The sequence below is a fragment of the Emys orbicularis genome, chromosome 25, assembly GCF_028017835.1.
Source record: "Emys orbicularis isolate rEmyOrb1 chromosome 25, rEmyOrb1.hap1, whole genome shotgun sequence".
In the NCBI taxonomy this organism is placed as follows: domain Eukaryota; kingdom Metazoa; phylum Chordata; order Testudines; family Emydidae; genus Emys; species Emys orbicularis.
The window spans coordinates 8,627,950-9,751,583 of record NC_088707.1 but is presented as its reverse complement, the minus strand read 5'-3'; the positions used below and the strand labels follow the sequence as shown (position 1 = coordinate 9,751,583).

The 1,123,634-nt window shown below is 45.6% G+C and overlaps 9 protein-coding genes across 13 annotated transcripts; 6 read left to right on the top strand and 3 right to left on the bottom strand.

Moving 5' to 3' along the window:
• The first annotated feature begins 170,334 nt into the window (after positions 1-170,334).
• Positions 170,335-683,951, top strand: TANC2 (tetratricopeptide repeat, ankyrin repeat and coiled-coil containing 2). The gene is made up of 29 exons (XM_065422604.1): positions 170,335-170,385; positions 237,055-237,154; positions 355,257-355,328; positions 356,050-356,052; positions 371,424-371,603; positions 463,234-463,344; positions 507,331-507,479; positions 518,398-518,584; positions 537,298-537,561; positions 565,087-565,212; positions 586,347-586,628; positions 590,756-590,889; positions 602,838-603,069; positions 608,509-608,675; positions 610,339-610,946; positions 640,299-640,407; positions 650,601-650,723; positions 652,256-652,492; positions 655,350-655,535; positions 657,514-657,607; positions 663,237-663,370; positions 664,413-664,536; positions 671,899-672,074; positions 672,351-672,483; positions 673,030-673,059; positions 673,986-674,077; positions 677,230-677,376; positions 679,779-679,879; positions 682,016-683,951. The coding sequence occupies exons 2-29, from the start codon at positions 237,088-237,090 to the stop codon at positions 683,949-683,951; spliced, it is 6,204 nt and encodes a 2,067-aa protein (XP_065278676.1). The 5' UTR covers positions 170,335-170,385; positions 237,055-237,087.
• Positions 683,952-693,850: 9,899 nt separating this feature from the next.
• Positions 693,851-697,279, bottom strand: LOC135894590 (transmembrane ascorbate-dependent reductase CYB561). Its single transcript, XM_065422725.1, has 5 exons — positions 697,063-697,279; positions 695,960-696,058; positions 695,547-695,650; positions 695,042-695,199; positions 693,851-694,046 (listed from the first exon to the last, which is right to left on the bottom strand). Exons 1-5 carry the CDS (start codon positions 697,265-697,267, stop codon positions 693,851-693,853), a joined length of 762 nt encoding a protein of 253 aa, XP_065278797.1. The 5' UTR covers positions 697,268-697,279.
• Positions 697,280-765,519: 68,240 nt separating this feature from the next.
• On the top strand, positions 765,520-825,301 carry ACE (angiotensin I converting enzyme). 2 transcript variants are annotated; one of them, XM_065422491.1, is made up of 25 exons: positions 765,520-765,732; positions 782,089-782,256; positions 789,084-789,177; positions 790,160-790,303; positions 791,201-791,392; positions 793,277-793,374; positions 795,220-795,392; positions 797,067-797,290; positions 801,553-801,697; positions 803,784-803,882; positions 805,206-805,328; positions 807,959-808,170; positions 808,799-808,935; positions 809,303-809,461; positions 813,196-813,283; positions 813,982-814,125; positions 815,346-815,537; positions 816,843-816,940; positions 818,112-818,281; positions 819,373-819,596; positions 819,849-819,993; positions 820,335-820,433; positions 821,861-821,983; positions 823,542-823,729; positions 824,486-825,301. In XM_065422491.1, the coding sequence occupies exons 1-25, from the start codon at positions 765,520-765,522 to the stop codon at positions 824,680-824,682; spliced, it is 3,849 nt and encodes a 1,282-aa protein (XP_065278563.1). In that variant the 3' UTR covers positions 824,683-825,301. The 2 variants fall into 2 exon arrangements, with proteins under 2 accessions (XP_065278563.1, XP_065278562.1); XM_065422490.1 differs by having other exon boundaries at positions 823,542-823,753.
• A 28,286-nt stretch (positions 825,302-853,587) lies between these two features.
• Positions 853,588-952,719, top strand: KCNH6 (potassium voltage-gated channel subfamily H member 6). Its single transcript, XM_065422540.1, has 14 exons — positions 853,588-853,663; positions 861,138-861,368; positions 899,517-899,724; positions 918,210-918,363; positions 934,072-934,497; positions 936,936-937,335; positions 938,240-938,439; positions 943,011-943,263; positions 944,709-944,902; positions 946,569-946,650; positions 947,540-947,836; positions 948,278-948,458; positions 950,458-950,656; positions 951,750-952,719. The coding sequence occupies exons 1-14, from the start codon at positions 853,588-853,590 to the stop codon at positions 952,026-952,028; spliced, it is 3,180 nt and encodes a 1,059-aa protein (XP_065278612.1). The 3' UTR covers positions 952,029-952,719.
• A 6,165-nt stretch (positions 952,720-958,884) lies between these two features.
• DCAF7 (DDB1 and CUL4 associated factor 7) lies at positions 958,885-983,052 on the top strand. Of its 3 annotated transcripts, none has more exons than XR_010562371.1 (8): positions 958,885-959,025; positions 969,182-969,340; positions 969,875-969,986; positions 971,252-971,370; positions 972,846-973,055; positions 973,780-973,897; positions 975,046-975,275; positions 982,979-983,052. XR_010562371.1 is itself a non-coding variant. In XM_065422542.1 (8 exons), the coding sequence occupies exons 1-7, from the start codon at positions 958,888-958,890 to the stop codon at positions 975,216-975,218; spliced, it is 1,029 nt and encodes a 342-aa protein (XP_065278614.1). In that variant the 5' UTR covers positions 958,885-958,887; the 3' UTR covers positions 975,219-975,226; positions 982,979-983,046. The 3 variants fall into 3 exon arrangements, 2 of the variants coding, with proteins under 2 accessions (XP_065278614.1, XP_065278613.1); XM_065422542.1 differs by having other exon boundaries at positions 975,046-975,226; positions 982,979-983,046; XM_065422541.1 differs by lacking the exon at positions 982,979-983,052 and having other exon boundaries at positions 975,046-976,336.
• Positions 983,053-1,002,175: 19,123 nt separating this feature from the next.
• Positions 1,002,176-1,042,791, top strand: MAP3K3 (mitogen-activated protein kinase kinase kinase 3). Its single transcript, XM_065422521.1, has 16 exons — positions 1,002,176-1,002,277; positions 1,002,684-1,002,773; positions 1,008,518-1,008,558; positions 1,015,546-1,015,645; positions 1,017,396-1,017,509; positions 1,022,598-1,022,718; positions 1,026,601-1,026,734; positions 1,027,565-1,027,638; positions 1,028,852-1,028,919; positions 1,029,208-1,029,300; positions 1,030,340-1,030,531; positions 1,032,633-1,032,781; positions 1,034,672-1,034,803; positions 1,035,787-1,035,916; positions 1,038,758-1,038,935; positions 1,041,444-1,042,791. Exons 1-16 carry the CDS (start codon positions 1,002,182-1,002,184, stop codon positions 1,041,670-1,041,672), a joined length of 1,941 nt encoding a protein of 646 aa, XP_065278593.1. The 5' UTR covers positions 1,002,176-1,002,181; the 3' UTR covers positions 1,041,673-1,042,791.
• Positions 1,042,792-1,058,714: 15,923 nt separating this feature from the next.
• Positions 1,058,715-1,067,198, bottom strand: LIMD2 (LIM domain containing 2). The gene is made up of 5 exons (XM_065422769.1): positions 1,067,136-1,067,198; positions 1,065,438-1,065,577; positions 1,060,171-1,060,215; positions 1,059,548-1,059,687; positions 1,058,715-1,058,874 (listed from the first exon to the last, which is right to left on the bottom strand). The coding sequence occupies exons 2-5, from the start codon at positions 1,065,477-1,065,479 to the stop codon at positions 1,058,715-1,058,717; spliced, it is 387 nt and encodes a 128-aa protein (XP_065278841.1). The 5' UTR covers positions 1,065,480-1,065,577; positions 1,067,136-1,067,198.
• A 19,502-nt stretch (positions 1,067,199-1,086,700) lies between these two features.
• RNF113A (ring finger protein 113A) lies at positions 1,086,701-1,096,480 on the top strand. The gene is made up of 10 exons (XM_065422705.1): positions 1,086,701-1,086,800; positions 1,087,439-1,087,515; positions 1,088,940-1,089,044; positions 1,090,654-1,090,761; positions 1,091,720-1,091,829; positions 1,092,073-1,092,179; positions 1,093,096-1,093,185; positions 1,094,319-1,094,412; positions 1,095,350-1,095,456; positions 1,096,370-1,096,480. Exons 1-10 carry the CDS (start codon positions 1,086,701-1,086,703, stop codon positions 1,096,441-1,096,443), a joined length of 972 nt encoding a protein of 323 aa, XP_065278777.1. The 3' UTR covers positions 1,096,444-1,096,480.
• Positions 1,096,481-1,100,401: 3,921 nt separating this feature from the next.
• Positions 1,100,402-1,121,917, bottom strand: STRADA (STE20 related adaptor alpha). 2 transcript variants are annotated; one of them, XM_065422649.1, is made up of 12 exons: positions 1,121,882-1,121,917; positions 1,120,298-1,120,355; positions 1,118,514-1,118,542; positions 1,111,675-1,111,777; positions 1,110,951-1,111,072; positions 1,108,920-1,109,028; positions 1,108,669-1,108,792; positions 1,107,259-1,107,430; positions 1,105,174-1,105,278; positions 1,102,562-1,102,803; positions 1,101,294-1,101,336; positions 1,100,402-1,100,554 (listed from the first exon to the last, which is right to left on the bottom strand). In XM_065422649.1, the coding sequence occupies exons 1-12, from the start codon at positions 1,121,915-1,121,917 to the stop codon at positions 1,100,402-1,100,404; spliced, it is 1,296 nt and encodes a 431-aa protein (XP_065278721.1). The 2 variants fall into 2 exon arrangements, with proteins under 2 accessions (XP_065278721.1, XP_065278722.1); XM_065422650.1 differs by having other exon boundaries at positions 1,121,906-1,121,917.
• Positions 1,121,918-1,123,634: the final 1,717 nt, after the last annotated feature.

The window sequence follows — 1,123,634 nt, the reverse complement described above, 5'->3', positions numbered from 1 at the left end:
AGAGAACAGACCTATCTTTTCATTCCTACAGATCAAGGCTGAAGTATGTTGGGAGGACAGAGTGGAGGAATTTAAACTAATGTTGCCCATGCTGTATATTTTCAGTAATTAAAAAGAGATGTTCAGGGCCTTTTACAAGCATTAATAGTCCCACACAAATCAGTGATGATTTTTAAGAACTATAAAAAGGATACAGGGATTTATTTTCATGAGATAATGGTGAATTTATCAGAAATAAGGACATACTTGCTAACTGTAAATAAATTTCATATTCTCATAGTTATTACAAATTACATTTTAACTTTGGTTTCAGAGTAGCAGCCGTGTTAGTCTGTATCCTCAAAAATAACAGGAGTACTTGTGGCACCTTAGAGACTAACAAATTTATTAGAGCATAAGCTTTCGTGGGCTACAACCCACTTCTTCGGATGCATATAGAGTGAAACATATATTGAGGAGATATATATACACACATACAGAGAGCATGAACAGGTGGGAGTTGTCTTACCAAGTCTGAGAGGCCAATTAAGTAAGAGAGGAGGGGAAAAAAAAAAACTTTTGAAGTGATAATCAAGATAGCCCAGTACAGACAGCTTGATAAGAAGCAAGTGTGAGAATACTTACAAGGGGAGATAGATTCAATGTTTGTAATGGCTCAGCCATTCCCAATCCCTATTTAGCCCTGAGTTGATTGTGTCTAGTTTGCATATCAATTCCAGCTCAGCAGTCTCTCGTTGGAGTCTGTTTTTGAAGTTTTTCTGTTTTAAGATAGCCACCCGCAGGTCTGTCAAAGAATGGCCAGACAGGTTAAAGTGTTCTCCCACTGGTTTTTGAGTATTATGGTTCCTGATGTCAGATTTGTGTCCATTAATTCTTTTGCGTAGAGACTGTCCGGTTTGGCCAATGTACATGGCAGAGGGGCATTGCTGGCACATGATGGCATATATCACATTGGTAGATGTGCAGGTAAACGAGCCCCTGATGGTATAGCTGATGTGATTAGGCCCTATGATGGTGTCACTTGAATAGATATGTGGACAGAGTTGGCATCGGGCTTTGTTACAAGGATAGGTTCCTGTTTTGGTATGATGTCCATCTGCTTGCATTTGGAAAGGAAGATGATGTCTGTCTGTATCTGTACCTATCCTTGTAACAAAGCCCGATGCCAACTCTGTCCACATATCTATTCAAGTGACACCATCATAGGGCCTAATCACATCAGCTATACCATCAGGGGCTCGTTTACCTGCACATCTACCAATGTGATATATGCCATCATGTGCCAGCAATGCCCCTCTGCCATGTACATTGGCCAAACCGGACAGTCTCTACGCAAAAGAATTAATGGACACAAATCTGACATCAGGAACCATAATACTCAAAAACCAGTGGGAGAACACTTTAACCTGTCTGGCCATTCTTTGACAGACCTGCGGGTGGCTATCTTAAAACAGAAAAACTTCAAAAACAGACTCCAACGAGAGACTGCTGAGCTGGAATTGATATGCAAACTAGACACAATCAACTCAGGGCTAAATAGGGATTGGGAATGGCTGAGCCATTACAAACATTGAATCTATCTCCCCTTGTAAGTATTCTCACACTTGCTTCTTATCAAACTGTCTGTACTGGGCTATCTTGATTATCACTTCAAAAGTTTTTTTTTTCCCCTCCTCTCTTACTTAATTGGCCTCTCAGACTTGGTAAGACAACTCCCACCTGTTCATGCTCTCTGTATGTGTGTATATATATCTCCTCAATATATGTTTCACTCTATATGCATCCGAAGAAGTGGGTTGTAGCCCACGAAAGCTTATGCTCTAATAAATTTGTTAGTCTCTAAGGTGCCACAAGTACTCCTGTTATTTTAACTTTGACAGCTCCTCACCTTTGAAATTCTCTCAATTTAAAATGCACTCACTGCTGTATTCACTGCAGCTACTGGTCCCTGATGGTACTATGGTGGGCTGTATTAATTCTCTGAAGGTAAGTCCTGCTCACAATTAATAGGAGAAGGGAAGGAAGAAGGGAAAACGGGAAGGGAAGGAAGAGGAAAGGAAGGGGCATGGGAAGATAGAGAAATGGGAAAGGGAATGCGAAGCCGGAAGCCATGGTTCTCTCCTATAAACATTCTGTTTACCTAGGCATTTTCAATTACTTAATATTCTAAGAATGCTGACACAAACAGTGAGAATATTTTCCCCATCAGAATACCTGAGGTCATTCTGCTGGAGTTATTCTCCAGGGGCCAAATGCAGCTTTTACACCACTATAAAGCCAGTCACACTGCTGAAGTTAATCTGGATTTATAACAGTGGTAATGAGAGCAGAAGTTAGCTCAGCTATTATCGTTGTCTGTATCTTCTGGAGGCCTGTGACTAAGTGAGAATTTCAGCTTTCATTTTAAAAAAATCAAGAACACTTTTTTTGGCTTTACAGTTGTGGATGAAAGAGTTTGAAAAAGTGACAAAAGCACATCCTAAATGCTCAGAAACCATACAGGAAATAAAAAGAACACCACTCTTTTCTTTTAATTTCATAATTTTTAAACCAATCTTATGGTCTTTGGGTCCTAACATGATTTTTTGGAGGTACCAGTACTGGGTATTAATATTTCTGTTAGGAGAAGGGAAACCATACACAGGTTTGACAGCTGCATAGTGACATAAATAGTACATTGCATTGTGTTGGTGGGGGGTTGGTTGTTCGACTATATTTATTCATTTTATTTTATATATGTTCTAAGCCTGCAGCCCCTTACGTTGGAGCAAAGCGAACTGCTCACATCAGTATGAACTATTGCATGAGTAAGGGTTTGTATTGTGCCTATCACACTCTTCGTTCTGCATCTGGGACACTGTACTAAAAGAAATTAAAATACTGTGAAACCTATGCTAACCATCACCTGTCCTAATGCCAAATCTCTGCAGAAGTTCCTCCATATTCATCACTTTGTAACCGATGGCTGCATAGTACAACACCCAGAAATGTGGCAGACCCTTGGGAGGGCCAGTATAAATAGTCTTCACTTTAATAGTAGACTAGGTTAATGATAAAGAAAAAGAAACATAGACTGGAGAGAAGTAGGAGAAGTAGAGAGAAGTAGGAGGCAAATTCATGGGGAAATTACTGAACACTTAGAACCAGTGTCAGACTTGAGTAGACTCAAATGAGACAACAGCTCCAGCCTTCTAAGGTGATAAGTGCTCTTGGCAACATTTATACTAACATACAACTGGAAAACTCCAGGATCATCACTGAGCCCAGTCTCCTGCTAGCTGAGGCAACCCCAACATACAATTCCATTCATAAACTTATCAAGTTTCCTCTTAAAATAAGTTAGGTTGTTTGCTCCCACTGCTGTTGGAAAGCTGTTTCAGAACATCACACTTCTTCCTTTCATATTCTTTTGGGTGACACCCCCACCCAGCAGTATGCATCCCACATTGCATAAAAAGCCCTAGCCTGCACCCCAAATCAAATGTCCCTCTCCCAGCACATATAACATTTTGGATGACCCCTGTTACTGCCTCCTCAGATGAACTCACACTGTCAGTGACCCTCCCATGTCTTAGAGGTTCCCTGTACTTTTTCAGCTGAGTGTATTTTGAACATTTGGATGCAGGATAGGAAGCTAGATGAGGCCTCCCACCGAAGGGCAGTGCTTTGGGAGTGGGGATTTACCTGGCTTTACCAACATACCTTTGAATAGTGCAGAAATCCTCCCCCGGAGACACCTTGGGAGGGGGACATATGGCAGGGGGGTTATTTGCTACACTAAGGGAGCCTGAAAGCTAGTTCCTGGGAACACTCCCTAGGAATGAGTGGTGGGCTTCCCTTCCCTGAGGATGCGGGGAATGCTGTGGAGGCGTTCCCTGTGGGAGGATCAGGGGGGCTCTGCTCTGATGAGAGGATGCTGGGGGGGGTTCATCCCTAGAGATGGGGGGGAGAGATCTCCCTCTAATAGAGATGCTGGGGCATGCTCCACTGAGAAAGGGGTGTTTGGGGAGATCACTCCCCTATGAGGAGGAGGTGTCTTCCCAAATGGGGTTAACTGGGGGGGTGTCTCCTCTCTGAGGCACTGAGGGAAGCGTTGCTCCCTGGGGTGGGGGGGTTGCTGGAGCACTCCCCTGGGAGTGTGCGTTTAACAGGGCTCCAGGAACAGGCCTTTGCTGGATGGGGGAGTACTGGGGTGCTCCCTTGATGGGTGGGGTCTTTTAGGAGGTTCCCCCCAGGAAGAACAGGCACGGTCCTCTCTGACAGGGGAGCTGGGGCCGAAGGGATTGGGGGGGGGTTAGGGAGGCTCCCCCAGGAGCTGAGGATGGGGGTCTCCCCAATGGGAGGGGTGGAAGGTTTCGCCCCCGGGAGGGAAGGACGGGGTCTCCCCGCTGGGGGGGGGGGTGTTTGGGAGGTTGCCCCCCCCCAGGGTGAATTCAGGGGGTGTTTGGGGCGCGCCCACACTTGGGGGCGCTGCTGGAGGAGCGGGCTCCCCGCCGCTCACCGCGCGAGGCCTTCCCCAGCTCGTCCCTCTGCCAGGCCGGCGTCTGGCTGTTCCCAAGGCAACCGCGCCGGCCTGCCGGCTGCAGCGCGCGCCGCTCGGGGGCGGGCCGGGGGAAGCGAGCGCGCGCCTGTGGCCGGGGCCAATCACCGGGGAGCGAGCGGGCCTAGTCGCCTGCAGGAAACTAGAGGGGGAAGTGGGGAGGGGCAGAGAGAAGGGGGAAGGGAATGGGGGAGGGGCAGAGAGACAGGGAATGGGAGAGGGGGAAGGGGAACGCGGAGGGACAGAGAGAAGGGGGAAGGGAATGGGGGAGGGGATGGAGGTGGGGCAGAGAGAAGGGGGAAGGGAATGGGGGAGGGGATGGAGGTGGGGCAGAGAGAAGGGGGAAGGGAATGGGGGAGGAGTAGAGGGGCAAATACAGGCAGAAAATGGGGCTGCAAGGGGGATAGTAGCCAGGGTGAAGGGCCAGAGACTGGGGTGGGGGTGGCTCATGCCCCAGTCACAGGATCCTGGGGTGCCACCGTGAGGCACTGGAGTTAGGCCCTGGTTAGAGCCGGACAACTAACTGATTTTCTGGTTCACTGGCAGTTCTGACAAATCAAAACAAAAATCCCCTTCCTGTTCAACCACAACCGAGATGGTTTTGGAATTGTCAGCAGCTCAAAAAGTCAGCGAAGTTTCATTTTAGGTACGTTCAGTAAAAGGAAATGAAGGGCTAGATTCACAAAGCTGGGGCTGGCGATGGCCCCCTTCTAACTATTAGCCCAGTAGTTAGAGCACTCACCCAGGCTGTGGGAGGCCCAGGTTTGAATTTCCCCTCCAGAGCAGGGACTGGAAGCCAGGTGTCCCTCCTCCAATGCCCTGAGTACCAGGCTAGACTCATTCTCTCACTCTCTGCCCCAATGTCCATTCAAGAACTTTATACAAAGTGAGCAAGCTTCAGCAAGAAAGATGAAGCAAGATCCACCCCCAGAATAATCTGGTGCTTAGGGAATTCACCTGGGTGGGTAAAGACATGGGTTTAAGTCCCTGCTGACAAATGGGTATTCAAACCCCACTCTCCCACATCCTGATGAAGGTCTTAGCCACTGAGCTAAAGATCATAAGAGGGTGGTGGTGGCAGACCACCTCCTCTCGTCATTTTGTGAAGCGCTTGCCCAAAAAAATCTAAATGTTTGTTTCAACCGAAACAATTTGCTGAAATCAACACAAATTCATGAAAAAATTTGTGTCTACCTGACTCTGCTTTTTTCGGGGGGGGGTTCAAGTCAAATTTTGGCCCTTGTATCTGACTACCTGTTAGCACAGGGCTCTCAGAGGCAGATAGAATTTACCTTCTGGGTTGGAGTGTGTCTGAAACTCTGGTCATGGTTCATGAGGTTCCCAAATTCCCTTTCAGGATTGCTTCTGTGAAACACTGTCACATTGTATCAGGTCAGACATAACAATATGGTGCCAAGGTGTCAGGTCATTGCTGGTAACATTTGCAGATGACACAAAGATTGGCTGAGCGGTGACTGACAGCAAGGGGAGGTCACTGGTGCACAACTGAATCATTTGGTAAGGTGAGCTCATTCAAATCGTGTGGTTTTATCTGGCCAAATGCACAGCCACACATATCTTGGAACAAAGAATGTAGGTCCTATTTACAGAATGTGGGGTTATATCCTGGTAATTTGTAACTCTGAAATAACAATGTAGGTCATTTAGGCATCTGAAAGGGCTCATTGTAGGTAACCAACTGAATGTGAACCAGGGCCGCCCAGAGGGGGGGCAAGTGGGGCAATTTGCCCCGGGCCCCGCAGGGGCCCTCACGAGAGTTTTTCAGGGCCCCTGGAGCGGGGTCCTTCACTCACTCCGGGGGCCCCGGAAAAATCTTGTGGGGCCCGGGCCCCCGGAGCGTCTTCCGCTCCGGGTCTTCGGTGGCAATTCGGCAGCAGGAGCCCCCCGCTGCTGAAGACCCCAGGCCCGCTGAATCCTCTGGGCGGCCCTGGTGTGAACTCCCAGTGCTATACTGTGACTGAGAGGGCTACTAGTCCTTGGATGCATAAACAGGGCAATATAGAATAGTAGTAGGGAGATAAGTGTTCAGTAAAGCACTACAAGAATGTTTCAAGGTCTTGAAAATACACCTTACTAATAGATAGGGCTGTCGATTAATCGCGGTTAACTCATGCGATTAACTAAAAAAAATTAATCGTGATTAATTGCACTGTTAAACAATAGAAATATCAATTGAAATTTATTAAATATTTTTGGATGTTTTTCTACATTTTCAAATATATCGATTTCATTTACAACACAGAATTCAAAGTGTACATTGCTCACTTTATATTATTTTTTATTACAAATATTTGCACTGTAAAAATGATAAAACAAAAGAAATGGTATTTTTCAATTCACCTCATACAAATACTGTAGTGCAATCTCTTTATCATGAAAGTGCAACTTACAAATGTAGTTTTTTGTTGTTGTTACATAACTGCACTCAAAAACAAAACAATGTAAAACTTTAGAGCCTACAAGTCCACTCAGTCCTACTTCTTGTTCAGCCAATCACTAAGAAAAGCAAGCTGGTTTACATTTATGGGAGATAATGCTGCCCTCTTCTTAATTACAGTGTCACCTGAAAGTGAGAACAGATGTGAAAGTGTTCTTAAAATGATCAACATGTGGTGGGTCATCATCCGAGACTGCTATAACATGAAATATATAGCAGAATGCAGGTAAAACAGAGCAGGAGACATACAATTCTCCCCCAAGGAGTTCAGTCGCAAATTTAATTAACACATTATTTTTTTAACGAGCACCATCAGCATGGAAGCATGTCCCCTGGAACAATGGCCGAAGCATGAAAAGGCATATGAATCTTTAGTGCATCTGGCATGTAAATATCTTGCTACGCCAGCTACAATAGTGCCATGCAAACATCTGTTCTCACTTTCAGGTGACATTGTAATTAAGAAGTGGGCAGCATTATCTCCCATAAATGTAAACAAACTTGTTTATCTGAGCGAGTGGCTGAACAAGAAGTAGGACTGATTGGACTTATAGACTGTAAAGTTTTACATTGTTTTGTTTTTGAATGCAGGTTTTTTGGACATAATTCTATATTTGTAAGTTCAACTTCCATGATAAAGAGATTGCACTACAGTACTTGTATTAGGTGAATTGAAAAATACTATTTGTTTTGTTTTTTTACAGTGCAAATATTTGTAATAAAAATAAATATAAAATATACACTTTGTATTCTGTGTTGTAACTGAAATCAATATATTTGAAAATGTAGAAAACATCCAAAAATATTTAAATAAATGGTATTCTATTAACAGCGCGATTAATCACAATTAATTTTTTTAATCACTTGTCAGCCCTAATAATAGACTTAAGGAGCCCAGTGCTGTTTAGCATATCAGAGAGAAAGTAAACAAGCAACTTGTTCAGTCTATAAAAATACCTATGAGGGCAGAAGACGTCTGATACTAGAGGGCTCATAAATTTACCAAACAAAGGCATAACAAGATCCAATGATTGAACACTGAAGCTAGAAAAATTCAAACTGGCAATACGGTGTGAATTTTTAAGAGGGTAAAAGTCCCTTCTGGTCTTTAGCTCTCAGAGAGACACAGAGTCATTCAAGTACAAGATACAACTCCTGTGTTCTGTTCCCAGCTCTACCACTGGTTTGCTGTGGGACCTTGGGTTAGTTTACATATTTGCCTATGTTTCTCTGTATGTAAAATGGGTTTAATATTACTTCACTAGCTGAAGAGGGTTATGTGAGACTTAGACATTTATTCAGCAAAGCACTTGCTTAATTTTAATCACATGAGTATGTAACTGGTAATGGGGTAAATTATGTACCATTATTATTACACTCCCCTTTCCTGTACTTCAGTTGAACTCTTCTGAAGCACAGGACAAAGTTTCCTCTTTTCTGGATTTTTCAGAAAGCCTGACACAGCGTCAAATCCCAGTGCTATCATATTCAAAACCTTGAAAGGAGATAATAGATACAGATGATAAAACAAATCCATATCTCTTCACCGCTGCTGGTCTCCTATTTGGGGACAGGGGAGTTAGGGAGGGAATGTGGTAATATAAAGAATGGGGATTACAAAATGGCATGGAACTATTCACATGCTTAAAGTTAAGCACACCTTTAAGTCCTTTGCTGAACTGGGGCCTAATTAGTGTTTTGAGATCTTCAAATTAAAAGAGATATAGGAGTTTAGACTATTATTAATGTCTAGTTGGTAACAAGAAGGCCTTTAAAATCTAACTTGCCAACTCCAGGATTTACTACATACAGGATACATCTGTGAAACACACTCCTGCACTGTGACTGAATATATCTGGGTCATGCTGACATCCTAATAAACAGCTGCTCATTTCAGGCTTGAAAGGATGAAACCAACACAATAAAAGAAAATTCAAAATTAAGAATCCCGCTCTACCCTTAACTCATCCCCTTTAGTACTGCAGAGCTTCCAGAACTCAGTGATATCCTTAATTTGGAATTTCCTTGTTTGTTGGTGTCAGGCCATAAGCTTTATTTGAATGTTGTTGTCCATTCAACTTCCTTTTACTGAAACAAACTAAAAGGTTGAGTTAGAGGCAGAATACTGCAGTACTGGCAGAGTATTAGTTCCTGGTGCAATATTCACCCTATCTCAGGGCTGGCCCTTTAAGCGGAGTCGGATTCCCCAGCCTACCAGTGATAGGCTCTGCGAAGGAAGCAAGCCAACCCAGCTCTACCTGAAGATAGTTAACTGACTACACAGCTGAAAGAGACAAGGAGTTCCATCCCTGTTTTTTTCATTAGTTGACCCACAATATTACTTGGGATCTGGATCTGGTAGCTCCTTCCCTTAGACTGGGGGAGGAGTCTTTAGTTGTGGGCAGGCTTGTGTCCACCTATCCCCGGATTCCCAATAACTGGAAGAGACAAGGTGGGTGAGGTCATATCTTTTATCTGCTGTTGGTGAGAGAGACAAGCTTTGGAGGTCTTCTTCAGATATCTAGAAGGCAGTTAAGTAAGGAGCACCTGGGCCTAATAAAAGCTTAGTAGAGCTCAGCTGGGGAGAGCCCCTGAGGAGAAAGGAAGTTCTGGAGGGAAGGAGTGCCTGGGGAGCCTGAACTAGCTAAAAGCTGTACTCCTAAGGCAGGGCGGCCTGCGAAGGATCCTGAGCAAGCAGGGGAAAGACTGCAGAACTTTCCAGGTAGTGGAGAAGCCTGAGGCCTTACCGGAGAACGAGCTGCTGCTGGGACCTGGATACTTTTGTTTCTTGGACTTTTAAGTTTGGTCTGGGCTCTGAGGTAAGAACCTGTATACCACTGTATATAAGTCTTCATTTCAGAAACTTTGTTAAAGGGAGCCATGTGGGTGTAAAGTAAAGTGTTTGGCTTCTCCTTGATCCTGCTATAAGGCTGTTAGAGTGACTTTTTGTTACCTCATCCAGGGGGAAACTGAGGCAGGACATTGTGGAGCCACATTCGCCCATGAGGGAGTGCTTGGGAGGTCATGGTGTTCCTTTTACATACCTATTGCTGTTTTGTCTTTTATTGCTGGTATTACTTTATTTTTAGTGCCAACTTTATTTGGAGCTGTGCAAGACACACCAATGAAGACAATGCTTACTCCAAAGAGCTTACAGACTAAACTTGGTGGGAGTCCCAAGAAGCTATTCTCAGATCATGGGAGCTAGGCCCCTAACCTGCTGAGATATGTAGTGAGATTTACAAAAATGCCTCTCTGCATCTTTAGGCACCCAAACATTATCAAGGTAAATCCTTGGGGGGGGGGGGGGGTAGAGGCATGCACTCTCCGTGCTGATAGAGTGCCACATGGGTTGATTTTTAACTAGGTCCTTAAGACTATGTGGCTGGATGTTCAGTCTGTCTTTATCATCGGCAATCTTATTCCACCTCCTACATGGTTATCATGTTATTGCTGACTGCCTAAATGTCTGTAAATCTGGCCAATAATCTGAAGTCTGGGGTTCTGGCTTCCCTTTGAACAGGTGCACAAAGGGGGGGGGCAGAGGGAAGGAATCTCTGCACTCGTCTCTGCTCTTATGCCCCCACCTGCTCAAAGGATGTCCATAGAATACATCTTAGTCCATTATGGTGCTGATACAGAATCCCATTTGTTCCCAGTGAAGTCAAAACTAACGACTTCACTAGGAGCAGGTTCTATCCCATTGCTGGTCAGTTTGCTTTTTGCGGGGTGTGTATAGATATAGATATTAATTTGCCACTTACGTATATTTGTTTGACCTTCCTTCTCCCCTTCTTTCAACAGTCACTTTTTATTAAGTGTTGTTGTGCGAACATAGCAGTTCTGTGGGGCAGATGATGAAGGCACAGAACTAAAATGACAACCAACTCATTTTATCCATATGATTTAAAGTTGCTTATTTCTTTATATAAATTACAGACCTGAGGTTGCTATTCCAGTTTACTTTATCCCACCAATGAATCCCTGGATTTACATGTCAGTTTGTGTGTTCTGTACTTATCTATTTTTTTTAATTGTAGTTTAGTACTATAAAGTGAATACCTGTGATTCCTGTTCTGTGCAAGCCACAGATAAGGTGCAGTACAGTGCAGCATTTTGTAATGGTATCGTGAATGTGCCCTGAGAAGAAGCTTTTGCTTGCCTGAGATGTCTGGAATTCTTCTGTAGCAAAATATCCCCAGCATACCCTGAAAGAGCAGTATCAAATTATTTTCAACACCTGGATTTCTTCTTCTTTTGTGCATTTTTATTTTAGAAATACTGAAAAATCCAGCTTTTGGGTGGATTTATTTAAAGTGTCATATAAGGATAATAGTTATTTGATTTAAGACCTTGTTTCTAGGAGGAGCCTATGCCACAGCAAACAATGCCTTGAGTACAGGTTACATCCTTTAATCCCGAACCATTATAAATCCAATACAAAATTTGTGTCCTCACAGCAACAAACATAATCAGACTCCCTGAATAGCCCCATTAAACTAATCTGAAATAATAAGAGATTAATTTTTTATTATTATTACTACTATCCTGTGGAAGTCACAGGAACTTAAACAAAGCTGAAAATAGTGGCATTTGGGTAAACATGAATATCATGGTATTTGCATTGTAAATTTTTCACAGCCTTATTCAACTACACCTCTACCCCGATATAACGCTATCCTCGGGAGCCAAAAAATCTTACCGCGTTATAGGTGAAACCGCATTATATCGAACTTGCTTTGATCCTCCGGAGTGCGCAGCCCCGTCCCTCCGGAGAACTGCTTTACCGTGTTATATCCAAATTCGTGTTATATCGGGTCGTGTTATATCGGGGTAGAGGTGTACCTCAGGGAGCCCTTTATTGGAGCCAAAATAACACAAGATCTGGTCTTGTGATACTTACAACGGTATTTCAGCTCCTGCACGGTGGATTATCTCAATCCATAAATGGATCAAAAATAATAAAAACAAAAAATTTGACTCTACACCTATTCCTCGTTGCAATTAAGTGATCAAGAGAATTTTAAAATATTGAAGTGTTTGGAATCCAAACAGCACATCATGCTACTACATTAGAACTAAGTGACATTGGCTGGAAAAAAAACTGAATCTGGCTATTTTCATTGTACCTAGCTTAACAAAATGCAAAAGTTAAATAAAGCAAAGTTGGTAAAAATTAAGTTGATTTTTAAAACCTTTTTTTAATATTTAAGGTACTGTAATAACAAAGATAAGTGGCAAATGTATCCCTGGTGTATCTCCACTGACTTCCATTACGTTTTATACAAATCGGGCTTACTGATAATGAAAGGAAATCTTTTGATATATATTATGACACTTACATCTTTTAAAGGAATTAAACAAAATTTTGGAAACTACGCGTCAAGCTACTGAATATGACAAAATGGGGTGCAGTTTTTTCCATCCTGACTATCCTACCATGCTATTATGAAGATTTGCATTTGCTACAAGGAAAAAAAATACTGCTGACTTGTATGTTTGTATGTGTACATTTCTGGTGCATTGGTGTTATATTGTCTAAACCAGTGGTTCCCAAACTTTAACAACCCGCGAACCCCTTTCATGAAAATATCAAATCTTGTGAGCCCCTTCCTAAAAATGAATATTTCCAGGGATTTTCTCCCTTACCTGAGCATAAATTATAGAAGCATTTGGGTTTTTTATGGCATGCCTATTACACACTATTTATTATTACATTATTTATCATTACATTATTAATGTTATTACATTATGAAAATGGCAACACTCTTCCAAGATTTCATTTTTGTAGCTCATATCACTTCGATTAAGCCTCCTACAGTTTCATCAAGGAGTACCATACGTGAAACAGCATGAAGGTATTTAAGAAGCCAACTCAAATAAAGAATTCCTCCCACAAGCATTCGGGTCTTGAGCAGTCCAAGTAAACAACGCACGACTACAATGAAGCTTAAACTTGTTCTTCATAATAATTTTAAAAACAACACTAGTAGCCTATTTAATTTTAGAAACAGCAAAAAATATCCACCTCCCTTTCCATTTCTCATAAGGAGTCTTGAAGTTTAAATCTCCTGAGTGTGACGGATGCACTTGCTTTGATCTGCATAGCTCTTGGAAGTCCAGAACCATTGGAGAAAGATAAAGTCTCAGGTCCGGTTCAGAATTGAGTCTGCTTCTGTATTTGGTTTTCAGATGTGTATACGAGGAAAATACTCTCTCACATAAGTATGTTGTTGAAAACGTTAACAAAACTATAGTAGCTTTTTCTGCCAGCAAGGGGTACTCGTTTCTTAAACTCAGCCAAAAGTTGATCAATGACAGACTTCTGAAACTCCTTTTCAGTTCGTAATCACAGGAGATTTCAATTAATTTCTCTTTTTCCTCAGCGCTCAATATCTGCGTTGAGAAAGTAGTATCATCAAAGGGGTTGCGAATCCAGTCATTATCGCCTGACATAGCCAGAAAGTATTGCCTGAACGTTGTGCAAAGTCCTTTCAGGTGTACAAATATATTGGTTTTAGTATACAGATCCAACCGAAGTTTATGTTCTGCCAGGAAGTCATGGTCATGGGGCTCGGGCTGCCAGCCCCCACACCCAGGGTCCCTAGAGAGGGCTCTGTCCACCATTACAGAACTTTTTCTGAGAACCCCCTGATACATTTCATGAACCCCAGTTTGGGAACCACTGGCTTAAACAGATGGCAGGCAAAGAAAAAGATGCAGAACTGTTTGCAGGCACTCTTCCTACAAGAGGCCTTGTCAGCTAAGTCCTTGTGTTCCATCCAGGACCCAAAGAGGCCATCTTTCACTTATTTTCAACCCGTCTTTAGTTCCTAAAAAGCCTAGCCAAGTGCCTAAATTGACACTGGTTTCTGGATCCAGGGCCAAAATGAATAAGATCTATACCTCTGTTAGAACAGAGGATCCATTCAACTCCTCTTCCACTTCCACTAGTTTTGAATGATCTTCATACCCTTAGGAGTGGACCCTTAGATGTATGTCTACACTACGGGATTAATCCGAATTTAAATAATTCGAATTTTGGAAACAGATTGTATAAAGTCGAATGTATGCGGCCACACTAAGCACATTAATTCGGCAGTGTGCGTCCATGTACTGGGGCTAGCGTCGATTTCCGGAGCGTTGCACTGTGGGTAGCTATCCCATAGTTCCCGCAGTCTCCCTCGCCCATTGGAATTCTGGGTTGAGATCCCAGTGCCTGATGGGGCAAAAAACATTGTCGCAGGTGGTTCTGGGTACAGCCTCACCCCTCCCTCCATGAAAGCAACGACAGACAACCATTTCGCGCCTTTTTTCCTGGGTGAACACTGCAGACTCCATACCACGGCAAGCATGGAGCCCGCTCAGCTCAAGACAGCAGTCATGAACATTGTAAACACCTCGCGCGTTCTTGTGCAGTTTATGCTGAGCTAGGACCAGAAAAACGAGGCGAGGAGGAGGCGGCGACGGCAGCGCAGCGACAAGTGTGATGAGGACATGGACATGGACACAGAATTCTCTCAAACCGCGGGCCCCGGTGCTTTGGAGATCATGTTGTTAATGGGGCAGGTTCTATCCGTGGAACGCCGATTCTGGGCCCGGGAAACAAGCACAGACTGGTGGGACCGCATAGTGTTGCAGGTGTGGGACGATTCCCAGTGGCTGCAAAACTTTCGCATGCGTAAGGGCACTTTCATGGAACTTTGTGACTTGCTGTCCCCTGTCCTGAAGCGCCAGAATACCAAGATGAGAGCAGCCCTCACAGTTGAGAAGCAAGTGGCGATAGCCCTGTGGAAGCTTGCAACACCAGACAGCTACCGGTCAGTCGGGAATCAATTTAGAGTGGGCAAATCTACTGTGGCGGCTGCTGTGATGCAAGTAGCCAAAGCAATCACTGAGGTGCTGCTACGAAAGGTAGTGACTCTGGGAAATGTGCAGGTCCTAGTGGATGGCTTTGCTGCAATGGGATTTCCTAACTGTGGTGGGGCGATAGATGGAACCCATATCCCTATCTTGGCACCGAAGCACCAGGGTACACAGTACATAAACCGCAAGGGGTACTTTTCAGTGGTGCTGCAAGCACTTGTGGATCACAAGGGACGTTTCACCAACATCAACGCGGGCTGGCCGGGAAGGGTTCATGATGCTCGCGTCTTCAGGAACACTACTCTGTTTAAAGGGCTGCAGCAAGGGACTTACTTCCCGGACCAGAAAATAACCGTTGGGGATGTTGAAATGCCAATAGTTATTCTTGGGGACCCAGCCTACCCCTTAATGCCATGGCTCATGAAGCCATACACAGGCAGCCTGGACAGGAGTCAGGAGCTGTTCAACTACAGGCTGAGCAAGTGCAGAATGGTGGTAGAATGTGCATTTGGCCGTTTAAAAGGTCGCTGGCGATCGTTACTGACTCGCTCAGACCTCAGCCAAACCAATATCCCCATTGTTATTTCTGCTTGCTGTGTGCTCCACAATCTCTGTGAAAGTAAGGGGGAGACCTTTATGGCGGGGTGGGAGGCTGAGGCAAATCGCCTGGCTGCTGATTACGCGCAGCCAGACACCGGGGCGATTAGAAGAGCACACCAGGAAGCGCTGCGCATCAGAGAAGCTTTGAAAACCAGTTTCATGACTGGCCAGGCTACAGTGTGAAATTTCTGTTTGTTTCTCCTTCATGAAAACCCGCCCCCTTTATTGACTCATTCTCTGTAAGGAACCCACCCTCCCACTTCCCCCAGCTTGCTTTCAAAGGAAATAAAGTCACTATCGTTTAAAAATCATTTTATTCTTTATTAATTGATTATAAAAAGAGGGAGAGAACCCGGGTGGGGTTTGGGAGGAGGATCGGCAGGAAGGAAAAGGCCACTAAAAAAAGGTTAAAAAATGACAGACTTTTGCTTGGGCTGTCCACTGGGGTGGAATGGGAGGGTGTACGGAGCCTCCCCCCCCCCCCCCGCGTTCTTACACGTCTGGGTGAGGAGGCTATGGAACATGGTGAGGGGGGAAGGGGGTTATACAGGGGCTGTAGCGGCACTCTGTTATCCTGCTGCCGTTCCTGAAGCTCCACCAGACGCCGGAGCATGTCTGTTTGCTCACGCAGCAGCCCCAGCGTTGCATCCTGCCTCCTCTGATCTTCCTGCCACCACCTCTCATCTCGAGCGTCCCTCATGTCCTCACGTTGGTCCCTCATGTCCTCACGTTGGTCCCTCCTGTCCTCACGTTCACTGGCTTCTTTCCTATACTTTGAAACCGTGTCCTTCCACTCATTCAGATGAGCTCTTTCACTGCGGGTGGATTCCATGATTTCTGCGAACATCTCGTCTCGCGTCTTCTTTTTCCGACGCCATATCTGAGATAGCCTTCGGGACGGAGGAGGGAGGCTTGAAAAATTTGCAGCTGCTGGAGGGAGGGAAAAAAGGAGAGAATTTTTTAAAAAGATACATTTTGCAGAACAGTGCTTATACTCTTTCACGGTGACCAACACTATTCACATTACATAGCACATGTGATTTCTGTGCAAGATCGCATTTTGCCTCTTAATATTGAGTGCCTGTGGCTTTGCTGCTGGAGATCACAGACGCAGGTCCGGGCAACAGAATTCGGCTTGCATGTGGCCATGGTAAGCCATTGTCTTTCAGCTTCTGCGCCCTCCTTTCCCACATACCAAGCAAAGCCCGTTGATTGCTGCGGTTTTCCTGTTAACCTTCAGCAGCAGAAAACAAACTAACCCCCCCCCATCCAATTCTCTGGATGATCGCTTTACCCCTCCCCCCACCGCGTGGCTGGTATCAGGGAAGATCCCTGCTAGCCAAACGCGAAAAGCTCTGGGCCAATTCCCCCCCCCCCCCCGCCCGCGCTTGGCTAACTGCAGGGAAGGATTTCTTTTCAGCCACAGGCAAACAGCCCAGTAGGAACGGCCACCTCTGTCCCCTTAATTAAATTCCCGTATTTCAACCAGGTTACCATGAGCGATATCACTCTCCTGAGGATTACACAGCGAGATAAAGAACATATGTTGCTTGAATGCCAGCAAACACCGGGACCATACGCTGCCAGGCTTTGTCATGCAATGATACCAGATTACTTGCTGCAAGCATGGCGTGGTCAAGTGTCCTACCATGGAGGACGGAATAAGGCTGCACTGCCCAGAAACCTTGTGGCAAGGCTTTCGGAGTACCTCCAGGAGAGCTTCATGGAGATGTCCCTGGAGGATTTCCGCTCCATCCCCAGACACGTGAACAGACTTTTCCAGTAGCTGTACTGGCTGCGAATGCATCCCAAGTCCTCAGGGCAAAGTAATCATTAAAAAACGCTTGCTTTTAAAACAAGTTTTATATTTTAAAAGGTAAACTCACCTGAGGTCCCTTCCATGGGGTCATGGTCTTGGATACTGGCTTGGGAGGGTACTTCAGTCAGGCTGAGAAAAAGATCCTGGCTGTTGGGGAGAACGGAGTGCTGGGTGCTCTCCGCAAGCTCGTTGTCGTCCTCCTCCTCCTCTTCCCCGTCCGCAGAATCCTCAGGTGTAGCTGATGAGATTATCCCCGCCTCGGAATCCACGGTCAGAGGTGGGGTAGTGGTGGCGGTCCCCCCTAGAACTGCATGCAGCTCGGCGTAGAAGCAGCATGTCCGCGGCTCTGACCCGGAGCGACCGTTTGCCTCCTTTGTTTTTTGATAGGCTTGTCTGAGCTCCTTGACTTTCACGCGGCACTGATCTGAGTCCCTATTGTGGCCTCTCTCCATCATGCCCTTGGAGATTTTTTCAAAAGTTTTGGCATTTCGTCTTTTCGAACGAAGTTCTGCTAGCACTGAATCCTCTCCCCATATAGCGATCAGATCCAGTACCTCCCGTACGGCCCATGCTGGTGCTCTTTTTCGATTATCGGCCTGCATGGTTACCTGTGCTGATGAGCTGAGCTATCTGTGGTCACCTGTGCTCTCCACGCTGGGCAAACAAGAAATGAAATTCAAATGTTCGCGGGGCTTTTCCTGTCTACCTGGCCAGTGCATCCAAGTTCAGATCGCTGTCCAGAGCGGTTACAATGGTGCACTGTGGGACAGCTCCCGGAGGCCAATACCATCGAATTGCGGCCACGCTAACCCTAATTCGAAATGACAATATCGATTTTGGCGCTACTCCACTCGTCGGGGTGGAGTACAGAAATCGATTTTAAGAGCCCTTTATTTCGAAATAAATGGCTTCGTTGTGTGGACGGGTGCAGGGTTAATTCGATTTAACGCTGCTAAATCCGAATTAAAGTCATAGTGTAGACCAGGCCTTCGACTCTTTCTTAAAAGGAGAAGCAGGATGAAGCTCCAGCTGTGATGGATCCATTGTATTACTCAGATAAGCAGGACCAACCAGCTCTTAAGCATCCTTCTGCAGCCCTGAAATGCAAAGGTCAGTTTCTACTGGCACTGTTTTCTCCTCAGGTACATGCAGGTTTAATAAGTTTGTTTATGGTGTAACTTTTGCCTATGCTAGTGGTTGGTTTGGGTTTTTTCCCCAATTGGCCCTGATTTTCATTTACACTAAGACCTGTGTCCTCTGGCAGTGTGAAAGATCCTTAAAATGTTTGTAGATTATATTTATGCTAGCACTCACTTTAAAGGCCTTTCACAGTGCTGGAGCAGCACAAAGGGACCACATTGTAAATGAGAATTGGGCCCAGGTCAGGTTTATATGACCATCTGTGCATGTTATCTCATCTTGCTGTCATTTGTGAAGTGCATTTGCTGACCTGGAATCTGGGCAATGCAGTGTTGCCAATTCTTGTGACTTTATCATGAATCTTGTCATATTTGATATTTTACTTAAAGCCCCAACTCCTGGAGAGGTGAGAATCTCAGCTTTCTTTTATTTATTTTATTTTAAGCATGCTTCTATCCCCCCATGATTACAGAGAAAAGCTTAAAAATGTGACTGGAGTGTACCCTGAAGGCTCAAAAACCAGAATTCAGATAACCAAAGCCCAAAAGTAGTAATTTAAAAAAAAAAAAACACGATGTTTAAGCCAATCATCATTTTGAGGAGTCCCAATCCATAACTCTTGAACATTTGGGGTCTGCTGTAATGGCAGTGATTCTGAAAGTCTCCATTGGTCTCTGAACCCAGAGGTGCATTTCTCGGTAGTGTGAATGTGCCTGACTTACTGGTAAGTAACCTTCATTTGTCTGTTAGATTTCATTTTAAGTGCTAATAACTTAATCAAAATCACTGACTTAATTGCAACTGTAGGATCAAGGCACCAAAAGGGGTGGGGGTCTTTTTTGTTTTGTTTTGGGTTTTTTTTGGTTAAACTAAAGCCAAAAAAGTATGTGTGTTTAGTGTAAATGCATGACAATTAGCAGGTATGCACTGTGCAGCTGGAGGAACACCAGGATTCTGACTCCTAGAGATGGACTAGTAATTATCGCCTGTCTGTAACCATACTTTGCCTAGAAAGATATATAATTTTACAAAGTTTGCTGTAAACTATATTTTACATTGAAAACCACAACAATGCATTACGCTTTCAGAAACGTGGTGTTTTATTGAGGTCTTTTTTATGGGGTTTTCTTTTTTTAGCCTCTGTTCTTTCTGGGTTCTGCTATGCAGGTTGTTTGCTTTGTGAGGGCTAAATCATGGCCTTCCCACAATCCCCAAGCAAGGGGCAGCACTCTGTTGTGCTGACATTGTGACTGTAGCAGAGCAGGAATCAATCTGCTGCTTGGTCTTTCCCCAGCTACAAAGGGGAAATACATGTCCCAGGCCTATATGGGAAGCTATGTGGGATTGAGATGCTGAATCTTGACCCACTTCCTTCTACTAACCTGCACTGACAGGAGAGAAATGTAGTGGCTCTGCAGTGCCTGGCTGGGATGATTTAGTTGGTGTTGGTTCTGATTTAGTTGGTGTTGGTCCTGCTTTGAGCAGGGGATTGGACTAGATGACCTCCTGAGGTCTCTTCCAACCCTGATATTCTATGATTCTATGCCTGCACCACTACCTGTGGCACATGTAACAAGGCAGTCCAGGATTTGATCCTAATGGAAGGTCATATTAATGTCAATGTAGCAAACTCAAGGCTTAGTTGTATTTTTTTTTTTAACTCTAAAGTTTATGTATCATAATGTACCTTTTTAATAGCTGTCCTTGTTGCTTGTATTCTGATTGCTGGTAGATGCAACATAACAAAGGGTGTTGCTTTAAGATTAAAAGTCCCTCAGTCCAAATTCGTTGAGGGCAAGCAAGTATCAACTTTACTGCTTTTCAGAATGATGGCCTGGTCCTCTGAAATCCCTGTGCGGAATCAAAGGTGGTAAATGTTGTGTGGTGTTTTATGCTGGAGACAAACATTTTCTGTGGGAGGGTTACATGAGCAATCTTGACTCTGAACCTTGTATATCAATTGCTTGTTAATGGACAGCATTATTTTTTACCCTCATGTATTATAAATGTGCATCAGTCAGTGAGTGGAAAAAGGTATGTTAAACAAGTAAGCAGGATACTCCATAGTTGTTCCAGGTGTGACATTTTGTCCAAATCAGTTCTACTCCAGTTTAGGTCAGTAGTAAACCTTGCATTATCTTCCGTGTGAGCAGGAATTGGCATTACTGTTTTTTTTTTTTTTTTTTTTTTCCTGTTACAATACTGTTTTTTGTTGGTTTGTTTTTTTGTTTTGTTTTTTCCCCTGATGATCCTCTGGATGGCCCATTTTCCTCTCTTTGAAATTGTCCTCCATGTCACAAGTACCTAGTGAGGAGGACTGCACACTCCTCTGTCTGTAGCCTATACACAAAGTTCCTTCAGTGGCTAGGGAAAGGGATGTCACTAAAGACACGTGCCCATTCCATAATGCACTGAGCAAAATCCTTCTACTACCACCTCACTTTGCAACATCCTGGGAAACTAGAGATCTTGTATGGTACCCACACACAGACTTCCTGCGATGCACTGTAGCAAAACCACTGGAGTGGACTGGCCCCAAAAGTTGTTGGGTTTTATATGAAGACAGTGCATGATTACTACATTAATTTAATTAGTTATACTTTTATGAAATGAATTGCCAACCAGTGACACAGAACTTCGCAACTAAAGTAAAGAAAACAGTGTTGGTTGTTTTAGGGTGAGGATGTATTGAAATCTGGCTGCTGCAATCACTAGACTGATAGTGGAAGGAGTTGCCTCATCTGAAGATTCTGAACCTGACTATGATGAAGTAAAATGGTCACAACTTTGTGACCCACTCTCACATCAGTAAAATAGTATGCTTAGGGGTGCGTATACTTAAGAAAATAAGTGACTCACCTTGCATGCCTAATTTTTTTTTTTTTTTTTTAAAAAGACCAGGCAAACGCATCTTATCCATTTGGTCAGATTTAGTTAGTAATTATTCTGTAAAAGTGTTGCCTCCTGCTCCCCCCCCCCCCCCGAACAATTCAGTAAGAAAGAATTGCTAGAACATAACTAAGATGGGGGCTTATCTTACTCTCACTGCAGACAATAAATTTTACCATGTACTTCAATGGGAGTAGGATTGGATGCTCAGTATTTTGGCTTATATTAGTATCTCAGGAAAGGTTCTAGGTAGGGGCAAACATGAGTACAAACAAAATCTGGGGATATAAAGAAGTTTGAGTTATGAGTTTACTTTCTAGACCACATTAAAGGAGTCTGAAAGTGTGCCCCCCAAAAATGTGCAGGCTCACTCATTTGCATGCACAGAAACCTGCAGATAGACCATTATGTGCATCTGTCCCCAATTAACACATGTATTTACACCCATGTGTGGGGCCAGAGAGGAGCTATGTGTGTGTGTGTCCGTCCCAGACACCACGTTTGTCTTGCCCATTGCTTTCCTTTGGCTGCCCATTCTCTTCCTCCTCTCCCGGCATGAACCCCAGATGCATAGAGGAGACTGTGCAGGGTCTGGCAGAGGGGAGATAGTGTTACAGAGGTGGCTGAACCTCCCTTCTACTTCCCATTCATGGTGGCTCACTACCTAGGTTGGCTGTCAACCGAGCTTCACTGAAGCAATGTACTCCTCCTGGCAGCTCATCAAACAACACTCTGGCTGATCGAAGAGTACAGCTGAGGGACTTCACAGTGAAAACTGGAGGGTGGTGGGGAGACTCTTGATACTCTAGCATGGAAAGGATGCTTCAGCCCTGCAGGTGCAGGGACCTCTATGTTGAGGAATGGGCCTTCTGTGCCTGTAGGCCCTGCTCTTCTCTCTGCTAGCACAGCAGTGGGTTGCCAGTGGATGCTACCTCTTAACCTTTGCTCTGCTCGCCTTCCTTGAGGAGAACAACAACAGAGGTTTGCAACCGGATCCTGCTCCTATCAGCATTAAATTCCACTTCAGTACCAGTGTTAATTCTGCCAAACTGGTAATCCTAGGGCAGGCTGGGGAGCACCTGCTCCGTCATGCTCCCTCTCCAAGCTGCACAACCTCATCACCATAGGCTCCTAGGGGGGGGGAAAAGGAGCATGCCACTGAGGCATCATTTCTTCCCCCCCCCCCCAGCCCCCCCCCCCCCCCGCCCTGCGTCTTGCTGCTGGGTTCTTCTGTCCCATTATTTTTATTTGTCCCTCTCTGGAGTACATGGTGTAAGTCAGCTCTTCTCAAACTGTGGGTCGGGATCCCATTTTAATGGGGTCGCCAGGGCTAGCTTAGACTTGCTGGGGCTCAGGGCCCAAGCCAAAGCCCGAGGGATTCAGCCCTGGGCAGGACTCAGGTTACAGGCCCCCTAGCTGGGGCTGAAGTCCTTGGGCTTTGGTTTTGACCCCTTCCCCACCTGGGTTGGTGGGGTTTTGGCTTTGGCCTCCCAACCTGGGGTGATGGCGCTCAGGTTTTGGTCTCCCCTCCTGGGGTCGTGTAGTAATTTTTCTTGTCAGAGGGGGTCGCAGTGTAATGAAGTTTGAAAACCCCTGGTGTAAGTACTAATTGCCTGGGACACATTGTAATGTGATTTACATACTACAAAATTAATACACAACGAACTTTGTTGTGGAGCAGGTAGGGTTGCTACACGCAAGCCACTGAACAATACATGCTGTCTACTCCTCCACCTGAAAGCACATGTTTTACCATGACCACAGCTACTGTACAATACACATGGCAACCCTACTTCTACCCCCTTTTTGCCCTTCTGCATATGCCCCTTTACCAGATTATATTTCCCCCAACACGAGTCATGGATCCTTGGTGCAGTGGTTAACTGTGTTGAGAGACTGACGTTTACTAAAGGGTTGTGCACAGAAGTGTAGTTCTTCAAGTGATCGCTCCATCTTTTGCGGTCACAACAGAGTTGTAAAACTTCCACTCTCCTCTACCAGTCTACCTGATATTGCTGACACAGCTATGCCCTTTCTTCATCTTCCTGTTTGCTTACAATCTTCCCTAATGGCATGAGTGCTGGAAGCGAGTCACTCTGCAATTGGTAAGCTGTGTCCACAAAAATCTTTTTACCTAGGGTCTCAAGTAATTGTGCTCTTTTTAAACTTCTCCTTCTCATCACCTCTTTAGCTTGATAACTAAAACTATATGCACAATTTAACTTAAATGGTGTCGAAGTCTTTTCTGTGTCCTTTAAATGTCCAGCTCTCACCTTCACACAGGAGAGTTGATCATATGTAGCACTTCAGCACCATAGGGCAGATGTTCAGTTTCAGCTTTTGACAACACCCAAGTCTTTGGAAATTGTTGATCCTTTTTTTTGCAACCTGTATCCTTCTCTTGATTTTCTTCATCACATCTGTCTGATGCTATTAGACTCCCTAAATAGGGGAACCTATTCATTTGTTCCACCACTTGATTGTCAAGGTATAGGTGTTGCCTACTTTGAGTGTCACTGTGTTGACTTTTGCCTTCCTGATGTTGATTGTCATTCCATATTTCTTGCTGGTGTTGTTCACAGCAACAAGCATGGTCTGAAGTTCTTCCCTAGTCAATGTGATGTAAACTAGGTCATTGGCATATGTTATGTTCTTGATATGTATGCCCTGACTGGTGTCTTTAAACTCTCCTTTATTATACCTTCTACGGATATATTAAATAGTTGCAGAGCGAGAATGCAATCTTGATGTACACCTTTCTTGATGCTGCAATACTTATATAATTTGCACTGCTGCTTTTGTCCCTAGTCCAGTCTTTTTATTTATGGTATATCTTGAGTCAATATTATATATTCTTGAAGAATGTATTGTTGTGTTAGATTTTATCATAACCTACAAAGCGCACACAAATTTCTCTTTCCACTTGTCTCACATGCTTACATAAGATCCTCAGGGTAAAGATTTCCTCCCTCATGCCTACTTCTGGGTGGAAACCAAGCTGACTTCTGCTAATTCTTGTCTCAAGATGTTGATGTATCTGAGTGCCAACAATTTGCAACAAAACCTTGTGTGGGGCTTATTAGGCTTATAGTTTTGGTGTCGTTCACATTCTCTAGCGATAATAACCTTTTGTAGAGGAACAAATGTTAATGTTCTGTGTGTGTATATTCAATTAAAAAGTTTTAGCAAGTAAGTGGTGTGTTTTTTAATTGTCATTCAGGAGTTAGAGGCAGGGCTCGTAATTCAAAGGGTATGTCTACGCTACAAAATTAGGTCGATTTAATAGAAGTCTATTTTTTAAAAATTGATATGATACAGTCGATTGTGTGTGTCCCCCCTAAGCGCATTAAGTCGGCGGTGTGCATCCACAGTACTGAGGCTAGCGTTGACTTTCGGAGCGTTGCACTGTGGTAGCTATCCCACAGTTCCCGCAGTCTCTGCCGCCCATTGGAATTCTGGGTTGAGCTCCCAATGCCTGATGGGGCAAAAACATTGTCGCGGGTGGTTCTGGGTACATGCCATCAGGCCTCCCTCCTTGAAAGCAATGGCAAAAAATCGTTTCTCGCCTTTTTTCCTGGGTTACCCGGGCAGACGACATACCACAGCAAGCATGGAGCCCGCTCAGCTCACTGTCACCGTATGTCTCCTGGGTGTTGCTGGCAGACGTGGTACTGCAGTGCTACACAGAAGCATCACCTTGCCTTGCCTTGCCTTGCGGACGGCAGACAGTACAATACGACTACTAGCGGTCGTCGTCCCATGGGTGCTCCTGGCCGACCTCGGTTAGGTTGGTCGGGGGCACCTGGGCAGACGTGGGTGCTCCTGGCCGACCTCGGTGAGGTCGGTCGGGGGCACCTGGACAAAAATGGGAATGACTCCAGGTCATTCTCTTCTTTAAGTTTCGTCTAATGGAGATTCTGTCCTGCCTGGAATATCATGCCAGCTGGAGGCTTCTGCCTCAGGCTGCTCTCCCAGTCGGCAGCACCTACCCCAGCCTACCCCTTGCTCCCATGGCTCATGAAGCCTGAACAGTAGTAAGGAGCAATTCAACTATAGGCTGAGCAAGTGCATAATGGTGGTAGTATGTGCCTTTGGACGTTTAAAAGCTCGCTGGCGCAGTTTACTGACTCGGTTAGACCTCAGCAAAACCAATATTCCCATCGTTATTACTGCTTGCAGTGTGCTCCACAATATCTGTGAGAGTAAGGGGGAGACATTTATGGCGGGATGGGAGGTTGAGGCAAATCGCCTGGCCGCTGATTACGCGCAGCCAGACACCAGGGCGGTTAGAAGAGCACAGCAGGGCGTGCTGTGCATCAGAGAAGCTTTGAAAACCAGTTTCATGACTGGCCAGGCTACGGTGTGAAAGTTCTGCTTGTTTCTCCTTGATGAAAACCCACCCCCTTGGTTCACTCTACTTCCCTGTAAGCCAACCGCCCTCCCCTCCCCCCTTTGATCTCTGCTTGCAGAGGCAATAAAGTCATTGTTGTTTCAAATTCATGCATTCTTTATTAATTCGTCACACAAATGCGGGGATAACTGCCAAGGTAGCCCGGGAGGGGTGGGGAAGGAGGGAAGCACGGGTGGGGTAGTTGTAGGGGCACCCCCTAGAATGGCATGCAGCTCATCATCGAAGCGGCATGTCTGGGGCTCTGACCCGGAGCAGCCATTTGCCTCTCTGGTTCTTTGGTAGGCTTCACACGGCACTGCTGCGGGTCCCTGTTATAACCTCTATCCTTCATGCCCTTGGAGATTTTTTTCAAATATTCCAGCATTTCGTCTTTTGGAACGGAGTTCTGATAGCACGGATTCGTCTCCCCATATAGCGTTCAGATGCACTACCTCCCGTTCGGTCTATGCTGGAGCTTTTTTGTGATTCTGGGACTCCATGGTCACCTGTGCTGATCAGCTTGCTACACTGGCCAAACAGGAAATGAAATTCAAAAGTTCGCAGGGCTTTTCCTGTCTACCTGGCCAGTGCATCTGAGTTGAGCGCTGTCCAGAGCGGTCACAATGGAGCACTCTAGGATAGCTCCCGGAGGCCAATACTGTCGAATTGCATCCACACTACCCCAAATTCGACCCAGCAGGGTCAATTTCAGCGCTAATCCCCTCATCAGGGAGAAGTACAGAAATCGATTTTAAGAGCCCTTTAAGTCGACAAAAATGGCTTTGTCGTGTGGACGGGTGCAGGGTTCAATCGATCTAACACTGCTAAATTTGACCTAAACTCAGAGGTGAAAGTAAGCCAGTACGGCGTACCGGCAAGAGCCAGTACACCGTGCTGGACTGGACCGGCTTCTGCGGCCGTGATTTAAAGGGCCTGGTGCTCCTGCCGCTGCGGGGAGCCCTGGGCCCTTTAAATCCCCGCCGGAGCTCCGGCAGCCAGGCTCCCGCGGTGATTTAAAGGGCCCGGAGCGCCACGGCAGCTGGAGCCCCGGGCCCATTAATTCGCCCCGGGGCTCCCAGCCGCCTCTGCAGCTGGTAGCTCCGGGGTGATTTAAAGACCCTGGGGCTCCCAGCCACAGCTGGAGCCCCAGGGCCTTTAAATCTTGAAAGGCCCCGCCTCTTCCGGTTGAGGCCACGCCTCTTCCGGTCGAGGCCACACCCCCGCTCAGGACTCCGGCGTACCGGTAAGTCCTTTAAGTTACTTTCACCCCTGCCTAAACTCGTAGTGTAGACCAGGGCAAAGTTAGCATCCCTAGGATCCCTAGTTAAGGCTGCTGTTAAGGTCCTCTCTGCTATAGGATATCACAAGAGGAAAAGCAAAGCTCCTGACAAAGAAGACTTTGTGTGGGCACAGCCTGCATCATTCATGCTTGCATAAGCCCAGCCTGCATCAATCATACCATCAATCAGGTTTGTATGCATAGCACATAAACTTCTATTCTAATGTGAATCACTGCTAAAAATGACCCCAAAGCCTGTGTCTCTGTCTGTCAATCTCTCTCTTTATTTATAATAAAAACACCAACCCTACCTGTTGCAACAGGCCTAGTCAGGTTCCTCTTTTTCTATTCAGTGTTGTGTAAAGAAACAATCCTTTCTGTAAGATATTGGTCAACAATGGAAAAGGAGGACTGCCAAAGACAAATTTCAGCCAGAATGCAAGTACGTCCTTTTTAAAACTTTATTAAAAGGGCAGGGAGGGACCTACACAGAAAATTCAAAGGGCGTGATAGCTAACCCTGTGTGAAGTTTCACACTGGCCACCTACTTTGAGAAATAAAATGGGCATAAAATTGCTGGTAAGCATAAGACTACAACCCTAACTATGGAGTCACTGATAGACACCTCCATAATATGGTTTAAAAAGCGAAACAAGTCTACCAGCCATATGTTAACTTTGGCTCAATATGTACTGTGATTAAAATATACGACAGTGCCGTGTATCAAGTTCAAGTTCCTCATTTCAGCCCACAAGGCTCTACACAACTCCACCCTCTACATATCTTCCCCAACTCCCTAAACTCAGCACAGTTCTTTGTACTGACACCTTCCTTTCTCTCCTTGGACCACCACTGTTTTGTGCTTGCTTTTATGCTGTTCCATATGCTTGGAAATAGCCTTCCAAGCAGAGTTCACAAAGGCTTCGCCTCTCCTTTTTAAAAAAATGGATGCATTCCAGCCATAAACACCACACCCTGCTCCATGTGTGCTCTATATTGCACCTCTCTGTTGCCATTAGTCGTTAGATCTTTGGAGTAGACTTTATTTGTTCAGCACATTTTACCCATTGTACACTGCTCTGTACACCTAAACCACTATGTAAACAATGGAAATAAACAGGGCCTGCTGGTACAAGCCGGTGGAGAGATTCATTTTGTGAAGGTCTGCTTTTGAGCTTTGCTTTGTGTGTGTGTGTGTGTGTGTGTGTAATAGTCCATTGTGCAAGTGTTTAATGATACCATTTCTCATCTGAGTTTCAGCCTTGAGACTCCTCTAGCTTACACCAAGAGCAGGACAGAGCTCTGTGTGGTGCCAGAATACAGTAGAACCTCAGTTATGAACATCTTGGGAATGGTGATTGTTCGTAACTCTGAACAAAATATTATGGCCGTTTTTTCAAAAGCTTACAACTGAACATTCCTTAATACGGTGCTGAAACTTTACTATGCAGAAGAAAAATGCTGCTTTTTTTTTTTTAAATTATTTTTAGTAGTTTACATTTAATACAGTACAGTATTGTGTTTGCTTTTTTTTTTTTTTTTCGTCTCTGCTGCCATAGGCGCCGACTCTGTGGGTGCTCCAGGGCTGGAGCACCCACGGGGAAAAATTGGTGGGTGCTGCACCCACCGACAGCTCCCCACCCCAGCTTGCCTCCACTTCCTCCCCTGAGCGCACCGCCGCATCCTGCTTCTCCCCCCTCCCTCCCAGGCTTGCCGCGCGAAACAGTTGTTTCGTGGCGCAAGCGCTGGGAGGGAGGAGGGGGAACGCGGCGTGCTTGGGGGAGGAGGCGGGGCCGGGGAAGGGATCCAATAGGGGCAGAGGCGGGGCGGGGACTTTGGGGCAGGGTGGAGTCAGGGCGGGGGGGGGCATAAGCGCCCACCAGCGCCAAAAAAAGTTGACGCCTGTGTCTGCTGCTGTCTGATTGTGTACTTTTGGTTCCAAATGAGATGTGTGCCTGACTGGTCAGTTTGTAACGCTGAGGTTCTACTGTATGTCAAATGCAAAGGCTGCATAAAGTCAATTTTTCCCTCTGTCCCCATCTCTGCAGAAATGGCATAACTGAAAATCAAGCTCAGAGAATGGGAGTGAGTGGTACTGGGCCAACAACATGCTCGGTGTGATGGGTGTAGCAGGTCTTATACACCCTCACTCCTCCTCCTCCCTCCCCCTCAAGGAAAAGAGCAGTGAATGTGGGTCCTCCAAGGCTGCCTAGAAAGCTGCACATAAGTAGCCAATCAGAGCCCAGCAGGCTCAGATAAAAGGAGCTGCAGGGCCTTAGCAAGTCAGTTCCTTGCTGGGACCAGAGAGGTGAGGGAGGGAGGGAGCTTCATTCTGGCCAAAGGAGCTTGATGGGCTGCACTTACTGGAGCTGGGGGAAGACAGGACCTGAAACCCTAAGTGTGGTCTAGTGAGTGCAGCAGGTTTTGTGATCCATCTGATCCAGGGAGGCTGAAATAGCACTTTGCCATCTTTATAATGCAATCTGCAAAGAATCATCCCACTCCCTACTAATCAGCACAGGACAAGCAGTGAGTGCAGAAGGCAGTGGGTGGAAGCAGTGGGAGAGTGGGCCTCAGATCACAAAATGGAGATGTCTTGGGTCTCTCCATGGTAACCCAGGGAGTTTGCCATGCAATAAATAAGTATTGCTCTGTTTTATTTTGCATTACATTTAATAGTACCCCGAGGCAATGTAGAGCATGCTGATGTAACCACATTTTAGATGAGGGAACCCAGGCAGAGAATATACTTAGCACACTGTATGTAGCAGACACATTTTAAATGTGGTGAGGCAAAACTGTCAAAATTCCATTCATGGTAAGAATACCCCCATCATGATGTCTGTATTTTTCCTGTGTGTGTCACAGAAGGAAGACAATGGAATGTACCATCATAAAGTCCTCAGATGAATCCTGACCCACTGAAATCGGTGAAAGCTTTGCCATTGACTTCACTGGGGCCAAGATTTCACTCTGTCAAATAGGCAATTTTTTTTATCAGTCATTTGCAACATGCAGTGGCTGACTCCAAACACAGACCGTGCTTTATGAAAACTCGGGATTCCCAGTTGTCAGGGCATGTGACAGAGGAGTAAAGAGATGGTTGGAATCCCAAACTATGTTGAGCCAAGTCATTCTGCTGCAGACCCTCAAGGCTGAAGTCTCTGTCAATATGCATGTCTGATGGCTAATCCTGGGGATTGAATAGAGGATTTATAATGCTAAACGCATGAGTTTCTACAGCTGAAGCTAAACCTCCAGGCTGTGTAGCTGGGGCCTGCAACAGACTCTGTCTGTGAATTGGGCACAGAAGGGAACATGTAAAATGGCACGCGTTACATATATTCACGTTGACTGACTGGTAACCGGGGAGGCAACTTATACAAGCTCCAAAATGGCTTAAACAGCACCATGCTAATACATCTGCAAAGTGTGTAGCGAAGAGTGCTACACTCTGCTTTATCACCATTCAGGCATTTCTATTTACAACAGATGCATTCCCCCTATTCCTGGACTGCTCTCCTGAGCTGTTCACAGGGCAATCCACCTCGCCTTCCTCTGCAAGGGCTGGGGTAGCCAGGTTGCAAGTAGATGAGTGTTTCCCTAACTGTACAAGACTGCACTTCTCCTGTTATGTGCAGGACTTGAGGTGTCCTGGCCCCTGCTTCTATCCCCATCTCTGCCATTGGCTTGCTCTATGATCTTCTCTGTTTCTCTGGCAGTATTTCACAGGCTTATGTTATAAAGAGCCTCCAAAAGAAGGTGCTAAAAGCGTGAAGTATTATTCATCTATACTTTTGCCTACACACTTTTTTTGAGGGGAGAAGGGGGGGTTGTGGTTCTTTAAGAATACCCTTGTTTTAATTCAGTGTAGTCCCTCACACACAAGACCCTGATGGTAGCCCCTGCACTTCCAGCTGAGGGCTGAATGAGACTAGCAAACCTGTTAATGCTACTCCTGACTCGGCAGGATCAATGGCTGGAGGCAGTACTGTATCCTTAGGGGCTGATTATGCTGACTACACAGCAATTTCTGCTCCTAGGATTGAATTCCTTTTTTCATTATGCAGTAACATTATATTGTAATACAATTATAGGAGCTACGCCCAATCCTACCTGCATCTGCTATTATTGTCTGGTCTTTATCTACATGTTAACAATCACTTTGGGTGACCAGATGTTAGGGACAGTCCCGATATTTGGGGCTTTGTCTTAGGTAGATACCTATTACCCGCCACCCCCTGTCCCAATTTTTCACACTTGCTGTCTGGTCACCCTACAATCACTTCTCATGTAGCAGGGCAGGAAAAATGGTGGCACTCAAATGTGGAATTTGCTGTTTGGCTCCTGCTAGTTACGGTGCAAATCCCCACAGCTTTAATCCTGACTTGTTCCAGAAGGATCTGGTCTAGCTCACTCCTCGCTCTAGGCAGAAACATATTAACTGCACAAGGTGACTATGATGTTAAACATTGTGCTAAGGCCACCAATTAATGTAGGGAACAGATGGGATTCATCTGTATGTTCAGATATGACATACTAAGCCAGGGGTTCTCAAACTGGGGGTTGGGACCCCTCAGGGGCTCGCAAGGTTATTACATGGGGGGTTGCGAGCTGTCAGCCTCCACCCCAAACCCCGCTTTACATCCAGCATTTATAATGGTGTTAAATATACATTAAAAACACGTTTATATAAGAGGGGTCGCACTCAGAGGCTTGCTGTGTGAAAGGGGTCACCAGTACAAAAGTTTGAGAACTACTGTACTAAGCCCTACAGATTTGTTTTGGCACTTTTATAGCTCCTTTCTGAACTTAGGTATATTCTAAAAAAGAATGAGTATTTTTAATTAAGGAATAAAGTGGACATTATCCTGATAAAAGGCATAGCTAGGGAATGGCAAAGTCCTTTAATATGGAACAATAATGGATACTTTGAAAGAATTACTACTTATTAGAGACTTTTGAAAGACAGACATGAAATTAATAGTTGTGTGTCACTTTCATTACCGCTTTTGACAGTCTGTATTCTTTTTCTTTCAGGGCAGCATAGTTGCTAGGGCTTTTGTAGTGAATAACCCTTTTTGTGTTCAGTTCAAGGCTGAGTATAATTACTTTATAATTTTGGCTCACGAGGCCATTTTAGACAGTTCTTCCGGGGGAAAAGAGCGCTCATCAGCTGCAAACTACCCTCATTCAGCTGCCCTTCAGAGGGATGTCACTGCAAATGCAAAGAGTGCTCTTTGTCTTTCCTCATCACTTGCACATGGTGTATTTTTCAGGATCCAGCTACTGTCCAGCACAGTGAGATGAATGTGGGCTTGACATTGTTAAAAGCTGGCATTCATTGGTTCTGACAAGTGAAGTCCCCAGTCAAGGTACACGTCTGGTTTAACAGCATAATAATCTTGTAATAATAATCATGGAAAGGAAGACCCTGGGCATATTGTGCAAGTTGTTAAAGCTGATTACCCCCAGACCCCCATGAATCATTGGACTGATCAAACAAACTTAATGACTTCACCTTTCTATGGCACCTGTGATCTAAGGAGCTCAAAACGTTTTAAAAACACTAAGCCCCACAGTCTGTGAGATAAGCAAGTACAATTGTACCCAAATAGTTTTATACCTATGCAGTTGTGTAAATTGAGGCACAGAGAGGTTAAGTGACTTGCCTGTGGTCTCTCAATGGGTTAGTAGCAGAGCCAACAATAACATCCAGGAGGCTGACTCTGTCTTGCGCTAATCAGTAGGCTAAATTGCCTCACCAAATGTCCCCTGATTTCCCCCCCCCCCCCGCTCAGGCTATATTTATATGATAGTTAAATCCTACATCTGTCTACCTGGCACATTCCATTCTCCTTACTATTTAACTCCTTCCAGGAATACAATTAAATATGTACTGTGCACCTTACTTTGTTGCTTGACTGCTGGTTTCAATTTGATACTGCAGATATTTGTCCTTGCTAATTATATATGTGTGCAAAGTCTCAGAAAATCTGAACATTTAAAAAAAGTTGGTTTTGTGGAAGCTCTGAGAGTGTACCCCTGAAATGTGATTGCCGACTAACTGGTTACCATCAGTATCTTTTTCTGCTTAAAAGCTGGCTTTTGGAATTCCAGGCTCCCTTTATTTAAGGTCTGGAAAGTGTTAAAACAAGAGAGAAACAATGTTGTTTAAGCTGTGCCTCTAACCTGGGATGCATCACTTATGTATGGTCCCCATGGCAACCATGCACTGGTATGGGAATTCCTTTTATGGCTGACTTCCGAATCCAGGATGGCCGGAACTGGAGACTGCAGACTGTTACCTAGCAACCTGTTTCTATGCCGTGGTAACTAGGAAATGCAGCCAGTGCAAAGTGTTTTTTAATAGTCTGTCATCATGGTCATATGTTCCATTCTGTCAATTTTGTCTTTTTAGTATTAAATAATTAGTATGTGATAACACTGCAGAAAGGCTGCTGTTTTGCTTTTATTGTCTCTGCCTCTTCTCACGATGACTGTTTGGTGCAGTCAGGAAAGGAAGGCAGATACAACAGTCCATATATTTAAAAAAAAAAAAAAAGAGAATGTTCTATTCACCCTGTGATGCCTACCAGTAATTAAAATGATGCCATCTGCACAGTGTGAAAAGAAACTCCTCGTTGGCTTCTCAGGTTTGCAGCTGATCACACTGGGTGTTTCAGGGTCAGCCTTCTGAGATGCAGGTGTCCAAGCCCATTTAACTGACTTGCCTAATTCCTGCTCTGGTCCTGATGCCCTCTGTGGCCTTATTCTCCCTCAGTTTACTCACCTTTACAGTAGAAATTAGTTTAATAACCTTTCCTACAAAGTGGGGGACATGAATTAATCCTAGTAAACAATTTTGAAGGCGTATGCTGAAATAAAAACGTTTTTACTAAATCTTTATACTGCAGTCATGTCATCATAGTAAGTGCTGTACAAATGCATACAAAGATGTAGTCCATCTCCCTGAGAGCTTACAATCAATGACCCTGATTCAGGGAAACCATATCTACTCAGGAATTTGGGTTTAATTTTAGGCAAACGAGTACTCCACTGAAGCTCACAGGCCTACTCACATGCTTAACATTAACTTTGCTGGATCAGACCCTTGTAGGTAGAAGCCAGTGAGTCAAGGCAACAGGATGTAGTTAGGGGCCATTCATGCAGATATCTCTAGTATATCCCCTGAAGTCTGTGGGTTAAGGAGGTAGAAGCCCAGCTACTTTGGTGGAGTGTGGAGAAGTGTCATACATCGCATACTGTCATACATAGAGGCATAAGCAGGACATTTTGAGTAGGAACTTGTCAGACTGACACTGCTTGAACATTTTTAGTGAATTTTCTCATTCTTTTAGGGCATCTGAAATCAACAGAAGGAGAAGAGGCAGCAGCCTGCCAGCCTCTCGTCTTGAGCCAAGCCCAAACATCAGCAAGAGAGCTGACTGCATGCTGTGCTTATCCTCCTTTCTACATGGAATAATATGTTCCTTCTCATTACGTGCACCCCTGACACAACATAGAGAGAAGGACCATTAAATGTTTTGTGACTCAGTACATCATAGGAGTGAGAAAAGAGATACTTAGCAGGAAGTCTTTTTTTTTTTTTTTTTTAAAGAAAACCTATAAAACATAAGGGGAGAGGGCTCAGTTAGGCTCCTTGCAAGGTTGAGCCACACTGGAGAGCTGAAAAGGACGCTCTGTTCCAGTATGTCGCTAGAGGCATTGCGCCTTTCAAAGGCATAATGCCTTGTGGCTCATGAGAGGAGCAAGTTGGCAAGCAGTCATTTCTACATCTGCGTACAAACTGTATCTAGCATTTTCCCAGATGTAGAGGCAGAAAGGGGGACCCAGGCCTCTAACTTCCTCTGGATTTGCCCCTTTCTGGGGCTGTTAGCACTATTAGTAGCCAGCCCCACCCCTATCGTACATTCCAATATCAGGAGCCAGATTATATCTGTCTCCAGCACTGGTGTGCTGGGAAAGAGCCCCTGGCATTCACCCCCAGTACATGTGTGCAGAGGCAGGGACACAGTTTAATTCAAGCCATTTGAGGAGACCCAATATTTATTCAGTTGAGTCATTAAGCGTGGTGTGCTGTCACAAGGTCCCCTCACTGTGGTTGGCGCCTCCTCCTAGCTGCTCTTGGGAATAGTTCTCTTCCAGGTCCGATTCTCCCCTTGCCTCAACCTGTTTCCTCTCTTGCTCTAGGAGCTGCAGCTTTCTTTTCATGTTTCGGCTCTCCAGCCAAGTTTTTATGTGGTTTCATCTTTTGAGCTATGGAGTCTCAATGGACCTGCTGTCCGGGCAATGCCATTCTGTCAATGGCTGGTAGGGGAACCCAGGCCTGGCCATAACTGCAGGTTCCAACCCAGAGACCCCACAAGTCGCAACGTCTACTCAGTCCCCAGCCTTGCTGCTCTCTCCCTGGGCTGCTTTCTACTCTGTCTCCCACAGACTTTCTTCTCCATCCTTCTCTCTTCTGGGTACACCCTTCCCTGAGGGACCAGCTCTCTGGGATCCTTCCTTCCCTCTCTAATGCACAGATGGTGGCTGTAGACGTCCTTACTGCAGCCATTTCTGTTGCCAGCTTCCTGGCTTTATTTTTTTGCACTGGCCCTCAGCAAATTCACTTGCCTATTCACGTTTTAAAACAAGCTATTGCTGTGGCAAATCTGAGCACTTATGAGCTCTGACCTCTGCTTCAGGAGGGGAAGGAGCCTTTCTCCTGTGGCCCTCTGAAGCTCATCAGGCAGTAGAGAGGTAGCCATTCTTTCCCTAGCTCCCTACGCACTGCATGGACTGCTAGAGAGCAGGAAAAATCTTCTGGCTAGTAACGGGCTAGAGGCTTTGTCAAGAGTTGCTCTTTACATCAATAATACCTTTCGCCTAAGTATCTGAGAGCACATTGCCTACAATTAATTAAGCTTTAGCCCTTCCCTATGAGGCAGGTATTATGCCCATTTTCCCAGTGAAGAAAATGAGGCATGGGAAAGTCCAGTGATTTGCCCAGTGGTGCACACAAAGTCAGTGACAGATTCAGAAATAGAACCCAGAATTCCTAACTTCCTGTCTGCCTCCCTCTAATTTATTTTCCTATGTTGATTTCCAAAATACAAGGGAAACATATTGAGCATGGTGATAAAATTTGGGACAGACAAGATATTGTTTGCTATGAGTCAACTCCTCATTTTCAAATAAACATAGGATTTGCTATTGGGGGGCCATCTATCCTGGTATGCTGCAGAAAAAGATAGGGGGACAAAACCATACATCTGCTCTGTTGTATAATGTACATGGATAAAATTCTTCCTGACCCTCACAGTAATCATCTTGTATTTATAAAGCAGAGATTCATTTACACTCACGTTGGGCTGAACAGCTACACGTATTTTTGGTCATGAGGTTTTCTGTTCCCTTTTGAAATCAAGAGAGTTTTCCTGTAAGAGTCCAGTTGGCAGACAGCAATACTGTGAACTGGACAGTTTTGTTAAGGAGCTTGTCCCATATACAGCTTTCCAAAACACACAAGGTGAATTCCTGGCCTCGCTGAAGTCAATGGCAAAACTGCCATTGACTTCAGTGGGATTTTGCTCATAAATCTTACCTTGGTACTGAAGCCTGAGGATTCATTTGGATACATACACACAGACGGTGTAACTTGACAGCTCTCTAGACTTCAGTGGGATACACTGGTTTATACCACCTGAGAATCTGGCCCTTCATGTCTTACACTTTTTTTTTTTAAAGAACATGTCACATCAGCCCACAGTGATATTTAGCAGTACCAATCCTTGTAGAAATAACAAACTTTACATCAACACTAATTTTACTTTGCATAGTTGTATGTGTCATCATTAGCATAAGATGACATTAACAAATGGCCCATATGCTTTTGTTGTTTAATATTTTCTATGATGCTGTGCTATGAATTTGCAATGTCCTTTGGGAATGCTTATTGTCAATGGAAGTAATTTCACAACACATGAGTTTAGTGATTACGTTGTGAAAATAGATCTTGTTGTTCTTCGTTACTATGCAGACTTCATTGCCTTAGAAATAACTGACCATAGTTATCTTCACTAGGTGTCTATATCCCAACCTTAATTGAAGCAAACCTGATTCTACAAATCTCTTCATGGAGGCCTTCATACAATTTCAGTCCAGTAAATATGCTGTCAACTGTAACTTGTTCTTTTAATCTCTTGCAGTGGTTGTTAGATGAGGGGCTAACATTTCTGAAGATAACAATTTTCTATTTATCCACAGTCCAGGTACTGTCTCAGTGGATATTTACTGCTCATGAATGACCATTCCTGTCAGTCTAACTTAAAGTCTATCCTTTTCTGTACTTTCAGGAGGATTCTGCCTATATAACTTTTTACAGATGTTAAAAAAATAGTGTGGCAGTGAGTTAAAGGATAAATTCAAATTCTTAGGTTGCATTTTAAATATGTGATCACAGTAAGGCTAGGGATTCAGCCTTCAAGTACTAACATGACAGATGGCTACATCTTGATTATGCTATCCTGCCATCTATTTTAATCGTATTGGATCAAATGAAAAACAGTGAGACTAACATTTGTCTTTACATTTTTCAAGAAGATTGTCACTACATAAATTGCATTTTCATGCCTAAATATCCAGCATTGATTGGATTCTAGGAACAGGAAACAAGACACCAGATGACAGAAAGTGACTGGGAGACAGACTAACACCACTTTGCTGGTAAAGGTCCATAGTAACTGGGATGAGGCATAAACTGAAGCAATGGACAGTTCAGAATGGTGCCATCTGGTTTAATTGTGTGATGATATGAAGACCATGCCTGAGCAGTAAGTGTTATCCAATTTAAAAGCAGACACCCCCTTTGTGTGTGATCTGAAGCACACTATCCTAGGATGAGATGGAACAAGATGAATTTGATTGACAAACTGTGACTAGCCTTTTGTTACAACCTAGTTGCAATCGTGTGGCCTGCCGCAATATGCGGAGTGCACTCAACTGCCACTCACAGGATCAGACCCCTGATATTTTATCCCCATATCTGCTCTAATTCATGCATGTGTATGAATAGACAAAGCTTACATGTGCAAACAAATTCTGCGTTGAAATGATCCTCTGGATGTTAGATGCAATGTTATTTACGACTCTTGCTATGTTTATTATATGAGTTTAATGCTCGGTGAATGGGGCCTCGCATCAGTATATACACATCAACTAGTGAAAGAATTCTCAGAGACAAAATTCTGCCACTCATGCACATGGAGTAGTAAGAGCCAGATTTTCAGAAGCCCTCAGCACACACAATTGGGGCCAGATTTCCGAGCTCAGCACATCAGGTGCACATTGGGAATTGAGCTCTTCTGAAAAACTGTCCATAAATATCACACTATGAGCTGCTGGGTGCTGAGCGCCTTTGAAAAATCTGACCTGAATTGACTGTGCAAATCATCCCATTCGTTTAAATAGATCTGTGTGCAGAATAAGGTGCTCCTCGGTATGAGCAAGGATGGTATAATCCAGCCCTCAATTTTGGGAGAATTCACTCATTTGACTAAACTAGGTTTACAATCCCTACTCCCTTTGTGTGATTGTCATCCCCTTTTGGGTAATCTGAATGTAATCCAACATATGTAGGAATCTCTACTTGGAAGAATGCTGATTTAATGAATATTGAGTGAGAAACGCAGCAACGCTACATTAAAAGCCAAGACGTACAGGGAGTAAGTGACTGAAAATGAGAGCCCTTCATCTAAGAAAAGGAGGACAAATATTTGTGGTGGTTTGATAGAAGATTCCTTTTCTCTGTGGTTTAGACAGGCTTTCCTCAGACATGAAGAAATCACAGTAAGATAAAAATACTCCTAGCTACTATCCATGTTGGCCCATATTTATACACTGAATGTCAGGCACAGAAAAAAAGATTTATGACCCATTGTTTTTCAAGGATGCTACTTCCTCTACAGATGTTTACAGGTTGTTTTTGAAAAGATTCTCCGTTTGCAAACTGCCCACTGAATTTCCTTTTTCTTTCTTTTTTTTCTTTTCTTTTTTAATTCACAAATATTACACAACTTTTGTTGTCTTCGGATTGTCACTTGTGCTTCTGCATGTACTTAATGCAAAATTAAGCAAGAAAAGAATTACCTCATTTAAATGTTGTTGTTGTTGTGTTTAATTCCACTTCTGAAGAGAGTTCACAGTTTGAATGATAGCAATCTGAATATTTTAATAAGATAATTAAGGCACTCTATCGTGAAGCCCTTTACTCCCCTTGGGACCACTGATGTAAGTATGGCCTGCACAAATAGACCATTATAGGGGTAGTGGTAGCAACCTCTAAATTAAGTTGCTTAAGGCTGTTATAAAAATGTCCGACTGTTTATTTGAAGAGCTCTAGAGACTCCATTCTTTAGAGCAGGAGCCTGAAATTCAGCAGTGAAATAGTCCTGAGCCCAGTGAAAATCCAGTCAGATTAGTTAAAAATGATAATTATTAAATTAAAAATCATTTAAAATTGCCATTTCCCATCTGTTTTGCTCAGCAGTGCTATTGCTGCTAAAATCCCTCATCAGCATTGTACATGCACAGCCGAACCTCTGGACATCCTCATGGCAAATCCCAAAGAGGGATGTGGCCTCTTTGCAAATCGAGTACCACACAGCTCGAGCTCTACCAAGGAGCTTAAAGTGGTCTGACTGTATAGTCAATTGATGTCCATCACTGGCAATCTTTTTGTGCCACCTGGGCTTTTGGTGATCAACGGCTGCGTAGTGGCTTTCCCTGGTACACATGCTTTGGAATTTGTTGGTCTTCCATTCTTATACTATGTCCATACCAGGAAAGTCACTGAAAACAAAACCAGTGCTGATGGAGGTGGTTGCTGGGTTCAGCTCTGAATATCCTTGTTTCTGATCTTGTCCTGACACCTGACATGGAGCAGCTGATAGAGACAACAAGAATCGAAAATATCAATGCAGTGGTCTTCAGTCTTCTCCAGTGTCCACATTTCTTCTATGCAACATAGTTGGTAGAACTGTTGTTCTATAGATCTGCAGCAAGCTTGAAAGCATGATGTCGCCACAGAAGCCACTGAAGGACCCGAAGCATGGCGGCAGCTGCTGCTGTACATGCATCCACATCTTTTGAGCATCCTCCAGCACTGTCTATGACAATGCCCCAAATATTTGACAGCTGCCACTTGCTCAGTGTCCTGTCTGGACAGGTTAATACTGAGCTGATTGTAATCTGGAGCAGGGCCGTAGCAACAAAGAACGTGGCCCCCTCCGAACGGTGGCCCCCTCCGAACATATGTCCGGGCGGGGCCCCTTACAATGCAGAAACTGGAATGCGGTATTTTGCCACTTTTAGGGGCCCCCTTCCTTGCGGGGCCCCCTCCGGTCGGAGGGTACGGAGGGTGCTCGCTACGCCTCTGATCTGGAGCTAGAATATGTATGTTGGTAATGGCCAGGGACTTAGTTTTATCTGGAATAATAGCCAAACCTCTGGACAGGACACAGACAAAATATATCCTCCTCCTATCTTGCTTAGGGGAAGAGTACTGGGCTGAAAAGCAGGAGACCATGAGTTCTAGACTTCTTCTACTGAATGCTATTAATAATTCTGTGCCCATCACAGCTCTTAAAATTAAGCAAGGCCTCACACCCTACTGAAAGTTACACAAGCTTGGAATAGAATACAAACTTTTAATATGGCAGACCCACATCTGTTAGCCACACTGCCTCTTCAAAAGCACCGACAAAAGCTTTGTGTTTGACCCTGCTGTCTGTAAAATGCATATATTATCTACTGGTGCTCATCCTCCTTAATTAGCTGGCACACAGAGTAGGACAACCTGCTCCTGTGACCTGCTGTTTTAGTCCTTTTACTCAAGTGGCAGGGGATTGTGCTGAAGGTCCACGGTTCAGTGTAGAGTTGGTCAGAAAATGGGATTCTTTTTTCCTCTGTGGAAGCTTCCCCTAGAAAAATCCTTTTGATCTTTTCAATTGATCTTTTTTACTATTTTCCATAAATTTTTAAACCAAAATTTTCATTTTGTTTTTTCTTAAAATCTTTTTTTTTTTTTTTCCCCACAGCTATTTTGAGATCGCTATCTTAATGTAAAATCCTAATGAAGACAAGGTGCAGGTACTTTTTAAAATCTCAATATAGCTAGTCATGATCAACCCTCTGTCCCCACACTTAGGCTACGTACTCACTACGGGGGAGGGGGGGTCGATTTAAGATACGCAAATTCAGCTACGCGAATAGCGTAGCTGAATTCGACGTATCCGAGCCAACTTATCCCGCTGTGAGGACAGCGGCAAAGCGACCTCCACGGCTTCCCCCGTCGACGGCGCTTACTCCTACCTGCGCTGGTGGAGTACAAGCGTTGATTCGGGGATCGATTGTCGCGTCCCAACGAGACGCGATAATTTGATCCCTGAGAGATCGATTTCTACCTGCCGATTCAGGTGGGTAGTGAAGACGTAGCCTTAGAGTTATTCTCAGCTAACTATGTGAAAGTAAAAACTACCTGTGCCTTCTCTCTTCTAGGATTTTCCCTTAAGATCGTATCTACCTGTTGCTTTTTTTTTTTTTTTTTTTTTTGCATTGAAGACATAATTGAAAGTATTAGCCTGAAAATAAGAGGCTATTTTTTTTTCTTTTTTCCCCGAAAGTGAAATAGTTCCTTTCTCTCTGAAAGTGTTCCAAAGCTTGCAGTGTTTTACACTTTTAGTGTTTTCCAAATGGCAGAAGTTAGAAAATGGTAAGAAAGTGGGGGAGGGAAGGTAAAAACAACAACAAACCTTTTCAAATAAAAATTTGAAAAAAAAAAAATTGGAAAGTTGAAAAGTTTCCTTGATCTCCACATTTTCCCATGAAAAATGTCAATTTCAACAAATCTTCTTAGTTTCTAGCAAAAAAAGATCAGCAAAGTTTTTCTCACCCAGCTCTAGTTCAGACTCTGAGGCAGCATGAGACGAAGAAGGTGTTACAATTGTACTTTTTTTTTTTTTTTTTTAAATTCCCTAGGAAATTATGTACATTTAAAAAAAGGGAGAAGAATGTTTGTTAAAGCTGCACAATTAAGCACTTGAAATCAGGAAATGACAGAATTAAGGTTGCCCATGTAATTGTATTCACCATATCTGCATAAACCATCTTTTTCTTGGGCCTAATTCTCTCCTGCATGGCATCTTCTGTAGTTATTTACACTGGTGTAAGTGAGTGCAAAATGGTACTGTTCTAAACTGGGAACGTTTTACTCAGTCTGCAATAATGCAAATAACGAAGGTGCAGAGGGAACAGAGAACTGGGACCCATGTGTTCTGATTATTATCTTTTCATTATAGCTATAACACATTTGCCTGCCATTGTATGTTTACAAGGTTCTGTCAGAGACTCTAGCAGTAGAGCTAAGTTGCATTCAATGAAGCCACAGCAGACGTGGCTAAATTACTGGTGTTAAGAATCTTTGGCATTTTTATAATAGTGAATGTATTTGTCATGAACACTTAATAAAAATAGCAGCTCGAAGGCCATTTGGAAGCAAAGAGGAAGAGGGACATTTATTGCATTTGAATAAAATTGTTAGCCACAAGGCAAAAATTATATTAGATTGGCAACTCCTACCCTTGAAACTGTCCCAATAACTCAGCTACACTCATCTATTTGGCTCTTTGTTCCAGAAACTGCTGATTTGAATGCTGGTACTTTGCTGATGGGGTCAATACATGGCTCAGGGTAATGAACAGTGAGCTGTTGGCTGATTTCCCCCAGTAGGTTTAGCCTCTATTTTCTGAATCGAGAGTGAAAGCAAAGGAGAGAATACTCCTAAAACAATTCATTTTATTATAAACAAACACACTTAGCCACAGGAGCTCTTGGTGGCTTTGACAGCTAATTTCAGATTCAAAGGCAAGTTAATTTCCTCCGCCTTCACCTGTAGGTGTCACTGCAGTGAATTAAATTAATTGTAGAAGGAATGTCATGGTAAACAAAACAGCTGTTGAATAAATACTTAATTTAATGGCACCCACAGGAAAATGGTCCTGTCGATACTAATTACTCTCCAGTATTGTAAATAAGTCTTGTCTAACAGTATAATATCAACATCCATCAGATTTTCCTGTAATTTATGGATTTTTTTTAATAGGAAAGGAACATAATGGGGAAAAAACTGCAAGAGTTGTTTTTAAAAACCTTCATGGTTTTATGCCTGTTAACATGCATACGTTTTTTTGCAATTTAGGGAAAGTGTCCCTAAATTCTAAAGCTTGCTTGTGTGGGGAGGGAGGGAACCTATCCTATAAATAGGTTAAATATCACAGAACACCTACACACTGTACAACAGATGTATTAAAAGCTAATTCACTAATTAGAACAAATCTACAGCCAGATATCCAAGGAATCTGGCACAGATGGAAACAGCAACGACAGTCAAACTACTCCATTAAGGGCTTGTCTTCACTACCGGGGTAAGTCGACCTAAGTTACGCTACTCCAGCTATGTGAATAACGTAGCTTAGGTCAACTTACCCCGGTGTCTTCACTGCACTGCGTCAACGGGAGACGCTCTCTGGTCGACTTACCTTCCGCTTCTTGGGGAGCTGGAGTACCGGAGAGCGCTCTACTGTTGATTTAGCAGGTCTTCACTATACCTGCTAAATTGACACCCGCTGCATTAATTGCAGCAGCGTTGATCTCCCCGGTAGTGAAGACAAGCCCTATGTCAAAAAGGACAGTTCCTCAAATGATTCTTGGGGCATGTCTATGCTGCCCTGCAGTTTGGACTATGTTAATGTGAACTAAGAACCTGTTAGTTCACACCCACAGTTTCTACATGGGGGAGGTACAGCAAAGCACTTTGGTGCGCACTGCTGTTCGCACCCTTGTAGGTCAAACTGCAGGGCAGTGTAGATATGCCCTGTGATTCATAACTTGAAATCCTGTTTTTCCATTTATTTCAATGGGGCCTGGATTTCATACAGAAACTTTTTTTTAATAGAGCCAGAATAAATTGAGGATTCTCTCTAGCATGTCATGTGACCTCTTGCAAAACACAGGCTATATATTTCATCCGTGAGACAGACACATAGGGAGAAAAAAATGCAAAAGCAACAAGGAAAAGAGGGTTCAGGTAGACTCCAATTTCGGTGGTTACCCAACTTATTCTTTTAATTTTTTCCTATGCTGGGGACAAAGAGAGGGTTATAGTATGCCAGTCTAATTTGGCCAGAGCTGTACAAGTTCAGAGAAAAGTTAATTAAAAATAAACATAAGGATTTGGACATTATCACTCTGTTCTTTGCTATAATACAAATTATTTTCAAAACTCAGAAGTATATTTTGTTATGACTTTGACAATGCTTAGCAGTTTTTATTGGCCCACAAACAAGGGAAAAGTGTAAAGGGATGGGATTGTATATATGCGCGCACACCCTCCCTCTCTCTCTCTGGCAAATCTTGGGGCTCCGTATTCCTTGTCCAATGCTCAATCTTAAGATTTTTTTTCCAAATACGGCTTGTTGCTGTAGTTTCTCTTCCTAGGTGAGATAATTTTCAAGTATTTCACTATTAGGCTTCTTGAGTGTGTTAATTAGTATTTCTCTATTAGAATGTGGGATGGAATGGTAGAATTTTACATTTATGCCATTGTCTATTTATTATAATGCTTCTTTATTTGTGGACTCTCAAAGGGTGTTTAGAGATATATATTTGTTAATGTTTATTTTCTTTGTCGTGTATTTATGAAGTTAAATATAAAGGTAATACTTAAGATTTTTTTTTTTTTTTTAAGCTTTACAGAAAAACTTTGTCAGGCTTGCAACATTTTGTTGTTGGATGGCCAATGGTTGTCAATCCAAAACACTGGATTATTTTCCTTGAGCTAGGCTTAAACCTTCCTACACAAGAGACTTTGAGGTCAAGTATTTTTTCTTCAGCCTCTTGTAATCTCCAGGAGAGAAAAATACTCTTTGCTTCATTTAGAGAAGAGACAGAATCTTACAACATTTTTTTGCTGTAAGAATCGTAAGTCCACACTCCACTTGACAGCTTGCTTTAGATCAAGCAGGCCTGTCTTCGTGCCTGGACTATTGGCAGTGGTGGTAGCTCCTGGTCTAGGTGCTATTGTAATAAATATAATAACAATAATAGATAATAGCTGAAGGGGCCACTCTCCAGTATGATTCCTAGGTAGTAGTTGACTTGTTTTTATGGCATTTTTAGTTTCCTAGGCACTTACCTCCCTTTCTAACGGAGATTTAATTACTGTCTTTTTGTGTCCCATAACAGAAGGCCCCACTAAGTTCTATCCCTGAACCTCACTCCATCTATATTCTCTCTAGAACTCATGGTTGCCTTCAATTTGATAACCAGTCCCACTAATTCACTTTCTGGTCTTCCTTTTATGGTACCATATCTTCCTGCTACTGAACCCTTTGAAGTTGGCGGTCCCGCTTTGCTAAAATTTCTCACCTTTTGGATGGACTGTCACTCTTCTTCATCCAGACCCTTCATCAAGGGCAGAAATGTTGCAGCTATTATTCCAAACTTACACCCCAAACGTACTTTTCGTCCTCCCCAGATCTCCCTTGCTCTGCAACTTTATCACCACAAGCTCTGGAACATTGTCAGAGTGAGCCAATCATTTGCCAATCAAAAAACTCTCTGCTGAAATCATTTTTCCTGGGGTACGTAGAACTGGACAAAGACTCTGCTAGGAAGATACTTAAAATGTGACCCCAAATCTTACAATGGGGTGGTGCAACAAGATCACCTAGCTGTCTTCACTTTGTTCCACAGAAGAATGCAAAAGATCCCCATCTTGTACAAGAGGGTATACAGCAACATCCCGTTCACAGAAGATGATGCTTGCCATAGGAAAGTAGTCTTCCCTGACACTAGAGGCGTGTTGAACTGCCTTTTTTTTTTTTTTTTTTTTTTTTAAATGCTTGAAAACAGATTGTATCATCAGCTCCCAACCTTCTGCCGAACCATCTATTTTCTTTAACATGCATGAAAGCAGTCATTTTTATTCCCCCAACACTTATGTCACTTATGTTATTGCTCTATATTCTATTGGACAAACACCAGCTCCTCCTACTCTCCACCTCCATTGATTTGGAGCATTGATATTCAGGAGTTGCCTAACAGGGTAGCAGTTACTAACCAGCAGACAAACTTCTCTCAGTTAACTGAACAAGCAGTTACCTGACCTCCCACAATTTTAGACACCTTGTGGTTTATAATTATGCTGTAAATTGTTCCAAAGTTCTTTTTCTGGACTCATGTCATTCCCATAACTATAACACAATCTTTAAGTGAGATCAGAGCAGTAGTAGCAGCACACCAGATTCTTAAAGCAGGCTTCTGAAGCTGATAGTTTCATCTTAATTTTAACATTTGCACTATTTTGAACTGCTTTGATTGCTGTAATTTACTTGGCTCATCAGGACAATTCTCTGTTGGGCATAAAAGTGTCTAGAATAAAGATGTGTGGAGCTGCTTGAAAACAATTTGAATACTGGGTACGGAATATTTGGGCATTTTGGCATCTCCCCAGCACTGCAGATATTTTAGCACTTGCTTATTTTTTATTCTGTTCAGATATATTTTTCCCTAAAAAGCTTTACCGTTAAAATGTGTTATGGAGAAAAACAGTCCCAGAAGGAAAAACTAGGATGGACAAAGGTATTTGCATGAGCCATCAGGCTCAAGTGATTAAAGTCCTGGACTATCCTGGGCAGGGCCGGCTCTAGGATTTTTGCCGCCCCAAGCAAAATCAATTTTGCCCCCCCCCCGTTTTTTTCTTACCCCGCCCCCCGGCCCCACCTCAACTCCGCCCCTTCCACAAATCCCCAGCCCTGCCTCCTCCCCCCAGGCTCTCAAGCCTGGGAGGAAGGGAGGGGGAGCAGCGGCGCGCGAATCAGCTGTTTCGTGCGCCGTGGCCGCTCGGGATCTCCCCCTCCCTTCCAGGTTTTGAAACCTGGGAGGGAGGGGGAGCAGCGGCGCGCGAATCAGCTGTTTCGCGCACCATGGTGCGCAAGCGGCGGCAGCAGCGGAGGTGAGCTAGGGCGGCCAGGGCACATTTTTAGGGGCGGCATTCTGGCGCCGGCCATGCTGCCCCTAAAAATGTGCCGCCCCAAGCACCAGCTTGTTTTGCTGGTGCCTAGAGACGGCCCTGATCCTGGGCTCAATCTACTGTGGAACACTGAGGCAGTGAGTACATAAATTGAGAACAAAACAGTGAAAACTCTGCACAAGATTACCCACTCCCAGAGGAAAGCCCCACAAGGCCAAGACAACTCAGCAAAGCACCACTTGTGGAGTTTGCTTGGAAGCATCCCCGCAGGTAAGAGGTGTGGGAGGGCCATGGAGTTTGCAGGAGGTGAGGTTTCTCAGATGTAGAGGATCATTGGCAGGAGTAGCTGTTGTGCAAGGACAGGGGCCTCTCTCTGATATGGGACAGCATACACACGATGGAAGAGCTACACTGCCATTGGCTGAGGACCACTGTAGTTGCTCTGAAGCAGCTATGGAGGGGACTGTGCAGGAAGTAAGGAAGCTCCCAATGGAACTGATTAATGGATATCCCTGATCTGAGTAGGGGACAGAACTGTGGAGAACCTCTAGTGTCTTGCTCCACCCTCTTCTACCCCAGACCTGACCCCCCAGATCTCTGGAACTCCTTCATGGGGTGGTGCTGCATATGCAACACTCCTCACTTCTGTACCTCAAGAGTTAGGCTCATGTTGGAGGCAGGTAGTAGCAGAAATGTTTTGGCTTAGTGACAGTGCTTTTCGCTGAAATTGTAATAACTTAAAAGGGACCAAAACTGTGACATAAGCTTCTTCCCACCCCATCCATCCATCCCCATAAATGTTTAAATGCAAACAGTATAGAGAGATCTCTGGGTTTCTTACAGACTTAAATGCTCCTTTGTACGTGTGCACACAACTAGCCCAGTAGCACCAGATGCAGTGTTGCTTTTCAAAGCTGTCCTTGTAGGTAGTGAACCTACCATCAAACTTTTTCAGTTACAGGCCCAATAAAGGCTACAGGCACTACATCTGAATTTGGGGGAGGAAACTGCTGTTTCATGTATGTGCCCCTGTTAAATGTGGGTCAAAAGAATAATGCAAGGGAAGGGTACAAGAGCTGAGATAACTGCTAACAGACATTTAGGATCAGTCGGAGTAAGATGACAGTTAAAAGAAAATTACAAATTTAGCATCAATGGCATCACCTTTAACTTTGCAAATGTAACTTAGGTTTGCATAATATAATCCGATATGTCTATAGCACTGTTCACCCTGAAGGTTTTCATTTCCAGACTGCTTTACAAAGTGATAAACTGTATGCCTAGCAAAGGAGTCGATCACTGAAATGCAGTCATCTTTAGGTGAAACGTAGCAACTGTTTAACAGTGCACGGTAGCAATACACAAGAGTGTAAGAGAGGAGTTGTAGAAGAATCACCAGATCCAGTTAAAACTTTGGGGTGGGATAGCGCAGAGGTTTGAGCATTGGCCTGCTAAACCCAGGGTTGTGAGTTCAATCTTTGAGGGGGCCATTTAGGGATCTGGGGCAAAAATCTGTCTGGGGATTGGTCCTGCTTTCAGCAGGGGATTGGACTAGATGACCTCCTGAGGTCCTTTCTAACCCTGATATTCTATGATTCAGGAGAAATGCAAAAGAACAGAATGTATTGGTCAAGTGGGGTTTTTGGTCAAGACATCCCTAATCTTGCAAAAATTGCCATCAAGTTTTTAGTAATCCTAACTAGTCAAGACCAATTTTTGTGGTTTTCAGTTTCCACAAAAATGTTGCACCTTCAACTGCATAAGGACAATATTATCTGAAGCCACATGAAGGGTTATTTTTTTTTCTTCTGACTCAAAAGGAAGACTGCTATCTAGTGAATTATCCATGTTTTCTCCAGCCCCAAAACTTTCCCTGGAAAGCTCCCAATAATTGATCAAGTAAGTACTGGTCTAGCCTGACCCTATTTAGCTTGTGAGAGCTCTTGGGATCATAGCCCAGGCAGAATGGCTGCAGACCTGTAAGTGTACAAGCATGGTAGTTAATATTCAATTACTGTACTGGGTATTAATGTGTGCATTTTGTAGATTCAGTGCCAAACCATCCTGTGGTGTGGTGCTGTCAAATGACAACTGTATTAATGGCAACAGTAAGCGCTGAATAAGAACAGTATTTATGACACTGCCTTTGGATAGAACTGGGAAATAAATACAATTTAAATTCAAACATTTTAATAATAGGAAAAGACCACTCCCTCTTTCATAATAAGAAAATCTTAAGCATATAGCTGTTTTTGCAAGCAATAGTGTTATACAAGAGTACAAGTACACACCTATTTAACAATACCCAGTTGGGTTAATTAGGAAAAAGATACATTTTAGTTCAATGCCTTTTAAAAAATGGAATAAACAACGTTCTTTATTCCCTTGGGGGGGAAAATAAAGTGCAGATCCTGCCAGCTGGTCTGTAATATGAGAGAGTGTTTTACACGGTGTATTTTCACAGCTGTCTTATCAGTTTCCTAAAATGAATCAGGGTGGAGTGCATAGTTTAGGAATGCCATGAAAAGTGGATTGGGAGCTTTGTTGTGGCTTAATGATAATGGAGTCTTCCATGCATAGTATATCCAAGCAAGGAGATCTTTGGGAGAGAGGAACAGTGCCTTTGAAACATTCTCACACAAAACTGGGTAACAGATTTAAAGTCTGGATTGAAGTATGCATCTAGTCACATGGAAAAATTATTGTGGATTCGTCTATGAAATTTTACTCTTAACAGTGGTTTCCAAAAACAATGTACGTCCTTCTATCCTGCTGCAAGGTCCAGTTCTGCCAGGTGCCAAGTGTCTCTCATTCCCTTTGATTTCAATGGGAATTGAGGGATCACAAGACCTTGCAGGTGGTGCGCAGCGATTTGTGAGTTTGGCCACGTAATATGTTTTATTACTGTAAGCCTGGCTTATTTAAATTGTTCTCTAAAGGCCAGACCCATGGCAAAACTCCCATTGACTTCAGTGGGTTCAAGATTAGTCTACAAAATATGGATACAGGGAAAATAGCCTTTCAGTACTGTTATTTCCAGTAAGAATGATTGTGCTGTTTCTGCATCCGACAAGACTCCACAATTTGCCTGGGGAGTGCTGCTGTTCAGTTAATGAAGATAATTATTCAGACTACTGTCCTTGTCTTGTGCTTTGGATTTTGATTCAGGCAAGAAATAAAGAAAATCTGTATTGATTTATTATAGTATTTAAAGGGGAGACATATTCTGTTGGTAAAGAGTTTGACATGTTCTCTTCACACTGTTATAGGATCATGGAATATATAGGGCTGTTTCACCTGTTGCACTAAACACCATTTATTCCAGGGGTAGGCAACCTATGGCACGCGTGCCAAAGGCGGCACATGAGCTGATTTTCAGTGGCACTCACACTGCCCGGGTCCTGGCCACCGGTCCGGGGGGCTCTGCATTTTAATTTAATTTTAAATGAAGCTTCTTAAACATTTTAAAAACCTTATTTACTTTACATACAACAATAGTTTAGTTATATATTATAGACTTCTAGAAAGAGACCTTCTAAAAACGTTAAAATGTATTACTGGCACGTGAAACCTTACATTAGAGTGAATAAATGAAGACTCGGCACACCACTTCTGAAAGGTTGCCGACCCCTGATTTATTCCATCATAGCTAAGAGTTATACTGTATTTGGCAGAACTAAATTGAATGAAGTAGCAGTAGTATAATATTGGTCATAAGCTTATTCTTACCATTAAACAACTGTATGCTAAGGCCAGCAGTGCAGTTCTCATCAATGGCACAATAGAAGAGTGGTTTTGCACCACTGTTGGAGTCTGGCAAGGCTCCCTTCTTTCACCCACACTGTTCAACATCTACTTGGAACACATAATGACTGATGCCCCAGAAGATCACATATGCACAGTCAGCATTGGAGGGCGAACAATCTCAAATCATCGGTTCGCTGATGACATTGATGGTCTGGCAGGCAGCGAAGATGAACTTGCCAACCTTGTGAAATGATTGGATGAAACCGCCACAAAATATGGTATGGAAATCAGTGCAGAGAAAACCAAGCTGATGACAAACAAACGTGATGGGATCAGCTCACATATCACTGTCAGTGGACAAGAGCTGGAGACAGTGAAACAGTTCAAGTATTTGGGGCAATCATCACTGATGAAGGATCCAAGGCAGAAATTTGGGCAAGAACTGCACAAACAGCAGTGGCAAAGCTAAAGCCAATTTGGAGGAATAAGAACATCTCCCTGGAATCCAAACTGAAACTGCTGCATGCATTGGTCATCTCCATTTTTCTGAATGCATGCAAGACATGGACCTTTACGGCAGAACTTGAACGGAAAATACAGGTAGTAGAGATGAGATACTTCCGTAAAATCCTGGGCATCTCCTACTTCGACCACGTCACTAATGAAGAGGTCCGCAACATCATCCCCAATGCGCTGGGTCATATGAAGACCTCCTGACGACCGTGAAGAAGCGCAAGCTGAAGTGGTACAGCCATGTAACAAGATCTGGCCTATCCAAGATCCTCCTCCAAGGGACAGTACAGGGGAAGAGAAGAAGAGGTAGACAGAATAAGAGATGGATTGACAACATAAAAGAGTGGACCGGAATGGACCTTGCAGAGACTCAAGCACTGACACACAATCGTCAGGGGTGGAGACAATTGGTTGATTGCTCATCAATGATGGTGCCCCAAAGACCAATGCGGTTATGGGAGTGGTGGTGGTGATGAAATTGAATGAACTAAAGCATTTTCCTTTTGTGAAAATGGCTTCAACCAGCCACACTTCTAAAATATAGGTTATAAGACAGACTTTGGTCTTATTAAACTTCTGAACAGTGAACTTTAAATGTCTTATCTTCCCTTTATTAGGTATTGAAATGGTCCTCGTTACTGTGGTATCTGATGCCTCACAACATTTTCGTAAGGTAGGAAAATGCTGTTATCCCCATTTTACAGATTTGGAACTGAGGAACAAAGAGATTAAAGTGACTTGCCCAAGGTCACATGGGAAGCCTATGATGGAAAAGGGAGTTAAACGTGGGTATCTAAGTCATGGCTAAAACCCTAAACACTTATTTAATTATTCGCCGTCTTTATTTCATTGATTTGTAAAATGTGTGTAGTCTTGGAATCTATAGTCTTAAGAATTCATGGTACAGGATGATCATAAAACATTTGTTTAGATATTACTAGATCGTAAAAACCTTGCACCTTGTTTGATAATTTGTGCGCAGAGTGGATTCTGATTTGGTAGTCTCTTACACCCATTTTGTACAGGGTTAAGCTATTACATAAGGTACAGAGCACTGGAGAATCAGGCCCATTGTGTCTTTGATATTTCAGAATTTTGTATTCTGTGGTGGTCTCCTATTCAGCTACTAGCCAGGCCCTTCCTGGTTTACCTTCTGAGAGGACATCAGATCACAACCCAAGAGATTTCGTTGCAGCTGGTAGAAAGATTTGTGTTTTATTTGGGGAGGAAAGAGTCTGGCTTTACATAGTGTTCTTCAGATATGATGTAGCTATTTATAGACATGTTCAACAGCGACCTTACCAATTTCTGGTTTAGAAATGATTACTTTGTTTCTGAATAAACATAAAGGTTTACTGAGACTACCCAAAGCTGCATATTTGTATTAATTAAATGGACAAATTTATCTTTTGCAACTTAGATCACCATATTCTAGACTAATCTAGGTGCTGTAGAAAGTGATGTTGGTAACTCAGCAGATGCAGTGATTACCAGTAAAATCTCTATAGTGGCCATTTGCAGTAATTAAACCCGGTATCTATACCAAGTACAAAGAATATTGTGAATAGGTCTGTAACATTAATAAAGCAAAAGGTACAATTATAAAGATGTGTTTGATCCCTTTATGTAATTCTCTTCCATCTCTGATAGTGCTGAAAGAATACCCCAGTGTGATGCTGGAGGTGCCTTATTTCAGATGAGATGTTATCTTGATCACTTGTAATCATTAAACTCCCATGGTACCTTTTTCAAGAGTAAGGGTATTAAGCCTGGTGTTCCTGCTAAATTTTGATCTGCATAAATACATTCTATCGCTCTAGATTCCCTAAATAAATAAAGAAGAATGTATCCAATGCCATTTAATTGGATACATTCTTCTTCCTTTTTTAACTTCTTCAATAATGGGAGCTTTGTTAAAGGACTACGAAATTTCACCCTGGGGCTGATACATATCTCTGTTTTTCTAGCTAATCTATCCATAAAGAGAGAACATCAGAGAGAGTTATGTAGCACTTTAGGGTGGGGAGGAAGGGTTAAATAGCTGTGGGATATAATTATCCTACATAAAAATATAATCTTTGTCTGCTGCTACCAAAACAAACATTAGATTACATTACATGACACCCTTTATCACACCCAGTCATTCATTGCACTATTATTCTTGTTGGCAATCTTTTGAGAACCAAAAGCGGGACCTTTTCTCTGGAGGAAATCTTGCTGTGGAATTCAAACCCTATGGAGGATGCCCAGAACCTCAGATTACTGACCTCCAGAGTGCATGCAAGGATAATCTTTTGACCAAATATTTGCTTTAACTTGGGTTAAAACTGTATTATTGTTTTTTTCCCCTCTCTCTCCATCTACTGGGTGATGGAAATGGAAGTAGCTATTATTTGCTTTATATTGTGGACATGATTGCTTGATGTTGAATGTTTAATATATTGATATGGTAGCGCTGTTGCACATAATCTCCCAAATTCTTTTTCTTAGCGTGCAAGTAAGTTTTTAGTCTTTGGTTGTACAAGGATTTGGGGAGATAGAGCTGTGAAAGCAGGAGTTTGCTCTCTGCACTGGTCTCGGAGTAGAATCAATTCTTGAAGCAGAGTTGCTATCTGGGAACCAGATTACCAGATATTGGTGCTGGGCTGAGATTCCTGAAAGAAGGTATTGCTTTGTATGCTAGTTGATCACCTTGTTCCAGAACTGGTGAATGTGTTAAATCTAGTTACACTGAGAATATACCTAGCTTCCATGTCACTGATTTCTCCTCCAGTGGAAAGATAATGTGCAAGGCCCCAGCATCTGCAACCACTCAGCAGAGGGGCAATCCTGTTGTCAGAAGAAAACACTGTTGGAAGAAGGGACACAATATGCCAATTTATTTGCATAATTAATCTTGAAATTATTTGCATTATTTATTTAGCTATATATACAAAAATAAAGAGGCACCTATCCAAGGCTCCAGGATAATTAAATAGCTTGCAGAATAAAAATCCCGCCCCCTTTAAAAATATAATTCCAGCTGTTGTCCTTTGTGTTATACTTCAGACTGCAAGCTTTGGGACAGCGATGGTCTTCTTATCCTGGGGTTATACAGCACCTGGCACAATGGGGTCCTGGTCTGTGACTGAGACTTCTGGGGGCTATGATAATACAAATAATTAATAATTTCTCTAAAAACCCACTTCCATAGCAGTCTCCACAAATAGATGCACCTTGCAGGTCACCAAACCTGGGCCATTTTGAACTGGTGGAGGTGGGAGGGAAGTTCATATCCTGGTATTTAAGAATACATTGTTAAATAATATTAGAATTGATCTGAAATAATTTTCTTCCTTAAATGTTTACTAGGACTGGATTGTATCTTTCCTAATTAGGTAGATATGGGAGGTAAAATCTATATTTTCTTACATGTTTTAATTACTCACACTTCCTAGAGTCAAATATGGAGGGATGCTCCTATAACATACATTTTAAAAAAAACAAACAAACACATTAGTCTTTGTATCTCGATGCAGGGATTTCAGATATCTAAGAAACTACATCCTTCCTCCCTCTCGGACCAGAATGAGATAGAGAATGATGCTGCAGTCCCCCTGGTCCTGTCACTCTTTATCCAGAATGGAACAGCTTCAACAGCAGAAGCTGACTGAACCCCACATCAGAACATCCCCTAGCTCAGTGCAGAGGAGACGCGGTGGGGGGCATGCGCATCCCTCCCTGATTTGCTGCTGGGCTTGTACTGAGCATGCTCACAGAGACTGAGCCGCCTCAATAACACTGCTGAAGCCAGCTGCCCTCACTCTGCTCCCCCCGCACTATCGGCAGGCCTGGGTCATCTCCGGCTCCGTGGTTAGAGTACTCTTTGGAGAGGTAGGACTTGAACAAGGGTCTCCCCCCTCCCCATTTGCAGCGATAGGGGAATTGAACCTGGGTCTCCAAAGTTACAAGGTGGATGACACCACCTCCTCCAACTACATTTTGAATGGGGGACCTGATCCAATAAGTAGGCCCTGCATATGACTTAGGCGGCTGAACGTCTATTTTCCTCTCATTCATGGATCACTCTGGAGCTCAGGCAGTAGACAGGCATTTGGACGCATAGAGGGAGGCAGCAGTGTGCATGCCCAGAGGCTGAAACACAGGTGCCTAGGGAAATTTTACTTTGAAAAGTTAGGCATTGAGTGAATTTAGGCTCCTACAGAATTCGGTAGGAGTTTTGTGGATTGCAGTGGAGCCAAAATTGGGACTTAGATGCAGAAGTCTTGGGTTATGTACCTAGGTCTGGAATTTAGGTGCCTATAGAGATGTCTACGATACAGTAGACCAACTACAGCAACAGAAGGGGTTTTCCTGTCCTGTAGGTAATCAATGGTAGTTACATTGATGGAAGAATTCTTCTGTTGACCTAGCCTGTGTCTACAGTAGGCACTGGTGTAGTCCTAAACTGCAGCCTCTCCCTGCCAGCCTGACCCTCTAACCTTGTCCCCCATGCTGTGTGTGTGGGGGGGGAGGAGGGTGCAGAGTAGTAAACTAGAACTGGAATGCTTAGGTCGGCCTAACTACGGTGCCCAGGATGCAAATTCTTTCATTGCTCTGAGCAACATAGCTAGGTTGAGCTAATTTTTAAGTGCAAACCTGCTGGTCTCTTTCTGGATCCCACTCAATGCCCTTACTGTCACCCCTGCCCCACGTTCCAGCTCAGCAGTGGGAGTAGGAGCTGGCCTGAAGCGACAGGGGCTCCCTTTCTTACGCAATGTCTGTCTCGAAACATGCTTTACTTTTTTCAGAAAAAATATGGGTAGCTATATAAAGCAATTAACAGCACATCTGAGAATATTTTCTTGTAGGTGGAAGTATTATTACTCCTAAACACTATAACTGCAACAGTATGCGAAGTGTGTATTTGCCATGCAAGTACACCTTATAAGGGAAAAAGGAATAATTCTGGCTACTTATTCGCTTTTAATATATGTGGACTCAAAAGACTATAATGTGACATGAGAGACAATTATATAGAAATAATTACAGAACGCACTTTTGCTGTAGAATTAAACAAAAGGATTTTTGGAAGATTTCCCTAATGTTTTTAAAAGGTGCTGCGGATGTGCTGTTTCAAATTATATTATTATTAGTCAGTGAAAGAAATTACCCAGTCAGAAGGCAAAATCCAGGGACCTGAATGCATGTGCACCCAATCGGATAGCTCCTTAATTCCAGAAATAAGAGGAGGTGGGCTCTAATGCTACCAGCCAGAAGTTCTCATATACGAAATAATAAAACTGATGTAGCTATATTTTGTTTTTAACAGTTTCAAACTAACTGGGATTGCTTCTACTGTAATTAATTATCTTTTGTGCAAATAATTCACTCAGCTCAGAACTGCAGTTCACCCTGTTGCTTAATTTATTTGGTCATTAACTTTGGCACCAGGGACAGATGTGATGTGAAGCTCTTAACCTTTCTGCAATCAGATGGAGGCAAGTCTGCACCTAGAAGCTTTGACAAGACATCCCAAGAGAGTGTAGTACACTTACAATTAATTTAATTAAGGGGAACATGTTGTATGCTGGGACTAGAAAGAAGGTTTTACTGATGAATAAGATTAAACTTTTTTTGATTAATTATTTTTAAAGTCATGGTCAGATGAAAAATCCAATAAAACTGTCCTTTCTACAGTTAATATATTAGTATTATACCCTAGAGAATTTTTAAAAATCTAGTTTACTTTTCACTAGTTATGCTACTTTTTTAGTATTTGCATTTTACTCAGCTTGGCCAATAAAATAATGCAAATTAACTCTTTAGATTTCATGATATAGCTCATTCTTTGCAGCATTTTGGTTACAATATTTTGTTAAGTGTTTTAATGGGACCTTGAAAATAATTTGATAATATTTGTCTTAGGTTTGTTACAGCTTGTTTTACAAAACCTAAACATAAGGACAGATATGAAGAGTGAGCGTCCCTCTTACATTTTAAAGAATGGAAGTTATTTTTATTAAAGACTTTATACACTAACAGGCATCAAATAAAATGTGATGTTTTTACAGTAGGATAGTTGTCTTATATAAACAAGTAGCATCCTATATATGGTAGAAGGAACGTTTTACTTACAGTGAGCTGTATATAATTAATTGAAGTTTTATCTGTAGAAATTACTGTATTTCTACTGCCTAACAGTACCATCACTGAAAATTTCCTCCCTTCATGCCTAGTTCTTTCAAAAAATCAGGGTTTAAAATGAAAAAAGCTTTAACGCCTTCTGTCCTCTTGGAGGAGCTGAAGGACATATAAGCTGTTGGAGCTCTATCCCCAGAAACAGAATTCACCCAAAAACTCTTGTGTGCAGGTCCTGCCTCTATAAAATCCCTCTCATCTGCTGGAGCCGGAATCTTCCCCCTCAGTCACATCCTTCCCTTTTGTTGGTTTAGTAGCAGTTAATTTTTGACAGTATCAGTTGCAGCTCTGAACAATGCATGGTAGGAAAAATGCATCAGATACATCCCCAATACATTCCACACAACAAACGCTACACATCCACCCACCTTGCCGAAAATACGTTTTACGTGCGTAATGCATTGCACACACACACATTTGCACAGATGAGAAATCCTTTGGAGAGAGAAAGGAGTAAAAATGCATTATAGTAACACAGACAAACGTGGGTTTCATGCTAGAGTATTCTAGTACCCCAAATTCTTCATAAAAGAACATTCTAAAAGTGGGAACTGTCTCCAAAGACCTACCCCCTCCTTGCTGGAAAAGTTTTCCTGCCGATTTAACATGAACATCACAAACGTCGCAAGGCTACGACCAGACGGACTTCAGATGAGAGGAGTACACAGAGCGGGCTGCGAGCTCCCCTCTTACATGCCTCCCATGTCCTCTGTGCTTCTTCAACCCAGCCCCTAACTCACTCATAGACAGAGACCTTGGTCCCATACATGCAGTAATTACAGGGATAATTAATATATAAGTAATTAAAAATTCACCCCCCCCCCCCCAGTTATGAATACAGGACAGAGATAGAAACCAGGTGCAAAAGCAACGCACGGGGGGAGGTGAAGGACGACCTGTTTTGCATAACCCCGCCCTTCGTGAAGAATTACTCGTCCCTCCTGCACGCTATGCGGGGTGCCAGGGCCAGGCAGGAGCATCGATTTGCATAGCAACGCCCCGCGTGAATAATTAACCAGACCCCTCCTGGTCCGCGCGACTCATCTCCAGTGTATTACACACACACAGGCTGGGAGAGCGCGTGCGTCCCCGCTCGCGCAAGGGCGAGAGAGGGAGAGAGGCGTAGCTTGAGTTTCCTTCCTCACTCCCACCGAGACCTCCCCCTCCCCAAGCCGAGTGCGCGAGCCCAGAAGGGAGCCGGCGCTCGGTCGCGCGCGACTCGGGAGCGAGTTGGCTGCGCGGACGCGCGCCGGGCGGGCGCGAGGCCAGAGGCGCGAGGCGCAAAGGGGCTGCTGCTCCCTCCCTTGGGACACCGCGCGCGCGCGCCCGCCCGCCCCCTCGCGCTCTGCGGGGAGGGGATCCGGAGCCTTGGGGTGTTTTATATATTTTTTTTTGGGGTGGGTGGGGGCTGAGGTAACCGCCGCGGTGGAGCGCGAGAGCCGCTGAGGGGCAAGAACAGCCACCCTGTCCCCGCCCCGGCAGGGAAGGCTCCCGGGGGCCAGCGGGGATGTGGTGAGAGGGAGGCGCCCGGATTCGGAGGGCAGCCTCGCCTCGGAGCCCGCGCTCCGCCGCCCCAGGTAAGGGCAGCGACTCCTGAGGGGGAGGCGCTGGGGCCAGGCGGGGAGGAGAGGGGGGTGTGGGGATTAGGCGGTGTGTGTCGATGGGAGGGGGGGGGAGCGGTGTGTGGGGATCGGCGCTGGCGTATCGGAGGCGGGAGGGGTGCGGGGACTTGGCGGCGTAGTCATGGGGGGTGGGTGGGGGGGTGTCGCGATATTTCGTGACAGATCGGGGTCTGTGTGGCGATATTGGTATCGCTGTGTGATTGGAAATCGCGTCAATCATCCCCTCCCCCCACGGGGGGTGGGGTGGGAGGTTGGCGGTGCTCCCAGCGTTTTTGAGGGGGACCGGCTCAGCGGCGCAGAGAGCCCGGCAATGGCATGGGCATGGACTGATATTACCGAGCCTGGGTCACTGAGGCTGGGTGGGGGTGCATTGATCACTGGGTTGAAATTCTATCGACCAGCACCGCATTGTTCGCACCTATGGGAGTGACGCTGCCGGCGACCAGATCCATCCGTGAGCCATGTTCATGGGGGTGGGTAAATGGTACACACACAGAGAGAGTTGTAGTCATAGGGACTGGTTCAAAAATACCTTTATAGTGTGATATTGACCGCGAATTGATCACATGGGGGCTGGATCCCTTCTACCAATATCAAGAGGGACTGTCAATTGCATAGATATTGCACCTCTTGTATGGAGACTGGCTCAATATAATATAAGGACCGGTAGTACCAGGACTGTCAAATAGATGGCCACTGGATCAGTGATATCAATTTGTAATCAATAATATGAAGCTCACAATTTATGGTTATTTATATATTTAAGTAGGGTAGTAAATGTTAGGCTAATAAGATGAATTTACTAAAATGGTATCAATAAAAAACACTTTTTTTCAATTAAAAGATCAAGTAAATGTCCTTAAAACAACAGATTGAATGGGCATAAGGTTGGTCTTAAATGATATACGTTTATTTTAAAGGCTAATGGGTTTAACTATAATGATACAATGAGACAAACCTCCCCTTAAGCGATGTGGAAAAATAAAGACAAAGGGGGAAAAAGTGGCTGTCAGAACACGGTGTATTTTATTTCCAGAGACTTTGCTGCTGCAGAGAGAATTCACATGAAAGAAACACACACAAAAAAGCTGTTACTTGTGTGCTATGCAAGGAAAACAAGGGTTAAATATCTTCCCTTCCTACCCTTCCCATAGTGTGAATAAAGATTAAAAATATGCAGCAAATTGAAAAATGCAGCAGAATTTTATTTATTACTGGTGTTCTTGGGTTGATAGTTGGAGGCTAAAATGTAAAAAGAAATGAGATATGAGACAGACAGTTTCTATTACATGTATGTTTTACCAGGGAAAGAGAGGGTCTCTCACCCATTTCTGAGTGGAAGTTCAGGAAGAAATGTAAGATGGTAAGCCAGCTGTGAGGGAACTGTATGTTTGTGTCTTTTTACAAAGGTGAAAATAACTAGTATAAGGAAAATGAAACAAAATATGCTGACCAAATATTTTTGATCTGGTGGAGTTCAGTAATAGGAGCTGAAATGGTTAATTAATACTCTTTGGGAAGTGGAACATAGATTTGTGTCTGTTCAGTGTATTGTAGCAAGGATGAAATTGGGTGAGGGGGAGAACAACAACATGGAAAGATGTCCATGGAATCCTGCTGGCAGCATTTCCCAGGTGGAGCTTGGAACGATGGATCTGAAGCACTAGCGTTCAGATGAAAAATGAAAGGAAAACCATAAACCTTCAAAAAAAAAAAAAATCTCCTAATGTGAAAATGTAAAGACAAGCAAATAAAGTGAGTGCGTTTTGCCAAGAACATCTGTTTTTAAGAGAATTCCTAGTTATATCCACACTTGAATTTCTTACTGGAGTGACAGACACCATACCACTGTGTGTGTGTGTGTTTAAAATGAAATGTAAGATTTATAGGCAAGTCAGTTATAAAGCTATTTTATATTGGCTGTTGTGGTTTGGTGTAATCAGAATCCCAATGGCAAATTTTGGGCTTGTGAATGAGGGTTTCTGGAAAAAGTGGAGTGGTAATGCCTGAGTAACGGGTCCTTGAGCTATCTTATTTGCTGTAGGTAGGGTATCTTGGGGGGTGGTGACTAGCACACTATGCAGTACTCTACTCTTTATTGCTGCTCCTAAAAGAGCCTCAGAAATAAATAATACTGCATTTGCTTCTCTTACTACCAGACACCAAAGGCAACATATACACAAGAAGCTATACACACTCCCCAAACTTGCCATCCACACTCCATGTAGAGCTCAGAGGAGTGCTGTATGTAGCTTGCTCTGATTTAGGGTATGTGCAAGGAAGGTTAGAATTTTGCCCGTAAAAATTTAATTTATTATTACTACTTGCCTGTACAATGCTATATATGATAGTGAAGTTGAATTAATATAGTGTCTAGAAAATAAATTCAATACCTTTTGTGATTGCTTGGCTTTCCCTCTATAGCCGTTCCTATCTGCCTTTTTGCCTTCCATATTTTGCATTTGCTACCACTAGAACTCATGACATTGTCTTTTGAAGTGATTGGTGTACTGTGAACCAGGTTACAGTGGATCTCATATTTCTGTAAATGATTATTAAACACATCCAATTAGAGCCTTTTAAAGTTTCAGATTACTAGGAAATAAGTGTGTATAGCTTTTGAATAATGAGCTATACACATTACTATGGCTAACGGTCCATCAATATGTCCACTATATTCAATGAAGTTTTTCTAAAGTAAGGTCTCTATTCTGCAAAAACTTACAAACATACTTAATGTTGTGCATGCAAGTGTGTCCACTGAAGTCAACGGGACAACTTGTGTGTTTAAAGCAGCAGTTTTCCACCTTTGGTTCGTGGACCCCTGGGGGTCTGCAGACTATGTCTAAGATTTCCAAAGGGGTCTGCACGTGCATTTGAAATTTTTTAGGGGTCTGCAAATGAAAAAAAGTTGAAAACCACTGGTTTAAAGTTAAGCTTGTGCATAAGATTATGCAGGATTGGATCCTAAGTGAACAATAAAAACATGCTCCATGTGGAATATTGTTGTGCTCACCATAAGTCTACTTCAGCAGCTAACTTTTTAGTTTTAAATAACTTTGGGTCTTCTGCAGAATCCTGTGTCTTCAGATCCTTCTTTGTGTGCCTATTATTTAAATAGTTTTGTTTCATTTGTGTAGACTTACTCATTTTTTAAATTTTAGAGTATTTTCTATATTGGTGACAATAATAGCATTTTTATGTCATTTAAAATAGAAACAATGGGGAAAAAATCCCTTTCATATGACCTGCAATAAAAGAATAATGTTTCTGCCTTCTTTTATTTCTTTATACAGTGTAATGAAAGCCTGATTTTTTTTTTTAAATTGTCTATATTCCTGCTTATGCTTTTTATTAGAAAAAGCAGGTCTTGAATTCCCTGTTTTGCTTTCTTCAGGAACAGGAGAACTAGTGGTTAGTTGATGAGTAAGTAAGCTTCCTATCTAGTTCTCTAGTCTAGGTTTTTTTTTTTTTTTTAAATCAGCCACCTGCTTTTAAATCCCTCAAATGTACCTTTTCTGTTTTTTGTTATACATCATAACAAAGCAGAAAAGGGTGTAAATGTGTTTTTTTTCTTTTGTAAAACAGGTTTTGGGTTTAAAATTTTCAGAGTAATACAGGAGGAGTTAACTGTATGACTTCTATTAACAGCAATGAGAGCTGAGTGGTGAAATCCATTTCTAAAGCTTTGAAAATGTATCCTACAGTATCGCCTTAATGGGTGCGGTAACTGCCTTTCCATAACAGTGTGTATTGCTTATGCTCAGTGCAGGGGCGGCTCCAGGCACCAGCGCTCCAAGAGTGTGCGTGGGGCGGCATGCTGCGGGGAGCGGCGTGCCAGTCGTCGTGAGGGCGGCAGTCAGGCTGTCTTCGGCGGCATGCCTGCGGGAGGTCCGTCGGTCCCGCGGTTTCGGTGGCAATTCGGCGGCGGGTACGCCGAAGGCATGGGACCTCCCACAGGCGTGCCGCTGAATCCGCGTTACCAGCAGACCTCCCGCAGGCGCGCCGCCGAAAGCCGTGCTTGGGGCGGCAAAATACATAGAGCCGCCCCTGGCTCAGTGTAGTATCCGGAATACTCAAACTACACAGTGTTACTGATACAATGGTTTATAACCATTATGATAAAATTTATCATTATTCCTGAGATTGTGTCCCACCATCTTTTGATGTTTTTATTTAAAAAAAAAAAAAAAAAGAATGTACAGAAACTTCGTTGTAAGTGCTATTTAAGGGTCTAAGAACAACATAGTCATGCATGGCCAGGTGTTAAATCACTGAAGTCAGTGGGAGTAAGATTGAGCCCACAGAGCTAGGTTCTGTCTTTTGCAAATTATTAGGCCTTCATCTTGCAAACACAGAAATGCTTAACTTCATGTGTGTAGACTCACTGAAGTCAATATGTAAAATTAACTACCTATGTAAATGTTTGCTGGATTGGGGCCTTATAAAATAGATTGTGACGCTGTAGCATATTATGAACTTGTTAGAGCTTGTTTTAAAAAGTTTATAAAATAATCGCATCATATGGAGTTGTCCTAGTCTTTTCCTTTTGTGATCTTCTAATAAAATTTGTTTTATTTTTTTTGTAAAAAAATCAGCTACTTTAAATATTAAATATACATTAGATTCATTTGAAGGAAGTGGGAGAAATGAGAGGACCCAGGTGCCTGCGCAGAACCCAATTGAATTCAGTGGGACTCCATGTGTGTGCATTCTTACACAATGATCTGATTTCAGGACCAGGATCGTATGTCTCAGTTTTGTTGATTACTCTTGGGGGTCTTCTATGCCAAAAAATAAAATATTCTGTGCACAATATTTTAAAATTCTGCATATTTTATTTGTCAAAATAACACAACATACCAATGCAAGATTCAATTGTTTTGGTAATGTATTTCAAAATACCTGTCAGCAAGTATGTCTGTAACAATAGGGACAACAAAAAAATTCAGGAAATGTTTTTTGACAAATAGATGCCTTACTAGTCCTATTACTACAGAACTTTGAGTAATAATTCATTTAAACGACAATACAGAAATGTATTTCCTGCACTCCCCAGAAGCAGTGCAAAGGCTTGGGGGAATCAGGTATAATGGAGGAGCTGAGGAAAAGGGAAGTAATTGCTGTGAAGGAGCCTGGGTGTGAACTTGGAGGGTTATTGGGTGTGAGTGGCAGAAGTATGGAACAGTTTTTTGTGTGGGGGGGATTGTTACGGAGCCTCCCCCATGCAGACCTTGGCTGACCCCTAGCCTCTCCCTCTTTCATTCAGTCAGGCACATCTGTCCCTATCCCCATGTGTTCCTGCACCCCCACTCAACCACCTCCTCCCCCGTCCCCATTGGTCGCTGTACCCCCACTCAGCCACACCTTCTCCTCTGTCCCCATGTGCCCCGCCCCAGTCTGTCCCCCCCCCCACTAGCCCTTTTGAACCCCAGTCTATGACCCCCAGCAGCCTCATGTGCCCTACGTTGTCCCTCCATCTATATCCCATGCCACATCCTCTGGCCTCCTGGGCAGGGTGCTGTGAGGAACGCAGCCTCTTCTCTTCCCTATCCACAGCTGGGGCTACTTCCACCCAGGAATGGCTGCTCTCTGTTCTGGTGCCACAGCAGCCCCTGGTGGGTGAAAGGGGCATAACTGCAGCATTTCTCTAGCTGAATGTATTTTCTGCGGAGAAAAAAATATTTCTGTGCAGGACACGAACTCTACGCATGTGCAGTAGTACAGAATTCCCCCAGGAGTAATTGGTTCATAAGCCAGAGGAGAATCCAACTTGCTCTTCTAGAGCTATATTAGATATATAATTCTAATGGAAGAACAAAGCTGGTTTCAGTGGGTTTTGTGACAAATTTCTGTGTGTTAAAGCGATACTCTGAAGTTATTTTTTTAAATAAAGAAATCTTTAATTTTTTAAAACTCTTGTTTGCAATACCCTTTTAGAAGACTTACAGTTTAAAATACTTCACTAGCTACTTTGGCTTTCTATTTGGCCAGCATTTATTATTGCATGTTTCTAATACAGCTTGAAATAAACATGTTTCTTTTTATGCTGGTAGACAAATAAGCACCTAACCTGAGTACAGTGTGTTTTTAAAATCAAATTTTAATTTATAAATCTTTAAGAAAACAGACTGCATAGTCTTGCACATTCTCATCAATAATGGTATAAAAATAAAATAAATACCTCTAACTTGGAAGCCACTTGGTTTTTGTGCCACATTTGAGAGAGTGCATAATTTCAGTGGAATCAATATTCCACTCATAGGAATATATTTGACTACTATAGATTGAGCAGAATGTATTGGTTTTGTTTATGCTCTACATAAAGCAAGCCTTTGTTTAAAACCCACCACCACAGTAAGACATTTGATATAAAAAAAGAGATTTTGGCTCTTGAAGAGAGAGAGGCTGTATTTTGGCCCTTACACATTTGACAGTGCCTCCCCTCCTTCCTCTCTTTCCCCGCTACTTGTTAGCAAGGCTCTGAAAATTCAGAAGCATCATTTACCAAATAAGCAGCAACCGCAAGCAGTGACCCGTAGGTCCTGGTCTTGCCTAGATGTACGCACCTACGTAACTTTCAAGCACATGAGTAATCCTGTTGAGTTCAATGGGACTACTCATGTGCATATAGTTATGCACATGCATGCATCTTGGGACCTTACTTCTGAATAGGAATGGTATTGTGTGAGCTAATGGCTGGGGAATTATGTAAGTAGTATACTTTCTCAAATTGATAGAAGTAATGAAAAAATATGAGATGAATCATGCTTGTTGACGTTCCGTTATTACTATCCAGTTGTTGTCACTTAGTCACTGTTTATGGGACGAACACATTTTTGGCTGAAAGATTGTGGTTTAGAGTAGACTAGTGGTATTGTGGTGTCAGGGCTGAAGTTAAAATTGAGAGTCAATGTTGAATTGAAAGGGCGTTTTATAGTACAATCCTATATTCATAATTTCTAAGATTCGGAGTAATTTGTTACACACTGCTATTCTGTTCATTTTTAATAAGGAATAATTAGATAAAATGGCATAAATCCAAAATGAGGGTCCAATCCTGCAAGCCCTGGTTTATGTGAATAATCCTTATTTTGCACCACAAGTAGTCCCATTGTTGTAAACTAATTTCACATAAACTATCAAAGAACCATTTGATTAGGATTTTTGATTACACTACGATGGGCCATTGAAGCTAGCTATATTAGCTCTTTCTGTTGATGCCACTTTATAACTGCAGGGGCAAACAAACAATGTGTATCTTCTATTGGAATTGTCCTCCAAGTGAGTGGAAGGATGGAGCCAAACTCCCTTCCTGCTCTATCTTCAATTTCTGTAGGGCTGAAAGGAGGAATAGGAGTAGCATCCTAAGTCTGTGGACTCTCCCCCCAGTGAAAGACAGATTTATGAAAACTCTGTGAAGTGAACTTTATGGAGTATTTCTTCCTCCCAGATTGCCTTCCCCAAATGTTTCTGTGAAAGGGGGCAGTATGGTCCTCAGTCATTAGTGAAAATTAGTGAGTTTCTGTTGCACTTCTGCAACTTCAGCGTTGCTGTGAAGTTTTTATGTTGAGGTATATAGCTTACTCAAAGCATTCTGGTGAATGGTTGGTCAAAAGAATCTGTCATGTTTATCCGTAGAAGAAGAGAGGCCCAGGCTTCTGCTGCAGTGTGGGTGAGCTGCACAGATACTCCAGCCTGTAGAGGTCTAGGGACCTGGAACTAGGAGAAGACAAAAGGAGTTTTCTCCAATAGCTCAGAGCAGGATCACAGAAAAAATCCTTGTAGAATTTCAAGGACAAAAAGTGTTACTTTTTAAAACTGAGCTTCAGTATATTGTGAGAGGGATGCTTCAGACCACAGAAACTCCCTGTACACAGCCGGGTTAATCGCAGTGAAAGAAGTGCAGAGACAATGGTAAGTTAAAAATCACAGCTGTTTTCCCCCCCGTCCCCCTCCCCCCAATTGTGGAACAACTTGGGCTGCCAGTTCAATGTTTTCAGGCAGCCTTTTACATTATTGAGTGGTTTCAGAGTGGTGTAGTTACAGGGATTGCATTATAAGATTATTATTTTTAACAAACAGGAATGCCTGAGCAAAAATGTGTACCTTTCCAGTAAAAATTGACTTTTAAATCCCCTTTTTACTGTTTGCATTTCCCAGTCTCTATTTTCAATTCCACATGGGGGAGGGTGTGGGGACGCCAAGGTGCTGGCATACATCTGCCATTGGTGGATACACGTTGCTACCCAGGGCTTGTAATAACTTTTGCATTGGTTCATAGAACAGAAGTCCTTCCCGCTCCTATATTAATAAACATTAAATTGGAGCCAGAAACTTACCAGACTCTGGGGCAGCTTCTGCCTTTTCCATTTTTGCTGCTATTTCCACAGTGAGCCATTCCTCAGGGGTGGCATCCAAAAGCTCCTCTGAGTACAGCCTCAGGACATGATGCAGTTGCTTCTCTGCAACCAGAGTCATAGAATCATCATCATGCCAAACCAGCTTGATTTCCTTCTTTGACAAGGTAACTGATTTGGTGGATGGGGGAATGTGGTGGATATAATATACCTGAATTTCAGCAATGCTTTTGACACAGTCCCACATGACATTCTGGAGAAATGCAGGCTCGACAGAACTATCATTAAGTGAATACACAATTGGTTAAACAACTGCAAACAAAGAGTAACTATTACTGGAATGATGTCGGATTGAAGGGAAGTCTCAAGAGGGGTTCCGCAGGGATCTGTTCTCAGTGTGGTGGTGGTGAACATAGAATCACAGAACTGGAAGGGACCTCGAGAGGTCATCTAGTCCAGTCCCCTGCACTCATGGCAGGACTAATTATCTAGACCATTCCTTACAGGTGATTGTCTAACCTGCTCTTAAAAGTCTCCAATGATGGAGATTCCACAACTTCCCTAGGCAATTTATTTCAGTGCTTAACCATCCCGACAGGGAAGTTTTTCCTAATGTTCAACCTAAACCTCCCTTGCTGCAATTTAAGCCCATTGCTTCTTGTCCTATAAGAGGTTAAGAAAAACAATTTTTCTTCTTCCTCCTTGTTACAACCTTTTACATACTTGAAAACTGTTATCACGTCCCCTGTCAGTCTTCTCTTTTCCAGACTAAACAAACCCAATTTTTTCAATCTTCCCTCATAGGTCATGTTTTCTACACCTTTAATCATTTTTGTTGCTCTTCTCAGGACTCTCTCCAATTTGTCTAAATCCTTCCTGAAATATGGTGCCCAGAACTGGACACAATATTCCAGTTGAGGCCTAATCAGTGTAGAGTAGAACGGAAGAATTACTTCTCATGTCTTGCTCACAACACTCCTGCCAATACATCCCAGGATGATGTTCGCATTTTTTGCAACAGCATTACACTACTGACTCATATTTAGCTTGTAGTCCACTATGACCCTCTCCCCCCCAGATCTCTTTTCGCAGTACTCCTTCCTAGGCAGTCATTTCCCATTTTGTATGTGTGCAACTGATTGTTCCTTCCTAAGTGGAGTACTTTGCATTTGTCCTTTATTTACTTCAGACCATTTCTCCAGTTTGTCCAGATCATTTTGAATTTTAATCCTATCCTCCAAAGCACTTGCAACCCCTCCCAGCTTAGTATCGTCCGCAAACTTTATACGTGTACTCTGTATGCCATTATCTAAATCATTGATGAAGATATTGAACAGAACCGGACCCAGAACTGATCCCTGCGGGACCCCACTTGTTATGCTCTTCCAGCATGACTGTGAACCACTGATAACTACTCTCTGGGAGTGGTTTTCCAACCAGTTTTGCACCCACTTTATAGTAGTGCTATCTAGGTTGAATTTCCCTAGTTTATTTATGAGACGGTCATGCGAGACAGTATCAGAAGCTTTACTAAAGTCAAGATATACCACGTCTACCACTTTCCCCCTGTCCACATGCTTGTTACCCTGTCAAAGAAAGCTATCGGGTTGGTTTGACATGATTTGTTTTTGACAAATCCATGCTGACTGTTACTTATCACCTTATTATCTTCTAGATGTTTGCAAATTGATTGCTTAATTATTTGCTCCATTATCTTTGTGGGTACACAAGCTTAGCTGAATGGTCTGTAATTCCCTGGGTTGTCCTTATTTCCCTTTTTATAAATGGGCACTATATTTGCCCTTTTCCAGTCTTCTGGAATCTCTCCATTATTCCTTGACTTCTCAAAGATAGTCACTAATGGCTCAGATATCTCCTCAGTCAGCTCCTTGAGTATTCTAGGATGCATTTCATCAGGCCCTGGTGATTTGAAGACATCTAATTTGTCCAAGGAATTTTTAACTTGTTCTTTCTCTATTTTAGCCTCTTCTGAGCCTACCTCATATTCGCTGGCATTCACTATGTTAGATGTCCAACTTTCTTGGTGAAAACCGAAACAAAGAAGTAATTAAGCACCTCTGCCATTTCCACATTTTCTGTTGTTATTCTCTCCCCCTCCCCCATTGAGTAATGGGCCTAACCTGTCCTCGGTCTTCCTCTTGCTTCTAAGAATGTTTTCTTGTTACCCTTTATGTCTCTGTCTAGTTTGATCTCGCTTTGTGCCTTGGCCTTTCTAATTTTGTCGCTACATATTTGTGGTGTTTGTTTTTATTCATCCTTTGTAATTTGACCTAGTTTCCACTCTTTGTGGGACTCTTTTTTTGATTTTTAGATAATTGAAGATCTCCTGGTTAAGCCAGGGTGGTCTCTTGCCATACTTCCTATCTTTCCTACGCAGTGGGATAGTTTCCTCTTGTGCCCTTAATAATATCACCTTGAAAAACTGCCAACTGTCTTCTGTTGTTTTTCCCCTTAGACTTGCTTCCCATGGGATCTTACCTACCAGCTCCCTGAGTTTGCTAAAGTCTGTCTTCTTGAAATCCATTGTCTTTATTTTGCTGTTCTCCCTCCTGCCATTCCTTTGAATCATGAACTCTATAATTTCATGATCACTTTCACCTAAGCTGCCTTCCACTTTAAATTCTCAGCCAGTTCCTCCCTATTTGTCAATATCAAATCTAGAACAGCCTCTCCCCTGGTAGTTGTCTCCACCTTCCGAAATAAAAAATTGTCTCCAATATATTCCAAGAACTTGTTGGATAATCTGTGCCCTGCTGTGTTATTTTCCCAGCAGATGTCTGGAAGTCCCCCATCACCACCAAGTCCTGTGCTTTGGATGATTTTGTTATCTGTTTAAAAAAAGCATCATCCACCTTGTGAAAGTAGAATGAATTATATTGTAAAAATAGAATGGATTAAAGAAATGCTGTATGTTCCTTTAAGCAGGAATAAGGAATGTTGAAATATAGTTGTCAGGAAGAGAAACATTAAGGTATGAAACAATGGGTCCACTTAATGTTCCACCATTAGCTTAACAGGAGATTGGTAATAGTTAGTAAGGAAATAAGATATGTATGTCTAGCCCCAGGTAAACTTATCAGTTCTGCTTCCTTTTGTTATCTTGTTAAGTTCGCGCCCTTTTATCTGTATATATAAGATAGTTTGAGTCTTGCATGGTGCTCACATTATTTGGGTGTATTAGCAGAGCGCTTTGCTAATAAACAGAGTGATCTGACAAATTGTGAGTCCTGAGTCTGACTTTGACAACCTCTTCTTCCTGGTTAGGTGGTCTGTAGTAGACCCCTACCATGACATCACCCTTGTTTTTTACCCCTTTTATCCTTACCCAGAGACTTTCAACAAGTCTGTCTCCTATTTCCATCTCAATCAAAGTTCAAGTGTATACATTTTTAATATATAAGGCAACACCTCCTCCCTTTTTTCCCTGCCGGTCTTTCCTGAGCAAGCTGTACCCTTCTATATCAACATTCCAGTCATGTGTATTATCCAACCAGGTCTCTGTGATGCCAGCTACGTCATAGTTATGTTTATTGACTAGCATTTCAAATTCTTCCTGCTTATTCCCCCTACTTCTTGCATTACTATACAGACATCTAAGATACTGATTTGATTCCCCCGCCCCCCAGTTCTGTCTTGTCTCTCCTTTATCCCTGCTATAACACCCATGCTCCCTCCAAATTCCAAACCTTCTCCCAGGTTTCCATGTTCTTGACCTACCTGTGGGCTTTGGTCACCTGCCCCCTTTGAAACTAGTTTAAAGCTTTCCTCACTAGATTAGTCAGTCTGTATCCAAATATGCTCTTCCCCTTCCTTGATAGGTGGACCCCATCTCTGCTTAGCAGTCCTTCTTCCTGGAACAGCATCCCATGGTCAAGGAAGCTGAAGCCCTCCTGGCGACACCATCGTTGCAGCCAGGCATTCACCTCCAGGAATTGATTAAATGACTTGGATGTAGATATAGAAAATATACCTATCAAGTTTGCAGATGGCCCCAAGCTTGGGGGGTGGGGGAGGGGAGAGGGGGGGTTGCCAATACTTTGGAGGGTAGAGCTAAAATTCAGAGGGATCTTGATAAATTGGAGAACTGGGTTACAGACAACAAAATGAAATTCAGCAAAGACAAATGAAAGGTGCCACACTTAGGGAAATAAAACCAAATGCACAAATGCAGAATGGGGGAAAACTGGCTTGGAAGAAGCACTGCTGAGAAGGATCTGGGAGTTGTGGTAGATCACATCCTCAATATGAGTCATCAATGCGCTGCTGTTGCAAAAAAAGCAAATGCAGTTTTAGGTTGCATTAACAGAGGCATAGAATGCAAGTCACGGGAGGTGACAGAACTGCTCTACTCGGCACTAGTTAGGCCTCAGCTGGAGTAGTGTGTCCAATTTTGGTCACCAAATGTATAGAAAGGATGTAGAAAAACTGGAAAGGATCCAGAGGCGAGCAACAAAGATGATCAAAGGGATGGAATGCAAGCCATATGAGCAAAGGCTGAAGGAAATGGGTATGTTTAGTTTGGAAAAGAGGAGAGTAAGGGGGGATATGATAGCAGTCTTCAGATACTTGAAAGTCTGCCATAAAAAAGATGGAAAAAAGATGTTCTCTTTTGCCACAGAGGGCAGGACAAGAAGCAATGGGTTCAAACTACAGCATAGGAGATTTAGATTAAATCTCAGGAAAAACTTCCTAACTGTAAGTGTTATACCAATAAAATAAAAACCAGCAGGATCTTATTAAGAGGGATAAGGCAAAGATGCCACATTTATTATAAATATAATGATAAAGCAAAAGATAAAAGTAAACAACGTTGTTTGACTACTTATTCCTATCACTACTTATTCCTTATACACACACACATATATATATATATAGATAGATAGATAGATTCATTCACACAATCATTCATTCAAGTTCTGTATAGGCGTTATAGTTACCAGCCTAGGAGTTGCTCATGCCAAGTTACTGGCCAGGTAGCTTGGTCATGAGGATGGAGCCGAGTCTGTGTCAGATGCACCTGATGCTCCTGGAGGAAGCATCTTTCCATTCTGAGGCAATAATATTGGGAATAAAGCATGGAGATGGCATGAGAGGCATAAATAGGACATCAAATCATCTGGCATTGGTGGGGGCATGTCATGATTAGAGTCAAGCATGGGTAAGTGGGGTGGGGCAGACTTACAATGAGAGTTCATGACTGTAGCTGGAAGCTTGAACTTGATTTATTAGAGAAGGGACAACCAGTGGAGGGAGGGTGGGGTAAGATGTGATAATCTTCCTTGTCAGTCATTCTGATGTTAGTGATTGCATTTTGAATGGACTGGATGGGTATTAGGGATGCAAGTGAGCAGAAGGTTACAGTAATCAAGATGGGAAATTTAGTTGTGAGGACAGAGAAATTGTTAGAAATCTTTATGTAACAAGAAGAAGTGGATCTGATATGGATGTATGAGGCAAAGGAGGTATCGTTAACTCCAGCACCAGAAGCCTGGGTTACAGTGAGGATGGTGGCTGTGTTGACAGTAACAGAGAACCTGAGAAACATTTGGGAGAAAATAAAGTATGCAGTTTTGACCACGTTGAGTTCAAATAGTGAAATTTCCAAAAGGATATGTTGGAGATGCAGCCTGAGATATGGAATTGGATGGAGAGAGACAGTTCCAGAACAGGAAGAGTTATGTTGACACATTCATGTTTTTGTTGTGGCAGCATCCTTTATTGAAATCAAGGTGAAGAGTTTATTGCTTGTGTTCTGGATTCACTTAAACCAGAGAAGACGTGGTCGTTGCAACCACATTTATAAAACATTTGCTACTAAAAGCAGGACATGAGGTTATATTTCTTTCTTTCTTTCTTTCTTTCTTTCTTTTTTTTTTTGCTTCTTTGTGTTTAATATATGGGTAGACTTACAGTAGTAATGATTTTGCATCAACAGAAATTCTCATTCTTCAAGTACCACACTTGTATTGGAATTTCCAGCCAGTTCTCTTCAGAGAATTATTTAATTTAGGGTCTTTGGAATTGCATCAAACTTTAAGCTCATTCTGTTAGTTGATGCTATTTATGGTAGCTACTACTCTGAGCATCCTCCTTATTTTTGTTGTCCAGAATGTATTGGGTTGTGGTTTGTGCTTTGTGCAGCAAGTCTCAACATCTAAAAAATAATCATTCTTGAATTCTTTGTTTTGCAAGCTTGGTAAAAGTAGTTGGGATGCTCCTTATTTTTCCAGTTTATAGTCTGATAGGTAATTATATTGTTTGTTCTCTACATATTTATTGTAGGACACCATTCTCCTAAAAGTGATATAATTATCAAAATGTGCATTAATCTTTATTGACTCTCAACTTTTAGTTCCATTGCATTAGGCCATGAGCCTTGTGGTATGCCTTTCCTGTTAAATATATGTACGGAATGGTATTGCACATGCAGTGATGCTATGCATATTTTTACAACTGTGTAATTCTGCTTAAGAATTTGTAGTGCATTTTTCAAAGTGATGTACAGTCTCATGTTCATATTTCTAATTTATCAAATTGGGGTCTAATGCAATTTTTGTTAATATCTTTCATTTAGAATATTCTTATGATCAGAGGGGAATAGTAATATTAGAAAATTGGGAGGCCTTCTCTCCATAGTTCTGATTTAATAGAGTATACATTTTTTTTCCTCCTGTTCAGTGAGGCAGACATGACCCCTCCTAATATAAGTGTTTCATTAAGATGTCCAAGTCTACCATCTTAGTTTTCAAAACATGATCTGGTTTGAGAAACCCAGCTTCAAATAGTTATTAGTCTAAAGGTATGTCTACATTAAAAATGCTACGGCCACAGCGCTGTAGTATAGACATTTAGTAGGTATTCTTCCATTGCTGTAGTAAATCCACCTCTGCAAGAGGGGTTAGGTATTAGAAGAATTCTTCTGTCAACCTAGCAGTGTCCAACCGGGGTTTAGATTGGCTTAATTACGTTGCATAGAGTTTGAAATTTTTCTCAGCCCATAGCAATGTAGTTATGATGACCTAACTTTGTACTGTAGACCAGCTCTGAGATATGTAGTCTCACTATTGGAATACTAGAGAGTGGTTGAAATCTGCATAACAACATTTAGCTAATCTTTGGTCTTTCATTGCGGCATCTCTGGAGCTTTTTTGTCTTCAGGAGTGGGAATTTATTACAACTGGTGCCCTTAGAGTAGGGAAAATTACTTGGCTGTAATTGTTGTTCTTTGAAGGTTTAAGTTGTAATAGAGTCACACTTGCCCAGCCACCTCCTCTGCAGAGATGGGGATAAATGTTTGGTTTTGTTAATGCTATATATCTTGTGGTTGGGAGGAAAAAGATCACACCATGCTGACAGCAGTTAGCGGAGATAGAATATACCATCTGCCCATGTGTGGGTAGTAACTGCCCCCAAAACTCTAATGCTGTAGGAGTTCTTATCAGTTGTATGTTGGGATCATAATGAGGATCTGTTACAGCATACAATTGCAGAGAACAAGAACCCAGGTAAGTAGTTTTCTCAACTCTTGAATATTTTTAGGAACACTAGGACATATGGTATATGTAAATAATAATATGTAAAATAAATGACATTTTAAAGTGAATGTGAGTGAAAGAGACTGGAGGATAAATGAAGCCAGTTTTCACTTATCCAAGGTGCCTGCTGGAACTGTTTCTAAAATATTTTATGAACTTTGGCAATAGTTTTCTAATGCAAATCTCAGCTACTTTATTTCACACAACATCGAAATTGAGGAAGTATTTCAAGGAAAACAAAAGTGGTTATTTCTACTTTTATATACTTAAATATCTTTCCAAATGTAACTGTCCTAAATTAGAGACTATTATATCTTAGATAATGAGAAGTATGTTTATTAAGGGCTCAATTGTGACACTATAATTTAAATCCAAGCAAGGGGCAGCTCACTGTTACAAGTTACAATCTCCTTTATGGTCTCCCATGACTCCAGGGAGGGCATATGCTGTAATATGTTTATACCCCAGTTCAGGGTACGCTTACCAATGCATTGGCATAGCCAAGGATCCTCCTCTCCCCACCTACCTGAGTGTGAGGAGGAACATAGTAGCCCTGTGAAGCCTGGAAACATCTTCCCCAACATCCACTGTGTGCTTTGTACAGTGTGCAGGATGGGCCACAACATGTCCATATATAAGGATTATTAAAATTATACTATCAACTTAAACTCAAGTAAAAATGGAAAATTGGATGTTAAAAAATTCACAAATTGGCAAGAGGAACTTTAGGGCAATTATAGAGATTGACACTACTTGAAATGTAGTCAGTTTTAAAAGTGAGTTAAAAATGTCAGCACTATACCTGCCCTGTAGTCCCCCTTGCCAATTTGATTTTGTTTTTTTTTGTTGCAGTCACATTTTCTGTTTTTATTGAAATAGGTTAAAAATAACAGGTGGGAAGTATGAACTTCTGCCTCTTGCTGCCCGTTACCAATCTTTGCATTATGTAATCACGTTTTACAGTTTAACTAATATTTTCCCTCCACTGTTACTATGCGAAAGAACTATAAAACGGAACAGTCTCCAAAGTGCTGTTAAATGCACAAAGCAAACAAACTGAAAAAATAGAGAACTGGTTTTGTTTCTCCAATCTTTCAGTTACAGGAATGTTAGGTGTTACTTGTAGCAAAAGTAGGTAAACAGAATTTCAGACAAAAGTTTCATTATTTAATTAAATTGACAGTGCCCTTTTAAAAACATTTATCAATTTTTTTTTTGATATTCCAGTGATCTGTGATATTGTATCTTCATAATTGTGCATAGTGCTGGTGTCCTTGAGAGAGAGATTCCATCTTTCTTGATTCTTCCCAGTAAGGATGTCTGATCTGGTATAATTTGAGACTCAAGGTACAAAGTACCAACCGTGATCCTTCTTTGGCAGTGCATATGCAATCAATAGATTACCAGACTGACCATCTCTTTCAGTTACTTCAAACAAAGTAAATGTTGACTTCGTAGGTTGGCATTGGCAATAATCTCGTTTAATTAAAATAGCCTTTACTTTCCCGAATCTCTTGAGAACACTGTTTCGTTTTCTCATTAGTAACATTTAAAAAGAGAATGTAGCTGTAGAATTGAAAGTACATAGATGGTGTATTATAAGAATTTGACGGCAAGCAGGGACTAGAAAGTATTTCTGTATATCTGATGAGTGTTTTGTTTTCAGAGAATGAATGCTTTTGAATAGGTAACTTTAAAATATTGTTCATAATGAACATTTGAAAGAAGGTGGGGGGGGGGGTCTTGTGTTGAAATCTAAGCATCTACTAATTATTTACTATAAAGATTATTGTGAACAGAGGGGAGAAATCATAACAGTTGTATGATTTTGCTGCATACACACTTGGATGCTCCTCCAGGACTCATTGAGAAAAATTATATTTATGACACTCAAGGTGCATTAAGATAGTCAGATTTAATGTCCTGCTCTTTTGCTTACTAGAATTAGAGTGAAAAGCTCTAAGGATTTCAAGCCCATTCTCACTTCGACTGTAAACTAAAGACCTGATCCTGGAAATGCTTATGCACTTGCTCAACAGGTAGCAACTAACAGCAGAGTTTCTATGGGAGTTAGTAGGTGCGAGTTTGAGGGTGAGTTTACTCCTTTCTTTTTCTCTAGGAGTAGAAACTAGGGGGAGAAGATGACGACTATGGAGGGAGTGCTAGAAATGACCTGAACAAGAGAGCAGATTAAGATGGTCTGATTTGGAAGTTGCAAAAATGTTAATAGAATATGTAAAAGTTGTTACTTTCAAGGTATTTTTTTCTAGTCTCACTTTTTTGAAATATCTCTAGCAGAGAAGAAATGATGCAGATTGTTGATATTCCTAGATATATTACTAATGAAACTGAGATTCCAGGAATACCCTTTTAAAGTAAGTCTTTGCCATAAGTTTGATTAAAATTTACTTTTAGCTCAACTGCAATTGTGTACGATTTTCAAGATGATGGATTGATTGATGTCTGATATATTTAATGTTTTAAATTGTTGTAGTATTATACTTCATTTTTCTTTCTGACAACTCGTCTTCCCTCCCTTTCACTGCCCCCAGTCTTGCTGTTCCAAGGAACCAGTCCCAGACTCATTCTTCCTCCCACTGCCTTTAGCCCTCTAAGCACCCAGTTCCTCAGAGCTCCTGCTCCTCAACACATTCCCTTGACCCCACTGCTCAGCCCTTCTGTGACCCCAACTCTCCACAACATATTCTCTCCAGATTCGTTTCTTCAGATTGTTTCCCTTCCCTACCCCATCTCCTCCCTTACAAAAACTTAATGGTGACTTCAGACCCTGTTGTATCAGCAGATTGGCACATCTGACTCTTTGAATGTCTATGCATTTGGGAAGTTATGCTTCCTTAATATTGCTAAGATCACTGCTAAAGTTTTGCTCGAGTGTGTTTGAAGTTGGGGTGCAAATTACTTTTTTGTATCTGTTAAGAGGTGTAGGTGAAATCCTTATGGAGTGTTTGAGTGTATTATCGATTATGTTTATAGGCATTGTGAAAATGGCAAGGAATGCAAGAAATTTTCCTTCTTGTTTGTGTTTTTAAGGTTTAAGGGGGTTTTTTTGGGAGGGGAGAGTGTTTTGATGCAACATTAATTGCCACGACACAAAATCCTTTTTTGTTTTTAACAATCATCTTGTCTGACCTCCTGCATTACACAGGCCATGGAATTTCACTGAGTAATTCCTACCTTAAGTTCATGTTCGCTTAACTTGCCATTTAAAATGGTTCCTAGTTCATCATCGTACACAGATCCTATCTTTCCTGTAAATTTTCATGTGATGGCAAATTATGCATATTTTATATCATTGAAGCTGTAAGATAATGAATGTTAAGGGCTATTATGAAGAGGATGATGATCAGTTGTTTTCCATGTCCACTGAAGGTAAGATGAGAAATAGTTTTCTTAATCTGCAGCAAAGGAGATTTAGGTTAGATATTGGGAAAAGATATAAAGATAGCTAAGTACTGGAACAGGTTACCAAGGGTGGTTATGGAATCCCTGTCATTGGCAGTTTTTAAGAACAGGTTAGAGACACATCTGTCATGATGGTGTTAGGTATACTTAGTCATGCTTCATTTCAGGGGGGATGGATTAGAAGACCTTTTGAGGTCCCTTTCAGATGTACATTTCTATGAATTCTATGATTCTACAGGTTACACAGTCAACTGTGCTTTGAGAAACTACATTAGCTCCTTTCTTAGGAGTTATGGAGAGCTGTGATCAAATGATCTCTTTTCCTTGAAGCACACTAGTTTTATTTTTTTATAGTGAATTCCTAAATTTTAAGCATGTTCACCCACTTGTTGATGAATGCTTTTGTTAATCTGTCTTTTTCACTGCTGGATGAAAACTGTTTTGTTCTCTAACTTAATTATTGTACTTTTTCTTTGATCTAGTTTGTCTTGCCAAGTGGCTTGCTAGGTCTAATAGACTACGTAGCTTGTGTATACCTTTTAATGCATTCTGGAACTTGAAGAATTTGATGAGCAGAGGGTTGCATAAAGCTCATGCAGAACCAGTTGACTGCCCCGGGAGTCCTAATTTGGGGATCACTGTGGTAGTAGTGGTAGGGTTTATAATATGGAGGGGAAGTGACAGTTGACAAAATCTGCATTACTTTACCTGGGGAAGTCTTGTAAGCTTGGAGTGAGGGGGAGGGAATACAATGCCACTGACAGTTATACTCTTTTTCACACTGTGAAGCCGAATACATACTAGGGCAGAGAATAATACTATGGACATGGCACTCCTCCTTTCCATGCCCCTCCTCCTATTTGGAGCTACAGGGCTCTGATATTCTTCAGCCACAATGCCAGATACGAGAATATAGCCCTTAATCAACCTGATATATATTATGCTCTGGCCAAAAATTCATGATTTAATATGGAAGACTTCACTTTAATTGCAGTGGAGAAAATTCAAAAGCATTGTTGTGACAAAATATTTGCATTGTGACTATTGCTTTAAGATACTACATCATAATGAAGACTTTTGCAAATTACAGCTGTTAATCTTTCTAAATGGCTTAAATTTTCTGAATGTTTTCTAAATAATCTGACACCAGACATTTGAGTATGAAACAATATACAACTATAAATTTAAAGATTAATTCACTTTTGATTTGACTTTTCTCTTTGGTCTAATATTTTACAACTTAATGCAGGAACATTTACTTATGAAAAATGCTATATAAGTGTTAAGTTTATAATAATTTAATCACTATTAAATATTAACTTTAGTAATCCAAAGGGACTTCACATTTTTTATTAATTAAAGAAAGAAAGAAAGAAAGAAAGAAACCAAATTGTGGAGCTATACCTGAGTTCTTAAATACACTAGGATGAATAAATGCAAGACCAAATCTACTTGGTATGCGGGATGATAGATATGGATGGAGCAGACCCAGCACTGGCTTACAGACTGAGATGGCCCTCATTATGTGAAAGTAATGCTGTATTTAAAATAGCCTTTCATAAAGTCTTGTTCAGGGCAAAAGAACTTTCCATTTTGTATTTCAGTTAGCCAGTCATCTAAATTTGAGCAAATAAAATTCTTTTAAATTTTCACTATGGTGTACAGCCATAGTTTGATGTCTGTAACATAACCACACAACAGTTATGACCATCTGGACTTGTTTCAAATAATTCAAACAGCTATCCAAGTGTTATGGAGAGGGTTTGGTTTTTTTGACGTTCTGATTTGAAGATCATCTATGACTGTCGATATAATGCAGTTGAAATCCCACATGTTTGATATGTGCTTTGTACAACTGTTTTCTCCAAGTAATAAAGTCTGAGTTTACTCTTCAACGTCATGTGCCTGTTGACGTCTGATATTGGACTTCTTGCATCTGAAACCCTTCCGCTAATAGACAATTATTTAATTTCTGCTAAAACCCAAATGGGAAATGATGATAAATATTTTGTAAAATTATATTTACTACCCTCTTCTCTCAAATAAGAAATGATTTAAAGTAGTAATCTCTAATTTATGTATTTGATCTATTTTCTTGAACTAAAGATTCAGTATTTTCACTTGGTTGCATTTTAAATAGGGCTGTTAAGCGATTAAAAAAATTAATCACGATTAATCATGCTGTTAAACAATAATAGAATACCATTTATTTAAATATTTTTGGATGTTTTCTACATTTTCAGATATATTGATTTTAATTACAATGCACAATACAAAGTATACAGTGCTCTTTCGGGGCCCTCAACCTCTTTGTCTCGAGGGCAGAGGATGTTGCCAGCACTGCCATCAGTACCAGTTAAGGATGAGTCCGACTGCCTTGTCTGCAGTGCCGGGGTACACTCTTCATCAGTGCTTAGATGTTCTTCGACATTGGTTCCAACCGCACCTTCTGCTTTGGCTCTGGTACCGGGGTCTTCGACATTCCAGGTGTTGATGTGGGCTATGCATTTCCTCATGAGGAGCCTACTTTGATACTGGATTTAGAGGTGAGATCTTCTCTTTCTCGAGAGACATTTACAATACCACCACTGGTAACCACGGTACCTCTGTCCTGGTAGGAGATGGACAGACTGGGCTGTCCAGTAACCCCACCTGGCTGGTTGCCTCCTATGCCGACTGATTATTTGCAGGGCCTCTCTGGGTCTCGGTCAGGCTTGTTTAGCTCCTCTCCGTCCCTACTGAGTCACACAAAGTCCAGTAAATCATTCAGGCCACCTTGAGAAGGGGACCTTTGGTACTGGTCACATAGCAAGAAGAAGTCAGGGTGGCCTGATACATTTTGGCCTCCGATGCCCTAATGACCTATGTGGAACCTGTGCGGGGGCTTATAGGAGAAGGTCACCAGAACTGTCCACATCAAAGCCTTGTGTACTGGACAAGCAACTAGAAAGCTTTCCCTACTGAATAACCAGCCTATGATGAGCCATTGTTGGAGGAATGAGCTCTGTCTCAGGAGACTACTTTGTTGCCAGTCGTTTTATCCTCCCTCTCTCCAGAAGACTCAGTGGTCCCAGGAAGATTTTATATCCTATCAGGATTTGCTTAGAAGAATGGTCTCTATGGTCGCTATACAAGCAGAGTTTTTATAGAGGAATACCCACAAGCTGTTGTATGCAGTGTTGTTGTAGTCGTATTGGACTAACTTCTGTTGGTGAGAGAGACAAGCTTGTGTCTCTCACCAACAGAAGTTAGTCCAATAGAAGATATTACATCAGTCACCTTGTCTTACAAGCTTTTGGACATTCTTCAAGGTGCAACCTTGGGAAGGGTAGCTCTCCCAAATGAGGCACTTTTATTGCCAGCGAAAACCTTATGGAATACACTGGCTCTGTTGGCTGTCATTGCCAAATGCACTGAAAAACTCTGCCATGTGCCTTCTCAGGGATTTGAGTGTTTTTACTCTCCTCTGGCACCAAATTCCCTGATAGTGATGGCTACCAATGAGAGGTTAGGGCAAAGGAAGTCAGCCCCCAAAGAAACAATGGAAAAGCCTGGACTCATGGGTGGAAAGATTTATTCTACCTCATTTCTCCAAATACAAATAGCTAATCAGCAGGCACAGTTAGCTAGGTTTGATTTTCTTCACTGTTAGGCTTTGTCAAAATTTACAGATTAACTCCCTAAGGACTCTGGGGAAGAATTCAGAGCCTTTTTGGTGAAGGGCTGTCTGGTTATGAAGATGTCTGTTCACTCTGCCTGGGTGTTGCAGCATGGTTCCTCTAGGACTATGGCCCTTGCAGTCATAATGGGAAGAGAATCATGGCTACATAATTCTGGAATGGGCCCTGACATACAAAAGACTATAGAAGATTTTTCCTTTGATGTGCATTTTCTAATTTTGGATAAAACTGATGAAACAGTGCATTTGTTGAAAGACTCCCGAGCTGCCCTCTGCTCATTAGGAATTTATGCCCCAGTGTCCAAAAGAAGACAAAACTCTGCATACCAGTACTCTGAGAAGTACCACAGACATCCTTTCTACCCACCCAGACAAGTTCATATGTCGAGAGGAGGTATAGACTTCAGAGAAGATGATCCTCTAGCTTGGACTCTAATCAGCAAGCACATTTTCAGAAATCTGCAGGAAAATCTGCGAGGACAGAAACCTGGTATTCATGATCCATGCACTATCTCACTTTCTGGGTACTTGGGAGTCCATAATGATGGACAAGTGGATCCTCAGTATTCCTCCTTCCCTGTAGCTTTTCAGGAACTCATCTCTTGAGCTTCTGCTAGTTCAAGAGATCCAGATGCTGGACTCCCTAGAGGTGTGGAAGAAGGTCCTTTACAGTTTCGAGGAAAGGGGTTTTATTTGAGATATTTTCTAATGCCCAAGTCCAAGGGTGGTCTAAGACTCATTTTGGACCTTCACAATCTGAACAAGTTCCTCAAGTATGTGAGATTCTACATGGTTTCCCTGGTATCTATCCTTCCCTTTCTGTATCACAACAATTGGTTTGCTGCCATTGATCATCGTAATGCTTACTTCCATGTCATGGTGATATCAAGTCACAGGAAGTTTCTCCAATTCGTGGTATCGGTCAGACACTATCAGTAAACCGTTCTTTCCTTTGACCTATTGTCAGCCCCTTGTGTGTTCTTGAGGAGGAACAGGATACTTATCTTCCCTTACCTAGATGATTGGCTTGTCCAGGACACATACCATTGTGAGGTCCTCAATCAGCTCCAGTTCATTCTCTGTCTCTTTGACCAGCCAGGGATCATGCTAAACATAGAGATGTTGGCATTACTGCCCATGCAGCGCCTGGAATTAATTGGAGCTTTGCTTGACTCTACTGTAGCAAAGGCCTTTCTTCCTTGAGAAGTTTTGGACCATTTATGTGTATGTGTGTCCGTCCACCCCTCAGGTTTCACCCATCCATTATAGCCTGAAGTTGCTAGGTTACATGACTGCATGTATGTATGTGACCATACATGCGAGACTACTTCTTTGTCTTCTACAAGTATGGCTAATGTTGGCATACCAACCAAACAGACATCATCTGGATAAGCTAGTCTGAGTTCCTCCTGCAATCTTACATTCTCTGGAGAGATGGATGGACCAGGACAATGTATGTGCAAGGACCCCTTTTCCTTTCCCCTTCCAGTGTAATAGTTGTAACTGATGCACCTACAGTAGGCTGGGGTGCTCACCTGGATGGCTCCCGGGCCCAAGGGATATGGAGACACCAAGAAATGGTAATATGGTTTGGACTGGTCTGAGGGTAGCACTGGAACTGAGATCCGGGGACATACCAGGGTCAGAACTGAGATCAGAGTCCGTAGACATGCCAAAATCAGTACTGTAGCTGAAGTCTAGAAGTCAAAGCCGGGTGATCAGAGTCCATGAAGAAGCCACATCATTTCTGTAGCTGGTGTCCAGATACAGGCTAGAGGTTGAAGCTGAGTGGTCAGGAGGTGGAGGTAATGGATCAGTACCCAGGCTGGAGCAGATCAGAGCTGGGCAAGAACAAGACTGGAACAGGGTTTGGGCAAGGCTGTGGCAGGAACTGGGGAGCAGGAGCAGGCTGAGAGTCTAGAGAATTTGTTACAGTGTGAGGCAGCAGGAGAGTTCCTGGCTGGGTAGTGCTATTGCACAGACTGATCTGCAGCTCTGGCAGGGTTGGGGAAATACAGTACCTGATCCTGGGGATCATCTGACCCAGGCTCTACTCAGAGATAGGCTGCTGCTGTATGCCTGAAGGCTGAGTCATTGCAGGCTCTGTGGGAAGAGTAAGTTGGTGCAGCTGAGTTGTTGCTGCATGCCTGAGTGGTGACTCACTGTAGTACTCTTGGAGGGGCATCTGAATGAGCAGCCCTGGTTTGGCTGCGGGTTTGCCTTACGCTTTTGCATCAAGCAGAACATCACCGTCACGGCAGCTCTCTTACCTGGATCCCAAAACCAGCTGGTGGACTTTCTCAGCAGGAAGTTTTCTTTTAGTTACAAATCAAAAACAGCGTGGTGAAATCTGTTTTCCAGGTATGGGTCATCACATCAGTTGACCTGTTTGATACAAAAGACAACAAGAAATGTTGTCAATTTTGCTATTGTGCAGGCCTCAGTCTCAGCACACTGACCGATGCCTTTCTGTTGAAATAGGGACCATTTGTATGCTTTCCCCCCAATTCTGCTGATCCTGCAAGTCAACCTCAACTTTAAATACTAACTTTTCTAACATTTTGAGGGTTTCAGGTTACAGTCCATGTCAAAAATACTTTTGGATCTTGCCAGAGACAGCCTATGCACTTTTATAAAGTTTTATTTCCCCCCAGTGAAATACTGTGCTTTCCTGCTAATGAAATTTGTCTTTACAGCATTTCCTAATCACACAGGGGTAGATTGACTTGATTAATGCTATTTGCAGGTGTAATTGGCAAGTGTATCTTTTAAAGCAACAGAAGGTTTGTCACATTGCCTTTAAGGTGACATTCAGCATAAAAAAGTTTATTCTAGGATTTGGCCAGGATTCATACAGTGCAGACAACTAAAAATGACTTATATTTTGAATATTTTTGCAAGATGGCATTTCATAGTGTGTCAATGTGCATGAAGAGTGGCAATATTTAATTCCATTATAAAAACTGCATATGAAAAGAATTTCTCCTTGTGTAATAAGCTTTTTGAAAGTAGCAAACGTGTTGAATCTGAGGTGTATGGGGTCTCTTCCAACCCTAATCTTCTGTTATTCTATGAAATTCTCATCATGGAGAGTGTCTTCTATTCTGAGATCTGACAAACTTCCATTTCAGCCTTTAAAGAGTACATCCAATTTTTGTCACTAAGAATGTTACTTTTCTGTTGTTCATAGTGTCTGAGGAAAAATTGATTAAGGGGGAATTCTCATAGTGGACAGAACTGTTTTGTACTACTCTGTTTACACAGATAAAGTGCTAAGAAACCTTCCTCAGAGTTCTTAGCAAAAATCAGTTCTGCCTACCATAGGTATTGGGAGATAATTCTTCCATGTTTTAGTCCTAATCCTCCTCATGGAAAAGAGAAGATATAAAAAAAATTGGATATTACAAGAACCATTAACATTTTATATCTAAAATTGCAAAAAATCAGGAAAATACCACTCTCTTTACTGGTGGTATTTCATCATGTTTTAAAAGAGGGAAATCTTCCAAATAGATAGCATGAGTGGAAGAACAGGATGGTATAAAAGAGCTCTGGATTCAGCCCTACCCCCAATCCATCAGGAATGTGAGGAACTATTAAGAGTTGTTTGTTTGAAGTTTGTACAGTTGAATTTTGTGTGTTTTTGAGAATGTGGTTGGACTGGATTATGTGCAGGGAGGTGAGTTGGAGAGGGGATGGATTGGTAAAAGAAGGAGGATGAAAATCTAAGATTTAGTGCTGAGAGGACAGGGAGGGCAATTTGGGGATCTGGTGGGGAATTGGGAGAAGATTATTTTGTAGATGGGTTTGAGGGATTGGTGATTTGGAGTGATGATGGTTGGTCTGCCCTGAGGTTGTGGAACTGTTAGGTTTTGTAACCAGGGTTGTTCCTATCAATCTTTGGGGTCTGACCCAGGGTTCAGGAAGAGTATCACCCTTGGGATATCTCCCTCTACCATATTTAAGATTAGTGATCTGTGGGGGGCAAGAGTCCCATGAGAGAGTGGGTTGTATGGCTGAGGACAATTGGATATGAATTATATAGGGTGTGTGGTGAGTGGTAATGAAGAACTTTGTTGCCTGTCTAGGGAAGTTTTTGAGCTATTAGGTGGCCAAGAAAGATGAACAGTGCTACTATATGGTGGCAATATGGATGACCTGTCAGGGTAGTGACTGTGAAGGCTTGGGCGCCTCAAATCTTGTGATGGTAGACAGGGAGAGGTCATTCAATAAGATAACATACTGCCTTAACAAAGAAACAAACAAACAAAAAAAGGCAAGAAATAGCCATGTGTAAAATCTGTCTAACTTTGAATTTTTTTCCTTTCTACCCACTTGTGTAGAAATATTAATTGTATATAATCTACTTTCTAAATTGTTGCTGTGGTACCATTGAAAGCACATTGCAATATAATATGCAGGCCTCTGTTTAGGAGCAGGACATCTGCTCCTTAGATCAATAGAGCCTTTAATGAATCATTGAGGCCCAAGGTATTCTTAAAACATCCAATCTGCCTAGTAGGAATAGCTTTGACACAGACTCCAAAGGCTGCTGTTTCCCACCTTTGCTGTGGGATTAAAGCAGCAGGTAAAAAGAGGAAAGTGATTGGAGAATCATAAAATTGCTATCATAATTAAAACATAAAAGGTGAAAATTCAGTGAAATCACTCTTCTTGGTGAAGCAAATTCCTTGGAGAAATTTGTGTTATTTATAACCTTTATCCCTTTCCCCCAGGGATGAAGCAAGGGAGAGAATCTGGATAACTCTGTCTTCTGAAAGCGAAGTGTGATTAAAAAGCATAATCCACTGTGTATATTTGCTGCTTTGTGATGAAAATTGTTAGATCTTAGGAAATGATTATATTAAAACCTGCTTTTCTTTTCTCAAGTGTTATGAAGCTTTGGTTTTAATATAGACTGAGCAGATACATTTTTCCAAAGGATATTTTCATGTGTTTGTGGACCTCTAAAATGTTGGTTTAATTTTTTGATCATCAGTATATTGTGTGGTGAAAAGTATTTGTAAATTTTCCAAGTAATGAATGGCCCAATATTTTTAAGCTCTGTATAATATAATATATGGAGATATACCTATCAAGGGACCTTGAAAGGTCATCAAGTCCAGTCCCCTGCCTTCACTAGCAGGACCAAGTACTGTCCCTGATGGGCGCACACACACACCCCTAAATGGCCCCCTCAAGGACTGAACTCACAACCCTGGGTTTAGCAGGCCAATGCTCAAACCACTAAGCTCTCTCTCCCTCCCCCAAAAGAAGTTTTAAAGATGGAATTCAGAAATAAAATCAGTTACTGTATCAAAAATAGCTCAACACACTCACATTTGTAATTTCTTCCTTTGTTGAAATGTAAGAGCTCTTTGGCCTTCTTTCCCCCGTACCAACTTTATTTAATCAACATAACTTACACATAGATTGGAAGCAGTTGCGGTAAATTGAGTTCCCATACTATTGGCTAGTCCAGTTGGCCTCCCATATAATTCGTGTTGTTTTGTAAATTATATTTTTTAAAGTATTGATAGCTTTGCCAGCAAGATACCATAATTACAGCAAAAAAATAAAGCTGTCACTCAAAAATTAAACAAAATTAAAATCCGTGTGTATTTTTACCATCGCTTTTAAACAGGATGGCTACGACCAACCATATGTTCAGAAATTTCAAGTTTTTAATAAAAGCTTTATCAAATAACCACACATTATAGCCAGATGAATGTTTAGCAAGATGTAGTGAATTAAGTGTTGCAGTATCAAATGCTGGTGTAAGAATTGTTAATCTTCCTTTATTTAAAATAGGTTTGTCATATTTATGGTTTTTAATGGATATGTCCTTTTTTCCCTTTGCTAATAAGGATTTGTGTGGTGGTCTGAAATTTTTGATTTAGCATGTAAATGGCATCTTGTAAAGGAATTGTAAAGTGAAACACTATAGACTGTTAACAGAGATAGTAATTTAATGAGGATTGGTAGTTTTTGGACTATGAGTTAGACTCTAATAGTTCAGAATAATTATGATTTGTCCGTGTGCTTCAGTGACTTCTTAGACTAAGTACTTGTACTAGTTCAATCCTAACAGTTTATCTTGTAGATTGGAATGACACGCTGGTCAAATGTATTGCAGTCAGGTAAGTCAGCCTCTTTTTTGGCATGAGTGAAAGGAATAGGAGAATAGAAGAGTTCTCCATATAAGAAAGCTGTGTATAAATGGCTATCATGAAACCAATATTTCTGCCTATACTCAGGGTATTAGAAGTAATTAAAGTGAACTGTTTTTAAATGGTTACTTCATCCTTAAAGTGACACAGTCAACTTGAAACCTAGTCAGTTGAAAAAAACGTTAAAATAGTTTTAGGTGCTGCACCTCTCTCTCAATCTTGCTGCCAAATGTGGTTTTACAGTTTAAAATATTTTTCTCTCTGCTGCTGCTATTTGAAAACCTCTTTTAGCTGACTGCTAAAACAACATAGGTAATAGACTACACAGGGGAAATAATGGCGTTAATTACAAAATGCTGTCAGAGATAAAGTAAGCAAACTGGAAGAATTGAGAGATTTTTCTTTGAGCTTTAACTTATCGCAATCTTGAATGCCATAATAATGGTATGCAGTGTAGTTGTAGCTGTGTAATCCTATCACCTGTGGAGGGAACACTTTTCACAAAATGATCTCTCATATATCAGTCCTCATCCTTAAAGTAAACCTGTACAACACTTTGGCCTTGTCTACACTACCAACTTTTGTTGCCAAAATTGCCATTTGTCGACCCAAACAGTGAGTGCGAACACACTACGAGGCGACTTTTGTCGGGGAAAATGCCTGGTTTTGGCGACAAAATACATCCACCCTCACGAGAGATTTATGTCTTTTTTCCTCTACATTTTGGTCAACAAAGTGCAAGTGTGGACACCACTCTTCATTTCATCACTTTAATTGGCCTGCAGGAGGTGTCCCACAATGCCCAATGTCCTGACCGCTCTGATCAGCACTTTGAACTCCACTGCCCTGCAGCCAGGTAAGCAACCATCCGCCTCTCCCCCTTAGAAGCCCTGTGAATTTTTGAAATTCCATCTCTTGTTTGCTCGGTGTGGAGAGCTCTCATTGCATCTTCCCAGGTGACCATGGCGGGTTATCGCAGCAAACGCTTTCCTGCTTGGACCACTGCAGAGCTGTTGGATCTGCTCAGTATATGGGGAGAGGAGGCTGTGCAGTCCTAGCTGCCCTTGAGCCGTAGGAATTGGGATACCTACGGGCAGATTTCTTGAGGCTTGTGCGAAAAGGGCTATGATCGGGACACGCTGCAGTGCAGAGCGAAGATAAAGGAGCTGAGGCAGACATACCATAAGTTGAGGGAGGCAAACCGTTGCTCAGGTGCTTCACTTAAGACCTGCCGGTTCTATAAAGAGCTGGATGCTATCCTTAGTGGTGACCCCACCTCCATCGCCAAGAGCCCCGTGGATACTTCGGAGGGCATGGAGGTGGAGGAAAGAGGACCTAACCCAGAGGATGAAGTTATTGATGAAGAGGTGGAGTTAGATGAGGATGTGCAGCTCCCAGCGGGGTTGCCCAGTGGGGCAGGCAGCCAGGAACTGTTCTCCACTCCAGAGGTGTCTAGCCAGTCTCAGCAGTTGCTCTCTGGCGAGCAAGCAGCAGGAGATGAGACTCCTGATAAGTGGCTGTGGTTTGTGTAGTGTGGAGGTGGGTTCAGGGCATAGAAATATGGGAGGCTGGCTGTGTTTCTGTGAGCTGGACATTTCCCTGCATAGCTAATCAGTACGGCGGAACAGGGTGTTGATGCACGCCGAGATCTCACGGGAATCCTCCAGAGAGGTCTCCAGGAAAGTACCTCCAGTTTCCTGGAATTACTCGGTAATCCTCTGCCGAAGGGTCTGGGGCAGAGCAGCTGTGTTCCTTCCCCCATTGTAGGAAACTTTCCCGTGCCATTGGCAATTACTTGTGCAGGGACCAAAGCAGCACATAGGCGAGCAGCATAGGGAACAGGGAGGAAGCCACAAGTATGGAGTAGATGTACCCTCGTTTCTCTGCTTACTCTTAGCAGTGAGATATCTGCTAGAATTACCCCAGCCTGTGGAAAAGTGTGGGAGAATTTTAGAATTTGTTCCCTAGGGTGCTGCACCATGACCCTTGCAAAGAGTGTGCTCTTTTCCCCATGTAGAGCTCCTCCCTCTCCCCCGCGCCAACACTCACTATACTTTGGGTGTTTGCAGAGATGTGTGCCTGACTAGGGTCAGTGAGAAAGTGATGGCAATGTTGCAAAAGGTGTATTTAACAGAAATGTTTCAATGCTGTGCGTGAATTTAACAATCCTGCTTCTGTGCATTGTCCCCTGTGCTTCACCAGATGTGGCCTTCAGGAACACCCCACACACCCCGGCCGAGCTCCTCTGCCAGATAAGAAAGTGCCCAAGACACAGCAAAGAAGACATGTTCCGGGAAGTCATGCAGTGCTCCAATGCAGAAAAAAGGGAGTGAAAGGCGTGCTGGGAAGCCAAACGGCGGGACAGAAAAGAGAATCACGCGTTTGTTAAGGATGCTTCTGAGCAGATGCTTAAAGTAATGGAGGAGCAAACACAGGTGCTGAAGTCCGTAATAATGCTGCAGACCGAGCAGATTAGTGCTCGACCTCCACTGCAGCACATTCAGAACTCTTTTCCATGCCCCCTGCAAACTCTTCCCTCACATTCCTTTCCACCTTCCGGGACTTCTCGGTTTCCCCTTCACTCCACCCACTCAGACAACGTTCACAATGGTAGCTGGACCTACACACAGCTGTGAAAGTCTGCCCTTCCCTGGTTCCTCCTTTCCCGTTAAGCATCTGTGTGTTTGTGTGTGCTGTTTCTTGTGCAATAAAAGCAAACTTTTATAATGGTAAATCATCTTTAATTTTCTTCTACAAGGTGAGATTGCAGGCACCACCAATATATGCACAGGCATTTTAATCACTTTATTGCAGGAATATAAGGCCACAAATGTCATCATTGCCCCATAGGAAAATTACATGTAATATTACATTGAAGCAACTCAACAGAGATATGTTACTGGTGGTCATTATCAAAGTGCTGCCTCAAAGCCTCCCTGATGTGAATAGCTCCCCTCTGGGCTCCTCTGACAGCCCTGGTATCTGGCCGCTCAAAATCAGCGGCCAAGCAGTCTGCCTCGGCACTCCACCCCTGAGCAAACCTTTCACCCTTAGCTTCACAGAGATTATGCAACGTACAGCACGTGGCTATGACCATAGGAATATTATCCTCAGTGAGGTCCAACCTGCCATAAAAGCATCGCCAGCGAGCCTTTAATCTGCCAAAGGCACATTCAACTGTCATTCGGCACCTACTGAGCCTGTTGTTGAACTGCTCCTTACTGCTGTCCAGGTGTCCTGTGTAAGGTTTCATGAGCCGTGGATGTAAGAGGTACGCAGGGTCCCTCAGGTTCACTATTGGCATTTCAACACCCCCCACTGTAATCTTCTGATTAGGAAAGAAAGTCCCTGCTGGTGTTCCTGAAGATGCATGTGTCATGCACCTTCCCAGATCACCCTGCGTTGATGTCAGTGAAACGCCCACGGTGATCCACCAGTGCCTGTAACTCCATGGAGAAGTACTCCTTCCTATTGATTTACTCCATTGCAAGGTGGTCTGGTGCCAAAATTGGAATATGTGTGCCATCTATCACCCCTCCACAGTTAGGGAAACGCATTTCTGCAAAGCCATCCACTATTTCACACACATTTCCCAAAGTCATAGTCCTTCGTAGCAGGATGCGATTTATTGTCCTGCACACTTGCATTAACGTGGTTGGGTCATTACAAAACCTAAACCTAATTTCCCCAATACTAAGTTCCCCCTACTGTTACTTACACCTTCTTGTCAACTGTCTGAGATAGGCCACTCTCATTACCACTTCAAAAGTATTTTTCCTTCCTTGGTATCCTGCTGTTAATTGACTGACCTCACACTTGGTAAGGCAATTCACATCTTTTCATGTATTTATACCTGCGCCTGTATTTTCCACTCCATGCATCTGATGAAGTGGGTTCTAGTCCACGAAAGCTTATGCCCAAATAAATTTGTTAGTCTCTAAGGTGCCACAAGGACTCCTCATTGTTTTTGCAGCCCCAATGGTTGACTTCCCTACTCCAAATTGATTTGCAACCAACCGGTAGCAGTCTGGAGTTGCCAGCTTCCACACAGCAATTGCCACGTGCTTCTCTACTGAGAAGGCAGCTCTCATTCTGGTGTCCTTGCGCTGCAGGTCTGAGGCGAGCTCCGCACACAGTTCCAGGGAGGTGGCTTTCTGCATCCGAAAGTTGTGTAGCCACTGCTTGTCCTTCCACACCTGCATGACGATAAGATCCCACTATTCAGTGCTTGATTCACAAGCCCAAAAGTGACTGTCTACCCCAAGACCTGCTCTGTGAATGCCAAAAGCAATCTTAAGTTGCTCCTATCCATATCACGCAGAATGTCGGGCGCCTGCAAGTTTTCTTCAGTTAGGAACTTCATGATTAACTGCACTCCATCCGTGATGTCTTCATGACAGTTAACAGAGCATAGGAGAGCAGTGTAGGATCCATCCCTTCTTACAAAGATGCCGGGGTGCACAGCAAAGAAGCGCCGTTGAAAAAAGCCGCGAAAAAAAGCCGGAAGCCCATGGAGTTCTGGGACAGAAAGCAGTGCATCACAGGACATTTAACACTGTCCCAAGTTCCTCCGCGATCCACTCTGTCGTCCCACAACACCTAGCAACACCTAGCATTGCTCACACTGTCGATGATGGTGCCCCCACTGTGGACGTGATCTGCCGACAGAGGGAGCAAGTGTGAACACAAAATTGTGATTTTTAACATGTCGACTTTTGGATGTCGACATCACTTTTGTCGACACAAATTGGTAGCGTAGACATGGCCTTTAAAAGAAGTCTGGGAGCTTAAATGCATTACTCTGCTAGACGCTAAAAATCATGGACTGAACAGAGACACGGGATTTATGGCTTATTTCAACAATCAGTAACCTACTAACTCGCTCTTTTTGTTTTAGGACTGCAGAGGTGTTAATGGGCATTCTACCTTGAATTGTCCCTTACCATATGTGCTAACTACTTATGTTAAACAATCAGTTCTACCTTGCATTTTGCTGTGACTCTGGAAGTTCCTTTCCCAGACCTGAAGAAGAGCTCTGCGTGGTTCATAAGCTTGTCTCTTTCACCCACAGAAGTTGGTCCAATAAAAGATATTATCTCACCCATAATAATGATAGGTAAAGACATTTTAGATATAAGTGATTTTTAAATGTCTCTGTAATCCACCCTGTTGTCCCTAAAGTTTGCCTTAAATAAATGGTTGGCTAGCAGCTCCATAGTTAGTATTATATTCTAACATACACTTAAAATGCACATGAATTCATGATTTTTCTCTAAAAATAGGTGACCAATCAGCGTGAAATTTCAGTGTGTTCTTTTTTGTGCCCTTTTAATTTTTCGATGTAGTTATTGTTCTTTTTGTCTTAATTTTTTTAACAGAAAGTCTTTTTGAATTTGGGTTCTAGATAAAAATTTTCCTTGGCAGTCCTCCTTTTATTGACCAATATCTTAAAAAAAAAAAAAAAAAAAAAAAAATCTACATACAACACTGGAACTCCTGGGAGTCACAGCTGAACATAAATGTGTTGGCGCTCAGGGCAGTTTGCTGGGCCCTTGAGGCTTTCATCCTATCATTGCAACATCAAGTAGTACGAGTCCTGTCAGACAACACCACAGCCATGTACTACATAACAAGGAGTAGCACACACTCTACCCTTGGCCCAGAGGCAAGAAAACTTACATTCAGCTCAGCATCTAGGAGGAAAAAACAACGTGCAAGTGAATTCAGTCAGCAGAAAGGCTTAGAACTAGCACCGTTGGTCCTTGAAAGCAACAGTCTCTGTCTTAGTCTTCAGGAAGTGAGGATGTGGACCTGTTTTCATTCAGTACATCAACAACTGCATGGACCAGATAGACACAAAAGGTATCTACCTCTCTGGTAGATTAGTCCCAGAGACCTTCTCATTCCCAGAATGCTGCAAAAGATGAAGGACAGAGCAAATGTCATTCTGGTTGCCCCATCATTGGCAAGACATCATTGGTATGAGGACATGTTAGAGCTGTCCAGAGAACCACCTCTCTTTCGGCCACTGTCTCCAGATGCCTGTTTCAGAGGAACAGACACGTACTCCCTCTTAACACAGTTTCTCCATCTGGCAGCATGGAGAATAATTTGCGGAACTTCACATTGTCATGTTCAGTCCAGGAAATCCTCTCCTACGAGATGTTATGCTCAAAGTTTCTCTTCTTGATCTTTTAGCAAGCAATTGATCCCATTGCAAACTGGAATGTCTGCAATTTTAGATCGTGTTTAGAGGGTTGGGCAAATTATTTGGCCTGAGGGCCACATCTGGGTATGGAAATTGTATGGGGGGCCATGAATGCTCACGAAACTGGGGGTTGGGGTGCAGGAGGGGGTGAGGGCTCTGGCTGGGGGTGCGGGCTCTGGGATGGGGCCAGAAATGAGGAATTCAGGGTGTGGGAAGGGGCTCCGGGCTGGGGCAGGTTGCATGCGTGTGTGTGTGTGTGTGGGCTCTGGCTGGGGGTGTGGGCTCTGGGGTGGGGATGAGGGGTTGGGGGTGCAGGAGGGTGCTCCGGGCTGGGACCAAGGGGTTCAGAGGGCAGGAGGGGGATCAGGGCAGAGCATTGGGACGTGGGAGGGGGTCAGGGGTGCAGGGTCTGGGCGGCGCTTACCTCAAGCAGCTCCCAGAACAGTGGCATGTCCCCCCTCCATCTCCTTAATGGAGGCATGGCCAAGCTACTCTGCGTGCTGCCCCATCTGCTGGCACCATCCCTGCAGCTCCCATTGGCTGTGGTTCCCAGCCAATGAGAACTGCGGGGGCAGCGCTTGGGGCGGGGACAGCATGCGGAGCCCCCTGGCTGCCCCTACGTGTAGGAGCTGGAGGGGGGACATGCTGGTGCTTCCGGGAGCCGCGCGGAGCAGGGCAAGACCCTAACCCCGCTTCCCGGCTGGAGCACCGGAGCGGGGCAAGCCCTGGATCCTGCTCCCTGGCGGGAGCTCAAGAACCAGATTAAAATGTCTGAAGAGCTGGATGTGGCCAATGGGCCGTAGTTTGCCCACCCCTGGTTTAGAGCCTCAAGGACTCTGTCTTTTTGTTGGAAGTGCACTTAGCATCTATATTGGCATGCCACAAGCCTTTTAAGGAGAGTCCAATTTTCTTGCACCCTACAGTTGCCAGACTCTTATAAAGGATTTGTCAATGCCTTCCCTTATACAAAGGGATTTCCCTCTTCCTGGAGCTTTAATCTATTTCTAACAAGACTGATAGGATTTCCCTTCAAACCCATTAGGCAGGGCCGGCTCCAGGCACCAGCTAAGGAAGCAGGTGCTTGGGGTGGCCAATACAAAGGGGCGGCACTCGGTCCGCTATTGGGGTGGCACGTCCGGGTCTTCGGCGGGAGCTGCCGCCGAAGAGGAAGAGAGGGAGTGAAGGAACTGCTGCCGAAGAATGGAGCAGCGCGATTGAGGTGCCGCCGATCGGCTTTTTTTTTTTCTTCTTCCCGCCGCTTGGGGCGGCAGAAAACCTGGAGCCGGCCCTGCCATTAAGGAGGAGTCTTTTCAACATCTTTCCTTAAAGACAATATTTCTTATTGCCATTACCTCAGCAAAGACGGTTAGTGAGCTGGAAGCTCTGATGGTCAGTCCACTAAAGACGGTGGTCCACGAACCTAAACTGGTGATCAGAACCCACTCTAGCTTTATTCCAAAATGTAGCATTTGACTTCCACCTTTCAGAGAGAATTTCTCTCCTTATGCTCTTTCCTTGACCCTGTTCCCATCCTGCACTTTAAGAGAGCGCTGTGCTTTTAATCTAGAAAAGGAAATCTTTTAGAAAAATAAAACAGTCTAGCTTATGGAGAAAGATGCCAGGGAGAACCTCAAGCCAGAGACTTTCTTAGTGGATTAAGAACTGCATAAAACTGTTACAAAGTAGTTAGTGGCAGTGCTTGCAGGGTTAAGATCCTAATCCACTAGAGCCAGTGGTATCTCCATGGCTTGTTTTAGGCACGTCCCAATAGTGGAGATCTGTAGTGTAGCAACTTGAAGTTCAATGCATGCCTTCACCAAGTATTCTTGTTTGGATTTAGTGTCACTCTCCGTTGCCTAATTTGGGGGAGCGGTCGTACAGTCCATGTTTTGCTAAGACCTCTTTGTCCACTGTCCATTTGTGGGGGTGCATTTCTTACTACTGTATTTGCTAACAAGTAGGAATATATACAGGCCCTCTAAGAAGAAAGAGAGGTTCTTTGAGAGTTGCCTCCGTGCACTCCTTCTTCACTCATAGCTTCCTGTCCACTTTGAAGTCCTACATGTCCTCAACAGGTTCAGAAAAATCAGCTGAGGCAATTGGTTAAATGCACACCCTTTATATAGACTAGGCCAGGGGTTCTCGGGACAAATTTTTTGGCCTCAGAATGCGGCCACCAGCAAGAGTTGGTGGCCGGTCTCTCACTTTTTCCTAAAATACTTAATTAGCTATAGGAAACCCAAATAAATATGCATATATACATGTCCAAATCATTGTAATTTATTTATTGATAGCTAGTAAATCTGTTGTGAAAAGTGATATTAACAAACATACAAGTATCACTTTTCACAGCAGACTTACTCAGTTTGACAAGCCTGGGGACAAGTTAAGTCCTGGATGGAAAGTCGGGGGAGGCAGAGGAGGCCAGGGGAGTTGGGGGTTAGGGGAGGCAGCGGGGGGCTGGAGACTGAAGTTCTGCTGCCAGAGCCTGAAGCTTCACAGCTGGAGGATGGGGTCCAGGGATGGAGCCCGAAGCCATGTGGCCGAAGTCTAGGGCCTGCCATCGTACAGCCATAGCCTGGGCCTGGAGCCCGAAGCCCCATGTCCAGAGCCTGCCGCCCCACCACCCCAGGGCGGAAGCCCAAAGCCTGAGCCCCACTGCCCCTGGGAATACGAGGAGCTCATTGGCTGCCTGCTCCTACAGCATTGTGCCCTAGGTGACTCCAAGAGGGGGGCAGGGCCCAATCCCTGCTGGTAGCCCCAACAACCAAAGAAGTGCATCCAGGAGCAACAGGGAGGGGGAGGAGGCACTACTTTGCTCTCCCCCACATCCCAGCCCGTGGTCACAAGAAAAGCCCCTGATGGCTGCATGCGGCCACAGTAGCCGCATTTCAGAAATGCTGGACTAGGCTGTCTGACATAATACACTGTGTGAGGGTACTCATGCACTCCGCCTATGGACATGACTTTGAAAGAGGGTTCCACATGTTCACTGGTAGGAGGTTCTATTCTGCAAGCGTGACTGGACATGGGTGACTCTTGAAGTACAAAAAAAGAACAGGAGTACTTGTGGCACCTTAGAGACTAACAAATTTATTAGAGCATAAGCTTTCGTGGGCTACAGCTCACTTCTTCAGATGTTAGGTAATCGCTCTTCTTAATATATTAACAAAGTTATTTTAGACTTTTTTATATATATAAACAAGGGGCAACATTTTCAAAAATAGGAGCCAAAATTTAGGATCCTGAGTCCATATTTAGGCACTTAAGGGGAGCAGGATTTTCAAAGGTGACTAAGTATTTTAGGAATACAAGTCCCATTGATTTCAAACTATAAACTCTGACAGAAGAGTAGACTGTAGACTAGACCAAACAGTATTCTTAACTTTTTCCCTGATTTGTCCTGGTATGGTCATAGAATACCCATAATTGAATCTACATAAGTGAAGTTTAGATCTGATTTAAAACTTAAGTAGTTTGGTCTGATAGTTTTTGCACACTTGCTCCTTTTTAGTGTTCATACACATGTAGCCTAATTTCAGGGATTCCAGCATCTTTTTGGAAGTCTAATATTGTTGTAGACTTATATGGCTGTCTCATGAATCCTACTGAGATAAATAATGCACAGAAATGCATTACATATCTATCTCCTCAATCCATTTCAACATAGTAAACTAATTTTTAAATTAATTTTGATGAGGTGTAATTTATAGTAAGCTTAATTTTTGAGAAAGGAGGTTGTAAATTCAAATTTGCTTTAAAAAAATCTTAAAAAAAATAATCAGTTTTTATGTATCCATACAAATTGGCTTTCATTTTGTATTTCAAAACCAACTACTCTTTAACTTTTTTAAATAAAGAGATTTGTGGATTTTTTAAAAAAAATTACAGTGTTAGAAACTGGAGACAATTCCCTGTGATGTTTAAAACTGTTTTAAACAAGCCAAAATTTCATCTCAAACTATTGTTTTTGATAATATCCTTTTTACATATATCCTAACAAAATAATATCTTTATGTTGGCTATTGAGTTTCTTTGCTTACACATGCTGGCAAGCAAAACAAATGAGAGGTATCTTCTGATACATAAAACATTGATTTGTTATGTTAATAATAAGCCAAAATCATTGTTTTTTTGTCTAGTGTTAATGCAGTGCAAGAGACAAAGCGAATAGCAGTACAATTTTACTCTTCACTAATATCCCAACATTCCTCAAGTTTTAACAGAGGTCCATTGTATCTGAAGTCCTTTTGACTTCAAGAAAATATATTGCACAAATCTCAAAGGGAGAAGAATCTTATTGAACTGATGATAATATGAATCAAAAGAAGAGAAGACGAATATCAGAATGACCCTCGATGAAACAAAATTTCTGAATTTTTAAGTGGGGCTTACCATGGAGACTGTTATGCCACATTAACATTAGGAGGTGCTGCAGTTACAACTAGTTCACACTTAATTCTTAACATTGTTTGCATTACATTGACTGGAATTGTTCTGTGTTGCAATCAGCTGGTTAGTAGTAGTCTGAAAAGTGGTTCAATCATCTTGATCCACCAATTGGGATCTGAAAGCTATACTACCATGTGGATAGCAAAATTGTTTTTGAATCTGTGTAATCAGATGCTAGATTGACTTGTAATTGCATGACTTTAAGTTTCTCCACTTCATCTGGGAGCAATGGAGGAAGTGCCTGCCTCACCAGTATCAAGAGAATGAGTTCTGTGCCTGATATTTCTTCATTACAAGATAACAGAAGAAGCTAGTACCATTTTGAATTTGAAATGACTTGGCAAGTATGGTGCAAGTTCAAGTTTTGTATGGTGACACTAGTTTGCATAATACTTTCTTTAACGTCAGACAGTTAGTTCAGGACTTGTGAATTAAAGGATGTGTATTTTCTAATATGTATAAGGCCACCTCACAGGAAATAGTAGAGATTTTACAGACAAAGATCATCCCAATGTATATTTCTTTTTGACCTATCCATTGCACCACAAGTTTTTTCCAAATGCTTTGTAGTTGTGGCAGTTCACCTGGTTAATAAGATCTGTCACCAAGCTCTGCAGACTATCTGCTCTGTATTACAATTGGACATAAGGATCAACGAAAAATTTGTTTACCCAAGCGATTACAGGAGAACCTCAGAGTTACGAGCACCTTGGGAATGGAGGTTGTTCTTAACTCTGAAATGTTCATAACGCTGAACAAAACGTTATGGTTATTCTTTCAAAAGTTTACAACTGAACATTGACTTAATACAGCTTTGAAACATTACTATGCAGAAGAAAAATGTTGCTTTTAACCTTCTTAATTTAAATGAAACAAGCACAGAAACAGTTTTCTTACCTTGTCATTTTTTTAAAACTTTCCCTTTATTTTTTTAGTAGTTTATTGTTTAACGCAGTACCGTATTTGATTTTTTTTGTTTTGTTTTGTTTGTTTGTTTGTCTCTAGTGCTGCCTGATTGTGTGCTTCCGGTTTCAAATGAGGTGTGTGGTTGACGGGTCAGTTCATAACTCTGGTGTACAGAACTCTGAGGTTCTACTGTACTTTCATAGGCACCATCATCCGTTCCATAAGGAGTAGAGCATATTTCCCAAAGGATAGATTTTTAAAGATAACTTGTACCATCTCGTTAACCAAGTCATAGGTGCAAAACACAGGTTGTTTTCTCTGACCACAAGAAAGACTCAAAACCAGGTTGAGCAGAACATCTGTCACTTGATTATACGGGGTCTGTAGACACCTTGAACTGAGTTCATCTAGCTTCCCAAGGCCTTTTTTTCTGGACATCAGGGAGAAAGTGGGTCACTCCTGGTACTTCACCACCTTAATTCGTGGAGTACTCTGATCCTTTCTCAGACTCAGAGGTGGGCTTTCAAGTCTCACATTACCAAGAGCCTGAAGCTTCCTCCTCGTCCTGTTTTTGTATTTGTTGATGTGAATCTGAGAAGAGTAGAGTCAGAGATTGGGACACTTGGACCAGACACAGCTGGGGCCTGGTACTGTACCAGTCTCCTTATTGGCCATATTGGATGGTCTGGGGGATGTCCCCAGCATCCAGATCAGCATTGCCACTGCCTCAAGAAAGTGGGTCCCTATAGGCGAAAACTTTTTCACACCTATAGGGTTAAGCAAAAACAGTTGGAGGAGCAATGTGGTGTTAAAGGCAGCCAGCCAGTCCCCAACTCAACCCTCCCGTGCTATCCATAGCACTCTACTGGGGTAACATCCAAAAGCAATGCATCACAAAACTTTATGGCTAAAATTTGAATTGTTTCAGGTTTGTACATACCTAGTATCTATCCTTCTTTGAGAGTTTTCTAAACCAGGAGATGCATGCTGTGCTGGCCATTTATTTACTAATTTAAAGCACAGAACACCTATGTTGTAGTTTTCTGTCTACTTTTATAAACTAAATACCCAATATTTAATAGGAAGTAGAGCACATTAAAAGATAGATATTTCAAGCCCTGAGAACAAAAAAGGAGCATGTAAAGCATAATCAGTTTTAAAATTACATTAATAAAACAGAATTTGAGGTCTGAAATCTATTAAAGCCAGGTAATTTGGTTTAAAGTTCCCATGGCAACTTTAATTCTTCCATCTTGTACATATCATGTACATGTTATGATGAGATTTTTGTGTTTTGTGTTCACAAGATTGGGAAAAGATGCCCTACTATTCAACAAAAATTTATTTTACAGAGCAGTACTGTTAAAATAGCTCCGCAAAAGATGATAAATCTAATTAATCAAAGCGCACATACTGTGTTTAAGAGTAGTGTTGCCTCCAAGAGTAAGAAAGGCAATTTGCTATTTATTTATTGCTTTCCCGATATAGCAGAAAAGCAGGGGCAGAATCAGTTAACTTATCAGTTATCAGGATCTTATTACAAGATCAGAATTACAACCTTTATTTGACTACCCCACATCAGTGGCATAGCCAGGTTCTAACATCAGGGGGAGCAAACACACAAAAAAAGGCGCCACCCGACATATTAAATTACTAATTACATACTTTTAAATTGGTTATATTTATTTTGTACTTAAAATAAAAACACAAGAATGATATTGTTTTACAAGTACGTTAGCCCACTTGACAAGTTTTATTGTCCTTGGGTCTGGCTTCCATCCCCTGTCCAACTGTTGCAGCTGTCTGGAGGTGCTGCCTTCCAAACCTTTACTCATTCACATGGGCAATTGATTAAGGTGTAGGGGAAAACTTAGTCTATTCTTAGCAAAGAGACCTTTTTCTTCTATCTTATTCTATCCTTAGGGGCTATAACATTATACCAAGGGCAATGCAAAGTTTCTACATGAGGCTTTGATACAAAGTTTTCATATACCAAGGCTCATCAGTACAAGGTTTCTGTATGAGGCTTTGATACAAAGTTTCATGAAAACAGGTCACACGTGGGTAGACCCACTACAAGGTTATATGAAGAGGCGCAATGTAAAGTCATATGAAAATTATCAGAGATTTATCTACAGAAGCCCATCATTGGGGGGGAGGGGGGCTGGCTGGCTGGCCCTGCTGCTCTCCTGTTCTACAGGAACAGAGGTGACTTTAGGTACCAGAGCCATCAATCCATCACCTCTCTCCAGTGCGCCATTCAGAAAAAAAACAAAAAAACCACAACTTTAAAAAAAACCTCCCAAGTTCCATTTACTGCAGCAAAATGTCTTCAAAAGATCAGACAAAGGTATTATCAGTGACGTGCGCAGAATATCAACTACAAACCCATTCGGGGAGGCAGTGAGCAATTCCAAGTGGCTGAAGGCTTAGTGCAGAGAGGCAAGAGAGATGCCTGAGGGCTCGAATTAGGTGTCTGGGTTTTATTGCTGGAGCCTACATTGTGCATAAAAGAACCTGTGGCGAGAGGTGCTGGGGAGCACCCCACAAACCGAGATATGCAGGGGGACTGCATGATATGTGAGAGGGATTCAGTGGGGACCAGGCCATCTTCTGTGCCAGCGTGGGGGAGGGGGCTGATCCTGGATGTTTTTTTAGTGGAAGGCGGGGGGGGGGGGGAATCAGATTCACTCATCTATGGGTGTAACCATTGGGTAGGCTGTGGGAGTGCAGTGCCCCCTAGTGGCTGGTTCCACTTATTCACAGCCAATGTAGTTCCCTTGGCTCAAGGGTGTTGGTACTTGTGGGGCTACAGGTCCAGGGTACAATCTCTGCGGTGGGGGTATTGTAAATATAGCATTTAAAGCAGCCAGTCCTGCTGCTGCTAGAGAAAACTCAGCTGCCATCTTGGAAAATGTGGGGTGCAGACATGAGCTCTGGAGCATTTCCCATTCTTTAGGGGGCATCTGCAGCTTAGGGGATGGGCTTCTAGATAAGGCAACAGACTGGGTCTTGGGAGATGTAGGTTCAGTTCCTGCCTCTGCCACAGACTCCCTGGGAGGACCTTGGATGAGTCACTTAATCTCTCTGGGCCTCAGTTCCCTGTCTGTAAAATGGGGATAATACTCCATCCTCTGTTTGGAGTGAGGGGACTGTCTCTTACTAGCACAATTGGCCCTCATCTAGCTGGAGCCTCCAGGAGCTACCTTCCTAATACCAGAAGGGTTTTTTCAGACCATATAGGCCCCCTTCCGTAAAGGTGACCTGAATGAGTGGAACAAGAAGGGATCAGATGGGGTGTAATCCAAAATTCATTTGCCACTTGTGGTTGTTTTGCATGTCAAGTCATATTTCTGCATTGCAGTGTCCAGACTATACGGAGTCTCAGGATATTTTTATTGTTGTACTTTTTAGCCATCTCTGCTAGTTTTAAGAGTTTTTCTCAGCTTGTAATAATATGAGAAACTCAAATTCTCTTGGCTTCCACCTCGAGAAGAAAATTAGGGGGCTGATCCTGTATTTTTTGTGGAACCAAGACTCCTGTTGAAATGTGTGGGAGTTCTGAGTGCATGGAGAATGTTGGATTGGACTTGAAATGAAGGAGTGAACACACATCCCCTTGCTGAACACCTTGAAAATCCAAAGAGGCTAATATAAATCATGAGCTTTTGACTGGGGTATGGGTTATATTTCTTCTAACCAGATTGCAAATAAACTGGACTGCAATCGAGAGGTCAGCTGTGCCTTGATATTTTCTGACATGGTGGCTAACTGTGTTGTCTGACACCAGGATCATTTTTAACTTCTCTGCTGCACTGTCACCAAGCATCGTCCTGCAAATATAACTTGCGGCTGGGAGAACCAGTTTTGCCCCAGTTGTGTAAGGCTTTTTATTCTTGGCAATGTGGTATGCAACTTGATACAATGCTTTTAAAGCACTTGCAGGGGTGGAGACCACATTTTTCATTTTGTTTTTTTGTTTATTAATTTCTTGTAGCTTTCGTTTGGAAAAAGTCTGTTCTTTCCTACCAGATCGCTGTGTTTTGTTTCCACCCGGCTCCGCCCCCTCCCTGCCCTTATTAGATCCCTCCCCAAATCCCCGCCCCCCGTCCCGCCCCAACTCTGCCCCTCCCTGCCCCTATTGGACCCCTTCCCAAATCCCTGCCTGAGTCCGCCCCCTCTCTTCCTTTATTGGACCCCTCCCCAAATCCCCGCCCTGGCCCCGCCTCTTCCCCAGCGCACCGCGTTCCTTCCCTTGCTGCGAATCAGCTGTTTCGCGGCGCAAGCCCTGGGAGCCAGGGGGAGAAGCAGAATGTGGCGGCGCGCTCAGCGGTGGAGGTGAGCTGGGTGGGGACCGGGGAGCTGGGCTGCCAATTTTCCCCGTGGGTGCTCCAGCCCTGGAGCACCCAGGGAGTCGGCACCTAAGGCGCCACTTTTGCAGAATGTGGTCAGTGGGGGAGCGGCAGCTCCCCCTGCTCCCCCCCAGCTATGCTCCTGTCTCACATCCTGAACCAATTTAAGTCAGGATTGTCACAATGAGGACTCTGAGGCCTGGTCTACACTACAAAGTTAGGTCGACATAAGCCGAGATAGGTCAATTTAATAATATATATGTCTATGCGACCAAGTCCCTTCCGCCGACCTAAAGGGTTTGTAAAGTCGACTTCTGTACTGCACCTCTGCGAGAAGTGTAGTGCTTGATTTGACAACCACTGGTTGACATGGGGATAGTGTAGATGCTGCGTTGTGTAATTCAAATGAATTGGCTTCCAGGAGGTATCCCACAGTGCTCTGCTGTGACCGCTCTGGAGAGCACTTTCAACTCCGAGGCATGTCAGTTTGCCTGACACAGGAAACAGCTGCCCCCCCGTTAAAGCCCCGGGAATTTTTGAATTTTTATTTCCTGTTTGATCAGAGTGGAGAGCTCGTCAGCACAGCTGATCATGGATGCTCAAGGCTGCAAACGCGCTCCAGCATGGAATACACAGGAGATGCTAGATCTTATTGCTTTGTGGGGAGAAGAGTCTGTGCAGGCAGAGCTCCAATCCAGCAGAAGAAACGCTAACATCTATGCTAAAACTGTGTGGGGCATGGGGGAGAAGGGCTACACCAGGGACACGCAGCTGTGCCACGTGAAAATAAAGGAGCTTTGGCAAGAGTACCAGAAGACAAGGGAGGTGAACAGTCGTTCTGGTTCTGAGTCACAGACATGCCGCTTCTATGAGGACCTGCATGCGATTCTTAGCGGCGACCCCACCACTATCCCAAAATACTCTGTGGATAGCTCCCAGGAGCCCCAGGCAACCTCGAGCAAGAATGAGGAGGACATTGTTGAAGAGGAGGAGGAGAATGTGAGGCAAGCAAGTGGAAGATCCATTCTCCCCAACAGCCAAGAACTTTTTTTTAACTCTGGAGCCCATCCTCTCACAGGACCAATTGTTGCCGGGGAAGGCACATGTGTTGAGTACACATTTCTAATCAAATTGTAGGGGTTACATGCTGTTATTTTTAATGTTAAATCTGAACAAAAAAAAAGTATAGTGGTTATTGGTGGCCACTCCAGCTACCCAGAGGGTGCTTTCCAAAAAAGACTGTTTATGTGCACGGGGATGGATCTGGAATCCTCCATAGAGATCTCAAGGAAGCCTTCATGGAGGTACTTGGCAATACGTTGCAGAAGGTTTCTGGGAAGGGCTGCCTTATTTCGTCCACCATGGTAGGACACTGTTCCATGCCACTCAGGTATTAACTCTTCTGGCATCATTGCGGCACGCAGCATTGTACCATAAGGACCAGGTCTGCACCCAGATGCTTACAACATCTGCTCCCTTTCCACCTCAGGAGAGTGATATTGCATATGGTCACCTAGGGGAAATGGGGGAACTTTTAAATGCTAGCCCTTAAACCGCAAGCAATTTGACAAGTAATCCGTCCCGTTTGGTGAATTCTGGGTCACACAACCACACTTTCTAAGCGTGCCTTGGTTGTGGTTGGAAGGGATCACTGCGTATTGCAACCAGCATTTAAAAAATTGGGGGGGGGGCAGTGCTTCCTGTTGTTTCCCTTTCCCCCCAACCCAGTGCTGCTTTTGTAACAATCAAACTATTTGCGGGGATTTACACTGATGCCTGTCCTTAAGCATCATCCGGGTTGCTTGGGGGAGGGGGGGTTTTCTGAGGTTGGAACCACTGATCAGAAGGATGTCTTCACAAAAGCTGCAGCAGAAGACCTCTCGCCCATGCTTTGTGGCCTTACTTACCATGGCTGGAGCAGCAAACTGACTCTTGCAGTAGCCAGCGGTTGTGATTACGTTGTCGCTTGCAGGGAAGTGCATTGAGGGGTGGTTCTTTTATAAAAAGAATTAACCTTGCACCAGAAACAATATATGCACTGTCAATGCTACCCTTGTGCTTTGTATTCTTTGCAGCTGAAACCTTGTCTGCTGGCACATCCTCCACACCGGGACAATCCTCCATGCCAGAACAAACACTTTCCCAGATTAAATGGTGGAAAAAGACTTGGGAGGACGTGTTCAATGAGTTAATGCGCGCCTCCGAGAGTGACAGGACAGAGCTCAGCGCATGGAGGATTGCACTGCCCGACAGCCTGAACAAGGACAGCGAGGACAGAAGAGCATGCAGGGAACATGAGCGTGACACGCAGGACGAGATGGTGCAGATTATGAGAGAGCAAACAGACATGTTGAGGTGTCTGGTTGAAGTTCAAGAAAGGCAGCTGGATGCTAGAGTCCCTCTGCAGCCTATGCTGAACCTGCTGCCATTGTCGCCAAGTTCCACATCCTTCTCCTCCCCCAGACGTCTTAGGATGAGGGCAGTGGGGGGGGGGGGGGGGCGTCCGTATCTCTTGCACTAAACTCCAGGGAAGGGTACAAGGACCAGAAGGTGCCCATTCCCACACCTTTGATCATAATTGCAGTGCAATTGTAAGCATGCTGTCCTGGTTTCTTCTCTCCTCCCCCCCAACCAGTTTTAACCTGGGGCAAAAGGGCTGATATCTTACTTTTGTTTGCTGTCTCTGTGTGTTTGTAAGCATAATAAAACTTAATGGATTGAGTAGAAAAGGCTTTTTATTCATTCAGCACACTGTGGGTAGTGGGGGTGGAGTTTACAGGGGAGAAAATGCAATGAAGGGGACTGCTTGGTAAGGAACAACACACCTAAGTGAAACATTACTGTTGGTAATTTCTGAAACTAGTTTTCAAAGCCTCATGGAGACGCAGAGCCCCTCAATGTGCTCTTCTTATTGCCCTGGTGATCTGGCTGCTCAAAATTGGCTGCCAGGCGGTCTGCCTCAACCCCACACCCTGCCGGAAACTTTTCTCCCTTTGTTTCACAGATATTATGGAGCACACAGCAGGCAGCAAGAACAATGCGTTCACTGAGGTCTAACCTAGTAAGCAAACAATGCCAGCGGCCTTTAAACGTCCAAAGGTACATTCCATCACCATTCTGCACTTGCTCAGCCTATGGTTGAACTGCTGTCCAGGCTGCCTGTGTATGGCTTCATGAGCCATGGGAGCAAGGTTTGGCTGGGTCGCCCAGGATCACGACTGGCATTTCAACATCACCAATGGGTTTTTTTTAAGTCTGGAAAGAAAGTCCCTGCTTGCAGCTTTCTGAACAGACCGGAGTTCCTAAAGATGCATGCATCATGCACCTTTCCCCCTCATTCCATGTTGATGTTGGTGAAACAGCCCCTGTGATCCACCAGCACTTGCAACACCATTGAGAAGTACTCCTTTCTGTTTATGTACTCTTTGGCAAGGTGGTCTGGTGCCAAGATAGGGATATGCGTTCCCCCTCTATTGCCCCACTGCAGTTAGGGAACCCCATCACGGCAAAACCATCCACTATGTCCTGCACGTTGCCCAGAGTCACTACCCTTCTTAGCAGAAGTCTAATGATTGCCCTGGCAACTTGGATCGCAATAGATCCCACGGTAGATTTACCCTCTCAGAATTTTTTCTCCACTGTCCGGTAGCGTTGTAAGCTTCCACAGAGCTATCACCACTTGCTTCTCAACTGTCAGAGCAGCTCTCATTTTACTATTGCTGCACTTCAGGGCTGGGGAAAGCTCTTCACACAGTTCCATGAAAGTGGCCTTACATATTTGAAAGTTCTGTAGTCACTGCTCATCATCCCATAGCCGCATAACTATGCGGTCCCACCAGCCACTGTTTGTTTCCCGGGCCCAGAAATGGTGTTCCACCATGTCAAGGTGATGTGTGACTCGCCAGCATCTGTGAATTGCTCTAGTTCATGGCTTCCAGCAGGCCTGCTTGCGTGGCATCACATTGTTCCATGCAGCGGCTCCTGCTTTGGCTGAGTAAATACTGCAGGATAAGGCATGAGGTGTTTGTAATGCCCATAACAATAGTGTACAGCTGAGCAGGTCCATGCTTGCCGTGCTGTGGTGTCTGCACGGGTAACCCAGGCTTAGGAAAAAAGGTGCTTAGGTGCGAAAAAGGCTTGGTTTCTTTGCCATTGATTTCAGGGAGGGAGGGAGGTAAGTGCATCATGGGAGGCTAACATCATGTTCCCATAACCATCTGCGCAAATGTTTTGGTCTCATGAGGCATTGCAAGCCCAACCCAAAATTCCACTTGGCTACAAGCACTGTGGGATAGCTACCTTCAAAAAAATGTTAACTATCATACTTTATGGGTGGTAACCTGTGAAATGTCACATTTGTATAGTAGTATATGGCCTTATATTCTCTAGACTTCAGACACTAGAGGGTGATGTGATTTCATGAGCTTGAGTAGGTCTGACATTCCACAGAGTAGAGGGCAACATAGCTATACAGAGAAGAGGCATACAACTATGTTATTATATTGATGTTAATGTCATTTTATTTATTGTACACAGATATGAAATTTAATACAATCTTATTGATATTAAGATAAGATTACTGATTTCTTATTTTCTCTGGCAGTCTCAAAATAAATAAGTTCTCAAAATGTTTGACATGATAACTAGCAGTGACAGATTGCACATGCTGAGGTATAACACCTATTTAATCCTAAATCTGGTATGATGGAAGTTAACTGGAGATAAAATATTGGATTCCACTTAACATTTCAAGGATGTTTTTGTTTTGTTTGACAGCTAAATATCTAGTATAAAAGGGAAATGTAGAGAGCCAACAACCCCAGAGTAATTAAGAATGTGAGGTAAAATACTGTAGATTTATTTTTTAAAAATTCTGTAATGAGTGAGTACATAAATATTTTGCAGAAACAGTTTTCTAACTAATTTTAGAATTGTTGATATTGTTTAGATGGAAACATTTGTTTTAAAATATACTTAAGATGTTTTAGTTGGCTTCCATACAAGCAGAATTTGGGCTTTCCAATCATAACACTATAAATGTCAGAGAGTTTATTCCTATAGATGATTAAATCATAAAGCTCATTTTATCACTTTCTAATTGGATATGCCGCAGTTAGTCATTTGATTTACAGTGTATTTATGGCAAATTGGGAAGCTTATTGAGTTGCTGTTTAGAACCACTAATTAATAATATAAAATACACATTATTCTAAGTTCTGGCAACAGTATGGGGAATACAGTGAGGCTTTCTGTGCCTTCAAGCAAACTGTTAATCAGTACACCAAGATGCAAAATTAGAAGAAAAAAGGAACTGTCTCTCAAGTTCCTCCCTTCTACCTTGATCTTTTAAATTTTTGGAGAATAATTTAAATGTGAACACTAGACCCAGATGAAGCATGGGTAGGTGCTATATAAGTTCCCCAAACAGTACTGCATATACCCTTCAATCCTCATTTGCAACAGGCCTCACTATCCAGAATTGAGAATTTTCAAACTGTTCTGTTAGTTATTCTGAATTGCTTTGTGTGGCTTTTTTTTAAATGACACAATCACTAGAGGTGCATTTGGTCCAGCAAACCTGTTTTGCTAGTGAGTTAAGCAGGAATTTGATCACAGGTCCCCAGATCTTAGAGGGTAACACATCAACTTGACTACATCATGTAACCAATTAGGAGTCTTAATACTGCTTTTGTAGCTGAATAACAAGAGGTCCCAGAAGCTTGCATTTGAGTCCTAGTTCCTCACTAAGGTATTGCATTGCTTGCTTTTTTCTATTAAAGGGTTTTTCTAGTATCTTCAAGAAGATAACTCCTATCTGGCCTTGATTTTCACTCCCCACTTCCAGAAAGAGTGGTTCTTCAAGTGGTTGCAGTTGCCCATTCTGTGTGCCTCGTGTACAATTGTCAGAGATTTTTTTCCTGCAGCAGTACCAGTCGGGGAGACATGAGTGCCCTCTGCTCCCTCGTGCCAAATGCACGTAGGTATAAAGGGTGGAACTGTCACCGATCCCTCTCAGTTCCTCCTGATCATGATGGTTGTAGGAGCTGCTATCCTTGCATTTATAAGTCCTACCCTTTTTTGTGTAATATTACTTGTTCTGTTAGTTTTAGGCTAGTTTAGAGTTTTTGTACATAGTTTAACTATAAAAGTAAGTTTAGATAAGTGTTTAGAAGTGTGGATTTGCCAGTTTTTGTTTGGGTACCAGTACCAGACTCATGCCTTGTTCTCCTGGCTTCAAGTCCTATCGCTCATGTAACAAATCTATGCCAGTGGGTGACCTGTGCCCCAGTTGCTATAGCTGTCGGGGGAGACTCATGAGAGTGACAAACCTCACATTGTAGAGGGTTCAAACTCCACTCAAAGAAAGACAGTTACTCCTGGGGGAATTCTGTGCCAAAAAATTAAAAATTCTCTGCACAATATTTTACAATTCTGCATATTTTATTTGTCAAAATAACACTATAAAATCATGCCACTTTCAATTATTTTGGTAGTTTATTTCAAAATACCTGTCAGCAAGTATGTCTGTATCAATAAATACAACAAAAAAGATTCAGGAAATGTGTTTTGACAAATAGATTCCTTACAAGGCATATTAATACGGAACTTTGAGTAATAATTAATTTAACTACAATACAGAAACATATTTCCCGCACCCCTCAGAAGCAGTGCAAAGGCTTGGGGGAGTCAGGCATAATGGAAGAGCTAAGGGAAATGGAAGTAATTGCTGTGAAGGAGCCTGGTTGTGAACTTGGAGGGTTGTTGGGGGTGGGTGGGAGAAGTATGGAACGGGGTTTTTTTGGGGTGGGGAGGGATAGTTAGGGAGCCTCCCCCATGCAGACCTTGGCTGACCCCTAGCCTCTCTCATTCAGTCAGGCACAACTGTCTCTGTCCCAATGTGTTCCTGCACCCCGTCCCCATGTGTCCCTGTACCCCCACTCAGCCACACCCCTCTCCCTCTTCCATGTGTCCCTGCACTCCCTCCCGCATCCCCATGTGTCCCTGCACTCCCACTCAGCCACCTCTCCTCCCTCCATCCCCATATGTCCCTGCACCCCCACTCCCATTCAACCCATGCCCCAGTCTGTCTCCTCCTACCGGCCCTTCTGATCCCTAGTCTGTGACTCCCCCAGCAATTCCATGTGCCCTATGCTGTTCATCCCCCTATATCCTGTGCCTCCTAACCTGTCCCCATGGGTAGGGCACAGTGAGGAACGCAGCCTCTTCTCTTCCCTATCCATAGCTGGGGCTGCTCCCACCCAGGAGCAGCTGCTCTGTGTTCTGGTGCCACAGCAACCCCTGATGGGCGCAAGGCATAACTGCAGCACTTCACTGGCAGAGTATATTTTCTGTGGAGAAAAAAAATTCTGTACAGGACATGAATTTTGCATGTGTGCAGTGGCGCAAAATTCCCCACAGGCACAATCCTTAAGTTAAGAGGGATCACTGACTCGAGCTTTGGATGGGCCCGTTGAGACCGATCCTTGAAAAGCTGACACAACTTTTGGGCAAGAGCCTTTTTCAGTGCCGTCTAGGCCTAAAGCTTATGAGGCAGTTCAGGAATTGTTAAACCTGTTGGTACCAGTTTCCCCAGCTATTCAGGACTCCCCCGGTACTGGGGTATAGTGTACACAGTTCTGGCTTCAGCCCTGACACACTGTTTGGTTCCAGTGGCAGCTACAGTTAGCACACCTCTCAAAAGGGTTCCATGTAGAGGGAAGCCAGCAACTGTTTTCAGGCTCTGTGCACAGGTACTATGGCGGAGAATGGTTTGGAAGAGTCATCTGAGGTAATGGATCAGAAGGAGACCCAATCAACCAGAACGCATTGGTTGCATTGTCCTAGGGATGGGGGTTCCACGACCACCACTCCCAAGAGGAGGAGACTTATTGAGGGCGTAGGAACAAACCATCCTGATCAGAAAGAATAGTAAATATGGCAGGCGACTAACCTGGCTTAACAGAGAAATCTTTGGTGAGCTTAAACACAAAAAGGAAGCTTATAAGAAGTGGAAACTTGGACAGATGACTAGGGAGGAATATAAAAATATTGCTCGGGCATGCAGGGGTGTAATCAGGAAGGCCAAAGCACAATTGGAATTGCAGCTAGCAAGGGATGTGAAGGGTAACAAGAAAGGTTTCTACAGGTATGTTAGCAACAAGAAGGTGGTCAGGGAAAGTGTGGGACCTTACTGAATGGGAGAAGCAACCTAGTGACAGATGATGTGGAAAAAGCTGAAGTACTCAATGCTTTTTTTGCCTCGGTTTTCATAGCCAAGGTCAGCTCCCAGACTGCTGCACTGGACAGCACAGTATGGGGAGGAGGTGAGCAGCCCTCAGTGGTGAAGGAACCTGGTTAAGGACTATTTAGAAAAGCTGGACATGCACAAGTCCATGGGACTGGATGCAATGCAACTGAGGGTGCTGAGGGAGTTGGCTGATGTAATTGCAGAGCCATTATCTTTGAAAACTCGTGGCGATCGGGGGAGGTCCCAGACAATTGGAAAAAGGGAAATATAGTGCCCATCTTTTAAAAAGTGAAGAAGGAGAATCTGGGGAACTACAGACTGATCAGTCTCACCTCAGTCCCTGGAAAAATCATGGAGCAGGTCCTCAAGGAATCCATTTTGAAGCACTTGGAGGAGAGGAAAGTGATCAGGAACAGTCAGCATGGATTCACCAAGGGCAAGTCATGCCTTACCAACCAGATTGCCTTCTGTGATGGCTCTGTGGATGAGGGGAAAGCAGTGGATGTGTTGTTCCTTGACTTTAGCAAAGCTTTTGATACGGACTCCCACAGTACTCTTGCCAGCAAGTTAAAGAAGTATGGGCTGGATGAATGGACTGTAAGGTGGATAGAAAGCTGGCTGGATTGTCGGGCTCAACGGGTAGTGATCAATGACTCCATGTCTAGTTGGCAGCCGGTATCAAGCGGAGTGCCCCAAGGATCAGTGTTGGGGCCAGTTTTGTTCAAAACCTTCATTAATGATCTGGATGATGAGATGGATTGCACTCTCAGCAAGTTCATGGATGACACTAAGCTGGGGAGACGTAGGTACGCTGAGGGTAGGAATAGGGTCCAGAGTGACCTAGACAAATTGGAGGATTGGGCCAAAAGAAATCTGATGAGGTTCAACAAGGACAAATGCAGAGTCCTGCACTTAGGATGGAAGAATCCCATGCCCTGCTACAGGCTGGGTCCTGACTGGCTAAGCGGCAGTTCTGCAGAAAAGGACCTGGAGATTACAGTGGATGAGAAGCTGGATATGAGTTGGCAGTGTGCCCTTGTTGCCAAGAAGGCTAATGGCATATTGGGCTGCATTAATAGGAGAATTGCCAGCAGATCGAGGGAAGTGATTATTCCTCTCTATTTGGCACTGGAGTATTGCATCCAGTTTTGGGCCCCCCACTACAGAAAGGATGTGGACAAATTGGAGAGAGTCCAGCGGAGGGCAACAAAAATGATTAGGGGACTGTGGCACATGATTTATGAGGAGAGGTTGAGGGAACTGGGCTTATTTAGAAGAAGAGTGAGGGGGGGATTTGATAGCAGCCTTCAACTCCTGAAGGGGGGTTCCAAAGAGGATGGAGCTAGGTTGTTCTCAGTGGTGGCAGATGACAGAACAAGGAGCAACGGTCTCAAATTGCAAAGGGGGAGGTCTAGGTTGGATATTAGGAAAAACTATTTTACTAGGAGGGTGGTGAAGCACTGGAATGGGTTACCTCAGGAGGTGGTGGAATCTCCGTCCTTAGAGGTTTTTAAGGCCCAGCTTGACAAAGCCCTGGCTGGAATGATTTAGTTGGGGTTGGTCCTGCTTTGAACAGGGGGTTGGACTAGATGACCTCCTGAGGTCTCTTCTAACTCTAATCTTCTATGATTCTATGAATGATCTTGCTAGTACCTCCATCTCTAGGCTCAGAACCAATGTCTGTGGTACCCATAGAGTCAGCTCCCCTTTGGTCAGGTGAAATGGAGTCTTCATCAGACTGTGAGGTCAACTTATGCGTCTGGGAATGGGTAGGTTCAGCAGGCCTCATGGGGTGCTTGCCCACTGTGGTATCAGCCACAGCTTCAGCATTCCAGGAACCAATGGCCTGGACATAACTGGGTTCCTTCTACATATCAGTGACCCTTTGGGAATCCTTGGGGCTTCCCTTTACAGCCTAGAGCATCTCTGCTCCCTTCCCATGATTCTACTACAGTTAGGTGGCAGGAGCATGTACAACAGGGTCAGCATCTGCACACCTTGGTACCAGAACTGGTACTATGCACAGGGATCTTCATTCTCTGGATTCTCTTGTGTAGGAATTGGAGGAATCTCCACCTCAACATCCCTTGTCCTCTTCTTTGTCACCTGATAAGAAGGTGATAAGAGTCTGCTTCTTCCCCTCCTGATGATTATAGAACTCCTCATGACTTGTTGAAGAGGGTGGCTGCATCTCTGGATATCCAACCGAAAGAAATATAGGAAAAGTCACAAAATGTGGACGTTTTAGCCTTGCTAGGAACCTCTAGAGTAGCTCTCCCTATTAATGTGACTATCCTGCAGTCTGTCAGGGTACTATGGGAGACCCTGTCTTCCCTGTCTTCTACTGCATAAAGGGTATAGAGAAGATATTATGTCTCTTTGCAGGGATTCCAACGTTTTTAAGGCAATACTTCTCCAGTCTTCCTAGTAGTCTCTCCTGCTAATGAAAAAGAGAGGCAGGGACAACAGGCCTCGATATTGAAGGGAAAGAAAGCTCTTGTGAAGGAAGCTTTATTCCACAGGGGGTCTACAGCTTAGAATCACAAACAAGAAGGCTCTCCTGTGTCAGTACATTTTAGACTGTGGGAGAAAGTCTTGACATTTAAGGACAGGCTTCTGGACAAGGGAAAGCAGAAGTTCACTGCTATGGTTGAGGAAACCAAGTTCCTTGCCAGAACAGCTTTGCAGGCAAGTTGGGATGTGGCAGACTCTACAACTCGAGCTATGGCTTTTGCTATCAATGTGTGGCATTTCTCTTGGATGCAGTTGTCAGGTCTTCCCCCAAAGGTTCAACAAATTATCCAAGACCTCCCATTTGAAGGCCACTCACTCTTTTCTGAAAAGACTGATGGGAGGCTATGTAGTCTTAAGGATTCAAGGATGACCTTAAGTTTTTGGGGTTTTAAATACCAGCGACAAAAAGAAAGCTGTTCCATCTGCAGCAGTCTCAATGGTTTCTGCCTTTCATGCCTCATATCCAAGACCTGGCCTGAAGCGGGGCAGAAGTCACAAGAGGTGTTGTCCTCCTCCCTCCTCTTCTGCAGTTGCCAGTCCATTTAGGCAAACTGGGTCCTCTGAACAAATATTTTGACCCATTAGTTGAGAGCAGAGTACTATAATTCCCCACCCCACTATTTGCCAACTGCCTGTCCCACATTCTAAGGGCTTGGTCTTGCATCACCATGGATCAGTAGGTCCTAAGCATGGTGGAACTGGGATACACCCTTCAATTAGTTTCTATCTCTCCTTCCCACCCCCTTACCCATCCCTCTTCAGGGACCAGTCTGACAAGAACATGCTCTTTCAGGACGTCCAGTCTCTCCTCCTCATGGGAGCCATAGAGGAAGTTCCCATGTTGCTCGGGAGAAGGGATTTTATGCCTGATATTTCCTAATCCTGAAAGTGAAGGGAGGTCTCAGGCCTATTTTAATTCTAAGACAGCTAAACAAAGAATTCCTAAAGAAAATAAAATTCCGGATGGTCCCTGTAGCTTCTGTTATCTCTTCCTAGATCTCAGGGCCTGTTATGCCGCCCTTGTCTTAAAGGATGCTTATTTTCACATGGCAATTCACAAGAGACACCGAAAATTCCACAGGATCATGGTTCAATGGATCCAACTACCAATTCACAGTGCTGCCCTTTGGCCTATCAGCAGCTCCTTGCATGTTCAAGAAGTGCACGGCTGTGGTAGCGGGATTCCTGCGAAAGTCAAGAGTCCATGTAGTCCCTTACCTAGATGAATAGCTTAGTAAGAGGCCGGTCCAGGTCTCAGGTACTGTCCAGAATGGTCACTATACAGTCCATCTTCGACGTGTTGGGGTGCCTACCAATATGGAGAAATCTACTCTGACTCCAGTACAGAGAATATAATTTATTGGAGCAGTCCTGAACTCTACAGAGGCCAAGATTTTCCTGCTGGGGTTGAAATTCCAAACAATATGGGTCATTGCTCTAGATCTAAAAGCACATCCTGTACAAAACTGCCTCAAGCTTCTAGGGCACATGGCGGCGTGCATTTACGTGGTGCAGCATACCAGGCTGCACTGCAGGCACCTACCTGGCTAACCTTGGTGTATTCACCAGCCTGTCGTCATATGAACATGGTGGTTCAGGTACCTACCCATGTCTTGTCCTCCCTAACTTGGTAGATAAAGCCCTCAAATCTTTGCATGGGAGTCCCCTTTGCTCCTCCACGACAGATACTCACCCTAGTCACAGATGCATCGGGTCTAGAATGGGGAAGTCACTTAAGTCCCTTTCAGACACAAGATTTTGATCTATCCAAGATCTAAAGCTCCATATAAATGTCAGCACTGTTGGCGATCCGTTTGGCTTGCATGGTGTTCCTTCTACATATCAATGGGGCAGAATTTGTTGATGCTCACAGAAAACACAGCAGCCATGTTCTATGTAAACGAAGGTGGGAGCCCAGTCGACAAAGTTATGCTAAGAAGTGATTCTGCTTTGGAATTTCTGCATCACCAGTTCTATCGGCCTGAAAGCTGCTTACCTTTCAGGGGTTAAGAATGTTCTGGCAGAGCACCTAAGAAGGTCATTTACAAGTCACCACAAGTGGCCTCTTTGTCCAGATGTGTCTGAGTCCATTTTCCAGCTGTGGGGAACATCCCAAGTGGACCTGTTTGCAACAAGAGCAGACAAAAACGTCATTTTTTGTTTGTTTGTTTTGTTCCCCAGTGGGCCACAGCCTGGGTTCACAGACATTGACAAATGCATTCCTGTCTGAATGACTTCCCTCCAATTCCGCTTCTGCCCACAGTCTTGTCCAAAGTCAAACAAGATTGTGCTCACCTTATATTTATGGCTCCGCATGGCCCTGTCAATGTTGGTTCTCAACATTACCAGCCCAATTGGTCAGATCTCCACTATCAGTCCCGTGGGATGCAGATATAATCTCCCAGGACCCCGACTGTCTCCTTCCTCTAAACCTCCATCTGACAGTGTGTAGCTTCCTGTCTGACATCCTTTGAAGGAGGTTGTGCTAAGGGAGTGCAGAAAGTTCTTTTAAATAGTAGAAAGCCTTCAAGTAGGACTACTTACCTTGTTAATTTGAAGAGATTCTTCATTTGGTCCAGAGAGGAAGGTATTTCCCCAGCTTGAGCTCCTATTCAGCATATGTTGGACTATCTCTTGTTTCTGAAACAACAGGGGTTAGCTGTCAGTACCATCAGAGTCCATCTAGCCGCAATCTCAGGTTTCCATTGTCCCGTGGATAATTGCTTGCTTTTTCCAATCCTATGTTCGTTAGATTTCTGAAGGGTTTTGACAGATTATATCCGCAGGTATACAGCTTGGTTCCCTTGTGGAACTTAAATTTAGTTCTAGTGAAGTTGATGAGTCCCCCTTTTGAGCCACTGGTAACCTGTTCTCTATTGTATCTTTCGATGAAGGTGGCTTTTTTGATTATTATTACCTCAGCTAGGAGAGTAGGGGAATTGTAAGCCTTAGTATCAGAATCTCCTGATATGATGATCTTTAGAGACATGGTTTACCTTTGACCTCACCTGAAGTTCCTAACTACAGTTGCAACTGTTTGTTGTGGTTTTGAACAGAATGACAGGCCATCCGATGGCTACCCAAAGGATCTCTGCCTGGATTTCCAGATGTATGCTACCGTTGATATCGCACCCCTAGTTAGAGTGTTGACACATTCAACTAGATTTCAGGGCGCTTCCGAGGCCTTTCTGGTACGTGTACCCAACTTGGACATTTGTAAGGCAGCAACCAGGTCATCAATCCATACGTTTGCCTCTCACTACACCGTCTCTCATTAATATAGAGATTATGCCAGTTTTGCACATGTGGTCCTACAATCCCTGTTCAAGTAGACGCCAAGCCAGCCTCCAGTTTGAAATGCTTGTGAGTCACCTTCATTGGACTGGATATGTGCAATCACTTGAAGAATAAGAAATGGTTACTAACTTGTTTCTGTAACTATTGTTCTTTAAGATGTGTTGCACATGTCCATTCTAGGAGCCTGCTTCCTCCCCCTCACTATCGGAGCCTTTCTGGTAGAAGGAACTGAGGAGAGCTGGTGGCAGTTCTGCCCTTTATACCTGCCTGCAGTAGTGTGAGGCAGGGAAGGAAATGGCTATGGAAAAGAATGAAGGTTAACTATTTAAAAATAAAACAAAACAAAAAAACCTGCTTAGTATTTTTGTATTTCTCATAAGCGTCCTCAAGCACATCTCTTACATAGCTTTGGCCTGTGGGGCTAGATTGTGGCTTAAAGGCCTTTCACAATTTAGGGCTTGTCTACACTACGGGGGTAAGTCGACCTAAGTTACGCTACTCCAACTACGTGAATAATGTAGCTGGAGTCGACATAACTTAGATTGACTTACCCCGGTGTCATCACTGTGCTGTGTCTATGGGAGATGCTCTCCAGTTGACTTCTCTTACTCTTCTCTGAGAGCTGGAGTACCGGGGTCGACCGGAGAGCGCTCTGCCATCGATTTAGCAGGTCTTCACTAGACCTGCTAAATCGATTACTGCTGCATCGATTGCAGCAGCATTGATCTTCCAGTAGTGGAGACCAGTCCTTAGCCTTGCCCTACCAGCTTGATCTTGTAATTTACAGTGATGCTGACTGCCATGTTTGTTCCACTAACAATTCCATCCTTTCCCATTCATCAGTCAGTTTACACTTTCTCCAATGTAGCACTTTATACAGTGATTTAATTAGACTTATAATGACATAATGGTGACCATCAAGCAGCATAAACATAGTCTTATATATATAACATGTTCATCATTAATTCAAATGTGCCTGCCAGTTGTACGTCATCTGTAAGGTGAAAATTTTGTCATGTTATTTTTAGTAAAAGTCATGGGCAGGTTGTGGGCAATAAACAAAAATTCATGGAAGACCATGACCTCTCTGTGACTTTTACTAAAAATAATGGTGGGGGGTGGGCTGACAGGGGGATGACTGAAACTCAAGCGGGGGAGAAGAGAGCCCAAGCCCCCTGCCGCAGCCCAAATGGCTTGGAGCTCCAGGGTCCTCCCATTGCCCACGGCGGCTGACAGCTGGGGGGTCCCCCCACTGCTTGCTGTGGCTTGGCGCTCCGGGGCCCCCCCGTAGTGGCTTGGCGCTCTGCCCCCTCGCAGTGGCTGATGGCTCTGGGGGCCCTCTGCTGCCCGCGGCGGCTGATGGCTCTGGGGGCTGCCCACGGCGGCTGACACCTCTGGCCTTGCTACTCTGTGGCTGAAGCGGAAAATGTCACAGCGGTTTCTGAAAGTCATAGAATCAGTGACTTCCGTGACATAATCTTATCCTTAGTCATCTGGATAAACTAAAGAGCTTAACTCTAGATCACCTGATGTTACGCCCTCCAACTTCTCTACCGTTTTGAATGTCCAGTTTAAGAAAAAGATGAAAAGCAATGGTGATTTCATGCCCTCTTGTCCTACACCAAACTTTGGCTTGGACCTCTTACTTAATTTTCCACCAAGTCTTAGAGCACTTCAGGAGTCTTTATGCATAACTTTTATAATAGTATTTATTGTATCTGGAACGCCATATGATTTTACTACTCCCCATAATGCTTCCCTCTAAACCAAATTAAATGCCTTCATGAAGTCGATGAAAACAGCAAAAATCTTTATTCCCCATAATCATACAATAAATGCCAAGAAGACAAAGTGGTTGTATCTTGGAGGAGGGATGATAGATAAAGTGTTGAAATGCAGCTGCAGTGAAGTCATAGAACAAGTAAAATCTTGTGTACATAGGAATCTTGGTCAGTGCTGATGGTCCCATCAAGGATGAGGTTTAAAAGGAGATATGCTTTAGCTACAAGTTCTGCACAGCAGTTGATGAAATTATGGACTGATAACATTACGTTTGCTACCAAAATGAAAATGTATCAAACAAGTATACTACCTGTATTATTACTCTCTGATCTGCCAGCAGCTGCATTAAATAAAACAGGCATCAGAAGGTTGGAGGCAGTAGAGATGAGAGTTTTTTGGAAGATGGTGGGTGTAAAGTGGATTCATTTTAAGACAAATGAAGATGTTAAGAGAGTAGGATGTGAAATCAGGATATGAGATTGGTTGAAATCTAAAAGATTACAATTGTGAGGACACTGTAAAAGACAGATAATAGAATACTAAAGAAAAGCAAACTCAAACTGTTGTTGCTCCGACCTAGATGCTGACCACTGACTAGATGGTGGGACATTGTACGCAGGGACATGAACAGGCTGGGCTTAATGGAAGAAGCAGCTATGGACAGAAATGAATGGTGACATGGTAACTGCTTCCTAGGTCTATAAAGATGCTTTGGGATGAGGAGAAGATGATCTAATATATTAACTCAACCAACTATGGATCACAGTAGTAGGAAAAAAAAACACTTTTGTCCTATTTAGATTATTAGCCCTACAGGGGAAGACTGTGTTTGAATGGCACCCAGCACAATGTGGCCCCAGTCCTGATTGTGACGTTTGGGAGCTTACGGAATATAAATGATTAATAATTTTGGGTAACTGTTTTTGCAACCTCACCTTCTCCCAGCACACATCCTCATCACTTAGTTCCAGTTATCTGGGCAGCTAATAAAGCATTATAGAGCCCTCTGGGGATTTAAAAATAGCTTTTGGCTTCAAGAGGTTTAGCAAAAGTGGCAACTATGAAAATAAATTATTACGTTTTAAGATACCACCTACAATTGGAGTCCTAAAACATCTGTTTTCAAAATAATTTGGTGTAAAGTTGTTACTTATCGGGGTGGGTTTGTCTGTTAGTGAATACAGAGACATATCATTTTGAATGTTTGCTGCACTTCACATATGAGAGAGCTCTAATCGCATACTCTGCAGACACTGGAAAATAATCTTTTACAATAAGTCTCTAAGAGTATTGTCAGCTTTGGTCACATTCTTCCCCAAGTCAGACTGTCAGTGATGGATTTAATTTAAAGTAGCATTAGCTACCAGCATCTGTTACTTGCCGAACATATTATACACTCTGATACATAGGTGTAAGATTTTAGCACCTACAAGAATATTTTTGTCTGGTGTTCACAATATTCCTGTTTCAAAAGGAGTCTAATGCCCACCACCTCACAGAATAAAGACTTAAACACTGCAGTTGTAGGCAACTAACGAAAGAAGGTACAAGATTGGAATTAAATTATACCTGGATTAATGCCTATTTCTACAGCAGCAACTGCCCTGAATTTCTAAATGTAGCTGCAGCTTAATACATTTTTATTGATTTAATTAAAAGTAAACTACAAAATTTACAGGATATGCAGCATGGCTGAGTTAACAGTGGCTTAGAAACCTCAAAACATTGGTCTGCTCTGAAGGGCAGTTTTGAAGATTTGAGATTGTGTTATTCTTTTTTTAACTTGTCTAACTGCTAGATCTGGAAACTCAACCTTGGAACTGGAAGTAAAGTGAGGTCCGTTCCTTCTTGCACATCACCAAGAATAAAGGTTCTGCAGGACAGATTGTCCTTGGCTTATAGCTGTACAACCTCATTGTCTTCCATGGCATTTCAGAGGTGTAACTGTTTTGTCTTGATATTAGAAAGTATTAAACAGTTCTGTTGATTTGAGTCCAGCTTTTACACTCTTACTTACGTTGGCTTTGCAGGAATAACAAGAATAAATAGCTCTGTTCGGTACTGTTGTACCTGTGTTGGTCCCAGGATATTAGAGAGACAAGGTGGGTGAGGTAATATCTTGTATTGGACCAACTTCTGTTACTGAGAGAGGCGGTCTTCAGAAAAGCTCTGTGTAAGCCTGAAAGCTTGTCTCTCTCAGTAACAGAAGTTGGTTCCATAGATGATATTACCTCTTCCACCTTGTCTCGAGAATAAATAGTAGTAAGAACTTACTTTAGTCAGTACAGTCAGCAGCTCATCATATTTATTCTTTGTACTATGGGAGCCAGTACCCAGAGGCCTCTGTCAAGGTGAGCCCCCCTTCTCCCCCAAATGCTGTATGAAGAACTTTACAAACTAGGTTAAGACAAGATCTAAACCGTGGGTGTAGCAGATGGTGAAGAGGCTGAGGCAGGGGAAAAGGAGGTAACAATAAAGGAATATAAGTTTACATTGATAAACTGTGCAAATTTTGCAGATGAGATTTAAGAACAGCACTAACTAATCAGTCAAAACCTTATTCAGGAAATCTTTTTTGTTTGCCTTTGAGTCCTATCTGGTTTATAATACTGACAAAACCAAGTTTTAGGTCTGGCCAACACTGAAAAGCTAATAGAGCTGTGGGACAGCAAGCTGGATTGTGTTATACTTTCCACATTAACAGAATTATTAGATATATTCAGTTTGCAGAGAGAATCCACCTTGGCTTTAAAAACCCAGGTAGTATTTGCAGAACTGGCAATTTGAAAAAACATCATTTGAACTTGTAAACTTTGAAAATGTGTTCTAGGGTGACTGAAGAAGAAGCCTGGAACTATGATGTCATTTTTATGAATAGCCTCGCACTTGAAAATAATTTTTTTTCATGTCCCTGATTCAGCTGCATCAGTTAATTGTTGAACATACCAAGAACTTCAAGCAACTGGGACGTGGGTGTATATGATTCAGTAGAGAAACATAACCATTTGGAAAGTTGCAGAAAGTAGTTATAGTCTAGGAAGGGACTTATTAAAAATAGCAGTTTGTTTTGTTCATGTATTTTCCCCTATATACCACGGTGCAGAACTTTACCTTCCTATTGCATGATCGATAACACTGATATATTAGTTTCTGAATTTGTATTGTTGGTGAGGATGTATGAAGAAGGATACAGCTTGGGTTTTTAGTTATGCGATTGAGCATGCAGCACTGGCAGAAAAATCTTGATTTTGTAGGTTAAATAAGCATAATTATTTTGAAAGTTACTGATGGAAAATAAACTTGGAGTATAAGATGTTCTTTCTGCAGTGATTTTTATTACCCTAAACCAGTGGTTCCCAAAGTGGGGTTCGCAGAACGTTTCAGGGGGTTCGAAAGAAAAATTTCATTAATGGCGGCCAGAGGACTCTGCTGGGACCCAGTTGCAGGGCAGACAGCCCGAGCCCCAGGGAGAGCGGGGCCGGGCAGTTTGAGCAGGCAGCCCGAGCCCTCCCCTGTCAGCGGGGGAGCCGGCAGCCCGAACCCCAGCCCCAGCCCCAGGAATTTGCCAAATCTCATCTAAAGCCAGAATCACAGCCCTTCTTGTTACCACCAGCCACAACCTCACCCGAAACTAGAGGTGGGTGAAAAATACCAAGCATTTTTCACAGAAAGTTTTGAATTTTTTTCACATTTTTCAAAATTCCCCAAGAAAAATTTACAAAAAACTGAAATGGAAAAATGGTCCATTTTCAAAAACTGTTTTCATGAAACATTTTCTGATTTTTGAAAACCAAAAATGAATTTATTTTTATTCGAAACCATTTTTTTTTAAAACAAAAGCCAAAAAAACATTTTACAGAAACATTTTTGGTTTCTGGTTTTTCTATGTTCGTTAAAAAAAGTTTCAATTAAAAATATTTTTCAGAGGTTCATAGATTCCGGGCCCGGCAGTTGGGGCATCCATCACACTGAGGAAATTTAAACTTAAATCCCTGAAAATATTCATTTTTAGGAGGGGGTTCACGAGATTTCACAATTTAGTGAAAGGGGTTCGCGGGCTGTTAAAGTTTGGGAACCACTGCCCTAAACACATATCAAAACCATATTTACTGACAGTTGTAAAATGTGAATTATTTGTCTGCTTAGGGCTATTCTGTTCTTTTGAGGAAACATTACATAGGACTAAATTTATCTGCAGAGCGTTTTCAAGGTTTATTGTGGCTAAATATACAAACATATGTACTTTGTATGTTTGCTGTTTACTCATTTTTAACTCTTCAAGATGTTCTGGTCTGTTATATGAATTCCCTTGTAGTGTACTTGTGTGATAACCTAATTGTTACTGTCTGTTAGTTTTACTTTACACTTTGATTTTGATTTTAAAACATTACATACCAGGTCTATAATGGTTATAGTATAACCCAGGGATAGGCAACCTATGGCACGTGTGCCGAAGGCGGCACGCGAGCTGATTTTCAGTGGCATTCACACTGCCCGGGTCCTGGCCACTGGTCCGGGGGGCTCTGCATTTTAATTTAATTTTAAATGAAGCTTCTTAAACATTTTAAAAACCTTACTTACTTTACATACAACAATAGTTTATGTATATATTATAGACTTATAGAAAGAGACCTTCTTAAAACGTTAAAATGTATGACTGGCATGTGAAACCTTTAATTAGAGTGAATAAATGAAGACTCGGCACACCACTTCTGAAAGGTTGCCGACCCCTGGTATAACCCATCAATATTTAGTTTTTAAAAATCAAGTCTGTTTATAGAAGCATACGAAAGCACACAGTTTTGCATATTTCCCTCCATGTATTTTTATCTTCAAGTCTATTGCTACCAAAGTATGTGGAAAGAAGAATTAGAATACAAGTATTAAAGTGACCAAATAGATTTTTGTTTGATGTGTTAAAACACATATTTTTATTTTTGCAGAGGTCATATCTACCAAGTTTCCGCCTAGAAAAAAATATTACTCCTATCCCTGGCCAAGCTCCCATGGAGATCCCCTGATTTTTCCTTTTACAGCTCCTACCCTCATGTCATGCTTTTCAGAGGACTGGGGTAAACTTATTTGGTGACAGGATTTTCTTTTACTTTATGAAGCACTTTCTTCCTTTGTCCTATAAACAAATAAATGAGAAAGCGATTCACTCACCTGTAAAAGGCATAAAAAGTATGAGTGGGTTTAGTATATGTATGTATGCTCAGCTAAGAGGTGAACAGATTTGTTCATATTAGTAATCAGGAAAATATCATTTGATATCATTTTGCCAATATGGAATGCAATTTTAATATTACTTGGTTTTCATAAACTGTTAGCATTGCAATACCCCAGTTACAACTGTGAAAACAAATGTTAGGATTAGAGATAGGTAACTATATAGACACTTGATTACATATAGTTGTTTAAAGAGACAATGTCGGTGAGGTAATATCTTTTATTTGGACCAACACTGCAACAACATGTAGTTTTTAGACTGTTGACAAAAAGTTGAATAAACCACTGCATGATCATATTTATGTAATTTACCTTGTTTGTTCACTCCCTCACTTCTGTCATGTCTTAAGTTCTAGATTGTAAATTCTTTGGGGAACGGAACTTTGTCTGACTAGTTCTGGGAGTCATCTAAGGGCATGTCTATGCCAGGATGTTAATATGCCGCAAGCAAGTGTGTTAATTTTCTGCTCACTAACGACTCCACACTGACTCCCCATTTGTGAAAGGAGGAGGAAATCAGATTTTAATTTTCCATTGTTGTTCCATGAGGTCTGTACCTCATCATGGAAAGTGGGTTACAAGTCAGAGTATCAGGATACAGCTTAATGGGACAGACCCTCAAATGGTGTAAATCAGCATAGCTCCATTGATGCTAGGCTAATGGACACCAGTTGAGGATTTGGCCCCAAATCCCCTATGTACTAGACTGTCCTTAAGAGCTGAGTTAGGAACTTTTGGTTCCTCTTTTGTTTCTAACTTAAAACAATAGTGCTTAGGGTAACTGCAGTGTGTGTTTTGGGCAGCCCTAGTAAAGCAATCCTTTGTTACTTATTACATTGAGTGTTTATGGTAACCCAGGAAGGACTAGAGCCAGAATAGTCTAGTGCTTGGAGCTCCTGCTACACTTGTTGTGCATCCATCACACTGCTAGACTGTCTAGAAGCTGGTATTCCACAGCAATCAGCGTGACTCCCGTCAGTGGGATTGGTCACCAGTTTAGAGTGGCGCCACTGTCGCTGTGTCGACATTCAGAAGGGGCCCCGACGCCTGGACTGCCCCGCCCCAAGGCCCTGACCCCATTTGGTCTCTTCCTCCTGAAGCCCCTCCCCTTGCTCGCTCCTCTCAGCCCCCTCCCTCCTGTGCGAGCGGTGGGAGGGGCCTCAGGAGGAAGAGTCTGAGTGGGGGTGTGGGGCCTCAGGGGGAAGAGGCTGAGCGGGGGTGGGGCCACTGTCCCACAAAAGATTAATCCAGCCCTGGTGGTCACACTATTTTAAGTTGACCGGTGCTTCTGATTTGGTCTCCACCAATGCACTGAAAAGGGCCTTTGTCACTGAAAATGCAGATGATGTATATTGAATTTTGAATGAAAGCTGTTTCTCCTTGAAAATGTGGCTTCAAAAGGGGAAGGGAAATAAGTCTTTATGTGAAAAAGTGTGACTATCAAACTTGCATTTGTATATTTGTGGTTTTTGTTTTCATACTGACATTCAAAAAATTCCAACTGGAAACTGAATTCTTAATCGATGGCTAAATGTGTTGAATGGCCATCTTCATTTGTTTAAACGGTTTTTAATAGCTAAACAGACAACTAAAATCTTTCTAATCAAGTTCAGCAAATTGCTGTGCTTTTCAGTATTGTGTGTTAGCTTGAGCCAGAACCAGCAGGAGCTTTCCTATTCAGATACTATATGAAATTTTTGTCCTAGCGTTGGATTGATTTCTAATTTCATCTGAGAGTATTAGTAGAGCTTCCATGTTGGTGGAAGGTTTCTTTTAAACATGCCATGTTCACCAGATCTCCTCTCTTTGTTTCTTGAGCTTTTAACATGAGACAGGTGGGAACCCCCTGAGGGTTTTTTGGACCTTTCTGCTACAGGTAGATGTATTAACAAACATCCCAACTGGCTGTTATACAGTTCATCAGAAGAACATACTGCCTTGTTCTGACTCTTGGTACGTTTGACAGTCTGCCAGCTTCAGTGCTGACACCTTATATACTTTATTCCTCTTCTGTTGGCTGTTCCCTACTAAAATATAATTTGTCACTTAAGTTTATTTCCGTTGATGCACCAAGTTATGTTATCTGGGCCTTTAATAATGTGTAATATTGTACCAGTTTTTTCTGTGGCTTGTAGTGTTTTTGAGAAAGTCCTTGCCTTCTCAGTGCAGCCAGTGCTCTGACCTTTAATGGAATCCCTTCTAGCTGCATGTAGGGCACTGTTTCCAAAAAAGTGACACTGTTCTGTGCTTCGTTCAGTGATATTGCATTGATGAATTTTGCCAGTCTTTTGAAACTATTGTTGTGTTGTGTTTCCTAATTACTTGTAAAGCATTATGATGTCTTGCTATATGTGGATCTAACCTTTTATGTGTCCAGCTTTAACTAAAAGGTAGCGAATGCTGCCTAAGCAATTCTTAATAGTTAAATCTCAAAGATTTGTGTGCGGCAGTAACTAGTATGAAACAATTAAATATTAAATATCAAGCTGGAAGGGTATATTAAGTGGGGTCCTGTAGGGGCTCAGTTCTGGGTCCGGTTCTGTTCAATATCTTCATCAATGATTTAGATAATGGCATAGAGAGTACACTTATAAAGTTTGCGGACAATACCAAGCTGGGAGGGGTTGCCAGTGTTTTGGAGGATAGGATTAAAATTCAAAATGATCTGGACAAACTGGGGAAATGGTCTCAAGTAAATAGGATGAAATGCAAAGTACTCCACTTAGGAAGGAACAATCAGTTGCACACATACAAAATGGGAAAGGAGACAGTAGTACCTCAGAGTTACGAACACCTCGGGAATGGAGGTTGTTCATAACTCTGAAATGTTCGTAGTCCCAAACAAAATGTTACGGTTGTTCTTTCAAAAGTTTACAACTGAACATTGACTTAATACAGCTTTGAAACTTTACTATGCAGAAAAAAAATGCTGCTTGTAACTATCTTAATTTAAATGAAACAAGCACAGAAACAGTTTCCTTGCTCTGTCAAATCTTTTAAAAAAACTTTCTCTTCATTTTTTGGTAGTAGTTTACGTTTAATACAGTACTGTGCTGTATAGTATTTGCTTATTTATTTATTTATTTTTTGGTCGTCCCTGCTGCCTGATAGTCTATTTCCGGTTCCAAATGAGGTGTGTGGTTGACCGGTCATTTCACAACTCTGGTGTTTGTAACTCTGAGGTTCTACTGTACTGTAAAAAGGGATCTGGGGGTCATAGTGGATCACAAGCTAAGTATGAGTCAACAGTGTAACACTGTTGCAAAAAAAGCAAACATCTTTCTGGGGTGTATTAGCAGGAATGTTGTAAGCAAGACATGAGAAGTAATTCTTCCGCTCTACTCCGTAACTGGAGTATTATGTGCAATTCTGGGCGTCACATTTTCAGAAAGATGCGGACAAATTGAAGAAAGTCCAGAGAAGAGCAACAAAAATGATTAACGGTCTAGAAAATATGACCTATGAGGAAAGATTGAAAAAATTGGGTATGTTTAGTCTGGAGAAGAGAAGACTGAGAGGGGACATGATAAATGTTTTCAAGTACATAAAAGTTTATTACAAGGAGGAGGGAGAAAAATTGTTCTCGTTAACCTCTGAGGATAGGACAAGAAGCAGTGGGCTTAAATTGCACCAAGAGCGATGTAGGTTGGACATTAGGAAAAACTTTGTGTGACGGTAGTTAAGCACCGGAATAAATTACCTAGGAAGCTTGCGGAATCTCCATCATTAGAGATTTTTAAGAGCAGGTTAGACAAACACCTGTCAGGGATGGTCTAGATAATACTTAGGCTATGTCTGCACTGGCAACTGAACGACAAAACTTTTGTCTTTCAGAGGTGTTAAAAAAAAAATACACTCCTCCCCCGAAAGACAAAACGAGCACTGGTGTGAACAGCACTTTTTCAGCATGAGCCGACAAACAGCGGCTACACTGTGTGCCTTTTAGCTAAAAGCTGCATAGTGTAGACATAGGCTGAGTCCTGCCATGAGTGCAAGGGCTGGACTAGATTACCTCTCAATTTCCCTTCCAGTCCTGTGGTTCTATGATTGCCATCTATTAATTTTTAAAATGAGAAAACATGGGCCCAGTCCTAAACTTGCTACCAATAAATGTAATCATTTGAGTACTTTCATATATAAAATGAATTTTAAATTGAACAATTTTTTTATACCATTCTGGTACCATTCTGGCTGGACACAGAAAATGCCTTAAATGAAGACTTGTAGGAGGGGAGTTAAGGGAGAGTTTAATGTAAAATTGTCCCTCACTCCAATGTACTCAGTACTGTTTTGCCTATGCCTCTTCTCTTTTCAGTGTTCTATGAAGTCAGTTTATGAAGTCATACACTATAGTTTTGATTGTGCACATAGAGTGACTTAGTTCATAACTCCTTGCAGTTTGTTTGGTCGTTGAAGGCCATATGTTTAACGTATTTCTGAGCATCATGTAGACACTTCACTAGGGGTGACCTAATGAATGGGCTTAAATACAGGGAGATGTTCCTGCTTATAGAGTTCTTGTTTGGAATAAACCTTTAACAGAAAGGTCTCTACTTTTTCCACAAGGCAAAAGTCTGTGCTGGAATAGGAATGTTTCTGTTAAAGGTTTATTCCAAACAAGAACTCTATCAGCAGGAACATCTCCCTGTATTTAAGCCCATTCATTAGGTCACTGCCACTATGATAATGTGCATCTGCCTTGCATGTAAAGAAATGCTGTTACAATGTAAACGTGGAGAGGGTGGTCAAGGAGGAGTGGAAAAGTAAGGATGTGTAAGAAAAGTGAATTAATTTGACATGCACTGTTAGTTACACAGTGCAAATAATGATCACTGCAGCAGTGTAAGTGTAGACATGCCCTAAGTGTAGACTGCTGGTGTTTGGGCTGCTGTTCTCCCTGGTCTCTTTGATTTGCCCTTTGCCAGTTCCTCTCAGGCTGGCAACAAACTCTGTCACAGACACAACTCAGTGGTTTCTCTCTCTGGTTGTCTGAAACAAACACAAAATCTTTAAACTTGTCTTAAACTGGGCCCAACTCAGGCCCTCCTTTCCGAGGGGTCTATCTTCTCTCTTCTGATTCAACTACCACTCCTAGGCTTTACTGGCTGGAGAACTCAGCTTTCTGGCTCTGGCTTCCAAACTCCTCTGCTCTGAGTCTGTTCTACAGTAGGCTTTTTCACTCACTGCAGTTTCCTGAGCTTCCTGCTGCCCTTTATAGGGAAGCACATCATTCAACCCAGGAGTGCGTCTTTACTAATCAGGGTTGACTTGTCCCAGGCTTTCCAGCTGCCACCCTGTTACAGGGAGGTTGCTGCAAAATAAATTTCCTCTGCTACTACAGCATATATTTTTCTTGCAATGGTGGTTGGTAGCCAGGCTAGCAGATCAAAAATGAAGGGAAGTGACACAAAATGTCACTTAAATCCCTTTCTTCAGTAATACTATGATTTCAATCCCTAAAAGATGATCTGTGTTGTCATTAGCTGTGCTAATGAAAATCACAGTCTAATGAAGTGGAGAGTTGATAATTCCTTTGAAGTCTGGTGTTCGTTCATTTCTACCTCTTCCTTTTTTCTCCTCCAGTTTACTCAAAGAACCTATTCCTTGGCACATTAAAATCTTAAAATTATTCATATGCTGGGGACAAGAGTTCCTTGAAACCCAGTGTGAATACAGAAGACATCTGAGGGTTTGGGTATCTATAGGGATACACATCTTTAAACCAGCTTGTCCATTGGATGTTGCTGCGGTTCCATGCAAATACAGATAACTGTCCTCTGTAATCAAATAAATTCAAGAGAATTGTTTATGCTACTTCTGCATGGTTGCTTTAAAAAAATTATTCCTCTTCTTTATCACTGTTTTTTCAGCATCTGTGTTGCTGCACTCTTGGGTCTCATGTCACTTGTTTCTATGCTTACCACACATTAGGTTACAGACATTTTGTTAGTGCAGTCATGTTCATAAAATATAGTGAAAGCAGTCGTCATGTTCCTTTTCTCTGTAGCCTTGAGTACTGAATTGCAGAGTTTTAACTAGGTCATCTGGAGACACTAGAAAGGAGTCTGTTAGGTATAATGCAATAGAAATAGGACTTGAAAAAATAACGTGCTACAACCGGCATAAATACTTCTGTTTTAATACGGAGTCCTTCTGTTGCAAGTTTGTCCCTAGCCCTCTTCCCCTCATCCTATTCCTGCATATCACTTGCTTTTGTTTTCTCTCTCTAACTTTGGGCTGGTCCACACTAACCCCCCAGTTCGAACTAAGATACGCAACTTCAGCTACGTGAATAATGTAGCTGAAGTCGAAGTATCTTAGTTCGAACTACAAAGTACTTACCGTGGGTCCACACGTGGCAGGCAGGCTCCCCCGTCGACTCCGCGTACTCCTCTCACGGAGCAGGAGTACCGGTGTCGACGGCGAGCACTTCCGGGATCGATTTATCGCGTCTAGACAAGACGCGATAAATCGGTCCCAGAAGATCGATTGCTTACTGCCGAACCCGGAGGTAAGTATAGACGTACCCAGGGGGGAGGGATAGCTCAGTGGTTTGAGCATTGGCCTGCTAAACCCAGGGTTCTGAGTTCAATCCTTGAGGGGGCCACTTGGGGATCTGGGGCAAAATCAGTACTTGGTCCTGCTAGTGAAGGCAGGGGGCTGGACTCGATGACCTTTCAAGGTCTCTTCCAGTTCTAGGAGATGGGATATCTCCATTAATTTCAATAATTTCAATTTCAATTTCCTTTTTTCTCTTTGTCCCTCACAGTTCCTTCTTCTTTTATCGGGATTCCTCCCTTCTCTTCTTCCCTGTGTTCTTTCTCCCTTCCCTACCAGTTTCTCCCCTTGGTTTGCTCTCTCCTCTTTCCTCCTGGTAACTTCCCACCCTGAATGCATAAACATCTCCCAGCATGGGACATTTGGTAAGAGCCACTGGCATCTCTGTGCAGCCTGTGTGTTCCTGAGGGAGCAGAGAAGAGACACTCCAGAGCGATAGTGAAGAAAGAATGAAAAGAAACTGGGAGGGTGGTTTAGAAGCAGTCTGTCTCTTCCCCCCAGCTCAGTACCTGGTTTGGAAGCATTTCTTCACTAAGGGGTGAATGAGTGTCTCCTCCCACTCTGTGCTCTTCTCCTTTCTTTTTGCCAGCCTTTCATTTGGCTTTGCCCACCTTTGTCCAGATGTTCAATCTGAGATAGTTCTTAGGTTCTCTTAGTTTTTTCCACCACCAGTACGGTAGAACAGGTGGTGCTGAGGTTGGTAATCTCCACTGCACCACAAGTTGAGAATCTCAGATTTCATGGTATTTCATTTGCTTATTCTGTAACATGTTTGCTGTAATCATCATAATTAGTTTCATGACTCAGTATGTGGTCTGAAAGTTTCATATGCATTCCTGTAGAAATCCAAAATAATGTCACTTTGGTTTTCTTTCCCCCAACCTACATTTTTAAAAAGTAGATACAGAGGAGTGGGCATAAAATGATTGTAGAATATTAGATTATATTACTGTTATGATTTTCATATAGTGCTTTCCTTCTGAGCAGGCAGAGTACTTGCCTCACTCAAGCGTGGACCACATACTTTCTGCGGTAGTGTCATCCATCACCCTTATTCCTGTGGTGGTTCTTTTAGTGGCATTTGGAAATAACAATGACCTAAAGCTCAGTTTAAGTTTGCTCTCTCAAACTAGTCAGTTCCTAGGATTTTCTTCTAATCTTTTTCCCAGAGCCTAATTTCATAATGGCAACATAAAGGTTTTACAGACAAAATCGCAAAATCAAAGAAATTCAACTGCATTTAGATGCCAACTGCAATTTAATCTGACTGCATTGCCCGTCCTTATTATTTGAAGGGGTGTGTGTGTGTATGTATATCTAAAATAACAAACAATATTTCAAACTATATGGGTAGCCAATAAAAGAGGAATTGAAGATGCTACATACGTGCAGTGCAGCTGAGTTAACATTTCTGTTGGAAACTTAAGTTTTGTATTTCCTGACCTTGTTATTTAACTTGTTACTTAAGGGGGGGAGGGATAGCTCAGTGGTTTGAGCATTGGCCTGCTAAACCCAGGGTTGTGAGTTCAATCTTTGAGGGGGCCACTTAGGGATCTGGGGCAAAAATCAGTACTTGGTCCTGCTAGTGAAGGCAGGGGGCTGGACTCGATGACCTTTCAAGGTCCCTTCCAGATCTAGGAGATGGGATATCTCCATTAATTATTTTTTTTTTATATTACTTAACTTTGCATTAATTTTTTTTTTAGAATGGGGATGAGTGGATGTAAATTCTGTGTTTAGTAGTCCCAGTTAGCCCTTCCAGTTCACAGCTCATTGAGGGGAATGTGATGGGGTTGCTGTGAATTCACAACTTCACTGCTATTGTTATAACCAGTCCTGCAGCCATTATTCAGACAAGATTCCCATTGGACTTGATGAGAGTTTTGCTAATGACTTCAGGATTTGGCCATTTGTTGACTGGAAGACTTTCTCTGCACCACTAGGTTAAGTAAGTAAAAGAACATCTGTTTACGTTGTGATTTCTATATATTTACATACAAGGAAAAAGAAGAAACTTAATTTTTAAAATGTAAAGCTTAGACTCTGTGATATGTTGAGTTAAGCCCCAGAATCATAGAGAACACCTGAAACTATAGAATCCTAACTTTATTTTCATGCTCTGATTTTCTCCTGTTTTTTATATTAGTCACATTGACAACTTAAAAATATCCAGCTTCTGTCTGAATTTTTTTTTACCCAAGATGGAAAAAAAAATATTTTTCTCTAATATTTTCAGTTTATTTTATGTTTGACAGTAGTTTCTATAATCACTTTTGCTGTTTCTCCTACACATAGTCAAATTCAGTGATTGTCTGTCTTTTACATAGTAACAGGATGGGGAGGGGACAGCATAGTTGTAAAATCCCTGAGGGGCAGTTGTAGTACCTGTGAAACTATTTAAAAAATGTTTTAAATTAAATTTCAATTGATGTTTCATGTTTCTGAGGTAGTTATAGTTTGTTTTTGCTTTGTCACAATAAACATTTACTATTGCCTACATTGTCTGATCAAAGATTAAAGAAGTTGGATCTGGTGTGGTTCAGCATGACACACTATAGACTCCAAAAGGAATATTAAAGTTTTTATCAGTTATAAATTAGAAGCTCTGAGTATATCATCACTGTTCTACAGACAGGTTTTTGTGCTGCTCAGCAAAATATATTTTTGAATAGTTTTTTAAACTCTTTTTTTAACTACATTAACTGCCTTGGTAAGAAGATTCTTTTCTTCTTTGAGTGCTGTGTATTCCTCTGTGGGTACACATGTGCTCCATTGAGACTGGAGAATTTTTGTGTGTGTGTCTGTTTGGTCTGCTCCTGTACTCGTGCTCTGCAGGGAGGGGATAAGGGGCAGGGTGGAGTGACTACCTCTTCAGTTACTACTTACCGGCACATAGCCTGAGTTGGAACCTCCAGGATCTGCAGCTTCTCCTTTCTATTCAGCTTCCTTGTCTTCAAACCTGTAAATATTTCAGAGTTTGTCAGTTTTTATTCTTAGTGCAGGTAGTGTTTATACTTTCATTAGTATAGTTAGATGTTAATTAGACCAGGGAGACCCCTTTGGCTTCCAGTACAGGAATTAGATTATGCCCAGAATACTGGGCTTTAAAAACTGTGTCTCCTGTCCCCACTCCTTCTCTGTCAGAGACAACCACCAGCACTGCCTATATTTCCTTAGGTAAGCACGTATCTCTGCCAGGTGCAGTATCTAGTACTCCTTCCCTAGCCAGACCTGTCAGGTGTGGGAATTCTGACTCAAACCCCACCTAATGGAAAAGGCTATGAGACTCCAGTCAAAACCAGGCTGGGGGACCTCTCTTGTACATCGGTCAGAGTCATCAAGGAGCGCACCTCCTAGCATGAGGCCTGACTCAGGAGTGAGGGAGCTTATGCCTATGTATCATCTGTCAGGGTGTTGTCAGGACAGCAGGGAATGCTCTAAGCACAAGAGCAGATCCCCTTCTAAATCCATTCCAAAGAGGACGGATTCTTCTTTGACTTCATCCAAGTTGGGCAAGTCTTCATGCTCAGCCCCTAAAGATTTATGATGTCCTAAGTGTGAGTGCCATGATAGGACCATAGGACCAACATAGCACATAGGACCAATGCTCCACTGGTACTGCCCTGTGCACTGGTACCAACTCCCCCAGTAAAAACAATGGGGAGTTCTTGTGGCACCTTAGAGACTAACAAATTTATTTGGGCATAAGCTTTTGTGGGCTAGAACCCACTTCATCTGTGAGAGTGAGGAATCGCCCTTCAGGATAGGTTGTAGATTCTTGATGATGACTTCTCGATAGATACCCTTCTGGCTCTGGAAATCCTGGACGCCCCATCATCTCGGGCATTGGCACTTTCACTGAAGGACTGTCTGGATATGTGGACTCCCTACTCAGACCCTACGCCACCAGCACTCCCAGCTATCTCCGTGACACCACAGATTTCCTGAGAAAACTACAATGCATTGGTGACCTCCCAGAAAACACCATCCTAGCCACCATGGATGTAGAGGCTCTCTACACAAACATCCCACACACAGATGGAATACAAGCTGTCAGGAACAGTATCCCTGATGATGACACAGCACAACTTATTGCTGAGCTCTGTGACTTTATCCTCACGCACAATTATTTCAAATTTGGTGACAATATATACCTCCAGACCAGTGGTACCGCTATGGGCACCCACATGGCCCCACAATATGCCAACATTTTTATGGCTGACCTGGAACGCTTCCTCAGCTCTCGTCCACTCACGCCCCTTCTCTACCTACGCTACATTGATGACATCTTCATCATCTGGACCCATGGGAAGGAGACCCTGGAAGAATTCCACCATGATTTCAACAGCTTCCACCCCACCATCAACCTCAGCCTGGACCAATCTACACGGGAGGTCCACTTCCTAGATACCACAGTACAAATAAGCGATGGCCACGTTAACACCACCCTATACCGAAAACCCACCGACCGCTATGCCTACCTTCATGCCTCCAGCTTCCACCCCGGACACACCACACGATCCATCGTCTACAGCCAAGCACTGAGGTACAACCGCATCTGCTCCAACCCCTCAGACAGAGACCAACACCTACAAGATCTTCACCAAGCATTCTCAAAACTACGATACCCACACAAGGAAATAAAGAAACAAATCAACAGAGCCAGACGTGTACCCAGAAGCCTCCTGCTACAAGACAGGCCCAAAAAAGAAACCAACAGAACTCCACTGGCCATCACCTACAGTCCTCAGCTTAAACCTCTCCAACGCATCATCAGTGATCTACAACCCATCCTGGACAATGATCCCTCACTTTCACAGACCTTGGGAGGCAGGCCAGTCCTCGCCCACAGACAACCCACCAACCTTAAGCATATTCTCACCAGCAACCACGCACTGTACCATAATAACTCTAACTCAGGAACCAACCCATGCAACAAACCTCGATGCCAACTCTGCCCACCTATCTACACCAGCAACACTATCACAGGACCTAACCAGATCAGCTACAACATCACCGGCTCATTCACCTGCACGTCCACCAATGTTATATATGCCATCATGTGCCAGCAATGCCCCTCTGCTATGTACATTGGCCAAACTGGACAGTCACTACGCAAGAGGATAAATGGACACAAGTCAGATATCAGGAATGGCAATATACAAAAACCTGTAGGAGAACACTTCAACCTCCCTGGCCACACAATAGCAGATGTAAAGGTAGCCATCTTACAGCAAAAAACTTCAGGACCAGACTCCAAAGAGAAACTGCTGAGCTCCAGTTCATTTGCAAATTTGACACCATCAGATCAGGATTAAACAAAGACTGTGAATGGCTATCCAACTACAGAAGCAGTTTCTCCTCCCTTGGTGTTCACACCTCAACTGCTAGCAGAGCACCTCACCCTCCCTGATTGAACTAACCTCGTTATCTCCATACTGATTTATACCTGCCTCTGGAGATTTCCATTACTTGCATCTGAAGAAGTGAGGTTCTTACCCACGAAAGCTTATGCTCCCAATACTTCTGTTAGGCCAGGTCTACACTACCGCGGTAGTTCGACGGCTGGCAATCGAAGTTCCGGGTTCGATTTATCGCGTCTGGTCTGGACGCGATAAATCGATCCCGGAAGCGCTCGCCGTCGACTGTGGTACTCCAGCTCGGCGAGAGGAGTACCGCGGAGTCGACGGGGAGCCTGCCTGCCGCGTGTGGACCGCGTCTGAACTGCGGTAAGTTCGAACTAAGGTATGTCGACTTCAGCTACGTTATTCACGTAGCTGAAGTTGCGTACCTTAGTTCGAATTTGGGGGTTAGTGTAGACCAGGCCTTAGTCTTAAAGGTGCCACAGCACCCTCTGTTGCCTTCTGGCTCTGTCAGTCTGTTTCTTCACTTCAAATGCTCCGATCCCTCAGACAGAGACAAACACCTACAGAATCTCTATCAAGTGTTCTTAAAACTGCAGTACCCACCTGGTGAAGTGAAGAAAACAGATTGACAGGCCAGAAGGGTACCGAGAAGTCACCTACTAGAAGACAGGCCCAACAAAGAAAGTAACAGAACGCCACTAGCCGTCACCTACAGCCCCCAACTAAAACCTCTCCAGCTCATCATCAGGGATCTACAACCTATCCTGAAGGACGATCCCTCATTCTCACAGACCTTGGGAGACAGGCCAGTCCTTGCCTACAGACAGCCCCCCAACCTGAAGCAAATACTCACCAGCAACTACACACCACACAACAAAAACATCAACCCAGGAACCAAACCCTGCTACAAACCCCGGTGCCAACTCTGTCCACATATCTATTCAAGGGACACCATCATAGGACCTAACCACATCAGCCACACCATCCGGTGCTCGTTCACCTGCACATCTACCAATGTGATATATGCCATCATGTGCCAGCAATGCCCCTCTGCCATGTACATTGGCCAAACCGGATGGTCTCTATGCAAAAGAATAAATGGACACAAATCTGACATCGGGAATCATAACATTCAAAAACCAGTAGGAGAACACTTCAATCTCTCTGGTCACTCAATAACAGACCTAAAAGTGGCAGTTCTTCAACAAAAAGCTTACTTCAAAAACAGGCTCCAAGGTGAAGCTGCAGAACAGGAATTAATTTGCAAACTGGATACCATCAGATTAGGCCTGAATAAAGACTGGGAGTGGTTGGGTCATTACAAAACCTAAACTTAATTTCCCCAATACTAATTTCTCCCTACTGTTACTCATACCTTCTTGTCAACTGTCTGTAATGGGCCACTCTCTTACCACTTCAAAAGTTACTTTTCCTCCCTTGGTATCCTGCTGTTAATTGATTTATCTCATTAGACTGACCTCACAGTGTATCTCCCCCTCCCCCCCATCCTGTATATTAACTGTTAATTTCCTTTGATGGAACTGATGACATTGCCAACTGAGCTGGATTTAACTTTCTCATCATTGAGGGAATCAGATCTACCAGAGGAACTATTATTGCTTCCTCTAAGGGAGATGATTCCAGACAGGAGATCAGGAGCTTTCTGGAACCAGGCATGCCCCCGCCCAGGACTGATGATACCCTATGCCTTGGGGACCTCTACAATCTGCCTTTCACCCTTCCTACTGGGGCCCATGGGACCCATATGCACAATGCCCATGGTCTGTGAGTGATCTAGTAGGGAGTCATACCACCCCATCCCTCCAAAAGAGCAACCAGACCTTCCTTCTGACCCTACAGAAGAGTAAGACTATGAACGGGTTACCTTTGTCAATACTAGCTTTGCTCCAGCTTCACCGTCCTCTCCAGATGACCACAAGCAATTCCAGGAGCTGCTACACAGAGTGGTACAGGAGTTCCAAATCTCTTTAGCGGTGTTTCAGGACATGCAACTCAAACCCCATAGACAGCCTGCAACCCACGGGATTCAGCCATATAGCACTTCCAGTGAATGAAGCCATACTGGAAATGGCAGCAGCCATATGACATGCAATGGCAACATGTGTCCCTACCCTAAGGGGCTGAGAAGCATTGCTTCGTCCTGGCTAAGGGAGAAGAGTTTCTATTTACCCACTCCCCACCAAATGCCTTAGTTGTTCAGGCTGCCACAGCTAGGTCTAGGCAGCAACACCCAAGAGCCAACCCCTCTAATATGGAAGCCTTTTCTACATTATTCAAATTTCCTGAAATTCAGGGACAAATTACCTCAGCAAAGCAGGGCTCAATTTCATGGCCTTATTGATGAAGGCAAGCTGGTGGCCAGAACTTCACTGCAATCTGCAGTTGATGCAGCCATCGCTACATTGAGGTCAATGGCAACTGCCATCGTAATGCACCAGGAATCATGGCTACACTGTTTGGGGTTTCTCAGGGAGGTCCAGATCACTGTGGAGGACTTGTCCTTCGACAAGACCAAACTTTTAAATGAAAAGACAGATGAGTCGCTGCGCTCTGGACTCCTGGGAAACCTGCACCCTGGATCTATCTACACTTGGCTCGAAGAGGAAATCCCATAAGTATCCCTGCTGACCACCTCAGCAGGTACTCAGTATTGATCACAAGTGGGAGTCACATGATTCGGTGAGTGGGGAACCCCCACTTGGGATGGCAGACAGGAATTACAGTATGCACTACTCCAGGGGAGCTCAAAGTAAGCATTCCAGAGGTGATGCTCTTCCACTGTCTTGAACAGATAATTTCAGCTATCCCTTCCCTGTCATCCCACTACTACCTCGAGTTCTATGGAAGATTCAACATTGCCCCCAAATGGTCCAGCCAGTTCTGGTATCCGAATCTCCTACATATATCACCCTGTATATCTATCAGCATTTGGTCCCAGGTCTCTTGACCCAGGAGAATGGTAGAGTCAGACATCCCAGCATGAATGCGCTTCATCTTACAGATTGTTTTTTGAAAGGCACCAAGCCTAGACTGTTCCTGTTCTGAAGTCACACAAATCACTCTTACTAATAGCAGAAAGGACTCCACCAGAAAATGTTACCTAGCCAAATGGAAATGTTTTTTGTTGAGATGGATATGTGAATTCCTGAACTCTTCTGCTTATTAAAGATCTTGTGGCACTTTGTGCAGAAGATGGGAGTGTTAACTCAGTGTCCTGGCTCGATTCCAAGATGGCCAATTATATTCATTTACCTAAATTCCAACTGTAGTTTCATTTGGATACAGTTACAAGATTGTTCATTTCCTGTGTTAAATTAACATGTATTGTTGCTGTGCACTACACGTCTGCTAGGTTCCACCAAAAATACCATCTCTCAGGATTCTTAGCGGTCTGTGAAGTGATTCATATACATGTATTTTCTAAAGCATTTTGGGAACTTTTGGGATGAAAGATACTATATAAACTTTTTATATTATTTTGGACTAAGACCTCCCACATAGAAATGTATAGACCTTCCACTTTTCTTGTATTAGGGGGTTAGCTACCAACAGAGCACCATTCCTGTTTTCTCCTGGACTTTTGGATCTACAGATGGGGAGTCCCCATTGGTTACCTGCAGAAAAGTTAATACATCCAGCAGGTTTCTCAAAGGGGGTGAAGAATAGGGAGGCGATTTGACCCTAAATAAAAAAATGTTGCACATGATGGTGGTGGTTCTCATTTATTATCTTTAATTTAGGGTTGTCAAGCGATTAAAAAAAATAATCGTGATTAATCGCACTGCTAAACAATAATAGAATACTATTTATTTAAATATTTTTGGAAGTTTTCTACATTTTCAAATATATTGATTTCAATTACAACACAGAATACAAAGTGTACAGTGCTCACTTTATATATATTTTTGATTACAAGTACTTGCACTGTAAAAAAACCAAAAGAAATAGTACTTTTCAATTCACTTAACACAAGTACTGTAGTGCAATCTTTTTATCATGAAAGTTGAACTTACAAATATAGAATTATGTACAAAAAAACTGCATTCAAAAATAAAACAATGGAAAACTTTAGAGCCTGCAAGTACACTCAGTCCTACTTATTCAGCCAGTTGCTCAGACAAATAAGTTTGTTTACATTTTCAGGAGATAATGTTGCCTGCTTCTTGTTTACAGTGTCACCTGAAAGTGAGAACAGGCGTTCTCCTGGCACTGTTGTAGCCGGCGTTGCAAGATATTTCTGTGCCAGATGTGCTAAAGATTCATATGTCCCTTCATGCTTCAACCACCGTTCCAGGGGACATGCGTCCATGCTGATGATGGGTTCTGCTCGATAACAATCCAAACCAGTGCGGACTAATGCATGCTCATTTTCAATATTTGAGTCAGATGCCACTAGCAGAAGGTTGATTTTCTTTTTTGGTGGTTCAGGTTCTGTAGTTTCCGCATCGAAGTGTTGCTCTTTTAAGACTTTTGAAAGCATGCTTTTCACTTCGTCCCTCTCAAATTTCGGAAGGCACTTCAGATTCTTAAACCTTGGGTCAAGTGCTGTAGCTATCTTTAGAAATCTCTCATTGGTACCTTCTTTGCGTTTTGTCAAATCTGCAGTGAAAGTGTTCTTAAAATGAGCAACATGTGCTGGGTCATCATCTGAGACTGCTATAACATGAAATATATGGCAGAATGCGGGTAAAACAGAGCAGGGACATACAATTCTCCCCCAAAGACTTCAGTCACAAATTTAATTGATGCATTATTTTTTTAACGAGCATCATTAGCATGGACGCATGTCCTCTGGAATGGTGGCGGAATCATGAAGGGGGATATGAATGTTTAGCATATCTGGCACATAAATATCTTGCAATGCCGGCTACAAAAGTGCCATGCAAATGCCTGTTCTCACTTTCTGGTGACATTGTAAATAAGAAGCAGGCAGCATTATCTCCTGTAAATGTAAACAAACTTGTTTGTCTGAGCGATTGGCTGAACAAGAAGTAGGACTGAGTGGACTTGTAGGCTCTGAAGTTGTACATTGTTTTTTTGGGGGGGGGTTGAGTGAGGCTGCACCCAATCCTGACACAGTGCAAGGACCGCCCCCACCCCAGAAACACTCCAAGGCCCTGCTGCTCCGTTTGGGCAGGCAGCTCAGCAAGGCAGGATCCAAGTGTAGAGGGGCTTGGTGTGGATTGAGAGGGTTCTGTGTGGGGCAGTCTGGGTGCAGGTGGCTCAAGGGGGGATCTGGATGCACAGGGGCTTGTTGGGGGGTTCTAGGTGCAATGGTAATGGGACTCTGCAGGGGGGTCCAGGTGACGGTGATTGGGGTTCAGCGGGTGGGGTCTGGGTGTGGGGGGTATAGAGCTCAGCAGGGAGTCCGGGTATGGGGAGCTCAGTGGGGTCCAGATGCTGGGGGAGTGGGGCTCAGTGGGGTGGGAATCCAGGTGCGGGTGGCTCATAAGGGTGGTCCAGGTGCAGGGGGAGTGGGGCTTATCAGTGGGGGGTTCTGAGTGGGGGGGTGAGGCTCAGCGTGGGGGTCTGGGTATGAGGGGGTCTGGATGCATGAGGGTTGGGCGGATGGGGGAGCAGCTCTGTGTATAGGGATCCCTCCCCCTGCAGCTGAGAAGCAGCGGGTGCAGGAAGTGGGGGCAGGGGGAGTTTGCAGAGCTTTCTGAAGCTGGGGGAGAAATCTGGGGGTGGGTCTGACCCGGCCCCCGATGCCATGCAGGGGAAGAGGAAGTCCTGTCCTCCCCAGCCCAGCTGTGACTAGCAGCTGAGCTTGGTGCAGGGTAGGAGTCACCAGCTTTGATATACACTTTGATTTCAATTACAACCCAGAATACAATATATATGAAAATGTAGAAAAACATCCAAATATTTCATACATTTCAGTTGGTATTCTATTGTTTAACAGTGTGATTAAAATCGCGATTAATTTTTTTTCGTTAATCACGCGAGTTTACTGCAATTAATCGACAGCCCTCCTTTAATTTGTTCTTTGCTATCTTCTTATGAAGTAATAAACTGCAAAGATTATTTTATTTAGCTGTTTATGGATATTTTTGAATAATAAGCTTTGGAGTAGTTTGTTTGCACATTTTAATGGGGTGTAATGAGCCAGTTCTTACTGCTGTAGTTAATAGATATGAGAAGCTTAACAGATGGGTTAAGTGCTGGAGTTGCCCTAAAACAATAATTAAGTTGTTTTTTCTGAGAACACCCAAATGCATAATGTTGCCAAAAGCATGTGTGTGTGTGGTTAGTTTATTCTCCACAGGTGGTGGTAACATGTTAAGGGTAAAGACAAACAAAGCAAGAAGTTATTGAACACCTATTCGTAAATAGAAATGAAAACCTACAAGTGTCTGTAGGGTTTTCAGGAAAAGATATTATTATGCAGTATTTATGTGAAAATAAAGAAATAACCAGACAGACCCAGTGTATTCCCTTTTCCAAGGTCAGACTGTCATAAGAACGGCCATATTGGGTCAGGCCAAAGGTCCATCTAGCCCAGTATCCTGTCTTCTGACAATGGCCAATGCCAGGTGCCCCAGAGGGAATGAACAGAACAGGTTATCCATCAAGTGATCCATCCCCTTTCGCCCATACCCAGCTTCTGGCAAACAGAGGCTAGGGACATCATCCCTGCCCATCCTGGCTAATAGCCATGGATGGACCTATCGTCCATGAACTTATCTAGTTCTTTTTTTAACTCTGTTATAGTCTTGGCCTTCACAACATTCTCTGGCAAGGTGTTCCACAGGTTGACTGTGCGTTGTGTGAAAAAATACTTCCTTTTGTTTGTTTTAAACCTGCTGCCTATTAATTTCATTTGGTGACCTCTTGTTCGTGTGTTATGAGAAGGAGTAAAGAACACGTCCTTATTTACTTTCTCCACACCATCATGATTTTATAGACCTCTATCATATCTCCCTTTAGTAGTCTCTTTTCCAAGCTGAAAAGTCCCAGTCTTATTAATTTCTCCTCATATGGAAGCTGTTCCATACTCCTAATCATTTTTGTTGCCTTTTTCTGAATCGTTTCCAATTCCAATGTAACTTTTTTGACATGGGGTGACCACATCTGCACGCAGTATTCAAGATGTGGGCGTACCATGGATTTATATAGAAGCAATATGATATTTTCAGTCTTATTATCTATCCTTTCTTAATGATTCCCAATATTCTGTTCGCTTTTTTGACCGCCATTGCCCATTGAGTGGATGTTTTCAGAGAACTATCCACAATGACTCCAAGATCTCTTTCTTGAGTGGTAACAGCTAATTTAGAATCCATCATTTTATATGTATAGTTGGGATTATGCTTTCCAATGTGCATTACTTTGCATTTATCAACATTGAATTTCATCTGCCATTTTGTTGCCCAGTCACCCAGTTTTGAGAGATCCTTTTGTAGTTCTTCTCAGTCTACCTGGGACTTAACTATCTTGAGTAGTTTTGTATCATCTGCAGATTTTGCCACCTCACTGTTTACCCCTTTTTCCAGGCCATTTATGAATATGTTGAATAGGACTGGGCCAAGTACAGACCCCCGGGGGACACCACTGTTTACCTCTCTCCATTCTGAAAACTGACCATTTATTCCTACCCTTTGGTTAAAAGATAGGAAACAGTTACCAATCCATAAGAGGAACTTCTCTGTTATCCCATGACAGCTTACTTTGCTTCGTAGCCTTTGGTGAGGGACCTTGTCAAAGGCTTTCTGAAAATCTAAGTACACTATATCCACTGAATCCCCTTGTCCACATGCTTGTTGACCCCCTCAAAGAATTCTAGTAGATTGGTGAAGCATGATTTTCCTTTACAAAAACCACGTTGACCATTCTCCAACAAATTATGTTCATCTATGTGTCTGACAATTTTGTTCTTTACTATAATTTTAACCAGTTTGCCCGGTACTGTAATTGCTGGGATCACCTCTGGGGCCCTTTTAAAAAATTGCTGTCACATTAGCTATCCTCCAGTGATTTGGTACAGAAGCTGATTTAAATGATCTTTGAATATACCTTTTTTTTGCATACAAATGTAAATATTGAAGGATGGTTAGTTTTGTAAAATTCTTAGTGCTGCACTTGGTCACATTGAGATTCCTCCTACTGACTGAATTTAAATGAAAATGCCACCTCAAAGGTATTGAGATCTATTTTAAAACTGCTGACTGTCTATAATCGCAACAGATATGTGATAATACTGAATTCTGTAGTACGCAGGAGTCCACTTGATTGCGGTGTTATACAGTTCTTTCCTTTATTTCACTAGAATAATAAATCTGCAAGATGTCCTTAGGTAAAAACAATTGATTCTGTTTCACCATACTGTTATGCTAAGTTATTTTAAAAAAAAACATTTAAAAATAATATATTTAGCAGTACAGGCTTAGGTTTAATTCTTTTTTCTTGAAAGTTACACTATTTTGTGTGAATCTGTTAACTTTAAACTTATGCATTGAATGGAGTTTTTCATTTGTTCTTTAAACTGCTATTTTCCATTGTTTCTTTAAATAAAATGTTTATGCACTTTTTGAAGTTGAATTTTTTTTAAGAGGCAGTGAAATTGTAGTAATGTAATTTGTTTTTATATATATATATAAAATATAGAAGGTTTTGTTATTAATTGAACTTTATTTGAAAACTTATATAAATATATCATCTGCCAGGATTCTCACTCCTGGGTGTTAGATATTTAGAACAAGACTGGCTGACATCCCTCTGCTCTTAAAGAAATTTGAATCTTGAGGGTTGCTGTAGTGAGCTCTGTCTCCTTGAAGGTATAAATAGTTCCTTCTGAACACTTCAATCAGTTCCCTCTTTACTGTGTTTGCCAAAGGAGCTTTCTCTTTGTTGCATTTCTGCTTAAACTCATGCTCTTCCATAAACTGGCTTATGAGTTAAAAGAGCTCTAGCGCCTATGGTTATCAAGCCTCTTGGTAGATTGTATATTGGCACCTGCTCTATATTATCTGTACAGGAAGGCTGTTTAAAAATATCTATATCTATATCTATATATCACTACTGTGGCCCAGGATCCCTTTCCCTGAAAGGATAGCAATGCATAGACATAGTGTTTCTGAGAAGTTGGCTTGTATCCTTCTGGCATCTTAGCAGGAGCACCTAAAATACCGAGGGAGTCAAATTTGCAGTAAGGTGAAGTCATGTTCCATAAGAAACCTTTCGTTTGTCCTGACTAAATGTGATTGACTGCCTTGTTTACCTGGCTAAATCTAAATCTAATTTAAAGATTAATTGCATAAAAGTTTGTTTGATAGCCATTGTGGTCTGTTATGATATAGTCAAAGACTAGTATCTTTGTAGCCCCTTTTTGCTATGTTTGCGAGGGACTTGACACTTTTTAGACCTTCTTTCGTTCCTTGCTAGGATGTTCATAGATCCACACACTAGGTTTCCAGTCTGTCAACACTTAGGAGACCTGTCTGTCATGTGAAGAGGGATGGGACTGCCCCCTTAGGAGCCTGTCAGATCAGCTCAACCTCTTCTGGTAGAGGAAGGCTAAACCAGATATTGTAAAAACAAAATGTTTCACCTAATCAGAAACTATTTCCCCCCAGTTTTGTTCTGACTCAAAATCCTTTGCAAAATATAATTTCTGTCCTCTGCACAGCTCTAGTCTTCAATATAGTTCACTCTTGATACTCTGGAGTTCACAAATCCACCAAGAAACAGAAAAATGTACTCTTCTGTTTCCTTGTCCAGGAAAGATCTGGAGGAGATAGAGGTGTATTTAATTTCAAACATCTGAGCAAATTTATCAGAAAAAAGTTCACAACGGAAACCTTGAAGTCCATTTTGGCAGCTGTCTCCAAGGCAGAATTTCTTAATAGATCTTAAATAAGGTTATCTGCATATACCAATTTGGCCATCATATTGCTGATTTCTTTATTTCTGTTATAGGTCTCAGGGTTTCTAGTAACTTTTACTACCTTTTGGACTGGTTTCAGCCACAAGGGTCTTTAAAAAGCGCTAGAAGCACTCAGAGGATTTTGTGTGTACCCTATTTTTTTGATGTCTGGCTGATATGAGCTATCTCAAGGGACAACACTACAGCTGATGTGCACCTCACCATTTAGATTCTTCAATCCTTTGGGTTTGTTATCAACAGGGACAGAAGTCAGTAGATGCCAACGCAGTCCATCATATACTTAAATAGTGTCTGGTGTTTTTTTTTACCAACACAAGGTGTTTTTTGTCTCCAGAGGGGCAAATCAGATTGAAAGAGGCACTATGCAGTGTTTTCAGAACCTACAGATAATCAATCCAATCTCTTTCTGAGTTGTTAGGGCTGATGGTATACATTGCATGAGATCACTAGTGTTTCTTGTTGTTTCTTCAACAGAACATCTTACCCCAGCTTTTCACCTGTATAAAATTACCATCCAAAGTTATCAGGTCCTCTTGTTGGTGAATGGAGCTGGGCTGATTCTCAAAAGGTTTCCCAATCTATGAGCCAGTAAAATTAGTGGTGATGATAGATGTCAGCCTGGAAGGGATGAGGAGAAAGACAGCATCAGTTAACTAGAATTGAGCAATTCATTTTGTCCTATGGTCCTATATCTTATCTCAGGGAAAGGAGAATATCCTTATAATGATAGACAATGCATCATTTACTACCTATATCAGCAACCAAGTGACCATCAGATCATCATCCCTTCAGAAAGAAGTTGCCCTTCTAATCTTTTAGAAGTGTCTCATGACTGTGTGCTCTATACATAAAAGGAAAGCACCACATAGCAGCAGACCGGTTAAACAACTTCGTAATCGATAACACTGAATGGCTTCTTTACTCAGGAGTGTTGTAAGCAAAGTAATTCTTCCCATCTACTCTGTGCTGACTAGACCTCAACAGAAGTATTGTGTCCAGTTCTGGGTGCCACATTTCAGGTAAGATGTGGAAAAATTGGAGAAAGTCCAGAGAGGAGCAACCAAAATGATTAAAGGTCTAGAAAACATGACCTGTGAGGGAAGATTGAAAAAATTGGGTTTGTTTAGTCTGGTGAAGACAAGACTGAGAGGGGATGTGATGACAGTTTTCAAGTATATGAAAAGTTGTTACAAGGAGGAGGGAGAAAACTTGTTCTCCTTAACCTGTGAGGATAGGACAAGAAGCAATGGGCTTAAATTGCAGTAAGGGTGGTTTAGATTGGACACTAGGAAAAACTTCCTAACTGTCAGGGTAGTTAAGCACTGGAATAAATTGCCTAGAGAGGTTGTGGAATCTCCATCATTGGAGATTTTTAAGAGCAGGTTAGGCAAACGCCTGCCAGGGATAGTCTAGATAATACTTAGTCCCACCATGAATGCAGGGGATTGGATTAGAAGACCTCTTGAGGTCCCTTCCAGTTACATGATTCTGTAATTCTATAAAAACAACAAGGAGTCCGGTGGCACCTTAAAGACTAACAGATTTATTTGGGCATAAGCTTTCGTGGGTAAAAAACCTCACTTCTTCAGATGCAGCTACCCCCGATACTTGTAATTCTATGCATCAGCAGCCCAGGTACTAGAATCTCTTCAATGAATCATTTTATGGGTTTCTCCATAGTCACTCTCAAAGGTCAAGTAGCTGTGCTTTACAGTATCCTTCAGACCACATCAGGGGAAGTTTGATGTCTCATCCAGATATCAGTAGATTCTGTAGAGCAGATGCTTTATCAAACTCTGTCAAGACCGAGAAACATCAACCTTGGGCGCTCAGTCTGGTCGTAGATACATTCACCTCTCTTCTCCTTTGAGTCATCTTGTGAGAAATCAGTATTTTTCCTCACCATTAGAATAGTATGTCTGTAACTTGGTCTTCTGTTCATGCTTTCACAGTCTTACAAATGGATATTAGCGGACATGGCACAGATCCATCCTACCCTGGGTTATATATTTTTTTTTCTTTAAGTCCCTCATTGTGTTTATACCCTAGAAGAGACAATTTTAGGTTTGTATTGTTCTTTCTACATTCCGTTCCTTTGGGCCTAATAATGATTTGCTAGTATTCCATCTCCCTTGGCTGTGAATAACATCTTGATGGGTCCTTAATAGGATAGCCCCTCCTGTCTGCCTGTGATGAATATGTCTGGTTCTGCCTCCTAGTAACTGACATGGTGAAAACCTACTGCGTGGCTCTGTGGACATCCCTCCAGAAGAAAGGAAATTTTCAGGTGAATATCTAGATGTTTTCCCATATCAAAAGCCCCCTATTTTGTGGATATTAATGTGGTCCTGACAAAGCTGTTGAAAGCTTCTTTTTGATTGCACAGCTCCTGTGAGCTTGAGCTTCTTAAATGGAAGTTCATTTTCCTGGCGGCAGTGACTTTATCTTAAAGAGTGAGTGAACTTCAGGTCCTAAGGATAAGATGGTGTCAGATTCATTTGAAATTCTTCTCCAAGATGGGGCAGAGTTTCATCTCAGTGAACCCTACTGTTCCGTGCATCCCAGTAACTCCCTTCTTTATAGACTGGATGTCAGAAGGTGCTTTGTTTTCTGTTGGAATGGACTAAAATGCTTAGAAAACCCACCCTTTTTTTCCCTTTTGACACCAATTCACTGAGCAGTACATTTTCCAATAGGATGTAGTGCATTTCCTATTGTTGTGAACTAGCTGGCCTGAAACAGAGGATCTTGTCAAGGTACTGCTCCTCCTCCTATTGAAGTCAATGACAAAACTCTCAGTGGCTTCAGTGGGATCAGGGTTGGTCCCAAAGTGACAGATGTGGCTATCATTTGTTTTTATAGTGTCATGATACCTGCTGTTTTTAGTTCTCTTCTAACCATTTGCTGATCCCGTTAAGTGTAGGAGAATTACAGCATGTCTTCCAAGCATAATGTGACTAGAGGGAAAATTATTGTTTTTCTCTGAACATATTTAACATATTCTACCACTAGATTGGTATATTTTGACATACAGCACATATTATGGTGAGTACATCACCCAAAACAACTGGTTTGAACTCAGTTAAAGATAATTAAATGAATGTGGATGCAGTGGGGAGGAACTGTGCCTGTGGGTGCGCACTGTGTGCACACAGCAATGAAGTAGATTGTTTTCATAATGATAAAGTTTCTGAAATTCTCTGTATTTAATTAATTTGGTATATGGAAACTATGCAGTTCTTGTTTACAATGATCACCATTCCATTTAAAAAGTGAATGTTTAAACTCAAAATACAGTGGAGCTGCTAGGTGCTTAGTACTTTTGAAAACTGGCCTAAGTGCCTAAATATGAACTTAAGCGCCTCATGTTAGGCTTCTACTTCTGAAAACTCTTGATTTATAAATGTTATCATTGGAAGCTTTATATATTGGGTGGATAACGTTTTTAGAATGCTATTGTTGAGCATTATATGTATAGTTCAAGTCTAAAGTCTGGTTAGTCAAAATGTAGAGAACTTGGCAAGTTCTCCTGTACTGTATCCAATGGGCAAAATAACATTTGTTCTCAGGAAGCATTCTACTTTTTTCAGATTTATTCCTTTTATATGAGAGTTCTTACTACTTTGGGTTCAGTTATATTTATATTGTGATTTGAGGAGTATCCTAATTCTTTTCCTGTTTTAGATGTTGTTCTTCGAGTGCTTGCTCACGTCCATTCCATGTTAGGTGTGTGCGCGACACATCACACTGTTGCCAGAGATTTCCCCCTCAGTGGTATCTGTCGGGCCAGTTCTTGCCAGTATAAGGTGTGCCGCCAGCCATGTACTCTCTGATTTCCTTCTTACTGCACATGTCGGTTGCTGGAATGACTCCTTGCTTCGGCAAGGGTCCTTCTCAGTAACTTTTTGGACTCTGTTCCATAGTTAAAGTATAGTTTTAGTGTCTAGATATTGTAGTTAGCATTAGTGTAAATAGATAGTCCCTGTCATCAACGGACTGTCTTCCCCCTGGGGGGTGGGCATGCCTTGGTCTGCAGGCTTCAAACCTTGTGTCTCCTGCAGCAAACCTATGCCCATGAGCGACCTGCACGCCAGCTGCTTGAAGTGCTTGGGAGAAACTCAGATGAGGGACAAATGTCAGATTTGTCGGGACTTTACACCCACACTAAAAAGGACAGAGAAATAAGACTGAAGGCTATTCTAATGGAAGCCGCTCTCAGACCAGCCTCAGAGCCAAGCCACACAGATTCTGCAAGAGCATTTCGGCTTTGGCACGAAGCGCTCCTTTGGCACCATGCTCTTCCCAGCACGGTTCACCATCTCTGATGCTGCGGAAGAAACACAAAAAGCAGTGCACCGACAGAGGGCGCCGCCGGTGCAGAAAAAGGACAAGCATGGGGAAAGCAGCATAGTGCAACCCGCACATGGCCACTCCTCCACACCTGGGCCCACAGTAGCACCGTCGACTCCACCCAGAGCATTTGGTGCAGGACCCTCTGCCGACACCCAGAAGCAACTGCAGCACCAGTGGTCGGTCTGTCACTTCAACCCCAGAGGCCTTTGCAGTGGCTAGCGATTCACCATCACTTCCGGTTCCCCCGATTCCAATATGACAGCTGCCAGCTCCAATGACTGGGAGCAGGAAGTAGCAGGGAGCGTCGATCCCTTTCCCGGCACTGAGCTGCCCTGGCATCTTCTAAGGGTAAGCCAGTCCTGATTCCCTCTTCGTGACCATCTCCAGTCCACTGCTGGTCCCCGAATCCCCGGCGCTGTATGGAGGCAAAGTGGGTACTGCTCCACTGTGGTCACCGAGGGAAGACTCTTCATCTGAGTCTGAAAGGGAACCTTCGTGCAGCCTAACGGTCACCACCAGCACCCAGCTTATGCGCCACCGAACCTTGGTGTGGGTCCCCCCCCACCGGCACCTGGCTAACTGGCCAGTGGCCTATGCAGTGCCCATACTGGAATCCTTGGGAGTTTCCCCTGGTACCAAGGTCACTCTCCCTCTGATATTATTCAGTGATTTTGGAGTGGCGGTCTACTGCCTGTTTCTAATCGGCACCAGACCCCGACTCCGGTACTGATGTTCAGGATGTGGCTCCTATGGAAGAGAAAGGAGCCCCTCCTCTGGTGCAAACTGCCTCCTCCTCCTCCCCAGACGAAGCCGTCTTGGGTCCCAGTAGTTCATTTCCGCAGGACGACTTCAGGGCCCATCAGGACCTTCTGAAGCTGATAGCAGCTAACCTGCGGCTGGAAATTGAGGAGCGTAAGGAAACCTACCACAGCTTTATTGACATTCTTGCTGTAGCATCTCCCTCCAAAGTGGCCTTACCTATTAATGAGTCTGTAATAGGTCTAGTCAAAGCCCTGTGGCAACTCCTTCTCTGCTCCCCACCTCAAAGTGAGCAGAAAAGAAATATATGCCAGCAAGTGGGTTTGAATATCTATACTCACACCTCCCCCTTCCCAGGGTTCTTGGTTGTGTCGGCAGCCAACGAGAGGGACAGGCAGGGCCAGATGAGTGCTACCCCAAACAAAAAGACCCCCCCAAACCCCTGGACCTGTTTGGGAAAAAGGTTTATTCAGTGGCTAGCCTTCAACTGTGTATGTGTAACTAGCAAGTTTTGCTGGGGAGATATGATTACAATCTGTGGGACTCAGTGGCCAAGTGTAAAGACACTCTGCCTCACGATTCAAGGCAAGAATTCAGTGCTCTCTTGGAGGAGGGTAAGAATGTAGCCAGGACCTCTCTCCAGGCAGCTCTGGATGACAATGACCTCTGCTGTCACCAAGAGGTGCTGTACTTGGCTCCAGTCCGTGGGACTTCTTCATGAGGTCCAACAATCTCCTCACTATTTTCGGAGCAGACAGACTTCATGGCCTGAAGGGTTCAATGGTCACTCTCAGGTCTTTGGGCCTCTACACTCCATTGGCTTCTAGAAAGCACTTCAGGCCCCAATAACCACCTCGTTTCTTGGTGCCACCTTTGAGACAGGAGCCTTATAAAAGGAAAGGGAGAGGTTACAAGTGTTGTTAGCTGCTCCCGTCCACCTCAGCCCCCCCCAACCTGGGACTCATAGGTACTCCAGTAGGCCCAAGCAGGCTTTTTAAAGGTGCACCTGAGGGCACTATACCAGTTCCCCCTTATGATCTTGCCACCCTTTTATTTTTGGACCGTATGTCCCACTTCATCCCAGTGTGGTTCTGCATAACATCAGACCACTGGGTGCTAAGTACAGGGACTAATCGGCTATACCTTTCAGTTTTTATCCACCCCATCCTCCCACTCCCCATCCTCTTCTGGGACCCTTCTCATGAGCAACTCCTCGCCCAGAAGGTGCAATCCCTCCTACGAATGGAGGCTGTGGAGGAGGTGGTTCTTCGAGTACTTGCTCATGTTGATTCAATTGTAGGTGTGCGTGCGCCCATGTGCACGGCCATCGGAGACTTTTTTGCCTTAGCGGCACCCGTAGGGCCGGCTGTGGCGCCCTCTGAAGTGCTGTGCTCATGGCGTGGTATATCAGATGCTGCCAGCCCTGCGCCCTCTCAGTTCCTTCTTACCACCCGTGGTGGTCAGTTGGAGCGCCTCTGTCTCTTGCTTCGCAAGCAGTCAGCGGTTTCTCGTGTAGCTTAGACTTGTGCTTTACTTGTAAATAGGTTAATCGTTTTTAGTTAGTTATTAAGTACCTGTTAAGTATTGTGAGATAGTGTCCCAATGGGGACTTTGCCCCATGTCCCGGTCTCCAGGTTTCAAGCCCTGCTCTTCGTGTAACAGGCCTATGCCTGTTAGTAACCTGCATGAGTGTTGTCTACAGTGCCTCAGGGAAATCCGTATTAAGGAGTGCTGTCGCATCTGCCAGAACTTTTTTCTGTGGACACAAAGAGAGGGAGACATCCTGATGCAGGCTGCCCGAACCGGCACCCAGTGCTTCAACTTCAGTGCATAGCATACCTTTGGCACTGGGGTCCTCCCGGCACCAATCCCCGTCACTGAAGAAAAAGACTATGGGGCTCTGGGCAAAGGACCCTGCTCGGGCCTTAAGCCCACTCCGACCTGCTAAATGGCTCGGCCATGGGGAGTTCCTCCCCTCCCCCAGAAGGACCCGCCACCAACTCGGAGCCAAGACAGGTGAGCACCACCAGTCTCCAGAGCCAAGACAGAGCCTTAAGGCGCCATGTTCTTGGTCTCCACGTCAACCCAGGTCTCCGGCTCGTCGCTACGAGTCGTTGGCACCATTGGTTGTGTTGGTGGCCAACAAAAGGGACAGACGGAGCCACCAGTTCCACCCCTAAGAACAAAGAGGCATAGAGACTGGATTTGTTCAGTTGGAAGATTTATTTTGTGGCTAGCCTCCAGTTTCGGGTGGCGAAACACCGGGCCCTCTTGGTCCGTTAGAATTTTAACGTGTGGGACTCTCTCCTCAAATTAAAGGACTCCATGTCCCAGGAGGTGGCCCAGGAGTTTGCAACCCTGGTGGAAGAGGGGGCCACAGCGACCTGGTGCTCTCTCCATATGGCCTGGGACATGGCCAATTCAGCTGTCTGAGTGGTCACTTCAGCAGTGGTCATGTGGCGCAGTTCCTGGCTCCAGACCACGGGCCTGTCCCAGAAGATGCAGGCCTCTATCTCGGACCTCCTGTTTGACGGTGTCGGCCTGTTTTCCGACCAAACAGATGCATGTCTGCGTGGCCTGAGGGATACCTTGACGACCCTCCACTCCCTGGGGATGCACACTCCTCAGACGTCCAGGCAGCCGTTCCGGCCTCTTCCGCCACCTAGAAAGTGGCAGCCTCGACAGGGGCCTGCGAGAAAAAGGGACACCGGGTTTAACCGTTGCTGCCATTCGTTGTCCCGATCTCCTCCATAGCCTGGCCTGGCGAAACACCAGTGGGGCCAGAAGCACTCATTTTGAGGGTGCGCTCGGGAGCGACGCAGCAGCCAACTGCCCGGATCCTTCCTGCCCTTTCCTCGACTGCCTTTTCCCCTACCGTTCAGTCTGGTCGCGGGTTACGTCAGACTGTTGGGTCCTGGACGTAGTGGCTCGTGGCTACACCGTTAAATTTTTGGCCGCCCCTCCTTCCCGCCACCCCACTTCCCCATCCCTCTTCAGGGACCCTTCTCACGAGCAACTCCTCGTTCAGGAGATTGAGAACCTCCTAGGCCTGGGGGCCATGAAGGAAGTTCCTTGGGATATGCGCAAAAGAGTATTCTACTCTCGCTACCTCATAATCTCGAAGGCAAAAGGGGGCTCAGACCCATTCTGGACCTGCGGGGCATCAATAAGTCTCTCGAATTTGAAGTTCCACATGGTATCCCTGGCCTCCATCATCCCTTCCCTGGATCCAGGGGACTGGATCACTCTCAACTTAAAAGACACTTACTTTCAAGTCTCCATATTGCAACCTTAGAGCTTGTTCTCAGCCCAGGAAGCTAAAATAATTAAAAAAAAGAAGTAATGTGAGAAAGAGAAAGATTGGGCAACCAACCCATGGGCAATGAAGACCCCTAAAATCTGACATTTAGCAAGATGAAATATGTACTTATTTATCTTAATTTAATGAAATGGTTAGTGATCTGGGTTCCTATTGTATAAATTAAGATAGAGTATTATAAAGAGGTCAGTGATCAGTTGTTCTCCATGACCACTCAAGATAGGACAAAAGTAATAGGCTCAATCTGCAGCAAGGGAGATTTAGGTTAGATAGCAGGGAAAAGTTTCTAATGGCAAGGAACGTTAAGCATTAGAATAGGTGTCTAGGGAAGGTTGTGAAATCTCCATCATTGGAGGCTTTTAAAAACAGGCTAGATAGCCTTAGCGCAGGGGGCTTGACTAGATAACTAGAGTTCCCTTCCAGCCCTACATTTTTATGATTTTATATAGAATAAAATAATCACACAGTACAATATCATATTAAGGGCTGGTCATCCAACCATAAAACATAAATAAAATAGCTCTTAGCAAATACAATAAGAAATCAATAACACACACAATAAATCCCTCCAACCCTGAATCCAGCTCATCTCTAAAAGCCTGGGATTCAAAAAAATGGGATTTGCAATGTTCTGAGACGTTAAATATATTTGAACTTTGGTGGCCTGGAATGGCAGAAAAGTGATAGAGGGGGAATGAGTTCCAAAGTCAAAAACCAATCCCAAAGAATACAGGTGGCTTCCTGTCTTTTACATCAAGGGAGCTCTAGTTCAAGTGCCTCTGCTCATCTGAACTATAGCACAATGGTTTGTGGAGAAAGGTGATATCTCTGGTAGCTGGGACCTAATCGTTAAAGGTTTTTATAGGTTTAAAAACTCCTTGAGTTCTATCTAGAAACCTGCTGACTGCCAGTACAGGTCATGGAGCAATGTTTTATAATTTCAAAGTTTGATGCCTTACACTGTTTCCCTTTTTAAAATAATGAAAGAAGTGTGTTCCCATTAATTCATTTGACAGACCATACTGTTCTGTGATGTGAGTAGTCACTGACATTTTATCTCTGAAACTAAAGGATTTGTTTTCTGGATATTATTCTGTCCAAAAGGTCTCATACACAGTAAAAAAATCTTACAAATCATCAAAATATATACATAGGAACGTAGGAATTGACATATTGGATCTGACCTTGTGGTCCCTTTAGGACAGTATCTTACTCCAAAAGTGGCCAGCATGAGTTGCTTCAGAGGAATGTACAACAAAATATGTAGTAGGAGGTTTAGGGATAATCTGCTCCCCAGTAAAATCTCATTATAATCCATAACAATTAGAGGTTGGTTTAAACCCTAAAGCATGGAGGTTTTAGATCCCTTTCAAAATGTTTTTGTCAGCATTAGCTGTTATAACTCTGGATAGTCTTGTTATCCATATAAATATCCAATCTTTCTTTGAACCTGTTAAATTCTTGCCCTGCAAAATATCCTCTGGCAATGAGTTCTATCATCTAATTATACTGCTGGATATTTTTCAAGGGGCAACACTGGGAAAGTGGCCCTTCCAATTAACGAGGCCCTTTTGGAACTAGTGAAGACCCTGTAGAATACTCCAACTTTGTTGGCTCCCACAGCTGTGTGCGCAGACAAGCACTACTGTGTTTCTGCCCAGGGATTTGAGTGTTTTCATTCTTATGCAGCCATGAATTCTCTGGTGGTTACGACTGCGAATGAGCGAGTGAGGCAAGGGACGTTCAACTCAGCCACCAGATAAAGAGGGACCAAAAGAAATGACATGTTGGATAGAATGATTTATTCCACTTCATCTGTTCAAATGTGTATAGCTAAACAGCAAGCACTATTTGCTAAGTATAATTTTTTTAATTGGCAGTCTGTCAAAATTTACAGATATGCTTCCTCGAGACACAAGGTAATAGTTCAAGGCTATTTTGGCAGAGGGCCGTCCGGTAGCAAAAACATCTCATCAGTTCATGTTGGATGTTGTAGAAGTTTCCTCTAGAATTATTACCTCTGTAATAATAATGAGAATAGTCTTGTGGCTGCAAAATTCTGGTATTGTTCCCAATATACAACAGGCTATAGAGGACCTTCCCTTTGATGGTCCTTTTCTATTATCAAATAAAACTGATGAGACATTACATTTCTTCAGAGACCGTGGATGGCTGTTCCTTAGAGGTCTCTGTATCCTAAGAGATGACAGCATAGACCTCCAAATCCTTAGTACTCCCAACAATTCTGTAGACAGCCTGTCTATCCACCCAGGCAATTTGATTTTTGGAAAAAGAAGCATAGACCTCAGAGAAGGAGGTCCTCTAGCTCTGGCTCCAATCAGGAGGCTTGTACCCAGCTATCTGTGGGGAAACCTCCCTTTTGGCGGTTCCCATGAGGATAACAGTTCAGTCACTTGCAGTTTGGTGGCTATTTCCCCTGTTTGGGAGCAGACTATCCCACTCTTTAGGTGCTTGGGAGGCCATAAAGGACAGGTAAGTCCTATGTACCGTGAGATGGAAATATTCAATTCTTCTCTACTGCCCCGCTTCCCACTCTCCTGCCTTCACCATTTTCAGGGACCTATCTCGTGAGTCTCTGCTTGTTCAAGAAATTTGGACTCTTCTCTCCTTAGGAGCTGTAAAAGGAGTTCCTGTGCAGTTTCAAGGAAGGGGTTTTTACATGAGGTATTTTCTAATTCCCAAATCCAAGGGCAGCCTGGACGCATTTTGGACACCTCAGAATTTCAACAAGTTCATCAAGTATGTGAGATTTTGTATGGTTTCCCTGGCATCAATGCTTCCATCCCAGGATCACAACAACTCGCTTGTTGCCCTTAAACTTCAGGAAACTTCATGTCAGGGTACTCCCAAACCACAGGAAGTTTCTCAGATTTGTGGTAGGGGGGCCATCATTATCAGTACACAGTACTTCCTTTTGGACTATCATCAGCACCTCACATATTCAAATCACAAAAATTCTAATTGACATGAATTGGCTTCTTCATTGATGGCCAAAGTGAGAATGAGCATGGACACTGACACTACTCTCTTCTCCTAGAGATGATCTCTCAAGATCTGGTTGATGCACATGGGTGAGCCATTGATCTGTTTTTTGGATGGTGAACTCTTGTCTCTAGGGCTACACCATTTTTCATGAGCCATAATTTTTCACTTAAGATAAAAACTGTGTGTGTGTGTTGTGACAGACCCAGACCAGTGGGGTACAGGAGTCTGGTAGAGGGCAAATATACTGGTCACTGGATGAGTAGTTTTCTGTTCCCTGAGTGACAAGAGCAGGGGCTGCACTAGAGTAATCAGGAACCTGCTAGAACCAGTTAAGGCAGGCAGGCTAATTAGGACACCTGGAGCCAATTAAGAAGAAGCTGCTAGAATCAATTAAGGCAGGCTAATCAGGGCACCTGGGTTTTAAAAGGAGCTCACCTCAGTTTGTGGTGTGAGTGTGAGGAGCTGGGAGCAAGAGGCACAAGGAGCTGAGAGTGAGTGGGTGTGCTGCTGGAGGACTGAGGAGCACAAGCGTTATCAGACACCAGGAGGAAGGTCCTGTGGTGAGAATAAGGAAGGTGTTTGGAGGAGGCCATGGGGAAGTAGCCCAGGGAGTTGTAGCTGTCATGCAGTTGTTACAGGAGGCACTATAGACAGCTGCAGTCCACAGGGCCCTGGGCTGGAACCCGGAATAGAGGGCAGGCCCGGGTTCCCCCCAAACCTCCCAATTGACCTGGACTGTGGGTTCTTCCAGAGGGGAAGGTCTCTGGGCTGTTCCCCAACCCACATGGTGAATCTCTGAGGCAAGAAAATCCGCCAATAAGCGCAGGACCCACCGAGATAGAGGAGGAACTTTGTCACAGTGTGTTTGTATTTATATAGAGATGAAAGTGCGTTTTTCTGAAATTGCACATTTGAATGAACCATTGAAGTCCATTTCCCCCTCCTTTCATTGGAAATACTCGTTTATAATTTTTTTTTTTTTTTTTTTTTTTTTTTTGGAAGAAAATTCTATGGGCCCTTGGAGGAATCACTCATCTTGACATTTTTTTTGCTAGTGAGGGGGTTCAGTAATTAATTTTAAGTAGACTTGCAAGTAAAAGTAATATAATATTTTGTGAAGAAAAAGAAAGAGCTGCAGGGTATGATGATTTTAAGTTATAATTTTAAAGTTCTTTTCTTTCCTTAATTTGGGGAGGGGTTTTTTTTTTGGTGTTTTTATTTAGTAGTAATACTTTGGGGAAGTGTGTGTCTGATTTCTTTTTTTCCTCTACTCAGCATAGTGCAGTATGTGAAGAAGAATATATTAGATTCTTCAAAGAAAATAATACCAAGATACTTGAATTACATTGCTGCACTGTGGCTATGCTTAGACTATTCTAAATGAGCTCTGGCTCCACTACCAAAGGTGCCTGTGTGTGTATATCCACCTGGTAGCACAGTTGGTTCCAAACTAAGGCCCCACTCCTGAAATTTTCTCCATGTGGTCAAACTCTTTTTTCCATGCAGATCATTGGGGCTCAAGGCCTTGCCTGCACTGGAAATTTTTTTGTTTGTTTGATATAAGCTAAGGCAGTGTTTCTCAAATGCGGCCACCGTGGCCACATGCAGCCTCCAGGGGCTTTTCTTGCGGCCACAGCCTCCTAGATGATGATTGCGGGGGGTGGGAGGGAAGAGCAGGGGGAGGAGGGACAGCAGCAGTCCCTCCCTTGGGGCCTCCAGCAGGGTTTGAGCCTTGTCCCCTCTGGAGACACAAACACTGGAGGAGCAAGCATCCAGTCAGTTCCCCACCTTCCCAGGAGTGGTGGAGTCAGGCTTCAGCCCTGTGGTGGCAGGCGGCAGGCTCCAGCTGCAGGGCTTCAGGCTCCATCTCCAGGCACTGGGGTCTGTCTCAGGGCTTTGGGCTCTGTTCCCCAGCTGCACAGTGGTGGGCTCCAGCCCCTGTCCATGTGGCAGTGGGCTCTGGCCCCGGGCTCACCCTTAGAGCATTGCCCCGGCCCCCGCTGCTTCCCCCAGGCCCCCATTCATTACCCCCTATCACCCTGGCCCTGCTGCCTCTCTATCCACCTCACCATTCAGGGCTTAATTTGTATCCTGGCATGCCAAGGCTGAGTAAGTCTGCTGTGAAAAGTGATATTTGTATGTTTGTTAATATCACTTTTCACAGCAGACTAAGGCTATGCCTACACTAGCACTTTTGTCGAACGGGGTGTGAACAAAACACCCCCGACCGACAAAAGTTTCACAGACAGAAGCGCTGGTGTGGACAGCGGTATGTTGGCGGGAGACGCTCTCCTGCCAACATAGCTACTGCCGCTCATTGGTGTGGTTTAATTGTGCCAGCAGGAGAGCTTCTCCCGCCGGCATAGAGCAGCTACACGGGAGACCTTACAGCGGCGCAGCTGCAGTGGTACAACTCTGCTGCTGTAAGGTCTGTAGTGTAGACATAGCCTTAGTAGCTATCTGGGAGGCTGTGAAAAGTGATATTAACATACAAGTATCACTTTTTTCACAGCAGCAGACTTACTAGCCAGCAAGTCTTTAAAAAAAAAAAAAAAAAAAAAAAAAAAGCAACAACAAAGACAAGAACATGCAAAGCACCTTATATGTGTTTCTAGTCTGTTTAGGTCCAGTAAAAAATAGAAACAACTGTACATTATTTTTATTATTGCAAAAAACCCTACATAAATAAATTACAATGATTTGGAAATGTATATGTGCATATTTATTTGTTTTTCCTAAAGTTAATTAAGTATTTTAGGAAAAATTGTCAGAGCGGCCATCAGCAAGAGTTAGTGGCCACACTCTGAGGCCACCAAAAAATTTGTTGCGAGACCCCGTGGGCTAAGGTGTGAATTTAAACTAGTCTTATACTGGACTAAGAATGTCCCCAGGGAGTTATACAGAAATAATTATATGGATATAACTGGTAAAAATTTTCCATGTAGACAAGGCTTAAGTTTGCTTCCTCTTTTGAAGAAACAATATATTGGTGTAGGGGACTGATAACTGGTTTTACTAACAGATCTCATATGGTTATGCAGTTTTTTTTCAGTGATAGCTGAATGTAAATGTTTTAATGTGTAATACTACATTACTGTATTAAAGTGGTTCTGAGATGCAATCTGAAAGTGGTTTAACCACATTTAATGGATGGTGTTGAGTAAGTATGAGAATACATTTCCCCCTTCTGATGATTAGGCATTTTAAATATAACAAGAACTGTATTACAGATTTAGGTAGAAGTCAAAAACTTGCAGAAAGGGGAACAAATGTCAGATGATAGTGAGTAAAGAGAAGAGCTAAAATTTAAAAGTAGAAGATCCATGGAAATATCCTTGCAGATGAAATTGGAGATGCTCAATAATGGAATGAAGAGGGAGTTGGGCAGGGTTTCAGTGTTCATGTTAGGCTAAAGTGAACAGAGAATTTAAGATGAGATTGAAGAGTGGCATGGTATCTCAAAAGAAAAAGTAGAAACTTGGCACAGATGGGCCTTTATGAGCGACTCCTGAGATAAGAAAGGCCAAGGCTGGAGGAGCAGAGTGAGAAGGTAGATAGAAGAGCAATGAAAGGGGGCAGAGTAAACGTATGTAGAGCTCTGAAAACAAGAGTTGGGTTTTTTGTTTTTTAAATTGGATTTGGAGACTTATGGGGAGCCATTGAAGCAGTCAAAGAATTTGGGCTGCTGTCTTCTACCTACCCGGACTAAGTAGATTTTCTTGGAAACACAACCAGAAATCAGAGTAGCAGCCGTGTTAGTCTGTATCCGCAAAAAGAACAGGAGTACTTGTGGCACCTTAGAGACTAACAAATTTATTAGAGCATAAGCTTTCGTGGGCTACAACCCACTTCTTCGGATGTGGGTTGTAGCCCACGAAAGCTTATGCTCTAATAAATTTGTTAGTCTCTAAGGTGCCACAAGTACTCCTGTTCTTTTTACAACCAGAAATGGGGCCTGGCTTTTGTTTAGTGACCAGAAAATGTTTTGATGTGCTGTGAATTGGAAAAATCCTCAGGCTTTAGAATATTAGCATATATCTGAATCATGCCTTGTAACTTGGTAGCATGGTTCAGATTGTAAAACAATGTGACTGATTTTTTTAAAAATAGAGAAGAAGGGGTAGAGAGGGAGTTGTTCATAATTGTTTGTTTAATATTCTGTCAGCAAACTTGTTGAGATATAACATTTCAGAATTTAGAAGTCTCATACCATTAATTAAAGTGCAGAATCTACAAGTATAATTAGAAAGAGGATTATAGACATTTAAGGAATAAAAGCATTTTAGCAATGTGCAGATTTTATTGACAGCTCACTAAGAGCTGCTGCATTCACATAAAGATTTGTAAGGTAATTATGAGTGGATGGAAGTTCACTGTTTAGAGACTCACTGCAGAGAACATTCATGAACTACATTCTGAATACAGATGAAATATCATCAAGCAAATTATGGGTCGTCAACACTCATTATGTATGAAGTATAAACTATAGATTAACTAGTACTGTAAAATACAAAACAGAAAATGTGTTATTGCATTATGAGATGTTAAGTAGACCAATGACAGTAAGCTGCTGAAATATTTTAGAAGAAATATCTTTAGTTATCCAAAAAATGGTACAAATTGTTAAGCTTTTCAGTCATCAAATTGTGAAGCATCCAGCATCTTAAAGAAGAAATCTGTCTTCCTTCTATCTTATAGCTATTTTTAAGGTACCTCCTATTACCTTACTGTCTAAGTGGTGGCAAACAGTTATGAAGAAGACATAAAGAGGCTTAAAAGGTGCTTTCTTCTTGGGACTGTGTGGATTTTTTATGGAGGTGATTGATAAGGAAAGCCTTTCTTGGTCTGAACCTGGTTAGATTGGGTGCACTCTGGTCTCCTTCAATTACAGGTGTTTGTTTCAAATGCTTTGACCACAGTATTTGAAAGTCTTAACCCGGATTTCTCCAGTTGTATCATTCCTGTGGAGAGCAAATGTCTTGGAGGGTCGTGAATGACCAGACAATTTGGGAGATATTTCAAGAAAAATACTATTGTATATTGCTATTTTAGCTATAGTACATAAATTCTCTTAAATTGTTTTGGAAATATAAGTTGTTACTTTAACATTTAACTACAATAACAAAATACTGTATTTTAAAATGGCCAAACTGACTATTTCATATAATTTATATACAAACATTTCCCCCCAGTATTATTGGTGATCATTTATTTTTAAAAAATCAACTAGGAGTCCGGTGGCACCTTAAAGACTAACACATTTATTTGGGCATAAGCTTTTGTGGGTAAAAACCCCACTTTTTCAGATGCATGGCCAGAAGTGGGTTTTTTACCCACAAAAGCTTATGCCCAAATAAATTTGTTAGTCTTTAAGGTGCCACCGGACTCCTCGTTGATTTTGTGGACACAGACTAACACGGCTACCCCTCTGGTTTATTTTTAAGTTATGGAATCTGTCTCCTAGTAATCATAAAAGTCAGGAACTAGAAGCACTGGCTGGAGACAAGCAGAGTATGGTTTGAAACTATGCAAAGTTCCCCCCATAGCTCTATTTACGAACCTGACTGCATACTGATCTGTAGCACTTACTATTATTATAGCCCTCTGTTTAACACTGCCAAACTGTACAGTGGTTTTGAGATGAAGATAAAACTAAGAAAATAAGATGACACTATCAAAATCAGTTTCTCTGTTATTTGCTGCCAGTCATCAATATATTTTTCATGAAGTGCAGCTTTCTCTATATTGCCTAGAAGTTACTCAAACCTTCCAGACAAATAAAGTTCAGCAAAGAATTAGAGCTTGTTGATTTTCTGTATTCTTCACTTGTATTCATGCAGACTAATAATACTCTATTATGAATATATGTTGCAGGTATTTTTTTTGTTTTGTTTTTGTTTTAAATCAACCCTCTAATAGAATAAAATATGCCACTCCAGGGGCTTGCTGTAAAATAAAGGTAACCAAATGTAGTCAGTTTTTCTTTATGAAAAGCTGGTTTGAGAACCTCTTCTCTTCTTTCCCAGAAAATTAGAGAGAACTGTTGTTAATGTTAAATTGATTCTGCATCTAATGTTTTAGTTCAGACTAAGTGTGCCAAGAGAACCAAAACCCACATACTGTTTCTGTTTCCCTGAGTTAAGAGATCCCTGGATCATTACAACATGAATTATACATTAAAATTACTACAAATATTGCTACTTTTTATGACATTCAGTAATACATAGCACTGTCTAAGAAGACGGTATAGCACAGTGTGTGGTTTTTTTTCAAAGTATTACCAAATATTTTTTTTAAATTATTTTTGGTGAAAGGTTTTAGATTGGAAAGATCTGGCAGCTGCTGCTGTGTGTGTGTGTGTGTATATCTATATCTATATCTATCTATCTATATATATCCACAAAATAGTGTAACCTTAACTCTGAATTTCCTGGATTTTCAGGTGCTAGGTTTTGGGATAACTACAACATTATCGCAATGTTTATTCCCCATGAAGTTACTGAAATGTATTGTCATCCTTAATTCCATTTTAACATAGTCTTTAAAAAAGATTTAAAAATGTATATATGAACACTAAACAAGAAACTAAAAGAGATTGCTGTCATGTGATATTTCTAAAGATTTGAATATATATTATCAACCTTAAATACTTTTTAAAAATGCAAGGGAAGAATCATGGTTACATCAAAGCCAGACTATATCAGCTAATTGCGCTCGCCTTAGAGCTGCTTTGCATCACACAAAAAGATCAAAGCCAATGAGATGTACTGGTCAATCTGGCTGTTAATTTGCAGTCGTTTTAGGCTTGGTTTACTCTAAGTCATTCAGGGATGTGGAAAATCCACACCTCCGAGCGATACGTTTATCCCAACCCAGGGAGGTGGAGTACCTACGCCAACAGAAGGTGGTCTCCCATCAGAATAGGTAGTGGCTTCACTAAGTGCTGCAGCACTGTAAGTGTAGACCACCCCTTAGGGCAGTGGTTCTCAAACTTTTTTTTCCGCAGACCACTTGAAAATTGCTGAGGATCTCGGTGGACCACTTAATGATCTTTCCAAATGTTGTTTGTACCGTTAGCTAACTATTGTAAAGCCCTTTGGATAAAGCACTATATAAAAAAACCTTAATAGTACTAAAAGGTTTTTTTGTTCTACAAATAAAAGCACACAACTCATATTTTAATATCAGTAGTCTTACCTTTATAATGCAATGGATGTGCCCTCTCTCCCCCGCCGCGGCAGCCCCCGAGCTGGAGCTGGGGAGGACTAGGGTCTCTCCCTCTCTCCCCCGCTGCGGCAGCCCCCAAGCTTGGGCTGGGAAGGAGGGGGGGGTCTCCCTCTCTCCCCCACCGCAGCAGCCTCCAAGCTGGGGATGGGAAGGAGGGGGGTCTCTCCCCCGCCACAGCAGCCACAGAGTTGAAGCTGGGACAGAGGGCCATATCTCCTCAGCAGCCAGAGCCCTGGAGCTGTGGAAAGTTGCCTCTTTCTCTGGTCGCCGCAGCCATGCACATCTGAAATTCCGCCCACCCCCTCTTTTCACCCCACTGCCCCCTCCCACTTACCCCTCTATTCCCTCCAAGGCCAGCATCTCACCTTACATGTGCGTCTTCTCCAGGGTCCAGGCACCTAATTAATGGAGCCACGCCTGCATGGCTCCCCTAATTAGTTGGGTGGCCTTTCATTCTATTGTGTGCGGCTGCCCAGGCTAGCATCTTAGAGGGAACTATCTGCGGACCACCTGAATGGAGCTCGCGGACCACTGGTGGTCCATGGACCACAGTTTGAGAACCTCTGCCTTAGGGTTTGTCATCACTGATACAAATGTGGGTTTTTTACAGTGAGATAATTAAAATGCAATAGTTTTCTCACTTGGAAATCCTAAATGGAGAGAAGGCACTTATAGGTTTTACCATGAAGGCAGTGAGGTGAGGTCAGCATTCTATCTTCTGTGCATGACTGACCCCACTTAGTTGTCTTGCTGTAAATATAAAGTGCCTTGTCTCCACTGTTTTTGCAGAGAGACATCTAATGAGCAGTAAATATGCAGCTTTTTTATCAATGAAGATGCAGCCGTACTGGTTTAGAGGAAAGTGTTAATGAGGCTGGTGGTATGTGAAGGGGGCAGGGAGAACTCAGCCTCTGAGTCCCAGTGTGTCTGTGCTTTGAGCTCCCCCAGCACTACTGCCTCAGTTCCCCTGGCAGTGTTGCCTCAATGCACAGTGAACCAGGGAAGCAGTGACTTGGCAAGCCTTTCAAGTGCTGATGCACAAGCTGGCATGTAGCCACAGACTCTTTAACGAGTAACGACAGTGGAGACGACTAATCTATCAATGAGAATACTTGACATGCGCCCAGTCTCCCTCATACTGCTGAGTAATTTCAACCAATAGAATTATTGCATGAAAATTAGCTTTAGAGAAAGGATGGTGTTTGATTGAGTAACTCTGATGTCACAATAGCCCCACTTAATTTACCTTTACTGCGGACCTAAGCCTGACTGTTCCTGATATAAGCATAAATTAGATACAATTTTAATAACTTAGCTTAATTATAACTTCATTTCTTCAAATATAGCATATGCACAAGATTTCAGTTAATTTTATTTTCATTGAAAGTTTGAAGTGTCTGCATTATTCCATTAAGATAATTCAGGACAAATAAAAGATGGACACAGAAGGCTAATTTCTTAAAGGACATAGTTTTATTTAATTTTAATGGATAAATTGATCAAAGGATTTACTTGTAAAGCCTCAGAAAATGTGTTCTGTATTCTGAGATAAGTGCTGTTAATTAGGAGAGGATGTGCTGTATTTTTTATAGTGTTACTTCCCTCTTCCCCTGGGGAAAGGCTAGGGACCCTGAGTGGCGGGGTGGGTGCAGACGAAAGAAAGTTCTGGGTATGATGGGTTGGAACTGGAGTTGGAGAAATCAGGCACAAGGAGATCACTTATAGGATGAAGAACAAATTAGCTTTTAATGATTACAGCTGTCTGGTGCCTCTGAACGAGTCCTGGAACTAACGTCAAAACAAAAGGAAAGGGGCTACTCACTCACAATTACAGCTGTCACCTTACTCCACTAAATGTAATCATCCTCTCCGAGATCTTGTTATCCTGCAGCCTTTCCCTTGTGGTTACCACCACTAATGGTCATAGCTGCCTTTCCCCCCATCTGGCCCCATAGAGCTAGCAATTCAAAAACCCTTTAATTTGGCCAATCGAGGCCAAGGCCCATGGAGGTGGAAACATCTCCGACTCTGACTGTCATTAAGTCTGCCATTCCCTGTGTCTGCTGTGGGCCTTTCTATATACAAGCTAGATGACTTCCTGCAGACTGTCTCCTTTCCCCAGGGGTCAGGCTTGTTATAGTACAGAGTAAACAGGTTGTATCCCTGCTTTAAGTCCAAAACTCTTTGATTTCTGATAGTCACTGTGACATCTTGTAGTAGTCGTAGTTGCATTAGTTGTGAATGAGATACAGGGAGTCCTTGGATTTACGACACAATCTGTTCCTCAGAATTGCATTGTAAGTCGAAATGTTGTAAGTCGAAACTGCTTTTCCCATAGGAATCAATGATATGAAGGGGGGGATTGGTTCCTGAACCAAGGCTTAATACACTATTTTCACCACAGTAACCCAGATTTTTGTACTAAATTAATTATAGATGACTAATGTTGCAATATCAGTGTATTTACTGTACACTGTATTTTGTAAACAGCCTTCAAATAAACACACAAACTCACATATGCTGCTCAGAATGCCGGAAACACAGGCTCAGAAAGCCAAGGAGAATGGCACACATGCTGAGCCTCAGCCAATTGCTGTTCAAGCTTTCTGATTGGCTTCCAGCCCCAGCCAATCAAAAATAAGCAGCAACCCTACCCGGCAAAAAGCTACCCTGCTCCCTCGAAGCCAATCAGAAGCGACCCCTTCCGGCTCTATACCAGTATAATGCAACCAGGAAGTGATTTCAGGTGAACTTTATGCAAATCAAGCGTCGTAAGGGCGAAACAAGCGTTGTGGGGCAAAACAGGTAGTCAATTGAAAAGCGTTGTAAGTGGTGTCTGATGACTCCCTGTATATAGTTGAGAGTCACTGACATATTGTTGGCAGGTGAGCCCATGGTAGTTCTTTGTCTCTCCTAGTGGTCTCAGGTAGATACTGAGGAGAAGAGGGGATAGTATAGAGCACTATGGAATACCACAGGCGAGGGTCTTTATAGAGGAGGAACAGTTACCCGTAAGCACTATGGGCTTTGCTGGAGAGGAATGATAGGAACAACTTCGGTGCTGGGCCATCAGTTTCTGGTCTGTCATGTAGGCAGGTTAGCAGTATCTAGTGGTCTAATGTGTCAAAAGCTGCAGAGAAGTCCAGCAGCATAATCATGGAGATCCTGTCATTGGCTATAAGAACTGGTCATCTTTTAGTGCACCTATAGCTCTCTCTGTTCTGTGCCCTGGTTTGAACTCTGACTGTAAGGTATCCAGGAAGTTGGCTGATGTCACGTGTTGGAGTTTAGTGGTTATGACTTGCTCAGTTATTTTGCCCAGGAATAGGAGGTTGGAGATGGGAAGGTGCTTGGTAACTTCAGAAATGTTAAGGCAGAATAACTTCCCAAATGTATGGAATGTGTGACTGTCAGATGTGCCAAAATGTTGGTGCAAGAGCATCTGAGAGGTCCCTGTTAAGGTTTTGCACTACAGTGTGAGTTTGATGAAGCTGGGGTATGTATTGTTTCTTGATATCTGTTGGAGGTGGAAATGAAAGCCTTATGTAGTGTTGGAATGTGTTATTTGCCAGTGTTGTAGGCATTGTGACAGTGGCAAGGAATGCAGGAGACTTGTCCCTTAGCTTATTTCCATGCTTTTCAGTTTTTGAGTTGGTGAATGTGTCCTGATACAACCCTAACTGTCACTTAATTAATTTTAGTTTTATACCTCTCTTCTTCCTTTCAACTTTTTTGTTCTAAACAGCAACAGGTATATCGATGAAGCCTTCTGTGATAATGTCCCAGTAGATGCCAACAAGCAGGATTCTGCACACATCACAATACTAATATATGTGATAAAACTCTTTCCATAGACTTTATACTATGTTTCAAAATACAGTACAATATTTATGTGACCTTTTCAAAGATACCAGGTGTTGTGGACTGATGAACTAATTAAACCGCTACTGTACATACTTGGTACAAGAACAAAACTAAATCCTGAAATTTTGACTCAGTTTTAACTCCCCTTCAGTGAGAGTTGTGCTTGAAGAAGAGCAGAATAAAAACTAAGTAAAGTCTTCAGGAGTTAATCCAAAAAGCTTAGTAGTGCACAGAAAAAAAATAGTCACGGGTAGTTGCAAAAAATGGTATAAAGTGCTTTCTTTTTAAATATTACACTGTAGTGTATATATTGAAAGAAACACTACATTATACTTTTTCTCAGTTCTTCACATGAAAATCATTGAGGGTGAAAAAAGTGCTCCAGGTGAACAAAATTAATTTTGATCAGTTAAAGATTTACAACTATGGAATTTTAATGGTGAGGAGAACTAAGAGGTGATAGCTGATACATTAATACCCTGTAGAAAGCTGTGAGCTGTTCATGTGATATTATTGTGACTTTATGTACCCTTTCTACAGTGGGGTTTAATTTTGAATTCCAAAAATGTGAGATGTAGTTTGCCAGATAGTTAAATGGAATGTTTTGAGGGTCTTAGTACTAAATTTTGTTGTTTTTGTGTCTTGCAGGATTTTTGGCACATGGAGGAAGGCGATCATCACTTAGAAATTTAACTCAATTTCACATTTCAAGGTAGGAGAGCCCCCGCTTCCCCCATCTTATTTATTAAATCAGTGAGACTGTTCCTTCCAGTAAAATGGAAATCCTGTATTTTTTTCATGTTCATGTCTGTGCTATTCTTTTATTAATCAAGAGGTGTAATACAGTAGGTGATACAGTCTTCCTTTATCAGTTTTAGTACTTCTGACCTGATAGATTTGGAAAAGTGGCATGAAACAATCTTCCTTATTGATGTTTGAGCTTTATTTGTCTTATTTCTTAGAGATAAGTGGCATAAAAATTGAGTTAAATAAAAATATAATCATGCAGAGTTCTAAACTCTTCCTCTGGTTGTAAATATCAACAAGCTTGTTTTTAGTTACTGATTAATATAACTTAAGATTAATTTTATAATAAAAATTATACTAATTTTGTGTAAAACTTTACTATCTATACTAAAAGCTTCCTCCAGTTTGTGCTGCCTCCATAGCAGCAGGCAGCCCAGCCACATCTCCCTGTTGCAGAGCTTTTCTGAGGAAAATTCCAAACTTTATTACAGAATACTAGACTAACAGCTTGGCTTAATAATTTTGTTGGTTTAATTCCCGGCCATGTCTCAGGGCTGCATTTGATGTTTTGGAGAGATTATCCTCTCAGTTCTGCTTTCTTTTCTGAGGTGTTTTCAGTGACTGGTCCTCCTGAAGGCTTCAGAGAGACATAGGATGAGAAAAGTCAGAGGCAAAAGGGAAGATCTGGGTTCAGTGGGGATCTCAGCCGGGTGTGTATGGGGGAAAAGGACTCTTTCACAACCCAATCTGGGTGGGATTACATCAACCCCCCCCTTCCCAGAGTAGAAAAAAAAGCCAGTCAGGATTGGAGAGGCCATCTTGACAGTGCAAGAAGACGCTTTGGCAGTACGGAAGGGGCCTTCAGCTGTAGCTCCTTTCCCCTGTTGCCACCTCTATAAAAGGCCTGCTCCCCCCCCCTCCCCCCCCCAGGATCCGTACTTGTATCCCAGGCTGAGTCCAAAGTATAGCAGGATCAAAAGGAACCCTGACAATGTTGTTGGTCCATTAGTAGGTGGAAATGGTAGAATCGTCAATAATAATTCAGAAGAGGCAGAAGCGTTCAATAAATATTTGTGTTCAGTATTTGTGACAAAGCCAGATGATGTATTCAAATGATGTGATGATGATGAAATACTCCCCACTTTTCAAACAGTGACATATATTAGATAGCAGCTATTAAAGTTAGACATTCTTAAATCAGAAGGTCTGGATAATTTGCATGCAAAAGTTTTAAAAGATCTGGTCAAAGAGCTCTCTGGATTGTTAATGTTGATTTTTAATACCTCTGAGTAAGTTCCAGAGTACTGGAAGAAAGCTAATGTTGTGCCAGTATTTGAAAAGGGTAAATGGGATGATCCAGGTACTTATAGGCCTATTCAACCTGACATTGATCCTGGGCAAAATAATGGAACAGCTGATACAGGACTCAATTAATAAAGAATTAAAGGAGGGTGATATAATTAATACTAATCAACATGGGTTTTGGAAAATAGGTCTTGTCAAAATAACTTAGTATCATTTGGATGAGACTACGGGTTTGGATGAGAAGGTAAGAGTGTTTAGTGTAATATACTTAGAATTCTGTAAGGCAGTTGACTTAGTACCACACGACATTTTGATTTAAATAACTAGAATGATACAAAATCAACTTGGCACATACACGTCTACCCCGACATAACGCTGTCCTCGGGATCCAAAAAATCTTACCGTGTTATAGGTGAAACTGCGTTATATCGAACTTGCTTTGATCCACCAGAGTGCTCAGCCCCGCCCCCCTGGAGCGCTGCTTTACCGCGTTATATCCGAATTTGTGTTATATCGGGTCACGTTACATCGGGGTAGAGGTGTATTAAGTGGTTTAGAAATGGCTAACTAATCTCAAAATGTAATTAATTGGGAATCCTCATTGAGTGGGGGTGTTTCTCATGGTGTCCCACAAGGATCTGTTCCTTATGCTATTTAATATTTTTATCCTTGACCTGGAAGAAAACATAAAATCATTATTGCTGAAGTTTGCAGGTGGCACAAATATTGGGGGAGTGTTAAATAATGAAGAGTACAGGTAATTGATAGAGTGATCTGGATTGCTTAGTGAACTGGGCATAGTCCAACAATGTTTCAGTATGGTCAAATGTAAATGTATAAATCTAGGAACAAAGAATATAGGGTATATTTACAGGATGAGAGACTATCCTGGGAAGCAGTGAGTCTGAAAAAGACTTGGACTTTCTGGTGAATAATCTGCTGAACATGAATTCCCAAAGCAATGCTGTAGCTAAATAGGCTAATGCTATCCTCAGATGTTTAAATGGGGGCATATTCAGTAGGAGGAGAGAGGTTGTATTTGGCACTGGTACGACCACTACTGGAATACTGTGTCCAGTTCTGGTGTCCCTGCTTCACGGAGGATGTTGATAAATTGGAGAGGTTTCAGAGAAAAGCAACAAGACTGATTAAAGGTTTGGGAAATGTGCTTTATAGTAGTAGACTCAAGGAGCTCAATCTTTTAAATTTATCAGAGAAGAAGATTATGAGGTGGCTTGGCCATGGTCTGTAAGTACTACGTGGGGAACAGAAATTACATACTATAATTCAAATAATAAATAATATTATCACCTAGGAGCCCTAGTCATGGACTGGGACCCCATTGTCACAGGCACTGTACAGACACAAAACAAGATGATGGTTCCCTGCCCTAACGAACTTACAGTAACAAGATGGCTGAAAGTTGAAGCTAGACAAATTCAGGCTAGAAAGAAGGCACAGATTTTTAACAGTGAGGGTAATTAATTATTGGAACAACTTACTAAGAGGTATGGGGGATTCTTCTTCATTAGAAAATTTTAAGTCAAGTTTGGATGCTTTTCTAAAAGATGTGCTCTAGTTCAATCTTCGCTATTGGACTTGGAGCAGGAATTAATTCAGAGAAGTCCTATACAGAAGGATAGACTAGATGATCACAATGGTCTCTTCTGTCCTTAAAATGTATAACTCCTGTGCATCTCTGCGGAAACAGACCTATCTGACCCGTGTGGATACGATGCAATAGAGAAGGTTATAGCTTCTGGGCAGCCTGTTGGGACAGTCTGTGCCCTTGTGTTCACCCCTTTTACAAGATTGATAGATTTTGTACAAAGTATGCATTGTGAGGTATCATTTGAAAACTCATAATTTGCTAAGCATTATTGTCCTGGTAAAATATATGTGGCAACATTGTATGTAGAGTTATAAGATGCTATTGTATGATATTACTAAGACATGTTCCAAATCTGGAGAGCGCTCACAAACTACAAAAGGCTAGCTGACGGGTGAAAAATCTACATCTCGACAAAGAAACAGCTTGGGGTTCCCGTCCACACAGACTTTCTGTCTTCTGATCCTCAGCTGGAGATGATTTTCAAAGAAGGGAAAGAACTATAAGAAGGGAGAGCAGATGCCCCAAATTATCTCTCCCTTTCTCTCTACCCCTGGCATCGATGACACTTCAAGAACAAAGGAAGCAGCATTGGACTGGGGGAGGGCCCCACGGTGTCCCGGGCTTGGCGGTACTGCAGGCACGTCCGTGCGCCCAAGTCCTGCGGTGTCCTGGGCTTGGCGGGGCCTGCGCGCCCTAGCCCCGCGGCTTTCACTGGAGGCTGCAGCTGGGGCTGCGCACCCCCCTTGCGGCTTCCCAGGGCTGTGCACCCCTGTCCCGCAGCTGGGCCTGCTCTGGAGCCAGGGCTGTGTCTCCCTTGTGGCTGCGACCCCCACTGCAGCCGCTGGAGTTGGGGCTGTGTCCCCACCCCCCATGTAACGGACAAGTCATGGGCTCCGTGATTTTTTGTTTATTGCCCGTGACCTGTTTATGACTTTTACTACAAATAACTGTGAAAAAATCTTAGCCTTATTCATGTTTACCAATTGCTGGTGCATGAAGTTTTCCCTGTCCGTATCTGGAATTAAACATACCCCACAAGTCCATCCCATCCTTCAATCAGCACCATGCCCCTATTTAAAATAATCTAGCAAATTAATATACAGATTTCGTTGTGAAGCAGAGTCACTACAAACATAACATACCTGTCTTAAACCCAGAAAAGTAAGGGAATTAAATATGCTCTAAGGAGACCAGTCTTCCATCAACCCCTTTACCAAACTTTTCTCAGCACAACATACTATTCTACCAAAAGTCCACAAATAATGTTAGGAGAAGGTAGTTTGGTAAAGGGCTATGTGGAGAAGAGAAGGCTGCAGGGGTAGATTTAAGGTTGAAGTACATGATCTGTGGTGTATAGTAATTGTGTTAATGGTAAGGTATATGTCTGTGGGTAAGGAGAAAAGGTTGCTTAACTTTTCATTTGCTTCCTCTTGTGAGCTTGGGTCAGGTATGTTATGTTTCTAGCAACCCTAATTGCTTCACAAAGAAGTTTGTGTTTCTGAAGTAGGTTGTGTTAGGGGAGAGTATTTTAATGCAGGCTACATTGATTTTAGTAGATTTTTAGAAAAAACATTTAACCATTCCATAGTGTAATGTGTAGTATGTGTCTAAATGTAAATGTACAGTTCATTTCTATGGAATAGTTTTTTCTTCATAGGTAATTGGATAAATTGCAATTTAATAATTTATCAGTTAGGCAGACTATATCCAAGTGGAGGTATCCCTGGCCTGGAGTGCTGGCCTCATTCCAGTACCAACACCTGCTATTTTTCATGCATACGTTGTTGTCAATTGAACACTTTAACAGACCAATTGCTGTCCAAGTTATGATGTCATACTTTTTTGTACAGAAGTTAAGTGGTGAAAGAAACTGCATACCCTTTGCCCATTCATGCCATAGGGAGATTGCTTATTTATTCCACATTTTAAGCTGAGTCAGAGAAGCAGGTAGGGTCCAGTGTAGCAGCCAGCCAGTGATTCACCTAGTTGCTCAGACAACTTTGTGTGCTTCATTCTGGTTTAAATAGTGAGTCTGAGCCAGTCGGAGAGGCTGGACTTCTCCTCCAGTGGGGAGCTTCGTGAGTGGTGCCTATACTGAGCTAAGTTCCACCAGCCAACACTCCCTCCAGGTACCAGCGAGTTGCTGAGTAGTGGTTGCTTGGGGTCCTGCAGTCCTGTGTTCGAGACCCATGATCCCTCACAGCAACTTGGATGACAAATGGAATTAATTTTAAAGAAACTTTAGAAGAACACCTAGAAGCTCCATATAGAGCACAGTATAATAATCCAATCTTGAGTTGATGAAGGCATAACTCACGGTAGCAAGGCCCACATCTGAAAAAAAACTGGAGCAGTTTCCTAGCCAGAGACAAAAAAGTATTCCAGTAAATGGCTGCTGTGTGATCATATAATAATAACTTGGGGATCCAACAGAATCCACAGATTATGAATATGAACACAATGGAGGATATACACCTGCAATTAAATTATCCTCACCATATCGTCTAGATGCAATTCCCCAATCTACCAGCATCACTTTAGTTTTAACTGGATTGAGCTTCAGCTATCCAACTCCATCAATCATTGGCACCTGGACAGACATGCTCTGTCCTATCGAACTGTCTTGACCCAGATCTCCTCTTCAGCCCGCGATTCAGCACGCCACCTCTCCTCTCGCTCATATTGGGCTTTTCTAAAATCAGTAATTGACTGCCTCCACGCATTCTGCTGTGCTCTGTCAGCGTGGGAGGCAGTCTGTATTTCAGTAAACATTTCATCACGCGTCCTTCGCTTCCGCTTTCGAATATTCACTAGCCTCTGTGAAGGAGAAACATTTGCAGCTGGTGGAGGAGAAGGGAGAGGTGGTTAAAAAAGATACATTTTAGAGAACAATGGGTACACTCTTTCACGTTAAATTTTGCTGTTCACATCACACAGCACATGTGCTTTCGTTACAAGGTCGCATTTTTCCTCTTATATTGAGGGCCTGCCGGTTTGGTGTGAGAGATCACTCACGCAGTGCCAGGCCACAGATTTCAGCTTGCAGGCAGCCATGGTAAGCCACAGTCTTTTGGCTTTTTTAATCTTGTTAACATGTGGGGATGGTTTAAAACAGTACTGCTCTCATTAACCATACCAAGCACCCGTTGGGTTGGCCATTTAAAATGGGTTTGCAATGTAAAAGGAGGGGCTGCGGTTTCAGGGTTAACGTGCAGCACAAACCCAACTAATTCCCCTCCCCCACACACCCAATTCTCTGGGATGATCACTTCACCCCTCCCCCCCACCGCGTGGCTAACAGCGGGGAATATTTCTGTTCATCAGAGCAGGAAGGGGCACCTCTGAATGTCCCCTTAATAAAATTGCCCCATTTCAACCAGGTGACCGTGAATGATATCACTCTCCTGAGGATAACAAAGAGCGATAAGGAATGGATGTTGTCTGCATGCCAGCAAACACCGGGACCATACGCTGCCATGCTTTGTTATGCAATGATTCCAGACTACGTGCTACTGGCCTGGCGTGGTAAAGTGTCCTACCATGGCGGACGGGATAAGGCAGCCCTCCCCAGAAACCTTTTGCAAAGGCTTTGGGAGTACATGAAGGAGAGCTTTCTGGAGATGTCCCTGGAGGATTTCCGCTCCATCCCCATACACGTTAACAGACTTTTCCAGTAGCTGTACTGGCCGCGATTGCCAGGGCAAATTAATCATTAATCATTAAACACGCTTGCTTTTAAACCATGTGTAATATTTACAAAGGTACACTCACCAGAGGTCCCCTGTGTGCCCACAGGGTCTTGGTTGAGTTCGGGGGTTACTGGTTCCAGGTCCAGGGTGATAAACATATCCTGGCTGTTGGGGAAACCGGTTTCTCCGCTTCCTTGCTGCTGTGAGCTATTTACATTATCTTCATCCTCATCTTCCTCGTACCCCGAACCCGCTTCCCTGTGTGTTTCTCCAGTGAGGGACTCATAGCACACGGTTGGGGTAGTGGTGGCTGCACCCCCTAGAATGGCATGCAGCTCCGCGTAGAAGCGGCATGTTTGCGGCTCAGCCCCGGACCTTCCGTTTGCTTCTCTGGCTTTGTGGTAGGCTTGCCGTAGCTACTTAATTTTCACGCGGCACTGCTGTGCGTCCCTGTTATGGCCTCTGTCCTTCATGGCCTTGGAGACCTTTTCTAATATTTTGCCATTTCGTTTACTGCTTCGGAGTTCGGCCAGCACTGATTCATCTCCCCATATGGCGAGCAGATCCCGTACCTCCCGTTCTGTCCATGCTGGAGCTCTTTTGCGATCCTGGGACTCCATCACGGTTATCTGTGCTGATGAGCTGCGTGGTCACCTGTGCTCTCCACGCTGAGCAAACAGGAAATGAAATTCAAACGTTCGGGGCTTTTCCTGTCTACCTGGCCAGTGCATCTGAGTTGAGAGCGCTGTCCAGAGCGGTCACAATGAAGCACTGTGGGATAGCTCCCGGAGGCCAATAACGTCGAATTCCGTCCACACGAACCCAATTCCGACCCCCTAAGGCCGATTTTATCGCTAATCCCCTCGTCGGAGGTGGAGTAAAGAAACCGGTTTAAAGGGCCCTTTAAGTCGAAAGAAAGGGCTTCGTCGTGTGAACGTGTCCAGGCTAAATTCGAATTAACGCAGCTAAAGTCGACCTAAACTCGTAGTGTAGACCAGGCCTCAGTCTGTCCTCCTTGATCACTTGCCAGGTGAGAGCACCCGACTCCTTCCAGCAGCCAACTCTGATCCCCCCATCTTACAGCTTCCCAGTCCTTTGTTCTCGAGATGGGGTCTTTGCTCAACTTCCCTGCTGATAGGTGGGGAAATCCATCTCCCTCTGAGTTGTTGGTTGTTAGTATTGTTGGTGATTGTGTTTTCCATTGTCTTCTCAGATTTTCTATTGATATGGGGTCTGCCTTGATCATTCCTTTTTAATGACTCATTCAGGCTCAGACAGCTAGGCATCATTCATACCTGGGTCTCTTAGCCTGCCCTGAGAGCAAACAAGTCTCTCTCCCCCTCCTCCCCCACCCAGTAACAATGCAACACAGAGGGGAAACTGAGACCCATGTAAGGGGTCACAAAAATATTAAAGAAAATTACCACTTTGTTGCAGTGTTGAAGAAGCCCACGACTTGTACAGTACTCAAGAGGAAGCAGATATAAGGATGCTTCTGCATCCTGTATGCACCAGTATGGCTTGATGTCAAAGGAACCATAGTAATTAGGTCACCTGGTACAGATGATATTGTCTTTGCTATTCACTCCTGGCCAAAAATGGAGCACATAACGTGGATTGAAACAGGAAGCATTACCAGCTCAACTGACACACATCGCTTCGTACATGGGAGTGCAATTTGTGCCACATTCACTCCTGACTTCTGCAACATGCTTTCTGCTGTATGTGCATTAACAGGATGTGACTCTGTCATCCCTAACTGGTATTTGGGCGGGGGGGGGAAATCTCTGTTTAATGCCGCAAAACAAAGGGAGTTTACTACTTAAGTGATCATGACAAACTGGGAGAGAGTGATGGAAAAGCTGCAATTTCTGTAGCAAGGAAGTTGGTAGCAGTGCTGTATAATCAGAATGAGAAAGAAAAGGAGACCCACAGAGATCTGAACTGCTTGCACCACAATCTAACCGTCCAAAAGGACAAGTCACTGCCCAAACTGCAACCTTGTGAGGACAGTTTTGAAAAACATATCAAAAGAGCATCTTGGCAAGCAAAGATTTGGATGTCTTCACGCATACCTGTTGGATCACTATTGCAGCATGGATGGAAAAATGTGGATGATGAACTACTTCCTGTATTCTTCAAGGGCCCAATGGCATCTGAGCCTCTACAAGATCTTGTGCTTGTACCAGTAGAGGTCACTGCACAATCAACTATTATATAGTCAAAACCATCTCTCTTGCACAAAGTGTGTACATGCCAAGAAAGTGAAGACTGTGTTAACCCACACACTCTGGACAGAGATCATAATGATTAACAAGATGTTGGTGATGTTGATTAGAAAGATCACCATTATTGTTACATTTCAGTGGTACCTGTATAAATGTATTACTAGATTTTGTTTTACCCTTTAGATTGTTGATGTGATGCTTTTGAGGTCACAAAGAAATCCAATATTAGGCCTTGAAATAATACAGGGAGTCATTAGACTATATGAATGCAGCTATTTCAAGGTGGTCATTGTAATGTGTTGATGTTGTCATTGTTTCTCCCCATTTCTAATGGCACCACTTGACAGCTCCATATCACACCTAATTTTAAAATAGACATAATAAGCTTTCAAATGGGTGTGTGTGTGTGTGTGTGTGTGTGTGTGTGTGTGTGTGTGTGTGTGTGTGTGTGTGTGAGAGTGAGAGGTGCTGTCGGCCACTCGGCTATAAGGCTTGGGGAGTTTCTGCAGAAGGGCAGCCATGGAGGTAACTGTGGGCTATACTGAACTTTAAAAGTAAGTATTTGGGAGAGTGGTCTTTTAAAAAGTAAACAGGAATGTCAGGAAATCTGTATTGCAGAGTAGTGAACATCTGGAAGAAAGCCACTGACACTAAATATAAAAGATTTTAAGAGACAACTTCTCTCTTTTTCCAAAAAAAAAAAAAAAAAAATTGGAGTTTTAAGGCTGCAGAGTTAAAGCAAAGAGAAAAGCTGAAAAAAATTAAGTGATAAGCTTTGGTGGACCATTTGGCCTTTTGTTGTGATCAAGCTGTGTGTCATGTTTTAAAAAATATATATATGGTGGCATTGGGTAGGGTACTTATCACAGGATGTCTCATGAACATTTCAGTTTAGGATGTAGTACTCCAAAATAAGATGAGGCCGTACACACTGAATGAGATTGCTGATAATAAGAGGTATCTTGAAGGGAACATAAATTGTTTGTTCAAATACTGAAATGTGTCACACTACATATTTAGAGTTGGATCTGTAGGTTGAAGAGCCGGTCGGAGGGGAGGGAAGGGGAAGGAAGGACTAAGACCAGTTGGCTATCCTTCGGTTTCAGACAGTCAGCATTTTCCATCTTCTCCTTCAGTTGCTCACCCCAAGAGCTATCTTTTATTCTCAGAGGAGGATTATTTTGTCACTTCATTTTGTTAAAGTTAAAAATATTTTCTTAACACTCATGTGCCTAGAATGGATCATTCTAAGAGCAGTTACGCAGCATTATGCAAAATGTATTGCAACTTTTTTGCTGTCTTTTACCTGGTAGATTTTATTTCTCCAGAAATTAGATTTAAAATAAGAGTTTTAAATACAGAAAGCTACATCTGTTTAAAGATACGGGCCAAATACACTGATTTACACCAGCTGGGGATCTCCATTGAAGACAGTGTAGTTATACCAATTTACACCAGCTGAGGATCTGACCCATTGTTTCATTATGAGTTGGACTACAGTATGTGCTCATGATCTCGCTACCTTCTTTTTCTTGAGTGTTTTAAAAATGAGTGAATGATTTTTAACTAGTTCAGTTGGCATAGGATGTATTGTAATGACTTAAAGTGAGAAAGTAAACATACAATGGTCTGTAGATCCCAAAACATGGAACTTGATTTCAATCTCAGTTAATGTGCACTGTTCTAAATTAGGAGTAACTCCACTGGATTTACACCAGTGAACAGTAACTGAAGTAAGAATCTGGTTTAGGCCTCCTACAGCAATTATAATCAGCCCTTTTGTACATCTGTAGTAGTTTATTTTACTGTCCTGTTCAACGTATGGCTGTGTATATATGTTTGAGATAGTAAGACTGTTTTTGGAATCATAACTAAATTTCCTGTTGTTGACATATTTAAAATGTCAATGCTAACATGGAGGGAGGGATAGCTCAGTGGTTTGAGCATTGGTCTGCTAAACCTAGGGTTGTGAGTTCAATCCTTGAGGGGGCCACTTAGCGATCTGGGGCAAAATCAGTACTTGGTCCTGCTAGTGAAGGCAGGGGGCTGGACTCAATGACCTTTCAGGGTCCCTTCCAGTTCTAGGAGATAGGATATCTCCATATATTATATTAAAGAATTTATGTAAAGTTTTGCATGGAATTTCACTTACTAAAAATAAAGTTCATCCAAAGAACATTCAAAATTTGCAACTCATAGGACCCAGCAGAGAGGTTGCCAGCGTACTCCAGTGAAACAGCTTCATACTTTTCAAATCCAGCTGAGGTGCTTGGCAACTTGAATTGCTCTGAAGGCAATGGAAATAGTTTCTGTGTCACACTGGTTAGCCTATTCATTAAGATTATACATACTTGTTACACCTCTCATCAAAGAATCTGGAAGCCTCAAGTGGAAGAATGATCTTGTGGTTAAGACACTAGACTGGGATTCAGAAAACCTGGGTTAAATTCCTGCTTCTTCCACAGATTTTCTTTCTGACCTTGCGCAAATCATCTAAACTTTCTGCCTCAGCTCACATACGTAAAATTGGGTTAATGCTCCCTTTCCTCCCACCTTGTATCTGTTGTTATATACATTAAGGTCTCAATCTTGCAATGCGTTGTACATGGGCGGATCTCTGTACCTGTTATTTCAGTGGATCTCTGGCTGCACATAAGAGATTGCAGGATCAGGGTCTTGGATTGTCAGGTCTTACTATATGTTTGTACATTTCCTAAAACAATGGATCCATGATTTCATTTGGAGACTATAGGTGCTACTGCAATGTAAGTAATTATTAAAATTTAAAAAAGTACTTGCAAACATTAATGAATTAAGCCTCACAAGATTCCTTTCAAGCAGGTAAGTACTCTTAAGATACCATAATTCCCTTTTTGTTTTGAGCTTCTGGTGTGTTTCATATTAACACCTAACAGTACCATAGTCCAGGTAATTTTGTCTTTGACCACAGAGAGGAGCACACCTCTTTGTAGGAGAATGTGCATTTTTGCTCAGGTCCAGCTCTTGGCTTGTTCTTTTGATGTTTAAGTGTCCAAAGCCATATTCTAATGCATTTTAGGGAGTTTCTAGATTATACCAGGGCTACAAGATATGACTTCTTAGACAATAAGCTTCTTTAAAAAGTATGTACTTTGTGATTCCTACTTTTAGATCTTTAATCCTCCTGTATTTTTTTTTCAAGCTATAATAAAAAGTTCTTGGCTCCCCCCATGTCCTGCATTGCACACAATCAACACAACTTGCTTTTTCCATTCTCAGAGTTCCTGAATATTTCACCTCTAAATTCTATTTTATTTTGTTGCACTGCATGGACTAGTGAGAATTTCGAATATATCCTTTAGACTTTCGAGTTGTTCCAATCTCATGTTGTAAGCAAAAGGGGTTGCAGTATGCAAGACAAAACATTTAATTCCAAGAGGCTGCTGTTACCATAAAGTTTATGAAGCTTCAGAGATGTGCATTCTAACCTAATACTGCCAGCATGGTAAACCAACCTCATCGTGGTTACTCTGCTATTGTTTAAATTTGTTACGTTGATCAAAGTATCAAGTGTAGGAAGAGTGCTCAAAAATGGTGGTAGTGAACATATTTTGTAGAGATAAGCTACTAGGCCTCATGTAATTAGGTAGTCTCCCTTAACATTTGCTTGGTTTTGGACACAGTTTTAAACATAAAAGAGTGTAGGCTAAAATTTTGAATAATTTATATGAGCATGGAAAGTTTCAGTCTGGCAGCTGTTGAAAGCAAGTTCTATATACTTGTATACATTATAGATGGTATTCATAAATGCTTGAATACACTTGGTTTAAACTATTCATGGGCTGTATTTTTCCTTTTCTTTCCCTGTTCAGTTTTGTATGTTATATTTTGGGGTAATGAGAATTCTAAATCCATAATTTATTTAAAAAGGTTTTGTTGCTTGTTTATCATTGCCATTGCTGTGCTCTTTTAAAACAATCTGCTAATTGTGTTTGGCTAGATTGCCTGTTAATTACAAAATTTAGTTAAATATTTATATTTGAATACTACCTCAAAACTAGCAGACAAATACATGCCATACTAGAATACATGTTAAAATTTCTGATGATTGTGGCTGAGGTGGAAAATGTTATTTCCTCCACAATAAGCTAGCATCTGGTCTAGTAATTTATTTATTTTTTTAACTTTCAGGTTGATTTGTTTTGAAATTCAAATGTCTGCTATGTTTCCTTTCCCCTCCTGGAAATGTTATGTCTACTGTTTACTTATCAATAGTGTCTCTTTTACAAAATGAGAACATGTGCACGCAGACAGTGTCACCATGAGTTATTCAGAATAAATATAATAAAGGGGGAAGTTTGATTAAAAATCCAAACTAAAGGTGGCTTTTAAGGGTTATCTATGGTGAAAAAAAATCATGCTAAATCATGTTAAACTAGTAGCCTTCCAAAACTCTACTTTTGGTTGTCTATTAACAGCTTGTGGTAGCTAGCCTACTTACCTAATGAAGCAAGTAATAATTTGACTGTGTCTTCTTACAGCATTCAGTTCCGTGAGTTGTCCTGTGGTTTCACTAGTGTAAACTGTATAACTGAGCCATCTGTAACCTTAACTAAGTACATTCTAGACTTAAAATAAGTCATATGTCATCATACGTTTAATAGAAAATGTTACTGTTTTACTATTTCAAAAATACTGATTATTGATGTTGGGAGAGACAAAATGGACATTTGCAAGCAATTTTATTGCTGAGTATAACCAACAAGCTGCTAGTGATTGTAAGGCTGGGAGGTCTAAAATAAGTGAATCCTTTTTATTTTGAGAACATAATGCACAACTGCTAACTGATGGTGTCTGAGTTAGGCCTGGAACAAAATTAGAATTCTGCATGAATTTGTGGGAGAACCAAGTTTAATTCAGGCACCGTTATTTTGTGAGAGCAATTTACTTTGCATATTGCTGAGTCACTCCAGGGCAGGTCTCAGTGATCAAAATCTGCAATTAAAAATTTAAACTTTTTTCAATGTAAAGGATCAATAACTTTTCTACCAGCTCTTTAAAGAACAAAACAAAAAAAATCTATTAATTGTTTTTAATTAAATGTATAGGCCCAGTAAAAAGCTTGAGCAAACAAATAGGTCTGTCTTACGCTGTGTGATAAAGCATACCAAATTCAGGCGATTCACAAGAGGCAGCAGTCTCCAAAGGTTTGGATATATATATATCTATATCTATATAGATATAGATATAGATATATAAATAAAAACACGCTGCCACAACCTGGGGAGTATAACCCCAGGAACGAGCAGCAAGAATTACAAAAAGGGAATATAATTTATGGTGAGAGTGAGCACAAACTAGATCACAAAATTGATAAGCAAATAGCTTGCGCTATGTTTTCAGCTAACACAACCTTGTATATATTGAACTTCCACAAGTCAAGAAAGGTGAAATGCTTCCATCAGACTGTACTGTTCTATCAAGGATCCCAGTTTGAAATCAGTGACATTAGACATAGATCTCATCTAGAAGATGCTTTTTCAAATATCTATCCATACCTCTAGATGCTTCCTTCAATCTACCATCTTGCTTCGCATCTTATCAGGATTGAGCCTAAGCAACTTTTTACACATTTGCTTCCCTATGTCTCTCAGGTATTGAAGAGCATGGAGAACACAAAACCTGGGTTAGACTAAACAGAGATGTAGACCTGAGCGCCATCTGTCCATGTATGAGTGATGCTGCAGGCCAAAATATTACCCCATACCTCATATTGTTGTCCCAGTTACGGGGAAAGCTGCATCTCTGAACTCTTTCTGGTTTCTGTGAGTATAATCCCTTAAATCTCAGGCCTCATGCCTCTACCTTTTGCTGGGCTGACATCACATTATACTCTCACTATTAGACTGGGTTCTTTGTATCAACCGTACCCAGTGGTGAATACAGTAACCAGACAGCCTTCTTAAACCAAAGTATTGTTTAATATTAATAGCAGGAATAAAGCATAACATAAGAGAAAATATTTTCAAACAACAAAAGGTCTACACAGATGTCTGTCTTATACAGAAGTTTATCATCCCTAGGCAAGCCTCCCTTATTTAGTCACTCAAAGTAGTTACATTGACTCTCTCAACTGTGTCTTTCCCCTGCTTGACAGAGTGCCCTTTTAAATCAGTTGGGTGTTTGTTCCCTGTATTCATAAACTTGGACCCTGCTGTGCAAAACCAGTTGGGTGAGCGCCACATGGGGTCAGAGGTAGAACATCAAAGTGAATGGCTTTTGCACTGTCTCTTAAGTGTTGGCAGATGGGTGGGAATCTCGAGCCATTGGCCTGTTTCCTGCTCTTTTTTCCATGGCTAGCTATTAAGTTAAACCAACATATTTATATTATCTTCAAAGTATACAGAAAATTCTTTACCGTGAGAGAAATGTTACTCTTATTAATGTTACTCATCCTAACCCCCATGGATGTCATCTCCCTACACATCAACATTCCTCACAGTGGCGGCATCTCTGCCTGTCTCAAATATCTGAGACAATGGACAACATTCAGATATCCACCCCAAATACATTGCCAAACTCATCCATTTCATCCTCTCCCATAACAATTATACATTAAACAATAAACACTTTGTCCAAAGCATGGGAACAGCCATGGGTTCTAGGATGGTTCCCCAATCTGCCAGCCTCTTCCTGGGCCACCTTGAGGAAGTACTTTGGGACAAATGCACCACAAAACCAATGATATAAATGAGATTCATCAATGATATTTTCATCCTCTGGACAGACAATCATAGGTTTCCACCACAACTTCAACATCCACCATCCACCCATTAAACCTTTTCTAGAACACTCCCACACCAGCATTAACTTCCTGGACACCACAATCCACTTCAGCAACAGAGCCCTACAGGCAGAACTATATACAAGAAACCCACTGATCATCACACTTACCTTCACAGCTCCAGTGACCAACCCAAATATACCAAGAAATCTGTTATCTACAATCAGGCATTCACATACCACATAATATGCTCTGAGGAGAATTAAATCTGCCTGCACCAAACAAGGACACTCCACCTTTGCATCATGGAATGGGCTTCCCAAATACCCCAAGAGAACCTGCTTCAATGTTGGGGGAAAATCCTCCAACTGTACACCCCTACTACTCCACACTGGAACCCATATGGGATATCATCAAACAATTCCATTTTATACTCAATGGGGACCACATTCTGAAATAAATCTTTCCCAAATACCCTCTCTTGGCCTTCAAACAACCCCTCAACCTCACTAAGGTCATCATCAGAAGCAATGTCCCCACAGACCAGGACATACCAACTCAAAGCAGCACCAGATTCTGCCATAACAGATGCAAAACCTGCAGACATATCTCCATTGCTACCGGGGTCGGCACCACCATGTTGCGTGACAGACACTTGACAAAATTACCGTACTTAGTGACGGACATTGGGGGGGGTTATGTCATTCAGTCATTCAATTTTTTGAAAAATTACTATGGACCTCAAAATTTTTACCAAATTTTTTACCACGGATACATTTCTGACCCCTGATTGCTACAATGATCAATACCTCCCAAAACATACCTTTTAAGATCCATGGGTCCTACGTATGCCTATCACAACATGTGGTGTACCTCATCCGATACACTAAATGCCCCAATAACAACTATGTGGGTGAAACCAGACAATCACTATGCTCTGAAATGCACTCTCACAGAAAAATGATAAAAGACAAAACCCTATATCACCTGTGGGCGAACACTTTATTCACAAAACAATCACTCCATATCTGACCTCTCAATCCTAGTCATCAAAGGAAGCCTGCACACCACTTTCAAAAGACGAGCCTGGGAGCTCTGGATTTATGGCTTATTTATACAACAATATGTATCCCACTAACTCCCCTTTCTGTCCTCTGACTACAGAGGTGTTAACAGGCCACTTCACTTTGAATGTGTTAACTACTTATGCAAAACAATCTGTATAACTTGTATTTAGCTGGTTTCAGAGTAGCAGCCGTGTTAGTCTGTATCCGCAAAAAGAACAGGAGTACTTGTGGCACCTTAGAGACTAACAAATTTAGTCTCAAATCTTATGCTCAAATAAATTTGTTAGTCTCTAAGGTGCCACAAATACTCCTGTTCTTTTTGTATTTAGCTGTGACACTCTTGAATACCTTTCCCAGATCTGAAGAAGAGCTCTATGTAACTTAAAAACATGTTTCTTTCCCGACCCGAAGTTGGGCCAATAAAAGACATTACTTTCACTCTCCTTGTCACTCTTATTAAGGTATGTCAAGTCAATGAATTCCCGCCACTGTAAGAAGTTCTGCTGGACAACACTTTTCTGATTCTACTAAACAGGAAAAGGATACATTCTCTGCCACAGTACAAGAACATAAACATTCTTAATAGTATAATTGATATGACTTAGCATGAGCTTTCTGCCATCAGCATTCTAGTAGCCTTCTTTGTCATTTCATCAGTCACTACCCCTTTGTAAGACATAGTAATATATCATGCTGCTGCTATAAGATTCATGCCAGTCTCAATGTTTTTGTATTATAAATTGTCATAATATTCCTCTAAGTCATTGGCTGAATGGTTCAGTAGCAAAAGCAGCATAATCCTTAAGCCATCTTGAATCAAATCACGTTAATAAGTTTCCAACACTGTGGACAGGTCTTTCACCTGAACTGGAATGAGGATTGGCCCTGAACTTAATCTAGAGAAAATGATTATATAATTATAATGAGGGTGTTACTTCACATGTCCAGATTCCATCCTCTTGCCAAAGATAAACTCTAAATGTTATGACTGTTACAAAGAATGTCTGTCTTTGCTCAGTGGTGGCCTGAACTGAATAGTTCTGAAGAAAACTTCTCTTTTGCCTGGAAGAACAATAGCTGTGACATGGGGTCACAATCATTGAAGGTAGTAAAACAAAGAAAATGACAGAGAACTTCTGACAGCTTTAAGGATATGAAGGACACTGGGGGATAAAGGAATGGGCTAAGAGTAAAATGACAGCTTTTACTGCTTTATACCATGAAAAATGCCGAGTCAAGCAATAGTGTAGGTTAGAAGCAAGATACATACATAGGAACAAAAATGGAACAGGTTAGCCATAGTTTTATGTGGTCTTACATAATGGTTTTATAATGTACATTTTTAATGTTTTGGTAGCCTTCTAACTTTAAATCTTTGTTTGGAAGGGTGAGAAATGAGTAGAAAGAAAACTGAAATAGAACTTAGGTAGATCTTCATATATTATTCATCTCATAGAACTGGAAGGACCAAGTACTGACTTTGCCCCAGATCCCTAAGTGGCCCCCTCAAGGATTGAACTCACAACCCTGGGTTTAGCAGGCCAATGCTCAAACCACTGAGCTATCCGTCCCCCCTGTATTTGAATAAAGTGGAACCAGTCACTTCCTGCATCATAGTTCATATGGGAATTTTGAACATGCCCACTGAAATGAATAATTTTCTTTTCAGAAACTTCTTGTGGCACAGACATAGGGATAAAACTGCTTCATAGAAAAATGCTTCTACTTCAGTATAAATTATCATTTAAATGAGCGACAAAGAGTCCTGTGGCACTTTATAGACTAACAGAAGTATTGGAGCATAAGCTTTCGTGGGTGAATACCCACTTCGTCAGATGCTCTTTGTCTCTTTTTACGGATCCAGACTAACACGGCTACGTCTCTGATACATTTAAATGAGCAATTTCTGAGAATTCAAACTATCTATTAGGTTCTTTAAAATAAAAATGAAATGTTTGAGCCAATTAAAATAATACAAAACAAAAACTCTAATCCTGACTACAGAATTACTCTCTCTGAAAGTGAGATTAATTGGCAAATGACTATTGTAGCTGAACTGATTGGTACAATTAGTTGATTAATTAGTATAACACAGATTTTAGTGGACGCATACAAAAATAATGTAAAGCACTAACTAGCTACCTTGAAGGTATCAGAAATGATAATTACTCCTTATTTAAGGGGAGGAAAGGACATAACAGTCGTTGAACAAAGCTCTGTCGCCAGGCTAATTTAGCTTTCCAATGACTTAATTGCAGAACGAGTTTAATTTATATATTATGAAAATGTAAGAAAGCTTTCATTTCAGATACATGTAAAAATGTAATTGTTGGAGCAATGGTCTTTAATCTTTGCAGGCTATAAGCCACACTTTTTATTTTCTGTCAATGTGTCTGTCAGAAAGATGCATAATTTATACAGTATTGCTATAACGTGTGTAATACATTCTGACGATTCATTAACTTAATATTTGTTTTTAAGTTATAGGAAAGAATAAGCAAAGCACCAGATGTATTTTTTATGTAATAAGGTATTTTTCATTTATGTGAATGTCTCCTCGCTCTCCCCACTCCACTTCAGCATCAGATACAACATAGGCACAGCAGAAGTTATTCTAGTGTTGCTATTTGATGGTGGGTTTTGAGCTACAGGAATTTGTTCGAGAGAACCACAAGTTGTAGCTTTCTAAATTGGTATTTAATGATGGAATTACCCTTGACCCATACTCTGTTGTTTTTCTGAAGATCTAAAATTTAAACAAACAGTGGGGGGAAATGACTTTAGCATGAACAGCAAAAGGGAAAAAAAACATTTAAAAAGGTATCTGCACAGCTGTGATTGGGCTAATATTGGTAACAATTTTAGTTGTATGAGGTGCGGTAACTTAGCTGTCAAGTTAAGTCTGATTTTCTAACTACAGCCTTTGGTAACCTAATGTTATATACTACTCATCCCAGTTTCCTAGTAGCCAGAAATCTTTCACTAGATTTGATAGCTAGTATAAATTGTAAAAGTAATGTTTTCATTTAAAAGGCCAGTTTCCTTCAGCAGTCTAATATTTATTTAAAAAAATATTTGGTTTCTTAAGATTTAAAAATTAATTTACTCATTGCTAATACAATTAGTTGTTGGGGGATTACAGTAACAGTAATTTGAGAGAAAGCATAGATCTGTGACCTCTACTACACTAGCCCAATTTATGGTGCAGACTGGATAATTGTTGTGATGTTAGCTCAGATCTCAACAGAAGATAGCCCTCATTCAATAGATGAACACATTGTATACAACTCAATATAGTTGACAGACTTAATCAAGGAGCAGTTGAGACTATTGTATCAGGAATATTAGATTATTTCCTATTTATAAAATGGGTGGTCTATGTAGGCAAGGAATATGTGGGAATTTAATCTTTATTAGTTCAGAAATGTTCCTGTTCTATTGATAAATGAGAACTTAATTTTCCTATACTCCTTTCAAGAGAGTAATAAGTGGTTTTCCCTTTTCAAGAAAGAGTAGGTTAGGGGAGTAAGATCAGTTTTAATTTCTTTAAATGTGTTGATGCTTTTTAATGTCTGCCAAAATGCTAAATGTTAATGTGTTCCTTCCAACATTTCACTCTGTCTGGTTCTCTCCCTCCCCAAGTGTGCACACAAGTTCTTATCCCTGCATCTCATACCTGCAACCTCTCCCCAAGTTTTCACCTGCCTCCTGAACTCTGTCATGTTCTCTGACACACAGATACCCTAGTTTCTTCTTCAAGTGGCTTTGCATATTCCCACTTATAGATAATATGCCAACTAGTGCTGTCTAATGGTAGAACCTTCTCCAAGTAGTGTCTGTTGGAGAGCATGGGCACCCCTTCCCCTCAGTATTCACAGACATTCCGAGGGCCAGGCTATATAAAGGGGCACTGCACTCTTTACTGTCTCAGTTCCTTCCAACCGCAAATAGCAAACAGAAGTGAACCACTCCAGTCCTTCAGATCTGGAGTTTTCTCCTACCTTAGTTTAGGATAGTATGTTGTTCTTAGCTTTTAGTGTTAGTATTGTTAGTGTGTTGAGTAGTTTATAACAAGTTAACATAGATTTTGGATTAGGTTCTATGAGATGATGGATCCAAAGAAGAAGAAAGTGGGCTTCAGGAGACGTGCTTCCTGCCCAGTGATCTTCTGCATCATATGACCATGTGAGGTGTCTTAAGTGCCTTGAAGAGGATCACTCCTTCTGGGTGTTCCATCTGTTGGACCTTCAAATCCAAAGCATATAAAGGGAGACAGAACAGGCTGCTGGTGCATCTGCTTAAGGAAGCTCTTGTTGCTAGACTTTTTGCTTCCAGGAGGTCTTTGGATCTGAACACTAAGAGGCCTGTTTCTGCTTCGATTGTACCATCAAGTAAGGCTAAGGTGCCTAAGACAGCCCAGCGGCTCACAGCCCAGGACCCGCACTGGTGCTGGACGGCGGGAGAGGGTAGGCGGGCAGCGGTGCGTGGCCCAGGACCCTCGCTGGTGCTGGGGGGAGGGCAGCGGCGCACGGCCTGGGACCCCTACTGGTTCTGGGTGGGGAAAGGGTTGGCGGGGATGGCAGGCTCCCTACCCGGCTCCGGGTGTCCCTGCAGCTCCTAGGTGGCGGAGGGGCCAGGGGGCTCCACGCGCTGCTCCTGCCACTAGCATCGGCTGTGCGGCTTCCATTGGCTGGGGCCTGTGGGCATGGGCAGTGCATGGAGCCCGCTGGCCCTTCTGGCTAGGAGCTGCAGGGTCATGCCATTGGAAGCTGGGGAGCCCCCCACCCCAAGGTAAGCGCCCCCCCCCCCTGCAACCCTCGAATCCCCGCCCTGAGCCCCCTCCCACACACCCAAACTGCTGCTGCTGGCTACTGCAGAAGTCACGGAGGTCACGGAATCAGTGACTTTCGTCACCTCCTTGACAGACTTGCAGCCTTACCAATCAATGTCCTGCTATCAGTTTCATCTTTGGGAAAAGATGGGTACATTACCCTTTATGTCTCTAGCTAGTTTGATCTCATTTTGTGCCGTGGCCTTTCTGATTTTGTCCCTACATACTTGTGTTATTTGTTTATATTCATCCTTTGTAATTTGACCTAGTTTCCACTTTTTGTACGACTCTTTTATGATTTTTAGATCATTGAAGATCTCCTGTTTAAGCCAGCATGGTCTCTTGCTATGCTTCCTATCTTTCCTACGCAGTGCGATAGTTTGCTCTTATGCCCTTAATAATGTCCCTTTGAAAAACTGCCAATCATCTTCAATTGTTTTTCACCTTAGACTTGTTTCCCATGGGATCTTACCTACCAACTCCCTGAGTTTGCTAAAGTCTGCCTTGAAATCCATTGTCTTTATTTTGCTGTTCTCCCTCCTACCATTCCTTAGAATCATGAACTCTATCATTTCATGATCACTTTCACCCAAGCTGCCTTCCACTTTCAAATTCTCAACCGGTTCTTCCCTATTTGCCAAAATTAAATCTAGAACAGCCTCTCCCCTAGTAGCTTTCTCCACTTTCTGAAATAAAAAACTGTCTCCAATACATTCCAAGAACTTGTTGGATAATCTGTGGCCTGCTGTGTTGTTTTCCCAACAGATGTCTGTTAATAGAAATAATAGAAAAGGGTTATGCAACACAGTTTGAAACACTACCTATTTTCAATTCCCTTACCCTTTCCTTTTCAGGGAACCATATCATAAAGTTGTTCTGCCAGAAGTTCAGAAGTTGCTTCTGAAGTTTCCAAAGATCTGTGGGTTCAAGGCTTTTATTCAAGTTATTTCCTGGTGCAGATTAAAAAAGTTGAACACATTCATCTGAAAGTTCCGTTTTTGAATGTTATCCCTAGCCTCCCTCATTCCCTGTATGGGTTTGAAACTCTCAAGTTAAAAGATGCATATTTATATTCAACCAAATCATTGGAGATGCCTCCATTTTATGGTGGGACAAAAATGTTTTCAGTACAAGGTCCTGCTATTTTGCCTTTGTACAATACCATGATTCGTTACAAAGTGCCTTCTATTTCTAAAACAATTCCAAGTTTGTTGTCATTCTAAACACATAGACCCAACCTCATCTTCTCTCTCTTTGATTTTACACTTCATTTTGGACCTCAAGGGGACACTCAGCTCCCTTAAGGTACATCTTGTCACAAAAACAGCTTTCCACTGCCAGGTAGACAGATACTCGGTGTTTGCTCACCCGCTGATGCATAGATTCCTTTAGGGCATTGGAATCTCTTCCTGCATGTGAGACCACCAGCTCCAGCCTGGGATCTTAACCTAGCTCTCTGGGCATTGACTAGACCTCCCTTTGAGTCCATGGCAACTTTGCTGTCTCTTACATCTGTCCATAAAGACAGCATTTCTAATTGCCATCACCTCAGCTAGGCTCATAGGAGAAATAGTGGCCCTGATGGCACACCCACCATTCACGGTCTTTTTTAAAGACAAAGTAACTCTAAGGCCATATCCTAAGTTTCTCCCTATTTTCTCTGCACTTTCTATATGAATCAGCAGATCCATCTCCCTGTTTTCCCCCCAAAACCACATTGTGACAACAGGGAGACGATTCTGCATATGATAGATGGTAGAAGAACACTAGCATTCTGCTGGGACAGGACTAAGAAATTTAGGAAATCCCCTAAGCTCTTCCTTTTGTTCACAGAAAGATCCAAGGGCTCTGTGATCTCGGCTCAAAGACTATCCAAATGATTCTCCGGTTGCATTAATCACTGTTATCAAGGGTGCAACCTGCTGCCTCCATCCAGAGACCATACGCACTCCACGAGGTCAATTTCTACCTCAGTCACACTCCTCCTCGCTATCTCAGAAATCTGTAGAGCAGCGACTTGGGCCTCTGCCCACACTTTTACGGAACATTATGCAATCACTGGAGATTTGGCCTCTGACGCCATCTTTGACTCTGGAGTGGAGTCTGTTACTACAGAGAGTACTATGAAGTCCCAGCCTCCCGTGGTGGGTACTGCTCAGGAGTCACCTACAGTGGAGCAGCCCATAGGGACACTACTCAAAGAAGAGGAAGTTACTCACCTTGTGCAATAACGATGATTCTTTGAGATGTGTGTCCCTATGGGTGCTCCACAACCAGCCCTCCTCCCCTCTACTTTGGAGTTCTCCATAGGGCTCTGTGGCAGAGAAGGCACTGAGGGCGGGGTGCGGAGGTTCGCCAGTGCAGTGCTAGATAGCCTCGAGGCAGACCACGAGGGAGGGAGAGCACGTGTCTGGTCTCAACGGACACTGCTACCAAAAATCTCTGATTAGAGGCGCAGGGGCGCACATACACCTACAGTGGAGCACCGATAAGGAAACACATCTTGAAGAACCATCGTTACTGCACAATGTGAGTAACTTCCTCTTCTCATTCAGCTCTGTTGTGTGCCAAAGCAATTGGTCCATGGGATTGGTGCATACTACGTAACATCTATCTGGTCTCTCTTCATTTAGCAGGGGAGTAGTGTGTGGCAGAACAGCTCAGCAAAAACCGTTCTCAGATACTATGTGATACAAGAGATCCTCTCCTGTTGGGGTCAGCCTGTTGTGTACCTGTTTGCAACCAGTTCAGCAAAAAATATTGTCAGTCAGACCATCTTGGATGCTTTCCTAATACATTCGGGAGAAGGCCGCCTATATGCCTTTTGCTTTTTCTATTAATTCAGAAGGTGGTGAAGAAGATAAGACAGGACAAAGCACAGTTGATTCTGAATATATGGACCTTCGTATGGACCCGTTTCAGCTGTTGGAAGGAGTCTATAAACTACTCCCCTTGTCTCTGGCCCTGTGTGCCTTGTGAGCTGTGCGGTATGGTGGCCGCCCAGGAGTGATTGAAATGCCGCACAGTTGATTAGCAGAGCCATTCACATCTAGCTGGACAGGTTAATACAATTTGAAGAGTTTTATCTTACATGTATATAATACATAGAATGAAAACATGTTGCTTAAGAATTTTTTCATATCTGTACTTCTGTTTTCTTATGTTTACACACTGAAGACTACAGTGACTCAAAAGTGCTGTTCTACTCTGAAAAAGTACCATGTAAAAACAATACCTTCTTACTCAACATCCACTGCCTGTGTTTAGTGAGGGTCAAATCTACTTACTGTAGTGACCAAAATATATGTTTACTACTACTTACTGCTATAAACTGTGCACAGCCAACACAGTTTTGGGAAAGGGAGCTGGATTCTAATTGGGCTTGCACATCTGCAAATGAATTCTTAGGTAGCTTTGAAATGAAGAGCCAGATTCTTTCCTCATTTACACCAATGAAATCCTATTGAAATCTTTAGGGTTGTACTTCTGTAAATGAGGACAGAATTTGGCTTGCAGTATCTTATTGGTTGTGGTATCTGAGGCAAAAAGAACTCAAGTTGACTTTTTAGATCCCTGTCTGAATTTGCAGGGCAAGCAGTTAGAAAAAAACTCTTTTCCTTTCTTTGGTATTAGAGGCCATTCTGGATGCCTCAGAATAGTTTCCCCTGACAGCAGATGGAGATAATCTATTGAGCTTTCTTGATGATGTCATCCCTTGCATATAAGTGACTCCTTGACCTTAGTTTCTGCCTTTAGCAGATGCAACATCTGTAACTGCCTGAGGAGAGAGACCTGAACAAGGAGAAAATTATAGTAGGCCCTCAGTGGTCTATAGTGATTTCTAGCCCCACATAATGTGCACTAGCCTTTGCAACACGACAGATTGCAATGACAGTCTGCAAACTCTCTTTCAGTGCAGAAGGAACAATGAAATAGGCCTGAGAGATACAAGAGGATTGATAAACACTCAGCATTGTGCAGCAGAGTTACCTAACCTCCAGCATTTGGTGTGGTTTTTGGTCTAATCTGCTGCCTTGGTTTCTCTAACCTTATCTGGACAGCTGCCATTGGGCTGATGCCTGAAACTTCCTGCCAACCAATCAGCACCTTCCCTCTCCTCAGCTGCTCTTCATTCAGGGGGTGAGGGGAAAGAACTGAATAACTGGCAGTGGAAGAAAGGGAGATTGCAGCATTTGCTTCAGCAGCAGTAGCATGCTTGGAGCCAGACTAAGTAGGGAGAAGAGGTTTCAAGGTCTGGGTGTGGGGAAGGAAGAAAAGCTGAATTGGGAAGGCAGCTGAATAGTTCATGTATGCAGGGTGAGTTGTGACAATTTGGGGAATGTCTGTACAGTTTATGAATTCTGTGTGACTTTATGAACTCTCTGTATGTATTTGTACCAAGCTGCAAACTCCATTTTGAACATGCAGCCTTTTGTCTGTTGTTTTTTCACCACCATGTTGGATCAAAATTCAAACACTGGCAAAGACCTAACAGAGAGTTGTTAAATCTTGATGGTCCTCCATTCAGAAAGGAAGCACCCTAGATAAAAGGCTGTTTTCTACCTTGGAGAACTGGTTTGTTAGGAGAAAAGTCACCTGCCAGTGAAGTCACTTGGTAGTGGAAGGTTATAAGGGATAGGAATGGCTTTACTTGGGTGTCTCTGGCCATTGTTTACCAGTTTAAAATGAGGGGAGCAGTTGCAGGAACCAGATGAGGTGTGGATGGATGGAGACTGCTTACCTGAATATAGATGGTTCCCCAGGGACTCCCAAAGGATAGGCATGGTAGAGTGAAGTGTGTGAAGAGGGGAGGATTCAGCATGTTTGTTGTTTTCTAAATTAACTCTGTGTATATGTGTATCATGTGTTAGACTTCTGGTCAAAGTATCTCTGTTATATGCTACATCTACCACATTGCATAAACCAGAAGGCTCATACCTTTGGGTGGAGTTAGAGGAGAAGATATGTTTAAAATATTGTGGAATCTGAAGAGTCAGCATTGGTTCCAGGTGCGAAGCAGCTGGGCCACTTGGTCGCAGCTCTCAGGACTGGGTGCTGGACAGGGAATACACACTCTGAGTGTGTGCGTAGGAACCCCACGACTGGAACAGTGTTTGGATTCTAGTCAAACTCCTGAGCCTTAAAACACGGGGATCCAGAGGCTGAATTCCCCTCATGGTAATATGGTGAGTGGCCAATTGGGGGTGTTCGACCCGATCTGTGACAATATATTCCTGGACTGGGGAGGGAAATATGTTGGGTAGGGACACTGACAGATGTTTGAATATGTCATATATGTTTTTTTCCCCCTCAGGAGGAGAAGGGGGCCTGGAGAAGTGCACTGGAAGAGAAGGGATTTGGGGTAGGGGTAGGGGCAGGGCCGGCTCCAGGGTTTTGGCTGCCCCAAGCAGCCAAAAAAAAAGCCGCGGTCGCGATCTGCGGCGGCAATTCGGCGGAAGGTCCTTCGCTGGGAGCGGGAGTGAGGGACCGTCCGCCGAATTGCTGCCGAATAGCTGGACCTGCCGCCCCTCTCCGGAGTGGCCGCCCCAAGCACCTGCTTGCCAAGCTGGTGCCTGGAGCCGGCCCTGGGTAGGGGTATGGTAGCGGTTGCTGCAAGAGGTCAAGAAATGGGAATGGGAACAAGCGTAGTAGCATAGTAGCAGCTGGAGTTAGGAGGTAAGGATACAAATGCAAGAGGAAGAACATATTAGCACACGTAGCAGTCCTAGTGCAAGCCTAGGGAGTGGAGCTGGAGGGGAAGAGGTTACAGTGGGGTAATAGAGGGATGAATCTAGAGGTGTAATAGCTGGAAGGTAAATATGTTCATGGGGTCTCAGAGATGGGAGCAGAAGGGAAGAATTAGGAGAGGGTCAGCCTTCAGCGAAGAGAGTGAGGAACCCCTGAATGTGCCAGAAAGAGAATGGGCCTGTTGCCTGCCTCCAAAGATCTGTAAATGAAAAATATTCATTTATCTTTAGGCTGCATATGCAAATTATGGTCTTTCTTTTAAGTTCTATGCATATTATTACCTTGGCTTTTTGATGTCCTTTTTGAGATCAATCTAGTATACTACTTCAAGTAATTGTCCCTATGGATGCGCCACGCCAGGGATGTGCCTGTGCATTTTTGATCAGAGGTTTTTGTCATTAGTGCCCTTGGATCTATGCCTGTGCCCTACAACCCCTCATGCTCCTGTACAAGAGCATATAGGGAGGGCCTGCCGCTGCTGCAGTTCCTTCTCAACTACCTGTGGCTTGAGACAGAGTGTTGTGGTGTCTGTTAGCTAGCTAAGTAGCTTTTAAATTATTTTACTCTTTATTTTATCGTATTAAGTATTTATTTTTGTTTGGTGTTGGCTTGTGCCTTCAGGGAGTTCCCCCTCCCACTTTTTGCAATCAGGACCACTGTCACCCTGGGCCCCTGTCTGTTTTCAGCCTTTCCTACTCAGGTTATGACAAAAACCCTAGGCTTCAAACCCTGCCAGATGTGCCACAGGTCCTTTCCCATCAGTGGTGGACACTCCTGCTGCCTCGTAGAGTCTCCTTTCCTGTTCACATGTAATGTCTGCTCTGGCTTCAAGAGTGTATCCAGGAAACTAAGGAGAAGATAGGCTGAAATTGTTCCTTATGGATCACTCCTTGAGGCCTGCAAGGTCCAATTCTCCCCCTTGTGCATTGGCCTCAGTTGCTCAGAATGCTCCAGTGACTTATTCAGCTCTGGGGTGACTCATCAGCCCAGGCAAGTGAGGCATAGCCTGACCAAGAATTCCAAAAGCTACAAAATATGTTTTGCATATTCTTTTTTATTTAACTGATAAATATATACACATTTAAAGACAAATTGTGATTTAATGTAAATGTCACAACTTTCTCTCTCCAGTAGCGAAATGCAATGCCAGAAAGTTCTAAGAATGTAGAACTTGGTATAACTTACCACACTCAGGATTCACTATATAAGGGTGTTCCTGTGGTAAACACTGCTTGGTGAGGCCATGGTAGGATTGTAGCAGTTGAGCCTGGGATGCAGGAGGTTTTCATGGGGCAGGGATGGGGCCTGCATGCCCTCTCCCCTGATACCCTCACCCCTGGGGCAGGCCCCATGTGTGTGTGCAAGCTCCAGCTTTCTGGTCTGCCTGCTGCATCTTCCTTATAAATAAGGTAAGCTTTTAATAGCTATTAAATTATACATTGTGTGGGAATGGAAATAACTATTTTGTGATTTGTGCCTTCCTGTCAAAGAAAATCACCATCCACCATTGCTCCAGTAAGTGAAGAGCCTGGGTCACCTTTGGACTCTTCAAAGCCTTCTAAGACAAAAAGACTTCATTCCTCTGAGAAATCCCAGAAGAAGGGGAATGTCACTCTTAACACCAGGGAGTAATGAGATCTCGCATCTTCTTATGGGTACTGCTCAGGCTTCTACCTCTTTCGGTACTGAGTTGCTGGTACCATCAAAAAATACTCCCAGTACACTGTGTACTGAGAAGTGTCTCTGCAACCAGCCGTGTCTGGCACCATCAGTTGATACCCAGATTGTAGCCCTCCAAACACAAGGGCTCCTTGAAGAAATTGTCCTGGCCCCCTTCTACGGTACCATCTTTCTCAGCTCATGGCCACAAAGAGTGTATAGTGTGTCCATCTGTATCATCTCTGGTACGGATCAATGTACTTCATACTGAGGAACAGTGCCCAGGTTCACGAGGATCTCCAAGTCATGGAAGAGCCTGAATTCCTTTTGCTGAGGGGTACCAAGAAGGATTTCCTGCTGGTACTGACATATCCTCTGAAGTTGGCATAGCCTTCGGAACAACTACATCTGCATGCACGGGCTCGACCTGCAGTACTGACACAGCCTCCGGTACTGATATCTAGCACTCCTCCTCTGGATATGGAAGATGACTTTCTTGGATGCGCAAATCTCTGTCTGGGATTCCACCATCTTCCCATTCCAACCTTCTTCGCTTGAGGTATTTCCCAAAGATGAAACTTCAGGAACTAGTTGGCAACTGCCCCGTCAGCCTTGGCAGGAACACCCCTGGTGTCCCACTCCTTTATGCCCCACCACAGTGGGCTTTTTGGAACCCTTGAGCCCCTTATGGTGATGAATTCTACAGGATGCCCTCATGGAAAGAGGACCCACCAAGATCAACATCCACCAGCACCTTGAGACCTTCTTCCCCAGAAGGACCCTCCAGAGAAACAGAAGTTAAGAGTAGTCATGGAAGCTCTACCATCTAACAAATCCTCCTCACCAGACAAGGTAGTTATGCCTCTCCATCATCCCACATGGCTGACTTTAAGGCCTTTCAAGACCTAATGAAAAGAATAGGAGAAGCCTTGCAGATCCCTTTGGCAGCAAACAAGAACATCATGACTCCCTAGTGAATGTTTTACATACCACTCCTCAATACAAGATTTCCTTGCCCATTAATGATGTTTTACTATCACCGGCCTGTATGATATGGCCAATATCAGTGACCATCCCACGCAAATGCAAAAGAACTGGTTAAAAAAAAAAAGTATGCCGGCCAAGGGGTCAACGGACCTTTTCTCCCATCTCCCCTAACTCTTTTGTCGTCAGTGCTGTCAATGAAAGAAATAGGCAGTATCAATCCAGATTGACCTCCCGCCCTCTGCAGTGATTCAGGATGGTAATCTGAATCACTGTGTAAGAATAAAGCAGCAGTAATTTTATCCGTAGATCGTGGGGACTGGTTTGTTGCCCTTGACCTCCAGAATGCATACTTTCATATAGCCATGCACTCATCTTACAGGTGCATTCTATGATTCATCGTGTGCAAGGACCACTGCCAATATGGTTTTCTACTCTTTGGCCTCTTAACTGACCCAGGAGTCTTCACAAAGGTCCTTTCCGTCATCCCATCCCATTTTCCTGCCTGGACTGGTCGCTTCTTCCTCAAGGTCCAGTTGGTAACTAACAAGGCCCTAACCTCTTCCATTCTTTAGGCCTTCATCTCAGTGCAGAAAAGTATACTTTAACACCTGTGGAATACATAGACTTCATTGGAGCCACTCTAGACTCCACAACTGCCAGGGCATACCTGTATGCAGAGAGGTTCACCACAATTTCCAGCCTCATTTCCACACTACAGTAGAGCACACAAGCCACAGCAAAGGCTTGTAGCTATACCTCAAAGTGTCCTTGACTCCCTCAACTGGTGGAAGGAACCTGAAAAGGTTTTGTGTGGGAATTCCATTCTTGTCCCTGCCTTCCCTCCCAATGTCATCATCACAGGCACCTCCCTGGTAGGTTGAGCGACCCATCCCCAGGGCTTCACAATTTAAGGCAAATGGACTCCCGAGGAGTCGTTACTCCATGTCATCATTCTTAAAACTTCATGCAATTCAATATGTTTGCCATCACTTCCTACCCAACATCAGGGGTCTTTCAGTCAGAGTAATCATCAACAGAGCAACGATGTATTCTGTTTATCCCCAAGGAGGATCAAGATCCAAATCCTTAGGCACAGAGTTGGTAATGCTATGGAATTGGTGCATATCCCACCGCATAGACATTGTCTACCATGGCTGCAAAATGTCATAGCAGACTCCCTGAGCAGGCATTTCTATCAGGACTAGGAATGTGAGCTGAATGGTTCAGTCTTTCAGGAGATCTATTTCACCTGTAGTTCACTGGAGATAGATCTGTTTGCGGTGCTGTCCAGCACAAAGTACTGGTGTGACTGTGCCCTCTGCTCAAGTAGAAGTAACTGACTGGGAAACATCCTCCTTACTCCTTGGCCTTGTGTCCTGCAATTCAGTTATCTTCCTACGCTGTTGCTCCTCAAGGATCTGTACAAACTGAAATAAGATAGAGCTTTGACCATTTTAGAGTGCCATCGTGAGCAAGGTAGATATTCTTCCCAGACCTGATTCTCCCCTCTCTACGTCTGCCTCTTAGCCTTCCTCTGACAGCAGGACTTCTTTGGGGATTGGGCATCATAGCCTAACCCTCAACCTCTCATCATTGCACCTCAAGGCCTGGGTCCTCGATGGGTCTTGGGCATAGAGCAGGTTTGTTCAGACAGTGCTGCTGAATAGTAGGAAACTCTCCACAAGTGGAAAAGTGGAAGTGTTTCGAAGCCTGGTGTACCCAATGGTCCATATTGCCTTCTGAGTGTGTTCACACACAGTTGAATACTTGTTAAATTTAAAAACCTGAGTTTGTCTCTGAGCTCTGTTAAGGTTCACCTAGCTGCCATTACAACCTTTTACCCACCACTCAAAGGATTTTCAGTTTCATCCACCCTACAGCTGTGTGATTCATTAAGGGTTTGTCTAATTTTTTCCTCATGGAAGAGAGCCTGCTCTGCCTTGGGACTTTAATTTGGTTCTCCATGCCTTGAGAAAACCCCCATTCTCATCCATGGGGAACTGTTTGTTTCTTCATTTATCCTTCAAAACCTTGTTCACCATAGCCATCACATCACCCAGAAGGGTAGGGGAACTAGAGCACCAATGACTGATCCAGCAGACATGGTGCTCTATCGCAGTAAGGTGACTTTACATCCTAATCCTCAATTCCTGCCTAAGGTGTTATTGGATTTTCATATCAATGAGAACATTCAGTTGACAATGTTTTACCCCAGGCCTCGCTCTTATGAGAGAGGATGTCAGTCTTCATACTCTGGTTGGTAGAAGAGCTCTTGCCTTGGGTTGCCATGAATTCCCTCTTTCCAACCTCAGTAGAACCAAACCCTTCACTGTTTCTTCCAGACTCTTTGTCTCTTCCATGGAGAGAATGAAGGGACACCCAATTTCCACTCAAAGCCTGTTGAAGTGGGTTTCAGGATGCATTTTGCCATGTCTGTAAAGCTTCTGGAGTACATCCGCCACCTAGGGTGAGTGCCCGTTCCACTAGAGCTAAGTCCACTTTTATAGCCGTCCACCTCTATCGCCCTACTTAAAAACATACCCATCACAGACATTTGCAGGGCATCCAGTCATCTGTGCACACATTTTCCCAGCATTATGCTATATTGCATGCTTCGAGAGTAGATACGGCCTTTCGTAAAGCTGTTATCTGATCTGTACAGAACTCATCTCCTCTGTAATTGAGACACTGCTTAGAAATTTCCTGACATGGATCACCCATAGGGAAAATAACTTGAAGAAGGAGAAGTTACTTACCTGTACAGTAACTGGAGTTATTGAGAAGTTTTGTACCTCTGGGTGCTCCACTACCTGTCGTCGTCCTCTTCTGCTCCAGAGTTATTGCCTCTGGGCTTCATGGTTGAGAAGGAACTGGACCAGCGATGGGTCCTGTTCTCCCTATATGCCCTTGAACTGGAGCATGAGGGCATGTAGGGCACAGGTGCAGATCCACGGGCACTGCTGACAAAACTCTCTGATCAAAAGTGCACGGGTGTATGCAGTTCCCCATCTCAGGGACGAAATTTCTTGAAGAACTCCAGTTACTGTACAGGTTAGTAAACTATCCTTCAGCTGCTTCACCAGCCCCATGGAAGCTCAGCTAGCTTTTGAGCTCACATTCAGTGAGTCAAGAGTACAACATAAATTGCTCCTGCGGAAACTCCAGCACCATGTTGCTCGGGTTTCATTTTCATTCAAAATAGGCGCCTACACATGGTTCCTCCATCTGTAGAGATCACAGAGGGAAGAGGTTTACTTAAAAAAAAAAAAAAAAAAAAAAATAGAGAACTTCTGTTACCTATCTCCTGCTGCCACTCTTGTCTTTCCTCTTGGTCCAGTTGAGCAGTCGAGACTCGAAAATTGCAGTAAGATGTTACTTTGGTATAAATGAACTATGTATGAAAGATTGCTGCCTATTTTAAGAATCACCTAGATCAAAACACTTTGAGAATTTTTTAAAGCTGAACCATTAAGCCTTTGTATTAGAAAGGCAGGGGAAAAGACTTTTCTGCTCCCACACATGGTACAAATGAAAAAGGAGATGTAATTAATAGTGCTTCCTGTTATAAAGTCAATGAATTCCCTCTTTCCAACCTTTGGTCATTCAAGAGGGATAAGGCACGTGCAGGCATTGTCACTGCTCTCCCCTAGGGAGGAGCAGATTGTAAAATGTAATGAATACAAGAAAAGAAATATGGTACGGTAACAAAGGGTCAAAACTAGGGAACCTGAAGGGGACACAGGACAGAGAACCCTGGACAATGCCCACTGCTCCTCAATGGTATCCAAGGAGCCAGTGGACGTGGCCCAGAGGAACTCTGCCCGGATGCATGAACAGATAAAGAAACAAAAACAGGCGCCCCGCCACACCCCCCCATAGCTATCATCTCAGTTAACTAAAGGTAGGTAGGATTACTTCGCTGACCCATTCCCTTCCCCTAGTACTATGCTAGATCCAGTGTTCCTACCTTCACTACATTGTTCCCTCTTTCCCCTTCATCTGAGGCAGCAGCCACAACATGCATATACAAAATAAAAAAGGGGGTAATCACTTCGAGCCAAATGAGTATTCCCAGAAAGAAGTAACCAAAGTAATTTTTGCTTTGATTTTTTTATATATTGCTCTAATATCACAGCTTAATTTTGATTCAGTAATTCATTTAAAATTGCTGTGTGATTCTGTATAATCTCTAAATAGCTAAAGTTTTTGAAATCTCCTTTCTGATAATTAATTGTATATCTAGTGCAGAATGCCCACTCTTGGAATCCAAGGGATTTAGCTTTCAAGAACCACCAAAATCTACTTTAAATTCAACTTTATATAACTTAATAAATGCTATGGTCTAATTCATATATAATGATGATTAAAAATTAAACACAAAACTACTGTGTAACTTTTTCTTTCAGTTAAGTTTATGTTAATTTAACCAAACAGTCATTTTATCAAATGATTCTGCCCTGCTTTTCTGAAAATGTGAGAAATGGTATACCTTGTAAATAATGCATAAAGATATCATCTGCAGATTAGAAATGTAAGACAAGATAATATATAAAAAAGAGCATTTAAAAAGCACCCATTTAAAGTCTAGAAAAAGATCTCTTTTTGAAGGTTCAGGTCTGTTATATATTATCCCTATAATTCTGATGATCTGAAGTCCCCCAGTCATTGTATTGTTGCTGGCAATAGTATGGACAAACTAGTAAGTACTCATCTGTCAGTCAATGATGTGGTAGCCAATCTGGATGCAGAATTTTTGTAAACAAACTCTCTTCGCCTGGCGTACAAACAGACTTCCTCCGTTCTCCTGCCTTGCACGAAGAATCTATCTATACATGTTGCCTGTCTGCTGAGGTCCATTTTTCATCCATTTGCTCAGCATAGCTATGAAACTACATGGAAAAAGGGGAAGACAAATGAAACTTCCTCCCAGGAAAAAGCTGAGAGAGAAGGGCTGTAAATGCCATATCTGTGCCTTCAGTAACAGTTCTGTTCTTCCTGTCCTTTCTTCTCCTCCCCTCCACCTCTTTTCAGCTTCTGGCACACCCACTTCCACCAACAACAGCTTTCCATTCTAAGTCTTTGGACCTGCTTCTTGAAGACAGTGTGTCCCTTCATGCCCTGGACAGGTTGGAATGGCTATTTAAAATGATCATTTGACCTGAGAGGTACTACACTGGTTGTCACAAAGTCTCAGTTTCTACTTAGAAGAAAGAAAGGATCACTGTACAGGCTGACTCTCTGCCCCTGCTCTCAAAACTAGGGATCTCCTGAAAGACGAGAACTTTATACTTACTATATGGTGGCTTGGATTGAGCCAGTACAGCGTACCAGTACATTTTTCATGCTGCCTTCTTGTTCTCCAGAATCTAAGCTTTTATTTAAAAAAGGTGGGGTGAGGAGGAAGAGACTTCTCTGGCTGTTACAGTTGCTGAGATGGATTTCGTTCACTTTTTTGAGGTTAACTAATGAACTGAGGTCTGCCTATGTTCACAGAACCTGAAACAGTAATTCTGATAAGTGTGAACTGCTCCATTCATCTCAAAGGATGATAACTCAGATGCCCAGTGATGATAATGTAAACGTTAACATTATTACGTATTTCACTGCTTGCCAAAGCATGCAAGAAAAGAGAGGGAGGATCATATTTTGAAGATCTGAACAATCTGCTTTGAGCAACAGCTCATTTTGACACCATGAATTAGTAGATTTGAGAGTACTACCACTTCCCCTCTTCACTAACTAGTCAAAAAGAAGCCAAACTCTAGGAACTTAATAGAGCCTAGCAGGGCATTTGAGCCCCACTCAAGGGGCTCAGTGGGGCATATGAGCCTAACCAAGCAGAAGTGAAGCGTGAGTAGCCCAGCAGCACTTATGGGGTGTATTGATGCCTGGGAATGGGGGAGCCAGTCCCAGAGATTATAAGCAATCATATTTTGAACATTTGCACTATCAACTGTGAGTGGCATCTCATGTGCATGGAGATAATTTTATAAGGGGGACTTTGAAGAGTATCACTACTTTTTTTTTCCCCTCAGTCTCACCGCCGCTATAAGCTGTGGTTTACATTTTCTTTTTGGTGCATCTGTTACAGGATATTGGCTAGGGAATCCACTATCCCTTCCATTTTGATGGTGTTCAGAGATGGTTTAAGAAAAAGTTACCTGCTAGCCTCTAGCCTCCAAAATTATAAGGAAAGTGAAATTTGGAAGGAATAAAAAAGGTGGTGATGTTGTTCAAAGCCCAGCCACAAAATATGCTCTCCCCATCTGAGTCATCAGTATGGGATGCTGCTCACAGTAGATTGTGCAGATAATCCAAATATGATTGTGCATGCTCTCTGAGCTCCTTTGAGTTTTGCATTTTAAACTGACTAAATAAACCTTATGCATATGGTTTCTGTTGAGCCCCTTCGGTGTGACTCCTTGAATCTGGGAAAATAATAAGTGGTGTTCTCTCTCTCTAGCTGTTTCTGAACTTTGGTAGTAAAACTTCCTTGTAACCAAGTTCCTGAAGGCAGTCTCTTAGCTTGGGCCACTCTTAATTTTTCTCTATTTCCAGAAGTTCTCAACTGGGAAGTCTGCCTGCACCCTGAGAGGCAGAGGAACTACATGTGAAAATCCAGCATCTGGTTTTGACATAATCCTTCCACTCTGCTCAGCACTGATAAGGCTTCAACTGGAGTATTGTATCCAGTTCTGGGCACCATACTTCAGGAAAGATGTGGACAAATTGTCAAAAGTCCAGAGCAGAGCAACAAAAATGAATAAAAGCCTAGAAAACATGACTTGTGAGGAAAGATTGAAAAACTTGGGTTTGTTTAGTCAGGGGACAGGACGAGAAGTAAACAACTTAAATTGCAGCAAGGGAGATTTAGGTTATACATTAGGGAAAGCTCCCTAACTGTAAGGGTAGTTAAGGACTGGGACAAATTACCTAGGGAGGTTGTGGAATCTCTGCCATTGGAGGTTTTTAAGAAAAAGTTAGACAAACACCATTAGGGATGGTTTAGATAAGACTTAGTTTTTCCTCAGTGCAGGGGATTGGACTAGATGACCTATCGCAGTCCTTTTCAGTCAATCCTACATTTCTATGATTCTTTGATCTGTATTGACTACTGGTTCTTTAAATAATAGATGACAAGGGCTCAGTATTTCTCTGTTGTTCCTTATCATAGAAAATCATGGTCTAATAGAAACTTTTTTTTTCTTCGTGGTGAGGTCCACAGATCTATTACATCAGTCTCCTTGCAGCTTAGGAGCAGAGCCAGTCATTGGCAGCGGGTGAAGACCCCACCTCCCAAAGTTCCCTCCAGTTTATTATACCTCACCTAAAAGATTGGGAAAATATCAGGCTCTCCTCCCCAGCTGCCTCTGAGGTCAGCATGCCCTAATTATTGGGCTGTCATTCTCAGCTGCTGCTGATGTCCAGGTTATTGTTGCCAGCTTTGGTTGCAATTTGCCATGCCCTGCCACAACCTCCTTCTCCCAGGAGATGGCTATATAGTGATGAAAGAGACAGCAGCCCAAACATGGAAGAAATGGACTAGCTGCTCCAAGAAGCAATCATTTAAGGTGTCAAGAAACTTTATCTCTGCATCCCTTCCTGAGGTGATATGTACCCAGTCAATATGGGCATAGTTGAAATCCCCTATTATTATTGAGTTTTTTAGTTTAATAGCCTCTCTAATCTCCCTGAGCATTTCACAGTCACTATCACCATCCTGGTGAGGTGGTCTGTAATATATCCCCTAAGTGCCATTGAAACTCAGTGGAACTTACTCTTCGACGTGACTTTTGAAACTGGGATTTAGGTCCTAAATTATTTACACATCTTTTGAAAATTTTACCCCTATTGTTTTTTTGTGGCAAAGTCAACATGGCTTCCTCTTCTTCCGTTTTAAACATAGAGAGATTTGTACAGATTATAAAGAGTTGAAAAACTACCTTCTGCAATGTGTCTACTTTCTATTTATTTCAATTTGTTTTCTAGCATTACAACCGGGTTGTACAACTAGCACAACTCTTGGAACAGTGTATAATGTATGCATATATAAAGTATATACATACGCACATGTGCAAGAAATGAAAATATCAATAAATTTTAAAAGATCTCTCCTGTAGGGAAAACCTTGCAATTAAATTTTTGAGTTTCTCTGTCCAGGAATTCAGCAGATGTTGATTGCCTCTGAAGGCAGAGTATTCCACTTACCCATTTTAGTCCTTGTAACCTGTGTGTCAGATTTCAATCTGATGGTGTCAGGAACAACAAAGTAACACTGCCATTTGTTCCTCAAAAATGATTTGACTGTATTCCCCCAATTTAAATTCATGTGGAATGGCTCATCAGCAAGACAAGATCATCCTTCACAGTAAACTGTGAGTGTGTTTAAAATCAGGTACCTCCTGTTAATTGATTTGCTTTTAGGACCTTCATAATCAGATGTTATTTCTGATATAATTATATTTACAAAATTTCACCTACGTGTGGTTAGACTTTGAGGTCCTGTGGGAGTGAGTCATGAGGCATTTCTTAGTCTGAAAACCAGTCACCAGCTGTGAAAGTTTGGCAAACCAAGGTCTAATAAATCTAATTTATTTTATACCATGCCTAACACCATAGTAGTTGAGCACCTAAATATATACTAATCTTGTTAGTGGTACCAAACTAGACTTTATTTAAAGTCAGTTTAAAATGGAAAAGTCAAAGGTTTGTCATTAACAAATAATTATTTTTCTAAACTGCTAATATAGATAACATTTCAGTAGAGAGGGTTATTTTGGCATCAGACATCCTTTATTTATAGGCATACTTAGCAAGTTGACATATTCAAGCTTTTATATATTTTTGCTATGGATGTGTGACATTTATAATAACACCTAGTGAAGAGTGATTGGAAACCTCATTCAGTAGCTAAAATATAGGGTTTTTACTCATGGGATAGTTGTTGGATTCTAACCAGGATTAATAAGTGAAACCTTTTGAAATTACCATTCTAAAACTGTTATCATAAAAATTTGGTGAACTCTCAGCTTCTGAAAGTGATCTTTGCAGATTAGAGTAGTCCTTTTTGACAATTTAGGGGTTGTCTAAGTGCTGTGTGTCATTAAAAGAAACACCTATGTTTTAGTAGACTGTCATTTGAATTCAGGTACTGATAACAATGTCTCATATGAAAACTTGAAAAAACAATACATTTAAGTTTTTTTTAACAAGCTTCATAAAGAAAAGATTAGCAGTGTAAAGAAAGGATATGTGGAATACCACATGTTCTTATGTTCAGCATCATATACTTATTTTGATTCTAGCACAATGTTTTGCTCTGGAGAGTTGTGTGAAAATTGTAAAATGAATTTACTCAACTGACCTTTTTAAAAGGGTTGTTAATTATAGTGTTTATGGGCCTAATTTTCACTTGGTGTAAATTGGCATCACTCACTGAGTTAACTGGAAATATGGTGATTTACACTAGAGAAATGTCTGGGTTCAGATGTTCAAATGTACCTTTTAAAGACAAAACTTTTATCTTTATTTTCAACTTGAGATTTCCCTTCAGTTGAGATTCTTGGTACAGTGTATAGTTTGTTTTTTTTAAAGGGAAGAGAAAACAGTCTACTCTGTTAAACATATGTGTTCTATGAAAAAATTAGGCTGAAAACCTCCACCCATCAGCACAAGAGATAATTATGAACAAAAGGACAAATCTCAGCATCATACCTCCTTACTCATGTTCAAAACTTTGTTTACTTTGTTTTTCTAATATAACAGTGTGTGCCCAGGATATTTATGTTGTTGAAGGATAGATCAAAAGAGAAAGCTACATGGATTCTTGTTATGTGTAATATTAATATTCAATGAACAAGTAAATAAAAATGCAACCTAGCTTGGTAAGAAACATGCAGTGTCGTCTTGAAATAAATTAGCTTGTGGTTTTCACTTGGAAGGAGGGAGCTTTTAGTCTACTGAGACTATCAGTGTGCTGATGATGTCATTGCATTCATTTGTTATCCAGCTGTTCAGAGCTTGTCTTGTATCTTCATTGTCAGAAAGATTAGCTAACTTACTGGCAGATAAGTCTATCTGAGCTAACAAAAAGACCATCCTCATAGTAATTCTTCCTTTAGCATATCATAATTGCATTTCTTTAAAATTACCACTGTGTATCATAACTAGATTGGAAATTAAGCCATGAGGCAGCATTTACAGTATTTTAGTCATTTAACAGAGTGAATATTTCTGCTGTATCTCATACTGATATGTTTTCTGAAGCTCTTCTCTAGCTTTCAGGCTTACTGATGAGTCCTAATTCATGGATTTTTGAGTCCCTGCTACTTAGATGTCCTCCAGTCTTTTCTACTCTGTGCAGGCAGTGTTTCTTTCCTTCACAGAAGCATTTCAGGCTTTGCTTCTCAACAGCATATGAGCCAACATTATAGTTAAGGTTCAAAAACACTGTGTCTATTTTAGGAGCAATATGAACTTCAATCTTTTCGTAAGAGGATTGTTCATCTATGTTACTACAACACCTCAGATTTGTAAAGAGAGGTGGCAGAAGTTTGTGATTCATTGGGTTCTTTCTCCCTGCATCAGGGTCAGTCATGTGGATTAAAAGATTTTGCTTACAGAAGTGTATTTCTAGCCATTCAACAGGGGATAGCACCAGCAACTAAGCAGGAACAGACTTCAAGGCATCTCTTCAGACTTCAATTCATGTTGCTGAAGATTCAGCAGCAGCCATCCAGATGACTGTACAAACTGAGATAAATACAAAATCGTTATTAGTAAAGTTTGCAGGGGTCTCAGATCCAGTCGGGCACTCCCTGCTGGCCACCCATCAGATTGCTTCAAAGGGAACCTAAGCCTCTGGATTCCTGGGTCTCCACATTGTTTAAGCCTCCCTTGGTTTCAGCAGGCTGCAGCACTGTTTCTTCCCTTGTCCTCTCCCAGACACTTATTCTGTCTGCTACCCCTTCATGGAAATAGAGCTCCTCAGCCCACCAGCACTGTCCCCCAAGGTACCCTAATTGCTTAAACACATAGAATCAGAGGACTGGAAGGGACCTTGAGGTGTCATCTAGTCCAGTTCCTTGCCTCATGGCAGGACTAAGTATTATCTAGTGTTTATCTAATCTGCTCTTTAAAATCTCCAGTGATGGAGATTCCACAACCTCCCTGGGCAATTTATTCCAGTGCTTAATCACCCTGACAGTTAAGAAGTTTTTCCTAATGTCCAACCTAAACCTCCCTTGCTGCAATTTAAGCCCATTGCTTCTTGTCCTATCCTCAGAAGTTAAGAACAATTTTTCTCCGTCCTCCTTGTAACAACCTTTTATGTACTTGAAAACTATTATCATATTCCCTCACCGTCTCCTCTTTTCCAGACTAAACATTTTTTCAATCTTCCCTCATAGGTCATGTTTTCTAGACCTTTAATCATTTTTGTTGCTCTTCTCTGGACTTTCTCCAGTTTGTCCACATCTTTCCTGAAATATGGTGGCCAGAACTGGACACAATACTCCAGATGAGGCCTAATCAGCGCAGAGTAGAGTGGAAATATTACTTGTCGTGTCTTGATTAGAACACTCCTGCTAATACATCCCAGAATGATGTTGGCTTTTTTTTGCAACAGCGTTACACTATTGACTCATATTTAGCTTGTGGTCCTCTATGATCCCCAGATCCCTTTCCGCAGTACTCCTTTCTAGACAGTCATTTCCCATTTTGTATTTGTGCAACTGATTGTTCCTTCCTAAATGGAGTACTTTGCACTTGTCCTATTGAATTTCACCCTGTACATATCCTTTCCCTGAATCCCACTGAAAGATGTGAGTCTTCTGGTTTACAGTTTAACTGTGTCCCGAGGATTGTGGTAATTTTACAGAGAGAAACACTTATTGTCATATAAAGCACAGGAGAGTACAGATCATACAAAATAATAAAACCTACACCTATTTCCCTACCTTCACTCCAGGACATTATTTGGGCAGAAGTCAGGGTCCGATCTGGGGATGTCCAGGTCCTTCTGGGTCCAATGTATGACTTGTGGACCAGAACACAGAGCCATCTTCTCCCAGAGCAGCTTGCTTCCTTTGCCCTTAACCAGACTGACCTCTTTCTTCCTTTTGCCCAAGGCTTTCCTTTCCCTATGTGACTCTTTATTTAAATCATTCCCTGATTCCTTTCTTTGTTTTGTCTTTTGGTAACGTTCCCCTGCTTCACCAAAACGGCTCTCTTCAGATGGAGAAGGAAGTATCTTTTCCTTTGGGAAAAGTAACTCTTTTCCATAACTTTTGTGTGGTCAAAGCACCGTCATTAACTTTAAATGTTCCCCATTGTACACCTTCTGGAGTGTACCTGCTGTAGGTCCTGTCCACAATGGTGGATATACAGATATAGGCTTTCCATGATGTAGCATTTTTATGATAACTTCAGAATAACTTTGCAATAGCAACCAGAATTCATAAGTTGTATAGACAGAGCCCCCAAATTATCACATCCTGTGACACAAAAATTGAAGTGGTAGATAATGACAAGGTCACATGAACTCTACAGAGTGATCTAGATTGGTTGGTAGGCTTGAGTGTCTTTGGACAAAACATCAGTTTTAATACATCCAAATGAAGTACAACTAGGAACAAAGAACAAGAAATATTAGGATGGGGGACTGTGTATGAGAAAGCAGTAACTCTGAAAAGGGTTTAAGGGCCATGGTGGATAACCAGCTGAACATGAATTCCCAGTGCGGTGCTAGGACTAAGAAGGCAAATGATCCTTGCATGTAAAGACAGGGAAATATTGAATAGGGGTAGGGAACTGGTGGTATATCTGCATATAGTATGGTTGTGACCATTACTGGAATGCTATGTCCAGTTTTGGTGGACACAACATTACAGTGTAAATCCATCTTTTTAAAGGGATGGATTGGAAACGGTACAGGAAAAAACCAGCATGAATGAATCAAGGAAAATCTGCATTGCAGTGAAAAAGTAAAGTAGCTCAATCTATCTAGCTTATTAAAGAGAAGGGCAAGAGGTGACTTGATCATGATGTACTATTGCCTTGATATCTAATACCAGGCATAATGCATAACAAGATCCAATGGCTAGAAGCTGAAACAAGGAAAAGTCAAACTGGAAATAAGGCACATATTTTTAATGATAATGGTAATTAGCCATTGGGACAACTTAACAAGTGATGTGCTGAATTTTCCTTTTAAATTAAGACTGAATTTCTTTCTAAAAGTTATGCTTTAGCTCAACCATAATTTATTATCTTGATGCAGGGATTGTTGTATGGCTTGTGTTATGCAGGAGCTTGGGGGTAGACTATAATATCGATGAATCTGTGAGATGAGCAGTTAGACTGAGCCAGTGTTTTGCTTTACTTTGGTTCAGTCTCATCTTTCCTTTGTGAAGACACACACATTGAATCATTAAGTTCAGGGTGGCTTCTTCTATGGCTTCATCAGTCTCCACTACAAGAGAGAGTATGTATGTAGGATAGGACAACGGACTCAAGAAACCTAGATTCAATTCCTAGGTTTACCGTAGGTTTCTTGTATGACCATCGACAAAGCACTTAGTGTATCCCATGCCTCAGTTCCCTTTTTGTAGAATAGGGATAATACTTCCCAACGTGACAGGGTATTGAGAATAAAATCAGTTCATCACTGTAAGGTGTTTAAATACTATGGTGATGAAGGCTATATAAATATGTAGATAATGGATTAGCTACTCAGACACTCCAGAGTTTGGTATGATATAAATGCTGAGACAGATAGAGGTTCCATGTGGCTGAAACAGTGTCCACAGATAAGACCTGCAGAGCCAAGTTGGCAGCTCTCTTCTATCAAGGAAAATTTGTATTTGTGCAACAATTCATAAAATCTCAGCAGTGGCTGGCAAGTAAACACTTAGGGCTTGTCTACATGAACATTTAGTACACAGTAAAGTTGGGTATGACTCTACTGCTCACTGGTTTGCTGCAGACTAACTGCCTTTGTGGAGCCTGCTGATGCACATTAACAGTTCTTTAATGCCCTTTGATCAAAGAGGACTAGATCAAAGCACTTTAATAAACTGTTAATGTGTGTCTATAGGTTCCACATGGACAGTTAGTATACAGCAGGCTATTGCAAGCCCCAGTTTTCCACAAACTAAGGCTATGTCTACACTAGCACTTATGTTGGCAAAACTTTTGTCGTTCGGGTGTGGGGGGAAAAACAGCCCCCGAGCAACATAAATTTTGCTGGTATAAGTGCTCATATGCACAGCACTATGTCAGCGGGAGATGCTTTCCCACCTACATAGCTACTGCCGCTTATTGAGCTGGTTTTATTATGTCGACAGGAGAACTCTCTCCTCTCAGCATAACGCAGCTACACGAGTGATCTTACAGCGGTACAGCTCTATTGGTACAGCTGTGCTGCTGTAAGCTTGTAACTGTAGACATGCCAGCAAGTTAAAGAAGTATGGATTGGATGAATGGACTATAAAGTGGATAGAAAGTTGGCTAGATTGTCGGGCTCAACGGGTAGTGATCAACAGCTCGATGTCTAGCTGGCAGCCGGTATCAAGCGGAGTGCCCCGGGGTCGGTCCTGGGGCCGGTTTTGTTCAACATCTTTATTAATGATCGGGATGATGGAATTAATTGCACCCTCAGCAAGTTCGCAGATGACACTAAACTGGGGGGAGAGGTAGATATGCTGGAGGGTAGGGATAGGGTCCAGAGTGACCTAGACAAATTAGAGGATTGGGCCAAAAGGAATCTGATGAGGTTCAACTAGGACAAGTGTAGAGTCCTGCACTTAGGACAGAAGAATCCCATGCACCGCTTACAGGTTGGGGACTGACTGCCTAAGCAGCAGTTCTGCATAAAAGGACCTGGGGGTTACAGTGGATGAGAAGCTGGATATGAGTCAGCAGTGTGCCCTTGTTGCCAAGAAGGCCAACTGTATATTGGGCTGTATTAGTAGGAGCATTGCCAGCAGATCGAGGGAAGTGATTATTCCCCTCTGTTCGGCACTGGTGAAGCCACACCTGAAGTATTGCGTCCAGTTTTGGTCCCCACCATTACAGAAAGGATATGGAGAAATTGGAGCGAGTCCAGCGGAGGGCAATGAAAATGATTAGGTGGCTGGGGCACATGACTTACGATGAGAAGCTGAGGGAACTGGGCTTATTTAGTCTGCAGAAGAGAAGAGTGAGGGGGGCTTTGATAGCAGTCTTCAACTACCTGAAGGGGGGTTCCAAAGAGGATGGAACTAGGCTGTTCTCAGTGGTGGCAGATGACAGAACAAGAAGCAATGGTCTCAAGTTGCAGTGGGGGAGGTCTAGGTTGGATATTAAGAAACACTATTTCACTAGGAGGGTGGTGAAGCACTGGAATGGGTTCCCTAGGGAGGGGGTGGAATCTCCATCCTTAGAGGTTTTTAAGGCTTGACAAAGCCATGGCTGGTATGATTTAGTTGTGGTTGGTCTTGCTTTGAGTAGGGGATCGGACTAGATGACCTCCTGAGGTCTCTTCCAACCCTAATATTCTATGATTCTATAGCCTAATTGTTTGTGTAGACAAGCCCTCCATGCCTGTTTCCCATTTACACAAAGGCCCAATGTAAAGAGGTCTTGGCGTGGGCATAAATTACATTTGCTCCCACTTTAAGGCTCATTTATGATGCTGCCAGCATGTTGTAGAGGGTCTCCATAGAAACGAGAATCAGACTCCAGTGTTGTTCTTCGCGTGATTGCACATTACATTTCAGGTGTGTGAGTACACTGTTGTTGGGAATTTTCCCCTCATTGGTACCTGTTGGGGTGGTGCATGTTCCCTCTGCTGCCTAGCACTGCTATGTGATAGTATAAAGGCCAGAGCAGCCCCCTCAGTTCCTTTTTACTGCCTAATATGATTGTTGGAGGATCTGTCTTGCTGCTGCAGGTTTTACTTGTTTTACATTTGTATATTGTGGTAATAGTTAATAGTATAGTGTCTGGATAGTTTAGTAGTGGGTTTCCTTTATTGGGGGCCTTTTTTGTGCTCTGCTGTTCCTGCCATTTGGGTTCCAGTACCCAGTGCCGGGGCATGCCTTGGTCCCCAGGCTTCAAGCCCTGGAATGCCTGCAAGAAGCCAATGTCAGTTAGTGACCCACACTCCAAGCACCTGAAGTGTCTAGGAAAGGCTCTTGTCAAAGACAGGAGCCAAATTGCACAGTTCTGGGTACAAGGGGGGCTGGTGGGAAAGAGGGGGAGAGCAAAGCATCCACTGGCTGGAACACTATGATTCATTGAGGTTCAGAGCTCCGTTCCTTTCATGTATAACAGACTTGTTCTGTTTATGGCAGACATATCTGATGAGGTTTTCGTAAATAAATTAGGAAGAAAACAGTCAGCCCTACTTCAGAGAGAATCAGCTTCTCTTTTCTTGGGTAGATCAAAGTTTCCTATATGCACTGCCCATCAAGGGAGAGATGAACACCAAGGTTTACAGGGCAGAAGTTGGATTAAACAAAATAGAACCTACATCCAGAAGTGGCCTCATTCATTGTAAGTCAGTTTGCTGGACTGGTGGTTGATAGCTTTGGATCTGGAAAGAGCAGTAAAGATCCTTGGGGGTCTCTCCAGGTGTCTGGATCTTGAATGCAAGGTGATGAGTATGGTCTCTTGAAAAGCTGGGCTAGATCTTTGTTGTATGAGTTTACACTTCTACACAAGACCATGCAATGATAGGAAAAAAGAGCAGTACATAAGAAGGACTCCTAAGCACTATGGTAATACAAATAACTAATAGTAATAGAAGAGTGTTAGTGATACTGTTTATGCCATTGTGGCTGAGGAGACTATGGTTCTAAGGCCTGATTAACCTAGCACTGGACTCTCCAATATCCCTTCCTCATACAGAAGGACATCAATTGCAAAAAAACATTCCTCCATCCAAGACTAGATAGGTTCAGAATAGATATTTGGATGATGTGCTTATCACTCTCATGGACTCTAGAAAGAAGGCAACAAATAAAATTTATTTTACTGTCTGAATTAAAGTCCATAGTTAAACTACTATGTTAAAAAGGTGAAACATGGTCTTGAGTTTCCCCAGTAGGGACTTAATTGGGTGTATAAGAGTGTTTAAGTAAAAAATTTGTCTGTACTATAATGTTCTCAGCATATTTAAGAAAAGATGATTTTGTACAAATCGTAACATGGAATGCTGTCTCAGGACATCTTATCCTGATTCCAGACTCATAAGATCATAAAGCACAACCTTGGAACCTCATTCTGGTTGTTACACCATTGCCTCAATTGAACCCCTGTGACACGTGTAATTATACTTCAGTCTATTAAAGTAGACTTCCCAATAGCTGCTATCTCCAGAGAGATTTTTGAATTTGGGAGCTTTTGCTCTGTAAGGTGATGAGTCATTCCTGAACTAGAGCCTGATTAAGCCACATGTGCTGATGAGTCATTCCTGTGCTAGTTCCAGCCAATCCACGAGCCAGGAGCTGGTCTGGTGATACTCAGGTCAGGTATATAAGCCTCATAGGAGAAACAGCAGCTCAGCCTGCTCAATGTTACTTCATGGTTTGGAACTCTCCCCTGCCTGATAGTGGTAATAGACTCCACAAGCCTTAGCCTGCTCCAGCCTTGCTCTTTCTCTGGCCTTGTTCCAACCCCACTCTGGACTCCTGATTCCAGCTCTGACCCTGGCTCCGTGCACTAGGCCCAACTGCTATGGCTCCAACCACTTGGCCAGACCATCCCCATCATGGTGTATGACACTCTCAAACTCAGTATTGTATTTTTAATTCAAACAAGAAGTCCTATCAACTGTCGTAGCATTCATCCCTAAAGTAAATTGAAGAAATATTCTTTTTTCTGTCATACATCAAACCCTAGCCTTTAGGAGTTCTGACAATCTCAGGGCAGAGAAGTTAGTTCTCTTGTAATCATAGAAATGTGGGGCTGGAAGGGACCTCAAGAGGTCATCTAGTCCATTTCCCTGCTCTGAGGCAGGACCAACTTTACCAAGAGCATCCCTAACAGGTGTTTGTCTAAAAATTTCCAAAGACGGGGATTCCACAGCCTCCCTTGGTGTAACATACTCCAGTATCTTAACTATTATTATAGTTAAAAAGTTTATCCTCCTATCTAACCTAAATCTCCCTTGCTGCAGATTAAACGGATTATTTTTTGTCCTACTTTCAGTGGTCATGGAGAACAGTTGATTACTGTGCTCTTAACAGCCCTTAACATATTTGAAGAGTGCTATCAGGTGCCCCATAGTCGTCGTCTCTCCAGGGTAAACATGCCCAGTTTCTTTAACCTTTCTTCATAGATGATGTTTTCCCCCCCTTTTATTGTTTTTATTGCTTTTCTCTAGGTTCTCTCCAGTTTGTCCACATCTTTCTTGAAGTGTGACTCCCCAAACTGGTCACACTTCTCCGGCTGAGGCCTCACCAATGGCGGTCAATTACCTCCTGTGTTTTATACATAACGCTCCTGTCAATACACCCCAGAATATTAGCCTTTTTTGCAACTGCATCACATTGCTGACTCATATTCAGCTCGTGATCCACTATAATCCCCAGATCCTTTTCTAAAGTACTACTGCCTAGCTAGTTATTCCTGCAGGCACCGCCTCCCCCCCCCCCCGCATGGTTCCTGGCCAATGGGAACAGCGAAGCCAGCGCTCTGGGCGGAGGCAGCCCACAGAGCTGCCTGGCCACGCCTCCGCCTAGCAGCTGAACAAGGGGGATGTCGCCGCTTCCGGGGAGTGCCCCAGGTAAGCACTGCCCAGAGGCCACCTCACCCTATCCCGTGCCCCTGCCCCCTCCCACACCCAAACTCTGGTGCTGCTTGGGGGGGAGGGGGGAGCACGGGAATGCAGGGGCCCGAGACTGCCCCAGCAGCAGCCAGAGTGCCTGGCACAGGGGCTGCCTGAGTTGCTCTTGAGCCAGGTGCACCAGTAGCTGCAGAAGTCACGGAGGCCATGGAAAGTCATGGAATCCGTGACCTCCGTGACAAACTCGCAGCCTTATCCATAATTAAAAGATGCTTTCCTTCCTGAAGGTACACTGCTATGAAAATCCCATTGTAACAGATCTAGCACACACAAAAAATTTGGAAAATTTATCCAATTGTTCCTGAAAATTTCCATTCTTTGAGTAATAAGACCCACAGATTTTGCCCACCCTGGGGACAAATGGATCATCCAGAATAATGATGAAAATTGATATCCAACGATTTGGAATTATTTCATTAAGGGGAAATTATCTCTTTGCTCTGCAGTAGTAGAAATTGTGTGCTTTTTCTTCAAAGAATAATTAACAGAAACTAATTTAGGAGAGTAGGATGGGATTATCCTTGTGGAAGTTGTCTGAACTTGAGAGAACTTGATGTGGTGGACCATTCACCTGCTGTCCATGGGTGACTGGTTTCGTTCTGCCCCCAAACTGCAAGGCAACTGAGGTAACACTGTAATGGGTCTGTGGACTTTGTTACTCAAAGAAAATAAATGTTCAGGAAAGCACGGATAAATATTACTTTTCCTGTCTTCTGATGAAAATGTGTGTTGAAGAGATTGATTTCTCCCACTTCCAGCAGACAAAAATAAAATTTGACTCATTTGCTGCTTAACTTCCCTGTGACACTTCAACTTTATTAGAACTTGAAGTGCTGCTCCATGCTTATCCTAAATGACTTCAAATATGTGTATTAGATAAGAAAGTTCAGCCATGAATTCCATGTCAATACAATTGTTTTACTCATAGCCACAGTGTAACTCTTAGGAAGTTTTTCTTGGAAAGCTGATCTAAAAAGGTGTGTTCTCTGTCCTTTTTTCCCTGCCACAGACAGAATCTTTATAAAAACTGTCCAGAATGTTGTTTAATTTGACATCAAACCCAGAGGTCTGCTTGTATCCAAAACAAATTATATGTCAAAATTATTTTCTTCTTACATTTTCTATTTTCATTGTAATTTGAGAGTCAAATTAGAGCTCAAGCAATTTGACTTGTAGCAGCAAACAATGGTCAGCCTAAAGTCACTTCTACCTGTTGAGATTAGTGAAACAGCCACTAAAAATCCATTAAATACATGTACAAAACATTTTTCTGACTTCACGTTGTAGTATGAAAAAAGAGTTGTGAAAAGTTTTTCATCTTTTCTGATTGTTGATGTGTTATTGCTATTATCAGTAATATACTTTGTTACTATAAACGTTTTTTGATATAGGATTGCAACATGTACACACTTCTTATCTAAGTTAAGCATTCTTTTTCTTTTATTAAGACATCTCTCCAGCACTCTGATCTCTACTCCACATGAGAGAATATTTATCTTTAGAGGAATTGACGTCTTCTAACTGATGTTAACTGAAGACACACACAGTACAAGTTTAAACAAACAATTTAATACTGTACACAGTGAAGCTTGGTTGAGATGGCGAAGTCAGAGGTTGGGATATTTCTCAGGGAATGCCTTACTGCTAAATGATGAACTAGAAATCGGCTGAGCCCTCAAGAGTTAACCCATTGTTGTTAATTTAGCCTCACAGTCTACAAGGCAGCACGAATGGAGGGAGGGGGGACAGCATGGCAGACAGAGGCAAAGAGATACACCGTGTGTGAGAGAGAGAGATTGCATTGCCCCTTTAAGTACGCTGACCCCACTCTAAGTACATTGCCTCTTTAAATAGATCAGCAAGTTGAGACAGCAGCTCCTGCCAGCAAGCTCCCTCCGTCCCGAGCCTTGTCGTGTCCCCCCCCCCCGCTCTTTGGAAATGGGGTAAGCGGGGTGCAGGGGGAGGGGGACACCCTGACATTAGTCCCCCTCTTTCCCCCTCCTCCCCCCGCACAGCAAGCAGGAGGCTCCGGAGAGCAGCTCTAAGACAGAGGGCAGGAGCAGCATATGGCAGTGGGGGGGAGGGACAGCTCAATGCCAGCAATTGATAGCCTGCTGGGCGGCTGCGGCACAGGGAACTTAGGGGAGCGGGGAGCTGATAGGGGGGCTGCCGGTCCACCCTGGTTCCAAGCTCCCACCAGCTAGCTCCAATGGGCTGCTCTTCCTGCAAGCGGCTGCCAAACGACGTTATAAGGGAATATTGCGCAACTTTAAACGAGCATGTTCTCTAATTGATCAGCAACGAAACAGCGTTAAGCGGGACGACTTTAAGTGAGGAGTTACTGTACTAGGTACTGCACAAATATAGAATGAGAGAGTCCTACCCCAAAGTGCTTACCGTCTAAATAGACAAGGTAGATAAAGGATATGGGGGAAAGGCTTAACATAGAAAAAGCGGGATGGTTTTAAAATACGTTAGTGCTACTATTTCTTTTTTAAATGTTTAAATGTTCTGAATGTGGTTTAGTGAGGAGTGGATTAGCTAGGCGGAAAAAACAAGGAAGGGTGAGAGGACCTAGCAGGAATATGCTGGTGAGAAGGAGGAAAGGAAGGAGTGAGGCTGAGGTGAAGAGACTGAGAGAGAGGGCAGATTGGAAACTATAGGAAACAATCTTGTGACATAGTCAGCATCTGATGGTCCCTGCTTATGTGCAACTGATCTGCTGGCTTCATTCTCTGGCTGTCTTCACCCTTCAGTTTCTTTCCCCTTGGCCAGGTGTCACAAGGATCTTAGTGTCTCCAAAGGGGCTTATGCATCTCCCTTGCACAGTTCTGGGTCCAAAGGGAGCTGGTGGGGAAGGGGTAGCCTTGGCTCCCCCCTCCCCGCAGTGCTGCAGTACTTGGTTTAAACTGCTTCCGCTTCTAATTAGTATATTAATTGAATGCTCTGAAGGATACTTACTCTCTATTCCTACTCCCTGGTTCCATAGTGCTGTTCGAAGACACAGACAAGGCATTCCCTCCTCCAAAATAAAAGCCTTGAAAGTGAGTGAATGCAGAAAGGGAAAGACGAAAATCTTCCACCTTTGTTTTTGGATGTCAGTTTATGTGGATGCGGACATTCTGAACAGTGGACCAATATGTTGTGAAATATGTTGTGAGGTGGTGATATATAATTATATTTTACAAATATTTAACTAGCCAAGGTTAAAACTCTACTGAAGATATATAGTAGTTTAATGAACATTTTAATGATTTTATTGGGGTAACTGTTAGAGAAAAAACCTGCAGATTTCACTGAGTATAGAAATTCTGTAAATATACTGCCCCACTGTGAATTATCGTACACACGTTTGTGTGCTCTCATCACAACAAAAATAATGATGGGGTGGAGAGGAAATTTGTCTAACATGGATTCCCCTTTTTGTGGTATGTGGAAAACTTTGGAACTTGATTTTCAGAGGTGTTCAGCACCTGTAGTTCTCATTCACTTCCTAGTGTTCAGTATCTCTGAAAATGGGGCCCTGAGTTTTTAGGAAGAGATGTCCAATGCTCCAGTACATGTAGAGTCTAAAACTGAAGAGGCAAAGTGGTACAATGGTTACAGCAAGGGTCTCAGAGTAATAACTTGGGTTTTATTCTTGGCTGTGTAGTTAGTCATTCTAAGCCATTTGGTCAATGTCAAACTTGTGCCTCGGTTTACCCATCTGTACAAAGGGAATAACACTTCCCAACTTCTCTGGGATGTTGTTGTGATGCTTAATAAAAATGTGTAAACCATTTTTTATAATGCAGATTTTTTTTCAAAAAAGTATTTCAGTATTGGAGAATCTAAGAATTGCATATTTTTCTCTCTGATTCTGGTATTTTGGGGTATACTAGAACCAAATTATTTATTCCTTTTCAAGTGCTTGCTCATGTCGATTCCATGTTTGGTGTGTACGCACCCATGTGCACAGCTACTGGACATTTCCCCCCCAGAGAGTTCCTTTGAGGGGGTCAACAAGCATGTGAACAAGGGGGATCCAGAGGATACCGTGTACTTAGATTTTCAGAAAGCCTTTGACAAGGTCCCTCATCAAAGGCTCTTAAGCAAAGTAAGCTGCCACAGGATAAGAGGGAAGGTGCTCTCATGGATTGGTAACTGGTTAAAAGATAGGCAACAAAGGGTAGGTATAAATGGTCAGTTTTCAGAATGGAGAGAGGTAAATAGTGGTGTCCCCCAGGGGTCTGTTCTGGGACCAGTCCTATTCAACATATTTATAAATGATCTGGAAAAAGGGGTAAACAGTGAGGTGGCAAAATTTGCAGATGATGTAAAACTACTCAAGATAGTTAAGTCCCAAGCAGACTGTGAAGTGCTACAAAAGGACCTCTCAAAACTAGGTGACTGGGCAACAAAATGGCAGATGAAATTTAATGTTGATAAATGCAAAGTAATGCACATTGGAAAGCATAATCCCAACTATACATATTAAATGATGGGGTCTAAATTAACTGTTACCACTCAAGAAAGAGAGCTTGGAGTCATTGTGGATAGTTCTCTGAAAACATCCACTCAATGTGCAGTGGCAGTCAAAAACACGAACAGAATGCTGGGAATAATTAAGAAAAGGATAGATAATAGGACAGAAACTATCATGTTGCCTTTATATAAATCCATGGTACGCCCACACCTTGAATAACTGTGTGCAGATGTGGTTGTCCCATCTCAAAAAAGATATATTGGAATTGGAAAAGGTTCAGAAAAGGGCAACAAAAATGATTAGGGGTATGGAATGGCTTCCTTATGAGGAGAGATTAATAAGACTGGGACTTTTCAGCTTGGAAAAGAGATGGCTAAAGGGAGATATGATTGAGGTCTATAAAATCAAGATGGGTGTAGAGAAAGTAGATAAGGAAGTGTTGTTTACTACTTCTCATAACAAGAACTAGGGGTCACCAAATTAAATTAATAGGCAGCTGGTTTAAAACAAATAAAAAAGTATTTCTTCACACAACACACAGTCAAACTGTGGAACTCCTAGCCAGAGGATGTGAAGGTGAAGACCATAACATGGTTCAAAAAAGAACTAGACAAATTCATGGAGGATAGGTCCATCAATGGCTATTAGCCAGGATGGGCAGGAATGGTGTCCCTAGCCTCAGTTTGCCAGAAGCTGGGAATGAGAGACGGCATGAATCACTTGATGTCCTGTTCTGGTAGGATAATGGGCTAAACGGACCCTTGGTCTGACTCAGTAGGGCCATTCTTACGTTCTTATGTTCCTCTCATGGAACCAGGGCTGTCTGCTTCCCCCGAACCTAGCGTCCCTTCATCTGACAGCATGGCTTCTGTGTGGCTGAATGCTGAGGAACATCCCTGCTTGGCACAAGTCCAGCACATCCTGCTGGGTAACAGGAAGCCCTCTACTAGATCGGCCTACCTGGCCAAGTGGAAACGCTTTACCTGTTGGGCCTCGGATCAGGGGGTTTTCTCCTCCAGGTCCTTGCTTCAATCCATCTTGGACTACCCACTTCACCTCAAACTCCAAAGCTTGGCCCTTTCATCAGTTAAGGTGCACTTGGCAGTTATCTCGGCCCTTCATCCTCTGATCCAGGGCAGATTGGTTTTCTCTCAGGAAATGATGCTCAGGTTCCTGAAAGGCTTGGAGAAGCTCAACCGTCAGGTCCGTGACCCAATCCCTCCTTAAATCTGTTTTTCTCTTGGCTCGTGGGTCCCCACGTCGAGCCATTGGCATCCTGCTCCCTGCTGCTCCTCTCATGGAAGGTCACCTTCCTGGTAGCGATCACTTCAGCCCAACGGATCTCCGAGATCAGAGCATTGACATCGGAATGCCCTTACCTGGTTTTCTGTAAGGATAAGGTCCTGCTGTGCCCCCATCTGGCCTTCTTACCAAAGGTGGCGTCACAATTCCACTATAATCAGGACATTTTCCTCCTGGTCTTCTTTCCGAAGCCCCACAGGTCTAATGAGGAGCGCAGGCTGCACTCTTTAGATGTTAGATGGACCTTAGCTTTCTACATTGAAAGGATTAAACCCTTCCATAAGTTGACTCAGCTCTTCATTGTGGTAGCAGACAGGATGAAGGGCTTACTGTTTTTCTCTCAGAGGATCTCCTCATGGATATTGGCCTGCATCAAGTTTTGCTATGAGCAAGTAGGAGTGTCAGCTCTTATTATCATGACTGCCCATTCCACCAGAGCGCAGGCTTCTTCAGCAGCCTTCCTCGCATAAGTACTGATTCAAGATATCTGCAGAGCTGCCACCTGGTCTTCGATTCATACCTTTGCGTCCCATTATGCCATCACCCAGCAGGCCCGGGACAATGCCAGCTTCGGCAAAGCAGTGTTGCAAGCAGTACGACCGTGAGCTCTGAGCTCACCCTTATTGCTTGAGAGTCACCTAACATGGAATCAACATGAGCAAGCACTCAAAGAAGAAAAAACAGTTACTTACCTTTCGTAATTGTTGTTCTTTGAGATGTGTTGCTCATGTCCATTCCATGACCTGTCCTCCTTCCCTGCTGCCAGAGTTGATGGCACGTAGGAACTCAGAGGGTGCCGGGCCGGCGTCACACCACATACTGACTCATGAGCACGGGGCTCCAGAGGGCGCCAGAGTCAGCCCTACGGATACCACTAGGGGGAAAAATGTCAGGCAGCCCTGCACGTGGGCGCGCACACACCTAACATGGAATGGACATGAGCAACACATCTTGAAGAACAACAGTTACGAAAGGTAAGTAACCATTTTATCTCAATGCATAATCCAAAGTAGGGTCACATGGATGGTGCTTTTGCTATTCAGCCAAAGGAGGAAAAGGAAAGAGAACTTCCTTCACTCTCCCATCAAGGTTGCATATAAAAGCACAATGACAAACACTATTCTGTGTTTAGTTAGGCAACTTGTTGTCAAAACTGTTTATTGATCTATTTCTATCTTTATAGCTATGTCTATGGATCTGTGTTAAACTGGATATCTTGCTTTTGTTGTACAGCATGATGAAAAGAAATATTGTTTACATCTTGCCTGTGTTTGTAGTCTTCTGTATTAACTTATTAATAAAATTAGATCTGTTTTTCTGAGGGTAGAAGTAATTGGCTAATAGAGCTGTTCAAGCCAATACTATGATGCCATGGCAGCACATAAAACAGTACAAATATTTAAGTCTCTTCTAGTCCACAATTTTATGGATAACCTGCCCCAGCAATTGGAACAAAATCTTGTTGGATCCTGGTGACGCACGGGAGCTGCTCGAGTGGGCCTAGGAACTGCTTGGCTGGATGAGACTCCATTCTTCCTCAGCATACTCCCCTGAAGACTGTCTCTCTACCAGATGGAGATTAAGCTGGTGGGACAGGGAGATGGCAGTAACTACTGAGGGAAAAAGCCCTCAGCAGGCTCGTCTGCTTTACAAAATGTTGTGTTCAAACATAGTTGTGAAGTTATCTTAACTGACATCATGCTAATGATGACTGAGTGCTCAGGATAAAGCAGGGCAAATCAAATGCAGCATCATGTCAGATAATTGTGATTAAACCTTGGTCCCAGCAGGTTTTGCTTACCATTAGCACACAGTGTTCAACGTGACATTTCTTGGTCTGCACTGATCGGAGTGTCCGGGCAGCATAGTGTCAGGCAATTCAACTCTTCATAATCATGTTTAAAAACAATAACATTTTGTAACGTAGACAAGCCCAGAGGGAGCTACTGAGAAAACCTTTGCCTCTGAGCATAAAGGCAAAAGACTAGAGCAATGTTAGTGGAGTTCACAAGGCATCTATCTGTAGAGTCTGCTGACTGAGAGACGGCACTAGTTAAAAAAGAGGAGTCTCTTTCCTGCCTCAGAAGCTTGTGAAAAGCCTTTTCTAAGCCTGATACTGCAGTGGATTCCAATGATAGAAAAACCAGTAATGGTCTAAATATGTATTTCAGGAAGCCTGGCTCTTTTGTTATTAGAAGGTAGTTGGAGCTGCCCATTGCTATGTGCTAAGCTACCTATTTGGTTTTACATATGAAGTGTCTAATAATACTAAAGGATGTCTTTGGTGCATAAAGTTGTTCTTACATTTGTTTTATTTCCTTGACATTTACTTTGAGGTTGCCTTGATGTATTTGCTGAATTGTTTGAGCTTCTGTCTGCTGTAGAACTTGTTTTGGTCTTTGTGCTTCATACTTATTTCAGTTGAGGTATGGCTACCAGGCCATTGCTTTGCAAAAAGAGGATCTAAATGTAATCGTGGGTAACATTTTTATATATTTAAAAATGAAACCAGTGATATGGTTGAGCCAAGGAAGCTGGAACTGGTTACGAAAAAGAAACTCACAAATGCAGCATAGGTAAATATTAAAAATAGAGCATGATTCTAGTATCGCTCCACTGACTGCAGAGAAGATACTCCTGATTTACATTAGTATAAATGAGGGGCGAATCATATGCAAAAGGTTGCAAATGGATATCTCATTGCCTGACTCACTGGAAATTACAAACTTTGAAGATACAGTAGAACCTCAGAGTTACGAACTGACCAATCAACCACAACTGGAACAGGAAGTATGCAATCAGGCAGCAGCAGAGACCAAAAAAAAAAAAAGCAAATACAGTACACAACTGTGTTAAACATAAACTACAGTACTAAAAAAATAAAGGGAAAACAGCATTTTTGTTCTGCATAGTAAAATTTCAAAGCTTCATTAAGTCAATGTTCAGTTGCAAACTTTTGAAAGAACAGCCATAATGTTTTGTTCAGAGTTACGAACATCCTCCATTTCCAAGGTGTTCATAACTCTGAGGTTCTACTGTAACATATATGGGAATACCTTAGAATTCTTGTCCCACCTGACTTATTCATAGCAGACTATCTAGCATCCATTGTGGCACGTTATTAACTCTGATGACTGGCAGATCTGATTCTTTCTCTTCTTCATTCTAGATTAATCTTTCTGTGCTCTGTGACATCAACTTTTATTTATATCGGCTTCTCACTGACTGATTTCTTCCTTGTGATAAAGTGATGCTGAATCATTGTGGGCTTTGACATTCTTCACAAACAGGTGGGGGAGGTGGGGTGGTCTAACAAAAAATTACCGGTAACTGCATTAGTGCTGAGCAAATTGGTTTGATTAAAATGAGAACCAACTTGAAACGTCATTCTACAGCTGAACTGATTAAATGAACTTTTTGTGTGCCAACAATGTGGTCAGCGTTGTACAAGACTCAAAGGAAGAAACAGACTGCCCTACGGATTTAGTAATCTAAATTGATAGAAAACACAAAATGCACTGGCAGATCCAGGGGATGGCTTTATCTTGGGATGTGTGGGAGTTTTCTTGTTTTGTTTAGATTTTTTAAAAAGCTTAGATGAGAACTCCCTCAACATCTAATCCCATTACAGTGTCTTGTTTCTCTTCTTGCTTTCCTATCCAGATTGGCATAGTCTCAACTATTCTCATGGGATGTAAAATATTTAATTGTAGTGAAGTGCTCTGCTGGGCTCGTTTTACTTCTTGAGCTTTTTCCATTTTAGTTAGTAATTGGTGACCAAGCTTTGTGGTTTAGTAGTTAGAGTAAAAGATTGGGAGTCTTGAGGATTCTATACTAGGTTCTTAATGCAGTTTACCTATTTATTTAGTCTGACCTTGATCATCTCACTTCACTTCATTCTGCCTCATTTAAAACCAGCTTGAAAATGAGATAGAAAAGGACTTCGCTGAGAAAAAGGTGATGTATTTGTGCATTCCTTGATAAATTACACACAATAATCATCTCCAGTATAACTGGTATATTGCCCACCGCTGCCTCCTTCTCAAGAGGTAGAGAGGTCCAACTGGGATCTGTCTGCCCTCAAATACTGCTTGTTACTTGCTTTGCAATCACACTGCAGAAAGATGCCACCATGGGTAGGATGACTGTGTGAACCTCTCACTAATCTGCCAGTGGTACCCGTAGAGGGAGGCAAGCAGATGTCTTAGAAATTTCATATTTTTGGAGCCATAAAATAATTGAGTTACTGGTAGTACAATATTCGTGCAAACATATTCCCTCATAAATGTTTTATTTAAGAAAAAACAGTAATATCAAAATCAATGAATAATCCTGTCTCAAAAAATACTCTTATATCTGCTTGATGGAATAATCTGTTAACTCTTCCTATAACACATCCCTTTTTACAACATCTTTTTTCAGCAGGTGAGGATTTATATAGCAGTTTGGCCTCTTTAGCTGCAAATCTGTACAAAAGCACTTGAAGAGTTAATATTAATTTCAGATACAACAAAGTCTCAATTGGTGGTGTAAACATGCAGTCAGTGGACAGAGAAATTTATTGCCTTCTAGTTTTCTGGCTCAAAGCCCAGATAAGTATATTTGGATTAGTGGACCAAGAAACCTTTTTGCTAGTGACCTCTATGAGACACTCTTTCAGCTGCACTGTATGCATAATGATACAGCATTGCATGTTTTATCAGCCTAAATCTTTTGACTAGTACTTCATTTCTGCGTGATTAATCTATTTGGGATTATTACTCCTATAATATGTTCAAGTATCACCTTGATTTCTTCTGCCTTCTGTTTACCTGTAGTTTAGACTTGTAAATTATTTTTTACTCTTCCTGATATTTCACAGATTGTGTACGTGAGTATCTTGTAATGAAATGTACTATTTATTTAAAGGAACAGTCTTATTGATACCATATTGAAATCAGAGGAAGATTGTGCAAAGCCCAGAGCTTTGCTTTTTGTATAGTAAACTAGAGCAGGGGTTCTCAACATTTTTCTTTCTGAGGCCCCCTCCACATGCTATAAAAACTCCACGGTCCACCTGTGCCACAACAGTACAGCCCCAGCCCCAGACCTGCCCCCAGGTGCAACCCAGCCTTAGGCCTCTTACCCCTGTCCGCGCCCCCATCGCCCCCACCGGTTTTTCTTCATATAAAAGCCAGGACCAGCATTAGGGGGTAGCAAGATGGAGACCGCCTGGGGGCCCCATGAAGCTACATTGCTCAGGGCCCCAGCTTCAGCCCCGGGTGGCAGGGCTCTGGGCCCCAGGCTTCAGCCCTGGGTGGCAGGGCTCTGGGCCCCAGGCTTCAGCCCCATGCGGTGGGGATTCGGCTTTCTGCATTGGGCCCCAGCAAGTCTAATGCCGTCTCTGCTTAGCGGACCCCCTGAAACCTGCTCGCAGCTCCCCAGGAGGCCCCAGGACCCTGATTGAGAACCACTGAACTAGAGCATGACAACAGTCTATAGGAAATAACAACAGAACTCTTATTTAGGACTGTTGTGTATGTGGCCAAGCTGATAAGTTCAAGATCTTCAATTTGCTTGCCAAATAGGAAGCTTTGAATAATGACTGATTGTCTGAAAACTTGCTCTGAAATGGTGTATTATTTATTTCCAGGTTAGAGGGGAAGCCTAAACAAAGTTTTTTTCAGTTCTAATATAGTTATATAGGATATCAGAAATAATGTAGTATGACGTTAATGACCCTCAAATACATACCAAGTGCATATGCTGTACTCTGTTTAAAAGCAAAATAAAAAAATATTCCAAGATTCCTATGGTCATATGGGGAAGGTACTTAAAAGTCAGGAAATGTTAAAGTTATGGTCACCCACACAAGTTTAACTCCCTTGTGAGTATGTATTTTTATTGCTGTCTCTAATTAAATGATAATATTTCTCCAGTAATAGAATAGAGCATATTACAATGACTTTTGACAACCTTAGATGCACCTATATAGCATTTTGAATTCTGTATACTGCTCTGCGTGTATTTGAAAAAAAGTTAATTAAAGTCACTTGTGTACAATTTGTCTCATTCATAACACACCCTACAATAAGCATATCACAAGGTTATAAAATATGTATTATATTGTATTAATTGAGCACTAATATGTGATCATGTAACTGAAGACTTCATTAATGTATACACCCAGAATGGATCACAGTTAAGTTGCAAGTATATCCTTACTTTCCTGACCTTTGAGTTGTTTACTATTGTTTTAATCTAGTTTTTAAAATGAATTGCCTACTCTGAAGCACCTTATGAAGTCTGGAAAAGGGAGCTGTGCAGTTTTTCTGTACAAGACACACACAGACCAGTGGTCCCCAAGCATTTCACGGTCACACACACACCCCCTTACCCCTGTCTGTGCCCCCTCCCGGTAGCTGAGGCTGGGAGTGGGGCCACAGATCTGGTGGGAGGGAGGGGGGCACGGACAGGGGTAAGAGGACCATGGCTAGGCCACACCTGGGGGCAGATTTGGGGCCGGGAATGAGGCCGAGGCTTGCTGGGGGCAGAAGAGCTGCAGATGGGAGCTGAGGCTGGAGACATGGCTGGGGCTGGGAGCGGAGCCGCAGCTGGGGGCCAGGGGCGCGGATGGAACTGGGGCTGAGATGGGAGTGGAGCCAAGCTTGGGGGGGTAAGGCTGGTACTGGGGCTAGGAGCAGAGCTGGGGGCAGAGCAGGGCTGGGTGACGCTCCCTCCCTGCCCCCTGTTTGGGCTGGCCCGGGTCCCACCCCTCCCACCCCACCCCCCCTTGAATATTTGGGGCATTCCCCACAGTTTGAGGACTTTTGACATAGACTGAGGAAAAGATACTGATTACTGTATTAACATCAGCCAAATTAACGTTTTCTGAGTTTGGAGTCTTCTGTTTTTTCTTTTGTACATTTAACGACTATGTCAACTTACCGAATATAACAGGAGTACTTGTGGCACCTTAGAGACTAACAAATTTATTAGAGCATAAGCTTTCGTGGGCTACAACCCACTTCTTCGGATGCATAAAGAGTGAACCATATATTGAGGAGATATATATACACACACATACAGAGAGCATGAACAGGTGGGAGTTGTCTTACCAACTCTGAGAGGCCAATTAAGTAAGAGAAAAAAAACTTTTGAAGTGATAATCAAGATGGTTCAGTACAGACAGTTTGATAAGAAGCAAGTGTGAAAATACTTACAAGGGGAGATAGATTCAATGTTTGTAATGGCTCAGCCATTCCCAATCCCTATTTAGCCCTGAGTTGATTGTGTCTAGTTTGCATATCAATTCCAGCTCAGCAGTCTCTCGTTGGAGTCTGTTTTTGAAGTTTTTCTGTTTTAAGATAGCCACCCGCAGGTCTGTCAAAGAATGGCCAGACAGGTTAAAGTGTTCTCCCACTGGTTTTTGAGTATTATGATTCCTGATGTCAGATTTGTGTCCATTAATTCTTTTGCGTAGAGACTGTCCGGTTTGGCCAATGTACATGGCAGAGGGGCATTGCTGGCACATGATGGCATATATCACATTGGTAGATGTGCAGGTGAACGAGCCACTGATGGTATAGCTGATGTGATTAGGCCCTATGATGGTGTCACTTGAATAGATATGTGGACAGAGTTGGCATCGGGCTTTGTTACAAGGATAGGTTCCTGGGTCAGTGTTTTTGTTCAGTGATGTGTGGTTGCTGGTGAGTATTTGCTTTAGGTTGGGGGGTTGTCTGTAAGCGAGGACAGGTCTGTCTCCCAAGATCTGTGAGAGTAAAGGATCATCTTTCAGGATAGGTTGTAGATCTCTGATGATGCGCTGGAGAGGTTTTAGTTGGGGGCTGAAGGTGACAGCTAGTGGTGTTCTGTTATTTTCTTTGTTGGCCCTGTCTTGTAGGAGGTGACTTCTGGGTACTCGTCTGGCTCTGTCAATCTGTTTTTTCACTTCAGCAGGTGGGTATTGTAGTTTTAAGAATGCTTGATAGAGATCTTGTAGGTGCTTGTCTCTATCTGAGGGATTGGAGCAAATGCGGTTATATCTTAGAGCTTGGCTGTAGACAATGGATCGTGTGGTGTGTCCTGGATGGAAGCTGGAGGCATGTAGGTAAGTGTAGCGGTCAGTAGGTTTCCGGTACAGGGTGGTATTTATGTGACCATCGCTTATTAGCACAGTAGTGTCCAGGAAATGGACCGCTTGTGTGGATTGATCTAGGCTGAGGTTGATGGTGGGATGGAAATTATTGAAATCATGGTGGAATTCCTCAAGGGCTTCTTTTCCATGGGTCCAGATGATGAAGATGTCATCAATGTAGCGCAAGTAGAGTAGGGGCGTTAGGGGACGAGAGCTAAGGAAGCGTTGTTCTAAGTCAGCCATAAAAATGTTGGCATACTGCGGGGCCATGCGGGTACCCATAGCAGTGCCGCTGACTTGAAGGTATATATTGTCCCCAAATGTGAAATAGTTGTGGGTGAGGACAAAGTCACAGAGTTCAGCCACTAGGTTAGCTGTGACATTATCGGGGATACTGTTCCTGATAGCTTGTAGTCCATCTGTGTGTGGAATATTGGTGTAGAGGGCTTCTACGTCCATAGTGGCCAGGATGGTGTTTTCTGGAAGATCACCGATGGATTCTAGTTTCCTCAGGAAGTCAGTAGTATCTCGAAGATAGCTAGGAGTGCTGGTAGCATAGGGTCTGAGGAGAGAGTCCACATAACCAGACAAGCCTGATGTTAGGGTGCCAATGCCTGAGATGATGGGGCGTCCAGGATTTCCAGGTTTATGGATCTTGGGTAGCAAATAGAATGTCCCTGGTCGGGGTTCTAGGCATGTGTCTGTACAGATTTGTTCCTGTGCTTTGTCAGGGAGTTTTTTTAGCAGATGGTGTAGTTTCTTTAGGTAATCCTCAGTGGGATCAGAGGATAATGGCCTGTAGAATGTGGTGTTCGAGAGCTGTCTAGCAGCCTCTTGGTCATATTCCAATTTATTCATGATGACGACAGCACCTCCTTTGTCAGCCTTTTTGATAATGATGTCAGGGTTGTTTCTGAGGCTGTAGATGGCGTTGTGTTCAGCATGGCTGAGGTTATGGGGCAAGTGATGTTGCTTATCCACAATTTCAGCCTTTGCACGTTGACGGAAGCAATCTATGTAGAAATCCAGTCTGTTGTTTCGACCGTCCGGAGGAGTCCACGCAGAATCCTTTTGTTTGTAGTGCTGGTAGGGGGGATTCTGTGGGTTAGTATGCTGTTCAGAGGTATGTTGGAAATATTCTTTGAGTCGGAGACGTCGAAAGTAGGATTCTAGGTCACCGCAGAACTGTATCATGTTCGTGGGTCTGGAGGGACAAAAGGAGAGGCCCCGAGATAGGACAGACTCTTCTGCTGGGCTAAGAGTATAGCTGGAAAGGTTAACAATATTGCTGGGTGGGTTAAGGGAACTACTGTTGTGGCTCCTTGTGGCATGTAGCAGTTTAGATAGTTTAGTGTCCTTTTTCCTTTGTAGAGAGGCAAAGTTTGTCTTGTAAATGGCTTGTCTAGTTTTTGTAAAGTCTATCCATGAGGAAGTTTGTGTGGAAGGTTGGTTTCTTATGAGAGTATCCAGTTTTGAGAGCTCATTCTTAATCTTTCCCTGTTTGTTGTATAGGATGCTGATCAGGTGGTTTCGCAGTTTCTTTGAGAGTGTGTGACACAGTCTCTCAGCATAGTCTGTGTGATATGTAGATTGTAATGGATTTTTTACCTTTAGTCCTTTTGGTATGATGTCCATCTGCTTGCATTTGGAAAGGAAGATGATGTCTGTCTGTATCTGTACGAGTTTTTTCATGAAGTTGATGGATTTCCACTCCATACGGCTAAATGCAGTGCCTTGCATAATGACAGGTTTCAGAGTAGCAGCCGTGTTAGTCTGTATCCGCAAAAATAACAGGAGTACTTGTGGCACCTTAGAGACTAACAAATTTATTAGAGCATAAGCTTTCGTGGGCTACAACCCACTTCTTCGGATGCATAAAGAGTGAACTACAAGCTATCAGGAACAGTATCCCCGATAATGTCACAGCTAACCTAGTGGCTGAACTCTGTGACTTTGTCCTCACCCACAACTATTTCACATTTGGGGACAATATATACCTTCAAGTCAGCGGCACTGCTATGGGTACCCGCATGGCCTCGCAGTATGCCAACATTTTTATGGCTGACTTAGAACAACGCTTCCTTAGCTCTCGTCCCCTAACGCCCCTACTCTACTTGCGCTACATTGATGACATCTTCATCATCTGGACCCATGGAAAAGAAGCCCTTGAGGAATTCCACCATGATTTCAATAATTTCCATCCCACCATCAACCTCAGCCTAGATCAATCCACACAAGCGGTCCATTTCCTGGACACTACTGTGCTAATAAGCGATGGTCACATAAATACCACCCTGTACCGGAAACCTACTGACCGCTACACTTACCTACATGCCTCCAGCTTCCATCCAGGACACACCACACGATCCATTGTCTACAGCCAAGCTCTAAGATATAACCGCATTTGCTCCAATCCCTCAGATAGAGACAAGCACCTACAAGATCTCTATCAAGCATTCTTAAAACTACAATACCCACCTGCTGAAGTGAAAAAACAGATTGACAGAGCCAGACGAGTACCCAGAAGTCACCTCCTACAAGACAGGGCCAACAAAGAAAATAACAGAACACCACTAGCTGTCACCTTCAGCCCCCAACTAAAACCTCTCCAGCGCATCATCAGAGATCTACAACCTATCCTGAAAGATGATCCTTTACTCTCACAGATCTTGGGAGACAGACCTGTCCTCGCTTACAGACAACCCCCCAACCTAAAGCAAATACTCACCAGCAACCACACATCACTGAACAAAAACACTGACCCAGGAACCTATCCTTGTAACAAAGCCCGATGCCAACTCTGTCCACATATCTATTCAAGTGACACCATCATAGGGCCTAATCACATCAGCTATACCATCAGTGGCTCGTTCACCTGCACATCTACCAATGTGATATATGCCATCATGTGCCAGCAATGCCCCTCTGCCATGTACATTGGCCAAACCGGACAGTCTCTACGCAAAAGAATTAATGGACACAAATCTGACATCAGGAATCATAATACTCAAAAACCAGTGGGAGAACACTTTAACCTGTCTGGCCATTCTTTGACAGACCTGCGGGTGGCTATCTTAAAACAGAAAAACTTCAAAAACAGACTCCAACGAGAGACTGCTGAGCTGGAATTGATATGCAAACTAGACACAATCAACTCAGGGCTAAATAGGGATTGGGAATGGCTGAGCCATTACAAACATTGAATCTATCTCCCCTTGTAAGTATTTTCACACTTGCTTCTTATCAAACTGTCTGTACTGAACCATCTTGATTATCACTTCAAAAGTTTTTTTTCTCTTACTTAATTGGCCTCTCAGAGTTGGTAAGACAACTCCCACCTGTTCATGCTCTCTGTATGTGTGTGTATATATATCTCCTCAATATATGGTTCACTCTTTATGCATCCGAAGAAGTGGGTTGTAGCCCACGAAAGCTTATGCTCTAATAAATTTGTTAGTCTCTAAGGTGCCACAAGTACTCCTGTTATTTTTGCGGATACAGACTAACACGGCTGCTACTCTGTTACCGAAATATGTGATATTTAACTGTCCCTGAAGCTAAAGACACTACCTTGTAGTCTGTAAGTCAGTGTCAGCAAGACTGACAGATCTTCTGAGCAATGCCATAGTCCCTGGCAGGTTCAGCCTTGGTAGTAGTGTCAGTTGGAGACTGACTTGGCTGACTATCATACTCTTCCCAACCCATAGAAACAGAGCTGGATAATAATTCGGCTTAACTATTCAACATGGGCACTGGCAGTGAACAGTGTTGAAGAAATTCTGTATTCTACTGAAAATAGTCAATCTGAATGAATAAAGGTATTTGAAATGTTAGATTTTATGATTGGCAATTTATATTTTTAGGGAATATAGAAAGTCTTAATGTTTTATGTTCCGTTTTTTGCTGTCAGTGTAGTGTTTTGAAGTTTTTATCTTTAGCTCCTCTTACTGTTTTTCCAAAATGTTTCCATGTTGACAAATCAAAGCTTATATTCATATGCCAAACCATACCTTTGTTTTGTTTTACACAGATTTTGGGGTGCACAGAGCAGAATAGTGCAGCCATGTTTCGAAACAGTCTCAAGATGCTTCTTACAGGTGGGAAATCGAACCGCAAAAACAGGTCCAGTGGTAAGTAAATGAAGACTCCTCCTCATGCAGTAACTCCTTACTTAAAGTCATCCCGGTTAACGTTGTTTCGTTGTTACGTTGCTGATCAATTAGAGAACATGCTTGTTTAAAGTTGTGCAGTGCTCCCTAATAACGTCATTTGGCAGCTGCCTGCTTTGTCCATTGCTTGCAGGAAGAGCAGCCCGTTGGAGCTAGCTGGTGGAGGCTTGGAACCAGGGTGGACCGGCAGCTCCCCTGTCAGCTCCCCGCTCCCCTAACTTCCCTGTGCGGCAGCAGCCCAGCAGGCTATCAATTGCCGGCAGTTCAGCTGTCCCTCCCCCCACTGCCATGTGCTGCTCCTGCCCTCTGCCTTGGAGCTGCTCCTGGGAGCCTCCTGCTTGCTGTGCAGGTGGGGGAGATAGGTGGTTAATGTCATGGTGTCCCCCTCCCACCCGCTCCTGCACCCCACCTACCCCATCTCCATGTTGGGGGGGGGGGAACACGACAGGGCTCAGGACGGAGGGAGCTTCCTGGCAGCAGCAGCTGCTGTGTCAACTTGCTGATCTGATTAAAAAGGCAGTGTACTTAGAGTGGGGTCAGCCTACTTAAAGGAGCAATGCGCATCTCTCTCTCTCTCTCTCTCTCACACACACACACACACACACACACACACACACACACACACACACACACACACACACACACACACACACACACACACACACACGGTGTGTGTCTCTCTCTGCCGTGCTGCCTTGTAGAGTGTGAGGCTACATTAACATCAATCGGTTAACCCTTGAGGGCTCAGCCAAAAGCTAGTTCATCATTTAGCAGTAAGGCATTCCCTGGGAAATATCCCACCCTCTTCCACCCTCTGACTTCACCACCTCAACCAAGCTTCACAATCATCATAGCTGTGTACAGTATTAAATTGTTTGTTTAAAACTTATACTGTGTGTGTGTGTGTATGTGTGTGTGTGTATATATATATAAAATCTTGTCTGATGAAAAAAATTTCCCTGGAACCTAACCCCCCCTATTTACATTAATTCTTATTGGGAAGTTGGATTCGCTTAACATTGTTTCGCTAAAAGTCGCATTTTTCAGGAACATAACTACAACGTTAAGAGAGGAGTTACTGTACATACCTTTTTATCTATATCTTTGATTAAAAGTTACACTGAATTTTAAGTCATATTAAATGTTGCTCTTAATGATTATTTTACTGCCATATGTGTACTGTATGTGTGTTTAATTGAAGTGTGACCCAACATGGTCTTCTAGACTCAGAACATCATTATAGATTATTAGAGTGCTTCTTTTTCTTACTTTATTGTGAGCGAGACTATGATTCATTTTAGGAAAAGGCATAAGCACCATATAGACACAAAAATAGTTATTAAATTGGAAAATAAGACACTGAGAAAAGCAAGCCATTATATGTAAAAAGAATCCAGACTCCTATGCTAATCTAACATTAAGATTCAAGGTTCAGGTTTTAATCATGTAAATTAAGTACATTTAAAGTTAAGTTTTTCCCAAGAAAAATGAATTTGTGACACCGCTTTACAATGAGATCTTTTGTGTATGAACGTGCTTACATAAAACATATGCAATAATATATAATGCCACTCATGCTTATGGAAAAAACTGGAGTGTGATTATGTAATGAAAGGCAATATTGCAGAAGTGCAGCTAGAACTGCAAGATGAGGTTCTGTAAGAAATTGCCTACTCATTCTGATGTACACAAGATATGTGTATTCTACAAAGTCCTCTTTTGGGAGGGACTTCTATTCAAGTGTTAACCAGACTTGACTTTGTCTACCTTTTTAAATCTAATTAGATATCTGCTCATGTCAGTATGTCTGCATGATAATGAGTGGTGGTGATCTGTTTATTGAAGCTTCAGGAAATGAGATGATAGTAGCAGAAGTCAAACCCAGGTCTCATTGTACAACATAGCAGAACCTTACTTCTACATCTGACAAGATATATAAAAAATGGTAATATACATATCACATCTCATCTCAGAAAAGCATAAAATCTTGAACACCAGTGAGCTTCAGATAGTCACCAGTTTAAGTTCTAAACAGTTCCAAACCTGCTTTGTTTTTAAAATTAGAGAAGATCAGGCCTATTAAGATTATGTTACGGTGGAATGATAGTGACACCATATTTGAGGCTGCAACAGAATTTTAATTTGGACAGGAGCTCCCTTTATTTCTCAGAAGTGTTGTAAAAGTGATGAAAATAAAATAAAAAATTAAATTTAGGCAGTGTATTTGAATTTTTCATGTCGGGTTGGTGCAGATTTGATTCACACACAGAACACTCTATTTTCTACAATGCTGTTGATAGCACACTCAGTAAAACTTTCATTTCCATCTCCAACTGATATCGAAGAGCACTACATTGTACAACTTTATCAAACTCATATTCACAAAAACCTTAATAGCTGTCTCATTCTATTTAATCTACTGATCAGCACATCTGTCAGATTCTTTGCATTTGGGAAGTTATTCAGCCGTAACATTGCTGAGGTTGCTGTTAAAGTTTTGCATTAAAATGTAAGTTTGATGCAGTTAGGGTATGTGTTGCTCTTTGATATCGGTTGGAGATGGAAATGAAAGTGTTACAGAATTTTGAAGTATGTTATCGACAGTGTTATAGGCAATAGGAATATGGCAAGGATTTAAGGATATTTTTTTCTTTAACTTTTTATTTCCATGTGTTTAAGTTTTTTGATGGATGAAGTATAGCCTGCTGTCACCTTAACTGTCATTAAACAAAGTTTGTGCTTGTGTTAATAACTACTTACAAGTAATGTTACCTTGAGAAATATTGGTATCTTATGTACTGTACTGCAGCACACTCACTTGTTTATTTGTCCCTGTGTAACTTGATCAATGTGATAAATGGAATTGATATCTGGAGGTATTCAGTAATTAAATGGAGAAAAATATAGATGTTTCCTGTTTGCATTGTGCTCTATATGTGGTTAATATTTATAATCTTCAGAAAGAAAGGCAGGTTCCCCCAGATATTAAATCTTGGTTTATAATATATTTGTTGGGTGAAATTACCATTAATCCTTAGTTTGACACGTGTTCAGCTCCAGTAGTGAACAGTGTAATTGAGAATTTACTCAGAAATCAGTGTGGAAAGGACTAAGGTGTATAGACTGGTTTCTTGACAGAGAAAACAGAGTTTTAAAATTAAAATTTACACCCAGATTCCTTGCAATGAATAAGCCATCAAAGTCCCTCCTTTTTACACTGCACTCCTTCCACCCACCCTCCTATGGATGTGTTTACAGTAAGTATTAACCCACACTTTTTGGCTAGGTTTGATCTATGAGAGATGCTGTGCGTGTCTTTTCTATCTGTGAAGAAGAAGTTTGGAAAATATTACTATACATTTTTATTATAGTCTACTGAACTTTTATAGCCTACCAATTTAAATATAGATTTTCATTGTAGAGAGAGAGAGAGACTATGTGTATTTGCTGGGAGACCATAGCAAGTGGTAGAGGAATGGGATGGGCACTCAGTAAGGTGAGGAAATAAGAGGGAACATGCACTTTTAAGGGACCAAGGAGCCTCTAACTGTCATGTTCCTTTTTTGTCTCTTTGAGACAAGGGTACATTGATGATGCTGTTTGGCGCTGTCCAAGTCAGAGCAGCTGGCTTGGGAAGCTCTTCCACTTCATCCAGGCTCAGGCTTAGCACCTTGATGCAATCTGTACACTAAAATCATTCGGAATTTCCCCTTTGTAGTGGAGGAGGAGGACAGGCAGACTGAAGTGGAGAATTCTTACTCTTTAATTATGTATGTTACAGCTAGATAGACAAGAAAGTTGTTAGAAGTCAAGAGAGTAGCCAGTTTTCTCAATAAACTAATTTCTGCAGCCCTGAAAAGCCTTTGTAAGCCAAAAGGGTAAATTCATCTGCCAATTCTATGGCTCTTAAATTGTAGAATCCATGGTGCCTTACCCATATTTCTGAAATCAGCATCTGAGACAGTACATGATACCAAATCTTGTGGGCTTGAACATGACCCGTATCTTACAAGTCTTTGTTGAAACCTCTTTCATAGCTACTTTCAGCAACTTTCTTGTATATTTCTTTCTGGTATTTTTTGTTGCTGTAACTTTGAATAGATGGATTGTGGAGCTGTTAAACCATTATGAAGGAACTCTTTATGCACTTCTAGACAGACAGAGCAGACTTGAGTTCCAGTGTTACTTAATCAACATTAAACTCTGATTTTGATTGTGGTCAGGACTTCTTTTTAGCATTTACTGTTCATTATCCTCATCTATAGAGAAGAAACACATTAATTGTCAGAAATGCTTTGAATTTCATATAATGACTAACACATTCAGAAGATCTGATAGCCTAGGCTCTATTCTATTTTGAAGTTTAGTCAGCCGGGCATACCTCCCTCAGTCCATAGCCAAACTCAGAATAATTTCACATGGAGGTCTGCACAAAGAATAGAATATGCCTGTATAATATCTAAACTTTTAGTTATTAATTCAGTACCTTGTTGTTCCATTTAATATCACTTGGTGAGGGGGGAAAAGCTCACCTTTAGGAGCATGGCTAGTTCTGCTTTTTGTTTCTCTTCCTTCCCCATTTTCCATTCACTATTTGCAGTGGTTGCCGGTACCCCACTTCCCACGTGCTTAACTCCCAATTTCTTTTCCATTCATCTGCTAAAATCATCCAGAGCTAAATAGCTAGTATGGTCATTGGGCATTAAAGTTGACACTAGGTGCGTCTACTCTGCATGCTTCTTTCAGTGCCATAAAGTGTACATACCTATGTAGCTCTCCAGCACAGGTATAAATAGCAGTGTAGACAGTGAGGCATGGCTTAGGCGAGTAAAGTAAAGATACGTCTGAAAATGTCTCTCTACTCACCCAAGCCATGCCTACCTGTCTACACTGCTATTTTTAGCAGTGCAGTGTCCCACTACCTCCTTGCTGCTGGAGCTTTTCCCCACCACAAGAAGACTCTGGCAGCAGGAAAAGGCTCTGGCAGGGAGGAAGCAGCAGGAAAAGGTTCTGAAAGCTCTTTGCAGCTGGAGTCCTTCTCCTACCGCAGTGAACGGCTCTGGGTGCAGGGAAAGGCTTTGCCAGATCCCTACTGCTGGAGCCCTTCCTCCTCAGCGGGGAGGTGCTGAAGCCTTTTCCTGCTGCCCTCCCTCCCCCAAACACACCAGAGCCTTTCATTGACAAGTATAGCAACCCACCAAAGTGTGACCATCGTCAGAGATATGTAGTGTAGACGTACCCTCAGAGTCATCAGACTGCTGACTCAGGCAGACAGCACAGTTTATGCTCTGTTCACTTGCAACGGTGAGGGCTAGAAATGTACTTTAAAAAAATGAAACACAATCTGAGTATGTAGTATGGGCCGCATGTTTGATACTCCTGAAATAAGAGAGACAAGGTGGGTGAGGTTAATTTTTTTTTTTTAATTATTATTATTGTCTGGCATTGTTGTGAGTTTAAGCTCCCAGGCTCGTCTTTTGAAAATGTTGTGCAGTGTCCTTTGAGAACAAGGGCTGAGAGGTCAGATATGGAATAGTCATACTGTTAAAAGTGTTTGCCCAGAAGTGATATGGTGTTTTTGTCTTTTATCATTTTAATATGTGACTTTATTTCAGAGGATAGTGATTGTCTAGTTTCACCCACATACTTGTTCAAAACAATCACTCCATATCTATCCTCTCAGTCCTCATCCTCAAAGGAAACCTGCACAACATCTTCAAAAAGATGAGCCTGGGAGCTTAAAATTCATAACTCTGGTAGACACCAAAAATCATGGATTCAGTAGAGATGCTGGTTTTATGTCTCAATACAATAATCTGTAACCTACTCTCTTTCCTTTGTCCAATGACTGCAGGGCTGTTAACACCCTACTTCATTTTGAATGGTGCCTTGCAATATATTTTAATTACTTATGCGTAGGCTGACCATATTTCCCAAATGGAAAATGGGACACTGCGTGGGGCTAGTCTCAGCCCTCCCCCTGTGCCTGGCTGGCCCAAGCCCCCCTCCCCACATGGGGCTAGTGTCGCTGTTCCCTGAGCCCTGCCTGCCCCCTGCCCGAGCTCTTCCTTCCCCATCTGCACAGGGCCGGTGTCACTGCACACCCCCTATCCTGCACATTCTTCCACACCCCACTTTTTGACAAAAGTGAGCATTTGTTCCATTTGCTCTTGCCAACTGATCAAATTGGCAAGAGCAAACGGGACAAATGCCCACTTTTGCCAAAATGGGACATATGGTCACCCTACTTCTGCTTAACAATCTTGTATTTAGCTATGATACTCTGATTATCTTTCCCAGACCTGAGGAGAAATTCTGTGGAGCTTGAAAGCTGGTCTCTTTCACCAACAGAATTTGGTCCAATAAAAGATATCACCTCACCCATCTTGTCTCTCTTACATCCTGGAACCAAAGGCTACAACAACACTGCAAACTCTTGAAATAGTCAGTATGTATATAAGGATACGAGACCTAAAGAAACCAAAGAGAAAAGATGCGGAACAATACTGTTCCATTTCCTATTTGTGTGAAGGAAAAGAATGTTTGTTGCAAGTGGTATAAATACTCCAGAATGGAAGAGGAACATTACACTTCCTACAGAAGCTTTGCAACAATATAAGGTATTATTGCACACACTCCTTTCCCCGGGGAGAGGATAAGAGAACAAATGTGACAGATGTTAGTCACATTGCTTAATGCACTACTGGAAGTTGTTCTGATATTACAGTGATGAGCATGGTATATGAATCCATATAGAATAGAATGGATCTCTCTCTTTCTCTATCTCTATTTTTTTTTTTTTTAGTCGAAGTAATATTTGGCTGTTTCTCTCAGATAAAGAGATTAAAAAATAGCTTCTCCTCTCTCTTATTGTCTTTGTTTATGCTGTTTGTTTTTTACTGACAGCTGACCGCATTGTCAGGCAAATTTTCTTCCATGTCAATTTTTAGACATCAGCAATTCATTTAGAACCTTGTTTATGGCCAATGTACCAATTTGCTTAGGTAGTTTCCAAAGTGGTTGCCATGTTGAAATTACTATATTAATTCTTAAATTTCATATGTATACTGCAGTGAAGTATTTATACTGTACTACTGTGGTGAATGGCTCTTGCTTAATGGTATCCACTGTAGCTGGAACCTGAGAGGTTGATTGTCGTTCAGAGTTTTATGACATTAAAGTTCTTTGTCAAGATACTTTGCAGTCTCTTGTTGCAGGAATGGATTATATGGGCACCTGTCCATATTAATAGATGTGTAGACTTTGAGGCAGTTTCATAAAATGAAGTAATGTGGAGTATTAAATATATTTTTAGAGGCCCATGGAACTATATATCCCTTTGCATTCATGTTCCTGATCCTCCTGAAAATTGAATAGTAGACAAGTAAACATGTATTGTGCTTTCTACATCAAGGCCAGGTCTTGATTGATTTGATATTGATCTCTAATGTTAAAATATTCCCTTTCATTCATCTTTTCAGTCTTGTAGTGTGGATGCATAACCTTCCAAATATGGACATTTTTTAATTGTACAAAATGTGAATGAGAGGTTACAATTCTGAAGTAAAATTTTTTTATTTGGCTTGCTTTTTCCAGGCAGATGGGGACTGACAAGAGAAGGAAAATGTTTTGCTGATTAAATATATGACCAGATTTATGAATAGGTGTAATTTGTAATAGTCCACATCAGCTGTACTATATTGATTTAACACTACATGTTTCAAATCTGCCTCTGATTAAATAAGTTGTTTCATTGGAAACTACCGATTGGCTGCTTGGAGAAGGATGCAAACGAGAGACTGTAAGGAGGAACAGTGTCCTAATGTAAAGTGTAACTACACTGGAAAATAATATATTTCAAAAGCTGAATGTTGGCCCATCAATCTGTAACATGATATATGAATTCATTGCTGATTCTGTATCTTAATAAATATATTTAATTCTGATTCTTTGCCATGCAAGCAAGAAAAAAAATCAATAAATCTTTTAAGCTGTTTTTTTTTGTAAAGAATAATTTAGGAGCTTGGTATTGGGTTATCTACTAGCTTTTAACTTCTGGTGAAATTAAATATGATGGGTTAAGTCAATAAAGAAAGTAGTTTGGTTTCAGTCTAATGTAATATTAAAAGGAATTTATCACCCTGTCAGATTACTAGATAGTTAACCATAATCCCTTGGTGATAAAAATTGAAAGTAAAAATCCCAAAAAATAATCAGCCACAAAGTATTTTTCCCAGAAATACAATAAATATTCAAATAATGTTACTTTCATGACATTGTCATATTGCTTGTTTCTGTTTTGGTGGAGGTATACTGTCCAGAAAAACAAAATCTGCTCTCTGAGTTGACCAAGATTAATTCTTGACAGAATTCTGCAGAGATGAGGTTATTTGCCTATACAAACATCTGTTATAAAAAACAACAGATTCTTATTTAAATTACCTCATATTAAAATTATTTTAAATTGATTGTTAAATATGCAGTTATTACAACTAATAAACTATGATGCTTCATTATTTAGACATCACAGCTGTATGCGGATTGTAAGAGTATTTCTTTACTAATTTAGCTCGACATTTTAAAATTTAACAGGAATATGATGTTCATTGACTTCTTGCTTGTACTGTAATATTTGTCTGTCACTTCTAAAACAAATTTCTCAGTTTCATTTCAACATTTATTGTACCACTCTCAATCTGGGCATAAACTCATCTTCCATTAATATTGTTTCTTAATTAAAAAATAAACCAATAATTTGACATTACTGTGGATTTCTGTTCAAGAAACCCAGAGCTCTACAATGGCACACTAGTTGGAAATGAAGAAAAAGAAATTTAACAGAATTGTGTAGGTGTGAAACTTGAATGGGGTTTGCCCTCGCTGGTGTAATCAAGCCCTCATTTGCCTGAATGCTAAAACTAATGAAAGTTTTGGAGGAACAATATTTGGAATATAAAATTAAGTGTTTAAGGGAGTATTATGTCTCCCCAAATATTATTTTGCTGTTAATCTCATTCCAGTTGAATTTTATGATAGTTTAAAGAGGGCAGCTTCAAGAACATTAAAAATTGGAGAAATATAGTAGGAAGAATTGGCCTGTGTTACAGGACTTGAAACTGGTAGTGAGGATCTGATAGTTTAGCAATGAAAGAACAGTTCTTCAATCAACAAGTTTTTCTACCCTATTTAATTTTTGTGTTTTTTGAGAGTTTTTGTTATAATGAGGAGAGCAAAAATAAGAAAAAATAGAACAGCCCCGCCGCCCCCCCATTTGGATTTCGGGCTCTCACTTCTCAGCGGCCTTCACTGTTAAGTAGAAATTTTATGGTCTCCTGTATCCTCAAGCTTTTATATTACACCACCCTGTAAACTTGAGTGAGGCCTAAACAGGAATCCTGCTTGCTGAAAACCTGGTAGGGGCTATGAGTTTTATCATAAAGCACTTAATCTGTGCTTCATCAGTGTTGTTCACATGTTCCATTTAAATTACAGAACATTTTCAAAATAAATACCATTGGGAGTTGCATAAGTATTATGATAGTGTCCCTGCCTCCCAAAGCAAACTTCTTAGGGTACATCTACAAATAAAGGGTATAATAGGCTAGCACGAATAACAGTAGCAATGAAGATGGGATGGCATGGACCCTGGTGTGAGCTAGCAACCCAACTATACATACCTAGGGTTCCTGGCAGGCTTCTATTGGGGTGGCTAGCTTGCACTGAAGCCCATGTTAACACATCTTCACTACTGTTGCTGCTCTCACTACCTCGTTTAAAGCTACAGTTACAGCTTACTTTGCAGTGTAGTGGTACCCTTATGGACATTGTAAATTGGAAACAAAATCTACAATGGAAATATAATCTTTCGTCGAGTGATTGCACATATCCATTCCACTTCAGGTGTGTGTGTGCCCATATGAGAAATTACCATAGGCTGCCTGATGAGGGGAAATTTAAGAGTATATTGGAATCATTCAGTGTTGCTTCCTTCACTCTCCCTTTGCTGTGCAATTTTCTTTACTTTTTCTTTTTTTGGTTATTTAAAGCAAGATAGAGCTAGATACACTTTTAGCTGAGAATTTTGAATACAGCTACAAGTTATGACTTAATGTGATTTATTACCTGGTTTTATGTTCACTGTTGATTTACTTTCTATGTAACGAGGTGTATGTTCATTAAAAAATATATATATATAAATAACGTACAGCTGTAATGGTGGCCTCTCCCCTTTAGGGAGTAGAGGGGCCACGGGCCAGCCAACCCTGTTCCATGACATGGGCCTTTAAGGAAACAAGGGTTCAGGGGAGTGGCAGCCCAGCTGGGGAATCGGGAGCGTGTGTTAACATGGTAGTGAAGAGTTAAAGCCCAGCTCTTGATTGATGTGCAAAGGGAGAAAGAGGGCAGACAGCTTGAGGAGGAAAATGGCATGGGGAAGCCTGCCTGAACCAAATGTAGCACCAAGAAGGAGGGTTTTGGGGCCCTGAACTAAGGGGAAGGCACAAGTCCTAGGATTTAGGGAGGCTTTGTGGAGTGGGGATGAAACCCAGATATTGGTGGCCCGAGGACACCAGCTCTAAGTGTTGCACAGTCCCATGATGGCTGTGGAATCCCTTAAGGAAGAGGGAAAAGTTTGTAATTCTAGGGACCAGGGCAGGAGGAGACCTGTGGGAAAGACTCACCAGTGGCTGCAGTGTGATTGGCAGAGCACCTTGAGTCAGCGGGAAGTGGAAACCTGGACCCTTGGATCACAAGTGAATTGGAAGCCTCAAGAGGGGCAGGTTTGGTCCTGAATGGCTAAAGGAGATTGCTTCATAAATACTCCATTGATTAGCTCCCAAGAAGGGGGAATGTTTCTTTAAGTACTTTAGACTGTGACTTAGTTATTGGGAGAATAAGGAGTGAACTGAGGGCAGGGTACCTGCAGGGCAATACCATGCCACAAGGAGGCATTTTCTGGGATGGTGCCCTGCAACAACAGCCCATAATATTTTTGACAAAGATGCATAATGTATTTTGGATTTCTTGAATACAAATCCTTCTGTATGTAAGTTAAAGAGTAAGCATTTCAAACATGGTTACAAGTATTGTGGCTTTTTTCATGTGGGATCTCAATGAACACATTGGCCTTTGAAATGATAATTCTTTGCAGTCTTGCTTATATGAAGTAACTATAGTCAGCAAACTAGGTCAGTAAAGTCAAGCTAAAGATGTCTGTGTGTTGTGATGTGGTCTTGGTAATTCTAGCTGATTAGAAATACACTAGTAGTTGTAGCATTATAATGCCTTCTCATTATTCCTCTCTTCCAAAAAGGGCTGAGCAATAATTTTAAAGAAATGTGGTTTCAATTTGTTTTGACTCAGCTTTTGTTGTTTTTTTCTGTTATGTTTTATGGTACTGTGGTTCACAAACACATATAATTCAGAGTATTTCTAAAAAAGGAACATCAGTGGCATAAATAGGTATTTATAGTTATATACAATGCCATTGCTTAAAAAGTTAAGTACTGTTGCATCACTGAACACTGGATTTTGCTGGTTCCTGTGGTTATCTTTTGATTGGTGCTTTCAAAACAGTGTTGGTGAGATTTTAGCAGTGGTTTGTATACAATAAAATTCTCTTTCTCTGTGTCTGTTGGTGTTTAATATTTCTTTTCCTGTCTTGTGGGTCACAGAAGTTCTTGTGCAGTAGAAACAATGCTGTCAACATCTTTTATAGCTATACCTGGTAAGCTATTTCATAGCTTCAACAATATTTTAGTTTGGACATGTTTTTTCTGCAGTAGACTGTTCTTCCACTATAACTAACAATCCTCTAATCTTTAAATATGGAATGCGACTCTGTTATTGGCTTTGAGTATTGTTAGAGTTGTAAGCAGATGGTAAAGAACAAAGTATTCTTTTTATTTTAAAAAAACACAAGAAAAAAATGAGTTACAAAGTTATTTCCGAGACACTCTAAGGAATGTTAATGTAAACTCCTCATATTTGGTTCCATTTTATGTCAGATTCATATCTATATTTTACTATGTCCTCTTTGAAACCTGGCAGTACTTTCTGCCCCCTTTTTTTTTTTTAAATGTGTTGGATATACAACTTAGTGAGCAGTTTTAAAACACATTTTTATTCTCCCTTTTCTCTTCTTTGGAGATAAAAATAAAAGCAGATGTGTAATTCAAATAATTATGGATTAAACAGCCACAGTAACTCAAATCTCAAAGAATCTACATGTCTGCTTAAGCAACTGCACAAGTAGCATGGTGATTGATAGTGATATAAGTGTGTCACAATATCTTTTGTGAAGAGTAGAAGTACTATATGCAGCTGAATCTTGGATACAGTCTGTAGTTTGGATGCACAGCCATTCTTTTTACCATATCCAATTCACCAGTCCTGGTATTGCTGGGAATTCCAGTCCACGGCTGTTATGACAGAGGCAGGTCAATAGATACTTGGATCCTGTACAGTCAAATTTCTAGCCTATCGAGGCAGGGGACACCTCAGCTCACTTCCAGTTCACTACTTCTACAGCTTGCCATTTCTCTCTCTTTCTGTCTCAGGCCTTTTGCCAGGCCCCTTTTCTACTACCATTTCCGGCCCTAGGATGATTTGTACTCCTTTAAGTGCCCTCATACTGTTTCCTTACCTGACTGTTCTGCAGAGTGATGATCTTTATTGAGTATAAAAGTGTGTCTTCCTGACACTTAAAGCACTTAGTCTTTGTACATAGAACAAATTTTCTGCGAATTTACAAATCCATTAATTAGCTTATGAGTTAAAATTGATTTTATAATGAGTCCTTCAAGGAATCTTCAAGAAATTTCACATCTGGCATCAGAACTGTTTTGGTCCTTGATGATCTTAATAACAGACTTTTCAACCTTAACTTCTAGTTAGAGTGCACGAAGGTCTTGTGCAAAGGGTAAATTTCTCTCTCTCTGTGTGAGTGTGTGTGTGTGTGTTTATTTATTTTAGAATTAATAGTCATTTTTTGCCTTTAATCTTAACTGAAAGTTTCTTCAGCAAAGGTGGAAGAATAATGCTCTACCACAGAGAATACTGTTATGGGTTAGAAATAACTGCCACCTTACATCAAGGATAAATATAAAGAAAACATTGCAAAGAAGTGTCTGAAACAATAACAGTGCCCAAAACACAAGCATGTGAAAAAGCTTGAGTAAAAGCCATACAGTGTATACCCTTTAGAACAAAGGGTTTCAAATGCAGGCACTAGAGCTTGGATTGGTGGAACTGGGTTTGTCTGTGTGTGTATGAGAAAAGGAGTAGAAAGAGGCAGAAGGGGCAGAAAAATCTAATATGATTTTAACAATCAGTTAAATCCAGACTCGGGCTGGAACACCTAAATTGTAACCCTGTGGTTACTGTATTTTATAACAGACTTAGTAAGAGGATCTAACTGTGTATGTATATGAAATTTGTCTCAAATATCAAAGGTCAATATGGAATTCCAAGTATTTTAACTCCCCAGTATTACTGTAATTGTATCTATAGAGTGCTCATATATTACAGAAACACTCCATAATGATTGTCTCTATTGAACGACAGGTTGTATTTAATATTCTGCATCTTCAGAATAGTCGTTTATTATGCAGAGACTTTGCCTCATTGAAAATGGTTGTCTTGGCTCATAAACCTGTACTTTTAGGTGGGATATTTTTATGAAACTGTTCTGAGTTTTAATGTTTCAGATTGGCTTGGAGATCCCTTGGTATGCACTGTTATCTCTGAACAGTCAAATCACAATACCAATCATTTTCTTTCCCTGGCTGTCGTATAACATTTTTCATATAAAGTGTTACAAGGTACGTCTATGCTGCAATAAAACACTCACGGATGGCCCATGTCCCCTGACTCATGCTCATGGGACTCAGGCTACGGGACTATAAAATCTCAGTGTAACTGTCCACTCTCGAGCTGGAAGTGGGGAAGGTCACTGACATGGGCCAGACATGTCTGTTTTATTGCAGAGTAGACATACCCACAATGGTTGAAAGTCATAGCTGACTAGAGCACGTAGAACTCGTGTCTATAGTTTGATTTCATGTGGTAATGAGCATGAAGAGAAAATGAGGGGTAATTAATGATATGTTTACAGGTCTCTGTGTAAATAACTGTAAGTGTTCTCAGGAATTGTTACTTAATTGAGAAGGATGGAAGGTAGCATATTTGAGAGATAAGCAAGAGTTGGAATGAGCTAGATGATTTGGGGTGAATCAATACAGATTTTCATTCGTGTTACTCTGGAAACAGACACCATATATCTATGAAACTTTTATAGGAACTACACATTGGGTAAAGCAAATTAAATTTTATTGATGAGTCCTTCAATTTCCACGTAGATCTTTGTGAGTGGTTCACTGAGCCTGCCTTTCCTGTGCTTGCAATGACTCCCCTGCTTCTCTTAAGCATCATGGAGGGGGAAGCTGACTGATTTGAATGTAGAGGGGACAAGACTTGGACCTGTGAGTGGGGTGGGGATTAGAGTGGGACAAGTAGAATAGAGGGGAATGGGGATGTGGAAGCTGGGACTTAAAGGCTGGCAGGTAAGGAGAGAAGGAAACTAGGATTGGAAATTATGGTTAGGGTTGGTGGAGACTGAGACAGACAGGGTGGGCAAAGGAATTGGGAGCGGAGATTGGGACTTGGAGCAGGGGAGGGAAATAGGGTATGGGAGGCTGGCCAGTAGGTTGGAGAAAAACTGAGAATGGTTGCAGAGACTGGGACTGGCGGGACAAGGAGCCTGGGACTGAGGAGCAGTGTGGTGAGTGGAAGGAAAGGCGAGGGGGCAGGGAGACAGATCCATTGAGGAGCCAGGTGCAGGGGGAGAACTGGGATTGGCTGGCGAGAGAACTTGAGGGGGGCACTAAAATTGTCCAAGAGATTGGGAATGGGCAGTGGTTCCAGGGGAGGACATAGGTGCCGACTTCCCCTCTTTCCCCTGGGTACTTAACCTCCAGCTCCACCCCCACTCCACCCCTTCCCTGAGGCCCCGCCTCTTCCCACCCCTTCCCCACCCTCATTCCAACCCCTTCCCCAAAGTCCCCGCTCCAACTGCGCCCCCTCCCTGCCAATATTCCAACTTCTTCCCAAAATCCCTGCCCCAGCCCCGCCTCTTCCCTGCCTCCTCCCAGAGCATGCTGATGCTGCTGTTTGGCAGTGGCCGGGCGGGAAGCACTGGGAAGTAGGTGGAGGAGCGGGGACGCGGCGCACTCGGGAGGAGGTGGGGCGGGGGGTGAGGGGAGCTTGGCTGCCGCTGGGTGCAGCCCCGGAGCATCCACGGAGTCGGCGCCTATGGGGGAGGCGAGAAAAGGATGTGGAGGAAGGGAGACAGATCTGATGAAGAGCCAAGAGCGGGGGAGCTGGGACTAACTGTGCAAGGACACTGTTATTGGAAGTGGAGGACAGGAGACTGGGACTGAGATTAGAAGCCTGAGAAGATGGAGATCAGGACAGGCTATGTGAGAAAAATCTGCCAATCTGACCTGGGGGGAAATTCCTTTCCAACCTAAATATGTCTATCGGTTAGACCCTGAGCATGTTGGCAAGACCCATCAGCCAAACACTTGGGAAAGAATTCCCTGTAGTAACTCAGAGCACTCTCCTTCTAGTATTCTATCTCTAACCATTGGAGAAATTTGCTAATAGCAGTCATGGATTGGCCATATTTCATGGTAGGCAATCTTATCATACCATCACCTCTATAAACTTATCACGCTCAGTGATGAAACAGGTTAGGTTTTTTGCCCCCATTTCTCCGCTTGGAAGGCTGTTCCAGAACATCAGTCCTCCGATGGTTAGAAACTAGGGCTGTCAATTAATTGCAGTTAACTCCCGATGGTTAGAAACTAGGGCTGTCAATTAATTGCAGTTAACTCACGTGATTAACTAAAAAAAATGAATCGTGATTAAAAATTAATTATTAATCGCAGCTTTAATCACACTGTTACACAATAGAATACCAATTGACATTTATTAAATAAAATATTTTGGATGTTTTTCTACATTTTCAAATATATTGATTTCAATTACAACATAGAACACAAAGTATCAGAGGGTAGCCGTGTTAGTCTGGATCTGTAAAAAGCAACAGAGGGTCCTGTGGCACCTTTAAGACTAACAGATGTATTGGAGCATAAGCTTTTGTGGGTGAATGCCCACTTCGTCAGACGCATGTAATGGAAATTTCCAGAGGCAGGTATAAATATGCAGGCAAGAATGAGTATGGAGATAACGAGGTTAGTTCAATCAGGGAGGGTGAGGTCCTCTGCTAGCAGTTGAGGTGTGAACACCAAGGGAGGAGAAACTGCTTCTGTAGTTGGGTAGCCATTCACAGTCTTTGTTTAATCCTGTACAATGCTCACTTTATATTAGTATTTTTAGTATAAATATTTGCACTGTAAAATGATATACAAAAGAAATAGTATTTTTCAATTCACCTCATACAAGTACTGTAGTGCATTCTCTTTATCATGAAAGTGCAACTTACAAATGTAGATTTTTTGTTATATAACTGCACTCAAAAACAAAACAATGTAAAACTTTAGAGCCTACAAGTCCACTCAGTCCTACTTCTTGTTCAGCCAGTTGCTAAGACAAACAAGTTTGTTTACATTTATGGGAGATAATGCTGGCTGTTTCTTATTTACAATGTCACTTGAAAGTGAGAACAGGCGGTTGCATGGTACTTTTGTAGATGGCATTGCAAGGTATTTATGTGCCAGATATGCTAAACATTCATATGCACCTTCATGCTTTGGCCACTATTCCAGAGGACATGCTTCCATGCTGATGACACTCGTTAAAAAAATAATGCATTAATTAAGTTTGTGACTGAACTCCTTGGGGGAGAATTGTATGTCTCCTGCTCTATTTTACCCGCCTTCTGCCATATATTTCATATTATAGCAATCTCAGATGATGACCCAGCACGTTATTTGTTTTAAGAACACTTTCACTGCAGATTTGACAAGCGCAAAGTTACTAATGTGAAATTTCTAAAGATAGCTAAAGCACTTGACCCAAGGTTTAAGAATCTGAGGTGTCTTCCAAAATCTGAGAGGGATGTGGTGTGGAGCATGCTTTCAGAAGTCTTAAAAGAGCAACACTCTACAGAAACTACAGAACCAAAACCAGCAAAAAAGAAAATCAACCTTTTGGCTGGTGGCCTCTGACTCAGATCATGAAAATGAACATGCGTCAGTCCATACTGCTTTAGATCGTTATCGAGCAGAACCTGTCATCAGCATGGACACATCCTCTGGAATGGTGGTTGAAGCACGAAGGGACATATGAATATTTAGCGCATCTGTCACGTAAATATCTTGTGACGCCGGCTACAACAATGCCATGTGAATGCCTGTTCTGACTTTCAGGTGACATTGTAAACAAGAAGCAGGTAGCATTATCTCCCGCAAATGTGAACTCATTTGTTTGTTCCAGTGATTGCCTGAACATGAAGTAGGACTGAGGCGCTAAAGTTTTACATTGTTTTGTTTTTTAATGCAGTTATTTTTGTATATGAACTTACAAATGTAGAATTAATTTTCATGATAAAGAGATTCCACTACAGTACTTGTAATGGGGGAATCGAAAAATACTATTTATTTTATCATTTTACAGTGCAAATATTTGTAATAAAAATAAATATAAAGTGAGCACTGTACAGTATGTATTCTGTGTTGTAACTGAAATCAATATATTTGAAAATGAGGAAAACATCCAAAAATATTTAAATAAATGGTATTCTATTTATTGCACGATTAATCTCGATTCATTTTTTTAATTGTGATTGTTTTAACAGCCCTATTAGAAACCTTTGTCTAATTTCAAGCCTAAACTAATCGGCGGCCAGTTTATATTTATTTGTTCTAGTGCCAACTTTGGCCCTTAACTTGAATAACTCCTCTCCTTCCCTGGTGTTGATCCCCCTGATGTATCTGTAGACAGCAATCATATTTCCCCTTAGCCTTTATTTTGTTAGGTTAAACAAGCCAATTCTCCTCTTGTAAAGTAGGTTCTCTATTCCTTTGATCATCCTAGCAGCCCTTCTCTGCAGTGTTGAATTCATCTTTCTTAAACATGGGAGACCAGAATTGCACACAGTAGTCTAGATGAGGTCTCACCATTGTCTTGTATTATGGTACTAACGCTTCCCTATCTCTACTGGCAATACCTTGCCTGATGCATCCTAGGATTGCATTAGCCTTTTTTGATGACATCACTTTAGGGCTTGTAGATCTGGGTGTATTGATTGATCACAGGATGACTTTATACTCCTCTGTTGCTTCCAACTGATAGGTCCCCAGTTTATACCAAAATTCTTGTTGTTTGTCCTTAAGTGCCTGGCCTTGCACTTTGCACTGTAAAATTTCATCCCATTTCTATTACTCCAGATTTCTTGGTAATCCAGATCTTGTATGATATTCCAGTCCTTCTCCATATTAGCAATACTTCCTAATTTTGTGTCATCTACAAAATTTATTAGTCCCACTTTTTGTGCTAAAATCATTTATGAAAATGTTATAATAAGATTGGTCCCAGGACCAATCATTGAGAAACTCTAGTAGTAACCTCCTTATAGCCAGGTTACCTTTCAGCATGACCTGTTATAGTCTCCCCTTTAACCAGTTCCTTACTCCCTTTGAATTGTCATATTGATCCCCATCTTTTCCAATTTAACTGATTTCCCATATAGAACTGTATCAGATACTTCACTGAAATCTTGATCGATTAGATCTATTGCATTTCCTTTGTCTAGAAAAATGGTTATCTTCTCAGGTTGGTCAGGCATGATCCACCTTTTGTAAAACCATGTTATACCATTTGACTCCTTAAGTACTCTTTCTTTCAAAATTTGTTCTAATACATTGCATACAATTGAGGTCAAACTAATGGGCCTCTAGTTTCCCAGACCACTTTCCCCCCACCCCTTTCTTAAATATAGGTACTATATTTGCAATTCTCCAGACATAGGTTATGACACCAAGTTTATGGATTTATTAAAAAATCCTTGCTACTGGGATTGTGATTTCAAGTGAGCACTGTTTGTCCTATTATTGAATGGTACAGGAATCTTGTGGAAAAAAGAATATATGATCAGACTAAAATTAAAATTAAAAACTGTATCCTAATGCATATGCACAAATGAAATAAATAAAGGTTGCATATGCAATCTTAATTCTGGCTTTTCCTAAATTTTGAGTGCTTGACTTTACAACTTGAATAATGGTCTTTTAATATAGTTTTTTATTTTTATATATTCTACAAACCTGTATAAAATGTTTATAGAAATTAATTATATTTTATTTTTTACTATTGAACCAGTAGAGGGAGTACAAGTTTCCTAACAATCATGGACTTGGGGTCATGCTAATATTGATGATGCTGATATGCAAAGGAGAAGGTAAACTGACATTTTTGCCTTGTATGATCGCTTCTTATTCCTAAAATGTGTTAATATTCTGATGTGCCACAAGAAATGCAGAGGAAAATAAATACATGTTTCCTTGAAAACAGGCTATTACAAACAATTGAGGGGATTTAATAAGAGAAACTATGTCTCCCTTTCAGATCAGATCAAGAAGACTTAGTGCTTTTTTTAACCCATCCATAAAACATGTGTTTTTAAAAGTGAAAATTAGTCAGTTGAGAGAGGTTTATGTCTCTGATTTTACAGACGAAACACTGAATACAATCAATAAAAGCACAAATATACACAATGGCTGATGTTTAGCTTTATTTTTTGGTATAATCTTGGTTTTTATTCTTGTGTAATAAACAAACTTTGATTCTTTAATCTGAAACCATGTTTTCAAGAAAATGAAGTCTATCATAATCCATGCGGTAAAAATGGTTAATCATTCTTTTGTAAGAGCTACTGAGTAAACATTGTTTTTTATAGCTGTAGAACTTGTAATTAAGGAGTAAAACTAAATGACAGTGTCTGTCTGAATAAATAAATAGGATTGTTATCCTATTTTTAAATTAAAGTATAACTATTGAGCCTTTTTCAGGTTTTTTAACTGAATTTGCTTAATGTGTAATGCAAGGCATATTTTCTTGTGAGCAGATCTTGATATACCGCAAAAGCAAGGCTTGCTTTAAAATTTCTGTAGATGAATTCAAATACGGCATTAGGCTTTGTACTTATGCGAGTTTTGAATGCTGAAACTGTTGGATGCATCCAACTTCTGCCTACAAGGAACATATATTAATAGATGCCAATCACAGAAAGCCTGGGGTAATTTCCCTTAGTAATTAGTTAACTTGTAAACTTTCATATCACATGGCTTGGCATCATTTCAGTTAGGTTTTCCAAACAATGAATGAAATTGACAGATATGAAGTGTTTGTAGAGCTAACAAATGTACATCTAAATTTTGTACTTACCTTATTTCTGTTATGTGGGAGTACAGCACTGCTGTGAACTTGAGGAGAAGGATCTATGAACTCACCTCTTGGGGGGGGGGGGGCGGTGTTCCTTAAATTTGCTCTTTTTCACAAGTCTCAGTGGTGTTTCCAGCTTTCTTACTGAGTATATGATAGTATAAAGAAATCTATAGTACCAGAAGAGACTCACAAAGAAGGTTTATACTTTACATCCTTATTCTGAAAAAGCCTCTCAATTGCATATATGAAAAAAACGTTGTTGTTGTTGTTAATTTTTTCCTGTAATTCAAGACTTCGGCCCCTCTAGCTTTCACGTGCATTAAATATGTCCTTCCAGAACCAATAATTAGGAGAGATCCCATTAAATGTTATTACACAAACTATATTGCAGTAGCTTATCATAGATACTTTCATACTAACTAAAATATATATGCTTTTAGTACGTTATTATTTTCTTGAAGAAATAGCCAGGGGAGTAATTAGAGACCATAAATCATTTAGTGCATTGTGAAGGACGTAGGGCTAATCTGTAATTTGAGTGCTGTGTGTGACTTGCTTTCTGGGATAGCTACTGTATGGCTTTATTGGATTATTGGAATGTTCACTGTATGTATATGTTGGTTTAGTTTAATAGCAGGGCTGTTAGGAAACTAGAAAGAAGGCACTATAATAGCTTCAGATAAGTAACCTCCTGGTAAACATGGGTGAGTATCATTAAGAGGCAATGCCTGGGCTATTAGCTGGGGAGATGCTTGTTCCAGGTTCCAGCCAAAGTTTCAAGACTTATTCATCCAAGGCTGGGAGCCAAAAGAGCAAAAGAACACTGAGGCTGTGTCTACACTACCGCGGTAAATCGACCTAGTACACGTAGTCGATGTACATTAGGTCGAATTACCGCGGGGTCTACACAGCGGGGGGTCGACAGGAGAAAATCTCCCTTCGACTTACCTTACTCTTCTCATCGGGGGTAGAGTACAGGGGCCGACTGGAGAACGACCTGCAGTAAATTTGGCGGGTCTTTATTAGACCCGCTAAATCGACCGCCGGTGGATCGATCTCAGAGCGTCAATCCCCGCTGTAGTGTAGACCTGCCCTTAGCGTTTAAAAAGTTGCTCTTTAGAGAGTGGGGAGGCTGTTATCAGGGTACTGAGACTGAACAAGCGACAGGCTCTACTAGAGGGTCTGAAGAAGCAAAACTAAGCTGGTCCACTAACACAGGATGGTAGGGCTTAGGGTAAGTAGAAATGCATATAGACCTTTAATTGTTTTAAAACCATTTTTCTCTTATGGTATGCGTTGTTCCTGCTGGTAAGATCAAACAGTAGGAAGGTTTGAGAGAGCTGTCTGGTCACCTATATTATTCACTGGTCACAAGCTTCTGGAGGGACGTTTGCAGGTGCTGAACAGCTAGCTAAGCCTGCTGAGTAGTTACAGTTAGTGGATAGAATACTGCACCCCAGGGCCTGGTTTAAGAGTGGGAAAATCACAGGATTACACCCCAGGATAGGTGAAGACAAGAGGTCCAGTGGTGCATTCACTGAGACCGGAAGAGGGGACAGAGATGCAGCTAGCCCTGTAATTCAGACATCCATCTTGGTAGATCATGTTTTACTTTTTCCTGTAATCTGAATTTAAAATCTAGGCTCTGTAAATAAAAACACAACAACCCTCTCCCCCCAAATCCTTCTAATGAAAAACTATTTTTCCCATTAAAGTCAGTTTTGTCTCTTACCTATGACTTAAGCCTGCCTTAACTGCTCATTGCCGAGCAGTAAGTAAGGGTACGTCTTCACTACCCGCCGTATCGGCGGGTAGCAATCGATTTATCCGGGATCAATATATCGCGTCTCGTTAAGACGTGATATATCGATCCCCGAACGCGCTCACCGTCGATTCCGGATCTCCACCAGAGCGAGCGGCGGTAGCGCAGTCGACGGGGGAGCCGCGGCCATCGATCCCGCGCCGTCTGGACCCCAGGGAATTCGATCCAAGATACTTTGACTTCAGCTATGCTATTCGCATAGCTGAAGTTGCGTATCTTGGATCGATCCCCCCCCCAGTGTAGACCAGCCCTAAGGCTTCTGGTACATCCACAACTACCTTTCCCTATATTCCTGCACTATCCCTTCTCCTTTTTCTTCCCTGTGGACAGAAACTTATCTTGTCTGGTAGAATTAAATGAGCATTTTTTTTCAATGTATTGTTGTTCCATTTGTGAACTAATAAGGGGAATACTCAGTCCATACTTAGCCCAATTATGGGCTTTCTTGACAAGCTGCCGGGAACACAACTGCTGCTTCTATTTACCATAAAATGGAGTTCTCTTTCCTCCTCTACCCAGACGAGCAGCCTATTTTCTCTTGGCCAGTGGGAAATTTTTTGTTTTTTACTCAAGTCTGGGAGGGTTATGTACTCCCAGTAGTTGGGGGTTAGGGCTCAGTCTGCCCTAAACCCCAAAATGGCAATTTTACAGGCAGGCTGTCCCTTTAGCAGGAGACTGGAGGGAGGCAGGAAGAAGGAGTTACCCATGACAGGCCTAGGAGAAGGACAAACCCCAGGCAGACTGCCTAAGGTAGACTGAGAATAAGGATCCAATCCGTAGAGAACCAGATGTGGGTCAGCGGCTCAGGTAGAAGCTCGTCCTCCAGGAAGAGTTAGGAGGGTCAGCACTCTGTGGTAGAGTAGGGTGGAAGGGTGGTCTAGGAGAGGGTGGATGGACCTTCTATTATGTTTCCTTTGGAACTGTTGTTTAAGTTTATCAACACTCTGCCTGGAAGTGCCAAGAAATGTTGAGGCACAAGGAGGTGCTGAAGAAGCCAACCCTGCTACAGGCCAGTAGGCCCGCTAAGAAAAGGAAGTGCACAGCTCTCCTGTCTAAATGGAGACTTATGTGTTTTTCTCAGCATAAAGGGAGGGGCATTAGTTCAAAGTTCAGAGTTTCCATTCTTAGTAGTAGCAGCTTCCCAATCTGTAGCAGCAGCGACAGTAGATGTTTCTGTCGATGACTTTAGAAGCCTCATGAGTACCAAAGAAAGAGGATTCCATAGCTGGCTGCTCAGTGGGGGCGTCCCAAAAGCACCTCTTCAAATAGCTCCAGCACTGTCAGAAACTTCTGGGTCTGCATTCAGTGGTACTGGAATGTTGGTTGCATCAGAAAGTGCTTTGTTGTCTCTAGGAGATGTCATAGCTCCAGGAACTGTGACCACTCTGCTGATATTCGTAACATGGACTGTATGTCCCCAAAATGTCTTTATTTGCAGCAGTATTCAATATCTTACTAACAAAGATAACATGAAGAATGTAAGACAAAAGCAGTCCATGGCTAAACAAGTATTAAAAATCTTGCAGTGAAATGAAAGTAGTTTCATCTAGAACATTTTTTTTTTTTATAATTTTCATTATAAAAGTTATGCAAACTAACATGGAGATTAGATGCTGCCCTTTTAGTTTTCTAACAAGTTGTCACTGCTGACCTACTTGCCTCAAAGTTTATATACCTCAGAGTTATATATTTGTAAATATGTTTTGCAGTTTATGCCTGGTGAGAAGTACTTCTAGTCATGTGAACTTTCAGACTGGTATGCTGTCAAAATGTGTCCTTTTTCATCCCTTCCAACACATGACCTGATCCTGAGAGGTGCTGAGCACCTGCAGTTTGCATTTAACTGAATTACACGGGGATCTCCCCGGCTCATTCCCACAGTTTGCATTTTTATAGACCTTTAATAAACAAAACAAAAGGAACAACACAACTTCCTCTTTGGCCATATCAGATGAGAATATGTTCTTCCCTTTCTATGTACCTCTGAATTTCATGAAATTGGGCAGATGGAAGAATCACTAATTATTGGATAGGATATGATAAAAGTACTGCAAAGTTATTCTTTACTCCCAGGTCTATTGTTAGGCCTTAAAAATGCAACATAAGTCCTCTCATCTGATTATTTCATCTCGTTTTCATATTTAAGCTTCTAAACTTAGTGGTAAAACTCTTAGATGACACCTGCCAGAGCTGCAGCTAGATGGGAGAGAAGTTGAGTAGATTGTGACTTTATTAAATTCACTTTCAATATGTTTGACTTTTTAACTTTCCAGTCACTTCATTTTCCAGTCACTTCATTTTCACTGTCCATCTCTAGACCTTTGTCTATTTCTTCAATAGTCTTTAAGGGGCGACTAGAACTGAACATATTATTCAAGAGGAGGGCATGCCATTGAGTTATATTAGGGCATAATATTTGTTGTAATATTGTTTGCAGATATAAGGTAGAATCTGAAAAACTGACTTCAGACAACACAATCATACCAAATTTAGCTTCCCCGTGCTCTCAGCATGTCCAGCTACATCCTCAGATGTATTATGCTAATCACTGTCTGTCTTTACAACATCTGATTGTGCTTACATGAGAAGATAGTTAAATAAATGGTGAGGGGAGGGTCAGTGGTAGTGACTTTGCTATGCTGTTTTCCCATTTGTTGTAAATGATTTTGGCAGATGTCTGCAGACCTATTTTTATAACTACTATATTCGGGAGTTTTATATAGAATAATATTGAACAAATGTGCATTTCATTTAGTAGTTGCTTCAAGAAGTTCTGAAAGCTGAACTTTTGAATGGCACGTGCTTTCCCTACCCCTAGTGAACTAATGTACACAAGTTATGATGAATCTGAACCAAAGCAAATTCTATTAAAATTTAGATAAATTAACTAAAATAAGACAATTATTAAAGCAGATTCCTGTAGCACGCTCTATAATTAAGCTTTGGAATGGACATAGAGTCTTCATTAAGGATTCATAGTTTTGCTGGGTTTGGGAGGGAAGTTAAACATTTTGAAGCAGTTAAAAATAATTTCTGAGCGTGCTTAGTGGTATTTACGAGATTTTTAGCAGAGTTCCGTTTGCCTAGTGACATTACTGATTATAAATGTCTCTAAAACACATACAGTAAAAATCTAAGAAAAAGTTGCTTTAGCATCAGGAATAGGGAACTACAAATACAGAAATATTGAGGACACTGTAATTTTGGTTCTCTGTTACTTTGGCTGTATCCTGCAATCTCTTAAATGCAAAGATAGAAACAGAATTAACGAATACTTAATAGAAATAAATACTAGGGCTGTCAAGCGATTAAAAAAAATGAATTGCGCTGTTAATGATAGAATACCATTTATTTTAAATATTTTTGGATGTTTACTACATTTTCAAATATATTCATTTCGGTTACAACACAGAATACAAAGTGTACAGTGCTCACTTTATATTTATTACAAATATTTATACTGTAAAAAACAAAAAAAATGTATTTCAGTTCATCTCATACAAGTACTGTAGTGCAATCTCTTGATCATGTAAATTGAACTTACAAATGTAGAATTATGTACAAAAAATAACTGCATTCAAAAATAAAACAATGGAAAACTTTAGAACCTACAAGTCCACTCAGTCCCTACTTCTTGATCAGCCAATCACTCAGACAAACAAGGTTGGTTACAATTTGCAGGAGATAATGCAGCCTGCTTCTTGTTTACAATGTCACCTGAAGTGAGAACAGGCGTTCACATGGCACTCTTGTAGCTGGTGTTGCAAGATATTTACGTGCCAGATGCGCAAAAAATTCATATGTCCCTTCATGCTTCAACCACCATTCCAGAGGATATACTTCCATGCTGATGATGGGTTCTGCTTAAAACGATCCAAAGCAGTGCGGACCGACGCATGTTCATTTTCATCATCTGAGTCAGATGCCACCAGCAGAAGGTTCATTTTCTTTTTGGTGGTTTGGGATCTGTAGTTTCTGCATCAGAGTGTTGCTCTTTTAAGATTCTAAAAGCGTGCTCCACACCTCGTCCCTCTCAGATTTTGAACAGCACTTCAAATTTTTAAACCTTGGGTCAAGTGCTGTAGCTATTTTGAGAAATCTCACATCGGTACTGTGACAAATCTCTGTCCTTGTCTCCGTGGGTCCCGCGTTTCCTAGCGGATTTCGCTAGCCTCAGTGGCTCACTGTGACCCTCCACGTAGCCCTTCCTCTCTCTAGAGGCAAGGGTCACAGTCTACTGAGCCATTTTCATCATAAGCCAGCGAGGGAGGTGAGGAGAAACTATCCTCCCTTGCACAGTCTCTGTTGTTTCCCAGTCTCCGTGATTAATCGGGGGGGGGGGGGGAGGGGAGGAGGGCAAAGGGAGGAGCACAGGCCCACCCTCTACTCCGGGCTCCTGCCCAGGGACCCTAATAGTATCCGCTATGGTAGCTGACCTTTTAGAAACAGGACGCGTACAATTCCCTGGGCTACTTCCCCACAGCAGCCCCCACTTCCTCAAGCTCCACTTCACCCTTACCTCAGGGCCTCCTTCCTTGTGCCTGATATGGTATGTACCGCTCAGTCTCTCCAACAGCGCAACTTCCTCCCACAGCTCCTGACATGTGCGCCCACCTGACTAACTGGGAGGTTTTTAACTAGTTTCAGCCAGCCCCTGGTTGGCTTCAGGTGTCCCAATCAACCTAGCTGTCTCCACTGCTTTCTGGAAGGATCTTAATTGGCCCCAGGTGTCTTGATTAACCTCTAGCAACTGCCATTTGGTTACCATGGTAACAGGGATTTGTTTAGCCTGGGGTTAACATACCTGTTTCTCACTACTTTCCTATAGCCATCTGGCCTTGCCCTGTCACAGTACCTTCTTTGCGTTTTGTCAAATCTGCTGTGAAAGTGTTCTTAAAACGAACATGTGCTGGGTCATCATCCGAGACTGCTGTAACATGAAATATATGCAGAATGCGGGTAAAACCGAGCAGGAGTCATACAATTCTCCTCCCCAAGGAGTACAGTCACAAATTTAATTGACACATTTTTTTAACGAGCATTATCAGCAAGGAAGCATGTCCTCTGGTGGCTGAAGCATGGAAGGAGCATACGAATTTTTAGTATATTTGGCATGTAAATATCTTACAACGCCGGCTACAAAAGTGTCATGCGAATGCCTGTTCTCGCTTTCAGGTGACATTGTAAATAAGAAGCAGGCAGCAGTATCTCCCATAAATGTAAACAAACTTGTTTGTCTTAGCGATTGGCAGAATAAGATGTAGGACTGAGTGGACTTGCAGGCTCTAAAGTTTTATACTGTTTTGTTTTTGAGTGCAGTTATGTAACCAAAAAAAAAATGCATTTGTAAGTTACACTTTCACGATAAAGAGATTGCACTTCAGTACTTGTATGAGATAAATTGAAAAAAACTATTTCTTTTGTTTATCATTTTTACAGTGCAAATATTTGTAATAAAAAATAATATAAAGTGAGCACTGTGCACTTTGTATTCTGTGTTGTAATTGAAATCAATATTGAAAATGTAGAAAAACTTCCAAAAATAGTTAATAAATTTCAGTTGGTATTCTCTTCTTATAAATGCAATTAATCACGATTACATTTTTTTAATCATGATTAATTTTTTTGAGTTAATCACGTGAGTTAACTGCGATTAATTGACAGCCCTAATAAATACATTACAGGGGAAGCATTACTCATCAGTATCTAAGGCTGAGACATATGGTTCTCCTTCAAGTGATTATGCACATATAGCTTCCACTGCTGTCATATGTATGCTCAATACACTCCAATCAGAGACTTTTGCCAGCAATACCACTAGGTGGCGCATACTCCCCATATCTCCTGATACTCTCAGTTGATGGCATAAAAAGGGTGTGTCTATCACCTCCCTTTCAGTACCTTCTCACTGCCTGGGCAAGAGTTGGAGCTCCCGGTAGCATTTGCTCCAGTTAGCCAATGTTTCAGAATTCTTATACTGTACATAGTTATAGATAGTATTTAGTTTAGTATAGTTAATGTAGTTAGTTATAGTATTTAGAATAGGCATCTGGTGTTTTTATTATGAAAAAATCCCCAGGATTCAAGCAGTGTGCAATGTGATTTTCTCTGTTATGGATAGGCATAAAAGCTGCTTGATTTGCCTTGGTGAAGGCAGAGGGAGGGGAGCTATGTAAGGGACAAATGCCCTATTTTTACCTCTTCCCTGCCAGGACCAAACCCCCGCCCCCAGAGATTTCCACTTCAAAGTTCACCTTATGAAAGAACCGACGTGTTCCATGTCGGAACTGAGCCCCAAACATGAGGTAGCAGATTCATAGACCACAAGGATCACCCCTTTGGCTGCCTTTTTAAGTCTGGTGAGAAATGTCACCCTTTACCCTCACAATCAGCCTCTTCAAAGTGAGCTAAGTATTTCAATGCTGACAAGTGCTCAGAGTCTTGGTCTTCTGCTAAAAAGACTTCCAGTAAATCCGCTACCAGTTCATGACACCACAAATCTAGACACCCACTGGCTCTGTCTGAGGCTGCTCTGTCACATCAAGACCAGTGTCTTAACCCTTACCGTGTCCATCCTCATCATTCCAGCCAATTGGATCTATCTCGGCACCGATGGACTGAACACTTACTTATTTTGGTGCCCTCTACTCCGCAGGCCTGCATGTCAGCAAGGGGTCTTTTATCTCTTCCTCTACCAGACACTCCTTTGCTACAACTAGCTCTGCTTAAGGAAACTCTGGTGTTACCGGCTGAAGAAACCTACATTTCTTCTTTGGACTGTGAAAGGGAGGAATCTGTATCAATTTTTAAGTCTTTTAAATTGCCTTATAGACCTCTTACCAGGGTTAGGGACCAGGACTGGTTTTCTTATAAAGACGCTCCAGCATGGTGTACCCCACTGTGGATAACTTCAGACAATGCAATATTCTCTGTGAGTGCTCTTGGGGTGCTCCAAGGCATTCTAGATCTCCATCACAGTCACATTCTAGGAGGAAGCCTTCTTTTCTCCCATTGCAAGAAATGTCTACCAAGGTTCCTGCAACCATCCCTATACCCACTGGACTGGATCCTACAGAGGAAGGTGAAATAATGGCAGGAACCCCTGGATGTTCCCATCCATATTTAATCATCATCTCCAGATGAAGCTGTCACTCTGAAGATGTTGGCTTCCCCCTCCCAGAGGACTTCAAGGTCTTCCAGGACCTCACAAGGAGGGCGTTGCTTCTCTAGGAGTGCAGGCGGAACTTAAGAACATAAGAACATAAGAAAGGCCGTACTGGGTCAGACCAAAGGTCCATCTAGCCCAGTATCTGTCTACCGACAGTGGCCAATGCCAGGTGCCCCAGATGGAGTGAACCTAACAGGCAATGATCAAGTGATCTCTCTCCTGCCATCCATCTCCATCCTCTGACGAACAGAGGCTAGGGACACCATTCTTACCCATCCTGGCTAATAGCCATTTATGGACTTAGCCACCATGAATTTATCCAGTCCCCTTTTAAACATTGTTATAGTCCTAGCCTTCACAACCTCCTCAGGTAAGGAGTTCCACAAGTTGACTGTGCGCTGCGTGAAGAAGAACTTCCTTTTATTTGTTTTAAACCTTTAAACTTATGCAAGAAAAACCAACAGCCTTCTTGATATTTTACAGATTGCTGTCCTGGGTTGCTCTTCCTATCAGTGAAGCCTTACTGGAGTTGGGGAAAACCTTCTGGTGGACCCTGGCTTCTATACCATATACGGCCAAACATGTGGGAAGATAATATCAACTCCCTCAACACGATTTTGATTATTTTTTTACTCACTCAGTTCCCTATTTCTTGGTGGTCATGGCAGCTAATGAGTGTGCCTGTCATTCCATTCTAAAGCCAGTCCCAAAGACAAGGAACTCAAGAGACGGGATTTATATGGCCGAAAGGCTTATTCCACTGCTACTCTTCAAATGAGAATGCCTCACTATCAGGCTCTCTTGTCTGAATCTTACTATTGTAACCCTTGTCTGTCCTTTTCCTCAACCCATTTTTTGTGTTTGTGAGTAGTGTGTGTGTGTGTGTGTGTGTGTGTGTGAAAGTTTGCTGATTTGAGCAACAAAATAAATAGAAAAGTAGAGAAAAATATATTGGCTAATTTTCACTGTCAAATAGAAGAGATAGACAGACAATAACCTGAATCTAGTTCTTATAGCTGTTACTTCACCTAGCTAAAAAAAAAGTTGAAATAAGAAGAGAAATAACACTTGCGTTACTCTCTACTAGAATGTCCAATTAATATTAAACTGAAACTTAGTAATGTTTTATCCAGTAACGGATTGGTTAACTGCCCAAATAAAACTGACAGTGCCTCTAGAGGCCTTTGTATTATTTAGTATGAGAATGAAAGCCGCTTTTTGAAATCGATAACTTCAATGTTATTTGCCCCAAACAAATATTAAAATTCATTTTTCTTGTACAATATATGTATTGTTTTCCACTTGAAAACAGTTATTTAGTGACAGATCGGGGGTGGGGGGAAGCAGAGCACTTAGTTACAAAGAGCAAACAGAAGAGAGCAAACAGAAGAGATGGATGTATTGGGTAACATTTTCTGAAGCATCTCTTCTCCTGTTGCTCCCCACCCTTACCTGTCATGCTCTGCAGTGACTACACAACTTCTGTCCTCTCCCATTATTTCCCACCTGGGTCCCTGAACACTGCCCATTCTTCTTGGCTTGTAACTCCATTTATCGCCTTCTTCTGCGTTTGCCTTCAGTACTTATTTTCACGCTGCTCCCTACACCTGGAATGATATCCCTCCTCTTGTGAGCCGGGTATCCTCACTCACTTCCTTCTGAACTGTACTAACAGCTTTCTTTTTGCCTTGCTTTCCACCACAAATTTTTACTTCTCTACCATTTACTCCTCCCCTTCATGAGCTACCTCTGTTTGTTTAAAAAGTACCAGGGTTTATGATTCGCTTGATGACTTAGATTATTTTTTATATTGTTTATTTTTATTCATTCTTTCCCTACTTTCTTTGCTTCCTCTAATGCACTAGAGTGCATCAGAGTTAGCTTGCAAATTCTTTAAGGCAGGGACTATGTAGTTATTAAAATTTCTAGTACACACAATGAAAAGTTATGGTACTATATAAATATTTAATATTTTTTTCAGCTATATCACTTTTAAATTTCATTTGATAGGAAGCTAGCTTGTGTATTTTATTACACAAGAATTGTTTCAATATTTATAAACGAACGGTATCTCAACATATAGATGTGAATTCGTTAGTGATCAACGGCTTGATGTCTATTTGGCAGCTGGTATCAAGCGGAGTGCCCCTTGTAGGTGCTTGTATCAAATACCACCCTATACCAGAAACATACTGACCGCTATGTTTACCTACATGCCTCCAGCTTCCATCCAGAACACACCACACGATCCATTGTCTACAGCCAAGCTCTAAGATACAACCGCATTTGCTCCAATCCCCCAGACAGAGACAAGCACCTACAAGAGCTCTATCAAGCATTCTTAAAACTACAATACCCACCTGCTGAAGTGAAAAAAAAGATTGACAGAGCCAGAAGAGTACCCAGAAGTTACCTACTACAGGACAGGCCCAACAAAGAAAATACAGAACGCCACTAGCCGTCACCTTCAGTCCCCAACTAAAACCTCTCCAGCGCATCTTCAGAGATCTACAACCTATCCTGAAAGATGATCCCTCACTCTCACAGATCTTGGGAGACAGACCTGTCGTCACTTACAGACAGCCCCCCAACCTGAAGCAAATACTCACCAGCAACCACACACCACAGAACAAAAACACTAACCCAGGATCCTATCCTTGCAACAAAGCCCGATGCCAACTCTGTCTACATATCTATTCAAGTGACGACATCATAGGACCTAATCACATCAGCCACGCCATCAGGGGCTCGTTCACCTGCACATATACCAATGTGATATATGCCATCATGTGCCAGCAATGCCCCCCTGTCATGTACATTGGCCAAACCGGACAGTCTCTACGCAAAAGAATAAATGGACACAAATCTGACATCAGGAATCATAACATTCAAAAACCAGTAGGAGAACACTTCAACCTCTCTGGTCACTCAGTAACAGACTTAAAGGTGGCAGTCTTGCAACAGAAAAGCTTCAAAAACAGACTCCAACAAGAAACTGCTGAACTTGAATTAATATGCAAACTAGATACCATCAATTTAGGCTTGAATAGAGACTGGGAATGGCTGAGCCATTACACACATTGAATGTATTTCCCCATGTTAAGTATCCTCACACCTTCTCGTCATTATCACTAAAAAAGTTTTTTTTCTCTTGCTGATAATTGCTCATCTTAATTAATTAGCCTCTTAGAGTTGGTAGGGCATCTCCCACCTTTTCATGTTCTCTGTATGTATATATATCTCCTTACTATATGTTCCATTCTATGCATCTGATGAGGTGGGCTGTAGCCCATGAAAGCTTATGCTCAAATAAATTTGTTAGTCTCTAAGGTGCCACAAGTACTCCTGTTCTTTTTGATTTTATAGGGACAGTCCCGATTTTTGGGTCTTTTTCTTATATAGCCTCCCCCACCCCCGTCCCGATTTTTCACATTTGCTGTCTGGTGACCCTAACTGCTACAGGCTGGGGACTGACTGGCTAAGCAGCAGTTCTGCAGAAAAGGGCCTGGGGATTACAGTGGATGAGAAGCTGGATATGAGTCAGCAGTGTGCCCTTGTTGCCAAGAAGGCCAATGACATATTGGGCTGTATTAGTAGGAACATTGCCAACAGATCGAGGGAAGTGATTATTTGCCTCTATTCGGCACTGGTGAGGCCACACCTGGAGTATTGCATCCAGTTTTGGTCCCCACACTACAGAAGGGATGTGGACAAATTGGAGAGTCCAGCAGAGGGCAACGGAAATGATTAGGGGTCTGGGGCACATGACTTACGAGGAGAGGCTGAGGGAACTGGGGTGTGAGTGGGGATTTGATAGCAGCCTTCAACTACCTGAAGGGGGGTTCCAAAGAGGATGCAGCTAGGCTGTTCCCAGTGGTGGCAGATGACAGAACAAGAAGCAATGGTCTCAAGTTGCAGTGGGGGAGGTCTAGATTGGATATTAGGAAACACTATTTCACTAGGAGGGTGGTGAAGCACTGGAATGGGTTACCTAGGGAGATGGTGGAATCTCCATCCTTAAAGGTTTTTAAGGCCTGGTTTGACAAAGCCCTGGCTGGGATGATTTAATTGGTGTTGGTCCTGCTTTGAGCAGGGGATTGGACTAGATGACCTCCTGAGGTCTCTTCCAACCATAATATTCTATGATTCTATTATTAGAATGTCACAATTTACCACATTTATGAAGTATCGTAATAACCACAGTTAAAAGGTAAAACTGATTTAAAAAGTAACTTTTCATGTTATTCATTAATCAAGTGGGCACAATCAGTTGTGACAAATAAACATTGAGGACTTAGGGACAGATCTGGAAAGGTGTTTAGGCACTTAAAGATGCAGATAAGTGCCTAGTGAAATTTCCAAAAGCGCCTAAGCACCAAATTACTGGCCATCACCTACAGCCCTCAGCTTAAACCTCTCCAACGCATCATCAGTGATCTACAACCCATCCTGGACAATGACCCCTCACTTTCACAGACCTTGGGAGGCAGGCCAGTCCTCGCCCACAGACAACCCGCCAACCTTAAGCATATTCTCACCAGCAACCACGCACCGCACCATAACAACTCTAACTCAGGAACCAACCCATGCAACAAACCTCGATGCCAACTCTGCCCACATATCTACACCAGCAGCACTATCACAGGACCTAACCAGATCAGCTACAACATCACCGGCTCATTCACCTGCACGTCCACCAATGTTATATATGCCATCATGTGCCAGCAATGCCCCTCTGCTATGTACATTGGCCAAACTGGACAGTCACTACGCAAGAGGATAAATGGACACAAGTCAGATATCAGGAATGGCAATATACAAAAACCTGTAGGAGAACACTTTAACCTCCCTGGCCACACAATAGCAGATGTTAAGGTAGCCATCTTACAGCAAAAAAACTTCAGGACCAGACTCCAAAGAGAAACTGCTGAGCTCCAGTTCATTTGCAAATTTGACACCATCAGATCAGGATTAAACAAAGACTGTGAATGGCTATCCAACTACAGAAGCAGTTTCTCCTCCCTTGGTGTTCACACCTCTACTGCTAGCAGAGCACCTCACCCTCCCTGATTGAACTAACCTCGTTATCTCCACACTGATTTATACCTGCCTCTGGAGATTTCCATTACTTGCATCTGAAGAAGTGAGGTTCTTACCCATGAAAGCTTATGCTCTCAATACTTCTGTTAGTCTTAAAGGTGCCACAGGACCCTCTGTTGCTTTTTACAGATTCAGACTAACACGGCTACCCCTCTGATACTAAGCACCAAATGGGACTCAGACACCTAACCTGCTTAGGCACTTTTGAAAATCCCACTAAGTGCTTATCTGCATCTTTAGATGCCTAAAATCTTTGAAAATCTGGTCCTCATTCCAGCTCACGTTAAAGTCAGTGGCTGTCTTTCTGTTGACTTTGAGAGTTAGATCAGGCCCTGATAATAAGAGAAGGCATATTTATTTATAGAAAATAGAAGGGGCATCTTATTCTCTTCTAGATGAAGAATGACACCTATTGATATGCTCATAGGCTAATACATCCATATCTACTCTACAAAATGTTTCACAGTTGTTTTTTGACAGAAAGCTTTGCAAAGAATAGCAGTTTAGAAAAGGTTAATATGAACTTTGAGTTTTTTTTTAAAAAAAAGAGTGTGTCTGTTAGTATTTTGTAGCTACAGTTGGCAACAGTAATGATTTATCACAGTTTTTATTCCAAATGTCTCTTTATTGGATACTGTGCATGATAGAAATCCAAGCTGCTGGACTTTATCCAACCTTTACAACAGAGAGGATGAATAACGTAATAGCTCAGGGCCAGAGAGCCCTATTAATCTCCTGTGAATGGAAGCTCTTTAGAGCTTTGAAAAGGAGAAGCCAGAAAGGGGAAGGAGACTAGTTTAAGGACTCGGTTTGGCTAGGTACTAGCCATCTTTCTGGCTCATGCTACTGCTGATGCTGTTGCATTTGCATTGGCATTGCTGTGGATTACATTACGTTGACAACAGAAAGGGAGGCCTGAGCAGCAGTGTTAGTCACGGAAACAACAAAATAACATAAGAAGATCAAGAAAGTGCTCCTGTATTTTACTTGTTTGATGATAAAAAAACTTTATGGATGAATAGAAATAGGCTTCCATGTGCAAGAGGTAAAGTACTGGATTCTCTCAGAGATTTCTGTAAAACATGGATGTGTGTTTCATCAAGGACTTGTTTAAGGATTTGATTACCAAACTCAGCTTCTTTGTATTTATACTTTAATTCACATATGTTTGCAGGTAAGTTTAGTAACGACTTTTAGATTTTATGTCATATGAGCTATAACTGAGAAGACATATCCATGGAAATATGTGAATCTGTTCTACCATTAATGTGAATGAGTCACTCCTGCTAGGAGTAAGCATGTAAATTTAATGATTGATTGAATGCACCAAATACCAGGGGAGGTATGGGGTACTCAATACATTATTAACTTAAGATTTACCACTTTTTCTTTTTTAATAATACAATATACACAACTGACATGGATCGCTGGCACCTAATATTTTTGCGATCTTGATGTGGTCACAATCAGGGTTCTTTGTTGTTAATATTGTACAGTTTTCCAAAGTTTGTTTTCAAATAAATTCTCATGGATAATGTGCCTGGGATATGAAACATTTATTAAAGCTTTTAGAAACCATTACAATGTATTTTAAATACAAAGAAAAAATGAAAGTCTCATCTGTGACAGATATGACAATATCCTGTAATATCTTAGTTAAACCTTGGTGAATTAAGTTTAAGTATTTTAGGAGTTCATTGTATTAAAAGTGAAAATGTTTTGTGTTATTGTGGGATTGTATATAACTTCTGTAAGGAGAAGGCATGGCTAATATAAATCCTATGATGTGTTTTGCACTTCAAAAAACTTGTTGAAACAGTGTGCTAGATAAACAAAGTAGGGGGATTCCCAGGAAATACTTGGAAGGAGGAGAACTCAAATGACCCACTTCTGGATCCATCCTTTTGAAGCTATGGCTTGGGCAGAAACCCACTGTATGGTTATTTCCTATTCATGGTGGCTTCAAAAATTCAGATGGGTTAAAAGAGTGACTCTCAGAGCCATGAATCTGCTGAGCTGAAGCTCCGTTGAGCTTGTGACCATAAGAAAACCCCCTGTGCAAGGTTTGAAGGACTTATCACCAACTACAGCCCTTGTTGGAGTCAGGGGGTGATCTCTGGTAAGCTTATTAGCATGTGTGTAAGTTCTTTCACTGTTTTTAATACATTTTCTCTGTAATACTCTTCTTACATTAAGAATAAAAGTGCTGGCTTAGAAAGAATTCTGGTTAATTATAACTGTATGCGATTAAACTACTGTCTCTGAGTAGAGAAGTGAAGCAGACCTGTTTAGGCTGTCTGTCTTTTGCTTGGGATGTCACAGTATAGTCAAGGGACTGTGCAGTCTGGAAATACCGCAGTCAGGAGAGAGAGAGAAAAACATATGTTTCCACCCAAGAGAGGCAATGATTGAGGAATCGGAAGCCTTGCTTGACCATAGAGGGGGAATACAGGTGCAGTTGTCCTGAACTATGACACAATATTATCTGTATATTCCAAATCCATGCAACTACATCAGCATAGCATATGTTAGAGCATAGCATGGAGCAAGAGCTAGTGATGGTTTCGGAACAAGTCACTTATTAATGAGGCGATTTTGGAAATAATAGTACAACATTTTGATTTAAAGTAAGTCTCATTCTAAATTTTTAGATGTCATTTAGCAATACTAGAAGTAAGTCACATTTAATTTAGTCACATTTATTTCCATTCTCGCATGCATGTTCTCTATATGTGTAGAATAAATGTTAAAAATCACAAATGAAGTTCCTTGGGAAGGCACTGTCTCTCAGCCTGTATTTGTAAAGCTCTTTGCATGATGAGGCCCTGATTTTGGTAGGAGCTTCTGGAAGGTAATGCAGTTTAAATGTAAAACAATTATAAACATGTGAAAGCACATGAAACATCCAGCACACTAAAAAAGTATTCCCAACCCAGACAAACTAAACTCCATCAAAGCCTGCTGAAAATAAACTCAACCCTATCATCCCACACAACTTCCAGATAACCCTTCCTCTTCAGAAAAAAGCTTGGGAGAACAGATGAACTTCACATGGTGGCCTCAAGGTCCCCAAATTTCAGCCCTGAAGGACCAAAGAGGGAAGTGAATTCCAAAGCCAAATACCTCTTGTCAAAAATACTCTGCTACCAGCTTCCTCCCATTCAAAGACCCCCTCTGATTTGATATACCATAATAATATGGAAACTGCAGCAATATGAGGAAACAAAAAGTTAAGATTATTTTAAAATGGTAATGAATGTTCCTTGCCTTCATCAGGAAACCCATAATCCAATAGGACATTTTTCTATTGAATTTTGAAAATGTATTGTTAAAAGTTAAAAATGTGTAAAGAGCTACAGAAAGAATCTTCTCAGTGTTTAAAGTCAGAAAATAAAGCTAATTCTTGGTCTCCGATCAAGAATGTGTGTAGCAGAGGAGGGTTTGTGGACACCATTAATGACTGCTTCTTGGAGCAGCTTGTCCTGGAACTATCAAGTGGAGAGCCAATTCTTGACTTAGTCCTGGCCCAAGAGGTGAATATAGCTGAACCCCTCAGTAACAGCAACCATAATGTAATTAAGTTTAACATCCTTATGGGGGGAACATACCAAAGAAGCCCACCACGGTAGCATTAAACTTCAACAAGGGGAACCACACAAAAATGAGGAGGCTAGTTAAATGGAAATTAAAATGCATCCTTTAGAAACTGGCAGTCAAATCCTACTGAGGAAAATAGAAAGGAGCATAAACTCTGACAAGTCGAGTGTAAAAATATAATTAGGCCAAAAAAAGAATCTGAAGAGCAAGTAGCAAAAGATACAAAAATGAATAGCAATTTTTTTTAAAGTTAATCACAGGCAGGAAGCGGGGCCACTGGACAATCAAGGTGCTAAAGAAGCACATAAGGGAGATAAGGCCTTTGCGGAGAAGCTAAATGAATTCTTTGCATCAGTCTTCACTGCAGAGGATGTGAGGGAGATTCCGATGCCTGAGCCCATCTTTTTAGGTGACAAATCTGAGGCACTGTCCCAGATTGAGATGTCAATAGAGGAGCTTTTGGAAAGCATTGATAAATTATACAGTAATAAATCACTAGGACCAGATGGTTTCACCCAAAAGTTCTGAAGGAACTCAAATAAGAAATTGCAGAACTGTAGTATGTAACCTATCGCTTACATCAGGCTCTGTATCAGATGACTTGAGGATAGTTAATGTAATGCTGATTTTTTTTAAAAAGGCTCCAGAGGTGATCCTGTAAGCCTAACTTCAGTACCAGACAAACTGGTTGTAAAAAACAGAATAGTGAAGAACAGAATCATAAGATACATAGATGAACACGATATATTGGGGAAGAGTCAACATGGCTTTTGTAAATGGAAATCATGCCTCACCAATCTATTAGAATTCTTTAGAGGATGTCAGAAAGGATGTGGACAAGAATGATCCATTTGATACAGTGTACTTGGACTTTCAGAAAGCCTTTGAAAAGGTCCTTCATCAAAGGCTCTTAAGGAAACTAAGCAGTCATCGGATAAAAGGGAAGCTCTTCTCATAGATCAGTAATTTCCTGGTTAAAAGATAGGAAACAAAGGATAGGAATAAATAGTTTTCACAGTGGAGAGAGGTAAATAGTGGGGTCCTCCAAGGATCTGTAGTGAGACCAGTTCTGTTCAACGTACTCATAAATAATCTGGAAAAGGGGGTAAACAGTGAGGTGGCAAAGTTGGCAGATGATACAAAATTAGTCAAGATAGTTAAGGACAAAACTGGCTTGGAAGAGTTACAAAGGGATCTCACTAAACTGGGTGACTGGGCAAGAAAATGGCAGATGAGATTCCGTGTTAATAAATGCAGAATAGTACTCATGGGAAAATATAGGCACTTTTATACATACAAAATGATGGTGACTAAATTAACTGTAACCGCTCAAGAAAGAGATATTTGGAGACATCCTGGACAGTTCTATGAAAACATCTGCTTAGTGTGCAGTGGCAGTCAATAAACTTAACAGAATGTTAGAAACCATTAGGAAAGGGATAGAAAACAAGACAGAAAATATAATGCCACTGTATAAATCCACAGTATGCCCACACCTTGAATATTGCATGGAGTTCTGGTTGCCCCATCTCAAAAAAGATATGTTTGAATTGAAAAAAGTGCAGAGAAGGCAATAAAAATGATGAGGAATATGGAACAGCTTCCAAGTGAGGAGAGATTGAAAAGACTGGGACTGTGCAGCTTAGGAAAGAGACGATTAAGAGGGTTTATGATAGAGGTCTATAAAATCATGAATGTGTGGAGAAAGTGAATTGGGAAGTGTTATTTACCTCTCCACATAACACAAGAACTAGGGGTCACCCAGTGAAATTAATAGGCAACAGGTTTAAAACAAACATAAGGAGTACTATTTCACACAATGCTCTATCAACCTGTGGAACTTGTTGCCAGGAGACATTGTGAAGGCCAAAAGTATAACTGGGTTCAAAAAAATAATTGGATACGTTCATGGAGGATAGGCCCATCAATGGCTATTAACCAAGATGGTCAGGGCCTCAACCCCATGCTGTGGGTATCCCTAAATCTCTGACTGCTAGAAGCCCTGTTCTGTTCATTCCCTCTGTAAAATCTGGCACTTGCCACTGTCGGAAGGCAGGATACTGGGCTAGCTGGACCATTGGTCTGACCCAGTACGGCCGTTCTTATCCTCGTATTGGCTGACTTTCTTGGAAGCAACACACTAAAAAGGAATCTTGAGTAGATGGGTAGTGCTTTGTGAATTAGTTCGGAAAGGATGTTCCATGAAAAGGGGACAAGATGGAAGAAATCACATACATTTCCATGGGAGAAACAAAATGTGCTGTGAAGTCTAATATTTATTATTCCAAACTTTTTGTTTAGTGGCCTCCCACCGTGAGTTTTTACACTTTTGCATGTGAATCTGAATAGTGCTGCAAAGGATTTTGTGTGCCAAGTTTCAAGCATATTGCTCCTATTGTTTAGTTCCGTTTGACTTTCTGTTAAAAGGACACTGTCTAGAACGGTTAAACCAAAAATCTTCTCTACAAGAGTATTGTGGATTACTTGTTCCTGCATAGTATGTTAGTTTCCCCCCCCCTTCTGTCTAATTATTCGAATACTGCGAACAGGTAATATTATAAAGCTTAAAGGTTAACTGCTGTTACAGAATGTGTTGGACCTTTAGAGGCAGGCTTACGGCGTGGCACAACCTTAGTCAAGCAAATAGGTGTTCTGGGGCTCACAGGTCCCAGGAATCATGTGATTATAGACGATAACAGGGACCTGCTGGCAAGCAGAAAACAGGATATTTAAAGCACGTCCTCTTCCCTAGTGTGGAGAGGGACCTGGGTGAGGAACTTCTGCTTCTGCATCTTCTTTGGGAGTCTTACCAGTGACCCCATGTGTGAGTAAGAGGATGGTAATGCCATCCCATCAGAGGAGAAGGCAGGGAAGGATCCTGAGAGGGGTTGTGGCAAGAATCATGTGAGAGATCCACAGGGAAAGCTTTAGAGGTAGGAGATTAAGAAACTCTGAGGCGAGAGTAAAATTTTGGATGACTATTTGTAGGTCCTGGCCTAAGTGTGTGTGACTATTCATGTTCTTTAAGTTAAGTATATGCTTAAATGCTTAAGTGCTTTGCTTGATTAGGACCAGAGTGCTTAGTAGGATCAAGCCCATAGAGCCTGATCCAAATCCCTCTGAAATAAATGGAAATGTTTCCATTGACTTCAATAGGCTTTGGATCAGGCCCATAGTTCCGCACGAGTGAAATGAAATATTATGTATAATAAAACTCATCCTCAGGTTTGGTGAGAAACAAAGTCAGGGTCAGTATTTTCTGTGGTCAGTAAAAAGAGAAGCCCTTATTATGAAATTATTTTTAATGGAGGTTTAACATCAAAGATATTGCACACTTTCATTAGCATTAGAACCAGCATTTTTGCAAATGCCCTTCAGAGTTAGAAATCACAGTATACTTGTTAGGTGAAAATGATGAATCAGAACCACGTTGAGGTTTAGCTCTAAATTTCTAATTGTGTGAAAAATAGCACACAGCACATGGGACTTAGGAGAGAAATAATTGAGGATGCTTTAAGAGTATATTGGGATATCTACCTTTTGAAGGGGCATTTGGAATAGGTTATAAGCATGTTTATATCAGCCAAATCTTTGTAATAGAAGGTTTAACCAGGCTCTAATGAAGCATTGGGGGCGGGAGGAGGGGGAAAACGTGTGTGAGAGGAGGTGAGAGGAGAAAGCACTTACTGGTAAAGTGGTTAGTTGGTCAAATAAATGTATTAAGTAGAGCTAATATTATACCAATTATTCAAGGTCTTTGAAAGGATAAAATGACTGAGCTGCCCCACTTTGAGCAATGTCATAACAATACACCGCTACCTCGATATAACGCCATCCGATATAACACAAATTCGGATATAATGCGGTAAAGCAGTGTTCCGGGGGGGGGGAGGGGAGGGCGGGCTGCGCACTCTGGTAGATCAAAGCAAGTTCAATATAACGCGGTTTCACCTCTAACGCGGTACGATTTTTTGGCTCCCGAGGACAGCGTTATATTGAGGTAGAGGTGTACCACTATCGTTGTAGGCTTTATTCCAGGTATCTAAAAGCTCCACGGAGCTAAACGCCAAGACATGCAAATAGAACTTGGGGCTAACATTGTCTACCAAGGGAACCATATAAAAAAGCCCATTTCTTTGTCATAGTCTACCTTCAGTCACCTCATCAACAGTTAATACAAATACATCACATATTTTAAAAGAGGCAAATAAACCTTAGTCCCTACAGAATAGAGGAAGGGTAGAGAGAGAGTCAGAGATGGTGTTGCATTCAGCTTATTAAATTTGTGTGGCACTAAGACACCAAGGTAATGGGAGCAGTATAAGAACATAACAATAGAACTCTTAGCTGAACTCCCGTTTTTACACCTGCAAATTTTATTCCTTGGAAGCTTTTGAATAATTTTAGTTAACGTTATCTAGCCAATTTTGAGTTCCCAAAAATGTGAGCTTTACTTTTATATCATTCTGAATTTTGGAGAGTTCAGAACTGCAACTGTAGTTTGATCTCTGAATGCTCTTCTCCTATCCAGCAAGTCTCTGCTGTGGGAGTGTTAGCGTGGGCTAAAATCCAGGACATTTCTCTTAAATTTTGTTTCTCTTTCCCTAGCTGCTGCTAAAATTCTGTTTCTCCTATCTGCTGTTGTAGCAATAATTGTATTTCCTATTTTATTTGAGAGATGTCCCATTGGCAGGAGTTTGAGAGGTAAAATTTTCAAAAGCACGTAAGTGGATTAGGCTCATAAATCCTGTTGACTTTAAATCGCATTTAGGTTTCTAAGTAACTTGGGCATTTTTGAAAATGTTACCTGTAATATTTAACATCTCATCTTGAATTTCAAAATCTTATATGGAGGGACTCTGTTGCTTTAAGAAAGTTGAAGAATTTTTCATTGCAGTAACCATCCCATGGTTATTGGTATAGACTTGTGTTTTCTATTATTTCTATCTACTTGTCTGATCCTGCACTATATTTAGCAAATACTGATTGAAATCCCTTCTACTCACTGCAAATACTTTGCTACTCCTTTAGGTTGATGCCACACCTTGGTTTCATGACCATTCAGGAAATTTATTTTTGTGTAGATAGTCTCAAGTGTACCTTCCAAATTAGACATTTTTAGCTGAAGTCCTTTTGTTTTCCTGTGTAGTCACTTTGAGAGTTCTGCAGTCTGGTGGAAAAGGGGAAGAACTGGATTACTGAGATTTAGGCATGTTTTTTGGATTCCCTTTGGTTTTGGCTGACTTTTGGTAGGATTTCTTGGCACTGGGACCCAGGCATAATGTACATAGTTGCTGCTGAGCTTCGAAACTTGTTCTTACTTAGGTTACTGAGTCTTGGTTTTGCAACAGGGCCATCCTCATTACTGCTCTGACAGGCAAGATGAAGAGCAATCAGTATCCAGGATTTTCTATCTCCTTTGCTCCTGCCTTTAGATTCCTGCCTCGCTCAACAACATGCAGGAAAATGCCCCTTGTGGCTCTGGCTGGCACCATCTGTCTCTTGACCAGAGAAGGCTAATGAAAAAGAAACAAAAACCACCACCTGAATTGTACCTTGCACAGTAATACTTTTCCATGGGGCCTGTAGGGTTTTCTTCTGTTCTCACTGACAGAAACCTCCACTAACTCAGTGTAGCAAGGCGGTGGCTGAAGCTCTTTCAGAATCCGTGATATATAAAACCTTTAAGTGGGAGAGAAGCCCTCCTGCAAGGGTAGTCTTTTACAAAGCAGCAGCGAAACACTGCATCTCTTAGCGAGGCATTCAAGACTGAGGTGATTATTGCTGGGGGTGCAAAAGACAAAAACAGCATGTTTCGCCAACCCAAAGTAGAGCAAAGCTCACCCATATGCAAAGAGGTTCTCCACAAAATAGCCCGGCTCTCAGAGGAAGAGATGCTTCAAGAATTCCACGAGGTAAAGATTCTTAACTATCAACCCCATACCCTTTTTCCCATGGTGCTTCAGTGGATCAGTAAGTTCTTCCTGCCTGCTAACTCTTACCAGGAGACTTAACCTCTGAGGCTCCTTCCTCTGTTTCCAGACATTTATTTGGAGTGAATACAAATCTTCCTCTTAGTAAAAAGATCTTTCAGTCACTGCTTCTACCCTTGCCCTCTTGAGTTTTTGTGACCTGTCTGATGGTCTACAGCTCAGAAGAGGGAGATGTGTCCCGTGACTCTGAATCTGAGAGGCACCCTATACACACCCGGCAGGCTGTCTCAAGTGAATTAGGAATACTTGCTGGGGTAAGGGTTTTTTTGTGGTATTCCCTCCAAGTGCATCCCCCACCTTCTAACAATCAATGAGACCGTCTCTCCTGAGGTCATTTTTGTGTGTTGTTTTTTGTCTTTGTTTTCCCCTAAATCTGCTCAAGGACAATATATGCTCCCACAAGACTTTAGGAGCAAGTGACTCTTCTCCCCTAGAGTGGATTCCATGGTTACGGCTTCCTCAAAAAAGACAAGTGGATTCTAACATCAGCTTAAAGGATCCCTAAGTGCGAAAAAGGGAGTTGATCATCTTTCTTCAAAGTTAATTATTTGCTGGCTGGATGAGCTGCAAGGGTTACAATTAAAGACCATGGCATGTCTATTTTCCTTTCATCTGAGAGATTTTACTAAGGCTTTCTAATATGCCTTTAGCACAACTATTTTTTAAAAATCAGCTAGGACTGTACGAATATGAAACGTTATATAAAATAACATAATATGCTTCAAAAAGACATATTATAATCAGAAAATGGCTTGCATATACATAGAATGTGATCATGTAATGGGGGGAGGGATAGCTCAGTGGTTTGAGCATTGGCCTGCTAAACCCAGGGTTGTGAGTTCAGTCCTTGAGGGGGCCACTTAGGGATCTGGGGCAAAAATCAGTACTTGGTCCTGCTAGTGAAGGCAGGGGGCTGGACTCGATGACCTTTCAAGGTCCCTTCCAGTTCTAGGAGATAGGATATCTCCATTAATTTTTATTTTAAAGACTCACAAAATGCATACTCACAAGGGGGCTGAATGAGTCCTGGCGATTCCTAACTTTTGATTGACTCACTTTGTAACCTTTTAACATAAGTATTGGGAGCATAAGCTTTCGTGGGTAAGAACCTCACTTCTTCAGATGCAAGACTAACACGGCTTTTATTAACTAACACTCTGATACTTTTAACATAGTAATTATTTTAACATAGGTTTTTTTTAATGGAATTTTCTAGGCTTTTTTTAAGTAAGCAAATTGGAAAAACAGTTCTATTATGTGGAACAGTGTTGACCCTCACATGGTTCATTAACAGATTAGGCTCTTGAGACGCACAGCACAGACCTCTACAACTAGAGCTGTGTAACTGCTAGCTGTAGTAGGCTGCTAAGCCTTGTGTGGACCAGACACTAGAAAGGGATGTGAGACACACTTTGCCAGTGGGCTTCATAGCTATTTGCTAGGCAGCAGAGGCGTGTTAAGACTTGGAAATTCTGGGTTCTATTCCAAGATATGAAGAGGAGTGTGAGCTCGTGGTTACCAGCCTTACTGCCTTGTCACCCAGCTCCTATCCAGTTTTCCGCACACCACTCTTGCCCCCTACTCTGCTGCTGGCCTCTTCTCTTCGGCTTCTGGCCGTCTTTTCACTAGCTCCTAGAATGGTTTTCTGCATTTCAGCTTCACTTTCTCTCTAACTTTTAGTTTTAGGGTCTTTTCATCAAAATTAGAATGTGATGGATTGAACTACATGGATATCGCTTAGATCCCTTTCCATTCCCCTTCCAACTGACCTTAAAAATTACAAATATGTTGAAGGTAATCAGTCTACTTAATGCTTGAGAGACAAGATGGGTGAGGTAATACCTTTAATTGGATTTAATGCTTGGTAATTTTACCACCTTTCAGTTTTCCTAGAGGAGATCAAATCTGTCTGTCTGAAGGGATTTTTAGATACAAAATGTGGATTCATGTTGTTTTAATGATTATAAAACCAGTATGAAAAAGGATGGAAATCAGTTTAATCTCTTACAATGGGCTCCTATAATTCTGTTAGCATAAATCACTGTTTTAAACTTAAAAACAATGAGGAGTCCTTGTGGCACCTTAGAGACTAACACATTTATTTGGGCATAAGCTAATTGAATTGGCCTCATTAGCACTGACCCCCCACTTGGTAAGGCAACTCCCATCTTTTCATGTGCTATATATTTATACCTGCTTACGGTATTTTCCACTCCATGCCTCTGATGAAGTGGGTTATATCCCACAAAAGCTTATGTCCAAATAAATTTGTTAGTCTCTAAGGCCAGGTCTACACTACCGCGGTAGTTCGACGGCTGGCAATCGAAGTTCCGGGTTCGATTTATCGCGTCTGGTCTGGACGCGATAAATCGATCCCGGAAGCGCTCGCCGTCGACTGCGGTACTCCAGCTCGGCGAGAGGAGTACCGCGGAGTCGACGGGGAGCCTGCCTGCCGCGTGTGGACCGCGTCTGAACCGCAGTAAGTTCGAACTAAGGTATGTCGACTTCAGCTACGTTATTCACGTAGCTGAAGTTGCGTACCTTAGTTCGAATTTGGGGGTTAGTGTAGACCAGGCCTAAGGTGCCACAAGGACTCCTCATTGTTTTTACTGATACAGACTAACACAGCTACCCCTCTGAAACCTGTTTTAAACTTGATGGCAATTGCAGTTGTAAAGGCATAATGCCAGTTTTAATTAAACACAGAGGTCAGTAAGTTTCCTGGTGGTCAAGGTTTTTCTGAATTTAAGATTTGAAGAGTTCTAGGTGATTTAAAAAAAACTGAGTTCAAGAGCGTATCAGAAAAATTCACAGATGAATGAGGAAGGTAGCCCAATCAGGACATGCCATAGCCTTCAACTGTAACTCTTTAACTTAAGTAGTCAGAATATCCTCTAGAACTCAGGAGTCAGGTTATACATAACCAGAAAAGAGGTACTTATGTGTATCATATGTCAAGTACATTATATGTGTTTCAAATCTTGTGGTCAGATATGCCTTGTCATGGCCTCTATTCTTTTCTAAAAAAAGACTTATCAAAGGTTAGAAAAGACTGAATCAGATGCAACCTATTTTTCTTGGGATTTGCATGTGTACTGAATGCTTGTACTTTTAGAAGGTTTCATTTATTACCTATTCCACTTGGCTGTCACCACTTCCCTTTTATACATATCATTCTGTAGGTTTTAATGCAGGCCTGCACAACTCGTAAAGTGGCGAGGGCCATATTACTCCAAAGAAAACAGCTGAGGGCCGAAACCCCCTGGCCCCGCCGAACCCCCCCGCAGCGCCACCGAACCGCCCCCAGCACCACCCAGCCACCCCCTGAAACACAACACCCCCTCCCAGCGCCACCCGCCCCACAGAAACAACCCCCCCAGCGCTGCCAAAACACCCCCCCAGCGCCGCCCAGCCCCCCCAAAACAACCCCCCCCCAGCGCTGCCTGCCCCGTGTAAAAAACCCCTCCTTCCCCAGCGTCACCCTGCTGAAACAGCAGTTTTGAACCTTGGTAATATGTTATAGCTGGCCCCTAAGGTAGTATAATCAAGGTAAAAGAAAAATGTCTTTTTGCTAGAAGTAAAATAAGATCTTCCCCCCACTTTGTAATCATAGAATCATAGAATATCAGGGTTGGAAGGGACCTCAGGAGGTCATCTAGTCCAACCCCCTGCTCAAAGCAGGACCAATTCCCAACTAAATCATCCCAGCCAGGGCTTTGTCAAGCCGGGCCTTAAAAACCTCCAAGGAAGGAGACTCCACCACCTCCCTAGGTAACGCATTCCAGTGCTTCACCACCCTCCTAGTGAAATAGTGTTTCCTAATATCCAACCTAGACCTCCCCCACTGCAACTTGAGACCATTGCTCCTTGTTCTGTCATCTGCCACCATTGAGAACAGCCGAGTTCCATCCTCTTTGGAACCCCCCTTCAGGTAGTTGTAGGCTGCTATCAAATCCCCCCTCATTCTTCTCTTCTGGAGACTAAACAATCCCAGTTCCCTCAGCCTCTCCTCATAAGTCATGCACTTCAGACCCCTAATCATTTTTGTTGCCCTCCGCTGGACTCTTTCCAATTTTTCCACATCCTTCTTGTAGTGTAAAAATAACAGGAGTACTTGTGGCACCTTAGAGACTAACAAATTTATTAGAGCATAAGCTTTCGTGGGCTACAACCCACTTCTTCGGTTGTAGCCCACGAAAGCTTATGCTCTAATAAATTTGTTAGTCTCTAAGGTGCCACAAGTACTCCTGTTATTTTTGCGGATACAGACTAACACGGCTGCTACTCTGAAACCTTCTTGTAGTGTGGGGCCCAAAACAGGACACAGTACTCCAGATGAGGCCTCACCAATGTCGAATAAAGGGAAACGATCACGTCCCTCGATCTGCTGGCAATGCCCCTACTTATACAGCCCAAAATGCCGTTAGCCTTCTTGGCAACAAGAGCACACTGTTGACTCATATCCAGCTTCTCGTCCACTGTGACCCCTAGGTCCTTTTCTGTAGAACTGCTACCTAGCCATTCGGTCCCTAGTCTGTAGCTGTGCATGGGATTCTTCCGTCCTAAGTGCAGGACTCTGCACTTGTCCTTGTTGAACCTCATCAGGTTTCTTTTGGCCCAATCAATTGCCCTGTTGAATGAATGAGGTATGAATGAAGAAGGCGTGGAAGGCAGCACCTCCAGACAGCTGCAACCCTTGGAGAGGGGATGGGAGCCAGATCAGTAGAACAGGTCAGCCACCGACTCGCCGCTCGCCTCCTCAGCCCCCCACCGCCCCGGCTCACCCACTCAGCCCCCCTCCCCCACCGCCGGCTCACCTGCCCCCCCGCCACTGCCCGCCCGCTCGTCTCCTCAGCCCCCCACCCCTCCAGCTTGCCTACTCACCCCCCGCGGGCCGCACAGTGAGCCCACCTACTCACCCCCAGCGGGCCGCACAGTGAGCCCACGCGGGCCGCATGTTGTGCAGGCCTGTTTTAATGAATGGATTTTTACTAGGAAAACTATGTAAGGTGACATAATATTGATTAATATAAATTGGTCTAATGGCTGGGTATGGTTCTTTTGTTTGGGTGTTTTTCAACAAATGTTTGCGTGCAAGGTACTAAATGCTTCTAGGGATATATGGTCAATTGTAATTTTTTGACACTATGTACAATTTTTGTTTGGATGGGTATTTGCTGTAGGCAATATTTCTCTAACTAAGAAATGTTTCCAGTTATAGAGATTTAAGCACTGAGCCGACTTAACTGGAGATATGCAGAAAAAGAAAAATGTTATCACTACTAACAGTATTTTTCAGGATACAACTATGTATGTTAGTTTTACAAGTTCTGTTTAAACAATCTGTGAGAGTGCCATCTGGTGCCAACAACAAATTTATAGAAGATAAAGTAAATGTAAATTTTACAATTACTGTGGACTAGAAATTTCCTAACTACGTATTTCAGAAAATTACAATTTAATTTCAAACCACATTAAAATATGAACTTAATAACAAATGTTTTATACATGCAGTCTCAGACGGCTTTATGCTATGGCGAGCATGAGTAACATGTCTGTGTTTGTGCATGCTGGTTTCTCTTTGAATTCTTTTGGTCTGACCCAGGTGGTGTGAGCTTTCCTGGTAAACAAAACTGACTTATTGGCTGGAAATAGAATTTCTTGAGTTGTAAGCACAACCATATGGATGAAAATTTACCTCCTGCAATTTTAGCAAATTTTGGTGATTGCATCTAAACATTCCTCTGTTCCATCTGTACAAGATAGTATTTCAGTGTGTTGTAACTTAGCTTTAAATAGTATTAGGCTACCATTGACCATCATGATTTTGCATGTCCACTCTCTTTTCCTAGAGAAAAGGTACAGTATTTATGTAATGTCTGGATTAGTGGACTGGTTTAGCCTTAAGCTTTTCCTACATTGATGATTTTTGGGTTCAACTGCTGATTTTTGAAAAGCAAAATGAAACACTACCATGATTCAGTAGTGGAGGTGATCCTATGCTATCATTTGCTGTAATACTATACTCCCAAGTGGCAAGGTATGAATGTCAGTCTCTCTGCAATCTGCTTGGATTTTACTAATGGGCATTTTAAGTCTATACTCTTTTTTTTCTTTTTGCCCATTTGATTTTAGATTACAGGACTTGATGTCATGAAACAAAATCGTAGCTCTGTGCAAATTTTACTGGGGACTATTGCCAGACACAATCTCTTCAGGTATTCTGTGTTGGGCAGAGTCCTTTATGCTTAGCAGAAGGTTTCAGAGTTTGTGTTTCTCAGTCTCTGTAGCTCAAAATAATAGGAAAAGTTCTAAGCTGTGCCTCCTGAATGGCACTGCACAGCAGATGCAGGACGGGGTCGGAGGTAAAGATGGCCATCTTTCTTTTGCCTGGATTCTGTTGCAGGGGCCAAGACATCTCCCTGGCATAAATTAAAGCAACCCTGGGAGGAGGGGCTCATAGCTTCCCCCTGGCTGCCCAGGGGCTGCACTGTAACCCAGAATCACTATGGCACTGAACACTATGAGCATGCCCCCTCCCACTTCTGCCCGTGACATGTCGAGTACGTTGCGACCTGCAAAGAGGGGGCAGCATAGGTACACTCAGGCCATGTCTACACTTACCAGAGATCGAAGCTGCTGTGATCGATGCAGCAGGGGTCGATTTAATGGGTCTGGTGAAGATCCGCTAAATCGACGGCAGAGCACTCTCCGATTGACTCTGGTATTCCATTGGAACGAGAAGAGTAAGGTAAATTGAAGGGAGAGTGTTTCTCGTTGATGCAGTGCAGTGTAGACACTGCAGTAAGTCGACCTAAGCTACGTCGACTCCAGTAACATTATTCACATAGCTGGAGTAGCGTATCTTAGGACGACTTACTGTGGTAGTGTAGACAAGGCCTTACATTAGTCCAGTGCTGCTTCTGTGTCAGTGGAATCCCCCCTCCCCCTCCCCAGCCCATTATGGCTTCTTCTTTTAGCTCTTATAAAACTCACTATATAGGGGTGAGATGAAGGGAAAGAATCAGCCCCAGCAAGTGAAATAATCCACTATATGTACATAATTTTAATTATCCAGTATTTTGCTCTGGGTGAGACATGAAGGATCATGAGCTTACAGTTTGACATGAGATGCTGTGAGGAAACTGGGTTTTACAGAACCTTTTCTTCAAGACAGCAGCAAATCTCTGCCTCTACAGTTACATTTCTGTGTTCCCATGAATCCTGAATTAATACTCTGTGTTATTTCAGGCCTTGCTGATCATGTTATCGCAGGTTTCTCGCATTAAAATCAGATCATCCATAACTGGTATTTCCTTGTGGGAATGACCAGTATTCTGTGCCATATAGCAGATGCAGTTTTTTTCCCCAACCATCAATGATAATTTCCATCAATGTGAATTGCAAAGGATCTTAGCTGAATCCATTAGTTCTGTCATTTTCTTGTCTGTCACAGGTAAACAGGACATGAATAAATGAACTTTTACTTCACTTGTCTTCGCTCCCTCTCCAGACACGATGTGTTTCAGCTGTCAGCGGGTATTACACTCTTTCCTGACTTGGGTTTAAACACTGTATTGTAATTCGTGCAAGTGCAGTTTCATTCATAGTAGCTTTGGTGGTGTTGATTTTCCCTATGCTTGCCTCCAAAAGACATACAGCAGTGTGGCTTGGCTACCATATGCATAGTGATGAAGTAATTGAGTACTCTGATTATTTTTATTGCTGTAAGCGATCTTTTAGCAGTACAAATTTAACGAAGTAAACGAACATCTTTAATATTTTTTCTAGCTCATCAGGATTCTCTGGTGGCTGAAAATCAGTAATTGAGGTCACTTTTGTAGAGTTCAGCTTGACACCCTCAATTAAGAGAATGTGACCACAATTCAGTTACTCTGATAATGCATTTGGGGTTTAATTTTTGAGCTCCTTTTACCTAGATTTCTGGAGCATGGAACATAGGTTGGCCTGTTCTTGTGTTGTAGATCTAGATATCAGTTTGTCATCTACAATGGCTGTGCAACGTCTTAAAGCCTGGCAAAAGTTTTGTTTACTTTCTTTTCAAACACGTGTTGTGAACGAGTACATGTGAATCTCTGTGGTATTAAACATGGCTAGCAGTGAACTTTGTGAACTTTCTTTGTCTAATTTGATCTGCCAGTTTTCAGTCTGGCAACCCGTCCATTGAAAAACTGGTCATCAGCCGATTTGCTTGCTAAATTATCAGTCTATTGTTACACTGTAGCAGTCATGAGCAGTCTATTATATTGGATAATTATGAGATTATTATCCTGAGTGTGCTTAAAACACATAATAGATGCCTGTTAATGGAACAATAGTTTTTATAAATTGTAAAAATTAATAAATTAATATGAATAAATATAAGAATCAGCTAATGCTTTCTCAGTTGTCTTGTTCAAATCTTGTAGATCAAAGCATAGTTTACTCCTGGGGGAATTCTGCATCACTGTGCATGCACAGAATTCATGTCCCCTGCAGTTTACTTTGCTTTCCCGCAGAAAAATTACTTCTGACGGGGAAGCAAAGGGAAGCTTCAAGAGTGGTCACACACCCTTCCCTGGCAGCTCAGGCAAGTCGGTTTGGGTATCTGGAACAGCCAGTAGAGATGTAAATCACCTCGGGGGGGGGGGGCTGGGCGGTCGTGCGTGTGAGAGAGAGAGACATTCTGTCCCTCTCGCCTGTTATTGCAGCATGCTCAGCATGGAGGGGCAGGGCTTTGGGGTGTTTCTGAGCAGGTAGGCATGGGGCAAGCTCTGTCCTCTAAGGCAGAGCAGAATGTAGCAGCCCGCCTCCTTAGTCAATTGTTACCATTGTCTTTGTGAATCCCCCAGGAGTATAAAACAGGTGTAAAAGTTTTAAGGCTCCTTTACATTGCCAGAGTGGTGTAAACGAGTCTTAGGGCATGTCTACACTTACCTCCGGAGCAGTCGATCTAGCAGGGGTCGATTTATCGCATTTAGTGAAGATGCGACAAATCGACTGCTGAGCGCTCTCCCGTCGACTCCAGTACTCCACCGAAGCAAGAGGCGCAGGCAGAGTCGATGGGGGAGCAGGTAGCTGAAGTTGCGTAACTTAGATTCCCCCCCCCCCCCCGATGCTCTCCCCCCACCAGTGTAGACCAGGCCTTATTTCAAGTTTTGTATTGGGTTAGTGAATGGTAATTGCATGATATTATTTTTGGTTCTCTGGCTGAGTCTCATCTCCTGGGCTCAGAAATGTTAGAATAAAGTCATGTGACTCAGTTTCTCTAGAAGCATAGATTGCAGTTAGTATGTTTTCTACTCTCCCTGCGTCCCATTAACTACGAATACAAATAAATCAACCTTCATCAATTGAGTCTGTCAAATTCTGGCAGGAAGTGGTTTAGTATGTTTTATGTTCTTATCATTGTCCCAGTTTGTAGAAATTGTACTATTATTGGATATTTCTCCCCATACTATATTTGACTGTTGCTTTATTAGAAAATCAATAGGTCTGTATTTCTGGCAGAAGCTTGCGTTGCGTTAAGCTAGTAGACTACCTTCTGGAATTCTGCAAGTTATATTATTTCCAGGGAATTAATTCCTTTTTTTTTTGTCCCTGTGCCTAAGGGGTAAAGTAATCCCAAAATGTTATACATTAAACTTTCTACTCCACCATACAATAGTGAGCCATATCCACAGACTTCTGCCCCTTCTCCGATCCTTCACCTTCAACCACAATATGAAATTTGTTATTGTAAAGGGTGTGTAAATATTTTTTAATTGTTTCCCCTTACACTTTTCCTGTTGGTTAACAATCTCCAAAAGAACATTTGAAAAGATAGTTGATACCTTATTTCTCCTTGAAGTGAAAATGAAATGTTGAAGCCCTTTCAAATGCATTCCTTCCTCCCTGTTAGCTATTGCTTGCATAATTTCTGTTAAAATAAAAAAAATGATTAAAATATCAATGACTTTTAAAAGATGTGGTCAGTTCCTATGAGAAATTTCATAAAAATATTGTGGACCAAAATGGAAGAATCTGACACTGACTCCTCCTGTGGTTTTGGGCAAGTCACTTAATCTCTCCCTGCCTCAGTTTCCTGTGCTATGAAATTAGGATAATACTTCCCATCATAGAAACACAGAATCAGAGGTTTAGAAGGGACCACAAGAGTCATTTAGTGTCTAACCCCGCCACGATGCAGGATTTGTTGTGTCTAAACCACCCAGGACAGATAGCTATCATCACAGAGATGTTTTGAGGATTAATTAACAAACATTTGTGAAATGCTTTGAAGATTAATATTGCTACATGAGTGCAAAATATTTTTGTCTGAGCTGTCTCCTTCCTTATGGCCACTACCTAATGCCATTTTGTACGTTTCTAGTCCCCCAAAGTTATTTGATAGTGCTTTAAATTGTGGCAATCTTGTATTTTATGTGTGAGGTATCTATATGTGTCATCCCAACCAGTGACCCAGCATAGGCACTAATTTGGTTCTTCTTTTTTTGGTAAGGGAGCTATTGTGAAATAAAGAACTACATTTTCTATTGCAGATTATACTCTTGTATCAAGGTAAATTGCAATTTAATGGATTGAGTACTGGGTTGGGCATGAAGGGACCTAACGTCTGTTCTCATTTCTGTGGCTTTTCCCCTGTCTGATGTTGAAAGTCATTTATTATTTATTGTTATTTGTATTACCATAGTGCTTATGAGCCCTAGTTGTGGACTGGAAGCCCACTGTGCTTGGCACAGTACAAACAGAACAAAAAGTACAGTCTCTGCCCCCAAGGAGCTTACAGTCTAATTGTAGGACAAGAGACAACAGATGGAGAGAGACAAGTTGGGGAGTACAAATAAACAATGAGACAGCATTGGTGAGCTTGACAGGCAGTGGTCTGTGCATACGCCAGCCTAACGATTGTCAAGTTTTTTGTAGGCATCACAGCACAGGAGAGTTTTGAGAATGGATTTAGTGGCGGACCATGAGGTAGCTTTACTAATGTTTATGAGAAGAGCCTTCCAAGAATGTGGGGCAGCGTTGGAGAAAGCACAAAAGTGCTTGTTTGAAAAATTAGCTTCTGCTGCCTTCGTTTCCTCATCTGTGGGAGTGTGTCTGTGTGTATTTTGGGGATAACACTTACATTTGTAAAATGCTTTCAAGATTCATGAATTAAAAAGTGCTATATACATGTTAATAATATAATTTTTCACTCTAGATCCTCCATTCTTCATTTCATTCCATCTTCTCCCTCCACAAAAGAACAAAGCACCCCAATAAGACTTATTTTATAAATAAAGCATGTAATTATGTTTGGGAAAAAAATTGTGTATGCATATACATAAACCACTTAGGCTAGGTCTACACTACCCGCCTGAATCGGCGGGTAGAAATCGATCTCTTGGGGATCGACTTATCGCGTCTCGTCAGGACGCGACAATCGATCCCCGAATCGACGCGCTTACTCCACCAGCGGAGGTGGGAGTAAGCGCCGTCGACTGGGAGCCGCGGCAGTCGATTTTGCCGCCGTCCTCACAACAGGGTAAGTCGGATCTGATACGTCGAATTCAGCTACGCTATTCGCGTAGCTGAATTTGCGTATCTTAAATCGACCCCCCCCGTAGTGTAGATGTAGCCTTACACAAACACATACATGCGTGCAAAACGCTTGTATATGTAACATGTACCAATGGTATTTTTTCATGAAAGATTGGGGCCTAGGCTATGATCTCTTTGAGTAAGGTACTTTTTCTTACTATGTACAGTGCCGACCACAAAGAGGCTCTGATCTCAGTTGGGGCTTCTAGGTGCTGCCATAATAGAAATAATAAATAATCACAAATATACTTAAGTGGAGACAAATGACTTTTTTGGGGGTAATGTTTATTCTCCATTCATTCATTTGCCACCGTTTGCTTTTCTTGTTCATTGTGTCTTGTCGGAAATATAAATTATAAGCTTTTAGGGACCGAGACCTTATTCTTTTTATCTGAACACTAAGCCACCTACCTGCACACTTTTGAGTATTGTAAATGATAATAAACAATACTATGTCGTATCCAGGATTTCCTCTATTCAGCCCAAGTCGTATTAAATTTCGGGGTAAGTCCATAAGATAGGAATACTATTTTTCTTAGCTACAGCAGATTTTACATCTTTTGAGATGTAATGTGGTCCTGTACATACATCTGCATGCAAAATGAATTGTTACCTTTATCCCAGCCACACTAGAACTTTGTATTGAAAAATTCAGAATTCTACTTAATTTCTTTTCCTAACAGGACTTTAATTGTTGAAATATATCCATAAGACAAGTTAATTACAGTAAGTTACTAATGAGTATATTTTAGGGAATAGATGAGAAGAAGAACAAGTCTAGCGGAAGAGAAACAAAATGGGACGACTTAAAAGGTGGCAAGAAGCACTAAGTGTGGCAGTTACTGAGCTGACAATATTTAGATTAATTTGCAAGTTAACTTTCTCCTGCAATTAAAAAAAAAACAGCGAAAGAACCTCATTGATTCTCTGGTTACAGCTTGAGTGACCTTTCTTTGCTAAAGAAGAATTTGTATGATAAACGGGTGGAGTTAGGTTTGTTTATAATTTGCTGCTGTCGTGTATGCCAAATTTCTATTTTTTCCTTCACTAATTAGAATGTCTGCATATTGCAAACAGTGGTGGGTTCTCCCCTAGGCAGATGGCTTGCTCTATAGGGAACTTTAGTATAGAGAACATACAAAAGTACCAAATAACTGTTCAGTCACCTGATTCAGATTATTACTTATACTGCACACATGTGTGTGTATATATATATATATATATATATATATATATGTGTGTGTGTGTGTGTATATATGAAATACTAAAAATATTAAATATGAAAAACTGTTTAAAATTTGATTTTTTAAAATGCTAGTAATTAAGACCAGCAAAATGAGAGAGAATAATTTTAATATGCCATAGAATTATTTGCATGGTAGGATTTATTCTGTTTGAAATTCTCATTTTCCGTTTGAGTCTAGCCTTAATGTACTTGGATTTAAGAAATTGGAGTTTATATTAAGCTGCTTAATATGAAAGCTGTCTCTAAGTCAAGATTCTTGCATGAACATTCTGAGCAGGCCATGGGTTAATGAAAAGTGAAAGTAGAGCACAGACATGCTGCTGAGGAAGCATTAAGTTGCTCTCTGCAGCTGAAGTGTTTTACGTAGGCACCTGTGGGTTTCATTGCGTTCAATATACAGACTGCAGTATGAGGCAGGCACTGACTCTGCTGACTCCAGTACACTCCTTCACTGCTGTTCTGCCTGTTCCTTGCTGTCCAGAAGACAGACAAAATGGTGCAGTGTGTTCTGGGTTTAGAAAAAAATAATCTTCAACATGATCCAGAGGTGGGTTTGTAACATTGAGTGGGAGAGAAGATTATGTTAGTAAGATTAAGGGAGTGGATAGAAATCAGGATGAATTATGTTTTCCTGTCTGTTTCAGCATGCATTTGTGGGCATTTGTATAGTGCTATGTAATTGTATATGGATACATACGGATTGTGTGTGGAGATTTAAAAATATACAGTATATATACAGTATATATATGTGTGTGTGTCCATGTGCCTCCATGTATATGTTAAAATATTTATAACATTTTTAAAGAAACATTTATTTTCATTTTAATACTATGGATGTGTCATCGGAATACTTTGTTTTGTAAGCAAATGCATGTTTTTTCTTTTTTTAACTGTCACAACTTCTGCCAGTTTCTCTCTTTTTGTTATTGTTTTATGATATTATAGAGCATTAGTAGAGGATTCTGAGCTGACTTCGAAAATCAGAGGAATGAACACTAGAGTTGACCCTTCATCTTTTATTGATGACTGTAAAACACTGTTCAGTTCGCATTGCAAATAACTAGACTTTAAATTATTACCTTTTTTTAAAAGTCAAATGTTTGTAAAAATCGGCCATATTGCACACAATGAGGGAGAGGATAAGGAATTGGGACAAGAGTCATTAAGAAACCAAGGACACAAATGCGAACATTTAAAAAAACCTGTCTCTTACTTTATGATCTTCATTTCTTTCTTTCTTATTTTTAAGCCTGTATAAAAGCGTAGACAATTAAGTAAATCAGAATAATGTTAATGTGAAAAACATAATATCAACAAAAATTGTAGTTTCAATACAATCTGATCAGAGTAGATCTCCTAATTATACATTATAATCTCATCATTGTTATATTGCTGGAGATTTATAACTTTTCAGTTTTTAAAAATATATCTAGATTTCTCTTTAGTTTTTGATGCCTGAAATACAGGTGTTAACATACTGCTGATTCACAAGCTTTGGTCATGGGATGCTGCTGATTTTAGAGTGTAGAGAAGGGGCTGGATTCACCAGCCACAGCTGGGTGTGCGCTTGACAGTTTGGGCTGAAATGTGTTAATAGTGTAGTTCCCCCTCCCGCTCCCCTCAAAAAAATCATTCACAGAGCAACATTTTCAGCAGTGGTGCATTATCATGGGGGAGGGAGGATAGAGGGCAAGAGGGCATGTTAGTGTTTAAAATTAGGGAGCCCCTTGTCTTCAGATTAAGGGAGAATACCATGAATGTACACTTCAACAAACAGAAAAAGCTAAGCATGTAAATAAAGTACACAGCCATCTATGCTGTTATTGCTTAGCTCTTTGGGCATGTGTGTGCTTGCATGTTTTTAGAAATTCAATTATGATATGACTTTGTAATGAAAATCCTGTTTTTGTTGGGTGAGAAAATCGTATCTAACCAGGCAATTGAAATACTGTATTTTAAGGGATAAAATTATATTTATTTTATTTTATTTTAAGGGTTAAGCATTGACATTTTAACATTTTACTTCCATTTTTCTGTTTGTTTCATTTGTTTATTAATGCACTCTTCTGTTTTGTGCTATTATTGTACATGCACAATCCCCACCCCCTCTTTATTATACCAGAAAAGCGTAGCTCAAGGCACAAGGAACATCAGTCTTGATGTAATAGTACTGTGTACTTCATACTTAATATGTTTTGTAACATTTTCTGGGAAGAAGGTGCACATCCCCATTTTCCTCTTATGCCTAAATCGCCTCGTATTGCTCTTCACAGATGCCTCTCTCTCATAACTGACATGAAATTCAGAACAATGTATGAGACCTGTAGATGCCAAAAAGAGTAACAGAATGCTTCAGTGTGTACTCTAGTAGTTATAAGGGATCTACTATATTATATTCTTCTACCTCTTCATGTCTCTAGAATGTTACATAACTCTGACGGAGCTTTGCAGATGAAACAAAGGAATCTGATTGGCTTTTTTACAAGGTACATCACTAGTGAGAACCATTCAACCTATGTGCTCCCACATCAGCATGGAGAAATGATAAGAGTAGAAACATTCTGAAGTGAATATTTTTGTCACATTAATGGCGGCTGTTAGATATTTCCTTTGGATTGTTATATCTTCCAGCCAGTCGTTATTCTGTAATCAATAAGTGATCTGTAATTTGCTTGTTAATGTGTAACTGTAACATACCACAACATTCTAACCAGTGCTTACTTTGTGCCAGGGCTGAGCCCCGACATCTCTAGGTTTGGCAGTTCATAGCCCAGGTACCTCTGGGCTTCGTGCGTCAGCTATGAAAGTAAAAAATTTGAGCCCCGGCACCTCTTTCATTACAAATTAAGCATTGATGCTAACATACTTTACGGTGGCTGATTATACTCTTACAGTTATGTTTAAAACAAAGGTAAAGGTTTTAAAATTTCCCTTAAGAGGAAAAGTTTACATTTTGTCTAATGAGAATAAAGAGAGTCACAGCTTCTTCAGATTTTGGAAATATGACATGGTGAAGAGCTTTACATTGAGGACAGAAGATTACTTGAAAAAAGCATTGGCCACCAGCCTCAAAAGTATCTTAATTTAGCCGTAGAAACGTGTCATGTTGGACTTCAGGGACGCTTTCTATGAGAAAACATAATTGGCATTCAAACAGCAGGATGTTGCAGTCAAAACAGGTGGAGAATAGTTTTCTGTCTAATGCTTATTAGGGACACCCTCGAGAAAGGAGACTAATGCATGCTAGCCTTTACATATTTATTATTCATGGGTAGCTGCTCTAGTGAAATATAGTTATAATTACTTAACCAAATGTATGCCTTCTTCCCTTTAATTTAAAATATTTAAAAGGTTAGCTATACTCTGAAACTATGTAGAGAGAGCATTCTTCTGTTTGAAACCACAGTAGTTCAACCTTTGTTTTATTGCAGTTGAGAGGCTACAGTTAATATGTGAAAATGTTGTAGGTATATTAGTGGTGAAGATTTAAAAAGAAAAGATAAGAAATCTTGCTGAGTCAAGGCTGGTAGAGCAGAACCAGAAAAAAATGGAAAAATCAGGTAGCAGCAGCATATGTACAGATATATTCCCCATGATAAAAATCAGCCATTACTGGTACAGTCTGCTTCTGAGCTGATTTTTCTAAATTATCTGATATGCTAATAGAGAGGCAGGGGGGAGACAGCTGGTTGCTAGTGTTACATGCTGAAAACAAAATGGCTGGTGGATATTAGTGCTGCAAATTGAAGATGAGGAGCTGGCTGCAATTAAGATTCTTTTTAATTGAAAGGGAATTAAACTAAAGACAATTATTTGACTAGCTGTTGGGCCAGATGTTGTTGAGATGGCAGAAAGGAAAACAATTTTTATTAAAGAAAATTTACAAACAAATCTTCAGTTGCTCCTTAAAAACAAAGTTTTTTATTAAGAATTAAATGCTAGATAAATTTTCAGCTGTGCAGCTAGGAATTTTGTTAAGAATAGTTGACCCAGACTTTAGTGGTACTGCTCTCTTTGCAAATGTACAGCACGCAGTATGTAATTCTTTAAAGCAAATACTTCAGTGCTTTTTAAAAAAAAAAAAACAAGTTGACACACATGAGAGCTTTCAATCACAAAGTGTTGTATGTGTTGCAAGAAAAGCTGTTTAGATCAGGAAATAGATTTCAGTTTCAAACTTCCCAATGATTTTATTCGTTAAGGAGGAAGGGAGGAGTCTATGAAATAGATAGTGTATTTTTAAAGGTATAGGTCAGATTGTGTCTATGGGTTTGCACACATTGGTTTGTCTTCCTCCTGAACAATGCTCCAATGAAGGGAAAGTTTTTGTGCCATTTGCAATATCTGTTTTCGCTTTGGAGAACTGACCTTTCTGCCATTGTGAACCAGATAATAAAAATGTTTTGCAGTATTGGGAGGACTAGTTGACTCAGTAGATTAGTAACTGGATGTGAATCCTTTCGTGTTTAGGTACCAGTATGAGTCTAACCAAGTTTGACTGTGACCAAAAGTGATTTCCATCTGATAGCTATTTAATGGCTTGCTGTATTGGAATTGAATTGATAATCTTCGTCTAGATTCTAATGGAGAATTTCAGCCTCACAAAAATACCACTGCAGTTGGTACTAACTGGCCCCTTTCTTGGCAGTCTCAGCAGAGAAGCCAATATTAAATGGTCAATAGATTGAACCTCTCTCTTATTGGTAGAAGTGTTCCTTCTATGTCAAGTTAAGATATGTTGTTTGGCAATTTGCAGTGCTGCTACCTATGGTATGCAGTGGCTGTTCTATGAATACGTAAAAGATGTTGGTCTTCATGTCTGTTACTCTTGTGCCTTCACAAATGCTAAATTCACTACAAAAGGATTTAAGCGTTATGGTATTTGCACATATTACACTTTCTTGTCCCCTTCCATTTCAAGAAAAATAAGTATAATGTTCCCTAAGAAAAAACAAGATAGGCAGAGAATCATAAATGAGTTTGCAAAAGATCTGATATCCCACTCTTAAATCTTTACCAGCCATGGAATTGTAACTTTAAGGCTGACATGGTCATCTGTTTCATTGCTTTCAGAACATAAACTGAGGTGAAATATTTTCATTTACATTTATTTTGTCAAGCTATAGCATCTTTGATGTTATAAAGTAGGTGGCGGTCTGTTCAGGTAAACGTTACACCATTTCATAGCATGAGTTCTATTGCACATAATGTGACATGTTTGGGTGATGCTGCAGACATTAGTCCTGTTAGTTCAGCAGAAAACATATTTACATCAAAATTGTCTATGCACATATACAAATTCCTCATTTGTAAATATTAATTTCATTAGGATAAAATAAGGGCCATGTGTGTTAAACAAGAGGCAGAGCTTGGGCCAAGACTTCTGAAAGTGGGCCCATTAGTTTTAATGGAGCAACAAGATGTACCAATTGAGCCAAATCACTGCTCTATCACAGGCTGTACACTGAGCATGCTAAGGCCCTAACGCTGCAAAACAGTATTCATGAGAGTAATCCTTACTGATATTATCAGTTCCTCTGACCTCAGTGCGACTACTTGCATGAGTAAGGATTACTTTCATGAGCAAGGTTTTGAGGAACCTGGTATTTAAAAGGAAGGAGGATAAAGTCAGTTGTCTTGTGTTTTACTTCATGAAGCTGGGGGCCTGATTTCTTCATAGTTATTCCACTGTCAACAATGGGGTATGGTAAAAGGGTATGCTAAATTTGTTGATGCTAAAGGATTCAGTGGACTTAATTTCAATTGGTTTATGAGAGTTGTGGTTTTGTTTGGGGAAATAAAAGTTACAGATCATAGCTTACTATTTAAATTGATATGATGTTTTAGACAGAATACTACTAGAACAATAATTATGACCTTAGAGTCACTTAGACCTGTTGATTTCCTTATTTGCACTGATCAAAAATCATTGTTCCTTGTTGGTATATGCAACATTCCTCAAACTTTATTTAAATATTAACTAGACATTTTTAACTTGAGATACACTATGAAAACTTTTAACATCTAGATTAACAATCTAAAGGATACTGATTTATGGTTTAAAAATTCATTAATATTTATGAAGCTGTTACTTTAGATTAACTTTGTTTCCATATGATGACATATATTCATCCAGGCTCTTGGCAGATGCCTTTTACAGTCAAATAATAAGTTTAATTATAAAAGGTTATTTTATCAGCGAGTTATTGCTAAAATAGGGTGTCTCTTGTTCCAAGTGCTGTTAGGTCAGATAAGTAGATTCTAAGGTTATAATGATCTCACATGCTGTGTAAGAGTAAATCAAGCATAAATCATCTTTAAAATAATTGCAGGGTAAAGCCAAGCAAGAGATCTTGCAAGTTTATTGCTGCTTTGGTTATGCTGCAGGTGGTTATGCAATAATTGATCAGCAAATATCAGGACAAGGGACTTGCACAGTAGACACCCTGCATTTTCAAATTATATTAGATATTATTCTGAAATAATTTATTGATGGGAAGATTTATATCTGTCAATGCTTTCTGCATTAAAGACTAAATATATATAATCTTACTGCAGAGATGCAAAGATTATCTCAGATTAACACAGAAAGCTTGTGGAACCATTTCAAAAATAATGCAAATCAGTTTTGTCTTGAAGCTTGATAACAGTACTCTGTTTAGTGGCTTCTCTAATACTTATTTAGTGTGTGATATGATGGTGACAGCACATAGTACTATCTCTATGAAATGAAAAAATTAGCTGCACAATGTCAATATAATGTGTTGAAATGTCATTAAATAGTTAACTTTTTATGTGAGCAATGTTATCACTTTTTTTCTTTGATGCAGATAAATTGCAGGTTGACCCTCTATCAGTTACACCTTCCTAATGCAGGTTTTACCACTGAGAATTTCCCCCGTAGTTCCCTGCCCCTTTTCAGATGGGTTTGGGATGTACCACTTCCTCAAAAGCATCGACAAAGCAGTGTCCTCTGATACTGTGCACATTTGTTCATGTGAACCCACATTTGGTGCAAGCATATTTTATCTAAAGGACTGTCCCGCTGCCACCCTCACTTCTATTCCTGCTACCATAGGGTGCATTTTGCTGAACCATCACTGTGTATTACTCTTTTCTGTTTTTATAGTTTGTAGATTATATGTGGTTTCAGGGGACAAATAAGTAATTTAGTATCAATAGTTAATTTTTAGAATAGGTAAGTCTGTGCCATTGAATGATTCGATGCTAGTTGTAGTTAGAGTGACCAGATGTCCTGATTTTATAGGGACAGTCCCAATATTTGGGGCTTTTTTTATATGGGCTCCTATTACTCCCCACCCCCGTCCCGATTTTTCACACTTGCTATCTGGTCACCCTAGATGTAGTCTGTGCCACTGCCTGATTCCAAGCTGTTCCTTGTCCATTCCATTCTCTGTTATAAAGCCAATTTTCCTCATTGTAGTCCTGCATTAAAAAAAATCAAGATTAAAATAATGTGCAGTTTGTAGCAATAAAATGTCCCCAGTGGAGGAACACACCTGAAGCTTTAAGTTGGTAGGAGAAGGGTGCCTGTTGTATCACATGGACTAGAGTATTGGAAGAGGGGTGATTGCGTTTTGGATTCTGTTGATCCAATCGTAGATGTTAGTGCAAATTTATGTTTCCTTGGATCCCATACGTTGCCTCGATTCCAGTTTGGGAAACAGTGACCAGTGCTTTACTTTTAGGGTAAATTGATCTTTACCCTGAGTTCTTACTTAGTATCTTCAGGTTCTAGGAGAGTAGGATTACCTCTAAACTGTCCTACCTCCAGTCCACAAGCTCGATTTAAGAGTATCCAGAGTCAGCCTTTGTGCCATTTGGGCTGGGATCAGAGGTTCATCTGGTTGGCTTTTAAATCCATGTTTCTCTTCAAGGCTTCTGGGGCTCGTGGCCTCCTGCATATATGTGATTGCATTTAACATATCTGCAGTCTTGGTAAATAGCAATTACAATACATACATGATTATGCATCATTAAGTTCAAGAATCCCTCTTCTGATGGATTGTATTTTCAAATGTCCTCCAAGGAGTCATATTTTCCAGTCTCTGTCTGCAGTGGTAGGAATGGATGTTGCACACCTGGCCTGGGCAGTATCTCTTGATAATCTTTGAGAGTCATGTTATGTTATGATAGCTCCAGCAGTCATTGCTTTCTAGTTTGTTACCACTGATGGCACTAAGAATTGTGCTCAAAAGAATGTGAAGGTAATGAAGAAAATACAGTTGGAAAAGTAAAGTATAGGTGATTATCTTCCTTTCTGATCATTTCACTTAGTTGTGGGAGAAGCAACTATGCTGGATACAAAGTGTGCATGAGTACAAAGAGTGCTTAGGCATGGCAGGGTAAGGAATATGGACAAACTGCACATCTTCAGAATAGAAATGTTGCACATAGCTATTATAACTTTTTCTTTTATAATGGGGAAAAAAAGGAAAGGGAAGGATGGCTCAAAATATTCCTGTTGTATAAGTGCTTTAGTGGCCCATAAAATACTGCTTTTTCGTTGCCTCAATTGCTGTTTAATGACCTAAATATCTGCATTGCTAAACTCGGTTATTTAAAATGTGTTGATTTGTATAGTTTTCTCAAGAGGATCTGCAAGAGGAGCAGTAACTCAGCATGTGTACACAACAGAGCTGTTACATGATCAAAATATGCTACTGCAGTATGGTGGAAAAATGAATATAGTTTATTTTATGTCATGCGCTGCTGTTGTCCATTTTGCCTTGATACGTTTATTTACCTTTTTTAAAAAGTTGATTGTGACTAGTGTGTTTGGAACTGTACAGACACAAGAAAAGGCATTGTCCATGCCCCCAAAGAACTACTCATCTAAATTAAATTACTGGTTCAGACAGGTAACACACAGTTTTAAGGTTGTTTGAGTTCTGCATGTTTTGCAGTTAAAGTGTGATTGAGGAAGGATTAGGAGGAGGAAAGGGAGGTCGTTTGATGCAAAGGGAAAAAGAGAGGCTGCCAAGCATGGAAGATGGCATGACGATTGCAGTGGGAGAAGAATGTAAAGTGGCTGGTTGGGAAGGAGGTGCATATTGTAGGCAGTGGGAGGGATAGTAGGAGGAAATAAGCACAGAGATGTAGGCAGAGACACAATTTTATGCAGGGCCTTTAAGATTCTTCTTTAGATTAATAAGAAAGCAGTGAAAGAATGAAAAATCTTTTCCCAGGCACTCAATGGGATCTACATACATACCTCCAGCCCAACATTGTCTGCATCAGTTCAAATGTAACTTTTTTCTAAAGCTTGAAAAGTGGTAAAACAGCTCTCTTCCCTCTAAACTTGAAGTGATTCTAAAATTTTAATACATTTAAAAATCATAGAACTCAAGGCAGGACTAAATATTATCTAGACCATCCCTGACAAGTGTTTATCTAACCTGCTCCATAAGACGGCCGCCGCTGGCACCCACCACCCCAGTACCGAGGCGAACAGCTCCAAGATGCCGGCCTCCACCACGGCACCACCGATGCCTCTGACGGAGATGGCACCGGTGACTGCTCCTGCCTCGGCACCGCTTCCAAAGACCTCCGGAACCACAGTGCCAATACCAGTGACATCAGCACCCACGCAGCCCTCTGCACCAACGGCGCAGATAACACCGCTTCCCATGGCACTCACACCATCGGTGCCGCGTCTTTTCCTGCACCAAAGGGATTTGTTTGTCTCATCCACTCCACAGTCTCCTCTCTTCGGTACTGATGTTTCCCCGAGACTATTGGCTCCACATCAGTATCTATCTCCAATTCCATTGTGATTCTCCAGTGATGAGGACAATGAGGCTGAAGGGGTATTCTCCCCTCACCACTCTTCCCCCATCAGAACACCCATGACCGCTGCACCACCCAGGTCTCGATCATCCTATGACCATAACATCCCTCCCTGGTATGGACACCCATGGCTGGGACTTCCCATGCCCTACCCAGGCCAGTGGCCTTATTGGAGACCTTGGGGGTCATATAGAAGACGCCACAGCAGACACCCTAGTCCTCATAGGGAAGCGTCAAAATCCCCACCTCCACCCTCACACAGGATGGAGGAGGACATACAGGAAGACCCTGTGGCAGAGCAGGCAGTAGATACTGCCCCAGACACCTCGCCACCCACAAATTCCTCCTTTTTCTCCTGATGAGTCTATAATGCCTCCACCACTGACAATAGCAGATGATTTTTCCCAGTTTCAGGACCTGTTTAAAAGAGTGGCCGATGAACTTAAGATTGCCCTTGAGGAGGTGTCGGAAACTCAGAATGAGTTAACCAATATCTTACATACTTCTTCCTCCTCTAAGATAGCATTGCCCATCAACGCTGCTATCATGGACCCGGCAAAAACAGTTTTGCAAACACCAGCCACAATTCCACCTACCTGTAAAAGGGCTGATCGAAAATACTACGTCCCACCTAAGCCATCTGAAGTCTTATTTACACATCCAGCTCCTAATTCACTGGTGGTAGAGGCAGCCAACCACAAGGACAAGCAACAACATTTCAGATCCACCCCTTTGGACAAGGAAAGCAAGAGGCTAGACCTCTTTGGACGAAAAGTCTTTGCTTCCTCTACTCTCCAAATCAGAGTGTCCAATTATTTGGCCCTACTGGCTAAGTATGACCACAAAAACTACGTTAAGTTTAACAATTTTATTGATGACATTCCGGCAGCAAAAAGACAACAGTTCAAATTATTAGTCTCCGAAGGCCAAACCATCGCCTACATGATGCTTCAAGCTTGACTAGATGCCGCCGACTCTGCAGCCAGATCCACTGCCACAGCTGTAGTCAATGCTCCCACCCTGTCCATCTTCAGGGACCCCTCTCACGAACTTTGTTGTGCCAAGAAGTAGAACATCTCCTCCAATTGGGGGCAGTGGTGTTGATCCCCGAACAACACGGGGAAAGGGGTTTTACTCCCACTACTTTTTAACACAGAAGAAAAGGGTGGGGGGGTGGCGACCCATCCTCGACCTCAGGCTACTAAATAAGTTCGAAAGGAAGCAAAGATTTCGGATGGTCACTCTAACAACCATCATACCAGCGCTGGAACTGGTTTTCAACCCTCAACTTCCAAGATGCCTATTTTCATGTGATGATACACCCCGCTCACAGGCGGTTTCTCAGATTTACGTTAGGCACAGACCACTGTCAATACAAGGTGCTACCCTTCGGCATGTCAACTGCACCCCCTGTCTTTTCCAAGATCCTTGCAGTGGCAACGGCGCATCTGAGGAAGCAAGGAGAAATTATATTCCCTTACCTGGACGATTGTCTCCTTAAGGCTCATACTCGATTCGAAGCCGTTCACTCCACGCAAATGCCAGTAAACTGCTTCCACAGCCTCGGCCTATAAATAAACACAAGGAAATCAACAATAGAACCTACCCAACAGCTGGTATTCATCAGCGCCTATCTTGACTCCACGACAACGAGGGCATCCCTCCCACGGGACAGATTTGACTTCATACAAACAATCATGGCCACAGTGCGCAACAGCCCATGAACCACGGCCCACGAATGTCTACAACTTTTGGGCCACATGGCAGCATAGGAATCAGTAGGAAGCTATCCATACTTTCTACTTACATACACAAGAGGAAGAGATTCATGATATGGTGCACAACAAAACAAGCATACGCTGCTTCTGCTCCTCTCCCAATGATACAAGACTATCTCCTATAACTCAGAGTAGTTGGGCCTTTCTATCAGCTCACTGAAGGTCCACCTAGTGGCAATCACTGCTTTCCATCAAAAGATTGATGACACCTCAATCTTCGCTCACCCTATCACCAAACGATTCCTAAAAGGCATCCAAGCCCTCTATCCAGAAGTGAGGCCACCTACTATACCTTGGGACTTAAATCTTTTACTCACCGTCCTAACTTGTCAACCGTTCGAACCCTTGGCAACTTGCTCCTTGTTACACCTGTCCATGAAAGTATCCTTCCTTGTTGCCATCAAATCTATGAGACATGTAGGGGAGATAGGGGCGCTTATGGCTGAACCCCCATATACTATCTTTCTTAAGGACAAAGTTACGTTATGCACGCATCCCAAATTCTTTCCCAAGGTGCAGTCATCCTTCCACATTAACCAACCACTGCAGCTCCCAACTTTCTTCCCCAAGCCACATGCGAACTCGTTCGAGGTGACCATGCACACGCTGGACGTTAGAAGGGCTCTGGCGTTTTTTCTGGACAGAACAAAACCATTTCAGGCTACTCCTAAACTCTTTGTATCCATAGCGGAACGATCCAAGGGAGCGCCCATATCTACACAGAGGCTCTCTAAATGGATATCTGGCTGTATTCGACTATGCTATCAGCTAAAGGTCGTTCAGCCTCCAACAACCATCAGGGCGCATTCTACAAGGTCCATCTCCACTTCCACAGCATTTCTAAACAATGTCCTATTGACAGACATTTGCAAGGTTGCTACCTGGGCATCCGAACACACTTTTGCCAAACATTACGCCATCACGCAAGGCCCTAAAACAGATACTCAACTTGGCCGAGCGGTACTTTCCGCTGCTTCATTTCCTACTCCGAAGCCCCAACCATCTTAAAAGGCACTGCTTTACAGTCACCTGGAGTGGAGCACCCACAGGGACATCTCTTGAAGAAGAAGAGAAAGTTACTCACCTTATGCAGTAACTGAGGTTCTTCAAGATAATTACAAGCAATAATTACAAGCAAGTCTCAGTAGACGCAAAACATTTGGTGATGCACAAAAAGCTCTCCATATATACAATTATATCAATGTAACAGTTACCACATTTGTATTTTAGAGATTTTTAAGTAAAACAATGAGAAATATGCAGAACAACAGATTAATTGTTCATTGCAAGATCCAGGTTTACAATCTCCATTCCTATATGTGTGCCACTAATATTAATTTTGGAGCTCAAAGGTTATGTAGTTATTAAGGTGCTGACCTGGTCGTTACTGCATAGTTAAAATTGAATTTTGTTCTGCACTTCAAACAAGGATTCAATCTCTGTTTTCTGTGAAAAATAGAATATATCTTCCCCAAAATTACAGCACTCCCTTTTCAAAGAATGAATTTTATGAGAATTCACAAGTAAATCCTTTAATTAGAGCAAAAAATAAATTAAAAGCTGGATTCTTTAAAAATTTTGCAACTGGGTTGGACATTTCTTTGTACTGAATCATCTTAATAATAGACTAATACAGAAATGTCAAACTTTCCATACTGTAAACATTAATTTAAATCTTGTGCATAGGTTATCTTTGAAGAAATTAGGTTGTATTTAAGCTGTTATTGATTATTGTTTTATCTAATTGCTTTGATTGTATAGGTTTACAGACAGGCTCAGATCAACATCTCATGTAACTGTAAAGTGAGGCCATTGGGACACCACAGATAATTTTACCATTCATCATCCTTCTTCTGCAGCTAATTTGGCGGTAATGACTCAGTGGTATGAGCGAGATTGGGCACATGTGTCAAGAGTTCTTATTTGTAAACTATTTGGCCCACGTGTCACTTTACAGATTCTGTGGCTGCACGCTAGCTTTGGGTATCAGTGTGTGAAAGGCTATCTATGGCGCTGCTGCCTTCGCTCCACTGCACATTGAGGCAACACTGGCAGGGGTTCTGAGGCTGGAGTGGTGGGGAGCATTTAAAGCCCAGAGAAATTAGGACTCAGGGACTGGACTCTCCCTGACTCCCTCCAATCCAGCATATTCATATACCACTCTAAACCAACAACTCAGTTGCAGATTAGATTTGCCAGTATGCTTTGGTTGCTTTGTGCTGTTTTGGCAAAGGAAAACATCTGTAAACCCAGATTAAATGGCTGGTGTCTTTGGCTGCTTTGGTGTATTGGTGAATCTACCCTTAAAAGTTTTTTTGTTTTTTAAAATATGATTTAAGATTGATAGTACATACCTTCAATTAGAAATATCACACGGTAGCATTCTCTGCATTTCTTGTTTGGTGCTCATGTATGAAATTTAGGGCTGTCAAGCAAATAAAAAATTTATCATGTTTAATCATGAGATAAAAAGTAATCACAGTTAAGCCCGAGATTAAAAGAATTAATCGCAATTAATCGCAGTTTTAATCACACTGTTAAACAGAGTGATTAAACTCCTTTTACTGAGCTAGGTGAGCTCCCTTCAACTGCGTGAGCCCTTGTTTGCAAGTGAGGGTGGATTTTACATTAGCACTCCACATGTGCGTTAATTTTGTTTTCAGTTAATCGCAGGCATTAACTGAGATTAATTTATAGCCTTAATAAAATTCTTTAAAACTATGACAGGTTTCAGAGTAGCAGCCGTGTTAGTCTGTACCCAGAAAAAGAACAGGAGTACTTGTGGCACCTTAAAGACTAACAAATTTATTTGAGCATAAGCTTTCGTGGGCTACAGCCCACTTCATCGGATGCACAGAATAGAACATATAGTGAGGAGATATATATACATACAGAGAACATGAAAAGGTGGGAGTTCCCCTACCAACTCTAAGAGGCTAATTAGAGTTAGCCTACCCTACCCCTCTCCACACCCCTGCCCCCTGACAGCCCCCCCAGAACCCCAGACCCATCTAACCCCCCCTGCTCCCTGTCCCTGACTGTCCCAACCCCTCTCCACACCCCTGCCCCCCTGACAGCCCCCCCAGAACCCCCAACCTATCTAACCCCCCCGCTCCCTGTCCCTGACTGTCCCAACCCCTCTCCACACCCCTGCCCCCCTGACAGCCTCCCCAGAACCCCAGACCCATCTAACCCCCCCTGTCCCTGACTGTCCCAACCCCTCTCCACACCCCTGCCCCCCTGACAGCCCCCTCAGAACTCCAGACCCATCTAACCCCCCTGCTCCCTGTCCCTGACTGTCCCAACCCCTCTCCACACCCCTGCCCCCCTGACAGCCCCCCCCCCAAACTCCCGACCCATCCAATCCCCCTCCCTGTCCCCTGACCAGGGCCGGCTTTAAAGAGACCAGGAATCGGGCTGCACTCCGGCCGGGGTTGCGGGGCTTGGGGCCAGGCCGGAGGTGCTCGGCCGGGGCTGGGCCAGTGCGCTCGGCCGGAGCCGGGGCCGGCGCTTCTGGGGCCCGAGCTGGGCCGGGCCGGCGCTGCTGGGGCCCGAGCCGGGCCAGGCCGGGGGTGCTTGGCCGGAACCGGGGTCGCCACTCTGGGGCCGGAACCGGGGCTGGAGCCGCTGGGGCCGCCAGGCGCTGCTTGGCCCGGGCCGGAGGGAGCCGCTCGGCCAGAGCCGTGCCCCCCCCGCCCCAGCTTACCTGCTGCTGCCTCCCGCTTGCCCCTGCTTCTTTTCAGACTTCCCGCGAAGATCTGATTCGCGGGAAGCAGGGGAGGGGGAGGAGCAGGTGGGCGGGCGTTCAGGGGAGTGGAGGAGGGGGAAGACAGCTGCGGGGCCGGACAGCGTGGTAAGGCTGCAGGGGATGGGGGGAGCCGGGAAGGGGCTTTGGGTGCCCAGCGGCGCTTGGCCGCCGCTTTTCTGTCTATAAATAGCCGACCGGGGGGAAATCCCGGACATTTTTAGATTTTTAAAAATCCCCCCCGGACGGCTATTTATAGACCGAAAAGCCGGACATGTCTGGGGAAATCCAGACATATGGTAGCCCTAAGCTTAAACCAGTTCAGAAGCTTAACTCCATGCTGGCAGTTTTTTTCACTATAAATGCCTTGATTCTACAATTAACTTGCATACAGGCACACTACTTCACCCATTCAGAGTCCTGTTTACTTCAGAGACCACTAAGGCATCTCCTTGCAGGGTTAAGGCCTCATTACTAAGGAAACATGATTATTCACTTATCATTCAGATTATTATATTCTTATACTTGAAAAAAAGATTTGTAGATTTTTCTTTATATATTGCTCTTTAAAATGTTGAAAAGGTTTTTGCCTTTTGGAGATGGATGTAAAATTTAACCATTAAATGTGATCAGTTAAAAACAAATTGTACAATCTTCTCTTTTACAGAGGTACAATGTGTTGATCTGATTCAGTGCGGGGCTTGTCACTTCGCTTATCCCTTTTTGAAAGCTGCATTATCACCTTTTTAATTTAGGCCTGACTATTGATGCTTGCTACATGTGCAATTAACGAGTAACTTGCCTGTATTCCTGCTATTAGTCATTAGCAGTGACACATAGTTACACCATGGGAACCAAAACATTTCTTGTGAAGCAAAGGTTTTGTTAGGATATAGATAAATTTGTCTGTATCTATGGAACAAATTTTGGTTGCCTAAGGCTAATGCAAATTATAATCTCACCATATGACAGTTTATTTTCCTGTTTCTGTTTTATATACGTCTGGTTTTGTGAAAACCTGCAGATTTCCATCTGCTTTACAGTTCTACCATTGTAAGACATTTCCTTATTGGCTTGATTCTAAGGGCTGGTCTACACGGGGGGGGGGGGGGGGGATCGATCCAAGATACGCAACTTTAGCTAAGCGAATAGCGTAGCTGAAGTCGAAGTATCTTGGATCAAATTACCTGGGGTCCAGACGGCGCGGGATCGACGGCTGCGGCTCCCCCGTTGACTGCGCTACCGCCGCTCGCTTTGGTGGAGTTCCGGAGTCGACGGTGAGCGCGTTTGGGGATCGATATATCGATCCTGGATAAATCGATTGCTACCCGCCGATATGGCGGGTAGTGAAGACGTACCCTAAAAGAGATAAGAGGTAGTGGTAGATGGCTAAGAAATTGAATACATTTTCGTGGTGTTGCAATTTGTGGTTGCAAACTTAACCTTAATAAGAAGGAGAAATGGGCTCCCAGTAGGGACACTGGAGTATGCTTAACAATAGAAGGATTTCCATTTGACAGCTCAAAGGAAAATAATCTTTTTATACTTTTTATCAAGACAGTTCAGTGTTAACATTATAATGAGTACAAAGCTTTTCCTCTTAAGTTCCTTGGGTGAAGATAACACTATACTATACTGGTAAGTGTATTCTGCCTTTATAGTTTCTTCTTCTAAGCATTTTGTGCAGCTCAAAATTTTAAAAATGGTAGGAGATGATTAGGTTGGTAGACTCCGAATTTGATCTACTGGGTTTTTTGTTATTTTGTTTTGTTTTCGTTTGTGTTTTCCTTTTGGTTTGCAAAGTTAGTGTAATTTCTTTAATTCCTTTGGAGGGTGTTTTTTCTCCCAGAAAATGCTTCAGTGCTCTCTTTCCCTGGAAAGGGGAAATTCCAATAGATCTTCATTCATGAGTAACCTTATAATAGCAAGCCAGTAATAATAATTGTAATAAATCTAAGAAAATGTATTTTAATTTTAAACAGCTGGATTTTTATCAATATTCAAAAATATCTTGGTGGTTGTTGAAAATAACATATCATCTGAACAATCAGGAGATTATTAAAATTACTAGTGTTCCAGTGACTGCTGGGCCAGTAAATGAGCAAAATAAAAACCATAAAAATATCTGAATATACATTAGAATTCTGTAGAAAAGTGGTTGGTAAACTATGTTCTATTTTATATTCCCTTTCCAACACTGTTTTTTATCTCTTGTGGCAGGTTTGAATCAGATCCTAGAACTTGTCAGTAGACTACCAGTCTAGACTCTACAACTTTCGTTTTCCCAAGAGATATAAAGGTGACTTTGCTTCACCTTTAATTTCAAAACACTCTAATGAATGGTGTGGGATTTTGAAATGTCATATTTTGTTCTGCTTGCTCTGAGAAGGAAACATTAGCTTGCATAAAGCCTCAGCAACTTGAATAGGCTGGTAATATATGAACCAAGGTTGTGTTGTTAACATCTGTATTCAGAAAGCTGCTTAGTCACTTGCTCTTGGTGTTTTTGGCTCTCTTTCACTGTGGTGTTAAGTTAGACAAAATTAAAACTATCTTGCTCATAGCTATTCTTTCTCACTGAAATTACTTGTAACAGAGGTTTTTGTTGCATACTGATTCATTCAAGTAACTGACTGCATCATATCTCACCTGAAAATTTATAAAGTAAAAATAGAAAATCTGCATAAAATGCAGAAATCCTTCTGACACAGCTAATGCTGTTAGGTATAAAAATTAACTGGATAAAATCCAGATTTTTTCAAAATTATATGCTACAATAGATTGCCAGTCTTGGGTCTGTGCTCCTAACATAATAGCTGGCAGGGAACTTCCATAGATCGTTTGTATTGCGCGCATTGATATGAGTATGGTGAAATAGTCCCTGAAGCTTTATTTTGATTTGCTTGAAATATCCAGGCCAGTTCTGTTATTATGATGTTGAAATATCAATGATGTATTACCCCAGCAATGTAGAATGCCTCACCTCCTTTCAGTTGTAGAGCAGGGTTTGCTTTGAAAGGATCCGTCTCAATTCCCAGCATGTCTCCTTCTGTGCCCCTCTTTCTTAGAAGCAAGTAGTTGAGGCCTCCAGTGACTTCAGTCTTGATAGTGTAGATGCTGATGGGTCACCTTGCATTTGAGACACTGTTAAATCATGTACATATCGGCTTCTTTCGACTGGCCAAAGCCAAGTGTCTCTGAGCTCTTGTGGGTACATTAGAATTGAAAATTGTGTCCTGATTCATGATGTACAGAGCACTGGTACCTGCACCAATAGACTTGCCTCACTTGGGGTTTACATCTGCTGTGTTATCATTGATCCTCTTGTACTAGGTTGGTGTCAGGCCTGAGATGATCTGCAAAGAGGAAAGAATCTTCATTTTCAACAATCCATCTTCCATTAAATATGATACAGCTTGCATGGAAAAGTTGTCTCTCAGGGAACAGCATCTATACATAAAATGTTCTGATAGCCCCTTTAAGCCACTTGATATTTGTGAGCTCAGGTATTGTAATATAGAAGCCTATTTTTGCTGGTTGGCCTTATAGAGTGAGTGAGCTTCAGTCTCTAGTGACTGGTCCTCCTTAAACTAAGTTCTTCTGTCCTTTTTAAAAAAACCACCAATAAATTACACTCTAGTATCGGTACCAAGCCCAGCATCAAGCAATTCAGTACCCCTTTCATGAATATCCAAGAAAGGAGTGGGAACTGGACTAGCCCCAAGTAGCATTGGTGTCCTCTTTCTCATCTGATGAATTAATTGTGGTGGAACCTATTTCTCCACCTCCTGATCTAAGTTCCCGCTAAGCTGTGCGGCTGTGCCCCAGCCCCGGACCTGCCACGGCCAGGGGAGAGGTGCCTATCCCATGGCCCTAGCCCCGGAGCGGCCGTGGCAGGGAGAGGCACCTCTCTCCCCCAGCCCAGGTGCTGCTGTGGGGAGAGAGAGCTTTAGGGAGTCCTCTCTCTCCCCACTGTAGCCCCGGGGCAGCCTGCACCCCAAACCCCTCACCCCTGGCCCCACCCCAGAGCCTGCACCCCCAGCCGGAGCCCTCACACCCCCCCACCCCAACCCTCTGCCCCAGCTCTGAGCCCCCTCCCACACTCTGAACTCCTCGGCCCCACCTCTGCTACATGAATTTTGTTATGTGCACCAATATGGAGATGATGTGTCACTCATCACCTCCATATTGGTGCACATAGCAAAATTCATTTTGCACATGCATGGGAAAAATTAGAGGGAACGCTGCTCCTGATGATTTTAAGACACATCAGGAGATGTTGAGGAGGATGGCTATGGCCCTGGACATTCACCTGGAAGAGGTCCAAGAAAACTCCCACATGCTGGTGGACACGTTGGCATCTGTGGCCCTGACTAGAATAGCTCTGCCTATTAATGACAGTATTTTAGAGCCTACCAAGGTTCTTTGCTAGACCTTAGCTTCCCTGCCACCAACTGCGAAAAGAGTGGAGAGGAAGTACTATGTCCCCTCTATAGTCATCCCCCTCGGGGCTCCCTGGTTGTGTTGGCAGCCAATGAGAGAGGGCAAATCGGGTCACCAGGCATCAGCCTTGAAGAATAGAGGTCAAGAAGCTGGACTAATTTGGGAGAAGCTTTATTCGACAGGTAGGTTACAGCGTTGTATTGCAACCTTTGCTGGGATGCTACAATTTTACCCTGTGGGATACAATTTCAAAGTTCAAAGACAAGCTTCTGGTTGATGCGAAACAAGAGTTCCAGACATCGATCAAGGAGAGCAAGTTGGTTGCCAAACAGCTCTGCATGAGTGTCTGCATGCAGCAGATTCTGCAGCTCGCAGCATGGCCTCTCCCATCATGATGAGGCATTGGTTGTGGTTACAATCTCCTGGCTTCCCTCCTGATCAACAAACAGACCAGGGCCTCCCATTTGAAGAGCCATCACTCTTCTCGGCAAATCTAACAAGAGTCAGTATAGTCTCAAGGACTCTAGAGTGACCCTGAAGTCCCTGGGCATTTACAGTCCAGCGGTGAAGCGGAAGGCCTTCTGTCCTTATCAGTCCGAGCAATTTCAGGGGTTTGCCCCTGGAGACCAGGACCTGCCAAGGAGGAAGAGCAGAGATTACAAAAGACTTCCACCACCACTCTCTGCTTTTGCAGCTGCCGGTCCATTTTCCAGCTCTGGGGAACTCCCCAAGTGCATCTGTTTGCAACAAAAGACAACAGAAAATGTCACCAGTTTTGCTACTGGGCGGGCCACAGTCTGGATTAATTAATATCTGCTTTTCTTCTGTTGTGATCAGAGGTTCTGCTGTATGCTTTCCTCCAAACTCCCTTCTGCCCAGAGTTCTATGCAAAGTCAAGCAGGACAAGGCCCATCTTATGCTGATTGCTCCGCATGACCCTATCAACATTGTTTATCACAACTCTTGGACCTCTCAATCCGTCCCCCACTGTCACTCCTACTTCATGTAGACTTAATTTCACAGAATTGCGGCTGTCTCCTTCACCCGACGGCCTGGAGGCTTCATGGTTAACATCAGTGGAGGAATCCTGCTCTAAAGAAGCTCAGGATGTGCTGCTGAATAGTAGAAAATTATCAACTAGAACTATTTGCCTGGCTAAATGGAAGAGGTTTTCCATCTGGTGCAGACTGAAAGAGGTTTCCCCTGTTCTTGCTTCTGGTCAGCATATACTGGACTGTCTTCTGTTCCTGAAACTTCAAGGATTGGTGATTAGCTCAGTCAGAGTACACCTAGCCTAGTGGTTATATTGGCATTTCATCCATCTGTCAATAACAAGTCTCTCTTTTCCACCTGATGGCTGTAAAAAATTTTTTAATGGTTTGGACAGACTGTTTCTGCAGTACAGAATGTCATTCCACCATGGAGCCTGAATCTAGTCTTAACAAAGCTAATAGGTCACCCCTTTGAGCCGCTAGTGACATGTCCTCAATTATCTGTTCTCAATGCACCTTTCAGTGAAAGTAGTATTTTTACTAGCTGTTACATTGGCCAGGAGAGTGGTGGAGTTGAGGACTCTAGTATCAGATCCTACATATAGTTTTCTATGTGGACAAAGTCTATCTTCATCTTCACCCAAAGTTACTTACGAAAGTGGTCTCCACTTTTCATATTAACAAAGCAGTTTTCTTCCTGACCTTCTTCCTAAAGCTTCATGGTCATAACGGGAGGAGAGACTGCACAGTCTGGACATTGGAAGGGCTTTAGTGTTTTATTTGGAATGAACTAAACTTTTCAGGTCTTTGTCTCAATTGTTCATTGAATTTGTGGACAGAAGGAAGAGCAGTCCTGTTTCCATGCAAAGAATATTGTCATGGATATCCAGTTGTATTCACCCATGTCACCACTTGGATAATGTGAAGCTGCCAGATAGAGTATTGGGTCATTTAACTAAATTCCAAGCAACCTCTGTGGCTTTTCTGGCTAACATTTCCATATTGGACATTTACAAAGTGGCAACATGGTCATTATGTCATATGTTTGCCTCTCACTACATTATCTTTCAGCAATCTAGAGACGATGCTAAATTTGGATATGTGGTCCTCCAATCCCTATTCAGATAGACTCCAAACCAACCTCCTGTTGGGAGTGCTTGTGAGTCATCTACTGTGGAATGGACACATGCAATCGCTCAAAGAAGTAATGGTTACTAACCTTTCCGTAGCTGTTATTCTTCACGATGTGTTGCACATGTCGATTCCATGACTCACCCTCCTTCCCCTCTTTATCAGAGTCTTCTGGTAGGAAGGAACTGAGGGGAGTTGGGGACAGCTCAGCCCTTTATGCCTGCACATTGTGTGTGAGGCACCAGAGAGCACTCACGCCACCCCAATGGGTACCGTTAGGAGAAAAACTCTCTAACAACTTTGCACTGGCGCACATGCACAGCTACAGTGGAATGGACTTTTGCAACACATCTGGAAGAGCAACAGTTACAGAAAGGTTAGTAACCATTTCTTTTGCGGTCTCCAAGGGACACCTGTTCTGTTTGAATGTTTGTCAGGTTGCTTTGTTACAAGCTGAAAGCCCTGCAGCTTTCAGTTCACACAGTCTAGCAACATTTGATCAATTTCAGTTCAGGTGATAGTACAACCACATGGTGTTCTCTACACATGTTAATGAAACATCATTTCTTGAACTCATCTACAAGATGAAAACAAAGATTTGGTTTACTGGTGTTTCACAACCTGTTTCCAGATTAATGACGTGACTACCAGAAATAATTGTACTGGTTTAGTTAAAATGATATAGCTATACAAATATAAAGCACTATATGGACAATCTTATTTGGTATAAGAGGGCCTGGTTTTGGTTTAGCTTAATCCCTTTCCCAAGCGATATAAACTAAACTGAAAAAAGGCCCTCTTATAGCGGAATAAGAGAGTCTGCACAGGAGATTATAGCAGTATAACTACAGTATATCAATTTAAATTCACCCGTTAGTTTAGACTAGTATCACTTTCCCTTATTGAAAGCCCACCTTCCCTTCCTTTCCCTTCCCTTCTATCTCAGAGACTAACTAAGAAATTTGTTAGTCTCTAAGGTGCCACAAGGACTCCTCGTTCTTTTTGCTGATACAGACTAACACAGCTACCACTCTGAAACTTTTCTATCTCAGAATGCCAGGAACTCTCTCTCTCTTTTTCAAATATTTCTTCAAAACTCATCAACAAATAGTGGCACCCATTATCAAATTTTCTTTTAAATGTTCTAAGACAGAGAGTATGTTGTAAACTGTACCAAAAGAGAAACAGGAAAAAAAAAGGAAGTGTAAAAAATGGTATTGTAGGGTCCTGAATTCTTTCCTTCTTGTACATTATCAATAGTAGTAATGTTTTGCAGGCCAAGTAACGCTCTCAGTGGGAAAAATACAGTCCCATTGCTCTGGTGTTGTACAGGTCTAATTATTGGCCTGGTAATTCTGTTGATGTGAAGAAGGGATTGAATCTAGTTCTGACACTGAAGTAAGCATCTGAGACTGAATAATTCAAGGAGTAGATTTCAGAATCAGAAGATGCTGCTTTTACAAAATCACTGTTCAGAGTAGAAATGCAATTCAGCGAATGATATTATTTTCTATTCACATTTTTTGAGAGTGATCTTAGCCATGGCACAATATACTGTATATGATATTTAAGTTGATGCCAGGGATTCTATAGCTATGGCTAGGTGATTGCTTTCTTTAGAAATCAAAATAAATGTAATTTTGAACTGTGTATTTATTTTTATCAAGGTATGTTCACTTTGTGCTTAGGTGGTTCCCTTTACAGTATCGGGCTTTAGTCTATAAGAATGAGGGTGCACTGGAAAACAAATAATTATTTACTTGTAAATAATTTTATCTTGAGATTTATAACTGTAAGAGATCCCTCTTCCATTCACTTCTTCTCAGAGCTGAGGTTTCTCTAAACTTTTTGTCACATATTTCCAAATCTGTATTTCCAGTCAGAAGGCTGGAAGTACTAGGAGGCAGTCCACTGCAAAGGTATTATGCAATACCCCCTGCAGGAGTTCATTGCTCAGAAATGTAAGTTATTTAAGTTCCTCTCTAGTGTCTGGTAATCAAGAGCAGTCCTAAAACTAGTGATTTCTTGTTGCAACTGTGTGCCCCTTCAGAGAACAATTATTGCAGGTAATTACATATTTTTAAGGAAAGTACAAAAATAAATTTCTACACAAAAATAGAACAGATTTTAAATAGCCAGAGAAAAGTCTAATTCATTTATATTGAATATGAAATCCGGGTCTTAATGTTTACTTGGTTTTATTTTTCTCTCTTTGTGTATTAATTGTTTGCTCAAACTTCTATTGTGCTGTGTGTTGTTTCAAAAAGGAGTCAAGTACTGTATGTGAGGGAGACTTCCCTATATTTCTGTTCATTTATGCATTGTACAGTGGTATAAGCATAATGAGGTCAGTTGTAACTTGGCATGGTTATAATTAAAGGTGTTATGCTATGACTAGTCTGCTACATTTAAATCCTGGAATCTCAAGTTCTGGCAGGAAGTAGTTCATTCACATACTGGCAAGTGGCAATTGAGAGGAGAGTCCAAGGTCACCTCTCTCTCTCTCTCTCTTTGATTCTCATACCTGCCATATCACTTGCTTTCATCAATATAGTTATATTTTAATGTAATGGTTTTTTTTTAAAAACCTAAAGGCTAGAGACCATTTTGCATGTACTCCTCTAGCTGCAGTTTCCTAAAGGACAAACAATAATGAATACAGTCTAGGTATACATTCTACACCCTAAAGTGAATGAGGTAATCACTCTTATGCAAATAGCTTAAGTTGCCTGACAGCAGAACATCTTCTGTTTTGTCCATAAATGTAGATGTAGGGATTAAGTGTGGGAGGTCTTATCTGTACGGAACTGAATTGTCTCTCAGGCAAGCAGTTAGACCACATCACTACAGTAATGCAATTGGATTACTGAACATGTACACTTTATAAGCAGTTTAACTCCATTAAAGAGAGTTGGGTTTTTTCTCTCACTTTTTAGGATAGCAGCAACTTTATCATTATTTGAGCGTATACCACTATTACTCTATTTACCTGAGGTTTTGCCCAAATTCTTGTTATGAATGTCTGCAAAGGTGACAAAATGGGTAAGTTTTACATTTTAAGGGCAAGAAAGGTGATGTATTTAAGTACTATATTTTACTATATGAGATATTTTAGTTTTGATTGCTTAACTTTTACTCTAATTCAGTAGGGCACAGCCAGTGAACTATTAACAGGCAGAATTGGGGGGGTTGTGTGAACTTTTTTTATTTAAAAGAAAAGCAATACAAAGATTTGACAGTGACAAAACAAACGAAACAGTAGAGAGATACCAGGTACTTTGAAGAGTGACTATTCTAAAAGTAAAGCATATGCCATAATATTAGAAATTATACTACCTCAGCAACACAGTAGCCAGCTCTTTTTTGCAGTTGCTGTTAACTAGCCAACTGAATTTTTTTCCATTGGGTCTTTGTTGTCTGTCTTTATTTACTCTGAACACTGTTTGCGCTTGTTTCAATCTCATGAGGGATTACACAGGATGGCCTGCCTGATGGGTGGGTAGATAGCGTTGCATGTTACTGTGCATGAAGCATCGTTCAGCTATGCAGGAATCTCATTCTCTTTTGTTGGTTTGGAGGAGAGGTGGCTTGCAGAAATAGTTCAGGGGCACAAAGTATTCTGTCCTCAACAATTGCTCCTTGTAAATGATAGTTCACAAAGGGCCTTCAGTCCAGAAGGAAATGAAGCATGATGTTACACCCATACTGTCTTGCTCATGTGTACCATGCATATATATGTGTATATTATAAAATATATGCTAATTATAATATGACTTTACTGGTCACTGAAATGAAAAGTTCACAGACTTTCTTTTCCTCCCTCAACCATCCAAGCCCATTTGTTTTGTTTTGTTTTATTGCCATATTACATTTAAGTGCCAAATTGTGGAACTTTATGATCTGGGGAGTTCAGAGCTGTAACGGCTGAGGCGAGGTGCTCCAAGGTATCCTACCAGCACAGGGCTTGCAGAACTCCATGTGATCAGAAAACCATTTTTATGCAATGAGCTCCTAAGGTCCAGTTAGGTCAGGTTTTTCTCTGTGTCCTCATTTAGAATCTGTTCAGGACATCATACTGTTAATATTGGCTGTGACCTTTCAGTAAGGGCTCCAATGGTGAATTAATATTCATAAAATTTGCAACCCATTTGGAGAGCAGTAGTATTGTTGGAAAGTATGAGTGGCTAATTTATTAGTAGTTACTTTGTTTTTCTGTAGAGAATGTTAGCTTTCAAATGTTTGTGGTCTTCTGGTCTCATTCCAATTTGATGTTTGAATCAAAATCAAGGTAACTGCAAGGTCCTGAAGAAAAAATTCAGTTTTTCCAACTCAGTTGTAATGTAACAGCTATAGTAACTGAAATAACAGATTATTTTTTAAACATACATATCTGATATCTGGGGGTGCTTTGGGTTTTGGAAATCTTTTTTGGTCATATTTTTGGGTTGCAAAACCAAAATCAGGGTGGTTCAAATATAGGTTTCACTTCTCAACCCACTGTATTTTGGAGAGGGGAATCAGATTTAGATAAATGTTCCCATTTTTGCCCATCTTTACTTTAAGAAGGTAACAAAGTAGACTAATGCAGTAGAGGGATAAAAATACAGAGAAATGGACATGTTTAGCTTCCTGTTTTCTACCTGTGGCTTTTTGGTGATTTACTGAGAGACAAGCATTTGCATATATTAAGATACATTTTGCCTATATTTCATTTTGTTAAATTTTGGGGCAAATTTGGTGCTTATGAAAGTGAAATATTAATTGGAATTTTTCATAATCAGGCATAATGTGTGCAAATGCTGTGAAAACTTTCCCACGCAGTTCTTCCATTGTACCTCAAACCTTATCTGCAGCACTCTGGGTATTCCAGTCTTGTGAAACATCTCTTGAACAGAAGCAGACAATCATGCAAAAAACATCACAAACTTTGTCAATGTGAGAAATAAGATGAGACTGTCAGATTTGTTTTCACTTGTGACCCACTCTGAATTTGAATTCTAATTTCCAAAGGCTACCTCCCACCTGCTATCTATAACAGTTTTTATGTGCCGTCTCAGATGAATGTTCATATATTAACTAATTGTTTACATTTACCAATAAGCCAATTAACTCAAATTTGTATAGTGTTAAATGTTTTATTAGCTGTAACTTATACCATAGTTTAATTACTACAAAATATTTCCTATTAAAAAAGGGTGCGTATGTCAGGAAGATTTCAGAAATAATCTTGCCCCTGGGGGGAGGGATAGCTCAGTGGTTTGAGGATTGGCCTGCTAAACCCAGGGTTGTGAGTTCAATCCTTGAGGGGGCCACTTAGGGATCTGGGGCAAAAATCAGTATTTGGTCCTGCTAGTGAAGGCAGGGGGCTGGACTTGATGACCTTTCAGGGTCCCTTCCAGTTCTATGAGATAGGTATATCTCCATATATATATATATATATATATATATTTGCCCCTGGGTCTCTGAAAAAGGTAATGCACACTTGATTTAGGACTTATGATAGCCAATAAAAATTAATATTTGCTGAGTTCTGGTGTAACGTCTGCTGGTTGTATAATATGCTTTGCCTCTATGTGTTTCATGATTTTTATGTAATTAGTATCTGTGTCTCTCTGTGCTTTTCAATAGCTGTCTCTACAAGAGAACTAAAGTGAGAACTTAGTCATAATGATTTCAATCAACACAACAGGTGTTTCACTGTAGACTTCCATTACCAAACTACTAAGTGCAAGTCTTTATAAATAGAATTATTTTAAAACTAATAAGTTTCTCTGTAATTTTAATTGTAGCAATAATTATTAAAGGGTAATTACTTTATATAATCTTATGCAAAATTTGGCCTCATTAAGTTAAATGCTGAACAGACTACATATTAAACTGCCAAATAAAATAAAGATAAGCATAAACAAAAATTTCAGCACATAGCTCATACCTAATTAAGTTGGAGGGCAAGCATGAGAGGAAATGTGATGGTCAGTTATAGAGACAGAGGCAGACAAAAGAGATGAAAAGTTCCTGTGATGTCTGGTCCATGCTCAGAATTTTACCAGTTTAATTAAAGGTTCCACTAGTTTAACTCAGGCTACATCTTCACTACGGGGGGGGTCGATTTAAGATACGCAAATTCAGCTACGCAAATAGCGTAGCTGAATTCGACGTATCGCAGCCGACTTACCCCGCTGTAAGGACGGTGGCAAAATCGACCTCCGCGGCTTCCCGTCGACGGCGCTTACTCCCAACTCCGCTGGTGGAGTAAGAGCGTCGATTCGGGGATCGATTGTCGCGTCCCGACGAGACGCGATAATTCGATCCCCGAGAGGTTGATTTCTACCCGCGGATTCAGGCAGGTAGTGTAGACCTAGCCTAAAGGTGTGATTTAAAACCAGTTTAGTTAATCTGCTGAAGCTTTCTGTGTGGACACTCTTAATTTAAGTTGATTTAATAGATTCCAAGGGCAGAAGGGACCACTTTGATCATCTAGTCTAGTCTAACCTCTTATATAACACAGGCTATAAAATTTCTCCGAAATCATTGGTGTTTGAACTAGACCATATCTTTTTTTAAAAAATCCAATCTTGATTTAAAAATTTCCAGTGATGGAGAATCCACCACAAAACTTGTTAAATTGTTCCAGTGATTAATTACCCTAACTGTTAAAAATTTGTGCTTATTTCCCCATCTGAATTTGTCCAGTTTCAACTTCCAACCATTGGATCTTGTTATACTTTTGTCTGCTAGAGTGTAGTACCCCTTAACCTTCTATTCAATTTAATACATCAAGCTTCTTGAATTTCTCAGTATAAATCATGTTTTCTAATCCTTTAATACTTTTTGTGGCTCTTCTCTGCACCCTCTCAAATTTATCAACCTCATTTTGAATTGTGGGCACCAGAACAAGAAACAGTATTTCAGCAGCGGTTGCATCAGTGTCTAATACAGAGGTAATTTAAACGTGGTTTATATTGGTTTCGCTAGTTGCTAAATTTCCAGGTGTAAGATAAACTGATAGTTTTATCTTTGCAGTGTTGTTGTAGCCACGTTGGTCCCAGAATATTAGAGCGACAAGGTGGGTGAGGCAATATCTTTTATTGGACCAACTTCTCTTGGTGAAAGATACAAGATTTTGAGCTTCATGCAGATGACACTAAACTGGGAGGAGTGGTAGATACACTGAAGGGTAGGGATAGCATACAGAGGGACGTAGACAAATTAGAGGATTGGGCCAAAAGAAATCTGATGAGGTTCAGCAAGGACAAGTGCAGAGTCCTGCACTTAGGACGGAAGAATCCCATGCACTGCTACAGACTAGGGACTGAATGGCTAGGCAGCAGTTCTGCAGAAAAGGACCTAGGGGTTACAGTGGACGAGAAGCTGGATATGAGTCGACAGTGTGCCCTTGTTGCCCAGAAGGCTAACAGCATTTTGGGCTGTATAAGTAGGGGCATTGCCAGCAGATTGAGGGACATGATCATTCCCCTCTATTCGACATTGGTGAGGCCTCATCTGGAGTACTGTGTCCAGTTTTGGGCCCCACACTACAAGAAGGATGTGGAAAAATTGGAAAGAATCCAGCGGAGGGCAACAAAAATGATTAGGGGGCTGGAGCACATGACTTATGAGGAGAGGCTGAGGGAATTGGGATTGTTTAGTCTGCAGAAAAGAAGAATGAGGGGGGATTTGATAGCTGCTTTCAACTACCTGAAAGGGGGTTCCAAAGAGGATGGATCTAGACTGTTCTCAGTGGTACCAGATGTCAGAACAAGGAGTAATGGTCTCAAGTTGCAGTGGGGGAGGTTTAGGTTGGATATTAGGAAAAACTTTTTCACTAGGAGGGTGGTGAAGCACTGGAATGGGTTACCTAGGGAGGTGGTGGAATCTCCTTCCTTAGAGGTTTTTAAGGTCAGGCTTGACAAAGCCCTGGCTGGGATGATTTAGTTGGGGATTGGTTCTGCTTTGAGCAGGGGGTTGGACTAGATGACCTCCTGAGGTCCCTTCCAACCCTGATATTCTATGATTCTATGACTAAACTATTCTGGTATAAAGCACCTTTAATCTGGTATAGTTATGTCTGTGCTAGAGTTGTACTGGTATAATTATTTCAGTGAAAAATCACATCCACCCATAACTGAAATAGTTTTACCAGTACAAAATTCATGACCTATAGGCTTCAAACCCGGGTTCACCAGAACAGCCATGCTTCAACCCTCCACTTGGCAGCCTGCTGACAACTACTGACCCAGGAACTGTGAAGCCCAGTCCCAGTTTGAGGCTTTGCCCCTGATGTCCTATTGGTGGAGTCCCAGAGCAGCCAATTGGCCCGCTGGCCCTACTTAGAATAGGAACAGGAAGCTGTCCGAACAACTGGGATCCATCCTGTTCTGGACTGTGGTTCCTGTTCCTGCTCTCCTGGCTTGACTTCCTGGTGTCCTGATCTGGCTTGGCTCCTGACCTCTGACTTGTGGTTCTGATATCCAGTTTCTTTCCTGCCTGTGCCCCCTGGTATCCTGACCCAGCTGACTCTCAATTCCTGAGGGTGGACTCCAGCTCTGACACTAGGTATGGCTGCCAAGGACGACTGGCTAAGCGCTAGGCACCAGAGTTTGTTGAAATGCTAGATTTTCAGCAGTAGCCTCTTCTCCAGGTGTAGAGAAAATATTTTTTTCATTTTCAATTTATTTAACTAGTTCAGTTCAGTAACTAGTTCATTCAAAGTTACGAAACCAAATGGGAGTTGAAAAGGCAGGAAAGCTTGTGTTCATATTCCAATCTATGGAATCTAAACATTAGATGTGAAAGAGTGATATCCACCAGTTCTAAAATCTTGAAGGACATGTAGTATCATCAGTGGGGTCCAACGAGGAGATGAGGAGTAAGATGGTGCCACGGAGACAACTCAGCCCCTCCTTCCACAAGGAAGAGGAGATACTCTGTGTGGCATGTCTATAGGGGATTGTCCTGAGCCAGGTTGTGCTTCCTTAGCTCTCTGGGTATGTCTTCTCTGCCAGTTAACCTCAGTTCTTACCTGGGTTTTAGCCTGTCTCTCTATCATCCACACAGAAAAACCTCTGACCTAGGTTTGGATGCCTGGGCTATCTTATTCAACTGAGGGTAGAATCTGAGCTCTACTTTCACTCTGGCTGGAATCCACGCACTTTGCAGTGAGGACACAGGCAAAATCACTCAAGTTCTGATAGTTCTTCACTGCCCTTCCCACAGTTCTCCCCCCAAAGACAGACAAGTTCTCTCCCAATTGACTGGGCAAGAATCCTAGAGCATCTCAGCACAAAAAAACATGGATCATGCCTCCAGACACATACAGGTGAGTGCAGAAACAGTGAGGGTACAGTAATGAGTGTATGACTTTCTGGCTATGGCACAGTATGGGTACTCTTCTACCTGTAATAGGCTAATCTAGGTGCTAATCACCCAGATTAGCTGTGCAGTGAAGATACAATCTCAGGCCACATCTACACTGGAAAGTTCAGTTGACACAAGTTATGTCAACATATGTCTGCCAACTTTTATATATCACATGCGTATTTGAATGCTTGTGTTGGCGCTGCACTTACTCACCATGAGTGCTTGTGTCAATGTAAAACGTGGTGCACTTACAAATAGGATCACGGAGCAGCTCCACACAGTGGATCGTCACTTTTGGGCCCGAGAAAGAAGGACTGATTGGTGGGATTGCAATGTAATGCATGTTTGGGATGACAAGCAGTGACTGCAAGATTTTCGGATATGAAAGGCCAAGTTCCTTGATCTGCGTGCTGAGCTTGCTCCAGACCTCTAGCGCAGGAACAACAAAATGAGAGGCGCATTGACAGTGGAGAAATGAGTGGTGATCACACACTAGAAGCTTGCAACATCAGATTGCTTTTGGTCAGAGGGCAATCTGTTTGCAGTTGGAAATTTGACAGCATAGACTGTTATCACCCAAGTGTGTAAGGCCTTTAAGTAGTTCCTGCTACACAGGATTGTTAGTCTGGGTAATGTACTGGAAATAGCAGATGGATTTGCAATAGTGGGGTTCCCGAACTGTGGTGGTGTGATTGATGGCGCCCATATTCCCTATTCTGCCACTAGCCCACCTTGCCACTGAGTACATCAACAGAAAGGGATACTTTTCCATAGTTATGTAAGCGCTAATGAATCATGAGGGGCGCTTCCCTGTTGCTAATGTGGGTTGGTCAGGAAAGGTGAATGACAAAAAGCTGCAAGTGCAACTACTGGATTATCATTGGTAATGTAGAAAGGCCAATAATGAATCTGGGGGATACACCTTACCCCTTGCTCCCCTGGCTCATGACACTGTATACCGGCCAGTTGGACAGCACGAAAGAAAAATTCACTTACCAGCTCAGAAGATGCAGAATTGGCTGTTGAATGTGCTTTTGGCAGATTGAAGGGACAGTGGTAGTGTTTACTCACTAAATTGGATGTCAGTGAGGCAAACATCCCATTGGCTATAGCTGCATGTTGTGTACTGCATAATATCTGAGAGGCAAAGGGGGAAAAGCTACCGCCAGAGTGGAGGGGCAAGGTGGACAGGCTGTCTGCTGAACAGCCAGATCCGAAGGCTATTAGAAGAGGCAACCATGGACTTATATGGCTGAGGGAGGCCTTACAAGACCATTTTAACAGTCAGCCATGGTAGTGCTGTCTGATGCTTTTATGAAATAGTGTCTCGTGTGTACAGAGATTAAATATGGGTGGGTTATTGCTTCCCACTCTGAATTCTGTAATGCTTGGTGTAAACTAATAAAGATAATCTGAGTTATCAGAAATAGAACTTTATTGTGTGCAAAGAAAACAGCAACAAAATTAAAGTGTAAACAGACACAAGTTTAAAAACCTTTCAACACTGTAACAGGGTGAATCATACTTTAAAACCCCAAGTAAAAACAGAAGTCAACAGTGAACATTTATGTTCATGTATGTAAAGCTTACGGCAGTGTAGTGGGTTGTGGCTGTACATGTGCCAACTTGTCGCTTTCACAGTTTGGTGTATGTGTAGCTGTAATTCTCTTTGTTGTCTCCCAGCATGGAGTGATACGGGTGAGTATCTACATCATGCTGCCACCTGGTACACTGGAGGTTATAGGGAATGCAAACCACGGGGTTTGCCAATGTTTGGAAGGCTGCTGAGTCCAGGGTCTTTGGACATGTGGGTCAGTAATGGTCTGCAGCATCTGAGTTTGTTACCTGAGCAAACCCATGATGTCTTGGTTCATTTCCCATGCCTCTTCCAGTCCTTTTCCTTCCCCTACAGCAGCCGTTTTCTCCACTTTTGGACCTGTGGCCCCTCCGAGATCTGCATTCGTGGTCCAATGCTGTAGAGGATTGGAGGATCTCGGAGAACATATCCTCCCCGGTCCTCTTCTTTCTCCTCCTGATCAGGGTCAGACATTCAGCAGGTGTGGTGGGAGCACCTCTCAAGGCCACCATGCCAGAGGCAGCTGATTAACAGTGTTAGATGCTGCAGGTACACTATTAGATTTACGGTCACAAGGAAAGGGAAAAAGAAGTCTCAACCCTCCCTCCCCCTTATGTTATTTGCATAAATACCTTTAATAAGAAATACTAATTGTCACTTTAGCTTTGGAGCATGGAGCCTAGCCTCATGGGGTGCCTCTCCCTGGGTATAATATTGGCACTATTTTCACAGGCAGTGGTGATTTTGCCTGATATCTCACTCCTGAGGGTGAAAAGAGTTGCAGAGACCCAGCTGCTACTGGTGTCCAGAAGCCACCTGGGCCCTTATACTGCTTACTTCAGTGGTGCCCACTGAACTTATCACAGAGTAGCATGGGAAATTCTCCTATTGCAGTGGAAGAGCCATGGCTTCCATTCCTAAAAATCTTCCAGAGAGGATGGTAGAGTATTTCCATCAAAGTTTAATCGAGATCTCTCAAGAGTATAAAAGGCACATTCCTATTCAGATAAACAAAGTATTCGTTGTGGCCCCTCCCACCTAGCTCAACAGGGATGCCGAGTCTACCTCTGTTCTGTCTCTACCTGAGCACAGGATATCGATTGATGTGGATTGTGTAATCAAACTGCCATACTGATTTTTTTGAATGTATTCCCTTACATTTAATTTTCTAACGTTTTACTAGTAAATTAAGCAATCAAAGGTCCATGCCTTTGTTCTGTAAAACTGCAAATGAGTTGAGCGCCATTTTTAAATGGGGGAAGAATGGCTGGTGGGAGGGAAGGAGGAAGGGCAGCAAAAAGGAAAAAAGTTAAGGAAAAAATGCATGTATATGCTTACCCGAGCTCTGTTTTCCTTCATTTGTGGGCTCATCTGTGCTTGGCTGGCAGGACTAGCTTGACTCTGGTGGAGTTTCAAACAGTTCCTAGCATGGTTTGAATCCCCAGCTGCATCTCTTCTCCTGCCCCCCAGCTTCTCTCCTTGCTGTTCACAGGAAGGGTCTCTGCCTCTTGCTCCTGTGAAGTGTACAGTTATCTGAGAGTTGCTGGTGGGGTTACAGCCAAGTACAGCATGCAGTTAGTTGTAAAAGCAGTAGGACTGCGGGGCAGTTTCAGATTTCTTGTTGCCCTCTCACCTTCTGGCAGCCCCAGTGACATTCCCTCACTTCCATGCAGCACTGCTGCTTATCCTTGTCCTGGCCCTGTTTCAGCATCCCTGGTGCAATTTGCATGTAGATGTTGATTTTTCTGCGGCTGTTTCATAGCTGTGCTTGCACAGCCTCTTTTCCCCACCAGCCAAGTAGATCCAAGACTCCTTGCCTGCTCGAAGCAGAACCACATATAGTAGCTCTCTATGTGTGTGGAGCTGGCATGGTCAGATGCACACAATAAAAGTGAGCTATTGGATGTGCTCACCAAGGTGGGCAATCAGGAAAAGGCATTTCAAAAACATGCAGGGAATATTAATGGGGGATGGGAGGGCTTCCAATTCAGTGTGGCCTGTGGGCAATGGAGTTCAAAATTCTGACTACAGAGGCCATTATCACTGGGACAGGGCTTGTGGGACAGCTGCTGTTGGACTGTTAGGATTGACACAGGTAATGCAGTGTCTACACTCGCACTGCGTCACCCTAAGTAAGTCGACCATACTATGCATTGCTTGGAGAGGTGATGTTATTGCGTCGTTGTAACAGGGTGCTTTTGTCGATAGGAGACAGATTTAGTGTACACATATGCACAACTAGGTCGATTAATGTCAGCTTATGTTGGCCTAACTTTGTAGTGCAGACTAGGCCTCACTGAGTGAAGTGCTCTAAACTGTACTCTCAGTGCAGTAGTTTTGCCCTTTTATGAGGAAAGTAAAGACAATTCCTCAAGAAGGAGTTATTTTAAAGGTGATTTGCAAAGAAAAATAAAATTAGGTTGCTGTTCTTTTTTGCTTCTTTGTAAGGTACAAAGAAGGCCTGAGTTATAGTGTTTTTTGGGGGGGGGGAGAGTGGGGGTAGATGGTATTTTTCTTGGTCATTTGTCACCTTACAAATTCAGGACTCATCTGCTCTGGCAGACTCTGATTAACAGAATAACTAGTAGGTTTATAGTGTAAAAGAAGACAAGTGAATCCTGGTTAACTGTGAGAGGAGTGACATGTATTCAGACTATTTGATGCTTTTTCTTTACTTCATTTGTTTCTCTCGTCTGGTGTCAGTCAGGAAACAAATGAACAATTCAGAACAAGAGACTTAAGACCAAGTCTTCTCCTATTTAAAGTCTTCTTTGTCCAAGCTCTCCAGTTTCTTACTGTGTCTTGGTAAAGAAGGCAACAAGTGCCTTAAGCTGAGGTCCCATCTTTAGGCCTCTGCCACAGAAGTCATGGAAGACAACACAGGCAAAGTAGGTACTTGTCTTTTATTATAAAAGAAGTGGAAAAGGTGCCCTGACTGAAGAGAATTCCTCTAGTCTTCCTTTGGAGAACCATTGTTCTTGAAATGACCAGCCATGTGGACATTTCTTTGCCTAGCTGCTTGCCAATGGGAAGCAGGCCCAAACTCTGTGACCTAACTTTGATTCTGATCCCACCTGGTAGGTCTAGATCTGAGTAGAATGCCCAGGCTTATGGAGAGGAAGACAAGGTTGAGCACTTCCTTCCAGTACCTACTGTCCACCCCATAATGTTCTCCTTTTTTCAGAGGGAGAAGTAAAAACTTTTAACCCAGGACAATTGCTTGCATCAACAAAATCTAGAAGGCCTCCCTGCTATCATCTTTGAAGGCCCAAGCCACTATTGCACCAAGAATCTGCCTAAGCAAATCATTTGTGGGTCCTACTTCCCTCTCTGCGATTGGCAGGGCTCTTTCTCTAGGTGGTTTCAAAAAGTCATTTCCTTCCTCTCCTTCCTCCTGTAAGCAGACCCCCTTTTAGGTGAGGGAATATGATTCTGAGATAGAGCGTGTTGCACCCTGCCATTCTCTCTTCAAAAGCACCCATATGTGATTTCTCCACCCCACCCAACCCCTTCCCCTCTAGGAGTGGCTGTATGTCTCCTATGACCCAAACTCTGAAGATTTTCCTTGTGGAGTCTCAGGTGGAGGAAGATGAGATGGGAGTACCCATTTTCTTAAGGGTGAGGAGATAGGCTTTTGGACAAGTCTCTCCCTTTTAAAAGTTATGTGGAGATTTGCTGCTCCAGATGCATCCTTCTAATCTCTTAGTGAAAAATTATCCTAAAAATGTTACAAGCTAGACTTCAAAATTCTAGGATCTCTGGACATGTTGATCTAATGCTGCAGTGGCTTCTTAGTCAAAACCCTTGGACCTCCCATTCAACATCCATGTGTCTCTGTGGGATCCCCTGAACTGCAAGGTGGAAGCCATAGCAATCTTTGCCTGCTACATTTTCAAGCCACACATCCAAGTGTTTTTGTGAGCTTCAGGCTGGTAAGGCGGTATGTAAAACATTCCCAAATTGGCCATCCACAAGTCTTTTGTCTATTCTGTTGCCCTAAATATTCATTCTGATACTGCCTAGGACTCCTTTCACTTAGAAGGCTGCACCATCAGCCTCTCTGTTGTGGGACAAAGGATTCATCCATCAGGAATCAGGACATTTGTGTGATTCCTTACCTGGCCTAGCACAAAGCAGGTCTCGGAGACACAGTAGTAAAAATGCCAGTGTCCTGTCTGCGCCAGATGACTATGAGGTTGCATTTGTGGTACTGCAAAAATTGGGTAACTTCTCAAAAATACTTATGTAGAAACGGTCAAAGTGTTCAAGTATCTGAGACATGTCCACTCTCTTCCAGAAGGTAATGATCTTGTCAAAAATGTTGTTGTTAGAATTGGGCCTGAAAAATTATATCACCATAGCTGTGTCAGTCGAGGATGTGAAAATATCACTTCCCTGACTGGCTTAGCTATATGCTAACAAAACCCCCAGGATAGATGCAGCTATGTTGACAGAAGAGGTCTGTGTCTAAGGCTATGGGGCTGTGCTGACATAACCTAGCTATGCCTGTACAGTCTCTATAGTCTAGACCAGGGATTGGCAACCTTTGGCACGCGGCTCGCCAGGGTAAGCACCCTGATGGGCCGGGCCTGGTGGGAGCCGCGATCGGCCGAACCTGCGGATGCGGCAGGTAAACAAACTGGCCCGGCCCGCCAGGGTGCTTACCTTGGCGGGCTACGTGCCAAAGGTTGCCGATCCCTGGTCTAGACATACCCTGAGTTTGGTCATTTTGAAGAGATAAGGTTGTTTGTCTGCAGAGGAAACAAATATGGCAAGTATTTCAAGTGACAGATAGCCCTGCGTTGTCTGGGTGCATCTCTTATTTCTAGCTCTTGCTTCAAACATGGAAGGTCAGCCTATCTTTTAGAAAGTTAATGTATTTTTTCTCTTGTTGCTTATATTTTTCAGGTAATTTTTCTTAACACTTTTTACAGCACACAGAGTTTGTTCATGGTTCATTAACCCTTTTACCTGCCTCTGTAGCATTCAAACCATGTGATCTCTTCTACTGTCGCTTCCTTGTGAAGGTTTCTGACATTGTAAGGTTTCATCTGACCTTGCTACATTATTTCTTGTTTTGAATTTTGCGCCATCTTCCTGCTGTTAGCCTTCAAGCACATGCCTCTGTAACAGTATGTTCAAGGTAAGCATAAGGAATTGAGAGATAAAACGAGGCATTAGATCGGTTTTGCTGGTTTTTAAAGAAAAAAATATTTGCAGGATTTTTAACAGTGCAAACTGTTGTATTTTCCTTCATTAAAAATCATTTTCCATTAGATTTTTATAAAGAAAGTAATATGGGTGTGTACTTTTTGAGCGACCTTGTCTGCATGATAGTGCTGCTGCTTCAATATTGTGCAGTAATCTAACATTCTGATTTTCTGAGCCTGATTTGACTGCATGTTTGATGGAAGATGAGCCAAATATAAAACATATGGTCTTGTGAAATGTTTCAGAAATTATGTACCCTAAGGAAAGGTAGTTTTTACATTGTCTGCAGAATAATGGGGACATATAACTTAACATTGTTGTATATATTAATAGCATTGTCTGGTCACAGGTAAACCTGTGTTTTCTTTAGATGCCAGAGTGGTTATGTTGATCCATGCTCTGTCGCTTATTTGCTTTAGTATAATGCCTTATCACTATTTGAATAAATTTTAATGAAGAAACATCTTATTTAAGATATTCTGGGTCAGGCATATTAGGAGGTTTTCACTGAGTGTCTTTACTATGCAGAGCTTTCTTTTGCATGGTTAGCTTTATGTAGCAGAAATCTATTGGAGTAGTGATTAGTGAAAAGTAACGTTGTGTTCTTTTTTTAAACAAATTTTAGAAAAAAAAATGTTTAGGTTAAAAATAATTAATTCCAGCAGCTTTTTTTCTCTCTCTCTCTCTCTCTCTCTCTTTTTTTTTTTTTTTTTTTTTTTGGTGCATGTTTCTCTTTCCTCACAATCATAATGGAGAGGGGCATCTGCTTTTACCTTCCCTTGCCACTGATTTGATTCATAGTCCCATCTTAAGTGGCAAAAATGTTTTAAGCTATCATGTGTAATACAGTGGTACTAGATTAATGGCATCTCCTTGCTGATACAGTGAGAAACTGTACAGACCAGAGCCTCAGTAATTGTATACATTGAAAAGATTTATGTACGGTCTCTGTCTAGTGGTTTGTGATGTGATATATGAAAACCAAAAGGTAAACTAAATTGGTTGGGTTACACAGTGACAAATCATTGGGTTGTTCTGTTGCCCAGGCGTTGAGTGGCCTCACCTACTGCACTCTTCTGTGGCATTGGTGCACTTTTTATCATAGTGAAGAGAGTAATGACCTATTAATATATTACTATCCCTCTCTAATGTTTCACATTCATACCCCCTTTTTTAATCCTACTTCTAACAGAGGTGGTGGGGAGTAGTATTGTACAAACACATAATAGACATTCTCTTTACCAAAGAGTTTTCAATCTGCTGCAAAGCACAGTGGTGAGTTTGCAACATGGAAGCTGGAACTGGGACCTGCCAAACTCATCTCATATGGGGCTGCCAAAAGTCCAGTAGTTGTTTCCATCTATTTGTGAGTGAGTAGGGAACGTTTGGGTATTAAGATACCTGGTTTCTATTCTTAGCTGTGTGAGCAGAGTATGGTCTAGTGGTTATTCCATTTATCTTTATGGCAGCTGTTCTCACACTTTAGCAATCCAAGGACACCCAATTTGATTTAAAACTTGTTGGGGACCCCCAACCGCCTGCTCGGCCCCAGGCCCTGCCCCCAGGCCATCCCTTCCCCCAAGCCCTCCCCCGACCCACCTCTTCTCGCCTCCCACTCACTCCATCCCCCCTCCCTCCATCACTCACTCTCCCCCACCCTCACTCACTGTCACCAGGCTGGGGAAGGGGGTTGGGTGCAGGAGGGGGTGCGGGCCTTGGGAGGGAGTTTGGGTACGGAAGTGGGTGTGGGGTGTGGGCTCTAGGAGGGAGTTTGGGTGCAGGGTGCGGCCTCTGGGCTGGGGCGTGGGAGGGGGTGTGGGCTCCAGCGGGGCGCTTACCTTGGGCGGCTCCCGAAAGCGACCAGCACATCTCTCTGGCAGCGGCTCTTAGGCGTGGGGAAGGAGGTCTCCGCGTGCTGCCCCTGCCCGCAGGCATCGTCCCTGAAGCTCCCATTGGCCACGGTTCCCGGCCGAGGCAGGAGCAGCGCGTGGAGACCCTCGTGCCCCCCAGGGGCCACAGGGACATGCCGGCTGCTTCCGGGAGTGGCGCAAAGCCAGGGAACCTGCCTTAGCCTCGCTGTGCCGCCAGACTTTTAGCTCCTAAAATCTCCCTGTTTGGCTTCAGTAGCCACCGGGAGATAGAGGGAGGGAGAGGAGTTGATCAGCAGGGGTCGCAGACCATCTGGAGTATCTTTGTAGACCTCCAGGGGTCTGCAGACCCAAGTTTGAGAAACGCTGCTTTATGGCATAGCCAAGTGTAACTGTGCCCCGTTTAGGTAATCCGTTGGGATTGAACATGAGACATCTGGATTTAGAAGGATGAACCTTTACCACTTGAGCTAAAGAACCAGATCTCTCTGCAGGGAGACAGTAGAACACTCATAAACCTCTATATGTGATCTGAATGATAGTCATCTCCCATAAGGTAGCAATTAGGTCTGGCTTGGTTAATAATAAGTAGCAGCAAATGAAAGTGCTGAGAGCCCATTGTTTGGGTGGGCCTTGCTGTCTCACAACTCACATGAAAGCAGGAGCTTATCATGTTTTTGCTAGAGCTCCTGTAGTAATGGCCAAAATTGCATTGCTTATGATAAATTTCTGAAAGTTAGCAACATTGGTAAAGAACAAAGCAGCCAACCAGTATGCAGGAGGAAATGGGAGGCAAATGGGGTCTTGTGCTCAGAGGAGATAAACAATGGGAAGAGCAATGCAGGGATCTTGCAAGGTTTTAGAAGGAGCCTCAGAGACTGATTTATAGGGAACAAAATTAATTTATTTTTCAGGGGAGGAATGGCTTAGACAGAGTCCCCATCCCTTGAGATCTCTCTTCCCTCCACAAATCCACAGCACAGGATTCTTAGTGGAGGTCCCTCTCCTGTGGAATTTGCTGTCCTTCAGTGGTCCAACAAAGCCTTATCATTTAGCCGGGATAAGGATAAGGTTAGCTCAGACTTTTACTTGAGGGAGTAAGTGTGGGATTAAATTTATTTTGAGGTGTGGAAACCTTTTGCTGACATTGGTAAATATAATATTTTTCAGGCTTCTAGAGAGTAATTATGAATTTATATAATGTTTTCATTATAAGCAAATTTAAAAAATCATTATCCATGCATCATCGTAATCATGAAGAGCAATGGAAGTTCAGTTAAGAGATCATTTTTAATTATTTCACCATTATGAAAATTAGATGTCAGCTAGGGTATGTCAACTCTAGGGAGAAGATATTAGTGAGGGAGAAGCTAGAGGCAGGGCGGTCTAGTGGCTAGAGCACTGGACTGGCGCTCAGGAGACCTGGTTTTATTCCTAGCTCTGCCATTGGCCTGCTGGTTGCCCTTGGGCAAGTCACTTCACCTCTCTGTGCTTCAGTTTTCCCATCTGTAAAATGATGATAATGATAATGACCTCTTTTTGGCAAAGTGGTTTGAGATCTGTGGTTGAAAAGCACTATGTAAGAGTTAGGTACACCTCTACCCCAATATAATGCGACCCGATATAACACGAATTCGGAAATAACATGGTAAAGCAGTGCTCCGGGGGGGCGGGGCTGCGCACTCCGGTGGATCAAAGCAAGTTCGATATAACGCGTTTCACTTATAACGCGGTAAGATTTTTTGGCTCCCGAGGACAGCGTTATATCGAGGTAGAGGTGTATTAATTATTATTCATTAGAGGACCCTTGCATGGAAACTCTTCCTCTGTTTACTCTGTGACTGCAACACATTATAATATATACTAAATAGCAGCCATGAGCATTTGTTAGAAGTATCTGCAAAGAGTAATGCGTGAAGACTATACAATTTGTCACATCAGATATTTCAAAATAAATCCTTGAATGTTCTGGAGCCTGGTTTTCTGAGAAACTACCTCTTACTAAGCCTCGTCACAGTAGGTATCAATTGGGATGGTTGTTGGTGTTGAAGTCTCTAGGACTGAACAGGATATTATTTTTTCTCTCCTCTTCATGGTCTGCTGTAGCCTGAGTTTTATGGCTTTTAAGGCTTACAGTAAAGCTCATTTATTATGCATATTGTTTGCTTAATAATGATTTTGGTTTTGTTTTTGGTCCTTGCTTGGATTTTATCTGACAAGTTACCTGTGTAGGGTCACAATTTTAAATTTTTATAATTAAAGACTGATTTGGGGAATGGTCACTAGAGAAATCAACAGAACAATGTAAAATGAAAAACATCTTGGTGATGAATGTAAGCTATTTGCAAAAAATATGATTTATTTGGATCTCTTGATATATGCAATATATGAGTTAAAAGAACACTGTCAATTTGAAAAAAGGCAAAGGTGGCCTGTCTCTCATGCAGTCTTTTGGGATTCAGATTTATGAGCTTGGCCTATCAGAAGCTATTGTCCCTTAGTAGGGCCTACCTTCTGCCCCTCCTCTGGGGGTGTACTGCTTTGTCATCAGTCAGTGCAGCTTCAGGAGCTGACCTGTCTGTTGTCAGTAATGTCTGAGGTAGAGCAGTTTTATTCCTGCTTACCACCCCTTCCTGTGGCAGGTTCCCCTTTTTAAGGTCCTCCTCCTCCAGGCTGAACCAGCACTGTAGGTGCACCTTGTTAGTGATGAACAGGCCCAGAAGAGGTCCTTAGTCTCTGACACACCCAGGTGAAGGCATGTCCCTTCACAGGGTCATAATTATTTTGTTTGAAATATACCTTAAGTATTCTTTTAACCAAATGAGTAGGATACTTATTTTTCATAGTGGTAACAGGAGTTACTTTACTAAAAAAGGAGCTTTTCTCACATGACCACTGACTCAAGGAACCAGCAGGCAGAGAGGGAGTATTTTTGTGCCTGTGTCTCTGAAGCAGTCACGGCACAAGTTTCAGTTACCATTTCATTTAAATTCCTTTTTCTGTCAAGAAAGCTGGCTTAAACCCTTTAAAGATACTGGGGAGTGAAAACCCTATGATTTTATGATATCATCTCTTCAGTACACACATTCATTAAACTAATCTTAAAGAATTCTTGCTTTGCTACCAGGAGGATAATCTCTGTGATAAGATTTGCTATAGGTGAGTTAAAAATCATCACGTTTTTACATTGTAGCTTGTATAAATTTCCCAAGATGTTTGCATTATGTTTTCCTTTGAGAGAGTGATATAAAATTTCAGGTTTCAGAGTAGCAGCCGTGTTAGTCTGTATCCGCAAAAATAACAGGAGTACTTGTGGCACCTTAGAGACTAACAAATTTATTAGAGCATAAGCTTTCGTGGGCTACAACCCACTTCTTCGGATGCATAAAATTTCAGTTAATGATTTAAGTAAAACTAAATTAAAATCTTCCAGATAACATCAAAGAACAGTTCACAGTGGTTTACCTTGGGACCTATCAGTCTTGCCAAGCTCGAGATCAAAAATCCTGATGATTGGCCCAAAAATCAGAGGCTTCCAAGGCCTCTGCATTTTGCAGTCCAGAAGGAGAAGTCTTTGCTGTCTCACAGTGAACTTGCTGGTTATTTCCTTGCAATTGATTATTTGTAATCTCTCTCTTCTTATTAAAAATTAATCAATTTGGGACTTCTGTCCTCCACTAGCATAAGTTACCTCTTTCCATCACAAATATCATTGATATATTTTCACCACTGAATATATTCAAATTGATTCTATTGATGTTGGCTTCCATTTAGCCTATATTTGAGACATTGTGAAGATGATTAGTGGGTGAAATTTGAATGGTATAGAACATTCCGTTTTTTAAGTTAACAGGGGTCCCAAAAATCTGAAAACCGGTCTAAATTTCAAAAAGGAAGTATTTCTAAAGCTGTTCACTGCAGAAATTATGTAAACTTTTAAATAAAAAAGAATCCTAGAAAATTAATTCCCTTTTGAAGGATGTTTCTGCCAAATTTGGAGATGGAATTCACCACTAGGTTGGATATTAGGAAACACTATTTCACTAGGAGGGTGGTTACCTAGGGAGGTGGTGGAATCTCCATCCTTAGAGGTTTTTAAGGCCCGGCTTGACAAAGCCCTGGCTGGGATGATTTAGTTGGTGTTGGTCCTGCTTTGAGTAGGGGATTGGACTAGATGACCTCCTGAGGTCTCTTCCAACCCTAATATTCTATAATTCTATGATTCTATGACTACAGTGTAAAACAGCAGAATTTAATTCTGCTTTAAATGGAAATTGCAACACAATCTTAACTCTGGAGATACTACCATAATATAATACAAACTGAAATATAATGCACACTGGAATTCTTGTACAAGCTTATGTATAGTAAGTAATATATATATATTGGAATCCCCAGACTTAACTTGATTTTCAAGTCTCCATCAGATAAAGTTGCACCAAGGTGAGTTTGCCCAGAAAAGTTTGACTAAAAACTAATGAATCAATATTCTTCATTCTGTCACATACTCCCTCTGTCCCCATGTGCTTATGTTTTTCTCCGTCCTCTCTTTCAAATGCCCCTTCTTTAAGTTCAACTGGTGAGCACTATAATACAGTCTAAAGGAGTGGTTCTCAACCAGGGTACCAGGGCGTATCTTTGGGGGTACGCAGAGGTCTCCCGGGGGGGTACATCAACTCATCTAGATATTTGCCCAGTTTTACAACAGGCTACATAAAACGCACTAGCGAAGTCAGTAAAAACTAAAATTTCATACAATGACTTGCTTATACTGCTCTATATACTATACACTAAAATGTAAGTACAACATTAATATTCCAATTGATTTATTTTATAATTATATGGTAAAAATGAGAAAGTAAGCAATTCTTCAGTAATAGTGTGCTGTGACACTTTTGTATTTTTATGTCTGATTTTGTAAGCAAGTTGTTTTTAAGAGAGGTGAAACTTGGAGGTACGCAAGACAAATCAGACTCCTGAAAGGGGTACAGAAATCTGGAAAGGTTGAGAGCCACTGGTCTAAAGGCAATTATTGCATGGTACTCAGGCATTCTTCAGCTTTATAAAATGGGTAATGGTTAAAAGAGGCACCTGAGTGGTTGACAAAGGTTTTGCCACTTCTGGTTGATTTGTGCTGTTTCAAATAATGCCCCTGTAATAGCAGGAAAATCTTTTACTATTCAATTTTAGTTTTTACCGAGATGGTGTACTGTACTACAGACTTTAGGAGACTGTTAGATCCTAAAGTCATCTAGTACTGTTTAAAAAAGGGGACTTGCAGTGTTGTTCTAAAAAGTTTATAATACTATTAATTTAAATAAGACATATCCTGTGCCCTGAAGAATCTATGAATAAGACAAGACAGACAAATAAAAAACAACACAGGTGAACTGTTCAAGAGATATTTTAATAGCTGATTAAGTTCAAACATCTCTGCTGTTAGCATTTCCCCCCCCTGCTCCTGTTTCCATGGGAACAGTTGTTGAATTGGTAAAAATGGGGCAACACCTTCAAAATAATCACTTTCCAAAAATACAAATCTACAATTATTTTAAAGTTGACCTACAAAGGAAAAAAAAAAAACGTTTATACCCTTTTTGTGTTGCTCTGTGATTTATTAAGAAGACCTGAAAGTCTTCTTTTAAAAAACAAAACCCAGATTGTTTCTGCTTGTTTCTTATCACAGTAACATCAGGAATAAGGAGATTTGTCTTCCCTGTTTTTGTTGGAAGTCTCCTCGAAGGACTAAATATCTGGTGATGAGGCTTTCTTAGCTTTCAATTAAAGGAACAGGAGATGTTGAATCTTGCACAATGCGAGTATTTGTCCCAATCATGTAGTTAATCAGGTGTAAAGGCATGTCTTTGATTATTCTAACATCTAAGAAGATGTATATTTATACCACATTGTTGCACTTTTCTACATCTGTATAAATGCATAACTTTACTGGATTTTTTGTATCGATGTATTCTTGCTGGTAATGTCTTCCTGTGTTAAAGCACAAGGGAGTTGATTTGTTAGCTGCTGAGCACTCACCCCTGCCATAGATGTTAATGGAAGATGAGTGCTCAGCACTTCTGAAAACCAGGCCTAAACTGAGTAGGAAAGTTGGATGGAGACAGTTATCATTTACAAAATGTAATTGTATTTCACTGTCTAAAAGCCAGCATCTTCATTATTTTACTGATATATAATGCCTTGCTAGCTGTAGTTTCATGTATACATATATATTCTACCCACTGTGCTATATTGTAAACTTATTATTGCAGAATGGATATGGTCTATCATTACATTTATTTTACTTTAGTGGCTTTAGGCCCAGAATGACCATATCCAAATGCCTGATGTAAAAAAATTTTTTTTACTGTGTATCAGGGAACAATGATAACTACATATTCTTAGATTGCACAGTATTGTAGCGTGTTATTAACTTGGACTATACAATGCATGTCCTGTGAATTGTCACCTCTATGGATTTTTAATTCTATATATAGTATATCCTGCTAGTCTGGAGTCACACATTATAGCAAGAAGTAAATAACGGCAGGTATATCATTAAAGTTAGCTTGGACATGCATACAGCTGGCACACAAGATAATAAAAATGCACAGTATTTAGATGTATGTATCACTTTTTCTTTGACATATCATTCTGTTGGAGAGAATTTCTTTACATGCTTAATTCTTGTTTTTAAATCCTGGCTTGATTTCTGTTTGTAAGGGTCTTTATTGACCATTAATTTTTGAGTGGTGGAGTAGTACTTTGTAATTGAACCCTCAAAGTTATTTATTAATTTTTCCCAATTACACTGAACCTGTTTTTATTTTTTACTACATAATTGCTTTTAACAATTTGATACATTTTGACAGTCAAAGGCCACTGAAAATCTCATAAAGAATAGCTATATAAATCTGTTGGCAAATTTCCATTATTGTTTAGAACCTCAAGGGTTATAACAGAGATGGCTCTGCGTGATACAATTGTAATCTGATACAAACTATTTATTTTCAGGTTTCTTCCAATTTTGATGGCATAGTAGGTTCTTAATGTGCTAGAGAAAATATTTCCATCTTCCACTGCAGACTTCAAACCAAGAGTATGAAATAAGGATGTTTGTTTCAAGTGCCTTGAGCAACACCTAGCAATTTTGGAATTTATTTGTTACTGAGTACTTGTGAAAAACATTGCTTCCTACCCCAAAACTGATGCAATTTCCAAATAATTAAATTTGTCCAGGATTTGAGTTCTAACACTATAATAATCTAAAATAAATGTTTAATTTTTATATATTTTTTTCACTTTCGGGAAAGTTATTACTGAATCTGGTGGGTTGAGAGAATGGTTCGAAACCACCAGCAGTACTCATCCTTGAACAATGGTAGATAAAAATTCTAGCTCCCACTTTCTTGGCAAATTGGGTCCCCTTATATATACTGAAGATGCTGGCTTTGTTTTTTGTTTTCCTGCTCTGTGGAAGATCTTCAGTTTCTAGAACTTCAGTTGGTTTTATTGGATGATCCTGTATTTCCTCAAAACAGCTTGAAATCTAAACTCATATAAATAATTGTAAGTTGATGCACTTGGATTACAGCAAATTAGTACCTTTCTAATTTAGTGACAGTAAACATTATTTTCAGCTGATTACTTCCCACACTGCCCCATTAACTTTATGTAGTTTCCAAAAAGACCAATATTACATTTATTTAAATGATTGAGATAATGAGCTATTATTTTAGGGTATCTTCTAGCCTTGTCCATAATTCCACATGAAGATTGTTCATGAAAAGATGTTTCAAAAACAAATATTGGTATTATGGAAATTCTGAATATTGCATAAGAGTTTCTTCCAGTGTACTGTGAAATTGTGTGTGATGGCTAAAAAAATTTTCAAAACACCTAACTGATTTAGGAACCTGTATCCCATTGGAAGTCGATGGAACTCAGGCTTCTGAGTCATTTAGGTATGTTGGAATATTTGCTCTATAGCCCTATTCAGATTTTCTGTATCATTGACTTTGTTACCTATTTTCATTCATCATCTTTTTATTTGTAAATGGATGTGTTCTTATTGATAAGCAGAATCAATATTAGTAGAACAGACTTCCTTTTTACACATTCACCCACAACTCGTAGTCTATGCAGCGGTGGAGTGGGCCCACCAGCACTCGCAGAAATCCACTCCCCCAGACAGAGCAGCAAAGAGGATGGACGTGCTAGGCAAGGAAGTTTACTCCTCAGCAGGGCTCCAGTTCCGCATTGCCTTATCAGGCTCTGCTAGCTAAACATGACTTCAACAATTACAGTAAAATAACAGAGTTCAGGGACAAGCTGCCACTGGACCAACAGCAGCAGTTCATGGCACTGTTGGATGAGGGACGGCTGTTGGCCAAAGTGGGACTCCAGGCCGTCTCTCCCTCCTTGGACATATGGCAGCCTGTACCTCGGTGACACTGCATGCGTTGCCTACAGCTGTGGCCTCTCTCTGTCTACAGACCACACAGGCATCATTTGGACACCAGAGTCCTGGTCCCCTGGACAGTTCTGGCCTCCTTCATGTGGTGGACTGACCCTTCCAAGGTCATGGTTGATGCCCCCTTTGCCCCTCCTACCCTGCAAGTCACCATCACAATGGATCCCTCCCTCATGGGTTGGGGAGCACACCTGGAACGTCACACAGCCCAAGGCGTTTGGACGTCACGAGACACTAGGATTCATATAAACGTCCTGGAATTGCAGGCAGTCCATTTTGCGTGCCAGGTATTTCTCCCTCTCATTCAGTCCAGACACATTCATGTGCTCTCCAACAACATCACAGCCGTAATTTACATCAACAAGCAGGGTGGCACCAAGTCTCCCTCCCTCTGCTCTGAGTCCATCCACTTTTGAAACTGGTGCATCAAACACCAAGTGACATTCCAAACCATGTACCCTTCAGGCACCCAAAATTCCCTGGTCGACGCGCTCAGCAGGACTCTAGGTGAACCACAAGTGGGAACTACACAATTCCACACTCCAGTGGTTCTTCCACAAATGGGCCACACTGTGCTGGGATCTCTTCGCCACTCACGAGAACTGCAACCTGCCCCTTTATTGTTCCAGGAGAGCTATAGGGGAGGACTTGCAGGGTGATGCTCTTCTCCTCCCCAGGACGAGTGGTCTCTGCTACACCTTTCCCCCCATTTCCCTCCTCCCACAAGTGCTATGCAAGATTTGCTGGGATTTGCTTGTAACCCCATTCTGGCTATGTTATTTTTGGTTCATGGACCTCCTCAGATTCTCTGCCTGCACACCACGCCACCTCCAAACACTCGTAGATCTCCTCACGCACAATCGGGGCAGACTCCAGCATCTCATTTGCGCTTTCTTTACTTCACAACTTGGTTTTTGGATGGGGCTTGAGGGTAGACAGCGCATATTCCAGTCTAGTGCAACACATCCTTACTCAAAGCAAGAGAGCATTCACCAGGGTCTGCTACCGAGTGAAATGGAAGCACTTCACCTCATGAGCTCACTGCCATCAGCAACCCCTGACTGTGATATCCATACCTGTTGTCCTAGACTATCTTCTTGAGTTCAAAACATCAGGCTTTACCCACAGCTCTGTCCAGGTCCACTTGGCAGTGCTCATTGCCTTTCTTCCCCCAATGGACGGCGCCTCACTGTTCACAAACCTTATCACCATTCATTTCCTAAAGGGCCTGCCCAATGCCTTCCTGCCAGTCCTCAAGCCCACACCCTCATGGGACCTTATTCTCGTTCTCTCCGTTCTCTCGAAAACACCCTTTGAGCTACTGGCAACGTGCTCCCTCACCCATCTCTCCGTGAAAGTGATCTTCTTAGTAGCCATTAACTCGACTAGACAGGTCAGTGAGCTGGCAGCCATGATGATTGACCCCTCTTACGCCATCTTCCACAAAGATAACATTTCCTTGTGGCTACACCTGAAATTCCTCCCTAGGGAGGAAACCATCCATCTTCCTGTCTTCTGTCCCAAATCTCACACCTCCCACGCAGACAGAGTCCTGCACTCCCTCTGCTTCCACTGTGCCCTAGTGTTCTGCTTTCCCCAAATCCGTTCCTTTTGTGCTTCACCAAGACGCTATAGCCAATGCCGACTGGTACAAGGGACAAGCCCTCTCCTTGCAACGCATGTCTAAATGGGTCTCTGGGTGCATCCATGAATGTTTCATGTGCACCAACGTACCATCGCCAGATGGATGAAAGCGCATTCTATGTGAGTGCACACAGCCACATTGACCTGCCTCACAGATGTCTCATTGTAGAACATCTGTCACGCAGCAATGTGGCACTCCATACACACCTTCCCGTCCTACTATGCCATCATGCAGCTGGCGGCTGCAGACGCAGTTGTAAGCCACACTGTACTAGAGACTACACTTCCACGCTAATCCCTGCTCGCTGCTCACCCATGTTTGGAATCCATATAGAGACCATCACTCGAAGAAGAATAGGAGGTTACTTACCTGTAACTGGAGGTTCTTTGAGATGTGTGGTCCCTATTTGGATTCCAGTACCCCCTCCTCCATCCCCTCTGCTGCGGACTCGATCACTCAGCGGTAAGAGAGACACTGGAGAGGTGTCGACCCACACAGCCTATTATACCCTCGGCCGCGAGCATGAGGGGATGCATGATGCACGTGTGTCTCAATGGACACTGCTAAGAAAACCTTCTGGCGCATGGCGTGCATACACACCGACATTTGGAATCCAAATAAGACCACACATCTTGAATAACCTCCAGTTACAGGTATGTAATCTCATCTTTGGCTTGTCAATAAGGGCACATCCATTAACTAAACAAAAGGTTCTGAATACATATGTATAAAACCCAGTCATACCCTTCAACATGAAAATATAACTGGATTTCCATTGTTATTTCCAGTCCTCTTAGCATTCACAGTCAACCGCACAGAGTCTTGAGACGAGCATCTGAATAGGGATTGACTGTCTTCTGGAGGCATCTTCGTTGGTAATGTGGATATTCTTAGTCTCTGTTGTATCTCTGGATTAGCCTTCCATGCAACATGTTTCTGCTTGCAGTAATCAGTGCATACTTTTGACTGCATATTGTATTCTCTCCACCAGCTAACTCCCCAGCAGTAAAACAGTGCAGATAGTCAAGATGAGGTGTAGCTTTTGTTTAGAAACTTTGGAAATAGTACTTTCATCAATATAGGTTTAAAGTTGAAAGTATACAGTAATAATAATACGTAGCTCTTATATAGCACTTTTCAACAATTGATCTTGAAGCGCTTTACAAAGGAGATAAGTATCATTAACTTTACTGAACATGGAATCAGATTCCACTTCTGAAATGGAAATGAATAGTGACTCTACAGGTGTTAGTCATGTGCTCAACGAATGGAGAGCAAATCACTCAACCTCTCTTACTATGCCAAACTTTACATAACTGTAAAGCGAATGCTTACTTTGATGTGCACCAAAATATGAAATACATGTATGTCTCTCTCTATAAAATTAAAATATGCAATATAAATAGAGATACTTAACAGAGTTAGCCACTCTGAGTCTGTAGGTATATATTAATCAGTGTTAATAATACATCATATTGGACTGCATCTTTTCTCATCATAACCACGATTCCAGAAAGGATTTCTTGTTTGTGATGCTGCAGCTTTTATGATATAGAAAGTTATCCCCAGAACATGGGTACAATAAGTACCATACTTCAATGAAATTATCTTCCTCTCTCTCGCTGCTCATACATCCAGTGTTTCTATATTTAAAACTATAATAAGGAGAAAACACTATCCATATTAACTGAGTATGAACTCTCTGCTTTTCTAAACTCATTTCAGATATGAGATCAAGCAGTACCTATATCGATTATATTTTCTTAATTATTAGCGTCTTTGTGTGGAAAATATGCCTTTACTCTCTGACTGTTGGAGACCAATATATTAGCAATTACCAAATGTAATAGCATGTCTATGAAAACATTGCTATGATTTATAGCTCCCCATTACTTTGCATAATAAACTTGCCACAGTTGGAAAGCTATTATTGGATTGCTTTTCATGTTAAGGCAATGATATTATAGTTGGGGTGTTGATATTCTTCCTTTTTTGCATTCTGAGCTTTCGCACTCCATTGACTCATTACTGTAAAGTTTGTTGCAGCTTTGTGTTCTAGTTGTGAGTCTAGTCATCCAGCTGTTATTCTAATATAAAGAACAGAACAAAAGTATAAATTAATGCATCTAAAACGAAATAAAAATACTTTCTAAAATTACATTTATAGATAAGAGTGATGGTGGATGGAAATAAGAAAGCCATTAAGGAAAAATATTTGCTGTTTAAATAGTGGAAGTAATGTTCACAAATGAATCAGGGTACTGGCAGTAATAAAGGTTGAAGTTCTCTGTATATGAGCTGGCCCTTTATAAGGTGGATTCTGTCACACACACACACACACTTTCAGTGCAGTACCCCCTGCATGGAGGGATTGAATTGTTAGATGATATTGCAGGGGTGGGCAAACTTTTTGGCCCGAGGGCCACATCTGGGTATAGAAATTACAGTGGGCCATGAATGCTCACAAAATTGGGGTTGGGGTGTGGGAAAGGGTGAGGGCTCTGGCTGGGGGTGTGGGCTCCGGGGTCGGGCCAGAAATGAGGCGTTCAGGGTACAGGAGGGGGCTCCGGGCTGGGACGGGAGGGTGCGGGGGAGGGAAGGCTCTGGCTGGGGGTGCGGGCTCTGGGGTGGGGCTGGGGATAAGGGGTTTGCGGTGTAGGAGGGTACTCCGGCCTGGGACCGAGGGGTTCGGACGGTGGGAGGGGGATCAGGGCCAATGGGTTCCCGGCCCTGTGATATTGTCTCCTTTTTTATTAAATCCCTTTTTTGAGTGATTTCAATAGCAATGTTCATTTGTTAGAAAATATAGTTATTTTGTAATGAGCATGTTTATTTAAGAGAAGAAGTGTTGTTAAATTGTATGTAAACTTTGTTATTAGGAAGAAGTTTTGGCTACATTATACTGTCTCTTTTTAGTAATGCATTTGTGCTATTCTGGTCCCCTCTTTCCTTATCTCTGTTTTACTGGCCAGCGGAGGTACAATTTTAGGGATAAATCTCCTGTAGACAAATACTAAATAGCTGCATTTAGAGCATGTCATTACTTAGCCTGACCTGAATCCACTGGGATGCTCAACCTCCATGGTGCTTGCAAGCCCCTGATAAGACAGAGACATTCACACAGTCTGGAAAGGGAACTGAGCTGGTCACTCACATGGCAACAGTGCCCTAAGGCCATGGGATTGATCCTGCTACAGTCCCGTGTTGTAATCAGCATGCTTTGATCAAATTTGGTAATTTGACTTTCCATGTGTGTATTTCAGGATCCTGATGGCAGTTGTGAGCCTTTTGAGCCACATTGTATTAGATATAGTGTGCATGAAGTACTCCTTTCTTCTGGCAGGGATGACAGACTGGGCTGGAATCAAATCAGTTTCTAACTACTGGCCTGGTTTATTGTGGGCGTCCTGTGTTTTACAAACAGTCTTTATACAGTGAGGTGCATTGTATAGTTCAGACTTTTACAAATATTGACTCAAGCTGTTACGCTGGAGTGCTCTTTGTTAACACTGGTATATCTAATGCAGTCTGTTCTTGCAGCAGATTTCCCAGCATGCATTGAGAAACCTGACCCACCCTTGTGCTTGCCTGCTGCTAATGATTGCTTTGTCAGACAAAAAGGAGATAAAGAACTTAACAAAAAGAAATAGGCACCCTCTGTGCTGTAAGGACAATTGCAATTAAATAAAGGAGTAGCAGTGTCAGGCTGATGTCACTTTATTGCTGTTTTTATTACCTGGTCTCTTTGCCTTTAACATAAACATGAATACCTGGGGATGAGGTGAGCTGGAGGCAGCATGTTATTGCTGACATGAGATCAAATTGACTGCAGATGCAACTTGCTTGTATTCAAAGGCTGGTCTGGTAATTACTGTGCAGTGGTTTGTTCACTGGATTATTTTTTTAGGGTTGCTGAAACCTCTTGTGGGTTTCCCCTTTCCCAGTCACTTGAAAAAATGCATCTGTCTTGTGCTTGTGGGGGATTTGTTGTGCCATGGTTTTTAAAGGGATAATTGGTAGAAGAAGAAAAACAAGGAACTAGAAACAGAAGGCACAGGTAGCATATACTCATTTATAACCTGTGCTGAATGTTACTGTACATGATTGTTATGGTTTCTTATGCTCTGTGTAACTGGCAAAAGGAATGTAACAGTAATTGTCTGTCTGTTATAGACCACATTCTAAGCTACTCAGCTGGCCCTCTGAGGAGTTTGTCAAGATTGAAATTCATCAGCCATTTTGTCGCTGAGTCACCCAGTTTAGTGAGATCCCTTTGTAACTCTTCACAGACAGCTTTGGACTTAACTCTCTTGAGTAATTTTGTATTGTCTGCAAACTTTGCCACCTCACTGTTTACCCCGTTTTTCCAGATTATTTATGAATATGTTAAACACAACTGGTTCCAATACATATCCTTGGGGGATCCCGTTATTTACCTCTCTCAACTGTGGAAACTTACCATTTATTCCTACCCATTGTCTCCTGACTTTTAACCAGTTATTGATTCACTCTTACTCTATGACTGCTTAGTTTGCTGAAGAGTCTTTGGTGATGGACCTTGTCAAAGGCTTTTTGAAAGTCCAAGCACACTGTCTCAACTGGATCACCTTTGTCCACATGCTTGTTGACATCCTCCAAGAATTCTGATAGATCGGTGAGCCATGATTTCCATTTTAAAAAGCCATGTTGACTCTTCCTTGATATATTGTGTTCATCTGTGTCTGATAATTCTGTTCTTCACTATAGTTTCAACCAGTTTGTCTGGTACTGAAGTTAGGCTTACTGGCCTGTAATTGCCAGGATCACCTCTGGAGTCTTTTTTAAACATCCGTGTTACATTAGCTACCCTCCAGTCATCTGGTACAGAGGATGCTGTGAGGATGCTCTGCAGTTTCATGACCTGGTGGATCACATGGCGTCTATATTGCACTTACCTTCAGTTGCCATGGAGGAAACCTTCCATCCAGTGTTCAACATTGTTGGCGCTATCTCCAGTAGTAGGTTATCATTACTAATTCTCAGTGGTCTGCTGGATCCTAAGACAGTTTGGTCCACGCCTGTCTCTTGCCAGCCTGTTTCCAAGAAGGCAAACAAATTACATCAGATACCCTTGGAGCAGTTTTCATATTTTCACACATGTGTACATAGTCCACTATTGGTGGCTACTGCCAGTAGCAGATTGAGGTCTGAACAAGCACGTTCCAATCCTGCTGATAGAGAAGGGAAAGAATATTGATTCCCTTAGTATTAGGGTAGCAAATTATTAAGCAATTATGGCTCGCTATGAATTCCGCCTTTGGAAAAAAACAATATTGTTTGTGCAGGATTTGTTGGATGATAACAGGAGATTAGCAAATGCGATCCTAATGGAAGGTCAAAATGTGGCAAAGCATGCTCTCAGAGCTTTGTTTGATGCCTCAGGCTCTTCTGCCAGAGGATTGGCTTCTTCAGTTACTCTGAGGAAACATACTTGGCTTTGCTCTTTTTCTCTGGCTTTGGATACTAGAATTAAGGTGAAGGATCTCCCCTTTGAAGGTGGTGGGCTTTTCAGTGAAAAGATGACTGGGAAAGCTCAAGGAGACAAGCTCAATGGCCCCAATTTTTTTAGCTTGTTTTCTTCTACTAGGTGGTGATCTTCTACTCCTTTCCATTATGAGAGAGAGTATTATCCACAGTCTTCCTCATTTTATTTCTCATCAATTCAAAGGCATGAGCTACAACACCAGCACCCTACATCTTTCCAGAGCCAACACAAGAAGAGATCTTTCAGATTGAGGCCTAAATCTAAACAATATGCTCCTTCCATGTCATCTTTGTTGAACAGCAGTCCTCAGATTTGATGTGAGGGTCGCGTATTGAGAGCCGATTAGCAAGGATTCTTCCCTTCCTCTATTTGGAGACATGTTAGCCCATTTTATCAGCAAATAGAAGCTTATTACATTGACCTGGCCACAGCAACAAGAGAATTTACGAAGTGCCTCTCTGTGATAGCAGCTCATTTGAGAAAGCAGGGTATTTTAGTTCATCATTTTTGGATGATTGGCTGTTGAAGGATGCTGTTTGTGAAGATCTATTAAGTCACATCACTTATATAACCACCTTTTTTTCCAGCCCTGGTGCTACTTCTAAATGTCAAAAACTCTACTCTCTGTCCAACTCAGAGAATTTTATATATAGGCTCTGTACTGGACTCAGTATCAGGGAAAGCCTTTCTACCTGAGGGCAGATTTTTAAAAATGGTGCAATATATTTTAAACATTCAAATATGTCATTCATAAAGCTACTTTCTTTCTGGGTCTCATGGCAGTTATTACTTATGTGACTCCATTTGCGAGTCTGAAAAAGAGGCCAACGCAGCATTGGATTTCTCAAATCTGCAGGACAGATCTGGACAGTATTCAAATGTTGACCTACCTCGAGACATTCTGAACTCGTTGACATGGTGCTCAGTCATTGCAAATATCCTCAGAGGCATCCAGTTCAAGCCACCTTCACCATCAGCGATGATAACTTCAGATGCATTGTGAACCCGTGGCTGAGTGTTCTTTGTGTTATTTATCTTGTATGGTGGCATATGTTATTGCCATAACATCAACCAGCAGTGTGAGTGAATTACGTTAAATACCTTGATGGCCGATCCATCATTTATGGTTTTTCATAAAGATAACATTGTTCTTAGACATGATCCCATTTTTTTTGCCAAAAGTGGTTTCTGAATTTCTCATCGATCAGACAATTAATTTAACAGTAGTTTTTCCAAGACCATTTACTAATAAGTGAGCATCTGTTTTACATACTTTGGGTGCGGGAAGAGCTCTTCGATATTATTGAAATAGAACTAAAAGTTTTCATAAATCCATATGTATTATTCATGTTTTATGCTAAAAATCGCCTGGGTCATATTGCATCTTCCCAAACTATTTCTAGATGGATTCAACAATTTATTGTTGAATGTTACGTGTTAGCAGAAATTCCTGTACAACTGCTTTCCCGCAGAGTTGTGGCAGGATCTTTTGCTTGCCTGAAGTAAGTCCCTGTTACTGATATTTGCAGGGCTGGAACCTGGAGTTCTGTACATATCATTTTTGAACTGTTGTGTCACAAAGTGGATATTTTAAAATATTGCAATAAATGCCCTGGGAGAGTTGTTAGGGTTATTGAGTGGGTTCAAGCATTCTTCGTTGTCTGGGCAATTAGACCTTTCTGAGCTTCTTTTGTATTGCAGAGTAATTGCACAAAAGGAGGGTCCTGCCTTTTCCAGACCATAAGGTTGGAGAGGAGCCTTTGAATAGGGGTTTCTCAGGAGTATAACACAGGCGCTTATTATAGAGTGTGTCAAGCATTTGGGTATGTGTGAGTCCTGGAGAGAGACAAACACAGACCCTTTCTAAGTTGGGGCAGCAGCCCTTACTTGAGGTTTCTTCAAGAGGAAAAAGTTGCCTGTGTGCAGTTAGTTGCTACCTCTGTTTGAGGAAATGGTACATAAATAAACAAAACACACAAGGTTGATACCTGACTCTGTGTCACATAAATCTCCTCCAGGCCTCAAAACTTCTTCCCCTGGGCAAAGGGCAACAATATATTTATTTTAAAAGAAAAAGAATATGAAAACCATCTCAGTTCTACAGTTTGGGTGTGATGTTGAAAAGTGGATGAAAATGTGGTAGCCAGAAAAGGATACTGATTAATTAAGGCAAAAGGCTTCAGACTTCCAACCGGCAGGTTATGTTTACTGCCTCACTAAAGGAGATATAATGAACTATATTATTACTGCTTCATTTTGTTTGATGGAAAATGATTGTTGCCTTTGTTAAAATGAAAAATGGAAACAGTTTGTGATTAATATGATCCCAGATGCAGATTGGCTGTTTGGCTTCCTTCCTCCCGCTCTTGAAGTCTATCACACTTCCTGTCCGAAGAGACACATCATTACATATTGTCTTTTGACTGCTAGTGCTACCTCTCATCACAGGGCGACTGCAGCAATTATGGGTCTACAACAATGGCATGTTAGTTTTATTAACCCTTTGAGAGCACTGGAGGATACAGTGTTAAATACAACAAACTGGGACTTAACCGATACTAGTGATTACCACTATACAGTACAAAATTATGTCCAAAGAAAAACAGGAACTTTTTCAAAAAGTACAGTCAGGGGCATATAAGAAGGTGTAGGAAACATGTTAAGGATCTCAAGACAATAAAATAGAACAAATGAGGTAAGTGAGTTCTCAGAAGTGTAGCCCTGCACAACTTTGGTAGGAGTCCATCTTAGATACAGTACATGATGTGTAAAAGTTTTAAACCTTGAGCCTCTTCATCTTTTCCTCTCTGTCATCCCCTGTTGTTTGCTTTTATAAGGTAAAGATGCACATGATGTTTCTTTCTCTCGGTATACATTCAATAAATCCTATGTTAGTGGAGATTTCTGTTGGTTTGTGAAGGCACTGCTTAAAGGGAAATTGGAGAGCCAGATAATTCTGAAACCAGTATTGGTAACTGATTGCTTTATTGATAGTAATTTCATTGGGTACTTATCTGGTAGTTTAAGCATCTCTGTCTCCTAAATTCTAATTACATTGTTTTTATAAAGGGCATTAATATATTGTGGCTGGCCCTGCTCAAATGTGCAAAAAGGAAGGGTTGAGGTGAGCGTGGGATCATGGTACACCAGCTATCTCTCTTCCTTCGCTACTAAACTTCACACCAGAGTGCACACTGCATGTGTGTGCTGCTTCTGCAGGAGAGTCCTCCCTCCGAACAGTGCATGGCCGTTAAGAACAATTTAGCCCTTATATGTGGAATTAGATTAGATTTTAGATTAATTAGATTTTCAGTATCTTTTAAACTACTATGTTTTTCAGGCATACACTAGAGTACTTAGGGAATATGGAGTTCTTTAAGCTTCTAAATTATTGTGAAAGGCATTTTAAAGATAATGTATGATGTTTTTCTATGCTAGCCAGTGAAAATGTATGCTTACCACAGCTCGTTTGAGCTTACTTTGTTGTTTAAAAGTGTTTAATTCAAGTATAATCAAACTGACTAGTATCACTATTACCTAAATAGTTGTGGAGAGGCAGTGTATAAAGAGGTACTATCTGATATTCCAAATAACTTTACTACTTAAAAACCAATTTCATGGAAACAAATATTTCACCTATTCCTTTTAATCTAGTTTTTTAAAAGAATTCTAATAAGATTTTTAAGTTTTATTTGAATGCTCTACATGATAGAGTATAGATCATAAAAGTAAAAAAAGTGTGTACCTTTTGATGTTTTAATAATGCATGCCCTTTCTCACAGATATAGATTTTTCTCTGTTTTTTTCCATCTACTGTGATATTTCTTTAGAGCCCTTTATAAAAAATTCAGTTAACCAAGTCATCATCTTGAATTGTGTTTTCATACTCTGAATGAAAGCACTCATTTGAAACTTCCATGACTTAGAGGTTGTCAATCTGGGCTTGTAGCCAGGGGGCTGTTGGTGATTTTCATTCTGTCTTCATGCACAATAATTTTCAAAAACCAAGGGAAGGAATACGAATTTTATACTATAACTAACAATGTAGGTATATCCACTCCGTCCTCAGTTGTATTAGTACTGCTTTGTGCCACTCCAATGGCACGGGGCAGCTCTAAACTCAGCGTAGTGAACCCCAGGAGGATAACCCCATGTAGTGGGATTCTTGAACATTGTAGAGCTGCTAGAATAGTTCCTATGACATCTTTTCCTTGACACCACTCCCAGAAGGTGTGTGGGTTACACAGCCAGAATAGAAACATGACCAGGGAAAGTGACATGGCTGGAGTTCACCTGCACCCTGGTGCCAGAAGCAGCTGACATGAGTTACAAGGGCTGCCAAGCTGTAACTTGCTTTGGGAAACTGGCCCTTGTGGACAGCTGTCCTAGGATCATTGCTCTTCCTAGCCAAGAAACAAAGCTTTGGGTTTTAGACATTCTCATGCTAATTTTATTGATATGCCCCAATTGAAGTATAGGGTCTCTCTCAAACCAGAACCAGCAGGATCATTCAAAAGAAAGAAGCATTTTTGCATGCAATCACTGAGCAGGTTGTGACAAAGTTCAGTTGATTTATCTATAAAAATATTTTATATATTTTAATATAATACTATACTTTTATTTCAATCATAAGTTTTACCTTTCTGTACACTCAAAGCTATTGGCCCAGTCCTGAAGTTCTTACTGATGTAAACCTCCTATTTAAAGAAGTTTTATCACTTTAAAATACTTCTTAAAGACATTAGAAGTTTTGCCTGTGTAAGGACTAATGGCTTTTGGATTGTACCATGTACTTGCTATATTTGTATATGTTGTTATGGTCTTTAACGTTCTGTACAGCCAGGCTAAAGTAACTCTCAGAGTATGATGCATTTAATTGCTAGTTCCTTGTTTCTGCTTTCAGCTTGTGTTTGCTACATGTACTGAAACATCTCTATTGATCTGCTCATCTATTGTTACTAATCTGGTCAGTTGATCAATGAAGAGTGGCATGTAATTAATTGTAAAATATTTACATGTTCTTTTCAGTATCTGTCTGGCAAGATTTACTTGTTACTATTTACTGCTGCAGCTTTACTAAACAGTTTCAGGAGGAGATAACAAGAAACATTTTTTTTTTCCTGGTTTGTTTATAGAATTATTTTCAAAGGGAAGCAATATTTAACACAATATTCCAATTTACTGCTGACTGTGGACTTGTTTCACATACGTTAAATTTAGTATTTTTACAAAACTGTTCAAGACAAAGGAATTAATTGACTCATGGAAAAAGCACAAGTATGATTCTGATTTTAAGAAGTTTGGGATCGGCAGAAGAAAATTAAAGGCAGTTTTTTTTGTTTTTTTTAGTCTATGCATCTGCAAGGACCTCATGCATTGTGGCTATAGTGGGCTATACAGAAATAAAAAAAATACCGTGCAGGATATAGGCATTTGTTTTTTTCCTCCTTTTTAATTTCGTCACGCACACAACAAGATTGACCTGTTTTTCTGCTGTTTCTAGAAGATAAGTGATGGTATTTGAGGAAAAGTTGCGTCTACCTGACCTATCTGCTATGTTGATATACTTATGCTGTTTTGGTTCTCATGCAGATGGAGGGAGCGAGGAACCACCAGACCGAAGACAGGCAAGTGTAGACTCCCGCCAGGGCCGATCTGGGCAAGGTAATGCTTGTATCATTTTCCTTCGAGGGCTTACTTCTCTTATGTTACCACTTTGTGCAGTTTTTCTATTTTGGTAAGATATCCAGCTCTTCTGGTTTATTGTAGCTTTTTATTGTAATTTAGATATATACCAATTTAATAACGATCAGAAAGGTACAAAATGATCCATTTTAGGGGTTGAAATGAAGCTGAAATAGTGTATGGTGCACAATATTCATGTGGGAGCCTTTCGAACAAATGCTGTAGTATCTATTAATTTATGTATATGGGCTTCACATCCTCAGTTCCTCAGGCTGTGAACTGGGGATCTCCTTGGGGGCTGGGGATGAAGGAGTTCTTCCTACTATTCCACAGAGCAGTGGCAGAGGCACTCCGCAGGCACCTATATTCTGCCCCCACTTCTGGAGAGGGGTGCATGGGTAGTAGCATGGAGAGTGTGCAGCATCTAGTTTGGGCTCTGGAAATCCTGTCCTTCACTACAATGCAGCAGAAGGACACCATTTCCTTTGGGCAAGTTTCTCCATCCTCCAACACTGAGGTGGGAGGTCCATGTTGTATTTGTGGAGAGCAGTAATACAGTAGGAGTAGAAAAGAGAATTTGGATCTATTAAATACTGTTGTAGGTCATTCTCTGGGGCTGTGAAAGTCCTGGTGTTTGGAGCCTTAAATGCAGCTCACCAGCCTACTAAGAAGGCATTCCATAGTAACATGCCTCTCCTAGGTGGTATGTTTGCTCATTCACATTGTGGTTTTCTGCACCAGATTCCAGGAGTAATTCTGTTTCACTTTTCTTTTCCTTCCCCAAATCTGTTGTTGCTGTAGAGTCCGAATAGTTTATTGAAGTGACATTGACTTTAGAGCAATAGTTCTGTTCTTTGGCTGTGTTCCAATGTTGCCAGCAGAATATTGTATTGGCAAAAGTATTCTGAGTGATTGAAGCCTGCAGACAAATTTAGGGGTATGGGTATTTGGAACTAAAACTATTGAACCGTGTGAAATGGCAACTATTGATAGAGGTTTGTTGTCTGTAATACTTTTTTTAATTTGGAATTTTATATCTTAAATAATAAGAATTGAGGCTAGATTAGAAAGAAACAATAAATTCTAATGACTGTACACACTCCCAGAGCCACATTGCATTCAGAACCAGGTTGCTTTCCTGGAGTTTTGTTAGGGAATAAAAGGTTAATAACAGTAAATTATAACCTGTTCTTTTCAATCCTCCCTCTATTTAATATACAAAAGCTATTATTGGTAATATTAATTGTAAAGGGAGTATCTAGCCCATTTTCTCTGAGTGTGCTCTCTGATGTGGTTTAATTTGTTTAGATTTAAAATATGTACATACATACATATACGTAGGTTTAACTAAAGTCCTGATTTCAGAATGTTCTGATTGTGTTTGATGGACATAACAATCAGGTACTTTGATGGTCTGATGTACTATATTCTTCCAAAGCACATTGCTGAATACTTGCTAGACATACCTGTGATTCACTGGAAAAGATCTTTTCATGTTATAGGAAAAATGCTAATCTATGGGCTGCAGGTATGTTGTTTGCTGTATGTACTTGATCAAGAACATTATATATACACACAAAATCATATTAAAAGATCATTATTAAGGTTGCGAAGTCAAGCACTCAAACATTGGGAAATGCCAGGACTAAGGTGTTTGAATTTACATGAGCAAAACAATGTCTTTTTTACTAGCCTCATTCTAGGAAACAAATTAATTGTTTGGGCTGAAATTTTCCACTAAACTTCAGCCTGAGGCAGACCCTTAGCATAGAAGATTTCAGCCCAGATGGTTAAATTTTGGCAAAGTTATAAGCAATTGAAAACAAGATCATATAATTACACAATTTTAATAGTAGGCAATGTTGCCAGCCCTGTCTGTAATAAAATGACATGGAGAAAAAAAAAGTGACGCGTATAAAGGTAAATTACAACATATAAAAAATACGTATTTAGAAATGGTTTAGTAAACAAGATAAAATTTAGGCTTTATCTCTTTCTTTCCCTCCAACACATGGACAGATACATTATTCATAAACTTTCATTTAGGAGTTCTGGAGAAGGCCAGTTTTGTCCAAATAGCATCTTGTTAACCTGGTGATTAAAGTGACTGACCTGCTTCTTATTTGGTACCATTTATACATACTTTAATACATTAATTTTTTAAATTATTGCTAGTCATTTCCTGTCGAACTATATTAATAATTTATCTATGTAAATGTATATGGTCTTTCACAAACCTATATTGAGACATTAGATATCATCTATTTGTTATTTATAAAAACAATTGTATTGATGGTAAACCCTGTTTTGTATGCTCATTGTTTGCTGCACGCAAGTATGGCATGTGTGTTTGAAAGTGTGAGCACATTTTGAAAATGTGGGCCTTTATTCCCTGGACTCTACACAATGATTGTTGTGTAATTCTAACCATCAGAGGAAGCACATAAAGTCCCCTGGATGGATCAGAAATGAGATGAAAATTTAAAAATATCCAGTTATTTAAGGGCTTATTCCCTGTTTCTCCTCCATTCACGTGAAACCACTCAAAGGTTGTGGTAGGAGGAGACAACCCTCTTTTATAAACTGGAATCACTTACTTCCTCACTTCACTTTCATGCTTCCATTGTTCCTCCCCTCACTTTCACCCCCCACCCTATGGGACCCAGCCTCTTTATTCCGCTTCCTCTCATGAACTTCCCATCTATTGTACCTTCTGCTGCCTCTATAAGAGGCTCCCTCATTCCAAATCCAGATAGTATCTCTTCATTCCACCTTTCAATACTTTTCAGCCTGCTGAGGCCCATAGTGCAATTCAGTGTGTGACAAAGTCCCACACAAATTATTTATGTTGTAAACTTAGGATGCCATTAGTGTAAATGGCTCTTACTTATCTAGCCGCAGTTTCATGATTCTGTTTCTGAAGTAAATAATTTTCAAACCACACATATGAAGGGGACACCAAATTTATGTGGAAACTAAGATAGCTTTGAGCCTAAAAGAAGTGATGTCCTTTGAAATGAGGAACAATTGAGAGGTATAGTATTTCCAACCTCAGGAGATCAAAAATCATGAATCAGATCCCCAATAAAAGTGAAATATGGCTCCAAAATAATGAGATTTATTTTTTAAGAAATATTATATTGTGGTTTTGGTTTGTCTTTTGATTTTTGAACTCCTCTGCCCGTTCCCAATGTGTGTGGGTGACAATGAGTGTTGCCCACTCTTGAATGTATTGAAAAGGTGGGCTTAAACCCCAGGCAGGAGCTGAGACACCCAACACCCAAAGCAGTCCTGTCATCCTAGTTTGTCATGACTCGCTGGTCTCGAGCCCAGGTCCACAGAGTTCATGGGAATGGCCATGCTCCAGCCCTCCAGCTGATCTGGGACCCATGAAGTCAAGCCAGTGTGAGGCTCTGCCCCGAGGTCCTGTTGGTGCAGTCCCAGGGTGGTTGATTGACCGGCTGGCCCTACTTAAGCCGGCAGTAGGAACAGAAAGCTGTGTGAACAACTGGGCCCCACCCTGCTATGGAATGTGAGCCTCGTGCTATTGCTCATGCTTCTGCAGCTTGATTTCCTGGCATCTGACTTGTAGTTCTGATCTCCAGTTTGTCTCCTGCCTCTGACCCAGCTTGACTCTAGTTCCTGACGTGGTTCTGATCTCCAGTTTGCCTCTTGCTTCTGACTTCCCGGTATCTGACCCAGCTGACTCTGGACTCCTGTCTCAGCACTGTGGACTCTGGCTTTTATTACTAGGTCTGGCCACCCATGACCTGACCATGGCACAGTTCCCACATCAATGTTGACACCACATCTGCCTATCTCATCAATTCTGCCTCTCCCACAGCCCCCACATCTGTTCTGTCCACACACCAGTGCTGCAATCCACCCCCATATCAGTGCTGCCCTCAGCCTCTCATCTGCCCAGCCATCCTAATCTCTCCATCAGTTCAGCTCACCCAACCTCACCTCTAGTCCTCCTGTTACTTCTGGGGTTCTTCACTCCACCCCATCCTTGGGTCAGGGGGCTGCAGTGGTGCCCTTATCCCTCTTCCCTATTCCCAAACTGGTTGTTGCATAGAGGGGAAGAGCAAGGAGCAGATTCCATTGCTCATTGGAGTGGAGGAAAGAGCAGAGGGCTACTGAGCTGATGGGCACTTTGTTTCCTCCTTCACCCTCCCCTCCTGTGAAAACAGTGAGCAGTGGGGGAGAGAATCTACCTGCATCCTGCAGGGTTGAACTTCATGACAGGGCTGGAGCTTTCATGTCATCGCAAGACAAGCTCCAGCCCTATCTGAAACCCCATCACTAACGAAAAAATTATGAGTTGGCAATACTGGAGGCATGCTACTGCTCCACATCCCTTGTCTTATTCCATGCCACCCATTTATACCCTCCAAGACTCATGCCCCTCCTCTCTTTCCCTAGGTTCCTATCCCCATGTAACCCACTTTCTGACTCAGCCTAGCAGTAGCTGAAAAACACAGCATGGAGCCAGCACCAGTTCAGTTTCTGTTTGTAAACATTCAAAATTTGGGATTTTTTTCTCTGTATACACTTGAAATGAGCTCTGTATGAGTGTGTCCCTTGGAATAGTCACAATTAACAGGAAAGGGAAAGAAAACAAAGGGAAAAAGTAACAAAATATCACTTTACTCTAACTTTTAGCTTGCATGAGCACAACCTATGTGGGCTAGTACAGACAGGAGAAGCATCATCATGTTGGCATTAAGTTCTGAAGATGAAAATAGATTGGTTCAGAGCTGTCCAGGAGAGGAGACAGTATGACTTCTGCATGGGGAAAAATGAAGGGTATTTAAGCTTCATGTGATTATTATTAACTGTAACCTATGTTTATTCCATATGCTAACATACTATACATACTACACCACAGGGGCTTAGAGATTTTGTTATGCATAGCATTTAAATGAGACCATCAGACTCTTGCAACAAAAATCAAAATACAATTTGGAATATCACAAAAAAATGTATCTATTAAGTCTATGACATTTTATCATATTGAAATAATCCAGAAGACAATTTAATACTTAGTATATGCACTGTACAGGAAATGTCTTGGGTAAGTATATGTTGTAGCAATACTGCTAAAGTTGTGGGTCAGTCACTGTAAATCCTTTGTTTCAGTGATTTATAAATCAGTAGAAAGATATTCTGTATGACCGAAACAAATTTCAGAATAATCTGTTCAAATCCTTTTGAATTTTGCAATTGTGAAAAAATGAGCATTTCGATTTCTCCCGTTTTTCCACCCCAAAGATATTCCTTTGCTTTTACTGAATTCAGAATCACTTTTTTGTTAAAATTAAAATCTGGTAGGTAATCCATAAATAAAACATTTTTAATTTAAGTTTTATTAATGACTAAAAAAGAAAAAGAGAGTGGTTCAGTGTTTTGAGCAAGAGACTGAAATTCAGTGATTCTGGATTCTCTTTCCAGCTCTGCCAATTACTTGCTCTGTGTGACTTTAAGCAAATGGATTAATTTTTTGTGCCCCAACTTCTGTATCTGTAAAATGAAGATAACATCCACCTGACAAGGATTTTATGAGGGTTAGTACATTAAAGTTTGCAAAGCATTTTGAGAATTTAGATGGCAGGTGCTATCAATGTGTATAGCTATTTGTTCACATTATTGCTTTATTTATTGTTCATTTTGTATAGAAATACACTGGACTTCGTCTCCCTCAGCTTTAGTCAAGTGCCAGATATTATGGCCACAGATTCTGTTGTAGACCTATACTATAATGGAGCAAATGCAGAGCATGCAAGCCTTATACATCTCTTCCAAAAAACCACATGCAGTAAACTGTGTGGTGCTTACTAAAGCTGTCTCAGAATGCTGGAATTTGAACCTGTGTTTTCAGGGAATTTTAAACCTGTGCATAGCACCCCTCCAGGGGCATTATCCTGCAAACTGCTGAGCACTCTGGCCCCAATCCAGCAAAGCATTTAGGCATGTTCTTAACATTTAACAGTATGAAGTGAAAAGAGCAGACCAAAGCGTCCAGCTCAAAGTATTTTTAACAATCATGGAAAAATCGTTATCCATTATGAATTAATTGGAAATTTGCATATCAAAGAAACTGCAGTAGAATGACTTTGAGATAATTAAAGTCTTAAAAGCAAAAAAAAAAAATCAGTTAAGGATTAAAGTCAGTGGTAGCTACTCATTTATGCTTGCAAGGGATAATGATCTATCCATACCTGGATGATTGTTTCCTCAGAGCCTGATCACTCCAGGAGGCTTGTCTGGGGATTGGTCCTGCTTTGAGCAGGGGGTTGGACTAGATGATCTCCTGAGGTCCCTTCCAACCCAAATATTCTATGATTCTATGATTAAATCTTCAATACATGGGCAAAGAAAAATAACATCTATAGTCAGATGGATATTAAGAGTCCTACATGGAGGCATCCAGTACTGAACTTGAACATGCATGTGCAATAATAGTTAATTTATTTTTTGTTTTTCATTGTAGAAGGATACAGCTATGTTGTGAAGTATTCCTTGACTTTGAGACTGGTTATGGGTCCGTATATTTTAGCTGTAAAATGTATAACTTTTTATCAGTTTTCTGATAAGGAGTTGTCTGAGAACTTCAGAATTATTTAAATCTGTTTTCTGCTATGTGAATGAATAATGTATTCCCTTGACTATTTTACACTGTTGATATAGCCTTTTTTGGACAGCTACAATAAATTCAGGCTGTTGTCTCTTCTGAATTATAATGTATCGAAGGCATTTATCTTTTCTGCCTTATCCACGTGTGACAATTCAGCTCTGTTATCCACCTCTGTGAATTAGTTTTTATAAACCTATATTTATTCACACAAACTACTGAAAGTCACACAAAGCTATCCAATGGAAATCAAATAATTGCTTTCAGAGAGGAAAATTATAACACAGGAACAAAGGTGATCAGAACCCATGGCTAAAATCTATCTGATCTTTTGCAAAATCAAAGAAATGAGATAATCTGTGAGAAATTTAGATGCACCTCTCATAATTCTCTGCTCAGTAAGTATAGTTTATGTATCAGATATCAAGTAATGTATATTTGCAATAAAATATAAAGGATAACCATTGTAAATCTGGAGGCAAGTTATCACAGAACGCCACAGTACTCCAGTGTATTAGCGAGATGCCTCTGGAAACAGAAGGTCCTTATGTAATTCTTTTCAAATATTAGAATTGATTTGTTGCAAGTGATGTGTGAAAATTTGGATCCGTTTTTATTTTTAAGAAATCAGTTAATCCATTCCTGATCACAAAACTGACCTCAAGAAACTAGTTGAAAATGTGAAGATAATGATCCAAATTATGCCCTAAATTACACCCCCACTCTTTTGTAAAAGAACAGCAGCGCAATGAATGGTACTTTTTGTCAAATGTTTAATTTTGCACCCAGACACGTTGAGCTTCCTTTCCAAGCCAGTAATTTAAGAAACTGAACTATATGAAGCCCCAAAGTACCATTCTGGTCCTCTGAGCACATGCTTCCAAACAGTTGGCTTAGGAACAGTTCTCAGATGTCGTTATTACTTGGGAGAAAGAGAATGTGGCATTTAATATGTGGCAGTTTATCGCTATAAAATTAAAGATTGATGCAGATCATTCCTTTTGCAACTTTTGTGTAGCAGATGCTAGCATAGATTTTGACACATTTCTTTTTGTGGCCCCAAATGCTAATAATTAAGAGGAGTAGCACAGAACTCGTAGCCCAAGACAAACAAGGGCTAAGGTGGCTTCAAGTCACCTTCATGCCTTCCCAGTTCTAGGCTGCTCTGGGGGCCAGAGTAACCAGTGGTGGAATTTTAACAGCCCCGCTCGAAATCACAGCAGGCTGGCCTATGGGTGGCTATGCTTCTCAGAATCTCTGCAGTGTTCCGGGCTGGTGCTATGCGCCTCCTGCCCAAAGCATACTCCCTGTGCTAGGGTTTGTGAGGGAGTCCTGCAGTAATCTTCCTCAGTTCCTATACTAGGGGAAATTCCCCCCCAGCTGGATTCAGGGCTTTTCAAGACCCTTTGTGCCTCTCCGGCACTTGTAACAGGCATAAAGGGACAAGAAAGGGGTGAGAATCTCATGCATCATTTCTAATTTTCCCTCTTCTATTTAAGTAAGAGCTTGACCATCAGTTAGCAAAACCAAGGGAGTCTTAATGAATAAATCATAATTTTCCGTTTTACTTACTCAGTGTCCACATTTCTTTTTGCTTCTCTGCATACAGTATGGCAAATATACATATCTATAATATCATTCAAATGTCTCTGTACAATTGTTAGCAGTTTGTCCCAATTTATTGAATATTCAGAATATTTGCTTAAAAATTCTGGTAAAGTTAGTAACTGGAGAAGGAGCATCAAATAACCTGGATCACAAGCAAAGATCTGCTTATTCCATACGTTGCAGGGAGAAATTAATTCTGCTTCCAAATGCTCTCTACATTAAAATAATAATAATAATTCCCATCAGTCTTCGGTTTGCTTATATTGCAATAACTGGGATACTGCCACCCCATGCCATCATATCTGAGTACCTTCCACAGAAAATCAATAACAAAGTTCATAGAGAACTTCAGTGGACTTCTCTCACACTTTTCCCTTTCTAGAGGTAAGCCTCTCTTTGAGGTAGAGTTGTGAGCTTCTTGTAGATCTTTTATTAATTTCCTCTTCTTTGGTTGTTTTGTTTTGTTTGGTAGGGCTTTGGGTAGAAGGGGGCTCAAGAGCAATTGCAGAAATGAGTGGCAGTGAGATACAGAATAAACTTTGAACTTGAAAAAAGAACAAGGACAAATAAAATGAACCATTTGACGGCACTGTTCCTTGAGGAGCTTCAATTAGGCCTGGTCTACACTGGGAGGGGGAGGGGGTATTGATCTAAGTTACACAACTTCAGCTATGTGAAAAACCTTCGACCTACTTCACTGCGTTGAGTCGACTGTTGCCGCTCCCCTGTCGACTCCGCCTGTGCCTCTCGCAGCGGTGGAGTACAGGAGTTGATGTGAGAGCGCTCGGGAATCGATTTATCGCGTCTAGTCTAGATACGATAAATTGACCCCCGCTGGATCGATCACTGCCCGCCGATCCGGCAGGTAATATAGACATACCCTTAGGCCTGGTCTACATTAGGAGCTTATATCGAATTTAGCGCCGTTACATCGAATTAACCCTGCACCCGTCCACACCAGGAAGCTACTTAGTTCGAAATAGAGCTCTTTTAAATTCGACTTCTGTAATCCTCGAAAACGAGAGGAGTAGCGCTAAATTCGAAATGGCAATATCGAATTAGGCTAGGTGTGGATGGAAATCGACGGTAATAGCTCCGGGAGCTATCCCACAGTGCACCACTCTGTTGACGCTCTGGACAGCACTTCGAGCTCGGATGCTCTGACCAGCCACACAGGAAAAGCCCCGGGAAAATTTGAATTCCTTTTCCTGTCTGGCCAGTTTGAATCTCATTTTCTGTTTGGACAGCGTGGAGAGCTCAGCAGCACTGGCAACGATGCAGAGCTCTCCAGCAGAGTTGGCCGTGCAATCTAATAGAAAGAGGGCCCCAGCATGGACTGATCGGGAAGTCTTGGATCTCATCGCTGTGTGGGGCGATGAGTCCGTGCTTTCAGAGCTGCGCTCCAAAAGAAGGAATGCAAAGATCTACGAGAAGATCTCTAAAGCCATGGCAGAGAGAGGATACAGCCGGGATGCAACGCAGTGCCGCGTGAAAATCAAGGAGCTGAGACAAGGCTACCAAAAAACCAAAGAGGCAAACCGACGCTCCGGATCCCAGCCCCACACATCACGTTTCTACGAGGCACTGCATTCCATCCTAGGTGCGGCCGCCACCACTACCCCACCAGTGACCGTGGACTCCGAGGATGGGATATTGTCCACGGCCGGTTCCTCCTCGGAAATGTTAGGTGACGGGGAAGATGAGGAAGGAGATGAGGAGGACGAGGCAGTCGACAGCGCTTGCACCGCTGATTTCAATGACAGCCAGGAGCTCTTCATCACCCTTACCGAGATCCCCTACCAACCGTCCACAGCCCTTACCCCGGACACCGAATCAGGGGAAGGATCAAGCAGTGAGTGCTTTAAACATCTAAACATTTCATTTTAACATAAGTGGAATATTTATATTGTTAAGAATGGGCTTTTCAGTCACTCATTTAAACAGAGAAACTTTTATTTATAACAAAACAGGAATATTAACTATATTAGTAATTTGTTGTTCATGATTTAGTTGGCTTAGTGAACTATTTACTCCTAACTATGTATAGAAAATCAAGTACTGTCCGGATATTCATGATTAGTCCACCACAGGACGCTCCACTCTGTAGTCCGTAATGCTGAACTTAAATGAAAAGGCGGTCAATGTGCCCGGGAATGGACAGACAGTCCTCCTGGGATAGCTCGGCATAGCTCTCCTGCAGGTACCGCTCCAGCATGCGCACGAGGTTCAACGGCAGGGCGATCTTGTTTGGTCCCCCGTGGTAACACACGTTCCCACGCCATGAGTCCATCAGGTAGTCGGGGATCAGTGCGCGGCACAGCATGGCGGCATACGGCCCAGGCCTCTGCATGCTTTCACGCAGCATCCTTCCCCTCTCGGTCTCCGAGATCCTCATGAGTGTTATGTCACACATGACGCCCTGCTTTAAATTAGGGAGGGGAATGTTAGTATTGGGACTGCTTTACAGCCACGCTGTGGAGGTGGCAGAGGGGCAGCATACAGGGATCTTTCCCGGGGACAGCCGCGAGGTGGTGGGACAGGGGCAGAGCTCATGCTTCCCTGATTGCTGCCAGCAGAGAGTGGCCTTGCATTCAGTGCAAAAGGAGCCCAGTGCTACTATTACATGTTTAAGCTGCCACAAGTCTACGGCTTACCATGTTTTCCTGCAGCAGAAGTAGAGGTGTCCTGCAACGCTTCTCTGATCGCAACTGCAGGACCCCAGACACATAAGGCGAGGGCCGAAAATTCGACCTTGTCCTGAGTGCGCATGTGAAAGGTGCAGTGCATGGTGTTGTTCACAGAGAAAGACTATGCTCTTTGTTAGCAACTTCATTTATCTGTCTCAGGAATTTACTCCCTTTTTCCCATTCCCACAGACACATCTGCGACTGTCTCCCAACCCAGCCTGGCATCACACTCCCAGAGGCTAGCGCAGATTAGAAGAAGGAAGAGAAAAACTCGTGAAGACATGTTTTATGAACTTATGGAGTGCTCACGAGAGCAGGCAGCCCAGACGACACAGTGGAGGGAGAACTTGTCACAAATGCACAGAGCAGTCATGGAACGGGAGGAGAGGTGGCGCCAGGAGGACCAGCAGGCTACTCAAACCCTGCTTGGACTAATGAGGGAGCAAACGGAGACGCTCCGGCGCCTAGTGGATGTTCTGCAAGACCGGAGGCAGGAGGACAGAGCACTGCTGCTGTCTATCTCTAACCGCCCTCCCCCGCCACCAAGTCCCACACCCCCCTCACCAAAAGTACAAAGAAGGAGGGGCGGCAAGGGCCGTTAAAACTGTCAGTCGGCCACTGCACACTGCTGCAGCAATGGAAGGCTCTCGTTCCAAAGTTTGAAAAGTCCTTTCCTACCCATCTCACACTAGCCCATGTCCAAGTTTCCTCCCCCCCCCCCCTTTTCATGTGCGGTTCATAATAAAACATCTGTTTCTGTTAAGTACTGTTTCCGAGAGTGTCTTTTGGAGGGGATTCTGTCTGAAGGGGGGGAAGGGGTTTGTTACTTGGACAGGACAGTCACCTGTAGCAGGCTACAGAGGCGGGGGCAGGTCCAGCATCAGGACACATACACAGCACAGTCACCAGTTACCCTGGTCAGTCTGGGAGGCGGTTTTCTTGTTCTGGGGTGCGAGGGGGTTGATCTGTGACTTTGTGTCGGGGGAGGGCAGTTAGAGATCCTATGCCGCGGTCCTTATCCTGGATCACAGAGCCACGCAGCAGGGGATCTGTTACCCTCCGCCCCCTGCCAGAAAGTCACTTGGCCGACACATACATCCAGTCCCGCCCAGGACTGCTGGCAGGCTGCGTTGAAACAACCAATCCAGCACTGCGGAGCCTGTCATTCCCGGACTTTAGAAGCATCATTTGCATCAAAACACTAAGCCCGCCCCCCGCCACAGTCTGCGTCCCCGGTTTAAAACATTCCCGCGAAAACAGTAAAAAAGAGAACCTTGTTCATTAACAGAACAGAACAGATTTTATTTGTTGGGAAGGTGGGGAAGGGGGTATGTAACTTGGAAGGATAGTCAACAGTAACTGGGTAAAGAAACGGGGGCAGGTTCAGCATCTGTGTCCACAAAGTAAAAAGTCACTGGAGACCCTGTTCAGTCAGGAACCTGGCTTTCAAAGCCTCCCTGATGCACAGCGCGTCCCGCTGTGATCTTCTAATCGCCCTGCTGTCTGGCTGGACGTAATCAGAAGCCAGGCTATTTGCCTCAACCTCCCACCCCGACATATAGGTCTCCCCCTTGCTCTCACACAAATTGTGGAGCACACAGCAAGCAGCTATCACAATCGGGATATTGGTCTCGCTGAGATCACAGCGAGTGAGTAGGCTTCTCCATCTCCCCTTGAGACGGCCAAAAGCACACTCCACCACCATTCTGCACTTGCTGAGCCGGTAGTTGAATAGTTCTTTCCCTGAGTCCAGTGCGCCAGTGTAGGGCTTCATGAGCCAGGGCATTAGCGGGTATGCAGGGTCCCCGAGGATGACTGTTGGCATCTCCACATCCCCAACAGTTACTTTGTGGTCCGGGAAGTAAAGACCTTCCTGCAGCCGTCTACACAGACCAGAGTTCCTGAACACCCTAGCGTCATGAACCTTGCCAGGCCATCCAATGTAGATATTGGTAAAACGTCCCCGATGGTCCACCAGTGCTTGCAGCACCATGGAAAAGTAGCCCTTCCGGTTGATGTACTGGCTAGCCTGGTGGTCCGGTGCCAGGATAGGGATGTGAGTCCCATCTATAGCCCCACCGCAGTTTGGGAATCCCATCTCGGCAAAGCCATCTCTGATGAGCTCCACGTTTCCCAGGGTCACTACCTTAGATAGCAGTAGCTTGACGATTGCCCTGGCTACTTGCATAACAGCAACCCCCACGGTAGACTTGCCCACGCCAAACTGGTTAGCGACGGACCGGTAGCTGTCTGGCGTTGCGAGCTTCCAGAGGGCTATGGCCACTCGCTTCTGGACAGTCAGGGCTGCCCGCATCCGGGTGTCCTTTCGCTTCAGGGCAGGGGACAGCAACTCACACAGTTCGAGGAAAGTCCCCTTCCGCATGCGAAAGTTGCGCAGCCACTGGGATTCATCCCAGACCTGCAGCACTGTGCGGTCCCACCATTCCGTGCTGGTTTCACGGGCCCAGAATCGCCGTTCAACAGTATCAACAAGACCCAGTGACAGCGAGATGTCCTGGGCGCTGGGTCTCATGTTCTCAGAGAGGTCGGAGCTAGTGTCCGACTTCATGCCGTCACGGTAGTGCCGTAGCCTCCTCTCATGATTGATCTGCAGCTGCCTCTGGTACAGGTGGAGGAGAAGCTGCGAGGCGTTGAGAACTGCCACAACTGCAGCGATGGTCGCAGCGGGATCCATGCTCGCACTGCTGTGGCGTCCGCGCTGTCAGTAATCAGAAAAGCGCGCGAACTGATTTCCCGCCGGCGCTTTCAGGGAGGGAGGGCTTGAGTGACGGACGGATGACGACAGGCGCCCAAAAGCACCCTCGACACATTTTTTTACCCAGAAGGCATTTGGGGCTCGACCCAGAATTCCAATGGGCAGGGGGGACTGCGGGAACTGTGGGATAGCTGCCCACAGTGCACCGCTTCCAATGTCGACGCTTGCCCCGTTAGTGTGGACTCACAAAGTCGAATTACTGTCCTTAGTGTGGACACACACGTTCGACTTAGTAATATCGATTCCACATAGTCGAATTAACTAAAATCGAAGTACTCTCGTAGTGTAGACAAGGCCTTAGATTCTAAAATTATCACCTGAATTCAAACAAGGCAACAATTCAGTTCGGTAAAGGTATTTTACTTAGCCCAAAGGCTCTTTAGTGCCTAGTGATAAGACTGCAGAAAGTTTAGAGCTCTCTATCTAAATAAAGTGTTTAAGAATCAGAGAAACATGAGCCAAATTCTCAGATGGTGTAAATTAGCATAGCTCCACTCTGCTGATTTACACCAGTTGAGCCTCTGACTCAGTATCTGCTCTGAGTAAATCTAGTCTGTCCATTAGCAGGTAACCTTGTAAGAATGACTTCTCATCTGTAAGCCAGCAACTTAGCTCAGATTTGCTGTTCTACAAGAATGTTAATCAAAGAACTAATAAGGTAACAGACTCCATCTTTCGCAGCTCCTCTGTCATTCTAATAAATGAGAGTGGAGAAGTGAAAAGAGCAATGGATAGCATCACTGGACAAATAGAAATCTAAGGGATCTGTTTCTGTGTGGTCCTATAGAATTGCATGAAATACACATTAAGGTCTGTTAATTCTGTAGTTTTTAGAGCCTAAAGATTTCTGACTAGTCTGAGATTCTGGAAGTTTAGATGTGTGCACCAGACAGGAATCTTTTTGGTGGGGTGTGGTGGGAGGAAATCTATTTGGGATTATAAATCATAAGAAACAATACATTTGAAAACCTTTATGAACAGACTCCTTACACTTTATTTTAAAATAGATCTATTTTATATCATTTAATGTAAGAATTTCTGTATATCTATTGACAAATATCCTTCTATAAACAAAACAAAACTCTGAACTATGTCAAACAAAATTTTTATTTTTATTTTAGGAATATTTGTATTTAGGAATGTAAATATCTTTTATACATTTATACATATATTTCTTTTAAATAAAATAATGTAAGTATTTAATTATTTAAAGCAGCAATGAAATTGAAAAATAGAATACAATATACATTTATAGCTACCATGACACAGTACAAAAACTGATACAAGTGAGTACAAACCTGTGAATCATCATTTATTAGTGTATTTTTGAAAGATTATCAAGAGCACTTGGAGTTTTAGGTGGTGCTCTGTTATTGCAGAGTAGTAAAAATTCAAATTAATAAATAAATCATATTACAAAGTGAAGAAGCAGGTAAAATGAAGACGGTAAATATTGATGCACTGTGTAATCCAGGCAGAGAGAAGATCTGAGTCTATATCTTCTATCTCCCAGTCTAAAGTCATTCTCCCACTCTTTCTTGCTCTTTTGCCCAATTAATAGTATTTATAGAAAGTCGAACAGCTTCAATAAGAAAGATTGACTGCAGAATAACCTATAGTCCTGTGGTAAGGATACTTACCTGGTAGAAACGAGACCTGAATTCAAGTCCCTGCTCCAATGAGTATTTAAATATTTGTGCAACGTGGAACCATTTCAAAAGGAGACACTGAGAGCAACCAACCCCTGAATAGCCTGTAAACCTGGTGATTAGGATGCTCACCTGACAGGAGATAGATCTGAGTTCAAGTCTTTGCTCCAGAGTGGGGACTCAAACCTGGACCGCCCATCTCCAAGGCAAGTGGCCTCCTAACCACTGGGCTAAAGGTTATAAGAGGGACATGCGCATGCACACACAGTTTTTTGAAGCTGAGTGGACTTTTCCAATTTGCTGACAAATTCCAACAATTTTCAGAACCAAAATGATTGGTTTGTTGGCTGAAAAAGATCAATTATTCGCCAGGGTAGTAATTACATTAAAACTGATCACTCTAGAATGCTTAACAAAGTAAAATGATAAAACTTACAATCTAACTAGTTATGTTGTTCATTACTCTATATGAGACATTCACCTCTTTGCTATTGTATAAATGTAATTTCTTCATGGGAAGCATAAACATTTTGTAAGATGAGCATGAGAAGGAGCAGTCCAATACTAAAAAGTTTGTGTGATTTTGTGAGAAATAGTATGGAAATATTAGAAAGTCTCTAGCCAGCCTAAGCCAGCAAATTCCTGAGTCTAGGAATTGATAAAAACAGTAGGCTGCCTTTTATTACAAACTGTTCTGTTTTATTTTTACATTCCTATCAGGCACCTCCACAGAGAACGACTGTGCTTTTGAACCAGACTACGCTATTCCACCACTCCCAGTGACCGAAGGTATGCAGCACATTCGGATTATGGAGGGCATGTCTCGCTCTCTTCCATCCTCCCCCTTACTCACACATCAGTCTATCAGTGTTCGGCTCCAACCTGTGAAGAAATTAACTGGTAAGGACTTTAAATAAGTTCAGTGGGGCTTTTAAAATCGGTCAGTGCAAAATTTTAGATAAAGCTTACCAAACAAGTTTCTTTGCACAGATCTTCATGAGTTAACTACATGGCCTGTTGGAGTCACAAGATTTTGTAATTGGAATATACACCCATGATTATCTAGTCTTTAAATAATCATCTGGTTTGCACACATTCTAGTTTTTCAGGGATGTTGTAAGTAGTACCAGAATATACTTAATTCCAGTCTCCTCATGAATTAGTTTGCTCAAGTCAGGCCAACAGATGGAGATATTTCAGCAGTTTAAGTAACATGTTAAATTTTTGCATGCTGAGAGAAAGAGACTTCAGCAAACTGTCCATTATTTGTTGCAGCACATAGAGTGACATTTCATGTATGTTTTTAAACAAGTTTATTTTAAGTAATTTATTTGGTTTCTGTGGACCAGATCTGTAAAGGTATTTAGGTGCTTAAAGACATGAAGAACAAATATTTAATAATGACAGGTTTCAGAGTAGCAGCCGTGTTAGTCTGTATCCGCAAAAATAACAGGAGTACTTGTGGCACCTTAGAGACTAACAAATTTATTAGAGCATAAGCTTTCGTGGGCTACAACCCACTTCTTCGGATGCATCCGAAGAAGTGGGTTGTAGCCCACGAAAGCTTATGCTCTAATAAATTTGTTAGTCTCTAAGGTGCCACAAGTACTCCTTTTATTTAATAATGGACTCTTCAGTCTAGCAGAGAAAGTTATAACATGGTCCAATGGCTGGAAGTTGAAGCTAGACAAATTCAAACTGAAAGTGAGGTGTAAATGTTTAACAATTAGAATAATTATCCATTGGAACAACTTACCAAGGGTCGTGGAGACACTTTTAAAATCAAGAGTGGGTGTTTTTCTAAAAGATCTGCTCTAGGAATTATTTTAGGGGAATTCAGTGGCCTATGTGCAGCTAGATGATCACAATGATCCTTTCTGGCCTTGGAATCTATGAACTCTTCCAACTTTTATCTTGTCTATTTAGATTGTAAATTCTACAGGGCAAAGATTGACTCTTACTATATGGTTGTATAATGTCTATTACAATGACACTCTAATCCTGGTTGGGGTCTCTAAGCACTATTGTAATAAAAATAAAAATTAATAATAATGCAATGGTAGATGTAGTGTATGTTTCTGTAATATCAGTATTGACTTGATCCCTTGGAAGTGTGGGTTCAGTTTAGTTGTAAGCTCTGATAAGCAGCATTCAGTGCTCCGTTATCTTCACAGCGGATAGCTATCTTTGTGTTGTGACACAGCATGTATGCTTAATTAATTGTGAGTGCAAAACTGGAGACTGCTTCTCTAAGTTAGGCTTTGTGTGCTTTCCCACTGATAGCTCTGCCCCTCGCGGTCAACAGAAAAATGAAGCAAATTAGAACTCATCCCATCCTTCAGTTTGGGTTCCAGCCTCCCATTTCCATTATACTATAGGATTCTTTAAAAATCCTTGCTGTCACAATGATGGACACATGTATGAAAAAAGAAAAATGACTTACCTGTTACTGGAGCACTGAGAGTATCTTGCCTTTGCAGAGTTGCACATGTGTCATCAGGGCTCCATGAATCAAAACATTTAGTGTGAAGTTACGTAAGGGCCCATCTCCCCACTGCCCTTAGTTCTTTTGCAGCAATTGAGAATATCAAATGAGGACTCCAAAGAAGCAGGGAACTAGGATGAGTGAGTCTGGGTCTTCCCAGGCAATATACTTTGAGAACTCCAGCTATGGATGAGTAACTTTCCTTTCTGCAATAATGATTGACAATACAGATCAACTAACACAAACTGTGGAGTAGGGCTGAGAATAAAAACAAAATAGTTTTCCATGTGATTGTATTTCTTTAGTTAACAATTGTTAGAAAACTCCTACAAAATATAAAAAATGTGTTATAAGAATTACATATTTTTTGGACTTCCCCTACAAAATGTTTAACCATATGGAAGGGCTGAAGAGTTGTTTCTAACATTTGATGTTTCTTTCAGTGACTTTACATGTCTAAGAATGGAAGTGCCTCTTTTGTTAACAATAGGTACATCATTGTTTGCACAAGAGTGAAAACAAATAATTGCTTAAAATAATGATTTTTGTTGTTGCTGGTGAATATTTAAATGATTACAATAAAGGAAACACTCTTCCTCGGACTAATGATCCGCATATAGGCCATTAGTCCCAAGAGATCATTAATCTCCATGGAATGCCCTGCAATGAAGATATTATTGCTATTATAAATGAATAGCTCAGAGATAATTTAAATATGGTTTTCATGTGGAATGCATGCACGTGATCCCCCAAATAATGGTATTGGTGTGATGGTCATGTTGCATCTTTGGCTGCACTGGACATTTCTAGAGAATTAAAGACTGGTATATTGGTTACATGCCAGTCCTTTGCTAGATTTCCATGTAGTTTATAATATTAGCTATATATAGCTACATCTTTGATTTTGTTAGAAGTTTGAGAATTCTCCCAATCAGAAGCAGGGAAGGTGAGATTTTTCCTCTGAAATACTAGTTTAAAATTCATTTCTGAGTAGTACATCATATTTCCATGCAAAAGGGCTTTTTTGTTGTTTACTCGTTGCTTTGAAATTGATGACAGAACATTTTTACTAGGCACTTAAGTTTGAAGAAATACGTTTCATTTAACTTAAGTTTTAAAATGAATGCTTCAGAGAAAATGTTTGTAGTATTTGCCAATTCAGAGCTGGAAAAAATATTTTTAGATTTCTTTTTAGAAAACATGTCTTTTTCCTATTTCACATGTCAAATCTTGACAAAGATACTTGGACCAAAGTGAAAGTATCTCCTTTTGGGTGAAATCATGGCTGCATTAATGTCAGTGACAAAACTTCTCTTGACTTAGCTTGGGCCTGAATTTCTCTTCCTTCAATTCACCTTAAAGCTGGAGGATTCAGTAAGAGCCTTCATATTAACCATTTTAAACAGGGTTCAAGGTTTTTAGGTCATTGAGCAATAACATTGAAAAGGACTCAAAATCTCACATCATCAGTATAAAATATGCTTTCTCCTTTACATCCCAAATAATTTTGGCAATCTTGAGCAATAGTTTCCTCTCCATATGACCACATTTTGAAACAAGACAGATGCAGAGTTACAGACCAACTTAGAGGTGCCAAACTTAAGGTGGACTGGAGGGGTTAGATGTCCTGTTACAGCCAATTCATGTTGCTTTTAAGAGGTTCTTCTTCATGGGACTGAAAGCAACATCTCCATAGTATTTTCAACATTACTGACACAAGCAGAGATAAATTGGGGTTAAACTAGGTCTAATTTATGGCAGCACAGAGACAGTAAGTTAGAGTATTGGGTGGGTACCGATGAATATGCTGTTTATTTCAATTTTCAAATCAATCTGTATGCCTGTGTAATAAGCTTTTTTGGGACAGGTAATATGTCTTACCCTGAAAATCTCTGTGTAAATTTGCAGCTCTATATAAATTACCTTTAATAGTAATAATAGTGAAGGTCCAGTAGAAAGTAGAAAAGCATGTAACGAGTAAAATAATAAAATAAGAGAGCAACAAGAATTAGATTTCAATATCTAATTATCAGAAACTTGGGCTATGGAATTCCACACTTTTGCAGTTCATTGTTAACAAATAACTTTCTTTTTTCCCCCTCTGACACCAGTGTGCATAATTTTAACACTCCATCATATACTTTCAATGTCCAATGCATTTTAAAGATACTCTTATTATAAGGAATCAAGTTACCCTGAAAGCACACATCATGGATCACTGCATTCTTTTCTGACTTTTTTTCTCTCACTGAGTGATGTTGCTCTTCTGGTGCTTTATAGTTCTTGAAATTCTAGGTGGGCATATACTCCTATGCTTTGCTGTTTGTTCTTGTGCACTGATACTTGGTCACTGTTGTCTGATCTGTTCTCTGAGCTTCCCTACCTCTCTGCTTTGAAGAATAAACAAAAGGAAAATGGGAGGAGAGATTTATCTGCCATGTTAAGGAACTTTGTCCCTAGCAAAGCTCCCACATCCTCAGGTGGTAATCCTCTTTTTACCACCCAGCAGTATTTTCTGTGGTGGAATGAACTCAAGGAGTGTAAGATGGTGTTCCCAAAATAGAGAGAAAATTAAGGACCAAACTAAGGGTGCTCTCTCTGTCCTAACCCCCTCACATACCCTGCTCACCACCATACCCTTCTCACACAGTCACTTCCCTGCTCCCCACGGTGGTGCTTGCTGGTGTTGGGGGAACTGGGGATGGCTAGTGGGGCAGGTAGATGGACATGGGCTGAGGAGAACTGTGTGGAGGGAAGGGGGATTGTGTTAGGGAGACATGTGGTATGCAAAAAGGGCTCTGGGCGTGGGAATGCGGGAGAGGAGATCAATCCCCAAGAGTTGATGTATCTGGGTTTTTTTTGTGGACTCCTGCTCCTCACCTCAGCTTCATCCATGGCGCTGCCTTGATGTACAGGGGAGCTGAGATAGCAGTGCCACAAGGAGCCTTTCAGGCATTCATGCCTTGGCGTGTAGAGACTGAACTCCCCATCCCAGGCCCATGCCAGTCTACTACTCTGGTTTCACTATCACAGGAACTCCCCACACATGGCCCTCTTCTCTCCCAGATACCATGTACATCTATGGCTTCCCAACATTTTCCTGCCTTCACCATATACCTGCTTACCCACCTGACCCCCTCCTAGAATTCTCTTGCACTCTTCCACTCATTAACACCACTCACCCTCTCCACACCCCCCACCCAACCCTGCTCTCACCCACCTCATGCACATTTTAATGTTTTTTAAAACATGCTAGCTGGTCTCGGTCAACCCCAGGGGAGTCAAAGGTTGACCAGTTGACACCTTTTTATATGTGTTAAATCCGATCTACATTAGTGTTTTTTAAAAAGAGGTTAGTTAATATGCATTAGCTAACATTTTTAAACAACATCTATTTTTCTAATCTAGACATGGCCCAAGGCTGTTGACCTTCAGAGTGTGCTGCAAGGTTGATCAATTCACTCTGGGTGAAACAGGTTCCACCATTCACAAAGCTGGAATAATTCACTGGTGTTTGTGTGCAGCTCCATGGAGACGGGAGGACAGAATTCACCATCACAAATTACATCAGGCCTTTAGGGTGCATGGCCTCTGTTCTTGCCTATGGGCTGAAGTAATTGGAGACTGCCTTTCCAAGCCCTTTAAATAAGGGGTTTGTAGTAGTCCCTCCTACAGTGATTTAATTGAGGCCAGCTAAAAGCCTCCTCCCTCTGTAACAAAACGGTGAAGTTGCCCCTTAGTGGCTGCACTGCCTGCCACCCTCCCCCATGGAAAATGCAAGTGGGATTCGGCACAGGACCTCCATACTTAGGGATGGATTTCACCCAGAAGGTTTTGAATTTGTAAGAATATGGTGCCTTTTTTGTTAGACTCCATATAGTTCTTAGTCTGTCTATTTGCTAATCTGTGTACATTCACTTAGTCTTTTAGTAAAGCACATTGTAATACTTGATAGATAAATATAATTGTTCTCCCAAACATTTATCCTCTGCTTCTCAGGGTGAGTATACTCTGGTTACCAAGACAATTTCTCAGTATATAGATGAACTTCAGTATTATCTACATTTGAGATTTTGGGCAGCCAAGTCCAGGGACATTAGCTGAAATAAGAAGGTTACACTCAGTAACATTTTTCTTTAGATAATCATGAAGCTTGCTTTGTACTAGGTCATCTTCAGAGGTATATAGTAAAAATTAACCCTTTTAAAAACAGACACTGTAGCTTATTCAAAGCCTTTCTTGGCAGTGTTCCCCAAAACACTCTTTTAAGATTTGCATTAAATCCAGATTTTGTCACGGGAAAGGAAAGGACAAATTCCTATAGTGGACTTTGTACTAAATATTAGAACTTACCACCATATTGACAAATATCTTGTGAAAGATAAATACTGTAATGGCTACAGTATTTTCAGTGTCTAAATATTGATACTATGCCACTGTTGGTTTCAAACTTAATATTTTATTTATCGGAAAGTACTGATAAATCGGTAACTACACAGTGCAGGAATTCACTGATCTCTTTCAGTTCTTGCTTTTAGTTAGGAATTACTGAGCCGCCACACATGAATGGCTTTAGAATTTGTAAGAAGTAATATCTGATATATAATAAAGAAAACTTGAGTCAATTTCTGATCCGCATTGATTGCCCTCCACTTCCACTGAAAGGAGTGAAGAGTGCTCGGCACCTAACACGATCAAATGTAAAATTTGTAAGGCTATGTTGCATATAATTCTGTTCCCTCCAAAAATTCAAAATATACAAAATGTTCATTTTTCATATCTAATTATTATTATTGTCAATGTACGGTGTTTTTACTTTATTTAAGGCTACTCTTAGGAGACCTGTATTTTACAAGTTATATATAACATCATCCATGTGATAAATAGGGAGTTTATTATGATCCACATTAGAACTGAGAGTCAGATTACAAGTGGCCTTACGTTAAGAACAATCATATTACAAAGAGGTATATAATTATAATAAGGAAGCCTTGTAATTCTGTACCTGAAAGCTAATCTACCTGCATTGTTTTCATGAGAATGAATATAGAATACTCCCAAATGAGCATTTCTAATTACTCAAGGAGTGATGGTAATGGAATTATTAGTCTTTCTAGTCTGCTTTGGAGAATGAGATTATAAAGACAAGTATGCTTTTTAGGTTGCAAATAGGAGTTAGCATATGATTCCCAAGCTCTTTTTATAGGGCCTTGATAAAAGTTTTAAAGGAGTTTTTCACATATTTCCATTTTCTTTTAAAAGCAAAGTCCTGCATCATGTAGCACAATGTGGCATAATAGTTGCTTTGTAAATCGCATAGGCCAACAGAAGGTTGTGAGTTTAAAGCATTTTTGTGATCTGACATGTCTGCTGAAATACGGAAAAGTTTGGATTAAATGAATTACTACCTTTTTCTTAATTTTATAGGCGATAATACTTTGATCTATATGATTCTTCAGCTGTATGTATGCTGTTTTCTGATTTCGAATAGAATCAGTAATATTGATGAGAATCAGTTGGGGTTGGTCCTGCTTTGAGCAGTGGGTTGGACTAGATGACCTCCTGAGGTCTCTTCCAACTCTAATCTTCTATGATTCTATGCATATTGAACTAGCTAAGTTGTATTAGAATTTCCATTGAAAATCCTGGTTTCCAGTGTTTACCATCTCTACTCTTTGAAAATGAAACAACCTGAAAATTGATATACAAGCTGTAAACCCCAGATGCAAAGATTTGTTTTTAATTACCAAAATATATATTTTAATGGGCATCTCTTCATTTATGACGTATGAAGAAATCTGGCTTGTACCTGGCTTCACATACGTTTTTGGTTTTTTTCTGGCTACGTAGCTGCCAATAGGCATAGAAAGGTTCCAGGGAATTGCTTCTTAGTGTGGAGTAGATTTTGAACTGAGAGTAACAGAGTTAAATGCTTGAACCACAGTTTGAGAACATGATGTAGGTGTAGGTCATATTTAGGTCATCCTATGACGTTACAGGCAAAAGAAAGACCTTCATTAGAAAAGTTGATTTGTATTTGATTTCTTAATTGAAAGTATACCACGGGCAACAGTAAATAAAATTCTGAGTTCAGGCCATCCCAAATCTTTAATTCATACTTATAATATGCTGTGAGGATATTATAACACATATGGGGGCAAATTATCTTGTCAGTTACACTGACATACATTCGGAGTAACTTTATATTTTCCCTAGTGTAACTGAGAGCAGAATTTGGTTCATGGTCTTCTACAAAATACTCTTAGCCAAGTGATAAGCTTTTGCTAATGACTTGTGTACAGGAATATATGGGCCTAGTGAGGTAAGTTAAGGAAGCTGATATCTTGGAAGTAATTTGAGTTCATGGTTTTTTCATTAACCAAAATATATTTGTAAAAGAACACTTTTGGCAAAATTTGACCTGCAGTCCACCCTTCCATTCCTAATTATTAAATCTATCTAATTTTTTGGGGGGGAGGACATGCTGTGGGGAGGAGGGTTTCCTCAGAACAAATACCTCCATGCTTTTTTGTTCCTCTTGCAGAAAATATCAACAGGGCCAGCCAATTATGAGAAACCCTAAAATCATAAAGTTATGTTGGGCACGTCATAAAGAAAATTTAGTTCAGGAACAGATTTCCATTTCAAGTGGTCATCAAACAAGCATGGAGAGGGAAATGGACTAGGATGATAAGATCCCCAGAAATATAGCTTGAGGCTCCTTCTCCCTTTCTTGTCCCCCAAATGTATCCTCTGGTTCACAACTCTTAGCTTTTGTAGCAGAAGTGACTTTTGCAAAGGGATTTGAAAGTGGTGAGGGAGGTGGCTTGGTGAATACATTCAACGTGGACGTTACACTCATAAAGAAGCATGGTTTTGAGATTTAGCCAGGAAGAGGTCATTCAAGACTTTAGCAAGAGCAGTTTCTGTGGAGCAGAGAGCGTTGACACTGATAACAATTGATTCCAGTAGTAAGTTTTGAGGTGAGGAGGTAAACACCAGGGTTGTAGGCATCTCAATCAGTGAGTATTGAGTTGAAGGGGAGAAGGGTGATTGGACTGTAGTTGAAGAGACCAACAAGCAATAGCAAGATTTTAACGCATGGAAAGGAGTGTAGTCTAGCTTTATTATCCTACTGTCTTTAATGTGAATTCTGCATGAATAAAGACTATAGTACTGGACCAAAAGTTCACATTAAATATGTGAAATATTTTGGTCTCTGAAAAGCAACTTTCATCTTAGCAACAAAGAAGCAGGAGACGAAAGCTATAATTCTTTCTGAAAAAGAAAGCATTGGAGCACTGACAAATTCAACGTTTTGGAAGAATTTTCAAGCTGCCTCATGTTAAGAAAAGTTAACTGTCACATGTGTGTTCTTCTGGAAAACAGATTATATGAAGCTCAGGCTTTACCTAAAAGGAATTGTTTCCCATTCCTCCTGGAAATACTGTTTTATTTTTAAAAATATCCGGCACTGTAGTCCAAAAACCTAGAGTCTGCTGGGATGCTTAGAACTATTTTTACTTTATGCTGTGGTCCTCTGGGGTTTCCTTTTCTATAATGAAAAGTCTAAGAATGCAGATATGTTTTTCTTCAGAAGAGTGACATAGTAAAAATAAGGTTATTTTAAAATATTAGTTATTTATTTTAGAGCCAAGAAATGTCCTAGAAAATATAAAAAACAGGCTTAGAATGGTATCCAGTTTCATATTAGCTTAGTCTGTTTTAATGCTTTATTATAATTCGTTTCCAGTTATCAATGCATTCTTTATATGTAAATAAATGATATGCTCATTACTACCCTAAATAATCTGGTAACATTGTGTTTGTAATGAATTAGTAATTATTTATTTAGTGCGAGACACTCTGCTGACAGGTATGAAGGCAAGTTCCCTGCCCCAAAGAGCTTAGAATATGAAAAATCCTAAGAATTAAGTACAATGTTCCTCTGAAAAGTACCACATTAAGGCCAAGATTTTTTTTTGAACGCCCACATGCATTTTTACTTTTATTTAAGAGAAGCTTTTTAAATTGTTTCTGCCTTTTTGATTCTGCCAGGTACTTTCCATTCTTGTCATATGTGTCAGTGATTCCACAATGTGCAGAGGTGGCGGGCTCAGTATGCCCAATCTGTGCAGAGACTGCAGTAGTTACCCAGCTCCACAGGCATGTTCACGCTATCCTCTGGAGAAACTTCTCACCTTCTCATGGACCTTCCAAAGTTCCACTGATCCACATAGTTCTGTGGGACTTCAGGAAGGACAAGTATAGATCAGTCTGGTTGTCCATGACTGGCCTTGCCAATCCTGCCACGCAGATCCAAATAGCATGCTTGGTACCCCTACGACATTTAAGGCTTCACAGTCTTGTTATTATTGCTCAGAACTTAACAAAGTTTAAGGCCTGCACTTACTGAGATTTTCTTATTTGTGGATTAAGTACAATTCCCCATTCCTTTTGTGAATGACATTCAGTGGGTTACCCATGCTCAGCTTGCAGCTCCTCTACATTGACAGGCAAGTATAATGGTTAATCCTTTGATGACTCTACCACAGTTCTTGGACCTCCAATCTCCAGGCTTTTACAGACTTCCAAATCTTTACACTCTTTCTCCAAAGGCCTCCCTTTCTGAAATGGAGTGTTTAGGTGCTGTAGGCCTGACCTGCAAATTCATCAATATTTTTTCAAGAACCATATGAGGGGACTTATTTAAATATCAAGATGAACCTGTATTTTGACAGCTTATTAAAGCTGTTGACCATTTTTCATCCTGCTGTGAAGCTAAGGGTTAAGATTAAGTTAAAGAAGCCTCCCTTTTTGCTACTTTGTTGTTTCTCTGGAGTTTCAACTTTGTTTTATCCTGCTGTTCTTTTTCTGCTGTAGTCAGTTTGAATCCATAACATCTAGTTTTTACATTTCCTGACTTCAACGACGTATGGCCCATGTCTTTCTCTTTTCCCATACTACGACAGAGGATTAAAGGACAGAAGGTCATGTTGTGCCACCAGCAGGGGAAAGAAAGGCCGAGTGCTGAAACACTGCCCCAGATTATATAAACTTAATCTAGTTTTCTCCTTACGGTTTTATTTTCTTCTCATCTTGGAAGCATGGAGGCTATGCCTCCCCCTCTCCCGGTCAGGGACACAAAATAAGAAAGAAGAGATAGGGGAAACAAGACTAAAAACACTGTAAGAAGCCTGGTAATGCTTTTGTTTGAGTGATTTCATATGTGCATTCCACTCTTGACGTCTGCACACTCAACGCACGGCTGTCAGAATTTTTTTCCCTCAGACCTGTTGGGCGGGTCAAGCTCCCTCTGGTGCCACATGCCATTGTCATGAAGAGCTGCCCTAGTCCCTCTCAGTTTCTTCTTACTGCCCTTGATGGTCATTGGAACCCCTGTTCAATACCAGAACAGTTCTCTCTCAGCTTTGTGTATAATATTGTATATAATATAATTGGTCTAGTAGTTAGCATAGTTAGTAAGTTTTAGTTGTGTAAAAAAATACCAACGAAGTTTTTTGGACTTGTTTCTCCTCGTTTCAAGTTTTCTGCTGATAGCACTAAGGTATGCCCCAATTGCTGGGCTTCAAGCCGTGTGCTGCTTGCTCGAGGCCTAGGCCAGTGAGTGACCCGCACAATGGTTGGCTGAAGTGCCTAGGTGAAGCACACATGAAAGACTGGTGCCAGATTTGCAGGGAATTCAAACCTGGAAAAAAGAAGGACAGGGAGGCTAGGCTGAAATTTCTGCTAGTGCAGGCAATACTGAGGCCAGCGTCTGATCCATCCTAGTCTGACTCAGTGCTGAATGCTGGAGCTTCAGTGAAAAGTGCACCTCTAGCATTATCAGAATCCCAGCACTGAGCTCCCTCACCTAGGCCAGGAAAGATATAGACGGGCAAGAAGGAATCAGATAGAGTGCACCTTAAATCTAAGTACTTTTCCTCCTCCAAATCAGTGCCTAAGTTGGTATAGTTGGCTCCGGCACAGCAAAAGGTTCCGTCGAGCCTGGTGCTGTCAACGTAATTGGCAGCTTAACAAGATACCTTCTCACAGGAAGAACCTCTGATTTCTGGTACATCAAAATCATTACCGGTTCACCGTACTACCATTTGGCTTATCAGCTGCTCCCAGTGTCTTTACAAAAGTTATGGCAGTAATAACTATATTCCTACGAAAATCGGGATTTCAAGTTTACCCCTACCTGGATAACTGGCTTGTCAAGGGCCGATCCAGACTGCGAGTACAGAGCAGTGTGGCCCTGATCCGGTCAGCGTTCAGTGACGTGGGACTGATAATCAATGCTGAGAAATCTCTCCTCTTCCCAGTCCAGAGGATAGAGTTTATAGCAGCTGTACTGGACTTGTCTCAAACCAGGGCTTTTCTTCTAGACTTCACATTCCTGGCAATCTAATCAGTTGTTATAGATATGAAGGGTCACCCTATCACAACAGCACAAAACTGTTTGATGTTTCTGGGACATGTGACCTGCACCTAGGTGGTTCAATATGCCAGACTACGCCTCCGACTTCTGCAGGCCTGGCTGGCATCAGTCCATTTGCTGAGCCGCCATCAGCTGGACTCAGTGATGAGAGTGCCCTCTTATGTCCTCATCTCCCTAGATTGGTGGGCCAATCCAGGCAATGTATATGGAAGCATTCCATTTGCCTGCCCACAGGTGGCGCTCATGCTAGTGACAGACCTGTCTGCTCTGGGACGGGGGTCCAATTGGGTTCTCTACCGACTCACGGTCTATGGTCCTCAAAAGACTTAGCTTTACACATGAATGTCAGACTGGCATGCCAAGTATTTCCATAGCAGAACAGGTGAAGCCGCATGTTAATGCCTCACAGTGGCAATGTTCTTCTCCAGTCAGTATATAATGCCTGCATCTGTAACTTTCACTTTATGCATCTGAAGAAGTGAGGTTTTTACCCACGAAAGCTTATGCCCAAATCTGTCAAGAGGGAACTCTGCTCTGGGAGTTCTGTGTTGCCAATTCAATAGATCTGGAAGGCTCTTACCTGCTGGGGATCCAAAATGACCTAGCAGACCACTTGAGCAGATCGTGTGAGTAACCACAAGAGGTCTTTTTGTCCAGATGTAGCCAGATACATCTTCCAGAAGTGAGAGTTTCCCCTAGTATACCTATTTGCAACAAGGACCAATAGAAAGTGTCAGCAGTTCTATTCCCTATGGGGTCAGAGCCCGGCTTCCCTGACAGATGCATTTTTACTGCCATGGTGAGACAGGCTCCTCTATGCTTTTCCACCAATTCTGCTTATTCACAAGGTATTACTAAAGATAAGAGTCATACTCATAGCCACTGCATGGACCTATCAACATTGTTTCTCCACTCTCCTGGCGCTGTCAGTGAAATGTCCAATCTCACTTCCACTAGACTTAGACCTGATCTCCCAAGATCAAGGTTGCCTACTCCACCTGAGCCTTCAGTCCCTCCACTTAACTACATGGATGCTCTATGACTAGATAGACATGTCCATAAGGTTTGTATTCTCAAGTGCAAAGTGCCTGCCTGTCCTCCCTGGGGATCTAAACTTAAGTATGGTCAAGAACTAGCTCTATGGCCAAGCACGTTCTTCAGAGAGGCTATCTCATGTGGGGCTGGCCTTTCAGTTAGACATCATGATCCTACATTGCGGGATTGTGCTGAGAGGTCACATGTCCAAGGCTACTACAGGACAGGCCCAACAAGGACAATAACAGAACACCACTGGCCATCACATACAGCCCCCAGCTAAAACCTCTCCAGCGCATTATCCACGATCTACAACCTATCCTGGAAAATGATCCCTCACTCTCACAGACCTTGGGAGGCAGGCCAGTGCTCGCTTACAGACAACCCCCCAACCTGAAGCAAATACTCACCAGCAACTACACACCACACCACAGAAACACCAACCCAGGAACCAATCCCTGTAGCAAACCTCGTTGCCTACTCTGTCCCCATATCTACTCTGGCGACACCATCAGAGGACCCAACCACATCAGCCACACCATCAAGGGCTCATTCACCTGCACATCTACTAATGTTATATATGCCATCATGTGCCAGCAATGCCCCTCTGCCATGTACATTGGCCAAACCGGACAGTCCCACCGCAAAAGAATAAATGGACACAAATCGGACATCAGGAATGGTAACATACAAAAGCCAGTAAGTGAACACTTCAATCTCCCTGGTCATTCTATTACAGATTTAAAAGTCACTATCATTGAACAAAAAAACTTCAGAAACAGACTTCGAAGAGAAACAGCAGAACTATAATTCATTTGCAAATTTAACACCACTAATCTGGGCTTGAATAGGGACTGGGAGTGGCTGGCTCATTACAGAAGCAGCTTTTCCTCTCCTGGAATTGACACCTCCTCATCTATTATTGGGAGTGGACTACATCCACCCTGATTGAATTGGCCCTGTCAACACCAGTTCTCCACTTGCGAAGTAACTCCCTGCTCTCCATGTCTCAGTATATAATGCCTGCATCTGTAACTTTCACTTTATGCATCTGAAGAAGTGAGGTTTTTACCCACGAAAGCTTATGCCCAAATCTGTTAGTCTTTAAGGTGCCACCAGACTCCTTGTTGTTTTTGTAGATACAGACTAACACGGCTACCCCCTGATGCTTGTTACAATTTCTTGTGAATTTTGCCAGATGTAGGTGACTTCTACATCAGACACTCCCTAGAACAGTAATGTCGATCTTCTTTATTCACCACCATACTGTGAGATTGTGCATAGAATTCACAGAGCAAAAGAAGCCCTCAGCTGAGAAAAGAGGTGGCTGTTGAATGACAAGCCATTTATTATATTAATAAATAAAGGGATTGTCCTGTGGGATGCATTATGCGTGGTCATGTGTGGAGGTCCTCATCCTTCTTGCTCATTATTCTGTGTTCTCTCGTTAAAGAAAAGATAAATGTTATTTATTACTTGTTGGATTAGCCTTAAATTCAGGAGGAAGAGTTCACAGTGTTGCATATTTTCTTTTCTTAACATACTGTACTGTGTATAAAGGCAAATAGATAAATAGATATCTTTTAAATGCATTTGTATAGTAGGGCACGCATAGCAGTATTGATAAATAACACGTTTCAAAATCTCCCAGTGATTGGCAAGCTTGCAGCTTGATGCCAATACATTGACAGTAAATTCAGGGGGACATTTTGCAGTTACCAGAATCCCAATAATTTTTTTCCATCAAGCTTTCCTAGCTGTGATTTTCAGTTTGTCCTTTTGCTTTTGTCTAATTTTTACTTCCAGTTGTTAATACCACACAATAAAAGCTTGATTCTTTTGGAAAAGGGGATGGGGGGTTATTTCTGGGAAACCAAGTATTACAAAGAGAGGCTCTTGTCCAGCTGACAGTTGCCACATGGATTTTTCAATGTGACTTTCAGAGCAGAGAAAATTGTTAAGAAATGATCCAGTTGTAGGGTGTTATTTCATGCTCCTTAGTTCCTTCGTACATTTGTATGAGGCTAGCCCATTCATGCAGTGATTTCCATATCTGTGCAGTGACCGGATAGCAGTAGTGGTACCACTTACTTACATAATTGCCTTGGTGCCTTTGAAAAGGCTTTTTTCCTAAAGATTTAGTTTCTTAAGACTGCTGACAGCAAAATATAAGTGTATCCAACAGAAGATTTATATTTGAAAGGATTCTTTGGTGAGGAAAATTGAAGTATGAAAGGACTTTCAGTCTCTTAATGACATAATTATCTTTACGTTACAAGCAATGCTTTACTTAAATAACTTGGAATGTTCTGGAACTTGTAGAGGTGAATAACAGTGTAATTAGTAATGTAGGATTGGCGATATCTTTGGCTAGTTGGTTTAATGAGGGAGAATCTTGTCTGTTTTACTGTAGATAAAAACTGGATGAAAAGTCCCATTTTCAAGATGATTGTAGTAAACTGCATGAAAATGGGAATTTCTAGGGACTTTAGATTGTCAATGTGTGTGGTTGTGCATGTGTATGTAATATGTATGTGTGCACACTTCACATATACACATCATCTTGGACTGGATTCTTTGGCCTGCTAAGATTACTTTGTACCCCATAAGGTACCTCATTCACTACCATTACTCCAGTCTTATGCCAAAGTGGCACCACTGATTTCAGTGGCTTCAATCCTGGAAAGGGGTCTGCGCGGCTGAACCTGTGTCAATCCTTTTGGGAGTCGAGCACCAGAAGATTATCTTCTGTTTTGAGATAAGATTCCTGCAATAGTGAAGAACTAGGGGATGAAATAAGGCGAGAATAAGTCTACAGTCCATTAGTAGTGCCTTTGGGGATTAAAACTTCAGCTCTGAATAAAATCTCTTAGACGTTTGAAGCATTCTGACAACTCTTTAGCTGTAATTGTTGTTCCTCCTGCCTGGCTGTATTAGTATGTCTAAAACAGTGGTCTCTAGCAATACTTTGCTTGAACTGGAACTTTGCTCCAATGCCAAGTGAGCAGAACCTACACTGCTCTCTTCACAGCACTTGAAACATGGAGTGTGTTGTGGCGAGGCGGGAGAGTGGCTGGAGCATACTGCTCTCCAGTTGTTTCTAGCTGGCCTCTGGTTATTGGTTTGCAGCTTCTCCCCTCTTTCCTCTCTCTTGTCTGTGTGGAGGAAAGGGGATCCATCATTTAAGTACTCTCTAGGCTCACAAAGAGCTTGTTGAGCTCCTGCGCAGTTCTCCCAGGGGCTCCCATACCCAGCAGGGAAGCAGGCAATGAAAAAGTCAACTGTACTTTTTCCTCGCTCTGGTGCAGTAAAGCAGGTGGCCAACACGGCTGCTGCCGAGCAGCTGCAACAGGGAAGACCAGCAGACTCTGAGACAACTCCTGGTTCACATCAGAGCTGCTCCTAGGGCTACAAGGGAGGTAGCTAAAGAGGCAGTGGCCTCTACCTCCTCCCAAAAAAGAGAGGGCTACAATTCATAATCAGTCTCTTTCTATCTCAGAACACCAGCCCAGGAAGAAAAGTTTCCCTTCTTTTTAACCTGGTTAGGGCTTCTCCGCACACATTTTGTACCTATTTAACTATATTTACACTATTTGTACCTATTTAACTATTTTGGTTAAGAAACACATATAGTTGAATCACTACAAGCCCCTAGTGTGGATGCAGTTACAATGATGTAAAGGGGTTTCTATCAGTATAGCTCATTTTCTAATTTAGCAACGTAATTTTAGGAATAAAGCTAAACACTCATTAAAGAAATGCAAAGAAACATGCAGCACAAAGACGCTTCCCCAGTAGAGGAAAGGATTAAATGTATAACGTTCTTGTTTTCAGAAACTGAACTTTTAAAATAATTAACTTGTCTGAATCATCTTTATGGACAAAAGTCAGTTCTCCATCAGTGATGCAGTGAATAATTCCCCACTCATTTGTGGCTTAGGACCATAGGATCACATCAGGCAACATGTTAGTAATTGTCCTCAGTTCCTCTGGGAAGAAAAGACTCTAACATTTAGATTTTTCTAACTGTCTTGTGTAGTCTGAAACTCTGTCAAACTCAGGAAAGCCCATAAATAATCGAAAGAGCCACAGTTTTCATTCTGATGAATAATATGAGGGATTAAGAAAACTAAGCTCATTCTTGCTATGGAAAACTAAAATTCGTTGGTAATAGGCTTCTTCTCCCACGGTTTACTTTTAAACAAATGTAGAGTTTCCATAGTTGCTGGGAATGAGTTTCAGGGTATGTCTACACTACAGGATTAATCCGAATTTATATAATTCGAATTTAGGAAACCGATTTTATAAATTCGAATGTATTCGGCCACACTAGGCACCATTAATTCGGTGGTGTGCGTCCAAGCTACCGCAGTAGCATCGATTTCCAGAGCGTTGCATTATGGGTAGCCAATAACATCTAATTGCCAATAACGTCGAATTGCGGCCACACTAACCTTAATTCGGATTAACAATACCGATTTTGACGCTACTCCTCTCGTCGAGGAGGAGTACAGAAATCGAATTAAAGGGCTCTTTAATTCGAATTAAATGGCTTCGTTGTGTGGACGGGTCAAGCGTTAATTCGAATTAAAACAGCTAAATCCGAATTAAAGTCGTAGTGTAGACCAGGCCTTAGATTAACGCACCTAATCACAATGTGTGGTACAGTTGATGAGGTAGTGTTATATAACAGTGCTTGTGTTAAGAAATGTAATGTAAAAAAGCAGGATAAATATCCATAGAGATACAACAGGGATAGGTTGGAAGATATCTGGACATTTTGGTTGCTGCTTGGAGTAAACATTATAATTAAAAAGTAACAATAGTTGCTGCACATACACAGTAGCTATTTTCCAAGTACATTTGGTTAACATTTTCATTGTATGCCTAAAGTGTCTTATTAGTGACAAAAAAAATTTGTTGGCTCTGATTCAGGAAAGCGTCACTATTCTGGACAGCACTTTAGCGGACGGATTTGTGCATGTACTTCAGTGCTTTCCAGAGTCAAGGGCCATAGATAGTAACAGGGCAAGACTAAACTAGAAATATGAGATACTGTCCAGCCAGTGTCAGCCACTGAAACTTTATTTTCTTGGGGTGAAATTTACCAAGTGTTGAGGTTTACAGGGTTTAATTTATGGACAGGGCCTTACTGGGAAATTTAGAACTTCCTGCTTTTATACAGATTGTAACATCACTTTCAAACATAATTTTAATAGAAGCCCTGTTTATACAAGGAAAGCATTCTGATGAAGTAAAACAAGTAAATTAATCATGTTTTCATTAAATTTTGCATGCATGGGTATTGTGGTATGAACTAAGAAACATGATTAGTTTGAATTATAAAGCCCTTATTTACTTTCTTGGAACAATATAGATTCTTCCGGTGATGTTATAAATTATCAGGACATTTTCATGTATAGTAACTAAATAATTTTTTAACCTAAAGGTTGTTGTACTGGATTGACTATGGAATTGGTAATGAGCTATAGATAGGTTTGGAAGTATTCAATTTTAAACTGTGAAAGTCAGCAATCATATATTTCTCCTTCTACACAAAAGCTAATGAAAAAAAAATCTGTTTGCTAATCACAATTTGGAGCAAAGTTAATAATATATATGTTGCACTTCTAGACAACTACTGCATTTTTTGTCATCAGTTCTATCCACCACTGAGTTAATAATAAATTAATACTGTCAAATATAATTTTATTTCTGAATCTGTTGTGAATATTGACTTCCACAGTCAGAACAATTTATATAGTGAGGAGTACCTGTATGTTTTTTAGATTTCCTGCTTGTGCAAAAATTCAAGTTGCTAAAAAAGAAAAATTATGTGGAAAAACACTGATATTCATTGCAGTTAACAAAAAATAAAAAAATAAAATAAAATCCTTCCAAGCATAGTTACAAAGAGCCTCTCATCTCTAGGCCATCAGTATCGGAGGAGAAGATTTTAATACTCAAGGCAGAGGATAACCAGTGAATGGCCAAGAATTTCAGCCATTAAGACAGAAAAGAAGGGTTTGATTCTAAAATATATATATATTGCTGTAAAATAATCCAAAGCTTCATGGATAAAACCATCACATACAATGGTAACAACGTTTAAGCAGATGGAGAAGGAAATGAGGGAGGGAAATAAATAAATAAGAAGACAATAAAAGAGAAGGTTAAGTTCACCCATATTCCCAAATGCTTTCTCTTATGTGAAATATCCAATTAACATGAAATTTAATATTTTTGGGTGAGAAAATCATTTGCAGAAGAATACCATAAATTCATAAACTTCTCCCTCTATCTATCTCAGGATTTTGTACTGTTGCCAATCACCACAGTATCTAAGTGCCTTCCATGGAAATCAATAACAGTACCAAAGTCCTTAATGGACTTCTTAGAGTCTCTGGCACTTCTTTCTTTTTGAAGTAAAATGTCTACTTGAGGGTGGGCTTTTGTTTTTGCCTTTCAGGCTTTTTTTTTTTTTTTTTTTTTTTTAGATTTTAATAAAAAATACCCTTTTGTGGAGAAGTAGGGGTTTAGAAGTAAAAGGGGGTGTCAGCGTTCTGAATGTCAATTCTTCTAGTATACAGATCTTTTCAAACTTGTATGCTTTCTTAGAGTATAACTGTGTATATAAGAAGAATCATAAGATTCAATGCCTGTTGAACCCATTCCACATCTCTTATAAATATCTGACTGAGCAGCCATCCCCAAAAGTTAAATTCGCCTCCAGTTTCCCCATCACACATTTCAAAGTTCATCTATATTAAGTTACAAGATTCTGGAGTGTTGGGGGCCCAAAACCCGGTTGGTTGCAGTGCTTCCAATATCTGCCAGAAAAAGGAATTGTCATCTTGTTCATTTTGACTGGTGTCCAGCTCCATTGTGTTATGATCTTACATTGAGATCCTAACTAATTTATTAAAACAGCACAAACACACATGAAAGACTTGGAACTTTTGGCTCAAGAACCTGTGGCAGATCTCTTCCCCATTTAACTTTTTCTTCAAGAGGCAAGGAAGTCACAGAATTGCTGTGCGCAGTGTTCCCCATAATATTCTGAGCTTCCAAACTTCAAAACGTGGCTTGCTCAAAAAAGAAAAAGCTCTCTAGGACTGGAAATTTTTACCTCAAGATGAATAAGAACACACCTGGTCTGAAAATACAGAAAGAAAGGAAAATCTAACCTGTTCAATTTGTGTCTAAGCTCTGTAAGGAATTTATTTCCATTGGAAAAACAAACCCCCCTGAAGTATTCCAATGAATTAAAATCCATTCTCTTTTTGAAGCCATCTAACTTAGCAGGGGAAAGTGAGTCTTAGATCACATGAGTGTAAAGGGGGATAAATTACATACAATTTGGCACATGCCATCCCCTGTTCAAGCAAAGTGTGATACAGGTTTATGCATGTTGGTCCATAAAAGTTGTAAGACATTGTCCACACCTAGCAAACCACATTTCTTCCCAATGACCCAATTTCCAGGCAAGTATCACCTTAATGTGGGCAAATATAGTACGCATTTATATCCCGCAAAGAGAGTCCACCATGTGAGAGAGATTTATGCAGTAGTTTTAGTTGTCTCTTTCCCCGCCCAGATAAAATTCGTGATGAGTGTGTTAAGCAAAACAAACCACTGTGCAAGGACAGCAATGGAAAGCATCCAAAATAGATACAATACCAGGGGTAGTCAGTTAATTTCAGCCTCATTGATATGGCTGACCCAGATAATTGGAAGCAGTCCTCAGACATCTGTCTTCCTACGGAGATTGTGTGAGCAAATCTGGGAAATCAGCCTTATATGTGGAACACATGTCTTTGCATACCATAACCTCAGCTGTTTCAGAAAACAAAATACAAAACAAAACTCAAAACTTTGGGAATTGCATTAACAGAATGAAGGGATACTGGAGCTCTTTAGCAGTCTGTTCACATTAAAATGATCACTGTCAGGGTGGTGGGGCGCTGAAATAGCCACAATCAGATGATGGTCATGCTATGTACTAGTAGGACTCAGCTGACCAATGATGTGATTCTGCATCAGTGGCTCTGGACAGAATCTCTGGGCCTATGCTTCCCTGTCTCCTTCTGTCCAGCACAGTAACTCCTCACTTAATGTTGTAGTTATGTTCTTGAAAAATGCGAATTTAAGTGAAACGATGTTAAGCGAATCCAATTTCCCCATAAGAATTAATGTAAATGGGGGGGTTAGGTTCCAGGGAAATTTTTTTTTGCCAGACAAAAGGCATTATATACATTTTAAACAAGCAATTTAATACAGGTATAAGTTTTAAACAATTTTAAAGAACCAATTTAATACTACAAGCATCACTGCTGAAGCTTGGTTGAGGTGGTGGAGTCAGAGGGTGGAAGAGGATGGATTGTCCGGCTGCTCCTCTTGCTGTTCTTGCAAGTACAGGCACTGACTTTGCCGGGGGCAGGGGGCTCAACCCTCGGCCCATCCACTCCACCCCTTCCCCCAAGCCCCCCACCCTTGACCCACCTCTTCTCCCCCTCCCCCTCCTCCCCCTTTACTTCGCACACTGTGTCCTCGCTTCTCCCCCCTCCCTTCTGAACGCTGCAAGCCAGCTGATTGCCGCAGGCAGGGGAGGGAGGGGGGAGGCACGCTGAGTCCTCGCTCCTCCCCCCTCCTGCCCAGGGCAATCAGCTGGCTTGCGGCATTCAGGAGGGAGGAGCGAGGACTTGGAGTGCAGGCTCCCGCTCTCTCCCCCCTCCTCCTGCCCAGGGCAGTCAGCTGGTTTGCATTGTTCAGGAGGCAGGGGAGAGAGGGGGAGCCTGGGAGCCAAGTCCTTGCTCCTCCCCCTTCCCTCCTGCCTCCTACATGCCTTTTGATTGAGAGAGTAGAAAACTCAAGCAGTCATCTGGCAAAAGACCTCTTGGTTGGATTTTTTGTATTTTGTGGCGGAAGAAGCAGAAAGGACTTGGCCAAGGCCTGGATGTGTGGTAGGGAAAAGGTGAAGGAAGAGTCAAAGCTAAGTGAGACTGCAAATCTGAGTGCTGGGAGAGGATGATGATCGAGTCTGCACTGAGTTGCCTTAATGTAGTTTTTTGTATGAAATTTGATAACATTTCAGGAAAGACTTTTAAAATGCAGAAAGGCTCGGCTGGCTACCACAATGGATTGAATGCTCACATTTCGCCTCTTGGAACAAAGCATTGCAGCAGAGGCATCGTTTCAGAAAAGTTCAATGCCGGGGGAGTTGTATCAGCATATAGAACATTATATGGTGGGAGTGGAAGACACAAGTCAGGGGGGCAAACGAAGATCTGGGCTAGGGGAGAACTGCCCCCCGGCACTATAGCAAATGATGCCCCTGCATTGCAGTCATGCAGTGCAGTGTTCGATAACCTCAATATTCTTCAACTCCAAAACACAGTGCACAAGTTGCACAATTTTGCCAATCTTTGTTTATGTGAATTTCAGGAAGAGGCTAATACAGAGATTGAAATATCTCTGATCCCTAGAGAGTGGGCTGCCCACAGGTTAGACTTGAGTTTATTGCTGAGGCAGCGTAGAGAATCTGGCATTGCAGCTTGCGAGACCTTATGTGGTCTATTTTAAAGATTTCTGTTTTCATGGCTCTCCATCTCTTCAGTGTTCATGGAGAAAAAATTTAACTAAAGGAAAATGAAATGAACAGCATTGTTCAAAAAGTATGAAGGCAGTGGCACAAATGTAAAAGCCGTACCTTGGCCTTTATCAATGGATTTGTTACTCCGTATTTTACTGACTAAGCCTTGCTTCTCTGTGCTGGTATGTATTTTTCAGGCTTCATCAAACAACCTAAACATTGGACTGCGATTCTGACTGGAATCACCCTGTTGTGATTCCAGTTTGGGGCCCTTATTAAATAGAGTGGTGTCTGTGACAAAATGTATGTTTAGTGTGATCTAGATTTATGCCTAGTGTGGTTAGGAATGAGACCACCACATTTATTTTCACTTCTAAAGCAGGTTTTATAACCCAGGTTGCTATAATTGAAAAAGCAATGTTTTAGCCCAGTATCCCACCTAGTCCTTAGATTGCTTTACATTTTATATTTACATATTTTGTAATGGGTAGATTAGAAGGTTAGCAGGTTAACACTAGCAGCTCTAATACTCATATTTACACTGGAGATGGACTGAAAACTTTTACTTATTGGTAAAGAAGAGTCCTCAAAGTTCAAAACTGTCCTTAAGAAAAGCACTTCAGGGTGTTTTTGCTGTTTCTGTAAAAGAATGGATTGTGGCCAATTCCTTTGCCAAGTAATTCAGAGTTGCAGAAAATTGGTGAGGGTGGGAGAAGAGGGAGACGTAAATCACAAAAATAGTCTGCTGTGGGTGGAGTATGGATAGGTGAGCAGTATCCATATAAGGAGAATGTTTTATGAAGGCGGTAGTGAGAAAAAGGCTAGAACATGGGATGAATATACAGGAATAACTGTTAATGCAAACGACTGTACCTGGAATTCTTTTGCCTTATCTATAAAGGGAATATATTAAAATACATTTAGCAGACAGAGAGCAACTGCCATAGAAACATACATGCAATGTTGCTGTAGCCGTGTCTGTCCCAGGATATTAGAGAGACAAAGTGGGTGAGGTAATATCTTTCATTGGACCAACTTCTGTTGGTGAGAGACAAGCTTTTGAGCTATACAGAGCTCTTCTTCAGATCTGAGAAAGGTAATAAAGGCATGTCTACACTGGCACTTTACAGCGCTGCAACTTTCTCGCTCAGGGGTGTGAAAAAATACCCCCCCCCCGAGCGCTGCAAGTTTCAGCGCTGTAAAGCGCCAGTGTAGACAGTGCAGCAGCGCCGGGAGCCGCGCCCCTCGTGGAGGTGGCTATGCCGTGACTACATGAGCCACGTTAAAGCGCTGTTGTGGCAGTGCTTTAACATTGTCAATGAAGGCGTGCCCTAAGAGTGTCACAGCTAAATACAAGATCAAAAAGATAGTTTAGCATAAAGGGTTAGCGCGCATATGCTAAGGGTGAATGCAAGGTGAATGGGCAGGCACCAGAAAGTGCCATAGGAATGTGAGGCTAGGAATAACACAACTGCTTTAAGTACAGAGAGGGATATCCGTGTGGGGGGGAAATATTTTATAAGAAGCTTGATAAAGTCTGATACTTAAATTGATTTATTATCCTAACCATTAGCTACATCTAGATGCAAACAAGATTATGTAATTCCGAACAGTTAGGAGACATGAAAAAATCAGTCTTTTTATCTATGTACTGTATTTTTAAGTACTATTAAAAAGAAAGTTGTTTGACATTTTAAATTATAGGAGAAAATTTTATGTTAGGTGTTGGTAAGCACACTAAGTATTGTGTAGTTAAAAAATTGTAGTTGTAGTTGTAGTTTTTAGGCAGTTACTGGGCTATATATATTAACTTCATAGCTGTTGTACTGCAGATTATTTAAGTTGTGTCTCTGGAATCTGAAACACTATTTCCCATAATGGAACCAGAGAGCTTTCCAATTTAACAGTATTTAAGTTACTGTTTTAATAGGAATACATTCAGTTGTAATGTAGAAGCTACATAGGTTGCATGGTAATTAGTGCTGGATGAGACCTCAAGAGTTACCTGTGTTAATTAGCCTGTTCTCATATAATTCTCCATTAGGGCCTGACCCAAACCCCACTGAAGTCAAATTGAAAGACTCCAACTAAGCCTCGGAAAGGGGTAAATTCTTTGAATGTATTATGTTGGCGATTAAAATTAAGTAACAATATTAGTGTCGACAGTTTCCAATCCATCCATCTGAAGCCTCAAGACTATGGTCTCTGTGTCTGTTTGTGGATCAAAAATCCTCTCTCCAGGGATTTCGCAGATGTGGGACAGCTGACAGAATCCATCTGAATTTTTGTATGTATTTCCCTTTAGGTTTACCAAGCAAGGACATAATGTAGAAAACATTCACAGCTTATGTTGGGGAGCTTCCGAGGGATTGGAGGGAGGAGGCGATGTGATGGCTCTCAGGCTCAACACTAATTCCTCCCATCCCAAATTCATCTGTGCAGGGTTTTCCCCTTGTTTCATTCCTTTCATGGCAAAATTCAAAAGGGATTGTTTGTCCTTTAATATCTAATCTAACTAATCTGTCTAAATTCTTATACTGCAGTCATCAATGTGGTTTTTCTGAGCTTTGATTATGCAGACTGATGGTTGCATAAGAATGTACATGAAATGGATTTTGTTTAGGAAAGATCTTGAGACATCTTCAGTAAATACAACTGCTGTTGTTTTTATTGTGTATACTGCATCGCTGTGCTTTGAATACATAAGAGTTAGTGCAGTCGATTTGCAAGTAAATCCTGAAATTGCTAAAAAAAAAAAGTTGTAGTGTGTCTGTGTTGAAACGAAAACAATGACTTTATTACGTTTTGCTTACAACAGTACAGTATTAAGAATGTTTAGTTCATTTCCAAGAAGTCCTTCAGAATTGCATGTCTAAAAGAAATCTGTGTAGAAGGTCTGACCGTTTCGTAAAAATGGGTTTACAAAATGGTAGTTGAATTTTTAAGCATCTATATCTATCATACAATTTTACATCTTTTGGGGACTCTGTATGGAAAAAATAATTAGAAATTATTTGTTTTTAAAAAGAATAATTTGTTATTCCAAAAATGGTGGGTAAGAGATCTTCCATAGAAGTATCTCAAATAGTTTTACCTGAATGATTTAATTAAGCCTTACAGCCACTGTGTGAAGTTGATGTGGTTCCTATTTTAGAGATAGGTAAACTGAGTCAGAATTTGTGCCTTGCCCAAGTTGTTGCAGCAAACCATAGCCAGAAATAGAGATTAGGAGTTCTGACTCCTGATCCTCTGCTCTAACCCCCGGTAAACACATTCTGCCTTGATTATATACCTATTTAGAAGGTCTTACAGTCTGGAGTCTAAAGATGCACTTTTATTTCTAATATATTTTGCCCTATCTATAATTTTAAAAAAAGTTAAATGTATAGGTGAGACTAGATCAGATGGGGGGAAAGTACATCTTTGGACTCTGAAAGATGAGGTCAGATATTCGAGATGGGACCTCTGTTAAGGTAGATCAGTTTTTGTCTTAACTGCCTCAACTCTGTATTTTGAAATGCATGCTTCAAGGAATAAATATGAGACTGGAGACTGTGCTACTACATGTAATATAGGGACAGTACCTACACTGGCAGAGATAATATCTTAAGTGGCTTAGTAAGTCTTTTCCAACTCTGATTTCTAAAGTTCTTTGACTTCTTTGAGAAAATACATGAGACGAATAGCCTGGTAAACGTGGTTGAACATTAGCTGCTAGAATCTGCGTAACGAATATAGGGCAGCTATTAAATTTTTGTTATTTTAATGTTTTAATTCAATTCAGAGACTACAAACTTATAAATCAGTTTGTTGAAAGTATATAGGTAAAATTTTCAGAAATATCCAAGTGACTTAGGAGTTAAGTGAGGTTAGGAGTTCAAAAGTGAGGTAAGCACTTTGACTTTCAGTCAGACTTAGTATTCTATGTGCTTTTGAAATTTTTACTCTGAGTTTTGGGAATATATGCATTGTCTCTAGAGATGCGTTTCACAAGGACTTGTGAAAAAAAACCCATTTATATTTACACTTTCAAGTTTCTGGCATTTTTGTTTGTCATAAGAAGCATTAATGTATAGGCAATTAGTAATGCACCCCTGTTTCTAAAGAATGTTATATTTTCTAATCAGACTAAGGCCTGGTCTACACTGGGGGGGAGGGAATCGATCTAAGATACGCAACTTCAGCTACGAGAATAGCGTAGCTGAAGTCGACGTATCTTAGATCGACTTAGAATCACCTACTTCGCGTCCTCGCGGTGTGGGATTGACAGCCGCCGCGCCCCCGTCGACTCCGCTTTTGCCTCTCGCCGTGGTGGAGTTCCGGAGTCAATGGCAGAGCAATCGGGGATCGATTTACACTACACTACACTACACTAGACGTGATAAATCGATCCCCGATAGACATACCCATAGTGTAGACGTACCCATAGATATAACTAAAATATTAAAATAAATGACAAGAGGCTGTCCTATGAAACTGAGACAGTACTGATGGGAATATCTGTTATGTTCGGAAAAGGGCTTTTTCCATAGGGTAATTATATATTTTCCTGTATGGATGATGCAGAATATGGGAGGATAAAGAAATCATAATTGTAAGAACAAGGCTTGAAACATGGAGTTGGTTTAACCTGTCTAGTGTCACATGTCACTGAAGCCATTTGCAGTCTACTTCTTTCATTTGTACATTGCCCATTCATTCTTTTATTACAGAAGATATTAGTACCTTCTTCTATAGAATTCAGTTTTCCATTCTCTTGTTTTTTGAATGATGGTTTGTGTAGCTATTCTTATCTAGCACTGTGTGACACAAAGCTGTTTACATTTATTTATTTTTATATAGACATTTGCTATGATGTGATTTGCCCTATTCAGCCATACTTTCAACAATGAAAAAGAAAAAGTTTTTAAAAATGGCTAATTGGCCAGATTGTGATCTCAGTTACAATTATGTAAATTCCTTGATTTCAGTGAGGTTTCCCTAGTCTAATATACACCAGCTACAATATATTAGCAATATGTGTTAAGGTTGCTAACACTTTTCATTAAACTCTATTCCCATTTGCTTATAACTTTGCCATAATGTAGCCCTTCAGGCTAGAATTGTTAACATTTGATATTTGCCTTATAGTGAGGCTGGGGTCTTTTGGAAAAAATAGTATGCAATTGTATAAATGAAGACTGATAATGTATGTGCACAAAGAGATAGAACTGAGGTTACACAGGCTAGCTTAATTCTTGTATTTCCTAACTTGAGATTGCATCACTTTACAGCCTTAATCATGTTTTTATAGGCTTTTTTGTAGTTTGCATGTGTTTACATATATGTATACAAATACATACAGAATATCATGACATGTTTTAACTGTCCTAACCGTAAACCTTTGTTGGTGGTAAAAGCTGCAAAAGCTTAGGCTATGTCTACCCTATAGAGGGTATGTCTACACTGGAAACTTCAAAGCGCTGCCACAGGAACGCTCCCACGGCAGTGCTTTGAAGCGCGAGTGTGGTCGCGCATGAGCGCAGGGAGAGAGCTGTCTCAGCGGTCCTGGTAATCCACCTCCATGAGGGGATTAGCTCCAAGGGCTGGGAGCGTGGCTCCTAGCGCTTGGAGCCTGTCTACACTAGCGCTTTATAGCGCTCAGACTTGCTGCGCTCAGGGGGGTGATTTTTCACCCCCGTGAGCCAGCAAGTTAGAGTGCTATAAAATGGAAATGTAGACAAGCCCAGAGTTTTATCGACTAAAGTTATGCTGCTTTAACTAAACCACTTTAATTAAACCGCTGTTACGTGTCCACACTATGCTCCTTGTGTCAGCAGCTCTTGCAGTGACACAGAGAGCAGTGCACTGTGGGCAGCTATCCCACTGTGCAACTGGCTGCAGGGTGCTTTGGGAAAGGTTTGCAGTGCCTCATGGGTAGGACCCTACCAAATTCACAGTTCATTTTGGTAAATTTCGTGGTAATAGGATTTTAAAAATCTGAAATTTTACGATTTCAGATATTTAAATCTGAAATGTCATGGTATTGTAACTGTGGGGGTCCCGACCCAAAAGGGAGCGGTGGGAGGGTTGCAAGGCTATTGTAGGAGGGTTGCAATATTGCCACCCTTATTTCTGCGCTGCTGCTGGCGGCGGCGCTGCCTCCAGAGCTGGGCTCCCAGCCAGCAGCCGCAGAGCTTCCTGCAGCTGGGAGAGGTTCACTGAGGTGGGTCTGACCTGACCCCGGGAGCAGCCTATGCTGGGAAGAGGAAGTCCCATCCCTCCCCAGCCCAGCCAGGAGTAGCAGCTGGAGCCTGGTGCACGGTAAGAGCCCCTGGACATCCAGCTCTGAAGGCAGCACAGAAGTAAGGGTGGCAATATTGCAACCCTCCTACAATAGCCACTTTTCACAGGGGAGACCACATTTCACGGGAGAGACCAGATTTCACAGCCCGTGCCATGTTTTTCACGGCCGTTCATTTGGTAGGGCCTTACTCATGGGGCAGGTACAGCATCACATGATGCAGGTTTCTCAATCCCATCATTCCATGGGCATCCTACTAGATTATCAGCTGCTTTTCAACTGATGTGGGGAGGGAAGGGGGGAGAGTGTGTGACAGGGAGTGTGTGTGTGTAAGGGGGAGAGACAGAGACTAGTGTGTGTTGGGAGTGTATGAGAGAGTGGGGGGGAGTGTGTATGTGAGAGAGACTGTGTGTTGGGGAAGTGTATGTGTTGGGGGGGAGACAGTGTGTTGGCGTGTTGTCTCTTTAAGTTCAGACAGTGGCTGGAAGCATCCAGTCCTGAGGCAGGGGGAGTCCCCCCCTCCCTCCCATCAGCCACTGCCTCCATCCCTGGCTCTGCACAGCACAGCAGTTCCCGCTCCCATCCCCACAGCAGCAGCCTACCTGCCACTGTGTTCCTAGTGCGGGGGAAGAGTAGGATTCTGAGTTAATGATTTGCTGTTTGCTGCTGGAGCAGAGCGACATGCTCAGCTGTCAGAACTTCCTGGAGCTTTGAAAGGGGAGGGTTCATGCCTGCGTAGCTGTATGCAGTGCAGCCCAGTTCAAAACAGTGAGAAGAGCAGTCACAGTGGGCATTGTGGGATACTGGGGGAGGCCAGTTATGGTAACTTAATGAATGGCAACATCTAATTCTACACTGACTCTTTGTTGCTTTAACTTTGCCGCAAAAAGCTTTATGCCTCTCGTCGAGATGGTTTTATTTTGTTAGCAAAACTGGAGAGCTTTCCCGACAAAAGTACCATTGTAGTGTGTACATCTCCACTGTTTTGTTGGCAAAAGCTGCTTTTTGCTGACAAAACTCTTTTGGAAGCTGTTCTAAAGAAAGGTGAGGCTAACAAGCTAAAAACTGCCTTTCACAAAATGAATGAGGGGACCATGTAATAATATAACTGAGTTTGGTTTAAAAATAGTTTGGATAAAAATAGTTAAACTGACATAGATATGATTGAACCATGAAAAAAGTCAAGTACTTAAAATACTTGACTTGGGTACTTAATTAGTTAAGAGTATTTGAAAAAAACTAAGTATATTGGATAATGGTAAAATATTGGTGAATAATGATACTTGACAGAGACAGATTATATAAAATACTTCAGACAAAGAAGGATTGCCATATTTTTATTTTTAAAAAATAATTGGCATGATTCTGTTGTTAGTCCTTGGCCCCTAGTGCATTTTGTGTCCCATTTGTATTGATAGTTAATTTAAAATTATAAGCTACTTGTGGAAGAGGCCATTTCTTGGTCCATGTTTTGTTCAACAGCAACAATATTGATGGCACTCAGCACGTAATAACAGTGATACAAATATTCTTCTTGAGGTAGTGGGAGCAGTTTGAATGGATGTTAAGGGCAAGACAGGTGATCAGATGAATCCTGCTTGTTGCTGTTAATATATATGAACTATAACAGAGCCAGACAGCTGGAGTTTGATCCTTGAAGACACTTTGTTGATTGGGAATAACATGTATACAAAAAATAAGGAGGGGAACATGTTTCTAAAGAGTAGTGCCGGGTCTAAAGAGTAGTATACAATTGCATACTATTTTCTGATGCATTTTTTAGAATACGTGCCCTTTCAGAAATTATTTTGTATTTAATCCTAGGGAGAGGCAAGATAGATACATTAAGTAAGATTGAAACTGCTAAGTGTATACTCTGACAAGATGTTGTTATCACACACTGTATTTGAGGTACCCCATAGGAAGTATTTAAAAGTATAAGCAGCAAAGAGTCTTGTGGCACCTTATAGACTAACAGACGTATTGGAGCATGAGCTTTCGTGGGTGAATACATGCATCCTTAGAAGTGGGTATTCACCCACGAAAGCTCATGCTCCAATACGTCTGTTAGTCTATAAGGTGCCACAGGACTCTTGCTGCTTTTACAGATCCAGACTAACACGCTACCCCGCTGATACTTTAAAAGTATAGTTATTGAGGAAACAATACAAAACTGAGGAAATGAAAAATGCCTTAAGTAATTTGAATATTATTATGTATGGAGGAAATTATTGCAGGAAAACCAAAAATATCTTAGAAATTACTGAATATACTACCATAAAAATTCAGAGAAAATCATGAGAGGAACAAATGTGACTAATGTCAGGATGTAAAGAGTAATATAATAATAATAATAAAAAAGACTTAAATATGTATATAACTAGTCTGGTACAAAGGAATATTTGGAAGATTATAAAACAAACAGGCAAATTGAAAGGATAATTAGATCAGCAAAAAAAGAAATACTGATTTCATAGAATAAAGGGATCTTCAAAGAACACAAGTCAAATTTTCATCCCATGGTACCGGGAGCTCCACAAAGTCTTTTGCCCTTCTTGGGGCACAGCCCTCTCTCCAGTTACTCTCTGTGACGATGAACTTTTATCCTTGGGTTACAGATTCACTCTTCTTGCTTTCCGGGGTGCATCCACAAATAGCTCTTTGCCCCTTGTTTGAAGGAGTTGCAGCACACCACCTCAAGGTGGCACTGCCGAGACATAGTGAAGTCTGTGCTCTCATTTGCCCATTCTGTTCAGCCTGGATTTCAGGCCCTTGAGTGTGAAGCTGCTACCCACTCCGGCCTCACACATTCTCTTCACCATTTCCTCATTGCTGCTTCCCAGACTGGCTTACCCCTAAGGCCTCCACTCCAGCCCTTCTTCAGCACAGCCCCTTTCAGTCTCCTTCTCTAGCTGTTTCTGAGTTGGAAACTTCCCAAAGATCACGCCCAAACTTTGGTCACTGCAGAGGCATAGTGGTAGTAGGTTTTCTCTCCACTTACTGAGAAAAGTAGCTTGCCTTTATACAGCTTTGTTTCCCAGAAGGCCTTGTTCTCACTTCTGTAACACCAATGGTGCCTGAACTACAGGTTCCACAATTCCATTGATCTAATAAAAAACCAGTCACAGGCCAAACCTGGGAGTTGAATCCCCATAAAAGCCAAGCTCATCCTGTGGCAGTCTATTAGAATATTTCCAGGTTTTAATATTTGTTTACTATATGTTTGAAGAACAAACATGAAAAATTTTGTTTTTCAGTAGAGAACACTTCAAAATGACCCAGTGAAACAAAAAAAAGTCCTCTACTAGCAGCTAAGCCTGACGCAGTGTAGGAGCCACTGGTTGGGGCATCCCTAGCAACCCCCACCCACGGTCATTTATCTGTCCTCCAGTGGTTCCGGGCTCCCAAAATGACGTGCCCACACTGCTGGGGAGGGGCGCATGACTGCTCTTGCAGCTTCCCCTTGCTTCCCCATCAGAAAATCATTTTTCTGTGGGGAAGCAAAGAAATCTACAAGGGACATGAATTCTGCATTTGCTTGAGGCTTCCCTGATCCAGGATTAGTGCTCTCTTCCTTTGTTGCTCCCTTGTCCTCCCCTGCATGAGTATTTGTAGATTTTTTTTCTAGAGATGATGATTCTGCTACCTGGAACTCACTGTCTCTTAGAGCTCCAAATTTTCTCCATACTAGTAGGCCAGATATCCCTTCTGTGCTGCCTGAGGATCATGGGTCCCCCTCAGAGCATAGGAAAGCGGGAAGATTGTTCCACCAAAGTGGTGCAGATCTTTTCCAGTCTGGAGTATTTTGTCCTTTCTTCTCCAGGTTCTGGACCTTCAAACAAGGCACAATGGGAATTTTTCCCAGTGTGGTATTTTTGGATTATTTGCGGAGAGGTCCTTTACCAAGCTGCCTGGTGAGATTGGGCTTTAGTCAGGGATTCTTCTCCCTTCATACTTCATTGTAATCAGAGGAGCTGCAGGAATAGCGGGTCTGTGGCTTTTCATGGCGTTCCTGTGATAGATGTCATTTTTCTAGCAGCTGGTCCAAGTTCAGATCTGTTTCACCTAGTTCTGCTTATTCGAGCTATTGAGAGGCAAATGAGCCCTCTGCTAAAATGGAAACCGAATTAAACAGTTTAGCCCAGGAAATCACAAACCATCAATAGGTGCTGACTGTTTACTAAAACAGGTATCACAAAGAATTCAAACTACCTCCATCCACAAAGTATTTTTTCCCTTTCTTCATCTTATCAGATCCAAGAAAAAACAAGGAGTTAATGGCAGCTCTGCAGCACCTGTGATATTTTCCAACAATAAAGCCACTCCCTGATACAGAAAAACATCAAAATATGAGTCTTCTGTCCTGTAAAGATCAGGAGAATGCCCAAATGACTGAAGGCTTTCATAGCCTGCACGGAATTCAAGTGGGAAATCATAAGAAGCCTCATAGCAGTGGGGGAAGCAGATGGCTTTCTCGTGAGTGCTGATGTTAAAGTTGAGATGGCTCTCTCGAAACACCTTTTGAGAAGACATACCTGAACTTTTTACTGGAACCAAATTATGACCATTACTCATCTTTGCCCTGATGTCTTTTGTTGGTGCTTTGAGTCATCTTCAAAATTCTTATAATGGTAGTTGTTGCTGTTTGCTAGTGACATAGTAACCTGGCTAAGTGGATCTATGCCTGTAGTAAAGAGGCATATCTTGCTGCAGGGTTTCTGTGTCCCTTAGGGACCAGAGCTCAGTTAGCCAGAGGCTTGGCAATTTCTTGGCTGAGATAAGATCAGTTTCAGGGTTGTAAATCTTTCAGGTAGCCACAGATTTACAGATAAGGAACTAAATTTAATTTATGGACGAATTCAATACACAAATAATTCCATATATTCACCACTTTGAATGAAATAGCTCTATCTGAATTCTCTCAAATCGTGACCGAGAATTTTCCATGACCTTAAAGTGGCTGTTGAAAGGGGAGAGTTTGCGGAGTTGCCTTGTGGTTGGAGGTTGGGTTTGTGGTGGGCTTGCCTTGTGTGGGGGGTGGATGCCAGTTGTTTTGCATTTCAAAGGTGGTAACCCAGCAGACAAATAATGTTCTTGTATACAGAATTTCATGAAGACCTACCCTATTTCAAAATGGCTGACATCTCCCAATGGGAGTGAGGCCATGGGCTGCCCTTAGCTATTCCTTGCAGTATTCCTCTTCACTTCCTGGCAGTATAGGCATCTTTCCTGAGGACAGTTTGACTTCAGTCTCTCTTAGGGTTGCCAATTTTGGTTGGACGTATTTCTGGAGGTTTCATCACATGACATAATCTTTAATTAAAGATTAATCTTGAATTCCTGGAGACTCCAGGGCAATCCTGGAGGGTTGGCAATCCTAGTCTCTCTGGGAACAATTAGACCATTTTGAAAGAGGGCACCTTAACTAAGAGCTACGTGTAGCCTCAGTCTCTTTGAGAACAATAGGAAATGGTGGCCATTTTGAAAGAGGGCAGGACTCTTTATTTCTCTGATGAAGATTTTATGCACCGGCCACTGCTAACAGGTAAATGTTCAGTTATGAAAAATAACTGAAAAAATGACCATTAATCTAAATTCAGTTTAACTGTTCATTATGTTTTGTATTATGCCACTCTGGAGAAGAACAAAGTAGCCAAAGTGTTCTGGTGAATCTGGTCATCTGAGTTATAATATCAATCTTAAGTAATTTTTAAAATTTTCTCTTAAAATCATTAGAAATATTATACAGTATAATTCTCTGAGTTTCTTGTTTAGTGTTCATATGTGGAATGTTTCTAATTAAAGAAAAAAAGAATTCTCAGGTACAAATTACATTAAGGTGGAGTTAACAATCAGTATGTATCATATTTTGAGTAAGGTGCTTAAGAGATATATTATGATTATTCCAAAACCAAGCATTAACTTTGCTTTGTAGTGACACCATGAAGGAGAAAACTTAAAAAAAATAATGATTTAAAAAATCAGTGTAATCTAAACTTGGGACCATAAACACTCTTTAGTTTGATGTTTGAAAAAACAACTGATAATTCCTCTGGCTATTAGGTGGGGTGGGGGTGGAGGGGTAATGAGAGGGTGTGTTTGTGTGTGGAACAAGGAAGCAGAAATTCCCCTAACATGCTAGAAGAATTTTAAGCTGCTGTTTTTTTTAAATTTGGGATGTAGGCCTAAACTACTTAATAAAGACTATCAATAATGCTGATTCCTGATAGGCTAGTCTCTCATCTCAAGCCATACTGTGAGATAATGTGAGCTCACAAATTAGTGGCCAATAAGGTACAACAGGATTAATAATAGAAACACTTGAAGATTTTTTAATGATAGAGGCACTGTTCCACCCACTCCCCCCACCCACGCACAAGCAGAATAGTGCTTAAAGATGTACAATTTTAATAATTGTTATTTCCTTTGTGGTTATGGTATTTACATATTTGGAGACATGGACAAGTGTGAAAGACATTTTCTTACATTAACAGTGTTTGAGAAATTTCCCCCCTGATTGTGACAGTATGGAACGTAGCTCTTTTTCTGGTGTACAGTTTATTACGTAACTATATATATATGGGTTGGTTTTTGCTGCAGTGTCAGTGTCTTATTGGAACCTGGGTGCTTTACAGGGCTGCCAGCCTTCATTGCACAACAGTGACTGATTTACAGGTTGTCCTGAGGAGCCTTTCTGCCTATGGAAGGAGTGGCTGTATCTCTAACCCTTGCCACTGTTGCTCTGTCAGTCAGCCAGCTGATGGTGCTGCAGTTTGGTTAATGCAATGCCTGCTTTCATAAAGGCTACCTGCATGAAGCTACATAGCATCTGAGGTCTCCTTCTTTTCTGCAGTTCTTGACTGACAGGTTCCCCAGGCTATAGCCAAACATGTTGTCACTCTTTTTGTTTAACCATTCCAAGCGGAATCTTTGAAATAAGAGCAAAAGCACATTCACTTACGTTGTGTTTTGGTGCAGTATTCCTAATACAAATGTTTCCTCCTTTGATGTGATTGTGTATGTGACTATTTGTTATGACTGCTCAAATCTAAACAATGAAAACTGTACACAAGCCTCTGAGAGAGGATGCTGCAGCTTTAAAGCACTGAAGGCTTACAGCGTTTTAGTAGAAATTGTTCCCGGAATCCATGTCACAACTCCTTATATGGTGCTGCTTTTTTCCTCTTAGTTGCCATGACAACAGCAGCACTGCACCATTCATCAGCTCTGGACCTGGGCTGCATTGCTAGCCTTTCGTGTTACTCCTGAATGTTAAGGAGAACATCAGTGAATCATTCACTCTGATATACTGCGCCATTATTTACCTGTTCCTTCAGCAATGTGCTGTAACAAAAAGGCAAATTTAACTGCGCCATACAGAGAGATTTTGTAAAAATCCTTCATTTTTCCCCAAAGGAGGCATATGGTCTACATATGCTGCGGCATTCTGGAAAGAAAAGCTGTTTAATGCTGAGAGACTTAATGAAGAGAGAGCTCAGTGTCTTGTGTAAGCTTTTCTGAAATCATCCTTGAATCTTCTCCTTTGGGGACCCAGAAGATGCAAAAGTGATGTTTGTTAGGGACAGCAAGTGCCTTAGGGAGATTGCTGTTGTGCTTTTGCGACCAAGCTTGACATCAGCTGCAGGAGATGTCACCTGTAACATCACACTGACGCTCTGAGTAGCAGTGTGGAGCTAGCTCTAGGGAAAGTGCGAGGTGTGGACCAGAGGAGGATTTTGACTGAAGTGCTGCTCTCATGACAACATTACCTACGAATTAACAGGCATTTCGACTTAATGGTGCAAAGATTGCATGCTACCGACTGATGGGGAGGAAAAACAAAACCCTGTGAGTATGTGCAGTGGACAATTTTGCGTCTTGCATGGACTCTGATTTAAAATTATATAAGCCTTTTTAGGCCTAATTTAAACTCTATAGAAAAATCAATGCAGAGTAAGGGATTCTGACACTTGTAGTATACAAGGAAGCCTTTAGGAGACTGCTCTCACATAAATCAGATCTTCTTCTTTAATTATTATTCCTTTGGTTACCTGTTACAAAACTTACATAATGTGTTCTCTTTTTCCTTGCAAAAATGTGCAGTATTTCTTACATAATATGTATTGCAATGAAAAAAATCCAGTGTTGTATTATGTATCTTTATTATGTAGAGGAGTTATAAGTAACTGTGTTTAAAAAAAAAAAAAATAGTATGACCATTGAAGGTCATAGCACTTATCGTAGTCAGACCATGATACCAAAATAGTATTTTTGCTCTGTATTGCAAAACTCTTCGAAATCAGATGTTCTTTATGAGTGGATTAGGGAACCTTCAACCATATATATATTGTCTTTTTACTCAAATATATGCTCCTGAAAAGTAAAATGGGAATTTTAAGTTAGTGCCACTGGCAAAAATAGGAGCATTTACATAATATGTTTAAAAGATAAAAATACAAAGAAATGTCATTCTGGGAAATACAGTTTATGAGGGGGGTCTTGGTTAAAATCTGTAATGTCATTTTAGACATTTGTGCCACTCAAATATTGTTTGTAACATTGATGCTATAAATAACGTTTTGAATTGTTTTTCTTTTTTAAATTATTATTTAAATACTTTTAAATATTTTTGCCTGTGACATTGACTTAAAATTTTAATTTTTATGTGGGAGTAGAGGTAGGATTAGAAGCCCACTCTCTCTTGCCTTTCTAAACTACACAGCAATTACAAGGATTGAATTTTCTGAAAAGTATCTCATTAGATTTAATTTTTCTAAAAATACATATTTTCCGTTTAATTTTTCTGTTAGGTTGTAAGCCATATTGCAAACTTGAGACTTGAACTATGATCTCCTTTTAAAAAAAAAATCATTTTGTCTGGGCTTTGGCATCAGCATTTTACCAGTACCCTCTATTCCTGAGTTGAACTGCTGTTGTTTAATTTCATATTGTTTCCAAGAATGTAGGCTGCTGAGATGGAGCGTAATCTTTCATTTACATAATTCTGCTAGAATTTTTTTGTATTATGCAATTTTTTACTCTGATTTCTGATGTTTCATTCATTTTTATGTATCTCCTGATTTGATTTGCCAAATGTGTAAATCGACAGATAGATGCTGAGAGTTTTTAAAAATACAGCAGATGTAAGTGTGTGTGTATACACACACACTTTTGTTTTAGCATGCTTGCATTCTTCTCCATTTTGAAGGGGTTAATAAATTACTTGTCTAAATTTTCGGCATTCTGAAATTGGACACACCATTTTTAAAGGCAACTTAAGTCAACTCAATTTTTCTTTAATTAAAGATGTACCAAATCCATAACATTTCAGATTACTTTAAAAGTAATGCTTTATACAGCAAGCCAGTAAACCACAATGTGAATGAAGCTTTATAAATAAAAAAAGGAAAAATGGAAATGGCAAATTAGTGATTTGAAATATTTAACAATTTTTATTCCAAAGTGCTGTTTACAAACTAAAGACTCTACTCTTCTCTCAATATGTGGGCATCATTTTTGACTCATAGCTACCCAGCATATTGACAGAATAGGGCCCCATAATAGAGATTAGTACAAAATCCCTCATGATTTCTATGGGCGTTTGCATAGTAAGATTAACTGCCTGTCAGGCCCTTTAGAGCCTTCACAGAATCAACTCTTTGCCAGGATTTTGCTTATATTCTGTGTAGCTGTTCAAAATCCCAGCAAATGGAATAACATGTCACTACCTACACAATCCCTGGAAAAGGTTGATACCAGATTTTCTTTTCAGTTCTCTTTTTTTTATACAGTATTAACAGAAGGAAAAATCCCAAAGATACTAAATCTGTAATTCAGGTAACAAGTATGTATTTGACTTCCTTAGTTTTCAGTGGTTTAAGACTGAAAATCTGTCTTTATTTCCTCTGTTGTACCTAGGTATTGATGCATAATATGGAACATTATGTAGATTACCACTTGTGTTTTGAGACTATTATAATTCCTAGACACAATTGAAGTAATTTCTCAAATATAAGAAAGTTGAGGTGGGAGCCTTAACATGGAATGTTGTTGTACCAGGCCATCAGTTCTCTCCTCTGATACATCACTCCTCCTCGTTCTCCTGGAGTGACCCCTGAAAAATACTCCATGCCCTTCATTGCTCTATTCCTTAGCGAGGGGAGGAGGATTTCATAATACAGCTATGTGTTTTTAAATGCTTGTTTCAATTCAAACTACTTCAGTTGTTTTATTCATCTCCTCTTCCTCCATATTAGAGACTGTCCCTGATTTTAGTCCTTTGCTCCTGATTTTTCTTGTCTATCTATATCAGAATACTGGGAGTTATATTTTCCCCATGACTGACAATTACCATTGCAACTATGTTTTCAATTTCCACTGTGATTAATATCCATTTGCCTCAAGTCACTTAGAAAACTGGTCTCACATATTACAACTCATGGTATTGCCACCATTTATAGAATATGCAATGTGCTAAATGTTCTTGTAATAACACTGATGTGGTTTTTCCACACCTTATTGCATATGCTTGTATTTCAGAGTCATACCAATGCATATCCTTCAAGGACACACATTGCTGAGGTTCCTAGAAGTGTCTAACCATATCCTTATGTGCAGCAGGCACCCATAGGACTATAATCGCTTTTTCTACAGATGTCTGATGTACTGTAGGCCCAAGGACACTAAAAGGGATAATATACCTTGGTTTGTGTCTGCTTCATACAAAATGTTAACAGACATTTCCTTCCCCCCCCCCCATCCCCTTTTGGGGCTAAAAACTTACCATTTTCAGGGATGTGTTCACCCTTTTCCTGTTCAATAATATACAAATTATAGTGGCAAACGGTAGCAATTTAGAATCATAGAAATGTAGGGCTGGTAGGGACCTCAAGAAGCCATCAAGTCGAGCCCCCTGCACTGTGGTAGGACCACGTATACCTAGACCATCAAGACAGGTGTTTGTTCAACTTGTTTTTAAACACTTCCAATGATGGGGACTCTATGATCTCCCTTGGAAGCCTATTCCAGAGCTTAACTAACCCTTATAGTTGAAAGTTTTTCCTAAATCTCCCTTGTTGCAGGTTAAGCCCATTACTTCTTGTCCTACCTTCAGTGGACATGGAGAACAGTTGATCACCATCCTCTTTATATCAGCCCTTAACATATTGTACTCCTGAAGGAATTCTGTGCCATTGCGCACATGCAGAATTCATGTATCCCGCAGATTTCTTTGCCTCCCCTCAGAAAAATGACTTTCTGATGGGGAAGCAAAGGGAAGCTGCAAGAACGGCCACATGCACCTCCCCAGAAGCATGGGCGCATTGTTTCGAGCACCCGGAGCAGCTGGCGGAGAGGTAAATCACTGCGAGGGGCCAGGGATGGGGACACCTCAGCTGGTGTCGGGTCAGTCCAATCCTCATGCATCCATACCCAGACTCCCCCCCCATGACCAGACCCCCACATGCACCTGAACCCCCACCCTGCCGAGCCTCACCCCTTGCATTTGGAGCCCCCCCTCACCCAGAACCCTAACCCCAGGCACCCGGCTCTCCCCAACCCCACTCGGGGCTGGGGTTGCCCTGATCAGTGGCTCCTATCCTGTGCTGGGCTCAGCTGCTAGTCCAAGTTGGGCTGGGGAAGGAGCGCATTTCCTCTACATGGAGTGGCTGGGGCCAGATGAGATCCACCTCCCCCCGGCTCCACACCATCCCCCTCCCCCCCAGCTTCCTTCCCCCATTGTTCCTCAGCCACAGGGGAAGGGGTCACTGTACAAGGAGCTGCTCCCCTGGCCACCCAGCCTGTGTACATCCAGATCCCCCCCATACCCAGAATCCCACCCCAAACCCGCCACAGCCAAACCCCCACCCCGCTGAGTCCTGCACCTAACCCTCCCTGCCAAGCCCCACCCCGCCTGCTTCCAGACCTCACCCCGCCAAGCCACATCTCCCCCTGTATCTGAACCCCTGCACCTGACCCCCTCCCCGCCAAGCCCCATCCTCCTACATCTGGATGCCCCTGCTGAGCCCCACCCCCTGCATCCGGACCTCCACCCCTGCATCGAGACCACACGTGCTCCACAACTCAAACCTCCACCTTGACAAACCCCCTCCCCTTCCCCCCCGCACCCAAACCCCACTGAGTCCCAACCAGCTGCACCCAGCCCCCCACCCCACCAAGCCCTACTCCCCCAGCACCCAGACCCTCCTACTAAGTCCCCCACACCCAGCCCCCCTCACTGAGCCCAACCACCTTCACCTGGACCCCCCTGCAGAGTTCCATTATCCCTGCACCCTGAACCCCCCAACGAGCCCCTGTGCATCCAGATCCCCCCTGCACCTGGACCCCCCCACTGATCCGCTCACACCCAGATTGCCCCATACAGGACCCTCTCACCTCACACCTGGATCCCCCCACACTGAGCCCCTCCACACTTGGATCCTGCTGGGCTGAGCCTGCCTGCCCACTCCTGGTGCACCTGGCCTGGAGTGGCAGGGCGCCAGGGTGTTTCTGGGGCAGGCCCGGACCTTGCACTGTGTCAGGGTCAGGTGCAGCCTCACTGCCAAGTCCCTGTCCTGGAAGGGGTTGGGGGCTGCAGTGTGATCTCCCATCTCCGTGCAGCCAGTGGCCTGTGCTCCCAACTGCCATGCTGGAGCCTCCTTGTGTATTTATTGACAAATACAATTTGCAGAATTTTGCAGAATTTTAAAATATTTTGCGCAGAATTTTTATTTTTTTGGCACATAATTCCCTCAGGAGTAAATAATGTTGGAAGACTGTTATCAGGTCCTCCCTCAATCTTCTTTTTTCAAGGCGAAACATGCCCAGTTTTTTCAACCTTTCTTCATAGGTCAGGTTTTCTAAACCTTTCGTCATTTTTGTTGCTATCCTCTGGACCCGTGGTTCTCAATCTGTGGCCCGTGGGCCGCTTGCAGTCCAATCAGCATAGAGCTAGGGCCCATGTGACATCCTCACGGCCAGACAGGTAGTATTAAATGCGGCCCACAATGGTAAATAGATTGAGAACCACTGCGACTCTTTCCAGTTTGTCCACATCTTTCCTGAATTGTGGTGCCCAGAACTGGATACAGTACTCCTTCTGGGGCTCACTAGTGCTGAGTAGAGTGGGACAATTGCCTTCTGTATCTTCATACAAAGCCTCCTGTTAATACACCCCAGAATCATATTAGCCTATTTGCAGCTGCATTGTATTGATGGCTCATATTCAGTTTGTAATCAACTATAACCCCCAGATCCTTTTCAGCAGTACTGCCACCTAGACAATTGTTCCCCATTTTGTAGTTGTGCGTTTGATTTTTGTATTATTTAAAGGTTGCCTAGCACTTTCCATTATAAAAGATTTTTGTGCCTTTTTCTGAGAAGCTGTGATACATCTGTTGTTTGCAATAGGCCTTTGAAATTTGGGAGGAGAAAATCCTAGGGTAGGGGTAGTCCATAGGTGGACCATGGGCCAAATCCAGACTGCCAGATGTTTTTGAACAGACCCTGAAATCTTTTTATTTACTTACTTACATTATTGTTGTTGTTTTTTTAAAAAAAATTGGAGTTTAGACCTTGACTGAGAAATTGGGACCTTGCCAAAAAATAATTGACTATCCCTTTCTTAGGGCTACAGAAGTGCTTTTTCTTTGTCCCATGTAAGTCTGCTCAGGTTTAGCTGAGTGATAAACGGCTAGAACTGGTCATTTTCCTCTTGTGGTTTGTATTCTTCAGGAAAATGTTGGCAGCATGCCAAAATAACTGAATACAAACATTCGAAAGAGTGAGCAGGGTTCACACCACTACTGCCATAGCCACCGCAAACACTGTACTGGAAATGTCTAGGAGCTACCAGGGCCAGCTGTAGAGTCAGGGAGTGAGGAGAGAGCCAGGCTGGGCTTCCCCCAATGACATGGCCCCAGCATTCCACTCCTCTCTCCCGCCCCCCCAGAAAAACTACATGCAGGAAGAACGCCACACTTCCCATGTGGGGGGAATCCAGCCAAGACAGGCTTCCCACAAAACACATCCCCTGGACTCAGCACACTTCCTCTGGGATAGCGTTCTTCTCCTGCTACTAGCTAATGTAGATGGTCCTGTAGCTCAAATGGTAGAAGTCTGTACTACTGTGCTGAATATTCAGAATTTAAAACTCGGATGAAGATGCATGATTTGGAGGTGGGGGGAGTTAGTCTCACACAATAGAATTTGTTTTTCCTTTTAAAAAAATCTCTTGGAAAATTAAATTTAAAACATTTCATTAAAAGAATGTTACTGTTCCAAAGTCAAGCACTCAGAAGTTAGGAAATGGCAGGTTTACTGTTCCTTGTGCAACTTGAGCCCTTTGTGCTAATCTATCATGATACAGTTTTAAATCACATGTTGTTTTCATAGGACTCCTGCCTCATTCAGTGCATAGGATGGACATACAAAGGGGTAGAATAAAGTTTGCTCTTTTGAGTGCTTGGCTTTGCAACCTACATCCCTTTCTTTGAACATCTTTTTGTGTGTGTGTAATACATACAGTGGGTCAGATTGAACCCTGATGTAATCACACTAATGTGAATGGAATTATATCAAAGATATATTTGGCCCAGAATATGACTTGTTTACATGCATGCACACACATGTTGTCATAACATTTAAATTTACCAATAGTCCTCACCCCATAGAATCTGAGATACCACATTTAATTCATATTCTATATATGGCCTAAGAAATAATACTTTCTCTGGTACCAAGATGTGGTAAATGCTGAATTTTTCATGGCAACCCCTGTACATGCGCACGTCTCTTTACCAGATGCTTCCTTATTTCAGCATTAACATTAATGGTTTAATAAACTGGATATATACAGGTGCATCATTGTGGAAATACTGTTATTTCTTATCGTCTTAAAAAATTGATATCCACATATACTGCATTTCGCATTTCTGTGAGTCAGTACCGAGTGGACATCACACAACTGGATGAAATGAGAGAGTAAAGAGCAAAACTTTTCCTGTCTCCAAGTAAAGATATTTTATTGAGTATCTAATCCCAGCTAATTTATATAAATATTTTGATTTTTGTAAGAATTAGCATTCCCCCAACACCAGCATTGTGTCCTGTATCCAGCGTAACAGAGTATTTGCCACTTTACATCTTATTTTGTGAAGTAATTTGTTATTAAAAAAAGCAGCTAATCAGAGTCATGAAACATTTCAGAAAGATGAAATGTGACACAGCATAAGGAATACCCCTTATAACAATATGCTAATATTCTCCCTGTAAGCTCCTTCATTGCTTCTGATGTGATTTGTGGACACTGGTTCCTGTCAATCGCCGTGTGAGATTGGCAGGAGCTTGTGATGTCTGCCTGAGTGCCATTTCACATACTGTATGTAGCATTTTGTGCCTTACAGAAACTGAAACATCCGATTAGATGTGGACAGCAATCTAGCTCAACATTGTCAAATAAGTGTCTTTCTATTGACTTCCTAATTTCACAAGGCATTTTGAAGTGGACTCTCAGTTTCCTAACGGTTTGTACCGCTGTGTAGCAGCTGTTGCAGGTTGCCCAAAGTTCTCTGCAAAGGACCTCTACTGCTTTGTTCTCACTTTTTTATTCCATTTTTGTGCATGAGTTTGATCATCATGTAGCAGATTAGACACTTTGGGTATGTCTACACTGCATAGCGTAGACCCACGGCTGACCCGTGAATTGGGCTTGTAGGGCTCGGGTTGTGGGGCTGTTTCATTGCAGTGTAGACTCTGGGGCTTGGGCTTGGAGCCCAGGCTGTACAACCCTGCAAGGCGGGAGGGTCCGAGAGCTCGAGCTTCAGCCTGAGCCCAGAAGTCTACACTGCAATAAAACAGCCCCACAAGCCTGCGTCAGCTGGCACAAGCCAGCTGTGGGTTCTTAATTGCAGTGTAGAAATACCCTTTGTTGTGGTGGTCTGTTGTCTCACCACCACTAATATACATCTGTTTTTCTTTGTGTTGTACTTGCTAAACTAGAAACACACCGTTAAAGTATTATATAATTTAAAAGATTGATCATTACTATGATAGAATTATTGTTACTATGAAATGCAGCATCTTCCAAATAGGGGATGTACACATGGGGAAAAATTGCCAGTTTTATTAATTTAATTGGGAGCATTGTCCTCTGAGTTTACCATAACTGACCAGACACATCTCAATATAATAAACGATATACAGTACAAAATCACTGCATATTTTACTTCTGCTGTGCTCCCTGTGGAACATCTTGTGGGCATATACATTGTAAAAAAACCAAGTGGAAAACTTACTTTGCTGCTCTCTGGATATGTTGAACCCAGTTCCCTAACCCCTGTTTGTCTGAAGTTGTGAACTCCTGGTGGCAGGGACTGAGCCTTCTTAGCTGTCTGGCAAGTGCCCCACATTGTGAGAGCTACCCTACATAAATAAAGTATAAAGGTTTTATAGGTGTGAGTCTGGGATGGTTCTTGTGGCAAAGCATTTTATTAATGATCTATTGCAGAGCCATGTAATAGACTATATTTACCGAACACCTCTGACCACCTCACTTTCAATCTGACTACTAATCTGTCACTTACAAACAACCATCATTAAAGAGAAAAAAAACTTGAATGTTTCAGGTTTTTCACTTTTCCCCATCAAATGTGGAATTTCCTCACCAAAATTACACTGGTCGGAAGTATAAGATGGACAGTACTCAGTCTTACTTCTGACAGTTTTGGGGTCCAGTAAATTGATGAACAATCCAGGTAAAAAACATATGCTTTATTCCACTGAGCAACGGGGAATCATCTCCTTTCTAATTAAACACAGCATTTATTTTTATCTCCGGCGGGCCACAGTATATTAGCATGGTGACCTTATGATTTATTGAAAAAAATTCACTCATTTTCAGGGTTTTCTAAATTAGTTGTAAATATTGATTAAATTATAATTATTGATGATTGAGTAATTTTAGAGGTTTCTAAAGTGTATTAATTTTAAATTCTCACACACTTTCTACAGCCTGTACAATTGGATTCATGTTACAAAGTGAGTCTAGTTGTATAGGCAGAAAAGTGTGACAATTTGGACCAATAATGTTTTGTGAATAGGCAGCAGGTTTAAAACAAATAAAAGGAAGTTCTTCTTCACGCAGCGCACAGTCAACTTGTGGAACTCCTTACCTGAGGAGGTTGTGAAGGCTAGGACTATAACAATGTTTAAAAGGGGACTGGATAAAATTCATGGTGGCTAAGTCCATAAATGGCTATTAGCCAGGATGGGTAAGAATGGTGTCCCTAGCCTCTGTTCGTCAGAGGATGGAGATGGATGGCAGGAGAGAGATCACTTGATCATTGCCTGTTAGGTTCACTCCCTCTGGGGCACCTGGCATTGGCCACTGTTGGTAGACAGATACTGGGCTAGATGGACCTTTGGTCTGACCCAGTACGGCCTTTCTTATGTTCTTATGTTCTTATGTGAAACTCTAGAACATTTCTAAATTAGTTTTTCTGTAATACATGGTGGAAGAGAGTAATGAGGTCACCCCAATGCCTTCAAAATCTTTCTATTATACCATCATGTATTGTTATAGCTAGAGCTAGTAGTGATACTTATAATTAAGGTTGCCTATCACTTTCCATTATAAGCCCCCTGTTTTCAGTTGTTTTTAACTTTGCCAAATTTTTACCAGTTTTGGTCTGAAAATTTCCATACTTGGCTGCTATCTGAGGCTAAAATGTTTTGAATAGTTCAGCCATTTCTGAAAATGGTATTAGGGGGAAAATAGGTAGTTTTGCTATTGTTACTTTTATTTTTATGAGATCTGATGTTTCTGGTATGGTGTAGGGATTTGACTTTTAACGGAAGTAAAAAAGCATTTGGGTTATAGAGGTTCTTTTGTCTCCCCTTGAAAATCCACACGTTTGACTGTGTTATAATCCTTTGAAAATTGTCATCTGCACGTGCACAGTAGAGTTTGTTAAAGCCTTGCTGAGGAAATCCCTAAACATCCTATCTGCATTGAGCAAACACACAAGCTCCAGAGAGCTTAAACTCCAGATGGAACAGACGTTGCATGTGCAACAACAGCCCCCCACTTCAGCCTTGGGGAAGGCATGGTGGGCTAGGAGCGTAAAGGAGACCATGAGTTGTATTCTCAACACCTTTGCTGACAAGTGTTAATAAATCTGTGCACTTCATACCCCTGATTTTTGAGGGAGACTTCAGGCCCCTATTTTAGGAGGCAAGGAAGTTTCATTCTCCCCACTTAACAGTTGCATAAGGCCATGGGAGTTAAGGGTATTTCATAGTATTAGACTAAATTAACATTGTCATGGAGTTGAGAAGTTGTTGCTGTGAAATTTGAACCTGTTTTGCTATGGGGTACAAGTAGCCCCAATCTTACCTTGTACCACCACTAGGCAGAAGTTTGTTTCATTGCATTCATTATTGCATCAAGATCATCTTTCTGATTATCAAATATGCAACCCTTCTTTGAAGCGAGAATCATGTGAATAGTGTCCTTGTAGTGCATTGGTAAACTGTAGATTAAAAAAAAACAACATTACAGTTTGACTCTTAATATGTACCGATTTAAGTGTTTCTGCACTATAGGTCTTTATTTCATCAGATGATGTTAATGACGCTTTATAACGTTGTTTTACCTGTGAGTTATTTTTTTATTTTGCCATTTATTTTGCTTTACCGTCATATCTCATGAAATTAAGCAGGGGAAATGTATTCTTTTGCTGAGCTGGGTTGGTAAATAGTAATTTAAACTTAAGCTTATTCTTTTCCTGTATGTCAACCTTTCACCTCTCCAGAAAACCGAGACTTGTTTATGTACCTCCCATTTTTGGTCGAAGTGGTGGAAGATCTGGAATGTTTGTTCTTTTACATCTTTTGCCTTTTTTATCTTTCTTTTGTGATTATTGTCAAACAAAATCAGTAGATGTTATTTTGCACAGAATTGTGCCCCTTTTGTAGCTGAAGCAGTTTTAAATGCTAGTATCCCTAAGGGTGTGTGTGTGTGTGTGTGTGTGTGTGTGTGTGTGTGTGTGAGAGAGAGAGAGAGAACTAGTGTGTCTCTCTGTTTCAGAGCGACCAAGTGGGTGAGGTAATATCTTTTATTCAACCAACTTCTGTTGATGAGTGGCTCTGGTTTAGTGAGTCAAGCATTTCTTCAGCTTAAATTATAGCTAATTTTAAACATACACATCAGTTATGACTTTCTCTTGCCCTTTTACGGCAAGGTCCCATTTTTAAATTTCTCTGATTGGTAGTAGTGATGGAGTCTTTCAGGCCTTGTCTGCCCCCTGCTGCAAGTGCCAGCACCCTGACACCCCCCGGATCAGGAAACCCCATTCGGACCAGGCTACCTACCAATAAAACTTAGTCCTCTAGATGCTTAGAAGGGCCAGGAGACGACACTGACCAATTGGGAGCCAGCAGTCTAGTTAAGAAGGCTTGCCTGTTTCTTCTCAGAGCCCGGGGCAACGAGCGGGGAGACTGGGACAGAGGAGGAACTTCTCAGTGCTAGCCGAGAAGCCGAGGCCCAGGGCCTTTCCTTCAATCGCTGGATTTGAGATTTGTTTGTTTGTTTAAAGGCACAGACAGCCAGATTTTGGGTTTTGTTATCTTTGGTTAACTGAAACCAAGCGCACAGCACAAGCCGCTCTGTTCTGAGGAGGAGGCCACAGCTTGTGGACTAAGGGTGGCCAATTTTGGTTGGACGTATTCCTGGAGGTTTCATCACATGAGATAATCTTTAATTAAAGAGAATCCTGGAGGGTTGGCAACCCTGGCTAAGGCAGAGAGCACTTGCAGCACCATGCTTGAACCTGCAGAGGCTGCTATGGAGCAGCCCTATCTGTGACAGTAGGAAAATTGGCTTGCAGAGGATGGAGGAGCATGAACTCTTTGCCACTACAGTCAGTTGCCCTTTAGTTGTCAAAACCATGCCATGCATGGCTCGTAGAGTAACTACCCGCCCCTTCGAAAAACTATTTGGCTTACTGGAACTTGATACTTATTTCAGGCACATAAGTTGCACATATAGCTGTGTGTTTTGTAAAATCAGCCAGCCTGCATGCTTGTTTAAACACAATAACTGATTATGTAACCCAGAAAGAGAGAGGTCCCTGTATATCTGAAATCAAAATTGGGGCCCTAAGCTTCCTGCTTTTGCAGAGTGTGGAAAACTGAAATGCTGCATGAAAGATGTTATGAAATTTAACAGGGTTTACAGCAGAGTTATCTTCTGGAAACTTTAGGTTTGGGAAGAGGTTGTTTTTCCCCACACTTTCTTTTAAATCCTCCCTCCTCTCCTCCCTCTCTCCCCTCTCGCCCCCCATGATTGCTAATTGCTATACAGCAGGAGTACACGTTTCTTTAAGGGTAGATCTGTATGTACAGCACTGCAGCGGCACAGCCAATACAGCTGCGCTGCTGCAGCATATCTGGTGAAGACTCTCTTTGCCGACAGGAGAGAGCTCTCCCGTCACCATAAAAAACAGCTCCTGCTGATCGCGGGGGTTATGTCGGCAAGAGAAGCTCTCCCACCGACATAGCACTGTGCACACAAGCACTTATGTCACTCAAAGGGGTGGAATAGTCACACCCCTGAGTGAGGTAAGTTTTGCTGACCTAGGCTGTAGTATACACATAGCCTAAGGCAGGGGTCGGTAACCTTTCAGAAGTGCTGTGCCGAGTCTTCATTTATTCACTCTAATTTAAGGTTTCACGTGCCAGTAATACATTTTAACATTTTTAGAAGGTCTCTTTCTATAAGTCTATAATATATAACTAAACTAGGGTTACCATATTTAAAAAATAAAAAAAGAGGACACTCCAGGGGGCCCTGGCCCCGCCCCTTTCCCACCCCGGCCTGGCCCCGCCCCAACTCCGCCCCTTCCCCGCCCCTTCCCCCAAAGTCCCCGCCCTAACTCCCCCTCCTCCCTCCCAGCCACGCGAAAAGGGCTGCCCAAGCACTACTGGCTTCATGGTTTGCCGGGCAGCCCCCAGACCCTGCGCCCCTGGCCGGCGCTTCCCCAGCGCAGCTGGAGCCCGGGAGGGGAAGCGCCCAGCCGGGGGCGCAGGGTCTGGAGGCTGCCCGGCAAACCGTGAAGCCGGTAGCGCTCGGGCTTCGGGCAGCCCCCATGCCTCCGGACCCTGCGCCCCCGGCCGGGCACTTCCCCTCCCGGGCTCCAGCTGCTGTGCTCCTCCCCTGACTCTTCGGCTCTGTTTAAGAGCCAAGCTGCCCAAGCACTACCGGCTTCGGGCAGCCCCCATGCCTCCGGACCCTGCGCCGCCGGAGCAGAGCAGCTGGAGCCCGGGAGGGGAAGTGCCCGCTGGCAGCTGGGGTCCGGAGGCAAGGGGGCTGCCCGAAGCCGGTAGCACTCGGGCAGTTCGGCTCTTAAACAGAGCCGAAGAGTCAGGGGAGGAGCAGAGCAGCCGCGGGAGGGGAAGTGCCCGGCCGGTATTTCCCCAGACATGTTCGGCTTTTTGGCAATTCCCCCCGGACGGGGGTTTGATTACCAAAAAGCCGGACATGTCCGGGAAAAACCGGACGTATGGTAACCCTAAACTAAACTATTGTTGTATTTAAAGTAAATAAGGTTTTTAAAATGTTAGCCCAGGAAATCACAAACCATCAATAGGTGCTGACTGTTTACTAAAACAGGTATCACAAAGAATTCAAACTACCTCCATCCACAAAGTATTTTTTCCCTTTCTTCATCTTATCAGATCCAAGAAAAAACAAGGAGTTAATGGCAGCTCTGCAGCACCTGTGATATTTTCCAACAATAAAGCCACTCCCTGATACAGAAAAACATCAAAATATGAGTCTTCTGTCCTGTAAAGATCAGGAGAATGCCCAAATGACTGAAGGCTTTCATAGCCTGCACGGAATTCAAGTGGGAAATCATAAGAAGCCTCATAGCAGTGGGGGAAGCAGATGGCTTTCTCGTGAGTGCTGATGTTAAAGTTGAGATGGCTCTCTCGAAACACCTTTTGAGAAGACATACCTGAACTTTTTACTGGAACCAAATTATGACCATTACTCATCTTTGCCCTGATGTCTTTTGTTGGTGCTTTGAGTCATCTTCAAAATTCTTATAATGGTAGTTGTTGCTGTTTGCTAGTGACATAGTAACCTGGCTAAGTGGATCTATGCCTGTAGTAAAGAGGCATATCTTGCTGCAGGGTTTCTGTGTCCCTTAGGGACCAGAGCTCAGTTAGCCAGAGGCTTGGCAATTTCTTGGCTGAGATAAGATCAGTTTCAGGGTTGTAAATCTTTCAGGTAGCCACAGATTTACAGATAAGGAACTAAATTTAATTTATGGACGAATTCAATACACAAATAATTCCATATATTCACCACTTTGAATGAAATAGCTCTATCTGAATTCTCTCAAATCGTGACCGAGAATTTTCCATGACCTTAAAGTGGCTGTTGAAAGGGGAGAGTTTGCGGAGTTGCCTTGTGGTTGGAGGTTGGGTTTGTGGTGGGCTTGCCTTGTGTGGGGGGTGGATGCCAGTTGTTTTGCATTTCAAAGGTGGTAACCCAGCAGACAAATAATGTTCTTGTATACAGAATTTCATGAAGACCTACCCTATTTCAAAATGGCTGACATCTCCCAATGGGAGTGAGGCCATGGGCTGCCCTTAGCTATTCCTTGCAGTATTCCTCTTCACTTCCTGGCAGTATAGGCATCTTTCCTGAGGACAGTTTGACTTCAGTCTCTCTTAGGGTTGCCAATTTTGGTTGGACGTATTTCTGGAGGTTTCATCACATGACATAATCTTTAATTAAAGATTAATCTTGAATTCCTGGAGACTCCAGGGCAATCCTGGAGGGTTGGCAATCCTAGTCTCTCTGGGAACAATTAGACCATTTTGAAAGAGGGCACCTTAACTAAGAGCTACGTGTAGCCTCAGTCTCTTTGAGAACAATAGGAAATGGTGGCCATTTTGAAAGAGGGCAGGACTCTTTATTTCTCTGATGAAGATTTTATGCACCGGCCACTGCTAACAGGTAAATGTTCAGTTATGAAAAATAACTGAAAAAATGACCATTAATCTAAATTCAGTTTAACTGTTCATTATGTTTTGTATTATGCCACTCTGGAGAAGAACAAAGTAGCCAAAGTGTTCTGGTGAATCTGGTCATCTGAGTTATAATATCAATCTTAAGTAATTTTTAAAATTTTCTCTTAAAATCATTAGAAATATTATACAGTATAATTCTCTGAGTTTCTTGTTTAGTGTTCATATGTGGAATGTTTCTAATTAAAGAAAAAAAGAATTCTCAGGTACAAATTACATTAAGGTGGAGTTAACAATCAGTATGTATCATATTTTGAGTAAGGTGCTTAAGAGATATATTATGATTATTCCAAAACCAAGCATTAACTTTGCTTTGTAGTGACACCATGAAGGAGAAAACTTAAAAAAAATAATGATTTAAAAAATCAGTGTAATCTAAACTTGGGACCATAAACACTCTTTAGTTTGATGTTTGAAAAAACAACTGATAATTCCTCTGGCTATTAGGTGGGGTGGGGGTGGAGGGGTAATGAGAGGGTGTGTTTGTGTGTGGAACAAGGAAGCAGAAATTCCCCTAACATGCTAGAAGAATTTTAAGCTGCTGTTTTTTTTAAATTTGGGATGTAGGCCTAAACTACTTAATAAAGACTATCAATAATGCTGATTCCTGATAGGCTAGTCTCTCATCTCAAGCCATACTGTGAGATAATGTGAGCTCACAAATTAGTGGCCAATAAGGTACAACAGGATTAATAATAGAAACACTTGAAGATTTTTTAATGATAGAGGCACTGTTCCACCCACTCCCCCCACCCACGCACAAGCAGAATAGTGCTTAAAGATGTACAATTTTAATAATTGTTATTTCCTTTGTGGTTATGGTATTTACATATTTGGAGACATGGACAAGTGTGAAAGACATTTTCTTACATTAACAGTGTTTGAGAAATTTCCCCCCTGATTGTGACAGTATGGAACGTAGCTCTTTTTCTGGTGTACAGTTTATTACGTAACTATATATATATGGGTTGGTTTTTGCTGCAGTGTCAGTGTCTTATTGGAACCTGGGTGCTTTACAGGGCTGCCAGCCTTCATTGCACAACAGTGACTGATTTACAGGTTGTCCTGAGGAGCCTTTCTGCCTATGGAAGGAGTGGCTGTATCTCTAACCCTTGCCACTGTTGCTCTGTCAGTCAGCCAGCTGATGGTGCTGCAGTTTGGTTAATGCAATGCCTGCTTTCATAAAGGCTACCTGCATGAAGCTACATAGCATCTGAGGTCTCCTTCTTTTCTGCAGTTCTTGACTGACAGGTTCCCCAGGCTATAGCCAAACATGTTGTCACTCTTTTTGTTTAACCATTCCAAGCGGAATCTTTGAAATAAGAGCAAAAGCACATTCACTTACGTTGTGTTTTGGTGCAGTATTCCTAATACAAATGTTTCCTCCTTTGATGTGATTGTGTATGTGACTATTTGTTATGACTGCTCAAATCTAAACAATGAAAACTGTACACAAGCCTCTGAGAGAGGATGCTGCAGCTTTAAAGCACTGAAGGCTTACAGCGTTTTAGTAGAAATTGTTCCCGGAATCCATGTCACAACTCCTTATATGGTGCTGCTTTTTTCCTCTTAGTTGCCATGACAACAGCAGCACTGCACCATTCATCAGCTCTGGACCTGGGCTGCATTGCTAGCCTTTCGTGTTACTCCTGAATGTTAAGGAGAACATCAGTGAATCATTCACTCTGATATACTGCGCCATTATTTACCTGTTCCTTCAGCAATGTGCTGTAACAAAAAGGCAAATTTAACTGCGCCATACAGAGAGATTTTGTAAAAATCCTTCATTTTTCCCCAAAGGAGGCATATGGTCTACATATGCTGCGGCATTCTGGAAAGAAAAGCTGTTTAATGCTGAGAGACTTAATGAAGAGAGAGCTCAGTGTCTTGTGTAAGCTTTTCTGAAATCATCCTTGAATCTTCTCCTTTGGGGACCCAGAAGATGCAAAAGTGATGTTTGTTAGGGACAGCAAGTGCCTTAGGGAGATTGCTGTTGTGCTTTTGCGACCAAGCTTGACATCAGCTGCAGGAGATGTCACCTGTAACATCACACTGACGCTCTGAGTAGCAGTGTGGAGCTAGCTCTAGGGAAAGTGCGAGGTGTGGACCAGAGGAGGATTTTGACTGAAGTGCTGCTCTCATGACAACATTACCTACGAATTAACAGGCATTTCGACTTAATGGTGCAAAGATTGCATGCTACCGACTGATGGGGAGGAAAAACAAAACCCTGTGAGTATGTGCAGTGGACAATTTTGCGTCTTGCATGGACTCTGATTTAAAATTATATAAGCCTTTTTAGGCCTAATTTAAACTCTATAGAAAAATCAATGCAGAGTAAGGGATTCTGACACTTGTAGTATACAAGGAAGCCTTTAGGAGACTGCTCTCACATAAATCAGATCTTCTTCTTTAATTATTATTCCTTTGGTTACCTGTTACAAAACTTACATAATGTGTTCTCTTTTTCCTTGCAAAAATGTGCAGTATTTCTTACATAATATGTATTGCAATGAAAAAAATCCAGTGTTGTATTATGTATCTTTATTATGTAGAGGAGTTATAAGTAACTGTGTTTAAAAAAAAAAAAAATAGTATGACCATTGAAGGTCATAGCACTTATCGTAGTCAGACCATGATACCAAAATAGTATTTTTGCTCTGTATTGCAAAACTCTTCGAAATCAGATGTTCTTTATGAGTGGATTAGGGAACCTTCAACCATATATATATTGTCTTTTTACTCAAATATATGCTCCTGAAAAGTAAAATGGGAATTTTAAGTTAGTGCCACTGGCAAAAATAGGAGCATTTACATAATATGTTTAAAAGATAAAAATACAAAGAAATGTCATTCTGGGAAATACAGTTTATGAGGGGGGTCTTGGTTAAAATCTGTAATGTCATTTTAGACATTTGTGCCACTCAAATATTGTTTGTAACATTGATGCTATAAATAACGTTTTGAATTGTTTTTCTTTTTTAAATTATTATTTAAATACTTTTAAATATTTTTGCCTGTGACATTGACTTAAAATTTTAATTTTTATGTGGGAGTAGAGGTAGGATTAGAAGCCCACTCTCTCTTGCCTTTCTAAACTACACAGCAATTACAAGGATTGAATTTTCTGAAAAGTATCTCATTAGATTTAATTTTTCTAAAAATACATATTTTCCGTTTAATTTTTCTGTTAGGTTGTAAGCCATATTGCAAACTTGAGACTTGAACTATGATCTCCTTTTAAAAAAAAAATCATTTTGTCTGGGCTTTGGCATCAGCATTTTACCAGTACCCTCTATTCCTGAGTTGAACTGCTGTTGTTTAATTTCATATTGTTTCCAAGAATGTAGGCTGCTGAGATGGAGCGTAATCTTTCATTTACATAATTCTGCTAGAATTTTTTTGTATTATGCAATTTTTTACTCTGATTTCTGATGTTTCATTCATTTTTATGTATCTCCTGATTTGATTTGCCAAATGTGTAAATCGACAGATAGATGCTGAGAGTTTTTAAAAATACAGCAGATGTAAGTGTGTGTGTATACACACACACTTTTGTTTTAGCATGCTTGCATTCTTCTCCATTTTGAAGGGGTTAATAAATTACTTGTCTAAATTTTCGGCATTCTGAAATTGGACACACCATTTTTAAAGGCAACTTAAGTCAACTCAATTTTTCTTTAATTAAAGATGTACCAAATCCATAACATTTCAGATTACTTTAAAAGTAATGCTTTATACAGCAAGCCAGTAAACCACAATGTGAATGAAGCTTTATAAATAAAAAAAGGAAAAATGGAAATGGCAAATTAGTGATTTGAAATATTTAACAATTTTTATTCCAAAGTGCTGTTTACAAACTAAAGACTCTACTCTTCTCTCAATATGTGGGCATCATTTTTGACTCATAGCTACCCAGCATATTGACAGAATAGGGCCCCATAATAGAGATTAGTACAAAATCCCTCATGATTTCTATGGGCGTTTGCATAGTAAGATTAACTGCCTGTCAGGCCCTTTAGAGCCTTCACAGAATCAACTCTTTGCCAGGATTTTGCTTATATTCTGTGTAGCTGTTCAAAATCCCAGCAAATGGAATAACATGTCACTACCTACACAATCCCTGGAAAAGGTTGATACCAGATTTTCTTTTCAGTTCTCTTTTTTTTATACAGTATTAACAGAAGGAAAAATCCCAAAGATACTAAATCTGTAATTCAGGTAACAAGTATGTATTTGACTTCCTTAGTTTTCAGTGGTTTAAGACTGAAAATCTGTCTTTATTTCCTCTGTTGTACCTAGGTATTGATGCATAATATGGAACATTATGTAGATTACCACTTGTGTTTTGAGACTATTATAATTCCTAGACACAATTGAAGTAATTTCTCAAATATAAGAAAGTTGAGGTGGGAGCCTTAACATGGAATGTTGTTGTACCAGGCCATCAGTTCTCTCCTCTGATACATCACTCCTCCTCGTTCTCCTGGAGTGACCCCTGAAAAATACTCCATGCCCTTCATTGCTCTATTCCTTAGCGAGGGGAGGAGGATTTCATAATACAGCTATGTGTTTTTAAATGCTTGTTTCAATTCAAACTACTTCAGTTGTTTTATTCATCTCCTCTTCCTCCATATTAGAGACTGTCCCTGATTTTAGTCCTTTGCTCCTGATTTTTCTTGTCTATCTATATCAGAATACTGGGAGTTATATTTTCCCCATGACTGACAATTACCATTGCAACTATGTTTTCAATTTCCACTGTGATTAATATCCATTTGCCTCAAGTCACTTAGAAAACTGGTCTCACATATTACAACTCATGGTATTGCCACCATTTATAGAATATGCAATGTGCTAAATGTTCTTGTAATAACACTGATGTGGTTTTTCCACACCTTATTGCATATGCTTGTATTTCAGAGTCATACCAATGCATATCCTTCAAGGACACACATTGCTGAGGTTCCTAGAAGTGTCTAACCATATCCTTATGTGCAGCAGGCACCCATAGGACTATAATCGCTTTTTCTACAGATGTCTGATGTACTGTAGGCCCAAGGACACTAAAAGGGATAATATACCTTGGTTTGTGTCTGCTTCATACAAAATGTTAACAGACATTTCCTTCCCCCCCCCCCATCCCCTTTTGGGGCTAAAAACTTACCATTTTCAGGGATGTGTTCACCCTTTTCCTGTTCAATAATATACAAATTATAGTGGCAAACGGTAGCAATTTAGAATCATAGAAATGTAGGGCTGGTAGGGACCTCAAGAAGCCATCAAGTCGAGCCCCCTGCACTGTGGTAGGACCACGTATACCTAGACCATCAAGACAGGTGTTTGTTCAACTTGTTTTTAAACACTTCCAATGATGGGGACTCTATGATCTCCCTTGGAAGCCTATTCCAGAGCTTAACTAACCCTTATAGTTGAAAGTTTTTCCTAAATCTCCCTTGTTGCAGGTTAAGCCCATTACTTCTTGTCCTACCTTCAGTGGACATGGAGAACAGTTGATCACCATCCTCTTTATATCAGCCCTTAACATATTGTACTCCTGAAGGAATTCTGTGCCATTGCGCACATGCAGAATTCATGTATCCCGCAGATTTCTTTGCCTCCCCTCAGAAAAATGACTTTCTGATGGGGAAGCAAAGGGAAGCTGCAAGAACGGCCACATGCACCTCCCCAGAAGCATGGGCGCATTGTTTCGAGCACCCGGAGCAGCTGGCGGAGAGGTAAATCACTGCGAGGGGCCAGGGATGGGGACACCTCAGCTGGTGTCGGGTCAGTCCAATCCTCATGCATCCATACCCAGACTCCCCCCCCATGACCAGACCCCCACATGCACCTGAACCCCCACCCTGCCGAGCCTCACCCCTTGCATTTGGAGCCCCCCCTCACCCAGAACCCTAACCCCAGGCACCCGGCTCTCCCCAACCCCACTCGGGGCTGGGGTTGCCCTGATCAGTGGCTCCTATCCTGTGCTGGGCTCAGCTGCTAGTCCAAGTTGGGCTGGGGAAGGAGCGCATTTCCTCTACATGGAGTGGCTGGGGCCAGATGAGATCCACCTCCCCCCGGCTCCACACCATCCCCCTCCCCCCCAGCTTCCTTCCCCCATTGTTCCTCAGCCACAGGGGAAGGGGTCACTGTACAAGGAGCTGCTCCCCTGGCCACCCAGCCTGTGTACATCCAGATCCCCCCCATACCCAGAATCCCACCCCAAACCCGCCACAGCCAAACCCCCACCCCGCTGAGTCCTGCACCTAACCCTCCCTGCCAAGCCCCACCCCGCCTGCTTCCAGACCTCACCCCGCCAAGCCACATCTCCCCCTGTATCTGAACCCCTGCACCTGACCCCCTCCCCGCCAAGCCCCATCCTCCTACATCTGGATGCCCCTGCTGAGCCCCACCCCCTGCATCCGGACCTCCACCCCTGCATCGAGACCACACGTGCTCCACAACTCAAACCTCCACCTTGACAAACCCCCTCCCCTTCCCCCCCGCACCCAAACCCCACTGAGTCCCAACCAGCTGCACCCAGCCCCCCACCCCACCAAGCCCTACTCCCCCAGCACCCAGACCCTCCTACTAAGTCCCCCACACCCAGCCCCCCTCACTGAGCCCAACCACCTTCACCTGGACCCCCCTGCAGAGTTCCATTATCCCTGCACCCTGAACCCCCCAACGAGCCCCTGTGCATCCAGATCCCCCCTGCACCTGGACCCCCCCACTGATCCGCTCACACCCAGATTGCCCCATACAGGACCCTCTCACCTCACACCTGGATCCCCCCACACTGAGCCCCTCCACACTTGGATCCTGCTGGGCTGAGCCTGCCTGCCCACTCCTGGTGCACCTGGCCTGGAGTGGCAGGGCGCCAGGGTGTTTCTGGGGCAGGCCCGGACCTTGCACTGTGTCAGGGTCAGGTGCAGCCTCACTGCCAAGTCCCTGTCCTGGAAGGGGTTGGGGGCTGCAGTGTGATCTCCCATCTCCGTGCAGCCAGTGGCCTGTGCTCCCAACTGCCATGCTGGAGCCTCCTTGTGTATTTATTGACAAATACAATTTGCAGAATTTTGCAGAATTTTAAAATATTTTGCGCAGAATTTTTATTTTTTTGGCACATAATTCCCTCAGGAGTAAATAATGTTGGAAGACTGTTATCAGGTCCTCCCTCAATCTTCTTTTTTCAAGGCGAAACATGCCCAGTTTTTTCAACCTTTCTTCATAGGTCAGGTTTTCTAAACCTTTCGTCATTTTTGTTGCTATCCTCTGGACCCGTGGTTCTCAATCTGTGGCCCGTGGGCCGCTTGCAGTCCAATCAGCATAGAGCTAGGGCCCATGTGACATCCTCACGGCCAGACAGGTAGTATTAAATGCGGCCCACAATGGTAAATAGATTGAGAACCACTGCGACTCTTTCCAGTTTGTCCACATCTTTCCTGAATTGTGGTGCCCAGAACTGGATACAGTACTCCTTCTGGGGCTCACTAGTGCTGAGTAGAGTGGGACAATTGCCTTCTGTATCTTCATACAAAGCCTCCTGTTAATACACCCCAGAATCATATTAGCCTATTTGCAGCTGCATTGTATTGATGGCTCATATTCAGTTTGTAATCAACTATAACCCCCAGATCCTTTTCAGCAGTACTGCCACCTAGACAATTGTTCCCCATTTTGTAGTTGTGCGTTTGATTTTTGTATTATTTAAAGGTTGCCTAGCACTTTCCATTATAAAAGATTTTTGTGCCTTTTTCTGAGAAGCTGTGATACATCTGTTGTTTGCAATAGGCCTTTGAAATTTGGGAGGAGAAAATCCTAGGGTAGGGGTAGTCCATAGGTGGACCATGGGCCAAATCCAGACTGCCAGATGTTTTTGAACAGACCCTGAAATCTTTTTATTTACTTACTTACATTATTGTTGTTGTTTTTTTAAAAAAAATTGGAGTTTAGACCTTGACTGAGAAATTGGGACCTTGCCAAAAAATAATTGACTATCCCTTTCTTAGGGCTACAGAAGTGCTTTTTCTTTGTCCCATGTAAGTCTGCTCAGGTTTAGCTGAGTGATAAACGGCTAGAACTGGTCATTTTCCTCTTGTGGTTTGTATTCTTCAGGAAAATGTTGGCAGCATGCCAAAATAACTGAATACAAACATTCGAAAGAGTGAGCAGGGTTCACACCACTACTGCCATAGCCACCGCAAACACTGTACTGGAAATGTCTAGGAGCTACCAGGGCCAGCTGTAGAGTCAGGGAGTGAGGAGAGAGCCAGGCTGGGCTTCCCCCAATGACATGGCCCCAGCATTCCACTCCTCTCTCCCGCCCCCCCAGAAAAACTACATGCAGGAAGAACGCCACACTTCCCATGTGGGGGGAATCCAGCCAAGACAGGCTTCCCACAAAACACATCCCCTGGACTCAGCACACTTCCTCTGGGATAGCGTTCTTCTCCTGCTACTAGCTAATGTAGATGGTCCTGTAGCTCAAATGGTAGAAGTCTGTACTACTGTGCTGAATATTCAGAATTTAAAACTCGGATGAAGATGCATGATTTGGAGGTGGGGGGAGTTAGTCTCACACAATAGAATTTGTTTTTCCTTTTAAAAAAATCTCTTGGAAAATTAAATTTAAAACATTTCATTAAAAGAATGTTACTGTTCCAAAGTCAAGCACTCAGAAGTTAGGAAATGGCAGGTTTACTGTTCCTTGTGCAACTTGAGCCCTTTGTGCTAATCTATCATGATACAGTTTTAAATCACATGTTGTTTTCATAGGACTCCTGCCTCATTCAGTGCATAGGATGGACATACAAAGGGGTAGAATAAAGTTTGCTCTTTTGAGTGCTTGGCTTTGCAACCTACATCCCTTTCTTTGAACATCTTTTTGTGTGTGTGTAATACATACAGTGGGTCAGATTGAACCCTGATGTAATCACACTAATGTGAATGGAATTATATCAAAGATATATTTGGCCCAGAATATGACTTGTTTACATGCATGCACACACATGTTGTCATAACATTTAAATTTACCAATAGTCCTCACCCCATAGAATCTGAGATACCACATTTAATTCATATTCTATATATGGCCTAAGAAATAATACTTTCTCTGGTACCAAGATGTGGTAAATGCTGAATTTTTCATGGCAACCCCTGTACATGCGCACGTCTCTTTACCAGATGCTTCCTTATTTCAGCATTAACATTAATGGTTTAATAAACTGGATATATACAGGTGCATCATTGTGGAAATACTGTTATTTCTTATCGTCTTAAAAAATTGATATCCACATATACTGCATTTCGCATTTCTGTGAGTCAGTACCGAGTGGACATCACACAACTGGATGAAATGAGAGAGTAAAGAGCAAAACTTTTCCTGTCTCCAAGTAAAGATATTTTATTGAGTATCTAATCCCAGCTAATTTATATAAATATTTTGATTTTTGTAAGAATTAGCATTCCCCCAACACCAGCATTGTGTCCTGTATCCAGCGTAACAGAGTATTTGCCACTTTACATCTTATTTTGTGAAGTAATTTGTTATTAAAAAAAGCAGCTAATCAGAGTCATGAAACATTTCAGAAAGATGAAATGTGACACAGCATAAGGAATACCCCTTATAACAATATGCTAATATTCTCCCTGTAAGCTCCTTCATTGCTTCTGATGTGATTTGTGGACACTGGTTCCTGTCAATCGCCGTGTGAGATTGGCAGGAGCTTGTGATGTCTGCCTGAGTGCCATTTCACATACTGTATGTAGCATTTTGTGCCTTACAGAAACTGAAACATCCGATTAGATGTGGACAGCAATCTAGCTCAACATTGTCAAATAAGTGTCTTTCTATTGACTTCCTAATTTCACAAGGCATTTTGAAGTGGACTCTCAGTTTCCTAACGGTTTGTACCGCTGTGTAGCAGCTGTTGCAGGTTGCCCAAAGTTCTCTGCAAAGGACCTCTACTGCTTTGTTCTCACTTTTTTATTCCATTTTTGTGCATGAGTTTGATCATCATGTAGCAGATTAGACACTTTGGGTATGTCTACACTGCATAGCGTAGACCCACGGCTGACCCGTGAATTGGGCTTGTAGGGCTCGGGTTGTGGGGCTGTTTCATTGCAGTGTAGACTCTGGGGCTTGGGCTTGGAGCCCAGGCTGTACAACCCTGCAAGGCGGGAGGGTCCGAGAGCTCGAGCTTCAGCCTGAGCCCAGAAGTCTACACTGCAATAAAACAGCCCCACAAGCCTGCGTCAGCTGGCACAAGCCAGCTGTGGGTTCTTAATTGCAGTGTAGAAATACCCTTTGTTGTGGTGGTCTGTTGTCTCACCACCACTAATATACATCTGTTTTTCTTTGTGTTGTACTTGCTAAACTAGAAACACACCGTTAAAGTATTATATAATTTAAAAGATTGATCATTACTATGATAGAATTATTGTTACTATGAAATGCAGCATCTTCCAAATAGGGGATGTACACATGGGGAAAAATTGCCAGTTTTATTAATTTAATTGGGAGCATTGTCCTCTGAGTTTACCATAACTGACCAGACACATCTCAATATAATAAACGATATACAGTACAAAATCACTGCATATTTTACTTCTGCTGTGCTCCCTGTGGAACATCTTGTGGGCATATACATTGTAAAAAAACCAAGTGGAAAACTTACTTTGCTGCTCTCTGGATATGTTGAACCCAGTTCCCTAACCCCTGTTTGTCTGAAGTTGTGAACTCCTGGTGGCAGGGACTGAGCCTTCTTAGCTGTCTGGCAAGTGCCCCACATTGTGAGAGCTACCCTACATAAATAAAGTATAAAGGTTTTATAGGTGTGAGTCTGGGATGGTTCTTGTGGCAAAGCATTTTATTAATGATCTATTGCAGAGCCATGTAATAGACTATATTTACCGAACACCTCTGACCACCTCACTTTCAATCTGACTACTAATCTGTCACTTACAAACAACCATCATTAAAGAGAAAAAAAACTTGAATGTTTCAGGTTTTTCACTTTTCCCCATCAAATGTGGAATTTCCTCACCAAAATTACACTGGTCGGAAGTATAAGATGGACAGTACTCAGTCTTACTTCTGACAGTTTTGGGGTCCAGTAAATTGATGAACAATCCAGGTAAAAAACATATGCTTTATTCCACTGAGCAACGGGGAATCATCTCCTTTCTAATTAAACACAGCATTTATTTTTATCTCCGGCGGGCCACAGTATATTAGCATGGTGACCTTATGATTTATTGAAAAAAATTCACTCATTTTCAGGGTTTTCTAAATTAGTTGTAAATATTGATTAAATTATAATTATTGATGATTGAGTAATTTTAGAGGTTTCTAAAGTGTATTAATTTTAAATTCTCACACACTTTCTACAGCCTGTACAATTGGATTCATGTTACAAAGTGAGTCTAGTTGTATAGGCAGAAAAGTGTGACAATTTGGACCAATAATGTTTTGTGAATAGGCAGCAGGTTTAAAACAAATAAAAGGAAGTTCTTCTTCACGCAGCGCACAGTCAACTTGTGGAACTCCTTACCTGAGGAGGTTGTGAAGGCTAGGACTATAACAATGTTTAAAAGGGGACTGGATAAAATTCATGGTGGCTAAGTCCATAAATGGCTATTAGCCAGGATGGGTAAGAATGGTGTCCCTAGCCTCTGTTCGTCAGAGGATGGAGATGGATGGCAGGAGAGAGATCACTTGATCATTGCCTGTTAGGTTCACTCCCTCTGGGGCACCTGGCATTGGCCACTGTTGGTAGACAGATACTGGGCTAGATGGACCTTTGGTCTGACCCAGTACGGCCTTTCTTATGTTCTTATGTTCTTATGTGAAACTCTAGAACATTTCTAAATTAGTTTTTCTGTAATACATGGTGGAAGAGAGTAATGAGGTCACCCCAATGCCTTCAAAATCTTTCTATTATACCATCATGTATTGTTATAGCTAGAGCTAGTAGTGATACTTATAATTAAGGTTGCCTATCACTTTCCATTATAAGCCCCCTGTTTTCAGTTGTTTTTAACTTTGCCAAATTTTTACCAGTTTTGGTCTGAAAATTTCCATACTTGGCTGCTATCTGAGGCTAAAATGTTTTGAATAGTTCAGCCATTTCTGAAAATGGTATTAGGGGGAAAATAGGTAGTTTTGCTATTGTTACTTTTATTTTTATGAGATCTGATGTTTCTGGTATGGTGTAGGGATTTGACTTTTAACGGAAGTAAAAAAGCATTTGGGTTATAGAGGTTCTTTTGTCTCCCCTTGAAAATCCACACGTTTGACTGTGTTATAATCCTTTGAAAATTGTCATCTGCACGTGCACAGTAGAGTTTGTTAAAGCCTTGCTGAGGAAATCCCTAAACATCCTATCTGCATTGAGCAAACACACAAGCTCCAGAGAGCTTAAACTCCAGATGGAACAGACGTTGCATGTGCAACAACAGCCCCCCACTTCAGCCTTGGGGAAGGCATGGTGGGCTAGGAGCGTAAAGGAGACCATGAGTTGTATTCTCAACACCTTTGCTGACAAGTGTTAATAAATCTGTGCACTTCATACCCCTGATTTTTGAGGGAGACTTCAGGCCCCTATTTTAGGAGGCAAGGAAGTTTCATTCTCCCCACTTAACAGTTGCATAAGGCCATGGGAGTTAAGGGTATTTCATAGTATTAGACTAAATTAACATTGTCATGGAGTTGAGAAGTTGTTGCTGTGAAATTTGAACCTGTTTTGCTATGGGGTACAAGTAGCCCCAATCTTACCTTGTACCACCACTAGGCAGAAGTTTGTTTCATTGCATTCATTATTGCATCAAGATCATCTTTCTGATTATCAAATATGCAACCCTTCTTTGAAGCGAGAATCATGTGAATAGTGTCCTTGTAGTGCATTGGTAAACTGTAGATTAAAAAAAAACAACATTACAGTTTGACTCTTAATATGTACCGATTTAAGTGTTTCTGCACTATAGGTCTTTATTTCATCAGATGATGTTAATGACGCTTTATAACGTTGTTTTACCTGTGAGTTATTTTTTTATTTTGCCATTTATTTTGCTTTACCGTCATATCTCATGAAATTAAGCAGGGGAAATGTATTCTTTTGCTGAGCTGGGTTGGTAAATAGTAATTTAAACTTAAGCTTATTCTTTTCCTGTATGTCAACCTTTCACCTCTCCAGAAAACCGAGACTTGTTTATGTACCTCCCATTTTTGGTCGAAGTGGTGGAAGATCTGGAATGTTTGTTCTTTTACATCTTTTGCCTTTTTTATCTTTCTTTTGTGATTATTGTCAAACAAAATCAGTAGATGTTATTTTGCACAGAATTGTGCCCCTTTTGTAGCTGAAGCAGTTTTAAATGCTAGTATCCCTAAGGGTGTGTGTGTGTGTGTGTGTGTGTGTGTGTGTGTGTGTGTGAGAGAGAGAGAGAGAACTAGTGTGTCTCTCTGTTTCAGAGCGACCAAGTGGGTGAGGTAATATCTTTTATTCAACCAACTTCTGTTGATGAGTGGCTCTGGTTTAGTGAGTCAAGCATTTCTTCAGCTTAAATTATAGCTAATTTTAAACATACACATCAGTTATGACTTTCTCTTGCCCTTTTACGGCAAGGTCCCATTTTTAAATTTCTCTGATTGGTAGTAGTGATGGAGTCTTTCAGGCCTTGTCTGCCCCCTGCTGCAAGTGCCAGCACCCTGACACCCCCCGGATCAGGAAACCCCATTCGGACCAGGCTACCTACCAATAAAACTTAGTCCTCTAGATGCTTAGAAGGGCCAGGAGACGACACTGACCAATTGGGAGCCAGCAGTCTAGTTAAGAAGGCTTGCCTGTTTCTTCTCAGAGCCCGGGGCAACGAGCGGGGAGACTGGGACAGAGGAGGAACTTCTCAGTGCTAGCCGAGAAGCCGAGGCCCAGGGCCTTTCCTTCAATCGCTGGATTTGAGATTTGTTTGTTTGTTTAAAGGCACAGACAGCCAGATTTTGGGTTTTGTTATCTTTGGTTAACTGAAACCAAGCGCACAGCACAAGCCGCTCTGTTCTGAGGAGGAGGCCACAGCTTGTGGACTAAGGGTGGCCAATTTTGGTTGGACGTATTCCTGGAGGTTTCATCACATGAGATAATCTTTAATTAAAGAGAATCCTGGAGGGTTGGCAACCCTGGCTAAGGCAGAGAGCACTTGCAGCACCATGCTTGAACCTGCAGAGGCTGCTATGGAGCAGCCCTATCTGTGACAGTAGGAAAATTGGCTTGCAGAGGATGGAGGAGCATGAACTCTTTGCCACTACAGTCAGTTGCCCTTTAGTTGTCAAAACCATGCCATGCATGGCTCGTAGAGTAACTACCCGCCCCTTCGAAAAACTATTTGGCTTACTGGAACTTGATACTTATTTCAGGCACATAAGTTGCACATATAGCTGTGTGTTTTGTAAAATCAGCCAGCCTGCATGCTTGTTTAAACACAATAACTGATTATGTAACCCAGAAAGAGAGAGGTCCCTGTATATCTGAAATCAAAATTGGGGCCCTAAGCTTCCTGCTTTTGCAGAGTGTGGAAAACTGAAATGCTGCATGAAAGATGTTATGAAATTTAACAGGGTTTACAGCAGAGTTATCTTCTGGAAACTTTAGGTTTGGGAAGAGGTTGTTTTTCCCCACACTTTCTTTTAAATCCTCCCTCCTCTCCTCCCTCTCTCCCCTCTCGCCCCCCATGATTGCTAATTGCTATACAGCAGGAGTACACGTTTCTTTAAGGGTAGATCTGTATGTACAGCACTGCAGCGGCACAGCCAATACAGCTGCGCTGCTGCAGCATATCTGGTGAAGACTCTCTTTGCCGACAGGAGAGAGCTCTCCCGTCACCATAAAAAACAGCTCCTGCTGATCGCGGGGGTTATGTCGGCAAGAGAAGCTCTCCCACCGACATAGCACTGTGCACACAAGCACTTATGTCACTCAAAGGGGTGGAATAGTCACACCCCTGAGTGAGGTAAGTTTTGCTGACCTAGGCTGTAGTATACACATAGCCTAAGGCAGGGGTCGGTAACCTTTCAGAAGTGCTGTGCCGAGTCTTCATTTATTCACTCTAATTTAAGGTTTCACGTGCCAGTAATACATTTTAACATTTTTAGAAGGTCTCTTTCTATAAGTCTATAATATATAACTAAACTAGGGTTACCATATTTAAAAAATAAAAAAAGAGGACACTCCAGGGGGCCCTGGCCCCGCCCCTTTCCCACCCCGGCCTGGCCCCGCCCCAACTCCGCCCCTTCCCCGCCCCTTCCCCCAAAGTCCCCGCCCTAACTCCCCCTCCTCCCTCCCAGCCACGCGAAAAGGGCTGCCCAAGCACTACTGGCTTCATGGTTTGCCGGGCAGCCCCCAGACCCTGCGCCCCTGGCCGGCGCTTCCCCAGCGCAGCTGGAGCCCGGGAGGGGAAGCGCCCAGCCGGGGGCGCAGGGTCTGGAGGCTGCCCGGCAAACCGTGAAGCCGGTAGCGCTCGGGCTTCGGGCAGCCCCCATGCCTCCGGACCCTGCGCCCCCGGCCGGGCACTTCCCCTCCCGGGCTCCAGCTGCTGTGCTCCTCCCCTGACTCTTCGGCTCTGTTTAAGAGCCAAGCTGCCCAAGCACTACCGGCTTCGGGCAGCCCCCATGCCTCCGGACCCTGCGCCGCCGGAGCAGAGCAGCTGGAGCCCGGGAGGGGAAGTGCCCGCTGGCAGCTGGGGTCCGGAGGCAAGGGGGCTGCCCGAAGCCGGTAGCACTCGGGCAGTTCGGCTCTTAAACAGAGCCGAAGAGTCAGGGGAGGAGCAGAGCAGCCGCGGGAGGGGAAGTGCCCGGCCGGTATTTCCCCAGACATGTTCGGCTTTTTGGCAATTCCCCCCGGACGGGGGTTTGATTACCAAAAAGCCGGACATGTCCGGGAAAAACCGGACGTATGGTAACCCTAAACTAAACTATTGTTGTATTTAAAGTAAATAAGGTTTTTAAAATGTTTAAGAAGCTTCATTTAAAATTAAATTAAAATGCAGAGCCCCCCGGACCAGTGGCCAGGACCCAGGCAGCGTGAGTGCCACTGAAAATCAGCTCGCGGGCCGCCTTCGGCACGTGTGCCATAGGTTGCCTACCCCTGGCCTAAGGAAAGAGGCCAGACTGGCCAGTTTCTTTCTATAGAAGAATGTATTTCCCCAGTGTCTGCCATTAATGCCACAATAGATGATGGCTTTGCTCAGCTGAGAAATACCAGTGATTTTGCTACAAGAGTGAATTTTCCAGAGCAGAGAACTCCTGCTTAGTAGAAATTGCTCAAGTGTTTGTCTAATTAGTAACAAAGTGCTAATGTCCTCTTTTACAGGAAAAACAAAAATATTTTGATACTGCTTGGAAATGATGTTGTAAAGTACCATATGCATATTGTGCATATTTAAGTAATATAATATTTAATATATTTTATTGTAAAAATAAAATCATTTTTTTAAAAAGCAGGAGAATAAATGGATGTATATGTGTGGTATTGACCCCTTTTAAAATTATTTCAGTCATATTTACTAACCGACTTCTTACACAAAAATGTATATATATGTATGTTTAATAAAAGTGATAAAACTACAAAGTCCTCTGTTATGGAGGTGTCACCCACGGCTCTTTAAATAAGGTTGACTTGAGTTTTACACATAAACAAGAATTCATCCTCTTTGTTATGTATGAAGAATAGAGTGTATTCTCCCTCAAATTAGAGTGCTTATTCTTGGAGTATTGAATGAAACCTTGATCCTTGAATGAGTCCCTAGATGCTGCCATGATATAAAGAAAGAATTTTCATAATTTTACTGCATTTTAACGTGTGCTCCCAGATTAGATTAGATTACATTGATTTTTAAAGATGCATTAGGGGTTTTTTAAATATTTTTCCATTATGGTGTCACTATAGGGCCGAGTTAAGGTTGTTTGGGAGCTTTAACTGTGCATTTCCATATACAGATATATTATAAAACACATATTGGATAAACAGTTTTAATTAACTATTTATCTATGCCAGTTTTCCCACAGTTCTTTTTGTTCTTAGTGCCTTTGCTAAAGTATAGACTGGAGAACTATTCTGAATATATAAATTGATTAACTAAAATAGAATTTAAAAAGCAGGCAGTAAATTACAGAAAGTAAAATAAAGATGGTTAGATGGTAGCATTTACACTTAAAGATAAAAAAATGACTTCAATATGGGATGTTACAATTTATTAAGAGATATCAAATCGAGTCCTATACAGTCTTGTTATGTAGGCAAACGATCCTAATTCTGTACTATTCAGGGCAGGTGACCTGTACCAACACAGAAGTATGCATCCTTAAATACAGTTCTTTATCAATGAGCCAATTATACTTGCATGCCAAATGAATGATCAGACTGCCTTTCTCAATTCAGCCAAACAACTCTGAGGTTAAAATTTAGAAATTTAAACAAGTTTTGTGATTATCAAAAATGTCAGTTCAATTCAAAATTACCTTGCCCAGGTGAAATTCCTAGACAAGCTTTTCCCCCCCCCTTTACACGTGTGATATCATCACACCATAAACCCCAAACATATTATGCAGATTAATCATTTTAAAGCTATTCTAATTTTTGGGGGGTTTCATGATTCCTGTAGGCTCTTGGAACACTTTAACCAAATATTCAACAGTGACAGAAACCCTTTGCTTACAAATCAGTTCTAACTTCTCTTTCTTTCTCATTTGAGGAGTTGTCAGTTTCTTGTGACTGAACAAGGCGCAACACTTCTTTAATTGATTGCTTTAAAATGCTCACATGCTCCATGTTCTGAGGTGTACCGTTGCTGAAAGTGGCCATGTTTCCTGTTACAAATAATACTAGGCTTAGTGTATTGAGTTCTTCCAATCTCAACGCTCTTAGATTTTCTTGTAAATTGTCAGAAAATTAATTATGCTAGGTACTATGCACACACTTAACAAAATAATCCATGCCCCAAACAGTTTGTCTTTATTGCATAGCATCACTAAATCGTTCCTGGCTTTGTAATGCTTGTTTCTGAGATAATGACATCCCCATATCCTAAATTACTTATATGTATTCTCACTATAACTCCACTTTCACTTAGGTTTTGTCTGGGAATAAATACATATTAGCTTGTGTATTGTACATTCTCGGTGGGATTTTCTAAAGCATTCAACATTGGCCTAACTGCTTCTGCTGAAGTCAGTGGTTAAATTCCCATTCACTTCAGTGGGAGCAGATTTAGACAGCTTGGAAGGAAAATTACCATAATAAGAATTCACACAGGTACAACCTATTGTTTCTTCACGGACGACTGAACAGTCCTGTGACGTTTATTTTGCCACATAATAATGCAGAGTGAGTCCTGTCTTAATCTCTTTGCTTGTACAAATTTTGCTTTCAGTCTGCAGGACAATTTACTTGATCAGGTGCCACCATACTGATGAATATATTTCCCTGGAACTGTGAGACAGCCTAATAGCAACAGAAATGCAATTAGTGCTGCATCAGAGTGCAGGCTGAATTAACAATCGAAACGGAGACTTGTATTTCAGAAATACAGGCTGAATAGAAATGTAGGTGCATGTAATGTTCTGGTTGTAGAGACATTATCCAGTCTGTTTAGGAGATAGACAAAGGTCAAGGTTGGTTGCTAGCCTCATTATTTATTGTTTGCACTTCTCAGTTTGCTGGGTAGCTGCTCTGCACAATCCAAGCTAAATATATTTGGGGTACCTCTTCATTATTGAAAATAATATGCTCCACATTTTTTTCACTTGGCAATGCTCTTCCTGGCCATGTTGTTCCTGATAAGAGAGAGAGCATGATACCACCAAAGGTTTTGCCCACTTCTGTCTGACTGCATTTTTTGCTGTCCTTATCAATAGTTAGTTATTGTTTCTGAATTTTTAATCATTGTTTGACCATAAATAAATACTTTGTGGAGACGTCTACGCCAGGAGTTCTCAACCTTTTTCTTTCTGAGTTCCCCCCAACACGCTATAAAAACTCCATGGCCCACCTGTGCCACAACTGGTTTTCTGCATATAAAAGCCAGGGCCGGCGTTAGGGGGTAGCTTTAGGGGGTAGCAAGCAAGGCAATTACCTATGGCCCCATGCACAAGGGCCCCTGCGAAGCTAAGTTGTTTATGCTTCAGCTTCAGCCCCTGGTGACAGGGCTCAGGGCCCCAGGCATCAGCCCCATGCAGTGGGGCTTTGGCTTTCTGCCGTGGGCCCCAGTGAGTCTAACACTGGTCATGCTTGGTGGACCCCCTGAAACCTGCTCGCGGCCCCCCCAGGGGGCCCTGGACCCCTGGTTGAGAACCACTTGTCTAGGCTACTAAAATGAGTGTGTTTTCATGTTTAAGGTTTCTACTTACTTAATAGCACTTAGGCTAATGTTGATGAACCTGTCACCTCAAAGGCATACCATGCCTTTTTAGAGACAAACAGATTTTAGGTTTTCCTCAGTGCAAAAAAACCAATGAAGCACTATTAAAGCAAGAGCCCTTTTAACTAGTAATGAACACTGTAAACTGGACACTAACTATTGAAGTGTTTGGGGTGTTTTGTTTTATCTTGCTTGTTTTTAATTCTGGAAGATGGTGAGAAGGGATATATGTGCTTGTGCTACTACCTTTTCCAATAATAACTGTTTCACTTGAGAAAGTCCATGTGCTATAGGATTTAGAGGATAATGGTATATGAGTCTCCCTTTTTGGCTAGTATCTGGCTGCACTTCTAATATGAAACATAGGGATCTCTTCTCACTTTGGCATTAAAGCTAATGCATAGCTGAAGACTAGGGATATGAAGGCTAGTCCTGACCTGTGGACAGAGTAATCACTCCTCATCAACTATTTATGCTAATTTCTCCTCTATTTAATCTCAGAGACATAATTTATGTTTAAAATATACATGGCATGTTCTCTTCACCTCTTTGCTAGTTATGTTCCATTGTTCTCTTCCCTCTGTACTTTCAAACCCTTTGTACTTTTTGGCTTGCCACTCAAGTATTTGCATTCTAGTACATTCTTAGATTGAAAAGTCCTCTGGATTCTGTTTTTTTAATGATTTAAAACTAGTGCTCCAGTGGGCTATATATTCAAGAGGATACCACTGGGTATTCTAATGCTATTCACTCTCTGAGAGTTACAACCAATCCTGGAGCTTTGTAAGGTACCCTAAACAGACAATATCATTTATTTCACTGATGATATAAGATGGAAGTAGCTGACAGCTCACCAAGAACTGACGGTACAGACTAACAGTCTGGAGAAACGGGGGGGAGGGTTTCACCAAGAATGTATAAACAATATTTCTACCCATTTAGGTGACACCCGAGGCCCTGAAAACAAATTATACCGGGGAGGGGAGGGGGGTCCCCATGACATGTTCTAGAATATCGGCAAGAGTGACAAGATTGAAAGTTTGTTTGCTCAAAATGTGAAGATTAAGCAGTTAGGTAAACAAATTCAGTAGCCTAAACTATATTTTTCCCCAGCAGTCCTATACAACTAATATCTTCCTCTGTGAAATGACTTGGCCTTTCTTTGAGACAATCAGCCATTTAAAGCTAGGGTGGATAGAATCTATTCTCTCTCTATGTGTGCATGTGTCTATGTGTGTAAATATACTTCATCTGCCTGGTTTAGTTTGGACTTTGGATGTTCACAGTGTATTTTACTGTTTAGTTTGGGCCTTTTAAATTGTTACATTTTTTAGGTATGGAATTTAGGGACTATACTGAAAATAGATTAGGGCTCTGTTTCTATGGAATTTGGCACTCCCACAGTTAGTTCTTTCTCTTCCTGTGGATTCAGCCATGGAGAATCCAAAGTCCAGCTCAGACCATACCTAGGAGTTTTGGTTTGCTGTGGTATGTTTAATTAGTTCACACAGTAACAGCATCTTATACTTGAATTTGGATACTTCTGTTTCTCCTCTCAGGCCAAGTCTACACTATAAACTTACATCGGTATAACTACGTCACTCAGGGTGTGAAAAATCCTCACCTCTGAGCCACGCAGCTATATCAGCCCCCCCCCACACACACACACTGTAGACAGCTCTATGTCAAGGGGAGAGCTTCTCCTGTCGACATAGCTACTGCCTTTTGGGGAGGTGGATTAACTTCACCGATGGGAGAAGCTCTCCCATTGGAGTAGTAGCATCTTCACTGAAGCGCTACAGCAGCACATCTGCACCGGTGCAGCTGTGCCACTGGAGCATTATAAGTGTGGACTGTCCTCAGATTCCTGCAAGACTATGGTTGTACGATTACAGTTGTTTATTATTTATTTGTGTTACTGTAGCACCTGGGAGCTCTTGTCGTGGGCCAAGCCCCCATTGTACTAGGTGCTGTACAAACACATAACAAAAAGATAGTCCTTGTCCAAAATACTTAGTCTAATACCCGAGAGAACAGACGGACACAGACAGATGGGGTAGTACAAGGAAACAATGAGCCAGTATTGGTCAGCATGTTAGGCCGTGATCTCAGCACACATGAAGCCATGATAGCACCCTACATTCCTTGCCTTCTAAATTAGCCTCACCCTGCGTTGCTAGAGATAGGATAAAATAATCCTGGTAGGGGAGCGGAAAAACAGTGGCTCAATCTTTTTCTGGTTTATACAGTTGTATCTGTGATTCAAATATTATTAACAATCAAATCTCAGTGTAAGTCACAAGTGGAGAGATATGCACTGCAGAAATGTAAAAAAAAAAAAAAAAAAGGAAAACTCAGGAACATTAGGCTTATTTTTAGCAGAAGTTTTATTGCACTTATTGATTTCTTTTACGGAAACAGATTTATTTAATATTTCTACTTCCTCTTCATTGAGTTCAGGTAACTTAAGCTGCTTTAAAAATTCTGAAAGATTACTAAATTCTGGCTTGCCCAAGGTATGTCGTTTTTTGTAAGGAGAAATAATGTATTTTTTAAAAGGAGGTAGAGTCTCCAGCTTTACCAGAATTGCTATTCATAGTAGCAGTTGTTGTTGAGGGGTTTTTTAAGCAACCAAGTCAAAGCACAGTAAGTTTTGGTGCTCATCGCCTAAAAATATTGCGACATGGTGCAACTGCCATTCTCTCTCATAAGTTTCTAAGGAAGCTATATGTCCCCAGATTTGGGAAATTTAACTTAGGCAACCCTTCTTGGGGGAACTTTGTGGGATTCAACTTGTGTTTCTTAAAGCGAAAATAAAGTTGCTTTAATTTTTGCCTTATATTGTTATAATGAATCGAAAATTAAATTAACTTGCTCCAGAAACCTGCTTTTATTGGTGCCATGTAAAAAGTATGGGTTACTATCCGGTGTCTCATTATTAATTAAAAAACTCCGCAATGATACTTTAAATCTAATCTTGGCTGACTTTCTTTTGCAAATTATGTCTCTCTGAAAACCTTAGACAAAGCATTATTTAATAAGAATTGTAACTTTATGGTGCCAATCCTGCAGTGAGCTCCGTGTGTGGACATGTGCAAAGAAAGCCCCATTGAAACTGCCTGCATGGAACTTATTGCAGACTCAGGGTCTAAATGAGCATGATTGGATAAAGAAATTGGACCAACGTCTAGTAACTGTAAGGAGTTGTTATAAAGGTTTTATCAGTAAAATTTAAAGAGTTGGAGAATAAGTAGAATGAGGGATGAAAAAGTATCTTTCTTTTTGTTTTGTTTGTTTGTTTGTTTTAAGTGACACCCAAGAGTCAGCCAAATTAAGCTCATTTATATGTTTGTTTATGTTTTAGACCAGGAAGCATATTGGTTTTGGTTTGTATGTCTTGTCTTATGTAGCTTGAGAATACAATTGAAATCACCCACAATAAGCAGATCAAGTCCTGTGAGCAAAAAGAAATATTATTAAAAATGTTATTGAAGAAAGCACAAAAATATTAATATCAAGCATGGGCTTTCACAGTTGTAATGTCCACCCCATCTATTTGTCCTGAGATCAGTAAGAACCTGCCATCTTTAACAATAAAACAAAGGTAGAAATGAAAACATTACAGATAAATATACAACCAACTGGCTGTTAGTAAAGCATAAATCAAATTCTAAAACACTAATAATTTAATTAATAATTACATATAATAAAATATAATACAAAATGGAATATAATTTTTAAGTTATATAGGATATTTTTTAAAAGCTAAACTGGTAAGCATAACATAATGGGGCAAATTCCTAACATAATCCCATTATCAATTCCCAACTATCATAAAATCAAAGACTTTTTTTCTTACTTTATCAAATCAAAAAACTAAGGAGTACGCTCTTATGTTAACATTTAAGAAGGGGCAATGAACCCAATTCTACAGTTGAATATAACAAATACAGAAATGAACTTCGCTTCCAGAATTTTTCAGAATATTTTTGAGTGAGCTTTGGAAAGGGAAGGTTGGAGCTGCGATTGTGGTACGCTTCAAGAAATTCCTCAAGATCCTGTGGGATATTAGAGAAGCAACATTTTCCTTCAGAAAGAAAGATGAACTTTTCTAGGTAACAGATGGCTGAATAAATATTCCTTTTGGCAAGGGGATCTTCAACTCTATCTTCTGAGAGTTTCCACGTAGAGATCAGGGTAGAAGAAAATGTGGTTGCTTTGGTTTTCCATTTATTGATGCGTCTCAAAATAAATGTTTTATTTTGGTGTCTTGGTTTAACAGTTTGATGATTAAGGCTTGCTCAGATTTGTTCTCTTTAGACTCGTGTCTCAGAGTATGATGGGCTGGTTCAATTTCAAACAATGGTGTATTAGTAGGTTTACTTAAATTTAATTGGGGGGAGGGATAGCTCAGTGGTTTGAGCATTGGCCTGCTAAACCCAGGGTTGTAAGTTCAATCCTTGAGGGGGCCACTTAGGGATCTGGGGCAAAAATCAGTACTTGGTCCTGCTAGTGAAGGCAGGGGGCTGGACTCGATGACCTTTCAGGGTCCCTTCCAGTTCTAGGAGATAGGATATCTCCATTAATTTTTTTTTAATTAAGGTGGCCAAGGCACCCTGCTTCTCTTTTTTAGAATAAATGTCATTTAAAGTATGTCCTAATCTTCCATGCAGGTTTCTGGTCATTTTCAGTGTCCATGCAGTATTTGTAACTCCTTGAACTGCTGAAAAAAGGGCTTTTTGGATAGTGGGAAATGGAGCTGGAGCAAGATGCCTCCTGCTCAGCACTCACATCATGTGACATCTCCCTCTCATCCAATTCAAATGAAGTAATGCCAGTGAAATTGTGGGGGGAAAGGAAGTGGAAGTGTTCCCCACCTCAGCACTGGCCTCTGGTGTTAGGAGGGTGCTCTTCCATTTTAAGAGAGTTTTGCATAAAATTTGATGGTACAATATACCCTGTGTGACACAGGTCCTCATTCAGCAGAGCCTATAGTATGTGCCAACTCTGAAGCTTTAAAAGCAATCTGACAAGGGCACAAATGTCTGAAAAATATCAACCAGTGAATTACTTATTTTCAAAATTAAACAGCTGAAAAGATACTTTTTATTTACGTCTTTTCTCTCTTCCCGCCTTCTGTCCTCTCCACACACAATTCCTTGTGGGATGAAACCAAATGTGAGAAATGTCTGCCAAAACAGGTGATTGTTGAAAAGTTTTATAAGAAACTGAAAACATTTTATAATGGAATGGTCTTGGAAATCTCTACTACTGTGACTTCTTATTGTGAAGAATTTTCACCATACATACCTATTGGCAGTCAAGAGTTAAAAGAAACACAGTAATTTTGAAGGGAAGATCAAAGCAGCATATCTTCACCTGCATGCATTTATTTTAATTAGCTTCACCTCCCAAAATCTTTTCCATCAAGCAGGTATACTGGAAGCGTTCTGGCAGCTCACATTAAAAATGAACTTGTGTGCAGAGAAACCAGGAGTTTTTCCTGGAGCCCTTGTTAGAGAACCTTTCTTCTCAAAGTTTTGCCAGAGTAATCTTGACAACAGCTGTTCATGCTGGGATTCCCAATCTGGTATAATCTATATTAAAGGCAGTTATCATGACCACGAGGAGGATCGGTTTTCTGCCTGTTGTTTCCGGTAGTAGTAATTATGCATCAAACTTGTCATTTAATTTGCTATAATTAACTGTAAATAGCGTTATAGTCATAAGCAAAGTTGGAATTGAGCTATTATTCCTATTGGAAGTACAGGAAGATACAGATTCGTTTTTTTAGGAAGAGTACCTTTTCTTCCTGAACACACATTTAATGTAAATAATTTTTGAGAAAGGTTGAAATAATCATTATTAAACACTTTTTACACATGTTCTGTATAGGTTTTGCTGTACTTAGTTAACTTTTTTCATGTTTAGTTAGCTGTTCTTATTCATATAAACCTCTTCAGCTTGGCTGAGTGATTTTCTGCTTTGGAAATTAATTAGTACTGCCTGTTTATACAGGAAGAGATCTTGATCGGTTTGTTTATGTTTTGAAGGAGATTGTAATCATGTCTCTAAGTGGGATGATTATAATTTGATTTAATAAAATGCTTTTCTAGGAGACACATTGTTTTTTCTTTTCTCTGTCATTCAACATCTTTATATAACATGTCACTGTTGTGGCTTATCATTATATTTTGTGCCGCCCTCTTCAGTGTTTTGTAGGGATTTCTTAGAGGTGCAGTGGTTGAAGGGAGTGAGTTACAGCCAGAGACACACAAATAATATTATAGTTCTTTGTGTATTGAACTAGTAAGGTACTAGAATGAGCAACGTTGGAAGTATTAATTTCTTCTGTAGTATTGATATCTGTACCTTAAGGCATATCATTTTGGTTAAGGTCAAAATGATATGCAAAGATTTTGTTTTGTCAGGATTGAGAATGTGATGACATTGTGATACCAGTGTTATGAAAGGAGACAGGTTCACTTAATAAATCTTTAGGTCCCCATTGACATTTTGAATTTACAAACATAACTGAAGAAAGCTTTCACGTTCATTAGTAACAATCCATTGCCGTTGCACAAGATATTCTTTCTTTAAAAAGAAGCATTGACATGGCTCTTTGTTATAATAGGTGCTCTAATAAAAAAAATCCTAGTATTCTAGTATTTATTAATATTTATTTACCTTTACAAATATTTTTGTCCATTTTAATTTTGGTTTTAATCTCATGCAAAAATATCCTTTCTATAAATATTTCACATATTAGTGCCATGGAAGACACAACCATGTGTTCTATATTCTAGTATTTATATAGCTCTGGGTTCAGCAGAGCCAAGACTCGTTTGGGACTGAGAGGACTGAAGGCTATAGCCATAGCTTTAGTGGGTGTGGTCCAACTACTTTGAAACTGATAGTTATTTGTTTCAGGACTTCTGTGGATCAATAACGCTGCAGCACTTAAAACATTTTACCATCAGGGAGACTTCAATAAAGGCTGCTCTCAGCAGCATTATATAGTCATTGGGCAGCTTCCAGCACATGAATGAGCCTCTAGCAGGGCTAGTTCCATTGTTAACTTAAAGATGGGGAATATATGATGTGCAAAAAGCCAACGCAGAATTGCCACTGTTGCTATCTTTAAAAAGTGGATTTACCAGGTTTCCCTTTTAAATTCGTACTCTGGCTTTTCCCATTTCAGTCTAATCATTAGCAGTTTTGCAGTACAGCTCAAGCACATCTGAGAGATTTATGTAAAAAAGTTAGTGGGAAATTCAAAACAGATTGCTATTGAGGGCTATATCCAGCATTTACAGTGGTATTATTTCACTCTGATGGGAAATAACAATACCTTTACATCATTCAGAAAGATACAGATTTTATGTTCCAGTTCTCCCTTTTGTGACTGTGGAAGGGCCAAAACTCAGTGGAAATTCAGCAGTTCTTTTATACAGGATGCAGCCAGAAAGTGGACAGACCACTCAAGGGCACTTTGAGCTAAGCTTCCTTGGGGGCTGTTAATGGGGTTAGTAGGTCAGGGGAATTCAAGTGTGTGGCCAATGGTTATATGAACTGTGTGCATCTGTGTAATGGATTTCTAGAATGGCTCGTGTCTTTTTTTGCCGTTAGGTTGGATATGAGGATTCCAACACTCCTGCTAACTCATATATTCAGGCTTTGTGAGGGGGAATGGAAATGCTCCTATTCTGTTGTTTTTTAATTCCAATGGAAACAAAAAAACATTTTTAAGCAGACTTGATCTCCTGAAACCTAAATATTGTGGCATTCTTCTGGTCAGGGGAGCATCTAAGTGAAATTGACTAGCAACTGACTGCATATGAAGATGAAGCATAATAGTTTATTTTAATTTCCAGTCTGAAATAAATAGATAATTGATGCAAAGAGACAGACTGTCAAATATCCCAAATTATCTATTTTATCAATACGTTCTTTATAGCCTGGAAATAAATTCAGGTTTCAGAGTGGTAGCTGTGTTAGTCTGTATCAGCTAAAAGAACAGGAGTACTTGTGGCACCTTAGAGACTAACAAATTTATTTGGGCATAAGCTTTCGTGGGCTAAAACCCACACGATAGCTTATGCCCAAATAAATGTGTTAGTCTCTAAGGTGCCACAAGTACTCCTCATTCTTTTTAAAATAAATTCAGTATTTCTTCCAGCTTTTTCCCTTGTCTTCAGATGCATTTTTGTCTCTCTCTATGGGTATGTATGTATATACACATACATACCAAATGCATAGAATAAGTTCATATCAATGGGAAGCAATGACACCGAACACCTTGCATAAAACGCCATAAGAAGGTAATTTAGCTTTAATTCTCCTTTTAACCAAAACTAAACATTTAGTTAGAGAGCTAAAACTGAATTTCTGAGATGGAAGTCTTTCACTAATCCGTTAGATTGTCCTTTTATAACTGCCTTTCTTTTAATCTGAAGAAAACTTTCCTAATTAAACACTAGCTCAGTCATAAACTGCATGACAGAGAAATAATGACATAAATAGAAAATGCAGTGGAATTAGTGAGCTGCACAGATATTAAGTACCTCATGTTAAGCCACAGTAAATGCTACTAATAGGACAGAGAGAAAATGTGATAGCTCTAAAAGAATAGATAATTTCTTATGTTTTTGTTCAAATTTTATTTTATATTAGATTGTAATCCTGGAATTAAGCACTAACAAATAAAATTGATCCTAATATTCAGTCCACAAAAATAAAGGATGAACCCTCAGTAGCTCTTCAATTTCTAAATGTTTTCTATGCCTGATTGGAATGTGTTGATAGCACAGCAGTGAAAATGAATGGGTAGCTGTCGCAGACCATACCATACCATTCATTCCATCCTTGTCTTTGTGATTCAGTGAGCAGATCTTCAGAAATAACTAACATGCTTAAAGAACAGTGATCCCCAGTCTATGCCTTAGAAAAATACTATAAATTTGGGCTGACAGGTTCTAATCCTCAGATGGGTTTTCGTTTGCAATACCGTGGATCTTTATGTTCTTAAAGAGTTCTTGCAATTACACTGCCTTATTTTTTGCAAGTTCTAAAATATTTCCCCTACTGTTTGTTTTATAGTATTTTATTAAATGTGTATACATAAATTTTAACCAAAATTTTAAGATTAAGAATACAGACAATTTCTAATTCACACCCAGCTAACACATTAGGTGATAAAGTTACTCGTTCCTCCTTCAACATAGAGATGCATATCTAGTTTGGGGCGGGAATTGTGTGCACCTCCTGCTAATCAACCCTTTGGACACCATTGATAGCAGTCAGTGCATCACTTTTCTCCTTGAAATTCTTGCTAATGGAAAGGTATCTCTGTATGGATCATGCCAATGGGAGAGAGACCAAAGGATTACCGGTAAATTGTTAGGAGACAGTTCTGGAATAAAGACACTAGCATTTGTCCTCTTTGGAATGTATTCTCCACGCTCACAAATATATTTAGACTAAAGTAAACATTAAAGATCCATTCTAAGCTAATCCACAATGACACATTCATAATTGTTATAAACACTGGGCATCACTTGCCCTAGTGACCGATTTAAAGTTCTGTACTGACAGTGTCCTTGAGGATATAAAGGAGAATCAGAGTATTACAACTGAGAATCAGAAAGACCGGCTCTTTGCCCCACTGAAAAGCAAACATCCATTGCAGAAATTATTATTATAAATTAATCGTGCCAATTAAACTTTTTGAATATTTATGTTACTAAGCAGTTTGCATTGTGTTATTAGTTCCTATCATTGGATGAATCTTCTAGTCCTTACTCATGCAAAATTCCCATCAAAGTCACATGGGAGTTCTGTTTGCAGCGGTGCAAGAATTTCCAGTTTTGGTCCGTTGACTTCAACAGGACATCAGTGGGAGTTAAGTCTTAGTAAGGACTGAAGGATTGGGGATGTAGTACTTATAATATGTGTTTCTGGGTAATTTTTTAACCTATCTTAATATAACTTCCTACATTTGGAGTATCATTCTGCTGCAATAGAAGTCAATAGGACGTTTGCAATTGTCTAACTTTCTGGGAATAGGGTTGGACCTTAAAGAGTACACACAAACAGGGCTTACGATAGAAATTCAGAAGGAGTAGCAACTGAAAATGCCTTTCGGCCTTACTAACCCCAATTCTGGCTCTTTTGACTCTAGAATATTTATTGTAATTGATGCATTTCTCTGAATAAGATCTGTATTTGCAATTCCAAAAAGAGACCCGTATTATTTATTGACCTCTTGACTTATAGTCTGCCACATTGCTGTAATTGGTTACTGCAAACATCTGTTTTCTAGGCCAAAATTTACACAATTATAAGGAATGTACTAGTATGGATGAAAAATTACTGCCTGTTCAAAAAATTGTGAGGGCTGTGTAAATAGGAAAAGCTGTTTTAATGTTTATAGTTTTGCACAGTTAATGCTTATGGAGAAACAGCCCATTTCATATGGAAAGGCAAAAAGTCAGATGTAAAGGATACTTATGAACAATTAAGGGAGAATAATGGCAAATGCACAATGCATTTTTATTGCTGTTTTATTTTGTCAACTTTATTCTGTACACTGAATCCTTATCCTATTGCTTTTACCATAAGAAAGTTCACCACACTTGTGACAGGCAGCATGTACAGCACATATTCAGACTCTGAGGTGCAGGAAGTCTTTACTAGGAAGGAATCTATATCACCTTTCACAATTCAGACAAATTATTATAATAAGAGGAAAAGGTGAAACAAATCCCTGAATCTGTGTTCTGTTTGTTGGTATTTTGGTTTTGTTTTATTTTTCAGCAAAGAATGAGTGCCTAAATGAGATCTGGTAAGAATAACCTTGTGCACCGATGACGTAGGAGAGTTTAACATTTTTAAGCAAACCCCCTATTTTAGTATGATCAGATTGGTATGAAATTTTTTATTTTATTTTACATTTTAGGATCCTCAGAAACCAAAGAAGTGATCATTCTGTTCCTCTAACTGCAGTTATTTCTAGAGATTGTGTTAACTTTAAAAGAAATGGTTGGGTTTTGAGTCACATTATTTGAGAACTACTTGTTTAATGATAGTGGGAATCCTTAAGACTCACATCATGTTTTTAGGTGGGGAAAACCACTGTGTGAAATTCAAATATGTTAGCTGAATTTTGGGTCAAGTAAGAATTGATTATGTTGATAATTGATCATCTAGAGGTTCCTCTGATCCTGGAAAGAGGATGCATGAGCCTATTGAACTAATTCTTCACTTAATTGTGCCTGTTTTCATTGGTATGTTGATTGATTGCAGGCAGCAGAAATTAGTCTAGAGAATGTCAGGAGATGTGATTAATCTTGTCAACCAACTGCAATTTGAGAGAATAAGGTCAGATGGATTCATACAAATAAACCCCAAACTGAAACAGTAGCTCAGTTTAGTGTACACTCATTGTGGGTCCACCAAAGTCACTCAGTGTATATGGGAACTGATCTGTTGGATGGTAGTACAAGGCCACAGGTGATATAATTTCTAAAAAAAGCAAAGTGACAACCTCTATTAAATTGTTATTTAGAGACCATAGAAAACTTTGATAGATGAATGTCTGATAAAACAATATTTTAAAACAGCTATTTTTTAAAATCATGTGACATTAGACAATACATACTTTGGCTTGTCTTCAATATAGGGATATCTTTTCTTTCTCTCTCTGTGTTGCTGTTGATACCTGGGTATACAAGTGCTGTTTCCTCTCCAGACTCAGCAGAGACAATTTTGTTCTTTACTATAGTTTCGACCAGTTTGCCTGGTACTGAAGTCAGGCTTACTGGCCTGTAATTGCAGGGGTCACCTCTGGAGCCCTTCTTAAAAATCGGCGTCACATTAGCTATCCTCCAGTCATTTGGTACAGAAACTGATTTAAATGATAGGTTACAGATGACAATTAGTAGTCCTGCAATTTCACTTTTGAGTTCCTTCAGAACTCTTGGGTGAATACCCTCTGGTCCTGGTGACTTATTAGTGTTTAGTTTATCAATTTGTTCCAAAACCTCCTTTAATGACACCTCAATCGGGGACAGTTCCTCAGATTTGTCACCTAAAAAGAATGGCTCAGGTTTGGGAATGTTCCTCACATCCTCAACCGTGAAGACAGATGCAAATAATTCATTTAGTTTCTCCGCAATGGCCTTATTGTCCTTGAGTGCTCCTTTAGCATCTTGATTGTCCAGTGGCCCCACTGGTTGTTTAGTAGGATTCCTGCTTCTAATGTACTTCAAAAAAAATTGCTTTACTTTTGGAGTCTTTGGCTAGCTGTTCTTCAAATTCTTTTTTGGCCTTCCTAATTCTATTTTTACACTTCATTTGCCAGAGTTTAGCAGCTCAGCCACATGGACAGAGCAATCCATGGGGTTTAATAAAATTCCATTCGTTCAACTTAAACTGCATTGAACTTCACTATTTGTGAAGTGGATTGCAGTGTTATCCCTGTGAATTTCTGTTGCCTAAAACGTTAGGCGTGGCAAAGTTGAGCATTGCAGCACCTAAGTCTCCTTGCGAGTCTGGGCCTTTATGCCTGGTTTCGGGTTCATTGTGGTCCCCAGCCTCCCACAAGTCAAGTGAGTCTGGTATGGAATATTCAGCATGAAAAAGGGTCTCACTGCTGATCCAAACCAGCTCCCATTGAAGTCAATAGGAGTTTTGCCATTGACTTCAGTGTGAGCCACCTTGAATTAAGGAGTTCAGGGGGGGAAGTATCAAATTCTACATTGCCAGTAGCTTCCATTGGTATAACAAATAAAAATTAATTACCATCACTTATATATATGTGGCCTAGGTACCATATTGATAGGGAGATCATAAATGACAAACAAATATTTTCATTCTTATGTTCAGATCCTCAGTGTCCTTCTGTTTTCCAATTTTTCTTTGCAAAGTGTCCCTGATTTCACCATCTTAAAGAATTGTTTCCCATTGTATTTTATTTGCAGTTTTGTCTGATACAGGCTGCCGTGTCACTGTTTAGTCCATACGTTTTTTAAACATAAATATTGATTCATTTAATAGGTATGTTGCTGGTCTTAGTAAAGAAGAATTAAAAACAAGAAAGAGAATAAAGGGATGGTTTTACAGATGTTAATAATATGTATTCAGTTCAATAATGCAAACTATATGGCATTTATAAGAATGGCAAAAAAACAGAACCATTAGCCAGGGAACACCCCTGCCTCCTCAGAAATTTAATTTTTCATAAATCTGCCCCCCCAAGTTACTTTTTTTTTTTATGTTAACGAGTGCTGTGCCATGATCAGATCATTCTAAAGATGTAGGGCCACAAAATGAATCTGAACAGATCTGCTTTGATAGCTAAACTTGGACTTACACGTCCTCTGATGTCAATAAAGATGAGCCTTGGCGCAATTGTTTAGTGTATTTAACTAATTTAACAAACAAATCATATGATTTCAAATTAAAACACAAGAGCAGAAATCTTTCTTTGATGTATAATTGCAGTGGAACAACCCATTGTTATGGAAATAATTTCAAAGTGTGAGGCACCATCTATTGAAACATCAGAGAGCTAGAAATGCTAAGACATATTAAACATGTTATTTCACTGAATACCTTTTGTAAGCTGATGGCTGCTCCCATTAAAGTTATTGGCAAAAACTTCCATTCATTTCTGGGGAAGCAAGAGCTGGCCATAAGAGACCCACTCAAAAATTTAGATTACAGCTTATTGAACAGTGGTTAGTAATAAACTAAGTATAGAAGAGGAACATTGTGGGAAAAGATTCTTTGAAGTATCCAAACAAAATCCTTTAAGTTGTTAAAAATGTTTTGTATCATAGGGGTAGCCGTGTTAGTCTGGATCTGTAAAAAGCGACAGAGTCCTGTGGCACCTTATAGACTAACAGAAGTATTGGAGCATAAGCTTTCTTGGGTAAATACTAGTGGGTGAATACCCACTTCGTCAGACGCATGTGTCTGACGAAGTGGGTATTCCCTCACAAAAGCTTATGCACCAATACTTCTGTTAGTCTGTAAGGTGCCACAGGACTCTTTGTTGCTTTTTTAAAATGTTTTTATTTCCAAGTTAGTACTAAAGGAAATGAGAGTTTTAGGTCTTCAAATCCAATTCTTCTCTTTCATGTAGATCTTCCAATTTGGATACACGTGTACTGGGAAAATGTTAAGCTTGGCAAAGCTATTGTCTGGACTGTTAAAGCGTTTAGAGACAAGTTGTTTCAAGAGGGCACTAAGTTTGTATTTCCTTTTCTTCACACTGAAAATTTTATATGAAGCCCCTTTCCTCATAGTGCTTAATTTAAACACTGGATTTTCACCAACTAAAGGTGCGTAATATAACTCTTGATTTATTCAGCTCCTTAATAGTAATAACAGAATTGTGAATCTGAAACTACTTCATTGCTGTTTGTTTGTACAAAAGGTGTTTTATCTGTATTGATACCAGAAACAGTCCTAGAATTATTTCTGCTTTCCTGCTATTCCTGATAGAGTTAATGGGATAATCCCAGAGATTCTGAACCAAAAATTAAAACATGCCTTATAAGGCCCTGTAAATGTATAAGAAAGTGGGATATTTCACCTTTGTAATGTCGGAATTAAATCACTGTATCACTCTGATTCCTGACCAAAGGTGTCAAAAGCTGGCAGTAATTAACATGTGGCACAAATGATTGTGATAGGCAGCAAGTAATACTATCAATAGACATGATTTAAAAACAACATTCAGTGTTTGATAGAGTAGTTATGCAGAGTACATCTTTCAAATAAACAAATTATATTGTTTTAATAGAGGTTAAGTAATGATAAGGTTCGCTGAAAACCCCAGCAGAAGTCTAGGGATTACTGTTTTCTTGTTGTCTTTAACACATGGTTCTTTCGTAGATTTTTTTTTTTTTTAAACAGTATTTTTGTGGTTTGGTTCAGCTGGTCAAACATCAAAACCGCATGGAGTTCATTTAAGGATATTGACATACTTCTGCTATGACTTTATATATAGCAATATTGTAGATGAGTCTCAAAAGTTAATATTTATGGCGGTACATAAAAACTAACAATACAGACAAAACAAACAAAACCCAGTAACAGCTACTACTACTAGTTTGTAGGTTTTTGCTTAGGACTGGTTACTTACTCATTTTAGTAGGTGTCACAGGCTGTAATTGATAACCGGTTTTAAAATGAAATTTTCGGGAACTGTCATATAAACACTGGCTGCACTGTATCCACTGTAATAACTGGCTCTTAAAAGAATTAATTTTGTGTTTGATTGCTCACATTTGCAGCTGTGTTAGGATTGTTCTCTGGTTTGTTAGTGCTACAATGGTAGGAATTTACAATAGCAAATGCTTCCTTCTCTTTGTGACCAAATTGTTCTTTTGTTGTGTTCTGCTTTCCTTACTGGGTTTAATTTAATCTGGAATATTTGTATGCTTTCTAAAGCAATTATGAATATGTACGTCAGGCTTTTATTGACGCTTTTTAAGCAGAAGTGCTCAGTTCAGATTTCACTGAAGATTTGATGATCTCTTTAAGTATTTGAAATCTTTTATTTTTACCATTTGTACACATTTTATTTCTTAATCTAAAATCATAGGCAGGCATCAAAGAATTGCTTGTAATTATATGATATATAACCTTTCAGCAATTTTATGTGGTCACTGACATAAAAAGTGTTACATTTTATCCATACTATATTAAAAATATAGACTAAACAATAGATATTATTTTAATTGGTGATATTGCATTTTTCTTTTGCCCGACATATTACAATACACACCAATAACAGATATCAAATCATAAATCAAATCATAAATATAATATGGATGGAAAAGAAGAGAAATCAATATCATAAGGGTATAAAATTAGTTACGAAAGGAAAGCAGTAGAGCAAAAGAGGAAGACGTAGATTGAACACTATGTGACTGTTTTAGAGAAAAGAATCCCTTGTAATGTTCCTGAGAGCTGAATTAATTTAGCAAGGCTTTTCTAGACTAGGACATATCTTTCAGAAGTGATTTTTCAAACTTGGTTAAGTAATTGAAAGTTACTAAAGAAATCTCTTTACAGTTGGCTACTTCATTTTGGGCAGTGGTTTTTAAAACATCTATCAGTGTCTTTACAGCTGTAGCTATATCTGCATAAAGGGCACTAACTTTTCCAATAAAGGATGCAAACACATCTCTGTTAAGTTGTACATGAAGCAACATACTTGTGACCAAAGCCTCAACTTAACAGATGTAGAAACTACACTATGAATAATAGAGAGGCACTTAGGCCATGGCACAGTAACTAGGGTTCAGAACAGGTACTTGATCAAACTCTTCTGTCCCGGTTCAAGTTATGTTGTCTGAATGTCAGAGAAAATTCTACCGCAATCCCTCTGGGGATACCTTGCTCAAGTTTGGTCTGTTAAGGTATTTTATATTTTTGTAGTGAAAGAGAACAGTTCAGATAGTCTCCCATCTGTGACAACCTTTCATCCTCCGAGGTCCCCTCCTTTTCCCTTTTCTTTTCCTCTGTTCACTGTAAAGAAGAGCGAGTTCTGCACACTGAGGGATAGGCAGGGATGAGCAGTTACATGTGGTTTTACAATCAAGAAAGTTACAAGATGTTTAGCTGAAGAAATTGAATTTAAAATGGCTGCAGGACTTTCATATTTATCTGGCTGACTATGGCTGCCCTGTTCATACATGGTACAGTCTCTCTGTCTCAAAATTATATTTGATGTGGACATTATACAATAGTTATGATTAATATTTTCTTCCCTACAAAAAGTGAATCACAGAGACCAGCTGACTCTGTGGAACTGGGAATGGGGTACAAAGCCTTTCATTTCTTGTCACTGAATCAAACCCAATCCAGGGATAGCTCAGTGGTTTGGGCATTGGCCTGCTAAACCCAGGGTTGTGAGCTCAAGCCTTGAGGGGGCCATTTAGGGATCTGGGGCAAAAATCTGTCTGGAGATTGGGCCTGCTTTGAGCAGGGGGTTGGACTAGGTGACCTGCTGAGGTCCCTTCTAACCCTGATCTTCTATGATCTGACAGCACTTCATGTTCTCAGTCTATTTTCTGACTGAGATTCATATCAGTAAAATCAGCATTGAATGGGCCATAGAGACAGTATTACTCTCTGGCCTCCATTAGTAGTATCTCCAGGACAAGGTTGAGGTACAGTGACAGAGTGTTCCTGAGTTGGGAGGGGGAGAAGCCATGCAGTGCTGCTGTACGCCTTTTTTTGCAGATGAATGGAGGACTTCAGGCTGCCTTGTTTTCAGTCCAGCACTTTTCACCAAGTTCATTTAAATATAAGCAGGAGAGAGGTAGTCATTATGATGATTCACTTTTAGCCCTTTGTTGGCTTAACAAGATTTGATTTATATTTATTCCATGGTATGCACGCCCCTCCTGTTAGCAATGTAGGGAGTTGTATTCAGTGAAATAAAGATATGACATCAAGAAAAGGACATAATACAAACAGTTTTATATGATGTATGGAACATATTTTAAAATGTACTTCCTTGGGCCCTGATTCAAGAAAGCATCCCTGTTCATGACACCACTTAAATACATGCTTCAATCCCATTGAAGTCAATGGGGCATAATCCTATGCATAAGTGTTGTTCAGAACGGGAATGGATTAATACATGTACTTATATGTTTTCCTGAATTGGCCCTAAATGAGGAAGCGGGGAAGATGAAAAGTTGACAAGCAACAGAGTGTCAGAGTTGTGGAAAAGGGCAAAATTTTAAAAAAAAACATTTTTAAATGCATGTCATGATCATCACACACTTTACATGTGCATCTGTTTTTGTGGAATTTATATAAGACTGAACTCTAAATAAATATATTAATAAAAGAAAGTGACCTCTGAGATATAGAAAGCAGATGTAAAGAGGGTAAGGGACACACAATGAATGATGGAGAAGAATGCATTTGATTTGTGTATTTTACTTCCGCTCCCCACAAATGTACAAAAATTAAATCAGTGATTCCATCTTGTGGTCCTTATGACACAAAGTAACATTGCTGTACTGCAATAACTCCTTTTGATTTAGTGTCATGTAAATGTAGCTTTATATAACTCCCGGCTCTAAAATTCCAGAAACTATTATGAAGAGAAAGACAAGCTATTACCTCTTTATAAGCAGTATTAAAATCCTTCCAGTGTTTACTTAAACAGTGTCAAAATGATGCTTGTATTCTTTATTTCATGTAAGGGTGTGTTGTATGCCATACAAAGTCTTAATAAATAGGAAGAATAATGTTACTGGACTCTCCTCAGTGGGATGAAACCTAAATTTCAGTACATGCCTTTGTGAAAGTACAATTACAGCTGCAATATTAGTAAAATGATCTGTGTGGGATGATTATCTGGGTTGGTTCTAAATGTTACAATAGTATTCTCCTTATAGTTACCTGTTTTCATCAAAATCTCCTCTTCTATCACCATATCAGAATTCTGGGAACATTTTTTGTGTTGCTGGCTGTTTTCTCAAACTCTCAGCTAACTGATGGAATTTTTATCATTTCCATACTAATAACTTGGAATTTTAAACTTATCATATTGCATGGTGTGGGCTGTGTTGCACAGCATACCCTAGGAGCCCAGAGTGACTGTAGTACATATACTCAGTATCACCTAATGTGTGGTTGTATTCAGAAAAGTGACAGTATAGCAATGGCACCTTCTTAGTCATCAGCTCAACTCCCCTGGAACACATTCTGTTCTCAGTTACACCTGGGTAAATTCGGAGTAATTGTACTCAAGTCATTGGAGTTGCTCAGCATTTATAGCAATGTAACAGAGAGCAGAATTTGGTCCCCTGCATGTATTCTGTCTCATAGCTCTCTTAGCTTTTGTGATTAATGTAATTTTTTCCTCTTTTTATTTTTGTTAGTACTGTAGAAACAATGCAGTTAGAGAAAGTGAGCTGGATTGTAATCATTCTTTTGCATCAGCAGAACCATTAACTAATTTCCAATCACGCAGCAAGTCAGTTAACCCTGCAGTTACATGTATTAGCAACAGTTGGATTCATAGTTGCAATTAAGGGTATTATTTGACCTGTAGAACCTTTATTACAGGTGATAGTACATAAGAAGGAAAGAACCCAACTTGACTTTCAATTCCCATATTTAAAACTTGCAGGATTGGCAGGTATAAAATAATCTTTTTAATTGTAAATTGAGGATATTTGAGTTGCCGAGATTAAACCTGGTGACCCATGATATTATTTTTAAAGTAACTTTTCAGATTACACTCGGACTTCAGTGGATATGTGAGAGTTCCATTCAGTTGTAATTTTCATAACAATTCCACTTCGAATATTGTATAACTTTATCCAATCTTTTCTGCATATATTAACTATTTTCCTAGATTTGTTTCTAATGGCTGGCAAGATTTTTTGTTTAAAATCTCAGCATTGAAAGTGTTTTTATAAATTGTATTTCATTACACACAAACATCCTAAAGCCTAATGCCTTTCACATTGCTCACAGCTCAAATTTGTTGCTAAAATCACATTGCTGTAGAAGTCAATGTTTCCTTACTATATCAGCTCGGGCAATATCTGAGCCAAATTTTTTTTTTTTTTTTTTTTTTTTTAACTCTCTTGGGCCTCCTGGGCTTGCAAGGCTAAGCGAGGTGATCAATTTCCTTCTTAAGCTGTGTAGTCAGATAACTCATATTTAATACTGAATTTTCTAGAGCAGAAGATACTGAGTGCCACTGATAATTTGAAGTTGAAGTTTCTGTTCAAAGGAAGCATTTTAATTATCTAACCATTCTTATTCAAAATACCTTAAAACTTAGCAAGCTCTGTTTTCCTCTCTATGATCTTAGCCTTTCTGTAGTTGTTGAATCCAGGTTCATTTGTTCCTCATAAAAGATTAATTTTAGAGAGGGGAGGGAAAAAAAGACAGTGTTTAGACAACCAAGAACTGTGCTTCAGTGCTTGCACGCTTTAAAGTAAGACTTTGCAGTTTGTTGTAGCTTTTGAATAAGCCCATCTCCTTTGTGAAGAATGCAGATCATTTTTTTTCTGGCACACAAAAAAAAGGGTAACTTAATATGAGTCTGACACAGTGTGTCATTTAGTTAAGTGCTTCCATCTGTTGCCTGCTGTTTCCCTTACTCTTGACCTCTCTTTCTTTCTTCCCCCTCCTTCTCCTTAGCCCCCCTGAGGAAGGCAAAGTTTGTTGAGAGCCCTCGAATCCCAGAGTCTGAGCTTGGCTCACCAACGCTCACTTCAGCACAGAAACTGGACGTTGATGCATACTGCCCTGGTAAGCATGCATGCAAAGCCTCTAGGACGGGCCCTTCCAGCACAGCACAGTTTCATATGCATTGTGCCCCCTTTTTCTAAATGATTGGTTGGCCCTTCCCCCAACCTAGTTTTATGGACTTACCCACTTGGCTGGGTGGCAGTCTCTAATTGATATCTGTACTTTATTTGTCACTTGTGGTTGTGTGTTCATGCGACACATTCCCCCCTAAAATATGAAGAAGTTACTACAGAGTTGATTTTAAGTGAATAAAAGCTGATCAAACAGCCATACTCTCTTAACGCTGATTTTTATTACTGACATATCTTCAGAAATACTGGAATAAAACACATACTTCTGGTGTATTCCATCATTAAATCATTTCATACATAAGCATACATTCTTGTATATTTGCTATTAAGCACATCACATTTATTTCAGAGGTAGCCATTAATTTATGTACCCTGCAGAATTTAGGAACTTTAAAAGCGTATGCATCTTGTTAGAGGCCTCTGTCATAATCTGGTTAAAAACATAGTTGGAACTGAAGTATTTTATTTCCCTGAGTTAACCTTATATTTTTCTGACTTTTTGATCGGTTCATTTGGTAAATATTTTCAAGCATTGATAGGCTACATACAGATGTGTGAATTCCATTACATCTTTATATAGCTGTATCTTGCTGAGGACTCAGTATCATTTCCCAGATTCTTCTGAACTTGTACTAGTTGCTTGGCAACCTCATTAAGGTTGAGAAGATAGTTTATGGAGCTGTGTCAAAGATGTTACAGTTACAGTCGGCTGCAGATCAGGGCTTAAAGGAGCAGGAAATGTTCGTTTTCAGATCTTTGCTGAATTCTGCAATTTTCTCTTCTGGATGATCAGGTAGTGTATAAGCTACAGGATCACGTGATCAACATATTCCTGTGACAGAGTAAAATGGTAACAATTGCTTCCAAATAGTATGTGACCACGTGGAATCTTGCCTTAAGAATCATGTCCAGTACTTGAGTCAGTGTCAAAGTACAATATCACTTTTGTCAGAGATGTGTTTAAAGAAAATGAATGATTTGGTGAAAAGCCATATATTGCACAGATATTAAGAGAGAACAGCTTTCTTTAATGCAATATGTTTGAAACAGAATAAAATTCTTATGGGAAAGTTGTTGATACTGGATCCCTATGCTCAGAGAATGCTTTCTTTGAGACCATATTTACTGTGAAAAGTGATCATTCTTTCTAAATGAATCAGTCAGTATTACAAACAGAATTTTACTGATATAACTTTTGCCCCTTCTGTGTAACTAAATATCTTCCTCTGTGATAATCACAATTGGAAAAAAATACTGTCATGGCTGTATTAATAAAGAACTGTAATTGATTGCATAACTTGCTTAAAAGGAATTAAGAACTACTCTCTCTCTCTCTCTCAAATTTAATATGACACAACTTTTGGAGGATGCAGACACTCACAGAGGCCTAGCAGGCGACAGTCAAGAAAGGCTGCTTTGACAGTGGAGTCTTGAATTTTGCCCTCTGTTCTGCTTCTATAGCTCATTGATAGTGTGGATGAACATGTTAAAAATGTGTGAGGATTCTCAGCACCTCAACAACCGTAAAGTGTACTTAACAAACAAAAAAAAAGGCATGCCTTTGTGGATGTCAGTGAGAAGCACTGGATAGGAGTAAAGACAGAGCAAGTAGATTATGGGAGGCCCAGAGGACTTTTTGTGTGTGTAGATCCACACGTCAAGATATCTGTCAGGGGGCGCCTGACCCCCTGCTGCCTGGTTGCACATTTGGCATCCAGCAGCTCTTTTAGTAGAACTGCAGTTTATTGGATCCCAGAGAATGCAGAGTCTGAATGGCTAGGCAGACTTGAAATGTGTAGTTATTTATGTTTATTTGCAATCAATATGAGAAGTTCTGCTGAATAGGAATAGAACAATCTATTGAGGAAGGACTTCTGAAACTGAGGCAGCCATTCGCACAGAAAAGGGCGTTTGTATAGTGTGCGATTTGCTGTTTTCTTCCTCTTTCCCCCCTCATGCCTTGGAACCTTAAAATGAGGTATGTACATGCAAGCAGTACTCCATGGGTATTTACTCTTTTCTTTTGTGGTAGAACTGGGTTATGCTTTAACTATCTGGATCCAGAGTTCCTGCTGTGAAAACAGTGGTAACCTGAAGGCTGGAGCTCTTGCTTTCTACTAATACATTTTAAGAAATCCTTAGTCCTCGGTGAGTTTCTGCTTGATAGCATACAACCCTTGCTTACACAGAGGTGTTGTAACTAGCCCACTTTATTAAATGTCTAATAAATACTGTTGGGGGCACTGAAAAGGCTTCTAAAGCATTTGACTGTAAACGTTCTGATTCTGTTCTGTCCCATGCTCTCGTGAAATTGTGTGCTGGGAGTGTGGGAATTCAGGGTGGAAAACCTCAAGTACAGACTGTTAGAAAATATCTGTTTTAAAGTAGATATTAGTTTGCAGTTAGGAACATAAAATGCACAGAACTTGGCATTGCCATCTAGGTATGCATATGTGATAACAGGGTGGGTTGGTATGTTTTATTTTGTCTGTTAGATTTATACAAAGTAAAAAGAGCACCAATTCCTTCATTATAGGTACCCGCTGATAGAACTTAAAATATCTAAAAGTCCTGTCACTATGACTTAACTTTGGTGATTCCATTCAGCCTGACTCTCAAACAGCAATTTACAGGCAAATTAAATATTGAAACACTTCCTCTTTTCTGCCACTAACCATCTCAAAATTCTCCACCTTCACAAATGCTGGGAGGAAAAGATGAGCTTTGGGCACAGGCCCTGAAGATCATAAAATGTGGACTACTTTAAATAGGGCTGAGAAACACCAGAAGTTGAAGTGTCCTCACAGAGAACACCATGCCAGCAGCTCACCCTCTCTTCTACTACAAGGGCCGCATGTCAAGCTTGGCAAGCGCAGAGTGGTTGTCCCACAGGTATGACGGTCAACAGGCATGTCGAGATGTAGAAATCAGAAACACCTTTTTAAATTTCACCTGAAAACCATTAAGCAACTAGTGCAGATCCTGGAAGATGTATAATAGACTCAGTGTATGATACTCCCATCTAAGAAACAGACACCTGAACCCTGCACCAGGTTCAGTTTCAGGTGGTTATAAGATGTTGCTGTACATCGAGCACATGATAGCGATGTAATCTTGAGCTGACAGAGGTATGGAAGACAGTCACAATATCTGCTGTTATAAGAAACAGTCACAGCCTCCTGATGGTGCATAAATGATAAAAAAATCATCCTGAATCTGGTTGTAACCTGATCTTCTAATTAGGTTCCATATACACCTCTACCCTGATATAACGCTGTTCTCGGGAGCCAAAAAATATTACCACATTATAGGTGAAACCGCGTTATATCGAACTTGCTTTGATCCACCGGAGTGCGCTGCTTTACCGCGTTATATCCTAATTCGTGTTATATCGGGTCGCGTTATATCGGGGTAGAGGTGTAGTTCAAACCTGTACAACAAGAGATGGACACACACCTCAAGTTAAGGGACAGATGTTATCCTCATGCCTTTGTCAACCAGGATCACCTCAGTTCTTGTGTGGACTGAGCTTCAACTAGCTAAACCTCATCCTGCCCCCATCTCAGGCAGACACTGGGTAGGGTTAGTGTTGGGTATTTTATTCCTCCTTATTAGTTCTGCCCCTCACAAAAGCACAGGAGGATCCTTGGACCTGTAAGTCAGTGTTCTGGGCCCTTTAAGGCAAGCTTATGGCTCAGTTCAACTCTGACTTTGTTGAAGCAGCAAGGCATTCTGGGGTTGCATTTCTGGGGAAGCTGAGATTAAAGGCTGTAGCAAGGAATACTGGGAAAGAAGGCAGTTAATCTCACTGTACTCATAACAGAGAGAGATCAGGAAGGGGGCAGGACCTTCATTGATTCTGGAAAAGGCTTGGCTGGGGTAGAGAGTCCAGGAGAAAAACCTTGGGAAGGAGTTGATGGCTGGAGAAAGAGCTTTCTAAAACTCATAAGAGGAAGGGTAAGGAGCTCTAGAGAGGTGGAAGTCTACACAAAGACAGACAGGGCTGGGAGCTGGTCACAGAGAGACCTGCCCCTGACATACAAGCATGAGAGGGGTTGGAGTGTACTCTGGGCAGCAGAAGTCCATAGGCAGTTTGAAGACTGTTCTGAGTCTTGCCCAACATCATATGGGACTTTTCTATCATGGTTCATATACACAAGAACACCAAATGAAGGTAGCCATGGCAACCTTAATTTTGGCATGTCCTCACTTTTGAGATCTGAACTTTGCAATCTGAATGCAGTTTAAACACAGGTTTTTGTATTAATATGACTAAACAGACCAAACTTGGTGTATCATCTCTAGGATGGTTAGAATATATAGAGAAAATGATTAATCCTAGCCTGAGTTATATGGGGTGGTACAGAAAGGTACATAAAAGAGAGAGATCAGTCCCCATAAGAATACAAGCAGTTTTTATGCACAAAATATTTTCAAAGGAATTTGAAATCATTTCTTTAATATTTGACCTGTTTAAACCCTCTTCTAAAATGCCTGTGTTTTCTGAAGGACTTTATCAAATACTGTCAAAACATAGGTATCCCTGAAGGGGTAAAGTTAAAGAAAAGAAGAAAAAACACGAGGATAAAGATACATTTGAGTAGGGGTAGCAATAATTTGTAATGTGATCTGTGACAGGTAATCTAATTAGTAATACACTTAAAGGCCGTTTAAAACAGTAAATAGTGATGAGAGGTGAACATTACCTACTCTGCGTGTAGAAATACTCATCTCCATTTGTGGTGCCTAGAGATGGAATTTTGCTCAGTGCTAAAATGTTTATTTTTAAATGTCAGGCACGTTTCAGCACATTACTAGGAGGTGGTTTCCTGAGTAACTGTTGTCCTGTGGTTTGCCTTTTGTGCTTGTATCATGCAGTATTTCTTTTGATATGTTGTATTATGGATCATTGTAGAATGTTACATTTTGGGGAGGACCAAGGGGGGGAGTAAGAGATTCCTGAGAGAAGGTATATTTCTGTTAGTAGGGGAGGAATTGGGCTATTGTAGCAAAAGTGTTCACTCTCTATTTAAATATTTTTATAATCTGAGCACTCTGTCCAATATGCTTACCAATATTCTGTCCAATATGCTTACCTGCACAATGAAGAATATGAATTAAATTCTTTAAGAAGGAGCAAACGAAGTTGACATTATAAGTGAGAGCAGAATTTGGTCCAGTTGTATAAAGTGTTATCACAATATTTCAAAATGATCCAATCAGAGATGACAATGAATAAGTTGTTTAGAATTTTTGGAAAGCAAATATTCCTCTGAGCTGTAGTGCCAGGTTTAATTTGGTAATTATGATAGTTATTAATTTCGAGCTAAATCTTGCTCTGTTTTGTTTGGGAGTGCATTTTTTGAAGAAAGAGGATTCGACATTACCTTCTTGCCAGTACCTCCATGGGCAGGATACACTTAGTGCTATCTTGAAGGAGTGTAACAAGTCCTCCACCCTCCCTGGACTCTGTTTGTATGCTGCACTCACCATTTGATAGATGGGTTTATGTGCTAATCTCAGTCAAAGCAGCAGTGAACTAGAAAGTGTTGTGCCTCAACCTTCCTAAGCCATCCTGTGTTGCACTGGCAGGATCACTAAGGGACCCAGAGCACAGCCAGCATTTCTCCTCTTCCCCACCTTGCATGGCCACAGCATGGAAGAGCAAGATGTTATTGTTAGGTCTCTGTTGTTCAACTGTGAATTATTTTGGTATTGACTTTGGCATTTGTGATTTAATATCTAATGATAGCCAATAGAATTTATTTATTTTGATTGTGTCTCCCTAATGCTGACATTTAGAAGTAGCTTTGTTTATATGATGTGTGATGTACTGTTCACTTTGTTCCACCTGGTGTTTTACTCTAAGGACTTTAGTCTCTAGATTACTTTTTGTTTTGAACTTTGCATCTAAAACATGCCCACATGTTATTTATAAATGCTCAGGAAACCTATTAGACGTGTCTGAGATGGATAGCGCTTTCAAGTAATTGCCTTTTGTGTTAGATCAGTGTTTTCAGTTGCATTTTGCATGATTTATTACCTAGTCATTGCATTTCAAAGGCTAACCATGTTATAGCATTATCTTTTAATTTGATTTAATTCTTCTTCAGAAATTTTGGGACACAAATCTTAAATGCTTGGTCAGTGGATGTTTTGCCTGCCTCACAGTAAGATCAAAGTCATCTGTTCCGATTAATAACTGAATTAGATATCCCAATGGGTATCTCTTCCATTAACAGTGAAAGGCAGTTCACCACCACAGTTTTGTTTATGTTTAACCTACTATTAGATACATTTTTCTTCTCTCTTTGATTTAAAGAAACATTAGGACTGAGATTTCTGCCTGCTCTACCTCTTAATTTTCAGTATATAAAGTCCATATAATTCTTCATAGCTGGATCTTGGTTTAGGTTTTCAAAACAGACTCTGCACTTTTTCTTAAAAAATAAAATAAAATAAATGCAAGCAACGCAGCTCTCACAAGAAACCCTACAATAACCAATATGTGCATCATGTGATGAAAGAAAATAATTTTAGTGAAGAAATGTGTTTCTGTTCTGCCTTTGTGAAGTGGTGGTAGAAACAGTGAGTGAAAAGAAAAATACTTTAAACATTTCAAAAATATTGTGGGTTTGTCCTGTGCCTTAATGATGGAATCTCTACCAGTACCTGCAAGACAACTAGAGAACTAAACTTATTCACGAATAACAGAGAATGGGAAAAGACAAAACTTAGTGCTGCCAAAAGATTTGACTGTTTGACCTTTTGGTTGTCCCCGTGTTACCTAACTTACTGACTTGGCGGGAATGTGAAATCCGAGTGATCTGCCCTAATTGCAAAAAGAAGTTATGGCAATGTAATGTGTTGGTTCCCCTGGAAACCTTTGCCACTTTTGAGGATTCCATTGGGAGGACAATGCTGTTTTCTTTCATTGTATCTTGAGGTAATAATAGCTAGATCAAAAATTGTAGGTATTAATAATTGGGGGGGGGAAAACCCTGGAAGCTACTGTAGAAAGCTGAAATAATTGACTGTGATAGGACTATTGCCATATTTGATGAGTTTCAAAACTGTGTCTCAGTTTAGACTGATCCATAGACCAGCTGCCATTTTGTAAACTTAGCCTCTAACCTGATGCAACTTGAGCATAGAGAGGACTTAGAAAGCTGCATTTACGAGTGCATGAAATGGATACACAACTCAGACTAGTCTATAGAGCCTTCTTATCTAAAGGGAAAAGGCTCTGGACAAGCATTTCTGGAAATAACATTGTATGTGCAGTTTATTGTTCATGTACTATCTTTAGCTCTAGAACTTTCATACCCTGCTGTTACACATTGTACTTATTAAATGGATTCTTAAACAGCTTCAAATAATTCTGGTGTTCTTCCAGCTTCATCTTATGATCTAATAATAGCCAGTGCTCTGTGTAACTTGGGACTTGGTGTCACCAACATAACTCTAAAGAAGCTGTTTTCTTTATACATACAGATTCAGAACCATTTTAAATAACTAAAAAATTATCATGGCCTAGATTGGAATGATATGTGCAAGCTCTTTTAGCAACGTAATTTCCTGCAACGTTACATCCTTACCTGCCATTCTGGATAGATTTCAGACAACTCAGCAACAGTGTTCTGCTTCAACAAGTAGGGATGTTTGTTCCCAGCGCCTGTTTTGGGAAGTGGTAGCCTTCTGAGACTGGTGTTTGGCTGACTGGATACTTCCTGTGGCCTTCTAACTTGCCACTAAACAAATATGTAGACAGATAAATTGTTACAGACCACAAAATCAGCTCAAGTGGTTTTTGAAGCTGTCCATGGTAGACCTGTCTTCTCGTAGATCTCTTTGCCACAAGCAGCAATGGAAACTCTCCTTGTTTTTGCTTCACAGCAGAGAACTCAGTAACAAATGTGATTTTATTGATGTGGAGCAGACATCTGTATCTCTTTTCACTCCTTTTCATTGGTGATAAGAAAGATCAGACAAGGCAAGACCAGAGTCATTCTGATCACTGCACCTTGGGCCAGGCAATGCTGGTATACAGATCTCCAGGATCTTTTATTATTTGTAGATTTATTAAAAACAATAAAAATGGGGCATCTAAATGTCCTTAGTGTAAATTATGAAAACACAATTAAATCAGCTTCAGAACAACAAAATTTCCCTGTCCCTCAACATCTGGTTTCACTCAAAGACCTATCTTCACAGCAGCCTGTGTAATTAGATATCTGATGCAGTGTGCTCGGAAGGGACCGTGGCTATTTCATTCAAGGGATGAAAGCTTGTTCCAGAGCTGAGGGCTCCTTACACAGAATGATCTAATTCCAGCTCCCTCTCTTAAATTGAGGGGAGCCAACTTGAATGGCCTCTAAAGCAGCAAGGTCCCCGCTAATTTAGGTCTTTGTAGATCAAAGTCAGCACCTTAAATTGCCACCTCAATCTGGATGGGGCACATTTTTTGAAAGGTCTGGAGCATCTCTACCCACATGTCCGGGACCCCCCCTACCCCCCCCCCCCGGGACCTGAATCTCGTGCTGTCGACGCTCATGGGGTTTCTGTTTGAGCCCCTGGCTTCCTGCTCTCTCCTGCTTCTCTCCTGGAAGGTTTTGTTCCTGGTTGCGATGTTGGTCCTCTGGGTATCCGAGATCAGGGCGCTTACTTCGGAGCTGCCCTATACGGTCTTCTACCAGGATAAGGTCGAGCTACGACCGTACCCAGCATTTCTGCCCAAGGTCGTTTCCTGGTTTCATGGCCAGGACATATACTTACCCGTCTTCTTTCCAAAGCCTCATGCGTCAGATGAGGAGTACAGGCTACACACCCTGGACGTCAGGAGGACGCTGGCCTTCTATGTAGATAGAACAAAGCCGTTCCGTAAGTCAACACAGTTGTTCGTTGTGGTGGCAGACAGAATGAAAGGTCGCCCAGTGTCTGCTCAGAAGATTTCGTCCAGGATCACGGCCTGCATCCGCTAGTGCTATGAGCTGGCGAAGGTGCCTCCACCGGCGATCGTGACGGCACACTCGACTAGGGCACAAGCATTGTCAGGGGCCTTCCTGGCACAGATACCAATCCAAGAGATCTGTAAGGCTGCTACCTAGTCATCTGTCCACATATTCGCGTCTCATTAGGCACTTACCCAGGAAGCTCGAGACAAGCTGGCTTTGGCAGAGCAGTGCTGCAATCTGCAAGACCGTGAACTCCGAGCCCACCTCCATTGATACTGCTTGTGAGTCACCTAGAATGGAACTGACATGAGCAAGCACTCGAAGGAGAAAAAACGGTTACCTACCTTTTGTAACTGTTGTTCTTCGAGATGTGTTGCTCATGTCCATTCCATTATCCGCCCTCCTACCCCTCTGTTGGAGTTGCCATCAAGAAGGAACCGATAGGGCATATGGCCAGTGGCACCTGATATGCCAATGCATGAATGTGGCACTCAAGGAGCGCCACAGGTGGCCCTACGGATACCGCTAAAGCAAAAATCTCCAACGACTGCGCACGAGGGCGCGCGCACATCTAGAATTGAATGGACATGAGCAACAGATCTCGAAGAACAACAGTTACGAAAAGTAGATAACCATTTTTTCTTTTCTAAAAAATTCTTGAAGTTCAGTGGTGCCAAAGGGTGCATCCCAAATTGAGAATATGCAAAAGGATTACTCAAAGAACCACCATTACCTTCTGCTGCTGATAGATTTTTTTTCTCTCCTACTATCTGCCTTGACTTCAGGGCATTGTGAACCAAGCGTGGACCAAGCATTAGGGGGTTAGACTAGATGACTCTTGCGGTCCCTTCTAACCCATGATTCTATCTCTGATTCTCTCCTAGAGTGAATTTAGTTCCCTTCTTCCATAATTTTGCTACTCGTTCTTTGATGGCTCTTCTACGCTAAGACCTCTCCTCTGTAGAGTATCAAAAGATTTGATTCTCAACATTCTCTTCTTTTCTGTCTACTTCCTTCCTCTTGGTTAGCTTAACAGCAACTTTTACACTGAAGAAGCTTAACTGTATATGTCTTTTGACACTTTTTTAATTACTCCTCTACTTCTTCCTGATTCCTCTTAGTGCCTGTTCTATCCAAATGAATTTGACTGTATCTAAATGTCTTCAGTTAAATGTCTTGAATATAAATATTATAGCAGTTACCTAGTACTTTTCATTGAGAGATCTCAAAGTGCTTCACCCACATTGTGTAATAATTCCCATTTTACAGGTGGGGAAACTGAGGTACAGATAGGGGACATAACTTGGCTCAACAGCATACAATAGGTCAGTAGCAGAGGAATTGAACTGAGGTCTCTTGACTTCCAGTCTCGTGCCTTAGTCATCCAGTCACACTCCTTTCCTAATAATAATAATAATTAATAATAAATACTTAGCTCTTATTATAGCACTATTCATTCTTAGATCTAAAAGAGTGCTCTTGGGGAAGGGGAAAATACTCTGGCACAACTTTCTCTTTAGTTCAGGTCTCCTATTTGCTTCCTCTGTACATCAGGTGGGTGTCACTCTTAAATTTTCCTTCTCCCACATACCTTTCTGTAAACCTGTCACCACTTTCAGAACATTATCCATGTGCCCACTGCATCAACATGATATACTTCTAGTATCCTTATTGTGACGGTGTGCACTCACTTCTCGTGAGCATCTCCTGTCGGCTGGACGCAAACCTGTACTCTCTCTGCTTGCAGTGCCCCCTGTTGGCTGTTGTCCTTGTCAGGCAGGTCTTCAGTGGCTCAGCCTTCTGGCTAAGTCACACAGTCCAGCACATGAATGAAAAACCTCTTCTGGGGTAAAGGGTCCAACAGGGCTTGTCCCTATGCCCTTGGTAATGTCTGCAGCCCTGTCTCCGGGCTCAATTCTCAGCACTTCCTGGGCTAGCTTTAAGTCCGTCCCTGCCCTGTTATACAGCAGTGCCCCCAGGGCTTCCTCCCTAAGTCCTGCTCTTCACTTGGGCTTCTAAATTAAACTCGTTCCCTTCTCAGCGCTGTGGCCACTCATTTAATCCCAAGTCCAAGTCTCCAAACTTCAAAGTACAGCTACCCACACATTCTTACATGCATTAAACAAGTGGGGTGTACTGAATAGCTAATTTTTGGGATGGTGAAATATCTGAAAAGTTAAATAGAAATTAGTCAAAGTCACACGTAAGATATCTGATCATTTATTGCAAGAATATATTAGTAATCAAAAACAAGTTAGACTCATAACCTCACAAAGCATGTGATTAATTAGATACCACTTTCCCTATTTTGTTTTGTTAATATCTTACTTATGTCATCATCATATATGGTGGCAGGTTCCCACGGAGAGACCATCTACTTTTTATTAAGCAGATGTCCTGAAATTTCTATACCAAGATCCTACTAATAATTAAAGGTTATTCTCCCACTGTCTATAAAGATGTATTGGCAATTAAATTTGTTCTGAAAAAGATGATGTGTGTTTTAAAGTATGATGCAGACTAAGCACTCTGGAAAGCATAAAGACCTTTGCACTTAATGATATTTTGCAAAACTATTGAGCTAGAAGGTTATGGCTATAATTAAGTCTAGATGAATAGATTTGTCTCTGCCTCTTTTAAGCAAACCTCATTGTTAATGACAAAATACTCGTTTGAAAACACTGCAGAAGTGAGTGAGGAATGAGGCCAGCAGCTTTCCTACGAGAAAAAAGACAGCTCAGACCTGCAGCTTGCCTGATCAGACTTAGCCACAAGGCAGAGGTGGCCAGTATCACCAAGAGGGTTAGGAAGGGAACAGAGCCTCATCGTAATCACTCCCTCTTCCTTTAAACCACACTGAGCTACTATCAAAATTGGCCATCAGAATGGGGGCGATGAAGCAGCCAAGCTTAGCCAGGTTACAGGGGAAAGGAGGTATGTGTCCTCCTACCAAGTCAGCTGTGAAGAATAGCCATTTGAAAAATAAATCCTCTGAAGCCAAATATCAGACTTTTATCTGAATACCTGTTTGAAGCTGAATTTTGTTGCAGCCTGCAAGGAAGCATGACTCTATCACCCCATCTTCAAAACCCTCCAGTGCCTCCTTATTAGTTTCAGGGTCCGGTTTCAAAACTGCCCTATTGTTCTTAAAACACTCAATAGGCTTGCGTCAAATTACCACACAAACGCTTCCCCTTCTCTCTCTCTCTCTCTCTGCTTTTTTCTCTACTCTCTTCACTCACTTGGCCCCTGACCTTTTATCCATCCTCACAATCCCATCCTGGTAGTGCAACAGTTCTCTCCTCTGCAGCTGTTGGTCTCTGGAACAGCTTTCCTGTATCTCTATTTTGTTGACTGTCCATCTTTGCAGATCCAGTCTGAAGACATGTATTGTGTATTTTTGTGTGTGTTCCCACTGTATTCTCTTCTGTTCTTGGCAAACATTTTGCTCCCTGATGAGGAGAAGTGACAATATGTATGGTTATCTACATAGCCATCACCTGTGCACTTCCCTGACAAGTCAGCATGGAGTTTTCAAGCAGCTGTCTCTCTCTTTCAGATACTAACATTGTCAAGGCTGTATCCCCACTTTGAACTTTAGGGTACAAGTGTGGGGGCCTGCATGAAGACTTCTAAGCTTAACTACCAGCTTAGATCTGGTCCGCTGCCACCATTCCCACAAGCTAATTCCCTTCCCTGGGAAGCTTTGAGAAACCTTTCACCAATTCCCTGGTGAATACAGATCCAAACCCCTTGGATCTAAAACAAGGAGAAATTAACCATCCCCCCTCCTTTCTCCCACCAACTCCTGGTGAAATACAGATCCAAACCCCTTGGATCTTAAAACAAGGAGAAATTGACCCTTGCCCCCTCCTTCCTTTCACCAACTCCTGGTGAATACAGATCCAAACCCCTTGGATCTTAAAACAAGGAGAAATTGACCCTTCCCCCCTCCTTCCTTTCACCAACTCCTGGTGAATACAGATCCAACTCCCTTGGATCTAAAAACAAGGAAAAATCAATCAGGTTCTTAAAAAGAAGGCTTTTAATTAAAGAAAAAGGTAAAAATCATCTCTGTAAAATCAGTATGGAAAATAACTTTACAGGGTAATCAAACTTAAAGAGCTCAGAGGACCCCCCTCTAGTCTCAGGTTCAAAGTACAGCAAACAAAGATAAACACTCTAGTAAAAGGTACATTTACAAGTTGAGAAAACAAAGTAAAACTAAGACGCCTTGCCTGGCTTTTTACTTACAAGTTTGAAATATGAGAGACTTGTTTAGAAAGGTGGGGAGAACCTGGATTGATGTCTGGTCCCTCTCAGTCCCAAGAGCGAACAACCCCCTAAACAAAGAGCACAAACAAAAACCTTTCCCCCCCCCAAGATTTGAAAGTATCTTGTCCCCTTATTGGTCCTTTGGGTCAGGTGTCAGCCAGGTTACCCGAGCTTCTTAACCCTTTACAGGTAAAAGGATTTTGGAGTCTCTGGCCAGGAGGGACAGTTATGACAAACATTATGTCTGCTATGTGGTTGGCCTTTGCCACCTAGAGCTTTTTAAACTAAATCTTACTTGCAAGCAAGATTCTTCCCCAGCGAAAGTCATTTTTAACAAGACTAAGTTTCAGGGATTGTTAGTATTTTTTTCCATCTTAATTCCCATTTTTTCCATTTATATTCCTTTTTAAAATATCTGTGGACCTAGATAATAAGTATTAAAATTGTGTAATCTGCAATCACCAGACAGTAGTACAATACAATTTCAAATTAACCTCAGGTGATTTCATCTCATTATTTTACAATATCAGTTTCTGAGATGAACTTCAGATTCTGAGCTGGAGAAGGCTGAGTTCATCACAAACGCTCAGCGTTAGCTACCATGATCATGTGGGTAACATACAAATAGTTAACATTCATCTCAACGGAAGCTGCTCGGCTGACTTTGTGGCAGGAAGAACAAGGTGAAAGAGAAGTAGACGTCTAAGGCTAGGTCTACACTACCCGCCTGAATCGGTGGGTAGAAATCGACCTCTCGGGGATCGATTTATTGCATCCCGTTGGGACGCAACAATCGATCCCCGAATTGACGCTCTTACTCCACCAGCGAAGGTGGGAGTAAGCGCCGTCGACGGGAAGCCGCAGAGGTCGATTTTGCCACCGTCCCTACAGCGGGGTAAGTTGGCTGCGATACGTCGAATTCAGCTACGCTATTCGCGTAGCTGAATTTGCGTATCTTAAATCGACCCCCCCCCCCGTAGTGAAGACGTAGCCTTAGACAAAGGGGAGGTACAAGTAACAGTGGAAGTGAAAAAATGTGGAAAAACAGGAAAAAGTAGTTCAGTGAGCTCAGGAAACATCAGTGCTACACTCTGAAAAGTCTCGATATCATTACATTGTCTGTCAGGTCAAAAGAAAGCATCATGATATACTGCATTCAAAGTGGACTTTATAGTGGTAGGCTTGACCCTATCAAAGGAATATTGGTCGACTTCATGCTACTATACTTCCACCTTAAGAATACTCTTGAGACTGCAGATCATATGCTGTGCACCCTTGGACCTTAAGAAAAATATGCTGGAGTCAGATTGGTTTTATTTGAATGATGTTAAGTTCTTGTGAACAGGGTTTGCATTTTGAAAAAAAATACATGAATTAAGTAATTCTCTTTTGTCCGAGTGGACAGCACATCATACATGTGCAATCCGTACTTCTGTGATTATTGGTAAAAACACTCCCTTGAAACATTTAGGGGACACTACTTAGCTATGGCCTCAAACGTTTAGTCTGATTAAAAATCAGGGAGATTGGTGGTTGAGAGGAAATATTTTCAACACTGTGACAATTAAATTTTGTGGAGTGCTCTTACAGAAGTCTTATACATTTCAGTATCTGGAGCATAGTTGCAGGCTTTCCTTGCACAGGAACTTGCTTCTCACACACACCTCACAGAGCCTGAATCTGTTGACCTTCAGGATATGTGCTAGGTCCGTCTGTCTGCTGAGGCTTTCACCTGAGAAGGGTATGGTTGGTGGCCAGAACAGCTTAATCCTGTGATGGGAGCTCATTTATGTTGGCATTGTTCACTGAATTATACATTTTAAAGTTATTGAATACATGGTCAGATACTACATGATGGGCACGTTTTGTCAATCTACAGATATATCCTTAAAGTTGTAGTAATCTAAATTGTTAATAAATGACAGCCTTCGGTGACTCTTAAAATTACCTCTGATAAGTAAATGAAATGCTGTGAAAGCATGAGTTATTCACATAGTTATGGTAAAATACTGCCGTATTCTGTAGCAACTGTGTAATAATTACACAGCAGCTCCACGGAAAACCATTGTAAGTACATGGTAAGTCACATATTCACTGCAGTTAGACACACAGTCTATTGCCCCAGTTAAGGAAAGCATCCCTATTCAGGAAGGGTATGCTTCAGTTGTACTTAAAGTTCAGATAAAGTCCCAATGAATGCTGTAATTTATGTGCATACTATGAAGTGTATGGCTGTGTATTTATTCATTCATGTTTGCTGAAGTGGTAGGAAGAAAGTGTTTGTTTGGGAGACATAGGCAATATTAGAAAAAATGGAGAGAATTTAAAGAGCACCATATTGAGCTATTACAATATGTCTGCAGTGTTCCACTTCTTGAAGTATGATGCTTGTGATAAAATGAATCTGGCATTATTGAACAAAAATCTGAATGACTTTACGACAGAGGCACCGCTTGCATCATTACACTTCAGGCTGTGTATAGACCATATTTTCAAGATTAAAAATAGTGATTTGCTGGTTTCGGGAGCTTTACTTTGTTACATTCTTGTACATCACATGTTTTAGTGTTTTAAAATGAAATTTTGTGATAGTTCATCTAGACCAATAGACAGTTTTTGACAGTGACCTAGACTAGATGCTTTAAAGCAGGGATTCTCAAACTGGGGGTCAGGACCCCTCAGGGGGTCGCCAGGTTATTACATGGGGAGTTGCGAGCTGTCAGCCTCCACCCCAAACCCCACTTGCCTCCACCATTTATAATGGTGTTAAATATATAAAAAAGTGTTTAATTGATAAGGGGAGTCCGCACTCAGAGGCTTGCTATGTGAAAGGGGTCACCAGTACAAAAGTTTGAGAACCACTCTTTTAACGGAAGGCAAAATAACCCATCATGCACCTGGACAATTGTGCAGAACTATTCCATGGAAGATATTTTTTTTCTTGACTCCAATTTTGTGGTCTGAAACATGAAGAATAACAACTCTTATAATAGATATTCTAGCAAGTGTAACTATAGATGGTGGTGCTATTCATATATGTATATAATTGGTTTTGTGTGTATTTCAATAGCAGCAAGTTTTAAGGGTTGATTATCCAAGGTGTAAATATTTCTGTATTAGGAATCTATTCTGTTAGTTGATTTGTAATTTCACTAGATCTGTAGACTTGTCTATGTATTATCAGGTGGAGTAAAAAATTCAGCCTATTTGTCTTCTCTGTGTAATTCAATGCCTTGCATAATTAACTCACATAACTGTGTGGGCCATACCCACAGCTGGTGTAAAGTGACACAGTTCCATTTTTATCACAGGAGTTATGCCTGTTGTTAACTAGCTGAAGATTTGGCCCAACATGTCTGCCCTTGCTTCCACTCAGTCATTCTCCCTTGGGGTGTCTGTCATCTTTGGCTGCACAATCGGGTCGGTCCTGGGGCTGGTTTTGTTTAATATCTTTATTAATGATCTGGAGGATGGTGTGGACTGCACTCTCAGCAAGTTTGCTGATGACACTAAACTAGGAGGCGTGGTAGAGACACTAGAGGGTAGGGATCGGATACAGAGGGACCTAGACAAATTAGAGGATTGGGCCAAAAGAAACCTGATGAGGTTCAACAAGGACAAGTGCAGAGTCCTGCACTTAGGACGGAAGAATCCCATGCACAGCTACAGACTAGGGACCGAATGGCTAGGTAGCAGTTCTGCAGAAAAGGACCTAGGGGTCACAGTGGACGAGAAGCTGGATATGAGTCAACAGTGTGCTCTTGTTGCCAAGAAGGCTAACGGCATTTTGGGCTGTATAAGTAGGGGCATTGCCAGCAGATCGAGCGACGTGATCGTTCCCCTTTATTCGACATTGGTGAGGCCTCATCTGGAGTACTGTGTCCAGTTTTGGGACCCACGCTACAAGAAGGATGTGGAAAAATTGGAAAGAGTCCAGCGGAGGGCAACAAAAATGATTAGGGGTCTGGAGCGCATGACTTATGAGGAGAGGCTGAGGGAACTGGGATTGTTTAGTCTCCAGAAGAGAAGAATGAGGGGGGATTTGATAGCAGCCTTCAACTACCTGAAGGGGGGTTCCAAAGAGGATGGAACTCGGCTGTTCTCAATGGTGGCAGATGACAGAACAAGGAGCAATGGTCTCAAGTTGCAGTGGGGGAGGTCTAGGTTGGATATTAGGAAACACTATTTCACTAGGAGGGTGGTGAAGCACTGGAATGCGTTACCTAGGGAGGTGGTGGAGTCTCCTTCCTTGGAGGTTTTTAAGGCCCGGCTTGACAAAGCCCTGGCTGGGATGATTTAGTTGGGAATTGGTCCTGCTTTGAGCAGGGGGTTGGACTAGATGACCTCCTGAGGTCCCTTCCAACCCTGATATTCTATGATTCTATGAATCATTTGCTGCACCTTTCGCTTAAAGAGTTCACGCACTGGGATTCTGGCAGACTGCTACATAGATGTACAAGGAGGAAGGATTCCCTGTAGCATCTCTGCCACCTCTTGCACCAAGTCAGGGCTGTGCAAAATCTGGCCTTTAACTGTTAACGGTGTAAAAGTGTATATTATACATACTAATAGATGGTCTGAACTGAAAACAAGGCTGATTCATTCATGGATTTGTGTTGCCAATGATCAAAGAAGGCTCGTGAACAGAGACCTTCACCAACCTTTGTTCATCTGTGTAGGGCCACAGAGTGTGGCTGGGAAGTGCAGATATTCTGATAGGGTAACCTAATGAAGAGAGTTTGGATTCCCATTGGGAAGAAGATGAAGGCAGGGAGGGTCATGACTAGCCCACTCTTCCGACCCTATGCACACCTTGTCCCCAGCAGGGAGTACATTCTGCATCTGGCAAAAGAATGCAAAATTCCTCCTGCAATTTGAGGTCCCCCAAAGTTGCAGGTGGAAATCTGGCTAAGTTACCCAAGACTTAGGCTGAAACATAAAGAATTTCTCCAAGCCAATGTTGAAGTTGTATTACAGGCCAAGACAACTTCCCTCTCCATCTCCATAGAAGCTATTGAATCATGCCCTAAGGAACTGTTGTGTGTGGTAATCCACTTCATCAACGCTGACTGCCTGCAGTCCACAACAGAACCCAACAACAGATACAATGAATGATCCTCTTCCTTCAATGAAAAGATCATCTGCATTTAGGAAGGATACTCAAGCTGTATGGATCTGATCTCATGCCAGCAAACCATCAGCCTGCCATCGTTCCTTGAATTTAGCTCATTCACAACAAAGGAAGTATTTGTACATCTTTAACAAAACTCCATGCAAAATTTGTGCCTCTGATCCCTGCCCTTTCTGGTTAGTAAAAGAGAGTCATGAGCAACTGGTGCCTATCCTGTGAAGAAATCTTCCCTTTCCCTTTTTAAGATGCAGCAGTCCAGCCAGTATGAAAGTGAACTCTGTGACGGGTTGGATCACAGAAACCCCCTTGGGAGCTGCCACCTAATGTACCAAGACTACTACTATTCCTGTTTTTCCTGCCAGTTCAGGACTTCAGCACCCAGCCTTGCTGAGCCAGACACTTTTGTCTGCTCCAACATAGACCCAGGGTCTGAATTACTTGCCCCAAAGCTGCAAGTTTACCTGAAAACAGCTCACAGAAGTGTGCCTGTCTTTAGCACTTAGATGCCCAACTCCCAATGGGGTCTAAACCCAAATAAATTTGTTTTACCCTGTATAAAGCTTATACAGGGTAAACTCATAAATTGTTCGCCCTCTATAACACTGATAGAGAGATATGCACAGTTGTTTGCTCCCCCAGGTATTAATACATACTCTGAGTTAATTAATAAGTAAAAAGTGATTTTATTAAATACAGAAAGTAGGATTTAAGTGGTTCCAAGTAGTAACAGACAGAACAAAGTAAGTCACCAAGCAGAATAAAATAAAATGCGCAAATCTATATCTAATCAAACTGAATACAGATAATCTCACCCTGAGAGATGCTTTAGTAATTTTTTTCTCAGACTGGACACCTTCCAGGCCTGGGCACAATTCTTTCCCCTGGTACAACTCTTGTTCCCGCTCAGGTGATAGCTAGGGGATTCTTTATGATGGCTCCTCTCCTCCTTTTTGTTCTGTTCCACCCCTTTATATATTTTTTGCATAAGGCGGGAACCCTTTGTTCCTCTGGGTTTCCATCCCCCTCACTGGAAAAGCACCAGGTTAAAGATGGATTCCAGTTCAGGTGACATGATCACATGTCACTGCAAGACTTCATTACGCACTTGCCAGCACACACCTATACAGGAAGACTAACAGGTAAAACACAGCCATCTGCAGACAATGGTCCTAGTTAATGGGAGTCATCAAGATTCCAAACCACCATTAATGGCCCACACTTTGCATAATTACAATAGGCCCTCAGAGTTATATTTTATATTTCTAGTTTTAGATACAAGAGTGGTACATTTATACAAATAGGATGATCACACTCAGTAGATTATAAGCTTTGTAATGATACCTTACAAGAGACATTTTGCATGAAGCATATTCCAGTTACATTATATTCACTTATCATGTTTTTATAAAACCATATAGACTGCACAACGTCACAAACTCATCCTAGAGGCAACAGACCTAATTATCACCTACTCTCAAACCTTCCATACCCACAAAAGTATAGACTAGCTTCATAGAGAAGCTAGTCAAGGTCACCTTCAAGCTCAACTAGCCAAAGCATAGATCTCAAAGTTCTTTACAAAGTAGGGTAAGAATCATTATATATGTGAGAAAATGAGGTACAGTGGTAGTTATTTGCCCATAGTCTCACACAGTAGGTCAGCTGCAGAGCTGAAAGTAGAACCTAGGTCTGGCTCAGTTTCCTATCCCCCAGACCATGTTACTTGTATATAGCTATATAACCCCAACTGTTTAAGATGCCCTTTTACATTTTTCTATTTGATGTGGGTTCCGTTAAGCTACAGTTTTGCTAAGCCCTAAATGACATATTAAGAAGTAAACAAAGTGAAGAATCCATTATCCTCAAATGTTTTAGTTGAGAATGTAGGGTCTAATCATGCGTTGTACATATTTTCAGTATACCTAGCATACTGATCCCCTCCCAATTCTACATCCAGCTGACTTTCCTCTATCTTTATTTCTATTTCATGTGGCAGAATGCACTATAAAAGTTAAATTTGGTCAACAGCTGTAACTTCCCACTAGAGCTGCTAGAGCACTGAGATAAATCAGGTATTACTGGGTTTATTTTGTTCCCAGTTCTCAGTAATAGTGATGCATAACTGAGCTATAAAATATGCAATCGTGAGACTTACATCAGATTCCTGACATGTGAGAAACTTTAAAGAGGAGGGAGTGGGAGAGATTTTGCAGAACAATTGTTGAAATTTAAAAAAAATGTTTGGAGTGGATTACGTGAGACAAGCCTAATATAGCACAATTAATATATGAAACACTGTTTAAGATAATCTTACTGCTTGTTTTTTAGCAAACAGATTAATTTTAAAGGAAGGGTTCTTTCTTTGATTGGGAGTCTTATAAAGCACTCAGCGTTGAAAGCAATTTAATATAACATCCTCCAACCTGTCTCACATGATGTATGGTCAGTTCTTCCATCAACGTGAGTGTATCACTCTCATTAACATTGATGGGAGGTTGTGTGTTCAAAGATGGGTGAAGAAACCCAAATTTAATCTTCAGTGTGATCATTTGAAAACAATAGACCCCACAATTTTAGTTGGTATTAATTACTTTAGCTCTGATTTACATCAGCTAAAAGACTATCCCAATAGGTCCTTTTGCTTCCTCCACATCTGCCTTCCACCAAAATGTAGAAGATTTTCCAAATATTTCAGCTACCGTTTTAGGAACTTCAATAAAGGACCTGTTTTTCAAAAGTGCACAGGCCCCAACAGCTTCCATTTGTGATACTTGGTGCCTAATTGGTAGCTGATTTTTCTTGATAATCTAGGCTCAAAAATGAGTCCAGAGCTTTTTGAAAATTTTGAATACAGAGCATAAAGCACGGTGGATATTGATTTTTCTGATAGCATCAAAATTATGTTAATCTGTTTTCAGTTTAAATTCAGTGTCTTTTAAAAACTTCTTCACTGTCTTTCTGTGGGTATTTGTGAAGGAACACTAGAGGGGAACATCAGCCTAATGGAATCTGGAAGAAGTGGAACTGATGTAATTTTATATGTGGTGGTGGGCATAGTCCTTAATTTTATTTCATAACGAGTGTCTGTGGAATTCATGTAAGAGAATGTCTTAATGATTTGGAATTAATGATGAGGCTTACTGCAATGGAAGAGAAGCCAATTTGTTGGGGAAATGGTTGAGTGGTTTAGTAGACAGTCTTGTCACTTGTGAGACCAGAGCTTCATTCCAGCAAGCAGCAATACATAGAATTTGAGGACTGGGAGTTGAAAGCTTAGTCACTTTTATGTTTAAGCTAGCTAGCTATATAGCTTAGTGGAGCTCAGAGTCAGAACACAGCACAGAAATTTCTTTATCATTACAGAGGGTTGCCTATTCCAGTTAAGATTTAGGTCATCTGTCTTTTCTTTGTGGTCTTTTGTTTTTTGCAGTGTTGTTGTAGCTGTGTTGGTCCTTGGATATGAGAGAGAAAAGGAGGGCGAGGTAATATCTATTATTAGACTAACTTCTGTATTGTCTTGTAGTGAATACAAGCACACAACCAGAAAGGGCACTGATTGCAGTGGAATTGGTATGTATACTGTATGGGATTTGGGGTTGGAAAGTAGGACAGGGTGCCAGGACCCCTTCAACCCTGCCATAGAGGGGCTTTAGGTGAGGGCAGAGAGGGTAGGGCCAGTGAATCCATTGGCTATTCTCCCATTGAGATGGGCATGTCTATGAGTCATGGGTAGCAAAGCAGTTTAAGTTACCAAGTAGTTCCATGTCCTGTCAGGCAGAATTCCTTCCCTTCTGCCCTATAGAACTCCCTACAGATACTCTGCTTCTTGAACTAAGTGCTGGAATCAGGATTTGTGCCTTTATGCTTTTAAATCATTTACCGAAGTTGCAAACGGGTATTATGTACTCTTGCCAGTTGTAGAACTCTCCCATAACCCATGCCAAAAGTCAGCCTCCAAGATAATCAGATAAATGTTTGGCTTATCTTCAGAGCATTGATATTGGTAATCTCTAGAAATGTACCTGGTCTGTTTGTGTAAAATTATGTAAAATTTAGGTTAGTGGGTGTGATTCTCCATTGCCCTGTATCATGTGTAGACACTTAAAGCATTTTACACACAATTTACACTAGTGTGAGGTTGATACAGTGTTTTCACAGGAATAATAAACAACCAAAGAACATATTCCAGAGAGCAGGACCGGAAACAGAATTGGATGTTGTTTGATGTAATATCTCAAATATATACAGAATAGTGCAAAGCAGATTTATGTATTAACAATGCAGGGCATATCTACACTTGCCATTTAAAGCACAAAAAGTCCCTTTTTTGCTCAAAAACCACGGGAGCATCTGCACTTGCCAATGACTTTTTGCGGTGAAACTCAGAAGTTTCACCGCAAACAGAAAACCACCTCCATGAGAGGCATACAGTTCTTACCACTGACCCTTTTGTGGTGATGTGCAAGTGGAGACACGTTCTTCCTGTGTAAACAGCTTTTAGTCTCCGGACGATATCTCACAGTACCTAGGGTGCCCACTCTGGCCAGCAGCTCTGCTGCTCTGACGTCAGGTAAGCAGACGTCCACGCCTCCCCCTGTAAAGCCCGGGGAACTTTGAAACTCCCTTTCCTGTTTTATTTGCAAGTGCTCATCTGGCCAAGTGACCATGGCTGCTCCTCGGAGCAAACGATCCCGCGTTTGGACCCTGCGCTCACCCCCCACCTCTTCCCACAAGACCTATACTCGAAATGGAGAGAGCTGCACTGTGGGATAGCTGCCCTCAGTGCTCTGCTCTCATCCGCGATGGAAGTGCTGCAAATGTAAACACTCTCTGACACCTCTGGGAAGTAAGTGCACAAACCAGCGTTTTTCTTTCACCGGTTCACTATCACCGTTGAAACTGACAGTGCAAAAACTTTGCAAGTGTAGACATGGCCACAGGTTCATGCCACCTAATGGGAGAAAATTCTTGGGGCAGCAATCCAGCAAATAACATAATCTGAAATCAAAACTACTGACAATGTAATTTTCAGATTTATTTCTGTCATTTTGTGTGTGTTCACTCTTAGGAAATAGCTATTTTGGCTTTTCCAACATAACCAGAATTTTCCCATTTAAGATAATTCAATTAAATCTTCAGTGTTTTAAAAGTAAAATGTATGATGAGTTTCATTACATGAACCAATATCCTGATTCATCAAGGTTAGATCTTAATTGATTCAGTTTTCAGATTTAACTTAAGTAATATTAGGAGTCATTCTTCAGAAGCAAAAGACTGACCATTAAAGGAATAATAATCACTCTCTGGTATAAGGTTGCACTGTAAGCATTACTTTTCTTTTATCCATTATTATTATGCATCTAGAAATTATACAATGATTGTAGCCTTCACACTAAGTCATAAAATTCAATAAGAAATCATTATCCTCATGTGGTTTTAAAGCAAATACTGCTGTAATATGTGGGGCAAATTTCAATATAGGAATTCACAAGGCTAAGAGAAATGATTTTTTTTAGATTGTACTATGTGTTAGAAACACTGCTCATTTTATGTGCTTTTTTTGTAAAGAGAAACTTAATAAATGTGTGTTATTTAGGGAATACTGTGGGGTTATTCATGTCATTTGAGGGAATCAGGATTGCTTTATTTGATTTCATGTATGGTACCAGAGTAGAAAGTCTTAAAATAGATGAAAACAGGTAGTTCATTATTAAGCCAGTCAATAATGTAAATGGCTTTAAGGAATTTTTTAGCTGAAGGTATGTTGAGGCTGAAACAATGATTCTGTAGTTACTTACGAGCACAGCATGGGCTGCAACCTCAACATTCTGCATGTTGCTTGTAGCATTTTACTTAGTGAATGTTTTGGATTTTGGACATTTGTTGAATGTTAGACATTTCTTGGGAGGGTTCTGTTGATGGCTCAATTCTGCCTAAGTGTGAGGTATCTTTGTGCAATGCTATAAAGTGTAAGCCATTTCAAATGAGGTTAGTTTTCGTGAAAGATACTCCTAACATATGTGGCTTATGTAGAATATTCATTGGTTCTGATGAGAATTCTCCCATCTTCCCAAAATAGAATCTCCTTCAGCTGTAAAGGTACTCCGGCATCACAAATGAAGGTATGATTTCAGCATGGGTAGGCGTACCCGTGATGGCTTTAATCTAGTTGATGTTGGTAACTCTGGTAGTGAGAACATGGCAGTGTGGACTACCTTAGCCAGTACAAACCCCACAGAAACTCTTGGTATATATTTTGGTTGCTGCTTGTGTCAGGGTCGGTGTTGCTGTGTCATATTTCTGTTGCAACCTGTGGTAACTAGATTAAAGATAGTACTGCTATGCCTACCCATGCTGCAATCACATTTTCATTTACGGTGTAGACCAGCGATCTCAAAGTCCCAGCCCGTGGACCATCTGCAGCCCGAGAACCTCCCCACTGCGGCCCGTGGAAACTTTCAAAAAAGTTATTTCATCCGGCCCTCGTGGCTGCCGGCCAAGGGTGGGGGGGAGGGGGCAGGAGAGATTCACATGCCCCTCTCCCCGGAGGAGAGACCCATGCAGCCACGCTGCTGGCTCTGTCTGCTGCAGGCGCTGCCCCCCCCCCCCCGACTGCAGCTCCCATTGGCTGGGGGAGAGGGACAGAGATACTATCACTAGTCGCCGGGCAGAGGCAGCCAGGGCGGCATGAGGCCAAAGGAGCGAGGTGACATTATTGGACCGCTGGGAGGATTTGAGGACTGGCACTGGCCCTAAGATAAATTGAGTTTGAGACCCCTGGTGTAGACATACCCTAAATGAAAATAGTTGGATGGCAAGTATACTAACTCCACACCCTTCCATCCCCAAATATTTGTCTATTAAAGCCCTTTTCCTGGTTTGTGGTTCTTCTTAGTGTTGTTAAAATGTTGTATCTTCAGTTAGTGGAGTATTCCTCCTCTGGGATTAGCAGAGCTGGCTGGAAAATAGGTGAACCCCTATTTTCTTTTTTTTAAAAGTGCACTTTTTAAAGAACATGCATTCTATGATTTTTTTTTAATTGTTATAATTTTTTCACTTACTAAAAATCTATGTCCTGATAAGCAAAGAAAAAATCAATGTTTTCAATAAAAGTATTAAAAAAGACTTGATTTTTTTATGAAAAACAAACAATTTCAAAAATGTGAACTTTTTTACAGAAAAAATGTTATTTGAAAAAAGCCATTTTCCAACCGAAACCAAAACCTTTTCATAACAAAAATGTCAACCAGCTCTAACCTATCATTAGTTTGCAGTGACAGTATTGGGTTGGATACAATTTCATTAGCAAATGGTTGTGTTGTAAATAATGAATTCGCCAGAGCTGTATGTAACATAGATTAAATTATGAAATGGGATAAATAGGTATTTCATCTTGAAAGAAAGAAAAAATATTGTTGTCAAGACTGTTTCCCCTAATTGTCCTAGAATTGGCCCTGATGAAAGTCAATGTGACTGTTCATTGTAGTAAAGTCAAGCATGTGCATGAGGGTTATAGGACTGGGGCCACAGTCTCTCTTGGGGAAAAAAAAAAAAGATTTTTTTCTAAATACTAGTGTATTTATTTTCATATTCTAAGAGTTTCTCGGGAAATATTAGCTTTGTAATGAGATCACAGTGGATTTAAGTGCCAGTATAGATTGATGTATGACAGAAGACCTAGAAAGAACTTTACTACAGGAAACTTAAAAAAAAGTCAAATATCTGAGCCTACCTTTTCAATTAATTTATCTAATATCCTAAGTGAATTAATTGCAAAGAATGAATTGATAGCATAGTTGATGAAGCAAAGGACCCTGGCATATTTTCTAGTTTGGTGGGATTCTTTTCATGCTTTTTTTTCCCTATCTACGTAAAGCCCATGAAGTTAGATTGTTCTTGACTGAGTTTCTTCCCCTGGACAAAAGAACCCCACCAAACCAAACTTCATATAACATTGTAATTTTGGCTCCTGAATATTGAGGCTGATTTTCTTACAGTTCACCACCTTATCCCTCCTGTTAACAGAAGTGTCTAAAGCTATATCCAGGGCCGGCTCTACCATTTTTTGCTGCTTGAAAAAAAAACACACACACAAGCTGCCCAAACTGCCAAAACAAAAAAAGCCGCCCAGACTGTGCCACCCCAAGAATGGACGGCATGCTGCCCCTTAGCATGTGCCGCCCCAGGCACGTGCTTCCTCTGCTGGTGCCTGGAGCCGGCCCTGGCTGTATCATCTTGTTGTTAAAATTAAGTTGTATTTATATGTACCACTTATTGCATTAATCTGAGACTCTTTTAATACTATATGATGGAAGAGGTCAACCTCTTGGCCTCACTGACAGTGCCAGCAATGTCTACAGGAAGATCTATCAATAACCTTCCCTTAGTATCTGAACCAACACAGCTTCCCCAGTTATTTTCTTATTGGCATTTGTAGGGTGATTTGGGACTTATAATGTGCTAGTGTATAAAAGTGAATGGTGGCAAGCACCATCAGTAGAGCTCACCACACCTGAAATTCAACATCCCTTGGCAATGCCTACAGAGCAACTGAGCTCTCTGGGCTTCTCTTTGACCCCAGCTTAGAAGGCCTGAAGAATGGTCTGCAGAGATGTCGTCAGAAACCAGTCTCTTATAACTGATCCGACCATGTGTGTACCTGGTTTTGACTTGCCATGCCACTCAATGGCCCTTGCATAGATGATTCGTGCCTCCCCATAGTGGGATGGCACCAGCTAAAGGGGAGGACACGTGACCTCCCCATGTGTCTCCTCCCTGCCCCCAGGCTGGGGCCCCTGCACTCTCCCCACTCTACGGTACCTGCAGGGGGGTAAGGACTCTGTCCTCCTGCTGCGGCGGCTTTGCCCCGACATATTGGGCTGTTCCCCCTGGCAGCCAGGCCCGGGCAGGGAGCAGGACAGAGCCACTCCCGGTCGCTGCTCTGTGCAGCGTAGCCAGCTGCCTGGGAGAGAGCCTGGCTGGAGCGGGGCAGCAGCCTGTTCCCTGCCCAGACTCAGCTTCTGGGGACAGGGGCCAAACATGCCTGGGGGGAGGGAGGGCTTCGGCCTGCTCGGCCGCTGTCCCCGGAAGCCAAGTCTGGGCAGGAGGAGGGTCTCTGCCGCCGCCAGGCGCTGTCAGGCAGCTGCTGCACTGCACCGGGCAGCGTCCCAGCATGGTCGGAAGAGGTTCTGGCCTCGCCCCTTCAACTCCGGCTCTGGCCCCACCCGTTCCACTCCCCACCCAGGCCGGGTGCTGGGGGGGCCTTTGTGAATTGATTTTGGTTGGGCCAGGGTCTATATGCAGCCAGCCTTCACACCTGAGGCCAATGAGAGGATCCCACACGTGCAGCTGTGGCCAAAGACAGATAGTGTCACACGTCACTTAACGACTGCCCTTTGTCCAGATTTGATGGTGGTCTGAGGTTTCTGCACTTCACTGATGAGGCTGCTGCAAATTGGCTTGGCAAGGTCTGCATCTGATAACAAGAGGGCCTGCAAAACTGGTTTCTCCAACTCATTTCCCCTTACTCCCCAGCCTCCTCTGCTTCCCCATGTTACCGATAGTACCTTGACTCCTGCTCCCAATCCAAGGTTTGCCAGACTTTGTAAAGTCTGCATGAGCTTTTGTGGACCTTGATAAGTCACTAGGATCCCTGTGTTGACTCTATATCTGCTAACCTGCTAAGGTTGACAGCAAGTCTTGTGGACTTTAAAGATCTGTAGTGAGACAAAGCTGATAGGAACAGAAATCAAGGTACGGAATTGAAGGGGTTCTCAAATGTCATTGCACCGCAACCCCCTTCTGATAAGTTACTACATGATCCTGGGTGGGGTGGAGCCCAAGCCCCACTGCCCCAGGTGGGTGGAAAGGGGGCCAGAGCCTAAGCCCCATCGCCCCGGATGGGGGTGGAGCTTAGGCTTCAGCTTCTGCTAGGAGTCCCAGCAAGTCTAATGCTGGCCCTGGTGACCCCATTTGGCGACCCACTTTGGAGTCCTGACCCATAATTTGAGGACCACTGGAATTGGGGAAGTTGACTGAGAATCTTGCTGAGGTGCTCCACAGGGCCGCCTTCTTGTTGGAGCCTAGTATATCTTAAATAAAAGTAGTATGTGATCACGTAATTAAAGACACTGTCATAATATATATCCACAAGAAGGCTGATGTAAGTTTTCACAGGCATCCTTATTTCTGGCATTTTCAAATTTCTGAGTGCTTGACTTTGCAACCATCCAGCATACTGAAGCCTTTGCAGATTGTAGCGTCCCCTGTTGAGTAAAGTAGAGTATCTTGCCACATTCATAATCAGCCAGTATTCCATGATCCCCACTGACCTGTGGGTTTCTGGATAAAAAGTGTGGTTTTGAAGTGTCCTAAGACCTGCCTACCTGAGAGTCCGCCTCTCTACCTGTGTCATACTACCACAGTTGAAATCAGCAAAGGCACTTAATCTGAAGTCGTACCATTACGAACACACAAAGGCTGCAGGCACGACGTTTTCCATATGGTCCCTGTGGCTGTGAAATTCACTTTAAAACAGCCTGAATCTGGTGACCTTCAGGACACGCTGCTAAGCTCATCTTTTTTCCCCAGACACTTTAAATAGGATGAATTGCTGGAAGGGGAGGGAGAGGGGGATCTGAGCTTTCAAGTTGCTTGGCTTCCTGATGATGAGTTATAGTGGATTGTACTGCTGCACTTTAGTATGTGGTGCTTGTTCTGTATTTTAAAGAAATGGGAAAGTTGGTGAGTGTGTAAGGATAATTACCCATTTTTGTTTTTGTATAAATCCAAAGGGTAAAATCTTTAAAAGCACGTACACTTCTAAGGAGCCTAACCCATTTTCAGGGATGACCTAGGCTCCTAAGTGAATGGGACTTTGACTCCTAAGTGTCTGTCTCTTTTGAAAACGGGACTTGGTTTCCTAAATTGCTTAGGTGCTTTTGAAATGTTTGCCCTAAATAAATAAACACTTTGCCCCCCTTTCCCATACTACTTCTGCTCCCTTCTCCTCCCCTCCTCCTGGCCTGCCTCCCCCAGAGTCCATCCTATGTGACCTTGCTGCCCAATTGCTATTCAGTCCATCTGCCTCATAGGTACCCCCAATCAATAAATGGCTTCTCTAAACCCAGCAGTTCATCCTCTGTTGCAACATCCATCCCATCCAATTGACCTTTTCCTCACACCGGCAACCCAGACCCTCCCCAACTAATTGACTTTCAGGTTTTCCAGATGCCTGAGCCAATTAACCTTCTCTTACTCCCTGGACAATTGATCCACTTCTTGTCCTCTGCCTTCACTCCTACCCCAGCAGTCTTCCTACTTATTAGCAGACTTTTTGCCAAGTTTCCAGGAGTTCCTTTCCTTCTCCTCCCAGATTAATGGCCAGATGGGGAGGAGACTGGGTCACCTTTTCTCGACCACTATGAGGGCTAGAATCTTACTTTTTTTTTTTTTAAAATGAAAGCTGAGGTTCCCACATAATTACTTGACTTCAGGATCAGGGGCTTTAAGAAATGCCCCAAATATCATGAGACTCTCAGTAAAATCTAGAGCAGGGGTAGGCAACCTTTCAGAAGTGGTGTGCTGAGTCTTCATTTATTCTCTTTAATTTAAGGTTTCGCGTGCCGGTAATACATGTTAACGTTTTTTAGAAGGTCTCTCTCTATAAGTCTATATTATATAACTAAACTATTGTTGTATGTAAAGTAAACAAGGTTTTCAAAATGTTTAAGAAGCTTCATTTAAAATTAAATTAAAATGCTGATCTTACGCCGCCAGCCTGCTCAGCCCGCTTCCAGCCTGGGGTTCTGTTCACCTAGGCCTGCAGTGGGCTGAACAGGGCGACTCGAGGTCAGGGCAGAGGGCTGGGGTGTGTGTGGAGGTGCAGGGCAGAAGGCTGGGTGTTGGGGGGGACTCGTGGTCAGGGCAGAGGGCTGGGGGGGGGTGGAGGTGCAGGGCAGAAGGCTGGGTGTTGGGGTGAGGTCAGGGCAGAGGGCTGGGGGGGTGTGGGGGTGCAGGGCAGAAGGCTGGGTGTTGGGGGGAGGTCAGGGCAGAGGGCTGGGGGTGTGTGGGGGTGCAGGGCAAAAGGCTGGGTGTTGGGGGGAGGTCCGAGCAGAGGGCTGGGGGGTGTGGGGGTGCAGGGCAGAAGGCTGGGTGTTGGGGGGAGGTCAGGGCAGAGGGCTGCAGGGTGTGTGGGGGGTGCAGGGCAGAAGGCTGAGGTGCTCGGCTCGTGGGGGTGCTCCCAGCCCCCTGCCCTGAGCGGCTCATGGCAGGGGTCTGTGAGGGATATGCCCTGTTCCAGCTCCTTCCCCCAGGCCCAACCCTACCTCTCTCTGCCTCCTCTACGGAGCTGTGTGCACGCTGCCGCTCTTCCTCCTCCCCCTCGCAAGGGCCATCACGGGCATGGAGAGGGAAGAGGAGGGGCAGAGGGGCCGGAATGCACCAAGCTGTGGGAAGAAGCGGGGGAGGGGGGAAGCTTGGCTGCTGCAGGACCAAGCTTCTGCCTCCTGCCCCCGCAGGGGAGAGCGGTGGGCGGGGGGGCTGAGTGGGGCGGGGGACCGGGACCCCCCCCACACCGCTCTCCCCTGCCGGGGCAGAGGCAGAAGCTTGGTCCTGCCGCAGCCAAGCTTCCCTCCTCCCCCGCTTCTTCCCCCAGCGTGGCGCTTTCCAGCCCCTCTGCCCCTCCTCCTCTCAGTGGGCAGGCAGCGTGCCATTCAAAATCGGCTCGCTGTGCCGTAGGTTGCCGACCCCTGATCTCGAGGGTGGCAGCACATAGGCTCTCTGAAGCTTTCAGAACCAGCCAGATTATTGCACTCTCCTCTTTATCCACAGCCCAGCGTTGTGGCTCTTGTTTGTCAGGTGGCTAGCAGAGGCACTGCTGTGCTGCCTAACAAGGTAGGGAGAGCCACCAGCTGCAGAGGCTTGGGGAGGCAGGTTTGTTTTTACTTCAAGAGGTTTCTTGGGTGCTATTGCGCCCTCAGTTGCAGCTGTGCAACCCCAAAGATTTCATTGGGTTTGCGGAAGAGTAGCTGCAAGGTAGAATTTGACACTTGTGAGTACAGAAGTCTGAGTAGCTAGTACTGCTTGGCTGTGCTTTCCCAGGGCTCTCACTCAGGCCCTCACTTTTAAAATTTCCATGCTAGAAAATTGGATGTTGGTACCATGCTGGTTTCTGAAATTACTTTATATTTTCTGCTCCTGTATTCCGTCTGTGGATTCAGCAAAGTTAAGACTTCAATGCTCTGATTTACTCCTTCCAAGATTCTTCTGACCTGGCCAGTAAAACACCAGATAGTCTAAACATGAGTGGTATTTTAATCTACAGAGGGACAACCTGTTTCACATCTGTGTAAAAGCTGTTATTTATTTCTCTTACATAAAGCAGTGTGAGTCATACAGAGCACAGTTACCTGTCACTTCTGGAGATTCAGGACAAAAGCCAGAAACTATTAGTGTGTCTTTCCTGTTCATCAATCGTGTAAGAGTTGGATTAAGTTTCTTTTGTAACTTCTTAAATACTGTTGGTCTCATCTAATTTAGTAAAACATTGTGGTAATAATGGAATGTTCAGTATCAAAGAATCCCAAAGGTTGTCACAGTGCAAAAGCAGGGATACTAGTTTTCATTTTTGTTCTTTAAAAAAAAAAAAGTATACTGGGTTAGCACAATTTTCTTCTCTCTCTAACCCCAGTCCTCCCCTTTGAGGGACGGATTGCACGTTGGTGAGGACTCTTAATGACTCTTACTGATGTCAGTGAGAGATCGGGCCCTCAGCAACTCAGGCTTCATATGTTTAGTCTCCCACCCACATCTATAACAAAGCCTTTGGGCTGGCAGCAAACACATGAATACTAGTCTCTCGGTTCTGACCCCATATCCACTAGCTGAAAGGCTCCAAGTCTGAGTCATTTTAATTTTTGAAATTAAAAGGTAAAAAATTCAAAATGGATAAAGGGAAAGGTGTTTTATGCCATTTTTAGTTAATCTATGCACATCATTAGTACAAGATATTTTGAAGACAAATAATTTAGTAACATTTTAAAAAGAATAGATTCTTGTGTGAATAAGAATAGAAACTTTAGCAATGTAAGCTAGGACAACACTAGCATGATACCAGCCCCTCTAGGTCAGAGCTAATGACTAGCTGAAATAAGAAAAGTCATCCCGGAGCTCAATAAGCATTGCAAAGTAAGAGACATTATGTAACCTTGGATGATGTTACTCCTTTCTTTGAAGCATTTACAATTGGCTCTTTTCAGAGATGGGGTAGTAGACTAGATGAATCTTTTGTCTCTTTGGGCATGGGAATTCCTAAGCTCTTATGCTGTTACTCAAACCCCAGCCTTTTTACTTTTGCTTCAGTTAGTGACTTCCTAAGGGGGAAGAAAATATGTTCTTCTACTTCTATATAGATGCAGAAACTTTCTATCTAAGAAACTTATATGGGGAATTGAGACACAGAGAAGCTAACTGATTTGCCCAACGCCACACAAGAAGATTTCAGGCTAGGTCTCTTGGTCATGGGGTTGAACCCTAACCACTCAGTAAACCTGCTGCTTATCATAACTATCATGTTTCAGGGTAAAATCTCCTTCCATAGTAGAAAAATAGCTTCAAATTCACTATGTGGATACTTCAGTATACATAGAATCATAGGACTGGAAGGGACCTTGAGAGGTCATCTAGTCCAGTCCCCTGCACTCACGGCAGGACTAAATATTATCTAGACCATTCCTGACAGGTGTTTGTCTAACCTGCTCTTAAAATTCCCAATGATGGAGATTCCACAACCTCCCTAGGCAATTTATTCCAGTACTTAACCACCCTGACAGTTAGGAAGTTTTTCTTAATGTCCAACCTAAACCTCCCTTGCTGCAATTTAAGCCAATTGCTTCTTGTCCTAGTCTCAGAAGTTACGAAGAACAATTTTTCTCCCTCTTACTTGTAACAACCTTTTACGTACTTGAAAACTGTTATCATGTCCCCTCTCAGTCTTCTCTTTTCCAGACTAAACAAACCCATTTTTTTCAATCTTCCCTCATAGGTCATGTTTTCTAGACCTGTAATCATTTTTGTTGCTCTTCTCTGGACTCTCAAATTTGTCCACATCCTTCCTGAAATGTGGCACCCAGAACTGGACACACTACTCCAGTTGAGGCCTAATCAGTGCAGAGTAGAGCGGAAGAATTACTTCCCGTGTCTTGCTCACAACACTCCTGCTAATACATCCAAGAAGGATGTTTGCTTTTTTTGCAACAGTGTTGCACAGTTGACTCATAGGTAGCTTGTGGTCCACTATGACCCCCAGATGCCTTTCCTCAGTACTTCTTCCTAGGCAGTTGTTTCCCTTTCTGTATGTGTGCAACTGATTGTTCCTTCCTAAGTGGAGTACTTTGCATTTGTCCTTATTGAATTTCATCCTATTTACTTCAGCCCATTTCTCCAGTTTGTCCAAATCATTTTGAATTTTAATCCTACCCTCCAAAGCACTTGCAACCCCTCCCAGCTCGGTATCGTCTGCAAACTTTATAAGTGTACTCTCTCTACTGTTATCTAAATCATTGATGAAAATATTGAACAGATCCGGACCCAAAACTGATCCCTGCGGGACCCCACTTGTTATGTCCTTCCACCATGACTGTGAACCACTGATAACTACTCTCTGGGAACAGTTTTGCACCCATCTTTTAGTAGCTCCATCTAGGTTGCATTTCCCTAGTTTGTTTATGAGAAGGTCATGCGAGACAGTATCAAAAGCTTTACTAAAGTCAAAATATAAAAACAAGGAAGGGGGCACCCGGATTTGAAACAGAGACCTCTTGAGCTGCAGTCAAATGTTCTACCCAGGCTGAGCTATACCTCCACCATACATGAACACGACAGTATAAGTACCAATGGTGGTGTTGGAGACATTCTTCAGAAGTTCAAATTCTTTTAAAGCTAGATATAGAATTGTAATCATAGCACTGTACTCCATGATTAGCTAATCTTGCTCTTACAAAAAGAAATGGCAGATGGCATTTTTCGTCACTTTATGAACAGCCACCATTCTAAAGCTGGAGAGTGTGTGTGTGTGTGTGTGTGTGTGTGTGTGTGTTTATTTTTATGCTTGTACCATATATAATTTTCCCGTTGTTTTGAGATAAATGCTCTTTATGCCTGAAAGATAATGTTTTGGTTATATTTTTTATATATTAAATAATAGCTGCTTTCCTCAGAATTGGCAGTTGAGCACAAATTTTTTTAGCTATTTTTGAATTATTGAATCATAACACTATCACAATCCAGTTTTGCCTTTTTTCTTTGAGTGAGGGAAACAATAAATTCAGTTATTTTTATCATCACAGTAGAAAGGTTTTGTGAAATCAATACATTTATTTGTTATAGCTGGACCTCAGTTAAGAATGTGGACAAGTATAACAAAGGTAATTTATCTTTTCTTGTTATGTGACAACCGGGGGTCCGTGGCAGCAAACAAAAGAAAGTATTTTTTCACACAACGCACAGTCAACCTGTGGAACTCCTTGCCAGGGGATGTTGTGAAAGCCCAGACTATCACAGGGTTCAAAAAAGAACTAGATAAGTTCAAGGAGGATAGGTCCATCAATGGCTATTAGCCAGATTGGGCAGGGATGGTGTCCCTAGCCTCTCTTTGCCAGAAGCTGGGAATGGGTGACAGGGGATGGATCACTTAATGATTACCTGTTCTGGTCAGTCCCTCTGGCACACCTGGCATTGGCCACTGTCAGAAGACAGGATACTGGGCAAGATGGACCTTTGGTCTAACCCCACTTGGCTGTTCTTATGAGCCCATGGGCAGAGATGGGGGGGCACAAAGGGGTGGTCCCCCCCAAACTGCAGTGCCAGAACAGCGCAGTCCCGGGGGCAGCTCCACACCACCTCCCCGCACCCACCCCGAGGCTCCACCCCCCTGGCCAGAGCGGAGGCAGGAAGCTGGAGCCTCACAGCATAGGGTGGCTGCTCCTCATCTCCCAGCCCCTTTTGACTGCTCATGTAGCCAGTAAGAGCCGCCCTGGTGAGTGGACCCAGCTCTGGGGCTAGCAGAGCCCTCGGGGAGCAGCAACCGCAACCTTCCTGGCACACAGTCCCTAACTATCCCTCTCTCTGCACCCTGAGCTACCCCCTGCCCGCACACAGCCCCTAACTACACCTCTCGCTGCACCCTGAGCTACTACCCTATCTGCAGACTGTCCCTAGCTACCCCCTCCCTGCACTACACCCTGCCTGCACACAGCCCCGAGTTCCCCCTGTCTGCACCCTGAGCAGTTTTCAAACTTTGTGAGCTGAGCCTCCCCCTTTGAGTTATAATTTTTGGTTGTGCCCACCACCCCAACCCCAACCCAGACAGGCGGGGTGGCCTGCTGAGGTGAGTTGGGGGTGGATGTGGCGCTCCCTCCCTGGGCCCTGGTGTGCAGAGCTGGCCCAAGCCCTTCCGGGCCCTGCCCCCCCCCGCTCCTCCCCGCAATAGAAGTCAAACTGTGCCTATGCCCCAGGCACATCTCTCCCTCACTCCCCCTGGCCAGCAGATGGAGCGCTGGTGCTCCACAGGGCTAAAGCCCCAAGATCATGCCCCCCCCACCCCATCCCAGCAGCTGAAGCCAGGAGCCCTTAACTGCCCCCCCTTACACACTGGTCCCTGGAATTTTTATAGCATGTTGAGGGAGCCTCAGAAAGAAAAAGGTTGAGAACCCCTCTGATAGACCTCAGCAACCAAACTCCATTATTACTATGGACAGTGATGGTGACTCCAAGAGAATGTGTAACTGCAATATACATTGTTAAGTTGATCAACCTTTCAGGTTAATGCTACATATAAATAAGATCCTTGGGGCAGGGACTGTAATTGCATTTGTAACTTGTACAGCACCAAGCACATTATTGGCACATAATAATAAATCATATTGTCAGGGAGTTCTATCTCGTATTGATTCCATGACTACTTTAACTCAGGAATTATAACTAAGGGCCTCCTAGTCCAAAAACCAGACCCTATCACTTAAGCTAAGGGAAATCTCTGTTAGCTGTAGTAGAATGACAGGTTGTATACTCCGTTGCCTCCAAGTAACCAGAGAATGACATCAGCCCTGATCCAGCAGAGCACTTAAGCACATGTGTAATTTGAGTCCTGCTAGGTCAATGGGACTACACACTTGCTGAATGTTATGCACATGTTGAAGTTTTTGCTGGATCGGGGCTATTGTCACAAACACCAGAGCAGGTCTAACATTCCATTCAGAGCAGTGGTGGTCAAACAGTGATCGCCATTAAAACCTGGCTTTTTACCATTAACTGAAGTTAACTCTACTGTGATCTCTGCAGTATTTGAATGTAGGAAATCTTGCAGATATCTTGGAAAAGGTAAATACTGTATCGTTATAAAAAGCCATCTTTAATGGCATGTATGATGCACACTAACCAATATATTTACAAACTCCACCCTGAATATTTACTCTGAGATTGATGTTCTGCATACAACCCCTCTGCCCAAAAATATGTACATCACTTGTAAATAATTTACGTGGTATGTAACTTAACATTGTGTTCTGCTGCTGCGCTGTAATTTACTTTTCAGAGAAATGTCATAAGGGTTTTTGCAACAGATACAGTATGCATTTGGAGTGTGTACCCTATTTATACAAAAGACTCTAACAGATCAGATATGTCGGGGTGGGACCCCCATACAGTACCGTGGAAATTCTGGGCAGAAAGGCTGCTCCTAGGCAGCTGGTGATAGGCTGTCAAAGTGGAAGTAATCCTCAGGGCTCTACCTCAGTTATTTCATGGGTCTCTCTCACTTCTGGGACAGCCCAGGATTTGAGGGGCTGCAAAAGTGGCTTACAGTCACCATAGCTCTGCCTCTCCCTAGGCTGTGTGTTTTGTGGTGTTGTGAATCTAAGAATTTCATCCATAGCGCTCAAGGGAAAAGATGGACTTCCTGTCTTCTGCGAGTCATCTCACCATCCTGAATTCCTGCCACAGAATCAGGGATATACCTCCAGAATACAATATCACATAAACAACGGAATGGTGATGGACCAATAGCTGACCACTGGAGTCCAGTGCAAGCAGCTAGGCTACAACTTTGTTTAAGGGTGTGGGGTGGACACCAGGAGTCTTGGGAAGGTTGGGGGTGGACAGAAGGTTTCAGAAGGTGATGAAGATAAAAGGAGGCAAGGAGACTAAAAAGCATCTCCTCTCTTTAGCCTTCCTGGAACAGTATAGGGAAGGTAAAGAAAGGGCTCAGTCCCATCTTCCCGTTCATCCCTCTGTAAATGCCTTTTCACTTCCAGAGCCTACATACAATTCACCATCCAGTCACTTTCCACCAGTGCCCGGGCACAGACATCACTGTAATGTGACATTTTCAGTGCCAGGTCAGAGCTAATGGTTCATTTTTGCAATTGAATTTACTGCACTTTTTGGAGGCTGTAGCTCCAAGAAACAAACTTTGAAAAAAAAAAACCCCACACCATACACAAAATCCCTTGTTAAAATACGCAAATGCTCTGCTGCTCTAAAACCGATTAGCAATATGTAAAGGGCGGAGTTGGTGTTAGGGGAGAGATTGTGATTGATCAAATTGGGGGAGCATTTGAGCATTGGCCTGCTAAACCCAGGGTTGTGAGTTCAATCCTTGAGGGGGGCCACTTAGGGATCTGGGGCAAAATCAGTACTTGGTCCTGCTAGTGAAGGCAGGGGGCTGGACTCGATGACCTTTCAGGGTCCCTTCCAGTTCTAGGAGATAGGATATCTCCATTAATTAATTTATTAAATGTATTTCTTTGTGTATTGCATTTGGGAAAAAATGAAATTTACCTTTTTAGTGTGGTGCCTTTGAAAATACAGTAGTGGCATAATTTACACCCCCTTCTAATCACACAGTGAGATGGTGTCAAGTATCAGAGGGATAGCCGTGTTAGTCTGGATCTGTAAAAAGCAACAAAGAGTCCTGTGGCACTTTATAGACTAACAGAAGTATTGGAGCATAAGCTTTTGTGGGTGAATACCCACTTCGCTCCAATACTTCTGTTAGTCTATAAGGTGCCACAGGACTCTGTCACTTTTTGCAGTGAGATGGAAATCTTTTACTAACTTGCCTCTTTGTGAAGACATAATGCCTAGCATGTTAGACATAAAATGACAGTCTTCTAGGCCCCCCCCCCTTCCAACTCCCTTCTAATGGATTGAGTTGCAGAGAGATGTTTTGGCTTTGTCTATAGTATTACTGTAATGCTTATGTAGAAATGTGCGAGTTGATATGACACACAACCAGAACTTCAACCTATGGGCCAAATTCTGATCTCTCACACACACAGTCCCATTGACTTCAGTGGCCTTGCATGCATGTAGCTGAGCTTAGAATTGGATACTATCATTGATATATTGGATATTACTTACAAAATTTGGTCCATGGTATTCAAGGGATAGAATAAATAGTGATGGAGGATAAAATGGTTATGTCCTTTCACTGAACTCAGTGAGTGGGCATTATATCTTACCATCATCTATGAAAGGGGAGTAACAGGTTCTTTTTGCATTACTCTTGCATCGATGTCTAGGAGCTGGTTTGTCTCTTCCAGGATATCAAGTTAATTAAATGTTTCAAACTTTTTAAAAAAAACCATGAAGCCCAAAGGCAGAATAATCCAGTATTACACTACCTTGCTTGAGTTCCAAGTTTTTTGTACTTTGAAAGTTATAATAAAATAACACTTGGTGACTCTATGGTAAATTTGACACGCTCAGGACTTGGCTGGCATTTATAAATTGTTTGAATTGTGCTTTTTCGTGTTTTGTGACGTCCGCAGAACTTTTCAAGTGAATTAGAGTTGTAATCACTGTGCAGACATCTGTTATCCTCCATATAATGAGACCACATCCAGCCATTTCAAGGTGCTCTGACTTAGAATAAGCTCATCAGTTTGTTTATTTGAGAGGTAAATGACAGTTTTATACCACTTGTAGGCTTCCTAAGGTTAATATAGAACAGAAGAGTGTGTGCAAGTTTAAACCTACAGACTCAAATGATCACGCTCTGACTGTTTAGAGAGCAGTTTCTACTTTGAGACAGATGAAACCAGCTGTTCTGCCACAAACTCTACAAAGTACCCAGTGTACTCTGGAAGTACTGCTGAAACAAGCTAATCATAATAATGCATTTCAGCCTGATGTATTTCAATCCTGTTTCATTCAGATAATCCAGAATGCAGCAGTCTGCTTACCTAGTGGAATGGATTGGTATGAAAACATTACACCTGTGCTCAGCAAACTGCATTGGGTTCCCCTCTGCTTTCAAGTGTAATTCAAGGCACTGGTTTGATCTTTACAGAGCTTTATAGTTTGGACCTGGCTACTGACGAAACTGCTTCTCTCTCCATGCACCACTGCAATGCATGAAATTAATTGAGGTTGTCATGCAGTCTGTCCCTTCGTTTGCACTTTTAGACCCAAAACCAGTCTCCAGTACAGCACATAGTCCGGTGACTTGTCTTCACTGCTAAAAGAGGTGCATTTTCTACCTCGGGTAACTAACATGCATGACCTGTCTGAGGTGAAAGCACAATGAAGACCATGCACTTTAGTTTTACTGTTGAGGTAAGCAATCCTATACCTCCTCCAGAGGTCGACCTCAGTGAGTTTACCTTGTGGTAAAACTAAAGTGCCTGGTTTTCACTGTGTTTTTACTTCAGGATAACTCACAGGTCATGTGTTCGTTACCCCCAAGGTTAAAAAAAACAACCTTTTTTCTCAGTGAAGGCAGGGCCTGAGTAACTAGGCTGTGTGGTGGGAAGTTCTTCAGGGGCTTTAGCAGGGGATCCTCCACAGGCTTGCCTTGCCTCCAGATCCCCACTGGACTGTGACACATCTAGAACCTCTACCCACACACAGAGCTGGGTTCACTCCCTCTGCAGGCAGTCTCCCATACAGCAGAATCACACTGGTTCTGCTTCAGACACAGCCCTCCATTCTCACGAAGGATATGATAGTATTTTCACCTTGATGACTGGAAGCGAGGTCTCTGGGTGAAGAATTCATTCATTTTCATAGCAGCAAAGTCTCCATGTAAGACAATTCAGGGCGCATTTTTCACATGTTGCTGGTTATTATGAATGTGGAGTCTGTTGTGTATGAGATGCTGCATCTGTGAACTAAGGTACACTCCCCACTAAGTATTTGTTTAATCATCCTCATTAATCAACATTATCTATATCCTTTTAAAAGCTCTTTTAATCTGCATTAGTATGATCGAGACAATGAAAAGTTGTTTTATGCTTCTGGGAATTGAAATTATGACCTTGAACTGGGATCCCTAGGAGCAGCAGACTAATCTTTTTATTGAGCTCTCATGCAAGGTTATAGTTTCAACTGAATTGTACCTTTCAGCAATAGTTATGAGTGACATGTAAAAAACCAACCTCCCTCTACCCTAACTGTATACTAAGTTCTCCAGCACCTTTTGGGAATGTTGACATCTGTATTCAAGAACGGAAAGATAAGATGTAGAGTAAGATACATTTCATTCAAGGGAAAAAAAGTAGATCTAAAAAAGTAAATGAGCTTTAAAATGGGGTTCTATTCAGAAAAGTGACTGTAAAAATGCCACCATCTTACTCAACAGATCTTTTTGTTGTATATCAGTCATGTCTGCTGACTGTTCCGACTAGGATAAGGTTTTACTGCCACTAGCATTGCAGCGCTAGAACAGCCTTGGGAAACGGAGTTGGCTTTTATTCTGGATTGAACATTATCCCAAAAATAATTGCCTACGTTGTAATTGCAGGCCCAGGTTTTGCCCTTAGTTCCTTCTCTGCAACTCCTTGGAACTCAAGTTGCACAGGTGTAGAACTTGGCCTACAGGATCTTTGTTACTGATGTTGATCTGAACAGGGAAGAACTTCATTTTCAGGTCCTGGATTACCTTTGGGACACTGGTGATCAGGGGGGAAAAAAACAATTTTTACTCTCATTGAGAGCCCTGTATCTGTAGAGATGGAGAGGCAATAAACACAGAAACCAATGATGCTTTTTTATTATCACTTTCCAGAGTAGAAGCACATTGTAATTCTCACTATAAATGCAGTACTAACCTAATACACATTATCAACCAACATCGTAAATATGCTAACTAATTTAAACTAATTAATAACCTGGCCATGAGGTGATCTTAACTCAAGTTAGAGCCAGGACCCAGACTTCTTGCCCCTCTTTTAACTCTTACTTGTTGGGTTCTCTCTCTCTCTCTCTTTCAGCTTTATGTCTGCTCCTCTGTATAGAACAGCCCCATGGTCAGGATAATTCAGTGTCTGTTTTCAATGTTTGGAATTTTAATGGAGCCTACGTTTACCCCAGCACTATGTCCTTTCTCCTGTCTTCCATATAGCTTTGCATTTCCTGATGTTTCTTTGAAGTTTTTTTTTCTAATTAAGATGATACTTTTCAAGTCTCAGCCTGAAATTGAAATATGCCTGTTATTTTGCACCATGCTTCTGTCCTAAAAAGAGACAGGTGCTGAGTATTTTTAGAAACACAGTATAGTTAGTTAGATATTAGGTTTTAAAAAATATGCATAAACATATATAGACACACCTATAGCTTATAGTCAACATGCTGAACATTTTCCTTTCCAGCACTTATTCTCTTCTCCTTATGGCTTTGATTACTCTAGCATTTCCTAGGAAAAATTTTCCACCTACATTAACTCCAGTTCAATTCTACTGATGGTAGTAATGGTGGGAGCACTAGTGCAGCTAAGGTGCCAGTGGCTGAGTGTTTTACTGCCATGTCATGTAGACCTGCACTGAGCAGGTTTCACTAACGTGGGTCCTCAACTGCTGGTGATCACCTGGAAGCCTGTGTACACTAGCACTTGCTCTGGGATCCGGACTTTGCTGTCCATGCAACAACTGTACAAAAAGGCATGGTCTTGTGGATTAGAGTGCGTTCCCTCTGACGGTATACAGATCAACAACAAATGAAGGCTGGCAGATGATGGTTGCATATATTGTTCTTTCCAACTTTGACTGGCTTGATCCCTGTTTCAAAGGAATCACTGGACAGTATTCCTTTCTCTCATCATGCTGGACTGACCAGCATGGCTCTAATATCTGACCTGAAGCACACAACCTACTATGTCAGAATTACAATAAGGGTCTGAATGAAACTGACAAAAGTCCATAGATTCAGATTAAAATTTGAACCTCTAGCTTAATCTACACGGTTGGGTACAAGTGTTCATGCTGCTTTGAAATATTAGGGGATTCTATGTGCCATATATATTCCTTGGCACAACAGAACGTGTGGAGTGAAGTTTCAACTTTCTGAATCTTAGTTTTTTGTCAGTTTGAGAGACCCTTAGCAGTAATGATTTGATTCTGTGAAGCTTTTTAGAGCAGTTAAAAAGAAGGGCTCTTGTGGGAAGTAAATGGGAATTGATAAAATAGTCCAAAGCATCCACATTTTTGTCTACTTTTCCTTTTGTTTATGTATCATTTACCCAATAGCCTCCTTCAAAATCACTATAATCTATGCTGCAAATAGGTGTTGAGAGTTTAAATGTATTTTACCTAGCAGACAGCACACATTCCAAGCTTGTGCATTTCATGAGTAAATTCATAATTGGAAATTCTGAAAAAACAAAAAGTGAGTATTTGACTTGATAGATCATAATATCATCCTAGGAACTATTATGGCTTCTTGTGCAATATTTTCCCAGAGATAGCAGGTGTGACAAAAATCCTTCTCGGTTTATTTTTTTGTAGAACGGCTGCACGAAAGTTGTTGGATCTCTCAGTAGATTTAAAAAAAACCCTCTGCTTTTAAAGCTTTTTGAGAGTATGAAAGACTGGTTAATTTACCAAAGGGCTGTAGGAGTGCACTCGAATTGTGAGTTTTGGACTACGAACATATGTGAATTGAACTGCCTTGTCTGGCCCTGGGACAGGCTGAAAATGGGACTATTATCTTACTCTACCTTTCCTAATGAATAATAGATCAGTCTTTAAACAAGTCCCTTCATGTTATGAAATAATGAATTTCAGCTGCTTAAAACTGTGGGCCTACTGGTATGAATGCCACTTGAGTGCATTGCTAACAGAACATCAAACAATTCACATACAGTCATGAGTTCTCTGCAAATGGTGACATAGAGGTGACTCATTTGGTTGTGTATGTGAGAGAGGAGCATGGTTTCAGGATTGCATTTTAGCAACGTCCCATCTCTTGGTTGAGCCTAGAGGACTTTGTCATGAACTTCGGGGGAAAGGGATGACTGTCTGCATCTTGCCCAAAATGAGGTGTTGAGAATAAGCAGAGAGAGAAGGAATAAAGGGTAGTATTAAAAGAAATGCAGAGTGACCATTTAAACCAATGAATGTCCAGCAAAGAGTGTTGAGTGAGACAGAGAAGATTTGTGTGACCTGAAAACCTGTATAGTGGAGTTGCTGTGTGAAAAGTTGGCTATACCATTAAAACAGTGGGTGAACAATAGTAAAGTTAAACAGTTTCCATCATAAATTATGTTTTTCTTGTTGTTCAGGTGAAGCTGAGCAGGAGCTGGGACCCCCTCCATCCGTAGATGAGGCAGCAAACACACTCATGACTCGCCTGGGCTTCCTCCTTGGCGAGAAAGTCACAGAGGTACAGCCGGGGCCCCAGTACAGCATGGAGGTGCAGGATGAGAATCAGGTATGAGATCTCCTTCGGCATTACAAATGTACAGCAATAATTGGTTGGTTGTGATGTAGCACGTGAGTTTTTGTAATTATCACATGGTGTATGTGTGGTAGAGATGGAATGATTTTCACAAAAGGAAAAAGGTAATAATACCATATTATTAAACTGTGGGTCATAATTACACACTAGCAATACATGTTTATGGGATCAGCTGATACCATTTGTGATAGTTTCTGTCATTTTCCTGTTTGAGCTGCAAGCTTCCTAAGGGACAATAGCCTCTCTTACCATATTAGATAATAGTGATCAAAATAATTCGTATTCTATGCACCTTTCCTGTGAGGCCTTTAAAGTACTTTAGAAACATTAAATAAGCCTCGTAAATCCCCTGGTGGGTCAGGTAAGTAGTATTATCCTAATTTTACAGCTGCTTACATGACTTGCTCATATTCACATATTGAGATGGCTCAAAGCTGAAAATATATACAAATACCAAATTATTCTTGTCAAATTCTCATTGAACTTAACTCAACTTTCTGGATATCTCAAGAACAGAGTGGCAGCCAGGCGCTGGTTGAACACTAAATTCAATGGGAGTTTTGCCTGAGTAAGGACTTTGGATCCCAGTTCTGTAGTAATCACTCCTAGTCTTCTGCTCTGGACAGTAGACTCACTCCCCACACAGGGAAGTGAATAAGCTAAGGACATTTCTACCAAACTGAGATATGATGGGGTGAGAGTGAAAACCAAAAAAAGAGAGTCTGTTAATTGAAGAAGGATGGTCCACTGGTTAGGACTCTAGACTCGGGAGATCCAAGGTTAATTTCCTGCTCTCTGACACAGACATACTGTTTGACCTTGGACAAGTCACTTAGTCTCTATAAAAAGAACAGGAGTACTTGTGGCACCTTAGAGACTAACAAATTTATTTGAGCATAAGCTTTCGTGGGCTACAGCCCACTTCATCATTAGTCTCTATGTGCCTCAGCTCCTTGTGTGAAAATTGGGGCTATTGTGAAAAATAAATAATTAAAGATTGTGAGGTGCTCAGATATGGTGATTAAAAAGGCCATGCTAGTACCGTAGAGGAAAGTGGGTATTGTTGTTTACAGGCTTATTTTTCTTACTCATTGTCTGAAGTTCCTTTTATTACATCTGCTTTGGTAGACTGACAAAGCAATAATAACAGGAGTACTTGTGGCACCTTAGAGACTAACAAATTTATTAGAGCATAAGCTTTCGTGGGCTACAACCCACTTCTTCGGAAGTGGGTTGTAGCCCACGAAAGCTTATGCTCTAATAAATTTGTTAGTCTCTAAGGTGCCACAAGTACTCCTGTTATTTTTGCGGATACAGACTAACACGGCTGCTACTCTGAAACCTGACAAAGCAATGACTGTCTAGCTTGTCTTTGTGATAAAATAAAAGCTTTCGTGTAGTTTTTGGTTCCTCTTTGGACTGACTTGATACTGGAATAATAAATTTGTCTGCGTCTCTGAAGTGTGATTGGCCATTTTTTTTATTTTTCCGGTGATTCAGGAAAGCTCCTCTTCTTCAGACTGAAGTTTTCAGCACCTTTCTTTGCTCTTTGATTTTACACTGCCACTGAACAGAATTTTTAAAAATAAATTCTATCATTTTTAGTGGTGCAAATCACTATTGAATTTAAACCCTCCTGATTTTTTTAAGAACGAAAAGGAGGCTATTACTTGCAGATAGGTGAGTAGTGCCGGTGCCAGAGCTAGAGAGGTAGGCTGGATCAGGTGGGTGAAAAAGCTGGAGCAATCGGAGGAGGTAAGTAGATGGGGTAGAGTTAGTAGCCGGAGTTATGGATGTCCAAAGAAGAGTGGCAGCTGTAGATCAGCTAACCTAGAGAGGAAGGAAGCTGTATTCCTTCAGCAGCAGGGAGTGAAGAGGTTGGCCTGCAGGGGGACTGGAGAATTTGGTGGGGGAGGAGAGGGCTGGCTCTGTGTTGTCATAGATTTCCATGAGTGTTTTTGAGCAGTCCATGGCACAAGTGGGACAAAGGGTTAACATGCTTTTCTCTTCGGAGCAAAGAAGATGGATTTTTGTAAAATGTTTATTCTTTAACACATTAATTAAGTTTTTCATGATTTCACATAGTTTTTTGTGTAAGTTTTGTTGGCTCTCTTTGAAATGCACTGTATAGTACATTGTGTTAGAAAGTGTATTTTTAACAGGCACTTATTTGAATTGAATACTTCAAAGCAGAATAGAGATTTCTACTATAAATGGTTCCTTTTGTTGGCTTTTTTTAAATTAAAAACCCATCTTTTCTGAAAATATGCCTTTTAAGAATAAGTAAAAGAAAATATCTTTACAGAGACAGCAGGGACAGTTGCACTCTCAAGTAGATTGATATCTTGGGCTCTGCACCAATTTTTGCATGAAAAAGTTTTAGAGGCCCTTTGAACACCATTCATGTGCTTAGTGAAGATAGAGAAAAGCCAAGTTCTTAATTTACCAAGTTAAATTTGTTGTGGGGTTTGTTTTTTTGTGAGCAGTGCCTCCTCTGTCAGTGCTGCATATTTCCCTAAAGTCCACATCTGAGGGCTGGTCTACACTGGGGGGGGGGGAGGGGGGGGATCGATCCAAGATACGCAACTTCAGCTACGCGAATAGCGTAGCTGAAGTCGAAGTATCTTGGATTGAATTACCTGGGGTCCACATGGCTTGGGATCGACGGCCGCGGCTCCCCCGTCGACTGCGCTACCGCCGCTCGCTCTGGTGGAGTTCCGGAGTTGACGGTGAGCGTGTTCGGGGATCGATATATCGCGTCTTAACGAGACGCAATATATCGATCCCGGATAAATCGATTGCTACCCTAGACATACCCTAAGCTGCTAATGGCCAGTCTAAATAGAGTCCTGTGGAATTTAGTTTCTCTCCCCTCTATTCTGAAGGTGCGATTGCAGCAATCCTCTTCCAGACAGGAGGACTGTCAAACAGCCTTGTCCAAGTTTGATGTCAATCTTACTGTATGAATCCACTGGCATTTGTGTGACTAGCATTTGTGATTCTCTTACCCCTAACCACATCCCTCTGAAGGCAGGTCTACACTTAAAACACTGCATTGGTGCAGCTGCGCCACTCTCGTGTTTCAGAGAAGACGCTCCTACGCCGATGGGAGCGCTCCCTCAGAGCCAGTAGTTATGTCACCAGGAGTTCTCCCACTGATATAGTGCTGTCTATACCGGGACTATGGCTAGGTCTACACTACGGGGTGGGGTCGACCTAAGATACGCAACTTCAGCTACGTGAATAGCGTAGCTGAAGTTGCGTATTTTAGGTCGACTTACCTGGCAGTGAGGACGGCGGCGAGTCGACCACTGCCGCGCCGCCGTTGACTCCGCTTCCGCCTGTTGCCGCAGTGGATTTCCGGAGTCAACGGCAGAGCCATCGGGGATCGATTTTATAGCGTCTTCATTAGACGCGATAAGTCGATCCCTAATAGATCGATTGCTACCCGCCGATCCGGCGGGTAGTGAAGACGTGCCCTTAGTTGGTATAACTGCATTGTGCATGGGGTGTGGATTTTTCACACCCCCGAGCAACATAGTTATACTGAAATAAGTGTGTAGTGTAGACCTGGCCTAAGAGTGGCAGTCCTCCTAAGTATTTCCCAAAGTAAAGACCCTTCTGCTGCAGCACATGTCCCAGCTCTGCTGCCATCCCACTAAACTAGCCCTCCGAGAGTTAATTCTTCAGCATAAATCATGGATGCAGGGATGTTGTTGGGGTTTGCAAAGATTAATTTGCAAAGATGCTGACATCTGATTGGAACTTTGGCTACCATTATGCACTTGAATTTTAAAAAAGAAAAGCTCTTTCTAGATTTTAATTCATTAGTTCATGTGGCTTGAGCAGTGAAAGCAATCTCTGTGTAAAAAGCTAGGACTAGACGGCTGTTTGCTATTCTGACCATGCTCTGCCCTCTGAAGCGAGAATATAATTATTTGCAATCTCTCCAATGTTGAGGTGAAATGAAGATAAGGAATAGAGCTGTTTGTAACTAAAACTGTCCCAGTCTATAAATCCAACACATTGCATTTCCACTCGAGTGCTTTATTTTGATTATAGCAAGGGACACATTTTCTTATTCAAATCGCTAAGAAGTTGCAGCTTTTTATATACTGTTTCTTACTTGAGCATGTTTTCCTTAATGAGAGATCACAAATGCCAAAGAGTAAAACCTTTTTCTCCTATTCTTCACAAACTTTCTTTTGCTTTATTGGCTACCAGTAAAGCAAAAGGAATATGAGAGCAGTATAGTAAAGTTTACTTTTTCAAATGCTTTAGTAGAAATATAAAGATAAATGTAGCAACAATGTTGAAAATACAGAATTGTCTTATAAATGGAAATGTATATTTAAAATTGGCATAGAGGAATATATGATGAGTATATTTCTGTATCAATACAAAAAACTCTTCTATATGTCAGGGCAGAGTAATATAGTATAAGTTTGAATATTTCCATTTGCCAAGCATCTTGTTGCTAACTGGCTGCAATAGTAACATTACAAATCAAAGAGTTGATAAGAATATCATTTGGTAATAGCTGCTGCACTTCACGGAAGTGTGGTGTGGTAATCAGATGGGGAAAGCTGGATGTACCATTGTGTTGCTGCATTTTAATTTGTTTTTAAATATAACTGTGGTCCTATATATCAAGGTGTTTGAGTAGGATTTTATTAGTTATAGGGTTAGAATTGCAGCAAATATTAGCTTGAAATAACAGTTGAAAAAGTGGCATGGAAACCCTCTGCTTTGGAGAAAATACAACATCAGATTAATAACAACACTAGGTTTACCATATTTCAGCAAGCAAAAAAGAGGACGGGAGGAGCCCCGCCCTACCCTGCCCCCGTCCTCCCCTAGCCCCGCCCCTGCCCCTTCCACTCCCTCCCACTTCCCGCCCCCCTCAGAACCCCCAACCCTTCCCCCGCTCCTTGTCCCCTGACTGCCCCCTCCTGGGACCCCTGCCCCTAACTGCCCCCCAGGACTCACCCCCTACCTAAGCCTCCCTGCCTCTTGTCACCTGACTGCCCCCTCCTGAGACCCTCCCCCCATCCTAACTTGCCCCCTAGGACCCTACCCCCTACTGTACCCTGACTGCCCCAACCCGTATCCACATCCCCACCCCCATACAGACCCCTGGGACTCCCACGCCCCATCCAACCACTCCCCACCACCGACAGCCCCTCCCCCAGAACTCCCGACCCATCTAAACCCCTCTGCTCCCTGTCCCCTGACTGCTCCGATCCCTCTCCCCATCCCTGCCCCCTGACAGCCCCGCCCCCAGAACTCCCAACCCCCCCCCCGCTCCTTGTCCCCTGCATGCCCCCTCCTGGGACCCCTGCTCCTAACTGCCCTCCAGAACCCCACCCCCTACCTAAGCCTCCCTCTTCCTTGTCCCCTAACTGCCCCCTCCTAAGACCCCCCCCACCCTAACTGCCCCCCAGGACCCTACCCCCTACCTGTACCCTGACTGCCCAAAACCTTATCCACCCCCCCATAAAGCCCCCCCCCGAACTCCCGACCCCCCGTCTCTTGACTGCCCCCTCCAAAACCTCTCTGCCCCTTCTCCGACCCCCCTGGCCCTCTTACCGTGCCGCTCGTCCCGGCACGCTGGGCAGCAGGGGAGGAGGAGCGGGGGAGGAGCTCCAGACTGCCGGAGGTGATCTGCGAATGCAGGGAGGGAGGGAGTGATATCTGCTGCGGGGAAGCGGAGGAGGGGCTCTCTCTGGCTGTCGGAGCCCCATGTAAGTGGCACCATCCAGCCGGCTGCCCTGTTAGCCGCGCGCGCTCTGCATGGGGGGGGGAAGTCCGGACATTTACAAATTCCCCCGGTCACTATTTTTAGCTCAAAAAGCCGGACATGTCCGGGGGAATCCGGATGAATGGTAACCCTAAACAACACTTTACATTTGTATATCTCCTTTCATTCTGCAAGATCCCAAAGATGACATAAAATGTATGGATGACACAGTATTATTTAGGCTAGTTAGGATAGAGAAAACCATTTGGAACTCTGAAAGGCCCTAACAGAACTATGCACTTGAGAAACATGGTGTCAGATGCAATTCATGTACTGTAGGTATTGCACATTAGAAGGAACCATTTATATTGCTCATATCTATTGATGGATTCTAAGTAATTCTAGCAACTCAGAAAAAAGACCTTTGGCATCCAGGACAGCTCAAAGGAAATATCTGCATGACATGCAACAGTGATCCAAAAAGTGAGCTAGATGTTAGGTTGCACTAGGAAAGGGATAGAAATGTTATAGTCTTACTATATAAAATCATGGTATACCCTCACCTTGAATACTGGCATATAGCTACTGTGTTGCTAGGGGCAATAGAAGTATCTAAGTAGATCAAATTATTTAGTTCTGTTCATTCATCTCAAAAAGGATTTAACAGAAACAAAAAAGATCCTGAGAAGAGCAATGAAAATATTTTGAGGTCTTGAAATATTTCCTTTTGAGAAAAGGTCAAAAAGATAGAAATGTAAAATTTAGAGCGGAGACAAATAAGAGGTGAGAAATCGTACCTCATCCAGTGCTCTAAACACCCCAATAACAGTTAGTGGGTGAAACCAGACCATTGCTATGCTCTTGAATGAACTCATACAGGAAAATGATAAAAGACAAGAACACCATATCACCTGTGGGTGAACACCTTTCACAAAATGATCACTCTATATCTGACCTCTGTCCTCATGATTAAAGGAAACCTATAGAACGCTTTCAAAAGATGGACCTGGGAGCTTCAATTCATAACTTTTCTAGACACTAATAATCATGGACTGAATAGAGACACTGGATGTATGGTTTATTGCAGCAATCTATAACCCAATAACACACCCTCCCATCTCCCTTCCCCTCCCTTCCTGTCCCCCTATGACTGGAGGGCTGTTAACCAGCCTCTTCACGTTGAATGGTCCCTTGAAATATGTGTTAACTACTTATGCTAAACAATCTGTTCCACCTTATATTTAGCTGTGACACTGAATATGTTTTCCAGACCTGAAGAAGAGCTCTGTGTAAGCTTGAAAGCTTGTTTTTTCAACAACAGAAGTTGGTCCAATAAAAGATATTACAAGAAAATATGTTTCTTCACAATGTATAATTTAACATGTGGCACTCATTGTCACAAGATATTATTAAGGCAAAGAAATCCATAGATCTCAAAGAAGATTTAACATTTATATGAATAATAAGAATATCTACAGTTAAACTTACTAGGATTTAAAAAAGAGGAATAAAAGTCATTGTGCTCAGCCACTAGCTGTATCAGTTAGAAAAAAAAATTCTCTTTGTGAGCATGTTGTTACATAATTGTCCATTAAGGTGATTTTACACCTTCCTTAGAAGCATCTTTTTATTGATCACTGTCAGAGATTGGCTATTAGTTTAAATGGACTACTGGCAATGCCTGTCTTATAACCACATAAAATAAATAGACTTCATTTTTTAAAATGTAATCCAGAAGGAACCAAAACAGGAAACTATGGTATGAAGTGTATGTGCTTATTAAGAGCTAGGTCAACCTTGCTGAGATTTAAATCTGTAGTTTCTAGGAGACTAAATATTTCAAGATCAGTGCTCTTAGACGTAGGGAAAATTGACACATTAGTCAAGTACTGTTATTTCTAGAGTGTGAAGTATTTAGTTTGCAACATTTGTAGTGTTATATTCATCTATTACTCGTATGGCTGTGTGCGTGTGCCTTTTGCAGGGAGAGTAGGGGAACCATGTTGGTTTGTTCCTAATGCTTCAAAAGATGATCTGATGGCAGCCACCTAAAAAGATAAAGGAATAAAAAGCGTGCAAAAATTTAGCAAATGTTCATACACGACTACTTTTATAAGGAATCAGATCATAAGGGGAATTATAACTAGAGCTGTATGGGAGATGGCTTTCCCGTTCTGCAAAACTTTTCAAGATTTCAAAATTGCTCCTGTTTCACATTGGGATGAAACCAAATTCTTTTGAAGTTTTTCATGAAAATCTACCAAGACAGACACTAGAATATCCAATAGCCTGGTGTTTGGGGCAGTCACCTATGATGTGGGGGACCCAACTTCATATCTCTGCTCTGCCATTCTCCCATGTCCCAGATGAGTGTCCTCCTGGCCAGGCTATTGGCCTTTCTAGGGTAGGGGGTCTCTGTGGTTTTGATCAGAAATGTCATTCTGGACCTGAGAAACTTTTTCTGATGAAAATTTAATCAAAATTGGTATATTGCCACAAAAAAGTTTCTGTTTTGATGCATCAACATTTTCTAAGAAAAGTCCTCCCCATCAGTCTAAATATAAGCTGGTTGGAAGTGCCTGGATGTCCTCCTTTCCACTATATAGCAGTCTCTAGGAGTTATTATAAAAGCATGTTCATGGTGGTCTGTCTGGATGAACACCATATACCTGGTTCACCAGTGTGTTACTCCAGTTCTGTGACGGTAGATGGTTATGATTAAATCAGTGGAGTTACACTAGCATGGAATTAGAGTAATACAGTGGTGAATCAGTCCTCATGTTTTTTAGAGTTATGCAATCCCACCTATTGTGCACGATGCTCCATTTTCCCTCAAATGGCTGGTGATTGCCGTCTGAGTAAGCGAACATTTTCACAAGCCACAGTGGGATTTCTGTGACAAATTGGATAGCTCCCCTCTAGCTACACATGGGATCTGCCTTCTAATTTAGAAGACAATGAATCTTTCACATGTCCTACTTATAAAAGTCAGTCTCAATCATTTTTCAAGCTTCAAGTATGGTATATAATGCTTGAAAAGAAAAAGTTAGATTTCAAAGGCCTTCTGTAGTTTGCAAGCACTGTGCTTCAGTGTTCAGTTTTTCCCAGTGATTCCAGGATCAAATGATATTTTTAAAAAGTTAGGTACAGTTTTTTATAACTATTATAAAAGTATCCCTTGTAAAATAAGCAAGTGTTCATTAAAGTTAATTCCTATTGAGATTTCCTCCACACCAATAGCATTTTACCGAAAAGCAAGACATTACTGTACAAGGGGACTAAATGTTTCAATCGGAAAGCAGAGACAATTGCAAAGAGAAGTAACCATGTACTGCAGTGCTTAGTAAGCTGTTAGGAAATGAAGTCACTTTCCCTTATTGTAGTGACATGGTTTGAGAGAATCAGTCTGTTCAGAGGCTATCAATGGTGCTGAACTACTGAGTGCAACTGTCGTATTCTGAGCTGGAACTAAATGTTCTTTTGTGTCTAAAAGCTAAACGAGAACTCAGGGACTTAGTGGATAAAATACAGGAACTTTACCTTGAGTACTGCGATTGAAGGCTAATCTACAACCCAAATGACATGGGTTTGCTGCTGTCGTCCCTGGTGACCAACAAATTTGAACAGGCAAGTTTTATAGAGACAGTAAATAGAAGTTAATGGCTGAAAATCTACCCATTGGTACACACACAATTCACAGCGAGGTTGATGGGAGACGTGCGTGTGAGTCTGAGGGCAGAAATTGAAGCCTCCCCATAACTTCTGCAGTGCCTATGAGCACCACTAGCACTTGAAATATGAAGCCTTTCTTCAGTGATGCTAAAAGCATATCAAGTTTGTTTCTGGTGCAAGGGATTCAGCGTCTATCAAAACCAAGAGTTGAAGAGATTTTAAAGTTGGGTTTTTAATTTATTTGTGAGAAATATGCTAGCTACAGTTATGTTTGTTTCAAGAAATCACAAAGTTGTATGTGCATGGTCTGATGTAGGCACTCTTTAGTGTTTAATAAGTCATTACATTTGGTGGATGAGACCACATTAACCTGTTTATGGTCAGTGAGCCCTGTCCGAAACCTGCTGTACCTCAATAATTCAGCTCAGTATGTCTTATTTATGTACAGGTATTCTAGGATAGGGTGAAACCGAGTAAATTTTTATCTCCCTGAGAAAAGAGATCTTTCTTTCTCAGGGAAGCATGCAGATCACTTTTGAACATGTAGCCTGATACAGAGAATTTCAGCTTCATCACAACTAGTCTTTAAATGCAATGTATACAGATTTTATCTCTTCTAATAGATAATCTCTGTATATAGTATTAAATATATTAACTCTAGTGGGATTCATTTGCACAATTTCTTATAGATTCTTTCAGAAATAAGTTTTAAAATGCAATCTTTTTCATGCTGCCATATTTTTGCCTTGTTTTGCCTTGCAAAGTCAATCTTTCACTACTGTAAATTATGAGAAGTCAGCCTCTGGTGTGGAAAGCATTTCTTCTGGGGAAAGAATTTCTGTCATTTAGATGTGGGACTTGGCACTTCCTCTTTCAGTGTAAAAGCATTGTTATTTTTCTTGAATGGAAGAAACATTCACAAAACAAAAATTGCAAGCCAACTGAGATTTCTGACCAGATGGAAATGGCACAGATTTCCTGTTTGTGTTATTTCTTGCCATAAGCATTAAGTAAAGGTCAGATCATGCAGTATAATTGTCACCAGGAGTTTCTTTGCTTGTGTGGAAAGCAAAAGTTTTACCTCATCATTCCTTCCAGGTAATATTATTTTGTTTTGTTTTTATCACAGCTTAATACTAACAGGGAAATTTAACAGCTAAAATTTCCTGACAAACTTTGACATAAACAGTAAAATTACTATATAGTAAATCGCAGTTTGTGCAAACTTCACCAGATTTCCTGTTGAATTCAGAACTGAGGATCTTTCATTTTTACAGGGCGTAAAAGAAATTAAAACCAAATTGTCAATATTTTTACATTTTTCGCAGAGGCTGAGCATCGTGGTATTTTCATTTTTAGCCGTAAAACATATGTGGTTCTTTATTGTAGAGGGTAAATTCTCTAGTGTGAGCTATAGATACATTTTTTTCACAGTAATTGATCGTGGTGAGTGATGTGTTCCTGGTTTCAATTTTTCAGACTTCAGCAGTAACACAGCGGATAAGTCCCTGCTCCACGCTGACCAGCAGCACTGCCTCACCACCAGCCAGTAGTCCCTGCTCCACCCTCCCTCCAGTCAGTACAAATGTTACAGCCAAGGATTGCAACTATGGGGCTGTTACCAGCCCTACATCCACTCTGGAAAGCAGAGATAGTGGTATCATAGGTGAGTAGTGTTCTCTCTCTCTCTCTCTTTCCCCCCTCCCCTACCCCCAAATGCTAACCTAGGCAATGATTCTGTGTATTTGTTTAGCAGGTGCTGCTTGAGAGTAAGTTTTTGGGTCTGTCTTTCTGCTATTAAACAGGACATGTTAGCATGATTCAGATTTATACCATTTAAGTGGGTGGGAAGGATTGTTTCTTTTTCGAGTGCTGGTCCCTATTTGTATTCCACACGTCGGTATGCATGCACCTAAGAGTGGAAAATCTTGCAAGTAGTGTCCATTGTTCTGTGCCTGCGCCCTGGATCTCCTTGTGTTCAGCACCACTGGTGTATGGGGATGTGTGGACTGACCGACTCTCCAGTTCCTTCTTACCACTAAACGGTCTGAGTCAGAATTCTCTGAAGCTAGCCTTGCATTGTCTTCGTCTCTGTCAGTATAACTGTATATAGTTTATTGGTGTTGTATAGTGTTTTATAATATTTTATTCAATTAGTGTAGCTTAGTTTTTCCCACCCTGGGGACCCATCCCCCCCTTTCGGGAATAGGACCGTGTCCAGAATTCCAGGATTTAAAAACTGCATCTGTTGTCCTCACTCCTTCTCGATCAGCAACATCACCAGCACTGCCTTGGCAAGGCGCATATCTCCACCAAGTGCTGTATGTGTCACTCTTTCCCACCCCGGACCTGAGAGGGATGAAAGCTCTGACTGAGGAAGCACCTCACAGAGAAAGCCTTCAGACCCCAATCAGATCCAGGCTGGGGAGACCCTCCTGTACACTGGTTTCAGTTCTCGAGCAGCAAGAGCTCTGGAGCAGAGGCTAGAGCAGATGCCTCTAATGACCCGTTGTTTCAGGCTTCCTGTGCGTGTAAGGGACACTCTCAGAGATATACAATCCTCTAAGCTTACTTCCAGGAAAAGGGATCCCTCCCCAGTTCCTTCCAAGTCAGGTGAGTTTTCACATGCAGATCTGAAGGACTTAGGTCTGCCCAAGCCTCCCAACCAGCAATGGAAAGCACACAGGAGCAAAGCTCCAACAGTACTGGCTCTGGTACCGACATTGGTTGCCTCTAGCAAGGCAAAGGACCAACATCTGCCAGTATCAAACGAGCTCTAGATGGGACACTGTCTCTGTCGGCACTGGTCAGGATCCACCAACCACTGAGTCTGTTGTGGCACTGGATCCGGTGGAACCAACACTTAGGACCCTTCATTCTGCAGCACGGACTCAGACATACACTACCCTAGAGGATATCTTCTCCTCCTGTACTTACGTAATGCCTTTCACCAGGCTGCATCTCTACTGTCTGCAAGCCTCGCTCGCTCTAGTCAGTATATACGCCAATCAGTCACAACATGAACACCGTAGTTGTACAACAACTAGTAATGGGTGAAACATAATAGATAGTGACAATCCCCATTAATGTTAGGGCTTCACTCACCTGCTGGACAAACCCAGAACACAAGTGCATTGGAGTCTCTTTCTGACCTTCCAACCCCAACATCCCTCATAGACTGGGAAGCTCACATGGGTGGTCACATGGTACAAGGTACGTGGACACCTCGGGAGGCCAGGATGCATATTAATCTCCTGGAACTAAGATACATTCCTCCCACTCATACATTCCTGACATGTACAGATAACATCAGACAACATGATGTCCAACTTCTGCAGAAACAAATGAGGGGCAAAATCCCTTACACTGTGCATAGAGGCAGTTGACTTACAGAACTGGTGTGTCAGGAACCACATCACAGTTTCTGAGACGTACTTCCCAGAGCCTCAGAACTCATTGGCAGACAACCTCAGCAGGCATTTTGCCACTGATCACGAGCCGGAGTTACACAATTCAGTGATGAACATCTTCATGCAGTGGGGAATGCATCTTGGGACCTGTTTGCCTCCCAGATTGACAAGAAATTCAAGGTATATTGATTCAAAGCAGCTCAAGGTTTGTACTCCAGGGGCATTGGTGCAACTGTCATGGACAGGCAACGTAACATATGGGTTCCCTCCCATCCCACTATTATCCCAGGTTCTACGGAACATTTGTCACAACAAAGCATGAGTCATTCTCAGCTCACCCAGTTGGCCCAGAGATTTCTGGTTTCCAGACCACCTATGAATGTCAATCCATCAGCACTCAGTCTTTCCCAGATCTGCTGGCTCACGAGAACTGCAGGATCAGAAATCCCAACCTGGACTCACTTCATCTCATGGCTTGGCATTTGGATTGGTGTCAGACCTAGAGTGTTCATGTTTGGAGACCTAATAGTTCAAACTGTTCATAATCACAGCAGGAAAGATTCTACCAGAAAATGTTTAGAGCCCGGCGCGGATACAAAAATGTGGATCCGCATCCTCCGGAATCAACCCGTGATCCAACTTGCGATCCGCTAGCCATCTTTTACCTGTATCCGCATCCGCACCCAGCAGCAAGCTGTCTCACAAGAGCTAGCGACTGGGTGTGGGGGAAGGGAGTGAGTGGGGGGCAGGGTCTTGCAGGGAAGCAGCAGTGCGAGGGTGGGGACTGCGGGTAAGGGGCAGTGTAGGGGTGGGGTCTTGAGGGGAGGGCAGGGGGAAGGGGTGTCGCATTGCGTGCTGCTCCTGGAGGCTCACAAGCAATGGCAGATGGCAGCGGCAGTGCGTGATGCATCACAGTGGGACGGAGGGGTGGGGCGCTGGGGCCCCGCCTGCTCCAATCCCCGTGGCCGGGCCCTGCTGCCCAGGAGCTGGCGGGCCGGGAGCACGGACAATGCTGCTGGGCCAGGCCATGGTGGGAGCGCTGGCGCTGCCCGAGGGGCCCGAGCTGCTGGACCAGGAGCGGCATGGTGAGCCAGTGCTGGCCAGCCCTGACTCTGACCTACCCCCAGCTGCTGGCCACCGGCCCTGAGTGTGTTGTGCCCCCCAGGCTGCCGCCACTGGTGAGTAAAGTCCTGTGCAGTTGTATCTGCATCCAATCCACTATCCGCAAAAATGGTCCGCGGATATCCGCAGATTTGCAGGGCTCTAAAAATGTTATCTAGCCAAATGGAGGCAGTTCTCTATCTGGGCACAACAGAACCAGTGTCATTAAGAAGGATGTTGGTCAACTGTAGAGAGAGACTCCAAGAGCTCAATCTATTTAACTTAACAAAGAGAAGGATAAGGGGTGATTTGATTATAAACTTTATCTACATGGGGAACAAATATTTAATAATGGGTTCTTCAGTGTAGCAGAGAAAGATATAACATGATCCAATGGTTGGAAATTGAAGCTAGACAAATTGAGACTGGAAATAAGATGTACATTTTTGACAGTGAGGTTAATTAATCATTAGAACATTTTACCAAGGATTGTCGTGGATTCTCCGTCACTGACAATTTTTAAATCAAGATGTAATATTTTCTAAAAGATCTGTTCTTGGAACTATTTTGAGGAAGTTCTATGGCCTGTGTTATGATCACAATGATCCATTCTGCCCTTGGAATCTACCTCCTCATTTTCAAGACACTGGGTCTTTCTCTTAGCTTGCTGTGGGTCTGCCTATCAGCAATTAGTGCACTCCATTCTCAATAGTTAGCTATTCTATATTTCATAAAGAGAAAGTATTGCTATCTGTTGCTATAGCAGAGTGAGCAGGGGACAAGTGATATCTTCTCTGAGACTCTCTAAGCGGATTTCTAACTGTATCCTCCTTTCCAATCAGTTGGGGCATTTCCCTTCTCCAAATGGGTTAAGAACCTATTCCACTAGAGCACAGGTGAGCTCAGAAGCATCTCTTTGAGTCGTGCCTATGCTGGACATTTGTAAGGCAGCAACCTAGAATTCCATCCACACCTTCATGAAGCCTTTTGCTTTGGTCCAAGCCTCTTCTGCTGGCACAGCCCTTGGAATTGTAGTATTACAGACATCTATACCATCTGCATCCTCGTACGTCCCTCCTGTTTCAGTACTGCTTGCCTGTCATCTGTATGTGTAATACACACAGAGATAAGCACTTGAAGAAGATCCAGGGAGCAGGTGTAGAGAAGCGAACACTACTTGTAAGATTTTTCCAGTTTCTGGCACACACAACGCATGTGAGTTATTGTGCTAATTTGGTAGCCTAGCAGGCTTGGGCGTCCAATAAGGATGTGAAGAAGGTAAAGATGGTAGGTTTGGTGCCAGACAATAGCCTCCCACTTAGGAGACGGGTCCAGGTCCTCCTAGTTAACATGAGTAAGTTTAGATAAGTGAACAAAAAACAAATCCTGTTTTTCTGTCCCTTTCTTCCCTCACTGGCAGTTGCTCTATGGCCATCATTACAAGTGAACTGTCACTGTCCTAGGACCCCGGGCACATTTTCAAGGTGCAGATCTTCTGTTTGGCATCCCCTCCTCAGAGTTGCAGCCACCTGCCCATTCCTTAGACACCCGCCCCCCGTCTGCCCCATAGCTTAAACACACCATCTCCCAGAACTCCAGTTTTGCGTTTTTTTGAGCCCACAGTTTGTCTCCTCAAGGGGCACATGAATAGTGTAATACATATAACACACAGAGAGACTTTGCACTGGATTCTAAAACCACTGCTATTTACTTAGTTGCACAAGAAAGACACAGATTGACACAAAAATAATAAACCCTACATGCATTTCCTTGCCTCTGTTTCCTTATCACTCCAGCGCACTCTTTGGGCTGGGGTCAGAGTTATCTGGGGCTGTCCCAAGTCCTGCTGTAGCGCATCGCTTATGTTCTGAAACATGGTACCTTCTCTGGTTGTGACCAGTCTGCAGTTAAACAGGATACTCACCTCTGTCCCCACTATGAAAGTAAACCATCTGTGAGCCTCTCTAGTTTATATCTCCCACCACCAATACCTCTGTCTCTTTGTCCTACTGATAACCACTGAATAGACAGTGGTTGAGTTCTAACGACCCACCATTGTCCCTGGTACTAAATGCTTAAAGGCTTCTCATATTTTAGAGGAATTATGAGAATTGCCTTGGGGCAGAGGTGTTCTGGTTTCATAAGCCCACCTCTTTTCCTCCCAACAACAGCCTGAGCCTTCCCATGAGACAACTGCTTCTCTCACCTTAAATCCTCTTTCTGTTTTAAAAGGAAATAGTTTATATTTAGCATGTCCAGCCCCAGTGTTTGGCCACTGCAAGGACAATATTAGCAAGGGCACAGTACCTTGGACTGCAGAGTTTGCATGCCCCATGACTGATTCTCTGTAGCCCATACCTGTGACTTTTCTGAACCTTTAGGAGAGCAAGTTTCCACTTGTGCTCCCAAAAGTCTGTCTAGTTTTCTTTAGCTCAACCATTGGCAAGACTTGCCTCAGTGAAGAACCAGGATGACTTTAACACAGAATTGCATGGTTGCGTCCCTTGCGTGTATCTGTCTAACAGATTTTTAGTGACTGTTTCATTAGAGCCCTCTGCATATTGCAATACATGTTTCGGTGGGAGAATTTAGAATACAAATGTGTATATTTTATTTCAACTCAACACCTGCAAAGACGCAGTTGGAGGAAAAAGAATTTCTATGTAAAATCAGATGGGATGTTTCTAGCTCAGTAGCTCTTTGTCATGTTTCAAATATTGTATATTCTTCCTGCTAAGGGAATTATTTTCCCTTTCAACCATCTATATATTAAAAACCAGGATCATAATTTAAGAAAGTTAGTTTTTCTAGTCATTGGTGTTTTGCATGACTGGTCAGGAAACCTGAGTTTAATTTCAGCTCTTCCACTTCCCAGAACCGTTGTTTGTATTACTTTTGCTTGCACATTCTTGTAATGAAAATTTAAAAAGTACTCTGAGTGATATATCACTGTGGGTTATTGAACTCTATATGGAGTTACTGCACAATCACATGTAGTTATCTATTCCCAGTGCTTGATAGTCAGAATCTCAGTCTGTCCAATTGCAACATCCCTATGAAATATTGTGCTGGGGGATCACGGAGTGTCCTAGTCCATTATCAGGCCTGTCAATTAGGACCAGGATTTGAGCACTCAAGGAATTAGAAGGCAGTGGAGCTTGCAAAGCACCAGTGTGGTGTGTTTTCATCAGTCTTTGTTGCAAGCGATGTGTGCTTCTATGTGCTATGTCATTTTCATTGTCTGTAGTGGTTCCATCCATCCCCAGATGAGAGTGAGTTGCAAAATCCAACCTGAAGGTGATGAAATTGCACATTGCCACAGGTAGAGCTGTTCATCTCAGAGGAATAGGTGAAGTCTTCTGGTCAAGTGAAGGTGTTTCTCACCACTGTGGCAATCTGTATGTAGTTGAGTAGAGCAGTGTAGAGTAGTGAGGCATCTAAAATGATCCTAATATGTCACATCACCTTGATGATCTGTGAGTTGATGCCCTTAGTCATTGATGAGGCTAATACGTTGGAGAGTTGAGCAAAGTTTTTTCCATCGCCTACCAACAAGAGTTCTGTTTTTCATGGGTTGACTTTGAGTCAACTGTTTTTCATAGAGCAGGCTGCAATAATGGGATTTTTCCCACACAAAAAAAAGTTGCAGGAAAAATCCCCTTAAGAAATTTTTCTGGCAGGAAATTCCAGTTTTCCCATGGAAAATTTTGACAACTGTGGGAAAGCAGTAAAAAAAGTGGAAGGGGAACACCTTAAAAAGTGAAGGTGTCACTTTCTCTCTTCAAGTAACACTTTCAACCTTTTGTTACTATTTTCTGACCAACAAAATTTGTACAAAATGTGGGGAAATGGGTTTTTCCCTACTTTTTTATATTTTCCAAATAATAATTATTAAATATTTAGCAGGAAATTTTGAACAAGGTCTGATTTTTCCATACATCTGCTATTTTCTCCCAGGCAAAGGACATTTTGGGAATTGATGTTTTTTCATTAGCATATTGGTGAGACCTGAGTCCGTGATGTCTCATAATCAGTCTGAGAGCCGTAGTCTACATGACTAACAGTACTCTGGAATTATCTTTAGTACAGAATGTAGTGGATAGAATGCTCTGCAGACAGGAATCAATCCACTCCTCACCCAGATCAATCTGTTCACTGCTGCAGAGATCCCCGCATGTCAAAAGGGTTTTGGTCCAAGTGGCTCCACATGCTACTTCAAGAGTGTAAATCTGGAGAATTTACGTATTGAGAGAATTCCTTTTACAAGTTAATCATATCCTTCTTCACCCTTATTCATGATTGGAAAAGACCAACATATTTCCCTAGAGGTCACGCAGTTCTTGAGTTTTAGTCCCTCCTCTGATTCCTAAATTGGTGAATAGATCTATTATCTCATCTCTGCCCTGCCTCAGGCTGGTATATTATTTATATAATATTTACGGAAGACTCTAGATTATTTCCCTGTTATCACATTGTCATATATGATTCTTGTAAAATCTCTTCATCTCAATGCCTTGATGTGTTGGTTTCAAATGAAACAAGGCGATACAGTCATGAGGACATTATTGGCATTCCATTACTTCTTAATAATGCCACTAACATGCATGACCATTGTATCTCATACTTACACAAAATACAGTGGTTCCGAAATGATGTTCCAGAGAGTGGCTGGTCACGTGTTACTTGCTAATCTTTCTTGTTTCCAGCTGCTAAATCACATTAAAGACATCTAACCATAGAATCAATACTTGCCTAATGTTACTTTTTCACATAAACAAATGATGTAGATGCCTTCGGGAGGTTCTCTTTGTGATCACAAATTGGGGGATGAGCAATTGACAGGATAATATGTATCTCTATTAAGATATGGTCCACACTATGGCAAAGGTCATTACTGAGAGTCTGGCTTAAGCCAACAAAGCCCAAGAAATACACCTCTACCCCAATATAACGCTGTCCTCTGGAGCCAAAAAATCTTACTGCGTTCTAGGTGAAACCGCGTTATATCGAACTTGCTTTGATCCGCCGGAGTGCGCAGCCCCGCCCCCCTGGAGCGCTGCTTTACCATGTTATATCCGAATTCATGTTATATCGGGTCGCGTTATATCAGGGTAGAAGTGTACATAATCTTGTTATAGTTAGTATGGTAACACCCATTCTTTCATGTCCTCTGTGTATATATATCTTCTTACTGTATTTTCCACTGCATGCATCCGATGAAGTGGGTTTTAGCCCATGAAAGCTTATGCTCAAATAAATGTGTTAGTCTCTACGGTGCCACAAGTACTCCTCGTTCTTTTTAATCAAGGCTGCAACTTTTTGTTGTGCTTAGCTATTATTATATGGTGTAAGGAAATCTGTACGGTCTAATACTTTCTCTCACCATAAAATGTCTAGGCGTCTCTTAAAAGGTATGTTATCCATGTGCTTTGATGGTCTCTGTGGCCCCAGTTGTCAAACTTAAAGCGACACATTTTCATTTTAGGCACCTAAATATCTGATTTTAGGCACCTATGTAAGGAGCCTAAGTAGGAACTGAGGTGCCTAAATCAGCACTTGAGTGCATAAAATGGAACTTAGGTACCTAAGTAGGGCTGTAAATGCCTAATTTTAAGTACTTATGTTTATAAATTGGGCCACATGTAACTATTTGTTCCACCCGTGCTCTTTAAGTTCAGTCCTGTCTGCTTTCCTTGTTTACTCCTTATTTCCACATTTTTTAGATTGTGCTCCTCAGGTTTTATGTCTAATCAGTGTGAATAAATGACCATCTCATGCTTACTGAGCCCCTGAATAATTTGTATTGCTTGCATTAGAGTAGGTTACTTTGAAGTCTTATGTTCTCCAGAAAATACAAGGTTCAGTCTGTTTAGCCTTTCAGTATAATGAATATTCTTTAAACTCGGAATCCTCCCAGTTCCAGCCCTCTGCACCTTTTTCAGGACATATCTGTTCATCTGTTCCTCTAAATATCTGTTTCGAAAATGGAAATCCCTAATCTTTTCGTGTAGATGAGTATTGGTGACGAGCCTTGTATGGTAATAATATCACACTTACTGGGAAAGGGTCCAGTCCCACACTTCATATGAAGGGAAACAGCCTATTGATTTTCAACCCACCTCCTCCCATTCAGTGGGTAGTTTATCTAAGTAAGAGATGTAGGTTGATGTAGTAGAACCTCAGAGTTCTGAACTCCTTGGGAATGGAGGTTGTTTGTAACTGAACAAAATGTTATGGTGTTTGTTTCAAACGTTTACAACTGAACATTGACTTAATACAGCTTTGAAACTTTACTGGGCAGAAGCAAAATGCTGATTTTAACTATCTTAATTTAAATGAAACAAGGACAGAAACCGTTTCCTTACCTTGTCAAATCTTTTTTTTAACTTTCCCTTTTTTTTCTAGTAGTTTACATTTAACACAGTACTGTATCTGTGTGTGGGTTTTTTTGGTTTGTTTTTGTTTTTGGTCTCTGTTGCTGCCTGATTTCATATTTCCAGTTCCAAATGAGGCGTGTGGTTGAATGGTCAGTTCATAACTCTGGTTTTCGTAACTCTGAGGTTCTACTGTACCTCAAAATTGTATTATGTCCTTTATTGCTATATCCCAGCTTAGATTTTTACTACAACTGTTAATTAGGATGATGGCATAAACAACTTTTAATTAGCTAAAATATTGAGCATATCTGGGTAAAGACAACATTTCAATCTTAATTTTGAATTTTCCTGGCTTCTGTCAGTTTAAACTAGCTCATTAGTGTTTGTACATGGTTATTTTCTGGAGCTGTTTTTTCTTTCTTTCAGAGTTGTTATAGTTTCTTATATGAATGGATATTTGGAGTCTCTTAAAAACGCCAACAGATTTAGACGCTGATAGACCATAAGAATTATGCATCTGTCTTTCATAGCAGCTAAGCCCGTGTAATAAACTTTCTCATTATTTTATTACAAAAGTACAACCTATGATGTAACCATTTTTCTAAATAGCAACTTGATTCTTTTCTTCTAAAAGCCTCAGTGTCACTAGTCCATATTGTATGTTAATGACTTTCAGAATTTTTATTTAAAAAATACCTTGAGTGTGTTCTATGATGGACAGTGTTGTTGTAGTTGTGCTGGTCCCAGGATATTAGGGAGACGAGGTGGGTGAGATAACGTGTTATTGGACCAACTTCTGTTGGTGATTGAGCACAAAAAAGCTTGTCTCTTTTGCCATCGTTAAGTACAGCCACAATTGAGAGAGAGAACTGCGTCCTGCAGTTGTAGGGAAAATGTCAGAGAAAGATTTATTTTTTCTGCTATCATAGGATGCCCAATTTTATTTCAGTTGCTTTTCTTATGGTAGCACCAAAACCCCAATAAACACAAAAATGAAGTTGTAAAGGAAAGGGGGGATTAGGAGCAGGAGGGAGAGAGGAGAATGCCAAAACCAGAGAGAGGAGCAGGTAATCTTTTTCTCCTGTGAGCCACTAACCCTTTTTCATGAAGCGACAGAGTAGCTGGTGAAAATGTTGACCTAATTTTAACCCCTGACTAGTTTCCAGGGTTTTTTTGGCTCTCACAATATAAAAGCAGCCAACTGTTAATGTTCAAAGACAGCTACTGAAGAAAATCTGGTAACAGAATCATGTACTTTTGAAATCTCGTACATCACATTCCAACAAGAAACAGACTTTTAAGGCTCAGCTACTAACACCTTAACTACGATAAAACACAGAGAGATTTCCCAACTATCTTATGCAAGACTACAAAACAAAACATAAATCTTCTCTAATGGAATACAAAGCATATCAAATTGGTAGCAGTCTGCTAGGGACATAGCATGTTTCAAGTCAGTGTTTCCCTAAATATTTTTTAAAACTACCATTTTGTGTTTTGTCTCTTTCTGGGAAAAGTGACATTTGTGGCTGTGCTGTCTAAACAATCAGCTGTTGTGTGTGTTTTTCTTCCTTAAAGTAAGGCTCTGTGGTGATCTACAGTTTATTCCCTGTTTAGTTATTCAGTTTTCTTGAGTGAGATTTTGGTAAATCAGGTAGAAGAAAAGCATATGACACTGAAATAGCTTGAAAAAAAGCCCATGAACTGTGCACATCTCTTGCAGTGCTGCAGCAATAGGGTGGATCTGTCTAATACCACGTAGGCAGTTGTCTCCTCTTAAATTTTGCAAGATTTTAAATGAAGAGCTCGAACACTAAGCGAAGGGCCCTCATTCCAAAAGTTACTCTGCTGTAGCAGCTTTCATGCTTGCTGTTCTTCGTTTTGTCCTCTAGACTTCTTTATATCTAGTTGCATGTTGCTACAGATAAAAATAGCTTTGATAATGAATTCATCTAGAGTGTGTGCAAAACAGGATAGATGATACAGACAAGCTGGGTCTGTTTGGGAATAACTAAATATCTTAAGGACTAAAGAGACACTAAAACGACACTTCAGCATAAAGCCAGATTAAATATTTTTGTTGTTTTAGAACTAAAAAAACCTTGAATAATTCTAGTTTTGTGATCAGTATTTGTTAATGGTCAATAAATTTCCTAGAACTGCACAATTAAATCCTTTTGAGCACCTCGATAAAGGACCTCCATAAAGGAAACCGGTAGATGTGAAGGATCTAATTTTGAAGAATGCTGGGCTTTTGTACATTACAGCATCTGAATGTTGAAAGTGATGGCAGTGGTAGTTGTTAGATAAAAAAGGACAATATCTATCAGGTTATCTAATCAGGCGTGAGGGGAAAAAATCAGTGGGGTCATGGATTTGCTATCAAGTTAAATACAACACATATCACTTGAGGATACTGACTCCATTAAAAAGCACAGATTTAGTGGAAAGAAAACTGCATTTAATTTGTGTGTATTTATGGCATCATTTGTGGGAACTGTCAGGGTTGAGAGGTCTAAACAATCTACCATAAAACAAAAATGATTATTAATAAAATGTGTATAGTACTGTACAGTTACAAAATGCTTTCCAAACATAGATTAAGACACCATTCCTCCTACGAAGAGCTTGTTAGTCCAAGGGCCAGTTTCTGCCTCTTCCTAATATTGAGTAATGCCCTACTCCATATGTAGTCCCATTGAAGTCAGTGGGACTGTTTATGGAGTGAGGTATTACTCAACATGAGTTAGGATGGCAGAATCTGGTCCTTAATAAAACAAATAGGTCAACAGATCAGAATAGAGAAATTGAGTGAGGGGATTATTAATAAGGAGAAGGGAAGAAGGAACACTTGAAGAGCAGGGCTGGCGGAAGAGTGGAAGGGCATGTGGCATATGAGGATGGGGAGATTATTCCAGGCATACAGCATGATAAAAGGAACAAAGATGAGTGGGAAAAGAATCTGAATGAAGCAGTAAATTGAGTGGACTGGGCAGAAAGTTGCAAGAGGAAGAAGTAGTGATGCCAGCTCATGATTTTATCCTGAATATTGCAATGTTTGATGTTTTCCTTAAAGTCCCAGCTGTTGGGGTCGTGATTAGATGAGAATCTCAGCTTTCAAAATGAAAGGTCAATTTCTAGCCTTCCTGGTTGCAGAGAAACACTTGATATCATGACCCAAGTTGTACTCTAAAAACCCAAAACCAAAGGGCAAATAAAAATCAGTCACATTTATTTTTGAAAATCTTGTGGTTTTTTAGACAATTTCATTATTTTAGTGGACGTGACTCATGATTTTGGGGTTGACATTTCTGAAGGAGGAAGAAATTAGCAGAATTATTGATGGTACAGGGACAAGTAATGCCTTTGATGCAGAGAACAAATCAGGAGAGTGATGCGGTTAAATCACAGAGAGAAAATTATATTTGTCTAAATGACCTCATTAGCTGTGGTCATCCTTCTAAAATCCAAAATTCTCAGCCTCCCGTAATAAACATAGGGTGTGGAGTCAGGTAGAGAGAGTAGAAAAATAGCACCTGGGACTTATACACCTCTACAAATGCAACAAACTCTGTGTCCTGGATAATTTGATGATGAATCACTACTGAAGATTTTAACTCTGAAATAACCCTTGGATTAGATATTTTTTTATTAAGGACATGTTTAAATAATATTTTATAGGATATTTAACTTTTCTTGATTGATCCTGTAAGAGGGCGCATCTTCGCTGCTGTCTTCTTCCCTGCAGAAATTGTGCAGACTCCATTAGTTGTGCAGTCACAGTGCCTTTTATTTTGAGTTCCCTCCCCCAATACCACCACAGTCCCTTGAAACAGTCTATTTACAATATATTCTGTGCTTTTGGCCCTCTCATCAGGACCTGAGGGGAACTGAGGTCTCCCTTCTCTGAGGCCTTTGTGTGAATGGACTCAACTAGCCCTGTTCCCCCATCCCTCCTGGCACTTCCTTCCTCTTTATCAGATTTGGGCTGATGGGCTAATTTTCTCTGTATCCCATTCAGCCCACGAGCTGATTATCTGGTTACCTCAGTCAGCTTTCTCTGGGGGACTAATTGGGGTCAGAGTGCAGGTTCACCTGTTCACTCTGAGCCTGCACTCTGTCACAGATCCCCTTTAATTGCCATTAGTATTACTGACTCCTGCTTGAGGTCTGGGTTCTTGGTACTAGATTTGTTTAAAATATATAATAATAGACATGACAAAATATGCTTAAACTATATATTTGCTTCTGCACATGATAAACTCAAGTAGAAAGTAAGGACTGTTTTATCTCATTGCCATGGTATATGCAGCAAGTAATCTATGATACAAGCATAGGCGTGTCTTTCGATGCAGTAGTGCTATGCTGTTATATCCAGGCCTTACATTTCCAGTCTCAATCTCAAGCATGAATCCCTGCTGTCTTTGATGCATTAAATTCATTCTGCTCATCTGCTGATTCATTAGGGAATTTAAAATGTAGAGCAGAAAGGGTCAGGATGATGCCACTATCAAGGTATTTTCCATAATATTTCAAAACCCTTTGTGTACTTGCTGCCATTTATAATATTGCCTTGAGGCTTGAAACTGAAATTGGTTTACTTGTTTCATATTTCTCTGTCACACACAGACTTTCTCTTTCTCTCTCAGGACAGGATTGCTTATTTGTATTAGGCCACAAACCTTTGATTTCATTTTAACAACATGACCATTACATCACTTGTTTTAGGGGAAATTAAGCACACAGAGAATTATGGGAACTTTTAACTCCCTCCCTTGACTAGTGTTGGTTTAAAGGCTCTGTTCTGGAGAAAGAAGCCTTTGCGTTTCCTGTCCTGTGACAGCTCCACAAGGTTGTATGCTGCATTGCTGTGGAGGCCATGACTGTTCTGAGGGGTACTTTCTCTGGCTGCATCATGCTGCTTCCCAGCACTGCCACTGTCCCACGGGCCACTGTCCCACGGGGAAAGTCACAGACTCTGCCTACCCAATTTCTATATGTGGCAGCCTCGCTCACAAGAATGATGTGGGTGACACTGATGCCCTTAGATGGATTCTTTTGTGGCTGGTTCACTGAAGGCTTGCCTAAACTAAGATAGATAAATAAATTAATGGCGATATCCTATCTCCTAGAACTGGAAGGGACCTTGAAAGGTCATGGAGTCCAGTCCCCTGCCTTCACTAGCAGGACCAAGTACTGATTTTGCCCCAGATCCCTAAGTGGCCCCCTCAAGGATTGAACTCACAACCCTGCGTTTAGCAGGCCAATGCTCAAACCACTGAGCTATCCCTCCCCCCCTTACACATTTATTTTAAAATGTGTAAGCTAACATGTTTTAAAACTGTAGCATGACACGGGGTAAGTTATATTTTATCACACCTACCAGCTGACATGTTAAAATAGGCTTGGTCCTAGGCTTTATGGTTTTAGCATCTAATTTAAATGTGGCTTATGGGGTTAGGCACCTCGAGATAGCTCACTCTTTTTTTAAAAACAACAACAACAACAGTTTTTCATAATCTAGACATATCCTAAGTCTGTATGTGTTTGAATATTATAGCCGGTGCTGGTAATGCTCACCATAGTATTAGAAAACCATGTTCCATTTTAAGCCTCTATTTCCATATGCTCAGAACTTTCGAAGCCACCTTTGGGCTGAAATCTTCTAGGCATGCTCTCGGCCCAGGGAAGAACTGGAAAGTTTGTCTAATTGTCGATTGTTTCCAGTGGGACTGACACCATAGGCTGCTAACTAAAGCCATTATATTCCTCACCCTTCAAACCTGTCCATGGGTCACACAAAATCAAAATGTATGATGAGTGAACAAAGTATGGAATGGGTTTGTTGCATGTCAGGCCATAAGTGACAGATTTTAATGGGAAAATAAATAACTTGGGCCAAATTCAGGCCCAGTGTTTTTAACATGGACATGTTTGCACTTTAATGATGCAAAGGCATTCCTGTTGTGGACCTGCATTATATCTGTCCCAAGACTGCATACCCAGTCCCCATGCAACTGCATGTGGTGATTACCCCTGCAAAGCAGAATTAATCCGCAGCAGGGTGAATGTAAGAGATCATGGGGATACGTGCTTAAACACACTCCTCTTCTGAACCAAGAACCTGTCCTGGAATGCTCTTGCTGCAGCCCTGTCCATAGGAGAGTTTAGACTGTGAATTCGGCAGTTTTGGGGGAAGAATTGCTTCACATGCTTCTCTTTTTGGTTGCAGGTATTCCGCTACTGCCTAAACACATCCCGAAGCCTAAATAGCTTCCTGTATATACAAGTCTTATTAACTTTTCTCCATGTAGTATTACATTGAGACAGGCTCATTTGACGTAGACAGTGTGACTTTTCTGAAATAGAACTGTGTTCTCTACGATAGTGATTGAGAAGTGGTAATTTCATAGCTCTGATTGCCTGTGGTAGGCACAGCCCGTTCGCTGCACCATTACTTATGTTTTAGTTCTCCTCAGAGACATGCACTGCATACTAATTCAGGGTGCTGAGTTTTAGCAGTCTTTTTTTTTTTTTTTGTCCTTTTAAATAAAATTAAAATAGTTTTGGTTTAAAATAGCTCACAGAACGGATTAAAGCCACAGAGCAATTGATTCTAGCCTGCATAGTAGTACTTAGATCATCCGAGACCATTCAGAAGGTAAATTAACCCACAGGGAACAATCCCAAATACCTGAGTCAGTGAAGAATTTGCACATAAAAACAGCTTGATTTTAAACCAGTGAAAACTACATTTCAAGTAAACACAAATTAGCAGTTAGGAAGGGGACCTTCAGGGTTTATTCTTCATTTTCTGTTGCTGGCTCATTTAAAGCAAGATTACTGCTAAAGTTCCTATCTGTCAAGATACTTTGTTTTCCACAATTTGCGCTATTTGGAGATTATTTCCCTCAGTTGATGATATGTTTCTGCAAAGATTGATTGGAAATACGTCTTTGGTAAAAATTAATTTTTACATAAATACATGGTACAGGGTGTCTCAGCAACACAAACTGAGACAATGAATTAGAGATTCTAGAAAAGGCAGCTGAAAACATATTTCCCAATAATTAAACAGTGTTTGGGGGAGGGGATCTGCTAACAACATCTGTTTCTTGTTTGATCTCATTTTCCCATTTTAACATATAAAATTGTTTTCCTGACAGAAAATATATATTTAAATGCCAACAAGAATATATCAAATATTTAGCATTCCTGTAGTTGTTTTGAACTTAAAAATGCTTTACAAACATTAACTAATCCTTGCAGCACCTCTCAGATAAGGAAATATTACCCCATTTTACAGAGGGAAAAACTAAGGTACAGAGTGATAAAGTGATTTGCCCAAGGTCCCCAATGAAGTTAGAGTCAGACCTGTGATTAGAACTCAGCTGTTTCTGACTCTGTTCTGTGCCTAAACCACTTGGCCACACCTTGTTAGAGGTTCCACATTCTTTTTGAAATAAGCCCATGGATCTTTAATCCAGCCAGGCATTTTTTTTTTTTGATTTTTTTACACTCATTTTACAGTGTGTACTTTTCTAAAAGGACTTCAATCCGTTCTTGTTAAAGGAAAGATCATCTATGTCATGTCTTTTTTCTGAACAGTTCAAAGACAAGTGGGATCTGCAGAATGGTGACGTTTCACTATGTCATGGTGCACTGAATTGCCCTTTGCACTTGTAGGAGTATTAGATGGTCTCCTTGCAAGTTCCCTTTTGGTTTTTAAACACTTGAAACGTGCAAAAGTCAGAGAAATCAAGTGACAGGTAGCTCTTGTGACACTAACAGGCACAGTAACTTCTGGGATGGCATCTCTTTTGTCTTGTTCAGAGTACAATAGCTTCACTATTAATTCCTTCAGTTGTCTTTTTTCCCCTTGTTATGATGCTTGTGACTTTATTTATAAATATTTAGCCCTGATTCTCATTATATTATCTCACTACAAATATTAAATGTCATTATCAGACACAATGGGCCAGATTAATCCCTGGTACTTCCACTGAAGCTAATGGATGTTCAAAATGCTATTATTTGGGATGCTGTGGTTCAAATTGTGTAAGAAAATCCATTAAAATCCTATTTTGTGAGATGAAACTGTTCTCTTTACGAATTTTGCTTTAATTTGGAACTTGGCATAGAAAGAGCTTAAGCCTGAAAGCATATGCTTCTTTGGAGTAATTTTGTGTTTGTTTTTACCAATATAAAAGAAATTAAACCACTCTGGTTGTTGTTAATGAGACCACACAGATACAAGCCATTATGGCTTTACATATCTTTTGCTTCAGAAATGGTCTTTTGTGTGAATGCAAGGAGAAAAGCCTCTTTCAGAAGACAGGGCATTATCATAGAATATTTTGGAAAACATAAGTGTGATCTTTGTACTGTAAACAGAAAGTGCTTAATTCATGTTGTGTTGTCCAGGGCCCTGTGGCAATAGTTTGTTGCATTTTAGACACATTAACATAGACCTTAGGTTTGGAGAAGTAATTACAGTGGTTAAATGGAAATGAAAGTATTAGAGTTTCAATGGAGGAATGGTTTAGATAGTTATATTAGTTATATTTATAGACATTTGAGGCATAGGAAAGTTCAAGATCAAGTTGGATATCTGGTTTCCTGACAGCACAGGAGGGGTGGAGGGTGATGAGTTTAGGTTGAGAATTTTCTGCCTATCAATTAGTAGGATAGCAGTTTGGATACCTGGGGCCGGTTAAGACCTGGTATAGTCAGATGCCTCCCTCCCCATTGATTTAATTGGAGTAACATGCACTTATATCAGATCTGAATTTGTCCCATTCACTTGAAAGATATTGGGCAAAGTTTAAAAAAAGGACTTTTCCTTTGGCAGTATCATAGTGGAAGTAATACCTAAAGTTGAAGTCAAAAAGAAAAAAAGGAGGAGACCATGAAATAAACCCCAACAACGTAGCACCAACAGTGTAATTCACACAGTAAAAAGGTGAATTTATGGATTACCTTTGAAGCTTCATAAACTCTGTTAGAAATCAGATGTGACCTTAGGGGTTAACATTTATACCAAGTTGATTTTTCTAAAACAAATATGCTACTGTCGTTTATTATACTCTGTAGTTGATTATCACAAGCATGTTTATAAACTTTAAACTGATAGTTTGACTCACTGTATATTAGAAGAAAATGGAGACAATGGCCAAAACTGACTTTGTATTTGTTCTTAATCGCCTTTATTATAAGTCTGTGGGATTGTGTGTTTGAACAAATACAGTTATATGTAGCATTTTAATACTCGTGATAACTGCAAATGCCTTTTAGTAATGTCAAACAAAACTTTTCAAAGCAGTAAGTAGGACAGCTTCACTCGGTTCTATAATCTCTGATTTATGTGAGAATGCTGGAAAATATGATCAGCTTTATTTTTGTTATTTTCATTGCACATATCATCTTATATTGTTATGTATGCAGCTACTTCTTTCTTTATTATTCATCTCTTTTTTATTTGTTCCTTCAAGCTACTTTGACAAGCTATTCTGAAAACATGGAGCGCACTAAATATGGAGGGGAGAGCAGCAAAGAACTAGGATCTGGAGGAAACCTGAAACCTTGGCAGTCTCAGAAATCCAGCATGGACTCCTGTTTATATCGCGTAGATGAAAATATGACCGCCTCCACCTACAGTTTAAACAAGATCCCAGAAAGGAACCTAGAGACGGTTTTATCCCAGTCTGTGCAGTCTATTCCACTTTACCTTATGCCACGGCCAAATTCAGTAGCAGGTAAGAAATAATTTATTTACTGTTAGATCAGATCAAAACAAGCCATCAACACAATCTTCTCATTTACTGTTTTCATACAATGTCTTTATGCAAAGAGAAGTCTCATCTCCTCAGGAAACTGCCATTGGGTGTGATAACATTCCATTTCTGTCTGAAATATCATTTATAAAGTGAAAACCACTGAAGGAGGAGTACATTTTCCACCCGGTTAGTTCAGCAATCTAGGCTCCCAAAATCCGGTCTTTTTAAAAGTTCGTGGCCATCAGATCATTTGAGAGTGATCTCAAAATCTGCTTTAAAAAAAGTTTAGTTATTATTTTTGATTAAATGCCATCCCAATACTAACCCCAGCCTCAGTTCTAAAATAATGCATAATTTCCAGGCATAACATTTTCAACTCCAAATTAATCAGCAGTAATAATATCAAGAGCCTTTTCTGCAGTTCATAATTAAAACTTAGGAGGATGGGGAAAGATATGTGCTGGCACTTAAAAAGCAAAGCATCACAATATAAGAATACATTTTAGAAAACGTTAGTCTCTCTTCCATATTGGCTGCAGTGGGAGGGAGCATACAGCAAGATTTCTTTCACAGATTTCAATTAAACAAGATACGTAAGCATCCATTAGAAATTAGAATTATGACGAAGATTGCATGTATTAACAGTTTTTTATAGACTTCAGAGCTAAAGGGACAACCATTGTCATCTAGTCTGACCTCTCTGTACAACATAGTCCATAGTGATTTTTCCCTACCACATAAGTGAATTCCATCAAATCCAATAACTTCTGGTTGAACAGAACATAACTTTTGAGAAAACATTCAACTGAAGCTCGACGTCTCCAAGTGACGGTGAATTTACCACATTACTTATCAAGCTGCCTTAGTGGTTAATTCCCTCAGTAAAAACAACAAAAAGTTGCATTTTATTTTTCGAATTTCAGCTTTCATAACTTTATGCATTTAATAAACATGGGAATTATAGTCCTATTTTGGGAAACAAGCATCTTTTCATAAGGCTTTCCATCTACAAATAGCTATACTTGGCATCCTAGCTTTCCTGGTGGGATTTTTCCCTGAATATGTTTTAAATATATATCTAATATAGACATAAAATAATCGCTGGGCGAAATGCTATGAACTGTGTTGTGCAGGAGAGGTCAGATTAGATGAAGATGGTGGTCCCTTTAGCCTTAAAATCTATGAAACACTGTTAAACAATACATAGATATTTATTTTGCCTGTTAACGTTTCCTGTAAGTGCTGCTGAAGCATGTCTGAACCTTAATTTTGAAAATTAGAGGCCAAAATCATCTCTATTTCCTTGAAGGTCTGGTGTTTGAAAGATTCCTAAATGATGTTGCAATATCTTGTTATAGCATTTAACAACCTCTCAGCTCCTTCCTTAGAATTCTCTTCACTGGCAAACATGAAAGAAAGAAAGGATAAGATTTAAAATATATTAACCTAATTTAAAAGCTTTTTATAAGTATTCCTCCTCGCTTGCTGTCCTCCTCTGCCCTTTCTTCTGGATTTTGTACCATATCCTACTGTAAGGATGATGGGTGAATAGCTGCCATCATCTATAATGTTGGAGTTGGAAGCCCATCTGCAATTCAATAAATACAGGTTAAATTTTGTGTTGAACTGGCAAACATATATATTTTGTCAATCCTGGTCTCTGCAGGATTCTTTAACTAGCTTGCAAAATATCAATGATGGACTCATGCAGTGCAAAGAACCTGGGATACTGTGCATCAAAACAGTGTGTCTTGCCAATGTAGGCTGTACTGTACAACTGAATAATATTTATGGCCTAACACTCCTTCATAGTAGAGTTCATTGGATGCTAACGACTAAAAGCAGCTGTAGAGATAAGAACTTATAGCTGCTAACACCTGGAGGCACTGACTATTGTGGTACCACCTCACACCATTTACTTACAACTAAAAGAACCTGCTACCCAGTTGGGAATAAGAGTTGGGAATCAGAGTAAGTCAGGGTGGCAAGAATATGACTAGAGACTCTGGTTGAACAACTAAGTTTGTTATGGAGAAGTTTAATCTCTCACATGTGAAACCTCACCTTTGTTCTTCTCCCATTGCTTCCTTGAGTTCCTCCTTCATGCTGTCATTGTTTCTACATGCAGTGCCTAGCAAAATGGGGCCTTGATCCATGATTGGTTCCACAATACTACGACTAATAGTTGCGCAGAATGCTGACGATCCAGTACTTGGTGTAATTATTATAAATAATTTATTGTAAAATTATAGTAAAGTTTTCAGGCAACAAATCTGACCAAATATTTTTTCCAGGTTGACTGACCTGCTTATTTGTGTGTATTTGTGTGGTACCAGAGGTTAGCCAGGCTGGGTCTAATACACTATTTCAGTGCTAATCTTCCTAAGTAACTAAAGCAGACAAGTTTTGTCTTCTTGAAACAAGCTTTGGATTTACTTTGTAAGCAAGCACTTTACTATAGTTCTGGGAACTAATGTGTGGCAGTGCTTGTCCCAGAAGGTGTTACAGTATCTTTTCAAAAAGTTCCTTTGCAGTCTACAAAAATCTGCATGAAAGCATTCTCTAATTTCACTCATCTACAAGCAGCATTTATTACTATTTAATGAATACCTTCACGCTATCAGAAAAGCACAAAATGAAGAGGAATAACTCAGTAAAGCAAAGTAATTCTCTTAATAAAACATCATCCTAGTCTTTCAGTACTTTGTATGCTGCATCTTTGTATTTGGTCAGAAATGCTACTTTTTCACAAATATTATTGAAGGAAACTTCAATAAAAAATAGTCTCCTGGACCACTGAAGAGTCATGTGTATGATAATTTACTGCACAAAATGTTATATTCAGGGGAGCTGTACATTCAGTGTTTTAGCGGATCACTCAAATTAATGGGTTACTGTACATGTGATATAATTTTTTTTCAAAGGTCCAGTTGTGGGAATACGTAGAAGGCTTCTTTCACATGAGCTCACTAGGTGCACATATGGTGACCAATTATTGGTGACTCACTGCATGGGGTATAAAAATTGATAAGCAATTTTATGGTACTAAGGCAGAACCAGCTGTGAAGGGCACTGCTGCTTTGCTATGCAGTAACCATTAAGAAATAATTAACAGGCAGAACAAGAGAGATTGAGCAGTGAAAGAACAAGAAGAAATGTTTGTCATCTCACTGGGCCAAGGAGCCTAAAGTTCATAGAATCATAGACTATCAGGGCTGGAAGGGACCTCAGGAGGTCATCTAGTCCAACCCCCTGCTCAAAGCAGGACCAATCCCCAACTAAATCATCCCAGCCAGGGCTTTGTCGTTGGGGTTCGATTTAATTTATGGAGAAAAATTGTTACTTCAGCTGCTGTTGGTTAAAATACTACTAATAAAAATAACATCCCCAATCCAAATGGAAATAGCTTTACAATTAAGCGACAATGTTTACTTAAGAAGGGAAAATGATAAGCAAATAAAAAATAAGGAAAGACAAACAAGAAATAACTGAAACCAGAATGCATTGGAGAGCATCTGGGGGAATGTCTACACTGCAAAAGAACACGCATGGCAGCAAGCATCAGAGCATGGGTCTAGAGACTTGGCTGTATGGAGCTCATGCTACAGTGCTAAAAATAGCAGTGTAGACATTCCTGCTCCAGCTGGAGCTTGGGCTCTGAAACCTGGCAAAGGAGGTGAGTCTCAGAGCCCAGGGTTCAGCCTGAGTGGAGTACCAGCACTGTTTTTAACATCGTAGCATGAATCTGTGTCTGTAGACCTGGGTTCTGAGACTTGTTGCTGTGGGTTGTGTTTTGTTGTTGTTGTTGTTGTTTTTTGCAGTATTGAGATAACCTGGAATGTCCTATGGGGCAATTTTGATAAATTTTATTATTGTTGATCTGTGATCCTTCAGTGCCATTCCAGTGACTGATATGTGCCGCTGTCTTCCCTTCCTTAGGATTAGGGTGACCAGACAGCAAGTGTGAAAAATCGGGACGGGGTGGGGGGTAATAGGAGCCTATATAAGAAAAAGACCCAAAAATTGGGACTGTCCCTATAAAATCGGGACATCTGGTCATCCTACTTAGGATAGTTTTTCTGAGTTTGAAAAAAGAAAGAAAAAGGTGAATGTAGTATTTGTATATTAACACTTCGCTTTAAAAAAGGTAGAATATCCAAATTTTGCCACCAGATTAGCTGAATTTTTCTTCTTAAAAACAGCATTGAACATTTACAATGACAGTTAGATTATGCTTCAGATCTAATTAGAGCAATTCATCATGCTAGCTAGTCAAACCATTCCAGCTCTGAATTTCATCAGGTCTGCAAAAAATCCAGTTTAGTGCCTGAAATTAGTGCACAAGACCATTCTCAAGCTGCCTTTATAAATGCAGAAAGAAACCCAGCCTGATCGTGAAACACTAATGTCTCAGTATTGTCTTTCTCTTTTTGATATGGGAGAAGATATTTCTGATCCCCAGACTTCTTCAGGGAAGCTTTTTGAGATGTCCTTATTAAGTTATTAGCCTTTGTCTCCTCGTCCAATTTCTTTCTTGCAAGTTGGTGGAGCTAAACATCCTTTCACCCTTTTTGATTCATGATGACAGGCTCCTCTTCCCTCTGCAGAACTCCCAGTCTCTTTATAGTTTTCTGAAGCCTTTTGGATATTTTTCAATTTTCCCAATCCTGCTGTTGCACTTAAAAAATCTCTAAAAGGCCCTTACAGTGTTTTTCTAGCAGGTTTCCTCTGATGCGGTGGCTGATTTGGGGTACTTCTGTTGCTTCAAAAATGTCAGTAGGTCTCTAGATGTATTTCTTTTATCTTCTGAAAGAATGTTTAAATGTATGATAAATGTTGAGAAATCCAGTATTTCATCAACTAAGCTACTTTATAAATAGAGAGCTAAGTTTAGAAGAGGTCTCAGTATAGGTCTTTCCCCAGAAACCAAAATAAAACTCAAACCCAATCATATTTTGGCAGATAAAGAACAGTGGGCCTCCTTGGATAAGCTCTTCAGTTTCTCTTATTCCCTAAGCAGGACTTGGAATGAAACTGACCCAGTAGCTCCTCTTTGGATAAACAGATGCACTACAGATGTCTATTATAAGAATGGATTTTAGTGTCCATGGAACATTTGTTTGCCTCTCTCATTATAGTTGTTTTCATTAATAAGTACTAGGGCTGTCAAGCGATTAAAAAAATTAATCACACTGTTAAACAATAATAGAATACCATTTATTTAAATATTTTTGGATGTTTTTACATTTTCAAATATATTGATTTCAATTACAACACAGAATACAAAGTGTACAGTGCTCACTTTATATTTATTTTTTTATTACAAATATTTACACTGTAAAAAAACAAAAGAAATAGTATTTTCAATTCACCTAATATAAGTACTGTAGTGCAATCTCTTTATCATGAAAGTTGAACTTACAAATGTCAAATTACATACAAAAAAATAACTGCATTCAAACATAAAACAATGTAAAACTTTAGAGCCTACAAGTGCACTCAGTCCTACTTCAGCCAATCGCTCAGACAAACAAGTTTGGTTACATTTGCAGGAGATAATGCTGCCCGCTTCTTGTTTACAATGTCACCTGAAAGTGAGAACAGGCGTTCTCATGGCACTGTTGTAACCGGCGTCGCAAGATATTTATGTGCCAGATGTGCTAAAGGTTCATATGTCCCTTCATGCTTCAACCACCATTCCAGAGGACACGCGTCCATGCTGATGACGGGTTCTGCTCGATAACAATCCAAAGCAGAGCAGACCGACGCATGCTCATTTTCATCAGCTGAGTCAGATGCCACCAGCAGAAGGTTGATTTTCTTTTTTGGTGGTTCTGTAGTTTCCGCATCAGAGTGTTGCTCTTTTAAGAATTCTGGAAGCTCCGCACCTCGTCCCTCTCAGATTTTGGACGGCACTTCAGATTCTTAAACCTTGGGTCGAGTGCTGTAGCTATTTTTAGAAATCTCATATTGGTACCTTCTTTGCGTTTTGTCAAATCTGCAGTGACAGTGTTAGTAAATCAAATAGCATGTGCTGGGTCATCGTCCGAGACTGCTATAACATGAAATATATGGGAGAATGCTGGTAAAACAGAGCAGGGGACATACAATTCTCCCCCAAGGAGTTCAGTCACAAATTTAATTAACGCACTATTTTTTAAATGAACATCATCAACATGGAAGCATGTCCTCCGGAATGGTGGCTGAAGCATGAAGGGGCATACGAATATTTAGCATATCTGGCATGTAAATACCTTGCAACGCCGGCTACAAAAGTGCCATGCCATGTTAAAAGTTGTTTTTTCTTCTGTTTATCTAATGCTGTGTGGTATGTTTGCATTGTGTAAACTGAATTAATTTAAACAAGAAAACACTCCCACTTTTAATCAAGAAGTATCCCTCCCATGTAGATAATCATAGACATAACCCACTCAATCAAGGTAAGGAGTATTTGCAGGTATACATCGACTCTCAGGGATCTGGCCTTTACTGCATGAGGAAATATCACTTCACTTTTCTAAAATGAATAGCAGTCTCTCTCACTGTGCAATCTTCACAGAAAGGCATTCAGCAATCTCTACTTCTAATCAGAATCCACCACCTGGAATCTTTAGGGCTTACCTAGATGGTGCGCCAACATGCAGTACAGGGAAGTGATTTCTACAGCCCACTAACATATTGTACAATAACTGGTCCATGTAGACCCTGCCGGTGCACACTCAAAATTCCCTACAGCATTTTTTGCTGACATAGTATTTTTTCAAACAGCATGATGTTAAAACACACTAGGGAACTTTTAGTGTGCACCAACAGGGTCTACGTAGACAGAGCGCATTAGAAATCACACCTCTATAGTGCACACTGCCGGATTGCAGAGAAAAGCCCTTTTATTTAAATAAACAAGTAAGGGAGAAAAAAGAAGAAAGTGGAATGGGACAGTCAGTGTATAGAACCAGGACTCTTTGTGGTCAGTGAAATACTATCCACATTACAGGAAAAGAAAACAAAATGGCAGCCAGCCTGTTATCAGTTACATGCTGTGTATAACAACAACCAGCTGTTTGGGAAATGAGTGAATGCAGTGTGTGAATTATCAATATGCTAATCAGAAAGGACACTCTTTTTATGTATTTATTTAGATTTATATCAAAAGGGAAAAAAATTATATCCTGCCCTTTTGTTGATTTTGATATAATTTTAAAAATACAGGGATATGAGCAAACAGCCTCCCCGCAGCCAGAAAATAACCAACCAGAGTTGTGAACTCAGCATCCTGCGAAAAACATGCCACATCCACAAAGAGTATCTGTTTTCATGCTCCTTGCTGTGTGCGGCTCTTTATTTCCAAAGGATCCCGCCTCTGTTAAACAACATAAGGCCTTGTCTGCACATAAATTGTACTGCTGTAACTAGGGTTGCCAGGCGTCCGGTTTTAGACTGGAACGCCTGGTCAAAAAGGGACCTTGGCGGCTTCGATCAGCACCGCTGACCGGGCTGTTAAAAGTCTGATCGGCGGCGCAGCAGGGCTAAGGCAGGCCCCCTGCGGCTCCCAGAAGCAGCCAGCATATCCCTGTGGCCCCTACATGTAGGGGCGATCAGGGAATCTCCACGCACTGCCCCCATCCCAGGTGCTGGCTCCGCAGCTCCCATTGGCCGGGAACCGCAGCCAATGGGAGCTCATAGACTCATAGACTCATAGACTTTAAGGTCAGAAGGGACCAATATGGTCATCTAGTCTGACCTCCCGCATGATGCAGGCCACAAAAGCTGACCCACCCACAACAGAATATTCCAGCCTGCGAGCCCTGCCCTATGCTGCGGAGGAAGGCGAAAAACCTCCAGGGCCTCTGCCAATCTACCCTGGAGGAAAATTCCTTCCCGACCCCAAATATGGCGATCAGCAGTACCCCGAGCATACAGGCAAGATTCTACAGCCGGATCCTCATTTTACCCGCGATGGCACGTTAATGCCTAATTGACTAAAATCACGTTATCCCTTCAAACCATTCCCTCCATAAACTTATCAAGCCTAATCTTGAAGTCAGAAAGGTCTTTCGCCTCCACCGTTTCCCTCGGAAGGCTGTTCCAAAATTTCACCCCTCTGACGGTTAGAAACCTTCTTCTAATTTCAAGCCTAAACTTCCCCACGGCCAGTTTATATCCATTCGTTCTCGTGTCCACATTACTACTGAGCTGAAATAATTCCTCTCCCTCCTTGGTATTAATCCCTTTGATATATTTAAAGATAGCAATCATATCCCCCCTCAGCCTTCTTTTGGTTAGGCTAAACAAACCGAGCTCCTCGAGTCTCCTTTCATAGGAAAGGTTTTCCATTCCTCGGATCATCCTAGTGGCCCTTCTCTGTACCCGTTCCAGTTTGAGTTCATCCTTTTTAAACATAGGAGACCAGAACTGCACACAGTACTCCAAATGAGGTCTCACCAGCGCCTTGTATAACGGAAGCAGCACCTCCCTGTCCCTACTAGAAATACCTCGCCTGACGCATCCCAAAATCGCATTAGCTTTTTTCACAGCCACGTCACATTGCCGACTCATAGTCATCCTACGATCAACCAGGACTCCGAGGTCCTTCTCCTCCTCCGTCACTTCCAACCTATGCGTCCCTAACTTATAACTAAAATTCTTATTAGTCATCCCTAAATGCATCACCTTACACTTCTCACTATTAAATCTCATCCTATTATTTTTACTCCAATTTACAAGGTCATCCAAGTCTCCCTGCAGAATATCCCTATCCTTCTCCGAATTGGCAATACCTCCCAACTTTGTGTCATCCGCAAACTTTATCAGCCCACTCCTACATTCGGTTCCGAGGTCAGTAACGAATAGATTGAATAAAATCGGACCCAAAACCGAACCTTGAGGAACCCCACTGGTGACCTCCGTCCAACCCGACAGTTCACCTTTCAGTACTACCCGTTGCAGTCTCCCCTTTAACCAGTTTTTTATCCACCTCTGGAATTTAATATCGATCCCCATCTTTTCCAATTTAACCAATAATTCCTCGTGCGGGACAGTATCAAACGCTTTACTAAAATCGAGGTAAATTAGATCCACCGCATTTCCTTTATCTAGAAGGTCTGTTACTTTCTCAAAGAAGGAGATCAAGTTGGTTTGGCACGATCTGCCTTTCGTAAACCCATGTTGTAATTTGTCCCAATTGCCATTCACCTCAAGGTCCTCAACTACTTTTTCCTTCAAAATTTTTTCCAAGACCTTGCATACTACAGAAGTTAAACTAACAGGTCTGTAGTTACCCGGGTCACTTTTTTTCCCCTTCTTAAAAATAGGAACCACATTAGCTATTTTCCAGTCCATCGGTACCACCCCCGAGTTTACAGATTTATTAAAAATTATCGCCAAGGGGCTTGCAATTTCTCGCGCCAGCTCCTTCAATATTCTAGGATGGAGATCATCCGGTCCGCCCGATTTAGTCCCATTTAGCTGGTCAAGCTTGGCTTCCACCTCTGATACTGTAATGTCAATCGCCCCTCCTTTATTCCCCTCTGTCCCGCTCCCTCTATTCCTAAACCCTTCATTAGCCTTATTAAATACTGACGCAAAATATTCATTTAGATATTGTGCCATGCCTAGATTATCCTTAATCTCCACTCCATTTACATGCTTCAGCGGTCCCACTTCCTCTTTCTTTGTTTTCTTCCTATTTATATGGCTATAAAACCTCTTACTATTGGATTTAATTCCCCTCTGTGGGGTGGCGCCTGTGTGCACGGACAGCGTGCGTTGAGCAGAACTGCCTGGCCGCACCTGTGACTAGGAGCCGGACGTGCCAACCGTTTCCGGGAGCCAGGAGAGGCAGGGAGCCTTCCTTAGCCCCACTGGCCCGTGGACTGGGAGCTGGCGCCCGCACCACAACCCCCTGCCCTTGGTTGGAATCCCCTCCTGGAGCCAACACCCCGTCCTGCACCCCAACCCCCTGCCCTGAGCCCTGTCCCACCCCCAAACTCCCTCCCGTAGCCCGCACCCCCTCCTGCATGCCAAACACCTGCCTCAGCCGTGAGCCTGCTCCCGCACCCCAAACCCCACACCCCCAGCCAGAGCCTGCACCCCCTCCCATACCCCAGCCCCCTGCCCCATTCCTGAGCCCGCTCCCACTGTCCGAACCCCTTGGCTCCAGCCCGGAGCTCCCTCCTGCACCCCAAACCACTCACCCCCAACCCCACCCAGAGCCCACACCCCCAGCCGGAGCCCTTACCCTCTTCTGCATCTCAAGCCCCGGCCCGGAGTCCCCTCCCGTACCCTGGCCCCATCCCAAAGCCCACACCCCGAGCCAGAGCCTGCACCCCCTCCTGTACCCCAGCCCCCTGCCCCATTCCTGAGCCCGCTCCCACTGTCCGAAGCCCTTGGCTCCAACCCCTCGCCCCCCCCGCACCCGAAACCCCCTGCCCTGAGCCCTGTCCCACCCCCAAACTCCCTCCCGTAGCCCGCACCCCCTCCTGCATGCCAAACACCTGCCTCAGCCGTGAGCCTGCTCCCGCACCCCAAACCCCACACCCCCAGCCAGAGCCTGCACCCCCTCCCATACCTCAGCCCCCTGCCCCATTCCTGAGCCCGCTCCCACTGTCCGAACCCCTTGGCTCCAGCCCGGAGCTCCCTCCTGCACCCCAAACCACTCATCCCCAGCCCCACCCAGAGCCTACACCCCCAGCCGGAGCCCCCACTCCCTTCTGCATCTCAAGCCCTGGCCCGGAGCCCCCTCCCGCACCCTGGCCCCACCCTGGAGCCCTCACCCCCTCCTGCACCCCAACCCCCTGCTCCAGCCCACTGAAAGTGAGTGAGGATGGGGGGGAGGCCTCGGAGAAAGGGCATGGCAGGGCCTCAGGGAAGGGACAGGGCAGGGGATGGGGCAAGGGTGTTCGGTTTTGTGTGATTAAAAAGTTAGCAATACTAGCTGTAGCTATGTCTGTCCAGGTAGAACAATACAACCCCCCTAGTGTGGATGCAATTATACTGCTATAAATATGTTTATACCGGTAGAGCTTGTTTCCATATGGGAAGAGGAATAAGCTATACCGGTATAACTGTGTCCTCACTAGGGGTTGTACCAGTATAACTATATCGGTAGGGTGTACAGACCCCATCCTACCATGGCCACCAAGGCACAAACAGGTGGGCCAGCTACATCCTTAGCTGGGGCGAATTGCTGGGCCAGCAACAGCTGGGGGATAAGAAATTGCGGCTCAGAGGAGAGGGGGGACTGCCAGACAGACTGAGGGATTGCCCAGAGGATACTCCTGCAGCAGCAGGCTGGCAGGAAGCTGCCCAGGAGATCAGACTTCCAGTGAGGGAGAATCAGAGAACATGAATCTGGAAAAGGCCTACAAGAGAGGTGAGGTAGGGAGCAGCAAGGGACTGTGAGGAGCTGCTTAACACAGGGTCTCTGGGCTGGAATCCAGGAGAGTGGGTGGGCTTAGGTTCCCCTGCCATCCCCTGCAAAAGGAATAGTAAAACCCCTTGGCATTGTGGGGGCCTGGGCTTATTGATCCTTCTCTAGGGTCACTGGACTCCTGCTCTGTCAGACTTTTTATTGGCCTGAAAGGGGAGATAAATGACCCAGCTGGAATCATAAGAGGAAGCCATCTGGTACAGGCCAAATGATTGTTAGCAGAATGAGAGAAATTGAGGCAGACTCATCGTGACATCATGCATAGCCAGGAAAGGGCGCTGGCTGACAGAGGCACCCTCTGGATGGGTAAAAAAAAAAAAAATCACACCCCAAGTTATACTGGTGCAAAATCTGTGTGTGGACCAGACCTAATCCTCTGATATAGTATAGGAGGCCCTGATGACCAAGATGTTTGAGGAGGTCACAAAGCTAATCCAGGAGTCCTTTATGACTATGGCACTTCCTATTTTCAAATAAGATGCCAATAGCAATCAAGCAAGCAGGTGGCTTACTGTAGTTTCCATTTTTGTTCTACTCACCTGACCCCGGGCAATCAAATTACAGTTTGGGATGACTGTTAAAAATATGCCACCTTTCTTCCCTCACCATGCAGACCATTTCCGCTGTTTGGAAAGATTATGTGAGTTCCATTGTATTGTACTAAATGAAAGGGCTTGCAATTTTTGATCGAAGAAAAGGTTACAATTCAAGAGCAATCACTATTAAAATTATCCCTCAGCCTCTGAAAAATCTTTTGCACTTAGATTTACAATTCAGAACCCTATAAATCCATTTGGTTTGCTATTTTATTGTTCCAAAGAATTGAAAACTGTGCATTCAAGTATGTTTTCTTCCTATTCCATCCCATCCAGTTTTGCACATAATCCCCTTTATTTTATATTCTATACCACTTTCCACGCTAGTCGCCTCAGGTACCTTGCTTTGGCGTTTGAAAAAAATCTAATGTTTTCTCCTCCATATCTCTGCCATGCATGAGATGAAATACCAGATCTCGCATTATTTTGGCCACATCATAAATACATAATAAAAATAAAAACCACCCATACAAATACTAGACCCCATCCATTCTCCTCCTTTGGAAAAGATAAAATAAGCACAAATGAAAATCTGCAGCAAGTGTTAATTCTGAATTCCTTAAACAGTAAAAGATGCATTTTCAAAGATGAGGCCAGTGTTGCGTAAACACATACAAATGGCTTTTTTTGTGGGCACAGTGAGTGCAGATGCAGTTTGAAGGAGCAGCCTTTGCTTTTTACTTTGGCAATGTGAAATCCAAGGGCTAAGTTTTGCCATCTAGACACTACCCTGACTAGGGTGCAGTTCAAGCTCCTTGGTGCTGGTAAGAGTCATAGAATCATAGAATGTAAAGCCAGAAGGGACCACCAGGTCATCTAGTCTGACCTCATGTATGTTGTAAGTCACCAACACCACCCAGTTACCTGCACACTCAACCCAACAACTGAAATTAGCAAGATATTACTGCCCTCAGAAGGCTAAAGAAAAGAGTACAGACTGTACCAACCCTGGCCTTGCCTCCTATCATCCGCTTTGTGGTGATATACACCACAAATGGAGTATGGTGGGAACAGTTCCTCTGCTCTTCCAAGCCCAAAGATTGCCAGTGTTGCTTGCCTAAGTTTGGTTAGACTCCTTGCATCTTCTTCTGCCTCCAAACAAGGTCAAAGTAATCTGGCTCTGAGTGAAAGGTTTTAAAACAGGATTTAAAAGCTGGGATGTTTAAAAATGCAAAAGCTTTTGCCGCCCTCGGACAGTGAAAGATCGGCAATATAAAGAGCTAAAAGGAGACGTTTTACCAGGTGACTGAGCCCTGGAAAATGCCTTTCAGAGTAAAAGCAATTTGCTGATAGATTCAGTGTTTAATTGGTCACCTATAAAGTGATTTCTTAAAGTGGGAATATGTTCACATTCTTTTTTTCTCACATACTCTCCTCAAAGGAACCCAGCAGTCATATTCTGAACTAGGGGGGGAGGGATAGCTCAGTGGTTTGAGCATTGGCCGGCTAAACCCAGGGTTGTAAATTCAATCCTTAAGGGGGCCATTTAGGGAACTGGGGTAAAAATCTGTTTGGGGATTGGTCCTGCTTTGAGCAGGGGGTTGGACTAGATACCTCCTTAGGTCTCTTCCAACCCTGGTATTCTATGATCACACAAGGTAACAAAGAATGATCTAGTCTTGCAGAAACAATCTTGAGATCAAGCTGAGACAGAAGTGAGCACATCAAAAGCTTTGAACACTTTTCAGATCCCTTTTCAGTCATCACTAGAAGAAGAAAAATAATATACAGATTAGAAAGAGAGAAATATAAAGTTAAATAAAACACACTTTGAGAGGGAGGGTCCAATCAGGTTTCTTATATAGGGTTTACTTCTGTTGTACATTTCCATATAGCCCCTGTGCTCTGCATCCAGACTTAGGGCTGCACTGCAGCGTTACAGGAATCTGCCTACTTTTTATTTTTTTACTTTCAGAATTGGATACAATTCAGCTCCACATTATCTATAACTGTGCACAGCAGTCATAGGCGGAAGACAGATGAAACCATGAGGGAGCTTAGGCTTAAGAGTTAGAATTTTAGTGTTTTTCTGGTTGAGTCTGAGGGACCGTCCTCACACACAAGACCAGACATCTGGTAGATAATGATGCCACAATATCTGTAGCATATTTATCAGCAAAGTTGTAAGAAAATTGAATTGGGGGTACACAGAAGATACCTAACTTTACATAATGATATGTGTTTGCCTGAAGTAACATTAAGGATCTGAAGAAAGATCAAGGGAACTGTGTGATAAGGCCCCTCCTCCATCCCTCAGCAACCTCCTCCCTTGTTGCCTGAGGAAAAAGATAAGCCTTGCAGCAGTTATGTAACAAAACTCACGCTCTGGCAGACCAAGTTCCAGAATTGAGGGAACTTTCCTGAAGAGCAACCTACCAGCAGCTCCATCTGTTTATAATGAAGGAGCTCCACAAAGCAGACACCTTGCTCCATCTTCTGTGGCTGGAGTATGTGAAAAGGGTCTCCAGGTAAAGGACTACTCTGCTGCACTCAACACCCAGGTCACCTTCTCTCTTTGTTATTCCTCATGCTAATATTGTAATATTTATTTTGTTCACGAAAGCCAGTGTGATATATATATATAAGAAAATTAATGTTTTAAACTTTAAATAGTAGTCATACACGAGTTGAAACCACAAAAAGGTAGACACATTAATTTCAGACATCCTACTGCTTTATTCATTCTTTTAAAGGGATCTATAGAAAAGGTCAGGCAGCCCATTTTTCAAACTTGTTCTTTTAGAACTCTCAGAACTAAGCTCACATTGGCCACTTCTACTTCAGAGCAGGCTAGAAGATTCTAGCACTTTACAACAAAGTGCAATTACCATTTCAGTTTAATCCTGTAATTCAAAATGCACAAACTTTAAGAGACTTATCACCCCTGCTAAAATGAACATTTTGGCACAGTCTCAATTTATGGTGGCCAGGCAACCACTTCTGGCACGAGTGCAGGTATTCAAATATATGTGCTCATCCCCATGTGAATTAGTGAGTTTGTACATGAACACCCATATATACTTGTGTAACACCTAACACCCCCCCCAGTGGCAAAATAATAATAATAATAATAATAGTCATAATAATAAAGTTTGCAGACATGGACTGAAATAAGAGCTGGATTAGGCAAACAAGTTCACAAATAATTTTGCTTTACTATTCACCCAGCTTGGCTCATCAACCTGTGTGGCATTTTAAAAGTCAATATTTTGACAGTATTCCCTGTTAACCTCTCCCAATCTTACTCATTCTAGAAGATAACCTGAGAATAAGTGCCTAAATATCTTCCCATCATGTCTACAGCATTCATTAGTTACTTAATCTGCATATTTTATGATACATTGTCCAAAACATACTGTGAATAATTATGAACAGCATTATTGCGGTAGTTAATAGAAAAATGAGTTTATGGAACAAGCCAGAGTAGTATGCTCAAAGATGAAACCCATACAACAGAATAGCATTCAGCACAGTTTGGGAATGAGGTTCCTAGAGGAGGGATTCACTCTTGTTACCATCACTGGAAACAGATCTGGTTATAGCAATAAAGTATAATTGTTTTGATTAGTGAACACTGCATTCACAGATTTGACAAGTACCAAAGAAGACACGTTTCATATGTTACTGCTTTGAGACACATTGGCAGCTTATGTTGGTGTTCTGGCTTTTATTACAACAGACCCATAAACAAAATTAACCAGCCACTTGGATCATTTAGGAATGACAAAACAATGAAGCAAGAACATTTCCAAAGGCTTGTTTTTAAGTACTGTACGCTGAAGAGGACTTTGGAAGTAAAGGAGTAACACAGCCAGGAATTGTGTACTGTTTTAAATCTCAAGCATGTTAATAGCCAGTTATACGTCGTAAAAACGTTCTCTTCAGCCTTCCCCTGATACCACCTTCTTCCCAAACTACCTATAGAGAGATGTTTTAAGTGGATACACTGTGCGTCAAACAATAGTCATTTATTAATCCATTTGTGTCACAGTTACATCTTAACTCATCACCAAACAGTGAAGTTCATATGAGTATTAAATTGATCTCCCATAGAAAACAGTTTGTTTTCAGAGGTGCAGTTGTTTACACTAGTCTACATTTTTATAATATTTTTTACCTGATCGTACATCAACTGTTTGCTATTTTTCATCCATTAATGGGCAGTTTAGATTAATAACAAAAAGAGACCTAGCATTGGAAAGAGAAAAAAAATCATAGAAGAAAAAAAGGCACGGTGTGTCACTACAGATATCTGAGAATCCAGGAACAGCAAGGGATCCTAAAGGACCCTAAATGTGCAGATGTCTTTGATAAACAATGGATGGATCCCATCGATGGAATGAACATTGACATCTCTCTGTCCCTTAGCCAGCTCTTCCAGTTATTTTCCTATGTCAACCAGCATCTTATTAATAGTAATACAGTACTACCTTAGATTTATGCATAACAGACTCTTGGCCATGTAAGTGGCATGTTTTGCTTTAACATAAATGTGTTTTATGTGAAATAATCATGTGCTTGATTTAAATTAACATTTCTGTTTTGTGCAAAATTGGATTAAATTCAAACAAAATATGATGTTTGTGATCCATTTTGAAAAAATGGTTTTGGATTGTAAATCAGTTTGAAAGGAAGGAACTATTGTTTGTACAGGTGGTATGCTAGAATGAAAACAGTTGCATATATTATTTGGGTTCAGTTGTACTTTAATGAAATATGTATACATAAGAGTTTTTCTAAGCGTACTCAGTTGAAAAGACTTTGAGGGACTTATATGCTTGGTTGTCCTGCTTCTTCCCTCCCCCTTCTCCCCCATATCCTATGCAATTTTAATGCCCCTTTTGTATTTCCTGGTCTTTGTTGATTTGAATGATAAGGAAATATAGGATATGGATGGTTGGTGATGGTGGCTGTTCAAACATTACATTGAAACTGCAGTGCCCAGGGCCGGCTCCAGGCACCAGCCGAGCAAGCTGGTGCTTGGGGCGGCAGCTTGTAGGAGGCGGCATTCCTTCCAATCCTAGGGCGGCACGGCCGCTTTTGTTGTTGTTGTTGTTTGTTGTTCCGCTCCAGCCGCCCTGTAGGGGGCAGCAGCGTGGAGGACGGGAGCGCCCTGCAGCAAGCCGGCAGGGCAGCCCGCGTCCTTTCCTCCCCGCCGACCGGAGCAGCGTGGAGCCCTCCCGGCAGGGGGCACGGCGGGAGGGGCCACGTGGCAGCGCCCCGCTGAAGCCCTGGCCGCCCCCCTTCTCTCTCTCCCCCCGCTCCCTTCCCCTCCCCCTGCTAGCCAGGGCACATCTGCAGGGCAGGAAGTCCCCCTGCACCCGCGCTCCGGCTGCGCCGCAGGTTTTTGTTTTTTTCGCTTGGGGCGGCCAGAAAGCCAGAGCCGGCCCTGGCAGTGCCCTCCATTCTTTATCTGCAATTTCAGAGCAAGGATAATGTTTGCCATATGCAGATATTACTATTGTCGGGAAGGGATTTTGTAGTGTTAGTGTTTTATTTCACAGTCACTGTATCCTGTTGGGTGGAGTAAGGTTTGCAGTTGAAAGGGATGCTTTCTACAGTTTAATACTGTATATGTTAAACTGATTTTGAATAGTTTCTGAAGAACTGGAACATGTTTCCCGTGTAAAACACCTGTCGTTTCTTTGTCCTTAGACATGTTTTATCTTTCTGATTTAGAAATGAAGAATAATTGGCTCAGCTCCTTGGTGTATAATGGGGAAAGTGTTATTTTATTGACATGGACAAAATGATCCACTGGGGCATGTGAGATAGATATGTCATTTGCGTGCTGGGGTCAGCGTATTGCTAGTATAACTGTGTGCTAAATCCATGTTGAGAGGGCTTTAGAGGGAAGTGCAGATGGAAAAGAGCCTGCTTTCAGCAGATGAGGCATGCCCACCCTTTCTGGTAGCTATGCGTAGGCAGATATCGGGTGAGGGTGACTAACTTCAGTGTCTGAATCAAAGTAGCCCCCAGTTTAACCACCACAGTGCTACTTTCTGGGCACCGTTCAGGGCCTGTCCCCACTCAGAAAGCCAGACCTGCAGCAGGGTTTGTTGTAACACTGGTCTCTCAATAGCCATCACAGAAGCATGATACAATGTAAAATACTGATTCTTAAAGCGATCTGGCAACACAATGATGATTGCCCATGAGGCACATCAAGGGGCTGCATGAGGAACCCAGCTGTCCATGGCAGTGACCAGCAGAATACCTGTGTGTTTTGCTTCATCAACTCTGTTCAGTCCCTGTTATCAGAACACTAAGGGTATGTTTATACTGCAACTAAAAACCCAAGGATGGCCCGTACCACCAGCTGACTGAGGCTCGTGCCGTAGATGTTCGGGCCTGGGCTCTAGGACCCTGCGTAAACAGTACCTTAGCTGGAGCCCGAGTCAGCCGGCATGGGCCAGCCACAGGTGTCTAGTTGCAGTGTAGACATGTCCTAAATGACATCATCACAATCAGATCTTCTTTGTCCCTTTTCAGTCACTCTTTTGGAATAGATTGAATTGATGCATTTTTCTATTTTCATAGTAAATTACTAAATATGATGCCTTATATGATCCCTTTTATAAGAGCCACCGGTACTGGAGGAGTGTGAATAGTGTCTCAGACTTCATACATGTCATTTAAGCGAAACCCACAAATTACAGTTCATCCTTCAGGATTAGGGCTATTTTAAAAGGTTTTCAATAGCTACATTTAAAAAGTTTCTTCCCATAACACAGGTCAGCATGAACTGGCAAAATTACATGACCTGTAATAGTTTCCAAGAATCCATCTTGGAAAACATCTCCGCAGCTAGCAACCATTGTAGTGTTGGACAGAGCTTAAAGGCCATTGTGCAAGATGTCCTCTCAGAATCATGAGTGACAAACAACAGTTTGTTACTTGGGCCTGTGAATTTAGCTTCCTCCTAAAAATCCTTCCCGTTCATTGTAATTTGTGAGTTTTGGTTAAGAGGTAGGTGTGAAGTGGCTGAGACATTCTCCTGTATCTGGTAATTATGGCCCTTATATAAGAGATCACATAAAACATCACTCCGGTCCATTGAAATTAATCTAAAAAAGATGATTGTAGATCAGTGGTTCTCAAACTTTTGTACTGGTGACCCCTTTCACATAGCAAACCTCTGAGTGCAACCCCCCTTATAAATTAAAAACACTTTTTAATATATTTAACACCATTATAAATGCTGCAGGCAAAGCGGGGTTTGGGGTGGAGGCTGACAGCTCGCGACCCCCCATGTAATAACCTCACGACCCCCTGAGGGGTCCCAACCCCCCAGTTTGAGAACCCCTGTTGTAGATGAACAAAATTTTTCCTCCCTTTAGAAGAAAAAGGGAAACAGTTCTAAATATTAAGACACAATTAATGAAGAAGTGTTTTCAGCCACCATTTTAAAGAAATGTTTCTATCCTTTCATGCTGACTGCCACTCACTGGTAAAACCATTTTAACCATAAAACCTGAACTGTTGATAAAAACAAATCGAGAAAACTGTTTCTAGATCTGGCAGAAATTGTGAACAGGGCCTGAGGGATCCAAGTTATGCATGGCATGTGAAAGATGAGCCTCTTAATAATACCAGTTTAACACCTAAAATCCCATATAATTGATATCAATATACTTAATAAAATAAAACCTTAAAAAATAAAATTGTTACTCCTCGGGGATTGCGTGGCCAAACAGCCAGGCATGCACCGAATTTACACTGCAGTAATTCATTGTCCCTAGTGTGTAGATTGCAAGTCTGGCTTGTAGAAGCACGTTTTCCCTTAGACTGCAGGATAAAAAGATTTTATTGATGTCTATTTGAGCACTAATGTGAGTTTTCATAACAAGACTTTTTTCCCATTGGTTTTGGTTGATGAGTCATCTAAAGAAACTCGTTCAGTTTTGTTTTTTACTGAGAATATATAAAACCGAAAAGAAACTTCTATCAATTTGCAGTAGCAGTGAAAGAGTTATATAAACAAATTAAATTGCCAAGGAGACTAATGTTTGTGGTCATCCTTGATGGCTACGTGTGTGCTTGGAAGAATTAAAATGAGATTTGTGCAGAGCTAGACAGGGAGATTGGATGCAGGAAATGTTTGCTATGCAGCAGCTGTTGTCAGTCGGATATGTGTGAGAGGATCAGAGTTCTAGCAATGAAGCACATGAACAACTCTACTATAATATGGGTCTCCACGTCTGCTTGTATAATGTTCAGGGCTGCCCATTTTCTTAAGAAACAGGAGCTGTTTAAACCAGGTAACGAAAAGATGAGTGTGCTAAAGGATTTAACAGAATTCAGGAAGAAATCTGCTATGATGTCACAAAAACAGTAGTTATTTTAGCTAATAAGTTTGTGTACTGTATTTCTGAAGCCTTCGGGTGCAGCAGAACTGCTGAGCTGTGTGTGTAATTCATTAATAACTCCCTTTCAAGTAAAAGATCTGCCTTATCCTAATTTTGTGATCTGCATAAACTACAGTACTGAAGTGTAATTTACAAATCTTGAAGGGAGGAAGTGTTCAAACTTTGAAATAACCAATCTCCTTTGCTTGAATATTTCTTTATTAAACTTTCTAAAGAGCGCTGAAGGATGAGTTTCTGGTTTGGTTGTATAGCATGTTTTAAAGATTAGTAAATTCTAGTAAGTTTTGTCTATTTTTTCTCTTGCAGAGCAAACAAATTGAAAAAATATTTTATTTGTAAATTAAGGGCCTGTTCTCATTTGTACCGAGGCCCCTTTTTAGTACTCAGGCTCATTTACATGGCCATAAAGTGAGTCTAAATTACATGTCTACTCACGTGTAAAGGCCAGTTTGCACTAGCAGAGTGATGTAAAGTGGCCGTGGGATAAATGAGAATCAGCCTGCGAGTCTTTAAGTTTGCATTAATAACTTTCAGCCATTGTAACTGTGATTAGAAAGAATTGGATTATCTCATCAATTGTTACTCTCCTTCCTTGCAGTGAAGGTTTGGTTTTGGTCAACTCTGTAAGAGGAGAGGAGCATGAAGGGTGAAGAGCATATTTCAGAACATAAGAAAAACTTGTTCAAAACCACATTTTCGTATTGTTTCAACTCTTTCCTCCCGTTTCTCACCCCATTTTATCGGGGTGTCTAAATTTTGCCTTGGTCGCGAAAACAATAGTTAATGTTGTCTAACACTTTTCATTAGAAAGTCCCTTTTTTGAGTTGCTTATAACTTTGTCAAATTCTAATCATTCAGACTGAAAATTTACATGCTAGTTCTCTGCCTCAAGCTGAAATGTTTTGGAAAGTGTCAGTGAAAATGATTCAGCCACTTCCAAGAATGAGGTTAAAGAAAAATAGGTAAGTTTGTTAGTGTTCATTTCCCCATCCCAATTGTTTATTTGAAGAAGAACTCTAGCATAAGAGCATCTAGCATGGTCCATCTAACCAAGTTCCTGTCTCTGACATTGGCCATCACCAGATGTGTCAGGGAAAGATGCAAGAAACACCACAGTAGGCAGTTATGGAAGAATCTGCACCCCCTGAAAGTCTCATCCTTATGCCTAATAGTTAGAGATGAGTTTAAGCCCCAAAGCATGAGGTTTGACACCCTGTTCAACATTTTTGTCATCATTAGCTCTATAGCATCATGTCTTTGAACTCTGCTAAATTCTTGATTACAATGACATCCTGTGGTAATGAGTTCCACATTCTAACCATGCATTGTATGAAAAGGTATTTCTTCCTCAATTTGGAATTTGCTGCCTTTCAATTTAATTGAATGTCCCTTTTTTGTGTTCTGAGATGAGGAAAAAGCATGTTCTCCTGTGTTCAAGGCACTGGACTTGAGAGAGCTGGGCGCAAGTACTTCCCCACAGAAATAACTTGTTCAAGCCCATACAGGAACTCTGGAGGAGACATTTACTTACTTAATTAATTAAATTTAAAATTGTAATTTTATTTGCTTAATATTAAGTAATTGAATAAAATATTCTCAACTGTAATAATTTCGTTTATCATCTACTTCTCCAGCTGAGACCATTATGATGCTAAACAATTAAAATAATAATGAACACATTAAATAAGTCAAACAAAATATTCAAAATCCTGAATAGCAAGCAGTGTGATTTCCATTCCTGTGTAATTAATAGGAAGTATGGAAATGATTATCTGAACAAGAGTAGAGTCAGTAGGATGATTATGGTCCAGGTGAGAGAGGATTTTGTCCCAATATAAAGGAGTGGCATGAAAACCTTTTTGGGTTAGAGAGCCACCTTAGTTCTGTGCTTGGGAGGTTATGCCACCACATCTGAGGCCACGTCTGCACGACAAAGTTTTGCTCATATAGGCATGCTGGTTAGGGGTGAAAACCCCTTGTGTAGATGTAGCTTATACCAGCAAAAGAGCCTTTTGTCAGTATAGGTGATGATGTTCAGGAAGGTGTTTTAACTATACCAGCAAAAGAACTCTTATTCCTGATTTGTGCTGCATCTCCAGTAGGGAGCTCTGCTGATACCGCGTTACCATCAAAGCCTTTGTAGTGCCGACTAGCCCTAAGTGGGTCAAACTAGGGTTGCCAATCCTCCAGGATTGTCCTGGAGTCTCCAGGAATTAAAGATTGATCTTTAATTAAAGATTATGTCATGTGATGAAACCTCTAGGAATACGTCCAACCAAAATTGGCAACCCTATTCAAAACTGACTCTCTAGTTTGGAATCCACATGATGGATGATCTCACACAGCTCCTCCTCCTGCTGAAATGCCGCCCATGTGCTTCAGCTGTCTTAAAGTGTGTGATGATATCAAGGAACCGCCCAATAATACCATTTAAGTGAGAGTCTGTAACCCTTTGGATTGGTCTGCAGTATTTTCTTCAAGTAAACATTCAGCAAAAGGCATCAATTCCAGTATCAGTCTTCTTGCCTTAATATAGCATCTCTGTGTGAAAAGCAGGGAAACGACTCTAGGGGAAAAAAACATGTTGAGTGTTTGAATGCTGTACTGGGCACATGATAATAAAAAATGAGAGCTCTTTTTCCTGGATGTCATCCCACAATTGTTTTTCTCAGAAGTCTTGTTTCCAACAGCTCCTAGCTTTTCACTATGCAGAACGTCAACTCTTGTTTTTGTTCATATAAAAATGAGTTTCAAATCATACTCACTGGTTAACAATGAGAAACAAATGAAATCTACAACAAACAGGATTATTTGTAAATGTAATCCATTCCAGTACTTTTCTTGGTAATCATAAAACAAGAGTGCTATGGTTTCTGTTGTCACCAGAACAGAATCATTTTGGGGTCTGGTATTTTCCAGGAAAATTCGGCGGTACTCCATTTATTCAATGGTCAGATGAAATGTACTGTATGTGTTTTCAGTGTCTTGTAATCACATCAAGCTTTTAATGGCCCTGCTTTACTGGTTGCCAGGCAAAATGTGCTAATTTCTTCATAGCAGTGTGATCCAGTCTGATTGGTTGTTGCATACATTGTTCTATGTGTCCTACTTTTCAGTTGGTTTGCAGGTAACCATCTCTGCAGAAAGTGCTTCATTTTAAACAATAATGAGTAAATTACACTAAAAAACTGAACTGAAACACTGATAAATACTGCATTTGAAAGAACCGTGCTCACAGGACAATGGAAAAGCCAATGTGCGTTAAAGTTACCATAGATACATTGCTCCGCACAGTGCAGGAAATAAGACACCATGTGTGTATATGATTAAAAACTATATTCATTCTAACACAACCAGAACAGAGCTACAGCATATTTCCCCATTCTGCCAGAAGGGCAAGCCCAGCATGTTACATTATCAAATTGCCATGGAAACAGGGTCTAATCGTAAGGAGGAGGCTAGCCCACTTCTGTCAAATCAAGCAGACATCAGAACTGAGAGAACCCCCAGAATCCCCAGACTTTTCCTCGGGTGAGGGATGTGGGTCTAGATGAGAACTTCCACTTTCTGGGCTAGATACTGAAGCCCGCTCCTTGTCGTGCAATGCAGAGCAGTGACTGCAGCCAGAGGCCACTGAGCCAATGCGACTGTGAAGGCATTCCGGCACCCTTACCTCACTTAACCTGCTGTAAACATCTACAGAAACTTGTGACAATTGAACAAGTATAAACAGATTCCTTCCTTAAACCAGACCTTCTGTGTGCTCTGATGAAAGTGAAAACCCAATATTTACTTAGTGCCCATTTTGTGATGAGGGGAAAGTCCTAGTCCTGAAAAGATTGCTAGTGGAACCTCCAGCAAAACAGAAAGTCCTGCAGCAAACAACATGTGGCAGTTAACTAAAGAAAACCCAGGAGAGGCAAGGGAAGAATGGGTGATGTGTGCAGGAAGGAAATGTCTGCGTGGTCTCACGCCTGAGAGGAATCTTTGAAGGCCATACCCACAATGTAGGGTTACCATATTTAAAGAATAAAAAAAGAGGACACTCCACGGGCCCCGGCCCCACCCCTTTCCCACCCCCGGCCCCACCCCAACTACGCCCCTTCCCCAAAGTCCCCGCCCTAACTCCCCCTCCTCCCTCCCAGCCACGCGAAAAGGGCTGCCCGAGCGCTACCGGCTTCACGGTTTGCCGGGCAGCCTCCAGACCCTGCGCCCCCGGCCGGCGCTTCCCCAGCGCAGCTGGAGCCCGGGAGGGGAAGCGCCCAGCCGGGGGCGCAGGGTCTGGAGGCTGCCCGGCAAACCGTGAAGCCGGTAGCGCTCGGGCTTCGGGCAGCCTCCATGCCTCCGGACCCTGCGCCCCCGGCCGGGCACTTCCCCTCCTGGGCTCCAGCTGCTGTGCTCCTCCCCTGACTCTTCGGCTCTGTTTAAGAGCCGAGCTGGCTGAGCGCTACCGGCTTCGGGCAGCCCCCTTGCCTCCAGACCCTGCGCCCCCAGAGCCCGGGAGGGGAAGTGCCCGGCCGGCGGCTCGGGGTCCGGAGGCAAGGGGGCTGCCCGAAGCCGGAGCGCTCGGGCAGCTCGGCTCTTAAACAGAGCCAAAGAGTCAGGGGAGGAGCAGAGCAGCTGGAGCCCGGGACGGGAAGTGTCCGGCCGGTATTTTTCCCGGACATGTTCGGCTTTTTGGCAATTCCCCCTGGACGGGGGTTTGATTACCAAAAAGCCGGACATGTCCGGGATAAACCGGACGTATGGTAACCCTACCACAATGGATCAGGGAGATTGGCCAGTGGGAGGTCCTGTGGCATTCAGAATGGTCAATCAGGTGAAAAGAGGGAAGGCAGGGCAAGCGTGGTCAATTCCTACCGACCCACAAGGCATTTTGGTTTTGTAAATTGAGACAATTGACAGGGCCATTCAGAGCCTGTGTGTGGGCACCGTTTATTTAATCTAAATTAGAAGAAGAAAAAAGAAAAATAAGTACGGTAAATCTCTTAATGGCTCATTGTACTTGGATTCTAGTCTCACGTGAGATCTTGGCTTCAGGTTACAGTGCCTAGAGAGACAGTATCTGCAGTAGTTAGAGCAGGGCAATGGGAATCAGGACTAGTACAAATGACTAACTCGGTGTGTGACCCTGAGTGAATCACATAACTGATCTGTACCTGAGCTTTCTATCCCTAAAAAGGGGAGAGTAGTTAGAGCTGTGGTGAGGCTTTTTAAATTATTGTTTGTAATGTGCTTTGAGCTGCTTGGATGCAAGGTGTTATAAAAAGGCAAAGGAATATTAAAATGTGATCTGAATACCTGATGATTGATAAGCCAGTTCTTAAACATCCTTTTCTGAAGATGTTATAGTATATTAACAACCTCTTTTTCCCCCCAATCTTCCCAATGTCAGCTCTCCTTGTACACACAACTACTCTTTCATGTACTGATTTATGCAGTCTTGCTAAGAATGATAAGTCTGGTTGTTTCACTTCAGTGAAAACTGGGAGTTGTTTATTCCAAATTTATAATGTGTGTGAATGTTTACTGATGGGACTGCCTACTGGTTCTCCCCCTTCCTCTCTGGTTTTCTGTCCTTCCCCCCACTCTCGTTCTTGGGTGCTCTGTTGATTATGAATACAAAATCTCAGTCAAGTTTATATTTTTAAAAGTATATTGGTTGGTCTCTCTCCTTCCTGAACTGCTCTTAACTCTTGGCTAAGCAAATCACTCGTCTCCCTTTGAAAATGTTGCCGTTTGTTGCTCATTTACAGTCCAGTGTGAGTGGAAGCCTGCTTTCCTTCTTCTCTGATAACAAAACTACTGTTTATAAATCTTTTCAACCAGAGGGTGTCTTCATAAAAGAAATGGACACTTAACAAACTGACCATTGAAATAACCATTGTAAATGTCACAATTTTGATTTTTAAAAATGCCAACTGTAAAGCATGGTAATGCAGGAGGCCATCTTATCTAAAAATAAATATTTTCACGTCAGGATGAAAGTACTCTTTAAACAGTGCTTCAGTGTATTTAATATGATGCCTCATGGAAGTTTTGCTTGTATCTGAGTCCTGGCAGAAGTAGCCCAGGTGTATTGTCCAGGTGTATTGCCAGCTGGTGTTGTGTCAGTCTATTTTTAGTTCTTAATTTGAGATTGGAAAAAATAAAATGATCTGTGCTGCATTATCTGTCACTTTCCACAAGGTAAGGGATACATTTTCTAGCAGCCGGCATTATTGCCTCCACATATATACACACAGTGGAGTTGCCTTCAACTGAGTGCAATAAATTACTCCTATTTAATCTATTGTTATAAGGCAAACGAAGTTCTACCATGAACAAATAATGTTGGTATAGTGAAGTTGTCTTCTTTAGAACTGAGACTTACTTCTCTTTATCATCTGTGCAAGTCCCTTTTCGCCTGGAGGTTTAAATTTTCTATCAGCAATTCTAACAGTCTGAATAGATGGATGTTAATGTCCAAATTAGGCAGATCTAAAATAATTGAAGAAGAGATTTGTTGACATTCGCTTAAAATGCATTATTAAATTCCCAGTTATATAGCTGGAGTCTTTGACTTTATCTGTTAAACTTTTTGCACAAGCAATTAAATAATCCTTTCAATAGGAAAGGCTTGGCAGCTATAAGCACCTCCATTTCTATTTGTCTTGTCATTTCTGAGCATCAGCAGGAAACCAAACCAGTACAAATATCTTGGGGGCATGAGCGCAGTGGTACCAAAACACCTCATTATTCCTAGCTGTGTGAAAGTATTGTGCCCTATGTTTTCCAAACTTTCATTTCATGCATGGTCTATGCAGATTTCTACCTTTAAGAAACCAAAGAGCTGGAAGGAAACATACATTGTTCTTATAGGCCTATGCAATATGAATACAACTTCTCAATTCATATTTTACATTTGCATTTTTGTCCGCCATATGATTTATGACCCTTCAAGGTCGAAAGTCGTAATCTATAATATCACATGCAGACTTACTTCATCTCAGTTGTGCTGATTTAATATAGTTATAAATGTATGAGCATTTAGTGTGAAAAAGAATACTAGATGAATAAAAATACCAGGACTTGGAGCCAGGTCTGATAGTTGTTTGCTTTCCCTTGGCAGCCACCAGCTCAGCCCACTTAGAGGATCTAGCTTACCTGGATGAGCAGAGACATACTCCCCTACGTACGTCCCTCCGAATGCCTCGGCAGAGCATGGCAGGTGCCCGCATACAACAAGACCTAAGAGGTAAGGCCCAGCGGAAGACTTTTGTGCGGCCACATGCCATAGGTAGTAGCCACAAGGATATGACTTTATATGGTGCTTCCTGCAGTTGTCTATTATTTTGGTGGAAACATCTGATTTATGTAAAGTTTCCCATATTACCATATATACTCGTTCATAAGCTGAATTTTTTTAGTAAAAAAGGGAAGCATCAGAGAGGGGGGTCGGCTTATGAACGGGTATAGAGAGGGGGAGAGGCGGGACACAGCCCCTCCCCGAACAGAGGAGGCAAGGAGAGGCAGCGCAGCCAGCCGAGCCAGAAGGGAAGAGGCGGGGCCAGTCTCTCTCCTCTTCTGGCCACGCTGCTCTCCCCCTAGCCTCCGAAGCAGCTGCAGCTCCGGGGCTGGCAGGCTGCGGCTGCGCCGCCCGGCCCGCCGGTGCAGGCTGCAGCCAGGCCAGAGACATCCTCCCCTGGCCCTCCCCAGGTAAGGTGGGAAGGGATGGGATGGGGAGACTGTGGGGGTCCCGGGCTAGGGGCGGGGAGGGGTTACACGGGGAGGGGTCATGTGGGGAGGCCCCGGGTTAGGGGTGGGGTCATGTGGGGGGTGGTCACAGGGGTTACTCCCTTGACCCCCAGCTTCTCCCCCCCCCCAAAAAAAATTTCCCCACCAGTTGCTGTCCCGACCAGTCAGGGTAAGCTGCTGGCAGGTAGGGACATTTTGTTTACTTAGGTTTACCTCCGTGCTTGTGGATACTCGAGGTAAACAAACCGTTTCGGCCGGCCAGCGGCTTATCCTGATGGGCCGGGAGCCAAAGTTTGCTGATCCCTGAATTATAGGGTTGGCTTATGAATGGGTCATAAAAATTTGCCATTTTTACTTATCCATATTGGGGGGTCGGCTTATAAACGAACCAGCTTATGATTGAGTGTATACGGTATATACCTGAAGTGCTGCCTCACTACTGAGAGATGAGGTGGCCTCTTGTCTTGCAGTGTGTTTCTTCCTAGCATTGTCAAATAAGAAGGGAAAGAAAACTTGAGAGAAGGTGTAGCAATAGACTCAAGTACTGATCTCTTTAGATGATGGTAGTTTGCCAGTGTCTGGGCCATGTTTCTGTGAGGAACAGTGCAAAGGGAGCTACATGGAGTGTTGTTAAAGTACTCTTTCTGGATTGCTCTTGCTGTGATATTTGCTTAGAAAGCAAATGCGTCAAACTCTGATGTCTATTTAGGTTGCTATATACAGAATTGTGTGCTGGCAGGTTATACATGTCAACATTGCAGCCTGTTGCACCCTATTTTTTCCTTTTATTGGACTTTGGTTTGTTTGCATTTCAGCAGTTACTGCTTGCAAAAGATGCATCATGGTTAAAGGTTTGGGTTTCGAGGGGTTTTTTGTTTTTGATTTTTGGTGCCCTCAGACATACTGTAACTACAGTATCTGAATGAGCATACACTGAAAAGATGCTTGAGTCTTGAGTTGTGTTTCAGCTGTGTGGGAGAGCTTCCTGCTGTTGGTTTGCCACAGGGCCATCCTATGTTTGCGTGTCTGCAAGTCATGCAGTGCTTGTTAAGAGACCATAAAGCTCTCCTCTTCTCCTCTGGGTGATGTGTTTATTTTTACCTTGAGGAGCTGACCTACTGTCTCAAGTAAGGCAGTTTGGAATGTGCCCATCAGTCCACGCTAGACTGGTTTCTAATGTAGCAATCCAATGGCACTGCAGGGTTGGCCGGTTTTAATTCTGATGGGGATTTGTACAAAATACACAACCCTTGACTGAAAGAGAAAAGTGATTTTGTGTCGTCTTGGATCACGGTTTGTAATGAAATCATATTGGCTGGTGATACAGTTATAAAAATGTATTGGCAGGCAGTCAGCGAAGAAAGCAAACTTTGACAGACAGAATTTCCATATGTTCTAACTGAGCAGCTTGCCAAGCCTTCATAATTTGCAGTGATTGCATCCAAAACATTAAACTTTATTGTAGGAACAGAATCAAATTGTTTTCCAGACACACTTTTAAAAAAACAGGCAGCACCACATCTTTTCTTTTCTTTTTCGGTTAAGCCTGCGTGTGAATAGCGAGCAGTGTTTCATATTTTATGTCTGTTTCTGGTTTTTGTTGTAGTGACACGCTATCTTAATAAAGGGGAGGGAGGGAAAGCACTATAGATAATACCACTATTTGGAAGTCTCTTCTTTTCACGGGATATGTGATTTTTTCTGAGTGTTAAAAAGTTCCAAATGTTTCCTTGAAACTGTGTAGAACTGGCCTGTTCTAGTGACCAGGTCTTTGAGCTGTTGTGCCAATTGGAAATCCTAAACTTGGGCTCAGTCTTAGTATGTCATGTCTTGGGGATTTGCAGAGATGGTTCTCAGTCTTTAGTGGAGCAAGTAGTGGCTTCCGATCTGAGGGCCAAAGATTATGACTATTGTTTAACTCACCAATCCCCCTCGTGCCCAAATTTTAATTTTTCATGGAGAGGTTCAATGGGTAGACATTAAACAAGTGACTCTTCCCTTCTGTCCATTTTGTCTGTTAAACCAACCTGTTTGAAAAGGGGAATTGCGTTCCTTCCCCAGTTTAATATTAAAGGCTCAGAGCAGGAAAAATATTTTGTGCAAGTGGCAGGTTATAAACCGAATACTGAGTGCACTTTTCATTTTACTGTCATGAGCCAGGGGAATTTAAGGTTAGTTTAGGTTAATATAGCTTAACCTGCAAGATAATAGTTGCAAGGTACCCTGAAGTAGAAGTGTATTGTAGAACTAAGTACTGGGTTGTCATCATGTTCCCATCCCAGATAAGGGAAAGTCAATGGTAATTTACTATGTAAAACATTCTTCTTGTCCTCTATAGGAAATATTTTGGGGACAGATGATTGGATGGAGAATTCCTGAGTGCTACAACTTTTGCATTAGAGTACTAAAGTACTGCTACTATTATTAATATAGGCAGTGCAGTAGTGCCTAACACTTTCCATTATAATCTATAAAATCGCCTAACACTTTCCATTATAATCCCCTGTTTTCATTTGATTGTAACTGTTCTACAAGTTTGCCTTTTGGGCTGAAGTTTTCCATGCTTCATTGATTTTTATGAAAACTTGATAAAAATAGTTCAGCCATCTCCAAGGAGGTGCTCAATAAAAAATAGATATTTATATAGTGCTAAATGTATGCGAGGTTCTTTACAGAAAAATAGGATTCTCTGAAGAGCTTGCAGTCTAAATGGAATAAAAGGAAGATAGGCTCAAGATTCTCAAGCATTTAATATACCAACGTTTGCATGCTGCTGTTTAACATAGGAGATGACAGTTGACAATACCGTGTTCCTCAGATCTACATTTCAATTCTAATAAGTATAAAGTCACTCGTGTCTGGGCGTTGCTCTCTAGATATTTGCAATACTCTTAATATGTGGCTTAGTACTGTATGGGCTTTGTATTGGACAGCAAGATATCTGTGTGTTCCAGCTGCTGGTCCTAAAATGGAAACTGGCAAGTACACCACACAGCGTAATGCTAATAATGAACTGTGGATGCTTACTGCCAGCATAGCTCAGAAGGAGTTCTTAGTCTCTTGGAAGAGAAAGGCGTCTGCAAGCCAAATAATTTTCTAACAGGCACTTCAACAAAATCAAATTACAACTAAGAATTCAGTTTGTATAGGGGAGAGTGATCTAGATGGTACAGAAGCATGTCTCCTGAAGGGCCTGGGTTTAAATCTGAAGGTTAGGATCAGAAGTGAAATAAATTATTGGATCTCAGCTGTGCGGATTTTCTGCATTTGTTCATATTATTCAATCAGTCTTACTTTGGTATGATTGGCATTTTCTGCTATGGAGGGACCCAGGACTGGAATAGCAGGTGTGTTTCAAATCAGGATTGAAATGTGTTTTTAGGGCTCTACTGGAGAGGTTTGCAAAGCTTATGTGTTGTCAGTCTCTCATTTAGCACTAAAAATACACACTCTACCTGCCCCCCTAATTCTTTCCAAAGAAATATAGATTTAATTTACTTCAACAAGTTATCTCAAGTTCAGGATATTAGCATGGGACTCTAGCCTCAATTCTGTAAAATTCTTCATTAAAAGTGAATAGAAAACCCAGTGAAGGGTTGACAAATTGTCAGATATAAAAAGGCAAGTTGTTAATTTATTTTGTAGTTGTAACAAATACTAAAGCCAAGCAAGTAACCAGGATCCTCCAGTTTGTGCGCACACACTCTGGCCTGCTAATTAGTCACATTTTTGTCCCTCTCCTTCTGAGCCCTTTCCAAGCATCTGTCCTCCAGTGAATTAGTCTGAAAAATGTAAGGGCTGTGATATTGTTTACCTGCTCTCTATTTCTTCTCTCGCCCTAATTTGTTTTTATCTACTTTCTTGTTCTCCATTCTTCTCCGTTGTTACTAAATAGGCTTTGAAGATGAAGGATCATTGTCCTCTTGCAAAAGTTAGAATGCAAAGGTTACGGCTGGGAATTCATTAGGGCCCCATAGTTAATTACCCTTCTATGACGTCAATAGAGACACAGCTGTATGGGGCTTTATTATGGGTCTGACTCTTGGTAGCTCCCATAGTTCTGTGACTTGCTTGGCTATGCTCGGGGAGTGCTGTCTGCTGAGGATTATTAAATAAATGTTAACAGGGGCTCTTGAGATGTTCATCAGACAATATCAGGAATTGATGAGGTTAAATAAGTATCTGGCATGTATCACGTGACTAATCGGTGACACATGAAAATTATTTTTAAATGTTTTAGAAAACCCAGTTAGCAAAATCTCAGTGCTTTTTTCTTCTCTAAAGGTATGGAGCCTTGGCTTGATGGTGTAGATTAAAATAGGTATTGGCCAGGCATCAGTTTAACAGAATGGACAAATCAGTGATGAGGAATGGTGTGAGTACACTGCAGGATTCAATTTAGTCAGCATAATAAAATGAAATATTTGGGGCCTTTTCCTATGGACCATGTGGAATTAATATTCTAGCATTTGGTACAAATATAACTTTGGTGGCTAGTGAAATACAGAACATATCCTCCTCAGCACTGATGTCCAAATGGTTGTGGCACTAAACATTTTCTTTCTGGCAGGGTACTTACCAACGTTGCATACTTTAAATGGAGCACTGAGACTACAGCCAATTACAGGGGAAAGTTTCATGTAATTTGTTCTTCTCTTAGTACGTGTCTGACAGGCATCGGGTTCATAGAGAGGTCTCAGGTACATGCTTCCTAATAGGTACTGGGGAGGGATTTGGGGCAAAACTTTGGAATTCAGGTCTGATTAGTAAAAAAGGCTGGAAGGGGAAGGAAAGAAAACCTTCCCAAAATGTGGGCGTGGGAAATAGCAACCTGTTCTTTGAAGAAAATAAAACTCTAAATCAAAAACAGTTTTAATTTAAAAAATTAACTAAAAATCAGAAGCAGATAGTTTGTAGTCTTGTGGATGGTTGTCAGTTGTCAGCTGCTTGAATCAGATTTCTCCTTCCTTGTTTCTTAATGTTATTTTTTGAAAGCCATAATTACTAGGTCTGAGCCCCACTCCTTCTTGGTCTCTGGTGTGAACCGAGGCATTCTCAGCAGAGACCACCTGTGGTTATCAGTATTGACTATGTATCATTCCTGACAATTGGAAAGCGAGAGTATAGTCTTGAATGGAAGGCAATATATGTCATTAATGCAATTCTGGCTTATCCATCAGAATTAGGCATTGGAGGGCAGGTCTACACTACAGCCCAGATCGACGCTCTGAGATCAATCCACCAGCGGTCGATTTAGCGGGTCTAGTAAAGACCTGCCAAATCGACAACAGATCGCTCTCCAGTATAGATCCCTGTACTGTACCCCCTGACGAGAAGAATAAGGTAAGTCTCCCGTCGAACCCCCCCCCACCCCCCCGCGGTGTAGACCCTGCGGTAACTCGACCTAAGGTACGTCGACTCCAGCTATGTTGTTCACGTAGCTGGAGTTGCGTTGCGTAGCGTAGGTCGACTTACCGCAGTAGTGGAGACATAGCCTCAGACACTGAGCAGTGAAGCTGCCTAGCGCACTGAAAGCTATTTGGTGGAAAACATGTCCCCTAATTCCTTTCCATGACTTTCATTTTTGTGGCCATAGAAGACCAATAAATTACTATTGTTATCATACCTAATATTTTTAAATGAAATAAAAAAAACAACTTTGTGTCAATGCAGCATTTATTTTAAATGTCAAACAGTCAATAGTTTGGAAATTTAAAAGATTATGGTTTCTCCTACAATGTTAATTTGGCCACATTTTACCTTTTACAGCTTAGTCTATTCCCATGAGGTGTCAAATTCTCTTTAACTCCTTTGAAAATTACATACTAAGTTAATGTTGTGAATACATTTTTAATTTTTAGAATTTCTTGATTGAGTACCGGATATTTCAACCTTAATATTACATTAATGCTACCTGTTGTATTTAATAATAATAATTAGAGATGGACCAAAACTGGAACCTAAAATCCAAACTGTTTTGAATTTGGAAGTTGATAACCATTTGGATATGGGGAATAATCAGATATAAATATAAAAAATAGACTAGATCTTTAAGGATCTGCTAGTATCCCTTCCAAACAAAGTAATGCATGAGATAAATTAAAACAATAATTTAATAGTTTCATACTCAAAATGAAAATGTATTTACCTATGTAGAAAGATCTGTATTCTGTATGCTGTTGAGACATAAATCTGCCCATCCATCTCTTTCCCAAAGACCACAGCTTTCATGTGGCTTATAAATGTGATCTGTGAGCACTACCATATTGCTGTGTGTATAGTAATGCAGACAGGAGAGTTTGGGGCATGTGTCAGGGTTAGCTATTGTGTGTAAATTTATCATCACTTCACAGAAAAAAGTCTTTATTTTTAGATTTAGTACACGAGTGCAGGAAAGTTGTTTCATTATGACCAGATGTTACTGCTTTAATTAGCTGTGTTTGGACCGTTAAATTTCCTAGGGGGCATCTGAGCATTCAAATTTACATCAACAAACAAGTAACAGTAAGCTCCATGCATTTTAATGGTGGAACCTGCTACATTAGAATTCAGTGCCTGGATATTGTATTTGCGATGGGAGTCAAGATGTCTTTGTTTATCATTGTTTATCTTCTACTCATCCATGGGTGGCGGGTGGAGCCCCCCTTTGGCGAGGCTAGCCACTGGCTCTGCCCCTTCTGCACACTCCCCCTCCACCCGGAGGAGCTCCGAGCTGGCCGGAGGCCTGAGCACCCCCCACCCCCCTGCAGCCAGATATGCCCCAACTCCCCCGCCCCCCACCAGCCTGGAGGAGCCCTGAGCCAGCTGCACCACGCCTCCCCAGACCCCAAGCCGCCATGAAGAAAAGCGGCTCAGACTCTCCTCCAGAAGAAGTTTTCACTATGCCTAGGGCAAGGGTTCTCAGGACAAATTTTTCGGTGGCCTCAGAATGAGGCCACCAACTCTTGCTGGTGGCCACTCTCACACTTTTTAAAAAAATACTTAATTAGCTTTAGGAAAAACAAATAAATATGCACATAGACACGTCCAAATCGTAATTTATTTATTGCTCACTAGTAAGTCCGTTGTGAAAAGTGATATTAACAAACGTAAAGTATCACTTTGCACAGAAGACTTACTCAGCCCTGGCAAGCCTGTGAACAAATTAAGCCCTGTATTGGGGGTCGGGGTAGGCAGTAGGGGCCAGGGGTGATGGAGTTGTGGGGGCTGGGGGAGACAGTGGGGGTCCATAGCCAGAGCCCAAAGCCCCGTGGCCGGGGGATGGGGATGGAGCCTGAAGCCGTGCAGCCGGAGCCCAAACCCCTGGGGATGGAACCTGCCACTCCACTACCCCGGGGGTGAAGCCCAAAACCTGCACCCCACCACCCCTGGGAAGGTGGGGAACTCACCAGCTGCTGGCTCCTCCAGCGTTGTGCCCCAGCTACCTCCAGAGGGGGGCGGGGCCCAACCCCTGCTTGCAGTCCTAGCAGACAACACCAAGGAGCAACAGGGAGGGGGAGGGGCCACTGCTTTGCCCCCCTCCCCCCAGTCACAGCCCAGAAGGCTGTGGCAGCAAGAAAAGCCACTGGTGGCTGCATGCGGCCATGGTGGCCACATTTAAGAAACACTGGCCTAGGTCTCTACCAAATTCAGAGTCCATTCTGGTCAATTTCACAGTTAGAGGGTTTTTTAATTGGTCGATTTCACGATTTCAGATGTTTACATCTGAAATTTCAGGATGTTCTAACCGTGGGGGTCCAAATCCAAAATGGGATTGAGGGGGAGGGGGTTTGCAAAGTTGTTTTAGAGAGGGAATCCCAAGATTGCCATTCTCACTTCTGTGCTGACCTCAGGGCTGGGCTAGAAGAGGTTCCCAGAGATAAAGGTGGGTAGGTACCAGGGGTTCTTAGCTGCTAGTCCAGGCCAGTGGCAAATTAAAGCAGGGGCCCTCGGCCAATTTGTGGGCCCCCAAGAAAAATGGTTGCCCCATCCCCAGAAGAAGCCCCAGGGGCAGTAGCCCCTACCCAGTCACCCTGAGTCCCGGCAGGAACCGTGGGGGAAGAAGCCCCAAGCCCAGGCGCACTGAGCCCGGCTGCAGCCTCAGGGGCAGACTTTAGCAGACTCAGGGAGGTGGTAGGTAAGATCCCATGGGAAGTAAGTCTAAGGGGAAAAACAGAGTTGACAGTTTTTCAGAGAAATTATTATTAGGGCACAAGAGCAAACTATCCCTCTGCGTAGGAAAGATAGGAAGTTAGGCAAGAGATCACCTTGGCGTAACCAGGAGATCTTCAATGATCTGAAACTCAAAAAAGGGTCCTACAAAAATTGGAAACTAGGTCAAGTTACAAATGATGAATATAAACAAATAACATAAGTATGTCGGGACAAAATTAGAAAGGCCAAGGCACAAAATGAGATTAAACTAGATAGAGACGTAAAGGGTAACAAGAAAACATTCTACAAATACATTAGAAGCAAGAGGAAGACCAAGGACAGGGTGGGCCCATTACTCAATGAGCGGGGAAAGATAACAACAGAAAATGTAGAAATGGAAGATGTGCTGATGTTTTTGTTTTGGTTTTCACCAAAAAGTTTAGTAGTGATTGGATGTGTAACATAGTGAACGCCAGTGAAAATGAGGTAGGATCTGAGGCTCAAATAGAGAAAAAACAAGTTGAAAAATTACATAAACAAGTTAGATGTCTTCAAGTTGCCAGAGTCTGATGAAATACATCCTAGAGTACTCAAGCTGATTGAGGAGATATCAGTACTATTAGCAATTATCTTCAAAAACTAATGGAAGATGGGAGAGATTCCAGAGGACTGGAAGAGGGCAGATATAGTGCCACTCTATAAAAAAGGGAATAAGTACAACCCAGTGAATAACAGACCAGTCAGCTTAACTTCAGTACCCGGAAAGATAATGGAGCAAATAATCAAGCAATTAATTTGCAAACGCCTTGAAGATAAGGTGATAAACAACAGTCAGCATGGATTTGTCAAGAATAAGTCATGGCAAACCAACCTAAGAGCTTTCTTTGGCAGGATAACAAGTCTTGTGGATGGGGAAAAGCGGTAGATGTGGTATATCTTGACTTTAATAAGGTTTTTGATATTGTCTCATAAACAAACTAGGGAAATACAACTTAGATGGAGCTACTATAAGGTGGGTGTATAACTGGTTGGAAAACTATTCCCAGTGAATAGTTATCAGTGGTTCACAGTCAAGCTGGAAGGGCATAGTGAGTGGGGTCCCCAGCACAGGCGCTGGCTTCTAGTTTTCCCTGGGGGTGCTCAACCCCTGCTCAGCCCAGGCCCCACCCCCACTCCACCCCTACACCCAGACACCACCCTTCTCCCACCCCACTCTACCCCCACCCCGCCTCTTCCTTCCCCGTCCCCCAAGCACACCCCATCCCCACTCCTCCCCCTCCCTCCCAGCACCTCCTGCACGCCGCGGAACAGCTGTTCTGCAGTGTGCAGAAGGCACTGAGAAGGAGGGGGAGGAGTTGATCTGTGGGGGCCACTGGTGGGCACGAGTGGGGGGGAGAGAGGGGAGCTTCACTGCCGGTGGTTGCTAAGCACCCACTAATTTTTCTCCCATGGAGAACCCATGGAGTCTGCGCCTTCCCAGTTCTGTTCAATATCTTCATAAATTATGTAGATAATGGCATTAGAGAGTACACTTATAAAGTTTGTGGATGATAGCAAGGTGGGAGGAGTTGCATCGCTTTGGAGGATAAGATTAAAATTCAAAATGATCTGGACAAACTGGAGAAATGGTCTGAAATAAATAGGATGAAATTCAATAAGAATAAATGCACAGTACTCCACTTAGAAAGAACAATCAGTTGCGCACACATACAATGGGAAATGACTGCCTAGGAAAGAGTACTGTGGAAAGGGATCTGAGGGTTATAGTTGACCACAAGTTAAATATCAGTCAACAGTGTAACACTGATGCAAAAAAGGCAAACATCATTCTGGAATGTATTAGCAGGGGTGTTGTAAGCAAGACATGAGAAGTAATTCTGCTCTACTCCGCGTTGGTTAGGCCTCAACTGGAGTATTATGTCCAGTTCTGGGTGCCACATTTCTGGAAAGATGTGGACAAATTGGAGAAAATCCAGAGAAGAGCAACAAAAATTATTCAAGGTCTAGAAAACATGATCTATGAGGAAAGATTGAAAAAATTGGGTTTCTTTAGTCTGGAGAAGACTGAGAGTGGACCTGATAGCTTTCAAGTACATAAAAGGTTGTTACAAGGAGGAGGGTGAAAAATTGTTCTTATTAATCTCTGAGGATAGGACAAGAAGCAATGGGCTTGAATTGCAGCAAGAGAGGTTTAGGTTGGACATTAGGAAAAACTTTGTCAGTGTCAGGGTGGTTAAGCACTGGAATAAATTGCCTAGGGAGATTGTGGCATCTCTGTCATTGGCAATTTTAAAGAACAGGTTAGACAGACGTGTCAGGAATGGTCTAGTGGTTATGTCATCCTGCCTTCAGTGCAGAGGATTAGACTATTTGACCTCTTGAGATCCCTTCCAGTCCTACATTTCTATGATTCTATGACCAGCAGCATGTGAAAGATGGGGAAGAGGAACGTAACAAAAATGTGTACCTTTTTATATACATTATAAACCTTTGGATTTTTTTGTTTATTAAATTTATATCAACTATACTTCCCCTTCTGCAGTGCTGTTTCCAATTTCTTGTTGGTGTAACAGAAGGATACAAAGAAGGTATTGATTGGCTTTATGGATCAGTTCAGGGAGAGTTCTCCATGAAGAGATGACGGTATGGAAGTGGGCACCAAGTGGAAGCAGAAATAAGCTAATATCATTGGTGGAGTATTGGGACAAGGGTGATGCAATACTAGACAAGAACAGATACATAGAGAATGCCAGAGGGCTTGACGCTATGGAAATGAAGCATAAATTTGGTATGATGGAAAAAAGGAGTCAGTGGAGAGATTCAGAGAAAGTAAACAAAAGTGAAACATCTTTGTCCTGTGTGGTTTTGTCTTCGTAACTGCGGCAGACATTCATCCCACAGTCTGGGAAAGGGTCAAATGCTACACAATAAAACCTGAAACAACTTGTTGGTAAATTTGAAAGGTAAGGCGTGCATACTTACAATGGAATCTTATGGATGATAACATAACCCTAAAAATGGTTAATGTAATTAAATTCAGTACTGTGGTAATTTGATGTACTATTTAAAGTTATTTAACTTTCTTACTTCATTTCCAAGGAGAAAGTATTGTTCATCACATTATCACTACCATGCATCACCCTCAAGACCTAACACTAAGTCTGCATGGGGGCTGAATTGCCTATTACTCTTTCCAGATAGGAGGGGAAGCAGTTGGGGAAGCATCTGGAGAAATACAACATAGAGCTTTTTTCCGACGGACCTTAGCTGTTGTTCAGTTATTTATTTGTGCATTTTGTGTATTGGCTATTGCTGAGGCATCTGGGAGCCATAACCTGTCAAACAAGCAAAACAATCTCCACTGGAGACAGTTAGTTGAAATGAATGAGGTGTAGATTCTGTCTGTATGTCATTCTCCAGAGTTCCACCGAAATCTGCTTCCATGTACGGTCCTCCTTTACAACTCTTCATGGCTTTCCTTAAAATATGCAATACAGGCATCGAAGGTTCATGTGGCCATTTTCATTTGCATCTTAACCTACAAATTATCAAACTGAGTACAATTTTAAATTCCTAAGCCATAGCTCAAATCTTTTACAGCTTTCTGTTTGACTTAATTCTACATAAAGCTTCTATTTGTCAGGGTTTATTAATTTCATTTTTTTTCATGATTTATTTTTAGCAATGTTTAAGTTTCATGTAGAAGTCAAAAAATTAAGGTTTTTCAGGGCTTTTTCTTTGTATATACTATAATGAGTAATAAATAAAAGACAAATTCTCCCATCATTTATAGCATAAGTGCTAACATGGGAGTTGGGTGGGTGTACACAAAGGTACACAAAGTGTTCCATAAAATAGTACAGTCCTTTTGAATACAGACCTGCTTAAATAATAGTCATGGTTTTTTTATACAATTTTAGCGCAATGTGGTTTCCATGTAATCAGTTTCTACTGTAAATTTAAAAATACTGTAATTGAACTTGGAAAGAGAATGTAAATGTTTGATAGAGTAATTAAGTAGTGATATCCCTGACCAGGATTAGCCTCTGATGGAACTACTCAGATTATTGCAGAAGAAAGCAGAGGGGCCTTGCTATTACTGCTATAATAATACATACTTAATTAAGTAATAATATAATTCCCTTTGGCTAATAATATTATTCATTACTAAGTGATGATAATAATAATAATAAAGTGATAATATCCCTCCCCTAAAGGTCAGAAAAGCATTTTCCAAGGAAGCAAGATTTTGTGTCTGACAGATGAAGTTTCCAGCAACGTCCAGAAAACTGATGTCACGCTACTTGTTTTACTGTAGGCACACTGAATTTGAGGCCCGCTCCCCTGTATTCTGATTGGACCATAGAGTCCATTTGCATCGTTATGTTGTCTATTGTAGGATCTGATGAGAAAGTTAAAAAAAAAAAGCTTCATTCAATTACATCATGTAATGGCAGACAGCTAAAAAGTGACAAGTTTTTAAAGTGCTTATATACCAATGCTAGAAGTCTAAATAATAAGATGGGTGAACTAGAGCACCTCATATTAAATGAGGATATTGATATAATAGACATCCCAGAAACTTGGTGGAATGAGGATAATCAATGGGCCACAGTAATACCAGGGTGCAAAATATATCGGAAGGACAGAACTGATCATGCTGGTGGGGGAGTGGCACTATATGTGAAATAAAGCATAGAATCAAATGAAGTAAAAATCTTAAATGAATCAAGCTGTACCATAGAATCTCTATGGATAGTAATTCCATGCTTGAATGATAAGAATATAGCAGTAGGGATATATAACAGGCCACCTGACCAGGATGGTGATAGTGACTGTGAAATACTCAGGGAGATTAGTATTGTATTAGTACTTGTGTCTGATAAAGTGGGCATTCACCCACGAAAGCTTATGCTCCAATACTTCTGTTAGTCTTAAAGGTGCCACAGGACCCTCTGTTGCTTTTTTCAGGGAGATTAGAGAAGCTATTAAAATAAAAAACTCAGTAATAATGGGGGATTTCAACTATCCCCATATTGACTGGGAACATGTCACCTCAAGAAGGGATGCAGAGACAAAGTTTCTTGACACCTTAAATTACTGCTTCTTGGAACAGCTAATCTTGGAACCCACAAGAGGAGAGGCAATTCTTGATTTAGTCCTAAGTGGAGCACAGGATCAGGTCCAAGAGGTGACTATAGCTGGACCTCTTGGTAATAGTGACCATAATATAATTAAATTTAACATCCCTGTGGCGGGGAAAACACCACAGCAGCCCAACACTGCAGCGTTTAATTTCAGAAAGGGGAACGACACAAAAATGAGGTTAGTTAAAAAGAAGTTAAAAGATTCAGCACCAAAACCTGCATGGAAACTTTTTAAAGACACCAGAATAGAGGCTCAACTGAAATGTATCCCCCACATTAAAAAACCTAGTAAAAGAACCAAAAAAGAGCCACCATGGCTAAACAAGAAAGTTAAAGAAGCAGTGAGAGGCAAAAAGGCATCCTTTAAAAAGTGGAAATTAAATCCTAATGAGGAAAATAGAAAGGAGCATAAACTGTGGCAAATGAAGTGTAAAAATATAATTAGGAAGGCCAAAAAAGAATTTGAAGAACAGCTAGCCAAAGACTCCAAAAGTAATAGCAAAGAAAATTTTAAGTACATCAGAAGCAGGAAGCCTGCTAAACAACCAGTTTAGCCACTGGACGATTGAGATGCTAAACGAGCACTCAAGGACAATAAGGCCATTGCGGAGAAACTAAATGAATTCTTTGCATAAGTCTTCACTGTTGAGGATGTGAGGGAGATTCCCAAACATGAGCCATTCTTTTTAGGTGACGAATCTGAGGAACTGTCCCAGATTGAAGTGTCATTAGAGGAGGTTTTGGAACAAATAGATAAACTAAACAGTAATAAGTCACCATTACCAGAGGGTATTCACCCAAGAGTTCTGAAGGAACTCAAATGTGAAATTGCAGGACTACTATCTGTCATCTGTAACCTGTCATTTAAATCAGCTCCTGTACCAAATGACTGGAGGATAGCTAATGAGACCCCAGCAATTACAGGCCTGTAAGCCTGACTTCAGTACCAGGCAAACTGGTTGAAACTATAGTAAAGAACAAAATTGTCAGACACATGGATGAACATAATTTGTTGGGGAATAGTCAATATGTTTTTTGTAAAGGGAAATCATGTCTCACCAATCAACTAGAATTCTTTGAGGGGGGTCAACAAGCATGTGGACAAGGGGGATCCAGGGGATATAGTGTATTTAGATTTTCAGAAAGCATTTGACAAGGTCCCTCACCACAGGCTCTTAAGCAAAGTAAGCTGTCATGGGATAATAGGGAAGGTTCTCTCATGAATTGGTAACTGGTTAAAAGATAGGAAACAAAGGGTAGGAATAAATGGTCAGTTTTCAGAATGGAGAGAGGTAAATAGTGGTGTCCCCCAGGGGTCTGTACTGGGCCCAGTCCTATTTAACATATTCATAAATGATCTGGGAAAAGGGGTAAACAGTGAGGTGGCAAATTTTGCAGATGATACAAAACTACTCAAGATAGTTAAGTCCCAGGCAGACTGCGAAGAGCTACAAAAGGATCTCTCAAAACTGGGTGACTGGGCAACAAAATGGCAGATGAAATTCAATGTTGATAAATGCAAAGTAATGCACATTGGAAAACATAATCCCAACTATACATATAAAATGATGGGTCTAAATTAGCTGTTACCACTCAAGAAAGATCTTGGAGTCATTGTGGATAGTTCTCTGAAAACGTTCACTCAGTGTGCAGCGGCAGTCAAAAAGCGAACAGAATGTTGTGAATCATTAAAAAAGGGATAGATAATAAGACTGAAAATATCATATTGTCTCTATCTAAAGTCATGATACGCCCACATCTTGAATACTGCTTGCAGATGTGGTCACCCCATCTCAAAAAAAAGTTATATTGGAATTGGAAAAGGTTCAGAAAAGAGCATCAAAAATTATTAGGGGTATGGAGCGGTTGCCATATGAGGAGAGATTAATAAGACTGGGACTTTTCAACTTGGAAAAGAGACGACTAAGGGGGGATATGATTGAGGTCTCTAAAGTCATGACTGGTGTGGATAAAGTAAATAAGGAAGTGTTATTTACTCCTTCTCATAACACAAGAACTAGGGATCACCAAATGAAATTAATAGGCAGCAGGTTTAAAACAAACAAAAGGAAGTATTTTTTCACACAATGCACAATCAACCTGTGGAACTCCTTGCCAGAGGATGTTATGAAGGCCAAGACTCTAACAGGGTTCAAAAAAGAACTAGATAACTTCATGGAGGATAGGTCCATCAATGGCTATTAGCCAGGGTGGGCAGGGATGGTGTCCCTAGCCTCTGTTTGCCAGAAGCTGGGAATGAGCGACAGGGGATGGATCACTTGATGATTACCTGTTCTGTTCATTCCCTCTGGGGCACCTGACATTGGCCGCTGTCAGGAAACAGGATACTGGGCTAGATGGACCTTTGATCTGACCCAGTATGGCCGTTCTTATGTAGCGGTGGTTTAAAGAGGTGGTTAAAGAGGGGATCAAGAACAACAAGGAGTCCAGTGGCACCTTAAAGACTAACAGATTTATTTGGGCATAAACTTTCGTGGGTAAAAAACCCACTTCTTCAGATGCAAGGGGATCAAGGTGTCATTAACCTAATACAATATCACTGGGGAAATTTTTAGTGGGAGAGTCTAATTTGCTGATTTTGGCATCATTAAGTGTCCTATGAGTGATATTACAGCACCAAGGGAAGAATTAAATGTTTGTTTTAAATGATACCAAAATTTAACAAGCAAAGATAAATCAGTTTTAAATATGTGTTAATAAATATACTGTCTATAATGTAATAGAGACAGTCTCAACTCTTGAATTTTATAGAACATTTGCATAATCTTAAATAATTATAAAGTTTTTATGCCGCTTTATTTTAACACACATGGGGATATTTTCAAAGACACAAATGGCGGATAGGCATCTAACTCCCATTCACTTTCAATGGGAGTTAGATGCTTATCATATATATCTTTAAAAACCTCCCCCATTGTAGGTATAATTCTGTAGTGTGAAGATGAAGATTACAGCAGCATGAGTCACGCTGTATGACTAACCTCTCTGTGTGGGGGAATCACCTGCTGCCTTTTTTGGCCACATTATGAAATGTTTTAATTAAAAGATCATTTTAGCAATAAACTGTGAAGATGCAGCTAAGGTCAGTGCCAGTGTATGCTTCGATCTAAGTGTATGCAGGCTTATTTGAAGCATTCCAAACTATAGAGCTTGTATACATGGTATTAACTACACTGGTTGAATTTTTTTTAAATAAAGTCTGAATACAATTATTGTGCATTCTAGGTCTGTGCTTCCTACATACAAATAAGGCCAAATTTGGATTATGCCTCTAAACATTCTAGAAACAAGTATCAGCATTGGTTTATATCTTGGTTCATAGGTTTGAATAAAAGGTAAATATGAGCTGAATCCAGACATGGGAGGCAATGTCTGAAAGGGAAGTGATTCTAGACAAAGGCAGGACCTCCCAGGCACTGATCAGCATAGAGCAGAGTACACAGCAAATGCTAGTCACCATGCAGCCCAGCCTATAGGAGGGGATCTAGCAGATGTCAATCTCCATACCTCTCCACAGGTTTCAGCAGAAACTTGTGGAGACAATTTAACTATTGCTACATTTCACTGCGTAAAATTATAAATCTTGTTGTTTGTCTTAAAGCAAAGGTCCTAAATATTCTGAGGAATTCTGAGTATAAATGAGTAGCGGGGAAATCTATTTAGAAAGATGATGTTTCTGCATATTATAAGTGGATTTTTTTCTTTGAATGGCCTCTGCATATTCCCACTTTTGGGGTGCACTGACTGCTGCTTAGACTAGTGGAATCTTCTTTGTAGCAGCGTCCATTGGAGCCCTCTTGCGCCTCCTGCCCCTCCCCTCCAGGCTCTGAATGTTCAGGGGGCGGGGCTATACAGTGGAGGTATGGCATGACTTGCCAACCCACTCTGTACCTTTCATTGCCTCCCTGAGTCTATAATTGAAATTAGGGCTCAGAGGAAGAGAGGAAGGTGGGTGTGATGTGTGTGCAGAGGTCATTTTGAAGAACCCCAATTACAGGAGAGTAACCTTCATTTCTTGAGTTAATTAGATCAGACATTGTATTCCTTTTTCTCCTACCTGCCGTAGCTCAGCAGTGAGCTACTTACATTTAGTCCCATCAGTTCGCTATTTACAGTCTGCTAAGGTTTGTGTAAAAGCGAACCATAAATCTTATTGACTGGCTGGACTCAGTTTTATTCTGTGTGTTGTGTGCTCTTTGAAAGGACAGTGTTTATTTTTTAATCTCCTGCCTTTCTACAGTATTATTCTAAATCTAATCATACACCAGGCTTAGACTATGTCCATGGTGGCAAAAATATGCTCTAAAATGTTAGCGGTACAAAGCACATAAAGTTTAGGATTTTTATGCTGAGCGTCAGGCAGGGAATCAGCTGGTAGAGTTAAATCTTTTGCAGTTCTGAATTTTTAAGATTTTTTTGCCAAGAATGGAAATAATAATATCTCTATGCTTTTCTATTAATAGAAATGACATAATACATGAGGTACAGCATTTTATGTTTTATTGTATCAATTTATTAAAGCCATGTATTTACACTGTATTGTGGATAGTGACATTTCTGCATTCATTGCTTTACACTGTAGTGTGGATATTCGCATTTCTGTATTCATTGCTTGCTCTGATGTGAAAAAACAAAACAAAAACAATGGCCAACAGATTCTTGGTGTTTGAGGACTGGCTGCCATCTCTCCACCCTTGGCCAAGAATGCTCTCCACAGAAGTGCAGAAAGAGCCCCTTGGAGAGGGGGCTTAAAGCTGCATCATACCCTTTGCATCAGTTAAGTGCATTCCAGGCCTTCCAATCCAGCAGCAAGATTTGCAGCATAGATCGTGTATTTTCAAGGGCAGCAGGGCTTGGTTGAAAGGAGGATCTCTCTGAGATCATTAAGGTAATAGTAAATGGGAAAACTGTCAAGGCAAGTTAATTGTAAAGCCTAATGATTTTGATGTTAGCCCTTTAGAATGAGGAAAAGCACCCTTGGCCCTATGTCTGCGCTAAAGTGCTTTAATTTTTGTCCCTGGAGAGCTGAATTGAGCATCTTGTGCATTTAAAAGCAACCTGTGATAAATGATTCCCTTTGTGAAAAAATCGGCTTTCAGAATCCTGCTGTAACATTGGACTGCAGCAAGGGAGTTATACAGTAAATCTGCAGATAATGGTTCATGCTGCTCCTTCCCCCATAAGCCTTTTTGAAATATTGCCGACAAGCAAACATTTAAATGCTCAGAAATAAATGAATGAGCAAACATTCCTTGGCATCTGTCTGAATGGAGGAGGGGTAGTTTGTTTTTAAAAAATGAGAAAGTCCTTCTGTAATGGCCACTCCACCCCGGGGCTAGCAATTCATCTTGTAGCACAGGTGGGAGCATTCTGAACCAGGACTGTGAAGCGCTAGGGTTAAAACGCTGTTGCTGATGACCTGGGTAGGGGGATGTCACGTTTTATGTAGTTTTCACAGTAAGAAGGTATCTTTAAAACTGGTTTTGTACTTTAAAAACGATGACAATCTAAATCATAGTATGAATCACCAGATAACCGGTATTGGGTGAAATATCAATTTGTCACTTGTTTTGCTTTGCTGATGTTACATATTGGCAGGTTTGAAGGTGAAGAGGTAGGTTTCACACAGGCAGGGACAGGGGACCCAGAGGAAAGGAGAGCACGGTAAACAGACCTGCTGATAGACTGCTGCTGCTCCTTGCTGTCACCATTTTCAGAAGCCCCTTGAGAGGCTGCTGTGTGTTTCAGGAAACGAGTGACAACACAGAGTCCTTCTTGGAGGTTATCTCCAGCTGACAGGTTTTGTGGTTAATGCAAAATATGGTGGTTTGCTGTGTGACTACTTACTTTCAGTAACCTTTAAATGGAGATGAAATGTTATAGACCTAAAAAACTTAATGAAGTTGCAGCCTCTCATTCTCTTCAGAAAAGTTGACATTGTCCGGAGTGGCTTCAGCTGCACTGTTTCTCCCTCTGATTGCCAGGCACATGCACTTCCACTTCTCCCTGTCTCCCCTCCCTAAACGTGGGGACCTATACTGGGGAACACCAACCCTGGATAGAAACTAGGAAATTAACACAAACGCGTACTAGGTTTTATGACAGAGAAGGTCACATCACAACCCACCTTGTCTACTTAAATCAGAAGTTAAGGGAAATGTCTCCGGCATTCCTTTCCACTTTATTTTGCATCCAACAATGCCGGTGACATGCTCCAATATTCCATAAGACTTTCACTTCCATCTCCAAGATAGCAAAAAAGTATTATGTATCCAACTTCATCAAACCTGTCCTCTCAAATAAAACCTTCGCAGCAACCTCAGCAATGTTAGAGCAGATTAATTTCCCAAATACTGGGCATGTGTGACAGTCAGATGTGCTGATCTGTTGATTGATACAAGGGTGTAGAAGGTTACTATTAAGAGAGAGCAAGCGAGAGCTGGTATTTACTCTTTTCTGTTAATGTAAAACATTAGGATTTATGCCTCGTACCTCATGGATTATTTGATATTAAAATAGCAACTTTCTGAGATATAAAAACATTATTTTGTGGTTTCTTGGTTATAATTTTTCTCCTCCAAAAATTGTTGTAAAGATCGCCTAGCTGTATAGAAGGATGGTTAAAAATGCTAAATGTTATCAAAATAGTTCTTCTGTAGTAAGATGTGCCACATGCAAAATACAGGAAGAGTGCTGTGGTAGAATGGCTTTGTTGGCATTGACTAGCAATGAACCGCTTTCCTCACTTTTGGCTTCGCCAGTAAGAAGTATTGCTGCCATTCCAAATGCCCGCTGATAACACCTTTATACTAAAGCTGACCAAAACATTTTCACAGGGGAAAATGCAGTTAGTTGAATTAACATTTTCTGCGTGAAAAGAGAGATTTCAGCAGAATTTTCCTTCATGAAGAACAAAACGGTTTGGTTTGGTTTGGCCATTTGAAACGACTCAAACAATTTAGTTTAGCTCAGTTAAAACCCCCTTTTGCTGTCCGTGTGAACACAGTTTAACAGCTTTAAGATAGTTTTGTTTTGGTGGCACTGTACAAGAGGACAAGCTCAGATTATCTGGCTATGTCTACATGGAAGCTAAGGGGGTTTTCAGTGGAGCTCAGCTAACAATTGAAAAACGCACCTTTTTGCTCTTGTTGACACGGCCTTTATTTGTAATAAGTCTCTGAAATATAAATGCAAGCCCAATGGTCAAGTAAACTCTCTTTTTTCTGTGTGAGCACTCTAGCCTTCTAATTCATTATAAGTGATGTCATAACCATAGCTGTATTGCCATCTAGCCCTAAATGGTATGTTCTTTCCCTGTGTTTCTTCTTTACAGTACGCTTTGCACCTTATAGACCTCCGGACATCTCCCTGAAACCACTGCTCTTTGAGGTGCCAAGCATCACCACAGAGTCTGTGTTTGTCGGACGGGATTGGGTGTTCCATGAGATAGATGCACAGTTGCAGAGTGCCAATGCCAGTGTGAACAGAGGGGTGGTGATTGTTGGGAACATTGGCTTTGGTAAAACTGCCATTATCTCCAGACTGGTTGCTCTCAGCTGCCATGGCACACGAATGAGACAGATTGCCTCTGATAGCCCACATGCCTCCCCAAAACGTAAGTACTGCTACACAGAGAGAGCTCTGAAATGCGTGAATTTCATACGTTTGTGTTTAGCACCTTTCACCCACAAGGATCCCATTACCACTTCTTCCCATCCCCCAATAGACCAGTTCAGAGATTGTTGCCAAACCTGCCATAATGGGGCCCCCTGACATGGTTTACTGTTCATGTGCCAGACCTGGACAATGTGGAGCATAAACTGGTTCATGCCAACTGAGGCCCCCTGAGGAATCAGGCTGTCTTTTCTTCTATTGCTCCCTGGCTTGGGCACATCATGGGTTCTCCCAATGGCGTGCTTAATGGGAAACCTCCATCTGTTATTCCCCTAACTCGTTACCACAACACACATTTGTGCTGGACACATTACCTATTCCTTCCTGTACGATTGATCTATCCCCATCTATTCTGGTATAGGAGCTTGGGGTGGGTCACACACTGCATCTTGAGCCTGGCAACTGCTTTTCCTCCTGCACACCAACACAAATCACTTCACCCTCCACTGAAATGCAGCCACCTTGCAGGTGGAAGGCAACAATAGCGTAATATCACACACACAACACTTAGAAGGGTAAAACAGGAATGAAGAGATACTCTATCCTACTGAAACTATAGTTAAACCTCTTGTTGGACAAATGCTGTTTGCTAGAATGAAATATTCTCAGCCACATATAAGCATCTGAAATGACACCGAATGTTGGTTTTCTGAAATATTGAATGTCACCTTCCAGAGCTAAATGGACAATGTGTAATGAAAGGCAGGGTTTGTTTATGTATTTTAACTAAAAGCCTGCAATGCACCTGCTGGGTGATTCTCTCAGTCTATTTAGAGAGATTGTGAGGGAGATTAAAGAAGCTATAGTTTAAATGTTTTCAAACTAAAAACCACACACACAGTAGAGACCTGGAGGCTTTGAATAGGAAAATGTTCTACAGTTCTCACATGCAAAGCACAGAAAAGAGATCCTTGTACAAACCAAACACACACAGGCTTTCAGTTCTTACTCTAGCGCTTCCTTGAAGTAGCAGTAAATTGGCTAGACCCCAGCTCTAAATTCTGGGAAATAAGCGAATCAAAAATTATGGCTGGGGTTATTTGCTTAATAAGGAGCTCTAAACTCCTCAGAATAAGAAATAACACATTTATTCTGAAAAAAGACATATATAGAATCATAGAAGATTAGGGTTGGAAGAGACCTCAGGAGGTCATCTAGTCCAATCCCCTGCTCAAAGCAGGACTAACCCCAACTATATGCAGAACTGCCACTTAGCCAGTCGGTCCCCAGCCTGTAGCAGTGCATGGGATTCTTCCATCCTAAGTGCAGGACTCTGCACTTGTCCTTGTTGAACCTCATCAGATTTCTTTTGGCTCAATCCTCCAATTTGTCGAAGTCACTCTGGACCCTATCCCTACCCTCCAGCGTATCAACCTCTCCCCGCAGCTTAGTGTCATCCGCAAACTTGCTGAGGGTGCAATCCATCCCATCATCCAGATCATTAATGAAGATTTTGAACAAAACCAGCCCGGGACCAACCCTTGGGGCACTCCACTTGATACCAGCTGCCAACAAGACATCGAGCCATTGATCAGTACCCGTTGAGCCTGAGGATCTAGCCAGCTTTCTATCCACATTATTGTCCATTCATCCAGCCCATACTTCTTTAACTTGTTGGCAAGAATACTGTGGAAGACCATATCAAAAGCTTTGCTGAGGTCAAGGTATATCACGTCCACCACTTTCCCCATATCCACAGAGACAGTCATCTCATCATAGAAGGCAATCAGGTTGGTTAGGCATGACTTGCCCTTGGTGAATCCATGTTGACTGTTCCTGATCACCTTCCTCTCCTCCAAGTGCTTCAAAATGGATTCCTGGAGGACCTGTTCCATGATTTTTTTGGTGACAGAGGTGAGGCTGACCGGTCTGTAGTTCCCCAGATTCTCCTTCTTCCCTTTTTTAAAGATGGCACTATATTTGCCTTTTTCCAGTCGTCCCCGACCACCACGAGTTTTCAAAGACAATGTCCAATGGCTCTGCAATCACATCAGGGAACTCCCTCAGCACCCTCGGATGCATTGCATCTAGCCCCATGGACTTGTGCATGTCCAGCTTTTCTAAATAGTCCTTAATCTGTTCTTTCACCACTGAGGGCTGCTCGCCTCCTCCCCATAAGTGCTGTCCAGTGCAGCAGTGTGGGAGTTGACTTTGTCTGGGAAGACCGAGGCAAAAAAAGCATTGAGTACTTCAGCTTTTTCCACATCATCTGTCACTATGTTGCCTCCCCCATTCAGTAAGGGTCCCATGCTTTCCCTAACCACCTTCTTGTTGCTAACATACCTGTAGAAACCCTTCTTATTACCCTTTACATCCCTTGCTAGCTGCAACTCCAATTGTGCTTTGGCCTTCCTGATTATATCCCTGCATGCTCAAGCAATATTTTTATACTCCTCCCTAGTCATCTGTCCTTTCTTGTAAGCTTAGATTTGTGTTTAAGCTCACCGAAGGTTTCTCTGTTAAGCCAAGCTGATCGCCTGCCCTATTTGCTATTCTTTCTGCACATCAGGATAGTTTGTTCCTGAGCTCTCAACAAGGCTTCTTTAAAATACAGCTAGCTCTCCTGGACTCCTTTCCCCCTCATATTAGCCTCCCGGGGGATCCTGCCCATCAGTTCCCTGAGGGAGTCAGTCTGCTTTTCTGAAGTCCAGGGTCCGTATTCTGCTGCTCTCCTTTCTTCCTTTTGTCAGGATCCTGAACTCGACCATCTCATGGTCACTTCTGCCCAGGTTGCCACTCACTTCTACTTCCCCTACCACTTCTTCCCTGTTTATGAGCAGCAGGTCAAGAGGAGCACAGCCCCTAGTTGGTTCCTCCAGCACTTGCACAGGAAGTTGTCCCCAACACTCTCCAAAAACCACCTGGATTGTCTGTGCACTGCTGTATTGCTCTCCCGGCAGATGTATCTGTCTTCATTTAGACACATTCAAAAAACAAATCCTGTTAATATGTTTAATAACTTAAGTATTGATCAGGTGACCCAAAAGTCCTATAAGAAATATATTATTGGTGTTAGTGAGCTGGAAATAAACAAAATCCCACTACAGTTTCTTCATAACTCAGGCAGTTAGAGGTGCTGCTGTGTTCACATGTGCAAAAAATGAGTTTGTTAATTAAACATACGCATTAAATATTTAGAGAGTGGACACCACCCTTATTGTTTCTGCCAGCAGATAAATGGATCATAGTTTAAATTATGATTTCAGGCCAAAGTCAAGGGTACACTATAGCATTCAGGAAAATTCTGTGCTAGTAGGATCTATGTTTGAAGAGACTGTTGCTATTAGCATACTCTTAAAACATTGAAATCAATGGTCATGCATTGTTAAGTAAAAAAATTTTAATCAAAAATTTTTGAAATCAATAACTTCCGGTTGCAAAATAATGTAGTTTGAAAGAGTTAACAATAAAAACATGCCATCTATCCTGACGTTTACGCAGGGCTTCTAGTTTGTGCTGCATCACTCTACCCAGGCGAGCAAATGTGATTAAATGAGATTTAGAATCAGTTACGCTTTAGAGATGATTCCATCCATCCCAACATCCTAATGCTCCTCTGAGTATCATCTCGTACTTCTCTCTTTCTGGTTACTTTACTTGGTTGTGAATTGGGTGTTAGTTACCGGGTTAAATGGTCCCCATTTATACATGTGCTCAAGAAGGGCTCAGGACTAAATTAGAAGAAGCATTTAGATGAGAGGCCTATGGGCAGAAGTAGTAGAGCATTGCCCAACAATATACCTGACTCTAAGGAGAGGGGCCACATTATCATGAGTATTAAATTCACTAAATACTATATGTATTTAATGACTAACATTAACATGAAGAAAATGAATAAGATGAGGTTAATCCTTTATCTCTGCTGTCTTTCCCATGTTAATTCTGGGAGAAATTTGTTCAGGAGAGTTTCCCCTGAGTGCACCCCTATACTGCTCAGGTCTTAGACTGCTTACAGAAAATATATTAACCGCTTGAATGGATTGTTAGAAGATACCTTATCGTGTACTTTGTAATAGTCTCAATCATGGTTGGCCTGTAGTAATCCGTTACCCTCTTTGTTTGGCACAGATGTGGATGCAAATAGAGAGCTACCCCTAACACAGCCACCTTCTGCTCACTCGTCAATCACGAGTGGAAGCTGCCCTGGAACGCCTGAAATGCGCAGACGCCAAGAAGAGGCCATGCGGAGACTCGCTGCGCAGGTATTGAAAGAGTTTCTTGATGACATTTTCTGGGAGTGTGTCCTGTTTAATTACTGAAATTGTCTTAGTATACATCACACAATGTGGATATTGACAGAGGACAGTGAGTATGCAAATGCTTACGAGAGAGGGTATGGGGAAGACCTTCCAGGCCAGTTTTATTACCCCAGAAAATCTATTTCTCTTTACAATGAAATTCCCGAAACATCAAGAGTTCACCTCGTACTCTGAGGGTTAATCTTTCACAGCCACCAGACAGCATACTGAAGGCTGTAAAGCATGTCATAATACAACAGGGTTACCATAGTAATCATTCCTCTTTCTTGAAGAATGGAGTGAATTCCAGATGAAATTGCTGAGTGAGTGTCCAGTACTTGCTTTTGTAAGAGATAATTGCTTGGGTTGCATGACCTCTTGGATGAAGATGTAGAATGTGAATTGTTCTGCTTTGTGGGATACTTGCACCTTTTTGGGTAACGTCCACATAAACAGATCAGAACTCTTCAATAAGTGATTTGCACATCAGTTGCTATATTGACTGGAAAGGATTATACATCATGTTACCATAGGTTGACATTTACATCCTGGGTTATATGGAACCTTTAAGATACAGCCCTGCTTTGCTGATGGTGTGAAAGTGGCAAGATACTGCTAAGAACTCTGGGGAGCTTTGCTGCTGCTACTCTTTTTTAAAGGGTGCATGCAGTTTGTGCTTTCCTATTCCCTGCTCCTGCACTGGGGAGGAAAATGTCCAGCAAACTCTTAGTGCTAAATCAGGGGCGGCAAACTTTTTGGCCTGAGGGCCGCATTGGGATTCTGAAATTGTATGGAGGGCCAGTTAGGGGAGGCTGCGCATCCCCAAACAGCCAGGCCCGGCCCCTGCCCCGTATCCGACCCACCGCCTCTTGCCTCCTGACGGCCCCCCCGGGACTCCTGCCCCATCCAACCCCCCTGTTCCCTGACGGCCTCCCGGGAACCCCTGCCCCATCCATCCCCCCTGCTCTCTGTCCCCCACCCACCCCTGGACCCCCCCGTCCCATCCAACCCCCCCTCCTTCCTGACTGCGCCCCCCGCCCCCACCCCCGGGACCCCTGTCCCATACAATGACCCCGTCTCCCTGACCGCCCCTGGACCCCCTGCCCCTAACTGCCTCCCGCCCCTAACTGCCCTCCACCGCCCCATCCAACACCCCCTCTCCTTCCTGACTGCTTCCCCTGGGACCCCTGCCCCATCCAACCACCCCGTCTCCCTGACCGCCCCTGTACACCCCGCCCCTAACTGTCGCCCGCCGCCCCATCCAACACCCCCTCTCCTTCCTGACTGCCCCCTGGGTCCCCTGCTCCCATTCAACCCCCCGTTCCCGGCCCTCTGACCGCCCCGGCCCCTATCCACACCCCCGACCACCACCTGAACTCCCCTGCCCTCTATCCAACCCCCCCCCCCCCCCCGCCCCGCTCCCTGCCCCCTTACCGCGCTGCCTGGAGCACCGGTGGCTGGCGGCGCGGCTGCACCAGGACAGGCAGCGGCGGCGCCCGGCTGCAACCAGCCACGCACCGCGCAGCACAGAGCACCGGGTCAGGCCCCGGCTCTGCAGCTGCGCTGCCCCAGGAGCTAACAGCCCCGCCGCCCAGAGCATTGAGCTAGCAGCGCAGTGAGCTGAGGCTGTAGGGGAGGGGGGCAGCGGGGGAGGGGCCGGGGGCTAGCCTCCTGGGGCAGGAGCTCAGGGGCCGGACAGGATGGTCCCGCGGGCCGGATTTGGCCCGCGGGCCGTAGTTTGCCCATCTCTTTGCTAAATGATTGCCAACACTTACTTTGCTTGGCTTTGGAACCAGGTATAATCTTGCCCGCTATTTGTTTTACATAGCACCCAGATGGCAAGGCAAAGAGTGTGTGGTGAATGGCTATATAAATAAATATTAGAACTTTCACAAGTGTTCTCCTCTTCCACATATGGCTCTTGGAAAGGAATGCAAGTGCCAGCTCTGGATTGTTCAGCACACATTAGTCATTCTGTTCCTTGTACGTTGGACACGCCGCACGCTGTCAGAACGGCCAGTCAGAGCGTGTTCTCTCTCCTAAAATATCTCCTTTAGTGAAAGGGTTTTTTCACTGAGTTCTCAAATAATCCTGCTGGATATGTAACTGACAAATGGATATATTTTTAGCTCCAATCTGCTCCTTTCCTTAAAAAGAATATAACTTTACAAAAGCCAAAGTGTGTGACTTGGGGCTAGTCTACACTGGCAACGTTAAAGCGCTGCCGCAGCAGAGCGCTCTAAAAAACCCACCTTCATGAGGGGCACAGCTCCTGGCGCTGGTGCACTGACTACACTGACGCTTTACAGCGCTGAAACTTGCTGCGCTCGGGGGGGGGGTTCACATCCCTGAGCAAGAAAGTTGCAGCGCTGTAAAGTGCCAGTGTAGACAAGCCCTTTGTTTCAACCAGTGTGGCACATCCCACTTCACATCCAAAGACTGTGGCTTTTCTTTTGGCATTTTGGATCAACTAGGGAGAAAAGAGAAACAAGTCATGGTTTTTAGGCCAAAAAAACCTGACCTGCAGTATCTTGGCTATGGCCCCATTTGGAAGGACTTTTAACGCCCAATCCATCCTCCGCTGAAAATTTAACCAAAAAAAAAAGGAAAAGCTGATCTGTTATTTGCCATCAGACTAACTAAAAGGCAAAGGACGTACACGACCTCCTATTGTAGCAGTTTTGCATCTGTTAGTTTGTTCAGTTGTTAATCTGACAGTAAATCTTATCTTGACTATTGTAAACATGGACTGATTCCAAAACTAACTATCACTGGATTCCAAAGCATACTGTGTCCTCTCGAGGTGACCAGTGCTTAGGTTGATTAGTTGACCTTTACGTCTTTGGCAGCATCCATTAAAAAAAAAACAAAACAAAAACCAGCTGATACTTCATGGAAAATGAAACAATTCTCGTGACATGTCAGAGATTTAATTTCTTTCTTTCATTAGGCCCTAATTCAGAAAAATCCTATTTTTAGTACATTACAATAACTTCCACAGCCGGTCATGGAGAACGTCACGGACATCAGAGGTATGATAATCTGCAGGCCTTATCAAAAGCAAGATCTAATAATAGATTGAAGTTAGCAGGAGCTGCTTATTTGGAGTAGGAGGGCAACCACCATCAAGATAGCCTGTGTGCGTGTCACTATCCTGAGTAATTTTTAAAGAAATACAGAAAAGAGATGAGACATTAAATAGCCCTAAGTACTGATATTCCAGCTCTTTGCCGGTGGCAGGGATATTGTCAGTATACAGTGTACAGCACAATAAAGAAAAATAACCTGCCCATTATGGAAGTCCATGAATAAAAGAGTAAAGGTTTAAGTAATTGTTGACATAGGCTACAGAAATCGGGGATGAAAACATGCCATCAGCATCAACTCTTCCAAATCCCTCCTTCAAATTAACTTCTCCCCAGGAGCTTATAGATCGTGAGTTTATAATAATAGAAGCAAAAGGCCTATGATTCCTTCCTCTGGATTTTCCAGTGTGTACTGTCTTCTCTATGGCTGTTTTCAGACTGTGAGCTCTTTGGGGCTGGAGCTGCCTTTATCTTTGACTTTGTACCAATTTTGATCACATTGGCAGCATTAAATTAATAATAAAAAGTATCCGCGAGAGCGCCATGTGAGCTTATCGTTTATTTCAAGTTTCTTTGCCGTACTGTTAGGGAGCAGCTTTTCACTGTACTCTGAGGGAGCAGTGTGAAGTCTTTCATGATTTATAGTCCCGTAGTCATCAGGGAGAAGAAAAATCCTTAGAAATAAGCCAATTTAGACAACTAGCAAGCAGATCTACTATTTCCCATGGAAAACTACAGACGAAAATGAGTTATTGGGTTCTGAAAGCACTTCCTTCCCCTCAGCACTTGCACAGAAGTTACCTGAAATTAACTGCCCCCAAAACAAAGCTGTTATCAAAAGCAAAAATTATCAGAAACAATGGGCATTATCCTGTTCCCATTGAGCTCTGGCAAGACTCCCACTGAGGTCTCTGATTCATCAATCCCGTACTTCGATCATACAGTTGAGACTTTGGCACAGAAATAACTACCATGGAGGGAAAGGTTGCTCCTCTTTGGGGATTTCAGTGATTCCCTGAAGTAGTTAAGGAAAATAAAGATCTTAAACCAAATTTAAAGTGTATTAGAAATACCAAACTATCAAGCTATTTGTTTGGCTCTAAAAACCCTGAATTGCTATGATCTTTTTTCGAATTTTTCTCTGAAACAGGCTCACTGAATCCATCTAAGCCTTTGCAAGAGGAAACAGAGAGATTACCACTCTGTAAGGTTCATGGACAAAAATATTGAAAACGTAATGCCACTGTGTATCAGTGTTACACCCTCACGAGGCGCATTGCATTCTGTTACCCTCCAAACATCATTAGTTATGGAGGTTTGTGTTTGGCAGGTGCTATTGTAGTAAAGGGAGTGCTGGAAGGATGACATCCTTTGCACAATGGTTAAGATTGGGGTATGTGGTCTGTGGTGTTAGTCATTTTGGAAGTGGTAAGACATCTCCCTGCGGCTGGAGAAGTAGAGGGTTAAATGGCTTAACTATTCATTACCTTGCTTTTGTGGTTTAGTGAAGCTTGTTATGTGTATAGCAACCTTAACTTTCCCAACAAAGATTTTTGTGAATTAATTTCCTAGTTTTCTTTAAATGTAGCATTAAATGGCTCACCTACATGGAAATCAGAACAATCCCTACTTCTCTTCCGCCTCCCCTCCCCCAGCTTCCCCAGCCTGGGAATAACAGCCAATGGCATTAGCAGTCTCAGGCCAGTGAACTTCCCATGATTCTTTGCAGAGGGGCTTTCCCGAGATGAACCATGAGAAGTTTGTCAGACCCCAAGGCCTGACTCAGTAATGAAGCTCAGAGCGCTGCTTGTCAGGGGAGATTGCCTGCCTCATTCCTCCACCCCCCTGCAGTTTTTAAGAGTTGAGATATGGGGAGAAGAGACAGGTGAGGATTGCAGAGAAAGAGAGCAAGGGAAGCTGTATTGCCAAATACAGGCATTCAAAAACCCTGGAACAGACTGCTCAGAATCATGAGACTGGCTTGGAAAAATCATAACCTTTTAAAAAGACATATGTGTCTTCATCTGCCTTCTGATTTTTGAGCCTTTGGGTGGATGCCACCCACTCCCAATTTGTACATGTTTGTTTCGGGCTCAAAATTCAACCTTGCATGCACAAACAAAAATGGGAGCCTCCCCAGTGGCTACCTGGTGAGGGATTCCACTTATTTACCCCAAGCCCCTGGAGGACAACGGAGCTGCCCCTCTATCCATCGCCATCCCCTGCCCCTCTCATTGTCTTGTTCCTTTCTGATCCTCGTTTCCCCACCCTGTCTTCTGGGCCAATCCTATTCCCCTTTGTGCTCCTCCATAGCATCTTGTCTTCCATGTCCTCCACCTCCCCAATCCCTTTCTCCTCACGTTCTTCCTTCCATCTGTCCGCTTCCTCCGCAGTCTCCATCCTGCCCTCAGTGAACCTGAACACACACCCCCGTGCTGCCTTCTGACGGGGGGGAGGGCTCCTCCTTCCATGGTAAATTACGTGGGTTTGGGTTTTTAGAACATCTATTTAACGTGAAAATAGGTTTTTAACAAAGCAAATTTCCTAGTTATTTAAGGTTCTGCCTACTGACGATGAGCAGTCTGCCAGCATGTCCACAATGTTGAGGTTATATATAGTGGGCCAGATCTTCAGTTGGTTGAAGTTGACAGCAGTGGAGCTACACCAGGTTACACCAGCTGAGGAGCTAGCCCAATATATGTGAAAATCTAGTGGCACGTACCTGTTGAATCTGTCTACTGAAGGTTGTTGTAGAATACCTCCCGCTGTACTATCTAAGGGCTTGTCTACATGGTGCGGCTGTGCCATTGCAGTGATGGGATTTCTAAACTGCACTAACGTGCTGGGCGCTAATTGTTCTCTAGTGTGCTTTAACATAGTGCTGTCTCAAACCGTTGCAAATGTATACTGTGCACCTGGGAACTTTTATTGCACACCTATAGAGTCTACATGGACCAGTTAATGCACAACACATTGATGCGCTTTAGAAATATCACCTATGTAGTATGCAATCCCGCACTGTGTAGCTGAGCCCTAGGTGACACACTACAGTTACAGCATGGGAGATAGGGGTTGTGAACTCATGGAAAAAGAGTAGAGAGGAAGGGCAGAAAGGCCTGGAGTCCATTATAAAAATAAAAAGTAAGGGTCTTTAATCTAAGATCCCATAAAAAGCACACTAGTGTGACTTATATTTAGCATGAATTTCTTCATGAAGTTCCAGTTTTAACAATTAGATGAAATAGTGACCCTTCATAAAATCTACATTTAAGAGCATGAAGACATCTGTCCAACACCCTCAAGTTGTGGTTTAACCAGCCCTAAATCCTGTCTTTGTTTGGAGTCCAGGTTTATAATCCTTTGTCTGCACCATTTATTGGTCTTAGACAAATTTTTTCTTTTTCCCCCCTTGCTTTGTGTCTGTATTTCTTTCTCCGTTAAAACGTTTTTCTACCTAACTTCCTCTAGCCAGGAGGGGCCTCCACCAACAATCACCCAAAAACCAAACCATCAAACTAATATTTAGCTAAAAGAACAGGACTACTTGTGGCACCTTAGAGACTAACAAATTTATTTGAGCATAAGTTTTCGTGGGCTACAGCCCACTTCATTGGATTCATGCAGTGGAAAATACAGTAGGAAGATATATATCTATATATACACACAGAGAGAGAACATGAAACAATGGGTGTTACCATACACACCATAAGGAGAGTGATCAGTTAAGGTGAGCTATTATCAGCAGGAGAGAAAAAGAACTGTTTGTAGTGGTAATGAAAATGGCCCATTTCCAGCAATTGACAAGAAGATGTGAGGAACTGTAGGGGGGGGGAAATAAGCATGGGAAAATAGTTTTACTTTGTGTAATGGCCCATCCACTCCCAGCCTTTATTCAAGCCTAATTTAATGGTGTCCAATTTGCAAATTAATTCCAATTCATCAGTCTCTAGTTGGAGTCTGTTTTTGACTTTTTTTGTTGTAATATTGTGACTTTTAGGTCTGTAATCGAGTGGCCAGGGAGTGTTCTCCAACTGGTTTTTGAATATTATAATTCTTGACGTCTGATTTGTGTCCATTTATTCTTTTACGTAGAGAATGTCCAGTTTGGTCAATGTACATGGCAGAGGGGCATTGCTGGCACATGATGGCATATATCAGCTGTGTAGAAATAATGAAAGAACCTTCCCTATAAACAGGGTCCCCACATATATGCACAGTCACGAAATAATAAAATACAGTGATGCTGATTTCATTAAAACTAAAATATTTCTTGGTGAATGGCCTTTTGGCAGGTAAATGGATTACACTGTATTTACTTCCAAACCATTTTGTATGATTAAAAAAGAGATAAATCCTGTTAGATACTAAAATTTGATTAAAACGCAAGTTTGTAGCCTTGTACTAAAAGCAGGGATGCACTATAAGGATTTGAACATTTTTCTAAGTGTGTCAGAGGTGACAGGCCCTCAATATTGAGATACTTTGGCTGTATAAAAAGACCTAAGACAGAACAGACTCCTCATGTCAATGATGGCATGTTATAAAATTAAACAGACAAATCATGTCTATAGGCATGATGTCAAAGGAATGCTGTCTTGAGTGGAAGATGTTACATGTCACATGAAGTGCCCGAGAACTGTTTAAAATGGCCCATCCTATTAAATAAAATATCTTTCAAATATGACATTTCCTAACGCTTCCTTTCTCCCCTTCGTACTCCTTCGCCTTTGAGGTTCGTTCTGTCTAGCTCTTTCTTCTTTTACTCTTACTGTCCATTATCTACTGCCCTCCTAACTGCCCATCCTCCTTTTTCACTTGTCTTCACCTCCCAGGTGCTACATAATCTTCTCTTACGTATATCACTGATCTAATTTTTCCTGCTCCGTATTCGCCTCCCAAACCTTTCTCTCCTTACTACTGCATGCATCTCCTTCCTCTCTCAGCTTTATTCTTTTACTGAGGTTGCCCCATATTCTTGGAAACATCTTCCTGTTTTTATCTACCAACCACCCTTTCTTTCCTTCAGATTCCTCCTTAAATCCCACCTATACCAAGAAATCTTCCTTCCTCCTTCTAATCTCCTGTAATCCCTCCACCATTTCTAATCTGAACCAAAACTCAATTCAAGTCAAGTAAAATTTAATTATTGTACTGTGCTGCACAGGTCAGATCAAATCAGTGGCTTGACCTTGAAGGTGTAGCGCATATAACATCTATACACAGAGCATGGAAAACCCATTCTTCTCCGGGAGAAATGCACATCTGAGTGTCTTCTCTAGCGATCAGGATTGAATGTTCTGGCTGAGCCCCACATCCAGAAAAGGGTGACTGATGAGGGAACAGAATGGAGTGGTGAAAGAGAGAAGGAGTGAGTGGTGATGGTTGTTTGAGGCTGAATGGAAAAGAGACTGGTGAAGGTTGGGCCACAATGGAGAGAGTGGTTGCGGAGGGAGAGGGAGGGAAGCAGAGAGATTGGAGAGGCAAGAATAGGAAAAATGAGCAGAGGAAGATCTCAATTGTTGTGACACTTACTAGCCAAGAGCAATGTGACTAGTCCGGGTAAGATTCAATGGCAGTATCATAGTAGGAGGCCCAAACCACGCACTCTTGGTAGCCAGGAGGATGATGCACAAAGCATTTCTCGCTAACTGAGAAATTAATTGCTCCTTCACCCCACTTCAGGAGTGGCAGCACCTTTCCTGTTGGCATTTGTCTACTAGAGTCAGTTTTCTAGCTTCTATGTATCAGGTATTTTTTTAAGCCCTGTAACGTGTAAAAAAAAAATGCCTACAAAAATTGTGATAATCATATTTCTTTGTTATACAATCAAGTTGGAGATCCAGGTGGTTCTAGGAAATTAACCTTTCCAAAATGTACTACCCTGCGTTACTTTATCTCTTTTCAAGGGGTGCGCAAGCTAAGTTGCCAAGGAATTGTTTTAGCACTATGAGAGGTAGAAACAAAGGATCTGAGTTCATACTTCTGACCTGCTGAGAGAGAGCGACGTCTCTGCCTTCAGGGCCCACAAAATTTTGAACTGAGTCACTTGGAAGCGTTTTCTGTTTTTTCAAGTTTCAAAACAGAAACTTGTAAATTGCAGAAGAGCACTAACTCCACTGTACACAGAAACTGTGCAGGTGGTATACCATGGCTGATTGGTTTCATGATCCCATGCATCAGCATGTGGAATCACTTGAGGTAAAATATGCATAAAACAAGTTTAAATTACTTTGAAGCTGTCTTTAAAAAGAAAATATACAAGTGTGACCATTGACGTTTGCTGTTTAATATAAAGAGCATAATGTCTTGACTCCTTAATACTTTACATGGAATGGCTTGACTTGCACTTACAAAAGATCACATAGTTATTACTTGCTCAAGCCTCAGGAAAATAATGGAAATATACATTTTAAATGTAATGTTTTATTCTCAGTTCACTTCCATTGCATGCTTATTGTTTTCTTCTTTTCAGTGTAATCTATATTCAGAGAATTAGCACAATGTGTAAAAGGTGCTGGATAGAAAGCGTTTGAGACTGGCTAAATTGAACTTTACCAAATGCTTCAGCAAAGAACTCTCAGTGCTGCTTTCAGCTTTGGTGGTGACATTTACCAAAAACAAAAATGGGAGTAAAGTGAAAAGTCTCTTTTAGTATTTATAGCCCTGTATGCACTTTGTGATGCTCAGGCTTAAAATGCAGTTAGGATGAGAAAAATGATGCCTTACAAAGTCATATATGCTTAGTTCAGATGAAAATAAATGTTCACTCCTGACAGCATCTCAGAACGAGCACATCTTTGGATGTTCTACAGGCTGTTGCCAACCAAGGGTTCAGAGACATTAAAGCCCAAGGCATGCCACCCTACACAAGCAGCCATGAGCAATGTTGAGTGTCGACTCATAGGATCCATCTGTGGCTCCTCAAAGGACTATATCATGTCTTTCATACAAAATGGACCCTCAAATACATTGCAGAATAAAATAAATGGAGTTAAAATGAAGAACTATAGAAAAATGATATTGTCAATGAGATTTAAAAAGAGGTGGAAAGTGGATGGGGAAGCATGCTAGGGAAAGGCTGACCAAGATAGCCGAAACTGGCAGGAAGAGGACACTTGCCTCCAAGTGGCCAGGTGTGGTGGAGAACAAGAGAGCAGTGGAGGGAACAGAGAGAGTTGTCCTCTACAGACTGAAGCAGCTTGTGACCTGGAGTGCCTAGGGCAGCTCTCAGAGAAAATGCCAAGATCAGGGCAGGCTGCAAAAAGGAGAGCAGAGTGTCCCAAAACTGGTGGCTAACACTGAAGTTAGACTCACCAACCAGTCTTAAACTGTGCTCCTGATCCCCCACACTGGTTACCAAGAAGCTGAAAAATGAAATCACACAGCACTCATTCCAGTTCTCAGCCTCCCAATTAGCACATAGGTCCAGTAAAGTGAGAAGTTCGGCTCACTTATACAAAATGTTCTTCTGACCCCAAAGGGCCAGCCACCTCACCAGGTCAGTATCAGTCTGGATCTCACCCAAAATACCACATTGCCAGACAATCCTTTAGCATCTAAAACTAAAGGTTTATTATAAAAGAAAAGAAGAAGAAGAGAGTTGTTAAATGATAAAGCAATCAGATACATACAGAGACTTCAAAGTCCATATATCAGGTTCTTAGCAGTATTGGTGAGTTTGTTGGCTTGAAAGTCCCTCTCGAACACATCCAAAGCTTGGATGGGTCATTCCGTCATTTGTTCAGAGCTTCAGTTTGTAGAAAAGTTGCTCCGGAGGTAAGAAGGATTGAAGATAAATGGAGATGATGCGGCTGCCCTTTATATTCCTTTTGCCATGTGGCTTGTACTTCCTGTGTCTCAAACACAAGCTTCACAGCACATGGCATGGAAAAGCCTTAGAGTTCTCTGTCCACGAGCCTGCCCGTACATGCCTTGCTGAGTCATAAGGTATATCCCCTGGCTCCTTTCAATGGGTTCATTGTACAGCTGATGGGCCATCGAACAGGCTAGGCAATGATGATGCCAATCTGTCTGGGGGTGTCACCCAGAAAAACAGCACAAGTTTGGAAATACAGATATACCATATATATCTATAACTCACAATACAAAGGTGATACAAACATATAAACAAGATTACCATACTTGGCAAATCATAACATTTTCACTGACACCTTACACAGCATATCTGGCACAATTCATTGCAATTTTATAATATTGGTATTAATAATAATATAAAGTGTGTCACAATTCCATATAGCGTCACACAGTCCATGGAGGGAGGAGTTTTTAATCTGATCCTGGAAGAATGGAGAACCAGTGGAAAGATGGGAAGGGGAAGGTTGATCTGGTTGCACTTCTGTTTATTTGAGAAGGTTGGCAGCAGTGAGACCAGGGCTAGGACCTAGGGACACCATGGGGAAGGGGAGATTTTTCTTTAGTTAGTTCTCTGCAGGAGGACCTTTGTGAGAGAGGGTATGGAATGTAGGGTAAGTCTGGCAGCCCCTTTGTTCATGAGAATCTGTAATTTGCAGGTTTTGCAGTGCGAAAGGTCCTCTTTTTAATGTATTGCTGTATTCCGTACATCCGTTTCCAGACTTAGCGTGATATTTTAAAAACACCAAATAAAATTTAAGTTTAAAAACGAATCGCAGCTTATTACTGACATGGAGATCTGAAACAGTGGAGCACAAGTCTATCATGCAGTACACAAAGCAGTGCTTCAGACAGATCAATTAGTTGTTGTCACTGTCTACTTTTGTGAATGGCTGAACTTTAATTCAGTTTAATTTAATTGTCGATATATTTTTGTTCTTTTTCCTTTGGTAGGTTGTCGCTTATCATTACTGCCAGGCCGATAATGCCTACACCTGTCTTGTGCCCGAGTTTGTACACAACGTGGCAGCACTGCTCTGCCGCTCGCCACAGTTTGTCGCCTACAGGGAGCAGCTGCTGCGGGAACCACATTTACAGAGCATGCTCAGCTTGAGATCCTGTGTTCAGGATCCCATGGCCTCCTTCCGGAGGGGAGTCCTAGAGCCCTTGGAAAATCTTCATAAAGGTACTGTGATTGAGACTGTTTTTAACTCTTATCAGCCTGCGAATTTTTAACTTAGCTTTTCTTTGGGGGTGGGCCTCCAAATTAAGGAGCACATGGCTTCCACGTGTGAGCCCCTAGTGCACTAGGAAAATTCAAGAGTTGTAGAAGAGAAGGTAGGACTTAGGGAGGCTGAGAATACACCAAAAGACTCTTGTTTTGGTTGTAACTCCTCTTCCAACCTAGTCCTTCAGTTGTGTTTTCCAAGGCCATGGAGGGGGTGCTATTGTTAGTGAGCACTTGACTTTGAGCATATTTGGTTTCATTCACATCCAAAATTTGGATTAAAAGATCTGAAAATGAATGCTGACAACATTTGCCTTGCACAGCTGTGCTTAGAATAGCATGTTTGCATTCATTTGTTAGGTCACTAACTTTTTTCTCCACTCAATTACCCCTCAGAAATTCATTAATTAATCAGCTCTTGGGAATTCTCAGCCTCCAAACAGAAATGCTGACAATATACAAGTCTGTAGATAACTTACGTAAAGCTGCTTTGGGCAACTGGGTAACAGACCATATCCTAATTACTGACTCCAGAGATATAGCAAAAACCCTTCAGGACGTTTCCATTTTCCCACATGCAGTGTCAGCTGTACCTGCTCCTCTTTCTTTTGTATACAAGAAAGATGCAGTTAGTTTTTCTTAATAGAGTGACTAACTGTAAAACCTTTGACCTTCATAGCCATGGACACTAGTCAAGTGTGGGTAGAGTTCAGAACTCTGTCCCTCTCAAAACCATGTTTATACAAATACTGCATTGTGTAATATGGGCTGCGGAAATTGTTCAACACGATTGTATGTTTCACCCCAATGCAATAGATGGATCAAAGTGATCTAAACACCACTCCAGTCATATTTAGCAGCTTGTTGTTCAAATAAAGTCGCTACTTTGAAGCTGTCTAGATTCTAAATACTGACTTCAGTACAGGCGCAAAGGGACTATAAAGCCGGCTCAACTGTCCAGCTGTGAATTCCCCTGGCTTGGGGAAATCTCTGAGTGGCATCAGGTCAGCATTCTCTCCACCCTTTGCAACCACCCCGTTGGAGATGTGGCTGGCAGCAAGAGAAGTAATCTACAGCTGTTATAATGACACCTGGGGGGCCATTCCAGATGACGTAACTTAGAGCAGTTCTGAGGATGCTGTAAATTATGCTGCCATCCAAACTGATCCCCATCTGGCAGCTAAGATCAGGGAAAATCAAAGGTTATGTGAAGCCAGGTTTTTCCTCTTGTGCCTTTCCCCGAGCACAGCTCAGTTGGATCCAGGGATCAAGACCCCAATATTTCAGTGTTGCTGATTAAGATTGTTGGCAAACTAATTTGTACCAAGTGTTTTGTAACAAAATGAACATCATATGGAAATTGGTTTAAGAAAATATGTAATATACAAGAATTTGTAAATATAGCAACAGATCCTTTACAAGGTGCTGTTGAAACTTTAAACAGTAATTTCATTGTTATTAATGCTGAATATTGCTGACAAACTAAGATTCACATTTTTCAAATGTATTTGAGTTTCAAGTAATATAAACAACTTGTAGGGGAACAGTGACCTTATTTCCTTCTCCTCCCCATGCCCCATATAAGCTTTATGAGAAACATGAGATGTGGATGTAAAAATCAGGCTTCCATCGTATTTGCTCCAAGGTGAGAGAGTCGTAAGGACTATTTCCTAGTGTGCCCTGTAATCCTGCTTAAAAGTTAAGTGAAAAAACGTATGTAATGATTTTAATGCAAAATAAACACCTTTTCTGTACAGATATTAACAGTAAATGGAGAAATAAAAAAAGCTTGGGATGAAGAGATAATAATAGGATGATGAGATTTAATGTGTAGCTACTCTGAAGGTACATTTTGTACTAATTTCTTTATTCCCTGAAACACCATAGGGGCTAATCTTTTCACTACTGTACCATTTATTTTAAATTTAATTTTAAGTGATTAAAGGGGAAAAGAAAAAGCTAACCCTCTAACTGTAATGCCTAACTTTCATAGCACAGTCCATCTGTGGTGCTTCACAAAGGAAGGTTAACACTGTACAGGTGGGGATCATGAGTGTATTGCAAATATAAATCAACAGCACTTCTCAGGAATAGAACCAGGTCTCCTAACTACCAGTCCAAAGCCACATTCACTAAGCAGCACTGACTTCCAGAAAGGTGCAGCTTGCACCACACCCTAAAGGTGGCTAGACAAAGGCTCTGATGGACTTGCCAGAAGAAACAAATTCAAGCTATCAGGTATGGCCACATTGCAATAAAAAACCTGCAACACCAAGTCGCAAAGCCGGGGTCAGCTGACTTGGGCTCAAGCTGTGGGGCTATAAAGTTGCAGACTGGAGCCTGAGTTCTGGGACCCTCCCCTGTCATCAGCCCTCTCGAATGTCTACACTGCAATTTTATAGCCTCTCAACTCAAGCCCCACGAGCCCGAGTCAGCTGACATGGGCCAGCCGTGGCCGTGCCATGGGTCTTTTATTGCAGACTTTCCCATGAGGACCCTTTACTGAGAATGCCCTGCTCTTTGCCCTGGGGACACACAGCAAGAGCATTGTAGTCCCTTGTAGCTGCCATGACAGAGCATGTATGGAGTTCCCTCTGAAATAAACAGGTCTTTGGCCATTTAGTTTGAACTGCCATAATACAGTCTTCAGATGGGTGATCAGGTGTTAAAAATAGCAAATAATCGAATTACAAGGAGCAATATTTTTTTAAACTGCTCATTAAATATAAAATATGATTTAATTTACTGCTAAGAGAAAAGAGGGTAATTTATAAGGAGCTGATGCAAGGAAAATCTTAACTGTATTAGAAATTAAATGCTCCTGTTCTTTTGTGTTGTACAAGAGGGTCCATTCCCTTTGGGAGGAGAGAAAATTAAGGTGTCTTTCCGTTTTCCAAGCTGATACATGAGATGTCTCATTCAAGTGGTCCCCATACAGAACTGATTCATGTTCGTGACCCATACTCTCCGTTTATAGCTCCTGCAATAGCCACAGGAGTCAGTGGATACTGTCGCGTGACATGGTTATTATTAACCTTTGTAGCTCTGAACCAGTTAGAAAACTGGGGCCAGGAAATACACCTGTTCCTTGTGTCCCACCTCTATTATACCTTCTTTGCCTGCCTGTTTCTTGTCTACCGATTTCAGCTGCAGCAAGATGACCACAAAAATTGGTTGTCTTTAATGCAACATAGTACAAAAAGTAATCTGAGCAGTTAAAATTCTGCCCTTGTTATCTGATGTGCTAATGGCTTGAAAATGTCTTGTCCTGCTGTCAGGGTCTACTTTTGAAGAAAATGCAACTATCTTTTGTACATGTGCAATAGTGCACTAAATATGTCCCTGGCTAGAATGTTTTTAATATATTACTAGACAGTATTATACAGTGAAACTTGTCTTAAGCAGCCACCAAAGGGAACACCAGCAGTTGGCTCTCTCTTAAAGGAGGTCTTTGGTGCTAGGAAGGTTGTGTTGACCCCTGTGAACATCCCAGACAGTGGGAGTAAACAAAAATTGTATAATTCATAGATGTGACATCCCCACTAAAAAGCGCTGAGGGGGATAGTCCTTCATGGGTCAGGGATGGAGAGGATAACTATGAGGCCATGTCTACACTACGGGCACAACGGTAGTGCTGAAGTATAGACACTTCGTACCGCAGCGGAAGGGGTTTTTCCGTCACTGTAGGTAGTAAGTCCACCACCCTAACCAGCAGTAGCTAGGTCAATGGAAGCACTCTTCTCTCAACCTACCCATGTCTACAGCAGAGGTTACCTTGACTTAGCTATGGGGCACAGGGCTGTGAGTTCACACCCCTGAGCGCTATAGCTAGGTCAAGGCCTAAGTCTCTAACTTCTAAGTCCATAAGTCACCGTGGCTGGTACAGAGAACCAGTTGACACAGAAATCCCCTTGTGATGCTGCACCAGCATGGAAGCAGATTAAGGAGCTGCTCTGGGCTGCAGTGGACTCTCCCCTCCAGACCAGGCCAGGACTGGAGGAGGAGTTAAAAAGAGGGAACTCTGTTCAGCTAGGGGCAACCCGGGGAAGGGAACGGGCTGTTGTGCTTTCCAGCTCCCAGAGAGGCTGACAGCCAACAGATCCTCTGCCAGTGGAGGAGGAGGACATGGATCCCTTGAGCTAAGAAGGGAATGAGGCTGAGGTAAGAGAGGCCAATGCCCTGACCAAAGCTGCAGACAGGTTTTCCTTTCTTCCTTTTTTCTTCATACTTTGATTTAACCTTGTCTGCTGACTGTGGACAGTTTGGTTTGCTTCACATGGGACCCTCAGAGGAGAAGAAACAGCAAGGAGGTCTCAGCCGGAGGGTTGAGCACCAACCCACGAGAGGGACACATCTCTTCAGCACCGACTGGGATGGGGGCAATTCAACCCACACACTTGCACTCCCCAAAAACTCCTAAAGGGGGGTTCTGCTACGGACAGATTTGTGACACTCCTATTTTTATTTAATGGACTGCGGTAGCAGTGAGATGATGTTCCTCTTATTGGCATCTATTAATGCTAAACTTAAAGTTCAGCCTTCAAAATTTGCTCGAGAAATGCTAACTTTATTGCATAAAACCCCCACTGTTTTTCCTCAGTATTTATGTTGTTAGCAGCATGAAAATTGCCCAGGGTCCTACATTTTAAAATGTCCATGTTCAACTGTCAGCAAACATCATCGTCTTAATGGCCTGAGCCATAGAATTCAGATCCAAACTTCTCTGAAGTTCACGAGGCAGGAGTTTGTTCTGGACCCATCTTTACTGAACAGAGGGCAGAATTTTGAAAAGTTCATCTGACCAGCTCCTGTGCATGCAAACTGATTTGTGCTCAAAGACCTGTATTGCCCATGAACCATGGTTTGCACATGTTTATTAATATTTGCATGCACTTTCGAAAATCTAGTCCAGCATGAGCATTATTTGGTTAAAAAGTCTACTGTGTGCCTGTACAACATCCCAACCTAGATTATTTAAAGGTGCTAGAGGCATATACTTCTATGCATACGTATACATAGCAACTGTAAATGTTGCAACAGGTTTACATCAAGGTGCTGTTGATGTTTGATGTCACCAGTGAAAGCACCTGTAATAATGTTCATGTCAAAATTTGCTGAGAGATGTTGATTCACATTTCTCAAATATATTTGAGTTTGGGGAGAAGGTAACTTGTTTAATAGCCTTAAACGTTTTAATGAAGTGTTGTCACAATTGTATAGATGTTGTTGTAAATCAAATACATATTTTATGCAACCTGAGAAGTACAGTTATTTTATCTCTTTTCGTCTATAGCAATATCTGATTTTATCCTCCATTTAAAACAGTGTGGTGAGTACTCATTGTAGCCATGCTGCTGGCCGATGGACTGAAGCCTTTTCTCTTTCTTGTAATCTCAGAGAGGAAGATTCCAGATGAAGATTACATCATATTAATTGATGGTTTAAATGAAGCTGAATTTCACAAGCCAGATTATGGGGACACCATAGTATCATTCTTGAGCAAAATGATTGGAAAATTCCCATCCTGGCTGAAGTTGATAGTGACGGTCAGGACAAGTCTACAGGTATATTAAGACCATGTTTCTTATTAAACACACAAGCACTGGATTTTTGTCATAATGGGTTTTCTTATTGACAATCTTAACCAGTGTGATATAGATTTAATTATTGATCTTTTTGAAGTTATCTCATTTAAGTCTTTTTGTAATGGATTCAGATTGCTTTATGTCCCCCAGACTCTGTCTCTGGCTACTGTTACAGAACAAGAGTCTGATCCTGCACCCTTTACTCATGTCAATAATCCTTGCTCAGCAAGTAGTTCCATTAATTTCAGTAAGACTATTCACATGAGAGAGGACTACTCGCCATCAGAGTGTTTGCAAGACCAGGCCCAAAGTCCATGAGACTGTACTATTACGAAACGGGAGCTTAGCCGTGTATTCTCTCTTAAATGGGAAGAAGCTAGGAGAAGGGATTTCATGCATAACTTCCTCCCATCAGTATGAGAATATAACCATGATAGACTGATTCAGGGTCTGTGTGTTTATTTGATACAGTCTGAAGGAGTCATAACATGGGTCCAAGAAACTATTTATCTCTATTAAAACACTTGATCTTAGGCAGTTTCTGAGGTTTTAGAGTGAATGTTGCTGACACTGACAATGTAGCTGACAAGTGCTTTTGTCTTAGGTTATGTCGACTTCAGCTCAGTTTCTGTTGCTAACATACATTAAAATGCTAGTGTCTTCTGGACTCACAACTCAATGAATGCATAGAAGGAAATATATACAATATATGTAAAAAGTCTCTAAGAAGTTAATGAACATCCTCGTTGCTCAGAACTTGTACTGAATTTTCCTCTAGTGTAGTGACAATAGACATTTACCCACCCCACCACAACACACTTAATGTATCCCCTCATTCCCCTTGCATAGGGTGGGGTTTCCAGCAGGGGCAGCAGAATTGCCTCTCCTAGCTTTATATGGGCAGAGCGTAAAATTCTCTAGGGGAAACCTCCATCTGATTTACATTCACTTTGTGCTGCATGAGCAGTGTAAACTGAACTTACCAGATCAGACTTGCCAGCGCACAATATCTTTGTGATATATAGTAGATGTGCAATCCCAAACTATACACATTCAGGAACAGCCCTTTGGCTGAGAAAAGAGAACCCACTGTTGGCTCTGAGCAAATCAACGGCATATATAGTATTATGGAATTCACTGTGCAGTAGGAAATATCTACTAATAACCTTCTATTTAATCAACTGCTGTATGATGCTGAAGACTGCTGCACTCAGCACTCTTTGAGATGTACTAAGCTATCTGTTTCAATGAGAGGCGTAGAGTCCTGGACCCCACCAGCTTTGGCTGTCCACAGGTGATGCCCTGACCTGGGCATCTGCATGACACAGAAGAGAGCTGATGGCATGTCCGATAGCTGGTTGGGATGGGACTGTAATTTTAAAGGGCAGTGCTCTTTGTGAATACTCCAACCTCTTTCCTTGGCAAGTGTGTTAGGAAAAACTTTCCTCAGTTTTATTTCAGCCACCTAGTTTCACAAAGAAACCCGCTACAGTGCTTTTTAGATTGTAAGGTCCGTGGGGCATGGACCATGTCATCTTAGGTATTTGCCCAACACCTCTCTAGGTGCTGATGAAATACAGATGTTTATTTTTATTAATAATAAGCACTTCCAACATGAATAATTTCTTTTCTTTTCTTCCAGGAAATAATTAAGTTGTTGCCCTTCCATAGGATATTTTTGGATAGACTGGAAGAGAACGAAGCCATAGATCAGGACCTCCAGGCATATATCCTTCATCGAATACACAGCAGCTCTGAGATCCAGAACAACATCTCCCTTAATGGCAAAATGGACAACACTACATTTGGCAAACTCAGTTCTCACCTCAAGACCTTGAGCCAAGGGTCCTATCTATACCTAAAGCTCACTTTTGATCTCATTGAGAAGGGCTACCTGGTACTAAAGAGCTCCAGCTATAAAGTAGTCCCAGTCTCTCTCTCAGAGGTTTACCTATTACAGTGCAATATGAAGTTCCCAACACAGTCTTCCTTTGATCGGGTTATGCCTCTCTTGAATGTGGCAGTGGCATCTCTGCATCCATTAACAGATGAACATATTTTTCAGGCCATTAATGCTGGTAGCATTGAGGGCACACTGGAATGGGATGACTTTCAGCAGAGGATGGAGAACCTCTCCATGTTTCTTATCAAGCGTAGAGACATGACACGAATGTTTGTTCATCCGTCTTTTCGAGAATGGCTTATCTGGAGAGAGGAAGGAGAAAAGACCAAGTTTCTTTGTGATCCTCGGTAAGTAATTGACGTAAAAATATCTGCAGCATTTCACTCTCGCTCATCCTAATAATCTTGTCTCATGGGATTGAATATGGATAAATACAGTACAGACTAAATGGGAGACTTTAGTCCATCACGTCTGCAAAGGCATATAATCTGTCTGGGATAGATGATAAAGCGATGAAAATCAAACAACATACACACATCTATATACAATGAGCCCGATTCAAAAGCCATTCTGTTCATGGAACTCCCATTGAATGACTTCTGAATGCAGAATCAGGCCCCACTGTGGTTTTGGAGTGTGAATTCATGTTTAAAGGACACAGTGACCATCTGATAAATTATTATTGTGTTCCTGGCATAGCTATTGTGAACATAAGTTATATCAAATCACTATTAGACTTTATAGTCTGTTTAAATGCACTGATAACATGAGAATACTACTACACTATTAAAAATGTATCTTCTATCTTTCAACCTCAGATTGGGTACAGGTGTTGTCTTCATCATTTTAGTCATCCATCCCAACAGTTCTAGTTTCACTTATATTAGCCCATTCCCTGAAACAGATATATAAAAATTCGGAAAGTCATTCATATTCTGAGCCCCTGCAATGCATCTCCTTGAACCTGCAGTCAGTACATAGTGATAGTATCTGCTGAAACTGAATATTCAGCCAAGGTGACAGCCACTCACCTCATTAAAGCAAGTTGTTGCCGTTATCAGTGTCACGGTAAAGAATATATTTACCACCTCAGGTATGGAGCTTCTTGGTAAACAGGATTTAGTAGAAAAAATAACATACAGCTGCTCCGAGTGGAAATCCTGGCTGCTTTAGTAGATTTCTGCACAGCTCTCCTGTTACTTAGCCTTTGCAATGCATCTTCCACCTCTCTGCAGTTATCTTTATATCAATGTTAATTATTTACATGTTATATCTTTCCTCAGAGTCATTAGATACTTCTCACCATGCAATGCTTTTCCCACCATGGCTTTCACCATAGTTGTCTGCTATTTGCAAAGCCATTTAAATGCATGTCTCTCATTTATTTTTAATCCTAGCCTGCTGTACTGAAAACATTCTCCCTAATATCCACTTGTGTTTAGCCCAGCTGCTTTCTGACCATAGTAATTTTTGACTGGATGTACACAATTTCATCAACTAAGATGTGAATCTCTAATGCACCCGCTACTAATTACTTTACTGTTTTATCACAGATGGGACAAAACTGGGGGTTTAGGTGCAAGCTTTGATACTTGCTGTTGATAACTAGTCACGGCATACATTTTGCATGAAAATAAAAACCATTTTCTTCCTTCTCTACCCAAATAAAGTAAAGTTAACCAGAGCACATCGGATGGATTAGGCATCAATTTTTTTTACACTGTGTATGTGCCGTAGTAATGAGGCACATTTGTAAAGCTGTGTAAATGTGAGCAGTTTTGATTCTCAGGATCCCAAGAACGTCCTTCTCCTTAGTTTTGGTCCACATGGGTTTATGCCTTCTGAATGTCCCTTTGATCTCCAAGCTTGAATGAACTCACAAACTCAAAGCAAAACTGCTATTTCACCAGGCTGTGCACTGAAACCATGCACAGCCAGAAATTTCACATGGTTTTAGCATGAAATCATAAATCAGCCATGGTTCACTCTGACGGTAACAAACAGTTTGGGCTGAGGTTCCGGTTTCATGCAGTTTCGTAACCTTTATGCACAGTGTGAATGTTTTGCACAGGCTTCACAACTAACACACGTCATCTGGAGTTTTGAATCCCTGTACTGTATTGATGTTGATCATCTCAGTTATTGGACTTTCCCTGACCTTGAGTATAGATGCCTGACAGGTGCAGTGTCATGAAGTTAATTCTTACTCGTATAGTGAGGGAAAACCAATTCCTGCGTTGTTTCAACCTTCCCGCGTCACAGAACTTGCCATTCAGAGCTCAGACAACCTGTAATACTGAGAGATTCATTTCTGTGGGCTTTCAGGCATCAGTTTAGTCCCGAATTTACCATCTTAAACAGATGAAGCCATAAATCACTCTAAAGGGGGAGGAAAAAACCTTTTGTAAATATGAAATCCCAGACCAGAGCTAGCCAGGCTTCTCTCACTTCCAGTAATTTTTGCCAGAGGCAAAGATGAAGCGCTCTGATGGACTGAAACAGAAACGATAAGTAATACTGGTTCCTGTGTCCATACCTACTGAAGGACTATTAAAAACCTCTAATGCATTATGTGTGCTAATTGTATCAGATCCTGATAGAGAGAGAACATGGCTGAGGTAATATGTTTTATTGGACCCACTTCTGTTGGTGAAACAGACAAGCTTTTGAGCTACACAGCGCTCTTCTTCAGGTCTGAGAAAGGTACTTATATTCATGGCAGGTAATAAAAGACGGTACATCTCAGTCATCAATAGATAGCGCCCCGGAGAGTTAGCTATTGTGTGATGTAAGTCTTCCTGTCCCGCTCTCGGGGTAGAGCTGATGTTGAATGTTGAGCTCAGAGCTAGGTAAGCCCTCATCAACAATTAAGATGAAAAATCACCATGTATTTTCACTACATTAATGGGAGCACAGCTTGCCACTGATTTGACTAATAATAGGACAAGTGTGTGAAAACTTGCTTGCATTTTGTTTGCTCACAGTGAGCTTGATTTTTCCCACAGTAAAAAGGGAATTGAAAAGGTGTGGTAGCTGTGTGAAGCACTGTTTAGTTCCCCTGTGCTGAATTTCAGAAACAAACAGCTAAACCTAGGCTTGTTGACTTTGCAGAGAGCTACTGTAGAGATAGTGGTTGCTGAGGCTGATTCTCTCATGAGAATAGCTTTGAAACTGAAGTGTGACCATGTGAAACAGCTCTTAATTGACTTTCCCTGACAGAAGTGAACAGATTTGGAGGATGTTATGGAGGAAATTGAGATAATGGGACCTGGGTCAGGAGCACTGCAGCTGGGATGGTCTTTTTCCTTCCATTAATAAGACTGGAACATCCATTGTCCCATCCTCTCAGCAGTACAGAAAAGGAAAAACAAACAAAAAGGCTAAGTATTGTACTCAAATTTAACACATGCTCTTCTAGCTACATACAGTCAAGCAACAAACCTCCTGCCCTCCAGATTTTTGTTTAGCCTGTTGTGCTGCTAGCCTTCTTCTTCCCTGAATGCTCAGCGTGAGCTTTCTAACCAAAGCAAAGGCTAATTGGCATTGAAGGGAAACACTATCATTCTAGATTCTCCCACAAGGGAGCCCCTCAGCGCTGACTGTTTAATAATAGGACACAAGAAAAGCTTCTGCCTGATATTTTAACCAGCATTGTAACCAGTAATGACTTCGTCAGACTGTCAGTGTAGCACTGTTAGCCAGTTGTATTATTTGACATATAATATAAAACTATATACAGGGAGACCATTTTTAAAGGTTTATGTACAAGGGGGGCAAACTTATCATTGTGCATGTATCGTTACCTCTGCACTCCTGGACCTAAACATTGCTATAATGCTAAAGCATTTTTTGCATAGACTTTTTATTTTAGAACCTTTCCTGCAATGATTTCAAAGCATTTCCCAAAATTAGGAAGGAAGGTGCTGTCATCTCTGTTATAGATGGGGGGAAATTGAAGCTCAGAGAGTTGAAGTCAGCAAAGCACTGGGAGTCAAATGTAGACCCCATGTCTCCTTACTCCTTGTCTGCCTCTAAAGCCACATCAAACATGTTCAGAGTCTTTCAACTAGAGTCTCCTTTTTTCTTTGCCTATGTTGATCTCAGCAAAGGTAAGGAAGGGACAAGGTAGGCTGGTAGCTTCCTTTGCATCCCCTTAATTCTGGCTCTGGCCCCTGGGGCTGCACTAAATTGCCCAATCTTGTAATCTCTCTCTATGGGTCATTGCTCCAGTGTAGAATAGCTGGCGACATTCCCTTTTTCTCCTGACAACCCCCAAGCCTGGGAGGAGACTGACCTAGAGTCGTCATTCCAGCTCTGTGCTGGTCAGAGAACGCTCCCACACACCCAGTTATACCACTGGAGTTGTGTAAAGAGGTGTTTAGGGTAAGGGAGCATTTGGGCCTTCACCCAGGGCTGGATTAACCCATAACTGGGCCCTAAGCAAACAGAAACTTCTGGGCCCCTACCTTCGACTATGAATAACAACAGACAGCTGATACATGGAGAGAAGGGGAAAAAATACACTTCAGTGATGTTCCCTCTCATACATGCCATGGCAGTAAATTCCCATCCCAGCCTGTTCACTTGCTGCTGTTAGAGAAGGAAGTGGTTTCTTTAACCAGTGGCCCCCTCTCTCCTTGGCTCCGTTGGGAACGGCAAAGCGAGCTTCAGCTGTGTGGGAAGACTATCTCTGCCCACTCATCCGCTGATGCGGGAAACTTCCCTCACCTGAGTGAGCAGTGTTGCAACCTGGCACATGGGGTTGCAACAGCACACAAATTTGGCCCAGCCGCCCCCCCACCCCCGCCATGACACGTGCCGGTCACAATGCCACTTACTCAAGTGAGTGAAGCTCTTTCAGTTCATGAATTGGTTAAAATAAAATAAAATCCACCCTCCCCCATCCCACACACATATTTAGGCCCTACGCACATGCCTAGTTTGTGTATGCATCAGCCTGGTTCTGCTTTCATCTCATAATAAAATGCTCTCATAGTACACCTCTATCTCGATATAACGCGACCTGATATAACACGAATTCGGATATAACACGGTAAAGCAGCGCTCCGGGGGGGCGGGGGGGGGCTGCTCACTTCGGCGGATCAAAGCAAGTTCGATATAACGCGGTTTCACCTATAACGCGGTAAGATTTTTTGGCTCCCAAGGAAGCGTTATATCGGGGTAGAGGTGTATAACTGTTCAGATTAAAAACAGTGAAAACTACAGAGGTCACAGCTTTGCTCCTGTACAGTGAGAGCCCCAGAAGGGAGTGAATTGCTGTATGATCGAAAGTGTTACCTCCTTCCAGTAACTACTATGTTGTATAGGCAGGGCCGGCTCCAGCATTTCTGCCGCCCCAAGCAAAAAAAAAAAAAAACGTGATCGGCGGCGGCAATTGGGGGGGGAAAAAAAAAAGCCGCAATCGGCGGCGGCAGTTCAGCGGCAGGTCTTTCGCTCCCAGAGGGAGCGAGGGACCTGCCGCCCCCGAATTGCCGCAGGTGCCGCCCCTCTCCCTTGGCCGCCCCAAGCACCTGCTTGTTAAGCTGGTGCCTGGAGCCGGCCCTGTGTATAGGCAAAGCAGAGTTAGGAAATCTCAGCTGCATTTGTATTCATTAAGCTTGGCCCATGAATCCATATAATGAGAAATGCTCCGTATATACAGAAATGAGGCAATGTCACTTTTTCTCCTTCACTGTGTCAAGAAAGGTTTATCCCACATGCAGTCATTTTTAGCAATGCAAGGCCTGGTCTACACTACACCTTTAATTCGGATTTAGTGGCTTTAATTCGAATTAACTCTGGAACCGTCCACACAACGAAGCCATTTAATTCGAATTAAAGGGCCCTTTAATTCGATTTCTGTACTCCACCCCGACGAGCGGAGTAGCGCCAAAATCGAATTTGTCAATTCGAATTAGCGTTAGTGTGGCCGCAATTCGATGTTATTGGCCTCCAGGAGCTATCCCACAGTGCACCATTGTGACCGCTCTGGCCAGCAATCTGAACTCGCATGCACTGGCCAGGTGGACAGGAAAAGCCCCGGGAACATTTGAATTTCATTTCCTGTTTGCACAGCGTGGAGAGCACAGGTGACCACAGAGAGCTCATCAGCACAGGTAACCATGCAGGCTGATAATCGAAAAAGAGCACCAGCATGGACCGTACAGGAGGTACTGGATTTGATCTCTATATGGGGAGAGGATTCAGTGCTAGCTGAACTGCGTTCGAAAAGACGAAATGCCAAAACTTATGAAAAAATTTCCAAGGGCATGATGGAGAGAGGCCACAATAGGGACACAGATCAGTGCCGCGTGAAAGTCAAGGAGCTCAGACAAGCCTATCAAAAAGCAAAGGAGGCAAACGGTCGCTCCGGGTCAGAGCCGCGGACATGCCGCTTCTACGCTGAGCTAAATGCATTTCTAGGGGGGGCCGCCACCACTACCCCACCTCTGACTGTGGATTCCGAGCTGGGGATAATCTCATCAGGGACACCTGATGATTCCGCGGAAGGGGAAGAGGAGGAGGAGGAGGAGGACGAGCTGGCAGAGAGCACCCAGCTCTCCGTTCTCCCCAACAGCCAGGAACTGTTTCTCACCCTGACTGAAGTACCCTCCCAAGCCTCCCAAGCCAGCACCCAAGACCATGACCCCATGGAAGGGACCTCAGGTGAGTTTACCTTTTAAAATATAAAACATGGTTTAAAAGCAAGCATTTTTAATGATTAATTTGCCCTGAGCACTTGGGATGCATTCGCAGCCAGTACAGCTACTGGAAAAGTCTGTTAACATGTCTGGGGATGGAGCGGAAATCCTCCAGGGACATCTCCATGAAGCTCTCCTGGAGGTACTCCAAAAGCCTTGCCACAAGGTTTCTGGGCAGTGCAGCCTTATTCCGTCCTCCATGGTAGGACACTTGACCACGCCATGCTAGTAGCAAGTAATCTGGTATCATTGCCTGACAGAGCCTGGCAGCGTATGGTCCCGGTGTTTGCTGGCATTCAAGCAACATCCGTTCTTTATCTTGCTGTGTAATCCTCAGGAGAGTGATATCGCTTAGGGTAACCTGGTTGAAATAAGGGAATTTAATTAAGGGGACTGAGGTGGCCGTTCCTACTGGGCTGTTTGCCTGTGGCTGAAAAGAAATCCTTCCCTGCATTTAGCCAAGTGCAAGGGGGGGGGGAGGATTGGCCCAGAGCTTTTCGCGTTTTGCTAGCAGGGATCTTCCCTGATACCAGCCAGGCGGTGGGGGGAGGGATAAAGCACTCATCCCAGAGAATTCATGGCGGGTGGGGGGGGGGGGTGTTAGTTTGGTTCCTGCAGGGATCTTCCCTGATACCAGCCACGCGGTGGGGGGAGGGATAAAGCACTCATCCCAGAGAATTCATGGCGGGTGGGGTGGTGGTGTTAGTTTGGTTCCTGCAGGGATCTTCCCTGATACCAGCCACGCGGTGGGGGGAGGGATAAAGCACTCATCCCAGAGAATTCATGGCGGGTGGGGTGGTGGTGTTAGTTTGGTTCCTGCAGGGATCTTCCCTGATACCAGCCACGCGGTGGGGGGAGGGATAAAGCACTCATCCCAGAGAATTCATGGCGGGTGGGGTGGTGGTGTTAGTTTGGTTCCTGCAGGGATCTTCCCTGATACCAGCCACGCGGTGGGGGGAGGGATAAAGCACTCATCCCAGAGAATTCATGGCGGGTGGGGTGGTGGTGTTAGTTTGGTTCCTGCAGGGATCTTCCCTGATACCAGCCACGCGGTGGGGGGAGGGATAAAGCACTCATCCCAGAGAATTCATGGCGGGTGGGGGGGGGGGTGTTAGTTTGGTTCCTGCAGGGATCTTCCCTGATACCAGCCACGCGGTGGGGGGAGGGATAAAGCACTCATCCCAGAGAATTGGATGGGGGGGGGGTGTTAACCTTCAGCAGCAGAAAACAAGCTAACAGGAAAACTGCAGCACAACGGGCTTTGCTTGGTATGTGGGAAAGCAGGGCGCAGAAGCCTAAAGACAGTGGCTTACCATGGCAGCATGCAAGGTGAATTCTGTTTCCCCGACCTGCGTCTGTGATCTCTAGCAGCAAAGCCACAGGCACTCAATATTAAGAGGCAAAATGCGACCTTGCACAGAAATCACATGTGCTATGTAATGTGAATAGTATACACCGTGAAAGAGTATAAGCATTGTTCTGAAAAATGTATCTTTTAAAAAAATTCTCTCCTTTTTTCACTCCCTCCAGCAGGTGCAAATGTTTCAAGCCTCCCTCCTCCTTCCCGAAGGCTATCCCAGATAAGGCGTCGTAAAAAAAAAACGAGAGAAGAGATGTTTTCCGAAATCATGCAATCCACCAGGAATGAAAGAGCTCATCTGAATGAGTGGAAGGAGACGGTTTGCAAGTATAGGAAAGAAGCCAGTGACCGTGAGGACAGGAGGGACCAACGTGAGGACATGAGGGACCAACGTGAGGACAGGAGGGACCAACGTGAGGAGAGGAGAGACGCTCGAGATGAGAGGTGGCGGCAGGAAGATCAGAGGAGTCGGGAAGCAACGCTGGGGCTGCTGCGTGAGCAAACAGACATGCTCCGGCGTCTGGTGGAGCTTCAGGAACGGCTGCTGGAGAACCGAGTGCCGCTACAGCCCCTGTATAACCCCCCTACCTCCTCACCATGTTCCATAGCCTCCACACCCAGACGTGTAAGAACACGGGGGGGGAGGCTCCGTACACCCTCCCATTCCACCCCAGTGGACAGCCCAAGCAAAAGGGTGCCATTTTTTTAACCTTTTTTTACTGGGCTTTTCCTTCCCGCAGATCCTCCTCCCAAACCCCACTCAGGTTCTGTGCCGCTACAGCCCCTGTATAACCCCCCTACCTCCTCACCATTTTCCATAGCCTCCACACCCAGATGTGTAAGAACACGGGGGGGGGGGAGGCTCCGTACACCCTCCCATTCCACCCCAGTGGACAGCCCAAGCAAAAGGCTGCCATTTTCTTAACCTTTTTTTACTGGGCTTTTCCTTCCCGCTGATCCTCCTCCCAAACCCCACTCAGGTTCTCTCCCTCTTTTTATAATCAATTCATAAAGAATAAATGATTTTTAAACAATGGTGACTTTATTTCCTTTGAAAGCAAGCTGGGGGAAGGGGGAGGGTGGGTTCCTTACAGAGAATGAGTCAATAAAGGGGGCGGGTTTTCAGGAAGGATAAACAAACATAAATTTCACACTGTAGCCTGGCCAGTCATGAAACTGGTTTTCAAAGCTTCCCTAATGCGCAGCGCTTCATCGTGTGCTCTTCTAATCGCCCTGGTGTCTGGCTGCGAGTAATCAGCAGCCAGGCGATTTGCCTCAGCCTCCCACCCTGCCATAAAGGTCTCCCCCTTGCTCTCACAGAGATTGTGAAGCACACAGCAAGCAGTAATAACAATGGGGATATTGGTTTGGCTGAGGTCTGAGCGAGTCAATAAGGATCGCCAGCGACCTTTTAAACGGCCAAATGCACATTCTACCACCATTCTGCACTTGCTCAGCCTGTAGTTGAACAACTCCTGACTCCTGTCCAGGCTGCCTGTGTATGGCTTCATGAGCCATGGCATTAAGGGGTAGGCTGGGTCCCCAAGAATAACAATTGGCATTTCAACATCCCCCACGGTTATTTTCTGGTCCGGAAAGTAAGTCCCTTGCTGCAGCCGTTTAAACAGATTGGTGTTCCTGAAGACGCGAGCGTCATGAACCCTTCCCGGCCAGCCCACATGGATGTTGGTGAAACGTCCCTTGTGATCCACAAGTGCTTGCAGCACCATTGAGAAGTACCCCTTGCGGTTTATGTACTGGGTACCCTGGTGCTCCGGTGCCAAGATAGGAATATGGGTTCCATCTATTGCCCCACCACAGTTAGGGAATCCCATTGCAGCAAAGCCATCCACTATGACCTGCACATTTCCCAGAGTCACTACCTTTCGTAGCAGCACCTCCGTGATTGCTTTGGCTACTTGCATCACAGCAGCCCCCACAGTAGATTTGCCCACTCCAAATTGATTCCCGACTGACCGGTAGCTGTCTGGCGTTGCAAGCTTCCACAGGGCTATCGCCACTCGCTTCTCAACTGTGAGGGCTGCTCTCATCTTGGTATTCTGGCGCTTCAGGGCAGGGGAAAGCAAGTCACAAAGTTCCATGAAAGTGCCCTTACGCATGCGAAAGTTTCTCAGCCACTGGGAATCGTCCCACACCTGCAACACTATGCGGTCCCACCAGTCTGTGCTTGTTTCCCGGGCCCAGAATCGGCGTTCAAAGCCTATAACCTGGCCCATTAACATCATAATCTCCAAAGCACCGGGGCCCGCGGTCTCAGAGAATTCTGTGTCCGTGTCCATGTCCTCATCACGCTGGTCGCTGCGCTGCAATCGCCGCCTCCTCCTCCTCCTCGCCTCTTGTTTCTGGTCCTGTGTAAGCATAAACTCCACGAGAAAGCGCGAGGTGTTTATAATGTTCAAGACTGCGTTCTGGAGCACAACGGGATCCATGCTTGATGCAGAATGGAGTCTGCAGAGTTCACTCAGGAAAAAAGGCGCGAAATGGTTGTCTGCCGTTGCTTTCAGGGAGGGAGGGGGAGGCTGTACCCAGAACTACCTGCGACAATGTTTTTTGCCCCATCATGCACTGGGGTCTCAACCCAGAATTCCAAGGGGGGTGGAGACTGCGGGAACTATGGGATAGCTATGTAAAAGCTACCCACAATGCAACGCTCTGGAAATCGATGCTACTATGGTAGCTTGGACGCAAACCACCGAATTAATGGTGCCTAGTGTGGCCGAATACATTCGAATTTACAAAATCGGTTTCCTAAATTCGAATTATATAAATTCGAATTAATCCTGTAGTGTAGACATACCCCAAGTTTCTGTTTTAAAATTGAAAATTTTAAATGTGTGGTGTGTCTTTTAGGGGGACAGTCACTCTCCTTTCACCCTCCTAAATAAGAAATGCAGAAGAGAGGTACTAATCTGAGGGAGCAGAATGTCATTCATTAAAAATGTCTTAGGAAAAATGGCCTGCTGTGCACTGTGCATTTGTACTAAATGAGGATGCAGTTCTATCCTCCTAAGACCCTCAGACTTACGGCTTTATCGCGGAGTTCTTGGACATCTGCAGTCATATTCTCAGAGGTGCTGAGCACTTGAAGGTGAAAGGAGCTGCAGGCACTCAGTATCTTTGAAAATCAGGCCACTGGAGTCTTGTTTAGAACACAATGCAGAGGAATAAATCTTTTGCAGTAAATTTCCCTTCAGTACCCAGAGAATCAGGCATACAGCTACTGCCGATTAATATTAATAGGAGACTTCTGGCTAATACCCCAGGATAGCTCTATAAAAATTAATGAGAGATACTAGTCCTCTTTGTTTCACCTTTGCAGGATCAAGTCAGTTCATATCAGCCTTCAAAACTCTAAGTAAAGGTAGCTTGGTAATAACATCTTGTAGGAATTAGTGTGCAGTAGCAATCTAAACCGAATGTGTGAAGCTATAAAACAGTATCTCAAGTTGCCATGGTTTCCAGTGGAATTACCTTATAATATCATACAGCGTAGGTATTTTACATTCTTTTTTCTCTCCCTACGTCTCCACAAAATCATGCTGCAGATGGAGCTCTTAACTAATCACAGTTCAGGAAGCTACTATTTCTAGATATTACCCAGCAAACTTATGTGTTTGTGCAAATTAGCAAAAATCTGACGTTTGTATTTTTGATATAAAGCCTAGTCTCTCTGAGAAATAATAATGCCAAAATGAAAGGGAACTGATGTAGGAAGTTTGGAGACAACGAGCAGGAGATAGTATAGATTACTTGTATACAAATTCATTTACACCTCGGTACTGCAGACTTCTTAAAATGCTGCTGCTTTCTTGTGTTACACATTGGTTTTTTTTAATTGTCTAAATTTCGCTTCAAATTGCATATCTTGGTTTGTCGTTGTGGAGATACGTTTAATTGTTGAATGCATTTATTCTTCTATTTTCAGTAACCCGAGAGTCCCTGAAGTCTCTAAGCAATACATTCTTCTTTATAATTGGCTGGTGTGGTAAAGGGGACAAACCGTAGGGTGGTTTTGTTTGTGTGTTTGATGGATTTTAGTCAGAGAGGTGAAAATGCCATTTCAGTTTGAGGAAGAGAAAAATTACAGTTTTAACAAGAATTTTTTAAATCCCTTGTGCACATGCGTGTATGTGTATAAAAAAACACACCTTGTGTATATACTGTACACACATACACATATACGCTTTCTCTCTCTCTCTCTCTCTCTCTTTTTCTCAGGTCCAGATTTCAAAAATGCTCATACCCAACAGCTCCCATTTAGGTACTGAAATGAAGTGGCCGTTTCAGAAGCAGCCATTGTTTCCAAAGGGAGCTGCTGGGTGCTGAACACCACTTCTTTAGGAGCTTAAATGGGAGCTGGGCTCTTCTGAAAATCTGGCCCTTACTGGACTCCGGTACTGCGCCATTTTCTCTTTTCATCTAGGAAACTGTGTCTCTTTCCTTCATAGCTCAATACCCCTATTTCTGTTTTACACCTCAATTATCTATTTGCTAGTAAGAAAATTAGTTCTCCTGTATAGTACCTCTCTCCATGCTCAATATCCCATTCTGTTTGAAACCCCAATTATTTTTTGATCAATACAGATAAAACGTACCACTCCCTGTCATTATTATTCTTTTTATGTTTTAGTGGATGCAGACCCGTTTGTTAAGGCACATTCACACAAGAAATCAAATACATTAATCACAGATTTAGCTCAAGAAATCAAATCTCTCGGTTCTGTCATATTTTAGCCAACACTTTCAGCACTAGCGTGCTCTGTGTGCTCCCCAATTACGTATATATGCCAAGGCACTCAGCTCACTGGGACACAGACACCAGGGATATGGTGTTGTGGTTAGTTATTTTACAGTGCCCAAAGGGGTGCTGGGTGCCGTACACCACAGATAAAAAGACATGAGGCCAGATTCTCCCCTTGCTAGCACTCTGTGCAGTCATTTTCACCTGCACACTGCCAATGTAGGGTGGGTACAAAATGCTATCCAATCAGAATGCTAGCATTGTGCACAGACTTCATACAGGTGAAATGTTGGTACAAGTGGACAGGAGTGGTAGTTTGGGGTTCTGTTGTACTCCTGGTATAATAAATGTAATAAGATGGGATATTTTCATTGCAATATCCCATTTCTTCATCAGGATAAACTGGGGACAAGCTTGGGTTCCAGACGTTGGGTCACAACACGTGAGAATTCATCACAAGTCCTTCAGTTAATTAAACAGGCAAACGTTATCTGTACCAAAGCATAGTAAGTTTGGTGTGCTGCCGTCATTGGGAATAGTACTGTTAGGCGTCCCAGAAGTCTGCCTGGAATAAATAGGGCCGTCTTACTCCACTACTTTCAGTGTAATAGCTATAAAAATAGTGAGGGAATTTATCACAGCTTGACAAAATGAACATAGGAGAACCATTACCTTGTGTAAGTAACCCTGTAGACAGTCATAAAGAAATGCCACTGTTCCCTGAGTGACTCTGTTTAATCACATTCAGAAGTACAGAATCAAGACAGGATAAAAAAAATGCTACTAACCGGGGTGGCAAATGTAGTAGGGACTGTTGAGGGCAGTATAAGCTAGTGTTGTAATAATAATTAGAGTGAAAGCATTGGACTAAATACACCTGTGGCATAGATGGAAAATGTGAAAGAAGAAAGGTGATGCTTTAACTTGGTCTCAGGTGGTGGGTCTGCTCTTTTAATGAAGCTCTGAAATGCATTTTTGAATTGAAAGAGCTGGGCAGGGCTTCAGCCCCAGTGTCAGTCTGAACAGAAGATGGGAAATGCCACCCAGGCAGATTCTAAACCGTGATTAATGACATGGAGATCCGAAATAATTGCAGCCACCAGAAAAAGACTTTACCATGAATAGAGTAGCTCACTGTTACCAGCTTGTGATAGATGCAGCCCAAACACTGACGGATACAGTGCAGTTTGTGTGTTTTATATACGGTAAAGGTCACGTTTTAATCAGCTAAAATGTACATCTAGTTTGCTGCTTTTCATTTCTCCACCACCTTTATTTCCTTCCAAGCCTCCTCCCTCAGGCCCTGGTCCAGCAAAATACTTAAGCATGTGCTTAACGTTAAGTACCCAAGTAGTTCCATTGACATCAAAGCACCTGCTTGATGCTTTGCTGCACCAGGGCTTTCGTAAGTCCTTTGAACACCACCGTGGTTAGAACAGGCTGTATCCTGACCCGTGTTCTCTGCCAGTGGATCTCCAAGATGTTCTGGTTGTTCTAAAACTGCTCGGGGCCAGACTTTTTTCAGATGGCCTTTCATTGTGGTCTGCCATCAAAGTACTTTGACTCCAGCTAGTTTTATTGATCAGGCAATTGGTGTGTAGTAAAACAACATGCACTGTGGATAACGGTGAGACAGCAGAGGAAGTGAAGGAGCTGCTTGCGGGAGACTTGAAGCCTGGAGCAGGCTTGCTAAATGAGCTAACCAGAGACACCTGGCACAGGTAGGGAACCTCAAGTAACTGGTTCCTTGTAAGAAAGCTGAAGCAGTTGTTTGAGAGGCCTGATTCTGGGAAGTGTACAGGGGAGTCAGCTCAGAGCAGGACAGCTGCAAGCCAAACTCCAGGGTGGGTCACACCCTAAGAACTCATTTAGAAAAAGGACCATGAACGAACCCCTTGTCACACCCAGGCTGTGAGGTAAGCACATGTCTCAGGATAGATTTTGGGGAACTCTGAGTTTTTCTTTTGAGTTTATATGTCTGAATAAACCCTTACCCCAATAAGGGACAAGCAACTTTTGAAGGAACAAGTGTGTGGAGTCTCTGTAGAGGGAGAATAAAGGGCACCCCGGCCACAAGAGGGCACATGGACCAACTCATTTATAATAACCCTGCTGCTCAACCCAATCTAGTTAGTCCACTGGTCTCTCCCAAATGGTAGCACTTTATATTGATTACTCTAAGGAATTTTTAGCTGACTACTCCCAATCAGGCCCAACATATCCAGCAGGTTAAGGTGCTAAATATATTTTAAATCCAAGATCATTGGCGTGCTTAATTTAGAGAAGGCTTAGTTACTCTATCTATCTGTCTTATCTATCACATATATTTCTTAAGTATTCCTGAGATTTCTTTTCACACTGTCTTAAGGAAACATTTATTTACTTAAAATGCAAAGTAATCCATTCTTAACAGCCAGTGAGTCAGTTGATATGCTTATAAACTAATCTAGGACATAAGGATTTCTTCTTTGCTAACAGAGATTCATTTTGTCAAAACTCATATTAAAACAGTGCCTTTAAATCCTTTTAAAAAAAAATAGTTAATACCTTTTGTAGCCTTTAAGTCTAAAGGATGGCCATAGATTTCCCAATTCCATCCATGATGCTTCCCTTGGCTTCTTCTGTTATCTGCCATTATTTCAGGCAGTTCAGTGCAGATGTTCCCCTGAATGAGTTCTTGATGAGAATTCATCTACATTATCCTGGATAAACTAGAGATGTTCTGCTTCTCTGGGACAGCCACGTGTTTAGTGTAAGCTGAGGCATGTACTCTACTGTACATAATAAAATACAGGCACAATGTCACCAGTGCAAATAGAATATTAAACAAAAAAGAAACCTTGAGAAATATGAATATTACATCAGGATCATTAGCAGAATTTCAGAGTTTCAACTGATTTGCAACAGTGAGATGACTGCTGATCAAAGAGACTGGAAAAAACTTGGTAACTTTCTATCATGAATCATAATGTCGGTAGAGATTGTTAATGCCCTGTTAAAGGAGATTAGGGTGCCAACTTTCACCAAATGAGGGGGTCGTTAGGCACATGCACAGTAAACTGTCTCTCAACATGTGAAGATCTTGCTAGGTACCATTCTTTTTCTGACCTGCCCTTTCTGGAGAAGATTGAGAATATGGTTCCAAGACAATTTGAGAGTCAGATTTCTTTGATCCTGACTCTGTCCTTGACCTAGATTTTAGCCTCCATGTGGATACGTCTGTGGCGGTTTTATTGGTAGCTGTTCACCTCCTAGTAAGAGATAAGGGTCAAATGACCTTGCTGATTTTATTACGTCCATCAGAAATCTTTGATCACAAAATTTTGTTGATTTGACTACAGACCCTTGCAGGGTAGACCAGTCTGTGTCAGAATGATTCCATTCCTGCCTTTTAAAGAAGTCCCAGAGTGTGGCATTGGGCAATTACCCCTTGGGCTCTCTTCTATGGGATTCCACAGTTTTCTGTTTTGCCATTTCTCCTGATCAGTATACATGTCAAGCCATTGGGTGATAGTGAAGCAGACTGGGCTATGATAGCACCAATATACAGATCCTATATACAATCCTGTGTCTTGTATTCATCAAAAAATTAAGTGCATCGCATATCTGTTTGGCTGAGATAGGGTCTTTGTTAAGGCTTTCAGTTAAGATTGGATGTCTTTCTAAAAGGCGTCCTCCAGTTAAACCACAAATTAAACTCGATACCGAAATCACTGGGTGAAATTCTCTGGCCTGTGTTATGCAGATGATCAGACGAGATGATCATAATGGTCCCATCTATCCTTAGTCTCAGGGACTGACTTTTGGTTGTGTGTTTAGTACCTAGCACAATGTGGTCCTGGTCTACAATTGGAATCCCTAGACTCTACTGCAACACAACAAAATTATTGTAATAATAATGATATAAATGACAGTCTAGATAAGGTGATTTGATTTTAGTTGGCTGAGGGAAGCAACCAAAGAACATGACAGGGTAGGTATCTTGCCCCGGAATTAGGGAATGTGCCTGTCCTTTCCCAAAGAAATTTGCAATCTTGTCACACTTCTTCTGGATCTTCAATTACTTTTAGATTTCTAGGTAACTTCTGTGGTTGAGGGCACATTTGTTCATCTCTGCATGGCATAATCGAAGAAACCATTCTTTGCTGCAGACTTTACAGCTCCAAGGTGTTATTGAATCAACTAGCTTAGAAAGAGACTGAGTCTGAAAATTGTGGGATATTCATACAAATAAGAATAGCACTTGTAGTGACATAAAATTACAAAGATTTTGAATTCTGCTTTGCAACCTGCTGATCAGTGTTTTATTTCATGGGGTGTAATATTGCACATATAGGTGCATTTCCTATTTTGCCTGTGTTATTTCTTGCATAAAGTTTAATGAACTCTATATCAGTTCACAGTTGAACTCTATGTCAGTTCACAGTTAATCTCTATAATAAAATTTCAGGATTGTCGTTCTGAAGCCTAGAATGTCTGTTGAGTCAGTGTGGAGTGATGGAGACAGCTACAGGCATGGTTGAAAGCTCTTTTGGTTCAGAATATCACCAGGTTGAATCATCACAGGGTTTGTGATCTCTTATTATACAATTTTTAAATTCTCAGCCATTTTAATTACACCCAGGTGGTGTACAGCAACAGTAAGGCCATGCCATGCCAAAAGTCCTACATCATTATAATGCCCGAGTAACTCACACACCCTTATTCTACAGCTAATTTACATGCAACAATTTCATTGGTTATATGAGGGAGACTGCACAGATGGTGGATTACGTGGCCCAGCTGCCACAGTTCTTCAAAACCACCCACAACCAGCACACACAATATCCCCAAACACACACAGCGCCTCACCACAGCATCCACCTGTCATTCGCCACCTGCAGGAATCAGCACAAATCTCCCAGCACAGAACAACCCCCACACAAATCAACACAACTCTCCCAGCCCTACACACACATTTGCCCACCTTCCTTCATACTGTCTGCGAGAACCAGATGGAGTGTTGGAGTCCAAAGGTTCTGTGGTAGTTGGAATGTGACAGCTGATCAGAAGGTGGGAATAACAGCTGTGCAGGGTAACAAAGAGGTGGTTGTGCCTCCAGCCAGGGGGACAGCCCTCTGTACAAACTGTGGGGAACATGGACTTTTAAGTTCTCAACCATTTTGACTTTATAAATTACACAACACAAAATCCCAAAACACAACCTCCCCAAACACAAGTCAACACACCTACCCTTCGTTCACCACCAACACAACTCAATAGCACGACCTTCTAGACACAACAACACAACCAGAACACACAATAACCCCAAACACAGACAGCTCCTCACCTCAGCAAACATCCCTCATTTGCCACACACACACAAATCAGTACAAAATCTCCCAGCACTAGACACACACTCGCCCACCCTCACATTTTTACCATAAACTCGAGCAGCAAAGCTGCCTTTCCTGACTGGTACATGAAAGAAATCATCAGTGCAAAATTCAATCAGTTAACTTCAGTGATCAAATGATCCTTCAAAAATGTCCACCGTGAGTGGTGATCCTTTGTGCTCTGAGTGTGTGCTGGGCAGGACATTGGCTTAGAGCATTTTTTGTTTTTTCAGGAGACATTTTTTCAAATTGTCTTAGCAGACTTTCTTTAAAGAGACTTTCCAGAGATGTCTAGTAGAAAAGGAGACACTTGTCTTTGCTGGGACAGGAAGTACTGTGTGCACTGCAGTTCTAATAGAAGTGCACTGTGGAGCTCTAAATAAAATATGAACATGAGTCTCTTGGAAAAGCAGATTCACTGGGCCCAGTGTCAGCTGTCTGTGTTTTGGAAGGTTTTCATCCAGTTAGCTGCAAGAAAGGCAACTTGGATGTAAATCAGGGGGCTTGGAATTTACAGAGCACAAAGAAAATCTATTGTGCCTGATGCTCACTTACACTGCCAGAGTTGTGTAAAGGGGCCTTAGTGTAACCGTGCCTTAAAGTGAGAGTTAGTGTAATTTACACCTATTTTAAATCCCCTTTACTTGGCCTGAGTGATAGAAAGGTGTCTTCGTGTAAAAGAGAATCAGGCCCATTAGCTCTTTATCTTCATCATCCATTGTAATCTTTGGGCACATTGAGAATTATTTTAAAATCACAAAACTGGAATTTTAAATGTGAGGACATGTCTGTGGGCAAAGAGTGTAGTAGGCAGAAGATACCTACTAAAGCAGGAAGGAAGAGATGGAGGAGTAGCTTTAGGGATAATACGGCTTTCCTTAATCTAGTGATGTTCAGTGTTAGAAGACAGCAGTTCTTCCTGTAATTCTTTTGTATTGCTACATGATGTAATGAAGTTGACAAATCAACTGGAAAAAAAAAAGTGTTCCCCCAACTCACAAGTGAGACTCATCCCCTCCAGACAAGGTGCTCAGGAAATAGTTGAATGAACCGAGTTTGCTGCATGCCTCGAAAGAGTAAAAACAAAAAACAACCCCTCACCCAAATCCTAGGCTTTTTTTGGACCAGCAGACGAAGTGAGTTCCTCCCTCATCCTGAAAACACTGTGACCAGCCTGGCAACGTTCAGAATGTTAACTGGAATCTGCTAGTTGATTGTAACTGCCGGGAAAGTGAATAACAGAAGTGGATCTCTGTAAGGAAGCCAGGGCACAACCCATGCAGGGCTTTGTAGGTCAAAATTAACACCTTGGTTTGCTTTTTGTATGTGGATAATGAATGATGGAATGTAGGGATGTGCTTGAATATCAAATTACTAATAGCATGTGAATTGTGATATTCAGTTCTCTGACAGTCAGTGCCCTTGCGTTTCTCTTTTGGGCCTCACCCGGTGTGAATTATGTGAGGCTTTTGTGATTTGAATCCATGTTCACTAGGGACTAAGATAGAACCACCCAGTTCATGTTCATTGGTGCCCTCAATCTGCATTTGAACCCTGGTCTCCAATGGTGAAAGCCCAGAGAAGAAACCTACCCCGAGCTGATTTGTTTATGTGGTGATGTAGTTTTCTCTTATGGTAAAACATTGTAATGGGAAGCCCAAGATTTTTTCCCCCTTGAAATGGAACTGTGAAGAGAAAAATTTGACACAGTCACAGCTCACCCTATCAGATGGCACTAATACGACAACATGGTATTGGGCAATACTAATACTAATTTATAAAATCTTCAAACATAAGAACATAAGAATGGCCCTACTGGGTCAGACCAAAGGTCCATCTAGCCCAGTATCCTGTCTTCCAACAGTGGCCAATGCCAGGTGCCCCAGAGGGAATTAACAGAACAGGTAATCATCAAGTGATCCATCCCCTGTTGCTCATTCCCAGCTTCTAGCAAACAGAGGCTAGGGACACCATTCCTGCCCATCCTGGCTAATAGCCATGGATGGACCTAGCCTCCATGAATTTATCTAGTGCTTTTTTGAACCCTGTTATGGTCTTGGCCTTCACAACATCCTCTGGCAAGGAGTTCCACAGGTTGACTGTGCCTATTAATTTCATTTGGTAACCCCTAGTTCTTGTGCTATGAGAAGTAGTAAACAACACGTCCTTATCTACTTTCTCTACACCAGTCATGATTTTATAGATCTCAGTCATATCTCCCCTTAGCCGTCTCTTTTCCAAGCTGAAAAGTCCCAGTCTTATTAATCTCTCCTCATACGGAAGCCGTTCCATACCCCTAATCATTTTTGTTACCCTTTTCTGAAACTTTTCCAATATCTTTTTTGAGATGGGTCGACCACATCTGCACACAGTATTCAAGATGTGGGCATACCGTGGATTTAGCATCAAAGCACCAAACAAGATCAGTTACCCATTTAGGCCCGGTAATTTTTGTATGATTGATCCTTATTAATTTTTTTTAATTAATATTTGTAAATGTGTTTATTTTAGCATTTCTAGAGGAATCTAATTCTTATCTTTCCCCTTAAATAACGTTCTGCTCTGTGTATACAAATGGTGGACCTCATTCTCATTTAAACTAAGGCCCTTTACGCTACCCTGGCAATTTCTGTAATTTCTCCAGCTCGGTGCACTGATATAACAATGAAATAATTTCCCTTTCCACTTCTGCTGATATTGTTTCTTCTCAGCCAGCAGGTGTCACTGTTAAACAGATTAAAGAATTCTAAGGCATGCAGAAATTCCAATGTGTGTGAACTCTTCAGGACCAGCTTAACCTACTGCTGAAAATAGAAGCTGAGACGTGAAACAAAAGGATGAAATGTGATTAGTTTGTAGTAGCATTGCCATACAGAAGTCCTGCCATACCTTATACCTTATGCAGCATTGATATGATATCAAGAATTCAAAGGAGACATATAAGAAAGACAGATATAAATGGGGATTCAAATGTGTATCTATAGCAATAATATCCCAAGTACATTGGGCACAGTACACCACACATGTTACCCGAAGTACAAGATCATGAGTTTTCATTGTGATTGAAGTGGACTGTCAGAGCATCCATAGAGCGCCATCAAGGGGACCATAAGTAGAGAGATTAGGAAGACTTATTCCAACCGTTTGCTTTAATTTTGTTTCCTTTCTTTGGGCCAAATGATTCAGCCCTGCACTTGCCAGTATCTGTTTTATCTGTCTCTGATCTACTTTTCTTTCTCCTTTGCCACGTCCCGTCCCCCCCAACCCTGGGAGCACTATGTTTACTCTCCCCCAATCAGACATTGAGCCACGCTGTCCTGAGAGAGGTGCTCTCTGCAGAAAAGCAGTCTTGCACTTTTCACACATACAGAGTTTGATCTTGTCCATAGCAGGTGTGGAGTGTTGTACAAAGTAAAAAATTATAATCAGGATGGGGAGCCCGGGGAAACCCAATCCTGAATGAATAAGAATGTTGCTACAAAACCACCAAGTCACTCCTGCCTTCTGGCAGGAGGGAGGCTTGACAGGGGAGCACGTAGTTAAGAACCTTAATGGCCTGAAGAGCAGATCCCTATCTAAGTCCACTCCAAAGAGGACAGATTCCTCCCCAACTCTGTCTTCCAAGCAGACGAATCTTCCTTCCCATTTAGGCACGTCCTAAGCCCCAGGACCATGATAAAGAATGTACACAGGAGCAAGGCTCTGCCAATACCAGACTCTGCACCAGCAGCAACGCTGTCTGCGGCACCATCCAGGTCAAGGGACCGAGAACCACCGGTACCAATGAAGAGCACCCAATGGGAGCCTCATTCACCAGCTGTACCCCCACGGACCCCAGATGGATTCACCAGCCAAGAGCCTTTCCACATCAACTCTGACGGGAGAGGCAGACAGGACCCTATGCACCCTGGGAAGAATGGAGATGTACACAACTGTGGAGGACATCTTTGATCTCCTGGATCTGCAATCTTCCCTTTTGTCAGAACCAATCCTCACCGGGGATATTTTGACCCTGTCAGGAGACACAGTGTATGGGAAAAGAAGTCCATCCTCCATCCCATCTACTAACTGTGATTTTTCTTTAGCAGAACTGCTAGCACCATTGACTGACCCAGATCCGACTTTCTCATCATTGGGGGAATCAGAAGTACCAGAGGAACAGTCATCACCTCCACTCAGGAAGATCAATCCAACCCGGACATTGCGAGCTGCCTGGAACCAATCTTGTCTACCCAAACCTGGACACCCGCCCTGGGACCGGTGGTACCCCATGCTTTGGGGACCTCTGGAACTCACCTTTAACCCCTCATGACAGCACTGTTTGGGCCCCTAGGACCTGTACACACAACACCCAGGGTCTTTACAATTTAATAGGGAGTCATATTACCTCTCCCCTCCAAGAGAGCAATCAGAATTTCCTCCTGATTTGAAGAGGGGGAATACAAGCCAGATCCATTGTTACCAACAGGGATATTTTCCTCCTCTCCCGATGAGGCTGTTGCTCCAGATTCGCCATCTCCTTTGGACAACCACAACCAATTCCAGGAGCTGCCATGGAGAGCGGCAGAAGAGCTCCAGATTTCCTTAGTGGAGATCCAGGACACACGACATAAGCTCCTGAACAGCCCACAACCCAAGGGATCAAGCTGGATAGCACTCCCAGTGAATGAAGCCATAGTGAAACTGGCAAGGACAGTATAGCGTACATTGGCAGGAAATGCAAGACATACTGCTCTACTGGAGCTCAAGGCCAGCACTCCAGAAGCAGTGCTCTCCTACTCCCTTGGATAGGCCACTTGAACTGTGCCTTTCCTCCCATCCTGCAGCTATCCTGGGGCTATTTGGAAAATTTGACAAGACAGAGCACAAGCCATCATTTTTGCACCCAAATGGCCCAGACAGTTCCCAAGTCTTTTGTGAATGTCAACCCCACTGCCCATCAACATTCAGTCCTTGTCAGATCTCTTGGCTCAAGAAGAACGGCAAGCTCAGTCATCCCAACCTGGATGCTCTTCGTATCACAGCTCGAATGGTCGTCCCATCTAGAACATCCCTGTCCCAGAGCTGTGCAAGCCGTTATTAATGACAGCAGCAAGGACTCCACCAGATAACATTATCTTGCCAAGTGGAAGTGTAACACCAACAGACCCCAGTCGTCAGTGGGCAAGATCGAACCTGGGACCTCTGAAGCTTAGTGCGTCAGCCTCTACTGCATGAGCAAAAAAGCACTTGACTCGTAGCTAAGACTGTAGCAGACTCATTAATCTCTGGATGGGCTAGATACAACTAGAGGGGGGACAGAGCACCACACTAAGCAAGCATGGGTTACAGAAGCATTTCTCTATCTGGGACCGGCAGTCCTATGTCTCCAGAAACAGCAAGTAGTCCTGGTATCTTCGATAACCTCCTTACCCTCAAGATGATGTGTCTTTCCCTTAGCTTGCTGCAGGTCCACTTGGCAACAGTCAGTACATGTCACCCACCAAAGGACAGCTACTCTGTCTTTATTCACCCAGTAACTACTAGGTTCCTGACAGGTTTAATCAGAACCTTTCCAAAAGTATCAATGCCAGCCCATCACTGGGACCTTGATTTAGTTCTTTTAGCACCCACTAAGCCACCCTTCCAACTCCTAGCTACATGTTTGATGTCTCACCTGTCAATGAAGGATGCCTTCCTCGTTGCCGTTTCCTTGATCAGAAGGGTAGGTGAACTTCTGGCCCTAATGGCATACCCACCATACACAATATTCCATAAAGAGAAGGTCTCTCTACAACTGCACCCAAAATTCACCCCTAAGGTAATTTCAAAATTTCTCATAAATCAGATTATCCACTTGCCTGCATTCTTCCCAAAGCTCCATGCTTCCAACGAGGAGCGGAGGCTTCATGCCCACAACGTGTGATGAGCAGTGTGCCCGTGACATGTGATAAGCGTTAATATTTTACCTGAAGAGAACAAAACAGATCAGAAAGTCAGGTAGATTGTTTGTTGCCATAGCGGAATGAGCCTGAGGACAAGCTATTTCCTCCCAGAAACTCTCCAAGTGGATCTCTGGCTATATCCTACTTTGTTTCACATCTGCTCCTCCACACAGAGTACAGGATCGCTCTACAAGAGCACAAGAAGCCTCAGTAACCTCACTGCACAAGGTATCCCTGCTTCTTATTTGCAAGGGAGCAACGTGGAGCTCCATCCACACATCCACAAGACATTACACCTTGGTCCAAGTCTCCTCTGCTGACACATCTTTTGGGATAGAGGTTCTACAAGCAGCCATACCCTCCTCTTGTCACTGTATTCTTGTCAGTCACCCACAGTGGAATACACATAAGGACCAGCAATCAAAGAAGAAAGGGAAGTTACTTACCTTATTGTACCTCGAGTTCTTTGAGATGTGTGGTTCCTGTCTGTATTCAGCTACGCTTTCCCCTTCCCCTCTGCTCCGATCATGTCTGGATTAACAGTAGAGAAGGAACTGGAGAGGCAGTCGGTCCACACCACCCCTTATAGAATCATAGAAGATTAGGGTTGGAAGAGACCTCAGGAGGTCATTTAGTCCAACCCCCTGCTCAAAGCATATACCTTCAGAGCAGAGCATGAGGAGAGCAGGGCACAGACACAGACTGACAGACACCAATTGCAAGAATTCTCCGGTCTCAGGCACTTGGAGCCCATGCATACCTGCAGTGGAATATAGATAGGGACTGTAAAAAGCAACAGAGGGTCCTGTGGCACCTTTGAGACTAACAGAAGTATTGGGAGCATAAGCTTTCGTGGGTAAGAACCTCACTTCTTCAGATGCAAGTAATGGACTGTATGTCTCAAAGAAATCCAGTGACAGTAAGGGAAGTAACTTCCCTTTTTCTGCCTGTGCTCCGGCCCTTTCATACCCTGCATTCTGGTTGGTTGTGGAGCAGGCACACAGGGTCTACCCTGCTCAGTCTGGAGGGCTGTGCCTCATACTCAACTTTTCCAGTGTCCACATGTAACCCCCCCTTGTATTAGCCCTGACAGCAACAGTCTTGTGCATATCTCACATTGTGCCAGAACTTGCAGGATCAAGACCATTGTCTCTAGAGTATGTATATGTTGGTATGGGAATATTCTGTGATGAACTGCGCAGCGTTAGCATGCGGTGACACATACCACCTAGGAGAATGAACAAAAGCTTTGATAACAGAGCTGGCAGCACTATTAATTTTTCACACAAAAAAACTTACATTAAAAATAGAAACCCACTGAGGATAAACCTCTGCTATGGTGAAATTCAAAGCAAATCATTTCACTGGGCTCCTTGATGTAGAAATCACTACTGTCATTCTCTGCTGTGTTTTTAAAAAAGACACTGCTGTTAGAATCAGGTTTAGTGTGCAATTATCATTGACAGAACAAGTGACTGCAGATATTTATCAGCAAGCCCAGAGCCACTGCTTTTAGGTATAAGAAATATTGCAGAGGTAACATGTTGCTCGTGAATCCTATCCTTTATTCTGAAATAGTTCGTGCATGCCTTATTCATAACAACAGCCCAAACCATGCACACAGCTGTATTATACATACACATACATTCTACCAGCCTCAGCTGGAAGGCAATTAGGAACTACCTACTGCCTGGGGCTGCATGGGTTAAGAATTGCACCTTATCTTTTGGTACATGGACCCAGCCACATTAGAGGTGCCTAGATATGCCATTAATACTTACCATTAATATAGAGAGCTTTGTGTTCAAAGCTCTTTCCAAACATTTTCTGACTATTCTTGAATCACCTCTGTGCAGTAGGCAAGTGTGAGCGTTATTAGCTTTGTTTCACAGATGGGAAAATTGAGGCTGACAGGCCCATGTATGGAGACAGAATCAGAGCCGAGCGTAAAGCTTCAGAACTCCTGATTTCCAGTCCAGTGCATAAGACCAGACATCTCTCCCAAGGAAGGCCCAGAGCTGAGTTCTCTGAGTGGACTCAAACCACCATCCTTTTGGTTGAGGTAAATGTATGGGACATTGCCCAACAGATAAGTGGTGTAATCAGGTTAGCCATTAGATGTACTTGGTGTATTAAACTAACCGTAGTAATGAGTTTTGCTGTACTGCTTGAGTTGCAGCTGCATCCTACGAAATTCAAGCAGTACATCACAGTGTCTGTTTCCTTTTAATTCATTTTCTTTCCTCTGTCTCTTTATGGGCACTTCTGAAGGCTAATCATCGGTAATGATCATCCTTTGCAGTTTTGGTCAGTGTATTTCAGAAGACCGCCGCTACTGTGAATATTACATTTGCGAGATTATCTTCTTTAAAGGGACACCACTGACTGAAAATCTAGTCAATTTCAAAGAAAAAAAGAAGAATCCTAAAGTGGCTTCAGGTGCTACAACCACTTCAAACTCCCCCTTCAGTTTTGCATGGTTTTCCAGTCACGTTCCCAATCCCATTTTGTACATGATTTTCTGTCCATCACTGCTGTGTGAAAGACTCACACAAACGGGAAAGTTACTGATTAAACTACACAGGTACACGAGGACAGCAGTGAAACTGACTATACACAAAATGCTGCCAAATAAACAAAATACATAAACTGAATAAACAGAAATAAATATATTTCCTTTTCAGTTCTAGTCATCTTAAGCGTTACTTGTAACAATAGTAGGTACAAAAATTTCAGATGGCAGAGTGATATTTAAGTTGATGTTGTATCTTTACATTCATTGCATTTTGGGGGGAGGTACAATAGAATTATGTGTACGTTTAATGCTCTGGCCTTTGAACCATGAAGAAAAGGTTCAAGTCCTGCCTTTTAAGGAAAACGGTTGAAAATGTGTTTTGTTGTTCATCCTTTTCTGCTAATGCATTGGTGCTGGCGCTGGTGATGGGGGCTGCCGCACCCCCTGGCTTGAAGCGGTTTCCGTCATATACAGGCTTTACAGTTTGGTTCAATGGCTCTCATCCCCCCACATAAAAATTGTTCCTGCACCCCTCTGCTAATGGCCATGTCTCCATATTTTAAAACCATCCGACAATCTGGCAAATAATCATCAGTCTCTGTATTACCTGTCAGAATTAAGGTTCTGTGTGTCAGAAGCTTGCTGCACACCTGGCCCTGGTTTACAAATCCTTCACTTTCGTGCTCCGCTTAAACAAAACGACAGGTCGTGGTTTCCCTTTTAGAAAGTCCTGTCTCGAAGGATTATCGTTCTTTGGATTTAGACATGCTGATAAGCCCTAGCGCTGTGGAAACATTGATCCTCTAGTCTAGATTACTCAGTTGCATTTAGATCATTCTAAGCACTGGCATATTAGTTTTTCCATTTGATAAGGTACTAATGGGATAGTAGTATGCCCTGTCCTTAAAAACCCTATTAAAGCTACAAGTCACGTCATGTTAGCTTGGGGGAGGGGGGATTGTTGTTTTTTTAAATGTACAGCTACATTGGTTCCAGAAAAGAAATGGGTTTAAGAAGTCCCTGAGGCTTCCAAGGTCTTAAAAAAGCAAAATAATGCAATACACATGCCTTTGTTCCTTATCTGTAGTGTCAAGGGGAAGTTACAGACAATTCTCTCTCTTCTCACATGTGTTTTTCACTGTGGAGTACAACAAAGACGACAGTTCTAACAGTGTTTATTTATTTTTCTGATACATTTGAACGATGTAGAAGATTGCCATGATGGCGCTCAAAAAGCCTGGGAGGTTACTGTATCTGGGCTGCTTATACATTAATCCGGGCACTCTGCTTCTCAGAGTGTTCCTTCACGTGAATCTGTTTGTTGTTTTGTTTTTTCCTTTTAAAAATACAGTATTTTTAAAGGTAGAGTGAGAAAGGGGTGTTGCTGTCAGGAGAAGCACTTCTAACAAAAACAAGAAATTCTTTTACCAGGAGACACTGTTCTCAGGCCACACAAAGTCCAAGTATGGAATGTTCTCTGGGGCCTGATCCTTCTCTGCTTTACATCTTGTACTGTCACTTTCACCAGTGCAAAGTGGATGTAGAATTCTGTCATTCTGATCTGGTTATGTTTTATACCTGCTTTGCACTGGTGTTAAATGACTATAGAGAGCTCAAAGCAGAAGAGAGTCAGGTCCTTAATCTTTAAAGGGTCATTGTCAATTTGAAATACCAAAATTTTCAGCTGGAAATGTGTGTGTTAAGGTTACAAATTACACCTAAGATCACTAGAACTGAAAGAAGTGAATGAAATACATTTTCCTCTCTTTTTTTCCAGTTTACTTTATGTGCTTGACAGCACTCCATATATATAGTCCACTTTCACTTTCCTGTCAGTTAATTAGCTTCTCCCTTGCTGAAACCATCTTTGTAAATATCAACAGGAAAGTTTAAAAACCCTTGTAATATTGTTTTACATCAGAGTGGAATTACAACAGTGTTAGGAAGATATAACAGAATGAAGAATCTGGCCGATTCTTTAAAAATTTCTTTCTGAAACTGGATTTTATTAAAATGTTTCACTTTCAAAAAGTTTTTCTCTGTAAAGTGATTTTTAAATAGCACCATAAGGTTCTATAATTGCTGTATCTCACTGATTATAGTTCATACCTGTTCACATTACAAGTAAAACTGTATTTTCTAACCTCCAATCCTGGTAATTCCCCCAGAATCTGTAAATCAAACATAGTTCTTAAGTCCTACACACTCACCAGTAATAAAAGTCCTGCGATTATTTTATGGCATGGTATACAAATCAGAATTAGTCCAGTTCATTCTCCCAAGCTGGGTTGGCTCTGCAAGGCTAACAGGAGTAAAAAAGTGCTGTTGTAAAATATTACTTTGTCCATGAAGCCAGCAAATATGACTCAGAAAACACATGCACATAGCAGAGCTGAAGAATAAGGGCTTGTCTACACTTGAAAGTTATTTTAGGTAGGGTGTGAATAGCAATTCTGGTTGATTTCTCCATGGAGACAAGCCCTGAGAAGGTACCGTTTATATGTAGTCACTTTTCTAACCATCCCCACAATTTAAAATGAGTGGACAGAGACCTAAAAGGAGAGAGAGAACAGCAGATGCTGTATCTGCAGAGGAAACTTGAAATGAGATCCATGCCTCTCTTCTAACAGAAACGTTTTTCTAGCCTCAACTTCATGACCCAACAATTCTTATGTCAAGGAATTAAAGTAAGAAATCATCAAGCAATTGGGTCTAAAATAAGTGAGGTCCATTATAGTGGGGTACCATTGAGAAGTATGCAGAGATACATCCTCATTGGAGGGACTCAACCAAATGTCCAGGCTCTGTTTCAGCAGTTGTTTGGTCAGAATTTACAGCCAGTTAAGTGCATATTCTTCAGCTTGCACCCTACAGGCATGTGGATCTGAGAAGTCATTCGCTGGGGAAGTAGTTTGAGTGAGACTGATAGCCTAGATCTTCCTTGTAAGGCAGCACATAAGATGGGTGATGCTGAATGACGCCAACCCCAAGGAAGACCCCTGGGATTTAAAAAAAAATGGGATTCTTCGAATACTAACTTTTTTTTTTGTTCTTGTTCCCAGGAGTGGCCACACCCTGCTTGCCTTCTGGTTTTCTCGTCAGGACGGGAAGCTAAACCGACAACAGACTATTGAGCTGGGACATCACATTCTCAAAGCACACATTTTTAAGGTAACAAGAATTCAAGGAAAGGCTCACACCATCCTCTTCCCTGACACACACAGTCTGTCAATACCCACTATCAGAGAGACACGGTGGGTGAGGTGGTATCTTTTATTGGCCCAACGTCTGTTGGTGAGAGAGACAAGCTTTCCTGGGACCAACACGGCTACAACCACGCTGCAGTACCCACTATATAAGGTCTGTTCTTGTTGCAGTGTGGCTGTAAGAAGTGTTATTGCTTCAGGCTTCCAAAACACATGAAGAAAGTTAGCTTTTGAGCACTGGTGAGGACATGAGAAATTCTAAAGGGCCAGAAAGTTGGGAAAATCTGCCTTGATTCTAAGGGGGCGGGGGAATTAAAATTAAAACTACCGCACACTGAACAGCAGATTAAAATGCTCCTTGCCGAGTACTTCTGCACCCGACTTACAAATAAATGGCATTACAATTTTGACTGGCCTTAACATTTTGCCAGAGATAAAGGTTGGAATTCGGTTCACAGTATGCGATGCCTTCCTTGTTACCCAGGTTTTCATTTTGTGCCCCCACAGCTCTTCTGAAACTTCCTTAATGTTAAAAGTGACAGAACCATAAGTGGAGAGGGCACTAGACAGGGTGTCAAGAGACCTAGATTTTATTCCTGCCTCTGCCACTACCCTTGGTCAAATTTCTTCTTCTGTCTGATTCAGTCTCCTTGTGTGTAATATGAGGATGAGTTCCCTCCTTTGTAAAATGTTTTGTTCTTAATCTGTACATCTCAATGTATGAGTCAAGTATAGTATCAGGGGGTAGCCGTGTTAGTCTGTATCTACAAAAACAACAAGGAGTCTGGTGGCACCTTAAAGACTAACAGAGTCAAGTATAGTTTGTTTATGATCTACCAGTGAGTGCATGTTTCTGCAGAGCTGAGCTTCTTAAAAAATGTCTGGTTACTGCTCCTTAATGGTCCATTTTTACCCTCCAGACAAAGAGTGACCCAAGGGTCACTAGTTAAGATGAAGTTTGACCCACAACTGGAGTCATATCTTCAGGCCCAAAGAATGTTCACCAATCAGCATAGGAATTGGTTAGGTAACTGCTACAGAGAGAATAAATCATTTCTTAAAATTAATGGGAGCTGTTGGTACTCAGCACTTCAGAAAACCAGGGCACTTATTCAGTTGCTTAAACTTCAGCACCCACTTTGCCAATATTTTTTAGAGCAACAGGATAGTTTCGGTATCTCACCAGGCCTTATTAACATCCTGCTAGATCTCTTTATTTAATTGTAGCGGCTATATTAATGATCATGTGTAATGGTAGGTCTGCAGCATTTCGGGAGATTATGGGTAAGTTTGAGGTAAAGTGAGGAATCCCAATCAGCATATAATTTTCAGATTTTAACATACAAAAGTAGCTCCAGATTCAGCCCTGACATTAATGGGGTCAGTTCCTATTAACATCAGAGCCAAAGCTGAATTTGGATCCTAGTCTTTATCATTTTACACTTTATAATGGAGAAAATGGCAGGATTTCAAAATCTAAATAAACCTCACGTTTCATTAAATGAATGAGTTGGCAATAGATTCCAACTTGAATTGAAAAATATTTACCATCCTGGAAAGTGTCTGTTAACATACGAAAGATGTCAGTGTAGCTTTCTGTTTCTAACTACTTGGCAAAATCCTTTGTGTATGATTTTAGTAAGAATAATTTGCCTCGGTGACAGATAAGTGTAACATCAGGTTGTACAGAAGTCCTACAGAGTTTTGAAAGGGGTTTGGGTTAGATGGTTTTACATGGGAAAAGCACTGTAAAGATTAGCCTTTGGTGTTTCTTAAACAGATTTATTTTTATTCCTTTATTTACAGTAGTTGTTTGTTTAAGAGGATCTGCTTGTATTTTGTACCAAATTGAACCATAGCTGTTTCTTGGAAGAGACACTTTCAAACTGGAACATTTCAAGGAGAAATATAAGTATCTTGTGTCCGTATTCCCATTCCTGTTATTGCAGATACTTTCTGTTTATGAGGAAGTGATTTCTCCTTCACAGCATCTCATTCTGCCTGGTCGTCTAGTAAAAATCAGTGTCTTGTAGCTGTGATGTGAGCCTGCTGCCAAGTGAGATGCATGTCAGGTCATAAAGTCAGCTTAAATTTTTTCTGCGGTATTGTGTTGGAAGAGCAGACTTATCTAAACACAAAGGTCCTGATTCTAAATGTACACTGGTTTACACCAGCATAACCCCATTGGAGTTACCTTTTACACTGCTGTGAAAGGAGAATCAGAAGCTAAACCATGGGCGGCGGGTGAAGCTTCCTGCCCCGCCTCTTCCAGTTGAAGCCCGGCCTCTTCTGGTCGCTTCTCTCAGCCTCTCCCATGGCCCCAGCCAGGACGGGGTGGGGGGCTGAGAGCTCGGTCCGACCACGGCGGGACTCTTGACCCTTGCCAGAGCTCTGAGCACAGAGCCCATCCCCTGTTCCACCCCTGGCCGTGCTCATGGCCCCACCCCTTCCCCCATGGCCCCTCCCACATTCTGCCCCTTCCCCATAGCTCTGCCCCCACTCTGTCTCTTCCCCCGAGGTCCCGTCCCCTGCTCACGCCATTCTCCTCCTTTCCCGCTGTGGCCCTGAGACCAGAAAAGCAGCCACGGGGACATGGCTGGGAGAGGTTTTTCCAGGGGCCCCAAATTGGCCAGGGCCCCAAGGGCTTTTGTGGTAATCTGCCACTGCCCCCTCTTCCCCCCTCCAACTCTCTCCTCCCCCCCCCCCCCCCCCCGGTGGCATGAGGTTTGGGGAGACTTAGCCTCCATTACGCACCACCCATGTACAAAACATTTGGTAAGACTAGGTGGAGTTGTGGGATATACACAGATGATATTTTGGCTAATAAAATACAATTTTAAAACTGGGTTTGTCCTAATACTAATTCCTGTCAGATCCCAAAAGGATCATATCATTCGAGTCTCTGTTCAGGACAGACCCAGGTCTGGAATTTCAATGTGTGATAAATCAGTGATATGCAAAATCACTGAATAACAATCACAAAGAGGTGTTTTGACAGATCTGCGTAGGGAAACTTGCACACTGCCTGTTTGCACTATGGCTCAAGCAAGTGCCTTTTAGCCCCCTCACTTTTATGAGCATATATAAATATCCTCATGTCGTTTTTTAAAAAATAACAAAGTATAAATGTCTTCGGTAACTGATTTAAAAGATTAAGAAGGGATCTTAACAGATGGGAACCAGCTTGGAAACCATGCCATGCAATGAAAGGGCATCAAGAGAAACTTACAAAAATTACACCAGCAAATCTAAACTTCAAGGTAACATTGTTTTAAACATCAAGCAATGAGAAGTCCTTCATTTCAGTCATAACTGTCCTGCCTAAAACGTTAGTGATCCAGAAATGAACTTCCCTTGTCCCTCGATTAAGAGACTGATTAAAATTACAGGCAATGAAAAGAGGCTAATGGAATGAAAAGTTGTCTAATATTCCTTGAAACAGTATTGCAAAAGATCATTACATTGAATTTAGCTGGCAAATTGTCTTAAAGCAGAGGCCCTTCACTACTGCATTTCAGTTCTAATCTTTTCATGGGTCACAAACAAAAATTAATTTGGTGCACATCTAGTCCCTGGCAGATATTTTTCTGCATCACAAAATCACCATACAATCTAGTATGATTCGGACAAAGGTTTTTAAATAGCCTGGGGATGTAAGAGGTTAGGACTGAGATGCTTTGACGAAGTACTGGGAGGATCCTGGACTGAAACAGGTAGGATTATAGTAGGTGAGATCTCAGGTACGTTGACAGAGCTGCTTTGGAAGGATTTAGAACTGAGATAGTGCAGGGGTCCGTACACCAGAATTGTAGTTCATTGGCATTGGAAACCTGCACAAAGTCAGTCTTTACTAGTCTCCTGTTCCTGTGTATGAACATATTAATGAGATTAAACCCATTCCTCTTATTTCAGCAGTTTAATCTTGTATTAAAGTAGGATTCATTGTTGCTGACAGATACAGCCTGACTTTATAACTCAGGAAAAGAAAAGGGAAGAATCAGACACTAGCTATGAATTGAGGAGAAATAAAAATTGGTTTCTACAGCTGAACTCTTTTTGTATTGAACGTATTTATTTCATAGAAAACAAGTGCCCCCTTCTGTTGATCAGAGTGTCTTGCATACTCCAAGTATATTTGTTTCAGTACAGTTTGCTAACCACGTTTGCTACAGTATTTTATCTTCGGATGGCTATTTTGAAAGGTGCAGATATGCTTTCTCGTGTCATACCTGATAGAGATTATAGAAGCTTATTTGTTAATGTAGTAATACACTAATCATGTTTAGTATTTCTTTTAAATTGCTGCTTCTAATTTGTCCAAATTTTACAGTGCTCACTTAAGTAACTGAAATAAATGTTGATATGTCATTGTTTTATAGTGTGTGATCTAAAAAGCAGGGACTAATAATTGCCAGAATTCCTGAGGTCTTTGATTCCTACCTCCAAATACGCACAAACTTTTCCTCTACAAGCATAGAGTCAAATAAAGTAAAAATCTTAAATGAATCAAACTGTATCATAGAATTTCTATGGATAGAAGTTTCATGCTTGAATAATAAGAGTATAGCATTAGGAATATACTACCGATCACCTGACCAGGATGGTGGTTGTGAAATGCTCAGGGAGATTAGAGAGGCTACAAAAACAGAAACCTCAATGATAATGGGGAATTTCAAATATCCCCATATTGACTTGATACATATCACCTCAGCTTGTCCTGGAACCCACAAGGGGAGAGGCAAGTCTTGATTTAGTCCTAAGTGGAGTACAGCATCTGGTCCAGGAGGTGAATGTAGCTGAACTGCTTGGTAATAGTGACAATAATGTAATTAAATTTAACATCCTTATGGGGGGAAAAGGACCAAAACAATCCAACGCAGTAGGATATAACTTCAAAAGGGGAACTACACAATAATGACGAAGCTAGTTAAATGGAAATTAGAAAGAACAGTCACAAGGGTGAAATGCCTCCAAACTGCATGGAGACTATTTAAAAATACATAATAGATGCTCAAATTAAATATATTCCCCAAATTAAAAAAAACGGTAAGAGGGCCGAAAAAATCATGGAGCAGGTCCTCAAGGATTCTATTTTGAACCATTTGGAGGAGAGGAAGGTGATCAGTCAACATGGATTCACCAATGTTTGAGCTACCTGCTTTAACCTGATATCTGCTTCAACCTGATTGCTTTCTATGATGAGATAACTGGCTCTGTGGATATAGGGAAAGCGGTGGACGTGATATACCTCAGCAAAGCTTTTGATACAATCTCCCACAGTATTCTTGCCAGCAAGTTAAAGAAGTATGGATTGGATGAATGAACAATAATGTGGATAGAAAGCTGGCTAGATCCTCAGGCTCAACGGATACTGATCAACAGCTCGATGTCTAGTTGGCAGCCGGTATCAAGCGGAGTGCCCCAGAGGTCGGTCCTGGGGCCAGTTTTGTTCAACATCTTCATTAATGATCTGGATGATGGGATGGATTGCACCCGCAGCAAATTTGCGGATGACACTAAGCTGGGGGGAGAGGTAGATACGCTGAGGGTAGGAATAGGGTCCAGAGTGACCTCGACAAATTGGAGGATTGGGCCAAAAGAAATCTGATGAGGTTCAACAAGGACAAGTGCAGAGTCCTGCACTTAGGATGGAAGAGTCCCATGCACTTCTACAGGCTGGGGACCGACTGGCTAAGCGACACTTCTGCAGAAAAGGACCTGGGGATTACAGTTGAAGAGAAGCTGGATATGAGTCAAGAGTGTGCCCTTGTTGCCAAGAAGGCTAATGGTATATTGGTCTGCATTAATAGGAGCATTGCCAGCAGATTGAGGGAAGTGATTATTCCCCTCTATTCAGCACTGGTGAGGCCAAATCTGGAGTATTGCATCCAGTTTTGGGCCCCCCACTAAAGAAGGGATGTGGACAAATTGGAGAGAGTCCAGTAGAAGGCAACAAAATTATTAGGGGACTGAGGCACATGACTTACGAGGAGAGGCTGAGGGAACTGGGCTTATTTAGTCTGCAGAAGAGAAGAGTGAGGGGGGATTTGATAGCAGCCTTCAACTACCTGAAGGGGGGTTCCAAAGAGGATGGAGCCACAATGTTCTCCATGGTGGCAGATGACAGAACAAGGAGCAATGGTCTCAAGTTGCAGTGGGGGAGGTCTAGGTTGGATATTAGGAAAAACTTTTTCATTAGGAAGGTGGTGAAGCACTGGAATGGGTTACCTCAGGAGGTGTTGGAATCTCCATCCTTAGAGGTTTCTAAAGCCCGGCTTGACAAAACCCTGTCTGGGATGATTTAGTTGGGGTTGGTCCTGCTTTGAGCAGGGGGTTGGACTAGATGACCTCCTGAGGTCTCTTCCAACCCTGATCTTCTATGATTCTATTAAATGCTATCATGGCTAAACAGCAGCGTAAACGAGATGGTTGGAAACAGAAAGGCATCCTTTAAAAATTGGAAGTCTGATCTTACTGATGGTGATAGAAAGGAGCATAAACTCTGGCAAGTCAACTGTAAAGCTATAATAAGTCAGGCCAAGTAAGAATTTGAAGAGCAGCTAGCCAAGAACAGAAAAACTAACAGAAAAAAACATTAAGAACATGCGAAAGCTGGAAGTCTGTCAAACAATTATAAGTGCCACTGCACGATCAAGATGCTAAAGGAGCACTCGAAGACAAGGCCGTTGCAGAGAAGCTACATTAATTCTTTGATTCAGTCTTCACTGCAGAGGACATGGGGGAGATCCCCACACCCAAGCCATTCTTTTAGGTTAGAAGTCTGAGGAACTGTCCCAGATTGAGGTGTCAGTAAAGGAGGTTTGGAGAGAAACTGACCAGTTAAACAGTGATGAGTCACCAGGGCCAGATGGTATTCACTAAAGAGTTCTGAAGAAACTCAAATATGAAATGGACGAACTATTCTCTCTGGTAGGTAACGTATCACTTAAATCAGCCTCTGTACCAGATGACTGGAGGGTAGTTAATGTAATACCTGTTTTTAAAAAAGGCTCCAAAAGTGATCCTGCCAATTACAGGCCGGTAAACCTAACTTCAGTATGAGGCAAATTGGTTGAAACTGTAGTAAAGAACAAAATTATCAGACACATACATAAACATGATATTTTGAGAAAGAGTTAACATAGCTTTTGTAAATTACTAATCATTACTAATCTATTAGAATTCTTTGAGGGAGTCAACAAGCATGTGGACAAGGGTGATCCAATGGATATAGTGAACTTGGACCTTCAGAAACCCTTTGACAAGGTCCCTCACCAAAAGCTCTTAAGAAAAGTAAGCAGTCATGGGATAAGAGGAAAGGTCATCTCTTAGGATAAGTCATGAGATGGAAAGGTCATGAGATGACCAGTAACCAGTTAAAAGACAGGAGACAGGGTAAGAATAAATGGTCAGTTTTCACAATGGAGAGAGGTAAATAGCAGGGTCCCCTAAAGCTCTCTGCTGTGACCTATGCTGTTCAACATATTCATAAATAATCTGAAAAAGGGGATAAACACGCAGCAAAATTTGCAGATGATACAAAATTACTAAAATAGTTAAATACAAAACTGACTGAAGCGTTGCAAAGGGATCTCACAAAAGTGGGCAATAAGGCAACAAAATGGCATATGAAATTCACTCTTGATAAATGCAAAGTAACACACATTGGAAAAAATAATCCCAATTATACATGCAAAATGATAGGGCCAAAATTAGCAGTTACCACTCCAGAAAGAGATCGTGGAGTCATTGTGGATAGTTCTTTGAAAATATCTGCTCAATGTGCAGCAGCAGTCAAAAAAGCCAACAGAATGCTAGGAGCCATTGGGAGAGGGATAGTTAATAAAACAGAAAATATCTTAATGCCCCTATAAAAATCCACGGTACGCCCACACCTTGAATACACACTTGAATACCATCTCAAGAAAGATATATTAGAATTGGAAAAGGTACAGAGAAGGGCAGTTAAAATGATTAGGGGTATGGAACAGCCTCCTTACAAGGGGAGAGTAAAAAGACTGGGACTGTTCATCTTGGAAAAGAGACAACTAAGGGTGTATATGATAGAGGTCTATAAAATCATGAAGGGTGTAGAAAAAGTGAATAGGGAAGTATTTAGTTACCCCTTCACATAACACAAGAACTAGGGATCACCCAATGAGATTAAAAGATTTAAAACAAACATAAGGCAGTACTTCTTCACACAATGCACAGTCAGCCAGCCTGTGGAGCTTGCTGCCATGGGATGTTGTGATGGCCAAATGTATCACTGGGTTCAAAAAAGAATTAGATACGTTCATGGAAGATAGGTCCATCAATGGCTATTAGCCAAGATAGTCAGGGATGCAGCCCCGTGCTCCAGGTGTCCCTAAATCTCCAACTGCCAGAAGCATCTAGCACTGGCCATTGTTTGAAGACAGGATACTGGGCTAGATGAACCATTGGTCTGACCCAGTCTGGCTGTTCTTATGGTCTTTATTTGACAAATGTTTAGCTAAAAGCTGCAGGACTTGAAAATAATAAATTTAGAAAACTATTAGTTCTTCATGAGGACGGCCATCTTCTATTGTTTTTCTAAAATAAACTGGTTTTAAATGGCAAGTATATTTAACTGAAAAAAAAGCTTTTAAATATTCACAGTAGTTACTTCTTGTTACGTAGTTAGTACAGTCCAGCCACTTGACTGACATGCGCTATAATTGTCTCTAGATAAAAAAATGTTCAAGTCTGTGGTATCATGATGTTAAGACAAAAGGCTACTAATGCAAGTGTATAGAGGAACATGTCAGATTACAATGGCAAAACAGTCATTGCTATTTAATACCAACAAATGATGATGGTAAAACAATGGCAGTAAAAATCTATAGAGACTTTATGCATAATTTTTTCATTGTCCTAGGCCTAGTATGGTCGTTTACATTATTGCAAAGTCGGTGTAAAGCACTACCAACTTGAACTGGTAGCTGTTACACACACTTTGCACAAGAGTAAATGACCACACAAGGTTCAAGGCAGTGGGAAATCAGGCCTTACATGTCAAAATAGTAGCCAAAGACATCTGTACAATTCCATGGAGACTACAGTAGAAATAATGTTAAAGCACTATAGAAGTAAAGCTATCCTTTTAAAACCCGATCTAAAAATAGGCTCCCCTTTTCTTCCGCCTATCATCAGGCCACTGATTAACATCTGTTTGTTATGAAGAAATTATCATTCTTATAACAGGAAAGCAAGCTCACTTGACTATTACATGGCCTATAATTTAGTGCTGTTCAAAAAGACGTTAGTACTTGGTATCTAGTAAGCATAAAATAACTATGTTAACCAAATAAGAAGGTTGGAGATAATCTAACGTTAGATATGAAAATGTCTACTCTCTCTTTTGGTAAAACTTCCTTAATTTATCTTGCTATGATGGAGTATGTAGTACAAGTTGAGTTAGCTCTGTGAATAATAAGAATATTTTGTGAATCAGTTTCTGCCACGATAGTAGGTACTTTATAAACAACAACAAAAGAATATGCCACATTACCCAGTGTAATGGGATTCTCTGAAAGAGAGCTCAGTGGGCGCATGTAACCTCAGAGTGACAGGGCTGGCTTAAGGATATCATGTCGGTACTAACTTGGGGGCTCTTTCTTGGGGCTACAAGTTTATTAGTTCACAGCAGGGATCTAATGTGATAAATGGCTTCTATGGCAACCTTAGTCTGTAGAGACTATTCTTAACTGGCAGAGAAGAGTACTTTGGTTAGCATTCTCATTCTCCATTAAAGAAAGATGCATTGGGAAGGGAATATGAGCCTTTAACAGTAAGCCCCAACTGCATGTTTCTGTGTCGTCAGCAGCTCATTCCTGTGACATTTTACATCAGCAGAGGATCTGCCCCAGCACGTCTAGTATTTTTTTAAAATAAGATGTTTGTATTGCCAGCACTTTGTTGATAAATGTTGAATTTTAAGTGAGTGTGGTTATGATAAATGCTTAAAGTTGTTTTCAGCTAGCTGACTTTTTATTGCTAGCAGGAATCTAATTCTCCGGCCTGAGATCTGTAAAATTCTTTTGTTAATAATTTTTATTACATGTAGTAATTCCTTCTGCATAACATAACGCAAATATGTTGGGTACTAGAACTAACTGGATCGATCTCTCTCTTTAGGGGCTGAGTAAAAAAGTAGGGGTATCCTCGTCTATCCTGCAAGGGCTTTGGATCTCCTACAGCACAGAAGGTCTTTCAATGGCATTGGCATCTCTGCGAAACCTCTACACCCCTAACATAAAGGTACTGTACAGAACAGACCGTTGACAAGCTGGTTCAATGCTTTCAGCCTCCAGTGGTCCAAGTACAAAAGATTCTCCAAGGCTCCAGTTCAACAAGGTCCTTAGCACGTGTGTAATGTTAAGCATGTGAGTAATCTCATTGAAGTCCATGGGACTCCTCACAAACTTAGTTACACCGATATGTAAGCAACTTGCTGAACCAGGACTCGGTTTTTAAGTGTCCAGTTAAGGTTTGATACCAATGAGTAGTGACTCCCCAACTCGTCTATGTTCAGCAGGGGTTTTCTGTTAATTCCTATAAAAGAGCAGTGTCATATCTGTTCCTACTGACCATCCTTTATTTCCACTGATTTCTCCCAAATATACAGAAAGCTCCTTTGGGTGTTGTAAACCTGACAGTGCCTTGGGGGTTTGTCTGCTCTAGAGTTCTTTTCATCTCAGGGCGTTTTTGCAGCTATGGAAAGCAGTATAATGTGCATAGCTTGTTCCTCCATTAAGCCCAGCCTGGTCATGTCCCTGCGTATGATGTCCCACCATCTAGTCGGTGGTTGGACTTACCTTGGTTGTATTTGCTGGGATAAAACAGTGTAGAGCTGCGTCCCCCCAGGTGGTGGGGGAGGTAGCCCATCTTGGGGAAACCCAAAAGGGTTGCACTTGCCGTGAACCAAGTATATTAGGTGAAGGAAAACTCTTGATTTAAGACCTGGGCAGACAGAGCTCACTTAGCCTCTTCAGGCAAGTCTGTCTATTTAGAAGGAAAACTCTGATTATAAATCTGAGCAGGCCAAGCTAGTGTGGAACCGCTGGTACCTATAGCTAGCAGGCTTTGAGACATGGCATTCCCATGAGCTGGATAGGGTGGATTAGTCTAAGAAGCTATAGCATCCTAAATTCACTTGTAGAAACAGAGTTCTTTAACTTGAGTTAATTGCCAATTAAGTTGAGTTAGCTGACACATTTGTACATGCTAGTGTAGACATTCTGCAAACATTTGTGGAGTGTCCAGCTTAGCATGTACAAATATGTTAGCTAGAATGAAAAAAAAAATCTAGTGCAGAGAACCTTCTGGGCTTGCATACCTCTCCCCACATGAGGGTGGGGCCAGCCTGAGAGAGCCTCCTCATATGGAGAGGGGGCCCATCATCGTCCTCTCTATCCCTTCCCTATCAGGAGCCCTCTCTCTCATCTCAGCTTCACGAGCTGTCTCTTTGCTCTCTTTGCACTGGGCTGCAGAGCGAGAGCCGGGGAAGCAGCAATTGGGTGACCAGTAAGCATCACAAAGCCCCTCTTGGATGGATGATCAAGCAGTTACAAAACCATCCACCATCTTTCCCCATGTGAGGCTCCCTGTGGCCCTATGTCTGGCAATATGGCTAAGGCCAGCCTGCTCCAACACCACGCAAATTACAGAACAAAGTCCATTCTGAAAGTGCTAGAGATTAGACAGCGCTCCCTCTACCTAAAATAAAGCTGTGTTTTGGGCTTGTCTTTTTGTTGCACATTGTGGTGATTTGTTTCTCTTCTGCCCTTCAGGTCAGTCGGTTGCTAATTTTGGGAGGTGCAAATGTTAACTACCGGACCGAAGTTCTGAACAATGCCCCAATTTTATGTGTCCAGTCTCACCTTGGTTACACAGAGATGGTGGCTTTGTTGTTGGAGTTTGGGGCCAACGTAGATGCCTCTTCTGAAAGTGGCCTGACTCCTCTTGGATATGCTGCTGCGGCTGGATATCTGAGCATTGTTATGCTACTGTGCAAGAAACGGGCCCAGGTAATGAGACTGTATTTATCTGATGACACTCTGACTTCCCAGGAATTCCACATTGACATGGAGGAGAAAGCAGGTAGTATGTGGAGTATCAGACCTCAGAAAAGAAATTGAGCCACTGTTCGCTTTTTCCTTTGCCATGTAACATTTCTTAACAATACTCTTTCCTCTGGTTTTTGCACCTGAAGATAGGCTAAATGATTTAAACAGACTGTCTGCGCAGTTGGAACATTTTCTATACAGTCTAAATCAAACCCCTACAGTTTCCACATGCTGTCATCTTCAGAAGTCTCAGCATCCTACCCTCTTGCTTACAAAGCAATAGTTACCCTTCATTATTAAATGCTCAATCCTGCAAGGGGCTGGACATCTCGTGTGAGTTTGCTGGACCACACATAGTCCTGGGCATTAGTTGTGTCATGGTGAGGATTCTCCTCCTTCAGGAGGGACTGGTTATTGCCTTAACGTGGGTAGCCCCAGTGATCTGATCTGGTATGGCAAAGCTTATGTTCTTATAAGCCCCAAGTGCAGCATCAGCAATTAAAAAATACATGACGAGATCCCAACTCTGCCCTCTTGTGTTTCTGTCCAGAGGGAGCATTTCAAAGGTACAAGAAGGCAGTCAGGTTTTCAACTCCGTTGGAAGTCAATGGGAGGAAGGCACCTAACTCCTATTTGCACTTATGAAGATTCCTCCCCTGCCAACACACACAGTTACTAGCTGTCTAACGTCTATCTTACCTGTCTAGTTAGGCTGAGATTTTCAAGAGTGTAAGAGAGTTAGGTGCCCAGATTCCACTGAATTCAATGGCCTTTGGGGCCTTGCCTTAATCTCTGTCTAACCAGTCTCTTTTTATCTAAGGCACCTATTCCCATGGTATCCAAGCATTGTACTAAAAATAGCACTGTGTGTGCCCTAATTGGCAGGTCTCACATTTTCCATTGTTCCTGGTGTGCATGTGTGAGTGAGATTTTTTTTTATTATTATTGCAGGTTTTTGTTCTTGTGATAGAAAAGATTAGACTCCTGTTTGTAGTCGCTCACAGGTGAATCCACAATGCCGCCCAGGTTTGCTTTTCTGTGAGAGAGTGCTGCTTTGAAACATGTCGTTGGCACAAAAGGCATAGCAGGTTTGCAGGGTCTGTAATTAGTGTTTGGGAATTCAGGCCTGACACTGGGACTGTGGAATCCTGCCTGGCTAATGGCTTGCTGAAGTCATTTCTCTACAAGTCCACGGAGTTAAAAAGCAGCTTTGTTTTGCAACACCCAATACACCAGGGGTTCTCAAACTGGGGGTCGTGACCCCTGAAGGGTATTATGTGGGGGTCGCGAGCCATCAGCCTCTACCCCCGAACCCCGCTTCTCCTCCAGCATTTATAATAGTGTTTAATATAAAAAATGTGTTGTTTAATTTATAAGGGGAGGTCACACTCAGAGGCTTGCTGTGTGAAAGGGGTCACCAGTACAAAAGTTTGAGAACCATTGCAATACACCATTTGGAAATATTCTCTGAACACTCCTGTCAAACTTGTCCAGTAAGAATACTCTTTGCTTAGCTTTGTGGTGAGCATTTCAAGGGTTAATGGTGTGTAACGAGTCAAGTTTCAAACATTTTGTTGAACAGAAAAATGTTGCTGGGAACTGAAAGGGCAGCCTCCTGGAAACAATTTGTGGTTTCTGTAAATGTTTTGCCTCAGTTCTGAAAGCCAACGAAAGGCTTGTGTGGTTTCAATACGCATGTCAGGATGACTAAGGGACCCTTTTAGGTCTTGCTGAGTTGTCAGGACAATGTAAAGGAAAAAATAGACCTTAAAAAAAAGATAAGCTGGGTGACTCCCTAACACTGACTGATAAGAAGCGGTATTAATAAACGTCCAATGGAGTCCCATTATATCCTCTGTCAGGGGAAATGGGAGGGAAACCCAGAGCACGGAATGTGATTAAAAAAATCCCCATCCCAAATGGAAAACGAGAAGCTAGCTTTTGTGGGTATCCCCCTTCGGTACCAAAAGAATAGACACAGTAGCAGCTATTTTTGGTTCAAAGATGTTGGGTTGTATCGTGAATAAATTAAACAACAGTGGTCACGTGCATTTCCTGAACAAACTGATACGTTGTTCAGCAGTGAAGTGGTTAATGAGTAGAACGAATCTAGTTGAAATGTTTTGCTGGGATACTAATATTATTTGTATTATGGTAGGACCTAGAAGCCAAAGGTAACATTGTGGACAAACACATAGAAAGCGGTCCTCAAGTTCCTAGTAGGATATCAGATTATAATACCACCACCTGAAATTTCTGTTTTAATTAATGTTTCTCTGCTGCCCCCTTCTAGTGAGGCTGACTAAGGTGCAGCTGAATAAAACAGGCTGACTAATCATTCTAACACTGGACTCATTATGAGGTATTTTTGCTCATTTTGAAGAATTGTGAAATGGTGGGTTTAGAACATTCTCTTTCGACTCAGTGGCTCTTTGTATCCTGAGGCAGACAAAGTCAATGGGTAGAATTTCAGTGCAAAAGGAACTACAGTTGGCGTACTTGAGAACACAGCGGAAATGTGCTTTTGCGGGAATAAAGCCAGTATGCTTTTAGTGTGACGAAAACTGAAGCTGTAAAGTGGTGACCTACCCAAAGAAAGCAGCTGTGGCCAAGAGGATGTCTGTCCTCAGGGCAGTGATTCTTTGGGAATGAACTTTGGCTGGTTGTGGATGGGATGGTTAACTAGAAGAATGCAGAGAATGTACATCCTGCACATGTGACATTATTACAAAACCAGGGCTGGAGACGCTGAGAAAGCCATGGCTTTTCAAACATGAGTTGGGTTTAATTTTATTTTGTCTTTCTGTTCTCCTGAAAGGTGGATCACTTGGACAAAAATGGTCAGTGTGCCCTGGTTCATGCGGCTCTGAGAGGTCACCTGGAGGTAGTGAAGTTCTTGATTCAATGTGACTGGACAATGGCTGGGCAACAGCAGGGGGTATTTAAGAAGAGCCATGCGATACAACAGGCACTGATTGCAGCCGCCAGCATGGGCTACACTGAGGTAAGACATAACTACACTGTTCTGGATCTCTGTGGGATACAGAAAGAATAGGTTAGCTGTGTTCCCTGGTCACAAGGCTGAGCACAGAGGGTCTAGGAGGTGGAGTCAGTAACTTCCTCCCACCCCACAAGTCAGTGGGATCCACTGATTTCTTGGCAACCTTGGTGGCCTGGGCAAAATCTTTGCAGGCTTCCATCCAGAGGGAGAGTAAAAAGCCCCTAATGTATTTGAATATACCTTTAAGTAGGCAAAGGTAAAACCATGTACTGCTTACCCCACTTCCCCAGTGAGGGTAGAGATGATGATATGTAAAACACTGTTTATTTTCCTGTTGGGAAGTAATATTTGGCTGAAAAATTGTTTCTGTTTAAATAAAACCCCTCTCATTAATTTCATTAATCATGAAACTTCAATCCATGAAAACATAAGTAACGTGATCAGATCAGAGGAGTTAATCAAAGGGAGCTGGGTAAATCACACTATCCAAGTGAACACAAGTTGAATTGCTTAGGAACAGATGTGCCTTTGAAGCAACAGAGCTTCTCTGCAACCTGGTCACATGATTCCTAACAGCACACAGTATTATTCTAAAGGGAAACGTCCCCAGCATTTTACTGATATATTTGTAATTTTTTTAAAAAGTGGTTTCAGAATTATTTACTGTGTGTGCAGCGCTATAAATGGACATGGCACTTTACAGACAAATAAAAAGGTGTAGTCCGTGCTCTGAAATGCTGACAGTCAAGGGGGGTGGAAAGCCAGGGGAAGTAGTGTTATTAATTAGTAATTATATAATATAATAATCATACCATAATTAAAATGTATATAATTGATCATTATAATAAAGTTAAGGTGGAATGTTACTTCCACTGATTAAGCAGTTTGCTGACATAGCAAGCATTACCATTTTTCTTCTAGCGGTTAAGCACATATTAAAGCTGATTGAAAACTGGTTTAGTCTGTGACTTCTGGCTCCCCAGGGCCTGTGTCGTAGAAGCCGTTGCTTTTCAGTAATGGACAGCGCCAGCAGGCAGCTTAGAAATGGCAATTGTAACTGAAAACCTTTCTTTCCAAAGCCCCTTTGCAAGTTGTGTTCATGAGAGATGCTTCCTGCCCTTGTCTGCTGTCAGGTTGCTATGCTGAGTACAACAGGCACAGTTGCCCCACTCTTGCCTTTAGTGTAGCTCTTGGTAGGTGTCTCCCTTCTTGGATGAGAAAAATGTATCTTTGTCCTTCAATAAACGCTGTTCTCTCCTTAATCTCTTGCTTTCTCATATCATCTTACCAAGCAATAAGGTGATTTTAGCCAATTTCAAAAATTTACACTCGGAGGAGATTAATTAAGTTCTTTGAAACCCAGTCTACACTGGCCAGGGAAACCATGTTGGTACCTTTCTAGCGATCTGCCTAAATGTCATTCATGCTAGGAAGGAGCTAATTGTTTCTAAAGACAGCCCAATCTAGTGGCTGAAGCTCAAGACAGTCAGGAGACTAGAGTTCTGGTCTACACTCAGTTGACTCACTTTTTAACCTTTGGAAATTCACATCACCTGTGTGTGCCTAAATTTCCACATCAATAAAATGGGGATGTTAGTATTCACCCAACTTTTTAAAGCACTTCAAGATCCAAAGATGAAAGTCACTAAAGCCCTGGTTGCTATGGGTAACCCAGGAACTATGGAGCATTCACTGCATGCACAGGATAATCTGTATACAAAACATACACAGCTTCTGCGTTCTTAGGTAGCACCACTATAAAGGCTCGTCATGTGCAGTTGTCTCAAGAGACTTGTTTTTTCCCTTGTACAGGGCAGCGGGCTCAGTTACTGATCTCGGGAAGAATATTTACCTACGCTGAGGTGCCAGGCAGAGACTTTGTTCATTTTCTTTTGTTTATTCAGAATGGCTTATGTTAAGATGTCAGCAGTTTATATATAACATGGTGAAGTTCATGAGCTGACACGTCTCTTTGTTTTAGATTGTCTCCTACCTGCTCGATCTTCCAGAAAAAGATGAAGAGGAGGTGGAGCGAGCACAGATCAACAGCTTTGACAGCCTGTGGGGAGAGACAGGTAATTTCTATAGGTGCTGCAGTTTCTATCTTTCATGTTTGTGTTTGTGGATTCCACTAATATCAAATATACATTTTAGACCTGCGTGTGTCATGACTTACTGAGGGGGATCAATTTCTTCGATTTGAACTTCCTTGCAGATGCCAAAATAGGCTCTGTAACTTGCTTTATTATTTTTCCAAAAAGTGCCTTGCCTGATTTTCGGAGTACCTGGAAGATTCAGGTGTGCAGGACCTCTAAAGATCAGGCCAGCAATCTTTTCTGGGACATCTTCCGCTGTATTGAGCTAAATGAGCACAGAACTCAGAACTCTCTTTTTCTCCTTTGATATTTGGCACAGCTATAAAGGGAATGTTTGCCAACACCAAAATAACCTGCAACACCTGCAGCTTAAACTCCTGAATGTTAAATTAACATTTGGTTTTCTGCGAGCTTGTAATTGCTTTATTGTAACATTGAAAACACACCTGGCAATTAAACAAATGTCCTTTAATGGAGGATAGTCTGTCTGATAATCCTGTATGCCAATCTAGACATGTCACCTTCCCAGTGTCTATTAGAAAAAAGGCAGCATTTCAACCCACACCCTTTACACGTACAGCTTGTGCTCTGCCAAATAGAGATCTGCAAAATGGAGCCATTGGCTTTTAACTTGGATGAGCTAGTTAAATGTTAGCTACAGGGTTTGTGCTCTACTCACTAATTAGTTTAAACCACTGGTATTACCACAGTGATATTCCTGTCTGGGTAACCACACAATGATTTTGATCCTGCCAGCTTTAGTCAGAAATGACCTGAACTAAGGATGCAAACACTGGGTGACGTGTAATTTTGTGTGTGGTTAAATTGTTTTTGGTAAACTGAACACACACTTGGGTACATCTTGAATTGGTTCAGACTTTGTAGTTTGGAAAATGTACTCGTGTAACCAAACCTCTGAATGTTTTCATGTTCATGGCAACACCAAAATTTGAGCCTACCAGGAAGAACCTCCTCTGGGTAAATTGAGCTTGTGAAGGACAAAAATGTAGATGAGAACTGGCACAGTAGGCAGCCGGAACAATAACAAGATTGTTGTGGGCTAACAGCAGGAAAGTGCGAAAGGATGAAGCCCCCAGAATCACCAGCGGAGACCTAAATACAGAATAAATATGTCATGAAATATTAACTGAATTTTTTTTTTTTTACAAATAAATGTTACTTTAGAGAGTCATAGAAGGAGAAGGAAAAGGAATAGAGTGTATAGTTATCTAGATATGATCCCCGAACACTGAAAAGGTATTCATTACAATCGTATAATGATGACAAAATTTTATTGTTGATTCAATATGCTGACCAGTGCAGAGGTAGTGTTATCTAAAATGTATTCTCTTTTACTTTAAAAATAAGGCTTAAATATCAAGTTATGCTATTAATTGGAAAACAGACTCTGGAATTGAGGCTGGGAATCGAAAATATTTTTAAGGTTTGGTCAAAAAACCACTAAAATGTCCCTCTGTTGTATTTACCTTGGTAAGCAGCATCAGATACTACAGATGCGGTTTTCTTCAACATTTTCATTAATGATCTGGATGATGGGATGGATTGCACCCTCGCAAATTTGCGGATGACACTTAGCTGAGAGGAAAGGTAGATACGTTGAAGGGTAGGGATAGGGTCCAGAGTGACCTAGACAAATTGGAGGATTGGGCCAAAAGAAATCTGATGAGGTTCAACAAGGACAAGTGCAGAGTCCTGCACTTAGGATGGAAGAATCCCATGCACTGCTACAGGCTGGAGACCGACTGGCTAAGCGACACTTCTGTGGGAAAGGACCTGGGGATTACAGTTGACGAGACGCTGGATATGAGTCAACAGTGTGCCCTTGTTGCCAAGAAGGCTAACGGCATTTTGGGCTGCATTATTAGGAGCATTGCCAGCAGATTGAGGGAAGTGATTATTCCCCTCTATTCGGGACTGCTGAGGCCACATCTGGAGTAGTGCATCCAGTTTTGTGGCCCCCACTACAGAAAGGATGTGGACAAATCAGAGAGAGTCCAGCGGAGGGCAACGAAAATTAGTAGGGGGCTGGGACACATGACTTCTGAGGAGAGGCTGAGGGAACTGGGCTTATTTAGTCTGCAGAAAAGAAGAGTGAGGGGGGATTTGATAGCTGCTTTCAACTGCCTGAAGGGGGGTTCCAAAGAGGATGGAGCTCGGCTGTTCTCAGTGGTACCAGATGACAGAACAAGGAGCAATGGTCTCAAGTTGCAGTGGGGGAGGTCTAGGTTGGATATTAGGGAAAACTTTTTCACTAGGAGGGTGATGAAGCACTGGAATGGGTTACCTAGGGAGGTGGAATCTCCATCCTTAGAGGTTTTTAAGGCCCAGCTTGACAAAGCCCTGGCTGGGATGATTTAGTTGGTGTTGGTCCGGCTTTGAGCAGGGGGTTAGACTAGATGACCTCCTGAGGTCTCTTCCAACCCTAATCTTCTATGATATCATTGGACATGAGTTAAGATAGCCAATGACTCTAGTTAAACTTGACAATGTCTGATATTAAGCCACACAGATTTTTCTGGACTAGTTTCTAACTCTCTCCCCATTTGCAGTGCAGTCTCCCTTCACATCCAGACAGCTCTCCCATATCCCTGACTCTGTATAGACGTCTGCCTGAAGGCTTCTCATCCATGCACCTCTGCCTGATGAGTTCCAGCAGCTTCATGTTCTGCTCAGACATCTCCCATTTCCATACATCCCATGCCACTTTCCTTGCCTGACTATTCCCTAAAGGACACTTCCAGCATGTGCCTTGTTCCCTCTGTGTGTTACTGCCCCTGGCAAAGAGCTCCCTTTAATGGAAAAGCTTTTTTGTGGCCATGACTATTAGATATTTCTATCTGTTTGTGGAGAGCTCTTGGAGTCCATCTGGTTACCTTAGAATGGCGTTGATTCACATGCTAATTGCACTCAAATAGAAGAGTCATCGCTAAGGAATGCCCAATATCTGATTGCCCTTGTGAAAGATGGAAAAATGAGCAGCCAGCAATACTGGAAATTGTCAAAACCTCATTCTCTAGTTTTTACACATATTGCATAGGTAATGTGAGCGTCCTGTGGCTCACGAGACTCCATTTTACTTTGTTTTGGTTTTATTTTCCAAAAAGTACTTAACCATTCTAGATAAAAATAAAGAGAAATGCAGCAGAAAGTGTTGCCTCAACCTAAAATCAACTTTGAAAATCCGTATTGGTTCCTGTTCTGTTTCGATACCTGTTGCTTGTCTCTCTAATCTTGTCTGGAGTAGAATTGACTGCCTGGCTTAATGATATTATCCTACTGTCATCTGAATTGCAGTGCCAAGTTACATCATAACCTAGGCACTGCTGACAGCACAATAAAGTCAGTTCCTGATGGAATATTTACCTCTGATACAAGACTAATATCAAAAGGCAGCAGAAAGCATCTGTGTCAACAGTAATAACAGTCAGAGATGGAGGTGCAAAAATACACCATTTATAAATGGTGATAAATGCATCAAAATGTGTCCTCCTGCTACTGAGTATGAAATAGATGATTGTACAACACAGGAGACTGAAAGCACATTAAAAAGGTGGTTCTTTTTCCCAGTAGAGAAGTTGACTTTTTCCTTACAAACAGCTCAATTGCATTTAAAAGTACATTGTTATTGAGCCCATTAGGAATGTAAAATAAATGCACATTACATAATTGACAGTTACACCATTTTCCATAATAATACTTTGTGTTAGAGACGTCACACAGTGAATCAATTGCAAAACCCAGGAATAGAACCCAGAAGCCTTGATTCCTCCCTTGCTTGTGACCACTAGACACAGTCCCTGTCTTCTACATTTGTATCTTACATTCAAAGCCACGTGGATACGATTACGGGTTTCATAGTCACTTCTGTTTGCAGCATTTAGACGTTTTTCTTTTTTAACTCTTGATGTCCCCCAAACCCAAGAGAAGAAAATAAACTACAATTTGGAAGGGAGAGAAGTTGAATATATCACCCTCAAGTAACAGGGTTGCAGCTGGAAACCCATCAACACCTCTAAATCAGCCATCCCACAGAAATGAACTTCAAAGAAGAAGAAGCATGCGCCATCAGTTAGAAATAGACTCCCACCTTCTGCTCAGACTCCTACTAAAAGGAGCAAAACACGGAGCCAGAGGAGCTGTGCTGAAATACACATGAAGTTGAGGAGGAGAGGGAGGAGCTGAAAAGTCTAAAATTAATACTGAAGACAAGTAAAAGACAAGTCCTACACTTAGAGCTATTTTCAGATTCAATTTCTAACCCAGCCATGTTGTCAGGGTTTACAATGTACGTTTTGCCAGGGAGGGGAACTTTCATATTACCAGGGCACTTGAAATATTGAAAATTAAAGATAATTTTGGTTTTGCATAAAAAGGCAGGTGGGGGCTGTCCTGGCCCAGAAACAAAGGGCAGAATTAGCATTTAAATTGAAGAACGCTTGTTCATATGCATTGTGTTCCAATTGTTTCCCTGATGGGGTTTCAAAATCTTACACGCTAAAATGGGATAGTAAAAAACAAAAATCTTCCATTTGAATAGCACGGCTCTGCACTAGTTCTGAAAAAGAAAACCACAAACTCTACTAACTTCCTGCTGGCTGGCAATAATCTTTCAATAACTCCATCTCTCTCTCTCTGCCTGCCTTCCTTCAAGAAACCCACATAGTCAGGTTCCCTAGTGAAACTAGACAAATACAACTTACATTTTGTGGAAGGGCTTTAAAGTGTTTGTGAAGAAAGCATGTACCCAGAGGTTTGTGTGTTCTATTGAAATCATTCCCATGCAGTGACGTACTTGGTTTTAGAATCCCTGGATTGTATGCTGTACTGTGCAACAGAAAAGCTGCAGGAGGCACAAGGGGAAATGTTTAAGGTTTCAAATGACACTGCCTTGAACTTCATAGTTGCACATGCCAGTAGATTATTTGGTGATTATCATAGCTGGGTTTTTTTTCCTTGTCCATTGCAACTTGGGGAAAAGGAAAAAGGTCTTTGTCATACAGTACTCTTTTTCCAGGCTCTTATGAGGTCTCTTTACAGAAAGAACTAACCTTTGACAATAAAATATAAATGATTAGTGAAAATTACAACTAGCAAAGTATCATCGTCTCTCTGTCTATCCATTCTGTGTCTTTTTTTATCCTACCTATGAGGGTAGTATCTAGGCCCTGAATATAATAATTGTAACCTTCAGGGTGGAGGGAATGCAGATGTTTGGAGGGAGGAGAGATTTGAGATTACTGGCAGAAATCACAGCCCTACTGAAAGCTACTCACAAATTGCCATGAATGAGCAGAACAGGTTTTCTTTCTCTGGTATCAATTTTTTGGTGAACTAGGCTTTTTTATTACTGTTTTTTCATTTGTTTTCATTGAATTTTTTTATTATTATTATTTCGTTCACTGTAATGCTGAAGTACAAGCAAGCTGAGTCGCTCCTTTTGCTTGGTGAAATTGAAAGAAAATGTGTTTAACATAAAGCACATTATATTTTCTGATCACCAAAGGTAGCAAAGCAGACGTTTTTCTTACTGCTGTAAATATGCTGTTCTAAAAGACCACCTCTCTCTCTCCCCTCCTCCCACTTTCAGCTCTGACAGCTGCTGCAGGACGGGGCAAGCTGGAAGTATGTCGTCTGCTTCTAGAGCAAGGAGCAGCAGTGGCCCAGCCAAATCGACGTGGGGTGGTGCCATTGTTCAGTGCAGTGAGACAAGGCCACTGGCAGGTAAATGAGGTCACTGCAGCATCTTCCAAACGTTATTTCTCATTTGACATGGGTGGTGGGTGTGCATGTTGTTGGTAATGACAAAGTTATGGGTTTAGATAATCCCTTATACTAGTATTCCATGCAGAAAATGTTCAGCCACTAAAGTCATCAGGCTTCTGACTTGCCCAACTAAATGCTTTGGTCTAAATGTTCCGCAATGTTTCATTTGGAGAGGGCGTATACAATGAGGCCCCTTTAAGGTGTCTTAGTTCAGGCATCAAAAAATCACCAGTCACTTTAGAAGATGTAGGTCTTCACTTCTAGTGCTATGTGAGTAGTTTCTCCTAAATATGATACTCTTATTATTATAGAAGCATAGAATCTCAGGGTTGGAAGGGACCTCAGGAGGTCATCTAGTCCAACCCCCTGCTCAAAGCAGGACCAACACCAACTAAATCATCCCAGCCAGGGCTTTGTCAAGCCGGGCTTTAAAAACTTCTAAGGATGGAGATTCCACCATCTCCCTAGGTAACCCATTATGGTTAAATAGAAAAGGCTTTAAGCCTTGAAATGTAATCTGAGTTAGAATTAATGGCTGTCTTAAAAGAACCAGTGGCTGTCCTGGTGCCTTCTCTATTAACTACCTAAAAGACAGAAAGTGCTGGTGTAAACTGAGCTATTATTATTAGGATTATTGTGGTTATTATTATTACAGCCTTTGTAATGCAGCCAGGACCATGCTATTTTGGTGCACTTTAGTTCGTTTAGATTAAAAACAATAATATTTTCTAAGTGATCTAATCCACTACAACCCCCCTGCCACACCTCACTTTAAAAAACAGTGGCACATAAAGGCTGGGCAATAGGTTAGGTGCCAGGCACTCCAAAGTCTGCAGTTAGCAGGGGGGGGAAATATGGATAAAGAAGTAATTTCTTTCTCTGTGTCTGAGGTTTGGGTGAGGTTTCAAGGCGGAGGGACTGCTAGGCTGTATCTCAGCTCTCATTTCATCCCAGCAGAACCTCTTTGTATCAATTGTATCCTTGTTTTACGTGTTTCCAGATTGTAGATCTCTTACTCACCCACGGCGCTGATGTAAACATGGCAGACAAGCAGGGTCGGACTCCTTTGATGATGGCTGCTTCTGAGGGACATCTAGGCACCGTGGAATTCTTACTTGCACAAGGTTAGATCTTAGGCAAGGCTGAGTTGGAGCCCAGCACTATACTACTGGTGTTTGAAACAGGCCAGGGTAAACCAAAAGATCAAATCACTGACATCACTGGGACCACTGACAGTCTGTTGTCTGGTGGTGAAGGTTAGATCGTGTGTAAGCGCATTACATGATTTGGCACTCTCAGGCCCCTCAGTACTTTGAACAATTGTCTCCTCCTAACTTGTGGAATGCGCACATTGAAAACATGGAAACTCAAATTTAAAAATAAAAAAGCAAGAGCTATTGCGGCTGTTCTAGAATGACCCTTACATCAAACAGCATGCGTCCGGGTTAGACAACATTGTCCTGCCAAATTCAATTGGAGGGTTTCTGCACTGGACTGTTGTTCCTAAAATTCCTCATTGTTGTTACTAACAGTTCACACACACACACCCTTTGGTTGCAATGGTTGGAGAGCTAATGCAGATTGGGTGCTGGAATTTTACCCACCATGTCATCTAACCCTGCTGAAGGCAAGGCTGCTGCCACTTTGTCTACACTAGGGCTCCCAAAGTTGCTACCACCAGTGGATCTTCATTGTTGGAAACCGTTTTGTAATTTTAGAAAATAAGAGTGAAGTAGTCATGCCCTTAGTCTTGGCTGTTCATTTGTTTTCTGTCTTGGGTGTGTATCGCCTCAACACCATGTGCTCATTTGAGAGCTTTATTGAATAACACATGGTGAAAGCTTCAGCCATCAAGTGTTACAGAGAAAATGTATTAAAAACAATAAGAGAACCACACGTGTGCTAAAAAGATTACCAAAGGTCATCCCAGCTCCAGCCTGGAGCTCTCGCAGGTATCAGTCCTTCAAAACCTACAACTGGGTTTTCCCCATGATAACAAGTTCATGTCAAAACCTACAACTGGGTTTTCCCCATGATAACAAGTTCATATCTGTCTCACATTCAGAACCAGAACCACCAGCTGGTTTTCTTTACACAGCTTGGGCTTTTGATCTCCAGTCTCTGGGAATGCGTAATAGCAGACAAATACCCTCTCCTTCAAAAGATAGGGTTTTTGCATAACCAGAGGTGGAGAATTTGCATTAGCCTCTCCCTAAGGTATTCCCCAAGAAATCCCCTTAACACTTATTGTCCTAAAATTCCATTCTTGTTTGGCACATTTTCAACATAGTCCTCTGAACTCCCAGGCCTCACATCACATCTCCCGCCTAGAGATGTTACATACAACCCCAACCCACAATAATACATAGACTTTGCATTTAATACAATGGACCCCAAAGATACTTAAACGTAATGCAATAAGGTTTATCAATGATATTGCAAGAAATTGCCATATCTGTTGCAATGCCCCTTAACCACATCAAAACTAGGAAACGTACTTCTTGGTGATAATGAGTATCGTGATGGAAACCATTTAAATGCATGTGTTGACAAGACCAAATCTCAAGGCTCAATCATGGCTTATGAAACAGTACTGAACACAGTTTGGGACACAATTTAACATTTGTAATTGAACCATTTTTAGCTGTTTTAGCTGCTCCCACTGCTGACATCAGTGAGAGCACCAGGTAAAATCCCTAGTGTGGACAAGGATTTAGACCTTGTCTATCCTTGCGGTGACATCTAGGGTAGGCATAGCCACAGTGAAATGCAGGCTGCATCCTCACTCATTGCGGTGTGTAGCTGCACACAGCAGTGAAAATCTCCAGCAGAGGGGAGGCAGCGGGGAAAGGCCCCAGAAGCTTCCCTTTCTTTTAATATTTTGCTCCAGTTTGTCCTCATATTTTCTTTACAGATATGCTCTCTACACTAAAACCAGTTTGGGGAGGGATATTTTCCTTGTCATAAGTAGCTGTGTCTACCTAGTATTCCTGCTGGCTAAAATATTAATTGTAAGACTCTTGCATAGAATTATTTACATAGCCATTTAAAATATGATTTTGCATTGAAGGGCTCCCAGACTTTTGAGTGCAAGATATCCATTCCTCACCCTGGCCCTTCTGGGAGTGTATGCCACAGCGATCCCTGTTTAGTGCTGTGACTTGTACAGTGAGATGGGCCGGCTCTTGAGATTTTTCACATTAATCACCCTTTTTCTTTTTGTCCCTATTAAAATTCTGACCTTCATATCTCTCCATCTATCTTAAAATAAGTATTATTTAACAGACATGAGAGAGATGCACACTGTTTAAACCTGGGTGAGCACTGGATGGAAAACTTTACATAGCAGGGCAAACAGGAAAGAGCAGAATCAGCTAATCTGGTCCTGGATATAAAATGGTCAGAAAAGTCCAGTTCATGTATAATCTGCCCCTGGGCTTCCTGACCCTGGAGAGGTAGAGAGGTCAAGAATATGAAAATCACCTTTCATAAGAGATGCTCTGTAATACAATAGCTTAATTAGCATCCACTAGCATAAAACATACAGCTGAAAACTTAAACCAAGCCCAGGTAGAATACAGCACTATATGGTGTATTTTAATTACAATGGCTTTGACAATCCTGTTCGGCGTTTCATTAAAATCAAAGTGTGAATCAGAAACCATAAGTGATAATTAGTGTGTTGCAACGCAAATCTTATTTAACTGTACTTGATTAGCAGAGGCAGCATTTGTAAACACTAAACACTTTTTATTAACAGAGTTACTATCCTCAATCAATTTGAAATTCACATTTGCAGAATTACCTGCTGTTCTTGGTAGTATCCAGAATTGCTGGGCATGTGGACATTACATTGACATTCTCTGGCTGCAGCTGGATGGATTCTGTCATATGTTGAGCTGGAACTGCAGTACACAGAGGCCTGAGAACGCTACATGAGCATTCAATTTTGAGATCGCTTTGGTTTTGGATTATATCCGAAACACTGGATATAGATTATGCTTTTCAGCAGACAGAGCGCATCTTGCCTCATACAGCCACCAATCTTATACTACTTGGTGCAAAAGATAGTTAGGGGGAAGGAAGAAGTCGGTGGTTTGGGGTATATCACATCATCAGCAGATGTTTGCTTTCAGTGAATCAGGTGGTGATATCCATCATCCTTCCAGAATATTCCTATACTGCTGGCAATCTCTGCTTTCCGACAGCAGTAAAGTGAAGGACCTTTAGCATGGAAATGAAGAAGCTTTCTGTATATACAAAACAGCTGTTTGAACAGACTCAGCAAGCACAAGAGAGCTCTAAATACTGTGTCTTCCTGGTCCAGACACTGGATCATCAATGTATCTTTCGCTTGTAGACCAGCTTTTGCTTTCCCATCTCTTCAGGGGAGCAGTGAAGTTTCAGGATGGTATGGACAGTTACCAGCCAACAGAATAAACTTTCTCCCCCAATCCCTCAGTTCTGAAGTGCTGGCAGACCCAGCTGTGAATAATCTTGGCTTTGATCCATATGTTCCACTGGTGCCAACTTTTAGAGGCAAGGCCTTTGAGTTCACTTGGTAAACTACAGCTTGGATTAGTGTGGAAAGGTTGTGCGTTCCAATTTAACTTGTAAACCAGGCAATGGCATGATCTCTCTGTCTGGCGATGCGGAGACAGCTGTTATACCACACACCGAGAGGGACTAGTTTAAAAGCTGTTTGCAAAAATCTATCCCTCAGAACAACTGAAAATATATTTGTTTTTCCAAGGGTACAAGTTTTATTTGTTCCTCCCTCTCTAGCTTGATGTGCCTCTGTTTCATAGCACTGAGTTCTAAGCTATTGAAATCACCCACCTCTCCTTCCCCAGCGGAGGCACACTCCTACCTGGGCATTTTGGTCTGTAGCTGCCCTTGGATTCCTTTCTCTGTCCAGGTAGGATCTGCACCTTCCATCATCTGTTGTTGCGTGTCACTCTGCCAGGCCTGGTGATCCTGGAGCAGATCCTTTGCCCTTTTGACTGAGAGTTGAATGGAACCCCTCTTACGATCTCATTCGCTGACTTATTTTTAAATATAAATGTAAAAGGTTCTCTAGTGTGTTGAGGCTTCAGTGTATCACTCTTGTGGGTTTGATGCAGTTCCCTTGTCTCTTGTCTGTGTCTCTTTGCCAGGTAAATCTTTTCCTGTTTGATTGCTGACTGGGTCACACTTTGAATCTTGTCTTTAGCCTGATTCGTTTGCGGATAAGGAGAAGCAGCCCAGCAGTTTTACGTGCTCTGGGTGCACTCACACAAAGGGCCTTTCCTGGCGCAGCAGGAATCACAACTCATCTACATATGGGAGCAGTTCTAGGGGGTCACCCTAACCTGACAAAGTTGAGGGCTAGTGGCTCGTGTCATGTTTGGCTTCCCCCAGTGTTAAGTGGAAGACACTCCTCACGGTGAGCAGAGTCCAGTGTAGATCCTGCTGAGAGCAATGACTGCATCATGGATTTGGCACTTGTGTAGAGGTCAGGCATGACAGGCCTAGAAGCAGCATTTTGACATCCTTGAAGCCGTCTGAATTGTGCACTTAAAGCTGCACTGGTGCATCAGTACCCTGGGGTCTTCATGTGTCCCCCTAGAATAGGGCATGTCCTGATCTCCGGAAAGGATTAAAAAGGCTGGTGGTTGTTGTGGCTTTCTAGCCTTCCCAATTCTCGTGGGAGTTTTACTTACCTGTGCAGGAAGGTTCAGGAAGAAAACAGAGCGGAAACCTTTGGCTGCTTGATCCCCAGAGTGCAGCTAGGAAAAGAGAATGAGTCCTCTGTAACCACTTTCATGAGCACGCTGCCCTCTGATTGGCTGACTACAGGCTAGCTGACCCTTTCACAAAGCTTTAAAAGCTGTTCAGGACATCGTGAGGGGCAGTGCAGGAGAAGGCTGTCAGATGAAGGCAGGAGAAGGCTGTCAGATGAAGAGGAGCTCCTATTGGTGGCAGTTAAAACTGGGCTTACATGTGTATATCCAAGCTGTGTTTCGTATATGCCTCTTGGTGAAGCAATATACCATCTGTTGCTGAACGAGACATCTGGCCACATATCCTTTTGGCATTCTGCACTCCAATTTGGAGGTTGTTAGGGTGACCAGACAGCAAGTGTGAAAAATCGGGACAGGGTGAGTAGTAATAGGCACCTGTATAAGACAAAGCCCCAAATATCAGGACTGTCCCTATAAAATCGGGACATCTGGTCACCCTAGAGGTTGTGCCCAAGCATGGCGCCATGAATGTGTTTAGAGCTCTCGGTGGAGACTTTCTCGGTTGTATCCCAAGTGAACTTGCCTGTGTTAGCATGTTAGGCTCTTGCTCCTCTCCACAGGGAAATCTGAAGCCAAGATGCAAGGAATAAGGCTGCGGATATCTGAGGCGTGTTGTCTGGATAATCTAAATGGATTTGTGGTCTATCCAATGAACACATTGACCTAGATGGATGAAGAGGGATTGGAAAAAAACTCTTCTGGCTCCCCTGCTTTTGCTAAGAGGATGGCTGTAGTCATCCCTTTGCATTTGGAACCAGTCAAGAACCCACAGTGGATGTGACGGAATTTGCTGGAGATTGTCTTTTTACGTAGTGGAGAAGAAGAACGCAATACCACAGTGTTTCCACCTGTTGGTAATAGAGTCACGAGTGTGGGTGGTGGAAAAGCACTTTCTTCAGTGGGATGCAGCTGATTTAGGTCCCTTTGTCACACTTTTGAATGAAAACGTTGCCATTGCTCTAGCAACAGAACACTTCCCTTTCCACGAAGAGCGGTGTTCACGTACGTTAGTTATTTATGTTCTCTCACATTCCTCCCTTATGCCAAAGATTCTGACCTAGATCATGAGAGACAGAACTTGGATGATCCTTCAGTAGCTCCTGACTGTCCAAGAAAACTTTGGGTCCCTCTCCTGTTGGCTCTCAGTTGACAGTGTCGGATCCCATAAGGGATCCCATCAAGTTAGCTCAGTTTGAATTAATTTAACTTGATAACTACAACACCACCAGCTCAAATGATCTCAAAGGTGTTAAACTGTGACTACATGAGTGTTATGGAGGATGAGAGGTGGGGTTGATAAAATTAAGCTAACAACTGAAAAAGCACCTTTTTTTCCTGTGTAGACAGAGCCACTATGGCTGATTACTCCAGGATGCCTTTGCATCTCTTTCCAGACTCTCTGTCCATATCAGCATGGTTCCTGAGAGAGAAGAGTGGGCTTCTTGATGTCTGTGGGGAGGGATCTCAAATCCGACTAGCTATTCAGAAGGAGTTTGGCAGAAAAGCCTACAGATCTAAGTGGGGACAAAGAGCATTTTGGGGTGAACCAACTCGAGTTGGTCACAGTCTCTCTGGTAGATTTCAGTTGCCATGATCTTCCACTATGGTTTAAGCTGCTGTAAATGCTTGGTGAATCTAGCCCCACGTCACTATAAAATCACAGTAGAGCAGGAGCTGTGTCTTCTGCTTTAAAAATAAAGCTGTTTCCCAAGTGTTTATCCAGCCTCAAGGTACCATTAATCCTCTGACTGATTTAGATTTTGAACTTCTTGGAGGCAGGGACTGTGTGTACAGCACTGCTGGTGCTCAGTGAGTAACAACTGTGCCAATGTGGTGTCCTTCTCATATTAGAGTCTGGCTTTTAGTTCACCTGTTAGTGATGATTTCAGGGTTCATTACCTCCCTGCAGCACCTGGTGAGAGAGCAGGTAACTGCATTCCCTGGATTCTGCTTCAGTGATTAGCATTGTTATCTCCTGCAGCTGTGGAAATGCAAACCCCCTGAGCTCAGCTCGCACCAAGTCAGTCAAACAGGATCTGATTGTCCTGTATGTTGTTTTACCAGCTGTTTATATGCAATTGTTGAGGTTTGCACTCACATTCTCCTTGAGACACAGCCGGGGCCTTAGTAGCAGAGCTGCTGCAGAGGTTGCATGGGAGCCTGCAGAGGCTACTGCAAGGAGCTTCCAGTGGGAGCTGCATCCTAGGGGAGCTGATTCACTCCCATCTCTTCCGTGCGCGCATCTGCCCAGGGCTCAGTCCAGCTACTCAGGAGTTGGTCCATAATGACTTGGGGTCTCAAGAAGTTTAATGTTGTTCATTTCTTTAATAATCCTGGATGGTGGCTGTGCTGACCATGCCATTAGGTTTCTCTTTAATTATACTTACAGGAACATAAATCAACAGAAAGCCAGGTTGATTGGTTGATCATCAGAGTCTAGTGATTAAAGGAAGAACTTTCCTGAGTTCTTATCCCAACTCTGTAACTGTCTGTTTATGTGGCCTTGAGCAAGTCAATTAACTGCTCCATCAGAAAAACAGGGATAGTCAGACTGGGAAAACTGGGAAAGTAGTTAACACTTGTACATCACTCTGCAAATAAAAAGTGCTACTGGGTAGCTAAGTATGATTACTGTTGTTATTTAATAGTACCAAACCCTATACAAGAGAGAGCTCTTACATGGACTTCCACTTGCTCTTTCAGGTGGGTCCATTTCCCTAATGGACAAAGAAGGACTGACTGCCCTTAGCTGGGCTTGTCTGAAGGGCCATCTTTCTGTGGTGCGTTCCCTGGTGGAGAATGGAGCTGCCACAGACCACGCTGACAAAAATGGACGTACTCCCCTGGACCTGGCAGCTTTTTATGGTGATGCAGAGGTGGTAAGTGCCGTGTTGTTAATTGCAGAACAAGGAAGAAATCAGCAGAAATACCATAAAATATTAGTGCTCAAATGTCTCGTCCATCTTACTGCATTCACGTAGCACCCAGACCTGCAGACTAGAGCAACACAAGAGTAACTTTATCTCAGATACTATAGTGATGGGCCCAGGATGAGACCCAGAATGGAACAGAACGTAGCTCCGTACACACTGCATGGAATTGTGCCAGGCTGGTCTTGCATAGGGCAGTGGTGACTGTGGCATTCATCATTGCAGGTTCAGTTTCTGGTGGACCATGGTGCCATGATCGAGCATGTTGACTACAGCGGGATGCGCCCACTCGACAGGGCTGTGGGGTGTCGCAACACTTCCGTCGTGGTCACTCTTCTGAAAAAAGGAGCGAAGATAGGTAGGGCGAAGGGGGGAACCCCTCTTTCAGCTGTTTACTAAAGCAGGACGTCCGGGGCGTGGGTCTGGCTTCCTGCAGTGTAAATATAACATTGGTGTGAACGTTAAAGCGGAGCTGCTGCTTCCTACCCAGAGTGCAGCACATGAGTTCTGACTGTCATGCTCTGTGTGTTAAACTGTGATTTTTGCTGCCATATACTACTTAGCAAACGTAACCAATAAGCAGCTGTTTCTTTGGCGAGGCCTTTCCTATGGTAATGCTTTTCTACCTTTACTAGTCCCGGTCTATAAACAGTACCGTATTCATGCATTGCTGTGAGCTGCTGCTTTCACTTGCTCTGTATATGCTTTCAGATTCTAGCGTTAACTGCGCTGCTCCACACAGCCGCTCACGTTACCTTGCCCTTGGAGGGGATTTTGCTGGTGCATTGGCTTCTTTGCTGCCTGCCTCTCACTGCTGCTTTTTCCTTTCTTTGTTTTTGTTTTTTTTCACCTTCATCCATTTTCCCCCCCTCCTACAACTTTTTGTTTTCTCCTTTCTTTGAAGGTTGTCAGACGTTACCGAGTCGCCCTCGAGGTATATTTCATCGCTGTCAGCATCAGGCTTGATCTGATGGCTTTGTCAGCTTTGCTTTCTCCTGTTTGATTTAGCCTGCATGCATTCCCCTCGACCCCTAATCTTTTAATTTACCTCACCTTAAAATATTTTGTTAATGACTGTTGCAGAGAATAACTTGAACTCAAAAACTAATCCTGAAAAACACATTGGATTCACTTTTAAAATATGGTTGACTCATTCTTCACCCAGACTAATGAACTCTGCTCAAAATTTTACCACTGCTCCCTAGCTGTATTAGGCCTTGATCCATCAATTGACTCTGTCTGGGTGGATGCCTGCACTTGCTGAAGTCAGTGAGACCCTGCATTGGTGCAGCTCTCTGCCTATGGGGAGTCAATTGTGGGAACAAGACCTTAGAATAACCTGCTTCAGCGTGGGCTCTGCCTAAAAGATTTTGTTGTTCTATTCTCCAGCTTATTGAATTTTCCATTCTTTAGTATTTGACATCATATGAAGTTTTAAATCAAAACCTAGTCCTAATATCTAGGCGGCTGAATTATTGATTACCTCTGTTAAATTTATATATATTTACTTAACATGCTTTTTTATGTAACCACTTTGATTTCCTCTTTAAACATATTTTTTAAACCCAACCATTTCCCCCAAAGCTTATTCTACAACATGTGCTGCCCTCTTGTGATCATTTAAAAAAGAACCAAGTCTTTGAACGAATACAAAGGAAAGACATTGTGTTGAAGATGGTGTTAATTTAAGAAATGCAAGATGAACTGCCAGCCCTTTAATTTGGAGCAGTCTGCTCCTTGACCACGCCAAGTTGTTCTCTCCAGCAGAAATTCCCACCCCAGGATATTTTTTCCACCTAGCTTCCTACCACCCTTGCATTGTATGAGTTTTTTACCCATCATGCATCCTGTACACTACAGGTCCAGCAACCTGGGCGATGGCCACCTCCAAACCAGACATCATGATCATCCTGTTGAGCAAGCTGATGGAGGAGGGGGACATGTTCTATAAGGTGAGAGGGAGAGCAGAGATTTTTCCAAGGGATGACTGCGAGAGAGCTACAGAGTTACTTGGTGTGAGGTCTTGTTCTTCAGGTGTCAGCTTGCTAGGCAACACTTGCCCCCTTAATCCAAGCCAAGAGATAGCTACATTTCTATCAAAAAGAACGCTTACTGGATTGCTTGCATTGCAGAGGAGTTTTACCTTCTGATTGCTAAATTTAAACAGGGCTGAAACAAAGCAAAATATGTCTGCATTGTGTGGATTCGAGGTGAGACGTCATTGATTTTCCACCTTGAAAACTCCAGAACCAAAGAGTTTACAGGGATTTTATAGCACTGATGTTGTTGCTTGGCAGTGTCATTGTTACGCAGCAGAGTCATTGCTATACAACAAGGAGAAAACACAATACGAGTGTCACAGGCCAACATAGTGAAAAAATGTCCATGTAATGAAAGCAAATTCTCAGGACATGTTTTTTTTTAGCCTGTCATTACCATTAGGGTGACATTTCACAATGACAGCAATAGAGGCCCTTTGCTCTGCATTTATTTTTAGCTGGTCTTCAATACCTGGAGATTTGCACACACACAAGAAGCTGTAAGTCCAACGATGATTCAGAGTGAGTCTGAGAGTGAAGTAGAAAATATGCAAAGCTGGCACCGTAACTGAACTCATCTGCCAGGGATATATGACACAACTGAGGAACTTGAGTCTAAAGGATTTTAAAGCTTAATATTTGCAGCTGCAAAATTAATGTCTGGATAGTCATGAATTGCATGTGTCCTAATTCCCGTTTTTCCCTCCCTCTTTTTTTTTTCCCCCCATTGCTGCCCATGTGTTAAACTTGTGCATTTAAAAAAAAAATGAAGCTACAATAATACGACCAGGTTATCCTCCCCCTCAGAGAGGCCTCCCCTTCACTCCCATGTCTAAGCCCTAAGGATTCCACCAGACTCAAATCCTCCACCCGGAACAAAGGCAATAGCTACCATCCTTCAAGCTGAGGAGGTCTGCCAGTGGAGCTCATTAATCTTTGGACTGCTGCTGAGCAACACCAAACACTCATTCATAGGGATTGAATGTCTGCTTCTATGCCACACTCAGCCCCTGCCTGCCCATGGGGGCTAGCTCAGGGTGAAAGAAAGGGGCACGCAAGAACCTTCCCTCTTCCCATGCATGTCTGTTCATGGGCCTCCCACCGGAGCAATCCTTGGGCTACTCAGACTGTAGGGAATGCGAAGGCTACTTGTTCCTCCTCAAGAGAGTCAGGGTGCCTAAAAGCTGTTGGGAATGAGGTGGGATCATGGCTTTGTCCCCCTCATACACTGGCTGATAGGAGCAAGCTGCTCCCTCCTAATGGGAGAACCGGATTGCTCCCCAGTTGCCCAGAAGACATTGGACCTGCCAGAGACACCGTCTCTCCACCCCACCTCCAACGCACGGCAGAGACCCAGATGTCACAGTCTTGCCTGGAGCGAGAGGAAATGCGTCTGAATCACCTGTGAGCCAGCACACTCAAAGGGCACCCTCTTTGACTGTGCCTCATTTCCATGAGGTCACATAGTAAGTGTCCTCACGTGGATGTCCCCTGCACAGTCCAGCCATAGACCAGCTTTCAATACTGCCATTTGCCCAGGGAGAGGTCACTACGCATAATTGTTCAGCATAGCCTGCAGGGCAGCACATCACATGGGGAGGGGAACATACCCAGTAAAGAACAGATTTTACCGGATCCTTCTGAAGAACGATATTGTTTTTATATGCTGTGCCCTCTTCCATCCATGTGAGAAGAAAGGGCAACCTTCAGTCTGATTATCTACAACTTTCAACCTTCTAGCCCTGCAGTGTATGGAATTTACTCTAAAAATCTTTAGCTTCATCAAGGTGCTTGTTATTAGGTTTGCGGTATTAACCGTTCATTACATCAGTGTTGGAAATTACAGTACCAGTATATGACATCTAGAAAGTGGCCACCTGCAGGGCCCCTTGCACAAGAGTTATGTAATATTGCTGCCATGTTACACACCAGAGGTAGCTGCATTACAGTAGTGGGTGAAGGAATTCAAGCTGATCTCTCTGTGATATTTCGAAAGCACTTATCACCTCTCCAGGGATGGATTAATGCATAAGCGAATGAGGCATGTGCCTAGGGCCCAATTTTGGGGGGGAGAACCAAGATGGACCTCCTCCACATGTGGGTTGACGGCGCCACATGGGTTTGGCCCAGCTGTCCTTTCGTCACGACGGAGGGATGGCCAGCCCAAACCCGAGTGGTGCAGGTGCTGTAACCCTGTGTGCCAGATGAACCTGGGTGAGCGTTGGACTAAGGACCTTGCCCTATGTGCAGTATGGGTGAGCTAATCTTACTATGGGAACCTTAACTTATTTCTGCATCCCCTGCCATTTAAGTTGAATTATGTCAGCGTACTGTGGTATGAATGTAGGGTAGTCAATGTGTTGTTTTTGGTGTTAGAAGGTAAGGCCCCAGAGGTGTATGTTTGCCTAGAGGCCAGTGATGGGTTAATCTGGCCCTTCATCTCCCACAAGGAGCACAGCACTTCACCTACAAAATACGCCTCAATTCCAACGGTTCCAGGGAGTTTTTAAAAGAAGGAACCTGTTTCCTTATACCAAGAAATCCAGAAATAGATACAATTGCCATCCAGATAAAAGATAGGACCAAGGAGGGCGATGAGAAGTTTGCTCTAACGCTAATTTCTAGCAGTGAAGAAAGAGAATTTTTAAAGAAACTGTCCAAAGTGCTTTCGTAAAGCAGTGTCATTAATATTTCTGTATTGTGCTGCAGGACTGGAGGAGAGCACCCAAGACTGTTGCTGTAGACAAGGCGGTGGCAGCCAAACTCAAAGAAACAAATTTAGTTATCAAATAGATTCCTGTTGCTACCAAGTTCCTGCTCTGTTTTCTACTGTAGCGTGAGAGCTCTGTGTGCACTGGGGGAGCAGTTCTTGCAGAATGCATCTCCATTTTAGAAACGGTTCCCCTGAGCAAATGTTCTGGCTGTTCTTTCTGAAAAGGAGATCAGCACCTAAGGGGTGTTCCCTTGTCCATACAGTCACTGCAGCTGCTTGTCAGCAATTAACAAGCTGCTGCCACTCTTAAATCAACCAAGTGGTGTATTTTGACATCTTACCCTTCTATTAGAAAGGTAAAGTGAAGGAAGCTGCACAACGCTACCAGTACGCGTTGAAGAAATTCCCCAGAGAAGGGTTTGGAGAAGACCTGAAAACCTTCCGTGAGCTGAAGGTGTCACTCCTCCTCAACCTCTCCCGATGTCGAAGGAAAATGAACGTAAGTTCCACACACTCTTCAAGTTCCTTTAGAGCAAGCTGCCAGCTTCCTGCCTGCGCATAAAGAGTGTGTCTCTCCCATGGTTCCTCTATGGCCTCTGAAATCTCTCCTCTTTGTAACCTGGTTGTCCTTCACAGAGCACTGATATTTACAATTCGGAAGAAGTAAAGTAGTGATTTAATATTCATTTCAAACGATTAAAAATTCATTTCCATGTTTAGAGCTTTCTGAATTTTTTATTACTCCTTTCTGATGACAATATGAATTTGAGGGTGGAGAGGTTAGTATTTCTCTGATTTCCAGGGCAGTGGTGAGGGGTGGAGTCAGTAGATGTGATCATTTGAATACCAATTAATTTGAAATCAGGGAGCTTAGAGAGCTCTCACTTCCCCGGGGCAATGACTCATCCAGAAACACTCTCCCTCCCTCCTCCCAGAACGCCATGTCCCTGTTCTTCCCCCCGCTCTAATTTAGCTGCACATAGGGATAATCTTCTGGAGTCTCTCTGTTCCTCCAAAAGAGCCACATGCCACCTCTCCCCTTCTCTGGATTCTGAGAGCATCACATCTCCACAACCTGACCAGTCTCCATAGATTTGAGAAGTGAAAGTCTTCATCAGACCCAGGTGCTGGCCAGGATTATATTGCAAGGGAGGGGACTTTGTGATGCCTTCATTTCTTTAAGCTGTTGAAGGGGACAGATGAAAGTGACGTGTGTAGTGATCTTAATGCTGGCTAGCAAACAACACAACAATCAGAGAACACTACAGAGATGTTAAACTCATCTTTAAACAAGCCAACTTTCTGCTAAGCCTGCACTTTCAGGGCCAAATTTTCAGCCAAGCCTTAAAACTTGCTCTTTTTTTTTTTTTTTTTGGCACAGAATTGCAGGGGCATATCATTGCACCCATCATTTAGCTCACATGGACGTCTAAACCATAGATTGCACCGTCAGATAAGTGACTTAGATAGCTGAGTGACTGGAATTGCAGATGCAAACTAAAATCAGTCCTTGCAGACCCACTCTTATCATTTTTTGTGTATTTGGGTGCAGAAATTTGTTTAATAAGAAGCCTTGATATGTTCAAGAAACAGCTAATCAATTTTAAACCAAACAGAAAAGATATTTGAATAAAAGGCAAGTGTCTGGAAATAGAACTGAAATTAAGCGAACTTTCCTCAATGGGTTCCTGTTATGAAGACATGGTTTTCTTAAGATACAAATGACCTGTTTGAATGACTGCTTGGTGCATTATGATTAGTATCGCATGAGCCCAATACAGTCAAAATCAAAGTCATATTGCCAGTGCATACTTGCCTTGGAACGTTGTATTAACTGGTAAAGTAGCACACAGCTGTGGTTCACAGAAGTCCTTTTCAGTATATAAGATGCCAAAAGCTTTTCCAAGTTACACTTGTTAGTGACTGCAGCCAGTGTGCACTGATAAACTCCATTTGTAGCCTAGCGGAGTTTGCCTTGCTTATTTTTTAAGCAAAAAGGAATTGTATTAGACACCATATCCTAGAACTGCTGACTGTTACAGCCCAAAGCCATTGCTAGACATGATGGGCAAGCGGGTGCTGTACCAAAGCCACCCCACTGGGAAGTGGGCACCCTACTGAGTGCTCACATGAGCTCTGTGGCGAGGCACATGGGCAGTAGGGAAGACAAGGTCAAGGGAAGGGTAATCAGGAAGAATTATACCTTAGCCGATAATGTACTATTCATGGCAAGGCCACACACGAGCATTTTAACCAATCTACATTCTGTTCCACCACCTTCCCCATCACCCCCAAGTCAGTGTTTGCTAAGTAGTCCCTAAAGGAGAGGAACAGAGGGAAGTGAGAGAGAGTGCACTGTGAATGGGTCCTGTACATTGCTGCACGTAGCTATATAGGCACCAATATCCCTTTCCTCCCGGAGAAGTGTTATTCACGATCTCTAGTATTAGGGGGGGTGTCAGAGACAGTCACCGGGGGGAGTCGAGGGGTGGAGGGAAGGGTTTCCTAATGGTTTCAACAGTGGAAAATCCTTCCTGAGATGACCTTCCAGTCTCTGCGAGAGCAGATGCTTACTGGAGGATGTAGGTTACTGGACAGGGACTGCATGCACTTGATTGGGATCCAAGAGGCAGAGAAAGGAGCAAATTTCACCTTGGGTTAGTGTGGGTGCCGGACAGTGTCTAACATTATGGAATGGGTTTGCCTCTTCTGGACACCGTTGTAGCTCTCTTGCTATCAATGATGTCTGATCCATGTGAAAAGTACCATCAGGTTTTCCAACTCTACATGCAAAAACTTTGTCCATATAATTTTGTTTTGTTCCCAAGTTGTATATATTTTTTTATTTATATATCTATATATATATTCAATTACTTATCTACACACCTATTGTAATGACAGGATTTTGGAATGGCGGAGGAATTTGCCACTAAAGCACTGGAGCTGAAACCGAAATCTTATGAAGCTTACTATGCAAGAGCAAGGGCCAAACGCAGCAGCAGGTGAGGCGAGAGAGAGAGAGAAGTGAGAGGGGCTGTTCTCTGCAAGTCTGGGCACAGCGGTGTAGGAATTGACCATGCAAAACTACATGAGTATCCCCGTGAGAACAAATTGCAAAGGAACATTGATTAGGGCGGCTGTAAAAGACCCCAAAATCAACATCTTCCCTTATTTAGTAATCCCTGTGGAGCACGTTCATGTGAACTTTTGAGAAGCTCATTGTAGTTGAGTTTGTTGGAATATACTCAGCACCTTACATCACTGAAAGCGTCAAATCACGACTGAAAAGATACGCTCTAGTTCAACTGCAGCTATTGGACTTGAAGCAAGGATTCATTCATAGAATTGCTATGGCCTGTGTTATACAGGAGGTCCAACTAAACGGTCACAGTGGTCCCTTCGGGCCTAGGAATCTATGAATCCGTCTATCCTAAAGCCTTCTTCTTCTTGGCTACTAGTAGTGCAGTGATTTTGTGGGCAAAGGCCAGCCATTGTGCTTTCAGCAATAGCTCATACTCCTCCAGATTGGGCGCTAGAATGATGCGATATTGGGATCTCACTACATTTCAGACGCAGCCCAGAGGATTCCCTCATTAAATCTCCCTGAAGGCCCAGGGAGACGAGATCCCTGCAGAACCTGTCAATGCCATTCCTGACCTGGCAGGAGGGTTTGCTTTTGAGTCTCTCCCTCGGGCTGAGCACATTGTCACTGCACAACTGCTAGTCTCTGCTCAGTCAGTGGAGTGAGACACCAATTTTGCCTGCATGGCAGTGCAGAGACTCACCGCTAGCCAGAGGATATTTAATGTCCGTTTGTGTAAACATCAGAGCTGAGGAGAAGACACCGCAGTTTAACCTCTCATCCCAACGACAACACTTTTAACTGTGCGTCTCCCCTAGCTATCACTGCAGGGAGCTCAAGTCTTATGTGGGAGCGAACCCATGACCTTCTCTTCTAGAGACAAGCCCGGCTAGTTGAACCAGACTGACATTTTGTAGCTTTCCTTGAATGTTTTCCTTCTCCACTGGTTGCAAAACATTTACAGACGTTTAAGCCTCAAATGCCTTTTCCAGATGGTTTAGCCCTTTCCTACATACAAGCAGCATTATTTCCCCGTCTCGCTAATGAAACAGGCTCAGCATGGCTCTTTTTGGTTACTTCCTTGTTTGTGCGCCAGCATCACCATTGAGATCAGCGTAGGTCTGGGGAATTCAGTTACCTTACCTGCTCTCCCCTGATTTGGAGTGGGTCTTACCAAAGTGCTGGGAGGCATTTGGGGTTTTTCTTTCTCTATGACGGAGCAGTGAACGGGAGCATTTTATAAAAAGGCACATGTTGAATCTGGAGGCTGTTCGCCGCCAGATCACAATCGTGTTCAAATAGATTCAATTTTGTTCAAAAGCTAACAGTGTCCCTGTAAATGACAACCCACCTCCCCTGAATACCCCATCCCCTTACTCCTCATAGGCTAGCCTTTACAGTGTCAGTCCCAAAGAGCATCTTCCACGGGGGCCTTGCGAGCTTGCGACTGTTGGGACCTCTCCCTGCCTTGTTCCCTTCATCCTGAGGAGACAAACCCAGTACCCAGCAAAGTCTGAGAGGCAGCCTGGTCTTATGTATTGACTGGGGGAACCCCTGAGTTCTAGGGCCACCCCTGCCATTATGTGGCCTTGGGCAAGTCAGAAGAAGCTAAATGGGCCACTGGCATGAGCAGCTGCAGCTCCGTCGACGTGGACAGAGTTGCTCTTGCTTACTCCAGTGGTGGGCTTGGCACAACGTCTGTGCTTCATTTTCCCCTTCCGTAAAGTGGGGACAATCTGCGGACAAAGCTCACGGGGTGCTGTGAGGAGTAATTAATATGTAAAGCACTCTCCAAGTGAAAGGATAATTACCGGGCTGGGTTGTGCTGTCCCAGAAATGTGTCTCCCTCCTCCCCAGAATGACTAACAATGTTTTTCTTTGGTTGGTGTAAAGTAACCAAATGGAGGCACATAAGGCAAAGCTCGAGAAAGCCGCTGTAGAGATCACAGCCTCTCCCTAAGTAAAGACGAGCTGCTTAAGCTCAGTAGAATCCCCAAAAGGCTTCATTCAAATCCAGAGTAACTTCAATTCTCATATCTGTTCCCTTGTCAAGCAGGCAGTTTTCAGCAGCCCTGGAGGATCTGAACGAGGCCATCAAGCTGTGTCCGAACAATCGTGAGATCCAGCGGCTGCTGATGAGAGTGGAGGAGGAATGTAGACAGATGCAACAGCAGCAGCAACCCCCAGCGGAGCCAGAACCTGAAGTTCAGCACGAAGAACTGTACTCTGTGCAAGATCTCTTTGAAGAGGAGTATCTTGAGCAGGATGTAGAAAATGTTTCCATTGGCTTACAGACAGAGTCGAGGCCCAGCCAAGGGCTTCCCATCATCCAGAGCCCACCCCCATCCCCTGCTCACCGGGATTCAGCGTATATTTCGGGTTCGCCTCTTGGGTCACATCAAGTTTTTGACTTCAGATCCAGTAGTTCTGTGGGTTCACCAACAAGACAAGGGTACCAGTCCACCTCTCCTGCTCTGTCTCCAACACACCAGAACAATCATTACAGACCTAGTCCGCCACATACTTCCCCTGCTCACCAAGGTTCCTCTTACCGCTTCAGTCCACCTCCAGTTGGAGGTCAAGGGAAAGAATATCAAAGTCCACCACCTTCACCCCTCCGTAGAGGTCCTCAGTATCGAGCCAGCCCTCCTGCAGAAAGTATAAGTGTCTATAGGTCCCAATCTGGCTCCCCAGTACGTTATCAGCAAGAACCTAGTGTTAGCCAACTCCCTGGTAGACCAAAGTCTCCGTTATCCAAAATGACACAGAGGTCCTTCCAGATTCCCCAGCTTCCTGTTGCAGTCCCACAGCAAGGGCACAGGCTACAGCCAGCCAAGGCACAGATTGTAAGAAGCAACCAGCCGAGCTCTGCCGTGCATTCTAGTACTGTGATTCCAACTGGTGCTTACAGCCAAGTCGCCCATTCTATGGCCAGCAAATACCAGTCTGCATCAGGGGAAATGGGAGTTGGTCAGAGTAGGTTGGTCTACCAAGGTTCAATTAGTGGAATAGTAGGTGATGGTAGACCAGTGCAACATGTTCAAGCCAGTCTTAGTGCAGGAGCTATCTGCCAGCATGGAGGGCTAACTAAAGAAGATCTTCCACAGAGGCCTTCCTCAGCATACAGGGGTGGAATGAGATACAGTCAGACCCCTCAGATTGGGCGCAGTCAGTCCGCTTCCTATTATCCGGTCTGTCATTCAAAGCTTGATCTGGAACGTTCTTCCCTTCCCTCCAGCCAGCTTGGTTCTCCTGATGTGTCTCACCTAATCAGAAGGCCCATTACTATCAACCCTAACGAAATAAAGCCTCACCCACCAACTCCAAGACCGCTGCTTCATTCCCAAAGTGTTGGCCTCAGATTCTCCCCTTCTAGCAATAGCATTTCATCCACCTCCAACCTGACTCCTACCTTCCGCCCTTCTGCTTCTATTCAGCAAATGGAGATCCCTCTCAAGCCAGCCTATGACAGATCATGTGATGAACTTTCTCCAGTCTCTCCACCTCAGGGGAGTTACCCCAGTGAACCAGCCCGTTCCAGGACCACGCCGTTCATGGGAATTATAGATAAAACTGCTCGGACTCAGCAGTACCCCCATCTCCACCAACAGACCCGGACCTGGGCTGTGTCTTCAGTGGATACTGTTATTAGTCCGACATCTCCTGGAAACCTCCCCCAGCCAGAATCGTTTAGCCCACCTTCTTCAATCAGCAACATTGCCTTTTATAACAAAACCAACAATGCACAGAATGGCCATTTGCTAGAGGAAGACTATTACAGCCCCCATGGGATGCTAGCCAATGGGTCCCGGGGAGACCTCCTGGAGAGAGTCAGCCAAGCCTCCTCATATCCAGATGTTAAGGTGGCTAGGACACTGCCCGTTGCACAGGCCTACCAGGACAACCTGTACAGGCAGCTCTCCAGGGACTCTAGACAAGGGCAGACATCCCCTATCAAACCAAAGAGACCGTTTGTGGAGTCTAATGTGTAAAAGACACTTGTTGGAGTAAGACCCTTATGTTTTCAGCACACGTTTCCAGGCTTGATTCCCACCTATATTTTTATTATTACTATTATTTCTCTTTGGTAGCTACATGAGCAAGTTTCTCCGGTAATTTCTGTGTGGTGATCAGACAGCCATGCACGCGCTCAGAATCTTTTGGTATCCAGCTGACGGTGAAGCCAACATCAAACAAGCCAGTATTGTTTACCCAATTCAGACTGAGTTCCCTCCCAGGTTTCAGCTGTCAATCAGGATATGTTAGTACCCATGGAGTGGGTTAACCCAGATAGGTCCCCTATGGGAGGTAACCAACTCTTTGCAAGCGTTCATGTTCAAATCTAATTGGTTTCTTTGGTTTTAAGGAGCTCTCATGTAAAATGCTTATGAAAATTCCTAGTGGAAACTGGCTAAGAATTGGCAGCCTTTTCAAAATTTGCATTATCCGGTATTCCCCTAGACAACCAGAGCCTTCCTCTTCCCACTTGTCTCTTGCCCACAAAGAGCTCATTACCTGCACCAAATGGGGCTTTATTTGCTTTTAATAACAAGTAGCTATGCATAATAACTGACCTGCTTGAGCTGGTTTTATAGCATTTTAATCTGAATTGGATTGTTTGTTGTTTTTAATAACGTAGCCTCTCGCAATGAGTGGGGACCATAAGATGCTTTGCTTCTTTGACAGCTGCGTTCCAAATGCCACAGTATTGATTTACACTGAGGCATTTTAAAAATATTTAGAGAGCAATCAAACTCTGCCCCTTTTGTGAATTTTAATCGGCCAAAGGAATTGGCTAGAAACCTCTTGTGCATTTTGTAAGTAGAATTAACCACAATCTTTTCTTCACACCTCCAGCAGATGATTGCATCTCACACACACCACCACATTTTCACCAGGACAGTTTAATGGGTTTTCATTTTGCTCGCAAGGAAAATTTGAATAGGAAAACCTTAATGGAGGAAGAAATCTTAAATCTTTTTTTGATCATGCTGCATAACGTGACATGGAGGTTTCCAAGCCAGAAAGTGTCCAAGGAGTCACTTTAGTAAAGTCCTTCTGAACACAAAGCCTTGCCTTGCCATTTCCTTTGTGTTTGCACCTACTCTTTGGAAGCTGCGTGCGGTAGTGAGGGGCTGCCCTCCTCTAAGGGATTAATGAGTAAAATGTGTGTCTCTTAGAGCTGCAAGATTTGTTCCTGGAATTTTGGAAGGCGGTTGCTGTGTTCCATACCTGTAAATGTTAGAGACAATGTTTGGCTCTTTAAGGACCTGTAGTTAAGAGAGAGATATTTATAATTAATTTATGTGATCGATTTCAGGAAAATGTTTTTGTTTTGGTCTGGTTTCTTTCTTTTTTTCTTTCCAATCAGATGCTACTAGTGTTGAGTCAGTGTGAAAAGCAGGGGACATTTCCGAAAACCATTTTTACAGAACTGTCCAAGCATTTTCTGGAGTTTTGTTTGCGTAGAGGGAGCTTTCTTTGCATAGGTTTGATTTATTGTTGGTTACGTTTTTAAGCAGCCTTTTCAGTAACTGAGGGCAAACAGCCAGGTGGATGGGAGGAGCAGTAATATTGTAGCTTGTTTTAAAGCAAAACAGTGCCTGTTGCCCAGTATTGCATCTCACATCAATTCTTAAAAAGGGAATTGGTCCTTAGAAAGAGTTAACGCTGTTTGTTTCCAAAGGGCTACGTGAATCTAGTCATACAAGGAAACATTCATTGAACCAAATTAAGGGCAGATCCTCAGCTAGTGTAAATTGGCGTCACTCCGTTGTGACCGCAACACAGCTACGATGTTTTAAACCAGTTGAGGATCCAGCCCTAAAACTCTTAGCAAACCCGGGCTTCGATGAGCTTTTCACTTGTGTGGAGCTGTAAAGTGATCAGCACCATTTGTTGTAATTTCACTTCTTAGACCAAACTGAGTGGCGCCACACTTGGGACAGATCAGGTGTGTGTCTCACTGACAGATGGAAAGTACTCTTGATTTTGCATCTGTGTTCTTTGGGGATTACGTTTCTTCCACTCGGATATTTGTGGGACACTTTTATATTTCTCCAAGACAGTCTTTGTATTGGAGGTTTGTTTTTTTCCCCAAGGGGCAAGAAGGTGCAAGTCAGAATTTTCTCCCTTTGCTTTACGACAGGGATCTCTCCCAGTTACCTGTGCCTCCTTCCCAACACATTTAGACTGGGCCACGAGGAAAGGAAGCTGCATGCACAATTTCTGTCATTGAAAAGGAACTGACCAGTATTGTTTCTCTCTTTTTTAAAGTGTGTTCTACCTTCTAAGGAGCAACTGATTGTTTGAATCTCCCTACAGTGCACCAACCTAGCTAGATTGTGTCCATTGATTTTTTTTAATAGCATCTTGTTTTTATTCAAAGCCCCGTCTTTCTTGAACAAATGAATGGCTTTTTAGCGTCAGTAGTTTCTTCTGAAAGGAAAAAGTAATCAAATTTTACCCCGTCTCTTTTTTATATACAGTTAAGTGAGCCATGCTGCTGCCATAAGCCAGTCATCTCTAATCTTATTGTTAAGAGACTCCAAACTGGATGATCCTTGTCGAAGATAACGCCATTGTAATATCTCTGACTGTGCTTTGCTTTGCTAGTCACTGCCATGTGAGTCCAGTACTGTACTTTAGAAATGTCCCCTAAAAGCACTTACATGTACAACTTCGGGTTTATGAAGATGTTTTAAGGAGAAAAAAAAACAGTTCACACTTTAACACTAATACAAAAATGAAACAACGCTTAAATACTGTAGCGTGCAGGGTTTTTTTCCACAGTATCATGTGTTACATTTTCACAGGATTCTTGCACTAATGGTTTACCATCTGTTCTCTCTGTAAATGGGTGCACTTTACTGTTTGAATTTGTTACTATGATAAATACTGGATATTTAAGCGTGAGTAGTGTCTTCATTAGAAAATAGCAAAACAGCTCTTGTCTCAGTGTATTTTTCAAAAAAGAAAAAAGAAATGAAGCAATTAATCATACCATTTATAGCACAAGAACTAACTGTTGTATATAAGCATCAAAAGATTGAGTAATTTTTAAATACAAAACTATTTGCAGTGATTTTTAAAGCGCTTCCCCAGCAATTTTCTTAGGACACCTGAGGGATATTTGTTTCTTTAGTTACTGGATCGGTAAGGAACACATGTCTCAATTGAAAATCAATAAACAATCGTGTGTATCTTCCAAGTCATAATTAGTATCTGGCATGGCCATTAGTTTGTATTTGCTGTCATATTTTGTCTCGGTTGTAGAGTACACTATCTAAAGGCAACTCAATAGAGCACAAGACTGAAATCTCACTTGCTGCCCCTTCACTCCTTCAGGTTAGATGCATATCTTGTAAGCTTGTCTGCTGAGGAAGGTAGGACAGTACTGACCGTATCCGCGGCTGGTGTCAGGATTTCCAGGCAGGCTATACTTAGATCCTGTACATTTCTCTGTTGGACTAATTAAGACTACCAGCATTGCCCCCCCCCCAACCAGCACCCCACCAGGAGCTACGTAATTTGAGACTGCCCTCGGAAGTAGGATTCTTCAGGTGCACCAGGTAAAACAGTTTCTTGATGCCTGTGTCAAGACCCCAAGAATGTTTTCCTTGGAGTGTAGTCTGGGGGGTATTCCTAAACAAATACTTGTTGTAACCAAACTAGCCACTAGATGTCACTGTGACTCCACACAGAGTCACCTTGAGAGGGCACTGAGTATTGAACGGAGCTAGAATTTCTATCCCAGCTGTGAGGATCGGGATTCACCAGCTGGAAAGACTACACTCAACCCCAGCTTTGTGTGTGGCTCCACAGTGATCACTACAAGCCAGCTTAGGAATGGTACTGGAGGGTTTGAAGATAGTGCTTAGTGGAGGGAAGGGTTCAAGGAGTGAGGCCCTTGGACCCATCTCAGAGGGAGAATAAGCTGGACAGCCTGAGCTGTACCCCCTTCTTCCTTACATTACTGGGTGCAGAGAAATGCTGTTGTGTAGGTGAGGACTGGGCCAGTTGCTGGCTGACCTGGACTGTTGGAATCACATGCATGGTAGCTTAGGGGAGTTTTAGTTGAAGACTGGGCCTAGAATTTGCTTTCTTTAGAAGTTTTTGTGCACATACATAAACCATCATTTGGATTAAGTAAGTCCTGGCGAGGGTGGCTGCTAAGTACCAGTAACTCAGTGCCCTAGTACAAAGATTATTGTATCTTCAGGGCTACCCTGAAGAAGTCTAGCGAAAACCGAAGTGCCAGCTACGCCTTACTTAGAGCACCAAGCACGCCTGCTAGTTTTTTACCTTCATTGCTAAGGTGGGTCCTTGCTGATCTGTTGCAAGCTCTTTGGTTGTCGTCATTTTTCCTTTGGACGTTCCAGACAATTCATCTACCACGATTACTGATCTTTAAACAAGGGCTTAGGGTAAGAGCTACTGTATCTACTGTGCAGTGTCGCAGAGACCTCCATAGCAAAATGCCTTTACTCACTTCTGGTTGCTCAAAGGAAAATGTGGTGGGGATGCATGTGGACACAAGCACAATGGTGAAGGTGGATCTGCTTTTTCAGAATTACTTGAATAATTGATGGACTTTTCTTCACTCAAACTCTTTTTCTAATACAAACCACTAAGGGCTGAATTATTTAGCAAGATTCATTTGTGTGCAACGCCTGACAACAGCTGAATCACTCTGGAACCTTTTACTGATGTATACACGAAACCCAGGAGAAAACCAAACGAACACAGTCAGCGCTATGAAAGGGACTGGACACCAGATCAGTACACTGTATCCTTTATAGTCTACCAGCCATTCGGTTGCGCTCATGCCACTTAGCAGTTAACAACCTGAACTGGAGCTTGGCCCGGCCCTTTTACGCTCACTGCTCGGTTACGAAGGCGATGGGGATTGGCCACTGCTAGAACACAGAGTCTTGTTATGGGTTGGTGGGAAAGCCTCAAGCCCAGAGAGGTAGGTCACGTTAGCTACAGTATGCCTTGGTGGGCCCTGACATGCCAGACAAACTAGGGGAGTCACTCTGTGCTTAGGTCCATTTTGCCAATACATCAATAACCTAGAGATTCCAACGTGGTCGCTTCCAGCAGTGACGGTGTCATGTCTGTCCAGCATTTTATTGTCCGTAGTATTACAGCATTTTTGTCTCTGTTCCGTCTGCTCCACTTTCAAGAGGATTTGAATTAGTACAAAGATGTACAGTATATACACCTTGGATGATTTGTACTAAATAAATAGTACTGTTTGCCATCCTTCAAGACACTTGCTGGGAAGATCTTTAAGACACTTAATTTTCCTTTAGCTTTTCTATAACTCTGATGTAAAGGACTTTCTCTGTACAGTATATTACTCAATGCATGTTCTGTTCTCTCTACGGATATATTGAACACGACACAGTTGTGATATTGTGCAGGGGGAAGGCAACTCCTGCACTCAGTTGAGGCCCTCAGCCTCTAATGTATAAGGAAAGAAAAACTATTTTTTCCTTTGCTGTATTTGCTTGAGCAGAGTTTTCTTGTCTGTACATGTGAGCTGTGAGATAGATGTGAAAAGTTCAACCGAATGCATTTGCCCCCATGTATACAGATTGTAATCTGTACAATGACCTGTACGTATGGAAAAAAATGTACTTATTTATAAATGGTTAACACTTGGAAAGAGAGTCTGGCCTGGTGTTTTCCTCATTGCTGCATCCTGAAATTAAGAGCATTCGATTGTGTCTTAGCAGAGCCATACAGAGATGCAACTAAAGAGCTTGGTGTGCTCTACTGATGGAACCTGGGTGCACCCAGTTCTTGTATGGGGGTGGGGGAGAGTCTGCCCCCTCTTGTCATTCCTGCTGGATGCAGGAGAATGGACCAGTCTCTTCCTAAGCATGCCACTGCCTTGAACCACCTACTGCCTGGTAGACGAGATTTCTCCCCAGCAGAGCAGCTTGTATGTGGAGCACACAGGCTGCCTCCATCTTCTTGTACCAGTTCCACTACTCCCCCAAGAGGAAAAGGCTCATTCCAGCACCCTGAGCTGTTGATAAATAACATGACCTTGACTAATAGAAAAATGGCATTGCAAGGGAATTTAGGTGAGCACCTAACCCAACAGTCCTTCTGAGCCTCAGCTAAAACACAGCCACTCGTGATTGGCAGCTGCGTAGTTAGAACAGATTTTTGTTGGACTAGCCGGCTTCCAGCAACCCTGCAGAGCACCCGAGCGTGGTGTGCACGATGCTAGTGGGAATGATGCTTACCACAGCTGGAGAACTGCTGCCTCAAGGTATGTAGAACCTCAGGGCCCCTGCTGTGCTGCTGCTCGTGGGGAACCATTGAGTGACTGCACTTTAGCAAACCACCTTTCCAACGAGAGCAGGTACAGCCCATTGCCCTGCTGGTACCTCCACCAGGCAGCACCTTGCTCACACACCACAGCATGTGAGTCGCTCTCTGTCTAGCTGGGCAGGAGAGGTATTTTCTATATTCGCCCCTCTCGTTTGAGCCAAACGGCCTCTGGCATCCTTAAAGACAAGGGCAGGACCTGCACAGGGGCAGTCACATGGTTAAGCACTGCACTCAGTGCCGGATCACGCGGTGATGTTGGGCACAAGTTATATGGGGCCAGATTATTAAACGGTAGGTAGGTGGCTTATATGCATGTTTAGGCATCTAGATGCCTTTACAAATCTGGCCCTTAAACTAAGCCTGAACCTCTCAGGACCAGGCACTAACTCACACACCCAAGCGACGTGGGCCTTAATTTACGTATTTGCTACAGCTTCTCAGCGGTGATAGATACGTCCTTTACTGGAAGCATGCAATGAATGTGAAGTAATCAGACCGCTCAATCTGTTAGCTCTGGCTCCAAGATGACCCGAGGAGTTGTGCTTACTTTGGCCAGCTAGAAAGAATATAAAGAGTGGCCCAGGCTAGTTACCAGGATTTATTGACTCAGGTGCAGTACAGTACAGGCAAACAGAGACTGTTTAGCGCAGCATTTCATTAACATGTTTTTTCCTTACTAGCATTTATGAGCCACCAGCACAATGCGCTGATTGCGGCTCCTTCGACGCGGCTTTAAAGATCATTTGGTTTTAAAACAGCCTAGAAAATATTCGCCCATGTAAACATTAGCTGCAGCATTTGGGGTCAGTTCAGGAATATGCATTTGGCAGAGGAGAGGTTTCTGCAGTACAAGAATCTGCTGCAAATGCCCATCGCTGGCAGGCATTTTTCCAGGGGACTTTACACCCTCTGTTTGATACAAGCTTTTTTTTTTTTTTTGGCCGTGAGAGATGAGTGCACTGCTGGGAAGGGAAACACGGCCCTAGCAGGGTGTTACTTTTCTGAGCAAACCGTATGGAGTTGGCCAGTTGTTTTTCAGACTAAAGGAACTTGCATTGGTTCTCCTGAGAGACAAGATCAGCCCGAACAAGTGGGTGAAATCCTGACTCCACTGAAGTCAGGGGAGAGAGAATTTCAAACACTGGCCAGAATAGTTTTGCACAAGTTTTTCTGCACGCACCACACATTTGCTCCCCTTTTCTTCCCAGAGTCGGGACAGGGGATGACTGCTGTCTTTCAAAAACCGGGCAGGCGCCCTGGCAGTGTTAGCAGACGCGCTAGCCAGATCTCGCTCACTACAGAAGTTCCAAACGGACGTTTACTTAAGTGTGTCTCTGGCAGTGGAAGTAAAATGTGAGCGGAGGTTTTCACAGGGGCCTGGTGATTTTTGGGGGCCCAGCTTGAGTGCTGAGGTAAACAGAGCCAGCATCACGCCAGAGGCCCAGCCCCTCTCTGCTCAGCAGGGGGAGTGTGAAAGGGAGGCAGTGGTGGGAGTGGGACAAGCAAACCCTCAGCTCAAGCTTTATCGGGCTCAGGTCACTTTAGGGGAACAAGTCAGAATCTGCACTGAACAGAGGCTGGGGAAATGTTTACAACGAGAATCAGCAGCCACATGATAAAGTTTTTCTGGGTTTACAAACAGTATCTGCTAATTAACAGCTCAGGCACGGCTGTCAAAGCTCCTTCCCCCAGCAGTTATCTGCTAGAGCCCACCTGTGCCCCAACTACTGTTTTTCTGCATATAAAAGCCAGGGCTGGCGTGAAGGGGCCCTACACTCTCTCTTTCACTCCTGTGCGAGATGACTTTGGCTTTCTGCCCAGGGCCCTAAGGCCGAGCACGCTTGGCAGACCCCCTGAAACAAGAGTGGTTTTCAACCTGTGCTCTGTGGCCACCTGGGGGGCTGCAAACTATGGCTAAGGGGGCCATGTCTCCATTTGAAATGCTTTAGGTTGAACACCTGTGTTGTAGAGTGAAGCGATGGTGTTACGAACAAGTTGGCCAGGGTACAGCTGTTATCGCAACACAGCATCCTGGACCCCCAGGGAGCTGGGTGTGCTCTATTAACAGTCAGCGGGGGGGGGAGAGGGGGTGCTCGACCACCCGTTGAGGAAAGCATGGCTAGAAGGCTCTCAGGGCGTTAGTCTGCTAACCTCGACCCCATGCACCGTTCAGCCAGGGGCTGCCACGCTCTGCGTACAAAGCTGCATTGGAGAGTGGGGCTAGTCCCTGATTCAGTCATGCAAGAAGGGAATATTTAACAGGTGATCAGTGCAAAGACCCCACAGGGAGGCGAGGCCTTTGCTGCAGTATCACTAGGCACCAGCACTGCCTGTCAACACCTGAAGTCCTGCAGCTGCTTACAGAGAGGAGCAAACAAAGGGGTAGATGGGAAAGTTTTGCATTTTAGATGTTAAGAAAAGCCACTGGCAGCTGCCCAGGGGTCACTCGTGCAGACAGGGACTGTGCTCCCTGCAGCGAGAGCTGGGGGGAACCAGGCCTTTATTTGAACATAATTTTAAAAAAAATTCACTGCCCTCCCAGTCACTAGACCTTACCAACCCTGCATTTCTGCTCTGCTTAACATCAGCTGGCTGAAGCGCCGCCTTATCTCAGCAGAATGGAGCTGGGGCGGCCCCGTCAGGAACGAGAGGCACCAGGGATGAGGATTTCTAAAAACACTGATGTTTAGGCTGGGTTTAAGGGCCGGGGGGGGGTATCTTACCCGGGGCAGACAGCAGCACATGTACATGCCCCCCCCGCTGACTGATCAGAGATAGGTGCTGCTGCCAGCAGGGGGCTGCAGCCCGGTTAGGGCTACACAAATACCAAGTGCTCACTAAAAATACCCTAGCCCGAGAGACACACAAAGCTTTGCATGCAAGTGAGGGCGGGTTTAAAACAAGGGTCCTCGAGGCCTGGGTTTGGCTGCCGTGGGGCGCGGTGTTAGACACACCGCTTGGCATTCTGAGTGAACTCGAGGAGGGAGAAGAAGTCAGTGCAGGCAACTGAAGGAGCGAGCCAGGCCCTGACCTTCGTCCACACTTGAGTTAGATGTGTCAGTGGGCCTCGAGCTCACTTGCCAGACAGGCTGGGAAATGGAAGTGCTGCCGTCCCGCTGCTTGAGGGGCGAGGGATCCAACCCCCGCCCAGCAACTCAGCCAGCTGGGAGTGCCCCTGAGCCTGGCCCATCCAAAGCCCACCCCCCATGATTGGGGGCAGGGGAGTGGCCATGGATGGCATAAGGGCCAGTGGGAGAACATGGCACAACCCAGTGTCCCAGAGCGACATGATGCCTATTACCAGGATGGGGCTGGGAGCTGCCGCATTGGCACACAGCTCCCCGGCAGACAGGGGGTCAAAGCAGATGCCCCCCCCTCGCGCCAGCCGTATGCGTAACAACCAGCAGGTGGAAGAGAGGTCACAGCAACACCAACACACCAGCAACAGACACCGGAGGGGCTAGTACATGCAGGAGTGAGCAACGACCACAAAGTCCACCCCCGCCCTGCCTCTGGGGGGCGCTCCCCAGCCAGGGAGCCATCACTGGCTGCTGCTGGGGCTCTCCCCTTTAGTGAGGGTTTTAAAATCCATGGACAGGGCCAGCTCCTCAGCCAGGGGCGGCCGCTTCCACTCGTCCCGCGTCAGGATGTAGCCGATCACCAGGCCAAAGACGATCAGCAGCAGGCCCAGGACGTTGGCCAGGATCCCTTCAGGCACGAACGAGCTGTAGGTGGCCCTGCCGGAGCAGAGAGGGGCTGCGATGAGTACAAGGGTTCCCTCCGCCAGAGGAGGAAAACGTCTGCCCTGCCGCACATGTGGTTCCCTGGGGTCCAACCCAGACCACGGTACCATGCTTCTCCTACCCACCGCCCAGGAAACGACACCCAACCTTCCTGAGCCTGCAGTGGGCGGCCCACAGCCCCCTATGGCCCTGGGAGTGTTTCCTCTCCTCTGCGGCCACGGCCAGAGGCAAGAACACATGCTAAGGGTCTGATTGGAGATGGCCCCAAGAAATGCTCTCCAGCTACTTTGCTGCCTGTTCTAACATGGGGGGGGGGGGTGTCATGCTCCCCGTCACAGCAGCAGCATGGGCGAGTGAGCTGCAGAGCCACAGGGAGCCAAATCTGCATGTGTTCGAGGTGCTGGGGGGAGGAGAGGGACAGGGTCTTGCCTGCCGTGGGAAGGGCTTTGAAGTGCATTTGGGGCCTGGCGTTCGCTGACAGCGGACACCGCCCCGCCTACACATGCTTGAGGGATCAAGCCAAGAAGGGGGTTGTGTAATTTGCACTAGCCCTGGAGAAAGGACACCCACGTCCATTCTCCCCTTCAGAAACAAGCCTGGAAAACATTTCAATCTACGTTTTCTAATGGCAAACGTTCCAGGTGAAAGATTTCCAGCAGCTCCAGTCATTAGGGCCCGTGGCTCAGCCCCCAGCTGGCCAGGAAAGGCTTTGCTAGCACTGGCCAGGGATTCCTCCGGCTATTTTTGCCACCGAGGCCATTGCCTTTGAGAAAAGTCAGATTTGCCCACTGAGGGCCTGAACCAGCCCCACGTTTATGAGAGGTGAGAGCCCTCACACTGAGGGAGGTTCGGTGATAGGACTGAAATCTGGGTCCGGCCGACCCATTCACTCCATTTCCCTGGGAGGTGCCGGCCTGCGGCAAGGGTGTCTTGTTTCTAAACTCACGGGGGACGCTGTGAATTGCAGCCCAGATGCTTCCATCACTTACTGGATACTGAAGAGGAGCAGCTCCTTGATGCCCAGCAGGCAGGTGGCGATGGAGAGAACGAGGAGGAAGACGCCGAAGAAGATGTGCTGTGGTTTGTATCTGCTGCGGAGCGAGAAGGATGCTCCAGGAAACAGGAAGAAGCTGAAGCCCATGAGCCACTGGAGGGGAAGGAGAAAGTGCAGAGGGGCTGAAGGGCCCTTTCCCTGCAGAGCCCAGGCTTCCCTCGGGAAGTTGGTGTTATTACAACAGGCCTCAGAAATCGGAGCAAATCAGCTCCTGGCCCGGCTAACCCAGGACTGGTGATCGTAGGCTAGTCCAGCCAAGCCCTCCTCAGACGCTGGCACAGCCACAAGCTCCTGCCTGCAGCCAAGGAACAGAGACTGGAGATTCAAAACGAACCCGGCAGTCCTGACCCCCAGCCCCTGCTCTAACCACTGGAGGTCTCTGCCTGTCTGACTGCAAGGCAGGACGTAGCTCTCCCGAAGGGCACCCTCCTCCTCCTCACCTGGATGAAGTAGAGGCTGAAGGCTGCTATTCCACACCAGCTGTGCAGGCTGTACATGTCTGCAAAGCCTTTCTTCCTGTGGTAATCGAACACGGCGATCACCCCTGCAGGGATGGCAGGAGGCGGCCGGTTAGGGCTGGGGCCCATTCGTTAGCCCGTTCGCACCCACACCGCACTCAGGGATCCAGCCTGGACCTGCCACCCAACCCGGCACGGGGAGCAGAGCCCCAAACCGCAGAGGGCTCTGCTCTGGGAGCCTTCCTGGGATGATCTTTTCCTTGTAACAGAAGCGGCTGGATTGAAAAGCCTCCTTGGGCAGGATGCCGCTGACCCAACCCAGCGGCCTTAGGGGCATGGGGATGGCCACGCGGGTCCTTCCGGGTCACCTTTCCGCTGGGGCGGCCGAGACTCACCTACAAGGGCGATGAGCAGCGCAAAGGCATGGAGGAGCCCGTGGAGGATTTTGGCTGAGCGCTTGGTCTCGTTCCTGAAGACCCGGTAAACCAGGAGAGCTGGGGGAGAGAAACGTGCGTGAGAGGCAGTGGGGGTGGGCAGGGAACAGCCTCCTCGGCTCTGCAGCCCAGAGCAAAGGGAACCTTCCCCAGACCAGGTGGGGTCCCGGGGCCCCGAGGACGGGGAGAATCGGCACTAAAACGAATGCGTCAGAGCCGCTGGAGGGAGGCAGAGGGTGACTCATGCTGACGGGAGCGTTAAGCACTTGCTTGTTCTCCCAACTGCCTTTTCCAAATCTAATTTGCTACAATTAATCTTTTCTTTAAGCCCCAGGGGCTGTCTGGGGGCACCTGCTGATGCCCTTTCCCCATCACGGCTCTGTACAGCCGCAATCAGCTCTCTGCCCAAGTGGCCGTCTGGGAGACGATTCCTGCCCCCGGCTCTGCACAATTACGTTAGTGCGAAACGCAGCAGGGCATAACGCCGAGCTCCCTGCTAAGCGCTCTGCCTGCCGCGGGTTTGGGTCACGTCAGCTCTGCTCCGCGGAGAGCGGGAATCTCACCACCCGCAGGAGGCTGCCGTTCACTGCACTGTCACCAGAGACTGGGGTGGGGGGGATCTGGTAGCATCCTACTCCGGCACCCGAGCAGAACGGTAAGTACCTCGTACTGAAGCAACCCAGTGCACAGGGCCAGTGCACCTGTTACCCCAGCTCCAGTCCCCATTGCTAACACCGGGGGACAGCTTTGTCCTTGGCCAGGTTGGCTACCTGGACCGAGTTACCTTCTTCGCGTCAAAGCCCTAATACTGCTGAACCGCAGCCGAGCAATGGAAGGCATTAAGGTCATGATTCCAAGCCAATTACTCACATGGAAATCAGGAGTCACTCCATTAAGGCTGCACCAGACACACGGAGACTTTCCAGCAAACAGCTGGAGGTAGCTGTGTGATCGTGGCAGTGAAGGGGTCATTTCCAGCACAACTCAGGAGCCCGGCTGAGAGGCAGGTAGCATTTTGAATGCTCTTAGCCCTTCAGCAATTCAACATCAGGATCCCAGCTTACCATCCCCTTGGAGGAAGACCATGCCAATGACCATGCAGAGAGGGTGGACGTTGAACTGCAGCACGCTTTCCCAAGCAATACCGCCCCGGTACTGGCCCATCCAGGCGCCGGTCATGGCGATCACAGTCAAACCTAACAGCTGAGAGACTGCCATGTACCAGGAGAGCCCTGCTGGGCTCGCAGGCCTGGTGAGACCGTCCTCCATGCCAGGCGAGGCCAGGGACGCTCCTGGGACAAAATCTCAAACTGCAAGAACAAGGAGAAAAGTGATCAGCGTGGCAACCCGACGGCACGAGGGAGACACACCCAGAGGGAGGCAGGCTGGGTACTGTGTCTACACTGCAAAGACCAACCCAGAGCACAGGTCAGTTGACTCCGGCTCGCAGGGCTTGGGCTGCCGGGCTGAAAATAGCAGTGGAGCCCCATCCCCACAAGCCGGAGTCCATTGTTCCAGGCTCAGCGACTCAGGGCCGTGGGGCTTGATTGCAGTGTAGACGTAGGCCTGGGCTAGGATTCCCTTGGGGGTGGATTTCCTTTTAAAGAACTAGAAGGGAGAGGAAAGGAGAGGGCCAGAAACAGCTCTGCCAAACTGGCCAGTCAAGTCGTTTTCACTGAGCTTAGTGGCAGCTTTCAGTGTCTCCCCTCATTGGGCAACACTGCTCCAGCCCAGACCTGCCTAGATACAGACAGGAGCTTCCTGGTTTGCCTACAACCAGTCGGGCTAATCACAGGACAGGGTTAGCTTGGGGTGTTATAATGATCTCTCAAATCCACACCTGGTACAACAGGTTTGGCTGGATAACTTAGCACAGGCGGTGGCCACAGTCATGGCTAAGAATTAATAAGATGAACAGACGTCCCTTTCCTTACCCACCACGGGGTCCTTCCCAGAGCCTTCTCTTTAAAAAAAATCTCCATTTTATCCTCACTGGGAATACTCAGACCTTTTCTCTCCAGCTGATGCCCCAGTTTGTTATTTATATTATAAATTCTTTGGGGTCAGGAAACCGCTTATTTTTGTTCTGTTTGGACAGCAGCTGGCACAAAGTGGTTCTGGTCCATGACTGGGCTCTTCTGTACTACTGCAGTGAAAGATGTTAACATGACTCTGGGTTTGGAAAGCATTGTATTAACGGGTCTGACCGGGAGCCAGCTCTTGAGATTTTATCACGAGTCTTGCAATTTGGTGATTTTCTTAAAGGCCAGCTCCTGGAGTCGGGTGTGAGAGAATCACTGCTTTCTTTTACAAAAGCAAGTTTGCAGCACACATCGTTGCAGAGAAAAACTTGAAACCCTGAATCCTAAAGGTTCAAAAACCAGACAGCAGATAAAGCAAACTTTAAAATAAAAAAACATTAAATGAGGAGATTTAAGCCAGTCCAAGGTGAATAAAAAGCAATAAATTTTTGGGAGGAAAAAAAAAGAAAATCAAAAATTTGGATTAAATTGGATATTGTTATGTAAATGATAATAAATTTCTCTATTTTAAAAAATAAACCTGTTTAAAACTAAATCGGAGTTTAAATTCAAAATATGTTCAGGCCTAAACTTATTATAATCTCTCAAAACATTTAAATAAAAAATGAAAATGCTGAATCCAGGAACCTCTAGCAAAAACTTTGCGGAAAAGGCGGCTTTTCTAGATAAAGAAAGAATTGGGGGGGAAAACATCTAACTTTTGAGGTCAAGCTTTAGGAATATGGCACAATAGGTCAGGTACTGTATTAAGGGCTTGCTCCTATGGGGGACCCAGGGTGCGAGAGACTGACAAAGTCATCACAGGCGTTGGGACCTGGCCTCTGACTCCAGGAGACACCATCAGGTATCTCATCAAGTTCAACTTCCTATTTACAGCTTCCCCCTACCTGAGCTCTGCTTGGCTCAGTTCTCAAATTATGACAACTCCACCCACCCTGGAAACACTCTCCAGCTCGGAAAAATCACTGATGGGCCCGGTGACTACCAGCCCTTGCTTTGGATGGCGCCCGCACGTCAAGTAAATGGCCTTGCTCTGTCTCCTTGCATGCGTACAGAGAGATACAAACAGAGAAATCTATTCCTTTCTCAACTGCCTCCCTCTGTCTCTAAACATATAAAATACTGCAGGGCAACAGGCATGTGGGTTACACGAGCAGACGTCTTGGATTGTTGTTAGCTCTGTTTTTCTGGGGTTAGGGCCAGGGCAGGGCTGGGCAGTTATGGAACTAGGGAGAAGGAGCAGAGCATGCACCCAGAAAGGAGGAGCAACCCCGGTGTCAAAGCAGAAGGGGCAAAATTCTTTGGAGTCCTGCGTTTGAGCTCTAACTTTGTAGCTGATAATGTGGACACGTTGGAACAACCTGGATCAGCTGGTTAGTAAACGCATTTTCCCACCATTCTTATGAACCGCCTGGCATGTCTTACTAGGCTAGTAAATGACAGCTTAGATTAATGTGGGCAGTGGTGTTGTAGCCACAGGTCTTGCTAACAGACTGTCATAAATATATGTTTTGAGTGGAAAATTTACTTACGAATTTCCAAGTATAAAGGGTATGTTAGTTTGTTGTGGGAGTACTTAATTACATTTTTACTGCTAACGCTGCACTTTGGAAATGACTTTTTGTTGCTCAATATAATGAAACCCCTTAGATGAAGTTTTCCTATGTAAAAGTAAAACTTTATTAGGCATTTATTAATTTTAACACTTGAAAGTGTTTTTTCCCCTCCGAAGCCGTTTGGAATGTTACTAGAGATAAGGGTTTTAATAGATTTAGCTACAGCCAGGCCTCAATTTACACGGTGGTTATGTTCTTGAACAAACACTGTGCAAATAGAAATCGTGTAAAAAGATACCAAGGGTCTATGGGAAATAAGGGTTTAGGTTCCAGGCTCACAAGATGACCTCCCTAATTTATCCCATACTGTACAGATTTTATTTAAAAAATGTAATGAAATTTAAACTTGCTACTAACCTTTACTGATGTTGAGGATAAATTTGACATGATAATGCTGATGTTGAAGTCAGAACTCCGAGGGTTCATCTGGGGTGTCTGGGGAGGCCGGGGAGCATAGATGCAGGAGGGATGGGGCAGGAGGAATTGGGGCTGCCTCCCCTCACCCCCCCCCCCCAAGCAGGCCTTGCAGGGGGCAATGGACAATCTGACGCGCAAACAGCCAGGGAGTAGGGTCAGGGTGCGGGGGCTTGCCTCGCTCTGCCCGCCCACCGCTCCAGCCAGGGAACAGGGTCCTGGTGCAGGGGCTCGCCCCACTCCACCTGCCCAGTGCTCCAGCCAGGGAGTGGGGTTGGGGCGCAGGGCTTACCCCATTCCACCCGCCCGGCATTCCAGCCGGGGAGCAGGCAAGTCCCCATGCCCCGACCCCGCTCCCCGGCTGAAACACCAGGTGGGCGGAGCAGGACAAGCCCCTGACCCTGCTCCCCGGCTGGAGCGCCAGGCGGGAAGGCAGGCAGAGCGGGACAAGTCCCCACGCCCTGACCCCGCACCCTGGGTCCGCATCTGGGGTGGGGTGGGGGCCCTGGCCCGAGTGTCCATTGCCCCCTGCAAGCCTAGCTGGAGGGGGTGATGGAGGCGACCCCGATCCCTCCTGCCCCCCCTCCCCCGCCATTGCCTGCCCACCCACCCGAAGTCGGGGCCCCCCCAAGTGTCCCATCCCGGCTACACCACTGATCTGCACATCTTGACAACCATGCTGCAGCGTGTAAAAGTGAATCCATACCATGTACAAAAATAAAGGGTCACAATTTATTGACCATGCATAACGGGCACCGTGCAAAAAAATACCCTGTAAATCGAGGCCCGACTGTAACCATTGTTTTCCTTATAAAAATGGATTTAGAATAATTTTTTTCATTTAAACAGTGGTACAAACAGCTGCAATCGGAGGAATATTTCATTTACAATCTCTATTTTTTTAAGTAGTGCACTGAATAATACTCAGTGAATGAGTGACTTTTTTTGCCATTTTGTTCAGTGTCCACCTCAGACATTCGGGGTTCTGAACATACGCCACCATCTGCAATACATACAACTTCAGAGTCATCTGCGGTCCCACCACCAGTGCTGCAACTACACACGTCAGACAGTAAATTACTTCTATTAAAAAAAAAAAAAATCTTCTTCAGCCAATAAATCCATGGCTGAGTTCGTTATCAGGACCAGCAAATTTCAGCAAGAGATTAAAAGATTGCTCAATTCACTTATATAACAGATTCTCCCTTTCATTTTGTTCAGAACAAACTTTTCATTGAATGGTTCGATCGTTACAGGCCGAGCAGACATTGCTGGAAGGATCCTGGATACAGTGTCTGAGAAGGAAGTTGAACCGCGTGCAAAAAACACTGACAGGAAATTCATTAATCTGAGTCTTGACGGGTGGAGCAGTGTACGGTGCCTGTGTGACAGACATCCCATATTGTGTTATCTAACAGAAACAATACATCAGGAAATGCCCATACAGCAGAATACTGAAAAGTAGTAACAGCTATAACATACTGAACAAAAATTCAAGTGTCAAGTATGTAGCTTTGTCACAATGCAGCAAGGAGGAGAAGAAATCTAGAAGAAGATAATGAAAGAAATGAAACTTAGAACATGTGGGCGCAATTCTCATTTGATGCCTCTTTTAGGCCTGGTCTACACTGGGGGAGGGATCGATCTAAGATACGCAACTTCAGCTACGAGACTAGCGTAGCTGAAGTCGACGTATCTTAGATTGACTTATTTCGCATCCTCGTGGCGTGGGATCGACAGCCGCCGCTCCCCCGTCGACTCCGCTTCCGCCTCTCGCCCTGGTGGAGTTCCTGAGTCGACGGGGAGCGTGTTTGGGGATCGATTTATCACATCTAGATGAGACACGATACATCGATCCCCGATAGATCGATCACTACCCGCCGATCCAGCGGGTAGTGTAGATGTACCCTTTGTCAAAGACTTAAGTACAACTCCAGGAATAAACAAAAATATTGCTGAAATGGCAAAATACTTCCATAACAGCCACTTTGCTTCAGCTTCAAAGAGAAATACAGGAGGATCCAAACTAATTCTCCCCCTAGATGTACGATGGAATTCAGTGGTTGACTGTTTTGAGCTATTTATTAAGAACTGACCTCTTCTGATAACACTGTGAAGACAATCATGACAAAAAACGATGGAACCATCACAACCAAAGTAATCAACATTGGACTAAGGAGAAATGTTGAAGATATGCTGAATGTACTGAAACCTATTTCCATAGCTTGGGACAAATTGCAGAAAGATTGCTGCAGGTATTGCTGATGCTGTTGAAATTTGGAGAGAACTTCAGGAGACATTAAAGAAAAAGACCCAACAACATAAGACCATAATATAAGAACATAGGAATGGCCATACTGGGTTGGACCAAAGGTCCATCTAGCCCAGTATCCTGTCTTCCGACAGTAGCCAAGGCCAGGTGCCCCAGAACAAAGTTAAGCTCCACCTCATTTTCTTGCCAATATTCTCAACCTAAAGCATCAGGGTAGATGCCTAACTGCTGAAGATGTTGCCAACCATAATAGAGATCAGGACTGGAGGTGACAATTCAAGCAGTACGTGTTTGCTGATGTTGCTTTAAAGAAAGTCAACACCACTAAACTGGAAGTCACTAGCTAAGCACCTGGAACCAGAGTTTGTTGAAGGGCTAAACCAGCTTTTGACAGCAGTAGCCTCTTCTGCAGGCATAGAAAAAATATTTTCTTCATTTGGACTAATTCAGTCAAAGTTGAGAAATTAATTGGGAGTTGAAAATGCAGGAAAACTTTTCTCTCTTCCATCTATGAATAAAAATGGAGGAGGGAGGGGATGAGATCTACTAGTTTTAAAAGTTTGCAGGACAGCCTAAGAAACTTAGGAGACTGTTGTCTCATTTTCAAGAAACATAGGTGAATACGAACTTAAGTTCCAGTCACTTTCACTTATGCAAACTGAAAATTTTCCCTGGCTGATCCGAAATAATCAGTTAATTCACTGACTGCAGTTAATCCCTCTGTTTAAGAAGTCATTCAACTGTAAATGAGAAACACCTTTTGATAAGATAAATTTGTATCTAAAACATGTAAAGTTGTTTTGTTTAAATAAAAATAAATGTTATATGTTGTGTGTGTTTAAATTCCAGTTACCATCAAATGCAACTTGACACAAATCATGAGCAAAAAGTTAGTACACCAACATATCATTTACTAGATAATTATTTTCTAACATACTAAAAATGTACAGTTACGAATCTGAAAATATGAATCTATATAATTGCTTAAATAAAAGTACCCAGTCATAGTGAACCCTCCTAGGTAGCAAAAAGATGTACCAATTCTAGTGTAAAGCCTCTATTTAGCTTTAAAATCAACATGTTTTAATGGTTACTCCACCAGTGAGAATGCACTTCTCTTTAGGATAGAATTGAAAAACAAACAGAAAAATTGATTAAAGTCACTGATTTAAATCGAGGTGTTTCACTTGGTGATTTAAATCAATCCACCCTGAGCCAACTGAATGATTTTGGGAGCTGGACGCGTGATTTTGGAACACTAGGAGCTGGTGATTCAGGGACAGAGTGAGTCAGCATTAAACAGCAAAACCTTTGCACACAGGATGCCCTGCTGAAGGGATAGCTCCCAGAACGAGCCCAAGATCTTGATTGTTTTGCTCTCTGCATGGAGCAGATGGTCTTTTTCCAGCACTGGTTCCTCAGCGAAACCCCCAAGGCCTAGTCTCCGCTGGTATTCATGATGGCGTGCCTGGATCTGCATTAAACTTAAAGAGGCAACACTTTGCAATTGGGAAGCAAGAAAACCAACCAGGCAGGGTTTTTAAGACCTACTTAGAATAAGTGAGCGAGATGAGATGGACATACAAGTGCTCTGGGGACGAAATAACACCCTAGACTGGATTCCTGGGAACCAACATCAGACAGAACAGAGCTGTCAACTGCTTGGCATCTGGAGTACTGGTAGCTGTTTGGGGTGGGGGGGGGGAAGAAGAGTCTCACTCTCTCTCCACCAAAGAAGGGAAAATGGGTGGAGATTACCGCAGCATAGCTACACCTGTACAGTCCCTAGTGTAGACGCAGCCTACACCGACAGAAGGTGTTTTCCCATCGGTGTAGTAACACCATCTCCCCAAACGGTAGCAGCGAGGTCGATGGAAGCACTCTTCTGTCGACTGCACTGTGTCTACACTGGGGGATTTGTCGGCATAGCGATGTCGGTCGGGGTGCTGTGCAGATGTAACTTTTCCGTGTAGACCAAGCCTCAGTAATTGCTAATGAGCAAAAGTCTGACATGCCGCAGCCTTTCTTGGGAGGTAATAGAAACGGGGACAGAGAAAGTGGAGAAACCCAAGGCTTGAACAGCAATAGGTCCGGGGAGCGTGTGAATACTCGTGGTACATGGAATTCTTTAACCTAAGACTAGTAAGCACATATCTGTATTGACAGGGCCTTCATTTATGAAGCAGGGCGTTCGAAGGTTCTAGTGTCTGCCTTCCTCATCCCCAGCCATCCGCCACAGGAGAGGAAGCCAACTCCCTCTGATGCTCTCATCCTCCACCACACACAATTTGGCACGAGCTGTGGCTACTCAAGAGGGGACCAGGGCTGGCAGAGCAGAGATGTTGCACAAGAGGAATGAAGCACGTTGGCAGAGCCAGGTGGCCAGGCCAGGCCATGCCCTCCCTTCCACGTTTATCCAGCAATTGGAAAGCAGTTTTGACTCTCAATTCTGCCCAAGCACCAGAGCAAAGACAACAACTTGCCCAACTGGCACGTGATCTATTCCCTAAACCAGCATTAGGGCTACAAATTAACTTCTCTTAGGAGGTGGCAAGTGCTAGCTAGAGTTGCAACACCATTTCTGTTGCATACATAAGATCAGCTTGGAAACTGGTATGTCAGTTCAGAGTCCAGGGCAGAGCGAGTGGTGCAAACTGGGAGTCATTTGGTCAAGTGGTTCCTGAAACAGCAGCGTTTCCCCCACACCCGCAACCCAATTTTAAATTTTCAACCTTTTTGAGGGTGGGAAGGCACAGAAATAGGAGGAAGAGCCCACTGGCAGTATCTGTATGGACCTTATACCACTGGAATGGCTCTGTGTTGGATGCTTACTCCACTACCACATATCCTGAGCCCTGGGGGAAGGAGCAGTGGGTTGGGAGTAAGGAGACCATGAATTCAGTCTTCCCCCAGTTGTTAATGTTTCTGTGCACTTTACCCCAGTTTTTATTGACCCAGCCTGGCCTCAGGGACTGGCAGCTATCAGTCTCCCTGTGTTACAGAGAAGATAATGGAGACGGCACAAGGTCACTTTAATTAGACTCCAATAGTGCAGGCACAAGCCTCATTGCTAAAGGCTAAGCAAACGAATGGACAAGCGTGTGAAGTCGACATGTTTGCCTCTGTAACAGCGGCTTTACCACCTCTTTTTGCTGAAACCAGGAATCCTATTTACTGTGCAAACCACTTGCCAAGTGTCTTGATTCAAGAGATAAACGGGAAGGTCCCCATTCACCCCCCACTGCTGACTCACGTGAGGGGCATTACGCTTCCACAAATGGAATTTCTCTTCCACCAGCACAGCTCAGGCTGCAGCTAAGTTTGTTTAAAACCTAGTTGTTGACTCCTCTCTAAAATCCATTTGACAAGAAATCAAACAAGGCTGAAAAGATAGATAAGGGGAGAGGCCTGGCAGAGGTTCTACATGTCATGTCTGGGACGGTCAAGAACAGAACCACCAGGCACTGTGCACCACCAGGGCCTTCATTCCCCATAGCCTTCCCAGAGGTGGGACTTCAAACCTTACGAACTGTCTCATTGTTTCCTTGTGCTCCCCTGTCTCTCTATACCAGGGGTCGGCAACCTTTCAGAAGTGGTGTGCCGAGTCTTCATTTATTCACTCTAATGTAAGGTTTTGCGTGCCAGTAATACATTTTAATGTTTTTAGAAGGTCTCTTTCTATAAGTCTATAATATATAACTAAACTATTGTTGTATGTAAAGTAAATAAGGTTTTTAAAATGTTTAAGAAGCTCCATTTAAAATTAAAATTTAAATGCAGAGCCCCCCGGACCAGTGGCCAGGACCCAGGCAGTGTGAGTGCCACTGAAAATCAACTCACATGCCGCCTCCGGCACGCATGCCATAGGTTGCCTACCCCTGCTCTATATCCATCTGTTGTGTCTTGTCTTATACCTAGATTGTTAGCTCTTCGGGGAAGAGCCATCTTTTCGTGCTGCATTTGGTTGATAGATCACACCGAGCGGCCTTTCCTTTGTGTGATCAGTTTCACAAGCACAATGCAAGAGCTAAAGATGCACTAAGGAATTTTCTCCTTGCAGGTTAGGGAAGCATTTCCCACCACTGAAGGAGGACAGGACAAGGTGTTGGTGTCTCAACATTAGTGGTCTCTCTTTTCATGTCACACAAACGTTCTTTTGGAAAACAGGTAACTATGTGCTAGCTCCCAGCGCTGGGCTGCGGGGTTTCGAAGTCTCTCCCTTTGGAAGGGTCCAGGAGCAGCAGGCAGCATCGTTAATTCCACCTTGAAGTTTCTGTGTAAGTGACAGAGGCAGATTAAAGACGCCAGTTGAAACAGGGGAGATTTATTAAGAACACGCACACTTCACTCCTAGCCAGAGCTGCAGGCTTTATTGGATCATACCTGATAAGTGGATTAAGACAACTGGCTTATTCTATTAGATTGCACTGAAAATGCCAGCTGGGTGCATGTGGCGCTTGCAGCCGGAGGGCAGAAGAGGCTCTGGAAGGGACATTAGGAATCAAAAAGCACAGGAGTTTCAAGGCAAGCAGCAGGCACTGTCCCTTTGGGAATATTAAGGGACTGGGTCACAGGGCTGCTCTCTCTCAGCCAAAGGCAGGCACCTCTATTCCCACACATCTCCAGGGGCAGGGGGGGGAAACACGACACACTTGCAAACCAGCTAACAGCACTTTCCTCGTGAACGTGGAGTGGGGACATCAAGGCACCCACCAATGCTGGGACGAGAGCTCTTCGCCAAGGGAAATCCCGCCCCTAGCCAAGAGGGAGGAGAGGGAAGAGCTGCAGCTCCCTCCTCCAACCCCATAACCTCAGAGGCAGCCCCAAAATTCCTAGCCCTAAATTAAGCCACCGTGTGGACAAATGGCCATTTGTCCATCCACAGTGCAAGATGGCTGGGGGTTAGTCGGCCCCCCCGTCCTAGAAACAAAGCCTTGGAAAGCTGTGTACAAATACCACTTGCGGTTTTCCTCTCTCCAGTCCCCGCACCCGGCTGCTGCACCAGGATGGATCAGAACCTGACAAGCAGACACCAGAACAACTAGCATCACCAGCTGATTTTAGGACACAGAATCCAGGTGTCTCCTGCAGAGCTCCCTTTGCATCCCAGGTACGGCGGGAGTTCACCGCAAGGGTTGGTACCAAGCTGGGAAAGAGCAGGACATGGTGGTGGTGGCAGGAGAAATTCCCACCACCATGACAGAACTTAGATGGCCCTGGCGGTGCGTGTGGCTGTACCAGGCCTTCCTCTCCCAGGGGCTGGGCACCAAACCATAGAAAGGTTCACGGCAGGCAAAAAAGATGGATGCAGACAGAAAAAGGCCCTAGGAAATATTACGGGCAGCAAAGCACACAACATGGGGCCTGAGACATTAACCCCTTACAGGTACAAGGGGGAATAATTCTCCCAGAACTTAACTGTGCATTGCTATAATCGTAAAATGGCCTTCAGAAGCCTCACATGAGGCTGGCTTGGGAGCTCTTCACATGGCAATGCTGTTAACATGAGTCAGCCTGGAGGTGGATCCAGCTAGAACTGTTTTGACTTGATATTCTGTGTTCTGCCCCTTAACAACCAGATTTTCCGAAGACCTCAGCTCCTATCTAGGTCCCATTAAAAGCGTCAAGATTTACGGGATTGCTCAGCATACAGGCCATCAGTGTCAATGGGGGCTGAGCCCTTTTAGAACATGGTCCTAGTTGTGGGTGCTGTGACTTGGAAATCTGGCCCTTACCAGCTAAGGGATTCCTGGTCTTCAGAGAACAGCTGAACACACAATAGCTGGACAGACTGTTACAGAGGAAGGAAACACTCATCATCTGCTCTGATGTAAACGTTGCTTTTGTTCTCTACATCTAAAATAAAGGTCACTCTGACTTAACTACCCGGCTGCTCTTCGTGCCTGGAGAAACATAACCTGCTGTAGGGCCAGGGCATCAGAACAGCTACCCTGAAACAGAGCTCAATCCAGCCAAAGATTAACTTGATAGCATGAGGGGAGAACAGAGACATGTGTTCTCTTCTGTTCAGGGTTCCCTCGAACCGGTACCACAGGGGACATTTTCTATTGAGGGAAAAAACCCTTCACAAATATTATTGCAAAGGTTAAGATTTTGTCAACATTATTTTTAGTAAAAGTCATGGGCAATAAACAAAAATTCACGGAAGCCCGTGACCAGCCTGTGACTTTTACAAAAATTATGGGGGGAGGGACTGATGGGGGAGGACTGAAGCCCAAACCCCGTGGGGTGGGGGAGGAGCACGAGCCCCACTGCAGGCAGCTGAGGGCCCCGGGGCCACTGCCGGCTGACAGCTCTGGCCCTGCCACCTTGGGGCTGAAGCAGAAAATGTCACGGAGGTCTCTGAAAGTCACAGAATCTGTGACTTTGTGACAATCTTATCCTTAATTGATGCCATAAGCAATGAGAGTGTCTCTCTCCATCCCCACCCACCTAACCAGCAATGGAAACACCCAGTGCAGGTTAGACCCTCTGTCACTGCAGCACTAAGGATTTAAACACCAGCTCTCCTCACGTCCAAGCCAGGGCCCCCCTCACCCCAGTCCCCCTATCACTCAGCTGCTGCTTGCTTCCATTGAACATCTCAAGCAGCTCCCAATGGGACGCACAAGGCACCAGCTGAGGATGGAAACTAGGAGGGGACCATAACTTAAACGAAAAACAAGACATGCATCTGGAGCTGCTACCTCCCCCCCACAGTCTAATGGGTGGACGTACTCCACCCCAAAGAAATACACGTCTGCTGGAAAATACAGATCAGTCACAAGTCACTAAAGCTCAGTATCAAGATCCCATACAGTTAGTCCTGCTACTGGGGCTGGCCAGTGCTGCTGGTCAGAGCCCCACCCCACACTCCCAAATTAAAGCCTACAGAGTCGGTGCTAAACTAGTCAGAATAAGACTCACATGGACTCCTAGACAGTCAGTCCACACCACACTTCAGCCTCGAACAGCAGCGAGAACAGCCTCTCTGCGATTCAGTATCATCTGCCAAGTGACAGCTGCTCACCCAGTGCTCTCAGCTGTGCCTGATGTTTCAGGCTAGGTTAATCACCTCCTGCCAATCAGCCTCAGCTAAACTGGTAACACCTGAAGCAAGATCCCCAATGAAGCTATGCATGCTGGGAAACAGACGCCCAGAAGCAGTTAACCCATTCCGCTTCACAAGGCAGTTGCCTTGACACTGCAAACAGGAGCACAAGACATTAGTGCCAATTCTCAGCTCCCAGTCATTTAGCCACTGAAGCAATCCCCCCATGGGCACAGGAAACAAGTGAGACACACGTCCTGTCGGAGCCTGGAAATAAAGCATCTGACCAAAAAAAAAAAAAAAAACCAATGCAACCATTCTAAAAAGAGTTTTTACAGCTGGTGATTTAACAGAATCAGAAAGTTCGAGGTAGAATAACCCTATCTGACTGCCCAGTCTATCTGCAGGAGTCAGTGTAGGATTGGTCTCTCTGGGGCATCTTCTAATCCCTTGTCCAATTTTTAAAGACCCAATAATGGGGCTTCATCCTTTTCAGTTGAAGACTGTTGCACAGTCAAATACAGCTCACACGCTGGAGCTTGTTATACCCCAATATTCAGCCTACGCTTTTCCTTGATTTCATCCTATTACTTCTAGCTAAACCTCAGGTTACTACACAAAGCAATTCCCTCCCTCCTTGGCCTTAACAGTCTGCAAATATTTGCAGAGTGTTATATCCTTCCTTAGTCATCACTAACCAAGCTATACAACACCCAGCTGGAATTTTTACAGCTAGATTTTCACAAGAGCTCATACATCAGATGCACGCTGGGTGCTGAGTTGTTGTTAAAACCTCCTAGCCCTATGTGGCACAGTGGGGGTGCTGGGCACTTTTACAGATCGGACAACTAAGTCAGCAAACGTGGGACCAGCACTTCTGGAAATTCAGTCCTGATTGTGGATGCTGAGCCCTGGGAACTCTAGCCCATGGCTAAAAATTTCCTTATAAATCAAACCCTCCAGGTCAGGTGAGTTGCTGTTCTCTGAACGCCCTCCAGTGTCAATACTGTTCTGGTAACTCAGTGCCCAAAGCAGAATGCAATATTCAAGGTGGGGGTGCACCTTGCAGAGAAGAACTCTTACCTCCCTGCTCTGTGAATGCAGTGTCTCTTTTAGGAATTTATCTGCCCCCCATTACCACAGCATACGAGTGCCTACAATCTTTAATGCAGTTAATCCTCACACATCCCTAGGCGGTAGGGAAGTGTTCTTACCCTCAGCTTTACAGATTGGGAACTGAGGCACTAAATGACATGCCCAAGGTCACACCAGAAATATGTGACAGAGCAGGGTCCTGGGCTAGTGCCCTAACCACTGTGCTATCTGCAGTCCAGAATTACACATCCCATTGCAAACTCCTGTCTAACGTACTGCCCACTCTTGCCCCTAGATCTAGTTCTTCATTACAGCTGCCTGGGTATTTCTCTCACACTGAACACATGTGTTTCAGATCATTTTCCAAGTTGGTCCTCATTTGGTTTGATCTGATAGAACCCTGTGAGTGGGGGCTGATGGAAAAGTCCAGTTACTTGGGGCACCCCCACCAGGAAGTGAGGTCTGCATAGCATATCTTATGGAAATAAGAAATCTATACGGGAATGTGAATCTTTTCAAGAACCAAGTGTCAATAAACTCCCCAACCAAACCCAAGGGAAGGGAAGGGAGGTTAAGAGAAAAGAAGACTATTTAAAGTTTAAATAAACAGTTTTGGGGCAATTGTTACAGGCTTGTAGAAACTATGCAGAAAAGAAAGAAACAATCCAGTCCGCCTGGGGAAACATTCTCCGCTCTTCAATTTCTTCAAGTGCTTGTGATGCAACAATGAAATTATTGCCAACAAATGGAAACATAAGGCAGCTGGATAAGAGAATACAAAGGACAGGTTGGATGGTACCTGGCTTAAGGTCCTGTCTGAAGGTCCCTGCCCTCTTGTCCCATCATATGACTAAATGCATCTCTCAGACATCACACAGCTTCAGCACTGACTGACAGAAGGGTCCATCTGCTGACCAGGAAACGCAGCAGAGAGAAAAGGCCTGTCATCAGTCAACTGAGGGACCAATCCTGTTCCGCTAGCAGATGCAAAACACTCATTTTTTTGGCACAGGACCGGCCCTTATAAAGCCAGACACATTCAGGAGGGAGGGAGCAGGTTATAGGACAGCACCACGCCTTGAGAAAGGCAAGTGAGAGGCAGTGGATCTTCTCTGCTAAAACACTGGCCCCACATTTCCCCTCCTTCCCACAGACAGGCCTGTTCAAACCCAGAACAGAACAAGAGGTGCACTGCAAACCCACAGGAACTAAGGCACAGAGCCCAGCTTCACTGGAACGACCGCAAAAGGCCAAGTCTCACACAGTTCCTACCAGTCCGTCGCTCCCCGGTGGCACTGTTCAGTCAGACTAGACGTGGCGCTGTGCCGTGGCTTCTGAAAGCGGGGCACTGAACTGCACCCCACTTGTGCCATCGGCCTTAATGCAGCTGCCGAATGCATTTCCCCCACTAATGCATTCATGGGGTCGGACTGGCTATGCTCCTCTTCTGGGTGTGGAGTGTCTCCGGCCATGCCAGCCTGAATCCCCTGGCCCGTTAGAAGCCTAAGCACTGGCATGCCAGCTACCCCCCTACACAGGAGCCCCCATCCTGTGCCCAATTACACCCTGCATGCTGGGGCCTCCAGACCCTACCCCAAAGTCTTGCCACTATTAAGCATTCGCTTTCCCCCACGCTTAGTGCTATGAGTTCAAAACCTCCAGGGGAGCTCAAACAAATGATCCAGGTATTTGCTCTTCCCAGAACCTCACCCTGGCTGGCTGGCACGGGATGGTGCCCGCCACAGAGAGTTTCTGTGGGTCAATCAGGGTTTAGTGTAGGAGACGCTGGACACTTGAGAGCTCTGTATGCTCCCAGCCTCCCCCACGCCGGGCGAACAGCATCAGAGCAAGGACACCCCTGAGCACCAAGACACCCCCAGCCTGGCCCAGGAGACAGGGGCCTGAGCAGCCAGAATCCTGCCTGGGGCGTAGCTCTCGGGACCGGAGCCGCAGCAGTGAACGCCCGGAGAGCTCAGCTGGGGGCTAGAGACGTGGGGATGGGGGGAGGGGAATCTGGGGCTCAGAGGCACCAACCCAGGAGGTGTGGGGGGGATCTCATCCCTTGGGGCTCAGAGGCACCGATCCCAGGACGGGGGGGGTCTCACCCCTTGGGGCTCAGAGGTACCGACCCCAGGACGGGGGGGGGGGGTCTCACCCCTTGGGGCTCAGAGGCACCGATCCCAGGACGGGGGGGGGTCTCACCCCTTGGGGCTCAGAGGCACCGACCCCAGGACGGGGGGGGGGGGTCTCAGCTTGCGGGAGGAACCCACGCCCCTCACGCCCAGACGCTACGGCGATGGGCGCAGTGGAAGACCCCAGCCGGGCTCTGACACAGCGGGCTCCGGGCCTCGGCTCCTACCTGTGGCGTCGGGCTCAGGCCGCGGCCCGGCGGGGCGAGGAGCCGGCTGCCCGTGTGGTGTCAGCGCCGCCAGACAGGGCCGGGCCGGCGCTTCCTGCTCCCTGGGAGCGGGCCCAGGGCGGCGGCGTTGCCACGGCAACGGGCACGCTGACTGGCTGCGGCTGCTGACGCCCGGGGCGGGGGCAGGTACCTGGGCCGTGACGCCACCGGGCCCGACTCGCGCGGGGGGGGGGGGGGGGGTAGGAGCGTGTCACCTTCCGTGGGCGGGGGAGGGGCCGGAGCGTGCAAACAGGAAGGGGGCGGGGCGGGGCAGGTGAGTGTGTTGGGCGGGAGGAGTGTGCACCTGTAGGGGGAGGGGCTGGAGTGTGCACGTGAGCAACGGGGGAGGGGGCAGAGCTCCCGTGCGGGACTGGCAGGGGCTGTCCCTCCCCCCCCCCCCCAAGCGCTAACAGCCGGGGGCGGGCCTCCAGCTCCCCCCCGTGCCCCCAGCCTCCTGTCTGCCCCCACTCAGCTACCCCCACTGTGTCCCCCCCGCCTCCTGTCTGCCCCCATTCAGCTCCCCCACGGTGCCCCCCCGTACTCCCCGCCTCCTGTCTGCCCCCACTCAGCTCCCCCACTGTGTCCCCCCCGCCTCCTGTCTGCCCCCACTCAGCTACCCCCACTGTGTCCCCCCCGCCTCCTGTCTGCCCCCATTCAGCTCCCCCACGGTGCCCCCCCGTACTCCCCGCCTCCTGTCTGCCCCCACTCAGCTACCCCCACTGTGTCCCCCCCGCCTCCTGTCTGCCCCCATTCAGCTCCCCCACGGTGCCCCCCCGTACTCCCCGCCTCCTGTCTGCCCCCACTCAGCTCCCCCACTGTGTCCCCCCCGCCTCCTGTCTGCCCCCACTCAGCTACCCCCACTGTGTCCCCCCCGCCTCCTGTCTGCCCCCATTCAGCTCCCCCACGGTGCCCCCCCGTACTCCCCGCCTCCTGTCTGCCCCCACTCAGCTCCCCCACTGTGTCCCCCCCGCCTCCTGTCTGCCCCCACTCAGCTACCCCCACTGTGTCCCCCCGCCTCCTGTCTGCCCCCACTCAGCTACCCCCACTGTGTCACCCCCGCCTCCTGTCTGCCCCCATTCAGCTCCCCCAGGGTGCCCCCCCGTACCCCCCGCCTCCTGTCTGCCCCCACTCAGCTACCCCCATTGTGTCCCCCCGTGCCCCCAGCCTCCTGTCTGCCCCCACTCAGCTACCCCCATTGTGTCCCCCCCGTGCCCCCAGCCTCCTGTCTGCCCCCACTCAACTACCCCCACTGTGTCCCCCCCCCCCGCCTCCTGTCTGCCCCCACTCAGCTCCCCCACGGTGCCCCCCCCGTACCCTCCGCCTCCTGTCTGCCCCCACTCAGCTCCCCCACTGTGTCCCCCCGCCTCCTGTCTGCCCCCACTCAGCTACCCCCACTGTGTCCCCCCGTGCCCCCAGCCTCCTGTCTGCCCCCATTCAGCTACCCCCACTGTGTCCCCCCTGCCTCCTGTCTGCCCCCACTCAGCTTCCCCACGGTGGCCCCCCGTACCCCCCGCCTCCTGTCTGCCCCCACTCAGCTCCCCCACTGTGTCCCCCCGCCTTCTGTCTGCCCCCACTCAGCTACCCCCACTGTGTCCCCCCCGCCTCCTGTCTGCCCCCACTCAGCTCCCCCACGGTGCCCCCCGTGCCCCCAGCCTCCTGTCTGCCCCCACTCAGCTCCCCCACGGTGCCCCCCCGTGCCCCCAGCCTCCTGTCTGCCCCCACTCAGCTACCCCCATTGTGTCCCCCCACCTCCTGTCTGCCCCCACTCAGCTACCCCCACTGTGTCCCCCCGTGCCCCCAGGCTCCTGTCTGCCCCCACTCAGCTACCCCCACTGTGTCCCCCCCGCCTCCTGTCTGCCCCCACTCAGCTACCCCCACTGTGTCCCCCCGTATCTCCCGCCTCCTGTCTGCCCCCACTCAGCTACCCCCATTGTGTCCCCCCCTCTGTTCCCCCAGCCTCCTGTCTGCCCCCACTCAGCTACCCCCACTGTGTGTCCCCCCGCCTCCTGTCTGCCCCCACTCAGCTCCCCCACAGTGCCCCCCGTACCCCCCGCCTCCTGTCTGCCCCCACTCAGCTACCCCCACTGTGTCCCCCCCGCCTCCTGTCTGCCCCCACTCAGCTCCCCCACGGTGCCCCCCGTGCCCCCAGCCGCCTGTCTGCCCCCACTCAGCTCCCCCACAGTGCCCCCCGCCTCCTGTCTGCCCCCACTCAGCTACCCCCACTGTGTCCCCCCCGCCTCCTGTCTGCCCCCACTCAGCTACCCCCACAGTGCCCCCCATGCCCGCAGCCTCCTGTCTGCCCCCACTCAGCTACCCCCATTGTGTCCCCCCGTGCCCCCAGCCTCCTGTCTGTCCCAACTCAGCTACCCCATGGTGCCCCCCGTGCCCCCAGCCTCCTGTCTGCCCCCACTCAGCTCCCCCACGGTGCCCCCCCGTACCCCCCGCCTCCTGTCTGCCCCCACTCAGCTACCCCCACTGTGTCCCCCCCGCCTCCTGTCTGCCCCCACTCAGCTCCCCCACTCAGCTCCCCCACGGTGCCCCCAGCCTCCTGTCTGCCCCCACTCAGCTACCCCCATTGTGTCCCCCCTGTGCCCCCAGCCTCCTCTCTGTCCCCACTCAGCTCCCCCCACAGTGCCCCCCGTGGCCCCAGCCTCCTGTCTGCCCTCACTCAGCTACCCCCATTGTGTCCCCCCCGTTCCCCCAGCCTCCTGTCTGCTCCCACTCAGCTACCCCCATTGTGTCCCCCCCTCTGTTCCCCCAGCCTCCTGTCTGCCCCCACTCAGCTACCCACATTATGTCCCCCCCTCTGTTCCCCCAGCCTCCTGTCTGCCCCCACTCAGCTCCCCCACGGTGACCCCAACCTCCCACTGTACCCCAACCTCCTTTCTGCCCCCCATTGTACCCCCTGCCTTCTGTCTGCCCCCACTGCACCCCCTCAGCCCTCACTCAGCTCCCCCTGCACTCCTTGCCCTCCCTCCACCCTGGCTCCACTTCCTGTGCCCCCAGTCCTCCATCCAGACCCTGCTGTGGCCAGTTTTGTGCAGCTCCATGGGTGATGTCATGCAAATTATGTTGAGCTAATCTGCATACTTGTAAATAACATAAACTCTAGTGCCTGGCCAGCACACCCTGCTCCAAGCATTGGCCAACGGGTGCTAGATTGGGATAGCTGGGTGAGTAGCTGGAGGCTGTTTGATGGAGATGTCTGTGTGGAAAACTGAGTGGGTGTGGGTGGCATGCCTGGGGGTGTAGATGGGTGCTAGAGGGGAGTGGCTGGGGACACTACTCCCCCCTCCACACCTTGCCCCAGCTGCTGCCATCACTACGTCCAGCTGTTCTTTCCCTGTTCCTATCCAGGAGGAGGATTTGAGGGAAGGTAGGCAGAGGGGCTGCCCACAACCCCCAGAAGCTGGGAGGAGCCATTGCAGGCCCAGAGAGGAAGCATGGTCTAGTGGTCAAGGTGTTGGCCTGGGAGACCCTCCTTCCACCATGGAGCAGGCTTGGGAGAGGCCGCACACTTGGAGGGAGAAAGGAATGCAGCCACCTTCACTTTCCTCTCCTGGTTCCCCCAGGGGCTCAGCATCCACCCTCACAGCTATTAGACTGCTCTCAGGAGGGAGAGCAAGGAGGAACTTTTAAAGCACTGCTGGCTTTCAGCCCTCCGGAGGAGGACTGCGGAGGACACCTCCTGTTGTTTCTGCCCCTCCGTCGATTATAGTCCTGCCGAGGGGGCCCTGGATAGAAGTGTGAGGGGGGCTGGGGCTTGAAGGGCTTTCTCTGGGATGCTGGCATGTGAATTCCCAGAGACTTGAGGGTTGCTCGTGAGCTTTTTGCCACCCCAAGCGGCGAAGTGGGGGGGGGGAAAAAAGCCTATCGGCGGCACTTCAGCGGCAACTCAATCGTGACGCTCCATTCTTCGGCGGCAAATTCGGCAGCGGGTCCTTCTCTCCCTCACTTCCTCTTCGGCAGCACTTCGGCGGCAGCTCAAAAAAGAAGAGAGGGACTGAGGGACCCGCCGCCAAATTGCTGCCGAAGACCCGGACATGCCACCTCTTTCTATTGGCCGCCTCAAGCACCTGCTTCCTTCACTGGTGCCTGGAGCCGGCCCTGGCAGTCTCGAGTCCATCTTGTCAGCGAACAGCCCCGCACCGTCAAATGGAAGGTCCTGTATTGTATTCTGGACCTCTGCCGGGAGTCCCGAGACCTGTAGCCATGAGCTACGCCTCATTGTAATGGCTATAGCCATAGTTCGAGTCGGCGGAGTCCAAAGCAGGTTGTAGGGAGGTTCTAGCCACCACTCTGCCCTCCTCTAGGACTGCAGCAAATTCCTGTCGTGACTCCGACCGGAGCAGTTCCTGAAACTTGGAGAGGATGTTTCAAGAATTGTACACATAGAGGATAAGTACCGCCTGCTGCTTGGAAATTCGAAGCTGGAGCCCCCCCGGTCAAGTATACCTTTCGACTGAAGAGGTCCAGCTTCTTGGCTTCCTTATTTTTAGAGGCGGGCCCTGGTTGCCCCCGACGCTCCCTGTGGTTTCCTGCATCCACCACCAAGGTCCCCGGTTGGGATGGGTGAAGAGGTGCTCATACCCTCTTTGTGGAACGAAGTAACGTCTCTCTACACCCCTGGCCGTAGGTGGTATAAAGGCTGCGGTGTGCCAGAGCATCTTCGTGGTGTTTTGTATAGTTTTTATAAATGGCACTGCCACGCTGGAGGGACCCTCCGGGGCGAGTATGTCGAGCATTGGGTCCGAGTCCTCCACAACCTCCTCAGTTTGCATATTGAGGTTCTGGGCCACCCTCCTAAGGAGGTCCTGGTGGGCTTTTATGTCCGTTGCCGGGAAGGATGTAATAGTGCCCGCTACTGCCTCGTCCGGCAAGGAAGAAGATGAGGCTCGTGGTGGGACAGGGTCTTCCTGCCCCTCCGGTTCCCTGGTGATGTGCTCGGGGACATCCACCGCTGCTGCGACTGGTGGTGCGGGAGCCGCAGGTGTTGGCGGCTCTGACAACGCATCCGATCCGGGAGGCCCGGGGTCTGAACCCCGTGGTGTGTCCTCGGGAGCCCTGGATGTGTCAGGGGCGACTGACGTCGCAGAGGGGGGGCATGGGCAATGGAAACTACTGATGCCGCCCTGGAACTCTGCCCTTGGGCCTGGTGATAGGCTCCATGTTTCCAAAAGGGCCATTGTACCAGGCCCTGTCACTGGGGCACCCAGGACCCCATCAGTACCGAGGAGTCCTCTGCTCTACAGTGCCGAAACCGGTGCCGGGATCTTGAGTGGTACCGGCTGTGTCAGGACACGAACAGCTCAACCAGTCAGAGCCCAACCAGGGAGGGGTGGACCCCAATGGTGCCGGGGAGCGGTACCGAGGCGATGGGGAATGCCGCCGCATCATGTTGGGCTTGCACCAGAACACAAAGAGAATTAGGAAAACCTCACTACAACCAAATCAACTCCAAATCTCTCTGCGAGTGATGGCCGGTGCTTCTGCCCCAAAGGAACAGAGAGAAGAGGCAGGAAAGTGTTATTGGATTGATTTCCTTAGTCAGAACCTACTCGTCTTGGCAACCACACTCCTGAGTCCGGTATTAGAGGAATAGGTCAATTGCTGTGTGCGCCCACAGACAGGGCACTGGACTATGACTCAGGAGATTTGGTTCCTGCTTTGCTACTGACCCGCTGTGTGACCTTGCTCAAATCCCTTCACCTCTCTTCCCCTCCCACCCTTTGCCCGTTTAGACTGTAAGCGCTTTGGGGAAAGGACCGTCTCTGTGCCCTGATCTCTGTTGGGGCCGCTACAAATGACCATAATGCAATGAATAGCTCTGGTGAAAGAGTCATTGGGCCCAATCCAGCCCTGGTGGAATCAGTGAAGCTGAACGCACTTACACCAGGGCTGGGGCTGGCTAATTGCGAGCCTCACTTTTGATACATAAGTTCACTTGGTGATTTCTGTTTTCACTAGAAGTTGAGGCTCATGACCTAAGGGCAGGACCAGCTGCTATTTCACCCCCAGGGAGGTTCTGAAGAACCGTGTGCCCCCTCGTGACCAAAATGGACAACTGCATCTATCAATTCTGACACTCTACTGTCCTCAGAATATAACTAATAAATGCCAAAACATTCCATCCCGTTGTGAAGACTGCCCTGCTGCCTGGAATCTAAACATTCCCTTTGAATAAGCCATCCCTTGGGCCCACAGCAGAGCTGGGAGATTTTGTACTGAAATCCCAAAACAGGCGAAATGTGTTTGTTACATGTCCAAAACGTGGGCCCAATTCATAAATAGGGTCACAAAAATTCAGGCTATTCTAGGAGTAGTTTGAAATGGATCTGTGCAGCTTTATGGCTGAAATGGTTGTTATTTGCAGTATCTCTGGCTGCCAGTACCATGGGGAAGAGGGATTGTGAGAGCGGGTGTGTATTGGATTACAGCAACGAAGAGCCAGGGAAAAGGGGAGAAAGTAGGAAATTGGAGGAGTGGAAGATAAACTAGGACATGGGTCAGCCTGGATTAGTGGTTTTGGGTGCTCACACAGCAAGGCAGTGGCAGGAACAAATCCAGGTCTGGATTCTAGTCCACTATGCTATCCTTCAAGAAAACTATCACTGTGTGATATTTACCAAAGTGTCCAGGTATCCAGAGATAACCTGGGAGGTCAGGCATGCAGAGCTCCAAATCTTTCTGCAACAACACACGGCAAAGGGCCTTTCCCTGAATTCCAAGGTACAAAACACCTCCATGCTCACCAAACTCCAAATTTCGCCTCTCTGTGACGGTACAGGGGAAGAGACTCCCTGTAGTGAGCTGGTGTGGGTCCCCGCCGCCCCGGAGGGGGAAGAGCCCATCCGGAGGCCGGAGTGGGCGGAGCTAGGGAGCTCTGAGCCCGCCCCTCAGAGGGTCAGGCGGTGACCCGGAAGTATAAAAGCTCACCCGCACAGCTTAGTCAGGTCCCAGCCGCTGGAGAGACCAGACGCTTCCAGCCTAGCTCGTGACTGGGAAGACCCCGTGGCCCAAGGCGGCCGCCAGGATTGGCCGGGCCTGCCCTGCGCCCGCTATCCGGAGGAGCCGCTGGGCCTGCCCTGCGCCCGCTATCCGGAGGAGCTGTTCCTCCCCTAATGAACCCATGGTCCTGGATCCCCCAGAGGCCGACACCAGGACCCAGGTAGGCCCCGAGGGGGAGTCCGGATGTAGCCTGGGGGCAGCCGACCCCAGTCTGGCTGCAGCACTGCCAGAGCCCATGTCAGTGTGTTGTGGCTGGGATCCCCACTGACACAGCAGCGGGTCTTCTGCCGCTGCTAGGGCCCCGGGCTGGGACGCCGTGGAGTGGGAGGGCCTGCGTCTCCCTGCCACCCAACCTGTGGGTGGCAGTTTCCTCCTCTCCCAGGCCTTTTGAGGCTTGGGCCTACTATTGTTGCTCAGCCCTGACTGAGGGCCTGAGCTCCTGACTCAGCGTTTGTTGCCCCGCCCTGCCCTAGGGCCTGGGCTAAATACTCCTGCTGGTTGCTCAGCCCTGATTGAGGGCCTGAGCCCCTGACATAGCATTTGTGCCCCGCCCTGAGCCAGGGTCGGGCTTATGGTGTCTTCCAGGACCGCAAGGGCTGCCGAGGGAGACCCTGCAGCCGGACGAAGTACCCAAGCACCAGTGGGTAGTGAGCTCCCTGCCACCCCAGAGAGGGTCGAGCCCCGGCAAACCCTTGTACACTCCCCTTTCCCCAGCTCCTTTGCACCTCTGCTTTGGTGCGCCGGAATGGTAGAGGCATCACAGTGGCCCAAGATAGCGCCCCTGTAGCACAAGAGCAGTATAGAATTGGGATGGGGTTGTTGAGCTCTTGGAAATCTGCCCCTTAACAGCCACAATTGGGGCCAGATTTTCACAAGAGTTCATCCCCCGACATGCACGCAAAGTGCTGGGCTGTTGTGCAAAGTCCAAACCACTCACCTTGGTGCCTGCTGTCAGTTTCCTCTCTGAAAAATACCATGTTCAGGTGTCTTTAGGGCTGCAGGCCACGAGGTGGCAGAAAGAACCCAGAAATCCTGTGTTGAACCAGCAGCAAGAGCTAGATTCATCCCTACTGTCACGGGGAGGTGCCAGAAACTTTGGCTTTCTAGAGTCCCTGCCATTCAAGGTGACCGCAGCACTTAACATTGTAGGAAGCACTGTCAGTGTCTATAATGCGTAACGGAGGTATGGTCGACGGGGCGAGGAGACCTGCCTTCTAGCCTCCATTCTTACTCGCTGCGGCCTGTTCTGTGCATTAGCGTCTCCATCTCTAACATGGGAATCATAACTCACAGCAAGCTGTGGGGCTTGATCGGGGAGTCTCTGTAAAGTGCTTTAAAGGGGCTGTTGGAAGGGCGCACGTGACTACCCTTCGTTTACAGTCCTGTTAAGCTCAGGAACACCTCCCCAGGTGCCTTTATGTCCAGTCTCCTGCTAATCTACCAGCCAATTTCATGTGCATGTGACAGGCATTTAAATCCCCGTTAACACACAGGAACATGCTACACAGGGGATGGGCTCCAAGAGAGAATGTCAGTGCTTTGCATCTAAATGTACCCCATAGGAATAGCTCCCCTAAGTAGTTTGGGTGGGGTAGGAAGCTCATTTGAGTGTTCTGTCATCCCCTCCTAAAACAGTGTCCCCCCCCACTCCCATCTCTGCTGATCTATGCAAGCTGACCCTCATGGAGCTCCAGTGAGTTCACTGGGACTTCAGACAGGGGCAGCCGGCCGCCCACGCGCATGGATCACCGAGCAGGATCAGGGCCCAACAACCTGCATTCCCCAAGCAGTTCAATCTGATACAGGGGTGATCTTCACTTCCTGTCCTAAACTGCTGTGCAATGCCCACTTTCCAAAACAGGACCCTCCCCTCTCCCCGCTGCACAACAGACATTAAGATTAGTGCCGGGCAAAAGGAACAAACCTTTTTCCCCCTCTACAAAACATTGCGGGAACGTTTCAGTGAAGTCCCAACAGAACGCAGGCAGGTTTCCGTGGGAAACCATCAAAAACCTGCCTTGTTTTCTGCCAGCTCACCTGCTTGGCTCCTCGGCAGCCAGGGCTCCAAGGGGCCGCGGCTCCCAGGCAGCCTGCCTTGGACTCAGGAATCCCAGAGCTCCCAAATCTTAATGAAATCAAATTTAGAAACATCAAAATCCTCCATGAAACAGATGGGAGTTAGGCACCTAGATTCCTTGGAGAATCTGGGCCTGGCTGATTTGCCCAGGGTTTCCCAGAGAGGCTGTGTCAGAGCACAGACCTGGCTAGCACCATGACCACTGGATCCTCTTTCCTCCCACGAGAGCCCACCAGTGGTTCTCAAAGCTGGTCTGCTGCTTGTTCAGGGGAAGCCCCTGGCGGGCCGGGCCGGTTTGTTTACCTGCCGCGTCTGCAGGTTCGGCCGATTGTGGCTCCCACTGGCTGAGGTTTGCCGCTCCAGGCCAATGGGGGCTGCAGAAAGGGCGGCCAGCACATCCCTCGGCCCGCACCACTTCCCGCAGCCCCATTGGCCTGGAGCGGCAAACCGCGGCCAGTGGGAGCCGCGATCGGCCGAACCTGCGGACGAGGCAGGTAAATAAACCGGCCCAGCCCGCCAGGGGCTTTCCCTGAACAAGCGGCGGACTGGCTTTGAGAACCACTGCTTTAAACAATCTGGAATCCCATTCAAAACAACTCTTGGTTTTTACACTTTTCAAGCCTTGTTACAAAGTTTTCAAAGATGGCTCCCAGAGAGTCAGCCAACACGACAGAGACAGAAACCAGTTCAGGACCCCATTCTCCACTGCCCTGCACCATCTACAGGCATTTACACTAGTGAAAACTGAGTGCTACATGGATGTAAGATGCAGTGGGCAGTGTTTTATGGCCACTCTGCCCTATGCACGTGACTGACGGGCAAGGTGCAGGACAATAATTTGCCCAAGATTACTGTTGTGTGTGTTTTTTTGTTACATAATTGCTGATCCAAATAATAGCAAAGTTCACTTGGTGATACTTTAACCGGTGGTGTGACAAAACTGGGCACTAAATTCCTTTTTCCCTAAGCAAATGGGTGGCATGGTTTTGGGGGGGTGGTCTGCTCTATACAGATTTTGTATCATTATAACTATATAGTTTAAGCAATACAGACCCTGAGTGTAGAGCCCTGCACGGATACAAAATTTGTATCCGCATCCGATCCGCAAGCATGGTCTACGGCTATAAAGCAGATACGCGCAGATTTGCAGGGCTCTACCTGAGTGTTACATTCATTGCGATAAGCTACACCGCTATAAGCACCTTTATTCAGATATAAATACGTCCACACTAGAGGGCATCACTTTAACTATACCTGTTGCAAAACCAATCTAGCTGTAGCGGGACCAACCTTATAGGCAGACAAACCCTGGCTGAAAATTGCCACCAACTGCACTTTATCAGTAGGCAGGAGCCAGAGTTTATTCCTTTATCGTGAGTTTCAGTGCCCTAAAAAGTCTGACAACCAGTAAATCATGCTAATCCCTCTTTTCCCCTAGAGTCTCAGGAAAAACACCTGTAGCATGATTGCAATTAAGGTCCAGAGTATAACCTGCCATCAGCCCGCATCTCATGATGGGATTTGTTAATAGGTTATTAGGAATCATTTTATTAGTACTAATCAGCAAGATAAAAGCCACCATAAACTGTAAACAAGTAATTGGGGCAGAAAGCAACTGCATGTTGCTGACCAAACATCTACCCAGGTTCAAAGGGTAGAGATGGTTTAATGGCCTGGGGTCTGGCGGGAGGAAGGCTTTCCCGGAGGCTGAGCTGTATCCCAGAGTAATGAACCAGCTCTCAGACCTGCAATATTGTGATCTACAGAAGAGAGAGGGTCACTTTTCCTCCCCAGCCTGAGCCCATAGCTTCCCGGGAGCAGTCACCACAGGGGTTGGCTGAGAGAATACGGACTAGCACAGCATTAAGGAGAATGGATGGAAAGAGACTCACTTAGGGCAGTGAGTGGGGCTACTCAGTTATCACCCCATTTTGTGTCTTTGCTGATTATCTCCTCTCCTTGAGTTCAGGACTTTACAGTCAATAGGGTCCAATCTCCCCTGAGTTCCTGCACCATCACCCCCGCTCTGATCTCCCCAGGGTGCTTTGCACTTTCTTCCTGGTCTCCTGTGAAACAGCTGTACAGGGCGGGGCTTGCTTTTCCTAGTGTAACTGGTCAAAAAAAGGGTCTTGGTGCCCAAAGAAAGTCCTGGTTGGGACAGAGCAGACAGGAGACACCACTGCTTGAAGACTGAGGCTCAGATCCTCAAAGGTATTTAGGTGCCTCACTCCCATTGAAATCAACAGGTGCGAGGCACCTTGGAGCTGGGCCTGAGTGACTTCCCCGTCGCTAAAGAGGCAGGTCCCTGGAGCAGCTGGGCCAGTGAGAGCACCACTGCCCATTATTCTAGAGAGCTCCTCAGAAGCATCCATCCTGGGCTGTGTTTCATAGACCCCACCTCCCAAACCACTAACAGGGATTCTCCCTTATGGGCCTGTGCTTTCATTATCATTCTTTATTTGTAGTAAGGTGGCGCCTAGACGCTCCAACCACGATCAAGGCCCATTGTGCTAGGCGCTGTACATACCCATAGCAAGGACAGTCCCTGCCTTGAAGAGCTCTCAGTCTAAACAGATGACAATCAAAGGGTGGGGGAAAGAATGTAATCCCCATTTTAGGGGTGGGGAACTGAGGTCCGGAGACACTTAAGCTCAGATCCTCAAAGTTATTGAGGTGCCCAACCCCCCTTAATTTCAGAGGGAGTTGGATGTCTAACCAGCTTTGAGGATCTGGGCGGTAGTGGCTTGTCCAGGGTCACAGAGGGCGTCTAGCAGATCCAGCTCTCCTGAGGCCAGTCCCCTGCCTTAACTACAAAACCTTCCTTCCTCGCTGGGCTTTTGGAGCAGAAGGTTCTGTGCACCAGCCCTGAGGTGGCCGCACAGCTGAGCAGTTCCACCATGTGGCTTTTTACAGCAGCTCAGCATTCAGGGCAGCCGCCTCTTTAGACTTAAGCACCCGTCAATGCTTTTCATTTGCAACCTGTCCAAGGCCTTGGCATTGCACCAGCCCTCTGAATTGGAAATGACTCGGGATCTTCAGCGGACAGAGGAGGTCGAATTCTGTCCTGTGCGAGCCCACTGATTTCAGTGTAAGCGTCAGGGCAGAAATGGGCCCAAAGATTCCCCACCTCTAGGTCACTGGTTTGAATCAGCCCAGGTCAGCAATGACCCAAAACAGTTACCCTCCTACTCGCTAGCACATGATGCCGGCTGGAGAGATTTGCTCATGGCTAAGTCAGAGTGTAGACCCGGGTGGTAGCATGTCTAATCAACAAGGCTTTTCATTGCATGGGACAGACACAGGTACTATAACAGCACGTATGATGAATGGATTTCTCTCTCTGAGCTTTATTCCATTGTCTACTTTTGGCTTATGGGAAGCTCTTATTCGTTAGCCTCTCCCAGACTTTGCACCTTCCCCCAGCACTTGGGTCAGGAGAGCAGCAGAGGCAGAGAGGCACACGCCATTAGTGGTCATCCTGTTGGACGCAGCTCAGCCTGCCTGGTCTATAGTGTTTGGAATTAGACGGGGCCAGCTGAACATGTTTGGAGAGATGTACCTGTTTGCTGTATTGATCGTCTACAATGAAGTAAAAATGATCAAAGAAAAGGAAAATAGCTAGTAGATGCGTCTCCACTTGGGTCAATGTAGGCCTGTTCCCTACGGTGCTTAAGTCTAGTCTTCCAACCCTTCCCCTATTCCACAGCTCAAGAGATCTCACAGACTTGAAGCTTTTGCTAATACTGACCCTACATTTCCCTTTGAGTTTCACTTCCTTGCCCCTACTTTTACCCCCTTGCCCATAGTAAATTCTTCTCTCTTCTTGGTATTTACACACTGGCAGATGAGTACACTTATACCAGGTCTCCTGCACTCTGGGCACTGCATTCACCTGGTGGTGGAGGGGGGTCAGTCACTGCATTTTGAATGGCACTGCTAGAGATCAGATTGTCAAGACCACTGACAGCAGCAAACATCTGTACCTTGTTTATGCCAGCAGTGTTTGGTCACAAGATACCAGCCTAAGGAGCGCTATGTTCAGACACTGCTTCTGCCCCTCAACATTTGCCATCTGTCGCCGCTGATAGATCACCAGAAACATGACAAAGCCCTGGCTGGGATGATTTAGTTGGGGGATTGGTCCTGCTTTGAGCAGGGGGTTGGACTAGATGACCTCCTGAGGTCCCTTCCAACCCTGATCGTCTATGATTCCAGAAGCAGCTCACACTCACAGGGAAGCAACTAGTTAACTCAAGTGCGACGCAAACCTGTGGCAGATCCAGCTTTGTAAGGAGGGCCAGGTCTTTTTGGCTCGGGTAATGGGATAAGGAGAGGTTAGCTTGGCTGGTTCAAATAAGAGATGAGCCAGAATTGCACAACCTGAATTCTGGCTCCGTATCCAAATCCACCTCCTTGGGGTGCTTGGCTCAAATTCAGGTTCTTAGAAAGCTAGAGCCATTGCTTGGCTGTTCTGGGCTGAATGAGCTGCTGGTTTTCGTCCCGTCCAGAAGACGTGTTACTGTTGTGACAAACCCCGATCCTCTGGTGTCAGTCCAAGCAGAAGGAGGGTCCGGGGCAGGGCTGAGGCCCTTTCACTGCTGCTGCTCCGATTGCTAGTGCACCTGCTGGTTGGACTTCAGTGTGAAGGGATGTCAAGCCAGCGTCTTTGGAGAGGCAGGGTAGTCTAGTGGGCAGGGGCTGGACTGGTTCTCTGGAGACCTGCCTTCTATTCCTGGCTGTGCAATTGCTGAAACTAGGGAAAGTCACTTTGCCTCTTTCCCCTCCGACCATTTATCTGTCTTGTCAATTTAGATTATAAGCGCTTTGGGGCAGGGACCGTCTCTTACCACATGTTTGTTCAGCACACTGGGGCCCTGAGCTTGTTTGGACTCTCAACACAATACTGCAATATAAATAATAACCACCTTCCACAAATCACAACACTAAATTACACACACAGCAGCAAGAGAACAGCCGTGCGGCTAGATAATCAAAGAGCGAAAGCGCCTTTATGCAGGCATGTGAATATAAATTACTGAAACCGACACAAGTTAATTTATCTCAGCATGTGCAGGATGTGTTTCCTGGCATCCGCTTGGATTTGGCAGACAACACAGGGGCATCCATATTTCATTGAGAGAAATGAATTCACTGTATGGCATCCGTTGCCATTTGAAAGCATTTGATGGTGTCTATTTCATCGTATCTTCTTCCAACTACGCAAGGCACAAAATCTCGACTGAGAAACCAAGAGCGCTTCCTCACTCACTGGTCTGTTTCATGGCAGGTGGAATGTTGAACACAAAGCCAGTGGAATTAGCCACGTAGAAAAGCACCAGCAGGAGAGATTTTATTTCAAAGCTTGACATATTTTGTCCATGTGCCAAATACTCCGATACGACCCTTACGATTTTCTGCAACATTTCAAAACAATAGGAAAGAAACACAAAGTCACCTTTGAGCAGCCAGGGTTAAGTAGGAGAAGAGGAAGGCTGGTCTAGACACTCGACCTGGAGATCTAAATTTAGTTCCTGGCTCCGCCATGCACTCCTTGTCTGTTTCTGGACAAGTCGCGTCATTCTTCCATGCCCCAGTTTTTCCCATCTGCAAAATGGCAAAATTAATACCTCCTGGTGTATTCAGCTGAGAAGCGGTTTGGCCCAGGGGCTGACTCTCACTGCAGATTTTCAAAGGAGAGCAGTTCCCATTTAGGCATGAAAAGAAGTCGATGGACTTTCCAAAGACTTGTGCACATTGGGTACTGAGCATGTTTCAAAATCTGGCTTCACGTGTAAGCAAAGTATCTAACGCAGTGTGGCCCTACTTTCCACTGGGGACTCTAACCATTACTGTAAGACACATAATAATAATAATTAATAAAATGGAGCAATTAAAAAAAAAAAAGTTACATGCTCTCGACTGCGTTTTTAGGGCCAGTCCTTGGAGCCGTGTTTGTATCTGAGGGCAGAATTTGGCAGTACCAGTGTTTGCAGGATTGGAGCCCTAGAACAATATATAGCTTACCTATACCTTGATGGCTCAATCTAACTCAGAGTTGTTACTCGTTAGTAACAGATCCTGCAGCATGGGTAGTCTTGTCTAGCAATCTCTTCATAACGAGGAATAAAGAGTGGTTGCAAATAGCTCTTTCACTAAAGCGGCTGGTGTTGGCATAATGATTTTATTAAATCTGCCTTGGCTTTTGATGACTCGCCACCAGGCAATAATGAAATTCTCCCTGCACGTCCTCCGACTGGTGATGAGTCAATTCAGAGTGAGATCTCGCTTCTCACTAGTCAGTCTTCAAAAATTGTCAACACCACCTGATCTGAAGCTCATGCTGGGCGCAGCTGGGCGGGAGGATAAATCAGAAAGCAGTGGGGGGTAAAACAACGGCAGTACCCTGTCTGCTGAGCGTTCCAAACCGAACCGCTCGCATTGAGAGGACGCCCTCATGCTGTGGAAGGAGATGCTTTAGGTTGTTCTACTGCAGTAGCTGGGCTGATCCTGTTTGAGAAGTTTAAACTGGGTGGAGGAAGAAGGGGAAGACCCCTCATCTTGAACCGGGTCCAGTAAACGGTAGCAGAAAGTTCATGAAAACTCAAGCACAACTGGGAGTCCATTTCACTGCAACGCTGTCCCAGACAGAACATCAGCCGGTCGGGGGCCTTCAGAAGGGAAAAGCAGGAGCAAGGTCAGATGAGAAGCCAGAGGAGGGCTAGTATATTGGAGCAGGATCTTGCCAAGGCAGTGCAGTTCAGGAGACCAAGCTCTGGCGTGGCACTTAGGAGACTAGGGTACATCTACACTGCAATAAAAAAAACCCATGGTCCCAAGTCTCAGCTGACTCCAGGGTCCAGGTTCCAGCCTGCCGTCTACATTGCAATTTTATAGCCCCGCAGCCTCAGCCTGAGTCAACTGACGTGGTCACGCCATGGGTCTTTTACTGCAGTGTGGACACACCCCTTCTCCTGGCTCTGGCACTGACTCAATGATTGACCTTGGGCAAGTCACTTGATTGCTCTGTTCCTCCATTTGTGAAATAGGGGTAATCGCGGCAGTTTGGGGGATAGTCTGGGTCAAATCACGAATTCCATTTTGTTCTGGTTGTAACCTTCACTGGGGATCAGAGGATCTATTTTGCAGGAAAGACTTGATACCTAGTGTAGTGTCTACAGGTATGTCTACACTACAATGTAAGCCCAGGGTTAGTGGGACTTGAATCCGCAGACCCTGGGTTTGAAATCCCATGGGTTGAGCATCCACACTGCACATTGACCCTAGGCCCCACACCATGGCTCCAGCATCCACCCTGCAGTATGCAGACCTGAGTCCAAGCATCCATATCTCAGATTTCTTAGCGTCTTCCCATAACATGGCTGCTCCCACCCTTTGTTTGAGGTGCAGTGTGGAAAAACTTGACTGTCCACGCCACACGTTGGTGGACAGTGACAACTTCCTCTAAGTTCCTAGAAGATCCTGCCAAGCGATCTCGTGCACTCCCAGCAACCAGAGCCAGCAACTTGGAGGAGTCACCATTTGAAGAGCTTCTCTTGCTTGGCGCTTTTGCTTCTGTTTCAGGAAACAGGCAGTGTTTCTGTGCAGGGTGGGGGGGGAAGGAGGAAGAGGAGGATACAGACATGGAGGACTTGAACTGGCTGATGCTGCTCGTGAGTCTCAGGATAGCCACTGATGCCTCTCACGTAGACTGGCACTTCTGGAGCAGGGCCACAAGCGTAGGCTGGTGGGACCTAGGGTGACCAGAGGTCCCGATTTTCATAGGGACAGTCCCAATTTTTGGGTCTTTTTCTTATATAGGCTCCTATTATCCCCCACCCCCATCCCGATTTTTCACATTTCCTGTCTGGTCACCCTAGTGGGACCACATTGTCATGCAGGCCTGGGATGACCAGCAGTGGGTCCAGAACTTTCACATAAAAACCCTACGTTTCTGGAGCTCCGTGAGCAGCTCTCCAGCGTCACGACACACCTGAGGGCAGCCGTATTGATCCAGAAGCGGGTTTCTATAACCATCTCGAAACTGGCTACTTCATATTTTTTCTGTCACAACATGGGGTCACAGTAAGGAGGCAGTGGAGCAGCACTGAGCTAGACAACCCATCGGAAGGGGTTAGAAAGGGAAGGGAGAAGCAGATTTCAAGTAATCCTGAAGTGGCAGGGGAGGAGATGCTGGAGAATGGGGGGGGTTGGGGGGGTGAAACTGCAGTAGTCGCCTTGTGCAAAGCTCTATAATTACATGCAACTTCTCAGCAGTGACCCATTAATCACTCTGCGGAAGATTAACAGGCATGTAGGACAGCAATAATCCTGCACACGGAAGTACTCTTGGGATTGTGCCCTGAAAAGCAGGGAGTGACATCAGAGGTTCTCCATCCCACTGGCTACCTGACCCGGGCGGGGGAAGAACCGTTGGCCTGGCCCCAGGCTGCCTCGTGGTGCAGTCGGGCACAGCAACCCAAAGTAGTGTCAAACTCAGCAGCAAGATGTGCTGGAATCGTGCTAACAATGTTGCACATTCACTAACCATGGGACTGGCCAAAGGTGGGTATATCCCAGCCAAACCCGTCTGCAGAGCCTACGGACAGGAGCAAAGCCAATGGTGGGAAGAGAGCTGCTGATGGGGACAGGCGAAAGGTGCCACAGCCGGCTCAGATCAGGACTGACTTCTCTTTTACTCAGGGCAGCTGTTTCTCTCTGGACCGCTCCGGCCCTGGAGCCTGGCTGAGGCGCTGAGCGCTCCCTTGCGGGCAGCTGGCCAGAGCCAGACTTTCACACAGCCGCACGGCTCTGGACCCCCAGAACAGCCTCTCCAAGCACGTTAGATTCTCTGCAGCTCCTGCTATGAACCTGTGGCTCTCCCTCCTCGAGCGGGAAACCTCAGTGGCCGATTGCATAGCTCTCTTCCTGAGTGGCTCACCAAGTGCTTCGGGATATTCTGAGCTGGGGCGGCCTGCACGTCTTTCAGCCTGAGCACTCACCCGTCCCAGCTGCTGTACAGACAGACCCTCCGTGTGTGTCTTGCACCATCTTAGATTCACAGCTGCACACGGTCCCTGAAGGCCAAATTTCCCATCGAGCTCAGGGCTAAGTTGTCACGGGCTCAGCCCCCAGAGTCAGGGCTAGCTTTTCAGAAGAGCTCAGCTCCCGCTTAGCCCCTGTTGAGGTGGCTAGATTTTCCCCAGGGCTCTGCCCACGACATGCTGTGAAAACCAGGCCACTTATTGTGGTGTCTAACAGGGAGCGTTGGAAAACTGTGATCTATAGCAGCCTGGTTCCTTAGTCCAGGGGGCAGCTTATCCGCCTTCCTACTGCATGGGGACGTGGGCTACCCTCGCTTGTGGCCCTGCACTGTGTGGTGCTGAGCGGCCTCGGAAATCAACAGCTGTGGAGCCTGGAACAGGCTTTCTATCATAAGAAAATCCCTCATCAAACCCCGCGTTTGTGGCCAGGTTATAAACCATCTGTCCAGACCCTCTGCTCCTGCTCACTTGGGAATGAGGGGGGAAGCATCAGCACCCACTTCTGCAAGAGACAGGTGTGCCAGCCAGCCCGAGAGCGGACGGTCAGCCAGCCCCGGCAGTAGGCACCGAGAGCGGCAGAGGCGCAGCAGAGCGATGCCCGTCAGCTCTTTGGATGGCTACGGAGCGGCACCTGCCAAAACAGGACTGACGCCATTAAACACGCGGGCCCAGATCCTCAAATGGATTGAGGAAGTTCGGAAACGAAATACCTTTGAGGAGCTTGGCCTCCGAGTCTGAGTCCTAACTCAAAACACATGGCAACGAGAGCCTGTAGGACGCCTGGTCTTGGCTCCATATATCCCCCCCCCCCAGCCACGTGGACTACAGAACCGGCCCCTCTCTGCAACACGCGCCACGGTGCAGAAGTGGCATGTGTCCCTGATTTCACACGACAGGGCAGGACTATTCCGTGTTTGCCACAGAAGTCAGAGTCCGGTGTCAGAAATCCAGCCTGAACACCGGAACCCACGTCCCCCCCATAAGACAGCCAGCACAGCCCTGGAATGGGTTGGCCCTACTGGATGATATTCTTCTACGGATGGGCAGGAGGGACAGTCAACGGTGGTGGGCCCAGCGGTGGGACTGAGGTTTCCCCCATGTGCTCTCAGGCAGAGCAGATTTGAAAGTCTGTATTTTTCTAGAAATCCGTGACTGTACAGAGGGGTCACGATGCAAACAGGCCACGCGGAGGTGGCTGGACATGGCCCAGTCCGGTTCACGATTTGTGCCTCCCCTGTTCTGGTGGAAGGAAGGGGATGTGGCCCAGGTTATAGGATACTGGGCTGGGGCTCAGGAGATTTGGATTCTAGTCCCGGCTCTGCTGCTGGAGTGATCCTGGACCTCTCTGTGTCTCTATCTGTCAAATAGGAATACTGATACTATAGCGCTTTCAGATCGATGGAAGAACTAGGTGTTGCTGTCAGGGCTTTGGAGCTGTGCTCCGGCTCCGCTCCAGCTCCAGGCAAAAACCTGCAGCTCCACTGCTCCGGAGCTGCTCCGCACTCCAGCTCCGGGCTCTGCTCCAAAGCCCTGGTTGCTGTTTCTGTGCAATCAGGCAAATATAAGACAGGCGCAGTGACTTGGAGCAGCGTAGCATAAGAACGGCCATACTGGGTCAGACTAAAGGTCCATCTAGCCCAGTATCCTGTCTTCCGACAGTAGAAAAAGCCTTGCCCGTTTCTGGCTAGTAGAGCACCCCAGAGGCTGCAGCCAGTAATATGGCCAAAGAGCCCAGGTTAGACACTAGCCTGGCTGTTCTCTTGAAGGGCCTCCTGTGAGCGATAACTTGCTTTTCAGCCTAGGATCCGCTTTATACACAACAATGAATCCTCTCAAATCTCCCAGCAGGTATTTCCTCCCTATTTCACAGAAAGGAGAAGTGACGCCACCAAGGTCATGCAGGGAGTAGGTGGTGGAGCCATTCATAGGAACCAGGAGTCCTGAGTCCTAAAGCTGTGACTTCATCCCTAGAGCGTGCTCCCTCTCATGGTTAAATTGGCCCACAATAGATGTCATCTGGGTACCCTTGGGGACATGTTGAATTAACCTCCCCTCCACCGGGACCTGTCAACTCTAACTTCGCAGGGGGATGCAGCTCGCCCCATTTAGAACACAGCTGCCCTGACAATACTACTGTATAACCACGGTATAATCTCACGTACACGTAAAGGGAACTGGGGAAACCAACGAAATTCTCTGCTTTGTCCAGGAGGCTGCGTTTAAATGACTTGAAAGTATTTGTTTTTTTAATATTGTTGGCAGTTATCGAGTCCAGCATTTGTCTTAGCCGGGAACACAAACGCCTTGGGAAGGTTCAGAGATAAGAGACATGCAGCTATTGCACATATTTCATCTTTTTCAAAACAGGACCGAAGTACCATTCACGGAGGTTTTAACCGCCACGCGGATAAACAACCGCAGTGGTGTGCACGGGGATGATTACTGCTTTAGCAGCAGTCGCGCTTATTAGCATCCGGGGCGGTTCTGTTTTTTTAAAATAAAATATATCGTAACGAACGTTGTTACATTTTATAGGCTCATAAAGCCGATAGCTTAGGGGAAAGCTCCACGGACTACCCCCACCCTCACTCAACTTTGCCTGAACTTTTCCACTGGCTAAGCTTTCTTTAGTCATGACAAAAGTTTGCCGTCACTGCAGGGCTCAGAGCGGCAGTGGGTATATCTTTGAGTCTGGGCCTTAGCAGTTGGAGGCAGGAGCAGGGCCGACGAGGGGTGGGGGGGGGGGATGCCGTTACAAATTACCGGGGCCCGGCGGTCTGGAAGGGGGCCTGGGGCCCGGCTTCCCCCCACCCCCATCGCCTTACTGGGGCCCGGCGGTCCGGAAGGGGGCCCGGGTCCCAGCTTTCCCCCAATCGGCCCTGTTTAGCTGGTCCGCCCTTGCTGGGGGGCCAGAAAAAAAATTTTCACCGGGGCCCAAACCTGCTCTCGGCGGCCCTGGGCAGGAGCTGGGATTGTACAATGCCTGGCTTAACATGGCCCAGACCTCCACTCAGGTACTGTAAATCTACTTGCAACAACAGCGTGATGAAGCAGTTTCAGTAGTTTCTCCTCGGCAATGAGTTACTAACACTACAGCCTGCTTCTGGCAAGCGTCCCAGGGCAGAGAGGCAGATGCAGCGCTGGACAGCGATGTGAAAGGATGGGGCTGGTAGTGAAAGAAGAAGAGGCCCTGCCTGGACTGCGGAGATCTGGACATTCGTTGGTGCAAGAAACCTGAAAGAGTGGAGAGAATTCAGAGAGGACATGGCCAGCCACTGGGATGGTCGTCTGGGGATCTCAGGGCTGCAGGCTGTTAAGCACGGCACAGTGGGGGACTCAGGATATGACTAAAGAACCTCTGCAGAGGGGGGGAGCAAAGAGAAGCGAGTACATAGCGAGGGTCTCAGACACGGCGACTTTAGCATGCTACCTCGATCGCAGCTAACGCCGGAACGGCTGCTTCACTTGGGAATGACTCCTGCCAGCTCCAGTGTAGACGCACCCTGTGCTGACACAGCGGTAAAAACTCCTGCACTTTCCATCCTCTGCCACTCCCAGCCCCGCTAGCGCTGCTGGAGCTGCCCCACTAGGGAATCAGGGGGGCCAAGTTTTGCTCCTCGTTATTCCAGGCCGATAGTGGCATATCCAAGATCTGCACTTGGCCCTCTGCGTGTCCCTAGTCTCAGCAGTCCCCTTCTGCTCCCTCCAACCATTGATGGTTTTGTATTTAGCAGAGACTCCGGCTGGAATTCGCCACGCCCATGTGCAGACCCCCTACGCACTAAACCATCACCCCCACTCAACGGACCAGTATCAACGAACGCTCAGCCGAACTCCCAGCACAGTGCAAAATCCCCATGCCGGCTACTTGACTCCCATACCATTGCCTTAGCCCTTGAGTTTAATTAACCAGTGGGGGAGCAGGCCCGGGGGAGCGAGCAGAAAAATTGCAAATCTACATGGCATGTTTCAGGCCAGAAGGCCAATGCAATCCAGCTGCCCACTTGGCCAGCAGCCAACTGCACGTGGCTGGGATTCCGGGTAGCAGCAAAACAGACCCAGCTGCATGACACATTCTGATTGAGTTTGTTTCCATTGCACGGATCCCACCTTTACTTGTCTTGAAGCCTGACTTTTTTGGAGCTCTGCTGATGCTGCACTCATCTGGCCGGCCTGGTGCCACACCATCCTGTATTAAGCTAGGGATACACATCTTCTTGGGAAGCTGTTCTGCCCAAGAGCTGCTTACGCCCTGGCATAGGACTTCTCAACGGGGAACTCTGCCCTCTCCAGATGACCTAGATCGCCTCGGCCAGGGTTATGTGGGTGACCCCCTTCTTCAAAGTCAAAAATATTCACAACCGCCTCACATTACCGACACGAGTAAAACAATGTAGCAATGCCAACAGCGCCGAGCCAATATTAACGGCTCTCTGTATGTGTGTTTCGCGAGGTTGACGGAGAAAACTTGACCTCCAAGCGTCAGGGTGTGCGGGGAGCGAGAGAGTGAGGTTTTCTTTGCTTTCCATTGTAATACAACTTTCAGTGCTTTGCGCTCCACCCCCCTCCCGATTGCCTCTGTGACTCCCCGGGGTTGTGACCCACCGGTGGGGGAAAAAAAACCCTTGCCCTGGATCAAAGGAATCGACCTCTCTGCTTGGAATGCACGGCACCTGCTCACAGGTGGGTCAGCACTGCACGGAGACACAAGAGGGGACCAGATCGGGCCCTGAATTTTGCAACTCGAGCCCCTTCATGATCAGCAACTCACAAGTTGGGGTAGGAAGGCTGCCCATGCCTTCCTCAAGCCTCAGAGGGCACTGGCATCATATTCCTTGTCTAATTCAATGGTACCTAACAGAATGGGGTTCACAGGAAATCTTCCAGAAACCAGCATCTTGAAGCAAAGCAACAACGGGTCTGTCTACACTGTAGTTAAACTCCCACAGCTGGCCCGGGTCAGCTGGCTCAGGCTCGGGCCACGGGGCTGTTTAGAAGTTCAGCTTCTGGGACCCTGGGAGGGTCCTAGAGTCCTGGCTCCAGCCCGAGCATCTACATCACAATGAAACAGCCCCGTAGCCCGAGCCCGAGTCAGCTGCCATGGGCCAGCCACGGGCATTTCACTGCAGTGTAGACACACGCAAAGGGACTTCACTGTTGCTAGTGATTTGTCCATAGCAGGTGCTCACGTACCACAGTGATGGGTGGCAGGAAAAAAACAAAAAGAGAGAGAGAGAGAACAAGTTAAATACTGACAGCTCAGAGACTCCATGGGCAAACCCAGCCACCATCGTACCCAGCCGCTGCCTTTGGGCTCGGATTCAGGTGTCTGACATTCAGCTTTTTGTGTGCGGCTTGCACTTGGCCAGCACCTATAAAAAATGGATCTGGAGGGTTTTTAAGGCCCAAAACACTGTCTCCTTAATGGTCTGGCATCTGGAGCTATTTATACGTACCCACGCTCAGCCAGCCTTGGAGAGGAGGAATGGATTTATGAAGAACACGGCATCACCCACTGCCCTTTTCAGAAGACAGCCACAGACTCTCAAAAAGATGCTCTGGTACATAGATATAGGAGATCTGGGTGCGGTTCCTACACTGTGTATCCAGGCAGGCTACTTAAATGCTCTGGGCTGATTCTCTCCTGCCTGACACCTTGTGTCATCATCTACACTTGTGCAAAAGGCAAGGCGTAAAATGCTACCCTCAATAGAACTGAGTGGAGGATTCTGCCTGGATCGTGTTTTACGCAGGGTATAAATGAAGACACAAGGTGCAGGGTGAAATCAGGCTCCTGGGTCTCCATTTCCACATTAAACCCAAACGGGATTCATTCTCTCACCCCCGCGTGGGAGGCGTGTTCACTCTGAGGCGCTGGAGAAATGCAAAGGGGTATCTCTGGCACCACAGTGAAGCCAGCAAAAAGGGCCCCAGAGAGACATTTCGTATGAAGCATGGCATTCTCACTACAGAGTGCAACACAGGACGTGAATGCGAGGGCAAGGCGCGCCGTTCAGAGCACCGCAATCTCGGCATCAGGATCTGGACTCACCCTCTGCTTCCCCTGGACAATGGACCCTCCAGTGAGCGTTAGGAAAACAGCTGCCTTCTGACAGGTGCTTATACAAAGGCGGAAAAAATAACTCAGATAAGGAGCATTTCTGCTGCGTTCAGCCCACAGCAACAGCTGAGCGTGCAGTTCAGATGATAAGTCAGCAATTACTGTTTTTAATTAGGGGGCCTATTCGCATGGTGAGATAATTCACAGATCGGATCTGCTGCTTGTTTCTCGCAGGCACGACCCTGACCGCAGAACTCGCCGGCCACTGTTTATGATGTACCGTGCACTTTTGTAATCCCTGCTTGCATAAAACCAGCCTGCACTGGAAAAGCACAGACTGAGTGTCTATCATGAATCCGATGGCTAGTGCTCTCACTGCTGGATCAACCAACTCTCACCCTAGCTACAGCTCAGAAACTCTCCTGAGCAGCGCTATGGGAACTCCCCTCTCATCCCCACATGCCCCCAGGACACCGCTACGCGGGAGCCATGAGAGGGGCAGGGCAGGGCCATGGATGTCAATCCTATGCTGTGTCTGCTCTGGGGGGATTTTACCTTGGCTGGCTGGGGTGCCCCTGTACATCACCAGAGTGACATGTAGGGGCCAGGGTCGGCTCCTAGAAGGAAAGAGTCAATCAGTCTCAGCGTGTCCTTGGAATGCTTGAGTGTTTTTTAAGGCCACGATTTCATGCACGACTCGCTGTATCGACCATCTCTGCAAAACCCTAGGAAAGCCACCCCGGCTTCCTCGCTGTTAAAAACGGGGCCTTCTGTTGCCAACAGACAGAGCAAAAGCCATCTGCAAGTTTGCTGCAACACAACAACGAGATGCCAAAACACACGGCGCCACCCCCGCCTGCTGCTCATCCACTCACAGAGCCAGCCAAATGAGCAGCAGGCGCAGGAAAACCCGCCTGGTGCTGAGCCACTGTTTGGCAGCCACGCCAGACTGCTACTTCTACCTCCCTGGCTGCTCCCACCACCTGTTGAGCACTGGGATTCCCAGGGTTTCAGAGAACGCAGGGGATTGTTCAGAGTTTCCCTGTCATAGGGAAATCTCCCTTGTGTGAAGGGACCACTCAGGGCAAGGAAAAATTAATTTACTCACAGAACTGCAGGCTGGGAACTCGTTATTTTCTCGAAGTGCGTCACGGGAGGGGGAGGAACACCCATTGACAAAACCAGAAGTGTGGAAGGAGTGGAGCATGGATCCAAACCCTAATACTCGTAGTAACCAAATTAACCCCTTGATGACCACTTCACTGTATGCCCTCCCCCCCGAAGATAAGGTCATTTGGGGGACAGGGTGGGGTTTCTTGCCACCATTCATGTTATAACCAACTAGTAGCTGAAACCCATGTGCCAATAGGGGCTAACATTTGTAAAGTCATGTAAAAATGCCGAAAATGGACAGTAGCAGATTGCAAACTCCCAGCACTGACGGAGCCTGGCGATGACCCATGGCTGGGGTTTTATGCTAAGTATGAGCAAAGGTGGGTGAACGTGTGTGTAGGGCTGGGAGAGTCGTGTTGATTTACGCGGGGGTTGTTTTGTCCAGGGAGATTGGTGTTGATTCGTGCGGGTGGTGAATGAGGGGTGCGTGCTGCCCTGAGGCGCACTGTGGGTTTGGGTTTAGTGTGTGCGCTGGGTGTTGTGTAGATTTGTGTCGAGAGGGTGTTATGCTAGGAGAGTTGTGTTGGCTTATGTGGGTGGCAGCTGGGCCAAGTAACCCGTACAACCAATGAGTTTGTTGCATGCAAATTATCAGCACATTAAGGGTGGTAATCCGATGAGTTTCCTCCGATAACACAATAGCCTAGGACTCATGGCATGGCCTAGATCCATGCCTTACTGCAGCTGTGTACCACACAGGTGTAATTCAGAAAGTCAGAATGGCTGTGAATTTACACACTGGCTGGCAACAAACCCTAAGAGCCTGTGACGGTTCAACCTGGTGGTATTCTAAACCCAAAAGAGTTCCCAACCACGCTTATAGCTACTTCCCTCTCGTCACACTGACAGACATTTTATGCTTCAGAGTGACACACAGAGCGAGAATCTTATTAGAGAGCTGGACTATCGCTTCTGAATGGGATGGAGCAGTTCCCCTAGGCCCAGTGGCGAATGCAGCCTGCATCTGTTAGGACTTAGGTTCGTACTGTACCTTTAAAAGGAGGCGTCTGCCTCTCAGCTGCTCCGTGGCATTCCGAGGCATGCGGCATGTTGCAGAGGAGACACGCTCTGGTTCTTTCTTGGGTGGCTGTTCTCGTCATCGAATACAAAGGTTTCTCCACCTGGGACCGTGCAGTTGCTCTCTGTGTAGGGAAGGACATGAGTGTGGGGCAGGTGGCCTACATGTGGCATGTTGTATCCAGACTAAACAGCCAAGTGGGAGCCACAGATTCTGAAGCGGCTTGGACCACGGCTCAGCCTTGCCCCTCCTTGTTGCAGAGCCGGGTTCAGCTGCACCCAGCGTCAGCGGAGGGGCTACCAAGGCCGAGCTGGGAAAACACATTCCCACCTTCCAGACTTGGGCTCAGACCTTGCTCTTGGTCTCACATATCTCAGGTACAGGGGCTGAAACAAACACAAGAGGCCAGGGGAGAACTCACAGCATAACCCCCCTTCCCCCCAGGTGCCATCTTCTGCTCACCATGTGGTCCAGAATCTTAACCCTTAAACTGCCCATTTCCCTGGAAGATCCTGGGAGACTGGAGTCTGCAGAAGTGGGTGGCCTAACATTCCTGTTTGAAATCGCGGGCGCCGAGAGAGCCCCAGCTAATGGGAAGAGAGAATCTGAACCCCCTGCTTCTAATACCTCCCGAGCCCCTGGGGCAGGGGCTGAACACCGGAGCAGATGCGGAATGCAGAATCTCTCTTCTCCAGACTGCTCCAAGCGGGCTGGGCCCGAAGAGGCTGGAGGCGGAAGCGTCCTCGCAGACAGAGCCACAGCGGTGGCATGGGCGGAGGTGGGGAAGTTTAATCCCATCCCCCGCTGGAGGTGGCTGCAGCTTATTACTGCGAGGTCTCCCCTCTGGAAGGGAGTAGCCGGGCATCAATAAGAAGAATATTGGTAATCGCAGACTCAGCAGAAAGGCCTCTGTCTCCACTCCCACCCAGCAAGAGGTTCCTTCTGCCAGTTCGCTGCTTGGCAGCACGTCTGCCTCTCCAACTCCCTGCGCTGGGAAGGCACGCGGGCTTTAGAGGAAAGAGATAGAGACATTCATAGAATCTCCAGGTTGGAAGGGACCTCAGGAGGTCATCTAGTCAGGGCCGGCTCTAGGATTTTTGCCGCCCAAAGCAAAAACAATTTTGGCCGCCCCCCCTCCGTTTTTTAATTACCCCGGCCCCGCCTCAACTCCGCCCCTTCCCTGCCTCTTCCCCCCAGGCTCTCAAGCCTAGGAGGGAGGGGGAGAAGCGGCGCCCACGCCGCGGCCGCTCGGGATCTCCCCCTCCCTCCCAGGTTTGAGAGCCTGGGAGGGAGGGGGAGACTCCGAGTGGCCGCGGCGCGGGCACCGCTTCTCCCCCTCCCTCCCAGGCTCACAAACCTGGGAGGGAGGGGGAGACTCCCAGTGGCAGCGGCGTGCGAAACGGCTGTTTTGCGCGCCGCGGCCACTCGGGATCTCCCCCTCCCTCCCAGGTTTGAGAGACTGGGAGGGAGGGGGAGACCCCAGCGGCCGCCGCGTGCGAAACAGCTGATTCGCGCGCTGCTGCTCCCCCTCCCTCCCAGGCTCTCGCCTGGGAGGGAGGGCGAGTAGCGGCACGCGAGCGGCAGCAGCAGCGGAGGTGAGCTAGGGCGGCCGGGGCACATTTTTAGGGGCGGCATTCTGGCGCCGGCCATGCCGCCCCTAAAAATGTGCCGCCCCAAGCACCAGCTTGTTTTGCTGGTGCCTAGAGCTGGCCCTGCATCTAGTCCAACCCCCTGCTCAAAGCAGGACCAATCTCCAGCTCAATCATCCCAGCCAGGGCTTTGTCAAGCCGGACCTTCCGTTACCATGGCCTCTCGCGGCAATTCAGAACCCACGGCTGGCCTGTGCCAGCTGACTTGGGCTGTTCAATTGCAGCTGGAGCCTGGGCTCTAGGACCTGCAAGGTGGGTGGGTCCCAGAGCTTGGGCTGCAGCCCCAGGCCGAAGGTCTACACAGCAGTTAAACAGTCCCTGCAGTCTGAGATAGCTGGCATGGGCCAGCGGGGGGGGGGGGGGGGGGCGTTAATTGCAGTGTAGACGTACCCTAAGATCTGGGGGCCTGCAGATCACCCAGCAGTCAGCCAGACCTTGGGGCTTCCCAGAGACTGTAACCCACGCAGAGGTGGGAGTGGACACCAGTAAGCATTGCATTGAGACTGCCTTGACTGGCAGGCAGGAGGTTGGTTAGTGCAGGGGACTGGGTGTCAGGACTCCTGGGTTCTATTCCTAGCTCCGGCACTGACCCCAGGGGACTTTGGGGATAGCATTGATTTACCACACTATGGAAGATGATATATGGAAAAGCAAAGGGTAATACACAGCCTGCATAGGGCAGACTGACCTCCATGCAGCATATTATCCCCTGTGCCTGCCTGACAATGCTTTCTGTCCCAAATCACCCCTTCCCTCACCCGCTCCTCCCCTCAGCCGGTTACCAACACCTCCCTCACTGCATGCAGGCTCCAGAAACAGCCAGGAGTGGGTAGAATAAGGCCAAATGGGACTGGATCCATCACCATTTCAGGGTCCCCAAGGCAGACTCGGTCTCTCTCTGATTTGAGGGCCACTTGCCCCACTGCCGAGCACATCAGAATGGTAGCATTTTGCACAGGTGTAAATAACACAAGATGCCAGGCAGGCCCTCCAAGTCCAGGACCTTCCTCCACAGCTAGGGCACAATCAGATGCGCATGCACCAGCATTTGCTGCTCTGCCTCCAACTCACGGCCGCCTCTGGATTGAGGGTACCTGAAAGGCAAGGACCCTGCCTTCAGTGGCTCGGCACGTGGCTTTGTCACTAGCTTTCTGGAATGGTGCTTTGGCAGCCACTAGAGCGGGACTGATCCTAGAGCCAGAGTACCAAGCTACAAGCCAGTCTCACGGCCTCCCTGGATTGAGCCCAGAGGGAGACCCAAAACACACCTGGACCCAGGGGGGCTACAGGGATATCTGCCTAAAGCCATAGGAGGGACGATAGAATGACTCACCTTCCTCCCTCTGTGCAAAGCCGTCATGCACACACGCAGACTCCAGCTGTAGGCACAGCCCTGCCACGGACTGCGGCCTCTCATGGTCACAAGTAAAACCGTGCCAGCGTCTGGCCAGCACCCAAAGTCCTAGCTGGCCCAAGCTCAGGCGCAAGGCAGCAGCAGCAGCAATTACAGGGCTGCAGCTGGGTGAATAGATTATGGGAGGTGAGGGGTTAAAGGAAGATAGACTAGGATGGGCCAATGACTGGGCTGAAGCATGGAGGGGAGTGATCACAGACACAGCTCAGCTCAGGTGGGAAGAGCATAGCTGATTTGACTCTGTTTGGGTCAGACGCAGAGTCTTGGTTTTCCCCTGTTCTCTCTAATGGGACACCCTCATGTGCCCCGTTTACTTTATACATCACTACTGTGAGGGGCTCCCCAGCAAAGCTCTGAGACTGCACCACACCCAGGAGTGCCGAGGCCTCTCCAGCCCCTGGAAAGCTGGCAGAGGTTCTCAGTGGGACTGGAGTGAGTGGGACTCAATGCACCTTCCCCTGATACTAGTCAAATAATCCACCGGCCGGTTGGCAAACAGAAGAACTGCGCGCATGCGTCAGCTCGCTCCTGAACATCCGCAGAATTAACGCCCAGCGCTAAGGACACTCAGCCCCGCCTGCGCTGGAGTTCTGTGCCCAGCTCATGTTCCTCTTCCCCTTGGCAGAAGGTTTCCTGGGTTGAGACTGGGGCGGGGTGGCCAGGTGACAGATGCAGTAACAGAACCTAAGTAGAATAGAACAGAATCAAGACAAGCCACACGGCAGTTCTTGGGCACTGAGGCAGAGCCCTTACTCACACAAGGCCCAGACCCCTCACAGCCTGTCTAAGAGGAGACCTCTTTCGACCAGTGAAATAGGTCTGACCCTACGCCCACTAACACCCCAGGTGGAGCCCACCTTGTCCCATTAAGCTACAGACAGCACCCAGGAAGCAGCTGTCTGGTTTGGTCTGTAGCTTTTAAAGAAGGAATTCAATCTATATTTTAATGAGATTTTATTTCTCCCCTGGTGGAGAGAAGCTGGCACCAAATTACCTTCACGGCTATTTTTGGAAAGCCACAGGAAGCCAGTTTAACTAACTGGGGCCTTCCTGAGACCCTGGCGTGTGGAACGGGTTTGCAATTTCATGGCCCGCTGTTTCGAGTTCGGATGTGTCGACCCTGCTGTGCCACACTCCTGCCAGCACATTGGCAGGGGCTATTGAAAAACCCACGACAGATCGAGAGATGATGACCAGAGCAGGTAGGGGGGTAGGAACCAGGAAGCCCCTGGGACTAGATTCCTGGCCCAGGGCTGTCCATATCCCACACTGCCAGCTTTCCAGCTTTCCAAAGGGGCTAGCTGGCCATAGATCTGTTACAAATATCCTGCCCATGTAATAGCACAAGCTTCAGCCAAGAGGCCCTAGGGGGTTGGTGCCTTCCCTACCGGGATCCTTGTTACTCCCCACCCCCCGGGGACACAGCAGGGAGCCGTTGGGCCCTGTGGGTTTGCAGCCAAGCCTGTCAGTGGTCTCAGCAGCTGTGAGAAGAGGGAAAATCCATCCCCGCACCCCGTCTGTCAGGACTCTGCTTCGCTTGCTAACCAGCCCCAGCCGGCCAGCCAGCACTAGCGCTGCCTCTCGCCCCCGGTCCTGTGTCGACCCCAGGTACTCACTTGTGGCCTGGCCTTAGCGGCTTGTGCCCCTTAGCAGAGGGGGTGGGCCGTTAGCACTGGGGGGGGGGCCGAGATACCTGCCTGATCCAGCTCTGCAAATAGTACTGGTGCTGCTCCCCGTCCCCCAGGTCACGCACAAGGAGAGAGACCCCCAGGGTGTGGATGGGGGGGAGCAGAGATGTCGGCTGTTCCAAGCAGGCTGGGCTCTGCCCGTGGCCGGCCAGTGGCTGAAAGGAGACATTTGCTGGTGGCCAATAACAAATGTTACAGGCTCCCAGGCTCAATCAGCAGCAAGAATTCTCCTTCGAGCCGGCGGTTAAACCCCTGTCAGTACGTTCCCTCACCCCCCAGGGCAGAGCCCAGTCCCCTGCCTGGCTGGGACAGGACTGTAAAACACAAGATTGATCCTAAGAGGGACTAAACCAGCAGGGCTCTCTGGACCTAGATTCCTATGGGGTGGGAAGGGGCTTGATCGCTTGGTGGCGCTGTCTCCTTCCGTTAATGGGTCTGCCCTCCCACTAGCCCCTGCCACTGTCCTCCACGCATGGGGCAGCCCCATTCCAGCCTCAGTTGTGTCCGGAACAGGAGTGAGAGCCCATGAGCCAAGCAGCTGCACTGAGAGAGCGAGCCAGGGGATAGGAGCATGTTTTTCTTAGGGTGGCAGGGTCCCGATCCTTTCCCCTCAGTGGTCGCGGCTATGGGCTGAAGGCTGATGTCGCATGAGGAGTGCAGCAATCGGAGGCAGGGGCTGGGTGGGGAGATGGAGAAAGCAGTCGAGTCAGACACCCCGGGAAAGACCAGCAGCATGACCCATACAGACTGGGAACGCATGGCGGACAGGACAAGACACACCTGCACCCTCAGCACTTCCAGCGGTGGAATGTCTCCTCGGCCCCTCACTGTTCCTTACTCTCCTCTCTCCGTGTCACCCAGCTCCCGGGGCTTATTGTGGAGCTGGGATTTTGACCCGGCCTGGTAGACAGGGCCAGCTCCAGGCACCAGCAAAGGAAGCTGGTGCTTGGGGCAGCCAATGGAAAGGGGCGGCATGTCCGGGTCTTCGGCAGCAATTCGGCGGCAGGTCCCTCAGTCCCTCTCGGAGCGAAGGACCCGCTGCCGAATTGCCGCCAAAGAATGAGGCGGCGTGGTAGAGCTGCCACCGAAGTGCCGCCAATCACGGCTTTATCTTTTTTTTTTCTTTTCTTTTCTTTTTTTCCGCTTCACCGCTTGGGGCGGCAGAAATGCTCGAGCCGGCCCTGCTGGTAGATGCTCAGTGCAAGTCACGAAGGGCTGGATGGCGACTTCCCCTTCCCATGGCTTGGGGTGCAGGGTTGTTTCCGTGGGGGTCTAACGTGCCCAGGCGGGCTGTGGTGCGGACGTTCTGCCACGAGGCCGCTCTGACCGGTTGCCCGTCGGTGCTGGGAGTGGAGACAGAGCAGAGCTGGCCAGAAGCCAATGAAAGCGAGGCCAGCCCTGTGTGGCTCAGAGCTACAGGGATAAGGACCAGCCCCGGAAGAACGGCTGATGAGCTATACATGGTACTGGCCTCCCTGCCTCCTGCCAGCCGACATCGCTGCCTGGCACTCAGTGAGAGCTGATGCCACCCGTTGACCCCAAATATTTACTGTGTAGGATGCTGGGACCACATGCCTGAGCAGGAAGGACTAAGAATATACCCAGCTCTGTGTCACAGATTTTTCCTCCAATGGGAATCCAACCCACGGGGTCCCAGCATCTGCTACCTTTGGGCAGAGGGGCAACACTGTTGTTGTTTGTATTATGGTAGCACCCAAAGACTTAAAGAGGAAAGGTTCTTGTGCAAGTATATTGTAGGGAATGTGTGTGCCTATGTATGTTACTGCCCTCTACTGGCTGGAATCAGAATTGTTCACCTATGCACCACAAGCCCTATACTGCTGAAAGTTAAGGGAGATTCTCTTCTAGCACACGTGCTGAGGCCAGTGCCTTTGGAGCATGGGATTAGAGTTCTCTTCTATCTGTTGCTATGCTGAGTGGCTGTGGCCTGTACCATGGGGTCTGCTAGGAAGCTGCTAGGTCGCCATCCAATGTTTTTCCATGTGCTTCATCCCCAATACCTGTAAAAATGAGTCTGGACACTTACAAAGCTTTGCTGCACTAGCTCTATTTCTAGCCCAGGTGCCTTTTGGCCTCTTAGGGTACGTCCACATGGGGATAAAAAAACCACAGCTGGCCTGGGTCAGCTGATTTGGGCTTGCGGGACTTGGGCTCCAGGGATTGCTGTGTAGACGTTCGGGCTGTCTACACAGCAGTTTTTAGCCCTGCAGCCCAAGCCCCACGAACTTCAGTGAGCTGGCCCAGGCCAGCTGTGGCCAGGCCAGGGGGCTCTTAGCCCCATGTAGACACGCTTAGAGTTTCCTGTGGTCATTGTCACACTCTCGCCTCTCAAGAAGTCATGCGAGAGCTGTAAAAGCAGAGAGGCAGAGGAAGGAAGAGCTTTGAACATTGCAGTCACGTGGCCCTCGAAAGATAGCACAGCAGTGGCTGGATTTTATGTTTGTTTTTTTCATTCTAAGCTTTGGCCATAATGCTCAGATTAATTTAGTTTAATTTATTGGTGTTGCTTGCTTTGGACACAGTACTTCAGCCTAATGTTCCATAATTATTTTAGTAATCCCAGGCCTAAAATTAACTGCAGACAAAGGTGTTTTTTTTTTAAAAAAAGGATCACGAAAGAGCTGTTTTTATGAAAAATTAGGACTAGAGACTTTTTTTTTTCTTTCCAGCAACATCCCAGCATCTGGGAAAGCAGCTTAGTGCATTAGGCGGCATGATAATTGATTGCATTCATAAGTAAATAAACCAGGATCATTTAAAACCAGGGTCTGGAGAGAGGAAAATTCTCCTGGCTGCAGTGGTTTTACCAGTTCCTGAGGGGGGCATTGTGACTACAGGATAGTGAAACCATGGCTGTCAGGAGGATTCACGCAACGGACCTTGTGTCCCTGGAAAGGATCCGAGTCAGTGGGAACAAGTCCAGGTAAAATAAAGTCCTTAACCCAATCTCTTACCTGGGTCACTACTAGCAGATTAGTTGCTAAAACAGTGAAGCGTGTAGGCTGGGCTGTGTACAGCTCGCTGGGGATTTGAACACCTGCTTCCTATTAAAATGAATGGGAATTGGGCATTTCAATGAGATAACAGCAGCCCCCAGGTCTGATCTAGTGTTTTCCCACCCACCCTGCTCAAGGCACACTTCAAAGGAGGTCTGGATCATCTCCCCATTTTACAGGTAGGGAAAACAGAGGCGCCGAGGGGTAAGTGACTCAGCCCCGGGCTCAGCGTCAATGTGCTGTTCCAGCTAGCAGGGCCCTTGTGCGCCTGGGCACTTTGGTTTGCACGAAGCCTGTTCTATCACAGGTGCTAATATGGGTCCCAGTCCCCACAGGAGCTGAACGCCATCTCTCCCAACACCCCCGTGAAGCAGGGAAGTGTCATTAGCCCCATTTACTGAGGCCTAGACCCCTCACTTCTATTGATTTCAACGTCCATTAAAACTAGTGGAAGTTAGGAACCTTGTGACCTTTGAGGATCCGGGCCAGAGAGCCAAAGGGGCAGATTGTTAAAGTTATTTAGGCACCAAGAGATACAGATAGGCACCTAGTGGGATTTGCAAAGGTGCCTGGGCTCCTAACTCCCATTGCGGGGGTTAGGCAGGTGTCTGGCTTAGGCACTTTTGAAAATACTACTAGGCACTTAAATACTGTGAAAGGTCTGCCATGAAGTGACATGCCCAAGGTCACAGAGGCAGCCTGTGGCAGACCAAAGAACTGAACGTGGGTCTCCTCAGTCCCTCACTAGCAATCCAACCCCCAGGCTACCCTTCTGCAAACACCCCCCGCCACGCCCACACAGCCATTCGCTACTGTGGTGACCATTCCCTTCCAGAAACAGGTTTTCTTCTCCTTGTCTAATCGCTCAGTGGCCCTGGAGCTGCTGGAGGGTCCCGGAGCAGAACCTGGGATCCTGAATGCTTGTTATCCACAGCACAAGTACTGCATGGGATAGTGGCAAGGCCAGCTTTGCCCATGCTGGCCCCGGCCTGGCTTGCCCCCAGGAGGACGAGGGGAGGTCAGTCTGCGTGGCCCATCTTGTCTTGAGCCACTGTACTGAGTGTGCCAAGGAGTGGGGGGCAGTGGGGGTCTTTGTGATAGGGCATCGCCTTGGACCTCTTGCGGTTGCCATGGCTGTAACATTCCAAGCCAGGCTACCAGATTTACCCTGCGAGGTGCAGTTCAGAGACTGCACATGGCGGCACATCCTGCCACTTGAGTCACCTCCTTGCCCAGCACTCAGCCAGCCCCGAGCTCTCACCCCCCCCCCCCACCGCCCCGGTGCTCTTGCCTCGCTAGGGGCGAGTTGATAAGAGGCATCAACTCAATTCCTTCTGATATGCTCTCTCCCGCCTGCCCCCAGCCCCTTTCTTGTAATCCTCCTTTTGCAGGGGCTCTCCATGGTGAGGGGGATGGAGCCACAGGCAGCGCGGCCGCCTGCTGTGCTTAGCCCTATCTGTCGGGTGATGGAAGGAGACTGGGCAGCCTCCTGGACTTGCGTGGAGCAGCTCTTACTTGTCCTCTGTTTTCTGGTCGCTGCACCCAATTAACGTCATGTCAGGGAGCAGCAGATACTAGCACATTCCCACGAGGTGCCTTTGCAGGGAAAGGAGAGCAAAGCCCGGGATTCTGACGCAGGGAAGAGTTGGTGCCCTGAGTCCCAACTGGAGCAGGGAGGCAGATGGGTGTAAATGCGGGAGTGTGTTGGGGGGCTACTTCTCCATTCTCCTGCAGCTGGTGTCGTCACTTACACCAGTGCAAAGTCAGCCTGCTCGTGTTTTACACTCACTTTGCTTGGGGTACACAAAGGCGCGGCGCAGGGCAGTGGAGAATCCAGCCCAGGGAATTCTTTGCAAAACAATGAATACAAAGTGCAAGAGGAAAGTGAGAGGATGTGATGCATGGCTAGAAAAGGTTAAACATCCTGCAAAATAAATAACCCTCCTAAGGCATGTGGGGAGATAATGTTTGTGGTTTTGTGTATTTACATATGTATGAGTACGGTCAACCAATGTAATCAACAGTCTCTGTCTATGTTGTATTCTGATCATTCAGAGGTCAAAAGAACATCCTAGCATTTAAACGAATTGTAAACACGGGATATGGTATTCATCTCTCTTTGAAATGTACTGTGAATGGTGGAGGAACAGGCAAATTGCCGTACGTTAATTCGTATAGCTACGTACCAGTGATGGACCTCCTTCTAAGTCATTCTAATTACCCTTTGTTCCCTGAGGAAATCCCAACTTGTCAAAAGACATGAAATTGTATAAAAGATCTTTAGGTCCTGAGTCTGTCATCTCAGATCTGCTTAGGCTTCATCAGGGGAAGTTTGAGTCGCAAGACTGAGGTCCCAGTTATGCTGATACGCCCTGAATATGAGATTTGGACATTGGACTATAACCTATGAGCTATTTCTGAAATAACTCTTTGCAACTACAAAGCTCACCATATCTACTATGAATGTGGACCTCAATGAATTGAACTCTATGTCTGTATGTACATTGATCTTTTAACCATAGTCTCTTTCTTTTGTTTTTTAATAAATTTTAGTTTAGTTAATAAGAATTGGCTGTAACGTGTATTTGGGTCAGATCGGAAACATTCATTAACCTGGGAGGTGATGTGTCCGATCCTTTGGGATTGGTAGAACCTTTTCTTTTATAGGATGAAATAAGATTTACAGAAATTCTCATCATATTTGATGTGGGTACCTGGATGGAGGCCTGAGGCTGGATCACTTTACGGGAACTGTGTTGTTTGGACGTCTGAGTAACCAGTAAGGTAATAAAGGAGCTGTTTTATGCTGGCTTGGTAAATCTAAGGATTGGAATATCCACCAGCTTTATGGGATTGGCTGCCCCATTCTTTGCAGTTCGCCCTAATTGAGTGACCACAGTTGGCTCCCCACTAGGACCCTGGTCACAGAGGAACAAAATGCTGGCTGGAGCCCAGAATGCATATTGCAAACTTCCGCTGTGCCAATGCACCTCTCTCCTCAGCTGTAGCCTGCTTACTGTTCCAAGCCTGCCTTTCTTCCCCGTCAGCTCTACCAATGCATCTCACTGCACCCCATGCTATTCCAACCTTACCACCATCGACTGTCTCAGTGCTGTCTGACACCTCAAAGCCACCTACTGTCTTGAAGCTGCCTCGGTGCTGCATCTTCAGAAAGGGATCCGTGATAGGGACCCGCATCAGAATCCTTACTGCCAGAAAGGAACTCACAGCAATAAAACAGGAGCGCTTTTCTCTCTCCTCTAGCTTGCTCCAGGCTCCCTTACACAATTGTGCTTGACTGTGAGCTTGGTCAGGATGACCTCCCTGCCCCAGGCACATTTGGTGCAGTTCCCTTGTCCTTTCATTTCCCACCAGGGATAACAGAATTTTACTGCTCCCCAACTCAAAACCTAACAGTATTTTAACCAAAATGACCCAAACTGTCACATACCTGAAATGTAAATGAGGCCTGGCCCGTTCAGTCACTTCCCCATGTTCACCAACAGATGCCAGCAGAGAGCTCCCCTCCCCTATGCAGCCCCTGTCCATCTGGAGTTCTCCAGCAGCTCTGGGCTGCTCTTCTTCCTAATCACCAACAGGTGTCAATAGTGAGCTCCCTGGGGCTTCAGGGCTTACATTTATACTGGTATTGTGACATAGGTAACCGAAAAGAGATGGGGGGAAGGGTGGCATTCTGGGTTCTTTTTGGGTTGTGTTCCTTTAAATGCAGGGGATATTCCCCACCTGCTGCATTTGTGTTTCCATTGGGGTGCAGAATGTTACAGAATGAGACATTCTCTGTCGCGCACACACACACACACCCACCCCATGGACTTGATATTCGTTCTTTCTTTGTTGTTCATAGCTGGCGAAGGTTGTGTAGCTGTGTGTGATATTTTATGACAGTTAGTTAATGGACTGATTTGCATATTTGCAAATTATTTGCATCTAGCCATAAACTTCATCATAAAGAAACCTCCCAAGTGCCCCCTTGTGCCCCAGGATGCATAGGCGCTGATTCCGTGGGTGCTTCCCAGGCTTGGGAGGTGGGGCTGCAGCATGGTCCCCTCCCCTTCTTCCCAGGCCAGGTGTTGCATGGAGGGAAGGAAAAGGGGAGCAAAAAGAAGCCACCTCAGTGTTCACATCACAGGGGAGGATGGAGCAGAGCCCCGCCGAGCAGCTGGGCCCTTTCTTCTCCCCCCTCCTTTCCTCTCCCGCAAAAATGGTGCCAGCTCCTGACGGGAGGGGAGAGAGCCCTGCCGGCTTCTGGCAGCAGCTGTGATTGGCAGCTGTTCCCTAGGGGGTGGGCAAGCCAGTGGGGAAAGCAGCCAATCAGAGCGGGTTGTCCCCCTGGCGGTACTAAAACTGTGCCCCCTCAACAACTCAACTGGCAGGAGGTTGGAGGTTGTATTCCCCAGCTCGGTGACCTGGCACACGGTCAGCCCTGTGATGTATGTTCCGCGCCAGGTCTGGTTGTTTTCCAGTCCCCTTCCTGGTCACCAGATTCTTCACAGACACAAAAAGCAATAATGGATTTCCCAGTCTCAGTGACTATTGCTTCAGGTTATGGGAACTGGGGGGGGGACACCCCCAAAGGGAACAAATACCAAGGGTGAAATCCTGGCCTTATTGGTGTTAATGGCCAAACTCCCCGTCACTTTGCTGGGCCCAAAGATTTCAAGTTGGAGAGAGAGTGAAATGTTCTTCCTGGCAGCCTCCTCCCCACTCCGGCACAAACCGTCCCCTCTGGAAAACAATGGGCCTCAGGGTGTGCAGAGCGTCACGTTTCCCGAGGTTGCTGTAGTAATTCCCTGGCAGAACAACACACACACACACACACACACACACCTTTTTTCCAGGGCCTGGTGTTTGACTGAGGCTTGTTGTGATCTAAATACAGGTTAATGTAAACAACACCCAAGTATCAGGGGCTAGGAGCCACCAAGTCTCCTCGCCGGACACCCTGGCCCGTGAGCCTTCTCCACACTCCGGCTTTGGCGCATCTCAAACACGGCAACAGCCACCTGTGGTTTGTGTCCACCCCTGATGTCCCGTGGATTCAGGAGCACGGCTATGAGCAGGGAGGGAGTACGCCCTAGGCACACCGAGACACAAACCCCATCGTCCTGCCCCAGGACTCGCCCCTCTCCCCTCCCACTGAGGCTGTGGATGTGTCAGCCCACCCTCCTTCGGGGCAGGTACCATCGGGTACACTATGTTTGTACTGCACCTGTCGCATGGAGCCACACTGTGCTTAACTGGCTCTTAGGCGCTACCGTAATAAACATGATAATGACCAACTGGGTAATATTTAAAAACCGGACACTCCAGCAGGAGTGCCAGAACCTCCCCTGCCCCGCCTCTTCCACCGAGGCCCCACCCCTGCTATTCCCCCAAAGGCCTGCCTCTGCCCCGCCTCTTCCCCCCTCCCCTCATCGCTCACTGCTTTTCTCCTCCCACTCCCTATTCCCACCTGGGTCAGGAGGGACTCACCTGCAGAGCTGGAGCTGGGATCTTCAGCCGTCCAACACAGGTAGGAGGCTGGTAGGGTTAGTGACCCTGTGCCTCCATGCCTCCCCCGCCCGCAGTAACTGGACATTGGGTGTCCAGATCTCTCCAGTCCCCTTTTTGACTGGACTTTCTGGTTGAAACAGGGCACCTGGCCACCCTAGATGATGATGATGATGAACAGCTCAGAGGCCAGGCATGATCTGGGCCTAGACTGTTTGTGTATTTCAAGAGAAGGTCTCGGAATGAGTTTGTGTGTGAGAGAGAAAGAGAGAGAGGGAGGGTATATGTGTGTGTGAGGATGTGTGTGTTATTCCTTTATGTTTTCCATTATGTTTGGGAGTGAGAGATCTTATCCCTCTTCCCAGGTGGCCAGGCTAAATTGGCTGCACCAGGGATGCCTTTTTATATTAATCAAAAGCAAAATAATAATAATAATGGAGTGAAATAACGTATTCCTGCTCCACCACAGCACATCAGCAAGCTGCAAAATGCCGCCTGACCCAGTCAATGGCTACAATAGCCAGCAAATGTGCCACAAGCTGTGCTGACTGCGTGTGAAATCTGTGCGTGTGAGCTGAGTTTAGGTCTGCGTGGTCATGTGTCAGTGGAGGGGCTGGAGTGTGAAGTTGCGTGTGTCGCACATCTGTGTGTGTAGATGTGTGTCTATATGCATACAGGTGAAGCTGTGTGTGGGTGTGTACTTACACATCTGTGTAAATCTCTGTGGGTGTCTGCATGTGGATCTCTTTGCACGTGTGCGAAGCTCTGCGTGTGCCATGCGACCGCGTGTGTGGAGTGTAAGCACGCCTGAGTGCGGGTGCACAGACTGACCTCGGAGCTCCCTCGCTCTGTCTTGCTTGCTGGCTCGCTCACACTCTCCAAGGGGCGGCTTAGCATCCGTCTCCGTGGCAACACATTTTTCACATCCTTTAATACCTCCAGCCCCACTTGTCTGTTTTGCCTGGAGTTCCAATTAAGCAGAACACAGGCGGCCTCGGCCCTGCTGCTCCGGCTGGTGTGGGAGATGACACGCTTAGCCCGGAGGGGAGTGGGTGCTCGCCCCATCCACAGCCCCCTCTGGATAAACTGCTCTGAACAGGTCCTTGCAAGGAACTGTCTGTGCAGCTACTGAGCCTGCCATTAGGGGGAGCCCATGTATGTTCTTTAACCTGATATTGAAGGGAGCGGTGTCTAGTGGTTAGAGTGTGGCACTAGGGGTCAGGACTCCTAGATTCTATTTCTGCCTCTGCAACCGACTCACCACGTGACCCGTGGCAACTCCCTTCCCCTGGCTGTGCTCACCTGCTCGTTTAGCATAATGGGGGACACTGAGGGTATAAATACCCTTAAAAATCTGGCCTTTCACTGGCATCACCTGTGCCTTTATCTCAATAGGTCTTGATCTGATGTTCCCTGTAATATGAAGCAGCTTCTTTGTGTCCTTTTGCAGTAGCAGTTCAATGCCTCTCTTACAGGGAAGGGATTAATTCAGTGATCCAACAGATCTGGACCATCTCTCACCCCAGCATCCTAAATCAATCACCATTACATCCAAACATGCCTAGCGGTCATCCTGGGAATTCTCTTTCATTAGAGCCCGACGTTTCTTTAGTGGAACAGGCTTTTTTTAGGTCATGAAATGAGAAGTCCAGAGAACGCTGCAATTTATCTCGGATAGCTTAGTGGGAAGCAGAGATCAAAGGCACTGAGATGGCCCCTATTATCACAGCATCTGACAGTCTTTAATGCATTTATCTTCATGATACGGGCAAGCGAAGTTCGACTGTCTCCGTTTTGTGGGTGGAGAACTGATTCACGGAAGCGAAGGGTATGTCTGCACAGAGGGGAGGTGTAATTCCCAGGGCGGGCAGACACCTAGAAATAGCAGTACGGCGGGGGCTCAGGCTAGCTGCCCAAGTACAATCCCACCTCGACCTCCGGATCTGTACTCGGCCAGCCAGCTAGAGCTGGCGTGGCCACATGGCTGTTTTTAGGTGTTAGAGCAAGGCGAGCTAGCGTAGATATGTTTACCCACACTGGGGCTTAACCTTCCAGCTGCTGTGTAGCTATGCCCGGAGCATCTGTCTACACTGTACAGGAAGCTCAGGCTCTGACTCAGGTGTGATCCCAAGGCCCCCTTCCAGCCACACACAAATCAGTCTGATTCAGGTTAGCAAGCACCCAGGTCCTAGGACCCTGCTAGTGGGGTGGGTCAGAGTTCGAGTCCCGCCGTGGCTCGTGTCCACCCCAGGATATTTTGCAGTGTGGACACAGGTCAAGCTGCAGACTTGAGTCAGAAGGTCTGCGTGGTGCAGTTACAGGCACAGCTGTGAAACTCGGGTCCGGCAGTTGTCAAGCCAGGTTTACAATGCAGTGTGGAAGCTTAAGTACAGGCTTGGAACCAGGCCTGGGCTTATAATGCAGTGTAGATGCACCTTAAGGGACTTACTATGGGAAGCCTATAACAGAAGAGGGAATTGAACTAGGCTCTCCTAAGTCCCTGCCTCACGTCCTAACCACTGGACCATCCTTTGCTCTCTGGTAGAGCTCAGATACCACCAGCCCTTCACACACGTAATCTTGCATGACATTGCCCCAGGTCTTGGAATTATTGAGGAGCTGAACATCAGATACAGCCCGCCCAGTCACGTGACTGTTTTCGGCCAGTCACAAGCCAGGATTGTCTTCTATTGAGGAGTAAATCATTAGTGTCTGCAAAGCGCTTTGAGAATCTCAGATGGAAGGTGAGAGGCAGCTGGGTTGCCAAGTCTTCAGGATTGTCCTGGAGTCTCCAGGAATTAAAGATTAATATTTAATTAAAGATTATGTCATGTGATGAAACCTCCAGGAATACGTCCAACCTAAATTGGCAACCAGGTCGACTTGGGAGCAGTGGAATTCCAGAACAGAGTCTCACCTTCTTCTCTCCTTGGGATACATTCAGCACGGGCATAAGAACCAGCCAACCTATTATAATCTCCTGGCTTGGCGTGAATGAATAAGTAATTCCTGATTTCCCAACTGGCGACAGAGCATAGAAGTGCAGCTCCCTTCAGCTCACGGGCTACTGCTGCTTGCTTAGAACTCGTCAGACAGCACTTCAAGCCCTAGTATCCCAGCTGTGTAAATGATTTGTATCTAGTCTGTTGTCTGCCCCATGTGGATTCATTATACTTGGATGTGTGTCACATTCTGCCTGGCTTTACTTTTCCATGCTGCATAAATAGACATTTTAAGAGAGCAACAAGCAATAAAAATAAGCGTAGAGGCCTTCAGTATCGGTCTGAGCATTAAGACCAGCGATAGGCAAACCTCAGACTGTTCAGGGGGTTGGATAAATATCTGCATCCTTGTAAGTTTCTCCAAATGTATCTCTGATGTCTTAAGAACACAAGAACGGCCAGACCGGGTCAGACCAAAGGTCCATCTAGCCCAGTATCCTGTCTTCCGACAGTGGCCCATGCCAGGTACTTCAGAGGGAATGAACAGAACAGGGAAACATCAAGTGATCCATCCCCTGTCGCCCATTCCCAGCTTCTGGCAAACAGGGGCTAGGAAAACTTCAGAGCATGGTTTTGCATCCCTGCCCATCCTGGCTAATAGTCACTGATGGACCTATCCTCCTGTTTTAGTTGGGCTGGACACCTAACGAGAACTAGCTTCCTCCAGAGATTTCGCCTGCTTCTTGTTTCTGGCTAGGGTGGGAACGCAACATTTTTTCATGGCATTTCGGTGTGTCTCTTTCTGATCCCAGCTGGAGCTGTGAAAAGCAGAGTGGTCCCCACCCCCGAAATCTCCACGCTGACTGGTGCCTTGCTAGCAGAGAGACAATTGCGGCTCAGATTGTCTTTTCACCCCTGGAAGAGGCTCTGTCACTTCATTGGCAATGCATTGTGGGAAAGCTATTGTTGTATTGAATGAGAGAGGGCTTTGGGCCCAGATCCTCACAAGGGTTTAGGTGTCTAACTCCCATTGATTTCTCCAGGGGCTATACTGGGCTCTCAGCCCACAAGAAATTTAACCATCCATGGATGTATTCAGACCGCGCTCATCTGGAATATCATCACGGGGGTCCATGGAATTACTCTGTGTTTATCCCAGTGTAGCTGAGAACGGAAGCTGAATTCAGGCCTGTCCTTCCGTCTTTCCGCAGCATGACATGGATGGAAACAATGATTTGTGTGGCTCATCAATCAGCTGGCCCTTCTCAAGTCGGCTTTCAAGGCCCCAAGGTTTCCTAAGTGAATTCTTCTTCCATAACACTCCCAAGCTCTCCCAAATCCTACCTCATTAATTACAGCTTCCAAAGGCGTCTCCTGCGTCTCCCACCATTGAACCCATTTGGGAACAGAATTTCTCTGAGAACTTCCGCTTTCCCAACTGTTTATAGTGTCCCAGCTGGGATTTCGGAGCCTGCTTTCAGTGTTGCAATCTGCTGGGCATGGCAGGGTCTCGGAGCTTGATTCCTAATAGCAAATCTACAAACTCCCTAGACCCAGACAGTGACTCATGAAGCTCCCTTCCCTTTCTGCCTTCTGCCTCCACTGATACCACAGTCATGCCTGTGGCTCCGGAGGAAAGGGTTTTGCATCCTTCCTTAAGATCTTAATGAAACTCATACATTTCTTGAGCATATTTCAGGTCCCATGATCTCCAAATATATGGCTGCAACCACTGCTGCAATGCAGCTGCCTCTGGGATAGAACCTGGCCACTTTTTAACAGCGCACAGCAACCCTTCAAAACAGTTTAGGAGTGGCAGTGTAGAATATCCCCCCCCCCCCCCAGCTGAAACTGCAGGGGGAGTTCAGCGAGGCAGAGTATAACTGCCTGGGATAGAATTTGGCTAGGATACCACAGTTAACACCTCCACTCTCAGGAACGGCTTCACCGGAACTTTATTGCCCACAAATGGTCTGGACTTCAGTTGCGAGTCTCACGCCAAAGGTGGCATCTCCGGAAGCACAGCATTGACATGGGTTTTGGACTGACTCATCCGAAGAAGTGGGTTGTAGCCCACGAAAGCTTATGCTCTAATAAATTTGTTAGTCTCTAAGGTGCCACAAGTACTCCTGTTCTTTTTGCGGATACAGACTAACACGGCTGCTACTCTGAAATCTGAAGGAAGAGCGCCCCCTACTGAACTGCCGGCTCTGCTTTCTGCTGCCATCTCCTCTAGCACCATCCTGGGGCTGGGACAACACCTTCAGCCCCACCAAAACACGGGAGCACTTTGCATGACTATGTCACCTCCGCCAGCCAGCCTAGCAGCAGCACCCACAGGTCTGAAGGGAGCCACAGGCAGTGAGGAGAAGTTGATCAGATGTGACAGCCTTCCAGGCAAGATTCCCCTTGGTCCTGATTTAACTGAATGGACCAGCTGTGTGAGGCCTGGTAGAGCAGGACTTCAGAGCTGCCCCAGAGATCTGCCTGGTTCTTTCCCCAGGAGTGCCAGCAATGTCAAGAGCATGGCTAAGTACTAATGCCATCCAGAGGCTGCAGCGGGAGCTGCACTAAACTTCTTTAGCACCGGTTATTCGAGGAGTTCAAGGCACTTTACAAACGTTACCCCGTGTCATTCACAATAATCCCCATGAGGCAGGGAAAAGACAGTCCCCATTTCACAGAGGCCCAGCGTGGTTCAGTGTCTGGTCTCAGCCAAGGTCCCTCTCTCCGATTCTAACTACAACGGCACACTCTCTCCCAAGCCAAGTCCTCGGTTATAGATAAACAATAACCCCCTGCTGATTGACAAGGTAAGCACAAGTCCCTGTGCAAGCTGAAGACCTAACTCTAGGGATGTGATGCTACAGAGGGGCCTGGTGGATTCTCCATCACTTGCAGTCTTTAGGTCCAAGAGCTTAAAGAGAAGTTATGGGCTTGGTGCAGGGAGCAGTGGGTGACGTTCTCTGGCCTACGCTATGCAGGAGGTGACCTCTGTCACATGGGAGCAAGCAGCAGGAGGTTTGTCACGGGTGGCATCGTAGAGGAGGTTAGGGTGACCAAATGTCCTGATTTTATTGGGACAGTCCCGATTTTTGGGTCTTTTTCTAATATAGGCTCCTATTACCCCCACCCCCTGTCCCGATTTTTCACATTTGCTGTCTGGTCACCCTAGAGGAGGTCTCGGCGGCTCTGCATGCTGCCTACTAGACTGCCCGAGACTGAGGCAACTGATCAGATTTGATTGATTAAGGCTTCCAACTTGCACTGAAAATCTGTGGGCGGTAGGCGCCTAACTCCCTCCGCAAATCACAGCCCTCCCCTTTGCTTAGTGCCCCATCAACCACGGAGGGCCACTATCCTGGGAGCGGCTTGCATCATTCCTTCCTAGTGTTACTTACCCACACAGAGAGCTCAGTCTGCCATTGAAGGTCTTTTAACAGCTCTGTGGATACCCATGTAACGCTACGCAGCCTGCCTGGGTGTGATCCACAGGGGGAACTGGGAGCCCTGTTCAGGGAAAGCTATTTAATCAAGAGGAAGTAGCAAGTCCAGGTCAGGTTAACCCTTTAATAGCCAGCTTGGGGGAGCAAGCTAGAACTGATAATTCTGTTAGCCCAGTTGGCAGTCAACAGATGATCAGCTAAAAGTTAGGGCCTGAGCACAGAGTTTGGGAGACCTGGGTTCGGTTCCTGCTGTCACTGATTGCTTGTGTGGCCTCAGGCAAGTCATTTAATCTCTCTATACATCAGTCTTCCTCTGTCAAATGGGAATAACTGCGCTGCCCTTCTTTACAGGGGATAATTATTTTCAAGTTTGTGAGGCACTTGGATATCCTGGCAATAGGAGCCCTCTAAGTACCTAAGATTGCTAGAGCCGCACTGCCGCACGTTTCAAACAGTTGACTCAGTGTCGTTTTTCTTTGTCATTGTGAATTCTCTGTACAGGGCAATAATCTGCTAATCTGCCCCCAGAACTGACCCCCTCTCCCACTCCATTAGCAGAGATCTCAGACCTAAGGAATGGAGTCAGATTCCACATGCCTGACACTTCCCAGTGTCCGGGAAACACAGGCCAGTGTATTTACTAGCCTGCCAGGAATTACAGGCATCCCAGCGCGGAGCCAGTTCTTCGCAGGATGGAAAGGATCCTGTGATGAGATGTATTTGCTCTTTTCATTGTTTATTCTTCTACTAACTCACTAATGTGCAAAATTCACTCATTTGTAACTACCTTCTGTTCTTCTGTTCTCCATGCAGCCCCTCACTGCAGTCTGTAGGACTGGACGGGTGTTGCTGGGAGGCAGGAGGGGGTCCCTATTGTGTTATGGGCTGATTCTGTCTCCAGCCCTGGCCCCCGTATGCTGCTGGGCAGGGAACAGGAGCTGGAGCTGTGCGGCAGGGGGCTAGGAAAGAATCATTCAGTAAGCACAGCACACAGCCACCAGTTGTGCCCCTACACAGCAACGCTGGACCCAGGGGCCATTTGGGGGGATGTCAGGGTCAGGTGGGGTTGTGTCGGAGTGGGAGAGGTCATCTCCTTAGTGTATGCGGCTTCAGAGATTCTGGAATGCAGAGAAACCCAGAGGCAGCACTTGGGAGGCTGCAGTAAATTAGAACACCCTTGGGGCTGCTCTAATTTACAGCAGGTGCTATTCTGCCCCTAGAGCAGCTCTGAATTCGGAGGCTTCACCTTTGAGCCCCTCCCTCAGCCACCTTTGCCCCACTCCTCCTTCCAACCAGACTGTATGTTCCGTCCTGGGCCTCCAGGAGGCGCAGCCCTGAATCTCAGCCTGGGGCTGGGAAACATTTCCCTTTGGATCAAAGGGGCTGTGGGGCTCATCTTCCAAGGGGTCAATCACCCCACATCTCCAGCCGATGCCGATGGGCGCTGAGGGTGCTCAGTGGTGTCGGAATGCCAGGCACTATTCCAGTACATCGAAGGGAAGAGAATGGATTTATGACAGCTGTCCTTGCAGGAGAAGGACTCGGGGCTGTGTTTGGGGCCGGGGTCTCCTGTCTAATTCAGTTACAAGATTTAGACCATCCTCATGTTGCTAAAGGGGGTGGGGGGGGTTTCACAGCGTGCCTGCTCAGGACTCAGTTGTGCCTGATGAGCACCAGCCCATGTTGCAGGTGGCAGAAGGGATTGGGTTTCAGGAGGCGCACGCCCCTCCTTGAGAACCCAGGCAAGTCTGCTGTGCCATCCCTAAGGAGGGCACCTCCTGCTGCCCTTGCATGTCTAGTCAGTGCGGATGGCCAAGCAGTGGTGAGCCAAGGCCCTGCCTCCTCTGAGGTGGTTTGTGCCCCCTGGGGTGCTAGGAGAGCACAACCGCTGTGCTCAGGGGCACCCCAAGGCTGGGTCAGCGTCCCAGTGAGGGAGGAGAGCAGGCTGCACCATGGTGCATCTTGTCCCTTCTCCCCCTGCACCCTGGGGAGTGTGCTGCTCGAGCTCCCATTGGAGCAGCGCGGCTCCATCCCACCCCCTCCCCATAGCTACACCCCCTAGGGCGAGCGGTTGTCTGCAGATCAGGCCCCACGGGCTGGGTTTTTGGATCCCTGCAGCCTGCAGGCTGGTGCCTGCACAAGAGCCACACAGAATTTCAGCAAGAACATCTGGGCGCAGCCCTTTGAAGGCAGGCTGTGGGGTTTTGCTGCTCTCAGCAAGGCCGCTGAGAGCACAGATCCCCTGCACATAGAGCAGCTGAGAATTAACCAGCTTTAAGGAGGAGGGAGAAAACTTGTTCACCTTAGCCTCTGAGGATAGAACACGAAGCAATGGGCTTAAATTGCAGCAGAGGTCTAGGTTGGACATTAGGAAAAAGTTCCTAACTGTCAGGGTGGTTAAACACTGGAATAAATTGCCTAGGGAGGTTGTGGAATCTCCATCTCTGGAGATATTTAAGAGTAGGTTAGATAAATGTCTATCAGGGATGGTCTAGACAGTATTTGGTCCTGCCATGCGGGCAGGGGACTGGACTCGATGACCTCTCGAGGTCCCTTCCAGTCCTAGAATCTATGAATCTATGAATAAACCCACAATTAGTCTGACTTTTACTTGTATTGCAGAAGTGTCTAGCAGCCCCTGTCCTGGAGCAGGACCCCATTGTGCAAGGCGCTGTACAAACAGCACAGACAGTCCCCGCCCCAAGGAGCTGACAACCTAAATATCCAAGGATTGTTGTTTTCACAGGACATCTTCCAATCAGATGATGTTTCTTACGGGTGTGGGGGAGAGGTGTCTTTTAACTAGATGCTCTATTACGGAGTCCTCCCTAACCGGATGGTTTATTTCGCAGGGGGACCCAGGGACATGGGATTCTCTTTACAAAGATCCTTCTATCCAGAAGGTTTTCTTTGCAGGAGCCCTTAATAGTAATTCTCAGTCCTCGTGCTTTTCTTCCCTAGATCTTTACAAAGGCAGGTCAGCATTATGACCTCCATTTGTCATATGGGGAAACTGAGGCAGGGAACAGGGAAGTGGGCTGCTCAGGGTCACTGGGTGAAACAGTGGCAGAGCCAGGAATAAAATCCATGTCTCCTGGCTCCCAGCCCTGTGCTCCGACAGGCTCTTGACACAGCGGATCCTCTGCTACGTGTTGCTGACCAGCCCTCACAGGGGTGGCCTCTCTTCTTTACGTCAGCTCAGCAGGAACCCCCTTGCTGCCTGGATTCTTCCTCCTTTCACAGGCAGCCAGGGACACAGATGTGATTTTATTTGGCTTTCTTGTCCTGGGAGAGTCCTCCCAGGCCCAGCAGGGAGGCATTCCCTGGGAGGCGGGGACAGCTGACGTCCGTGCCAGGGCTGCTCGGCGGGGAAACCCCAGCAAAACAAAATGAATAGAAAGTGATGGGGCAGCTACATTCTGGACCCCATGGGGGGGAGGACAGCACTGTACAGGGGCACTAAACGCCCCTTCTGGGAATGGGGTGGCCCGGAAGCATCTCTGCCTCAGTTTCCTCCTCCTCCCCGAACTTTTCCACATGGGACAGTGTTGCTGATTCAGAGCGACCACTCAGACTCGTCACTAAACAAATTCAACCCCTTGCATGACAACAAAAGTCCAAACCCACAAAGATGCTTCTGCCCCTCCCGGGCTACTCTTCCACCCACCTCCCAGCTCAGATCTCAGATCTCAGCCGCTTCTGGGCTACCTTTAAGTCCTTTCTGGATCTGTTAGAAGGTGCTGACTCCCAGGCTCCGGGTCAGATTGACCTCTTGTGGGCCCCCATGTAGTCGTTATGGGCCCCTTCCGAGTGTGGGCCTGGTGCCACTGGCGCCATTAAACCTGGTACAACCCAGGCTGCTTTCCCCAGAATCCTTCTCATGGTCTGCTCTTGGACTCTCTTTCAGCTCAGCACTGCTGCACCTTCTAGGGATCTCCCTGCAGACCCTACTTTGGGGCCTGCTCCCTGGAAGTCCTCCCTAACTGAGTTCTGGCCCAGCTATTCATCAGGCTAACATCCGACCCCCTGAGTGCCATGATGATCCTCTGCAACTTCCCCCTCTGGGAGGTGAGCTAATTGTGTTGGGAGACGGGGAGGAGGAAGCTGGGCCCTCTCCTATTAAAGGGGCCAGCCACCCTGTGCAGGTACCTCCCATTTCAGGATGGAAGGAGGTGGCTGTGCAGATGGGTGCTGCAGCAGGACGGGGTGAGCTGGCTACGTGCCTGCTCCTGGGTGGGGAGGTATGTGCGCATCGTCCCAAGCTTTACAGCCTCGGTTCCATGGAGGAAGAAAAGTGACGACTTCGGGACGTGTGATGTGACTGGTGGTCAGTAGCCCAGTGCAAGCCATGGCCAAGGTGACCTTGGCCAGCTGTCAGCTCATGGAGCTCGGGAACAAAAGAGCTGCCAGAGTGGAACGGCGCCGCGATCTGTCTACGCTGAAGCGAGCGCTGCAGGGGAAAGGAAACGGCCCAGCCACTGATAGAAACTACCCCTCTCCTGCATGTGAGCCCCACCCTGCCAGCACCACCCCCGCCTTACCTGGCTTGTGAAACTCACGCAAGCCCTGATCTCCACCTGACCAGATACAGAATAGGCCAGTGCTTCTCACCCTTTTCCAGATTCCCCCAGATTCTCCTCACATCTCGGTGGGATCCAGCCAGGACCCCCCTCCCATTTAGTGCTAGGAGAAGGGAAAGGGGGTTAGTGACCCCCTCGAGGATCCTATCCACAGGAAAAGGGCAGAACAAGTCCACCCACCCCTGGCCTGGGGGGATCAAGGGCTCAGTGAAGGCTCTTCCTGGGGCCTGTTGCTCCCCTTGCTCACAGCAGTGGTTTTGCACCTCTCCAAGCGCCAGCAGGCTCTGGATGCAGCCTGCAGCCGGGGACTCGCAAAAGCCACCCCGAGGGTCTGCCTGAGCTCAGCTGGGAGACTGGGGGAGGGGGAGGAAGAGCGGCTGGGCCGGGAAAGAAACCCCAAAGCGAGCATGAGCCTATGCCAGCTCAGCCCGGGCCGGTGTGGCTCCCCGCCGTCCAACCGCGTCCCTCCAGCTCAGCACAGCCCAGGCCTTTGTGCACCTTCAGCTGGTGGACGGTGCAGGGGAGAAGCTGGAGTCTGGGTGGGCAGAGGGGGCTGCATGGGGAGGCAGCTGTCTGCCCAGGGCGGGAGGGCCTGGCATTCCCCTGGAGATGGAGTTGGAGAGCAAGGGGCCCAGTGCCCAGGGGAGCAGGGATCCTGCTTTCATGGAGCTGTAAGAAGCCAGATCTCAGCTCCCCCTCGTCTTTCCTTCTCCCTCCTTCTGCTCTTTTCCTTCCCACCTGGTCCTTCCTCTCTCCATCTTCCCCCTTCCCCATCCCCTTCTGTCCCCCCCTTTTCTCTCCCTCCTCCTTCTCTATCTTCCTTCCCCCTCTCTCTCTCCCCTTCTGTCCCCCCTTCTCTTTTCTCTCCCTCCTTCTCTATCCTCCTTCCCCCTCTCTCCCCCCTTCTGTCCCCCCTTCTCTTTTCTCTCCCTCCTCCTTCTCTATCTTTCTTGCCCCCTCTCCCCCCTTCTGTCCCCCCTTCTCTTTTCTCTCCCTCCTCCTTCCCCCTCTCTCCCCCTTCTGTCCCCCCTTCTCTTTTCTCTCCCTCCTTCTCTATCCTCCTTCTCCCTCTCTCCCCCCTTCTGTCCCCCCTTCTCTTTTCTCTCCCTCCTTCTCTATCTTCCTTCCCCCTCTCTCTCCCCTTCTGTCCCCCCTTCTCTTTTCTCTCCCTCCTTCTCTATCCTCCTTCCCCCTCTCTCCCCCCTTCTGTCCCCCCTTCTCTTTTCTCTCCCTCCTCCTTCTCTATCTTCCTTCCCCCTCTCTCCCCCTTCTGTCCCCCCTTCTCTTTTCTCTCCCTCCTCCTTCTCTATCTTCCTTCCCCCTCTCTCCCCCCTTCTGTCCCCCCTTCTCTTTTCTCTCCCTCCTTCTCTATCCTCCTTCCCCCTCTCTCTCCCCTTCTGTCCCCCCTTCTCTTTTCTCTCCCTCCTTCTCTATCCTCCTTCCCCCTCTCTCCCCCCTTCTGTCCCCCCTTCTCTTTTCTCTGCCTCCTCCTTCTCTATCTTTCTTGCCCCCTCTCCCCCTTCTGTCCCCCCTTCTCTTTTCTCTCCCTCCTCCTTCCCCCTCTCTCCCCCTTCTGTCCCCCCTTCTCTTTTCTCTCCCTCCTTCTCTATCTTCCTTCCCCCTCTCTCCCCCTTCCTTCTCTTTTCTCTCCCTCCTCCTTCCCCCTTTCTCCCCCCTTCTGTCCCCCCTTCTCTTTTCTCTCCCTCCTCCTTCTCTATCTTCCTTCTCCCTCTCTCTCCCCTTCCCCCTTCCTTCTCTTCCTCCCCATTCCCCCCTCTCCCCAATTCCCTCTCATCTCCCCTCCCTGTGCTGCATGGAAGGACTTTGGCACCGCGAGTGGCTCTTTCATCGGGCTCCCGCTACGAGCCGCCGAAGGGAGAGTAAAATGTTCCCTCTTATCTGCGGGGAGAGGCCGGCTCGGTGGGCAGGGTCTGGGCAGCGCTTATAAGCCGCCGGCCGCTGCGGGCGGCTCCCTGGCCAGGCGCTCGGGGCCGACGCGGGTGCCAGGATGCCCCCAGCTCTGCGGCTGCTGCTGCTTTGGCTCGGCGGGGCGGCTGCCTTGGAAGCCGGGCTCCTGCCCCCCGACACCGACGCCAGCGAGCCCGGGGCTGTCCTCTTCGCGCAGGGCTACAACAGCTCCGCCGAGGGGGTCCTGTTCCGGAGCGTGTCCGCCAGCTGGGATTACAACACCAACCTCACCAAGCCCAACGCCGAGCGCCAGGTAGGAGCCCGGGCGGGGTCTCCGGGGGGGGCCACGCCGCGGGCTGGCGGGGGAGGGGGGGGCGCAGCCCAGAGCAGCCCCCCCTGGGCGGCCCAGCCCCTCGAGGGGGAGCAGGTGCCATTCAGGGTCGGTGCCCCCCCCGCCCCTGCCTAGGGGCATCGGGCACTGGGGAAAGCAGAGCCGGGGTCCCCACCTGCTGCCTGGCTCCGGCGGACTCTGTGCGCTCCTGCCTGGGGGCTGGCACGGGGAGGAGCCCCCCGGGGAGGTGCCCGGGGGGCTGCCGGGGAAGAAGGGGCATGTGGGGGAGAGGGGGGTTGAGCAGCTGACTCGGACCGGCTGCGAGCTGCGGGGAGCGGACGCGGTCATCGCTCGGGACCCTGCAAACTAGACGGGGCGAGCGGCTGGCCGGGAAGCCGCGGGGATGGGCTGGAGCGCGGCTCCCCGGTGCAGCCCTTTCCCCGGGGGCGGCGGCGAGGCTGGTGCCCGGAGCTCCGCGCAGCGCTGGGATGCCGCGAGTCGGTGCCCTGGCTGCTGGCTGGAGATGCTGGGGCGGACGCGTGTCCTAGCTCCGGGGCGTCTCCTTCCTGCAGTGGGATCCCGGCTCCCCCTGCCTGCCCATGCGGGGGAGAGCAGGGAGGGAGGGTGGGGTCCCCTGGGCTGGGGACTCCCGGCTGCCATACAGCCCTGGGAGCTATGGGGTACGGTAGCCACAGGCTGCTCTAGCCTGAGCCGGGGGCAACGGAGTGAATGGATACAGCCCCTGGCACCCGCCTTCGGCCCCAGGCCCTGAACTAAAGTTTCGTGCCAGTGCCCCTGTGTGCCAAGACCCTCGCTGCGCCAGAGGGCAGCCCGTTGCCCAGAGCTGCCAGGATCGGGGCAGGGTTGTGTTGGGCAGCTGAGGATCTGGCCCATAGGTGATTTTGTATAGTGGGCATGTGTCTACATGCGTACCGTGGACTTGGCTGAATGTGTTTGTGTGTCAGGACGTATCTGTATGTGTCCAGCTTTGGTCTAGGGCCATGATGCCAACCCTTTGGTAATCCCACTGACTTCTGTTGGGTTGTACCAGGCATCTCAGTGAAGAGGCTAACGCTAGATGTGTTTGTAAGTGCGTGTGGGTGTAATAAATGTCTATATACATATGTGTGTGCAAATATGCATGTATATGTGGAAGTGTGTGTACAGTGTATAGATCTGGCCACAGGGGAGTAACGAAGTGTATGTGTGCATGTGGCTAGACGTGTATATATACATTACTCAGTTACTCTGTCAAATAATATACATACGTATACATATCCATATATATGTATATTCTTGGACAGGGTAACAAGCCTTGTGGATGGGGGGAAGCGGTGGATGTGGTATATCTTGACTTTTGATACTGTCTCGCAAGACCTTCTCATAAGCAAACTAGGGAAATACAACCTAGATGGAGCTACTATAAGGTGGGTGCATAACTGGTTGGAAAACCATTCCCGGAGAGTAGTTATCAGTGGTTCACAGTCATGCTGGAAGGGCATAACGAGTGTGGTTCTGCAGGGATGTTCTGGGTCTGGTTCTGTTCATTATCGTCATCAATGATTTAGATAATGGCATAGAGAGTACACTTATAAAGTTTGCAGACTATACCAAGCAGGGAGGGGTTGCAAGTGGTTTGGAGGGTAGGATTAAAATTCAAAATGATCTGGACAAACTGGAGAAATGGTCTGGAGTAAATAGGATGAAATTCAATAAGGACAAATGCAAAGTACTCCACTTAGGAAGGAAGAATCAGCTGCACACATACAAAATGGCAAATGACTGCCTAGGAAGGAGTAGTGCAGAAAGGAATCTGAGGGCCATAGTGGATCACAAGCTTAATATGAGTCAACAGTGTAATACTGTTGCAAAAAAAGCAAACATCATTCTGGGCTGTATTATCAGATGTGTTATAACCAAGACACGAGAAGTAATTCTTCCTCTGTACTCCACGCTGATTAGCCCTCAACTGGAGTATTGTGTCCAGTTTTGGGTGCCACATTTCAGGAAAGATGTGGACAAATTGGAGAAAGTCCAGAGAAGAGCAACAAAAATGATTAAAGGTCTAGAAAACATGACCTATGGGGGAAGATTGAAAAAACTGGGTTTGTTTAGTCTGGAGAAGAGAAGACTGAGAGGGGACATGATAACAGTTTTCAATACATAAAAGGTTGTTACAAGGTGGAGGGAGAAAAATTATTTAACCTCTGAGGATAGGATAAGTAGCAATGGGCTTAAACCATCCTGGCTGCAACTTCGGTTGGACATTAGGAAAATCTTTCTAACTGTCAGGGTGGTTAAGCACTGGAATAAATTGCCTAGGGAGGTTGTGGAATCTCCATCACTGGAGATTTTTAAGGGCAGGTTAGACAAACACCTGTTAGGGATGGTCTAGACCTAAGTTCCCTCTAAGCTGCGTGGCTGTGCAGCAGGCTATCAAGGGCCTGGACTGAAGAGGAGAGAGGTGCCTCTTCCCCAGCCCCAGCCCCGGAGCTGCTGTGGCCAGGGAGAGGTGCCCATGGGGAGTCCTCTCTCCCCGCCGCAGCCCCAGGGCAGCCTGCACCCCAAACCCCTCATCCCCAGTCCCACCCCAGAGCCTGCACCCCCAGCCAGAGCCCTTGCCCCCCCCCAACCCTCTGCCCCAGCTCTGAGCCCCCTCCCACACTCCGAACCCCTCGGCCCCATCCACGCCACACATCACCTCCATATTGGTGCACATAACAAAATCCATTCCGCACATGGACGTAAAAAATTAGAGGGAACATTGGTCTAGATAATATTTAGTCCTGCCATGAGCACAGGAGACTGGACTAGATACCTCTCGAGGTCCCTTCCAGTCCTACGATTCTATGCTTGGGGGGGAGGGTATATGTGTATGTGCACATGCAAGATTCAGATCTAAAACCAAGACCCAGGAAGCCCTTATCCAACACTTCCCCTTTGCTGATGACGCAGCAGTGACAACCCACACAGAAGCTTATCTTCAAAACCTAATGGACAGTTTTTCGAAAGGCTGCCAAGACTTCAGGCTTACTATAAGCCTAGAAAAGACAAACATAATGAGCCAAGGAGTTGAGGAAGCACCGTCCATCAAGATCAACAACTATGAACGTGAAGTGGTGACTGAGTTCACATACCTGGGCTCCACTATCGCAGTCAACCTTTCACTTGAAACGGAACTCAACATCCGCATTGGCAAAGCTGCCACAACACTGCCTAGACTGAACAAGAGGGTCTGGCAAAACAACAAACAGACAGAACACACACAGATCTGTGTGCATCGTGAATGTGTTAGCAGCACACTTTTGTATGGGAGCAAGTGTAACCCACACACCTGCTGGGTGTGGTGTTCTGCCCCATCTAGTGGCACCAAGACCACTTAGAGAGATTAATGAGTTTGCTCTACAGCCTTAGCTAACAGCCAATTGCCTTTTAGCTCATGTGGTAGAGGCTCATGCACTAAGCTCCAAAGGTCCCCGGTTCGATCCTGCCCGCCGATGACCGGGGTCTGTCAGCATTACACAAGACATGGACCTTGTACTCTCATCAGGAAAAGAGGCTCAACAGCTTTCATACGCGTTGCCTTTGTCGAATCTTTGGAATCTCCTGGAGGGATGGAGTCACCAACATTGAGGTGCTCAAACGGGCCAGCGTGCAAACACGCCTCCACTGGCTTGGGCATATGTGCCGAAGGAATGATGGGTGCACCCCAAAGTTCATCCTCTGTGGTGAACTGGCATCTGGAAAAAGACCCAAAGGACGCCCAACATCGCGTTTCAAGGATGTGTGCAAGCAAGACCTCAAAGAAATGGACGTGGACAACTGGGAAGATCACACTCAAGACCGCAGCCTTTGGAAACAAGAGCTTAACAAAGGTCTCCGGAGTGCCGAGAGGAAGCTGTCCAGCTTCGCAGAGGAGAAAGGCGCTCGCAGAAGGCAGAGCCCAAAGGGTCGAAACATCACCTTTAAATGTGACAGATGCGGCAGCGAATGTCTCTCTCGAGTGGGTCTCTTCAGCCAGCTTCGCGGCTGCCATAAAACCAACGGAGTAAATTCTTTACCCCTCAAGGGTGTGCATACCCAGGGTCTCTCAAGACTGAATGATGCCTACTACTACCTGCGTATTCATATGTGTCTGTATTTATAAGAATGTGTGTGTGATCTGTGCATTTAAAATGTGTGTGTGTGTGTGCGCGCTGAGCGTCCGTCTCCAATGTGCGGTTAATGTCTCCTCTCCGTGCATGGAGGAGACTCCACCATGGCCCCTCATGCATGTCTAGAGGGCCAGCTGTCTCTTTTGCAGAGGGGATTGTCCAGATTCAGCTCATTCAACAGAGCAGCCCCCTGAAGGGGGTGTTGCTTGGCCATTCACAGCCCTGCCAGGGCAATCAAGAAATCGCAGGGAGTTCTTCACTCAGAGGCATCTGCGCTCTGTTTGCATTCTCCTAGTCTGGCAGGGCTGGGGACAATACAAAGGCAACATCCTGCTGCTTGATGGCTGAAGAGCTGCAGCTATGAAATGATCTCACTCCAGTCCTTACAATGAGATCCTCTGGGCAGCTATGGCGCCTGTAATGGCAGGCTCACAAACAACTCTGCCCCCTGGATTAAGTCTCACCATGCCCAACGAGAGTCTTGTACCCCTTTTAATGGCACAGGAAAGGGAAAGTGACTTACTCAAGAGCAAGCAGCAGGGAACCCCAGGCCCCTGCTCTAGCCACTGGGCACCACCACTTCTGCAGGCAAAATATCATGCTCACCGATGAACGCATATGTTAGTGCACAATTAAGGTGGAGAAATCAAGCTGACGAAAGGAAAGAGGTCAGAAACCTTGGGTCCAGCCAAATCATGCCCAGCCTGGACCAGCTGGGAGGTCAAAGGTGGCCCTACGTTATCTTTATCTCTCCCCCACTCCTGGAGGCAGCTGACCACTTGTTATTCCCCCCCAGCGTATATTAGAACAGCCTTAGGGCTGCTCTAACCTACACCAGTTGCAACAATCCCTAGGGCTGTCCTGGTGGCTCAGGCTCCCTGGAATGCAAGGCCCTTTTTGAGTCTATGGCACAAGGGGACAAGACTCAATGCCGAGGCGCTGGCCCAAGATTTCAGTGTTATGTCATGCACTGTGGGTCGGAACTTCAGCCGCCTGACCTCTGCTGGTCCACCCCAGCGTGAGAGCTGAGCCTTTGTGTTTTGTAATAGATGTTTAACAACAGGCACCATATGACTCTGGAGGTTCTGACATTTTAAAAGGAAAACAGGAACAGGGACAGAAAACAGGAACTGTGCTACCAATGTCCTGTTCGGCTTAGGAAGGGAGTGTGGGCTAGTGGTTAGCACAGGGGACTGGCAGTCAGCACGGTGGGGAAGGGTGACAGCTCTCTCCTAGGGCAGCTGGGGCTCCTCCCCAAAGCCCTAGAGCCGCGAAGCAAGGCTGAGTCTAGCAGGCCTCCTCGGGTGACTTTTCTTATCAGCCAAGCCAGGCAGAAGGGAGGGGTGAATCTAGTGGGGCTCTCCCCAGCCTGCGTGTCCCTTCCAGGGGGTCTGAATTGCCTAGTTGGCGGGAAAGCGCCAGAATGACATGTCTCTTCCATTATCCCAGCCCGCAGCGAGCAGCGTTGGCACCAGCCCGTCGGGTTTCCGCATGACTGGCGCTTACCTACAGCTCAACAGGAATAAAGAGAACAGGCCGGGTCCTTCGCGGCGTAAATTGCCGGAGCTCCGTTAACTTCAGTGGAGCTGTTGATTTACACCAACCGGGGATCAGGCCCGGTAAACTTTAGCTTGTCGAAGCGTCAGCAGAGAAGCGTAGGGCCCATGGAGCGTCCTGGGCAAACCCCTTCCTGTCCCCAGCGGCCGATGCTCCAAAGGTCCAGAGGAGACTGATTTTGTCCTCAGGTCTACCCCTGCGAGCGGGGAGCCCCTGAGACTGGAAGGGCCCTGGGGTTGCGGGGGGAGGAGACACACCTAATATAGCCTAAAATGTGGGCTGCTGTGGCTTGGGGTTTAAAGCTGCTCCCCCCCACTGGCAGCACTGCGGGTGTGGGGAGGGAATCTACCTCCTCATGCAGTACGGGGGTGGGCAGGAGGAGCTTGTAGTGGGCATGGGGGAGGGGGAGCTAGGTGTGCACCGAAGAGGAGTGTAACGGGGCCACGGGGGAGGATGCAGAATCTCCAGTGGGGAAGGATGAGACTGAGAGAGACTGCTGCGGCGTGAAAGCTACCGGCCTGAGTGTGAGATGGCCCCATTAGCCATGGGGGCTATTCGTCACTGCTATTACAGTATCACCTACAGGCTATGGCTGCGGCCAGGGCCCCATGGCGCTGTGCTAAAAGCAAGAGGCAGCCCCTGCCCCAAAGCGCTTACAGTCTAACACAGACAAAGGCTGGGAGGGTAAGTGCTTTGCCCAAGGCCACCCAGCAGGCAGTGGCAGAGCTGGAAATGGAAGCAAAGTTTCCGGAGTGTCCGTCTCGTGCCCCATCCTCTAGCCCAAATCCACGAGTGAGTTATGCAGGTCATCCCAGGTGAAGGTGCCTAAAACCTGTGTGCTGCCCCAAACCAGCAATCAGACCACAGAAATACTGATCTAGAGCTGAGAGAGCTTCACAGATGTATATTGCTTGGATTTTTCATGTCCCTCCCCTCACAAAGCCATGCTTAGACCCAGGGGCCCGGCTCTCCCAGTGCAGAGAGCTAATACACCAGAGAAACCCCTTCAGTAACTTTTGGATAGAGGAGTGTTTCACCATATGGGGCAGGATGGAAATAAAGCCCTAGGGAGAGAATGGTGCCTTCTGCTTTGATATAGGAATCATGGGCCTGATTCCCTGTTGTTCTGCCCCCGGAGTCATCGTTTGCACCAGTGCAAAGTGAGTGTCTGGTAGGTGTGGAACTCTGCCGTCCTTTGTGAGCACTTGACACCCACCTTGCAAAGGTGTACATGACAACAGGGCAGCGGAGAATCTGAGTCCAGTGGCAACCTTGTGTTGCATTGGTATTGCTGACAGTTGTCTGGGCCTGGGGCAGAGAGAGCTTCAGAATGTTCTCCTATCTTTCTTCCTGGTAATTAGCAAATCAGTGACATTTACCTAAACAATCAGCTCTTTAAAGGGAAGACAGTGAGAAGGCTGATAAGATCTAACCTGACAAACATTTTATTTCATATAGTATATTTGCTAGATCCAGGACCACAAATCTCTCTCTCCCTCTCTCTCTGTATATATATATATTTTTTCCCCCAAAATAAATCATACGATCAATTTTTTACAAGAAAGTCAGTCAGTAGTTCCGCACTGATTAGCAACTCTATAATAACAAAGCAGTATTAAGCATATCTACCTATCTATCTATCTATCTATCTGATGATCATTCCATCCCCATACATATCTATCTGTCTATCTAAATGGCGTGTCTGTGGACTCTGGCTGACTGACATCTCTTCTCCAGTGTTTCCTCAGATACTGCATTTGCCCCTCATTCCCCCGGGAAAAACAACTATCAGAAAATCTTTGGAGTTGCATGGGGATCTTGTCATTGCTCGTCCGTGCAAGACGTGTGTTAGTGTTAGACCTGCTTGGGTGCCGTGTAAGAGACTCTTGGAAACTCACAGCTGTAGAAGCCAATCCCTAGCAATACCAGAACCCCACAGAAGAGACCGCCCCTTACAATGTGCCGCCCCAGGCACGTGCTTTCTCGTCTGGTGCCTGGAGCCGGCCCTGTCCACAACGCACCTTCCCTAGGACAATGGCCAGCATCCGGTCACTGGGAGAAGAGGAGGAATCTTGCCAAGAAATCAGAGCGGGTGACTTGCCTTGCCCCAGCTTTGCCTCCCTGCCACAGTGCACACAGGAGAGGCCTTTGCGAATGACTGAGCAGTCTGATGGGATCGGAACGGGGCTCTCCCCAGAAACGAAAGCAGAGTGAATCTGCTGTGCCTGGAACGTGAAAGCTAGTTCAGGCTGAAAAACGGGGGCAGGGGCGGGAGGTGTTGAGGTGGGCAGAGCACTGGGGAAAGGTGTCAGACTGGCAGCCTTGGACTTCAAAGGTCCTCTCTTTCTCCTGCAGTGAATACACGAACAGTGCGAGCTGCCCGTCCCTGGCTCACCTCCTCTATCCTGGGGTGGACGAAGTCTGTCTCCAAGGCCAATCCGTCCCCTGAGATTGCCCACACAGGGACCACCTGATGCCAGGTGTGACAGCAATGGACACCTGCCTGCCGGTGCCTGAGGCCACCAAACAGCTGACGGAGATGTGGCAATAACTCTCTGTCACTGGGGCTAGTACCGTTGGCTGGATGTGCTCTGCGGTCCCCAAGGTGAAAGGCTCTGGATCCCATACCCGGGGTCCAGAACTACTCCAGGCTTTTCAGGGCTTGGGTTCTTTAGGACGGCATTCATCTCTCCCTGCCGAAACTCTGCCTCGGGGGGCTTTGGGCAGGGATGGGGGAGGGTGAAATGAACCATGACTAGCGCTCCTAGAAGAAGAAGAGATGAGGCCTCCACGGGAAGGCCAGTAGAGCTGCAAACCGGCCCCTCCACATGCCCCATGTGGGGGTGTCCCTGTCTGACTGGCCCTTTAAGGGGAGTCAGGCTTAGCCTCATCTCTGACAGATCAGTCTGTCCCCCCTGTAGTGGGGCGGCTCCCCCACTCCAGCGGAAAAGGGGTTAAAGTCAGCCCTGGGAGAAGGCTGTGGCTGAGAGCTGCTAAACTGGGCTGATTGGGGAAGCAGCTGCAGCTGGGCCACGCCCCAATCAGGCCACAGCTGGCCTGTATAAAAAGGCTGGGAGCCAGCAGCCCAGGACTGTCTCTTCAGGCTGGGACAGAGCAGGGCCTGGTTGCTTGCAGAAAGGGTACTAGACTGAAGCAGGGCTGGGGAAGGAGCAGGGGCGCTCCAGGCTGGCAACTCCCCGGGCTGCAGGGCCTGGTCCAAGGCCCATAGAGGTACTGGGTGAAAGGCAAAGGCAGCGGGTCTGAACCCCCTTGCCTATGATGAGTGGCTTTTACACTGCAGTCTGCCCCAGGGAGTGGGGCTTGGTGATGACTGGCAGTAGCCCAGACTGAGGCAAGGTGGGGATTAGAGGGTGGGGGGTTTCCCAGAGAGGGGAGACCCATAGAGAGCGGTGGGGGTATTGCCAGGGGGCAGCCCCAGGGTAAAGGGACACTGGGGTCTGGGAGGGACACAGGGCCAGCTACAAGCAGGATGCCAGCCTGCAGAGGGTGCCCAGGCTGGAAAAGAGCTAATTCCCTAAGATGACCAGTAGGAGGCGTGAGTGAGTCCTGCTCATTACACACACACACCCAGGTGATCCTGGTCGGCTGGGAATCAGATGGCTTCAGTCAGGTATCAGCTGTAGCTGGGAGAGAGACAGGTGGCTTCCATAAAGGCCTGGTGGAGGCCAGTGAGGGAGCAGAGCTGCCGAAGGAAAGATCTCTCCTGTGATGGGCTGAGAGGGGAGAAAGAGGCTCCTGGGGCAGGCTTGTGGGGGAAGGTTAAACCTGTGGCCTGTAGGTAGACTGGGAACAAGGATCCCAGCCTGTGGGAAGGACTCCAGGGAGCTGTGGCGTTAGAACAATTTGTATAGTGGAGGGGTGCTGAGAGCCATTGAACCAAACCGCAAAGCCTGTGTATGATGGAAACCGCCTCAAGCCAGGGGGAGCTCTGAGGAGAAGCTGGAGCTCCAGGGAGAGAGAGTTGGAAAGGTCAGTAGTGTACGAGCGAGCAGAAAGGGTCCCAGAAAGAACCAGTGGGTCTGTCCCACTTCCTGGAGCCCCCTGAGGGGATGATGGTGTTGGGGGTGCTCCCATGAGGGCTCAGGAAAGCAGGACAGACCTAAGCCTCGCCAGCAGGGATGGGTAAGGAGCAGGGTGAGGGAGGCAGGGGTCTCTCTGCTGGCGAGCCTCGGCTCTCTCCCGCTTTCAGTTCCCCAGCCCCAGGAGGAGCGACTGTGGTTTTGGCAGGGGAGGGCCCAGGATGCAGAGTGGGAGCTGGGTGCCGGTGTGCTTCCAGCTGTGATGTGCATGGCTGGTAGTTACAAGATCGCTGCTCGCACGGCTGCGTGTGTGCATGGCAAACACCCCCCCCCCCCCCCGGCTCCTCACATCGCTTGCACTGCAACAGGCAAGGCACAGCAAAAACCAGCCTGTTGGCAACACTGGGGATCAGCACCACGCCTGGGGGTGCTGCGAGAAGCAGCTGCCTGAAAGCGCTTCCAGGGGCAGGTAGGCTGGGCTGCTGAGAAGGATTAACTTGAGAGAACGCACTCTCTGAGTAGAAAGGTTGTGGCCAGCTGATGACCAGAACTGAGCTGGGTCTCAAGCCCAACCAGCAGCGGGCGGGGGGGGAGCCAGCAGGTGCAGGGCGGGTCTGGCAGGAAGCCCTGATACAAGGTGCAGATCCCCGGAGCAGAGTTTTGCCTCCAGGGAAACTGAGGTAGGGTGAGTAGTGCCACAGCAGGCCACAAGGGGGCATCATGGAGGCTGACCCTGCCACAGGGGGTTGGGGACTAATGCCTGGATTCTCCTCCCTCCATGCCAGTGAGGAAGACCTCCTCTGTGGCATGGAGGGGTGTGGAGACCTCCCTGTGTGCCTGCCTTTCCTGTCCCTCGCTGCTGGGCTTGGTTGGCAGAGGGAGCCTGGTGTGACCCCTCGGCACCAGGTGGAGTGTGAGAAACGGAAGGGATGTGGAGCTGCCCCTGAACTTCCTGGAGTGTTAACGAGAGCGCAGAGTGGGCAGTGGGTGATGGGGAGTTTCCAGGCTCCGCATCATATCTGCCCACCAGACGCTCCAAAGCAAAAGAGCCGACTCAGCCCTTTCCCTGGGCTCTTAGGGCGGGAATCGGCCCATTCCGGAGCCACCTTTCCATCCTCCACCCCTGCAAAGTGGGGGTTTAACATTGCACCTGACAGCTACTCACGTGTCAGCTGCACGTGCACGCAGCCAGCCAAGTGACAAGAGGAGGGGCTGGTGGCTGTCTTGCTTGGCGCTTGGGTTTGATGCGCCTGCACTGGCAGCCAGGCTCCTGAAGGCTAACAGTCTCGTTTTGCTCATGGGAGGGAGCCCTGCATCTGTATAAAATGAACACAACAGTAGCATTTACAGGAATTGCAAATACTCCTGGGGTCATTCAGATTTTTCAGGGCACAAAGCTAGATCTACGGGTCTCTTCCCAATTCAAAGCCAGCTACCCTGAGGCCATTGCCACTTGAGAAGGGCTGTGTGACATCAGGTAGTGGGACGGCCCAGCAGCCTGGTGCCCACATCACTAAATAACCCTCCAGCCCCCTCACTTATTAGTAATGTTATAATTAATACCTAGCTCTTAGTTAGCACTTTCTATCATGCTTTACCAAGGAGGTCAGTGTCATTGTTCCCATTTTACAGATGGGGAAACTGAGGCACAAGATGGCAAAGAGACTTGCGCAAGGCCCTCTAGCAGGTCAGCGGTAGAGATGGGACTAGAACTTAGGTCTCCCAGGCCCATGCGCTAGTCACTAGACCATGCTGGCTCCTGAATGCAAATGGGAGTTGGTTGGCTGGAATGTGTGCTCACAACATTGAATTCAGCTTATACATACAGCTCTCTTTATATGCAATAGATTTTTGTCTGATACATCTAGATGCTGCTGGTGCCCCTCACTCTTGAGTCTAGGCACGTTAGAAATACTTTGGGTAGACAAATGGCTAGAGTGATGTGTATGTAACTATGAAATGCCGCTGCTTTTTGTTTTCAGTGCACTGTGCCTTTAAACCTCCCAGAATTCTGCTTGTGTGTGGAGACATTTGCTGCAGTCTGTTCCCAAGTGAAATGCACACACTACACTCTCTCCGCTGGAGACTGTTTTTTGTTAGTTGGTTTGTTTCCTTAGTTTAAAGTAAAAGTCTCCATATTGGCAATTCCAGCCATTCCAAAATCAGGCTCCAAAAATCATGAGATTGGGTTAAAAAGCAAGAGTTTTAACAAATAAATGTAGGATTCTTTTTTTCTTTGCCTTCTATTGTCTTTAGCTTTTCGGGTTCACTTGCTTTATGTTTTCAAGCTTTTCTCTGAAACCACGAGAGCTAGAAACTTGCTTTAAAAAAAAAAAAAAATTAAATGGAAACCAAGATTCTACCATCATCACGTGACTCCAGGAGTTGGTTCTTTAAGAAAAACACCAAATATTGCAAGATTTGTGATTGGATTGTGAGAGTGAGCAATGCTGAGCCATCTTTGAACCAAAGACGGGATTTTCCCAAAGTGCTCAGCCTTGCTCTAACTTGCCTCCCGTCAGGGTCAATGGGAACAGGGCCGAGACTCGGCGCTTTGAAAGATCCCTCCTGGAAGGTGCATGGCATATCCTTGTGGTTAGCAGAGCAGGACAGACAGATTATGTAAGGAATAGGTTGGTTCCACTTTCTCCTAAGGTTCCATGTATAAAAGGTTTAAGCACATTGCAGACATGAGCGGTACGTGTCCTGATGATTTTAAGCACATGCGTAGAAGCTGTCAGAGATAGTTATCCGCAAATGATTGACTTGCTGGACTCTCTAACCACGTGTGAAAACATCTCATAATTTCCTGTTAATCATTTATAGCCCACTTATAAATGGAGCAGGTTTTTCCCCTGCAAACAGTGCAGTTTAGTCAACCTTGCCTGTTGCAGATGCCAGCAGGGCTGCAAAAGACGCACATTTACCCGCAAGCCACTTATAATCCACCTGCTGCTCCTGTTCAGTTCAAAAGTGGGACCTCACATGCCACCCTTTCTGGAGCTTGTTTGCCAGCTGCAGAAGCTCCAGGCAGGGAGTGGGACTTGGAGCGATTTCCACGTTCGCTGGAAACCGGTGTCTCCTCTCAGAAATGTCAGAGATCAGTGCAACTCTGTGCATCACCTCTGATTATTTCCCCCTTCCTGGCCAGATCTCTTGTAAAGTGCCGTCCTTACACAGCGACTTCTGCGTGAGCCGCTCAGCCACAGGGCTGGCGAGGTTTTCATCTGCACAGCTGGGCTTGCCCAGCATATCTGGGCAATGAGCCATTGGTGTCAGTTGCCAGAAGCGAGCGGAGGGCGGCAAGTGAATGAATGGGGCAAGCTGCAGGAACCCAGGATAATGAGGGAGGTCATTTCAACAGCTGGGGGAATTGCTGCTGATGGGGATCAGAGCAATCATGACTGAAAGGAGTCCTGCTGCCCGATGGACCGATGGCCTTGCTGGGCGTGAATGGTTACACCCCTCGTCTGAACAAACCCTGGATCTTAATACCAGGGGAATCGGGAATCTGAACCTGGATCCGAACGTTAGGGTTCCCCCTTTATCTGTCTATATAACAGGACAGACCAAAATCCTGCATTCAGACATTCCCAAACTTAATGGTGGGGAGTTCAGATCTGGCCCATCCCAAATGCAGGCCAGCGGGGAGGGCCTCAGGGCCTGGCGGGCAGCCTGAGCACGAACGTCTACACTGCTAATTGAGCCAAAGTCCGTTGACCTGAGTTCTAAGAGTCACTGCTGCCTCCCCTTCCCCCCAGTGTAGACGTACCCATATACACCAGTGCAAAGTGGGCCTGATTCTCATACTAAGGCCCTTTTACACAGCTCTAGCAGGCTGTAAAGTGGGAATCAATTGCCTTTCCTCACTTCAAGGCCCCTTCACGCTGCCACTGCCTCTAAGTGAGAATCAGGCCCCCTGAGTGCAAAGTGGGTATAAAATGCCAGCAAATCAGAATGGTAACAATTCACACACACGCACACCCCCCCCTTGGCCCTCCCCTTGTGCCAGTGTGAATGACCACGGTGCAGGGCAATGGGGAAGCGGGTCCTGTACTCAGGAGCGCCGCCAGCTTTTTTGCCGCCCTAGGTGGCAGAGGTCCCACCCCCGAAATGCCGCCCCCGACAGAGGCGGCAGAAGGTCCCGCCCCCAAAATACCGCTGGCGACCGGGACGGCCGAAGATCTGGTTGCCGCCCCCCAAATGTTAGCACCCTAGGCGACCGCCTAGGTCGCCTAATGGGTTGCGCCGGCCCTGCCTGTACTGTGCGGGCTAGCTTCCCACCCAGCCTTGTTTTGTGGCTGCACCAGATTTAGGAAAAGGAATGACAAAAATACCGACAAATGAGCCACTGCCTCAAACCTTGGACAGTCCCTCCCCAGCCCCCCGCGCTCCAGTGGGCGCTCCTCCCCCCTCCCCCACGTTGTCTCATACGAATACCTAGGACTCCCATTAGCACTTGGTTATTATTTAAGTGATAGTAGCATCTAGAGGCCTCAACTGAATTCGGGCCCTGGTTGTGTCGGGCGCTGTAGGTGCACCTAGGTAAGTTTACACTGCAGCGGAGAGGGAGCTTCCCAGCACGGGTGGATGGTCACATGCCAGCACTGCTTGAGCTAGTGTGCTACAGATAGCAGCACACGTTAGCTGTACATGCCCAGGGGGTGGGCCAGGACCGCACTCCTGCAGCTAGCCCGAGCTGCTGTGGCCACACCAGCGCCTAGAGTGAAGGACATAAATCCACACTGTGTCGAGGTCAAGCATAGGAGTTTATTACGCACAGCGCTGGCGGAGTGTCGCCTTGCTTATTAGGCTCAGAGACACTGCCAATCAATTGATTACAATAGAATATATAGATTTTCCATGGGCGGGGTGTGCATGGAAGACAAGATAGCACATTAGCCAGTGGTTAACAGGTTACATAATGTCTCCGCCCATGGTCTCAAGTTAGCAAGTTAACATTTAATTAATACTTTGATAAAATGTTATTAGTATAAAATATATATGTTGAATTCTGATTTGGGGTCCATAGGAATGGAGCAACTCCTTTGATTGTCCAACAGGTACATTCCTAGGGGTTAAAGCAAAGAAACAGTGAAAGTATAGGGCAATAAAGCTTGTCTCCTTTATGTCTTAAGGCAAGCATTGGTCCCTGGGAAGGGAGGTGGAAGGATGCCATATCTTATACTGACATGTGCCAACTTTTCATAAACTCAAGGTTGGATCTGTGGGAAGAACGTTTCCCTGCAGAAGAGACTAACGCAATAGGAACATCCGAAGAAGTGGGTTGTAGCCCACGAAAGCTTATGCTCTAATAAATTTGTTAGTCTCTAAGGTGCCACAAGTACTCCTGTTATTTTTGCGGATATAGACTAACACGGCTGCTACTCTGAAACCTGGCAATAGGAACAGGGATTCTTTGTTCAATTTGAAACATAATTATTCAGTTATTGCTTCAACATCTGGCATTTCTACCGACCAAGCATATCTTAGCAAAGGCAGTGTTATCTTGTTTATTCCAGCTTTCTCCTAGCTGATCACTATTTGCTAGGCCTCTGGTCTCTTGACCATACTCTGGACTTTGGGTCTGGAAAAGAGCTGGCACAATTCATATACCAGGTTGTTATATAAAATGCACATGGATTTTACCCTTCATAGAGCATAGGCGCTGACTTCCCCTCTGCCCGGTGGGTGCTCGACCCCGCCCCTGCACCGCCCTCATTCCACCCCTCCCCAAAGTCCCCACCCCACCCCGCCTTTTCCCACCTCAGCCCCGCCCCCATTCCACCCCTCTTCTCTGCCTCCTCCCCCGAGCGCGCCGCATCCCTGCTCTTCCTCCTCCCTCCCAGAAAGTCGTAAGCGCCACCAAACAGCTGTTAGGCGGCGGGGAGGGGGCAGGAAGCACTGGGAAAGGAGCGGGGATGCAGCATGCTCGGGGAAGGGAGAAATAGGCGAGGAGGGGGGAGCTTGGCTGCCAGTGGGTGCAGAGCACCCACTAATTTTTCCCCGTGGGTGCTCCAGCCCCGGAGCACCCACAGAGTCGGCGCCTATGAGCTAGAGCATCTATCTACCCATGCTGGAAAGCACCCTCCCAGCTACAGTATAGACACACCCCTAGTGAGTGACAGTCCATGCCCCAAAGAGCTGACTGTCTCTATAGACAAAACTCAGTAGAGGAAACAGACAACGGCAGGTGAAGTAGCACCCCGGTGCTCACACAACAGGTGGGTGGCAGGAACAGAACCTGTATCTCCTGAGTCCCAGCCCGGTGCCCTATCCACTAGACCATGCTGCTCATGCATCTGTTACAAAGGTGGTTCTCGTTGTCTCCATTTTACAGGTGTGGCAGCGAGGCAGGGGACCATATTGTGCCTCCCTCTTTGCTGGGCTCGTTGTCCCTGCTGGTTGGAGTTGCGTAGGTCTGCCAGTCTGTGGCCCACGCTGGGGCTGGTTCCCGCTCCCTAGAGCCCTACACAGAGCGGGTCACACGTGCTGCAGGGCAGACGGTCCCCGGGAGCGATGGCTAAATGGTTCTCCCAGGGAAGGGGAATATTTGTCACAGAAGAGTCTTTCCTCCTGCCTTCCAGATCTTGGCCTCCCTGGAGGAGCAGAACTTCACAGAGGCCTGGGGGAAGAAAGCGAAGGAACTCTATGGCTCCATCTGGAAGAATTTCACAGACACTCAGCTGAAGAGTATCATTGGCTCCATCCAGACCCTGGGGCCTTCCAACCTGCCCCTGGACAAGCGTCAGCAGGTAGGCGTCGTGCTGGGTTGCTTTGAGAGCGGGTGGGGAAGCGACACCCAGTGAAGCTAAGGGCACATCTACACTGCAGTTAGACACCCGTGGCTGGCCCGGGCCAGCTGACTTGGGCTCGGGCAATGGGGGTTTTTTAATTGCAGTGTAGATGTTTGGGCTGGAGCCTGGGGAGTCACCAGCTCCGGCTAAAATATGGAGCTCTGCAGCTCGGATTTTCCCAGCTGCTTTTCTGCCCGTTGACCCCACTCCAGGCCTGCTGTGAGCGGGTGCAGCTCCTCCCGCTTGGATGCCGGGCCGCCTGCCAGAGCCTGCCTGGGATGGAATGCCAGCTCCATTCACTCTAGCACGAACAGGCAGGGCGAAACCTGGCAAAGAGCAAAGCAGCGGCAGTAGCAGAGTGCAACGATTGCAGGTGAAAGGTGGGAAACACCAACCCAGACATCCTGGGCCTGCTTCCCCGTCTCCCCCCGATAATAACTCCGTGCAGCAGGGGGCCCTGCCGTGCGCAGCTCCAGGTCTGCCAGATCTGCGCTGCCTGCACAAGAGCTCCCGGTGCCGGGCGTGTTCCGGGGCAAAGCTGCGGTGGAAGGAGGCGTGGCTGTGCTGGACTTGTGCTCCAGTGATTCTGCGTCCCCGTAGGCACAGATCAGCCAGGCAGTGGCAGATAGGAGAGCCAGGTCTCCGATTCCATGTTCATCCCACGGCAGTTTGAGCGTTCCGACTAGGTCTCTTATCCAGCTATCAACTTCCGTGCATGGCCTACGTGGATTTAGTAAATATAGAGTCCCTATTTATAACCAGCAGTAGGGCTGTTTCCCCAGCCCAGGAAGGATTAAATACTATGCCCAGGTCATGGGCAGGCCCTTTCCTCAGTGTATGGTTTGTTCATTCCAAGAACGAACTAGCAAAGTGACCCAGAACAAAGCTGGTCCCCTGGCCGTCGGGGTCAGAGGTCCTTCTCTCTGCTCCAGGGCCAGTCCCAGGAGTCAGCCAACTTCCCTCTCGCAGCTCCCGTTCCAGCCGGGTGGGATAATCAAACAGGGCTGGCTGGCCCGCTCAGGCCCCTGACCCTTAAAAGAGCAGACCCCCTGTTAGTTAGTCACCATGGTTGTCCTTTAAAGGTAAATCAGTGCATGCTCCTGTACTGTGTGACGCCACAAGGAACCCCCATGCAATTAGAATAAGGCCAAGGCAGAGGTGGAGGGAAGATCGGAAAGCAATCAGGGCCATCAGATAGGAGTGCGAGGTAGCAGGCAGAGTTTTCACAGCGGCCCAAGGGAGGCTGACGTTGAAATGGATGGGAACTGACCCTCCAACTCTCGGGCCAGGAGAAGCGCGAGCGGACCAGCCAAGGTAGAGAGCGGAAGGAGTGTCGAGTGCCTAAGGGGAGGGTATGTGACTGGGAAGCGGATTGAGCGGGTTTCTCTTGGAAGAAGTAAACATTGCAAACAAATTGAAACCCAGCGGGTGCCGGAGTGCTTCCCGCGGGAAGGAGAAGAACCAGGGGAGCCAGAAATAAACCAACGGGCCCCAGTCCCGCGGAGGCGTGAGACGCTGTAGGAAGACCAGAGGGAGGCCGGGCTCCAGGGCCTACGTTTTTCAAAGTCCCTAGTGATTCCGGGGGCCCAAGCCGAGATTGGTCTGAAGGGGGCCTGGTTTGCAGAGGGCAGATGCTTGGCACAGTCTGGGAATCGGGCCCCTTTAAGGCCTCTCAAATTGGGCACCCCAAAAAAAATAAATCACTCGTCACTTTGGTACATGTAGCCCCAGTGGCGGAGGGGCTCTGCCCCAGGCTTCAGCTTGAGGAGTAAAAAGGGGAACGGTTCCTAGCAGCTTGATTTAGAGTCTGAAATTCTGCGCCTCCAGAAGGTGCAGGCCCAACCTCCCGGCCCACGGCGCTGGAGGGCAACGGCGGCTTTCAGTCACCTTCTCACCCTGGGCTGCCACAGAGGTCAGTGTGGGCCCCGCTCTAAAATCAGCTCAGCGAGCAGCCTCATTCATGGCACCTGCCCAGGGCGGCCTGTTGGGCCTGAGAGCAGATGGTGCAGAGAGGCATGGAGATGCTACCCCATCCTGAGAACCGGTCCCAAGCCCTCCTGCAAAGGAATGCTGGGGCCCCCACTGTCTACGTAGGTACTTCTCTGCCCCCCCATCCCCACAGCATCTGAGCCAATCACAATGGTTAGTGAGTGCAGCCTCCCAACACCCCTGGGAGGCAGGGCAGGGCTCTTCTCCCCATTGTACAGGTGGGGAACCGAGGCCCAGAGAGGTTAAGTGACTTGCCTGAGGTCACCCAGGGCTGTGGCAGAGCAGGGGCTGTCAGGACCATCCTGCCCGTCTTACAAAGTCGCTGTGTCAGGATGCTGGACAGGCTGTAATTTGCTATGGGACAAGGAGGGCAGTTCCGCCCTCCCAGACTATTAATGGGCACCCCTTTTGGCCCCCGCCCCCGACTTTGCAGGGTATCATACGTTCACATCTAATGGTCTAGTCTAGATGCTGATACAACTCCCCCAACCCCCAAGATTTTTTCTGAAATGACGCCCCTGCTGCCGAATCAAAAGGGGCCCTTACCACGGCTTTCGCCTTTCCTAGGATGGCCTGATTCCCAGGGCATCAATGTCTCCAAGCCTCAGGGCTTCGATGGAAATGACTTTTTCTGTACCTTGCTGGCCAGGTGTGCGGCCAGCAAAGTGTGGGAGCCAATTTGCCCTGCAGCTTGGGCAATGCGTTTGCACGAAAGCTCAGCCCGCGGCGGTAAAAGGCTGCAATGAGGATCTGATAGCATCTTGCACTGGTGTAAACAACTGCTCGGGGCAATGGGGAATCAGGCCCTCAGGAGCAGTGAGGGTACAAAGGGCAGGCGTCCTGGAGGCACAAACTGGTCTCACATCTGCTACACCATGCCAAGGGGGGCACACAAGGGCAGCTGGGGGCAAGCACTGGGGTAGTGGCCTCAGATTAATAGGTCAGAGAAGCAAAGACAGCACATTTTTTCTTTGATCGGGGGAGGAAACATCATTGAGGTGTGAAGGGAACGGGGGGGGGGGGGGGAGGGGCAGGCACTGTTGCCAGGTCAGTTGACACACTGTCAAAAAAATGAACAATGCAGCAGGACAGGGTGCTAAGGAAAATACAGGCAGGAAAGGCAAGGCACCGAGGCCAAAGGAGAGAGAGCAGAAATGAAAACAGCAGCAGCTTTGGCAGGAAATCACTGTCCAGGCTAGAATTTTTCCAGGCTGCTCCTGTGGTCAGGAGAAGCCCCACGGGATCTGTGATGCTCACCAGCGAGCGGGTCATGGTTGTTACCCGCTCCAGAAGTCAGCATGCTGAGGGGAAGGGGGGGCAATTAGTCAGGAATGAGTCAGCGCGAAGAGCACCGCCTCGTGACTGACCACAGCTCCTGGGCGCTCCGTGGCTGCCTCCCATCCATGTGCAGCCCCTGCCCACATCTGCAGAGCCCACGGGGTTAGCGGTGCTAGTGTGACTCTGGGAATGTGGGCAGCGGGTTGCTCCGGGGAGTCAGGCAGGCCCCACTCTGAACGCTGGAGACTAGGCAAGTTACTGCTCTCCGCAGAAATCCTTTTGCCTGGCTCCCTGGCGGGCAAGTGGAGTCTGATTTAAAAGCAAGGGGTGACTCCAGAGACCCCGAGCTCTGCTGCTCCAACCCTCCTCCTCACCCTGTGCAGGTTTAACCAGACTCATTCTGCCTATGCCAGCCAGTGCCCACCAGCACCACTTTCTCCCAGCAAAGCAACCTCACCGTAGAGCATAGCCTGGCCCTGCGCTAGCACCAGCAAAGTTCCATGCAGCTGAATAGGAGGCAGACGGGGGGGGGGGGGGGGGCGTATGGGGCTTGTCAGGTAGGAATCGGGAGGGCCTGGGCCGCCCGCTGCCCAACAGCTTGTGTTGTCGTTTAATCGGGTGCAAAGTGCTACCAGAGCCGAAGTCTGCACCCACTGGGACTGGTGAGAACATTACACACTCACGCTGGGCATAGTGAAATCATTTGCACTGGCGAGAGCATTTCACACCTCCAAAATGTCCCCTTCTTAAACACTCTGCGGTGCGCTGGTGCTGCTGCTCTAATGCCGTGCTGTGCCTCCTCCCCAGAGACAGTCGCAGTTGGGTGATGGCCAAAGCTGTTTTTCTCTGCAAGCAGGGCAACATTTTCCAAAAAGCTCAGGGCCTGCTCCTCAAGGGCTCCGTGCCCACAATGGGGGACAGGCTAATGGGAGAGCTCAATGTGTGCCCGGTGAGCTGGATTCTTTGGGAAATCTGCCCACTTGGTTAAGTGCCTAACTGGGAGCTGAGCTCTCCCAAGGAACCTGGGTCCGGTTTGCGAAGGGCATTGGGAAGCTCCAGGATGAACTACCGCGTAGCAGTGTAAGTTGTGACACTGGGACCTCACCCCACATGCTGGTGCTAGATTCACAGCCGTACTCCATCGGTAGGCCAGGCTTCCCGAGAGCGGCGTCAGCAGCGTCTCTCTCCCGCCGAGAGACGCCTCAGCCATTCTTCGCAGGCAGAACAGAAGCAGCAAGTGTTGAAATCTCCTTCCTGCTGATTAGCTGTATTTAGTCCTTCCCAGCCATAAGGCTTGTAGTGATTGCAAATACCTTCCTTCTCCAGAGGAAAGGCTTCCCGCCCGGCCCCCTCCCCCTCCAGCAGCAAGCTCAGCCTGAGGAAGGGACAAAGCCCTGCCCTTTCCTCTCCTGGAGATTGTAGTTGCAGGCAGGATGCAGAGAATGCCCTGTTGCTATTGTCTTGTTGCTGGCAGTGACCATAATAACCAATGCAAATGTCTTCCCAAACTTTGATCTTCGCTCATTAACTAAACTGAGGCAGCTGCAGCAGTAGAGGGAAAGGACATTATAAATAGCAGCACTCCCAGATAGCTGAAGAGCTACTGGTATTCCCCCAGAGCGGGCCTTTCCTCCCAAAGTGCTTCACAGCTCTATCAGTGAGAATCATTTTACCCACCACTGCAATGCAGCCCCCTCTGGGGTGCAGTGTGGCAGCTGTTGAACACATGATGCCACACAGCAATTTAGGACAAGAAGCGCTAATGGCCATTCCATTGAAATGGAATTTTAGGGAGCAGGATGTGATTTCCCAAACTGGAATTTGGCCGGAACAATGGGGCTAACAATTCTACTTATCTGAAAACCATCGTGGGATCTTTAGTGGTCACAAGTGGTCAGGGCCTCAGGCCTCCATCTCGTCATCCAAGCCACACTTTCAGCAGCATCAAGAATGCTCCCCTGGCTTCACGGGAAAAGCACCAGCAGAGCCTAGAGGCCTCAACCGGGATCAGGGTCCCATCCTCGTGCTGGGGGCTGCACACCCGCAGAGTGAGAGACTGCTGGAAAAAGCCAACCACCTAAATAGGCAGGAAGGGAAACAACTTGCCAGAGGTCACACAGCCAGCCAGTGGCAGAACCAGGAATAGAGACCAACTCTCCTAACTCGGCATCCTATCCACCCTGCTTGCTGAATACAATTCCAGCAGCACTTTGCTGGCTTCCTGGTCAATCCAAGGAACTGTATTCCCTGGAGATCTGAGTGCTGCCGAAGTCAGTCCTATGGGGTGGGAGGGTAGGTGGGCACAGCCCACAGCCCAGCGTTCACTGGCAGCTGGCTATGTGGGCTATATTAGGAAGCTCCCCATCTACAGAAAGGGACATAGACCTTCGATGAGGCAGCTTTTCTTGGCATAAGGCGAGGTGGCCATGCTGGGATGTAGGTGCCTTGGCAGAGCAGGGGGAGGGCAGGGGTGGATTGGCAGGGTGGTGCAGATCAGGCTGGTAAAGATGGGGAGTGGGTGTGAAAACTGGCAGAGGAGAGGTTGTTGCAGAGGACTCGGGTGCCTGAGCGAAGAGCTGTGTGCGGGGGGGTGGAGCAGGACAGGAATAGCGGTGGGGGCTGCAGGTCGAGCCGGGGGTGTACTGGCAGAGCGATGAGTAGCAGGGTCGCTCTAGGTCAGGATTGAATTGTGTTAGTAGATTGTGGGGCAGGGAAGGGACTCTTTGCACAGCATCTGTCCGCCCTCTGCCCGCTACAGCATTCATCTGGCCCTCGGGATGGGCGTCCCTCGTTTTCGATGGATCCCACATAAGCCTGACATGGTCCCCTGCAGATTGTCGGTGGCAGGCGGGCTGACTCAGGAACCCAGGGTCACTGACACTGTTCGTTACACCCCATCACCACTCCTCACCGTGGGTCACTGAGCCATCTGGGCCCGGGGCAGGCTGGGAGATGCATGGCCTGGCTCCTTCTAACCAGTCGGATCGGCTCCCCGTTTGCCCCTTATTTTAACGAGCCCTGACAACGCAGCCCACAGAAAAGCACACTCCACCTTCATGCATGCACAGCCCCCCTTCTGCCAAATCACCCACCCATACACCCCCCAAACCACACGCATGCCCAGCCTTCTTCCTCCACACACATTAAACGACACCAGCCAAACCGCGCACGCAGCCACCCCCACCTGCAGTCCCATTCACCCTCACAAACTCACCCACAAAAGTACCCCCACAAAACTACAGGCACGGACAATTTTTTCCCACCATAACATACTCCCGCATGCAGGTGTGCACCCCTCCAGTCTACACATGCACCAAACTACACGCATTCACACCCTCCCTGGAAAAACTACATGCACCGAGCACCACGTACCAAAGTGAAAGGCACCTCAGCGGCACTGTCGATACATAGGCGGGGTATCCCCGTGCCGGAACTCGGACTGGATTGCCCATGTGTTGAAGGAAGCCCTGAGTCCATGTCCTTCGACCCCTAACATCTGCTTTTGCCTCCTCCCCCAGTACAACACCCTCCTGAGCGAGATGGACAATATCTATTCCACCGCCAAGGTGTGTCCTCCAAACCAGACCTCCAACTGCTGGTCTCTGGAGCCAGGTACGGTGCCTTCCCGTCCCTGCTGACCCGTATTCCGTCGCTTTCTGAACTTGGAAGCTCCTGGCTCAGGGGGTGGGCCTGAGTCTGCAAGGTGCTGAGCGCCCTCAGCCTCTGCCGGAGCCAATGGGAGCCGGGCGCGATCAGCACCTTCCAGATTTGGGTCCCTTCTCGAGGAGGCAAGAAAGCAGCGCAAAGCCTCCTGCTTGCTCAGTGGCCCCGATCCTACCGGTCAGTGGGAGTTTGGTCACTGACTTCAGGGGAATTTGGAAGCTCTAAGCCAGGTTTGGTAGTTGAGGGGAAGGAAATCAGACTCCCCGGTTCATCTGGGCAGGGAGGAATCACAGACGGCCGGGTACGCGATGGGCCTTCAGACACTTTCTCGGAAGTCTCAGGCACTGGCCGCTCACCACAGGCAGGTGACAGGATGAGGGGGTCCAATGGCATGAGAGCTCCTACGCTAGAGGAGCTGCCATGGGGGGACTGGAAGGCTGCCATTGAACTGGAGATGGGGCGAGGGGAGGAGAAAGGGGGTGTCGGGCTGCTCCTGGCGGGCGTTAGAGCCGACAAGCCTTCCTGCATCACAACCTTTGCTCCCTCCGCGGCCGCAGGATCCTGCTCCAGTTTCAGATGTCCAGCGCCCCGGGTGGGGGAGCTGTTTGGATCTGGGGTGTTTGTTCAGCATGTTACAGGCACAGGGGCCACTGGGGTTTGGTCTGCAGACACCCCACCATTCCCAGGGCTCTGGCCCCTTGTGAAGCCAGGGCACTGTCTGGCACCCCGATGTTTGTGAGCGTTTGGCTCCGTCTCTGCTTGAGCCGTAGAGAACCAGACGGGGGTTCACACCCCTCCCTCTGCCCCAGCCTGTGTCCGTGCAGCGGCCCTAGGACGTTGGGGAGACCTGTGGAGGGTGGAAAGAAACTCCCCCTGCGCGTGACGAAAGCTGGCATGACTCTCTGTCGTCTTTTTCTCTTTCGTGCCTCAGAGATAACCGACATCATGGCCAACTCCCGCAGCTACAAGAAGTTGCTCTATGCCTGGGAGGGCTGGCACAGCTCAGCTGGAAACCCCCTGAGGCCCAAGTATGAGGAGTTTGTGACGCTGAGCAACGAAGCCTACAGGATGGACGGTGAGAGGGACCTAGGACAGCTGCTATTGCAGGCATCTCTGTCACCAAGCAGGGGGCGGGCGATGGGGGAGCCTCACAAACCAGCCCCAAACTCAGCAACACCTGATGAAGGACAATCGCTCCTCCTGGGGTCAGGAGGCACCTCTCCTCCCTGCGTCACCCCATGCCCACGGCACAGCACTGCGTGAGGAGTGCATTCGAGGCGTCAGACTCGCCTCTCGCCCGGATGTAAATCAGGAGCCCAGGGAACCCCGCTGGTGGAAGCGAGGGGAGAGTCACGCCTGGGACGTTTCATGCCACATCTGACACTGGGCAACGCAGGATGCCGGCCTCGATGGCCGTGGCTCCATTTCAGCACGGCAGCCCCTGTGCGCTGGGGCAGTAGCCGGGGCTCAGTTTCCCCATTGCTGGTGCATTCGTGCTCAGCTACACCCCCCCAGTGAAATGTAAGTGAGATCAGACGCTGGCCCACTGCGCGAGATGCCTGGCTCTGGCCAAGCTCTGCTCTGCGGCAAAGGGAACCTCGGGGCTGCTCTAGCTTGGGCCTAGCAGAGTTCTGGCCACGCCCCCTTCACTCTGACCACACCCCCTTTCCTCTGGCCACACCCCCTTTCCTCTGGCCATGCCCCTGCTCAGTAAAGCCGGGGTAATGAGCAGGGATGTACCAGCTGGGGATTCCCCCCCTGTCCCCGGCTGGCAGCTCACCTGCAGGGGCAGGTGTCTCTACCCACTGGGGACAGGGCTGCTCTCTGCCTTTCATGCAGCCCTCCAGCAGGCATCCTTGCTCTCCCAGGGATGATTTTGTGCAGAAAGGCAAGGAGGGGCGGTCCCCGAAATGCCGTCCCCGGGCAAGACGCTGGAGTTCATTGCTGTTGGCCCTGTGCTCTCCGTTGCCAGGTTTCAAGGATACCGGCGCTTACTGGCGCTCCTGGTACGACTCGCCCACGTTTGAGGATGATCTGGAGGAACTCTACCACCAGCTGGAGCCCCTCTACCTGAACCTCCACGCCTTTGTCAGGAGGAAGCTGTACGAACGCTACGGCCCCAAGTACATCAACCTCCAGGGCCCCATCCCTGCTCATTTACTGGGTAAGTGGGCACAAGGCAGGCCCTGTGCCCACTGGGGAGGGATGCCCGCCTCTCCCACTCTAGGGTGCAAAGACAATAGCTGCCTCAGGAGGATGGGGGTGTGCCCATGCAGATCTGGGCTGGGCTGGGGGCAGTGCAGGCTGACCTTGTGCTAAGGGAATTGGGAGGAGGGTGGACATGAGGTCAGCAACAGGGAGGGGGAACTGTGGAGCGTTTGGGTAGCAGTGGGAGGCGGGATTCGGGGAAGGCAGCTGCAGCCCTACATGCCCAGCTCTGTATATTACATGTGCAAGGAACGCCGTACCCTGTGGGGAGTTGTTGGCAGCCGGGATCGAACCCAAGACCTCTGGACCTAAAGGCACGAGCCTCCCCCGCCTGAGCTAAACGATCACGCTCTGCCGGTGTCCCAGCCACCCCAGAGCAGGACAGAGCACGCCGCCGAGTGGGTTCCATACACGCCCTGCACATGTTCCTCTGCTCCTGCCCTGCACCAGCGCAGCTCGGGAGCCACTGGGTGTAGCAGGGGCTGCTCCGCTCTCAGCTCCCCCAGCAACGCTGAATGAGGCCCAAGGGCTCCCGTGGCGTTGATGGGCCCCCATCACACAGGGTGGCTCTGGGAGATCCTACACACTGAGGTTCTGCCTTGGCATTAAAGATCTCCAGGGCACTTTCTCTAAGCGAGGAGATTTCCCAGCACCTGCCGCTTCTGCATGCTCTGGAGCGACCATCCTCAACTCCAGCGGTGGCTGCCTTTCAACAGGGCTGCCGACCCAGAGTTCGCAGAGTGCTTTGAGCTGGAACATAGTCTCAGATCAGCCCGTCACTGCGTGACACGCACTCATGCTGGTGGCCCCCGACAATCAGGCCATGTGAGCGGCACAGCTGCTCGAGCTGGGAGCATATTGTTCTCAGTTATTTATCAGCCCAGAGCAGCTGCTCAAGGCAGTTCCAGATCTCCCCAAAGAGAGGAAAACAGCAGAGGGAAGAACCCAAACAAACCCCAGCACTGGGGCTGCGCAGCCTGGGGAAGGAATTCCCAGATATTTAGCACTGGAACAGATTCCTCCACCCACCCATGCGCGCTAATTACTCGGCTTTGAAGTTGAATTTATGCCAGGCGATTGGGCGGCGGGGGTGGGGGGGAGCACGAGGGAATGGGAAACGCTTGGGGCCAAGCTCTGTGCACAAGGTTGCATAGACTGTCGTGAACCGCCCTCCATGCAGTAGTTACGGCAGGGCACCGCAGCGCCTTCCCAAGGGCTGAGGCAGGGTTAGGAAATCAGACAATTGCAAAGATCCCAGCAGAGGGCATATGATCCCACCCCGCCGCCCTTGCCCCATCTCCTCCCTCACCTGCTGGTGTCAGTAACCCGCTCTTCCGTAGTGCCCGTTGTCCGAAGAGCTTCCCGCACTTTTCCCGGCATCCTCCCTGTTGTACCGAGGTGTGAAACGGAGTCACGGAGCCGGGCAGCGATTTGCCCAATGAGTCAATGGCAGGGCAGGCAATAGAGCCTGGGAGGCCCTGTGCCGTGCTCTGACCGTTGGACTGCGCTTCCTCTTATTGCAGCTAGAGGCAAGGGAAGGAAACCTCTCCTTCTCCAGCTCCAAAAGGTGCTGAAACGAGGGAGGAAAGTGAAGGAGCCGTCACATACCTTCTCCCCGACGAGCCCCTGCTGCTCTCCAAAGCTCCCTATCTCCAGGGATGCTCCAGTAGGCGGCCATCGGTTCTGTTCAGCTCCCTGCAACCAGGCCAAGCTCTCTCCCTGGAGGAAAGGGCGCTGATGGGCCCGGAGCGCTCTGCCCCGTCTAGAGGCAGCCAGAGTTGGTTCATAGGAACAGCTGCCTGCTGTAGCGAACCCCTGAGCTGTGCTGTTCTCTCTCCAGGCAACATGTGGGCCCAGCAGTGGAACAACATCTACGATATGATGGTCCCCTTCCCGGGCAAACCCAACCTGGACGTCACCAGCACCATGGTGCAGCAAGTAAGAGCCTGGCGGCCATTCGCTGCCCTTGTTTAGCCTCTTGCCCCGAAGCCTGACATGGGGCTTGAGTGCCAGGGATTGTGGGTAGAGGCAGGTAAATCACCCCGCAAGAGATGAGGACGCCCCACCGGCTGCCCATGGGGCGGTTTGCAGAGCGCTGCCTGTGGCGATGGGCCGCGTCGCTCCTGGAGGGGCCGTGCTGAGCCGGGCGCGTTTTGCCCCATAGAACGTCTCTCATGCAAACTGCATCCCCCCAGCGCCTGGCCGGAGGCATAGACGGAGACACTCCGAGGCCGGAAGGCACCATGGTGGTCACCTGGTCTGCCCACCTGCATAGCACACGCCAGCAGGGTCGCCCGGGGGGGGGGGGGGCAAGTGGGGCAATTTGCCCCAGGCCCCCACGAGAATATAGTATTCTATAGTATTGCAACTTTTTTTATGGAAGGGGCCCCCAAAATTGCTTTGCCCCAGGCCCCCTGAATCCTCTGGGCAGCCCTGCACACCAGAGGACTTCCCTGCATTGATTCCTGGTTGAACGAGAGCAGATCTTTTAGTAAAACATCCGGTTTGGATATTCAAACTCCCAGTGATGGAGAATGCAGTGCCACAGTGCAGGGCTGACGGGAGTGATCGTAGCACCACCAGCCCAAGGCCAACAGCAGAGGGAGAAAGAGAGGGGGGCTTCCTTTCTGTGGTCACTGCCCCCAGGGGAAACTCACGACAACGAACCATTTTCAGTGGCAGCAGCCTCCAGGTCTGAGCCCCAGGGCAAATCTAATTTTCTGGGGAAGGGCTGATAAAAAGGCTGCCAACTTGGGCAAATCTGCTTTGGCCGCCCTCCCAGAATCTCTTCGGCAAGATCCAGGTGAAGGAACGTTACTCGGTGTGTACAGCGCGGGAATAGAATGGGTCCAATTCCTCGCTGGTGCAAGGGGACTGGACCCAGGGCAGAATTTGGCCCAAGAAAGAGAAAAAAGCGAGAGAAGGGCTGGGAGGAAATGGAGAAGGGAGGGAAGGGGGGGAAGATAAGCAGCAGGGTGTGAGTGAGAGATTTCTTCTTGGGCAGACAGAGAGACTCCAGGCAGCTGGACCCCGTGAGCCTTGCTGGTGCTCCTGCAGCCAAAGGAAAGCTCCAGGGTCCCCAGCTTGCATCACTGTGGGCCACTCACATGCTCTCAGCACAGTCACGAGCAGTTAATGGGCGATTCCTCTGCATAGCTTGTGTCTCCGGCTCCCTGGCTTGGGAGCAGGGCTGGGAACAGGCCCTCGGTGGTCTGGGCAGGAGACAAGCAAGGGAGGAACCGCCAGCTGATTGAGTGGTGACAGAGCCTGGGCCGTGCCCTCTGAGTGCGGTGGTGTGGGGAGGGCGTAGAGGGTTAACAATCCAACCCAGCAGGCCTGATTTGTCAGGGCCCTGCACGTCGTGTCGTCATCCGCACCAGTGCGGGGGGGAAACCACCAGTCCCGTTTGCGCTAATGCAAATGGCGGCACAAGGCTCCGGGCTGCAGGGAGAGGAGCCCGACTTGTTTAGTGTCCTGCTGCTGGCATCTTCTCAGCTACCAGCATCTCTCGGGCTGCCCTGCCGTGGTGTATCTCAGCAGCCTTACGCAGGTACCGCGCATCCCATAGGAGCCATCTCTGCCCCACTGTATCTATCCTGGGGATCAGCAGAGAGCCCTGTTCTCCAGGGCTGTGAACCCGGCCCCCTTCGCCATTCCTTGGAAAAGGACGTGACCCTCCCACTGCTGAGGCTTGCACTGCCTGACTGGCCCGGGAGCGGCCCGGCCCCAGGCAGCCTCCTCCTGGCCTGTGTAACATGGCTTCCCTCGGCTCTGCTTGCCCAGAACTGGAACGCGACGCACATGTTCCGGGTCTCCGAGGAGTTCTTCACCTCGCTGGGGCTGCTGGGGATGCCGCCGGAGTTCTGGGAGAAGTCCATGCTGGAGAAGCCGGCGGACGGTCGGGAGGTGGTGTGTCACGCCTCCGCCTGGGACTTCTACAACCGCAAGGACTTCAGGTGTGTGGGGGCGGGAGGCCAGGCCCGACTGGAGAGAGAGGCTGGGGAGCCGCTTGACTCCACGCACAGCCTGGGGAGGGCGGGCTGGGGAAGGGGACAAGGGCCACGTTAGCGCTGCAAGGAATCAGGTGGGTGGGAGGGAGCTGAGTGCGCCACCTGCCAGGGGACACGTCCTGTTGCCTCAGTTTCCCAGCCCAGCCCCACTTCTGCTTTCTTCCTAGCAGCTCCTGAGATAGGAGTTAGGCCTGGTCAACACATACTGGCATAGCTAAGTCGGTCAGGAGTGTGACCCCCCCCCCGCACCTTCTAGCCACGTAACCATGCCGGCAACCCCCCAAAGGTGACCCCCCCCTGCACCTCCAAGCCACATAACCATGCTGGCAACCCCCCTGTGTGACCACCCCGCACCTCCTAGCCACGTAACCATGCTCTCAACCCCCAGTGTGACCCCCCCTGCACCTCCTAGCCACATAACCATGCCGGCAACCCCCAGTGTGACCCCCCCACACCTTCTAGCCACGTAACCATGCCTGCAACCCCCCAAAGGTGACCCCCCCTGCACCTCCAAGCCACATAACCATGCCGACAACCCCCCTGTGTGACCCCCCCGCACCTCCTAGCCACGTAACCATGCTCTCAACCCCCAGTGTGACCCCCCCTGCACCTCCTAGCCACATAACCATGCCGGCAACCCCCAGTGTGACCCCCCCACACCTCCTAGCCACATAACCATGCCGGCAACCCCCAATGTGACCCCCCCCGCACACATCTCCTAGCTACATAACTATGCTCTCAACCCCCAGTGTGACCGCTCCCGCACCTCCTAGCCACGTAACCATGCTCTCAACCTCCAGTGTGACCCCTCACGCACCGCCTAGCCATGTAACCATGCCAGCAAACCCCCCAGTGTGACCCCCCGAACCTCCTAGCCACATAACCATGCCAGCAACACCCCAAAGGTGACCCTCCTGCACCTCCTAGCCACATAACCATGCTCTCAACCCCCAGTGTGACCCCACACACACCGCCTAGCCACGTAACCATGCCAGCAAACCCCCCAGTGTGACCCCCCCGAACCTCCTAGCCACATAACCATGACAGCAACCCGAGGGTGATCCCCCCCCACATCTCCTAGTCACATAACCATGCCAGCAAACCCCCGAGGGTGACACACACACCCCGCACCTCCTAGCCATGTAACCATGCCAGCAACCCCCCCAGCAGAGATGCAGCTATGGGGGGCTTCTGCCTGCATAGCTAACGTGTTCCCATCCCGGCAGAACTCCTCCTCCCGCCGGCGTACGCTGTGTCCATGCTCGGGGGCTGTAGCATAGCCATTGCCTTACCTTGGCAGCCCGTGTTCTCCCCTCTCCGCCGACACCACCTGCCGGAGTCCCGCCTTGCACTGACCCTCCCCAGCGCCCTAGGGTCCCTTCTGTGCTGCTGTGAGCATCCGTTCCCGGGGGGGGGGAGCTAGGAGAGAGCAATAGGAGGGTGTTCCCAGCGGGGGCGGGGGGCTGTGTGGGCTGCTGACTCTCCCTGCCCCACCGAGTATGTTGCTTCCCACCTGCCAGGGGCTAGGAGGCTCCCTGCCAGGGCTGAGTGTATCCCAGCAGGGGGGAGCGGGCAGGTCAAAGGGCGCGTGTGGACAGGACTCTGCCCCTCGCCCTGCAGGATCAAGCAGTGCACTACGGTCACCATGGAGCAGCTCTTCACGGTGCACCACGAGATGGGCCACGTCGAGTACTACCTGCAGTACAAGGACCAGCCAGTCACCTTCCGCAGCGGGGCCAACCCCGGCTTCCACGAGGCCATCGGTGACGTCATGAGCCTGTCGGTCTCCACCCCCGGCCATCTCAAGAAGATCGGGCTCCTCAGCCAAGTCACCCAGGATGCAGGTACCAGCAGGGACGTGCCCCCGAGGCACCAAGAACCGGATACCTCCTCTGGACAGGAGGCAGGGAGAGGGGAGGGCGGGTAGGGGGCTGCTGCATGAGCTGAGATCTGCGGGGAGGAAAGATGCCCTATGGCGCCAGGGCCCTGGCTCTGAGCCGGGGCACCTTCCACACACTTTCCCCTGCCTCCGGCGTGCAAGTTGCTAACTCTGCCGTTCATGCCCAAGCGTGTCTTTAGGCTGGAGGAGTTTGGGCTCCCAGCTGTCATCACACCCCTGGCTGCCCTGTCCCTCCAGCTCTTGTGTCGCACGTTGGCTGGTCCGGGAGAGCATCTGAGTCCAGAGTGAGCTCTGAGGGGATTTTCTGAGTGCTAGCCGTCGGCGCTCCTTGCCTGGGGACTGCTCTCCGTGCTGGTGCAGGTCATACGTCCCTGGCTGGTGCACTTATTTTCACTCACACCTAGCACTTGTGTGGCATTCTTAAATCGAGAGATCTCAGAGCACTTCCCAAAGTGCGTGAGTATCATTATCACTGTTTGACAAAGGGAGAAACTAAGGTTAAGTGACGTGACCAGGATTATATGGCACGTCTGTGGCAGAGCTTGGACAAGACTCTGGCAGTTGTGGCTTACAGGCCCCTCGTGCTAACAATTAGCCCATCCTGCCTCCCACAGCAGCACCTGAAAGTAATGGCCTAGATCCTCAGCTGGTGTAAATTGGCCTAACTCCACTGACTTCAATGGAGCTACACCAGCTTACACCAGATGAGGCTCTGGGCCCGGGTGTCCAGAGACGTGGACAGCATGAGTCTAAGGAACCCAGCTAGCATCCTCCTGACCAACAGCAGGGCAGTTGTTCACTTCCCCTTCCAAAGAATGAACCTTCCCCCGTCCTTCAATCCTGCTCCAGCCAAAGACCTGTTTGGGCTGAGCTTCGGGGCTCGCCTGGTTCTGAAGCCACGGGCACTTGCCCGCCCTGCTGCCCTGGGAACCGCTCGCTGAGGGGGAGGAAGGAGAAGGCTGCACCAGGCAGGTCCAGGCGTTTCCGTGAAGCGAGCGTCTTTGTGAGGAGGAGGAGGAGCGCGCGAGGGGAAGGCGCAGCAAAGGTCGCCGGCAATTCGCTTCTTCTGATGAGAGCGGACGATTTGTGATCCTATTGCTGATCAGCCACCCTGCGCGCGCTGGGTCAGCATGGGGAGCAAAGGCTGGGACCCAGGCCGCTCTTACTCAGGGAAAACTGTCCCTGGGCCTAGCCCGCTGGCTCCCTGGGATGCTCGGCACCTCTCTGGTTCGGGCCCGTGAACGTCAACGGACATTTTGCCCGAGCAAAACCAGCATAAGGACTTGTGGATTATTTGTCCTTAAGATTTGAATGGCCACGGGTCCGAGTCTGGTCTCACTTATCTGGATGCAAAGCAACCAGTGCAAGTGCAGGGCCGGGGCCCAGGTTTTGAAAGGGGCCTCCAGCTTTGGAGTGTAATTGCACGGATCCGATTGCAGGAGTGGGCTGGTGCCCGGACACCGAGATGCCATTATCTGCACCCCTGAAGGACTCCCACAGGAACACCTCTGGGTGCTAAATCACAGGCCGGCTTGGGAACCGGGGCTCTGTGCCTCGTTTGCTTTGAAGCAAACCTTTCTCCCTGCCAGCAGAACAGAACTTTCCTGGCCGAGGTGTCCCTGGTTTCTTCCTGGAATCTGGACGGAAAGCTCCTTGCCGCCAAGCAAGCCTATTTCCAAGGAGAAGTCAGCTCTCTGGGCTGGGTTTCATGATCAGTGAATTCTGAAAAGACATCCATCTTAGGCTCGGACCAGCTGTCTGAGTGAAAGCGACTAGTGCCTGCTGGAAAGGATCTGTCCTGGAGCTGGGCTTTAACCGGGCCACATGTTGAGCCAGACAGCACCAGGATGAGCCAAATGCATTTTGCAAACTGCTGCTGCAAGCCAGCGGCGGCTTTGCAGGGGAAGGAACATTCTTGGGATCGTATTTATGCTGATGATTATGATTACGGTCTGGAGGTCTGCCAGTGCACCTCCGTCCTGGCCTGCACAGCTGGATAGTGCCTTGGGAGCAGCCAAGGACGGGGCTAGGCATTGAACAAAGAGTAGCAGAGAGCCGCAGCTTGGAAGAGCTAACAACCCAAATGGGCCAGGCAGACCCGGAGGGGAAGGGGTAGGACATGCCAGCAGATGGCAGCAAACGGCATGATTTCTGTACTTCTTGGGTGGGTTTAGGTAGGAGGGGATCAGCTAACTGGAAAGGGGATGGGGAGGGGGATAGGGCAGGGATCAGAGGCTAGGGGTGGAGTGAAAAGACTGAGGGAGGATGAGGGGGAGGGTTGGCGCAATCAGCCAATTGCAGGGCTGAGAGAGTCCAATCAAAACGGTAGAAAGTTCTCCAGAAGTCCCCAGCTCCCTGCTTTGGCTGCTTCTGCACCGACAAGCCTGAGACTCTGGCCTGGCATACACCAGAAACTTAGGTCGGTCTAGCTACCTTGCTCAGGGACGTGCCAACTTCATGCCCCTGAGCATCAGAGCGAAGCCGACCTGTGCCCTGGTGTAGACACCGCTAGGCTGACAGAAGGATTCTTCTGTCCACCACTGTGGTGTTTAGATGCTGCATGTGATTATTAGAACTGGGAGCACTGGCTGTTGGGAGTCTGAAAGGACAGGAAACAGGAAGGAGGGGGGAGGAGTTGAGGAGGCTGGGAGAGTTACAGAGTGTGCAGCTACAGCTTGGTAAAGAGATTTCCACTGTAAATAAAGTTCTGTTGACGTTTGTTAATACCTTGCCTGGTGGATACAACAACCACGCTACTGCCTCTCGAGGGGATGGATTTACTAGAGCGATGGGAAGGGTGGAGGGGAGGTACCACCTGGGTCCTGGTGCCACCAGAGTGGGGTTGGAATGCTGCCTACTCACCACTCAGAGGGGAAAACTGATCTCTCCTGGGGGCTTGTACAGCAGTGACCTGTGCTGACTTCCAGGTGGTTTCCTGTCTAGTTCGTTCCCATTGAACCCATAGGAGTCTTGCCAGTGACTTCTAGGGTGACCAGATGTCCCGATTTTATAGGGACAGTCCTGATTTTTGGGTCTTTTTCTTATATAGGCTCCTATTACCACCACCACCACCCCCCGTCCCGATTTTTCACATTTGCTGTCTGGTCACCCTAGTGACTTCACTGGGAGCAGCAGCATCCGCTGTGGAAACACACAAGAGACCTGCAATATGCACATGGGATCTGGTTCCCGCTCAGCGGGCGTGAAATACTCCCAGGTCAGAACGCACCAATTCACACTCGCTTCGCCCTGGCCACAGCACCAGGGGCCTGCTCCCCTTTACACCACCCAGACAACAGGGGAGTCAAATTACAGTTACACTCGCCTCTGGGCCCATTTACACTGCCAGAGTGGGGCCGTAGTGGGAGTGAGAGGCGGGCCCAACGTGCAGAGCAGTGGGGAGCTGGGCCTGGGACTTTTCTCGTCCTCGTTAGTGGAAAGGTGATTCTCATCCTGAGCGCAGGTTAGAGACAGAAGAGCCCCTTATGGTCCCATCCAACCCCAAACCTGGCCCTGAGTGTGGACGCTGAGCCTTTGGAAATCCTTCCCCGCGGCCTGGCGCCAATGGAGACGAACGCCAGCTGCTTTTCCGCTGTCGCGGTGGCTCTCCAAGAGCCAGCTCCGGCGTCCGGCTGCGGGAGAACCGATTTTTCGGTTCAGTGGCCAACCTGAAACATCAGGACAAAAATCGTTTCGGGTCGAACAAACTTTGGTTTTGAAGGGGTTTCGGAAAAAAATCCAATCAAATGGACGTAAAATTTGAAACCAAAAGTCGTTTCGAATGGAAAAAGCCCCTTTTTTCAATTTTCTCTTTTTCCGGCTGAAACAATTTGGCGAATTTGGTGTGAATCGCCACGATGCTTTGGGGGAGTCGAAGGTGCAGGGTTTTTTGTTTTGGTGGGGAAAAAATAAAAAATTTGTCAAAAAAATGTCCCCCCCACTCTAGTCAGGAGAGCCAGGGAGGAGCGCCTAGCGATGCCATCGCTGAAGGAAAGGGACACGTTGAGCCCTGCGCCTGTGTCATGATGCTTTTTCAGCTCCCCCCATACCCTCCGCAGACCTTCCTGCTCCTCTGGCCAACTAAGGAAGCTGCCTATGCACAACTCCCACCTGCAGGGATCCGGGAGCTCTTTCCAGGAAGCCTGGGCTAACGTCTGCATCCCCCCAGGTCCTTTCCTTGCTTCACTCCGGCTCTGTTTCTTGCAGAAAGTGACATCAACTACCTGCTGAAAATGGCCTTGGAGAAGATTGCCTTCCTCCCCTTCGGTTACCTCATCGACCAGTGGCGCTGGAATGTCTTCAGTGGCCGCACCCCGCCTAGCCGCTACAACTACGACTGGTGGTATCTGAGGTAAAGGGCACGTTGGTGTGAATGCACATATGTGTGTGGTCGATGAACATGCCTGTGCATGTGTGTTTCTTCCCGCACAGGTGTGTGTGGGTGTGCACCTGTGCGCCCATGGGTGTGTGCACATGTGCGTATGTGCATGGGTGTGTGCATAAGTGAACATGCGTGTGTGAAGCGTGAATAGTTTTGTGCTATTTCTGGCTTGAAAGATGCACCAGGTAAACAGATGGTGATTGCTTGTGAGGTGCCCGGATTACTTCACCCTCAGCCCCAGAGTGGGCTGAAATGAATAGAAACAGTGTAGTTGGCATTTTACCCTTGAGAATGGGCTGGGACAAATGTGGCTGGAGAAAAGAAGAAACTGACCCAAACGTCAGACCCGAACCTTTCACTGATGTGGTAGATCAGATACCTTTGGGCAGCCATTGTGGCCACCTCTGCACTCGTGTATCCTGGTTGGGATCGGAAGTGGAGGAACCTTGTGACCAAGGCCGCTCCTGTAATATTTCTGGGAATGGGGAATACCAGAAATCTAACAAGAGAGCATGTTCTTAGCTTTGGGAGCAGGCCAGTACTCTGGTAGATGAATGGATGGATGGGTGGGTGGGTAGGTGGATGGATGGGTGTATATGTGGGTGTGTGGGTGAATAGATGTATGAGTGGGTGTATATGTGGATAGTTGGATGGGTATCTTTGTGAGAAGATGGATGGATGGATGGGTATGTATGTGGGTGAGTAGGTGGATAGATGGATGGATGGGTGTATATGTGGATAGATGGATGGGTATGTTTGTGCAAAGATAGATGGATGGATGGGTATGAGGGTGGGTGATTGGGTGGATGGATGGGTGGGTGGGTGGATGGATGGATGGATGGGTGTATATGTGGATAGATGGATGGGTATGTGGGTGGGTGGGTGTATATGTGGATAGATGGATGGGTATGTTTGGGCGAAGATAGATGGATGGATGGGTATGTGGGTGGGTGTATATGTGGATAGTTGGATGGGTATGTATGTGCGAAGATAGATGGATGGATGGGTGGGTATGTGGGTGGGTGGATGGATGGATGGATGGGTATGTGGGTGGGTGGGTGTATATGTGGATAGATGGATGGGTATGTGGGTGGATGGGTGGATGGATGGGTGTATATGTGGATAGATGGATGGGTATGTTTGTGTGAAGATGGATGGATGGATGGGTGAGTGGGTGTATATGTGGATAGATGGATGGGTATGTTTGGGGCGGGTGGGTGGATGGATGGGTGAGTGGGTGTATATGTGGATAGATGGATGGGTGTGTGGGTGGGTGGATGGATGGATGGGTGGGTATGTGGGTGGGTGGATGGGTGGGGGGGAGTATATGTGGATAGATGGATGGGTATCTTTGTGCGAAGATGGATGGATGGGTATGTATGTGGGTGAATAGGTGGATAGATGGATGGATGGGTGTATATGTGGATAGATGGATGGGTATGTTTGTGCAAAGATAGATGGATGGATGGGTATGAGGGTGGGTGATTGGGTGGATGGATGGATGGGTATGTGGGTGGGTGGATGGATGGATGGATGGGTGTATATGTGGATAGATGGATGGGTATGTGGGTGGGTGGATGGATGGGTGGGTGTATATGTGGATAGATGGATGGGTATGTTTGGGCGAAGATAGTTGGATGGATGGGTATGTGGGTGGGTGTATATGTGGATAGTTGGATGGGTATGTATGTGCGAAGATAGATGGATGGATGGGTATGTGGGTGCGTGGGTGGGTGGATGGATGGGTATGTGGGTGGGTGTATATGTGGATAGATGGATGGGTGGATGGATGGGTGGGTATATATGTGGATAGATGGGTGGGTGGGTGGGTGTATATGTGGATAGATGGATGGGTATGTTTGGGGGGTGGGTTGATAGAAATATCTGAAATTAAGCCCCAGACACGTTCAGGGTTGTTCATCACTATAGCTTCCCCTCTTCCTTCTTCTTGTTTCCTGTTTACTCCTCACACACCGAGGGGTGGCTCATCTGTCCGATTCCTTCAGGCCCCTGCTAATGCTGTTCATTTTGTCCCCCCCACCCCTTTGTTCTACAGAACTAAATATCAGGGCATCTGTCCTCCCGTTTCAAGGAATGAAAGCAACTTCGACCCTGGTGCAAAGTATCACATCCCCGGCAACACCCCCTACATCAGGTACTGGAGCGGCATGTGACTTGCTTCTCGGACCACTCGCGTGGGGGGGGTGCGCTGGGCCAATCCACCGGCCTGAATGTGACGAGCCTCCACTCTAGTCCTTTGGGGCACGTTTATCTGTATCACAAAAGCCACAGGAAGGGGCTGCAGCTTGCTGTCCGGATCAGGCAGGGTCCTCCAGATCCGCAGCGAGGGGCACCCGCAGAGCTCTCGGCCGTACCTATCTGTCTCTCCGGCGGGGAGTTCTGCAGGCCAGGAGAAAGGCCCGCCGGCAAACCTGCGTGGGGCCCTGCACTGGAGTAATAAGGGGTGAACTATGCCGTGTACTAACTAAGTTGGTATGTGGCTGGGCCCCAGTGAGCCTTAAAATTAGTGACAGCTCCTGGAGACTCTCCTATAAAGCCTGGGTAACCTAAAGGTATTCGATGCTATCGCCCCTGATTCTCACAATGTTTGTAATGGCACAACACAGAATCACCATCGGCAGAGCTGTGTGGGGAGCCCAGGTCTGCAATGACAGGGGGTGCTGTGGGTCAGGATTGGGGTACAGCACAGTACAGTATGGGGAGCCCAGCTCTGCAGCGTCAGGAGACCAGAGTACAGAGCAGAGCCGGTGAAATGTACACAGTGCTTCTGTCTGACCCCAGTGCGCTCTCTCATCTCCTCCCCTTTGTCAGCACAAAAACCCCTGGTTGGACTCTGAAACAACCTAATCACACCAGTCACCATCTGGGCACTTTATTGCCCAGGGCCTAGAGTGATTCCAAAGATGTGAAGAATGTAAATGGCAGGAGGGTGGGTGGATGGATGGGTCGGTGTATATGTGGATAGATAGATGGGTACCGGGGTGGGGGACCTCCTCCCTGCAGCGGAGATCGGCTGGTCTCTCCCCTGTTCCCATTGCTCAGCCCTGAGGACTCTGCTGTGGCTCCAAATGAAATGAATAGGCAGCAGGTTTAAAACAAACAAAAGGAAGTATTTTTTCACACAACGCAGTCAACCGGTGGAACTCCTTGCCAGAGGATGTTGTGAAGGCCATGACTATAACAGGGTTCAAAAAAGAACTAGATACGTTCCTGGAGGATAGGTCCATCAATGGCTATTAGCCAGGATGGGCAGGGATGGTGTCCCTAGCCTCTGTTTGCCAGAATCTGGGAATGAGCAACAGGGGATGGATCACTTGATGATTACCTGCTCTGTTCAGTCCCTCTGGGGCACCTGGCACTGGCCACTGTCAGAGGACAGGATACTGGGCTAGATGGACCTTTGGTCTGACCCAGTCTGGCCGTTCTCATGTTCTTATGGCACTTGCTTTCTTCGCAGGTACTTTGTGAGTTTTATCCTGCAGTTCCAGTTTCACAAGGCCCTGTGCCAAGCTGCCAATCACACTGGCCCCCTGCACACCTGTGACATCTACATGTCCAAAGAGGCGGGAGCGAAACTCAGGTGAGAGCCAAGGGTGGATTTGGGAAAGAAGAGGGTGAGCTGCTCAGCCCGGAGCCCCAGCCCTAGCAGGGCGGTTAGAAAGGACCACGAGGGGTCACAAAAGGCAGGGGTGTGTGTGTGTCTTCATTCCCCACTAGCCTCTCTCTCATTGGTTCCCTCTGAAGCATCGGGCATTGGCCACTGTCAGAAGACATGAGATTGGGCTAGAGGGACTGTTGGTCTGAGCCAGTCTGGCTGTTCGTATGGGATCAGTGCATCCATTCATCTGGGGGATATGTGATGGCCTTGCTCCCTACAGGCCGGAGTCCAGGAGGCTGTCAGTCTCTCCACTAGGGCTAGCTGAAGATTACCCTTTAGCTCAAGTGGCTGTTTTAAACGCCTGAATCCCTGTTCAAGTCCCAGCTAAGGACAGGTTCTTCATACAGGGATGGGTGGGGCGATGTGTGTAAAGACTCTGCTTTCTGCAAATCCAGCACTAGTGTAAGTCGGTGCAACTCCAGGCCAGAGCGAAGCCCAAAAACAGAAAGTCCAGCTGTCAAATTTTTAAAGACACCTAAGTGATTTAGGGGCCTGGGTGTCATTTCCCCAAGTGACCTAAGCACATGGTGAGAAGAGATGCTCCCCTGAGCCCGGAGTGGCCAGTTGATCTCCTGAAGCCTGGGAATCAATTGCCCATAATGCTGGCTGCTGTGACTCGGGGCAGACTGTTAGGAAGCAGGGCACAAACCCCAAACTGACTGTGAGTTCTACACTTAAAGCTCATCAAACAGTTACCAAGTGTGAACTCCTCAGGCCCTATAACAGCCTATGCATGGAGTCCCCTTGGATACCCCCATCTACCTCACCACCCAGGTGAAGATACTTTTGTGACAGATGGTCCCTTATGCCAAGAATCACAGCAATATTCAGGTTAGTCCCAGTCTCAACGGACCAGTCACTGACCCCAGGTCACACCAGAGCTCTCACACCAAAGCCAACACTTGTAGCCAATGTTCTCATAAACTATATAAAGATTGATTACGTTGGAAAAGGAAATTAGAGAGTTATTTCCAAGGTTAAAGCAGGTCAATATATATACACAAATCAATTACAATCAAGTTTCAAAAGGGAATAGAAGTTCTATAATCAGCAAGTTGTATATGTCCTTTAGGGCTAGCCCAGGATAAGCGGCTGGGGATCTCTTGCTTATAGCTAGAAAACCCTGGCCCCCCAGCATCCAAGCAGCATAGAGATACCAGGTTCCTTTTGTTTGGGGTTTTTATCCCTTCCTGCCATGTGCTCTGAGCTGCAAACTCAGCTGATCAGAGGAATCCACTTACATGACTCCTCTTCATGGGAAGGAGGGCAGAACAACAAAGTCTTTTATCCTCTTTAACAGGGCCATCCCTAGACATTGTGGTGTCCCATGCAGCCCCCCCGTGGGGGGGACTGGCCCCAGGCCTCTGCGGGAGGAGGGGGGCATTCCCAGGCCTCCGTGGGGGGGGGGCTGCACCCAAGGTCTGTGGGGGGCAGGAGCAGGCTTGGGGGGCAGGGGGGAAACCGCCCCCCAGCACGAGCCGGTGGAGCGGGTTGGGGCCGGGTTGCTCCACTTCCTGCCGACCGGTGATTGCAGGGTGGGCACGCCCCCGCACTCACTGGGCGGCAGGAAGTGGAGTGACCCAGCCCCAGCCCACTCCGCTCTGCTCCCCTGGCTCCCAGCCTTGGGACTTGGGGTCACGGGGGGAACCACCCCCCAACACTCACTGGCGGCGGAGCTGGGAGCCGGCAGAGCGGAGCGGGCTGGGGCCGGGTTGCTCCACTTCCCGCCGCCCGATGAGTGCGGGGCACTCCTGACCCCTTCTGCAGTCCCCCGGCACGTAGTTCAGGGGAAGGGGTGGAGTGGGGGCGGGGCTGGGGCGGAGCAGGGGTGGGAAGAGGCAGGGTGGGGGCGGAGCAGGGGCTTTGGGGAAGGGGTGGAATGGGGGTGGGGCTGGGGTGGAGCAGGGGTGGGAAGAGGCGGGGCAGGAGCGGAGCAGCAGCGGGGACAGGTTTCCTGGCCGGCCGGGCTGGCCGCTGGAGCAGCACGCAGCTGCATAGGGCACCAGGAAATTTGGGGCAATTTGGTGCCCCAAATTTCCTGGTGCCCTGCGCAGCTGCGTAGTTTGCATATTGGTAAGGACGGCTCTGCTCTTTAACGTCCCACAATAGTCTGTCTGGTGTCGATGGACCTTTCCTGTTGGGGAGGACATAACACATTCTGTTGATGATCAGCACTTAACAGCAATTAATGTCTCTCTCCTGTCTGGAGAGTCACAGAGGGTCACAATACAACTGCTCAAATATTACACTATGGGGTACAGATGCTATCAGTGAGATTAATGCATGCAGCAACTCACAAGCATTCAATAAAGTCTAGACACATTTTTATCATTCTAATACCTGTTTTAATAATACTAACACACAGGGGAGCCAGACTGATTCCAGCTATGTGTGTGTCAGCGTTCAATGGAGCCATGGGGATTTTGGCATGAGCTGGCACCTGCTCTGCCAGTATCACACCCGTATCTTGATGTGCAAAACCACCCATGCTGTGCTTGGGGCTGTCCATCTCATTGTCTCTTGCTGGCATTTGTTTTCCCGGTTCTCTGCAGTGAGGTGTTGAAAGCTGGCTCTTCCAAGCCGTGGCAAGAGATCCTCTTCAATCTGACTGGCATGGAGAAGATGGACGCTGGGGCCCTACTGGAGTACTTCAGCCCTGTGACAACGTGGCTTCAGAAACAGAACAATGAAAGGAATGAAACACTGGGCTGGCCGGACTTCGAGTGGCGCCCGCCTGTCCCTGAGGGCTACCCTGACGGCATCGGTAAAGCCTCAGCGCTGTCCCTTTGCCCCAGAGCTGGGTCCAGGGGTGTTGGGAGGTATCCCCAGATGGACACAGCGTGGCATTGCTCAGAATACACGTGGAAGGTGGAGGATGTCTCTGCTAGAGCGCGGTGAGATGGGCTAGTCAGAAATAGCACCGTTCTCCAGCTGGGCTCCGGAGAGCATCACACAATCCCGTGCTTCGTGGGGCACTGCACCTTCCTTTGAAACACGCGTCATTGGCTGGACACCTGATCCACAACTAGATGGACCAATGGTCTCCTTCGTTATAGTAATTCCTGCTCTCCTGATGTAACAGATAATCCATGAGGTAGCATTCTGTGCTGCATTCTGATTGGCTGACTAGTACAGTCTAGAATGCCGGGCTACTCCTGTCCAGATGAACAAAGGCAGATGCTCCACTAGCGTCCACCTGCCACTCATCTGTTGGCTTCTCCTGTCATGTTCCTCTAAGGGGGCACCAGGGCAGGAAGTGGAGCCCACTCAGGTGCATGGAGAGCCTGTGGCACTGGCGAGGGCTCAGTCATGGATTCTCCAAGGAGGTTCTGCTCACACAAGGGGAAGAGCTCATTTGGCGGCTTTATCCATTGGGTTTTTCCCCCTTCTAGATAAAATAGCGGATGAAGCACAAGCCAAAGACTTCTTGGCGGAGTACAACAGCACGGCCGAAGTGGTGTGGAACGCCTACAGCGAGGCGTCCTGGGCGTACAACACCAACATCACGGACCACAACAAGCAGATCATGGTATGAGACCGGGCTGCAGGCCATACAGTGTGATGCTGACAGCAAAGTCAGGCAGGTTGTACCCAAAGTCCATTGCAGACAAGCCCAGAAAACCAGGGCAGCTCCTGCTGTTGCCAGGCGGGAGGCATCCACATACTGGTAGCCAGAGAGTAGCATTCATACGCTGGGAGGTGCCTTTCTCCCAGCACCCCTAAATGAGTTGGGCCTCATTTGTAGATTAGACCTAGACCTAGACCTAGGTCTCTGGCCAGCCCGCGGTGAGAGCATGCCATAGCTGCCCATCACACGCGCCAGTATTCTTAGCGGGGGCTGCGTCTGATCACCCCCAATCGGGTGATTCCTTTCCTGTCCCCCCTTGGTCCTGCAGCTGGAGAAGAACCTGGAGATGTCAGCCCACACCCTGAAGCACGGCATGCAGGCCCGGCAGTTCGACTACTCTGACTTCCAGGACCAGAGCGTCAGGCGCATCCTGAAGAAACTGAGCGACATTGAGAGAGCCGCCCTGCCGGAACTGGAGCTGAAGGAGGTGAGATGAGGGGGAGGCTGGGTGTTCTGGGACAGCACCCACAAGGCCCTGCTTAACATGGAGCGGATTGTGGCCTCCCACGTCTTCCACGCAGAGCTGAGCCAGCACGCTGGGAGCTTCCCAAGCAGAGAAGGCACAATCCCTGCCCCACGGGGTTCACCAACCAAAGACTACATGTCCCAGCATGCAGTGTGGCTTGGCTCTTGAAATGCAGCTGGAGCATTGCATGCTGGGGCCTGTAATCTCCTAGGAAAAGCGGGGGCAGCAGTGGGCTGCTTTGCATAACTCTGTGTTGCTGTTGGCTGGAGGGCTGCACCTGGGCTAGCTCTGATCCTGGAAATACGGTGACCAGACAGGGACAGTCCCGATATTTGGGGCTTTTTCTTCTCTAGGTGCCTGTTACCCTCCACCCCCTGTCCTGGTTTTTCACACTTGCTGTCTGGTCACCCTACCTGGAAATGTGTTTTTCATGATCCAGCGGAGTATGCCAAAGTGTGTCTGCACGCTCCCTCCTTCCCTGCCCGTCCACCTCCTCAAGCAGCACAGTCCGAGCGCAGCCCCCGCCGTAGCCACAACATCACATTAGGATGGGATGGTGGGTTCCAGCAGGCTTGGGCAGGAGGCACAATGTCCCCATTAAAACACCGATTATTCCCAGTCACAATAAAGAGACTTTACTGAGCAGGTCAGTTCGCCCCTAGAGAAATGCTTCCCCCGCCTCCCAGATACGTGTGTGTGTGTGTGTGTGTGTGTGTGTGTGTGTGTGTGTGTGTGTGTGTGTGTGTGTGTGTGTGTGTGTGTGTGTGTGTGTGTGTGTGTGTGTGCGCGTGCCACTGCCCTCTCCTGGATGGGATCAGTACTGCTCAACTGTGTGTGTCCTAGGTAGGACACTGATTAAACCCTCTCCCGATACACAACAAATGAAATCTGTGTTTATCCCATAAACACTGGAAATGGTTACTTGTATCGAAGGGCTTGTCTACACGGAGCTGTAATGCACACCATGGGGGGGGGGGAATTCTAAAGCGCACAAATGTGTTGTACATTGATTGGTCCATGTAGACCCGTGTCACCAACCGGTTGATCGCGATCGACAGGTCGAACCTGGCGACTCTCCCAGTCGATTGCGATCTACGGTGGTGCAGGGGGGCTACCGCTAAGGCAAGCTCCCTGCCTGCCCCGGCCCCACGCCACTTCCAGAAGTGGCCCCCTGTGGGGGGGGGGGCAGGGGTCTCCGCATGCTGCTCCTGCCTGCAAGCACCACCCCCGCAGCTCCCATTGGCCGGGAACTGTGGCCAATGGGAGCTGAGGGGGCGGTGCCAGCAGAGAGGGGCAGCGTGCGGAGCCTTCCAGGAGCAGCGTAGGGCCAGGGCAGGCAGGAAACCTGCCTTAGCCTTGCTGTGCCACCAACCCAGGAGCCTCCTGCGGTAAGTGCCCCCTGGTGGGAGGCCGCACCCCATACCCCCTCCTGCACCCCGAACCCCCTCCTGTATCCCAAGCCCCAGCCCTGAGCCCCCTCCCAGAGCCAGCACCCCAAGATCCCTCCTGCACCCCAACCCCCTGCCCCAGCCCTGCCCCCCCTCCCAGAGCCAGCACCCCATACCCCCTCCTGCACCGCAAACCCCCTCCTGCACCCAAGCCCCAGCCCCCTCCCAGAGCCAGCACCCCAAGCCCCTCCTGCACCCCAAGCCCCTCCTGCACCCCAAGCCCCAGCCCTGGCCCCCCTCCCAGAGCCAGCACCCCATACCCCCTCCTGCACCCCAAACCCTCTCCTGAACCCCAAGCCCCTGCCCCAGGCCTGAGCCCCCTCCCAGAGCCAGCACCCCAACCCCCCCTGCCCCAGCCCTGACTCCCCTCTCAGAGCCAGCACCCCATACCCCCTCCTGCACCCAAGCCCAAGCCCTGAGCCCCCTCCCAGAGCCAGCACCCCAAATGCTCTCCTGCACTCCGAACCCCCTCCTGCACCCCAAGCCCCAGCCCTGACCTGCCTCCCAGAGCCAGCACCCTCTACCCCCTCCTGCACCCCTGCCCCAGCCCTGACCCCACTCCAAGAGCCAACACCCCGTACCCCCTCCTACACCCCAACCCCCTGCACCAGGCTCATCCCGGAGCCCCCTCCCACACTGCGAACCCCTCGGCCCCAGCCCAGAGCCCGCACCCCCTCCCGAACCACAACCCCCTGCCACAGCCCGGTGAAAGTGAGTGAGGGTGGGGGAGAGCAAGCGGGGGGGATGGAGTGAGCAGGGCGGGGTAGATCCTGGGTTGCCCTTAAATTCAAAAAGTGATCTTGGGCGTAAAAAGGTTGGAGACCACTGATGTAGACCCTGCTAGTGTGCCCTGAAGGTTCCTTAGTGCCCTTTAACACCGTGCGGTTTGAAAAAATACTATGTTAGAGCACCCGAGGGAACATTACAAAGAGATATGCTGGAACGAATCCTGTAGATCATGATTCATTCCCGTACATACAAAGAGAAAGTCCTGAAACTCCCCTGATTTTTGGACATCTGCATAAAACTCAAAAATTGCTAAAAATACCCCCCCAAATGAAATTAATCAACCCCCAAAAGCAGAAGCGCTTGTCATGGGCCCTGCTCCTCCTAACACCTCCTGGAGATTCTCCTTTAGTTCCACGTGGTGGCGTCTGTGTTGTAGGGGGAGGCTGAGTTCTGACCCTTGGAAGCCACATAGGGCCAGCCAGGAAGGTCTGAGGCCATGAATTTGGTACCGTGTCTGAGCTGGCTGGCTGATTAGTAATTAGGGCTGGTCAACATTTTTCAATCGAAACTGTTTTTTTGACAGAACATTGTTTTTTTCAACTTCATTGTTTTGCAAAAAGGATCTGCTTTCCATGGAAAAAAACTGATTTCTTTTATCTAAAAACTGACTGCCTGAAAGTCAAAATATTTCAATTTGGACATGCTGCCATGGTGCCTTGTTGGAGTTGTAGTTTGGTTTCCTCATGCCCCCATTCTCGTTTGTTGTTTGGGTTCCCCAATTGGACTCAATGTCGCATGATGCACTGCCTCCCATCCCCAAAAGGGGAGACTCTCGTGCATCATGGGAGATGTAGTCTGACACAGGAGCTCTGCCTATACAGAGAACGGGGGCATGAGGCGACTGACCTATGGCTCATTTTTCAACGGCTCTCTTAGTACAGTTATGCCAGGCGTGGACTGACACCATTAAACCACTTGGTTTCCCATGTTCTCTTGTTGAAAGAGACAGAGAGTGTTTGTGTGGGAGGGCAGGGAGGAGTATCGGCTAGTGCCCAGAGCATGGTAGCGGGATTCCCAGGCTCCAGCCTCCCTTACAGGAGAGACAGAACTCCCATTGAGTAAATGAGGGAGATTTGCATCCTGTGGGTTGGAGATTCGGGCCCCTGGGGCTGCCACTGGCTCACAGATTGAGCTTGGGCAGGTCTCGTCTCTCTGTGCCTCCACTTCCCCCCACCATACACACACCCTGTGAAACGTGGATGTTCGTTCCCTACCTTCCCGGCAGTGGTGAGGCTGAATTCATTCATGTCTATAAAGTGCTTTGAGATCTCTGGATGGAAGGGCCAGAGAAGGGTGGCTGGAGACAGGCTAAGCCGTTGGATTGGGGATTGGTCCTACTTTGAGCAGGGAGTTGGACTAGATGACCTCCTGAGGTCCCTTCCAACCCTGATATTCTATGATTGTCTCCGAGCGCAGAGCAATAAGCAGGCATCTAAGTGGATACAATTTCTTTTTCAGTACAACAACATCCTCTCGGATATGGAGACCACATACAGCGTAGCCAAGGTCTGCAAGGGACAGGGCAAGTGCTATCCATTGGATCCTGGTAAGATGTAGCAAGGCCTCCCGGGAATGGTAGGTGCCCACCACCACCACCCAGCACCTGAAGTTCTCTGAAGAAGCCCCAGAAATTAAGGCTGGGATCTCCATATGTGTGTGCAGCAAACTAGGAGGAAAGAGTGGGACAGTTCCCAAATGCCCGGGCGATTCCAATCTCATTTGATCTCAGCTGTGAGGGCTACAACCCAACAGATCCTAGTATCAATGTGTTAGCCAACCCTACTGGATTGCTCTGGAGCAACTAGGATCTCCCCAGCAGAATGAGGTTCCACCTCATTTCCAGAGCACGTGAAATATAGAGGACGGGTTACATTCACATGGACCATAGAGAAAACTGTGACCAACAAGGGCTCCCCCAGGAAGGCTTTGGGAGAAGGTGACTTAGAGGGAAAAGCGGAGTTAGAACGATGGCAGGGAGCAGCGGTCCCATGGGGTGAGCTCGCGGGGAGCGGGAGACGGTCCCGCCAGGTGAGCTCGTGGGGACGTTTGCAGTAGAGGCCTAGGAGGAGAGCCTGGGCAGGTGAAGGAGGACCGGGCAATGGGAACCGTTCTGGGGTGGCTGATCTACGGGTAGAAGAGGCTGCGGCTGGGGACGTGGGTTCAGCAGGGAACTCCAGGGGTGCCCAGATCCCGGGACGTTACGCGGCACAGCAGGGGGTCCATGGTCGTTTCCTCTCTTTGCAGACCTCACCGACATCCTAGCCAAGTCGCGGGATTACGACGAGCTCCTCTTCTCCTGGAAGGGCTGGCGGGACGCCTCTGGGAAGGAAATCAAAAGCAAATACAAGAGATACGTGGAGCTAAGCAACAAGGCAGCCAGGCTCAATGGTGAGCTATGGAATTGCCTTCCCAAAACGGAGAGGGCCCACCACTTCCTAAAGACACAGCCTGCCCGCTGGCAGACCCTCTCCCAGCTGTGCTCCCGTCCCCGCCCCACTGTGCTCCCGTCCCCACCCCTGTGCCCATCCCACCACACTGCTGTCCCTGCCCCCAATGCGCCCCCATCCCTGCCCCACTCTGCTCCCATGTCTACCCCACTGCACTCCCATACCCGCCCCCCCATCCCCACACCACTGTGCTCCCATCCCCACCCCCTGTGCCTGTCCCGCCACACTCCTATCCCTGCCCAATTCACCCCCATCCCTGCCCCACTGTGCTCCCATCCCCACCCCACTGTGCCCATCCCTGCTCCACTGTGCTCCCGTCCCCACCCGCTGTGCCCGTCCCACTACACTGCTATCCCTGCCCAATTCACCCCCATCCCTGCCCCACTCCGCTCCCATGTCTACCCCACTGCATTCCCATACCCGGCCCCCCGGCCCCGCCCCACTGTGCTCCCATCCCCACCCCCTGTGCCCGTCCCACCACATTCCTATCCCTGCCCCCAATGCACCCCCATCCCTGCCCCACTCTGCTCCCATCCCCACCCCACTGTGCCCATCCCACCACACTCCTATCCCTGCCCAATTCACCCCCATCCCCACCCCACTGTGCTCCCGTCCCCACCCCCTGTGCCCATCCCACTACACTGCTATCCCTGCCCCCCAATGCGCCCCCATCCCTGCCCCACTCCGCTCCCATCCCTACCCCACTGCAGAAAATTTATCATAGGCCTCCAGCTCCCTGCGCCCAACCCTGAGCTCCTCACTCAGACACAATCCTCCTTTTCCTCAGTGCCCAGTTCCCCCCAGGCCTCTGCTTTCCTTAGGCTCCTGTGACAATCTCACCACAGTCCCAGGCGAATGCCTCGCAGGGTTCACGGGCTTGGCTGAAGGGAAGTGGAGTAAAAAGCAGCAGCCCCCAGCAAGGTCCTGGCTGTGGCCTGGAAAGGGGTCAGGGGTCTCTGAGAGCCCAGCGTGACAGGAGCTAGATGAGGGAGACGAGGAAGGTCACCTGGAGCCAACCACAATGGCTCAGTTGGCCGCCCTCACCCCACACTTCCAGCCCCGGAGCGAGGGGGCAGGGCCATCCCCGGGCCAGGGCTGGTGCAGCCCGTGGAGATCAGCGGCAGGGCTCACGATCCCCGCTCTCCTTCTACATCTGGGCAGGTCACCCGGACAACGGGGCCTTCTGGAGATCCCTCTACGAAACGCCCACCTTCGAAGCGGACCTGGAGCAGCTCTACCGGCAGCTGCAGCCCCTGTACCTCAACCTGCATGCCTACGTGCGCCGCGCCCTCTACAACAAATACGGGCAGGAGCGCATCAACCTGAAGGGCCCCATCCCAGCTCACCTGCTCGGTAAGGCCCCCGCTGGGCACGGCCGGGGCCATTGCATTTCTCTTGGGACATTATTGTCTGGGTGCTGGGATGGCCTGGGGCCATTGGCGGCTGAGATGGGCCTTCTTCTCCTTTGCCCCCCACCCCGGAGACCTAACACCCCATCCTCCCAGCTGGCTCCTTTGGCCAGTCTTCCATGGGGCTGTGAATCAGCCTGTTAATGTGGGGGTGATGGTGCTAGTGGGTAAGGGGAGGGATGGCTCAGTGGTTTGAGCATTGGCCGGCTAAACCCAGGGTTGTGAGTTCAATCCTTGAGGGGGCCATTTAGGGAACTGGGGTAAAAATCTGTCTGGGGCTTGGTCCTGCTTTGAGCAGGGGGTTGGACTAGATGACCTCCTGAGGTCCCTTCTAACCCTGATATTCTATGAACGAAAGGGCCCTCGTCCTCTGAAAAACAGGGCCCGTCGTTAGGGACCGGACTTCCCCGCAGATCCAGCACCGGTGAGGCCCGGCTTTGCAAAGAGCCCAGCACATTGGGTGCTGCACGTGTCGAAATCGCCCGGAGCTCTTTGCAAAGTCTGGCTCCGGGTACCAAACTCTGGGCATCCAACCGTGTGAATTGTCTGATCTACCCCGAGTCCCAGCGAGCCGGCTGCCAAGGCAAGAGTTCTGCTTTGCAGTCCGCTGCTCTACAGACTGGGTAATGTTTTCCCCCCTCTCTGGGCTCTTGGCCCCAAGCTGAAGCTGGGTGTCAAAGCCAGGGCAGCTCCATTTCTGTCTCTCTGGCCCCATCCCTGCACTATCTGAGCACCTCTCAAGCTTATATGTGAGGGAAGGGCAGGGCATTATCCCCATTGTACAGATGGGAAACTGAGGCACAGAGTGGCTAAGGCCCAGATCCTCGAAGGTATGAAAATTCCTAACTTCCATAGAACTCAAGAGAAGGCAGGAGCCTAAGTACCTGAGCCTAAGAGACTTGCCCAAGTCACCCGGGAGGTCTGTGGCAGAACAGAGAATTGAACCCAGGTCTGCTAAATCCTAGTCTCGTGCTCTAACCACTGGACCGTCCTGCCTCTCACTGACGGCAGTGGAGTTACACTGGCTTTTGCCAGGTCTTAGCCGGGACCTTAACCTTAACCAGGGCTGAGACTTTCAGAGCCACCCCTGGGATTCCCTTTACAGGCGTCCAAAGCCCTTTGTCATCTCTGAAAATAGCCTAAGGTAGTGACGTCCCTTCTGGCTCCGGGGCTGGGAGTAACTTTGCCTTTGTTCTTCTCTCCCTTTCTCCTCCCCTTCCTGCCCCCAAACCCCCTTGCGGGTCTCTAGGGAATATGTGGGCCCAGTCGTGGTCTAACATTTTTGACCTGGTGACGCCCTACCCTAGTGCCACTAAAGTGGATGCCACCCCGGCCATGCAAAAACAGGTCAGTGCGCTCGAACCCTTTGAGACTCTGCTCTTGGGAACCCCTTTTCCTCTCTCGGTGGTGCTGACTTCCCTTCCCCCGGGAAACAGTCCAGGTCTCAGAATAACCAGCAGTCACTGGGTCTGATTCTCCTCACACTTACACAGACGCGCTCAGTAACAGGAGGTTCTGGGACAGCTCTAAGGAGCAGCTCCGGTTTGCGCCTAACAGAGCACTAAAACAACGAGGAGTCCGGTGGCACCTTAAAGACTAACAGATTTATTTGAGCAGAAGCTTTGGTGGGTAAAAAGCCCACTTCTTCAGAGGATACTTAACATAGCACTGACTCCCTGGCCCATACAGCCCCCCCCTTGTCGTTAGCAACACGAAATATAAACCTCCATCTGTTTATTCCTGAGCTTGGCATGTCCCTGCAGGACCCCGCTGTGCTTGTGCCCTGATTTTGTTGCTCTGCGCCTTATATAGTTATTTTACACCCGTGCAAGGGTGGGGGGTGCTGACATTCTGAGCTGGGAGTGATTTTCACCCACTTAGCACAGCTGGGAATGATGGAACAAGGTGCAAGGCAAAGGAGATTCAGCCCCTTTTCCACCCAGGGTGGAGCTAATAGGACCCACCTGGTCTGGTTACCAGGTGGCGCCAGCAGCAGAACTCTGATTTTCTCTGCAAGGTGCTATCTTGATTCTCTCCAGTTTTACAGCAGAGTATCCCACTCACTGCAGTGCCCTGCCCCAGGAGATAATCCCTGAATCTTCGGCCTAGCGCTGTCTACACTAGGGGTTCGGTCAGCTAAACTAAATCGCTTGGGGAGGGGTGTGTGTGGATTTTCACCCCTCTGAGTGACGTAGCTCTGCTGGTTCCCAGTGTGGACACACTCTGAGTTCCTCCTTCCCGATGGCCTGTGTCTGTCATTGCTCTGTCAGGGACCGCGTCAGAGCCAGCCCTGGCGCTGCAGGAATCCCCCCCCCCCCCCGCTAAATACTCCAAGGGCCTGCTCCTGCTCCCACTGCAACCAATGAGAATTTGGCCCCTGACCCTGATGGGAGCAGGCTCATGCCCTGAGTTTCAGAGGCGAGACGCGCTGCTGTGTTACCGTCCCCGGCTTCCTGCCCCATCCGTCCTGGAGCAACCCCGCCCCCAGCTCCCATGTGCTCTCTCTGCTGTTGCACAGGGCTGGACCCCGGAGAGGATGTTTCAAGAGTCGGACAAGTTCTTTACCTCCCTGGGCCTGATCGCCATGCCGCCGGAGTTCTGGGCCAAGTCCATGATTGAGAAGCCAGCCGGCAGGGAGGTGGTGTGCCACGCCTCTGCCTGGGACTTCTACAACCGCAAGGACTTCAGGTGCCTCCAGGGACAGGGCTGGGCAGTGCCCCAGGCTGGCACTGGAACAGGGCAGAGGGGTCTTAGCAGAGCGATAGCCAATCCTGGCTGCTCCCCGGGACGCCAGGCCCAACGGGCCCCAGGCTGCTCCATGGCCCCCGGGACGCCCGGCCCAACGGGCCCCAGGCCACTCCATGGCCCCCGGGACGCCCGGCCCAACGGGCCCCAGGCTGCTCCCTGCCCCCTGGGATGCCCGGCCCAACGGGCCCCAGGCTGCTCCCTGCCCCCTGGGATGCCCGGCCCAACGGGCCCCAGGCTGCTCCCTGCCCCCTGGGATGCCCGGCCCAACGGGTCCCAGGCTGCTCCCTGCCCACGGCTTTGATGTTTTGTCTGTTTGCCAAACCCAGTGGCAGGGCAGGCAGTTCCCGCCCCTATCTGGAGCAGGATTTTGAGCCCTGGCCCAGGCCTGCAGGCAGATTGACTCTGTCCGTGGCTGGGTATAACAACACAGAGCCACAGTCTGCACCGGGGTGTCAGTCCAGCACCACTTCAGGCCTGCGTCCCTGCAGGAAGCCTGCTTCAGCCCTGGGAACTGCATGTGGGGGGTACGTCCATGCAGCTAAAACAGCCCGCGGCAGGGAGTCTCGGAGCCCAGATCCAGGGACTCGTGCTGCGGGGCTGAAAATAGCAGTCGAGGCTCCAAGACCCTCCTGCCTTGCCGGGTTTCAGAGCCCAGGCTCCAGCCCGGGCCCCAACGTCTACACGGATGTTTTCAGCCTGGCAGTGCGAGCCTGCGTCAGTTGACCAGGGCTCTGAGACTCACTCGCTGTCTGGGTGCATGTCTGTGTTTGTCTGGGTGCATGTCCGTCTGGGTGCGTGACTGTGTCTGTCCGTCTGGGTGCATGTCTGTCTGTCTGGGTGCGTCTGGGTCTGTCTGGGTGCGTGACTGTGTCTGTTTGTCTGGGTGTGTGTCTCTGTCTGCATCAGGTATTTCTATAGGTGCCAACATAATAGTTGCTTGCTTGCTTTCTCCCCTTCTCTCTCCCTCCCCCGCCCCCCATTAACCCGTGCACGCTCTCTCTCTCTCTCTCCCCCCCCCCCCCGCGTTCCAGGATTAAGCAGTGCACGGTGGTGAACATGGACGACCTGATCACCGTCCACCACGAGATGGGGCACGTCCAGTACTTCCTGCAGTACAAGGACCAGCCCATCTCCTTCCGCGACGGGGCCAACCCCGGCTTCCACGAGGCCATCGGCGACGTCATGGCCCTGTCGGTCTCCACACCCAAGCACCTGCACGGCATCGGTCTGCTGGATCGAGTGGAGGATAACAACGGTGAGCTGCCCGGGGGCCGCTCACCAGGGCTTCCCGGAAGTCCGCGAGCCTGGGAGGGGCTGGGGGCAGGTTGTCAGCGGTTGGTCCTGAGTGCTGTTGGCTGCTCATCCAGCGGTCGGCTTAGAACTTTCCAAGGCCCATCAGAGGTGGATGATGTCGATGGGCTGCTGGCCAGTGGGGGTGACGATGGATCTGCTGGGTGGCTGCACGCGCTGCCTCGCTGACCCCCCGTCCACTCCCCCTCCTTTGCAGAGAGTGACATTAACTACTTGATGAGCATTGCCCTGGATAAAATCGCCTTCCTGCCCTTCGGGTACCTGATGGACCAGTGGCGCTGGAAGGTGTTTGACGGGCGCATTCGGGAGGACGAATATAACCAGCAGTGGTGGAACCTCAGGTCAGTCGGAGGCTCCTGCCTGGCATTGGGGACACATCAGATCGCACCCCTGGGCAGCAAAGGGCTCGGAGCAGTTCTCTGCCGCGTGAGGTCCAATCTGGGGAATCGACCCATCTCTTTTCAGTGGAGGATGCTCCCCTTGCAGGTCCCGTCGGGTCCCACAGCTTCCCACTGCGTCTCCCCTCGCCGACCTTGACGAGGTCTCTGGTCATCGCTGCTCTCACCAGTCCCTCTCTGGCTGCGTGCCCCCTCCCCTGCTCACAGGGCGTCTCCCTCCCATCCCGTGGAGCTGTGCTGGCTGGAGGTCCCTAACCGCCACTTTCTCCTCATGCCCCCTGCAGGTTGAAGTACCAGGGGCTGTGCCCACCTGTGCCCAGGTCGGAGGATGACTTTGATCCTGGTGCGAAGTTTCACATCCCGGCCAACGTTCCCTATGTCAGGTACGCAGGCCAGGCCGGGGTTACACGCGTGTGCCCCGGCCCTCCCCTACTGACTCCCTTTGCCTTAGCTTGGCAACGAGCCGGCTCAGCCCGTAGCCACTCATCTGGCCTGGGCGGAAGGGCTGCAACGAGAGGAGGGACTGACGGGGTGGGCCATGGATGGGCGTGGGTGGTCCAGTCTGTAGCTACTAGACCTGTCCAGCAATGCCAAGAACTACAGCCCGGGGGTTATCTGTCTGTCAGCCACGTGCACAGGGAGCGTGCGCAGCTGTGCCAGGGTGTCTCCGGGAGCAGGGCCGGACGTGGTCACGGCTTGGGGGCGAGCCCTCTGGAAAGGCTGGGGGGCTGGGGGAAGCAGTGGTGATGCGAGCAGTGCTGTCATCCATGTTGGAGCTAATCTGCCGTCGCTCTTTGAATGATTAAAGGGCCCGTGGTGCTTTTTGTCAGACTGGGGGGGCTAACCCCAATGTCCTGGGTCCTAAGCGTCCCCTGCAGTCGATTGGGAATATAGCAGCACCTCTGACGATTGACATCGGTATGTCCAAACAGGCACTTGAATATAGCCCCGTGGAGGGTGACCTGACTGGGCAGGACAGTCCCGAAATGTACATTTCAAGGCCCGGTTCTGGGCTGAATGACTCCAGGACAGCATTTGTCCGGATTCCCCATGGCACCGCTCCGTGCCTGCCCGAGGCTCAGGGGCGTGCCAGCCTCTTCCTGGTGGGATGGGGGGGCTGAGGTGGGCCTTAATTCCCCCTTGCCTTGAGGCCCCCCCTGCTCCTCTTCCCCTCCGAGGCCCCGACCCTGGCCAGGCTGGAAGCCGGAGCTGGGCAGTAGGAAAAGCCACCCAGGGAGACCCTCCATCTGCCCTGGGAGGCATGCCCCGGGGAGTGGGGACATGTGCCAGGGGCTGCACTCGGGCACCTCGGCCCCACACCCAGGGCTGGTGGAGGGTCCGGGGCTCCCCACAAGCTAGGGTGACCAGATGTCCCGATTTTATAGGGACAGTCCTGGTATTTGGGGCTTTTTCTTATATAGGCGCCTATTACCCCCCACCCCCGTCCTGATTTTTCACACTTGCTGTTTGGTCACCACAGCAGCCCAGGCTCCCTGGGTGCCTCTTGCCACTGTCCAGCTCCGGCTTCCGGCCTGGCCAGGGGGTGGAGCCTCTGGGAGAAGAGGAGGAGCATGGGGCGGGGCCATGGAGCAGGGCGGGGCTCCTGCACGTGTCCCGTTTTTGCATTTGGAAAAGGTGGTCACCCTAGCTCCATGCTGTATAGCGCGGGACTGGCTCTGAGGCCTGCTGCTCCCCGGACTCTCAGACAAAGCACATGCGCGGCCAGGTTCCACCTGGCCTGGAAATACTTGACGTGGCCTGTCGAGGCCCCAGAGTTGCTGCTCACGTTCCCTCCAATCCCCCAATCCAGGTACTTTGTCAGTTTTGTGATCCAGTTCCAGTTCCACCAAGCCCTCTGCAAAGCTGCCGGTGACACAGGGCCCCTGCACAAATGTGACATCTACCAGTCCAAGGAAGCCGGAACCCTGCTGGCGTGAGTATGGCAGCGGGAAGAGACCTAGGGGGTCGTCCAGAGCCCGCGTGGCGGGAGTAAGAACGCCAGGGGGCCGGTACAGAGCCTGCCCTCTCAGACGTCTCCTGATGGCCTTTTCCAGTTCCCGGGCCCCAGTTTTAAATCCCTCCTTTAACCCCGGGGACTTTCGCCTCTGTGATGGGAGCGAACGTGTAGGGCAAGTGACTGAGGGCCAGGACTCCTGGGTTCTATTCCCAGCTCCCCAGCTGACTCAACAGGAAAGTCACTTAAGCCTCCTGTTCCCCATCTGCAGCCCCAGCAGCTTCCCAGAGGGCTGCAGTAGTGACTGTTGATCAGGTGCTTTGGGATCCTTGTGCCTCACCAGTCCAAAGGCTTGTGGACAGGCTGGTCTCCAGTACCTCTGCGTTCGCCTCTGCCCCACCCTGCCGGTGACATGGCTGGCTCAAGGTGGTGGAGGTGGGAGGAGCAGCTGAATTCCCCGGGTTATCTCAGTGGGTGCATCTGAGCCAGTCAGTATCAGCCGCTGTTTGAAAGGGGTTGGCCGCGTTTGTGGGAACGGACTTGTCTTTCGCTAGGGCAGAGGGCCCTAAACTGTGGGGCGCACCCTGATGGGGGGGGGGGGGGAATGTTCATGGGGGTGTGGCAGAGCCTGGGCCAGCCCCCATGGGGAGGGCAGGGAGGTAGCGCCACTCAGCCCCGCTCGGCCCCCAGTTTCCGGCCCTGACCATGGCTTGGGCCCTGGCTTCACCTCAGCCCCCGGCTCCCATCCTGGCTTCTGACTGCAGCCCCTGCTCCCAGCCCTGGCTTGGCTCCCGGGGGGGTGGATAGATTCCGTTACTGGTAAGGGGGGGGCCTGACAGAAAAAGTTGGGGGACCACTGCACTAGGGAGATATGGTGCAATATTAGAAGCCACCACTAGGTGGCGCCTTGGTTTCTGCAAGGATTAAGGCTGGTTTTAGGGAAGATTCCCCCCAAGAAAAGCAATACCAGACTTAACCCTTTCACTGCTGCATGGGTCTGCAGCGAGACTGCTCTACACCGGAGCACCGGGTCTTCCTCTGAGCTACGGTGCCCTGTGTCAGCACGGCCTGGTCCTGCCGGTTAAACGGCCTCCCTCTCCACACCCTCCAGCGCGTCTGCCTCCTGCCTCGCGCCCCATTAAAGCCCATGGTTCAGCCCCCGCCCTCTGCATTAGTAACGGGCTGGCCTTGCCTGCATGCGATCGTGGCGCCCCCTAGAGGAGGCCTTTGGCACAACCCACCGGTGCTGCCTAAGGGTCTGGCTGCCCAGCGGTCGGAGGGGTGTGGTGACGCGCCCAAGCTAGCTTGGACACGGACAGCAGAGCCCCTGGACCCTGGGTACGTACTTGGGCGGCTCGTCCATGACGCCGCGGCTTCGCTGCTTTTGGTACCCATGCTAGCTAGCTGGGGTGTGCCTCCATGCGCTGCAGTCACCCGCCTGATCGTCTAAGCGGGCCGGGGCAGGAGGCCGGGGCTGTTTGCTATGGCACCCGCGTCGGCTGCAGCAGTGCCTGGAGGAGCTCGCTCTCGTCCGCAGGAACGCCATGAAGCTGGGCTTCAGCAAGCCCTGGCCGGAGGCCATGCAGCTCATCACAGGGCAGCCCAACATGTCAGCCGACGCCCTGATGACCTACTTCAAGCCACTGACGGACTGGCTGATCCAGGAGAACACCAGGACCAGGGAGACCCTGGGCTGGCCCGAGTACAACTGGACGCCGTATGCGGGTACTTCCAACTCCAGCGGAGGGGGTGAGAGAGTTCTGCCCAGCCGCAAACGCGGCGTGTTACGTGGGAGGCCTGGCTTGGCACGCTGAGTCCCACACCACTGTCGTTCCCAGCCGGCCCCGCTTGCTGGCAGGCTCTGGGGGCGAGACCACGGAGTGAAGGGGTCACTGAGACTGGACTCCTCCCTCTCCCCCCTCCAGCACGCAGCAGGGAGGGGCTGCCGGGCTGGGGGGAGGAGCTTGCCCTGCTGCTCTGTGGGATTCACCCTCCAGGGCTGTCAGTCGTCGCCGGCATGATGTTCACACCTGAGGACCGGGTCCATTCACGGGTGGGGTTAGAAGGGATCTAAATGAGGCTGCTCTGTTTGGGAAGTGGGGGGGCTGGAAATGTCCGTTGGGCTGGAGTGGGGGAGTGCAGGCAGCTCGCTGTCACAGTCACACCCTGCACAACGCGTCACAAGGCGCTTAGCTCAGTCGCTGCCAAGACAGCCTGGTGCTTAGGCTCCTTCGCCGGTAGACCCGGCCCTGGCAAACCGGTAGCAACAGACGCTTCCCCCCGAGCCAGGGGTCTGTTTTCAAACGCTCCCTGGGCAAGGACCCACCCGTGAGTCCGGGGCGTTTTTCTGCCGACAATCCCCTGGGGTTACATGGCTCCACTTGCGCAGAGGAATGGGGCCTTCGGCAGATCCACCCATTTGCCATGCGCCCGCCCAGCAAATCGCTCCAACCCCCCCTTTTCTTCTTGCTTCTCAATCAGGTCAAGCGCAGTCTAGTGCCAGTGCCAAAGTCCATTTCCTGGGGATGTCGCTGGATAGCAACCAAGCCGCCGCAGGCCAGTGGATCCTGCTTGTCCTCGGACTCCTCCTCTTCATTGCCACCATCGTCCTGGGCGTCAAATTCCGCTCCTCAAGGAGAAGGGCCCACAAATCCAGCTCGCAAATGGAACTGAAGTAATGCCGAACCTCACTCCTTTCCTTTGCCATGTATGCCCACCTGGGCCTAATGTGTGGGTGTGTGCAAGGTGTGTGTGTGTGTTTGGGTGGGTGGGTGGGTGTGTGCGCACATATGGGCCTGTGTGTGTCAGGGGCATGTGTGCGAGCCTCATGTGGCACTGAGGCAGGAGTGCAATCAGATGCATAGGACTCTTCCTTCCAATCAGGTCAAAACTTTTTGACTATGCAAGAGCCAAAGCAGCAGAGAATTATTTATTTGTCACTGTTTGGATTCCCGGAAAAAAGAACCCCAAGACGAGGAGTGGGATCGTGTGGCTTGTTTCTTATGCCCCCTGGGGCTGATGGGCCAGTTTGAATCAACATTGCATTGATGAATCCCCTAGTGATTGGAAATGGTTTTATTAATTGGGCAGGGGAGTCGGTTTGTGCCTGGAAGTCATTTCCACAGCTCCGCTGTGCGGTTGGGAACACCGAAAGGGCTCATGTTAGCAGTAGGAAGCGTTTTGCGGGAAAGGGGCTGTTTGCTTCCCAACAGAGTCCCTCCCTCGGGCCTGTCCACCCGCCAGGCTGTTTACATGCATGGATGAAAAATAAAGTGTCATGTTTTTCCCCCTGTAAAATGTCCCTGTTGTTTGTTCAGGGAGTGGCAAGGGGCAGCCTTCTGTTACACTCACAGCACGTACACATACAGATAACAACAGAAATCCTCTTACTGGAAGGTTGATGAATCGGAGCCTTGGATTGTTGCTTGCTTGCGCTCCAGCGCTGTGCCTTCAGACTGTGTAGCTTCTCCCAAGCATACACGTGTATCCGATTCTCCGTACTTAAACACCACAGCTGTGAACTCAGACCCCTGGGGACTGCACAGTCACACGCCCGATTCCGTTGTCTGAGAGCACCACCTTGGAAATTCCAGAAACAAAACAAAAACCTTTGTTTGAAACGTGTGTTACAGTTGCTCGGTGGCTTGAGATGGGCTGGCTGGATGGACAGCTGCATAACCTGGGTGTGTGGCCCCAGAATCTGCTTCCATCCCTATGGTTCACGCCGCTTAGTGGGTATTTATAAACCATTGTCAAGTTCACATGGCGCTTTACAGAGCATAGAAAAGACCTGGGCCTGATTCCTCCGCCCCCCCGCACTGTGTTGCCCCTTGGGAGGGTGTGCAGAAGGCTTCCACCAAATGTAAACGAGGGAAAATTCTGCTTTGCTAGTGTTCTGCTTACACAGAATGACTAGGGCCCCATTCCCACTGCCCTGGGCAGGCGGGTGGCCAACTCTAGCAGTCACAGGAGTCCTTACACCCATTTTGTGCTGATGTTAGTGACCCCACAAGTTATTAGGCAACTGTGTATCGGGCCTGTTGAACCTGCCCTGAAGAGGTCCTAGGCCCGTACAGCAGGAGCCTGAAAAGGCAGCATGATCAACCTAGCAGTGATTCAAAGAGCCCATTTGACCTCCGTCACCTCTGAGACACTCGCTAGATAGACCTGGACTTGCTCCTGCAGGTGGAACTTAGCACCTATTTAGGTACGCGCTGGTCCGGAAATGGGATTTCCAGTCTGGGGGAAATTCTGACCGTTTGAAATTTGGTTTTATTCTGCATTTGAATGAGACGTAGACATTTCCGACTGTTTTGGACTTTCCACTCGGTGGGAAATGTTGACGCTTCGTTTTGATTTGGAACAAAACCAAAGGTCAAACTGTCGGAATTTCCCGCAGAATAGAAATGCCGAAAAAGGTCCGTTTGGAACCATTGCAACGTTTCATTTTGATAATGTCGGAACATTACAATATAATATAAACCGTTGAATCTATGTAGGGCTTCTGTTCTGGGGGGTTTATGTTGTGGGGGTTATTTTTAGCAATTTTTGAGTTTTATGTAGATATCCAAGAATGGTGGGGGGGAATTTCTCGCTTTCTATTATAATAATTAATCTCTTTGTACTGTTCCCTAGAGTGCACTAACATAGTTCTGTCTCAAACAGCACTGCGTTCAAGCTCAGTAGGGAAACTTTAGTGTGCACCAGCAGGGTTTACATGACCAATGAGTGTGCAACGCATGCATGTGCTTTAGAAATCACAACCCCGTGGTGTGCACAGCTGCTCAGTGCAGACAAGCCCTTAGATACAAGTAACCAGTTCTGGTGCTTAGCCAAGAAACGCTGATTTCTTTTTCTTTTCGTTTAGTTGTATCAGGAGGGTTTTAATGGTGTTTATTGGTTAAAACCTAATATCAGAAGCCCTAAGTATATATCAGTGTTTCTCAAACTTGGGACGCCGCTTGTGTAGGGAAAGCCCCTGGTGGGCCGGGCCGCTGTGTTTACCTGCCCCGTCCGCAGGTCCGACCGATCGCGGCTCCCACTGGCTGCGGTTCGCCACTGCAGGCCAATGGGAGCTGCCGGAAGCAGCGCGGGCCAAGGGACGTACTGGCCGCCGCTTCCAGCAGCTCCCGTTGGCCTGCAGTGGCGAACCGCGGCCAGTGGGAGCCACGATCGGCCGGACCTGCGGACGGGGCAGGTAAACACACCGGCCCGGCCCACCGGGGCTTTCCCTACACAAGCGGTGACCCCATTTGAGAAACACTGGTATATATAATATTAAATGGATAATATAATAATCCAGTGGTTTTCAACTTTTTTCATTTGTGGACTCTTAGAACATTTCAAATGGAGGTGCAGACCCCTTTGGAAATCTTAGACCTATTCTGCGGACCCCCAGGGCCCTGTGGACCACAGATTGAAAACCGCTGTTCTATGGTAACAACAACCTTTTGTGGCCCCCTTAGAAATAGTCTGCATACCCCAGGGACCACAGGTTGAAGACCCCTGTAATAATATATAATGTTGATTTCACTGACGTTTGCTTCAGAAAAGTGTCCGAACGAATTGCGTTGATTTTCTTGTCTTGATAAGTGTCATAACTATAAAGGGAAGGGTGACAGCTCTCCTGTGTACAGTGCTATGGAATCCCTCCTAGCCAGAGACTCCAAATCCTTTTACCTGTAAAGGGTTAAGAAGCTCGGGTAACCTGGCTGACACCTGACCCCAAGGACCAATAAGGGGACAAGATACTTTCAAATCTTGGGGGGGGAAAGGCTTTTGTGTGTGTCCTTTGTTTAAGGGGTTGTTCGCTCTTGGGACTGAGAGGGACCAGACATCAATCCAGGTTCTCCCCATCTTTCTAAACAAGTCTCTCTTATTTCAAAATTGTAAGTAAAAGCCAGGCAAGGCGTCTTAGATTTACTTTGTTTTCTCAACTTGTAAATGTACCTTTTACCAGAGTGCTTATCTTGTTTGCTATACTTTGAACCTAAGACAGAGGGGATTCCTCTGAGCTCTTTAAGTTTGATTACCCTGTAAAGTTATTTTCCATACTGGTTTTGCAGAGATGATTTTTACCTTTTGCTTTAATTAAAAGCCTTCTTTTTAAGAACCTGATTGATTTCTCCTTGTTTTAAGATCCAAAGGGGGTTTGGATCTGTATTCACCAGGAGTTGGTGAAAGGAAGGAGGGGGGAAGGGTCAATTTCTCCTTGTTTAAGATCCAAGCAGTTTGGATCTGTATTCACCAGGGAATTGGTGAAAGGTTTCTCAAGGCTTCCCAGGGAGGGAATTCTTAAGATGGTGGCAGCGGACCAGAGCTAAGCTGGTAGATAAGCTTAGCAGTTTTCATGCAGGCCCCTACATTTGTACCCTAAAGTTCAAAGTAGGGATACAGCCTTGACATGGTGGCACAGCGGTGGGATCGTTTTAAACCCAAAAGCCAGTAAGATTTTTTTTTTCCTTCTAGCTGCTTGGAAAGCAGAGCTGAAGGTAGATGCATATCTTATCTCTCCTTGCCTGAAGGCAGAGGTGTTAAGTTTTTTTAACAAGGTCCTTTGTTAAGAGAAGGGTTCAATTAATGAGCAAACAACTGGTAAAGATAATTTACAAGCTGAATTGTGTTTTTTTTCTTTTTTACATCCTCGGAAGTAGCTAGTTAGAAACTCTCTGTTAACCCAGCAGCACTCAGCAGGAGCCTGAGCTAAATACATCCCAGTTTCAGTCAACTGCAGAGGGTGAGACCCAGCACAAGAAAACCAGGAAAATGACTACCAGTGAAGCAGCTAGCAAACTAGAACTGGCCAGACTAGAAGCAGAAGAAAATGAGAAAAAACATCAGAGACTACTTCAAATTAAAAAACTTGAACAGGAGGCCCATGAAAGAGAAGAGAAAGCCAAACAGGAGGCCCATGAAAGAGAAGAAAAAGCCAAACAGGAGGCCCATAAAAGAGAGATGGAGCTGAAAGAAAAAGAGATGGAACTGGAAGCAGCAAGGACTAGGCAGGGTGCATCAGACCATCCTAACAACTCCTCTCCAGGTACCACTTCCCATCCCAGGAAATTCCCCACCTACAAGGCAGGCGATGATACTGAGGCCTTCTTAGAAAATTTTGAAAGGGCCTGCCTTGGATACGACATCCCTCCAACCCAGTACATGGTAGAGCTGAGGCCGCAGCTCAGTGGACCCTTAGCAGAGGTGGCGGCTGAAATGCCTAAGGAACACATGAACAGTTATGAACTTTTTAAAAACAAGGCCAGAATCAGAATGGGGCTAACACCTGAGCATGCCCGTCGGCGGTTCAGAGCCCTAAGGTGGAAACCTGATGTGTCATTTACCCGACATGCCTACCACATTGGGAAAAATTGGGATGCCTGGATATCAGGAGCAAATGTTAAATCTACGGAAGAGTTGCCCTTCCTATTGCAAATGGAGCAGTTTTTAGAGGGTGTTCCTGAGGAAATAGAAAGGTACATCCTAGATGGGAAGCCCAAAACTGTAACCGAGGCGGGGGAGATTGGAGCCAAATGGGTGGAGGTGACAGAAAAGAAAAAAGCTAGTAGCAGTTGGAGCGAATATCAGAAGGGGCAAGCCGAAACAAAACCTTATCACCGGGGACAACCCAAGGCCCCACCCACATCCCAAGGGAAACCCCAGACGCCTTCTCACCCCACCACACCAGTCTCCAGCAACCAACATCGCCCCGGTGATACCTTAGCAGGGCGATGTTTTAAATGTAATGAACTGGGGCATATAAAGGCTCACTGCCCCAAGAACCCCAACCGATTACAGTTCATTACACCCCAATCACACCAAAGAACCCCAGACCCAGATGCCTCTCTCATACCCTCGGAGCGAAGGGAAACCTTGAGAGTGGGCGGAAAGAAGGTTATCGCTTGGAGGGACACTGGGGCACAAGTGTCAACTATCCACCAATCCCTAGTGGACCCCAAACTCATCAACCCTGAGGCTACAGTGACAATTCAACCCTTCGTGTCACAGTCTGTAACCTTGCCTACAGCCCAGTTGCATGTCCAGTACAAGGGCTGGTCAGGAATGTGGACTTTTGCAGTCTATGACAATTATCCCATTCCCATGCTGCTGGGGGAAGACTTGGCTAACCATGTGAAGCTAGCCAAGAGGGTGGGAATAGTCACCCGCAGCCAGGCTAAGCAAGCTTTCACCCCCATCCCTGTTCCTGAGCTGTTCACCAGGGCCCCGTCTGTGTTACTGGAGACCCAAAACCAGGTGGTGGAACCGGATCCCCTGCCAACGACTGCAACAGCCGTAGTGGATCCAATCCCAGAGACCCAGCCAAAGCCAGTCCCAGAACCGGAACTGGCAACGCAACCAGCACCAGAACCATTGCCAGCACTGAGTCCAGCGCTTGCAACCCCGTCTACAACTCCAATGCCAGAGGGCACCAGCGAGCCTAAACTGGCGGAAGCAGCAGATAACCCTACCCAAGAGGCTCAGCCAGAGCCTGAAATACCACATAGTGCACCAGCGGACAGCAGTTCACAGTCAATGGAAAAAGCCCCAGCACCTGCATCGCTTCCAGAGGGACCAAGCCCCAGTCCACAGTCCAAGGAGGAACGGATGTCTCCAGCATCAAGGGAACAGTTCCAGGCCGAGCAGGAAGCAGATGACAGCCTTCAAAAAGCTTGGGCAGCGGCACGGAGCACCCCACCGCCTCTCAGCTCTTCTAACCGATCCCGGTTTGTTGTAGAAAAAGGACTTTTATACAAGGAGACTCTTTCTGGTGGGCACCAGAAAGACTGGCATCCTCAAAGACAGCTGGTAGTTCCCACTAAGTATCGGGTAAAACTCTTGAGCTTAGCCCATGATCATCCCAGTGGCCATTCTGGGGTGAACAGAACCAAAGACCGGTTGGGGAAGTCCTTCCACTGGGAGGGAATGGGCAAGGACGTTGCTAATTATGTCCGGTCTTGTGAGGTGTGCCAACGAGTGGGAAAGCCCCAAGACCAGGTTAAAGCCCCTCTCCAGCCACTACCCATAATTGAGGTCCCATTTCAGCGAGTAGCTGTGGATATTCTGGGTCCTTTCCCAAAGAAGACACCCAGAGGAAAGCAGTACGTACTGACTTTCATGGATTTTGCTACCCGATGGCCGGAAGCTGTACCCTTAAGCAACACCAAGGCTAAAAGTGTGTGCCAGGCATTAGCAGACATTTTTGCCAGGGTAGGGTGGCCCTCCGACATACTTACAGATTCGGGAACTAATTTCCTGGCAGGGAACATGAAAAACCTGTGGAAAGCTCATGGGGTGAATCACTTGGTTGCCACCCCTCATCACCATCAAACCAATGGTCTGGTGGAGAGGTTTAATGGAACTTTGGGGGCCATGATACGTAAATTCGTAAATGAACACTCCAATGATTGGGACCTAGTGTTGCAGCAGTTGCTTTTTGCCTACAGGGCTGTACCACATCCCAGTTTAGGGTTTTCACCATTTGAACTTGTGTATGGCCGCGAGGTTAAGGGGCCATTACAGTTGGTGAAGCAGCAATGGGAGGGGTTTACGCCTTCTCCAGGAACTAACATTCTAGACTTTGTAAGCAACCTACAAAACACCCTCCGACACTCTTTAGCCCTTGCTAAAGAAAACCTAAAGGATGCTCAGGAAGAGCAAAAGGCCTGGTATGATAAACATTCCAGAGAACGGTCCTTCAAAGTAGGAGACCAAGTCATGGTCTTAAAGGCGCTCCAGGCCCATAAAATGGAAGCGTCGTGGGAAGGACCATTCACGGTCCAGGAGCGCCTAGGAGCTGTTAACTATCTCATAGCCTCCCCCACCTCCAACATAAAGCCTAAGGTATACCATGTTAATTCTCTTAAGCCCTTTTATTCTAGAGAATTAAACGTTTGCCAGTTTACAGCCCAGGAAACTGATGACGCGGAGTGGCCTGCAGGTGTCTACTATGAAGGAAAAAGGAATGGTGGCGTGGAAGAGGTGAACCTCTCCACGACCCTGGGACGTCTGCAGCGACAGCAGATAAAGGAGCTGTGCACAAGCTTTGCACCGATTTTCTCAGCCACTCCAGGGCAGACCGAACGGGCATACCACTCCATTGACACAGGTAATGCTCACCCAATTAGAACCCCACCCTACCGGGAGTCACCTCATGCCCAAGCGGCTATACAAAGGGAGATCCAGGACATGCTACAGATGGGTATAATCCGCCCCTCTACCAGTGCATGGGCATCTCCAGTGGTTCTAGTTCCCAAACCAGATGGGGAAATACGCTTTTGCGTGGACTACCGTAAGCTAAATGCTGTAACTCGTCCTGACAACTATCCAATGCCACGCACAGATGAGCTATTGGAAAAATTGGGACATGCCCAATTCATCTCTACTTTAGACTTAACCAAAGGGTACTGGCAAGTACCACTAGATGAACCCGCTAAGGAAAGGTCAGCCTTCGTCACCCAGGCAGGGGTGTATGAATTCAATGTACTCCCTTTCGGGTAGCGAAATGCACCCGCAACCTTCCAAAGACTTGTAGATGGTCTCCTAGCAGGATTGGGAGAATCTGCAGTTGCCTACCTCGATGATGTGGCCATTTTTTCTGATTCATGGACAGAACACCTGGAGCACCTGAAAAAAGTCTTCGAGCGCATCCGGCAGGCAGGACTAACTGTTAAGGCTAAAAAGTGTCAAATAGGCCAAAACAGAGTGACGTACCTGGGGCACCAGGTGGGTCAAGGAACTATAAATCCCCTACAGGCCAAAGTGGATGCTATCCAAAAGTGGCCGGTTCCAAAGTCAAAGAAACAGGTCCAATCCTTCTTAGGCTTGGCCGGATATTATAGGCGATTTGTACCACACTACAGCCAAATCGCCGCCCCGCTGACAGACCTAACCAGAAAGAAACAGCCAAATGCAGTTCAGTGGACTGATAAGTGTCAAAAGGCCTTTAACCAGCTTAAGGCAACACTCATGTCTGACCCTGTGCTAAGGGCCCCAGACTTTGACGAACCGTTCCTAGTAACCACAGATGCGTCCGAGCGAGGCGTGGGAGCAGTTTTAATGCAGGAAGGACCGGATCAAGAATTCCATCCTGTCGTGTTTCTCAGCAAGAAACTGTCTGAGAGGGAAAGCCACTGGTCAATCAGCGAAAAGGAATGCTACGCCATTGTGTATGCGCTGGAAAAGCTACGCCCAGATGTTTGGGGACGGCGGTTCCAACTACAAACAGACCATGCTGCGCTACAGTGGCTTCATACCGCCAAGGGAAATAACAAAAAACTTCTTCGGTGGAGTTTAGCTCTCCAAGATTTTGATTTTGAAATACAACACATTTCGGGAGCTTCTAACAAAGTGGCTGATGCACTCTCCCGGGAAAGTTTCCCAGAGTTAACTGGTTAACAATTGTTCTTGAAATAAAACATATTGTTAGTTTTTATATAATCAGTAGTATGTCTAAAGGTACATGTGTTTTATTAACTCTGTTTTCTCCTAAAGCTCCAGGAAGAAATCACAGCCAGTGTGGAACCGAACGTCCAACACTATCTGTGATTTGGGGGGCGTGTCATAACTATAAAGGGAAGGGTGACAGCTCTCCTGTGTACAGTGCTATGGAATCCCTCCTAGCCAGAGACTCCAAATCCTTTTACCTGTAAAGGGTTAAGAAGCTCGGGTAACCTGGCTGACACCTGACCCCAAGGACCAATAAGGGGACAAGATACTTTCAAATCTTGGGGGGGGAAAGGCTTTTGTGTGTGTCCTTTGTTTAAGGGGTTGTTCGCTCTTGGGACTGAGAGGGACCAGACATCAATCCAGGTTCTCCCCATCTTTCTAAACAAGTCTCTCTTATTTCAAAATTGTAAGTAAAAGCCAGGCAAGGCGTCTTAGATTTACTTTGTTTTCTCAACTTGTAAATGTACCTTTTACCAGAGTGCTTATCTTGTTTGCTATACTTTGAACCTAAGACAGAGGGGATTCCTCTGAGCTCTTTAAGTTTGATTACCCTGTAAAGTTATTTTCCATACTGGTTTTGCAGAGATGATTTTTACCTTTTGCTTTAATTAAAAGCCTTCTTTTTAAGAACCTGATTGATTTCTCCTTGTTTTAAGATCCAAAGGGGGTTTGGATCTGTATTCACCAGGAGTTGGTGAAAGGAAGGAGGGGGGAAGGGTCAATTTCTCCTTGTTTAAGATCCAAGCAGTTTGGATCTGTATTCACCAGGGAATTGGTGAAAGGTTTCTCAAGGCTTCCCAGGGAGGGAATTCTTAAGATGGTGGCAGCGGACCAGAGCTAAGCTGGTAGATAAGCTTAGCAGTTTTCATGCAGGCCCCTACATTTGTACCCTAAAGTTCAAAGTAGGGATACAGCCTTGACAATAAGGAAAAAGGTTTCCTTGCTTTATTTGGTTTTGAATAATTCAAATAGACTAGATACAAAATAAAGCAATAGAACATTTTTCCTTATCAAGGCAAGAAAATCAGCGTGATTCGTTCGGACACTTTTCTGAAGAAAATGTCAGAGAAACTGACACATTCTTGCGAAATGGTTCAACTTCAACTCACCTGAGTTGACCGATGGACGTTTGCTCTGTCGGAAATGACCTGACCAGCTCTAGTTATGGGGGGATGGGCTGCAGTGAGGGCCTGGGCTCATTAGTCAGATGAAGCCAGTGGAAAATTCCACTTGCCAGGCTTGGGGCAGGCTGTGGGAGTGGTACCCCGGTTAGCTGATCAGTGCCCTGCGCTCTGCCTGAGGTTCACAGCAGACCAGCTGCCATGTGTTTATGTAAGAGCAGGGAGGGCACTGGAGTCAGCAGTCAGCTGCGTGCCTCCTGATCTCTCCGCATCCCCCATTATCTCTGCATCAGCCACACTGGGGCTCCCCCTCCCCTCTCTTTCTTCTTCTATAAACAAGACCAGTATTTACTCTGTGGTGATTAGGTACAAAACTAATCCCAGGCCAGGGATTTATTGCAGCCTTAAACAGCCAAGACCTCAAACAGCCCTCAGTGTCAGGGGATGGAGAGCTGAGAGTTTCCATACCATCTTCCTTCCGAGGATCTCCAAGCCCCTTCCAGATGGGGAAACTGAGGCACAGACATACCACAATTCACCCACAGCGAGTCTCTGGCAGAGTCGGGAATAGAACCGAGGAATCCCGACTCCCAAACTTGCATTGAATCCTGCCTCTCTGCCAGACACAGCGCTATACACCGCATACTTTATGTAACACTGCTAGCTCTGTGATAGGATGTGGGACGGACTGTCTGACAAGCTGCTTTTATCATACACTCCACTACACTCTGCCCACTGATCCGCTCCACCGGAACGACTTCTGACATCCCAACCACATTGCCACCAGGAATGTTCCTCCCCCAGTCCCCCAAGCGAAGTGCAGGATGACGCCATTTCCCCTTAGGCGGGGGACAAGTTTAAGGGCTTGAACCCTCAAGTGCTAGAAGCGTTTGCTTCCTCCTGTTGCGGAGTTTGGAATTTTCCCCATCCCAAGAGGCGCAGCACTTGTTGGTAGCCTGGGGAGTTCGTGAGATCTCAGGCCTTAAACGAGGGGATTTAAAGGGAACTGAGTTTTGATAATTTATTTTCCAGATGTTCAAGTTGGATTCATTATTTGCCCCCTTCTGAGGCCTATGCTGTTGGAATCCTGGCACCCAGACAGCCTGGCTTTTCAGGCAGAGGGCTGCAAACACTCAGCTGTCTCTGATAGGTTTGGGTAAAACATGGCATTAGCCAAAGCAAGAGCAACCCATTGTATGGAAATCAAAACATGCATAAGTGCCCCTTGCTCCCCTTCTACGATTTCTTTCTTCTATTTCTTACAAAAATAGGAAAAACTGTTACAGTGGGATGTCACATGGGATCTAAACAGCTTGCTGGGTGACTGTAGCTGGGTAGAAAAGGATCGGTCATCATTAGGGTTCAGAGTTAACAAACCAACTTGTTCCCCACACTGGCCAAGAAGGGGTTAAAGAGCTCCTCTGATAACATTTAGCCCCAGCCTGCCACACCTGTGAGGCTTGTCAAGCCTGGGGAAGGTGGTCCTTTAAAAGGGAGGGTCCCAGCTCAGTGAGAGATGGCACTCTGAAGCAAGCAGGATTGGAACACAGGGCTTCCCCATTCCCCTTACTAACTTGGGAGAGCGCTCTGGCCTCCAAAGCCCTGTCAGTAAGGGGAGTGGCTGGCTTTGGAGCCCTGGAACCCTGGTTATTTGGATGCCCAGGGGGTAGGCATCTGGCTCTCCTCCAAGGGCTGCTTCTTCCTCACACTCTGTGGGCCTGCAGGGACCCCGCCTCTTGTGGACTGTAGACGTATTTTGCTTTTTTTAATGATTCATTTTGACTACTGTGAACCCCTGGAAGGGGGCAAACTCCCTAAGAGACACAGCTGGAGGGCTGTGCCCTGGACTCCAAAACCCATCTAAAGTAATGCTGCTGGCCAGAGGCGGATCGCCGGGATGAGAGAGGTGCCCATCCTTTCCACAAGGAGGCGCTAGAGAAGGGGTATGAGGCTTATAAACCTTTGCTTTGCTTTGCTTTGCTCCCAATACTTCTGTTAGTCTTAAAGGTGCCACAGGACCCTCTGTTGCTTTTTATTGGTTACTGTTGGGGAAACATCAATCTCGCTGCACAGGCTCAAACAGGTGGGAAAATATTTCCACTGACCATCCGAATTGACAGCCAGGCAAAGGAAGAGAAGTGCTGCTTGAGAATCAGTTAGTTTGAGCTAAGGATGTTGACGCTGTATTTTAACATGTGATGGCGACAACTTGCATTTTAACAGCTATAAAACTTTAACTCGTTGAATCTCAACCTTTACTGTCATTGCATTGTTAATGTCTCGTGCCCCCCCCCGCATAATTTCCTGCCACTGTGACAATTTAAGTCAATAAAAGTTGAAGGGGGGGGGGCGGAGGGAGCTTTAAAAACGAACCCATCGCACCAGTGAAACAAGTCAGGGCAGCTGGCCCTGCTCACAGCTGCAGCCTTGAGCAGATGTCACTGCATCGGTTACACGCCAGTCACATGCTGAAGGTTTTATGTGTAAGGGGAGGGAGGGCTCGCTCTGCTTCATGAAAGCTCTGAGGCACAAGATGTAGCCAGATATTGGTGTTCCTAGCTGCTGTGCGCTGGCCCAATTTGACCTGTGGTTTTCAGAGATTTGATCCCCACCGGGTCTTTCTGTACAATCCCTGCTGTAGCTCTCTCTGCAACCAAGGGGCAGTAGAAAATCTTCTTCTTTTTTTTTTTAAGGAAAGCTCAGTTTCTCCCATAATCCCAGAACTCTGGGAACTGGGACTTTAAGAGGACCACCAAATACCACAAGACTTGTAATAAAATCATGAGAGCTGGCAATGTTGCAGAGTGGGCTGTGTGGTCTTGTTCTGTCCTTCCGCTGTATTTAGCTTGTGAGCAGGATGTTTGGTGAATGGCAAACCCAAAACCTCCAAACATTACAAGTTTGGTTTAAAAATCAGGAATTGAAGAATAAACTGTGGGTTCTTTTTATTTGCTTTCTGGCCTTTGAGCACTTGGGTCACATTTGCGAGCTTTTCTTGGCAACCAGGGGGGCTAGAATCTTCCTCTTTTCTTTTAAATGAAAGCTGAGCTTTTCATGAAATCACAGGACTCCGGACACTGGGGCTTTAGGGAAAACACCAAATAGAGGAAGATTCACGATGAAATCACAAGAGTTGGCAACTGGAGGAGGTGGATTTTGGACAAACCTTTTTTTGCCAAAAAAAAAGGGTGTTGGTTTCACTGAATTGCTCATGTCAAACCCTCTGCTTCTTCTCCCCTCTTCCCCCCCCCCCAAAAAAAAACCAAAAAAATCTGTAAGTCTAAATAGTTTGGGGGGTGGATTGTTGTTGTTTTTTTCAAAATGACATTTTGTTTAAAAATTTCCTTCCGTTTTTTTATTTAAAAATGAAAACCAAAAAGGTGTTTATAAAAAAAAAAAAGAAAAAAGCTTGAAATCAAAACAAACCATTTTGTTTGACCTACAATGATTATTATTTGATTTGCTAAAAATTTAGTTTTTGGTTCAACCCAAACCAATTTTTTTTTCCTTGTAAAGTGCCAGTGAACCAAAAAGCGATTATTAATCACACAGCTGGATTGAAGACCTTGCTCTTGTAAATTTCAGCACTCTGCCTGATCTCGGACAGGAGACAGGCTGTGGCCCACAGTCTCAGGGAGGAATTGGAAGCAGAGAAGCTGACAACAGGGTTGTAGGTAATTTCCTGCCTTGTTATGTCCCACCCACCCAGATTACTGCTCCCCATCAACTCCAAGCCCTTTTCTGAGGGGGACACGGCACAGTCCTCCAGGCCTCTGTGTCTCGTCTCCTGTAAGAAAGTGAGTCTGACGATCGGGCTGCTGAAATAGCTGGGAAGCCGGGGGATTAAGCAGACAATTATTTTCAGGAGTCTGCTGATTAACCGTGCCACAGGGGTGCCACCATATGGCCATTTTAATGCAAGACTGATGAGTGCAGCACGGTGATGCCTCAGTGTTACATCACAGGACAGCATTCCAGTGCAAAGGCACAGGCCGTGCAATGCAGCCGTACACCACGTGCAAAGGTACAACAGTGTAGTGCGATGGCACCATGCAAGGCGACAGCACAGTGCACGGAGCAATGCCACGCTGCATGCCCTGCAGCTTCTCCAGCCAGCTCTCCAGCATGTCCCGTGCAATGCCGGTTTGGGGCACGCAGGCTGCCCGGAGCCACGTTTTTCATTTTATTGCCAGCTGAACGACAGCTGGGATGTGGCGGGTTTGCTGCTGGCAGGTGCCTGTGGAGCCGAAGCAGAATTCTTGGGAAGGGGGGCGACTCTCCACAGTTGGTTAAATCCACCTCTCACCTGGGGAGGGCAGAGTCCATCTCCGCGAGGACGGAACTCGTGGCCGAAGCCAGGCGTCCAAGTTGTGCACATCACCAGTACGACTGGTATGGACGCAGGCCCAGGGCTGGAGGTGGCAGAGCACGAGTGAGAGGGGGCCAGTGGAGGAACGGTGCCTGGGAAGCTTGCGGCGTCAGTCAGCTCTGTACAGCGGCTACGTTCCCCCATGAAATCCACAATCTCTGGGAGGACAAGGTCAGCTGCCTGGATAAAGAGGATGCAGCTAACAGCCTGAATCCCCACCGAGGGAGCGGGGAAAGCAGCGGTGTCCACCATTAGATTTAGGATGACCAGACGGCAAGTGTGAAAAATCGGGACAGGGGGTTGGGGGGTAATAGGAGCCGATATAAGAAAAAGACCCAAAAATCGGGACTGTCCCTATAAAATTGGGACATCTGGTCACCCTAGTTAGCCTTGCAGAGCACGCAGCTTGGAAAAGAGCTTTGATGCAGAAGGCCCCGGATCTAGCTGAGCTGTGCTTGGAGCACGGCCTGGATCAATGGGGGTGCTGGCTCTGGGTCAGGCTGAAATGATGCCCCTAAGGGATCATGGGTGTGGCTCACGTCTCCTTCTCTGTTGGCGGGGTGGGGTGGGGTGATTTCTCCTCTCCCCAATATCCTCTGGGGTGTTGTCTCTTGGGGGGGGGGGGGGGAGGAATTCGCTGGCAGGATTAAAGGAAGAAGGGGTAGGAAAGGCTGGGTGTTTACGGGGCACCCTGATGTTGCCTCCCAAGAGCAGGGCCCATCAAGCAGCACCCATGGGCCTGTTGTTATGGCTGGCTTAGGGCGGACTCCAGCTGGCTGCAAAGAGACTTCAGAGGATCTGCGGGGCTCCACTGAGCGCGGCCCTGTTCACACAGGCAATGACCGGAGTATGGTGCCATCGCCAGGTTCTGGGGAGGTTTCGGTGAGAAAAGCCACTACGCCAAGCCCTTGGGGTGCAGCGCTGCTTCACGGGCACCTCCCGCCCTCGCTCCACGTGGGTGGGGAGGGATTTGTCCTACTCGACCCCAGTGTGACGGCTCCTTCGGAAAGCCCAAGAGGAAAATCAATACAGACCAGTGCAAAGTCCTTCACTTAGGAAGGAAAAATCAAAGGCGCAACTCTGACGTGGGGACTGGCCAGCGAGGAGGTCGTGCTGCTGCAAAGGATCCGGGGGTTATAGTGGATCACAAATTGAATATGAGTCAACACTGTGGTGCAGGTGCAAAACAGGTTAATATCATTCTGGCCTGGGCAGGCGTGGTGGATGTAAGAGACGGGAGGTCATTGTCCCACTCTGCTGGGCACAGGGGAGGCCTCAGCTGGAGCATTGTGTCCACTTCTGGGCACTGCACATTAGCAAAGATTTGGACAGAGGCCGGAGGAGAGCAACAAAAAATGATCAAAGGTTTAGAGCACCTGACCTCTGGAGAAAAGAAGGGGGGGGGCTGATAATCTGTTACGGGCTGTTAGAAAAAGGACTGTGATCAATTAATCTCCATGTCCACTGAAAGTAATGGGCTTAATCTCCAGCAAGGGAGATTTCAGTTAGATATTAGGAAAAGCTTTCGAACTCTCGGGGTAGCTGAGCTCTGGAACGGGCTTCCCAGGGAGGTCGTAGGGTCCCCAGCTCTGGAGGATTTGAAGATCCGGTTGGACAAATGCCCCATCGGGGCTGGTCTAAATTTACTGGGTCCTGCCTCAGTGCAGGGCCTGGAGTAGGATGACTCCTTGAAGTCCCTTCCAGCCCGACGTTTCTCTGATTTCTATTACTTTGGCCTCTGCACCCAGAGGAGAACGTAGTGCAGAAGCTCGAATGCTGCAGGAGAGATTTCCCTTCTCCTGTGTTCCTGGGCCTGGCCATGGCCACAGGCCACCATGATGCAGCCACTGGCTACTGAGGAGAAGGTTTAGGCTGGGGGGGGGGCTACAGAAATCCTCCCCCCAGACCTGCTACCCCTAATCCAGGCCCATTTGCCCTTCACATGAGCAAAGGCCCTGCTGAGTCCATTGCCCTCCCCGCCCCAGGGGCCAGCCAGGGCCCGGTCTATTGCCCCAGTTTGGATGTTCTATTATTAGGCTATGGTGAGACGCTGGCTCAGGCCCCCCGGCTAAGGCAGGGATGGGAGGGGGCACAGGGATGAGTGGTGCCACATTCCTCACATTCTCTCACCCACAGGGACAAGGAGCTCATGGAAAAATACTGCTGGCACAGGCAGAAACAGTCGCTCTTCAGGGTTAGTCACACAGGGACCCAGGAGGGGCGACTGCCTCATGGGAGGAGCCCAGCGGCTCTCAACAGAGAGGAAGGGGAGGCTGGTCCTCAGCCCAGCATAGCCCCAGCGCGGGTCGCCTGGCACCCCAGGCATCACCCCGTGCTGGGAGCCAGGAGTGGGAAGCATAGGGCCCTGAGCTGGGCTATTCTCTGGGGCTCTTTCAACCCCTTGTGAGGTCCCTTTCTGTCTCAGAGCCCCGCAGAGGGGTGGGACCTGTCCCAGGGGAATTACGCTCCTGGCCAACCGCTAGGAGCGAGAGGAGATTCAGGTCCCAGTGCTGGGGCCATGTGCTGTGTCAGAAGCAGGATCCACCCCCATGGCGCCGTGCAAAGTGCCTTGCCACAGGGAAAGCTCAGGTATGTGGCGACAGGGGAGGGGGTGCAGGGCTCCCAGCTGTTTGGGAGTGGTCAGGTGTGCTATGGGGTGTAACTCTCCGCATGGCCAGCAGATGTCCCCACTCATCTCTTCCAGGGGCCTGGGCTGTATTTGCCTGGAATGCTTGGGCCCAGGGCATCATGGAGCTGGCTGGAGGCTGGGACTGCGGACCCCCTGATTTCATTTAGCAGAGGAACAGAAGGGAAGCTGGGGTCTAAACCAAGCACCATCAGTGTTACATCACAGGGCAGTATTCCAGTGCAAAGTTACATGCAATGCAACTCTGCACCACGTGCAATGCTGCAACAGTATAGTGCAAAACAATCGTGCAACACAATGCAGCATGAAATGCGACAGCACAGTGCAGGGAGAAATGCTACGCTGCATGCCTTGCAGCTTGTCCAGGCAACTCCTTAGGTGCCCTGAGTGGCTGCTTCATGTCCTTTCTCGTCAGCCCTTTCCCTGGTGTAAGTTCGTCTGTGATCAAATTCCTGATCGACACTGATATCCTGACCGACAGCAAACACAGGAGGCCGGAAGCCAAGTGCAAAGCGAACTGGAGAGCTCAGAGCAGAGGGGGCAGATTTGATCCTAATGACTTTAGAATCCTGCACCCAGCAAGAGGAGCTAAACAGGCCAGGTAGCAAAGGCCCCTTGCTTTCAAGCTGGCTTCTTGTTACTGACTGTCATGTGACCAAATGCTGGGGTTGCCATGTGGAAGTTGGGGGGTTGTGGAGAAGAGGGGGGTCGGACGATCTTAGGTCTTTTCTACATTAGGACATTTGCACTAGTGCAACCCTTCAATGTTGATGTGCTGCACTAGCACAAGGGGGGGGGCTAATCCCCCTCCCCCCACCAGCCTTGGGGTACAGGGAGCCCAGTGACCCATGTGCTTCCCACACTGTCATTCCTGTGCAGAGCGGAGCTTGAGTGGAAAAGGGGATCGGGGCGGACAACAAGAAAGTATCGCTTGCAAGGGACTCCCAGGATGTGCACTCGCTATTCGAGGGATAATGGTGCTTATTAGCAGACATTTGACTGAACAACCAGAAGAGAGAGAGAGAGAGAGTGTGTGTGTGTGTGTGTGTGTGTGTGTGTGTGTGTGTGTGTGTGTGTGTGTGTGTGTGTGTGTGTGTGTGTGTGTGTGTGTGTGTGTAAAAAGCCAGATTCTGATCTCAATTCCACCAGCGTAAATCCAGAGGACATTCATTATTAACAACATGAATTCACACTGACGCAACATGAGATCAGAATCTGGGCTATTGTCCTTGCTACAAACACAACATCTGGGGGCATTGAAGATGCTGGAGTCTGCTCGGGACTCAAGAGCCACTAGTCAGCTAAATATTCATCTGGCCTTGACCCTGCCTAGCTCACGCAACACAGCACAATATGGGAACGTATGATGAGCTGGCTCGGGAAGAGGTTTGCAGTTCCAGCGTAGCAATCGGCGCGTGGATCCTTGAACTCCAGCACGCTGCATTCTCATTTGTACTGATAAGAACTTTCTCTTCCACGGCCTTGTAAGTGGCAGTGGAAGAAAGAAAATTGCTTTGGATTCAAAAGCAATTCAGTTTTTACTGCTTGACAATGGAGTGTGTAGTGAAAGCACTTGATGCTACTTCTCCCCAGCCCTGTGCAGCATGGGAGATTGGTTTTCACCCAGGATTAATTTGTGGAATGAGATGGGATGCCCCCCAACATACAAACTCCCCCCTCCCGCGCTGTCACTTGGAAAGGACCCTCCCTGTGGGAGGCAGAATGCCGCATTCTTTGACAACGACCTGCTTGGCCTCTAGGCGTTACTGCAGTATCGATGGGCAATAACACCACCGCTAATTAAAGACAATAATGATGCTTGTGTTTTATTCAACAGAATGGAGCGTTTCGTGGGATTTTGCAGGAAGATGGTCAGAGCAGGAGGCAGGACTTGTGGCCTCTATTCCCAGCCCTGACACAGACTCGCCGTGTGACCTTGGGATGCCATAGCACTTAGCTGTGCCTCAGTTTCTCCACCAGCAAAATGGGGATAATTATGCTTCACAGGGGTGTTGGGCAGCTTAATTCATGGGTGATTGTAAAGTGCTTTGAAGCCTGAGAGCCTCCGATGGAAGGAGCCAGAGGGTTCAAAGTACAATAACTCCTTGCTTAACATTGTGGTTATGTTCCTGAAAAATGCTACTTTAAGTGAAACGATGTTAAGCGAATCCAATTTCCCCATAAGAATTCATGTAAGTAGCGGGGGTTAAGTTCCAGGGAAATTTTTTTTGCCAGACAAAAGACTATATATATATACACACACACACACACACACACACACATACACAGTATAAGTTTTAAACAATTTAATACTGCACACAGCAATGATGATTGTGTAGCTTGGTTGAGCTGGTGGAGTCAGAAGGTGGGATATTTCCCAGGGAATGCCTTACTGCTAAATGATGAACTAGCACTCAGCTGAGCCCTCAAGGGTTAACTCTCACACTCTACAAGGCAGCAGGAATGGAGGGAGGGGAGACAGCATGGCAGACAGAGGCAGAGACACACAGTGTGTGTGTGTGTGAGAGAGAGACTGCATTGCCCCTTGAAGTATGCTGACCCCACTCTACGTACATTGCCTTTTTAAGGTGATCAGCAAGTTGAGACAGCAGCTGCTGCCAGCAAGCTCCCTCCGTCCTGAGCACTATCTTGTCCCCCGCTGCTCTGTGGACATGGCCGGATGGGGAGCAGGAGTGAGGGGGAGGGGGACACCCTGACATTAGCACCCCTCCCCCCCTTGCTCAGCAAGCAGGAGGCTCCTGGGAGCAGCTCCAAGGCAGAGGGCAGGAGCAGCACATGCCAGTTGGGGGAGGGACAGCTGCAATTGATAGCCTGCTGGGCAGCTGCCACACAGGGAAGTTAGGGGAGCGGGGAGCTGACAGGGGAGCTGCCGGTCCACCCTGGTTCCAAGCCCCCACCAGCTAGCTCCAACGGGCTGCTCTTCCTGCAAGCAGTGGACAAAGCAGGCGGCTGCCAAACGACGTTATAAGGGAGCATTGCACAACTTTAAACGAGCATGTTCCCTAATTGATCAGCGACGTAACAATGTTAACCGGGACGACTTTAAGTGAGGAGTTACTGTAGAGTTATGTTCATGGTTAGGTCCTACTCTTCAGGCATATTTCCCCTTTAGAGAATCTGCTTCTTACTAGCCTATTTGTCCAACCACGGAAGGCTCCGCGTGGAAGCTGCTGGAGGCCATTAGCTCTGGGACCATCTGGAAGGGACCACTTCAAATGACTCCCCCTCCCTGCAAGGCTGGGCGTGTGCTCCTCCCCCTCAGAGAACCAGGACCTGACCTGGATCCGGAACTCACACCCTCCAGCGGATCTTCTTGCCACTCGACTGGTCCAGCGTCAGCCACCAGGAGGCTAAGATGTGCAGCGGCTGGGCTCTATGGATTCCCTTCTCCACCAAGCTTTTCCTGGGCGTGCGGAGACTGAGATATTTGTGACCCGCGCCGCAGGGAACTGGGCCAGGTGATGGGGTTTATGAGGGGGTCTCTGACTCATGCAAAATGAAAAAATCGGCGACACCTCCTCCTATGCACTGAGTGAGCTGGAAAATACCAGCATGGCTTGGGTTAAAAGCCATCTACCCCCAGCTGGGATCGCTCAGTCGTTTAGTCCCATATGGCACAAGACAAACTGCCCTGTAGGAACAGCATTCCAGATGGGGAAAGGGCCCCACACAGGCCAGCTAATTGGAACGAGACTCCACCAGTGAGGGCCACAGCTGAGAAATACCCAAGAAATACCTGCCTTGGGCCAGGTCCTGCTGAGCGTCAGGAGCAGGAGCCAGATGGCCACGGCCCCAGGGCACAAACGTGGCCTAAGAGGCAGCCGATCTCCCTGAGACGTGAGTACTAGCCTACGAAGGGCTTGAGGACCCAGTGCTGAGGGACAAAGCGGCTGCCTAAGCCACACAAGGCATTGGGACCTGTGATTCTGGATCAGACTACAGGGGACTTATGTGAGGGCTGTGGCCTCCCTTATAGGCAGCAAGAGACAGCTCCAGGAAAGGGGGGGCTGCCTTCCATGGCCCCCAGCAGCAACGGGGGGGGGGTGTGTCACAGGGTGGTTGGACCCTTTGAGGTGTAACGGCTCCATGCACTCCACTCTCTTCCCCAGGTGGGGAGAATGAGCCCGGTCACATGCAGGCCGTGTGGCTCAATCAGGCTAGAGGGGGAGATAAAAGAGAAGCTTCCCCCTGGGCTGGGGTGGGGAGGAGAAGAGAGGGGTGGGTGTGGGTGTGGGTCCGGCCCTCCGGCCCCTCAGAGAGCTGGCCTGCTGAAGGAGGCTGGTGGGTCTCCTGAGCTGAGGAAGAGGTGTCCTGGGAAAGAGGGCTGGAGAATGACTGCTGGTGGGTCGGGGGGAAACTGTTCCCCAGTTGCAGCCCTGGCACCAGGAAGGAGGCTGGGGGGCCCCTGAGCCAGGGAGAGGAAGGGTTTGAGACAGAGAGGCCAAGGAGTTAATAAATAAGGTACCACAAGAGCATTTGACTTACACAACCTGGAGTGTGAGCAAGTACTGTTTTCTTGCTCTCATCTTCAGCACTCCAGTCCAATGTCATCCCCACCCCCACGGCTCCCCTCTGATGAATGGGCTCCTGTCTTCGACGGATGAGTTAATCTGCTGGGAGACTATTCTGGGGAGATGACATCCTCCATCACGCAGCCTGACAGGCTGCTCCGAGTGCCACTGACAGGCCAGTGACACCAATAAGTCACCGGGCAGAGGTAGTCGCCCGCCTGTGCTGTCACTGGACTCACAAGAGCCTGCTTCAGCCATGGAAGAGACTCAAGCAGAAATAGTGAGGGGCTTGCCTAAATCTCTGGCTTCTCTTTAATCCCCCATGCCCCTGTTCTACCAGATTGACTCTATTGACTTGGATGGAGTTACACTTGCCTGGCACAGGGGTAGGTGACAGGAGAATCAGGCTGAGAGTGCAATCCACTTGGTTTAGCCCCCTGAGTCATTTAAAAGCACCCCAGAAAATTAGAGGGTTCATTTAAAGGCAGCTCGGAAAGAAAGAAAGAAAGAAAGAAAGAAAGAAAGAAAGAAAGAAAGAGGCTTGTGCCTTTTTTCACGTCTCTAGGGTGGAGACAGAAGCCCCGAGAAGGGGGTGGTTTGTTTTTTTAAGAAAGGTTTTCTTTCCTGCTTATTTTTTACATTAGCAATTTCAGGTTTTATCTGCCCTGGAGAATTCTATAGTGACTGGAGAGCTAACGAAACAACAATCTCGTAAGAGTCAAGAGCGTGAAAGTTGAGCAATTGAGAGGAAGAGGAGGAGAAGGAGAAGGGTAGTGGCTTTTGTTTGTTTATTTGTTAATCTTGGGGCTGGCTGGACTTCGTTCGGCTCCAGGCTCTGCCACAGGCTTGCTCGGCGACCTTAGGCAAGTCACTTGGCCTCTTTGTGCCTCAGTTTCCCCACCTGTAAAACAAGGATAATTATACTGGCCTCTTTGTAAAGTGATTTGAGATCTACTAATAAAAAGCTCTGTATGAGAGCTAGGCATTCATTATTATTGTTTTTTTGCCAATGAAAAGGGAGGAGAAAAGGGGACAAAGTAATAAAAAAAGGTATTTTTGTTTCATATCAAATTGAAATGAATGTTTTCTCTCATTTCACTTTGATAAAAACAATATAGAAAAATATGAAAAATTTTGTATTGTTAAAAAACAAGAACAATGTTTCAGCCCAAAAAGCCTGTGACAGAAAAACCATAGAATATCAGGGTTGGAAGGGACCTCAGGAGGTCATCTAGTCCAACCCCCTGCTCAAAGCAGGACCAATCCCCAGACATATTTTTGCCCCAGATCCCTAAATGGCCCCCTCAAGGATTAAACTCACAGCTGTGGGTTTAGAAGGCCAATGCTCAAACCACTGAGCTATCCCTCCAGCCAACCCCTTTTAACCACTCCACCTCCTGAACATTTTGGAGAAAGGGTATCTTTGTTGAAAGCGCAGCACCAGCTGAGAGCAAGTGCCTATCATAAACATCTGTGAGACCTCCCACCAGTGCTCCAGCACAGTCAGGGGAGACCGAGGTTAATATGCCTGATGTTTTAAAGCTAAGAAAAAAAACCCTCTTTAAAACAATAGCGCATCAACTGTCACGACTTTGTCATAAAGGAGATTTTTTTTTAAAGGGGCAAGGACCCGATTTTTAAAAAGCTCTTTGAAGGCAAAATTCTCTTTGGTCTGAGAAAGCTGAATTTCCTTACCAGCGTGAAGAAAAGAAAATGCCATTTCAAACCTAGGTCTAGGTGAGCGGTGATTACAAGCCACAGCCTTCTGGCAGCCGGTTGGTGGCTAAAGTGAAATGAGTGGGAAGGTCTCAACCTAACTCTTAGTAGACTTCAAAAGCGCCGGAGAATGTAACAGGGCAGTCTGCCCTTTCATGGCCTAGGGAGGCTGAGCTGCAGGCAGCCCTGTTCTGGGAAACAGCCTGGCAGACGGGTGCTGGGGATCATCGGCCGCAGCTGAACGGCATCAAGTGATGGGGGCTGATGATTCACAGGTGAGGGGTATAAATGGGGGCTGGGCGAGGCTGGGAGTTTATTCACCTGGGGTTGGAGCAGAGGACTGTCAGAGGGCAAGCAGGCCCTGCACACCCCTCTAGACTGAGGAAGGGGATGAGCATTCAAAAGCACTTCACTAAGTGTCCAGTTCCCGCTGACTTTCAGTGGGAGTTGGTCGCCTTCCTCCATTAGGTGCTTGTGACTATCCCGTAGGTTCACAGCCCAAGTAACCCCAGGCGTGTTACTGACGGTGCCCTCACGAGAAACTTCAGCAGAGAGGCCAGTGACTGGATGGGCCCTGGAACCTGAACTCACTTCTCCAGCACAGGAGTGAGGTCTGTTGGCTGGGGACAGTGTGGGGAACTGTGACGGGAAGCTACACGGGCAGAGCATGTTCTGTGGGAGGTGCGGGGCCTGTCAATCCACAGCTGAATTCATGTGCACCTGGTTTACAAAATACAGCCGATGGTGGGGAAAGGCTGGAAAAACCATGTTAGCCAGTCGGGTCTGGGAGCCAGGCGAGCATCCAAACTCGACTCTAATGGAGAGACGGCTGATTTGTAAAAAAACGACGAGGGGATGTTTTTTCCTGCTGACTGCCTCTGTGGAGCTGCCTTCATATCAAAGGCCCCAGCCCGCTGGAGCAACGCCCGCACTGGAAACTTGTCAGCTCCAAGACTGGGGGAGGTGAGGGTGTGAAATCGGAGTTGGCATCAACCACTTGACTGATTCCCCCCGTGTGTGCTGAGCGATCATGGAAACAGCGTGTCCCAGATCCTGGAGAGAGTTTGGGGGAGGGGAAAGCTAGTTCCCATTGGATCAGCGTGCACATCTCAAAGCAGCACCCCGCTGAGAAATGTCTGAGAATCTGGGGGACACCCTTAGGGCGTCTAAAAGCTGTATGGCATTAACTAGCCCCATATAGTTAACGTGGTACAATCCGCTCAGTTATACTGACTCACTTATACTGGTTATACCAGGAAGGGCAATAGGCTATACTAGTACAAGGCCCCTTTATACCAGTATAACTACATCCACCCTTGCGGTTGTACCTTTATAACTATGTCAGTAAAAAATCACACCCCAGTCAACATAGTTATCCTGGGTGTGACCCGGCCTTAGTGGCCAAGGGTTAAAAGGGACATAGGCTCAGACCCTCAAAGATATTCAGGCTCCTGACATCTATTGAAACCGAGGGGAGTTAAGTGCCTAAATACCTTTGAGGATCTGGGCCATAGCGAATACATTGTCATGTCACTTTTGAAAATGGGTCTTAGGCTCCTAAATCAGTCAGCTGCTGCAAGGCTGAGCAGAGCAACACCTAAATGCCTTTAAAAATCTAGGTCTTATTATTTAAATACGTGTAATCACAGCTAAATACGCCTCCCCCACATTTCCTTGTTCCGTGACTATCTCAGCTACCGTAAATATGGCAACGCGTATTCCATATTCAGTATGGACGATCGCTCCCTGCAATGTGCAAATATTTTACATCCTGCCTGTATTATTTGGAACCCTACGACCCTCTTTGTTATCTTCCCTCCCAAACTAAACAGTGCTTGGCTTGCACTGGCTTTCACAGCCCCACGCATGGCTTTTTATTCATTTACTTTAGTGAGATAGGAAGAGATCACTGATAAGCTGGAGGATTTTGTTTACACCGGAAATCAGACTGGTTCCTACTTATGCTTTCCCTCTCCAGAAAGATGTGGAGAAGGGAGTGGAGAAGACAGCAAGAGAAGAAAGAAGTCAGAGAGAGAAAGAAAGAGAACAGATAGCAGGGAAAGGAGATGCAGAAAAAAAAGTTACTTACAGTCTAGGGTGACCAGATGTCCCAATTTTATAGGGACAGTCCCGATTTTTGGGTCTTTTTCTTATATAGGATCCTATTACCCCCCACCCCCGTCCCGATTTTTCACACTTCCTGTCTGGTCACCCTATTACAGTCTGATCCTGCACAATTAAAGTTAATGGGATTTTTTCCATTGACTTGAATGGGAGCAGGACCAAGCCCTTTAGCCCCAATCCAAGTAAGCATCCCTATTTTGGACAACTCTTAAGCACCAGTTTAATTTTACGTACATGCTTAAGTCCCATTGAAGTCCATGGACCTTATTTAAGCACGTGTTTAAGAGCTGTCCTGACTAGGGATGGAATTAAACATGGGTTTGATTGCTTTCCTGAATCAGAGCCTTAGATGGGACAGGGACTATTGAATTCATTTAATGTGTGTACATTTCCTAGTGTTTGCGACTGGAATCGTGGGTCCAGTTCTGGTGTTCACACCTCAAGAAGGATGTTGGAGAACTGGAAAAGGCTCAGAGAAGAGCCACAAGAATGATGAAAGGATTGGAAAGCCTGCCTTGCCATGAGAGGCTCAAGGAGCTCAATCTTTAGCTTATCACAGAGAAAGTTAAGGGGTGACTTGATCTGTCTGGAAGTACCTCCATGGGGAACATAAATTTGAGAGAGGACTTTTCAGTCTAGCAGAGGCAGAACAAGAGCCAATGACTGCAAGTTGAAGGTAGACAAATTCACATTAGAAATAAGGCATGTATTCTGAATGTGAAGGGTCATTAACCATGGAACAATTGACCAGAGTTGTGGTGGATTCTCCATCCCTGGACATCTTTAAATCGTGTCTGGAAGTTTTTCTAAAAGTTCCATTCTTGTTCAGCCACAAACTATTTGACTTGACGCAGGAATTAACTAAGGGAAATCCTCTGGCCTGTGTTATACAGGCAGTTAGACTAGGCCAGGGGTAGGCAACCTATGGCACGCGTGCCGAAGGCGGCATGCAAGCTGATTTTCAGTGGCACTCACGCTGCCTGGGTCCTGGCCACCGGTCCGGGGGGCTCTGCATTTTAATTAATTTTTAAATGAAGCTTCTTAAACATTTTTTAAAATGTATTTACTTTACATACAACAATAATTTAGTTATATATTATAGACTTAGAGAAAGAGACCTTCTAAAAACGTTAACATGTATTACTGGCATGCGAAACCTTAAATCTGAGTGAATAAATGAAGACTCGGCACAGCACTTCTGAAAGGTTGCCGACCTCTGGACTAGGGGATAACAATGGTCCCTTCTGGCATTGGAATCTAAGAATCTAATGGGGCCCTGACGTTTGATTGTGGCCACTAGGTGCTAACATAATAATTTTATTATTATTTATTATTAATACATGTGTTAATTGGGTTCATTTTTTAAACATCCAATATTGGCTTGCAAAAAAAGAAGAAAGACCTAAAAGAAAAATCTGGGAAACAACAAACTCAGTCTGTCTTCATTCTATTGTCTAGGGACCCTATTAATACATCATAATACTCTGCCTTCTCATACAGCAACTTTCATCCAAGAATCTCAAACTGCCTTTGAAAACCGTGGTGAGTATTATCCCTATTTTACAGATGGGGAAACTGAGGCACTGAGAAATTCCCCTAAATTCTCTCAGCTCATCAGTGAGAAAACAGACCCCAGAAGCCCTGACTCCCAGTCCCCGCCACAAATTCTGCCCAGACTCTGAAGCTGCAGCCCTGTGATACAGAACAATGTCTCCTCAATAAATCACAGTGAATTATGACCCAGACGGCTGTGGAAATTGGACTGGAGAAAATGAGTTTTCAACAATGGAACAAGTTTTCTCTGCGGGGGGAAGGTCAGATTTCACGAGCGCCACAGATGAAAGCAGCAGCCACACTCTGCAATGGGCTTTGAAATCTCCTTCCTTTCCTCGGGCTCAGGTTCCCACGGTACAATGAGCAGGCCCAGCTCCCTGGTCACTGCTTTGTATCACGAGCTGTCATCCGAGGCTGGCAAGAGGAGTGCTTTGTGTATTTCCCTCTGGGTGAGGTGCTGCTGGAATATTCATGGGAACTCCCCTGCAAAACACCAGCCTGCAATCCTCTTCGACCAATTTCATGCATGGAAAGTTGTGCATAATTAAAATCAAAATACCCTCCGTGGCCATGGTCCTCCGCTCATGGGGGGGCTGATCATAGTGGGGGGGGGGGGAAAGGTCACTGTGAAGGAGATCAGTGATTAAGTCAGGGACCTGGGAGCCCTGAGCCCTGGAGTTACTTGGAAACCCTTGGGGGTGGGGTGATATTTCTGTGCTGAGACTGGCTGATCTGCAGGGAAAGCATCCCTGTGACATGCCCAGCCAGCCGCCCCTTCCCCACTCCTAGAAAAGCACTGGTGGGGAGCAGGGACTGTGCTGATGGGGGGAGGACAGGTAAAGAGGGTCACAGCTGGATGGTGCTAGCACAGTGGTTTTCCATCTTTCCCATACAGGGGCCCCTTTTCCCTACCAGGATCCAACCCGCCCTCCAGGGACCCATCTAGCCAGGCCCCTCTCCCATTTAGCAATCGGGGAAGGGCGCGGTGGTCACCACCCACCCCCTGACTTCTCTCCCTGTAACCTCCCGCTTAAGCAGCCCCGGCCTAGCACCGGGGCTCCTTGATCGGTGCCCTAGGGGGCTACTGCCATCGAAGGAAAGGATCGCCCTCAATGACTGTCTATGGGGGAGGAGGCGCCGAGCGGGAGGGACACTGACCCCCAGCCGCAGGGCACGGTGCAGAGGTGCTGGGGGAGAAGAGAAATGGGAGGGGGGCTGGGGGGCGAGCTCAGAAGGGACCCTCAGTCCCACTGAGACACTGGGAGGAGCGGACAGTGGGGTGGGGGGGATCCGGCGCTGTACATGGCTTACTCCCCCACAGCTCAGCCTGCAGCCCCGCTCCCGGGCGCAGGGAAAAGGGGGGGACAGGGCAGGAGCCCCCAAATTGGACAGTCCGGAGCTCCCTCCTCCCATCCCCCGCCACGGCCCGGCGCCCCCTGGCTTCTTCCGCCCCCGGATTAGCGGCGAGCCCCGGGCGGCGCTTCAGCACCACGGCCGGCGGACAGCGCCCCAGCCCTCCTGGGCACCTCCCCGGGGCCGGGGCGCCGGAGCAGCCGGGGAAAGGTAGTGGCTGGGCGGGGGGGAGAGACCGCCCCTGCGACCCCCCCCCCCAGCCACCCGCAGCGCTTCCCAGCTGCATCTGGCGGCCGCCGCCTCCCCGCAGAGCCGCTCCGGGGCCGGGGCCGGGCTGGAGACTGTCAGGCTCACAGCTGTTGCCGCTGACAGCTCCGCTCCCGAGCGCTGGCGGGGCCGCGGTGACTAAGCACATTGAGAATCCCCGGGGCTTGTATTTCCTTCTTCCCACCGGGGCCTTCCCCTCCCCTCCCCGCCCCCCTCCCTCTTCCTCCGCCCCCCAAGAAACCCAGCCCCCTGCCCGGGCGCGCATTGCCCACCCGGCCGGGAAGCCGAGCAGAGGGCGGGGAAGGGGCTTCCCCCGCGCAGGCTAGCGGAGCATGGGCTCCCCTGGGACGCTGGAGCGAGCCCTCGGGGCGGCCCGGGGGTAAGCCCAGGAGCGACCGGCAGCTCCCCCGGAGAACGGGGCGCAACTTCCCAGCGGTGGGCAGCCTGGGCCGGACTCCAGCATGCCCGTGCGGAGGGGCCACGTGGCCCCGCAGAACACCTACCTGGACACCATCATCCGCAAATTCGAAGGGCAGAGTGAGTACCGCCGCGGGACTGCCGCGGGCCGGCCCCTTCCCTTCCCTGCCCTGCCGCTGCCGGGCACCGCGCTCCCCGGGCACGGGCCGGGGCCGCTCCATCCCTCCCTGCCCGCAGCCGCTGCCGGGGAGAGGCGGGCTCCCTGCCCCACGGGGGGATTTCGGGGGACTTGCAAAACTTCCTGCCTAGTCGTCAGCCGCGTTAAAGACTCGCGGAGACCCAGCCATGGCCAGGCTGGGAACAGCGAGGCACCTGTGCGCCAGTCCCAGAGAGAGGCGGGTAGATCGAGGGATAGATGGTGTGGGTGGGGGAGATAGATAGATAGAGTGTATGGGGCTAGAGTATGGGGGTAGAGATATATTGATTAGATAGATGGGTGTGTATGGGGATAGATAGAGTGTATGGGGATAGAGATAGATTGATTATATATGTGGGTGTGTATGGGGATAGATAGATATTGGGGGTGTATGGGGATAGATAGGTAGGTAGAGTGTATGGGGCTAGAGTATGGGGGTAGAGATATATTGATTATATAAGTGGGTGTGTATGGGGATAGAGATAGATAGATAGATTGATTAGATAGGTGGGTGTGTATGGGGATAGATAGATTGATAGCTAGATAGGGGGTATATGGGATGGATAGATAGATAGATATTGGGCGTGTATGGGGATAGATAGGTAGGTAGGTAGACTATATGGGGATAAAGTATGGGGATAGAGATAGATTGATTAGATAGATGGATGTGTATGGGGATAGATAGATAGATAGATAGATAGAGTATATGGGGATAGATAGATTGATAGCTAGATAGGGGGTATATGGGATAGATAGATAGATAGATAGATAGATAGATAGATAGATAGATAGATAGATAGATAGATAGAGTTATGGGGAGATAGATTGATTAGGTAGATGGGTGTGTATGGGGATAGATAGATTGATTAGGTAGATGGGTGTGTATGGGGATAGATAGCTATTGGGGGTGTATGGGGATAGATAGATTGATTAGGTAGACGGGGTGTGTGGGGATAGATAGATTGATTAGGTAGATGGGTGTGTGTGGGGATGGATAGATATTGGGGGTGTATGGGGATAGATAGATTGATTAGGTAGATGGGTGTGTATGGGGATAGATAGATATTGGGGGTGTATGGGGATGGATAGATATTGGGGGTGTATGGGGATAGATAGATTGATTAGGTAGATGGGTGTGTATGGGGATAGATAGATATTGGGGGTGTATGGGGATAGATAGATTGATTAGGTAGAGCGGGGTGTATGGGGATAGATAGATTAGATATTGCTGGCCAGATGCCATCAACCAAGCCTGTAAAAATGGGGTGGACTCTGGTCTTAGTTACACCAGCATAACTCTGGAGTAATTCCACTGAAGTCAACAGAGTAACCTTGGATTTACTAACATATCCGAGATCAGGAGCTGATTAAAATCTAACTCCTGGGGGGGAGGGGGGAGAGGATAAAACCTTTTTTTATGTAGGGGACAGAATGTTCAGCTAGAAAATGGCCAGGTAGAAGTGCTTATTTTAGTGCAAAATGGGCTGTCTGGTGCCATTTGCCTTAAATTATAGGATGCTCCCAGGCAGCCTCCCCTGACAAAATACTGCCATTTGCTGTTGCTAGAAATAATCTCTTTACATGAATTTTAGTGGGTTTATTTTTTTCACCTCTAACACAATGAATGGACGGTGGAGATCTCTGCTTCTAAAGCGTTTGGCGTCGTTTGGGGGTGGGCAGTTCTCTGGCGGTAACCGATGCAAGGGGAGCTGTCTTTTTTAGACGTGTGAGGTCTGATACCCCCGTGGGGTAACTTACCCCAATGCCAAGTGAGTGCACAGTGGGTACCCAATGCTACCAGAGCAGAATATACAGAGATCACTTTGCTCACCAGCTGCAAGGCACCAGAGAATTAGGACCTCTGGGTCCCTCCAGCAGCATAATTCAGCCTGTCTCCCATTGCAGAGTTTGCTGGGGAGACAAACTTGCTGCCTTTCCTCCCTACCCGACTGATCTGTAGTTGCCAAAAGAAGAGAAGGGCCCCTGTGGGGAGGGACGTGATCCTGTGAATGGGAAGTTCATGTAACTTGCCTTGTCTATCCATCTAAATTTGCAAGCTGCATCCCTCGTGCCAGCCAAGTGGTAGGGAGGGGGGGGCTGGGGAACTAGCTCATCAACAAACAGACAAGCCTCCCTCGCCCCCTGCCAGCTCCCAAAGCCAGGCGGGACTGAACTTGATAACTTGCTGCTGCTGCCACTCTTGAAACAGTGCCCCATAGTCTTTAGCTGGGTCTACCTCTTAAAGGGACAGCTGCACAAAAAATAAAGGCCTGCTCGTTCGCTCTCTCGCATACACACACACACGGCTCCTTCCAGCTCTAGGAGCCCATCCCTGAGCCCCATTTTGGAGGCAGGATTTCATCTCATTCTAACCTGAGGTAGCCCAGTGTGATGGATTGAGCAGAGCAGGGGGCTGAGAGCCAGGAGCTGCTGGGCGCTAATGCCTCGCTCTGCGATGCCTTGGGCATGTGGTTTAACCTGTAGCCCAGGCAGGTTCCTTCTCACGCATACCAGTTTGACACCAGCTGCCCCTGATAACCGCTGGGGTGAGTGAGAGCAGGAGCAGGCCTGAAAGCTACCAGCTAATAACATTCCCCCCTCTTCTTCCTAGCTGAGGTCTCCTCCATGGATTCTGCCCCCCTACACACACACACTGTACCAGATTCTCCTTTAGTGAAGGCCAGTTGCGTGCTCCTCTGATCCGGCTTGTATTTGCCCGACTGCCTGCTGTGACTCAATGAAACAATCCAGGAGTTTAATTCCATTTCCCTGTAAGCAGAGTTGCGCTGCCTAGTTAAAATCAACAGCCTCTTTTCCCTCTGCCCACCCACCTGGCTGCCCACTCCCCTCCCAAGCTCTGCTCTAAGCCCCGACTCACTGAAACTAATCCTCTCCCAGTGCCAGAGAGTGGCAGGCCGGCGCACTGGGCGATACGGAGTGATGGCATCCACTGAGCAAGCATCTAGATCCATCTGCCAGTGGGGTCAGAGTCATTTAGTGAGTTGAGCAGGAAACTCCACCTGGATCCTGGGTTCTGTGTCTGGCATTGCTGCTCACTCACTTATTCATGCCACTTCTCCTCAGTTTAGCCAGCTTTAAAATGGGTAACAATAGTAACACTTCCCAGCTCACTGCAGGTGCTGGAGTGCCATTCGGGAATGTTTGCAAGGCGCTTTCTCATCCTCTGCTGAAAGGCACCAGGGAAGTGAGAACGGCTCTTCTCCAGCTCTCTGCCATGGCAGGACTGCAAATAGGGGCCCAGGAGTTGCTTGTGGGTCCATTGTGGATTGCAGGAGGCTTCTTCAGCTCTGTAGTGAGCGTGGCCCTTTGCCAACGCACATTCCCCAGGTCAGGTGGGAAAGGAGGCAAACAGCAGAACTGGAATAAACACACTGCAGATGCCACTCCTGTGTAATCAGCGAGGTTAATTCGGGAGTGCACTAATAGCTAGCCCCCAAATGCGCCCTTCGTGTTTAAGAACTGGCTCTGGCTCCAGCCAAAAGAGATGCCGACGCTCGGGAGAGCCATGTTCTCACACACCTGCTAAGGGCACATCCCACTTGGGTACACCCCGGCCCCTAGGTCCCCACTGATTTCAGTGGGGCGGAATCAGGAGCTGAATTTGGCCATGAACTTCCCGCTCGCTGCTGGTCTGAGCAGCCGTGGCCTCTACGTTGCTAGATTACATTAAGGACAGGAGATGAGATGCGTGCTCTAATCCCCTCGTATCATCGGCCTCAGCTTTACAGGACAGCCTCCAAGAGAGCTAAAGCAACGGCAACAGGCAGAGGAACCTTCATTGATGGAGAAGGCCAACCCCTTCGCTTCCCCGCTGCCTTCTGTGGAGTCATCCAAAGGCTTCCCTGAGCCCACGACGTCCATGTCTGTTGTCCGGATGTCCGGGTAGTTGAGCTGTGGAACGAATTGCCTAGGGACCTTATGAAATCTCCATCATTGGAGGTTTTTAAGGAGAGGTTAGACAAACACTGGTCAGGGGCAGCCGAGCTTGATGGTTTTCAAACTGCGGGTTGTGACCCAGTACTGGGTTGTGGAATGTAAGGCATTGGGTAGCGGCAGCTAACTGCCAACTGGGCCATTAAAAGTCCTGTTGGTGGTGCTGTCTGGCTAAGGCAGGCTAGTCCCTACCTGTTCTGACACCGCGCTGCGCCCCGGAAGTGGCCAGCAGCAGGTCCGGCTCCTAGGCTGGGGGCCATGGGACTGTATGCACTGCCCCCACCCTGAGCACTGGCTCCAGACTCCCATTGGCCGGTTTCTGGCCAATGGGAGCTGGGGTGCCTGCGGGCGAAAGCTGCGTGGAGCCACTTGCGCGCATCCGCCTAGGAGCCGGACGTGCTGCTGGCCGCTTCCGGGGTGCAGCACAGTCCATGGTGCCAGGACAGGCAGGAAGCCTGCCTCTGCACCCCTGCTGCGCTGCTGACCGTGAGCCGCCTGAGGTAAGCCCATGCCCCAACCCCCTGCCCCAGCCCTGAGCCCACGCAAACCCAGAGCCCCTTCCTGCACCCCAAACTCCTCTTCCCCAGCCCCACCCCAGAGCCTGCACTGCCAGCCCAGAGCCCTGACCCCCTTCTGCACCCCAACCCCCTGCCTCAGCCCAGAGCCCCCTCCCACACCCTGAACCCCTCATTCCCAGCCCCACCCCACAACCCTCACCCCCGCACCCCAGCCCTCTGCCCCAACCCTGAGCCCCTCCTATACCCCAAACCCCTCCTCCCCAGCTCCGTTGAGTCACGGGCATCAACAGTTTTCTTCATCTGGGTCACCAGGAAAAAAGTTTGAAATCCTCTGGTCTAGCTCAGGGATCGGCAACCTTTGGCACGTGGCCCGCCAGGGAAATCTGCTGGCGGACCGGGATGGTTTGTTTACCTGCAGCGTCCGCAGGTTCGGCCAATCGCAGCTCCCATTGGCTGCGGTTTGCTGTTCCAGGCCAATGGGGGCTGCGGGAAGCGGCGGCCAGCAGATCCCTTGGCCCACTCTGCTTCCCGCAGCCCCCATTGGCCTGGAACGATGAACCGCAGCCAGTGGGAGCTGCGATCGGTCGAACCCGCGGAGGCTGCAGGTAAACAAACCGTCCCGGCCTGCCAGCAGATTTCCCTGATGGGCCATGTGCCAAAGGTTGCCGATCCCTGGTCTAGCTAATACTGAGTCCTGCCTCACTGCTGGGGACGGGGCTAGATGGCCTATCGAGGTCCCTTCCAGTCCTACACTTCTAGGATTCTGTTTCTCAATTCCCTGCTCCAGTTGCTCTGCGAAGGCGCATGCTTCCGCTGCCCACATCTGGCTGCACATCTCGTTCATACCCCTTCAGAGGGAAGTTAACAGGAGTACGCAGTGCAGTTACCTTCAGCGAGTCTGCAGCAATCTCAGTGCGTGAGTCATCTTGGCCCAGCTGGGCCCCCCCAGATGGATAATCTGGCCCACAAACTAGCCAAGAGGCAGTGCTGCGCTTGGGCAAACTTTGAATAGAGCAAGCTGGGCCGAGGGAGGTGATCGCTGTAAGGTGGGGTGGGAGGGGTTGAACTAGCCGCCCACCGGTGTGTGCAGGGTAGATCCCCGAGGAGGAGGAGGGATTACAGAGGGTGCTATGAAGGTCATGGAAGGGAAAAAAAGAGCAAAGGGATGAAATTGAGAGAAGGGAAATGTATCAATGAATTATTGACTCACTTATGCCCGTTGTACACATTGGCTTCAAAGAGACATTCCTGATTTACACCAGTGTCGGGAGAATCAGACTGAGGATGGTAAAGACCCATCAGCTCATTTAGTCCTTCCCCTGGCAAATGCCAGATTATTCCCTGTTGTACGTGTGCTTGTGTTAGGTCCTGTCTAGCTTCAAAGGTCACAGCTGATGGGGCTTCTGCTGCTCCCCCTGGGAAACAATCCCACGGGAGAGCCGATCTCACAGCCAGGAAGCACCTGCTGCTTTTCCACCGAAATCTCCTTAGACTGAACATCGGGAGCAGCTCCCTGACGCCGACAGCTCTTAGACGGTGGAAAAGTCTCCCAAGGGGAAGGGCTGGGACCCACATCATATAGGACGTGTAAAGTGGGCAACATGCCAGACAATGGGCTGTAGGCAACAATCCTAGGAGACAGTGTGGTCTAGTGGTGAGGGCCCTTAGCTGGCAGTCCGCACCCAGCTATGCCACTGACCTGCTGTATGACCTTGAGCAAATTACGACACCCCTCCAGGCACCAGTTTCCCCTCCCATATTTTGTTTTGTCCATTTGGACTGTAAAAGCTGGGACAATATCTTACTATATATTTGTACAGCACCTCGCACTGGGGCCCTGATCCTGGCTGGGGCCTCTAGGCACTATTCAATAAATAATATGTTAATGAATAGATAACCTGAGGGTTTGTCTCATCTCTACTGTCTCTGCGTTAGATCCTCATGTGGTGTAATGGGGCGCAGCTCCCCCGGCTCAGTAGAACGGTGCCCATTTACAGCAGCTGTGGTAAAAACAAAAGCCACTTTTCCCATGCACACAAACACCACTTGGCAGGGACACCAGGGGTGGACCAGGCTCCCTAGCTCCAGAATTGTGTCTCACTGTCTGCACCAGCAAGGAAAGGAGAAAGCGCCTGTCACAGGGCTGGCGCATCCCGTCACGGCGCCCCTTTACTCACAACTGTCTCGCTCATCTGCAGTGATGGGGAGGGAAATACAGAGAAAGCAGGAGGCAGATTGGGATATTGCTAGTGGTGGCAGTGGCCCAGCGGACTGGGAGTCAGGCTGCTTTGGCTTCTAGTCCCAGTCCTGCTGCTTCTACACTGGGCAAGTCACCGGGCCTCAGTTTCCCCTTCTATAAAATGGAGATCATATACATAGGGATTCTGCCATGTTTAATATCTGTCAAGTGCTTTGACATCCCCCAGATGGGAGATGGTTTTAAAAAGCCCCTTGAAGCCCTGTTCCAGCTAAGGAAACATCCCATGTGGTGCTGGGGAAACCCAATGGTTTATATTCCAGTAGCACCCATAGGCACCAGCTGAGATCAGGGCCCCACAGTACTAGGCACTATACAAACAAGTAGGGAGAGACGGTCTCTACCCCAAGGAGCTTACAATCTAAACAGGTGAGGCAAGAGAAGGAACTGACTTATCAGAGGTCACTGGTGGAGGCAGGATCAGAACTCACCTTTTCTGAGTAACAAGTCTGTGATTTGGCCACTGTCCCAGGCTGCCTCTCTAAGCATCTTGCCCTCAGATACCCTATTTGCATGAAGACTACAAGGACGGTGCCCTGGCAAATCTTTGCACCCAGCTCTGCAGGTGGAGAACCTCCTGTCACTCCCACCCGCACATCCTCCGCTAGGAAGTTCGCTTGGGGGCAGTAGCCTTTATTTTAACCCTTTGCTTCCCATGCGTCTTTGCAGACCGCAAGTTCCTCATCGCCAACGCCCAGATGGAGAATTGCGCCATCATCTACTGCAACGATGGCTTCTGTGAGATGTTCGGCTACTCCCGGGTGGAGGTCATGCAGCGCCCTTGCACCTGCGACTTCCTCACCGGGCCTGAGACCACCAAAAACTCCATCGCGCAGCTGACTCAGGCCTTGCTGGGATCCGAGGAGTGCAAGCTAGAGATCCTCTACTACAGGAAAGACAGTAAGAGCCCCTCATTGAAATAGCAACATGTGTAGCTAGGTGGGGGGTGCACACAGGGGTAGCCATCCTAAGAGTTCTTTGCTAGTGGGAGATGATTGCTATTTATACAGCACTATGGACTGGTCTCCCTCTGTACAGACGAGCCTGATTCTCCTCTCCTACTGATGTACTTCTACGGATTTCCCCTAAGCTACTCCTGATTTACCCTAGGGTGAACAAGAGCAGAATCAGCCCCCAGGACCCTGCCTTGAGAGGCTTAAAATGTGGAGGGCTACCTTCTGCCCTCACCAACGGGGTGTCAAGGGGAGCAAGCCGCACAGGATCTGGCCTTGAACTGGACTGAAAACACGACAGAACTGCCTACAGATCCCAGGACTGGGGGTGGCGAAGGGGAGCAGTATGGGGGGGAGGCGACAGTCACTGTCATGGGGAGCACAGAGAACATCCTTATGGGGCTCCTTTGCTCAGTCTTGATTTTTCCCGTTCATTGCGATAAGGGCCCTGTCTTCTGCTTTCTCCAAAAGTGACACCTTGTAACCAGTCAGCCCCAGTTCTGCCTTCATGGCAGCTTGGGTTTCAGTGCAGATGCACGGATCTGAGAGCAGCCCAAGCTTGCAGGGGAGGGCAGGTTACACCCATTCTGAGCATCCAGCAAACACAAGCAAATCCAATGGGCCTGGTCCTCCGGCTCCCGGCGCCTTGTGGTGTTATTTACGTCGATGCAAAGCGCGTGTCACCATTCCAATGTGGAGCATTTCCCCCTCCGGCAGGATCAGTCCCATACTGCACAAGTGGCAGGATCAGACCCGATGGGCCCATTTTAAAGAGGCCTCCCCAAGTGAGTCTGTGGACGGGATCCTTAGTCTGGCTGCCCCACGTGAGTCTGGGCTGGGGAAAGGTCCCCTGAAGTGTTGTCTATTTCTAAAGCAACAGAAGGTCTTGAGCAGTCTTCTGGATTGAACTCCCCTCGTGCTTGAGATCCCAGGTTCTGACCCAGATCCTTTCGCCAATGATTCAAACCTCAAAGTCCAGCCCTCAAACTTCCCAACCTATCTCCCTTAGGTACTTGTCTGGACCCCATCCCATAGTATCTGAGCACCTCACAGTCACGGCTGCCTTTATACTCATAACGCTCCAGGAGGCAGGGCAGAGCAATTATTGCCATGTTCCTGGGGGCGGGGAGCTGAGGCGCTGTGATGGGGTGTATGCCTCACCCTGGCTCTGAAAGGGTTAAGGGGAGCTGGGGAGCTTAATTAGTGGTGGCACCTGGTGGTTGGGCCAGGCCCAATTAAAGATGAGTCCTAGCTGGGGGAGGAGCCAAGTGGTTAGTACAAAAAGAGGAGGCCCACCCTGAAGTAGGGAATGCTCAGTTCCTCTCTGGGTAGCAGACAGTTGACAAAGTTGATGAGGATGTGGGGAATCTAGAGTAGAGAACTTTCTCTCCAGGGGGCCAGGAAATGGGGCAAAGCTGCTAAGCTAGGGGCTTGTTCTGGCAGCATTTAGACCTCCAAAGAGGCAGCCCAGGGAGGTGTTTGGGTGAGGAGGGACACAAAGGGGCGCCTGAGAGGGATAAAAGCTTGAGCCTAAGGAGGCCAGAAGTGGCTGAAGTCTGTATTCTCATTGGGGACTTGTTGGAGGACTCCAGGGGAGAGCCCTGCAAACCCAGCTCTGAAAGAACCTAGAGAGGCCGTGGGGCCTGAGAAGGCCGAGACATCCTGGCACCTGAGGAGAATGCAAGTACACAGTGGGTCCAGGAAGGGGCTCTGGGAAAGGCCGTCTGACAGGCTGAGGGAGGAAGAAGCCCAGGGTGGTTGCAGGGGTGGCTCTGACTAGACAGACCTTGCCTGCTCACTACGGGGTCTCTGGGCTGGAACCCAGAGGAGAGGGAGGGATGGGGTTACCCCACCAGCCCAGGGGGAAGGTGGTGCAAAGCCCCCTGACAGAAGGCGATGAGAACCTTTGAAGCCCTGAGGGTTGAAGGCCCATGGGGCCCAGCGGCACGGGCTGAAACCTGAGGTAAAGGACACTGGACTCTTGTGGGTCGGACTTTGTTACCCCGGGGGGGGCTAAAAGCGACATGGCCAAGTCCCAAGAAGGAGCCCACTACAGGGCCAGAGCGGTTGTCAGCCCTAGACGAGGGGCATCTGCTACACCACGCCCCGCCTCGAGGGCGTGCGCTGAGGGGACGTCTGCTCGTCCACAGGCACAGAGATACCGAGGTCATAGGCTCGCACCCTAACCACTGCACCATCCTTCCTCCCTTAGAATACACCCATGGGTGCAGTGCCCAAAGTTGGGGTCCTAGGGGTCAGGGAGGGCTCTGACTGTATCCTACTGCCCCTGGAATGGCGACTCTCTGAGGCCGCTGCCTCTGGTGGGGGCGATGGGGCTCAGATTTGCTGCACTGCCAGTCTTCTGCTGCCAGCTGTGGTAAACACGGCTTCTTCCTTTCACCCAAGCAGCTTTTGGGGGGGGAGGCTTTTTAAAGCAAAAACAAGACTTTCGATGCACATTACAGGATGGGCCATGGCTCTGCCCTGTAATCTGATTGGTTAGGGTATAAGTGCAACGCCAACAGACCCTGGCTGTCAGCAGGCAGGATCGAACCTGCGGCCTCTGGCGCTTAGTGTATGAGCATCTACTGCATGAGCTAAAATCCAACTGCTTGTTCACTAAGGCTGTAGAGCAGATTCATTTTCTCTCTCGCTAAGTGGTCTCGGTGCCACCAGATGGGCCAGAACACCCCACCCAGCAGGAGTGTGCGTTACGTAAGCAGGAGAATGTGATACCATTTGAACTTCCTTCTGATGCAAAGCCCCTGGAAATCAATGGGCAGACACCCACTGACGGCTGTGGGCTTTGGATCGAGCCCTGCAAGCGCCGACCGAGCAGAAACTCAACTGTTAATTCAAGGCTCTGCTTCCCCTTGGGCAGCGCGGTCCTGCCGTACCCAGGCGGTGTTCTGCTGGTGGGATCCAAGCTCTGCTTCCCTCCAGCAGAAGGTGGCTTGTGCGGGCGCAGATGGAATTACGTTAAGATGAAAATGAAGCTTTGCTGGGCAATGCCGGTGATTAATTCTAATGCTGCAGGGAGTTAGTTAAACATTGAGGGCTTGATGCTGCAAACAGGAAGCATATGGAGTCCCAACCACAGCCAATAGGTGTTCCCTTGGGAGAGGGCTTAGAACATTAGGTACTCGCTAGATATGCAAATATTGTTTTGTAAACAGCCCGAGGCACCTTATTAGTTTTTTATCCTTGAAACCCCAATGGAGATGTGGGGGTGGGGAATATTGTTCTAGGTATGAACACCAGGCCAGAGACCGTCTCTGCCCTGAAGATCGGGTGACCTCACCAGACAGCAAATGTGAAAAATCGGGATGGGGGTGGGGGTAATAGGAGCCTATAAAAGAAAAAGATCCAAAAATCGGGACTGTCCCTATAAAATCAGGACATCTGGTCACCCTACCTGAAGACCTTACAACTTAAATAGGCTAGCCAGATGAAGGGTGTGTGTGGGGGGGGGGAGATGAGAGGAAAACAGACCTTAAGTGACTTGCCTAAAGTCATGCAGCAGGGGAAGCTCAGAATAGACAGGAAGGGCATTGGCCTGTGTGACATTGGGCAAGACATTCTGCCTCTGTGCCTCAGTTTCCCATCTGTAAAATGGGGATAATCGCACTGCCCTGCCTCCCCGGAGTGTGTGAAGATAAATGCCTTAAAGACAGAAGTGAGGGGGACACAAATAAGTGCTTTAGATACCTAGACTAGGACCCAGGTGTCCTGCCTGCCAGCCCAGTGCCCCATCTATTGGCCACAGCACCTCTCATCTCACCTGTCCCTGTTTCGCTGCCTGGGTGACCTGGCGTGGCGCTGCTGTAGGTCAGCGAGAGCTGCCTTGCGCCAGGAGGCTGATGGCCCAGATTAGGACTCAGTGAATGCTGTCCCCATTTGAATGAGGGTGACTTTCACCACTCTCCTATTGAGGGGAAAATAACACTTCCCTTCCTGCAGCTTTGGATTCTGTTCCCCCTGCATTCCTGGAGTCCTCCCATTACGAATGACTTGCCGCACGCATCAGTAACAAAGACCTCATCAGAGTCTCTCTTCTTGCAGGGTTGTTAATTGCTTTTATTCTAGTGGAGCAACTTTAAAATCTGGTGTTTGGTGATTTGCCCCTCTCGCTAAGCAGCTGTAGTGTGACCAGGGTAGCGTCTGTATCACCCTGCACTTTCCCTTTAAGAGCCAGGACACGGGCACAGGGGACTTGTCTTCTCAGAAGGATCTACTGTGACCTTCTGTCCTAGGGGGGTGGGGAGGTCTTCACATTAGAAACAGTGCATACAGGCTATGAGGAGCCAAGCATGGGTGTGTCTTAAGGGTGTGATCCTTCAGAGCTCCTTCAGTGTCTCCGCTAGACAGGCAATGTGCCTCCCTGGGGGGACAGCCTGTGCAAGCGCAGTGTGATCAAGGGGCGGCAGGAGGAGAGCCAGAGGGCTGACGTTACAGGATGGGTGGCAGGAGTTGCTCAGAGGCTACAGATGGAGGATTTTTTTCCTGCTGCCTTCGGTGTTTGCCAGGGCTCCTTAAAGAGGGAAAGGCGACTCCGCCAGCCCTGCTCCGAGACTGATTGTTGCAACTGCCGGGGGTGGGGGGGAGTAAGAGAATCCTGGGGTGACTATTAAACTGACAAACCACAGCTATGGTGACGTTCCGACTGCAGGCAGCCCAGATACACGGGCGAGGCCGGACTGGTGCAGGATGCCCAGCCGAGCCACTGCATTGGCTGGGCCACAGGGCTTGAGTTGGAATGGAGACCTGGCCCTGTTTCTGTAGGCACAGCTGGGTGCTCGGATGTCCAGGCAGTCAGATTTGCATTCCCAGTTAAGTGGGGGGTTGGGGGGGGGCTCAAAGAGAGTCCAGCACTGAAACTCTGGCCCCTGATGTTCATGGGTCCCAGCATGCCCCTCCCCCCTGTTCTTTATACTGGGGGAAGGTGCCAGATTGACAGCCCTGGTGAATGGTGCCTCCCAGACAAGCTCCCCCCCTATTCTGCGCCGTGTTGTCAGGCTGACCCTCAGCTCCGCCTCCATGGGCTGTTCAGTCCTTGCGGCATCTGCTGGGTTGCACTAACTGGCCCCTTGGCTTGGGTCAGTCTGGCTGGTTCTGGGCATAGGGACCCCGTCCACTAGGAAGCGGCTGGGAACCCTCTGTACTGACTCGCTTCACCAAAGCGCTCTCAGAAGAGATGGGTCTTCAGCAACCACCTGCATGGGCCCTGCGAGCTAGAAGCGAAGAGGGCCCGATTTTCAAGTGCCCAGCACCCCCCATCGGAGACCATGTTCTCCCAGGAGCTCAGCATCCAACTGCAGATCTCTTGGGGAGGGGGAAATCTGGCCCTGATTCCAGTGCCTAAATGGGAGCATTTAGTTTGTTCCCCAAAGAGCTTAGCCTTTTTGGGCAGTGTTTGTACAGCACCTAACGCCACAGGGCTGCGGTCCGTGAGCAGGGCTCCCCGGTGTACAACAAGAATGTTGGAAATTCTCCCCAGTGGTTTTCCCTGCCCCAGGGTGCCCTGAGCCACCCTTAACCTCCCCCCCTCTCCTCTGTGCAGTGTTCTGCTGGCCACAGGAGAAGCTCAACCACTTCGGCACTTAACCTGGGAGAGCGCCTGCTGCTTTTTTTAATGCCTTGAAGAAAGCCGTTCATGTCTATTTTTAAAACCCCGCCCCGCGGCACTAGGCTTTTCAAGGGGAGCATTGTCTCCCCACAGCGCTCCGCCTGTGAGCGTTCAGCCCATTATAGATGGGGCTTATCGGCAAAGAAAGGGGCCTGCGTTCGAGGGACCTGCTGCTTAATTACACAGCGGAGGCTCCAAACCTGATAATCCTCTTTTTAAAATTTTTTTTATAACGTCGCCACCAATCTCCAGGCTCTGCTGTTTCTGACTACAGTGCAGCCGGCCCGGCAGCTCGCCTGCTTGTCGCGTTGCTTTTTACGGCCTGCCAGAGACACAATGATACCTAGTGGAGACATGTCTGCTCCTTTGACTAGAAAGAAGCCACTGCTAGGTGCTATGCTGCTTGCTGGCATTTACCCACCAAGGAAACGGCAATGAGCGTCAGAACTGCGAGGGAGGGGTGTGGCATTTGCACTGGGTCCAGCAGCAATAAATATTTGTGTGTGTGTGTGTGTGTGTGTGTGCACGTTGACATATACATGTGTGTGACTCAGATGTCCCTTGGACGAGGTGGCTCAGAGGGTAATGGCCCATCAGAGGAAGGATGCCATGGACAGGAGGCTGGTTGCTTAGTCATCTCAGGGACATGTAATCTAATAGGTCTTTCCCAGCTCTGTTGGTTCACTCGGTGCAACTTCCTGAAAGGGTGAGAGATCCCCCTCCTAACACAGGCTGCATCAGAGGAAAGCAGGGGCAGGTCCAAACGGCACCCCTGCGCCCCACCATCCCGGAGTTGGTGAATTCAGATCCACACGTGGGCTTTGTGACCGGCGGGGGGGCTGCTTGGGCTCAGAACTTCTCATCCAAGTCTGTTGCTTCTATCTCAGACTCTCAGTAACGCCTCCTGCCACATAGTATTGCATTGCATCGCATCCTCTATACAGACAAAAACGATCCCTTATCACAAGCTCTGCTTCCTCCCGCTTGCACTCCTTACAGCTGGCTCCAGACCCGTGCTGTGCTGCAAGAGAGGGGAGCTGGTTAGGATGGGTGTGGCAAGAAAAGCCACCTCACCTGCTCCCCGGTGCTCTGAAAAGCAGGGCTCTTGGTCCTGGAGCGGTTCTCTGGCTAAGGGCTCGAGGGCTGGCTGCTTCCCCTGCCAAGAATGTGGGAAGGCAGGCCCACCAAATTCATCTCCCCTCTGGAGCCTTCCCATGACTCCTATTCCGGGCTCTACCACTGCAGGATGCTGACTGATATTGGCAGCTGTTGCAGGAACTGCTGGCCAAGCCATTGTTCCCATTCCACTGGGGCCTCTACCTGTCAACACCCTTCTCAACTGTTTACTGAGTTCTCATAGGTGGCACCATCTCTTTGTAAGTCGGTGGACCATGAGTTCTTAAAGGTGTGGGTCTGCTCTGCACAGCAAAAATAGCAGGGCCTCCTACTTACCTGCCTTTTGGCCAGATCAAACCTGCCCAGTTACAGGTTAAAATGTTTTCTAGCTGCCAGCCCTGCACAATCTGCCTGGGATCTGAGAGTCAAACTGGGTTCTTCCCTTCCTGTGGACCGTTTTACGCTCGCCGTCACAGCCGTGCCGACTCCGCTGTCTTCAGCGATACCCTCGATGGATTCCAAGGAATTTGCAATGGTGTCGCTGATTGGGACTTAATAAGCAATTGTGTTGATGATGCGCTAGAGAGAATAAACCCCAACTCCCGTTCTCACTATGCTGGCTCCGTAGGACTAATGGGAGTAAAAAGCACTAGACCCTTATTTCAGTCCCTAAAGTCAGCAGATAAGGGGCTACTTTTTCAGTCATTTTCCATCACTTTCAACATCATTGAGTGAGGCAGAGAACATCGGGAAGGGCACGTTGGTTAGACAAGGGGCTTGTCTACATGGGACACTTGAACGTTAATCCGAATTAACAAAAGGTATGAATTTAAAGTGGATTAGTTAAACTACATTAAACCCCTGTGTGGATGCTCACATTTGGAGTTAAATTCACACCTTTAGTTAATTTGGATTCATGTTCCTGAGTGTCCCTGTGTAGACAAGGGTTCTATTCTTTCACCACTGACCTGCTGTGTCACAATTTCCTCCTCCTGCTCTTCATCGCATCACAGAGGGGGGTTTGCTTCAGGGTTGGTTGCTGGGCAAAGCCTTTTGATGTCCTCAGATGAAAGGTGCTATCGGAGGGCAAGGGGACAATGTGAGGAGACAATGCTTGTAACCTCTTCCCTCTGCATTCTCGCTTTGGGAGGACTTGACGTTGCTGACTTTAGCATCTGTCACTTTGGCTCTTGTAATGGGTCTGCCCTTCCACGGTCAAAGCGGTGTGGAATCCTAGTGGTTACATGCATCCCTGACTGCTGGTACCTAGAGGCCTACACCAGATACAAGCTCTGCTGCTTGAGAGGCAGTGTGGTCCAGTGGGTAAAGGCATTGGTCCAGGAGCTGTGGGTCTATTTCCCCACCCTGCAGGTGCCTCTGGACAAGATACTTCACCTTTCCCTCTGCTTGTCTACAAAGAGTGTAAATTCTTCAGGGCGCGGACTCTCTCACTGACTGTCCAGCCCCTAGCACCACGGGGCCTGGAACTGGGACATTTAGGATGCTACTACAATACTGATTCTAGTGTCTGTTAACGGAGATGCTCCTCTAGATGGAATGGCAGAGGGTAGCTGAATGGGTCAGCAGTGAAATAAATGAGGGGTGTTGGCAAGTCCTTTGTCATTGGGCTTTGGAGTCGGTGCCCTACTGGGATGGGTGGGGGTGGGGGAGTCCACGCCGCTCTTGAGGCTGTTTAGTTTCATCTGCAAACTCGCTAGGGTGGCTTGAGTGGCTTTCCTCAGACCTGAGTTTCATTTGTGCATGGGGCTTTAAAAGGGATCTCTGCCCCCAGGAGCCAGTGAGCTCGTGTAGACCTGTTGAGCGGTCACAATAGCCAGCGGGTGGAGGGGGGGATGCGGCAGCCAGAGACGTGAGCTGGTCAGTGCTACCGTCTGAGTCCCTTGTCAGGCAGCACATGGTTGGGTAAAAGGATAAGTGTGTGTATGTGGGGGGCGGGTCCTTCCCAATCTGCCCCACACTGGGTCCAGGGGCCACTGTGGAAAGCAGCTGAAGCCTGGACGTGGCTGATTCAGCATCCCTAATCCACCCTGTTCAAAGCCAAGCAATCAGTCCAAAGTTAATTTCCTTACAAGATGACTGACAGTGACCGAGCACGAGAGCCAGGAGGTTAATTACAAGATCATTTGCTTCAGCCAGCTCCCAGGGCAGGGAAGGAGCTGCCAAGGGCGACAGTCCCATCCATCCATCCCTGCTCACACCGTGATGTTTCCTGGGCTCTTCCCTTCCTGGACCATGGGGAGTAGCTCTGCTCTAATGTGCCCCCACCAGGAAAGTCTAAGGAGACGATGGAGGCAGCCTGAGACTTCGCTTTAATGCAAATAGGAGCAGCTGTTGCTACCATTCATGCTCTTGGATGCAGACTGGCATTTGCTTTCCCTCTTGCACCTTGGAGGGGCCCAAACCCTCTGCCACTGCCCAGTCCTATCCCCCTCTATCGAGGCAGCCCTCATGCTGGGCTTCCAGAAACACATCATGGGGCCGTGCTGAGCGGAGATGCCGCGCTGCTGGCTTTGGTCTGCAAGCTGAAGGGAGGGAATCCGGGGGTCATGAGAGTGGAATCCCGCAGACCCTGGTGGTGGTGATTGCTTAGGGGCACTCAGATGCAGCTCTAGGCTATGTGGGGCCGGCTCTGCAGCGACAAAACAGGGCCTGGTTTTCCATTGCCCTGAACGTTGCATTGTCTCTTGCAGCCGTGCAAAGTGGGAGGCAATCCGCATTGGGCACCCAGCTCGCACTGATGCAAATGATGCACAAGGGCTGGGCCAATGGAGAATCGGGCCCAAAGGCAGGGAATGGGGAGGCCCCTGAATGGGACTATTTTCCCTTTGCTAGTGGGGGATGCAGGGCGTGGATGAAATATTGCCGTAGCCCAGGGAGCAGCAGCAGCTGGCAGCCTCTATTAGCGTGGAGTGGTTTTCTTTGTAATCTGCAGGCATCTGATGCTTATGAATATGAAACTGGCAACACCAGCTAAAGCCACTGGCAGCTGGTGTGTCAGCCTCCTTCGTGCAGTTCTATTAAAGCAGTTATAATTTGCAGCGCAGCCAGCTATTCCAGTCCTGGCCCTTCACCCTACCCCAGCTCTATGGATGTTCCTCAGCCTTGACCTGCAGCACCTTCTGCTATCCCAGGTCTGGTCCTCACTGGCCAGAGACAATCAGTGGTGGGGCCAAATGGGGCTGTGAATTAGGGATTGCAGTGAGCCCAGCAAACTCACTTCATTTGGGACCCACTCCCCAACCGGTCTCAGGAGGGGAGGGGGAGAAATGAGTGATGGGAACTCCACGGCATCTCTTCCCTGCGGGAGGCCCAACCGCAGAGAAGCGTCTGCCTTGCTCTGCTGCTTTTCCGAGCTCTGTGTTGGCTTCTCAAATGATGCTGGAGTTGAACAGCGAGGCTTGAATTCTCAAAGGTATTTAAGTGCCGAGTTAGGCATCTAACTGCTTTGGATGCACTGGGGCCCTAGGGCCTGATTCTCCGCTGTCTTGCACCTTGTGCAATCATCTGCATTAGTGCAAAGCACGTGCAAAATGCTACCCGGCCACACTGCTGCAGTAGGGGCCGGAAGGTTGCCCTGCACCCTTGTGTTGTAACTTGCCCCAATGCAAAATCCCACCTAACCAGCGCATCCAGTGGGTGGCAGTATTTCACACCCACTTTGCACTGGGGTAATCCACGGCACAAGACCACAGCAAGGAGCTCTCCTGCCCAGGTCCCTTGCCCTGAGCCCAGAGATAGGATTTCTCGTCATTGTACATCCTTCCTGCTGGCACTGCTCTCCTGGCTATCCCCAGGTGGAGCTGTGCTGGTGACTTCCCTGTTGAATAAACACCTTTTCAACACGTTGCTAGAGCCCCTGTGCAGCCAGGGGACGTTAGATTCCAGCAGGGGGATTGAACTTACTCTGGGAGAGAAAATAGACCTGAGTCTCCATTGCCCAGCACTCTGAGCAGCTGGTTTTATCTGCACCAGGTGACTCTGGTTTGGTAACATTTTACAGCTGGTTGGCACGGGTGCAAATGACCAGGTGACAGGCAGTGGAGATCCGGGCAGAATCAGTGAGGGGAGACCGATGTGATGCTTGATCTAAGGTTCCTGGTGTTTACAATGTGTCTTTGACGCGGGGCATTAGGCCGTTAAAGCTGAGCACATCTGACCGCTCCCAGAGCTCCTGGAAGCGGCTGTACCTGGGTACCCAGCCTGAATGCTTCCATCTCGAACTCCTCCCCGGGGCCTGCGTCTCCTCTGCCTGGCACCATGTGTTGTCATTGACACCATACAAAGGGAGTTAAAATTCTGCCTTCCCCGGTCGCTCCCACCACTGGGAGCATTTCACACCCACCTGGCACAAGAGTAAGTGACAGCGCAGAGCCCAAGGCAGGGCCAATTCAAGCGTCTTGGCCCCGTCTCTTCTACAAAGCTTCGTAGCGGTCGCCGGCACGGGTGCATTACTCCAAGCAAGTTCTAGGGCGAGCTGCTGTGCCCACAGAGCTGGGATATCTCGGTGTTGCCAGCTGAATGCTCTCAATTTTATTACAAGTCTTGTGATATTGGGTGCTTTCCTTAAAGCCCCAGTGCCTGGAGTCATGTGAATGAGAGCATCTCAGCTTTCATTTTAAAAAATAATGTTTCTAGCTGCAGAGAAAAACTGGAAAACTTGGCCTGAGTACAACCTCAGAAGGCAAATAAAAAGAACCCAGCATTTACTGGGCAGTTTTTTGTTTGTAATCTCAGGATTAAGCCAATCTTGGTTTGTTTTGGGGTGGTCTGACTCATGATCTCTTAAGGCTTGGGAATACTGTAAGCTGTGAGCTCCCTGGGGAAGGTGGGTCTCTTTGTGCTGTTTGTACAGCACCAAGCACAGTGAGGTCCTGGTCTGTGACCGGGTCTCCTAGGTGCCACTGCAATCTAAATAATTGTAGCCGGTCAATCACATCGCTCCTGATCACTGTAGGGTGGAACAGGGGCGGTGTCAATTGTACCTACTACTTTGCTAGCTCCGAGGCAGCCTTTCTGCTTAGCTCCCTTCTCCAGTATATAAACCCTGTGGACACTACAGCTCCCAGCATGCAGTGCTGCAGCTCAGTCAGTGACCAGGCCATGGTGCGCACTGAAGCTTGGCGTCTGAGAATTGCTCCTCTCCTGGGAGGCTGCACTCTGCTTGTATGCTGAGTGCAGCTGGTGCATTGCCTCTTTTGTGGCCCTTGGTTGAGCCAAATTCGGGAGGCCGTGGCATTGCCAGGGGCCTATGTAAAGGGGCCCCCATGCTATTTTGCTTTCCCTGCCTGGCAGGATAGTCATTAAGTAGAGAGACGGCTCTGACCTTCAAGGGGCGGCAGCCCGTGGGAGCAGTCCCCGCATTGACCCGTCCATCAGCGTGGGATGAATTCCATACTCAGCATCTTTATCCTATTAACACTTCCAGAGGCAGATTCTGTCACAGAGAAACACTCACTTATGTCCCTGGGGCTGGTCCCCCACCCTGAAGTGACTTCACTCAGGGCTCGCGGCTGCCTTCGTCTCTCTTCCCATGCTGCACGTACACTGTTACTGATGCAGTGTCTGACTCCAGCATCCGACGCAAAACAGGACTCAAAGAATGACATGTTCCTGCTGCTGGGAGCAGAATCTGTCCATCATACCTGCTGAGTAAAAACCCCCTCAGCTCCAGCCATATGGGGCTCGGTTAATGCAATATAAACGTAGTGAAGTTCCTCTTTCCTTATTAACGGGAGAGGCAGGCGTGCTGTGAGATATGGATCAGGTCTAGCAGTGTTGGGAGAGCAGGGTTCCGTTCTTGGCTCTGTCCCTGACTCTCACCTTAGCGTGGCACCATGGCCCCGCTCTGTGCCTCAGTTTCCCTTTTGTGAAACAAGGATCAGGTTACCAAAGCCATTCTAAGGCTATCTAGCAGTGATATTTGTTGCTGTGCTACACGCAGTGGCCACTAGAAACGTCACTGGGCGAGAACTCTGATCCTACTGGTTCAAACGCCGCTGGCTCCTATCGCTTGAACTAAAGGAGAATATCCATTTGCTGTTAGCAGTGTGGGGTGTCTGACACACAGGTGAGCTGTTCCAATACAGGGCACTGCACATATACAATAGCTGGTTCATTGCGGTACTAATCTGCCTCACAGACTTTTGGCAGCAGCATTTCAGCCTTAAGTCTGCTTTGCTGGGTGACCTCGGGCGAGTCAGTTTTCCCTCCATCTCAGTTTGCTGCTGCAAGTACCACAATCCCCATCTTACTTCCTTTGGGACCTAGGGGTGGAAAGCACTGGAAGAGGGTGCAGTCTTTTCCCATCTCTAGTCTCTGCAGGACACATCCTCGGGGCCTCACTCCATTTCCTCTGATCCTGACGGGGGCAGCGCACCCCCAAATGCTTGCAAAGATCAGTGGGAGCTTTGGCTGAGATAGGATCCCTGGATTTGGCCCGAAGAGCCTCTGTTTCATGAAACCAGCTCAGCACCCCAGCCCCTCCCCAAATCACTCGCTGACTCAAGGCTTCTCGGTGGCGCTTGGCCCTGGGAATTCCTGGCTTGGGCCCCCAAGCTCTGTGCAGGGGCGTGTGAAGCTGGCCATGTGGTGTGCACGCTAAGGGTCTTTCCAATAAAAGGACCCCGTCCCCTTTGGGGCACGGGAGAGCGGTGCGTTGGCTGGGCCTGGCTGGGCTCTCAGGAGTGCCGTGGCGTCACGACACTCGGTTTAATTGCTGCTGATTTCGGTGCCCAGCTTTCAGCTAAGCTGCGCTAATGCCTGAGGGCTGCAGAGGTTTAGCATGGAAAGGCCAAAAGGCCCCGTGTTATCCAGCATCGTTCACTGCCTTGGAGCCACACATTAGGCTGCCTTTTGCCAGCCCCTCGGGTCTGGCTGGAAGTTGGCTGGGATTCCAGCGGTTGATGGGGGATCGGTTCCCTCGCCCTTCTCCCTGCGGCCAAAGCCACTCGACTGCCCCATCAGCAATACGCAGCATCGAAGGGACCTGAGCAGCCTCGGAGGGATACGACTGCCAGGCTGAGGGGGCCCCTGCCCTTAGGGCTGAAGTGTGAGGTCAATGGCAAGGGAGCAGGACCATAGCTGTTGGGGGATGAGGAAAACTCCCAGACTAGATTACCAAGGCCTGGGTACCCAAAAGCAGGCAGGTGTTGTGATGGTGACCAGCACCATGCCAGATGGTTAGGAACCCTGGAAATCACTCCTGTTAGGTGCTGATGCTCCTCTACCATGAATGTGGAGAGAGAAGTGCTATTGGGTTGGCTGCACGGTAGCTGGGAGCATGCCTTCCTGAGCAGGTGGGCAGACTCTCGTTAGCAGGGTGCAAGCCTTTGGAGCAGGGAGATTGGATCCTGGGTGAGTGCTCTAACCACCAGGTGATAGTCATTGTCATGTTTGTTCGGACTCCCCCACCCCAATTCTTCTTCCTCAGTCATCTGGGTTAGAGAAGCAGGAGAATGACCCTACAGCCTGGTGGTTACAGCACTTGCCTCTAATGTGGGAAACCCAGGCGCCCACATTAGAAGCCAGTCCTCTGCTCTAATGACTCTTTAATTAGTTAGCCAGAGTGCAACAGCTTCAAGAGGAGAGATTGGGGGAACCCCATGTCAGAATACCCCAGTGTGCAACCATTAGAGGACTCACCTGAGAGGTAGCAGATCCCTGTTAGAACATGAACGGCCATACTGGGTCAGACCAATGGTCCATCTAGTCCAGTCTGCTGTCTTCCAACAGTGGCCAATGCCAGGTGCTCCAGAGGGAATGAACAGAACAGGCAACCATGGAGTGATCCATCCCATCATCCACTCCCAGCTTCTGGCGATCATTGGCTATGGACACCGAGCATGAGGTTGCGCTCTGACCATCTTGGCTAATAGCCATTGATGGAGCTATCCTCCAGGAACTTACCTAATTCTTTTTTGAACCCTGTTATACTTTTGGCCTTCACAACTTCCCTTGGCAATGAGTTCCACAGGTTGACTGTGCATTGTGTGAGGAAGTACTGTACTTCCTTTTGTTTGTTTTAAAGCTGCTGCCTATTTCATTGGGTGACCTCTGGTTCTAGTGTTGTGAAGGAGTAAATAACATTTCCTTATTCACTTTCTCCACACCAGTCAAGATAGTATAGACCTCTCTAAGAGGGAATATGAGTCTTTTCTCCAAGCTGAACAGTCCCAGTCTTTTTAATCTCTCCTCATCTGGAAGCTGTTCCATGCCCTTAATCATTTTTGCAGTCCTCTGTACTTTTTCCAATTCTAATTTCATTTTTTGAGATTGGGAGAGCAGAACTTCATGCAGTACTCAAGGTGTGGGCGGACCTTGGATTTATATAGTGTCATTATATTTTTCTGTCGTCTTATCGATCTCTTTCCTGGTGGTTCCTAACAGTCTCTTCGCTTTTTGGACTGTCACTGCACAGTGAGCGGATATTTTCAGAGGACTATAAATAATGACTCCAAGATCTGTCTTGAGTGGAACCAGCTAATTTAGATCCCATCGTTGTATATGTATAGCTGGCATTGTTTTCCCAAGGTGCATTACTTTGCATTTATCAACACTGAATTTCATCTGCCACTTTGTTGCCCAGTCACCCAGCTCCGTGAAATCCCTTTGTAACTCTTTGCAGCCTGCCTTGGACTTAACTAACGGCTCCAATCCCTTCTCCTCCTTAGGGGGAGGGGGCAGCACTGGGACACTCAAACCAGGAGTCTCCCATCCCCAGTAGGTACCATAACCATTGGGTTAAAAGTTATGAGGGATTTTCTCCTCCTCTTCCTCTCCCCTGGCTCTTGTGTGAACTCACTTGAAGGGTCCGATCTGGTAGGTGGCCTCTGAGTACACCTACTGGATCAAACACTGTATGTGACTTAGGCTAGGTCTACACTACAGCGGGGGTCCGACCTAAGAGACGCAACTTCAGCTACGTGAATACCGTAGCTGAAGTTGCGTATTTTAGGTCGGCTTACCTGGCTGTGAGGACGGGGGAAAGTCGACCGCTGCCGCCGACTCCGCTGCCGCCTCTTGCCGTGGTGGATTTCCGGAGTCGACGGCAGAGCGATCAGGGATCGATTTTTATCGCGTCTTCACTAGACGCGGTAAGTCGATCCCCGATAGACCGATTGCTACCCGCCGGATCGGCGGGTAGTGAAGACGTAGCCTAAGGCAGCTGTGCACCTACCTTCCCTGGTTTGTGACTTGTGCTGGGGCTTAGTTGGGAGGTGAGTGTCGGGACACCTAGAGGGGGGAGGCAGCCCCGTGCACATGCTCAGAGGCAGAAAAATCTTAGGTGTCGAATGAGTTTTTAGGCAACTACCAGATTCATTTTGTGCGTTGCAGTGGAGCCTAAAACAGGGATGTAGGCACCTAATTCCTTTTGTGCATCCAGGCCCTAGTCCTTCTGCTCCCACTCCCTGGCCAACATCGACCTGTCCCCTCGGGATTCCTCAATAGTCTGGAGAAGCCTGATCTTAAATGACTTCCACCCCCAATAGATCTCTGGCACTTCCAGATTCCAGCCACTGCTGTCAGATGTTTCCTTGATTGGGTCAGTTTTCCTCTGCTTAATTTCATCCCATTGCCTGTGCTCCTTTGAGTCACTCTAGGCAAGACATCCAGTGGGAAGGTGTCACACAAACATTTCCATAGGAATATTGCAGTGTGTGTGTGTGTGTGTGTGTGTGTGCACACCCGTGTGTGTGAACTTCCTCCTCACCCTTTAAGGTCCCCCCCCCCCCCCCCCGAGTCCACGTGACATCCATCTCACTGCGAGGGAAACCTGTGCTTCAGCCCAGGTTACTGTTGCTGCCGGGCTCTGGGTGAGCAGTGGGTGTGGGATCTGAAGGGGCGTCTGTGCTGAGTAGGGGGAGAACAGTTCCAGCTTTCTCGCTGGTTTCATGTTACTGGGATATTTTTAAATGGTGTGAAGCCTCAATGGCACCTGTGCTCCAGAAGCCTGATGCTCGTTACCCAGAGCTGTGTAAAACCGCCAGGCTCTCGCGTCCAAAGCCAGCTGACTCTGCTGCTGTCTCGGGAGAGAAAGGCAAGAGGAGACTTGCAAGTGTTTCAAATGGTTCCCAGCTTTAACTGCTGGCAGATGCTTCGGTGGGCAAGGGTGGTGCTGGTACCCACGACCTGCTCTTGGGCTGGTCAAACATTTTGTGACTGAAGAGTTTTTTCCATCGGAAAATGATTGGATGAAATTGAAATGTTTCATGGGAACGTATTGATTTCGTCAACATTTCAATGGGAAATTACCCCAATGTTTCATTTCAACTTGATTGCGTCAACTTTTATGTTTCAGCTTTTATTAACGATATGATCGATCAATCGAGTTGAAATGAAACCTTTTGGTGTTTCTGAAACAAACCTTTCCGAATTCATGTGTGGCAGGAAATGTCAACGTTTTCACTTTTTGCTCCAATTCGGGCTGTGAAAGGCAGCTATGGGAATGTCAGACGATCCCGTGGAATGGAGGTTCAGTCACCTGTAGCCTGTTCCTGGATGGGGACTTGGGGAGAACGACCCCCCCCCTCATTTCTAATAGGGGGAGCTGTTAGTCCGGGTCAGAGTTCATAAGCAGATGCAGATCTAGGCAAATTTATTCACCCTCTTACCCCCCCCCCCCCACACACACACACACAATATCAGGGATGGGGATAGATGTCAGGAATCAGGCAGTCTGACCTAGTAGTTAGAGCAGGGCCCAGCAGGCAAGCGAAGAGTCGGGGCAGAGCTGGAGCAGACTGGAGTGGGACAGGAGCCGGGCTAGGAACAAGGCCAGGAATGGGGTTGGAGCAAGGCTGGGACAGGAGAGACCTGTGTAAGCATCGAGCAGCCAGCGACCTATTGCTGAGTTTATCTGCAGACCTGTTGGCTCCTTGCAGCCGTTTGGGCGGTTCTGCTGCCGCCCGGCTGGGCTCCTTAACCGGCCTGAGGGCTACACTGGCTGCGCCCTCAAGCACAGAGTAGCTGACCATGGAGGGGAGGAAGGGGGAAAGGAAGATGAGGGAGGAGGAAGTGGCTAGTCCGCTTTGCCGAGCCTGTTTCATCATGATGAAGCTCCAGCTCCCTAGTGAATCTGAGCCCTTGATTGGCTGCCCACCCCATGTGCCCGCCTCCTGGGGAAGAGCAACAAATCCAAGCTGCTACAGGATGCAGGCAGGTCCCCGCCCCAACCTGAAGCTATTTTCACAGGAGGGTAGGCAGCAGGAAGAGCCCTGCAGCTCAGGGTGGCTCCGCTCCATCCTCCCCCCTCCCCTAATGTGAGCAGCAAGGACAGGAGGGTGCCTCTGCTCCTCCCCTCTCTGCGAGGCCTGGCCTGGGAAGGGGGAGAGGGGTGAAGAGCCCTGAGAGCTACAGGAGGCATAGAGGTGGGATTCAGGCGGGCTGGACTGCGGCGGGGCCAGAGTGGCAGAATAGATGTGGAGGCAGAACAGCTGAGAGCAGGGGCAGAATTGATTTGATTTTTGGGGGGCAAAGGGGGGCAGGACTGATTTGGTGGGGGTGGTGAGGCAGAATTAATTATTGGGCAGGGGGATGGGCAGATGTGGGGGTTGAGACCCCCCACACACTGCTTTTTTCAAACCACTTTACACACTGTGTTGGGGAAAGTGTGTGTGTGTGTGTGTATACACACTGCACACGGCCGCTGGGGGGAGGCTGTTTCTAACTTCACCCTTTCTGAGCCCCTCCTTCGTGTTGCCAAACTGGGGGGTCACTCAGTCTCTGCCCCTCTGCCCTTTCTCTCCTCATCTCAATCCCCTGCTGCTCCACTGTGCTCTTTGCGGGGCAGACCCCTGGCAAGCGAGCTGGGTGCGATCACGGGGAGGGGGCAACCTCGGGGGAGAGATGCTTGTGTTGCCTCAGGAACCCCAGACTCAGGTGCACCCTGGAGAACAGCTCATGACTGAGGGAAGAGAACGGGGCTGGGGTGGGGGGTTGAGAATCCGAATTCCTCTCATCCTGCCCCAGCCCATCCCAGGGACACTTTGTATAGGGTTGTTGGCCAGGGTTCTTTACCATGTCATCTGCCCATGGTGCTGTGCGTGTTGAGGTTTATTGATTAGATGAATCCCACTTGCTTCGCAAGAAAAGTCTCTTCATCTCTATGGTGTAACGGAGGGCGTTTGAACGTACAAACAGTCCCATCCAAACTCCTCCGAGCCTGTTAGGACTTTGAGTTTGTGCCATGTGTCAGCGGAAAGGTCATTGCCCCTAGATTCACATTAAGGTCTCAGCTTTGACCTCTTGGCCCTTGACGTGTGCTCTCGAATGGTTGGCACTGAATGCCTCCTAGACTATTAGGAGTCCGATTACTCCCTAGACTGTCCAAACATATGGATTGAGTGAACAGCCTGGGAATCCAGATTCCTGGGTTCCATTCCTGGCTCTGATAGTGACCGGCTAGGTGAGCTTGGCTAATTCACTTCACTTCTCTGTGCCTTTCTTTCCACATCTGTACCAAGGGGACAATGATAGCTACATTGGGAAAGCACTTTGAGATCTGTGGATCCATATGTGCAGAATATATAATTATGTATTGTATGATGCACTAATAGCATGGAGCTGATTTATTACCTCCGTGGCCATTTATGCTTATTCTATGAGAGATTGGTGGCCACTAATGGTTATTTATCTCCATCGGGGAGTAAGCACATGAACCATCGTTTCTGTAAAATTGCTAGAAGGCTATTTAGGTGCTAAGCTAAACTCCGCTTGTAGCTCTTGTTCATTTCTCAGTCTGAACACGTTTACACTGAAGATACCTGATCATCGGACAGGGAGCTCGGCTGGCATTTAACATTGTGAATGCCACGATGAGTTGGAAAAACAAGGGGGCAAGAGGTAACAGTGAAAGACTCAACCCATCCAGTCCAGCCTTCACCATCTGCAAATGCTCTCTCATTGGGAGAGGCCTCGGGGTGGGCCCACTGCAGTGGGACACAAGGGCACTGAAATGGGAGGCCTGATTTTCAGACGCTCTCCGCATGGCAGGTGCTGGGCGGTTGGGAAAACCTAGCACTGCTGGTGGGCGCTGAGCACTAGAATGACTGGTCCTGAATCTTTCTGCCAGTTTGGTCCCACAGTGCAGGTTGGGATCTCTGTCACCTCCATGCCCTTGCCAGCTCCCATCTCCTGGGCTCTGTTATATAACCCTGATGTAGATTTAGCTACTCTGCCATGAGACCCTGCGGATTAAAACCAGGCTGGGGAGGGGGGACTCGGTGATAACTCCCGGGGGCAGATTAATGGCTTGCTTTTTTTTTTAATATTCATAACAATGCTGCTTTTGTCTCCAACTCCTGGAAAACCCTGTGTCCTGTTGATTAGTTTAATACTGATGGTACGGCCAAATACATTAACCACTCTAGTTGCTGCAGGGGATAAGCTAGCGGGGGGGGCGGGGGGGGGAGGACCGCTCCTATTATGATGATATTTTTATGTTATTAAATGTTTGCCTTTATCAAGGTCAAGGGACAGGAAGGGCTGGGAAATTCAAGCCCCCTATTTATCCACAGTAGCAGGCAAGGACAGGTTGCTGGCTGGCTGGGGGTGGAGTTAACTGTGATCCGGGGGCCTTTGGCTCTAGGTCAGTGGTTCAAAGCCTGCCCAGGTCAATAGCAACTGAAAGGGGCTCTTACCTCTCAGCCATTTGGTGGCCTCTGTGAAAGAAGCTGGTGGGTCTCCGTGCAGTTCCTAATGGACGGGAGACCACATCCAAGCCCTTCCCATTGCAATGCGGCCTCTGTCCTTGGCCAGAGACACAGTGAGCCATGGGGACTGAACCCCTCCCATGGCCCTGGTGTGGCCCCATCAGGTTGGGGCCAAGGCGGGTTAAGAAGGGACGCTGCATGTGGGGGAGCTTGTGCTGCTGTTGTGCCCACCCTATAGATAAAATCAGGGCTCTGGTCTCTGGGGCAGTTGAGCCAGAGCCTTTCCCAGCCTCCTTTGTGATCACAATGTCAGAGAAATAAACGTTAAATAAACAGCAGGGCGGCAGCCTGGGGCAAGGCCGCCCACCAGCCATGACCCGGCCTGAGGAGGGAGAAGGTTCCGTGTGGTGGTTTTGACAATGGAGTTGAGGTGGCTGAACCTGCTCTGCGCAGCTTGCCTTCTGCTCCCATGGGCCTTCTGCTCCCTGCCAGCTTTCACCCACTTCTCACGCCCCTCCTGCCAACCCAGCTCATTCCCACGGAGCTGCTGTGGAACTACCCTGCCGCTGACCGCACAGCAGCGGGTTGGCTTCTCTTTAGCTGAGAGAGGTGAAGCACAGAGAGGCCTCTGCATTTGTTTGCCCCTGAATTGTGGTGCTGTGTGTTTCCAAGAGGTGGACACTGGGATCTATGGCAGAAACGCTCCTGGGAGAGGGACGTGTTTTCCTGTAGGGTTAGCACAATCCAACCCAGTCCATGAGTAAGTAGAGCAGTTTCTTTGGGCTTGGTAAAGGCACAGTGTGTAGGATGCCCTCTAGTGGTCATTAAAATTACAGTATTTTAGTACAGGAAATGCGTGTTGGACTATACTGCTCAGAGGGATTTCCACACTGGAAAAAGTCCAGATGTTTTAGAGGAAGGTGCAAGAATCCATGTAATAGACAACTATGGTGTAACCGGCTTATAGAGGATGTTGCAGGTGGAGGTTGCATTATGCCTGAAGCAGGAGTGGGACTCTGGGTCTATGTGGAGAGGGAATGATAAAACATGGTGAATTGTTTGCTGCCAACACCAAAGCCTCTGGGGCTGATTCTGACTCACCCAGTCTGTTGTAACTCTGGAGTAGCCCCCTCCAAAATGCAGGAGCAGAATTGGCCTTTGTTTTGCAATTCCCCCTGTGTGTCTGTCAGGCCCACATTATAATTCTACGTTGTAGCTGCTCACGCTTCTCAATGAACAAAACAGGAAGGAAAAGTCACAATCAAGGAGAAATGTAACACCTTTACACACACCATATGTGTTAGACAGCGGGGTGGGTGTTGCATGGGAAGCTGTGATTACATTACTGTTAGAAAAGCTGTGGAAATGCATTTACAACATGTGCAAGCAGGAGCAAAACTGCTTTCTGATGGGTTTTGTCCAAGGAATGAGCCAACTTGTTTGGGATGGAAAATAAGGACTGATCCAAACCACCTCCTAGAACGTGCAGCCTTTCATCTCTGAGAAGAAACTGGGTGGATGCACAGATTCAAAGGCCTGAAAGGACCACTGTGGTCATCTGTGTTATTCAGGAAGTCAGACTAGATCATAGACTCTAGAAATTATTTTGGGGAAGTTCAATCTTTTGGAAAAGCAGCCAATCTTGATTTAAAAATTGTCAGTGATGGAGAATCCACCGCAACCCTTGGTAAATTGTTCCAGTGGTTAATTACGCTCATCATTAAATATTTACGCCTTATTTCCAGGCTGAATTTGTCTAGCATCAACTTCCAGCCATTGGATCACGTTCTACCTTTCTCTGCTAGATTGAGCCCATTATTAAATATTTGTTCCCCATGTAGATACTTAGACTGTAATCAAGTCATCCCTTAACCTTCTCTTTGTTAAGCTAAATAGATGGAGCTCCTTCAGTCTGTCACTCTAAGGCAGGTTTTCTAATCCTTTCATCATTCTTGTGGCTCTTTTTTGAGCCCTCTCTAATGTATCAACATCCTTTTTGAGTTGTGGGCACCAGAATTGGACAGTCTTCTAGCTGTGGTCGTACCAGAGCCAGTACAGAAGTAAAATAACCGCACTACTCTTACTCCAAGATTTCGCTGTTCACTCATCCCAGGATTGCATTAGCTCTTGGCCACTGTGTCGCACTGGGAGCTCATGTTCAGCTGTGATTATCCACCCGGACCCTCAAATCTTTCAGAGCCACTGCTTCCCAGGATAGAGTGCTCCATCGTAAAAGTAGGGCCTACATTCTTTGCTCCTAGATGTATGCATTTACATTTAGCCATATTAAAATGCATTATTTTTTTGCTTGTGCCCCGTTTACCAAGCAATCCAGATTGCTCTGAATGAATGAGCTGTCCTCTTCCCTATTTACCACTCCCCCAATTTTTGTCATCTGCAAACTTTATTAGTGATTGTTTGTTTTCTTCCAGATCATTGATACAGATGTTAATAGCATAGGGTCAAGTACCAATCCCTGCAGGACCCCACTGGAAACATACCCTCTGGAGGATTCTCCATATACAGTTAAATTATTTTTTTTTTGGTGAGTCCCCTGTGGCACCTTTAAGACTAACAGATGTATTGGAGCTTACGCATGCATCTGACGAAGTGGGTATTCACCCACGAAAGCTTATGCTCCAATACATCTGTTAGTCTTAAAGGTGCCACAGGACTCTCTGTTGCTTTTTACAGATCCAGTCTAACATGGCTACTCCTCTGAGATTTTTTTGAGACCTATCAGTTAGCCAGTTTTATTCCATTTAATGTGTGCCGTGTTAATTTTAGATCATTGTCGTGTTTTAATCAAGATGTGGTGTGGTACCAAGTCAAACACCTTAGAGAAGGCTAAGTATATCGGGTCAACCAAACATGTAATCTCATTTAAAAAACAGGATCTATTTTCCATGAATCCATGTTGATTTGCATTAATTACATTACCCTCCCTTAATCCTTATTTTTAATTGAATCCTGTATCAGCTGCTTCATTATCTTGCCTGGGATCGATGTCAGGCTGGCATGGATCTAATTATCCATGTGTGTTCCATATTCCCACTGCCCTTATACATCCTGCTTTCCATTGGGACGGGAAATGGAAGAACTGAAGCACTGTGGTGTTTCTAACATGACCTGAATCAGGAAGCACTTGGGGCTCTCCTGAGAATGGCATGTTTGCAGCTTGGTTTCTAAATCATGGGGCTAAGCTTAAGGGAAATATCAGCTGCTTTAACCCAGTGGAACAGAAACATTGCCCCTCTCGCTGCTACTCATGGTTTCCCTAGTTTGCTTCTGGTTCATATCCATTTTCCCTCTCTGTGCTGAATTATGAATGAAGCAGCGGCGGCAATTTGGCGGCAGGTCCTTCCCTCCGACAGGGACTCCGGGACCCGCCGCCGAAGAAGCGCCGGTGGTAGAGCTGCCGCCAAAGCGCCGCCAATCGCGGTAGAGTTGCACCCCTCCGCTTTGCGCGCCCAAGGCAAGTGCCTCACTCGCCTCGCCCTTGTTATGGCACTGCTTGGGACCAGATTTTCAAGGGAGCTCTGATCCCAGGTAGGCACCTAAATAAGAACCAGGTAGAGGCAGCTCATAAATGCTTAGGCCGAGTAGATTGGCTTGACAGAGATTGGGTGGATAGAGAAGATATATAGCTGGATAGACAGACAATAACGGGGTAGGTGAAAGGAGAGCGCTGGTTGGCAGATAAAGACCGAACTTGCTGATGGTTCACTTCATTAGTCAGTCTTTTGTCACCCACAGCGCCCCAGCAGGTCCCCAGACACAGGCTCCCCAGAGCACCAGAGGTGAAGGGGATGCTAACTGCAGCTGGTAGAGATTGCTCTGAAGTGCTAATGAGACATTACATTGAGCAGACGGAGCCCAGCAGGAGATGGGCAGGCATAGCAGGGGAACAGTCAGACTTGATGGAGGATAAAAGTTAAAATAAGGGCTGAGCAACTTATTCCAAGAGTTGGGTTGTGGAGCGAGGAGTCCGGCCTCATGCCATAGCTGTCCAGGGGCCTCTCTCTTTCCAAGGGGGAAGGGACCACCACTTCCTTGTTCTCTTTCCATCCCACACAAACCAGTAGTGCCTGTAGCCCTCTGGCCCCAGAACAGGTAGATAAGGGGCAGTGCTGGGCGAGATTTTTCTCGCACACGCTGCTCCACCAACCTGGCGAGGAAGGGAAGCCAGGCTAGGGCTGAAAAGAAAATTCAGTCCCCAGGGCCCGGTCAGTCCTTGGCCGCTCCACTGAGCCTGCTAACAATGCTGCCGTTCATGCACGGTGGTTTGTAACCTAGGAAGTGGACTTGGACCCACCTCCTGGAAGAGCCAGCGCATAGGAAAGACTCTTGGTTCATCCCAGCCGGGACTGGATTTAAGCCAGTGATCTCAAGGCCGAAGGCCTCTGTCCCCATAACCCCTAGCTTGGTATCCGCTCACTTTCCAGAGAGGGATGTTAGTTATAGGAAAACCTCTCCGCAGGAAAGGAGCAGAACCCTGTGGTCTCCTCTGCAGCAGCATCCGTGGCTGGGCCTTGGGGAGACAAGGATGGGAGTGTTGGCTCAGAGAGAACAAGAGCCGGGCTCCAACTGGCAGGGCAGATGTCAAATACCGCAGGGGCGTCTTCTCTTGGGTTATTTCAAGCCCGGGGGAAGCAGGAGGTGTCAGATTCTGTGGCTGCCTGAATACACAGGTCCCTGGGGTCACGGACCCCTACGGTAGCACCTTTTGAATCAGATTTGAATAAACTTGCAAACATGGGGGTGTTAGGTAAAAAGCAAGTCCTTACTCACCTCTCCAGCACCCGAGTTCGTGCGGAGTTGGTATGGGGCTCACAATCTGTCAGAGACCAGACACCAATTCGTTGATCAACGGGCTCACACTATCCTTAGCTTAAAAGGCTTCGGAGTAAGTGTGGCGAGTTTATTAGGGGTGAGCATCAATATTTATACACAGAAGTAAACAAAGTGATTAACAGATCATAATGGTCATGCATAATCAATCAAGATTCTACAGGATAAAACAGGTTAAAATGTAAACTTAAAAAGACAAAAGGGGAGATGGCTACTTAAGGGGAGGGGGGGTGTCATGAGAAGTTAGCAGGTCAGAGCTTTGATTAAAACTTTCAGACAGAGACATCAAGTCTGGGTTAAGTTTAAGCTCATCAAAAGTTCAGACTCAACAGGGGTGTTGCCCCTTTTTTTCCACTGCTCCTTCCTCCTCTTCAAAAGCCAGCGCTGTGCCTTCCCTCTCCTCACGTCCTGATTCATTCCCCCCCCCTTCTCTCCTCCATTACCCCTTTGTTTCATTCCCCTGCACCCTGCCTCCTGCCCTCCTCACTTCCTTCTCCATCCTTGCCTGTCTGTCTATCTCTCTCTCTCTCTCTCCCCGCCCCCAGCCTGTGCTCAGAGTTAACTCTCCCCTGACTGGAAATCTCCCTGCGCCTCCTCTCTCTCCTCTCTCCATTAAGTCTCCAAGAGCTGAATTCTTAAACACACAGATTAATCTACGGGACATCTGCCTGTACCACCATCAATCACCTGCAGGCACCCCCCTCTTGCACGGATTATGCCGCTCTACCTTGAGTCGCGCCGATCCAGGCCCAGATACAGAGTCATTGACATTCTGTAGACGTGACAGTGGGTTTTTCCATTCAGCATATTCCCACAGCAGCTCAGCGCCTGCTCCCCATGCTGCTGGCCAGCCGACACCCGTGCTAGTTTAGGAGCGGTGCTCCCGGGGTCTCCACATAGGCCCTTACTTGCTGCAATAAAGGGGATGCTATTGTGACAGCTGCTATCTTGGCGGACACAGCAGGGCGTGACTTGGGGCCCCTGCTGGGGCCGTAACAGATTCTGATCCTCTGCAGAGCGGGCCTGGAACACCCGCTCACCAGTGGGTTATACAGTGCTCCACACCTCCGTCCTGAGCTGATCTCAGCCAGCAGTGTCCCAACTGCAGATTTGCCTGGCTGGCCACAACTTAAAAACATTCAGCCGACAAGCCCAGAGGGCAGATTCTCAGGATGACGAGCGAGGCTGATTTACATACCAGCTGGCCTGAGCATTCTCTCAGCCCGAGCACCCCTTGGGGGAAAGAAGGCCCCAGGGGCAGAGCGAAAGGAGCTGGCCTTAGCTAGCCTCTCCTCTGACAATGCCACACCTCCCTAGAACTACTCCCTAGGCCTAAATCCTGGGATGCGACTCGATGGGAGGAGAGCTCCTACCCCAGCTGCTACCACCAAGGCAGCAGAGCCACCCTGAGGAAAGCAGCAAGCGGCCAGCTAGTTATTAATGGATCGAACTGTAGCCGGGTGGAGTTGGCCTGGTGTGATGAAGTGGGACTGTTCTTAATGTTTCCTCTGAATACTGTGTGGGTGCCTCAGTTTCTAGCAGACACTCTGTCTCCTGGCAACTAATGGCCCAGGCCCTTCTCTTCTCCCCCCCCCCCCCCCCCCCCCGCAAGGGGATGCTAAAGGTGTGGGAGAACAAACAGGTCAGATGACCTCCTGGCCCAGGAAAGGAACTCAGCAGAGAAGGAGGGGGCTGGAGGGAGTTTCAGTTTGGGGCTGGCTGGGGATGGGAAGTGAGGGCAGACGGGGTTGTCTGGCTCACTGGGCCCCAAAATGGACCCGGCTGAGGGGTCCCATTCTCTGTACCTACAAGCTCTGTTTTAGACCGTGTTCCTGTCGTCTAATAAACCTCTGTTTTACTGGCTGGCCGAGAGTCACATCTGACTGCGAAGTGGGGGTGCGTGCAAAACCCTTTGGCTTCCCCAGGACCCCGCCTGGGCGGACTCACTGTGGGAAGCACACGGAGGGGCATATGCTGAATGCTCCAAGGTCAGACCCAGGAAGGTGAAGCCGTGTGAGCTTCTTGCCCTGAAGACAGTCTGCTCTAAGGGAGAGGAGGCTCCCCAAAGTTCTGACTGGCTTTGTGGGGAGCAGTTCCAGAGCATCGCCCGGGGACTCATGACACTTGGCTCCAGAATAGGCAGTCCCAGAGCTCAGGTGGTGGAGATTCTTCTTGCCTGTGTTTAGGGAAAGGAATGTGATCTAGTAATTAAACATGACGCTGGGTGTCAGGACTCCTGGGTTCTGTTTTTAGCTCTGGGCGGCTGTGTGGTTGGGTGCTTTGAGCTGGAGCCTGGGACTCCTGCGTTCTAGTCTCGTCTATCCTCTGGGTGCCTCCATTTCTCCATCTGTAAAGTGTGGCTGATACTCCCCTGTCTGCCAGAGTGCAGGGACAGCATGAGCTTATACCGGCGAGGGGCTTTGCGCTCCCTGACCGAACGCAGGGCAAAGTCTAATTGTCGCCGCCATCACTGATGCTGGAAAGGCCAGCAGAAGCACAAGGCAGCCCGTTCCGGCACTGTGCATTCTGGGAGCCGGGGACTCTTGCCATCTCCCCCCAAGCCCATCTAGGGCGAGTAATGGCTGGGCGAGCTTCCACTATGCTTGCTGCTGATTTGGGATAGAGACGCGGGTGAGGGAGAGCCGGGACCGTTTACGTTGCCAGGTTCCCCGCGCGACCCCTCCGGCCCACCCAATGGTGCCTGAGCAGGTGTGCCCCGCTCAGCCTGGGGCAGCTGCTTTCAGCAGGGTGCTGCTTCGGACCCTTGGATTGCAGGGGGTGGAACAAGCACATCCACCCATGCTGGTGCGGTGCGTTTCCCAGTCTGCTCATGCTTGGGGATAGCAGCACGGGCTCTGGCCTGGGCCAGGTCCCTCCCTCCTGTGACTCCACCGCAGGCAGAGCGGAACTGGGCACGTCCAAGCTTCCGTCCGCAGTTCTCTGCCAAAGCCCATTAGTATCTTATTGCGCTGCGTGACTTGGAGCCTCAGTCGGGCTCAAAGCCGGCTCGTGATATTTCAGGCAAAGCTTTTTGAAAACTCCCGTTTGCCTTTCCCCTCCCCGCCATTGCGGCCGGGCATGAGGCGCAGCAAAAGGCTGGCCACGTGCTGGGCAGCTGCACCCGTCCCCTGGCAGCTGGGAAATTCAGAACCACCCCCAATCAGGCCGGCACCCTCCTGGCAGCGGGGGTGAGGCACAGACGTGGCTCGGGGTCTGTGGACGGCTTGCATTTTTGTGAGGTTGGCCACAGTGGCGACGTTCTGGGGGCGTGAAAAATGGCTGGCCACCTTCGGGTTTTCTCCTGCCGTCCATCACCGTGGTCTCAGAGCACCTTCCACATCCAATCACTAGCAAGAACACACAGTCCCTAATGCGTCTCGTGGAATCTCCGGCCCCTTCTCCCTTTTCGAGGGTCAAAACGCTGCTTAGGATGGGGGGGATTTCTTTGGGGGGAGGGAGGGGGAGTTTGTTGGTAGGTGTTTGGCACAAAGGCCCCTGATCCCAACCCTGGTAATGCTGAGAAAAGAGCATGCAGCAAACATGGCGCTCCAGCAAAGGAATCGGCTCATTAAAATGAGCCCAGAAGTGAGTGTGACCTTTGAAAGCCTGTATTGATTATTCTGTTACAGGTCCCTTGGCTTCCTGCAGCAGTGTAAAGCCGCACCTCTGATCCACGGGTCTCCAAGCTCTTTACAAATATCCATGAGGCTCACGTGTCATGTGGGGGGGGGGGAGGAAAGAGGAAGAATCATCTCTGTTTTACAGGCAGGGGAACTGAGGCACAGGCAGAGATTAAGAGCCTGGTTTTCAGTGGTCAGTGTCTCACTGACATCAAGGAGCTTGGTGCACTCAGCCCTGCTGGGGACCTAAGGCCAACTTTCCAAGTGCTCCAGCACCCATGTGCCAGCCCCCAAGTGACTGGCTTTTCCCCCGAGCCCAGTACCGGGGGTGCAATATTAGGTGCTTTGCAAAATCTGGCCCCCAGGTGCCAAATCAGGCCCCACTGTGAGTGCTGAGAAGAGAGCCCAGCAGCCCTGCCATCCCCCGCTCCCCTGCAGAGAGCGCTATATTCCTGGCTCTGGAACAGAGGCTGATGGGGGGTGGGGGTGGGAAGGAGGAGGCCTGAGTCGGGGTCTGACCGAGGCAGCTGCTTCTCAGCCAAAGTGAAGCTGGGACCCTGGGAGGGGAGGGTCCTGCTTGGTCGTTCTTGCTAGCTGCGGACGGCCCTGCTGGGAGGAATTACTCTGTGTCTAGGAGAATATTCAGGGGCCAAGCAGCAGCTCTGCTCACACAGATGGTTCCCCTCCAGCGGCCTGCCTGTGAGATTGAGAGAATCCCGGGAAACCTCTGTGCCTTGCCCGGGAAAGGGGACACTGGGCCAAAGGCTTCTGAAGTCAGTGGTGGTACGGCTGGGATGAATTTTAGCCCAATGCCCAGATCTGAGCCGTTATGCCAAATTCAGGCTTGATGTGAGCAGATGCAACTCTCGTTGCCTTATAGCAGGGCTGGCTTTGACTCGAAGGGTCTCTGCATTTTAGGATGACCAGATGTCCCAATTTTATAGGGACAGTCCCGATTTTTGCGTCTTTTTTTCTTATATAGGCTCCTATTACCCCCCCACCCCTGTCCAGATTTTTCACATTTGCTGTCTGGTCACACTACTGCATTTTGCAAGGACAAGCTGAGGCCTGTAACCAGGGAGATATTGCAGCTACCCTCTGACCCAGCGCGACACCTCCTGTCCCCAGGCCTCTAATCTTTGATCTGGGCTGGGGCACCAGGAGGGGTTGAAATCATCCACTGCCCAGGCAGCTGCGTCTAGCCCGGAAACCAGGATACTTGCTTCCTGGGACTGGTCCACGTGAGCCCTCAAACTCACTGTGATGGGGGAAGCCCCCCGAGTGAGCAAGGGGTTAATTACAGCAACCATCCCCCTCCGGAGCCCCTCCAGATGTGCAGCAGGGTAACAGGGCAGCGGCTAGTCTAGCCTGGGGGGCCTGGTCCAACCTGTGCACTGCGATCTCTGCCCAGGCGGGAGGATTGGGAGCGGGACAGGCACCAAAGACGGTGGACTGGATGGATTCAGAATTCTCCCCTGGATCTCATAGGCTGCACCAGCTGCATATAGTGGCCATAGTGGGCTACAGCGGCCTGGGGGAGGATTTCCCCAGCGTGGAAACTGTGTCGCGCTGGCGTAAGCGGTTCTGTGCTGCCGTCTGCGCAGGCCCTGGCATCGGAGGAGAGCCGGGGCAGGTTGTGTCAAAAGGGGGGGTGGCACTTGGCTCCCCAGGAATTCCAGCTGGCGCAGCAGCCTGGAGGTAGCTGGGGGGAGTCTGACCTAACTTACCCTGGCCCCCAGCACAGGCAGAATCTGGGCAGCACGAAGGTGGCTTGCAGCATCCCCACCCAGGAGAAGGCGAGTCCTGGCTCCAAGGGCTGGGTGCTGCCTCCCCCACTTTCTCGTCTCCTCTGCCATTTCCCTTCCCCCTCGCTGCTGGGAGCCAAGGGAGACTTTCTCAGGAAGTCCCTGCCAGCCTGGGGCCCAGATGGTGCAGTATGAGCTCGTCTGGCAGAGAGAACCTGCGAGGAGCAGCCAGTGCCTGCCCTGTGCAGTTGTAGCGTCTGGCTCTTAACCAGTGAGCGCCCAGAGGCGGTGGGGATGGGGACAACCGGGCAACTCAGCGGAGAGCCGGGTGTCCCTGGGCAAGGGGGGTCGGATCAGCTGAGCGTCACAGGCGGGGACAGAGACTGGAGTGTTTGCGGAAAGCACAGCCCCCTGCGGTCTGGTCTGTCCAGCCCACAAGGGTCGGGGACCAGACTCTGGCCTGCTTCACCAAGGTAAATACTGGAGGAGCAAAGGCCACCAGGGTTAGTGTCCAAGCTGGGACTTTCAAAGCTGCCTAAGAAAATCTGGTGCGGGGAGATAGGTGCCTAAATACTTTTGAGGATCTGGGCCTTGGATTAATGAAGGTGCAGGTCTAGGTGCCTTTGGAAAGCTCCGCCCTACTCTAAATGGCTTGTTATGGGGAGGGGAGAAAAAGAGAGGAGGAGAAATGGAGGGACCCTGCATCTGTCCCTGCTTAGCAGTTGTTCCCCCTGAAAGCTGCTTTCCACTCACTAGTCTGTTCTTCTCTCTTCTCCTGAGATCCCGGAGTCGCTTCCAGGGGCAGCATCCGACTCCCCACTGGACACCCAGCAAACAGCTGGTCCACCTCGGTCTGAAATGACACCCACCCTCCCTCTTGGCTCAGCGCAGTCTGACACCCTCTGCAAAGGTGCTGCAACCCAGGCAACAGACTCAGAGGGGGCTGGCGCAGGGGGCATTGCTCCAGCGCCATAGGGCAGAGGGGTTCCCCCGCCCGCCTCTCGTCCTCACCTAATCCGGCAGCAGCCTAGTGTGAGGTCTCTGGTGCCGTGGGATGCAGCTGGATCCCAGTGCATCATTTACAGGAGGTAGCATAGTCTGGCCTAAATTACACCACCACCTACAAAACGATGCACAGGGGACCGGGTGTCAGGACTCCTGGGTTCTGTTCCCAGCTCTGGGAGAGCGCGGTCTAGTGATCAGAGTGGAGGGAGAAGATGGAATCAGGTCTCCTGGGTTCTGTGCCTGACTCTGCCCCAATTCTCTTGTGACCACGGACCCTGTCTCGCTCTCTCTTGATATAAAATGGGGATACTAATATTTCCCTCACTTTGTAAAGTGCGTCAAGCTTCTCCGGGCGAAAGATGCTGTTTGATTGCAAAGTGTTGTTGTCACCGCTGGTTGACGTTTTTGGGAGGAATAACCTTCATTATGGGTGATACCTGATCCCAATTCTCTTGGTCAGTGTTCATTATTCATTAGCATTCACCACGGGCTGGTCATTTTCACGTACGGGGCACTAGTGAACACTGTTGGTTTGTTTTTCATGGCACGTGATTAGCGGCTCTGTCAGGTGGCTTTGGTTCTCATTGGATGGCTAGAAAAATTTTAAAAGAACTAAGGTGGCTAATGAATAGGGTCCCTTCTGGGTTGGAATCTTCCCATGCGTCTGCATTCAGGCAAATCTTTGGGATTTCACAGACATTCCCATGCATACCTGGCAACTGTACTCCTGGATTCTGGCTTTGTCTGCACTTAAACCACTTCAGCACTGTAGTGCTTCAGTGTAGACACACTACAGCGATGGAAGGGGAGGTTCTCCCATCCTTGTATTTAATCCACTTCCCCAAGAGGTGGTAACTAAGGGCTTGTCTATCCTGGGAACTTGCATCTCTCAAGGGTGTGAAACAGCCAGGCATAGCTATACCGACTGTAGACAGCGCTAGAGAGACAGGAGAATTCCTCTGTTGATGTGGGTACCGCCGCTCAGGGAGGTGGATTACCTTGGCTGACAGGAGAACCCCTGGCACTGTCTACACCGGGGGTTAGGTCGGCTTAACTATGTTGTTTAGGGGTGTAGATTTTTCACACCCCGAAACATTGTAGCCGGGTCAACTTAACTTTTGAGTGTGATCTGACAGCCCAGCAAGCCCAGCGCTGCTTTTTAATTCATACGAATATTTGCAAATTAGGGTGGATGGTTTGGGATTTTTTTTATTGACTATTTCATCAGCTCTGATTCTTACGTGACCAGCCCGTCCCTCAAAGTGGATTTTTCTCTTGACAATACCAGCCCTGTCTCCCCGCCCACCTCACTCGCTAAATGGATTTATCCGATATCGATTGAAAAAATAATCCCGGCTGTCTGGCCCTTTAAAGGGATTTAACTGTGGCCATTGCTTTCCCCTTCTTTTGTGTGTGCGTAACTGACGTCAGGGCAGATTTTAAAGTTCTGAGATGCCGGCCATCTGCTCCTGATTACTGAAGCCTGAGCTCTTTAAAATTGCATGCAGAGAGGAGATTGTTCCCTCCCCTTTCCCCCGATGGCTGAGAGAAAGGGCTAGGGGGGTGCTGGCTATGCCAGGGAATGAAGCTCCCGATAGGAACATCAGCGCAACACGGTGCCTGTTGATGTGCTAATCCCCCTTGCTTGTGAACTGCTCGCCTGTTAATCACAGAGCAGAATGAGGGAGATAAGGAATCAGTGCTGTACAAAACAGAAACTAATTGCCACTGAGAGAGGCTGGGCTGCTTTTTGCAGAGCCCTGCCTAGGCGAGGGTTTGAAGAACAGGAGTATATTCTCTCTCTCTCTCTCTCTCTCTCTCTCTCTCTCTCTCTCTCACTTGCCCACCTCCACGGTCCTATCTCAAGCACAGGGAGAGATTGCTGCAGATTTTCTCAGACTCCGCTAGCAAGAGCTTAAAACCCCCAAGCGATCCAAGGAGGAAAGCCGTCCCCTCGGGGCTAACGTGCCAATGGGGTTTCCTGTTGCCCAAATGTGCCCAGGCACATGAGGATGGGCAATGCCAGTGTGGTGTTGTGTTGGTGCATCCCCCTCTTAGGATAATAATAGCGTACGCTAACACAGCAGCTTTCGACCCAGAGGATCCCAAGGCATTTTATGGTTTGCGCACCTCCAGCGCACAAGTAGAAAGGCAGCTGCTTCTAGGGCAGGGCAGCTGTTTAACACCGCCGCTATAGGACACCCAGGAAGTGAAGAAGAACTGAGCCCCATCTCCCAACATTTCCTTCCAGGCTGGGAATCTTCCGAGAGAGCCTGTTCTTGCCCATTGCCAGACGAAACCTACTAAACACGAAACCTTTCAAAGGTCACCCAGTACCAGGGATGATTGCATACTGCTCTAGGAAAGGGCTGCCATAAGATTTTAACTGTAGACTCTAGTCTAGGTCAATTGCAATTAGCCTTGTAGTTGCTTTAAGTGCATCGGGTATAATCGGCGGGAGAACTATGTCATTGCGGTGCCATTTCATAGTGGCCTAGCATGGAATTGCGGTGGGCATTCATGATGCCCTGGCATGGAATCAAAGCGTAGTTTCATGGTGTCTTAGCATGTTATTGCAATGAGCCTGTTAGGATCCAGGAAGTGGGCATGTTATTGCAATGATGGTTAGCAGGTCTATACAACGCAGCTTTATGACGTCTTGGCATGTTATTACAAGGGTGTTTAGCATCTAAGGGATTGGCAAGCAATGACCATGCCACTTCATGGGGCCTTAGCATGGGATTAGTATGTATTTTAATGGGAAAGTAGGAAGTAACTAGAATGGTACTGAACATGATACTCGGCGTGTATGGCTGTCCTCGCTCATTATTCTCTGGCTGTCTCTCTATATCACGGCATGACATACTTGCATCTTCATGCTGTGATACCAAAATCCTTTCCAGTGCATTTTTGTGAGGCTGCCTGCTGCTTAGAAGTGGAGTTAATGACCTGACCCGACTCCAGGCCCTGCTTCCATCTGTGATCAGGGACGGTTGGCTAAATAGCAGCCCTCGAAGAATGGTACGCTGAAATCATACAGATCTGGGTCACCTCATTACACGGATGATGTTGGACTCCAGCATTCCATTTGTCTGCGTTCTGCTCTCCCAAGATGTAGTTATCCAATCTCCGTGCCAGATGAATACAGCTCGTCAAATGCCATTGTTATTAAAGCCATACATCTTGCCTCACCGAAGGAAACTTCTCTCCCCGGAGCCACTGGCTTATTAAATGCTGACAAGGCAGCCCCCGCTTGGTTAGACAAAGAGGGAGCCAGGTGCACCACACAGATCTTTATTAGCCTGTGTTTGAAAAGCTGCCTGCTGAGTTACAGATTCAAATATTTGTGACCCTTCAGGATAAAAGTGTTTAAATGCTCATTAAACTCAGATGCAGGAGAACAGTTATTAGTCTTATCTAGTGGCTCAAGCCAGGCTCTGACACAGAGTCTCTTGAGACAGTGAGTGAATCGGCTCTGTGCCGCCGTTTGTAATGTGGCAGTGTAATGAACTGGCAAGTGTGTGTGCGTGTGTGTGTGAGAGAGAGACCCGCTCCCGGATGGAGTCTGAACAGCTCACGGGCTGACAACTGGACAGCAGGCAAGGACCTGGGCTTCAGGAGGATCCGAGTTCATAGAATATCATAGAATCTCAGGGTTGGAAGGGACCTCAGGAGCTCATCTAGTCCAACCCCCTGCTCAAAGCAGGACCAATCCCAACTAAATCATCCCAGCCAGGGCTTTGTCAAGCCTGACCCTAAAAACCTCTAAGGAAGGAGATTCCACCACCTCCCTAGGTCAGTGGTCTCCAATTGCACCCCTATCAGTAAAAAAAAATTTTGAGCACGTACCCCCTGCTGCGCCGGCTCTACCATTTTTGCCGAAGTGCCAAAAAAAAAAGGCCGCTCGGACGAAGCGGGGGGGGAAAAAGCGCTCCTCCTGCCGCGCACCCCCAACGATCCTCTTGCGCACCCCACTTTGGAGAGCACTGCCCTAGGTAATCCATTCCAGTGCTTCACCACCCTCCTAGTGAAAAAGTTTTTCCTAATATCCAACCTACACCTCCCCCACTGCAACTTGAGACCATTACTCCTTGTTCTGTCATCTGCCACCACTGAGAACAGTCTAGATCCATCCTCTTTGGAACCCCCTTTCAGGAGTTGAAAGCAGCTATCAAATCCCCCCTCATTCTTCTCTTCTGCAGACTAAATAATCCCAGTTCCCTCAGCCTCTCCTCATAAGTCATGTGCTCCAGACCCCTAATCATTTTTGTTACCCTCCGCTGGACTCTCTCCAATTTTTCCACATCCTTCTTGTAGTGCGGGGCCAAAACTGGACGCAATACTCCAGATGAGGCCTCACCAATGCCGAATAGAGGGGAATGATCACCTCCCTCGATCTGCTGGCAATGCCCCTACTTATACAGCCCAAAATGTCGTTAGCCTTCTTGGCAACAAGGGCACACTGTCGACTCATATCCAGCTTCTCGTCCACTGTAACCCCTAGGTCCTTTTCTGCAGAAGTTCTAATCTATCCCTGCTTCTGTTCTGACGTTCCTCAGTAGGGGGGACACTCATTGCACTGCCCCAGCAACGGACCGGGGACCAAACTGAGCCTCAAGAGCCACCGTTTGGTCCCCGCTTGCTCCAGGCAGGAAGAAGGCTGCGCCAGCCAGCCCTATGCCTGGCACATTTATTTCCTCTTCTGCTCTGGCTCAACTGCATGGCCACTGTGTTAGAGGGGGTGGAGCCAGGCTGTGCCCACTCCTCCCCCATTGGCACACCCAGACTGGCGATGTGGGTAGCCCAGATTGGCCAGGACATTTCTCCCCCCCCCCCCCTTGCTGCCCTGCACAGGTGTGTAAGGCAGCTCACACCTGAGCCCTGGGAGAGGAGTGAACAAGTAGATACATGATGCGCAAGGCTTAGAAACGGGTTGTTTTTAATTACGCCATTTAATTTAAATCGATACTTAGAGTTGCCACCGTTATTGCATGGCAATTAGCTATTTATTGATTATGAACCGCAAGTCTCAGGAGGCTAAATGATCACAGATAAGCTTCATATTTTGTTCCGAATTTTTAATTACCAATGCTTTAAGTGCCAATTAAAAACTAATGAACATAAATAACTGTCCTGGAAAAAACCCGTATACGTCAAATCGGCACTGGCTAAGACACGCCACGTAGGCCCACATTTTTCAAAAAACTCAGGGCCAGAGTCCCAAGTCCTCAGTACCCACAGTTGGAGCTAGATATTCAAGAGCTCAGTTCCCAGTGTGCACTCAGCACTTTGAGCTCCTTAGAAAACACTTTTTTCCTCCCAGATCACTGATAAAAATAGCCCGGAGCTGAGAACTGATCTCTGTGGGATCCTACTAGACACGCTCTTATTTGATAATGATTCCCCATGAACAATTACATTTCAAGATCCATCAGTTAGCCAGTTTTGCATCTATTTAATGCACGCCATTTTGATTTGGTATAGTGCTAACTTTTGAAGCCGAATGTCAGGCAGGACTAACTCAAACTCCTGCCAGAAGTCTAAGTGTATTACATCAGCGCAATTACTTTTATCAAACCAGCTTGTAATCTCATAGTACAATGCCAAATTTGTCTGGCTAGGCCCAGTTGTCCATTTTTTATATATGGAGATATAACTATCTCATAGAGCTGGAAGGGACCTTGAAAGGTCATCGAGTCCAGTCCCCTGCCTTCACTAGCAGGACCAAGTACTGTCCCTGACAGATTTTTTGCCCCAGATCCCTAAATGGCCCCCTCAAGGATTGAACTCACAACCCTGGGTTTAAGCAGGCCAACGCTCAAACAACTGTGCTATCCCTCCCCTCCATGAAGCCATGTTGATTGGTATGGATTAATTTCCCATCCTTTAACTCTTTATTGATAGCCTGACGTGATATGGGCCTCTAACTCTTAGAGCGCTGGCCAGGGAGCCATGCGTCGTAGCTCCGGAGGTCCCTGGTATCTGCCCCACTGTCGGGTAAGATGGTGGCCATCACAAGCAGGGCTGCTGCACTGGCAAATGCCTCCAGCAGCCCCCACCCTCCTGTCTTGCCGTTTATCTGACCCAGCCACTGCTCTGCCACGGAGCTTCCCGCTGCACCCCCAGAGAATCTGCTGCCCCTTCCAGCCGTGGGTCAGCATCAGGCTGACGCCTGCGGGGAGGTGGGTGTGGCTTGTTGCAGGCTGAGAGCGCGCTGCCTGCCGGGGGCTCTGGGAATATGTCAGAGCTCAGCTCACTGGGCTTAGCTGTCGAATGGGAATGCCCAGCGGTAGCATGGGGCGACCCTGTTCATACCCAGAGGGCACCCTGCCCTGGTGATCTCTCCTCCCAGGTTTTAGGGCATGAGCTGTACTCAGTGGGGGGTGGGTTGCAGTGATGGTGGATGCTCTAGGTCCTCCTCCCCCTGCTACGATCTGACCCCTGCTCCCTTTCCCACGGCAGCATCGTGCCTCCGGTGCCTGGTGGACGTGGTCCCGGTGAAGAACGAGGAAGCATCTGTCATCATGTTCATCCTGAACTTCGAGGACCTGGCCGAGCTCATCGCCAAGAGCGCCAGCCGGAGTCTCCACCAGCGACTGTCCCAGGGCTGGCGCCAAGGTGAGCGAGAGCCGGGGTCCCCAGGCGGGGATGGGGGGGAGGGCGGGGGATTGTGTAGATTCCGCTTGGTGAAGCCGACCCTGGAATTTTCTCTGGAACTCGGAGGTGCCTGAGCCGTGGGGCTGGTGGCCTGGTTCGGGGCCTGAGCTCCTGACCAAGCGGTGGCCTCGTTGCCGATTGGCTCTGGGAGGCGGCGTGTTGCCAAAGGACGATCTTGAAGACTCTGGAGCCGTGGAGAGCGACTCCCCAGCTGTGATACAGCGAGACAAGGAGGCAGCTCTGCAAAGGGAGGCGGATGGAGCCTAATCTCCCTGGCCGAGAGGAAACTGAGTCCTGGGGATCCTGAGGCAGAACCCATCTTCCGGGGGAAGCCCTGCCCTCGGACCTCCCTGTCCCTTTGCATCCGCATCCGCCCCCGCGCGCACATGGTTACACCTCGCCTAGATGTGTCCTAATGCCCCAACTCCCCTCAGAGGGGACTGGACCTCCCCACACAGTACCTGAACTCCGCCTTGCCTGTCACCCAACCCTCCCCTCCCCAATAGCTCCTCCGCCCCCACCCCTCCCACCTCACCAAACTGGGCCTGTACTGCTAGCAGGTACCCCCGTCCCTCCCATCCATTGCCTGTAACTGCCTCGCATACAGCCGCGCCTCCTCTCTAGCTAGCTTTTGTATAACTTGCCCATACATTGCTTATAGCTGTATTTTCTTATCTATACACCTCACCGTCCTCTGCCTCTGTACAGACCCCCACCTACCCCTGTGCCCTATATACACTCTGTACATACTCTGCTTCTAGCGAGGTACCGCCATTAAATTACAGTATCTATCCCCCTGTCCTCTTGCCCTCCATGGATTGATTGCCTGGTGCTCAGGACCCAGCTCAGCCCTTTTCTTCCAGCACGCTGCCTGGAGACAGCCTCCTGACCGGGATCGCTGTTGCTCTTCCACCAATTGGCACATCTGCTGCCGGCCCTGCTGGGTCCCTTTGCAGCCCCGCCCCTGCTGCCGGCTCGTGTTCATACACGGGGCTCGGGAGCTTGGAGGGAGGTCCCACCGAGGTCAGGATTTCCAGTGAAAGCTGAGTCCGTGCTCTCCCCCCCCCCCCCCCCCAACTGGCAAGGCCATCATCCTAACGCTCTCTCGGGTTTAATGTTGTCTGTTGGTTTGGAGAGATGCACCCCGGCATGCCAGCCTCAGTCTCAGGAGACAGACCCTACCGTCAATGACCTGTAATGACACTAGTCTTGATGCTATCGGGGGGCGGGGGAAGCAGCTCTCATGCTTCAGACTATCAGCTGATCTTCTGAGGGCGCAGGAAGGAATCCTTTCCCCTCGTGCTGCAGCGTGGCCCAGCCAGCCAGGTGCCTGATGGGGAGCTGGGGAAAGGGGGTTGGATGTGTCAGGCAGTGGTGGCTGTCAGTCTGTTCCGTCACTGGGCTCTAGGGGTGTTCGGGGAACTCAGAGCAGCAGGCTGATCTGAGACCTCAGCGTTAGGGGACAAGGAAGATTTTGGAAGCTGGGTCCTGTTTCCCCAGCTCACCCCTTGCTTGGCTGGAGCGACCATGGATAATGTCCCTTCCTTGCCCTGTTTCCCTTGGCGCTGATGTGTGAGGTCCGATGTCGTCTCACGGGTCACTGCATCCCCGTTGCTTCCATGCTGGGGCTGGGAGTCTGGAAGCAAGAGCAGGGACAGCACCGCTGTGCATTTCACATTGCGGGGGTGTTGTCCTTCTCTCAACTCCGGGGAGCGGGAGGAGGTGAAGGTCTCTGGGAGCCAGACCCCAGGGGGCTGAATTCTGTGGCTGATATTTTATGCTTACAGCAGCTCTTAGATTTCCCATCCGAGAGCAGAGCCCCATGGGGCTTGGCACCGTACAGACACAGAATAACAGCCCGTGCTTGTCCCAAAGTGTGGGAAGGTCAGTAAGGGCCTGGAGAGATGAAGTGATTTGCCAGAGGTTACACAGCAGCCCACTGGCAGCGCCAGGAACAGAACCCAGGTCTCCAAAGTAGTTTCCATCTTCTCTCTAGTCTAAAACGTTTCCAATCTGGTGGATTGTCCATCTCTGTGAATTCCGTCACCCCTTGGAGAGAATATAGATGTAAAATCCAGCAGAGCTGGTCAAGTTCCCCTGGGATCAGGAGGTGGGATGCTGCCCTTTAAATATGTTTGGACTGGAGGACATTGTGTCGTGTGCTCTTGCCGTGTGTGTTAAACATCCAGCCAGTTCTGCAGGCGGGTTTGCTGGATTGTTGCATATGCTCACATGTACGTGGAATCAGTGTGAATCCGTGTGGCAGCAGGTGGTGAGCGGGGTTCTGGATTTGTTTTCTTCTCAATAGGATTGGCTTAAGTGAGTCTCTAAAACCCATCCTCAGAAGGTGCGAGCTAGAAACATTTTTTTGTCCAATACAAATGTAATACGGGGCTACCCCGGCAGGTGGAGATCGTATGCGCAGATCTTGTAATTCAGAGGGGACAGTGTAATGTAGTCTTGGACCCACAGCATGAGACCCCAGGGACACGTCACAAACTCCGTTCGGCTGGCTCCTGGCTAGACACTCCAACGCTGCTCTCCCCGGCACAGCCATCATCCCCTGTACTCCAGAGCTCATGTGCCACGGCTGCCCTTTGGAGGGCCAAGATCAGGGATCGGTTTTCAGAGCATGTTAGTTTCCTAAGAAACTGACAGCCCAGCACGTTTTGCATGTATCTCCCCCTTCCCTCGCATAAACGGTCTGTCTATTTCTAGTGCAGCCCTGCCGCTCTGCACGGCGATCACACCTGTCTCACCAACTAAACACGTTCAGTGCTAGGATGGGAGACACCCTGGGAGTGCCATGGGGCTGCTTTATATGTACCGGCCCTCTGAGCCAGTGCTGAACAAACGCTTCCAGCAGGGGGTGAGGAGCCACCAAGGGGCTGTTTTCCAGCCGAGAAATACACCTGGCCTGTCACGGTTGTTCAAGATCCTATGGTGCTTTCCACGTGAGTCTGGCATCCCTCAAAGATTCCAGCCTGGGTAATTGCAGTCCCTCCCCTAGCCTCTCTGGGAGATGGGAATTCTTCTCCATTTCCTGCCTTAAGAGGTTGGCCGAGGTTGCTGTGAGCTGTGTTCCACCCCAGAGGTGGCTGCATTTCAGTGAGTGGGTGCTGTGAGCCCTTGCCTACAGTGAGTGCCTCAGACTCAAGGTCACTGTAGCAATGTGGAGTTTAAAAAACAACGGGCAAATGGAAGCTTGTGCCCACAGCACTGCAGATGTTTATGGGGCAGGCAGGGTAGATCTGGCCAGCATGCAAAGTAGCTGGAGCAAGGCATATGTATATATAAATATGCTGTGCTTGCTGTTGCTTAGGAGACTAGTTCTGCTCTTGGCCTTTGGCATGTGAGAGCTGTGCCTGTGTGCAGAGTTACAGCGGCTACCCAGGAGCCAGGGGGGTACCCGCGGTGTCCGTGGTTCCTCTCTGCTGGTCGCAGCGTGAGCCAGTGACAACGGGCCAGGATTCCAGCTGATGCGAGCGGAAGCCACTCTATGGGGGACATTGGAGTCCCATCAGGAAGGGGATTTAGATCATGGCATACTGGGAAAGGCTGGGTGCTGTCCTTTGAGGGCCTGCTTCTCCACGGCCCTGCGCCTTGGGTAATTATTTACCCAAGTGCAAAATGGGTGTACAACGCTACCATGCCAGAGTGGAAACATTTACACGCACTTGTCGCTGGTGCAAATGGCAAGACCCCAGGCAGGACAGTGGAGAATCCAGCCCAGTGTCACCTCGATATTCCGGATGCTGTGCAGTGTTTTCGGGAAGGATATGTGCCCCGTTTCTCTACCCCCTCTTGCCTGGCTTCCAGCTCCCTATTTAAAGAAAGCTTCTAGACCCGTGATTCTCAGCCAACGGTATGTGTACCCCTGGGGGTACGCAGAGGTCTTTCAGGGGGTACATTAACTCAGATAAATATTTGCTTAGCTTTGCAACAGGCTACATAAAAACCACTGTTGAAGTCAGTGCAAACTAAAATTTCATCCAGACAATGACTTGTTTATACTGCTCTATAGACTATACACTGAAAAGTAAGGACAATTATTTATATTCCAGTTGATTTATTTTATAATTCTATGGTAACAATGAGAAAGTCAGCAATTTTTCAGTAACAGTGCGCTGTGACACTTGTATTTTTATGTCTGATTTTTACAAGCAAGTAGTTTGTAAGTGAGGTGAAACTTGGGGGTACACAAGACAAATCAGACTCCTGAAAGAGGTACAGGAATCTGAAAAGGTTCAGAGCCACCGGTCTTGACAGAAGCTCTCCAGTGAAGTTGCGAGAGCATTTTCCTGATTCCAGTAAAGTTCCTTGTTCAGTGTTGGAAGAAAGCGACTCTTTTTCCGAGATTCTGTCCCATTGTCACATGACCGCATCGACACGTCTCAGCTTGACTTATTAGGAGCGGTGAAGTCACGAGTTTTGCAGGTTGTCACAATACATAGTCCACCCTGGACGCACCGCAGAGGTGACAGAGTAACCGAGTTCGAGATGCACATAATCAGAAGGGATTTTTCTGTCTCATCTCACTATTATCAGCCTGGTCTCAGACATCCTCCAGCATGATCATTATCTGCATGGCAAGATTCAGACTCCTTCTGTGTTGAAGTTGTTTGTGGTGTGGGGAAATATTATTTTTTTACAGGTAGAAAAGTTTGGTTTTGGGTGTCTCTTCTCATCATTCAGACTTTGACTGATCAGATTCTCCTCCAAGTTGGCATTACAGATTCACCCTTTCTGCTCAGAACAAGCATGGAAAGTTTGGCCCCTAAAAAAGAATGTGCCAGAAAGTTACAGAGCAGGGTGGGGAAGAGGTTATAACTGAAACTGCTTCGCTACCGTAACTAGTTCATCTTGGCTGGTCAGTGGTTAGCCCAGGTCAGCTAACGCAGTTTGGTTAGCCCAGGACTGTTGTCCCTTTTGGCCTGAGCAGTTAGCCAAAATTCAGGGCCTTGCATGGTTGTTTACATTTGGATGAAAAATCTGAGAGGTGAGTCAGGTCTATTCTTGGAGTAAACTTGTATATTTGCAAAGAAATGTCCACAAAGTCCTGTTCCCCTGAACACAGTGGAAACAAAGAACAGCATGCAGTTTCCTTGCTCAGAAATTCCCATGTCTGCCACTCCAGCGAGCTCTGTGCCCAAGGAGCTCTGTCTCTCTGCTTCTTTTCAGGGTCATGCTCACAACTGTGTTTTTCTGCTGGCTTGGTTCCTCACACCACCCTGCAACTGATATCTTAGCCACTGTGTTTGCAACGAGGGAAAACCCTGTTAATCTACCTGGCTTAGCTCTGACCTGTTTTGCAGCCTAGTCCTTGGGTGGTAGCCCCCATTGTGTGCAGCTGTCCTTACTACATAAAGGGGCTTGATTGCTTCTGTTGAGCCTAAAAAAAAGAGTACTTGGCACCACCGTTGGCTTAAGAAGGTCTGTGATAGTCTTTGGGTTCAAGACCATCCCTGGGAGCCATTAGCACCTTTCAGCATAGCAGTACTTAGCCCTGTCACCCTCCCTCCACATTGGATGCTGGGCTCTTTTGAGAATGTGGTCCTTATTTAGGTGCCTAAATGGGAACTGAGCTCTGATCTGGCCCCAGTTGTGGCAGTCAGGTCCTTGAAAATCTGGCCCTAGTGAAAGCCAATGCCAGGTGAAGATTTGAACAGGTCGTTTGTTCGGAACGGGCCAGCCTGAACTCTGGCATTTGGCGAAAGCCCAAAAAAGAACCACAGGCCCAGTCCCGCATGCTGGATTCTTTCTCTGTGCAAGCTCCTCCACTGCCCCTCCTCCCCAACCTCTCTCTAGCGTTCTCCAGCATATAATGCATCTGGCTCTCCCCAGCCTTACAGCCGAGACATCAATAACAAGCTGTGGCCACCTAGCAACCTCATGGTTGTCACTATGCTGTCACAGCAGCCACTTGGAACTTGATGATGGCAGCGGAGTAGGCTTTGGAACCTCCTGATTTGGAATGTGCGCTTAGGCCCTGTGGCTTAGCTTAAGGAGGAATCTCTGTTAACAGTATAAGTGCTATGACACACAGCTGAGCAGTTCTGATTCCATGCAGCAGAGAGCAGCGGTGCCACCTGCACACTGGACCAGATCCCTGCAGTCTTGTCAATGGACGTGATGGGCAGAGTCGCTGTAAAGGGCTTACCTCCCATTTCCTAATCTCCGGGGGCTGGAGCTGCTCCTCCCCCCATGCAAGGAGAGAATTATCTCCTAGGAGGGGCCGGCACGGATTCTTCTTCTATGCGGAGCTGGCGGCCTTGGGCCCTTTCTCAGACCCGTGCTCAGCCAGCCCCATTGGGCAAGTGACCGCTTTGTTGCCCACTGTAGCGGAAGCACAGAGCAGTTGTTGCAGGCAGGGCCGAGAGGAGCTGGGTGATCTGGGGGCATGTCCATGGGAGATTCCAAGCTGCCCACCCGCATCCCTGTGCTAGCGGGGAGCACGGGGAGCTCTGCAAACAAACTGCTGCTGCGTTAAGGGGCACAGGGCCCCTCCAATGCTTGGTGGCAGAAATGCAGCCTCCCGGGGAGTTCAGGAGCCTCCTCGCGCGTTCCAAGCCAGCAGCAAAGCGTTTAAAAGGCCCAGCCCTATGGCTCTGACCGGACCACTCAGCCATGTAATGGTGGCCAGAGGATGGGGGGCCTGGGCACAGCCAGAGTGTGATCCCTTGGGACACATGGTGGTGGATTGAGGATGGACCCCACCACATGCACCAGGATCGGGTCCCTGCACTGCTCTGCGGCTGCCTGGCACCACATTCCTTCCTCCGACAGCATGAGCGGGATGGGCATTTGTGCCTTGGCATCTCGTCCTGCTGCCAGTGCCAGCTATCCCTTTGCTGGCCCATATAGAGCATGTGTCTGTCTGTCCCTCCTGTGAGACAAAGTGGGTGAGACTATATCCTTTATTGGAGCAACTTCTGTTGGTGGAAGGGACCAAGAGTCTGAGCTTCACAGAGCCCTCCAGGTCTAGGAAAGGGACTCACTCGAGAGCTTGTCTCTTTCACCCACAGAGCTTGTCACTTCACCCGCCTTGTGTCTCTACTGTCCTGGAACCAACATGGCTACAACATATTCCTTCTTCTCTCTTAGAGATGGAGTAACCCTCGATCCAAACACCGCTGCTCTCCAGCGGCTTTGAAATTGGGGTCTGGGGCCCATCTACATTGCAACTGTAGCAGCATCCGGGGGCCAGTTCTAATCTGGTTAAAAGCTGGGGTGTGGGCGGCACCTAATCATGTCTCCATTGATTGGAGTGCAGTGTAGTCAACCCTGAGTGCACGAACAATACAGGGATTGTAGTGTTTTCTTCCTGTGTCGGATTGGGTTTCCCAAAGCTTCGAGCTGTCCCTGTGTTGAAACGAGGCTCGATGCCACGTGTCGTGGTATTTCAGAGATGTTCGCCGGAACGCTCTATTATAGACACACAGACATCTATTAGTATTGATTATATTGTTTGTAGCACTCTTCTGCGTAGAACCTCCACCCACTGTGTAGGCACAGCACAAATACATAGTAAGAAACAGCGGCTGCCCTGGAGACCTTACCGATTGGCTACGTGGGGAAATTGAGCAGCATAGCTAGAACGTAATAAGTATTTGCAGGGGCAGAATTATAACTCCCATTGTACAGATGGGAAAGTGAGGCAAGGAGAGATGAAGGGTCAGATTTTCAAAGGAATTTAGGCACCTAAAGGTGAGATAGGTGCGTAGTATCTCCAAAGGCATCATAACCTTTTAAAAATCAAATGCTGTTTTCTAAACACGTATGGTAATACATTTAAATTGCTATAGTGTGCTATGTTATATAATATTCTGTATCTATCCATACAGCTAAATAAGCTTACACCGATCTTAATAAAAGTATTATATATGTATATATGGATGCATTAAGAGGGTGTGTGTGTGTGTGTGTGTGTGTGTGTGTATATATATACACCTCTACCCCGATATAATGCTGTCCTCGGGAGCCAAAAAATCTTACCGCGTTATAGGTAAACCGTGTTATATCAAACTTACTTTGATCCACTGGAGTACGCAGCCCCGCCCCCCCTGGAGCACTGCTTTACCGCGTTATATCCGCATTCATGTTATATCAGGTCGCGTTATATCGGGGTAGAGGTGTACATATTAAAAACATGATATACTTTAAAAGTATGAAATATACTGATTTTAGATGCAATGATAACAGGCCGATTTTGAGCCACTATAAAAAAACAATTTATTTAATATACAGTGCGTGTGGGTATGAAATATATCCATACTTGTACATATGTATTTGCATGTGTGAGTATGACTTATTTAAAATCTAGTTACCAACCATAGGTTTTAAATGACGTGCAATTCCACTACACTGGTAATTTTTATAATACACTTACTATCTGTGCTTTAATGAAAGTTTTAAATGTACTAATAATAATCGTTCATAATTATACACAAAAACTATCCATACATATGTTGATATATGTATAAATGGCAATCTGTCATGTCTAGGTGAATAATTAATAATTGTTTAGATTTATATAACAATTCTACACGTGTAGAATATATTACTAGTTTATATATGAAGTAATGTAGATTTATATATGTGTATACATAGTTTTGTGTATAAATATACAAAATTATTAATAGTACATTTAATACTTATGTTAAAACATAGATGGTAAGTATATTGTAAATATAGCAATGAATTGTACAATATTTTAAATAATACAGTAGAACCTTAGAGTTACAACACCAGAGTTACAAACAGACCAGTCAACCACACACGTCATTTGGAACCGGAAGTACACAATCTGGCAGCAGCAGAGATAAAAAAAAAAAAAATACAGTACAGTACTGTGTTAACCATAAACTACTAACAAAATGTTAGTAAAACCATAAACTACTAACAAAAACCATAAACTACTAACAAAATATCCCTCCCTGGGGGGAGGGATAGCTCAGTGGTTTGAGCATTGGCCTGCTAAACCCAGGGTTGTGAGTTCAATCCTTGAGGGGGCCACTTAGGGATCTGGGGCAAAAATCAGTACTTGGTCCTGCTAGTGAAGGCAGGGGGCTGGACTTGATGACCTTTCAAGGTCCCTTCCAGTTCTAGGAGATGGGATATCTCCATTAATTATTTATTATTATTATTATAAAATAAGTGGAAAGCAGTATTTTTCTTCTGCATAGTAAAATTTCAAAGCTGTACTAAGTCAATGTTCAGTTGTAAACTTTTGAAAGAACAAGCAGAACGTTTTGTTCAGAGTTACGAACATTTCAGCGTTACGAACAACCTCCATTCCTGAGGTGTTTGTAACTCTGAGGTTCTGCTGTATATATTGATCTATTACTTGTACACTATTTAAAATACTCTATTACATCTGTATGGTACATATATGCTTTTTATATATATATGATTATGCACATTATGTATTGTATTACACACACACACACACACACACACACACACACACACACACACACACACACACACACACACACACTATGATAAAAGAATGATTGAGGTGGCAAAGTCAAGCACTCAAAAGTTAGGAAATGCCAGAATTAAGGCTGTTTTTACAACCTTAATTCGGCCCCCCGGTGTGTATGCATTATGTTAGTCTTTAATGACATGCTCACACGTTATTTTTTCCACAGGACCCCTGCCTCATTCAGATGGATGATGCTCCTTTAGGGAGCAGCTATTCAATGTTTTCTTTTCTCCCTGTTCGGTGTGTGGCCCTGGGCCTTATGTACTGCACACTGTTCAAAGCCGGCTTTCAATACAGACCTATTCATTTTCTCTTTGGCTTTTCTATGGCGCTTAACCCAATACTGTGAGGCCCAGATCCTACAAGCTATTTAGGTATCTAACTCCCATTTAAGTCTAGGCCTGAGTGCTTCACAAACATTAGTCAATGTATTTTCACAACACCCCTGTGCAGAGAAGCAGTATTAGCTCCATTTTACAGACAGGAACTGAGAAACTGAGATATTGAAGTCAAAACTGCCACTGATTTTGGGTGCTCACATTGAGGTATGTGGGACCGGATTTTTCAGAGTACTTAACATTATATAGCACCTTTATATGTTCAAAGCACAGCTCCCGTTGCCTTCACTTGCAGCTGGGAGTGTTCAGCACTTTGGCAAATCTAGAGTCTCAAGTCAGATAGCCAGGAAATGAGGAACATGCCTTTAGTGACCACCTGTGAAAAGTTTGGTTTACATGACTTGCCTAGCATCATACAGGAACTTTGTGACCTGGGCAGAGGTAGACTCCAGGTCTCCAGAACACCATTCAATTGCCTTATTAACCATGAAGCCATCCTTTCTGTGCCTGCAATCCCCTATCCTATCCACCCCACCTTCCAACTTCAGCAGCAAATGAGGCAAAGGTCCTACAGCCAACTGCCTCCTTTATTACACAACCCTGATTCATCCCCTGAGCAGGGCCATACTGTGCGTTGAATGAGGCAGGGGTCCACTGGAAGAAATAGCGTGTGATCATGTAATTAGAGGCTGTATCGTAATGCATATGCACAATGGGGCTGAATTAAGGTTACACGGACAACCTTAACTCTGGCATTTCTTAACTTTTGAGGGCTTTGCAACCATAATAAAGCTCTATTAACATATTTTTGTGGGTAATTTCCCAGGTTTTTAAAAGAGCAAACTGAAAAAAACAGAAATTCCATCCTGTGACATCAGACCGGCACCGACATGGGTCATCAGCAGGGTTGGAACCTCTAGATTCACTGCACAGATTTCTGTCATATGAGTTCAGGGAGTAAACTGATAGCAATAGTAGGTTGTGTGGGCCAGCACTAGAGGAGGATGGGACACTTTGCCAGTGGGTATCACAGATTATTTGCTGACAGCAGAGCAATGGTGTGACTCGGAAATCTTGGGTTCCGTTCCAGCCTCTGGAGGGGAGTGGGCTCTAGTGGCTTCAACCTTCTGCCTCTTCTCTGCAAGCTTGATCCCTTCTGCCCCTCCCCACCTCACAACCGATCCCAGTCCAGTCTCTTCCCCACCCTGGGATCTTTATCCCAGCCCCATTCTTCTTATCTAGCCAGGCCTAGTGTCCCGCTCCAGATTCCCAGTCCCCTTCTTCCCCTCCTGCTTCCCAGTCTCCTTGCTGAGCCAGTCCCATTTTCCCTCTCCCAGCTCCTCGTCTGAGCTATTTCTGTCTTTCCCCGCTGGCCTCTAGTCACCCTCTCCACCCCCTACCCACATCCCCCAGCCCTACTGGCTCCCAGTTGCCCTCCCTGAGCTCCTCCAATCTCAGTGTCCCCGCCAGGTCCTTTCCTCAATCTCTTTGCCCAGCCAATCCCAGTTTACACCCATCCCAAGTCCTAGTCCCAGTTTCCCTCTCCCCACTGCCAGTCCTCCCACCTTCCCACACCCCTTGTCCCAATCTACTCCCCCTGCTCCTTTCCCAGATACGGCTTGTATCCCCTCTGCACTCAGATCCAGCAGCTTCTTCCTCCTCCTTGCCGGGGCATTAATAGCAGGGAGCGCAGGCGTGGGCACAGGCAACCTTAACTCTAGCAATCCCCAGCTTTGGAGCGCTTGGCTTCGCAACCCGATGGATGTTCTTCTCACATCATTTTGGTGCGTGGTAGGTTTAGAGGCTGATTTCCAAAGCCCACCTAGGAGATTTAGATGCTCTGCTCCCATTCTGTCCGAATCCCTTAGATGGCTTTGGAAATCTCAGCTGTATATTTCCCAGCTTGGGTGGGACAAATAAATCAGGGCAAGTGCTAGCGTTTCCCTGGGGGAGAGAATCCACACGAGGATTCTCCTCTCATGGGCAGGGGTTGGGAGAAGGTCCCATGAGCTAATGACATCTGACTGCACCAGGAGAAAGGATGACCTAATGTGTCCACCCCGCTAAGGGGAGGCATTTGGGCTTATAAACTGGACACAGAGGTGGGATGGAGCCAGTGCTCCGAGCTCTGGGTCCTGTCACCAGTGAAATTCTCCCCGTGGCCTTGCACGGCACTAGGAAACTTGGATTTCACTGTGGGATCCCAGCTGATCATTGCGAATGTCCAGGAGTTGGTCTCTGTGGCATAGTGCAGGGACTGTGTCCGTGCTTAATTTGTAACGAAAGAGGCGTCGAGGCTCAAGCAATGATTTACTTTCATAACTGATGCGGCAGGTGCCGGGGCTATGAACTGCCACCAGAGGTGCCGGAGCTAAACCCTGGCACAAATTAGTCACTGGACTGGGTGACGGCAGAGTCCAGGCAGCCAGGGGGCTGGGATACAGAACCGTTCCTCTCTAGGACACCCATCCCAGGCAGTCCTGGACTGGTAGTGACCTAATGTTACCATTGGCGGGCCCTGGGACGGCCCAGCCTCGCCGCCCGTCGATTCTGCCCCTGCTAGCCAGACTCTAGAACTGACAGCGGAATCCAGAGCAGATAAATGTTCATCGCAGCCATCGGCAGCCGTCCGATCAGGCCACCCACATGGGTGCCTCCCCGTGGCTGGGCACAGCTCGGCTGTGTCCCTGGCCCTGTCCCCCCCCCCCCCCCCGTGTCTCCCTCCCCCACACCCGCTTTGTCCAGGGCACCTGGCTTCACCTGCAGCTAGGTTACATTTGTGTCTCTTGTGTTTTGTTTGTTTTTTTTCTTTTTAACAAGGTCAAGGTAAGAGGTTGAAGTTTAGTCTCCCGTCCCTGCGGCGACTCAAAATCCAGCGGAAATCTCTGCCCACCAGTGAGTTTGATGGAGTAGCCATTGACTATGGAAAGGTAACCGTAGACTTTGTACGATATAAGCTGATACATTAGGTCAGGACCCAGCGCTCTTCCTTGGCTCTCCCCACCCTGCCCCCTTCAGTAGCAGCTGTGGTGTCTGAATTTAGTGTCTTTCTCTTAATGGTTAAACCCTGAGCCAAAGCTGTGGCTAGGTAGGGACTTTGTGGTTGTTGCCTTTGTTGCTCGGAACTTCAGTGGGGACAGACCCTAGAACCTCCTGCGTTGAGAGCTCCAGCCCTTACCACTAGAAGTGAAGGAGAATCTCCATTAGCTGCTGGCAGTACGTAGGCTGTGGTGCACAGCTGAACAGCTCTGTTTCCAACCAGGAGGAAGAAGTGGTACATATATACATACAACTACATATGTGCATTCACACACAGGCCTTCATACCACTGCTCTCGGGTGGCAGCACAGTTTAGTGCAGCGGTGAGAAATGCCTTTTGGAACCCCCAGGGGTTTGGATTAGGGTTAGGGGTGAGCTCGTTAGGACTTTCTCTGTCGAAGCGTTAACAGATTCTAGAACCATTTGGGTAGGAAGAGAGCCTGGAAACATTGCACAAATACACGGCTCTTAAGAAAGGACATAGCGCTGGTTTGAGATGGTGGCACTTGGAGTTGCGTGGATCTGGTAGAAATCAATGGGCAAAACTCCAAAATTTTGGTGCAAATATTCCTTGAAATTACACATTTCTTAAAATTGCCTTGCCAATTCTTGTGTCACCCCATGCATTATCATAAGCCCTGGGTTTCAAATACATTCTAACGAGTCATCTTGTCCAGCTCTTCCCCACTATTGTACAAGCAAAGATTACATTGTCCCTATGCATTAGGGCCAGCAACAGTCATGACTGCATCAACTTAATGGGGTAGGGAAAAGATTCTTGACCTGTTAGTATTAGAACTTTTTAAGAGGTTGCTGTTCTCATTATCCTCTTGGCTACTGCAAATGTTCCAGGTATGTACAAGTAGCAAAAACATGCTGTGTGGCCAAACGTTCTAGATACGTCTAGGGAGAAGGCACCTGCTGTGCTACCAAAGGTTCTAGGCACATCCAGGCACAAGGCACTTGCTGTGCTTTCGAATGTTCTAGGTGTGTCCAGATACAAGGTACTCGTTGTGCTGCCAAGCATTAAGTACAGCCAGGTAGAAGGCATCTGCTGTGCTGCCAAATGTTTTACGTATGTCCAGGTACAATGTGCTTGGTGTGCTGTCAAGTGTACTTGGTATGTCAAGAGAGAATACAGCTGCTGTGCTGCCTGACGTTGTAGGTAGGTTTTGGGTAAAAGGCACCTGTTGGGCTGTCAAAGGTTGTAGGTACATACAGGTAGAATGTACCTGCTAGGCTGTCAAAAGCTCTAGAGACATATAGGTAGAAGGCACCTGTTGGGCTGTCAAAGGCTCTAAGTATGTCCACATAGAAGACATCTGGAGTGTTGCCAAGTGCCTTTGGGACAAGCTGACTTTCTATTGCCTTGAGTGGAGTCTTCCCTGAGGGATAGCTGCCTATCAAGAGCAAAGGGGCCATCAGCAAAAGAGTTGGAGGTAATAAAATTCCGATCTCCATGATCCATTTTGCTTAGCCAGAAAAGGCTGTGAGCCGCAGAATAAAAGCGCAGCTCCATCGGAAGCTGAGTGAAGGTTTTTGAGGAACAGCGCGGTGATGGAGGCCAGCAGCCTGGAGAATGGCCTGGCGGGGGCTGTGCAGAATCTCTGCGGACAAAGCAGAGTTGAGCTAATGCCAGTACTTTGGCAGGGTGTTTGGGGTGAGGTGGGGTTGGGTTGGTTTCCCTCAGAAGAGTCACGGACAGCACTGTATTTCTGGTAGCCAAACCCTGCGAGAGCCTGAAATGTGCAATTTGGGCTTTTTACCCTGGCTGACAGCGGGGAAACTCCTTAAATCATTGGGGCCTGGTCTCTGTTGGGCCCAGAGGCAGAAACATGACACTTCTGAGGCGCCGAGATTTCATGCAGCGTGCGTTCCGGGCTAGGGGTTGGTTGTTTTTTCAGGCTTGTCATTATACAAGTCTCTTAAGTCAGGAGACCTCGCCTCACTCTCCAAAAACCTGAGTTTAGCAGGCACCGAGGAGAGGGTGGGAGAGGAAAACCTGTGAATAACTGAATCTGCACGTCTGGCAGTTTCCCCAGTGGTCTTGCTCTCTGGTGTGTATTAGGCAGCATCTGTCAACCGCAAGTGAAGGACTTAGTACATTGGTTCTTTAAACTCCCTCAGCAGGCCATGGGGAGAGGAAAGGGCATGTTCAGCTTTTCACTCTCATGCCTTAGGTCCTAGAAACACTGTGAATAGAAGCCACCTCGTGCCAGGTAAATCCACTTCTGGGGTTTCCTCTTTTCCTCCTGCTCCGGCCCGTTTACTCTCTGCTAGTGGCTCAGCAATACCTTGCAAGCTACCCCATGCTCAGCCAGGCTTAACGGAACAGGACGTTGTTGGTGGGCCCCGCAGTCGTACATGGAGTCGGGGCTCGCAGGCTTTTGAGGCTGGTGGGATTCCATTAGCCATGTAACAAGGTGCGCTCAGTTCTGGTCCCAGCGGGAGTTTAACCCACGACACGGCAGCGCTACCCGGCCCTCTGTCTTTCCTCTTTCCTGACCCTCCTCCCCTCCTGCCACAGCATTCCAGGACTCCTCCTAACCAAACGCTTTCTCCTGGCTGTCTTCAAGCCCAGGGGCGACTCCCTGATTCTGAGGGACTTGAAGACTCCTCCCAAGGAGAACTGTGTCCAGTCAGAGACCGAGTCCCTCCTGGAAAAGGAGAGGAGGTCGAGCCTGGAGGCCGTCCCCACCGTGCATCACTCATCCCTGAAACGAGAGCCTCCCTTCTTGGGCCCACCGGGGTCTGACGCTGCTTGGGGCTTGGTTCGGCCTCGCCCCGGGGGCAAACTCCGCAGGGTCTCCTCCTTGGACAACTTTGAGGTCACCAGGTCTGAGTTCCAGAGAAAATTCAGGGAGAGGAGGGCGAACTCAGGTAGGGGAAAAGCACAAGCAGATGTGTCGCTACCAATGGGGAGGTGGTGCAGAGCTCTTCCAGCAGATGGGCCCTCCGCTCTGAGGGTCCCTGGGGGAATTTTTCACCCTACGTTGCCTTAAAGAAGCAGCGATAAGGAGTGTGTCTCCCGGAGCATAAACTGACTCCAGTATGTTTCCAAGTGCAGGGATCTCTGGATGTGTCTTGGCCTGTAGATCCAGCTGTGTCTCTACAGCCCAGTTCCTGAAATGAATTTAGGTGCCTAACTCCCACTGACACCAATGGGAGTTGAAATCATTGAAACCAATGGGAGTTAGGCACCGGTATGCCTTTGATCTGGGTCTGTGTATGAAAGTCTCTGAGTGAACCGGTCTGCGCTGTAAATCCGCCATGTCCAAACCCCTCCAGGCTCTCTCCTGACTCCGGTCCCACTGGTGGAGGGGTGAGTTTAGATGAGTGAATACGGTAGCTATAATACATGTTCTGAGGATGAGAGACCAAGTATTTAATCCGGAAACCCCATCCCCATGGTCACGGCGTGTCATTGACCTTTGCAGAGGATACTGAATCAGGAGGCATTGCAGATTTCATGAAAAATGTCGAGGTTTTGAAATTTATTTCGTTCTGCATTGGAACCAAACTATGAGAGAGCCAGGCCGGCAGAGCCAATCGCTCAGTGGTTCGGGCACTCACCTGGCAGCTAATTCGGAGCGGGACCTTGATACTGGATCCCCCATCTGCCAGGCGTGTGCCCTGACCACTGCTATGGGTCTCTCTCTATCGCACCAGAAATGCCATCCTGCACCAAAATGTCATTGAAGCCGGCACATTTCTGCCGCGAGTTTTGGGTTTGGCAAATCGGCATTTTCTGACTTAAAAAAAAAAAGACGTTTAACTGAAAAATGTCCAACCGGCTCTACTGCCGACATGCAGAGAGGACAGAGAAATAATCCGGAGAGACCTGGAAAGGTGGGTGAAAGAGACTGAATTCAGAAAAAAAAAAATGCAAAGTGAATACACTGGGGCGGAAATCATTCATCATACAGTCCCGCGATGGGAGATCGAGAGCTGGGGAGCAGTAAAGCTGAGAAAGGCCTTGGGCCTACGTTTTCAATAGCTCAGAGACACATTTTCAAGTGCTCAGCACCCACAATTGAGCTCTTCAGAAAATCCAGCTCCAGTTTCCATTTAGGCCCCTAAATGAGGGCCAGATTTGCTCCACAGCCCCCAGCGTGACCCCTGCATCTAGACTTTCAGAAGAACTCAGTGTGCTGAGCATGTGTGAAAATCTCCCCACTAAAGGTGGGATTTTCCTAAGCCGTCAGTGTTGGCCTTCCTCTGTTCCCATTGACATCAGTGGGAGCTTCACCATTGACTTCACGGGGACTAAGGGTAGGGCAGTCCCACCCTTGTTTTGTTCTTCTGGCCCTCTGGCCCCTTGAGGTGAGAGTGGACAATAAAATAGACCGGAGTTTGCAATGTCTCAAAGAAGGCCAGTGCACTTTGGGGCGGCGGCAGAGGTATCATGCATTGAGGCAGGGAAGAAGTAGTCCTCCTCTGTAAGACTCTGGGACAAATGCATTTCTGGGCTCCTCGTTCTCATAAGAAAGATACTGTCCAGTAGGTTGGGGACCAGAGAAAAGAAACTAAAACGGTCAGCAGGCTGGAGGGATTGATTGAGGAGGAAAACTGTAATGAGCTGAATATGTGCCGCTTGGCTAAGCCGCCGTCAGGCAGGGGAACATGAGCGTCCACAGATATTGAAAGGTTGTAAACCCCAAGGAGCTGGGGAATGAGACTAGCTGGGAGAACGGGGTGGAATGACGGAAGGTTGACATGTAAGCTGTTTATATTGGAAAACTTGAGGGTGTTTTAGGGAAAATGTCCTGCTGGTGAGATCCACTGGGCTGGAGAATCATGTCCCAGGGAAAGGGGTAGAAGAAGCCTTAATGCCTGGAACATTAAACTAGACCAGAAGAACGCTAGAAAATCCCCTACAGGGAACCATCCTGCCCTGGCCCATAGGGATGGATTGGATGGGATGCAGTACGGCTTTGGAGGCAGATCGTAGGACTCCAGCTGGGCTCTCTCTGCCCTACCAAAGCAGCACTCCACCCCCGTCCCTCCAGCAGATGTTAGTTTGAGGAGCCAGGACGAACAGCCCACCCAGCTCGGAGGGCAGGAGCAGCTGAGGCAAAACCGCCTCAAGAGTCTTGCCTGATGGGCCCTGTCTATAATTTTAGGGCTTTGACAGTTTTCTGGATTCTGTTTACATTCATATCCTGCCACCGCCGCGTCGGCCACCACCAATGGTGGCTATCAGAATCAAGGCCAATTGGCCTATGCTTCGGCAGTGACTAGGGATTTAGGTGCTGCTGTTTTTCGGCACCAAGCTTGAGACGCCTCAGAGGGGCTTGGTTTTTAGGGGGTGGGTGCTCAGCTCTTTCTGAAAACCAAGCCCCTTTCAAGCGCCTTAAGTTGGGCACCCAAGATCACGAGGGGCTTTGGAGAATTTTGGCCTTTGGGTTTGGGTACCAATGCAAAATGGGCCCATCGCAATAGCGTTGTGTCTCCAGATAGGTTCTCTCAGACGGCTTATCCCGGGCTCCCTTGTCCACAGAGACTAGGACGCTGATGGTTAATCGTTGTTTTTGACGCCCTCCTGAGTGTTTCTCTCCTTCCTGGGTTTGTTCCAGAGGCCTCCCAAGTCAAGCCCAACCCCCAGAACTCCACCTCGGACTCAGACCTCACAAGGTACCGCACCATCAGCCAGATCCCGCAGTTCACCCTCAACTTTGTGGAGTTCAACCTGGAGAAGCACCGCTCGGGCTCCACCACTGAGATCGAGATCATTGCGCCCCACAAGGTGACGGAGCGCACGCAGAACGTCACCGAGAAAGTCACACAGGTACGGGGGGTGGGGAGGAGTTCTCCCCAGGCCAGGGGCACTCCTGGGAGGTGGAGGGAAAGATCATGCTAATGCATGGGGCAGGGTGGGGGGCGTGCGTACTAATTTGTGGAGCAGATTTGGAGGGGAGGGGCAGATCACATGAGTTTGTGGAGCTGAGCGAAAATTGGAATTTCTGTCCCACAAGAAATTGCAATATTTTGATAACTTTTTTTTTTTTCTTTTGTGGGTCAAACTGTTGAAATCTTGAGATTTTTCACGGAACGAAAAGTTCCGAAAAGTGTTGAGTTGGAAATGGCCAAATGTCACATTGGGGTCAAGTCAACGTTAAAGGGCATTTCCCTACAAGGGCCGCACTGCCTCCTGGGAGGTGTGGCTCAGGTCCCCATTCTCCCTTGTGGGCTGGCCTCCCTGGCCAGACTACGTGTCCCGTGGGGAGAAGTCGGGATCCTGGGGGCTGAGTGAGGCCGTTCCCCATCGGCCATAGCATGGTGGGGACACTTGTGATCGTTTGTGGAACAGCCGCAGGGCAGAGGGAGATTCACGCATTTCATGGAGCGGCTGAGCGGGGACAGGGAAGGGTCCCTGCGTACTTGGTATTCAGTTCCATGTCTCCTCTCCGGCACAGCCGGGGCTGGGGACGGACACACCCACCTGGCAGTGTTTCACTCTTTCTGTCCGTGCTTTGCTCTTTGCACCTGGGCTCCCCCATGGCTGCCCCACTGAAAGCTGTTCCCAGTGCCCGTGTGGGCTCAGTGCATGCGCGTGGCTCTCCAGAGGGCTTCCCTCACTCCATGGCAGAGAACAAGAGATCATGGCCAAGATGGGCTCCAGACACGTTCCGACATGTTTTTAACCCCAGAAAACCAGCGTCTGCTGGATGCTGGCCATGACGCTGTCTGTCTGTCCAACCCAGGGGGCCCGCTCTAGGGCAAACCCCACAGTGACTAGGAGCCACCGTGCGGGGGAGGTCGCGCTGTGGGGTTGCTGTCACTGTTTGGGGGTACAGTCACTAGGGCTGGATTGTCATTGCCCTCCTCAGCCATGCAGGGGAATCACGGGGAGGTCCATTCTCCCTTACTCCTCTGCTCGGATTGTGGCTACTACTTGCCTTTCACCCTCCACTACAAGCCTCTGAGGGGTGGGGCCGTACGGCAGAGAGGGGCGGGGACTAGGTGGAGCCCTGGCCCTTGGTTCCACCCCCTTATTTATTAGCCAGAGTAGCTGGTGGGCATATTTAAGGCGGGAGCGGCTTGAGCAAAGGGTTGAAGTAATTCCTCCTCCCCCAGAGCAAGGGGGGAGCAGGGATACAATAGGGCAGATGGCACAGTTAAGATCTAGCCCATAATAATCACCATCTCCCCCCTCCTCCCTCTCTCTCATCTGCTCGGTTGCTTGCTGGGAGGTGTTTGGGCTCAGGCCAGGCACAGAACAGTTCAGCCCTGAGCCTGTGGGCCCGGCCCTCCGCTGGTGATCAGTGGAGCTTTGGCGAAGGGAATGGGCCAGATCCTCAGCCGGCGTAAGGGGCGGCGCTCCGTGGAAACCTTTGCAGATTGGTGCCAGCTGGGAGGCTCTCCCTTGCTGTTGGCTGGCACGACACCATCGTTCTTTCCTGGCGCCAACAAGCTGTTCATCTTGGCAGCAACCCTCCACGACAAGAGTGTCGTTTTTCCTGGGTGAAAACTCTTGTTTGTGTCTCAGCAGCAATGGGAGCGGGCAGGGAGAGCCGCATGGTGTGTGTGTGTGTAAGTGAAATCTGCACCTTCAGTCATGCACCCCTGAAATAAGTCAGATTGACTTTCTTTTTTCTTACTCTTGAATAGGCTACAGGCCTGGCATGTTTTTCTGCCCAGCTGCGGGGGGAAGAGGATGTACCCAGGGCTGCCCAGAGGATTCAGGGGGCCTGGGGCAAAGCAATTTTGGGGGCCCCTTCCATTAAAAAAAAAGTTGCAATACTATATTCTCGTGGGGGCCCCTGCAGGGCCTGGGGGAAATTGCCCCTCTTGCCCCCCCCGGGCGGCCTTGGACGTACCTGCCTTTGGCATGGCTTTTCCTGGCCCCCCACTCTTCAAGAGATCTCCCCCTCCCCTCCCCAGCCAACCGCAGGGCTGGGCCGTCTGTGTGTGTGCTGCCGAGGTCTCCTTTCTGTGCTTTGAGTGCTGGAATTGGTGGAGGTGACACCAGCGAGCAGAGCTGCTGATTGTTCCTCCGGCAGCCACCAGGTGGCAGTGTCCCTTCACCATATGGGATGCTGCGCATGGTGATGGTATTTCCATTTTCCAGGCTCCTTGGAAGGGAAGGGGGCATGGGGGGGGAGTTACATTAACTGGGAAACACCCGGCCGCCTCCTTCCCGCCTACAGGTAGGTCTGTCAGAGAGCAGAGAGCCCGGTTCCTCTAATGCATAGACTGAGACTCCACATCCCTGGTGTCTATGGCCTTACACGCCCAACCGCAGGTATTCCCGCTTCCACCCGCAGACGTGAATGGCTCAGCAATGGCCCATTGAGCTCAGGGAGTGAGACCCGCAGAGAGACACTAGTGAAAGAGCAGAAGGTCTTCAGAATGGAGAGAGGTAAATAGTGGTGTCCCCCAGGGGTCTGTACTGGGCCCAGTCCTGTTCAACATATTCATAAGTGATCTGGAAAAAGGGGTAAACAGGGAGGTGGCAAAATTTGCAGATGATACAAAACTACTCAAGATCGTTAAGTCCCAGGCAAACAGCGAAGAGCTACAAACGGATCTCTCCAACGTGGGTGACTGGGCAACAAAATGGCAGATGAAAGTCAATGTTGATGATTTCCAATGCAAAGTAATGCACATTGGAAAATATAATCCCACCTATACATATAAAATGCTGGGGTCTAAATTAGCTGTTGCCACTCAAGAAAGAGATCTTGGAGTCACTGTGGATAGTTCTCTGAAAACATCCACTCAATGTGCAGCAGCAGTCAAAAAAGCAAACAGACTGTTGGGAATCGTTAGGAAAGGGATAGATAATAAGACAGAAAATATCATATTGCCTCTATCTAAATCCATGGTACGCCCACATCTTGAATACTGCGTGCCGATGTGGTCGCCCCATCTCAAAAAAAGATATATTGGACTTGGAAAAGGTACAGAAATGGGCACCAAAAATGATTAGGGGTATGGAACGGCTGTCATATGAGGATAGATTAATAAGACTGGGACTTTTCAGCTTGGAAAAGAGACAACGGAGGGGGGGATATGATTGAGGTCTATAAAATCATGACTGGTGTGGAGAAAGTAAATAAGGAAGTGTTATTTACTCCTTCTCGTAACACAAAAACCAGGGGGCATCAAATGAAATTAATAGGCAGCAGGTTTAAAACAAACAAAAGGAAGTATTTCCTCACACAACAGAAGCAACCTGTGGAACTCTTTGCCAGAGGATATTGTGAAGGCCAAGACTATAACAGGGTTCAAAAAAGAACTAGATACATTCATGGAGGATGGGTCCATCAATGGCTATTAGCCAGGGTGGGCAGGAATGGTGTCCCTAGCCTCTGTTTGCCAGAAGCTGGGAATGGGCGACAGGGGATGGATCACTTGATGATGACCTGCTCTGTTCATTTCCTCTGGGGCACCTGGCATTGGCCATTGTCGGAAGACAGGATACGGGGCTAGATGGACCTTTGGTCTGACCCAGTGTGGCTGTTCTTATGTTCCTGGATGGCTTGGGAGGGATGGGCCCAGGCACAGTGCCACCTCATGGCAGAACACACAAAGGAAGCCGCATCTCTGGATGTGTGGAACTCCTGGGCGTCAGCCAGAGCCCCTGAATGTTGCTGTAACTCCCACTTGTGCTCTGCTCATGCAGAGGGGCTCCCTGCACCCTTTCCCCACCCCCCAGCTCACCTGTGCAAAGCAAGTTAGGGTTTTGCCCCCAATTTTTTATTCTGGAAGGTCTTTGGGTCACCTGTGGAACTCTCTGCTGCAGGATGTGATTGAGGCTAATAGCTCAGTAGGTGCCAAGAAGGGATTAGACACTGGGGAATAACCATCGCGGAGTCACTAACTGGGGTGCAAATTATACAAGGGCTGTCAATCCCCAGGATTTGGGACCCACCCTAAGAGAGACCGAGAGCTGGGGGGGCGGGGAGTGCAGGACTGGCGGCCAGGCTGGGTTCCACCTCATAAGCAAATAAAAGACACGGGTTTTAAAGAAGCACACAGGATGTTGTTTGAGTTTAACTGAATGAATTAAAAGTCGTTAAGAATTGCTCTGATGTGGAGTGCAGACGGGACGGTAGGAGTGAAAGCAGCTATTACCCAGGGGGTAGTGTGGGAGTAATTATTATTATTAATAACCATATAGCAGCATTACTGTTTATCCTTTGCACCTAGAGAGCACATTTCATCCAAGGATCTTGCAAGGCTCCTGTGAGCTCCTTGGGTTAGGGCCTGTCTCTTCTTGGGTGTCTGGAAGGTGCTCCCAAGGGGTCAGTCTCTTTATCTCCCTTTTACAGATGGGGAAACTGAGGCACAGGGAGCACAAGTGACTTGTCCAAAAGTAATGCAGGACGTCTCGGGCAGAGCCAGGAATAACATCCAGGAATCTCGGCTCCATGGCCCAATGCTCTATCCACTATGCCAACCTGCCTCCCAGACCTAGAAAAGGACACCAGCAGTCAAGGCCCCCAGATTGCCTGCTTTAGCCACTAGACAACATTCTCTCCCCGAGCTGGGAAAGGAATCCAGACTTGCAGACTCCTGCTTTAACCACTCAATCCCATTCCCACTCCCAGAAGCAGGAATGGAGCCCAGGAGTCCTTCCTTCTAGTCCCATGTTGTAACCACTAGACCCCACTCCCCTCCCAGAGTTGGGTAAAAAAACAACAACCAGCATCCTGATTCCCAGCCTGGTGTTCAATCCACTAGGCCCCAGAGGGGTTGGTAATGTGCCCTTAAACTAGGGTTACCATATTTCAACAAGCAAAAAAGAGGACGGGAGGAGCCCCGCCCTAGCCCTGCCCCTGCCCCTCCCACTTCCCGCCCCCCTCAGAACCCCCAACCCTCCCCCCGTTCCTTGTCCCCTGACTGCCCCCTCCTGAGACCCTCCCCCCATCCTAACTGGCCCCCTAGGACCCTACCCCCTACCTGTACCCTGATTGCCCCAACCCTTATCCACCCCCCCACCCCCAGACAGACCCCTGGGACTCCCACGCCCCATCCAACCACTCCCCACCCCCTGACAGTCCCCCCCAGAACTCCTGACCCATCTAAACCCCTCTGCTCCCTGTCCCGTGACTGCTCCGATCCCTCTCCCCACCCCTGCCCCCTGACAGCCCCGCCCCCAGAACTCCCAACCCCCCCCCCCGCTCCTTGTCCCCTGACTGCCCCCTCCTGGGACCCCTGCTCCTAACTGCCCTCCAGAACCCCACCCCCTACCTAAGCCTCCCTGTTCCTTGTCCCCTAACTGCCCTCTCCTAAGACCCCCCACCCTAACTGCCCCCCAGGACCCTACCCCCTACCTGTACCCTGACTGCCCAAAACCTTCTCCACCCCCCCAAAAAGCCCCCCCCGAACTCCCGACCCCCCCGTCTCTTGACTGCCCCCTCCAAAATCTCCCTGCCCCTTCTCCTGCCCCCTGGCCCCCTTACCCTGCCGCTCAGAACATGGTGTTGGGCTCTGTGCGGAGCCGGACACGTGGCTGCGCTCCCCAGCGCAACACACAACCCGGTCCCACCCCACCCAGTGCTGCCGGAGCGGGGCGCTGGGCAGCAGGGGAGGAGGCGCTGCCGAGGCCCGATGCAAACGGCCCGGCAGGCCGGCCGGCTCGGAATGCGCGGGGGGGGCGGGGAGGGGGAGCTCTACAGCTGCTCCGGAGTCCAGCCCGGCAAGCTGCGGGGGAAGGACTCTGGCTGCCAGAGCCCCATGCGAGCGGCTGAATTTCCTGCAGCCCTTCCCAGCCACGCCTCGCTCTGCATGGGGGGGAAATCCCGGACATTTTTAGTGATTTACAAATTCCCCCCCGGACGCTATTTTTAACACAAAAAGCAGAACATGTCCGGGTAAATCCGGACGAATGGTAACCCTACTTAAACTAGCTGGCAAATGCTGGCACTTGGGAGAGGAGCCTCCTCCAGCACCCACTTCCCCCGCCAAGCCCCTAGGAATGGCTCAAGGGGCACACTTCTCCCCTCTCCTGCTTCCCCCTAAAAGCCTCCACCCCGAGCGGCACATTGACTTTGGATGCCATGTGCACCAGGGCCGGAGGGCCCAGCGTGCCTGGCAGAGGCAGCCAGCCGCGATGCACAGGGACCCGCTGCTAGGCGACGGGGCTGACGCTGGCTCGGCCACACCAGCCTGTCGATACTGGGTCATTAGGTGGCTGGGAGGTGACGGGATTGAAGCTGACAGGTCCCTGCTGCGGGCGGGAGGGCCAGCATCGAGCCTGTGTGCTCCCCACCGGCCCGGGCATGGATCCACAGCGAGTGTTCTGGGAAATGTCCATTCCCCTCTCCCCTTAAATCTCCAGGCCGGCTGGGTTCTGGGTGGTCTCTGCTGGATCTCGACCCCCCCGTGCACCGTATTGAACCGCTAGATGACGTTTCCCCCAGAGCTGGGCAAGGAACCCAGGAATCCTGTCCCCCAGCCCCTGCTGCAACCTCAAAATCCCACTTTCCTCCAGAAGGGAGAACATAATGCCGGAGTCCTGACTTCCAGCCCCCTGTTCTAACCACTAGGCCAGAGGTGGGCAAACTACGGCCTGCGGGGCAAACTACAGCCCGTGGGCCACATCCGGCCCGCGGGACCATCCTGCCCAGCCCCTGAGCTCCTGGCCTGGGAGGCTCGCCCCCGGCCCCTCCCCTGCTGTCCCCCCTCCCCCGCAGCCTCAGCTCACTCCGCCGCCGGCACAATGCTCTGGGCGGCGGGGCAGAGCCCGGCCTGACTCGGTGCTCTGTGCTGTGTGGTGGTGGCAGGGGCGGCAGCGTGGCCTGGCTTCACCCGGCTGGCACGGCTGTAGCACCGCCAGCCACCGGTGCTCCAGGCAGCGCGGTAAGCCAGGGGCAGGGGGCGGGGGGGTTGGGTAGGGGGCGGGGAAGTTCAGGGGTGGTGGTCAGGGGGCGGGGGGTGTGGATAGGGGTTGGGGGGGGGAACAGGGGGTTGAATGGGGGCAGGGGTCCTGGGGGGGGTCATCAGGAATGAGAGGAGGGGTTGGATGGGGCGGCGGGCGTCCGGTGCCAGTCAAGGGACAGGGAGCGGGGGTGTGTGGATGGGGCAGGGTTCCCAGAGAGGCTGTCAGGGAACAGGGCGGGTTGGACGGGGCAGGAGTCCCGGGGGAGGCAGATAGGAGATGGGGGCCAGGCCACGACCCCCTCCCCTAACTGGCCCTCCATACAATTTACAAAACCTGATGCGGCCCTCAGGCCAAAAAGTTTGCCCAGCCCTGCACTAAGCCGTACTCGGGCCCTGGTTTGGCTGTGCGCGCTCAGGCTAGCGCCAGCGACACACACCCAACATCCATGGGGCTAAACCCCTCCTCCCCCTGGCCCCGCTTTCTATTGCGAGCCTGGATCCCAGGTGAGATGAGCCTCCCCCTCTCAGCCTGAGTCCCCTCGGGTCGCATATTCACATCAAGGAGCTGTCATCTAATTAGGCACAGGGGGCAAGGTTCATGGGGACTTCCTGGGGCTGGAATAATGGGAGGTGGCAGAGGGGGGTAGAGGGACATTGGCAGAGCTGGCTGGGGGGAGCTCAGGGGAGCAGCAGGTCAGCATTGAGGAGGCTCAGCAGAGCTTGGAGGGGCCTTGTGCCCACTGAGGTGCAGACCTTTCTCTGTCCCATTTCACGGGGGTCAGGCCCAGGTAGACCAGGGGCGGTCACTCCCCATGTCCAGCCTGGCACTGCGGGCCCCTGGCCCAGGTGAGAGGCTGCGGGAGGCCTGGTTACCAGTTCCTGTTTTCTCTGGAGCAGCTCTTCACGCCCCTTTGGCTTGCAGGTGCTGAAATGTCAGCCCAGCTCCTGCAGCCCTGGCTGGGTCAGCGCAAAGAGTGACTCAGTCATCAGGGAGTCGGGGTGCCCGGATCCTGCCTGCCAGGGGCTGGAGGGGCGAGAAAGAGCTGGGGGTGGGCTCCAGGGGGTGGGGGAGAGATTGACAGGCCAGGAGAAGGAAAGTGGGTGGGGGAGGGAAGGCAGAGGTCAGGCAGGAAAATGAGCTCAGAGCGATACAAAGGGAGCAGAGCTGAGCCGTCCAGGGCTAACCCCCTACCCCAGCCTGGGCTGGGCTCTGGGGTAATTGTTTTGGTGGCAGCTCCTTTGAAAGATGCGGGTGGGGTCCCGCGGGAGCCCTCAGAGCCGCTGGACCCTGCTCGGACGAGCCCTGCTCTAACGCCTGCTGCTGGCTGGCTCTGCCATTGGATCAAGCCCCAGGGTGTCCCTTAGACCCGGGCCCAGACCCACAAACACTCGCAGCAGCTGCTCACAAGCAAGGGTGCTGAGGACATCCCTGCGCATTGCCTTGTCCCCCACCCCCCGTGCAAAGGGAGCACGAAGTGCTGCTAAACCACAACGGTGGCAACGTCCCCCCGCGTGGCACTGCTGCAAGTGATGACACCGAGTGCATGGCAAGAGGGAATCGGGCCCCGTGTGCCTCCCATGGGCCAGCCTGGGGTCCGAGCATCCGCTCAGGACCAGGAGAGATGCCCCTGGCCGAGTCCCCGTGACGATAAATAATTCACGAGCAAGGCAAAGCGGGTGGTGAAATCCCATTAGTGCTCCGTGTAAGTAACGACTCAGCAACTGGGAGAACCAGAGGCTGACTCCTGCAGAGCGTATGATTGACAGCCGCGGCCTCGCCCCATCTGGGGTCACTGCTTGATTCGACTACAAGTGCACGGAGCACGTTGGCCTCATCCCGCGGTCGCTCCTGTGGCCTGGGACAGTAGGAGCCATTCATCTGTACTGACGCCAGTACTGGGGTCCTTACACAGCTGATCCCCCTGACTGCCCCCAACCAAACCAGAGCCCCCGGGCCCAGCTTGGCAGCAGCAGGAGACTGGCAGGGTGGCAATGGGTGGCCTCAGGGAAGGGAGCTGCTGCAGGAGTCAAGGCGAGAGGCTGAAGGCAGGGGAGTGGCGGGATGATGTGGCACAGGTGGTGATGGGAGCTCAGAAGAGGGAGGTGGACGCGGGAGCTGTGCTGGAGGAGGTTCCTCCTGGGAGACATTGGCTGAGATGAAGCCACAAAGTCCCCTGGCCAAGGCAGGCAGGGAGGAGGAGTTCTAGGCATTGGAGGAGCTGGTCCTCATCAGGCCCTGTGTATAGTGGAGGCCCCAGTCAGGATGCTGGGTGCTATATGGACACCTGGGGTAACAAAAGCCCCCATCCCACAGAGCCCAGTTTCAGGAGAGCCGGGTATCCAGGGGCCACGCTCTAGGACCATGAGCTGAAGCATCTGGCACCGGCCACTGTCGGAAGACCGGATCCTGAGCTAGACGGACCGCTGGTCTGACCCAGTCTGGCCATTCTTGTGAGCTGTGGTGGCTTGTGGGTGCAGAGTGACAGAGCTCAGACTGGGGCCCCAGCTCCGCCGAGGTCTGGCCAGCACCAGCTCGTGTGCAGGCCGAGAGCATTACAGCATCGTCAGTCCCCTGGGGCATGTTGTGTGCCCCAAATGCCTCTTCCTCGCACAAGGTGCCCGGCTGGTTATCGGTGCCCTGGTCTGGCCTTCACCAGGGAGACCTGAGTCCAAAGACTGGCTCATTGAACAGGGAGACAGGAATTCTGGGCACCCTCATCCCAGCTTTCAGCAGACACTGATCCCCATCACCAAGCCACCACCGAGTCAGGGTTGAGGTGCAGCAGCAGAGCTGGGTGTGGGGAGCCCAGGGCTGGGGTAGCAGGGGGCTGTGGGTCGGGATTATGGGGAACTGGCAGAGCTAGGTGTGGGGAGCCCAGGGCTGGGGTAGCAGGGGGCTGTGGGTCCGGATTATGGGGCACTGGCAGAGCTGGGTGTGGGAAGCCCAGGGCTGGGGTAGCAGGGGGCTGTGGGTTGGGATTATGGGGCACTGGCAGAGCTGTGTGGGGAATCCAGGGCTGGGATAGCAGGGGGCTGTGGGTCAGGATTGAGGGGCACTGGCAGAGCTGGGTGTGGGGAGCCCAGGGCTGGGATAGCAGGGGGCTGTGGGTCAGGACTGGGGTTCAGAGGCAGAGCTGGGTGTGGGGAGCCTGGTCAGGGTTGAGGTGCATCGTCAGGTGTTGGGATCCACCCTGTCTGCTCCCCAATCCTGGGCTAGCGGGGGGGGGGGAGGAAGGGGGTCTGCCAGCCAGGCCTGAGGACCATCAGCTAAACTGTGTGGGGCTCTGAGTGGCACCGCAGCATGTCAGTTCCCCCCGCTCCCTTTCAGCGCACTGAGCGCGGCAGACAGGAGTCTGCCCCGAAGGGGCCGGAGGGAGACCAGGGCAGCGTTGACCCCAAGCCCCAGGCAGCCGCCGTGTGTGCAGGGGAGGGTCTGAGTTCCCGCGCAGAGGCGCCAGGCAGGGTGGTAAGTGCCGTGTCTAGCAGGTTGAAGCCGCACTGTCTGGCAGGCAGCAGACACTGGTAGTGGGGCCGGGGTGGGGCGGAGGCTGGGTCGCGTGTGGTCACAGCTCTGCCCTGGGCAGTGATGTAAGCACCAGAGGTCTGTGCTGGGGAACACGGATCCTCTCCCCGCCTGTGCCTCGCTCCCTGCTCACACACAGCCTTACTTCCAGCACACCATGAGCCTGAAACTGAAGCTGAAGCCGGTAAGCAGTGAGACGAACGGATGGGATGGGGGGACGGGCAAGGCTGAGATAGGGGGAGAATGCTATTGCCATGGGGAGAGCAGCTCCAGGGGGCGTTTGTCCCTAGAGTGAATTAAACCCCAGGGGGGAGCCAGGACACATTGGCTCTTTTCTTTGCGGGGGAGGGGGGCGGGGGAAGCCGTCCTTTCCCCAGGAAACAACTCCCACTTGACCTAGCCAGCCCTGCTCTCTGGGGAGGCAGAAACTCCTGCCGGGGGTGGGAGGGTGGGGAGCTGGCGTGGAGCGGCCCAGCCTCCCTTGTGCGCTGGACTTTTAAAGCCACAGAGGGGTCAGCCGCACACGTCTGCGATGAACGTACAAATCTCTGCCTGGGAACCAGCCTTGAGCTCATGGCCCTGCCTGGGGCCCCTTACTGCCGGCTCAGCATCCCCTCCTGCACTGGGTGCATCGGGCTAGTCAGAGACCTGCTGGGTTTGGGTTGATGCAGTGAGGCAGGATTGAAGGGGCGAAGGGGAAAGACGTGATCCTTCTCCCCGCCTGTTCTGCCGCCAGACGTTCTGCGGGTTCTGGGAGTTTGGGTCTCACAGCTACTAAAAGCAAACAACCCTCCCTCCCCCCCGCCGTGGACCAGGAGACACTGACTAAATCCTGCTCTTGGTTACTCCAGAGTGAATCTGGAGTGAGCCCGCTAAAGTCAGAGAAGTTACTCCAGATTTATGAGTCACACCCAGTGGTTCTTGGATATGAAAGCAGCAGATGCGTTAGAAATCCCATAGAGCATTGGCAAGGGTGAACGGGTGCCTTGGCTACGATGACTGGAGCTGGTAGATGATCAGGATTCCTTCCCTAGATGGATGCATTGGCTGGGTAGGATCGCTGGAGAGGATGGACGGAGACACAGACTAGCTGGAACTTAGGGCTTGGCTCTGGGCTGTAATTCTGGGGGATGTTTTTTCTCTCTCACGTTTTGTTCTCAGTTCGAAGGGTCCCCAAATCCCTCCGCTTTGGGCAGGGTCAGCCAAGCGAGAAGCCTTTTTAATTCCACAAGCCAACCTCCCTTGCTCCTTCCCCGGCTCCACCGATTAATGTTGAAACGTTCATTTCAGCCTTGAAACCAAAAGGCCGGAGCTCGGGCAGGTGGCGTGTGCCGGAAGCCGGCTGAGAAAGATCACGCGGAACTTGGCACGTGAGCAGCGTATGTGCAGCTCTCAGAGCAGGGCAGGGGAGCTGTGTTAGCCACCCCCAAAGGTTAGACCCACGGAGGGGCTGAGACCACCTGACTCCTACTGCCATGAGTGGGCTGTGAGGAGTCGCTCAGGATCAGGCCCCCGTTGGGATGTATCATACGGGCTTCCTGCTCTGCTGTGATTGTTACTCGGGCTCTGATCCAAAGTCTAGTACAATCCATGGGAGTGCTTCCTGTTGGCTCCAAAGGACTTTGGATCATGCCCTGGCATTGCTGCCAGGCTTAAAGGCAGCTTGATCCTGCCCCCTGCATCCTTTGCATTGCTCGGGGGGGAGGGTCCCAGTTCCCCTCCCCTTGCCCCGATTTGCTCCTGTCGGGACGAGGAGGTCGGTTCCCTGACCCCGCCAGCGCTGCCTCCGCACATCCCCCTTCGGAACAATTGGATTTCGGTCACTTTTTCCACTCCCTCTCCCTCCCTTGCCAGCCACGTCTTTGGCCTTCCCAGCTCTTGATTGGTGGCTTCCTCCCCACCCGGGGCCTGGCCATTGATTGATTTTGATTAATCTGCGACAGGCTCCTGAATGCCCTTTGCCGGCGTGTGTGCATGTGGGTCTGGGCATGCATGTACCCGTGTGTGTGAGAGACACCATTGTGCTGCCTGTGGGGGGAGCCGGGCCTGGGTGCAGGGAATCCAAACCACGCCATGGTCCAGCAGCTGTTAAGTTTCAGGGCGGGACGTGGACAGGCAGGAATTACCCTAACGGTGGGGCAGCGGGCAAGGGGCTGGCAGTCGAGAGGCATTGGCTGGAGGAGGCAGATGCAGGGCAGGACCATTGGTCAGTGGAGAGGCCCTGGTTTGCAGGGCTGGCTAGTGGGTGGCAGGGTGGGGCTGAGACACACATATGGTGGTTGGGGGGGTCAATCTGAATGGGGCGTCGCTGATCTGGACTCGCCCTAGACAGCTGGGTTTGTTAATGCTGGGGCCGATGAGGGGAGAGCACACGGAGGGGACTGTGGACAGTATCTGGAGGGACACCAGCCAGGTAAAAGGAAACCCAGGGAGCCCAGTGGATGCTCTGGTAAAGCTCACCCCCAGAAGTACGCGGGGGGGGGGGGAGTAGGAGGATCAAGAGGCAAAGGCACACCTGGGGTTGCTCGGTTCCTGCCACGCCCCTAGGACCAGGCCGCCTGCTGCCGTCACGTCCAGTGCCAAGCGAGTGTGAAACACGCCCATCCTGCCCTGGGAGCGCGTTACCCCTCTTGGCAATGGAGCATCAGGCCCAAAGCGCTGGCAGGATTAAGGGCCTTGTCCTCGTCGCTCACTGGCACAAATCAGGAGTAACTCCATGGACACCAGTGGTGTAAACCTGGTGTCAGTGGGAGGAAAATTGGGCCCTGATGGTCTATCGTGGGAGTTTCCATAGCGGCCGTCATCATGGTGTCTAAGCATTATGGGTTGGCGGCTCAGAGGGCAGCGAATCCCAAACACAGCAATAGCAGGGGGAGCCTAGTGAGGAGGGGGAGGGAAAGGTAGGTCCCCTCAGACTCCTCTCGCTGGGCTATGGGACCTTTACCTTCCAGCCAGCGAGCCAGCAAAGAGCCGGCACCAACCAGGCCGGGGCCTTACGCTCAACCCTGGATGGTGGGCAACGTCCTGGCTCAGCCACGGGTGTAGGCAAATGGACACCCCGTGTTATTCATGGGAGGCCAGGCCAGGGCTCTCGCTGTGCAGCGCTGCCTGGCTCTGCCTGTGAGCAAGGGCCACCCTGCTGGGCTGGCTTTTCTCCGCGGTACTTTTGGGTGGCTCCCTCCTCCATCCTGCTGGGGCGCGGTGCAGAAGATACTGGAGCAGAGCAGGCGTCTGGCCTCTCCCTTCGGGGCCCAGGAAGTCTAGAGCTGCTGGTTCACCTAGTGTTTGGGACCCTGAGGGCTGAACATCCCTCCCCTGACCTCCGGGCAGCAGGTGCCAACCAGATGGGTTCCGGCTCCCCTTGGATTTGGAAAGACCCCGAACTATCCCTCCGTTTCGTGGAGATGAACTCCCTCCTCTGTCAGGCCACTGGGGAATCCGAGACCTCCCCTGGCATCTCCCCACTGTGTCCTGGTCAGATGGACCCTAGGGGGGCTGGAGCCAGTAAGCTCACCATAGGGGTGACATACAGTGGCCTGTGTTAGACGAGATGAGCTAATGGTCCCGTCTGGCCGGAAACTCAATGAAACTACAGCAAGGGAGAGGAAGTTTTCTCCTGGGCTCCGGAGCAAGGCAGGGCTCCAGTGCATGATACTTCGCTATATGTACCCTTGGCCCTTCCTTGATGGTTCCTTCCCTCCTCAGCCCCATGTGGGGCCCTACTGCTGCCACTACCTCATCACACCGATCTTGTCACACAGTGTCTTGCCGTGGTCATTTTGACGCCGTGGATCAGCTTCCCCCCTTTCTCCCTCCCTCCCAGCTCCTCCCGCCCACCGCAATCAGCTGTTCAGCAGTGTGCAGGAGGCGCTCAGGAGAGGGGGGTGAAATGGGGTGGGAAGAGGTGGGGCGGGGATGGAGCGGGGGCGGGAAGAGGTGGAGCGGGAAGAGGCGGGGTGGGGATGGAGCAGGGGCGGGAAGAGGCGGGGCAGGGACGGAGCGGGGGCGGGAAGAGGCGGGGTGAGGATGGAGCAGGGGTGGGAAGAGGCAGGGCAGGGACGGAGTGGGGGCGGGAAGAGGGGGAGCGGGAAGAGGGGGAGCAGGGGCGGGAAGAGGTGGAGCGGGAAGAGGCGGGACGGAGCAGGGGCGGGAAGAGGTGGAGCGGGAAGAGGCGGGACGGAGCAGGGGCGGGAAGAGGTGGAGCGGGAAGAGGCGGGACGGAGCAGGGGCGGGAAGAGGTGGAGCGGGAAGAGGCGGGACGGAGCAGGGGCGGGAAGAGGTGGAGCGGGAAGAGGCGGGACGGAGCGGGGGCGGGAAGAGGTGGAGCGGGAAGAGGCGGGACGGAGTGGGGGCGGGAAGAGGTGGAGCGGGAAGAGGCGGGGCAGGGACGGAGTGGGGGCAGGAAGAGGTGGAGCGGGAAGAGGCGGGGTGAGGATGGAGCAGGGGTGGGAAGAGGCGGGGCAGGGACGGAGCAGGGGCGGGAAGAGGTAGAGTGGGAAGAGGCGGGGCGGGGGCGGGATGGAGCGGGGGCGGGAAGAGGTGGGGCAAGGGTGGGGTCTTGGGGGAAGGGGTGCAGCGCGGCGGGGCCAGGGTGGAGTCAGGGTGAGCACCCCCTGGCAGATTAGAAACTTGGTGCCGATGAGTCAACTAAAGGAGAATCACTGACCTGAATTCCATTAAGTGCTTACTGCAGTTGCGCTGAAATTCAGGCCAGATTTATAGCTTCTCTTTGGGCCCACAGCTGGCCTCTACCCAGTCATTGCTGCCTGCCTTGAAATGGGGACCAGGAGCTCTTGGATAAATGGAGTGACAGTCTGTTTCGTAATATCCCATCTTGCCCACCCCCGCCCCGCTGTTGAATGGTGACCAATGATCCTAGGCCTCTTACAAGCAACAGCATGCTGGAGGCAGGAGAGAGAGCGAGCTCACCTTATTTTGGGGGGGGGTGACATTGGAAGAACACCTGTGGGTGCTTGGGGGAGGGCAGAGCAGTTGGGAGGGTTGATTGGGGAAGGGCAGAGCAAAGAGATGTTGAGGACACTTGGTGCCATCAGGCAAAGTTGGACTCCAGGACCTTCTAAGCCCACCTTCCCCCTGGTTCTTGCATCCCCTGTGCCCCTCCCGTGCCCATCTCCCTGGCAGGTCCTGTCGCTGGGCGCGGACGTCCTCCCGGAGTACAAGCTGCAGGCGCCGCGGATCCACCGATGGACCATCCTGCACTACAGCCCCTTCAAGGCGGTGTGGGACTGGCTGATCCTGCTGCTGGTCATCTACACGGCCGTCTTCACGCCCTACTCGGCCGCCTTCCTGCTCAACGAGGAGCAGGAGGAGAAGCGCTGGAACTGCGGCTACTCCTGCAACCCGCTCAACATCATCGACCTCATCGTGGACATCATGTTCATTGTGGACATCATCATCAACTTCCGCACCACCTATGTCAACATCAACGACGAGGTGGTGAGCCACCCTGGCAAGATCGCCATCCATTACTTCAAGGGCTGGTTCCTTATCGACATGGTGGCTGCCATCCCCTTCGACCTGCTCATCTTCCGCTCCGGCTCTGATGAGGTGAGCAGTGGTACGACGCAGAACCCAGAGACCTGGGCTGAGCCCTTAGAGGGTAGAGTAGAGACCAGTCTGCCTGGGGTTTCTGGTGCCCAAACACCATATTGACGATGGAATTACAGATGGGGGAGGGAGAGACATGGATAGATGGATAAAGGGGTGGGTGGTTAGATGGATAGTGGTTTGAGCATTGGCCTGCTAAACCTAGGGTTGCAAGTTCAATCCTTGAGGGGGCCACTTAGGGTTCTGGGGCAAAAATCTGTCTGAGGATTGAGCAGGGAGTTGGACTAGATGACCTCCTGAGGTCCCTTCCAACCCTGATATTTTATAATTCTATCTGGCCTGCTCTACCCCCTGCTGGAGGCACCATGACAGTCTCCTACATATGAGAAACCCACTCAAGAGAAGATACCAACAAGACTTAGTCCTCCAAGGGCCTAGAAGGGCTGGGAAGAGACAAAAACCAATCAGGAGCCAGCAGGCAAGTTAAGAAGGCTTGTCTGCACCATCTCCTGGGGAACGTTAGGTGAAGCTGGGATAGGAGAGGAGCTGGGTCCAGGAAGTGTTGTGGCCAAGAGGTTACTTTGTTTTGGGTTTATTTGCAACTTTAAAATAGCAGATAGCCAAAGTCTGAGTCCCGCCTTAGAGGACTGGCACAGAGACACTGCAGGAGTCGCCTTACTCTGAGCGGGCTGTCCTCCATGGACAGACAGGGAGAAAAGGCTGTATATAGGAAGAGATGGCTAAGGAGAGAGATGGGATAGAGGGGAGCCTCTTCCCGCTCCACCTCTTCCCCCCCCCCTCCCAGTGCCACCTGCACGCCGGGCAACAGCTGTTCCGTGGAGTGCAGGCAGCATTGGGGGAGAGGGGGAGGAGTTGATCAGTGGGGCCAGCGGCCCCAGACATGATTCCATCCCCTCCCCCAAGTGTGCCCCATCCCCGCTCCTCCCTCATCCTCCCAGTGCCTCCTGCACACCGCTGAACAGCTGTTCCCTGGCGTGCAGGCAGCACTGGGGGGGAGGGGGAGGAGTTGATCAGTGGGGCCAGCGGCCCCAGACATGATTCCATCCCCTCCCCATAGAAATAGCAGCTCCTGAAGGCCAGGATGGCTTACTGCCGGGGGGGGGGGGGGGGCTGATATGTCAGTCTCCAGTCTCAGGTGTTTGGGGGGGTTCCCTAAGCCTCTCCATGGGCTGGCATTGTCCCCTGGCTCTGCCGCTGAATCCTGGTGTCGCCTCAGCCAAGTCCCTGCCCCCTCTGCCTCCATTTCCCCACGTGAAAGGTGCTGGGGATGGTGCGAACCGCGTGGTTGTGCCTCTGTGATTCCGATTGGAGTTTTGTAGCTTGTTAGTTACTGTGGCCTTTGTGGCCAGGAGCCTTGTTACTCTGGCCTGTCGCCTGCCCCATCAGCCAGGGAGCCGCTCAGCGGGAATTGATTGGCGTTTCGGTTCACAGCTGGGGATTGCCCTTTTCAATCTGCAAAAATAACAGGAGTACTTGTGGCACCTTAGAGACTAACAAATTTATTAGAGCATAAGCTTTCATGGGCTACAACCCACTTCTTCGGATGCATATAGAGTGAAACATATATTGAGGAGATATATATACACACACATACAGAGAGCATGAACAGGTGGGAGTTGTCTTACCAAGTCTGAGAGGCCAATTAAGTAAGAGAAAAAAAACTGGGCTACCTTGATTATCACTTCACAAGTTTTTTTTCTCTTACTTAATTGGCCTCTCAGACTTGGTAAGACAACTCCCACCTGTTCATGCTCTCTGTATGTGTGTATATATATCTCCTCAATATATGTTTCACTCTATATGCATCCGAAGAAGTGGGTTGTAGCCCATGAAAGCTTATGCTCTAATAAATTTGTTAGTCTCTAAGGTGCCACAAGTACTCCTGTTATTTTTGCGGATACAGACTAACACGGCTGCTACTCTGAAACTTTTCAATCTGGAACACCAGGTCCTGATATTTCGCACATCCTTAGCCCCAAGGATCTCAAAAGCGAGTTACCAACACTCATTAATTATGCTTCCCTCCCTCAGGGTTATTATCCCCTTTGAACTGAGCACAGAGAGATGAGGGACTTGGCCAAATGAGTGGCAAGGCTGGGAAAGGACCCAGGAGTCCTGACGCCCAGTCGTCTGCTCTCACTAATAGAGACCTCCCTTCTCAGAGCCAGGACTACAACCAAAGAGTCTTGGCTTCTTTCCTAAACCACTAAATGGTCCTTCCTGTCCCGAGCTGGGACGAGGACCCAGGAATCCTGACTCCCAAGCCTCTGTTCTAACCACTAGACCACACTGTATCCCAGAGGCATGAATGGAACCCAGGAGTCCTGGCTCCTCGTCCCCAGTTCTAATTGTCGCCTCCACTGAGGATTCCATTTGGTTGCTGGCTGATTTCCTTTCCCCACTTGTCCCATCTGCAGACCACCACGCTGATCGGGCTGCTGAAGACAGCCCGGCTGCTACGCCTGGTGCGTGTGGCCCGTAAACTGGACCGCTACTCCGAGTACGGGGCGGCCGTGCTCTTCCTGCTCATGTGCACCTTCGCCCTCATCGCCCACTGGCTGGCCTGTATCTGGTACGCCATCGGCAACGTGGAGCGGCCCTACATGGAGCACAAGATCGGATGGCTGGACAACCTGGGTGACCAGATCGGCAAGCGCTACAATGACAGCGACCTCTCGTCCGGCCCCTCCATCAAGGACAAGTACGTCACGGCGCTCTACTTCACCTTCAGCAGCCTCACCAGCGTGGGCTTCGGCAACGTCTCCCCCAACACCAACTCCGAGAAGATCTTCTCCATCTGTGTCATGCTGATTGGCTGTGAGTACCTGGCCAGGCCTCCCAGCCTGGTCCCCACTCGCCCTCCTGGGCCACATGACCCTCAGCTGGGGGACCTCCCATCTGCTGCCCACTCCCCACTCACCTTCCTGGGCCACATGACCCTCAGCTGGGGGACCTCTCATCTGCTGCCCACTCGCCCTCTTGGGCCACATGACCCTCACCTGGGGGACCTCCCCACTCCTGCCTGTTCCCACGCGCCCTCCTGGGATGCAGTGGTGGCCAGAGGCCACAGGGGCTGCTCTGGGGAGAGGAGTGGGTTAGCTCATATTGAGAAGGGTGGGGAGAGCTTGTCCGGCCCAGCACCTGGGTGCAGACAGCTGCCTGTAGCAGGTATTCTCTGCATTGAGAACCCAGCTTGGCTTGGGGAGGCTCCTGAGAGTCAAGTGTAGGAAACTGGCCTGCTCCCAGATCCATGACAACCAGAGACTGCCTGTGCTAAGCATTTGGAGGGGTAGGCAGGAGGCACTAGACCAGAGAGAGAGACGGTTTCTGGCAGCTAAGAAACAGGGTAAGGGACTTTTGCATGGATTGATCCCCCCCCCAGCCTGACCCAAGAGACAACTCCAATCCCCAGTGTGCTTTGGCCCTACAGCCCCCCATCCCGCTGCCAGACATGCCCCCGATCCCCAGCATGAGTCCCCCTAGCCATCCATGACCCCCCGCGGCTGGGAGCCTGCAGCAGCACACATCCCCCTGGATCAGCAAGGGAAGCAGCCGTGACACATGGGGGCCGTGGGAGGGGATCAGGTGTCTTGATGAGAAGGCAGCCAGGAGGGGGTTGGAGCTGCTGTCCGTGGGGCGTGTCAAGGAGCAGTTCCAACCCTCGCTTCACGAAAGGTCGATCCCTTCTGCGGGATCCCTGACCCCAGCCCTCTCCTTGCAGCTCTGATGTACGCCAGCATCTTCGGCAACGTCTCTGCCATCATCCAGCGCCTGTACTCGGGCACGGCCCGCTACCACACCCAGATGCTGAGGGTGAAGGAGTTCATCCGCTTCCACCAGATCCCCAACCCCCTGCGCCAGCGCCTGGAGGAGTACTTCCAGCACGCCTGGTCCTACACCAACGGTATCGACATGAATGCGGTGAGTGCCTGGCTGATGAGAGGGGAACCGCCTCCCCCACGGGGCTGAGTCGCTGCCAGGCAGGGATCTGGGTCCCGGGTCCTGCAGAGCCGCTGCCAATAACCCTGAGGCATCCGTGGGGAGGGAAATAGGAAGGCAATTTATGGTGCTGCTTGCTTTGGGAAGGCTCCTAGCTCCGTGGTGGGCACCCTGCAGAATTCTGAGCCCATCTCCACTGCCCCTGTCCCACTCTCAGTGCTTTTAGTTCGGGCTGGAAGAAAGCAGGGCAAGATGAGATCGCGTCAGTATCGCATGGGTGCGTGATTGGAGCCGTGTGAATGAACAGTGGGTCCGTCTGTCTCCACGCAGACCCATTACTTAGCTAGCTAGATACCCACTACTTAGCTTGGTGGCTGGGGAGGTCAGGAGGCTAGGGTGTGCTCTCCTAGGCTTTCCCTGGCTGCGTGCTGAGCTGCCGGTGGTTTGAAGCTGAACTGAAAGCCCACTGCTATGCTCCAGCGTCAGTTTCCGTTGGGTGCTGGGGAAAGGCTCTGGAGTGCGTATCGATCCAACTTCCTCTCTGCGCCGCTGGTTGCTAAGCAAAGCAGGTTGTGCTTTGGGTGACAGGGAAAGGACGGCATTTAAATAAACTTCAGTCCAGTTTAATTAGCATCTGGAAAGGCCGCGATGAGGGAGCGAAGGGGATCAATGGGAGAGCAGCATTATGAGAGAAAGGCCTTCGTTCAGACCCCTTTGAGCCTTCGCCATCGGGAGAAGCCCTCCTCCTTAGACACTAGCCATCCAGAACGGGGTGCTGTGAACCCGAGGAGAAGAGAGGACAGTCAATTATAAAAAAGAGTCCATCTCGCCTCTCGGGCGAGGAATGTATTCCCCTCGCTGGGGACATCATTGGGTCAGCTTGCAGATTTTCACCCTGCTCCATGTGCTTGACAAGCACCAGGTCAAGGCGAAATGGAAGCCAAGCAACACAATGTGTAATTAACCTGAGGAACTCACAGCCACATGATATTACTGAAGAAAATAGTTTAGATTAGACATTGATACTAATAATTAGGGATGGGCCCAAGCCAGAATGCTAGGTATGGACACCCACCCCCAGCTTTGGAAAAATTCAGATCCTGATTCAAAATTTGCTTCTGGTCCATTTGCATTATAATGAGCCAAACCAAACCCCAAGTCCAAGCACCCCAAACTTTGTGTCTGGGGTCTGTTTCTCATCGTAATCCTGAGTGCTTTATATTTTCAAGGTGCTATACAAATATTAACTAATTACTCACCCTGCTGCTCTGTGAGATAGGTAGGTATCCCTACCCCCATTTTAAACAGGGGGAAACTAAGGCACAGAGCCAGGGGCGGGTGACCAGCCCAAGGCCACACAATGAGTTAGTGTCAAAGCCAAGAACAGAACCCAGGAGTTCCTGACTCCTAGCCTGGTGTTCAGTCATTAGCCCAAGACCAGGGGACCCTCAGGACAGGTACTAGGGGGAGTGCCCTGGGTCGCACCACGCCCACGGGCTGAGAAGAAATGGGCGGAGTCCCACAATCGCTAGGACTAGCTGGAGCCATGGGAGGGAAGGAGCTGTTTTCTCCCAGTCCCCCCTCCAACCCCTAACCCAGTCCCAAGGGAGCCCAACTCCTACACTGGGCCTGGGAAGCGCTTCGGCGCCTGCTAAGGGACAGCAACGTACTCAGCTTCCACCTGGCGTACGCAACCCACTCATTCAAGGGCAAAGACAAGACATGCTAAGGCCGTGCTAACTCTCCCACCACCCACATAACACAAAACCCCGTGGCTCTTATAGGCCACGGCTCAGGGCCAGCTCCAGGGTTTTTGCTGCCCCAAGCGGCGGGGGGGAAAAGCCGCGATCGTGATCGGCGGCACTTTGGCGGCAGCTCCACCGTGCCGCTTTCTTCTTTGGCGGCACTTCGGGGGCAGGTCCTTCCCTCCGAGAGGGACCGAGGGACCCGCCGCCGAATTGCTGCCGAAGAGCCCGACGTGCCGCCCCTTCCCCTTGGCCGCCCCAAGCACCTGTTTGCTGAGCTGGTGCCTGGAGCCGGCCCTACCACGGCTACATGGCCAGCAGCAGCCCAGGACAGGGAGACTCGGGTTAGCAGGGCTCACGCTACAGCAGCGCTCTGAAGTTGTGGCGTGGGCTGGAACCTGGGCTCTGAAGCCCACCTCTCCCTAGGTTGCTGCCGCGGGCGGCGTAGACACAGCCGCACAGTTCCATAAATGTGGGTCTAACTCTGACCCAGCAATTGCTGGAGGAGTGTTTTGTGTTACTGCTCTTTGTCATCCTGAGTCCAGTTCCTCTATATTTACTTGTAAGAAATACCATTAAATGGGAAATATTATCTGCTCTACTGATCAGTTGGCAGTTGACCATAATGGCAAACCCCTCGTCATTTGACATCTTGAGAAGAAGAGTACAGAGTTTAATTAGGATAGCATGTCTCCTCACCAGCAGATGGCATCATTCGGTATAGATCTGGGGGCTGGCTTTTGGGGTGATGAATCTCATCACTAATGTGCACCTATATTTTATTACTGCTTCATACTGCAGCAGCCGCGTGCAGCCCCCGTCATGAACCACAACCCCGTGGCCCTATGTGCTGTAGAAACACAGAACAAAAAGATGGTTCCCTCCCCCAAAAGCTTCCAGTCGAAGCACGGGACAAGAGACCGCTGGTGGATGCAGCCAGACAGGAGCACAAGGGAAATCGTGAGGCCATACTGGTTGGCATGACTGGCACTGGTCTCACCACACCAGCTGCCTCATCATTGTCAAGTTTTTTTGGCCGGCATCCTGGCAAAGGAGAATTTAAAATGGCTTTTATTTTTCCCTGGGTTTGCTCCACCCCTGCTCTGCCCGAGCCCCATCCCCACTCCACCCCTCCCCCAAGGCCCTGCCCTCGCTCTAACCCCTCCCCCAAGGCCTCTGCTCGCCGCTTGCTGCTCTCTGCCCTCCCCCACGCACCTCCCACAGCCACCAAACAGCTGATCGTGGCACCTCCCCAACAGCTGATTGTCAACGCCACCAAACAACTGTGGCTGGTGGGTGCTGAGCACCCACTTTTTTTTTTCCCATGGGTGCTTGAGCCCTGAAGCACCCATGGAGTCAGTGCCTGTGGCTGGGAGAGATCTTGAGAAGTCCAGTCCCCTGCCCTGAGGCAGGACCAAGTAAACCTACACCAGCCCTGACCAAGGTTTGTCCAACAGACCTCCGGAGATGGGGATTCCCAAACCTCCCCTGGAAGCCTAGTCCAGAGCTTCCCTCCCAGTTCGAAAGCTTTCCCTAATGTCTAACCTAAATCTCCCTTGCAGCAGATCAAGCCCATCACTTCTTGTCCTACCTTCTGTGGACAAGGGGAACAATTGATCCCCGTCCTCTTTCTAACAGCCCTTAACGTATTCACAGACTGTTATCGGGTCCCCCTCAGTCTTCTTTTTTCCAGACTGAACATGCCCTGTTTTTTTACCCTTTCCTCACAGGGCAGGTTTTCTAAACCTTTGATCATTTTTGTTGCTCTCCTCTGGACTCTCTCCAGTTTGTCCACATCTTTCCTAACGTGCGGTGCCCAGAACTGGACGCAGTGCTCCAGCTAAGGCCTCCCCGGTGCCGAGTAGACCGGGACAATGACCTCCCGTGTCTTACCTACGACCCTCCTCTTACTACTGCCCAGAACGATATTAGTCTTTTTCGCATCTGCATCACAGTGTTGACTCATCTTCGGTTGGTGATCAGTTATACGCGATAAGAAGGGGTCTGTCATGTGGTTGGTGATATCTCAGATGCCCCTCGCTATTCATTTCCTTGCTTTTCAGGGCGTGGGTTCTGTAAAGGAAGGAAGGGGTAACTGCAAGCAACCATCACTTTTATTTTTATTTTTTAAACAACAGTTTTTTGGGTTTGGAATTTCCCAAGTGTTTTTATTTGTTTTTTGGGAGTCAGTGAGGAGACAGCTTCTAAAATCAGGAAGGCACCAGCGGATGAGTCACTAGATTATTATAAAGTGACCTCACCTAAAACCAGGCCAGTTCCCTTTGTGCTGGTTCTACTGAAGGCACCATGCTGACTTGCTCCTAGAGGGCTGGATTCGCAGTGCAGGGCCCAGCATAGGGACTGAAGGGGAGGGGGGGCTTCTGCCCTCCTTATCCTGGGGCTACCACAGGCCATTCAGCGCCCTCCCCCGCACACACACACTCTCCACCCCTCTGGTTCCCACCCCCTTCCACAGCTGGGAACAGACTCCCAGCCCCCCACCTCTCAGCACATCCCATTGGAGCCTGCGTCCAAGAGAGCTGGAGAGAGCTGAAGTCCGTCCCCCACCCCACCCCCGTGCTTGGGGATTGTGCCGCGAGCGGACGGGTTGGATTGTCCCATTACAGACAGAGCCCGTAGTCATTGGCTGCGTCCGGCGCAGAGGCTATGGCTTGGATCCCTTTCTCGATGTAACTGCGACACGGGAAGCCCAGTCTGCGCTTGCCTATCGGACGGCCGGGGGCGGGGGATGTGGGGTTCATCCTCTGGGCCTGCTGTGTGACTGGCTGCCCCCTCCTCCCCATGCAGGTGCTGAAAGGCTTCCCCGAATGCCTGCAGGCTGACATCTGCCTCCACTTGAACCGCACCCTGCTCCAGAACTGCAAGGCCTTCCGGGGGGCCAGCAAGGGCTGCCTCCGAGCCCTGGCCATGAAGTTCAAGACGACTCACGCTCCTCCCGGAGACACCCTGGTGCATTACGGGGATGTCCTCACCACCCTCTACTTCATCTCCCGCGGCTCCATCGAGATTCTCCGGGAGGACATTGTGGTGGCCATCCTAGGTGGAAGAGCCCTTCCTTCCGGCGCGCGATGTGGGGGTGGGAGGGGAGGTGGGGGAGAGAGAGGGGGCTCTGCCAGAAGAAAGCAGAGAACCGTCCCACTCCCCTGATAACTCCCTGCTTCGGGCAATGAGTCTCAGCTGGTGGTGTGAGACACCCCCCCCCAAAAGGTCACCCAGCCTGTGGACGGAGAGGAGGGAGCTGGTTCCCATTCCCCAACTCTAGGCTTCCACTAGCATCCAGTGCTGCCTCCCTTGGCAGAATGAGCCCAGGCCTGGGAGGAAAGACCAGATCCTCTCTCTGCTGTAGTGGGGCTGGGAAGAAGCATCCACCAGAGCTGGGAGGGGGCAGGAGGCTGGGAGGGTGTGTTTGGAAGATGCCAGCAGCCGGGTGGATCCGTGCCTGGTTTGGTCTCAATCCACCCCTGGCTGTGACTAGGAGTGGAGGAACCAGCTCAGATCAAATCGGAATCGAAGCAAACCCAGCTCAGACCCCTGGACTCTGCCTGTTTCTAGGTTTGGGAAGAAACTGGTGGGTCCCAACTCCTCCACCCCCCTAAACTGTTCTTTCCCAGAATGCTGCCTCCTGCAGGCAAGGGCCAGAAACACTGTAATCCCACGCAAGACGGCTGATCTTGTGACATCTCTGGCGCAGCCTAAAGCAAGAAGCATCGGAGATCATGAAAGAGGAGGCCTATTCTCCCGGCCCTCCAAACCCAAGAGGTTCTGAGAGTTGGGAGGAGCACTTACATCTGCCGATGTTTCATCCTGTCGTGTCCCTGTGGGCAGGGGAAAGCCAAGACTCAGCTGTCACGAATTCCAAGGGGATTTTTATTGAGGCTGCCGGACACAGACAGACCCTTTGGGTTCTCTCTAGCTCCCAGCCCAGGCGGCCCCATGTCTCTACAGAGGGTCTACCCAGCGTCCTGGCCTGGACTCAGCAGCTGTGGAAGGGAGTGCTGACTACGCTCAAAGCTGACTTGACTCTCCCAGTTTTGTGAGGTTCGCATGTCGTGACCTCAGCGAGGGCTGGTGAATTTCAGCACTCCTGGCCTAACGGGGGACAGTCTTTGAATTCAGTGTTAGAACCCTCGAGAGGCCCACGCATGGCATGTTACAGAGCAGCTAAAGGGACAAGGCCCCTGCCCTACCAGAGCTTACAAAGATCAGCCACAGCGCAAGTAGCAAAGGGGTTGGCAGAGGAGGCCTTGGGGTGGGGTGGATCTGGAGAAGGGAGGCGTGGCAGAAGGGGCAAAGTGGCGAGCAGGAGTCTAGTGGGTGGGTCAGGGGAGAGGACACAGAGGAAGGTGGGGAGCTGGAGGAGAGGAGGACACAGACGTAGACTGCTGAGTGAATCAGGACTTCAGCAGAGCAATCTCTCTAAAGCCTTAGAGCCGCTGGGGACAACTCCACCACCCATGCCCTCATGAGCCTCTCTCCATTGCACAGGGAAGAACGACATCTTTGGGGAGCCCATCAGCCTCTATGCCCGGCCTGGGAAATCCAACGCGGATGTCCGGGCACTGACCTACTGCGACTTGCATAAGATCCAGCGGGAGGACCTCCTGGAGGTCTTGGATATGTACCCGGCCTTTTCCGACAACTTCTGGAGCAACTTAGAGATAACCTTCAACCTGAGAGATGTGAGTCTCAGGCGTAGGTGTGGAGAGTTAGGAGAACAGAGGCAGCTGCTGCGAATTGTCCCCATCCAAATCGCTGGGGAGGAATGGGGCCGAGGGACGCCGGAGGGAACGGTGCTGGGGAGCATAGACTGACAAGCGCTCTGTGCTCCTAGCTCAGATCATTCACATGTTTGCTAGGCACCAAGGGCTACGTTTTCAAAGCCTTGTCTGAGCTTTTAATTGCTTTCGAGTCAATAAGAGCCAGGTTTTGAGAAGAGCTCAGCACTCCCCCTGGGGATTGTGAACATCATGATTTTGGCCCTAAATTTTCACAAAAGCCCAGCCCATGGGGGCATGTTAGGAGCCGTGATTGTAGGTGCTGAGAGCTTGGAAATCTGGCCCTGAGCTCTTCTGGAAATTTGGATCCATGAGTCCTGCAGCTAAACCCCCTTCCCCCCAGTTTTGCAGGACCTCAGCACTATTAAAATATCTCAAAGGTTATTTCAGGCTGATGCAAGGTCATCATGTTGCAATACTATGCCAGCAAGACGTGTTGACGTTAGGTTGTGATGGGAGGGAGTATGGGAGACGTGACAGTGCCCAGCATGGGGTCGTGCAGAGTCATCAAATGGTGCCGTTTTATTGTGACAAGACAGTGTTATGTCATGACAGCGTGGTGTCGTGATGGCTTGGTGCAATGTGGCCACATGTCAACATGGTGGTGTCGTGATGTGTCACATGACGATGTTTTGCTGTGACATGTTGCCTCGTGACGTGGTACTGTTGTCCCGTGTTTTGACATGATGCTGTTCTCACAACGTGAGGGCATTGTTTCACATTGTGATGTAACGTGAGGGCATTGTTTCAACATGACACCATGTCATTGTGTCACAATGTAACACTGATGTGACACAATGGTTTGAGTGAGGGCATGATTTCATTGTCATGATGCAGCACGTCACATTACTGCAGTGTGCGGTGATGGTCTTGTCATGACGTGCTTCTCTGGTCTTGACGTGATGTGATTTGGGTCACATTGTTACAACACTGGGACTAAAGGCACTGTCCCATAGAGATGGCATTGCCATGATGATGTCATTGCATACTGATGATGTCATGTGATGACATCACCATGTAAACATCATGACTTTGGCACCAATCCAGAAGAGTACTCTGAACTTTTAACCACATGCTTAAGTCCAATTGACTTCAGGTATCAGACGGTGGGTCAGATTGCTAAGGGAAAAAAGAGGGATTCCAAAGCCTTCAGCCAATCACAAATAAGCTTATTCAGAGAAGTCCCCGCTTTTATGAACAATCAAGCTGAAGGCCCTGGAGTCATTTTTTCCCCGTAAACATTATCGTTAAATCCTGCTCGGCGATCTGATTGGCTGCCACCGTTTGTTTGTTTTTTCCAGAGACACTGGCTGATGAGTGTGTGAGAGACACCCCCTAACTCCACTAATGGGGCACCCCCCATCCGCCCTCCTTCACACTGTACCATGCCCCCCAGGGCACCGAGCCTTGGGGGTCTCTCATCACACCTCAGGAGGGTCCGGTTCAGTATCTCCTGCCGGCGGGCTTGGGGAGAGGGGACCGGGAGCATGGCCTGCGGAGAGGCGCCCCAGGGTTTCTTTGCGTAGCACTAACAGTCCCCTCTCGCGCTCGGCGCCCTCTTCCCTCTCAGGCAGACAGCATCCCCCGCTCGCCGCTCAGCGAGGACTACGACTGCTCCTACCGCCGCGTGCGCCGGCGCAAGCATTCCCTCTGCCGGCCCTCCAAGACCGGTGAGTCGTAGCCGGCCGGGCTCGGTCTCCTCGGATCGGTGGCAGCTGCTGGGCAGGACGGGGAGGGTGTGAACAGCCGTCTGCCCCCCAGCGCCTTCTCCCTCCAGCTGCTTCTCTCCCGTCCCCCCTCTCCCCAACGCCCCCTGTCACTGTGGTACCAGCACTACAGGAGGGACTGGTCTCAGCTACGCCAGAGCTGGTTCAAGCCAATCTGGGCCCCTGACTCAGAGATCGACGGTCTCCCCGCACCCCCCCCCAACCCCGACCCGACTCCCCTGCCAGGGCTGGTGCGGCTCTGTGCGCCATGGCGCAGGGTGGGTCTGGGTGTCTGGCGCTTGTGAAGGGATGTGGGGAGGGGAGGTAGCTGGCCTGCGCCCTGCCAGGGCAGTGTCCTGACAGCTGAGCGCCCTGGGGCAGCCGGCTCTCCACCCCGGGCACTGGTGGGAGGGCGGGGGTTTGAGAGCCTCGGCTGACCAGTGCCTCGAGGGGGGGGGGCTTTACCAGTTTATCTGCTGCTGGCACAGCAGGGCCCAGGCCACTGCCCATGAGGCAAAGCAGGGCACTGACTGGATCACGTCGTGCCCACCCTGAGACATGGTATTGGCTGGCCTGGCCCCCTCCGTGAGGCAGCACTGGGCACCAGCCGGCCTCTCCTGTTCACCGTCTATTAAGCAGCGCTGGGCACCATCCAGCCCGCACAAGGCAGATGCCCGCCAGCCCTTTCCTCCCCCTCATCCCCGTGATGCTGGGCAAAGCTCCCCATGGTTCTCTCGTGGGCTCCTGAAGCCCCTTGGCATCACGGTGGGGATGGGGTCTGAAGGGGCTGCCCTGGGGTGTCTGTACTAACCTGTCTGCACCCCCTGCCCCACAGACCCGGACGGGCTGGACACGGGCATCTCGGACGCCGAGCCATACCACACCTACTCGGAGCTCACCAACCTGCAGGGCCCCCTCAGCAAGGACCAGTGGGATGACCTGTGCAGCAGCACCACGCCTTGCTCGCAGACCAGCGACGAGGAGGCCAAGCCTCCCAGCCCCACCCAGGCCGAGCCCTCTCCTGACTCCGACCAGGACGACTTTGCCCCAGCCATGCTCAGCCTGGTCACCCCCAACGCCAGTGGCACCGATGTCAGCAAGCAGGCGGTGGACGACAGCCAGTCCTACGCGGGTAGCGGTGATTGTGTCTTGGGGCGCTGCCGGGAGCCGGGGGGGGGCAGCGCTGGCTATCAGCGAGGGGAGATGGGCTGAGATCCAATTGGGCCCCTCAAGGGCTGACCAGTGTCCAGGGTTCGAGTATGACCACTGCGGGGCGCCGTGGGAGGGAGAAGGGAGAGTGTCCCGTCTTTGGGAGATGGAGGCAAGTCCGGACCCTTGGGAGGAGCAACAGGCCCTGCCTAGGATCTAGCTCTGTGGGGAATCCAGACAGTGATGGTATCACAACACAAACCTCAGCCTAGGCCAGAGGTGGGCAAACTACCATTGGGGCTGCAGGGAGAGCTTGTTTGGGACTGCAGGGTCGGGATTTGCTGACCGGGAATTCCTGGTGCCGGGGTGGGGGGGCTTATCTCGGGTCTGCTCCAACAGCAGCTGTGAACTCTCCTCTTTGCAGCCACCCCCGGGGACGTTCCAAACATGTTCGCCTTCTGGGAGGACAGACAGCCAAATCTCCACCCAGAGCCCCTGCCGCACGCGTCCTTGGTCCACAACTCCCGGGCCAACCCTCTGCGCTTGGACTACGGGCAGGGTCAGATCGAATCCCGACTGGAGCTCCTGCAGGCTCAGCTCAGCAGGTGGGTGCAGCACCTCCAAGGCCGGAGCCTGGGTTCCTGCAGCGCTTGAGTGGCTCAGGGTGCTGCCCCTTCTGGGCCAACCCAGTGAATGGCATCTGCCGCCCCCCCCCCCCCCTTAAAAGACCCACATCGAACAGGGCTGTTTAACAAAGCTCTGTGATGTGACGTGGGCTCTCCCTGCTGGCTACTTTCGGTATTGCATGTTCATGGAGCATCCTGCCCTACTGTGATTAGTGGTGACATCTGGAAGCAGCTGCTAAAGTATTTCCTCAGCAGGGCCCAGACTGGCTTTAGTTACAGTGGCTCCCACAGAATTCAGTCACGGGGTCAGGAACTGAAGGCTTTGCATTTACATTTGCCGCTGTTCGCTTATATGAAGAGAGGCCGCCTTCCTCCTGCTCGACCATCCTAGGCAGGTGAATTGTTCGCGAAGCCAGTCACTGGCGACAGACAGTTGCCGTGTAAATAGTAAGGAAGGGGCCAGCATTTGAATGAGAAGGGAAAGGAGCTCAGATCGGTGAGACCTGCCACTTCAATAGTGCAGCTGGAATTTCCACCGCTGGCGACCAAAAGTTACACCCATGCAACTCGATAAAGATGTGATTTTCAGCGGCTGCCTGCAGCCCCCATTCAGTGCAGTGGGAGTTGTGTGTGCTCAGTGCCTCTAGGAATCAGGCCACTTTTATCTAGGTGCCTAAGTGTAGATTTCGGTGACTTTAGGCCCAAGAAGTATTTGCCCTGCGTCACTCAGCCGTTTTTTCACTGACTTAATAAAAACTCGCATGTGGTCTGCTGACTAGGTATGATGCGCCCCCTGGTGGCCATGTAGTGACAGCAGCAGGCTCCGCTGAGATCGGAGAAAGGGCCCTAGCCTGTCTTTTAATTTCCATTGACTTCTCTCAAAAAAATGGTCCCTTTGGGTTGTGATGTAAACGTCGGAATATTCAGTCATTCTTCACCCTGCCAGACCCACGTGGAGATAGGGACAGCCCCGAAGTCCAGAACCAAATCTGCAGCCAGCCTTCCCCAGCACTCCTGGGAGTTTGGCTTCTTGGTTTGGGCCTGGCTGTTGAAGAGACAGCATGGCCCAGTGGATTAGGATCAGGAGACCTGGGTTCTCTTCCTTGAGGCAGTTACTTGACCTCCCTCGTGCCTCTGTTTCCCCTCCCACCTTTTGTTATGTCTATTTAGACTGTAGCTTTTTGGGGCAGGGACGGTCTCTGACTCTGTGACTGCACAACGTCTAGCAGAATGGGGCCTGGTCGCCGCTCTAGTTGCCTCTAATTGCTACTGTAATATAAATAATAGTGTAAATCCACAGACCGTGGGAATTGCCAGACTGGATCCAATCAGCTCAGGGCTCCATCTAACCCAGCGTCCTGGCTCTGACAGTGGCCAGCAGCAGACGCTTCAGGGGAATGTGGAAGAAAACCTCCAATAGCCAGCCCAGCTCATCTGCCCAGCGTGATCCCAATAGCGATTGGTTTAAGATCTGAGTTTGTCTCTCTTCCAAGACTCTCGGTTAGCATTAGCCATCCTAACACTGGGTGTCCTTGTGACCCATCTACACGACAAGAAGATGCAAACGAGGCTCCTGCCTTAGAAGGGAAGGGCTGGAAAACGCCTTGGCCAGGCTGTTTGGGATAAGCCTTTTCTCCTGGGCTGGCTCTGGTGGGTGGTGACTGCAGCATCCTCTGTCTGTTGATGGAGCCGGCTGTCTGACCCTGCCCTCGCCAGCCTGAGCTGGGAGGATCTGCCGCAACCTTGGAAAATCAAAAGGCGCTTTGACAAACCCCACCCCCCGTGCTCTGGCCACTCCCTGGATTCGCTGGTTCCCACGCCACCCTCAGTGGGCCGCACTGGCTTGGCCACACTGGGGTTCCAGACACTTTGCCTGCTCAGTGCAGCCCAAACAAAGCCCACTGCCCAGGCAAAGCCCCAGATGAAAGAGGGTGGCCCTGGGATGCACCGTGCTAACGCTGGTTGATCTGTCCCACAGGCTGGAGTCCAGGATGTCTTCGGATATTAATATAATCCTCCAGCTCCTGCAGCGCCAGCTGTCCCAAGTGCCGCCCGCATACAGCCCCATCTCGCCGTCCTCCCACAGCCTGGCCATGTACAGCATGGGCCCGAGGGGCATGGAGCCTGCTCCACCGTGCACGCCGCTGCAGGAGAAGGACCTGACTCCTCCCGGGGAGGTAACTCACAGACTCCTGTGCTGGCTAAACACTGAGACTGAGCGCTTTGGCTGGGAGCGGTGTCCTTCCGCCTCAGGCAGCCCAGCAGATCTAGTCCCAGTACTTCCCGACCTCATCCCGTTTCACAGCAAAGACCAGTACAAGTGCTGAGCCCAAACCGAGGCTGAGGGGGCTCTAGGGGAGATGTTTCCGTCTCCTCACAGCGGAGAGCAGCTTCCTCCTCCAGAGGAGCAGACCAAGGGGGTCCCCTGGCATATCATTGCGCGCGTGACCCTGGGGTGAAGGAAGGCGACTTGGCTCTCCAAGGCTGCCCCTGCCTTCCAGATGCAGAGAGGGCTGGGCTGAGGGTCCAGAATAGGGGCTGCTCCCCTCCCATTTCTCCTCACAGTGTGGGGAAGGGTCTGGCCATGAGGGAGGCAACTTCCTCTCACCAATGTGGGGGATGGAGAGACTGGGGAGATGTTGCCACCTCACCCACTGCTTCTCTCTGGGCGAGGTCCCCCTGCTCCTGTTTCTCCTCTCCCTCTCCGACTAACCCAGGGCCGTTTCGAAACCCATCATCCCCCAGGTCATCCCCTCTGGCCTAAGCCCTTGGGGCTGGAGAGGGGATGAAGCCCAGCAGAAGCCTGGAATGAGAACACCCAGCACCCCAAAGCCGTTCTTTTGGGGTGCTGGAGGAAAAGAGAGTAGAGTCCCCTTTCTGGCATGAATCAGCTGCACAGGGACTCAGGTCGGCTTAACTACACTGCTCAAGCCAACTTAATTTTCTGGTGTAGACCAGGCCTCTGAATTTGTTGAGACGTGGCTCCAGCACTGGGGGTTGCGCCGTCACTAGGGCAGCAGGATTTGACCAATGGGAGTGTGTGTGAGCTGTAAGGGGTTTCCCAATGACGGGGCGGGGGCTTCTCTTCTCCAAGGTGTCCCCATGAAAAGGCAAGAAGCTGCCCCACTGTATGGGCTGGCACCACCTGCTCAGTGGGCTTCTCTCTCTCTAGGGGACGCTATGGCCTCTTGGCCAGAAGACCCTAGTTGCTGAACTTTAATCTCATAACAACGCACCCTCATTTCTCCTTTTCTTCCCCTTCTCCACCAGAGCCCAAGCTACACAGAGATAGAAAAGTTCCAGCTGAAATCCAGGGACGCCTTGTCAAGCGGGGTACACCTGTTGGCAGCCTCAGAGAAAACCATCTACTCCCAGCCGGAACTCCATTCCCAGACCTTCCCCAACCCAGAGCCCCACCAGAGGGCAACACACACACGGGGACTCTTCCACGGCTCTCGTTTCCCTTCCCTCCCCGAGCATCTTGAAGCCTCTTCCGAGCACCTAGACATTCAGAGACATCTCTCCGATCCGGTGCTTCCCGGCAGTTAGAGACGCGCATGCGCCGAACCAAGCCAAGAGGGACCGCAACTGAGAACTGGTTTCGCTGATTTCAGTTTTGACTGTGGGGGCGAGACGGGGAGGACAATGTTATTGGCTCAGGGGTACACTTTGTAGCTGTCTTCTGCCCCGGTGGAGGGGAGTGGAGAGTGGAGGGAGTTCAGAGATCATTGTTCTCCAAAGGCTTATGTAGAGTAGATTCAAATTGCACATTATAGAGTGCACCCAACGCGGCTCTTTTTGATGGCCACCAAGAAGCCAACGGGCTGGAGGAGCCAGATGGCACCAGCCTCCTCTTCCTCGCCAAGGCTTCCTCCCTGTGTTGGTGCCACCAAAATGGGCCACAACTGCAGGAGGAGAGTGAATGCACGGCTGGGAGGCCACCTTGCTGGCAGCTCTATGGGGCGGGGACCACCTCGACATCTGTGTTCGTACCGCGCCTAGCACCACGGGACCTTTGTGCACTACCATACTGGGGCTGTTCATCCTGGAGATGATGTTGTCCGGAGGAGGAGAGGGAAAGAGGGATAAATGGCATCAGATAGTGGGAGAATGAAGGAGCTGGAGGTGTAAGGTCCAGAGGATGGGCAGAGGAGAGGAGTAATCCCTGTCCTACCTGGCTGTCATTAAGAAACGAGGGTGGTGGTTTCCACCCCTCTAGCATGCTTCAGCACAGGTCCCTGGCCAGCAGCCTCTAGAGCAAGGCTGACTGTAAGCTTCAGCCAGGCCCGAGACGCTTTCCTCCAGCCCGCATCCGACTCTTGCAAAGCCCCCGTAGCTTCCCAGACAAACTCAACTGTGACCCGGCGTGAGTGGAAAGCACAAAACTCAAGCACAATCCTGGAAAGCAGAAAAGCAAAACCAACCCCCAGACGCGTTGTTTTCAGCTCTCGCCCGGAGATCGTCTCCTTGAATAATGGTTTCATAGATGCTCCCCTACACACACACACACACCGAGGGACCCCGTTGCTCCCCTGCAGAATAAAACCCGCCTAGCAATGCTGCCTTCCACTCGGTTAGATGCTGTAGAGGTGGTCTCGGCCGCCGGCTCACGCCGTGTTGAGCTCCCTGTGAGAGTAGCAAGACTGTGAGCGTTTCTTAGTGTCCACTTTGCTAATAAATGTTTTTTGGCACCTAACGTGGCTCAAGGCTGTGTTTTGTCGAGGGGCCAGGAGAGTGGCTGGAGCGAGCTCATGGCTGTGGAGCTCTGAGCGCTACCCTGACCCCGTCCAATACTGGAGCTGCTTCAGAGCCCTGCTCCTAATCTACAAAGATCTCCGGGACGCTCCCTGTCAGCTGCCCTCGTCGGGGACTCCAGGGCCAGTGGCGCTCAGAGCGCAGCTCTCGCGGAGCCCAGGCGGGGCCTTCGTCTGTGGAATTCCCCTTCGGCAGAAATGAGAACACGGCTGGATCTCAGCACTTTGTCCGGCCCAGCTCTTTGCAAAGGCCGTTCTGTAAGGACAGCCTGGCCTGCCCCCGAAATAATCCAACACACGCTCGCAGCCGAGCAGAAATCTGAGAGGGTGGAGATTTGAACAGCCACCTCTGACCGTGACAGAGGCACCTGATCTGCTTGTTCTCCCCTTTGTCCAGAGAGAAAACGAGCTTTGGGGGCACTCACATAACTAAGTCCTGATGTGGGGACCCCCTGCTTTCCCCTGCCTTGTGCCTCAGTCTTCCCACCCTGCCGCCACTGGGGAGCAGCCACATGGAAGCTGTGCTGTGAACCCTCGGAAAGGCATGAGGCACCAGGGCACAGCGCTTCCCTTACGCGTGCACGGGGCAGGCTTTCTCCACCTCTGTGTAGCGGTGGGCTCAGGAGATGTTGGCTCTGTATTCAGAGCCGGCTTTATTGCTTGGACTCCCAGAGGGCCTAAGGGGATTAAGCACCCAACACCTCCCTTTGAAAATTCCCAGCTTCGATGCTCCATGCCTTTAATTGGTCTTCTTTGCACTTTCGGATGAATGTCCTCATGTGGGCCGTTTACCTGGCTGACCTTAACACTGATGGTCTCAACAGCCATTCCAAGGCGACTCCCTCAGGAAGGACAGCTCAGGGTAAAGCAATGAGTTGGATGCTTTCGTCTAGGACCCCGCGGCCTCTGATTAGAAGTGCAGCTGCCTAAACTCTGCTGCCTCTTCAAGACCTCGGAGCTCACGGCTCCAGAGGCTGCAGCGTTTAAAGGGTTGTAAAAATTAAGCGTCCTACTAAATTGCCGGGGCTGAAAAACACCTGCGTTGGAAGCAGATGTGGCAGAGAGACTTTAAGATGCACAATGGCAATTTCCAGAGAGGCCAAAACAACCCACAGGCACAAAGGATTCGTAGTGAAAGATGGTTTTCATTTCTTTCAGTAATGGGGTCTAAAGGCAGGACATTTCCAAAGCAAATGCCTGTAATAGCTGCACTCGTAATGCACAGCAAAATGTTCTAAACACCAGCCCAATGCTATTCCTAATCTGAGTGAGTGTGTGTGTGTGTGTGTGTGTGTGTGTGTGTGTGTGTGTGTGTGTGTGTGTGTGTGTGTGTGTGAGAGAAGCGGTGACGCATCCCAGCACAGGTAGTTGGGGCTTTGTCACTCCATAGAGGCTGGATAACATACAGAGGAGAGTGAATTTGCTATGGCCTTCGTACCAAGATGTTTTCTCCTTTAGCTCACGTGAGAGAGACTAATGCTTCTAGATCTAAAGGTTCCCCGGTTCAATCCCCGTGGATGAGCCAGCCATGGGTATCAGTAAGTAGGAGAAAATGTGTGTACAGTAACATGGTACAGTCCATGAGCTACCCTATGGAACTGGGCAATGAGATATACCCCCTTTCATCCCAAAGCACTTTACACACTGCATATATGCACCAGAATTATTTCACCCACCAATGAAATGCAGCCACCACTTGGGTGGAACATGGCAGCTGTTTAATACCCCTCAAGAGTTTAGGACAGGAAGTGAAAAACCTCATCTCCAACTGAAATGGCAGGTTGAACTGTAGCTGGGCAGGATATTACTGGAATTGGCACTGTGGCGGGTCAGATAGGATGGGGAGGAATGTGGTGTGAAAACATGCTCTGATTCTCCCTTCCTTGTGCCATTTGTTGGCATCCACATGTGTGCTGCCTGGGTGTCACGTGGTACCAGTCTGATCCTGCAGTGTGCACGCACCTGTTTGTGCAGGCATCAATGACCAGACCAGGCGCAGGGCAGTGAAGAGACAGCTGCTGAGATGGGAATTTGGCCAGAAACATGAGCCGATCCGCCCTCCTCTTACCCATGGCAACACTTTGGGTTCTGCGGCTCCTCCAGCAGCCCCATGCTGGGGCATTGGTTCAACACTGACTCCGTGCTGGCTATTCATTCATAGCCACCCTAGTCACTCAGGGCGGAGAGAGTGTGCCAGTGAACTGCTAGCTGGAGCCAAGGCAGCTCTTGCATTAAAGGGCGTGGTGGGGCTCAGAGAAGAGAATTCGCTAAGCTGCAGCCAGGAGGAGTCTGGCCTGTGCCCTCACAGCCAGCACTCCGATGACTGATGTCCTTGCTATACCTGAGCAACGTCGCTATGGAAACTGCGCCGCAGGATTCAGCAGGTGCCCAGGGCTCTCCCGTAGCAGGAGAAGGCAGAAGGCAGATGCAGCCGTGCCAAAGGGAAGGGGAGTTTGTGCAGCATCCCCTGCCCGCAGTCTGGTTTCTCCACAGCCGCTCGGGGGAGGAGTGGGGAGAGCCCTTCTGACTGCTGCTGCTTGAGCTGGGCTTGAGCTGTGAAGGGGATGGCGCCATCTCAACGCCATAAAGCACTGTGGGGAGAAGGGGCTGGGCAGGGGGTATGTGCTGGGGGGGAGTGTACCTGGGAGGTTCTGTGGTCGAGGTGTGTGTACAGGGGAGGGTTCTGAGCTGGGCCACGGCGGGGCAGAGGGGATCTATAGGCTAGGTGTGTTTGAAGAGAGCAGTGAAGATGCTGTGGCATGGATCCTGGCGCAGGGCAGCAACCTGAGTGGGGCAGGCTTGTGCTGGGGTGACTAGCCTGCACAGGAGCCCACGCTGCCACTTCCCCGCCACCACTGCCACCCTCATTAAAGCCAGTGGCAGGACGCCTGCCCACGCTGCAATCCCAGCTTCCTTTGCAGTGTGAACGTACCCTTCAACCTGCCAACACTGGGCTGGGCTCACCGAGCCAGCTTCTCCACCACGCTGCAGCACCTGTTGCTGTTGTGTCTCTCACCCCAGCCCTGTGTCCCAGGCCCCTGCTGCACACACACGCACGCACGCACGCACGCACACACACACACACACACACAGTCTCTCTCTCCCCAACCACGCAGCTAGTTCTATTTCAGGACAACTTCGGTTTCATCTTTCTGCAGCAGCAGGGACATTCCAGCCGCAGGCATTTTTTCTCCCACAAGGCTCCTGCCTCTGCCTGGAGAGGCAAAAGGCAACTGAGCTCCCCTAGGATCTCTGGGGGCTGGCACATGGCCAGGTCTTTCATCCACACAGCAGCGTTAACGTGCTACCAGTCCTCCCCACAGACAGCGAGCTAACCAACCACCGATGAGTTTAGGAAGAAACTGCCCCTATGGGCAGGTTCTCCCATCATGAGCCACTTCAGAGTTCCTTGCACCTTCCTCTGAAGCAGCTGGTTCTGGACAGGATGCTGGATGAGATGGACTTGACAATTCCTCTGTTCCTCAGTGTCTCTTCGAAGGGATGAGAAATGCTTACAACGGGGATGCTTGTATTTCAATGACCCTGACGTACACACAGGAATTCCTGCTTTGTCCGTTCAGCACCTGTCCGCGGTAGATCTCACAGAACTGAAGTGAATTTTAGTCCCAGGCCAGGAAAAGTGACCAAAGCCTGAGGAAGAACTGTGCCTGCTCAGGACAGCACTGCACCAGAGGCACCTACTCCATGGAGGGTTATGGAATGCAGGCTAGTAGATACAGCCTGTGGGTCCCAGAGCCCCACTCCTGTGGATTCATAGTGCCTGTAAATGGCTCCAGCCTCTTGTCAAGTGACATGCCCAAATCCTTCCTCCGTGTGCCGCTGCAGAAACCCACAGGGAAGTCACGTAGGTGGAATCGGGAATGCCAGCTCTGTCACAGACCTGCTGCAAGATCTTCCCAGTCACTTACCTCGATCTGTGCCTCGGTTTCCTTATCTGCAAGATGAGGAAAATGGTGCTACCCCCACCTCATGGGCAGTTTGTGAGAACTACAGTAATGAGCAGTTTGTAAAGCACTTAGAACAGGAAAAACCTTATGTAAATGGCAAATACTTTAATCATTAATTATTATTATTATGCACCTAGGAACCCCAGTCAAGACTCATGGCTGCTTTGTTCTTAGCACCGTACAGACAAGAAACAAAGATGTTCCCTGCCCTAGAGGCTCTACATGGCAGACAGGACACCACTATCTTATTACATGCTAGATTATCCCCATTTTACAGATGGGAAACTGAGGCACAGAATGGGGAAGTGACTTTCCCAGGGTCACACAGGGATCCGGTAGCAAAGTTGGGAGCAGAGCGCAGGAGTTTTTGGCTAACAAAGATCGCAACAAATCTCACTACTGATGTTATATCGTCCCCTCCCCAGCTGGCCTATGACAACTATTCAGACCTCTCTCTTGGCCTTTGTGACGCAGAGGGCAGTAGCTACCTTCCACACCACGACAGGGGGAGAATGAGAAATGTTGGCCAAGGACACTGAGGTTATTTCCTATGCAAAAATCTGGCCACTGACATTGGTACCTGCCTAAACAGGCGCTGCAATCTTTTGAGAATCTGGCCCCATACAAATTAGACTTTTCTCTGCTTCTCCTCCAATGCCTTAGGAGAGCTGTCAGCAATGGTGCAAAGCTTTTGAAAAATGTCCCTAGCATAAGGAAATGTGTTTCCATCCATGTTGGGATACACTCATTGAGTCTAAGCAGCATGGATTCTTTCCTCCTACAGCCCAGCAGCGACATGCTGCCTCACCCGCCCTTTGAATAAACCTACAAGGGTTGACCTGGGGCATGGTTTTCAAAATTGCTCATATGGGCTGCTTGGCACAGCTGAAAATCTTGCCCTTATATTACTGCTTAAATGGGAGCTGAGCTCCTTAGAGGAGCCTGATCTGGCCCAGGGTGTTTACAGCCCCGCTAGTTGTCGGAGCTGGGAATCGAACCTCTCTCACAGCAGGATACGTCTAAAGCTAAGGCTCAAATTGCTCTGCTAACCCCTGCCGAGCCCCAAACCCCGCCTACTGCCCAACAGCTCACCCCTGACTGACACTTTTGTCCAGCCAATAGGAGGACAGGGAGCTAGACGGTCCCGCCTCATGAAGGGGCGAAGCCACTGCGACCCATCGCAGCCAATGAGATGTTGAGAAAGAGCATCCCATCCTTCTGGGGCGGGAACGAACGGAGTGGCAGATGATTCTACTAACGCGGCGCGCGCCTGCTTAGAGTGAGCGGTGCAGTAGCCAATAAGAGACCGGAACGCTTCTGACTGGCAGGTTTCCCACCCAACGGCTGTACGGGATGCCCTGAGTGGCGGTCGACTCAGCCAATGGACGCGCAGCAGGCGGGGCAGCCCGCGTGGTTTCCGCTCCTGTTGTGTGAGGGGCCGAATCCCAAACGGCCTCCGCCGCGGCTCGCAGTGCCTCCGGGTTTGGAAGCCGGGACTCGGGGCCAGGAGCCGGCGGCGCCGTCCACCCGCGTCCCCCGCTCGGCCCATCTGCCCCCGGCTTCCGTAGGCCCCGCTCGGCGTCTCTCAGGCCTCGCTCGGACCGAGACACCTCCCCCCCCCGCCCCGCGCGCGTCTCACCTGGGCCCTTGGCCCCTCGCCGGCTGCCCGCGCCCCCCGGCCCCGCCATGTCGCTGCACGGGAAGCGGAAGGAGATCTACAAGTACGAGGCGCCCTGGACCGTGTACGCCATGAACTGGAGCGTCCGGCCCGACAAGCGCTTCCGCCTGGCGCTCGGCAGCTTCGTGGAGGAGTACAACAACAAGGTGCGTGGGGGGCGGGCTCGTCCCCGGGGCCGGCCGTGGGGGGCGCAGAAGGCTAGTGCGATCGCGGAGTCCGGGGGCAGAGTTAAGGGTAAGGCGGTGGGGTCGGGGGGCAGAGTTAAGGGTAAGGCGGTGGGATCGCGGGTCGGGGGGCAGAGTTAAGGGTAGGGCGGTGGGATCGCGGGTCGGGGGGCAGAGTTAAGGGTAGGGCGGTGGGATCGCGGGTCCGGGGGCAGAGTTAAGGGTAGGGCGGTGGGATCGCGGGGGCAGAGTTAAGGGTAGGGCTCGCTCTGCCCCCGGTTGGCCATCACAGTCTCCTCACAGAGTTTTTTGTGCGGCGTTTCCTAGGATATTTGGTGGAAATCCCTCTTCTTTTCCCAGCATTAGAAAGTTTGGGCTGGGGTCAGTTTTCAGTGGTATGGAATACTGATGGCTTCATGTTAAAAATGCGGTACCTTGCTTCTGAAGGCTTCATTGTTGTGGGAAAGGTTTTGCAGGACACAGGAAGTTTTCCCCCATGCAAGCTCTTTCTCGGAGGGCCCTCTAGGAGAGGAGTCTCCTCTCTGTTCCTCACAAGGTGTGCTATAGCTTCTGTATGCCCTTTCCAGATTTAAATAAGAGACCTCATCTTCCAGGAGCAGCCCATGTAATCCCTCTTACAGGCAATGTATTTTATTACTAGGCAGCAAGCTCATAAGTGCTATAACTTCAGCTGTTTTATATGAATATCCCTCTTAGATAAGCCAGGCTGGGGGTCAGGGTGCATAGTCCTTTTGTGGATCTGTATAATGGGAAGCCTCCAAGCAGGGAAGAGTACAACAGAGTTGGTGTAGGGGAGTGGGATGGCTTACAACTTTGTGGAGAAATGTAACAAGGTGGGGGCAATTTGGGGGCTGGGGAGGCATCCTCTACAATGGCTAAGTTGTTGCCTACATGGATAGCACTGTAGATGACCAGAGCACTAAGTGTGATGTGTAGTTGTTTTAACCAGCAGGCTGTATGTGTGTCACACTCACAGTTGGTGAGTTATGTTGGGGCCATGGGAGCACAAATGGCACTGACACTGTCAACTTGAAAACCATTCATTTGTTAAAAAATTAGTTAAAAATATCTTATGGCACTATACTCTCCCTTGAATTCCCATGCCAACTTTTGTCATTTTACAATTGCATTTTCCCCTTTAAATCTCCCCTTTCTGTGTGAAAGACCCATACAAACAGGAGGAAACTGACTATACAGAGGGCTGTTGAATGGACTGAAAAAAGTGTGTTTCAGTTATAATAATATTAGGTGTTGTAATAGCAGGTGGTAAACTTGCAGAGAGATATGCAAGTTTCTCTTCTAAGAATGTGGGGTGGTAGTAGGGAGGAAAATAAACTAAGTTGTGTTGGGTTAATGCTCATTTTTGGGTCGAGAGAGATTTGGTCTTTGTCATAGTGGCAGTTAATGAATGAATGTAATGACAATTGCAGCTTCCTTCAAAAAGTCTCTTGACCTGAAACTTTCCAGCTTGGTTTCAACCCAAAGATTTTTTTTTAAATGCTAATTAAATCCAGTTATCTGGTTTGAGTTCTGTGGGAGGTGGGAGGGAAAACACGAACACTTTTGGAAGCCCCTTACAGTGGCTAATTCCAAAACATCTGAAAGTTAAAGCTTTATAGGACAAAGGGGAAACACTCCCTGAAAAATGCAATGACAGCCATTGTGAACATTTGTCAACAATTTTTCACGGTTTGGTATCTGAGATACCAGTGTTAACCCAGTACTTTAGTATGTTTCTATGGTAATTTTGTATTTGTGGTTGGCAAAGGGTGAGTTTTCAATGGCTTCTGCTGTACCAGAACTGTCTCAATACGCTTATCTTCTGATACTCCGTGATCTGACAGTACCCTGTCAATACCATCAAACTGACCAAAATCTGAGAGGCTAAAAGAACAATGGTCTCATAATTAAATCCAAAGCATCTGATTAAAAAAGGCAGCTGCACTCTCTAGCTATATGCATTTTGTCAGGTAACAATCTATTGTAAATATGATGCTCTAGCACTGCGTATGCAAAGGACCTAAAATAAGAAACTCAAATGGGGATTGGACTAGAAGTGGTAAAATTGATTAAAAGCACATGGGCAAGGTTCTGTGCTGTGACTCTTGACAGGTAACAGAAGGTGCCGCTTATGTGAAGGGGGTTGGGAGATAAGAAGGTGTCTTTGCCATCTTTGCACTTCCCTAAATCTGGGCCATTTCTAAAGCGGCTCTAACATTTGGTAGACTTACCCGTGTCCTGGGGATATTCCCAAGTGGGCTATAACAGCCCTGCATCTATCCCATTGTTTTCCATTCCCTCTGAGTATTGGAGAGTGGGAGACTTCCATGTAGAATTGAAAATAGAGAGCATGATGGGTGGGGTGCAAATCTGTTTGCCTGATATTGCTGTAGAAATAAATATTTTTTTCAGTCTTTTAAAAATTGAAACAAGACTTTCAAACTTCACATTTGGCTGTTCCTCAAAAGGGATCTTGATCAAACGCTGCCAGACTCGTTGACATCATGTATAGGTTTTCAGTTTCATGGTGCTAACAAATATCAATAGTTACCCATGTAAAAAGATACCTAATGGTGGCAGGGAGATTGCAGTCTTCATTAAATAAAACTGTAGCTGTTGCTTAGAGTATTGGTAGTGCTATTTCTTAGAGTAATGGTAGTGTCTCCTGTACTTTGTGTCTTTGCTCTGCATGGTCTCCGACACCTTGTCACTCTTGATTGCAAACAAAACCTATGAGTACTGGGATGTGGTGGTGGTTACCCCACTGAGACTCTTGTGATAATGATATAATCCAGTTTGCTGAATGTTGCAAGGAAACATTTAGGAAAATGGAGGGAAGTTTGTCCTCCAGTGGTGCAGATGCCAGCTAACTCTATTGGGGCCATGCTAGTTGGAAAGTGGCTCTTTCAGATCTAGTCCATATCTATTCATGGGTATGATATAACCTCAGGGATCATGAAAGAACTTATTTAAGTTTCAGTTAAATGGAGCTTTGTAATTTGGGACTGTAAAGTACATGACCGTTCTTGGTTTGATAACTGATTAGTTTCAGGGACAGGAGGAGGATAGCTTTATAGGGCAGGTCTGAAAACTGTCACCCTACATGTGCCTTATCTGAGGTGGCAAATTTACTTGCCAATCACATAAGGTAGCCTAATGACCTAAAAAAAATTGAGGTACAGTCAGCAGCATTTAAAGGAAAAATTAAAACTAACATGACTTTTCATATTCATAAACTTTAAAGCTTCTTAAGCTTCAAAACAATATTTTTCTTAATTTTATTCCCCTTGCTTTGGGGAACATTGACTTCTCTGCTTCCCCTGTGTTTCTAATGCATTACAAGTCAACACTAATGAATATCATCCATTTTGTTACTATTTTTAGGAAGGTAGATTTGCTAAAAGCATGCCAATATTCCTATCTCTTCCTTATTTACAAGAAAAATAAGTCTGGTGCTTTTAAAAAGATTCAATGCTCCTCATATTCACTACAGCAGAACTGCCTACAGTGGATGAAAGCAGGACAGATTCTTATCTGATTTGTATTGGATTGGATTTCTTCTAAAAGGGCATTCCTGATGCAAGATACAAAATGAATAATACAACAGCAGTTTACTCCCCAACCTTGACAGACAACATAATATAACCCCCTATAAAACCTAATTTATCATTTCCCTGCCTGAGGCAGTTCAAGCCCCACCATCTGTAGCAGTCCATAGGAATAGGTGCACTTCTTGCAGCATGCCATGAAGGCCAACAGACATGAGTTATTTTGGACCCAGGGAGCTTAGCTGAACAACATCCGAAATCATTTAGGTCTTTGTAGGTGAACAATTGAGGTTCAGACTGGAAACCAATAGGAAGCAGTGGTGTGAGCTGTAACTTGGTGTTACTCAGTGGTGTTCCTCCACTCCGGTAGACTGCCACATTCTGCACCCAATACGTTTCTGGATTCGTTTAAGGCACTGTTTACAAGTGAGAGGCATGAATGATTAGCCAGGGGTATAGATAGGACTCTTAATTTTTCTCCACAGTTTCAGCTTTCACTTTTTTTTTTTTTTTTTTTTTTTTTTAAAGCAAGATTTTTAGCTGTCAAAAGTTGTAAAGAGACATTTCAGTCACACTTTCAAGGTTAACTGTAGTCCTATCCGTCTTGAGTTTGCAGGGGGTTCGATACAATAATCAAATTGTGAATTGCCCCATTTGTTTCAGTGGGTACAGACTCCAATGTCACCACTGTAAACTTTCATTACTCAAAGCATAAAATACCTAGATTTTAGAGCACTTTACATCAGTAGATCTCAAAGCAGTTAATATCATTATCCCCATTTTACAGATGGGGAAACTGAGGCATAGGTGAAGTGGCTTGCCCAAGGTGGCTGAGCCAGGAATAGAACTCCGGTCTCCTGAGTTAATCTAGTGATCTAGCCACTAGGCAACATTGCCTACAAGAAAGGAAGTACTGCTGTGAAAATGGCACAATCTGTCTCCACTCATCTGGGGCTAAGCCTTTACCAACACTTGGCAGGGTTAAAGAGGGATGGATTGTTCTCATTTTCTTGAAGGGGAGGCTCAGTTTTCACGTCTAGGAAATGCTGATTTGAAGCAATAGATCTGCCAAGTTGTCTTATCACAATCTTCTTTGCAATCTAAACCAAAAACTAAAGCAGAGATACTGGTCAGTAACCTAGCCAGATTGTCTGCATCAATTCATACTCTCCCTGCAGCATGAACCTCAGAGTTACGATCACCACAGTTACGAATTTAGCAGTTCACCACATGCGTCATTTGGAACCAGATGTACACAATCAGGCAGCAGCAGCAGACCCAAAAAAAAGCACAGTACTGTGTTAACTGTAAACTACTAAAAAAAGGAAAGCAGCATTTTTTTTCATAGTAAAGTTTCTAACCTGTATTAAGTCATTGTTCAGTTGTAAACTTTTGAAAACAACCGTAACGTTTTGTTCAGAGTTACGAACATTTCAGGGTAACATACAACCTCCTTTCCCAAGGTGTTCGTAATCTTTCTGTTCTGTTGAGACCATTATGTGTCTGGCAAACAAGACCTTGGTATAACTAATCAGGTGAGAGACCTGGGAGGGTTCAGAGGAGGGAAGGTCTGAATACTCTGATAGGAGTCTGCCTTCCGGAGTAGCAAGATCCTCTTTTTATTGTAACAATGTTTGTCTGTTTCAGATTAGTTCTAAGCTAGAAATAACTTTGTCGTATGGCTGCGTAAATCCCGTTGAATTAATTTGGCAATGATTCATTCAGTTAGGGACAAGTTGTCTTGCAATCTTACCTTCCTTTACTCATAACTTTCTTTGGAAAATTCATATTTTGAGGCAGAAGTTTTTCAGTGTGTGGTGTCTGGGGGTCAGGAGGGTTAAGATGCGGGAGCTTGGGCAAAATCCCTACAGTTTCTTAATTAAACAGTGGAAAAACAAAAGTCCTTTTAAAAAAAGACACTTTTTTACACACAACTCAAATAGCTGAATAGTTACCTTTGGCAGGTAAATAGTACTCATTGAGAACTGTCCATAATCAAGTTTGAAAGAAAGTGGATATTAATTTACAAATAGAAGTTGGTTTTTTGCTTGTATGCAATAGAAAACGTTGCACTGTATATCAATGCATTGCATCTAAAGTACTCACTGATATAAGTAGTTCAAGCACTTAACTGACTTGAAGGTCTTAAACCAGCTTAGAGGGGGGACATTTAGACTCCAGGCATGGAGAAAAAGTAAAGAAGGAGAAAATTTTAATGTTAAATCAGTTTCTAATCTAAAATTAGCTTCAGAAATGAACAGGAATATTGACTTGTCCAGAGCATGTGAAACTTTATTAAATATATTTCACATAAAAATTTTAAAGCTATTCTTTAAAATAAAACTTATACAATTTAAGAAGGAAGGTACTGTACATCTGGGGTCAGGCTTAAGTTATGAGAGGTTACAAGTATCGGTTACAAGGTTCACAAGATACATACATAGGACATAACCAGCGTAGACCCAGATTGGGATGCGGGAGTTTTTGAAGCATCAGTGAATAAGTGATCTCGGGTATTGCACCCATAGAATGTATTTAGAGTCTGTCAGTGTTGTTATAGCGAATAGGTGCAGTGTGGCCAAGCTAGCAGTGCTGTAAGAATCTTAGCTCTTATTTCTTGATTACTTGATTTTTAGCAGTGCAAGCTTAATGTTGCATTAAGAAAGCTTTTTGTGTTCAGTAACTGTGTTTGACAACATAGGCTGCCATGGCAAATATACAACTATTACTCCTGGGGGAATTCTGCGCCACTGCGCATGTGCAGAATTTATGTCCCCCGTAGATTTCTTTGCTGATGGCATTAGGTGCCAGAAAAATGACTGGTGAGGAAGCAAAGGGAAGCCACAAGAGCAGTCATGTGGCCTTCCCCAGCAGTATGTTTTGGGTGCCCATGGCAGCTGGCAGAGAGGTAAATCACTGTAGGGCAGGGGGTGGGAATGGGGAAGACCTGGCTGGTGGCTCCTACCCTGTGCTGGGCTCAGCACTAGTCCTGGCTGGGCTGGGGAGGACGGGACTTCCTCTTCGCCTGCACGGCATCCAGGGGTAGGTCAGACCAACCCGCAGATTTATCCCCCAGCTGCAGGAAGCTCTGCAAACTCCCCCCTGTCCTCCCACTTCCTGCACCCATCGCTCCTCAGCTGCAGGGGAGCTGCACCGTACGGGGAGCTGCTCCCCCATCTGTCATCCATCCAGACCCCCTCATACCCAGGACCCTCCTGCAGAGCCTCATCCACCCACCCCCCGCATCCAGAACCCCCCTGACGAGCCCCATTCACCCTGGACCACCCCGATGAGCCACCCACACCCGGATCTCCACCCCACTGTGCCCCAACCAGCTGCACTTGGATTGCCACACCACTGAGTTCTAATCCCCCAGCATCCTACCCTACCTTCACTTGGAACCCCCTGCAGCGTTCCATTACCGTTGCATCCAGAACCCCCTAACAAGCCCCTTTGCATCCAGATCTCCCGCTGAGCCGCCCACACCTAGATGGTCCCACGCAGAACCCCCCCCCACACACACACCTGGCTCCTCCCCCGCTCCCCCACTAAGCCCCTCCACACTTGGATCCTGCCGGGCTGAGCCTGCCTGCCCACACCTGGTGCACCTAATGCAGAGGGGCAGGCCTGGTCCTTGCGCTGCGTCAGGGTTGGATGCTGAGTCCATGTCCCTGGGGAAGCTGTAGAGTGATCTCCCACCTCTGTGCAGCCAGTGGCCTGTGCTCCCCCATGCCATGCTGGAGCCTCCACATTTATTTGACAAATAAAATTTGCAGAATTTGTACGTGTTTGGTGCAGAATTTGTACGTGTTTGGTGCAGAATGCCCTCAGGAGTAAACCATTGCTTAGAAAAGTTATTGTAATAAGCCTTCTCTCTGCCTGAGAGCTGGAAGAAAGTGGGAAAGAACTGAGAGGAACTGAAGGGGCATGCTCCTGTTTGAGTGCCTGTTTGGGGCTGAGTATAGTGTTGCAGTCCTCTCGCCCCTGATGCCTACAGCAGGTTGCTGACTGACCTTGGTGGGTCTTTGTGGCTTGGCACTCCAGCCAAGCCACAAAGTCCAAATGAACCCTGCAACGGGGTGCGACTCACCACTGCGGCGCCTCCTGCTGGATGTCCCGGGGATCAGCTATGCAGTGCACCGTCTTCTGGTGGTGTCTCACCCACTGTCACCTCTGCTCCTGGACCCATGTCACCACAAGGACCGCAGCGTCCTCTTCAGGACACAGCCCTCCGGCTGTGTCACACTCAGTTCTCCCCCCTTCCAGGGGAATGGCAGTCCAGCCACTTCCTCAGTGGTTACTGGTGTAAGAGGAGGACTCAGGCCCACCCACTACTCCGGGTCTCGGCTCAGGGACCCTGTAGATGGCAGCCACATGCTGCGTCCCCTCCCACCCCTCAGTCTACTTCCCTGGGCCACTTTCCCGCAGCCCCAGCATCTTCTCCACCCTTGTCTCAGCATGCCAGCAGTCAGCCGGGAGCTCACTCTCGCTCCCCTGATCCTGCCCAGCACTGCTCTGTCCAAGGTGCTATCTGCCCTCTGCCTGTAAGGCAGCCAGTCCTCCAAGCTCCAGGGAGTGACTGACCTGCTCTGCCCTGCTGCTCTTCTTATATGAGCCTGCCTGGTATTGAGGGGCTGCTCCACTCCAATTGGCTGTCTCCTGCACAGCCTCCCTAGGGTTCTGTTAACCCTTTATGGGCTAGTGTGGGGCAGATGCCCCATCACAAACCCGTTTTACGGTATTAGAGTCCAATAAACAGTCTGTTTGCCCTCAGAGGGCTCTGCGGCCTTTAAATTCGGCCCTTTGTTCAGGTTCCCAAATAAGCTCCATCACTTCTTGGGGTTTATACCACTTTACCTGTGGCCAGTAGGGGAACTTGGGCCCACTCACTACTCCAGGTTCCAGCTGATGGACCCTATAAACAGCCATATATGGCTTGTTTCAATTAATTGCTGTCTCTTCCTTGGGCCTCTTGCTATCTGGCCCCTTTAGGTTCACCCTAATCTCAGGGTTAAGGTTCTTAGATTCTCTCTCTGCAAACTGAGCTGTGCAAAGTGCAGCCAGAAAACAAACTCTGGATATACTCTCAAGTTCCTTTTTCCAGAGAGCAGCACCCTTCCTTGCCCCCTCTGGTCCCAGCCAGGAACTGAATAGCTAAGGCCAGGCAGCTCCTTTTATCTAAGCCAGCAGGGCCCTGATTAGCTGTAGCATTCACCTCTAGCCCATGGAGGACGAGGCAGAGACTTTCATTGAGCAGCCACAAAAATACTCAGGATTTTTTCCCCTGTGTTATATCTAAGGCTTTGTCTACCCTGGCACTTCCGTTGTTAAAGCTTTTGTGTGAAACACACCCCCCCCCCCCCCCCCCGAACGACAAAAGTTCTAACAACAAAAAGCGCCGGTGTGGACAGCACTTCGTCAGCAGGAGCCACCTCCTGGTGACTAAGTACTGCCTCTCGTTGGAGGTGGTTTTATTTTGTCGCCAGGAGAGAGCTTTCCCAGTGATAGAATGGTTACACAATGCACCTTACAACAGCGCGGCTGCAAGGTGTGCAGTGTAGACATAGTCCAATTTAGAATGCAGTGAAGTGTTTGAGAAGTTCAAATTATTCCCCACTTTGTGCCTTAATTTGTGCTTGTCAATACTAAATTTCATAGACCACCATGCTAAAAATCTTTGATATAAAGGAGCAGAAAAATTTAAAGTTTGATTTCTTCTTCCAGGTCTTAGACTATTTGTAATACTGTCACTCTGACTTCGTCACTTGTGTTGTACCATCTGCTATGATTTTTAAGCACTTTGCTGTTGGAGACCTGGGGTGAATCTTCTGAATTGGAAACTGATTTAAAGTCATGTAAAGAGAATAAATATGGCACCCTAGCATGTCACTTTCATTCACTTACCTTGCTAAACCCATATGCTTAGAAAAGAGGCTTCTGTAATGCATATGCATCTACTGAAACCAGGAAGCACACTGTGAGGTTTATATGTAGGAAGACTGGGCATGTTTCCTTTTTTAAAGTTGACATAAATTTTTTTGTCAATCTGAAAGCAGCATAGGTGGAAGAGAAGAAATAGCTTTCATCATTTGGGGGACAGATCTGTGTTCTGGTTATGACTTTGCAACTCACTTCACCTCTCAGTGCCCCAATTTCTCCTTCTATAAAATGAAATTAGTTAATACTTTTGTACCTCAGAAGGAGCTGAGTGGTTTGGTTTTGTTATCTCAAAATGCTTTTAGAGGAGTTACTTGGTTGGCAAGTACTAGAGAAGTGCAAAATATAATGGTAGTGGTAGATCAATGACTTGTATTTAGCAGTAGATCTTTCGTGTCCTACCATAGACTGTATTCCTTAAAATTTGAGAAGGTGGAAGAGAGGGAGGTATCTTGCAGCTTGTCAAGATGAACACTGGGGTTTGTTTTGGCATATCATTAATAGACTCTTAATTGCTAATATAGCATTTAAAATGCAACACTTATACACGTTGTCTTAATACTGTTGTTATATACGTGGTTATTTTGCTAAGCAGAAAAGTGAGTTTTTAATTGATAGACGTTTTCTTACAGGTCCAGCTTGTTGGTTTAGATGAGGAGAGCTCAGAGTTCATTTGCAGGAACACCTTTGATCACCCATATCCTACTACAAAGCTCATGTGGATTCCTGACACCAAGGGAGTCTATCCAGACCTGTTGGCAACCAGCGGTGATTACCTGCGTGTGTGGAGAGTAAGTAAATAGCCTCTTGAAAAGGACCACGTATGTGCCATTAACTGCATTGCATTTTGATCCCCTTCTCTCCCAGTCCCATTTCTTTTGAGGCACATTATCTCTAGCATTATGCTCACCAATATTGCCGGGGGGGGAAGGAGGGGAAGCCAACATAGTGGATAATTTGTTCTTTTACCTACAGTCTCAAAGTAACGTAGAACCCTCTCTGAATAATAATACAATGGCTGTGAGTTATCTTGAGTATTCTAGCAGTGTCAGAATTATGAAAGTAGCTTATTAAATGTGATGGCAAGGCTCAGTAGTTGCTGTTGTAACAGAAACTTGTTAGGGGAGAGCATATGTACCTTTCTCAGTTTTACTTCAAACACTCTGAAAGCTCTTCACAATAGATAGATATTTATGGAAGAAACCAATGTCAAACACAGTTAAGACTTGAAGTTCTGAAGGCCTATGCTCTATGGGGCACCTCTTGGATTTTGCATCCAGGCCATTCAATAAGGCAGTCATTGTGTATTTAACTTCTTCCTGAAGGTGGGTGAAACTGAGACCCGACTGGAGTGCTTGCTGAACAATAATAAGAACTCTGATTTTTGTGCCCCGTTAACGTCGTTTGATTGGAATGAAGTGGATCCTTATCTTCTAGGTAAGACTGCTGACCCATTAAATACTCAATATAAAATTGACCATTTTGAATCTAGCCCAGGTGAGTAGTGACTAGAACTTACTACCAGCTCATGGGTGTTCAGTGGCCAGGTTTCTACATCACAAAAAACCTGCTCCCTTAAATGTCACAAAAGAGCAGCCCGTGGAGACTGAAAACTCTCTCTCTCTCTCTCTCTCTCTCTCTCTCTCCCCCCACCCCACCTCCCAGGAGGCATCTCCAGTTCAGGGTTGTGCACATGGGTTGGGAGTGTTCCCCTGGCTGCTGCTTGTGCTCAGCCTATATGTTGAATAGAGGGTTTCAGTCTTCAGGGCTGTCAGATTGGCACCTTTTGTTAGTGTTAAATTTATACACAGACTCTTCAGCTACAATCAAATGGCTGAACTGTGCCAGATGATGTTGGACAGAACGTTGCCCCACAAGTGCCATTCCACCATGTTTCAGAGTAGCAGCCGTGTTAGTCTGTATCCGCAAAAAGAACAGGAGGACTTGTGGCACCTTAGAGACTAACAAATGTATTAGAGCATAAGCTTTCGTGGGCTACAACCCACTACTTCGGATGCTGAAATGCCTCTGCAGCAACAGGAGTTAAACCAGGTGTCACTCTCATTTGGAGCAGAGAGCTAAATTCATTGTTTAATTATAATCTGTGGGATGGGGTATGAATCCAGGATGGTGTATACTCCCCTTGATCCATAGTCAGGACCTCCGCTAGCATCAGGGGGAAGTTTGAACAGAGATCAAGGGGGCAATACTTCCTTTCAGTAGTAACATTTATTCTGGTGTTTCCTCTTTTGCAGCAGTTCCCACCCCGAAGGGCTTCACTACCACCCTTGTTGGACTTTAGAGCTGATGTTCCAGTCAGTTTTGTATAGGGCAGGGGAGTTCACCCCACTGAGTCTTTATCTTAGGCTGTCTGTACACTCAGGCAGACATGATATCGCTTTATGCTTGGTTCATCTTTGTAAGGCTTTCTCTACAGCTATGAGGGCTAGAGAATTAACTAAAAAATTTCTGCACAACCTGAGTCATGTGGGCCACACACATGTTGTGCAGGCCAGATCCAGCCTGTGATCCATAGTTTAATTCAGGCATGTCAAACATTTTAATCATAATACTTTGCTCATGCAGAGTTCTCTTCACCCAGAGATCTCAAAGCACATCTGAGACTAATCCCATAAGTGATAAGATGACATTTCTGCAGATCTTTGTTAGTACCACCATTAACAGACACTTTTTTGTTTCAGGTACCTCTAGTATTGACACAACCTGTACTATCTGGGGTCTGGAGACTGGGCAGGTATTGGGAAGAGTAAATCTGGTATCGGGCCATGTCAAGACCCAGCTTATTGCACATGACAAAGAGGTGGTGATATTACTCTTCCTTCTTCTCATTCATACAGTTGTCTGCATGAAACCTGTTAAACGTCTATAGAATGAACATAACTCCCATTTTTCTCCAGAAAAATCTGAGGATTTAGAAAAAAGACTTGGATTCTACCTTACATATCTGTCTAAAATTAAGTTGCTTGTAGCCTGAAAATTCTACATACTCGCTTTTACTCATTTTAGAGGGTGACCTACAGAATATGCTTGCTGTTTTGTTCTAATTAAATTTATAAAATGTTGCCAGACAAAACTTAACTCCAGTTTAAAGTTGAGAGCTATATTCGTAATTTAAGGGTGGTAAAACTTTTTAATGTTTTCTTCATTTTTAATTTTTTTTTTTTTTTTTTTTTTTTTTTTTTTTAAGTTTAAAGTTAAAAGAAACCTAAAGATAGCAAAACATGGAAACATACAGTTAAGGCACCCAAATCACCCTGTAGTGACAGCACCCTCTAGACTTTCCTTCTTTGTTCCTTTTATACTTAGGACATCATATCAGACTCTTTCTCATGCAATTACGGGTTTGTAGGATCAGGCCTGTATAGTATAAGCATTTTTCTAAGACTTATTCTAACTGCCTGTTTTTTTTTTTTTTTTTAACAAATTTTTTTTTTTGCTCCCTGGCTCCATTTGAGGGAGTGGAGCAGGATTCTTTGCTGCCTATGCCTTTCGGAGGAAGCCTCTGTGAGCATTTTGATGGGGGTGGGGGAGAAAGGAAAGGGTTCTTCATTCCCTGGGACTTTCTGCCCCTTTACTTCAGGGAGCATTACTAGAGTCTTTAGTAGTTTTGGCGGGGCAGGGGTGGGGCCCAATGGAGGGGATGGAATGGGAGGGGGGGGCTTTTGTACCTTTATATGAAAAGGTGTCAGTGATGCGGCCCTCGGGCCAATGTACTAGTCCTCATGTGGCCCTCGTGGTGATTTGAGTTTGAGATCCCTGTTCTACACCAAGATACCTGTGGTATTTGCTATAATTCATTCCAATTCCCTAGTAAAATCAAATGCCTGACATAGTAAATAGTTACTGATGACACACTATTTAGATGGAAAAGCCCTCTTAGTGCATTCCTCAGACAGAGAACAGATCTGGTAATAAACTGGTGCCACACTGGATCTTAAGACTTTTGTATTTTTCTCTGTAAGTATATGTAGCACATGCAGTCCAGCTATGTAATGGTGATATTTTTATTGGAGAGGAAAAGGCCCAGATGTAGATAATGAAGAAGCTGGCACAGCTGTGTGGTTAGCACTCCTAGCATGCTCCCATCTCAAACTGCCTACAGAGCAGTGCTGTCACTACTTTGACATGCCTGTGTGCTGTTCTTGCGTTTGCAAACACTAACTGGTGGGAGGAGGAGGAAGAATTAATAGGGCACGTTCCTTGAAAATGGAGAAATGGGAGCCAAAATGAATGTTAAAATAATGCCATGTTCTTATCTCCCCTATCACTGAGCAGGTGTATGACATTGCATTTAGCCGCGCGGGTGGCGGGAGAGACATGTTTGCGTCAGTTGGCGCAGATGGCTCAGTGCGGATGTTTGACCTTCGTCATCTGGAGCACAGCACCATTATCTATGAAGATCCACAGCACCATCCGTTGCTGCGTCTCTGCTGGAACAAGCAGGATCCCAACTATCTTGCAACAATGGCCATGGATGGTATGGAGGTGAGGCACTGAGCATTTGCCCTATAGGCTGTTGGACTTTTTAGATGGGCTTACTGATTAGTCAGTGTTTGTAAAGCACGTTGGAGGAGAAGAGGACTACATATGTGCTTAATATTGGGTATCTGGGACAGGGCTGTAGATACGGATTGCAAGAAGCCCAGCTTCTGAGAAAAGTATTGTAATGAGTTATTCTATGGAGTTGTTCACTGCATTGTTCATTTTCCAAATGTATTGAAGTTCTCATACTTGCTGAATTTCAGTATTAACACTTCTTTATAAAAGCCAACTTGATTTCATATGGCTGTATACTTATTTGCATCTGTAATATGCAGCTGTAGGTGTTGGGATGCTACAAACTTGAGGAGTTGAAAGGCTCCTTTAACCTGTAGCTGATTTTTGAGACTGGTCCTTATGCCTCTGAGCTGATACTCTTAAGTTCCATCTTGCTCCAGTGACGCCAAAAGGCACTGTAGATTTTTCTTTAGTTCGACATCACCAGTACTCCTCCATGGAATTGTAACTTCATAATTCACTCTGCCTGTGTTACATATTACACAAGGTGTACAGTGATTCTCTAGCTGCTTTCAAAACCGCTTTTGGTCAGTCATGTGTGTCTTTAGAGACAGTGCTGTATTTATAACATTCTGCCAAAATGTCTTGTTTTCTTTTGGTGTTTTTTCTTCAGGAAACAAATGAATAAACATTTTTACTTTTGCTTCTGAAGGTGGTGATTCTAGACGTCAGAGTTCCCTGCACACCTGTTGCCAGGTTAAACAACCACAGAGCATGTGTGAATGGCATTGCCTGGGCGCCTCACTCTTCCTGTCATATCTGTACGGCAGGTGAGCATGGGGACAGATCTGTTCTCCTTCTCAGCTCCTCCCTCTTTGGTCTTGTCCCCCAGGAGCTTTCTGAATGTATGAACCTCTATCCTGGGACTCCTGCAATCATTTCCACTACCTCTAATCTCTCCAGCTCTTTGAGCAAAAAAAAAAAATAAGACTAGGGCCCTAGATATATCCAGGTGTCATAGGTGCTCATTTTATTACCTCCACCATTTCCCAGAATTCTCCAGGGAAACTGAGAAGCTGCTGCCTCTTAAGCAGTTTGGATATTGGGCTGTCTCGCCTTGAAAATGAGGGACTGTGTCCCAGTGTCTGAACTGTGAAAGAGGCAACACCTTTCTTACGTCATGAATGTTGGAGTCATTCATTAGCTGTAGGTGCATTCCCTAACAGCTAACCACTTTATTCAAAGGGCTGTTTTCTCTCCTGGTAATAAAACTATAGTTGCTAACAGTGCTCAAATTCTGCATTTTTAGTTTGTGATGCATTTAGTGTTGCTATTGGCTGAATATTTTGTGGAGGGCCCTTTTTTTGCTGAAGGTGTAATATATTTGCACACACATTAGAGAGATTCAATATATGGCTTCTTAACATCCATTAGACCATACTTTTGATTTTGGCTAAGTGTGTGGGCTCTCATGTAAGTCGTTGGAAGCTGTGCACCCATGTTTGTGGTCAGAAAACGGTATTAATTTTCTAAGAAAATTGGGCAGATCTCCTTGGACACGAAGCTTAAAACCATGTAAGTTAAAGACAGGAAAGGTCTCTTAGGTTCCATCTAGTCCATCCCCTTGGCCAATGCAAGATTGTTCCTGCCAGTGCTTTCTCCAAGGGCTGGTTCTTAAATGTGCCTATCGATGGTGCTGCCACCATTTCCCTTGAGACTGTATCACAGATGTGTAGTGATCTAAAGAGCTATACGAGCGGGGTTATGGTGGAGTGGAGTTGTTTCATTTTATGTGATCTTCGTTTCCTCCATATTTGGGGGAATTGCCCAGCTTTACGTTTTTTTTGGTTTTTCATTTGGACTTCTCACTCTGTATTTTAGCTTGCTTTTGAGACTATATCCCTCCAACTAGCCATGTAAATATGCCTCTACCTATTTCCGAGATGATTGATTCGAATTCTTTCTTACCGGTTTGTAGCGGATGACCATCAGGCTCTCATCTGGGATATCCAGCAAATGCCTCGTGCCATTGAGGACCCAATCTTGGCCTACACAGCAGAAGGGGAAATCAACAATGTACAATGGGCATCGACTCAGCCGGACTGGATAGCTATCTGCTACAACAACTGTCTGGAGATCTTGAGAGTGTAACACTATTGGTCTGTGGCAAACTGAGGCAGGGCTTTATAACTTCCCCTCCCCTCTAAAGTAAGAACAAACATGTTTCAAGTGGCCAGTATCTTTTGTTGCTTTGCATCTACTGTTCCAAGAAACTGTTACAGGAGTTAATGGCAGGTGTTGGCTGTCCCTACAAGACGCAGAAAACGAAGGGACGCACCCAGCCTTTTGGACCTTCTGGGTTTTGATTTTAATATTTTTCTCAATTAAAAAGTTCTGTATATCTGTTTGTTGACTGTGTTAATGAGCATTACAGGCTTTAAATGACTGTTTTAAGTTGCTGCATATGTCCATGTGTTTGTCAGCCAGCTGAAGCAGCACATCCAATTAGTTTGATAGATGTAAGTGCAAAACTCGGTGGAAAGAAAAGACATTAATATTAACCACTGCCTTTGCAGGAATTTTTAATCATTCCTGTTACTGTCCCTAAACCGTTTGAACGTTTTTATATATTGGATTAAGTTTCTATTAAGTAGGCTCTTCACCCCAGTTCTTATTTTTGACATGTGATCCACTTCCATAAGCCCCAAGCAGGATCTGTTGATGATGATGATGGGTCATAAGCATCATTGTAGGCTTCCTAGCAGTAAAACTGTTGCTGTAGCTGTTGCCTTGGCTATGTGCCCCTGACCATTTGGTCAGAATCGCTTGGTGCTGTGAAGTACCATTACTTGTCGCACAGGTCTTTCATTTTAACTGATGCTAGAGGCAGTTGTTACTGTGGTGGGCCTTCAATTAGATCATAACTGAATTGAGTCTCCCACTGCTGTATTACTTAACTGAATGGTGACAAGATTCACAGAGAAAAGATACTAGCATGACTAGAGCTATTTTTGAAAACATTTAGTAAAAAATGCGACTTGTAATGCATTTTGGATAGACACTTCCAGTCAAATGATTCCTCTAGAAAGCTTCCTATCTGAACCAAAATAAAATGGTTTCACACCTTCTAGCTTACTTGATTGGCAACTGTAATTCTAAGCAAAATTCTGTATCTAACCTATACCTTGGAGTTTCTTTTGCATTTGGCTCGTCTTCCTGGGAGTTGGAGAAAGTGAATGAGTGAAGAGCTAGCTTTTGTTCCTAAGAGCAAGGAGAGAAGCATTAGCATTGTACTGTCAGATCTTGTTGGATGACTGTGATAGAAGCAGTTAGAACAGCTGGTCTGCTGTCCAAAGGCAAGTCATGCCCCTGTAAAGGAAAGTTTCCTAAAGTAACATACAGGGTTGGGTCTAAATTAAAAGAAGTTGCCCAATCTGTGTCTCAAATGGAGACCTTGTTTTGGCTCTAGTTGTCATTCTTAGGTACTGCAACTCTTGTAAGAGGAGCAGGATAGGTATGGCGTGGGGGGAGCCTTCTAGTTTCATCCAAGTTCCCTTTCTGAAGTGGAAAGGTAAAGGAGAGCGAGGCCAAACCTCTGTCACCATGATGCTTTATGCGGAGGGATAGCAAAATTCTTTCATTGTCTTAACATGGCGGGTAGTTTGAATGAGGTCGTTTTCTTGTTTTGATCAGCTAACTGCAATACCCTTCAAATGAGAAGGTGACAAACTGAACACCACACTGGTGAGGTCTAACCATCACCTTGTTCTGTAACAATACACTGAGCTGATGAGGTCAAGATCCAGATCAGCTGACCCTGACTCATTACTTTGAGAGACAATCTTGATATTGAGTGAAAACCAAAGGTAGCATTATACATTAAAAAGGCAAAATAAATTAATTTTTTTTCTAAGAATATTAGGCTTCCAATTTGAAGTAGCTTCAGTTACATACACCTTCTCTCCCAAGTCCCCAACCATCTCTCTTGCAGCCACAGGTTTCTATTTTAAATGCTCTGTCCCTCTTGTTCTGAGACCCAGACAAACAGGGAAGACTGGCTACATCGAGTCAATGAAACTAAATGTTCAGCCTGCTGTCAAGTGCAGATTAAAATTGAAAAATAGAGATGTCTCCTTTTTCAATTATAATCTTAGATGTTTCTGGTAACAACAAGCAAAAATTATCCTACAGGTGACTTTAAAAAATAGAAAACAGAGTATACGAAAGCATCTTATTCATCTGATCACCTCTCATTAGTGACGGATATTTACTCCCGTTAACAGTGCAGAGCCAACGCGTCTCTGGGAGAATGAGGCGCATTCTGTTCAGTCTCACACATTGTCACATTGTCAATAAAATTCATTAAGTTCCAATTGCAGAATTTTTATTAATGGGTGAGCCATAAAGAACTGTCTGGTGTTCAGATTCCTAGCATGGTTGCATGTTCCGATTCTGGCATGGTTGCCAGATAGCTTACACATGCATCTCTGGTATGCTAAGCGAATTTGCTCCAGAAATCATTGATACACAAGTGTGGAACCACACATTAAACTTGGGCACTCTTCAAAGTAGAGCTGCGCCTTTAAAGTTAAACTTAAATATGCAAGCATGTTAGAAAATGAAAGTTGCGTTTCTCATAGCAACATTCATTTATATTGTGTAGGCTGCTTTCGTTTAGATATACTTGTAACAATATTACATGAAAAATTCTTGCATGTGTATCTAAATACAAGTACTAGGCACAATGTAAACAAGCTAATGCCAGTGAGAGAAGCATAAACCTTTTGCTTCCTGACTGTGCAAACTAAATGTGTTTACATAACATTGCAATAAGTTTTGCATTTCATGTTTTGGGGAAGTAGGGTTTTGGGGGAGATGGGGGGAGGACTACTTTCATAATGTTAGTATTTAAATAGTCCCAATTAGGCTTTGAAGTTTTATTCTGTTGATGTAAATTGTGTGGGTAAAGGTTGTGTTGCTGCTGCTTGGCTGCAGACAGATTTCTGCAAGGCTGAGTTAACAGTGTAGCTGTACATCTGTTTCTAGCTGTGGTCTTCAGAAGGAAAAAATGATAGCAACATAATGTTCTTTAAGCTGAAAGCTTTTTGCAGAACTACAAATAATGTATCAAAAAAGGTGGATCCCATGATCTTAATAATGGTTTCTTTCTTGTCCACCATTTTCTCCAGTCTCTCTGATCTTGACAGGTTCATGTTTCAATGAGAAACTTTGTTTCCTGCAAACTCTTTTATGGTCAGGCCAGACACTGAGCTATGTGGTTTCTCTGCCCACTACAGGCTGTATTAGGCAGAATGGTATTGAACATGCTCCTTGACTCTTCTCTGTAGATTCTTGTACTATGCCCATTACTGTGATATCTGAACACCTTTTAAACCACACTCTTCCTCCCACCCAGCTGAGCAGTGGTCATGGAGGACAATTCACTTGGAGAAGTTTTAGTTGATATAGTGAGAGAGAGCTCTTTTGCGTTAAGGAAAGTGAATAAACATCCAGCTGAAACAGCCAAAGGGATTTTCCTCAAACTTTCCAAAAATATAATCCCACCTTGACTAAGAACAGAGTTTTAGACCAATGAGAATTGAGCATTAAGAGCATGTGAAAATGAGACTAAATGAGTACTCATAGCTTCCATTACCAGCAGAAGTGGTTCTGTTATTTATACTGAGGAGACCTCATCTTGGGGGCCTTCCTCCATAAGATTTCTTGCAGAACATTTGTGGCTTTGTCTATAGCGATTAGGCTCCTGATCCAAAGTTCCTTGCAATGGAAGCACCTGCTCACTTGGCCAGTTGGACTGCTTTTGGCTTCTTTACGTGCTTTGGGTCATGTCCTGCTGTCATTCCATAGGTGGAACCCCAGGGAAGCCAGGGGACATTGTGTGGCACAGACATGATTTGTTTTCAGAAGTCATTTGGTAGCTTAATGAGCATTACTGAAAATTACCCCAAACCTTTCTAGATAAGGAGTTCAGTAATACAAATGGCATGTCCGTATAGGTAAGGAAATGAGGCTTCAGTGCCCCCGCCTTCCTACTCTCACAAAAGGGGCAATGAGGGAGGAGTTGAACTGTCCATCAGTTCATTTATTTGCATGGCAAATTAACCCCCCTTCCCCGAGATGTATTTGGGGCTGATGGTTAATGACCAAAAAACTACTCAGCAGTAGAATCCACCTGTTGAATAGTCCAATTAGATGTGGAAACCTTGCACGGTTCCTTTGTGCTGATGAATTTAAATACCTCAGCCCACCTTACATTTACCACTTGCCAAATCTCCATAAGCATTATTTCTTCCAGAGTTAGTGGAAATAACTGGTTGAGTGACTCATTTTGGTGGTGGCTTTTTAAATGATTGCGAGACTATACAGAGAAACTGCCTTTACATTTTGTGTCGGGGTGGGAGAATAGAGGGAGACCTTAGACCAGTGGTTCATAACCTGCAGACCGCTTGTGGCCCAATCAGCACACAGCTGTGGCCCATGTGACATCCTCGGGGCCGTACAGGTAGTATATATATTGTGTGGGTGCAGACCACATAACACAGAGAGAACTGCATGTGTGGGCCACAATGGTAAATGGGTTGAGAACCACGGCCTTAGACCTTTCCCTAAGCATCAGTGAGCTTGGCACAGAAGTGAATTTCATAACGGGACTGAAGTGCCATTTCTCCTCCAACTTCACTAGTTTTGTATCTCTTCTCTGGCTAACTAATTCCAGCCATTGGGCTGCATTTTAAAAACCCAACTGCGCGGGATACCAAGTATCACATGGGCAGCTAATATGTTTTGGCTCCCAGCCCAAAGATGAGGTGAGACTCTCAAAGCTAGCTGGAGGATGAGCCAGTGCATTAGTAGGTTAAATCTGTATATCCCTGAATTAAATCAGTCTGTGGTAGGTTGCTGCAACTAAACTTGCCTTGCCATGTGCTAGGATTTAATAGTCAAGGTTGCCTTGACAATCTCTTGAGTAAGAAATTCAGTGGTCTCAAAGTACAGAAAAAGAAGAGGTTGATACTGCAGATTGTTCCTTACTTTAAGGCCCCCTAGGTACTTATGGGAAGCAAGGCCTTGCTTCCCATAAGAATCAAAATTCATGATCCCTTCAAAATGTAGTTGTGATCACACATCTGCATTGCTTCTAATTACTTTTTTTGAACACTGGCTCAGCAACCAGAATCGATTCATTGATGAGATGATAAATCCACAGCCGTGTGATCTGTAGATTGTTTCTTAACTGGGATTCGATTGGAGAAATGTATGTCTGTGCTAATGTATTGGCATATACATACATTTTTTGGACTTTTGTTTTAAAATATAAGTTCTGGAAGCTGAGCACGCCGGTTTACATGCTCTAGATGGAACTTTAGCGGGTATATTTTTTAGGGTTAGGAATGGAATAACCTTCCTACCTCAGTCCTTTAAGGCTGGCGTTTGACTCTGAACCCTGTGTCTGATTAATAAAATCTTAAATACAGCGTGAGAGTTTCCTGACTGTTGCAGTTCCAAACTGGCTCTGGCTGGCAGCACATGGGGACCTCTTTCACGCCAGAACCACCTGAAAAGCAACACCAAAAATGCGAGCACTTGAAAATGCTGTTAACACTACAAACTGTGAGGCTTTATATTCCGATGACAGCATGATCCAGTAGGGATCTCTCAAGCACTTGACTTTGCCTCTTGCCCAAACAGAACTTTGTTTTGCTTCATTTGGGTACTTTTATTATTGCCTAGTTGTGTTTGGGGGACCCTGGAATTAGGTGCCCTTTCAAACATATGGCAGTAACGATAGGTGGTTTGGGTAGATAGTTATCTTGGGATGTAGGTGAATTCTGCAGTCTTTGTCAATTCCATAATGTCAGGAAAATTGATGCAGCTTTCTGTGACTTAAGATGCAGAATTCAAAGATCTTTGACTATCAAAATTCCTTGGTACTGACTATCTTAACCCTTTCCGTATACGCAGCACAGGCAGAAATGGATAAATCACAAGGTGCAGCTCCGTGCACAGTAGGACTGTACAATTGTTTATACCTCCCTCAAAGTATTGAAAGGGTTAGTCATCCCACTACTGCCACACAAAATGGTTCTGCCACTTCAAACCCAAGGGAAGCATTATCCAGTCAGTGGACAGTTAAGGTATCTCTGAATGACTTCGGTTGCTTTTCACTCCAAGGCCACTGGTTCAAATCCCAGTCTAGGCATTGTTTTGATCCGTGGTCTGTATGAAGTGAGGTTGTTTCCAGATCTGGTTCCTAATGGGCAGGAGTACATTTGGCTCTAGATGGGCCCCCTTATTAATGTCTGCAGGGAAGCCTACGGATTTAATGGTAGGTGGCACTTAAACAGCACTTTTCCATGTTTGCTTGGCAACCAAATTTCCCTAGGGAAGGTCGCTCTAAGTCATAGGTGAGGTACATTGGCAAAGGTATGGGGAATGAAGAGACTTGCACTGCCCATACTGTAGCCAGAGGGTCTCGCTCTCTAAGGTTTTTGATCCAGCACCTTTCACCAGCACTGAAATAGTAACAAACGTGTGACTAGACACCAGCTACCGGGGTGCTTGTCTGGCAAGTGGAGACAGAGCATAGAGGCAAGAGCAGTTCTAAGAGGAAGTTACACACTATTGCGTTAGACTTCTGGACAGCCTTTAGTCTGCCCAGTATCTCAAACTGCCTCTTCTGGTGCACAGATACCATCAATCTAGAATTTCCTTGCTGGTGAGGAAAATGACCTGCTTGGCTTCCTTTTCAGAGAAGCTAATAAAGGACAATGCTGAGGTGTGGTTTTTTTTTGTTTTTTTTTTGTTTTTTGTTTTAATTTTTGCTAGGTTCTGCAGCCACAACAAACTACAGGCCCTGGTTCCATCTCTCATTCATACACACTAGTCAGCGTCTCTTAGAATGTCCATTTTCCTGTTTGTAAAAATATGCAAGTTTCCTTCTATGCGAGAGACAGTAATTGGTCAGGCAAATCCAAATGAAGGCACAAAGAACTTGCTAAACAAAGGGGGAAGGACTCTGGCAGTAAATAGTACTGCTGTGAAACAATGTTATTTCGACAACCTGTTGAATATGAATTTGTGGTATCTGCTATTTAAAAGGAACTTTTTTTACTTGGCTTGCCAGCAGTGTACAATGTAATGAATAAATCTGTCGAGCCGAAGCTTTTTTTTTTTTACTACTAGTAATTAAATAGATGTTCATTTTGTTATGTGTATTCCCTTCTGCTGTTCCCCTTTAAAGTCCCATTGTGATAACTTCCTGAAGGTGTGATCTTTGTAGCATGATTGTACAAACATACATATGAAATCCCAGATTTCTTGTTCTCACTAAAATATGTTAAAGCAATAGCGATTTTACTGCTGTCATGCATAGCCTAAGGTGTTTGCACACTTTTTTCCTCCCTCTTTCATATTGCTTGAGATTTGCAACTTTGCTACTTTACTAGAGGAATCCTAGCATCCCATTATCGGGCAGATTCAGACATGTTGTTGCCACAAGTAACTGCAGTGTCCTGGTATTCCTTTTTTAATTATTTTTATGGAGAAACCATATAAAAGGTTTTGTTACAGTGGATTTTAACACCTGAACCCTGGAACCATATTACTGAAACTCTGTAAATTAAGTCAGTCTTTTATGAAACCACTTGAAAGTGGAATGTTGCATCCTTTTATGCTATTTCCTGCTTCCTATGTAGTTTTATTCAATTTTTTAACCTTTTTAAGTTTCAGCCTCCTGTGTATTAGGTACAGTATTTTCTGCCTTTCATACTTTGTAATAAAAATTGAACATTTATAGATTGACTGCAGTTTGCTGTGTGGTGAGTTAAAACTGATTGCAGGTGAGCAGGAAAACTGCTTAAAACACGTTGATTTTGTTTTGTGTCTTGTTGCAGGTTCACTGATGTGCAGAGAAAGGGGTTATTGGTTTATATTTTCCATGGGCTTCCTAGGCTAATAAAGATCAATGATCATCTTTGTTCTCATGTGTCTAGTCCCAGACAGAACTTTACCAACTCAAAGTTAAGTTTGCTAGTAACACGTTACAAAAACTACATACAAACAGATCAGTTCATAGAGCTACATTTGAAAAGCACTTAAATGATCAGTTAAGGTAACAGATAAAAGTTTAATACTTTTCAGGTAATTATTTTTAAAATAAATTTAACACCCCCCCCCCCCCCCAAAAAAAAAAAAAACCACGAACACTTATTATCCTGGTTCTTTGGATTCTCTTTTCATTCACAATTCTGGTCTTTGTTAAATGGCACTTTCAATGCACAATAATGATTCACCAGTATCTGTCTCTAGTGATCAAAATAAAGGGTGGCAGTTGGATTATTTTTAGTTCAAATGATGACTTGATCCCTGAAGTTTTAATCAGTTGTAAATTTAGGACAAAACCATCCTACAATCTTAATTGTGGAAAGCACTGTTCATTAACTACCCAGTCCCTCCAGTTTTATTGGCTTCTGAAGAGGCACCTTGCCTTCTCAGATGGAACCATTTGTTTTCTGTAATCCTGATGGAGAGGTCAATTGATGCCTGAATTGGAAGTGCCACTTTACTTCATAAGAGCTCAGTAAAATGGGTATGTACTGACATTAAACAGTTAGCTCTCATATACAAATGAATGTGATAGCTTATGGAATTGCAGCAAATGCAATCTATTGTCCATGAAAATAATCTTGTTTCTGGATCTGTCTGCCTCTTGTTCTTAGAATTTTGGTTTCAAAGGAAATGCTTACTAAACTTTATGGCCCTGAAGAAAGGAGTTACCGCTGAAGACACTTAGCATACTCGTAGCAAAATGCAGACTACTTGTTCCAGTAATCAAGGTTTAGTGGAAAATAGGGACATTGGTCTTTTGCTTCTATTTGTCATAATATCATTCTGAAATGTGTTTTACCCTAGAAAAGTTTTTTAGATCCCCATGGAGCTGCTTCCAGGATCTAAACTTCACTGTTCTCCACGGAAACCTTTCCCAATTGTCATCCACTTAGTTATTGCTGTCTCCACTGACTTCTCCCTGCTGCTGTCTCTGGTGGAGTGCCCTGCCAACAATTTGTCAGTGTACCAGGGTGTAGCAAGTAAGCCACTTCCCGCTTAGGACAAAAACACTTGTCTGACATTTTTAACTCCTCCTGACTTGCTTTGTATAGCTTCATGTTCTGGGGTATGTGAAATCCAGCAAAGTCTGGACAAATGGCTGTTCTTAGAGGACTGTCTTGTGCATCCAGACACCCGGTGAGAGAAGTATTTGTCATCTCGATCACCTTTCCCGTTCCCTGTGAGCCCCAACATTGCATTTCAGTGAGCACTCATTATGGGCCTATTTCCACACTTGGTATCAGCACACAACTCCCACTGCTGCCTTTGCTTACCATGGGCAGAATTCACTACTTGGCACACATGTACTCAAGTGAGCGATGCTATAGAAATCCATCCAGATAAAATATCATCCTTTTCTAATTCAAATTGATCTGTTGATTGGAAACTTTGAATGTGATTTGCCTTCCTTCCCCTTATTTAGGCCAATAGCCTGTTGGAACATGACGGAGAAGGGGTGTTGGCTAGCACACTGAATCCCAACTGTGGAGAGCTGGCTGGTCGTGTTAGGCTAGGTTCACAAAGGGACTTAGTCATTGTGCCTAACTCTTAATCCTAGTGATATTCTAGGAGCTTCACAAAACTTGTGTTTAGGTGCACAGGCTCCCTATCCAAAGAATGAGGAGAGAGCAGCACATGAGACTGGGATTTTCAAAAGCCAGCATCCTGGGTGGGGAGCTGCCTAAGCTAGCCATTCGGAGATGCTGAAGAGAGGAGTGTGTCTGAAGTCCGATCCCAGAGTTTGGTGCTATCTCTGCATGAGGGTTCACAGCCGAGAATTCCGGGTGGAGTCAGCTGTCTAAGGCAGTTCTTGCAAGGGAAGAAAAGAGGACACTCCTCAGCCTTGTAGCCCACTGGCTCTGGGATGTGGAAAACCCCCAGTTGAAATCCCCGCTTTGCCTGAGGAGAAGGGATTTGAACGTGGATCTGCCATGAGTGCCCTAATTTCTGGGCTATGGGATGTGGGGTGCCCTGAATCTTGCCCATTTAAGCTGTGGATAAATTATTGGTTATTGGGCCAGAGAGTGTGAGAAGGACTCTATAGACTGGGAGGTAGGGCACTCACCTGGGAGGTACAAGATACAGGATCTGGCCCCCCTGTGCTGATGACTATTTGTTTAGCCAAGGTAGAATAGCTTTAATAGGAGAGACTGAGGGAGCCCCATATCAGAGTATCCCATAGTCCAGTGGTTAAGGCACTCATCTGAGAAGTGGCAAATCCACGTTCAATTCCTTCTCTTCAGCAGGCAGAGAGGGACTTGAACCAGGGGCCTTCTACATCCCAGCTAAGTACATAACCACTGGGCTAAAAGTTGTGTGTGCCCTCCTCCTTTTCCCCAGTGTCCTCTGTGTGAAGCTTGGCAGTTTCTGTTTAACAACCTCCTTAGTTACTATTGGAATGGAAACCATTTAATCATATCATGTGAAATACACCTCTACCTCGATATAACACGACCCGATCTAACACGGATTTGGATATAAAGTGGTAAAGCAGTGCTCCGGGGGGTGGGGCTGCGCACTCCAGTGGATCAAAGCAAGTTCGATATAATGCGGTTTCACCTATAACGTGGTAAGATGGCTCCCGAGGACAGTGTTATATCGAGGTAGAGGTGTATATCATCTGGCTTTTTCCCAAATACAAAACAAATATTTATTGAACATTTCTGCCTTTTCTGCATTACTAGTAACAACCACCTCCTTATCATCCTTAACTCTGCTGGATAGAGATGTCTCCTTGTAGAAAATTGATAAGGGAAGCAAAAAGACAATTTCTTCTAATAAATATAAATGAGAAGCTATCAACTTCCCCTTTTTTTCCATTTGTTATATATTGGGTTTTATATTGCTGCTTTCACTTCCCCTCTGTCAGGCTGTTTTTAACCAAAGTAGCTGACTTTCTCAACTGTGGGAATGTGGGTTTGGGGCATCTAGTAAAATATCCTTAAACAGTTCCCAATTATCATTCATATTTCTTTTGTTTCAATTTTTCCTCCCAGCTGATTTAACTAATTATTATTTTCAGCTTTGAGAAATTGGCCCTTTTAAAGCCCCAAGAGTGTGTGTGTGTGTGTGTATATATATATATATTTATTTATTTTATTTATTTATTTATTACTGGTTGGGGCCTCAGTTCTCTTCACATCTAATACATGCAATCAAGTCATGATCACTTGTGTTTAAGCAATCACTAATTTTCAGTTCAAAGATCAGTTTGTCTATCTGTTAAGATGAGGCCTGAGCCAGAATTCTGTGTTGGAGGTTTTCCTACTGGCAGCGTGAGACCTCCACCGTATGGCATCCAGACTGAAGTCCCCAATGATCAGTTATTATATTCTACACATAGACAAGTGTTCTGTAGTGTGATTTGGTCATCTATAGCAGATACCAACTAGTACCCCACCTATATCTATCAGGGGTGATCCATAAACATTCTAGATCATTTGCTTCTGAGTTGTCAGTGTCTCTGAAACAGGTAAGGCCATTTTTGACAGTGCCATCCCTTTTGCCTACTTGATCCTTCCTAAAGAGGAGGGTACAGCTCCTAATTCTTTAAATAAACTGGCTAAGAGCCCCCTCTGCTGGGCTGATAGAGAACTGCTAATCATGTTTGCAGATGATCCCTCTTTCACCCCTTGAGCAGCTCTGGTATTTTTGATATTGGCCAACATCATTACTGATAGGTGCCGTCAGAGCAGAGCTTGGCCCCATATGGAATCAGCAGAGAATGGGGCAGGTGTCCTAATGGCTCCCTGGGGAAGGAGGCAGCCCCGAGTGTGTCTCTAAGGGTGGGTGGGTGTGGGGGTGATTCTCTTTTGCTTCAGAGGAGTGTCTGGTGCCTTTAGGTAGGAATGAGGCCAGGCTACACCCATCCTGCCACACTAGACACTGCCCTGCAATTGGATTCTTAGCTATCGATCATTCCTGCGTGGTCCTGCTGCCAGTTTTCAATCAGTTTTATACCCATTTTAGCTAGGTCTCCTTCACTTTCCGTTTAGGCCTAGGGATGGCACAGACAACTCTGGTAGCTGATCTCATCCTGGAGAGAGGCTGGACAATTATTATCTGTAGTACAGTAGTACCTGTAAGGCCCCAGCTGAGATCAGGGCTCCATTGTACTAGGTGCTGTACGTACACATAGTAAGACAGCCCCTTCCCTGAAGAGCTGACAGTCCAGGTAGGCAAGATAAATGAAGAGTAGCAGAAGAAATGCAGAGAAGTGACTTGAATCGTGCTCTGTATCAGGTATCTCTCAAGTGCTTTTGCTGACGTTGACCATGAGATGATGGCACTTCCAGAACCTATGAGGAGTAGATCGTCTCTCTTAAGTAACTTCACTCCTTTCTTTGGGAAATCCCAGCAGGACACTATCAGGTGGGTAAATATTTGCTGCAAGGGCTCAGGTGGGCTTCCACAGGATTCTATCTTGTCACGTCTCCTGTTCAATTTGTGTGTATATGGGGCTGTTGAGAGGGTAACTGAGGAAGTTTTTAGCTCAATACAGGAGTCAGCATGGAGGCAACTAAGATCCACAGGAAGGATGCATGTCCTGAAACAAGGAAGCAGGAAGGAAAGAAAAGAAACTGTGTAATTGCAAGGATCAAGAGGTATTTGAGTCAAACAGGTATCCTTCAGAAAATGGAAATCCAGCCAAAACGCAGGGATGATGATTAAGACACTGGGCTGGGACGCAGGACCAGGGAATTGAACCCAGGTTGCCTGCCACAGGCTTCCTGTGGGACCTTTGACAAGTCCCTTATTCTCTCTGTGTTTGGTTCCCTAATCTGTGAATTGGGGATAACACTTCCTTCTTGATTTAGTACTGTGTAATTGCATAATTTAAAGAAATAAAACATACAAAATCGATGATAGATATTAAATGACAAACAGGCTAACTGACAGGTCTCTAAACAGAACTGTTGATGGGGAACCAGAGAGTAGAGGTATGTCAGTGTTCTTGTGTGGCTTGGTTCTGAGCCCCAATATTTTTATCAATAATCTGGAAGAAAGTACCAAATCGGTGCCAGTAAAGTTTGCAGGTGACACAAAGATTGGTGTCGTGGCAAACAACGATGAGGAGGGTCACTGATGCAGAGCAGTCTGAATCACTTGATAAACTGGAGGCAAGCAAACGTGTTTTAATGTAGTTTGTTTCCTGGAAAACAGCAACTCTGAAAGGGGTTTGGGGGCCATGGTGGATAACCACCTGAATGTGAGTTCTCATCTTCATGCTGTGGCAAAGAGAGCTAACTTGATCCTTGGAGGTATAAATGGTGTGGAGAAGGAACTATGTTAACTTGAAATTATATGCTGAGATACGTTGTGGGACGAAGACAAAAAAGAACATCTGTTGCTGGATGCACAGGGACAAAGAGGCTTAGGCTCCTGGATGGACACTCCACTCAGCCTGTCCGGTTGGATCTTTCGGGGGTTGAATTTGGAGGCGCATCAGTTTGTTCCAGAGGGGAGAGGGAACAAGATCACAGAGCGGGCCAGGGAGCTAGACCATGATCAGGAAGAGAAGGGCTGCTGCACTCCAGTAAGATTAGGCTTCCCCTCTGGGAGTAAGCGGGAGAAGAGCTACTGTTAGGCTTGATAGATTTAATCTAGCTAAATAAAAGTACAGTGTTTTTTCAAACCCAGAATTTGGAGGCAGTGACAATCAGTGGGATTTTGAAGAGAGGTAGGGCCCTCGAAATAGAATTAGGAAAAGCAGCTAGAGTTGCACAATATCCACAGGCAAATGTTCCCAAGAGGAAGCTTGGGGGGGATAAAAGGGCTGTACTAGCAACCCAGAGACACCAGTGTTGGTGCCAGGAACAGGACAGGTCATGACACGGGGTAATATTGAGTAAAAGTAGGGAGATGTTACTTCTATGTGCAGTATCAGTGAGGCCACTACTGGAATAATATGTCCAGTTCTGGTGTCTTGTTGGGCAGAGCCCTGTACTCTTGAGCTGTCCAAGGTAACAAAAATCCAGTTCTGACTGTTATATAAAATCATAGAATATCAGGGTTGGAAGGGACCTCAGGAGGTCATCTAGTCCAACCCCCTGCTCAAAGCAGGACCAATCCCCAGACAGATTTTTGCCCCAGATCTCTAAATGGCCCCCTCAAGGATTGAGCTCACAACCCTGGGTTTAGGGGGCCAATGCTCAAACCACTGAGCTATCCCTCCCCCCTAAACTTGAATATTTGCACCAGACACCGAGTCATTTCATTTTTAGCATCAATCTTGGCCTTCAGCAGGACTTGAACTTGTGACCTTCAGAACCAAATGTGAGTAGCTAAGGAGATAACTCAAAATGTAGACAAAGGTACAAAAGGGGAACAGATTGGATTAGTCCAAACAAGAAAAGGGTCCACAGGTGCAGCTGAAGGACTATGCTGAGACCACGTCTGGAAAACAAGAGGAGAACGGAACTGGAAATTAATGGGCCAAAGTTGGTGTGTTGGAAACTAGACCTAATTGGTGAACAAAATAATGAGGGGATGGGCTATTCTGCTCATCACTGCCTTTTGGGGTCCTTAGAAGAGAGAGTTCAGCTGTGGGAGAAGAGATCAAAATGTCTGGGGACATGTGGACTGGAAGGAGCAAGCTTCATTGTCATGGCTGCTGCGGCCACCATCTTCTGGGAAACCTGGAATCCACCATGGCACTGTTGGACATTTGTTGTGCTAATGCTGAAAGATGTCCTGACTAGACCAGGCCAGGGAAAGGAACCAATGACATCACTGCCTCCACGGGCTTTGGTTAAATCCTAAATAACATCTGGGTTGTGAGACTGCCCTCCCTCCCTTGTTGTGTTTTTCCTTTTCACCTTATTTCTTCTCATGATGGAGAAGCAGCCATGCCAAATTGGAGTCAGTGGTGGTGCGATGTGACTCATGGGAGCGCAGTGCCACGTGACTCCATCCGCCAGGTCACAACACTTGGAGTCGGGAGCTGGGCCCACATGGGACAGAAGCCACCACTGCCCAATGAGTGTGGGGATGGGCTTGCTCTCCAGCCCTGTGTGAAATTCGTGTCAGACACCTCTCTTTGTCAATTTCATAATATGCTTGAAAAGGCACCAAACTTGTACCTAAAGGCTGCCAGGTGGAGGTTACCCCTCCTGCTCACCCTATTAGCCCTGTCACTGCTAAGACCATGTGCTGGGAAAGTCAGCACCAGCGACAGAAGCTGCATTTCTTACCTTTGCTGTTCTTTTCTGTTCCCTTGTGCGTGTGTTTGTCTTAAAGGAAGGGGACTTGGACTTTAAAAAAAAAATAACAGCAGCTTCAGTTCATCTCAACTAACTTTTTCTCTCTTTCCCAAAAATATCAGTCATCTTTCATACCAGCTAAAAGACCGTCAGAGGTGTTTCCTTATAAAAACTCCCTACAGCTAAAGGGAATAACAGATATTGATTAAAATGAAAGGTTTACTTGATACTTTGCATTTGAAATGCTTTAATTGTTTTTTTTCCTTTTTCTGTATCTTTAATAAAAGGCTATAAAAATGTTGAGGGGTGGTGATTGCCATAAGTCTAAGCAGTCTGAGGTCTCTGTACTCAACTTTAGTGGCGGACAGTGACCGGTAACTTCTTTGACTCTCTGGGTCCATTTTTCCATCAAAATTAATACAACAGTCCACACTTCAACCAGCATGTTGTAAAAATTGGAGAGGATTCCGAAAAGCTACACGGATGACCTGAGGTGTAGAAAACACACTTTGCAATGAGAATTTTTAAGGAGCTCAATCTTTTTTAATTTACCAAAAAGGGGGGTTTAGGGGTAACTTGGTTAAGTACCCAGGAAGAAGCTATTTGAACCTCTTTTAATCTTGAAAAGGCATAAAAAAGAATCCAATGGCTGGAGGTGGAAGTTAGAATAATGCAAACTGGAAACGAGGATTAAATTTCTAACAATGAGGGTTGCGGGGATTCTACCCACCTGCAGTCTTTAAATCAAGAATAAATATCTTTTTAAAAGATGCTCTAGCTCAATTACAGTTTATGGAGCTTGATCCCAGAATTATTGGGTGAAATTAAATGGCTTGTGGTATGCAGGAGGAGAGGCTCGATGACCATAATGGTCCTTTCTTGCCTTGAAATTTATGAAAACCCTTCTGAAGCCAATAGGAGCATAATATACATAACTCAGGAGGGCTAAGGATTTTTCTTTCCTTCGGCTAATTACTCTTCAAAGAGCAAGAAATTGTTTCAGTATATCAGAAGCAGGAAGTCTTAGGTCTGCTGGTTAACTATCGGGGTCAACAGTGCCAGAGAGGGTAGGGACATTTCAGAAATACTAAATTATTTGTTTGTATTAGGCCTGGTCTACACTTAAAAATTAGATTGATCTGGCTTCATAGCTCAGGGCTGTGAAAAAATTTGCATCCTTGGCACTGCAGAGATATTGATAATCAGCTCTAGAGGTGAAGGGAACCAGCAGCTACCTGGCTTGTGTAAAGGAAAATCCTGCCTCTGCTAGAATTCTTTGAGCATCTCAACAAAGTAGCGGATAAAAGGGAACAGGCCGACATAATTTATTTGGATTTTCAAAAGCATTTCAGAGTCTTTCGCCTGAAGTTGTTAAGGAAACACAGTCAGGAGGGGAGTGATAAAGGAGTGTCATTATCTGAAACCACATTAGGAATAAATGGTCTATTTTTATCATGGCAAAAAATTAACTGTAAGGTTGCAAACCCTTGAGGTGGTTCTTGAAGCCCCAACTCTTGGAGTCATGTGAGAATCTTAGTCTTCGTTTATTGTATTTTTTTTTTTAAATGAAGTGGTTTTGGCCTTCTTGGTGGTTCAGAAAATGTGAATTCTAAGAGCTCAACAACAACCCTACCAAAAAAGCTGAGTTCGTCTCAAGAGTTTTTTTAAGCTACACCCACAGCTGTTGGGAACCTGACTGTCCTTGAAGGCAGGAGCCTGACAACCCTGTAACAGAGAGGTGTCCTAGGCCTAGCATTTAATGATCTAGCAAGTGCAGATGACCCACAATTCATAGAGGTTAGCTCAAGAATCTAACCCAAGGAGGTGCATGGGCTGCAGAAGGGCAGCTGAAGCACAAGGATGACTGCAGCCAAGTAATGAATACTGGAGGGAACTATCTGAATCCCTCCCTTGCCCCATTGCTTTAATTACATTGAATTAAACAGCCCTGTCCATCATTGTTCCCGTTGCAAACCTGGGCAAACCCACCACGCAGGGCAAGGTGCAGGCTCCCACTTACCCAGCCCCAGCTGTATCCTCAGCAGCTGGCTCTGCAACCTACCCATAATAGTGTAGGGGGGGCGGGTCCCAACTCCCAGATAGACATCCATCAAGGTGATTGGCAGGTTTAGGGGCGGAGCTGAGCTGGTACCGCCCCGTGACGAAGGAGGGGCGGGGCCATCCGTCTGATTGGCGGGGGGCGGTGCAGCAGCTCTTCCCCTGTGATTGGCATGGAACGGTTCGGCCTCCGTGATTGGGAGGGCGGGGCGGGCTCGCCGCCCATGATTGGCAGGCGGTAACGTCGGGTGGGTGGCTCGGTCCCTGTGATTGGCAGACAAGCGACGGGTCGGCCCCTGTGATTGGCAGGCGGCGCCGCCGGCGGCGGGTGCGTGCGTGCGCGCGCGGCGGCCGCTGAGCGGTTTGTTTTGCTGACGGTCCGTGCGCCCCGCGGAGGCGGTGAAGGGGACAGACCGGACCCCCCTCCCCCCATCCCGGTCCCGCTGGGGGGTGGAGCCGCTGCAAGGAGACGTTGTCTGCGGCGGCCCGGGCCTGGGAATGCGGCGGCGGCGGCTCTGAGCCCCCCCCCCCCCTCCTCCCGGCCGCCATGGAGCCGCGGCCGTGACAGCCTGGGGCCGGAGACAGCGCGCCGGAGAGCAGCTAACCCCCCCGCCCCGCCTGGGCGCGGGCCCGGCCGCCGCCGAGATGGGTAGGGGTCCGGCTGCGGGGCGAGTCTGAGGCGGGACTGTGGGCTCCGGTGGGGGGGAGGGGCTGGTTGCGGCCGTTGGCTCCCGCGGCGGGGGGAACTGCGCGCGCCCGGGCCCCACTGTGAGGGGGACCCCCCCCCGGGTTGTGGGTTTCGGCTGCCTGTTGATCTCCCCATTCAGGGCCCAGCTGAGAGCCCCCCCCCCCCGAATCCAGGTTCACGTGCCTGTCCCCTGGGTTGCAGGCTGGACTTCCCCCGCTCTCCTGCCACTGGGGCGCCACCCGCACCCTGGGGTGCGGTAACGGCTGGGGCTCGCCTGGGCCAGGTGCCCCGGCTATGCTTTGCCCTGGGGTGTTCCTAGGGAGGTCCTAGCAGGGCTACCCCCACTCACCTCGGGGAGACTCGCTTCTTTCATCGCATGAGCCTCCCCCCCCCCGACACTCTGCATCCCACGAGGCCTCTGGGGGGGGGGGGGGCTGCTGGGCACAGCCTGGTCTAAATCCCTGTCCACGGTGGTGTGCAGAGCCCCCCTAGGGAGGTGTTTATTCCGGATCAGTTACGGGCATAATTGCTATGCTGAATCCAACAATGAGGGAAAATGCAAAAACTCTGCCAGGGTCAGTTATGGAGTAACTTTCATAGGAGATGTGCCTCTCCCCCCGGTAGGTGGTAGTTGTCTTCTGCCCTTAAACGTGAGTCTGTATCCCTTATCATCATCTTTGTTCTTGTTTGCTGTAACAATGGGTGTTATCATTCGCGACTTCTAGGAATAATCTTTCTTGGAATTCTACCAAGCTCTTTCTTTGTCTTTGTCTTGTGGCAGTGAGTTCCATTGGTTAATTAGGTGCTGTGTGAAAAAGTATTTCCTCTGCTCGTTTTTATTATTTTTTGACTTTCAGTTTCATTCTTGTATTATGAGAATGTAAATAACAGCACCTCTAGTATTTTTTATTATTATACCTTTGTCACAGGCCCTTTTTACCTCATCCTGAAACTAAATCCTGCTTGAAAACCATTCTTGAACATGGCTGGAACTAATATAGTTTCTTGCTCCAGTGTCAGGGGGCTTATATTTTGAAGAAGTTATGGTGGTTCTGTTATTGCCTGATGGTATTTGACAATTAGTGATATTTGAGGAGTGTCAACATTTTGTGAATTTTTTTAAAACCAATATTGATTTTTGATTGGTAATGTAAAATACTTTTACTGTAAGTTTGATCAGGAGCTTGGAGGGTATTTCAGTAAAATTCTAAAAATATAGGGCAATATTTTCAAACACTGATGTTTAAAGTCAGACACTTTTGGAAGGTGAATGAGCATCTACAGCTCCTCTGACTTTGACTGAAGTTGTGGAAACTTAGCACCTCTAAGAATCAGGACACGTATTTTGAAATATGGATTTAGGTGCTTTACTGTAGGAACCCAAATGTAAAAATTTTGGCCATAGCACTATTTGTGACTTGGAATTCTATCGATCTTCAGTCTCCCGTATGAAGCTTCCATTCAATCCTCATTTGTTTTACTAAATTCAGACAGTAGCATTTTAGACAAGTAATGGAGCTGAAGAGCTGTTATAAATTGCCGCTGAAGAGCTGTTATAAATTGCCACCACAGGCTGTCATAATTCAATCTGAACTATTGGAGTTAATGTTTTAGGAAGATGTGAACTGTAGAGGGAAGTGCCTTGCAAGGTTTTCTGAGTTTACCTGGTTTCTTGTTTAGTCTGAAATTAAGTCCATTGTAAACCAGGAGAAAAGTTTAATTTATGTAAACTAGAGCTTACACTTGACCATGTTTGTATACTGGCAAAGAAAGTACTGTTATTAACCTAACTGCAGAGTTGACTACACTGCACTGTTTTGGGAGTTGCAGCTTTGATTTTTTTCTGAAGTTATCTGGTTTGCTAAAACTCTGCTTTGCTATTTAGTCTCCTGCATATAATTAGTTCTTATGTTAAAATATAGATCCATGCAGCATCACTAACAATGCTTAAAACAAATTTGGTTTAATTCTTGTAAATTCAAATGCTGATGTATTTAGCTCCATGACTAGGTCATGCTTAGAAATGCAGGCAAAATAGTCTGGTGTTTGCTCTGTAGAAACAGATGTGAAGGTCTTTAAACACACAATACTTGAGAAAATGAAAGTCTACCTTCCATTAAAATGCTTACTAATCACAATCATATAGCTAATGTTTGTGCGTGTGCTCATGAGTTGCAGAATGAAAAGGGGTGACTTCACCGGCTGTTAAACTAATGAATGCTATCCAGCTTTGTTCAGTTGCTCTTAACTTATGAGCAGAAAAGCACTAATTACTATATAGCCATGATTATTTAGATGTCTTTGATATAAAAGAAGATTGGATAATTGATTCAGATAATGGAGGGAATTTTCAACATGATAGACATCAGAAGACAATGACCTAGTTTTGGATAGATGTTTGGATAGTCTAGGTTATACTGTATTCTTTACATTGTTCCATCTAGCTTTCTACTTTTCTTCATAAATTACCCTAAAAAACTTAGTTAATATACTGAGTAGTTAAAGGGATATTAGTTTTGCAATTTGAGGTAACTCCATTAACAATGCTGAAGTGCATTAAGATTGATTCTCTTGCACTTTATAGGAGGTTATCACTAAATTTAATTTCTGTGCAGAGCTTTTCAGCAGTGTGGGAGAAGCTGATACTGCTTTTGTTAAAGAGAAACGTGCGTATATTTGAGAAGCGGTGGGGAGAGCTGTGTTGAGATTGAATGGCTTGGGTTAGACCTAGACTGAAATGCTCGTTGCAGGCCCAGCTGCAGTTGAGTCTTTCCCTCAATCTGCTTTTTTCCTGCCTGTGTCATTTCCTTCCCTTGGCTCACACACTTACCCGTAAGCTTTTAGTCTTTGCTGCATTGACAGCCACTGTTGCATTATGGGGGAGGGGGAAGGAATAAGCCTGCCATTTACAACCAGTTTTCAATTCTTAACTGTTTTGTTAGAATGTAAAATAGGGAGTCAGGTTTTTTTCTATGCCTTGCAGTCACATAGAGGAGCTTTGGCTTTTGACATTTGTAAGGCAAGTGAGTTGCAAATTTCTAAGACACTGGCAAATGAGAAGACATAAGCCTCTGATAGTGAGATTAACAAATTACCATAGAATTTCTCTAATGCAGTGTTGTACTGTTAGTAGTAATTGTATTACAATAGTGCCCAGCGGTCTGAATAAGGGGATTGAGGCCTTTATGCTAGGTGCTGTACAGACGTAGTAAAAACAGGGGCTGAACATGTAGTGCAATTTTGTGTCATTAAGACTTTACTTTTACAAAATACCCTAGGGTACACTGACCAATGTGCACTGAAGGACTGTAAGTTACACTTATCCAATGAAAAAAAGCTTTAGGCTGTATTTTGGTATTTCTAACTTGTAAAATTCATTGATTGCCATGAGTTTCCCAGTCATTGGATCAAACTAACCAGGTGCCTCTGTTAAAAAGTGTGCATCTTTCTTACAAGTAAACAGCAGACACTACGCTGTCACTATCCCTCTCATTCTCATACCCTGCAAACTTGTTTATAGGGGTTTACAGCTTCCTGTTTTTAACCAAATGTGCAGATGCTTCTATGCTTTGTTTGTTGAACTTTGTGATTTTGCTTTAAACTATTTCCATCCCTACCATAGCACATTTGCTGACTTGGTTTATTACACAGGTCTGAGTGAATTTTAACTGAAATAAATGCTTTACATAAGGAATAACTTTCCTTGTAAGTAGCAATTCCCCTTTATCAATGTTATAACATCCTGGAGTGTAGTTTTTAAAACATGAAAAGCATTTCCTGGACAACATCTTTCTGCACAAAGCAGAACTGTGTTTCCCAGACCTGCTGGAGACCTAGAAAAAGAGGGTGTCTCAGTGCTCTTCAAAAGTTGCTTAGATTTCATTTGTAGTAACTTCTGCATTGTGCCGTAAAACTGATAGTGCTGCAAATACTTTTTTTTTAAAAAGCTGAGGCTGTAAAATCTTGATCATGTTAAAATAACTGTTGACCTATATAAAAGAGTCTTTCAAATTTGTATTTCCATTGCCATACAGACCTTAACTGAAGCTACATTTTGATATAAAATGAGTTAAAATCAAATATTTGATATTCAGTTTGCTTTAAAAATGGAGATAGGAAATGAAGATTAGACACCAATGTCACCAAAATCAACTTAAAAAACAAACAAACAAAGTCTATCATATGTTATAGCACTAGGGAGCATTCAGCCAATCAAATTGCCTACTTTGCTGGAAACATTCAGCTGTCTCACTTATTTGACTTTGGGGTCATTATGTGTCTGTGAAGGACATCAAAATAAACAGTCTACTGTTAAAACTGCAGTACAGCATTGTATATGAACTTGAAAGGAGCTGAGTGCTCTTGACCTGTTTCGAATTTGCAGGATTGGACTCGAATATGTCAGAATATTGACTAGATCACATTTTACACTTTTGTTATAAAAGCAATGGACAAATCCAAGACATGAAATTTCCTTCCCCAGCCCAGTTCTCTTTAAAAAGACCACCAGGTTGGAGACCATTTGAAACATAAATCTTTTACGTGGGTGTGTTTATGGGCGATACCATGATACCCATAGTCAGTGTTGGTATAACAGTATTACTATGCATGCACGCATAGCAAACTCTGATATTAGATACAAATCAAATATCAGATATTAATATCTCTGTGGTCCTCCAATGTGGGCCCTAGCCACCTTTGTGCTGTTGGCTGTACTTTCAGGTAGTATCCCAGTCCCATAGGCTTTCTTGTGGTTTTACAATCACATTTTTCTAGTTTTAAACTTTCTCCTCTTTGTTGGGGTGTGAAACACCTGCGCTAACAGGAGTAAAGTAAATTGATTGTTTGTAATTAAAGCAGTAAGATTAACTGTACACAAAGTGCTGTCAAATGCAAAATGTAAACAAATTTGATTACAGAAATCCTTATTTTTCAATATGGAAGAAAGAAGATCCACTTAGGCGGCCGGGAACAGTTATGGTTTAATTTCATTACTTTTGAGTACTTGATTCTCAACTTTAAGGTTGCATTAATTTTAAATCTTAGGCTATATTGAGACACACCATGGGCTAGTCTACATGGTGGCGGCTGGAGTAATGCACTCTGGAAGGGAACACAAGAGTAGCCATAGTGGGTCAGACCAGTGGTCCATCTAGTCCAGTACCCTGTCATCCAACAGTGGTTGGTGCCAGATGCTTCAGAGGGAGTAAACAGAACAGCAGCTTGAGTGTTCCATCACCTGTTGTCCAGTCTGAGCTTCTGGCAGTTGGAGGTTTAGGGATACCCAGAGCATGGGGTTTTGTCCCAGACCATCTTGGCTAATCGCCATTGATAGACTTATCCTCCATGAACTTATCTAATTCTCTTTTGAACCCAGTTATACTTTTGGCCTTCACAACACCCCCTGGCAATGAGTTCCACAGATTAACTGTGCATTGTGTGAAGTACTTCCTTTAGTTTGTTTTAAACCTGCTGCTGCCTATTATTTTCATTGGTTGACCTCTAGATCTCATGTTATATGAGGGGGTAAACTCTTTCCTGCTCACTTTCTCTATACCATTCATGATTTTATAGACCGCTATTGTATCCCCCCTTAGTCATCTCTTCTAAGCTCAACAGTCCCAGTCTTTTTAATCTCTCCTCCATACCCCTAATCATTTTTGTTGCCCCCTCTATACTTTTTCCAATTCTAATATATCTTGTTTGGGATGGGGCTATCAGAACTGCACAGAGCATTCAAGGTGTGGCTGTATCATGGATTTATATAGTGCCATGATGATATTTTCTGTCTTAGCTATCTCTTTCCTAGTGGTTCCTAACATTCTGTTGGCTTTTTTGACATTGGCTTAACTGTTCTTGAAGTCTGTAGAAACTTTACCAGTAACATCAATTGGAACAGAGTTAGGTCAATGCAGAGTACTGTTGGAAATCCCACAAAAGTCTCCAGGACAGGAACTGTGTGTCTGTACAGAGCCTAGCAAAATAAGACTGACCCTGATTGGGGCTTTTGGATGCTGCTTTGTTACAAATACATACATTTCTTTTTGCTTTGAACTCATAATGGTTTACATTGCATTTTGCATATATTCACCCCACATACACCTCCTTTGGGCATAATCTAACTTGTTCATTTTGTTACTAGTAAGTCAATTACTGACCCGTTTTTATAAAAAGTAACCTAAATTCAGGAATAAATATTTGTGATCAAGCATGTAACATGAAATGAGGAATAAATGTGCACCCTTTGCTTCATCAAATAAGCGTTTTTTTACAAATGTGTATGTACATGAGAAACATCTGTACTGTAATGTTCAGAAATGTCTCATGTTCCCATTGATTCTAAGACTAACTGTTAGGCTTGTACTTATGTAAATCAATATCCTAGAGCAATAACATGCATCCAGAGTGGATTTTTAAAAAAAAATCAATGACTTTAACTGGGTTTTTTATTTTTAACTCAGGTTTTGTTGAAATTGTTCAAAAATTAGCCCTAGAGAGAGCTGTAAATTTCAATTTAACCACACCATAAACTGATAGCTCTAAGTACGTTGGGAAGGAGGGGAAATTGCATATCAAGGTCTGCACATCTAGGGAATTGTAATCTCAGGTTTATGACAGACTTTAAAATAGTACAGCCTAAAATTGGATAGAAAAGCTTGATAACCTTGTCTATTGTGTTAGTATTTCTTACAACACCGCCAAACGTGAAACCTATATCAGTAGGTTTCCCTGCATCCAACTCTCTCTCCCGCTATCCCCTCCCATTTTTCTGCCCAAGACCAGCAAATTTCTGCAAGACTCCATAGAGGACAACACATTCTTTTCAGTTTGTTTAAAGTAAAGTTTATATTTGGCTCAGATTTTATAACCAGGTTCCACTCCTATTAGAGGAGATTTAACTGGATACAGCGTCTAGAGAAACAAATACCATAGAAGCAGCAAAGAGTCCTGTGGCACCTTATAGACTAACAGACGTTTTGGAGCATGAGCTTTCGTGGGTGAATACCCACTTCTTCGGATGCATGTGTAAAACCATAGAGTTTTGATAAGCTATACATACAACAGTCCAAGAATATAGTATGTACACATGTGCCAATGACAGGATTGTGTAACTGATAACATCCAGTGATTTGTTGCTCAGAATGCACAGTGCTTCAGAAATGAAACCAATAAGCCAGTAACTATTTTGAGCAAAAGTTCACATGCCATATACAACTCTTTCTCTACAGTATTTAGATGATATTGAAAGCAAGGGACTAATTTCAGTGAATGATTTGGCATAGGCTAAGCAGGTGTCTAGCTAACTCCTACAGCACCTCCTGGTATTCCAGTTCTAGGCTTTCCACACAGCTCTGCCACTTCACCTCAGTCCTAAATTCAGACAGGCTCTGGAAGACTACACTGTATTGGTTACATGAGAACTTTTAACCCAAAAGGTCAATTTTTTTCCTCCTGACAGTTGTAACTAAGTGAAAATGGAATATAGCTGATATAGTTTAGCAGCCTCACTATGTGTTTGCTTAACTATAACTGGGTGGAGGGTGTTATGGTTTATCAACTCATCATAACTTCTTTTTTATGCTCATCTATGTTACAAATATGACCGAGTTAGGTGATTGGTTGCAAACACTGCAGTTAAAATTTGTAGTATCAGCAATGACTGTGTCCATGTAATTGGATTAAAGCCTGGGACAATCCCAGGCTTTAGCCTTATTTAAGGGACATAGTAAGGTCTTGTGCACACCATAAGGTTAAAAAAAGTTGTAACTAGGATAAGGAGACCCAGGACCTTTGACTCAGTTATATTTGTGGCATAGGCTAGGAATTGCATTAATCAACACTTTCACAGTTGTAGCAAAGCATGAGGCCACTTGACTAGTACTGTCCTATAGTTAGCAGGCAGCATGGCTGGTGAAAAATTTGCTGAGGTGAGAACTGAGACTGAAGTCAGCAGACAGAGCCAATGTATTGTTTGGTTAGTGAAAAAAGGCAATGCAAGTCTTGCCATCTCACTTCCACTTGAAGGCAGGGCCCCTGGTAGTTATGACAGGCAACACTGCAGAGCCCAGTTTATTCATAAGACTGACTATGATGTCTAATAAAATGCCAGAGTTATTTATGTTGTTGCTACATCTATCTGCGCAGCTTTGGAAATAGATGCCACTGGTTTCTCATGGTTAGCTCTTCAGGGCAGAGACCATACCCGCTTCCTTTGTGTGGCACCTAGCGCAATGAACCCCAATCCTGATTAGAGCCTCTGTGTACTACTCTAGTATAAATAACATTAGTTGCTGGCATCCCAGTCATGGGTTCCTACCATGTTTCTGAAGAGGTTGACCTGCAGCTGCTAGCTCTGCTCTGCAAGCAGTCAGTGCTCTTCTCACTGCTGCCCTGTTCTGACTTCTGTCCTGAAGATGTTTTAGCTTAATTAGGAGACAACCTTTGTTCTGTGAGCACTTGTTTTGGGGATATGGGGAGAAGTGCCCTTGACAATCAGCACAAATGTTTGAGACCTAGTAATAATTCAGAATAATTGCTTGGCTGGTTCCTTTCTTGCTGTTATGCAGGGCTAGCTCTATCATCAAGCAGTGAAGGTTCTCTGGGGTAGCAGAATGTAAGGTTGGAAGGGGACAGATGTTAGCCAGTTTTCCTGTGGCAATAAAACACCTACAGCTGGTCCTTCTAAGTGACCTAAATTACCCTTTAGCAAATTTTGCTAGGTGAACTGGACATGGTCCTGGGAGGCAGGAACTCCCATATTCGAATTCTAGCTCTGACCGGACTTGGTTTGTGACCTTAGACAACTCTCTACCCTTCCATTTACCTGCCTCTGAAATGAAGCTAATGCGTGTCTACCTCATACAGGTGTCATGGGGGTTATTGGCTGTGAATGAAGATGTACACTGTGCACTTGAAAAAAATCTTTTGTCTCTCAGCCAGAGGAACACTAGTTTGAATTCCTGAAAGTTCCCCAACTGCTACTCACCAAAATAACTTCCCTCTTGTCAATTGCAGATGAGCAGGAGGCATTGAACTCCATCATGAAGGACTTGGTCGCGCTCCAAATGGGCCGGCGTCACAGGCTACCTGGCTTTGATACCATGAAGAATAAAGACACTGCTCATTCCAACAAACAGGTAAAGGATTGTTTAATGGAGATTGAAAATTATGACCTGGCACAAGGGATTAGACTAGAGTGGAAGTGGGTCCATTTGCTTCAACTGCAATAGGGCACCAGTGTTTAATGCAAGTCCTGGCATTGCAGAGGGATGTGCCTACTTCATGGGCTTTATACTCCCCTAATTTGGATTAGGGGTTTAGGTTTAGGTTCACTTTGGGTTATTTTATTCCTTCTATTGGACTAAAGCAGGCAATGTTTTGATGATTATTCAGAGCAGCTCAATGATCTGCCTCCCTCAGGTGTATGTAGAAAGGCATTATCTGGGTAGATTGGCTGAAAATTCTACCAAGTGGCTTTCTTGTTTTAGCTTGCACAGTCCACCTTTTTTTTTATAAACCAACATTAATATTTTTTCTTTTAAGAAAAAACACAATGCCAGCAGTCCAGCCCTCCTGAGCAGCCCTACAATAACAAACCAGTGTGCCTGTGCAGTAGAAGAAAAAAAAATTCCGGTAAGAAAACTGGCTTCCATTTCAGTATTAGCAATTATAAATTAAGAGCATGTTCATGCTCAGTGACCTTTACAGAGCTCATTTAAGCAGGTATGGGAAGGTGATAACGGTTTTTTTTTCTATTGCCTTGTAGCTGTAGAATGTACCTTCCCCAGGGGAGTGCTGGAAGCCCCATTAGTTGAAACATTTAAAAACTAATCTAGACAAAGCTCTGGAGATCTTGTAGGGAAGAATCCTGCACTGGCTTCTTAGCAGAAGGAGAGGAGGACAAGATAACCAAATAGGTCTTATCTGTCTCTGATAAGGTTGAATTCACTAGTCTTGAAGACCAAATTATCCTAGAAATTCCACCTGTACTGTGTGCTATTTGTGTGAGCCCCATTTCAGTGCAAACTCTGCAATGCCCCCCAGGCTTTTAATATGCAAATATTTGTCCAGCACTTTCAGAGAATTAATTCAAGTCACTTGGGCTTAACGACAAATGGTCAAATGGCTTTAGAGGAGTGGACCCAGTTTAAGCTTTGAGGCTGTTACGTATATCTAGTTAAGTTCCTGCCTGCCCCGACCTCTCAGTATTGGATGTATTGCCTCACTAATGTGGGGAAGGTCAACAGAGTTCAACACCCATTATAGCAAAGTGTGGTTGACCCTGATGAAATGTGTAATCAGCCACGTTTCTCTACAGTTAGAGATGATCAATGCTCGTGAGCCTCCCCAATTAGCATTGAACTCTGTTGTCCTGCTGGTGTGGGATCAGAGTTCAACACCCATTTATCAAAATGTGGTCAACACCCATTATTTCTTAGGTGGACACAGTCAGACTGGCTGTCATACTTGGGTCTCTGATAAATGGCAAATTCATTGGTCTGTTTTTCATGTAATTGTATTTCCCAAGCAAGGGATGCTCAGTGGGGTAAAAGTTAGTTCACTGTCATTTCTGCTATGGAGGCCAAGGATCAAATCCTGGCTTATTCAGGAAGTGGGAATGAACCTAGTGTGGTTTCTTGATCTACACCCGATTTGTCCATCAGACAAAATCTTCACTCCATTGTGCACAATTAGTGCTCTGCTCAGAAGAGGTTTAGGATTGGGGATGTAAGTGTCAAGACTGTTTGTGCAGTGTTTTAATGAACTGTGCCCCTCTCAAGCTAGTGCTTATTCCAGTAGCGTTCAACTTTTTGTCTGAGCCGCCCTTATGACAGATGGAGTGTCCCTTCCCAGGATCCCCTTGTGCTTTGCCATATCACAGTGGTGACCATGCCTTTCTTTTCCTTTTTCCACTCCTTTGTTTCCATTCTGTCTCCCTGTGCATGTTATCCTATTTTTGTTTTGTCTTTTCATTTTTCCTCCTCCTCCCCATTCCCTCACTCATCAGAATGTTACATGAAGCATAGGGTAGGGGAGTCTATAGGAAGCTCTTTGGAGCTGAGCTGTTTGTTGTGAGAGCATAGATGGTTTGAGCCAGTGAGTTGCTTCCTGCGCCTGTAGTCCTATTCCCCTGTGGAATAGTCACTAGACCAGGGAGGATGGATTTCAAGAAACTACCCCGTGCTTCACCCATAGCAGTGTGTGTTTGCAGAGAGTCAGACTAGATTTGGGGTCATGCTGCTTTACTCGACCTCGTGACTCTCCTCCTCTGCTTGTGGCACACACCTCCCTCCCACAATTTAATCTAGTGTCTCTGTGGAGGCCCACAGGTTGAAGAAACATTGGCTTGGTCCATTGCCCTCATGAGCAGTAGATACAAGTTTCTTAACTAAGCTACTGTCCAAGCTATGTGTATTTCATGGTGAATGTTGTCTTGAATGATGAGTCTATTGGTTTTCTGCCTTGTACCCGAACTCTGCCTGAGTATCCAGAAATCTATTGCTCTTGGGGTCATATTGCCAGGGATAGTAGGTAATTGCCAGGAATCCAGCTCTTTTCCAGTATTTCCCATACTGCCACTGATTGTCCATGGATCTATAGTTCCTAAGTTTAGCTTCTAACAGACTTTCAGCCCCATATAGTTCTACTGAAACATAGATAAATTCTGAAATCTTCATCCCAACCTTAAAACTTCTCCTCACACACTTGACTCCTCATTAAGTCACCCACAGTGCTCAGGAAAGCATTGAAGGGATGATACTGACATGCTGACAAAGGATTAGTTCAGCCTGTGTGTCTGAGGAACGCTTAAAAGGGAAGCAAGTAAAGCAGTCCAATTCTTCAACTCCCTTTAGAGGTGTTCTTTACTTTCATGCACTCTTGTGCAGCGTTACTGTTGACTGACTATACAGCTACCACCCTTTCACCCCAGGGAGGCTACATTTCAGTAACCAGCATAAAATTATCCCCGCCCTGGGTTGTTAGTGGGGATAAAACCCTAGGACCTTTAGCTCTTCTAAAAGCCTATCCTTTAGAGCAGGGGTCTCAAACTGTGGGTTGGGACCCCATTTTAATGGGGTCGCCAAGGCTGGTGTTGGCCCTGGCCCCAGCAAGTCTGAAGCCCAAGCCCCACTGCCCAGGGCTGAAGTTACATGCCCACCCTCTTTTTGTTGTCATTCTATTGTTACCCCAATGTCTTACCTGGATTCTTATTTGTTATCCCTCTGTACATTATGCCATTAAAAGACTCTTATAAGACACACATTATATATTCTCGCCCAGTCAGCTGGAAAACATCTTTAATAACCTATCGTTCCGTCACTGTTTCTGCTCTCCTTTTCCTGGATTAGACAGCCGAACTGGAGTAAATACACAAAGTTCCTCTTTTGATGTCCCGGTGCATAAAATTCATCCTTCTCTGTCATAGGTTGGTCTACTTACTGTTGGATGGCACCGCCTCCTGGCGGTCCTGGGGATTAAATCAGGCCTACACTCCTTCCAGTGGTTACACCCAGTCAGTTTCTCCTCTGTAGCCACTCTTGCTCTCAGGAGCCACAGCTGTCCTCTTCTTGACTCAGCCCTCTGGCCAGGTCACTATTGTGATTCCCCTTTCTGGGGGGGGGGGGTGGCTCAAGGTTCCTGCTCTCCAACAGTCTCAGACAGTCTTCTGCTACAGTGCCACTCCCGCAATGGCTGGCAGGTGAACCTGGACCCACCCTCTACTCTGGGTTCCAGCACAGGGATCTTCTACCCAGCAGCCAAGGTCTGTTCCCTGCACCTTGCTGCCTTTCCCTGAGCCACTTCCATATCTCCTATAGCCCTCTCTACTCCTCTGAGTTTCTCTTCTTTCCCTTCTCCAGAGAGTAACTTTAGGCAGCCCATCTTTGCAACCTCCAAACATTCCTCCCTGTTCCCAGGGAGTGACTGCAGCCTTTCTTAGCCACCCCCTCTATCCTGTCTCTTGTAGAAGCCCCACCTGTCCCTTCCAGGTGAGCTTCTCTCTAATTAGTTGCCTCCAGCCTAAAGCTCCCCAGTTTGCAGTCTAATTAGCTGATTTGGGCCCACCTGGCCTAATTCAGCTCTTGTAGGGCCATTGTGGGGAGCACACCCCTTGCACTCCCCCCATTCCTGAGCAAACTTTAGGAAAGTTATATGTAAATTACTTTGGCTGCAGATCATTGTTCCTCTGGTCAGGAAGCCCGTTTGTCATGAACAATTATGCACCTACAGGACTTCTGCAAGAATACTGTGTACTGGCAGTGAATGTATGGGTCCCTTTGAACTGCCTTCTTGACCACTGGGTCTGCCAGATATTTCCTCTACTTTAAAGAGCATTTCCTACCCACTTTTTTTTTTTTTTTTTTAAAGTTCCTAGATGTATGATTGCCTGTTGTCTTTAAGGCTTTCACAGCTGGCTTCATCCACTCTAATCACTTAGGGTTGTGCAGGAGAAATGATAATACCTTATGAGAGCAGATTTTTTTTCCTTTTTAGTTTTTATCTTTGTGATCTAAACTGGAACTTGAACTTTGTTCTCTAATGGTTAAATGTGCTATACTTTCACTCCCTGTGCTGTCTAGCATCCTTTGAGTTTACAGCTTAGTGCACAGGTACCACATTGGGCACTTTAATAAAACCTTGGATAACCTGGATGGTAAACCTTCTACAATTTAAATGATGACATACAAGTTACTTGTATTATGAAAGTATTGGTTGTGACTTCCTCATATAGGCTATGTTTATCTTAAAGCAGTGATTTAATGTCTTTTTATAAACAAAATGGCAAATCCTCCCTCATCTTTATAGCATTTATTATGAGGTATCAGACAGGACATCTACATTGCAAAAGAGTACCCCTCAGCAGCGAGTCTCAAAGCCTGAGTTAACTGACTTGGGCTTGTGCTAGGAGACTAAAAATAACAACGTAGACATTCCCTCTCAGGATCTAATTATAACTGTAGACTCTAGACAGGGCCAGTTCAGTAGCACCCAACTCTAAGTACTATAGTGCCATGAGAAGTAATTCAGCCAATCATGATCTCTTCTTCCCAGCTAATTTGCATGCTGCAGTTCTGTTATTTGAAATGAATCGGAGGAGAGCAATGCTATACTAATGTAAGGAATTCTCATGGTTTGGTTACTTGCCTCCTACATCTGTTGCTGCTCTTTAAAAGTTCCATGGCCTCCATGCATCATCAGTGGGTAATTAGACAAAATGAGCACTCGCACTCTTGCTCACGCTCCCCTTCTGGTGCATGGGGCCATGGATGGCCCCTCTCTCTGTTCCTTCACTCCCCACAGTCCCCCCTTTCACATTCTTTGTCACCATCTCATGCTGCTTCCCCATCCTCCACTTAGCTCCTCATGGTGCTCCATTCTCCTGTCATTCCCCCCCCCATACTCTCTCCACATGCCTGCTCATATTACACCTGTGAAGTCCTCCTCTTATCTGCCCAGTCTTCCTGTGAATCTTGATAGAAGAGGGAAAAATAGAATATGTGATAACTATGTCTGTCACATCAGTTTTGAGTCCTAGAAGTTTACTTGGTAAATTTGCCTATATACACCTCTACCTCGATATAACGCTGTCCTCGGGAGCCAAAAAATCTTACCGCTTAGGTGAGACTGCGTTATATCGAACTTGCTTTGATCCCCCGGAGTGCGCAGCCCCACTCCCCCAGAGCGCTGCTTTACCGTGTTATATCGGGTCGTGTTATATCGAGGTAGCGGTGTACTTAAAATTACCCTTTGTCCCAGATAACCAAGCTAATATGTCAATTGCAAATTAAGAGTCAGATACGTTCCTGACTACTTTGTGTTGCTTTGGTGTTACAAAACAGCGTCGAATCCATCTTAACTGGCTTGTATGCGCCAGATACACATCTCATTTTACGTAAACCATCAGATAGTAAGTTTGAGATGTTACAAGATTAATGCTGCTTATAAATTCCTAGTCTGCAGGGGGTGATATTGGGAGAAAGACACTAGTTGAAAAATGTTTCTGCTTGGGTGGAATGAGTTGGGAGGAAGGGGCCAACAAAAATGGTGCTTCAATGACCACCGCTATTGTGGAGCAGAATAGACGGACAATCTGGTGATTTCTGATGAATGCTTCTAGAAGCCAGGCTTCATTATTGGACATCAAATAGGTGAGAACTTATGGTATAAGAAACAGCTTAAGTACTGGAAAATTAAGGCTTATGGGACTAAAGTGGGGAGAGGGTTGAAAATTACAACGTATTAAAAATGTGAGTGAGAACAGAGAACAAATTAATATTTTGTCACACAGGTCCTCATTGTATGCTTTATTATATCTTATGAAATATGCCAAAGAATTTGATAATGGACTAATCTTCTGTTTCTTCTCTCTTGGGCAGAATGATGTAAGGATAAAGTTTGAACATAATGGGGAAAGACGGTAAGTTTTTGCGTTCAGTGTTCTCATATACAATGTTTCTGATAAAGTACGCTAGTCAGACTAAATGGATGTGGACTTCACAGGAATTCTACATGGTGCATTGCCATTATGTCTTTGAGCTTACGGTGGGTTTCTGTCTAAAATGGCTTACTCTGACCTAAAGAGAATGCTTTATCCAGAGTTGGGCCAAGGGTAGTTCCTGTTGAGATTCTTGAGTTCTCCCTTTCTCTCTTCAGTGCTCCCCCAACTCTCTATTTTTTTCCACTTTTACCTCCTTGAGGTCCTCTTTTTGCAGCCACAGTCCTAGTACCTTCTGGTTCTGTCAATAGTGTTCATCTTGCTCAGAGGGGCTCCTTTGGAAGAAGGTATGGATATCCTCTCTGCCCCTCAACACACATTTGTAGCTTAGGGAAAGAGGGAGAGGAAAGCTTAAATTAGAAATCACTAGGTTGATGGTTGCCTCTGCAAACCAGAGTCAGGATACAGTGTTGCAAATGTCCCATGTTTTGGAAGAGCAGCTGTAATACTCTTGCAGTGCCTCCGTGTTGGCATCATTGGCTGGGAAAAGGGACCCATTGATGCACGCTATTGGCAAATCCTACAGTAGATGACATGGGTGAAAATCGAGTTCCAGTTGCCCTAGTTGAACTTGTCTGTATATATTCTAGATTCACCCTCTCCTAGTTTGTTTTGGTCATAATTGAATTAAACTCTAAACATGTTTTTCAATCTGTGAACCCTGCATAAAAACTTGCTAATAAAATCTTAAGGTGAATGCTTCACTGGGGTGCTGTCGGGCATGCCTGTGCTGGGTGGTACAGTGACTCAGCTTTAAAAACGGAGAGGAACTCTCCTCTCCTAGGCTCTGATTCAGTAAGATGCTTAAGTACATGCATAGTCCCACTGAAACCAATAGGATTACTTATGCCCTTAGTTACACATGTTTTGAAGTACCTAACTGAATTGGGGCCCTGTGATGTGCTGTGATTTATATAACCACTGTTAAAGAAAATGGAGATTGCATGCATCACCCTTGTCTGTAACGCCCAGCCCTCTTATTTTGCTGAAGTGGCTTGCCTTTGGAAATAATAAAGAAGCAAAGGACTTCCACATAAGTGACTTTCTTCAGTCATGGTCTTGCAACCTTTATTCATGTAAGTAGGTTGGTCTCATTAACTTCAGTGGGGCCTTTGAGTCTGTAAAGATGACTTAAGTAAAGGTTGGAGGACTGAGTTCGTTGTATGTAGCAGTATTTTGGAGGAGAACTCTCAAACCTCCTTCAGGATTCTGATTAAGAAAATTAGGTTTCATGGGGATGTCATTACGCACATTATTGGACCCTTTTGCTTTCTCTAGAAAAATCATTCTTATGCTGTCAAGTTTAAAAAAAAAGTTATTGCACTATAGTAAAACAAAAAACTTAATTTGATGTATCCTTTAAATATATATATTTGAACTTCTTTTTAAAAATTGGCTAGCTGTTTAGAGTAGTTGCAGGTTTCATACCTGCTCGGAGTTTCCCTGCCGAATTTTATGGCTGTGCAGTTATTTTTCTATTTTTAAAACTTTTTTCTCTTCCCTGTTGCTGCATGAAAGATTCTGGCAAAAAGAAACAGACTATTCAGGGCAAACAGTGAAATTGGCTATACCCAAAGTACTGTCCATTGCACAAAAGAAACTTAAAATAGAGCTTTTTTTTCTATTCTTTTAGTTCTAGTCAATTTACATATTAATTATAGTAACAAGAAAAAAGTCATTCTAGCCTGAAGTGACTTCCAGTTGGCAGTCTCTTTATTTTTCATTTGTTTGTGTTACTACTTGTTTTACTTAGCTCAGGATAGTGAAACTAGTTTGGTCAGTTTCATTTTTTTTCCAGTGCTTCACTTTCTGATGTCCTTGCATTATCACTGCATAGCAGTTTGAGAGTTGTAGACACTGTAGGGGAAAGAGTCTTTACTGACAAGTTTTCATTAACTTTTATTCTAATACTGGATTTTGCAAGACTTACAAAACCCCCAAATTAATACTTTAAGGCATTTCCATGTGTACAGTATAACTTCCAGCAATTAAAACTTAGTGAACTCCTGCAGTCTCTACTCTCTTGGGGCACAAGAATGTTTTGTTGGGATAAATTACCTTGTACACAGACAACTTAAGCATTTTAAAATGTGTCTGATTCCAGAGAGAGAGAGAAAGAGGAGCGTTATTGCAGTTTAAGAACATTGTGCAAACGTTATTAAGATGTTGATAAATCTTGAAATTGTTTTTTTGGTTTTTTTTGTCCTAGGAGTACAGGAGAGACAATACTGTTGCCCCTTTCAATCTGAGCGGCTAGTCAAAGTTCAGGACCCTGGGGGTGTTCCTGCTTGAAGTAGAAACTGATAGTCTAGTGTTTTCTTTGGAGCAATCTTGTTTATTTACAAGAAATGTGCAAAGTCCTGTGTCTCTGAACACAGGAGGAATCAAATAGCAAGAAACAGCTTCTTTTGTTCACAGGACCAAGAGCACTCTTTTAGCTTGCACCTGTGACCCAAAAACCTCTTCTCAGGTTTCATCCAGGGTCAGCCACCATGCTCCTTCCGGCTGTCTGTCTGTCTTCCTATCTGACCTCAGTTTCTGTGTTCCTCCCACACCCCTACCCAAAACAGTACACCGCCAAAAGCCCCTGGGTGCGTTTACACATACCTTTTGTATTACGCGTGGCTTATGCTTACAGTTACGTTAATTGAAGAGTAAATTAAACCTACCAATCTCAATGGGGGGTTAATATAACTCAGAACAAGATTTCACCCGATTCATAACACTACATATATTTCCTTGACAATACGGACAGTGAAGAGGACAGAGAAGTCAACAATTTCATAAACTTTTTTTAAAGCCATTGGATCATATTTTAAAGCCATTGGATCACAAAATTCACTGTCTGTAGGAATTCAGGCATACAACACACTAATCTTTTTGGTACACCAAGAGAAAATCCAAAAGTAGTCATAATCATGATCTACTGCATTCCTAATAGAGCGCTGACATGAATTGGCTTCGAATGTCACACAGGAATGCTGTGGAGTACAACAGAGCCACTGTCCGACATGCCACAATATTTTGCGATATACAGTGTTGTGACAAGGTAACTTCGGAAATGGAGCCTCATCAACAGTGCTGTTGTCTCTCATATCTCCTTCCCAAATGCTTGTATTTAAGGTGGCACAGAGCTCAGGGAAGTAGAAAGTGGGTTTTTTAAAGTAACATTGAAATGAAAAGCTTGATTGTGTGTTAGTCTAATTATGCAGTTACGCTTGCCCTAATTCCCCATTCCCAAAGTGGCATGCAGTTACAGACAGCAGGCTTGCACTGAGAATGTAAGTGTGTGTGTTTCGTTTCAGAGAAGCTGCCAGATCTAACCACAAATATTTAAGGTGGTCAGGCAGGAATGGACTCCTTAAACCCTAAACTCCATGATTTTGTGTTAGTTTAAAAACCGTGCACTCCTCTAATAGAGCTGTTTTCGGGTGCCACAAATCTTGTGTGTTTTTCGTGCAGTGTGTGTAGAATAGAAGCCTTTATAAGGGGCTTCACTGCAGCTGGGAGCCAAGTTACATTTGCCCAGTGCCAAAGTACTATAATTTCATGGATTGGTTTCTTGGTAATATGCAGAAAATGTTATTGTGGGCTGCCTTTTTTAACAAGGGCTATTTCTAAATAGCTGAATGTTGTAGGTCTAGTAGCAAGGGGCTGAGGAAGCAGACTGAAGTTAGGAATTATTAAAACAAAACCTCTATATACTTAAAGGGTATCTAGTGGTGGTGAAATCTGCTGGATTGACAGTGTTGGAGACCAGTATCATAGGGCGAGTAAGCACACGCAGTGCAAGCTGGAGCTTCCCAAGCAACATATCTCTACCCTCATCTGAAGGGATTGCCTCTAGGGATAGGACAGGACCTGAGTGGCCTAGTCAGTACTTTCCCTTGAAGGCTGACAGCAGGGTTGCCAATTAGTGCTAATAGTTGTGGTTGTTGTGATGTGGACTTCCATCTACTAGGAGCTACACTAGCTTGCTTCATGTAGCAGCAGGAAGCTGGAGCAGCCATCAGCTTTGTATTAGAGTAACTCTCAGAACGTGCTGGGTGCTGTCCAGACACATACAAGAGTCCCTGCACCTAAGAGCAAACCATCTAAACAAAGGGTAGGGGGAAGGGGTACAACATATAAGCTAAGCGCTAAGGGCCTGGCTTTAGTTCTATGTTTGTTGATGGAGGAGGAACCTAGTGGGTTTGGGGCAGTGGTTCTCAATCTGCGGCCCATAGGCCACTTGTGCCCCATCAGCACATAGCTGATCAGCTGACATCCTCAGGGCCAGACAGGTAGTATTGGATGTGACCCACAATGGTAAATAGGTTGAGAACCACTGGTTTGGGGAAACAAAGGAGTGTGGAGAGTGATGAATGGAAGGAAAGGGAATAGGAGTCTGGTGGGAGGGGTAGCAAGGCCCAGAAGCAGACGTAGTTGGAGAGGCAAGGGCAAACATACGGCCTGGTCCAGGTGGAATGGAGAGGGCAGGCTGCTGGGGATCCAGCATCCCTGATGGATTCTCCATGGACTGGTTGGGTAGAGAGAAGGGCTGGTTAATTTGTATTCTTGCCAGTTGAGCTCTCCAGTTCCTTCCCCACCGCAGGTATGTCTTTAACCCTTCTTGTGCTGAATGACTCTTAAGTTATGTCTGGGAAACGCATTTTACTGATGTGTCCTGACATTGCATTCAAATGGGTTGATGTTCTGTTGACACATGAATGTCCCGAGAGTGCCAGTGAAGGGGTTAAATGTTTTAAGGTAGCTAAGAGAGCTGTTCTTTAGGCCTTCACTTCACAGGCACAGTTGTTTAGTGTTGATGTAGCACAGAGCTTCACAACACTGATCCTTCCACTGGATAGAGGAAAAATAGTCCCCTAATGTAGTGTTGTCGGGATATACGACTTGCTGAGTACTTGACAACTTTCAACAGCAAGAACATTCAAACAGAATAAACAGTTTTAAGAATCAGCACTGAAGTTACCTATTACTTTGCTGTCTGAAACCTTTCTAGTTCCTATTCAAAGCAAGTGAAACAATAATAAATACTCAACAAGGAAAGCTGTATTGCGGTCCTTGGAAGCATGACTATGCCACAGGGTCACGCACTGTCCCCCACAAATAGCCACACCATTGACGGGTTTGGATTGCCTCTGGCTGTTTACGTAGTTTTTGGTTTTAAAATTCCTTTTCAGTTGAGACTGAGGCGGAAATGGCTGAATGTTGTAACTAGGATCTCGGTATGGCAAGAAGGTTGTATTTAGGGGAAACTAAGCAGATTATCAGTTTTTCAGGAATGGCTATATTTTGATGAACACCCATTGTGATGGGGCGTCTGTCCCTCACTGGCAGAATAGGGGTTAAAAGCAGCCCTAGAGAGGCTGTGGCGGAGGCAGCCAATTAGAAAGGTGCTGAGAGGAGTAGCCAATCATGGCCAGCAGGCTCATATAAGAAGGGCTGCAGGGTAGAGTAGAGTTCAGTAGTTGACTGGAGCTCAAGGGGAGAAGACCAGGCTCCTAGCAGGAGGAAGGCACGCCAGCACCTGGGATAGAGCAGGTGCTGGAGTGCCTTGTCATTTGTGTAGGTTACTGACAGGCAAAAGCTAGTTTGGTACTGGCCTCTTAATGTCCATGTTGATAGAGGAGTCCAGAGGCACGTTACCTATAGGTACACAAGGAAAGTGTTGGTGGTGCTCCTTTTAAATGTTTGTTTATATTGGCTCTTGGGAGATTTGAGAGGGTGTTTTCAATGCGTGGAGTATGAGTCTGTCATATCTTTTACAGTATTTTATTTGGAACATAGGAATATGAAACTTCCCATGCCAGTTCAGAGGTAACTGAACAAAATCCCACCATGTACCTGGCCAGTTGTGTAATATTTGACACAGTGAAATGAGGGGTGTCCTTCCTGTCCAGTGTGGGTGCCCACCTTTTAAGCTTTGAAGTATCAGGCTTGTTTAGCACAAAACTGCAAACGTTTTGTTCTTTCTATACAGCTCCTAGCACAATGGCATCCTGGTCCATGATAAGGGCTCCTAGGCACTACAACAATACTAATAAGAATGGTTAACGTTGTCCAGCCTCAGTTAAATCCAGCTATATTCATTGACAAAAACTTTGAGTATTGCAAGTGTTGGAATAGCAGCAGCAAAGACTGCACAGCTGTTGCTGGTGCTGCAATTCAAGATCTTGGGACTTGGATGCTCAAGGATGGCCAAAGCAGGGTGAACACTGCAAAGCAATTTCTGTGAATCTGGGTTTTTCACTTGAATCAAGTGTGCTTGTGCCCTTCTCTGTTAGAGGCAAGAAAACACTTCTAGGGAACAAGTTGACTTGTGGGAATGTTTGTGGAAATGGCTAATTTTAAGCAAATATTGGAAAATATTATCAGGAAGTAGGTCTTAAATTCATAAACTTGAGTATTTGCACCAGACAGAGTCATTTCACTTTTAGCATCAATCTTGGCCTCCAGCAGGACTTGAACTTGTGACCTTCAGAACCAAATGTGAGTCTCTACTTGAGCTAAGGAGATGACTCATTTAGCTGGCAGCTTTAGTAGACTCATCTTCTTACGTGGAATCAGCCTGTAGAGGGAGATACTTCACCAGTACAAGTTACATATTTATCTAATCAGGGAATAGAAACATACTGTGTCCTGTCAAACAGCTCTAACTTGTAATATGTACTCTGAATGAACCGCTTGCAAGCAAGCTATGAGCCAAGAATCCCTTGCAAAAACAATTAAATGAATTTCAACTAACAAATTTGAGAAAAACACTCCGTTAAGAATAATTTGTGACTGAAAAGTGCAACATTTGAATGAATTAATGTTTTTGAATTGTTCACTCGGTTCTGACCACATCAGTTAGCCAGTGAATCTTTTCCGTTTGGACAATCAGCGACTGTCTTTTTCGCCCTCCAGAATTATTCCATTTGTCCGACCTGTGCGATATGAAGATGTACAGCAGAAAGTGAAAACCGCCTTTGGCCAACCACTGGATCTCCACTACATGAACAATGAGGTACAGACACTTTCCAGGCAGTGTGAAAAGTACACAGGGGCTTCTCTAGAGACTGAGTTTAAATTTAACTTCCCAAATTTCATCTGAAATTAGCAGTTACTGCACAAGTTAGCTCTGGGGGGAAAATGGCACTATTAGCAAAAATCACACTGATTTCTAACTGTTTGCTTTGGAAACATTGACATCTTTCTTTCTCCTATACATGTTTATTGGAGGGGATGCGGGTTTCAGGGGAAACAAGGAATTTGGAGTCATGTGACCATTGTGCTATCCATTCCAAATGCTGGTCCTGTTGAAATTGTCTCCCCCCTCTCGGAACATGTCACTGCCCTCCCCCTTTTTCCTTTTCCGTACTACACCCTAAAGGATGGGATTTTTTTTTTTTTTAAATCTGTTCCTTACCAGCACAATGCCACAAAAATTAACAGGAATAAGTGGATCCTCAGTGCTGGCGTATGAACTGACATTCTTGAAGTCAAATAGTTCTCCAGCACCTTCCTTGTGGCAAAGTTGCTGTGCTTTATAAATAGGAAAGTGCAATGTTCTGTAAATATTCGGGGCATGATGATTGCTTATTAGCACCAATATGTTTAGTGCAGTTCAAGACACCCTGTGAAGACAATCTCTGTCCCCAAAGAGTTTACAATCTGATAGAAACAGTAGACAAGATGCACTAGAGAGGAAAGAATAAGGGTTTTTTTGTTAGCTTGATTCATTTATTGCATCTCAAACTAGCATCTCTCCTCTGAGCCATTCACTTTCCCTTTTATCATACGTACACTGTAGGCGGAGTTAAATGCAGGAAGCATGGTGGAGAATATGCCACAAAGGGGGGCACTGTGGGAAAGGACAGTAGTGAGAGGAGATGACAAATGGGGCATTACAGAGCAACCTGATAGAGTTGGTATCAGAGATGTAGGCTGGGATGGAGCGGTGTAAGGCCTTGGAGGCAAGGATAAGAAGTTTGGGCAGTGAGGATCCAGGGAGGTAGATCTTATCAGGTGAAGATAATTTATTGGCCAGATTTTGGATGTATGGAAGGGGGCTGACAAGGGCACTGGGGATGCCAGAGAGGAGGTGGTTGCAGTTACTATTTTGATGGTTCTGTATGTATAAAGGAAATACATGTGGAGTACATTCCAGAACTTCCCCAGTTGTCTGCCTGTCATTTCCCCTCCTAGTGAGGTACTCCTGAGCTAAACTACATAGAGCCTCTGGATTTAACCTCCTAGCTTTGTAGCAAGGTGCATATTCTCATTTTTATCTCCCACAGGAGCTCAGTTCTGTCTAACCTGGCTAAAAACAGTGTTGTTCCTCCTCCCTGCATTAGCTTATTACCTGAGGTCCACTTTCCACCTGCCCCCTTATTCCTGGATTCACAAGTATCCCTTGTGACGCTGCTGCTGCTGCATCGTGGAGTGAGGAATCTCGCTCAGACCTTGGGGGTTTTGGTTTTTTTTGATCCACAGAGCAAATTCAAGTAGAAATCTCAGCCTTTTTGCAGCTCACTCCCATGGGGAATCTTCTTTGTCAGCCAGTATTGGGGAAAGGGGTGGGAGGAATGTCCCAGGGAAAAAGAAGGGATCATGAAGAGTTTTCATGGGAGTCCAAAGAAAGATTCTAAATGCTTCGTTATCCTATCTTGTACTCTACATCTTCCAGTGTTTGTTTAAACGCCTGACTGGACAATACGTGTGTTATGTTTAATGGCTCTGTTAATTACGTTTCTTTCTTGTTTTACATTTTGCAGTTATCTATTCCCTTGAAAAATCAAGATGACCTGGATAAAGCGGTAGATATCTTGGACCGAAGCTCAAATGTGAAAAGCCTTAGAATATTACTGCTGTCCCAGGACAGAAACCATGTAAGTAACCAATTTTGTGACACTGCAACTAAGTGAAATGCTTGAGATTTTTCACCTTGAGATCCTTATGTCCCCTAGTTAAAGAGCCTTGCACTGCAGTGGTACTCCAGTAAGAGAAGCAATATAAAGTAGTAAGACTGCTATGCTCCACATTCAAATAACCTCTTTGCTTGGACTTTACTAGTAAGTATTGGCTTAATTTTTTTCCTGGTTCAGCAGACTTTTAAGAGTTAAAATTAGTATAAATAGAGCCTCAGAAGCATCCCCTGGTAAACTAGACCAGGTCATCTTAGTGGATTTGGTTCATAGAGTTGATTTTTGATTTTGATTAGATAGCACATACTGTGTGAATTTTATAACTTAATATTTGTTTGGCTGGGTTTTTGACAGTATTTTGATTAGAGTAGGTGGTGTCCCTATAAGAACAAGGTGGGGCACTTGCTAGTAGAGTGTTTGGAGGAAACTGAGTGCAACATATGGGACACTTTGCCTGTGTGCCCAGAGAGCAGAAGGCCCTTCCCTTGTAAACTCTTCAAGGTCAAAACTTGATTTTACCTCACCATTCCAGAAAGCAAGCCTTATTTTTGAAGGTATAATATTAGCACTTCTTGGGGGAGTGGACGCCTCATGAGCTACAGAGCCTTTCAGCTTGTAGGTCGCTAGTTTGAATCCAGCCTAATTCAGCAGGAAGCTGCTCCCATCTGATGGATGTTTACTTCTGCCGGTATGAGATGAGCTTAAAGGGTCTCAGTTCCAGCTCCCACATCAGAAACTTGCTGTGCTTTGCACTGAGACACCATGAAAACCCGTGTTCCATCGGGAGAGTTTTCCCCCAAAGCGCTCCATGTTAGGGCTAAGCCATACTGGCAGGACGGAGGCTTGTGCTGCTTGCTGCTATAGGAAAACAGAGGACACAGTGAGTCAACAGCCCTAGTGAATTATGTCCACCAGCATAAGATCCACACAACTTTTTTAAAGCTAAAGTTTATGGTTAAATGCAAATAGCTAATAACGTGCAGAGAATGGTACATGGAGCTGCACAAAAAGTTACTCTAAATGTAGCTGCTATCAAATCCTGAAAGTTCATTTCTATTAAATTCTGTAGGACTTCTCCATAAGGATGAGTGCTCAGCACACCTGTAATTCTTGGAGAGGTCAGATTTAAGGACCTAAAGGTACTTCAGCATCTCTCAAACATCACCGTCCATGTTAGATAAAAGTACAATGACCTTCAGATATGGTTTAACACCACCACTGTGCAATCAGGAAATAGCCTGTAAAAAAGAGCCTTACATTTTTGGTATTGGAGAAGAAACAATCATGTTTTTACTGCCCTCTGTTAACTTGAATGTTTTCAGGCTACTAATAGGTGTAAGAGATTATCCAAACTTTACACAAGCCACCAGTGACCACCTGCAGTAAAGAATGAATTCTCCTCCCCTCACCAACCATTAGTCAGTGCTGTGATGATGTTCTCTATTAGTTGTTTTTTCCTCTTCTGCTGGAAGCAGAAGCAAATTGTTGCACAGCAAGGGCTTCAGCAAGTGCCACTACTTCCCCTCTCCTCTGACTTCCTCTTCAGATCCAAGCTGCTTGACAAGAGAGCCCTGCATGTGATAAAGCAAAAGCCCATGAGCCTGAAGGAGGCTTCTTGGCTGCATGATCTCATCCGAGCGAGGCAGCGGGAAGCATTTTTTCCTGAAGTACAGGATGCAGATTTTGTTTTGGTTGGGCTCTCTCTTCTTTTTTGGGGATGGAAAGGTGATGCAGTGACTTTGGCACAAATGTGTGTGTAAAACTAACCTAGTTTTACTGCACTAGCTGTGACTTTACTGGTGAGAGACTGAGTTTACGACAGTACTTATATTCATTTAATATTGTACCTCTTGCCAGGGCAGCTATGCACCTTATCCTTTTAAAAAGAAACTCTGCCTTTGATCCTTTCTACCAGTACAGATGCTGATGGTAGGAACTGCTATAGCCAATCACCTGAGCTTGTAGAGAAGATTGAGTAGTAGGGCTAGATCCCCATTGGATTTTGGCGTAACACCATTGACTTCAGTGGAGTTACATCAATATAGAATAGCTGAGGATCTGGTCCATAGAAAAAAACTCCAAATAAAAAAAATTGAGAGATAAAGAGAACTTGAGACAAGGTAATAGCTACCCCCACTCCAATCCCTACCTCAAAAGTGTTGTGCCTTGGTGGGAAAAAAATGTATCCTGCTGTTCACCAAGCTCTGGCTTTGGTGTGCCACCAGGGAATCCAGCCCTACAGGTGAGGGCTCTCAACAGAAAATGTCCTGCAGAGTTAGTAAGGCTGGCCTAACCGATCTCAGCTGCTGCTGCAGCTATAGGTGGGAAGGCAATGTCTGAGAGAATTTGACTTGTATGTTGCCAGCGATTAGTGATTTGCAGTCTCTGGTCAGCTGCAGGGAGGGGCAGGGTGAAGAGGAGAGCTGTTGGGCATTTAAATAAAAGGTATCTACCCAATTTGTTGTAAACATCTGTCTTAGAGAATCCTGTGGTAGGCTGAAGACTAGATCCTTATCTACCGGGTTAGATGAACAATATCCCCAAACCCTTCATTAAAATACAGAGCCTCCCTTTGTCACTGGAAGAATTAATGCTGGTAATTTATCTCTAGTTGCTTAGGCACCTTTATGAAGCAGTCAGAGGACAGTGGATTACACCATCAGCGTTAGCTTAACTGCAACCACAACTAGCATCTGTTTACTGCTTTAGCCTCCCTTCCATAGAAAACACCTTCACAAGATCTGAGAGAACTGGCTTTGTGTCTGTATCTAACTACAGTCAGGTGTGTTGATGACATTCTTAGTAGGGCTATCTGTTCCTGTTGAAGATTCATCCATGCCCTTCACTCTTGCTACCCCTTCTGCCCCCAAAAACAGTGCTCTCCATGTTCCTTTAATAGCTGGGTAGATGCATGGTGGGATTGGCCTCACTCTGCTCCCATTGAAATAATGTGTTTTACCATTATTTCAATGAGAGCAGAGTTACGCCAACACTGAGTGCCTTTGGAAATCCTATTCATGGTGTCTAGCAGGGCTCTATATCACCTCAGTTCTCCTGCATATGTCCTTCAGACCCTGTGAGGCTCTGTTCAGCTGCACCACCTTAGGATCTGAAAAAAACTGATTTGGGGGTAAGCTTAGTTCCCTCTTTCTTTTTTTCACCTTAAAATCAAGCCATTACTTTTTAATATTTTGCATGCTGTGTATCGTAATATAAGGTGCAGTGGTTGGGTAGTTAAGGCACTTGACTACAATCCTGAAGGTCGTGGGTTCCAGTCTCACACTGACTTCCCCTTCACCCAGCTGCAAAATGGGTCTGTGATCTATTGGGTGAGGGTAGTCAAAGGTGGTTAGATGTGATGTCGGCCTCATCACCCCTTGTGTACCATTGGCTGTGAAACAGACATGCCTTAACCCTGTCAGCCCAATAAGCTATTGGCTTAGGGACTTTGATTTTGTATAGTGATATCGTCAGATTTTATATACAAGTTACACACTGCAACATTCATAGTCTTCTAATGTAAAATGAAGCACTCAAAAGGTTGCCTGTGAAAATGTAATTCAGCTCCCTTGTGCATATGCAGTACGAAACCGTCTTTAATTACATGGTCACATACTGTTTTTTCCCACAGGATCCCTGCTTCATTCAGAGGATAGAAGGTTGTTCGTAGGACCCCTTCCTCATTTGTTCCAGAATTTGGAAGGTTTATATGAGGCAGGGGATTGCAGGAAGAGAAAGAATGGTCTCAGGTTTAAGAAAGTTGAATGTTACCTTGGAGAACTGGATTCAAACCCTGCCTCTCCAGAAAAATTTCTGTATGATGCTAAGCAAGGCATTTTAACCCAACTTCTCCTAGGTGGTCACTTTCATTGTGTTCTCATTTTCTGGATGCCCAACTTCGGACTCTGGGATCTAATCACCAGAAGTACTGATCATACTCAGCTGCAACCGAAGGCAATAGACATGTAAATTACTATGTAATGCTAAATACTCTGAAAAATCAGGTCCTAGGTGTCTCAAAATGAGCACCCAAAATTAGTGAACAATTTTGACCTTAATTTTTCTGTGCCTCGGTTTCCCATTTATAAAACATGAATAGCCCTCCAACTTCACATTGGTGATGTGAAAATAAGATAATATTTTTGAAGCACTCAGATACTATAGTGATAAGCACCATAGAAAAGACCACAAGGAAATTAAAATTCTGCCCTCGGAGCAGCATCTGAATAGTGTGCTATAATAAGGCTTGGAGTGACACCACTCAACAATGAGGATAAAACAAAATATTGAATAGTTACTCCATCTATTCCTTGACTCACTTAGAGATCCTGAGGAAATATGATCATGTAATTAAAGACTATATCATAGTTCATACATGCAGGGGGGCTGGATTAAGGTTGCCCAGGCAATCTTAATTCTGAGATTTCCTAATTTGTGTGTGTGACTATGTAATTTTAATGTAGATTGTGTGCAATTTCCTAGCTTGTTAAAAAACAGAAAAAACAAATTCCATCATGTGGAATCACATTGATGCCCACATGGCTTGTCAACGGGATTGGAGCCTTTAAATCCATAACTCAGTCTCTGGCACTTGAGTTGATGGAGTAACTGATAACAGTAGTAGGTTGTCATCCTCTGTAGTTACTAGAGGAGGACAAAACATAGTTTAAGGGATCTCCAGGTCATCCAGTCTCACCTGTATATCACAGCCCACTAAACGCCACCCAGCCACTCCCACACCAAGCTCATCAACCAGAACTAGATCAACATACACTTTGCCAGTGGGTTTCAGATACCTGCTGACACCAAAGGAATGGTGAGCCTTGGGTTCCATTCCAGATTGTTCTCTAGTGGTCAGAACCTTCTCCACCTGTTTCGTCCTGTAATCGGGAAGCTTGCCCTGCTGCTACCTGTATTGTTCCTGCTCTCTGCATGAAAAGGACTTCAGTCTTCAGGGCTGTCATTCATGCACCTTCTTGTTAGCAGTAAAATTCATAGTTCTGAAAATGTGTCCGGGCTGCTCAATTTCTGCTTTCTCTTCTCTCCCAACAGACTAGTTCTTCACCACATTCGGGGCTGCCCAAACAAGTCAGGATCAAAACTTCCCAATCTATGGGGGATGTGAACACAGCCTACCAGCCACCAGAGCCCAGAAGTAGGCTCCTGTCTGTCAGTGAGTATTTCTCACCACTTCCCAGCCATCTTCGTATTCTTAGCCATGTGTATCCATTGGGCGTTCGTGTTCATGCTGTCAAAGGAGACAGTTCTGAGAAATCTATTGACTGATTGTAGGAATATTCCTAGGACAAAATAATTCCTTATCAAAAGCCCTTTATACGTTTGTGATAGAATAGTAAGGAATATTGATGTAATCTGTTGAACAGCTAAAGAGTTACTAAGTGGGATGTCCCAGAAATTCATTGAGGTTAGAGGTTTGGAAAGGCCATATTTAGTCCATTAAACCTTTTTATTTAGACTGACATTTAAGTCCAGGAAACTACAATGAATTAAATCTTGGGTTCTGGCATCCATCAGCCATCCTGATTAAAGCTTTACTAGGAATATAGGAGTTGCCATAGCAGATCAGACCAGAGTCCTGCATATTCTGATATCTCTGATAGTGGCTAGTATCAGATGATCAAACAAAGGGTGAATACAGTAGGTAGCTGGGGCCTGCCCCATTCAGAATAATAAGAAAATCAGAGTAAAGAAATGTACCTGCCTTTCATTTCTCAAGCTTATTCACAGCTGCTATTCTAATTAATTCATGTTTCAGTTGAAAGATCGTTTCAGGGCTGCTGACTGTAGCAGACATGCACTTTTCAGTAATGAGTTCCAAAGCAGCTGCATTTCATTCGGCAGTAGGGCAGCCACAAGAGAGCACTGAAGGTCACTTCCATAATGAAAACCTAATTCTTGTGTGCTGCTGATTATCAGCTCCCATTCATTTCATTTGAAGTTCTGGGTGCTCAGTACTTCCCAGGAAGCTCTTGCTGTGCCAGGTCCTTAGCTGTACACACATTCATTAAGGCGAATTATAGTGCCCTATTTAATTTGTTGACCTAAAGCTACCATGAATGTGTAAATTTATCCGTGACCCCTGCTTGCAATGGCTTTGACTAGTTTGAGCTGCTTATCTGTAATGTTCCCTTGCATATTGTAAAGTATTTTTGCGATCTGTGGGTGAGAAGTGCTAAGAGCTGTTCCTATTATTAAAGGCTGTAAACTTTTAATGTGAAAAAGGAAAAAACAGACTCTGAGACACCCCTTGAAAGCTGTTTGGACAGAAATGCCATCCGCAAATGTGACTTATAAATAAGCTTCTTTTGTGTGTGAAATCTTGATGTGTAATTATAGAATCATAAAAATGTAGGGCTAGAAGCAACCTTGAGGTCATTTTAGTCCATCCCACAGTACTGAGGCAGGACCAAGTATACCTTTCAGGGGTTCTCACAACAAATTTTTTGGTGGCCTCCAAAAGTGCAGCCACCGACTCTTGCTGGTGGCCGGTATGACAATTTTTCTGAAAAACTTTGTTTTTCCTAAAGCTAATTAATCTGCACATATACCTGTCCAAATCATTGTAATTTATTTATGTAGGGTTTTTTTTTCAGACTCAATAACAACAATGTACAGTTGTCTATTCTTTACTGAACCTAAACAGAATAGAAACATAAATAAGGTGTTTTGCATGTTGTCTTTTTGTTGTTGTTCCTTTTGCTTTTTTGTTTTTTGTTTTTTAATAGAATTGCTAGCTAGTAAGTCTGGGTCTGTGAAAAGTGATATTTGTACGTTTGTTAATATCACTTTTGACAGCAGCAGACTTGTTAGCTAGCTGGGAGGCAGTGCAAAGTGATATTAACAAACACACAAATATCACTTTTTACAGCAGACTTACTCAGCCCTGGCAAGCCAGGTGGCAAGCAGGCACCTCATTTGTAGCCCAAAAATAAACCTTGAGAAGCCTCCATTCCTGTCACTGATATGGTTGTACTCTAGCCTATAGAGCAGTCTAGATCTCTGGAAGGTGGCTGCTCTTTCTCCCCTCCTCCCCCCACCCCCTTTTTAATTTGTGGTGAGGAATGTAACCCAGTTTCCTGGAGGATTTCAAGCTCTGCTTTTATGCCAGATGTAGATGGGAGGCTAATACAGAGCAGTGTGCTGCTGTGATGGTTTAGATGTGCAGAATACACCTGTGTGGATACCCATCATATAAAGCAGGCAGTCTGCCTGCTATGCAAGTGAGGTTTCTGAAGTAAAGATAAGTTTTATAAAAACAAAAAACAAAACTGAAAATGGTAAGCGCTGTCTGGCAGCACTTGTTTTTTTTCCACTCACTTCCTTTGATATACATTGATTTAGAACCGACTTCCTTTTCCTGCCCAGTGATGGTGACCTTTCCACAATAGCAGCTGGCCTGAAGCCAGTGGGACTTGGGCTCCCTTCATCAAGCCATGGCATTGTATCAGAAAAAGTGAAAGTGTGCTCTCCTGACTCCGCCCAGCTATACAGCATGCTCTCCTGTTTATCTTGGTTCTGATTGGTTGCCAGTGTCATGTGACCCCCGTAGGCTTTCTTGGAAAATCAGGCAGTAATTTTTTTAAAAAGCAAATGTAAATTGTTTCACATGTTTGGATGCCCGATGCATTCCAAGTTATCTCACAGCATGTACGTTGCCCTGATTTCAGTTTACTATCACAAGTGTAATAAACTGGGGGGTGGGGAGGTTAGTAATAGCTGAATGAAATATTGTCATTAGGAAGGCACTTGCCAGTTTTCATGTGCCTATTGTAGCAGCTGGGCATATTGCATAGGTTAAAGACAGCATCATATAAGCGCACAAGTCTGGGAGTTCTTATCTTCCCAGTTCTGCTGCTGACTCACTCTGTCACCTTGGGGAAGTCACCTTGGTCCAGATACTTTTTCTCAAGGTCCTGAGCACTCACAACTTGAGTCAGGGGGAGCTGTAAGTGCTTAGCCTAGCCCTTCTGGTAATCAGGATCTTACCCTAGCTTGGCCTGTCCAGCCCCATCCTTCCCCCCGTGAAGTGTCCGTATCCTTATCCCCTCCTTTATGAAGCACTCTGAGAAGCACAGAAAGAAGAATGCTGAGGATTAGGCTACCCTCAGTAAACAGCGTACTCTCTGCGCTCACACACACACTGTAGTCAAGCAGATGCTTGACCAGAAACCTCTTACAGTAAGTACCACAGTGCCCTAAGTTCAAGTAAAATGTGATGTGCTCTTAATTTTTCCCTAGAAATCGTTCTCCTGTCCTCTAGTCATTGACTCATTCAGGTTGGTTGAGACTAAAGCATTAATCTTTGCAGTGCAGTCTTCAAGCTATTTATGCAGTACCGATCTCAGGTGGCAAGGAGGAGATTGCTGGGTGTGCTTACTAATGCAACCCAGCACTGCTTCAGGTCTCCCATAATGTATTTTTAATGAAACGCTAAATGTTGGGATGGCTAGCGCACATGATGCTCGTTAGGCGTCGGTGATGCTGCTGCTCAAACTAAATGGCGCTGTATTTTGCATGTAGTAATTAATAATGGCTGTCCTGACAGGAGCATTTGGTGTAGGCAGAAGCTGATCAGGCAGCAAGGGGATAATGCTTCCATTATGTGGTCAGGGTAGCAAGGAGGCCCTCTGCCTTTGAGTGCTCTTCACTCTCCTTCCAGCACTGAGATAGTGGAGGCAGCACCTGGAGTGTCATGAGGTCTGTTTCAAAAAGGAGAAGAGGGCAGGATAGATAGCTGTGATCTGTTGGGGCTCAGGGGCTTCACAGGTGACTCTTGCATGGTATTTTAAACAGCAGTTCTTTTGTTTGTTGAATTATTCACTTGCCAGCAATGCAGCCACTGTATTGAGTAGCACCTATGAGCTCAGTCTCTGCACATACCTGTTACGATAGCTCCAGAATTGCTCTCATCATCGTGAATGTTTGAGTGCTCCAGACTTCAGGCTGTTCCTGACTTTCTTGTCTTTATGTACATGCACACAATCTCTTCATTAAGCATCTGGATAATAAACCTCCCTCTGTGTCTGTGGTCCAGGTTCTCAGAACACAGGCCGAAGTTCACCTCCCCCAGGGTATGTTCCAGAGAGGCAACAGCGAATTGCTCGCCAGGGGTCTTACACCAGCATAAACAGTGAAGGCGAGTTCATCCCAGAGACCAGTGAACAGTGTGTGAGTATAAACGTGTGGGTGGTGGGGAATAAATCCAGTAAGCACCAACACTGCTGGCAGTCTTTCCTGTGCCTGCCTTCATCCTAGAATATTCACCAGCAAACAGCTGCTGCCTGCTTGTTCAGTTAAACTCTGCACCTATAAATGTTGTGTATGTACCACTCCAGTGCAGCCCTTGAAACCCTCTGCTATATTGCCAGGAGCAATCCCTAGGCATAACCTGTGAAGGCTCGCCACCTATCAGTGAGCTCCTCTGTGTACCCTTGACACGCATGCCCAGGGTCATCACCCCCGGCTCTGTGATCTTTTCCTGTCTGAGCAGAGACTGCAGAGACTCTCACACACCAGGAAGCGGGGCCACAGTGCATCTTGTGAGTGGAGAGGTCGGTTAGGGAACAGAATCTCTGCTGCTGCTGGAGTCAAATGGGGCCCCAGATGGGAGCTGGGAGATGGCACTCACATTGGCAAGGCTGGGGGGGTGGGACAGCTCTATACATTGTGAAGGCTGACTGGTCTCCAGTATGATGTATATTTCCTTCCTTAAATATACAAACACAGACTGTATGACTCTAACCATATCGTGCATGTCAGGGCTCTCCATTATCTAAAATAACATGGTGGCTCCGAACTGCTGCAACCATAATCCCAACAAGTCCTCTGGGGGGGTGAAAGATGGGGTGTACTTTCTAAATAGATCCCCTCCCTTTCTGGACTTACCCCAGTCACTCACTCTGGACGAGCAATGGTGACCGCTGCATCCTTCGATGCAGCATTTTATGTGGCAACATCAACTCGGCTTACTATTGCAGTTTGATTACCTTGTTTTACAGATGTTGGACCCTCTAAGCAGTGCTGAAAATTCCATATCAGGAAGTTGTCAGTCCTTGGACAGATCAGCAGACAGGTACAGACCGACTGATAAGAGGTCTTATGTGATCAAATTGTGATGAGGTTGTGTAAAGGTCAGTTTATTTTGCACTTTAAATCATTTTACTTAGAGACAATAGGATCGTAGTCCTACATAATTTCCCAATATACTTCCCAGAGAGAATTGACTGCATTTTAAGATTATGGTTTTGCCAGAAAATAAAATAAATGAATTAAATGGGGCTTAAATAGCTTGTTTGTTTAAAATACAGCCTTTCAGTGTATGCAGATTGTGTGGGGTTAGACTGTCGGAGAACGTCTGGCTACAGGGTACTGAAATTTGACAAGACACTACTTTTAAAAAAAAAAAAACACAAATATTGGGACGTTACGCGACATATCATTACACTAGATCAGTGTGGTTTATAAAATGATGTCGCATTTATTCCAAAGGGAAATGAGGGATTTCTCTCCCTCCTCCTGGAGGAGTTCAGCTTCCTTCCCCTCTCTGCATGTTGCTAAATTCCCCCCTGCTGGCAATAGGAGCACTTGGCTGCTCCCTGCGGGGGTTGGCCAGGATCTAGGAAGGCTAAGAAAGAAATCTTTTATTAGGGAATCTGAAAGGTGGGTAAGCCTCACTCCATCTAAACCTATTTAGGAGAAATGGATGTGAGAAGCCTGGTTTTGTTGCCAAGACTAGATTTGTGTAACCACCCACCTTAACCTCTTGGGAGACTTTGACAAAGGTTTCCGCCACTGCTGCCAATGAAGGGGCTACTCTTCAGCATGGTCACAGAATTCCATGTGTTGGGGAGGAGCAGGAGAGAGAGACTCAAAAGATGCTGTTAACCATGTTCATACTTTGGCAAGGTGGCTGCTTTTGGTCATATATAGAGAGAAGTGTATGTTGACCTGTATAGTAGGGGAAACTCTGTCAAACCAGTAACAGACTTTCTGTCCCAGAGAGCAAACAGTCTAGGCGCACAAGCTGGACCAGCAGGGGTGATGGCAGGGGAGATTGAACCTAGCTAACTTGGGTTTAGCCGGGTTTTAACTTTTAACTTTCATAACATAAAAGCAGGAAATAAATTACTGCAGCATCAGTCGTATTGCTGTGTAGCATCTTGGCTTTCTGTTGCTTCTGGGCCAGAGGTTTGAGACCTGCACTTACCCATCTGGAGCTGAATTAACTTGCAGTGTCCACTGCTGTAAATATCTTCTGAAATGGCTTGTGATCTTTTTTTAAATAGCCCTTCTTTTCGGAAATCACGGATGTCCAGAGCACAAAGCTACCCCGACAACAGACAGGAATTCTCAGGTATATCAGCACCTAGTATAAAAAGCATCCGTTATAGGTATTAATACAGGTTCTGACTTTAGTGTAGCTAATTTATGTGCAGATATTAGTCTCACTCCTTATATTTTCTGTTTTTTGGTGGTTATCCCCCCTTTGTTTGCTGGATACATCTAGAGAACTTTTCAATGAAAAGCTATGAATTTACTGCCTTTTCCTATGAAGCCTGCTGATTGCGGAATGTGCTGCCATTAGAACTTGTTTACATTGCATAAGGAGTCTCACTCTCTGCTCCTTCTTACCCGTTACCAGATCGTGAGAATCAAATATATGACAAAGCAGGGAAAGGGGGGACGTACCCTCGGCGCTACCATGTCTCCATGCAACACAAAGATTACAGTGACGGTGAGTATGTTGCAGCCCTTCGCCTCTTGGGTTGAAATTGGAGGGGAAGGAGGCAGCAGCTCCAGAGGTGAGCCAGCACCTTTGAGTGGCTGTGGGAAACTTAACAACTAGGGCACAAAGGTAACTCCTCTATTTGGAGAGCCTCACCACACACAGCTTCCTTGTGTGCACAGTTGGTGCCATGCATGGTGGTGGTAGCTCAAGATGCATGCTGCCATGTGTGATACCAAGTTTCCCTACTGATGCAGGCTTGCTATCCTTTGCTCCATCTCTGCCCTCCCTCTCTGAGGGCATCCTTGCTGAACAGTGCCTTCCCTGGGATGATGAATAAGCACCTTGGCCACAGGCTGGAGACTGTAACATAAAGAGGCTTCTACCTTGGGGATCCCCTCTGCTATTTTTATCCTGCGTGGATCTTTGGCACCAGCTATACCTCGTCCGGCTCCCTTTAAAGAGTCTTTAAAGCTTCCTTTTAGTAAGACACTGATGGATTTAAAGGAATAAGTCTGTTAGATGACCTGCTGGCTGCTTGGGTAATTTTAGAGATTAAGTTAGTCTTAGCCTGCATACCCTAGTTAACTACCCCTTGTGCTGTGCTGTGTTTGTAAGCCTGGGGTGTTATCTGGCAAGCCAGTCTCTGTCCTCTTACTGCAGCCTGTGTGGCCATTAGCAAGCTTCGGAGCTTGCATGGCAGCTTGCCCACTAAGGCTCCTCAAACTTTGCTTTAATTTAAGAGTAAATTCCTGTTTGGAGCTTGGTGAGGCTGCAGAGGAGGTATGCCTCAGAGTGAGGGCAGTAAAGTGACTCCCCCTCCTGTCTCTCTTGATTATGATTGAGGGTAAGTTGTCCTGCGCTCAAGTAGCATACTCTGAATGTGCATGTTTCAGTGTGTGACCTGCACTGTGGTGGATTTCACACGTCTGGTTTCCCCTTCCCCCAGGACTCAGGCTCTGGCCATGCTTTCCTGTTTGTGCCTAGGTTATTTGGCAACACTTAACGGTCTCCTCCTCTCCCTCTTCCCCGTTGTTAATATCTTCAGGCCGGAGGACGTTCCCCCGGATACGGCGGCACCAAGGGAACCTATTCACGCTAGTGCCATCAAGCCGCTCCTTGAGCACCAACGGGGAGAATCTGGGCCTGGCATTGCAGTACCTGGACCCCCGTGGGCGCCTGCGGAGTGCTGACAGTGAGAATGCCCTTACCGTGCAGGAAAGGAACATTCCAACCAAATGTAAGTGTCAGGTGCCAAAGCAGCCAATCTGGGACATCTGGGTGCTGAGGGAAGGCAGCATGGATGAGGGGAGAAGGCTCTTAATTTAGTGGACCTGGAATTGGTGTCCATCTGTCCAAGAGCTTCACTAGGACAAACTGCTCCAAAGCCATGCAGCCTCAGGGTTGCATTTGAACATGGCCATCTACTCTGGCTCCTCTGGTCGATGGGTCCTGATGCTTAGAAATGAATTGTCTCAGAGCTTGGTGCTCCTTCTGCTCCCACCTGTGGTGGGAGAAGCCAGTGAGAGTCCAGCTAGGAAAGCATTTCCAGACTTAGAATATCAGGCTTGTTTTCTGTTTCCCAGTCAGTGTCCTGGTCACACTGTTCAGCAATTCCCATTTTGGTACATTATGATCTGACTGTGTAAGAGAAATTCCAGTAACTGGTTATGCCTGAAATAGCTCTAGTGTCACTAAATAAGAACATGTGGATTTAAAAATACTTTGACAGCAGTCCCTAAAATACCCAGCACTGTTCCTCTCCATGATCCGTACCAGCAGTGGTCTGTTTGCTGCAAGCTCACGCTGAAAGAATTGGCTTTCCTATTAAAAAGCATTGGCAATTCTGCTACAAGGTAAAATCTGAAATCAGCTGAATCCAGGTGATGTCCAGGATTTTTAAGCAGTTCTTAAAGAGCTGTTTATTTCATTGGTACTGTTTATCTTGTGTAGAATGAGGCTTGCAGACTATAGTATATTACTAATTAAGAATTATTTTTGTTTTTGTGATTCCTGGTAGTAAGTTTTATTTCCATGTTAATGGAACCCTGGACTTGTTTGGGAATGTTTCAGTTTGTAAAGAATAAAAATATCCAAGTTATTTCCTCATAAAAATAGGTACGAAAGGACAAAGTGTTAGAATGTGGAGAGCATCAAAGATCTTGTGCAGTAACTTTGAAAGTTTTTAGTTTAGTACAAATGTAGGGGTTAACTGTTTAAAGCAAAGTAACTAGATCAAATGTATCTCTTTAAAACATTGACTCCCAATAGCAAAGTCAATTCTTTATGCCTCTTTGCATCCTCAAATTGGCTGCTTGCTGCTTGTTTTTTATAACGAAAATACTTTGTTTACAGACTTTTCTTCGTAATTAGAGGCAAAGTGGGGGTAAAACACTACCCCCCTGATTTAGTGTTACTCCCGTTTCTCTCTCTGTGCTGGTGTAAGTGACTGCAAATATGTAGTTCAGTGGAAAACTGAGCTCAGTTATTAGAATCTGACACCAGCGTTTCCTATTTATACAGAACAAAGGTTTTGTCCCCTCACAAAACACTCCTCTAGCCAGAATTGTGATAAGACCCCTGGAAATGGTGTCAAAACATCTCATCCTTATTGTCATTTCCAGCAGGAAAGAACTGATCTTAGGGCTTGTCTACACTGGCACTTTACAGCGCTGCAACTGTCTCACTCGGGGTGTGAAAAAACACCCCCCTGAGCGCAGCAAGTTTCAGCGCTGTAAAGCGCCAGTGTAGACAGTGCACCAGCGCTGGGAGCCAACTACACAAGCCACGTTAAAGTGCTGCCAGTGTAAATTAGCCCTTAGCAAGACACCCAGCTCCTTTTTATTCCCTGCAGGGAGCAACTGTGGCAAGATTAGGGATTTAATATTCACCTCCCTCCCCCTAAGGTAATAGCAACTTCTCCTGAGTGGATGCTGAGAGGGAGGAAATGCTGCATTCCAAAGCAATAGACCACTTACCTGGCCAGAGATGATGGCTGCATTCCAATGGATTTATCTCCGTGGAACCCCTGATGGAGTGAAGCGTCGCTAAGTTCAATGAAACAACTTGGGACATATGCTCCAAGTGGCATTTCGTTATGTTGTGTTCCATGTGTTCATTTTAGCATGAGTGTGATTCAGTGATTAGAGCAGGGGTCTAGGAGTGCATGTTGGAGCCCTGAATTTTAGTCAGGGTTCTGCCACTGACTCACCGACCTCGGGAGAGTCACTTCCCAGCTGTAAAATGGATATTGAAATCTCTTTGTAATAGGATTGATGTTTGTACAGCACCTTGTGATCTTCAACTAGCACTGTAACAGGGCAAATTATGATTGTTTGCAGCTCCAAGTGCCCCAATAAACTGGCGACGAGGGAAACTTCTGGGACAGGGTGCCTTTGGTCGTGTGTACTTGTGCTACGATGTGGACACTGGCAGAGAGCTTGCAGCTAAACAGGTCCAGTTTGACCCAGACAGTCCTGAAACAAGCAAGGTATTTGACAGAACTCCTCAAAGCTGCCAAACCTAACCATGCAGACTGAGATTTTGTCTGTCTCTCTGGAAGCTAACATCTTCCGCTGCCTGTGCTAGGGCTCCAGGCTGCAAGGAGTCATTTAAAAATCACTCTTCTGTTAGTGTTGAGAATAGCTTAAGCTTGAAACTGAAATCTATTTCCTTACTCTACTTTTGGCCCTCCATCCCCTACTGGCTTGTTGCCAAGTTCCTTGTGGGTGCTGAGTGGCTACCATTGGCCTTGTTAGACAAAAGTGCATGAGAAAAACTGACACTGAGACATTTGGGGGTTTGACATACAATTTTGTGTTTGCGAAGCCCCCTTAAGGGTAAAAAAATGGTAAATCTTATGTTGACCCATTACAGGAAGTTTCTAAAGATTTATTATTCTCTAAACAAGCTGAACTTGGATATCTAACTTCTTGGCCAAAAGGAAGACTGTACGTCGAGGCTAAGAACTTGGCTCTCTTACCAGTTTTAACTGGCATTCCAGTTGAAATGGGAGCAGGGGGCCATTGGGTGCATGGCCTGCAAGAGTAATGGAGTAACTTGCTGATGCCTGCACCGTGACTCTAATGTGCATTGCCATCAGGGGCCTCCTTGCCAGTTTAACATGCCAGCTTCCCAACATCTAGCGAGTTCACTGTGAGGCGGGAGAATTGGTCCATGAAGATTTGATTGTTCTAACTGAGCAATGGGGATTAGGATCCCAATTTAAGTGAGGCCCTGACCATAGTGGGCCCTCATTTACACCGTATCTCTGCTGTAAATCAGACGGTGATGCTGGGCCAAGGGAGAACAGGCTGGAATGTGTTTTGGAGGCGCTGACACCCCAAACCTGATTTCATTTATCTGTGTAGTGGCTAGTTCCTCCCTCTTGAAAAGATGCAACCTCTCCACAAATGAGAGAGAGAAATCTGGCCTGTGGCAGAGGAGACTGTTGCAGGGTGTGGAGGACTGAATCAGTGGGAATGCTTGTGGGGAGGGGGCTGGGGGTGGGTGGGGGGGTGGGGACGACATGCTGCTGTTCTACAAACCAGTTGTGCTCTGATACCTTTAATGGTCAGCGTGTTCATTCTCTGGGAGAATCCGATGTGTTTCCTGTGCAGTCAGGATCTCTGATTCAGCCTGAAATTGTTGGATAGCCCTTCTGCCATTGTACTATAAAACCCTGTTGCATCTGTGACAAGGAAAAAGGAGAGAATCTTCATGTGTGTGGTTGCAGACGCTTTAGATCCTACAAGATAAGCATCCCTTCCTAAGCTTGAATTCGAGTAAAACTCACTAGCACAAATCTGGGCAGGAAACCAGTGATTGAAATTCTTAGGTTAAGGGCGTCTAAGAAATACCTTGGTATCTAAAGGGCTGAGGATACTACACACTCACTCCTAGCACATCTGCAGGGCTTTATATTCAGTTACTGTTTTAAAAAACAAACAAAAACCTCACAACCCTCCAGTCCAGGAGGAAGGGACTATTCCCATGTTACAGCTGGCGAAATAATTTGTTTTTTTGAATGACTTGGCCAAAGCCATGCAGTAAGACATTGGTAGTTAAGACTAGAAGCCAGGAGTTCCTGGTACTCGGCCCACTGGACAGCACTGCCTGTCTGCTAGACCTTATTACATGTGAAGCACCTGCAATCACACGTACAAACTTTTTACACAATAAACATTAACCTGGTAGTGGCTAGAACATTAGCTTTTTCCAGGGTCTGCCTTAGCTAATGCCATCCGGAGGATAGATTTACACGGAGCCCACAGATACAAGGGGTCAGATTAGTAGCATCGTGGAAGTGTCATGGGCAAGGGTTGTTGAAATGGGGTGGTCCTTATGAACTGTACCTAACCTGCTCTCTCAACATCTGTAGGAAGTGAGCGCTCTGGAGTGTGAGATCCAGCTACTGAAGAATCTCCAGCATGACCGCATTGTTCAGTATTATGGCTGCCTCCGGGACCGAGCGGAGAAGACCTTGACCATTTTCATGGAGTATATGCCTGGGGTAAGAGAGCAAACATCCTCTAGAATTGTCGTCCTTGCCTGTTACTCTGACCAGGTCACCCCACGCTTCAAACCTTCTCAACTGGTTCCTCCTTCTGAACGTTTTAAGTTCAACCTTGGTGGCCTGTCACAGCTCTGCCCCCCCTACTTCTCCATTTTTCTTATGGAAGTATCCCAGTCTCAACCACCCACTTGTCCATTTCTCCCACATCACCTTCCTATATTCTGTGCATGGAACAGTCTCCCTGAACTCTCTAAGGCCATGCCTCTCTATTCCTTTAAATGCCTCTTCCTACAAAACCCGCAAGAAATTAGACAACCAATAAACAAACAGTTGGGGCAAACTGAGGATTTATTATACAACAAAAATATGTGATAGTGTATTTTTAAACCTTTCCCTGCCCTCCCACTCTGCATCTGATTGGAAGCTCTTGGCAGAGATTGTTTCTTCCTGTGTGTTTGGAAGGCGCATACCATGTTGTAGGTGCTTCCAGAATACAGCTAAGTTCACTGGTTGGAAAACATGTTGGGGCAGCGAGATGGAACCTGTGTCCTACTGGAGTCTCTCCTGTTCCAAAGTTGTTAGTGTAGTTACTGTACTTAGTTGTTGCTTTTTTTTTTCATATCCTGTTGGCAAAAAAAAGTTGTTAGCTGGTTAGTCCTGCATTGATCTGTGCAATATCCAAGCAGACACCAGATATCGGGTCCCATTGAAGGGATTAGAGTATTTTTATATTCCATCCTACCCCAGGATCATTATTTGTGACAGCCACCAAGGAGAAGTCAAGACAGTCTGATCCCTCTACCCCAGAGGACAAGGAGCCGAAGAGATTTTTTTGGTAGAAAAAATTATTTTCCAGCTAGTTTGCAGCTCAGAATAGCTAACCATGCTGTGAGCACAAACTCTTGGGTAATGAATGGATTCTCCGGATCCTGTGGCTTGTCATTTCTGAGCGAATCTTTTCCGTTTGCTTTTTGGTATAGGGTTCAGTGAAAGACCAACTGAAGGCTTATGGTGCACTGACGGAAAATGTGACCCGGAAGTACACCCGCCAGATTCTTGAGGGTGTCTCCTACCTTCACAGCAACATGATCGTGCACAGGGACATAAAGGGTGAGAGCATCAGGGCGGTCTCGGGCATGTATGCACCAACACAGGAATCTGTGAAGATGGGGGGCCGAGCGTTTATCTAGGAGACTGCGTGTCATGTTTTTAGTTTGTTAAAAACTAAACACACTCTTGGAAGCCTCCAGCTTGAGCCGTCGGTGTGACGTCTCCTTTATGATGGCCTTCTCAGGGCCCAGAACAGTCAGCGGTACATAAGAGCCTTTATCAGCAACCTATAGAAAGAGGAGAGCTGTATGCACTTGTGACGGGTTGGGTCACAGAAACCCACTTGGGAATGCCACATGATGTGCCTACACTACTTCTGAGCCTGTTTTCCCTGCCAGCTTGGGACTTCAGTCCCTTGCCTGGTTTGAGCTAGACACACTTGCCTGCTGCAAACACAGATCCAAGTCTGAACCACGTCCCCCACAAGCTGCAGGCTTAACTGAAAACAGCTTAAGAAGTGCTTCTGTTTCCAGCACTCAGATACTGAACTCCCAATGGGGTCCAAACCCCAAATAAATCGGTTTTAATAAGCTTTATACAGGGTAAACTCATAAATGGTTCGCCCTCCATAACACTGATAGAGAGATGCACAGCTGTTTGCTCCCCCCCCAGGTATTAATAAATACTCTGGGTTAATTAATAAGTAAAAAGTGATTTTATTAAATACAAAAAGTAGGATTTAAGTGGTTCCAAGTAATAACAGACAGAACAAAGTAAATTACCAAGTAAAATAAAAGACGCACGCCTAAGCCTAATACAGTAAGAAGCTGAATACAGATAAAATCTTGCCCTGAGAAATGTTTCAATAAGCTTCTTTCACAGACTGGACGCCTTCCTAGTCTGGGCCCAATCCTTTCCCCTGTACAGTCTGTTTCAGCTCAGGTGGTAGCTAGGGGATTTCTCATGACTGCAGCCTCCTTTGTTCTGTTCCACCCCCTTATATATCTTTTGCACAAGGTGGGAATCCTTTGTCCCTCTCTGGGTTCCCACCCTTCCTTCGAAATGGAAAAGCACCAGGTTAAAGATGGATTCCAATTCAGGTGACATGGTCACATGTCACTGTAAGACTTCATTACCCACTTGCCAGCACACACGTATACAGGAAGACTTACAAGTAAACAGAGCCATCTACAGTCAATTGTCCTAGTTGATGGGAGCCATCTAGATTCTAAACCACCATTAATGACCCACACTTTGCCTAATTACAAAGGATCTCAGTTATATTTCATATTTCTAGTTTCAGATACAAGAGTGATACATTTATACAAATAGGATGACCACACTGAGTAAATTATAAGCTTTGTAATGATACCTTACAAGAGACCTTTTGCATGAAGCATATTCCAGTTACATTATATTCAGACTCATTAGCATATTTTCATAAAATCATGTAGAGTTCAACGTCACAGCGCTGTTCTCCACTTTGCAGCTTCTGGAGGAGCTGACATTTGGTGGTTCTAATAAGGATGGTTTCATGGGGAGCTATAATCTTTAAAATCCCTCATCTGCAATTGAGCCCTTTCTCCCACATCCCAACAAAGCGAGGTTTTATTCCTGGCTGATTCCCTCGCTCCCCACCTGCTGTCACCTACTTTGCTTCTTTTTTGGTTCCCTCCTAGATTAGCCTGTTCCTGGCCAAACTGCTACCTCCTCATTGGTGGACAGGCAGGATGCCTTAAGAACACCATGTCTAGATCCAGCAACAGCTTCTGGCAGCAGGGTTTCCTTCAGGCTGCTGTCCCAACCTATCTTACCTCCCCCTTGCAGAAAATCTTCTCCGGCCTCCTGCACTAATGTCCTGTGTGACTCACAAAATCCTTAAACTGCCAGTTCCTAGTATTATCGTCTTAGGAGCCAGCCAGTCTCCTACAGGTTAACAATAGTTGTCAGCACAGTTTTCTGTTATCCAGTGGAGGGCCGGGGGGAGCATTCTGGCTGAAGGTGGAGTATCCTATACGGTCCTGTAGGTCCTCACATCATTACCAGGCTGATAAAGATGAGGGAGTCGTTGGTGCTAAAACAGCATCTTCCTGCTGGGTCTTGTACATTCACCTTAAAGCTAGTCACATGAGCATTGTGCTCCCTGGCAGGTTACTCATTGGTACATCCCCATCCTCAATGCCAGATTTACACACTTGCCTCCAGGGAATTGGATGGACCCCTATAATATGCTGCATAGGGCCCTGCAAACCTAAGACTGCCCTACAGAGGGCACTTGACATAAGGCAGAGCAGGTGTCCATAAGGTTTATCAGACAGCAACAGTGAGGGGCTCCAGATCCCATTGCAAGCTTGAAAGGAGTGAAAAAGGCCCTTCGTAGGCTCTAGCATACATCTATATAGCAAGCCACCATCTGCCAGTTCCCTTTGGCCAGGGTAAACAGGACCTCCAAGCAGATAACATAGGCTGACTTGTTCATTGCAGGAGTTCAGTCATCTCATTAGTTCCATCTGCTAATCTTTGCTTTCTGGCAAGCAGAATATACACCAAACCTGCCCTCGGACAAGACCCCTCTCAGCAGAGCTACGTACAGTCTCAGCCATTGACCAGAGGGGCCCTTTATAGGTTGCCAGACCTGTTTGCAGATACTGCAACATTGAGAACACTGACTCAGCACTTCCCCCCTTCACTTCCTTGTGTTTTTCCCTAAAGTGGCAGTTGTTGACAAATGGCTTGATTGCAGCCTGGAGAACAAAGATGGTGGCATAGCAGGTCACCAGAGGCTTAATTGGGAAAGATCCTATCATGGACCCAGGCACATCTGGATCAGATGTAAACTCTACAGGTTACAAATCTGAGAGCAGGATTGTACAACAGCTGCCTCAATTCTTTTCCCTCCAGGAGCCAATATTCTCCGTGACTCTGCTGGGAATGTGAAGCTTGGGGACTTCGGGGCCAGCAAACGGCTGCAGACCATCTGTATGTCTGGAACAGGTATCCGCTCTGTCACCGGCACGCCATACTGGATGAGTCCAGAGGTGATCAGCGGAGAGGGTTATGGAAGGAAAGCAGACGTATGGTGAGGAATTGCTCAGAGCTTTATCTATATTCCACAGAGAGAGTCACAGCTTTTCTTGTCGTAGGTGATGTGGTCCGTTGTTAATGAATCAGCCCTGCCTCTGTAGATTTGGATTCAAATTTAGCCTGAATCAAAAATGAAAATGAGTTTGACACAATTTGGGCTAGTTGATCACAGCAGGAGACCCGGGGCTGCTGCGGAGCGTATCATGCAATTTCTTCATCAAAAATCCATTCGGCAAGGCTATGGTCCCCCTAACTATTACATCATCACATGGAGGCAGGAGGAAAGAAACTATCAAGATGTCTGTGTTCAAGACTGACTCTTATTGTACTTCCATCCTTCCTGTATCCCTTAACTGTGTCACATCTAGGTTAGACAGAAAGCCACTTGGGATAGAGTCCTGTTTTCAGTTTGTCTTCAGTGCCATAAGCGTGCACAGCACATTATAGACACAGGTTAGGATTTTGGTGCATTGACAGAACTGTGAGGAGGGAATGCCTCAGACTGGGATAGCAGGGGAGCTGTAGGTCAGGATTGAGGTGAACTGGCAGACAGACATATGGAAATTGTAAACACACTATGATTAGCACAAGTCAGGAAACAGTACACACGCAACAGAGGAATTAACAGTCCCAAATCCCTGAAGTATTAGTTTCTGGAGACAGTGGACTGACCAGGGCTATAGTTAAGTTGTGCAGCTTTAATGAGAGTTACCGGTAAAAGCAGTGCTTATGTCTCCTTCATTAAATGAGGACTGCATTATTTTTCGTACAACTACTTAACAGAATTGTAACTGAAAATTTTTCCCAGTATACAGTGGTCTCTCCCAACTAGGAATCTCTGGGAAAGAGTGGAGCACATGTGCATCCCCCCAGGATTGATGCAGTTGTAAATTTCCTTTTGATGCTGACAGTGGTCCATTCCCATCAGAGAGGCGCTGCTGTTGGCTGAGCTCCAGGCTTTACAATCCTGATGGTTATTTTGGGGTCAGAATTTTCCAATTCCATGTTAGTCTCTAAGTAATGTGTATAGAGGAGACACAGAAACGTAACCGATCCTGCCACCTGGCGCTCAGCCACCGCTGCAGGCCTCTCCAGTTTTTTTTCTTAAATAGCAAAATATGTGAGTTATTTGTTATTGCTGGAAAAACTTGACATGAAAAACATTCCTGCTGTTTGCTGAATATCTTAAAGAAACTGGATCTGCTTAAACGGTATAAATCAGTCTAAACAGTAAAATATCCCTGCTTGATCTTGAGCAAACCCCAGCACATCAGCACACATGGTTTGCATTTTCTGTACTCTCTTACTAAGTCTTAGAAAGACTGCAGGGAAATCAGTGTTAACCTTTTTTTGTTGGGTTTAAACCTTGTCAAGAAACTGGTACTTGTGTATGCATCAGATTTAATTCCTTTCCTCCCCTGCTTTGGTGATTCATGGGGATCTGCCTTTGATGAAACATCTTATTCTTTGTGGCGCAGATCAGAAGAGTTTAGTTTTAAAGATGAATGGGGAATTTTTCCCTATTTAATACACCTCTACCCTGATATAACGCGACCCGATATAACACAAATTTGAATATAACGCGGTAAAGCAGTGCTGCACACTCCGGCGGATCAAAGCAAGTTCAATATAACGCGGTTTCACCTATAACGCGGTAAGATTTTTTTGGCTCCCGAGGACATCGTTATATCGGGGTAGAGGTGTAGCAGGAAGTGTGATCTGGAAGCCAGGAACTGCTCAGGTCTGTCAGTGATTCCCTCTTGGCCTTGAGCAGGTCACTTAATTCTTCTTGAGCAAAATTCACTGCCATCATACACAAGCACATTTCCATTCGAGTCACCGGAGCTACACGTGCGTCAAATCACTGCTGAATTTGTGTGTCTCTAAAATGGGGGATAATACGAGCTTTCCTTCCACACAAGGATAGCAAGGCTCTTAGTGTCTTTCTACTCTGAAAAGTGTTTTTGTCAAAATGGCCTGGTGGGATTACACATCTCTGATTTACTCAGTTCACAGGTACAAAGAGATCTTTTCTATCTTGCAGCCCTGCAAACCTCCCCCTGGGATCTGAGAGTTCAGCTGGGTGTTATCCTACTCCTGCACCAGCACCTGTGATACGAGTTCAGAAGGTCAAATGATGCTGTTAGTGGCATCTGTGTGGACCTGTTGCCTTCAGTGGGTAGCACAGGTGTTAACTGAGGACAGAGTTTGAGGGCATAGGGCTGCACAGTTGTAACTTAAAAAATTGTTGATGCTGTGTGAGCCACAATGGAACCCAGTTCCCTCTCCCAGAGCTGCCAACTCTCAGCACAGTAGTAAAAAGTAGTCATCAGATCTGGCTTGGAATCCATGCAGGGAATAGATCTGAGTATGAGGCCATTTTTATAGTCCCTTTTCCGAGCAGAGCTGTACCTGACCACCTGCTGCTAGGAATTCCTCCGTAAATGCTAAGCATTATTGTATGAAGCTCTGTCTCATATTTTTTTCCTGTCTGCTTCTACAGGAGTCTCGGCTGCACTGTCGTCGAGATGCTGACCGAGAAACCACCCTGGGCAGAATATGAAGCCATGGCAGCCATTTTCAAAATTGCCACCCAGCCAACCAACCCCCAGCTCCCTTCTCACATATCGGAACATTGCCGGGACTTTCTAAAGCGAATCTTTGTGGAAGCCCGGCAGAGACCTTCAGCCGAAGAGCTGCTCAGACATCACTTTGCACAGCTCCTGTACTGAATTACCTCCCATGCCAGCAGTTCACTCTGGGCTTTCAATGCCCCTGCCTGGTGAAACCATGCAAATGACCGTTGTGGAGCTGCGTCTTCAAAATGCTGTCTCAGCTGTCCTAGTCCTCTGGGCAAGCGATGCTGAGGAACCTGGGGTCTGGCCTTGTGTCCTGGTATGTTTTGCTGGACTGATGCTCATTCTACCAATGGCTGTGCAACACAGAGCTGCATTTTGTCCTTGTTAGCTTGTGAGGTTGCAGCTGGCTGCATGTTTTCTGCAGGCACAAGCAGAGGGATCTAGGAAGCTTCTTGTTGAATGTACGTAGGCAACAGAAATCTGGACCGAAGTGGGACCCGGAGGAGCTATGTTCAGAGTAGAAACATACGACAGCCACCCAAACCCGCTCTCCGCAGGAGGCTTTACAGTGTGGATTGCTCTGTTTTCCAGACTGCTAGGTCTTTCCAGGCTTCTACAGTCCAAGAATCCAGCAAAGCCATGTGTCATTGAGCACGCGCTCTATATATAATTATCTATTTTTCTTAAGTATTCAGCATCTGAAGGTGTTCAGAAAATATTGATTCAGAAAATATGTGAATAGTATTATTTTATAATGAAACCTGGGGTTCGGGGTGGGAGGGGGAGTTGTTTTGCTATCCAAATGTCAGGATAATTAGAAAGGAGGTTCCAGCAGAATACGTGCTTTATAGGGCCTGTGCTAAAGGGCTCTCCCAGCGAGGTTAGGGAGTCCATACTTGACTTTCAAGGCCAAAGTTATCCTACTCACTGTACCTCCCTAAGACTTCTTGTTCCAAACAAACCTCTTCTGGAAGGGAGAGTTTGCAGGACGGCTTTCCGCTGCACCTGTCTTTTCAAGTGATAAACTATTTATACCAATCCCTTAAACCAAAGATGATTTCAATGCTGCCAGAGAACTTACTTCAGGGAAAGGTTAAATACTTGCATTAGGCCAGACTGGCAAAGCTACATGAAGAAAATGGGTTGCCCTTCCTTGCATAGGGAGGAGTTTTCTGGACACTAGTTCACTGGGCGTTCTAAGCTGAAACCAAAGGTGATCTTTCCCTGCATGTTTCAGTATATGTGGAAATATTCGTTTCAGGTTTCTATGATCTTTTTAAAAAAACAAAACAAAAAAAACATGTTAGAGAAGCTTTTGTAACTGAGACATGTCAGTCAATGAGGCAAAGGTAAAGAGCATTTGTTATGCCTGTCTGAAATCGACTGGAAAAATGGGATTGGTCCCCGAGAGAGAGGCATAACATACACAGACCACTTCGCTCTATTGCAGTGGTTCTCAAACTGTGGGTCGGGACCCCGAAGTGGGTCCCGACCCTGTTTTAATGGGGTCGCCAGGGGTGGCTTTCTACTTGCTGGGGCCCAAGCCCCACCACCTAGGGCCGAAGCCCAAGCCAGAGTCCTGGGCAGCATGGCTCAGGCTTCAACTTCAGCCCTGGGTGGTGGGGCTCAGGTTACAGGGCCCCTGCCCAGGGCTGAAGTCCTCAGGCTTCAGCCCCCACACCTGCCCCCACCCTGTCTGGGGCGGTGGGGCTTGGCCGGGCTCCTCCCCCTCCTGGGGTGGTGGTGTAATTTTTGTTGTCAGAAGGGGCTCGCGGTGCAATGAAGTTTGAGAACCCCTGCTGTATTGTATCTTGCCATGGATATGTACCAAGCTTCTGATATCTCTGCCCCTGGTGACTTGCTAGTTTCAAATGCTGCATTTTGGTTGGTACACTAGTCCTGGTCTTAGTGACACAGAGGACTGAAGGTAATAAGACCTCATTTAAAGGCACACTTGTGGCAGATTAAGTCATGTTTTTATTACACAGGCTCCTCACCTAGGAGTAAATAACACCTTGGGTTAATAAAACTGAAAAGGCGTAATCTAAAATGGCTTTCATGGACCAAACTGAGAGACATGTGTAAGCCATGAAAGCAGGCTAGTGATTGTAATCCGTTTCTAGTCAGTTTCACTTTCAGGCTCTCAGCCACTGACACAAGGATGCAGTGTTCGGGTTGCAAGCATCTTTCCAGAAATTATTTAATTCCTATGGAAACACATCTGTTGATTTTACAAAAACCTGGATTTTGAGCCAAAATGTTCCAGATGGTGTCCCTTTAAAAAACATACAGCCTCACTCTCGGTTGCCCTATGCATTGTCATCACTTGCACCAGTGCAAAGTGGGGGTATAACACTACCACTCTGCTTTGGGAGCATTTTACACACACGCTTTGCACTGGTGCAAATGACCACATAAGGCGCAGGGCAATGGAAAATTGGACTCGTTCTCAATAGGACTGAGTAGTCCTTCCATTGGGCCAATGGCAGCATTATTCAAGCCTGTGGTTTTAGCGCTCGCAGCCAGCTCTTACCTTTTGAAATGTACCAAAGATCAGAGCCTTTTCCTGCTACAGAATTTAACTTGCAGGTGTACAGCAGCCGTGAGGACCAATGCAGCATTCTGCTTTGGCCCCTCTTTACCCAGCTTGTCCTCACAGAACTGACCAAGGCCTCTTCTGTGGTCTTTACTCATTACTCAGCACTTCACTGTTTGGGAGAATAGAATAGGGGGCTGAGGAAATGGTGCAACTTGTTTAACGTTTCAAAGCAACTAAATCCTCAGGATCTGTTGTGGCTTTTACCTCATACGTATCCCTGGAACGCTGTTCTGGAGCAGAGCAAATAGCATCGTGGACTGACGTGCCAAGTCCTTTACCCTGCCAGAGCTTCTGATCCTATCCAGAGCTCTGGCACTCCCCACCTATGCTGAAATGTGCCTACTCTGCGTATACACTTGTATTCCAGTTTTTATTAATGGAAGAGTAAATTGCAATTGTACAGTGACAGAAGACTTCTGTCTTTGAGAACATGGTAAGCCAGCTCGGACTTGTATTCCAGTACCTGACCCAATGCCGCCCGTTCGGCACAAGTACAAGCCAAAGCATTACTTGTATGTTTGGAGATGCACTTTTATGAATGTAGTTTATATCGCTCTTTTTTAGCTCTTTTTACATCATGTAAACATTGATGCCTCATACTTTTATTTATATCGTAAAAGATCATATTTGGTGATTTTTATATATATCGACTCGACTGTTACAGGGGGAAATAAATTTGACACCTTTATGAATTTAAAAAGGAAAAAAAAAGCAGCTGGTTTTGCAGAGAATTTGCTGATGGTTTAGAACGAGTGTTGCCAACCCAAAATGCCGCCTTTGGTTCCTCACCGGGCCTGTCAGGCACTCACCCCCATTCATGCAAACTGAAAAGCTTCCATCTGTCCCAAGTGGAGCAACCTTGAGGACTGACTCTCATTCACACTAGGCCCTGTCCACATAAAGGGGCCTTAGAGTGGGCATTTGTATCCACTCTTGTAAGGCCTCTTGGCATTGCCAGAGTTGTGTAAATGACAGTAGAGCCCATTTGAGGGGTTTGTCTGCCTAAAACTAAGCAGTTGTGACTATCGCAAATCTCATTTTACATCTTCAGCTGCTCCTCCCGGGAAGGGAGGGAGACTCAATGCTTGTTATGAGCTCTAGGATCCTCAAGTGAAAGGTCCTGCAGTAATGAAGAGAATTAGAATCTCTGAAGGATAACCCTGTAGTAAACCATTGCTCCTGGGACAGTTAAGACCTCAAATCATTAAGGTGAAATAGCTGCAAAATCCCCATTAGAAAGGAGATTGCTGAATGCCTCACCTGCACGTTCCATGCAATCAACTTAGCATTGGAACAAACCAAGCGTGGAGGGGATTTAATTCCCATTGAGCTTGTGAGGAAACAAAAAATTGGCATTTTGGTCTTGGTGTGACGATTCTGTGCATTCCAGGTTATCCACTTGCTCTCCAGTAGATCTGATTTCTCTCCCAGTCACTGCAAATTGCAGCAATTTGGCTTCTGTGCATGGAAAAAAAAATATTCCAAAGGGTTTCAGTGAAGCTGTAGATCACAAAAGCAGTTCCCTTTATTTTGCTGTTAATAAGCAAAACAAATTGATCCATAGGGGAACTGGTGCCTAGTTTGGTGACGCACATTATTTCTGAGGTGCCAGCAGGGCCTGTAGAACTTGTTGATGGCTCAGGAAATGTACATCCCCGCTGTATAACTGTTGCCTGGTATGCAAAGGCCAGGTGTCCAGCACCATACAGCAGATAGGACGAGTGCCCAGTGATTGGTGCTTAGTCACTGTGGCTGCTGGGGGGGATTAAGTGTCTGAAAGTGAACTGAAACCTGTGTACAGCACCCAGGCACTGTCCCTGCAATTGGGAATTGACTGATTTTTTTTCAGAGGCCTAAGGGAGCTGAATTCCCTGTGGGATTTGGGCACCAACTCCCAGAGGCTCCTGGGACTTTCCCAGGCAACATTAGGAGCCGATCACACTGAATTGGGTTTGAATTTCCCAGCTGGGAGGGAGACGTGCCTGGGAAGCAGTTTAGAGGATTCTGGAGTCCGTAACCACGTGTTTGACACGACCTATGGGTAGCAGGGAGATATAACTGTCTTAACCTGGATTGTGCAGAAGACCTTGAATCAGTAGTTTATCTGATTATGTATACCGACCGGGGGCTTGCAGTGCAAAGCCAGGCCAATGTATCGTTTCTTTACAATAAAATTATCATTTATATGAAAGCTGGCTTCTCAGGTGGTCTATGCTCGTGTGCGTTCCTTACAGACGGAAGAGAAAAGATGAGTGACGTAATATCTTATTGGACCAACTTCTGATGGAAGTGACAAGCTGTTGAGCTTCATAGAGCTCTTTGAAGCTCAGCTTGTCCTTTCCACCAATAGAAGTTGTCCCAATAAAAGGCATTGCCTCGCCCACCTTGTCTTTCTCGTATTTTAGGCCTAACCTGGTTACAACAATGCTACAAATGGCTCCATTGCCAGTGGTTTCTTGGGTAACTGGGCTGACCTACTTTCATCCACAAGGCTGAGCTTGGTCTGAGGAAGAAGTTTTTTGCCCCAGTGACTCTCCTGGGGGATAGAGGGAGAGAGATCCTAACTGTGAAGCATTGAACGAGGATGCAGTCCTGGGGCCAGGTTGGTATGTCCCCTCTGGCCAAGTCCCTGCCACCGGAAGGGGTGGTGAGCATCTGCCCTTCCTGTCATCTTGTTTCTGCAACTCCAAGGGAAGTGCCAGAATGGGACAGAAGAGAGTCTGCGCCTCTCTAAGTACTTCTGTGGCCCCCATCACACTGGTATCTGAGTGCCATCCGAGTATCGAAAATAAATACCATTCTCTTCCTCTCCAGCTTGCAGAAGAACAGCTTGGTTAGTTTATTAGGCCTTTGTCTGAAAGGTGTATTGAGAGAAAGCAGTCAGATGACGGGCTCTGCATTTCGCTCTGAAGGGGGTGATCCCCATGCTCCCATCCCCTGTGGCAGGGAGTTCCGTAGTCTAGGCCTGGCTCCTGTGAGAGCTGTCTCCTGCACTATTTAATAGTGTTATGGCTGTGGGAGGAGGTCATAGTCGGGAAGGGAGAGAGGGTCTCTTAGAGCTTAGGTCAATCCCATGGAGAGCTCTGAATATCGGAACAGACACTGAGCTGGACTCTGATCCACGATGAGACCATGCGGAGACCTGGGGTGATGTGCTTATGACACCCTGTGGTGTTTAATTGGCTGCTGTTTGGTCCCAGTTGGAGCTTTCAGGGAAAGTAACCTAGAGAAGCCCATGGAGCTTCTAGGGCAGTTCTCACCTACAGTCGGATGCTGCCAGCGGTGCACATGACCTAAATAGCCAGAAACAATGGCAATCTCCAGAACTGCTTTCCCTTGAAGGTTGCTAGTTGGTCCTTCCAGGGAAACAAACTGAGAGTCCGAGAAACCAGCCCATTGTACGTGGGGCAAGTAACGAGACTAGAGAGCGCATACAACAGGGGCTTTGGGCTCGAAAGGGAGGAGGAATCTATCCGTCTCATTGGAGCTTGCTAGCGATTGGAGTGAGACTTTCAAAACTGCCTACAGCATTTGGATGCCAACTCCCACGGCCGTCAATGTGTCTAAATGTCTTCAGGTCTGACTTTCCTTTACGGTACCCCAGGAGAGAGCAGAGCCCTTAATCCCCTGGGAAACTCATGGCTCAAATTGTCACTGGCTTTTTCTGGTGCCTTTTCAAACTGCTTGTCGTGTTCTGCTCTGGTGCAAGGACCTGAGTCCTCCTGGCTTCCCTGAGCAGGACCCAAATTCCTCCAGGATTGCTTTTCTCCCGGCTGGGAGTAGCTATTTACCATTTCATTCAAATATTTAAAAGTTGGTTATTGTAAAGTGTGGTGGGACCTGAGTAAAGGGGGGTTAACGATCTGATGCAAAATCAACCCCTAAGGGTGAAATGACTGAGTTTATTTAAAAAAAAAAAAAAAAATGCCATGCAGTACCCAAAGCCTTTGAGAACCAGCAGGGCCGGCTCTGGCTTTTTGGCCGCCCGAAGCAAAAAAAAACCAAAAACGGGGCGGCCAGAACGGCAAAGCAAAAAAAAAAAAAAAAACCTGCGGCGCGGCCGGAGCGTGGGTGCAGGGGCACCGGCTGGGGGGGGGAGGGAGCGGGCGGGAGAGAGAGAGAAGGGGGCGGCCAGGGCTACAGCAGGGGCACTGCCACGCGGCCCCTCCCGCTGCACTGCCGCCTGCCGCGAGGGCTCCGCTCCGGTCGGCGGGGAGGGAAGGAAGAGGACTGCCCTGCAGGGCGCTCTGGTTCTCCATACCGCCGCCCCCTACAGGGTGGCCGGAGCGGAAGAAGAACAAACAAAAACAAAAAAGCGGCCGTGCTGCCCTAGGATTGGGCAGAATGCCGCCTCGAACAGTCTGCCGCCCCAAGCACCAGCTTGCTCAGCTGGTGCCTGGAGCCGGCCCTGAGAACCAGACACCAGAGGCTGTCCCGGCCAGAGCTCTCATGCAGTGCTAGAAATCACCCCACATCTCCTAACTCTGTCGTGTGTCTCATTGCAGGGTGTCTGTCTCCAGTGTGGCCAAATAACATCTTTGTACCACTCCACCATGGTCTAGTCCCCTGGGAACTTCCCATTCCTGAGTGTTCGTCAGCCCCTCCTGGTACTCTGGACAAAATACTGTTCTGGGGCTAACTTGGATCCTTAAATTCATGGTCTTGCAGAATGAAGAACCTGGCATCTCTAGGGATGTCACTAAAATCAGACACTCTCTTCTCTTTCCTCTTATCTTGTTTTAGGACAATAGACACTTTCTGTCTCTCATGACACTGGTAGCTTAATTCTACTTGGTGTCCAGTAAACATTACTGGTAGCTTTTTGGGGTACAGTATTAATGCACGCTTCACAACTACGGTCCCTTAGTCATCTGATTCTTCTGCCAAAGTGTAGGTGGCTTTACCATCGTTGTCCTATTTCTTAAATATTGGCCCCTGTCCTGCTACCATGTGTGGAAGTGGAGATACAGCAGAAAATAACTGACTGGGGGGAGATGACCGTGAAAGTGACTAGACACCGTGCTGATCGATTCATACATGAAATAATTTCTCTGCCTTTTGTTTCTTGTAATGGGTAAGTATTATGAGTAACCGTGATACAACTATGCAAGTGAGGTGACTCTCAAGATTTATAATATTTGGCTTAATCTCAGAGCGATTGAATGCTGCATTTAAAGGGAAAGTCACCTTAAAGTGCTACATTATATACACCCTAATGATTGTTTCTAGTGGGACTATAACTCCTGAATTGGGAACCCTTGTTTTCTGGCTTTAATATTGTGTGTGTGTGTATATATATGCAGGCCCACCGACCACAATTCCAGGCCCCAGGGCAGAACAATCAATGGGCCCCCTAGAAAGGGATGGCTGAGGTTTACGACACTACTTTTTATCCCGTTGAGAACACATTAGAAGAACCCAGTATACGTAAATAGTGGCTTTGCTTGATGTAGTTACAGCACCAGTATTAAACAAATTGTGAGCCTAAATATAAGATGTAGAATTTGTTATTTTGAATTATATATTTAAATTAAATAAATACATTATGGAATGAAATTGGGGGAGAGTCCAGCGGAGGGCAACGAAAATGATTAGGGGGCTGGGGCACATGACTTACGAGGAGAGGCTGAGGGAACTGGGGTTATTTAGTCGGCAGAAAAGAGTGAGGGGGATTTGATAGCAGCCTTCAACTACCTGGTATGAAATTAATTCTTTATAGAATACGAAGGATCACATACAGTACATATGCTATGGAAGAGGAAGTTGAAATCAAACATACAACACAAATTTTCATTACTAGGAAAAATATTGGACTTTGTCTAATCTTGAGAGGAAAAGTCATGTGTTTGCATGTGCTGAATGGGGGGCTTTGTGTCTTTGGAGAGAGACCAATCTTATCGATAGTGATCTACTGAACTGCCTGAAAACGTCACAGCCAAAGATGCCTTCTTGAAAATTGCTAGGTATTTTTTTTAAGATCCAAATATGTGAAGTGACAACGGCATTCACTGAATTGTGTGTGCGCACGAGGTGCTGGGCCTGTGCTGGCTGCGCCACTGTTCTCTCTCAGGTTGCTGTGATCTTCGCCAGGCGCCTGTCTCTTGTAATGACTCCGGGTTAGATCTTGACAGTATAAACGTTCAGTGGATTTTTATTATTTTTTCCCCTCTGAACCCTACATGGCTGGGAACTGGAGCACTTTCATGTTTCTATCCAGAGTGTCTCATGGCTTGGCTTGACTTCGGATCTGTCAAAGTCCCTCTGCTGGGCAAAAACCAAGGCATGGAAAGGGGAGGGGAAGCTTGAGGCTTGTGCTGAGTTGCGACAGAAAGACCCGTGACAGACACAGAAGGCACAGCCCAGGAGCAATGGAGGCCAAGGTTGTTTCTGCCTTGCAGATTGGGTGCTGCAACAGACCCAGGTGTAAGTTAGAGCAGCCCCAGGGCTGCTCATACAGCAGCCATATGCAAGCTCCATAGGTGCTGTTCTGGAGCCCCAAATGCTGGAGCTCATGGTGCCCTGGCTCCTCATGGTTCACCCTGGCTCCCTTCCTGGCAAGCCTCTATGCTGGGGGCTGTACAGAAATGTAACATACGTTACTGCTGAATTGGGGACATTCCTGTAAGTGCCCTTGCAGCCCCCTTCACTGTTGGGCTGGAATGTGGTTCCAGATGCTCCCCTTGAAGTAACCTTTGCAGCACTATTGGAGTCTGGACTCTCTGCCACTACCTTGAGTCAGGAGCCAGGGCAGCCTCGTTCTACTTGGCAAAGGGGGCCGGTGGCTTTCCTCACTGTGGATCTGAAATGAGTGTGGCTTGAACAGTTTCTCTAGCCCAGCCCAGCACTGGGAATCGCCTTAGTGCCGAGTGGCTGCCGATCCACCAGGGGAGCACAAAACTCACTTTTTCTGTGCTTCCTGGAGTGGCTGGCTGGCTGGCTTCCATCTCAGCGATGGAAATGAAAAGCCGAGCGAGGCATTGCAGCCTTCAGCAATAATCCCTGCTGAGCCGCGGCAGGATCACTTTCCATGAGAGATCTTGGCCCTTTACAGGTCGGCCAAATTTGGGGGCCCAAAGAATCCTGACCACACTCCTTGCTTCCAGCACTTGGCCGGCACCAATTATAAGCAGCCATCTAGCACCATGTTACGAGCCCAGGGAGGCTGCTAATAGCTGAAAGGGGGTAGGAGGAATTCATGCCTCAACATAGGGGCTCAGACCCAATGTCCAGCACTGGGGAATGACTATGGGGAGAGGGATAGCTCAGTGGTTTGAGCATTGGCCTGCTAAACCCAGGATTGTGCGTTCAATCCTTGAGGGGGCCATTTAGGGATCTGGGGCAAAAATCTGTCTGGGGATTGGTCCTGCCCTGAGCAGGGGGTTGGACTAGATGACCTCCTGAGGTCCCTTCCAACCCTGATATATTCTGATTTGAACTAGAGCAATCACTCCCAGCTCTGAATAGCCTCCAGTCGCATTAGCTGTTAATGTGGCAGGTAGAACAGGTGAGTTGAGCCAAAGGGGGGCGGGATCTCAAAGGTGGCTCTTACTTTAAGTTGACAGCTTGCGTCTCCTGGCTGCAAGTGATGGTGTGGTTCAAAATCTGACTGTAGCTCAAAGCAGTGGCACTGTCTTCCACATCTGGCCATGGAGAAGACTCCTGCTATAGGGCCAGCTTCTGCTCTTCACAGCTCTGCGAGCTCTATTAGCGTAGTGCCCATTTTACAGACTGGGCAACTGAGCCCCAAGGAGGCGCCAGTTATGGAGCCACCGACTGAGGCCAGGCTTCCTTGTGCTCCGTTAGCCAGAGGAACAGAGCAGCAGGATAACAGCCTGCTCTCACTGGAGTCAATGGTGTCTCTGGGTCTGTCTGTGTGGCCAGCTCTTGTGATGTTACCACAAGTCTCATAATATTCAGGGCTTCTCGTAAAGCCCCCGCTCCTGGAGTCGCCTTTCATTCAATATAGAACAAACTAAGCTTCTAGCCCTCATGGAGAAAAGAACTTGAAAACGTGACCCAAGGGTGACCTAAAGTCTCCCCAACCAGAGAGCAGATTAAACACAGCCCCAGTTCGTTACTGTGCTGACAGGTGCCAATGGCTGTCTGAGAGAGAGGGCGGTCTTGGATCCAAAGGCCATCACAGGCCTCGTTCAAACTGTAAGAGTAGGGAGGTTGTTCAGGTGTCCCTAAGTCAAGAAGGAGGTTGAGAAATTGGAGAGGGTTCAGAGAGGAGCCCCAAGAATGATTAAAGGATTGGAAAACCTGCCTTCGAGTGGTAGCCTCCAGGATTTAGCCTCGCAAAGAGTAGGTGAAGGGGTGACTTGACCATGGTCTAATCTGAAATTAAATCAGAGGGTTCTTTCATGGAGCAGCCAAAGGTCGAACATGATGCAACGGCTGGAAGTTGACGCTAGACAAATTCAGACTAGAAGTAAGGTGGAAATGTTTGAGAGTGAGGACCCGTAGCCACTGGAACAATGTACCAGGGCGGGGGGGTGGATTCTCCATCACAAGGTGTTTTCCTACAAGCTCTGCCCAGGAGGGAATGCAGGGCAGTCCTACGGCCTGCGCTACAGGACCTCAGCACAGATCATCACAATGGGCCCTTCTGCCTTTAGACTTGATGGAAACCATGGGGTGGGCCAGCCCCTCTTTCAGGCTCAGCAGAAGGAGCAATCGATCCCCTTGAGGTAGTAAAAACAGCTGGGCCCAGTGGGGCTACTGCCGGAGCCAGAGCCCCTGGGGCACAGGGTAGGTCTGCTGGGCCAGGGGCACAGAGGGGTTTCCTGCTTGCCAAGGGAGGGGCTAGGATCTGGGGTGCAGGCCCAGTGTGTGGAGGCAGAAAGCCGGGGGGAGGAGGGCGAAGGCAGCCCTGAGGTGGCTGGAGTAGCAGAGGTGGGGATTTCTGAGCCAGGGAACGGCCTGCTTTGTTTCTGTGCTGCTCAGCGAAACAAGCCTTCATCTGCAAAACCACATACACAAACCCATTTGCACGTAACCCAGAGCTGCCTCCTACCACTGCCTTCTCCTCCGCATGCACCTAACCCTGCAGGGGCCCGAATTCTGGCTCTGGACCAAACAGGAACCATTGTTTTAAGTCTGTTTTAAAGATTCCCTCCCGAGCTGTTGACGGGTGATGGTGGCAGGTTTGGGGCTGGCCCCGCTGATCCTCTAAAGGAAAGTCTGTTATACGTTTCCCCAGGTTACAAATACAGCGGGGGAGATGACGCAAGCAGCGGGGCCGAAGTTACCCCCTTCCCTGGGCCTGAGGGGCAGGGCCTGTGGGGGTTTCAAACTCTCCCCTGCATAAGGCTTCCACTCGTCATGTAACTGTCCTCTCCTTCCATCCTGGTGTCTGGGGCTGATCGCTGGCTTCGGGCTGGGGATCTTGTGCTCACGGAAGCAGGGACGGGGCAGGTGCTCAAAGCCCTGCCTTCGCCTCCGCTCTCCTATTTCTCATCTGGACGTGTACACACGCTGCTCGTCCCCCGGTGCCCCGGGAGAGTTCCTGGCCCACACTGAACGGGAGTGGACAGACACCGCACTGGGGGCAGGATTAAGGGAGAGCGGGGTTTACTGCTGTTGTTAAGAACGCGGACTAGGCTTTTGTTGAAGGAGGGAGGAAAAGTCATCCCTGTTCTCAATTTTTTTTTGGGTGGGGGTGGGGGGGCGGGGGTTAACTTAAGGCCCCAATTTCTGCAATGCTTTCCTCCTTCCCTCCCCCGCCCGCCCACCCCGCCTCTCCCAGGAGCTGTTACAAAATCTAAAATGACTCGGAGATTTTCAGAATGGCAACACGCGCTCTCTCTCTCTCTCAAATGAGAGCCCAACCAGCAGCGCCCTGTGTGTGCCAAGTGGGAGGAAGTGAAACAGGCTTTTGAAACTGCCTCGGCTGCTTTCATCATCCAAACCAAGAAAAGGTAAACAAACTCCACGGAAAGTGAAAAGCAAATTTAAAACCTTCCCCCTCTCCCGCTGCCCCTATTTATTCATCTAAGATGGGGTCACAGGCACCTGGGGCATTTTTAAAATATTTCTTCTAGGCACAGACATTCCATGAGAGCTGAACCTTTCGTCCACTCAGCTTTGGCAGTATTTATTTGTAGTTGGGTTATGGTAGCACGTATCTGTTCCAGCTGGGTCCCTGGCCCCACTTGACTAGGTGCTGTCAACCACAGAGCGAGAGGCAGGCCCTGGCCTGGAGCGAAATAGACCAGCCAGAAAAGGGTGGGAGGTAAGAGCGGTGCTAAGCTGGGAAGTGATTTACCCAAAGTCACCCAGCAAATCGGTGGCAGATGCAGGAAGAGAACCCAGGTCTCTCATCTCACCGGCCAGTGCTCTAATCATACAATACTCTAATACTGCAATCAAAAACCAGTCCGATGGAGTCTGAGCCAGGGTGAATTAATTCAGGCCTGCAAGGCTCTGGCTGCAGGGCTAAAAATTACAGTATAGACATTTGGGCTGGAGCCTGGGCTCTGAGACTCTCCTCCCAGGCTTTCAGAGCCCTTGCCCAAACATCAAGGCCAGCTGACCTGGGCCAGCCAGGCAGGGTGACCAAATGTCCCGATTTTATAGGGACAGTCCCAATTTTGGGGGTCTTTTTCTTATATAGGCTTCTATTACCCCCCACCCGCTGTCCCGATTTTTCACATTTGTTGTCTGGTCACCCTACAGCCGGGCCATGCCACAGGTCTTGTATGGCTACGCTGCCATAACCCTGAGCCACGCTGTCTCCTTGTTGAATCTCGGCGTCATTGCCACATGATTCATGTAGCCTTGACCTCAGATCGTTACATTTCCCCTTGCAAGGAGTTGTCTCCCATTTGTATGTTTTACAGCTGCAGCCCACGCCCTCCCAGCCCTCCCAGGTAATTAGGAGCAAAGCGTAACTGCCGTCCAGAACGGGCCTTTTGTAGCTCAGCGGCAGCGCAGAGAATGTAATTCTTCTGCAATCACCTCTGTAAGTCACAGCAAATAAGACTTTAGTCATGTCCCCTCCCCCCCCTCCCCCCCCCCCCCCCCCAGCTCTGCTGGGAGTCAGACGCATTCCCACGAGCCAGCAAAGTCAGGCAGGCAACTGGCCAGGGCCTGACCCTGCCGGAGACTTCGGGAGCTCTGAGTGCGGTTATCACGTCTCTCATGCGATGGGCTAAATGTGAATCTACCTGTGCCACTCTCACTGTAGTATCTGCACACCTCCGCTGCCCGAGAGCCAGCACTTTTAAGGCCAAGGTCACAAACGGAGGGTGTGGCAGAGGGACTGGACCTGGGGCCTCCCACGCTCCAGTTTAGCATCCTAATTACTGCAGCAGGATCTGCCTGTGAGGCAAAAAGAACCTGGTGCCTCATGGGCTCGGGGAGATGGATCCTGCAACCCCTCAGTGCCACTATGTTCTCAGTCATGGGGTGGGGGGGGCATCTGCCCCCAATGGGTAGTGGCTGAGGGGTACCCTGCAGCATTAAAACCACTGCTCTCCGCTGCCAGCGTCCAACCCCTTCCCCCTGTGCCCAGGCTGGGGTGGGGTGTTCAGCAGGTGCCCATACCACAAGCCCTGGGTCTCTACAATCACCTCTGTGCTGGCAGCACCGTTCCCGGAGGCTGGTGTAGAATTTCTCATGCCAGTTGTAGGGGGAGGAAGGGGCTCACTAAAGGGGTGTGGAAGGGTCAAGAAACAACTTTCCTGTAAGTGACTAAGTGCCCAGCTCTGTGAGCTTTCACCTTCACCTCCAACTGCAGTCAATGACCCCCTTGGGCTAAAGGGGACTCTCCATTGGCAGTATAGGGCCTATGACACGCAGCTCAGCTGCTCCAATTCCATCCACTAAAGCACAATGATAGACATTTCCCCCACTAGCCAGGCAGTTACACTATCATCTTCTAGGTCCATGGGAGGGGGCCCAGTGAGCGGGACCCCCAAGGAGAGGGGAGAGAAACACCTTCCCTGTGGCTCATAGAGCTGTGGATTACAAGGCAGGCCTGCTTCTGTCCAAGTCACTGTCTTTTTCCATTCTGTGTTCCCTTCCGCCCGCCTCCACCATGGATCCCAACCAGCGTTGCCCTGCACTGACCTGAGGGGAAATCCAGCTGCAGAGCCGAATACTGCAGCTGCCCCCGCTCTGTGGAGGGCTGAGCCCACCCGAAGGCGCTCTGGGGGGTGCTGGCTCCTGAGGCAGAGCCAGCTGTGTGTGGCGTGGCCCTAGCCCAAAGAATGAGTGTGTAACAGAGCCAGCGATAGAGCCACCCGCCCGGAGCGCGGGGCCCACGTACCGCGGGCCTGCTGGATGTGGCTCTCAGTCCCCCTCTAGTGGCGGCGGCTGGGCAGACAAGGTGAGGAGCCGTGACCACCGCCACTAACTGAGCTGGGGGTTTTACCTGAGCCAGGAAAGGCTGCTGCGGTTCGATCCGGAGGGGCCAGGTTCAAGTTGTGCGGCTGCCCCAGCCAGGGGGCCAGCATTACACACAGGGCTCCTTTGCTAGCCGCACGTCAGTCATTCAGTAAGCCCCTATGGGCCAAGGCAGGGCTCCTATAGCACGGGGGAGAAGCTCAGGCCTTCGAATAGCCTGGCTCTAGGGGACGTGTGCTGCAGCGAGGCCCTGCCCCAGGCATCGGAAATCACCTGCCATGCAACTGGGGCGTGAACGCCGAAGTCAGAGCCCAACTTTGCTGGGTGCCTGACTCCACAGTGGGCGTAGCCAGGCATGCGGCTAAGCCAATCGGTGTGTGAACAGAACCAGCACCTGCCGCTGCTCCCTGGGCATCCTGGAGCATCGGCCTGGCCCCCCACCATTACAGCACGGTGTTACCCGCTGCAGAGCTCACGCTGTGTGACCCAGGCATTGGGGGTGGGGAAGGGGAGCAGGCTGCCTCCCCCCGAGCCCGGCACAACCCAGTTAGCTCAGGCCCCGGCTGGCCTAGCCGTGGTTTTCGTACACATGGCGTGAGACCCAGTACTGGGCAGGCAGGCCCACCCTGGAGGTTCAGCATCCCTCTCCCATCCCCCGCAGGAGCTGAGAAGGTGGGTCAGGCTCACTGCTCCCCAGTTTGGTGCTGGGGAAACTGAGGCACGGAGCAGCCCAATGACGTGCTGAAGGAAGCCTGTGGCCACGCCCTGGGTGCATCAGAAAGCCGACTGGGTCGTGATTCGTGTCGCTGTAGAATCTGGCTTGGGCGAGCAGGGAGAGGGCTGTGGAGCTCCCCCATCCCCACCAGGGTCTGAGCTGTTCATGGGGGAAACGCGCGCTGGTCTTTAGCTGCTCTGCGCAGCGGTACTGGCTGAATGGGGAAGGGGTGGAAGCCTCTATGGCACGCTGACCTCTCTTACACCAGCGCTGCGCTTGGGTCAAGGCTCAGCCGCTAGCCAGCCTCGCCCGTCCTCCTCTAACCGCATCGGGCACCTTGCGCTGCGTGTGCTGGAGGTCAGCCAGTGGTCAGTATATTTCTTCCGCTTTGTTTGCACCCACCCTCTGCCAGATGCACACACACTTGTGTGATGCACACTCTGCATGCAGCCTCCAGCACTTCGCTTGCTGCCTGGCCCCTGCTCAGACACCCTGGGTGACGGCCAGGTCAGCCCAGCCCAGTCATGAGGAGACGCCCATGTGACTCACTGGTAGACATGCCACCTGAAAGGGCCTGGAATGAATCCCAGGCAGGGGAGGCACCCTCCTCTCTCCCCCCCTCCCCCCCGCCCCGCCCACCTCCTGTCCACGTGGCTGGCAAAGCGGGGGCTCTCTGGGGCAGTCAACTCTAGCATCTGGCCAGCAGGGGACAGTCACACCCACCATCGGCGCCGGCCCCCAGAAAGCAAAATGAGGCAGGCAAGGCTCGGAAACCTTGTATTACAAAAATAATCAAAAAAAGCGCGTGGCCGCGGCCTGGTGCAGCAAGCCGGCAGCCCGGGCTCCGGTGCGGAACGTACCAATCAAAGGCAACTAGAAAAACCAGACAGACAACGTTAAACAGTCACGGGGCAACATCGGGAAGGCTGAACAACCTCAGCTGACCTGAGCTGCTGCAAACCAAAGAGCGACCCCCTCCCTGCTTCTCCCCCCTCACGCCAGCACCGGCAGGCAGGACGGGAGTGGGAGGGGGACGGTTGACACCACGGCACTGGCTCTGTGGACACCCAACTGTCTCCTTCTCCAGGGCAGCAGACACCTGGGCCTCGTGAACGGGGACGGGGTTAAAGGAAGTGCACTTTGCTTGCTCGTCTGGTGGGCGCCCAGGGGCTCTTCCCCGATTTCTGCAAGGGGGGGCCATATAGATATTAGCAGATACGCCCAGGCCAGCCCTGACCCTCTCCCACCGAGCACCTGCTCTCAAGGGTTATGCTCCATTCAAGTCGGCCCCTTCCAACCGTCCCCACTGAGCCTCGTGCTTCCCAGCACCCTCCCACCCCACTCAGGTCCTTCACCTGCCAAAGGACACCCCCCCACCCCACCCCGGCCACGTGGCTGTTTGGAGCCAGGCGGCGTCTGCCTGCCCCCTGCGGGTCGCCTTTGCTTTACACCAACTCAGTCAGCCCTCGGTTCAGCTGTACGCTCCACGTTGCCCGTTCTGGGTTCGGCGCGGGGGGGCAGGAACGGGCCCCATCACGCCGACTTGGTCCCGCTCTCCACCTCCTTGTGCACCCACAGCTCCTTGTGCTGCTTGCGCCCGAACCCCTCGTCGTAGTTGCCTTTGCTCTTGAACAGCTGCTGGAAGTGGGGCTTGCAGTAGAACTCGCCGTGCAGCGCCGCGTAGCTGCCCAGGCTGAAAGGAAGGTGGCACGGGTCAGCCAGCCCCGGGGGCAGCCGAGCGCCGGGAGATGCCAGCAGGCCACAAGGGGGCGCAACCGCAACTCTAGCAGTGACCGGACAGCCAGGGGAGGGACTTCAAAAGGGAGAATGTGAGGCAGAGGGGAGCAGAGCAGAGGGGCTTGGGGAGTGGAGCTGGGGGAATCAGTGAGGGGTAGGACAGGAGAAAAGACCCGTCACGTCTCTGCATTGTCGCCGGGCACTCAGCAGCCACCCCCGCTCGGAGACGCGGCCTTGCGCCCAGCAGGGGCTCGGATTCTAGGGTAGGGCAGCTTGGAAACGTCCTTCCAAACTCCTGACCCGGCCTTTGGAGAAGCCAAACTAGCGACGCTCCCAGTACGGACCCAGTGCAGGCTGGCATGGGACCTGAGGCCCGCTGGTTGCAGTCAACCAACATTCGAGTTTCCTCCCTTAATACCTGTGCTCCAGCCATGCCGGAACGCCTGGGGCTGCCGCTCCGGCCGGAGCAGCGTTCCGGTCCTTCGGCGCCTCCGGGAGAGCTCTGGGCAGCGCCTCGGCCTGCATGGCTTTTCTCAGGACTCCAGCACTTGATCCCAAGTCTGAGCAAAGGGCTGTGACTCCTGGGGGGCTCAGCCCAACCACCCCCCCAGCCCAGCCCCCCTCCTCACCTGAGCTTGGCATGGCAGTGCTTGCAGCAGAAGCAGGCGTTATGAAAGACGAACTTATCAGCCACCAGCCGCTCCATGGGGTAGACGGGTTTTTGGCAGGCCGCGCACATCTCCTTCACCTGGGCTTTCAGGCTGAACGACTGATCCGCACGGAAACCAAAGGGAGACGGTAGTGAGGGGAACGCTCCACCTGCTGAGCGCCCGACAGCATCAAGGGAACACAGGTGTCTGGCCGCCCCCACAGCCCACCCGCTGGGTCATTATTAGCATTTCAAATTAGCCCGAATGCTGGGGCATTGGATCTGTGCAAACCAGAGCCATCCACCCCCCACCCCAAGCAAATAGCTCTTCCCTGGAGGTTTCCATCCAAACGGTGACCCAGCCCCACTTTGCTTGACAGCGGCTATAGGCATAGAGCACAAGGTGATGTGGGTACCGGCTGCCTTGTGATCTGTTCTTTCCATATATCGCCTATCACACACTTGGGGGAAAAGCCACCCTGGCCCAGCCCCCGGCACGCCGGACCCGTCCATTGCCTTTGAGTTACGCCTCCTCGTTCAGAACACGCAGGGGCTGCCCCTAGGGTGGGGAATGGGTCTGAGACGGTCGTGCGGGTCAGGTACCTTGGAACGCTGCACCGTGCTGCCTCCAGAGTTGCTCTTTGCCTCCTAAAGTGGGGGAGAGAAATCAGTGAGAGACTCACCCAACATGCAGCAGGAGAAGGAGCCGGCCAGGCAGCAAAGAGACACCTGGTGCCTGACTGGGAAGCAGGGAGATGGTGGCAGATTAGACACGTGTGGGAGGGGGTTAGTTTTATAAGGAACTTTTAGATTTGTTGCTGATGACACATCGGGCTTTATTTTTCATGCTCCGTACGAAACAACCAACTTCCTCCTGGTAACATAGTCCAACGGGCATTTCCTGTACTAAGTAGTACTGTAATTGGAACTACCACTAGAGGGCACTCGACATGCTTAGGCCAGAATTTTCAAAAGGTCAGCCCCCACAATCAGGGCCGGATTCTCCAGAGCTCAGCACACTGGGTCCACTTTTAAGAAGTCTGGCCTTTACTCTGACCCCTAATTGGGAGCTGAGCGCTTTGGAAAACGTGGCCCCCACATCAACACAGCTGCCAGACACACCCCTCAGTGAATCCTCAGGCATTGCAGACCAGAGTTTGGGGGCTAGATGCTTCACCCCACTTTACCAGCTAAGCCCCGCGCTACCTGCTGTCCCTCGTCATACAGGAAGCCCCAAGATTTAATGAGGCAAGCCAAGCAAGAGCTTAGCGTATGATGGCCATCCTTAATCCATGGCTCGGGAATGATGCTTGCTGACACACGCACCCACTACTGCAGCCCAGAATCCGGTCAGGGACGTGAGTGGCTGGCTGCAATTATTATTTCATTGTATTACGGCCGTGCTGAGATACCGCAGCTGAGCTCAGGGTCCCTCGCACTAGGTGCTCCACAGACCCACAGTTGCTTCCCCAAAGAAGTTACAAGCCGAAGAGATAAACCAGCTGAAGGGTAAGAAAAAGGAAGTCTAGGTATCTACATTTTACAGATGAGGAACTGAGCACAGACCGGTCAAGTGATTTGCCCAAGGTCACCCAGGCAGCCTGTGGCACAACAGAGACTTGAACCTAGAGCTCCTGAATCCCAATCCATTGTCTCAGCCACAAAACCAGCCTTCCTCTCCGACTGCTTCCCTTCCCCTCTCCCCCCCCCCCAAGCACAGACACTAACACAGGCATTACTCAACTCCAGCTGCATTAAACAGACCGCAGCGCATTGCAGATACACTTGGTCTGCTCCATTTGCCTCCCACCAAAAGGATCAACCTGTTTAATAATCTCTGAGAAAGCACAGCCACAAAGGAATATAGGGAAATGTGTCATTCAAATATTACATGCAAATAACAACATGCAAATCGCTAGGTCTAAAAAAAACCCTAACAGCCTATCACTGGTACGACGTTTTTACAGGCTGATCCCTGACTTCTAAGAGCATATTGTCTATTATGTTTCACCCATTACTAGTTGTGTTAATATTGTCCTGTGTTTGCTGGCTAGAAATGTGTTGTATGTGCTGTTGAACAAAAAGCATGTTTGTTAAATTACAACCACAAGCTCAAATGGCGTCTCCGTATATTGCTCTGAAACAGTTGTATAAACTATGACTCACTCAAGACTTGGTCATGAAGGGTCAAAAGGGGGACAAGTAGTAGTAACATTTTATGTTTGTATTTTGTAGAATTTAAAATAAAAAATAATAAAATAATAATTAAATGTATTAATGTATGATTTGACCATATCCTGCCAGCCACCCTTTTTGAGTAGCAAAAAGGAATGGCCGAATGTGCAATTGGTAGAAATGCATCTGCCAGAATTTCTTTGTATCCGGACTAATTTCAAGGCAGTAACAAACCTTTAAGGGTCACCACTTTGTTGTAGATTTAGCATTTTAAAATAAGTAAAAGACTGCTGTAATAGTTTTTCTTTTGCATTGCAATTTAATGTTCCTGTTCAAAATGTTCTGTGTAAATTAATTCTGTTTTGTGTGTAAATAAAAAAATTTATATTAAAGAATAAGTGTAAAGGCCATCACTAAACCAAATAGTCTAAAAAAAACACGGAGACAAACAGAAGAGCGCCAGGAGGCTGCAACACGCCCCTATTAAAATGTCAAAAAAGGGCAAATTAACAACTCAAAAAATAAAATAAAATTGCTATCATCAAAACCAGCATAAAATAACTCCCTAAAAAAATTAATACAAAAAATAATTTAAAAATAGCAAGCACTCGTCAAACAACAATTAATTACAGCATGACGGTGCAAAACTCATTGGTCCCAATAAAAAAAAAATCACTATATAAACAGGGGGCCTTGCCATGAAACTTTGGGTTCGCCCTGCCAAGACTTCCCTGGAGCATCGTGTCGGGACTGACAGAACCCGGCTCCTCCCTACCCATGATCAACCAGCTGGCCACTAGATTGATCCGGACTCTGGACTGGTAACTCTAACATTGACCGGCGGGAGTGAGTGAGTGAGTGAGTGAGTGAGTGTGTGTGTGTGTGTGTGTGTGTGTGTGTGTGTGTGTGTGTGTGTGTGTGTTGTAATTAAATGCATATGCTAATTTGTTGTATCTTCAATAAATGCAGCGTATTGGCTTTTCCCCTGAAAAAGATCCCATGTGCTTCTTATAAGCATAACAACACTCCAGCGGCACGTAGGGCCCTGCACCGTGGGACTGCCAATGTCACTGCATCATCTCACCCAGCCCTGGTTACTAGAGATTCTACTGCTGCTCCAGCCCTGCTTCATTTGACCCATCACCTCACCCGCTCCACCCAGTGGTCTGAGACTGCTCCCCTGGCTTGTCACTGACAGTGCGACGCAGGTGCGAGCCAGAGAGTTCATCTCTCAAACAGCCGTTCAGGAACACAGGGATTCATGGGCTTCTAGCAAGTTACTCAGCAGCGTAACCCAACTCAGGGAGCAGGGAAGTCAATGAACTGGGTAATGAAAATATGTCAGTTTCAGCCCTGTTTGCTAAAGCTTTGTAACTCCAGGCTTGGCTGCTGCTTCAAAGACACCCCTGACCGACTCTCTCCTTCCCCTCTCTCTCCACTTCCCCAGCCTCCTCTCTGTCCCCCCACAATAGCCTGCTACTGCAAGAGCCTTCTCCTCTCCAGCGCCTGCTGTCTGGAACAGCCTCCCTCTCTCTCTCTCCAGCCACCCCCCCGGTTCTCCCTCTCCTTTCCCAGCGCCGCCTCTTCTCCCTCTGGCTCCATTGGTATTTTGGGGGAAAACAGTTTGTGTAACACACATGCTGGAAATGCCCATTTCCAGGAGCCGCCTCCGCAGACATTTCCCAGCTGTTCTCAGTGCCTGGCACAATACAGCTGAGGCCAGGGGCCAAATTCTCCTCTCAGGCCAGGTCTACGCTACAGCCCTCTATCAGTATAACTACGTCACTCAGGGGTGTGAAAAATCCACACCCCTGAGCCACGGAGTTACACCGACCTTACCCTCCGCGTAGACAGCGCTGTGCCCACCGGAGAGCTTCTCCCGTCAACATAGCTGCCACCTCTCGGGGAGGTGGGTTAACGACGCCAACGGGAGAGCTGTGCCGCTGTACCGCTGTAGGTGAAGACAAGTCTTCACTCACACCAGCACAAGCCTGGAGTCACCCACTGATCTTAATGGAGACAGATCTGTAGAAAGGAGAAGAAAATCAGGCTCTGTGAAACTAGATGGACTCCCCTGACTGGGCAGAAGCAGCTGCAGGGTTTAGAAAAGAAGCTGCCCCTTTGCCAAGGGGTCAACTGCAGAGCGAAACCTCCACACAGTCCCACAGATGCCCATGTAACTGACCTGCACGTCTCGTCATTGATGGGTAAATGGGTCCAGACCACTCTGTGCCTGGCTCGGGCTCGGACTACGCACAGTCTGCCCAGACATCTCTGTGCCTGGCCGGCACGCTCAGTGCCCCCAGGAACAACTTCGCTGAACCAGGAAAAACATCATCACTTTGAAGCTGAAATACGTCCATGGGCAGCTCTATCGGCAGCGTCCCATGTCTCATCTCTTCTCAGCAGCCTCAGGTCAAGTGCGCTGCCTGTTTAACAGCCGTCACGTCGTCCCTCGGGGGAAGGACTAGCTCCTGTCCTAGCATGGGATGTTCTCGGGTCTTTTTCCATCTCTACCTAGCCTGATCCTGAATGATACATATGCTCCCGATGGAGATCGCAGACTGCCATGGAAACACAAATAAGCACTCAGCACCACCAGGCGGGAAAGGGGTGAGTGGTAACATGGCGGGTGGGCCACAGACCCAGCTAATCAGATTTCTGCTTCCTGGGGGTCAAATTTCCGACTGCTTGTCAGTCTCAACCAGGGGGCAGATTTTCCAAAGTACCCAGCAGACGCCACTGTGATATTTAATGGCCCGATTTTCACCAGTGCTCAGCACCCAACACAGGGGTGAGCTCTTGTGAAAAGCTGGCCCAAAAGGCACCACCTCTGGTCAAACCCTTCCTTAAGACATCGCTGATCCCGATTCTTTTCTAACATGGTTGGTACTGGTAAGTATCCTCCAGATAGCCTGGGCCAATTGTTTTCAGCCAATGGGATAGTAGCATAGGTGCTGGAACTGAGGGTGCGAGGGGGGCTGCCGCACCCCCTGGCTTGAAGTGGTTTCTATTATATCCAGGGTCTACAGTTTGGTTCAATGGCTCTCAGCACCCCCCCACACTCACACACACTATAAACATTCTTCCAGCACCCCTGAATAGTACAGTAGTGAATTAGTTGCTCAGACTAGTCACTGTCCCTGTTGTCTGGTTGGTCAACTAAGTGACATGGCATCATCTCTGCTCCCTGATTGGATGACTGAAATATTTCCCATGGTGACCAATACAGCTTTTGGAAGAAGACAGGGTCATGCTAAAGAGGGTGAAAATGCCAGGGATCGGGGCCACGTTGCGACCAGCGTGAGGAATAAAAGCCTCTAGTGTCACATCAAGCTGCAGTCCCCCAAAAAGCCGCACATATGCAACCCTCACCCTGGGTGGATCAGCGGGCATGAGCCCACAGATCTCTGGCACTAGCATACCCAGCGCTCTTAGCCAAGTCTGCAGCAGCCGCATCAAACTCGGCCCAGCTGCCCCTAGATGGCATGACACTGAGTGGGTTTGAATTACACCTAGCAGGGTTTAACTAGTCAACCAGCTGCAATAATGGCTGATTGATCACCCACGACCCGAAGCCTGTTTCCAAGCGCTCAGTACATGCTCTCTGCCCCTGGGAACACGAAGTTCCTTTGGTGGGGCGGTTCCGACTCCTGCTATGTGAAATAACTCCCGGGGGTGAGGAGGACACTTACGTGAGTGGAGGTCGCGCTGGCTGGTCCCTTGGCCTGGAACATGGTTCCTTCCCCCTCTGTCTTTTGGTTTAATCCTGAGGTTGACGTCAGTGGCCAAATGCTGCCGGGCTGCTGCGGCTAAGTCTGGCCCCTTGCGATATCTGGGGATGACATGTCAAGAGAAGCACGGCTCGTATGGGCAGACCCGCTCCCTCGCTCCGGACAAGCTGCCACCAGTTCAAGGCTTGGCAGGGTCGGTGCCTAGAGCGCGGGTGCTTGACCCTGACCAGGTGCATTCGCAAGCTGGGTCCCGGGCAAATATACAGAGCAGCCCTGGGGGGCAGCAGCTCCAGGCTTCCACGGTGTGACCTGGGGAAAGGGCAGGGGTAACTGAGCGGCTTGTGGGTGCTGGGGAGGAGGTGGTTCAAATCCTCAGTGGTGCCCCTTGCCTGACAACACCTTCCTCCTTCCCCAGGGTCCAGCCTCCAGGATCAAGCTCCTGGGATTGTCTAAGGAATCGGAGCGATTTAGGCGCCCAAATCTCCCAAGCTCCTTTGAAAGTCCCAGCCCGAGCACGAAGGATGGGATTCACAAAGGTGCCTCACTTCCACTGAAACCAATGCGAGTTAGGCACCTAAATACCTTTGTGAGCCCCACCCTGAGCTGAGTTTAGCCCAGTGGCCGGGCACTTGCCTGTGAATGGGGAGCTGCTGTGTAACAGGCTGGGAATCCCAGACTGCAATAATTGGATGAACGCGGCGTGTGACCTAGACAATGAGGGCGAGACCCTGTGTAGTGGCATTGGGTCACTGGGCGTTCCTGTAGCCAGCTAACTTAATAGGGGGCAGTTGGAAAAACGCAATGGCTCTAGATAGTAGCCTCCCAACATGCCCTTGGGGGCGACTGTGCAGTACCTGGCCAATGACTGGGGCTCCTCGGTGCTACAGAGAAATAATAATGGCGGAGCTATCAGCAGGGCAGATGCCACGGCCAGGCTCCAGGCCAGAGTCACGCAGCTGTTCTGTCAAGGCAGGGAGCCCGGCGATCAAAGGGACCCGGAACGTGGGAGGGAGGGGGAGTTGTGAGTGATCTGTCTGTGAGGAGAACAGGCTGACTTGGAGACAGACAGGTCCTGGGGGAGCATCTGAAGCGGTGGGGGCCTTGCCCAGCTCCCGGGGGGTGCTAAGCCGTGGGGAAAAGCAGGCACGCGCACAGACTGGGGATGGTTTTAAGAGAGCTGGGGTCACCCCCTGCACAGACCCTCAGCTCTAGTTCTAGGAGGGGCCCGGTGCCCCCGCATCAGGCTCCGCGCTGTCCTCAGGCCAAGCGCGCAGGATTTGCAGGTGCTGCAGCCCCTGAGAAAGTGCCTCCGATTTTACCCAACTCATTTCCCGTCTCCTCTGTGGTTTGCTTGTTATTTCCTGCTCCACCGAGTCGCACAGCCGGAGTTACCCTTGGCCAGACGCACATGCTCAGCGGGGTCAGAGCAGGCCAGCCACCGCCCACCGGAACCAGAACACCCACTAACAAGGGGGGTCACAATCCAGACCCACCTGGAGGGGCTTGGGCCCCGTCCTGGGGCCTGCCCTAGGGCACGCACCCTTGCAAAGAGAACCAGGGCCCTCTCTCTCCTTAGGACCATCAAAGGGGTCTGTGGACCTCCCGAGAAGCTTCCTGTCCCAGCCAGAACCGGGGCTGAAAAAGAAACAAAGCTCTTACCAGGCTCCGTCGAGCTCCAGCTGCGGCTGGGGTGGAGCCGAGCGACAAGCCGAGATGCTTTGTCCCTAGTCAGGAGATTGGCCCTCTGGGGAGGGGACGTTCTCAGCACCAAGGAGACGCTCGGGGCTGGGGAGACCTACAGAGAAAACACAGAGAGTGTTCTGCCCCGGTAGAGCAGTAACAGCATCACCCAGTGCAGGGGAGGGGGGCGCAGGCTCCGACGCCGGGGGGCTTGGCGCTGCCCAGTGCCCCACTGCCCTGATGTAAACCCACTTCAGTCGGGGGGGCCCAGAGCCTAACCTGCCTGTTCTATGGGGTCACGGGAGCGTCATCCCCGCTGCCCCAAAACATGTCCAGAGAGCGAGACACCAATGGACGGGGAAACAGCTGGCCAGACGTGCAGAAAGCCCCTAGGTTTCTCACCTACCTTCACCCCTCAACCCCCGCCCTTCACACATCCCTCACCATGCCCCACACCTTCAATCCCCCTCCTTCCACACACCCCACCAAGGCTCCCCCCCCCCGCACGCCCTGCCCTGCGCAGACCCATGTCAGAGACCCTCCCCTCTGCGCACATACCCAGCTCAGACCCCCTCGTCTCAGTAACGAAGGCCCAGTGGAGGGGCCCCTTGGTGCACAGCTCTGCAGGGACTGAATAGGAGATGTTGCTACACATCCTTCCTGCCAGAGGACAGGGAGGGGAGGCAGCCGTGAAAGCAGCCAGGGAAAGGGTGCGCTTAGGAGTGTGGGTCAAACATCCTGTGTTAGGTCAGAACCCACAGGGTTGCAGCTACCACCAATGCGGCCGCCCCGCCAATGGAGGTGCTAGTGCAGACAGGGCTCAGGCATCGGGGTCAGAGGATACGATGGTAAGAACGCCGGGTTCCTGTCTACACTACAGCCTACGCTGCTGGGAGCGGCACAGACGGTGAATTGCAGGGCCCATACTCGCCAGCGTAGATGCATCCAGAAGGGTTGTCGCCGTCCCAGCCCATAGAGGCTTTACCAGTGTCTCTAGAGCAGCCTTTCTGGGCATGGCCCCGCTGTTCTAGAACAGCCCTACCTGTACTGCATAGGCTGTGCTCTAGAACAGCCTTTCCATGCATGGTATCGTGGCCAAGAGTAGCATTACAGGGGGCTCTCCCCCCCGCTCCAGAACTGCCTTCCAGGCTCCATCATCATCCCAGCCATTCTGGAACATACTTCCTACGTGCCACCCCCCTCTGCTCTAGAACCGCTGTCCAGAGCGCAGTGCTGCCGCTCGAGAACCGCCACCTGCTCACTGCGCTTTGCCCACGGCAACCGCCCATCAGTCTGTGGGAAAGCTTTGGCTAGACATCCCTGGTGTGCTGCAGGCGGCTAATGGGTCCAGATCCTCTAACCGACCCGGGTAGCCCCTGCCAGTCACATGGGGCCCGATCAGCGTGGCAACACGGAACCTGCACGCTCAGCCGGGGGGGAGAACAGCTTTAAACAAGCAAACTCTGCAGGTGACATCAAGGGCCTGGGTTTTCCAGGCTGGATCATTCCCAGCTGAACTTGGTCCCTGAGCCCAAAGTGGTCACCTGGCAGGGAGCAGAACCCAGCCCTTCTGAGTGTCACTCCACGGTCTCGCCGCTGGGCCGCGCTGCCTCTCAGTGCCTATAGTTTTACAGCGTTCTAGAACCGAAAGAAATAGTTACAGAGCAGGAAGGAAGCGTGGTGCGGTGGGCAGGGACCCCACTCTCTGCTCCTGCCACTGGCTTCCTGTGTGATCTTGGGTAAGACTCAGCCTCTCTGGGCCTTGGTTTCCCATCTGTACAATTGGGAGGATAAACACACTAGCGACCGCAAGATGCTCCGACACTACAGCAATGGAGGGCCAGATAAGCACCTTAGAGCATGTGTGGGACAATGACATTGCGGGCGAACAGGAGGGGCTGAGCTCTGGAACGAACCGGAGATGATGAAGCAGAGAGAGAGACAGGCATGGCAGGAAAAGGCGATCTTGTGGGAGGGAGAGCAGGTCAGCGCTAGCTGAGGAGAGAGAGGGGAGCAGCCACATACAGCGGTGCTGCCTGGGGAGGGTGTGCGTTACACACCAAGAAGTGGGACTGGTCGCTGGCCCTTGGCCACACATCGCCCTATGCCCTCAAGAGAGCGAAGAGGAGCGGGGATTGAGACTTGCTTCCACCCATCACAGAGGATACTTAGCTCTTAAGGTCACTCCTGCTGGAACAAGGCCCGACAAAGCAACTATCAGTGATCACGCAGGAAGCAGCAAAAAAAAAAAAAAAAAAAAAAACAGCTTGGTAACGGAGCTTGTCTTTGAATGGCGGTGGAGGGGACTGGGCCAGATTCATCCCTGGCGCAACTCCACTGACTTCAGTGGCGTCACGCCAGCGAGGAGTTGAGCCCCCCAGTCGCTCAACACAGGAGGTTGCCCAATCAGGGTTTGGCTGGACTGTAAACCAGCATTGACGAAACACGTCCGGCTCTGCAATAACAGGTGCAGGGACCTGGCAAGTCGTGCGCACTTGTGCCTTATGGGCCAGTCTTTCAAAGGGCTCAGTGCACCCACAATGGGGGAAGAGGCCAGCACAGCGGGTGCATGCTGGATGCTGGGCACTTGAAAACTTGAGTCCTTGTTGCCTAAATGGGAGTTGAGCTCTCTGGAAAAGGGGGGGTTCTACACTCCTCTGGCAGTGCCATTTATACCCCCTTTACGTGCAAATGAGAATCACGCCCACTGCAGCCTGTGGCTGGGTTTGCAGTGATTTCTGCTGAATCCTATCATCATTTCTACTCCTGGCTCTGCGACTCACTCACTTTGACACCTTGGTCAAGGCAACGTGCCGCTGCCTGCCTCAGTTTCCCCACCTGCAAGGTGAAGCGCGTGATATTGACCAGCTGGACCTCACATGGCTAACTCTGTCTGTAGAATACAGCTAGTCAGGAATTTTGCAACAAGTTGTTTTCTCGTCAATAGAAAAAGGGTCGACATTGAATCAAAATGTTCTGATTGACTCAAACCGGGGGGCCGGGGGGAGGTTCTGTTTTTTGTTTCACAAATATTTTTGAGATTTCGACTTTTCATCCCAGTCTGAGACAGGGAAAAATGTCAAACTCTTGAATATATTCATGGGGCAGGAAAACTGTTTTCCCACCCAGCTCTAATGTAGAGCACTTTGCGATCCAGAGATGAGAGGCTCTCTATTAGTGGGGTGCTAATTAACGATCGATTATCCAGCCCTGATCCTCCTCTGTGGCCCATGGAGCGCAGGCAGCTTGACACACTGGCAGTAACAAAAGGGGCGACTTTATTATTTTTGTTTTAATAACCAAGCAGACTCGGTGCCGCTTTCTCATGGCCCCTATTGACGTTCTGCGTCGGATGCTCCTGGGAAATGGAGCATTGTCGCCAGCTGCCACTGGGAGTGGATTCCCCCCAGTCAGGAGCAACTCTGGGCTGACTCAGCAGTAGTGGAGCTTGTCAGAGAGTGAGCAGAGCTGGCCGTGAAGGGGAGACGTGGGAAATGTCTCCTGCTGGGATTCTCACCCTGCGGAGCCCCTCGGGGCTTTGGGGCATCTTAAGTCATAGCACAAAATCCCTGTTGAGGAAACGACATGTTTCCCGCTTCGCTCTGCCAGCTGGAACATCCACTCAGGCCAACGGTTGCTGCCACCTGATGCCTGTTTGGGATCCGGTGTGGAATGAGTTGGTGGGTACTTAGTGCAGACCCCCCAGTGGAACAGTCACCTCCTGCCCCTTGTCAGCTGCATCATCAGAGAGAGGACGAATGGAACAGACGATGGTGACCGACCTGCCCCTTCACCATTAGAGGGTGCCCCTCCAGGGCAGGGCGTGGGATGGAGGGGGCGCCGGGACAGCATGGAGGAAGCCTGCGCCTGTCCATGACAATTCACCAATGCTGGACTTGCTTAGGGCAGAGTCCTGAAGTCCCGGCTCCAGCAAACTCCCAGAGACTTCAGCAAGTGTGTGCCGGAGTCAGGACCTCAGGGTCTGGCCCTTCCGTTCTTTTATTTAATTATTGTCTCTGTAGACAAGCTGAAGGTATCTGCAGGGTGGGAGGGGCTCCGGCAGCCACGAATGCCATGCGACAACGCTGAAGCACCACAAAATGAGTCACTTTCTGCTGACACTGAACTTTATTAGAATAAGGAAAACAGGCTCAGTGGTTTGAGCATTGGCCTACTAAACCCAGGGTTGTGAGTTCAATCCTTGAGAGGGTCACCTAGGGATCTGGGGCAAAATCAGTACTTGGTCCTGCTAGTGAAGGCAGGGGGCTGGACTCTTTTGGGGTCCCTTCCAGTTCTATGAGATAGGTATATCTCCATATCATATATTATCCCTTAAGCTGCTCTGCCTCTCTGCTTCACTGCAGAGTTTCTGCCTAGAATCTTTCCCACCACCCCCGGTTTCCTGCTACAGATTTAAAGAAACAGTACCCGATTGTCGCAACGAACAACCTCCACACACCCACGGGCACACATAGGGTCTGTCAAACTCTGCCTTCTGCTAACCGTCGCCCCATGCTGGCGTGTCACTCAGAGGACATGATCTCCCCTGCCACAGTGAAATCTACACCTGACAATTGCTCTGACAGGACTAAGGAGACTTTCGGCAGTATATTTGTGAGGGGCAGTGGTACCTCTCGGCACGGCAGAGATGAAGATTTCCTCCCTCCCCTCACTGTGTTCTCTTCTCCTAGGCCACTCGGCAAAAGCCTGGAGCAAACTCTGGCCAGCTGGTGAGCGGCCCTTCGGAAAGCCAAAATGCTTCCTGTAGGGCTAGCGAGCCAGGCACCGGGCCCCTCTCAAGCATATGGTTCCCATTACAAGCACTGCGCGGAGTATGTTTACTGGTAGGATAATCGTGCCTGTGCGTCAGACTTTCCCAAGGGTAAAGCGCAGGGTAGGAAGGTTCCCTCGCGCTGCAGGTCCATGAGAAACAGCACCACGTGAAGGGCGCCTGGCCTCATTTGCTAACGTCCTTTGAGTGAATTACGGCTGGTGAAAGGTGCCAGGTATCCAAATCAGCACGTGCTCTGCCAGAACAGGGGGATGACTTGCACTCAGTACCTTAGACACGGCTCTTCCCTCTGCACTCAGGAAGCATGTGTGAAAGAGCCCAGCCTGACGGCCCGTGGGGTTGATTTTCCTGGCTTAGCCATCGTGTGCAAGCAGTGACAGTGCAAATTTCACACACACACACACACACACACACACACACACACACACACACACACACACACACACACACACACACACACGGAGAGTCCACCCTCAGTTTCCGTGGCCCATTCAGCCCTTGCCCTCTCTGCCAGCCAGGGCACCAACTGAATTTTTTTGACATGTGGAGCTAATCTGAGACCCACCAAACTCACTGCACCCCGGGCAGAGGTGCCCCCGTTTCTATAGCAACAGTTTTGGGGCCTTGGCTGGCCTGGGCTAGATCGGCAGCAGGGGCTGGGAGGCTGCACTAGCGCGAGCATCCACTTTGCTGGGTCCAGGCAGGCTCGCAGAGGGCAGGGGAACACATTGGGGACCTAACTGAGTATCCGCAGGAGGGAGGTTTTCCTTCCCGCCCCGCCCATTAGTGCAAGATAGGAGAGAGCCTGGGTCTGAACACGCTCAGGGCTCGCATGCGAGCTCTCGCTGGACGCTTGGAGGGACGGGCGGGCGGATAAGAGCAGTTGGAGCAGGTCGCGGGAGGGCGGGGTTAGTCTGTGGCAGACTAGAAGCGCCCCCTAGTGCTCTCTGACCTGTACTGCATGTGAGACACTGGGAAACATACGGACCAGGAATGAACATGGGTGATTCTCCTTTCGAGCCAAGGTGGGGAGACAAAAGATGGCCCAGTGGTGAGGGTCCTCGCCAGGGACTGCAGAGGTGTGAGTTCAAGCCCCTGTGCTACCAGCTTTCCTGTGTGACCTTGGGCAAGTCACTTTGTCTTGCTTTGCCTTGGCTCTGCATCTATAACATAGGGATAATAGCACTGCCCTACTTCATAGGATGCTCAGATACTACAGTGATGGGGGCAGGTAAGTACCTTCCCTAGATGCTAACCCAGCAGCTACCATTGACTTCAGTTGGAGTTGCTCAGCGTCTTGCAGCCAGGTGCAGATACAATGCACCAAGCTCACGGTTCTAGCCCTTTTCCAGCCACATCTTGCTGCCGAGTTGCCTCTTGAAAGATTGCCCGCGGGAAGGAAATCTGCAGATAGGATGCTGGCAGGGAAGCCATCTCCTTGGGAGGTTCCACACGCGATCATAGCTGCGCTTGGGACCATTACCAGCCGGCTGCAGCCCGTCTGGGCCCGATCCTGAAAGCTGACACTGAAGTGAGTGGGAGTCGGGGGTGCTTGGCTCATCTCAGGATCAGGCCCTTGTTGCTATTAGACACCAGCCAACCCATAGGAGCATTAGCTTTGCCATGCCGAAATACTGGTCCATTTAGTGTCCTGCTCCTGGCAACAGCCATTACCTGATGCTTCAGGGGTTGGCAAAAGCAATACACCTAACGCGGCCAGACTGGCATACGTTGCTGTGTATGGGAGCACGGGATTCATTCCTGATCCCCACAGAGGCTCTCAGCTCATTCCCTGCCCCAGGCACTTTGAATACCACAGAGCTGCAAATTACACTGGCCATAAAATCATTCGCCCCCCCCTTTTAGAATCTTCCAATGGTATCTGACTTTCAGTCATACTGGGGCAGAGAGTTCCACAGGTAGATGATTAGCTGCATGAAGAATTAGAAGGTCTGCAGTAGTTGGGTACAGGCAAATGGCTAAGACAGCGGGACAGACAAGGCATTGAGCGGTTAATTTGAGGCTCGTAGAGAGAACCATTCGGACATATACCTTAAGATAGAATTTACTGGTTTTCTGGCATTGAAAAAAAAGCAACTACCACACTCTCCTAAGGTGCCTTAGCACTGGTCCATCCTGACAATGGTAACTAGATCTTAACAATGTTTTTGTCTGGGAATTTCCTTAGTTTTTTAGAATGTACCTAGAGATGCTCACATATGAACGCACACTCAGCACTTATACTTTCTTCTGCGAGAGAGCCTATAAATAGATACAGGCTTGATTCGTCAGACATGCTGAGCACCCACAAGTCCCATTAAAGTCAATGGAACATCGGGGTGTTCAGCACCTCAGAAAAGAGGCAAGATTTTTCCATGGTGATTAGTGGTTTGGGAGCCTTCATTTTTGGGGTGTCCAGCCTGAGACACCATAAAGGGGCATAGTTTTCAGAACAGACGCTCCTGTCCTCTGATAATCAAGCCCCTTCCTGGGTTTTGGGTTGGGCACCCCCAAAAAAGCACTAGTTCCCACTGAAAACCTTGCCCATCATTTGTAAATTCCACACGCGCTAATGGCCCTTATAAACACCGAAACAAGGACCACGGTGGAGTTATACTGTCTGAGAGTCCCCCTTCAAACACCATGACTGGACTTCTCTTTGGCTCCAGGCCACCTCTCCCTGCATTGGACCTCTCAGAGTTCTTCAACTCCATCTCCAGGGTGGCTCAGTTCCATTCATCCGTGTCTCCCAACAAATGCTTGCAAGAACTCAGCCAGCCACTGATGGGAGTTCTTGGAGGGTCACAGTTTGCAGGGCTATGACTGTTGAACTGAGCCCTATCCCACACCTCGCCAGTACTGAATGGTACCAGTGCTGATGAGACCAAACACAAACCACTTGGGATTTCTCGATCAAGGTGATTTGGAGACTAGACATTAAAAAAAAAAAAAAGTAGGAGACTTTAGAGGGTGCGGAAAGCCAGTCGTTCTGGTTTAATTCATCTGAAACTGGCTTAATTCATCTGAAACTCCACTGTCCCCTTCAAATTTGCCGCTTTCCGCTTTTCTACTAAACTCTCTCTGCTTTGTGGTTCTCTTGCCCTCTCAGCCAATGGGTCTGTTGCATCTACCAGTTGCATCCTGTCTAACATGCAGACAGAGCTCTCTCAGGGGCAGTCTTCTTGGTTTTTTGTTTGCACAGCCTCTAGCACAATGGGGACCTGATCCTTGACTGGGGGGTAACAAGCCTACAAGTTTGGCCTACAAGTCACTTCCTGTCAGTTTCAACTGGACTAGGTTTTAAATGATCCATTCGAATCAAATGGGTCAGTGTGTTATCTCTCTGTGCTTCCGTTTCCCCCATCTGTAGCATGGGGACAATGATCCTGACCTCCTGGAAAAGCATTTTGAAATCTATGGATGCAAAGTGCTAGATAAGAGTAAGATTTTATTATTAAAACTCCTAGACCTGGAACAATCTCCCAAGGGAAGCCATGAAAGCCCCTCGCTCAAGAGGTTTAAAGCTGGACTGGATGAGACATTAGGAAATGCACTGTCAGGAATAATCCTGCATTAGCCAAGGGGGATAAACTAGCTGTGATCTAACAGCTCATCTCCCATCTCTGGTTTCTCTGATCACATTAAAAATGGACACACACCCCCTCCAGCCCCTCCCTCGTGTGTATTGCAGCATGTGACAAAGAGCTGCTGAAGAGGTTAAAGCCCAACCAAGGCTGGGAAATTCAAGGGAGGAAAAAACAACCCTGCGGTGCAGACTGGGGGGGGGGGGGGGGGGCGGGGAAGGGGGCTGGCTGGAAAACAAGAAGTGGGGGGGAGCATGAGAAACACCTCAATAGCCCTGGGCTGTGGGAAAACCAGATTCAGTTCCCTGCTCTGTCCCATGTGCAAGTCCCTACCACGGAGCGGGGGACAGACCAGACAAGCTAGCCTGGAACTGCTGAAGTTTCCATCACAACCACTACATTGCCACCAAATGGTTCAGTTTGACCAAGAAGGCATTTCTGATGGACCACAAGTTGGAACCAAACCGTTCCAGCCGGCTTCAGGGCTGTGTCTCCAGCCCAGCCGCCCCCAGCCCAGCATCACCCCTGGCCCGCTCGCTCTCGCTTCTGCTCACCACCAGGCCAGCTCCTCGCCTTGCAAGCCCAGGCAAGGCTCGGAGAGGTGTCCATCTCCCCAGAGGGCTATGGGTTCACGCCGCCTGGCCCCTGGCTGACCCCATGTCCCGGAGTGGTCCCCCGGCAGGACTTAATGTGTAACGAAAGCAGTGCCGGGGCTCAAGCAATTGTTTTACTTTCATAACTGACGCGGCAAGCCCAGAAGTACCGGGGCTCTGAACTGCCCGGCCCAGAGGTGATGGGGCCCTGAACTGCCCTGTCCAGAGGTGATGGGGCCCTGAACTGCCCCGTCCAGAGGTGCCGGGGCTCTGAACTGCCCCGTCCAGAGGTGCCGGGGCCCTGAACTTTCCCATCCAGAGGTGCCAGGGCCCTGAACTTTCCCGGCCCAGAGGTGCCGGGGCTCTGAACTGCCCTGTCCAGAGGTGCCGGGGCCCTGAACTGCCCCATCCAGAGGTGCCGGGGCCCTGAACTGCCCCATCCAGAGGTGCCGGGGCCCTGAACTTTCCCGGCCCAGAGGTGACGGGGCTCTGGACTGGCACAAATTAAGTTCTGGCCACTGGCCAAAAACAGACACCCCGGGCGGTTCATGCAGCCTGAAGATTCTGGCCCCAATGGCCACCCATCTAGACCTCCTCCCACTGCCTCCTCGGAGAGCAAAAGTTGCAGGCCCCTTCCCCTTATGTCTGGCCTGTCTTATGAACCCCCCTTCCCAGAAACCGGGCTGGGCTGGGCTGGAACCCCCTTCCCACCCCCCTTTCCCCTGCTGTGCAATGGTCCATGCGCCTCCTTCTCCCTGGCTCGGTGTCTGCCTCTCTGTGCATCTCTCCATCCCTTTCCCTCCGGGCATCTTTCTGCCCCTCCAGCCCTCCGGCGCCGGGGGCTGTTCCTGGCCCCCTCCCTCCCCCCGAGACCAGCAGCAGCAGCTCCCCATCACCCCCCCCGCCGCAGCATTGTCTCCTCCGGCCGCCGGAGCTTGTGCTGGACTCACCCTGTGCCCGGGCCGGGCTCCTCGCGGGGCTGCAGGGCAGAGGGAGGCTTCCCCGGCAGGGTCTGTCCGTCCCTCTGGCCAGGAAGCGGGGGGCTTTGTTGGGTTTTTTTCTGCCCAGACTCAGCTCTGGGAGCTGCTTCCTGCCAGCTCCCTCCAGCCGCCTTGCTAGTCCTTTTATCACAAGGCTGCTGCCTGTGATTGGCTCCTTGCTTTTCTCCTTTGTGTGAAGCAACCTATAACCCCCAACCTCCTCCGAGCCCCCCTCGGTCCCCCTCTCGCCAGTCTCTCTCTGCCCCCCCCCCCAATAAAAATCCAAGTTGCTTTCCTGGCCTGTCCCAGGGTGAGCCTTGCCAAAGCAGATCTCTCAGGTGCCTGCCTCCCTCTAGTAGTGCCAGGGCAAACAATCATTCCTCCTTCGCTGCTGTCAAGGTGGGGCCGGTTCTCCAAACAGCCCCCGTCCCACAAGGCCCCCTGGCAAAGTTCTGGGGTTCGGGCTCAGCCATCTATGGAGAGGGGGTCAGCAGTGTCCTTTGGCTAGAGACGCTCAGGCCCCTTTAGCAACACTATGGGGCAAGATTCTCTCTGCTCATGGCAGCCTCCCTGACCCCTCATGGCAGCTCCCCTGCCCCCAGAAGTTCCCTCCTTCCCATGGCTCCGTTCCCAAGTTCCAAGGCTTGCTAAAGTTTGTAGGGATTGGTGGACTACAGGCTCAGCTGGAGGGGGGGGGGGGGGGGGCTTGATGCATTGCCTTGGGAGATCCCTCCCACTAAGGTTCACAGCAGACACGCTCCCTTCCTAAGGACCCGAGAAGGCATCCATCGAAGGTGCTTACAGCTGCCCATCTCTGTAGTGTCTTTAATTCATTCACCCTCACAACCTCCCTGTGAAGACAGGAAGCATTAGTATCACCCCTCGACACTGAGAGACTAAGTGATTTGCCCAAGGGCACCCAGAAAGTCTATGACTACGCTGTGCTCAGCTCCAACAGCTCTTTCGAAATTTGCCCTTTGTTCACTTCTTTCCAGTGTCACACACCAACCTGTTGGGGAGTTTTGCTCTGTAAATGTATTAAGAACCCCAGTAGCGAATTAGTGATAAAAACTAAGCTGGTTTCACATCATGGTCCCCAAAGGCGCCTACGTAGCACAGTTACACGGATAGATCTCTACAAGGACACATGCCGGTTAAGTACAGTTTGATGCCGTGCAGGAAGCCCTAGGTGTGTTTAGATGAAACATCCGTCTGCAAATGCATCCAGGTGACCTAACAGGTGCAGAATTTGTCTACAGAACAAAATGCAAAAAACATTAATGAATTTCCAGAGGTGTTCAATGGGCGGGGATGTAATAACAAAATAATACATCACACTGACACAGATACAGATCCCACAGTATGGCCTAAAAGACATGTATGACATAAAATCGCATCCTTTCCCCCCTATGAGTACAGGGGCGTTAAAGGGCCTCTTCACCTTGAATGATCCCTCGAAATATGTGTTAACAAGTTATGCTAAATAATCTGTTCCCCCGTGAGTATGTTTCCCAGACCTGAAGAAGAGCTCTGCCGAAGCTCCTAAGTTTGTCTCTCTCATCAACAGATGTTGGTCCAATAAAAGATATTACCTCATTCACCTTCTCTCTAGTCTCTCTAATATCCGGGGAACAACACAACTACAATAACACTGCGTACATAACGTTCCATTATCACTGACACAGCTGAACTTGACTGGATGGTAAAATTAGATGTTGCTGAGCAACTACAGACACTAAATTACTTGGTTAAGAATATGATCACTATAATAAAGTCCACACAGCATAAGTTCAGAAATACTATGCATAATGCACAGTGCCCATCTGGGTAGTGAGACGTAAGAACAGAGTCGGAGATGCCCCATTATGTCATGAATGCTGCCACGAAAGAGACGATATCCGAGTGTGAAATCTACAACGAACACAGGAAACACCATGGAAAAGAACCACTGAAAGGATGTGAGATTCCTCGTTGCCCTTGGTCCAAAGCTGGTGCAGATCTATTGGAAAGAAACGGGAAAGATACTCGTTAGGTCTCTTACTAATGACCACTAGGCCCTTTTTTTTTTTAAATGCAACTGAGCTGTTGCAAATCACACGGGTAGCAATGTACCATTTGCTCACCTGGGATTCTAGATAAGTCCATACTAGAAAATGCCTCACACTTCCCAAATGACTCAATTCAGCAATTCCCTTGGATAGATCAGTTCAGGTCCAGCCTCACTGCACAGCCAAATGAGTTGGCGGGAAAGTCAACACAAATAGCAAAGGCCTCATTGACGCCAATGGTAACACTCCTGTTGACTTTAATGGGGCCGGGATTTCATCCTTGAGTAAAAAAACACCTCCAACCCTAGTGGATTCAAGGCATCTCTCTTTAGCGTTGTTCAAATATCACAACACTCCCCATGATGTTTTATTGGGATCACGACTTCGGAAACTCATGGCCAGAAGGACAAAACCAACATCGAATATGCTTCTGGAGCCAAAGACAATCAGCCTGAAGTAGTTAGAAAAGAAACATATACCAGGAAACTAGAACGGACGAAATACAACAATGCCAAGCCGAGTAAGTGAGAGAGTAGGTTGGATTTCAAACAGAAAGTGTCTAGCAAGCGGCAAAGGTCACAGCTATAGCATCCACCCACACCAAAGTGATGTGTCAGACCCGCTGCTGAGGGAGAACCCTACAGGAGGAACCGAAAACACCTAAACAAAACTCAGGAAACTGGCTCTATCCGTGGTACTTATCTGACCCCTGTGACATTGCTACCCAAGCACCTCACAACCTTTAATATACCCCTGAGGTAGGGCAGTGCTGCTATCCCCATGGCGCAGATGGGGGAATGAGGCACAGAGAGTACCTCTACACTGCATTGTAGACCTGGGTCTCACAGGCATGTAACACGCCCACACAGACATTCTGACTCGGGTCTGCAGCTTGACCTGCATCCACACTGCAAAATGACAGGGCTTGGATGTGCGTCCTAGGACCCATTCCCCTGGTGGGTCCTAGGACCCAGGTCCAGAGGGCTTGCTGACCTAAGTCAGAAAGAGTTGTGTGTGGATAGTAGGGAGGGTTGGGGTCAAACCTGAGTCTGAGCCTTGGTTTACAAATGCAGTGTAGACATACGCATGGTCACACAGAGAGACTATGGCAGAGGGAACTGAATTAGATCTTCCAACCCGTCCCCCTGACCAGCCGGCCTTCCTTCCTCTCCTGGGTCTCTGGTTCTTGAGGACATCCAGAATGCCAGCAACTTTGCTCAGGTGCTTAGAGAGGGAGCATATCTCCCACCCACACACCGGCCTCGAAAAACAGCCAAAGCAGCAAACACAGTCTCCAGGGCGTGGCCCCACCTCAGCGTGGGAACTGAGCGCAGCAGAAGGAACTGTTCTGAAGAGAACGCAGCAGCTGTTTGATCGGAAAGCCACTGAGAGCTGTTACTGACAGACACCCAGTACAAGGCAAAATAAGGAAGTTCCAGATCTGCCCTGTATCTTGTGCCATCGTTTGCACCAGTGCGAGGGAGGGTGTAAATTGTTACCCGTCTGTAGCATTTTGCACTCCCATTGCGCTGTGTAAGTGACGACACAAGGTGCAGGGCAATGAAGAATCAGGCCCCTTGGCTGCGGTCCAGGAGACGTGTGTGTATTTGGTTGTGTTTTACTACTTGGCCAGGTCAATTTGTGGGCAGTGGTTTAGGTTTTGTGTTAGGAAACGTAGCCACGGGAGAGATACAGACCCCTGCCGTGTGCTAGGGGTGTAATCTGAGTTATATTTTTCTTGGGGGATAGCTTAGTGGTTTGAGCATTGGCCTGCTGAAACCCAGGGTTGTGAGTTCAACCCTTGAGGGGGCCATTTAGGGATCTGGGGCAAAAATCTGTTTGGGGATTGGTCCTGCTTTGAGCAGGGGGTTGGGCTAGATACCTCCTGAGGTCCCTTCCAACCCTGAGATTCTATGATCTTTGTACCTGGAGCCGTCCTACATGACTGAGACATGGAAACAGATTAATCAATATAAATACCAGGCTCTTATGCAGCATGTTTCATCAGATGATCTCAAAGCACTTCACAAAAGAGGCCAGGATCATTAGCGCCATTTTACAGATGCACAGAGATGGGAAGGGACTTGCCCGAAGCCCCCTGGCAGGCCAGTGGCAGAAGCCAGGATTAGAACCCAGATCTCCTGTGTTACACTCCCAAAAGGCTAGGAGCGTTCTAGAGACGAGGACCCTCCTCTGCTCATTAATCGGATCTCTGGCCGAGTGACTGAATGCACAGCATAGGTATGAGTTTATATCATCTGTGTGGGAAGGACCTTAACTAGAAAGTGTAGCAACCCACCCCCTATGCTCTGCTCCACTCCACTCCATGCCAGGACACCCTCCCTTTTCCACTGTTAAAGGAGTCAGACCAGAATAGCAGAGGAAAGGCTCCAAATCAGGAAATTAGGTGCATTGGCAGGAATTGGGGCGAAGGAGCCTTAGCTACCCAGCTAAGACAAAGGGGATTGAATAGCCCTGCTGCATGTACAATAAAAGGCATTCGGCAGCTCCTCCTCCTGTTACACAGGGCATCCTCTAGTGCTCGGGGATCCCGGGGATCCCAGGCTGGATTCTTGTGCCCCATGGTAATTCATGGTTCCTGCCCTCCTCTTGCAGCCCCAGCAAGGCTCATTTTTCCATCTCAGCCTCCACCACACCCAGCAAAGCTCCAGAATGATGCTCAGCTCTATTACTTGTTGCTATGGTGACGAGCAAGGCGCCAGCGCTGGTGCAGGCTGAACAGCAGAGCTAGGAGGAGACTGGAGTGTGTGTGTGTGGGGAGGTGTAAATCACATCCCACGTTCACCTGCACACACTGCTGCCTTCCTGCTACTGTCCTACCCCAGCGTCTTCCCCTCCCCAGCAGGCCAGACACCATAAACATCCAGCGATGGAACTGGTACTGGTCAGAGAACTCCCCACCCTGGCCAGAGCCAGCTCCATAGTCATCCTTCCATATTGTGTGGCTTCCAGTAGAGACAAAGAACACAGAACAGAGCCAGGACTCCTGGGTTCTAGTCCTGGCTCTGCCACTGACTCCTTGGTGTAACCCTGTCATGTCTCTGTGCCTCAGTTTCTCCAGCAGAAAAACGGGAGTAGAACATAAAGGTAAATTAATGTTTGTAAGGCCCTTGGGTGCAGAGGGTTACTACAGTTCGAATAGGCCTGGGTTGGATGGTACCATGTGCTTACGCTCTTGTCGCTGTTATTGGCCAACAAGCATCCTGATCTCTACTCAAGATGATGCAACCACAGGGGAGGAGTGGGAACAAGCTAACCCAGGGGATGTGTTCTTCTCTCTTGCTCCTTTGTACCAGTTTGTCCTATGATTGTCTCCTCCCCCTGCCTCTATCTGCTCGCCCCTGTGGCCATGTTGGGGAAATCAGGCAGGCTTGGAGCTGCCACAGTTCCACCCAGAGGTCAGAGAGAGATTTCATCAGGTCAACAGGTGTGTATGTAAACAGACCGGGGCTGGGGGGGAGGAGGGAGATCTGGATTGTGTCTCTCCCCTTTTTATTGTGGCCCCTTCAGAAGCTGGGTGGTGGTGTGAGCTTTTGAGGGGGTCGTACATACAACTTCCAAGCAGAAATTACCAGCCCCCTGACCACTCATTTTCATGTGCCCTCCTCTTCCCTGAGAGTTTGTGCTTGTGCTTTTATTTGCATGACTTTGTGTCGTTTAGTTTGGTGTGTGTGTATGTGTGGGTAGGTGTGTGTGTATATTCACATACACATACACCCCCCCCCCCACACACACACAAGCGTGAGAGAAGAAAATCTTGGCTCCCTAGCCCTGCTGTTTGCTTTCCCCAGCCCCACTGATGAGTCCTGTTGCTGCTGCAGCACCCACGGAGGAAGCCATAGCGCAGGCAGGCTGCCAGCAGCAGGTGGAGCTCTCCTGGGAACAGCCATTATTAGAGGTTGCTTTTGACAGCCCCGTCCTTCAGACCCTCACTGAGACAACACGCACCCCCCACTCCCCGGCCAGGAGTGCCACAAACCAGAGCATCTGAGCAACATTGTCTGGTTTTGTTGCCAGTGGGGATTAAATTATAGAACACGGACCTGCTTGATTATTACAGGAGGACAATAAAAGGAAGAATCAGGGAGTGACAGATGGTCTTGGGCAGCCCATTGTTTGATCAGAAACCTGCTCAATCCCTAAATAGCTAAAGTCTGTAACATCAGTTAGCAGGAACATGCTACACCTTCTGAACAGTGACAAGGACAGATTAATATACATTTCATTACATCAGAACAAGGCCAGGAGGAAAGGATTCAATCTTGTTAAAAGAGAGGGGACTGAGGCCAAGACTCAACGGGGAACCCAACAGAGTTTTCTAAAGAACCAAGTGTAAATCTGTCTGAGAACAAAATGGAAAAGGATTCTGCGGTTCCTACAGAGACATGGGAGATGAGGTGATATCTTTTATTGGTCCAACCTCTGTGGGTGAAAGAGACAAGCTTTCAGACTACACAGAGCTGTTCTTCGGGCCTGGGAAAGATACTCAAAGTGTCACAGCTAAATACAAAGTGGAACAGTTTGGCATAAGTCATTAACACATATTGTAAGAGACCATGCAAGATTCCTCTCTTATATATAAGTCCATCAACAGGGGTTACTCCAGAGGACGCCTGCATAACTGACATTAGAATCTGGCCCTTTTTATAGTCCTTAGCGGGCATGATCCACAGCATGACATGAGGAAAGTTCAGGAGGGTTCTGCTCAGATATTACCGTGGTGGGGCCGTATAAGTACCAGAGGGGGAGGAGGGAGGTGCATCGGCTGAACTGAGTAAAAGCTCATGACTGGAGTAGCCGGGGTGCTGTAGGTCAGAATGAGATGCCTGGGGACTGGAATAGCAATGGATGCTGCAGATAAGGACTATGTGCCTTGGCAGAGCTGTGGTGGCTTTGGGAGTAGAATAAGAGAGGTCATTGCAGACCAGGATTGAGGTGCATTGCCAGAGCTGTATGAGGGCTGTTTACGGAGCACCTGACCACACACTGTCAAACGAGTGTTTCCAGTCTTTCCTGTACTGGGCACTAATATACCTTAAAACTGGGCATCCCCTCTAGGAATGAGAATCAACACGTCTAGGAATGAGAGACCCCACCTCTAGGAATGAGCTTCTGTCCTTTCTGCTGCCAACAGGGCGTCTGGTACAATTTGGACACGTGTCCCATCTAGTGGCACCGAGACCACTTAGAGCAATTAATGAGTCTGCTCTACAGCCTTAGCTAACAGCCAGTTGACTTTTAGCTCATGTCATAGAGGCTCATGCACTAAGCTCCAGAGGTCCCCGGTTTGATCCTGCCCACCGCCGACGGGATCTGACGGCATTACATCCACTCTTAGCAGAATGCACCAATTCATTTCACACAGGACACCAAAGAAGAGAAAGACTTTTGGTTACTCCTAGGGTGACCAGATAACGCATGTGAAAAATCCGGATGCGGGGGAGTGGGGGGGGGGGTAATAGGATCCTATATAAGATAAAGGCCCTAATATTGGGATGTTCCTGATAATATCAGGCGGTCTGGTCATCTTAGTTACTCCTGACCCAGAGACAAAGGGAACTCTAACCCACCCCTCTCCCAATTCTTTGAGCCAGCCAGGATCACCAATAAATCCCCTACCAAAGACACTAAATCCTCTGTACTTGAGAATGGCACCCCATGTTGCCAGCCACGCTCTTTGCTTGACCAATTCAAGAACAGGAACCAAATGATTTGCATTGGTGAGGCTTTCCGCTCACAGGAAGTGAGGCAAGGCACAGAGAAGAGCGGGGTGGGGAAGATGAGACACAGGTGCAGGGAGGAGGAATTAACCCCTCAGATGCTGCAGGCATAGAGATATACATGCCACCTCAGCATTCATTTGGCAGGCTGGAAAACAGCGGCGTTCTCAATATTCAGAAACAGCTGCTACTGACTCAGTGTGGCCTATAATAATCTCTTCTATTAGCACCTTTCGTCCAGGGATCGCAAAGAGCTTTACCAACACAGGCATGGAGATGGGAACGCAGGCACCTGTAGGCTGGGATGTGGCAGCTGTCTAACAGGGGGCAGAATGTAATAGCCAGAGGTGGCATTTGGCCAGGACAGCCAGGCTAACACCCGACACTGTACCTAGAAGTGCCACAGGTGGCCAGGAGCTCGGCTTTCCCCCATTCAGAAGAGAGCAGCCCTGGAACCGTGGAGGTGCTTTGCCTTCAGCACTGCCCCACAGGCAAGGAGGCCACCTCCTCATGGCACACACGGCTTGCACCAGCCACTCTCACCTGCGGGGGGGAGGAGGGGGGAGGGGCTTTTCCCAGCCTGGCCCCTTGGGCTAGTCTCATTAACGCCCCCAGGAGCCGCAGCGCCACAGCCTGAATTAGAGCATCCATGGGGGGCTGCGCCAGACCCAGTCGGTGCTGGGAGGGGAAGCTGCCCCCTCTGGAGCGGCCCCTGGAAGGTGAAAGCTCCCTCCCCGGGGCCCCTGCTTCCCCCTCCCATCCTGGGGAGCTCCTGCCCCCTCCCCTCTCCTCCCTAGGGCCCCTGCTGCCCCCTCCCATCCTGGGGAGCTCCTGCCCCCTCCCCTCCCCGAGGCCCCTGCTGCCCCCTCCCATCCTGGGGAGCTCCTGCCCCCTCCCCTCCCGGGGCCCCTGCTGCCCCCTCCCATCCTGGGGAGCTCCTGCCCCCTCCCCTCCCGGGGCCCCTGCTGCCCCCTCCCATCCTGGGGAGCTCCTGCCCCCTCCCCTGCCCTCCCCGGGGCCCCTGCTGCCCCCTCCCATCCTGGGGAGCCCCTGCCCCCTCCCCTCTCCTCCCTGGGGCCCCTGCTGCCCCCTCCCATCCTGGGGAGCTCCTGCCTACTCCCCTCTCCTCCGTGGGGCCCCTGCTGCCCCCCTCCCATCCTGGGGAGCTCCTGCCCCCTCCCCTCCCCGGGGCCCCTGCTGCCCCCTCCCATCCTGGGGAGCTCCTGCCCCCTCCCCGGGGCCCCTGCTGCCCCCTCCCATCCTGGGGAGCCCCTGCCCACTCCCCTCCCCTCCCTGGGGCCCCTGCTGCCCCCTCCCATCCTGGGGAGCTCCTGCCCCCTCCCCTCCCTGGGGCCCCTGCTGCCCCCTCCCATCCTGGGGAGCTCCTGCCCCCTTCCCTCCCTGGGGCCCCTGCTGCCCCCTCCCATCCTGGGGAGCTCCTGCCCCCTCCCCGGGCCCCCTGCTGCCCCCTCCCCTCCCCGGGGCCCCTGCTGCCCCCTCCCATCCTGGGGAGCTCCTGCCCCCCCCTCCCCGGGGCCCCTGCTGCCCCCTCCCCGGGGCCCCTGCTGCCCCCTCCCATCCTGGGGAGCTCCTGCCCCGTCCCTGGGGGGCCGCTCCCCCTCCCGGCACTGCTCCCAGACACGGCGAGCGGGAGGCAGTGGTTGCGGCGACTCCTCCCCGCCGCTAGGGGGCACCGCGCGGCGCTGCTGCCGGCCGCTCCCTTTCCTCCAGCCACGCCCATCTCGTTGGCGCCGGTGGGTCCCTCTCTCCGCTCCCCGGCCCGGCCCGTCTCGTTGACGGCGGAAGATGGCGGAGGAGACCCCTGTCTGCAGCTTCCTGTTCAAGAAGCGGGGCCCGGCGGCCGGCAGGGGGCGGCGCAAACGCCCGGGCAGCGACCAGGAGCAGGGTGAGGATGGGGGAGGGGGCTCGGCCCCGCTCCGGACCGTGCCATTGTCCGGCGCGCGGGGGAGGGTGTTTCCTGCTGTGCTGTTATCACTGAGGATTCCGGGCCATAGCATTTGTACCGCGGGGGTGGGCGCTGGGCTGTCCCAATACCATGGGGGGCGGGGTTGGTCTGTTCCATTATCTTCGGGGAAGGTTTCTGGGCAGGCCCAATATGACGGGGGGAGGGGTTGTCCCATTAGCAGTGGGGAGGATTTCTGGAGTGTCCCATTATCACTGGGGAAGGGGGTTGAGGGTTTCTGAGTGGTCCGAATATCATGGGGGGAAGGGGTCTGGACCGTGCCACTATCCTAGCAGGTGGGGGGGCCCTGACAGACTGGAGGGGCCTTGGGGGGCCCCGCATTGTGCGTAACCCCATGATGGGAGCTGAGCCAGCCTGACCCCGAGAGGGGCCCGGGTCCCCCTGCAGCCTGGTGCCCAGCCCCTCATGCAGGCTGAGTGGCCCCCAAGAGCCCTGTGCCCAGGGCCTGGCATGTGGGGAGCGCTCCTTGGGGTGAGGGAATGGGGCACCCGTGGGGCTGAAGACCTGACCTGGCCCGGCTACTCCTGCCCCTCCGGTTGATGGCCTCTTTTGCTCTGCAGGCAGCAGCAGCGATGAGGGGAGCACGGTGGTCAGGAAGGAGAGGCGGCGGGAAGCGCACAACCCCATGATCCAGAAGGTGACTGAGTCCATTGCAGAGATGCCCAGCTCCACGCATTGTCCACTCCACGCGTAACAGACCTCTCCGTTGAGTGCGGGGCGGGATGGGTCCCACGTTCGGACCCAGGAAATCCTTGGGGGAGATCTGCAGAAGGTTCTGTGCACCAGCACCACGAGACTGCATCCTCGCCTAGCCATGGCAGTGCCAGACACTCCTTTGGAGTGGATCCAGCCAGTTTATAAGATTTATCTGAGCCCATGACAGATTCAGATTATGCAGAATTGAGATTCTCACGTAAAAAAAAAAAAAAAATCCTATGTTTCAAGCCCGTCTGGTTGTGGGAAAATCTTTTCAAACGTGAACAGACAGTAACTCATGCAGAATTGACTTCCGGGGTCTGCAGGCCTCCTTGGCCAATGCCCCACTGTGAGAGAAGTGAACTTTCCCTCTCCTCTCAAGGGCGTAATATCTTTTGAAGCCTAATGAGGACACCTAAAGGACCCAATTTTACAAATCTAGGTGTGCAAATGCATAGGTTAGGTATATGCATGTGAAAATGGCCAACAAGGGGCAGTAATTGGGAGATCTAAAAGTGCCCTATGTGACTTTTACCCAGAGTGATGCAGTATGCCACAGTAACTTTAGTAACTGAAAATTTAGTAAAAAGCAACAGAGGTTCCTGTGGCACCTTTAAGACTAACAGAAGTATTGGGAGCATAAGCTTTCGTGGGTAAGAACCTCACTTCTTCACCGGTAGTGCTTTGCCAGTATAACTCTACTGGTATACTATATCAGCAAAGGGCTTCTAGTTAGATGCGGTTTATATCAACACAGCTCGCTCTTTTACCAGCATAGCTTATTTCACCCCCACCCCACTCCAACTGAAAAAAGTTATACCAGCACCAATGCAGTTTGGCCTGTATAGCGGCATCTACATTAGGGGCTTCTGCCGGCACTGCTATAAGGGTCAGGGATCACACCCTTGATTGACAGGAGCATGGTGGCAGACGTCTGTAATGTACGTATAGCTTTAGTTATTGGCAATGGCTCGCTTGATCTTTTCTCCGACCTCCTATTGTTACCCATTGGAGATGCGCTGTAGATTAAGGGAAATGAATGGTTCTAATATTGCAGGTCCACAGATCCAAATTAAACCTATCACTTGGCTCTCTTAATGCAAGAATTTAACTTTGTGGTGCCCCTCTCTTGGTCTGGGAGAACCAAAGGTGTTTTGCTCCGCCCTCCTTCCAGCCCAGAGGTGGCTGTATTAAACCAGTGCTGTGTCTATATGGGCCCTGATTACGACAACTCCACTGGTTTGCCTTCCTGGGCTGCAGTTCTATCTCTTGCCAACATGTGATGGGGAACGTGTCCGGGTGTTGTGCTCAGTTTGCTGGTGGATCTTTCTTGGTTCTTCAGATATTTGCCCTCCCGTCTTTCAGACCAGGAAAAGTGGTAAAGAGAAGACCTCGTATGGTGCAAGCAGCAGTGATGATGAGGGGAAGTCGCAAGGAATCGGGGTCGCTTACAAATCAACGAGATCGGCGGTAAGCACAGTGCAGCACGTGGCTTTAAAAGGGGCCAGAAGGGACAATTAGATCACTTAGGCTGCATAACAGAGGCCAGAGACTGTGTATGGTTGGTTTTATGATTGGGCCCCAGGATCAGGTTTTGTTTTTGAAACTCTCTTTAGTGTCCATCTGGTGCTTTTCTTTCCCTCTAACGTCTATCACTGTAGTATCTGAGTGCCTCCCAGTCTTTAATGGATCTATGCTTACAACACTCCCATGAGGAAGAGCAGTGCTATTATCCCCATGGGAGCTGAGGCACAAGGTGGCTAAGTGACTTGCCCATGGTCACACAGGAAGTCTGTGGTGGAGCAGGGAATTGAAGCCAGGTTTTCAATGTCCTAGGCTAATATTGGCAATCCAAACAGCATGGTTTAGTGCAGGAGAAGCAGCCACTGCCCTATCTAGTTTAACTGCCCCGAGCTGAACAAAAGTCTAAAAGGAACAGCCTGCACGTATGGGAAATCAATTGGATCTAGTTTAACTAATCTGAGGAGGTGTTAGTAATGCAAACAGACTTTTTTAATGCTTGCCGTGTTGTGGTAGCTGCGTTGGTCCCAGGATATTAGCGAGACAAGGAGGGTGAAGTAATAGCTTTCATTGGACCAGCTTCCATTGGTGAAAGTGACAGGCCTTCGAGCTACACGGAGCTCTTCTTCAGGGCAAGAAGCGGTACGGATCTCGGCTTTGACATGCATTCCCGAACACTTCCCCTCTCTGTGCCCCCATTTCCTCCTCTGTAAAACAGGGATCGCGCTGAGCTGCCTCCCACAGGGGTTGCAAGGATCTATTCATTCATCTTTGTACAGTGCCTTGTGACAAGCTCAGGGCTGCGATTATTATTCACCGCTTGGCTGTCAGGGAAAGGGCTGCTGCTGTCAGTTTCACACACACCCCCCCCCCAGCAGAAAGGAGGAGGTGCTGGAGAAGAATGTGGCTTTTATGCTGGAAACTCCAGAGCTCAGTTTATTTGTAATCCAAGGCTGTGACGCTCCCACCTGGATATAATTGTACTTAAATCTCTGCACGGTGGGACTGTTGATAAAGGGTTGATGAAGCTCAGGATTAATAGAAATGTTTTCACAACATTAAAAAAACAATCTAAACCGAACAGATGCATTAACCAAATTAAATGGTAAACCTCCCACAGCTGGGTTAGAAATCCAGACACAACAGCCTTTGTAGGAAGCATGGTCTAGTGTTAGGGCACCGAATTTAGAAACCTAGGTTCAATTCCTAGCTCTGCCGTCGGCCTCCTTGGGCAACTCCCTGCAAAATAGGGGTAAATGCTTCCCTATCTTCGGGAATAAAATCCATGAATGAGTGTGAAGTGTGATAGAAGGACCGAGGTGTTAGAGAACCAGGAAGTGAAATGGGCAAAGTGACACCAACCTGGCTAGATTCACTGTCAGGGTACCAGAGTGAAGTGCAACAAGCAACCAGCTGGTATCAGCGGAAAGCGACTGTCCCCATTCCTCCAGCGCTGTGCATTTATCCTGTGCTCCTGACTGCAGGATCTGAGCAGCTTTCTGCACCGTGGGAGTCTTCTCTTGACTGTGAGTGGGGAAATGTGCTTCTTGCATTTCAGAAACCTGTAGGTCCGGAGGACATGGGAGCGACAGCTGTGTATGAGCTGGACACTGAGAAGGAGAGAGATGCCCAGGCCATCTTTGAGCGCAGCCAGAAAATCCAGGAGGTCAGTCAGCCGTGACCTGTAAAGCCAGAGCTCTCGTGGGGGAGATGATACGTTTGTCTATTTAGTCATGTGCTTTACCCCGTTCCTTGTCCATCCCACCAGGAGGGTTTGCTGAGTCCCGAGGGGCTGCTTCCCAGTTGAAGTGGGGGTAAGGGGTTAGTAGGGGAGAAGGGCCCGGGTTCAAATCGACCTGCTTAGTGCAAGCAGTCAGAAGCAGATTAGCCACGGGTGCCTGGTCCTTTACATGGGAGCTGTGGTTGAGAGGTCTAAGCCTGGAATGAGGGATGCTGCAAATCAGGCCAAAGCAGCTTTGGCAGAACTGACTGGAATAACAGGGTTCTGCAGGTGTGCTGGCAGAGGGATGTGTGTGAATGTATTGGTGGGGCAGGACTGAGATAGCACTTGGGGCTGCAGGTCGGGATTGAGGGGCACCGGCAGAGCTGGGTGTGGGGAGCCCAGGGCTGGAATAGCCGGGGACTGCGGGTCAGGATTGAGGGGCACCGGCAGAGCTGGGTGTGCGGAGCCCAGGGCTGGAATAGCCGGGGGCTGTGGGTCAGGACTGAGGGGCATTGGCAGAGCTGTGTGGGGAACCCAGGGCTGGAATGGGGGTGAGGGGCTGCAGGTCTGGACTGAGGTGCATTGGCAGAGCTGTGGTGGGCAGCCAGTCCTGTTCCATGCCTTTCTTCCAGGAACACCAAATTCGCCCACTGATCTTGAAAAATGGAGGTGGGGGGAAGCTTTATATTCCCTAAGTTTGACAAGCCAAGTATAAATCCCTTTCCCTGGTTACAGTGGGCACCTCCTGGCTTTTATGGGCATCCCCAGTGCTCTGAGAAGGGAGCTGGGGGGGAGGATGGATAGCAGAGGAGGTTGGGGGCTGGCGGGGCCGGGAAGCAGATCTAGGGGACTGGGAGACGGAGCTTTCTTCCCAGACTGTTTTCTTGCTTTCCCTATGTAGGAGCTACGAGGGAAGGAGGACGATAAAATTTACCGGGGCATCAATAACTATCAGAAGTACGTGAAGCCCAAAGATACGTCGATGGGGAACGCCTCCTCGGGAATGGTCAGGTAGGGTGCTGCCTGAATGATGATCTGTGACCCGGTTTCTTTAGCTCGGTGAGCCAGCGTGTGGAGACGCTTGCAGCAGGCGCAGCAGAAACGTGTCTGTTCTGGGGACAGAGCTTCAGTCTCCAGTGTTGCAAGCTGGCCCCGTCACCAATGCTACCCTCCTTTGGAAGACTGATTCAAACCAGAACCTGCCTGTAGGCATCTCAGATGCACCCGTTCTAAGCATTCTTCCGCCCCTTTCAGGAAAGGCCCGATCCGAGCGCCGGAGCACCTGAGGGCCACCGTGCGGTGGGACTATCAGCCCGACATCTGTAAAGACTACAAGGAAACGGGCTTCTGTGGCTTTGGAGGTGAACGTCCCTTTCCCTTTCCACAGCACCCATGTCCCATCCTGAGTTCCAAACTAACTAGCTGGCCCCTTTTTAAGAAGAACGTCCAGGCAGGCACAAGTTCTCCAGACACTGTGCCAGACTCACAAAGCGGCTTCAACCCAGGCAAACGCTTGTACAGGCAAACGCTTGTAGAGGCAAACGGCAGCATTCAATGGCTAATGACCTGAACTTGCAGGTCCATGAGTAGAGGATGTCTACGGATCTCAGCAGGACATTTCTGGAGGATGGCCACAGACTTCAGGCAGCCTGACTCTGTTTATGTAGTGCCGTAAATGCACAAGGCGCTGGGTCCAAGGCAATTGATTTCTATAACTTGAAGTACCGTAATCACCTTGCTAGGTGGCTCTTACCCTAGGGATCTCAGCATGCTTCTAAGATAAAATATGTGCTGTAGAAAGAAGATGAACTTGTCCATTCAGTGGGTATTATTGACAGGAGTGACTAAGGGAGCATGGGCGTATGGTTCAGCTTTGGACTGGGAGTCGGAGATCTAGAGTCTATTTCCAACTCTACCACTGAGTGTCCCTCTGTAACCTTGGGAAAGTATAAGAGAGTATGTGAGGGGAGGTGCTCCGCCCATTCCTTAGTGTTTGTGTGTCCCATGACGGGGTGAGGGTTACATGTTGGATGTGACGCTCGGTGCTTGGGAGCTCCATTGATCAGATCGAGATGCAAGCTAGGCTCTGTAGTCTCCATGGGCCACGCCCCTGCATTAAACAGGAGGGGGGATTGCACTCTGATAAGTTACACCTCTCCTGGGCAAAGCGCAGCAGCCCCTGCAGTACAGCATCCATTTATAAGCCACTTGCAAAAGGCGGTAACTGATGAGTGGTGGGAGGGAATGCTAACTCCTTGTCTGTGTGTCCTGCGGCAGACAGCTGTAAGTTCCTCCACGACCGCTCCGACTATAAACACGGCTGGCAGATTGAACGGGAACTGGACGAAGGACGCTACGGAGTCAACGGTACAATAGCGGCCCTCTCCCTTCTCTCCCTCAGCTCCGTTCTAATGAGGTCTTGCAGCGTTGGTATTTTAGAACGGGCTAGACTGAGGGCTCTCAGGTGATGAAGGGTAAAGGAGAAGTGATCAGGGGCTCCTTCCCTGTCTCAAATGACATGCTAAGTGGTGGGTCACAGGTTTAAGTTAAAGATAAAAAGGACAGTTCTTCATGGCAGCGGGTCACAAAACTGTGGAACTCCCTGTTGCAGGATTGTAGAACCCAGTCCTGCAGCTGGATTGCTGTCTCCAGTAATTGCTGCTGGTATGAGAACTAAGAAAGGACTGAACAACTCTGCTGATTGCCACAGGGGCTGGAATGAATACCCCTTCTGTGAGCAGCATTGCCAGTGGGCCAGGTTCATCTCCCGGGGGATGGGGACAGAGGAATTAGTCTTTCTTTGAAGTATCAGGTTTGCCCTAGTGCCAGAGGCAGACTGTGGCCAAGAAGAATTAATGGCCTGATCTGCTATGATAAATCCTGTGCTTTCTGAAAACTTCACCCCAGGTAGTCTTCCCCCTGAATGGGTATTGATCTGCTGTTGCTCATTGCCCAAGAGCGAGCAATCTCCCAGCTTGTGGAGTGGGGTTGCTGTGACATCTCACTGCCTTCCAGCTGCACTTACACATGTATTTCCCCATGGGAAACAGTGCTATTACTCGCCTCTATGCAGCTCAGATGGTGGCAGTTGCTGCGTCTCACAGCCACAGGCTGGGTGGTGCTTGTGACCGGCCGCAGAAAATTCCAGGGGCCGTGTTATGTGTGAAGCTGTTGGGTTTGGTTCAGTGGCAGCTAGTCAAGGAGGAACACTAAGAAGGCGGCCTCGCTGGTGTCTGCTTATAGCAGTGAGTGGGCGAGGCAGAGGAACCTGCTCCTTGTGAGATGAGCAGCGAGCATGTTCGCTCATTAGACCTAATTATATCTCATTCCCACGCAAGCTACTGACATCAGAGACGCCTCGCTGCCAGAGCTGGGTTATTTCTGGCCAAGGACCAGGCCCACCTGCTGTGTGCATCCTGCGCTGGGGGTAGTTCGTGCTCCGGGCTGACCTGGATGCCCCCTTATCGCCTGACCACGGTTAATTGTTTTCTCTCCCGCAGACGAGGAAAACTATGAGGTGAGCAGCGATGACGAGGACCTGCCCTTCAAGTGTTTCATCTGCAGAAGCTCCTTCAAGAACCCCGTGGTTACCAAGTAAGCAGCTGCCTCTGCTGCTGCGATGGGGACCCAAGCATCTGGCTTTTGGATCAGTCTCACTGAGTCCATCCCTCGCTCTCCATGGCCACTGTTATTACCCACCTCAGGGTGACGCTGCATCTGGGCCTTTCAGTTCCTAGCTGCCTGGACCCTTCCCTGGTGTTTTTCTAGCACCGTCCCTCCAAGGCTCCCAAAATGCATTCATTGTCCATTGTAAAGCATGGCTTTTATCACCAGCCTTGAGATTTTTCATCCCAAGGCTTTACCGGTGCTTCATAAGCATCATCATCCCTACTGTACATATGGGGAAACCGAGGCACAGGGTGGTAAAGGGACTTGCCCAAGGTCAAAGAGTGATTTGGTGGCAGAGCTGGAAATAGAATCCAAGCGTCGTGATGGGCATCCCACCCTACCATCCCGGCAGTGGTGAGCTGGGAGATCTTTGTGCCTGGATTGGGAGCCTCTCCTCTGATTTGACAAGGTCCTGTTAGCATGGCCAGGCTTCCATGTAGGACTCCTGGGAACAGTTCAGTCATGCTCCCTGGCCTGGGATCTCTGCAGAAGCAGCGAACCCCGTTCCTGGGAGCAGGGGCAGCTCTCTTGGGTGTAGGGCCTTGTGCCTTGCTCTCATGCAGGAGGGCTGCAGCTGTTCCTAAGTCTCCAGGCTGTGGGATGTTCCCTCTGCTGCATTTGTACTGTAACAACCCCCCTCAGGCCAGGCCTTGCCGTAATGCCCTTCGCAGGTGCCTGCTTGCTGCTACGGGGCGGGGAGAACGCTAGCTGCTCAGTTCCCCCACGGGTCCCAAGGGAGTGAGCAGAGTCAGAGCCCTCCTGTCTCCAGGTGCCTCCCAGAGATGGTGACTTTGGGTCTATCTCCTGTGGCCACAGTCCTTTGTGGGAGACTTAACCTGGCCCCCCTGTTCCCTCCCGGCAGGTGCAGACACTACTTCTGCGAGAGCTGCGCCCTGGAGCACTACCGCAAATCCAAGCGCTGCTACGTGTGCGACCAGCAAACCAATGGTGTCTTCAACCCAGCCAAAGGTGCCTCACCCGTCCCACCCTGCCGGGATCACAGGCCTTTCTTTAATGCCAACCAGGGGTGGATGTTACTGCACTGGGTAGGGAGGGCCGTCGCCTCCTCTCCAGGTGGCGTGGCTCGGCTTGGCTTGGCTCGGCTCACTCACCTTGCTAAACAGATGGGAACATACAGATGCCCTAGTGAGTTGGGCTAAAGCTCTGAGCTGGTCTCCAGCCTCCATCTCCTTGTAAGCGCCAAGAGCTGCATGCTCTTCCCCAGCGTACAGCTGGCCAAGTGGGGCCAGACGGGGAGCGCAGCAAGAGAGAGGGCCGGGAAGATCTTCTGATGGGCCGGATCCAGTTTTCCTCTTCTGCCTTGGGTGGGATGAGCTGGGCGGGGGGAGCAGCCAGGAAGTTAAGGGCAGGGCAGCAGCCTGACTGGACACAGTAACCAAGAGCATCCAGAGGGTCAGTGCAGCGTGTGCCTTTGGGTCATATTGCAGCAGGAGGTGGTGGAACGTCCTAGAAATCACATTTGTCTCTGTCTGCTGGGGAATTACCCAGGAACCACGAGGCCTAGAAGGGCGTGCGGCTGCTCCCACCTCTCGAGCCCTGCCTGAGCGATCGCAGCTGTCTGCCCGAGCCCGCCTCTTGCAGGCCCCAGCCCCGCTCCCAGTTGGCATTGCGCTGGCTCTTCCCGTGCCTGACACCTTGATGGCCCCTTCCCCTTACTGGATCCTTGCCTGAGAGCGGAGCTGCAGTTCCAGGGCTCATTTCAACCCAGCTGCACCTCCCACCAGCCAACTCTACCCGCCATGGCTCCCTCTGGCCCTTAGCTGGCACTGAGAGCTATTTACGGTCGTCCTGGGGAGCAGCAGCCCTTGGGAAGCACAGGGCCTGTTCAGAGCCTCACCCCTGCTCCTCTTGTCTTTTGCAGAGCTAATGGCAAAGCTAGAAAAGCACAAGGGTGAGGAGTCGGATCCCTCGGAGCATGGAGATGAGCCACAGTAGCACAACTCTCTCCCCTGTTCTCCCTCCCACCCCCACCCCTCAGGTTTTGTAATATCCCAATAAAAGTTTATAGAAAAGACCTGTCCACTTTGGATTTTGCTTCTAGGAAACTGTCACAGGCAGGTGATTAGCTTGTTAACCCACCCAGCAAGGATCACTAGGAAACCCCCTTGCGCTGAGCTGTCAGACTAGCTCTTTTAGCTGTCAGTGCCACAGTGGTCTCTGGCCCGTGAAAGTGGGAGACGAAGAAGGGTCTCCCAGCCAGGCTAATGCACCACACAGCCTCCCGTCAGCTGCTAGAGAAAGTGTGCCAGCAGCGCCCTTGCTGCACTGCCAGGACTCAAGTGGCTCTTGGTAAGAATAACAGTGAGGCAAACTTTCCTGGGCTAGAAGGTGGTGGTGGGCGGGCTGAGGTGGCTCATGCATGCTGGGCTGTAGCATTCCCCCCCACCCTCCATGCCTGTAGGACCGCAGTGAGGCTATGTCCCCTCCAGGCTGCAGCAAACAGCATTTTAAATCACACAATGAGTCGTCATAGTGAGACTCTCACTTTACAAGGAAGCCTGGGTTTGCCCAGTGAGCTTGACAAACAGCTACGATACTCGTGGTCTCTGCTCCCTGCCAAGCATGAACCCAGAGAGGTTTATTTAAATGGTGATGCTGCTAGGGTGAGTGACAGCACAGGAGCTAGGAGTTCTTGAGCTATTTTAGAGCAGGGGGAGGAGGCTAAACATATCTAGTAGAGCAGGCTGAAGGATGGGAAGAATTTCACAAATGTGAAGGTGTTTCCAGTTCCCCAAGTTCAAAATGAAACTTTCCAAAACCTCAACCCCTTGAAATGTCAGATGTTCCCCCCCCTTTCTGGCATCACCGTGAAGGGATGTCTAAAGGATTTTACTTTGTCCGTTTATCTTTCCCATCTTGCTTTTAAAAGAAGTGCCAGTCTCCCATTTATTTATTCACCCTGGTCTGCTGTGTGTGTAGCATTGATTGTGCCGGTTAGCACCCACCCCTATGCTCTGTCATATCCTACAGGCTCTGGGCTTTGCCCTGGGTGTACCTGTCTTGAAACCCTCCACAGCATGAGTGAGGGGTTCGGCTTTCCACATCAACCTCCTACATGTTGCTCACAACACTAAACGAAAACATCCCAGCACTCCGCTCTTCATGTCCTAAGTGCAGTGAAGGGGAGCTCAGGCTGGAGCCTCCTACTGAATTTAATGTGATTGCTTAGCTGGCTCCAGCCCATTGTGCTACAATTCCTTTGAGCATTTAAAATCTAAACTAAATTACAAGAGTAAAAGGGCATCCAATCAATCTTCTTCAGCTAGACCAGCTGTCACCGCCACAACCCAGCAGGAGAAACTTCAGCTCACAGGTTAGTTTGGGGAGCTTTATGCCTCTGAAAACAGGGGTTGGGTATCCTAAAGTTTTCACCTTGACTGTGGCAGTGATGTCATACACTGAGGGAGGGTAAAGCAGGGTGGATTTGTCATGCACAAAGGATTATTTCTGGCATTTACTAAACTAAGCCGAGCAGTTTAATAGGTGTAATTTCCTGGAGCTCTTTTGTTTCCCTAGGTATCATCACAGGCTGTTTCTACATGTGGGTTGAAGGGCCTTTTCCCCCTCCTCCCTAAACCTATTAAGAGTCTCAAGGCAGTGTCTTGATTTTCACTCTTCAAGACAGCCCCAGGATAATACAGTAACAAGGGTCCCACTGTTAGTCATCAGCTAGAAGTTTTAGGTCTGCCTACTTCTGACAGCTACATCTGTACAAGGGCCATTCACATGGTGGGAAAACACAGCCCCTTTAGTTCCACACAGCTTCAAATAAACCACTTCCCTTCCTACACTGTACTGTGACCCTGGCAGATGCTAGTCCTTGAGGTTAGAGCTGCACTGATTTCCTCCTGTAGCAAGCGCTTCCCAGGATTCATGCCCCAGGCTGGTATTAGAGAAGGAGACGGCTGTGCTACTGAAGCAGCCATCATTTCAGGCAACACTAAGCTGACATCTGGCCAAGTCTGTGGTTGGCCAGGTCCCATTGCACTTTTTGCAGAAAGGGGGGCTCTGGATTGTGTCCTGGACCCGTTCCAATTCATGTAATGACATTCTGCCTCTAAACTCTCCCCCTCCCCCCCCCCCCCCGCTGCAGGTTCAGTGGTACTGTATTTGTTTCCTGTCCTTCACGCTGCAGTGTTGTTAAATGACTGCACTTGAGTGGTGGGCAAAGTGACCCTTTCCTAGTACTTTATCCTGCAAAGGTGAGGTGGTTAGACTGTGTAAAGTACCCAACCGAAGGTCTAAACAAAAATGAGAATCTCTAGCTCTTTTATAGCACTTCTCAGCATCTCTCCCAGCACTTTGCAAAGGAAGGTCAGTGTCATGGGCCTCATTTTAACATTGTTGCCACGTATAAGGCAATGTCCGCCCACCATCGCCCACCGCTTTTCATCGCAAGTTGCTCCTTCAGACCAACACGATTCATGGATTAAGGCCAGAAGGGACCATCGTGATCATCTTGTTTGACGACCTGCATAACAGGCCAAGTCAGGCTGGTCAAGGAGGAGAGGGACCCTTCAGCATCTGCACAGAGCTAAGGAAATACAAGGAACACTTCAGAAATACTTAAATTTTTATTTGTTTTGGCAACAAAACTAGAGTAACAAACTTTATTCGGGTTCAAGTACAGTTTATAAACACAAAAAGGACCTGTTGCCAGCACCACTGCTCTCGGTGACCACCAGTACAGGACCGGATTCTCAGTGCTTCATTGAGAAGGAAGCTCTATGATGCTTAGAAAGGATGAACAAAAGGCCTTAAAATGCAGTCTGGAGAACCGGACCACCACAGTGAAGGGAGAGCTGCCACAGCAGCAGAGGGTCCGCCAATGGCAGGGCACAGAAAGCAGCACACAGAGACCGAGCTCCCAACTGACCTTTCCCCCTCCCATGGTAGGTTCTCAGAAACAGAAGCTGGCCAGCACGTTTCATGCAGTGACATTAGCCTTGCTGCAGGATGGGACCAGCCAGATAAATGGCATTTGTTGTAAAATATAGTATGGTGCAGTTTCAAAGACATTCAAAACTACATCTTACTTTTAAAAAATGCAGCTGGTGGCTACATGAAGAGGCAGGAGCAGCTGGTTAGTCCCAGAAGCCTGGGGTGCTCTTCTGACCTGCACGTCAGGGCATTCAGCGCCACATGGCAAGGGTTTAAAAAACAACAACAACAACAACGATCTACCCGTCTCCTTGAAGAGACGAACGCAGCCTTGCAGAGGAATCTCCAAGCCTCTGAGCATGGCTGGAATAGAAGGGGACACCTTTTTCCAGTGCTGCCTGGTCTTCCATTTTCCTCTCAATAAAGCAGCAGGCTCAATCGGTTATTGCCAAAAGAGTGACCCCGTGAGAAGAATGCCACAGGGATAACCTGGACATTCTCTTCTAGACCGCCAAGTCTAAGAAGAGTTGCATTCCTTCTCCCCTCTCCCACATTTGTCTCAAAGGCACCCTTGTAAAGGAACAAAACAAAAGGGTCTATCTAAAGATAGGCTAAAGACACACAGAACCCTCTGAACTCTGGACATTAGAGAGTCAGTAACATGGGGAAAACGACGTGTATGGAGACCAACAAATTGGGACTGACTCAACTCTGGCGAGCAAAACTAATACAGCCTATACCTGAATCTCAATAGCAAGAGCTGGGAGGCTCCTGGCACCAAACAGGAAACATTCAGCATTTCCTACAAACAGCTCCCTTTTTCCAGCTAGTTTCTGTCCAAGGGTGATTCCAGGCTCTACTCCTCAAGTAAACAGGTGAAGTTCCTTACCATAGTCATGTAAACTCTTCTGCATGTAACATTCATCGCGGCTTCATTTGAGAGGGGTCAATAAATTACTATGTCCAGAAAGCTCCTTCAAGGGATTGGAACTGTATTATTTGCCACGTTGCTCTAGAATTCCCAGTCATCCACCTCTAGCTGTTCCAGACTGGATACCAGTCCAAAAATGCCACTGGGATCCTGTGGCCGCGTACCTTCGAAGTTGGTGATTGGTGTGACAGGGCGCAATAGTTCAGGAAGTGCTTCGGACGCACGACGTTTGATCTGGGGGCGGAGGGAGAGTTAGTTTTGGTTTGAGCTATTCTCAGAGGCAACGGTTTTACGGCATTAGTACCATTCGCACCACATGTATGACATCACAATATGGACTGGGCTAATAGCAGCAGCACAACATACCAGCTGGCCAGGGACGTCAGTCCGGCTAACCCAATCTTCTGTTGCCCGAGTTAGGAGCGCTGCAGGGTTTGGCACTGTGCCCTCTAAACCTGGTGATAAACCTCCTCAATCTTTTTCTAGTGACACCTCTCTGCCAATTCAGAAACAGTGCTGATGGCACTCCGCCACTAGGAGAGGCCGGCAGAGTTTGGGGGAGGGCAAGATCTTTGGCACTGCTGCCAGAATACCCCCTCCTCCACTGACCCCAGGACTTTAGGAAAGGGGGGGGGGAGAGAAGGGAAATTCAATGAGATTTCTTTTGAGTTCGGATTATAACCGGAGAAAAAAGCTAAGACAATTTTGTACAACTAGTAGGCTGTCCCCAAACATACCCATGCAAGCCAAGCTCTTTGAAACTTGGTCCTTCCTGGCTACAGGCATTTAGCAAGAACCCCCAGTCTAAATGGTGCTTTCAGTGCTGAGCTATCCAGAGGGGAGGAGTCAACAGCAACATCTTCCCACCCCCATCCTCAGAACTCTGCTCCCCACAGCTATGGAAACGGCACAGGAAGGGGTTACCATGGGAAGGCCACAGCCCTCTACCAGAAGATTAAATGAACCACTTTACCTGCTTGAAAAAGGAATGATTCAGCAGAGTGCTTGCACTTGGCCTGTACAAAAGAGAATTAGAAGGGAACGAATCACCATACAAGAGTTGAGTGCGATTAGCGTAAATGACACTGACCTTCTAACAGCTCTCCTCTGGGTCTTTACAAACACTCACCCCCTGTGAGATATAGGGCAAGATGATTCTTATTTTACTGAGTGGGGAAACTGAGGCACAGACAGGGGATGAGACCTAACCAAGGTCACATAGCAAATGAGTGGCGAAGGTTGGAACAGAATCCTGGTCTCCTGACTCAGGGCTGTACCTCGCCCATTTATACGCCGTAGCAACTTTTACCCTCTAGGCATCCCCAGGGGGGTTGACAAAGGAAGGAGTTAAGCGCCTTTGCCATTAGAATCTGGACATAACCAGAATGACCAGGTTATCCCCTAAAGATTTCTCAAAGGGCCATGGGATCTGTAGCTCCTTCCGGAAGACAGCAGCATGACTGAAGACAGAGCAATCAATTAACTGAGAAGCTGTGTGATGCAGTTATCACAGGACAATCACTGCCCTGTATACTCCTCTCCCCTGGACAGCGAATGAAGCTGTACCCGAGGACACAGCAAAAACTTCTGCTAGGCCAAATTATGAATAGTCTATTCTAGTTACAGAGAAGTTTACCACAGAGTAAGATGACAACACGGCCCTGGCTAACTAGAAAAGGAAATGCTGTTCTTGCTCTGTTCTCAGCTTTTATTCATTGAAGTCTCAAGATGAGCTCTCCTGGTTGGATAATGAAACTGTTTCTGGGACAATGTGGTCTAGTGAGAATGGGAGTCGCCAATCCTGAGTTAGTTTCCCCAATATGCCACAGACTCAATGTGCAGCATTGGGCAAGACATTTAACCTCTCTGCCTCAGTTTCTCCATCTGTAAAATGAGGGAAACACCTCCCAAGAAGGTTGTGAGGCTTAATAACTGAAATTCTTTGGGTTCTCCGATGCAAGGTCCTATCAAAGTGCTACATATTCTTACCGCTTTCAGGCTATATATTTATAGGTATTCCGGACAGTGCTTTTGCAGTACATATGGGGCACCTCTTCACACAGCCATGCTTTTAATCAGAGATCACTGAACAAAACGCCAATACTGAGACCCAACTCAAAAGCCATGGTGAGAGATCAGGATTAAAACAATTTTTAAACCACAGAGTCCATAGTTACGTAGCCAAGCCCCGAATGGTGTTTAGAGCAGAACTGTAACCAAGCATTCCCATTACGGCTGTACCTCAAGTCGGAGTTACGCTGCAGGCACTGCTCTACGAAGTGATGGAAGTGGGGTGAGAAAGTCCGATGGTAAGGGTGCAGTGTTGACTCCCCATTGGCTGCCCTCACGTTGCTAACTGCCATCCCTTCACCAATCCCGGAGTTAGCACACGAGCGGGATGTTTTCATGGTCAGCTCCTCGGCAGGGATCGTGGTGGTGTCTAGCAGGCATGGAACAGTTCCGTTCAGCTTCTCCAACAGCATCTGAAATGGAATTGGATGAAAGGACGTCACATGCATGATACAGACTAGACATTTAAGAGAGCAGGCCAGGGTGTATCTGAAGTTTAAATACTCTGCCACAATCTTCAGTTGTGTCCTGCAAGTGGTCCGGGGTCTGCATGTGTTGTATTTTCATTCAGCACTGCTCTTACTGCAGGACTTAGACACTAGTGTCCTGAGTTGCTGTTCTAACATAGATTGTATTACATGAACTTTATGGGCCAAATTCCCTTCTCACACAGGGCCCCTTCGTGCACATTCCAGAGCACTCTCAACCTGTCAGCAATTCACAGTATCAGGCCTGCTGCGTGGTTCCGTGAAGTCAGAGCAGTTATACACACGTTACAGTGCAGCATTCGGCCCCTTGCAGCGGTCATACTTGATGGCAAATCTGTAGGTCTCCTAATCCAAGAGGCAGGCAAAGTTCTTAATTCTTTGTTATAACCTGGAATGATGCCACATCCAGATTGTCAGGGCAAGGGCGGAGGTGGTTGTAGGGAGGAGATCAGGGCACCTCTGCTTTCATATTAGATTCCCCTGGTTTGGGATAGTTGCTCTCCTGGAGCTCCTGTTGGATCCTGGTTCCCTCAGCAGCATTTAGTCCCCTTCATTCTTGCACCAAGGTTTCATGAAGTGGCTCAATGTGAAAGTTGATTTGGGTTAAAAAGCAGAAAGGGGAGAGTAGATCAGGAGGAAGCAGCACGTCCAGGGCCCGTTTACATAACAAACCTCCAATAACCCTACACTTATCTAGGAATGCACAGAACAATGCTTTCTGTTTGGGAGTGATGTTATGATCTGGACTGGACACCAGAGCTCAGGAAGCGTGAATGCTCCAACTTGGCACAGGTGACATGTAACAACCCATCTACCACTGCTCTCAGTAACCTGTGTGCAGAAGGTTGTTATAAATGTTAATCAAGTTCTGTACCTGGACTTTTCTAGCAGTAGGATGGTACATTTCTAATCTGTCTCTCAAGGTGTGCCCCAGTACCCTACTAGTGTTAAAATGTTTCCCTGTGAGAAAACAGAGGGTGACACCAAGATGCTCTGGTCAATCTGCAAATGAGGACTGACTTATTTTGAACTGAATGGACCTGCTCCTGCTTCCACTGAAACCAATAAGATTTGATAGAGACCTCAATGGGAGCAGGAGCTTGACTGGTATTGGAGGAGACTAACTGTAATGGTCTTCAATTCTCTGTCTACTGCACTGTTTGTAATACACCTCTACCCCGATAGAACGCGACCCGATAGAACACAGTAAAGCAGCGCTCGGGGGGAGGGGGAGGGCGGGGCTGCGCACTCCAGTGGATTAAAGCAAGTTCGATATAACGCGGTTTCACCTATAACACGGTAAGATTTTTTTGGCTCCCGAGGACGGCGTTATATCGAGGTAGAGGTGTATTAGATTCTCAGGTTTTATAGAAATCCACACAACATGTGGAGAGAGGAATCCCTTTGAGTTATGGATTTGATTAAGATTAAAGGAATGGCTCCAGGAAAGAAAGGCAGCCCCAAGAGGAAAAAAAGGGAAGATTTTATTACACATTAAAAAACTCCAAAAAGGTGTCAAGTCAATCAATAATAATCTTAGGCCTGGTCCCCACTAAGCCCCCACTTCGGACTAAGGTACGCAAATTCAGCTACGTTAATAACGTAGCTGAATTCGAAGTACCTTACTCCGAACTTACCGCGGGTCCAGACGCGGCAGGCAGGCTCCCCCGTCGATGCCGCGTACTCCTCTCGCCGAGCTGGAGTACCGGCGTCGACGGTGAGCACTTCCGGGATCGATCCGGGATCGATTTATCGCGTCTAAACCGGACGCGATAAATCGATCCCAGAACATCGATTGCCTGCCGCAGGACCCTCCGGTAAGTGTAGACGTACCCTTACAACAGAGGCCTTCAGAAGAAACTCCATATTTTGGAACATTTAAAAGAAAACTGGAGACAGAGCACTAGAAAATTTACTGTAGGGAACAATTCTGCGCTGACGAGGAGATAACCTAATAGAACTTTTCCAATGCTAATTTCTATGTATGCCTTTATGTACCTCTGAGATGCAGACTCTGGTAGAGTGGAAGTCAGCAGTAGTTTAACAGGTAAGAAAGGAAAGAAGAGAGGCAAGGGTTATTACCCTTGCTTTTGTGCAAAGAGTGCCATTAGAGATCTTTCATGACCTCAAGAGCTCAGAATCTGTCACATCTCCTTACAAACACAGCTGCTGCCAGTAACTTGGTTCTTTGCATTTAGGTATTATTGACAGATACAGAATTCAATTTCCTAACTGCACAGCATGCAGTTATCAGGTTGGGATGGAAGGAGAGCCCACGCAGCTTGTAAACCCTACCTGAGTAGCAGGCATGTCCTTGAATGGGACGTGTCCGTTTGCCAGTTCACAGGCTGTTATCCCCACACTGTAAATGTCGGATTTTGCATCATAACCCTGGAGATTCTAGAACCAAAGAGTGGGATGGAGAGAATTAGCTATAAAGTCAGTGAAGTGTTATGCTTATCCTTGTGGGAATCTCATCAGGTACCTGAAGGGGAAGGACAAAAAACAAACAATTAAACCAAAAGTACCCCAGTTCCCACAACAGAGTATTTGTAGATGTTTCACACTACAAGGCAACAAGGTTTGAGGTTGTTTGTTTTTAAAAGAAAATGTAGCTCTCTGTGTGCTGGTGATCAGTTTCTTTGGAAGGAGACAGAAGGAGGACTGCCCAGTGGTTAGGGCGCTAGTCTGCGACTTGGGAGATCCAGGTTTAGTTCCCTGCTCTTCCACTGAATCCTGCATGAGCTTGGGCAAGTTACTTAATCTTTCAGTGCTTTAGCTCCCTATCTGTAAAATGGGGATAATAGCACTGCCCTACCTCACAAGGAGTTTGCAAAGACAATTAGACTGTGAGGTGCTTCAGCACTTGGTAACGGGGGCCACATAAATACCCAAGTTACATTCTTTTAGATACAGAAAGAGAATGACCATTTCATGTAAACCGTAACTCAGAAACTAGAATTTGGGGCATGCTCCATCCAGTTCCCCTCTGGAGCTTAGCCCCCGTACAGGCGCAAAACTCCATAACCAATCTCTAGTCCCAGCCTTTTCTGAAGGCTTATTTTGCCCCCATTGATAACCTGCTTCCCCATCAGGACGGGCTGATTACACTGCTGCTGTTTTTAAAGGAAAAAAAGAGAGACAAGAAAGAATGAAAACTCATCAGGAGGAAAGGTGACGCTAAAAGTCTCTTCGGGTTTAACTTTTGGGAGCAACGCACAGCACAGCGGCTCTAAACCGTGAGCAGCCAGAAACCCAGAGAGCCATGGGAACAGACTGACAACACAAGGGAATGCGTATAACAAGATCAGAGACAAGCATTATTACACTCATTAACATGCTACGGTGACAGCATGAGTGCTGTTAGCAAGGGCTCAGTGACAGACCTGGCATTCAAGATTCCACCCAGTTTAAAGGAGTCTGTTTTAGCAGCTCTCCTGCCACCCCAGGTGCCTATCTGTGGGAGAGTAAACGGTCTTTCTCCCAGTTGCCATGGAGAGACCACTGAATACCATGTCCTATGGCAGGGGTTCTCAACCTCTTTCTTTCTGAGCCCCCCCCCCCCAACATGCTATAAAAACTCCACAGCCCACCTGTGCCACAACAACTGGCTTTCTGCATATAAAATCCAGAGCCAGCGTTACGGGGTGGCAAGCAGGGCAACTGCCTGGGGCCCCACACCACAGGGGCCCCCAAGCTAAGTTCGGCTTCAGCCTCGGGTGGCGGGACTCAGGACCCCAGACTTCAGCCCTACGGGGTGGGGCTTTGGCTTTCTTCCCTGGGCCACAGCGAGTCTAACACTAGCCCTGCTTGGCAGACCCCCTGAAACCTGCTCATGGCCCCCCCAGGGGGCCCCAGAGCCCTGGTTGAGAACCACTGCCCTATGGAATGAAAAGATGCCTCTGTGGGCAACTCAGAAGGCTCACGTTCAGTGTCATGGGGGCAGTACGGCTAACGGGCTGCGCTTGCCACCAGGATATGAAATGCCAAGTTGACATGAATGGGGGTCTGGAATGGGGGTCCAGAGCAGTATGACCCACTCAGGACAACAGGCAAGTTTTGTCATTAAAATGCCAAAGGCCCAATTCTCCTGCTTGCAGAATCAGAGTAGCTCCTATTGAAACCCATGGTGGGGGGAGAATCAGGCTCCAAGAAGGTCTGTGCTGCCTTTTCCAAGAACCATGATACAAGTTTTGTTACACGATCAGATGCTCTCCTCAGGCTACAAAATTAGCCTGAAAATAGTTCCTTGCTTCTTGGCAAGAAATCCCAGCAACAGTGAAGGACATGGGGGGGGTCTCTGTCCACTACTGAGAAAGTCAACAATGAGAAAGAAGAGGAGAGAGTGAGCCATGAAATGACAGTAGTTCTATACAATACCTGCTGCAAGACTTCAGGACTGAGCCATGGTAGGACCTTGATGCTATACTTGGGGAAGTCGTGGACAACTCTGAGCCGCTGCCCGTGGTTGATCATGCTTAGGTTACTGCGCAGGCCTGAGAGGTACACCTTCCCATCCACAGAGATCAGGATGTGGCTGGCTTTCACACTCCTTAGAGCAAAGGGGACCAGAAGTAGGAAGTCAACACACGGTCAAGGATCATCTACCTTAGAAGGATGTTAAATTCCTTACCAGCATCCATGTGAGAAGGTTATTCTATAGGGATTTAAGGAAGGCATATTCTGAAGCCTAGGCACATTGAGCATCCAGTGAAAATATGTGACGGAGTGAGTACCAATAGCCTAGAATAATCAGGTTTTGAAACTTACGTCCAAGTATGTGTGGCAGCCATGTTAGCGTTTATCAGGAAAAACATAAATCTGATTAAGGGTCTGGAGGCACTGATTTAAGAGGAGAGATTAAAAGAGAGAAATATCTGCTGCCTGGCAAGGTGATATTTGCATAAGCATAAATAAAGCCTCATCTCTTAAAAACAAAAAAATGCAACTTTGTACCATTAATCTAAAAAAAAAGCTAGGAGAGAGAACTAAAAGTGAAAGTACCTGGAAAGTCTGAAACCGTAATTTATTGGCCATTCCACTGGATGAAGGAATGGGCTATCACCTCCCTGACATGACACTGGGACAGTAGAGTGAACAATGATGGAAGGATGGGAATAATGCAATCTGCTCATTCCCTTAGAGGTTTTGCTTGGATATTGTGTGATGTCATTACAACCACCATAAAATACAGATGGACCCGCTTCACTGAAGCCTCAACACAGAGGCGTAAACTACATCAGAAAGACCCCTCTGCACGCGAAGGATAGAGAAGAATATTCACCCAAGGGAGGGCAGATGGTTGCCTATCCACTGGAGGGGGCAGCTTTAATTCCTATCTGGGGCTCCATGGAAGTTAGTATATCCCTTGAGTATGCCTTCTTCCCAGCTAGCCTTCCAACTTCCCTGGTAAAAAGGAAAATGCAGCTGTTTTCTGCTGTCACAACCTCCTTCCTCTCATCTTTCCACCTTGGGAACACCGTGGCAGGGTTTACTTCAGCAAAAGCTTAATCTAGCCCCAAGTTACCAGTACACTTTGCCTCAGGAACACTCTGCGGTTTGCTTTTTTAAAGTACTATTTCTGTGGTAATGAGAAGTCCAGGACAGGACAATGGACATGGACAATGAGGCGCTCCACAGCAGCAGCAGGGCAAGCTCCCCTGCACTGGCAAGCTAGATGCAAACCATATTCTTATTCCAAATCCCTTGAGATACCTAGTCCCATCTGGATGAATACTGTTTGTAAGCATTTCCTACAGAAAGTGATAAAGAGAGCAATTTCCTTTTTACCTATGTACATAGCCCATATGGTGAATGTAGTCAAGAGCCTTCAGAACGCCCTGGAGGATATAAGCAATAGCCAGTTCACTCATTCCATCCATGAAATGGGTACAGATTAAATCCTTTGCAGAACCTAAAGAGATGAAGAAACGTTTTTTGACGGAGCAGGAAAAACAGAGGACACTCACCTAAATAAAGATGATTTCACAGATGCTAAAGCAGCCTGATCAGAGAGCAAACATATTCTCCTCTCCACCTACCATAAGCCATGAAGGAGGTCACTACCCATAGCTCATTGTCAGCTATGAAGGTCGCTTTATATGGCACAATGTTGGGGTGGTTGAAGAGTTTGGACACATGAAGCTCACCCTAAAAGCAAAAGGATATTTTGAATCAGTACAAAATAAATAAATACAAAACTCCAGATATGATACAGAGGAAGGTTAAACTGGACGAAAAGTAGCACTTTGATTGTCTGCCAACAGACTGACTTGAATCTTCTCTTCACCTGAGAAGATCTCATCTCTCCTTTTGCAGATAAAGAGGGAAGATATAACAGCTAAAATAATCTCTCACCAGAGTAAGATTTTCCTGGCATGAGGTCTGTGCATAGGCAATAGTTGCTTAGCACTGAATCCAGGAGCTCCCAAGTTAGTGCAACATGTCTGGCAATCCCAACTTCCAGCATAAAGGAATAGTCATGTGGGAAATTTTACATTAATTCAAAGAACACACATACTAAACCCCCACCCCAAATATCTGTTCTGACAATCTCTGCGCAAGGGCTACTTGGTGTTTATATCATGATGTGTCAACATTAATACCTATTTGAATGAATTTACTGGAGAAGGATAAACAAATTATGGCATCAGAGCGCCTGTATTTGGAACTTGATACAATATTTCCTTGCACTAATCTTCTTTTGAAACGGAGGAGCACATAGGATGCGATTACAGCAGTTTGGTACGGAAAGATCATTGGGTTCTTCCTCTTCAAGTGCAACGTATAATCCTTTAGAAGAGAACGGATTAGATACAAATCTTGATTTTAACCGGAAGAACAATCCCCTTAGAACAGTGGTTCTCAGCCAGGGGTACGCAGAGGTCTTCCGGGGGGTACATCAACTCATCTAGATTTGCACCTAGTTTTACAACAGGCTACATAAAAAGCACTAGCAAAGTCAGTACAAACTAAAATTTCATACAGACACTGACTTGTTTATACTGCTCGATATAGCATACTATATATATATTCATTCCAATTGATTTATAATTATATTGTAAAAATGAGAAGGTAAGCAACTTTTCAGTAACAGTGCGCTGTGACACTTTTGTATTTTTATGTCTGATTTTGTAAGCAAGTTGTTTTTAAGTGAGGTGAAACTTGGGGGTACACAAGACAAATCAGACTCCTGAAAGAGGTAGAGTAGTCTGGAAAGGTTGAGAGCCACTGCCTTAGAATAATACTCTGCTTTCATAGCAACTTCCACCTTGGACCTCAAAGTACTTTACAAACATGAATCACCTCACAACATGCTTGTGAGGTGGGCAAAGATCCCCATTTCACAATTCAAAAAACAGGCACAGAGAAGTGACTTGCTCGTGACCAGACAGCAGCTGAGCTGATTCCAGAGAACCCAGAACACTAGAAACTCAGTCCAGTGCACTAATCCCTAGACCAGGGGTAGGCAACCTATGGCACGCGAGCTGATTTTCAGTGGCACTCACACTGCCCAGGTCCTGGCCACCGGTCCAGGGGCTCTGCGTTTTATTTTAATTTTAAATGAAGCTTCCTAAACATTTTAAAAACCTTATTTACTTTACATACAACAATAGTTTAGTTATATATTATAGACTTATAGAAAGAGACCTTCTAAAAAGGTTAAAATGTATTACTGGCACGCAAAACCTTACATTAGAGTGAATAAATGAAGACTCGGCACATCATTTCTGAAAGGTTGCCGCCCCCTGACCTAGACACTCCACCATCAGCTTCAAAATAATTTTAGAAGTATCATCCAATTAACATTTACAAAACTATAACTCAGTCTGAAGGAGTATCTACTGCCAGCACCTTACAATGGTTTTTTAATTTGACTATTTCTTCATTAGGATAATTGCTCTTTGTGGGCCAGTATTGCAACTACCGTGTTAAAGTTGTACAGCATCCTAGATACTTAGCAATGGACACCTTAGAAAACATTAAACAACCTGCAGCTGAGATCCTAGGAGTCATGTTCTTTCAATATACATGAAAGATGCTGTGCCCCATTCTAAAGATTGTAGCATCACCTGCAAGAATGTCACCATCTCATTGGTGCAGGCTTCCAGGTTAATCCTTCTGACTGTGACATACTCTCCTGATGGTTTATACCTGGCCAGGTTCACAGTCATCAGCTCCTCAAAGCCGTGGCCTGAAAAGAGAGTAAGGTTAACCCCATAAGCGCAAATACAATTGACTGTGTGTTGTGGGAGAGCTTCCACCAACACTTCCTCCTTAGCAATTACCCTCATCCCGTCTCTCACCTTAACTGTTTTCGATGGTCTTGTCTAATATAAAAATTTGCCTGTTCTACATTACCTTCCAATTTAAAGCACTCTGCATACAAAACCAATTACTTAAAAACCTGCTGGGAGGTACCTCATAATATTCCTATTTTACAGATTTGGAAACTGAGGCACAGAGAGATGAAGTGACCTGCCAAGAGCCATACAGGGAGCTAATGGCAAAGCCAGGTATGAGACTCAAGAGTCCCAGCTGGTACCCTTTTGCTTCAACCTCAAAACCATGCCTCCTCTCATCTAGTATTTATCTTTTACTTTGATTGTAAGAGCTTCAGGACAAGAAACCCATCTTAATTTACATTTTTATACAATGATTTTACTACTACTAAAACAAAACAAGAAAGAAAGGACATTTTACATTTCAGAAAACCACGACACAAGAAAAAGTCAGTACCTTACAAAGGAAGAATTCACAAAGAATGAGAATTAGGTGTTTTTCTGGGAACATTACCTATTATGGTGAGCAACTCATAACAGCTGCTGTCTGGTAAAAAGCTGCTCATGGTGTCCCTTTTAGGGGAAGATGCTATCGACTCGGAGCTCGCATCATTGGTCTAGAAAAGCAAGATAAAAATCAGAAACGGATATTAATTACATCTAGTAGAGAGATCATCTGTTCCACATTATATTTTTGCACATGCTCATAGTATCAGGACATATTTGAGTATAAAAGCTAGCTGTGTCTGCTGTAAATATCTTTACCACAAACTGAAACCCAGGAGATACCTCCTTCCAGAAAAGCCAGACAGCTGCTTTCTATGACATATAACCAAACAAGGTAATTTACCATCTACTATAAACCAGAAGGTCTTTTTAAAAAAAGATTTTAACAAAGACAATTACTGTTCCACATGACAGCATTATTCCACCCCTTTGCAATAGCCAGCTTTCTCCCACTCTTTACAGACTTCTGCATCATCATCTGTTTGCTTGTTCAGGGGTGATAGACTGAAGGCCTGTCTATGGTGGGGGGGGGGGGGGGGGAGGGTTCCTGGCTGAGGTTGCTACTTTTTATCCATGCATGCTCTCTGTGTGGCAAAGGCTGACAAAGTTGAACTTGTTTTGCTGCAGGAAGAAGGGATGAACCAACTAAGAAAAGCCCAAGATGCACAGATCAGACACACATGGAAAGAAGCTCCAAACGGGAGCAAAAGTTTAGCTGCAGCAAAGAGCTAGTACAAATTAACACAGGAGCAGCAGTCCCACGTCTGCCAGCTTGCATCTTTTCACTACAACTAAGAGAGAGCTCCCTGCTGTATCTACATGCACAAGCTGAAAAGACAAATGTTCTTCTCTGTTCATGCTGAGTCATGCTTACAACTGATTAAAAACAAGCTGTGCAATTCAATACACAGGCATTGCAGTCCAAGTTGCATTACAGGAGCTGGTCTCAAAAACTGACAGATGATTTGATATGTGCAAAAAGAGGCCACAATCTCTGGCAGCATTAGAAGCACAGTTGCATTCTAATTCTCCTCGGTGGGGGGTTTCAGAGGAGCAAGAAAAGTCTATACATAGTGTTCAGGCATGTCCCATTATTGCAGTGTATTTTGTCCTTCAGTTACGCTTATAGTTAGATGAGTGACACAAGGAGGCTCCAGATTTTTCTCTCTGCAACAGACAGACCAAATCTGTTCATTTTATGTCAAGTTTGAATTAGGTGAATTTTTCCTAAACTGCCAGAAACACTAACTCCACCTGGGAGCTGGAAACCCAGGTGTGTCCTTTCTGCCTCAGATCACCAGCCATAAATATTCTACAATCAGACTTTCCTGACAATTTTGCTATTGATGCATGCAGCAGGGGGGAAAAAAACAACACAACTCACTCTCCTGTAGCTGCAGTGGAAGTGGAAACACACACTTTTTTCTGTCACTGAAAGAAGGAGGTATAATGCAATGACAAAGAGCCATTAAGTAACAAGAGGCTATTCTAACCATACCCACACTATGGCTTGGTCTACACTACAAAGTTCTGCTGGCATAGTTAGGAGCGTGAAAAAAATCTCACACCCTAGTCAATACAGCTATGCCGGCAAAACCCCTGGTGTAGATGCAATTACACTGGCAAAAGTATACTTTTGGTCAGCATAGCTAATGTCCTTTGGGGAAATGGTGCAGCTATGCTGGCAGAACTCCTTTGGCTGGTATATGCTGCATCTCCATTAGGGGGCTTTTGCCAGCATACTGTAGCTATTCTGGCAAAAAGCTCCATAATGTAGACAAGGCCTGTTTCTCCAGCTAGGGCCTGCGGACCCCTTGGGGTCTGCAAGGGTACTCCAGGGGTCCGCGGGCCCTGCTGATCAACTCCTCCCCTCCCTCCCAGCTGTTCAGGGGTGTGCAGGAAGCGCTGGGAGGGAGGGGGAGGAGCGGGGACGGGGCGTGCTCAGGGAAGGGGGCAGAAAGAGGCAGGGAAGAGGAGGAGCAGGGGTGGAGCAGGGGCGAGAAGGAGTGGTGTGGGGGCAGGGCCTGAGGGGGAGACTTAGGGGTCCGCAAAATTTTTTAAATAAAAATGGGGGTCCTTGGGTTGCTAAAGTTTGAGAACTGCTGCTAAAATATATTCTGAACACTTTAGTTCTAACTTATTTAAAACAAAAAAAACCTTACTCCATCTCCTAATGATTGTTTTTAAAGCATTCTTGATTCAAATATTAAATACTTGCTTCTTTAAGCAACAGCTGACAAGGACACTACCGAGAAGTAAAGGGGTCCTAGAAGCATCCTGAATCCACTGGTTCTAAAGACCAAAGGAAGGTTTTTTCAGCACCCTAACATTAACAGCTGACACCACTTATGCATTAGAAAATGGAGTTCTCTTTAAAATGTTATGCATGAATTTGGCAAATTATTTTAATGTTATGAAACTGGATACATAAGCTTCCCAATTCCATCAACATACCTTATTTCTAACCTGCAGTGCCCTCTGTTATTCCAGTCCTGGCCCCACTTCCCACAGCTCTACAAGGCCACCTCAGTGGTTTGAGCATTGGCCTGCTAAACCCAGGGTTGTAAATTCAATCCTTGAGGGGGCCATTAGGGATCTGGGGCAAAAATCTGTCTGGAGATTGGTCCTGCTTTGAGCAGGGGGTTGGACTAGATGACCTCCTGAGGTCCCTTCCAACCCTGATATTCTAGGATTACTGAGTGCAGCATTCTCTACTATTACAGTCCTAGGCTCTGTTAATGCACCTCCATCCTGAGCCACAGCTCCACCACCTATTCCAGTTCTGGAGACTCCCGCTCACAATTCTATTAAACCTGCAGTGCTCGAGTTCCAATGGTGGGGCTCTCCTAAGCAGATAGCTAGAACCTGTGGCAAACTGACTGAAGCTTTGGCAATATGGATAAGCGTCCACTAGGAATCAGGTTTAGACCAAACTTCACTTGTGGCTTAACCCAGTTTTAGACTCGGGTCTTAAGAAATCTTAAGAAAATCCGATTTGGCATAAAACTTGGCTGGGACAAACTAGAGACTAACAGACAGCTTCTGAAACAATTATGCTGGCTAGCAAGGCAGAATCCCTAGAAAGTTGCAAGCAACACCACAGCTTTTGGCAAACTTCAACATTCTTTTTTTTGATGATTATGTTAGTTACATGAACATATGATCCCAATTTTTCTACCGCAATTAAAGTACTGGGAGCCAAGGAAACCAGCAGTTTACTCTTAAGCAGGAAGAGACAGTTTAGCAAAGGGTAAAAGTTTGCCAGAAGTCTCCACAGGCATTGAAGAGAAATGAAAAAGAACGCATCGACTATGTACTCACTCATCTGTGTTTTGGCCACATGGCGATTCAATACATTTATATGTAAATGCACTCTTATTAGAGAAATGCTAAGGGCTCCAATTCTAATTTTAGGAACATGGGTGAATAGGCTGTATCTTATAAAATCTGCTGCAATGCATTCACAAGATGTAGGCTGATTGTACAGGTTATATACCCTGTGTGAGATCAGACACTGGGCCGCTAGGTCTATAGGAGATTATACTTCCAGCTGCTGATAAACTAAGGGCTGGTCCACACTACCCGCCCAATTCGGCGGGTAGAGATCGATCTTCTGGGATCGATTTATCGCGTCTCATCTGGACGCGATAGATCGATCCCAGAAGCGCTCCCCCGTCGACTGCGGAACTCCTGCTCGCCGAGAGGGGGAAGCGCTGTCGACGGGGGAGCCTGCCTGCGCCGCGTGGACCCGAAGTAAGTAAATTTAGTTCGATATAGGAAACGTCGACTTCAGCTACGCTATTCTCGTAGCTGAAGTTGCGTTTCCTATATCGATCCCCCGCCCCAGTGTGGACCTGCCCTAACTGTCAAGAGGGGAAGCTACAGAACAGGCAATTTCACACCTGCCATCCTAACAGGGAAAAAAAATTGGGACTAAAACGTTTCAAAGGTTAAAGTCGTGTTTAAATCAAACCAGAACCAAACAGATTTGACTCTTCAAATTAGAGTAAAGAGATCAGTGGTGGAAGTTTACTTGATATCAGGAATCAGACGAAGGAAAAAAAAAAAAAAAGAGAGATATGATAGTACGGTATTCAAGCTCTGCTCATAATTCCAGAATGGCTGGTTGTTTCTGCTAAAATGATTAACAGTGAAAAGTAGACAATATTAACAATGGCATTATTGGATATCGGCGTCAACGCTCTACTTGAGGGGAAGGGGAGAGTATAAACCTCAGAGAGCTATTGTTTCAGTCAACCTACATACTCAAGACAACATTGTATCAAAGGTCTGGAAGCTTAGTTTAAATTAAAAAAAAGCTTAAATACTGAAGAAACTAATGGGACCACCAGAAAAATGCTGGCACCACCAAATACTAGCTCGATCCATCACTTGCTTGGAACTCAAAACCTCACATCCATGAACAGGTCAAGAGTGACTGTCACTAACAGAAACTGAGGAAGCTGAGTTGTTCAAATTATCTGCACATTTTAAAATGTAAGCTAACTAGAGTTCTCAAAATACAAATTATTATTAGGGGCATTTAACCCTTAGATCATTTTAACCTTGAAAAATTAAAAGGGTATTCTTAAAATTTCTTATCCTCAGTATCTAGGGCAATCAGTGCTGAATTAATGCATCAAAATGATGGAAGATTTGCCCTATGTCAGGAATTGTAGAATGACAAAAGTTGGAGATGGGAAAGATCCATCAGGTCATTAAGTCCACTATCCTTGTCCACTAAAAGTTTGTTTCCTACCATAAATTAGCCTCAGTTCAGATAAAGCATCCAGTTTTCTGTAAGCTTTCTACTTTTCTCCTGAATGGAACTGGGAGTCAATACTCCTGGGTTCTAATCCAAGCTCTGTAATACAGATACACTATACCTCCCTTTTCCCATCTGTAAAATGGGGATAAATGCCTACCCCAATGAGGGAGAGGACAAGGTTTAATTTTTGTAATAACCTCAGTGAAAGGCACTATATTATTTCAGCTCATGCAACTGAAGCACAAGGAGGTAAAAGCTAATCTTTGGTTCAGCCATGATTGGAATCTGGAATCCCAACAGCTCCAAATCTTTTGCTTTGGCCACTGTCACACAACACTATAATTTGGCTGTGAATCGAAGGCTGCTACCCATTCTTATTTCTAGATTTCCATTAACTATTCCTACCAATTCTGACTTTCACAGTTAATGTCCAGTTCATTACATTTTCCATCATCTCCACTCACCCCTGTCAATGGCAGGACTGAAAGGAAAGAAACAGAGGCAGATGGAGGCCTGTGAAGCAGAAAGGCACCACCAAGGAGATGAAAATTATTCTGCAGCAATGACAGCTGCTCTGAAACTGTGCATTACGTAGGTGGTTTGCTTTAATACAATGCACTCCACATTTAGCAGAAGCCAACAAAACAGATGCAAAAAAATGAAATAAATCTAATACGTTATTTTTTAACTATGGTGCAGGCTGTTTCAACCAAAATAGAACGTATCATCTGCTCCCCTTTAGAAATAATTCAGTACATTAGAGACCTTGATTCACCTCTCTGCAGATAAACATTAAGTTTGAAAACTCTACAACTAATCACAGTATGCAGAAGGGGCTCTACTCAAAAGTTAAACACTGTATGAGATTGAAAACAAAATTAAAAAAAGTTAAACTGAAATGTTATTTATGAAATATTGCAAAAAAGCTCCCCGAGAGTTTCACACAGGATAACTTTTGGTGTGCAGTTAAAAATCATGAAAGCTGTAAAATGAAGAAACGTGTGATTAGCTGCATGAAGTATGACATTCATTAAGGGCTAGCATTTCAGGCCTTTTGGTTAGGTTTTAAATTGGATGTATGTTTAAGGAAATTTGTTTTTGAAAGATAATTGGACTGTCAATGCCATTACCAAACCAGAGCTATGCAATGCCGGAAATGCTTTGCATTTGCCAAATCAAACGCTGGTGGATTAGATTTTGGATTCAATGCCGGGTGGAAGATAGAAGGTTTTGTTTTGTTCTTTACTTCCCAAGTTTCTCTTGCTCACTTTTGACTCAAACTACAAACAATTCCTTTCCCTGATTAAGTAACTATTGCCTTGTTTCTACAACCATCTAGGGGAAAAAGATTTGTTTTAAATGAAAGAAAGTCAGCATCAATACTGCAAAGATGTCTAAAAGCCCAGGATAGCCTCCCATTTAGGCTATGTCTACACTGCACACCACTGGTGCTTTAATCAGGACCATGAATATGACATGGATTACAGGTAAAGATTCAGACTGTCCTGTTTTGGACTACACTATGTATTTTTAGATGGGAATTCCATAGCTCTCTAGGGAATTAGTCCTCAAGCAGAAAAGATTTCTCTAAGCAGATAGCAGCACCTGTCGAAGGCTCAAGACTGTTACTGTGGGCTCTGAAGGGAGTCAAACGGCTATGCCAATGGGTTTTCAGCAGGTGAAGTCCCATTTGAAACTGAAGGTTATCTAATTCTCAGTTTGATGCTGGGGTCTCTTTTGCAGATGTGGCATAGGGAAGAGAAAGGAAATCAAATTATTAAAAAAACTGGGCACTGGTTTTGAATGCTCAACCTGAGACAATTTGGGCCCTGTTTTCAGAACCACTTTTGAAAATGTGAGCCTAAGGAATGAAATCTCAGATTTACAGCTAAAACGTCACATGCAACAGCTTCAAAACCACACACCAAAATCTCCTTTCCAGGGTGAAACTTGTTTTCACACATGTAAAGCTAAATATACAGATGAAGTATAAATAAGGTAGAAAGAAAATCAAACTTCCACAAGGAATAATCTCCATGCAATGGACCACAGCACCACAGCCTGCAAAAATCACTTACTTTTCTCCGAGAGTCACCCGGAGGCTGCTCTGGAGTAAAGAAATTAATTGTTCACCATGTTTTCTTCAACAAACAAATACCCATTCAAAACATAGTTTGACTATATTTATGAAAATAAATAAATTATATGCCCTCAAAGCATAGTTTAGGTAATAGACAGGTATAAGGATATATTCCCAGGCAAAATCTTTAACTTACAATTAACATCACAACAGTAAGTAACAGACATTAGAAAACATATCAAAAAACCTAATTCTAAAAGTAAGAAGTTACACAGTTTCAATTAGCCCTACTGTTCATACATTTACCAAGACAAACATAGGTTTGGGAGATTTGTTTTGTTTTTAGATTGTAAACTTAAACCCATCGTTTAAAAAGAAATAGATTAATACATCTGATGGATTTAAATATTTGGGGTAAACTATTTTGGAAGTTTAATGAGTAATGCAACCAGTGTAGAAAGTAGTAGTTAAATTCTACATAATTCCAAGTTTCCCGAGGTAACAAAAATCCACATTTCGTCAAGGACACTTATAACAAGGTTTCTGTGTAGCTAGGGGCTTAGATAAAATGGTCCAAATTCAGCCCTGGTATAAGCAAGTACAATTCACATTGAAATCAAATGAAACAGTGCTGTTAATATTGGGTTGAATTTTGGTTTAACAACATCATGTCAGAGCAAAGTTTCTAATCAGATTTGTACATTAAAACATGACAGATATTTTTTAATGTATTTTCTTCCTAGAAGTGCAGTTAAGTCAGAAGAGTCACTGCAAAAAGCACCACCCACATCAGGAGCAAAGAGATACTAGCTACAGCTAGGTTTGAAATTGGTTCTGGTAGACCCATGCTTAAACATGTCTGAAAACTGCTGCAGCTAAACTGTTTTCAGCGACTGGTTGTAGGCAGGGATTAATTTAAAAAAAACCAGTGCTAGCCAAAACCATGCATAGCTTCTAAACATGGTAATAGTTTGTAACCATGGTGAGACTGGACATAGTGTAAAAAAGGTTTGATAGAAACCACATCTGAAATGGGGTTCAACATGACTACAAAGCCCAATGTGGAAGGGAAAATCTGCAGAATTTACAAGTCAAATGGAAGATTTTGCTAACTACTAACTCCACCTGGGATCTAATCATCTAGCTAGCTTCCTTTACATCATCTGTCACAAAGATTCTGTCATCAGAATTTAGCTGACAATTTTGCTAATGATGAAAGCAGCAGATTAAAATCCAGTTTACACTGTTGTCTCTACCCTAGAAAACAAAAGTGTTACTGTTTTAAAATTTGTTTTTTGCCAGTGAAGTCAGTAGGCCCGATTCAAAGATACTCAAGGAGCAGATCTATTGTGTAAGGTGGCACCATATTTACATAGTTACTTTACTGACCACAGTTACACCTAAAGGCTTCTCTTCTATCAGCTTTAATACTTTATTTTAACTAGACTCAGCAACAAACATTTAGAAAATGTTCAGTTTCTGTAATTATCCTTTTCAAGTTCAAAATCTGTATTTAACAGAGAAAAAACTGGTTATTCAGGAAAGACCAGACTGCACTAATTTACTGCATTACAACGTTCTGAAGTTTGTACTACTACTGACTTTAAAATGAACTGCTGTACAAAATCTAAGTTTTTCCTTCTAAGTTTACTTTTGTTGGCCAATTTGAAGATAGTGCTATAAACTGATTTGTTCATTCATGTAGCACATTTACTTATACCAAACTGATGGGTGCTTTCAAGTTTAAAGTAAAAGATTTTTACTGAAGCGTGGAGTACTTACCTCCAAACAGTTCAAATTCTCTCAAGCCTTCTACAATGAACTTTTCGGACACCCACCGCTAGAGAAGAAAGTCCAAAGCCAATTAGTTATTCCACAGCTCATCCATTTTTATTTTATGTCAACCAAAACAGAATCATATAGATCACTCTGACCATTCTAACATGTATCTCCTTTGCAATGAGGGGAAATGAGCTAAAATTCATTCAGCAGCTGTAAATATTAATATTTAAACAGTAACAGACATACTGATAAACTGTTATTCTTTCATGTTCTGGAAGAAATGAAGTCAAAATGTTTAAAACTCAGAGCAGCCATAAAGGCTGATAGTGACATGATCTCTATCCACTCAGTTCAACTTTTGATTCACATCAAGATAGATTAGATACTAGAAATAAACTAAAATCCTGGGGGCATGGACTATGCCATTGTAAGCTCGTATAGTACTGAGTACACTGTTAACACTCAGTAAACATTAGTCATTTTACTACTCATTTATAGCAAAAATCTTGGTCAGCTTGCTGAAGCAATCAACAAGTTTACTTACATTTATGTTAATCTACCTCTATTTGAAGCAGGCTGGTATGAGAAAGAGTCCACATTTAATTGAAAAGAAGCAGGATTTCATTGTATCAGTATTTAGCACAATGTGAATGATGTTAAAATTTCAAAAGGGTCATTTTTACACCATTCACAGTGATCATGTCAGAAATTCTCTTCTGTCACACACACACACTTTGCTGCTATCTTTTGAGTCGTGCTGAGACTTATGAAAACACATTCTAACTTTAAGGGACACCAGGTTTCCAATCATATTTAAAATACATTTCCTTACCTGCGTTACTGCTGCTTTATATTAAAAAGCCTTTTTAAAGTGGATCCTTTGCACATTTCATTCTCAACAATGTATCTTCACTACTTAGTTTACTTCCTGTTTAAGTGCTATACACAACAGTTTTTTTATGGATTTCCAGCATTTAAAAGGAACCATTTTAAAACAAACAAACAAACAAACAAGATTTCATTTTAAGTTTAAAAGACACGAATATATACAAAATATAAATGAAACTTAACTAAATTGACAGTATCTTTTAAAGACATTTCCTCCATCTCTTTTTCAAAGGTACCATCAACACAGTTAAGTTTCAGCATTTGTTTTTTCTGTAATTTCTGTACATTATAAAACAATAAGTGATAAAATCATTTTGTACAATACATAAACAGAAAAAAGATGTATTCAACAATTAGCACTATCTAAAGAGAATGAACTCTGCAAAATGCACATTATAAGCATTTGGCAACACATCTAGCTCACAGATACATACCTTTTAAAAGTAACTCTCTTTCATAAATCAAAATAATTGTATTTAATTAAAAATCGAGTTCTCCAGCAACAAGATAGATTATGGTCCCAATCCTGCAACAAGAACTGTGTGGGCAGGGCCTTGTGGAGTTCCAAGGAAGTCAATGGGACAGGCTCCACCCCACACAAGTTGTTGCAGAATCAGGGCTTATCTCCGTGTATAGGGAAAGATTTACAAAACCAGTGCTTTTTTGGAATAACGCTAGAAGCTGTTTAACACTCACCCTAATTCGTTCTGGGTTACTTACAAGAAAAGACATGGAATCCAGATTTGTAATGCTACTCCAAGTTCGTGAAATTAAAAATCTCCTGAAAATGAGAGCAAGACAATTGTTTTAAGAAGGCAAAGCAAATGAGCTGTCTCCACTCTAAACGTTTCCAACAAATGAGTTCCTGCTCTGTTTATCTTGTTCCATTCTATAAAGCATGTCTCCAGTTGCACACATCAATACCTAGGTAGCTCTATTGACTGTTGAAAGATTAGAGCACAAAGGTTTTGTATTAATTAACTTTAACAAGCTCTGCCACAGTGACAAGTTTTGCAAGGTGAATTTTCCCAAACAGGTTCAGAAAAACCATTTAAAAAAAAAAAAAAACTTTAGAAAAGATATTTCACAGAGGTGGATATGCAGTACAATATTTGGTAGACTACAAGTTCCACAGGGCAAGGACTCTTATCCTCCGTCTGTACTACAGCTGTGCAAAAAAACAGATTACCGTTCTCTAGCAATTCAGACAAATAGGGAAAATCATTTTTGGTCAAACAAAACATTTAGTTTTGATTTCAAGCTTTTAAATTTTAAAAAAATAAAATTAGAGAAAATTTATAAAAAAAAGTAATTTTAAATAAAAAAACAAAACATTTAATTTAAAAAATGTCAAAACAAAACATTTTGAGGGATTTTTTTTTAAAGGCTTACCACCCACCGCCACCGAAACAAGTAAGTGAAATCCACATGAATTTGCAAAATGTTTCTATGTAACCTGCATTTTTTGCCAGTTTTGTTTAAAGATTTCATTCAGCTCTAGCTGTACAGAACCTCGCATAATGGGGCCCCAGTGCTGTTTAGTTGTCTAGGTCCTACCGTAATACAAATGTTTAATAATTTCCCAGAGAGAATAGCAACAGAAAGGTACACAGCATGTTACACAGCTGTTAAGCAAGTGGCTGTGAATAGGAATATCTGAGTCCTAATTCTTCTGATTGAGTCCTAATTCTGCTACTGATTTGGTATGACCTCGGGCAACTCACTCACTTGCCCTGGTCCTCAGTTTTCCCATCAGTAAAATGGGGATAAAAACACTTACCCACCTTTGTAAGGCACCTCAGATGAAAGATGCTGTATAAGTATAAAGTATCATTATCTTGCAGGGGATACACAAAGGAAGCTTTATAAAATAGAACTGCTGCAGCGTCTCAGTAGGATCAGTGTGGAATGTCCAGAATACAGTATATCTCATCCCCGCTGACAGTTACAAGAAAAAAGTCTGTCCACTCCCCAGTGGACAAAACCACACAAACTTACTTGATCATAACATCGACTGTTCCAAGAGGGAAAAATAATCAAGTGAAATCCTTAAACATGACATCCATCACAATCTCTTCACCACCTAGAGGATAGCTATATGCTCTCTGAAATCCAACCAACAGATAAAGGGGGCGGCCATCATAGTGCTCAATCATGATGACTGCGCCAACCAACAGCTCTCAGACACCATCTACTATAAAGAACTCAAAGAAGATCCCACACCACAATTCACACAGGAATTTAAGGATATCATCAAATCCTACCCCCAAACAACTCCAAGAGAAACTCTACAACCTCATCCCCCACAAACTTCTACACGCGCCTCAAGATACACAAACAAGGGAACCTATGCAGACCTATCATATCTGACCATGGCACTCTGACTGAAGGAATATCAGGACTCAAAGACCATCCTCAAACCACTCACCACACAAACAGCCAGTTTCCT

What these genes read in the sequence shown, in the direction of transcription:
- LIMD2 (XM_065422769.1), bottom strand. Translation starts at nt 1,065,479, where the DNA reads ATGTTCCAGGCCAAGGGACCAGCCAGCGCGACCTCCACTCAC. An exon ending in CCAGCGCGACCTCCACTCAC is followed by an intron (nt 1,060,216 to 1,065,437) that starts GTAAGTGTCCTC and finishes CCCCCACTTTAG; the next exon opens with GAGGCAAAGAGCAACTCTGG. An exon ending in CACTGCCATGCCAAGCTCAG is followed by an intron (nt 1,058,875 to 1,059,547) that starts GTGAGGAGGGGG and finishes CCTTCCTTTCAG; the next exon opens with CCTGGGCAGCTACGCGGCGC.
- TANC2 (XM_065422604.1), top strand. Translation starts at nt 237,088, where the DNA reads ATGTTTCGAAACAGTCTCAAGATGCTTCTTACAGGTGGGAAATCGAAC. An exon ending in CCCACATGCCTCCCCAAAAC is followed by an intron (nt 586,629 to 590,755) that starts GTAAGTACTGCT and finishes TGTTTGGCACAG; the next exon opens with ATGTGGATGCAAATAGAGAG. An exon ending in TCAAAGCACACATTTTTAAG is followed by an intron (nt 640,408 to 650,600) that starts GTAACAAGAATT and finishes CTCTCTCTTTAG; the next exon opens with GGGCTGAGTAAAAAAGTAGG.
- LOC135894590 (XM_065422725.1), bottom strand. Translation starts at nt 697,267, where the DNA reads ATGGAGGACGGTCTCACCAGGCCTGCGAGCCCAGCAGGGCTCTCCTGG. An exon ending in GCTGCTCATCGCCCTTGTAG is followed by an intron (nt 695,651 to 695,959) that starts GTGAGTCTCGGC and finishes CCATCCCTGCAG; the next exon opens with GGGTGATCGCCGTGTTCGAT. An exon ending in CTGCTCCTCTTCAGTATCCA is followed by an intron (nt 694,047 to 695,041) that starts GTAAGTGATGGA and finishes CTGCTCCGGCAG; the next exon opens with GGCCACCTACAGCTCGTTCG.
- MAP3K3 (XM_065422521.1), top strand. Translation starts at nt 1,002,182, where the DNA reads ATGAAGGACTTGGTCGCGCTCCAAATGGGCCGGCGTCACAGGCTACCT. An exon ending in CAACAGACAGGAATTCTCAG is followed by an intron (nt 1,028,920 to 1,029,207) that starts GTATATCAGCAC and finishes ACCCGTTACCAG; the next exon opens with ATCGTGAGAATCAAATATAT. An exon ending in CGTGCACAGGGACATAAAGG is followed by an intron (nt 1,035,917 to 1,038,757) that starts GTGAGAGCATCA and finishes TTTTCCCTCCAG; the next exon opens with GAGCCAATATTCTCCGTGAC.
- RNF113A (XM_065422705.1), top strand. Translation starts at nt 1,086,701, where the DNA reads ATGGCGGAGGAGACCCCTGTCTGCAGCTTCCTGTTCAAGAAGCGGGGC. An exon ending in ACAAATCAACGAGATCGGCG is followed by an intron (nt 1,089,045 to 1,090,653) that starts GTAAGCACAGTG and finishes CTTGCATTTCAG; the next exon opens with AAACCTGTAGGTCCGGAGGA. An exon ending in AAGAACCCCGTGGTTACCAA is followed by an intron (nt 1,094,413 to 1,095,349) that starts GTAAGCAGCTGC and finishes CCCTCCCGGCAG; the next exon opens with GTGCAGACACTACTTCTGCG.
- STRADA (XM_065422649.1), bottom strand. Translation starts at nt 1,121,917, where the DNA reads ATGTCTTTTCTTGTAAGTAACCCAGAACGAATTAGG. An exon ending in AGATGGTGACATTCTTGCAG is followed by an intron (nt 1,109,029 to 1,110,950) that starts GTGATGCTACAA and finishes TTTTGCTTTTAG; the next exon opens with GGTGAGCTTCATGTGTCCAA. An exon ending in GACCTCCTTCATGGCTTATG is followed by an intron (nt 1,108,793 to 1,108,919) that starts GTAGGTGGAGAG and finishes TCATCTCTTTAG; the next exon opens with GTTCTGCAAAGGATTTAATC.
- ACE (XM_065422490.1), top strand. Translation starts at nt 765,520, where the DNA reads ATGCCCCCAGCTCTGCGGCTGCTGCTGCTTTGGCTCGGCGGGGCGGCT. An exon ending in AGCCCAACGCCGAGCGCCAG is followed by an intron (nt 765,733 to 782,088) that starts GTAGGAGCCCGG and finishes CCTGCCTTCCAG; the next exon opens with ATCTTGGCCTCCCTGGAGGA. An exon ending in GAAGCCGGAACCCTGCTGGC is followed by an intron (nt 821,984 to 823,541) that starts GTGAGTATGGCA and finishes TCTCGTCCGCAG; the next exon opens with GAACGCCATGAAGCTGGGCT.
- KCNH6 (XM_065422540.1), top strand. Translation starts at nt 853,588, where the DNA reads ATGCCCGTGCGGAGGGGCCACGTGGCCCCGCAGAACACCTACCTGGAC. An exon ending in CCTCTACTACAGGAAAGACA is followed by an intron (nt 861,369 to 899,516) that starts GTAAGAGCCCCT and finishes TTCCCACGGCAG; the next exon opens with CATCGTGCCTCCGGTGCCTG. An exon ending in CTGCAGGCTCAGCTCAGCAG is followed by an intron (nt 948,459 to 950,457) that starts GTGGGTGCAGCA and finishes TCTGTCCCACAG; the next exon opens with GCTGGAGTCCAGGATGTCTT.
- DCAF7 (XM_065422542.1), top strand. Translation starts at nt 958,888, where the DNA reads ATGTCGCTGCACGGGAAGCGGAAGGAGATCTACAAGTACGAGGCGCCC. An exon ending in ATTACCTGCGTGTGTGGAGA is followed by an intron (nt 969,341 to 969,874) that starts GTAAGTAAATAG and finishes TTCTTCCTGAAG; the next exon opens with GTGGGTGAAACTGAGACCCG. An exon ending in CTGTCATATCTGTACGGCAG is followed by an intron (nt 973,898 to 975,045) that starts GTGAGCATGGGG and finishes ACCGGTTTGTAG; the next exon opens with CGGATGACCATCAGGCTCTC.